This window comes from Lagopus muta, chromosome 4, assembly GCF_023343835.1.
Source record: "Lagopus muta isolate bLagMut1 chromosome 4, bLagMut1 primary, whole genome shotgun sequence".
In the NCBI taxonomy this organism is placed as follows: domain Eukaryota; kingdom Metazoa; phylum Chordata; class Aves; order Galliformes; family Phasianidae; genus Lagopus; species Lagopus muta.
In genome coordinates, this window is record NC_064436.1 from 38,518,291 (window position 1) to 39,572,599 (window position 1,054,309).

A 1,054,309-nucleotide genomic window follows, 5' to 3' on the forward strand; every position below is an offset into this window, starting at 1 on the left:
AGATTACTCCAATAACTGGAAATACAAACTGGCTTAAGGTCAGATTCAGATTTAGGGTATGTGTATCACTCTCGTTTCAAAAAAGTTCATCTGTCTCTCTCAAGTTGGAATGTGGCCCTTCTGCCATCAGAGACCAACACATTTCTGAGCGCACATCAGTGTTGTAAGGAGCTGCAGTGCACTTTAACACCTGCTTGACTGAGGTAGATGCACTAGAGAAATTCCTGGTGCAATCTCCCAGATCAGCAAAGCATGAGAGCACATATGTGGGTAAAGTGCTGAATTTTTCACGTGCTGGCAGCTAAACATGTGTTTCAGTGGCTGACTGAGACTGGCTGTGCTGTGCTAACTGCTCTGAGGCATCCTGGTTCTGTTGCTTATCTTTCTCTCTTTTTTTTTTTTTCTTTTTTTTTCTTCTTCTTCCATGTCCTCAATTTTGCACTGGAATAAGTGCTAACACAGCAACAGCTGGGAACAGCAGTAGCAGCAGACAGCAACCTGCAATGTGCGTGCTCCTCCCTGGGAAATTCCAGCCCCAGTATCGTTCTGAATTGATAGGACTCCTGACTTGCACTGACAGAAAGTAAGAAGTATAAAACCTGATTATCAACTGGGCCACTGTCCACTAAAAGCAACTGTTTCTCGATGTTTTGGGTCTGTATCCATGTTCTGCTTGCTCAGTCTCCACTGCTACAGGCTAATGAAACTAACTAAATCTGGGCTGACAAATGTGAACCATGTTTTCATACACCCTGCTCGGAACTGAGTCTCTATTCTGTGTGTTATAAAATCCAATAATAGTAATGCAAATTATGCAGGGGCAGACTCATGCCAAACAGTATCTGCTTCTTCAAATAGTCCCCTAGAATACAAAAGGGCAACCAGTGTGAAAGTGGAGCAGTGCCATTCCACTGAGGATTACAGGATCCTTCCTAGGATCCGTGGTACATGCCACAAGGGTCTGTTCTACTAATTCTGCTACCATGGGTTCCTCTCACATTATTTTCTTTGCTGTTCACGCTGTGAACACACAACCAGAGCAGCTGGGAAGGAATGTGGCACTTCTTTGTGAGTTTGCTGGATCACGACAGTGGCAGTCCTGGCACAGCTCCGAACTCTTCCAGAAGAGATTCAGGCAAGTCACTGGGAGACAAAACCAATAAACTCTCCTTTTCATATTAAAACACAGAAGTAATTTCTGTGTTGCTTCTGAGGCTCTCACATTATTTTAATCTCTCATTTACACTGTTGTCTTTATGGAACAATTCCTTCATTCTTTCCCCCCCCTCTACCACTATTCATTTACTCTTTCTGCCTTTACTCAAAACACTGTCAAAACCATGTCCAGACCTTCCCTTTGTTTTCTAAATTAACAGTGAAAAGAGAACTGTCCAATGTGTCAATACTACAACGATGTTACCTGGAAGAAGAGATCCCTTCTCTGCACTCAAAGAGTGGTTTATAGAATCATTGATATCACCACCCTAGAAATACAGGGATGGCTTAAAAACAGGACGAATAAACAGTAGTAGAAATAGGTTTTTGGTTCTTACAGGCCAAAGGTACATCACTCCAAAAATAAGCCTCAGTCCAACTGTGTGAAATGATAAAGGCCTGAGAATGTACACGATTGCAAGTGAATAGAATTGATCACCTTCCCCTAGACCAGACAAAGAAATTCTCAACAAAAGATTAAATCCATCCAGCTGTACCAAACAACTAAACTTCTCATACATACCGTTTTTCGCCATGTAGTTTAGCATGCCATACACAATGATTCCTTCCCACCTGAAATCATTCAACATTTAAGTCATTTCAAATATGCTATCACAAAGCAAATTATTGTGCCCATTTAGAGGTATGAAGTACAGCAATATATTTCAGCCTAGCATTCACACAATAAATCAGATAAATTAATACAGTAGCCTCATCTGTGGCACTCATTACATAATCAGCCCAAATGATCTCAAATTCATCTGCCCCTGTACATCAAGTACAGAGAGTTGATTTAGTTTAATCTGATTTCCCGACTCAGTGATTGATTAAATTAATAACAAATGAACATTCTTTTCTCCCTTTCTTTTGGGCTTCCCACTATCTCACTGAGCTTTGGAGGTCTCGCTTTGCCAAAGCTGGTAAAGCTCAGCTAGTCACCCAACTGGAGTGCGCCTTGTCCCCTACCTTGGCAAAGAGCTGCTGCTGTCTGATTCAAGGACAGTATGTTCTGGCTCTTTCTGAGCTGTGAAGGAAAGAGAGCTCTCCCTGCATTTCCCAGGGCTTTCAGTATCAATATTGTATTAATTTGCACATTGTTCAAATCATATATTGGCTTTTATTCTTGCTTACTACACATTATACTAGCTTGTCAGCACTTCAAATTCTCTTCCTGTCAGCCTCTGGAAGTTTGATCCTGGCCTCAGCCATATTCTAATCTGGTTAAAATTATACTTTAGAGTCAGCGTCATACTAATTACTGCCAATAGAGGTTAATGATTATATGCAGGAGCTCACTGAAACAGAATAGAAAATGTGTAGTGGCTATTTCTAGTAAGAGCTCACAGCAGAAACGAGTACTCAATAACCCCACAAAACAGCCCCTCAGATCCATCCCAATGGTCCCAGGAAACCTGCCAGCCCAGGGTCAGAGTGCCCATGGGACAGAAGGTGTATTGCCAATGAGGCAGGAGCTGATGAACACAAGTAATTTTAATGACACTAAAGATTTCTGATAGCCTCCAGGGAAGCAAAAAAGAAGTAAAAAACAATCAACAAGTGAGAGAGCAACATATTGTAGTGATCTCCAACAGTCAGGAATGTCTGAAGTCTCCTCCCAAGGTATGATAACCATTCTGTTTTTGTCCTCAGGCATGCCACTTATTGTTCTACTCAACCTATTTGAAAATGATACTTGGCCAGCAGGATGTTTTAATTTAATTTATTGGTAAAATTAATTGAAGAACAGGGCTTTAACCATGAAAGCATTATGGAAACCAAGTGCTGTTGTAGGTAATCTCTTTCCAGTTGTCTCAGTTTCTTTTATGGCAGCAATTACAAGAAATATCCACAGGAGTTTTTTGGCTAATTGCAGTTTTTCCAATTTCAATCTGATCTTAAGGAAAAGAAAAAGGGAAAAAAACACAATCCACTCAATCCTCTGAAACTTTACTAACTATAACCGATACTGCATTTTTAAGGCCCATTTATGTTAAACATTTCGATAGGCACCTTCCACCACTGGCATCCACAGAAATATCCAGAAGGAAAGTTCAACATGCTCTCCCTTGCACCAAGACAGACAGAACAGCAGCGAAACATTCTGGGGAAGCCACATAGCACATTGCTGACTTATGACATTTATCAACGTTAGATGCCTACATTATGCCTCTATGTTAGCAGACATAAAGGAGTGGCTAAAATAGCATGTTGAAAGAGTCATTTGGCTCTCTGAAGCGGAGATAAAACTGAAGATAAAGCAAGTCGTTAGTTACCACGGATAAGGTTTGTGCAGCTTGTTATGTGAGAACGTTTGAGAAAAAAAATCTTAGTAACAGGTATGTATGGTATTACTTCACTATCAGGGTCAAAAAATGTATCCTCCCCATGTTCTCGGCTCCACAGCTACTTTCCATCCAAGAGATAGCACATTCATAGCAAAATGATTTCTTATGTATGCATTAGACCTTACAGCAGATCTCTCCAAAGAAAGACACTCATTGAAATCTGGCACTGATTTTCGGAGCTACTGAGCACTCAAGGGTTTCCACTTATACCAGTAAGAGAGCAGGATAGGCTGTAGCTGCTTACTCTGAAGCCCATCTATTAAAAATATCGTTACTTTTACCTCTTTGTTTTATCCCCAGTTCCATGCTAGAAAGATAAATATTTGAAATGATTGTTTCAGTAAACTTTGGTATCCCCATTACAGACCTTTTCAGCTGGTTCGTTCTTCTTATACATTTTCTGTACACTTTCTGCATGAGCTTGTGTCTGTGCATCACTGACATACGTGGTTGTTAGTGACACTGGACCCAACAAGATGGCTAATAAATTGAAGGAACAGCCATTGCTACAGCCAGCTTTCCATAGCAAAGCACCTGAGATGAACTCAAGAGCAAAATTACCAGAGATGCAGCCTGTGCCTGGCACTGAGCTCCCATGGGTGGATTACAGGATGCTCCCTGTGGCTGCCAGATTTGAAAGCTTAATTAGAAACGATATCTGAGAAAGCTCTTCACCTGCAGTGGATCTAGGCTGAGTACATAAAAGCCTCACTCTCTTTGCAAAAATGCAACACTTTCCTGTGAATGGCTGCACAGCTGCTGCCAGACGAGCCAGATGGTGAATGGATAGGCAATCAAGAGCAGGTGTAACTAACATTGCTAACTGTTGGGAATGTTTAGTGCCCTGCTGCTCATGGAACATACTCAGGAGATCTCAGAACCAAATGTGTCCTAATTAATAAATAGCTGAGCCGCAGAATCTTACAATGAATTTGCCCAGAGCCTGCTGAAAGTTAGTTTGCACTGAAAGAGCAACTTGACGATGTGATGGAATTTAGTGAATGAAATAATTTTAAAGGCACACTGCAAATTTAAGGAAAAAGAATACACATATCGCAGATCCTACCCACAGCAGCCATAAGTGCCCCACATGTGGATTTCCTATCCCATATCAGGAAGAAGCTGGCAGAGAAAGTGGCAAGTGATCTGCACGGGGCTGCCGGCAAAGGAGGCTGCCTGACTTGACACCACCTCAAGCCCCACAGCTGCAGGGAGTGTGGTGCCAGAGCCTCTCACTGACCCAAATGCCACCAAGAGAATGATACCCCAGAACTTGGCATCCGAATCCTGCAGCTATCAAACACGCCCTGTTTGGGGCCACAGCTGTCAATTCTCCACCTAGACAGCGACACGGAGAGAGGAGCAGTGGGGAAAAAAAGGCAGGAGCATTTGGTACAAGCAATAGCCCACATTATATTTAACTTTCGGTGCGTGGTTCTGCATACCCAAAAACCTCAGACAGATCCTGCACTGCCAGCAGGAGTATGAACACGGATACTCCAGCTTTTACTTGACTAGGAGGCTGTTTCAGAGAAGGGGATACAACTCTTAGCATCAGTTTCTTTGCTTTTGGTGTCCTGCAAAACACTACTGCTCTACGGATATCTACTGAGTTTATCTATAGGACTCAGAGACAGTATTCCTGTGTTTTTGAAGATAATGACACAGCCTTGACCCAAGACCTCTGAGAACTAAGTTAAGCATTAAGGAGCAGGGGAAACCAGCACGCAGTGGCTGCAGAAGCAGCAAACCAGACTGCAAGCAAAATGCTCACTAACAATGATACATGTTCTTACAAAATTTCTAGTCAACTGCATGGCAACCAGCAACGTCTGCCTTGCTAGAGAGTGAGGAAGCAGACTCCTAAAAGATCTGGCTACCTCTTTCATATTTGCCAGCTTTTATTGGTAGGGAGATGGATGCACAGAATCCCTCTGTGGTTTTACCAGAGCTAGCACATTGCTTCAGTAGGAGCATACAGTTTTGCATAAAGTAAGGAGAGCATTTCTGAGACTCACTGCCTTGTATGCTACATAAATAAATGCGTCACTCTCGCAAGTCCTTTCACTTGTTAACAAACTAAAACACAATTACAGTGAACACAGTAATATAACGTCACAATCTATAATATCTACCCCACCTTGTTACAGCATCTGTATTAACATTTAGAGTATTTTAGGGCCACTCTGCCTAATAATAAAATTCTTCCATATTTAAGGTCAGTTGGGCTTTAAGACAAAATCATAAAAGGAAGTACCCAGCCAAATCCTTTCCAGTAACACTAACAGGAGAGGGTTGGATGTATTCCCTGGGCAGTGTTTTGAAAATCAGCCATAGGTGCCCAGTTTTCCAAAATGAAACAAGACTCTGGTAAGGGGAGAGGAATTCTATTCTGAGAGTATGCATGCATTACGCAGTGCTAAAGAAACCTCTCCCTTTGCGCCTTTTCATTTGGCTGTTTTATTTAGAACTGGGCTGATTGGCAAGACAGCATGCATCATCAGAAGAAATCTAAATACTAAAACACCTGGCCAACTGGTAAAACTGTAATATCATCTACGTAAGTCTAGGCAGACTTAGAGAAGGACCTACCCTACAGATGTTGGTATAGAGATCAAAGACAGCAATTCCTGCATAAATTCTCCATGTCCCCTAGATGTTCATCACTGCAAAACATGTGGGCCAAGGGCAGGGACTCTCCTCAAGTGTTCTTGGATCACACGCTCATCTTCACATTCAGGATTAAATATTGAGTGACAGCTCTTTGCATTCAGACACTAAGGAGAAACTTATCCTGAGCTAACTGAAATAAATAGCAAATAAATAGCAAATTTTCAATGCAAAACTGAAATAAATAGCAAATTTCCAATGGCTGCAATAAAATTGCACTTGATTTGGCATATCCTGTGAAAGAGATAGATTCTTTCCCATCCCCGTTGTGGGGAAATGAGCATATTTTCTTTTTCTCCCCCAGAAACCAAAACAGATCAACATCTTGGTAAGAGAATATCTTAATGGTACGATCTCCAAGCGCGACATAAGTTTTTGGTTTTTTTTAAACCTGTATAATGTACTTCAAATCCAGTAATCAGAAACAATAAAAATACTAATATTAATATATGAATATTTTCCTAAAGAGTAGCAAAATTAAAGATAAAACAAAAGTACATTTGAGTAAGGTTTCAAGATATGTTTTTCAGGCTATGTAAATTTACACCTGTCCCAAACACATTGCTATTGCATGAGCACACAATGCAGGCATTTTGTTTCTGTCTCATTCCTTAATAGATCTCCCAGCAACATACATTAATTAGCAATCCATAGCAAAGTTTCTTGTTCTCTACCAGCAACAGACACTGCTCACTGCTACCCAGCAAAGCAATTACCTGTCAGAAGTGAGTTACTAAAAACTCTCCAAGTCACAGCACTGCATGGATCAAGTATTCCACTATTATTAATGCTTTTGTCAGGAAGTGAAGAATAAACTAATAAGTGCAGAAAGATTCAAGAGAGAAAAGAATTACAAGTGCTTAACACAGACAGGTTTGCCTGGACTGCTGTGTGGCTGCTGAGAACTCTTCCTATAGCTGCAGCCTAGAGGGATAAATGGTAATGTCTGTATTTTGCATCACACTGGTTCTCCCAAGGCCCATCAGATGAGGCACATGGTCAAATTCAGACAGCTGTACAAATAGGGGGAGACTGTCATACCCTAAATTCACGTGTAAATGTAACTCAATTTATGATGAAAACTCTAAAGTTGTCATTATTTCTCCTGACTAACAAGCTGGCCTACTCCTAGAATTAATGTGCTCACTATCAACTAGATTTAAAAAAGGAAACAATACTTTTTGACACAGCATACACCTTGGCAATTAGCACTCATATAGCGGTTAGGATTTGAAGAAATGCTCTTCAGATTTGACTGGTGAACCCAAACGAACTGCTTTTCTATGGCTCCCTGAAGAGTTACTGAGGAGCAGAATTTCCACAAAACCAGAAAAGGTACCAGCGAACGCCACAGAAGGAAATGGTATGCTGCCTTGTAAGAGGCCATCACTTTACCTTTCTCTAGCGCTGTTACTGAGGCAACAGGTACATTAAACTCTGTGAATGGCACCTTTATGGCAACCAGCATGGCTGTTTCTCACAAACTGCTGACCTCTGAGGATGCTGGAACTGCAGTGAAACTGTCAGTTCCCTGCTCTTGCACAAGTGCCAAGTATGAGGTAGCTTCTGGATGGGTATGTAGACAAGCTAGAAAAATTGTGAATAATATTCATTTGTCTGTGATTATCAGTGATTACTTACATACATCAGTTGGGTGTAACATAAGGGTGTAAAGAGAACGCACAGCAGCATTTGCACAGACTTCTTTGCCATGTGAAAGATCCTGATCACCTAAGGTCTCCCTAATAGGCTGTCAGTTATCCTTGGAGACTTTCCCTGTATCATCATTTTGTGAGATAGCTTTGAAACTCAACAGTAAGGAGTGCTCTTTCTAACAGTTACTATCAATACAGCAAGTGGTCTGTCATCTGCTTGTCATGAGGCCAAAATTATTGAGATGTGGAAGCATCCTCTCAATCTCTCCCTTGGCCCGGCCTCTCGGCAGACATTCTCCTTATTTGTGTGTACTTATTCTTGGTGTCTGAAAGTTACTTGAAACAATGTGCAACAGGATTCATCTCACTGTAATGGAGCCCTGCTTCACATTCTCAAACTACTGGCATCTGCTGAAATGGCTGAGGGATTAGAAACACCATTGAATGCCAGTGCCCAGGATGTGGTCAGTAAGTTATTTAGAGTATCTTTTCAAAACTTTTCCTAACTTTTATTCCCAATCCACACAAGTTTAACATCACACAGTTCAAGAAGAATACGGCCTCTTGCAAATTTACTCCAAATATTAATCAGAGGAAGAAACCTTATCATTCAGATATATTTTTAGATGGGATATTTGACTTCAGCTTCCTGCAGGCCTGTCCCCCTGCCCTTTTGATGAATCACAAGTTATCTGAACTGTAACAATTCAGTGTGTGGTCCATCTCATTTGTCAGTCCTATGAGGCTCCTTTAACAGCAAAGATGTCAATCACACAGCTCCTCACCTTCATAGCTTCATCAAATTCAAGACTCCAATTTCTTTCTTGTTTCCTTCAGCCCAAGTCTAGGGTTCCTTTGCCCACAAGCCTGGTTACAAAGTAGTTGACATTTGAATTAATATTAAATGAAATGCACAAATCATGTAAAAGAACACTGTCTTTTATGCTTCAGGTCAGATTTCCCTTGATCCCTCTGAAGATTGGATCCTCGATCTTCTACTGGAAGTGACACATTCTCACTATTCATCTTCCTTGCAGTTCTCACTGGTGATTTTCCAAGCCCCAAAACTGTTAAATTAGATATCTCCACTTAGAGAACTGAGTGCTCTTCAGTAAAGCACATTTATTTTCTGCTTAATCTTACTTCTGTGTCTCCAGTAGGACTTTTTCCTTCTCTACTCATGCATTCTCATTCAGCTTGTTCAATTTTCAGAATCTGTGTTTGATCAGGATGCCAACTTGTTGCTCTCTTCCAGGGCTGACTTGAACATGAACAGCTATACTAAAAATTCTTGTTTCTTATCCCAGTCTTTCATATTCATATATACATATGTATAGATACATATAATAAAAAAATATATATATTTATGCATCATGCACTACTCTAGGTGGGGTTTTGTTTGGCATCACAGGGCTGATCAACCCTTGAAAGAGTTCTCATTTCTTTATGAAAGTCAATAAGCTTTGACAATCTCTTTCTTCTCTCAGATTATTTGATTTACGCTTCACTTCTACACAAATTTTTAGTAATATGAAACTGAAAAATTTAATCAACTTGTGACAAGCTGAACTTCTGCTTGAATGTGAAGTATTTCGGACAATCTGTAGAGCTAGATAAATTATCACTGAAAACACAAGAAAATGTCACTTTTCTTTATCAATAAACAAGGAACTGCATTAGTTCTCTCTCCAAACCTTGCCTCATGAATTCTCCTGTCACAAAGAAATACTCCATATATGAATGTTTGACGATGTCTATTCAATCATTGTGCCTGACAAAACAATGAACGTTATTTGTCTGGCTTGTGAAAAACGTTGGCTTACATTGTTTCTGCTGCTGATTACCATATCCAAAGGGAATGTCTGCTTCTCTATCAAAGAATAAAGAATGGTCAAGCAAAATAACAAATAACATTTTTTTGTCACAGAAATGAGCCTGTATCCCTCTAGGAAGATTCCTTTCTAATGTAGAGAAATATTAGAGACAATCTATTAAAATAAATTATGCTCAAATTTTAGGATGAAAACAGACTGATTGGAAGAGAGCTCTAGGAACTGAGTGCTTTGTGTACATTAGTGTAATGCAAATGTGGCAGCAAACACTGCAACTGCAAAGTGAAGATGATCCTTATCTATAAGTTTGAGTTCCAGAACAGGCAGAGGCATTAAAGTTTTTGATTTCACTCTCCTGCTTAAGAAGTAAGGAAACCATGTCACCACATCACATTTGCACTAAAGGACAAGGAGTGGAAAAGTAATTTCTATTTTTAAAGTAATCACTGCAAAACTAAAAGAGGTCTCCCAAGACTTAAGAGTTTGCTCCATGAAAACACCCACAGATAATGTCATTCACATGTAATTTGAAGCTAACTGCATGCTGTGGGATTAGTCTAACATAGAAAAACGTTCTATCAAAAAAGCAGGAAAAAATTTAAATTTAACAAATTTAATGAATTAATTTTCCATATCCCATAGCTGGCTGTTTACCTGCCCTCTTTTTCCCCTAGTAATTTAAACACAGGCAACTAGGCTATGAAGCAAAATATAGGCGGTAAAGGTTATTTCTAGAGGTTCTAATGTTTGGCCAAATCTTAGCAGCATAAAATTCAGGACACATGACTTAGAATCCGATCTGATCAGCTCAAGGCTTTAGACTTCAGCACCATTAATTAAATCAGATTCTCACAGAAAAAAAATGTACTTAGAAGTATTGGACTTAATATCACTTTTCTTCAACAAAAGTACAGTTGTTTTAGAGAGCGGAAAATTTTACAAAGCAGACTATTCACGTTATTTTGTTCCTATTTATCAAACAACATTAATCTGGGAGAATAAATGCTAGAGAGTTAAGCAATAACATGGTTTTGAGAACTGTTTCGGAATTTACTCTTCGAAGGATTAGAGAAACAGCTGTTTGAGGCTTCTAAAGGACTCATACAACTGTATGTCTAAGTGAATAGAAAGTCTAAAAATATACCAACAAAGCACTTATTCTGTTTACTGAATAGGCAAGCCATTTAGTTTACGTAACAGCTGCACTGACTCTACCAGTAATTATTCCTTTGGGTGGTTCTTCTGCTTCTGATGTACCCAAGTGGACTTTAATTCCAGTTTCAAGCACATTTTTAAATCCCCCTACTGCCCTTACTGTTCCATACTTCTATTTTATGACTGTCCCCAGTTTGTTAGATGTACGTAGAGAGCTCTCCTTGTACTGTGCAGGCAGAATCTTCATCATCCATTGATGTCTCCTGTCTGCAGATACCCCTGAGTATCCTTGCTGTGTGCATAAGAACTGCAAACAAATGACTTTGCAGCACATAGTCCAATCATTCTTGAGAATATTGTCCCTCCAAGTTCTCAGCCTTCTTTTGTATTTTCTCTCATTTCTTCTCAGATTTCCTCTTATTCTCACAGTTACACTCATTACATGCAGTCCAAAGCTATAATTGAAGAAGGAAGGGTCAGGCAAGTACATGGTCACATATAAAAACAGTGTTTTATTCTCACATCAAAACAATTGTTACTGTAATTACTCCTTTAAGAATAAAGAGAAAAAGTAATGAGTTTAAAACATCCTTTCCTTAGTCTATCAACTAAGCCCAAGTATATAGGGTTCTGCTATTACAGACATTTTCAAAGTACATGTGAAAGAGTTTTCTTTCCTAATCCCCCACCTGGGACAAGTATGAGACTTCTATCAGTAGTGCAAAGAATATAAAATCTAGTGCGGGTAACAGCAAGGACTAAAACATGACTCTAAAGTTTGGCTTAGTAAGTGCACATTGAAGATAGGATTGTGTTTAACTGCAATGAGTGCTAAGACTCTTTTAATTTTCAAGTAAAAATTGGATCTACTTGGAGTGCAGTTCAGTTATTTCATTGCAGGTAACATATAAAAAGGTTTCTAACCTTTCTGGTGAAACATGGGGTTAAATTGAGCCAACAAAGTGCAAAAACATATGAAAGGCCACACATAAACTTTACTCAAATCTTCTCCAAAGACTCCTTCTGGCCAACCAAAGGTTGCAGTCATTCACTGTTCATCATGATGATTCACTCAGCATTGCATTTCAAAAGACACTAGACAAATACAAACAAAATCTCAAAAATCTATCTTATAATGATTCTACTATGAATCTCAAGAATTTACAATATAAAAACATTCATCTGTTCCAAGAAGTACTTCTTCAGCTCTTCAGTTACACCAATTCTGGGTGATGCAGTGTGCACATCTTTATTGTGCACTCAATTCCTATCTGAATTCTCCATCAGAAGTTTTGACATGAGGTATAGATACACATTTTGGTCCATTGTTTCAGGAAATGTGGAAAAAAATAACATGTATGGTGTTTTCCATGCCCTTCACAGTACACTTCATCTTCAATATACTGATAGCACTCATGGACCTAACTCATTCCTAACTATAAAACATATTAATTCCTCAAAGATTAGTCAAACCAACAGGTTTCACATTTGCAAATGAGCTCTCTCAAATGAGCATTACACTACCACAATCTGGTATATTGACACAGCGTCTAAAAATCACCCTAGAATTAGATTCAAGTTTCTCACAGAGCTTTGAAACCTAAAATCAAATGTTCTCTGAGAATTAAAATAAAGGTTAAAATAATTACTCTTATTAATGAAAAAACAGTGTTTTTAATTGGGAAAACCTTCAGTGACAGCTGCTGGCTCTACTATCTATGTGAAGAATAGAAGGCAAATAACGTAACACTTCAAGTTAACACATCAGATCTCATTAAATTTTATCTCAAATATCTTTTCAGTCAAACTATGTTTTTGACACAATAAACTACTTCCCTTAAAAAATGTCACATAAAAAACACAATTCCAAAGTCAAAATCTTCCACTGAGAAAACTAAAAATATTTTTGCTGAAATCAAAATTACCCATGGAAGAAGACAGAACACTTTTTAACCACACACACTAGTAACAGAAGAAACATCAAGGTCAGTTCTAAAAGCACTTGCTTCCTTAGCATAACTCCTTTAGTTTCAGACATGGGTCCTGTTATCCCTGACTATGGAACCCTGACATGTAGATGCTATGGAAATTTTTGAGCGTGTTTATTTTCTGCCATGATCTTATTTATGTTGCTTTTATGACAAATAGTTATCCTCATCAGCCTGTGCATTGAACAAGGCAAGCTCTCCAACATTCCAGAGGGTAAAATTTAATGCTACGCTAATGACACTAAGAGATGCCACTGTTTTGAATTTAATTAAGTAACCTTTGGTTTGTAGCTTCTAGGCAATATTTCTTGCTTTGGAAAGAGAAGATTCCCAGTTTCCAAGCAAAGTAAACAGTTCTTCCAGGTATAAAAAGGTCCAAGAAAAAAGTACAGTTTCCATTTTTAGGAAAAAATGTGATTCCTAATTTACACATTATTCTAACCATAATACCTGAACCTTAAACAATGCAGTTCTGTTATTTATTTCAAGTACTGAAAAAAACAGCTTCAGAATAGACAGTTCACTATTAATTAACAAGTAATTCTACATTCATTGTTATTACTAACGCTGGATTTTGTAAAGATTGGGAAGCATACTCACAATTAGCTTTGATTATGCTCATTAAACTTCATTAGGCATCCAATGTGGCCTGAGGACAAGACCTCCTCCTATTGTATCGCAAAGTATACTATAGCACTCCAGTGTACTATATAATACTGTGTAATATCTATGTAATACACTGCTATGTGACATTGTGTTTTGTATCACAAAATGCCACAAAATTCTCTCTACAGAGGTTTCTGAAATTGAGGTATATAGCCACGTGAATGCAAGTAAATTCTAAGGCTGGGATTCTGTAATAAGATCATTTGCTGTAAATTTTCAGTATCAATATACGGTGTCACTCAGAGTTACTCATAATAACATCTTACCCAAGTTTCAGGACACTAAAGAAGCTCCTTCACCATAACATCTCCAAAATGACAATATGATGTATACTGTAGCTCTCAAGAATCCATAAATTGTGGCTACTTAGAATCGCCTCCAGTTCTACAAACTTTACAAACAGAGTTGTATGGCATTTTCAAAGCTTCAACTTCAATAAAAGTGATTTAAGCTTTTTTTCTTTCATCTTTAAATACATAATATTTTTAATGGAAGTTGTGATAACGTTCAATTCACACAGTGAGCACATCATACAGTTAAATGAGAGAAAACAATGATGTTTTAATTAAAGCAGAAATAGAAGAACTTTAAGCAAGTAACTGTTTTATGCTATATTTATCTTTCAAAGAATGCCATTCTTTCATATTCAAAGTCACAAGTGTACCAAAAAAAAAAAAAAAAAAAAAAAATCTTCAGTTCCCTCTCTTATCCACCACTCTACCCATCTGGTAGGATCCATGACATCAGATGATATATTCTGACCACCACCTGACACCAACTTGCTTCCCCGTGCAGTATCATCACTTTGGATAATTTTATCCACTGTATATTCCATCACCTCCATCCTCACCCATGTTCAACAGAGATACTCAGACCTAGAGCCTTCACTTTTGAAGGTCATTTGAGAATCCATACTTGACCTAGAACAAAGGAGAAGTCTCTCTGACTCATCTGTGTATCTTCTTGCCCAGAGTTCTCCTCCTGCATTCACTGCTCGAGGCTTGAGAGAGAGCGTTTCAAATTTCACATAAGTCTCTTTTGCAAGGTCAGCTTCCTTAGGAGCTTTGGGTTTCATATGCAGTTTTAAAACTTTGTAGAGTAAGAAAATTATCAAAGGTAAAACAACTACACATGCTGCACTGCTGCCCATTATCAGAATAGAAAACTGAGAGCTGCTTTCATCATTTAACATGTCAGTAGTGAAAATAATGCACTGCTCTTTTGTAGGTGGCACTCCTTTGGGAGAAACGCATGCCATATACTGAGTGCTACGTTGCAAACCATCAATTGTGACTTTGTTTTTGCTAGAATCAGTGCTCAGAGGCAACATCTCTTCATCTCCATACTTTGAATATAACACAGTCACTGCAGTGTTGCTTGAGGCATTGACAGTTTTCCAAGTCAAGGTCACTCTTTCATCTGTTTCAGTGATCACCCTTAGGTCCATCACAGTAATATTTTGCTCAGCTGTAGCCGCTGCCGTAAGTGAAGTCTCCTCACCTTTCTTGCTTGTCTCCTCAGTCTGCTTTGCCTCCTCACCTTTCTTCCTCATGTCCCCAGTCTGCTTTTTGCTTCCATTTGTCACTGTCTTTGAACTTTTCTTTCCATCATTCATGGACCTGGATTGCTTCTTGTCAGTAACCCTGGCATTTGTTGTTCTCTCAGTGGTAACCTGTGCTGTTGTGGTGGTTGATGTGGTCAGAAGAGGTGTGGTTGTTCTCTCAGGTTCCTTCTTGGATTCCTCCAGCGTGGTATTCTGCCTCTCAGCCTCCTGCTTCCTTCCATACTTCTGTGGCAACACGGTTGTAGTAACAACACCAACCACTGTGACAGTAACAGCAGCTTCTGACATGCCTGCTAAATTCTTTGCTTTACATCTGTATTCCCCTGCATCCTTGTATGAAATCCCTGTCAAGCTTAATATGGACCATCGGACACCTTCTCCAGGTGTTTCTTGAATTACTACAAGAGAACATAAAGAATAAAATATTATAAAAAGAAGCTAAAGAGAAAGTAATCATCGGATTACCTTTTCTTTTCTCTGAAATTATTTCTATCAGAATGAAGCATATGTATTAAAAATGAAAAAACTACACATACATGCTAACTATGGAACTTCTGGCAGAAAAGCGCTCAGCCTGGGTCAAAATGGAATTTCAGAAGGAATTACAAGATTTTTTTTTTAGTTTTATTAAGTAAAACAAGAACAAGAGAAATCAAAATGTCTTAAAGCCAAACAACTACAAAGTGTAAGTCTCCCTGACTTCAAGAGACACTGAAAACAACAGCCATTTAAAAAAAAAAAAAAAAAAAAAAAGGCAGAAGTTACCTTTGTCGTAAGATACTCCAATATGTAGGACTATTATTCACTTCAGAACTAAAAGATAACTGCTAGCTACTTGCCATTAACAATGAACTTTTTTTGGATATTACTGCATAAAGATACACTGTAGCATATTACAGCAAGAATATTAATAATCACAGTCTCTTTAGTATTCAAGGTGGGCATTGCAAATAAGCAGTAAACATTTGCAAATAAGAAAACATGTTTTTTTTGGAAAATCCCACATTTACAGTGCTGTTTGAAGTTGCTCAGTTATAGCCTCACTAGCTTTCAAAAAAGATTTCAAATGCAAAAGGAGATTTCAGTAACAAATTCTCCATTCTGCTTCTCAGCTTCTAAATTATTACCCAACTATTCTAACCTCTGTTTTTCCTTCATCCTTCCCTCCTTCATCCATTTTCATACACACACACACACACACACACACACACACACACACACACACACACACACACACACAGAGTTCTTATTACAGACCACAAACAGAATCAGAACAACTTGTTGGACCTGGAAAAAGAATTTCCTAAGAGCTGTTCCATGGATGCAACTGCCAGAATGGTGCAATACCTAGTCCACTGTTACTATTAAGAATAATCTCATTGCACAGGAAACCCACTAATTTCAGGCTCTCTCATATCCTATAAAAGAGCTGTTTCTATAAAAGTGCTATTATACCTGTATAGTTCACTGGAATATTGTCTGACCTAGTCCAGGTAAGCTGTGGGGTTGGGTATCCAGTTGCATCGCAGCGTAGTAGCACGTTGCTTCCCAGCGGGGAGGTGATTTTGGTTGCTGATGTCATCACAGATGGCTTAAGACACTGTTCTAACTCAGCTCTCTGGAACAAGATCCCTGCTAAGCTCTCCGGTCCACTACATGTAACCAGTGGGTCAAGAAGTACAATTGAGTTGTCCACAATTTTGGAAAATTCAATTAACTTTGAAATGCGACAATCACAAAACCATGGGTTGTCCTGCAAACCTGAAGAAAGAAAGAGTAGGAAAAAAAAAAGTGTTGTCAGGCATTATTCAAATGCTGTGATTTAAATATGACACATGACTACCATCAAGTACAATCAAGAAGAACCATGGGCCTATTCTGAGTTAATATACTTCTATCGTTCTCCTCTGTTAGCTGACAGGGAGGGAATTTTTTTTTTTTTTTACAGGGGTGAAAAGACTAAAAATGCTTATTAAGTCTTTTCTTCACATAAATTTGCTGGAGCACAGTAATTGGTGTTACCTTTGCTTAACTTTGCTATTTATCTAGGAAAAAAAAAAACACTTTGAAAAGATATCTTAAGATTGATGACACATTTTCACCTGTCTGTGGCTTCTGGAGAGAGCTTCTCAGTGTTATCACACCCTGTCACCCTCCTCTGCTTTTAGTAGTTCTTTGGGCTCATACAGTTTAATCTTCCCAGACTCTTGTTCTGTGCTTGCACAGAACACAACGGGGGGCGGGGGAGGGGGGGGAGAGCTTGCATCAACATCTCTGCCTATGGGAAAAAAAGAATACGGGCTAAGGAGAAAAAGCTCTAGGCCAACAACATTCTTATCTGGCTCTGAACCATACCAATACTCTTAGAAATCTGCCTGTAATTTATGACAGTCTTGGAAACATTCAAATATAAAAGAATAGAGAAAATTGGGAAGGACTCTGGGACAAGTTGACAGTTACAATAATTTTTATGGTGGCATAGAAGTATACTGTCTCTTCTTTTGTTATAGGCTGCAACATTTTCTTCTTGGTTCTAAGGTCTTTGAATGGGAAGCTTCTGCACATGGTGAAATTATTGTGACAAAACAGAGTAACCACTTCTGAGAAAAGTGTCTAAATCATCAGGTGGTGTCCATTACAGTGTTGACCCCAACACAGCAACACTCACTTTAGTAGGTAAAAAAGTGCACAGTGCATCACCCGTGGGTTTAAATATTTTCTCCCTTGATTTGTACTTTTGGGCATAATTTTTCCATTTTCTTCTAGTTCTAGCAATAAATAGAGCTCACAGACTGAAATGAAGGATGGTATGCAAGAATTGCTCACTACTGAATTTACTGACTAGCACGACATACAAGTCATATCAACTGATTCACAATTAAAAGAAAAAATGAAGCACCTGCCAGTATTTCTTAGGGTGCATTTTTAGGGATTATTACATCAGCAAATAGAAAAAAAAAAAAAACTGCCCTGCATTTTGGAAGAAACCTTTTCATAAAAGAGTATATGAACTACTAATTCACTTCATCACCTGACCAAGATCAGGTTATTTTAAGCACCATAGCAGTGATTGGCTAAAATAACGATAAATCCTGATTAATCCCCGTTTTTAAAACAAGACTTGACCTGAAGAGATTCCCTGACTTTGACATCACAATCCAATTTCACCCCTTTCAGACAGAAGAGATTTTGTATCTGTTCACCACCTACTGCCCTCAGGAATGGAGAAATCAAAGAAATCCTACCAGCAACAGCTCCGCTTTAAGAAAAAAAGAATCTCCAAAATGTAAAACTAATTTTCATTGAAACTCAAATATGTATTTACAAGCAAAAGAGATATGATTGGATTGTTTGCCATGTGTCTAAGCATATCAGTTGTTTCCTTATACAAGCTCTGCCCAATTAAGAATGTGCACCTACCTACTTGTACTTACCTTTTAATTTAGGCAACTTTAGTTTGTAGTTAGGAATACATTCCTGTATTTTTTTTTCCTCATTTTCTTCTCAATTTTCCCTACCATCTCAAGCAGAAAAGGCTGTAGGAGTATTTGAAAATGAAATTCCCCCTAAGACATGAGAAGGGAAAAAGTCCCCACTGGAAACAAGCCCTCCACCAACAGTCCCTCTGTACCAAATAATTGAAATGCATGTGAACTCTCCAGCACAGTCTCTATGCAAAATGATACTAAACATATATCTTATGCTACCTTCTGTTTCCTGCAAGCTTCAGTGCAGGAAAGGATGTTTATTATTGTTTCTAACAGTACTGCAAAAGGTCTTTCCAATATATGAATACATGGCTTTCACATTCTCCCGGTGTCAAAGAGGAGGACTAAAGATGTTACAACCTAAACAGACTAAATGAAACAGGCAAAATAGAAGGAATGGTGAAAAAAAGCCATTAGATTGGGTGGTTGTTCAGTCTCATCTCAGATTGTTGTGAAGGCCTGATTTCAATGGATGAAGAAAGCTGCAGTCCCAGAGGACTCCCTACGTCTGTATTTCAGTGCAACGGAGCTATTACAGTTCATCATCTTATCTCCCCCATCTGTCACAGCGTCCAGAGGAACCGGCTGAAGAAGCATGACGTATATACAGATAATACCTACAGCTACAGGAGTCACTCCCTTACTTCTGTGGCTCATCCCTTCTATTTATTTGTGTCTTGCCAATACCAGGCAGTAAGCACTTTATTTGCGATAAACTTGCAGAGCCATTGTAAGTTTTCAAGTCATACAAAATCCCAAAATAAAAAGATGAAAGCATTTAAACACAAGGATAACACACTGAATTTGATTACACTTCAGTTAACTATTGAAAAGAACAGAAATGGGAATTAACTTCTGAAGTTTAACAACTTGTGATTACAAGGTGATAGAAGTGAGAAAGAACACGTGAAAGAATAAAGATTTTTTTTTTTAAAAGGTACAAACTGAAGAAACTAGAAGTTTATAAATCAGCCTCTTTTGAAGAAATATTAAAGCAGCTTATTGACTTGAGAAATATCAACCAAAGCAAAGATAACATTGATAAATATTTTTGCATTGCAATATACCAGTGCAATGTATGTTAAAATTAAATAAGGATTAAAAACTACTCTATAAAAAAAGTTCCTTTATTCTAGATTTAGCATATTTGAAGTTTACTTTCACACACTTACACATGTGTTTGTATGTATAATGGATATGCACATGTGCATACATGCATGCATATTTTTGCAGTCTTCTCATTAAACAAGATTTTCCCACACCATGTCAACTTTCAGCATTTGAAATAGTTATGAGTAAAGTCTCCTTTGTAAATTAGTAGCTGGTCTTAGACCATAACTTCCACTTGCTGCAAAATGATAGTACATTAAATATTCAAGTTTGGGGTTGATGGAAACATTCATCAAAACAACCAACCTGCTCAAATACTCTCTTTTGACTGAAGCTACAAAATTTTGACCCATGGATCTAAACAGTAAATCCTACTTCCCTCACTGTGTCCCAGTGCTTCCTACACACTAACAGTATGAAGATTCAGGAAGAGCATCATTTACCTCATAGCCCAGCACAACCAGTGGGAACCCAATGGACCTGCTGAGTTTCAAATTTTTGGCATCACTACAAGCGGCAGAGAAAGATTTCATTTTACTGCCACTCTGTCAAATCCTGGACTCCTCTGTTCCTCTCAGTGACTCGCTAGATTTAATTTTCCATATGGAAAATGCTGCTACCATCATTCACGCCAGAAAAATCAATCTCTGTACAGCAGCCAATGCTGAAACTTAGCTGTGATTTGGATCAAAGTATTAGGTTAAAGTTCCATGCTAACCAAGATAGGGCCAGCTATCGTTCCTTTATTATTTCCACTGTTTAATTGTCAGCTCATTCCACAGCTTTGTTCCAAAGTATACTCTCCAAGACAAAGGCAGGGGCTGTGCACCCTCTAGGGACCTTCTCCTGCTGGGAGTTTGGATGAGATTGCATCAAGGTTGGTTTCCTCTGTCCTATTCATTCTCCTAGCATACATGCAGTAGGCCTTACACCTTCAAAATCATCCTGCAGTACCTGCCAGCCCATCAGGCATCTAACACGCATACTGTTTCATAGTATGAAGGCACAATGGTTCCATTCTCTCTTTAATTCGCTCAAATTGAACTGAGAAAAAGACATCCCCACCCACTCACTCACATTGCAGAGACACTGGAACATCCCATCAGAGCTGCAGAAAACCAATAGTCAAGTCCTACAAAACGTTGAGCAGTCAATCAGGTTTAAAAAAAAAAAAAAAAAGCTGGCTTTGTACTGTGAGACAGAGAGAACCACTCAGCCACAGGGCCAGGAATTGATCCCTCTTCACGTATCATAGTGTGCATATTGAGGAACATCACACAGTGGGGAGCAATGAAACCACCCTGCAGGACAGAAATTATGAATTGGCATAAGGAGATACACTAATCTGCCAGTCATTTTAGCTTCTCCAAGAGGCCTCAAAATGAACATAGGGAACCTGAACTTTCTCTTACATGCAACTCTCTTGATGTTCAGTCAAGACATTCCAGAAAAAATTGCCTCCTGGTGTTACATTTGCACGAATGAATTCAGGGCTTTGCTGGTGTTGATATTGTTAATTAAATACAAGTGACAATCTCATTTCGCCAGAAGTAGAAGATGAGCGAGTTCAAGCCATAAGTACTTACACTAAGTAGAACCTGCCTGCTATTTTCCTGACTAGACAAAAACAGCTTTTATTTGCTTCAGTTTCCAGCTTCTAGCAGTGCTCTGGCTGCAGTACCCATTCCATGTAGGTACATGGGCCAGACTGAACGCTCCTGCAGAGCACCACTCTTGAGCATCAGAATGAGTACTGTGTGTAACCACGGGCGTCACATTTAAGGAGAAACTCTTTCCTCCCCTACTTGCCCACTCGGTCCCTTCCACTCCTCTCCCCATCCCACCCCCACATAAAAAAGTCACTAGAGAGAACTAGTAAATATGGTAGGAAACAAAAAAAAAATCATAGTCTATAGGAAACAACTGAAAGAAATAGTGCAACCAGCTAAGAAAGCAAAAATCCATCAGGGAAGGAAAATGTATGAAAGGTTATTATAAGAGAAGGCAATTAGTTTTTCTGCATGTTCATCTCATGTAGGACAATACTTAATCAGCTTAATGAGCTTAGTTTGCAGTAAGGGAGATTGAGGTTAAGTATTAAGAGAAACTTTCTCACTGTATTGAAAGATAAGCACTGAAAGAGGTTGCCAGGGATCTGGAGCAGTCCACCTCTTTGCCAAAGGGTAGGCAGGGTCAGTTCATCTAGATCTGCATTGCAACAGGCTAGAGGCCTTTCTGAAATCCTTCCTGGTCACTTACTTCTCTGATCCTTATCTCCACCTCAGAGAAGAGGAAGGGCATCAATGGGATATGATTCTCCTCCCTTAGGCTCCAACACAAGGGGTGTCAGAGAAGAAATAATGTCACAGAGCACACCATACTCCTGTTGTTCTGAGCCAGCATCTCCTGTTGCTGGAGCAATATGGAGGCACCTCAACTCCTAGGGCACCTTTCTTGTTTCTTTTAACCATTCATTCCTAAAAACTTTCACAACAGTCCAGTGACTAAAGAATGAGCCTCTGGCAATGATTATGAGTGGCCTGTGACTTTCCAAGCTGCAGTAATGCAGATAATAAAGCCACCACTAAGTGGAAACAAAGCTTGTGAAATTGTCTCGTTGCACAAAGAGCACCCCAATTTCTAATCTCCAAAGAAAAAGAGCATTTTCTGATTCACTATAGAGTTTCCTATACAGCAAGCATTGTTTGCATGCAATGAAACAGTCATAAGAAGGTTATGCTGTCAACAAATGAAAATTCAGTACATTACCCACAGCTTACCTAAGGTAACTTTATTCAGCACTACCCACAGATCTACATTCTCCCATTGAAATCTACCGCAAATCTACTGAAAGCGACTGCACAGAGCCTCCCTCAGAGTATAATGTTAAAAAAGGAGAAGTAAGGCTCTATACCCAGTGCACATCCCTCTCTGCAGATCTGTGCCCACTTGTAGTTCATAAACAATAATGAACATGATCCAAAGGTCACATCCTATATTGCTAGAAAAGTCACTGTTGGTCTCAGAGAGTTTACCAGGACTGAAGGGGGCAGGCAAAGAATATGTACCAATGCAGCTGATGGGAAAGGGAGAAAGAGGAGGAGAGTGCATGGGTTTATTCCGTAATTATTATTTATTAATTAGGTAGTAGTAATGAGGGCTATGTAAGCAAAGGCAACGGAATAATCTCAGGGATTCCCACGTGAGGACATCATAAGGAGGATTAGACCTAGCCCAGTCAGTTCCCACGTTATTGCCTTCAGTATGGGGTAGCGAGCTGACTTAATTTTACAGGGTTTTTTTGTGTTTTCTTTTTTGTTTGTTTGTTTTTTTAGATTCCAAATTAACCAAGACCCTTTTAAAGCTGCAAACTTACAGTTACCGTGCATGTAATCACTCAGCCCACTTTCATATATGAAGTTATTTACAATCTCATCTGAACGAGAACTTCAGATCAAGCTTTTAGTCATAAAAGAAAGCAGCTGAACAAACGAATGCTTAATAATGGTTTTAGATCAAGAAGGTGGAATTATTGGGCAGCACAGTGCATGGAGGATCTTTACCAGTGTATACCAAGCAGCCCCTGCAGCTAGATTACAGGAAGCCAGCTATTTGTCTGGTGCTAGTTTTCCTCCCTTCCACTGCTGCACTGTGTTACAAAAACACCAGAACGTGCACATATACAATGACAGACAAGAAAGCTGTCTTGATCCAACTGTATTCTGAAACTGCAAATGGTAAATGGTTACCTGCAAGGCTACAAAGTGAACAAAAAATTGATAGAGCACAAGGTCACAAAAAGAACTAACATCATGATCTAAAAGAAATTGGAGAGAATAAAACTATGAACAATGAGAGTCCAGCCAAGCTATTCTTAAATGCTCACTTTAAATATTATAAAAAGCACTGTGACACTGTGTGTATCAGGGATCCTTATTCTTCCTCTTGTATTCACAATGCGAATTGGCAGAAATGTCAGCATTAGAACAATGCAAGGTCAACATGAGTCATGAGGAGGATACTGTATTTCAGAACAGGCTTTTTTGTAAAGCATCTACCCTAACTCATCTGGTTTGTGAGTCACTGCTAAAAACAGTTGCAAGTGGACACACTTGTGTTTGCAGCCACATTCAGTGACAACACAAGTGTCCTCAGAAGCACAGTTTTTGGAAGTCCTGCATTTATTTATCTGGATATTGAATATTTCATTAGGAAACAGGAATCCAGTACGTTTCACACACTTTTATAATGCTGAGATAACAATATACATGAAGGTCACTATCTTTCCTATATATTTTTCTATCAACAGCAGAAAATAGATGGATAGATGACAGATTGCAGAGCAAGCCAGAAGAATGGCTTGTACTAGCACCCTCCTGAACCCAAGGCCCATCTCACCCTGCTCTAACTTCCAACTGACCATATAGGCACATTTTAATAAGGAATGATAGAACATTAACATACCCAAAATGACTCTCTGAGTCGCCAGAATGTCTGTGCTCTTGGGAGGGACAACTTCTGAGAAGGGCGGCCAAATGTCCATCAGGTCAGAGGGCAAGGTGGTGAGCTTATTGCTGGAGATGTCCAGGTAGGTGAGGTTCCTCAAGTACCTGCCAGCCTCGGCTGGAATGCTGGTCATCTTATTGTTATGCAAATCGAGAGTCCTCAAGTTGGGCATCTCTGTCAGAGACTCCCAAGGGAAAGTCGAAATCAGATTACCATCCAGCCGGAGCTCATGCAGTTGTTTCAGGTTGTAGAAGCTGCTGATATCAATATTGGCTACACAGTTGTAAGTTACCCACAGGTATCTGAGGTCTACTAGATAGTAAAAGGCTTCAGTGGGAATCCTTCGTATGACCGTTTTTTCTATACGAAGTTTCACAGTATCCACAGGAACGTTAACAGGGATCTCAAACATGTCGGGATCATTACAGAGCACAGACCTAGCACCGAAAAGAAAGTGATAAAGAAATGCAGATCTCTCTAAGTTGTCTTCCAGTTTTAAGTGCCATTAACTTCTACAAAATTAACCTCAGAATAAAAAAAAGAAAACAAACAATTTAAAAAGAATGTGAATTCTCTAAAGAAAAAGTGAATATAAATAGCAATATTTCTATGAGAAATTCAGATTTGCTTTATTCCAAAGCACACAAGCATCACCTTCCATCTAATGTTATATAGTCAACCAAAAAAGAAAAGTCACTGTATAGGGAATCACACATTTATGTTCTCAAACGGGAGCTGTGTGACATTCTATTATAATGAAGAATGTTGAATACTAATCTCTAGTTTTCTGTCATGATGAAGATTCAAAGCATTTATATATCTTTATTTACTTCTCAGAACAGACTGAAAATTGAAAACACCAGCATGTTTCTCAGAAGAAAAGATTGCTACCGCTATTTCTGGTGTCTAAGCAGGAACAATCTGCCTTGTAGAGATTCTATGTAACTTCCTGTTCCCATTGATTTCAGTGAAATGAGATTCCTCTGCATTCTCAGGAATCAGGAAGTTTCCCTTCCCTTTGGATAGACAGTTTGCATGCATTAGTTTAAAGAGTCCCCTCCTATCTAGAAACATAGCTTTGATTTACTCCATTTTTTCCTCTAAATTCTTCAGTTATGTTTTCTCCTCCTGTCATTTTATGCTAGATATGCTGTGACAACTAACTGAAACAGTATCTCTCAAAATTAACACAATAACATCCAATAACATCCAATTAACCTAATTTTTATTACCAAAAAGTATGATTTCCCTGTGAATACAGGAAAGAAGATACTACTGTATTTATTTAAACCAGAATCATTTTACAGTAGATAGATAGTTTGAGGAAATAGAAAGATCATTACAGTAGTAGGAAAAGCAAGGGTCAGAAATTGCCTTCTACAGTGAGGCTGAAGATTTAAAGTAGCTATTGTTAAGCACAAAGCCATTAAAATAAAACAAAGACCATCTGCTGTGATTCAGGAACACCGCTAGCTACGTAATACTAACATAAATTATGCCATTATTTCAAAGTAACCATGATAAACTGTAATTTGCAGTGTATGTGAGGATGTTATTTCCAGTTTCCTCGCTCCTTTTTTCTCTAAACCAAGTAGTATAAGAATTAATGAAACACATACCTTGTTCCAGTGCCATCACTTCTGCCATGGTAAACACAAGTGCACTGCGAAGGACAAAAACCCTGCACTTCTGCAGAAACGCTCATTATGAGGTATATGCAAAAAAGCAGAGGCATGGCTTCCTCCCAGCACAACTGACACCAAAAAAACTGAAGACTTTATTCATACACATGCGCGAGGAGCATGCTACAAATGTGAATGCAGACATCCATTTAGTAACAGCAGATTACCTCAGATTAGCTGAGATCTTGAGTTGCTTAACCTTCAAATGTATCCTGAAAGGGATCTGTTAAACCAGCTCATTCTTCATCATGTCACAACACCACACTGTGTCAAGTTGTACACAACGTGCTTCCAGGCTATTTTAATACGCACTTTCTGTATGGTTAGTATGTAGTAAAACATGTATTTGCTTCTTTTGAGGGGCAGTGCATGATTTACTGTCCATGCAATGTTCCAAGATTCCGTGAAGAAAGCAAGTACAGCAAGAAGACATTGTATGGCATTTACTTTATTACTGAAAAGTACAAATTAATAGGAAGCACAGACTCTAGAACTTTCAAAAAAACCTGTAAAGACAGGTTTTTACCAATAACACACAAATTTTAAACAACAGCTCCACACTGCAAAGCCACGCTTTGGATGAACACATGTACAATAAAATCAAAATAAAATGGAAGAAATGAACCACCTGTTCGTGCAAATTGTACTCAAAATACTGTTAAATTTCACATGGTCAGACCTAAAATACACTTTCTAAAGTGTTTCTTTCCCACAATTCTGGGGGAACTTAAAAAAAATTACATCACACATTCCACACAAATTAATAAAATTAACATTTAGCTTTCCCAGATGACTGCATCACTTAAAGTGGTACTCTGTCAGACCAACACTAGAGATCCTAGGAGAAAAAAGAACCCAAGTGACAGAGTAACTGTAGCTACAAAGTCACAGTGGCTGAGACATGTCTGAAGGATCACTAAGACTTCGGATTGGAAATCAAAAAAAAAGATACTTATTTTCAAAATCTGAGAATCATCAAGAATGTGTACTACCATCCATCAATAGCTCTATCTGCAGCCACCCCCTCCAACACAAATAAATCTATTGCTGACATTGTCAAAGTTCTTCAAAAATTACACAATGGATGTCCATGAGATTGACTTAGAAATAATGAGAAATCTTCACTGTTTTATGAGCCACCTGAGAGTCAACCTTCAGGGAGCATTTTGTCCCACCATCAGGATTTGCTGTGCAGGGGCAAGCACTAGAAATGTGCCATTACTAAAACAAAAGCTGTCCATCCCACAGACTGATTTGATTCTGTGAGCCAAAACTTCAAAAATGCATGAAATATCATGAAAGCCTTTCAAAATCCTAAAAGCTGATAATAAGATATATGGGGTTTAGCTAGATATTCTGATAACCTTACCATATTCATGGAAGCAAAACAAATGTCAGTACAGACACATGATATTGAATACACACATACAGGGAAAATCCAGGTCCAGAAACTTTTAATTGAAATTGAGAGAAAGTCATTTGCAAGAGGAATCAAAGGTGCTATATCTGTTACTGAACCTAAGCACTTCCTACTTCAGTCTCTTCCTGCCCTGATGTCACCTTGTCCAACCCCACAGGTCACATGGAACACTTCAATGGCCTTTTTTGCTTGTGCCAGAAATATCAATCCAATAAGCCTCATTCTTGAAAACTGAAATTGCAGTGCTTGTTTTTGTTATTTTTTTTTCTCTTTAACCTAAAAGATACTTCAGCGATTAACAGGAAACAATTGACTGGAAGAGGCAGATTGTTATTCCAAAAAATAAACTAACTGTAACCAGATTTGTTTCCACAAAATCTATGCAGAAAAGTAAACCAGTTCTAGGATGTCAGTGCACTTTGAGAAACACTCATGGGCAAGGCACTGTTTATAGTTATTTCTTGTCTCGTCTGACATCGCACCATTGCCAGGATTGCTCTCCGAAACCTGCAAAGGACAAAAAAGTGAAAGCAGAAATATCACTAGCTGGAGAACTGCATACAAACACAAACTGGGTATGCTCTTTTAAGTATTACAACTGCTTTCAACTTTAGTAAAAGTTGCTTAATAAAAAAATTGCATGTCTGGAATTCAAAAGGACCTGAATCTCTTACATTTCCATGTACAGGAATAACTCAATCAAGTGTTTCTCCCACAACAAGAGTCTCAGCAGCTTTTGGTAATTGAAGACTGGATGTGTAGCTACGACAAAAGCAAAGTTTGGAGAACGGGGTGAAAAGGTGATGGACTTTCATGGACTCAGCAGGATCAGGGCAGACAAGCCAGACAGAGATCACAGCCTCTTTGTAGCTTGGCAGTAAAGCAATGAAGGATTCCTGTTTGCAAAATCCAATTCCCATTCAGAGGCAATGGGTTGGCTAGAGCATTTTATATGCTTCCTCAATATAGAAGAATAGGCTTAACTAACTTACTTTAGTGGAAAGTGTAACTCCCTCCTAATCAATCACAGTATGGAACATCTCAACCAAGCAAGGAATTCCAAAGTTACACTTCGCTAAGATGATGTGTAAGACATCTTGGCCACAGTCACCAAAACTAGTCTGCTGCTGATGAACTTAAATTCCACAGTAAGTCCCTCTGAGAAATGACAAAAGACTTCTCAAAACGAACTTACACAATCTTCACTAATTGGCTTTCAAAAATCTGTATCAATTTAACACATTCTGATGTTGATCAAAGCAATTTCATTTAGATTTTGCTGCCCAAAACGTTGTCTTTGGTAAACCCAGAACAGTTTACCCCCCAGTCTCCTCACAATTCAGTTTCTCCTAATCTACAGATGATCATTATGTAGACAGTACCGAAGAACACTTACTTTTTGTTTGCAATTACATAAATGCAGGGATTATAGAATGTGGAGGATTTTGCAAATAAAGGAGCTATGATGGCCATTGCAGGAGAAATTTTCTTCGGATCTCCAAAGGAAGACCATAAACACACAATGGAATAAGGAGACCATGCCACCAGAAACATTACAATCATCACAACAGACATCTGTAAAACAAGGGCAACACAAACATAACCTGAAGATTAACCTAACTCAAAGTACATACATCTGTGTGATAATAAGAGATATCCAGAACTAAATAATGACATGTAAATGAAAACATCTGATCATTCTCGATAACTTACAGCAAAATCTCATTTTCAGGATTTAATAATAAACTGTTATTTTGTTACCATTTTCCTTTATGATTAGCACTAAGCATTATTTTAAATTCAATCATCAAAAATTTAAATGGCCATAGAAGATTTCACAAATGAATTATGGCCACTACCTCAACTCTTAAAAAAAAAAATGCACTGCATATCAGCAAGTCTTCTCCAAAACGCGCATTAGAGTATCTGTATTACTGTCTTTATTACCACACATATCTCCAACATCCACCAAACATGGCTATAGGAAAATAAAATGCAATATTTAAAAATGATCAGGTACTCAATATCATTTTATATCGTAGAAAGTTACCAGCTTTTGTATAAATCACATTATTTTAAGCATTTCCTAGCTACTTCCTTTCTATGTCAAGGTGTAAACAACTTGGAATCTACTTTCTAGTGAAAATATTATAAACTGGGTATAATGCTCTGTGAGAACAACAGGCTTCCTTTCAAAAGAATCTTGAGATACACATCAAGAAAGAGTTCAGAATACTTTTTTTTTTTTTGCTATTCTGAAGAGAGTGGAAGGAATCCAGCGAAAACAGGTCACCTTGGGATGCTATTACAGACAATAAACATGAACAGAAAGAACAAGGAAATTCAGCATCTTGCAGATTAAATTCTTCTAGAAATTAGTATTTCTCATTCACACCCAGGAGAAAACATAAAGCCACCAGCAGGCCAAACAGCAACAACTTGAGAGTAGTGGGAGGGCAGGAGCGGAATCAACTAGGACTGACTTTTCTGGCTTTTGTCTGGGATGCGAATCAGTAATAGAAATCAGAATGGAAGCTTCAAATTAATCAGGAAAAGCAAAACAAATCACCCCAAAACTAAATGAAACTGCTGGGCTCTTTGAATGCTCTTTCTCTAGTGTACGGTTCTCTAGTGTTGTTCACCTATGCCCATATTCTATCCTTCTGTTTCTCATTTTGGCTCTCACTGGAAATTATCAACAAATCTGTGAGGGCTGTTTCAGAGCACAACCAAGCAAGCTGCACCCTGTCCACAGAAGGTTTCTATTCAATACTAACACAATGTCTGTAAGAGAATAATTTCATAACAGTGATTCTTACATAAAAGAATACTTCTGTTTAGAAGTCGTCAATGCACAGAAAGCTTAAAAGATGCCAAACTGTGGAAAAATTAAAAAAAAAAAAAAAAAAAAATCAAGTAACCCATTTTAAAGGATTATGCTTAACCACAAGGCTTCATTTTTTATTTTTTAAATACAACTCATAGTCAATTGTGAAATATGAAAAACATACAAACCTGAGTCTAAATCCATAACTGAATCTTCAGTTTAAAGCATTCTGAATTATTCAGAAACATAAAATGTTCATAATTAAGGGTTGGGGTTTTCAGCAATGAGAACATTCTCCAAGGAATGTTAAGCTTGCATTGATAACTAATTCAAATATACATTCTTTTCAGTCTACTCCTAATTTCTGTATGTTTTCTTGTTGTGCCCAACCATAAACCATATCTTCATCCAAAATCAAAGGAGCCAGTGCACTTAAAGCTTTCTCAAGGACTTTTGTGTGTTAAAAGAATGTGAACTTTTCAAGCAGGATGTATCATTCTATGCCATAATTCACATTTCCTACTGTTTACCTAAGAAAGAGATAAGCTCAATAGACTAAAAAAAAAAAAAAAAAAGAAAAAAAAATACAAGGGATCAGAAGAAGCACACAGTTTGGGAGCTTGAAAATGCATTTTCATTTACAGTCCATGAGAGCAAAACAGAGCTAATGACTAATCCGTTTCTGACCAGTTGCACTAGTGAACCTGGCAGAGCACCTAAAGACTCTGTGGACACAAAAAGTGTCTTAGACAATCTTCCTAGGCCACTGATGAGGTATGTTTCTATACAGTGACAGAGGGCAGAAACAAGAACATAGTTCCCAGGCTTCAAAACAGCTGTTCGTCTGGAAAGAATAAAAAAATCTAGTGATGCTAGTCAAGTCTAGAGATTTCACTAAGGCTAAATTTCAGTTAATATTTAGTAAGAAGGAAAAAGGCAATGCAGGAAATAGACAAGCTTAAGTGGCTGTATTGTTCCTCCATTCTCAAAACTAACTCAAAAGAACATGCTTAAAATGAAACATACCCTCATTTACCATACCTTTGTTACATCTACTTGGTCAGACCAATCCATGCTGATGCTCTCCAGGCAGTTACTGCTGGTGTATTGTTTCATTGTCCGGGAAACATTGTAATAACAGTAAAACATGACTGTTAAGGGTACAACAAAATTAACAGCAATTACACTCATTGTGTAGGAAACAAAGGACCTGATAAGACAGAAAACAAAACACAGTAACTTACAAATATCCATCCATGAAGAGCTACTGAAGAATTTGACTATGAAATTTGAAACAAAATTCTAGAGAATTAGAAAGAAAATCTTCAGTCTTTAGTTTTTATTAACAGGTGCAGGGTTGTTTTTTTTTTTTTTTAAATGAACAGTTTTCAAGCATTGCACATTTTCTACATTTTATCTAGACTTGCCCTAGAAAATATATATATATATATATATTTAAATAAATTATCTTTGTATGTTAGGCTTCATACTTCAAGAATTTATTGTCATTCTGTGGTAAATAATCTAAACCTTCAATAAGAGAACAAATTAAAAGAAAAGGTGAGGTGAAATCTTACATATCATTTTTCCTCCAATTGACTGTGCAAGTTGCTCCAGTTGGATCTGGAGCATAGCCAGCCCAGCCTACGGTAGGCATGGACGCCCAAAAGACTGCATTGATCCATGCAGCCAGGATTAGAGCAGCATAGTTACGTGCAGTCATTCTTCTTCCTGTGACAAAACACGTATATTCACAAATTGTTGCCTTTTTTTCTTGTTTCCAGTATTGAATTTTAACCACAAGTAGGTGAGAGCAAACCTACGTGGCATTAATAACGATCCTCTCAGAGAACTACACTCCCAAACACTGCAGCATACATGCTTCCTATCACTGAAATACATCTAAGCTTTCCAGACTTAAATTAATTCCATCATCCACTTCAACTCACAGCATACAGACAAGACCTGACCCTGATGCAATGCCAAAAGGCCTACTATGCACATAGAAAGAAAGAAAGAACAAAGAGGAATTGACTGTTCCAGTACAGCTGTAATAAAGAATAGTGAAAAAATATTCAATACAGTGCTGACTCAATGCTGGAAGCAAATGCAGACTTGACAGAGGTCAAAACCTCTCACAGCTGAGGCATTCTGTACACTTCAATATATGGATGTGACCTTCTAATGACTGGAAACTGCCAGGAAAATACAACTTACAAAGCAAGTAGCAGCTTACCTCTAAAATTCTCATGTTCACAAGCAGTACCATCCACGCAAACTGTATTGCTCGTCATGTACTGCAGTACCACATTCTATGCTTTAATTACACCTAGCTCTTTAATTAAGGGGTCATTCACAAGAAAACAATACAATTGGACACTTAGTTCATAGAAGCCTAACAGTGAAGGATGTTTGACAAAACAGACAGTACCTATGTCAGGCCTGCAGATCGTCAGGTAACGGTCAACTGCAACAACAGTGAGCAAACCAATACTCGCCATCCCAAAAAATATATTTAAGGCAGCATAGATCTGAAATTATAAAAAACAGATAACATGGCCTTTCTGAGAAATCTTTCAAATGCATGAGGAAAAATGTGCATTATTAATCTAAGGCAGTATGGTACCTTCTAATCAGTGTTTTCTTGTGTAAGCAAGGTGCTGCATGAACTGATTCAGTGCAGGCAATTTGTCAATGGTTCATTTAAAATAAACATTGCAAAAGCAATCTGCCAATTTGTACACCAGAATCCCTAAGGAAGACAGTCTAACACTACATATGCCAATAAGTAAAATTAAGATTTCGAGGCAAAGACTGGGAGGGGTTTTTCAAGTCATACTTTCAAAATACATTAAAGAGTCCCAAAGAACATTTGATTCATCATTAAAAGATTAGAACCATGTAAGGCTTTAGCAAATCTGAGGTTCTGAATCATCACTCTTCCCTCTGCTATGTATTTTTTCACTGATATGATACACCGATTTTCTCCATTGGTCCCCATTTTTACTTGGTCTTGGGCCTGAAAAGGCATGGTGATAGTACTTCTACACATGATGCAGTTGATAAACATAAGGTCACATTTGAATGAATTCTAACTTACGATTTAAAGTTTGGAAAAGGATTCAAAACAGAATCTATGTGCAGAAATTGAGGCCTTTGCAGAACATAAGCTCCAAGTCTGGAGTCAAATTTTGCATTTCCATCTTTTCTCTTAGGAGAGCCAATATCAATTAGAGCTACTGCTTATTGCTTATCTTGCATTTACGTGCTCAAAATTTTCTCCCTGTCTAAATTGCAATACCTGGCAACCAGTATATCCAAACTTCCAGCTTCCATGCAGGTCTGAAGCAGCAGACATGGGGTAGCCAATGCCACTAACACCAATGTCAGTGAAAGCAAGGTTGATAATAATTGCATTGGTTGCTGTCCGAAGTTCTTTGTACTTCACAAAGATGCCTAACACAACAATGTTACTGAAAATGCTTATCACTCCTGTGGAAACAGAAAATAAAAACTGTACAAAAAGTTGTAGATGAGATAGTAATACCTATGCAAAAGAATACACAGTCTATTTTAATATTTAAGCCCTAAACAAGAATTATATTTCAATCAAGCATGATTTTGCAAATAGAAAACACCTGAAAAAGAAAAAAACCTTTTGTAATTAGATTCACCTTACTTGGATTCAGTAAAGGCCAAAAGTAGGGTGTTTCATCAAACCTAGGACTTCCTGTACAGTGGCGATAGGCAGAGCAGACATCCAAAAGCATAGAGAACTGCAATTTAGATACTTCAGCCACAGAGTACAAGGCTGTTTTCCAAGGCCAAAAAGAGTGCAGGCTGATGCAAAAAAGCAGCGCTTTTACATTGATTCACTTAATGTAGTAGAAAGTCTCTACCACAACCCTAGTTCTTCATTTCTGAAAGGAAGTTTCCACTGTATATTTAAGTAATATTCCCAAGCAAAAGGATATAAAACATGAGCAACTAGGCATTGTCTTTGCTATCTCCATGCCAGCCAGTTACAAATCTCTACTCGCAAGGCCTGAATTCTCTGCAAGCATCATTTCTGGCTCACATTAGTGGCATGCTGGCCTCACAAAAGCCGTTTTCTTTATCTGACAAGCTCCAGCCAGTATCATAATCAAAAAAGTCCAGCTGTGTACCGATTTTGCTCCTACCTCACAAATCAGAGTAATTGTGGTTCTTTTGGGGAGGGAATATCTCCTACCCTGTTTCTTTCCTCTAGCAGAAGGAAAGAAATTTCTTTGCAGAAATAGGACTCCAGGGCTCAATCTCCCTGTGTCCCAGAAGCTTAAACACAGGCATCCCCAAATCCCCAACATGACAAGTGCTTTTACATTTAATTCTTCAGAAATATACAACAGAGGTGGCACCAAAGGTGTTCAGACTCTGCCTGAGGACTATGAGGCAACACCAGAAATGGTGAGTTGTAATAGAGAAAAAAATAGACTTATGACGAAAGCTAGCATGCACACTCCCCTGTCTTCACATCCAATGACTTCAGAGTTTTCTTGGAGCTTCACAGTGCTCTCTAAGTGGTGCAGGACACTGCTCCTTAAGACCCTCTGCATCAGCAAGCTTTGTCCAACCCTGGCACATATATTAAAACCTCTACGTCCTCATTTTTCTTGCTCTTCCTTCCTCTGAGCCAAACCCTATTGCATGGCACTTACAATGAATTCACATAGCAATCCCACAAAACAAGTTCTTTTTATTCTTCTGGTTTTATTCTCTTCAGACTCAGAAATACTCAGAGCAAACTACCATCATCTAGATTTCTACTATCCCACTATTAGTTACAGGCATAAGAGCTAATAAAGTTAAAATACCAGTGTATAGTCAATGAATATAAAGACGCTATAATTATGAAATAAGCAAGAGAGTTTGGCACAGCAGATTATAATAACAAAAAGAAAACAGATAGAAAGCTTACCCACATCCTGAGCTCACTGCAAAACTCCAGAGGAGGGATCTCCAGAAGAGATCCTTTCCCACTGGTGGTCAGCTCTTAAATAGGTCTAGGAGAGGTGCAGCCAGGCTCCACCCTTTCCGACAGCACAGGTGAATTGCCTTCACCTGTGCTCCCATGGCTCACTCATTGCTCACCTCAGGTGATCAATCAGGCCATGATTCAGCAGTTCCCATACAACCAGTTTGCACCTCACCTGAGAAAGCATCACAGCCCTTTATCAGCAAAATGGAGAATTGCAACATTCAAGAAAACACAGCCATTACAAATTTGAAAATATAATAAATAAAAAGTATAAACCAACCCTGTAAGTAGTAACAGGAATTAGTAAGCTGCTTATGAATTCCCTTGTCTCATACAGTTGTTACAATACCACTGACCCAACTGCTAAACTTACAGACATCTGTACAATTTGAGCACCTTGGATTACAAGCACAGTGGAATGTTACATTGGTAAAAGCTGAACAGTGCAATATCCATGGAAATGCCCTTCGGAATTTTTTATTTTTTTTTTCCTGTTAAAACACTTCACCTATGAACCAGAACACTGTGATTTACATCATTACAGTACTGTATGGATAATTCTATAAAGAACTTTGGTGAATAGGTGTGGTGAAAACAGAGCAAGAAAGTCTGAAATAATACATCGGGCTCTATACAGGATATTAACTTCACATCCTTAATACCATGGTCACAAGGCCCAGCAGATACAAACAAGTACAGATAATAAGGCTCAATGGAAACCAAGCAACAAGCAATCCAGCACAGTGAAATCCATCTTTTGCCCTCAGGAGTGAAATAAGGTCTGCAGAAAAGACTTCATTCTTAGTTATTTCTCTTTTCTATTCTCTTTTCAAAAGACCAAGCATGTCTTTCCTCAGGTAGGCATAGTACATAAGAATAACATTAAATGTGATGTTGGAAGTTACAACCATTCATCTATGACATTTCACACACTTTAGGAACAATGCTGTGATGCCTTGAGCCCCTAAAATAAACAAAAGCGGGAAGCTAGTGATCAGATGTGAAGGGAGCAAAAAGAAGCAGCTTCCATGCCAGCCTACTCAGCCCCATTGGTAGGTAGTACACTGGAGAGGAAGACTGTCAGTCACAGGTTTCTAAAACCGTATAGGCTTCTTATGAGACATGCTTTAAAAGATTTCAGGTTGGACATAAGGAAAAATTTATCCTCTGAGACAGTGGTCAGGTATGGAAACAGGCTGCCCAGGGAGGTGATGGAGTCATAGTCCCTGGAGGTCTTCAAGAAACATTTAGATGTTATGTTGAGGGATGTGGCTTAGCAGGTGTAGTACTGGTTGGACTGGATGATCTTGGAGATCTTTTCCAACCTTGGTGATTCTATGATTTTACAGTTACCCAGAATGAAGTAAGAAATACAACAGAACTGTAAACTCCTACCTTCAAGGCAAAGGAAGGATCCTGCTAGACACATATTTAGTGCCCAAACTTAACAATAATAAAGAAAAAAAGAAAAAGAAAAAAAAAGGAAGAAAGAAAGCACTGAAAATGCCAAGCCTATACTGATCAAAGATTTCAGAAGTACGAGAACAAATTAATAGACTAAAAAACGTTCTGGAGAGTAACATACAAGAAAAAAGATGGATTAATTGTGAGCAAAGAAGGAAAAAAATATATAGACTCAATAAACAGGTATTCTCAGAAAGAGAGAATTTATAAGTCAAACAGAAAAGCGAAGTTTCTCCAGGAACCAGTTAACCAGACCTCATTTCTTAGAGGGTAGATAATGTAGACTGGGCCAAAGACTTCAGTAACCTCATATCATCAGCTAGGACAAACTCATCTGATTCAGAAAAAGCACATGGATGCTGCCAGTTGGTGTGTGAAATAGCTTAGACTTCGACAACTATTCCCACATTTTTCACTACACCTTGTGATTTTGACAATACGAGGATAAAAGGCTCTTATATGACATGGTCAAGAACAAAAACATTTATTATTTTTCCTTTTCCCAGAGAAATAGCAAAAACTAAGGGTTGATGGAATGCAAACAAGCCCTAACAGAGAAAATCAGGACACACGAGTAGTGGCATCAAAAACAGTGAAGGAGAAGGTTAGGTCCATGCATTACATGGAATTTACTTTTCCAGTCAGCAATTTAAAATTACCCCAGAGCACTTCACCACTACAAGGTGAAGGACAACCATAAGGCTTCTTCCTGCAGTCTGAGTAGGGGACCACTGTCATCACTGAAATTAATGTTGAGCCGCTGTAGACTGCAATAGTTAATAATGGCTTCCTTCCTCAGAAAACAAAGCAATTATTTACGAAAGAAGAAAGCATTCAATCCTTCTAAAAAGGAACAGAATGTTGAACATGTATCTGACCTTCATTGCATTTCTTAGATATCTGCTTATTAACATACACTAAATCTTCTTGATGTTGCTATTTGGTGCAGTAAACAATGATAGTTTGAACCATGCTACAGACCTTACTGTCAAAAACTTTAGTAAGAAAGCAAAGTCCAACATACAGCTGACAGATTTTTACTGGGCTCTCCCATTCTGAGAAGAAGCTGAATTGATTCTGGATAATACATGATAGCTTTGATTCTTAACATTAGTGCTCAAACTGTCTGAAAATACCAACCGGTTACATACAGCGTAAACCATCAATTAGAATATAACAAAGCATTGCACATATCAGCAGCACCTAGTAGATGAAGTTACTTGCAAACGACGTGGTGGTACTGCGGAGTTGATTTGGTCTTCCAGTACTTGACCATCATCCAGCCCTACAGCTGCTCAACAGGCCCACATATCTATGTGTATTCTAACAATTTCAGTAAAAATCTGAAATTAACTATTGCCTTTGCACTCATGTTGATGCAAAATGTCCTCTATATCAGTGATTTGATATTCCCCACTTCAGACATACATGCTAAATAAAATGACTATTTCATATCTCTAAGTAAACATTTTGAAGTATTTGAAAAGCTAATAATAACATAGAAAACGTATGGTATAATCTAGGAATAACGTATTTATAAATTCATCTTATTTTCCACACTAAAAATATAGAAGGTATGTTTCTAAACACAGCAGGTTTCAGTATTTGGACAAGATGTTATTCCATTGCTACAGCAGTCAATGCTTCAGAAAAACATTTCTGCAACACTTACAGTTACGATAATGAGAAATTTAAAAAAGCAAACAAACAAAAAAAACCCACAACAAAACCTATATCATTCAAGTTAAGCCAAAGGCCATTGCAGTCACAGAAAACACATGTTAAGCTTTGCAGCATGCTTTTTCTGACACGGGACATCAGTGAAAAATACATCTGCAAGTGGAGTCCGCTCTTCTCTGATAAATGACCAGCTCCTCCCTCCTCCTCGGTCACATTCCAACCCTTCCCCTTACATCCCCCTATCAGACACCCGCTCACATGCTCAGACTACACATATATTACTGTGAACATGTGGCCCAAAAGAAATCTCAAGATAGCTTCAAGCACATCACAGAAAAATGCAAGATGTGACAGCTATGCCCTATTTTTATCTCTTCTGCAAGCTGGCGGAAATTAATTCTTACTCTCTTCTATAATTACATATCAACAAAATGTATTTTTTAACACATAGCGCTGCCTTCAAATATAGAGCAGAGAGCAGATGTAGGTTTCTGCACACTTCAGTCTGATTGTTGACTTGTCGGTAAACTCTGGAGAAAAGCCATTGGTCACTTGTAAGTCAGAATGAAACACATTGCTGTTACTATACAAAATAAGCATTCAATCTACAGTTCTGCTATAAAAAGTTATGCAACAGTTGATCAATGCCCATACCTGCTGTTATTAAGTAAGCTGCTACTATGTTGTGCTCAGTCTGTGTAAAGGCAGAATGAGCTTCAGCATCACTTTCTGAGGAGTTGGCTGAATTATTCCAATGCATTTTGGACACACAAGACTGTCGTCTATATCTTGCAGTAATTCATCTAGAGGACAAAACACTACCAAACCCCGTCAGAAAAATTCTTTCATTATCCAGCAGACTGAACAACTGAAAAAAAAAAAAAAAAAAGCAGGGGAGGGTTGCCTCACCACCAGTGCTAACAGCTTCCAAGCATGATCTAATTGGACAGGGCGCAAAGAAGTTTATATCCCCAATCTATGCAGGAGAAAAGCTTGTTAACTGAAACAAAGAGCAACACAGAACCAAGAACATTTCCAACAGGATGTTCAAACTTTATTCTTACTGCTAAAGAGATTAACAGTCACATGCCCCCAAACTTTTTTTACTTCAAATCTCTTGTGCAACGCCTGAGAAACCTCAGGAGAAAGTTGACTCTGGTTAGTTGGCCTTCAGCCTGGTTTGGAATTACTTCCTACCATCGCACAGAACACAACCATAGCAAGAACACAAATGTCAGTTTCATTAAAATACCTTGACTGTATCCACCCCTTCAAACCTTTAAATACTTCCTTTTCCTCTGCAAGATTCTTACTTTAATTGAAACACTCAAACCAATGGCAGACACAACAAACTAATCCAGTATTTCCTGAAGTGAAGCTTGACATTTGGAAAATTGTCACATCTCTAAAATCTCCTGGTCTGCAGAAAATGGGTGTTGAACATGCCATAAAGTCTGAACACTCTCCTTCTCTCAGACTTACTCAGGTAGGCTTGGGCAAGTTTTCTTAAACAGAAAATTATTGAGCATTTTTCAAAGGTGATATAGCTTTTGTTTCTTCGGTTATGAGGTAGCAGCATGCTAGAGGGAGATCACAAAGGCCTTTTACAAAATACTGTGTAAATATGAGCTGCAACAAACCTTTGCCCAAAGAGTTTACATGCAGCATCAACACAATCAAAGGCCTTTACCACTGTTTCCCCTTCAAACAATTTGTACCCATACTATATATAAAAGCAATATAAAAATTCTACTTGCAGCTCACAGGCAGCTCAGACCATGTGTGCGAGCAGCAGGAAGGATTTACTGCCCCAAACAGCACTGAGGAACAAAGCCATCCCATAGGAAGGTCATATACCCAAAGAGCTACTCTCTTCTCTAACCCATTAAACACTCACAGAGCTTTCCCCATCCAATCTCAGCTTTTTAAAATAGACATCCTCTACTTTTCATCCATTTCAACCTATAGTTGAGCAAATTTTGGTATTAAACTTATGCAGTCATGACAATTAGTCATCACTGTTACAGATCACGTATCACAACACTACCAGCAAACATTTTACTAGCATAGAACTACACTCACCCTTAGCTTGCAGGGCACTTGTATCAATGAGGCATTTTCCCTGTCAGAAGAGGACTAGGCAGGAACAGGGTGGGAGGGATTTGAAAGGGAAAATTATCTGTTCAGTGATGAATCTACTTTCCTAGTATTTAATCATTCCATCTTGAAAGATAAAAGCATAATGATAATTTGATATCTTTACTTACTTCCCCTGAAACCTTGGCAATATTTTCATAAGCATCTCCAATCATGCATCTTGCATAGAAGTCAGAGCTTGCAATGCTTACTGCCTTGGTTAAGATTGCCACCCCACCAGCTCAGCTGCCCAGGGCCCCATTGCCAATACCTCACTGCCCTCTGAGTAAAGAATTTCTTCCTAACACCTAAACTAAATCTTCCGTCTTATATTTAAAGTCATTCCCCCTTGTCCTATCACTATCGGACCATGAAAAAAGTTGCTCCCCCTCTTGCTTTTAAGCTCCCTACAAGTTTAAGAAGGCTGCAATGAGGTCTCCCCAGAGCCTTTTCCTCTGCAATTTAACACCCCCAGCTCCTACAACTTAAGTAATCTAGGCACATCTCCAAAAAAAGAAAAGCTTTTTTCTTCTCCCCTAGAAAACTGCAGTTTATAAAACAAAGTCAAAATATAAAGCAATTAATTCACAATTAAGATATAACAAATGCCCTTGAATTATGGAGTTTTTCCTTTTGACTTGGCTCTGATCAGTACAAAAATAGTGTAGTTTATATTTGAGTCAATCCTTCAATCTGTAGGTGTCTATACAGATATGGGGCAACGCAAGATTTATTACCTGGTTTAGCAAGTTGTAAATGTTATATTTATACGTAAAATATTTTAAAAAAATATTTCAATCCACACATGGTAGAAGTAGAAATACTGCTTGCTTTTTCTTTAAAAAAAAAATCCTCCCACATTCATTAAAGTGCATCAACACTAGAGGGCTGTATAGGGCAGTACTTCCCTTTAATCTTAACTCCACAAACATTTAAATGGTTCAAAACCAAAGGCAGACAAATTAATAAATTATTAAATTTCTCACACACCCAGTCTCTAGATTTAAACTGTTATTTTAAAAAGTTTGATTCTGTAAAGAGACCTCCAGGTGACTAACAAGATGCCCTGGTAAGGGGCCTCCAAATCATTGCCCTGTTTCACATACTAACCTTGATTTTCTCAAGATACCATTTATTGCCAAGACATCACTTTGCCAAACTGAAAGTAACTGCACCAGTACAAAAGTGCAAGGCTTTTGCCTTTCAGTGGCTTCAGACTTGAGTATGACTCACAACTCCACCTGCTGTAAGATTCAAATTATTCACTTCTTGCTCTAGGCTGCAAGATGGCATTTTGTCAGTTGCCACGTCAGTGCAATTGAAAGGTAACATCCAGATAGCCAGCCTTTTGGTACCCTTGGAGAAAGTGCATCTCTAAAGCATGCAGCAAGAACAGCAGCACGGAGCACAAATTTGGCTGTAAGAATGAGGATTGCATTATCCCAGTCTTCCAAAGCCAGAAGAATAAAGAAAGATCTAAGTCAGCTGTCCGCAACTAGGCACAGAAGCATTGGTGAAGAATGCAACTGTTGCAAAGAACGCATTTACAAACATGGTTTTGAAGCACTGGTGATACAGTTGCAATGTGGCATGACAGAGACGGCTTACAACGGCTACAATTCTACAATATCTCAAGTCGGAGCCCTACCTCCATAGACCTTGCAATACATAGTAACAAAAGACTAAATACTTTTAAAGGTCCGTATTTAATTGACCTAATTAAAGTTAAATGGATAGTAACACCAACAAAATAACTGCTATTCTATAATTCCTGATGATGTTGTGGTCGAATAGACTTGGTTTCTTCTCATAAAAGCAGATCTAATAGAAAATTGGATGTTTTTTCTAAACATTTTTTAACTGCTGTCCTATATAGAGCAGGTGTTCAGACTAGGCAACTGAGTTCTTGAAGCTTTCTTGCTAGCTTGCTCAAGCTTTGTTTCAGAAATAATTCAGAACTAAGAGCTGTGTTTGTTAGTGACTAGTAGTTCGTCCAATTTTAGCACTGACAAATTACCTGCTTCTTTTGGTAAGCACAAGCCTAATGGATCCAGCAATCATGGTCATTAAAAGTACAACAGCATGATCAGTTCTGAAATATATTTCCCACCCACATCAAACATGATGCTCAGAATTTTCATGTCAATTAATCTACAGATCTGTTCTCAAAAATGCTTGGTATGAGATCTGCCAATAGACTCCCTACTCCTGATGAAATGAGACAGATTCTTTCCTATTCTTACTCAATTTCCAAAGTTGAATATAGATGACAAGGTGATTCTCTGTGCTTTAAGAGACACTTACTAGCTTTTCAACAGCCCTCATAATAAATCCGATTTAAGAGACTGGGAATGTATTCATGCAGAATTTCCCACTTATTTTTAAAGCAACACTAAACTGAAAGGACCACATACAGAGGAGCTCTATGATGGGTGTAATGCTGTGCTGTGATGAAAAGTACAACGATAACAGCTGGGTAGCAAAGTTGTTGGCTACAGCAAATGAGGACAAGACCAAATGCAGCAGCCATAGACAAAGAAACTAAGGAAAAAAGCCACTTACCTTTAGAAGACCTCAGGGAGGCAGGTATCTCCACCAAGATACCCACACCTCCACTGCCAATCCTTAAATGAGGTCGGGGAAGGTGTGGATCCTGGCTCCATCCCTTCTGGCCTTTCTGCATGCACCTCAGCTCCCCTGGGTTGACCCTGCCTTCCCACCAGGTGCTCAATCACTGGTTCAGGCCATAATTCAGCATTTCCACAACAATGAGTTATTTCATTTTAGCAAGCTCAGAGCACAACAGAGGTGATCTGCCAGGACATCAAAACCTCAAGAGAAACTGGCTAAGAGGAAGAGGGGAGCAGTTAAAAACTCTTAGCAACTTTATTATCAGTGAAATTAGATACAATTAGGTGACCTATGAATAGAATTAACTCTGTATTACTCATCAGATAATATCTTCTAAGAGTGTATCTTAATGCCTTTGCTTTCATTAAGATTCAGAGAGAAAAATCTACAAAATATTATTTGCTATCTTCCTTTCCTCATATTTGTTTTTACGCATTAAAAAAGTTCTAACCACAAAAAAAAAAAAATAATCTGAAGTTTAGTTTGTAAAAAATGGTCCATAACGGTTATTTAAATCACATCTCCTTTTTAGGGTGACCCAAAAGACTCCATATAAAACCATGAGAACAAGGGATCTTATCCAAGTCACACAGAGGTTACAAGTTCATACTGACAGATGTGCATGCAGTGAACCCAAGGGGGCTTTTCTTAAAAAAAAAAGTTTCAGTTGATTGTTTACTCCAGACTCCAACATGAAGTCAAGCACTGACTAAGTCATTTGCCAGAAACAAACAATTTAAGAATAACATTGAACTCTGTCTTAGTTTAAAAAGTTCAAGTATGTTCTGAGCAGTCTTTCATTCTTCGCCAAGGGCTACACACTTTGTTCATGTGTTGACAGTTGTTAACTGTCACTTCATAGCTTCCAGTTCTTTACAAACAACTTTTTCATGGTCTTTTATAACTTTTTTTCTTGCTCTTCACTTCTGCAGGTAACGTGGTAAGTCAGCAGGAAGATTCTCATTGCTCCATTTTTAATGTCCTCTCCCTATTTTAAGAGGGAAAAAGGTCACTTAATTCATTATCATAGATACTTAATTCAAATTATCTTAGATGCTGTTTCAGTAAATAAATTATAGATATAAAACTGCATGAATTGATAAAATAATTTATCATTGCTGTCTGTTCTTATAGTCCCTTTTCATGTAGAAACTAGCAGGGTCTTTACAAAGCATCAAAAAACAGAAAACACTGAACTTTGGTTTAAACGAGTTAGTGTGAAGCACATCAAGTTTTTACATAAAACTATGAACACCCATATGAGAGGAAAAGAAAATACAGCATTCTGTTTAATACTTAAAAGTTTAGAAACAGAGCCATTCTTATTATGGAAAAAATACATCTGCACACTCACCTCTAAAACCTCCTCCACCACCTCTTCCTCCTCTGAATCCTCCTCCTCCTCTTCCTCCACCTCTAAATCCTCCTCCTCCTCTTCCTCCACCTCTTCCTCCTCCAAATCCTCCTGAATGTAGGAAACAAGTTACACTTTCTGGAGCATGTAAATTTTGTTATACATAACAACAGCTTTAATTGACAGTTAGGAAATCCAAACCAAATCAGAAAGAGCCAATTGCTTCATCCTAGTACCTTCTTTCTTCTGAGGACCATCTGCAGCATTTTAGGTGGTGCTGAATATCTAGTATCCAATGTCTAAAACACTAATGCATTAATAAAACTTCAAGATAATTTTTAGCGGTCATTAAAAATGTTAACCACAATTATTACATATGAAATCTTCAAAACAATAAAAGAAAAAACTTTACATACTTGTGCCTCCTTGCACACAAGGTGGCAGAGTGGTGAGAATTCTACTGTAACTGAGTACACCATAGACTGTGCTTAAAAAGTAAAGGATGAGATCTACTACATCAGTTACCCCTTCTCTCAAACATCGCATTTCAAGTATTTTGTCCAAACTACATTTTAGAACACAGTAAAAATACCGCTTTCATTGTTTTGAATGGGTATTATCCACTATCTTTTACCACAAAGTGGTTAATAGTTATGCTTCCTGTCTTGGTTACAGATCAGCGTACTCCCTTTTCTGCATTACAGAAACTAGCTCTTGCCTTGGAAAGGTATCACTGTCTCTTCCACTGAGTTATCAAACATAAACTGAATTATCAAACTATGAAGTGCCTATCTTCTTTGCAACAGAAGTGTTTATTCAAGTATGTAATGGTAAGTTCACCAAAAACGAAGAAATGAAATAACTTTTACTGCAATTTTCATTCTTGGGATCTTACCTCTACCACCACCCCTTCCTCCTCCACGTCCTCCACCACGTCCTCCTCTACCACCTCCTCGAGGAGCACCTTTTTCTCCAGGAGGCCTTGGTAAAAATCTCTGAAGGGGTAGCAGCTTTGCTGGATCAATGTAAAACTGCAGGAAGAAAGTTCTATTAGGCTTTGAGAAAACCCAGGTTAAATCCTTAACAAACAGTCACAATTTTGTCTTAACTCATTATGTCAAATTGCCCTTTGCAAAAAGCTAAGTAAAAAAAACATATGCAAAATAAATCAGTGTTATGAAGTTATTAAAATACATATGATTTACATATTTATTAAGTTTCATTCACTTTTTTTGTTATTTAGGAGAGGGAAGTGCATAGCAGATGTAAAAGTGAAAAGGATGAAAAAACAAACATTTTCAAAGGACAGCTAGCTTTTAAAGTCAGTAAAATCTCTTAATAAAGCTTTTATTATCTATTTGATTACATATCTAACTGATGACACATAATAGAATAAATAGTTATTGAGATCAGCTAACCTTTTGCATTTTTTTGAATGAAGAGGCTTTCATGTTCTCAGACAGTTTCACTGAAAAATACTGTTAGCTTCTTTAAGGAACACACCAGGAATAAAAATGAGAAGTATCACATTTGATTATTACACGGAAGAATCTACACACTTCAGACATTTTCTAAATTCATATTCCATAAATGAAGCTAAACATCATCACTACAAATGAAAAACTACAACTTAATGATCAGGAATAACTGTTTCTAATTTTCCTCGTAGTTACAAAGACAACATTTCATGCAAACATTACTTTTTCCTTCCCATGTATTGAGGCATAAACATACCAGCAGAAAAGAATACATAAAAATGTAACCATAAAGAAACAAACTTGTTTGACAACTGATTGTCTCTCAGACTTATCCAGAACAATGTGGATTCTACAGTAGCTTTGCTATGACTGTCCTGGCCTGTACATCTGCCTAGCTGTGGAAAGAAACAGGCCAGCAGGGGCTGCTCAACCCAACCACAAGCTTTCTTTCAACTTACAGCAACACGGTGGATGCTCTCTGTAACTCCACAAACTACTATGGATCCTGTGGTTCTCAAGCGTGCAAGGATGGTTGTGCAAGGATGGTAAGCTGCTGGCTGACTGTTCAACAGTACTCAAGATTAAACAGGGAGCTAAGGAACCGCAAAGTACACTTGAGCTCCCTTTATATTTCTTGGTTGTTATTGTAAGAAGAAAAAAAGTTTCTGAACTTTGAGTAATACTGACGAAAAAAGTAAATCTGCAAATTAATAAATTCAGATCAGAAGGGTGTTCTAAACCTGTTTTAAGCATATGAAGTAGAATAAGGAAATTAAATATTTTCATATTTTAGAGCAAACCCATTGAAGAAGCCAACAGGATTTGTGAAGGATACAAAGTCTCGTAGCTGCCCAAAAATTTCATCCACTTTGCCAATCTGTTCCTTATTATCCAAGTACACTGGTGCATTGAAATAAGGAACTTTGTTTTCTTCTGTTTTACATTTACAAACAAGATCATCTTCACACGGATGCATGAACTCTCCCAGTACTGAAATAAAGAACAAACAAACTGAATATCTTAAACACTCACTGCAAGTTACATGATTACAGCCTCTGCAAATAACTTACAAACTACCCTCTCTGGAGGGCCCTGGTCATATCCGCCTCTGTTGAAGCCTCCTCGTCCACCTCCCCGTCCAAAGCCACCTCGCCCACCACGATTAAAGCCACCTCTGTCACCACCACTTCCTCCACGATTAAAGCCGCCTCCTCCTCTTCCTCCTCCGCCACCTCCTCGTCCTCCGCCACCACCTCCTCTTCCACGAAAAGACATTCTCTACTGCCTCCTACATTGTAGACAAAAAATCGGTTTAAGAAGTACGTATTTGTTGTTTAACATATTGTTTGAATCAAGGTCTCCCGATGGTCCTGTTTAATGGTTACCCACCTCAGCCCCGACTGAAAACATGCAGGCAAGCCATAATCAAGTTCCCCCATTAAACACCGCCTGTTTTAGGAAAAGTTTCTTCTCTAAAAGAGTGGTCGGGCACTGGCACGGGCTGCTCAGGAAGGTGGCGGTCACCGTCCCCGCAGGAGCTGAAGAACCGTGTGGAAGTGGTACTGAGGGACTCGGCTAGTGGGCAAGGTGAGACTAGATGATCTCAGAGGTCTTTTCCAACCTTAACCATTCTACGGCAATGCCTATCCATCATGAGGAACGGGCCATATCAGGGTCGAGCATCATACTCCGCGGCCCACGGAGAGGCGCCGGACCGCCAGCTTCCCAAAGAACGGCCTCCCTGGAAGCGGCGCCGGACCCTGAAGGTAGACCAACGACTTTAACGGCCCTAACGACGCCCGCGCGCGCCCCAACCCGCACCATAAACCCTAGCCCCGCACACGTGCGTACCTAGCGTCCATACAAGCGCCGCCTGATGACGTCATCGTCACGCGCCGGAAAAGCAGCCATCCTGCCGTAAAGGAGAAACAAGCGCCTAGCGGCACTGTCGCAAAAGGGCCTTCGCAGGGGCTGGAGATCCACGGTGCCGGCGAGACTACGGTTGTCCCGGAAACCGCCCGCTGCCCAAGCAGTTGTGTGAGCAAATGTCGGCTGGTTACACTCTCGTACGGAGATAGTAGCGTTGCTGTTTCCGTTTGTCTGCCTGCCTGCCTGCCTGCCTGCACGGAGACAGACGTATCTCACCTAAAAACACATCTCCCCTGACAGCGCCCTGCAGAGCCGGCTGCCTGCTGCCAGGAAGTCGGCCCCGCCGCTCGGTCGGTCTGCTTTGGTAACAGCAGGGGAGCGAGACCCTGCTGAGCACTGCCTTGTAATCGCCGGCTTCAAGGGCTTTCCTTTAGGTCTCTATGTACAGTATAACAGGTTAAATGGGGGGGGATCCGCGTGGAGATATCAGACTCATCCGTTAATATCTCAGGCTCCTGTAATTGTTTCTGAGTCCACTTCAAAGTGTTTTACCAATGGTTAAAAATTAAACACAAACCTAACAACTGGCTATTGGGAAAATCCCGGCCAGGGGAATTTCTCTACAAAGAGATAAAACTTCATCATGAGAGTGGTTGCGGTTTTCTTGGTTTGCTTCTCTTTCTTTTCTTTCTGTCGAGCAAAGGTAAGAACTGATTGTTTGTCCCGTTTGTGGTATCCACTTATTTAGAAATAAACAAACAAACAAAACTGAACAGTTAAAACAGTTTATTATTATAAAAACAGAAAGATAGATTTTTTAAAATTATTTCCTTTTGTAGTATTTGCATTTTGTAGGTTTTAGTCCAGTTTGAGAATTTGAATCTTGCTGTTTCTCCTCCATATATTGGTTCTATCTGAGGTTTACAGTAACAAGCTCCTGGAAAATCTTTTAATCGGGATCCTATGCTAAACCCAACTTGCAAGTGTGGCTCAGCTCAGAAAGCTTTTGTTATAAAATCCCTTCTGGCAAAAGCCTCTCAGGAAGTTCTGATGGGCTCCTTGTTCAGCAAACTCTGAGCTTTTCAGAAAAACCCGTAGATAAAGATCAACACCTTCTGTTGCTACTCAGTCAAAACTGAGGAGAAACAACTAGTGCAATATGGGAGTTAAGCCAAGCAGGGTCTGGCTCAGAGTTTGGTATGTAAATTTAAAGATAATGCATAGGATTCTACTGACCTGAGAAGAACAGGAAGAATTTATTAAGATTATACAGCCTTTAAAAGGGTGGGAGGGGCTCGGATTAAATTCTGTCCCGGCAACATTCCCACTGCCTTTACTTAGGCCAGGATTTCTTCATGAGAACTTTAAACTTTGGCTCTGTTGATTCAGTGGATGCACTCAAAGCTGATAAATCTCATCTGACAACTGACATTTCTTTTTCATCTTTACTCTAAGTCTAGCTACATATTTTTCACGTTTCAACATTCCCCTTACCCTCAGATCTTAGTGAACAAAAGCACTCAGCCAGCAACAGAATAAGCAGAGAGCTGCAGGGATAGGTGTTATCACTTACCTAGAGACAGACAGTCAGATGGAAGGATCAGGAGCACTTCTTGCAGTCTGTAACAACCAGAAACCACACTGCAAACCCACTGCTATCAAAGATACGGGAACAAAATGGACTGGGAGGGGAATTTAATTTTAACTTTTGTTGAAGATACTTATATGTGTTACTTGCAATGAAACAAATCATTAATTTTAGATTTATTTGTTTCTAAGTAGTTATTGGCTATAGTTAAAGTCAACTGAGACAATAAAAAGGTCTTGAAAAAAAATCAAGTTCCTACTTTTCTTTTTTTTTAAATTTTATTTTTCTTCTTAGAAGGGGCCCTGAGCACCCTGGTCTAGTATTAAATGTGGAGGTTGGTGGCCCTGCCTGTGGTGGGGGGGGGAGGGGAGGTTGGAGATTCATGATCCTTGAAGTCCCTTCCAACCCTGGCCATTCTGTGTGATTCTGTTAAGTCCCCTTATATTTTAATTTGCTTACGGTTCCATTGTTGTGGTGTGCTATAAACCACTGGCTTGAAATGTTTATCATCTTCTGTTGCACACTTAAGCTGATTTTTGAAGAGTATAGTTTGTGAGTGACCAGTAATAGTGAAAATCATACCAGGGGAATGATCTGAAAAAGAAAAGAAAAAAAATCCAGAAAAACAGAAAGGTGGATATCTCAAAGACAAGGGGAAAAACACTACAGATATTTAGCACTTCCATTCTTACAAGATAGGAAAAGGCTCACAATCACTTTGCTGAGGTATACAGGGGATCTGCAGAACTGCTAGTGCCATCTCTAGTCCTGTTCAATATTTGGTTTTGGGTTGCTTTTGTTTTGTTTTGTTTTTTATTTTGTGCCTTGCAGAATGCAGCATCTAATAATACAGAAGAACAGTTTTCATACGTTGAGCCTGCTCAGCCACTTGAGCAAGACAGTCAGCCAGCTGAGCGAGCTACTTACCTCCTAGAAGACTGTTTAAGCAACAAATACACACACAAGTCTTGTAAGAAAGTTTTTTGTGACCCATGGGAACGATGTGTGGAGGGAAAATGTCTCTGTAAGCTTCCCTACCAGTGTCCAAAGAATGGCACTTCAGTTTGTTCTACCACTGGAAAGCAGTTTCATACTTACTGCCACCTAAAGAGCTATGAGTGTCAACGTCCCGAAGCAAAGTTTCTGAACGAGGGAAAATGCATGCCCACAGGTACTATGATCTTTTTTTTTCCAAAATGTATCAGTCATTTGTTTGATTACTGAAAGTGCTCTAACAAAAGTCTTACACTAAGATGCAACCTTTCCTCAGAAGACCTCCAAATATGCTTCCAGGGCAGGAACTGTTATCTTCGTTTGTTCTGAAGCTGGTATATTTTTAAAAAGCATCAGGCTCAAAGCCATAACATCAGTTCTCAGAAAAATCTGCAGTGATACCTCAAGCTTCTGATTCCCAACCTACTGTTCATTCCATATGAACTCTGGATACCTACAACACACTTTAGGTCTGGTTTCTTCCTGTGCTGTCTTTCCAATAGATACATCTATAGAATACAAATTTGTATGCAATTTATTTATTTATTTATTTTTAGAAACATTTAAAATCTCCTTGGTCTATAAGGATTCACATTTGCTTCAAGTAAAACCTGTCAATAACGAGGACCTTTTTGTATGTGAGAGTATGTGGACTATGAATGAAGCAAACGTGGCCTGCAGACACCTTGGCTTTGAATTGTAAGTTTGGGGAATTTCTCTCTCTGTGACTGCAATGGATGTGAACGAATAGTGATGCTTCTATAAGGGTCAGTCAGTCAGCCAACTACTAAGAGAAAATCCATGAACAATATATCGGCTACAGTAAAGCTTCCTGTAAGCAAAAGCCAAAACAGATTTCTGCATTTTCTTACAAATAACAACTGTTCAAACGATTAGTATTTTACTTTTAAAATAAAGTTGAAGTCTGATAGATGAGTTTTCTCTCAAGTCTGTATAAGGGAAAGTGCATAGATGGCTGATCCCCAAATGGCTGTGATCAATTAACTGCTCGTAGGGAAAAGTTTCTTAAACTGGCTGGCCAAACAGTACAGCTGTGTTTTGCTACTTGCAGCAGCCAGACTAACAAGAACCAGAACACAGTTTTTTTTCCTTCATCCCTTGACCCTTCATCACCATTTTTTGCTTTGCCCACCAGAAACAGCTGAGGCCACAAACAGCTTGCTCTTTTTCCAAGTCCATACCAATGATCTGATTTACACAGTGAGGTCATCATGAACTGTCAACTCTATATCCTGTACATAATGATTTAAAACAATAGCATGACTGAGCCACATAGGACTGCCTCTCAAACAGAGACTAAGAATGCTATCACAGTACCTACATTTGTCCCCTATAGATGAGGATTAAATATTTCCCAGCCCTGATTCATACCTCTTTAGATAGCATAGAGAGAGGTTTGTTCTGGGACAGAGCATTCAGCCCTTGACTCCCATTGCAAGTCTTTCCAGTTATTTATTTACTCATTCCTTATTTTCTTAAGAGAGAAGAGAGACATACTGGTAGAGGATTACATTCAGGTGATTAATGAATGCCAATCTTGCAGTAGCCTGAGTTTCCTCAATATGCATTGGTTTTGATGGCACCACCAGTACTCAACCTCATGCAAGATGGTTTCTATCTATTGCCATACACAGTAACTGAGATGAGAGTGGCACAGATTCAGTGCCAGTTCTATGATGGAATTGGCAAAAACTGGCACTTTGTTTGACTTTTTCTTTCAAAGTAAATATCTCCTACTTTCCTCCTTACCCTTATAACACTCCATGGGAAATCTGTTTTTTTTTTTAAACTTCTTTAGCCATCAGCAAAGTTCCTTAACACTGGGGAAAATCATATAAATTCTAAACAGTAAAAGCAGAGGACAATCCACTGTGAAATTACAGAATTTGTTACTGTTATTTGTATCTTTACAGAGGTGCTGAATATTACCACACTGACTACAACATCACAGAACCATCACACTGCTTCCAAATAACTTGCAGAGGCCTAGAGACAAGTCTTGCTGAATGTTACATAGAGAAGAAACTGAGAGCTATTAATGAGGGATTTGTTAGCCTCCAGTGCCAGAAAACTCTCCGAGGTTAGTAGGGATTTTTTGGCTTTAAATCTACTAAAAGCTGTTCACGTTAAGTTTATTTGAAATATATGAACTTAGGATCTATTTTGCTGAAATCTCAGCCACCACAAACCTGCAATGAAATCTTTTAATTTTTATCTTTTTTTTAAATAATCCTTTTGCAAACATTTAAGACAACTGAGGCAATCTTGAATTTATGACTTTGGAAAATAATGCACTGTTGCTCCTAGAATATCTTGACAGATACTACCCAAAAGTGGACAAATTTCACCCATGGTTCTGGCTGCTCCCCCTTCCCTTCCAAGGCATATTACATCCCACGACTTTTGTTTCTCCTAGGTTAACTGATGAGGAGACAGATGACAACCTCCTACTTCTTCCTTTGTTCTTGCTTTTGGGAGATCAACTCAAGCTAACATTTCTGCTTTCATCCATGTTTGGAAGAAACAAAATTCTCTTTTGCCAGGTCACTGAAAGTTGGAGGGAGAAAATACATAGTCACATTGAAAGTTTGAAGAGGAGGCAATGAAAACAGTAAAAAAAAAAAAAAGATTCCTATTTACTCAACTAGGCCTTAAGTTGCCTACTATTGACAGGTCAAACTGAGCGAATAAAACATGTATGCTGAGTATTTCCTTGGGCAGTTGTGAACCTACAGTCATTTCTATACTAACTTCATTTTCATCTCACTGCACAGAATGTTCAGCTCATGAGTTCCATTGTGCAAATGACAAGTGCATTTCTGTGACTAAAACCTGTGATGGTATAAATGACTGTGGAGACCTAAGTGATGAACTGTGCTGTAAAGGTAATAATTTACTTTCTCAGCTGTTTAAAGAACATTTCAGCAAAAATATATCCACAAAAAAATTAATTCTTACAGTGATGTAATAATAAAGTCTCTATTGTGAAAAAAACAAAAAAACAACCAACCAAACAAAAAAACTACAGTTTCTGTATAGGAAAGTACAAAAAAGTTTTATGATTCTATAGTTAGATAATTATACTAATATAAATATTGCAATTTTCCAAAGCAAGCAACTGATCTCTGAGGATCTGGATTTCTTCCAATAATAACAAAATAATGAGATTTAGGAGGCTGTTGATACAAACAAAAACAAAGAAACAAAACCCAACTGTATTACACAGAATTAAATGTATTTTCAAATAGGGCAAAACTGACAGTAATCAAACAAAACCATGTTGTTTTTTTTCAGTAAACTATCTTAAACTAAAATGAGATCCTTCTTAATAGCATAAATTTTAAAACACCAAGACAGTAAATTGAGCAGAGTCAAGTATTCACATCATTTTACACTTACAGACCCCACTTTCAGGATCTATTTATAAATAGCAAAGTCCCCCATAACATGGATATTTTATTGGGTTTATTTTTTAAGAAGCTCTCTAATTACATGAGGTCACTGAATCATATAGTCCTGTGCTTTACCATTTTACTTCTGTTATATTACAGAATGCAGAAACAACAGTTTCCACTGTCGATCAAATATCTGTATTCCAAAAAAGAATGTGTGTAACAAAGAAATTGACTGCCTAACAGGAGAGGATGAAGCTCAAGCTCTCTGTTCAGGTTTCCTTTTAAGATGTGTTTTTCTTTCTTTTACTTTTGTTATGCTAAATTAAACCTACAGACTACACAATGCACGTTCTTAAGTCATTTGTCAGATTAACAAAACCAAAATGCATGCAAGAATTAGTCTTTCTGATGTTATGTTACATTTACTAGGAGACTAACAAAAGGTTACATACTCTTCCTTCCCTTCCTACTAGAAATAAATGGCAAGAAAACTAAAGGACAGAAGAAACAGATGATGTTTTAGGAGGCTTAAAGCAGATTACGACTTTTGCATGCATGGACATCTATCAAATTGGTATCCTGTTTTAGGGAAGAAAATGTAGATGGAGCATGCAGGAACCTCCTTGTGTATAAGGAATTAATTTAACTAGTTTGTTAATATAATAGTTCATCTGTACTGTTCTCCTTACCATTGAAAATACCTTGTTTTGTTTTGAACTTAGAATATTTTAGATAAGAGACAAAGTGTAAAGCCAAAAAGTAAACATTTTCGGTACATGGTAATTGGTAAAGGTAAACTGAACCCTAGAAGTAAACATTACTGTCAGTAACATGAGAACAGAGCCAATCCTCAGCCTCCATTTAGGAAGTGAATTCAATGGGTATTTTGTTTGAATAAAAGCTGACAAACCAGATTCAGGAAGCGTTTAGTTTACCTCTTGTGTTGAATACCCTCCCTTACCCTTAAAAGGAGTAAGTGTTAAAGGAGGCAAGGAGTACAGAGCAGCAGCATCTAAATTGGAAAGAAAAAAATATGTATCCTTTTACCTTTTTGCCTAATGCTCCTTTGGGCTTTAGAAAGCTCCAAAGGATTGACAGGGCAGGAGGAAGAAATTCTGGTGTTTCCTGGTAGAGGAAAGCGGTCTATTGCTTTAGAGATTAAAAACAAACAAACAAAAAAAAACAAAGGAGGCCATTTCGCAGGGTTTCTTTGCAGAAAGGTCCTCTGGACAAGAAGAAGGAAGAGTAGATATCATGTGGTTATAAATGAGTATCTGCTGGATGCAGATCATTTGTAAGCTGTGGCAGCAAAGAGTGCGTAGGAAGAAAGGAAACAGCAGGCACCATGCTTATAGAGTATTGCTGTCTGTGTGAAATGGTATGCACCTTATCCAGTTAAAAACGTACCATGATTCTGGTACACCACTAAACATTCAAGTAATAGAACGCTGTAAATATTTGTCAATATTCTTAGTATTCTATTATTCCACTACAGGCAAGCCAAAACATGACGAAAATCACAGTATGGATGCAGGTAAGTAACCCCCCACAAACCCTGCATACCCTCTTTCTAGTGGCTTTCTAGCTACCAGCCAGTTAGCCAGACCTGCAACACTCATACATGGACTTTGTGGTTTAGTAGTACACACTCTGGGATTTAACTATTTCCACTAATCTCAATAACAATAGTAATAATTCATCCTGCCTCAGGATCCACATCTGTGCATTAGCAACGGAAAGAGGTAAACTCTAAGCAAGTCTATGGCCACTGCTTTGAAATTATTTACCTGAATGTTGTCAGCAATGGAAAATAAAGAGAAATAATGTGATGCTAAGACAGAAGTAATTTTCAAAGAAAAACAGATGCTTTCCTAGCTACTTGTATACTCACAGCACTCATGATTTCAATGTAAAGATAAGTCTGTCTTCAAATAGAGAAAATGAATGCTTGAATTCTGAGACACATTTTTCCTTTTTGTTAAAGAAAGAAAACTGGCAAAGACGTTCCTTCCCCAAATAAACTGTGGTGTTGTAAACTTCACATTAACTCGACGGAAGAGAATCATAGGTGGACAAATTGCAAGGAAGGTAAAAAATAATAATATCCCTCCATCTTCCTCCTCCCTCCCTTCCACACACAAACAAATCTTACAAATATAGGATCATTTGTTCATTCAGTAACAATTTAAATTTCATTATTGTCCTTCTGTTAAAACGTACAGAAATAACAAAGTCAGTTACAACATTAATTTCATATTTTACATTGCACTGAATGAATATAAATAGAAGCACAGTTAATAAGGTAAAACACCAAGCTACAAAATCCAGCATTACAGTGCAATTATGCAGTCAAAATGATCCAGCAAAATACTTAACACTATACTATGTATGATAATTATAGTCATAAATGTAATGTTTGATCATACCAGATCAGATCTTCCATCTATTTTTTTTCAGGATATTCTTGACAGAAAGCTGGAGGAAGGGAGACACTGCAGAATGTCAGAAAACAAAAAAGTTACCGTAGTTTAGAATACAGAGCCTTTGTATCAGAGCCCAAATCACAGATAATTTCTTAATAGATTTTGTCAAGGAGATGAAGTGATATGGTGTTTCCCTTTATGCACAAAAAATAGCACAATGATAATTTCATATTATTTGGGTTTCTGTCATTTTAATAGGGTGAATTCCCTTGGCAAGTGGCAATTAAAGACACTGGCACTGAAGGTGCAACAGTGTACTGTGGAGGGGTTTATATTGGTGGCTGTTGGGTTCTGACTGCTGCACACTGTGTCAGGTAAAAGCAACAACCTGAGAAATTACTTCTTTGCAAAGTAGAAAACATGAATCTGTGCATTATTGCTCTTCTCAGCTACTAGGTTGTTAATTCTTACTTGCCCATTTAACAAATCAACTAAAATCACTGACTTGCTCACATTAACAATGGGAGGGATTCAAAGGCAAAGTATTTTGTCACTGAGCAAAAACATAATTATGAGTTACCTCCTCTCAGCACTGGGAAGGTCTAGCACCTGTCCTCCAGGCACGTCCCTGGTGCCACATATTCCCCAGTGCCAGCAGGAGCGGGCAGGAAAGACCTGCCTAACCTAGCCCAGTGTTCCAGGTGTATTTGCTCATTCTTCCTTCATCTGCTATCAGAGGCATAAGCCTTGCTTTCCCTTTGTGGAGGCACTTAACACACTGGCCTTTAATACAGTCTTTCTGTCTTAACTGCAGGATTTTCAGGAACTTCAGCTCAGCAGTAAGCGTCACCAGCCTTGCTTCAGAACAATCTGGACATGCAAGTCCAGAAAGAAACTATATATATAATATGTATAGTGTATAATATGATTTTTTATTCTATGAAAACTTTGTAAAATGCAAAAATTTATGACTAATTGAAACATACAGTGCTTCTGTAATGTACCAAAACATATTTTACTTCATTGGCTTTTTTTTCCAGAGCAAATCGAGTTCATCTATACCGTGTCTGGATTGGGCTGTTGGATACAATACAGTATGACAGGGAGACAGACACTTACAGACTAAAGCAACTGATAATCCATGAGAACTATAATGCTGCAACATATGAAAATGACATTGCTCTGCTGGAGCTGAAAGGTCACGGAAAAGGAGAGTGCTCCCTGAAATACAGCACACCTGCCTGCATCCCCTGGTCAGAGCATATGTTCAAGGCTGGTGATAAATGCAAGGTTTCTGGATGGGGACTAGAGAAAGGTATTTGATTCAGTGCTTACTACCAGAATGTATTATTTTTAGCTATGTTTTTCAAACAGTGGTCAGCTCTCATACTGAGAAGGCTAAAGAGTGGTGCACGCATAGCACTTGCAAGAGGCTGAGCACAGCAAACACATGCTGTTGGCATTTGGCTGTCAGTTCTCTTTTTTGTAATGTCCCAGTAAATTGGTTTGGAGGACACCCTTTTGAGAACTAGCCTGATAAAAGGCAATGTTCGGTTTACAGTTTTATCTGCAGCCTGACTCCACAGCAGCAGATTTGTGTCAGCACAGTGCAGCGAGAGAGCAGGAATGAGACAGCAGGAGTGAGATGGCAGCATTCAGACAACATATGCATAAGCAAAAAACTTATTTGTTGTGCTGCACCTATACATGCTTCTCAAAGAAGACAAGAGCTGTTTAGTACCTCTGAGGCATCCAGGAGAAGCGACTGTAATCACCAGTCTCATATTTATCTTAGGTTTATCTATGCAAACCTGGTAACAGTATTTAACAAACAGCCCATGGTCACAGCCAGACCTCTGTGCCCTGCCCAAACGGATCTGAGATGCAATCAGCAGTTATGAATCTCAGCACATCTCTTCTCAACCATGCATAGGTTCAACCAATGAAGGTTAGGTCCAACGCAGTCACGCTTTCAAAGCCTTCGGAAGCAGTTGGTTTTTATCACAGAATGACTGCAGCCAGGCATAAGAGCACTAGCAGTCCATAAACAAAATACAAAGTTGAGAATTACCACCAAACATAGACCAAAACAGGGCCTCTTCTTAACCTTGTACTACATAGCTCACTTGTATCTGCAAGTTCCAGTCCTCTCATCTTTCTGAGAAAGAGAGGTAACAAAGATGATCAGAGTCATTTCTCCATTTAACAGAAAACAATATACTGGTCTCCCAGTAGTATAACATCTGGAAACCCTGGTATGGAAAACATGGGAAAAAAAAATGAAGAAAATAACAAAGGAAAGGAGTGAAAGTCACAAAAAATGAAACTACTGCATTTAATACTACAATTTAACCACTCTGCTTTTATTTTTAAATATATGGGCAATGGATGTGGGGAGAGTGTTAGCAGCAGATTAAGGTACCTGGTTTATAATATTTAAGATTACATTCAATAAATAAGCAAATCTATACCATTCAACTTATGATATTGAAAGTGTTTCATACACATTTATCAGTTTAAATTTAGAAAAAGTTTTCTTTTTCTTTTTTCTGTTTTCTTTTCTAGGTTATACCAAACAATACGTGCTCAAATGGGGAAATGTTAATTTATTTCAGAATTGTTCTGAAATGTATCCAGGCCGATTTTTACAAAAAATGGCATGTGCAGGCAAGTATGAATTTTCTTACTATAATTTCCTTACCATCATGCCCACAGTTTTTAAGATCTGACTGGGAAATCTTTTAGACTTGAAAAAATGCAATAAATCAAATGCAACAACGTTGTCATTAGCAAAGCACTAGCCACTGGAGCCTACAGTCATCTGCTGTTAACTATCTAATTATAAACAGTTATTGTGACAGTATGCCAAGTTTCACTGATTGTAGGCAAATTTCAGCACACAGTTGGAGTCACGTTTTCTAAACACACAAGCACTTTACAGCCCACTGAACTTACTCCTACCTCTACTTTATTCTGGTTCAGGAACATAATAAAGCAAATGCCTTTTTTGGAGCACATTCACAGTCCTGCAGACTAGCATGTGACTACTCATCTGTTGAGATGTTTTCTACCACTAAATCACACCCCAGGAAAAATACTATAAACTTTTCAAACAAAGATTAGTCTGGCCAGGAAACTGGTTGTCATTCCTAATGCTAAAATAAGCATTTTGAGTACACATTTTTGCTTTTCAAGTAACAAAAGGTATTGCCAAACACATGTCTTAAAGAGCAATGAGTTTTCAACTTACAGGACAGATAGTTTCAACTGTTCTTTAACTCTGAAGTAAAGGCAGGATTTAAACAAACTCCATAACAAGACAAATCAAAACTGTATATAAGAGCTTAACCATTTGTGAATAAATTCAATACAGTGTGAATGCAGATATAAATTTTGGAATTAAGGACTGGTATCTGCTGAAGTTACTGAAACAAGGTAACGTTAATGCAACTGAGTAAGGGCAACAAAATCTAGTTTTGTTGTATTAGACTTTCCAATCCTGAAACACTCACAAAACTCTTTCTCAGTAATGCAGAGACTCAAGAAAGAGGTTACATATTTAAAAACATGGGGAATCTTGCTCAGTACGGGTTCCTTCATACTAGGTCAATCAACCAAGTAGAAAGGAGTGAAAGACAACTTTACACACTTCCACTGAGTCTATGGGACAAAGCATAAATTGTATTCCAACTCTATAAAATTTCTGCCAATATGATATTCTTTCCTCTTTTATTTTTAAATTATTATTATTATTATTTTTACAACCACTACATTTGCTAAATTGGAAACAAGTAGTTTCAAAATCCCAGAAACTTGAAGACAGCACCATAGCCCATATGCTGTGTCTCAGAGCTGTCACCTGGTGCTCCAGATGGTCTGCACTTCAAGTGCCCTATCAAGGGCTCCAGTTAAACACAGCTGCACTCTCTTGTATCTCATCATTCATGTACTACCCGTGGACCTGCCCACCTTTTGCCATAAAGCTTGTAGAGAAATAAATTTTGAGGTTTCTGCTTCTGCATAGCTCAGAGGAAATTGGCCAATGTATTACTGGGTAGAAAGGACATCAATAGCAGATGTAAATGTATTTTACATAAATGTAGGAACATGCATATTATAGCTTAATTTCCAGAGGGATCAGTCTAATAATCTTACCTTTTTATTCTACTTTTCTGTCCCCTTTTTATAAGCTACTTCTAATGATATATTATATGATACATCTGAATTCTTCTCTGTTACACAATGTACAACAAGAATCACATTCCTGTCATGAAAGCAAATGAGCTTTTGGCCCAGCCAAAATTATAAAGAGGCCTGTACTTCAAAATAATTAGGAAGTAGTAGATCAAAGAGGTTAGGAACTTCAAGTACTAGTGACTGTTAGGCAGGCACCTGCCTGGAAGTGACATGGATCTAAAATGCCACCTGAGCTCTACTTTGTGTGCTAGTTTGCATATAAACTTACTTCCGAGTTGTTGTTGTTTCCCCTCTCTTGCTGCAGGTACTTATGATGGATCCATTGACAGTTGCAAAGGTGATTCAGGAGGTCCCCTGGTCTGCTTTGATGCAGAAAACGTGGCGTATGTCTGGGGTGTTGTGAGTTGGGGTGAAAACTGTGGGGAGGCCGGTCACCCTGGCGTCTATACACAAGTTGCCAGCTATTATGACTGGATTAGCCACCATGTGACACGGAGTCTCATTTCAAGGTATAATATCTGAAGCTCAGGAAACTAAACACTTGTTATCATCCATGCAGAAATTAACACTAGTCCATTTTTACAATAGCAGCCATATACCTTAGCAACTATTAGTACAAATCTTGAAATAACGTAGTTTGAAAATGTTCGGCTCTCCACAAATACAACAGCTTTACAGAAGTCTGCACAAAAGAGTTTTACAGTCATATAAGTCCACGGCAAAATTATCTAATAAAACCATGTTCACCGCAAGGACAACTTTTTGTTGCTGTTATTTCTTTTCTCTCTCCCTATATTTCACACTGCTTTCAGTAGGTTATTTCAGTTGTTTATTTTAAATGGACAACCATACTGAAAGCAGCGGTCAGAAAACCAACTACACTACCAATATGTGAATGTCACAGAAAGGACAGCACCCAGAGAATGTAAAAGCAATTCCATCATATCAGCGTGTAGGTCTTCAGAAACCCTCAGGATGCTGCTTTGCTGGGCGGATGATCCTTTAAGCTTACCCAGAAACAGAACTTCAGACTGTGTGATGGACTGAACATGATTGTGAGATTTGTTGATGTTTTGATGAGTAACACAAAGAAAAAACACATCCTTACAGGCCTCTGATCCTGTGCTATGCAGTCACAGGAAGTTAGGCTATGCAGTTATTCAGAAAGTTACCCACAAAGAGAATGATGTGGTAGGTAGGGTAAGCTCTGAGTCCACTAGGAAAGTTCTGGCTCTTTTTTAAAAGCCAGTAGTTTTGTATTGGTACAAATGACTTCAGGACCATTTCAGTCCTGTCGAACTGTGCAACAGTTTTGTAACACCCTTTGCTGGATTCCAATTTACAAGTGTTTGAAAAAAAAGACCTATTTTGCTTCATTCCTCTCCATCAGCTATCCCACCAAATCAATAGCATATGTTCACATAGACACTGGGGAGAAGGGGTGGGTTCTGTGCAAGTTTTGTGAGTTTGGGGGATGGTCTGGAGCTTGGTTTTCAATGATTCACCATTACGTACTTCAGGCAACATTTTGACATTTTCACTGACTTCATTCTCCACTGACTTGTTAAAAAAAAAAAAAAAGAAAAAGCTGCATCAGCATGAATTGGGCAAGTCGGTCACCTACGAGCAAAGCAAGAGTAAAGACTGCTTTCCTTACCCGCCCCTACCAAGGCTTTCCGTTCAGGAACGTGTGTGAGCACAACACCCCTTCCCTGGAACTGCTCCGCCGAAGGAGGGCTTCTGTACAGCAGCCTCAGGGACGGGCACTTTCCAGTATAGGTGCGGCAAGAGCTCCCTCTTCTGTCTGACAACATCTGCTGACAGCTTTTCCTACTACTTCTCCAGTTAACAATAACGAACGTAAAAGAGGAGTAAAGAGGAAAAGAGGAAGAAAGAGGAAAAACAAACAAGCAAACAAAAGCCCGAACACGCAGCAGCATTTACCAGGTATTTTTGATCTCGCCTGTCCGTGTTCTTTACATTTCCCGTCCCCTGCGGTTACCTGTATCCTAAAATCCTACTATGCCTGTATACTGACGAATTCCACACGTCTTAAAACAAGGCTTTCGCTGCAGAAATTAAAACAACTCCCGCGTGGTTCCACCCTGCCTCGCCTAAGAAGCGCAGAACGCGTTGTTAGAGCAGGGGACTCACAGGGTACCAGTCAGCACCGCAACACTAGGCTTTCGGCGCTGAACAGAAGTCCTGCTGCACCGCCCTAATTGCGGCCGCACCGCGCACGCTTGGTGCCGTTACCTGGAAGCGAATCGCTCGCACGTGGAAAAGCCCCAGAGCAGCTCCGCTCCCAGCACCCCACGCGGCGACGCCGGGCCACAAACAGACTCTAGCCGTGCTCCCCCAGCAGGCCACGCCCTGCCCTCAGTCCCGCCCAGTGTCGGGGCGGTGCCCGCGGGGCCGATGGCGGCCGGCAGGGCTGTGCGCGCGGGGCGTTGCGGCCGCGCGGTGGTGGCTTAGCGAGTGCCCGGCGGGGCGGGGTGCTGCTCGGCGGGCATGGCCCGCGCCCTGCTGCTGCTGCTGCCGCTGCTGATGGCGGGTGCCTGGGTAGGCCCGCGGCCGCCGGCGGCCTGGAGCCAGGAGGCGCCGCAGACCCCGGACTGGAGGATGACGCTGAAAACCATCCGGAACGGCGTGCACAAGATCGACGTGTACCTCAACGCGGCGCTCGACCTCCTGGGCGGCGAGGACGGCCTCTGCCAGTACAAATGCAGCGACGGTGAGACGAGCGGGAGGGCGAGCGGGGACCCCTCCGGCAGCTGTCTGTAGCTCCGAGAGCGGGCTTCGCCGTGCCGCCCTGCCCCGCTCCACGAGCGGCGGCCTTACCCGCTTCCAGCGGCGTCTGCGGGGAGCCGGCAGCGAGCCCGAGCAGTGCCGTGCTTCCTGCCAGGGAGTTGCAAAGGTTAAGCTGAAAACATCAGAGTAGTGTTCTTGATTGCATATAAAGTACCTTAGAGTAAGTTCATTAATTTTTCAAAGAACCTCTGTTTTTTTTAAATGTAATCCTATGTGTGATGTATTAGTTTCAGATATTCGAGGCTTTTCTTTTTTTAACTTGATCTTTCTTTAACTTGAACTTTAAATTGCTCAGGTGCCTTCTCATTGTTTTATTATTTCTTTATTATTATTTATAACGTGCTTAGTTCTTTCAATTTGATAAGAGTTGCAGACATTCAGGTGCTTATATCAGATGTGCAGCTGGTGCTGTCTCAGGCCCATCAGAATGCCTGCACTGAGTTTTGACAGTGCTAAAAATCTGGAAAAACTTTTTGAAGCACTAGAAACTATCTTTTTCAGGATCAAAGCCCTTTCCTCGCTATGGATATAAGCCTTCGCCGCCAAGTGGTTGTGGATCACCTCTATTTGGAGTTCATGTAAGTCCATTTGGGGGTTTCTGTGTGTGTGTGGTTTTTCATATGCTGACTTTCCTTTAGCTGGTTGGCGTTTTTCCTCTCACTTTCTAAGGATGAGACAGCACCTGTGTGCTATGTCCCTGCTTTTGTTAGCTCGGGCAATGCTTTGGCAATAATATGTGGGCAAGGAGCTGGGAGGGGATGCAGTTGAGACAGACTCGGAAGCCAAAGGGTTGTTCCCTACCATGTAACATTACTCTCAGCAATAGAACTGTTGTGGATAGAGAAGGGGCAGAGAGGGAGTGTTTCTGAGGGATAGGCTGGGCATGAGGGGTTGGTGAGTGATTGCTTTTGCATGGCTTACTTGAGTGGCTTTTCCCTTTTCTGCTCACTTATTAAACTTCTGTCTTGAACTATGTGTTTTCTTGTTTTTGACCTGCCTGTTGTCTACCCTGACCTGTGAGGGGCAGGGGTTAAGCAGGCAACTATGTGAGTATTTGGCTGCTTGCTGGGGTCAAACCAGCACAGCTTAGTGAACAGCAAATGATAGAGATAAGTGAATGACAGCTGCTGATTACTTTAGTTTTTGTTTTCTAATTTTTATACTCTATCATGTTCATAGACTCTTTCTTTTCTCTTATGCATTACTCATGGTGCATTTGGGATTTTCCCCACAGTTTGACATTGGTATCCCTTTGATGACAAAGTGCTGCAATCACCACGATAGATGTTATGATACTTGTGGCAATAAAAAAAATGACTGTGATGAGCAATTTCAGTCCTGCCTCTCCAAAATTTGCAGAGATGTGCAGAAAACACTTGGTATATCAGAGAATGTACAGGGTAAGTCTGATAAATGCCTTTTTTTTTTTTTTTCTTTGTTCCTAAGGTTTACTAAGCTTGTCTGGCAAAGAATCTTTTTGCTGCACAGTAATGCTACATTTCCATAAACTGATGGACTGCTGTTACAGCAACTGCTGTTGCTGTTGTTGTCCTTTCCTTCTGTATGCAGCCAAGACGCAGCTGAGCTGTTCCCTGCCCAATTACACAGCATAGGAAAATTACCAGAGTTAAAACTAACCTTGAGCTGAAAAAATAAGGCTTCCCTTCTAGGATTATCAAAACACACTATAATTGTTGCATTTGCAGTAGTGTAGCTGAACGTTGACTGTTCTGCTGACTCATTTCTAAAGGTCTACTACATATAAACAGTAGGAAAATACTCAATTGTTTCCTTTTGTGAAATGAAGGATTAAAATAATACATTATTATGGTAGAATACTATCCCTTAATACTGTCCCTTAGTGCATATATTTTAGGTTTTTTCCGAACAGTCTACAATCCTGTGATTGCATTTCTTCTGTTTATTGGCCCGCATCTGATCAATACATGACATAACCACACAATTTAGACAATGGTTCTTTTTCAGTAAAGAGTTCCACTGAAAACAATCAGTTTTTAGAATAAGCCTGTATTTGAACCTCTCAGATTCATGTAACTGCGAAGAGGTCACCATATTTCTGTATTTCTGCTTTGTCAGAACTGGTGAATATTTATTTACTCATTTCTGTTGAGCTCCTATTAAAGGAGCTTTGCATAAATAGGCTGTTTATGAGGGTGGATAGCGATTAGACAAGGGGGAGGTTTAGGTTAGATATTAGGAGGAAGTTTTTCACACAGAGGGTGGTGACATACTGGAACAGGTTTCCCAAGGAGGTTGTGGATGCCCCATCCCTAGAGGCATTTAAGGTCAGGCTGGATGTGGCTCTAGGCAGCCTGGTCTGGTGGTTGGTGACCCTGCCCCATGGCAGGGGTTTGAAACTTGATAATCATTGTGGTCCCTTTCAACCCAGGCCATTCTATGGTTCCGTGATAAATTGGGAAAGTAAAAGGTATAACAGTTCTTTCATCTTTCCAAGACTGAGTCATGCTTTTAACACCAACAACGTTCCATAGCCAGTGAATCACCTTGAGTGTTGTGACTGGTACGTGAAAAATCTTTAATCACAATTTAGCTGATTCTATATCAGTTTATTCTTTTCTTTTGACAGTCTGTTTGCAATGCTCAGAAAAGATTGCTTTTCAAAATCCTTCTCAGTTTGCCACAGTCATGCCTATTAGTTTTGTATTCTATCTAAAGAGTACTTCTAACTGAATGTCTCTTTGCTTGCAGCTTGTGAATCAATCGTTCAGCTGTTGTTTGATGCAGTTATACACTTAGGATGTAAGCCATACCTTGACAGCCAGAGAGCTTCATGTATGTGTCGCTATGAGGATAAGACAGATCTCTGAAAGGTGTGAATGTCCAGCAGTTAGGAATGAAGTAAAACAACTGGAATGAAACAAATGTTTTACACTTCTCAGGCCTGACACAAATGCTCTTTTTAAAAAAAAAGAGACTATCACGGAGTCATCCATAAAAGAGAAGGACCAATTCATGAAGAGTAGGTGCACGAAGACCAGCTTCAGCCCCATCAGATCTCGATGAAGAGGTAGGCTGACTTATCAAAGACAGAGTCAACAGCCGTATGGAAGTCGCCACTGTATTCCAGGTCTACTCGAAGCTCAGCTCTTCGGGGCAGCTCTCCTCATTGCCGACCAACAGCCAGATGAGTCTGATGGCTTTGAAGATGGGCAGGATATTGCCCAGATAGATGTCCCTGAAGCTGAGCTCCTCCAGCACCTTCCCTGTCAACTTGGTCTGGAGCAGCTTCTCAAACTCTGCCTTAATCTTATTCATCGACCAGTTTCTGACTGGGGCCATGCCCCTGAGCTTCCTGAAGAGGAAGATGGCATTGAGGAGGTGGCACATCTCATTGCTGGAGGTGGGATCTGGAGAGGGGTCTCTGGCTGCTGTGGTAGCATAGTGCTGGGCTCCAGGCCTGTGGTGAGAGCTGAGGCAGCCAGCACTGATGCCGGCACTGGCTCTGGGGCTGCCTAGCTGCCTGGTGTATGTGAGGCCATCTTCAGCTCTGGCCATTCTGGGAGGCTCCAGCAAAGAAGCAGGTAGCCAGCACCAAGACAGGATGTCATACACCAGCAGCGTCATTGCCTCAAGTGCACCAAGCCCCACAGTTGAGAGGTGTCTCTGCTTGAGGGGAGATCTTGTCCCTGCAGCCCAGTGCCACACAGGAGAGCTTGAAAAGCTGTTTATGCTGCTCACCAGTTATGGGGTAAGATGAATGACTCATAGTCATGCTTTGTTTTTAGGCGCGTGCTCAGTTGGCACTCAGCTGTTGAACCAGGTGCCTTCTATCCATTCTTTCAGCCTCCCAGTTTGAGACAGATTTGTGGTCGTTAAGCTGTGTTAAAGTGTTACCAGTACTGTCCTTCATTGTCTTTCTGTGCAAGGCCTTATGTACAAGGCCAGGCTGAAGGAGGAAGTTGAGAGAAAGAAAGAAGGGGTGGGGGGAGCACACCATCATATGAGTGCTGTCCCTGCAGTGGCGGGAGGGGGTCTGGAGGTGTTCAGGAAATGTGCAGATGCAGCACTTAGGGACATGGTTTAGTGGGCAAGGTGGTGGTGGGTTGATGGTTGGACTAGATGATCTTGGATGCCTTTTCCAACCTTAATGACTTATATTGAACACTGACATGAATGTATTGGTTTGAAAGTCACTACACTATTCTTCCTCGCGTTTAGAAAATAGAAAAAAAAGTGTTAAGTCTTCCTTATCTTTACACTACAAATTGGAAACTGAACTTAGACTCTTTTAGTGTATGTACATTTAGGGTATGGTACTGTAAAACACAAATGCTATTTTCAATTATAAAAAAAAAAGGAAACTGCATGGGGGGAAATCAGAGGTGCAGAAGGGTTGAATCTCAGATTATTTCTAATATAGGCCAAGTGCTAGGATTCAACGCAGCTGATGTATCTGATAGATAACAATAAGAGAGTTCTGCAGTTAAAATAGCACCTTGAATAGCCCTTCACTTTGAGACCTTCAGATCTCTCTGATGTACTCTGTCCTGTGGTTTGTTCTAAAACAAAGAAAAAAGCCCTAAGCAAAATATATATGTGCACTATGTATTTCTAACTGATCCAGTAATTAACTTCTTCAGCACTCTTCAGATAAGTGTGTTGATCCTTTTAAGGATTGACTCCTAAAGTGAACAGTTTGTGACCTAAGGATATACTTTCGGTTTGACAGAATGCTGGAATGTGGTTGTAATGTTACATAAGTTTAGAAAGGATTCAAGTCTTTATTTTTCAAATTAAACAATGCATTGTGTATTATATGTGTAGAAAGGCTATATTGTTCAAAGAGGTTGATTTATATTTGTCTCATGGCACAACTTAGCTACTGTATACATCTTTGCTTTCATTTAGTCCATTCTGATTGAAAACTAGAAGATTCCACAGGTAGGGTCAGTGAGCCCAACAAACCTTTTTATTTAAAATTCCCTCTGTGATGCTGACAGAAATTTCAGCCTTTATTTCTGTCACCTTTTCCTATGACCTCTGTGAGGCTGACAGACATCTGAGCCTTTATTTCTGTCATCTCTTCCATACTGCTAGCTGAAATCATCTGATGTCTGAATTATTTGGGGTTTGCCCTCTGTACTGATTTTCTGTTGCTAGTCTCCAGTTGTCAGACCTCAGTTGACTTTTGCATTGAGTCATGTCCTGCTATCATGATTTGCCTTAGAAATCCCCAGAATATGACTGAAAATCAAAGTACTGCATCCATGAGCAGGGAAAATAAACTATGCAGAAAGTTTAAAGTTCACTTAACTCACAGATTGCAATGCCATTTCTCTTCTGGAAGTATTTTTATATGTTTTTGCTTTACTATTTTTTTGTGGTTTGTTTTTTTTTTTTTCACTGAAGCTTATGGTACATGACACAATATAAGTGTCTTATACAATAAAATTCCTGCCAAAGTACCTTGGCCATGCTTCCTGATTTTATTTTCCTATTTGTGGATATTAAATAACAAGGCAAGACACGGCTGCCAAGTTTTACAAAACTATGTCTGAACAACTTGTGGTGCCTTTAAATACAAGGAGATTTTGTCACAGAATTGAAGTGACTCTGTAGTACCCTGATTGTTTAAAATTAAAACATTGATGCAGTGAGTCCAACACAATGTCATAATTTAGTTAGGTAATTCAAGTAAAAGTGAGCTTCAATTATATGCTTAAATGGACATAGAAGAAAAATTTTCACTGTTGGAAAGCACTGTGTTTTGTTCCTTAATGTATTTACCTGTAAATGCACTGTGAAAACATTTCATAGCTTCCCTCAAACCATTTTTAATACTAAAAAGAGCCTTAATGCTGCTAAATAACACAGATGACACTTTGGTAGTTGTGGAAGCATTTATCTTCTTCCAGAGAGCCTTTGCCTAAGTTTTGTCCGTAGCACGAATTCTTGCTTGTAGTTCCCTGCAAATTATACCAAACACATCTTACAATGCTAAATCCTAAACTACGATCCTAAAATGAATCAGGGATATTGCATTCTGTATTAGCAGTGTCATTTAACACACTGAGACCTAAGCTACCTGCTTAGGGCTACATAACAGATTGCTGCTACAGAGCCCCAGGCTGGGCTCTGCAGTTGCTCCTTCATACAGAATTACTGCAGCCAAAAAGTGTAAGGGGCAGCTCCAATAGCAGCTGAGAGAACTACAATTTGCAATAAATAAATAAATCTGGCTAGTAAGAATCTGTTTTACAGCATGAGAAAGGTGCTGAAGTCTGGTAGTTGTATCTTGTTTTCACAAGAATCACAAGAATCACAAGGTTGGAAACGACCTATAAGATCATCCAGTCCAACCGTCTCCTCATCACCATTGCCACCACTAGTACTAGTTTTGTCTGAATAAACAAAAAGAATTTAAACAATTTTATCTTGATCTCGCTGGCTGCTAGTGGGTTCAGGACAGCAAGTCCAAACATGGGAAAAACAAGTGAAGGCAGTGAGAAATACTCATTGATCCATCACCCAAAAGGAAGCCACCATGTCCAAAATTCCTTATTTGTAAACAAACATGTAAAACAAGTTGGACTGGATAAAATACTGAAAATCCCTATCTAGAGCCACCTCCTCTTGTGCCTATAGCAGTGCTGCTCTCTGAGAGCTGCCTCACACGTCAGTATGCCCCAGAGCTCACCAAGCAATGGGCCAGATACACAGTTCAGACCCATCCTTGTTACAAACCTGCAGAGCTTAGGTACAGAAGGATGGGTTTAGGCACTGGCTTCCGTTTATACATGATACAGAATCATAGAATCACCAAGGTTGGAAAAGATCTCCAAGATCATCCAGTCCAACCATCCACCTACCACCAACTAAACCATGTCCCTCAGTACGACCTCTACACAGTTCATGAACACCTCCAGTGACAGTGACTCAACCACCTCCTTCGACAGTCCATTCTAGCACCTAACCACATTTTCAGGGAAGAAATTTTTTTTAACCATAACAACATTCAACCTGAATCTTGCCTGGCACAACTTGAGGACGTTCCCTCTCACCCCATTCCTAGTTATGCAGGAGAAGCAGCTAACCCTCACATCACCACAACCTCTTTTTCAGGTAGTTGTAGAGAGTAATAAAGTCTCCCCTGAGCCTCCTCCAGACTGAACAATCCAAGTTCCCTTAGCTGCTTCCCGTAACACCTATGCTCCAGACCCATCACAGCTTCACTGCCCTTTTCTGGATACACTCCATGACCTTGATATCTTGTATTGAGGGGTCCAAAACCGAACACAGTACTTGAGGTGCAGCCTCACCAGTGCTGAGAACAGAGAGAGAATCATCTTCCTGCTTCTGCTGGCAATGCTAGTTCTGATATAAGCCACTGGCCTTCTTGGCCACCTGGGCACATTGCTGGGTCATGCTGAGTCAAGTGCTGATCAACACGCTCGGGTCCATTTCTCCTACAGCCTTCCAGCCACTCTGCCCCAAGCCTGAAGCACTGCCTGGGGCTGTTGCAACCAAAGTGACACTGACCGGATACTTGGTCTTGTTGAATTTCATCCCACTTACCTCAGCCCAGCAATCCACTGTACTTTGTAGAGCCTTCTTACCCCCAGGCAGACTGACATTTACTCCCAGCTTGGTGTCATCTGCAAACTTACTGTGGGTGCACAGGTCATCAGTCAAGATACTGACCAGGACGGGCCCCAGTGTCGACCCCTGGGGGACACCGCTCTTGACAGCTGGATTCAACTCCATTCACCATCACTCTGTGGGCTCTGCCCTCCACTCAGTTCTTTACCCAGAGCAAAGAGAGTACCTGTCCAAGCCACAGGCTGCCAGCTTTTCCAGGAGAATACTGTTGGAGAGTGCCAAAGGCTTTGCTAAAGTCTGAGGAGACCAAGTCGACAGTCTTTCCCTCATCCACCTCATCATCAATCATAGAAGAACATGTTGATCAAACAGTACCTGCCTTCTGTGAACCCATGCTGGTCAGGCCTCATCCCCGTTGTCTTGCACACGCTGCATGATCTCGTCAAGATGATCTGCTCCATAACCTTTCCTGGCACCGAGGTCAAGCTGGCAGGCTTGTAGTTCCTCAGATCTCTTAAGGACCCTTCCTGTAGCTGGGAGTCACATTGGCAAGCCACCAATCCTCTGGGAGCTCTTCGGTTGACCATGAAAAGGCAGAGGCTGCCCACACACAAGGCCATTCTCTGGATGCTCTCCCCAGCACCTGAGCTCTGGTTACAGGCTCACCAAAGAGTACTCATGCAGTAACAGACCGAGGTTGCAAATCTGCGAGCTTTCAACTCTGTGGGTTGGGTAACAAATGTGGGTAACAGAAGGCTTACAGCAGTGGAAACCGTGCACGCCTGTGCTGCCTGGCAGAGCCCTGAGCCTCGTCTCAGCAGCACAGCAGCGCCTCACCGGTCGCAAGGCGCCGCCATTCCGGCGCTGGGCCAAGCGAAAGCGCTTCTCAGCGCCCTCGGGGCGCGTTGGGACGGCCCGCGGCCTGCGCTGCTCCCGCCCCGTTTCCTCCGGAGGCAGCGTGGAGGAGGCGGGCCGGGCTCTCGACATGTCGGGCGCGGAGCGGCGGCGGGCGGCAGGTAGGCGGGCGGCTGTTAGCGGCCGGCACGCTCCCTGCCCCACGGGTCTCTACGGGCTGAGGGCAGCGGCGCGACGGAGCCCCGGGCCAGTCCCGGGGAGCGGAGCCGCGGGGTCGCTGTTGCGCTTTGAGAGGGGGGGGAACTTGGCCTCCTCCGTCTGCGAAACAAAGGGGTGGGGGGTGGGGGAAGAGGCGGAAACACCGATTTGCATGGGGACACGGAACGAAAGTACTGGAAGTCCAGGTTACTGCTGGTGATAAGTGCGCTGTCGGTGCAGGGGCGGGAGGGAGCGCAGATGTGGCTCTCGAGGCTGAAATCCGGCCGCTGAGAGGCGCCGGCACCGCTGCGGTCGGTGTTCTTACCGTAAAGCTGATAGATGACTCGGAACCTGCTGCCAAAGCACCCGGTAATTCAAAATGTAACTACTGCAAGCATAAACGAAATTAGTTTCTAAGTCAGTGTTCACTTTCAGAGGAGATGAGCCATATACTGAAAGACTTCTGAAATCTGGACTGCTAAGGTGCAAATGTTGACACCTGTAATTTAACTGAGGTGAAACTAGAATGCTTGATATGGTAGAAGCCACGTGCAGGCCGAGCAGCTGCAGCACACGTTTTCTTCTGTGTTGCCCCTTCGTTGAGAGTACCCCCAGTGTCCAGGCACTCAAAGAGGCACTAACATCATCTGACATTGAATGTTTTCAATTTGTAACCCCTGGCATTCTCTTTTTCAAGCAAGCCTGGCTTCGGTAAAGTGTACTGTTTTCCTTGGTGGTAGTTGTATGTTTTTGTTCCCCAGGATGCTGTTAGGCATACACATGCGTTTCTTGTGCTGTTAGTATTTTCTAAGTATCGTGTCCTTTGGCCTATTAGAAATGTTATGAGATTAAAATACATCCAAAGAACACGTGGCCAGATCTCACTGTGTAGCTCAGTGCATAGCTGAGTTTTAATTCCTTTAAAACAATCCATCTTCACAAGATAAAAGACAAGACAATTCCCCCTTTGAGAACAGTCAATTCTTAGCCTGTGTAAAACAAGCAGACAGTTTGTCATACACCACTTTTTTTGTTTGTTTACCTGAATGAAGCTACTGTGGCAGTGAAAAGCTCAAGGCTGGAAACATGCTAAACAGATTTAAAAGAACAAGTAAAACATCTTTCCCAGGTCTCCCTTGGCTCAGGCATTCCATAGTTTTTGTATCTACATGACAGCGTATTCTGTACAAAAGTCTGACTTTAACCTTTTAAAAGTCTGTTGAAGGTTTTGGAAGTGTTTCCTTCCTCCCGCTCTCTTTTAAATTGAGGCAAAAGTATCAGGTAGATCTCAGGTACACAAGCAAAAAGTGTAAATTTAAACATACAGATCTCTGGCTCATATTATAAACAAAATCACAGGCACAAGTGTTGCTGCTACATTCTGTCTGCGCTCATTTTCAACACTTCTGTCATTAGTCTGACCTGCATGTTGTTTTATGCAAACTGAAATAGCTTTTTATCCATCACAAGAGGTCACAAGTGATATTTGCAGGACACAAGGCTTGAAAGCATGATCAATATTTACAGATGGGAAGTTTGTGTGTAAATAGCAACACTTTAAAGGGTATGACTTCCTTTAAGCTGTCTCTCAGTCTCCCTTGCTAAGTTCAACATAAGGGCTTGTAAAGTCAGCTCTAGAGCTCCAAGCTTACTCTAGTGTCTTTATGAACATCTCAGTCAATACATACATGCTAATTCATTTTGCTAAAGGCTTTAGTCAGAAGTGAAAAACAAGGACAAAAACTAGGAAAATCATGTATACAAAATAATTTTTAAAATATATGTATATGTCACCATGTCTTTTGTTTTGATTGCAGGCCGTGTCCAGTTGGACAGCAAACCTACACCAACCACCACAGGTACAATACAGCATATAGTTTTCATAATGTGGTTGTTAGTCTCTAGTGATAGTAGTAGAATGATATGATAAGAAGATGATATGATAAGAAGAGCTCACTGAGATGTTTAAGAAAAAAGATTTAAGTATTTTGGCCTGGCCATCTGCCAAACCTTCAGTTTTGCACCCTCCCAAGATATGCAGATTCCCAATTGTTTCCACAATGTTACCTTCACGTGCATTCTGTTTCTGGTGATACTTAATTTAGCAGAAGGCAAAAATCTTGCATATTTTCAATTGTTACTAACACATATGGTTATACTACCTTCTGAGCTCTGCTGAGGCTGCACCTTGAGTGCTGTGTTCAGTTTTGGTCTCCGCATTACAAGAAAGACATTGAGACCATGGAGTGTGTCCAGAGAAAGGCAGTGAAGCTGTAAGAGTGCTCAGTCTGAAGAAGAGGAAGCTCAGGGGAGACCATATCACTCTCTAAAACTGAAAAGAGGTTGTGGTGAGACAGGGGTTAGCCTCTCTCCTGCTTAACTAGTGAGAGGATGAGAGGGAATGGCCTCAAGCTGCACGAGGGGACGTTCAGGTTGGATATTAGGAAAACTTTCTTCTCCAAAAGAGCAGCCAGGTGCTGGAACAGGCTGCCCAGGGAGGTGGTTGAGTCACTGTTCCTGGAGGTGATCAAAAAACATTTAGATGTGGTACTAAGGGACGTGGTTTAGTAGGGCAGTATTGGTGGTAGGTAGGCAGTTGGACTGGATGATCTTGGAGATCTTTTCCAACCTTGGTGATTTTATGATTCTGTGATTCATAAGCTGCACCCAACCTCAGAGATTGCTCAGTTTTGCATTAGCAGCACTACTGAAATTAAAAAAAAAAAAAGTATTTTTAGATAATGTAAACTCCTAGTTATTGAGCCAAAGAGACTGTTTAAATGTAGACTGCTAACTCCGTATGTATTCCGAGATCATGATTTATGTATTCAAGTAGCTACAGATAGCTAGCTAAATAAAAAATGTGCACATCTTGACACCTAAAATTCATATTGTTAGAATCAAAATTCTAAGAACAGCCTCCAAATGTTTGGGGTACAAATGCTAATGAAGTTGTTAAACTGCATGCCTACTTAGCTGATGTGTGAATGAGTTCAATTTGGTTCATCTTTCACACTAATAGCTAAACTTTACAGTTGGATGCACAAGTTCAAACCTTTCCCTTTAAAGATTTGGTGGCTAAATCACTTTTTTCTCTCTAACAGATGGAAATCAGAACATCACAGAAGTGGATGCATTTGATATAAGGTATGATTCTGATGGCAACGATGGAGAGATGGCCTGCTGCGGTCAGTTGACATTTTCCTGGCTTTCGTTAGGAATGCAACTGGATTACTCAGTCAACCTCACCCATTTACACAACACGTTTTTAGTTTTAGCAACATTAGGTGTAGAACTATCCTTCTTATGATGAAGGCATGCAGAAGGGATTCTTAGGAATGCATTCATGTTATGTTAGGCAATGTGCAGAGAGAATGATAAAAATACCATCACAATCTATGGACAGTTGGGCAGAACAATAGTGTGTAACACAAGAATATAGTCCTCTATAGAGAGAATGTAGAGATAATGAGATAGTCGTTCCATTAATTTTTCTTGCTCCATCATGCAACATTGTGTAGCCCTGGAAAAGGTAAACTATCTGTCTGGTAGCTTTCTTTGCCTTGTTTGCTCAGTGAATACAGCTGAGCAGAGGAAGAATTATGTAGGAAACCATCCTTTAATGGTCCTTTCATGGATCCAAGGCAGCACAAATACTTAGTGAAACATTTTGGTTGCTTTGTAGTGAAATGAAAACAGAAAAAACACATTTTGGAGTAAACTGTAATCTTTAAGTAACTTCTGCAAGTGAGTACTCTGAACTTTTTCTAGGAATTGCACCAATACTGAGCATTCTGCAGCAGGAAAAGAAAACAAAACAGTAACATGCCAAATACAGCAGCTCTACCTACTGACAGTTCTAGGGCAGCATGACCTGCACTGTCATTCTGTAAATCTACAGCACAGGCCTTTTCTGTTGTGAGGAACTATCATCAGAAGTATTTTAGCCTCTGTTCCCTGCACTGATGCCTCTATCAACTGAAGCAGCACGATTTGTCTCCCTAGATATAGCCATGCCAAAGCCTGGAGAGAACCCTTTGGGTCTAAGTGTACAGATCATAGTGTGTTAATGCAGACCTTTGTGCTGTGTTTGCTTATAACACAATAAAAGAAACAGAATGCTAATCCAAACATACAAATGCTCTACACATTTGTTGCCTTGATATTTAAAATTTCTCTACTTAGAAGCTGGGTCAGCCATTTGTGCTCTTGCCGATAGTCCCTTGGTTGTAGGGCTCGGTTGGTTGGTTGCTAAACACCAGTCAACAGTTGTACCATCATAGCTTTCATTTTAATCTGTAAATAATACAAACTTCTTGACTTCTCGTAAACAGTACGTATACTACCTCATCAACCAGTATATGGAATATAGGCTGCTGTTTATGATGTGACACTCAGCTCAATTAGAAGAACTGGAAGCAAATTTCACACAGTTAAACTTCCAAATAAATACATATGCACCATATAACTCTGCTAAAATAATATTTAGCTAAACATGTAACATGGAGAATTGGAGCCAAATCTGAAGTGCACTTCTGTCTGCCTCAATGTGTTATTAATGTGACAGCCTCCTGGAAACAGAAAATACAAATATTGAGAAACCTTTCAACACTCCCTGACAGGTCCTTGTCCCCAGCCTAAGCGTGGTTTTACTGAATTGTTTAACATGTCCAAGGTTTCAAAAAATACTTAATGATTTAGGTTCTTTCTAAAATATCAGACATTTTAAAGTCTTCTGAAATTGGATTCTCAGTCTCTAGTCAATTACAACAGTCTCAGCTAGTAGGAATACAGGAAAGGAATTCAATTAGCAACTAACTCATCAAGAAAGTTTTCTATCTCTGGCAACAGACAAACGTTTGACCCTGCAGAGCAGTACAAAATGAACCATCAGAGAAGAGGAGTTGCGTTAATCTTCAATCACGAGCACTTTTTTTGGCATTTAAGGCTGCCAGATAGACGTGGGACTTTGGCAGACAGAAACAATCTGAAACGCAGGTAAGAAACTTGGTTTCTCCCCCAAAGCTTAAAAAAACCTGAACTTCAGAAATTGATCTCAAATAAGCAGCTACCTAGGTCTTATGTTTAAGTACAGAAGAAAATATTTTGCAAACAAAAGTGTCTGTGCAATCTCAACAAAGAAAGACATAATTAAAAAAACTTCAAGGGACATTCCTGTATGTCACAGAAACGGCTGGCACAAGTCATACAAGTGCAGCAAGTCCAGCCCTCTCTTAGGCCAAAGTCTTCAAAGTAACTTGAATTAGATACTACATATGCACTGGACACCAGTTCGAGTCCAATATAATTTTGAGTAATTTTCATAAACAATGCATAAACATGAATATTAACTGTCTCACAGTGAAAGCAATTGAGTTGGTAGTAATCGATATGTAATTTGAGAAAATGTTTTTACTAATATGTTTGTGTTTTAACAATAGTTTGACAGACCTTGGATTTGAAGTCAGAATTTTTGACGATCTGAAAGCAGAAGATGTGCTCCAGAACGTTTATGAAGGTAGGAGACCATATATTAGTTATGTCTAACTACTGATAGCAGAATTTCTAGACTTATGTTTTCCATTCTCTATGCTCAGCTAACTTAAAATCTTTAATTTTTGTCCATACTGTTCAACATAAAAAGGGTTTAAGGGTTAAACTTCAGATTTTTTTTTTATTGCAATGTTAGGAAATCTGTGCCGAGAGCTAATGAAGTTGCTGAAAGAAGTTAGCATTCAGCTGGGAGAAGCTAGTAAAATTCTTTTCTTTTTTTACTTTCAGTGGCTTGAGCCATGCTTAATCACTGTACCTTCAGATCTCTGCAGTCTTACGCTATTCGAAAATACAGTTCACTTGAAAAATAACTGATCTGAGATGAAATTATATGATACAAATGTGCCATGTTTTTTTGAAAGCGAAGATCACTGTTTAGTTATCTAAAGCGCACTTGATATTTCAGCCTCTCTGGATGACTACAGCAGTGCTGACTGCTTTGTTTGTGTGTTCTTGAGTCATGGTGAGAATGATCATGTCTACGCATATGATGCCCAAATCAAAATTGAGACGATCACAAACATGTTCAGAGGAGATAAGTGCCAGAGTCTGGTAGGAAAGCCGAAGATATTTATAATTCAGGTAAGATGTTGTCAGTGTACATTTAATGGCAGAGAAGAAAGTATCACTAGTTTTTGGAGAAATCTGTGCACAGCTTCAGCTCAGTTCCTCCCATTCATACCTCTCATCCATAGGTTAGGCTGAAAAAAGTTATCTAATTTTCTTACATTCACTGTTTTCCACCAGGCAAGTTCCTTCACTTGATCATTGAAATGACTTATGTTTTTTTGTTTTTGTTGTTTTTATTTATTTCCATGACCAATGCTCATCATAGAATCGTTAAGGTTGGAAAAGACCTCTAGTCCATCTGTTTAATTGGCATCTCTAAAATAAAGTATCATATTAAGGCTTTATTGTCACAAAAATACTGATGGTGCTAAGCGGTCAAACAAAACCCATACAATAACTTCCTATTTCACTCCTTGGTTCAAAGGATAATGCAAGCTGGAAAGAATCCCAGGTCTGTGTCCAGCTTCTTGTTCGAAGCAGTTGGACATGGGGTCAATCCAAATTTTTAAGAGCCCATCTTTATGTTACAAACATCTTTATGTTACAATGTTGCAACATCTTCATGTTACAATATTACAACACCTTTATGTTACAATTAGTAAACTCAAACAACAAGTTGACCTTTAGTAGACTATAATTCTAGTAGTTATATAGTAATTGTAAGAACTACCTCTTTTCAAATGAAAGGTGACTTAGGCACAAGGCTGCTACAAGTGTCAGCATACTGTTAATTGATTTTTCATTAGGATTTATTCAGCTTTTTTTTTTTTTTTAAATCAGACCAAAGATGTAAAAATATTTAAGTATTTCAATTTTGTAATACAAGTTATACTTGGAAATATTAATAAGATACTTATCAAAGAAGCAAATTGCATGAGTTCAGTTCAGGAACGGAGTTCTTTTTCAGCAGAAAGAACAATCAGTATAACACTTACCTTTGGAAATCACAGAGTAAACCGCAAATACAGAACTTCATCATGGCAAAGGAAAGGAAATTTTCATATTTCTCCCTTTTGTGATAGCTCTTAAGTAACGCCTGTTGCCTACTTTGTAACTTTTTAAGTGTGCTCTTACTTTCTTTTTCTCCACCTACACTTTCTGCAACACAGACGATCCTCACCTTATTTCATGGCTTATCTTAAAATAATAAATAAATAATTCAGCAACATAATATAACAGCATTTTACAATGGCTGTGCTTCAGAGCATTTATTCCTTGCTGCACTGTCAGGTTTAGGGAGCTATCCTTTCTCTTTCCCTAGCTGGTGAGACTGCATTCGGAGTCTTGTGCCCAGTTCTGAACTCCCCACTATACAAGATACAGACTTAGTGGAATTAGTCTAGAGCAGGGCTGTGAAAATGATTAAGGAACCAGAGCATCTTTCATTTGAGATCTCTTCAATCATGCATAATGGGTACAAATTACACACGTAGAGCATCTCAGCACGAGAAAGCACTTTTTTACTGTGTAGGTGAGCAAATACTGAAAGATATCACACAACTCTGGAGACAGAAGCCAACTGGACATCGTCGTGAGAAACCTGCTTTAGCTGACCCTGAGTTTTTATTGGATTTCATCGCCAATATTTTAATTGATAGAGAACTACATGGATCTTTATGAATCCACAATTGTAGGTTAGCGTAGAATGCAACAGGAGTCCCCTCTGTTTAAAAGTATTGTGGTAACACAGATCAACTTCACAGAGGTGAAAATATAATCATCCTTCTCTCCCCAACAGGCATGTCGAGGTGATAAACATGATGACCCAGTTCTCGTTCAGGATTTAGTAGACAGCAAAGATGAAACCACTATTAACCAGACTGAAGTGGATGCAGCTGGTGTCTATACCCTGCCGGCTGGTGCAGACTTTATTATGTGCTATTCTGTGGCACAAGGTATAATTCTATTTTATGTCTGTGTGTCTGATATTTCACTCTAACAAGCTTGAACACTTCCTCGTTTTGCAGTCAAAATAATGAGTACAGTTCCACATCATCTGTTTTGCCCCCTGTTAAGTGACATCTGGGAAGGAGCCCCATATGTTAGGAAGAAAGTAAAAACAACTAAAAACAAATATTCAAAATTGCAGTTAATTTGCCAAACAGAATCATTCTCTTTATAATTTTATTGCTGAGCTGTGTGCTAACAGCAGGCATTCCCCTTTTCTCCTGGACTGTGATATTCTACAGGCTCATCTATTCCCCTATACTATGTGGCTGTACTAACCAGTCCATCATCTGTCTTGTCCTCAGTCCCATCTGCTGCCATGCAAATTGCAGATACAGTCCTGTGGACAATATGCTACCAGTTCCTAAACTGTATTCCTTTTGGCTAGACTGAGTAAGTGATATCAAAATCCTTCTGTCATTTCCAGTGAGACTGGATAACTTGACATGGTAAGATTTACATTCAGTAGTAATTCCATTAAGTGAAGCTAACTAGGATTTACTGTCGTGAATGTTTTTCAGTGGGAGTGGCTACTTACAACTGAGTATAATTTTATTTTCCTGTTCTACAATAGGTTACTTTTCTCACCGTGAAACTGTAAACGGCTCCTGGTACATTCAAGATTTGTGTGAGGCTCTCAGGAAGCACGGCTCTTCCTTGGAGTTCACAGAACTCCTTACTGTCGTTAACCGAAAAGTTTCTCATCGCAAAGTGGATATGTGCAGAGATATAAATGCTATAGGAAAAAAACAGATTCCTTGTTTTGCTTCAATGTTGACGAAAAAATTGTATTTCCACCCAAAATCTAAGTAGGTTGCTACTTAATAATGACATTCTTTAATGCTCACTGCAGAAGTGAGAAAACTACCATCTTAGATCAAGAGATTTAATACTCTAAGATTATATACAAAAACACTGGGATCAAACCTTATAGTTTGTATACGCAATAGTTTCAAAAATCTTAAGGCAAATTTAAAGCTAATATTGCAGCTCTGTTCATCTCAGGGAATTTGGAAGAAGTTTACTGGTGCTAGATTAGTAACAGGTGCTCAGATTTTATTGAAATTAACTTTTAAGGAAAAATTTTTGCTCAGTTTATCTGTTTAGTTATGGCACACTTTTTACTATTTCCAAAACTTTTTAAACACTGTATTAGGTTAGCTTCTCTTGCTCCAAGAGTACGGTTTACAGGAAATATACTTGTAAGGCATCTTTTTATATCTGTGTACAACAGTATCTGCCATCTAATTTTTATGCATTTATTGAGGGTGGGTGGTTTTTTTCCTCTCAACACTAAAAACGTACTTAATTCCTTGAGTACAGTTATAGTTCTAATGCACATAAAGGACTTCTTGTGCTGGCGCATAGTTTTAATTTGTGGCACAATTAAAGCTTATGGTGCTTTGCATCCTCAGAGGGAAAGAAAGCAGTAGTGAAATAAGGCAGCAAATGTCTTGCTTTGGAAAAGCATGATTTTGGGTACAAACATGCTCTTTGACAGGGGTAAGCTATATACTACACATCACTAAAGCAAATGATTTATATGGTTCAAGTTCACTTGCCACTCTTCTAGGTATCTTTAGGCAGCTCTGCAATATACAACATAAGCAAACCTTGGCACTTCAGAGGTACTGGTGTTGGACCAGACTTTGCCTCCTCTGGGCTCCAGAGATCAGCTGTGCACTGTCATTTTGTATACAGAACTGACAGTATACTTGTCATCATAGGATGTTTCAGGTTGCTACTACTGTAGCATTAGCAATTGCAATACTTAATAGAAACAATTTTTTAAAAAATTAGTTTTTACATTATTGGTACATAATGCTTAACTCTGGTAGACAGTGGAGAACTCACACTAAGGAAAGTTAATTCACTTTTCTGGGTAAAAAATAATTGACTTACTGGCTCTACTTTAGTTATATCCTTTCATATATTGTGTTCTGAGTCACGGATATTAAGTCTTAATATGGCTACTTTGAAGCTTTGAGTAAATCATGTATTTGTGAATGTTTTTGTAAGTTCTTTCAATAAAATGCAACAATTTTACAGTAAAATGAGTTTGATGTATGTGCTATATTTCGAGAAACATTGTCTAAAAATAGCTTACTTTTGATGAAAATCTAACCTCCACCAAGGGTGTTATACCAACAAAATGAGCACACAGAGCTAGGGAAAAGGAAAGAACAATTTCAGGGAAAAAAATCCATAATACTTGATGCAGGAGTTAATTACTTGCTAATTGTCTGAAAATGACAGCCCCCACTTTAAAGAACATTCCTGAACATCACTTTACCTGGAAGCAGAATGCTTCCATTTTACAAATATGAATTGACAAACAGCTGAAGAACTTTGCTTCAGTAGTTTCTTTATAAGACCAAAATCTAAAGCAAAAAACAAACCCAAAGCCATCAAGTAATCAAATCATTTTTATAAATATTTATTGTAACTTTCAAAATTATAGTGGTCAAAAATAGCAAGTTTCTGTATAGTAATTAAACGTTCCTATCAACTCTGAAAGGACAATTCTAACATACACCAAAACAAAGTCAGTCCTTGTTAGTAATTTCCTGGATTGGAAGTCTGAGGTGCAGAGCCTGGCGCAAACGCTTCAAAGATTCTTCTGCCTGCAGTGGGAGAAAGAATGAGTTTATCTTATGCAGCCCTTCATTTCTGCCTTTCTCAGAAGACACTGGTCTCATACAAGAAAGCAGACTACTCAAATGGAGGATGCTCAGCTTTACAGTCCTACTCAGGCCATTCAGTTTCCAGAGAGCAGAAACAGAAACCACTTTCCCACACCCCCTCCAACACACAATCCAAAGTATTATTTTCTTGGAATTGCACTTAAAAAAAAAAAAATCATTCTCACAAGCTATTGAAAAAGCAACAAACTCTAGCCTATGCATGTCCAGCCCACAGGCCACACACAGCCCAGCTCATCCCAGCCCAACCTGCAGCTGCACCTTGTGCATTAATGCATTACCATGGCTGTGGCTCTGCCCCGCTGAGCAGCCCCAGGCTCGCACCCATTGCTAAGCACCAACTGAACCTCATGTGTGCCATCAGCAATGTATGGGCTGAAACCAGGGCACGGGGAGGGTGCAGTGCAGTGCCGACTCAAGTGATGGCAAATACACTTATGGGTTGCAATACATTGGCTAAATGCAGTTCTCTATTAAAATAGCTGGAAATGTAACATTCAAACATGGGGGGGAGAGAGGGTAGGGCACTCTAGTGCTCAAAACCTAACTTATGTGTTTGAAATTTAACTTGTGAAAGTCTCCTTCTCTGATGAACTACTGAAGTAGTTTACATGTCAAAGGCAAACACCGTATGCTTATTTTAAAAGTGCAAACTGGTTAATAAGCAATATGCCATTCCGAATGTAAGTAACAAACCATGAGGTCAGTTTTCCAATAGCTGAGAGTTTACTGAAAAAGTAAAGCCAGAGAAGACCACCCCATTTCAGGATTGTATTTAAATACCTCTGCAAGTTCTTCTTTTAGCTTGTTGTATTGTTCCACATTAAAATGCTGGGCTTTGGATTTCCGGTAGAAGTAGTGAAGGAGCTGCCTGTCTTTGGCAGCAGGGTAAATGTAGTCCTAGCGAAGAAAGAAAGGCACATATTTGAGGTTAGCGAGAAAAAGGAGTCAGAGAAATTCAGCCTGTTTCACAATTACTTATCTAGTTCCACAGGCGTGTACACACATGAGCACAAATACACAAATACAAAATGCTGTTAAGAGACTACACACCCAAGTATGCTCTTATTTGTCCTAAGGACAGTCTTAGACACGTGCCTGAAATCATTTTTGTAGTCTCTTAAGTAATTTTCTATACTAAAGACACAGCTTGAACCTCATGACTGAAGCCACCTGAGTAAATGGACATGACTTTCCAAGGAGTCAGAGAAAGTTCAATTACTGCTTTTTAAAGAGTTACTTGAAAGTCTCAAGCATTCATGCCAACACCGCTGTTCTAAAAAGACAAGCAGTAATCTGTATAAAGACATTTATGTGTATCTGGATACATAAAGTAGGAATACCTCTGCCCTTGTTAAAAATCAGTGAGAAGGAATAAAACTAATAAAGCTAATAAAACATTCAAAGCCAGTTGTTCCTAAAAACAGACATGTCTCACCTTTTCACAAATGGAACCTAATATCTCATGAGGTCTGTGGATTCACCAGCATTATGGAAGGAAACAGTAGCTACTCTTCCACATGACTTCTTAGTAAACAAAGAGTTTTTCCACTACAAATGTTTGACATCAAGATGTCTATTTTGAGAGTAAAGTACAGAACAAAAAAATGAAAAAGAAGCATTCTTCAAAATTTTACAGGATTTCAGGACTAGTCTGCATTGTGCAGCTCAGTTAACATCTGGGTTTATTTATTTACGTTATCGTTCAGTGATTTGCTTCCTGGACACTTGTAAAGCAGTGTTCATTAATTGGTATAGAACTACTAGCTGCTCTCCCTTTACAGCAATGAGCCAGGTACAATTCACTATTCAAGATGATCTACAAAAATTAAAATAAAATGACAGATTTCATTCATCACTTCTCATATCCTGGCTGATGGAGTTTTACAGGTAGTAGTTCTGCTCAGAAGCTGGTTGATAGTGCAGGTGTAACAGTACCTCGCCTGATAACATAAGGCATTTTTATCCAATCCTATCAGAAATCAATCTCAACTCCCCCAATCTGATGGCAAGGCTACTTAATAAATTACATTTTAATCAGAGTTCAAGCACTAGGATTTTCAGTTTTTCTACTCCTTCATTTCAATACTCCAGACAGGAGGGGGAATCACCTGTTTAGTAAGGACAAAGTAGGCATAGAAAGCCATGGCACTCCCATAGGTGATGAAGTATGTGACCGGTTCCATGATGTCCCATGAATAGACCCACCACGTGAGCCATGCCAACGCTCCACCTTGCATTGACATCAAAGCTAAACCAACCCATAGAAGCCTGGAGGTCTTTGCATCGGCACTGTCCATAATTCTGGCTTTCATCTAGGGTGAAGAAATAAACACAGGAACTTGTTCAAACAAACATTAGTTGAGGAGCTCATCAGTTGCACTGCGTTTACTCCTGCTGGGCTGGATCCTTTCTCAATGCTTTCCTCTTACACACTTACCCTGTGAAGAAAGAAAAGGACTGAAATCCAAGGGCAAACAGATCTCCTGGCTACTGAGCACCAATGTTAATTTTCCCTTCCCACTGCTTGAGATTTACATCTGCTGGATTTCTATTCATCATTAAAGGCAGGTCTTGTTAACACTGAGGCTGGTCCTCACACGTAGCAGGTCCGAAGTCAAGGAAGAGTTTGCTCATCCTATCAGACTCCTGTTTCCTTCCTTCAAGCTGAGTTACCTTAACCTGCCCCAGATCAACATGTATAACTTCATTTCTAAGATTACAGCAACCATTAGTCCATACAATCTGCCTTTTGTCTTGGGACACAGGAAACTGCCACAGATAATTTTTAAGCTCAATGTTGGTTTTTTGTTTTTTTTCCCTTTAATAGGTATTCAGAACTCATACAGCAACAGGTGATGAAGTGGGTGTTCAATCCCAATACCAGCCATGCTAAGGCTTGTTCCTGACACTCTTCTCCAGATGTTGCAGCTTTTAACCAGCTAACATGCACTGCAGGAGAGAAAAAGAACTGAACTGGAAGTTATTTGAACTGTATTTGAATTGACTTTGTTTGCATGACAAAGTAGACACTCTATGCATCCATCTGATCATTTTCTATCACAAGACTTACTCCTGTTATGAGGAAATGCTTTTGCACTTAAAAACAGAACAACAACAAAGCCAACTCCCTCCCTTCCAACCTGTTCAAGAGGCATCAGCTGTTCTTTCAGGTGGTCCAGTTTCTGTAGCAATTCTCTCTCTTTCTTGATCTGGTGATCTTCTAAATGCAGAGCCACAAACAGTCTGTGAACCAAGGATCTGATATCTTCCATTTCAGTAGCATGCTCACTACTCAGCTTATCTGAAGAGAAAGTGTTTATCATTTCAAAATATTTCAAGAATCTACCCTTCACTGTTCTCTCCCCAGACCTACACCCATGAAAGCAAGACCATCCAATGGTACAAAACCAAAGAGAATTTTTTTTCTCCAGAGAGGTTCCAATTGTCTGAGACATGCCTTTCACTAGATTAAGCCAGACAGTCAGTGCTATTAAAGCATGGCTCTTACCTTTTACAGGAGTTGACACACTGTACGTTGTGTTGTTGATAACAAGCTTAAAATCATTCATCAGTAAGACCTCCATCAAGGTTGCATCAGAGACCTTGCTACCATCTGCAGAATAAGATTTAAGATCTAGACAGATCATTCTAATCATAAAGAATCTTAAACGTTAACATTAGTGAATCTTTATTAATGTTTGGAAGGGAACTTTGGAAGGGTACTTTTAGTAAATCCTGTAACTGATGGTAAACATTAAAGAGGAACTCAGTGCACAGACTTGAATGCTTTCTCTACCAGCATCATGTGGGCAATCCTCTCAGCTTCATTAGGATTTACTATTATTCTTACTACTATTTCACTATGTTGTCTCCAGTGCTTTTCTCCAATGATTGGCTTAAATTGGAAATTGGTCTGGTTTGGACAGATTTGCATTTCAAGGCAGAAATAGCATTAAAAGAGCTTAGCCACACAGAATCTGGCTCTATACAAGCTTAGCAGACTGCTCCTCTGTGTTGCATACATTTCTCAAACTTAATTTCACCATGCTCTTCTGTATTAGCATCTGCATTTGCATTACATGGATAAAGGACAATATGACTGAAAATCTTGAAAATTCACACATCACAATTATGGCCTTGGAACATGCACATGAATTTGAAAATATTTTATTCCCCCAAGCATCTCTCACTCTGACAATAATTAAAGTTTATATAGGTGATCATAAAGAAAGAGCCTGCAAGCGTTTCTCATAAGAGACTTTTAAATCCCTGCTCGTGAGAATGTTCCCATGAATCAAAAGGAATGTGCATTTTTGAGTAAGCTTCAGAAAACCAGGCTTGGGGCTTATTTCTAAGAGTTTCAGCAGATGTAAAAATCAGGCCTGTGAATACAAAATTGGTTAGAAGTGTAATAATATTGTCTTCACTACAAGCAGGCTCATATTTTCTCGTTATGATTATGACTAGAATTGACCAACTGGAACTGTAGGAAATCCATAAATTGTGATGGAAAGACTTGAATTTTGGTTTTGCCACCTATACACCAGTTTGCATCTGCATTTAAACCTACAACAAAGACTTTCTGGAAATTAAAACACCTTCAGAGAGACCTTACATTCAATTAAAGATTTATGTATTTCCTTAAACAAGCTGTTATAATCAACAGGAACAAGTCTTGTCAGTAGCATTTTTCATATTTTTATTATAGTAAGCATGAACAATACTTGCAATCATTCTGTTTTAATGCCAGTTCTGACTGAGTTAAGATAGCTAGACAAACTGTCCAGTACAAGGCAGACCAGGAGCCACAGAGGCATTAGTATAAAACACTCTAGAGGACCCTTTCCTACTTCTCTCCTATGAAAAAGACTTGCAGGAACTCTACTCCACCAACACCACAGAGAACAAGCCAAGAAAAATATACTGTTTACACCTATTTGCAATGATTTAATACTGCAGACAAGGGAAAAACTGAAATCTGCTATCAGAAAAGCCGTTGTAGAAGTTTTCTTCCTGCTTTTATACTTCTTCCTTACATTCCCTACTATTTTCTTTTGCAAGAGGTTCTTTCCTCCCTGCTAAGAGGAAACACTGCTGGGACATGAAGGGTCCAAGAGCCAGCAACAAGCCACTCCACATTAGCTGTTTGATCTGGGCTTCATTCCCTGTACATACAGAGGGTGTCCTTGCCAGCCTCTGCAAAGGGGTGTGCAGTAGCAGAAAACAGAAGCTTTATTCTTGAGCACAATGATGGGACTACTCACCTCACATGGGTAGGTAAAAGTAGAACTGGAAGGATTTCAGTTCAGAATTTGAAATGTTAATGTGCCCATCCAAATGTTTCTTCCTTCTTCTCTTTTTATAAAGTGTTGTAATAGAACATCAAACGTCATTTGTATGTAAATTAAGTTGACATTTATAGAATGACATTTAAGCAAAAAATGTTCCAAAAAGAAGTGCCACACAGGTTCTTTGTTCTGGATCTGATACATTGCAGATTTATTAACCTGTCCAAACCTTTCATTAGCTGAAAAGTTAGAAAGTTTGAGGAGAAGAGTTTGTTTCGTTTTGGAAAATTCCATGCAGACTTTCAGAAAAGTTTACTTTTCCACCTATGCTTAAGCACAGGTATTTAAAGGTGAACAAAGGGCCACTTTTTGTCTATAGGCATTTTGCAAGACTAACTCTACTGAAAATGAAAGTAAGTCATCAGATAGAGAACTAACATTTTCAATTAAGGCTGAGTTTCATTTAATGGCTAAATGACACTGAAAAGTATCTCCATTAAATCAAACCTTCATAATTTCTCATTAATAATACATTCTTAAATTCAACTCACAATACTTGACCAATAGTTTCTCTTTACAGTATCAGTTTCCTAATGAATTAATCATCTAAGCTGTTCTCTACCCTTACAATTGCCTGGCACCTGAGAATACAGAGTAGAGAATCAAGATATTTTTAATCAAAACAGACAGCATTTGTATTCCAAAGTTGGAGTTTAAAGAGATGACACTAGGTGAAAAGAGCCCAAATTTCTTTACAGTTTGGAATCCGGTGTTCATCTATACCAAAAATGCTAGACTTCTAGGTTTCTCGCAGAAATCATCTTGTGTTTCACAAAAGTCTGAAGTTTGCCCTGAAGCAGAATTGTGTAGTTAACATAAAGCTTTTGCAGACCTAACATGGAAGAATGGGGCTCAGCAGTGAATCACAAATACTTAATTCATGGGTGCTCTTTTGCAGAAATAGCAGTACTGAGAGATACTGTAGGAGAACATTCTTGGTTAGCCCTGCCTTATCTATCCCATGGAAGAACCATTTTTACTGTGAACTTCCATTGTTAAGGGGAAGTTACTGGCAATGATGATTTGCCACAGTGCTGTCTGAAAATACGGGAGAATCCTACAGAATTATCTTTTCTAGAGACATTTCTACCTTTGCTGCCCAGTAGACACAGTATTCAAAAAGAACAGCACAAGACCATCCTGCCAGAAAAATCAACTCGCACAACTTCCTGCATACAGGAAGCTCATGCACTGTGATCCACACAGATTATATCTCTCCAGGATTTCAGAAAGCTGCCCTTTATCACTGCATGCTTTTTCTGTTTGCTTAGCTCCCAATATGTTTTCCACATGAATTCATATTTGCATTAAGGCAAGCATTCTTCCAGCTTCAGAAAAGACAGAACAACTGGCAGACATCTGGAAGAACCAGACTGGTTGCCTTTCAGAATGATCACAGAGGACAAGGATGGAAAAAGATGAAGAAAACCAGAAGAGACATTTATTCAAAAACAGCATGATGAATAGAAGCTATTTGAAAGAGATAACAGAGGAGTCTACTGGTAAGGTTACAGTAGTATGCCCAACTCTGCATTTTACATCAGCTCAAGAGGACTCAGATATTGAATGTGAAACCCAAAAAACATCAGGAGCATTAATCTCAACAGTAACAAAGCAAAATCTGATGCAGGTTTTCAATTATGCTTCAGAGGGGAAGTACAGATGATTTGAACAGGAATTCATTCATTCTGAAGACAGACAAACGTAAGATACCTATTGCAAAGACTTCTGCTTTCACAATTCCTTTATCTTCTCTCTGTACATCCTGCAGAAATGCCCCCACTGTGGCTACCACTGGTTTAACTGCAAACTGGCAGCGTTCTCTTCTTGTAGGCAATGTCAGAGTTATCATGGGAAGACCATGCCTGTAATTAATAGTTACTTCTGGGAAACAAAAAAAAAAAAAAAAAAGAAATGAGAGAAAAAGCTGTATTGTAAGTTGCAGTTTAAGTTAAAGCTATTTTTAAAGCATGGTATAAATAAAGAACACCACATGGTACATTCCTTAATGAATACAGTGCTTTATCTTCTGGGACATGCTGCTTCATGGCAACCTAAAGCTCAGGAAGAAGAGGGGCAGTGTTGAGCTCTGTTCTCTGGTGACAGCAACAGAGCCAGAGGAAACAGCCTGTAACTATGTCAGGGGACAGTTAGGGCTGCCCAGGGCAGTGGTCATGGTGCCAGGTTGCCAGAGTTCAAGAAGCATTTGGACAATGCTCCAGTCAAAGGGTTTGAATTTTGGGTAGTCCTGTGTGGAGCCAGAATTGGACTCCATGATCACTTTGGATCTCTTCCAGCTCAGGGTATTTTATGCTTTATTCTACGCATGTGACACACAATGAACTTGGTCTCGCAGCAGAAGCTGCATCACCCGGCTGAGTTAGGCACTGGCCTGCCTGCTCTTAGCTGACAGTGTTGTGCCTCCTGCTCAGAGAAACTGGCTGACAGTAGATAGCCTTACCGTCAGAGGGCACCAGCATGCTGTAGCAGGCTCCTTCCCGCCGTGCCCAGGTCCCAGCGTGCCTCCAGAGCTGCACCTGCAGCACAGACATGGGAAAATCATTCCAGCAAGGTGAGAATACAAGTTAGCTCATCACAGGCAGCACCAGCTATGCGGATCTATTTCTGTACCATATGACAGGCAAGATGTGCTTCTGAAAAAGCCCTTTCCTTACCAACTCTTATCTAAAAGGCAGAACCATCTTTCCGGAAAGCATGAATGCTGTCAAAGGTATAAGTGACCTATAATTAAACTTTTTGTGCAGCACAGTTTAAATAACTCAGGAAAAAAAAGGGAAGGAAAGAAAGGGGAAAAAATAGTGTTTCTGAAGTGCTTCGTGCAACTCTCTCCTGAAGGCACAGGAGCTCTGCAACACTCAGCTTGTAACAAGACCCAAAACTACATGCATCACTTCACTGCAGTCTCACTGCTGAATCACAAACAGAACATACCCAGTTGTATCAAATAAAACAAGAGCCAGTGCAGCCTGATGGCACTCTTTGCTTCATTACACACCACTAACCACAGTCTAAGCTTTGGCATTCAGGGCATTAAAAAGCAATGCTAACAAGGCAGCTTGCCAAAGCTTGCCAGGCAAAAAGCATTCCCTCTCCAACAGCTGCTGGTGCACTGGGAGAGGTGACCAGGACAAGCTGTTTCCCAGAACAGGTTCAGATGTAACACAGCACAGCACCCTGAAGGCCAAAGCAAGCTCTGCAAGCCAAAGCTCTGTGAAAAAGCACAGAAGGCAAGCTGCAAAGGCAGGACCCACCTGCCTGTAATCCTTATGGGATATATTGGTTTGTAAAGAATCCCAGGCTCAACTATTTGAACAGGAGTATCTCCTATTAGGATGAATACAGAATTTATCTGTAAGAAACAAATCTATCACACACTGTGTGATTCAAAGGCACCGACTCCACCCTGGGTTTCTGCCTGGAACAAGCACTGCTTAGGATTTAAAGATAAAAATAAATCACTCTGGGAATGTCCAACACTAAGAAACTTGTAAATTATAAACTTCAGGCACCAGAGGCAGTCAGAAACCTACACAACAGCAAAATGCCTAAGCATGCCAGCATTATTAAGCACACAAGCAGCAGCAGTCCCAGAGAGACAAAAAGCTGACAACACACACTGTGACTTGCTCACGCCCTCACCTGAGCAAAAGGCTTTCCCTGTAACAGAGCACATGTGTACACACCTACTAGACTCCACCTACAGCAGGCAATTACACATACACACACACAAACATACATAAGGAAACAGCATTCAAAATGTGATCTGTTTCTCACAGAAGATCCTGAAACACAGAGAACTGCCATGTGTAATCTTAACAGCTTCCCTTACAACTGTAAATGTTACTTGTTTATTCTAATGGATATTTTTCAAAAAGTCACACTGCAGTAGAGTGTAACTGAGTTCCCAACAAGCTCTTTCTATGCAAGAATAACTTGGCAGGGTGAGGGGCTGAGCAATCCTTCTCTGTGCATCTCCAGGTTTGTACCTCATGTTTCAGTGAAGCCATTAAGCCATGAGTTTGCCCCCTACAGCAAAACCACCATCCCCTTCTCAAACAGTCTGGAACAGCTGCCACTGGCACAGAAATGAAAACAGCCACCACCATAGCTGGAAAGGAAGGCTTGCGCAGGGCAGGGAAAGACCAGAATAGCAATATCACCTTCCTGTTTTAAAATAAATAAATAAACTCTAAAGAAAACAAAAACACACTGCCTAGCTACATAACATTTTCTGGCAGTATCTGTTCTGGCAAGCAATCTTTTAGGGTGTTGTCTGACTGCTTGCTGCAAACTGAAGCTCAAATTTATGTGTGATGAGTTTGATATGAAAGCCAGCACCATCATCGCTGCAGGAGGCAGCAGGAAAGCCTCTCATCTTCCTCTGCACCATGTACGCAAATACAAATCGTAACTCCTGCTCTGTGGAAAATTACAAAGCATGTAGGGAAGGTATGAATTTTACATATATATATATATATATATATTTATATATATATATATATTTTTTTCCTTATGAAAAAGTTACCTTGAAATTCTAAAAAAAAAAAAAAAAAAAAAAAAAACCACCAAAAAAAAAAAACCCCAAATCACCAGCAGACTCTAAGAACACAGAGAGCACCAATGGCTTTATTTCATTTTGGCTTGCCATTCCAAAAGATTATAAAAATAATCTGAATCAAAATGCAGCTGGCCATATTTGAAACCATTTTGACGTGGCTTACAGAAGCCTCAGATGATACAGCAGTTTTGTTATTTCAACAGCAAAGACAGTGTGCTATCCCACAGCTGCCCACTCAGCCGTACTTTCCAGCGCAGGGCTTGCTGTGCCCTTGTGGTCCCAGCAGCACCTCAGCAAAGCTCGTCTGTCTTTCTACTGTCAGCACAATGTCAATAGTGCCTCAAGACAAACTCATGAGTGGCCTTTACAAAAAAAAATACAATGCTACAGTCCCCAGTATCCTCACTTCCTCCTCTCTAAGGTAACAGTAGGAAAATGAAATTAAAAAAAAACACTGTAATGCAATATGCCACTAAGCATCAGCTTTTTGCCTTTATCTTAAATACGCCGCACTAAAACACAGTAACTAAAAGGCATCTTGCAGCAAGCTCTCCAACAGGCATACTACTGAAACCTACTGACATATTTGATGTTAACTGGTATGGTTTCTGGTTGTTTATTTGGTGTTGGTTTTTGTGCACGTTTTTGTTTTGCATTTTGTTTTAGATCTGCAATAAACACAGCCAACGTCCACTTCAGTCTGATTTTTTAAGAGAAGCAAACCAAGCAATCAACTAATTACAGAATAACAAGCTACAATGTGAGAGTCAACTATCCCCAGACATTTCAGAAAGGCTGAAAACCAAGGGAAACACAGTATTTCCTTTTACTATTTTCACAAACCTTCTTCCCTTTCCCTTCCTACTGAGGAAGGAGACCTAGAAGTCTTTTTGCATCCAAGTTATCAGAAATCTTCCATCTTCATCCAGTTTCAGTCGAGTCTAGCTGTCCAAAAAGTGCTATCATTCCCAACCTACCTCCTCTTTGGAACAGAAGGAAGGATATAACACCTAGAACTAAGATTGCAAACCCAAGAGGCTAAGATTTGAAGAGAAAGCAATTGTAGCATGGAGAATGTGCTTGTGTTTTATCAAAAACAAAAGCAAATCTACTCTGAGAGCTGCGCCATCTGCTCTCTAACAGCACACAGTGAAAAGAGCGGTCTGTCAGCACAGACGGGACTTTTCATTTCGCCCACTGAATGCATCTTAGTTCTTGTGCTGTGCTTTCTTGATAGAAACCCCAACCCAAAAAAACGCTGCAGTATTTGACTTTAATGATAACAAGAGAGACTTTGTTTTAAAAAATACACTTATAATATATCTTATTAGATAAGAAAATGGACTAGCTGAATCTTCTCCTACAAAGGTTCAAGAAAGTGCACATCTTAATGCATACAGCTGCTTTCATATCTCTCAAAAACATGCTTCTATTCATCTCTAGGGGAAACAGTAATTCTTCAAATTGCCAGTCAGGAAGAATCTTGTTTATATTGCAGAGATAACAGAAGAGAAATAACAGGATGCAAAGTCAGATTAATACGATTGCAGCTTTATCACAGTTTTAGCCAACTCCTGTTTTCTTCTTAAAGCACTTCTCAGATTGAAAGCATTGGGCAGCTTGCAACGCATAGGAAAAAAAAGACACTATTCAGAAAACAGAACTGCTTGTCAACACTTCCATTTAGAATGGACTCCTCTGCTTGGAATATAACTAGCTGTACCCATGCCCTAAACCATAAAAAGCAGGGGTTATCTTAATTTATCTAAAAGAGGCACTTTGCAAAATGTATGAATATTGTTTTCTCAGACCTTTCTTTATTTTAACTATGCCTTAAGGCATTTGAAGCTTGGCTAAGCAAAAGTAAAGTACTTGGGAAATCAGGTTGATGCCAGGCTTAAAATTAGCACCTGGCAGAGGTAAGAAGGTGAATTAGAAGCACCAGCAGCAGAGGAGTTCCCAGGGATGGCTCATGCCTGATTTTCATTAAGTTTGCTTGCAGGTAATGCACTGCCAATCAGCTCTGCCAAGCAGACCATGAAAGAGAAGCAGCTGCTGAGGAAGAAAGGAAAGCTGACAGCTCAACAGCATCGCTGTTGCCTCTTCACCATCTCTCCAGCAAGTTTTCATCTCATCTCCACTGCAGGCACAACCAGTTCCTTAGCCTTATGTCCACGTCTGCCTTGGCCCCAGCATAATTGCAGGGGCAAGTAGCTGCATGCTACACTGCTAAAAAAATTTCTCCTTTTTACCTGCAGCAACATTTGTCTAGATAATTATTGAAACACAACAGACCATTAAAAAAATGTCTTTATTATAAACATCCATACCTCTGTTCCTTCATTTCTTGTTAAAGATCTGCCATAGAGCTTGCCCAAGCATTTCAGAAATAGAGTTTTGCACAGGCAACTGTGAACGTGTACTTTTCCAAAGGGAGAACAGTTTTCTTTTGATTAGTTGATGAAAAACTGGTCGGAACGGACAGTCTGATCTCAGTATACTTTTTAACCAATGAAATCAATGGCGTAATAAGGCAAGTAAGCAGATGGCTAATTGCTTTCCTTCCAAGAGATTCTGATGGGCAACATCAAAAATATTTTTGAGGCAAACACTCTAAGAACATCCACAGCCAGTAACCAGAGAACTTAAAAACATAATTTTATAGAAACTGCAACAGGTTTTGTCAAAACAACCAGCACCAGCTGCAATACGTAGAGATATCCAGCCCACCCACCTGTCTTTACTCTGTATTATAAGGCTGATCATTTAACTTTTCTACTGAGCAGGCAATGAGAATGGAAAAACTGAACTTTTCCAGTACAGCTTTCCAAAGGCTTTTTCTAAACTTTTTTATCATAAAAGAAGCAAGTAAGCCCAGCACAGGAAGATGAAAGCCCCCATGTGCTCTGAATGGTCTGGCATCTGTGCTGGGATGTGCCCACTGAGCTTTTCCCAGAGCAAACTTGCATGTGTGCTTGCTGCTCATCCAGCACCTTTCAGATCCATTTCTTCTTCCTCTATTCGTATGTTAATTCCCACAGACAGGATTTCATCCAGAGGGATCTAGAGAGGTTTGAGCAGTGGGCCCAGGTGAACCTCATGAGGTTCAACAAATCCAAATGCAAGATCCTGCATTTGGGTTGAGGGAATACCAATACAATACAAGCTGGAGATGAAATAATTGAACACAGCCTGCTGAAAAAGACCTGGGGGTAATGGCAGATGGCAAGCAGGACATGAGCCAGCAATGTGCCCTCACAGCCCAGAAAGCCTACCATATCCTGAGCTGCAACAAAAGAAGCGTGGCCAGCAGGGCGAGGGAGGTGATCAGATTCTATACTGTCACTTCACAGAATCACAGAACAGCCAGGGTTGGAAGGGACCTCAAGGATCATGAATCTCGATGCTATGAATAATTTTTTTCACTCTTTCAAGAGTCCTTGTAGCTTCTTTAAATAGGATTCAGATGTGGCCACCACGTATATCCATGCTCTATTGTGCCTCACAGGACATCTGCATCCTTCGCTTCCAGATAGATCACCTTATTTTTGTTGACATATAATTATTATGACTTTTGAACATATTCAAGTGACGTCACCATAGTGTTGAGATGTAGGGATTACACCTCTACATTTTACCAGTAATTGTATTTTGCTCTACAGGCTTATAATGCCCAAACATCAGTAGGTAGGAGCATCTTTCATAGCCTCCTAAAACACACGGCATCACTGAATTCACAGTTACTTTTGTACTGTCACTTCACAGAATCACAGAACAGCCCGGGTTGGAAGGGACCTCAAGGATCATGAATCTCCAACCCCCCTGCCACATGCAGGGCCACCAACCTCCCCATTTAATACTAGACCAGACTGCCCATCCATTCTGGCCTTGAACACCTCCAGCAATGGAGCATCCACAACCTCTCTGGGCAGCCTGTTCCAGCACCTCACCACTCTCATAGTAAAGAACTTGGTGACACTTAGTAAAAGAACTTAATCACACTTCAGTGACATCTTGTTTACGAATAAGACAAGTACAATTTAGTAAGTATTACAAACCATTATATTGGTAGCTCCATTAGGCCCTTGCTGGCTCCTCTTCTGGTTTTGTGAATCATTACGATGTAAAATGGACTATGGTGTCTTTTGCACAGACTTCTTGTTTAGAAAGAACACGAATTTTCATGAGTTTTACACAAAGAATTTGCTCCAAGATGATAAATCACAGATGAAATGCAACAAAGATAATAGCAAAAGGTTTCATACAGCACAAGCATAATAAATGCTGAAGGATTCCCCGCAGTCAGAAGAAACTGCTTATTTTCTTCTCAGTCAAGTTGGCCTCTCATTTCCTACTTTCCTTGTATCATGTATGATTATCTGCTTCCTTACAAAACTGCCTATTAGGCAGACTCCAGCTTTTGTCAAATGGTGATAGCTGAATTTCTTTTCTTTCTGTTTTCAAATCTAAGCTGTCAGCTGCAGGCAGTTTCCAGGCAAATCAGTAAGCAGAATTTTTAAAAAGTCGCTTGCTTTTTGTTTTATAATTAGGGCATTCATACTGCCCTACAAGTAACGCTCACGTGTAGGCAAAGTGGAGTCAGAAGTTTCCAAGAAAATCATTTACTGCCTTTAAAGGACTCAGAGACTATTTCTTCCATGGAAAGGCAGGCAACATCAAATGCCTTCCCTTGGACTAAACTAGACAGCCCTGAAAGCTACATGGACTGTGCTCCTAAAGCTGACCAACTCCTAATTCATTGCAAAATTTTCTTCTAGTAAGGAACAGGAACATCATTTTGGGTTAATCCAATAGCATCTACTTCTGTATTACTGACAATGTTTATTTATCAACCTCGCAATCAGCCCCAGGATGCATTCCAGCATCCCAAAGCCCATAGCAAGAAAAAGACCTTGTGTGTTGCCTCAGGTAATAAGCTGGAAGCTAGCAGAAGCCATGGGGCAGCAAGTCCTTGCCAGTTAGGCAGAGGCTGAATCCCAGTAGGAAGCCCCACTGTTATTCCTTGCTCCTTCCTGCTAGATTTCCAGTAGCTTTACACAGGAGCTTATTAGTTGAGAATCATAATAAGCACGATTAAGAGATAACATGAGATATCCAGAGACAAAAACGTTCATTCATACCAGCCAAGAACACAAAGACATTCACACTGGGGGAGTGACCATGTATCCCAGTGCCACCAAAGCCCACCTGACCAGTGTGGTCAACCAGTAACAAACAAACTGGCAAGTGAAAGAAAATGATGTCAGCACAGAATCACAAAGATTTCTGCTTGCCATCTGTTCTGTTTCTCCAGCATGCTGCTGCACTGAATAAAAAAGACAAGGCTTCTTTTTTGCCTATGAGTTTAAAAAACAGGAATAATGGCTAATAAGGCTTTCCTTGTTTCATAAATTAAACAACACAAGTTTGCCTCTCTGAAAACAGCCACCAGAAGGAAGGCAGAAGCTGATGGATTTAAATGCCCAGCTTCTGCCTGTACCCAGCCAGCAGGGAGCCAGTGAGGTGCACATGCACATAGGAATACAGCTCTTCCTCCCTTCCCAGGCCACCAGCAACCAGCATGAAGCCTCCTCAAATGGTCCAGAATCACATGCTTGGGTTTGAGATGGCTCCTCGGAACAGCACCTTTGTGACAGAGGGGTGCACACCATACCTATCCCACTGCAAATCTCTTAGCTTTTACAGGGAAACATTGCCATATGTTATTGCATAGAAATCAAATGACAGTTCTCCTCTGCTAGAAATAGCTCATCATTTCTCTGAAAACACACTACACCAGGACATTTAATGTGGATTTTGCAAACTCTGGCAGCTTGATGTCTTTGTCATGCAGTAGTTCTGTTTTGTCTCACAACATATGCAGTAAGCATATGTACCGAAGATACGCAGCAACTTAGCTTTAGATTCACTTTCACAGCCTTCGGCTATTTTGCTAAAGGCAGAAAAAAGCTGCAACAAGTGGAAGTGACAAGCAGAGCACACATGATTAGCTCAGCACTCAGCTCCCCTCCTGTGGCTGCACAGACCAGGCCCACTCCCGTCTGACATTGGGTTTTCCTTCCCAATGAGTTGATGAAGTACAGCTAAAAGAGTAAGCTGTCCTGTAAACCTGAGATTCAAGTTGACTATAATACTGCCATTGAGATGAGTGTGGGGATATTGCCAGGCTTGTAAATGCACATTTGCCTGCAGGCACCTAGCACAGCATGATTCACTTTCTGCACGTCCTTCACAACAGATTCAAATAACGCTGACGGTGACTGTTACAAGATGAAGCCAAACTCAATACATTGATGTGGTCACCCTAAAAGGACAAGATTTTTCATTCCAAATATTTATTGGATTGCTGTCTAGCATAGCTCTTTGTCCATCCAGTAAAAAATTCCCACACTCTCCTTGGGGAAAGCATTTAATAGTCAAGAGCATTTCACTCTTGAGGAGTCACATATGGAATATCCAAGGTCTCCTTCTTACTTCACCCTTATCCCCAGCCACATGCACAGTTCCTTTGTTTTCTATGCTCTTACCTCTTACGCTTGTTGATTTATGAACCTCTGTAGTTACTGTGTAGGCCAGTTACGTGTATTTAATCCTTACTTTTTTTTCCTAATAAATTAAACTCTACAGCTTTTAACCATTGATACTGCACATGATTTCTCTTCAATGATCAGCGTCTTTGAAGTAATAGGAAACCTGAAGACAAACACAGTATTTCCCTCATTGTACTACACCAACACCACAGCTCAAGCAGCAACTTGGTTTTCCAGTAGCTCTCACCAAACATTCAGTGTGTTCTGTACCAGGAATTGGACCTTAACTGCCTCCGCTCAAGAAGCAGGCCCCTTTGCAGCCATATCCTGGAGAAACACGATCCCTGCATGCTTTATCACGCTGAGATACTGAGGAGTGAAGAAAAATGAGACCAGAAACAGCCTGCTGCAGGTAAATAATTAACTATAAGAACAGTGCCAACCTAATTCCCAGCTTGCTTCTCCTCTCCTACGCTTCAGCATGACACCTTGATGTCTGAATCTGGTAGCACAATGTACTCACTAGCGCAGGCTGGAAGCAAAGAGCTCCTACTAGCAGACTACTTTCTTTAAAACTCTTTGGAGGAGACAGAGGGGTGACATTTCCCAGCTATGGATTAAGTGTTCTCTGGGTGGTTATAGACAAGCTGTTGGCCAAATCAGGTCCCTGTGGCCATAGCAGAAAAGGTCAGCAGAAGGCAGCCCTGAATACTGGTACCTCCCAGCCCTGGTGCTGTTTGCTCCATAGAATTGCCAGCCCTCCCCTGTCGCTCATGTGCAGTGACAACCCACAGTTACACTGTTTCCGTCAGAAGAATTGTTTTGGTTTTGATTTCTAAATGAGAATTTCACAAACTGCTATTTCATCAGAGCAATGCCAGGATGGCCTCCCAGCAGATGCCTCCAGGTTCACAGCAAGCCATGGATCTCCTCAGCCCAACAGCTGTTGAAGCACTGTATTCCCTGGATAGCATGGGACTCGCTCTCCAGGCACCTTACTAGCATGAGTAAATTTACTTCAGCACTGGTAGCAAAACAGGCCGTTACGTAGCATTTGGCAGCAGGGGAGAAAAAGTGATGCCCCATTTGTTTTTCCTTCAGAGCTCCCAAACCAGGACTAATACCAGTTGTTTGGATTTACCAATTCTAGGACTTTGACTGGGAAATCCCTGCCATGGGAAATGCAGGTCCCCAGCACCAGCAACATGCCTCTCACAGGAACAGAGCAACTGGGACCAACTCACACCACCTGCTGCTCTGCTGTGATGAGGACCAGCACTGGAGGGGAGCAGCCTTCCTCACAAACACACAGCATGAGAATTCTTGTAAGCCTTTCCCACATTATAACATCTGCACTGTCTTGAGAAAACAGCATGTTGGACAACCTGCAGTAGCCTGTAGTTAACACCTTTATAACTCAGAAGAGCTTTTCTGGAGTACAAAAGATCTGACTTTTTCAAGGATGGCTTACTGACAATCTAGCAAATGAGCAAAAAAGTATCTAATTAGCAATAAGAGAGCCATGTTTGCAAAGTGCTATCCTGGAAGAAAATACAAGGGAAAGAACAGTCACAGTCTCTGACACCAAAATATTTTGCTGCAATATGCTTTTGCTGTCTGCCAGTTCAACGAGGGAAGATCTGATAAGGGTTAATGAATGCACTGAAAATCTCTTCATTCACTTGTTCTGTGGGCATGAAGGGCACAAAGAGACACACCAGTCTCTCCTTGCTTTCCTCATGTCTGCATTTTCCTTTCATGCAGAATAACACTATTTAAGTTAAGAATCTGCCTTCTTCTGCATCTACATTCACATCTGAAGCCTCTGAAGCAATCTGCTAAATGCTCATTTTTAAGCAGAGGCATTAATGCTACAAAACAATTATTTAATCTAAATGGGATATCCTAAATATCTCTGGATTTGTAATTGTAAAAAGGCCAGAGTACGTGCCACACTGAGCAAAGTGCACCAAGTCAGTAACAACACAAACTACTCACTAAATATTGATAGTTTGAGATAAACACCAAAGTCCAGCAGCTTTGTTTCCATCATCTCCTCTGAATAAGCACCTTTGTTCAACATTTCCCTTCCTCTGCACATGTGTTGCTGGGGCTCAACCACAGTTTCTAGAACTTGCACATGAGATTTTCCTGCTGGCTTCCCCTGGAGCACTGTGCTGCTCTGACAGCAGATCCTGACCCTCTGAAGACTGGAAAAGGTGCTATGTATTTTCCTTAAAGCTCAAATCCTTGAGTCAAGGGATGACACAGAGGTCAGAGCTTCTTCCAAAACCTAGGAGCTACTAGGAAAACCACAAAGGCCAACAGCAGTACCTAAGGGCTTGAATTCCAAGTGTTGCACAGCATCCAAAATTATTAGCACATGAATGATCAACATCAGTCATCAGTCTTTTTGTTCAAGATTGTTCATAACTTCTGATTGCATCTATTTTATTATGTTATTGCATGTAGCTACCTGCAGCATTGCAGTTGGGAATATTCATAACTTGCACAAAAGCTTCTGTAATACATAAAGAGAACTACAAATTACTGATGGTTAATGCCAAGGTAGACCAGACACGGTGTAATGGTTTGTGGTGGAGTGCATACTCGTAAGATCAGCCCCCCAACAAGCCCAGAGTGTATTTGTATTTGAAAGGCAGCAAAACCACATTTTTCATCAGCTGGCGTAGGGAATCCCCGACAACAGTTGCATCCCTGCTCACCAGACGAGTGACAGCCATTGCAGAAGGCAAGGCAACTGTTACACAAGGAAACAAGCTTTTTGAAGTGCAGAAGAATGGCACCATTGTAACAGCTTGCCCAGATTAAAGTCCTATCAGGGTATGGTCTATATCAGATTATTCTTGCTTTATACTTTCACTGTCATGAAGGATAGCTTGAGGTCAGCACTCTCAGGAGCACGGATGGCTCAACAGCTGCAATTCACTTGCACAAGGCCTGGGCTCTTTCAAATGACCCAGCTCACACACTCACCTTTCTAGGATGCCTACAGTCATAAGCACTGCAAGACTAAGCCTGAAACTACACAGCTCTCTCTAGGCCACAGTACCCAGTTTTAATACAGCAGAAAGACTGACTACAAATACTAGGCATGCACCCTTTGCTTCTGGCTAAAGATGACAGACCTAAATATGAACTACACTTTCATATCCTATAGCATGACTTTATGGCCTATGACAGACTTTATGGCTTCAGATACAGATTGCTCTCATTTCAGATGACTACAATAAAGAACATCAGAGCACACTCTCATAACTAACAGATTACAATGAGAAAAAAGTTATGGGAATCTCATTGCAAAAATCTTATGTGTCTGCATATTAAGGTGAGGCTAGCTCCAGCTTTGGAGGAAAAGGAAGGAAAAGCCATCATCTTCTTCAAAATAAAACTGCTTTTGCTTGAAAGCCATTGCAACTAGCTGAGAAACTGTACCAGCTGGATTGACTGCAAGTAAAAGATGCTGCCATGGTGCCAGTGCCTGGGAACGTGCCCTGGCAGGAATCTTTTAAGATTTTTATTAGGCCTCTCTCAGTTTTGAGAAGAATAAGCCAAGCGTGAGTCATTCTGCAGCAGGTCATCTCCCAGATCAAAGCCCCCAAGGGTCCACCCATTCTGAACCTTTCCAGTTCCTTGTGCTGCACCCCTTAGTGAGGCTTATGTTTTGAGATACTGAAATGAGAACACTACAGCTTCTAAAAGTTTTCCAAGCCAACCAAAGTTATGCTGACAAAATGCATGCCACAAGTGTAAGTGCTGTGACAGCTAGTCTACAAGTCATTTTAGAAGCAGCCTTTGAGAAAGCATGAAGAATCCAGGATACAGCTGGCAGCATACACAGTTAAACAAGAATGGCTGAACTAAAAGAAAACTCATATCTAAGTTCCATGAGGATTTAACAACAGGGTTTGGTTACTGCACACAAAAGTTCCTCACAAAAGAGCTTCAATACTTGACTCAGTTTTTCCTGTTTGAGCACGCACTGAAGTGAAACCAGAAGAGAGGCACTTTACCTCCCCTCTGGTACGAGAAGAAAACAGATGGCTCAAGATCACGAGTCTCTGTGTCTCAATCCCCTCGCAACTCAGACCCAGAAGATTTCCTGCTTTTCATTACTAATATTAGCAGAACAGTGCTCTAAGAACCCACTATTATTGACATTGCATTTTTATGACAGGTGTGTTTCTTCCATCAGGCTTCTATTTTTGCACTCGTTTTCATTTTACTGTTTGCAAACTCCTCTTTCAGCTTCTTTTGTTCTCTAGGGCACGGCAGAGATAGGATTTGCAGAAAAGGAAACTGAGCTACCCTGTAGCTAAAAGCACATTTGCCGTCTTAAACATTTTTAGATACTCTAACACATCTTATACTGTGATTAATTTAAAAATTTGCTATTCACCTGTACAGCTGAGGCTAGCCCAAACCTCTGCCCCATTCCCTAAGAAACACTTCTGCACACAGCCTCTGGCCCACCCACCTACTAACCCACCACTGCAACAAAAGGACACAACCAACTCCCCCTCTGCCCCATAGCTGCAGCCCTCAGATACCCCCCTGCTGTAAGGCCAGGTTTATGCCAGCTATGGGAGAGGCAAGGTGTGGAACATGAGAGCCACCGAGGGCCCTAGGAGAGCAGGTGCTCAGGGGCTATTTAAACCCATTGGTAAAGGTGAGGTTTTTTTGGTTTTTTTTTTTTTTTTTTTTTTTTTTTTTTTTTTTTACTAAATAAAGAAATAAATAGAAGTCTGTCTTCCACAGATTGCACTATGGGATATGGCATTGCTCTGCTGAGAGGCTGATTCAAAAAGCAAGAAAAGAATATCAAGTAAGAGAGAGTTTGCAAGAGAAGGTAAGAGGATGAGACAGGTCATAAGAAAAAAAATATATATATAGAAAACTTGAACAATGCCATAGCAACATTGCCCTATGAACATCACAGCATAAAGATGTCAGCCCAACAGGTGACTGCACCTTCCATGGAGAATATTAGTCTTTTGCACAGCAGAACACTCTGCCCCAAGCCTATTTCCTCATGATATATTATATTTGATTTGCCAGGAAGAAGAGCAATGTAATCTCTCCTCATACATGAGACATTTAAAGATGCTTTTGTAATCTTTAATCAACCTCATGGTCTCTTTCTCTACAGTTAAGCAATAACAGAGATATAGCAGGAAGATGAAACTGTTTCATTGCTCTGCAATGCAGGTAACATTTCATACAAGAAGACATAACACCTCCTTTCCACCTGACTAGAAAGTGAAGGCTGAAGTAATTTTGATCTGAAATGACCAAAGTGCAAATGACAAGATAATTGCTTCAAAATTATTCTGAAATTGAGAAAAAAAGGTTACAATCTTGTCTGTGTATAATGTATTCAATTTTTCTGTCCTTCTGAAGATGCACTGTCTGTTCATTGTGATAAGCGCAGCTTCTAAAAGTGCAAGTTTTCTGTTTTCAAAGCAAACATTTCCTTTTTCATCTGAAGGAGCACTACACACTCCCTCCCCAGCAGCAGGAGGTTGTGCATCACCACACCGGCACAAAGCTCTCTGTTTACCCACGCACTGTCTGCTGACACTTCACACAGCCACGCACAGCATGAGATCAGTCAGCCAGGCATGGATGAAGAACTGGTTCATGGACCAAAAAGAAAAGATACAATATTTAGCAGGCCAACCAATGTTCATTTTTAATTTCTATTCTCTTCTTCAGCTATTGTGTTATAACAGACATAGCCACTCTAATATGAGAGATTTACCTTACAAGTGATGAACTCGACCTTCAGAGTCTAAATCCACACTTCCCCAACCCCTGGGGATCATGGACGTCATGTCACGCATTCCTTGTGAGCCATCTATCCTCACAGTGAACAGACCACAAATTCCTCATCTACTCAATCAGCTACAAATGGCACACAGCAGCACATTTACAGAGCAAGTCGATTCTCCCACACTGCAGGAATTAAGGAGCAGTCAGTCTGGCAGACACAAAACACTCTGTGGATGGCATGAAAGAATACCTGCACCTTGAGGTGCAGTGTCAAGATGATCCAGGACATATGAGTCAGACGAGGATGGAAAAAGTCACAGCAAGTGGCAGGCCTGGGAGCGGTCCTCTGCCCATCCTCCCTGCTCCAGTACAGAGAGCAAATGGCTTAATTGTTTGTTGGGCTCATTGCTTTAGCTTAGGACACTTAGCTTAGGAGAGAGCCTGTCTCTTCCTTTCATCTTTCTGGAAAAGAGAAAGGCATCATCAGCCCAGAGCCAGAGCTGGTGTTAAATGCCCTTAACAGAAAAATCTTGTAATCAACACTGTATCCCAACAAGGCCCAGAAGTGACCGCAGAACACCTGCAGGCCCAGAAGAGCTCATTGCCTTCTCATCTGGCTGCTTTAACTGTGCTGCCAACCAGCAACCCAATGAGAAATTCATCTTTGCCGCCGACTTGCAAGTATGCTGCCAGGGTGGAAAAGATCCTGGAGAAATCAACTCCAGCTACAGCAATTCCATTCACTTTCATACAGCTCATTCCCCTTCAGGTGGAGGAAGACAGTGGTATGTATGTATGTATAAATGTTTAACTACATGCTGAGAACAGGTGTACTGCCTGCTTTCTCTCTAGAGCCAAAAGTCTTACAGGAAGGCCTTCAGAAGGTAAAATCTTTAACACAAAACAAACAAACAAACCAACCAACCAAAAGAAACATCAGTCCCTTTCATTCTTCTCCCACCCCTTCAGACATAAGTTATTAGGAGCTTTAAACATTTTACCTTTAAGCTTCAAAACAAGATTTTAACACATAAAAAGAACATCCAAAGAAAAGAAAAAAAGCATTATTAGAAGAGACTAATGTTCTTAAGACACACACTACCTACATTTGTAAACAGCACTAAGTATTAGAGCTCAAGCAGTGATTTGTGGTAAATCTTCAGAGCATCCAAGGCATTTGCAGAGCAATTTTCTCAGACATTCTCTAGAGATTCAGTATTAATCAGCCTTTTCACAGGTACAAAAAAAGAGCCTCATACAGAGCATTGGAAGGAACAGAGCCTGACTGAGATTTTCCTCATCCCATAAAGCACAAAAATGTACTCACAGCACTGTTTGGATTATCACAGCACCGCTCAAAATGAAATTGCAGCATCATTTCCTGTTACCTCCTTTACAGTGACAGTGAGCCTCATACAGGTACCACTTCATGGCATGACTCCTCTTATCCCCATTTTTAATTGGAAAAAAACCAAACCAAAAAAAAAAAAAACCAACAAAAAAAACACCAAACACCCAAAACATAACAACAAACGCTCTCAGAAGGGCTATTAATAGGGAGGTACCTACATATGCACTTCCCATTGCCTACTGGATATAAGTAGAGTCACTTATTTCCAAACTTTTCAGAAGCACAGCCTATTACTTTGCTATCACATGAGGATGCTCTTCACAATGTATGGCAAAATACTGAACAGCTAGAGCATGCTTAGAAGTACAAACAATGATGAATTTCCATGATACAGACACATACCTCCAGTATGTACCTCCTATATATCTATCTCCAACTTATCTCTCCAAAAGCACATTTATCAGAGCAAATGCAGCCATCTCCCACTTGCTAGACATGGAAAGAGTAAGAGCAGAAAGCATCCAGCTACCATCCCCAGTGCCATTCTTTTTTTCTGGCATAGATGCAGTATCCAAAGGCAATGAAATGAACTAGCTGAGATAGGCACACTTCCTGCAGTAGATGACTAGGATCTTTTCAACGGTGAAGACATTTGTAAGTTAATATATGGAAGAGTGAACAGCACTTCCATAGATAGTTCCGGGGTGTGCATGGCATTGGTGACATCCTCCAGTGAAAACACAAAGTTTCTGAATTAGAAAACAAGGTTTGGATCATTAAGCAAACTTATGTTGTAAGAAGCAGAAAGAAAAGAGGGGGAAGCTCACTGAATGGTCACAATTTCCAGCTATCAGCTTCAATTATACCTCACTTTCCAAAGGACCTATGAAGACTGCAAGTACATAGCAGGAACAAAGCATGCTTAAGAGGAATACTCAACCACCCAAAACACTCAATGGTAACTCACGTCTGTAGCTGCTGTGATTGCTACTTTGGTGGGGTATCTTGGAAGGAGGCAAAAGTTAAAACATAGCAGGGAAAAAAAAATTGAATTATCCTGTAGCTATTCAGGCACATCTAGATTGATACTCCACAGACTGTCTAAAACCAAAGGATAAACTGGAAATGAGTAATGCTAAAAGTGGTACAGCAGTCTGGAAGAAAACAAGAGTAACTAGACATCATTAACAGGAAGGACAAAACAAAGTTAGGGCCAGCCTGAAGCATGGTGTAGCCAACAGCTTGTCAGCTGAGAGCATTAAAAGAAACATTTTTGACAGATATGGATGATACTGGGAAGGACAAAACCAAAAATACTCACTGCCCTGCTTTCTGCAGGTAACCAAACCCAGTGGTTCCCCAACTGGCTGCAATTTGCAACCAGGAAAAATCCTTTCCTCAGCAACAAGCATACATCATTCCCTAAAACAGAAAGAAAACAAAAACTTTTCACAGGCATATTTGCAAACCCACCTTTCAGCTTACACACAACCTTTATTGTGCAGATATGCAACTTAAGGGAATCCCACACATAAAAGCAGGACATTCTCTGAATCAATGATGTTAAACAGAACTAATGCTTCATAAAACAAAGAGTTTTCCCATTTCAGTTCCTTACTCTCAGTACAAGCCATGCCCCTTGCAGGAGACACTGTCACCACACCAGCAACTCCACAATGCACAGAAACAATTTTGCTAAAGGGGACCGTGCAACTGCAAGGGGTCCTGATATTAAAAAGCTACAGGAAATAGCGTAACTGAGGCTTCCATGCCAATAGCAGCTGAAATCCCCAGTGCTGCAGGCAGCCTTATACAGATCTCTGCTGCATGAACTAAACCAGGAATCTCATGTATATGAATGGCTGTAAAAAGCAAATCCATTTTAGCTTCTCCACAGTGCCAAATCTGGTATCTAACTAGATTGCGTTAAATTTTTTTTTAAAAATCAGCCCTTTAAGTGTTCTCTGGCCCAGACTGTTTATGAACAGCCAAGAAAAAAGTGAGCTGAAAATTGCCAGTTTGTGTTAAAACATCTGTTCTCCATCATGATAGAAAAAGAAGAACTCTTCCCCACAAAGAACAGCAGAAGCAGAGCATTTCTCTGAGCACAGAGTTAACACGTGCAAGGCAAGAGGAAGTGAAATAGCTGGCAGCTCTGAAGTTTCAGCACAAACCAAATAGCTGTGGCATTACAAATCCGGGACTCTAACAAAGTGAACCACATCCTTCTGGAAATAAAATTCCATGTAGCAATAATAAGGCCTGCCCAAAAAACACAACACGCTTCACTTTGTATGAAAAACTACATGTCTATGTAAATGCTGAACACTTCTCAGAACAAAAAAGTCATGCAATACAAATCAACTATAATCCTATATATCAACTAAATCAACTATAAATCCTATAACTTAGAAACCAACTTGATAAAATTAAGTATGATTTCTATAAACTTTATACTGAAAGCATAGCGGCCTTAATCAGAGCCATCAAAGAAGGCTAGGATTTTGACTAACAGCTGAGCTGAAAAGCTGACAGTTGAGGATCCTGTTCATGATGGCAATTGCTGTTTCACAGAAAAATTTCAGCAAAAATTAGGCATCCCAGGGTGGCTGATTTACCCCCCGGGTTACTTATTTATTAGTAAGCATACAAACAGCATACAAACAGATGTTGTGCTCACACATCTGCTCACCAACACAGTAACTCACAAGCACCTCCATGGTATGTGACAACCCCACATAGCCACCAAAATATCACCTCCAGCTTTGCCAGTGGAAGCCTATGGTCAGTGCCACAGAAGGTGCCTGGGCACGCTGATCACTATTACAGCTTGTAGCACAAAAGCAAGCTGAAAAACATGGCACTGGAGCACATCAAGGATGAGTGTGAGCAGTGCTGAGCACTCCCACCCTCCTTTCCAGAGCAGCAGCAAAACTCCTCTCGCGCCTGTGACGACAGAGCAGCCAGCAAACAGAACTACCAAAAACTTAAATGGGGAAACACCATCAAAGAGCCGTGTGTATGGGAACTGCTGAGTCACGGCCTGAACCTCTGATTGATCACCTGAGGTGAGCCATGAGTCAGCCAGAGGAGCACAGGTGAAGGCAATTCACCTGTGCTGCCAGAAGGGGTGGAGCCAGGCTGCACCCCTCCTGGACCTATTTAAGAGCTGGCTACCAGAAGGGAAGGATCTCTTCTGGAGATCCTCCTCTTTGGTATCTTCTAGTGAGCTCAACCCAAGGGTAAGCTCTTCTACTTATTCTCTTTTGCGATCCTTGTTTGCTTTGCCTTACTCTTTTGATTATATTGCAATTATAACATCTTGATATCTATTGATTATACACAATTGTATTGTGATTATAACATCTTGGTTATACAGCCGTGCTAGTGTTTAACTAGTGAGATGAACATAATCTGATGCTTTGCTCAACTTCAAAATCTGAAGATCTGAACAGCTGCAGTAATGTGTTTCGCTACTTGAAATTACACCTACAGGCCATTAATTTAACTTTTATGATAACAAATGCATTAAGTGCCTGAGCTGCTCTACAGAGGCGCATTTACAAACTTGAAAGGTGTCCAAAGATGAACACAGGAAGAGGAAAATCAGAAAGCAAGCCTCATGCTGTCATGCTCTGTAGAAAAGTCAAAACTCTTAATTGCACATATAAAAAGTATTTCATGTTAACTTATTCTAAACATTTCCGCTTTAGAAAAGTCCTCAACAGAATCCTTCTCCTTAAATCAGAGTGTAAGAATTTGACTCCTGAACTTTGTCACTATCATGTTCCTTCCCACTGGGTGACAAAGCAGATCATTCTCCTGCTCATTTTTCCTTCTCCTCCTCCCCTTTTAGGTGCATCTTCATGAACCTTAATCAGTTTTCAGCCTCATCTCAGAAGCCATAGAAAAGCATAAAGCTTGCCTGCAAAGCTGCACCCTGCATAAATCAGAGGTGATAAACTGAACAATCAGCATCAGAGCGTGATGAATGGCAGTGTAAATGCTCCCTGCAAGAGGTAACACATTTTTAGCACTCCACATTTAAACCTTAAGAGATGAAGGTGGCTAAGCCAATATTTATTTTAATTCCCTTCTTAAGTGTCCTCCTAACACAGCCAGGATTGAGCTGAGAAAGCTTCTCAAATTAACAGAGTAGGGCCAAATTAATGCTAGGGAATTCTGCAGGTGACTTTTCAAGCACGCTGTGTGCAGTAATCCTTGTCAAGACGCACGCATGGAGGTGCTGGGTGTCTCCGAGTGGCCATGACACCGTGCAGGCTGCACAGCCCCACTCAGGGCTTCCTTCTGTCTGTCACCTCCTGGCCCAGGTCCTCTTTCGGGCAGACGACAGCATCATGGTCTGCTTCATCACAGCAACACGATCAAGCGCACATGGCATTTCTGCTGTTAAAACGGTCCTCAGGGACTATGGCTCATCCTTTCCTGACAGACAGCCACAGGCCCTGCTAGCTGCCCTGCCTGGTGGCCTGGGAGCATCTGTCAAGCTGCAGCTCCAGCTGCAGCTCCAGCTGCAGCCCGGGCCCAGCACAACACACAACCCCAGGCACTGCACACAACGAAGTTCCGCAGCAACACTTGAGGAAAAGTTTTGGTTGTTTTTTTTCTTTTTCTCTTCCACTCCTATTTCGTAACAGAGCTCCGTAACTCCCCCACCACGCCCCGCGCCTGGAGAACCCCGCTGCTGGGCCCGCGGGCGAGGCAACAGCCGCAGCTGCGGTGGCGGAGCAGCCGCCGCCTGACGCCGGCACCGAGCGCTCCCGGGCGGCCCCACCAGCGGATCGCTCGCTTCCTCCCCCCCCCCTCCCCATCACCGGGGTTCCCGCCCCGCCGCTCCCTGCCAGCGGCTGAACTTCTCCGAGCGGTGCTCCGCCGAACTCACCTGAGGCTCCGAGAGGGTCGGGCGATCATCCTCTCTGCCCCGCGCCGCCCGGCCGCCCACCAGCAGCCGGAGCAGCCCGTCGCCCGACGGCAGACTCCGCACCGCCCGCCCCAGTCCCGGCAGCATCGCCCCAGACCTCCTCCTCCTCCAGGCTCGGCTCGGGGCGGGCGTGGACGAGCCCGAGCGGAGGGCGTTTCCTCCGGCGGTGTGTGCGAGGCTCTTCCTTCCCGCCCGCCGTCCGCCTGGCGGTGCGAGCCCCGGGGCGCCGTCCGCCTGCTGCTCGGTCCTGAAAGCGGATTTCAACAGCTGCATTTATAAACAGGGTGAAGAAAAATCCTGGATTTCTCCTACTTGAACGCCTGCTGCTTGTACAGCTGATAAATAATAATCCTTTGTCTCGCACTAGGTGATTTACTAGCCAAATTGCCCGGCGTGAGGGAACCTGATTATTACCAACCAGTGCTTCAGCAGAATAAACACTGTGACAGCACAGAAATGAACAGCTGAACACAAAAGAAAAACGTCCCAAACGTCCCAAAGTTCAGTATTTTCAAGTGCAGTCAATTCACAGCAGCAGAATGATTTGCAGAGCAAACTGCAATTGTCATTTACTGCATATTAGCTTATCCCACCAAATCCTCATGACCACGAACACAGGTTTTGTGCTCAGTGCAGAGCTCTGAAGTGAAAGGGACCCATGGTGTTACAGCAGGGAAAGAGAAAAGTGCTGGATTCAGGTTTTCTCTGCTGTTGGTAATGTTCATCCACAGCAGTACTGCATGCTACAAAACACAGCTGCACCCCATGGTGATGAAAGGCTCTTCAAAACTGCAGATCTGGAAGAGCATTGCTAACATGGCAGAACTCCAGGGGACTAAGACCCCACAACTCCTACAGCTTCCAGCTGGGAAGAGGGAATGCATGTGTCCCTCTCCAGGAAATGGGAAACAAAGTAGTATGTTGTTTCTACAGGCCAAGAGAGCAGGCAGAATGTTTTACCCACTAGGCCTTGCATTGCTGCCACATTAAAACAATGCCTTTACATCACTGCCACATTAAAACAGTGACCTTACCTCTTTGAAAAACCTGCCCTACGTTCATATTTCTCACCTCTCAGATTGCATCATAAGGTAACTTCTGCTTCACTCTAAGAGTGAAGCATTCTGTGGCTTCTTATTTCTTAACCATTTGCTGTAACTTTGCATCTCATACCTCAAAGCTATCTGCAAAACACTTTTAAACTAGCACCATGCAAAACTAACTTTTGACAAAGAAAATCTATATATACATTTAGCAGTACAAAAGTTTACTAGGGAATGAATAGCAATACTAGTAAAACCAAGAAAATTCTTGTCCCCTGCTCACAGGGGCCCCATCTGAACCCCTGGTTCAAGCAACAACCAAAAGGAATGAAGGGCACTGACATGGAAGCCCAGGTGCTCCAAGTCCCAGTGGATAGTTCTGACATCACATAAGGAGAAGAACTGGTGTCCCACAGGTTGGTATCTGTCATCTAAGCAAAGCACCAATGAATCCCAAAACCAACCACCTAGAGGGCTGAACCTGATTTCAGGCAAGTCTCACTACTTATCCTTAAGCCATTAATAAACAGCCAGAGCTTTCCAAACAGTCACACAAATGAAATCCAGACTCCTACATTTTCACAGAGAAGGTAGCAAATAAAATTCTTCTGATTCTTTTGAATGGGATGACAATACCAAGGCTATCTGCTGTAAAGACAGCAACTTTTTCCACTAGAGAGAATTAGATTCCCTCCACAGGCAGAGAACAAAGATCTGTCTTCAAAACCGTAGCAGTAAATATTAGCTTGCTAATCCTCCTGCTGGGGTGTGTGTGTGTGTGTGTGTGTGTGTGAGTGTGTGTGTAAGAGTGAAATGAGACCTATTCCTGACTTACACAAGACAGACAAAAGCTCTGCATTTTCTATGGAGCAGCGGATCATTCAAGTAAGATTTCCTGACCAGACTGCTGGAAGACACAACACTAAATGGGAAAAGATCTGGATTCTGATTATAGAAATAAATTCTGACTGAAGGAATGGGAAGTGCTTAGATTGGATGGAGGGAGGATCATAAATTGCACTCTATACTACAGAGCTGCCAGGCTGCCTAGATTGCACTGGAGTATTTATTAAGTCACCAGATACCTGAATTGTGATTGTAAAAGTTGTATCATCATAGTTCCAGGGCCATTTGAGGCCCAGCTGCTGCAGGGACCAGCAGGCCAATCTGCCATCAGTGCGACTATGGAGGAGTTCAGCCTGTGCCCTTGCTGCAGCACCTACACCAACAGCCTCAGCCAGTCTCAAGTACTTCAGCTCCTTGACTGCACTATTAACACAAGCTTAGAAAACCTTTATTAACATACACAATTTTCCTCACTTGAGCAATTGTAATGACCTGCACTAGTCCTTTGAATGACTTAAAATATGAGGCAGAGTACATGTAATGTCATCAGAGTGGGACTAGAATTGGCACTTGTTGGGACCATATCAAAACACCACATCCTTGTATGTGGGCAGCCTTGGCAAAGGCTCCTCACAACGCTCAGGGCTCTCAGTACATTCTAGCTTCTCCCAGAAGCAATATAACAAATCTTATTTTTTTATAACAGACATTTAGTAAAAGATCCAGGTAGCACCACTAGAATTGACTGTAACAAGAAGTTTCGATGAAAAATAACAGAACAGGGAAAAGACTGGTGTAAGTCACTTCATGCACCACACGTTGAAATGCATTGCATATCAGGCACCCTATTTCAAGTATTGTCTTAATGAGTACTGCTAGAAAACAGATGAACACCATAAAAAATTTAAACAGAGAAACTGAAAGCCAGAGAAAGAAAGATACCAGCACAGCAAATACAAAGCTGTTGGCTGCCTCCTGCTTACCCCAGCTGACAGCGCATTCACAGAAGCTACAGAACATACACAACTTTTCAGAAATAAAAAAGGTTACTATACTTTGTTCACAAAGTAATTAGATTGCAAAACTGTTCATTACAAGAAATGGTTAAATTTAAGGTCAACAGTGCTATTAAACTGATTAGCAAAAATGCTGACAGGGTGTTTCACTTGTCAAGGTTTAAGCTTACCTCTAAACATGGAAGATACAGAGGAAAGCCAGGTCAGGTTAACCTGCATATTACAAGTTTCTCACATTTCACCCCAGACCATTTGATACCTGTCACTCTCAGGACAGGATCCTGCTGCAGGCTGATCTCTACCACCACTAAGTGACCTGGCTGCTGTTCAACAGTTAAGTGGCTGATGGACCCCTCTATTGCTGCTCTTCTCAACGGACACATTCTTCTTGCAGAACCAGAAAGAATCCATCCAGGCTGCTTGGGATGTCAGTCATGGTTGCAGAGCCACTTCCCACTCTTCTAGAGCTTACAAAATACATACTTAGGAAGCTGAAAAATTTAATGCTTACTTTCTAAGAATGAATTACACTGTTGTATATAAAAAAAGTATACTTGTTAATTGGGAATAGTAATTTGGATGTGGGGGAGTTTGGAAACTCTCATGGCCTTATTTTGAATTAGGTACTTAAATTATAAGGTGCTAGACAGAAATACGGTACTTAGAAATGCAGTCACATCAAGAAATAGCTGAAATCAAACATCAAAGAGTTCAGAAGCTGTGCACATGCTTAGCAGCCCTGCTAGAGACATTCTGGGCACAGACCAACAGGTCCTGTCCCACTTCTCCTTGTTTCTCCCAAGCTCCACACAGGACAAAAATGGCAGTGCATTCAGATGCAAAGAAGTGCACGGAAAAATGCTTTGCAGAAGATGATTGATACACAATAAATAAGTATTTAATTTTCTAGTTATCAAAGTTGCAAAGGAAAGAAACAAAGACCCTGCAAGTGGACATCAATAATCAAGAGTAGAAGACCAGAACAAGAAATTGAAAAAAAAATCTTACAAAGGGGTTATTTGTACTTTCACTGCTCTTGTAATAATCCCTTGTACACAGTACTAATCATGTGAGAATTCACTTGTTACACTTAACCTTTGGACTTTTTGTGAAAATAAATCACCAGAAGCTTGCAAGTAAGATACTATTAAGAGACTTCTAATTACTTGTAGTAGTTACTTGTAGTACTCATAGTAACCTTGCAGACTCCTGTATTTGACTATAAACATAAAATCAATTTAATTAAAACTTCAATTTATTTAAAGGCTGCTGTTTCTTATTCTAGGAAAAAGGCAGGTAAAGATGTATCAGTAAATCTCCTTCCTCTCATACATATACAATTCTCAATACCATTGTACCAAAAAACACGTTACAGTCTCAGAATTACATGGGTCCAATAGCCTTTATGTTACCCAGTTGTAGTTGGAAATTTACCTTTGTGATTCTGCAGAAGTGATTAAATACACAAATCAGAAGCAGACATCATGGTGCATTCAAATTGAAATATGCTCTTGTCATCTTTGCAATTACAGTAATTTTTAAGATAGTCTGCTCTGTGGCAAATAGCCTTTGTTACTGCTAAGTCATCTATGAACAAGCACATAAGCACTGAAATCCTGATTTAGAAACAACATTCAGCATTGCCTCATACATTTATTACATGATAATTTACTAAATGGAATTTTTTTCTCAAGTAATCTTTAGGCAACTTAAATACATTTAGTTAAAGACACAAATTATATTTGCCCCAAACAATGACTTGGTGCTAACCTACAGAATAATACTTGAACAATTCAACCAGGGTAGCTTTTAAAGTATTTGCAAACGATACTTTAACACGATGGAAAGTGTAACAAAATGGGAGGGTAGAAAGGTCTTAAGCTACAGAGAGGGAGGATCTGCTAAGATATAATAGCAGAAGAAAGAGAAATAAAAGGGACCTCCAGGGACAGAGCAACCACAACTTCGCTGGGCAGCCTGTTCCACCACCTCATCATTCTCTCTGTAAAGAACTTCCCCAACATTCAATCTAAACCTTCCCTCCTTGAGCTTAAAACCATTCCCCGCTGTTCTATCACTGCTTATCTTAGTAAAAAATTGATTCCCCTCCTGTTTATAAACCTCTTTTAAATACTGGAAGTCTGTAATGAGGTCTCCTCACAGTCTTCTCCAGACTGGACAAGGCCAGTTCAGTCAGCTGTTCTTTGCAGGGTAGGTGCTCCAGCCCTCTGGTCATCTCTGTGGCCCTCCTCTGGACCCTCTCCAGTGGCTCCACATCTTTTCTATATTGGAGGTCCTAGACCTGGATGCAGTACTCCAGATGTGGCTTCACAAGAGCAGAGTAGAGAGGGACAATCACCTCCCTGTCCCTGTTGGCCACCATCTTTTAATGGAGACCAGGATATCACTGGCCTTCATGAGCTGCATACTGCTGGCTCACATTCATTTTTTCATCCACTGGGACCCCCAGGTCCTTTTTCACAGGGCTACTCTCAAAGAGTTCTTCTCCCAGTCTGTATACATACCCAGGATTACTCCAACCCAAGTACGAAACTCTGCACTTTGCTATGTCAAACCTCATTAGGTTCACATGCACCCACCTTTCAAGTTTGTTGAGGTTCCTCTGAATGGCATCCCTTCCTTCTAAGAAGTCAACTGCACCCTCAGCTTGGTGTCATCAACAAACTTGCTGAGGATGCACTCAAACCCATCATCGATGTCATTGATAAAGATGTTGAAAAGCATCAGTGCCAAGACAGTCTGCTGGGGGACACCGCTCGTCACCATTTCCCACTTGGACACAGTGCCATTCATCATAACCCTCTGTTTATGGTCTTCCAATCAATTTCATATCCACCAAATATTCCCCCCCTGAAATCCCTATCTGTCCAATTTAGAGATAAGGATGTGATCACAAACTCAAACACACTGAGGTGTGGTCATGGCAGCCAAAGCATGGTTGAAAAATCCCAAAGTTCCTGTAGCAGCGTCAGCCTCTCAGCCACTTATTCATTACCTGGGTTTTCCTAGCTCACCCTGTATCCCTCATCACCCATAAAGAATACAAGAAAATACCACTTTTACTCCTGCTCCCTCAGCCAACTGCTCTAAAGCCCTGAAATCTTTTTTGATAGTTCACAAGCTTCTCTCAATTACTTCATCACTGCCTGCCTGAACTATCAGTAACGAGTAATAGAGGAGTGAACTAGATTTGGGAGTTTTATGGTTATATCCTTGACCCAGGCCCCAGGGAGGCAGCACACTTCCCTACGGGTCAGGTCCAGTCTGCATTCCCTCCATGATGCCCTCCATTCCCCTGAGAAGGGGAACCCTTCTGTCTTTCCCGGCAGAGGCAGTCTCCACACACAGAGCTGACCACCTTGCCCCTGGCAACATCTTAGGCAAACCTTCCCTCTTCTCCTCATTCACCTCCCCTTCACCATCCAGTGCCTCAAACCTGTTACTTAGGGAAGTGAGGTAGATGGGAAGGGGTTTGCCCATGACACCAAGCCAGGACTGTCTTCCAACTCTCCCCATCTCTTAGGTTCCCGTCCTCTGACTGACAGCGACAGGGCAGGGGGGCATCACTTTTTGGGGGCACCTTTCTCTCTAGTATGCGTCCAGTTCTGGGCTCCCCAGTACAAAAAAGACAGGGATCTCTTGGAAAGAGTCCAGCGGAGGGCCACGAAGATGGTGAAGGGCCTGGAGCATCTCCCCTATGAGGAAAGGCTGAGTGAACTGGGTCTGTTCAGCCTTGAGAAAAGGAGACTGAGAGGGGACCTGATCCAGGTCTATAAATATCTAAGGTGTGGGGGGCAGAATGGCGAGGCCGGACTCTTTTCAGTGGTGAGTGGAGACAGGACAAGGGGAAACGGCCAGAAACTGGAGCATAGGAAGTTCCGCACAAACATGCGCAAGCACTTCTTTACAGTGAGGGTGACGGAGCACTGGAACAGGCTGCCCAGGGAGGTGGTGGAGTTTCCTTCTCTGGAGATGTTCAAGACCTGCCTGGATGCCTACCTGTGCAACCTGGTGTAGGGAACCTGCTTTGGCAGGGGGGTTGGACTCGATGATCTCTGGAGGTCCCTTCCAACCCCTACAATTCTGTGATTCTGTGTGATTCTGTGATAGTATACCGGGGAGTTACTCCACCAATCAGTCACTCCCACTCCCTGATGGTCCTTAACTTCTCCACCTCCTCCTTAAGCTCTGCCACCACGCCGAGCAGAGGAGACCTGAACAGCCACATTCTTGGGCAGGCCCGCTGTCCGGGTCGCCACAGTCTTCCAGGAGCGACCTCGCCACCTGGTGGAGACTGTGATAAACCTAAGATCTCGGAGACCGCCTGTAGGTAAAGCCAGTCTCCCGGATGAGGAAGGGCAGAGCTTCAGCGCCCCGCCGCACGACCACCGGCTACTGCAGTACGCTGCGGGCAGCGCGCACGCACTGACCCCTCCCCGCTACGCACCTGACGGATAGCCGCACCGCTGCCCTCCCGCAGGCTTTTTCTAAGGCAAAGGGCGTAGGAGCTGTTGTCTGCCGGGCAGCTCCGAGTTCTCGGGGTTCCCCTGGCAAAGGAACCTGCCCGAACCGCCCTGTAGTTGGACTGTGTCACTGCGGTTGTGGCCGGGGGGGCTCCGAAGCAGCCGACGTCGGCCACCAACCACCACTGTAGTCACGTCTCACTGAACCGAAGACACGACGCTGAGAAACTAAACTGCAAAGTTCTGTTAGCGTTAAGTCAGGCATGCTTTTATTAGCTGGGGATATTTCCACCATAAGATGACGTGATTCGGAGTCCATTAGATTTCCACGGACTGTACATATTCATCACTTACCCGCGTGCTAATTAACATACACACGCCTATTCCGGGGGGGTGATTGAGGAGCGGTCCAGCCTTCTACTCCCTGGTCTCTGCTGCCGCCTGGCGTCCTTTTAGCGCCATGACAGCCCAACCCGGCCTTTTCCTTCTCCCACTGCCTTCCTCGCTCCCCCCCTTAGGCGGACTTTCTTCATTGACGCACGCTCAGTGGGAGAATGCCTATTACAAGTAATTTATAGGTACCAAAACCCTAACGTTTGCTCACTCAGCACTTGGCCATTATTTCTAAACATCTTCTCGTCCTTGGATAGAGATAAGTTCAGCAACTTGTCTTTTAATAATATATACTGGGATGTTGGAAAATAAGGAGGATGGAGGGGAGTACCTTGACATCTGCCTGTTGCATCCCAGTCTATTCCTGAAGTGAGGCAATTCAGCCTTGCACAGGGGTTTCTTTTCACGTTTGATAAGCCTACTTGCATCTTTCCACTGTTGTGTTTAATTTGCAGAAGGTCTCTTGTTAAAATAGAGCAGCCTTGCAACATGCTTTCTAGTCTCTAATGCTACATTCATAACTATTCACAACATCTAAAGGCTATTATAGTTCTGCAGGCAAGAATTAACATGACATACAACAACTTAACAGCTATATCTCTAAAAGTACACTACTAAAATATGATTGTATGGGAACTGCTGAGTCATGGCCTGAGCCTCTGATTAATCACCTGAGGTGAGCCTTGAGTCAGCCAGAGGAGCACAGGTGAAGGCAATTCACCTGTGCTGCCGGAAGGGGTGGAGCCTGGCTCCACTCCTCCTGGACCTATTTAAGAGCTGGCTACCAGTGGGGAAGGATCTCTTCTGGAGATCCCTTCTTTTGGTATCTTCTAGTGAGCTCAACCCAAGGGTAAGCTCTTCCACTTATTCTCTTTTTTGATCCTTGTTTGCTTTGCCTTACTCTCTTGATTATATTGCGATTATAACATCTTGATATCTATTGATTATACACAACTGTATTGTGATTATAACATCTTGGTTATACATATGATGTATATTTATTTCTTCAAATCATCATCAAATGAACAAACAAAAAAATGTCAAATGCTGTGCATGAGTGGCTGCGCTTTGGGGATTATTTCTAACATGCCACAAAACAAAACAAAAACTGAAATGAAACTATCCTAATTTGAAAATCAAATTGTAAAATCTGGGCTAAATCTGGCTGAAAACCCACCATTAAGGTAACAAAACATTAGCAAGAACAAAGTTTCAGAAAGATTCGTCAGTTATGCCAATTTGCAATTTTAATTTAAAAGATTAAAATTTTATTTTAATACCTTTACCGTCATCACTGCAAGTTCATTTATTCCTCCTCCCTTCTTTGTCCCTCTTTATATCACAGCAGAAATCACTGCGTCAGGTCAAACTGCTGGGTAACTACCTGTGTTTACACTAAATGGCAGACAAAACAAATTACAGAAGCCTGGGCCAAGACAACAGCAGTTTACAAAAAGTGAAATAAGGTTAACAGATACGCTTCCTTTAGGTTAATATGAAGGGAGAGTTTTAGGAACTTCAACTATTGTATCGTAGCTCATTTCAGATTATGCAGTCGTGTCCCCCCCCAATTCCTTCCCCCTCTTCCAGAGATCTGTGAAATAAAGTGGTAAACATGTACTCTTCAATATGTTGTTCAGTGAGAGTCCAGTTGCAAAAACATTACACTTGCATAAACATGAAAACGCATGAAAAAGCAAAATATTTGTAATTAGTAAGTCAGTCTTAAATAAATTCACCTAAAATAATTAAATAGAGCAAGAAGTCATGTTCTTTCTATTTGGATTTTTTTCAAGCATGTTTTAGTAGTCAATTTGAGACTGAAACAATTCATCATTGAACACTCAACAATTTCATGCAGTAAGTCTTTTTTTGTTGTTACATTTTTACATTTTCTTTACAAATGTAATACATACGTTACATATTTCATTTCTGCAATTAATTTACTTTAGTGAAATTCTACAACTTTTATGGAGAATTTGCTGAAGTCTTTAGTAAATACAAATTGTTCCTTTCAAAAAGAAATCCGTATAAACAACAACATACAGCACTGCCCTTTGACATCTGTTAAGAATCTGTACTTTGAAGGGCTGCCATAACATAAGAAAAAAGGCTTCAAGACACGGCTATAGTAAGAATCAACCATATGGTAGGAAAAGAAATCAAAGGGAATTAATTTTGTAAAGCTATATGCCTAAAGCTGAAAATGAGAGAAAAGCAGGAATAAAATGAGTGGGTGACTCCAGGGTACCTGCGTAGCACTAGGATGTTTTTCTTCAGAGGACAGGGAAATATCATCCCTGGATACATTGAACAAAATGTTTCCAGTTGAGACACTAATTCCGTTACAGAAGGCTACATCAGTGAGGTGTCCCCAGGGTGCCGTGTCTCATGTTCAGGGAGAATACAAATCCGAACAGGTGTAAAGAAAGGCGGCTGAGATGGCCAGGAGTGCCACAATCTTTCCTTGCAAACAGAGGCGAGGCAAGCGCCACTGCTTAGTCTAGGAAAATGGAAGGTTGACAGGGGATACAATTTCCATCTAAAAATACACAGGAGTGAAACTGCGGGGAGGGAGAGGAGCTATTTAAATTTGTCTGTGACTAAACATAGTCTGGAAATCAGATGCAGGTTACTGGCCATTGAGACAAACAGAGGCAAGGGTGGTCTTCTGATGGGAACAGCTGAGGGGGAAAAAAAAAACACAACACTTAAAATGTAAATTCAGCTGGGAAGAAACCCTGTAGTACCTCGGGCAGGAGAGACAGAGGCTCGGTGATGTTTTGTGTCTGATTGCTGCGTCCATCCAGGTTGTGTACAGGGAGGTGACAGCCTCTGATGGGCAGCTGGAGATGCGGGATTCTCTGAGGTGCTCGTTGTCCTTTGGTCACTTATGTTACTTCTGATTTACATACGATGTTTCAACAAAAATATTGGCCCAGTGCAGGTTTCATTTTTCTGCCTCTGACACCCAGATCTGTGTGGCAGCTAACCTTGCAAAACCAACAAGCAACCAGAGTTTTCACAGGCCACAAGAGGGCTATAAATCACTTTTGTGCTGGTATATAAATATGTGCTGGTGTGTGCAAATTTGGTACAAGTTCTTAAAATGTATAAATATTAACTTTTCCATTTCTTTTTCTCTCCATTCCTCTTGTCAGTAAAGAGTAGATGTCTTGTATTTACTGTGGGAACAGCTATTAGTTGCTTTAATACTTTTTTTTTTGGGGGGGGGGGGGGGGAAGCAGCTAAAATAAGGCCTCCTTGACATGTTCCCAGGTCTCACTGCTGCTCTCATAGACGACTTTTTTTTTTTTTTTTTTTTTTTTTCTTTCTTCTTTCTTTTTTTTCTTTCTTTTTTTTTCCTCAGAGAAACATAAGTTTAAGGGCTGTTGCAAAGGCCTAGAGAGGCTTCTCTAAGTGCTGTTTCTTTGTATGGATTTACCTAAGTTGCTATAAAATCCAGGTCTGTTCAGTCAGTGAAATAGGCAAAATGTTTTGTTTTTTTTTCTTTTGTTTCCAAATTTTTGTAAGTGCATTGCTATGCCTGTCGATGCTGTTTCACCAGTTTACACTACCCAGATTTTTGTATCAGCATGCAAAAACCCCACAGAGTATTGGGTGCAGTGAATTGACTTCCTGAAAGTGACACAGGAACACAATGGCCAAGCCCCAGAGGGCATCACCTGAGTGCCTCTGGTTGAACTGCAAATGGCTCTTGGGAAAAGGCTGCATGCAGCTGTGTGACTGAGTTAGAGGTACTGGTGGGAAGAATGCAGGAGTGGTGTCATGGTGGAGCTACGTTGGCTGCTTCTCATCTGCCAGGCAAAGTGCTCATCATGCTCTGGCTTGTACCCGTCCCCTCCCTTGCAATACCTTACAATAAGAGATTATAGGCTTAGCTGCACCTCTTCTCCCGTGGCATTAATTAATATAAACAACTGCAGGGATCACTCTGAAGGTTTGGATGTTTACATGCCAAGCCCTACATAATTGGTAATGGCGGCATATGTCAAACACAGCTTTAACGCTTCACTCAGCAAGCCCTTCCTGCACAGCTGATGGATGGCAATTAGACCACGCCAAGTCAGAGGTTCCTGTGCAAACACTTTCCTGTTGTTGAGGAAAAATAGATTTAAAGAGTAAATAGGGTGAATGATTGAAGCAGCTACTCCTGCAACAAGCTGGGCTCTGTTAAGAATGGGAAATATGAACTACGAGGTTTTTCCATTCATCAGTATGGTTTAAGTGATATGTCAGCTCAGGGTAGGGTAATACAGTAGTCAGGAGCTGTGCAGGAATTTGGAAAAACTGGTTTCAATTCTTGGTCTGACATCTGATTCCTAGCACGTATAAATGTTTATTACCTCTGGTCACCAGCTGCAAATGGCAGCTAATGCTTTGCAGCAGAGCTGAGCATGAAGCTGTCCAGGCTGCAGAGCACTGGGAAGCTTCATATAGGTTTCAGCCCCTAAAACAATCCATGTTAAACATGATAAGGAGGTAACCTAAATTTCCTCAAAAGGCCGCTCTTGTTCCCTGAAGTGAAAATATTGGGTTGGTGTTACATTGAGTCAGGCTGGTGTGGAAGAAATGTTGAACCTGCAGCGCAGGCTGTGGCCTGCACGTAGGTGGTCCTTCCTTATCTCGGACAGAGGGAATGAAGAAGATTGAAGTAGCTCAAAGTTTCAGTATGAATGATCAAGATTCAACTGTGTCTGCTCAGTTACTGCGAAGAAGTCCAGTAGTAACAAGCACTTATTCCCTTTGTTTACATGGTTTATATAAATTTAGGGGGACATAATAAAAAAGATTTATTTTATTAGTAACAATTACATTAATAATAATAATAAAAAAAAAGTGCTATAAAAGAAAAAAAATCCAAGTGCTGATAAGCTAAAATAAAGAAAAAATCAGGATACAAAAAGACCAGAAATCCACTTATAAAACCACTTATGCCCTATGATGTTAATGTTTTAATCTAATGAAAGCTTAAACCTTAAAAGCTGGGCTGCCCCCCAACACTGAGTGAACCAGCTATACAAATTGAAGTTGTAATACAGGAATATGCACCACTGGAAAAACAAGCTGACAAAGGTGAGAGGGTATAGCACAACTGGAGGAAGAGCAGGGCTCTGAGAAATACAAATGAAAAATGTGAGAAATAAGAGGAGAGCTAAGGTAAACTTTTTTTTAAATAATTTTTTTTTCCAACAGAGCTGACTCACAGTGAATTGCATCAGCACAGCTGTACGGCACTGGTTCCCACCTGTGGAAGGCTTCAAGCTAACTGGAGATATAGTGCTTGACAGAATGTGTGAGATAGGATATAATTCAGTGCTGGGTATCTTTCCAAATGAGGAATGGGGGGAAAAAAAAAAAAAAAGAAAAAAAAAAAAAAAAAAGAAAAGAGAAAGAACAAATGTGTAAGTGCTTCTGTGATACAAGTTGCAAGTAGTTTAGGATTCAGCATGACTCAGGCATAAAAGCTTACCCTGTCCTAAAGCTGCTGGCTTTAGGAAGCTCCTTATCTCCTCAAAAGAAAAGCGTAAGTAGTAATGTAAGCATTTCCAGTCTGTGTCTCAGGACACAGAAAGAGAATATTAGATTAACTGCTGTTTAACTGAGTATTTTTTCACCACGTACTGTTAATCTGTTCATAATTTATGACTTTGTTTTTTGCTTTTGTGTCTTTTCATACTTCAGGTCTGCAGGTGATATTCTCCATCAAGTTCTGTATTACTGACACCTGAGGCATTTCATTAGCATTTAAATGAACCTTAAGCGCCTAAGTAATTTTGTGATAGGGCTGCATTTGTGTGGCTAGCTGTCTGTTGCATTTAATTAAATTCTGGACTTCTTCCTTCCTTGTTCAGAGGACAAAATGCAAGTTCTGTCTGAAATCCAGCAATAGGAGGAAGAACAGGAAGGCCATAGTTTTGCCTGCTGCCAAGGTTTGTTCTCTACTCACTATCTCTCTTTTCACTATTCAGCCCTAATGAAAAGCTTTCTCAAGAAGGAGAATGTTTGAAAAGTGACCAGGGATGGTGAACTCTCAAACTGTCTCTGGGGCTTATTTGTCACAAAGCAGGGGATGACAGGCTGACAGCTGGGAGCAGCATAGGCTTTGGCATGGCCTGGCTGTGCACAGTGGCTCTGGGGATGCTTACTGCTCTGTCTCCTTCAGTCCTGGGGGATTAGTCCTGAGATTAATTGTTCAGCTGGTTGAGCAAACAATTCCACTGTAAAGAAAAACTAGTGGCTTCTGGAGAAGTGGAAAGGGTTGTTTTTCTTGAATGTACCTAGTTGATATCCCAGGCTCATTGAGTGATGGCAGGCTACAGCTCAGCAAGATGGCACAGGGCCATAGTGGCTTTGGGAGTGTCACATGGGCTCTGCTGGGCTGTAGGGTCCTGGGGCTCTTTATCCTCTGATAAATGTGACGTTGTGAGAATGACCTAAGGCCCTTGTGACACCATGAAGAATCCCTTGGATGGGGAATTTTTACCTCTGTGAACTAAAACCATGTGAGAGTCTATTGTGTAATGGAGATTTTTCAGTTTTGCCTGATTAGAGGCACTTAATAAGAAAAGAGCAGGGTGAGGAAGACAGATTTCCAGAAGAGTGGTTCTGCTAAATTGGTGGGGTCTTGGATGTTTTTACTGCTGAGACATCACATGAGATTCACTCTGCTCAGTCAGCACAGCCAAAAAAATGGACAGCTCAGGGGGATGGCATTAAACAGCTCCATTAAAGCTCACACAACTGGGACTGGGAAGACAAGGGACAGTGTTACTCTGCTCCCAAGCAGGGACAGAAGGACTAGGCAGGATGATGATAAAGGAGTGTGTTGTATTTGCAGTGGATTCAGCAAAGGACTTAAAGCTTTCTTTTTCTTTTTTTCTTTTCTTTTTTTTTTTTTTTTCAAATCCATGCTTGAAGACCAAATTGAAATTATCACGATTGCAGCTGCATGCACTGCTAATGAGGTGTGCCTCTTTCACAACCACTTTTACTTGAGATCACTTCTAGTGATAGAAGGGAACCCTAGACCTCTCCCAGCTGTGACACAGCTAAACCTCTGAGGCAGTGCCACTGCTCTCCACACTGCTTCTCTCAGCTACCAGGCCCCAGCGGTGCCACAGGTCAGCAGAGCATGGTAGCACGCTACCCAGCCAGCAGTCCTGCCTCTGGACCCACTACTGCACAAGCCTCCCTTACTGTCTAAGTTTTGTTTATTTACAGTCAACTTATACACATCTGTTCTTGTGCGCTGTTTTGTAGCTTTAAAACATCTTCTGCTCTTCACCACTTTGATGTGACTGGGGTGGCAAGCATATCCTCATCCGTCCTCGTGGTGTCCTTGGTAAATAAAGTGAAGTTTTGCTCTTCTTGTAGAAGTTACCTGTAGGATTGCTGTGGCAGCCTACAGGGGCTGCACTGTAAGGTTGGGCTGCCCCTTTGCATCAGTTTATACAGCAACTCCTTTCTTCAGGCTGAGGATAGAGTATATATGTTTATACACTCAGTTTCCCCGCCCTCATCACTATCCTTTGGATTTTACAGGTGCGTCTTTAGTTGGATAAAGTTTAAAAATAATAATAATAATAATAATTAAAAAAAAGCATTTCCCTGTTAAAAAGTAGTGAATTGGGACTAAAAAAAAAAATAACAATCAAATTCAGATCCTCTCGAGAGCGGTGCGTTAGAGCATTTCCAGCCGCCGGACCGCGGGCACCGCGCTCCGCCCCTGCCCCGTCCCCACCGCGCGGTGCCGGGCTGGGCCGTGCCGTGCCGGGGGAGGAGCGGCGGGAGACGGAAGTGAAAACAAGAGCGAGGGACGGAGCCGCTGCCTGGCAGACGTGCCGCGGGTGTCTTCGTCGCTCTGCGCCCCGCAGCGCCGGGCTGGGTGAGTGAGTGGGGAGTGAGTGGGGAGTGAGTGGGGTTAGGCGGAGAGGATCTGGGGAAGCCAGAAGGTTGGGCTGAGGCTCGAACTTCGTGCTGTTTCTCGTAACTTGCAAGTTGATTTTGTTGTAATTTAACTCCGTGTCAGGGTGCCGTTAGGCTGCCCGGGGAGCTCACTGCAGGGTGCGGGACTCAGGTCGCTGCATCAGGGCTGGAGCTTCGCTCCGGGTCGTTGCGACGAGGCTGGTGGTTCGGTGCTGTCACTGTCCCGAGGACTGCCTCCTTCTCGTGTTCCCGCTGTTCCGCGTCCCCACGCGTGGTAATGGGCTTTTCTGCCAGGGTTTTGAAACCCTTCTAGGAGCTGATCCAGCGAGCGTTTGGTGAAAACCGACAGAAGTTGCGCAGTTCCTCCGTGGTTGCTCAATGCCCCCTGCACGAAGTGGGGTTCTGAGGCTTAGATGCTGCTCTCGTGCTTTGAGAAGTTGCAGTGAGTTTCCGAGTGATCGCCTCCTTCCTGCTCCGTCTAGGAGGCTGGAGGTGCAGAGTCACGGGGGTGAGAAAGGAGAGAGGAGCGGTGCTGGGAGCCACGCGAGGCATTTCACCAGGCAGCTTTTTTCTCCCCGTTTGTAGCTGCTTCAAACGGTGTGGGGGGAACCATCCTTTTCGAAAGAGATTTAATCTTTTCCTGAGGCTGTTGCTTCAAATAGTTGTTATTATTTTTTTTTTTTTTTTTTTTTTTTTTTTTTTTAAACCTGATTACGAGACCTTTGGATCCTTCTTATGGGTAAAGCCTTCTGCTGGTGCCCGTGAACGACGCGTGTACTGCTCACTCTACATAGTGTGCTTTCTTGATATCCCTAGTGTATAGTGACCTGTTACTGTGGTGTCTTTCATTCACAGGGAATGAAAATAATTCTCCCTTTCCTGAGGGAGGAAATCTGTAACTAACTAAAATCCCCTTTCAGAAGAAATTAGCAAAGTTGTGCTTCTTGCTTCAGTGGTGAGCAAGCCCCCTGAGAGCTCAAACTTTCTTTTCTTCTCACCCTCTCCAGCAGCAGAAAGACCTGGGGGTGGGGAGGGGGGAGGAGAAGGAGACGAAGAGCGGTGGCATTTACCATGCCGAGGATTTTGGGGTATGTTGAGCCAGTGTTGGGGCTAGAGCTGCCAAGGTAGCTCTGAATCCTGGTTTCCACACCTCGGGCGGTCCATTGGACTTGGTTACATTTGCAGACCCTTCCGCCTCAAAACCTAAAATCCCTCTGCAGTGCACGGTGAGGTCAGGCTGGGTTTGGGGCGTGCAGCCCACTCGCTGCAGTGTGCCCGTGGTGCCACCTTAAATGTCAGCACAGGAGCTGGAATCTGGCCGTACCGCGGTGTAGGCTTACAGCCCTCTCTGCTGTGTTCCTTGCCTTACTTCAACCATACCAAAATAGTCGGGATCCACTACCTAAGATGTCATTGTAATGTTACTTATCTGAGGTGAAACTGAAGCCCTTATCTCTGGCGCTGGGCAGCAATTAAGTGCGGAGGTTGCCTTTTAAAGGTAATTTGTTGCTCGCATTGATGTGGAAGGGAGGGAGACGCTGGAGTTTTGCTCTGAGTTTTGCTCTGAGTTTTTTTTGTTTTCTTTCCTCTCACTGTTACGATGTGGCTGTTGGTATTTTAATTTAATTTGCAGTTTTCGTTTGAGGCTTGGTGTTAAGATCTGTCATGTCTGTAACATTGTTTTGTCAATGTGAAGTTATGCTGTAGAACTAGAAGTCACAGGGTTTTTATTTTCTTCTGGTTAACTTCAAAGTTGTGACATTTTGATGTTGTACTGAAAGTGTCAAACCATAATGTGTTGGGAAACAAGTTCTGAGCTGATGACATGGCAGCATGTGATATTCATTTTGTCAGAGACAAATGTGCCAATGATGGTAACTTCTTCCATACTTGGATTTAAAGGATGCTATCAATTCATGCTTGTCTCAGCACTGAGGTTTATTTTTTTTCCCCCCACAGTATTCTATCAGATATTTGACAAATACTTTTTACTGTGTGCTTTTCTTGAGATACAAGAATTTCAACACCAGAAACCTTGAAAGTAGGAAGAGCATGTTACCAGCTCCCTGTGTTTCTTCCTAATCAATTCAGCACAGCAAAACATGGGAATGAAAGTACAAGTAATGGCAGACTTTGTGTAGATTTTTGGCTGTCCTTATACTATGGAGGAGCAGTAGGGAGTGCTTTTTGTTTTTTATCTTCCTTAATTTAAAAGTGTAATCCTCTTCTGCAGGCATCAAGTCCTTAACTTGGATCCTTGAATACTGAACACCATGAGCAACTACAGCGTGTCTTTGGTTGGCCCAGCTCCTTGGGGTTTCAGGCTTCAAGGTGGCAAGGATTTCAACATGCCCCTGTCCATCTCTCGGGTGAGTGTGTTCTCCCCTCTGCTTGTGTTTGGGTATCCATCGTGCTGCAGTCAGCCTGCAGCCTTCTTCAGACTACAAAGCCTTGAGCTGTGTGTGCTGGGCTCAACTTGCACTGTGATGTGGGGGTCTGGGAAAATACATCTTTGTTGTCTGAAGGTTCCAAGGAAATTTTACATCTCCATTTAAAGTCTAATCTATGTTCTTATCTATGCAACAAAACAGGCAGAAAGCACCCTTGAATTCCCCTCCCTGCTCACCCTCAGAAAGCTGTGACATGAGGAAGGAGGCTGGCAGGAAATGGGCAATTTTCTGCCTGTGCAGTTCACATGGGAGGCAGCGGGGGAGAATCACTCATGTTCCCATTGTTTATTCAGCAGTTCTTAACAGTTGGAGGATCTTTTGGTGTCTGTTCTTTCAAATCCCACTATTTGCAATAAGCTGCACTTAAGAAACGGGAGTTATAAACGGTAATTCATGGGTATGTGCCTGGGTGGAAATACTGCTTTCTCAAGAGTTTTTTTTTATGCAGCAAGGGCTCTTAACTGATGTTCACAGGAGTGTTTTATAGAGTATGTGCTCTTAACTGATACTGAAAGGATTTGAGGAACTAAGTCAAAACAAATGTGATCTTTGTATCCAGGCATTATCTACCAGTTCCCAGCTTTTGAAATGGCTTTTTTTTTTTTTTTTTTTTTTTTTTTTCCAGTGATGAATTTTCTTTCTATGTGAGCTGAGTTTCAAAGCCTTCCTCAGATGACTAAAACACTTAATTTACATCGCACGGGGACTAAATTTTATTATTTAAAATAATAAACCTATTGAATTTATGTGAGTACTGGAAATCTCTGGGTGAAGAGTTATGGCTCTGGACTCCAGCACCTTTAAACTGTGCTTTGCACGGTGGAAGCATTCATATATAAATGACTTCTTTGCCAGCAGCCTGCCTCCCCCTCCTGCGTATTTATGCAGTTTAGTGACAAAGATTAATTATTTTTTACACCTGTTGGGACTGCAGAATTCCTGGGAGAGGGAGCAGGTTTCTATTTGGGTTTATGCATCATGGCAATATTTTTAGCTAATCTCAACTAGCGATTTGCAGCCTGCCAGTTCATTTAGACTTGGCTAATCTTAGTCACCTGTGGATTATTATTATTATTATTATTATTTTTTTTTTTGTGGCTGGGGTAAAATGGAGAGCTGTGAAAATACCTGTGTACAGATAATATCTGAACTAAAAGGGGCTGAACTACAGTTTATTCCCAAATTCTCAGAATTTTCAAGCTGAGCTATAACTCTGTTTCTCGTTCAGCATCTGGTTACTCCTGCAGCAACACCATGCTTGAAGTGGGAATGTTCTTCCAACGTGATGGCTGAAGGGCTACTGTAGCAAGGAAAGTTTTTAGAAGCGTGGACTGTTGCCACCATGGGGTGTTTGCAGGCGGTACTGATGAGCAGCTCTGGGCCGTAGGCAGGAAGACACAATGATCAGCCAATTTTAGTAACAGTAACACTACATTTTTTGTAAGGGGCTCTGCCCTCCTGGAGAGCCGCAGTGCAACCTGGCTGGTAAGCATATTTTCCATCTGAAAATTTCTATAGAGGAAACAAATGAATTTAAATTAGTCTAGATGAGTATTTTATCACATGAATTAAATGTGCTGTTTGTATGGAGTAGCAGGAAGGAATCAGCCTAAACAGCTGCGTTTAAAAGCCTGAATTATGGGATTCCCTAATGACAAGTGTCAGTGCTCATGTCAGCAGATCATAATGAAAAATGGGTTCTGAGGTGGTTTTAAGGTTCTAAACATACACGGAGAGGGGAAGAACAATACCCCATTCACATGTTGGACCTCAGCTCTGCTTTCTGACTGAGTCATTTCTTTTTATTTGGAGTTAAGGACATCCAGATTTTGCACTTCTCTAGTGTAATGACAACAACACTTTTCAATCAAAAAAGCATTTAGGCTGGTATGCCAGTCCAGCTTTGGACTGGTAGCTGGAAGAATTCGATGCTGTGTTCCTGGTATGCTAGAACAGCCTGTACCATTCACCCCCACCCCTTCTTTTCCTGACAAAGTATAAATGCCTTCCTGCATCTGAAAACCACTAATTAAATTATTTTAGCATAACAGTAATGAGGCAGTAGAATTATGTTCTTTGGCAAGGAGGACTTTTTTTTTTTTTTTTCTTAAATTTTTGCTCTTGATGCTGAGGATGAATCCGGCTGTTTCACTGAGGGCTAATTTCCTGCTTTAGTTTAGTTTTGGCTCCTTGAATTTAAGTTCAAATAAAGTGCAGTTTATGAAGCATAGGGAGTACTTTGTTTTTGAATGCTGTTTATCCAAAAAGCTAATGTCTTATTACTGATAATGGGAACAACATTTCATAGGCTTCCTGGAGAAAGCTTTCAGGAATTCGTTTGGCTTGCAATGGTATGCCATTTCAGTGGGAGTGGTAGTTGCCTCTAGGTGGTAAAGCCAATCTGTTTTTTCGTTCTACTGGTTTTTTTTTGTTTGTTTGTTTGTTTTTGTGTGTGTGTTTGTTTCTTTTCCCCTAACACTAGTACGCTGTAGACATATTTGCCACATCATAACCAACAGTTTATCTATTATAGTGCTTCAAAATTGCTGCATATGTAGCTGCAAACATCTCACAGTAAGTAGTGTACACCATGTTGGGCATATCCTTGTAGGTACTGGCATGAATCAATGTGTGCAGTGCTTGGAGCTGCATGCACTTGTATATGACTGGACTTTAACTAGGTGGCTCCTTGCAAAGGAACTCTATCCAGTGCCATTACATGGGTCAGAAATAGACACGTAGCAGGAGGTGGTGTGTTGGGAGTGGTTGTTCTAGGTTTGTGCTACAGGTGTGGAGCAGAGGTGTTGCTCTCACAAGAGAGTCCTCACTGGAGAGGAATTTGCTCTATGAGTTTAAAAAAAAAACAAAATTGATCTTTGCCCTTGAACCAGGAATGAAGGGCGGGCTGAGGTTGTAGATCTCCCTCTTCTACTAACAATAAACCATTCAAGTGGCTCAAGCTACCACATGCTGCTGTACTGTGAGGCTTCCAGGTATTTAATTCTGAAGTGGCATTTGTATAATTAGAGGCTGCAAGCTATGGCCAGTTAACTCATGCTGAAGAAAGTAGAAATTGCAGGAGATGACATGTGCAAACTAACATTACTGAGATGCTGTCCTCACTTGTTCCTTGTGGTGTTTTACATTAATTGAAGGAGCAAGGAGAACATTTGGTGCTGTAACGCAAAATAAAAAAGTGGAAACCTAGAGCAAGTAATAACTAATTACTTTGGGATGCAAATTTTGTTTTTAGCTATTGTCGGAAATGTCTGACTTTCCCTATGAAAGCACAAGCTTAATTCCTGTCCATCTTTCTAATACATGCAGTTATGTGAAATTACTTTTGTCATCGTGCAACTTGATGCAAATGAATTGATCATCTCTGAATCAATGCAGGCCACTACACAGGCCGCTGCTTATTTGGCATCTCCTTCTCAAGCTTCAGTTAGCAGTTTCTTGCTAGGTGCTTGGGACATGAGGAAGTGTCTCCATTCTTTGGTATTCACCTACTGTAAGAATTGCATCTCAGACCATCATTATTTCTCAATTATTTCCAGGTAAAGTTTGTTTCCCAGTTGCTAAATATCAGCTGGACCAAAAAAAGTTGGTCAAAATATTTGAAATGGTGTTATTTCACTTTCAGTTTGCCAATACTGAACGAATTGCTATGACTAACATCTATGCACATCTGAGGTCCTGGATGAATCCTAGTGATGTTTCTGTTACATCCATTTGGATGTATTAATCTCTTTAGATTTTGCATTAATATTATGTCTGTATTACTTTGAGGGTGATTTATTTAGTCCTCAGTGCTCAATAAACATAACTAGAATAAATTTGGTAAACATAGCAGTTTTGGCAATTGTATTCCTACAGTTGCCTTCTGCAGAATGAAATGAGTAGCCCTTGGTACTGAAGGATTATTCATTAATGTGGTAATGAACTGACAGGTTTAGGTATTCATTCTAAATGCATTCCTGAAACATTTGTAACATACCAAAATAGGGACACAAGTCTTGCAGCGAAGTCTGTAAACAATTCTTATCTCAGTTTTATGACAGTAATTGCTGCCAGAAACAAGGAAATACTGAAGTGATACTATAGTAATGTACGAGAGTTGCTCTGAAAGCAATGCCACCTACTTTATCACGTTGACCCACAACATCAGAAGTGGATGTTGATGGTATGGCTGTAGAAGCTGAACCTTTCCATCAATATTCCCTTACATTTTGTTGCTGTGTGAAAGATGGCAGCTGAGAAGCAGTCTGACAAAATGACTTCTGACATGGAACTGCACTTGAAGCAAAGGTGTGGAACTGAGTTCCTGCATGTAGGGAAAAAATTGGAACCCATTGGCTTTTTTTTTTTTTTTTTTTTTTCCTATCAGAAATAGCCCTGTATTTTTGCATTTATTCACATATCAAGTACATTTTTCCTTGTTTTTGTGGCAAGGTTGTAGCTGATGAAAGACTCATGATAATGAATTTATCAGCATGCAGCACCCCCAGGGAACAGGTAGACAAGCAGCCCACCTTGGGATGAAGTGGAGAATGAGTATGCATGCAGATTGAGTAGCTCAATCTGTGTCCCACGTGAGCATGCTGAAATTCTTTGTGCTGGTGTCAGGTGATCATCACCAGAGCAATTGTCCTCCTCCACATTCCTATTTTTCCATCCTTCCTACCCAGGTATCCATGTGGTTATCTATTAAGTCTATGGGGATGAAGCATATGTATGCTCTTTGCATAATATTTGTTTATACGGAAGCTTGGCCTTTGGTCTTCCTAATGTTAGGAAGCAAACTATTTGATTGTCATTAACATCTGTGAAAATTAATTTTAATGATAATTAAATAAAACAGTGGTGTGAATAGGCCCAGGTATGCCAGCTTAGATTGACTAGAATTTGGCTGAGCCCTTTGTTTGGTGTGATTTATTATTGTTTTTTTAAGCCATATGTGTTGTTTTCAGTAAAATAAAGTTGTGGGTTTTTTTTTTTTTGTTTGTTTGTTTGTTTGTTTTTGTTGTTTTTTTTTGTATAAAATAAACTATTACAGTGGGGGACTAGGGAAATGGTCTTTCCAGCAGGCATGTGTAACAGGAGAGAAACACTAGAACAACTGGTGGCCTGGCCAGTGATAATTGTGTTGGTAACTTTATGCTCTGTCCTGGAAGCTCCTGCAAGTTACTAACTAAGCCCTAACTGGCAGCTGCTGGCATTGCTGTGCTCCTGGGAGTTGCTCCTGACTGGTGATGGTTTCCACAAAACATGGCTTCAAATGTTTTCCATTACTGTAACTTGCATTGCTCTGGTTTTCTGGTAGACTTATTTTACAGTGTGTCATTTTGAAATGTAAAATTTCTTATACGTGTCCAATGAAACCATGAGCTGTTGAAAGTGTTGTGCATCTCTGGGAAGAGTCTCAAGCCAGGAAGTAGGGTAAGAGGTGTGTGTAGGAATAGGTAGTCAGTCTGTATCTTAAAATTCATGGAGGATATCTGATCATTAAAGATACTTTTTGTGAACTGTAAGAGAAGTTCATGTGTAGGAGATAATGTCTGGTAATGAAATGGGACTTCTGTCATCTGTTGTTTTTTTAATCTCTATTTTTATTGGGGAAATTTTTAAAAAGAAAATACTGAAAGTTGATAGATTCAAAAGCATTTTGGATGTTGAACTTGACATTTTCAAGGTGAGATTTGGGGAAAAAAAAAAAATCTGTTTAAATCTCCATCTTGTTTCAAGTCTCTTTGTCTTCTTTCTCTTTATTTTATGGTCTAAAATTTCTTAGCAACAATGAATGCTGGAATGTACCAATAACTTTGAAAATAGGAATAATAGCATGACTTCCAGATCTTGAACTTTAAAGAAAACTGTCAGTATTGAGGTATTCAGCAATTATTATTTTAAGTGTAGCACCAGAGTAGGAAGTTACGAAACTGAAAACTTGGTAAGAACCAAAATTATCTACTTATGCAGTCCTCCTTTGAGATTCAAGATGGATGACTGTTAACGTCAGTGGTCTTTCTCCTTTTTATAGTCTATGTAAAAGTTGTATTTAATCTTCACTTGCCTTATTTTATTTTAAGTGAACTTCCAAGAAATTATCTTGTTCAATTTCTTCTCTCCTCAGAAATGAGCTTTGGACTGGCCTAAATTCGGGCTGTGGGTCTCAACAGGGATCTTTCCTGGCACAAGGTGGGGGCTTAGGGGGAATCTGCAGAGGTCACAGTTACCTGCTCTTCCTTCTCCTGGGGCAAAAATTGTTTTAGTTTACAGGAGTTCATAGAATGGATAACATTCACAACCAATAAATTAAGAAGCATTACTTGGTTGTATTTTATTTAATTCTGGTTAGATGTGGCTTACTAAGAATGACAAGCAAGCTATGAGTTTGCATCCTCTCTACACTGAATCCTGAAGGAATAGAGGTGCAGTGTGTGGGTGGTTTTTCTTGGTGGTTTTTTTTGTTGTTGTTGTTGCTGGTTTTTTTTTTTTTTTTTTTACTTTTGGGACTGAGTGGAATATGGACAATAATAATATTCCTTGCTTCACAAGTGATGTATGTAAGTCACTCCTAAAGTCTCCTATTTATTTCCATAGATGCTACAACAGATACAAAGAGCACATAATAAAATAGGAGGCATTACTTTTAGAGCAGCCCTCATAAAATCAGCAAGTTTTCTGAAGGTCTTAAGAGCATGATGTAGTGCTTCAGGGTTTGCAGAGCTGCCTGCAAGCAGTGTCCTCCTTGAAAGAATTTCACTTGAAGATGGGAGGAGAGATCCCTTTGTATGGCTGTAGTTTACCAGTTGCCTCCCTTTTCAGCACTATTCAATCTTTGTGTTGAAAGTTGGAAAAAAGTTTGTTTTCCCAAACCTTTTGTTTTCCTTCCCTTGCTGTGTAGTTTAAAGCAAGACAGAGCATCCCTGAAGGGAGAAGGGAAAGTAGAAGCGAGACTGTAGGGTAAGAGGCAGGAGAAACATGTCTATATCTCATCTGTCTTTGTCCTTATTTGGCAGACAACCTCCTCAGACTTAGTAGGAAGCAAACTTAATCTAAATAGTTCCTGCACTGATGTAATTCCCCCAAAAGTGAATTTAACTGTCATATCAGGGAAGAAAAGGAACCTACAAGTTTGTGGCTAAGGGATATTTGACTTCAAGTGTCAACATATTATTTTTTTGTTTAAGGATGCTGGTAACTTTTTCTTTAACTTGTAAGTGACTGTTGTAGTTACAGTATGAGCATTACAAGTGAAATGTTTTATGATGGAGAAACTGAAGTTTGTTTATAGCATCCACTTTTGAAAGACAGATGTAGTGGAAAAAATAAACTGTAATTAGAAGCTCAGAGTAGATGAAAAATTGGCAGGCTGTCTGGAGGCTAAAAAGTAAGGTCACTCATTAAAAAGAAACTGGGGGAAAAATAATTTAAAAAAAAAAAAAAAAAAAAAAAAGTATTTTCTTTGTGAGTATCTGACCCTGGAGGCTTGACAACTTCTGTCGACTTCCCCACCATTTTGAGCTGCTATTTTTAGTGTGACTGTTTTTCTCATTATTCATTGGCTGATGGCTATCAGAAGGCATTGTGAGAAGAGACATGGTGGTGAAAGATTTGTTTGTTTGGTTTTGGTACGGAGCCAGCAGATAACATTGTTAATTTTTTGCATTTGTTTTGACATTTTAAGAATAGATTTCATATGTTATCAGTGTAAGGGAAAGTGTGAGAGAAAACTGTCTATTCTGGGCCTGAAACAGTGAGAAATAAAAGTATGTTAGTATTCTTCCTGGCAGTGGTCAAGAAGGGATTGGAAATGGGATTGAGAATTATCTGAATATGAGAAATGGAAGTATAGGTGACTCTTCCAAGAATAGAGGCACTGGAAAGGGAAATAGCTCCTGGGGCTGGTGTGACCCAAGTTTGTGGATGGCATAAGGCTTCAGGGAAGTAAAAGAGAAAATGTAACTAAAATATTTGTTTAGGGTGCCTTACTGTAAGGGATCCACAAGCTGAATTTATGGAGTGAGTTATTGTGTGTTCTTAGACAAGTTGGCATAGGTGAAAGATAAAGGTTGTGAACATTTGCAGCTCAGCAAAGGACTCTGTGTCAGTAGCTTCTGTTACCATCTGGCCTTAAATCTTTGTTGGTGTAGAAGACTTGATAATAATCCAGCTGTTCTCTTATGAGATGCTGAAGGTGGAGCAGCTAGCTAGAAGATTTGGTGTCACAAACTTCACTAGTCTGGTTTAAAACTGAGAAGCTATGACTGTGGATATATAAATAGATGACTGTAAGATATACTGGTCTAGATTAGGATTGCAATCCTATTCTTGGTCAAGATAACCCAATAAATCAGTTTTGTAATTGCATTCACTTCAAGGTGCCCTCGCTGAAGTTATTTTCTTCAGTAGTGTGGTCATGCTGGCTTCATCCTTCTTCAGCTGGAGTGTGATAGTGTCTGTGTTTGTACTGAACAGTGGCCTTTCCTACAACCTACTTAAAGCTAGATGCATGTGGGAATGAAGCTCAGAAAAAGAGGGAGAAAGAACACTGATGCTTTAGGTTTGGCTGAGGTATGAGGAGGTGTAGGCACCAGCCAGCTGCATGCTGCACAGACCTTATGATTTCTAGCTGAGTAGTCACAATCGCTCTTAATGTTACAAATCTAATTTAAATGACTTCCTTAACTCGACACAAGGGATATTTTTACTCTGTTTTTCCATGTCTCTGCTTCATCAGTCACTCATCTTTCAGCGCTGTCAGATATGTGGGATGAGGTCCTCACAGAGTAGCTCTTTGTCAGTCAGAGACACCAATGCAGTCCCACCACACAGTCTCTTATGTATGTTGATCTAAGCAGGGAGGTACTGTGAAGAGGAAAAATAGCATATTATAAACTGAAGACCATATCATGACACATCTCTTCAGTTATCTTCAAAGCAGATGAGGAAGTGCAGCACTAAGGTAATACGCTCAGTAGTTTTGGTGTAAAGTAAGGCCAGTAGACATGAGCACAGAAACTTCTGCTATTAGTGCCCTATTTTTAATAGTAAAAATGATAGTCATTGGAGTTTTATAATCCAAAGAAGTTGGAGTGAAGCTGATGATTATCTGTGACACTTGGACGACTGTTCTGCCGATCTTTCTTCCCTGACAAGCTTTGTAATTCAACAAGCATTGCATTCCCATTCAAAATACGAAGGTGCTGTGCGTTCCATGAGCGGTTTTTGTTTTTCCATTAAAGTAAGCCAGAAATTTCCCAGTAGATTAATCCATATTTTTCCCTATAGAATATTATTATTACAGTTTGTCTCATTCAGAATTAAATTTGTACCTTAGAAAGTTCTGCTTAAACAGTTCAGCAGAAGTAAAAGTAAGGCTGAACAATATCTCATTGCTGAAAGTATTAAAAAGTGGGAGCTGTAGTGACTGCTGTCAGCTTTGTCTGTAACAAAGCCCTGAAATGAAATGCAATGCAATGCCTTGTGTGAAATGCCTTAGACTTAAAAAACACGTCTGCCAGGTCTTCAGTAGTCCTGTTGGAAAGGTCAAATGATTTGCCTGTTAACTGGACATGAAAGAATTTGGCTTATCCTGGTCTATATTAAGGAATGACCTGATGTGACATTTAGTTCTTTCTCTACCGAGTGGTTGAACAATGTCAAGTACTTAGAATGGGAAGACAACAGAAATTTATTTTGTGTTATTTCATGGTTATTTTAAAGGCTCTTGAATTGTGATTGAGGTGCAAAGCCTGGGTAAGTATTGGCTGTATCACTTTCGGGAGAGTAAAATTCCCTGCCAAGTTTCTGTATTTAACTAATGGGATCACCTGCATGTATCCCTAACATTTATTGAATCTGGGCAGGAAATGACCCAAGTGCCTCTGCTAAGTGTGTTATTGTATTGGTAGCAATAGCATTTGGGGTTTTTTTTAAGCAAGGAGTGCAATAGGATAAAGACAAAACACTTAAAGTGAAGGCTGCAGACATAAATACAAATGTATTTTTGTTATTAAAAAAAGGTTTTGCTTTGCTGGAAACTCCAGCTGTGAAATGTTTTCATTTAGAAACTTTAGAAAGAAGAAATAGCTTTTCTGTGTGAGCAATCTCTTTGCCAGACAGTATGGCTGAATCTACAAATGAGATCTGTAATATGTCTGTTACTAATAATTTTTTCCCTACTGTACAATTTACATGTGACAAGTCAGTGTCCAGTGCAACTAGTAAGTTAAGCTTTTCATTCTTTCTTGTAAAGCAGGAGGCCAACATCCAATTTATTTATTTATGAAGGGGCAGTGTTTGTTTCTGCAACTTGTTGATGTATTTAGGCAGTTTTTCCTGTAATGCTCTACGTTTTTACTTAATGCCTTTTTATTTCTTTATTTTAGAAAGATCACCAGTGAAGCTCTGTAAACCAGAAAGTTTGTGGAGTTGAGTTGGGCTTCCATCTATTAGAAGGAAAGGGAAATTGAAGGCTTGTAAACCTTTAAACATAAAATATATGTTGGTCATGTAAATAATATTGTTTCCTTTTGGCACTCTGTAGCTCCTCATCCGATCTTAAATGTTCTGCATCCATACCTCTTAAGAGGATTCTCTATATGATGTTTTATGTGGCTGAGTAGCTGTTATTTCAGAAGTGAAAAGACTTCTCCAAAAATGCATATTTTGGCAAGCAGGGTATATTCAACCCTCAGTTGTCACGGCTCTTGTCCTTTCTGGGGGACTTGTGCTTGTCCCCTTTCTTGAGGGATTGATGGTAATGCAGACACTGGTCTAGGGATACAACCTACTTGACAAAGGAAGCAGTGGTTGGGGAGCAGTCAACACTGTTTCTTATCCGGCAACCTAGTTCTTTCAAATTTTTGTCAAAGTTGAATAAATTCGTCTTTGCGTAGATAGGAAGAAGGGCAAAGAACAAAACAAATAGAATCACTGAATAGAAGGAACCCACAAGGATGCCTGAGTCCAGCTCCTGGACATCGGCAGCTCGCTTAAGAGCTCATGTAATAGCAAATACATCTTCTACACGTGAACTTCCCCCTACCTCTATACCAGTGGTAACTGGCTGGAAAGAGATGATAGAAGAGGACCTGTGTCTGCATTTCCATCAGCACCCTAAGCAGGTGTAATAGGTGGCACTGGGGTATTATTATCCCAACCAGGGCAGGTGTCTGGGGACAAGGCAGTCTGAAAGTGCTGAGGCCGGGCTTGCTAGGACACGTCTGTCGGTGTACTAAGCTGTGAAAACTGCCCCCCAAGTGCTTATTAAATTACAGCTTTTGTCAGTTACGGATGCAATCTGCTCTCTCTTCTTTCCAGCTGTCATACTCTGGCAACTGGGTATAAGTAAAAGTCATTGTAGCAGAGGCTTTCATGAATCCCTTTTGAGAATATACTCAATTAATAAATAAAGTTATTTAGCTCTTGTGTGGCTTGAGCATAATCCTGTAAATGCCAAGAGCTTAGGCCTTGGTGCCACAAAAATATTTGAGCAGTAGTATGATTTTAGACATGCAGGTTGTGTTTGTGAGGTGTTTTGTTGTTTTTTTTGTGGTGCTTTTTTTTTTTTTTTTTTTTTTTTTTTTTTAACTCAAAGCTCAGCTGATGCTGGTGTTAGTTGCTGCTCAGCACCCTGCTGTGCTGGCTGTTCAATTTGCCATTACCAGAAGGAGTCATTGGCTAGCTTGGAGGTGAAAATGAACTCTTCCCAGCCAACTTTCTGCTTTCTCTCAAGTTGGTACTTCTTGTTGTGTGTTAGCCACAAGAAAACTGGCTAGCAGAGAGATTGGTATGATGTCCAGAGAACTAATTACAAACATATCTTTAAGCCGGTCAGTCTCCATCTCTGAAACTATAATGCTAAATGAAGGGGTGCAGGAGCATTTGGGGAAGAAACTCTCAAAAACCATGGTGGCGGTGTCTTACATCGTGGAAACCCTGTACAGATGCTTTAGCACCTTGTCAAGTGAGAAATTAGAACCTTAAAGCCGGTCCTTTTTAGGTAATTTTATAAAGCTGCCTTTTCTGAACTATTCACTACAATGACTGAGCTTACGAACAATAAATAGCTGAATAGCATTTTTTTGGCTGAAAGAATGCTTCTTGTATGTGTCTGGAAATGCTGAACACTTGCAACATGAAAAACTAGTGATGTGTGCCTAAATCTTCCAGGCTGGAGTTCTTACTGTATTGCTGGGGAGACGAGCATCACTGACCCTCTTATGTTGGAGGGCATTTGATACTCTCTGGTTGGCCAACTAACTTCTTTGTTGAGGGTATTTCTTCCATTGGCGCATCTATATTTGAGCTTCAAAAAAGTGGAAACTGATGATTATTGGAAATTCATATGACATTAATTTGTTTGGATGTGTGGCCTGATTGAAGCTGCTGCTGCTGCAGTCAACAGCCCAGATCAGCTTATAGCTCTGCCCTGGATGGCGTGGGAATAAAAAACTGGAAATTGCTCTCAGGAAACTCTGATTACAGCAGTCAAAGCAAGGATTTTAGGCAAACTCATCTGTGCTGTCACTCTGCTGTCCCCAACCTATCAAATAAGGTTTTGGACTTTTGTCCTGCTGACTACCCAATACAAGCCCCCTTTTATCCTACAGCACAGATCTGTTCCTTGGAAGAAACTCCTGGATAATTTGAGGGGCTGAGAGTTTAGAGGAGAGAGCTGAGACTTACAAGAGGTGATCTTTCATGGAGGAAAATTATCTGGAATAAGGCTATAAAGACAAGTTTCGTGCTATTGGTAACTGCTGCATTTCAAGGATAGCATAGGCTTGAGAAGGGCGGCATGCAAATTATTCAGATAAAAGTGCAATGACAGTTATGTAATATTAGCAACAGTTCTGGGAAATGCGATACACAACAATGGGTACTGCAGGCTAGGAAATACTTAACATGGCATTTAAAATTGTGAACTGCTCAAACTCATTCAAACCTGTTTATAGTGGCATATGTTTTTACATTCTGCCAAACAGATTAGATCCTTCCAATTTGTCACCTGCTTTTTAAAAAATTTTTAACTGTGAAGTGGAAGGTAGTTTTGCAAGAATACAGTCTATATTTCCTTCAGGTTTTTTTGTGGTGGTTTTTTTTTTTTCCCCTCTGCCTTTCTTAGCCTGTGATGCTTGTCTTTCTCTTGAAATAAGTCTGTCAGATGTTTTTGCTCTTAGTTTGTTTTCTAAGAGAATTTCCATTCAGTAGTCGATATTAATTGTGGTGCTTAGCAAGGTTTAGCTTTCAGAAAAGCATATGATGGGATTGGAATTAATGGATTAATAAGAGCTAGGTATTTAAAACAATCAAACAAAACCAAAACAAACTAAATCCCTATTCAAATATACACAAGATATTTGTCAGAAAGTTGTGAATAACAAATGAGGAAAGCTTTGGGCCCTGTATGCTAGATGCCTTAATTGTTTACAGGGGTGACTCGTTTAAAAGTTCTTGTCTCTGTTTTTAGTATTACAAATTCTGCATTCTGAGACAGTATCCATCCTTTTCTTTCCAGTTTTCCCTCCCCTTACTAGGCTGCCTTGTGTTGTGGCCCATCCCAGCTTTACTGTACCCAGCTCTGGGTTTCTGCTAGCCATAAAAGCAGGCAGGCTTGTGTTGCTAGTACTGTTGCATTAAATGCTTCTACACAGAGAAACAAGCTGCTCTTTCAGGAACCAATTTATGCAGCCTAGAAGTGAAGTGTTTGTTGAAATCTCTCAAAAGATATCTCTGTGGCCATCCCTTTCCATGTGGCAGTGTAACAGAGCCAAGTTTGTTTCGCCAGTTGGTAGTGACGTGGCTGTGAATAGGGCAGCAAAGGGGAGGATAGGTGAGGAGCTCCTCAGCAATCTCCCCAGGTAGACGTTGCTCACTGCCCCAGCTCTTTTTGAGCTCTCTCTTTCTGTCTTCCTTCACGCTTGAATGATGATCCAACAGCAACCCTTGGAACCCTTCCCTTTGGGGGGAAGACTGCTCTATGTCTAGACAATAGAAAAACCCAGAGTTGCTTTCACTGGTGCCTTCCTTTGATTTCGCAGTGAAATTCTGGGAGGTGAGCAGAGGAGGCTGCTATGCCCAAAGTGCTTTGCGTTGCCGTGCTTGTATCAAAATCTGGATGTAATTTGCATCGTCTAAATAATCCCTTAGTGTTACATGAAGTATTCAAGAAAATTAAGCTTAAAAACCCAAGGAAACCTCAGAGTGTATCTTGGCATGAAAATCGTGAGATTAGAAAACACTTCTTATTTCTAGGGCCTGACTCATGGTTTCTGAATGCATGAGGGTGGCAATGCTTGCTCCTATGGTCATGTAGCATTATAAATATTTCAGGACTTTAGGGCACAGAGCTTTGCCAAATATTTTTCTAGTGTTCATTTTATTCCTCCTAATTCCCAAAACAAATTACAGCAGCTTGTTTATAACTTGATTGTGTGTAATTAAACAAGCAGAATGTAAAATCTATTTCTGAAAAGGGTGTATCAAATCTAGGTATTTAAATCAATTAGATAGCGAATGAAATGTTGCTGGTTGTCTGAAAATTGCTTTATCAGGATGTGGTGCATGCTGTTCAATGTATATTGAAGTGAATTGCACAGCAGCTGGCTTGCTAGAGATATTCAGAAATAAACAGACTGTGGCATGTGTAGTAGAATTTGACCCTGTTAGGAAAATAAGTAGGGCAGTGTCCGCTCAGAATGGTGACTCCTGCCTGTGCCAGCAGCATATATGAAGCAAATGAAAAGGAGCATATGCTTACTTCTCTAGTTTGTTCATCATGAGTATGGTAGTGTGTGGAAAAACTCACGAAATCAAACTGCTGTGTGCACAGGTAGAATAAGCCATCAAACTTGCAGGAGTTCCTGGACCACCTTCACTTATTTCTCTGACCTGAAAAGGACAATTCTTTAGCCAGAGAAAACATGTTTTGCTCCTGAAAATGTACTTGCTTGTTTGCTGTTTTCACAAGCGTGAGTGGGAAATCCTTGGAATCGGGAACGGTGTGTTGCAGGCAAGATGCTGAGCAAATATTGGGAGAAGTAGATACACAGAGAGGTTTAGGTTATTCTTGTGTAAGTTATCTAGGAAGTATGTTACTCAATCAAATTTGCAATGTTTTAAAAGGTAATACCTGAGCTCACTTTTAGTGGCTGGTCCCAGTCACTATAAACTATACAGATTTGCAATACAGGAAAATTAGCAGTTTCTATTTCTTCAGGGAAGAAAGAGAAATATTTATGGTATGTACCTTATGTCTCCATATGCTTTTGTTTAAAATGAGGTGACTTACAGTAGAGTGTAACCAGTAGGTGAACACAGCACACCACAGTTATCACTCAGACATAATTTTGACTGTTACATGTGATGTGTTTATTTTGAAAACTGAATTTCAGTCTCAGAATGGAGTTTATATTGTACAGTTTAAATTCTCTTGAATATTTTTTAAACTAACTGATTGTAGGAAAAATGGGATTAATACGTTGCCTTTAAGATCAACTCTACCCATAATATCTTTTCCTTTCTTCATTTGCTTCACTTTCTATATAGAAGAATATGACAGTTGGCATGATGCCTTCTTTTTGAATCGCACAGTTTAACATTTCTGGCAGCTGGATGGACATGGAAAGCTATGAAGTGACAAATCTGTTTCTCATACCTTTTGTAGTCTGTTTTTTATCAGATGGAAAAATGTTAATATCTACTGAACTTTCCTCCTTTGGCTCACCCAGACAGTAATTTGCTATAGCATTTCCTGTATGTTGTCTGTTGGTATGGAGCTCGTGCTTGCTGTCCTTGCTGCATTACAGAGCTGCACTGAGGTGCTGCATCATCCCCAGGCTTCTACCCTAGCGTTGAGGTAGGACAGTCTCACACTTGCACCATATGGCTGAGTGGGAGAGTGCTCTAGAAGACTTCTGCAATGGAAGTTATCCATCATCCAAAATAAAATCTTATGTAAAACTGGGAAAACAGCTTCACTTTCAGTATTTGTTGCAGTGCTGTTGATGATGTTTCCCACATGTATCTGCAAACAAAACTGCTAAAAGTTTCAGGAATTTTTTGGTCAAACTGCAGTCAACCTAGAAAGACTTTAAAAGAAAATTTGTCGCTCTTGTGATTTCACTGGCTACTTTCCCAAAAAAGAAGAGTTGAGACAGCTCCAAGTTTTCCACGTTAAAATATATTTTGATGCTAGTAAGTGAATATTTTCTTGAGATGAATAGGACTTTTGTTTTCAGCAAAATTTTACTCACTTACTGTTTAAGTATTTTGGCTTCAGAAACCAGCAGAGTAATGAAGAACGTGGCATAGAACTAATTTGGCAGTTGAATGAATATTTTCTATGGGCTACGTGAAGAATTTTGTTTGTGGGCAAATACATGGTTCTAGCCAGTTCTGCTGTAGTGCTTTAACGCCTAAGCAGATGGTGAACTTTGAGCCCTTGAACACCAGAGTATTGGGATCTATATGCATGGGCTGGAGGGATATTTTCCTATAAGCAATTACCAAAATGATTTTACCTTCTATTCCTTTTCTTCTCTGCTTGTGCACTTAAATACTAACTCTGCACACACTTGAGCCTTCCTAATGCTGACACACAGCCTTGCTATAGGGCTGAGGGCTTTTTTGTGATGGAACAGTGAGAAGTAATGAAAAGCAACTCAGAGGTTCCACCTCTGGCATGGAGTGATGATAGTACCTGCAGGAAAATCATGCACACCTCCTTCCTGAGAGCAGCTGGAGGGTCCTGTCTAATAGCTTTCCTTGGCTAAACCACTTAAGTGGTTTATTTATTAAAAAGATATTGTGCTAAGCCCAGAACTCCAATTTCTTTGGCTTTTTAGTTAATAAATGTTTCTCTACTAAAGCTGCTCTTTCTTAACTCTCCTTTTACTTTTGTTGCTCTTTTGCTCTTTTGCTTTGCCACAAACTGAAATAGGAAGGTGATTTTAGCCTTGCAAGCATGCCTTGCCCTTCCATTTCGCTGCTGGTTTTGAACACTGCTGAAGCTGTATTGTCTTGTCTACTCTCCAATTTTTCTAAGGCTTGGACCTCTCCTCAGACCTCAAATATTTTCACATGGAAAAAAGAAAATCTTACATTAGTTGAGCCAGGCTAAAAATAAAAGTGACGACCACACCCTTGAGGGAGAGATGAGATGCTATGACTTCTGAGAGATAGTTTACTGAAAAATTTACTTTGCTTCTACTTAACTGTTCTGAGCTATGAATGAATTTTGAAATTTTGTTAAGGCCATTATTTTCTTTTGTCAAAATATCTTGAAGTTCTTCATTGATTTTTTTTTTTAATTATTTTTTTATTTATTTTTTTTTTTTTGTTATTGCAAGGCAGATTCTGTCTTGTCTTGTCTTGATGCTCGCTGCAACCTTTGGTTCAAGACCAGAAACTTGCTCATGAGAAAAAGAAATATGTTCTTTGGCAATCCCATGGGAAGAGTGTGGCTCAGCCTGCATCCCACAGGGCAACTTCATTCATGCAGCAATAGTTTACTACAGCCTCACCATTCTATATGACAGCATGGCCAAAAATAATAGTTTAATTATGCTCAAATTTACTGTGAAAACCAGCTTATTTAACAGTTGTCAAACTGTTTTTGGTGGGGGTTTTTTTGTGTTTTCAAGACTCTTCCTCATTTTTCTTCTCACTGTGCTCTCAAAGGAACAGTGATGAGCCAAACTGAATGCTGCTGAAAAATGAGTGACAAAGGTCTCCTTTTTTTTATTTCTATGCTCTTTTAAAATATAACAATATTTTTTGTATACTTGATCTTTTTTTTTTTTTTCCTCTTGTTGCCAAGATTTTTGCAATACCTGAGTAGTCTCTAAAGGGAACTACTCACTAGCTGTATTGTGCAGGATAATGGTTTGTTTCATGTAATTTATTTAGGGCTTTTTTTAATGTGAAATGACAGTGTTTTCTTAACATGTGAAGCAATAGTGATTTGAAATGATTCAATATTTTGCTTTTTCCACACCTGCCTTTAGTGTCGCTGGCAATTTCACTGTTTTGAGACAGCCTGTCTATTGCCTAGACTATGTCCTGCTGTCCTGCCTCACCCAACCTTATGCACAGCATGTGATGCTTGTGTTTCTGACATCCATGCTGGCACTCCCTGCCTCCCACCCATACTTTCCTGTACTGCTGAAGCAATTGATGCTTTCCTTAGTTCTGCTTTAAAGAAAATTTTGCTGACTGCTGGAAAGATGTGAAGGCCCAAGCTATAAATCTGAGGAGTGTTTGTAAACCGGGGGAGGAAGGGACGCATTCTACAAACTATTAAAATGTTTATAGACAGATCTAAATTGTGAGAGAACGTGGAGCACCGTAAATATAGTGAGTTTGCAACTGAATTTCATTTGTCCGTAGTAACGTCTTGAACCCAAGACTCTTAACAAACAACTCTTGCACTTTCTACTTGGGATGCATCTGGATCTGCACATTCATATTTGGCAGAAGAGTAAACTAAAAGTTGTCATTCTCAGAAATGGAGCCTGGCAGCCTGCTTTGTTTCACCAGAGGGCTGGAAACGGACCTAAAAGTTCACTGTCAAGCAGAACTGTAATGTAATCCTCAGGCAGTGTATTGACATGACGTGCCAGCTCGATGTGCTGGGGTTTTAAATAACTTGCATTCATCTCCCCAGAGTATGCGAGGAAAGTTTAGCCCCTTGCTGAGCAGCCCATACCAAAGTTGGAGCTCACTGTCCAACACGTAGCTCCAGGGGCACGTGTGTCTGTCCTGGGGGCTCCCTGATGTTGCTAGGTCTGGTTTGCTGCTGTGTTCCCATGGTTTTTTGGGTTAGACCTTTTGTTGTTTTTTTAGAACTGAAACAGAGTGACAGCTCTAGAGGAGAGCTCGTTTCTTGTGCTGTATGTGCCTGTAGATTGATGTTCTTGTTGCTTTCCCCCCAAGGTATCTCTATATTAAGTTAGAGACTGTTTATTTTTATTTGCAGATGTTCCATACAACTAAAATGGCATTTGACTGAAATAAAATTTTTAGGTGGCCATGCTTAAATGTCCTCAAATTAGAAACTAATACTTAAAAATATATAATCGTGCGGAGTTTAAATCAGAGGATGCTTGTGCTAGTAAAGTTTTCATTCCACCAACTAAAAAAAAGAGATCAAATGAGTGGAAAAATACCTAGCAGTATTTTCCTTCAGGGAACAGATCCATTTGGCTGTAAGGCTAATGCTAAGTTCTTCAAACTGTGTGTCTCAGAAACTCAGAGCTTGCTTAGGATTTCTTCTGTGGGATTTGCTTTCGCATCTTTCTCAGTGTTACACCAAACTCTCTTCTAGTTTAGGAGGTGGGAGCTTCCTCTGAAGTTGCAAGTGTCATTAGTGGGCTGGTATGGTTTAGTGAGCTCTACAACCCATCTCTAATAATAACCCTGTGTAGGAGGGCGGTCTGCAGCCTGTCTGTTCTGCCACAGCTCTGCCATGCACTGACCCTGTGTTCTTCCCAGCCCATATGCCCCTGCTCATCTGTTCACGTGCTGTGCTAAAACAGCAGAAAGCCATACTTTGTTACAGCCGTGTGAGATGGTCAGCTTTACTATTAGGATCCCCAGAATTAGGATTCTGGGTGAATTATGAGTAACTGCAGGTCTTTTTGCTATTAAAAACTTCAAAGTTAATTTTGTAAACTGGAGGTTAGCACATTCTTGTTTTGTTTTGGTGATGTTTGCCTAATCCAACCCCAACGATGTGAATTTCTGCACCTGTGCTGGGAAATCAACTTTCCCTTCCTGGCTTAAGATAGCTTCAGACTTTAAGGGAGATGCTCTGCAGTGCAGCTTTGTGATGCTTCGTTTACAAAAACTTATTTCCTGTAGAAGTGTTCTTTTCTTTATCTTACTGTATGCCTATTTGTATGCAGTGGACTGGGTTGCGCACATATAGATCCCGTTCTTCTCACAGGCTCCTATGGGTGTGTTGAGCTGCTTCGCTTTCCAACAGATTGTACTTGTCAGTGCTGCCCCAGCTGCAGCTCAGGCTGTTGAGTACTGAGTCAGTCCTGTCTTCAGGCTGATGAAAACCTGGCTTTTTTGCTGCAGCGAGAGGAGTGACAGCTATTTTGTGTTCACTGAGTGCTGTACCTCATATTTAGTAAGTGCTGGTGACAGGAACTGAGCTGCAGGGAAGTCTGGTGAAACCTTGGACAGGTTAACCACCATGCTTTCTGATGCTTGAATTCAAACTTTCAGTTGCACCAGAATTTTTGTGTATCTGCTTGCTACTTCTTTTACTTTGTTTGCGTTAGTAGCTTTGTCTACTCTGGAGGAAAAAGGGGAAGATCATGTTCTGCTTTAAGCTTTGTTTATTCAGAAAAGACATTCTCCTTCCTCTCAATTTAATTGGAATGTGGAGGAAACTTGCTCCCTTGGTACACTTCTTGTGCTCCTGTCGTTATATCTGCGCTTTATCTGCTCTCAGTTCTCAAAGCTTGGGTTTCCTTGCTGCAATTATGTACAGCAGGTTAAAGAGGTGTACTTGGTTTCCTTATGCATCTGAAGGGCTTGCAATGTAAGTACCTCTGCTGTTAACGTAGGGGTGTCGTGCTCTTCAGCTTGAACCACAGCAGCAGAATACTATGCTGCCAGTGCTGTTCTATCCCCTGGCATGTTTAGTTATTGAGAGACGTCCTTCAGAGGTAATTAAACATGTAGTAAATTTCATGGTAGTAAGGAGTTCCTATAAATGGGAGGCTGAAGCCCTCTTTGTCCTCAAGGGAAGAATAATGCCTGAAAGCAACAGGGGCAATTCAGCTCGTTGCTCCACAGAATGAGCCGGGGCCTGTTCTGTAGGAAGGCTCTCTCTTATTTTCATGTGTAGTCTCAAGACTGTATTTTGGGTAGGAGGGGCCCAAGGGTTCTTGGATGGGGGGGGGGGGGGGGGGGGGGAATTAAGTGTACAGTTAATCGATCAGAACCAGATCTATGAGGATTTTTGTCACTTCTGTGACCAAGTTTTCTGTCCAAAACTTGGGCTACATTGTGGTGTATTGGTTTCAGGGAGTGTATTCAGACACATTTCATCTGCATTTCTGTAGGAGCTTACCCCTCAAATCCTTCCCTTGCAACAGAGACCTCCAGTTACATGAATTTTCTTGTAATAAGGGATTGGACTTTGGGTTAAAGTCATAAATTCCATTTCAGTTCACATTCCGAGTAATCTACATGTTGCAAGATGGATGATCAGTGTATTAATTCAGCCAAATTACTCTGCTGAGTCACAAGATACTTTTATGTGAATATGGAGGAAAAAAAAAAAGAAAATGCTCTAAATCCACACAAGCCTAGTATCCCCTCACCTTGTCTATGAGTGGGAATGAAGGGATGCTTCAGAGATGTTTTATTTGCAAGGTCTCCAGCTTTATTTGTTTTCCGTCTTCAGCTCACATCAGTTTTGCTTGTTCTCTGTGCAGTTTGCTTCTGTTCATCTCTGTGCTCAGAAGGCAGAGTAGTCTGTATTCTGTGAGGAAACTGGGATAGTGAGGTTCTGAGACATGAATTGTATTTCATCTGTGGCATCTCAAGCCTGTTAAACTAAATAGTTATTTTAGTAGCACGTTCTTTGTTTCTAGTTGAGAAGTTCATACTCTCGTTCACTTCCTGTGGCCATGTGGTTGTGCATTGGTTGCTTGTAGCATTGTTCCCAGAGATGAAAGCGTGTGCATAAAGGAGCATTGCATTCTTCACCAGTTACTGCCCAAAGAGATTTAGGTGTGGTTATTGCCCCTGAAACTGGAGGAAGGTGAAAAAACATTTCTGTCAGTGTTATTGCTGTTCTTGTTCAGGATTCGCTGCTACTTGTAACCAGTTGCAAGACTTCTGCTGGTACTAGTAGCAGCTTAGTTTACCTGTAGTTGTTCCAGGTTAGCTTGAATTATTTTGTTGTTGAGAAGAAACTTATACATACTAAAATAATTCCAGTATAAAATTCGAGTAAGGAATTAATATTTTTATATCCATTTCAGTGTTTATATGTACATGTTTATGTACCATATGATTCTATTTCTTCAAAAGTCTTATCACAACATGTTTCTGTTAATCCATGGAAAATCCTATGTTGTCAGCATCAAAACTATGTTTAGGTATGCCGTAACTATGCTATGTTGCCATTTAAATCTAGCAGCTCAGGAGGCAGAGAAGCCATTTCTGCCTGGGAAAGCCATCCTGCCCCTGGACTTGAGATGCAGGTTGTAACTGAACATGGGGAGAGGTATTAAACACTTCCAGACTGCTCAGCCTTTGCGGTGGCCAGGCAGGTGGCTTGCGTAATTAGAAGTTATCTGATGCCTCCTAATAGGTGGCTGGAAAGGAATGTATGAAGCTGTTAATTTTGAGGAAGACATGATGAATGGCTGTGTGAAGACCTCATAACCTTCTGTATCTTTTTTTTTTTAATTGCCTTGCTGAACCCATTTGGCTTTTAGAAAGTGACTGCATAAGAACGTCATATAGATGTGGAAAAAGCCTGCTCCTAAAGTGGGTTCATTAAACCAATTTGCAAATATGCAAACAATGCATTTTAGGATCAGAATGTTGTGATCCTTGATGTCACTTGCTCACGTGGCAGTTAGACGTAGCTTGCCAAAGGTCACTGGCTGCATGTTGTATCTCACTTTCTGCCTCCGTACGTGTGTTTATTTTTGCCTTCCACCTACAAGAGCAGGCATGGCATTGCTGTTTAATGATGGTCTTGAGTGGGGAACCATCAGATCTTTTTTGTTCTTTTGGTGACTATTCCTTGATAGCCTTTGAGCAGTGCATCATATCCTGGCTTGTGGTAGTTGGACAGGGGGAGAGGAAGAAGGACTGAAATTCTTCTACTTTGTATTTTACTGTGTTCTCAAACTAAAGGTGGAACCTCATCAGTTTTGGAAACTATTCCCCATCTCACCACAGTATATGGGGTGGGCAGGGGGAGGTGTCTTTCCCCCATTCAGGCAGTGGGCACCTGCATCTTCTGCTGAGCTGGGTAGCAGGTCCAGCTTGGGTAAGCATCTAGATGGCAATGAGCATGAAGTTGGCACAGCTCTGCAAGGCAGCACTCCTCTGCTTCCCAAGATATTTCTTGGATTTCTCATTTCTTTTTTTACCTCAGTAGATGAAAAGATGTGCTTTTGAGAGGCTGTTACCTATCTAGTTTTTCTTGAAGATTTGTTCTAAATACCAGATTCATTTGAAAATACTTTTTTTCATTTGTTTGAGGGTACAGCGCATAAAATCTCACTGCTGCCTTCAACAGTCTTGCTCATATGGAGCCCACTGACTCCTATGCAATTTATTATTATTTTGTAGTTACTTGCATTTAACAGAAAAAGGAGGAGGGGAAAAATGCTAAAACCTGCAAAGATTCTGTATTATCTGTCCTGGATCAGGTTGGAGAAAAGAGTGAGTGAGTTTTGGTACTGTGTTGTTTAGACTGGAATTGTTGCCCGTATTTGTCCATAATCTGCACTGAATTTTTTAAAGTGGTCTTGTTTTTACTCCCAAAATTCAAGAGTGGAAATATTTAAATGTTATCCTCCTGAGATGTGATCACAATGTTAACTCTACAGTGAAAATTTAGGAGGGATTTTTTTCCAGAACTGAGTTTCAAGTGTCTTGACTTGTAGGATAGAGTCCAGAGGTCATGGCACGTAAAGGAAAATATAAAGAAATTATACCCAGAATGAGGGTCTTCATTTTGCTGTCAGACTATTTGTCCTGAATAGCTTCCAATTTCCCTGGAGAAGTGCTTTTTGTCAAGCACTGCCTAAAAAGAAAAGCTGATCGTCTTCATGTGGCCGTTTCATACAGGTCCCCAGTGGAGAGGAAGAATGCCCTTAAATTTGTGTGTGTGGCTATGTTTTTAAAAACAAAACAACAACAACAAAAATGATGAAACAAACTATAAAGGGTGTGTGTGTGTGCAACACTTTCTATTGTAAAGTATACATTGCTTTAAAAACAACCCCATGCACCTGGATCTGTGTAAACTGAAGTAATGTAAAAGTCACGTTTAAAGTCAAGTAAACTAAAGCTGTGTTGTTTGTGTATATATGTATGGAATCTACAAATGCAAAATTAAATTTGAAATTGTTATATGTGCTCATGAGCTTTTTTAGCTTGTGGGAAGGACTTTTGTGTCTTAGCTGTAAACAGCTGGTATGAATTTATTAAGCAATATACAACTCCTTTAAAATGTGTTTCTTGTTTTCTTAGGGTTTTTATTGGACTTCTTTCTGCAATACTTTGGGTTTTCAGTCAGTAAGTGTCTGTCTAAAAGTAAATGTCTGCTCTAATATTCCCTTGACATATAAAAAGCTAGATATCCACTAGCTTTTAATGTCTCCTATTTCTCTTTTATTTCTTTGTGCTAGAAGTTTTGCTTGACAAATCCTGGAAGTTCTCTGTCTCTTGCTTTAAGTGAAAGCACATACGTGTGCTTTCTTTTTGGAATCTTTTTGTTGTTCTGGCATAGGTAATATTTAAAAAAAGAAAACAAAATCACCTATGTGATGGTGATGCAGTATATCTTCTCTTCTTTGAAGCTACATTGAAAAGTTGCTGCTTTTCATTTGCGATATTTGCAGGACTGGTCATGGATTCTCTGACCTGTTGCAAAACTTGCCAGCCAGTCCCTTCCTTCTTGTTTCTCGCTAGCACAATTTCCTCCCTTTTGGTCTGGGGTGCTCCCCAAGTCCTATTTGATATGGTTGCCACAAGACTTCCTTCACTGTCTGTTGAATTGATTCACCCTTCTCCTTCATCCTCTAAAGCGATCTCTTCTTACATTTAATAAAAATGTATTGATCTTCCAGTCCCATTTATATTCCTCACATCTACTTTGCCTCTCCTGGTCAGGACTTATGTCACTAACTGTGAATAAATTCACTTTTTTTCACATGTGACTCCTAAATGTATCATATGTGATTCTGTGGTGATTCCCATAGCAGCATATGGGTTTAGCTTTGAAAGTGGACTTCTGCAGAAATTCCAGTAGAATTTTGGTTTGAGATAATGTTCAGGTGAGCTGTTCTCCCTGTACAGATTCTACCCATTAGATAGACTGACAGTGTTTGAACTTGCCTCTGTTTTCCTCTTTACTTACGTGGTACAGCTTATCATTATCTAAATTATATTGTCTTTGAAACAAGACTTCCCTATGTGTTTGTGCATGCCTGTGAAAGTGAAGCAGCAGATCATGAGATATCTAATTTGTAGTAGCGTTTTCTTGCCACTAGTGAAGGGCTATTTCTTTCAGGTCAGGTTTCAGTTCATGCTTCTCCACTTACTTTCTCTGTTTGCATTTGCTTTCATATGTGGGATTGTTTCATGAGTAGCATTTCCTTCACACTGCTGCAACATGCAAGATTCCTCTGCATCCCTCAGGTCAACTTCCTACAGGAAGGACTAACAGAATAAAATGTTAATCTGTTTGGTTTCCTGTAGAAGAGGACATCCTGGAAAATGCAGGACAATGATGTTGCATTTGATGCATGAAAGGCGTGTCTCATTGTTTAGGACTAAATAATAGGCTTGAAAATCACATGGAATCAAGATGATGTTCAATCAGTTGAATTTTATCATCTATAAATGAGTGATGATAATTCTGTTTGGGAAAGGACAATTTGCACCACTGTATGCAGTGCAGGGATCTTCATGTGTATTGCCTTCATGCTGTGGGAATGGATGCCATCTGCCCTGCTTGATGAGCAAGGCCCTGACTGCTACCTCTGTGAGCATTTTGGAGTCAGCAGTGCTTCTCACTGTTGTAAGAACAGTGTACTGGGAGCTCCTGTTATGATGCAAACCATGTGGCTCCTAAGGTGATGTCTCTTCAAGAGCCCCAAGCAATTGCATGCTTCAGTTGTGGAATTAATTTGTGTTGGATGCACAAAAATCTTTGGAAGGGAGTCTCCATAGACATAAAGCTTGCAAGAGCTAGAGCACTCACATGAAGTTTACATAGCATTGCTAGCTATGTTTTTATTCTGTTTCCTCTTTCTGTCTCTCTGAGAAATTAAGTAGGCAGTAATTTTTACCCACTGGCATATATTCTCCCAGGGAGAAGCCTGAATTAGTTCTGTAAACTGTATGAACAGAAGAATAATCTTCAGGGAGTAGCCAGCCAGTTAAAATAAAAAGGGCTCTGGGGCACACTGACAGTATGGGAACTGAGCCTTCTGAGACTAGGCTTTGCAAAATCTTGTAATTTGTACTCCAAAATATCTGCAGGCGTTCTAGCACTTAGCTGTAAGTCATTTTCTGTCATTGAAGTATTTGGAGGAGTTGCCCACCTTCTTTCAAATTCAGCTGTAGCTGCAATATCTGAATTATTTTGCCCTTATCCTTTTCACAATTTGATTTCTGACACTGCAACTTTATTTCTTCCCAAAATCAGAACATTAATTGGATCTTGTTATTCAGGAAGCCTAGGGGTTTTACCTGTCTCATTTCAGTGATGACCTGTTTGCTTTCCTCAGTGCTTTTGGTGGTGCAGAAAAGCAACACCAGATACTTAGCCTTGCAATAGAGATACACATCCATAGAAGAGTTTCTTTATTCCTTTTGTGAACTGGGTGGAAGTTTTGATTGATGTTGGTAGTTCTTTGAATCCCAGTGGATGTTTCTAGATTTTAGCTTATGTTTCAGTACCTGAATAACATCTTTAGGCTACATATAAACACATTATTTATGTTGGAATTTATTGCTGGGTTTGTTTAATTAATTACTTCCCTCTTCCTAGAGAAGTTAAGCATGTCTGTGAAAGTGAAGCAGCTGACGGCACTGTCTCTGAAGCTGCCACAGTGCAGCAGTTGAGCTGTCATAAGAGAGGGAGGTGGCATGGACAAAACCTACTTGTGGAAGATCAGGGCTGTGAGGAAACCACCATCAGCCAAGCTGTGACAAGTGAGGAATGGTACCAGCTAATAACTGTTCTGGCAGCAGCACCTGGAAACCATGCCTGCTTATTAGCAACCTATTCTGGAGTAAGCAAGGGAAGCTCTGGGCTTGTTCTTCTGTTTCACCCCCTGGCATTCAAGTGGATCTGTTCAGTGTCAGATGATGAAAAGCAGAAGACAGCCTATTCAAAAGACCTGTACATTGTGCAGTTATCCTATTCTCTAAACTCTTAATTAATATTTTTAGATCCCATTTGCCATCAGCTCAATCATGTGTGAGAGTAATTTACACTGTGTGATGCCACCTCTTTTTTTCAGCAGCCATCTATCTCCTTGTGCTCCTTTGAAGATAAATGGCAGAACTAAGAATGAAATGTGAGGAGTGGTTTTGTGGGTTGCTCCCAAGCAAAATGCTTGAATGCCTGTGGGCTCCCTCCATCCTCTCTTTGTGGGCTGCAGTGAGTTGAAGGGCTGTCTTGGGTAATCTTCAGCCAAACGGCTGCTGTGCTGCAGCTGAGGAGAAGGGCTGAAGAAGAGCAGGATGCCCTGTGAGAACAGGCTGGGATGCAGCGTGTTCCTCTCACCGGGATGGTAGCTGGCAGAGGGGTGCAGAATAAGGCTGAGAAGTACAGTTGATGCTTTGCTTTATGTATTGTCTTCAGTGATGGTTGGCATGATGTGTTCATCTCAGACTGCAGCATTAGTCTGGGAGCACTCCTAGGGCTGCAGGGAGACGAACACAAATGATGGGAGCACAGGGCAGAGGGAGAGGTGAGGACGAGGCTTCCTGGTAATGGAAGAAATGGGCCACAGCAAAATGCTCTAGGAATTGAAGTTGTTTTTTTTTTTTTTTCTTTTTAACCTAAGCTCTGGTTGCTTTGGGGAAAGTCTTCAGCGTAGTTATAGGGCCGCCTCATAACCCCTTTTGTAATCAGTTGTGTCAGCGGTTTCCACTGCAAACCCTGTATTAGGGCACTTATACCTCAGCTGTATAAATTTGATCTGGACTTTAAAACTGCCATGTACGTTCTTGATTTGGAAGCAAGTACGAAGGCTGGCTGGCTAATCTGTTGGCTATGTGAATAATACGGCAGTAGTAAAGGCTGTGAGGAATACGATCCAGCTCTCAGTTTCCAGTGAGAGCTGAAGAAGCTCATTTGCCACAAAGAGCAGGTGCTCCCATGACTCAGAAACTTTTTTTTTTTTTTTTTCATGAAGAATTGGTAATGTAGATTCTAAAGCCTTTTAGAAGGCCTGAGTTTAGGTGGGGTTTTTGTTTCTGATTTGCAGGGGAGAAACAGCTTGGACAAGCTGCTGCACTAGTTAGGGCTGGCTGGAGCACAGCACTGAGCTGTTTGTACTCAAAGGTTTGCATGTCGGATCACAGGGTGATGTGCTGCTGTATCTTTGGGTTTCTTTGTGTGGGGCAATGGTCTATTCCCTGAGTTTTCAGTAAACCACAAAAGGGCTGCTTCTGAGCATGCTTGGAGCTCTGTGTGCATGTGAGAGCATGCTGTTAAATGCTGCTGCTACATCGTGCTTTGCTCAGGTGAAGCAGGGTCAGCAATCAACAACAGAGTAACAGGTCACAGTGTAAATGGTAGTGTCTGCATGTGTTACTGTGGCTGGGACTGCTATGTGCAAAAGCAGGATGATATCTGATGAAGAGATTGCAAAGCCACAAACAAATCAAACAGATAAAGTTCTCCTGTAACATTAATTCTGTAAGTGTGTATGCTGCTTGTTTTTCATGTGTTTTGTTTCAATATTCTAATGTAAGTAAGGGCGTAGGCTGAAAGGGAAGCAGGAATGGTAGTAATTAATGGTTGTTGTCTGGTTGACTTCTGTTGTGTTTATGCAGTTCTTGAATTGCTATAGGTAAAAGTGCATTAGAAGTGCTGGAAAGATAAAAATCAAACTGGAGAGAACCCTTAAAGTTTTAAATTCAGAGTAAACAATTCCATTCTAGGAGTGTGGAAGTTACATCTGATATTGAAGGCTTTTTTTACATCATCAGGGAAAGCATTATTTGCTGTCGGACTACAAAATAGTCTCTGGCAAAGTGGTTGTGATGCAGCACCAGGCAAGCTGCTGGTAGCTACAGTTGATTCAGGGCAGGTAGTATAGGAAAGACAAAAGGCAGCATCCATCTTTGTATATAGCCCTTTGTCTTATGGATAACTGCAGTCTAGGTATTTCATTTGTTACTGCATAAAAGCTAAGTAACAGGATGGCCCAAATGAGAGATGTTTGTCAAGCTTTCTTCATAGTCATGTGAGGGAAAACAAATGGTTATAAGCTAATTAGGAATGAGTTAAACTACAAATTGCACTGATTTAGAGATAGGTGTGCATGTATGTGTGCACGTACAATTTTCCTGAAAAGAATATTATCTTAAAATATCTCTGGAAAGCAAAAGAGGTACTTTTATTTTTCTCCCTCTCATCTCCTTTTTTATTTTTTTAAATGCTGTTTATTAAAAAAAAACAAATGATAAAAGATGAGCTAAAATTGAGCTCAACAAAGTGGCTTTATTGCAGTGTGATTTGGCCTGCTTGCTTTTAGAAATTGGAAGGGTAGAACTGTGCTGGGATTACTTTCCACTGCCTTTGAAGTTCATCCTGGATCAAGAACTAGTTTACTTTTGTTTTATCTTGGTTTGGAACGTAGATTAGAACAATGTTTGCAGCTTGGAAATTCTGCTGTTTAAAAACAACAGCAATGAAAAGAACTTGGAGATCAAACAAAGCTGAAGTCTAATATTAGATGGATGATTTTATAAGTGTTTATTAGAAAGTGTCCAGAGTGTGGATGGCATAGACTGGGTTTTGACTTTCAACCACAGAGCTGGGGGCTGCTGTGAGGATGAGAGGAGGTTTGCTGCCAGGGCTGTGGGGATGATTGGCCTCGGCAGGTGCCTGGTCATGAAATGTCTCTCCTGCTTGCCTCCTTACTTCCCAAAGAATATGGAAATGGTGCTCAGTAGGAGCAAATATTGGCAGTTTCATGGTTTTAGAAGTATTCTATGTAACATCAAAAACAAAACAAAACTTTTTTTTTTTTTAATCCCTAATTCATACTTGATTTAAAAAATTTTAAAAACTCATATTGTAAATGCAGAATTAAAAATGGATTCATAAAGGATTGCAAGGATGTTTGTGCTGCTTAGAAATTTGTTTGACTTGCAGATAGTGTGTCTTACAATTTTAATGCCGTACTCTTCTGTACATATACCTTGTTGCATTGCTTCTGTTTGTTGTTTAGGCATATTTAAACATGCATGTGTTTTAATTATATCCTTTCTTCATACTAGGATTTCTGCATTAGTTTTTGGCTTTTTGCCCATCAGTCTATTGGTATTTTGGTCTTTAAGCATATGTAACACTGTAATTCACCTCTGACTGATGCAGGCTCATCTTACTAACTTCATAGCTAAAGTTAAACGTGCAGCATAAAGACCAAACCGCTCATACAAGACAAGTGCTGTGTAAAAGTAGATATGATTTATGAATAGCGCTCCAGGTTTTCTTATATACTGGCACCTATATTTTTATTTTATTTTTTTGTAGAACTTCAATATCAGTTGGATTTTTTCAAGTTCTGAGTTTAAAAGCAGAAATAATTGGAGTTAGTGGTGAGGAGTATGTAGGGAATCTTCCATTTATTTTTGGTTTGGGTACTTACACTGTAATATGTACACAAACCTCAATACGTGTATGAACTTACTGTTTGTAATGGTAATGTGCTGTTAGAGAAATAAAGAGATGTCAAAACTGAGGTTCCTGGAAGTAAAAATACATCTGCATAACTCTTTCAGTGTTTGAGTTCCTACTGATGTATTCAGTGTAGATGTTTATTTTTATTTAGGTATCTGTTGATGCTCTGTATGCTCTGAGTATATTGCTCTTTTCAGTATCTGTGGCAAAGCTTGCTCTGTAGCTTCAGTATGAGATGAACAGATGCTTGATGAACCAGGGATGCTGGCGGGCACTGCCAGGGCAGAGTCATGCTGAGCTGAGATTTCCTAGAAGTACCAACCTCTCCTCTCATTAGTCAGATCTCTGATCCCAAATCAGTGAGTGCTATTTGGAAGTTTTATCCACTCTATCTAGATAAGGAGATTAGTGCACTGGCATCCCTCTGCCTGCATGGTTCAGCCATTAACAGTCCAGTAATTTGTTAATTCAGTCGTGTCTGTGATCTCTTCATCTCTAAGGCAGATTCGATTCCTTGCCTGCCCACCAGGTCTCATGGACACAGACAGAAGCTTACCTTGCTTTCTGGAACGTGCTGCTTTCTTCCCAAGATGGACTTCTCAGTGACATTTTTAATGAATTTTTGCCCAGGGCTCACTTCCGAAAAACAATTTTGCAGCTCCCTCTCATTAAGGCGTACAGAGAACTTCGTTACAAGACGACGAATATTTAAGAGTGACCTCTTAACAAAACAGAGTCAGAGTGATATTTTATGTGTTGGCACTGTAATTAGGCAAAAAAAAAAAGTGTTCTTTTTGTTTTACTTTACACTTTTCCAGATCATAAGCATGCCTCCCCAATGGAAATATTCACTCTGAAGCCTGCTTTTTGATGTTTTGGTGCTTACCTGCTTTTAGGTTGCTCTTTTCATCACCAACTACATCATATGTGGATTATGCCCATTTATGTATATTCTGAGAAAACTGGATTTTTATTAACTTCAGCAGTCCAGCTACTAGGCATGGTGATCCTTCTGACCTTTAGCTTTTAATGCCCTGACGTTCCATTCCCTTTTGCAGACGTTGCTGACAAATGTCAGCCTGCTGTAATGTAGCGATTTAGAGAACTGTTTACTGTGGTTTTCCCTCCGCCAAGATTTAAGGATCTTCTCTATAAATAACTATGTTGGTCATAGCTTTCTGCATGCTAATGGGATTCCCTGAACTGGGTTTTATCGTCATTAGGTCTCTTCACTGAAAGTTGGGTCTGAACACCAATTTTTTTTGGAGAAATTCTGAGTTTGATGTTGAAGCCTTTTGGAAATTTTTTTACCACAGAAATCGTAATTCTGAGTAATGTAGCAAGTCCAGAAGCTTTCAAAAATAAGAGCATCATTTTTGTCCTGTTTTCTCCTAGTCTTGCTTGTGTGAAACTTGCTCTGCTGCCTTCCATTTGTTAGCATACTTCAGTTTCATCTCCGGGTAAAATAATTGTGTTGACCTGTCATGGTGAGGGACAAACTACTCTTTTGAACCTTAGGAGATTACAAGTCTTCCTACTTCTCCTGCTTCCCCTTTCACAGAGATAATGCATTTCATAAAACTAACACCAAACTGGAAGATTTATCAGGTTTTATTTGAGTTTTTGGCTAATGTTTTGAGTGGTTGATGTTCGCTACTTCAAATGTCTGTGTGATAGAGACTGATGTAGGAAAGTGTGAGCTGCGGCCCACCAAATGTAAAAGCTTCTGCTTTCAGTGAATGTTGTCAAATTAAGAGGTTTGGGAGCTATTGCATTTGCATTTTCCTTGTAGCATTATGCAAAAGTGTCTTCAGATGCTGTCAGATATACATCCTAGCTGTTGTGCATCATCCCTGAGATTTTAGGAAAGCCATAACCACATCTGATAGGCTGATGGGGTACTTCCCACAGGTTTATTAAGAGGTGACATTCTTCCTTGTGTCACTGTTTGTATACAAATACAAAAAGCGAGTCTCTCATATTCATGTTCATGTGTGTTTGTACCCCCTTGCCACAGACTGATTTCAAGAGCTAGCCTTGTTTCTCTTGTTGGAAAAGTAAATGAGGGGTAGATTAGTGATTTGTCATTGTTGAAAGGCATAACTTCCTGATAGCTGCTGGATGCAGTACAGAAGAGACTGCAGGCAACTCAGATGAGGGCCTTCATTTTGCTTTCCCTTGGGCAGCTGCTTGATTTACAGCAATTGGAGTTCTCTTTGGGCCATACTTTTGGAAATGAAGACAAAGTAATTGTGTTACTTGCAGTACCTTCCTAGAAGTAGTGATTTCTTCAAGAAACCGACTCATGCTTGCATGCAAAGTAGACATGGGGTTTTACATACACGGCCAAAAAGTAAAAGCTTGTCTGCTGTAAGAGAGAAATATGAGTACAAAGAGGGAATTTGCACCATGTAGGACTGTTTTCAATAGCTAGTTACAAAGTGCTCAACAGATTGAGGACCATGAGTATAAATCAGTATGTAAATCTTACCATGGATTGCTGTTGTGTTTTTTTTGTGTGTGTGTGTGTGTGTGTGTGTGTGTGTGTGTGTGTGTGTGTGTCCTTGGGAATAAAGCTGGTGGCATCAGATGAAAAGATTAATTTATTGTTCAGTCAGAGTCAGTAACGTGATCTTTACAAAAGTTTTTGTTGTTAGAGTGCTCCATTAAAGTGGACCAAAGGCAGCTGAGCTGAACTTCAGCAGTGACCTTGATCAAAGAGTCAGACTTTTCAAGAAGCCTTTCTTATTCTGTTTTGAATATACTGCGGGTCACTGCAGCTATAAACCAAGAATGAGTCAAAACAAAATTCTGTAACTGGCCTGTCTGTAATGTTGAACTTTTGACTTTCTTGTAGTTGCATTTTGGGGGGAAAGATAGCTTCACCGTTAATAAAGACTTTCATATGTATAACCAAATATTGACAAATGCATAAACTTTGAGGAGATGGATTAGATTGAAAAACTAGAATTGAAGAACCTGACTTACAGCCTTTCTTTCACCCATGTGAGAAATCTCAGATGTGAAGAGATAATAGACTGAAGCTTGCAACCAGGAAATTTTATGAGCCTATCCCTGCTTGCCTTTCTAGGTGAATGTGCATAGCTATCATCCAGTCAATGAGGAGTGTGGTTTTGAAAAATAGATAATACCATGCAATGCTTTTCCTGTCATTAACATGAAATAAAAACATGAATTTATAAACAATGCTTCACCAAAAAGATGGTAAATACACTGCAACATCCACAAAAACAAGCTTATAGAGAAGAAACTCAAACTTTTTCCATTTTTTATGACCAAACATCATATAAGTTATTTTCCTTTGTTCAGAGAATATAAGCATAAGGCATTTAAGTCTCCCATTTGCCCTTCTTGTGGCATTTCAGCTTAACGACGGTGGAAAAGCAGCCCGAGCACACGTGGGGATCGGTGACGTGGTTCTCACCATTGATGGGATAAGTACAGACGGGATGACTCATCTAGAAGCACAAAACAAGATCAAGGCATGTACAGGCAATCTGAATATGACTTTGCAAAGGTAAGGAAGCTTTTTCTTTCTTTCTTTTTTTTTTTTTTTTTAAAGGAGAATTAATCATTATGATAGCAGATGTTTGGAGGCTAAAACCATGTAAGTAGTTTGGCAAAGTGCTTGGAGTTAAGTGGCCTTCATTTGAAGATACACTACTGTAACTTGAAATGTCTTGATTTATAGCATTTCAGAAAACATATTAGTTGGTAATTACTTGAGTAGCAGAGATCTTTGCCAGCCTCATGTCACCTCTTCCACATTGTATGATGTCTAGCTGCTCTTTGAACTTCAGTTTTGTTAACAGTTTTCAATTAAAAATAAACCTGACCAGCCTTTTTTCTCTCTCTTCTAGTTGACTGAGGGTACTTTTTGTGTCAGGTCCTACGTTATTTTTGTTCCTACACTTCCACTTACTCCATTACATATTGCAGGAAGTTTAAAAAATAAGCTGAATGACACTATGGAAGCAGTCAGTAGCAGCTAATGTGGCAGACCAGGCCTTTCAGAGGCCAGCAATACTTTTGGTTGAAGTATGTTGTGATGAAAGTTTCTTGAAAAAATTGCAATGAGATTGCATTACTTCAAATGATGACTATTTGCTAGCACTTGTTTAAAACAACTTTTTTTTTTTTTATATAAAGTATTTTGGAACCTACTACTAGGGGGAATCTTAGGAGGCATAACAACACTATTAGTAGAAGATCTGAACCTATTTTTGGTTAATAAGTTGATGCTGTGAGTAAATCATTAGAAAATGTGCAGAGTTAAGGTATAAAAAGCAGTGAAATAGAGCAAGGTAAAATACCCACTGTTCCACAAAGCTGAACTGTGCATTGGATGTTGGCTGGGGAAGGGTGTTCGGTTTTAGTGCAGATAAAAGTGAAGTACAACACTGTCCAGTTCCTGGAATTCTGCTGATTTGGTAAACAGTTGACTTTGGCACATGGCTATTGAGTACCTGCAGCAAAATCTCTCTGCTGCTGAATGATGGATTTTTTCTTTTTTTTTTTTTTCAGTCAGCCCTTGAGTTACACAGATGAAAATACTGCAGCTTGATGTCAGAGGTGGTTCCCAAAGTGGTAGTGCAGTTGTACAAAATTGCAGCTTCCCTTTGTGAACTGCATTTACCACTATAGATTGGTTGGGCCAATCTGCTTGTTCCTAAGACTTCTTGAATTTCAGCATATTGCTCTTAGGGCATAGGGCTATGTTCTGGGAGAGGCTGGAAAAATGGAGCGGAATGCTCACATGCTCATTGTTGGAACTGAAGCAGGAAGAGCCAAAATAACTGCCATTGCATCCTGCTGATTGCTGCTGTGCCCTCCTTCAGCAATGCAGTTCTTCAGTGAGTGTTGGTTGAGCCCCGTATCAATATTGCCTCACCAGTTTCTGCTACCTTTCTGAACAAGTTATCCTTCCTTTCAATAAGAAAAGGAACATCCCTGTCGGAGAGTATGAAAATAAAATAAAAAAAAAAGGACATGTAGTCTGAGAAACGCCATGGGTGGTGGTGGTGGTACACAACATTACAAGACATGTAGTTGAATTTGTGTGTGAATGCTCTCTTTTCTGAGAGGGTACAGTTTCAGCCCTGCTTGCTGATTCTTTTTTTGTCTGTTGTCCTGCTGTGCTTTGGTCTTTAGCTGTTCTTAATGAGCGATTCCTTTTGCTCAGCCTCTGAAGAAAGGATTATCTTATGGTGTGGTTCATGCCTGGGGCATTTTCTCCAGTGAAACTTGTAAAGTTGGCATTAAGAGTTTCTTGATGAAACAACCCACCAGTGGAATCATACACATTAGTGTGTCATTATTTTTGGGGTTTTTAACAAGGCAAGCAGGTCATTTGGAAATGCCTCACTTTCCAGGAGTCCACTGAGTCACACCTGCAGGAAACCATGAGTGAGGTTTGACCCACTTTTGCCTGTTATTTTAAATCGATTGGTGAGGTTAATATCAGATATCAGAAAGAAACAGCAGGTGTGTCCCATTCAGGCAGTAACTTGCCTGGTTGGGCACAGAGATGACTGCTGTGATTTAAAAATTGAATTAATCATGAGTTAACCCAGTCATCTCCTGTTCTCACCCTTCCTACCTTGCTCAGGAACTGACTCATGGGTTTTGTCTGCTACCTGACAGCTGAAGGCTGAGTTGGGATCAGACAATCAGAGATCAAAGAAATAGCCTCAGCCCCAGTATCTGGGAGTGGGACGGATGTCCTGTCTTGAGGTGGTGCTTCTCTGCAGTCCCATGGGCTCAGCTGTTTCTAATTTTGCTTGGATCTCATGAAACCAAAGCCATGGGCAGTGCACTCCCAGCTCTCCTGCCTGTGAGGGATTTGCTTTGTTGATTTGTTTATTCTTTTTAGTCTGGAAAAAAACTCTTTGCAAAGTTGGATAGACTCATGCTAGCTGCAGATGCTGCTTGCCCATGGGAAGAATGGCTTGTGGCTATAAATGGGGTGGTGAGCTAAGATTTTAATACTGAGGGATTTCCATAATTACATTCTTCTGTTCCTACCTCTTCTCTCAAAACTACATAGAGTATTCTGAGACATTATTGCTCCTTTCCAAGATTAAAGAGAAGCTGTGAATGTGAAACGGCATTGGTCTCTAAATTATTTGTCAATACCACTGATAAGAAAACTTAAGACAACTTCTTAAAAAATAAATTAAAAAAAAAAAAACACTTGAATTTTTATATACTTCTGCTAATTGATAGCTACAGTGCGAGAATGCTGAAGTTAGTCCTAAAAGCATATATAAATGTCTAGATAATGCTCCAGTTTTTTGCCATTTTAAAGGAAAACAGTGATTAGTGAGTGCCAGGAAAACTGAGTGTTACAGCTTGAGCTAATGGCTTTTGCAGTGTCCATGTTTGGTGAAGGTAGCATAGGAACCTGAATATATTTCCACTTGGTGCTTTTTTTTGTGGTAATACTTAATAACCTTTGTGATAAATGGTAGTAAGTACTGTACTTTCATCTATGGATGCCTGCTTTACCCTTCATTGGTTATAATTTGATACAGTTTTATGTGATTTCAAATATGTAGAAGTAAACATGCTTATGGAGACTTTAGTGAGAAGTAAAAATAGAGGCAAGATGGGAAAAAATTACTGGGTACACTACCAGCCTCACAATGGAGATTTCCATGCAACTCGCTCATAAGAGACTAAATAAAATGAACAGAGCAATTGCTATTTGCAAGTAAAACTTACATAGCTGTAGCTTTTATATCTGCATATATATATCTACATAAATACACAACAAAGACAAGAGAGAAGTCTTTATGATCAACTTCCTTATCGTAGGTATTTTAATTTGGTACAACTCCCATCAGGTTTTTATTTGACTTTCTCTATTTTTAGTGCAAAATGGAAAAAATGAAGAGAAGGAAATTAAGGTGCAAGAAGTAACTTGCCTGGAAGGCATATTTAAAGCCATGCCTTCTGAAACTTCACATCTTAAAGGGGCATGTTTATAGAGGCAGTTGTGCATGTATCTTGATTGAAAAACCAAATTAGCTGTTTTGTAACCGAATGTCAGTGCAACACTTGAAGAGGGGAGAATGAAAGCTTCCTTTCTTCATGTGTAAGGCTACATCACATGCTGTTTTTTATATATTCACTCGTTTGTTACTGAAGGAATTGGTATTATAGCTGTCATAATTAAAAGTCCACTTTGTTTGGAGATTGCTTAAATACAAATAGATAAAACTTTGATTGCCTGCTATATGCAGCTGGAGGTTCTCAACGTTTCCATTGCTGGGAAGTGTGTTCAGGTAATGTCTTTAAAACTGATTAGCTCTGGACACAGGTTTTGTTGGTTAGCATGAAAGTTATAATTTCATTTCACAATTTTTAAAATACCATTTGTAGATGTTTTGTTCATTTTTTCCTATTACGTATGGCTAAAAAATTCTCCTTTTATAACATATGATTTTACCTTCTATTTAATGTTTTCTTTCTTCATATATATATATTTTTAAGAAACATTAAATGTGTTTTATAGTTAAGAATTATTTCATTATGATATTTATCCCTTCCTCCCAGAGACCTTGCTCTTTTGCACCCCAGTATTTTATTTTTCTGTTAAAGTCCTTTCGTGGTTCCCATGAGGACAGATGGAAACCAGATGCTTGCTTTTTGAATATCAACTTTAGTAACTTAGCATGGGCTTCCATAAATAAACTTGTAAGTTACTGAACAGCTAAGAGCCACCACCAATTTTAAATATTGTTTTTGGGGACTATTTCTCCAGACTCATGCCTTAGTTATTTTTTGGAATTGAGAAAGCTGAAGATCATGTATTTCTACTGTTACATGACACCATGATTCCCATGAAACTTCTGGAAAAAGTGGCAACGAGCAGTGCATGGATTAAGAAGAAACAGTAGAGAAAATCCTGGAAGGCACTGGTGGTTTTTTTACTTTTAAAATGTGGAATTTATTTACCTTTCTAATTCATAAAACAGATCTTCATAGTGAGAAAACGGTGCTGCTTCTGAAGGAGTTTTTTTCATCTCTCTCTGAGAACAGGAACAGAAAGCTATGGAGCCAATTCACTTGGGAAGAACCCTTGAGGATGTTTGTTATTTACTTTTCTATCACCTTACAGCAATGCTTTAGAAATCTTTTGGGTGCTGTGTGTCAACACAGAGTGGTTTCTCTAATGCTGTTTCCATTTCTGCAGTGGTTGAGTTCATGGATTTTTTACAAACGAAAGTGGGGTATTGCAATGCAGCCAATGAATTTCAGAGATGCCTATGGGATTTTTGGTTTTGTTTTTCTGAATTTTTAGGACCACAGGGCTACCCAGAAGTTTCAGGTGAGGCTAGAGCCAGCTGGGCAATTTGATATCCATAGAAGCAAGACAAATTTGGAGGCAAAATTCAGATGAGCCTTAAGACTGAGTTCTGCAGTTAATAAACCAAATATCTACACCAGTGACACTTATTTTATCTGCTTTCCTGAGTATGATATCTTTATTAGCAGATCTTTACAGCATTCTTCCTCATCTCAGATTTTCCTTCAGGAAATTTGAAGTCTAGACTTCCAGCTTAAGAACAGCTGAAATTCTCATGATTTGAGGTGGGATAATAAGGAAAAATATTATGGATCATTTGATTTGTGTTTTGTAAGATGACTTTTCAAATTATCCATTTCAGAAAGGGCTGTCTGCAGTAAGATTAGCTCAGTATGCATTTTAATAACCATTTTCATTGTTCCCAATACTATATTTAGAAGAAAATAACAAAATGTTTTTATCATTTATTGTATAAAGAACCCTGATCTGCTAGGGTGCAGGAGGAAGAGCTTTTTGCTGTGAGGCATATGTTTTCTGACAAACTGTGTGGATAAAGTGTATGATCTTGCTTCTGTATTGAATTTGGGAAGTGAGATTATAAGAGACTTTTTCTTGCTTTGCTCCTTAGGTATAGACTGTCTGTAAACGATTTTGACTCAAAAAAATAAATGTCAGAGGTGCTGGAAATAGTACAGTGGATCCCAAGATCTGCCCTGAGTCATCAGTACAGAAATCAGTACTGGAATTCCTAAATGTTAAAAGTTCATATAGCCTCCAGAGAGAAGGGAGTGAAAACAGTATAACTGTTAAATAAAATGACAGAAGTAGTGATATAACAAAAATAATAATTTAAGAAGGGAACCTCTAGAAGAATTAAAAGTGTAGAAAGGATTTCAGACTATTAATAATACAAGTTTCACTTTAGGTGATAGTTAAGGCTTGTACTTTATGGTTTATGAGTCATGGATTGCTTGGGGTGGATATTTTGTTTCCACAAACCATATAAGGATAAACTTTTAAGAAAGCTATGGCAAGAATGCATTAGGAAGTCTTATTTTTCTCCTACTTTGGTTTACTAGTCATCATTGTTTCCCTTACATAGGCATTTTTGTTTTAGTTTTTTTCTTCAGTGATTTGCTTTTCTAGCATATAAAAGATGGCTTTGTTTCCCTTGCTAGTTGAATGTAGGCATTAAATTGGTTTAAAGGATCACAACTTGAGTTTGAAGAATCTCAAATTGAGTCACATTTTTCTAAGTATTATAATTTTTTTATTTTTTTATTTTTGCTGGAGTTCTTTTTTCTATAACATAAATACTTGTATAACTCTTCTTTCAAGGATGTCTGCACTGAATGTCTGCATGATCAGGCAAGAAAAGCAGTAATGCAAGGCAAAATAAAACACAGCAGTGACCAAACAGTTCAACCCAATATACTATAAGAGCTATTTTATTCTGTATTTTCATAAATCTGGAAGCTTTGAAGCGGGAGAAGAGTGCCAACAGTACTGTAATGGAGTTAGTCTGTTAGACCTTCGGATTTGCTTCATGTCGTTGTACTGCTCAGCAGGACTGAGGAGAAATGCCAGTGCCAAGCTGGGATCCACCTGACCTCCTGCACCAGTGCAGATAATTGGTATGAGGAAAAGGTAATTCAAGGCTGCGTGCTTCCTGGCAGGAAAGTCACCTAGTGTTTTGGTCAGCCTGCCCTTTGGGTTTGGCAGTAGCTTGACCTGCAGGAGAAACATAGCATATTGCAGTGCAAGCAACTGAGTGACCCTTGTGCCTCATTTTGAAATTAAGCAGCACTGGGCAGGCAGCTGTCCACTGAATTTGAAGTTAATGGAGATGCTCTGGTTCCTCCTTCACACGCAGATGTGCTCTTGTGTTCTTGGTGTTTGCACTTTTTTCTTTTTAACTGGAGCCAGGTTAGAAAGTTTTTGCTCCTCATGTAGCAGCTGAACAGGTTTTGCTGGCTAAGCCATGCCTTTGGGAAGTCTGGCTGCAAACTAAATAAATGCAAGGGGTACAGCTCTTGCTTCCAGCTGGAATTCAAAACCTTTTGTTGTGCACAGCATTTTGCTGCATGTCAACTAGCAATTAGATGAACCACAAAATATGCTGCAGATAAACAAACTGAACAGACTAAAGACTTGCCTTGAAGTTCAAAAGGGAGTTGCTGGGGTGAAAATGTAAGGTTTCAGGGTAAAAATAGAGTTCAGTGATCCATTTTATTTTTGTTGGGGTCATACCTATGCATCTGCCAGGTGGGTGGGAGTGAGGGCTGGCAAAATAGAGGCCTTCCACATATTTTCTGCCACTGAGCCTTGCTGGGGATCTGTAGAGCTGCAAGGATGAAAATATGTAAATGTATTTTGGTAATAAAGGATCATAAACCCCATAGTAAATATATAGAGGACAATGCCAGGTACTATGGGTAGGTCATAATTTACTGAGCACCTTAAATGTTTCTGTCAACAGTACTCTAGCTGAAATATGATGATTGATTTACATCTCTGAAGACAGAAACAAACGGTGATAATTTAATCAAATATATTTTACCCAAAGCAATGTAATTAGTTTGAAATACCTGAAAATTAGAACAACTCTCTTGATGCCAGTGTGTGCACTCTTCCAGAATGTGAAGAAGCAGAGTTGAGCGATTATCTCTGTGGGCAGCAGGGAATTCTCTAATGTATTCCACATGGTCAAACTTCTGTTTTAACGTGTACAGCAAGAACTAATGTTTGCAAGCTGAAATTTAATACTCAAAATGTGTCTAGGAAGGTTGCAGTGGTAACTACTGTTACTAGGAATCTGACTACTGCCTAATAGAAATCTCCAGATTGCAAATTCCTTGGGACAGTTTTGCTTGTCTGTTAAATTGATTCATATTCCCAGTGCTGAAAAGCCTTCTCATTGCTATGGAAGAGTGGAACCAGATCTTGCAATTTATGTTTGAACGTCCTCAGTTTGAAGATGTTCAGATCAATTTCATGCAGTGCAACTTCACTTTGAAGTGTTTGATAGCGTGGATGCTTCTAATTGGTAAACTGAACGGCTTTCCAAGCATTAAATATATGTATTTTTGGAAAAATGCAGATACCAAGTCATAGAATACTTCTGATTTTTGTTTGCAAATATACAATGGCATGTAGCTTCCAAGTTTGGTCCTGCTTTTTGGTTTATATGCAGAGAAGATTCACAGCTGTGTTTCGGGGTGATGTGTGTTTCTTTCCACTTAAAATTAATCCTTGGTGTAAAACATATGTGGGGTTTGTTTGTTTATTAATGAGTGATAGGTCATTTAAAAAGTTATATTGTTTAGGATATTTTTTTTTCATTTGAAGCAATAGTCATAGAGTGTTACGGTCCAAGAGGCCACTGAAAGAATTCTGATTTTCGTTTCTGTGTCTTGTAATAAACTTCCACAGCTTGCACAATGATAGTGACATATGCTGCATAAGCACTGCAACATTTTTGTTTGTTTAGGAATACTATCTATTGTGCAAAGCACCTAATTACAACTTCACAACTAGTTACAACTTTTTTTGAGAATGTTAGTGTTTGCAAAATATTTTCTATAAGCAATCTTGATATTTCAGGTATTGTTCTATTTGTCAGAGCTGATTTAGTTTTTAAATGTGTAATTTCTAGTGCCGTTTCTGGATTTCTTGCTGATTTCATGCTTCATGTGTGAATTTGCTTCAGCATTTTATCTCCTAAAACTGTAGAAGTTTCCTCTTTTTCTTGCACAGGTAACATATATTTACTGTTCACACTGTAAAATCTGACCTTGCTTGAAAACTATTGAGGCTCCAAGGATTTTCCAAGGAAAATGCTACATAAGTTACCATGATGACCATTCAATTAAGGATGACCATTGCCAATCATTTTTGCTTAATTGAAGTGCTTGTTCTTCCTCTCGTCAAAAACTCCCAAGGGAAATATTGACTATTACATGTCTTCTTACAATTCAGTAATGACATAATTCTACTTTGAACTGCTAAATAGCATTTGGTGCCCATATTTCACTTCCCAAAGAGAAGTTTCCTATGAGAGAGTAAGATGAGGAGAAAGCTGTGCTCTTGGAAGCTCTGTTACAGAGATTAATTGCCCTGTAAAATGTCCTAATGAGTTGCATCTGTTAAGGCTGCTGTTACCTCAGTATTAGAAGTAAAATTGAGCTTTGCTTGTGGCTTGAATGACATAGCCATACATACACTGATTTTACATCCCCCACTAGCTCACATTTTCCAATAGGACATGCTTTGGCCTGACACTGTTGAGTAGATTTATTTTGGTGGACGTGTTCTGGTCTGAAGCTTGAACAATAATAGAATGGAAAAATGGCAGAGACAGTTTCCTCTGAAAGGGGAGCACATTACATCTGTGAACCTGTTAGTCTGGTGGCCAGACTCGTCCTAGCTGGTACCTGATGATTCAGTAGAAAAGGGAGGTGAAAGTAAACCATGCTGAGAACTGCTCTGTGTAACTCCTGTGTGGTGAAAATCTAGCTGCTTGTGCAAGAGATTGGGGATTATCATACGTGCTCGTAGCTAACAATTAAATGGGGGTCCTATGTATGTTGGTTCCTATATCTATCAATGTGACAGTCACCTTAGACAGGCTGACAGCATCAAACTGCTTCTGCTGTGTGAAAATGGGAAGTATGTGCTCACATTTTTTTTGTTTTCTTTTTTTTCCTTTTTTTTTTTTCCTTTAGCTTTGTGCATGGTGCATCTTTGCTTTCACTTAGCACATGGTGCATTATCACTTACATAGAAGCAGCAACCCCCTGTTTTTTAGTTTTTCAGATAAGTTTAACTGAGCTTGAAGTGAACAACTTGTTTGGTGTATGCTTTATAAAATATTGGCACTGAGGTCTGAGCTTTTTACCAGCACTCTTGTGTAAACTGAGTATACTTTGTCATTAAAACGCAATTTGCAAATGATTTCAATCTGTCACATTTGAATTCACAACAGATTTATATGCTTTCATATTTTGGATCTTAAATGTTTATCTTAATGCCTTGCAACTAACTTCTAAGCTTATAATGGCAGCTAAGTATTTTTCTCCTATTATTTTGGCAAGCTTTAATATCCTAACTTAGTTAATTTTTACCAGCATACTGTTAAATTACCGTTGGGTTGGGAAAACAAAAAATGCTTGAGCAGCTAGTGTTGTGTGAATATATCTGAGCAGAAAACCCTCCAAAATAAAAACTAATGGTTTAGAAACCTTGAGATGGTCAGAGATTTCAGAGAGAATTTGTCAGCAGGTGAGAGCCTCCCAGCCAATGTTTGTTGTTAAACTCTGGATAATTAAGTTGGCAATTAAATGGGTTACCTGAAAGACAGTTGTTTTGAGGGACTTGCTTCTTCTGACTCATCTATTACCTGTACTTAAGCTATGACCAGTGCTATACAAGGAACATTTCAGCAGAAAGGAATGAATTGTGGCAGCTGTGTGAGCTTCAGAAAAGGGAACTTCAAACACTCGCTTTTGGTGGAAAAACAGTAGTTAGTTTATTGTTCGCGCAGTGTCAGTTATAACTACTAAAATTTGATGTGAAAAACAGAACGTAGAATACATTCTAGAAATGTATTACAGAGTTCAGAAAGCCAATGTTAATGAACACAGTGACTTCAGAGATAACTAATGCTTCTCAATTACAAACAGATTATTTTTCCTTCACATACAAAGCCAAGTCCATGTGAGCAGGCTAAGTTTCAGTGGCACATGGAGCCACTAAATACATGTACTGTGCTAAGTGTAACATAACAGTTTTTTAAGAACAAAAACAGGTAATCTTTCCATTCCAAGCCTTTCAATTAGTGAAATTCATAAATGTGCCTGCTGTTGATACTGATCTTAAAGTCTTTTGGCCAAAAGTGTTGCCAGCTATCTCCTTTCCATGTTTTGGATGAAAGGTAAGAGCTCAGAAAGTTGTTTTTCATTAAGATTTGTTAATCCATGAAGTATCACCCCATTAAGGTGACAGTGAAATGAATACCAACAGAAGCGTGATTTTTGTCATACCTTCTCCTGGTATAAAAAATGAGCAATGTGTATAATGTAGCCATACACAAAGAGAGTATGTTTGTAGTATTTTTGTACCAATTACTCTTCTTGAAGAGATTGAAGGGAGCAGAAAGAGATTTTTTTAGAGCAGAAACAAACAAAAAAATAGATTGTTATGCAACCACACAAGTGAGAGGAGGTGGAATGTCAGTGCTAAAACCAATATTATATCAACTCAATGCTGTCGCTGGTTGTTTAAAAAAAAAAAAGAACTTGGAGAAATCAGAAATGCATTTAATGTGCTCTTAAGTGGGTACTAATCTGGTGGATTTATCTCAGTAGGGAAGATGGCTTCCTATCTTAGATATGTTTATTTTCAAACTTTAAGTAACAAAAGTGCTTTGAAATAAAATACAGTTAAGTTTTAAATTTCTCTTGAGATGGAAAAAAGCTCTTTGTTTAATGAAGAGGACTTCATCTGATGTTAAAGATAATAAAGCCCGAGGCACATAGCAGGCTTTCTGGAGAAACATAATACCTTGCAGGGCTGGACACGAACTGTTTCTGCCATAAACCAATATTCGGCAGACTCAAGCCATCTTTGATCAAGACATGAGTAAAGGAAGCTGAGACAATTTTGTTTGTTGTTTTTTTTTCTTGTCTTTTTGAAACAGAGGTGGAGAAGGCTGTAGTTTTCTGTGAGGCTCTGTCTGAAGATATAATTTCAAAGATTTTTATTTTAAACCTATACCTTTAATTTTGATCATGAATATTTTTCTTGGCTTAGTTGTGTTTTTTTCCTCTCCCCCCCACTACTTTACCATTAGTGAAAGTCTGCTTATTAGAAGGAGATACTATAAGTAGCTGCTCGTTGCGTGTGAGGCTTAAAGGAAGTATGGGGGTGAGCTGCAGCAATTGCAAACATTGCGTATTTACTCTTCCCTGCCCTGTTCATGAGGTAATTCACCCAAATGATTCTGTTCTTAAAAAATGCCAAGAATTCGTCTGATTCTTCCTATGACACACCAAGTTGCTGCTTTTTGCTGTTGTGTTTTTTTTCTTAAATACCACAGAAGACTTTGATCATGAGTCACTAAATCATTGTTGCTTTTTTGAATTTTTCAGTATTTTTCCTTTTTTTTTTTCTGTGTGCCTGCCTATCTATGGTTGGTTTTGTTTTGTTTGTTTATTATTGCCCTACTTGAAGGGGATCCATCAGACTTGACTGCTACCCATTTAGGTAAAATGTGGAACAGAAGATACAGTATATTCTATTAGTGGTCCAATACTATCCCCTGCTATATGTTACTGTGGTTTGCTAATGACCACACAAGGAAGCAAGAGGGGGTGGTGGGAAAGGCTCCATGGCCCAAGTTTGTGGTATGTATGGTACGCCCTCACTCCATCATCTACAGTGTTGGATGTGGAAGTGTTTCATTGTGGGATTAAGGGAACCCAAGCACTTGCAGTAATTTCAAATTTGGCCAGTTCTAGAGATGCAGAAAACCTTTATGAAGGGTTTTAGTCCTGAGGACCAGCCCTAGTGGGAGCTCTCCAAAGGTTATCGTACATGTGGCTTATCACATTTTCTCTTGGAGATAACAGTAGACCCAAGAAAAGCATTTTGGTGGCTCACCTCAGTATCTTTTACTAAAAAAAGAGCATTCGTATGTAATAATTTTCAGAAGCAAATTAGCATGAAACTAGTTTTAAAGAACATTTGTAATCTGATCCAGTGCTTTCAGAACTCCTGTGCTTCAAGTAAAGAATTTAAATGTTTCCTTAACACCATTCTCATTAGATTTTCTTGCTAGTGCTGTTGAAAAAGGATGTAGGATTATCTGTATAAATGGTCTCCAGTGTGATTTGCCATTCACTGCTATGGATGAAACTCTTCTTTCCACTCCTAATTTGACCTATCCAGTACCTTTTTGAATGTCAGAGACTTGTCAGCATGCATATTATGGTATCATTAATTTATTTTAAGCTTCATTCTTAGCTATAGAGTGAAAAATTTAAGGAAACAATGTGAAGTTGGCCACAGTTTATCTTCAAGTCTTAAAATAACACAGATACCTCAGAGAGTGGCATGATCTTTAGTGACATTTTAATTCTGTTGGCACGCTTCAAAATAGCCAGCTGGGACATAACAGATAGACTTCAGTTTTGAAGCCTTGCAGTTACCATCTGAATGCCAAACTTTTGAGGAGCAAAATACTGCGTTTATATATAGATGAAACAAGCTGTAATCAGACTGGCCTCACCACGTATGCCAGTAATTGGTAACAGCTGCATTAGAACAATGCAGCTGTTAAAACTGCTCCACGCCCCTGAATACATTTATTTGTTTGGTCCAAAGATCACTCATGGGTGTATTGGTATGCTTTTCTTCAGGATATGGAGAATTACTTGGGATGTATTCATTTGAGTAAATCAGTCCTTGGTTATGTTTTAAGGGAGTGTGTGTTCGGCATAAGCAGACTCACAGAGGTTGAAAAAGTAATCCAAAGTCCTTTTCCTATAGCAAATAAATAGTATCTTCCCCTGGAGATCTTAGGCATTTGGAAATAAGAGTCGCTGTAGTGAAGTTATCCAGTGGTTATGTGTATGTTGTCCAGTATGCTGCTGCAAAACGTCCTCCCAGGTGTTAGCCATATCTACAAAAAGCACAGTACACCTAAAGATATATGCACTCTTCTATTTCACCTTGAGGAATTTTGTTTGCATGATGTGCCTGGCCGCTTGTTACTCAGAAGCCCAAAAAGTGTCAGGACAAACCTTGAGCTATTTTGCATGAGAGTAGGTGAAAATATTGGAAGACAAGATGCTCAGATCTGTCAAGATAAGCTGTCTCTGTCTATGTGTACCCTTTTCTGTGGAATCGATAATTTGAGCTCCACAAAGTATTTATTAGAAAGATGCAGTTATGGAAGAACTGTTGGGTTTGTTTTGGTTTTGCAAATTGCCTCTCCCTTGTTTTTATGCCAAACATGGCTACTGGGTTAGAGCAAGTCTGACCTCTGTGGAAAGAATCACCATATTCAATTAAGTGAAAAAGCAAAACCCTTAAAGCTGTACATACCAGCAACTTTACCAGCAACCAGACTGAATTTTGCGTGGTGCGAGGCTATGAAGCACTCAAAGATCTCTTCATAGTAATTGAATCTGAAGTTGAGGGGAGATGGCTCTTACGTATATTACTGCCTGCACAAAAATTTGCCTTGATTGTGTTTTTCTCTGCCATGTTGTCTACTGGAGTTGTTCTTGAAGAAAAGCTTTAATAGCCTTGAATCAACTGCAAAAAGTTTTTTTGTTTTTTTTTTTTTCCCCACAGTAAGAAGGCCAGTAGCAAAACTATCAATGCCTTTAACCAGGAGATGTAGGGAAAGGCCGCAGCTCTGAGAAATTTCACTTTGGAAGTTGTATGTGCTCCATGTGAACATAGAAGTGTACATCTCATTTTGTCTTCATAATTGATTTGCAAACAACCTGATTGCATGCATCTCAAGACTAACGTGAATGTACTACCTGTACTGCTTTGGGACACTGAGCAATAGTTCTTCCTCATCCTCCCTAATAATTCCATGTGTTAATAACAACCCATCAGAAAGTCAAGGAAGCAACAGCTTTATGCAAATGTTAGGCAAAGCTTTCTTGCTGCTGCTTTTTATTCTCCAGTGCTGGTATTAGTCAAACGCCCATTGAATTCAATAGCTTAATGAGACTGCCAGAAAGACAGCAGGTTTAAATAATGGCTGCTTGACCCAAGTCCAAAAGTTTTCTGATCAAAAAGTTTCAAAGCACTGTTGGTTTCCTTCCCAGAACCTGAAGTAGCCTTGGGATTTGGGAGTCATTTGGCAGCCATGCGTGAACAGTGGTGCTTCCTGTGTTCCTGGCCAAGGCTAGAGAAATGGAAAAGCTTACATTTTGGAAAATGGAAACATTTCTTAAAATGCGATCCTTCTCACCTGTGAGTTTGAATAGTATGTGAATACATTTGGGAGTGGAACTTTTGTCATTTGTTTTCTGAGAAAATGTGAAGATTTTCATACTTCATACAATGTCTTGATTGTGTGATATACTTAATGGCTTTTTTTTCACTTTTTTTGAAAATCAATTTCATCTTGTTCCTGTTATCTGAATATTAAGAGTGGGAGAAAAATAATTTCCTTGTGTTCTCTCTATTATGAGTACAGGCACCTTGTCTGACCCAAAGACACCCCAATGTAACCTACCTTGATCTGCTCATCACTTTTTTCTTTGGTAAACATGAATTAGCTCATTGTTTAGGTGCCACAAGTGATGTTACTTGTTTCTATTTACACTTTTTTTCCTCAAATAAAGCACTTGCCCAACAGCTGTTATTTGCCTCTGAAAAGCACATCTCTCTTACCTGCAAGGTTTATGATGCCAACTTGCAGACATTCTTTAATTATAAAAGGCTATGTGATGATCTGTCAAGGGACAGTTGTCTCTAAATGGATTAAAAGAAGATTTCATGGTTTAAAAATGGCCTCTGTCCTTTATATGCTGAAAATAGTCCGAGTTGGTTGAGAGAGATAGTGCTAAAATAAGATATAGCAAGTAAATGCTTTGTTTTTTAATTTCAGATAGTAGTTTGCATCTCTTTGAATGCAGGAAGTAAAAGCTAGGGGGGAAAAAAAAAAAAAACAGGGTAAATATGTGAACTGATTGGTAGTGGTAGATAAACTGTTCCTGCATCTGCCCACAGGAAAAAATGAGACACTGTTTAAATAAAACCAGTCCTGTGCCATGCAAGATCATCTCTCAGCTGTTGAGAATCAAAATTGCAGTGCCCTGACTCATCAATAGGACTTTCTACTTCATTCTGGTAGACAATGTAATGAGAACAAATTGAAGATTGTATGGTTTTTTGAAAGATGGTTGTAGTATCTTGAAAGTATAACAGCTTAAGACAGATAGGATTTGTGATAATGCTGGGAAAAGCTGTCAGATTTTCAGGTATATGTATTCTTCTAGGGGTCTGAAATGGAGATAAGTGCAAATTGTTGAGCAACCACTAAAAGTTTTACTAGAGAGGCATCACTTGCACTCTTTAACAGAAAGATAAGTGGTAGCTACTGTCAAGCTACAAGCTTTCAATAGGGAGGAAATGTAGTTGCAGTGATGCAAAACTGTAGGACATAAAGAAATGAAGGTTTCTTTCTCCAGATCAATTTTTAGTTCATTTGCTTTAGTTTGTTATTCACCTGCAAGGGGGGCAAAATAAAATACAAATATTTTTTTCCAGTACAGACAGACTCCTCAGAAAGCTTTTTTTTTTTTCCCCTTTTTCTTTTAAACTAGCGCCTTTGAAAAATTCCAGGCTATTGTAAGTAGTAAGCCATGTCTGTGGCACAGAACCACAAAACCCCATGAGGTAATAAAAACATTTATCGTGCCTGTCACAAGTTACTTACTTCTGTCTTGCCTTAGAACAGAATTAATGGTTTCAGCATGGTGAAAAGATTTCTGCAAGTTTTGTTACTGTCAGTATTTTGCATCAGTGATTAGTTGCTCACAAAACAGTTAATTGCCTCGTGTTACATGAGTGCTTTGAATGGTATCCCCTAAGTATTTTGAGCAGTAAAAGCTGTTTTTCTAAAGCTAGGCTGTGAGAAGGGAAAACTCTTTACTGAGTCTGAATCAGCTGGCATTGTTCATTTTTCTTTTCTTTCCCAGTTGCTGCAAATAACCAGAAGAGTTAAAACCATGTGCTTTTATGCACCTTTACTTAAACAGTGGGAGAGTTTCCATTATAATTAGTTCCTTGTTGTGTTGACTACAGGAGTTAAAGAGCAGTAGTCTTCTCAAATAGTTGATCTTTTTTTGCTTAGCTTTTACAGTAGACGATTTCTAGCTGCAGACCTTGCTCTGGCTGATTCTCTTTGGCATCCCTTGGAGATAGGTGTGGTTAGATCTATGGGCCAAGGCTAAGCTGAGGCCTTCCATACCCTAAAATGTAGATATGATACTTAGAGGTTTTCTTATAAGACTTCTTTACATTAAAGCTTTTAGTAATCTAAAGCAATTTAAAAAAAAAAAAACAACAAAAAAAAACTGGTTAGTCAGAATGGAACACAACTTTTCTCAAAATGATAAACCTCCATATACTTACGTTACGGTGATGTTAAATATATTTAACATATGAACAATACATGGAAGTGATAAAAGTCAAGAAAAACAAAGACAGAAGGTAGGTGCAAGGTGGAGAAGTCAGCTACTGACAACTGCATGCTTATTAAACTCATCCTGCAATGAATCTACAGGGGCTTCAGTGTCTGTAGGGCTTCAGCTCTGCTTTCTCTGCAGCTGATACCTCCCACTCACCCCAGGTGTGTGGTGCAGAGGGACAGGAGAGAGGAAGATGGGTGGTGCTCCTTTTAGGGACAGCCTGGATGTTTTGTGCATCTTTATTGGTGATTTCTGCTGTATCTGTCTTTTCTGGACTAGTCCCAGGCTCAGTAGCATTCTGCCAACCATACAATTGCAGAAGGCTCTCTGTATATCCACATGGTTGAGATGATATGCAGTTCCAAACACCACACTATCACTGATGGTAAAATAGAGATTTTAGTGCAGAGCTAAACTGACTCAAATTCAGAAGCTGTAGCATTCCAGTATGATCACTGAGTCAACAAGAAACAGGGGGCATGAGTGTAGATTGAAGACATCTGGGAGACATTGCTGGGGACTGTGTGAGTGATGCTGCTTCCTGGTCTGGTGACACTGTGGAGGACATGGCTCCTCTTTGTTACAGCTGCCTGACATCTCAGACACTGAGCTTTCATCCTATTAAGTGTGCTTCCATAACGTTTCACTCCAAGTTTGTCACAAACCTAATGGGTGACCTGCTTTTTAGAGAAGAATTTAATTTCTGTAGGATAGAAGATATAGTAGACTAATGGCTCTCTAAGTTGCCAGATTCTTCAGTTGAGAGATAAAACTTGAAATAAATGTTCCTTCCCAAACATACACTTATTAAGAAAAAAAGATTTAAAAACAAACAAACAAACAAAAAAAACCCAACATAATAATGTTATATTGAGGATTGAATAGCTGTTTGTCATGAATTTTCTAATTAAAAAAAAAAAAGCCCCTATACTTTCAAGTTTATTTAAACTGCATTTTGTACAAAGGAGATAATTCAAATATTAGTCACCATATCATGGAAGGCACTAGAAAAAAAATACTAGGTTGTAGTGTCAAATCTCCTAAATTACAACCTGGATTTGATGACAGACTGAAGTCAACATGAAGTCAAGCAGCTTTGGAGGAAGAAGATGATCTGTGAGTTGTCTGGATCTATGCTTTTCATTAAGCTGGCTATTTTTGAAATGTAGCTTGCTGTGTTAAGATCTATGTTAAGATCTATGAAGTTCTTCTTAAGAAAACTAGAAGTTGAGGTATAGCTGCTTGAAGGCTTTTTGTTCCATCTTGATACTTGCGCTTAACTGTCATGTGGATAACATTACTTGACCAGGCAGCTTTAGAAATGCTAAATAAGATACAAATTAGTAAATAGTTACAACAAGACGTAATGGATAGAAATAATCACTGTTGCTGAAGGGAATGCATGGGCAAGTCTAATAGACAAGATATTATTTTTCCATTGTTTGTGAGTAGCAAAGCTGTGGCAAGGAGAGATTCTTGCCACCTGAAGTAGATGTCAGGACTTGGACACCTTGAGTTGTATGCAGATGTAACACAAAGGCCGTAGTTGGTAGCAGGGGAACTTTTCCTGTCTCAGTTCTGGTCATGGAATCATAAGTAGGTATGGGCAAACATACTCCTCCTGGTCCATTCCTGATCATATGCATGGTACCTGCAGGTTTTTAAACTTCTACTTCTAAAAAGTACTTGTGAATCTCTGTCAGTCAGAAGGTAAGTGAGATGTATTTCACAGCATTTCTTCCTTAGCTTTTAGTTTGGTTTTGGCTTTGTCTTAATAAAATAAAATATTATCTGAGTGCACTTAAATTTTCTTTACAAATGTATTCAGTAGGGCTGCCACAGACCACAGGAATGAGACTATGAGCAGTGGTTGCCTTTGGGAGGTCTTGAAAACAACTAATCCTTTGTGGGCTGGAATACTGAAGCAAAGGGCAATTTCTTCCTCTCCTAAAATGTCAGCACTGTTTATTTTAACACGTAATAATGAAATCCCAAACCTTATTTAAATTTCAAGGATCTACATTTGGCTTGGCCAACTATCAAATGAGCAGTAAAACAAGGACATAATTTTTCTTTCTTTTACCTGACTTCATTTTATCTTCATCTGAAGTGCTGGGAGGGCTCACAGTGTGCGGATATAAAGGTATTACATAGTATATGCCACAGATGCAAAATGCTGGCGTGCACATTATATTAAATCTCCCCCTTTAAACTTAATGAAAACAGAATATGTGTTGAATGACTTGTAGCCTAGGAACATTAGCTTATGTGTAAGAAAGCACTGTTTCAGAGATGACAAATAGTATCTTGATGTACTAACCTATGAAGGAATAAATGCCAATCTTCTAGGAGTATTCCATTGGATATAGCTCAGCAAAGATGGGATGCCTTAAGCTCTAAATGACAACTCTTTCAAAGTTGGGTTTAAAGATGCTAGTTGTTTATAAATAAGTAAATAAAATCACCCATCTGGCTGAACAGCTCTTTTCTGGCATTTCAGATGCAAACTGAGTATCCACAGAAACTTCATTAGAAGCACACTGGAATTTGTGTTTTAACATTTAAGTTTGAAAGATCCTGGAAGCAAGATTTACTGACTGATTTTATAGGGCAAGAGAAGAAATATGCATTTTTAATGTAATAATTAGCTTGTAATGTAAGAATGTGACATTAGCACTAAGACTTAACTATATATGGTGTCTGAATTGCCACTATTTTTGTAAAAAGCAGATGGGCATCCAATCTTCATCCTTTCATATTTGTTATGATTTCACCTGTTGAGCTAAGTGAAAACTAGCATACTGAACTAGAACAAAAAGAATGACTTAGGGGAGAGAGAAAGTGATATAGCCATTACAGCAGCCTGTTAGTGTACTGCCAGGCATGATGGCCAAAGTATAGGTTTGAAAGCATTGCAGTGTTTCTTAAAAAGGAGTAAAAAATGTCATCTCCCTTTTACAGTGACTGTAGTGCTTTCCAGTTCTCATTTAGCTCTGCTTAATGATAATTTTTCTGCCTCTTCTTCTTCATGTATGGGGATGTGCACAGGGCTGCTGTTGCTGGGCTGCAAATATTTGTCCCAGCAATGTCTCTGAAATGCCAGCATGCCAACTTGTGCCACCTGGCACAGTGTGTGCAATCCTACAAGTTGTGGGAAGTGCAGTTGCATGTTATTTTCCTTCCTGGCAGATGACTGAAATTATTTACATAAGGCAACCATTTCTGATATATTCTGTATATACTGCAACAAGAAGCAAGCTTGAGAATGCTCTTCTGTTCTTGTAATGCAGAGGTGGTAGAAATTGAATTGTCTGCAATAGGGAAAGGGCTTTGCACTAAGGGAAAAATATATTTGGATTATTTTTTTTTCTTTCTTTAAATTATATCTGCATTTGTTTTTATTCAGATAACCCCTAGTAAAAGTCATAATTTAGTATTTACAATGCTAAGTATTTTCTGCTTGTCATTTTCTTGTTTTCATGCAGGCCAGCTAATTTATGAAAAGCAAATGCATTTAGCTTTCTGCCCTGTCAACTGATATCTAGAAATATATGAGTCAAAAACATTAGCAAAACAGAACCGCGGACTACAATGGCAAAACCATTAAAAGCTGAGGTTTTCAGCAAGAAGATCTGAGCATTGACTTTTCAGGGATGTTGTATCTACTGCCAGAATCTGTCCTGACTGTACAGCTAGGGAACAGGAGTTCTTTTCTCAAAATGAGAGGGGGAAAAAAAAATCTATCTTCCTTCCTCCTATTAGAATTTTTCACTTCAGACCAACAAATCCAATTTTGCAGAAATTGACTTCACTTTACTAATTAAAATTTTGCAACCTCTCACTGCTGTATCTGAGACTAAAATTCATAAGCAATCTTTTAAATTCCAGAGTTTAAAAAAAAAAAAAAGCCAAAAACACAATACCTGTATGAATGCTGGTGTTGTGTACAGTTGCCTCCTTGAGGTTTACCTTAAAGGAGTGATGGGACCTTAATGGAATTGAGGAGAAATACTCTGAAAGGTATCTTCTGGTTTACCAGATTTACCAGCTGGGTGTGGGGGCCTCTGAAAAATTTTGTTTTGCCTTAAATTTAATTCCTTAACACTCATCAGTGAGATTATGGTGTTTATATTGATGACTGATTTTTAGAGATGTTATACCAAGTTGTACAGCTCAAAGCATTACTTGGGGGTTTCCAAGTATTAGTAATTTTGAAAGGATTTGGTTGTATTATGTCTTCTCAATGGGTGAAATACTTGGAAGAGTGAATTAATAAAAGGAGAATTTAAAGAATGAATGTTTTTTGCTGGGCATGCTACTTACAGTGATGAGCAAACTAATTCGTTTTCCTAATAAGGCTGTGCTGGAAGTCGAATGTTGGAATTACATTAAATGTCACAAAAGTATTCATTGGAGAGAAACAGCTTGTAGGATGTTGGGAAAGTAAATTTGAACATGTTTTTCTGGTTGAAATGAACTGTTTATGCAGACTAAGTATAGCCCTTTTATTGAAAGAATAAACAACTTTGATGGAGAAGTGCAAAAAAATTGTGCACTTTCATTTTCAGCATCCCAGCTGTCACTAACTGATGAATGTTGCCTGTATTTCCATTGTCTAAAATAATTTATAAGAAACTTAACAATGCAGTCTGGAACTCAATCCAGCAGCCATTAGGGAAGGTCTTTTGTGGTTTTTGTGCACTGTTTATAATAAGCATTTATTGCTGAGCTTTTGTGTCTGTTTTGTTTGTACATAACCAGAATTTTACATAAACTAATATACTGAATTGCCATCTTTAAATCATTCAGAAAATACCCTGCTGTTCTACTTTTCTACTGAGTATTAACAAGACAAGAATGTCATCTTATTCTGGAAGCCTGCATCGTCAGGTATTAATACACTCTGTTTAATTAAACTAGCATGAAATTGCTAGGTGAAAAGCTAGGTTTTAACAGCTAAGAAAATGATCAAGAATGTGCAGTTAAAATGTTTCATTTTACTCTGCAGATTTCTTAATATTTGTCTTTATTTCCAAGGACAGCAATCAAGCTGTAATCCCTGAAGCAGTTAGTTTCTTAAATGTGTTGGACATGTTTTGCTCTTCAGTTTGAACTGTGCATTTCCTCTTGTACTGTCTTGTCTAACCACTGTACATTTTTCACATTCAGATCCTGGTGGCTCAGTTTGCTGGATGAGCATTTTCTTTATGCTGTACTGGATAAATAAAAGATTTTAGTCTGACAGTGGTCTGAATTTGACATGGCCAAGTGTTTGAAGTATGTCTGGGACACAGACTTATGTCCTTGTTTCAAGTATGTTTGGGGGAATTAAAGTTGTTGTGCTGTCTGCTGTCTGATTCCAGTAATAAAAGAACATTGGGAACAGTGTAGTTATCAAGACTTTTTTTTAATGCATTTTTTTCTTCTTGGTGGATGAATTTTGAAAAGTAGAAGCAGGGATTGAAATTTTGCGAAATGCTATGATGAATTCAAAACAAACTTGTGCTGCAAACTGGAATTTATTTATTTTTAAAACAACCAAGAAAAAGATGCATTTCGCTTATAGATCAGAACTGCAGGATCGAGCATAAGCAAGGAGAAACTTTTCTTCTCAGCTCTGAAATAAGGAGTTGATCTGAGTAGTGAATATCTTACTACTCCTAAGCGTTAGGCTAGTTTAATCCATATTTTAAAAGTTCCAAGTTTATTAACAAATGCATACCTAAAACATAGAACAAGATGCATATTTCCTGCTAACTCTAGTCTTTAAAAAGAAAAGGCTTCCATATGTGTTGTTACATTTATGTTGCTTTTGTTGCTGCAAATTGACAACTGTGCAATTAAGAGTGATTAATGATGCACCCTGGTGCTTTGGAGGGCTGGAGGCCAGAATTCTCATAGGCTGGAAACTCTGTGGGAAACAGGAGAACAGAGCTCTTCTTCAGAGTGGGGAAATCCCTCTCTCTGAGAATTATTGTTGATGTGGACATGATGTGTGTCAGCTGTGATGCACAAATGATGAAGGCAAAGTGCAGAAGATGATGATCTTGCACTCTGTAGTTGCGCTTTGTTTTTTCCTGCTTGTTATTGTTTTATCACTTTTTCAGCTTGTTTGCCAATGTAGCATATGAATTATATGCATCTCCCTTTTTTATAAGTGAGTTCCTGAACCTGAATGGCTGAAAGGCTGTTGTTGAAATTGGATGAGCACTGAGGACTAGATGGCTTAAAGGGAAGGAGTAAACATTTTAAACAATTAAAAAAGAAAAAAGATATTTTTTAAGAGTTGAGAAGACTTCAGTTAAGCAGACTGGGTATGCCTACTTCAAATCTGTTTGTTTTTTTTTTTCCTCAGCAGCAAAGTATCTTTCAGAAATGTTAATCCAGCTTCAGTTCTGTGAGCACCTGCTTAGAAGGTTCTTAGGAAGCCAAAGTTGTGCAATTTTTAGGCAGGATATAACAACTCTTCTTCAGTCATTCAAGGATCCAGCTTTTCTGAGCAGCTACCAAATATGGCCGGAAATGTTTTGAAATGTGTCAGGAAGCCACTTTTCTACCAAAAGATCAACAGAAAGCTGAAGTATATCAGCAGTGATGTTATCAGACAAAATGTCAGTGGGTTGAACTTTTTCTTGATTTGATTGTCTTTGTGAAATTGTAGAGTATTAGTGTATTTTTGCACATGTGTACTTGCAAATCTAAAAAAAATACAAAAACAAATGAGATTCTTTCACTGTCCTATGTTACCAGTTCAGAACTTGTCATTTCTTTATCTTCATCCTTTCCGTTACAATATTTCCTTTGCTTCCTACCACCCAGTGGTAGTTTCAATGCGTTCATTGTTTGAAAGGCTTTTTTTTTTTTTTTTTTTTTTTTTTTTTTTTTTTTGCTATCTGCTGTGGAATTCAAATGACATTAACCTCATCTTTGAAGACCGAGTACCAAAAGTGGCACACTGTATTTTTTAATTTAAGTCATTCAGAAGGATTGTTGTTGTTTTAAAAGGAAGCTTTCCGTTTTAAGCCTAGATAAGGGTTATGCACTTGAGAATGCAACTTATCTGACCAGAACTTTTGAGTTACACGATGTATCCTCTAATGAAAGGAAGGAAAACAACAACCAAATTTCAACTAACGTCTCCTTTCTGGTGATATGATGTTATGAATTTCTAAGTGAAATAGCACTTGGTGATGCATGCCAGAGTTCCTAACTTTGTGTCTGGATTAGTTCATCCAGTTTGTTTTTCCTTCTGCACTGTGTTTACCAGATATATAACTTGAATACTTCTTGTTTCCTTTAAAGGAAACAAAATGGTACAATTTATAAATCTGTGGGTGTATGTGGTGAGTTGGGAAAGGGAAATACTTAAATATTGAAGCCTTTGTTTTTGTAATTATGTATATGTTTTTTTTCCTCTTCCAGAGTGGCTTCTGCAACAAAACCTGATCTTATTCATGTACCAAAGGTATGTTCATCATCACAACCAAGAAATGTAGCGTGTAGCACTAACTGTTACCCATCTGTTAAGTAGTACAGCACGCTTTATTTCCACATCTTTTTTTCTCTCCAAAAAGAATTGAGAAACCTGGTAAATGAGCATCCATAAACAAACAAACAAATAAATAAATGTTATCTTCTAGCTTTTAGAACTTTTTTGAAAGATAATGCTGAATTTTTGTCTATATCCTGAAGGGAGAAACTCTTTTTCATTTTCATCTGCCATTGCTCTAAAGGCAATGACTTTATAGAAAGAGGGAAAAAAAGAACAAACTGTTGGTTTCTTGCATCCCTGACCCTGGGATAACCACAGTTTTCTTTTCCCACATGACTGTAGTATATCAAGTGTTATCAGTCTTATATTTTTCCCATCTGGAAGCTATAACCCGTGTTGACCTTGGGTTATGTATCTGTGACCCAACCACTCATGTGGCACCTGGTCCTGGAGTCTCAAGTAAGAACAGGAGTGGGTCTGAAGTTTGGCTGGAGAAACTTTTGTCCTTGTAGTCAGCAGAGTGCAACTAGAAAAGCCAACTTGGTTCTAAAGTACTGGCCTCTGACAAAAGAGCTTCAGGGCCCTGGTTCCTCCCTTCAGGCCCCTATCAACAGATCAATGTATACCGTGTGTTCATATGCACGCACATGATCCTAGCTTATGAGGAATGTGCGTTTCTCAAACTGGATTTGGAAGTGGAATGTGGATTTCTAAAAACACTAATATTTTCCACATGAATTATCCATTGGGTTTTGCAGTGGAGCAGTGCTTAACTTTGTCTTGAATTTGATTTGTGTAGTGTCTGTTTTGGATGCAATGAGAAAATTAAGCATCATGGTCTTTGATTTTTGACCATGCACGCACAGATCATTCCCTTTCTTAAATGCATGGCTCACTTTTTCCACAGATTTCTTGACTGCACTCTCACTTGCTTCTATGATGCTCATACCTCTTCTTTGCTTCATGCTAGTAGGCAGGTTATCTCCCTCAGCAGCACTGAAAATACCTGCTGAGGAATGTGCATGTGGTTGGTGTGGTTTTGTGTGTTTCTTTTTTTTTTTTTTTTTTTTATCTTGCATAGGGAGAACCTAAAGAAGTAGTTAAGCCTGTGCCTGTTGCCTCTGCTGCTGCATCCAAAGTCACTGCCATGGCCAGTGTGGCTTACAATAAGACCCCGAGGCCATTCGGAGCTGTGGCCTCCTCAAAAGTCACCTCCATCCCGTCACCGTCCTCTGCCTTCACCCCAGCCCAGGCGGCACCCATGCTCCCCACCCCGGCCCCATTTGCTGCACCAGGACTGCATGTTAACGCCAAGCCTAATGCTGATGGGCGGCCGCCCACGCCGAGCTCTGCTAAACCTGCCGTTAATGTCCCACGGCAGCCTGCCACGCACAATGCCGCCCCAGGCGGCCATGTCGGCGACAACACCCAGGAGCTAGCGGAGGGGCTGCGACGAGGATTCAAAGAGAACCAGGGTGACAATAAACAGCAAAATGGGTAGGTGGGATTTTTTTTTGCTGTGAGGGTCTCTTCCTCGCAGGAAAAAAGCTGAGCTTGTTCAAGTGCCAAGTAAAACACATCTCAGGTGTGCTGTCCAATTACCAGAAGCAAATTTCTGAGGAATTAGTGTGCCTTCAGAAAGGGGTGCCTTTGAAGAGCTGAGTCTGTGAGGATTTAATTCTGAAAATATGTCCATTTGTAGTGTCACACCTAAATTGCAGCAGACCACACCAAAATTTGTTGCGTCATGATGTGTTTTCAGACCGTGCAACAAGCCCAGCATTCATTTGGACACCTGTCTTACTGTTTATGTTGGGTCCCAGTGCAGAGGTTGAAAGCAGCAGGCACTTGGAGGTGCAGAGCCGCCTGGCAAGAAGGATTGTTGACCTTCAGCATTGATTGTGATGACTGTCTTCTTGCTTTTTGACTTTTCTTGACTTATCTTCAATTTCATGAACTTGAAGCCTAAAACTTATTATTAGTATTTCCCATGCCTCGAAGGGAAAGGGCGAGGCCTGGTGCACATCTCATCCAATTTCCTCTCGGCCTGAGTATATGAGGAAATCTGCAGAAAAGTAGCCATCCATATCAGCTAAAATAAAAGATCACAGTTTCAAGTAATCATCTCCTGGAAAGGAAAATTTAGGTGCCTATTCCCCTAAAATTGCAGTACAAATATTTTCCATATGCATATTTATATAATGCTGCCCATATGGATTTTATATTACTCTGTTGTCATGGTGCCTTCAAGGCCGATCTTTAACAGATGATGGAAGGAATCCATAGTGCTTAGTGATAGGATGAGAGCAGGAGATCCCAAGGACTTGCTTCTTGAATACACATTGCCAGACTGTCTTTGTCTTCCCAGGAATGTGTCTTTATCGAATAGTATGTAAGGAGCATTCAAAAGTAGTAATTGGTATTGAAAAAGCTGAACAGTAGCAACAAAATTAAGTTTTCTGGAAGGAAGTGCTGGAGGTGTAAGCACTTAACAATCAAGATAGAATGACTGAATGCATGCTGATACCTTCCTTGCCTTATGTTTAGAGATGGGTGAATAATACTGACTGAGGCTGGTAGGTTGGGAAATTCCTGTTTGCTGCCAGCCTTGCTTATCTAGTTTGGGCAATCTTGAAGGTGTTTGCAGCGGAAAAGGAACAAAAAAAGAAAATTGGCTAAACTGTATTATATCTTCCCTACGACAGTGTTTTAAGTCTGTAACTCAGTTTAAGTAAGAATTAAATACTAGTCTTGCAATCCTGAAATAGGAAACAAGTAAAGAAATATTAAAGAGATTATGCTCATCTGCAGCTACGTGACTGACTTTGTTTTACTTAGTTAACTATCACTGTAGAAATGTAAGTTTGCTATGTAAAACCACAACCCCATTTAATGTGGAATTTGACGCTTGTGATATAATAGTGAAGGCTTTAAATTATTGATCAGACTGAAATAAATTCCATTTTACTTCTTGTATACTTGCATCTTGCTCATAGATAGCACTGCTGAGCAAGTAGAATTCTTCAGACTTAGCTTAATACTCAGAAGTTGTTTTTTTCCTTCCTTCTCACTTCCCTCAAATAATGTTAGGTACATAAACTATTTGCCTTCACTTCAGGAAGTTTTGTTTTTCCTTGTTTACTCCTGGCATAAATAGAGAGCAATTTGTCCTCACTAGGCTACGTGCAATTAAATTTTGTTGTTACTTTCTTGCCAACTCTCACATGAAAATGTGCCTGCTGCTTTAAAAAAGGTAAGATGTTCATAGACTTCACTCAGTTTAAGTTCAGGTGGGCGAAATTTTTCCTTTATAGGTTCTCTTGATGGTTTAAGTTTTGACTCTTTATGTGACTACCAGAACTTGGATTTGGAAGATCCTGTAATATTTCAAGAAGCAGAGAATGTATTAACAAGTCAAATACCTTTTTTCCCTTGCAGATAACAACAATGACAAAGTTAGTATCAACAGCACTGGAGTTGAATTATGGTCGTTTTTTTTTTGGTTGTTGGAATAACCAGCATGTATTTTTGTTTTGCAAACAAAACAATATTATATAAAACTCTTTCAGAGTTTTATATTTAAAATTTTGGCAAAATGGCTTCAGCTTCCTTATAACTACTTAGTGTAATAAATGATTTGTCTGCATTGGACATGATGTGATCTTGCTTTTCACTGTGTTAAACTGCAGTATTTTTAAAAACTATTCCACAAAACATTTGTGCAGTGTTTGTGTGTATTGATAGATTCTTGATGCACCTATAGCTAGTTGGTGTCAGCAACACAACCGGTGAATGATGAAATACAGTATAAAAGGGAAAATGATCTGAGGAGTATGGAATGAAAGGCCAGATGTTGAATTCATACCACAAAATTAAGAATGACATGGGATATGATTATGACTTATTGTGATTTTATTGGCTTATTTTTCCTTCTCTTGCCTTAAGAATGAGTCAAGGCTCAGTCTGCCTCATCGAATATTCCTTTGCCTCTGGCACCACCTTGTGCCTCAGTGGCTCATTACTAGTAGACCATTAAGCCATAAGAAAGAAAGTAAAAGGAGAGAAATCAGCAGGATATTTTAATTGTCATGCCATTATCATCAAATACGAAGGACTTAATTCACTGTGACAGTTGCTAGAATGCAGTCAATAGTATTATTCTAATGCTATTACAGCACGTAAATAATTACATTTCCATGTAACGCTATACCTTTAAGTACTGCTTTAGTTTTCAGACTTGATTCTCCCTATTAACTGTTGCTTTACTTCACTTTCTTTGGATTTACTTTACTCCATCCTGGAAATGCCACTGTCCTTGTTCCTATACCCCTCCCTCTGTAGTAACCTGGCGAGGCACATTTCCTTCACTAATGCTGTGTGTCCTTAAATGCAATCTTTTGCTGTAATTTTGAATGATAGGTTTCCTATCATTCAAATGTTGTCTATTCTTTTAAGCTGAAGTATTTGTTAATGCATTCCACTGAACAGATCTAATTATTTCCTGATGGCAATTAATAATGTACAAAATTCTCATTCACATTTTTAATCTTTACCAAAAGCACTTTGGACATTAATAATGCAGTAAGTAGTAGCAAAAAAAAAAAAAAGGAGTAACTTTTAAAGGTTTGGGTTGTTTTTATTTCATTATTATTATTTTTAATATAATTATAATTTCTTAGGAGCTAGTTTTGCACAGGTCATCTCTTATAAACTTTGTTTAAAAAAAAAAAAAAAGAGTGCAGGTACAGGTTCTGAGAGATTAATGCTTTGAGATAACTAATATGGAATTTAGGAATAATATATGTAGTAGGAATTTTCTGTTACCTGCTCTTAAGCTAATCAGTGTCGTTACATTTTCTTTACTTAAAGTAAGGCTTCAGAATCCTGTATTCACCGAAGTCCACTGTTCAGGGGTTGGTCATATAATAGCACATACTGAGGAGAAACATTTCAGATAAAAATCATTACCCCATTTTCTTTTACTTTTGGAGAGGGTATCAAGACTCTGTAGTTTCCCATTGTGCTTTAGAGCATGTTTACCTACACTTTCATCCAGCTATGATCCAGGTCATACCAATTGCAAAAGACTTTGTGTGTGTGGGTGGCCTTGTGCAGTTTTTTGCCTCCTGTGAATGAAGGGAAGACTTTGTCCAGGACACTTGATAAGTGAATAGACTACTGGACTTTATTAAAACAAGCATATTCACCTATTATTTCAATGCCCTTTCAATATACTTTCCCCCAAAATTAATTCAGTAGAATAACTAGCTGCACGTTTTTTGTTTCAAACTTCTTACTTTATTTCTTCTTTTCTTTTTTCTCTTTTTCCTGTTTACACTGGGAAAACTTTTTCTTGCTGTGTTATTCTGTCATCTCCAAGGAAAATCCCACCCAAACGGTAAATGTTTAAATATGTATCTTGATAATACTGTCTTTTACAGTTTCAAATGTTCCAGTAATGATATAAAAGAAAATATTTTATTTGGATTAGAATAGTTATCAAATTGTATTTTTGTTCAGAGAAATGAGTCTGTGTTCAGATGTGTTTGTAGAGCTCACTGCTATGTTCAAACTCAGAAGTTGACTTTAAATGCTGTGAAAAGCCAGATCTGCCCATGTCTTTGTAGTTACCCTAACCTAGATGATTCTTGAAGAATCTTTTAGCTCATATTCTCTTCTCTCTTAAACACAGCCCACCACGGAAGCACATTGTGGATACCTATACGGAGTTCTACCACACCCCTACTCACAGCGATGCCAGCAAGAAGCGGCTGATCGAAGACACTGAAGACTGGCATCCCCGGACAGGCACTACCCAGTCACGCTCTTTTCGCATCCTTGCCCAGATCACTGGCACTGATCATAGTGAGTAGCTTCATAAGGAAATAAAATTAAAGGCTGCAGGAAGATAGGTGTTTTTTAAAGCTGGTGGGGGAAATAATAAGGTGGTTCAGTCACACTTATTAGTTTTCTCCTCTTGGACAATAAATCAAGGAGGCAGAAGACAGTTTCAGAAGACTATAGTAGGAAGTTGTTTTTATAGAACTCTTCAAATTCCTAGGTTACTTAAAATATATGCATTAGTAGACATTACTTCTTATTGATTTGAATAACAGTACATTCTAGATAGATATTAAAGTTACCTTTTTCTACTCCTAAAATAGTTGGCAAATATGCATTTGCCGTTTCTTTCTCATTCTGCACGACCAAAATGGCACTGCTTCTGTTCAAATGCAGTACTTCAGAAAGTGGAGAGAAAAACTAAAGCTTTTTTCAGGCATTTAGAAAATCTTTGATGATTATACGAAGGTATGCAATCTGTAATGATTTAACTACTCAGGAGCACAATTCCATAGCTCCTCAGTTTATTCCTGGGGCATGTTTTCATCCTCTACTTACGATATAATATGTCTATATTTATTGTAGATTGAAACTGAAAGTGCAGAGAAGATCTTTCCCAGTCACATAATTTTATGGTGGATCTTGAATTTCTCTTTATGCTCTTGGTTGTGGTTTATTGGCTGATATCTGTAAAATTATATAAAAGTTATTAGAAATTGTGTCAGAATGTTTGATGTCTGTCATGTTCAGACAGATACCTTATGGAAAGGTTGATAATTTCATTTTTTTTCTGCTTTTTACATCTAGTGCTATGATAAGTGAATATTTTAATAATAATAAAATAAAGGCAGTGAGTAAAGCGGACTCCCTCCCTGGGGGCAGATTTGATTAAATCAGCTATCAGTTCTCTGGCAGAATTACTCTAGAGACCAATGAGAATATCTCACTGAGTGAGGTTTAGTGTCTTTGTGTGACACACCATTCTGAATTCAGACAGTTAATAGTTTGTTTGATAGTCCTGTGTTGTACTAGTCTAGTATTGCATTATTATCTTTCTTTGAATTCTGTCCCTGTCAGGATGAGAACTCAATATCAAATAATATATATGTGTTCTGATCTAGTACTGATAAATAATCACTTTACTAAATATTACGAAGATGTGGTTGCAACTATATTTGCCAAACTTAAAACCAGGCTGAGAGTTTATGTTATTCTGCCTGCAGCCCTCTAGCACCTTGATGAGTCATAGCCTTACAGACAGGTGCTTGAATTTCACCCCATTCAAACCCTGTGGATGTTTGTCCATAAGAGCTGCCTCCAAAATTCCACTCTTTCTTCTCAACTCCCTTTCTCTTACTTTCTCAATGCCAACATGGACAGCAGGCCAAAAGATGTGACAGAGACCAGCAGAACCACTTTACAGTAATCGTGCTGGCAAAGGGGCTCTTCGAGTTTATAGACATATCTCATTTCCCAAAGGGCACATTTAGAATTGAGGAATCCAAACACGACTTGTTGTAATTTCCTGCTGGGGTGAATACTTTGGCACAGGGAAGAATCTCGGTGTTTGGCAGTGCTGTTTTGTGCCTTAGGAAGTCAATTTTTTCTGTTTTCTTGCAGTGAAAGAACCAGAACATGAAGGTTCAAAGAAGTCTAAGTGAGTCAATGTTTTACATTATTACTTTAATACTTTGCATGTCTTATTTTATAACTGGTAGTGTTACTTTTGCATTTGTGTGAAGTTTGAGTGTTTTTAAAACATTGCTGCTTTTGCCTTGTAATTCAGCATGTAAAAATCAAGATCTTTCTGTATAGACCAATCTTTTAAAATCCCTGTTTGTACAGTCCAGTATTAATATTTGTGCAGAGGTTTGAGCTTTTCCAAAAAATTGGGCTGTTTTGCTTTTCTGTGCAAGGTCAGCTTGTCAACATGTTTTCTTTTTCTAAATCTAACCAGGCATTTTTGATTTGCAAGTGTGTATTGGATTTCAAGATGTAGCTGGAAAATATTACTGTTCTAGTCTGAATGAGGGTCAGCTGTCTCCTTGGTTTGGGATAAGTGCTGTTTGATATGAGGACGATGCAGTGGCTAAATCTTACTGTTTGTGCAGCTGGGAGTCTTCCTATTGGCATTATCTAACACTGGAGGCAACAGTTTGAAGGACAGGAAGGAGATGTATGGATATAAGTAGTGCATGGAGATTGCATGCCCACTTGTGCAACTGCTTGAGATAAACTTTCTTTCTTTCTCTTTTTCTTATTTTTCTTCTGTCACTTCTTTCCACAGGGAAAAGCTCCCCATCCACGTCTTTAGCCCCAAATATACAAAATTACGTGACTGGCACCATGAAGTCTCAGCACGTGTTCTTAATGTCCAGTGATTTTACCCAAGTTGCAAAAAGCAAAATACAAACACTTCCTTTCTTCTTTTCCATCTGCTTTGCAAAAATAAAGTAGAAAATGTATTTCATTAGCCTCACTAAGAGAGAAATTCTAGCCTTTTCTATACTTTTCTAACACTTTCCTACTGATGTATAAAAACTGAGATGAAAATGTTTTTGTGCTAGTCACTAGTTAACAAAAAAAACCAAACAAACACATACTTATCACAGAACAACTTGGGTTTCTCAGTGAGGGGGAGAAGATGGCTGTTGCAGTTCTTTTTGCCTCGAAAGAGTCATTTGCATTGCTAAGTTTGAGTTACTGTAGGTTGTTAGCAGAAAACAGTGAACGAGAGAATATGAAATGGTATTACTTTGATTTAGGAGTAGGGGAAGAGGAAGAAGAAGGCTGAATGCATTTACTTCAGACTGTGGTACTTAACAGGATAATTGTCTTGGATTTCATTAGATTTTCAGCAAGTCAAATTTAGAGTGGTTGTAAATGTTTTACAAAGTAGGACAAGAAGACTGCTTTTAATCGAATGAAAGTAGTAATAATAAACGGTTGCCAGTTGCCAATCCAAGTGCAAGCTAAATATAAAGATTCTGCAGCTTGTAGTGAACTGTTCATGTTTTAGAAAAGCTAGAAGAAAACAAGCAGAATGTTGCTGTGTACCTTACCTGTAAGAGCTTCAATACATAGCTTCTAACAAGAGCAAGACAAGACAGTAGTATTTATTTATTTCAGAGTGAAGCTCTTAGGATTTCTAGTGTTTATAAAAGCTTCATGGCTCTGTGGTTCTCCTGTAAAATAATGTATTATAGTAGCTACACTTCATTAATTTATGCTTTCTGAAGCTTGAAGAGTATTTTAATAAAAGTTGCTTTTAACGTAGTGATGTCTCTTTTCTTTTGAGTCTCTTGGACTCCTCGAGTAGTCTGCTTGTGCAGAGAGCTGTAAATTCATTACACCTTCACCAACTGTAGCAAGAGGAACAATCACATCCAAGCTAGTATGCCTAGAAACTCTCTGAACTCTATGAAAGTATCAAAGTACCAGAGCTTATAATCGTATTTGAAATGTGTTACTTTTTTTGTGTGTTTTCAAAATTGATACAAGATTTACAGAAACTGATAAAATGATTGACCTTTTGTGTGACTGCAGGAGTAAGAATTCAATTAAGTAAACTTTACCATCAACATTAAGTAAAATTCACCATCATCAAAAATGCTACATTTTTTTGAATCGCAGAAGTTTCAACCCTCATATGGGAATTGTGAGGCACGTATACAAGCCCAATTGCTCATAGGCATTTCATGAGAATTGTTGCAATTGGCTTATAGTTTCTGAAGCTTATCTAAAAGTTGTTCTTATGAAATTGGTCTTGTAAACAGATTGATGTTCACAGAAAGCACTTATGTAGAAATGGGTGGTGGGGTTTTGGGGGATTTTTTTTTTTTTGGTTGGTTGTTTTTGTTTTAATTGCACAAGTTGGAAAACTGAAAGGGATTGACACATTTAATGAAGATATTTTATGCCTATATTTCCTTTCCAGGTGGTTTATACTGATATACAGTATAGTATCTTACTGTATTTGTCACTTTATCTTTAGGGAAAAAAAAACAGAGAATGGAGAGCTCAGGTAACAGCCAAGTTATCTACTGCTAACAATCACTGATACGAATGCATAACATTGCACAGCATAGAGTACAACTGTATTTACACCAGTAATGACAGACTAAGGCATCTCACTTATTACACACCTTTTGGTTTAACTCCTTGGGGGTGAATGGGGAAAGTACTTCAATAATTTCACTGAAGGCTGTTTTGATGAGAAGTGCCAATCAGTTTGTCTTTACCACATAACTCAGTTGTCCAAGTACTATGTTACTAAAACTGTATGTTACTGAAGAGCACATACACTGCCATGTAATCAATTAACAGAATATTGTGTATTGATTTAGGAAAGTGAAATTGTGTGTGAAAATTATTATGCTTGGTTTAAAAAATTTCTTATGAATGAAAAAGAAAACAGGAGTTTCTGAGGCTATCGTTACAATGAAAATCACGAGAGATTATCACTTAGATTCTCTGTGAAGTATTTTTCATAAGAATAGAATGGTTTTGGCCTCAGAGTATTTCTGTGTTTGGAAGATATTCCTGAATGAGAGTTAGTGAGCTTTCCTTCATTTGAAGGATGAGTTACTTTAGTTAGGCACAAGTGAAAAAGCCATCCTGGACAATCCAAAGCATAGACGTCTCTGTTTTAATTACAAGTAAACATAGGCAATCACAGTCTGTCTATTTTGAGTATGAGTATGGTTTGAGTAAGGCTACCTAAAGTTTTATATTTTTATGAATTCATAGTAACAAAAAACTAGTCCCCAAAAACGTAATATGAACATGTAAAACATATTTCATTTAGTGCTATGAAGTTGTTATCTCTTCTCCCAGTATCCCCATTACACAACACCAAAGATTTTGGGCTTTGTTACTGTTTCCAAAATAATTGACAGCTTTTCCATTTGGATGTGGATGACATGCCTTAGCTCACATCTTCCTGGTATGCATCAGAAAAACATTTTGAAGATGTTTTTGATATAAATGAATTGGCTTAAATATGAATGATCACCTAAAAGAGAGAACATAACAAAAAATGGCATAGAAACTTGTCTTCCATCAGTAATCTACTGACAAATATCACAACTTAATACTACAGCTTTATGGACACTGTCCAAGACAAACGCCACATGGGCTTTTAAGTATTACTGTCTCTCCCTAAACTGCTGCTCCTAGGGATATTTAAGTGAATAAAACAGATGTGTGTGTTATATATTATATATATATATATATATATATATTATGTGAGCAAAAGCTCCATTGTCACCCAGGCTTTGGAGATACCATCTGTACCAGAATTTCCATCAACATCTTTAGTTCCTATAAGGTCTGCTGCCTGATCATTCCTATGCTATCTGTTCTTTAATTTTCAGCACTTAGGATGGGTCCCTGCTTTATTAAGATTCTTAGTTCTGCATGCTAATTCAAATAAATAAAATGAAACAAACTCATGTGGCTACCTTAATCTGCTCTAAGCTTGTGGTTGTTCACTTTTACTTTTTTATATTACAATAAGATTTCTGGTGGGTGTTTTTCTTTAAGTAGAGATCCACCATTACAGTATTTTCTAGATTAGTTTCTTGTCTGGAAAAAAAAGGGGGGAGGAGGGAGGGCTGAAATGCGTACTGTGATCTTCACAAAACTAGAATCCTAAATAGTCACATCAAATAGTAAATATTTGATGTACTCGGGGAGTACATTGGGGAGTGAGTACCACCAGCATTTTTGACTGTTTCTTTTCCTGCATTTCCTAAAAACTTTTTCATCACATAATGTGATGTTCCATATTTATCAGTGGAAAATACTGCTTAGCTTTCTGTCTTGATAAGCAGCAGGATGCTTCTCACCCTTCACTAAAAGTGTGATAACTCTTAGGAGTATTGTGCATCATTTTATTTCCCATTTTTATTTCACTATAAGCTGCAGCGATTTTTTCTTTTTACAATTCACTAACATTTTTCAGCACTATGTATCCTGTCCAGCACACTATTTCAGTATGGATTTAAAATCTTTGTATGTTTTCTTATTGTGAATGGAGTGAAAATGATGCTAGACCAGAGTCTGCAGCCACTTTTCTGCCGATAGCAGAGTCCTCCCCTGGCAGTGTCGCATCTTTCAGACTCGCTGAACACATTGATGCAACAGCTCCTGGGAGGTAAATCTTTCAGATTTCATTATCTTGTGGGAAGGAGAGCTGTCTGTCATGCACTTAAACTTGTCTTTTTAATCTGCCATTCATTAGCGACATTCCTGGAAATGGTAGGAAAGGAATGGAGAAGAGAAATGAAAAAAAAATGCTAAGCAGATTCATGAACAATTTTGTGGATATTTGTTCAAATATGACACAGTGTTTAAGGCAGTTATTTGAAATTTAGGAAGGGAAAGTCTAGTTTCTATCTAGCTATAGATACATTGTCAGTGGGGCTGCTTTTTTTCCCTGAATCACTTAACAGCTCAAACTGGCAAATTTTCTGTCATTGGCCTTGGATAGCTTCAATGGCACTATTCTTGATATTTTGGAAATCACCTTTGGATCTAGGTCTTTTGACAGTGATTAGAGTTTTTTTTTTTTAATGCTATTATTGAAGGTCCATTGCATTTTCTGATAGATTGTGTATCGCAGTTCTAAGCAAAATGTGGACCTCTTTCATTTCCTTCTATTTTATTTTCCTCCTTAACACTTTGAACACGAAAGTAAAGACAGATTCTTGTCAACATTTGTACTCAGTTACTGTGCTCTCGGAGAAAAAAACACTTGGAGGAGATGATAGGATACGCATTTTCTCAGTTGTTTCTGTTCTTTGAGAGACATGGGTGACAGCTTTTTACAAAATGCATAATGGCTGTTAATTTTTTTTTTTTTTTTTTGAAAGGCATCCTGAGATCTGACAACTGCATAGGGTACAGCACTGTATCCTTGCAGACAGTGTTGTCAGAGTAGAAGTTTAGATTACTTCTGTGCAAGGCTGAGCAATTAACATTTCAGAATGTGTAGTGCTATATAGTGCTATATAGTTAGCTCATTTCAAATATCACATGCAGCATTTAAGAGGGAAATTTATATACTGATAAACAGGTACAATGGTAGCATATTAATTTGAGGCAAAGTTATTGTAACTGTATTTAATCTGAAAGTCTGGTTGAGGGTGAGAGCTGAAGTATTTATGCAAGCAGTAAAAAAGTAGATTAGTATTTCTTGCTTGGAATGAGCTGGAGACAGAAGAATTAGAATTGAATGTGGGAAGGAGATTGTAAACTACTTGATAAAACCACAGAGTTTTTTTTTTTTTTTCTCAAGTTGAGATAATTTGTATAGCAACTATATTTGGTGTTTATATTTTGTTATTGAGTCAGTGTTGCTACTTACAATGCTCTTTAGGATTGAGAGTACATCCAAAACTGGTCTCCAGTAATCCTATATTTTTTAAAGTGGCAACTATCAGAAATCCATGGTGCCATTATCAGATTTTTAATAATGCAGATGTGGTCCATCCAAAAGTCTTGTTTTTGCCTCTAAAGCCCTGCATTTACTGTCAGTGACTAGCATAGATATTTATTTTCCTAATGGGCTCTGTCTTTTCTTGGCTGAAACTCTGTGATTTGTACCACCCACTACCAAACCACCAAGAAGGAGAAAGATCTTGCTGTGAAATGTAAGAAGGGCCTGGATGCGATTACTGGATTACAGCTAGGTTCTCTGCTTATAAAGCAGACTCCGTTGTATAAAACATAATGCTTTTTTTAATTGTAGTTTTATGTCTTTAATGAAAGCTTAAAGTAGATATATGGCAATGTAGCCAATTACTATAATTTATAGCATATTATTACTCAATATCATATATGCAATATCCTCCTATAAGCTTAACAGCAATGAAATATTTAGGAGCAGTTACAGCCTTTCCAGGAAGTTTCAAAAAATCACCTTAAATGGTCATCCTGGCAACTTCAGACTCTGTAACTTCAGACCACAGAATCTGGCACTTCCTGAGAAATAAAACTAATATAAAGCAGAACCAGTGCCAGCAAATTGTTAGATTACTGTATTATATAAAAACTTTTTATAAGCTACAGACCTACTTTATCCTTTCATTAATGAAATTATTCCTGATAGTCAGAGTTAGCAATAAGTAGAAGGTATTAATCCAGATTTTTGTTGTGTATATTCTGATTAGTGCAGAGCCAACAATATTCTCTACAGAAACTCCAAAAGTCATTCCTTATTCCTTTTCTAACTGCTGCCAAAGTAAGTGAGAAATGGAAATGCAGTAAGTATGTACGTCTGAATAAAATTTGGAGACTGCTTGCTCTCCTTTTGGAGCATATCCCCATTGTTATTCATTTCTCTTCTCCTTTTATATTTCAAGTTCCTTTTTTATGACTTATGAAGCTCTACAAAGATGTTTTATGAAGTTATGAACTACTTGAGGGCAATTACAGAAAAGGCCAGAATCTGCGTGCTCTGCATTTGTTGTGAATTGTTTCATCTGCTTCTGTACTTCCCTAAAGTCTGACAGATTACCTTTTTGTCAAGTCTGACATTTCTACATTGATTTTCCTAAACAAATTGCCTCATCTGTAGTCATCATGTAAAAAAGGAACCTTGCAAAGATGGGAGCTGCTTATTTAGTTGAGAAGTGAGTGTCAGGCTGGGGGAAAGGGGATGTCCCAGGCTACCTGAACCAAAACTGCCAGATCTTTTATGGTTGTCTTGCTTTCATTACAAGCAGGAAGAAATTAAATATGGGGGAAAATATTGCTTTTCTTTAATAAATGCTACTTGTTCTTCTTTTTTTTTTCTTTTTTTTTTTTTTTTTTTTAATTTAGTAGACTTTTGTTTGAGAATCCTTTGGAGGCCTTACTCAAGTGTGAACTTCATTCCCTTGCAACTAATCAGGAGTTAAACACCAACAGCCAAGTAGCCACAGTGTCTAAAGTGATATCTCCTTACACTAGATAGAGTCTCTAGTATGCAGACTGTGCTCTTTTTCAAGTGTATTATATATTTTTGAGTAATTACTTAGAACTACCCATTTTTTTTACAGTTTTTTTACAGACTCATGGGGGTTGGAAGGGACTTCTTGAGATCCCTCTAAAGCAGGTTCCCTTGTGCAGGATACACAGGAAAGCATCCAAGTGGGTTTTGAATATCTACAGAGAAGGAGATTCCATAGTCTCTCAGGGCAAGTTGTTCCACCACTTTATCACCCTCAGGTTCACCTCCCTAGTACTGCTTCTGGCCACTCATCTTTTAATGCATCCAGGACAGCATTGGCCTTCTTGGCTCACAGCCAACCTGTTGGTCACCAGGACAACTACATTATCCTCTGCAGAGCTTCTTTCCAGCAGGTCAACCGCTACTGTGTGCTGATGCATGTGGTTATTTCTCCCCAGATGTAGAACTCTGCTTGCTCTGGTTGAACCTCATCAGTATCCTCTCTGTTCAACTCTCCATGGTTAAGCAAGACTAGTTTTAAGCTTTCAAACTTCATCTAAAAATATGCTCCAAAGGATGCATTTCAGCATAGTCTAATTTCCGAAGGATTAATATTTTATTCCTGGGGAAGAAAAAGAAACTCTCAAGAGCTACTCACTACTGTTTTTATAACAGAGGATGCAGGAACACCAACTAGAAGGAGTTGTCTGTTACTGTTCAGTATTTAAAAATTAGATGGGAAATTATGCGCATGTATTCTCATTACAATTACCTTTTATCAAATTAACATCAACTAGGGAAATAACTGCGGAGTTGCCCTCTCCTGATGCATCAGTCCTTTTGCCAAGCACCGCTGGCACAGAGCCTCCTTTCCCTGCGAAGTGCAGTGTGGCTACACAGACCCCAGAGCCCCCTCTGCCCACCTCTACGGCCATGCAGCCACCTTTTGCAGCCCCATCTGTGGAAGCGACTCCTGTTGTGCCTCCTCGTCCTGCCAGGTACAAGGATACCCACTGTCAAGAGTCACAATCAAAGCCTTATTTTAATATATGATTTCATCTGATTTTTTTTTTTTTTTTTTTTTTTTTTTTTTTTAATGTTAATGCTGTCGAGCTGGAGCAGTCCTCAGCCACCTCCTGACTCTCATGGTGCTCTGGAGATTAATATAGCAACTAGCAACTGGAATAGCTATTAAGCAAAAATTGATAAAGTAAATCAGAAATTAGAGTGACCTTCAGATGGGGGAAGATAAAGTTATAGATTGGAGAGTTGATAGGAAAGTAACTGTTCTAGGAAGTTGATGATGTTATTCATCTTCCCAGCAAAGTTTTGTCATTTCTGTTATAAAATGTACATTTCTGAATTGTCCAGTAACCAGAAGTTTCTGGAGTAGAGTACAAGCATTGACTTGTGAAGTGGCAGAATGTTAATTATTCCTACTAGTTACCAGTAGGGAAAGATAGCTTCCCTCTTTTCCACCATTACTCCTTCCGAAAAGAGGGAGAAAAATTAAACAATAAAGCTTTATTGGAGTGGACACTGGATATAAGAATGGAGATGTGTGTATCTGGGTTCATTCAATTTTAATGAACAATTTGTTTGACCTTTGTAACATGCAGATTGGCATGCTAGAATTAATAATCAAAGATATTGAACTATACTTGTTTTTTTTTATTATTGACTAAGGAGTGCTTGTAGAAATCCTTAAATGAACTTCTCCTGAGCTTTAGTTAGCATTTCCAGAAGTATAATTAGTGTCTGATTTATGATTTTTTTTTCTCCTACTGCTTTTGGGCAGGCATGATGCATCTGTGCCTACTTCCGAAACAAATGCTTTTGGTAATATCTCAAGCTGTCAGTCTAAATCGTCCATAAGTCACACAAGGTAAATCTTTCAAGGCGTAGCTATGGCAGACTCCTTGGTTGTATACAGCATTTTCAGGCAGGATTTCTACATGTAAATCCAAGACACACTGTATCATGTAGTTGTATAAATGGAGGTATTTAGAGTCTTTTTTGAAGTGATTTAAAAAATACACAGCAATTCTGTGGGTAATCTTGAAATTTTAAAACAGAGCTTGAATTAAATATCACCAGTGTAGAGCTGATTTTGATGTCAGCATTATTTTTGCCTTTTCATGTTCCTTCCAACTAGATAATAATTAGGGGAAATACTAAGGGGTGGGAGAAGCGTGCTGAAGTTGTATCAGTGAATATCCTAGAAACTAGAATTTCTTCCTAGTTTCTTCTTAATTTCTTTCTAGTTTCTATCCTAGAAACTAGAATAAAAAAACTAGAATATCCTATGAAACTAGAGAGTTGCAACTAAATCTTTATCTTTTTATTTATACTGCTCTTTATAAGGGATTACTTAGACCAGTGGTCTCAACTTTGTTGGTCATGCATGTCCATCAGTAAAAAAAATATATATATGTATTTTTGAACATGCATTCCCAATATATGTATATTTTTTTAATTTCTTAACTGTATACATGACCTGTTGTACTAATATACATATCCGTACATTATGGACAATACACAAAGCCAGATAGTTTAAAAAAAAAAAAAAAGAGGGAAAAGATTAAATAAGCCTTAAAAATTATTTTATTAAAGATAAAAAAAAAAAGATAAATATGTTTCTCATACTGTGGTGAGTTTTCTTGCACCACATTGGAGTGTGTGCACACCACTTTGAAGACCACTTATTTGAATGGCATTTCTCAGTTCATTTTATCCATACTGCTGTAGAACCTTCAGAATTTTTCATTTATTTGACTTTTCAGTTAATCCCAGCCAACCTGAAATCTGTTCAGTCAACTAATTTCTTACATGGTCTTTTCAAATGCTTATTAGGCTCTCAGAACCTAGTGCTTACCGCTTGCTCTTGGATGCCCTGCTCATCAACCCTGTCACTAAACCTCCTCTACAAGCCAGCAGGCCCTCCAGGAAGTCAACAAGTGCTCTGGAGTTGCCAAACAGCAAGAGGTATTGTCCTGGTGTTGCATGGCGTTGACACTGAGGACTTGCAAAGAACTGGCTTCCACTTCAAAGCCCGTTTCTGTTGTCTGCATGTTTTCAGCAGTCTGCCTGTTGTGGACTTTGGCATAATATACCCAGCCCCAAACCCTGTTGGTTTCACCTGTTTGCAGAACTAATCTGCACCCTGGTCCTGCCAGTGCTATTCGTGTAAATCCACCATACTAAGTCTAGGTGGGCATCTGGTGCACTTCTGAGAGGCACAGTACTGTTTGTGTTGTGTTGGTTGGCACTATTACTAAGTAGCTGACTGGAGAAGAAATGGCATTCTGGCTTGAAAGCTCTACCCAGATGAATTATTTGCAATGATTTCTTGGGCAGCTGTATGTTAGGCTGAGAGCGTTCCTGGGATGCTGCTATTTTTCAAAGCTCGTTTTTAATGTAAGAAATCAAATAACTGACGTGTGCAGCAAATAAGTCCTTTAAAAATTATTTGCTGTCCAGGCTCTTTGTTCCAACTCTGATTCTGTTCAGTGCACAGGACATTTTGTTCTTGTTTCCTGACCACAGCTATGTTAACACCAGCTCCTGTGAAAAGCTGATGCTTTGTAATCAGCTTTAGCCTCAGAGGGGAAAATCTTTGGCAGATATTTTAAAGGGTAGTATGTATTAAGCTGTGCTAAGGGAGACATAATCTATGCATTTTCATGTACTTACTTGCATTTTCACAGGAGTAATAAATTCAGGAGATAAGGCCCAATTAAAGATAGAGCTGAACACCACTTGATATTAAAAAAGTGTTATGTATTAGTCATTTGCCTCCTTCATAGCTTCCATGGTGACTTGAGTCACAGAAAAAGGCTAAAGTAGCCCTGACTTTTGGGAGGAAAATAGTGTTATTAGACACGAAGATAATGTTAAGCTGCATCAAAATTTTCTTTTTTGTGTGCTCCAAAAGAAAAATTCTCCTTAGCAATTCTGATGCCTGTGCAACACAGATGAAATCCAAGGCATGCTGCCAGCAAGACTTTATCTATGTTGTGTATTTGCTTATACTTCAGTTGAGCAAATAATGGTGGTGAAAATTCTGAGTCTTGTTTATTCACTGATGTTCTGTGTTTGTGGTATAAGCTGCACGTGAAGTTAGCTTGTTACAAGAATGTAAGCATTTCAGTTGCAGACTGTGAAGCTGTCTTTGTTTATCCACTTTTTGCTCACGAGTCAAGTAGAAACTCTCCTGATTTGGGAAGCGCACTTTCGGAGATGTAAATGCATAAATAACTGGTGTTGATATAAAGCTTGCACACAACATACTGGGGTAACAGTGTCTAATTTCGTTGTTGTCTCGGGCTGTCAGTGCCACTTAAGGAAGAAGAGATTGCCACTAGATGGAGCCATGGAAATAAGGCTCTGTGATGCCGCATCATAACTAGGGAAGGAACACAGTCTCATTGTATAGGCTGAGAAACATGTAGTAAAAGCAGAGGCAAAAGGCAAATTATGCTTACAGTTACCTCAGAAGAAGAAAGGGTAAGTTTAGGTTGGATATCAGGAAACACTTCTTTACAGAAAGGATTGTTAAGCACTGGAATAGGCTCCCAGGGTGGTTGAGTCACCATCCCTGGATGTGTTTAAAAACTGTTTGGATGTGGTGCTCAGGGACATTATTAGTAGAGGGTTGCTAGTTGGGGTAGTATGGTTAGGTCATGGTTGGACTTGATGGTCTTTAAGGTCTTTTCCAACCTGAGTGATTCTATGATTCTATGATAAACTGGATATTAAAATGTCTTTGCATTACTATCAGTCTAATGACATGTAATATCTGCACAAATACAGTGCTGAAAAGTTATTTTAAACAACAGCTCACTTAATGACACAATACAATAGCTGGTGTGTGAGTAGAGCTAAAATCTTATGTCTGTAAAGAGATGAGGGTATGGCATCATATGATACACTGACTTGTTCAAAAAACAACTGGCACAACTGAGACAGCCAAGGTAAATAAGCTTCAACAACTTCAAGTTTTCATTTCTAGGTGTATGTTAAATACTTTTCACAAAAGGGTAATGAATCTATTTTATTGAGATAGCTTATGTTTGCATTGTCTTTAGGGAAGAACACAAGATGGTTGTAAATACAACAAAAACAGCACTTAGGTCTTGTTCTGCAGGAGAGTTGCTCTGGAATTATTTCTATTGAATCTCTTTCACTTCATCTCTATTCTGAAAAGTTTGCTGTCTGGAGCATTACTGTACTGCATAGCTTCCGGAAAATTTGGCATTTTTCTGACTAATGCAGTATCTGTTAACTGGCTTGAAGTAATGTTAAACATCTCCACATTTTGTTCCTCTGCCAGATCCCTCAGAATGTGTCGTGTTTTGTTGTAGTATAATGTATCCATGCAGTCTTTTACGAACTGGTCATCCTGTTGGCGATGGATCCTTAAGTTTTATAGGTTTTGGTGATAATTCTTTTTTAATCCCCAACTCCTCACACCAAAACTGCATATATAAACCAAAGGAACCAATGTCTTTAATATCTTGACTCTCCAAGAATTTTAAAAGTTTTTCCCTAAAATTAAACCACATGATAAAAAAGTCCCTGAAGTTCTGGGAAACATTAGCAAGTATAGATGTAGATGTGACTTTTGCTTTAGGTACCTGACCCAATGTAGTGCACAATTACTTGACAAGAGGACAGTCTGAACCTGTGGGAGAATATTTATTCTGAAAGAAGTTCTGAATTCTTTTTGTGCAGACCACTGCTTACGTAAGGGTAATGTATGTCCTTACTGTAACTTGATATGGAAAAACTTCTGCCCACATGGCTTTCTCTACTCTTTTATTTTATTTTGCACCTTTTTTCCTTCTTGTAAATTACTGGGACACTGCTAGGCTAAAACAAAATGTAAATGCCATTTTTAGAAGTTGAATGTGACTCTGGGCTTTGCAGTACAAATGTATTTTGGAATACATTTAACACTTAGTATTTCTTGTGTTTTTGCAAGAGCATAAGACAAGTGCCTTCCCTCATTTGTGGGGTTTTATAATTCCCATGCCTGGCTTTTCCTGATATCTGATATTGTGCATGTATCTTCAGGTAATGTGTATGTGGATACCAGACAAGATATGTCATGAGTTATATACGACTTAAACAGTGTAACTAACAGCAAGAAACTGAGATTTTAGGATCAAGTTTTATCCCAGCTGTGCTGATATCCTGCTGTATGTAACTCTTTGGAGAGGCATTTCTGCAACAGTATACTTGGCCCCAGAGACGAGAACTCATTCTTTCCTGATTGCTACATTTCAAAGTTTATTCAGTATAAATGCATCAAAGATCTCATACTAAAAGTTTCTCATTTCTTCAGAGCTGTATCAAGCATTGTGCATACATTTTAGGAGTTATATAAATTCCTGCACTATATACTCCTATGTCTGCTTGGGATGAGCAGGTAACTGGCAGGCAGTAATGTTTAACACAAAGGAACTCTTACTCTCTTACTAGTTTGTTTATATATATATATTTGTTATAGACTCTTTAAAGCAGAATCAAAGCTATCACATTCCGCTTGGTTGTGCCAAGAACCAAGAAGAATGATTTGCTCACATTTTTCTTTTTCTTTCTTTTCTTTTTTTTTTTTTTTTCTTTGTCTTGTTTTTGTCTTAAAAGATTTATTGTTCATAGGGGAAAATAACCTCACAGAATTCCTGGCCATATGAAGAAAGCTCTTACAGACTCTTAGATGTTATGTGACCTTTCTTGTCAGCGAGCTGCTTCAGACCCCATGGGATTCGTTCCAATTCGCACAGCTTTCTGGGCAACAAGTGGGAGTGAAAATATCATTTGTAACCCAGAGAACTATTTGGAAAAAACTGATGTACCAGACTGAGTTACCAGTACATGCTGAGACTTGGTTGATGATGTTTACAGATGGATACCTTACTATCCTGAACTTGCATTAGAAAAAGTCTGTTCAGGAAAGTCTGAGATTTGTCTCTTGTTACCATTTCAGCAGCGCTAGAACTTATATGATGGCCTGTACTTAATTTTCTGGTAGGAGCACAGCTCTTCCTTTGGCTAACAACAGCATGAGACATAGTTATTTTCTTTAAAGCATGTATTTCTGATACACAGCTCTGTACAAGAGTTTCCTTTTAAGGGTGAATGGAGGTTTAGGCATCTATAACCCCATACCATCTATTTTTCTTCTCTTTGCTTTTTGAAGGGAGGGCGTCAAAATGCCTGAATATGTTCAGGAGGATTTTCCAGTGCTAATTTTCTAGAATACTTCTGAAGTGTTCTTAGCACCTGATTTTCAAAAGGAAGCATGGCTGCAGATATCTAGGAGCTATCTCTGAGAAACTGATCCTCGTTTCATATGTGACCTGGACCTGCTTCCTTCCACACATGCTGCACACTCATCACCTCTCTATTGCATCTAGTAAGCTCTCAGTACCTTGTGCCATCTTTCTTATAATGAATATGACTCTTCTGGCTACATCTAGGAACATGTGTCATTTGTATTTTGGAGAGACCAAGTGTTCTTCTACCCTAAGTCTAGAAGAATGTTTCCAGTGATAACATATGTTAACTTTCAATGTGGACTTTTTTCTTGCTATAAGTATTAATTAGGTGGAGAATGAATCATTTGAATTATAAAACAAAGGTAAAAGATTAAAACTAGAGGTAGAAGCTAGGCTTGACATTAATGACAGTAGAAGTGTTTTGACATCAGAATAACCTGAACATTTTCAGCGTTGTTTGGAAAGTCTGAGAAAGCTACTTATGTGGAATTTGGTAAATACACAAGGTTCATAATTCCTTCTTCAATTTTCTAATGAAAAATGAACTGCAGTTCTTTTCCGTAACCAATTAATTTCTTTCAGATACATAACTATGTATTAATAATATTAATAATGTTTGATAAAAATAGTTTAAGTTTGAATGCTTTCTGACAGAAAAGGAGATAGTAAATTGTTTAGGAATTACTTCTGAAGCATGAATTTGAGTAAGTTTAGCTTGTAAAAGGTGGAATATCTCTGGGGTTCTTTAAAAATGGGACAAATATATGGATGTATCTTTCTCTCTAAGGAAAATACTGCATGCATCTCCCAGGCAATTGTGTTAAATGAGAAGCTAAAATTTAGGTAGACCAGTGTACACACTGTTTACTGCAGCCCACCACTGCTGGTAGGCACTGATACACAGGAGAGATGTGCCAAGCTGTAGTAATTAGCAACTTGCCTGTTAAATTAACTGGCTGCAATGCAGGCTTGGATTTATTCAACTCTTACTTGAATAATAGAGGCACAAAGTGCAAAGGGTATTCAAGATCTGTCAGAAATTTTGAGGCTAGCCTGATGCCCTCTGCCAATGTCATGGCTTCAAGTTTTTCACTTGGGAAGCTTGTCTACTAGCATACAGTCTATCTCAAGTGGTCAAATACCTGGGTTTATCATTGTCTTTCAGTTTAGGGTCTTCAGAATTGCCTTTTGCAGTCTTTTTGTTTTCTAAATGAAAACCTAAATGTCTCCAGCTATCTGTTGGTTTAGGAAGTCACATGCCATGTCATCCACAACCTTGAGAATTCAACCATGGAGCTAGTGATGGTGAAGGTAGAAGTTGGCATTTCACCTAGCCTTGTAGGCATGAGTCAGTGTCTATTCCCTCACTTACACTTGTAATACTGCTATTTGACAAACACAGGCATGAAGCAGAATTTCCATCTTGACATCTCCCTTTCTTTCCTCCAAAATGGTTGTACATGAGAGGCCTCAAAGGCAGCACTTTGCCAGCTGCGCACCTCAGCTGTTTTCTATGTGATGTCCTTCAGGAAATGTGTTGCATAAAGGTGAAATTCCAGCCTTTGGTGACTGTGTTTGGAAAGCTGATGTTTGTTTTTGAACAGCCTTATATGGATATGAAATCCAGTGAATGGAGATTACTGACCTTATGAGAGAGTCTTACTCATTAAGTAGCCTCTTCTGTGTAAAAGCAGCTGCATTCAGCAGGATTCTCTTATTTACGTTTTTGGACAAAGGCAATAAAATAGAAGCTGGACTCAAAAAGTGATTTGACAAGTAGTGATGAGTCTTTTGGATGGAGAAACAAGCTTGTCTTATTTATGCTTCAATAGAAAAAGACCAACGTTGCTTTGAAGTAATCTTGAAGTTGTAATGGGGTTCCAGCCTGAAGCAGGTATATTGAATCATTGAGTGATTTGTTTTGGAAGGGACCTTTAAGATCATGTAGTTCCAACCTTTCTGCTATAGACAGGGATGCCTCCCATTAGACCAGGTTGCTCAAAGCCTCATCCATGCTTCCAGGGAATGGGCATCCACAATTTCACTGGGCAATCTGTTCCAGTGTCTCACACCCTGATGTCACAGCACAGAATTTCTTCCTAATACGTAGTCTAAATCTACCCTTTTCCAGTTTAAAACCATTTCTCCTTGTCCTGTCACTGCACGTCCTTATAAAAAGTCCCTCCCCAGCTTTCTTGTAGACTTTCAGATACTGGTAAGCTGCTATAAGATCCCCCTGGAATTTTCTTTTCACTAGGCTAAAGAGCCCCATCTCTCTCAGGCTGTCCTTGTAGGGGAGGTTCTCCAGCCCTCTGATCATCTTCATTGCCCTTCTCTGTACCCACTCCAGCAGTTCGATATCCTTTTTGTGCTAGGGGCTCCAGAACTGGATGCGGTACTCCAGGTGAAGTCTCATGAAAACAGAGGGGAAGAATCACATCCCTGACCCTGCTGATCACACTTCTCTTGATTCAGTCCAGGATAGAGTTGGCCTTCTGTGCTGCAAGAGCACGTTGCCAACATATGTTGAATCTTTCATGAACCAACACCTCAAATATTTCTCAACAGCTCTGCTTTCAACCCATTCTCCACCCAAACTGTTTCGGTGCTTGAGATTGTCCCAACCCAGGTGCACTTGACTTTGTTGAACTTTACGAGCTGGTCATTGGCCCACCTCTCGAGCCTGTCCAGGTCCCTCTGGGTGGCATCCCTTCCCTGTAGCACATCAACTGCACCAGTCAGCTTGGTGTCATCTGCAAATTTGCTGAGGTTGCGCTTGATCCCACTGTCCATGTTGCCTACAAAGACATTAAAAAGCCCCAGTCCCACCACCAATTCCTGTGGAATTGGACATTGAGCCACTGGCCACGGCTCTCTGAGTGCAACCATCCAGCCAGCTCCTTATCCAGCGAGTGGACCATTGGTTTGATGAGTTATGTGTCAAATGATCTCAACAACTTAGAATGACCCTTTTGTGACAATGAAGTTACAGATAGTTTTTTCTGGAAGCCTGTCTCCTAAACTACTTTGTCAGCAGCATTGAGCTGCTGCTTAATGGCAGATAAAGGTCTTCCTATCCTTTTTCTTTCAGTCTGCAAAGGCATTTTTATTCAGTACCTCTACTTCCTCAGAATCTGATGTTAAAAAGACTTGTATACTAAGCTTCTGAGAAGTCTAAAGTACTCTGTAAATGCCTCAGATGTCTGAATATCTTTTAGCATTTGAATGTAACAGAATGCACTTCGTGCTTCACTGGACTTGTAAGCATTGCATGTAGGAAATCAACTGGAGCATCAGCGACAGCTATCTCTATTAGCAAAAGACTTTAATTGCAATAGCTATTACTCACTAAACTGAACATTCAGATATACTCTTTTCATTGTGGAACTTGTTAACCCTGTAAATATGGAGACAAAAATCAAGGTTGGTAATTTATGTTTTGGCCTCATAATGTGTCTGAGTGCTTGCATGCTGTATGGTCAAGGCACTACTTGACCATACATCCTATTTCTTTCTCCCTCATTTCTGAGCAGTGATTCCGTGGAGCCTACCCCACCTGCCACTTCAGTGAGGAATGTGTCTGCCAGCCACGAAAGCCCAGATGCTAAACCTACCCCCACCAACAATGCCACATCTCCTTCAGCACCCAAGCCAACAGGACCCCCAAGCAGTGCCAAGTACTCAGGCTGGCAGCCTCCAAGCCAAGCAGGTAACTTGCAGTGCGGTATTTTCTTGTTTGGTTAAAGACCCTCAGAGAGCTCAGTAAGATATGCATGATCAGAGGTGTAAGAGCAGCAGCCTTCAAAGGGCTGCTCGTGTGTTTTGAGTAGAAGCAATTTTGTTTAGCAAAGGGAATAACAGCACAGAAGCTCTGGTAAATGAGTATCCTTATGAAAGTAGCCTTTTAGATGTAATTGGTTTCACAAACAGGCAAAATCTAATGTCTCTGACCTTCTGTCAAAATTGTGTATAACAATCACATATGTACAAATACAATTTTAACTTGGTATTCCTCATATGACTGTAAATTCAACAGAACATATTCTTTGTGATTTCAAGGAGTATATCAACAGAAATACGTGTTCCCGAGTGATCTCCTCTGAAGTCAGTGTTAAAAAAATGAAAAATAAAAAAGGAAAAAAAGACTAAAACATGAAAGTGGCTATGTATTTGGCATTTGCAGACTTTATTCATGGAGGATGCCAATGTTATCCAATTTATGACATAAGGGTTTATTTACAGCTGGGTTCTTATAATGATCACTAGCACGGCTGTTGCATTTGAGTGAAGTTTTGTGATTTTTTTATTGCTTTGTACCAACACTGAAATGTTTGGAAAACATGCTTTTTTCCTTATGGAAGCTCCTTTCTTATTACTGTATGCATTTCAAGAAATACAATATGTGTAATTCTGTATATATTTTTTCATAATATTATATGCAGTGATTTTAGGTAATCTCTTAATGTAACTTGTTTCTTAAATTGAATCTGTCTTGGATGCTGAACTAAACTTCAGTATTAATTTCAAAGGAACCGGGAAATCTGTATTACTAATTAAATTTAGACTGCAGATTTTCTGGTAATAATGAGATGAATACTATCAATTCTCCTGAAAAGGGATGTAATGCTAAAATTCCTTTTTTCTTTTTTCTTTTTTCCTTAAGTTTTACTCTTAAAGATTTTCCTTCTTTAAAGTATACCCAGCCCAGAAAGGGATCTACAGAGGTCATAGCATAAAAATAACGATAAAACGTATGGTGTATAATGGAGCCTTTGGCACATATAGCTTAAAATTACTGTGAACCTGGTGACAAATAGACATTTTGAACATGCAATACTGCTATGGAGCCTCGAGATGGCAATATGCTGTCATTTCTATACTACCCTGTCAAATATCTTAAAGGCAAGGTAAAGAATTACGTCAAATTTTGTTTTCTGACTTTGAGTTAGGAAAATCTTTTTAAAGTTACTTTTGGTCGCATGTACTTCAGGCAAGCATTGTGGGTATATGATAATCCCTCATTTTTAGAAGTGACTGTTACATGTTTGGTGTAACTCCTTTCTCTGTCCCACAAAGGGAATAATTTCTTTCATTTGCACAAAAAGCAAACAAACTAACAACCAACCACCACAATGGTCAACTTTGAGTTTCAACAGTACCACACCCATTTTCAGTATACTGTTAGGTATTTCACAGCAATTCCTACTATTGTGCTTTACCATTAATGCAAGTATTGTTTGAAATAACTTTTTGAGGTGCTGATGACTGCTGCATGATGGAGAAAGATAAGTAAGGATGAATTAAATTTCACTTTATTCTGTACATCTGTGGAAATCTGGGCCTCTGCTCTGGATGATTTAAAAATCTCTTCTTTCGCCTTAGGAGTTTCAAGTAGATCAGTGAGGGTAAAAGCTAGGCATGCAGATTTGGTTGATATACACTAGAAAAGCTCAAAAATAATCCAAACAACTTTGTTTGAAATTTCAACATATTTTAAATATTTTTTTAATGTAGAAGTTGTGACAGAATTGCAAAGTCCACAGTTAGTTACTAGAACTTGTATCTGACTCTTGCTTTTTTCATCACTTTCAGGCATTTGCAGGTTTTACATGTATACATATTGAATCAGAATTTTATTTTAAAAAGTTCAAAGCTTATATAAAACAGCTTTCAAGGCATCTACACTAAGATCTGGCAGTCCAAAATGAAGGTATGAACCTGCCACCCTGGGAGATGCAACCAGGTCACTTGAACCCAAGATTTGAGCCAGTTATGATCAGTGCTGTTCCCCACAGCAGCAGGCACAAGGGAAGAGGCTGACCATGCAAGATGTTGGGTAACAAATACCTTTTTGGACAAACAAAGGTAGAGAAATACGGCCCATTCCTTGCATCCCTGTTGAGGATGATGTGCAGTGATAGAAAAGGTTATTCTGAGAATATGAGAACTTTGTTGTCTTGCTTTATGCTTTGTGCTAGAAAACCTGAGAATATCTTGCCTCAAGTTCACTGCCAAAAAAGCGAAGTCATTACCTGCTTCAGAAATACCGAGGGAGCAAGAAATAAAATGTGCAGTAGAGAGAGAGATTGAAAACCTAATGCTTCCTAAAGTGAACAGCCAGTCTGTACTCTTTCCTATTCATGGAGCTTCCTTCTGAAACGTAAATGTAAAATGGACATTTTGGAAATGTCAAAATGCCCTTTTTTCTTCCTTCTATTTTTTCTCCCTTCTTAAATTATTTGACTTCATTGTCTGGAGATACCTTCATCTGCCCATGTGTGAAGAAGTGATGCACTTAGCCACTCACTTGGCAAGCTTCTTAAGTTGAAAAAGAAGAAAAAGAAGAAAAGAAAAGAAAAAAGCAACATTTCTTGATTTCACTGAGATTGTGACAGCTGCCTAGGAATCTGAAGCTTGTCCGGAGGTTCTAAAAGTTTCACTGCAAGCTGGGCCCATAGACCTGTCATGAGGTCACCCTTGGCTTTTTCTGTCACATGCTGCCCCAGTCACTCAGTAATGCAAAACTAGCAGTTAAAAGAGACCTAAACGTGGTTACAGCAGTGTTACAGCAGAGACTGATGGCAGTCTTTCTCAGGCATGTATTTCACAAAAACAAAAATTCCCATGGTTTCATTGTGCCTAAGCTTGCTTAGTAAGGCTGAAACCAGCAGTCTGACAAGTAAAACCTTTTAATTAGCTGAGTATTTTGGTAAAATTAGTCAAATGTGGAAGAAAGACTATAACTGTTTCAGGGCGTATTTGGATTTCAGTCACTAATTCTGCTGTTTGTTTGCAGTCTGTGAGCTTGGCATTTCTTTTCAAGTAAAAATGCCAGTGCTTCACAGGCCAAGCAAAATTTGGCCTGGCAGGTTGTGGATCTGACAAAATTTTAAACAAATAGAAACATTTCCCTTTGAGTCTAATTGATTTCATAGTTGTAGTCTAGCGTGGGAAATAGGAATGAAGGCATAGTCTTATGCAAATGTGTATCAGTATGCTATTAATAATAGAAACTCCTTTGGAGTACAGTTTTGTAGTGCTAGTCATACTCACTCTTCTAATGAATATTGTACATAGCACTAAGTTGTTTCCATAGTTAAGCAGACATGTTACAGGATTTTTTTTTTGTGTCTGGGAAAGATGTAGTCTGCTGTTTTATGGCATAAATATTACCAGTGATTTTATTTATTAAGGTGTCCAACTATACATATTAGTCATTTAGTCAGAAGGCATCCTTATGCCTTTAGCTGGCATCTCCCTTTCTTGGATAAGCTATCAGAGAATATCCTCAATATTAAGAAAAGTTGTGTGGCTTCTTGTGTTTGGTTTTGGCTTAGATTTGTTTTTTTTTTTGTTTTTTTTTTTTTTGTTTTTGTTTTATGATTATGCTGAGAGGTTTGAAAGTGCAAAAACTGTCTACAATGTGTGGCTCACATAGTGAACTTGGAGATACCCCAGGCATAGGTTTTCTCAGTGCAGGTGTCAACCTTGATCCAAGTGATCTTGCAGTGATAGCATCTATAGAGCTCAGTTATCCTTGATGCTGTAGAATGCTGCTTGCAGGGTATCTGTGAACACTTGTGCTAAACATGGGAGCACCATATGTTCCCTGATGGCAAGCTTCTGCCCTCCCCAGGGGAGCATTTGGTTTATTCTCCTGGGCAGTAGCATGAAAATTGTTTCAGATGTCTGTGCATCAGTGTGCCCTTCTCAAGCTCTCCTCCTTAAAATCTCTAGTGACCTCCTTAAAGAGCAAGATTTCATATTTTTCTGTGAAACAACTTGGAGTGCTATGAGTGGTAGTGAACACTGAGAATGGCAAGAGCCAGTCTAGATCTCGTGATTGGTTCCCAACTTGCTGAAATGAGTGGCGTAATTTTATAAGGTTAAAATGAGATCTGTATTGTTGGCTGTAGAAAGTTTTCTGTGGGATGGTATTATGGATTAAAGGTGTTCTTTTTTTGTTGCTGTTTGTTTGTTTCGAGAGCATCTGGAAAAGATGTTCAGTTAGGCATAATTGTTCTACTATTCTTAGTTTTCAAATTCCAGCAAATCACAATGTTAGTTACCCAGTATGAAAGTAACACAATACAGTGTCCTTTTCTGGAATTAAATCCTAATGTTGCAGAATTCTTTAGTGCTTTGGTAAAGGAAATGGTGGATAGCTACCCCACTCTTTCTTGTATGCTCACAGAAGCTGGATAAACATGGTAAAAGCCTGACTTGACAAATCAAGACTGATCTTTGGCGTATTGGGTGTACAAGGATCTCAACATCCAGAGGAAGTGTGACATGTACATGGTGAAGTGATGATACACACCACAGTTGACAAGAACACTCTTGCCATTTGTTGCAGTAAGTCAAATTGTGGTCACTACTGTGTGAAGTTTATTGGCTAGGCTTTATAGCAGACCTCAGTTTGTTTTTCTCAAGTTATGATGTTCCTTTTGAGCTCCCACCAGAAAGAGAGAAGCTTTTGACAAGATTGTTATATTCAAGCAACAGCAACAAAATTCCCACCAGTGGCCTGGCACCATCACAGCCCACCCGTAGCCTAGATGCACTGAGTTATTTTACTATTTTGTAGCTAACTTTTGTAACTTATGCTGCACCATTCACCCTCAAGGAACGCCAAAGCATTTGCAGTCTTGACACCATGTGCAAGCACAGGCACTGCTTCTGCCCACCATGCAGGCACTTCTTTGGTGAAACATAACAGCTGCTTCTCAGCACACTGTAACGCCCCACAGCATCTTGAAAGGAAGTGAATAGCACCATGTCAAATTGAAACTGTTGGGACAATTTAAGAAAGCACAGTTATCCAATAAATGCAGCTACACAAACTGGAGTTTGGCCAGGAGACAGACTGTCTTTCGGAATGGGCAGCAGGATCTTTGATGATCAGAAGTCAGAAGTCACACTTCTTATGCAAGATCACCTTCTTGAAGATGCTGTTGACAGGTATCAAGCTGCTGGCATGGTGCTGACCTGTGTGGGCAGAGCCTTGCTTTGCTGGTGGGCTCGAGCAGAAACATTGCCTGAAGTCAGTGTAACTGGAGGCCACAAAAGTCAGCAAACTTCTTGGAGGGGAGGGTTTGCCATATGCACTGACCTTTCTCCTGAGCATGAGGATGGAGTGGGAAGGGTTTGTGAAAGAAGCATCCAAAGCTTGCAGTGTTAGGTGACCAGCTAGCTGTTTTTGCTAACCTCCTTATTCCCAGGGTTTCTCTTAGCCCAATAACTCTGGGATATGTAATCCTCTTCCAGTAGGGCTGGTCAGACATGTCAGCATATTCTGCAATACCCGCAACTGTCAGTTGCCTAATCCTGAGCCAGCACATGTGTTAAGCACATGCTCCATTCAGCAGGGGGAACACACTTGGAAACTAACTGTAAGCATTGAAAAATTGCTCCCCAGGCAACTTTGTTTGAAAAATTCTGCTATTTCCTTGCAGTTGTTTTCATGTGTTTGATAGACTTGCCTTTACCATCTCTGGAGTTATCCTTAGCGTGCTGTCTTGCAGCATTTTTTTTTTTCTGTTTCCCAATCCCTTGATAATATTGGAACGTTGAAAACAGAATAAAATACAAACCTGCTCCTAGGTGTGACTTGACATCCTGTCCTGCATGTACCACCAGTTTGGGTCTTTGTGTTTTTCTTTGTGACTTAGTCTGCAAAAGTTTGTTAAGGTAAATGTGTCAGAATTGAGATCGTATCAGCCTTGGGATCAAATGGCATGGAGCTAAAGAGAAGAGAAATGGGGGTACTGAGATTTACTCTGCTGTGGCAAAATGCTTATACTTCCAGTAAAGACTTACTAAAGGTCCATAAAGGAGTTGCCTGTAGCACTTTAACTTCATTTTTCTGTGCTTTAATAGTTATTTTCTCTACGTGCATGTGCGTTACAGGTTGCCCTGACAGGGTGAGTGAAGTCTGTGGCCTATCACCTTTGTGTGGCAAAGACAACATTACCTTGTTCATAAAGTCCTGAGCTTTCTTTATTGTTATCCAGTGCCACTTTGTTTCCTTTGCCAAACAGGAGAATAAAGCTAGGACTAATTACTAGGGGATTAAGGAACTGCATGCCCATTGAGGACAATGGTGTGAATATGGGGGAGAAACTGGAATAATACTTCAACTTAAGGCAAATTCTTATATTGTTGGTGAGCTATAAATGATCCAAAAATAATAGACAGTTCCAGTATTTTTCACTGAAAAAGTCTGTTAAAGTTTGCCCCTCTGCAATGCAGTTGCTGTTCATAGAAAAAGAAAGGCTTGTCCATAAAAGTGATATATTGACAGGTCAAAATGCAAAAGCTTCCTGATTCTGGTGTATGGACTGTTTTTCTTATTAATTTTTCATCTAATCTAAATGATTATATTGTCATATGACAGCAAAGCACAGGAATTTATTCTTACAAGTTAAGTAATGTGAACTTGGACTTAGCCAAGCAAAACCCATTGTGAAACCAGAATGATTTATAAATGTCAACCTTAATTTGATGGTAATGTGAAATTGTAACTCCTGCAGACATGGTGAAAACTAGAATATATTTTTAAAACTTGAATGTTGATATTTAAGGAGTGGGTCTTAGTAATGATAGAGATGTGTACTTTGTACTTATTGGAGGCAGAATGGCCTACTACACAATACTGGATCTGCTGAACAGAAAATCACCTTTCTGTAACAAATTGATATTTTGAAGTTTTTCCTGTGGTCCAATATTGCTATTTCATGTGCTATTGCACCAAACTTTTGTACGCGTAAAATAATTGTAGGCACAAATCAGACAGATTCATGCTCTTTTCACCAGTCATTAAAAAGGAGGTGGGGAGACTATTTGTCTCTGATTATTTCACACCTTCTAAGTGAGAACATTCACCAGTCTTCAAGATTAGATACTCATTGCCTTTGATTTCTTAAAAAATTACTAGTCTGTTGTCACAGACAGATTTGTCTGATAGTTTCTCCTTAATTTGCAGCCTGCACCACTGCTGGTGCCAACTCAGAAGAGTGGGTAGATCATTTGGAAGTTATCATTAGTAATTGTACAACAAATGAAAAGTCAGTATTTCTTTGTCAGATATGGTCTTATCACTAAGCTTAAACATCAGCTCTATAAAACAGCAGATAAAGGACCAGACTGTCCTGCTCTGCTCAGGCATAGTCAAGCTATCAAGGTCAAAACAGGAGCTCAGAATGAGAGAAGCAAAATATTATCTGCAGAAGGCCACAAATGGAGTTCTGAGCTGTCACTGGAGAGAAATAAAAATCTATTGTGCAGGGGAATGAGGAGGGCTTCATTTTCTTTTTCTTGAGGCACATATTCAGTAACAGCTCTGCCAGTTGTGCCAAATTTGTGATGGTATGTGACGTAGCAAATCACAAGGAGACACACTGAGCAAGCCAAAACCACTATACTCATTTTAATTAAAGATCCTTTACAGCTAATTTAGTCGGAACCTTTGCAGTTGAAAGGCTGGTCGCTAGCACAGGAACTGGCCTCTGGAGTTGCAGAGATTGCTGAAATTGGGCCGCGCTCGCACCTGTTGTGATTTTCCACGGAGTACATACCAGCCTTCACCAGTATTTAAAGAAATGATAATGGTTTAATCCTTCCTGTTCTGCCTTTAATCAGCGGTGGGCTTTTAACTTTGTGTATGCTTCCAAGACTGTGCAGCAAGCGAAGGGAGAACTGCTGAACATGACATTCTTCCCTCCCCCCCTTTTTTTCTTCTTTCTCCTTCTTGCTAGTCCCGTAGTTTTCTCCATTTAACTTGTACGATTTCACGCAGGCCCGGGAATGGATAGGGTGTTATATATGGTTAATGTAACGAGCTGACAGCAGAGCTTTTCAGACGCGTTGCTTCATCCGGCCATCTGTTTGAGTTGGAGGAAAGAGCTGGAAGATTTCTTACTGTACAGATATATTAAGAGAAGTCAGAAAATTGGACATATGAACCTTTATATTTTCCATTAATAATACAGTAGTTTGATAGCAGTGTATAAATCACCGAGTTAGAACACTTTAAAATGAAGTTCTGGCACTCCCACCAGTTAAAGTAGCACTGTTATTTATAGATATTACATGAAGCCTGATGTTATGTTTAAGTGAGCGTTAAACAGTTCAGGCTGTTGTATTGTTGCTATGCACCAGAGAACCTCTGTCAAAGTGACTTTGGCACCGCTGCGTATCCGCCTTTCTCCCTTTGTCTTAAAAATCTTTTGCTTGTGTTTGTAGTTATCCATGTGTTCAGCAATGGAACAGCCTATTGTTAGTGAAACAAGGGCAAAGTCACACTGGGATTTTTAGAAAGAAAAAGCCAGTTCTCCACCTTGCCTAAAACTTTGTTAAATATTAAACTGGCCATACCAAGGAGTTCAGTAAAAACAAACATTGAGGGTTTGCAGAACTTGAACCTAATAAAGTAGAAAGTTAATAGTCAGGTACGGAGTGTTTTGTCTTCTAGAAAAAGCAGCTATGACAATGCACAAGTGGAAATCAACGGTGCTTTGAAAGGTTTAACTAAAGAGAGAATGAAAGTGCAGGCCTGCAGAACTCTAAAATTTAACCACAGAGGTCTTTGCTGTGACTTGAAGAGAGCGTGAGCCTCTCTGACACTCAGGGTGGAATTGATCCTGACTACATATATAATTCCTATGAATTGTCATGTTTTGATTATAACCTATGTATTTTTTATTATGTACAGCTCTAATATTTCAGAGCCCCCCTGCAAGTTGCTGCATTCTATCCTACTGCATGCCAGAAAGGGTCAGAAAATCTACAGCGAGATGCTGTGGAGCATACAGCGTTGCTCTCTGTCCCCTCGCTGTAGGTCATCTTTTGAAATCACAAGCCTGTGAGCACTTTGCCAGAGCTTGGGTACCAGCTCTGTGAGAACAGAGCTGCTGGCAGATCCAACAGTATGTATTTCTCCTTGTGTGCTTGGTCTTTTCATCTTTTCATTGTTGAACCTGTCTACTCATTTTTAAAAGAATTTGGAAGCATAACTACCTCCTTTCTGCAGCCTCTTCCCTACAACAAATCTTCAGTCCACAGTATTTCCGAAGGAAAGCATCAGTTAACGGCAACCTATCCCCAAGCTTTGATACCAAAGGGAGAGAGTAAAAAGCAAAGTATAAAGTACGAACTGCAGGAGGGCTCATAGTGATGGCTGGAGTTGAGTGGGTGAGAGGCTTAGGCTGAGTGTGAGAATTCGTACCCACCTTGCTATTACTTGTGTGCCACAGTAAAAGCTCTGTTTGCAAAGGAAAAGCCTGTGGAAATTTTTAGGGGCTGATGTTTTTCTTTAAATGATGCCTTTGTGTTTGAAAACTAGAGGATCTGTTTAAGCAACCAAAAGTTAATAAGTAAATAAACAAGTTAGGCTTCTTCCACAGTAAAACAGAGCTTAGAACCAAATTCAGTCTGAAAAGTTTCAAAGGGAATAGGGAATAAAACAGAGGAAAAAATCAGAAACTCTAACAGTTGTCTTCCTCCCTGTAATCCATGCAATCTTGCTTGATATAAGAATTGACTAGCTTTTAAACAAGGAGGGCTAGTCAGAAAAAATCAGTGTTCACTCTGAAAGAGAAAATATGCCTAATACTTGAAATTCTGTAACAGCAGGTTGAAGAAAGCTTAAAAACAAAAATTGGCAATTCATATGGATCATAAGCAGGCAACTATTAGTGTTACAGACAAACAATAACAATAAAAACCCACTCACCTCTACCAACAAAAAATGCTCTTTTGTGTTGCAGTGAGAGCGATAAGCCCTTGCTAGAATTACTGGAGTGTTAATGGCATGCTTCTGGCCTACAGAAGGATACAAGTGGTCAATAAAATCTGGCTGCAGGCTGGTGTTCAGATGGTAATCATGAAGATAAGAGTCTGAGGCAAATCAAACAGCGAGAAAGAAGGAAGAATAGATAGTGGAAAAAAAAAGTCTTGTAGAACAACTGTAGGAGTTTTACAAAAAGAAAAAACAACAGTGTAGTGTATGTTCTGAAATAGCTATTAGTGTACATTACTGGTCTATTTTCTGGTTTGGGCATTGAGCTTGAGTTCATTCACTTCAATTGAGATAGAGTGGGTTCACTTTCCTTCACTAGTCCTCAATGCCCAAATTGTTATTGCTTAGGCCACAGCAATACAATACTAACTTGCGTATTTTATAGCATGGTTCATGCTTAAGAGAATTTTTATTTTATCATACGGTCATTGGTAAACCAACACTGTCTCTCAAACTGATGAATAGTCATCTTCTCCTCTAGTATGCTCTAAGTAATTCAGGAATTACAGGTGATTTGTCTAACAACTCTTAGGAGAGTTTATACAGATAAATCCTGATCAGTAGTGATTTTAAAGCTGGGCAGAGCTCCAAGAAGCATCATTCATGAATACAACATTAATAGAAGAAGTAATGAGACCAAAGAAAAGGAAGCGATTGCGGTGTTTATACTTACTCTTTCTTCAAGCAAGCTGAAGGGTGGTTGCTATTGTTGTTTTTTAACTACATGGTGCAAACAAGAGCTAGCTGATGTTTTGGGTTTCAGCAGATAAATGCGTGTTAGCAATATACTGGAAGTTACATTGCAATTTGATTTATGAAGAAAACAGTGTTCAAACAGGTTTTGTTTTAATGTTTTTTTTTGGTTTTTTTTTTTGTCTTCTTGTGAAATAGGACCTGAAAATTAGAAGGCAATGTGTGAAAATATGAAAGTGCTATTAATCTTCAAAACCATTCTTCCACCATTCCCATTTTTATATCTTCCTAAGTTTTCAGGTTAGCAGCTATTTATCTAGAATGAACTACAGTAGCAGAGTGACTTGTTCAAAAGCACATGCTTGTGAGGTGCAAATTTCTGAATACTTTCTACTCAGTGATGCTGAATGTCTTTATACTCAAGATGTTATTCATTAATTATATATTATACATAGATAGTAGTCTTAATATTAAAAACAACAACAAAAACCAACAACTGGGAATATGGAATGCTTTTTGCTATTTCAAATACTGAAAAGCATTAATATATATATATATATATATCTTAAAATGACCTGATTTGAGAAAATTTGGTGAACCAGCCAGTTAGACAAAATAAGTGTGTAACTGCTATGTTGCTTCTTCATATAGAGGAAAAAATAAGAAAAAGTAGGATATGTGGATTAATACCAGGCATAATTACAGTACAAAAGCGTTGGTGTTAAAAAAGGCTCTGTTACCTTAGTGCACCGATGTGGAGGAGGATAACCTTTTTTTCCTTTTAATTAGCATTCATTGAATTTATTTTATTAAATTGTGTAGTGTGCAGTAAGAAAATTCAACAGACAGTGCAACCTCTTAGTATTCATTCTGACTTAAGTTTATCTGTGAACTAGTATTCTGCACTGATCTGAGCAGGGAAAGGCATTTGCATCTTTTTGAGAGGGTAAAGGTAGTGTGAAACAATTTTTCATCTTATCCCTGGAAGATGATTTAAAAGGTAAGGGTGAAAGCACAAAGGTTAGCACAAAGGTTAATGGGTCCACAAACTCATTATTTTCCATAAAAAGTATTGGTGAAGCAGATATCCGCACTGTATATTACAGTGTTGCATCTTTGCAACAGAAGCATTGTCCCATGCTGTCAGACATGTCTGTAGTTGCTTGATTGTTACTTTCTGACCAGTCACATCTTAATATCTCTTTTTGATTTACATGGCTTAATATGGTTGTAATAAAGCCAGGACACAGAATAAACCATCATGGTTTTGCTTGCCTCTGATTACAAAAAAGACACTATGGAAACGTGGGGTTGTTTAGTGTCTTTTGTTGGTGGTGGTGGTTTTTTTTTGACTTTGAAAAAGAATTCTCCACTGACGGGAGTAGCTACTCCCATAACCATCTACTGCTGTGATCTGTGTGTTACCAAGCTAGACGTGTCTGTAGAGGAGAAAGAAAAGCAGAGAAGTGTTTCTTTCTTCATCACCCTTGGCAACAGGTGTCTATGCATTTCATTTTTGTAAATCCATTTTTCAAACTCCATAAAAGCTTATGCCTATGACCTTGAAAAACAGAATGCATATGCAAGTCTGTGGATGTATACACTTCTGGAAATATCTGGATTTTATGTCAGAGACAAAACTTTCCTAAAGGGATGTGAACACTGTTGTAATGCTTCAGATTGTCAGTGTTTAGTGAGCTAGCCTAGTGTTTAAATTTGATTTAGAAATATGTTTTCCTTACACAGTACTGTATTTTAAGTTTCTATATGTGCTATGTTGAATGTATATTCTTATTTATTCTGTTGGTAATGATGGATGATCTTTTCTACTTACTGTAAAATGCTTTGAGTAGCTATATCGTATTTTCTTGTTTTTGTTCATACACTGATATTCTTGGCTTTGGGTTTTGTATCTGAAGCAAAATAATGCCTTCACAGGCTGTACATTTTTTCACACGTTGAAATTTGTCCACTGCTTTTACAAGCTAGCTAAAACTGTTCTGTGTTATTTCATAGGTGTTCTGTAAGTACAATCTTACTGGTGGAGGAGGAAGGAAAAATGCCAGTTTTATAATTTGTTGCTTTAAGTAGGCAGGCATACACCAAGCTGGACAAATTCTACCTGTTGCTTGTGTTTCAGAATCATTTACTTGGTACTGAAAGACAGTTTCTAAATACTTTCGGCACTCTTTTTGCAGCTCCTGCCAGTGGATGGACATCAAACAGTATTAAAACATTTGGAACAATTGCTCCAAGTCAGAAGTTTGAAACAGCTCCTCAGCTAACAGAGCAGGACACACTGGTTCAGAGGGCAGAGCATATTCCTGCAGGAAAGCGTACTCCAATGTGTGCCCAGTGCAATCAAGTCATTAGGTTCGTATCTACTCATCTGCTCTCTGATATCAAAACTTTGCTTTGCTTTCATTGATTTTGATTCCTCAGTCACAAGAGTTGTATGGTTCCACTTCATTAATGGAGAACACCAGTTTTGTAAGTGGTTTATCTAGAAAATCTAAGAATGAGAGAAAATTATGGAGGGAGAATATTGCAAATGTTGGAAAACACCGAAAACGTTGTGTCACATCCTTGCCATGCATTTTACAGAGATTTAGGAAGCTGGGTGGAGTAGGGCAAAAATAAATGCAAAAGAAGAGTAAGGTAGTTAGTTCTCACTTTCACATCGTTGCCAGTAAAACTGGAAAATGAGCAAGCTGGAAACAAATGAGAGTACAGGGAAACCAAATGCAAACTAACATCACAAAAGCCAATTTATTAACCGGAATTTCTAAATGAGAGGAGGAAAGATAGCAGGCTCCAGCTGTGCAAGATAAATAAGGAATACAGTTTTAACAATTGCTAGGATTGGTTTAGTAATAATTTGCTAATACATTTCAAGTTTCAAGGGTCTTTGCGGGTTCTCTGGCATTTGGGTAGTTAGTGTCCTTGACTTGTATAATATCAATGGAAAGGATTAATCAACAGAATACACAAAAATGAGTTTGCTAATTGACATAAATTTTGTTCAATCTCCAATATATTCCATATTTAGTCAGAATTTCACATGGAGGAAGAAATGACTCTTGAGCTACATTGTTCTGTCAATGAGTTCTGAAAATTAGATGTTATTATCTTAGCACTTTTCATGTCAGTGTGCAAATCCTCCTTGATTTTCATCTGACTGGGATTTTGGAGGGATTATTAGATGATTATTAATATATTAGGTGAAATATATTCTTTTAAGATATCATCATTGTTGTTCTGTTATCTGTGCTGTTGAACTGCAAGAGCAAAGTAATGTACTGTAGTATTATTTTTTTTCCACCTGTGTTCATGTTTTCAGTGAACAACATAGGAGAGCATGCACTGTGTTTCACCATGGTTAAAGGAAGAAACTTGTTTGATTAGAAAAATGATGTGTATCTATAAGATGTGTAGATTTCACTCAGCATAATAGAAAATCAAGCTTTCTATGATGGACTTTTAAGGTTTCTTGAACCCTTGCTTGAACTCTGCATCAAAAACTCATCTGACTGATCACTTCTTTCTAGGGTTGAATCAAGTCCAACTTGCTGGCTTCCATTAGATATCTGTTCCGATATTTCACTACTAGCTCCATTAACAAAAGTTAATTTAGGGGATTATTTGCTAACTCTCCTGTGGAGTTCTGGAGAAGATTTTCCTATTTTAATTCTATATGACAAGGGAATAAAAATATGTTATCTCAATGTCTTTGAAGCAACAGAAAAGAAAAAAACCACATGAATTTTGAATGCAAATGTACATGATCTCCAATCCTGATCTTATGCTTCACTGCAAAATGAAAGATTAGTATCATAAAGGCCTTTGCACTTTTTGGAAGAGATTCATCTGATAATTACTATATCCATTTTTAGCAGTCTGACTTCTTTGTTCTCTGAGCGATGGAGAGCTTTGAATTCATCTAGTACTATGTGAGAAAATGTATACTTTCATTTTTGTCATTAACATTTCCATTTAAAAGTAATACGAACACAGCACTTATACAATATGCTGCATCTTTATGCAGAATCTTCAGGGCCTTTTACAGAACCTGTAGTTTAGCAGGGTTTGCTTTAGCTCTGTACTGTAGGCTCTCACGGCACAGTCCACCTATCACTCCTGAGTGCTCTTCTCAGTACTTACAACACAAGCTGCTGTTCTCTCCTTTAATCACCATTGAAAAGGAAATGAGCTTCAGCCCAGCGAGTATGGGAGTGTAGTTGTCTAGAAGCAACCTTTGTTCCTTAGTGATCACATATGGAGAAAGGAATGAGCCCTACTTGACAGTACTTAAACCATTGTCACCTACTGAAAGTGACACCTCTTTACGAATAGTAACGGATACTCATGTCTTTCCCTAAATTGTTGTCATTGTTTAAATCTTAATACTACTTCATATGTTAAATGCCATCTCAATTATTAAAAGCAAGCATTGTTTCATTTGTGGATGAGTTTTCATGTTAATCAATATCAATTATACCAAATGTTCACAGTCTACAGTGAATTTGAAAGATTGCAAAGGCATTTTGGTTTCAAGTTTTATCATAATTACAGTTCATGCCCTTAGTGGTCATGTTACCTATGAAAAGGTAGGAGGAGGATTAAGTGACACTGCACTGTGCATCTGTTTTGAAGCCAGAATGTGTTGTGAAATTGGTTACTTTACACGAAGGCATTGAATGACCGTGGCTAGTTAAGCCAAAACCAAAGGCATCTGATAACTTTTTAATATATCTTTAATTATTGATACAGTGATTGTATGAAGATTTCAAGTTCTTCCACAGCTTCAGTAGGTAAGCTTTTGTTTCCGTGTCTGTAAGTATCAAGCTGGAGGCAAACTAAATTTCTCTTGATCTACTTCCTGCGTTAGTCTGATGAACTCCTGATATTTTCTGATGAAGACTTCTGGTTATCAAGCAGTCTCACTGAGTGCTTCAGTGCAGAGTTCACTCTGCCTTTTAAGTCCAAATGTGTTTTCCCTGTATCTAGTCTGAGAATGTTTCTTAAGTGTGTCTGCCTCTGAATGGTGATTTGCTTTTGTCACCTTTTCATGGATCTTAATTATCTTAAAGGGACTAGGGAAAAAGTACAAATGGTGCTTCCCTTCAGCATCTTCCATACATCCATATCCCAGCTCCATGTATGTCATTATATATCATGATATTTTCAAATGAGGAGAAAAAGAATAGTTAACTACAAAACAATTGGCCTCACCAATTCACCAGATGTGGAAATCCTTTTGATCTTTCTACCACCAAATTTCAGTTCTGGATTTCTATCATAATCGAAGACACGTGAGAAGCTAGATTATTACCATACTAATACATCATGAACATATTGATAAAGTTATACATAGTAACAAATGGAAAAATACTGAAATTATCCTTACATTCTTTGTACATTACTTACTTTTTATTCCAATTTGACCCTGTTTCATTGCTACATATGGGACCCAGATGTTATACAAGGCTACCAAATATATGTACCTAGTGATCCTTCGGGATGTAACAGTATGTAACTACTGATGTAAATACACCGGAATCTCTTAAAAAATAATAATAATAATAATAAAGTTACTACTGTTTGCCTCCATCTGCGGGTTTGATTCATATAGTCTTAGATGGTAATGTCAGCAGATAGCATTTGAAGCTAGCTTGGAACGAAGGTGCATTCATAGCCAACTGTTGCTAGTTATGTTACCATTCCTTATCATCAACTGGAAGCAAGATGTTTTTTGAGCTCCACTTGTAAAATTTGACTAGTTTACTAAAAGATAGTTGACAGAAAGGGGTTGTTGTTGTTGTTTTGTTAATGTACATGAAAGGACAAAGTCATTTGTAGCCATCTTCCTAGCATTTCCTGCTCTGGGTACTTCCCATCAGGGTGCATGGCTGTGCCAAATTAGGTATTTTAACTCCTTTTTGAATGAAAGCAGGGAAATAAGTTCCTTTGATAACTGAAAGTTATCGTTTTGATCATGAAAGTATGCAGAGACCAGGAACACCTCCAAGTTCTGAATATCATGTTTTAGTTTTTTACATGGCAGGTGTTTATTTTTTTCCAATTTTTTTTTTCTTCCCACATGCTTTGGGGCAGCTTTTAAGTAAGAGGCATCATTAAGCTGCAATGTCAGTTTGACATGTTTAAACTATGGCCTGATTAAAAGTGAAATCACATTTAGAAAGTGCTCCTCCGGACACATGTGCAGATGGAGCAAGCCTGCTAATGGAACACCTAGGAAACATTGTGCAGGGCACGGCCATGGCTTCCTGGGGACTTTTGGGAATGAAACTCTGTAGATGCACTCTTGCGCACTTTCTGTCTGGGGTCCTACATGCTGTCTTGAATGGCTAACCTCAATATGTCAGAACTGTAAACTGTGGAGAGCTAAATGTTGCAGATGTTGTAAAAATTCCTTCCCCTCTGGTCGCTAGCATGCTTTCTTTCCATTTCATAACTAACCAGGCCTATCATTGCAGTGCAGATGGCCAGAAACTCAATCCTGCCTGTAGCACAGAGAGAGCCTCTTCAATGTCAGTCCTGTCTTAATGAATCTATTAAATTAGCCTGTGCTGACACTGCACCAGGAGAGTGCTTTGTTGTACACAAGGACTTGTATTGTTTGATCAGTACATAACTGAAAGGGCACTGATGCAGAAAGGTGCTTGTATGGCAGTAGGAGGGTATCAGGTTAGGTCAGTGTTTGCACTGTTCAGGCATCCACTGGGATCCCCAGGCTCACTCCTTGAGGGCTGGGAGCTACTCCAGGAACTGTTTCACTGCTTTCTTTATGCTAATCAGAGGTAAATGGAAGAAACTGCTTCACTATCGTCTTCATTGCAGCATACACGTGAATCTGCTTCAGTCTTTCTGTCTTTGACTTCTCCTCCTGTTGAAAATATATGACATTCTCCGGAGAAAACATAGAAAAGAAAGAAAAATAATTATTTGTTCCTCCCAAAGGCATCACTTTCTGCTCATTTATTTTCTTATCTAACGATCAGCACAATCCTGGAAACAAACTTTCAGGTTTTTGTTTCTATTGTTGTCATTTCTTTGCTCATAGGAGAATGTTTGTCTTATAGAAAAACATCTTTGTTTCTTAATCGGTTTCCAAAATTGTTTAGCAAATAAGGTGGTGACACTAGCTAATACTTAGCACTTCTTCTGCAGTGAAGTATTAGATCAGGAAAAAATCCTGGCTTGTTACTGTAAGAATGGTATCTTTATTAGTGGTATCACAGAAGTGTGAAATTTGATGCAAGAAATGACTTGAGCCACAGTGTTCACTTAAAATGCAAATTCTGAAAGGTTGAGTGTTGGTGGGACTCAGGAGGCACCTCATTAAAGTAAATATTTTTGGTGAAGAAATTAGGCATGCTGATTATGTTTTCAATTGAATGCTGATGCAGAGATATATGCCAGAGAGTTGTGACTTAAAAACTAAGATGTTTGTTTGCATAGAAATGGCAGATTTCATTTTGTGCATTAACCATATTGCATTTGCTAGACTAATGCTTTGTGTTTGGGGGAAGGGGAAGGGAGAAGAACTTCTGTTCTTGAAGAAATGGTCCAATATTAATTAGCTTCTGGGGAAAACAAACAAACTCACAAAAAGCAACTGAATGGTCTATCTTGCAAAAAACTTGCTGTATAAGGACAGCTACGGAATTTTTGTTTTACAAGAAAATGTTGTAATTGGCTCTCAATGGACTCAAGGGTACTTTAACATTTGTGGCCTTGATACAATTACGGGCTGGAAGAGAGCTGATGGTATCACTGAGTCTGTTTGCAGTAGATAGAAACAGCTGGGAACATGGAACAATTTTATCTTTTCTTTCCTTTCCCTTTCCCTTTCCCTTTCCCTTTCCCTTTCCCTTTCCCTTTCCCTTTCCCTTTCCCTTTCCCTTTCCCTTTCCCTTTCCCTTTCCCTTTCCCTTTCCCTTTCCCTTTCCCTTTCCCTTTCCCTTTCCCTTTCTTCCCTTTCCCTTTCTTCCCTTTCCCTTTCTTCCCTTTCCCTTTCCCTTTCCCTTAGTAGCCACTTCAGCATTGTACTCAGTGCAATACTAAAACAGGATTTCTGAAATGCCATGAAGTGAAAAGAATTAGTTGTTACTGGGGTCATGGGTCTCTGGGAGATAGTACCATGCGAATAGCACTAGTTGACATTTGGCACTTTCTCACAATCCCATCCAAGGGAAGAGGAGTGGAGCAATACCATATTGTGAACAGTGTGATGGTGTTGCAGAGGTAAATTAGAAACTTCAGCAGGAATCACATCAATCACTTCAATGACATTTGCTAACTAATCTTTTCTTCCTAACCAGAGGACCTTTCTTGGTGGCCCTGGGGAAGTCATGGCACCCAGAGGAATTTAACTGTGCTCACTGCAAGACTTCCATGGCTTACATTGGATTTGTGGAAGAGAAAGGGGCTCTGTACTGTGAGGTCTGCTATGAGAAGTTCTTTGCACCTGAGTGTTCCAAGTGCCAGAGGAAGATCCTTGGAGTAAGTGATCAGTGGCTAACCCAAACTTTAGTGAGAGCATTAACTACTGTGTTCGCTGCATCTCAGTAATGAAATTCTTAGTCTGTATTCCTCCAGATGTACCCTGGCATACCTCTTATGTTCCCATCACATATGGAGTGTGTATATATAAATATATGTATATATTAAACGTTGAGCCTTTTCAGTCTCTCTCTAATTTTTTGATAGTGGTGTAGTCTCATTTGATCTTTCAAGTTAAGCCTCTGTTTTCATTAATCTGTTCTGTAACTGTTTGCTATTACTAGATTTTCTTCAGCAAAATGCTTTTAATTGGCAGCTCTTTGCAGAAAAAATGGGAAAAAAAAGAAAGGAAAATAAATAATCCTCCTTAACCAAACTGGACACTGGGAAACACACTGGTTGGCTAGACTTGAAATAGTGAAATATTCCCTATGGTAATGCTAATAGAAAGATGTATTATCCCACTCGGCACTAATATTACTAATTTGAGCCTGCCAGCTCATTGCTCGCTGCTTTATTGCAGAAATTGCGTGTCTGTACTCTTATGCAACTGGGGTTATGCAGGGCTTTGGCAGCATGGTTCTCAAGTCATATTTGGCGTTATATTGTCTTCCAAAACAGCACAGAGCAGTAATAATTTTCACTCGCATGATAATTTACGATTAACTATTCACAGACTTCAGGAGATGTCAAAGATACTTCTTCTCATACTTTAGGGGACTGTTGTAGATAAGATCCTAAGTAAGATGAAGAAGGGGAACAAATGAGCTGTTAAATACATCAGGCTCCTGGTTTCTTGGTAGGTTTATGTAGAATTGTTTCTGACAAATAAGGAAATGCGCCATAAATAAATCACTATATAGAGTTCAATATCAGCAGAAACTGCATGCACAGTGTTCAAAGTAGCAGTAGGAAGCAAAGTATTCTTGAAACGTACCAAGTGTGGAAGCACTGTCACCACAATCTAGTCGTCACATCAAAATAATGTGTTAATAACTCTCTTTCTAATCCCCACAGGAAGTAATAAATGCTTTGAAACAAACTTGGCATGTTTCCTGCTTCGTGTGTGTGGCCTGTCATAACCCCATCCGCAATAATGTCTTCCACTTAGAAGATGGTGATCCCTACTGTGAGACGGGTAAGAAGTAACATAAGCAAAGATTAGTGCAGCTGTGCAGAGAAACAGCTTAATAAGGTTTAAAAAATAATATTAATTCTTTTTTTCTCAAGCTTCACTTTGGTATAGAAGCGTCCTAGCAAATTCATATAACTTTGGAATTTCAGTTCACGCTAACAACAAATGTAGTAGACACTTAAAGTTTGCAGTGAGTTTCTTTTGCAGAAAAGATGGTAAGAACATATTCATTGGTTTCAGTAGGAGCAGGCTTCTTGTCACTGGTTTTACTTGTTGTTTCTTTTAAGTTCTCAACTGTAGGTATCGGTGATACAGCAAAGCATTTTAAGTTGATTTTCTGGTTGGCTTTAAAATAGTTGATCTGCTTATTTACTAAATGAGCAAATATCTGTAGAGCAATGTGCTTTTCTTTGAATAGCCTTATTCACAGTGGGGAGGCTACTTCCAAGAGCAAGCAGTCTGCCCAGGAAGTGTTTGCAGATTCAGTGAAACATAAGGTTAGGATAAAAATAAAAAAGTAAATAAGGACACCGGGAGAAAAATACAGTGATAGGAGTATAGCATATGAAAGCCTGTTGAGCAGTAATATGTGAAAAATGTGGCAAAGAAATTCAGTTTTTTGTTTTTGTTTTTGTGTTCTTTTTTAATTTTGTTTTGTTAGCACTTCCAGCTAATTGTATCTTCTTATATGATTAACATGAACATTTTTCATTTATATCAATTCCTTAGTTTTCTTAAAGCTTCCCTTGTGCTATTTTGTGCTAGGGCAGAAATTGGTGTCATCTGTAAAAAAGTTCCACGTAGAATAAAAACAATATATTAGAATTGTCTATTTTTGCACTGTGCATTATTTACATCTGTGTCAGAATTGTCAGACAAAGTTTTTCCATGTTTTTCCTTTACTATAAGGAGCATTGCTTTTTTACCAAGTGGTGGAAGTAGTTTGACTGGGAAGAAATCTAGTTTGAAATCCTAATAAATTCTTTGAAGCTGAGATTTCCTTCCAAGTTGATCCCTCAGCTGTTCAAAGTGGGTGCTATGAAGAATAATAGATGCTGAATGGGTGAAGAAGGCAGGCAAAATTTATCCATATTTTCAGTTGGAGCAGATTTGATGAGGTGTTGGCGGATGTGAAAGGACAAAGTAGATTACTGCTAATTCAGTTACACAAGTAGGGTAACATGTTGCTCCTGTTGGATTTGTGGAGCAGCACAGGAAATGGATATACAAGCAGCATCCTCCAGTGTGACAGCATGGTGAAATTTCATCCTGAAACTGTCTGAAGCCCCTGATCTTGGAGCTATTTGATGATTCAAAAATAGTACCAGAGGGATCGATTACTCCCCTTTGGGTGGAAAGCTCATGACTGGGTTTGTTCTGCTAACACTGAATTCTTGTTCCTCTCACCAAATGACCCATATGTTGTGCAGTGCATTGATTTGTGCTACTGTTACAGCTCCCTTGCACAAAATGCATGCTTTTCTGTGCTCCAAGCAGGAAACATGGATAAAAGGTCAAGAATATTATACTATTTGTGAAATTTATTTCTGAGATAAAAGGTCCTAGTGCAAGTTAAGGCAGACGCATTCTGCAAGATGCTGTTGACAGTGATGTGCTGAGATGGCTCTGGCTCTCTAACTAGATGTTAATTTGAGATGTATGCATTCTTCAAAGACTTTCAGTCCAGCTGGAGTTAAGGGCCTGTAACTAACTTTAAAGGAATAGGGACTAAATGTCACTGCCAAATTTCCTTCTTCTTAATGCAATGAAGCATTCTAATTTTAAATTTGTATTTGAAATTGTCACACTGATGGTTATCAGTATGAGGGAGCTTTAATCTGTAAAAAGTTCAATTTTATTTTCTTTTATTTGAGTGCTAAAATTTAATCAAACGTGCAAACATCTACAACTCTAAAATATAACAGTTCAGAGTTAGTAACCTAGTTTTGAAAATGCTGCATGCAGGGAGAACTGTATTATTATATGAGAAGTGTGTTGGAAGACTTCTGAGGTATCACAGTGAGCATGTGAAAGAAAGCTGATGCCCTTCATTCTGCCTTATCTATTGCTCTTTCTTCAGAAGAAAAGCCAATAAAGTTAGTAACACAAACCATAGTGCACGTTACAAAATGTTGTAATGGCTGGCACCTGGAAAATATCCGTAGAAGATTGTGTGAACGTGAATGTGAAGAGCTGAGACAGCATGGTCATGAGACCTTGCCCTTCAGAGGTTTTGGATGGAGGTGTTCTACCATTTGATATTTTCACTGTCTGTCTTCTTCTTTCCAAACATTTCCAAATTCATTCCAACGGCATAGACTAAGGAAGGAAATTGGTGAAGGTGTTTCTTGCCACTGATAGCTTTTCTTGTCCAGATGATGCTCTTTGAGGTCACTATAGAATACACTGTTTTACTGAGCTGAAACAGGACTCTCCCTGTGCTGGGCACACATGATAAATCTCTGTTGTCACTGCAGCAATTAACACTGTGGCACATAACTCTCAATAATCAAGCAAAAGAACAGAATCTCCTTCTAGCCTCCTTGCTGCTCCATTTAAGGCTTCCCGATGAAGGGCCTGAATATCTTATTTCCCTGGAAGTGCTGGAGTGTTACTATAAAGGATACAGTTAAAAGCTTCATTAGAGTTGTCACTTTATAATCCATTTTATGAAGATGTAATATTATGTGACATTATACATTTGGCATGACAGCTTGCTGATCCCAATTTTTTTCATGTTAGAGCCATAGTGCTATTGTGTTCTGTGCAAGAAAAAGTACTGAAAGTAGAAATAAACAGGAAAGACCAGACAACTTGAATTGAAGTTTACGTCTGCACAGATTGAAAGTGGGGGGCTGCAGTGTCTCATGGTCCATAATATGGGTCTGCACAGAGAGGCAACTTTCCCATGCAAGAGGGAGTGTGAGGATGTGGAAGGTTGTATGTGCCTCTCACCCAACTTCACACATATCACTTGCCCTGCTCTCTCTTTTTCAAGCTCTCCACTGCCATTAGAATAATGGTATGAATACTTTCCGACTATGCTAGTTGCTAATAACCATCCTGATGCCATAGTGGTACTTTCTGTTAAATGCAATAAGTATACTGGCTAAAGCCCCTGGGTTTTTTTTTTTTTTTGGTTGTGTTTTAAAGACTCATGAAATAAGCTCTAGTGACTGGAAGACTCTGACTTGTTATACATTGCTATATTCTGTTTAGGATGGGAAGCTAAATATTGTATGATTTTGTGTAAAACAATCTAGGACAAATATTGTGCCAGAATGCAACCAAGGAGGTTTGTCATGTAAGCAGGCAGCATGAAACCAGGGCATGCTTTCAAAGCACAGTCTGAGAGAACATAAGTAGCAGGCAGGGTCTGCACTGGTGCCCTGCAGGGAGTGCATTCCCCCTCCTGCTGAGCACTCCATTGTTCTCAAGGAAATGAAACACCAAGGAGATGGAAGCAGTGCTCATTCTGCTCAGTTGAAAGGATAAGAAGGGGAAGAGAACTGAATGGCCAATGAAAGGAGGATATCCCTTTCTTTCAGTCTAGGTCCTTTTTATACTCTGTACCTAATATTACAAAACTCAATGAACGCAGACCCACTGCCACTGAAAGAAAAGCACAAAGATTTCTAGGGGTCAGTCTTGCTTTTCTGTGTATACTTCATCTTAAAAATTTGTGTTTGCTGCAGATTACTACGCCCTCTTCGGTACTATGTGCCACGGCTGTGAATTCCCCATTGAAGCTGGAGACAGGTTCCTTGAAGCCCTGGGCCACACTTGGCATGACACTTGCTTTGTATGTTCGGTAAGTAAAGCTATTCTACTTTTTAAACAAACCCATGGCGGCAGTACTTGTGCTAACCTGACTGATATGGGAGTTACAGCTAAAATGCCTTTCAGTCCTCAGAACCCAAACAAAAAGCACTTTCACAGTTATTTGGAAGGTATGTTGCTATTGTGAGCCTTTGGCACCAGTCCAGATGCTTTGGCCTGAGTTGCAGCCCTGTGTCCTAGCATTTAACCCTTGACATTTACTTCCCTAAAACAAACGTTTAAGGCCATAAAGGAACAGGCTGCATTTCTTAGGTATCAAGAGTGCTTTTGACATGAAGATACTGTAGCCAAAGTATGACCTTCTAAGATTCTGTGGCATTCTCTCTCACTGTCTCTCTCTCTCTCACACACACACACACACACACACACACACACAAACACACACACCCCCATACACCCCAAAATCCTGTTATCCTGCTGGTGGGATAAATTTTTGTAAATGCTGCTCCAAGTATAGACTTGGAGCAGACACTTGGACACCTATAGACTTAAAGCAGACTATGCTTGCATTGACCATTAACTCTGCATCACAGAGAATACCCCTGAGAAAAATGGTAATAATTGTTAGGCTTTGAATATACTTTTACTTTTACTTTTACAGTGCCATGACTAGGCATTCTGAATAATGTGTAGTGCGATTCATCCATCTGAATTGGGTGTTGTTTTCTTTCTGATCCCATTTCAGGTATGTAATGACAGTTTGGAGGGTCAGACTTTCTTCTCGAAGAAGGACAAGCCACTTTGCAAGAAACATGCTCACTCTATCAACATCTGATTCTTGGAGCTCATCTTGTTTAGCAAGTGTACTGAACAGAAGGAGAGGTCAAAATGTCTGTGTTCAATAATTGGTTAGAATTATTTATATATGCTATGTTAAAAATGGAAGAGAAATGTGGAAAATTTAGGTGTTTGTACACTATTTTTAAAGTCCTTATCAGTTAGGGATTTGCTTCATAAAAAGATGGGAATTGGGAATCGAACCCAAGCCAAACTATTAGAGTGCCTTTACATCTGCGCTTGGCATATTATCAGGTTCATGATTTTATGACCACATATATATATACTTACATATGAGAAGGGAAACTTCTCTAAAAATAAATAGCTGATACTAATGTGTTGGTTTTGCTGCTGTTCAACAAACAAAATGAGATTGGCTTCAGTGATCCAGATCACTTTATTTTGCTGATGTTTTCTAAAGTGTATCTAGAAGTACTGAAGCTAAACTCCTTTAAAAAGAACTCAAAGCAAAAATAGGCTTACTTGGTAGGTATGCAGTTCAACAACGAATAATTTCATCTGATGCTCTGATTTATGAAGCCGTATCTGCGCCTTTAGCAGTGAGGTCTCTGAGGGCCTGCAGAGTACGTATGTTTTTACAAAGCAATTAAGCATAGGTGGCAACACGAGCAAACAGAACAGGAGTGACTTAAAAGAGGCCACTTGAAAGAAAGCGTAGATGGGATACTGTTCCTTACATCATAGCATGTACTACCAGAACACTAGCCAAAACAAAGTGCTAGTTGAGTTGCATTTGACAAGACAGAAATGTCAGATCTTCAGTACAAGGAACTGGGAGTCCTCTGTTCACAGCTGAAGTTTTAGGAAGTTTTCAGTGCCTTGGGAAGGAAATCACATTGAATCTATGCATAAAAGTGTTTATAACTTAAATGTGATGCTTTGGTGTTTAATGAGGGAAGCTTCTGAAATGCAACTGAGGATATTGTTTTTCTCTTAGTGCACTATTTATGATGTAGCTTATAAATACGTATATTGGTGGTGTGCCAGGTAGTGTACTGAAAACTTATTTTCTTGCTCAGCTGTTAATATTTTTATTAGTTTTGCTTTTTTCTCTCCTTTCCAGCAGATGCAAGGAATATATTGTTAAATAATGTAACATTGAGTCAAGCAGTCCAGTATTTCTTAGTTCTTGCAGGGGAAAGGAGACAATACTGCCATTATGCATTTATTGCAAGCCAGGAGATTTTGCCAATCCTGTATGAATTTCACTTCCACAAAGAGAGTCAGCACAAGACCTGTGCACTAGCTAATTTTCACTTGTCTTCAAACTAGGGCTCAAGTGGTATGGAGAAATAGTAAGCATATAGGGGAGGGGTGATGACCCTGTGCATGGGATGAATTTACTCCAGCAGAGTTGCACAACAGAGGATGCCTTCTTGGGGCTATATTAGATTTCTGATGCAAAATACATGTATGTGCTATTAAATTCAACTGAGATTTTAGATCTGAATTGTGTTAGGATTCAGTGCTCTTTCCAACACACATTCAAAATGACCATTTGGCCATTTAATGGTCAGGTTTTTTGTTTGTTTTCTTCTGATTTCTTTTTGTTTGTTTGTTTGTATTTTTGTTCCTGTTGTTTGTTTTTCTAAATGATAAAAAGAAGAAGTTTAGACATAAATTCATGGGAAAAAATACAAAAAAATTACTATGATTGAGTAAGAGGGAATGTCAACAAAAGAGGGGGGGAAAATGCACCAAAATTGCTGTACTGAAAGATGGAAAGATATTTCTTTATAATTCAGTTAAACAGATTCACACGATGGGCTGTTTCATTTTTTTCACTTTATTTCCTGAGGATGTTTTTCTTCAATACTACTGTTTCATTTTTAACTTCTGGTGGTATGGAAGAAATGTCACAAAGCTGTTTAAGATGTTTATACTATTATAAATGTTCCCTTCTGTGAGTCTGCCTGAAAATCAAAAGGGTGGAAGCTGAATGGATGAGATAACAGCAATATGAGCCAGTTTACTTCTGAAAAAAAATGGAATGTGGGAAAACGAGACCTAAGAGCTAGGTGTCCATACAGCTACATTGCACATGTTTGAGGGGAGAGGATAGGAATGCACAGGGTAAGGTGGTATTTTCTGCAGTTCAAACCTGGCAATTTCTAAGTAGGATAGAAGCTCTTCACTGGGTGCGAAGTTTGTCAATGTTCTTACAGTCAATTTGATTTTTTTCCTTTTTTCTTCTTCTTCTTCTTTTTTTTTTTTAATTTTAGGTTCATAATTTTTATTGGGTTTGTATTTCTTAATTCATATGCTCTAGCATTTGAACTTTCACAGTTGTTAGTGAATTTGAGGACAAGTGCCTGAAAGGCTCCATTAGGACTGCTTCATTTAGCTGCTTTGTGTTTTAGCTTTTGGTATGTTTATTTGTTTAAAATTTAAAAAGGAAGCATAGAATCACCGATATATAATGAGTATTTAATGGCTTTCTCAAATTATCTAAATCAACTAAGACAAAAAGGAAAATATTGTTTGTTGTTATTTTAATAAGTGAGATTTTAGTAGAGCACTTTATAATAATGCCATATATCTCACTGAATATTTATTACTTTTTTGTTGTTTAGGACTATTTCATACTGGTTGTTTTATTTGTCAGCCTGCATACTTACCTCTGGAATCTTTTGGCGTGTCAATGTGTGTGTATTTATGTATACTTACCTAGGTATGCACGTGTGTACATTGAGACATACATATTTGTGCACATATGCATACATATATTTGATTGAAGACTTGACATGGCAAAAATCAGAGCAGTTTCATTATCATTTGATTTTGCTTGCTTGTTTTTAAAATTCCCAGCTTCATAAAATAGATCTATATCATTCATGTTTTGAGGCAAATTTAGAAAGTCAGGAAACTCTTGTTAGTAACCTAACTACTGTAGGCTTTTGCATGCATTTTCAGCCAGTAATTCCTTTTTCTTCCAAAACTGTGTTGAGAGAATTGGATTTAACTCTGTTTGAAGTTAGAAGATCTTTATAACTAAATAATTGAATCATGATGAGTATTTCAGTAAATTGTAACTAAATGATTCAGAGTTATGTGTAAATATAATAAATGCTTAATATAACAATGCAATAAACTTATAAACAAAAGTTAAGTAATGGTTAATTATGTGTCTGTCTGTTCAGCTACACACCTGTCTCCTTATGGAGCTACACACAAATGAGTAAGAAGGGGAAATATATCCATTCACAGATTAATTTCTTGCGTTTCCTTTTCTTAATTGTTGTTTATTGTTTTACTCTGAACAATCTGCTGTTTTTTTTCCCAGCAATTTGCTTGTTTGTCTTTAAAAGGTTTGAGCATTGCATTTTTGGTTGTTCACATTTGAAAATTTAATAATATATTTCTTAAAAGCCACAATCAAAAAGTATAAAAAAGAGAACTCTCTATCTGTCTGTGGTTGTTCTGCAGTTGCTGGATTTTTGTTCTGATTCAGTCAGTAAAGAAAGTCATGACTGTACACACGAATAAATATTATTTGAGCTGCTTATTCTTCAAGTAAGATTGAAAGGTTTTTTGCACAAAAAAGAACCTGGGTTTTCTGGTGGATAGCAAGTTGACCATGAAGCCAGTGCAATGTCCCTGTGAAAAGACCACTGCCTTCCAGGGACACACTAGGCAAAGCCTTGCCAGCAGGTCAAGGCCTTCTCACCAGTACAAGGGAGACGTACACGCACTGGAGCAAGTCCAGTGAGGAGCCAGAAATATGATGAAGGATTTAGAGCATTGTTCAGTGATGAAACTAGGTAGTCGAGCTTGATAATCTTGAAGGTCTTTTCCAACTCAAATTATTCCACAGTTATGTCTCTCCCCTGGGCAGGGGCTGAGATAGATGGGATAGTTCCTCCTGGAGAGAAGGCTCAAGGATCTTGCCAACATGGGGGGAGTAAAGATAATGGAAACAAGTCCTGCTCACTGGTATCTTGTGACAAGGAACTGTGGGTGGTCAGGTACTGGCACAGGTTGTGCAAGGAGGTTGTGGATTTTTCTGTCCTTGAAGATTTGCAAAACCTGACTGATCATGGTCACCTGCTCTGAACAGGGGACTAGACAAGGTCCCTTCATTTTGAAAGGTGGATGGACAAAGACACACCCTTCCAAGCCTTGGTGTGATTGATTCTCCATCTTCTAAAGTTGGAAGTAATCTTCTAAAGTTGGAAGTAAGTACTGAACACTGTGAAATATGTAACAATGTAAAACTCAGATTTGGCTGATTGCTATTTATTTGCATCCTTTACTTCTATTCCACCACCCAGATAGAATACTTTACAACGTTTGTTTAAATGTGTTTTATATTTTTATATGTTCAGACTGTTCAAGGCAATACTATCTGCTCTGACAAGCACTATCTGATGCTGTACTTAAGCCTTGGCACAAAGCGTTCTCTGCTTTCATTGCAGGATTCTTAGCCATCAACTATAACATGGCCAATTACTTCATGATAACACTGGTCTCATAAAACTTTCCTTAGCTGAATCTCTCTTAACTAGGCAAATGTGCTGTTATTTTCTACCTTTATTTACACAAGCAAAGGAAAACACTGCACATAGCTCTATAAAATTTAGAGGCAACTTTACAGAAAACTTGCCTCCCCTTCAGCATTTAGGCTATGAATGAGACAAATGCAAGTCTATTTGCAAACAGTATATTAAACTCCAGAAGCCAAACTTTTAAAGGCATCAGGTCTGCATTTGACGTTTTAATGGCAAAGGTTTGGTTTCTATCAATCACAACGTCATGTAACATTTAAATGCACCGACAAAAATAAGAAATCTGTCATTCATTCATTAAAACACTGTAATCCTGTGTAAGATTTATAGGCTTAAAAGTCAACAGTGTGTTTTCACAGTAAATCCACTTTCACTGCTCAGCACAGAACAAATCTCTCTGTCACTCAAAATGTTTGCTGGTCAAAATGAGCTGTATGAGATCTTCAAAGGGTTTCTCACAAAATTGCATATAAATCCTTTTACCAGCAAAGGCTCGATTTAGGTTTGAGTTTTACTTTCTCAGGACTTTGGCTAATATCTTGTTCTCAGACAAGATCTTGGTTATATCAAAAACACATAGGGCCTAATTTATTATTAGTGGTCTGGTGTTAATTAGGGGGAATTACCAGAAATAGTTTGCTTGATGGAAATTTATTATGGGATCACACTTTACTGATGGCAAAATAGGAGTCACTGAAAGAGTGCAGCTCCTTCTCATAACCAACTAATTAATAAGGTGCCAAAATTCCTCTGAGAAAGGGTTTGGTCCTAACTATGGGAACCTCACAGAGCAAATGGTTCCTATGCAGTATTTAAAATTTAAAAGAGGAAAAGAAAGGAGAAAGAGCTGCCCAGCAGAAGTCTCAAAGTGGTATGGCTTTTTCTTGAATTTATGAGAGAAAATATTTAGCTGTGCTTCTAACTTCTCATTAAAGAATTGCTTTTCCCAGACAAAAAAAAAAAACAAAAAAAAAAACAAAAAAAACACAGCAGCAGCAAGTTTATCATCTCATTTGGTATTCCTGAACTTGGTTTGCAGTTTTCCTTGTACATACTGCAAGCTACAGATCATGATTTCATTAACTAGCTTATAACAAGCTTTTGTATTGCTCTTTATTACTGCCCTTAAAGGTCTCTTTCTCCACCGTTTGCCACGAAGGTTGGCATAGATAGGAAACTTGTGCTTATGACTGAAAAAAATAGGGCAAAGTACTCAGCTCTGTGATAAGGCCAAATATAACATGTCTATGGCAGTTTGGGGATAGAAAACCACTGTCTGTTCTTAATGGTTACAGGAAAGTCTTGTACCAGAATGGCAAATTATAATAGTATGGAGCACAAGCAAAATATCTCTAAAGAAATTTAAAATCACTGTACTAAAAGTTACATGTGGCTCTCTTGGACAAAATATATTCCACAAGATTTTTTCCAAAATATTTAAGATAGTAAGGTATGCAAGTTGTAATAAAACACTTCTGTATTTGCACTGGAAATATCTTCAGCTCTTTAAAAAAATATTCTTTTCTTTTTTTTTTTTTTCTGGATTCTTAATATACTCTGAAAATACGTATTGTCACATTGTATTCTGAGCAGGGCTCATATTTTCCACATTATCACAGTTAAGTCCTGTTCAGTATTCATGCCTTTGCCTCGCTTTTTCTTACTACTGGGCAGTGCTATTGTTTGTTTTGAAATATTTCAGCACAAGATAATCCTGTCAAGGTGTGTCCTTTGTTTGTCTTCGTGATGCATCAATGAAATGTCAAAAGTTCCTTTAGCAAATATAAACTTCCTCTACATTTTGTCACACTTTCCAAAGCATCAAGTTTTCCCATCCAGAAGTTTCCACTGGAAAAGTAACTTAAGATACCAGATCAAAGTAGTAATTACATCCCACATAAACTCTTTCCCTTGAAACCCATCAGGTAAAAGAAAAGCATATAAGTGCAAATGTAGCATTACATTCATTGATAACCTAGGTGAATACGGCCTCGTTTATTTCAGCTTAACCCCCCTTCAAATAAAATAGAACTGTATCAAAGCTATATTAATTTTATCATTTTCTTTCCCCAGTTAGTGAGATCAGAACTAAAAGGGGATGTGGGCCCTTGGTTTTAGTGAGGTTTCCTTAACTAATATCACAAAAGCTATTCAAAGGAAAGCTACAGTTTGGTGGATGACAAACAGTTGAGTACTATAGCATCCAGAAGTGATTATGGCAACCTCATTACCGTAAGTAATACTGCTTAAAACAGTTATTTCATTTGTCAAATCTCAAATTTTCAGTTAAAGAGAGAATAAGATCCTACTCAGCCCACTCTATCTACTTGCTGATTCAGTGAAATGTGGAATTCTTATACACTTCCACATAAATACAACATTTCTTAGTTCTTACCTAGTAATCAGGGTCATCATTTTACTCTAAGAATAAATGAAAAGTTAAATCTTAATTTGGCTCCATGAATAAACTAAATTATTGGTGTTTGTACTGAACTGCAGTTCTCTTAGATCTCTCATTAAGAGCTTTCAAAAATTACTTCAGCATTACTTCAAATTCACTTTCATTATTTAAAGACTTGTCTGTGACACATACTGCAGTAACTTACCTACTTCTCCTGCGTGCGAAGAACAAATAATACTTCATAAGGCAAGACTTTTATTTTTGTTTTTCATAAAGAAGAGCCGCTTGTTTTTGTATATTCCTATCCTGTGCCTGTTTCTGGAGACAAAGGAGGGTATAAAATAGAGTACATTAACATTCACAGCACCTGTGGTCCAACCTATGATTTACCACAATTTTCTTTAAGCAAACCAAGTGCAGTCAATCTGTTGTATCACTTTTTTTCCCATGTGGGAAAGCTCTACTGACAATCAGTTGAGCATTATGGGGAATTTCTGACCAGTGATATATGGAGAAACAAATACTCTGAGCTTTCTCTGAAATACAGCAGTGTGTGTCAACATCAGTAAAATTACAGTAAAACTACAATCTGTCATTAAGTCTCACATGTTCCTCCTTATGTATATTTTCCCAAATCTGCAGCTAATCAACTGTTTGCTCCTGCTTTCACTGAAATGCCTCTTATAGTTGGCTGGAGGCTTCCTCTGCAACATTTGGAGAGAGGTTACTTCTTTATAGTCTCTTCTTTCATTTTTTCCAAAAGGTTTTGTGCAGATTCTTGGCGGAGATCAGCCCTGATGAAGCCTGTGATGCTCTCCCAAAAAATCAGCAATATCACATTTTCTTTTTCAAAGCTTCTCCATTACAAAAGCTCTAAAGCTTTGGCAAAGGTTTCCTAATACCAAACAGATTCATCTTCTAGACAGTTACGTGATCATAGTAGGAGAATGAGATATCACGTATTTTTCTTTTCAATGAGAATTAGCATTTAGGATTGCAATGTCTTGTGGGAGCATTGCATGGCTCGTTAGACAGTATTATGGTACTGCAGGGAAACAGTCACAATTTGGAACATGACAGATGTAGTAACTGTAGCATTCCTTTATGAAAAGAGACAAGCTGGTAATGTTGCTATTTACTTGAGATATCCCACAGATGGTATTATATCGCCTATGTAGTTTACATTTGTAATATATATTACGTATGGGAATGTTATTTCATATTGAAGACTAAGTTATTGTCAGTCTCTGGTGCTCAGGAATTAAAAGCAGTGCTAGCTTGTGCTATAAGATCAAAGCCACCACTACTTCAATCACCCAAGCTATAAATAGGTTGCTGTTGGTTGTTTGTTTCTTTTATATTATATATATATATCAACATACGCCTGAAAAGAGGTGGCTTTTATATTTTTATCATGTTGTGAATTGTAATGAGCTGATGTACTGAGAAATTATGCATTCATTTAAAAACCTATAGTATTAATTATTGTTGTTTTTTTGAAATGTTTTTTGAAATTTCTGAAATGTTTTTTGCACTGACTCAGACCTTACTCATTTGGAATCTCTTACAGTCATGGGGAACATGTTTCTAAAATATCGTGAAGGAGATTTTCCTCTTTTTTCCCAGAAGAGTGATTAGAGGCTGCAGGCCAGTGCTGGCCCAGGTCTGTTTGTCACAACCCGTTAATGATTTCTTCTTCAGAAAAGGCAAAGTTCCTTCAGAGCTTCAGTGCCTTTGGGCGTGAGTGGGAGCTCAGTATTTGCTCCTTACAGGCTGGGCTATGGCTCTGGCACACAAAGGATGCATAGAGGTGAAAATCATTCTGTGATGGATTACCACTTGCACTCAGGCTCCAGCCCCTTCCATTGCATAGATGATAATTTTTTGTATTCCCAGAACAAAATCAATCCAGTGAGATGGCTGTTCAAACTATTGCTTCTCCTCTCTTCTTGTTCTTTTGTGCCGCATCGTGCCATCCTGTCACTGCAGAGGTCACTGTTGATTGCAATCTCAGGCCTTGTCATTGCTAAGTCAGTGCAGTACATGATTTGATTCCCAAGTAGACTCTCCCTCACAGGTTTGCAAACTCAACCAGGAAGGCAAATGGTGCTCCAAAGTAGTTTCTTCCATCAGGCATTGGAGATGCTGGTGACAGCATTGGCTGTTCTGTCCTTCACATCTTTCCATGGTATGTGATTATCCCCCATCTAAATGTGACATGTTGCACACAGTTTGGACAGACTTTACCTGTCTGTAGACCAGCCTCTGGTGTTGTCACCAAAGGAGAACAGTGCAGATAACCCCAGCAATGGCTCTGTTTTACCACTCCAACACTCAATGCCCTTCACAGCATCAGAATTGGTGTAAAGCAGATCTGCACAGCGGTCCTGGGACATAAGTTGCATCAGAAATTCAGAGCAGCAGGAATCAAATGCAGAAGCAAAAGAATTGGTTTATTTCTTCAATGTGTGTACAGATTACTAAATGAGGGAATCTAAATGGGCAAACTGATTTTGGCACAGGATTTCTTTGTCAGCCTCGTCAGGCTGAATGTTGTGAGGGGACATGAAGTATGGATGAAGAAGATTTAACTATTCTCAGAAGCAAGCAGACAGAGATGTTAGAGATGTTCCTAGCTGAGATGCAGATGTTGTAGCCTGGTGGGACAGAACTTTTCTTCGCTCTCTATCCGACATTTTTATTCATCATCAAATTGTGCATATTTTTCTTCTGCCAGCTTTTTTCTTTTAGGTCAAAATGCTCTTTTGTCTTCATATGACGTACCTGTGAGATCAAACAAATCTTTTTTTTTCGTCATTGTTGTTCCTGGGCTACCCAGAGGCTGAAGTGAGCTTTGTTTAACATTATCAGTGCTGTCCACTGCTTCAGATTGCAGCATTCCATCCTGTGCTGTCTGTAGGCAGCAGAACTATTTCCGTCTTCCTAATGGCTTTGCTTCTGTGAATTGCTACCAGCTTCTGGCATGGCCACCTCTGCTAAAGGCCACATGGAGTCTTCACAAAGCAAGCATGAAGTACTTCCTCTTGCAGTGCCCCAGTCTGCAGATTCCACATCCTCCTCTGTGTCAGCTGGAGGTGAATAACAGCACAAAGAATCCCAGAGCTAATCCGGTAGTTGATCCCCTGCTTTGTCACTATGTCAGCACTGCTGAGTTTGGAGTTCCTATCCATCTGGAAGGGATCCTCATGCTTTCCCTCCCAGGTGCTGTGGTGATGGTGGGAGCTGCAGCCTCATTTACCTCTTTTAAATAAATACCCTTATTTTCCTAAAGCCAGGTTGAAGTTGGAAGGGACCTTTGGAGGTCAACTGGTAGAGCTCCTGTCCAGCCCTGTTTAACCCTGGCTGGCTCATGGGGTAGGTAAGGATCGTTCCCCTGAAAGCACATGGGATGAATCTGCAGCGTGCTTTAACACATGCAGCATTTTCAGTGTATAGGATGAAAGCGATGGTTTAACCCAGAGATGCGTATGTGCTCACAGAGAAAAAGGGTAGAGGCAGCAATTCAGCTGTCAGATTATTCTCTGTTTTAGAGCCACCATGACATCACCTGTATATTCAGCTCCTTTTACCACTACTAACGTGACAGCTCAGTAAAGAATATATATTTTAATGATACAAGAAAATGTTTCTCCACCTGCTGCCCCTCATTTGTTTAGGAAGCAGTTTCTAAGAACTGTGTGCTCTCACGAGGCTGTAAGACCTCTCAGGTACTCAGCAGATGATTTTTGGCTGCTGTATCCTCTGCTGTATTTTGACTTGGCTCTCAGTGTCACATTTCAATTTATCCTATTTTAATTATTTGCCTATGAGAAAAGCTCCCAGAATGATAGATGCCTGTGAAGGGAAAATGACTATTTACAGATGAACCTGGTGATATAATCATGTTAAATGAGCCCAACAACCCCCATAGTAAGCTGCTATTTTCATTTCGTTACTATGCATGCGTTGGTGCTAGCAAATAGCAACTTCCAAAAACAATTAATGGAAGGAAGTTTTGCTTGTAAATAATCAGCCATCTTAGGGAATACCCATCCAAGTTTCCAGTGTATCGCTGGAAATTTGGATCCATGTCTCACCCAAACCAGGCCATGAGGAACTGCCTTCAGGCAGCGCTCCCATTTCATCCTGTTGAGCTTCCCTGAATGAGGGTGGTTCCTTTGGAGACAAGTGTGCACACAGGTGATCAAAGGCTGTTGTGTGAGGAGGGCTGAACAGGTGCTGTCTGCTCCCCAGCTTCAGAGGCTGTGACTTCCCAACCTTCCCAGTGTTCTCTCAGTGTAATACAATCTGTACAGCAAAGACACATGCTGCTGTGGTGTTCATATGCACGATCTGCTCCGGTTCAAAGCTCAAAATGTTCAGAGGTTTGGAGTGTAAAAATAAATCCAGGGGGAGATTTATTAGAAGGTAAAGGCCACACACAGCAGTCAATGGTACACCCTAACTGGAGTGATGGCAGTAATGGCTAGTGTGTGTGTGAGTGCAATTGCAGAAACAGAGTTCTCTATAGTTAAAGATACACCAAGCTTCCTCTTAATTTTTTCCTCTGCAAGAATAGATCAAGCTATACAGCTAACTACACACAAGGAAAAGGCTTTCTCTAAGGAGGGAGAGATAAGTAGTAGTCAATTTCCTCCAATAAGCAGAAATTAAGTAATTTTAAATTCTACCAGAAGTTTGGGATAAGATCCATCCAAGTATTCAACTTTATGTTAAAGATTTGGTTTTTGTCTTGGACACAAAAAGCTGGAGCAAAACTAATATAGCTGAGAAAGAGGCTAATTATGAAACCTTTTTCGCATATGGAAATTCTATTTAATAAAAATCATTCTGAAACATCACTAGGTTCTTAACAATTGGCCAGAAGGAGATGCACATAGAGATGGAGAAGGAATTGTTGATCTTGGAGAAGAAGTGATTTTGGCATCTCAATCAAAACAGGATCAAAGAGGAAATTGCTTTCAGGTGATGTAAGCTAAATATTTTGCTTTTTCTTCTGTTCCACCCCCTGTGTAGCTTGGATGGAAGCATTAGATTCAATTTCTCATAAGGAAAATTAGCTAGAGTTATTAAGCAAACTGTTTATTTTGTATTAGTTCCAACCACCCTGGTTTTAATTATCTTTCCTTTATTATGGTTGTCATATGGATAATATTATGCAGATGTATACAAAGAATAGAAAACTTCATGCTCTGAATTGTAAAGACGATGAGCATAAAATCCAACTAGCAGCCTTTCTCTCATTCTTGTTCATTAAGTCCGGATTTAAGTGCTCTGTTACAGTAAAATGTATGGCCTTTTGACTTGTGAACTGGATGCAAGACAATGTCCATTGGACTAAGCTGGAGACTGCAGGCAGCACAACACTTGCTGGAAACACAACATTTGGTGCCTAGAACCCAGCAAAGCCCTTAAACATGGACTTCTTAAACATGAAAGAGGTCTCCTTGAAGATAAGTGCTTTATTAGATTCTGACTACAAGAAGTGTGCCACAGACATCTTTAAATTAATATTTGTAAAGCAATTTTATTAATATATAGCTCCTAGCTTTTTTATTATTGTTTTGAAATTCAGCAGACTACTTATCTTCCTTGCAGACCTCAACTATTCACACTTTCTAAGCTCTTTACATTTGTCAGCTTATGTGGAAGTTTTCTTTGTTAAAATGATTCACAATGTTATTTTTCCATATAGTCAGATTTGTGGAAGCTAGCAAGACTAAGTTATCCTGAATCAGTGTGATCACAGATTCCAGCATAAATTTGGAATTATGGCCTGCCCAAGGAGGTGGTGGAGTGGCTGTCCCTGGCAGTGTTCAAGAGTCTGGATGACGTGCTGCGTGATATGGTTTAGTAGCTTGTGGTGGCAATGGTGATGAGGAGACGGTTGGACTAGATGATCTTATAGGTCATTTCCAACCTTGTGATTCTATGATTCTATGAATCTTATAAGAGTTGCATCTACCTAATTGCCAGGAGTGACAATTTTTAATTCTGGACCAGTGGTAGATATAGTATTTGCCATTTTTAATCACTGCATGGCTAAAAGCATCTGCAGCCACTGAGGCTGTGCTATCTTGATGCTTCCCGGGCTCAAACTTACATCCCAGATGTTTTGTGTGTAACGCAGCTACCCACAAGACCAGAGCAGTAGCATCTCATTGAATGGAGGTATGAGATGGCAGATTTGATGTTACTGATCTAGAAATGAATAGGTACAAGCTGACAGGAAAGATGTGTGCTGGAAATAGAGGAGGAATGGATATTTAGAGATGCTGTGAAGCAAAAAGAAGCTGGTTGGGTCAGAGTCTGGTCCAGACCCAGCAGATGGAACCTGTGCATTTTTTGGCTGCACCTCTGATACTTCTGTTTGGGCTAAGGTGAAAATTATCTTGGGTGAGCCTCAGCCACACTCTGAGGCTGCACCACAGCTGCATCTCCTGGATGGCATGGTTATCTCCCAAATTGTCTGTGAGAAACCAAATGAGGATGAGTTAAATAAGTATATCTATTTCTTGTCACTCATAATATATGCAGATAATGGGTTAGGATATGGTTGTCTTCTTAAGAGAAAATGTCTGCTTAAGAGAAACTGACTACTATTTTTCTAGGACATATTTTAAAGTACAGTTAAACTCAAAAAGGAGGGGCAACACCTTCCATTTGGTCAGATATTTGTGCTCATATTAGAGAGAGACTCCATGTGTCATGTCCTTGGCTTTGTTCATTGCTTAGTCCATGGGAGAATTAGTTTCCATTCCAAACTGCCACACAGAAGCCAAAAGCACTCACTTGGAACTGACTCCAACAAAATATCAGAGGAGGTTGTATCCAGGTAGTGACAAGCAGACACTGACCTGTTGGGAAATGCAGCAATTGGACCACCTTAACATGGGAGAATTAGTTTCAACTTTTAAAACCTCTCACGAGAATTACACTGTGTGCAAGAAACATATCTCCTGCAGTTTTACAAGTGAGTATTAGGTGCCCCCAATGCACCAGGGCACAATAAGAAATAAAAGGTTTACAGAGAAATTTAATTCAGTGGCAAATAGCTATAGCAAAAGCAATATCCCTAAGGTTGCTTGGACCACTTGGCAACTTTGGAATAAGACCTATAACTAGGCAGAGAAATGGATGGAACTTTGCACATAAACCGTGCTCTGTTGCTCTAATGCAGAAAGTGCACAGGCAGAGCTACAGGTGCTGTCCAAGCCTCCCAGGTTCCTCAGCAGTAGGAAGGTAACATTTGCACAGGGATTACCTAGGAAGAACTGAAGTAAAATTATTTAATTCTGAATACTGGAGACTTTTTTTTTTTTTTGGTTGTTGTTGCTGCTGTTCTTTCTTTCCAAAAAAACATACGAGAGGGTGTAATGGCATTGAATGTTTCTTTAAGTTTTATTGAAGAAACTGAAGATAAAATTGCTATATAAAATAATATTCTATTGCATTCTCTCGAATTTGGAGTCTCTGAATTATACACTGTTGGTGTAACTTATAAATGTCAAAGCCTTTCTTAGCAGGTTTCACCTGTAATATATTTAACGTATGGCACTTATGCATAGCCAAAATTACCCTTCCCAAATAAGTTTCAGCAGGGATTTACAGCCCTTGTTACAAGAATAGTTCATGCTGGCACGTGGTGTGAGTTTACCCAAGTGGATCGAGATGAAGGGAAGCGTTACCTCAGATCTTGATATGATTATTTGTCCATCTGTGTAGTCCTTCTTTGAATACTGCCAGGATAGGAAACATAAAATTGCTTCTAAATGTCAAAGTCTTTAAGTAAATATAAACAAAAGAGTGAAGTCTGAAGCTAATATTGCAGGGGAAATAAAAATAGGGATGAAACTATAGCTAAGGACTTTGATACAATTAGTCAAAAGTTAGTGAAGCCAAAATTCAAGTTCTGAGTGTTTATGATGGGAAGCAGTTAAAATGTTCTTCTGCTTACCAGCTACATGTTGCAATGGTTAATAGTGCTAGAATTGGTTGGATTTTTTTGCAAAATGCTAAAATTGTCAAACTAAAATGAGAGAGGTGGCTGGGATGCATGTGGCAGCTCCCCATACTGCCTCCGCTTGTCCATTCTAAGCAGGAAAGGAACTAAAGTGAAGTCCACTCCCTTAAATTTTGAGTGTAGATTCTACTTACTACTTCTTGCCCAGGCACTGGAGACTTTAGTCAAAATTTTGTGCCTTGTATTGCTGATGTGAGCTGCAAAGTGCTAAAGCAGGGCAGATGAGAGAGGCAGGTCTGTGAAGGCAGTGCCACTTATCAGCATTTCAGTCCCATCCTCTCAGCTGCATCACAGGCTCCTGTGGCAGCACAGGAGCCAGCCTGACTGTCCCCTGCACCTCACACCAACTGTCTGCAGATCCGGCCAAAGAAAATATGCCCCAAAAGGCAGGAAGGTTAGATCATTTGTTGCTTATAGCCTGCGGTCTTTGTTCACGACAGCTACTATATTGGGAGTTTTCTTGGAAAACATAGTTATAAGTGGTAATTGGAGTTCTCAGAAATATCATTGTAACTCTCCGTAACAGATGTAAGCACACTCAGGCTCTGATCACCATTTCCAGCATTGCTCTCATCTTTAAGGCACTCTGCTTACTTCCTCCCTGCAGACAATAGATGCAGGGCTACAAACACACAACTGAAGAACGGGATTTGTCCCACATGTTTCAACACTTGTCACATCTCCCCAGAGATGCTCATCAGCCAACATGAAGTGCCTGTATTTGCATACTGAAGGCAAATGTGCCCATGCAGGCATCAGCCTGCAGACATCCAGTGCTGATCCAAAAGAAGGGATAACTTTTGTTGTTGTTGCCATTGTTTGCTACAGAGAATGGAAAGTAAAATGGATTTAATGGGAGATTTTTCTGAAACCAAACCAGTTAATGAAGAAAATTTCTTCATTTAGAATATGCCATTGGCTACTTATGAACAGAGAAATGGGAATTGAAAGGGATATCACACTTTAGTTTTAACTAGTGGTCTGCAGTCACTTTCTTTGGATATCCTCTTTCCTAGCTGATATTTCCCCTGATTTATTTCATTGCTGAGTGGATCATTTCAGTGAGTTTTATGTAAGTCCACTTGGCTATTTTACAGTTCTCTGAATGTTTCAATATATTCCACTGTTAAAAATTTTAAAAGTAGGTGGGGAAAGAGGAAATTTCTGGTTAATATATAACAATTTCTGAAGTCAATGTGCCTGGACTCAATTTTTCAGGGCATTTTTCCAGACACTAATGATGCCAAAGAATAAAAATAGCCAACTAGCAGGACCTTAACTGCAAACTCTGCTGCAACCCAGCAGAAGTTTCATGACCCTTGTCAGGCCCTTTTCTACCATAATTGGGGACAAAAACTATCACAGGCACACACAAAAAAGTGCTATATGAAGCTGCTGTACATGACTATGTCTGCTACATCAGAAGGAGCTGAAATTAAAGCAAAAATTCTTATTGGTAATGTTAGAACAGTCCTGGCTGACCAAAAAATCTAGCTGAATTTTGCCTATGAGAATACTGAAAACTTCAGCTGAGCATTTGTATTCATTTACAGTTGGCAACGGGAAGGTCAGCAATCTCCATTCAGACACCAGGTGGGACATTATTGCTACACATGCTGTGGAAAGAGATAAGTCTGGAGCCAGCGTATGAAATCACAGGGGTTTCAGGTAAGTTCACATTCAACTGATGAGTGAGAAATCTTGGAACTGACAAAATACTCATGTCTGAAAACGTGTATTTTGGATTGTAAAGGCTTGTATTGATAATTTTTTTTTGTATAAAGAGCTCAACTAATGAAAAATTAAATGGGAAAAAATAGGAATGTGGAACTTGGGACTGTTCTTCAGGTGTTTTTATTCTCTGTCTTTTGAGAAAATGTGGTAAAAGGTGTACATCTCTAAAAGAGTACATTTGTGGGTTTGCCTGCAAGATTTATTGCATTTTATTTAAAGAATGTATATTCTATCTGGGATATTGTTTTGCCCAGGGAGGTTATTCAGCCTCCATTCTTGGAAGTTTTTGAGATCTAAATAAATAGCATCCGGAGCAACCTGACCTGACTCAAAGCAAGTGTTTGGTCTGAGAATCTCCTGAGGTCCCTTCCAAGGCACATTGTCCTGTGTTACTGCCTCAAAGACAAAAAAGGATGACTTTGATATCATGCGTTTAGTCAAAACTTTGTGTGTTTGTGTGCAAGAAATCGTTTTCTTTATGGAAAGCAAAGGCTTAGCATTCATATATAATTTTACGCACTTTCCAGGAAATGTTGCTGAAAATATCATATCAAACCACCTTCCATTTCATTAATAGTTTTCTATGATTTTAGGTGTGAATGAAAATATTACAAAATGTGGAAGTTAAATAAATGACGAAACACAAGAGCTGTTAATGACTGTCTAGCTTGGCAAATGAAGCAACATAATAGTGTGAACTATATTAGCTTAGTAGGTTGAGCCATGCATATTGTTGATAATATTCTGTGCAGAATAAACATTATGGGCTGTGCAAAAGAAGCTACAGCAAAAGCAGAAAGCCTGATCCAGAACAATCATGGGACTACCTCATTCATTCCATGTATGAATTGTCCCAGATACCAAATATTCTCTATGAAATTTTTATGGATATCTTTATTTTTATTATTGGTTTGGCTGATAAGATGATACCTGTGCTGCTAGTTCTCATTATAGGATTTTTTCCTGTCAATTACTTTGTATTAATTATACATATTACTGATCATATATCTGAAGGAAAATAGAGGTATAAGACACTGGATGTGAAATCTTATGTTTTTGCCATTCATAATATTTCAGACTCTTCAGCAAAATATTATTTTGCTTGGCCAAAGCTGTTAAAATAAGCACAGGGAAGAGGCTCTATTCCTTGCTCTTTGTGCGCACATAACTTGTTTTAGCCTGACTGCAGCCCCATATACCCACAGAGGCAATATACCATATACTAGCTGAGCAGCTGAAAGGTAAGGAAATTCAACAGTGAGGAGAAAATAAAATTTGGTAAAGAGGAAAATTCTGCAGAGTATTTAATGATTCAAAGTCACTTAGACCTCAGCTGTTTGGGGTTTGAAGGTAAAAAAATGAGGCTACATGTGCTTTCTGTAAAATTTCTTCCATCTGGTCCAAATAGGAAGCCAAACTTTTTTGTGATCTGATTAGTTATGAATTTTTCAAACATGTTTTTTATGGATTCATTCAGAGTTTATTGTGACGTATTGCAGAGGTCATGGTAGGAGTCAATGTAAATAGATTAAACTACAGTTCTTGTTCAAAGAGAGGCACGTATGCATTCATTGGAGTAATCCCAGCCTACTGACTTCCCAGCCTTTGAGGCTTTTCAAATTGCAAAGGGAAAAATCTTCATCTGCTTCTGCCTTTCAATGTCCCTATCAAGTTATCAATCCACACAGAGCTACCCAAACCCTCTTATTTCACAGGCTGAAGGTAGAAGGATCCCAACTAAGAGAAGGTCAGAGCAGCATCTCCAGGAGATGCTTTGCATCTTTTGGATCCTTAAACAGCCATCTGACTTCAGAATAATACCACAGGAGAGACCCTTATGGTAAAGTTAAATCTAATGGATTGCAATTCCAGTGAGGGGGATGGTGGGTTGGTCAGGCAATTACTAGGGCAGCTGCAGTTTTGCTAAATGATCAACAATCTTTACAAGGAAGGTGTAGAGCAGAGAAGATGGATTGAGAAACTTGAAGGAAATAACAACTTCTGATGATTCTCCTATATTTATTTGACTTTTGGTGTATGTTCTTTGTCTTCTGGCCACATGAAGAAGTGATAGATCAGATGTATTCAAAAAGTTTGAGGTATGTTTTTTAGCCTGGTAGATTACTGAAAAGATGTCTCATTCTGAGGATGCTTTACCATAACTGTATTAGAAACGTATTATTCACAGACTTCATGCAGCTCGAGACTTCTTTTTGCAATGTACAGTATAGACATTTCACAAAGACTGCTTTAAGCCTCATAATTGTTCATAATGCTTGAGGAGAACAGTAAAAAGCAGGCAGAAATCAATAGTGTGGTGGTAATGGAAAATATTTCCTACTCTTGATATTCATGGGAAGCAGATAATCACTGTGACTCCCATGAAGTACATGAAAATAGATTATTCCTGTTTACCTCAGTGATTTGTCTATAGTACTAAAAAAGAAAGTTTTCTGTTTTGCAAGGAGGTAGGCATAGACTTAGGAACAGAATTGCTCCTGCATTTGGTGGTAGGACTAGGTATAATGTTACTTTTGAGAAAGAATTTGCAATAGGCATCGTCTGAAGAGTTGATTTTGAAACCGAGACTTTGCCATAGGAGTTCACTGCCCAAAACAAGGAGAAACGCAAGTTAATACAGATGGAATAATTCAGGTCTTTTTTTTTAATATATAAATTAGTTCTGAGATAAAATAAGAAATATTCATTTCTACATTTTATCTCCATTGTTTGCAGAACTGAACACAAAATCCAATATACCCCACAATTTTTCAGTGCTCAGAAGTAGTTTTGTCACTATGAGACTCTCCTTTGCATCTGCCCATGATGAATAAGTTGCTCAAGTGCTGGAGGTTAAAATAAGGGAGAAAATGAACATAACTTCAGAATGTACTTTGAATATTTAAAATTTAGAAAAATTAATAAGAGTTTTCAATAGGCAAGGACAGAATGCTAATTGATTCCTTCATATTTGCCAAATTATCACACTTGTATTGTGTATTATATCCCATATATAGTGAGCTTGTGGGTATAATATATACATAATACATATGTGTGTGTATATGTGTGCATGTGATTCCATAAAATGAAACTACCTGCATATTTTTTCCTGGGTTATGCCCAGCGCATTCATTTAATTATTCAGCAAGGACGCACATTACCAAGTTCGTTGGCCATTTTCTTTTATTTCTTTTTTTTTCATAAAATCTTTGATTCTTTCTGGCACTGATTCATATAGTCAGTAGAATACATTTAATGGGCCAAAGGCATTTTTATTACCCTTTAAAAAGTTAACAGAGTTTCTCTATAATTTCTCCACATGTAGTATTTGTTTATTTTTGTATATTTCTGGTATAAAGTAGTGACATTGTGGTGTTAGGTTTTATTGCCCTGGCACTGTCATCATTGAAGATGTATCAATCCTTTCATTATTTGCCTGAATTTTTAGGGACTTATATTCTGGACAGAGATATTCATTCCCAGTGAGTCTTTCAATACAAATGCCCCACTAAGATGCAAATCACTATTTTCTTTAATTAAGTTTAAAAGAAATTGGTTTGGTAACTTAAAACAGAGCAAAATCTGTTTTGAAATGATTTTTTTACAAGCACAATAGAATGTATATATATTTTTAATAGTTGAGAGACTGATCCGTCATTTCTGAGACACTTACTTATCTCAGTTGTTATGGGAATTAGTCTGAGACATGACTGAGCAGCTTAGCCTTAGCTTTGCCAGCACATGAGAAAGGCAAGTGTGCTGCACAAAAAGAATAAAGACATAGTTGTTTCTTACAGGCACAGATGCAAACTGAAATGCACAGAACGTGTGAATTTTTCTCATTGCTACAAACAGTTGGACAAAGTATTATACATTGTGAGTTATCTCAAATCAAAGTAACATCTTTAGCCACAGAATCATATCTGTTATCTGTTTTCATTAACAACACTGGTTTGCTTTTACTTGCAGGTATCCTGCCAATTAAATATATTGAATAGTACTTTATTGAACAAATTTTAGAAAAGTATCAGTCAGTTATTTGGACTTTTTTAAATAAAATCCATGAGCACAAGGCTGCACTGAAGCATGTTACTTGTATTCAGAGTCAAATGTCAATATCTGAGTTTTGATAGGAGGAGATATCTGATTCAGGGAGTTTCAGTGTATGTATTATCTATGTTACGTATGTATCAACATACAAGTATAATAAACCAAAGGTATTAGGAATGTAAAGGAGAGCACTCTACAGAGCATCTTAATCAGTTTGCACAACACATCGTCTATTTTGCATCTGTGGTAGGACAAATTACTGACAAATAAGTAGGGTGCAGTGAACTAGCTACTCATATTACATGATAGCTTAAAGTGATGGAGGATGACTAAGTGCAGCATCAACTAATTTTTTCCCTCCTAAAGATTAGTCCTTTGTATTTTTGGTAAATGCCTTCTGGGGCTGCATTGAGCCTTGTTTCACATAAAAATTACCCTCCCCAGAAAGCTGTGGGGCAGTGCACAGCTGTAAAGCAGGGCAGAAGCTCCTGTTTATCACCGATTTCCTTGTCTAGAGCACAGATACAATGCTTGCCTATCCTTGCAAGATGGGGATCTGTGGTGTGGAATATAATGCTTCATAAATCACAGCATATAATCTTTTGCTGATTGTTTAAGTGCTGGTCCCAAATGATGTTGGTTGATGAAGAACTAATCTGAGCTTGGGTAAGCAAAAGAAGCCATCAGATTCCTGCTGACATTTGGAATCTGTTGTCTCAGAAACCGTCATTTTTAATGCATGACTGAAAGCTTTATTTCAATTAGGGTTTTGTGTCATTGGCTACTAGCTGTGATGCCACGGAGTTTGCTGTGACAGGGTACTCCCTTTTCCCAGACCAGAGTCTCCACTGAGTCCCTTGACAGTCTGCCAAGCTCTGCAACTGGAATGTGTGAAGTTCAGTTTCAAAACAGTTTCTTTTTCATGCTTGTTTTGATCTAGTATGTGAAACAGGTCTCTGCTTTTGTTACAGGACTCCTGTTCATTCTCGGCAGGTTTAAATTCTCTATATTAACTAGCAGCATCAGGTGATTGCCTAGGAATAAATTGCACATGCACCTCTTGAGATATAGAATTCTTCGTTACAGCCATGTATATTTCTTGGTAAATTAACAGCCACTGCTATACTATCAGAGTGTGGTGACAATGGCATTTTATAAAACTAAAAGGAGACATAATTTGTCTGAAGGGGTGTGATTCAGTACTGTCCTGTATCTTAAGAATGATGGGAAAAGTATTTTCTCTGCTACAGCCACACTGGCATGGCCATTCTTCATTGCATAACCACACCTCAGGATCGCCCTTTCCTACATTGGTTGTAGCTACTGCCAGTATTAGTCTGGTGTCACAGAATCACAGAATTGTAGGCGTTGGAGGAGACCTCCAGAGATCGACTCCAACCCTGCCAAAACAGGTTCCCTACACCATGTCACACAAGTAGGCATCCAGGCGGGTCTTGAACATCTCCAGAGAAGGAGACTCCACAGTCTTCCTGAGCAGCCTGTTCCAGTGCTCCATCACCCTCACTGTAAAGAAGTTCTTGTGCACATTTGTGCAGAACTTCCTATGCTGCAGTTTCTGGCCATTTCCCCTTGTCCTGTCTCCACATATTGCTGAAAACAATCTGGCCTTGCCACTCTCCCCTCACACCTCAGATATTTATAGACCTGGATCAGGTCCGCTCTCAGTCTTCTTTTCTCAAGGCTGAACAGACCCAGTTCACTCAGCCTTTCTTCATAAGAGAGATGCTCGAGGCCCTTCACCATCTTTGTGGCCCTCCGCTGGACTCTTTCCAAGAGATCCCTGTCTTTTTTGTACTGGGGAGCCCAGAACTGGACAAAGTACTCCAGATGAGGCCTCACCAAGGCAGAGTAGATGGGGAGGATCACCTCCCATTTTTCATTTACATGCTGCTGTGCTGTGAAAAGATACTGTCTGGCTGACTTGACATTACAGCATGTTACACAACTTCTCTTGTCACTAATCTACCGAAGATGACCACTGATCCAAGTGAATGGATGAAATCCTTCAGTTTGAAGAGCTTTGAGGCTGGAGTTTGGGCATTCACTCCTATTGTTGTCATAGTGGAAAAGCCAACCGCTGTGCACTTCAGAAACTTGGAAAGAACTATGAAAACCGGCATATTTTCAATCTTTTTTTTCAATTTTTTTTTTTTAAGAATAATTTACAGAGAATGGCTGTCTGCTACTGTTACTAGTAAGCACTGAAGACACAAGAGCCATTAAAGGGTATAAGAAGTTCAATTCAAAATTTCTCCAGAAAAGTTTACTAAGCTGATACTGGACTCCAGAGGTACCTGACCTCTCCAAGTACTCACCTGTTTGGTGCTCATTTCTCCAGATGTGTGGGTATCTCTGAACATTTTACCATTTCTCTAACTTTCTCAAGACTGAGAATCTTGCTGTTAGCATATAAGTGAAAAACATCAGAGTCCTCAAAAAGTGTATCTTTCCACTGATGCTCTCAGGGCCAACTATACAGTAGCATCAGGATCCCCAAAATGCAGTATAATCATTAACTGTGCAAGCTGGTTCAAAGTGGTATGCAAGTCTGAATGGAGCTGGGTGATCATTAGTGAAGATACCTGCTCCCACAGATGATAATTCCCTCAAAAAAAACCAGATCAGTTAAAAGCTCTGCTAGAGGTTTTACTTCTTTGTATATCTTCCTCAGAAAAAATGTCTGATATATGTACTGGAAGTGGTAGGTTCCTCAAAAATTGAAGTCATGGCTGCTACTGCCTTCTAATGTGTAGGTGAAGGAAAAGACCTTCATTTATGTAATGCCATCCTTGTCAGTTTATCCACCAAGTGAGAGGATGAATTTATTTCTTTCTGTATGTGAAAGGAATTTAAAGTCAGAATATTCCCCCTCTGAAAATCATCCTAGAGAACGTGCTATAGGCTTTTAGGTTTTGTTTTTGTTTAATTTACCTCTAAGCAAAATAATATTAACAATTTCAGATTCACTGGCCCAGAGGAGATACGCGATTTTATAGCCTACAGAGCAGCGCTTCCACATGAGGAGTGTTTGGGGCTATCGTTTATTTTTCCCACATCATTTGTGTACTTCACAGCAAGTAATCCTTGAACAAGTTGACAGGCAAGTCTTTCAATAAGTAGGTAGGCCTACACCTTCTTTTTTCCTTCCCAATCAATTGCAGATCATTGGAACTAGAAGAGTCATATTTCAGATGACTGCCTTTCAAGGAATGGATAGCAAATGCGATGAGACCGCTCTGACTTTCTTCCCCGTTGTTTGCACTTCTGAGGCCCCAGATTCTTCCACTCCATGATGAGGTACTTGTGCCAAGGAAAACACAAGGCTTTACAGCCCCAAGTCCTTCACTATGTCTGAACTCCAGTTTTCTACCTCAAGCGTTAGGGGTCTGTCTTTGAATTACATTCTGGGGTAAAAGAGCCTTATGCCCTCTGCATGTAATGAAGGTGAGAAGAAAGGTTCTTTTTAGTCCATCACCACATATTCCAGAGGCAGACATAAAATAACTCTTAGCTTTGTCTGCCACTGTATAGCAACTGTTCTTCAAGCAGATGTTAGTGTGTGACAGATCAACTACAGACAGTTCTATAATCAACCTTCACTAAATTATTTGCAGGTTCCTCCTGTAGACCAACAGTTGGCAAGAAGGCTTCCAAACCTGGCTAATGTTTAATAGGCATTGTCTTGAGGATAATAAATGAAAGAACATCTGTGCTTAATATTTCTTCTTTCAGAAATTCTCTGCATTCCACAGATGTGAAATGAGATCCCTCATAAGAGAGCAGCACCTTTGAATTCCTCTAACATTTAAGGAGGTTAGTAACTTGATGACCACAAGAAAACGACCTGGAAGATAAGCATTCTTTGAATATTAAACTAAATAATTAACTTAGTAATAGTGGTTGCTTTATAAAAGTTCCCAATGTATTGTTCATAATTTTTCCTAGCAGCCTCATATTTTCAATTTGGCATACAAAGCTAATATTTTTATCAAAAAAATCTCTTCTGTATGTGTCAAAATTCTGTTTGTTCTACATCCATAGGTTTCACTATTTTTAACATTGTTGAATCCCAAGGTTTTTCCAGACAGAATGAGGATCCGCTCAGAAATAATGCATATGTCAGATCACTGCATATGAAATTGCTCTTTATTTGTTCCTCTGTAGTTCTTCTGGAGTGATTTTCCACTTTTCTTGGCTGAAAATGGCTTATCTGAATGTATTGCTGCACTAGGTAGGGTGTGCTCTTTTTACCAGGAATAAACATTCTCTGGGAATGGCTAAGCTGTCACAAGCAGATATGGGAATAAAGGGCTAAGAAGGTTCTTTTTTTTTTTTCTTTTTTTTTTTTTTTTTTTTTAATGTTCATACTCATCTCTTCATAAAAATCTGATTCAGAATGTTAATTTACTAAAAAAAATATAAATCAATTTAAACACCATACATTTGTCGCTTGTGAGTCTGATGTTGACAATACTGGCATTGTCCTGATTTGTACACCTAGATAAAACAGCTTTTATCTTACAAAAAAAAAAAGGATTTAATGTACCTAAAATAACAGGCATTTGTTTTTAAGGGAAAGCTGTGTTTGTACAGTCAGTACAGCAGCACATTGCTTGATGGTTTCATGCTTATTTTTAACAGATACAAAGAAAAGAAGGGCAACATATCTGTTGCTGAAGTTAATGTAAGAGTAACTTCAAATTGTAGTGAATTCAAAGTAAGATTCATGCTATCTATTTCTTATTTGTTTGCATATTTCTCTGTGAAGGATCAGCACTTCTTTTGCCTCAGTACTTTGCTAATGTATGAGGAGAGCTCTAGTCACTGCTAGAGCTGGCTAAGACATCTATTTTGCCTGCCCAGGGAAGCACAGTCGATAACCATCTCTGAAGATGACACCTTTAGCTGAAGCCAAATATATATGCGTGTTGATTTTCTTACCTGGAGATTTGTATATAGCTTGAAACTTTAGCTATCTGTCTGGAGAGAAGAATCCATAAGTCTTTCTGATGTTGTCTTCTTTTGTGGATAGTTTTGGTAGTAAGTACTTGGAGCTGGAATGATAGAGAATTTCAAAGGGCTCCAGTGAGACCAAGCATTAATACAATACGTTTTTTTCCAGAAAAAGGCAAAAGAAAATCTGAGTGCTATCAATTGTAGATGATGATGATGATGATGATGATGATGATTATTATTATCTAAGATATTTTGCTAAATTTTAGGGCAAAATAATAGCTGTATGACCTGATCTTTTATATATTATTGGTCAATATCTTCTTATCCGTTACTCCCTAAGATCAGCCGTGAAGTTGAAATTATTGATGTTCACTATGAGTAGAGAGTAAAATGAGAACATTTTACTAATGGTAGTGGCCTACTAAATGGCAAGAAAGGAAAATATAGGTAACTGATGCAGGGAGGTGACCGTGCCCTGCTCTGCAGAAAAAAAAAAAAAGAATGAAAGATATGAAGTTATTAGATGTTGAGGAGCATCTGGACATCTGTGCATGCATGTGGAAAGATACCCCTTCCTCAGTTTTTTCAAGCAACCAGCTAAAGTTCTGAATCCTGAAAGTGATGAGAGCATAGTCTACACAAACAGGAGCGTTCTGCAACAAATGGAGAATTTTCTCAGGTTAAAAGGTCTTTGCCCAGGCAGGAGAGTCTTCTGCGCAGTTAACTCTGTGCAGTTATAAAACCCACCTGGAGCATGTCCAGATTCTTCCTATCAAAATTTCAGGCAATGTCCTGCAATAGTCCCCAGAGCAGAGGAACAGAGAGGCAAGAGATTCACAGGCAGGGTGGTAGCCCAAGCTAAGCAAAGAACTGTTTTGTTTGACATTTTGCCCAAGGTTTGTAGCAGAAAGAAAAAGCTTTGACCTGTAAGAAACCTTGGGTGTGGTGGAAAGTGCTTCCTGGGCTGGGGGAAACAGGCAAGCCGCCTACACATAGGCTGTCAGCTGCCTTGGGCATGGTTGAACAAATATGTGGGCTTTGGCTGAAGAGTGATAATGATAGGAAATATTTTGGATGGACTCACGTTTAATGATTTTCAGGATTACTCAGGTGTTCTTGTTTTAAGGCTTCAGAAAAATTATTATTAATGACTGTGGGAATAATCCTATGCAATAAATGTGGATGATGCTTTGGGATAAGCAAAACCGTACATGGATGACTGAAATTTTTAATATATAATATAAGCACAATCTATTGTGGTAGTGTTCATTGATGGAGTGACAGGCCATTTGCAGAAATATGCAAATCCTAACAAGTAGGTATGGTACAATTGCAGTTAAGGGTCCTGAAGCACAGCATCATTACTCACTGCCAAAGTGCTACATAGACTATGTAGCACAAGACAGCGGGCATTTGAGAGCACAGTGATGAGTATGAAAATTCTCATGAGATAGGTAGGGATTAGGTGATAACCATCATAATGCTATGGTTGTAATGTTTGTCTTGTCTCTACCTTTTTTGCTGAAGATCTTTCTTCCTTCCGTCGGAAAAGATCAAACCCTTTCCTTAGGACAGAATGTGTGAATTTTAACATGCCCATCTTCCAAAATTTCTTGCAGGAAATATATGTAATTTTTTTTCTTTCCTTCAATCAATCCAGGTTTTAAATGTTACATTGAAATACACACCCATATCTCCCCTCAGACAAGTGAGAGCTTTCAAAATAACCTGAAACTGAGTGTCTCCTAAACGGGAACATTTTGGCCCAAATGTAGTATTCCAGGGCGTTTTTTTTTTTTTTGTAATTTATTCCTAAAAAAAATAAAGGTTTTTTTCTGCTATCAAGATTAGAAAATCTAACAGCAATTATCTCACTAAGAATTGTAACTTGAAGTACAGAGATTCTATATGGACTTCTCAGCATTGAGGAATTTTATGATTTATACAAACTGCACTCTGTCATTGTTTCTTAGCAAAGCATTGATTTCTTCTCACAGCTTAGCATTTTCTCCTCTGGCTGCTGGAATTCAGCCATTCCCATGTTTATTTCCTGGGTGGTATATCACTTTTTAATGTCTGCATCCAGAGGATAGGTGACACCTGTTCTTGATCCCCAGAGAAGCATACAGTTTAAGACTGCCCGTGTTTGTAATGATCAGGCAGCACCCTCAGAAAACTTTTGCCACTATATAACCACTAAGTTACCTGCAAAAACTATTTTATGTGTGTTTCATCACCATTTTGTTGCAAGTAGATTTCTGTATTAGAGGTAAATGGGAAATAAACAATGACTTGCCTGACTGCCATGTTTGCTACCTGATTTTCTGTCTTTTTTCACATCTATGGCCACTAGAAGGGACGGGAACTTGCTGTTTATTAGGATTCCTTGTCACATCCACAGCTTCTGCTCATACTGCTCTGTCCTTCCATGCTACTTTGAAGAAAATGAGGATCTTTTATAATCTGAAATCTTTCACAAAAAAGGACAGAAGTAAGCTGTGGATGCATCCATATGTTACTTTCCACCAGGAAGATTAGCAATGAATTTTGAAGAGCACTTGACTCAATTTGTCCTCTTCTTACATGTTCTTCTTGCGTACCAAAACACCCTGGATCAGTGAGCACACTTATTTAAAATCACATAGTTTATTAGCTGTGCTATAGCTAACCACAATTTATTTCCCCTTTTTGTGAGATTTTAATAATTCATTGGACTACACTGCATTTACTTATCTTGTGCTGCTCTTGTCTCACTTTGGAGACTATGGGAGATACTTCTGTATATCCCACACAGACATTTTGATAGCACATAAATATCATAAATACAGTATGTAGAATAGAATGTTTCAATCCAGAGAACAGTAAAGATATCTTAGGAGCCATATACAACTGGTCCAAAAATCAAATCTAAAACATGACATTATCACTAGTGGGAACTCTGGAATGAGAGACCACTGTAATAGACTTCAGCAGTATTTTTTTCTGTATGTTTCAATGTTGGTAAATGAAGTGTATATTTTTGAACTGATATTTCTTCTAGAGGATTGGTATAACTCATGAGTCTTGTGTCTGCATAAAGAAAATCCCATTAGCGAATTTGAATACAGTTTTATCTGTTATTATAAATAGTAATGTTTCATGGTTAGATGACTTCATATTTACTAATTGGCAAAATGCAACTATATTTTGCTTAGACACCTGATCCTGAGGGTAATCTTGTTGTTTGCTGATGATTTAACAAGGAATTAGAATTCTAAACAGCTGTAAAACATATTCAGAAATATTTGTCCTTGACCAAATAACAGCTTTAAGTTTATTTTTAATCTCTGTAAAAGAGATTTGATAAACCACAGAAATTGGCTATGAGTTTTGCACCTGCCATGACTTACTATTTGAGATTTGTCTTTCTACTGTTGTAAGATATCAAGTGTATTTATGCTAGTTTACATAGTGCAGTCTGTTCTCTTAACTGCTTCAGTATAAAGTACCTGTAGCTTTTAAATTTAATGACCTTCAGAACACTTTAAAAAAATACATCTTGAGAGCAGAGAGAAAATCAACAGTGTATTGTTTTATTTTGATGTAACTGGAGAAGCTGCCTGCAGACCAAGCATCATCAGCTGTTCCCTTTCAGCGCAAATGAAGTGAGATAACTTGTCCTTGGGACCTTGAAAGTCTCAACTCTTTGTTTGGATTTACAGAACATAGTTTTCCCATGGAAAAGAACAAATTGGGGAATGATGTCTAGTCTTACAGTAATTTTGTGAATTTCACAGCTATCCTGGTTTTACTGCACTCTGTGAGCCCCAATCATACTAATGATCCTTAATTGCCTAGTGTGGTCCTACCTGAGACTACCACACCACACACCCTGACCTATTTATGCTGTATTTAAGCTCAGCTTTGAAGGCTCTCTCCTTCCTTTGAGCTATGTACCTTCAATCTTTGTTTCTAGTTATCTCTAACAATGTCTCCTGCTGCTCCTATCTGGGTCTGGCTTCCTCTAGCTATGGTTACTAATGGACCTGGATCTGCCTGCTATGTACCCTGTGGAATGTGGTGCTATGGGACAAGGGCATGCCTGTAATGGATGATTCTTGTTTCTCCCAGCTGCCTGATGCTTTGACCTTGCAACTTCACGTATCATACTGTTGTGGGGCAGAACAAAGGTGTAAAATGGAACACAGGAAAGGAATAGCCAAAAGCAACTTGAGCTCTTGGTAGGTGTCTGTCCACTTGGTGAGTATGTGTGTGACCGTAATCTGGGCTAGCCTACTGGCCTTTACTTGGGCTTTCCAGGGGTGGTGTGGGATGCTTCAAGACAATAAAGTCGTAGAAAAGTCATGTTTATCCTGTAGATTAGTGCACAGTGTGTGATAATTCTAAAGGGCGTTTCTGAAGTGTGGTTCCTGGGCTTTTTGTTTCTCAGTATATACTAAATTGGAGAAAAAACAGGGAGGAGGGAATGAGGGTACAGCTTGAGAATTCACTGGCCCCAGCCTTGGTGGCAGAATGAGAGACTGAATAGGTCCTTGGCACTGCTGTGACCAGGCAAATGCTGATTAACATGGCTTCTCTTTTTAAACATGACGGCAAAATAAATTTAGCACAAATGAGTCAGACCTCAGATTTTTTGAATTTGTGAATTGAGAAGTCAGAATCCAAATCTGAAATGGGATTTCAATGTATTTCTGTCTTTTTAGTCAAACTGAATCTGTTATCTCTGTTTCAGATTATCTGTAAGATAAAGTTTTGTGCTGTAGTGATAAAATCTTAGCATGCTGATTCTCTACATGAAAATAAAGTTAACCTTACCACAACATTCCCATGGTGTAATTTTCTGTGCAGCTCTTGCATTCCTGATTACTGCCACATGCAACTTTAATTTTTTAATGACTGCTGTTTATTGAGGCTGGTGATATTTCTATTCAGCTGGGTATTGGATATTAGAGATGTATTGTTGGCTTGTTTTTCTTCTTCCTGCTGTGATGTTAGTTTTTATTCTTGCATAGACTTTTTTAGGTTATGTTTTACTTCAACAGAAAGCATTTGATTCATATTTGCTCTTTGCTTCTGGTGTAGTGAAAAAGCTGAAGACATACTTTGCTTTAATAATTCTACAGAATTAAACACTAGTAATGAATATTTGCATATATGAACTATTTGTAACTAACCTCATCCTGGTGTATTTAATAGCTTCCTTTACTAATAGCTGTAGCTCATCTGAAGAAAAATAAAAAGCCCTTATCATCCGTTTTTTGTGACTAAGTTTTAAAAAGAATATAATCAGCAATAGTTTACGTGCTTGCTGGGTAACACCGGGTGTTAAGCAGGAGAGAAGGCTGAGGTTTGCTTCCAAAGGATTCTTGAGAAGTGACTTAGAAACATGGCTTAGAGGGTAATTGCTTTTCCATCATAATTTTTTTTAAAGGAGAGTGATTTTCCAGGTGTTTGATAAACACTTGGTTAAATAATGTCTACAGTCAAATGCTCAATGAAAGTCTATGTTTGAAAAATAGCAATTGCAAAGAAAAGGGAAAAAGAAGCCATTCCAGTGGCATTCTACTTCACTCAAAAAGAATGTAAGAGCTTGTAATCAAAGAGTTATAGGAGCTAAGCATTTACCCATTGCTGACTGCATCCAGTGGTGAGCTGCAAGGCAGTAGCAACTGTTTTCCATTTTATGGCTGAGATATTCATGCAGTAAATAATTATTTCTTTTACACAGTTCTTCAAAAAGCATTTCATATTGTATAACACTGTTTTTCCTAATCTGGAGATATAAAGTCCAAACCAGATCTACTGTGGAAAAATAAAGTCATATTTTCAAACTATTTTTCTGTAATATGCCACTGTCTCTACAGGACATCTTATAGGAATAGTAGTGTTTCTATGTTGTGGTAGTCATAAGTACTGGAAGAATGCTAAGACTTTAATAGGAGAGGTCTTAAACCTGTTTTGCATTCCAGCAGTGGTTTGGGCTTTCTCTCTCTTCAAGACAACAACAACAAAAAATTATATATAGAATCATAGAGTCGTGGAGGTTAGAAAAGACCTACAAGATCATCCAGTTCAAATGTCTACCTATCACCAATAGTTATAAATCCTTACTACATCTGCTGTATCTTTAGATTTAAAACCAATTCTTGCACCTGCTAGGCTTTAGTTCTTCTGAGAGTTGCTTTCTGCACTCAGCATAAACATGCCCACCAAAGCATATTTGTGTCAGTCCTTTGTGCCTCTTCCCTTCCATTTGAATCGTCCCAAGCAGTGATCCAAGTGGGGCTTAGATGCTGCCCTCAACTTCCTATCTGATATCTAAATTATAACAAGGCCACTCCATCATGAGAAATTATAGACCATAAAGGCCTGAGCAGAAAGGGTTTTATAGACTGTGTATCAGCATTGTGAAATATCCAGAATTGGCAGGAACTGATGCTGTGCAGTATAATCTCTTTTTCAACTTGAGAACTGGAAGTGTGGTATAAGGATATTAAATATTTTATCCATGTGACAGATGGAAATATAAGGGACAGCTTCTTTGTTAAGCACTGGAAGGTTCCCCAGGGAGGTGGTTGAGTCACCATCCCTGAATGTGTTTAAAAACTGTTTGGACATGGAGCTCAAGCCATGATTTAGCAGAGGGTTGTTAGTTAGAGTAGTATGGTTAGGTCATAGTTGGACTTGATGATCTTTAAGGTCTTTTCCAACCTGAGCAATTCCATGATTCTAATGTGCTGCTGCTTTTGTTTTTATAATAATAGGAAAAATGTTTAAAGGATTTGTGTAATTCTAATGCAGAAATAGCTGTATTTCACTAGAAGTTCTCTCTGTACTATGCTGCTGAGAAGGCTGTATTCTTACAGCTAGTGTATGCTCATAAGTCTTGATAAGCAGTCTTATTAAACAAAATAGAATGCATATCAGATTTAGGTAATAGCAGGAGAGAAATATGTTTCTCGATGTGTCTTGTTTACTCCAGACCCACATAGAAGGTACCAAGCCAAAGTTTACTGCTCTAGAGGATGTGATCACAGGACATGGGGAAAGCTGTTCAAGATGAAATAGGTTGTTTGTAATGAAGGGGAGCAGAGGATGAATGCATCTATATCTTATTTACAAACAGGGACTGCTAACAGACATGCAGCAAATGTGCAAAGATCTGTAGTTTTATCCAGTTCTAAGATGTTTTGGAGTGGTGGTTAGAGAGTAGATCAGCTTTGAGCAACTTTTATTGTTGGTATCTTGGCAGCTTAGAGAGGCAATTTTCAGTTTATTATGTCCTTATTATGAAATAAGACCATCTATTGTAAGTGGCTTAATAGTTAAGCACTAAAATGAGAATTTAAAACACTGTTTTTCACTGGACAAATGTCCTTCCTCTTTCTTTTTTTGATCTTGCTTTTGGAACATAGTGGGTGAGAAAAAAAATTGTAGTTCGGTTTCTGTGTGGTGTCCGCTGGCTTCTTAAAGGGTTTCTATTATTTCAGTGTTTATTCTTCCAATTCTTATCTGCACCAATAAGTACAAAGTGGCTTGAAACATTCATTTACTCTGTGGTCCTGGATTTAAAGAAATATCTTAACACAGCTTTCAGTAGATGCAACCTCTTTCAGTTTCCCATTTTCCTTTGTCAGTGAAACCTCCAAACCCAAGCAGTGCCCTAACAACATGTTTATTTATGTTCTTTATGAAGAACAAAATGCCTGTTGGGTCTCTGTGTTGAAACTGCAGTATGTTTGAGGAGATAGCTTCCCAGAACTTTCTTCCATCTGCCCAAGATGAGGGTCTCCACTGTGAGAACTCTGGGGGAGGAACAGAAATTTTCCCTCACTCCTCAGATGATTCTGGCTTGTATGCAACAGCTGGACTAGAGGAGGAAAGACTGCCTCTCCACCCTATGTGAGCAACAGTTGGAGAGAAAAAAGCCCTTTTACTGTAATCAGACAGTGGAAATTATATGCGAGCAGTGATTTTTTTCTTTAATATTATTTACTTCTGAGTTGTTTGGTTACTGGTTTTATGACAGATAATTGTTTTTCTTTCCCGTTAATAGCGTTATAAAGATTTAAGTTCTTTTATTATTACATTTCTTTGTTTTAGAAGAGAAACTGTAATAGCAAGACTTGCCCCGAATGACTGGCTTTCTTGAATATTCAAAACCCAGCTGAATCCACTGCCAATGTGTAGGGGGAATTTAAAATGATGAATATCCTAAGTCTGAGTATGAAGACTTGGCAGAGTTGGGGGATGGAGGGCAGGAGATGTATTGAGTGATTCCTGAGCACATTCATTAACTCTTCAAAATATTTTCTTGCCAAGAGTTTCCTGATTTTTTTTTTTTATTTTTTTTATTTTTTTTTTTTAGAATGAACTTGAGACAAAGGACCTTTCTTCTTTTATGAACATTGTGTTCATTGGGATTCACCTGATGCAATACTCTGTCATTAACTCATCAAAGGGCTGACTCCTTGGAGTTTCATCAGCAGAAAGCCAGGAGACCAAAGCACTGGAAATCATTTCTGCATTGCAAAGGAGAAAGCAGTCCAATGGATTATATGACATGGCAGATCTTGAAAGTACAGCACACAGAGGAAGGAAGGAGTGTCATAAATACAAGGGTATTTGGCTGTTATTTTTAGAGTTGACTGACAGATAACCACGTAGCTGTGATGTGTGTGGGGAGCACTAGTGGAATAGTGCTGGAGATGGTTATAGTCTGATGTAACTCCTGTGTGATGACAACTCCCTGGCTTGTAGTTGGGCTTTATCCCTGACATGCAATGTTCTACACGTCAGCTTTCTTTTGTTTTCCCCGGCTTGTTTCTCTTTGCTTTCCACACCAAACAACGATGAACAAATGGAAATGATCGTTTTAGTAGATAATGAATGTCATTTGTATTTTTATGCATTCTACTTTCAGCATAGGAGAAATGTACTGTATGGTTGGGCAAAATGGGTGCCCACAAGTGGAAGGAAACCGATTTTTTATTTTTTTCAAGTGCATGTTCCTTTCCTTTGGAACAATGTAAGAGCCTTCTCAGCATGGGGTTGCTCCGTGGTGGGTGGGTCACTGGTGTACAAACTGAATACTCTTCCTACTCCTGTTCTCCAGATCAAGGCTGACACACTTAGAAAAAGGCAGAACAAGCTCAAAGGAAGATTTCAAAAGAGAAATGCATCCTTTTTCTCTGTGAACTCTGCTGCTTTTTGTCTGTGTTCCCATCAAGGTCTCCTTTCCAGGTATTAGTCATGTAGTGCTCTGGATAACAGTAAATAAACAGTTCTGAGAATTTCCTATTGCAGCTTCAAGTCTCAGCCTGTATCCTTATTTTGATGTCTTGAAGAATATCTAGCCCTCTTTCTGTCATTCTGCAAAAGGTGGAATTTCATCTTCTGTGGTAATGCAGCTGCGTTTAGGGAGAACTGCTGTTACTGCACTAAATTACTCGGCTCACGCACTCAAGAAAGCCTGTCCCTTTTCAAGGATTTAAATCCAAGAGGAAATCTCCCTAATTTTAAATAACATTACAGTATAGGAAAAAAGGAATAGTTTATATCTATACTTGTACAGGATTAACAAACAGTAAATATAGGGCACACCTAATGTGTGAGTCCTAAATTAAGGAGATGCAAGAGGAAGAGAATGCATAAAATCAATCTGTAATAGGGAAATAAAATTACTATTATAAAAGAATGATGACAGACTTAATTAACACCTGTTGGATTAGGTTTCAGGGAAGTGATCAAAGAAAATACTTGAGCACAAAACAAGCTGCATAGTAAGTGTTCAGTAGATCAAAACATTTAAAAATATTTCAAAGAAGTATGAGATGTAAAAGGTGAAAAAAAATTAGGGATTATATGAGGATTATGCTGAAACTTGACTAAAGGACAAGCACTCCTGAACAAATAACATTACATTAAGCTAATTAGAGTTCAGAATATGAAATTGTTAAAGTTTGCTATCTCAGCTGTTTCTTTAAACTGGAAGAGGGATTAATCCATATTATAAAAATACTTAGTGGTTCAGAGGGCAGAAGCTATAAAATACTGCTGAAGGTTGGAAAAACAATAACAAAATCCACCAAAAAATGGAGTCTGAAGTCCCAGTCTTTGAAATGCCCAGACACGTGAAGAGCTATTTGTGTGACCAAATTTGCTGAACTCAAGTGCACGGCTTGTATCAGTAAGGCAACATGTGTACATAGGTGCTTTGGGATGTACCCTAAATCCGTGGTATTTTGTCTGCAGTTAGACTGAGTATTTTGACTGAAGCTAAAACATTAAAAATAAATCAGAGGACTTTCTTCCTTGCTGCTGTTGTCCTAGAGAAAGACATAAGTTCTACTTCTTCTATATCTTCTTAAAAGACTGCGCTATAAACTTTCTTATTTAGTAAAGAGGTCCAGCCTTCAGTTCTGAAAGTTTTCAAACCCCATTTAAATTAGTAAGAACTGTGAGTGCCAGAAACCCATAAGGGATAGGAGCCCAGCACATTGAAACTTGCAGAGGATGTTATGGCTGACTGCTGGCTCCTCTTGCTGGTAGAAGATGCTGAGGCAGGCAGCCAGCTGCTCTCCCCAGGAGGGAGTTAGTCCCTGGATCTCAGTTTGGGAACTGTTGTCTTAAATAAATCTTTTCAAATACAGAGCCTTTTATGTTCTTTCCAGTTCTCCAACCTTCTCACAATTACCATTTCACATGGGAAGCATGTACCCTTTCTTCTTGCTCCTCTCCTTACACTGAGATGAGTTTTCAGTGTTTTACTCCAGTTGTAATACATATGCGCACGTAATACATATGCACTTATGTATTTGATTCAGATGGCAGAGGGAGGTAACAAGAAGCACATTTAAGTCTGAGTTTGTAGTGTCTGCACAGCAAACACAAAATAAGACTGTGCTATATATAAGCACAATTTGAGTCTAGAGATTATATGTGGATCTTCTCTTGGTTAATGTGTTTTACTTATAGTATGCTTATTAGAAAAAGAAAATTGCACAAATGATCAGTATACATGACAAATAAAACTCCTGGAAAAAAATAAATATGGTAATTATCTTTTTCTTGAGCTGGCTGATGGAGTGTTTAATTGTTTGACTATCAAAATACACTATACCTCCAGCAAACCAACAGTAGAAAGCTATCAGCTATAATCTATGTAAACAAAAACAAATGAAATTTGGTATTTGGAAATGTAATAACCTTACAGAACTATAAGAAAGCTATGAAATATTGTATGCTCCTGTATGCACTGTGAGGAGCAAAGTCTACTTAATCCGGCATCATAACACTTTCTGTGTTGCTGAAACCTGCAACTTTGGTAGGACAGAAAAAAAGAAAAATGTTAAGGATAGGGAAATAAATCAGTTGCATGTGTTTTTTTTTTCCCTTTGTGGAATACATAGGGCCATTGAATGACAAACAGATTTTTTTGTTTATTATGTAGTTCCTTCTAAGACAGGGAGAATGCTACTGTTTGGGGAACGGTAGAGCATTAGCTTATAGAACAGGAAGAATTGTGTTGTCTTGTCTAAACATAGACATAAGGTGAAGAGATCACACAATATTTGTTATTCCACTGGATGGTTTATTTGCATATGTTTAGTGGGAGTTCTCTGCTGAAAAAATACAGCATCTGAGGGAAGCGCAGAGGAATGGTGTAGTTCTCAGTGCTTTGAGGTCAGGAAGGTGAAAGCTTGCTGAAAACTTTGCCAGGAGGCTTGAGCATTTTTGTGGTTTCATCTGTTTACCTTAGCTATGATAGAAGACTTAGGCAATTACTAGGCAGACTCAATCAGTGTCTTGTTCAGAAATACTACCACCTCCCTTGCAGTATCATCACTGGTAGCTCAGTATTTTAAGTTTTTTTCATTCAAGTGTTGTTTTAACGAGGTCTGATATAATTAGGAGATAAAGAATGGTGGCTGAAGTGATCCATTTAGAAATGATTAGTAGGAGGTTGTGAAGGGGAAGCTCTTGCTTTCATTAGAGCTCAGCGTAGGACTGAATAGCTTCTGTGGTTGCTGATTCACAGCAGCTCTAGAGGGCATGCCTCTCTGAAGAGTTGCTGTATATTTTCAAGGAAATTGGTAAACAAATCCTGCTTCGTTTTGGCTGCGTGCTGGCATTGTAGCAGTATAGCACAAGTCCTTGAGTCTCGTACTCAAGATATCTAATTATTTTTGTGCTTCAAATACAATCACACTTTTCAGCCTCTCAGTTCTCCAGTGTGAAGCAAAGGTGTTCCTAACACCTCTTGTCTCATTGCCAACTATTTAATTTTACAACAACTTTTCAATTCTGTTGCATATTCCTTTTATTCCCTTCCTATTTATTTTTATCTCTTCTCCCCTTTCACCCCTCTCTTTATTACTTCCTGAGGTGTTTTTTTTTTTCTCCCCACCACCTCAGTGAGCTGTTTCTAGGTTTCCCTTGCCAGGGCAGCATGGGGTAGCTATTCAGCTGCTTTCCAGCAAAGCAAGTACATCTATTTGTCTCTGTCTTCCTGCAGCAGGCAAACAGAAGAGAAAAACCAATTAAAAAGTGAAGTGTATTTTCTGAGAGAGAAACTTGGGGCTCACAATAGGCAATATACCTGTGTTATAATGAGTTGTGGCTAGGATACAGGCCAGAAAAGTGTGGAACATGAAGTGCACAATGATCACTTGTATGCACAGATTTTACTAAATAGCTGTCCAGAAATCTCACTGGAGCAAGTTTTGTCCTCAGTTTTTCAGTGTTTTCACATCTTGTCTCAACTGGTAATAAGCCTTTCTCACAGTATTTCATCACTCCTGGCTTTGGTTTTGACTGAGGTGCATGAAAATAATAATAAAAAAGTCAACGCTGTTAGCTCTTTACAGCACTGAAGTCTGGGTATAAGAACAGGGAGAGGTGTGCTGAAAGAAGCTCTCCTCCCTCCTTGATGCTAGTTTGCTCATTCTTTCATATATAGCTGCCCCAAAACATTTACACCGTCTTCTCTATCTTCTGCAAATGGAGTGCTCTTAGCCAAAGGAAGATGGATTGTTGGTGTGGATATGAATGTATTAATTCTCCCAGAAAGTTAGGCAGACTGCTAACTCTGCCAAGTGTGGGAAATAGAAGCTACCCATGAGGCTGGGGTAATGCGTGCCCATGTTATCAGAGAGCAGCTCAGGAGGGCTGCTGAGAACTTGGTGCTCAGGCTGCGGTATTTGACCCAGTTGTGGTCTGGCCCTGGCACACAGGGTGCTGGTGGGATGCTTTTTTTTTTTTATCTTACTGCTTGCACTGTGTGCTGAGGCTGCTTCAGAGCTGCTTCAGTGTGTTCCTGGTGCACACTAAAACAGAACTGTAGTCAAGCCTCAGGTATTCCCATTTTGAGCTCACCTTTTTCTCGGAGTTCAAACTTCATCATGTGTTATGACAGACGTAACTGTGGTCTCAAGCTTTTACTAGACCAGAACTGCTGATCACTTATTTTCTCATCAATCCCAGCAAAGCAGCAATAACATGATACTGAGCACCTAGGGCTGAAAGTTCAATTGTGCTTGTGAGTGCTGACTGCTGGTGAGGTGTGGTATGAGCTACAGCAGGAATACCTATAGAGAGGACCATGGTGCAGCATACATTTTGCAGCAGACTGATGCTATAAATGCTCCACAATGTAGAGAATGGTTTGGGTTGGAAGATGGGTGGGGATAGCTTCCACTAGATCAGGCTGCTCAGGGCCCCTGGCTACAACCTCCAGAGATGGGGTAGCCCCTGCTTCTTTGGGCAACCTGTTTCAGTGTCTCACCACCCTCACAGTGGAGTTCCTCCCGTATATGAGGTAAATCTGCCCCCTTTCAGTTTGAAGCCGTTCCCCCGGTCCTGTCACTACGCTCTCCGATTAGGGGTCTCTCTCCATCTCCCCACAAGTCCCTTTGGGTGCCGGGGCCATCAGCCGGGGCCGCGCGGCCGCCCCTCGGTCCGGGGGTGCAGCCCCCGCGGTGCGGGCCTCAGGGCGGCGGCGGGGCGCAGCGGCGGAGCGCCGGCTGCCCGCGGGGGGGCGGCGGCCGCTTTCGGCGACGGAGCGCGGGGCTGAGCGAGCACTAGTGGGAGCTGGAGAGGGCAAGAGGAGGGGAACAACGAAAAAAATCCCCGACCCAAGTAGAGCGGCCGCGGTGCAGCGGGTGAGGCGGCGCCGACGAGCGGTAAGGACGACGTTAAAGGGACGGCTGCCCTGCAGCCCCGGGGCTGCTCGGTAGCAGGCGGGGGCTGCTCGGGCCGCTCCTTGCCACAGGCCGGCGGTGCAGGGAGCCTCCAGCGCTCCCCGAACGCTGATCTATGTGGTTTTGTAACTTGGGGATGGTGGAGAACGGGGCCAATCGGTGGGAAAGGACGCGACGGTGCGGGCCGGTGGTTCGGGGCAGCTGCGGAGCTCCGTCACGTGCGGTGGAGCGGCGTGAGCGCCGGCGTGCCCTCCGGGTCGGATCACTCGGTAACTTCGGGCTCGCTTTGAGACCGCCCGATGGATGCAGATTAAAGGAAGCCTGGCCGATAAGGAGGCCGTGGGGGGGCACAAACCCCGAGGTCTGTCCCGCGTCGTGACAGCGCGACGCCGGAGTGAGGACAGGGCAGGAATGTAGGGATAACGCCCCGGAACGCGCTCAGCGTGCAGCCGCTCATCTGCAGCGCGGCTCCGTCCGGGAGCGGGTGTCTTTGCAGCTCGTATCGATCTTCCCTTTCCATGGACAGCTTGGATGGCCCCTGACCCTGGGTAAACTTACTGCATTCACACCGTGGCAAGGATGTCTGTGCTTTTCTCTGCGCTGTCAAAACCCACATCTTTGTCTGGTAGCGTTGGTGGTGAAGGATTGGTCCTCTTTCCTTCTTGTGCCACTCACGTTCGTATAAACACACCGTTTTTCCTCTCCTCCTTTTCATCCTCTCTCTTGCTTCGTTTAAAGCTGATCTTATGGAAAACTGATTTCGCCACGTGTTTGTTTGGTTTTGAGAGTGGATCATTTAGAACCCTGATGTTAAGAGTCAGGACACTGAGAGTGGCATTGCCCACAGAGGTGGCTCACCTTTGTCAGAATCTGTGCAGACTCTCGCTCCTTCCTCCTGGCATGGGCTGTATATGCAGAGGTGGATGCCTTTCAAAGTTGCTTTAAAAGCAACTGGAAAAATCAAAGCAGCATTTTAACATTAGAGTGACATGATGAATTCATAATAAACTGAAAATCCTCTGGTTAATGTGTTGAAACTTTGTTATGAAACAGTTTTGCAGTTGTTTCAAAACAAGGAATCCATCACAGTAAATACCATAGAAGGGCCATGAGTGCCTTCCCACAGCCTGCTGCCCAGCCTGGCTTCAGCAAACTACTCTTGATTTACAGTTGTGCATCTGGGGACTTTGGGATAGTTGTGTCTGTATCTCCTACTTTCTGTGTGAATCCCTGAGCTGATACTGTGTGGGTCAGTGTAACAAATGCTGGAGCTTCAAGATAGCACTTCAGTACACAATTTTAAGGACTCGAGCAAGTTCATTTGAATTGTTGTGCTTGTGCTATTGACATGATGCATGTGCAGGATGCTTTGCTTTATGGGGCTCTTGCAGCATCAAGCCCTCAGGTCTTAAAAATCCTTTTAAAGGGATTTGGTTGGTAATAATGTAAACTGACAGATATGCAAAGGCTGTTCCCAGAGTCTCATCTTTCCTGCCTGTTTCTGTCATTCTTCCCTGTATATTGTTTTTTAGAAAACAAGAGTTTCGATGTGTAAGACATAATATCTGTTGCCAGGTGCAAGGAAACAATGGGACAGAGCCTGATGCTCAGGTGGGAAATGACGTTACTACTCCCAAGAAATGATAGTAATTTTTTTTTTTTTTTTTTTTTTTGATGAATGCTTATGAGCTGTTCTGTTTCTTAACTACTGACTAAAAAAAATACTTACCTAGTGAGTAAATCCTGTGGGAAAAGGAATTGCTTTGTAATGCCTTACCTCCGCAGTATCTGAGGCAGTGAGCTGTGAGTGAGGGCTGTCTGTGTCACGGACACCATGTAGGTCATAACATTTGGATAAAATATGGAATAAACTAGGAAGTCACCCTAAAACTTGTGACAGGTATTTTCTCCTGCCTATAGGGTAGTTGCAAGGGTAGAATAATGCATAGGTAGACACACGTTGTCATTATTCTACTGAAGAAATTGGTTAGATTTTATGGGGACATCAGTATTCAAATCATTCATGCCAAAGTGAAATAGGTCACCACATTGTAAATAATGTAAATATTTAGCAGAATTAAATAAATTAGTTGTACTTAGTACAGCAGATTATAAAATATATTTTACAGACTCATTTGGATTTTGTGTTTGTTTTATTTTTAATATATGAACTACTATTTTATACTCCCTTGAAAAAACTGGAGGTGTTGCTGCTGATAGGCCAAAGTAGGAGAGAAGTGATTAGAAAGCATTCTTGGACTGAGGTTGCACATGCCAAGTGGGTCTCTTCATTAATTCCTGCAGCAGCGTGTGTTTCAGACTGAGCTTGCTTTTGATAAGTACTTCACTCTTTCTACTCTGTGTCTGGTGGAGGTAGCAAAAATGTAACGAGGACTATGTGATAAGGTTTCCAAAAAGTCAACAAATTGTGACATTCTGATGATATCTGAAAATTGGACTGTGCTTTTTATCAGTGATCTTGTTCTTTTGAGTGTGTGAAAGGAGAAAGATTTCTCTATTAAAGCTTCTGTAAGGGTTGACTTTTTGTAATAAGGAAGTGATTTTTAGGTAACTATAATACTCTATAATGTTTGATTGCATTAAACTGTATTTGTCATGCGTTACATCTACATTACTGAGTTTACTTTTCTCTGCTCACAATGTCAGCATCTCATCAAGCTGTAAAGAAATTCCTGTGTGATCAGTTATTCTTTATGATCAGTTCAAGCCATGCTGTGTGTGCACAAGCAGCTGTGCGTGCTCACACCAGCAGCATACACACAGAGGTGCGTAGCTGTGTCTCTGCTATTCAGGCAATCTGTTTTAATTCCTCCCACCCACAGAATGCATTGTAGGGTTTTGATAGAAAGTAAGACCAAAGAAGTCTATGTTCTTATGCATTGCATCTTCAGACTGATTCCCTGATAGGAGAGCAGTAAGTTCCTGCTCCAGCTTCTCTCCTCATGGTGCTGTGCTTTCAGTCCAGCTGCCTGCTTTTCTGCCTCTTGTCAGAGTGAATATCTCTGAAAGCTCTAAACCTTTGTCAGATTTGGTTATAATTGGCCAATAGCCTCAAAACTTGTAAGAGTGGGTCTGGCAGACATGTTTATCCACAGATAAGCAAGTCTAAACATTTCCTTGGGAAAGCAGGCAGAAAGTTATTTTCTATCTGAGCCATGTGTAGAGCAAGCCCTCATCTAGAGGGGAAATGGCCAGCAGGATGGGTGTGTTCATAAGAGCCTAAATGACCATTTCGCTCCCTATATTCATAATCATCTGTTGTGGCTTATAGAACTACAGATATGAGTCCACAGAGTTTGAGGAGATGTATGCAAATCACTGAATGCAATAAGGGGAAAAGCCTGGAGTTGTGGTTTGGGTGCAGGGAAGAACATCCCTGAAGATAAGTTCTCTATTTAAAGCTTCCATAAAGTTGTATTTCAAGTAGCATATGAACTGCAGTATGTGACGACTTGAATGCACACTGATGTTTAGAAGTTTTTTTCCACAGAAATTGATTTTATTACATGTTGAAAATTAATCCAGTATTAGTGTCAAAATATATTGCTAGGAATCTCTACATTTTATATTACTAAGCCAAAAACTGTAGTTTCTCATACAAGCACGAATAAAGGCACATACTTAAAATGCACATTCTTTAAAATTACCTCATTTTGTAACACAGATGTAACTGTTCCCACCTGAAAGAAAAGCAAAATTTGGTTAGAATTCAGAAAGATTTCACATGTAAAGCCTAAAATCCAGAATGGCTTGTGTATATGATTAGCCACTTAAAAGGAAAGTATTTAAAAGGTTAACTTATCCAAGACTTATTCCCTGAAGCTACAAACATATTTGCTCATGCATAACTTCACTGAGGAATCCTTAAGTGAACAAAATTATGTACTTGCATGTTTGTAGAATTGAGACCTTAATTAGCTCTAGGTTAATTTCCCTTTTTCCTAATTAAAAACACAGAGGTCAATTAAGGATCAGGTAAGACTTTAATTCCTTCATGACTATCTTCCTTATCAGAAATAGGTGTTCTGATATATATTTCATTATCATCTCTGACCTTTTCTCCAACTTACTTTCTTTTATTCGTACTAGTTTGGTACAAGGAAGTATTTGCATTTAAAATAGACTCTGTAAAGGTGAACTGTTGAAATACACATTGTTTTTTGGGGGAGAAATACCACGGGCAAAATAACAGATTTATTCACACTGGACTGGTAATGTGTATTTGAGCAGGGATTTGCTAGGTTTCTTATCTGTCTTAAATATGTGAATACAGCTTGATTTGTAAACTGAGTCAAATATAATTTAAATTGTCATGTGTGTGTGCAGTTTCCTCTTTTCTTCATCAGAAGTGATGACAAACACAAATATGCATGTAAAGTATAGTGCAGAGGGTACAGTAATACGGTCTGAATCTTCGCTAGTCAGATTTGATTCTGCTCCTGATGACTGTAGGCTCTGTACGTACGTAAGAAGATTTGGACAGGGCAAACAAATTCTTGCTTCTGTGCCAGCTGTATTGCAAAATCAGGACAGCATAATGGAGATAAAGCTAATTAGCTATTTGCATTTGCTACTGAAGTTGGAGAAACAGTTTTTTTCCTATCAGGGAATTTTTCTCCAGGCATAACTATCCGGTAGAGTTTGTTAAAATGAATGTAGTAAGACTTTTGTAGCCTGCAGAAATACAATTAATTTCATACAAGCATCATAGACTTGCTTTATTAATAGGCAGGTCTTGTAGGGTCTTGTCCTGGAGAATTGAAGTGAAGAAACCTTTCAAACTGAGCTGGGTCCTGGTGCTTCAAGGAGATGGCACTTCCATATGGCTCTGCATCTCACTTTGTCAGCTGGGATGCAGGCACAAATACCTCTGAAGGTGTTCACAGACCCTGAATCAAGACAGAGATCAACTCCAAGCTACTACTTTAATGAACAGAGTGAAACTTCTGTTGCTCAGCAGATTGCATCAGTACAGGTTAGCGGATGACCTGCTGGAGATGAGCTCTGCAGAGAAGGATCTGGGGGTCCTGGTGTATAACAGGTTGGCCATGAGCCAGCAGTGTGCCATGGTGGCCAAGAAGGCCAGTGCTATCCTGGGGTGCATTAACAAGAGTGTGGCCCGCAGGTAGAGAGCTGTGATCTTCCCCTCTACTCTGCCCTGATTAGACAACATCTGGAGTACTGTGTCCAGTTCTGGGCTCCCCAGTTTGCTAGAAGGAGACTAGCGAAGGGCCACAAAGATGATTAAGGACCTGGAACATCTCTCCTATGAGGAAAGGCCAAGTAACCGGGGTCTGTTCAGCATGGGGGAAAGAAGATGAGAGGGGATCTGATTAATGTTTATAAACATCTAAAGGGAACTGGGAGGCAAATGGATGAGGCCAGGCTTTTCTTGGTGATGCGTAGTGATAGGACAGGGAATAATGGCCTAAAACTTGAACATAGGAAGTTCTGTACTAACATGAGGAAGAACTTCTTTACAGAAAGGATAACAGAGTACTGGAAGATGTTGCCCAGAGAAGATGTGGAGTCTCTTTCTATGGAGATATTCAAGACTCGTCTGGATGCCTATCTGTTTGATCTATTTAAGGGTGTCTGCTTTGGCAGGGGGGTTGGACTTGATGACCTCTTCAGGTCACTTCCAACCCCTGTAGTTCTGTGATTCTGTGACTGCCTTATGCTTTCGTATTTAGAAATACTGATAATTTATTCTTCCTTTTTTTCACAAGCATTCCTAAGCAGCTGTTCAGGACCGCTACATCCAACACCTTGCAAATATTATGAATGTAAAATCTTGAATCTGCATTGTATTTAGGATTTCAAATATAAATATCATTTCTGTCTGGGAGATTATAAGAAATGCATTCACGTAGGATTGCCAGTATGTTTTTTGTGCTCAAACTTTTGACTGCCTCAATCTGTGGTTTTCACAGGACACCCATTACTGTCACGTGAAGTGAGCTTCTTATGCTGGGAAACATTTCTCCCACTGTATTAAACTCCTTTTCCAAGTTTACTTTGGCACATATGTAACTGCATTACTTTAGATAAAAGGAAAAACATTTTCCTCTAGAAATTTTGAATTAATTGGAATTGGATGGTAAATCCTGTGGATGTATCAAGGGTTAAATCTTTTTAAATAGGACATGTAATCTATGCTTACCAGCAGTACATGAGAAGCAGTGGCATTGCATAGATGCATACTTGTATTTTATGGAACAGGATATTTTTTTCCTGACAGCTGCTGCAGCAGCAGGCAGATCCATATTTCTGCATTTAGAGAGAAGAGTATACTTCTAACTTGAAGCTAAATAATTTTTCTCTGATATTTTTCTATTGCAACAGGTTAGGCTTCTCTATCTCTCTCTGGAAATAAGTCAGGGGGTTACAGTGTTGTTTGTCTGTTCAGTGCAATAGGGGTGTTACTGAGTGAGGACCTGCAGAAATCACTCATTACTTCAATTAAAATTAAAGAACATAAAAATAAGCTTTTACTTTTTTGCTCTGAAATCTATTGATTAGGAGTCATCAAGCTTTTCTGTAACTGTATAATGGAATTTTTCAGGATTTGAACTAGTAGTTTTCTTATTACTTGCATTTTTTTTAAGGTTTAGTGAAAGTCTTTGGTTATTTAAGAATCATGGGTTTCTTTTGAGAAACAGAAGCAAAGTGATAAAAAGAAGAGATTCTAGTCCTCATGGTTGTAAACTGCATTCTTATTTTTGAGGCTTGGATCTTTGATCGTTTGACTCGTATGTGTAATGCCATTAGATATACTTAATTTGTGCATAAATGTTTTATTAGCTTTCTGCAAAAGTGTAGATTTTATATTTCATGCAGAACTGAATTTTTCTTATTCACCTTGCCAGTGTAGGCAATGTGACTTGGAATGGTGTGAAGAAATGAGAGCTAGTCCAAAGGGTTTGATCTATTTTTATACTGACCTTCTGCTCTCAAATGTTACACATATATTTGAAATTATTAATTTCAATGGCATTTCTTTCCTTAGTAGCATTTCAGCTATTTCTACAAACCACTATTGGCATTTCTTTTGTCTTGCTGTAAATTTAATAAAAATTCGAACTGCCTGGCTGACTTTTGTAAATGGATGTATTCTTATGGGTGTAGTGATTGATACTAAATCTTTTCAGAAGTTTGTGGACCCTTTGTATGCAAGTAGGAGTTGTCTTACCTGTATTGAAAAATCTTTTAAAATGTGTTTTTAAGTGCTAGTCATACTGAAATACTGACCTTGGCTTAAAGTAAGAAGTGAACTGCAAATAGTCCAGTTGACTAAATGCTGTGCTCTGATGGTAGTTTATGATTTGAGGGCCGAGTTAAACTTTTAGAAGTGGTTTCCCATAAAACTAAGGACCTAAGTGAGCAATCATTTTGGGAACTGTTGGAGCATTTGAGGAGCTGCTATGACTGGCTCGGTTTTTTTTTTTCTTTTTTTTTTTCCCCCTTAATCTTTTTTTTTTCTTGCTGAGTTTCTATCATTCCTAGTGGTGTTCTGACATAACTTCATATGCTGTCTTCAAGCTATCCTCAAGCAGAGTGATGCAACTGGGTGAAGTCTGAGTTGGCCTAATTGGTTAATGAACAAATAAACTGTTGAAAATGGTAAGTTTTCTCAAACTCCACTCTTCTCTGTGGAGAATAAGCAACACACTCAAACAATACTTCATATGTGTTCAAGAGTAGGGAAGGAAAGTGCTTGAATATTTTGTGTGCAACTAATTTCGTACACTCTGTGTGTGTGTGCGTATATACATATACTATAAATTGAAAATAATGGAAGAAAGGAGGGAGAGTTTTGCAGGAGGAGTCCTGCAAAATTATTGCATTTGGTTTTGGTCTTATGAATAGACTAACTGATAGTGGTGGTGTAAAAGAGCTTAACGTGTGATGAGTAGATAGTGCTGGTGGTAGGTGCTCAGATCCTGCTGGACTGAAGTGTTGCATTGCTGTTTCAGTAGAATGAAACAAATCTTGCACATTGTGTGAAAGCTCAGCCATGATTCTGTGAGGCATTGGCAAAGGAAAGTGCTTCCATCCCAAGTTGGAAGAGAAAAAGCAAATGGAAGAGTTTGCTGAGGGAAGTCAGGACTGCTACTAAATTTTTTCCAGGCTGACTAAGGGCAGGAAAGATGGATTACTGGAAGCAGCAGCTGTATGTATGTGGTAGTAATGGTTATAGATTTGTAACAAAGTGTTCCTCTTTTCATCCAGTCTTCGTTGTTGACCCTTTCTTGCAGTCTGAACTTTGTGTAGATGCGATAGCTATAATGAAGACATCTTGTAATGAACAGCATGATTTTTTTTTTTCTTATTTAGGTTGTTTCTCTTAAACCAGCATAGACTGAAATAGCAAAATCATACTTCAGTCTAGAGGAAAAGTCTTCACTTTCAATGGAGTTGTGAACTGGACAGTCTTTTAAGTCATTTTGAGTTTGGCTCACTTATTTCCAAGCATACACATGCATAATTTATACTTGTTACCTTTGAGAACTATGAGTATTCAGCACCTCTACAGATGAAATGTACCACCTTTCTTATTTCACTTGTGTACTGCGAGTTAATAAACAGATCGGTCAGCCCTTTGAACTACCCCAGGTGATGATTTTTTTTTTTTTTTTTCAGAGAAAACATGCTAACTTACAGGTGATTTTCTCACTGTAATAGGTGTTGGTCCAGTTGCATCTACTCTCTAGATACAGAAAATGCAAGCAAGTTAAACAGTGTAATTAATTAGTATCTTTCCTTTTTGTGGAGATGGAAATCATTGCAGAACAGTTGCTAGCAGCTTGAAACTACATCTTAAAGTCCTTGAACTCTTAAAGCCATATCTTCAAATAAGGGAGATGCGGGGGTGGAAGGAATGATACATGAATTTCAAAAGCTGTGGGAAACTTTCAGCAGAGAACAACCTTTTCTAAATCATGTCTTTCTCTGAAGTGTATGAGATGAGGGGTAGGACCACAGGCTGCAATCTTGCAAATGACTGTATGTGAAAGAGGGCAACTAGGGTGACTTTCATCCCACTGTGAGGCATTGCCAAGCACATCACATAGATCTATGTGATAATCTTTGCTGAATGAGGAAGGAAGCCTTGTGATTGTGATGGTGATACCACGTATTCTGGGGTGGCATTGGGAAATGCAATCGTAGGCTGTGGCACAAGGGATATGTGAAGTCATTAATTTTAGGGATTTGTTACATTTTTTTTTCCTACTGTCTTTTGGCCCACACACGACTTTTGGCCGCGGATGCTGCCTTTTCCAGCAGATGGTCTGTTGCAAGAACATAATGTAGGAGGCTTTCTGAGCCTGCTAGTGTAGTAAACCATTCTGCACATATTCCTAAATTCCCTTAGCATGTTTCAAAGAAACTGGGTATGTGTCTGTAAACCTAGGATGTCATTGCCCTTCTTTGTCCTCTGGTACAGCAGAATTGTATCTCTGGAAGAAGCTATGGCTGAACAAAGAGGGCAGTTAATGCAGATTTTGCCTCCTCTCTTTCTAAAACAGGAAAACAGGTTAGCTATAGAAACAGAAGAGCTGCTAAATGTTTTTTTTTTAACTGCAAAACAGGATCAGTATCTGCTCTAGAGAGGCCTTGACATTTTGTTAATCCATACTGCCCAAGATTTACTTTGAAATGAGATAAATAACTGGTTTTGCAATTAAAAACTGGCACTAATGACTTTTAAAGACAGTTCCTCCTCCAATTATCTGACTTCTGTAATGTCATTAACCTGTCAGCTGTGGTGCATTTCAAGTCAAAGGTTTCCATTACTATAAGTATGTATAATTCAGGAGGTACAAGGATATTTTTTGTATTTTGTTAACAGCAATATAAGTACAAAGTGATCTGGGCTGTTGCGTATACTTTTAAGTTAGCTGTCCACATTTAAATCCATTCATTTATTTATATGATATTTCTTCCATAGGACTCAGAGAGAGAAAATGTTGAAAGGAAATGTTTTTTGAGACACTTATATATCTGGGTTAAATATTTCACTGTGACATTTGTTATGTTAATGCTCCCAGAATGCAATTGCATTAGCTGTTGAAAGAAACAAATAAAATAACCAAACAAACCAACCAGACCAAAATAAATAGAAGTATTGAAAAGTACCTTTTGAAAGTGTAATTAAAATATCTTTTAAAATGTGTTGCAAATGTCAACTCCTTAATTCATTACTGAGAATAAAATAAACTCTGTATCATTAATGGAATAAAGAATTGATGGAGGTGGTTCTGTTAATTTGGTGCAGTATTTGAGCAAAGCTTCCATTTAAGCCTTCCTTTCTTCCTGCATTCTTTCAGTTCTATTCCAGGGACTAGCCTCTTCTGTCCACTGGAATCTATTTTTTTCTATTGGCATAGAGGAACCAAGTGACATTCTCTTGAGATCATTATTTAAAGGAGGGGGGGGGAAGTGTATGCAAAACAATGTGTTCATTTTCTTCATGAGAGGTAGAGAGAAGCGCTGTTTATCCTCTGTGGCATAGAGAACCATCGTGTGTGCTTTATTTCTATAGTTTTCTTTTTCTGATCTAGATTTTGAGGTATTCCCTGTTCTTTGGAAAATAATGCTTGGGCTGAATCCTCAATTGCAACTTTGAGTTCTTTTAGTGCAGTTTCCAGTAAACATGGATTCTATGACTTGTTATATTTTGCAATGCTACTACAGTGAAGTGGGCCCATATAAACCTTCTTCATTCTTCGAGCAGCACCATTCCATGTGTCCATTTAATAGATATCCTGAAGATAATTTTCTTGGGTCCTATGCCCTGCTTTAACTTTAAAGCTGCAGTGTTTGTTTTCTGTAGGAATCCATATGATACTGTAATTGTCCTGGAAGTAGGGCCTCATACTAGTGAAAATGCAAACAATATTGGGATCTGTTTTGAGAGCATCTCAAGAAATTTCTGTCTACTTTGAGTACTGAAGTACTGATTTTTTTTTTTTTTAATGTTCCTTTTCCTTCATGTTTGAGATTTACATTTACATTACATTTATTTGAGAGAGAACTTTTCTTGAAATAGTTCCTCTTAAAACTACTTTCAATAGATGGTCACCAAGATCTGCAAGGCCCAGCTGATGGGACAGTGAGGTCTGGCTTTCAGGGCAGAAGGAATTTATTTTTCTCTCCTCTACACTGAATTTTATGGTATTTAGGTCTTTGGAGTATTCATCCCTGTCTTTTAAGTTTATTTCATGTGGGCTATATGGTTTGGCACTCAACGAAGGGGAAGCCCAGAAGACATAGTAAATGACAAAGATGGGGATTATAGTAAGCCTCATCCTAGGAAAGTAGGCTATGAAATGAAGTGTGTGCACGTAGTTTGCTTGAAAAATATCTCAGGTTTTTTCCCCCAAAAACTTACCTTACCTTTCTGATGCGTCTTTGTAAACGTGGAAAAGTCTTTTTGCCCTGTCAGAATTTGGAGTCTGTACAGGTAAGCTTGTGAGGTGTGATTATGAATCAACATGGACTTGAAGGTGAGGGGCATGGTGTGAGACTGAACAGTTGAGTCTGTGTTCACACTGAAAATATGCAGAATAAGCATTTGGCTCTGTTTATTCAGATTTAAGGTGTAGTCTTAAAAACTGACCCTGCAGAGATCAGTGTCAAGGTTGCCCTTGTAATTTCAGCCAGATAAGTAGATGCTTGATGCAGTGGAATTGTAGACGCTACACACATGATTTACAAGGAAAGAATGACAACGGATTATATGAAAGGTCTGAAACTGAAGCAACAGCTGATTTTGTTCAGTTCGAAATGACCCTGCCAAAATAGGCAAATGATATCACAGGCTGGAAGGTCATTTCTTCTTAGCCAACTTTTAAAATATGTTAATATCTAGAAAATATGCTTTGAAACTCAATTGATGATGAATAAACCACTTGTGAGAAATGAGCATCCTTAGCTGATCAGAAATATTCAAAACTTCTGAATAACTTTATGTTAAGCGATACAGTCATGTCCTGCACTGCTATTGGCAGGTACCATACCCATAGTGTATTTTCTAGTGTCCTATTCCACTTGACTGAAAAATCTGAAATTACAGAAATTATACAACTTCACTTAATTATTTTTATAGACCTTGAGAGAGAGCTGTGTCATTTGTCTTATTTATTTTTCCTTAATGAGACTTTTCTGGTTTTAATTCTTTTGCCATCAGCCTTGAAAATAAATCTCAATAAAAAGAAGCAGCAATATAGGAAGTCAATTTTCTTTTTTATGATGTGCAAATAACTTGTAGCTTTGGATAGGTTACTCTGTGTATTCTCCCATTTCAATAGACAAACCGTGAGTCTGACCAAATCTAGAGGCACTTCCTATTTATGGCCAAGAAATTTTTAGGGTGGATTCTCTTTCCTTCTGTTACTTTCCCAGGGTAAAAAGAAACTTTTGTTTAATCGCATGGAGGCCCACTTTTACAAACTTCGGTCCATTTTTTCATGTTGTGTCCTAAATCCACTTCTGAGATAGAGGTGGAGATACCACAAGAACCCAACTCGGAAGAGGCATCACTTAGTACTGGGAGGATGCTTTCCCTTTTCTATTTTTCTCTGCTTTGACTGAGAATCTGATGACCAGCTGTGGGATAACAAGACTATGCTTTAAAAAACCCTCTTTTATCTATTCCCTATAACATTTACTGTTGTTGCACACTCTTAATCAATTGACGTATGGTGTCACAGTAATATCTTCATCTTTTGTTCAGTATGGTATGTAGTCAGCTATTAATCTCCCCTCAGAAATCTTCCTTCACCACTTGAGCAGGTTTTATTGTTGTATATTTATTGTATTTTCTGTATATCTTTGGTATCAGAAGCCATGCTGGTGCTTCTCAGTGTTTGTCTGTCCTGGACTGTGTTGCGGAATTTAACAATGTAGGCCATGTGCAAGTGAAGATCACCTAGGAGACGTTTTCCTCATCACCACAAAACTCAGTTTGGTTGTACTGAAGTCTACTGACCTTTATTTCCCTAGCTGCAAAGCTCTAGAAGTTTGTGCATTACAGTTAGTAAAAGCACAATTTTTACTCATCACCTATAAAATAATTTTAATATTCACTGGTTGTACTGCAGTTCTGAGTTTGTTAGCTGTGAAAATAACATGCACTTTGGACGTAATCCATTTTTCATTTCATAGTTTTCCATGCTTTTTGTTAAGTACAATATTGACTAAATTTCTCTCATCCTTTAGGAGAAGTTCAGGATTAGTAAACTGCTTAGAATAAAGAAATAAAGTGCATATTTAAAATAGAGTAATTCCTTTAGCATTGTTTTTTCATTTTGATGTATTGCTTTTCTACTGTATTCAAAAAAAAAAAAAGTTACTTTGAGTGCAGTAATCTATTAAAACTCTTTTTTACTGTGGTGTGTTTATACACACAGCCCTTTTGTGTTTCCACTTTGCAGCTGTGAATGGCCACTTAAGTGAGTTCCCTGCACATGTGCAGGAGCTCACTGGCTGCCTCATGCCGCTCTGCAGGTCTTCCATAGGCAAGGTGCCTTTGTGGGGAGCAAATTCTGATGGTTCTTTCTTGCACGTGTAGATTTTAACTCCTACTAAATAAACAACTTTGAGTTCTACACAGGTTGTAAGGTCTACTCTGTTTTGGAATAGAAGTTGTGTTTATTTTTGTTTCCTATGCTGGAAAATTAGCAGTGTTTTGGCAAAGGAATCTTTTGTGGCTCACGAGATTCATGTGGATGGGGATGCTTGTTAGGTATGTGTGTGTAGACTTCCTGTAGGTACTGGCATTTTTTGAGGTTATGAATTCTCTTAGGAGAGCTGTGGCCATACATACAACCTTTAGTTACAGCTGTATGCCAAGTGCATCCAATGTATGCAAAGCACAGTTTTGTTGTATAATTTTAGATGTGTCTGCAGATTTGCCTTTTTCTTGATAATATCCTTTTTATCCAGCTGTCTTGCCTCTGACTTTCTAAAGGTTCAAAAAAATGATGGATCATCAACTGGGCTAGCTGTTACAAGAAGTTTATTGTGGCTGTGAAAGTGTCTTGCATATCTTAAGCTTATCCAGAGCAAATTGTATTTCAAACATTGCCTTTGCTCTGGACTCCAGTGGACTCCAACTGTTCTGCTGAACTTTTTCTTTTTTAATCATTTTCCTGGAAGGCAGGGTAGAAGTGTTGAGACTACAGATTCTTTTATCTAGGATAAATTTTCAAAGAGCTTCATTGTTGGTGGTTTTTTTTTTTTTTTTTTTTTTTTTTTTTTTTTTTTTTTAACGTTACTCAACTTATTCTCTTTTATGCTTGCTATGTAATGTACATGGAAATCACTTACTGCAGGATCATACTTAGCAGCTGGTTAAACTCTATGTTTCTTTCAAGGTCTTCTGCAAAACTTCAAAGTTTCAATAGTCTTAAAGCAAAAATAATGCTCAAGTATCAAAGGGAGAAATGGTTGGTGTGCTTGATAAATGTTGGTGCTGTTTTGAGTGCTTCCATGTTGACCCAAACACAGCTCACTTCTTTAGAATGTGTGCTCATATTTATGTTACCTTTCTCTATGATTCTTTATAAAGGATTTTTGTCTGTTTAAGAAAAAAAATTATCGGTGGATAAGTTTAAAGTTAGGTTTCAAATGTGCTTGACAGGCAAATGTATCTTGATTTTGCTATTTTTAAAAGTTCATTTATGAACTGCCTTTAATCTACTGAAGGAAATGAAGATGTTTATATTATGTCATTGGGTTCTCATTAGCTGCTTGCTTGTTTCTTAATAGGACCATAATTTCATTTGGCAAGTGAAAGCCTTGTCTTACCACCCTGTTACCTCTGTCTCTGTTTGCAAAGCCGAAGGGGTCTTTGTTCCCAAAATGTTATATTTAAAAGCAAAACAAGAAACCCCTAGACAAAATAATTTGAGCAGCGCCTCTTCACTAGGTTGGCAGAAAGGGCTCAGTACTGTGAGAATAATGTTCCTAGGCCCCAGGGAGTCCTTGGCTTGCTTAGTGTTGCCCTCAGCACTGCCAGCGCAGCCAGTTTAAAACCAGCTCTGGCCTAAAGGTAGGGGTATGGATGGGTCACAGCTCTACCAAGGTGGCTTCAGAACGTAGTGCAAGAATATTTGGGTGAAAATAAGGTAAAATCCCTTGGCTTAAGGGTTACAAAAGACTTATTATTACTATAATTATTAATAATATCATTATTTGTTTGTAAGTGGAAAATTAATGTGGACCTCTCTTGAATTTAAGAGTTATTCCTCCTCTGACAGTTATAGATACACTTTTAATTTACTTTGAGAGAGCTTACGAAATGTAATTGTTGAACTAGGAACTTACTCTCACACCAGTGAAGTCCTTTACTGTTTCCTGCTTACTAGGTTTTCTAATAGTCTGTACTGTCAGGGAATGGTGTATGAGCTTATGCTTTTTATTTATGTCATTCTGTGTCATTGTACTGGTAACTAAAGCACTCTAGAATTTCTGTGTAATGTGTAGTGGGGAAAAGTCCCTTCTGATATCTCAGAATTATGATAATGATGAAGTGCCTCACTAAAAAACCTACCCAAATACAAGTCTTACTGCATTTGTGAGGTACTTTTAAATGGCATAGAAATTTTGAGAAACTACTTGTTCAACAGCATGTGGATATTTAACATAATCTATACTTCCAGACCCCGGTTAAAATTATCTTTGTGATTTTTGACTAGTTGTTTGAGAGCTACAAAACTAACCTGTTTAGATTTTTGGTTCTAGATGATGGTACTGTTATTTTTCCTACAATATGCAGAAATCACACCCCCTCCTTTACAATGTATTATCATGTAATTTAATCTCCTTTAGTAGCAGCAAGCATTCTCATTATCTTGAAAAATGAGGGTTCTGACTCTTACACTGAATTCCTTTGGTTGCCAAAGCATATTTTTAAAAATTATTATTTAAGAATGATGTAAGATGCAGAGGTTAAACTGTGCCTTCCACAAGTTTATGGACCTCAACATCAAATTAAGCTTAAGTTTCCTTCCATATTTATGAAAAGTTCCACGTGGAAGCTTTGCTCCACCAGAAACTACCTAGAGTAAATCCCCTTGTTTGAGGCTTCTGTTCCAGTCTTTCCCCACCAGTGGATACAGAAGACTTTCTGGGTTGTTTCCCAGTTCTCTGCTTTTTCATCTGTCATATTGTTCCTTTCATAAAAGTAGCATATTTTGTCTCCTAAATGGTGAAAGCTTTCAGTGTTTTCTATGTGAGAGGATGTTTTCAGATGCTGACCTGTAAAGCCATGAGGAACTTCTTGTGAACATCATCATCACTGATTCATACACAGTGTTTGGCATTGCTCTTAGGAAAAATGCAGTGTTTATGCTTTCTGCTACTTGTGCATTCCTCCTTTGATATGCTGGTAGACAGCAATTCAATGCCCTCTTTTGCTAAGGTATGTTAGCAAAGACAAGCAAAGTTTGTGTCTCTCTTTGTGTGTTTTGTGTTTTACTTCTTGACTGCTCCTCAGTGAATATAGATGCAGCATGATCACAAAAAGCACAAAGTGGGGAAGTGTGCAGTGGCATGTCCCTCTTTCTAGGGTCAAGAATCAAGCAGCTAGTGGACTTGTGCAGAGAAGGGCAAGGAATTGCAAAATGATTTGATGAATTTTGAATGTCTGATATCCTCAGTGCAGAGCCAAATTAGATTTGTGGTGTGACATTTTTTCATCCTTTCCTCTTCCTGCCAAGGTTAATTGGCCTGTGCATGTGTCTGTCCAGAAATTCCAGGAATCAGGATGGGACTCAAGTTATGTGGTGTGGCAGTGATCCTCGACCATGGGGGTGGCTCTGGTTAGCCTTCCCAGCTGAATATCACATCCTGCTTTCACAGTACCTACTTTTTTCCTCTAGTCAGCCTGAATCAGTATTCTCCTTTTTCCATAGTTAGGAGCACATCTTATCTTGTGATCACTGTTCACTTTGTTGAGATTCAGGGAGATACTAGGCTGGATGCTACTGAGAACAAATCTGCAAGGGCAACTCAGTGTTGTAAAAACTCTCTTCCCCTTGTTGATTTACTATAAGATGCCTTCAGGCATCTAGATGACCTGTATTACCATATACTTTCTCCCCATTGCAACACAGCCGTTTGGTCCAGCTTGCAAAGCGCACAGGGTCAGATCCACAGCTATGCCCACCTTCTGAACATATCTAAAGTGACTGTAAGCCAAACATAGACTAATTATAATGGAGTTACATGATATCTTAGTGTATCATGGAGTACTATGATGATACTGAACCTCTTAGACAATAGTTTGTGTGGTTCTCCTGTTCACATAACACTGCTTTGCAATCTGTTCCTCCTGCTTTGGTGAAGCAGAGGGGATGTCTAGGTGGGCTTATTCCAATAGCAGAGGAGATGTGAGAAACACAGGAGTAGAGAGGGGCATGGATCAGTGGTGAATTGTTAATGTGTTATGGGTTTAGAAGTAGGATGCTTCTCCCAAGTTGTAAATGTGATATTGTACACTTTTAGCCAGAAAATTGAAATGCCTGTCACAGAATTGACAAAAAAGGACTGAGGGAGAAGAGGACACAAAACATGCCTATAATGGGAGAATCTGATATTTCTATTCTCACAATCTGTTTGCATTTTTCCCACCACTTCATTTTTTTTTCACCTTCCTTTTATTACTTTAATATTTTTCCTTTTTAAGATAGCACTTTGAATGTAAATAGAGTTACCACAATACTTTCATTGTAAAGCATCTTCCATCACACTTCCCTGCAGTGAAGTATAGCAGAAATTAATGCAAATAAGTCTTTGTCTGAATCCAGACTTGATTCAGCATATCTGCTGCTTTACCAGCACATACATTATTCACAGTTTACACGATACTTACTTGAAAGCAATAAATGTAATACATGTCATTATATCATATATAGAGCTCTGAAAACATGTCCTTTTATTATTCTACTTAGTAGTTCAGATTGTGATGTGCAAATATTTTTAAGTTGTGTGCCGAGGCAGTGAGCTTTTTGTTAGATCCAATTAGACTTTCTCCCTTCATAGAGTGTGAGGCTCTAAAGTGGTGTTATGCTTGGCCATAGACAAACTTAATCCAGTCAGCTGGAACTCTTAACATCAGCTTTCTGTGATCTGAAGGTATTGAACCACTGATGTATGTTTACATTCAGCAAGTCTAGCATCCAGTGCAAGCAGCAATAGCCAAGCCACTTGTCTAGTGTAATGTGTGATATGTCAGTGCATTTCAAAATTACTGCATGCATACAAGCTAGTGTACAGTAACGCTTTCATCCACAAAACTGTCTATCTCCTCTCCTGGTAATGAACATGTATTTAAGAAATCCTTTTTTTTTTTCTTTTCCTGATTCTCTTCCACTGTAAATCACTGATTTCAAAATTTACTGATTGCCAACTACTTTGTTCATTTTAGTAAGGCTTATTATGAGGTTTAGTGTTAGAAAAGGATTGAGAAATTCAGCCTTAGGTCAAATGCTAAACACACCGGTACAGATGAAATAAATTACTTTCAAATATTACTGATTGCTTTTCTCTCAATGCATTCTTGTTCCACAAAGTAGGAACAAAGTTATTTGCTGTTGATGATTTTTCTTTAGTATGAATGGCAAATGTGTCTTAAATCTAATCCAAGTTTTGCTGGCTTTCCTGGGAGTTTATGCAAAGATCGGAATAGTTCCAGTAGGTCATGCTACAGAAAACTGCAGCATCAAAATGATTCTTTAGCCTTATCAGACAAGTAAATGATGCTTTAAAAAAAGATTTCCCATCTGTGCACATTTCTTTATCTTTCATTAAATCTGTTTTAACTTAATAGGGCCCCAAATGTTTTCATGTAGTCTTATTATCATCTTTTTGATAAAATGTTGCTTATCAGTGACCGTAAGCAATCAGCTTCTTAGAAAATTCGCCTGAAGAAGTGAATTAAAAAGTAATACTTTCCCTCTCCTGTGTTATGACATGCCACGTACTCAGTGCAATAGATGGCTGAGCTGCAGTCTCCACAGCCACCTGGTAAATATATCCCCAAGAAAATTTTCCAAAGACTATTGTAAGTGATACTGGTACACTTAACCAAACAGGCACCTAGGAAATAAATAGGAGAGAAATTGTATGATGAAATTATATCTGTTCCAAATTAGACCCTTTAAAAACCTGCTACTTCTTTCAATAAATTTATTACTGACTCTTAGAGAAAATAAAACTCCCAGTGCGAAGAGAAGGAAAATGCAGATGGGCTCAGAGCAGTGCATCTTACCCCGGGTTTTTCTTTTCATTCCTCTTCCCAGGCAGTGGCCCAGAGTGAATTTTTCATGAGGGCAGGCTTCCCCCCAAAGTGTTTGGCCACCTCACAGTTCTCATTAATATCAGTCTGAATATTTAGGTGTCTAAATAAAGAGTTAGCTGCTTAATTTCCAGCGCATGTTTTCAAACACTTTGGCCAGCATTTGTAAAGTGAGCCTTTGTTTTGCTGCCTAACTGCACTCTTCAAGCCTTATAAATCCACTTTGCGGTTGGAAATGGTATCTTAGTCTTGGCAAGGCAGCACATTCTCCTGACCTGTCTCAATGTGCAGTGGACTTCTGCAGCTGTTTATGCTGACTGGAGAACCCTGCTTATCCTCCTGATGCTTCAGACAGCTGTTGTGGAGAGAGGCCAAGTCCTGCCTCTAGAAGGAGTTCCTATTTATCTTGCAGGCCTGATTGTATGGCTATGGCATAAAAGAGCCATGAATGAGAGATAGGAATAGCCCTCTGAGGAACAGCTCAGAGGAAGATGCTGCAGAGTGGTGATGGCATTGTTTGGTTCTGCATCATGGAGCTTTGAAAGCATACTGAACAAAAGAAGATACAGTGCGTGTCTTTTTGTTCAGCATGGCACAATGGCTCTTGGCTGCAGAAGAGTTTCTAGACAGGTAGGGTCGACAGCTCCCTGTGACTTTCGAAGGCCTTCCCTAGGTGTCATGAATGCACGAGAGCAGCTTGGTCAGAGTGCAGGGCTCCTGGGACCAAGCAAGGTCATTCTCCATTTCCAGTTCAGACCAATACAGAGTTTGTTTACCAGAAGTCAGACCCTATATCAAAGCTTAAGTTTTTCAAAGGTACACTTAGAAGTAGCAAAAAAAAAAAAAGTTTTTCTTTTTTCCAACATAAAAGAGTTTTTGTACTACTACTGCTTTTATAGTTATTGAGGGAGAGTCTGAATCCTTGCTTTGATTTTACTTTTTCTTCTCCTGTGACTGTGAGTAGAGGAAATATTTTCCATTTCTGTGTCAATAGACTTGTTCCTACCCTGTATGCCATGCTTCAGATGCCCACCTGTGAAACTCAGTGGCCACTTGCTTCTTCTTAAGAAAAGTGACTCTGAAATGGCTAACTCTTCCTCCAGAGCTGATGATGATGGGTCAGACTTGGATTGACAAGTGATTAATTTTAGTCAAACTCCTTTCAAGCCAAAAAAAGGTGAGGCAGACAATGTTGAACCAATACCTGTGAATAACCCATCATCAGGTTGTTCCTGTTTTCTCCTGCTAGCTCTCAAAACAAGCCAAATGCTGAATGCTACATAACATGTGTAGTGTTCCAACCCTTACCTTGGAAAGAAGTCTAAAAAACATTGCAGGTACAGCCTCCTTTTAGTGAAATATGCAGAGACAGGCACATATTTAAATTTTCTGGATAGCTATGTCTGAATTGGATTCTTGGCAAACTTGTATTAATGGTACCAGTTATACCTCAGTTTTCCTTTTACGTTCTTAAGGATGATAGTATCGTAAAACACTGAGCATAATACATTTTATTTAGTGCCTAGCTAAAGTTTCAGTTTGTGGTAGTTCTTAACTTCGATTTAAGTGAGAATTTAAGGGCTTACAAACAATTACTGAGAGCTGCAGTTGTAGAGTGAGGCACTTAGTTGTGTTCTGATGTATCGTACATTGATTTGTCCCTCAACTGAATTCCATCAAGTTTTTTTGCCCTAAAAAAAAGGCAACAGTGGGAGATATTAATAAACGCTCTCAAATGTAACTGGTAAATGCATGTCAGAAGTGTGCAAACTGATCAAGTGGATATTAATGTATATATCGTTGGTTGTATCTTTTTGTTTGTGGATTTTGATACCTGCACACTCAAGAAGAATTTGCATGGTTAGTGTTGCTGAAAATATGCTCCTTTGAATTTCAAAAAGAAGCTAATAAGCTTTTATGCTAACTTTTTTAGTCAGAACAATATAAGATGGTTTATTTTACTCTGTTAGCTAAAACATACATTTTTGTATTCCTTTAGGTACATGAAATGTTGCACTCCATTATTTGAGTGTATATAGTTTAAACAAAGCACTTTTTATATAAGGCTTGTTCAAGTATTGATTTTTATGAAGCCAAATTCTAGTATTATGCCAAAGCTAGTAGAAAAGTTACTAAGGCTGACAGCAACATAATTTTAGCCCTGCACCCATTCCTAACTAAAAGTATTTGTGAAACTCAGCAATGAAAATAAAGTGATGTGGGCCTTACTATAGGACAATGTAATTCTTCATTAAATTAAAATTACAAAACAAAGCTTGTTAAAACATTCTACCTTATTTCTGTAAAACATCTGTTCATAAATCACTGTTATCAGGAGAATTTTTTGTCAGCTTTAATTCTTCCATAAAAAAAAAAAAATTGACCTCATGTCCTGATAGTCTTGTCATGTATTGCATGATTGCACGATTGTCTTGTCATGTTCTCCTGCAAGTTTTTATTGTAATTTTTCAATGATAAAATGTTAAGTGATGTGCTAAAATTGTTAGAATCTGATTTGTAGTGCTCATACTTGAGCCATGTTTTTCTCTTGCTTTGTTCTTCGCTTTTCCAAGACTCACCAGACCCATATAATGCAATGCTTTGCTTTCTTTCAGACTTGCTGAAGATACACAAGCTATTCATTGCTTCACTCATCTCCTTCCTCACTGGTGCCTAGCATATAGCTATAATCTGATTTGTATTTGCAAAACTAACAATAAGCTTTTTGTCTTGTGGCCAGGTTATTAAATATTTAAGGTGAACTCTCTGAACATAAAACACTCAGTTATTCAAAAACTTTTGCATTTGACTTCCTTTGTTTAAATAATGGTTTATGTCTAGCACCATTTATTTAAACATGACTGTGTAGGGCAGTGTGAATGGCAGAGGAATTCTTTAGGAAAGATTTATATGAGCAAAAGGCTAAATGCAAACTCATGGATAATCTTTGATCATACTGTTACTGATTTATTCATTAAATTAATGGATGATTATGGCTGATGAAGCTAATTGCACCTTACTAGTGACTATTTGTAGTCTTTTAAAATACCTGTTCTTCCTGCTTACTGTAATGTAGGCAGAAGTCCTCATTCAGGTTAAAGGTGGTCTGCACATCCTGCAGTGTTGTTTTCTCCCTTTCTGTTGCACTTTCTTCTAACTAAACATCTGCTAATAACTCCAGAGTTGGTCAGACTGCAATGCTTCAAGGACAGAACCAGTCTGCCAAATTTAACTGTACAGACTCTACAGAAACAACAAGTAATTTTTTAAAAGTGAGCATTACTTCAGTACTAGTGCATTTGCCCTCTGTTTATATTAATTGTTTTGTTTTAGAGGAAACAGCTTCTTCCTTCTTCTTTTCCTTCTTCTTTGAGCCTTCTTAAATCACTGATATCTTAATTTGTAGGAGTCCCACAGAGTAATGTGGCTGATTAAAATAAGTAATAAGCATTTTATTTTGTATTGAGTGTAATTTTTGTTTTCAGTAGATTAGAAAGGTGCTATATAGGGGGAAGTGCTATAATAGGGTTTTGTTTGTTTGTTTTTGTGGTGTTTTTACAGCATTTTCTTATACTAGTAACACCAGGTTTTGCCTACCATTTTTTTTGATGCTGCTTCTGTTTTTGATCACACTCCTAAATCTAAGGGTTAAAAGATTTACTGGTACAAAGCTTTTAATTTTACCACAGCAAGAAAGAGGAAATCCATCTGTAACACTTTTAATTACATTTCAGTTTCCCTTGAGTTGCTTAATGTTTGATGACATTTTCTGAGGTTATATGACAATGTATATCATGTGATCAAGAGAGGAAGGGGGGGAGTGCTCTCCTTAGGAAGAGTGTAATATACTCTTCTGCGCAGTGTTGCACCACAAAAAGTTTTGTGGAATTAGAAGATTGTAAGCAACTTGTTTTGGTAGACCTGTAACATTGCTCTAGGGAAGATGATATTTTGCATGAATTTTTCCTGAAACAGATATACAAGTTAGAAAATATACCTCAAAGTCTCTGCAGCTTTGATTTATATGTGCTTCAAATTCCAAGAGCCAGCAACAGGTCATACAAAGATATTCTATTGTCCATCTGCTCACGTAGCTGAAGATGCTGCTGTTTTCATTGCTTTCTGCATAACTGGAGAGGTGACAGAACTGTTCCGTTCCTTTGGGTGCTCCCACATTCACCCTAAGTAAAATCAGAACAAATGGTTGATTGTTTGTTTCTATTTTTAATTTTTTTGTTGTCATTTTTATATTAGGTTCTGATACCACAGCTATTCAAGCTCATAGTAGCTTTGAGAGCATATGAATAATCTCTCAGTTAAATGATAAAATGATATGAATAGTTACTTTAATGCTTTGGACAGTGGAAAATAGTAGCAAGTGATGATGTCTTGAGGGCAGAGCTTGATTTTTGAGAGAATGTTTGCATCCCTAGTGTGATTGAATCCTTGTGCTGGATATTACTTCTATTAATAGTGGAGTGGTGGAGGTCTTCAGAGGTCTTTAAACAAAGGAGAGGAAAATCTGTGTTGAAGAGGAAAAACAGGGACATGCACCAAATAAGGCTGTTCACGCCGACATGTTCAGTACCTCTGAAAAAACCCAAGGCACAGAAATGGATGGAATTCTTCTCAGGCAGTATATAAATTTACAAGCCAGTTACTACCACATACTTCCCTCTTTCCTGAGCCTTCATGAAAAGAGGAAACACAGGCTGTGAAAGTTAACAAGAACCATTTGAAGGCCTCTTTCTTCCAAAGCAGAAGGGAAGAAAGAACACTTTGGTCTTTTCACATTGATTACCTTCATGTTACACGTTCAGGAAAGAGTACATTCCACCACATCTGCTTCAGTCTTGGTTGAGAAATAGACTTCAATTTTCCATTCCTGGAACTGTATTTTCCCTTTGGTTTACAGAATTTAGCTGCTTGCCACAGCCTAAGAACCCAGTCTGGCTCTGTTCATGTAAATATTATGCATGAGGCACCAACATACTGGTGCCATAACTGTCCAATAACACCTCTATAGAGCCACAGACATGTACACTGTAGTGTCTCAGATAAAATGCTCAAGGAATTTTCAATTAAAGTCTATTAAATATATGCAACTTCCCTGTTCCATGCATCTTTAACAGGACAAATCCTTGCTAACTTGTTAAAAGTTATAAGTTCTCTGCTCCTTTTATTCTCTTTTCACAGTCTCAAGTTTTTTTTTTTGAATGCTTTCTTTTGAAAACTAAAGCTTAGATTCTTCCCCCTCTCCCCCCTTGTCATTTGTTTTGATATTCATAGTCTGTATTTTATTTTATTTTTTTGCTTTTCTCTAGTTCATCCACTGACCACGCGTTCTTTCCTAAAAGTAGATGATTCTCAGTGTTTGATTTATTTCTCTAGGTGTTTACTCAGTGGACATAAAGCTATTGGAAAATTCAAATATGGAAACATTTCCTCTCAGTTTGAGCATTTATATTTTATCTGAGTAGGTTTTTTTAATAGTAGACCTTTGAGAGTTGGAATAAAAAGTCCAATAAAACAGATCAAAGAACCAACATTTATGAGAACTATATATTGAAAGAGACTTGAAATCTATTGTTTAAATTACTTTTCCTTTTGGGACAACTGCAAAAGTACTTAATAAGGTGGTTTAGAACAAGAGCTGGAAGGAAGTAAAAGAATTCTAAGTATTTTCTTACTTTCCACTTGTTATGAAGAGCAGTTCATTGCTCTGCCAAGTCTGCTTTCATTTTGGTTGTTTAGTTCAGATAGAAGCCCCAGAAGTTTTCTGTCCAAAGAAAAATTTATGATACAAACAAAAAATTGTTTCCATCTTGCAAATTTGTGTGTATGACTGTTCTATGTGTCCTAGCTTTAGTATTACCGAAAGTATCCCTACGTCCATCTCAAGGCTGCACTTAAAGATATACCATTATTTTTTAGGTCTGTAAATAGGGATATTAAGGAGAAAAAAACAGGTACACATTGGATTAGCAGTCTGCTATGGTTTGAAGAGAAAGGAGTGTTAGAATAGATTCAAAAAACAAACAACAGTGAAAGAACAGACAGAACTTCTTGACTAAAAAAGATTATGAGATGTGCCAGAGTAGAGAATCTGCTAAGCTAGTAAGGTGGCTTTTCACTAACTGCTTATTTAAGGCTTTGGCCTTATTCTCATAGTTCAGACAGATGTCATATAGCCTCCCCGCAGAGCATAAATGTAACCTTGCCCTGCCTGATGGGCAGACCCCTGTTCCACACCACTGGTGGGACCAAGTGAGGCAAGCTAGATGATCACAACAGTACCAGGCTCATTCTTGTACTGGCACAAGCTAAACCTAACTACAGAGAGGTTGTCCAGCATTTGTGAAAGTTAGCATGTCTTTTTCAGAAATGCCCAAATATCACTGAAAGGATACAGTGTGAACAATCCACACCTTAGATTCCGTGTTTTGTTTTGTTTTGTTTTAAAAAGGTTTTCTTGAAGCCAAGTAGTCCAGTCACATCTTCCTGTCTGATAGAAAAGTCATCTGCCTGCACTACAGGCAGACAAATTTCAGCCTCTTTTTGCATGGTTTGTTTAGTTCTACGAGGTTATCCAACAAGAACTGACAGAACTGAGTCTGATTCCCATAAAAAGGTTTTAAAAATAGATGTCTGAATTCCTTTGAACATCTTAATATTTGGGTGTACAGGATTTAGGTTTTGACACTCATTCTGCTCATTCCAATGAGACCTACCTTCCTTGTAAGGGAAATGCAAGCAGATTTACATGTGATCAGATAGAATTGATATTAAATAGTTTAATACTTTAAATATAAAAATCTCCATGTTTATTATATCATAATTAAGTAAAAAATGTGAGCAACCAGTTGTGGAAATTCACAAGTTTGTATGTGTTTTTGGTATCTTTTCTGTTTATTTACTTGTTTCTTTGTTTTAATGTTTTTGTGCTTGCAAGAGGAAGTCATTCTCTCAGTTTGTCTTGCTGGGCTATTTTTGCTTAGTAACTTATTTCTTTCTTTGTGTCTTTTTCTGAGAGATGCTCTCTACTCCTTTAACACTCTTAAGACCTCCTCTGTCGTTAGTTTGTATTCAGCTTTCCGGGGCATGAATGGCCAGATTTGTGTTCTCTCCTGAAGTACTTTAGCACTAACATTTTCCTCTGTCTGCTGGATATACCACTCCTGATAAGTGCTTAGATTATATTTGCCTTTGACACGTATAGATTATATTGGAAGGTTACAATCAATGTGTTATCAACAAATATTGCCAACAAGATATTTTACCCCCAGAAATTTTCCTAGTTGATAAGTAACCTTATTTTCTGATATTTCCAGAAACAGTATTTTTTGCTATTGGACTTCCATGCTCAGGCATCTCAAAGTAACTCATTAAACTCTATTATATTATTAAACTCTATTATATTCTGTGTGGCACTTCTACTTGTTGATCTTATCTCTAAGCTTTGTGTTATAAGGTGGTTATGATAAGATACTTCTGGGTATTTTTCTTGCTAAGATCATTGATTAAGTTACCAAATGAAATGGTTTTCTGAACAAATATTTGTAGAAGCCCAGTAATAATCTCAACATGTTGCATGCTTATTCTTTTTAAAACTCCATAGTCAATTAAGTCCATTCCTTTATACTGCTGATGTATACTTCAGGTTTCCCCTTTGTTTCTAGGCTCAATAAGAATTAGTCACACGATCATATGCTTTATTGAAGGCCAAATAAATGATTTCTACTAGAGATGCTCGTATTGAAAATAGAAAAAGAAGTAAAATTTAAATGTTTTGTTTGTTTGTTTGTTTTTTTGGAAATGCAGGTACAAGTTTATTCATCTGTATTTTTTACTTGCATCTCTTCAGTACTTTTTTTTTTTTCTTTTTTCTTTTTTCTCTCCTCTGAATAATTGTCCTGGAGCCATGCATTTTGCTTAGATCTGACTTAGTGGACTCTTTCCAGATTACATTTTTTCTTTCTTAAGTATAGGTATTATGTTTGCTATTTTTGATCAGATAGCACCATCCTCAGTATTGGAGAGCTATTAAAATATTTTCTTCACCACTTCCTGCTTTTTGTGCCAGGGTTTCCAGAACTCTGGGATATGAATTATCTAGTCCTAAAATGAGTTTATTAAATTCTGTTGAATTGAGTAGTTATGCTGGTTGTGTTTATTTTCATGTCCATTAGCAGTAATGACAGTAATTAATCTCAAAGAATAAAGTACAATTTTCACTTTATAAGTTCCTAAATTAAAAACACCTATTTGGTAATTCACATTCTCCAGAAATCTTGGATATTGCCTGGTAAACATTCCTTAAAACTGCCTTTAGAACTCAGTGGCCTGTTGCTGTTATCCAAGAAGCCATTAAAAGCACAAGCCAATTGACAATAAATGTACCATACGTTTCCCAGAAATTTAAAATCATGGGCTGAAGAGTCACTTGGCAGGAGAGTGGACATTTTCCTCTTTGGATTTTGATTTGAATTTTGGCTTGTGTTCATACTGTTGGCTTTTGACATTTCTTTAGTACATCAGAATGAAAATGGACACCTTGAAATCTTGTGTGGGGCGTTTTTCTTTTCATGCGTCTCTGTTCCAGCTCATTGGGAGTGTTGCTGTCCTTCCCATTTCCTTTTGTCCTAAACTTAGGTCTTAGTGCTTCTGTGTTTTGCTGTCATCTCCTTTATAGTCTTTCCAGCCTCTTGCAGTCTTCCAGTCGTTGCCCGAGTTCTTTTGCAGCTTTCTCATCTTTCCATTAGGGCCTGTGAATTACTGCAATTTTCTTTTGATGACTTGATGATTTGAAGTCCTTACTGCAGAAGTTCAGTTGCTAGTAGTGCTTCCTATTACATAACAGGATTGGGAACAGCAGAAAATGTGCAATGCTATTAGTGTACCAGCTGTCAGGGTATAGATGTGAAGGCTTAGAATGTTCCACACTTACATATGGAGAATGCCTTCTTTTCCCTTTTGGTGTGAAAGGAGGAAATAGTGCATTAGACCTGCCATTGAGGAGGTCTCTTTCAGTGCTGTGTTCCCATGAAAAGCCACGGTCAACCATTGCCTTGGCCAGAAATGTCCTCTCTGGGGTTACTCAAGTTACTGGCAGCATTGATTGGAGCCCTTTCTGTTTTAAAGCGCTGGGAGCTAGTTTATGGCTGGCTGTCTTTCTGGGTGGACAAGATGTGATTTAACACATACTTTTCATTGCAAGACCACCCAACTACGGCGCTCTGAGGGAGAGAGCTGTGGTGCTTGACCATGTTTTTATATGTTGTATTGATATGTATTGGCTGCGAGAGTATCTGGTTACACATTTGAGCACTCCCTGGTTGTTCTTTAATTGCTTCTGTTTTGCTCATGGATGCTTAATGTGTAATCTTGACTGCTATGCTGAACTCTTATTACTTAAGCTGTTGGGAACCTGTGCTCAGCATTAAATGCACAGCTGGTACAGCTGTGGCTACCTCACTCTGCCACTGTGGAAGCTGCTAGTCTCGCCAAGGAGCAAGCTTGCCAGAGCACTGACCTGTAAAGTGAGTTGCTTTAATATAGGGGCCGAGGAAAGCACTCCAGCACATAGCTGCTCCAGTAGAGCTTGTGATGGTGTGAATGCAGTGCAGAAACCCTCTAATTCCCTCCCGTGCTGTGGGAGCTCTGTTTCTAATAAGGTTCGGTGAAAAGGTTTAGCAAGTGTGGAATGGAGTTACAAGGGTCTAAATTGACTGCTACGGGGTCTTTTAGGTTAGCAGCTGTTTCTTGATCAATCCAAACAAACCAAGCAGGCATTGGTTGAGACAGCTCTAGTCCCTGATAGGGAAAAAACTTACCAGCAAGAGCCAGATCATTACCTCATGTAGTTGTACAGCTTGTTGTCTGACCTGGTATTGCTGCAGCAAACCAGAAAGTACTGGAACAGGGGCAAAACCGTGCTGGAACCTCTTATGCAATCTAATGAAAGTCTAAAGCAGCTATTCACGATACATATACTTCAAATGTATTTATACTATATGTAGCATACTCTATGCCAAATCAGGGGTGTTGTTCAATAAGAAAGCATGGGAAAAACATATAATGAGGAAAATGGATCAAGACAAGCCACTCTGGGCCAGGGTTTTTGCAGAGCAATTCTCTACCTTCAAGAAACCTAGCTTGACTATCTGTCCAGCCAGGCATGTGGGTTTTGTCCACAGAACAAAAGCGCAGGACCTGCCAAAACCACAGGTTGAATTGCAACAGGCTGTTTTTTCTTTCTTCTAGCAGAGAAGGCGGCTGCTGGGGAACTGTCTGAAGAAAGTAGACTAATGGGTGAAACCAGTTAGGGATATGCAGGGATGTACTGCTCTTGCTTTCTTGATATGTATGTTTATGAAATGATGTGCCAATGTGGCATTTATTCTTATAGTGACAAAGTGACAAGCTTTACTTGTGTCTGCTTGTTGCTGTGGTTGGAGTGCAACCCCCATGCAGGAGTGTTCCTCCTAATTTTCTGAATTGATAATGCCAATCTCCCAATTTACTTTTGCAGCTGGATAGGAAACGTGGTCCAAACTCTGTGATCCCCAAGCCTGTTTTGCATTGCCAGAATTTGTTTACAATAGGCACGTTTTAAATTTACTATTTTACTGCCCACTTGGAGCCACTGTAGTTCCCAAACATTTTGAAGGAAAGCTGCTAGTTACCCTTTTGTAAAACAAGCATCTTGGTTCCAAGAATAGAGACTTGATCATGATTTAAAAAAAAAAATAAAATAGGGACACTGAAGCAATAGAACATGACCATGGACATAAGCCTTTATCTTAAGCTTTTGTTAGTCAGAGTAAATTTCAAAACTGAGACCTGGTCTGGTAGAATATTTCCGCTGAAGTGTTGTTTCTCAGATATTATTCCTGAGTTCTTGAGTTTCTTTTTGTGGGATGTGTTAACTTTCTGCCTACAGCAGTCTCAGGAACCCTCTGATTTCCCTGCAAATATGTGTTGTTACCCAAGTGCTGCACATCTGTGAGACTATTCTGCTCTACTGGAGAATATGATTGGTCTTGGGTGTAGATGTCTTTCAGTTCTGTTTGCACTTTTTCTAAGGAAAACCTATTGATTGTAGTTAGTGTTCCATTCTGCAAACACAAAGCATAATTTTTTTTTTTTTATTAAGTCAAGGTCAGCAGAGCTTGTAACATGAACTTTTTCGTAGCTACCTAATGGCTTATGTATTATGTAGAATTTTTTAAAAATGTCTTTTTTAATTTAAAATTATCTAACACAGTTCTGCAGAAAGTTCTACATGGTATATTTAAAATGCTAGTGCCTGACTTGTATGATTCAATTTCTTCTCTGACTTTGTTTTGAAGGAGTTTGTAAATAAAAATTTGCTTTGTTCATAGCAAGTGAGCATCCCTGCAAGGGCAGGAATATCTTCTATGTGGGGAATCATGAAACATGCCTCATTTTTCTGCTAAATAGGCAATTTTACTTCCTAGGGTTGGCAATATACCTCTTAAAATATTCTGCAGGGTATTTACAACCTGCAATAGAGGGACAAAAGTTGTTTTCCTTTGAATCAGTTGAATCAATCTTCCTTTTTATTTTTTTAATATTTTGAAAGACATAACTATTTCATACAGTTCGTAATAATGGTATGAGTAATTCTTCCTGTAATTTGGCAGAAATTATTTTTGGAGTAAACTTTCCACACCATAGGGGGCTTTCTTAGAAATTATGAGGCAGAACCTAATCCTGAAAGGTAAAAAAAAAAAATGTACTAACTCTGGCTCTGGTTATTTTCCCTAAACAACTGTGAATATAGGAGAATCTGCAGGAGAAGGGGTCTTTAATTTTTGTTCTCTATGCAATTATTTGTTTTTATTCAGTCTTATTTCTGTTTATTCCTGTTTCTCTGAAAACAAGCAGAAACAAAAAAACCATCCCACCTTTACATATGTAGCCATTTATGTGACTTTTGTGTGTACGTTGCCTGTCAAGGTTCAGTAGGATGCATCATCGGTCTTGGTCTTTGCCTGGAGGAACCTGGGGAGTCACTGTCATGCCCGTTCAGTCTTGGTGCCCAGATGCCCTGTACATAAGGTACAGGCAATGAGGACGTAATTTGAATATAATCCCCTAGAAAGCTACTTGGAAATACTGTTGAATGAGACCATTGCTGGTAGTTTGAAGAGAATGGATAAAGTTGTGTTCCTCAGGAATTTTTATTTAAAATACTATTAGAACCTGCACTGTAATAATCTGAACATACAGTCCAACAAGAGGCAGATAGAATCCTTTGAGTAGGAAGAGGCACTTAAAGGTTATCTTTTCTAATTCTCCTGCAGTGAATAGGGACATCTACAGCTAGATCAGGTTGCTCAGAGCCCCATCCAGCCTGGCCTTGATTGTGTCTGGGAATGGCACATCCACCACATCTCTGAGCAACCTGTTCTGGAGGTTCACTATGTTCACTATCATAAAAAACTTCTTCCTTATATCCAATCTAAATCTCCCTCTTCTAGTTTGAAACCTTTCCCCTTATCACAAAAGACCCTGCTAAAGAGTCTGTCATCTTCCTATAGCCCTTCTTTAGATACTGAAAGGCCACTATCAGGTCTCCCTGGAGTCTTCTTTTCCCCAGGCTGAACAGCTCCAGCTCTCTCAGCCTGTCCTCCTCATGGGGGAGGCATTTCATCTCTTGGATCATTTTTGTGGCCTTCCTCTGGACACTCCGCAATGGGTCCATGTCTCTCCTGTACTGAGGACTTTACATCTGGATGCAGTACTCCAGGTGAGGCCTTAACAGCACAGAGTAGAGGGTCAGGATCACCTCCCTCACCCAGCTAGCCATGCTTCTTTGAATGCAGCCCAGGATATGATTGGGTTTCTGGGCTCTGAAGACACATTGCCACCTCATTTCCAGCTTATAGATTTATTCTTTCATTATTCTTTCTCCCAAGTAATAGACACACAAATAGTTTTTGGCTCTTAGAATCAGGAATTCTTTGAGTTTATCTTCGTATAAAGAAACTGAATTGTTGTTTTTCAGATTTTAGTGAAGGACAACAATTTTATGTGAAGCAGAAAATTTGAGTGAGATGTGTGCAAAGATAAACATCATCTGGAGATTTCAGAACACAATGTCTAATTCTATTTTGATGCGTCCAATGCAACCTCACAAATTCCCTCATTGCATTTGTATGGGAGCTGTCAATCACAGCCTGAACCTCTGATTGACCATCTGAGGCAAACAATGAGTCAGCCACAGGAGCACAGGTGAAGGCAATTCACCTGTGCTACCGGAAGGGGTGGAGTCTGTTCCCACCTCTCCTGGATTCCTTTTAAGTGCTGACTGCCGGTAAGGAAAGTTCTCTTTCTGGAGATAGTTCTTCATGGAGTTTATTGTATGCCTACAACATTGGTGAGCATTTTTCATTTATTATTTTTCATTGCAATGATCCTACTTAGCCTAACCTCTGTACATCTATTGATTGTATAACATTGGAGTAACTCCTAGTGACAGAAATTACCTAAGTAGAGAACATGTGTTTAGTCTCTTCAGTGCTTTCTTGAGTAGCCAGATGCCTGTAACATGTCCTGTTGAAAACTTCTTTAATGGCTGAAAAAAAAATTATCACTGCATGTGGTGTCTGTAATGCCAATTTCCTAACTTAGAGTTTGCGTTCTTTTACTTTCTCTATCTTTAGTAGCTCAGGGCAGCTTTGGAGCACCTGTGATTGGTGCTAACTGGCAGAGCAGAGCTGTAGCAAACTGTGCAGATACCTGCAGTGTGTTTACAGGTGGTGCTGATAAGGCTGATTGCACGCAATTCTCCTTAGAATCCAGCATAATGGTTGTGTCATACAGTTTGCTGAGGTGAAACAGAGGTTGAAAGGATATAACAGATTTTTTCTTTTCCTGCTCCAGTTTTAATTTGTTAGCACACCTGCAGATCTGGCATTTGTTTTGTTGTTTGCTTCTCCTCTTTTCAATATATATATATATAAATGGCTCACTGGAGGCAAGACTGCCTCCAGTTTTATTTCCAGCTAACTTCACTCTGTGCTGCTGCTTTTTTTCCATCCAGCCTCACCACTCCATCCTTTTTCTTCTCTCTTTAAGTAGTTTGCAAGAGGGAATTGGTGAATGCTGGTCTTGGAAATCTCTATAGAAAACAAGTATTTAACACACTATTCATTTACAAGTTATTTTCAATGTCCAAACGTAAGGATAGATGTCTCAGAGCTGTAAGAGGAACACAGTTTATCGTTCCACAGGGAGAAAACATGAAGAGCGTGACATCTGGAATGTTTGATAATATAAATATGAACAACTGGAAACAGATGGATAATGAGGGGCTCATCTCCTACTACATGTCTTCCTGCTTTAAGAAAATGCAAAGTCTGCTTTTACTACCTGGCAATATTTTTAAAAGGGCTTGCTGTATCACAGAGGAAGTTGATAATAAAGAAACAGAATTCTTCTGTTCCCTGTGGGGCTAGGATTTATTCACACAGGTGAGTAAGAGCATTGGGTCAAATGTTTCAAAATCAGTTACTTAACAACTAAGCTTTAGAAGAAAATAACTTATGAAGGTGATAAATGCACAGAAAGTGTTGTACCATTTGCATAACATCAGCTAAGTCAGGAGTTGCAGGGATCAGTAGAACTAATATTAATTATTATATAGTATTAATATTGATAATTACTCTTAAAGTAATTATACGTAATATTAATGTATTAACACAGTTACTCTCATAATTAGTAACGTAATTGCTCATGTAATTATTGTGTTAAATCCTTATCCATCCAAGTGAGAACTGATTAACGCTAATGACACCAGCGTAAGTGTCAAATTGGTAATAACTTCCTGGGGATGACTCCAAATCGTGTGCTGTGTTATTTGGAGGTGGCAAATTGAAGGTGAGCTGACAGCCACAATTAAATTTTCCCTTCACTTGCTTTAGTTAGACGTGTTCATATTCAGGAATACTAATTGAAACAAACAAACACAAAAACCCCTTCACCTTATTTGCCTTCTTTTTCTAACCTTTCTTTCTACTGTCAGTAAATGCTGTCTGAGATCACTTCCTTGGTCTCTTCTGCTTCCTAGCAAAAGCTTGCTGGAGTGGCTGCCTGTGAGAATGCTATTAAAGAGTGTAGGTTTAAACACATGGGCTTTGCGTTTCCATAATGCTTGAGTACACAATGAGGTAACTCTGTAAGTGGAAGTTGCTTCATAAATCAAACCATATATTATTTGATGTTTTAAATATTCTGCAAAGAACCAAATTACAAGAAATACAGATGAGCAAGTCTCTTCTGAAAAATGAAATCTAAGAAGATACCAGATGCTTGCTTTTATTGGATCCATTAAATTACCTTAGGAAATCTGGTTTTCTAATTGTAGGTTTTGCAGGTGAAATCTGGAAAACAACTGGTGATCAGGGGATTTAAGATAAGTGGAGGCGAGCAGGTACAGCAGGTTTCTGTTTTCCTTTCTTAATCATATGCATTTTGAAAATACTAATACTTAACTAATCTCTAGAGCCCAAAAACATTCTTGGGTTTACACAGGGAGTTGCTGCAGGGGTACTGCCCTGTGTGTGGGTTGGAGGTGAGGGTGGACTGGTGGACTGCTGGCTGCAGCTGACCAGGGCTGTTGTGCACTGCTGGGTCAGAGATGAAGCTGCAATGAGAAGAAAAGGTGCTTTTCTTGCTTTGTAGGAGTTCTGCAATACTTTGGCAAGGTCAAAAGTCAGTTTGATGCTTCTCAGTAACTTTGGATTTCCAAAGCACTAACAGCTATACCTAAGTGTTGAATTTACCTTTTTCCCTCCCCCTCTTGATGGTAATTGTAATTAGAATGAAAGTTGCATAGCTAATCTGCGAGTGGTTATTTTCTTTGCTTCACACTGCACAACTAATCAGACTAAGTGCTAGCTGTTGCAGATGCTGTTCTTGCAGAGGATACTTACATCGCATACTGGATAGAAGTCCATGATGTTTTATACTTGTTCTGGTACACAGGAACCTTGTGCAGAAAGCTGAAGCAATTACAGAGAATGCCTTGCCATTAGCAGTGCCAAGGGGCTATTGTAAATGAATGGACTGGCAGTTTAAATTCTGCCTGCCAATTTCAACTATAGAAATCTCATGGTCAATGTGTTCTCCAGTGGGCAGTTATTGAGCTATGACAGGCTGTAAGTGACAAAAATAACAAGAGATGTTGTTCCCCGTCTTAAAGTATGCATCAGGATTATTCGCAAACAAAGCATATTAGTGTTGGTGAGCTTTTTCTAGGTACCATTTTAGCTTTGAGTGTTGAAATGTTGTTGTACACTGACAGCTTATTTTGAGTGAAATATTCCTGTGAACCTTCAATGCAGGTAACATATTCAATCAAAACTAAGAGTTTGCTGAATCAGGACCTTAGTTTCTTTCTACTGAGCAGCATAGGGAGTTCACAGGTAGGTTTGTTTTGGCACCTTTTCATTAGATCCTGTTGTAAACAACAGGTGTGTGCTGTCATACTTTCAGCAAAAAATAAAGTAAAATTTGACCATGCATACTTTTTTCAGATTGTTTTTAACAAATGTCTCAAAAGTATTGAACAGCTTTATTTAGACTAGTGTTTATTTCTTATCAAATGTAAGTTTCCAAAACTTACATTCAAACATATTCAATTGTATGCTATTTTATTTTATGCAAATTTACAAGATGCTTTATTCTTTAATAAAAATAACATTATTTACTTATTATGTACAGGTACATTATGAGGGAAGTCTGCGTCCACCCTGATTCCATTTAAGCCTTTTGCTTTTTAACACATGGCTCTATCTTCTAAAATACATTTATCTTTAGAGGTGTTGAGTGATGCTTAAGAAGAGAAATGTTTAGAATGCTTCAGTGATTGACACCATCCGCTTTGACTACAGCTGATCTTTTACAAACCCTGGCTATGAATATGTCAGCATTGAGCAAAGGTAATTTGGCTCTGTGAAGCAGAAAAGAAACCTCAAGCCTACTGTGGGGAAACTTGATGTTTAAAGTTAGGCTGCTTCTGGCATTCCTGCTGTAAAACAGCAGAACTTGACTTGTCAGTAAGCAAAATGTTCAAGCCTGGCTCATTTGCATCTTTGTAAAAGGTGACCAATTTCAGTATCAAAACAAAGAAATTGCTGATGCAAAAAGTTGAACTCCTTCTCCAGACACTAGGGAAGGGGAAGGAACCGAAAAGACAGACATGCATTTGGGACAGGATCTGGTGTTTTGCATCACTGAGCTGTGATTATGACGGTGATGAGTAGTATCCTTTGGAAAGAAAACATACATAGGTCACTCTGAAAGTAATGCCTCATATTCATTTTGATGAAGACTGTAACAACTACAAAGAGCAAAATAACACAACAGAGTAAGTTCTCAGCTACAGAACACTGGTTTTCGACATAATCACTACTATTAGCCACAGATGAATTGATCAACATGTTCTTCATTTTGTGCTGTGACATCTATGTATGGCCATCTGGAATGTTGCTTGCCTTTTGCATTGCTGTTGTTATTGCTGAAATGCACCACCCACCACCTTGCTGTGCTGACATCCACTGTTTGGTCTCCATAAACGCTCAGCTAGCAGCAGTGTCAATGCTATTTTTTCCACGTGGAGGAATTCAGTGACACACCTTTACTTCATACATGCTCCTATGCTGTTTTGCCCCTCTGCTGTCATCTGTCACAAGGCTAGAAAATGTAACAATATTGGTGAGAAGGTTCAACCTCTCCTGACATACTGCCAGTACTTGCCTCTGATGATGTGGGCCAGCATAATGAAATAGAAGACATTACTTTTGGAGCAGCCCCATAATTAATAGTAAGATATAATGACCCAAATGCTAAGTATAAACAAAAATATTAGTTCCTTTGTAGTGAAGAAAGTATGTGAGTACTGTTAGTTCTTGTGTAACGCTTGTACCGTAGGACAGAAAGGTCAGAGAGACTTTGGACTTCTCTACTGCTTTCATGAAGTGTGGAATGTCTTCTGAACTGGAAGTAAAGATTTGATATTTTAATTCCATCTCCATCCTCTAAATGTTATCAGTATAAACTAAACTAAGTGAGAAGCAGTCAGAAAAGTAGTTTGAGCAGCAAAAAACTTATATCTAATCTTGACTAATTTGTATTTTACCTTGAAGAAGATGCTTAGGAAATCCTTTTAAGATGCTCCCTGATCTCTTCATAGCTTTGGATGTGGAAAGATCAGGATGGTTAGGAATAGTGTCTGAAACATAAAACATCCTGACCTTTGCACTAGGTTGTCTATTTAATGCTTGCCTTCTTTACAGATGCCTATTTCGATCTATTGACCATCTGTGTTGACGAGTGAGATGTTAATGCAACCCTGGAAAAAAATTACCAAGCAAAGGACCTTTGCTTTGGGAGAATTCTAAAAATATTTAAAACCCAGTTAGGGTGGCTTTGAGGCTTTTTTTTTCCTTAGGAAACTTGAAAGTTTAAAAAAAAAAAAAAAAAAAGAATAGCAGAAAAGCTTGTGTAAAGCAAAATTCTTTATTCATTATCTGTGGTCGTTCCAATTTAGATTTATTTTGGCTCTGTAGTGGTCAGTGTTAAATTCTTTGTCATTGAAATGCTCTTTCTGCATTTTTATATTGTCTTTGTATATATTAGAGTGCAGTGATTTCTTATACTTTTATATCTCATAAAATGGGATAAGCAGTGCATAAAATAAAGGTTTAGAGGAGAAGAACTATTTTAACTTAAAACACTGAACTGGTCACAGGAGCGTTGGTGTTTCTGCTGTATTTATTTCCCTTCTTTCCCCATTCCTTGGCTGCATAGATGGCCTGCACTATAAAATTCAGCAAAGCAATTATCCCGGTTACATATCAGACAACTGAATTCATGTTTCATGAACAGCTGTAATTCTACTATTTATTATTTTGAGAGTTTAATGTGTGTATATAAATATATTGTCCCTTTCATGAGCTTTTGATGTTGCATATTTTTTTAACCAAAATTTTAGAATTTGCTTGCCAGACTTCATCAATTGCACTATTTGCAATGAGTAGTGAAGTAGTTGTTTTCCAATACACAGGCTTTGAATTGGTGCCCACGACCTTCATTATGAAAAACTCCTATCAATGCTTTCACATAAAAAACCAAAGACAGGCTATGGTTGAACAAAATCAGAGACTTATTAATAATGACAAGAAATAGGCTTTTACTTAGGTGTCTTATAAATTACTGGTGGCAAATTAATGCAGTTGACTGTTTTGTTGAATGTATGCTGCATGTGGTAGCCATGCAAATTTAATGGAAAAAAGGAGAATAAAGCTCCATAGGTAAGATATGTAAGTTTTGCTCATTATGTGTTATCTGCTTGAATTCTTGCCTGTTCTGAATGCTCACTTCTTCTCAACCTCTCCCCATTGTATTTCAGTTTTCCTAAGAGCATGATTTATCTAAACAGGAGTACATCACAACATTGTATAGTTTGTGGGTTCTCCTTCCATCTTTGAAAATGATGGAGCAATGTCTACAGCTGTAACTATGATTTTATCGTAGAGTTATAGAATCATCAAGGTTGGAAAAGACCTCCAAGATCATCCAGTCCAACTGTCCACCTGTCAGCAATATTTCCCACTCGTCCATGTCCCTCAGTAAAACATCTAAACATTTCTTGAACACCTCCAGTGTTGGTGACTCCACCACCTCCCTGGGCATACTGTTCCAGCACCTGACCACTCTCTTGGAGAGGAAGTATTTCCTAATGTCCAACCTGAATCTCCCCTGGAGCAACGTAAGGCCATTCCCCCTAGTTCTGTTGCTAGTTACATGGGGGAAGAGGCCAACACGCACCTCACTGCAACTTCCCTTCAAGTAGTTGTGGAGAGCAATAAGGTCACCCCTGAGACTCCTCTTTTCCAGACTAAATAATCCTGGTTCATTCAGCCACTCCTCATAAGGCTTGAGCAATGATTTTTGTTGTGAAACGAGTCATGTTGGCAAGCCTTCAATTCTCTAAGACCTCTCTGGTTGACCAGAGTGCTGATAGGTGATGGAAGGTGGCTTGGCTATCGCCTCCACCAGCTGCCTCAGCATTGGGTGGATCCTATCTGGCCCCATAGACTTGTGACAGTCCAGGTGGAGTAGATGATGCTTTCTTTGAATGAACTTGAAGAGGAAGCTCATGATTCTGTTTTAATCACTTATTAAACTTCAATAATTATGCTTCCTGGCCCGAATTGTGCAGGCTGTGAATAGCTTTTCAATTTGACGTGCACTTTGCATACAATTGAATATAAGTAGTAAAGGAGAAATTCTTTGCAATAATCAAACTCTCCAAAGTATTTGAGAAAAATAAATGCTTTCTGTCATAGGTTTCCAAATTTTACCCAAGTCTTGTCAATATAATTATGGTTTAGGAGACATTTTAAGTGCTAGTTGAACCTTTAAGCTGTGTTTCCTCTGGAATAATTACCGGATGTGAAAATGGCCAAATGAAATGCGTATTCATAGAGATTAATCAAATTAGTTAAGCTACTGTTACCTTATGCTTAATTTATATTGTATGCATAGTTACAAACAGACTGTAACAGCATGTGGGTTTTTTCCTATTTTTTTCATACTTGCTGAAGTGTTGTCTTACGTTTTTTACTTGCTATATTATGTGAACTGCTTAAAAAAGCCTTTTAGAGCCTAGCAGGTAGTTGAATTTCAGACTGGCTCTGTTTAAAACAAAACAGTAGTCTTTGAAGCTCCATAATTTTTTTTCTGAAAATAACAGTAGTGGAATTGATTCCATCACCTTCTAAGGAAACAAGTTGAAAGAGAAATGTCTTGGTTAGTAGTCCAGACATCAAATGTATTCTGAAAGCATTTGAAATCAAGCTAGAGTCAGCCATAGTGGAGGTAGGGAAAGCTAATATAAATCACTTCTCAGTCTGCACTGCCAAAGTTGATTGAAAAGTTAAAAATAAAGACTGTAAGTATGGAGCAAAGTAGAGCATTTAACTTTATTTAAAGAATGTTAATAATACTGGTATCTTTAAGTAAAGCATTTAAGTGAGCTGTCTTTTAAAAGTGGTTTGATATTTTCAAAAGTAAATAATGCATTGTCTTTCTGGCATCTTCAGTTCTGATCTGTGAAGAAAAACGTATTGGCCTCAGTCTCAGAAAATAGATTACTAGAAAACTTATGTTTAGAAGTTGGGCGGAACTTGAAATCAGCTTATTAGACAATACTGTGGGAGCAACCAGTCACACATGAATGGTGTTCAGGTGTTTTGTGTGGAGTGATTCTTGATGTAGCGTGTTCCAGCTGCAGCGACTGTAAGCTTTGTCCGGGGGAGTAGGAGCATACAGCAGTGGTCTTGAGGAGCAGCAGTTAGCTATGGCTCATGGAGATCTTAGTGGCTGTCTGCTTCAGAAGTGTTGCTGTAAGGTGTACAGATCACACTGCCCATTCTGAGAATTCTGGGGCAGTGAATGGGCTCCATAGAGCCCTGAGCGTGGGACATCTTGGAGGACCTGGGTCTCTTAGGGCATGGTGGATGTACAGAAAATGTCTATGCACACTCAAAAAACCATATAAATATATAAAGAATTGTTCCCAGGCATCTGTCTTTTTTTTTTTTTTTTTGCAGACCTTTAAAATTCCAACACAGGCTTACAGTAAATCCTCTTAATAGAAATTTCTTTATTCAGCGATTTTGTTTTGAATGTAGGACCATTTGGATAAACCTGTTTTCCTCTTGCATAACGTACCTTTAGTGAACTATTTTAGTGCTTTAAGATACTGTTTTAATTTGGTTTAGAATTAATATTTGTTTCAGTGGTTACTGCAGACAATGAAAAGGAGGCCTTGTTTTTTTTCTTTAAGGGCATGGAAGTATAAATGCAAAGGAGATTAAAAATCAATTATTAAATCCAGATTTCCTTTATTCTCATTTAATTTCAGTTTACCTCTCTTTGATGACTTCCTGTTAAAGTATTATACTAATATAGGAAATTAAAGATTTTCCTTATATACATTTCTGTATCATTTGAGTTAAAGGATTTCTCATCTCTTTCCTGAAAAATGTATTGAATTAGTCCAATTATAATTTATAGTCTTATAAATTAGTTTCATGTATTCTTATAAATTAGCATTTAAAAGAGAGATGTCTGGACAGAGAGGACACATCTTATTTCTGCATACCTGTGTGTATATATATATATATATATCTGTATATATTTTTTATTAATCTTTTATTAATTATACTAAATTTAGTTTAAGATAGAAATCTGCCTTTGCACCTTGTAGTAGGGTGCAGATACCAGAGGCAGATATTTCACTGGAGATGCATGTAGACCTGTGGAAAAAAAGGATCACTAAACATGCAATCCAAATAAAACGATGTTATAAATGTGGGGTATTTGGCCAAAGAGTGTATATGTATGCATCGCTGTGATACTGTGATGGCATAAGAGAGTTTATGGGCACAGCTGTGTGTGCTGAGGTGAGACGCTTCAGTTGGGAAATCACATACTATGCTATCTTTCATCTTTTTGTCACAATGGCTTTTGTTACTTAAGTAATTTTTAAAGAAGAAAATGAAGAAATACAAAGGCTGGTTGAAGGGAAATAATCTTAGCAAATCATTAACATAAAGAAATGTAATAAAGTGCTAAGAAAAAGGAGAGACTGTAGAACTGGAATGTTGACTGTTCTCTGTGCTTGTCAAAGGACATTAGAATACCATGCTTAAAGTATTTGGCTAAAATTTTAGACGTGGTTTTAGGATGGGCTTTTCTAAGAATGCATCATTTGAATTGAAATGATGAGACTTCTAGTACTTATTGGAATATAAGTGCCTTTTGAAAATGTGCTCAAACTTCTATCAGATTTTTTAAAGTTATAGAATAACCAATTATTAGCCAGTTGTTGCACTTATGGGAATTGTGAATTTCTGGAAAATATTCCTCTGTTTTCTAAGAAATAAAGTTCTGCTCTGTTCTAGGGAATTCATCTGGAAAAAAAGGTTTCTTTGGGGGTGATGGGGACCATCTGTGGAATTCCAAGTATGTGGAAAACCTGGAACAGAGATGGGCAAAAACTACATTGGGAGGCAGTGGATTGAGGATAGGTCACTTTGGTAACCTTGCTTTGAGGAAAGGTCTGAATGCAAGTACTGACCTATCGACCTTTAATTATTCAAGGGTAATGTTATGCGCTTTTCATGCCTAAGTGGTATTTCCATGTCATAATGCTTCTAATCATTCCCAATTTTCATACTGTTTCCATATATGTTTATTTTTTTTGTGCGTATGCGGCAGACAAAACTGGTGACTGTTATATAGTATGCAACCCCTATAGTTCAAGAACATTTAGCTCTGAAGTAAAGACAGGTGAAAGGAAATGCCCCAAGATTCAGTTAACAAATTACATTCTACTGCAGTGTATTAGTAACTTGCTTTATACTGTACTAAGGTGCATTTTTTCCATCTGTTAACAAATTACTTAGTACAATTTTTTTCCTCTAGAACAGTGAAGGCTGTTCAGATGGGTGGAGACCTGGCTGTCATTTCTCTTGCAGCTTAATGTGGCAACTGGATTATATCGTTTAAGACAGGACTTCTGCCCCTGCTTTCCCCTAGTTCACCCAATTTTATTTACAGTATGCAGTGAATAGGTATTTTTAAAAGAAACCACAGAGCACTTTCTTGTATGAAGTCTACAAAAGAAGAGTGGTTCCTTTTTTATAAATGGTAATAGCGTATCATGTTGTAAATAAGGGAGGGTTTAGAAATTATTCTGATTTTTATGCAGAATTTCACAACTTCCTTACTTTTCACTACGTCAGTCTAAAAAGACCTTTAATTCTATCTCCTGCGGGTTTTTCTCCCCATTTCCATTTCTAGCATTATTAAAACAAACAACAACAAAAATGAACAAATACTGAAGTTTTGTAACATTTTTGTAACGATTTCTCATAGATATTTCTTTCATGCTGGAACTATCATAATCATCTGTATTTTAATTTATTTCACTTCTGATGTAATCCTTTCCTTTTAAAGGAAAAGGTTTTGAATTTACAGAGACGTACCTGGAAGGGATTTTAGGTGTCTTACTGGGTAGTATTTATTCCATAGTTTTAACCTACTGTACGAATATCAAATTACAGGTTAAGCAGTGGAGGTGGCTCTACCTTACACGTATGTTAGGTGGATTGCAAGTTACAGCACAGGGTGTTTGGAAGAGGAATGGTTGACACATTTTTCAGTTGACAGCAAGCATATCAAGTACTTTTTGTGCTTTAAATACTCCTATGTGCTTTAGCCATCAACAACCCATGATTTCATGTTCTGTCTTCTGTAATGTGCCTTGGTGTAAGGTATCGAAGCCACTTTCATGGAGCATGTAATGCTCTGCTTTTGGTACATAACTATTGCTTTTTCTAACATATCTATTAAAAGTGTCCATAAACTCTAAGTGGAAAATGTAGTTGCATTGGCTAGGCATTCCTGCAAGTAATGCCAGCCAATCTTTGTGTAGAGAACAAAATAGGTCTTTTGAGTCTTGTCTGTGCCTGAGACTGGAAATGAATTTCCAGTTGTTAATTGTAGGTGGATGCCACAGTTGCGTTTTTTTAACCTTACTTCTCTGAAATGTAACTTTGTACTCTTCCCTTAAGCTTACCTGCATCAAACCTACCTGGGTAGTTGCTTCAAGAAGTGTAAACAGGTGACTCAATACACGTGGTTTTTGTAGGACCTTTTCTCTATCACTTCTCCATGGAAAACAACTCTGGAGTGTCTCAAGTACTAATTTTAGACTGGCTAGAATACAGTGTTCCAATATTGACTATGCTGATTAGTCTCAATAGAGCCATGTAAATCTGGAGAATATTTGTTTGTACTTGAACTTCATAAAAATATTTAAGAGTTGACTCTGTTCTAAGCAATGACATTTGTTTATAATCCTGGTTTCTTTTCCATGAAGTGGGAACAAATACAGTGGTACTGCATTTCTTCTGATAGGGATGCATTGAAATCCTTTGAAGTGTAGTGGATTATTAAGTGTGTATTGTAGCTGTTCATCAGCCTTTTGAAAATCAAAGACTTATGCAATTGAGAATGTATAGAATTTATGATTTGATCTTAAAGCAAAATACCCTCCAAAATATTCAAAACAAAACCAAAAATCAATTACAATGTTCATCAGTGGCCTCTCTTGTCATCTCATTTGTTTATGGTTGTTTAATCCTGGGATAAATCTGTCCTATTCTCCTCAACGATGCGTTCAAGTCAGCTTCTGAGCTTCTCTGCTTTCAGAGCACGGTGAAAGCCTGTGGGAGATAACAGATAAATGGAAGCCACTGCTCTTGACCCTTTCCCACCTGTATGATGGATTAGTAGTGAATTCTCAAGACCTCTGTGCAGACAAGAGGAGCAGCAATGACTTCATGATATTCGGAGTTGTTCTACTAGAGAGGTATCCCTATGCCTCCTGTGCAGTTCAGGAGGTGGATGAATGACTGGATGAATGACAAAAGGGTTGCAAGAGCTTTGCACTCCAGTCCTGCTGCTTGTCAGCTGCATTTCTTTCCCAGAATCACAGAATGATCAGGGTTGGAAGGGACCTCAAGGATCATGAATCTCCTACCCTCCACCACGTGCAGGGCCACCAACCTCCCCATTTAATACTAGATCAGGCTGCCCAGGGCCCCATCCAACCTGGCCTTGAACACCTCCAGGAACAGGGCATCCACAACATCTCTAGGAAGCCTGTTCCAGCACCTCAGCATTCTCTCTGTAAAGAATTTCCCCCTAACATTCAACCTAATTCTCCCCTCCCTCAACTTAAAACCATTTCCCCTTGTCCTGCTGTTGTCTTGCACCTGCAAGCTGCATGGGGGAAGCAGAGGAAGCTTTCTTATGGCTTGCAGTAATTCTGCATGCATGAGAGCAGTTGCAGCAAATACTGAAACCCAATTCATTCTATGTCTTTAACACTGGGAATGTAACTCTGCCTTTCAGATTGGAATGGTAGTTTAGTCTTCTTGTACCAAGAAAACATTTGCATGTGTTTGTCCAAAAGATACACACACACACATATATATATATATGTGTGTCTGTATGTAGGTATATATACAAACATACATATAAAAGTACACACGTATATATATTTTGTACTTCCCTTGAAAACAGATGGATCAAGTTTCACACTGGATATTTAGCTAAATACTTGTCCTAATAGAGAGCAGAAATGGCTCAGTGTATAAATGGCTGGATAGCATGAAGTGCTGTGCATGAAAAGCACGTAATCTGTGGTTGTGGGAAAGTATGAGTAAGAATGGAGGGAGAAACCAAAGCAGACAAGGACTCCACTGCGTATGAGATCACCCTTAATTTTAATGCCTTCACCTTGGAGAGTCTCTCAGACAACTTGCAGCATTACAACTACAGAAAAACTGAATAGAACATTACTGGAATGGTTTGAAATATATTTGCCTTCAGTCTATGGCAAAGTTGCAATGGTTTTATTTCTGTAATAGTATAACTTTGTCTTAGGAAAGGACTTTGTGTTTTCCTGATAACATAAGCACTGGGAGCCTTCGGGTACCTTGGAAAACTGTGGGGGAAATTTTAGTCTTAGAGGCAAGATGGTGGTTTGCCAGTGCTGTGAGTTATAATTTTCCCTTCTGGTTGATAGAACATGGGATATAAGACTTCACGGTTTGTCACTGATGGCTTCTCTCCTGTGGAACCACTTTTTTTCCAAAGTCTAGTTTAGTTTCTCTTGAGCAGAAGATTTATTTGTACCTTTTGGTTATTCTTTTTTATTTATATACACTTTTAATTTGGTGTCTTCCATTTGTTTCATTGACATGCCACTATAAAATTGTAAGCTTGAAATGGTATTGCAGAAATTTTGGATGATTCTGTCCCACATAAAGAATGAAATTATTTAAGAAACAAGTAGTTTAACAGCAGAGGAAAAGTGGATTTAATACAAGTTGTAGTGATATTGCTAAGGTTGCTAGTACTCATTAACAGATAGCCTCACAGTTTGTTTCGAAAACTGGAAGAACCTATGCTCTTGCAGCAACTAGATAACGATGATATACTGACCTGTTTATATCAGGTAGATAAGGAAGTTCTGCTTGAATAAGCTAATTTTGTGAAATCAAATATTGTGTGATCAAGGCAAGGAGCTAACTGAGCATGCATAAATACTGAGTTTGCCCAGTGAACACAGTGAGGAAGAGCTCTGACTTCATCCCAAGGGTCTTGGGATCACCACCACAAAAAGACTGAGCTTGTGCAAGGAGGCAGAACCCTCTATTAGTGATTTTGAGGAAAGTACTGAATATGTATGCACTACTGAGAAAAGCTTTTGCATATGTAAGACAAGTAATGTATATAAGATGAAGATCTTTTGTGCAAGTTATGCAGGGTAGGTGGAGAATGTCCCCAGTGCATCCACTGCTGATAAGAAAGAATGCCTGCTTTCTAAGCTTTATGGTATCAGATTCAGTTTCAGATGGAATGCTCTTATTTTTTCAATCGATGTTGTGAGCTTACTCAGCTCCGTGCCTATATTGCAATCATATTTTTTTCCCTGATAAAACATGTAGGTACAAATGATTGCAAATGCATTAAATCAATTTCATTCTATCATAGCTTTCTGTCATTTGCAAACTAAACCCACTGATGAAAACTGATGTCAAGTAAAGTTATGTTTCTGCTGTCAAATTGCACATTTATTTATGTTGTGCTTATATGTGTTACAAAAGAGTTACTCATGGACTTTTTCATTAGAATCCAATCTTTTTGCCTGACAGAGGATGCATCACGTGAAATCTTGCAGCTCCTCATATTGTAGCACTTTTCTATAATCTGTCTCTCTTAGAAGCTTTCTAATGGCATCTATTCATTTTCTCAATAGATTTTAAATACTACTGATCCTGAGCAATTTGTTTAATAAGGCTCCAACTATCTGTGTAATTATTCCAATCTGTGCCTCTTTCTCAGCTTTTGCCTGCAAGGCTGATAAATGGGGCAAGGGGAAAAGGGCAGCCTTGTGCTCCAGGCTTTAGAGCACCGGTCCCACTTTGTCTCTGGCATTCCCAATGGGGAACTCCCTTTGAAAGGGCTGCTGTGACAGAACGTGCAGGAGAGCTATGGAAATATTATTCAGCTTTATTTAAGAAGTCTAAAGTAATATCAGTCGTGGCAAACTGCTTCCTTATCTTGTGAAATATTACATTTTTATGACTACTGTATCGTTTCCCAGCATTTTGCTGCCATAGTATCACCTTACTCATGAAATCCATGATTATATCAGGAACAGAGTGAAGTTTCTCTCTTTGTGCTTGGAGAGTTAAAGAGGAATGATAACTTTGGTCTGGATTATAGGCGTTTTTTATGCAATTTAGAGTGAATGCTAATGATGAATCATCTTCATGTGTTTATAGCCACTGACGGTTTTAGCTGCTGTTTTGGTTATGCACAAACCAAACCATGGTTATGAGATCAGATACATGGATATCAAATCTTGGTTACATGGTGTGCAGAAGCACAGTAGAAGTTGTACTGCATGTCTTTTCTGTATTTGTTTCCCAATACTTTCTAGACTTTTCTGTCTTTCTGAGAATAAAATAAGGAAAAGATGTTATGCATTTTAACTCAGCCCAGACTGGTAGCATATGGTTAAATGCCAGCTGAAACATTTTTTGTTCAGTGTCACCTTTAGATCAGAAAATGAAATGTGAAATATATTAAGGAAAAGAACAGAAAGTACTCTCAAATAAGAAAGCATGCTTTTTAGTAGCTGTAAGGTTACATGCAGTGTCATGGTTAAAACAAGATTATAGACCTACCTTGTCTAAAGTGAATGTACCTCCATTTGTATATTTAACATTATCTCAGCATGGGCAAATTTTTCTTCTTGGGAAGTTCAAAAAAACAAAACAAAAAGACTTGCTTTATGCTTATCCAAGACCTTTGCCTTTTCTGTTCAGGAACGGTTTATTGGTTTGTTTTTTTTTCTTTTTTCTTTCATTCTATTTATGTATGTCCATGAAGTTTGCATTTTCTTCATTGAAGCACTTGTGGCTGTGGATGGTGTTACCATCCTCTCCTCCAAATACTTCCCATGAGAAGGCAGAAATCAAGTGCTCTGTGGGAGACAGGATTGAGCTAGGTTTTCTGGAAAATGATCACCTTTGAGATAAAAGCCAAAGTCATTACTTTTGAGCCTGTAAGTAATTCTCTTATGACTCTAAAACCTTTGCTCCAGAGGAGAAGTTTACTTTAGCCTAGACTTTAGAGTAGGATTTAAATTAGTATTGAATTATATATTATACTGCAGTTTTTAATCCTAAAATTGCTGTGCTTGTTTGTGATCTGCATTCCTTTGACCTCAGAGGTTTATGCCCCTTACTGGGGAGCAACCTTCTGTACTGCCAAGCAGCTGCCAGGTAAGTAATCCTGCAAAGACTTGCATTGTGAATGGATAGACTTCCCCCCTCTCACAGTGATGCTGCAGGACTGGAGGGGAAAGAGTGAATTAGAGCAATGATATTGCACATCAGTGTTCTGAAATACTAATATGGAGTGTCCGGGAATCAAGTAGCTTAAAAAAAACACCTTTTCAACCTGTAGCTTTGTGTGAACACCAGGCAAACCTTTAGGATCTATAAACAAAATCTGAGTATTTCAGAAATCATATGACCTTATGCACGTAGCCTGATGCGAGTGGAAGGGTTGGATCTCCAGTATTCCTTTTGAACATCAGATTATAACAACTGGAGGACAACATATATTCTAAAAGAAAAAGGATAGGTACTTGAATAAGACCATTATCTGCAAATCTGTATTATTCAATTATGACCTTGCGAAAGTTTTACTGTTCCAGTATTGTGAAGGAAATGATAAATATTTGGCCACTGTTTGGGATAGGAATGAAATTGAGACATTTTGCAACTCTTGAATTGGTGTTGATATGTGTAAAACTACTTCAGATAAGATAAGCAGTGACATAGTAAAGATTTTGTAGGAGCTGTCTAAATGAATAATTTCTTTTTTGCATTCTAGTGTGCTAATGGAGTGGTTAATTATACAGATTTGTGAAAGAAGAAAAAGCTCTGGTCCTCCTGTTTCTCCTTGTCTCTGTGTTCTTGTGCCTTTGTTCAGTCTGTGAAATTGTTTTTTCTTACAATGCAAAAATGTAGAACATTGTTTCTCTTCTATCTTCTTCAGCATCCTTGTGTAGCTGTTGTTCCATCTTCATTTTCACTTGCTTCCAGCCTCAAGGTATAGTTTTCCAGGCTAGTCTTCAATCCTACAGCTGTCTGGAAAAGCTTTTGCTGAGGACTTCATTAGAACTTGCATGACTTTATCATCAGAACTCTGCATAAAACTAATCTTGATCTCCATGCTACTTGTGAGGCATTTGATCTCGCCCTAAGATTTATGATCTCTGCCATAAAAGTTTCAGCTGACTCCCTTTGTATTGTATGGTTTCCTGTGCTTATTGCAACAAGGAGGAGTGATCCTTAGTGTATCAGGCATGTTAATTATTTGAGTGTCCATTATTATTTTTATTAATGTGTATCACATTGTTTCATTATTCCATGGTCCCAGTTAAGATGTGATGGAAACCTGTGTGGTCAAAGATTCCACAGCAGATTGCAGTGCTACTAGCTTCTATAAACTGACACACATAAAAGTGTAATAATTTTCCTTGTGAAACAGTGTTGTTGAGTATTTTATTACCAGTTCGCTGCCTCTTCAAGGGACATTTACCATGCAGTAAATACATGACTAATTATATACCATCACTGGACTTTTTTTTTTTCCAGATATCATTAGATTGTTACCTATCACAGCAGAATTGGAAGGTCTGTATTGTTTTGTAATGAATTAAATCTTCTTTCAGAATATCAGTAATCATTTAAAAAACTTATTTGCCCACAGGGTGGAGTTCATTTCTTTTCTTCTTGGAAGCTGAATAGCAGAAAGGGGCATTTCAGCTTTTCCCGATAAAGGTAAGACAGCATCCATTGATATGATAAGACACAGTTCATTATCATGAGCTCATAGAAAGTTTGTCAATGGAGGGTTTGTTTATTCTATGTTTTTTTTTTTGTTCAAGTTCTGTGCTTTGTAGTAAGTTCGGTGTGTGATAACATAAGTTGCATTGGGAATGGAATGTGTAATTTTACCACAGGTATCAGTAAAAGCACTGAAGATAAGCAAGTACATGTAGATCAACATGACAAAGTGGATAGCAATTTGTTCTACCGTTGAAGCTTGTGACATTTTCCATATGTTATTCAACTGGCCTGCCCAACCGTTGTCCATAATACTTACACATATTCAGTGAGAACTCTTTAAATAAGTAAAAAGAGTTGTCCATGCCTCTTCTCAAGGACAATGTACTGACTTTCTCTGTATTGCTGCATGAGAGCTAAAAGTCTTAAGACCTATTTAAATTGTGATATGCCTTCAAAAATAAGTAGCAAATGCCTATCCAACTTCTTGTTACTGGAAATAGAGACGAGGATAAAATTCTGGAAATCTCCTCTGAGATGTTTTCCCCAATGATCTTTGCTTTCCATTGTGCTAAAATATCTTTTTATAACTGCTACACAACATGTTAGAAAGATTTAAAGGTGCAGAGTGTAACTTAGTATTGACATGCTAGCTGCACATTTTGATGCCAAAATTAGCATAAAGCTATTGGCTTTCTTTATCTCCTTTTGGCAAATTTTGAAAGGTATCTATAGGCAAGTTTAATTTGGATGACTGCAAAGATTTGTGTTGTCTATTTTAACAAAGGCCACGCTTGTAGCAGATTGTTCATCTGTGTGTCCTGCATGCTGTGCCATACAGGTAGGCCCTGCAAATCAATTCTGTTGCAAGACTTTACCAGTTTACACATGCTTACTATACTATAGTCTGCATCTAGAAAGAGAGCGAGCTATAATCTTCATGCCTTTGAGGTTGTATAGGCTGGTAGACATGAAGAGTTGCATTGCCTTCCTGCTTAGCAAACTATACAGAAAAATATATTTTTGGTATAAACATTTTCTTTCAGATTCTTTGTCTGGTTTATGAAATTATGGTTTGTCTTTGATCACCTATTCCCTGATAATATAAAAAATTCTCTTGAGTTCAGTAAAATTCTTCAAATGTACCTTGGTGCAACTCCTCTCCCCTTCCCTTGCATCTCATGAAGCTGTTGCCCCTCATTTCAAAAGTTCACATTTTATCACTGTTCTTTTTTGTTTACTCAGTGTGCATAATCTCAAAGGCTAAACTGCTTTTGGGTGAATTCTAAATCAATCCTGAAAGGGGAGAGAAATTTTCCTGCTGAAGTGGTACATCTCTTGGAGGACTTGTGGACCCTTAGTAAAGGAATCTGTTTCAGTGTTAGACTGCTAAAGACACGGGGAAAAATTCCTATGCCAACATACATAAAACTGTATTAATAATAATTTAGAGATAAATTAATATGGCCTAAACTTAATCTCATTCTAGCAAAACCTATGTTGAAGGAAATGAGGATTTACTGGGTTAGGATCTAATTGAGTTTGTTTTTTTCTCTCTTTAATTTTTTTATTCTTCTCTGCATTGGAGAACTCATTTCAAATATATTTAAATATATAGTAGTACTGTGTCTAATGTGTTAATTTGTTGGTTAGAGTCGAATAACTTTCTTCCTACTGTAAGACTCAAAGTCCCAAACTGTAATGAAACAGAATGCTCTTGCATAATAATAATAATAATAATTATTATTATTATTTGCATTGAATCAGAGTTGTTTCTCCTTGGAGACTATGGTTCTTGTGCATCCATTAAAAATTTCCCGGTGATATCTGTAATAGGTTAGATCCAGCTCACTGCACTTATTTCTTTATTTGGAGAAATTAGATATGTTTGCAGTCCCTGGGGTGTTTGGTTCCCTGTAGGTGCACAAAGCAGCCTGTGCAACAGATTAGCAAGTCTTTGCATGGGCTTGGTTACTCCATGGGAGTGTAGAAGCTACGAGTTTGTACTCCAAGCTTATCAGTAGACTGGGTTTAGGAATTATACTTATTGATAGAAATTCCCAAATGTGATCAGTGACAGATTTGGTTCTTGTCTGCAATGAATCAATGCTTATGTAGATTTGTGGGAGCAACTTAAGCTGTACAAGGTAGAATCACTGAATAGTATCACTGAACAAAAGTACATTATAATTTATGAGCTCTCATACTTTAGTGTACCATAACAATTCTTTCAGGTTAAATACTCTTGCAGTATCTGTAGGTTTCATGAAGAAAAATATTTTAACTATACCCTGACTTCAACCCCTGGTCTGCTGCAAAAAGACTGTCTTTGAACACTAAGTTAATTTAGATTTCTTTTGACATTACATGCTTCCACCTTATATGCTGGAAGTTTTAAACTCTAAGAATTGTGTATAATGATAGTACAAATAGTTTGATGACTGACAATGCAAGTGGACTGCAAATTCAGTTATGCTTTCTGCTGGGAGCAGACCAAGTTAATGTTTTAGAATAGTATTATAACTCAAGCCTCAAGGAGGCTGAGGGAGGAGGAGGGTCAGAAATTGTCGTTCATCTTCCCTATGTCTTTTCCTTCCCTCAGATATAATTAACAGTGTAATTTTTTTAATCATAATGTAGTTTAAGTGCAAACTTGACAGTCCTTCCCATGTGTGTCTTAATTCTTTTTTCCCTGGCCTTTTTTAAAAGTCATGAATTTCTTGGGGCAGAAACAATCTTCATATTAGTCTGTTTTAGAGCAGAACACAATTTTTTTGCTTATTCTTCCCACTGAACAGGGCTGTGTCAGAAAGCAAAGGCTGTCCCCAGTAATAATATTTGTCTCAAAGGAGCTTGACCTTCTCTGTGATGTTATTGGAAACAAAATGCAGGAATGCATAATATCAGAAACGGAGCAAGGAAAATAGGATGGTTGTTTTCCTTAAATATGAGCAGATCACTGACACTGCTCAAATGTTTGTTTTACTGGGGGAGCCTAAATTTCCAGGTAGTTAGACATTTTCTTGACTTGCTTATTTTGGATATTTTCACAAATTGATTGTAATCCAATTATCAAAGTATAATGTCAGGCCTCAGAAACAGACAGTAACTGCTGTTGAAAATATTTATTGCAACTCTTCCATTTAAGGAGCACTGAAAGACAAATGCTGTTTATACTTCATTTATTGCATATAGCTGACAGCAGAGTCGATGAATTGATGAAACATGCAGTGGCTGGGAATCATCCTTCTGAAAATGTTCTCAGAACTTTCAGGTTACTAATAAATAGCTTAGTTGCATGTTATGATGCAACAGAGCAAGGCTGATCTGTGTGGAAAATTATGCAAGATAACACCTTGTTTCCTTTCCTGTTCCACACTATAAGTAGTTCATTTCAGATCACTGGTAAGCAACTTTCAGCTTGGAAATGTGAATAATAAAAGACATATGTCTTGAGGAATCTATTTGGTTAACATACATCTCTTTCTTATGTTGTTGCTGGTTTTCTTTTGTGTCTGAAAGTTGATTAGTACAGGTGATGGAGTGAGGGAGAAGAGATATTACCCACCAGGTAAATTTAACTGCAATTGAAAAACTGTGTGTTTACGATTGACTCTTATGTTGGGTTAGAGAATGAGTTAGCTCCCGAGGAAACTCTAGAAAAACGGAGGAGTAATGCTTAACTTTAGCTATAGCTATATTCTTTTAGAGTAGGGAAGAGGAGTCAGTGCCTGCTGACAGGTGAGGTACAGGATTTGGGAGGGGCCAAACTAATCCTAAGAGAATGCATGACTTAAAGTGCTTTTTTAGCAAGGGATGAAAAAGGGAAAGATGGGCGGTTAGTGGCTGATTTATTACTCAACTTGGAAGAATTGAAGCTTTGGGAAGGTTGGGAATGAGATTTTCTTGAGGGAATCACACAGTGCGTGGCAGAATCGCTATCCAAAGTATTGGCTTTGATGTGATCCAAAGGAAAAATCTTGTTCAGGTATTACATTGAAAGATTAATTAGAAATAAAGTAAAACAAGGTGTTGTGGCAAGGGCAGGATAACTTCATCTTTGTAATCTTGAGGTATCAAAAGTAGTATGTAAGTACAGGATCTAAAAGCCACCTTATCTTGGTACACAAAGTACGATTTGCATCTTCCCTGGCCTTGAATTAAAAGGCAAACTTTTGTTAGGATGCCTAACAAGTTCTTGTCATTCGTAGCAGAAACAAGCCTGTGATATCCTGTGGAACAATGAATAATTTTCATTATGAATGCACGTCTTGGGGGTCTGTGAAGTTGTGCACTCACTTCTGGGAAGGTGATGGGTGGCAAGTTGAGAGTAAAATAGGAAGAAGCTGTGTAAGAGTTGATTTTTGCTGACTAAGCATATTTTAACTGGATTCCTGAATATCAGTGTTAAAATATTGACATCGTCAACCAATGCTGCCTACTGGAATAACCGAAATTGCTTTGGAAATAAGCTGATGGTTGCAGTTTCCTGTCTCTAATGATGACTACCTAATGCTCAAAAATTTGACGTGATGTGTCAAAATAGTAAAGTAGAAGCACTGTGATAATGTACTGATTTGAAATCAGTGGGACTGAAGGACACAGTTAAAATAAATCACATGTTGCTCCCCTGAATAGTGGTAACTGAACTTTGAATACATTTCTAGGGAATGTATTTGAAATGGTAGCACAGCCTTTCATGATATGATTGGGACGTTGAGGTATTTAACAGCCAAATTTGGCTTGAAGTACTGCATGTTGATTATCATTGCTTTGCCTGCAGTTCAATTATTTGGATAATATATTGCACAATCTATTGGCATGTTGAATGCATATGAGTGTTTGTGGAGGTGAACAAACGGGAATACTTATTTGCTAATCATGACTCAAAGAGAAAAGATTAAGCCTTCTGTAGAGATCAGACTGCTGCATTGAGAAAATCAAAGTCCACGTTCATGAGCTAAACCATGTTTGACATATTAGACTTTGATTTCTCCAGGAGACGCTATGGTATTTGGTTGTGTTTTTAAAAACCACAAGTGTAAATTAGAACAAGCTAATTTTATAATTATTCCCCACAGACACACAAGTAATTTAGTCTCAAACATGTTTATTTTATAAAGACACAATCATTCAAAAAAAGAAGTGCTGAGAAACCACAAGTGGTTTGAGCAATAGAGGCTTAGAGCTTTTGCAATCATGCACGTGTTTAAAATGTGGTAGTATTTGTTTAAAAGCTGTGGAGTACTCCGTCTTTCTTTGTGGCTTCGTGACTGTCCTTAGGAGAGACTAAGAAACTGAGGTGTTGTTATGGTGATGGCAACATTAGTCACTAATTTATGTTAAATTCCAGGAAAGCACTCTGTTTTTCAGATTTAAGGAACTCAGAACATAATCATATTATTTTAAGATGCTGCTGGAGCAGAGACTGCTTGTGAGACCAAATTGAGAATGGGACTTTAAAAAAATATTTTTAAATCCTGATATTTGATACATTGTTTGTTCTGAAGGAACAGGGGTACCACTTAAATGTAGATATATATATATACTTTTTCCTGTCTCTGTAGCTTGAGAAATTGATCATTGACAGAATTTGAAAAGGGCACTATATACCAGTGTGTTAAAATAAACTTTATAGATATAACCTGTATATAAATCTCTAGAAAGATCCTTAGATATGATACACTGATCTTTATAATGACTACATTAACATGTTCATTGACTCACATCAGTTCTCTGAGAGATACACAGACATGACTTAAAAGGAAACAAACATCTGATAATGACAGAAGTTAAATGCCCTACACTGTCTTATGCAAGATATAATGTGGTGATTTTTTTTTTTTTTTTTTTTTAATTTTCAGTAGTACTGACAATAGCAGTACAATTTAGAGATGACCACCCTCAAAAGCTCTGCACTGAGAGCAGTAATCTACCAGCTACTTAGTATTTTCTTTTTTTTACCAGCAAAGATTAAGGTAACAACTTGAGTTTGGCTGCCTTGAGCTCTCAAAGGTGAATTTTACCTTCCTTTCTTTAAGGTACTTCTTAAATAAACCTATATTCATGTTTTTGCAAGTATTACTATTTCTTTTTTTTTTTTCTCATTTTGAGGGAAAAAAAGGAGACCTCTGGTTTTGGTGTGGTTTTATATATATAAATATATAAATATATAAATATATAAATATATAAATATATAAATATATATATATATATACCTATATATATACCTATATATATACCTATATATATATATATAGGTTGTTTTAAATATCTATACTTGCAGTTACTTCCTATGGTGCAGATACAAAACAGATGTCTAAGTACACCTAGGTAACAAACAGATTTTTTGCATTTCCTGTGTGAATTTTTAGAATCAAATAACTAATCCTAGATCAGGCAATGTATCATGTTTTAAATCCAAGTGTCTTGCTTCATACAATTCTGGAATAAGTTATCTAGCTGTATTTGAGGTTTACTGCAGCTGGAACTGATATTTAAATCTTTATTCCTAGGTTATTTTTGAAAGACCTTCTGGAATCAGGCACCACATTTTTCAATAATGGGATTTAGGACCATAACTTCATATAAGCTTGTAAAATTTCAAGCCCTGTTCAAAACAGAATATTAGAGTTGGGAAGCCAAGGTAACTTGAATTACAAAAAACAAACAAACAAAAACAGTTAGTAAAATTAAATACTAGACCTTTCTAGCAATTTCCTTAATTTCTAGTACAAAATGGTGGCAAGTATTTTCCAAATGGATCAGTTGGTTTCTTAAGTGAGTATTTATTTTCAGTCTTTCAGTTTGGAGAATTAATTCACTTCAGGCAACTTTAGGCTCTGTATAACATAGTAAAATATATTTAGAACTTTCATCTGATTTCTATATAAGTTTCTTAATACTTTAAGTTCATTCGTTTTGTGAAAAGTACCAGTTTCACAGCTGCAGTGAAAAATCAGATATTTAACTTAAGAAATATAGTCCTAATGAGAATAGAGTTTAGTGGATTGAGGAAAAGAATTCTTTTAAATTTCCATGTCAAACTTCTGCATCGACTTATTTTGTTCTGATCTGCAATATTTTAATACTGGTCCCCAGGCTACCAAACTAATCTAAAACAGGGACTCCAAACCTTGGTCTTTGGTCAACAGTCCAAGTCATTGCTCTTTGCTCTAATAGTTATGCCTTCATATTTACATTTCCTATCAGCAAATGTGTGTTTTAAATCACTGAGTGCAGGTTTCAAGATTTCATCCCAAATTTGAGAACCTTATGCAGCAAAGATTCTGTGTGCTGTATCCTCAGTCAGCAATATGACTCCCATTGGTGCCAGTTGGTCAGAGCCTTTGCTGGCAATTCTTCTCTATTATGTCACTTTGTTAATTTATATGCTATGAACATGATTTTGTAGTTTTAGTCCCTAAAGTCCTGCTTTTGAGCTCTTGCAGGAATGTGTGTGAGATGTAATTTCAAAGTTATAATGTAGGTGCACCATTTCACAGTTTTCATCTAAAAAAAAATATTCGCAGCTGAAGTATTTGTTCACAACTGAATATAAAATCCTCAAATGTCTTCATCTTCAAATTGGTGTTTTACTTTTAATAGTTACCAAAGATAAGTGCTGTTTATGCATGTTTCATATCAGTTTTAATGCTAAATATTTATGCATTTAGTTTTGTTTGTTATCTGCAATATTCGTTTTATTCATTTTGATTTAAAATATTTTATGCCTCTAATATACCTTATGGTTCTTGAGTTTAGATGTTGGGCTTACAGTTTTTGGAATATCAGTTTTGACAGGTGGGAATTAATGTTCCATGAAGTCTTTGTAGTTCTTTGTTGTGCAAGGAAGATATAATAGGTGACTTTTTTTTTTTTATTTGAGTGACTTTTCACCTGTATTTAGCCGTTTATGTTTGTTATGAATGTCATCATTCACAATAAAAAATAAATATAATGAATATTGAAGGGCATAAAAGAAACTTTCATTATTTTGTAATGAAACTAAGCATTACACTTTTAAAATAGCAGCAATCACACAAAGCCTACAAGTAAAATTATTCATATATTTCTAGCATTTGTAGGCATATGAATAATTGGACTAGACACTACTGCTATGAAGGAGAAAAAGGAAGAATCTTAGCAGATGTGGTACCTTGTGAAGAGAGCCTTAGGGCCTTAAGTAGACATTTCTCACTTCCTTTTAGTTTCACATAGCCATTCAGCGTGGGAATTCTTGTTCCTTTTTTTTTTTTTTTTTTTTTTTTTTGCATGATCACCCTTCAGTGTTTTTAAATTGTAAACATAGTAAGTTTTTGCTTCAAAGACTGCCTAAAGAACATCTTCTATGAGGTTCATAACATTGACCATGAGAAAATAAGTTATTGATAGGTGAAAAGAGAGGGAGGGAGAAAGGAAAAAGGACTAAACCACTAGCTACTCCTATGAGAATTCCTAGCTCTGTCAATACAAAGATACAAACATAAGTATGCATGCTGGATCTTTTGACAAAATAAAAAGACCACTGAACAATAGGAGGTGGTAGGTACAGAAACCTAGGAAGCTATTTCCATAATTCCACGGAATAAAAATGCTTGTAAGTGACAGATAAATTTTTCAAAACTCTAAAGAAATACATTTTATTTTAAAGGTATTTAATTCTAGTTGTAATTAATGATACTTTATAGGTGTTGCATTTCTAGTAGTGCAAAATATATTAGCTCTGTAAAGACTCTATCTGAATGTATACTCAAAGAACTTTTTATTCAGTTTTCCTCCATTAGTCTATATGCAGTTAAAAGCTACAATTAAAATGTCATCTCAGATATTTGAGCATTGAATTTGTTCAAGGTTTTCAGATCTGTGTCCAAAAGATTTAAAAAAAAAAAAAAAAAGCAAGAAAATAATTATACAGTACTTCAAACACGGTACATGCTCCTGTTTGGCTGCCAAAATTACCCTTATTTAAAATGATAGAGATTTACAATACTTGTGTGTGTGGTGGACAAATGGAAATGAAAATGTAATTGCAAACACTCATCAAAACCTCCAGCTTTCACTTAGCTTCAGTTGAAGTACAGTTTATTATGAAGCGATGCAGTAAAGCTGGTAGGATGGCTCTGTACCTCTTCTGCTTTTCTGTGCTATGAAGTTTTTGCAACCTTTGTAGAGTAACGGGTCAATGTGAAGCTGCAGTTACCATCTCAATGAGCCATGGCATAAGACTATTTTTACTATACACTGAATATTAGTGTATCAATTTGATATTAAATATGTGAACAGTATTGAAGTAAGTTTGTCAGCTAACAGTTGTCAGGGAACAGTCTGAGATTTTTCCCCTCTTATTACAGTAAAGATGAAGTTTTTCTCACTTTTTAATGAGGGACAGCTTTCTTTCCTCCTTTCCCACAACCTCTCCTCCAACACCGATCTTGCTGTCCTTAGTTGTCATAATGTAAACAGTTTTTGTAAATGGGAGTCAGACTATAAGATAAATTTCCATTTAAACTATTATCATTTTTTCAGTATTTTATTGCATGTTTTATCTATCTATGTCAGATGATGGTGCAGTATAATTTCATATTAGGAAATGCTATTAACAAAGGGTTAAAAGTTTTCTCCTTTGCTTTTATTTTATTTTAAACATCAGTGTTTTCAAATTTTGGTCAATTTGTGGGCTTCTTGCAGTAGATGTGGGATTGGTGAAGATTGTTGAAGATAAATGCAGGCCAGTTAAAGCAGTTCATCTCTAAGAAAAAAAGGTGATCATGTGGAAAATGTGATCTTGAGAAAATGAGAAAATTATGAGAGGAAAAATAATTGTCATGTTCCAAATGCACGTGGATGGGCACACACACTTCTTCCATGTATAATCACGTTACAGTCCAGGCTAAAGTGAACAGAGCAGTCTATATAGATAAGTAATCCCTGCAATGTGGAATGTAGGAGGCGAAAAGCACTGCTGAACATCAATTGATTTATCTTTTATAGCATTCTATGAATAAATACACTTGAAAGTAAGCTCTCCAGGATTTACATTTATGCGTAGTTGCAGTATTGTCAAGAATTTCAGAGTATTCTCTTGTCTTGACTCTGAACTTTTGAAGCCTTTGTTCAGATATAGTCATCATTTACATTTATAAATTTGGCATCCAAATATCCACCGGTAACAGTTTGCATCAAAGAAATTCAAACCAAATGTGCAGATTTAAAACAATTTATAGAGCACATTTATCTAGTTTGGACCCACTTATTCATGCAATAATTATTCATAAAGGGTTTTGCACAACTGTTTTTTACAGTTTTGCTGTTCATAAATAGCAGTCAGATTGGCAGGAGAGGATTTTGTAGGCTGTTCTGGCAGTATGAACACAAGTAGGCAACATCAGTGCTCAGGCAGGAGAATTTGATGCACAAGATAAACCCTGTATAAACTAACAAGCATATCCCTTGGCTGTATGAAAGAAGATGACAGCTGTAAGGTCACATTAAAGTTCTGAATTGTTTAGGAAAGCTGATGTCTTCCAGCTGGGAAACATCACACAGACAGTTCAGAATATACCAAAGTTTTGGTTTAACAGAAACACAGAAAGTCAACCTGGGTAACTTATCTGCTGTGTTCCCTTGAGCCAGTTCTTCAGAAAGGAGAGTAAGATCTCTCATTAGTCATTGTTGCCACTTGTGAGTTATTAATTTATTATGCTCTTTTATGTCTGTATGTATTTTAGTAAATAGTACTTAGATTAAAGTTAAGTGTATGTATTTGTAAAACCAGATGGATTGGACTTTCAGGGAAAGTTAAGCTTTTTGCCTCTTAGTAAAGCTGGTACCATTCACATACATGTAAAACAACTCTCCTTCCCTGCTTTCTGTGACAGGTTTGGTAGAGCTAGAAGCAAGACTAATGGTTGATGATAAGAGCAAGTTGCAGAAACTCAAATTCCATTTTTTTGGCGTTTTTATTAACAAATCAAGAGCCTGTGTGTACTGGATAACTTCAGTTGAACTTGGTAGAAATTCGTATACCTGCCTCTGTACTCGCAAAGAGGATGCTTCCACAGTGTCCTGTCCCAGAGCTGTGGGTATACAGTCATGGAGTGGTCAGAAGAGTGTTGCGTGAGAACTGAAGGATCGTAACATGTACATTTAGCATAGTTGCTTTACTGAGTGTGCTTTCTACTTTTGATGCCAATACAGTGTGTCTTTGTGTTGATATATAAACAGGAACCCTGGAAATACAGATGCTGCATAATCAACTTCTCCAAAACTCGTGAATGCAACTGTGTCCTTAATTTAGCAAAGTAAGCTGGGATGCAGGAACAGGCACTGCTTGAATAGTAGGTGAGTGAACTCAGCTTTTTGGAAAGTCATTAGCCCAATCCAGTGCCTGATTTAGTGGTATTCAACCCTGTCCATGGAAGGGGGTTGTAACTAGAGTGTCTTTGTCTCTTCCAGCTCAGACCATTCTATGATTCTATGATGAGATAGGTACATTTTGAAGTTTCAGGTGAGCTTTTCCTTTGAGTTGTATTTAGATCAATCAAATACATTCTCTTGCTGCTGTGGTTTGTCTAGGAGTACTGTAGTTAAAGGTCTGATTTCATTGTGCCTTAGGCAACTGCTTCACTATTTTTGAAGTGTTGGATTCAGTCAAAAATGGAGGGGGGAAAAAAAAAAGAAAAGCCCAGGAAATCTTACTGTGGATTTTGATATTTTTCAGTGGCTCCAGGCAAGCAAGGTGATGACATAAAATTAAGATGCATATTTTGGTTAGTGCTTTGGCTATGCTAACAAGGCAAATATAATAATTAGATAAAATTCAGTTTTAATTTCTCTTTTGGTTTCTCATTAGGTTTTGCCTTTGGGTATAGTCAGCTGCAGCATGGTTTTACAATTTATCATGTTGAAAAAGATTCAAGCTTTGGCATGAAAAGCCTTCTGGAAGAGTGAAGGCTCTCTGGGAAGGGGTGGGTCCTTGAAGAAGGAGCTCCAGAAACAACCAAACCTGTAGAAAACTTGGCTTGTTAATACAGTGTTACCCTTCGTGTGCTGTCTCTTGACTAGTCTGAACTCCAGCGTTTCTTTGAAAGTTATCTTGTTCTCTCCAGATTCAGTTTTGCTTGACCAATGGAAGTGTCTCAGCATAGCAGTATTTTGGTAGTTTCTGCAGTAGTTCTATAAGGAGGAGGGTGAGAACTTCCTAGAAAGAAGTGGAAGCTTTTGAAAGCATGCATGCACGTGGAAAGTGCCCTGGAAGGTGACCTCCATCAGCCTGTTTAACTTTGCAGCCACTGGGATTACCTTCTATGTATATAAGCTGTAAATAAATGAATAGCCATAGTAATGGGTTATTAGTTTTTCACCCTTTCCTCTTTAAGAGAAATCTGAGGCGTAGTTGCAATATTGCTACTAAACATGACAAGAAATCTTTACCAAGGCTCTGTTCTTTTTTGATTTTTTTTTTTTAATTTTTTAAATGCCAAAAAAGGAAGATTGTGGTGCTGCCAGTGAACATGACTTACAGAGCAGAGTGAAGAGAAAAGCCCACTAGATACACCAAGGAGGTTTTTTTCCCTTCATCCTTTGCCTAGAACAACTGTGAAGTGGACTTTCCATTCTCAGGTCCCTTGTCATTGTAGGTATCTGAAGGCTGTAAAGTGGCAGCTGGAAAAGTGAATTTAGTTTCACTACTTTGTCTGTGAACACGGATCTTCGTGAGCAGCAGTGACTGCTGCCATTGTTGATCCCACTGATCAGCTCTGGTGCCACATGAAGAGTTTTCCTGCCTGGAGCCTCTGGGGTTGGTGTTTGAGGCTGAAGAAATCTGAGAAGCAAAGAGGGTCATCTAGTAAGTAACACGTGGTTATTATTTTAAAGACCGGCCAATAAATAAATAGATACCTATCAAACAGACAATGTTGGTAGGGAAGGTTTTTTTTGGGGGGTGGAGGCATCTAAAGGGAAAAAAGGTGAAAAGAGAGATGAAAATAGAGATGAAAAAAGAGAGAAGTTGATTGTGGCTTTTTCATTTCCCACTTAATCACAGTCATATGTCAGGCTGCCTGAAATGAGGAGGAAGGGAGGGAAGGCTGTTGAAATCTGTAACGTGCTGGAATTCGATGAGTGCGTGGTGTGCTGTGGTAACTCCTGTGGCTTGATTCTGCCCTGATGAATGGAGCCTTTCCAGAGCTGCCAAGCCCAAAGCAAATGTGGTCAGGGATTTATTACGAAATATACCGAGCTTTGGCATGGGGCTAATTGTGTATAACAAGAAATGTGCTGGAAACTCAGACCTGAAAGGTGACAAATGCAGAAAGTATTCTGTATCTGATGCTGGTGAAAGAAGTTTTGTGTAAGGGACTGTCTGTATGCCCGTGCTTTTTGCTAATGAACTCCCAAACATTACCACTTGTTTTCTTGTTAATAGTTCAAGATAAATGTGGATTTCTTGCTTTTGATATTTATTTCAGAGCCAACATAGAAAGAGTAGTCACTATGTGGCTAAAATAGCTGTAATTCTCAAAGCAAACGGTGGGAGCTGTTCACAAAACAACTGATGCACATGTCCAAGGAGATGGTAGAATAGCAAGTTATGTGAATGAATAGCAACAAAATACTGGTTTTGAGAGTTTGTAACTGAACATGAGCTTTTCAGAAACAGCCAAAGTGTGAAGCACTGGCCTTGAAGATGTTCTGTTCAGTGTCTTCAAGAGACTGAAGACAAAATTGTTTAGCATGACTGGTTTTAAATTTTATTAGTTCTGAAGCATCCCAGAATGCCTTGTGTTCATTGTGGAGAATATAATTTTGCTACAGTAATATTTAATCCAGTGGAAAACATTTTGCTCCTTTTTAGCACCTTTTTCTGTTCTTGGTTTGTACAGTAGTTGCTTTTTAAAATCTTGCATGAGTCTGTGGCATCAGATGTAGTTAAGCTTCATGTCTGTGGCCATGCCAAGGTAAGGAACACTGCGTGTATTTTTGATAACTTGTGCCCTGTTCAATCTGACTGACCCTCCCCTGATGCAGGTCCATGGGTTTATGTCTTTACTCTGAATGGGTCACCAATAGTAGCTTGTTGTGCAAATACTGATACAAGAGCTGATATGGTGTGTAGAATAAATGTCATAAAATTGCCCAAGCACAGAGATTTCTAAAGTAAGGAATGCTTGTAATATCTATCAGTTCTTTTCAGGTTTCTAAGAATGTTAGAAATGTGGAAGAGTTTTAATGTCAGAATAATAGAATCATAGAAGCACCAAAGTTGGAAAAAACTCCGAAATCATCCAGTCCAAGTGTCCATCTACCACTAATATTACTTCACTAAAAGAAGTCCCTTAGCACCACAATGGTAGTGTAAGATTTCTAATGATGCAACTGGTTAGGTCTGAACATGTACAAAGATGCACTGAAAGACTGAGAAAAACAAAAAGGAGAATGAGAACAGAACCAGAGAGAGAAATTCTCTCAAGATGTCTAGAATATTCCATACTTTGGGGTAGAAACACTTTCATATATGCAAGTTGCAGTAGCTTTTGTACACATTACAACTTATCCTTTTACTGAAGTTGGCAGGAAATTTCTGTTTGATTTAATCAGAACTGAAGTAGGATGTAAGCAAGGGATGATGCTGAAGGATGAAAAGCAAATGATACTGTAAGTCATCATTTGCAGAGACAAAATGGATGCACAGCAGATCATAAGGTTTTCTGATCTCTACAGTGTTCCTTCTTGCTGCCCTTTTAGCAGTCCTGCAGTGTAGGGAGGAGAGGATGCTGAATCTTGCACTCCTGGTTTTCCTACACAAGCAGATGAAATGGCATATGTGGAAGAAGGTAAACTGACATTTTCAAACTAATTTTTGCTAAATGATAGACAAGTTAATCCCTCTGATTTCCTGTTCCCAGCATAAGACAGTTTAAGAAGGATTCGTGAAAGATACAGTTTTCACTCTAAAAACATTCTCCAATTTTGTGGGTTTTTTTTCTGAGGAAAGGTTTTCCTTTTCAGTTTGTATTTCTGATAAACACGTAGAAAGAATGAACATACTATTAATTACCCAAGCAAAAAATAATAATGAATAGGAGTGTAATCATGGTCTAGCTGTTAAAAGAAGAGGAATAAGTTTATTGTTAACAGACAGTGTAAAATTTGAGACATTCATCAAACAGCTTCCAGCAGTGTTCTCTGACAGATGAATGTGAATCAGGAGCATGTAAAAGTGCTTTTAAAGACTGCAGTAAAGATGGAATAAGTGTGTGGAGAAGATGCTGAATGTCTGAAACAGAAATAGGGGAGACTTAAGACTTAATTATTTTCCCATATTAAGTATCACTAAAAAGTGAAACTCTTACATGTCTTTTAGACATGTTACTGTTGCTGCAAGTTTACAGATAATACCAGTTATATATGTGACTTGGCACCAAAATCAGATATACTGCCTCTGGCCTGGAATTATTAGAGAGAAGGAAAGTATAGGTGACTCAGTGAGGCGGGTTTTTGTTTACAGAATTCTGGGTTTTTGCAAATACACCAATACACACTTCATTGTCTTAAATGTGAATTTCAGATGAAATGTTAGTGGTTTCTAATATGAGCAACACAAGGTGGTTGTGTGATAACACATTAATAGGCTAGAAGCATAAAAGCAAACTTCTTGTGAAATTGAAAGCTCTGCAAAGGTGGTTTATGTTACAAATATGGCCTATACTTTTAATGTAAAATCAAATTACCAGTGTTACATGTGTGAACATCTAATACAGTCAAAAATTGAGGTACATGAGACCAGGGCTAGAGTAGGTACAAGCTGGGTTTCTAACAGTGATGGGGGATTATGTAGCTTTGTAAGGGCTGCCTGTAAAATGTGAGTCTCACAGTAACATTACAATTGCATGTTGAGATGATTGGCTTTCAATTGGATAGATGTTAGCTGGTCAGAGATGAGAGGCTGTTAGCTTGGGAAGTGCTGCTGGAGAAACTTAAAGGAAAATAGTCATGCAGATGTTTCTCATTCACATGTGTGGAGTGGGGAAAAAAAGTTTTTAAAATGAAAAAGAAAAACAAACAAAAAACCAACAAGAACAAATGTAGCAGAAATGCTAAGTTATGGCTTGAACCAGTGATTGAACACCTGGTGGGAAGGCAGGGCCAATCCAGGAGAGCTCAGGTGCATGCAATGGACCTGAGTGGCCAGAAGGAGTGGAGTTGATTGATTGATGAGTCTTTCAATGACTCATCAATAACTTCAGTAACTGTACAAAATACACAAAACCAAGTGACAAAAGGAATGTGAAATGTAGCATTTGAGCAAAGATGCCACATAGAGTTCTCAGCTGTCTATCTACTTGCCTGGAGCCTGTGTGTTTTTATGGGTTGCATGCTCAGAGGCTTCAGAATTGAGGGGGAAAGGTGGAGTTTCAGAGCTGAAAGCACCTCTGAGACAGCGTCCTATGTCTTGACTTATATGCTGAGTCTCATGCCTGTTATTCTCTGGGAAGTCTATCACCAGATCTCTTTTGCTCTGTTCATCTTAATAAAGCTAGTTATAGCAGGTACAAAATTTAAAGTACAGCTTCATAAGTGTTAGCCAAAACAGCTTCCTTGTGCACGTGCAGAGTGATGTGAAGCAACAGCACACCTTATCAGCTGGTGTAAATCTTTTTCTGCTGATTAAATCTGCATGTTGAGCTGCCCCAGCTGAGTCAACAAAATTGTGAAGGGCATGTGAAGACAGGGAACTTTTGGGTTTTTTCTTATTATTTATCATTTGTGCTGCCATGTTGCATAAGACCTCCACCCTGCTTTGTGTCCTTTGCAATACAATGTGAAATCACAGTCTGCTCCAGCCACTGGTAGGAAACGTACTTCCTCACTCTGTCTGTAGTGATGCTGGGAGTAATATACAAGCATACAAGTAACTGCAGACTGCCAGTTTGTGCTTCCCTGTGTTTTGTGAGGAAAAGCTGGGTGACCAGTATTAGTCAGATAAATATCAGCTTACTCATTATTAACATCAGCTAAAATTGGGTTTGTTGGCCAGTTTTGCCTAGATGCCAAGTGATGATGCTGTATGAATAACAGCCCTGCCAGTGCAGTTGCAGTTAACCATTTCTGCCTGCTTTCTGCAGCTCTGATGAATATCCAGGGCTGGGAGTGTGCAGCACCAGTAATTTATTGCCAGCTGTTCTGCTACAGCTGCCGTGGAGAGCCACAGGTTCTTACTGCAAGGTCTTGACATGCAGCTGCTTTGCTCAGGCCATGGCTGGGGAGGTGAGTGGTGGGCAGAAGAGGGGGTTAGGAATAACCTGCCCATTGTGATCTTTGGAGCCTTTATGTAAACACGACAGGAATGAAATCAACGTGGCCTTTTTTTTTTTTCTCTCTCATTTGGAGACCTGTATAGCATCCAACCATAACATTCCTGGCTGGGCCATGCGCTCTGGTGCAGAAAGGCACTACAGTGTGGGGGATCAGGCCTGTGGATCTGAGTCAGTGCCTGCTTTGTGCATGGCTCCAGTGTTTTACATTAGCTGAACCAAGGGTGGATTTTTGCACTGTGACCATAAAGGATGGAAAAAGGAGGGGAAAAAAAAAAAAAGACAGTGATCATGGGGAGCAAAATGGCTGGTATAGTAGCAGTGAACTGAAATAACAATATTTGTCTATCACTGGAATGATGGGGTCTTGGGTGTAATAGAAAGTGTTAATAAAAATAACCTCCTTTCTTCCTTGATTTTGACTTAAAAAAAAAAAAGTGTTAACATGGAAACTGCTTAATCTGGAAAGAAGTAGTTTAATATTAGCAGCCTGCTTTGTTTTACTAAGTGACATTTTACTCATTTCTGTACTTACCAAGAAATTTGTCTATAACTATTTATCTTGTAAGACAATGATGTGGTGACACACCATTTTTGTGAAATTTAAAGTTCTTATACTTGTGCAGTTCTTGCCTCAAGTGAGAATGTGGCTGTACATTTTCTGTCTGTTTCGAGGATCTTCATTTCATTCCACTGGTGTCAGCACCTCTCTAAATTGGTGCCAAATCTACAGAGTATTGTGCAGAAGTGCCCTCTGGTGTTGGGGCACGTGCTTGCTGTCAGAAATCCGGGTCAAGAAGGCAGAAGCCACTTACTCTGTTTCAAAGTTGCTGATTCTTTGCCTGCTGCAGGATCAGACTGCAATCCTTTCACTGCTCATTATGCCACGTTGTTTAAGAAACATGACAACACTTACAACAGATGCTCTGCTCCTCATTGGTTCTGTTTTGATCTGAGGCATCTTGGTGATGGCTCCACCACACAATTCTGTAGCTTCATCTTTTGCTGGTCCTGCCACTGTTGTAGATAGCTATAAATCTCACCCAAGCACTTTACTCGTCAGAAAAGGCTCAGTGTAGGGTAGAAGTCTGCAGGCCTGTTCCTTCATTGCAATTACAACCACAGAGGAGAAAAATCACAGAATGGTTGAGATTGATAAGGGTGCCACAGTCCATGTGATCCAAGTCCTGCTCAAGCAGGGACACTCAAAGCAGTATGGCCAGGATCATGCCCAAGTGCACTGACCTCCAGTTAGTCAAGAGGCACTGGAATGCTTACCTCCGCTGAGCAGCTGGGAACAAAGGCAGCATTCAAACTAGGGAGATGTGTATTTGAAGGAGAAAAACATGAAAGGATGAGAGAACTTTGGCTGAAGTTCTGTACTTTCTTAAGCTGGAAGTAGGTAGAGAGTGAGGAGCACAGTGGGCTTCGTGGAAAAGAAGCTGAAAGGCTTACTTGGGTAGAATGTGAATGGTGAAGGCGGGGTACACTGCAGAAACAATTCCCTCCAGCAAAGACTGAAGTCCCTCATGTTTCTGTGTATAAGCAGAGTTATTAGCATAACTTCCTACAGTGTTCATTCTAATACCTATTCTAACATTGCAGTAAATGTAGCAAGCTGTGCTATGTTTTGTGGAAGTTTAAACAGCGAGGTTAGTAAAGGATGAACAAAGCCTTCCATTTCCCACTCCCCAAAGCAAAAATAAACAAATAATAATGATGGTTAATTAGGGAAAAAATTATGTTCCATTTAGTGTTTAAATGTTAAATGGAACCTCACACAGAATCGTGATTTGCTAACCACATATACAAATTGGAACTTAACTGATGTGCAGCCTTTGTTTTGAAATGTTCACAGAATTTCATTAGTGACATTGTTATGTACTTGAACTCTTTTACTTAGGATTGAGAAACAGTTGTTAATAGGATAAGTCCAATTTTCAGTTAGTGTTTTCTCTTCTAGACAGATTCTAATGTATTTTCTTTGCTCATGTTTGAGGAAAGCAAAATTTCAGTTGCCCTAACTGGAAAGTCTGCAGCTAGTAGCTCAGGAGTGCAGCTATTGGCATGTGCTCTTGAAAGCTTATTAAGAGAGAAGAGTTTTCTAGAATCATTACGTTTAATGAATAAAAACTTTCCTGGGATTTTATGCAAGTGGTAGATTGTCAAGAACTATATGAAATCTCTGAGAGATGTGAGAAACATATCACATGGCCTAAAATCAGAGCCACTCTTACAGAATTAGTTTGCTTTTCCTCTGGAGATTAACACATAGCAATTCTGGGCTAAATTTCAAGAAGAATGAACTCTAACCTGTGCGTTTTCCCTTTGGTTGTTTTTCTTAACCTGAAAACAGTCTTGTGAGTATATACAGTAAAATGCCAGGAAAAATAAAATGAAATTAAATAATCCATTTTCAAGCTTTGCAAACTACTATTTTCAGTTTGTAAAGAAATCTAAAAATAGCCCTTATGTTCAGCAGGTGCTTGAAGGCATGCTCAGGCCCAACTGGTGCACCATTAGCTGCACAGGGGTATTTTCTGCTGTAGCTTTATACCCTTGTAGAGCTGTTCCTGCCCTCTCAGATGTTCTTGTTCACAGCTAGTGCTTGGAACCTCTTTTTAAGTTAGCAGATGTGCTTCTGTTTGCTTTATAGCATCCAGGAACTTCAATCTGCTACTCTTCTCTCCTTCTGCCTCTGTCCAGGACAAATACTTTCTCTTAGTGCAAGCATGATTCACATTTACCACACAAATGTTCATTATTTCTTCTAATGTATCAAGTATGATACTTGTAGAAGAGCTGATTTTGTATTTACTAAAACATATAAAATGATACAAAAATGAAATATAACCGTGCATAATATCTATACAGATTTCAAATCTGTAAGAACAATTAAAGGAAGGCTTCAGGGAGTGCATTTCAAGATGCTGCTCTATTGAAGCTTGAACTTACCAACTCGCATTAGCTAAAGGCTAACCAGTCAATGATACATACAATTTGAGTCTGATTTGAAGATTTCTATTGAGTGTATGATTGTACTAAGAAAAGGCAAGTGTCTTAATATGCTAACGCTATCCAAGGACTAAGAAATACAGCAAGTGTGTGTGTGTTGTCAGCTGACTTATTTTATGTATTATTATATTATTATTATTATTTTATGAATGAGGACTCAGATTCTGGTGATCTTTGACATCTTGAATAGATAACAAAAGAGAGTTTAGGATATTTTGATTGTCTAAATAATAGAAATGAAGGCAAAATTAATAAAACTCATCTGAAATCTTCCCTAACCATGAGATTTCTCATCTGATGTAATCAAAAAACATTTGTGAGGCTCACTCTGCTTTGACTCAATAACACATATGTGCTTGTTAGCAAGATTTTTCTTTTGGGCAAGGACTATGATTCAAAAGGAATATTTGATACAGCTATGAGCAACTGTGAAAGCTTTACTGGATTTGAAATTGCTAAGTCCTCGATTTGTTTGCTTTTTCTTTTTCCTACTCTTTGAATATAGAAACCTCTTTAACTTTCACTTTTTTATTAAAAACCATACTATCTTTCGTAGGGAATCCTGTTTGCTTGTACATAATAAATATTTGGCATTCTAAAAAGTATCTTTTACTGGGAGAACAGTGGGATTTCTTTCCCTACATTGGTCCAGACACTCAAGATACCACTCCTGGTTCTACAGACCCTTTTGCTTTAATAACAACAACAAAAGTTTACACCCCATTTGTTCCACTTGTGGCTTCTTGGGGGAGCTGCTTGGGGAGCTGTATCATGAAGCAGGACTGTGAGTTGCACAGGGAAAGAATATGCTCCTTGGCTCTCTGTTCTCTCTGCAAAGCTCAATCTGAGTCTGAAATGTATAAACATGGTAAGCTGCAGTTGAAAATCACTCAGGTCCTGTGCTCTCATTTTCTGCTGTCTTGAGTTAAGAACTTGCACTGTGGCAGGTACTTGACTTCAAACACCCGCTATAAGAGAGATACTTTTCTTTCTGTCTTGGCCCGCAGGGGGATCACATGGATGCAAATCAGCCATGAGACCTCTCATCTGGAAGGATCTGCCATGGAGGTGTGTGGGGACAGTGTTTGCAAGTGGTTTAATCAGTGTAGCTGGCAGTGTGCCAGCTTTCCTACAAGGGACTTGGGAGGGAGGGAGCTCTGCTTTTCACTTGGAACAATTAAAGTGTCGTTCTTGCATTCATTTCTGCTAAATATGCTTCCCTCTTGTTTTGATTAATTAGGGAATGTGGGCTATAGATTTTAACCTCTGAGCAACCCCCTCACTTTTGATACTGTGTTCTGCACAGGCATAAGGATGACTTCAAGTCTTTTTTTTGGGGGGGGGATTGATTCACTGGGAAGTACCGTGCTTGCAGAAGTGTTTCAAGTGAAGTGGCAGACCTTTTCGTGGTATTGCTGAGACTCTCTGTGCCAAAGGGGTTTTCTTATTCTCATGGAGGATTTTGCAGGAATTGTAGTAGGGACAAGCCTTCTTGCTCAGCAGCATAAGCTGTCCTGTTTGAAGTGGGGAGTCATCTAATGATGGAATTGTTTCACGGACTGCTGCATGTATATGCAAACACTGTACAACTCAAGAGATACTCTGTTCCAATAAAAAAAAAGCCAATGCTGCAGGACTTAAGAATGTTATTGTCTGCCTTGAGCTAGAGTTAATTAAGAAGATAAAAACAGGAACAAGATCAGCCTTTTTTTTCTTTTTGAAGAGCTTGTTGAAATAAATTTTATTTTCTTTCTATTTCTTTTTTTAATCTAAATCCCTTTCAGTCGTGGTTAAGTGTGTTAAGCACGGAACGTGGCATGTGAACAGCAGAACGTGTAATTTCTTTTTCTGATAACTTGTGAGAAAGGCTTTTGACTCTGGAGATTGTCTTCAATGTGTTGGCTGCAGTAAAATTGAATGCAAAAGATAGCTGGTCATATTTTGTATATAATTAGCCAGTTCTAGTAGACTCCTTAAATCAAATAGATTGCATTCCCTAAATGGAACAGTTTCTAGTAGCTCTAGAATCAGAATGGGAAGGTTTTTTAAAAATAAAACAAAAAAAAATTCAAACACGCATTAGAAAAATCCACTTGTGCCAAATTTTCAGCGTGTTATGAGTGCCCTTAAATCCCTTGACACCAGTAATATAGAAGTCAGTTAATCCTTTGTTGTGCAGTGTGCCAGAACAGAGTATTAACTTCAGTGTAGAAAAGTTGAGGTTTCATCATTTGCAGACAAGAAGAAAAAACAGCTTGCTTTTTTATTTTGGTCCTTTCAGATTGAGGCTAAAACTTGTAAACAATTTTTTAAAAGTTTGTTTTTTTTTTTTTTTTTAAATAAACTAACAATCAAATCTATTATATTTGGACATTTCTGCATTTTTCACTTTCTATGCAACTAAGAGGCAGAATGTGTAATGGTGGCAGTTGTTACTGATAGGAAGACTCACATTTTTGTTTGAGATGTCCATAATCTTCACTCTGTTTTAAGATCTTTATGTTTTGTTTTCTCATAAAAGCATCCACCTTTGTATTTTATCATTCATTTTCGGCAACTTTTGCACTGGGAACTGTATATTTTGGTGCAACCATCATAATCCATGCATTTAAAGTGATGAATTTTGTTAAATCAACATTTAGGAAAGAGTTACTCTAAGCAGGAGGTCCTATTTAATATGTGAGTTATAAACTGGGAGGTCTCCTTAATGGTCCAAATATTTCTTAAGCATATTTAATCCATAAGATTAAAAGGTGAAAATGAATTCTTTGTACAGTGCTGAAATTTGAGAGTACAGCCACGGAGTGAGATTATCCAGAATTCTGGCAGTCCTGTGGATTCAACAGTAGACTTTTTGTAAAACCTTTATACAGTTCTTTCTTTATCTTAAATGCTTCCTTGTGAGATATTTTAATTTTCATTATGTTTTGCTGCTTATGAATTATACCGAAGTAGACAACATCTATCTGATGTTTTGGACCAGAAAACTTTTCTAGTGATGATATGCTGAAGGAACGCTCTCCCATGTGCCCATCTGGAGGAGAAATACTGACAGACTAGGATTTGTGTGGACTGCAGTAATGGTGAGTGAGCATCAGACACAAAGTACTCAGGAAGACAGTGAATGATTTTCTAGGGTGGACTTCTTAATAAGAAGAAAATATAAGACGAGGACCTTTTCAGTAACTTGTAATCCTTGGATTTCCTATAGCTGATTAAGATGGTTTTTGTAGGACTGTATTCAAAATCAGAGCTTTTATGCGATATCTTTGTCATCTGTGTCGCTTGCTCTGAATTCTTCACTGATGTATACTGTGCTTCGTTTGCCGCTTCTTTTTTTCTTAGATTAATCCTTTTTTAACACTGCTTTCTCCTGTTGGTAATCCTGACCAAAACACCTTTATCATCTCCTGTTTTGTGCAGACTGTTGACCAAGTTCATAGAGAAATCTTTGAATTTTTTTGTGATGAAACTAATTGTTTTACATGTGAACCTACAAGACTGTGAGGCGCTATATATATGTGAAGAGTAGGTTGTCATTGAATTCAGGAACTGAGAAGGAATATTTCATCTGCTAAGTATGTATAAAAGTGGTAATTAAACAAGAGCAATAACTGCTCGCTAGCAGAACAGATGAGAGCAGTTAATCAAGCTCATCTTTCACAGCAAGTGTAAATACGGGCCATGAAGAAAAGGCTATGTACTGCCTTTTCATAAAGGTTATGTTGTTATGTGAAGGATTGATGTGTTCCAGTCACCTAAGTTATTCAAAACCAAAACCAATTTTCAAGATACTGAGCAGGCGATTTCTTCCCACAGTATTGGAATATCAGGTGTTATCAAGCTCATTGGAGTGTATTTGGGTTTCATAAAGAATATTCTCTTTCCTCACAGACTTTCTTCATTACTGGTGCTAGTAGTAGACTCTGCTGTGCCACACCATCTAAAAGGGATTTACTATTTTATTTTGCACAGGGCAAAGGTTCCAAATGTGAATGCAGCTTCATTGACACTGCAGCTTTTCTATATATATATATATTTTTGCAGGAGTGTGTTATTAGTTCTGTCAGTTAGTGACAAGGATGTTACTCTTGCCTAGAAGGTGAGCTCTTGGTGTAATCTCAGAAAGCAGCATTTCCAGCTCCTGTTGTGAGCAGTAGTGTTGAACAAGCAGAGAAGCACAGCAAGCTTTGTTTTGTTCAGATGCTTGCCTGGCAAACTTCTTATCCTCTGTGTGATCCAGCAGGGTTTGTACAAACTTAGGCAGATCCAGTATATTTTTGAAGCAAGGGGAAGTAGTGAAGTGCTATGGCAACTCTGTTCTGACCTTTCTCCTCAATCTATCCATGTAATTTGTTCCTTCAACTAAATTTTGTAGGTTATGCAATATTTTCTTCTTGATGTTTTCTATCCAGCACAGGCTGTCCTGCCTCTTTATGTTGTTACCCGTATTCCAATCCATTTGTGAGGCCCTCCCCCAGTTGGTTTGTTTTCTCAGCAGTGTTTCTTTCCAATCTCTATTTCCAGTCCTAGAGTATAAAAACGAATTGAGTAAACTCTCCTTTCAGTGCTTGCTCATTTGCAAAGGTAATCCACTTTGCCTGAGACATGCTTGCTTTTGCATAGCATATGATTAAATTTGACTCCAATATCTTGCCTGAGATCAATTGCTCATTTTAGCTTTTTTTTTATTTTCTTTTTTTTTATTCCTTCCTTCCCCTAAGCATCTTGGGGATTTTTGTTGTTGATTTTTCTCTGGCTTCATATCACTCATGCGCTACCAAAGTAAACTTGACATTCAAGTAGGATAATGTTATCAGTTTCAGGTTGTACTGTACTGGATACATGCTACTTTATTCTCCTCCTGTCAGCAAATTAGGCAGTCTGTACTCATGCAAGACAATACAGTAAGCAAAATAGAAGAATGGTGTGCCTTTTTTGTGTTTATCTGTGTTAGAAAACCTTTTTATTGGTGAGGCAATGGTTAGATTTCTTTTGTAAAGAGTATCTATGTTTCAGCCCAGCGTTGAATACTGCTGAGCTGATACATGTTCTTGCAGAACCTTGATACAGCTGTCAGTAGTAGACACTGGTTCTGTATTGGTCTTGACTCTAAGATCAGCCAGTCTTTTGAATGTGTGAATATTAGTTATTTTCAGCATGAATTTTAAATCTCAATTTTGGTTAGTACAAATGCCTCACAAATATTGATGTACAATACTTTTAAGTCCTTAATTGAATTTGTTATACTCAGTAAACAAAACCTACTTTGTTTCACTAGATATACTGTCTGTAAATCCATGCTGTCTGGCATTAATTTAATAACTGTTTTTGCTTATATATTAATTGAATCCTCTGAAAATGCTTTCTTGGTCTGGATGTCAAATTACAGATGGCCTGAAAGTTAGGTGGGCTTCCTTTGCAGATTGACACAATTATTAATTCAAGGGTTTTTTTTGGTATTATAGGCCTTATCTTTCCTGCACTGGTAGCTTTTTATCTCTTTACCCAAACCTTTTAGGATTTATGCTATGATTTATTGAGTGCAAAGTGGTACCTCACCTTACTCTCGTGGGAATCATACCAGTAGCAGTAACGAAACTTGAGAGAACACAGAAATAAATACCAACAAAAATGTTTTATTTCTTGATAGAATACGTGACTACTTTCTTCTTTTGAACTGTCATTTTTTCCAGGCACTGAGCACCAACCATGAATACTAATAACTAAATAATTTTCTAGAATATGATCTGTTTTTGGCATTGCAGACCAAGTCCAGTGATGCCTTAGGTAGTGGTATGCTGACGCTAATCAGATTCATAAAGCAGGTGTGAAAGATGCAGTTGGATATGCAAGAGGAGTTTAACTGACAAGGCTTGGGGGCAGAAAAAAGTTTAAGCTAACATGCTAATGGGACTTTTTACTGGTACTATACTGTTCTAGCCAGTATTGTCTGAGTATACAAAGAAGCAAGGCTTGCAGGAAGAAGTAATATAACTTGCTTTTGCTCTTCTTTTCCAGTTAAATTGGTGGATATTGAGAATATCTGCTGCCTTTTAAAAACCTATTCTCACAAATGTGTTCAAAATATCATTTCTTATTTTTCATTAATGTTGGATTATCTGATACGAGAAATTACTTCTAATGGCAAGTCTGTCTTCTGGTACAATATTGCCATTCTTTTTCCTCTTTAAACCCCATCCATAGCTTTAGCAACACTTTCATAACAAGGAGGCTCTGATTTAGAACTGATCAAATTTAGATCTGACCAAATCTTATTTATAACATTGAGACTGAATTTGTTCAAATTCAAATGCTAGATACAAAGTTCTCTACTTGTCCCTCTAGTACCCCTATTTATGTTGTTCCATGTCATTCAACAGTTACTGTACACAAGTTTTTTTTAAATTATCCTGGTTTTGTTTCCAAAACAAACTGAGGACGTTTTGCAAATGTAGGCTTTGGGCTCATAATTTTTGTACTGTGTTTATAAATGTGATTCTGCAGTCTTATTTTGTTAACGCAGATATGAGATTGACTGTGGCTGCTGTTAGAACAACCAGCCCCTGCATCATCATGTTCTGAGAACCTCTGGATCCTGAAAAATAGACATTGCTTGTGTTTGTTGTCTTGGGGTAGGCTTTTTCAGGATAAACTTAGGTTTGAGCAGCCTTTGCTCTGAGCTGGAACCTGAAAGCCAGCCACTGATTCCTAATCCTTGATCTCCTCTGGCCATTTTGTCCTCAAACTTAATGCTTAAAGTGTCAGACTTATGACTTCATCAGATATCTGATTTCACTCACTCAGATTGACAGTTGGGTAAATGTATGTAAGAAGCAGACCCTCTTACTTGGCTTCCGAACTTGATTTCTTCAATACCATGGGAAATATAGATCAGTTACAAAGAGGAAAACATCCCGAGTTCTTAACTCTTTATTATTTCTCATAGTAAACCTCAGCAGAGGTTCACATTCAGGGATGTTGTCTTCTTTACGTTGTTAGGATTTACTTTGAGCTGGTGAAGATGGCTTTGTCACTTTATTTTATCCACTTCTAAATTTCTGTCAAGTGACCCTCTAAACAGTCCCAGGAGCTGACCTAAAATTTCTGGCAGTGACTGTGCTGCCACAGGAGTTCTTCTTTGCCATGGTTTGGCTGTGTCTTCCTTTCACTAGCTGACAGAAAGTCTAATTACTCATTTGCAAGTGCACTTAAATAAAGTAATTTAGAAAATTGCTTGCGATCAAGGAGTATCATAGTGTCCTGGTTTCAGCTGGGACAAAGTTGATTTTTTTTCTTTATAGTGTCTGGTATGACGGTATGTTTTGCTTCAGGAGAAAAAGCATATTGATAACATGCTGATGATTTAGTTGTTGCTGAGCAGTGCTGTACACAGCCAAGGACGTTTCAGTTTCTCAGCTTCTCATACTGCTCTCCCAGTGAGGGTAGCTGGGAGGGCACAGGGAGTTGGGAGGGGATGGAACCGGGACAGCTAATCTGAATTGTCCAAAAGGGTGTTCCATATCATATGACGTAATGCAAAAGAATCTTGAAAAACGGGGGAGAGTTGGTCAAGGAATAACTGCTGTTCTATGACTAGTTGGGCATCAGTATGCAGGTGGTGAGGAATTGAGTTATAACAACTTGCATCGCTTGTATTTCATAAATTTATATAAAATTATCATTACTAACATAATTATTGTTACTATTATCTTTTTTCCTCGTCCTTTTCTGTCTTAGTAAATAGTTTTTATCTCAACCCACAAGTTCTATTATCCCCTTCCCACCACCCCCTTTTTTTTTTCTTTTTTTTTTTAATTTATCCCCCATCCCATTGAGGGGTAAAGCAAATGCTTAGCTGCTGGCCAAGTTAAACCAAAACACTTAGGAAATGGGAGTCATTGTCAAATATTATTTTTCCGTGGTGGAACAAAGATCATCTAGATGCAGATTTTGCAATTGCAGAAAACAGCAGTAGTTAACTTGGAGAGAGATAAAGGATTCACATCTTTGAAGGCTTCTTAGTATCTTTTCCTTTTGCCTGCATGGCACTTTGTCAGCTCTATTTTCTTCAGTGCTAAAATTCTCAGTATTAGAGATTTTGCCTTGTGATATAGATTAAGGAAATCTTTGAAGTAAGGTACATTAGCATATAAGCTCTGGCACTCTTTGGTTACACGTGGGTCAGGATAATAAGTGTTTGTTCAGGTGCCCTGTACTAGGAACAGAGTGTTTTCTGTCTTGTCACAATGCATTAATGGTTGTGCCATATTTTTGTTAAAGTACTTGTCAAATTTCTCAGACCTGGGTTTGTATTTTTTGGTTTCTGAACCCCTAAATTATAAATCTTGAAAGTTTTTTGTTGCTGCCTACTTGAAATCAGAATGAAAGTGTTCCTTGTGTGCATACGAATGTCTGACTCCTTTGAGGGATTTCTCTCTGACTGTCAGATGAAAGGGGAACAGATCAATCATCTGTCACCTATAGTATTAGATACAGCAAGCTTCATCTCTTACAGGTTCAGTTTAAAATGCTTGTTCCTGCTATATGACGAGCATCTGCATTTGGGAGCTGGTATCATGCTTTTGCAGGGTAGCCCATTAGACATATAATTGGATATATTTAGACTGGATATAAGGAAAAATATTTTTACAGTAATGCTGGTGAAGCACCAGATCAGGTTGCCCAGAGAGTGGTGGATGCCACATCACTGGAGACATTCAGAGTCAGGTTGGATGGGGCTCCAAGCACCTGATGGATTTGTACATACTTCTGTTCCTTGTAGGGAACAGAGTAAAGAGGAGTAAATATCTTTAAAGGTCCCTTCCAACTGAAATGATTCTATGATTTAATGTGGCTTGTATCTGGGCAATGAATCTGAAAAACTCTAAATATGGTGAATTTACTACGTGTTAGTGAATTGTGCAGTTGCCCTGAACATTATATTCTTCATTTATATAACATTAATTTCTTCATTGATATGAAGAAAATTTTGGGGATTAATTGTACATATGTAAGCCATCTGTGCAGTGGCAGTGCATGAAGTAAGTATAAGAGCCATTCTCCAGGACTGTTGCACACTGTCTGCACAAATGGCTAAGATAATTTTGTCTGAAAAAAAAAAAAAAGTAGATATCTATTTTGGAAAAACAGAACACATTTAGACTACCTAGAATGTATGGTAACTTTTTTTTTTTTTTTAAACAGAGAGTGATTCTGTATGCAAACGAAAGTATATTTTCTTATGTACTTACTATACTGGGACAGATTATATTATTTTCCTATACTATTTTTTTCCTGTGGCTTAAGATGGAGTTTACTTTGGCTTTCGAATGAAATTAAATGTCTGCAAAAATAACCCAAGAATAGAGCATCTCTTTTTGTGGACTATCGAATGTGTCCACGTATCAGAGAGATCCTAACTTTTGTTTTTCCTGGTTCTGCTGCATTTAAGCTCTCATTTGCAATAGTGAATTAATGTAGGAGTTTGAAATTGATTATAAAAGAAGTGGATGACAGCTTGCTTTGGCTGTAAAGCTGCATACTCATATTTTTGGCAGTAGGAAAAAAGGGCTGATTAGAAGAATCTATTTCCTGTATGTTTAAATATAAACCAGATACTCAGTCATGAAAAAGGTCATTCACTATTTTCCAAAGACTTTTTTCCCCCCAGTGTGAAATGGTAGTTTGAATGAAAAATGTATTAGTCCCCTTACATAGAAAGTAAGCATCAAGAAAAGGCAGTTGTACTAATTCTTTCCTTCTTTTGTGGATTCAGATTGTTTCTGGCTTTAAACAGACAATTCCCTAATGGCCACACTAGTGGTTTTAAATTTTCATAGCAAAAGTGAAAACGTAATTGCAGTAAGTGAGTATCAGAAAGATTTCAGTTCAAGCAGCATTTTCTGGGACTTCCATTTTCACATCATTTTTCAGGAATGAAAGTCTGATATATTACTGTAGGTGATGTGAATCCTACCTGTTGGTAGGATTTCTTACAGTCCTTTTGAATATTTATGTTGCCATTCCTATTTAGATATGAGATCAGATTTTTTCCAATTCTAGTATGTGAGGACTTCTATCTGGTGCTCCTCTTCCCTAAGCCTGTGTAGAACTGCTGCTGTTGTTGTTTTTTGTTTTTTGTTTTTTGGTTTTTTTTTGTTTTTTTTCTGAGCTGTTTGAGTGGCATGGCTCTGAGTAGCAAGGGGATCTTAGGTAGTCAGGAAAAAAGATTGACTGTGGGTAATAATTGAATACACAGTATCAGCCACATTCAGCTACTTCTTTTGTTCCAGTGAATTACATAATTGGATTTTTTATGACATGATAGGAGAAGTGTAATATGCACAGGCCTGTTTATCTAGGGAATCTCTGCTTTCTAAGAAGGTTTTATGAAGTAGAAGCAACTTGATGTTCCTGGTGGTTCTATGGCCAAACTGACATCCAGGAACAGAAGCAATGGAAGAGCTGGAGGTGCTGCACTTGATGAATATGATCAGGGCTACTGTTTTCATCCCAACACATGCTTCTGTAATGCTTTTCAGAGTGGGTCCTGCCTTCCCTTCTGTCTGAAAATAACCAGCACTCTGTGCTACAGGTAACAGTTTCAGAAATTTATAGAGCTTCTGCTGAAGGAGAAAGGGTCATTACCTTTATGTGTTATGGAAGAAAAGAGATATATAAAAAAATGCTGATAGTACAGGTTGTGCTGTGATGAGCAGCTTGATGCTTTTTCAGTCCTGTCCCCTCAGTGCTATGTGAATCCTCTTTTGAGACAGATGTAGCCCTTTTCCACCTAAGAGGAGTTATAACTGAGTGTCTTGTATCTAATTTATGAAGGGACCATTGAATGGCAGTATCCCACAGAAGTCACAGGAGCAGCAAATGAAGGATCCATCTTGTTCATTCTAACCTACTTCCTATGGTTTAGCATAAGAATGGGAAAAAAAGCATTCTATAATTATATTGATGTTTGCTATATGAATTGTGACTTGAGGATGTGAACTTGAAGGCAAACAATGATACAGAAACACATGGTTGTGTTTTGAGTTGCTCACATTGCAGTTACGTGGCTGCTAAACGTTCTTCAAATGCAGGCTTGTTGTTTCCATTAAAGGATTTTACAGGGCTCCGTACGCATCATATCTTACTAAGCTTACCATCTTGGATCTTAGAAAGGGCTTTGAGCACAATGCCAGGGCCCCCAAGGCACAACTTACACAGTCTGTGGGTGGGCTGGGTGAATCTGATGCTCATTGCCTACAGACAGACCTATATGCAAGTACCCCTGGATGGGACTCAAAACTCCTCATGGATGACTATGGCTGGAAAAGTATGCTCAGAGTATTCATTTCATTGGTTTGAAGTCAAGGTGAAGGCTGCAGCTGGAATGGTTTTCAGGGTGGGGCAAGCTGTTTCCCAGCATGGGTGGCACCTCTGTGCTGCAATGGTAGCATCCCCAAGTGCAGAAACCTCTGACCAGCCTAACGTGTTACAGTTGTTTGAGGGAAGTGTGTCCTGCTTAAATGTAGACAGACTTCTTGTTCGGGGGCTGTATGGGCAGATAATACAACTTGATCAGTTCTCTGTTGCCTGCATAGTCATGGGTACTTTAGGGCACATGGGCACAATTAAAGAATTCACCAGCAACTGAAGGAGACCCTTAATGCACAATATGGCTGATATTTTTAGTATTGACATTCTGAATAATAGATATTTCTATTTTGAAGACTAAATTTTACAGTATGAGGAGAGGAAAGCTAAATGGAATAAAAACGCACAGCATATTTTTTCCTCAATGAACACAGCTGCTTACTAAACTCCACTCAGAGATTAGGTCAATGAAGATACAAAAACAATAAGCTTTTAATATAACGATAAAATATTCTACTTCTTTATTTTTAAAGAAACAAAAAACACCCTAGAGATTATATGCAAGCAAGAAACACATGAAAGTGCCTCCTAATATAGAGGCTTGATATTCTGTTGAACTTCAGGTGGGAAGATGAAAGGCCTCTGATAAAGAGAAGAGAGAAAACAAGCAGCTCTGGCTAAAACCAAGCTTTACCAGATCATTGGAGAGGATTTCGGAATGTAGGGCAGTGTTGAAAAGACATTGTCAAGTTAAATTTTTTTTTTCTATGTAATTAATTAACAAAAAAAGAGAAAGCTTATAGTTTTTTCATATTCACCACTGTTGTAGTTCTGTTCTGTAATACTTTTGTGTTTCTCTATGCTGATGCAGTTGATACACAGAAGGAGGAAAACTTAGAAAATAAGGGGCATTATTGTAAGAGGAAAAGGTAAGTGCAAATATAAGGCTGGAACACACTTGAATCTTTTCATCATGTGGAAAAAGCCAGTTACGACTCAGCAATTGCTTTAGACCCTCTAATTTATTTATTACATGAAGGCTACAAGAAATATTAACCAACAAATAGAATGTTTTATTTTTGCATTATTATTATTTAGCTTTGCATGTTGATTCATCTGATATTGCTGTGGTGTACCACCAAGACAGAAATGGCCTGATTCCTTTGACATGATTACTTTATGATCCAGTGCACTGCCTGGTTTGCTTGATACTACTACTAATGGGAAAGGAAAGAGGAAGAAGGAGGAGGAGCAAAGAGGAATAGGAGACTATGAGTTTGCCATGAATTTTCCCTCTCTTCAAAGGGCTCTCCTGTCCTTTACTAACTAGTCACCTTTCTGCACTGCATTATAGGACTGGCCGTGTCTTGGCCTGTTGCTGGTTATACTGGCACTTGGGGCACCATTTATTCCTGCTGCAAAATCACTGTGGGCAGAGTAACTGTGCTGCTGCTCCTGGCACTAGCTACCAAATCTGTGAAGCAGGAGTGCCTTCCTCTGAATTTAACAGGAATGCAAAGCTCTGAACATTTTCCAGTAAGTGTGATCCTGCTCACTTTCAATGACCAGGTTTATCTGTTTATTTGATTCAGTTTGTATAGATTAATTTTCTTTTTGTAATGATTTTTGATGTGAAAGAACTGAAATTTTACATTCACTGCCAGATTTGCTCAGATTTCATGATGAAGGTAATTTATAGGTTTTGGTAGTGATAGAAATTAATTATTTTCTCAAATTTTAAAAGACAATTTTGCATTATGCAGGCTCTGTAGGACAGAGTGCAAACTTACTTAGGGGACAGACTCCAAACCTTTTATTTCCATAGCAGAGCAGTTTCTCAGCCTGTTCATGCTGGAACATCAAATGAAGAGCATGCTGGTGCCAGCTGGGATGGGAGGCATCCGCCGCTGCTTGGGGTTGTGTTTCAGTTGACAGGTGGAAGTCAGGATGGCAATGAGAATGTCTTTGATGCAGTATTTAACATGTGCCCTTTTCCTAAAGGGGGAAGATCAAACAACAGGAAGCAGCTTCCTTGATTCCAAAACAAAACCTGGCTTCTCAGCCTGCCTTCTGTGCAAAAATCTGCCCCTCTTTTTTTCAGAGTGGGAACAAACTTGTTATTTTCCTGCTGTGCATTGAAATCCATGTTGATTTTGCTCCTCTGTGAGAGCATCACATAGGAAACGGAGCTGGATCCAAGCCAGCTCCTAGTCTCTGAGGTACACCTGTCCTTTTACAGAGGGGAGAGAGTGAAAGCCTCCTATCCCTCCTGTGTAGTTTATACCTTGTCTTTGCCTCAAGCAAGGAAAGTAAATCCTGGAGTTGGGAAACCTGGCCACAGACCAGAGTCTCTTGCATATTTCTTTTATTGTCCCTGTGAGCGATGTGTTTCGAGACCCTGGCAGCTCCCATTATGAATATAAACCAGATCACACCAGGTGGCCCAAGAACTGCAGTGTTTTGTTGAACAAACCAGTCATAGGGAGCAGAAATGTAGCTTACTACTTGCACCAGACTTTGTGCTGTGGCTTTCGTTGTCTCAGTGAACATCAAAAAAAAAGTCTGTTTAAATGGTCCTCTATTTATCTGGGTGGCCGGTACAACATCAGCCTTGGAAGCAGAAGTGTGATTGCTCACATTTAAGCCTCATCTAAGATATTGAGAAGGTAAGTACTGAAAAGTAAGTTTTTAGGGGTTGGGACTAGATCCTTCCATGGTTCTGTCTTCTACCAGTCTGGTATCTTTCACTTCAACTGAACCGTAATCTTTTGTGTTTTGGCGTATTTTCTATACTGTAAATCTAAAGTGTAATTAACTTATAAAAGGAGGCAAGAGAAAATACAGATTATGTAGACTAAAGGAAAACATTACATGTGGAACCATACTTTTCTTTTTGAGATATTCCTTGTGATTCAGAAAACTGGAAGCGATGGAGGATATAGGAAGCGTATTTAGTTGTGTTTGTGTAGGTGACCTAACATTTGCAGTTGCTTGGTGTTGTGAATGTAGGCTGCTTTTCAAGCTTGGATATAGCAGAGCAATATTTCTGTTGTTTTTAATGTAGGCATATAATATTTTGGTTTGGAATTCAGTAATGCAGCATGTGTGTACAATATATTCAGAACAATGTAAGTCAGGTTCTGTGCTTTCATTTTTTTTTCTAATGCTATGTTAATTAGTCTGAACCATCTTGTTGAAATGTATTCAAGGTCAGCACTGCATGCTGAGCTGCTGGTGTTACTGTATTACTTTTCCTGTTAAGGCTTGCTTGATTTGAATGAAGAGAGTGCAGCCACCTGGCAGTGACACGCTGCTTACCCTGTACTTCTGCTTCTGAATGTCAGGGAATCATACAGCAGCTGCTGGCAAGCAAACGCTTTGCATGTTACAGCATTCATGCTTTTGCTAGTGGCTTGATCACAAAATCTTTGTCATCCAGGACAGTGTAAGTAGACATCTCATGAAAACTGAAATGAATCAAGCCACAGAAGTTATGATTAAATTGTTTGCTCATATGACTACTTTAATGCTTGTAATTATGCAGAATGTAGTGTTAGTTATGTATATTTGTAATGAGCTAATAGAATGAAAAAATCCCTGTGTTTTAATACATTATACCATATGTTTGATCTCTTTCCGTGAACACGGGGAATCAAACTGCATGAGTGTGTTCTTCTGTTGCATAAAGGAGAGAGCAAATAAGAAGTTGTTCCTCTTTCACTTATGTAAGTAGGTTCCATATTAGCAAGTAGAGGGGAGAAGGTGAAATATTTTTATGCCTGTAAGCTAGACTTCAACTAATACAAGTGCTGTTATGTGTAATCTCTTAATTTATGTGGGTAACAAACTCAAGGGTGAGATGACCCAGATCTGATTGCGATCTTGAACCAGCATAAAGCAGATGGACAGCAGCAGCTCTGTGTGCAGCCACTGCACTGGTATCAGCCTGAGATCAGGATCAGAAACATTTACATATTCGAGATAAGAAGGTGAAACTTTATATTTTGTTTTTCTAGTTTTGAAAGAACTGTAAGGGAAACCATATCTTAAATGAGTTTCTACCTTTCATTTTCCTACCATTTTTCTTGTACTGTGAATTATGAAAAAAGGCTACGTTTTTTTGCTCTAACAGAACTTTCTCTGATCAGTACCTCTGCTACTGATGGTGTACAGTTAAGACTCTATAATAAGTATACAATAGGGCATCTCTACTCTTTGGACAGTGAACAGGATATTCAGAACTGAGGGCTGTCAGCATCTGGAATTAGCACTTGTTACCTCTGCATTTGGGACAGACAAACATACTAATTTAATGATGAATTTTTGGCTCTCTTTAATTTTGAAATGTGGGGAAATAACTGTGAAAATTATACCCTAAGAGAAAAAAGGCTCATAGCTTTTGCTCAGTTACAATGGGTGTCCTTAACATAAAGTCATGAAGTATGAGATTTTCTTATGGAACTGAAGGTACCATCTGAATGCAGATGAAGATTCAAACAAATTAGTTAGCTAAAATAAATAATAAAATGTGACCAGGTGGTGTAAGGCAAGGCTGCAGCACAACAGGATATTAGAATTATGCAGCCTTTTAAAGGAAGGTAAGATAATGCAGAGGCATTGCAGAAGATTTTAGAATTGAGCTAGGCATCAGATTATGCTTCCTTCTTATATGGTTTTAGGCAAATAACTGAAACTCTAGTCTTCAATTTCCCGTATATATGAATACAATGAGATAGTGTTTCCTACTTGCATTAGAAAAGTGAATGTTTGTTTCTCAAAAAATTGTGTAGTTCATTAACACTGTATGTTTTTATGTGGAGCAGGATGTTAAGATATGCCATTTGAAGAAATGTTTTTGTGGCCTGCTGAAAGGAAAATCTTTTCTTGAGTCCAAATTGAAATTCTTACATGTGAGCAACCTTTATCTATAAGGTGGTTCAATAAAAAGTTATCAAATAAATGTTTTAGTTTGTAGGGGATACTGAAGAAGTACTTGTTTTTCTCGGGGGCAACTTTTTTGTACCCTACTTTTATGTTATAGCACTCCATTGCTGAGAATCTTATTAACATAATCATCCATTACTTTTTAAAATTTCCAGATAGGATATATTTTTATTTCATATGATCAAATTTTGTGTTTGGATTGCCTGAGTGTATATAATCTTCTGAATATGTGAAAATAATTACTGTGCAAATTGCTTGGTAATCTTCCATACAGTTTCACCAGAGGAAGCAAAAAATATAGGAATAAGAAATAAATAAACAAAGGAACTCGAATTTGAGGCCACCTCCCATTTCTAGGTTTTTTTGTTTGTTTGTTTGCTTGTTTGCTTTGGTCATATTGAGTACAAAGCAGAAACAAAACTTGGATAAGCAGAACAAACAGGAATGTGGACCAGTGTTGAGTGGCTGTCCTCTCAGTTCCTTTCAAACCAGCACATACCTCTGGGGCAGAGATCCTCTATCTGAAAACAAAACTTGGACAAAGTGCAAATCCTTCATTTCCTGAAATCTCTTTGTTTAGGCCAACAAACATGCAGGTCAGCATGGAGGTTATGGAACTGAAATTGAACACCATCTCCTTTTTCTTGGTCAATGAAGTGTAATTTGAGTCTTCTGCTTGTGTATCCTGCTTGCAGAACTGTCTCTGAAAACAAAGACTGGACACTGGTTCCTGGAGATATCCGAGCATGAAATGTTTTTACTGCCAATGGTCAGCTCAGTGCTGTGCAGTTTAAGGAGGCTGTGTGTAAATTTGCTGTGTTGGTTAAAGTGTGGTTAGAGTCAACTGGCGCTGTTGCTGTGTAGCTATCTTGAAAGAAAAATAAAGGAATGAAGTTTGAGGTCTGCAAATGTTCAGTATCTTATAACAGCTCTTCTTGGGCTGGCAATAAGTGAATCTCTCTAGAAAATCAAGTCCGCAAAGACTCTTCAGTGGCTGATAACTGTGAAGTTTTACACAAGACTGGCCCCAAATACAGATTAAGGAGCAGTAGATATAATTGCCGTTGATATCTAGTGGTATTTTCAGATGTGTAAGAGACTGAATTTGTAACTTGTGCTTTATCTGGGAGATACAGCATACAAATATGTATGGTGTTTTGACTTGAATATCTTTGCTGTGTCTCTGCACATTTTTAGATAGGGAGAAGCTAGTGGATAGAAACTGCTGCCAATAGTGTTTTGTTTAGCTACATTTCAGGATGCTAATTAATAATTAGGTTTTACTGATTATTCTCTAGGATGAAATTAGATCTATACTTTAAGCAAACATTTTTGCTTGTTTTTACTGATGGGTTTGTTAGATGGGATTTGAGTGCATCTGGGCCCAATCATGTACCTCTTCCCCAAGTGCCTAATTCAATTGATTGGGTTGTTTAGTAACAAGAAATAGGATGCTAGCGGGATCTTAATTGTTTAATCTAACCACGACACAGTCATTAGGAGTAATATGTAGAGGTAGATCAAAGCTTACATCTTTGTGTTTGAACAGAAATGCTAGAGAAGGAAAGAGGTACTTCTTACTAGTGAGTCAGTATGTGATATTGTACAATTCTTGCCGAAGAATTGCTACTTGGCATAACTCACATGTAAAAGTCATGCCACAGCATAGTAACAAAAAAATTAGCTGTCAGTTTTCTCATATGTGATTGAATTACAACGCTCATGTTAAAAGTTGATGTAATTGATATATCCTTCTGTTCTATTATAGGTTACACCCGTTTTACTTAGACTACAAGACAAAGATTTCTTGAAAATTGAGATCTTCAGGTAAGGACAGAACTCATTTTTAAACAAATGTGGACTTAAGAAAGAAAAATATTGCCAGCATTAACTGAACACAGAGAGTAGTTACTGTTTGTGATCTAGACTTTGAAAAGCTGAAGAAAAGTCACTTGAGATGCATTGAAAGTGGTGCAAGCTATAGAAAACAGACTACTTGAAAAAGACACAGATATACACTTTTGGATGGTTTTACTATTTTGAATGCTTTGTACCTAGCATATCTTTTGAGGAAGGAATGGTAAAGAGCTGTCTTCAGACAGAAAAATGAGAGTGGGTTGAGAAGGTGAGTCATGGGTAGCTCTCTGATACCAGGTTTTAGCAAAATGACTGGTGCAGATTGCTTGTTGTAGTCTCTCTCTTATGTTTTGGGGAGCTTTGGTGGACTCAAACTTCGTGTTCAGGAACTGTTCTTAGTCCCCTAGGGATTGTTGCTAAATAATAGTAAGTCCAGTAACTGAAGTTGTCCTTGTTTGACTGATCTCTCCCCTGGGATAAACAAGCAGTAGCTCTGCAGAGCGAAAAATCAGCAGCTCTTTGTTTATACAATCTGTTAAAATGCCTGCTTTGTGCATAAGAATTCAGGCATTTTCAAGACAACTGTTGAAAGATTAAATATTTTTTTCGTTATGGGAACAGTCCCAATTTGCTGGAGATGGCCATGTAAAGGCACATACCTACAGCTGACATAGAACGTAAGTCTTTATACTTTCTCACATTTCTCACATAAAGTGGGGGGCGTTGTGCATATTTTTACTTCTAATACAGACTAGTACAATGCGAGTGAGCAGCTCATTTATTTATGAGTAAGAGAAAAATCCACTAATACGATAGCCATTTGCAAAACATATGAAGTTAGTGTTTAAAACTTTCAATGCAGCATTCCAAGGGAATTAAAACTTTCTGAGCTGCTTGATCTGCAAAACCTTTGCCATCTTTTCAGTTTATACTGCTTATAAACATATTTCTCATCTTAAAGCTTGTAAACACAATACAGAAAGTTTTTGAAATTGGATAATTAAATCTTTCCATGCATAGATAACTCTTCTTGACCCCTTAATATTCTGTTACCTTGCTGAAGTATCATAAAGAGCCTGAAATAGAAAAACTGCGTTGAAACTCCTTTGGGCTTGCATTCTTGGAACATATCCTAGAGCAATTTCATGACTTAATTTGCATTTGGTGTTGGGGAATTTATAAGGCTCTGGTGCTTTGTTACTTGTGCCTAGGTTTTGAAAGGAGAAGAATGAATGCCTGTTAAGTTCGAAATAAAATTGAAGCCTTTTCTTATAAACATGGATGTGTTATCACTGAGGTGCCAGTTAGTTCATGGAGGTATTCAGAAGACTAGAAGCTGTTATCTTCCAAAGCTTACAAGTTATAGAAATTAAGGACAAACTTTTCAATTTTAATATTCATTTTTACAGAAATCAGTTCTACAAAATTTTTAAGACCATTAAAAGTAATCCATTGCTTTTCTGTTGTTTCCTAAATCTTTGTCTTGCCTTGGCTATGGAAAATGATTATTTTTTCTTGTTAGGTATTCAAGTAGGTTTTAAACTAAATTTTAGAATTATTGCATTTTACAATAAACTTTTTAAAATGCAGCTCATTTTGAATCCTTTAAAGGTTACTGATTTGTTTACACTGTGTAGCTGTAAGATAACAAATGCTGGCCCTGCTTCTTCATTATTCTTGTTTGTCTGCTTGTCTGCTTGAAATAAAGAATACGCAAGTAATATTACCAATTTAATTGCATGAACATTGACACTGCATCTTCATAGATGTAGATGTCTTTACTGCTTCACAATGAGGGTCTTCTGAAGGTCGTAGAGTTATTCTATGTTTAAAATGCTTCTCGGAATGAGGAGTTATTTTTGACATCTTGCATTATAAGTTAGGTCACTTCAGTCATTTTAGAAAGAAAATACACTAGTAAGTTGAGCACAGAAAGAACTGTGAATAGGTCCATACTTGTTCTGTGTAATTCTTTGTAATGTTCCTTTTAGTTATTTTTTGCATTAAACTTGCAGATGATACGATAATCTTGAAATTATTTCAAAATGCTGTAGAAGGCTGTCCAGTCTTTGACAATAGCATTTTAACAATTTACCACTCACAACTTAAACCAAACAAATTTTAGCGACCGTTTACATTTTTAACTCACTTCTGTTGTAAAGGATGAAGTAACTCTGTGTTGTATGGCTGTTGTCTGTCATTGCTTTGCAAATATAGGAACTGTTGAACTTCAAAGGCTGTGTATAAATATACTGCACTAAGTTTTGTTTCTTTTTCCTGTCATTTATTATCGACTTTTACAGTAATAATAGGTCTGGTCTTTCATGCATTGTACATCTGAGAAACCTATTTGAGCTTGATTTTGCTTTGAGAAGGATTTAAGCTTAATCATGGTATTCCACAGGTATTTCTTTCATGGAGAGAATAAATTATATAATAACAACTATTAATGATAATGTTAAACCTAATAACTTCAACAGCTGGAATGATTTTTCTGCTAATATTTCACATGGAACCAATACAGCTGAGATAAGGTGTGCCTGGTTCCTTTTATTCCTTATGAGTCATCAGCAGAGCTGAATATCCAACCCCAGCCCTGCAAGCAGCCAGTATTGTGGAATCACCTTGGCAATGTTCAGAAAAATGTTGCTCCATAGCCTGGGCTTGAAACCACCCCGATTCTTGAGCTGGCTTTTAGTAGTTCCACAGAGAGTTATCTTAATGGAGAAAAAGCATCTGAATTCTATTTGCTTTGGGTAAGAAAGACCAGGGAGGTTGTGGAGGAAGGAGGAGGAGGTAGCTGCCATGTGAATGAGCTTTGTAAGCTGGTGTCACAGGCAGGGTTGTGGGGAAAAAAAAAAAAGCGGTATTCCAAGGGAAATGGGAGGGTGAGGACAGGACTGTAGGGGGAGAACTAGGGGAGGGGAGAAGGACAGTACCTTTGGTGGCAACCTGTCAGCTCCACTCAGCTGTCTTTCAAAAATGCTACTTGTATATTGGGAGAAGTCTTCTGGTCTGCTGAGAATAAAACAGTGAATGATGCTTGAGCACCAGACCCCATGAAATATCTCCATCATATCAGTTCTGAAGGATCATATTCCCATAATTTCCCTCCAGCTCAGAATTCTTTTGGAGACTCCTGTTCTCCTGTTCTTCCTTCTCTTCAATCCTTTTGGCAGATTCAATTTGCATTGCGCTCTAGGGAGTTAATTAATTTCCTGTTGGCCCAGACTACAAACCCCTGTACTAAGTGTTGGCGTGTTGTGTTGCATATCGGTGTTGATAAATCTTATTTTTGCATGTTTCAATTACGGCATGTTTGATGTGCTGAAAGATATATCCAAGTGGTGTGTGCTTGCTGAATAAGTGGCACTCAAATGTGAAATCTACTTTAGTAGCAGAGTGAATAATCTTACCCTGTTATAGAACTCAGAGACTTTATAAAAGCAGTTTTTAATTATATGTCTTAGTATTGTAACTTAAAATTAAACTTTCTGAAATTGGAAATCCAGATTTGAGCTGACATCATAACATGTGACCTTCATTAGTTATTGAAAAATTGAAAACATGAGACAAGGGCATTAATTGCTGAATGGTTTATAAGCTTGCCCTGGATGTTCATCTTAAGTGTTAGCACTATTTTATTATATACGATAATAGTTATCATTTATGGGTACTATGTGTGCCTGAGATAAGGCATTCAAACTCATTTTACTCACCTCTAGCTCAAATCTTTTGAACTTTCAATTAAATACATAGAGCTACTTGCATATATAACCTATTGCTTTTAGCAGATCTGGAAATGTGAGCAAAACAGTGCGGGTCTGATTTGGCAGCTAGGCTTGTTGACTCTGGGATTTGTATGCAGCCAGTTTCAGGAGAAAGTGTTAAATGAATGTATTTGTAAATTTATATTCTTTTATTATTAGCAATTTGAATTTTTGTTTGGTAGTAATCCTTACAAAGAAATCTTGAAATCTGGTTGGCAACTATCCTGCAGAAATGGTTGCTGCAGTCTTCAATACAGTTTAATAGAGTGCAATGTCTTGTGTGATATGTGTAACTGACAAGGGCTGTAATCAAACTTATTTTCAGGTGACTTGATAGTTATAACTTTAAGCCAATTTGCAGCTACATTCATTTTTTGGAGTCTCAAGATATTTTCCTTAATTTTGTTTGTAGCTGGTATTCTATAACTGACATAATAAGGTACAAAATTTGATAGTTTGAAAAAGAAGTTTAAGACTGTCATATTAACATTTACTCAATTTCAAATCTAGAATGCTTATTTCTAAAATATATTCACTTTGCATGTAGCATTGTCTGTGTATTTCAGAATATCCAAGATTTGAAATCATATGTAGTTGACTTCATTGTATTTTGGTAAAACAGGAGAGAAAGTAGGACCTCTGCTTTCCACACTGTTCACAGCTGCTGTAGAGCTGAGGATCTGTTTTCTCATCTTGGAGAATACAGCTCTTGCTCTCAAAGTTAAAATTGCCTGTGTTATTTGCATCTGTTGTATTTTGGTCTGTGTATGTCTCCTGTGACTTTAAAAGATTAAACATGATCATTCTTTCTGTACTTTTCTAGCATCACAATATGCTAAAGTCGGCTTGAATATTTAAAAAGTGGGGTCAAAATATGATCTTGCATTAGCAGAAATATATGCATGTTGAGCCAGGTGCCATTGCATACTGTTGCAAGCCAAAGAGGCTTGTGGTTTGTTATATTGACCCCGGTCCCTCCAAATGAAATCTCGGAATGCAGCAAATGTGTTGATGAAGCAAGGACATGCTTTTATTTACTAAAAGGTGGATGAGTGAGAGAGGAAGAAGAAAAGGAGGAAAACTAAAAGAAGTCACCACTGCAGATCCCAAGATGTCCTGAGGGTCTGTTCTCCTCTTTCTAGAGTGTTGAGGATGTGATGGGCTGAGCGCTGCTGGCTGTGGGTTTGGCAGTGCCTTTTATGCCTTATGATGATCCCCTCCAACTGGGTCAGGAGCTGTTGCCAGGCAGAGACTGTCCAGCATCTCGTGCTGTGCATGTGCCGCACTGTCTGTGCTTCTCCCTTTGCATGGTGGTGGTCAGGCAGGGTGGAAAAGTGGTGAGGGCCAGGAGACAGCCTTAAGCAAAATGGCTAACTCCTTGCTGCTGCTTTGCTCTTGCACACGTGTGTTTGTTCTGTACCATTCAATAGAGTGTTACTGTACAATTTTTTTTTGTTCTGAGGCCTTCTCAAGATTAGTTTTGTTTCACTAGTCACCAGTTAGCTGTGAGCCTGTCTCTTAACCAGTGGGAAAGAGAGCAGGAATTTACAATATTACAGTTCCATCTATTGTCACAGAGTCTGAGCCAGGAACAAATAAACAGGTTTGGCAAACATTTTCATGGCACCATCAGAAAATCCTTTCTGGTGATATTCTTAGGGGGTAAGGTGTAGCTTAACAGAAATGGGGCAACGTTTGGTGGTTGAGATAGGCAGATTACTACCAAATTTATCTGCTCTCCACCATAAACTTTTTATCTTTTTAATATACTCCAGAGAAGAGAAAGCATAATGTTTGAGGAAGCCTTGTTCTATTCAGATTGAGGAGAGGCACGCAAACAAGCTGCAGCAAGATGTGCAAACTTGCCATGGCTCAAAAGTAGCATCACATAGTTAGAATGTCTGATCAGTAATTTTAGCTGATTTCAGCCAAACTGAGGCCTGGATTGTGCACCTTCTAACTGTGTGTTTTAATTCCCTACTTAGGAAAAATATATCACCCTGACCCCCATACCCCCACCCCTGCAAAAAAGCAAATCACCTTTTGTCTCCTTTGTCAATGAGAGAGCTCCTATGTGGCTTAAGCCTGTGATTTCATAAAGATTTAAATGCTTTCATAGGTGAAAATGAGATTATTTGAAAGTGAGCTGGCTGTAGCTTTTGTATTTTGCTTTATTGGATAGTTCCAGTAGTAAACGTAATTTATTGAAGGAAACCTACGAAATGACTTTAGTTGCCTGTTCTGAATGATATTTTTTAAAGAACTCTGCTCTTTGCTTGTTTTTATTTTAATGTAAGGTACATGGTGCAACTTGTATACGCGTATTGTCTGAAGGATTTGAATGGCCTGCCTGTCTGATTCATTTTAATAGATTCCAGCCTTTTTCCATGACGTCATTATTATAACAGCCTTCCTAGCAAATATGAACAGCTGCTGTGTATTTTTTTCTGTGTTTTATATTAAAGCAGTAACAGCTTTTCCATTCTCTACCAGTGACAGCAATAGTCTTGTCTAATGTAGAACAAAATGAAAAAAAGTTAAAAGTAAGGATCTGTGATGCTGTTAACAGGCCAGTAATGTAACAGGTCCCCATGTATGAATCGTTTCATAATGCAATAAGGGATTACTTATGCTGCTGTCATACTGGTCAAAGGTTGGTCCCATTTCCTTCTGCCTCTCCTCTGACCCAAACTGTGCATTAAAGTTGATAAAAACAGTGTTGTACTCAGCTTCCAGGCCCAGAAGGCAATTTGTGTGAAGTATGTTACTGTAGTCTTTTTTTTTTCCTAAATATCATTATTATGTTGACTGCATGTAGAGGTTTTAAAATTCTTGTCAATTCTTATAGTTCAGGTCAAGGAGACTTGCTTCACTCTGTGCATCTAGAGTTCAGTGATGCCATGGAGGCCACTTTATGGAGAGGCTGTAATACTGAATAAAACTAGGAATTTGTTGCTATCACTGTTATGTCTAATTTCCTATCACTCCTTCTAAGTTAAGGTGGCAGAGGATACAGGCGCTCATATTGTTGTAGTGCATTTTGTCTGGGATGCCTCGACTGGAGTCTCGGTATCTTGTTGGTGATATGCATGAACTGAACTTGGGTCTCTGTGTTCCAGTAAACAATATCTGCATTTAATGTGACAAAAATAGAAAGTATATCCAAAACACCCCCTTGACATGTCCCTAGATAGACAGCTGCAGTGCTACACAGAACAGCAAGATGCTTGTTGATCAGCCAGCTCATGTCTCACCTCGATCCACCTGATGCCTGGAGTAAGGAGACAACCACTGGTAATTGCTGTTCAGTGACCAGTAGCCTGACTGGGGCATGACCTGGCTCACAGACTTGCCAAGCCTCATGGAGAAACATGGCCACAAAAAGATAGGCAATCAATTAATGCTGTTACCTTAGCTGTCTTTTGCAATGCTTTCTTTGTGTGGAAGAAGATCCAGCAGCTAAGTGCCTCTCATGTCTCCATGATGCAGAGGGATTGCTTGTACACCAAGTAGGTGGTTCTGAGACAGCTGAAGATACTAAGAGAAAATCAATGCTAACCTTGCAACATGAAGCTAGATAAGGAGTATATTGTTCCTGTCTATGGTATTAATCAAATGATGCCCATTTTGTGGCTGCATATAGAGAAATAATTTCATAAAAAAAATAACTTCAATGCCTTCTGGGGTTTATCAGTTACAAACCATTCTTGTTATCTAAGAGGAACCTTACAAAAGGTGCCTGACTTTTCTACAAACGTATCCTAAAGCAGATGTAATACTAATATTCAATATAGCAAAACATATGGAAATTACCTTCTGATTTCTAAATGCAGAAAGAGTAATTCAGGAGGTGAAGTATGAGGTGGCTGCCTACCGAAAAGAAGTTATTCTTTTAAACATTTGACACTCTGTTGTACCCAGTGACTAATGTTTGGTGTCCGTTACTATGGCTTTTGTGCCAAACAATACTCTGGGTAGGAGGACACTTTAAAAACATTCCTATTTTTGATGGTATGGATGGTATGATTAGAAAAATTCCAGTTTCATTCTAAATGTAAATATCTTATGAAGGCTCTTCTTATCATTCTCTTATTAAAATTGGAAGAAATAAAAAAAAAAAATCAGATGTCTAGTAGAACAAAATCTAATTTTTGTGTTTTTTTTTTTTTAAGACGATTAGAAAGCAAATGAAGAAACACCATGTTACACAAAATATTTTCAGATTATGGTTTTTTATCATTACTCTTCTGCCTTGAGGAAGTTTCTCAAATCATTGTCATTAGACTAAAGTTCATGAATACACAGAAATTTGCAGTCACTTACCTGTGCTAAGTGCAGAAATTAATTTTTTCCTTCCCCTTTCTTTAACTCCATATTGTTTTAGGAAGTTTTGCTTTCTGGCATTGCACTTATAGCCAATTTGGCTTATATGTGGTGTAAAACAAAGTTTTGAACTAGTTCTTATCAGTAAATAAACTTCATTACGGAACTGTTTGTTCATTCCTCCCCCCAAATTTTTTCAGAGAGTAATTGTTATTTGCATAAATATAAATTTTAATTTTAAGACTTTAGATTTTAATTTTTAGATTTTAAATACATGTTAGAAGTAAATACTAGCTAGCTTACAAAAGTTTTGTCTAAAAAAATAAAGATATTTTATACTCTTTTTGTTTTTAAAAATGAAAGTCTTCAGCCATCCTCCAGTGATGATACATTTTACTATGGAAAAGGATTATGCATTAGTTATAACTTACAATATGTAGAGCATGAAGTTGTTCAATGGTAACAATTGCATCTGTTTGATCTATAAGGCAAAGCAAAATTATGGGGGAATTCCATGAAAATTAATATATTTAATCTATGTTCCATCACTGAATCAAATATAGCTCATGTGTTTGTAATTTGAATATAAAGAGATCTGGAAAATAAATGTCCTGCCTTTCATGAAAGATGTTTTATGTTTTGCTGTTTAGAACTCTGAAATAAAACTCAATGTATCTTGGTAAGAGAACGTTCCCCAAAAATGTACTTCACTGAAGAATTACCTGTCTTTTTCCAATTGAGAGCCCTCTTAGAAGGATTAAACTGAAATGGCTTTGCTAATGAAAGCATGTTTGAGTGAGAGGAAATGGCAATGAAAAGTTTTTAAATTCAGTACATTCATTCTATAAATTAATGCTAGTAAATTGTTTTTCTCATGTTACAGTACAGCGTTTATCAATTAGATTTGTACTAAAGCTAATAATGGACTCTGAAAAGGAAAACTATATTTTAGACAAATGTACATTTTCAGATATTTATTGCACATCCTGGTTACATTCCCTGAGCATGAAGCATGTCAGTCAACTGTTTCACCTGTTCTGTCAGAAACAATCAAAATATCAAAATATGTGAGATAGGAAGGCCCACAGCATTTGAAAGGCTTTCTTTCTGTGAGTGTTTCTCTGCTATATAAGCATGTTCCTCATGATAAGTCCTTTAGGGAGTAGTGTGTGTTGGAGTACCACTTGCCAAGTTCAGTACTTATCAGTCTGTCAGTGTTACCATAATATAGGGGAGAATCTGTGGAGGAAAATAATTTGATCTCATTAGTCCTATTAAAAATCTTCTGTGAGTGAGATTGATTTGATAATGCTTTGTAATCAGTGGTTGCCTTTAAAACCAGTAGCCTGTTCACTGTGAAATAAATTGACGCCTGTTAAACAAAAAGTTTCTGAACAAAAGTCAATACTGCAAGGCATCGTTACAACAAAAAGTCATAGTGTCTCTGTTGTAGCCTCAGTGTTAATCAGGACGGGTTTTTAGGAAGAGGTAATATTTTTTATTAGATTTATCATTCTAGCTAAGAAAAAAAAAACACAGACTTTCAGGCAACCAAGCCTTTATTCAAGTCTGTGGAAGAAAGGCTTTCTGTGCCCAAAAGCTTGTCTGTTTTCCAACTGATCCGTTGCTCTAAGGAAATATATTGCTTCTCCTTGACTGAAACGTTAGCATTCTTGTTGGCCCTGCTAGTAGGGGAGCCAGCTGTTGCATGGGCATGATGTTTTGTTGAATTTCTTATCTTGTAACTCTGCTCGTGCTTTACCTGCCCTGCACTTCTTAGACATTGGGTCCTCCCTATGGGCAGTAAAGGAGAAAATGTTCCTGTACAAAGATGACTACTCAGACTGATAATATTCAGCAGAGAGTTGATGGCTTTTCTCTGCTTTGAACTTTGCACAAAAAAGGGAATTTTGCCCTTTGTGGGATCTTTTTCCTCCTTGCTGCTTGTGAGATGTACATCCCTATCTCCTGTTAGTTCTAATCTTGCTTGTTTGGCCTGCCTATGTGCTGGAAGGGTTACAGAAGAGAAAATCCTTCCCTGGGCATCCCCCTGCTTTTTAATGGGTTTGATTTGTGATGTGCCATGATGCTCCACCAGTGGCTGCTCAAAAGTCTCTTGCCTGATGTTAGAAAGGACCCACCAGACACAAAATAGAAGACAAAAATATTTGGTGTCTTGATGGAAAGTGAGTCTAAAGGGGTCTGCTGTAACATAAAAAACAAAAGGAGCAGTGTTTCCACCTAGTGCGCCAAAAATCTTGGAGTCAAATGTGAAAAATGTTTATAGTGTTGTATAGTTTTATTGCTACAGACTGAGGGAAAACGGCTTATAGAATGACTTTCAGGAACTATACTGTGTACCAGTGGGCTGTCAAATAGAGGACAGAGGAATACCTCTCTTTGCTGTAGGGTGGGACTGGGGAATCTGTAGTTGTACTCAGCTTTCTTGCACTGTATATGAGAATAAATGCTGGTTTTAGATTCACTGAGGTTCTAAATTCACAGGGATGAGTTTGGCCGTAGTGCCAAAGAGTGTGTGGGTACTTGAGGGCACGAGCCCCCATGGAGCACTGGAAGCAGCACCTGTAGGACTGTGGCCTTTCCCCCAGTCCCATATAAACCTGCTTATTGGGATTTAGTGTTTATCTGCTGTTCTTGAGCTATGTTTTGCCTGGGTTTCCTTGGCATAACATACACTACCATGTTCAGAGTGGTTACTGCTTTCTGGACCATGCATGTGTGCTGTAGTTCTAGTATCATTCTTGGTAGGAATAGCCTCATTTGGAGCAATAAATGTTATTAAAATGAAGAAGCTCAGTTGCAAGCTCATCAGTAACCTTTGTTTAGTATTTTTTGCTGTCTTCACCACAGTCACAGTACTACACTAATTCCTGTTAGCTGCTGAAGACTAATAGCAGGCTGAAGCCAGGGTGGCTGTGGAGTTCTCAGGCAGTCTGGCACTTTTTGCTGCTGCAGCTAAGGAACAGACTGCGCTTCCAGCCTGCTGTAGAATGAGGTGTGACTGAGTCGTCCTGTCTCCTTGAGGAGCTAGACCGGGGCACGAGACTGAGGCCAGGGCCTGAAAAATGTATCCTGTGCTTTTATGCCAGGGCATACTTGAGCTGCTGTGCTCCCTGTTTTGTTCAGAGGCAGTGATTAAGGAAGACTTGGATTTAAACATGAAGATGGATATTTGCATGTTAGGTAGACTAAAAAATAAGCGTGGGAAGAAAAGTGTGGAGGAACAAAATGTTATAACTGCATTTTCTCAGATACCTTTTTTGTGGTGTGTTATGTGTCCATTGCTTTTTGGTATCTGGAAGAGGAATTTATTCTTTGTTTGCTCTCAGTTGCTGTGAACTGGTCCACATTTTCCTTCAGATCCCTTAATATCCTTAAGAATTTTGACTTAACATCTGTCAACGCTGACCATCTAACAGACCCTGATATGCTGAGTCCTCTAAGCTATGTGCTTTGAATCCCATCCTACCCGGGTCCTTTGGATGGATGGCTTTGCTACCTTCAGACTGGGATGAGCAGATGAGGGAGATGCTTCTTAGTATCTTACTGTCTCCAAGTAAAAAGTGAAAAACTTGAAAACTTGAAAAAAGTCCAACACCTATCACATTGTAACAAAGCCTTCTGTTGTAGCAAAGAAGGTGGTAGCTGTCCTTTCTACTTCGAGTTCTGTCATAGTGGGAGCAATCATGTTCCCATTGCTGTTCACCTTCCCACAAGCAGCCTGGCCTTGATGCTGTCTTTGCACCTTGCCTGGTTCTTATTGGCTGCTGTGATCAGCCAGTTTGGCATAGTTCTCTGCAGCTGAAGAGGTATCCAAAATTGTTTACTTGCTTGCAAATGTGAGAATCCAGCTGTAATATTTATTCCCCATTCATGTTTAGAAGATCATTTTGCAGCCAAAATAAAGCTTAAAATGTGGAGACCTATCCACACGCTTCACTTGACAAATGCCAAGTGTTTTGCTTTCAAGCTTTGATTAAAGAGCATCCATTGAGGCCCAGGAGTGGAATAGAAAAGCAGTGAACATATAGTGTGAATTACTGCTTGGTAGCCGGAATACAAGTAGAACAAAATAGTTCACTTGGAAGGGACCTACAAATATCATGAAATCCACCTGCCTGAATACTTTAGGGCTAATCAAAAGGTAAAACATATGATTAATATATATAGCGACAACCAAAAACACAAGGTGCGAATAATTGGCAGGTATGTCTGAGAAAAGCCAAGGAGAGGGACAAAAAAAAAAAGTGGAGGAAGAGTCTGAATAAGGAGGCCATCATTACTAACAGTCTGTGATGTGTGAGGACTGTGTATGTAGGACAAATCACTGCTATCCAGATCTCTTGAAAAAATAATGAGACACACACACAGCTACCACCAGGAAAGCTTAATGTAGAAGGTCTTCTGTAAATTATGCTTCAGCAATGTGCACAGGGACTCTGAATGTTGAAACTGTGCCTCCCTGAGTATAATTTGAGGTACATGTGGTAGTAATTCAAAGACACTCTATTGCCTTAATTTCTAATGTATGCATCTTGTAGTCTAGTTGAATTTTGCCAAATCTAGGATACCAATAATAAATAATGTCTTTTTACTTTTTTTTCTTTTTCTTTTTTTGCCTACGTAAAGAACTTGGAAGCCATCCTATTGAATCTAAATAGCTTTATAATGATAAAATTCCAGCAATAAAAAAATACAGAAGCAGTGAGAATCAAGTGGAATCTTTTCTTTAGTGTTGCATATAACACTAAAATAAAATATATTTTTTTTATTGCACTCTGGTTTCTACTTAACTACTTTGGGCATTGTCATGTCACAAAATGAAATTCTCTAGATCTGTTTGCTTCAGTAAGCTGAGAGGAAATACAGCCTATGTTCTTCGTAACTTTTCAGAATTTTGCAAAAGGATTTCTTTTTTCTGTCTTTGTTCACAGCAGCATCCTCTTGACAAATGCTTATTTTTTGGAGGGTAGTAAATTAGGTTCATTTCTCTGCTTCAGCAAAATTCTATTTTTCTTATCCGCATATATTACAAGGCGCGGCTCGTCTCTAGTTGCTGTAAAGAATGTGAACTTTGGGAAACCTTAGTACACGTACACTAATTCTACTTCTTAGTATTTGCACTTTGCAAACTCTTCAAGAAACTTTTGTTCTCCAGAAAGTTTTTGGAATGATTCCTTTTCTTAGAACCCTTCCTTATGCATCCTCACAACATTTTGTATCCATGTGTGCTGGAGACTCCTTGCATACCCCTTTTTTTCAGGCCCCTTTTCTTCTGTTGTGAATAATGTACTCATTCCCTAGACATCCTTTCCTCCTCTTAGTTTGGGATTTTTCCTGATTCTTCAGGTGCCTTGGGTGCATAATTTCTCCTCACAGGCATCTTTTTTTTCTGGTAATAATTCAAGAGCTTCTCTGTTCTTCTGCCATGTCCTTCATGTCCCTCTCTCTTTTTATATACTCTGTTTTTTTGTTTTGTTTTGCTGTTTTTTTGTTTGTTTGTTTGTTTTTTAGGAAGAGATGGAACTGCTTTTGTCTAATGTTAGTTCAGTGAGTCACATGTTATCTAATCAGTGGCATTTTCTGGGGGCTTGCAACCTTCTGGTTTAGATTGCATTAAGTATCTGACATTTATCTATTGGACTCTATCATTCCTTCATTGAAAGAGGACAAAGTAACTCCAAACACATTCCTATCACTAGCTATTATGACTAAAATTATTTATCTGTCTCAGATCTCATGGTTACAAAGTGTAAGGCGTTATGTTTATTTATTTATTTAAGTTATCTTACATCTGAACAAAAAATACAGTATTTTTCTAGGCAACGTGATTGAATTGCATGTAATTTTTAGGATGTTCTCTTTTCATGTATGTATTTTATTCCTTTATTTTCTATCTATGAGAAAATGCTGCTTTTCTTGCTCCCAGGTGACTGTTTTTGTTCTAAACCTTTTGACCACCAACTTCAGAGTGCTCAATTTCATTCTTGGCTCCTGCAGCCTGAACATTTCCCAGAAAGTATATGTGAAATATTAATGCAAAATCACCCTGAGACTGGTTTCCCCAAAGCTTCTGAAAGAAAACTAGAAATTGATTGTGAAAGAGAGAGTCTATGAATTTTTATTTTTATTTATTTATTTATTTTTCCCTTACAAGAAAGAGCATAGCCAGGCTTTGCTAGGTTTCCAGTTTCCTGGAAGGCTGTGCAAAATTTTCTTGTTTGTGTTAACAAGCAATACATACAGTTAATCAGATATGTAGTTACAGGAAGAAGGATGGTGGTTGGCTGCATTTTATAAACCCCAGTGACATAATTGGCTTTCTTGCCACATGTTGTGTGCCCTTGCTGTGCAGCCATAAAATCAGTTTGCAACTGCATGGAGCAGGGTTCAGAACAGCATTTCCCTTATTGCTTATTTTTTTTTCAGCTAGTAGCCAGCAGATCAGTTTTTGGAAGGGATAGAGGCAAAAAGCAGGGAATTTTTAAACAACAGTTTTTTAAGGGAAATGGCCAATAACTTCTCAAGCTTTGAAGTTTCATTTTCATAATTTAGCACTTAGATACATGGGCTCTTAATCATTACAAGCTAGCATTTGCCAAAAAACATGTGAATAGTGACAGGAATATAGAATATAGACAGGAAACAATTCCAAGACAGAATAACTATGGAAACATCCATAGCTGACTGACTGAATGATGATCTTTTGTCAAAGAACTACTTAGTACAGTTCTTTTTACTTGTCTCTAGTCCAGAGTTTTAAAAAAGATGTATTTTCAATGTCTTTTTAAGCTTATTTTGGTAGTTTCGTTAGTCACATGCCCATCTGCCCTATGTTTGTAACATTATTTCTTTTTTTCTTTTTTTTTTTTTTTTTTTTTTAACTCAAACTTTGTCTAAATGACTAAAAACAATGGATTGAAAGCTGCTTTGGATTGGAAAATGAAATTATTACATGAATTTTTGACTAATGAGAGGAATTTTCCGTGGCATGAAAAGGCGAAGTAAAGAAGGCAGACCCAGTCTCTGCTCAGTGGTGTGTAGTGATGGGTTAAGAGGCAATAGGCACAAGTGCAAGTGTAAATGTATTTGATGTGTTGTTGTTGTGTGATGAATCATTTTGTTCATATTAATGTTAGCCCGAGAGAAGTCACTGTTCTGGCTGGGAGGATCTGTGACCACAAAGCAGTGAGTTGTTTTGTAATAAAAAGCAGAATACAAGTTGGTAGTGCTTCTCCATTTCCAGGTTTCCCATGTCATGGATCAATGGCTACCTGTAAACAGGGTAAGGAATCCCGTGTACAGGTTTTGAACCCCATTCAGATTCCACATCAAGGTTAGACTCAGCATGCTCATGTTCCTTCTGCATTTCTTATCTTGACTAGCCAGGGAACATAAGCGTGAGACCTTGGAAATATGAAAATTTGCTGTGAAGGTTTGGTGTTGCTGACATGATTCACCAGGAGGTAATAAAAGAGTTGGTGTTAAGTCTGGAATAAACTGTATTTCTGTAACTGTCATTGGAAGCAGAATGAACATGGGATTTCTGCTGGCACGGACAAAGAAAACATCTGACCCAGTTGCACTAAATTTTAAATGGGAAGACTTTTGCATTACACTATATGTGATAATGTTTAGATTTTGTGAAGAAAAGGAAGATGCCAGACTAAAGTATAACTAACGAATTGAGAATAACAAATATTCCCACATGTATTTGAAAGATACCAATTGCAATAACTAACTCTTCAAGAAAAGTAAGTTATATAGGATTGCAAGAAATAAATCAATTACACTTGTCTGAGAAACACTTAAGGAGTTAGTTTGTTCTGCCCATGTATTGGAGTCCTATTTATTTTATATTTCTCCTCCAGTGAACTCTTCTATCATACATATGCCTGCAATATGTGTTTTAGAAGGAATTTGACTCTAAGCCAAATATTTAGTCTGATTTAAACAAGTCCAATTCACTGCATATAATTACCTCTGTTTTTGCTTCTGCCATGAGTACTGTAGCTGTCCAGCATCAGGCATCCAGCTGAGAGTGCTGGTATCCAGCTGTATGGGGAAGTCCAGCATCAGGAGGAACATGAGGTACCTATAAGACGGCTATGAGATATGTGTTTGTGGAAAAGTAACATATTTTATTCTCCCTCACTGCTCAGAAACTTTGCCACTGAAGACGAAACTTCAGTACATTTAAGTAAACAATCTTGTAAATATAAAATGAATGAAAATCACGCATGTAAAATAATTATAGCTTAAATTTTCACTGCTTTTTGACCTTGCTGTTCCTAATATTTTTTTCTATAAAGTTAGGAAAAAAGACATTGGACGGCAGAACTCTGGAATTGTTTGTAATGTTCTCATTTGTGCTATAAAGTCACTAGTGCACAACATCATAAATAAGCAGGCATTCTTAAACACGTGTCATGTTTGTTTAGCCTTCACCAGTTCTTAAAGGTATTGTTTTACTTTGCTGGAGTACAAGCCTTGTGTAAGATTTCTTTAGAATCATCTTAGTGACACAAATGCATCACATGGGAAATTTGAGTATTCTAGTGAATTGGGTTATTTTTATATCATAATTGGAAATTATTGACAAGATACAACGTCTTTTATCATTGGAATGAAGAATTACTTCAGTATTATTTCTGACATACATAGTGCTTTTTCTCATTGGGAACCTTGCAGATTAACTACTCCTATTTACTATTCATTGGTGGTAATTCCTTTTCTTTATTTTTTAACTTTTTATTTTTCTCCTTTTTTTTTTTTTTTTTTTGTTTCCTTTTCCTCTTCTTTTTTTTTCTTTGTTATATATTTGTTTACTATTATATATTTTGACTCTTTCTGCTTTTCTCTCAGTTGTTGTCTTCCTCCTGTACAATATGCCTATGTTATGATTCTGTTTTTGTAAGCAGTTTGAATTTTTATATTTTTCCTTCTTGACAGCGTTAAGTGACAGTTATGTTGCACATAGTTTATAAAGTGCTGTCTTAAAAGCAGCGCGTTAAGTCACAAAAAATTTGTGATCATCAAATAGCATATAAATAGGCTGGCTTAGAACATTAGAAGTTTTAAAATGGAATATTTTCCTCTTCTAAGCAAAATTAAAATAAGGAGAAAAAAACATTCAGCCTTATAACCTTATAACTCCCTTGTAGCTTCCATTCTGACAACTTGCTGGTGGTTTGCAGCAAAGTGGGCTCTTCACAGAGTTCATTGGCTTAGTGCTTCAGGGCAGCATATTCCCTGGTAGATCCAAGGCTGCCTTATTTGTCCAAAGAGGAGCAAAATGATTACTTTGTATTATAAAACTATGCTAATATGGTTATAATTTGCATTAGTACCTCATTTCTTGGAAATGGCGAGGTTGCTCTTACGGTGTATAAATGGCCTACAGTCAATTTTTATCCAAGTAACAGCATTTTTATTGACGCAGCATTTGTTGATTGTCTTGGGATGAACAGAAAAGTGAAACCACATTCCCCAAATTGCTTGCTGTGTGATGTCTTTACATTTTTAATGGTCTTCTCTTCAGAAGTCCCGTTTCAGTATTGCTTCAGTTGAAAAGAACAAATAGCCTATTTATTAAGTGTACAGTCAATACCATTTCAGCTAATAGTGAATAAGCACTTACAATAATCTAGCAACAGTAAACTTTTTTTGGAGTCATGTATGATCTTCCTGTCTGCTCCCTGGAGCCCAAAGTATTTATTACTTGGAAACAAAGAACCTTAGAGCCAAAGGTAAGCAACAGTGTGCTGAAAGGGTGGGAGCACGGCTATAAATGGGAATATAGTGGAGAACAGTGAATAACAGGCCTCTGATGGGACCCGCTGTGTGTTCAGTGTTCCCTTCTCACCCATTGCCCTCCCAGCTAGTTCAGCTAAGAGGTATGACTCCCCTGGCCATGCTCGTAAAATGTTCATGCTGTACCCTGTATTACACATGTATTCATTATTCTACAAGGAATGCATGTTTATGCCAGCCAAACGCAAAACAGGTTCTGCAGCCCCTGTTTTGAGTGTGTTGCTGGTTGAGTAGACCCGGCATTTTGTAGGCTTTGATCCTCAGACTGTGCTTGGAGGAAAGCTGTTCTCAAGTCACAGTATGACCCACGTAAGTCACAGAGTGAGCATCCTTTTGCACCCTGTAGTTCTTCAGATGTGGCAAATCTGTATCATGGATGGCTGTAATCAAGAAAATGATGTAGTCTTTTTCACATTAACTTTTTCACATTAATGATGTAGTCTTTTCCAAACTAACATGCCAACAACTTTGAGGGCAGATCCAAAAGTAATGCCTCCTACTTTATTATATTGGCCTGTTATGTCAGAGGCGGATGTTGGTGGTATGGCAGTACAGGCTGAACTTTTCTGCAAATATTCCTTTATCTTTTCTTGCCATATCATAGATGGCATCAGAGTGGGCAGTCTGGCAAAATGGCGCCTGACATGGAAGTATGTATGAAGCAAAGATGCGTCATCAAATTTCTTGGTGTGATGCTGGAACGGGTTGCCCAGAGAGGTTGTGGATGTCTCATCCCCGGAGATGTTCAAGACCAGGTTGGATGTGGCCCTGGCCAAAATGATCAATTGTTTGATTTAGTGGCTGGCAACATTGCCTGTGGCAGGGAAGTTGGAACTTGATGGTGATGATCCTTGAGGTTCTTTCCAACCCAAGCTGTTCTATGATTCATCTGTAAAAAGTAAATAAATAAATAAAAATTGCACCCATTCATTGATGCTTGCTGAATGCTATGGAGAACGAACAGCGGATGTGAGCACAGTGTGGTGGTGGGTGATATGTTTCAATCAGTGGCAACAGAGATGTGAAAGACAAGCCATGCTCGAGACAGCCATACACAGTTGTCACACCATGAAATGAAGAGCTCTTCATAATAGCTGGTGAAAATGCATAGCTAATGTTGGTGACTATGGTGAAAAAGAGCATTTTGTAGCTGAGGATTTACTCTATGAAATAGTGTCACTGTGTTCTTTGTAGCTATTGTAGCTTCCATGGAAATAAATGGGAGGCATTACTTTTGGAACAACCTATGTGTTACATGATTTACAGGGCTTTAGCAAGCTTTAAGAATGCAAGTTTTGTTTTACTTTTAGCCATGTATGAAAAAATCCTTTAAAACTAAATAGAACTCACTCTGAGTGAAAGTTATTAGAATGGTTCATAATGCTATTATGAATGAAATATGATGAAGTCTCAGTGCAGTATTTGGAACATGTTTGGAGTTTTGAATAGACATTCTCAAGAAGAAGAAGGGAAACTTTGTTTATATTTTTAACATATGCCTTCTGACATTTTAAATGCTCTTAGTGGCACGTTTGGTGAAAACAAATTCACAGCAAACACTGATAACACTGCAAGGTTGTTTTCCTTTTAGAATTCCCTTTTCTTTGCTCATTTGTATTCATACTGGAAATGGCACACTTAAAAAAACCTCTAAACAGTGCTGATGTTAGAATATATGTAGTTTTCCTGTCATATCTGATAAGGTGGAGTTGTTTGGCTTAAGAGAAAAAGGGTTAGTGAAAATCAGGCTAATCATTAAGGCTGTGGGAGAGAAGAAACTAGAAACCCAGGGTCACGGGAATCTGAAGTCCAAATTTCACAAATCTGAATTAGGTGTTCATCTTTCGGAAGCAGAATAGTGTGTGTAGTCACATGCAGTTCACTGCCTATGGATTTTTTTCCATATTATTTTGTTAGAAATTAAGAATTACGAGATCTTTTGTGGTTTTATTATTTATTCTCCATTTTTGAAAGCTTCTTTCTTTTAGAAATAGCTATTCTACTGATGCTGTGTTGTAAAACCAAGGGCCTGCTTCAGAGTGCCCTTCCATGACAGCACCTCATTAGCTGCTGTCAGTATGTATTCCTGAAGGAAAGCATATGTGGAAGATACGTATTGTAAATTTAATGTGTTGAAAATGACCTCTGTTAATTACATTATTTTGCACATTTGCTTTTTTGCTGGTGGTCTGTGACAACTCACGCTGCCATTCTGTTTTTCCTCCTCTACCTTTCAGCATTTTCCCAGGTGTTTTTTTCATGTGTTTGAGTCTTTGCAAAAGCTTGCAAAAGAACTGTAGGAGACAGTGATGTGTCTGTCTAATAAGTTCAACCAAAATCTTTTATAGAATCAGTTAGCTTTTCCTTCGCTACTCAGTGGTATCCAAAAAACATTTTATTCAAAGAATTCATAACCTGTGACTATGCAGAGAGAGAAACCCAGAGAGAAATTGTAGGGGGGGTGCTGCAGATATGAATATAGATAATTTCATGGCCTTAGCTATGTATGCAAGAGTCACTTCACACGGAAGTCTGAAGCATTGTGTTGCTTGTTTTCTGAAGTTTGAACATAGTAGTTGGCAAATCTAGGGTTTTTCATTTTGGAAGTGGCTTTCCTCCACTTCTTTTTCTTTTTTTTTTTAAAGTTAAAATATTGTCAAAGCTTTGACTGAAGTATTAAATTCATTGTCAATTAAAGTAAGGTAATTTAGAAGAATAAATATATAACATTTAATAATAAATATATTCTGTAGAAGAATAAATATGTTCACTTTAAATAAATAAAAATATTTGGGTTAGTTATTCTTCTTCAAGTCAGTGAGAGAGTCTCCGTGAACTTTCACTGAAGCTGATAGACTCTTCTGGGAATTGACTACTTTGGAAAAAAAACCAATCTTTTTGGTATTGTCTCAATATGTATAGAACAGAATCATTTTTTTCTTTTTTTTCAAATGATCTTTTTGGAGGCATACAGTCTTAATTCTTGCAATGTATCCTCTGCTAATCGTCTTCATAATGAACATGACATGGTTGATTGAATTATTTTTAACAGCTTCTGTTCCTATATACCTTCTAATAGTGTTTTCCCAATGTATGCTCCACTACACAACTGATTCATTACTGTCATATCCATTTCTTTGTCGATTGAACAGATGTGAATTCTGTCTGTCTAGGCATCAAATAAATAAGGAGGCGAGGAGTGAACAAGCAGCATTTATTTCAGCGTGAGATCATTGAGTTCAAACTGATTTTAATTTTCCTGAGATGGAATGCACCTATGAAGCAGGAATGAATTTTCACAATTTCTGGACAGCCCTGTTATTGCATGACAAAATCCCTGCCATAATTTCCACAAATTTTAGTGGTCTTTGAAGTGAAGAAATGACATCATCAGGGGCTAACTGATTCCTTCTGGCATACTGAGACTAAGATCTTACCCTTTAAAATCTGTAACATAATTCGCTTTCATTATTTCTAGCTATAAATGTCTGCTGTGAATTATTTATTATGTTCTTGCTGAATTTCTGTGCTAGATTTTTGAAGATTTTCGTGAGAACACATCATAGCACTAGTGGGCTATTCTGGTCAGGCAAGAGACTTTATAGACTGCCACTCAGAGATAGAGAGCAGTTAATTCAGAATAGGGTTACCCCTAAGTGGCTCTACTGTGATTGATCAGGTTCTTTTCTTTGGTGGATCTCACATAAAGCATAACAGCACCAAGACAAAGTGGATGTTCACTGAGTAAACATTAGAGAATTTGATCCCTAGTTCTCAAGAAAGTCACTAGGAAGATGCTTGGTATGTCTTACTTTTCTGTAAATGTATAAGTGATCTGAAACCTCCTGATGGGAAGAAACATTATTTATATTTAACTTGTAGACTCGAACTTACAGTTCCAGAATTGTGGAATGTTAACAGAATTCTGCAGACAGCATGTGTACTATTGTAGTACACTCCTTGAGTTGAATCACAAAGTATGTGGAAGAGCTGATTGTTTCCAGTAATGTCTTTATCCTCTTTAAATTTCATGAAAGCGAACTGAAGCCATATTCAGGAGTGTCTGTACTGCTGATAAGCTTTCCTGCTGTGCAACATACACAAGAACAGACTGTTCTAAAACTGCAAACTTCATCTCAGAATGAGTGCAGTTTCACAAACATTACATTTGAAAACACACCGGTCTAGAGGACAGATGTTACTAACCTTGTGTGGTTAGTATAGGTTTGTCTAAGTTTTTACTATACTGCAAAAACCCTTAGGGGTGCTCATTTTCTTATTTTTCTTGGCAGGTTGAAAGGTAACACTACATAATACCATAGCATTCGGTCTTGCTTCAATCATCTGTTCAGAGAACAAATTCCACATTTTTAAAGCACTTATTAATGAGAGAAAACAGCAGATAGATTTATGGAGGATCTATATCTTTCTAGTTAAATGGGTGCATAAGGTGTCTTTTACAGTGTAAGACAATCAATAGCTAATTTCAACACATACATTTTCAACTGACTTCCAGTTTTAATCTAGGAAATAAGTTTACTACCTATAAAGTTCAGTTCTGTGATGTTTGTATAGGATATCTCAAATTTCTAATTCTGGGGGAATTTCAGAGTATTGGAGGAAGAATCAGAAAAACAGAAAAACGTGACCGTTATACATAAATATGCAATTTGAACTTTAGCATGAATCATAACTGTTGTAATAAAAGAAAACAGAATGAGGTGCTTTTAAAGTACACAGAATATTTAAAATATTTTTCATTATTTAAACTTTTATTGTTGCAGAAATCCAGGGCTCTGGGTACAATTTTGGGTCTCAGTATCTGCTACAATCTCCCAGTTTTATAGCATTGCTGGAAATGTTTTTTTCCTTATAGTACAATTCTTGCAGATTGGTGCATTCCTTTTTCTCTTTCCAAATAGATTGAATCTGTCACATTCATGGTTTTCTTTTTCTAGTTACATCAGTCAGCAGTTTTTATTTCAGTTTTTCACTCAGACTAGGTGACTGTGAAACTTTGTTATTATTAATCTTGCTAAAAGGGTGTTTTGGAACAGAACTGGTCCATACTGTTCCTATATAGTTCTTAAAGTGTTGCAGGGATTAGTTATCTAACTGTTACATCCTCTTGAAATTTATGATGCTGTTGGAGTATTTTAAATAAGCTTCTTATCTTTGATTAATATTTGCAGTATAACCTCGATCTAGGGCTAATCAGATTGCGTTTTAAGACTTTGAGCTTAAGTGATGCAGTAACAGCCATCAGCCAAAATGCTGACTTGATGGGCAGCAGTCTTGGTCTTATGCGAAAAAAAGCACAGAAGTTCTTTTTCACAGGAGTTTTATCACCAAGAAACTGGTGATGAGCAACTTAGCATGAAGCTTTTGCACCTGTTCTCTAAGTTTAGAAATTACTGGAGTCATCAAAATGTACTTTCATTTAAAGACAAAAGGTTTCTGTGGCAGTAATTAATGGCTTCTAAACCAATGTTTTAAAAACAGTGCCCATGTAAACAAAATCTGTTTTGGTAATGTTATTAATAATTATGAACTTATTTTTTCAAATGGTAGAGTAAAAATAAATATGAAAGTAGAACAGTAATTATACTAACAAAGTACTAGGAGCATTTCCAATAGCTATTGTTTCTGTAAGTAGTAAAAATGTGCTGTTGTTTGTGGTTATGCTTTGTTTATTTGTATACCTTTGGTGTTTTTTCATCAGAGAGGGTTTTTCAACAGAACTGGGCATGACACTGGTGGTAATGTCAAAGAATACTGACCACTGGACCATGCCAATCTGGTGTTTTCAAATTTGCTTTATTCACACAAACTTGATGGTCCTGCAAGCCTTTGAACAGACTTGAGTTTATGTATATGCAAAATCCTGGGGAAAGCATAGAAGGAAGGAGGATAAGGAAAATATTATGCTCATAAGCCACCTTAAAAAGACTGATTTTAAAATAAAATCAAAGTTCAGCAGTTCTTAAAACACAGCATCTAACTGCTTTAACTGTTGTATTTTATATTTCACTTTGGATGAGCACCCCACATTGTGTCATGCAAGTTTATTATAGGCAAGACACTTCTCTGCATTTGTGATACTTGTCTCACTGTATTCACCAAAAGCAGACAGTAAATGTTAAGTTGCTTATGGTAATATTGCCAACTGCTTTTCAGTTTCTCTGTTTTCAACTGCAAGGCACACATTGCTTGGCAGCAGTCTCTCAGGGAGTTCAAGGAGATGGGCAGGAGATGATGATTCTGTGGTTCGGGAGGATTTTTAAACTTTGAAGATCAAACTGTGAAGCAGGACTGTAGATTCCTACCCTCAGTGATGTCTCCTGCTTACTCATCTGTGTGTAATTACAAAAAAAAAAAAAAAAAAAAGATGCTGGGCATAAAATATTAATGTGTATGTTTATCACTCCGCAAATGTGTATGTAATTTTACTATAAGTGCCTTGAGTTCTTGACAAAAATGCACCTTTTCCATTCAAGACCTTGTTTTTACAGGAAATGTGCTTGCAGAGCTTTTTGACATCCACGCTATCTGGGAATTAGAGCCTATAATTGTAGATAAATGATATTTAGGTATGTGCTGCAGCGTGGGAAAGATTAGGCTGCTCAGATGAAACAAAAGTGCTTCCTCCCCCTTTTTTCCACCTGCTTGCAGAAGCTGTATTTTTTCTTTTCTTTTTTGGACGAGCCTCATAATTACCATTCTGTGCCTGCTTTGGGCCTCTGGGAACAGCTGCAGCATCTGTAGGGCTGGCAGGAGAAAGGTATTTCCAGGAAGGCAGTGTTGCAGGCACAGGAGCCAATCCATGGCTTTGTCTGAGCAGCTGAGAACTTCATCCCAGCCATGCCGCGGTGTATGGTGACACAGGTCTGTGCTACGGGCAGGGCGAGCGCTGAGCAAGTGTTGAGGCCAATATTTATAGACCACTGCACACCAGTCCCGGGAAGAGAGGCGGGGAGGGAGTGAAGGAGAAATCTTGGCTGAACTGAAGGCAATTTTATCTCGGGTTCTTGTCAGTTAAATAACATGAAAATAAATCCCCCTTGTCAAGCTTAATCTTCTCTTGGCAAATTATAGCGGTCCTGCTCTGCATTATGACCAGGTGGAAGCAACAGATTTAAAACAAGAGTTTTGTGGGTAAGTAATTGATTTAGTGTTGTTTTACCTCCAGTTTCCTAGCCAGCTTGCTGCCATTGAGTGCATAGCATCTGTAAGCAGGAGCTCAGTTTGTCTTTTGGGTACAGTGTAGCGCTGCCTGCTGTGTAAGGATGTTCCGTGTGCGGTGAGTTTGTTTACGGTTACAGGAATATCAGGTTGATTCCTCATTTAGCAACATGCCTGAAAAGGTCAGCTAGCATCAGGAGAAGTGCACGCTCTGCTTCCCCTGCACAGTGGCAAGTGGTGTGGGTCATTTAAAACATGGGTGTTCAGCAGTGTCTATGCTGAGTTTTCAAGTATCCATTTCTCAGTGTATGTAGATGGTTGCACTTACATGACAAGCCTGCTGTCCTGTATGTGCAGTTTTTAGTAGCTGAAAATCAGAAAAATATCTGCTCAAACTTCTGTTCTTGCTTAAGGTATTCAGTTTCAACGTTGCAACAACTGTGTACTTCTGGAGATCAGGACAGTAATTAATGGATGTCACATACAACAGATTTTGGTTTTTATTTTTTTTTAAATAAAGGTTGGGAAGGCAAATGGGCTATTAGGAGAGGAAAATCCCTGTTTTCTTGCATTGTTAGAGGTGACAAAGAACACACACCCCTGCAGGATGTTTCCTGATAACAGAAGGGAAACGAATGTTTACAGCAAACTGTTACAACCAAGGTGCGAGCAAGATTCCCCCTCGCCCACCTTCACACAGGCAGCTACATATGGCTTTTGAAAAATGAACCTTTTTCCATTACTCACAGTATCTTTTTCAACAGCCTCCTCAACTCACACAAGCTGCTGAGTTCATTAGTCTTCTTTGTTTGCATATTCTAGGGTGTAATTTTAAAAGCCAGGTTACCTAAAAAGGGGATAATTCTTCTAAAACTCTCTCCTGGCAGCAACATGTGAAATCTGTACAATTCAACATTTATGTTTACTATGGTTAGCTCAGAGAAGATTAATGTGTTGCTTAAAGAACACAGCATTTCCCTCAAAGAAATTTATCAGTTGACAGCCCTGGAATTACTTCTTTAAGTTAGGAAAATATAGACTTTGGCACTGGTTGAAGATTTCTGGGGGTGAGTAGGAGGGTGGCTTGCAACTCCAGAGGGTGTTAGACACATACTGAATATGTGCTGAAAACAAAATTATGTTAGAATAACTTTGAGCCTGAGGTTCAGACTAACAAATATGAGGAAGTGCAAGATAGGGCTCATGTTAGATCCTTAACTCTACTTGTTAGCAGCAGCATTTTGCACACACAGGGCATGTAACATGAGCTGCTGTCTGCAGCTTTAAGACTTACCAAGCAAAGCATAAGAACAGAGGTGGTTTCCAGGTAAGAAAAGCAATTTATATGGAAACCTATAGAAAAAACACGTATATATTTAATGATTATTATGATCATTATTTCCTATGTATATTATATACTCTGTGTTGAAATACCATCACAAACACTAGAAGTGTTAAGAAGCTGCTCTGGGATGTTCAACAAGCAAGAAAGAAATCTGTGTTATATGGACAATTAACACTAATAAAATTAATCTACTCAGAAATTCTCTCATTATGGAGTTATGGAGCTATTTCAGTACATGAGCATTGTGAAAAATAAATCAAAACCAAAATACAATACATAAATATATAAATCATCTGTCTCTTAAGCATAGAATTTTACGTAGGTGTAAAGAGCAGCACTGTTACATTTCTTTGAGGTTTATAGATAAGTGATATATGCAAGCTGAAACTTCCTGTTTCTTCCCATCTTTCTTACCTAGATTTATCTGTGCTTCTGCTGGAAGGTGGCATGGGTGTTCTTTGGTCTAGTATGCTGGCAAAGGCAGCTATTAAGAACTGAGACAAACTAGTGTCATTGAAGAAGGAATTAACATGGTGTAATTGCACAGAGTGTATTAGTAGGCATTACTCCACTTCTTCAGGACTTCAATGTTATGACTGCATGTCCCTTCGTGATTGCAGCCTTGGTAGTTTTTACTATTATTACTTTTACTGTTACTGTGCCCCTTACTGCTACGGGCTCATTATTTATCAGAGGAAAATTTATATGGTCCTTACAGAGCATCAACTGTTCTTCAGTATAGAAGACTATATGCCTGTGTGTATGTCATTATTCTATGTTAATGTGGCTTAACTGCTGGTAAACCACATATTTAACCAGGGTACATAAATTGCAAGTTGTGGAGTAGCTAGTGTATGATGTTATCTTCTCAATCTTACAATGAGGTGGATTGTTTGCTTTCCCATATAGCTTAGAAAAATTTTTTTATTTTGTGTATTCAAGTGACATCCAAAGGAGGTTGTGGAGAATAATATCAGGACTGCAGATGTCCAGCTGTGGGGAAGCACATAGCCTTTGAGCAGAATTTGACCAGTTTCTAAATGCTGTGGTATAATCATGCATGGACTCTGTAGGTGTTTTTGTTCTTTGTGATGGAGTTTTCTTGACCCTTCCTAAGCCCTGCAGAGAGGTGCTTTAATGGCATGTTAACCTACTGATCAGTGAACTCTGTGCTAATAGGTCACTGCAGGGGCAGAGACTTCCTCTCTGATAGCTGGGATTATCCATGGAAAGTCCAATTACCTGCTTGGTTTGAGTAAGAAAAGTCACGCAGTGCCTTGATAGCGCACGTGTCTGTACAGCATTGGGTATTGCAGGAGTTAGTGTTAGGACTCTTTGACTGTTGATCGTATATCTGGGAGGGTCGTCCACTCCTTACCTGATAGGGAAGGATGAACTTCAAGGCTGAGAGGGTTTCAAATTTTCTTCCAGAGATTTTACAAACTGATGGCTAAGGAAGGCTGCACTAACATGAACAGGGATTACTTTTTTATGATGTCACCCTCTTATTAATTGGAGCAGCAGTGAAGACATGAATATATTTCAGAATCAAATTCCTTCCTCTTGTTTCCTTCAAAACAGACTACCAGTGTTCACATGTGCACTTATTCCCTATGCACTTATTCACTTATTCCACTGGAAAATCAATATTTACTCTTACAACCTCCTTGGGCTCTGAAAATTCAGGAAAATGAGCTGGAACACCACACAAGGAATTGAATGTCAGCCATCATAGCACCCACATCAACCTCCAAATCTCCTAAGCAGTAGTGTCTTATCAATAAAATCAGAAGTGAAATGGAACAGGAGCCAAAATGACAAAACAAACATCAGAATATTTTCAGTAAGATCATGCGTGGGTAGCAATGGTCATGACTCTGCCTCTCTGTGGTCGTGCCATGTCTGGAGTTGGATGCAGTTAATCTTAGTTGCTTGAATGCCAAAGGTGAACTAAGAGGAAAAAAAAAGGCTCTACTGTCAGTGAGTCCATGGCCTAACTAAAAAAACACATGCAAAGAAAGGAAGGGAGGAACAAAGTTAATTAAAATAAAGTGTATATGTGTATATTTGTGAAGTTAATATCATAGAAATAGGTGAATGCTTTGGTTAGAAATAGTGCTTTGGAGTATTAACACATGAATAGGAAATAGGGAGTTGGGTGTTATTTTTGACATCATTTCTGATGTAAGTGATGATATGTCAGGATGGGAGTATTGCTTATGACACGCATTTTTTGGAAGAAATTTTAATCAGGAAAGATATCTTGGATCTGGGACTGAATTTCTAGTCATGACTAGAACAATGAAGTAGAAAATATCTGATTTTCTACTTCACAGATGTGAGCTGTGAATGACTGAAGTTTAATCTTGTGAGTTTGTCTGATTCCTTTCATAATTGTGGGCCCTCATTTTCCCCTACTGTAGCTGGGTACTTCCCACACTAGCCTATAAAATGCTGTAAGTTTCTCAAGCCTCAAAGCTGTTTCTCTCTGTACATGTGCTGAAATGCATATGGGACTGAGGACTCATCCCCTGGTTAAACACACAATGGGTCTTCTAACATCTAGACTACCAAGTACTTCTGTCTATTGTGACCTGTCTTAAAAATACTAATTTCTATGTGCAAATTCCTGAAGTCAGGGCAGGCTGAAATATATTCTTTTTCTATCTGTGATTTTTGAGAAAATGCTTTTGAAAGATCTTGGTTTCCCCAAGAATTTGAATGGAAAAAAGATCTCAAATCTAAATAAATTTAAATTGTTGGGATCATATATTTCAGTTTAATTTGTATTTGCAAATTGCTACCAATCCTCTTATCATTGAATTTACCCAGTGTCTGTGGCAAAGATTTCTTAGGCAAATATTCTATTATCACAGAATCATAGAACGTCCTGGACATTTCATTTAAAATAGTTATATCAATAACATCATTTATGGATGCAAGGAAAGCACTTAATATCCACATAAAACACTGCTTAGTTTGAGAGCAGGTACACATCCAACAACACATGTTTACAGAAGACTTATTTATGGATGCGGAGACCCTTGATCACTGACCTTTGTCAATTTTTCCCCATGCATAGCAAGTCCAGTCTTGTATGAGCAAGAGTTCACTGCCAGTGCTCATTTAGGTAGACCTGGAATGCTGAGAATTACGTATGTTCATTCATTAATGTTGGTTTAGAAATAACACTTGTGGCGTGAAGATTTTTTTTTTTAGTTTTTCTTAGTCTATAAAGTGAAATGTGACAACTTAGAGCATGAAGAAAGCTTAAGCTTACACATTATTGTAAAAAGTATGAATTTCTTATCTAATATTGTTTCTAACATTAGATAAAATTAGATTATTTGCATAAAATAGGTTTGAAAAAGGTTAGAGTTTTTGATGTACTTTTTAGTTTAGATGCTGTCTTTGATATTGGCTAGTATGGGCAGACTTGACCATAGTCAGTCTCAAAAAAAACAGAGGTGCTGAAAACACAAACCGTGCAGAGGAATAACTAGATAGCCACTGTGTTTCAAGAGCCTTCAGGCTCCTCTGTCAAACTGACACTCAAGAATACATTTATTTTAGCAAGGGACAGAATATTCCAATTTTTCTTAATCTTTTGCTGTGAATTGTTATTTGGCTCATAGGCCGTGTATTTGAAATCTTTCTCTTAAGGTCAGCATACCCTTTCTTGGACTTTGCAGTTGCTGCCAGAGCACTGAAGTGGGACCATGGTTTCTATTAAAATTAAAATAAAGCAGTGAATTATTGTTGCTTACTGTATTTCATTCCAACTTAGAAAGCATAAGTGTAAAGTGTGATTTTTAATTAACTAGCACATTGTCTTAGTGCTTTGATTTGGAAAATTACATATCAGTATCTAGACTGTTTAGCAGATCATTCATTCCTCTCTCTAAGCCATAAATAATAACAACTTCAGTTTCCTAGGAATGTTTTTCTGCTTCCTTTTAGTAATCATAGGTACACACTAAGTGTTAAACACCATGGTAAAATAAATGAAGGGTGGTAATTGAATAAGGCTTTTGATAACCCCCCCAAAGATTTCTATTGCTGCATCTCTTTTACTTCATCAGTACAGTGGCTTGTCCTTATATCCAGCAAGAGTTTTGTCTACTAACCTTGAAACATATCTTTGTGTTTATTGTCAGTACCTTGCTGGCAAATTAAGCTTGACAGTAAGATAGTAAAGGCGAGGGGAAACAGAGTGACCTGGGACACACAGTTCTGCTAAAATCTTTCAAGGTTTGTAGAGTGCCTTTTCTTCTCTAACAAATCAAATTACCAATTGCGTGGCCAGTTCAGTTAGCTAATCATTAATGTGGAATGCATTAATTATTGAGCCTGTAACCCTTTCTTCTGCTAATTAATTTCTCTCTGTGTGAAAATACTCTTCCTTCGATGCTAAGTGCCTATAACTGAGGCAAGTGCATTTAGAAGTGGCCCACGTGGTTATGGAGTTGGGTCCATTCATCCTTTGCTGAGGCTGAATCACAGAACCACAGAATATCCCAAACTAAAAGGGACTCATAAGGACCTTTGAGTCCGACTCCTGGCTCTGTACAGAACCACCCAAAATTCCAACCCTATTTCTGAAAGTGTTGTCCGAACACTCCTTGAACTCCAGCAGCTTTGGGCCAAGACCACTGACCTGGGGAGCCTGTTCCAATGCTTGACATTCCTCTGGTGAACAGCATTTCTATAATCCCCAATCCAACCTTTCCCTGACACAGCTCTGTGCTGTTCCCTCAAGTCCTGTTGCTGTCACCAGAGAACAGAGATCAGCATTGCTACTTCGTTCCCCTCATGAGAAGCTGTAGGCCATCATGAGACCTCCCTTTGGCCTTCTCTGTTCTGGACTGGACAAACCAAAGGACCCCAGCTGCTCATTATAGATCTTGTCCTCTAGACCCTGCGCTATCTCTGTAGTCCTTCTTTGGACATTATCTCAATTCTTTCTATCCTTCTTATATTGTGCTTCCCAAAACTGTGACTTGAGGTGAGGCCATACCAGTACAGAGCAGAGCAAGATAATCTCCCTCAACTAGCTAGTGTTAGTGAGATAGCTAAGCTGTTGCCTTGCTTTGAACAAATGAAACTGAGGATTGCAGTTTTGGCTCTGGACTGAAGTAGGTCCCCTGTCTGTCGTCCGTTTGCATCCTGGGGCAATTGGAGGTGCCCATGGCGGTACTCCTGGTGATGAGGAGGTGAGTGTGCATGGTGAAGTGCTGATTCCTGTCCTTCACTTAGGAGGTTTTTCACTTGGAAGAATTCCTTTCTTCTTTTGCTGAAAGATGCATTTCTCATGTTTGATGCATGTTCAGTGTTTGGGTTCTGATTGATACATATCTGCTTTAGATATGTATCAGTAAGAGCTGTGTCAGGAGGGTACTGGTTGATGTTCAACTCATTTCCTTCTTCTCTCTGTCTCCTATACATATGGCATGCAGGACCATACAGAATGGGTCGAGACTACCTTATATGCAAGTTCTCTTGGTGTAATAATGAAGCAAACTGAGAGAATTATGCTTACATTTGCTCATGGCTGCCTTGTTTCAATTAGGCTTTAAGTTGTGTTCAAACCTGATGTCACTCTCCTTATTCAGAGCACTTTTCTTTTGTGTCCTCAGATTTCTCTAGTCCTGCTGCTTCTGCTCCTAGTTTGTCCTCCTGAAGCAGCATGAGCCGCAGTGATGGTACTGACTTCTGGCTCATGCTGTCCCTCCAGCTGTCTAGATTTGATTACCAGAAAGATGGAGAAGCACATGTATGGTGCAAGATTTTTGTTTTATATGCATAGGCAGAACAAAGATACTTCTTATTTCATAATAACAAAGGTTTCATATAGCTGGTACTATCTAAATTTCTTAAATCACCGAATGCTTTTTGTGCATCTGCCAGTAGTCAAATAGTTTTTTTGCAGTTATTTTCAGTAGTTTGATGAAGGAAATGCATGTGACTGGAAAGAGATATTCTCCGAAATGCAGACATTTTTCCAGTTTTGAATTAGTCCAGCTAAGATGTTGTGATAGGGGGATTGTTTGTGAAGTGCATATATGGTCAGAAAAGGACTGTGTACAAATGCTATCATCTTTCTCCAGAGATCTAAAATCTGTCTCTATTCCAAGATGTGTCTGCTTTCTTTAGTTCAAAAATAAACACTGATGACTTTTTTTCTGCTATTGGATCTATAATTGTGTGAGAAAATGAGCTGGAATCCATTTTGATTTTGTTGATTGACAAAATTGTTAATTGTTTTCTAATATGAGGAAGGGAGAATACAGCATGACTTCAGCTGTGGTTTGTGAAGTGAGCTGTTAGAAAAGAACAACTTGTTTAGCTTTTTATTTTAATTTTTGGTTAGTTTGTTTTAAACTTGTAGATTTTGGATTCATTGTAAGATAAATATTGAATTTCAGTTTGTCTTTTCTGCCAAACCACTTTTCATTCTCTACTTGATATATTAGGACTTTTTTCTCTCATGGATATTTTTGAATATTTGTGCCTGTTAGCATCTTTTTCTACCCTCAGATCTCTTTGGAATATTTTCTACCACTTACATAGCAGTTTCATCTTGAGAAGATTTTAAAATCTTTGCTAATGCATCCTTCCTGTAGGAAAATGGTAAACTGTGTGTTTTATGGTGAAAGTGGAGAGTGTATTAAGTAACTTATTCTGAGCACAGAAGGAATGTGTGCCTTTTAACCTTAGAATAACTGACTTGAGTGTATAGTGCTAAGCATATGAATGATAGGAAATTAATTGTAAAAAGGAAAAATGAACTCCAGTGTAATTATACCACTTGTATTTCTGTGATAGGTTCTATCATGGTACAACTGCCAGTGTTTTATGAAAGTGTGCCCAGGAGGAGTGGGCTCTTGATCCTGAGGGCAGATATATAAATCACATCTTAGTAATATAACATTGAAATAAGCAGGCAACTTTGACTGAGGACATCAGCCTGGCTCTTGAAATTAAATGAAATAAGGATTGATATCTCTTTTCAGTTCTTTTTCCAAGAAATGAAGGGTGTGACTTAAATGACAGACAGCTGTGTTTTTGACAAAAAGCCCTCTGAAGACAGCAGTAAAACTGTCCATTGGGACCCTAGCAAGGTTGCAAATCAAGGGATGCAGGATCACAATGCAGTTCAGTGTGAAGAATTCCCATTGATTTTTTTTCATGAGTAGAAATTTAGTGATCCCAGTCCTATAATGCCCAATTTGATTCTTTCATAAACTTCTCATCTAGATTTCAAGGTAATTAGAAGGATGAATAGTTTATAGAAATCAAAAGTAAGTTCTGATTTCTTTTAAAATGATGAATGAATAAGGAATATGATTTGAGTTAGACTGGAGAGCATATCACAGAGTGTACATACTTTTGAGTTACCAAAAACTCTGAAGTATTGGGTGTGTAAGGTGCAGTTCATCAATGGGAATAAAAATTAAGATTAGGTAAATTTATGCTGTGTTTTGTGCTGATCTACAAAGTAATGCCAACCTTTATGCCCACCTGGAGAATATCACACATGTAGTCAGTGTGACCAAGTACTCAAAGTGAATTTAAAAACCTGCCTCTAAATATTAGAGATCAGCTTTATGCCCACATGTAAGCTGGAAAATATCTATATTGAAAGAATATAAATGCTGAAATTGTCAGTAAGGGAAAAAAAGAAATGGCAAAGTGCATTAAAGCTAAGTAAGTTTTCAGTTTATCTAAGTAATGATGAACTTCAACATTAACAAAAGTTCACATTTATTGAAAATACGTGAGTACAATCAAATATGTACTGGTAATATAACTCAGTTTGTTGTTTTTACATTTCTTTTCTGTCAAGGTGAGATGCTTCTCCATAGTAAAATGGTATGTTAGAAATCAGGTTGTTTCAAACATTTTGATAACATCTCTCATGAAGGAGGATATTATTTCACGTGGGTATGACTGGTAAAATTTGAGGCCTTGGTGGATGGGTTTAAAATATTTTGCCACTCAGATCCTCTGAGAATTTGTGAGAAATACTTACACTTCAGTCATTGACGGTATCACGCTTGCCATATTTCTTGGCCCTGTCATCTCCATTCTTTGGGAAATATCACCTCTACTTGTTCTGAATAATTGCAGCAATGCCTGCTGGCATGCTCTGAGCTGATACACTGGAAGCTTCCCGCAGCTGACGTCAGCTAAGAAACGGTTTGCATCCTAAGCAGATATTTTTAATTTCCTTTTCACATGGGACTTTAGATCTATTTTTTTAATACAGTAAATTTCAGTCAGTTCTTTCAGGATGTTTACTATTAGAAAATATATAGTGACTGCATTACTGGCAACTTCTGTAGGTGTTACATATGGGTCTTATGGATTTCTTTTTCAATTCTTCAGTTTTACGGAGTTCTGATATTTTGTATTTTTAGCTTTATAATGAAATGAAAAAGTGTTCTACGTCATCTGTGTTTATATTATAGGTCAGCCTGATGGTATTCGCTCTGGTTCTTTGTCTTACTCCATTAGTATCTTAAAGCAGTAACTTTTGGTTCCATTTGATTTTAACATCCAGGGTGCTCAATTCCTTGCTTGCTAACATTCTTCATGGTTTACAGATTTCTGACTGCTTTCCTAAAGGTTGTGTCTAGATTTGTTTGTTTAATTCCTACAGTATGTGCCACAAAGGCTTTGATTTTCATTTAAAGAGGAAAAAAAAAAGTCAAAATCAACAAATGATAAAATATACCCAGATAAATGGCCATAGCAGTGGAAAAGAATGAACTCTCTAACAATAGGCACATTGGATCTTTTTGCCATCAAAGCAAGAGAAAGTAAGATATATTTATTTCACGTAGATTTAAATAAATTAAAAGTTCTATATTACTTGGAAGTGTTTTCAGTTGCATTTTTGGTTCATTATTCTTTGATAGGGTAGCTACCTCTAGTCTGCTGATGCCAAAATGATATTTTTTCAGTGTGCAGCATGAACTAAGTGTTACTAAGGGTTTCAGACTGGACCTTGATATATGTCATTGATGTCTGCCCTCCTTCCCTCTTCTGTCAAAAAAAATATTACTCTGTTTTATTACTATTAAAAATAACAACAACAAAAAACAACCAAAGCACTCAAAAGCAGAAGAGCTCTTACAAAATCCTACAGAGATGAAGCAAGTCTTACTGCTTTATCAAATGTTGCATTAAAGACTGCTAAAATGAGTATATTGTCCTACATATCATATATTTTTGCTGGACGCCTTTATAAAATGCAAATCTACAAAGCCCTGGACATAGGCTTTGTAGCCTGTTGTCACTGTATCTTCTGAATTCGATGGGGATAGCTGTGGCTCATGAAGCTTATGATTCAGCCTGTGTTTTTTCAGGGTTTTAATTTTATACATCTAATGCCAGAGACACTTGGGAACTTTCTTCTTTCTCTGAGGCTGATTATTACCATTTCTTAGTTGCATATACTCTCCCTTAAAGAAATATTTCTCCAAGGTGTTTGTTTTCATCTGGGAAGGATTTGTTCATCAGTTTGAGTGTGCTTTGTACGTAATCCTTTTCTACAAGGACATTAGTCTTCTGCCTTGCAATAAACAGATTAGTAAATGAAGGAATTTTAGAGACACAAACTACATTACTAAAGTTTAAGTGTATTTGATCTACTGACTTGTTTACTGAATAACAGATACTGTATGATTCTGCTTGCTATTAATTATACTCAACTGACAATTTTGTCCTGTAACATTTGAATCAGTATCATTCAAATGTGAAGTAAATTCTATCTTGGATTGGGAATTACGCTCAGGTCTTATCCTGGTCAAGAGTTAAAATATTTGCATACAATGCCCTTTACCATTATATTTTTTCATAAGGTACAGCCAGCATGAACAGTTCAGATTGTGTTAGTTATAAGTAAATTATAAACACCCTCTTCCCACCCTTTCCTTAAAGTTAAGATACCAAGATGTTTGCATTGGTACAACTGTACAGTGTACAGCTATTCTTTCTTCTGGAAGGCTGCAGTTATAATCATCTCCAGGCTTCAATTTGTGCTGTACATGATCATCTATGTGTTTTTTTGTACCCATTCCAACCACCTGTGTTCTATTACTACCATTTGGTTCCCATTGCATTAACTTCCTGTCTGTATTACAGACTGGACTTTCATTTTTAAGCATTTAACATAAAGGGTCTTGTATGGTCTGTATGTGCCAAAAACAAACAAACAAACAAACAAAAAAAAAACCACATAAAGAAATTTTTAAAAAAGAAAGAAAAAAGAAAAAAAATCAAGACAATACTTCATAAACCAATAATTTCATTTAAGTTCTGTAAATTTCTTTATTCTGCATATTCTTGCAACATCAGTCCACAGGGAAACCAGTATCAAAGTGTAATAATGTTTCTGGACATGGTTTCTGCATAGAACAATGTTTCTAAAATTTTAACTTTTACAAAAAGTTGTTACAGAATCACAGAAAAATTCTGGAAAAGATCTCCAAGTGTCAGCCGACCTACAGCTGTCCCATGGCAGGATCTTTATGCACTCAGATTACTGTAGAGAGATATTTTTCTGACCTTTTAAAGGGATGCTCTGCAAGCTTTACTGGTGTCTCTAGACCACACGGTATGCAAATGGAATTTTGTTCTGTGCAGTGATGCCTGATATTGAAGCTAAATTTGCTGTTCTTTTTCTCACTGGGAATTCATTGGAATTTATGAGATACTTTCTTCATTTCCTCAAGGACAAAAATGTACTTCCGTGCTGGCTATTCTGCTATTTCATATAGGAATATAGCTGTTTGATATTGTTGTCTTAGAATATCATGGAGGAGATACACAGTGGCTGAGTAATTCCAGTAGTTTTGCACTTTGTTTCCATTTTCCACTAGACAAAAGACTAATTGAGTGCTATAGAAAGATTCATTTTCATAGCTACCTAGTCCAGAGTCAAGTCCTTAAGCTATCTAGAAATATTTATCTCTATTATATTCCTGTTGGGATCAAGAAAGCAAAGAAGAAGTATGGGTGTTTGCTTCCATAAACTGAAACGACTCACAGGCTGAAAGCAATGCCATAAATACTAGAAATCTGTGAATATTTAACTTGTTTGGAAGGTGAAAAGACGAAGGCACAGTGGAAAATATTCACTGATTAGTCTTGTGTATAAGATCTATTCATGGTGTACTTCTGTATAAAAATTAATTAGAGCATAGTGCAGTGAGTCGTGATCAAAGAGTATATCTTTATTGTGAAATATATGGTTTCTGAAGACAATTGTTTTTTAATTTATTGGATTCCATAAATTGTTTTCTGGTAGGTTGGGAGCACAGATCTATCAAGCTTGTCCATGCAATACTGGCAATGGTAACTAGCTAAGTGAATTACAGTTCTGAAGTATATGCTTACCCTTTAATAGTAGTAGACATCAGTGGTGAAACAACAGGGGAAGTAATGCTAGTGTTTTTTCAGAATTGCAGAAGCAGAAGAACATGTGTGAAGTTTTTCTGCACTGATAAATTTGTCTTGATCTGTCACCAGGGAGAGAATGAATCTGTCCTGTTCAGTGCATATCCACTAGCTGTCTTAACTTGCACCTTGCAATTGCCCTCCCCCTCCCCATTGGGAAGTTCATCAGAATAGTGGTAGCAATAGGATGGGGATGAAGGTAGGAATTGAGCACTACTCCCCGAGTTTGGTTTAATGGCATGCCTCCCCTACTGTTTCTCAATGTGAGTAGATATTTTCCTTTGAATCTCTGTTTTATCCTATCACAAATTGGGATGCTTAACAAAAAAATGTATTTTGTGTTTCTTTGGAAACTAAACTTATATATATATATGACATGTAAAAGCAACCCTTGTGTTTTTCCTTTTTCTGAATCCTATTTGTATTAATTTTTAACTACAGTACTTTATGATTGTCAAAGATGCTCTGGTAAAGGAGAATAACATATTTTTCATTCAGAAGAATCATAAAACATCTTTTCAGAAGAGAGACCTGAGGGATGGAGAGTATATATTCTCAGAACTGTGTTTGTATATTCAGTAAAGGATGTATGCCAAACTCTTCAGGAAAGCAGCAGGATATTTTTGTTATAAGGTTATTCTGATATTTTGGGCCTTTTTTTAATGTTATTCAGAATATCTGGTAGCTATTTAAATATTATATGCTCCATGATTTTGAAAAAGGAATGAGTTTCTCAAAAAGAAACTGTCTGTAGATGTTTAACAACTGTAGATGTCCAGGTGTGCACATCTAAATCCTATGGAAGTCTACACAGCATCAGACTTTTGTTTCCCGAATAAATAAGCTATTGTAAATCAGCAGGCATGATGCCAAGTTATAATAGAAGAATTTATTATAATTTAATGTAGACGAAGAATAGAATGGGTAGATTGTAATTGCTAAGCTAAGTGAATAATTCCAGTAAATAATTTATTCAATAAATTTATACTGTTTTTCTACTCAGAGATTGTTTTTACATCCCTCTTTTCCCAGGTCTTATAGCCCCTGAGTTTTTTTCCCTCTAACCATTGTATTTGTTTCCTTACATGATGGCCTGTGCTGGCCTCCATGGCAGCCTAGCTGCTTTGTGCCACTGCATCCCTTGAGGACAGACCATCGAAGTCAGTGGGGTTCCACATGAGATGTTTCCACCATGATGGCAATTCTTGCTAAGATGTGGGTACAGCTGTAAGCATTGGTGCTTGCAATTTGCTGCCCTGCAAGCTGTTCTCACTTTGTTGATTGACTGCCAGCACTGCAATGGGCACCCCTTCAAGTCAATAATTAGGTATGTTCACAGAGTTAACTAGAGTCATCTGTGTTGGGGGAAACCTTCAAGATCAGAAAGTCTGACCATCAACTTCACTTATGGACTCTCATCACTAAACCATATACGACAGTGCCACATGCATGTCTATATTGAATCCCACTGAAGATAGGTTTTTGGGTTCATGATTTTCTTCCAGGCAGTAGCACTTCATTTTCTAGAGGCTGAAAATGGTGATTCACTTGGATCACTGATATTTTCAGTTTTATATTTGTGTGTGATGTTCTTTGTGTTTTTTTTTTTGTTTGTTTGTTTGTTTGTTTGTTTTTAATCTGGTTAAAGTACAGTCCTGTTAAATGCTGGTTACAAATTGCAGCACTCTGTGTAGCAAGGGGAGTAGAAAAATTTGTGCCACATACACTTCTGGAAAACTTCTAGTCCAGGGAATTCCATTACTGAGTATGAGTTGTGCTGTTCAATAGTAAGCCTTGTGGGATTTTGTTTCTATTACTGTGGGTGTTAGCATTTTGCCTCGTGATCAGTCTCAGCATGCAGAGTCCTTGCCTCTGTTCTACACTTTTACCTCTCCCCCGCCTGCCCCAGTTTTTAAAACAGTATTTCCAGATTTAGGAGGCTTTAATAAAGTTTTGTCTTTCTTCAGAAGCCTATTATGAGCTTCAACATAAATTGATACCTATACTTTGAATTAATTCATTTTCTTTTTCCAGTTTCTTCAAAGGCTCAAATCCTCCACACTTCATGTAACAGCAGATGCGGGTTTTCTCCATATTGCTTTGAGTAGTACAAGTTTCATGTCATGTCACAAGAATTAATGTTCCTAACTGATACTGGAAGTGGGACTCACTGAAAAGAAAATCAAACTTCTGACATAACATAGCAATCACTGTTACTGTTTCAGGCTGGTTGCTGACTTAAGTAGGCATCACTTCATGAGGATTACAATGGTTACAACTTGCTTAGTTGGTACTCAAGTAAATGAGGCAAAATCTGGGATGAAATTTGGCTGGTAGCATGAACTTGTACTCTTCAGTATTGGAGCTCTGTGTCATTGGACTGGGATACAGAAATTAAACCTTTAATGTAGCAGGAGATCAAAAATGAAGTGCTACTGATGTGTACTCCTCATTTCCTCCTGTGGAAGCCACAGATTAATGTTAATGAGCAGGTCCTGAAGTGATTATAAGGCTGCTGAAATCAATCCTGTAGTTACTAGATCAAGGTCTTCAGATTTTACTATTATTATTCATTGTATATTCTATGTCCTTGCTCTTCTTATTTATGCACAGTGCGTATTAATATCAGAATTACTGATATAATAACTCAGTGTGTGCTTCCACATATTATCTCAACTTCTTGCTCATGTAGCTCTTAGATATTTACCAGTAATTGTGAAAAAGGGCTTTTACCTCGACACTTAGCTCAAGTTTGTAAGTAATCACACAAGGTTGTCCGTTGTCTCCGTGCTGCCGTTGTTCAGACTTGCTTATTGAGCATAAAATTAAGCAGCAGGTTTGATTTCTTAATCAAACTTTGCAACTTTGTTTCAACAGAAAGTGAAATTTTGCATAGACAATCCATGTAATAATCAAAATGACACTTCTCCAGCAACTTAAAGACATTTGATTTTAATATTAAGTTATAAAAGCAAATGATTTTAATAATAGTATGTATGAACAATAGTCTAATCTGTTCAACCGTCTGCTGTGTTTTTTCATTGATTTCTATATAAATATTGGAGCAAAGACAGTAATTTCTGGTGCTTTTACAGCTGTGAAAACATGCCAATTGCAAAAACAGACTAAACTGTACCAAAGGACTCACTGTGCCAGCAATATTTAATACTTCATTGTAGGTCCACTGTTTCAAACATCTGTCACTCATTTACTATATTTTTAATACAGAATTTTTAGTGTAGGCAAAAAATGTAACTGTTTACAATAAGATGCTTTCTCTGCTACTGAGAAAAAAGCAACATAGTTAGGATTCTGTCAGAAAAAGTATTTTTGATTTATAGGATTTGGGTCATTGGCCTTACACTTCCATAAAGTAGTAAGTCAATTTATTGAAACAAACACATTTCTAAGAACATGGCTGTGGTTGATAAAGGAAATTTTATTTAAGTAAATACAGCAGACAGGAGGGAACTGGAAAGAGATGATGACCTTGTGGCCTCTGAGTTCTGTTGCATGTTGAACATTATAAGAAAGTCATTGAGTTATCCAGGCTGCAGAGGGTAGATGTAATGGTCTCTTGTATTAAGATGGAGGATTTAGGACATCAGCTGCAACTGAAGATACTGAAGATACTGCTGCCTGATGTAATTATTAAGGTTCTGAGGGTATGATTGGATTGTCAGATTGGAAGAATTCTTGGGAAGTCATCTAATTCTGTCTCACGGTTAAAGCAGGTAGCTGGAAGTATGGTGGAAGACACATTAGCTGGGGCAAATGATTCAGCTGTACTCCATCAAACTCCTTTTTCAGCTTGTTCAAACACTGCGCTGGAGTCTTCATCTGCAAGGTGATTTCAAAATGGGTGTTCATGTATCAGAGAAGTGGCATCATATTAGCACTGAAGCTAAAATGCATCTTCTGATTGTTGTGACAAAAGTGTTGGAATGACACACTGGATTCTTGCTGTGTGTTAGTCTCTTGGCATGTTCAGGGGGTTGGTGTATAATGGAGCATGCTGTAGAACTATTCCATATTAGTGGAACACGTTCTACTACTATTTCCTGGAAGAGCACTTCACTAAGTGAATTTCCACAACTTTATATGCAAACAATAAAAAACTCAAAAATGCTTGTTCTAGCTTGCATGACGAGCTTTATTATCAGTGTATAACTTTTCTGTAGTGATGGTTATAGAAAAAAGTCATATCTTAAAGTTTTTTTTAAAATCTATTCTCTCTAGGGAATGCAGCATTCCTGTATAACATCCCTATCTTATTTTAAACAAGTCCACAAAAAGGCTCCAATAAAAGATGCTGTAAGTGATTACACAAGAAAGATGATTTACAGATACATGGAAATTATGGGTCATGTACTAGCTATATACATGTGGACATGCTTTCTAATGAGAGTATAAGACTGTCTGACATCTTTGTGAAAAGAGTACTAAAAATGTCATCTCTAACAGCACAAAAAAGTTTGCCATTAATTTTTTGTCTGTCATTCATGGTTTTTGCACCCTAATCAGCTTCTCAGATGATGTTTACTTAGATTAGCCTGCTGGAGTTATATGGAGATGCAAGTTGGGCAACTAAATCCTAAATTTCCTATTTTCATTCATGAAGTAAAGAGATCAGAATGGGAACTCTGTTTTGACACATACAAGTTTAACAGGGAGATTAACTGGTGTATTAATTACTAGGAAAAATGCTGTAGACCTTTAGTGTAGAAGAAGTGCTTGAATCCACAGTTTCATGTATTAAGGCTTCTATTTGTTCACATATTAGAGTAATGAATTTTTAAATGAATTAGAGTAATGAACTTTTGAATGAATTAGAGTAATTCATTCAAAAGGGATTTTTACTCTTATGTGTTAGACGAAGAGTTGTACCTTTCTTTGTATACTTCATAAGAGTATCCCCCTGCCAGTGAAAATGGCCTAAGCAGTGGGCTACATTGGAAACTTCCAAAACCCAGGATATGGAAGATGCTAATCCTAGGGGTTTCGTGGAGCCAGACTTCTTAATCTGTGCCTGTAGTTGTTTGTATCTGAAGTTGTTTAATGATGTCATGGAGAACAGAAAGCCTGCAAGGAAGTATCTTAGTCTTCTCCCTCATCCAGTATACAGAGAGTGAATGCACTCCTTTACCCAGGAAATGTTTTCTTGCTGTGAATCAAAGAATTATAGAATGTCCATACCTCAAAGGGATCTGCAATGATCACCAAGTTCAACTAATGAATGTTGTTGCGCTGGCAGGGTTTTCAATGTAAAATAAAAGGAAAAATCTGTCTGTATTTAGATACAGATGCTAGATTTGTTTAGTGCTTTTCATTTTTTTAAGTAGAAAATGTTTGTTTCCTTTGTAAAGACTCAGTGAGTTCAATAGGAACTATATGAATTCATTAAAGTAGAACTATTCTGATGGTTTTCAGTGATGGAATGGATATGTGGATTTTTTAGCAATGTAACTTCAGAGATGCAAATTTAGAAATAATATTCCACAGTACACTTTGTGTATATGGTAATGACAATGAGAAAGGAAGGAAAGGAACATGTGCCCCTTAATTTTCCAAAAGTGTTTTGAAAGGATTGCCACAAGTTTTGGCAAGCTTTCTATTTTAGTGGAAAGATGAGTGATTCATTTTCTTCTCAGAGTTAATGCTTCACACAAATAAGGGATTGTAAACCAAGGTATTGTTTTAGCGAGTGCTGTGGTGCTGATTTATAATTGGCATTTAAGGTAAATCTAGAATTATTTTGAGAACAATAATTAGTGATTTTTTTTTTTTTTTACATGGAATGTAGGGAGTATATAGAATAAATAAGCCTACACATAGAATATATTTTTTAAGTATTTTGTAAATTGGATTACCAAGCTCTGGCAATAATTAAAAAGTAATAAAAAATTATTAAAAAATCCATAGTTCACTAAATTCAACAAAAGCTAATATAAGAGATCTATTATATGTAGTATACCAGGCATTCTGGCATACTACATGTGCTGTAAAAGCAGCATTCATGCACAGATGATGATGTTTAGAAATTTGTCAGCAGAAAATCTATTTTCTTTTGAACTTCAGAACAGTTCCATGCACTCATCTAGGTCATCCCAAACTACGTATGCAATGACAAATGCCCCTGTGGGTCTCCAAGGCAAGCTAATGCGGACAGTTTCTTCTTTTAGGATATCCTAAAGTGGGTATCACTGAATCATGTTGATGTGATTGCTACCAGGTTCCTGATTCCAGAGAGCTCTAGGTTGGCCTGGGGCCTGGCAAGGTAGGAAAATGTTTCTGACAATTCCTGTTGTCAGCTGTTCAGTTCCTTCTGCTTGGCCTCCATCTTCATAGGAGTGCCAGAATTTAGGCCTGCAGCTGTACAGACTTAGTTATTAATTAAGAGAACCTAATTTTAATGGAGTTACATCCAGGGCTGCAAGCTCCATGTGAGGCCATTTGAGTGATTTAGAGGGGCTGATTCAATTCAAATTGTGATCAGATCAACCCGAACTTGCTGATAGTAAAACTTTGTGCATTTTTGCAAGAATATCCAAAGCAAAAATAGTTCTTGAACTGATCTTTTCATTGAAGACTGAAATAGGCTTTTACATTCCTTGCAACTTTATGCACAGATTGCTGAGGCTCAAATATTTGTTTATGACCCAACTTCTTAAACATTATGGAAATAAAATCTCTTGCAGTACAAAGGCCCTCATCCTCCCCAGTCTCAGCCATGTGACTGAGCATGCAGTTCCATTTGCAATACTGCGATAACATTTGCAAAGCAGCCCCAATGTAATAAAATGTGTTGATTTCATATGAGATTGTAAATGACAAGCTCTGTGTCAAATTTAGCAGCTCTTTGGAGGTAAAAATGGAAGCAGGGAAAATTAAGAGCCCAGTATAATTAAACATCTTTCTGAACTGTTGCATTTTATATATTATGTTAGTTTTTAAAGGTGACAGCCAAAGTAAATGTTTTGAGTTCACCCTTGGCTAACAGATTGAAACGCGTTTACTGTTCCATCGCGGATATTGGAAAAAACCCTGCTCACCGTTCAGGAGAAACGCACTTGGCTCCCGGTCAAATGCGTTGCGTGGAGGCATTTGCCCAATTAGTGTTTTAACAGCTGCTGAAGGTTTGTTTCAATGGGAAGAAAATTATTGAGCACAATTTTATGTAATTAGTGGAGCATAAAACACGTGGTGTGTCTAATTAAATGTTTAAAACTATTGACATTACGTAGCTACTGTTGAAGTAAATGAAGTGGAAAATCGTTATGATTTTTTCGGTTGGTAAATTACTTCACAATACACTCAAAGGCCCATTTGATAAGATGAACTCAATCCTGATGGCTGCCGATGAGTGCCAGTGGCCTTTTCACACCCCACAGGTATGCGAGGTCCCACCAAGCTGCCTGGTGCCAGCATTCTGGCACTCCAAGTCCTGCCAGTTTGATGCTTCCCTTTGGAGCACTCTGCACCAAGTGCAGGTACTTCCTGCTCCTCAGTTCACTAATCCTGTGTGCAGAAAGTGACAAACTTTGTATGGTGCAGCTTCATCCTTCACTTTCTGATCCCAAAACAATGAAAGCCGAGTAAAGATTCAGCACTAATTTTGGGAAAAGTAGTTTGGAATTGCAAGCAGACTTACTTTTAAAATCTGTTGTATTTCATCCTGTTTTTGTTAAAATATTTGGATATTCGTTTTGTGTTTGAGCAGTTCTTGTGATAGGTACTGAAATGCAATTATGTATCATGCAGCATCAACTGTGTCATTAATTTAAATTCAACTGCACTACCTAGTTGAAAATATTCTGTTGTGATTGTTATTTACAGGAGTATTAGAAAATGTTGACAGTGCAAACAATTTTGAAATTATTGTTTTCTGTTTAATTTACTACAGCAGCTACTTAATGATACTCTTGCTATATTCAACACTTTTAAGTTTCATATGCAATAAAGAAGAAACAGTGAATACCTAGGGAGAAATGTTCACTTCCATATTAAATCCTGCAGAGAATGGAACTACATGGAATTTACACAGGTTGTTGAGGGTTCATCCAGCCTTCAGTAACTGAGTATGGGCAGATTTATCATTGTCTTATCTTTAACAGCTATCAGTGTAACTATAAAATAAGCATATGCATAGTGAAGAGGTAAACATTTTCTAAATTAAATTATTGTTCAGTGAAATTAAGTGGAAAAATGTTCTGTGGTTTTGCATCTGAGTGTCCATTTATGTTTTATGACTTTCAGGGAACCGTAAACTAGGGTTAAGGGGTTACTACAAATGTGCAGGAGACATACTAGCACTGTTTCTTCAAAGAAATCAGGAGATTACTCTTCTGCTGAAGTTGGTTCCAAAGGCTGGAAAAAATGCAGAAGCCCCACGTATGAAATCCTAACTCTGCTTTATGCCACAACTTCAAGCTTGTAGTTTCAGAGGAGGTAGAGTTTTGAATGTTTTAACCGGAGGAGAAGCTTTACCACCAGTTTTGAGTGATCCTGACTGCAGCCTGATTTTTGTCAATAATTGAATTCTAGCTGTAGTTTGTCTGTGTAGTTTGAGGCTCTCTGATATGTCATGGGAAATGATCTGCTACTTCTTGATGTACCTCAACCACAGTTAAAAGTCCATCTTCCTTTTTTTGCGGAGACCCATCAAACTTAAAGGATAAAAATATCATTTTAAGTTTTCTAATACAATTTAAAATCTACATGGTGACATTAGGACGAGTAGAAGTAGTCGTTCTTCCCATAACCATGTGAAATAAAGATCTGTAGTAGTCCCTTGTGTTGTCAATGTGCAGCTTTTGGAGGACGCTAAGTGGGAGGCTGTGGGGCTTGAGCTGAAATAGTTAATTTTCAAGTTCACCATGAGCTATGTTTACTGATCCTTTCCTATTGCTTCATGATAATTGGCACCTCAGATTCTCCACTAATTAATTGGGTTGCAAGGGGCAGGTGGTGCCATTCTATTTTGATAATCCCTGTCAGCAATGTCTGTATAATCTCTTTGTTTAATTAAAATGAATTTGTAATAGGGGTGCATGAACTCGCGACAGTTTTTTTTCCACCCTTCCTTTCTCTGTCTCCTCACTTTGCTTTGCTCCAGTGGGAGCTCACTGCTGGGGCACAGCTCTGTGGCTGCAGCACCGCTGCCTTCTGTATGCTGTCACTCTCTGGTCTCTTTGGAAATGTCTTACTTCATTAATACTCTCTGAACCATAAGCCATTTATTTTGCAACTTTTTCTTTTTTTTTAAATCTTTTTACATAAAGAACAACTGTAAAGAAATTCAAAAATTGTTTCCTACTTTAAAAAATAAGAAAGAGTTAACTATTAAGCTGATTTTGCTTAAAACCACAGTATTTAACCATTGAAACTCAAGCTGAGTTTTAGAAAGTATTGTTTTATAGACTCGTTGTAGGTTTCCATGGCCCTGACAAAAATGTAAAGCAAGCAAACACTAAAAAGTGTGAAAAAACCTTGCCTATCTTAACTCATGTCAGTTTGGCCAACACGAGAAAGGGTCAACCATTTATGATAATTGCTTGCTGATGATAGATTTCAAAATGGAGAGCTGAAAGTTTAAATTTGTGCTAATGTGCACCGTTTCAGTGTGTGTTTTATTCTAATTTTTATAACTTGCTCATTTCAGCTGCCAGTAACAAAACATACCGCAGACTTAAGCAGGCTTCCCAGGTTTGAAGCTCCCTCCTATTCTGAGGGCTTCCCTCTTGTTTTGTCTGGCTAATCTCATGTTCCCAAGCAGAGGACAGAAAGCTGCATGAGCTAGAACAAAATATGGTATTTGTTCTACAGATACTTTGAAGCAATAAGGAGGTGAAGGATAGATGATGCAGGCTGCCTTTCCTGTTTTTTTCTTCTCTTTTTTTTTTTTTTTTTTTCCTTTTTCCTATGCTTGCCTTGTGGAAATGAGAATTTCAATTTTGGCCATGGTTTAATTGCTAAGAGATCACTAAAGCGTCGTGTTAAACTTTTGCAGTAATGTTGAATGCACACACTTCTGGAATTTAAAAGAAAAATGAGTGTTGCCTTATAGTTTACTTACAATGTTATCCCATCTCTGTTTAAGAGAGAGCAGGTCAGGAGTTGGTAGTGGTTGCTCACTGCTTCTCCATGTTCACTTGAAGAGGATGGTAGATCACTTCCTCAGCTGGTTTTGCCACAGCATCTCCCATTATCCTAGGACTCTCTTTACAGTTAATTTTGCTGTTACACTTCACATGCTTGCTTGCATTTTGTGCTAACACTCAGCTCACAAGTACTTACAAGCCTCACATTCAACTCATTCTCCTGTTGTGTATTTGCCAGTGATGGGGATAGCTGGGAATATTCCTGTTGCATATATGCAGAATTCAGGAGTTGCATGATGCCAGTCAGTATCATGATTCAGAATGTGTTTCATGCCTTCTTTCCTACAAGTTTATTTCCTAGAAAGTCTCCCTGAGGTCCTTCTTTCCTCTTAATGGAAAAGCAGCCAGCAACTCAGCATGAGCAGGTTCAGGGCAAATAAGACTCCAGGCGTCCCTCAGTGATCACACCAGGGAAGGCAGCTCATGTGCAGGAAACAAGGTCTTAAAGTTATGATGAAAACAAATGGTTTAGGAAGTCTCATTTGTAGTATTTTTTAAGATAAATTGCAGTGAATGAGCATTTTCAATAGGAAACAAGTGGGTAGTTTTGTCAACATTCCCCTGCAACGCTCTGAATGGCAGTACAGAGCCACCAGCTTTTGTAATCTCATCATTAGCCTCCCAATCACTGCTCTTTGTCTGATATCCCTGTGTCCACAGTCAAATGATGACATGAAAATTTATGCCTTCATGCAAAATAAAAGAAAAACTAGGTTTCCGTTTCTCACGATGTTAGGGAAAAGTTTGAAAACATGATCACCAAAGGCTTGAAGCTAGTGTAGGGAAAAAATAATTTCTCTTTGTTCAAATAATCTGATTTTAGAAATTCAGCTGTAGCTACAAATGAGCCTTTATTGTTAAATAAGAAAGGAAACATAAGCATGGCCAAAAGGGATAGCAGTGTGCTTTTACCTCTCCTGAAAATGCTCAGGAAATCCAAACTCTTCCTTTCTCCAAGTTGTGGATGAGTATAAATGTTAGGGTTCAACGTCACAGATGGCATCTATCACAAGTGACTGCAGGATGCTTCTTTTTTTTGTTAATGAAGAGTAAGGCATGTTGGACTTGATAGTTTGCACATCTTTAAAATCTAATCTCAGTTTTTCTCATGTTGGAAAGTAAACTAGTTATAAATATCTCTATCTCTAGTTTATATTTGGGTCATGTATTGCTCCCCACCTTTCTTGAAGTTCTTTATCTGTGTGGTTGTTATCAAAGACGATGTTCAGCTCCCTCACAGTGATGAATCTGGGTGAAGTGGGTGCATTAGTAAAATGAGTTGCAGACAGGTATTTATGGCTGGGACAGATGTACAGGTGTTAATACATTACTGCTTATGTACTAGTAATCACAACCTCTTTCCCAAAGAAGAGTAGCAGGACCGGTGAGTACTCCTCTTTTGCCTTTGCTGTGGTGCTTGGGTGTTTTGCCTTAACCTGTTGCTGCTGACTATTCAGACTAAGCCCAGCTGTGCGCTTTTAGTTGAGGAGTTAGTATAACTGCTGTCCTTCTGACTGTAGGAAATGTTTCCCAGCCAGTTTCAGGGCTTCTTAATGAATATTTCCTTGTTATGTCTATTTTGTATGTACAATGATGATAAATAGATTCACAATTCTAGTTATGATTGACAATTCAGGGTTTCTAAGAGAAGTATGTAATTTACTCAGAATATTCTAATTATAATATAGATATCTAATTCGGCATTTCAAGTAATTCCATTTCTCCTGTCCTAAGATTTTCAGATTTCATGGATTAGTTAGAGCTCTCTTGTTTCCAGATTTAGTTATTTCTGGATTGCCACAGGCAAGTACAAACACATATGATACCTATTATTTCATAGAATGGAGATGACAAGTGTAGCACTTGATTTCTTAAAATCCAGCTTTGGATGTGGATCATTATTTATGATAATTTCAAATTTTAATACAGTAAGACCTGAGTCCCTCCCAAAGTGATCCTGTCTATGATCTATATCCTATTTATCTATGCTATATGTTAGCAATAGCAGAGTAGTAATTCAGTTGCAAAGAATATCATTCAGTATTTGAAAAAAAAAAATAAAATGTATGAGTGCTGGAAACTGAATAAAAACTACTCGTGGCTCTGGGCATGTAAAGGATTAAATGCCTTCTGGGAACAATGAATTCTGTATTGAAGCATAATTCTGTGCAAATGGCTTGAAATGGTAAATCCATTTTTGCGCTTTATCCATTCTTGCTAGAAAGAAAGTAGTTTTTCTGACATGAAAATAAGGAGTTGATCCTCTCAAAGAGTCCCCTTTAATTGCACTTGCTTTATTTCCCATATAGCTTGTGAACAATTACTTCTGATTTGAGGCTTTTACGTACAAGGAGGTGGTGGCAGTCTTTGGAAACTTTTCACTGGGAGCATTTCCCATTTCACAGCTTAGAATGTGAATATTAAGGAAATTGTTTTCCCTGCGCCCCCATAAATTTAATATTTCAGAGGAAAAATATATAAACTACATGTTTTTATAGAGTATGTATATTTGAGCATTGGAATTGGTGGGGTAAATAAGACTGAACGGTAGGAAAAACTCCATATGGTTATGAGGTAAAGGTGTAGAAGGAAACACACACAAGAAACAACAAATCAATTTACAACAACAAAAATGGTAACTTCTCAATGTATATACAAAACAATTTGTCAAGGCCAACTGATGGGCATTAAGTAGCCAATAAATATGACATTCATTGTAGATTATCAATTAACAAACTATGATTAGCATTGTGGATAATTACTTCAGTACATTTCATCTCTGCTTCAGAGTGATAGTTTCATGACATGTTAAAAACTTTCATATTTTCATTAGGCAAATGGAGCTGCATCATAGAAAACTATCCTGTTGGCAAGGAAGTATATTGATGTGAGATTTTAATTAATATTTTTGTGCAGTTGTTACAGAGACTCACACTGTAGAAACTCCCCTCTTCTTCCTTGCAAGATCTCTGTCCATCTGAATGCTAATGTAGTGTCTTATATGTAGTATCTGATGATGACTTCTATAAGTTATATGTACAGCCAAGGCCAATGTTTCATCTGTATTTCCTACTTGGCTGTCTATATACCTGGAGGTGATTCAACATAGGCCTTAGATATGAAAGTTCTGTGCCTTTTTTGTTCTGTAAGTGCACTGAATTAAATCCCTTCTGCTATCTATTGACTTTTAATTGTTTATTGTCTTTTTTTTAAGGTCTGAGTGCCCTAACTCTCACTAGAGAGATCCTATTCAGGATTTTGTAGGAAAGTTCCTTTAAATTCATCATTGTTTCAGTAAAGATCTTTAGAAAAAGAAAGTCAATGTATATACATATATCTCTTCAAGATAACAACCTTATGGGTCGGTTCATTCAAAATGGATGACTGGACTAACAAGCTGCTGAAGTAATCAAGATGCTGAGTCATCAACATAAGAATTTTTTAACAAATAGGGCACGTTATAGGTTGACCTGGCTCATGGAAGTGATTTTTAATCAAAATTCTCGGTATATATAATTTTTCTTTTCCTAGGAACTGTTTACGTACTCCTTTTACTCCTACAGGCTGTCAGCACCAGGATGTTACCTTGTAACTGAATAGCATTTGTTGTAGCAAAATTTTTAAGCACTTGGTGATTGCACTTTCATACTTAAACTGTATTTTTAAATAGTATATTTTAAAAGATAAAAAGTTGCCTCTTAAGGAAACATGGAAATAACATCTTGATTTGGTAACAGTTCTGAGAAATAACACTTCCTCATTGTGTCTGGATTTAACAAGTTGAATAAATAAACTAAGAGAAAAAAAAAAAAAATGTAGTTCTTGGAACCTACTGCAGATGTGAGTATTTGTAAAATTATTGTCTTTTCAATATTTGGCAGAAAATCAGGGTCACAGCTGAGAGTGACCACACTCGGCCAATGGACGACTTGCCATTCTCATCCTTGCACTGCTGCCTGGCTCCATATGGCCTTTCTCATGCTCCTCAATTCTGCATGTTTCTCTTCCCTATCAAGCTTATTCTGCTTCCTTTCAGATAGCTTGCTCTTCATCTCTAGCTTTGAGGCTGTTTTGTCTTCTAGGTGTATGTATAAACTACCATCTGAACCAGTGTATGTTTTGAGTAGTTATAGCACTTCGGTCCTGAAAATGAAGTATTTTCATTTCTGTAATGGCCTTTCAGTTATCAGAGGTGGACTACAATAAATGCTTTAAAGCTATGTTTCTGCATCTTTGAGAAAATTTAATGCAGCAATTGTAGTGTTTTAAGAACCATGAAAAAATTACAACAATCTCCTACTAATTTACAGTTAGGATATTCAAATAACTACATTTCTTTGTGTTACTTTTCAGACTTGTATCAGACTTGCGCAAGCTTGTAGGTGTGCAGGAAAAAAGTAGTGCTGTTTTCTAGATATTAGGATGTGTCCTAACAGGGTTAGAGGGCTTTTCATCTAAGATAAGTGATAAATGTATCATTCAAATCCCCCATTAAAAAGCTATGTGTGATTATGTTTGAGTAGCTCTTAAAAAGATGAAAGAAGACATGGAAGTAGATGTTACTTCAGCCATAGAGTTGTGAATAGAGTTGTGGTAACTGCCTCATCTATGTAAGGGAAATCCCTTGTAGGGGTTCTGAACAGAATACTGGAGACAGAAAATGCAGACAGCACAGCTATTGTATTGATTTGTTGTTCCTCGAATTACAAACCCACTCTTCACATAAAATCTGTGATCAGAAGGAGTGGGGTCACCTGATCTGTGACTTAGTCTCCATTTGTTCCTCTCCCAAGCAACACATGTATATAGACAAGCCAGGTCCTTTCTCTGCCACATTCTCTTCTCGGACTCACAGTGCTGTGCATCAGTTGTGTTACTACATGCAGACTTCCCCACTATGTTAAGAAGAACTGGTTGCGGTAATACATGCCTTTTGGTTGTCTCTGCACAAAAGTGGGTCTTGTCATGGCCAAAAATGAGTTAGCATCTCTGCTGTCTTTCAACATGATCAAACTGGGAAGCACTTTTCCCAAGCCAGGATCTCTGTGTATCCAGGAAGAATGGGATTTTATATTATATACAGTGGCATGTGCCATGTGAGCATGTGGTTTATAGGTGAGCAACACAGATCAGGGTCCAGCAAGTTCTTGTGGAGAATTGGTGATCATAGGTGATTAACACATAACCTGAGCTCAAAATCAAAAAGATCTGTTAACTTCAGTAGTTTACTTATCTAATGGTAAGATTTAGGAAGCAAATTAGCAGTGAATAATTAGAAACATCTCTAATTTATACTTAGATCAGGCAGTGCCCCTAGTCTGTGCTTGATATTCCTACTCTATGTGATAATTATCTATGATGATGCTGAACTCCTTTGCAGTGCTGAATCCCAGATGGGTACATTGGTAAAGCAGAATGCAGACAGATGTTTTCTACTGGAACAGATGTGCAGGTATTTCTATATTGCTGCTTGTCTGCTGATGGTTCTGGCCTTTTTCCCAAAAAGAGATGGCAGGAGTGGTAAGTGCTTCTCATCTGCTTTGGAAGTGCTCGAGTGCCTTGCCTTGAGCTGCTGCTGAGGCTGTTCAGACCAAGGCCAGCTGAGCTGTCTGAGAAATAGATAGGAGGGAGAGGGGTTTCTCAAGTGGTTCACTCTGTCTGGTGTTCTATGAGAAAACAGCATGTTTCATGAGGGAGAAACTGATGTGCTAAATTTCTGTACTAATTTAAAAAATAGCAAAAACCACCTCAAAAGAGGCTCTCCATCATGTTCTTAATCAAGGTAGGAGGTAGGAAGGCATGTTGTCATTACGTAGAATTAGTGTGCACCCTCAAAAACCCTATTAACTTAATAATCATATATCCTTCTGGTTTCTCTCTAATGTCATTTTGAGATTCCTGATGCTTGGAGTCAGTAAATATGTCATGCTTTCAATTTTCTCCTTTTTGTTAGAAGCATTTATGAGGTATGAAGATTTGTGCAGTACCTTCCTCTGTTGTTCATACTACAACTCTGCACAGAATTAAAGCAGGAGCATCCTTGTGATTAGGAAAATCAGCAATGGAATTAAAGAAACAGAACCAGCGCTTAGAAAATATTCCCTAAATTTCAAATAGATAATGTTTCTTCAACACAGATTTTGGAGCTGGAAACTGGAAGTACATTTCAATAGATGCCTGAAATATCTATTTATGTGTGGACATCAGGTAACGTGTTTTGCAAGAAAAAAATGTGAACATCTTAAAGGTAAAATATTGTGTGCTTCTATAGAAAGCAAGGGGTATGTAATTTGTAATGCCACATGGTTAAATTAACAGAGTTACAAATACACCACTAATTAGCGTGACAATTCAGTGGAACTGAACATGTCGGTGAATAGCTTGTATTTCATCCAGTTCTACTGTATGATTCTACAGGGTGATTTCAAAAATAATAAGCATGAGCATAACAGAGAGGAACTTTTTGAAAAGAGGGTTGGAATATTTCTTAAATAGTTCTTAGATGTTCTGTCTCAACTGCAGCACTTGCTCAAAATTGCTTTTGGAAGTTTCTTGCTTTAAAGTTAAGGGCATTATGTTCATGTATTGAGTAGACTGCCTGCATGAGTTGCTGCAAAATTCATTATACCGCTAAGGCTGTCAGTGGTATTTATGGATATTCATGTGCAGTGAACCTTTGAACCTGAGCTGGTCATCTGAGCATTGCTTGTAGTTAGAGTGGTGTTTATACTGAACATTGGTAGCAGTATTTAATTGCTCCCTAGAAAAAATAATTGCAATTTGAACTCAGTCGTATAATTAACATAGGGATTGTGAAAATGCCAGATGAGCAGTAAGGATTGTCCTTCTTACACGAGTATTAATTATTACACTTTTCAAACTCTCCTTTCCACAAAGTGTCTAGCTGAGTTTGAGAGTGAACATGGAACAAGTATTTAATTCAAATTATGCCATGTCCCTCTCCCATTAAAGTCAGTAATGGCAAAAATCATGCTATGGAATTAATTCTGTTTCAGAAATATTTTCCAGGCATTTTTCACGTCAGCTGCAAACGGGAAAAAGAGTGATGATACCATTTTGCAATGGAGAGGAGTGGAGAACTTGCCTCATGCTCATTTGAAGAATTTTTAATTCAAAGCATTGCAGTGTTATCCCTGCTAAAGTTTCAGTTCTCATCATATAATATCAGATGAGAAAATCCTGCATAACGTATGGCATGTCAGCAGAACTGTTACGGTTCTGCTCCATGTGGTATATGTGTCTTTGGAACTGCATTTCAGAGCCCTTCTGCCAGTGTAAAGAGAGTTTATATTTCTGTAACTCTAGTGGGGATTCCTTTGGCTTGACACAATCCCGGGAATGTCTTTCAAACCATGTACATACACAGAACAGATGGCTTTCATGGGAAGCAGGAACTACTGTTCAGCATGTCATATTTTTTTGCATTTCTCAGTAGCTTTCTAACTTGAAATAATCCTTGCACAGAAACTGCGTAACAACGTCTTGATTCCCTCTTTCCCCATCGCTCTGTTTTTCTTTTCCTAACAATTTCAAAGGAAAAAAATATTTTTCTCAGATTCAGAAGGTTTTTTTTCCAAGCTTTAAATTCAATGACTATGCAATTTAGCATTCAAAATGAATTCTGAATTACTGAAACTAAGTTTTAGTCAGAAATTGGATAATACAGAATAGTATTCTCTTTCTTCAAGGCATTGATGCTATATGTCCAAAACTTAAAACTGTAATTATTGACAGGAACATAGCTGTTTCTGAAAAAATATTTTAAAATGTAATTTATTTTATTTGTTGTTTGATTATATGCTATCATTTTGTAATGTTATAGGACATTAGTGTATGATATGTTGTGACAGATTGCCGTATAACCTGATAATAAGGTAATTGAAGGTTGTATTTTGTATTTTAAGAATGCGTCCTCTAATTTTCACACTCTTGCAATTCAAGAGATTCTGACCATAAATAGGTAGTTAAATGAAAAATGCATATATTGACTCATTAAATGTTTCTGATGAGTCTTATGGCCTTGTGGGAAATCGGCCTTTTTTGGTCACAGAATAGCAATAAGTAGCTACCACTGCTTCAGTTGTGTTACACATTCTTCTACACCATTGGCAATCAGTTTCTCACAGATTTTGGCAATATTTCCATATCTTGATAAAAAAAAATAAGAACAAAACGAGAGAAAGGAAAGCAAAGCAACTTCAACTTTAAATGTTTGCTTGGTAGATTTCTTTGTGATAAAATCAGGATTTGACCTTGAAAATGTTTCCTAGTTACTACAAAGACAAAGAACAGAAGCTGTAAGTTAATATTCAGCTGCCTGTACAATAATGAATTACAACCTAACATTAGAGAGGAAAAAAAAAAGGGTAGTCTATTGTAATTCTTTAATTGAAAATATATCATTGTGGAATTGTTACTTGGATACCACTCGTATTCCTATGGAAATGTGTTTCCTTTTATTAGCAAGTCGATTTATTGGATGATATTACAGAAATGTAGGTTAATTTTAATCTACTCTCCTTGTGTCATGTTGATACTGTCCAGCTACATGTTTTCAATAAGCATGCAGCTTCTGGTGTCCAGTTCTTATTTTCCATCTGAGTATTTGCGAGTGCTGAGATTGATGTATCATCTGCAGGCAGAGAACATCTTTTAACGTGTGCTACTTCTTTAGAAGGTACATACAGGGAACATAGAAAACAAAAGATTAACCAAAATTAATGAAAAATATGGCAGAACTGAATCTGCATGAGGTAGTCGTTTTTACCTGAGTGAACATAATAGGAGCTGTGATTTCTTTCTGAATCATGTCCTTCCATATAAAGGGAGAATTATTCGAGAAAGCAAGTTGCATTTCTGGGTTTGTGTTTTGATTGTTTTGGATTTGGGAGTCTCCTATCAACTTCTGGCTTTAATTTGAGGGTATGAGAATGACTACAATCTGATGTTCATTTAAGGTTGGTGACAGAAAAAGTTATCAGACTAGTTATCTGATCTGGCCATGCGGATGTTGCTGAATTATCTCCACCACACATGAAGTACGTATATTGCACTTCAGCCTCTGCCTTTCCTGCATGTTTTGGCACAGATAGATGGAGTTGCACTGGAATCAGGAAAAAAAAATAATTGCAATTTCAGTTCTGTTTGTGAACTTTATTGTAGATATTTAATGAGTTCCTCTGATAATGAGTGACCAGTGCCAGCCTTGTGTGATTTCATGGAGTAAGTGTGTTCCTATATTCTTGGCATAAGTACTGGGAAAAACTCCATTTTGGGGGCTGGAATTGCAGCAGGTCAAGTGAATAATATGGGCAGCCCTTTCAGTAATGACTGGCTGAGGGCAGGTCAGCATCTCAAAATTCGTGTGGCACTTGTTGGTGTAGTCGCTCCTGATTGAAGCAAGCACTCACTTGATTTGCAGTGAGTGCTCCAGACATTGATTTACAATCTTCAGTTTGAGAGTGTGGAAGGATTAGAAAGCATGTTGCTGCCCCATTCAATGAAGCTTATATAGATAATTCTACTTTATGAGAGTTTAGAGAAGTGTGTTTGTTTTCCAAATGAAGCTGGAGCCTGCAGGCCAGAGCAGCTGTTGGCAAGACGTAGAGACTTGCATTGTGTGGAGATTCATAACCATGTCTGTCTTAAATAAGGTGTTACAGTAATGCAAAAAGTCTTCATCAGTGAGGACTCAGACATGAGAGCTTCTCTGAATGGGGAAGATACAGCTTGTGCCATTAGTATTGACTTCCTTCCACATAAGAGGAACAATAGACAGTTTCCATTATAGTGCATTAAAAAATGTGAACCCTCATTGGGAACTTAGACTCCAATCAGCCAACACTGAGTGTCTGCAGGGTGTGTGTTTTGATAGAGAAATTCTGCATACCCTTAAAAACTGTGCGTAATGACTGCTTGAAGTGCTACCAGGGCAATCATAAATAGTGACATCTATATTTATAGCCTAAATAAGACAACCTGTGCTTTGATCCTGTGAAATCCTACCGTAATGCTGTGCTATAGAGCCTTGTCCTTGTAACAGCAATCAGATATCCTCAGTCCTGGTTCTGAGCACTGGGCTCTGCTGCCGTCGGTGGGGAACGTGCCTGCTGAGATCTCGGGTTGTGATTACCAGCTAATTTTACACAGGCCATCCTAGAGCTGCTGGAGACATATAAATCAATGCAGAGCTGTCCTGGATGTAAGCCACTGAAAAGCCCATGAAAATATTTGTTATCCAGATACCTGAGTTCTCCTATTTGCAGACTTTAAACCAAATTTTGCATTGCTCATTTTGGATGACTTTAGACAGGCAAGGTGAAAAAGTATTTTTGGCCATTGGAACAGGAAATGTGCATTTGCCATTTAAGTGCATGTAAATAGGAGAAAGCCTATTAAACTGGAATTGACGAGGCTATGTCCAGTAGAATGAAAATTGGATATTTTGCTCAAATTAATTGGTACTGTCCTTTTTTTTTTTTTCTTCAATGAAGCCTAAAAATTGTTTCCCCGTGGAACAGTGTAAGACATCCAATTATTTTATTTTATTTTATTTTATTTTATTTTATTTTATTTTATTTTATTTTATTTTATTATTTTATTTGGTGTTGCTCCTTATAATGTCACTTCTACCTGTTCATCACCAAGATGTCTGGGCTGAGCTTTCCTCAGTGAAGCTCCTGTCCATTTTGAGGACATGCACACCATGGTTTTGAACATCTAATCAGAAGTGTATCTATAAAATCTTTTTTATTTTTAATCACTGCTTTAGAGGCTTTTCTCCCCATCCTGTGGATGGCTAAGGAGGGTGAGCAACCAGGCTGGTGGTAGAGCCTCTCCTGCAAAGCACGACCACTGCAGCTCAGTGGAGATAAGTTCTCCTAGTTGAGCAGAGAAAGGATTTTTCTACATTTAAACAAAATGATCTATAGGTAAAGGAATAGTGGATAGTACAATTTTCATGCAGAAATTATTAAAGATTGTGTTCTTAATGCTGTTTTTTGTCTGTAGGAAGAAACAGCAAAGAGAGCTGCTGCATCTTAGTATTTACTCCAGCTTTGAGCTAAGCTGCTCCTCAAACTGCAGAGCTTTGCTCTGCATAGAGGAAAGGTTTGGATGACTTTTAAATTTAATTTAATTTAATTTTTTTGTCAAAAATGAGAGGGTTTAAACAGCCAATCCTCACTGCAGTCATCCAGACTAAGGAAATCCTGTATGAACTGGAAAGTGTTGGATAGGATTTAATGAGATTATCATGAGCTGTTACTTCACAAAAAATCTTAACCCCCAGAGCAGCTGTGCTGTGTAACTGGGGACAGGTGAAGGAATTTGGAAGACTCAAGAAGCTGCCTACTTATTTAAAGACGCAGAACCCAGTTTTGTTGCATTCAATATGTATGCTGGCTAAGAAAATCAAGCAAATAAAACCTTCCATCAAAAGAGGGACTGCTGTTGAAGTAAAATATTTTAAAATGTGTGTTTATCTTTAATAATATCACAGAAGTGGTGGTGAAATTACTACTTGAAAATTCAGTTTGCAGGCTTCTCCTTGCCTTCAAGTTCAAGAAACTAGTTAGATGTGATTCAGAGACATCACATTGTGTCCATATGGTGTTAGAGATTGCATTGAGGTTTTGGTGTCTTGTATTGCAAAACAAAGAATTTAGTAGCAATGGGATGAAAATGTCTTTATTACTGTTATTGTTGTTCCAAAATGTGCTAAATCTGAAAATACAGCCAAGATTTATTTTGATGCCAAGCACTGCTTGTGCTTTTTGCTAGTTTGAAACCATTAAATGCATTTGATTTCTTGTGTTTGATGTCTTCTGTAGTCCTGGTGCACCTGTCATTAGAGGAGTTAAAAATACTGGATGCATGTTACAGCATTAACTCCAAAGCAGTGCTGGGCATCTAAGAGCAGTGTGGTTCCCCTGGATGACTTGCTGCAAGGTCCCAGCCAGAGTAGTATAATGGAAATAGACTGACCAGTTGTTTGACTTAGTAAAAGGAGGTGGTTTGAACTAAAAATTGTTCACCTGTAAGAAGTTTGTAAGAAAAAGGTCTTCTTCATGAATATTTAATAACAGTTTTGGCGGGTGCCTATTTTGAATTTATAGGACATTTGCCAGATCCATCAGAAATACCTTTTTTAGCCCTAAGAATGTAAATCTATTTATTTGTCCATTAGTTGGGAGGATAGTTTGGATACTGAAATGTAGACTGCGATAAAAGGAACTTCATAAATATGAAATTGTGTACACTGAGAAACTCTGCCATAACTTAGTGAGAACAGTTCATTTTATAAGAACTTTGCCAATTATTTTTATGCATGCTTAGTACCCCTTTACTTCATTTTTCTCTGCTGTGAGAGAAGACAAATTTCATGATGGAGTGGTCTATTGATGTAGGTTTAAACTTCATGTTCTATTCATTCAAATGTCTGTGCTGGCTAATGGTACATGCACCTAAATCTTCCTAAATCTTCATCCCTTTATCTTGGACAGACCAGGGGGCTAAAAGCACATCTGGGCTCCCCGTAGCAGCATGGCTGTGGGTACCAAGAAAGTAAGTGTCCCACATTGGGCACTGCAATGGGGTCCACACAAGTGTAACGCATGGTAACCATGTCTATAGTAATGCATCCTCTATTGGAGGAAAACTAAAGACCTGAGGAATCAATGTGAGTTATTAACAGTTATTTGAGGTGCTATGGGGCAGTGTTATGGGACCTCTCCTCTATACCCAACCATGGTTCCCTGTTGTTCTTCCCATTCCAAGTCTTGCACTGTGTTCATAAGGAAAAGAGAATGAGGGATGTGGAAGATATGATGTTCCTGCAGTGTTATCTAGGAAGGCAGTGATATGCTACTTCTGGAACTGCTTTTGCACATAGTAAGCTTTGCAGGACAGGATGACTTCAGAAAAAGAGAAGGTAATGACCTAAATAAGTTTAGATCAGAAAGAGTCAAGTGAAGCTGGGAGAGATTTTCTGAAATGATATGAATTGAGGCAGGTTGAAGTATTTTTGACAAATGCTCATTATCAAATATGCAGTCTCAGTATATTTACTGTATGTTGAATCAACTGAATACAAAAAATATCCTCCTTGTCTTCCTTATCAAGTCAATGAAATCTTCTGCTTAGCACAGTGAGAAAAACAAATAAAACATTAGACTCCAAGCAACAGGTAGAGCTGACTTCTGGAAGTGGCTGTGTTGCTTAGTGCCACATCCTCCCCAGGAATGCTGCTTTTGTATCTGGCCATCCCACTCTATATAAAGAGGCAGCAGAAATAAGCGAGTGGCTAAAACACAAGATGAGCCATCTCTCAGAGGAGAGCAGAGTTTAAAATGAGAAGGCAAGAGAGGACTTCAATAACTGGAGACAGAATGAGGAAAATAAAATAATATGTATTAAAAAAAAAAAAAACAAGGCAAATTGGATTCTTCTATTTAACCTTTTACATAATAAAAGACAGGAGACATCTCAATGAAATTAAAAAGCGATGCATTTAAAAAATAATAAAAAGCGTGTCCTTTTTATTGGAGACAGGAATACAGGCTAACTGAGCTGTTGGTCTGACCCACTGTGCCAATTCAGAGAGTGGTGCATGACTTTTTAGGGGTACCTTTAGCCTTTGCAGTTTAGCAAACTTTTCTTTTGCTACAGCCTGAGACATCCAGACAGCAGCCTGCGCTGTGATAGGAGCTGAGTTGTGGTGGTGGAGTTATCGTGATAGGGTCCTCAGCTGCTTGAGCTGATGGCTGGTATGTGCTTTTGCTTTCCTGTTTGTGAGGCTCCCACCCAGATGTCTAAGTGCTCAAGCAGAAGTCTGGGTAGACTACATTAGGCAGAATATGACAAAACACTACTTACAGTTGTGTTCGACTAAAGCAGAAACATCCAAACTCCTTCAACTTTCCTAATTATATACCTTTTGTGATGTTGATTCCTTATTGAAATATACTCAAATTAGCAAGGAGCTTTAGAAAAAGTGAAGATGCATTCTTTCTTTCCACTTTTAGACTTTGATCTCCCGTGTCTGAAAAATGCACCTTTATTCTATAATGTGGTAATTCCTTTCAAATACACAAATGAACTTCTAATGGAGTGAGCACCTGTATGCGTCTTTGTGTGTATTGCTCATACTCCCTTCTTCACAATAAAGTACTCAAATTTCAAGAATGTTTCTCCTTGGGTTCAATCCACAGGCCTCTTCCTGTCTTGGCAGCATGCTGCTCCTTCCTTTTCTTGAGGATCAGTCATATTTGACACACAGATGAGAAACAATTTTAAATTGGATGGGGTTTAAAAAAAAAGGGGGTAAGCGGGGACTTTGGAAAAACAGCAGAACTTCCCCACACAGAATCCTAGAATGGCTTGGGCTGGAAGTGATGTTAAAGACCATCTGATAAACCTTCCTGCCATGGGCAAGGTTGCCACCCTGGTCAGGCTGCCCAGGCCCCCATCCAGCCTGGCCTTGGACACCTCCAGGCATTTCTGGGCAGCCTGTGCCAATGCCTCACAATCCTCTGGTGAAAATTTTCCCCCAACATCTAATCAAAATCTCCCCTCTTTTAATTTAAAATCACTCCCTCTTGTCCTGTCACTGTTGGTGTAAAAATTCTCCTGATTATAAGATCCTTTTAAGTACCAGGAGGCCACAATGATATCTCCCCAGAACCTTCTTTTCTCCTGGCTGAACATGCCCACCTCCCTCAGCCTGTCCTCACAGGAGAAGTGCTCCAGTGCCCTAATCATCTTTGTGGCCCTCCTCTGAGCCCTCTCCAATGGTTTCACATCTTTCTTGTGCAGGGGGCCATAGACCTGGACACAGCACTCCAGACGGGGCCTCACAAGGGTAGGGTAGAGAGGGACAATCACCTCCCTCATCATACTGGTTCACCCCTCTGTTGATGTAGCCCAGGATACAGTTGGTTTTCTGGGCTGCAAGTGCACACTGCTGGCTCATGTTCAGTTTTTTGTCCACCAGGACCCTCAAGTCTCTCTTCCCAGGATAAGATAAATCATACTGTGAACACATTTCTTAACTTGCAGCAACAGTCTCCATCAGTGAGAGCACCTAAAACTGGAAAAGAGAGAACACGCTGAAATCTTCAGAGCATCCTTGGCAAAGACATTAGCTAACAAATGCATTCCCTATATTTTTCCAACTTTATGACAAATGCCTTTGCTTAGTCTTACTGCTGGTAAGAACAGTTGTGAAAGAAAGCAAGTTTACGTGGTGTAAGTAGGTTTCAGAGTTAACAAACATGTAAGCAAAGCAAATCATGCCTTGTTCTAAGGGTCATTTTGTGTCTACAGAAATTGGGAATAAGAAGTGTTTCAGATCGATTTTGGATGGTTTGGAAGGCTTTTTGTTTATTTGTATGAATGTTTGCAGTCTGTTTTGTCTGTAAGGCTGATACTCCATGGAAATTTAGACTTTACAAATTACGTTGGGCCCTGCTGGTAAGTACATTTTGGAGCAGCACATGCATCATCTGCTGTGCTCTCATTTCCAGCTGACTATGTGTTGTAATTTTAAATAAATGCGCAGACTGAAATAGAAGATTTAGCAAATGAGTTGTAATTCTCATGAAATCAGGAAAGCTTAAAGAGAGGTGTCCTTTATCACAACAGATGAAACAAATCAGTGGTGATCGTTGTTTATAATATATTCTTTACAGAAGCATGCATTATTTGAGGAAATGAGTTTAAGTATTTACTGAAAATTGCATGTGATGGACAACAAGTTTAATGTGTTCCTAAGGTTTTAATTTGTGTTAAGACATGTTCTGAAGTTACTCAATTTTTAGGATTGAATATAAAAATGACTTTGCCTGTAAATAGTGAGAAATAAAAGAAAGAAACTGAGTTAGTTATTTAAATGATCTGGCAAACTCTTTGTTCACTTGCCCTCCTCCCTACAGTCTCCCTGACCAAATTTGTTAAAGACGAATAGTTGCCCATGGTAACTGCAGAGAATTTGTTGAAAAGCACACTTTTAAGAGACAATGGGCCCCGAATATACTGTGGCAGAGCTTTAAACTTTATTAAGTCTGTCTTGGACTACCCTCTCCTCTCTCGAGCTAAATGGAAGAAAAGTTTGGCAGCCTCCATGCTGTGAGCGTGATTGATGCCCAGAACATCTGAGGGACTTTTGTGTCCAGCGTGCTCTCCATGAGTGCATAATGTGTGAATGCTCAAATAAGGTCAGCCCTTATCACATGTAATCTAGGCCTGAAAGCAGATCAACAGTGACAGTCATACCCCATAAGTGAGAACACAAATCATCCTTGCATACTTTGGACAAGTTGAGGGATTTTCTCCCTTCTTGCTTGCATTTTCCCCTTTCCAAATGGGGGGAGGTGATGGAGGGAGGACAAGCTTTGGCAACACTCTGAAAAACAAAACAAAACACTATAAAAAACAAAGTAACCAGGAGGGAATACGTGTCTGGAATACCAGAAGGCTCTTTCAGCCATGCTGTGTGTAGGGGGCTGGGGGTTGTTTGCAAGGCAGTGCTGGCCCCTGTGCACCAGAGCTATATTGTGAAGCCCTCCAAGTGTGGATTGGGAGGGGAAAAACTTGGGCAAAATTTGTTCAAGTCCCTTCTTTTAAGAGTCTTTTCAGAGATTTCTAAACGCATCACAGCTTTTGTTGTCTGCCTAACCCTGGGTCTGAATGCCCCGGTTTTTCAAAGTAGACTAAAAGCATCTTTTTGTTCTTTTTGAGTTTGTGCACTGTGAATGGGAATCTTATGTTTCACCACATGACAAGCAAAAATATTAGAAAATTGCATCTTAAAGAATTTGTTTTTGCAAGTTCTCATGGAGAAAGCATCAGTAAGGAAGGTTGTATGAAGGGAGAATCTTCAATTTGTGACTGTTACTTACTGTAGTTTAAATGCTGGATGGTTATCCAAAGTAGGGGGGGAGGGAAGCAATGAAATGTTGTTAATTCAGACTTGATTTGTGTTTTGGCTTAGAAAAATATTTTAATGGGCAAAGAGCTTTTGCAGAACACAGAATTTATAAGAAATACAACAATTAGCAGGAAGAAATTAAAGATGCAGTTACATCATTGATGACATTAACAACTATGGAAACAATTATGTCATCCTCTATGATGTAGAAGTATCTTTTCCACATTTATGATATCTTGAAAATTTTCTTCCCGTTTTTGGGAATATGATTTCCCTATCAGTGCAATCATTTTCTTGTATATTATGCAGTGAATGAATATTACAAATCTGACCTATTCCACAAGACTGAGGGGAAGATCCATGAACGCTGTCAGCCTTCCTAGAAGTCCTGTAATTACAGCACATTATTTCTTGCCTTGTTTATTTGTACTGCTTTGTGCTCTAATACCAACAGGAGTTCCCCGCCCCTCATTAAAAATGCACAATAGAAACGATTGCTTAGTTTTACAGCTCACATCTTGAACGCCGAAGACATCAGAAAAATATGATCATTATATCTCTCTGCAAAAAGCCTCTCTCTTTCAGTGGCTTCCCAGAACTGAGTTATCTTCACATCTCTGCTGTGCTGAATGGGATGGTGTCCTTTGTGCATTTAATGACTGTTTACAAGGGTGGATAGTGATAGGACAAGGGGGAATGGTTTTAAACTGAGACAAGGCAGATTTAGGTTAGATATTAGGAGGAAGTTTTTCACTCAGAGGGTGGAGAAGCACTGGAGCAGGTTGCCCAAGGAGGCTGTGGATGCCCCATCCCTGAAGGCATTCAAGGCCAGGTTGGATGTGGCTCTGGGCAGCCTGGTCTGGTGGTTGGTGACCCTGTATGCAGCAGGGGGGTTGAAACTGGATGATCACTGTGGTCCTTTTCAACCCAGGCCATTCTATGATTCTGTGCTAAGGTCAGAAGTACTGGAGTATGGGATGGGAGACCTCTTGTGTTATTCAAGAAACAACCATGTTAACAGCTGTACTTGAGCTCCTACCGCCATGCACTTTACCTCAGTACTGAAGTGGAGTAGTTAGATTTGCGGACAGATACAAACTTGAAGTACATATACATTTTTAAAAACTTATTTTTGCTCAAGAAATTATTTTCTGTGGCATCCTAAAAGCATCTCAGTTTAGATTCCCTATGCTTTTAATGGTAGCCTTTCAAATTACACCATTTGCAAGTCTGGATCTATCCAGTTCTTTGCAGTCACAACCAAGAGTTGTGGTGTCCATCCCATGTGTCTGCAACAATGATTCTTCCACATCTTGCAGTTTGAAAGCTCACTGAGCATCACTCTGTCCTTCTGGTGAAAGGTGTACGATACTTGACAGATTGGGATTTTTGGATAAGCTCTTTTGCTTTTTTGTGCTTGCATGGGAGACTGGGAAGGACATCAAGCATATACACAGCAACACAGCATATACATTAAATGTGAGGTACAAGAATATTTCCCATGCGAACTGATATTAAGTGTGGAGCAAACCTGTAATTAGGACTCTTTAAAAAAAAATAGCTTAGATACTAACATGTTATATATTGCTATATAATTCGAATGAAAACACGAACAGTCTCATAAATGATGTATTCCAATTATGTGTATAGAAATCTATGTTTCTGTTGCTTTCATGCAGCAAAATGACATATTGATCAACCAGGGCATGGATACTTAAACGAGGATAAAGAAAGGAAAAATAAGTGCCCCACATCACTGGGAAGGCAAGACCAATACTCATTGGGCTTTTGATATCTGGACAAAGCTTAGGAAGATGGCTCTTGGTCAGCTGGGTTTTACTACTTTATTGCTGTGTGTTGCATGACAGCTGCCAGGTGCCCACTTCATGGATGTAATTTTCATTTTGCTAAGTGCTGTCAAGGATGTGGATCTTTGGCTCGCTCTTTTTAGTGTGAAGTACCCTTCAAAACACGGCAGTGAGATTTGCTCATTGGCACTGAGATGCCAGGCTCTCATTAGCTGCAGGAGTAGAGAGAGCGTCAGTGCCAAACCGAACAAACTGGTAAAAAAGAAACTAATGAATCACCAAAGCTGCTTTTCTCATTATTAGTGTTTTCACTGCTAATTGCTACCTGTAGGTAGGTGTGTAAATGAGTAGTACCCTGCTCTTGTTTTTTTATATATATTTATATATATATATATATTTTTATATATAGTTTTTTTGCTTAGTGATAGCTGGGAGTCTGTTGCAGTCCTTCAGTCTGTAGCGTTGCTGGTGTAGTTCTGCATTCCAAGTTTGCAAGATCTCACCTCTGTTTTGCTCACGAACTAGACCCTGTACTTGTTCTGTTTGATGCCAGAACACTTCTTGTTGCTGTGCCAAAGAGCAGACCTGTTGCTGGGTTGTCTGCTGGGACTGCATCCACTTACCCTGCTTGAGCAACTGGTAAGGGATCGAAACTCGTGTAGCGACAGAAAGTAGCGTTTTCTTGAGCAACTATCCACATGTAGTTAACGCGAACGTTCTGCAGTCTCAGCCCAGCTGAGGCAGCACGGCTCGGGCTACAGCCCGGCTAAGCCGCCGGCAGCCCCGCGCACATGCCGCAGGAACTCATTTAGCGCCTGAGCGATGCCACCGGCTCCCCCGCTGCTTACAGCAGTTGTCCAGTGACGAGCTGCGGGGCGGGCGTCTCGCTCCGCTCACGCTCTCCCCCTCCTCACCTCCTACCGCTGCCGCTCGGGAGCCGCTCTCTGCTCGGCGCACCCCGGTAAGGCGACTCGGGAGGGGGGCGGCGATCGCGGCGGGGCCAGGGCTCTCCCGGCGCACGGAGTCTGCCCGCGGCCCGCCCCGGCTGAGCCGCTTCTCGTTCGCGTCCCGGGGCCGAGCGGAGGAGCAGCAGCGGGGCGAGCAGCCGGGACCCGCAGCCGAGACGCAGGAGCGCAGCCGGTACGTGCGGCCGGGGGGTCGAGAGGGGCTGGGGGGGGGGGGGAGTGGAGGGCTCGTGCTGTGCGCGGGGCTGGGGCAGGAGGGGAAGGGCAGCTCCGGGCTCCGTGCGCCGCCTCACACGCCGGCCGGGTGGATTAAATCTTCCCGTAGGAATCCTAAGTGGCTTTAGGCTTTAACTTTGCCTGATTACTCCTTCTCAGAGCGAGCTGTTTGCTGTTTGTTTTTTGTTTGGTTTGTTTGTTTGTTTGTTTGTTTTTAAGAACACTAAGAACTGTTGTGCTTCTTTAGTGAGACGGTTGAACTTGTTCCCGCTGAAGTCCTAATAGAAAAGCATCATACTAATGATAAATGAAAATGCTATATTTAACCATCAGGAAGCAAAAATTTGACAGAGCTAATAAGAGAAGGGGGCACTAATTAGCAGCAAACGGACTGTAATGAGGCAGAATTTTGATTGACAGCACAATTGTGGCAGTTTTATTATGGAGACTGAAAATATGGAACGTGTGTTAATGAGTGAAATGTATTTACAGCAATTGCATTTGAAAGCCAGTTCAGTAGTTGGCAAATGCGAAGGCATGTTTTCTGTAGTTCATCAACGTGCTTACAGTGGTGTGCTTCGTTCCTGAACCGATGTTCTTTGGAAGGAGTGTACATTGTTGTCTTTGAAGAGTCATTTTATTTGTTTGCTAAACATTGGGTCTTTAAAGATGTTGCAAATAAGGTGGTAAAGCACTCAGTCTTTTGGCTGTTAGCAATCTGAGTATCACATCTGAAAAGCAGAACACAAAGCAAGGAAGTTTTTTATTTTTTCTCTATTAATTAGTCAGCTCCGTTTACTAAACAGTTAAACTTTCTGTGACCTCACCTACAATCTTCAGTCTGCAGAGTGAGCTTTTCTGATGCTTCAGCAGCACTCATACAATCCACCTGTCCCACAGCTCTGTGTGATGGGGTGGCTCAGGGGGGTGGTAGAAATGGGATGCAGGGTAGATGGGAGGCCTGCAGTGCTAGGTGTAACAGCTTTTGCCACTACTGGTTGATGGTTTTCTTTGTATGCCAAAGAAACTGCTGAAAGTCATGTTTTCTGTCTGATTATCAACTGAGCATCTCATAGCTTATGTGTATGCATAGGAGTGAGCACGGTGTCAATTCTGCATAGCACAAGCAGATCTTGCAGGCTGTAGGTGCTATTTCAGCCCTTCTTTCAATCCATTCTGTAGTCCTTTTCATTCTCAGAGACCCTCAGTGCAGGCTCTGGCCCAATTGCTTACCCACCTGGGGATGATTGGAAAGGACCCTGTGGTATTCTGCCAGCACCCTCTGCTGCTCAAGCGGGCAGTGCAGCTGGGGATGTACACAGCTCACCCAGAGTCGGATGCTGGCCATAAATGTATCTGAGTTTTATTAGTGTCTAATTTCTTTGGAAACATTCCTAATGTGTTAGTGATCTGGCACTTTCTTTTCAGTGTCATCACTTGAAAAAACAAAGGGCTTCCTAAATTATCTTCAGAGTTACTAATGCAACAAACAAACAAACAAACACAAAAAACAAAAAAACCAAAAACCATACACAAAAAAAAAGAAAAAGAAAAAGAAAAACCTTAACATCTTATGTAGTTTAGAAATACAGACATCAGCTGCATTTAAAAGTGCATTTAGAAGCTATGCTCTTAAAAACACCAGCAATCTCAGTGTGATGACTGACCCCAGAGCTGCACTCTGACATAAGAGCATCTGCCAAGGTAATACGCAGATCTGTAGCAGAACTGCAGTGAGTTGTGCCCAGAAAATTCCTTTGGCCTGGAGGAGACCAAGATGTGAGGGTGGTGTGTCACTGGAACAGACTGCTGAGGGAGGCTGTGGATGCCCCCTCTCTGAAGGCGTTCAAGGCCAGGCTGGATGGGGCTTTGAGCACCCTGGTCTAGTGGGAGGTGTCCCTGCCTATAGCAGGGGGTTGGAATTAGATGATCTTAAAGGTCCCTTCCAACCCAAACCATTCTTTTGTTCTGTGACAAGATGTCTGCACCATTGCAGAGGTTTGCAGAAGGTGCAAAGATCAGCACGAAAAAAGTACTCAAAGTTGCTCCCCAGATATTAGATCCGATCAACATTGTAGCTGCATGTCACAGGAAGATTCCTAGGAGTCTGATTTGAAATCCAGGAACTGAGTTCCTGAACTCAGTTTGCTTTGAAAATATGCTCCCATCAGTCGGGAGTGAAGCTTGACTTGATTTTTGAGCACTTGTCCAAATTGCAACAAATGTAGACATTGCCTTGTTCAGATTGGCCATTTCTGCTTTCCTAAGCCCTGTGTGCTGACCAGCATGGCTCTGCAGCAGAGGTTGGTGCTGGGAGTCCACAAGGCAGCCCTCAGTGCTCTCACGTGCTCCTTGTCTCCTCCTGAGAGCTGAAGGGGATGGAGGCTGGCCCAAGGCCTCTCAGCAATTGAAGAGAGGAAAGTAGGAGCAACTGAATCCAAATGCTTTAGGATAATTTTAGGAGAGAAATCACTGGGAAAAAAAAGTTGCAAAACTATGCACTGTTAAATTATATTGTTAATGTGTTAATTTATTTTTCAGTTACATGACTGTAGTGCTTTGCGTCCTCCTACCCTTTGGGTTATGCGTCCGAGTCCTATTGCTCTAGGCAGTTTCCAGGCTAGCTGTTATGACTGGCATGCTAAAAATCAAATTAAGAGATCCTTTAAGTAATTTGGCCTCAGGCCAAACACAAAGTTTCCTAAAGCAGTATTCATTCCAGCTTAAATTTGCTTGGTAGATGCTTCCACTTCTGCCTTTTCAAGTGCCTGTTTTCAAAGTGATCACATTGAGAAGATGATCAGGCTGTGGAGCCTGCATTTTGCCTGGAGATACGCCCATGGAGGTGCTGATGGTTCCACATCATTACTACAGCACCTGTAGCCATATCATTAATGGAACAATGAATGCAGGGAGGTGTGCAGCACCAGGCTCTTAGTAGGGAATCTTGAGTTGCTGCTGCAGAAGAGCTGCTTGTTGGGCTGTGGCTGTTTGTACATCCTAGTGCAGTGTTTCCCTTTTTCACAATGGCTTGTCATTGTTTTCTTGTGTTCAGCTTATAAGCCTTTGTAATTTGCAGATCCTTTTTCAGAGAAAGGCCATTTGGCAGATTGTTTATTTGTGCCGTTGCATGTGCGTTATGTTACACTGTCTGCATATTATGTTGTACTGTCTGAACAGCAGACCTGGCTTTCTCACTCACTTGTCCCATTTCTTGAGAACACTTTTCAGTTTGAGTCCTGTCCTCCTGCTCATGTGCACTCTTCTCAGCCCGGTAGCAAGTGCAGTTTTTTGTAAGCAAACACATCTAATTCAGTGTCAAAATTGTTAGTGAAAATATGATACCAGACTGCACTCAGGGCAGAAATCTGCTGAATGCTGCATCCTTCTGTCTTGGTTACAAGTTACTGCCACTGATGCTTTGGATGGAGATCCCCCTGCCCACACTGTACCCAGTGGGTTCTGTATCTGAGACTGTGGCTGTGTTACACAGTGCTACGACAAAAACCTCAGTGTGAGTCAAGGTATTTCCTACGTCTGTGGCTTATTTTCTATCCACAAGACCAATGCCTTTTTCTAATTTGAATTTAAATACTTCTGACTACACTTGTTTTACCTAGACCAGCAATTACTATTCTTGACGTTATCTTCTAGATGTTTTTTGGGGTATTTTTGGCTGGGTTTAATTTTTTTTTACTCCTAATTTTGAGGGCAAAGGGTCATCCTGACAACATGTGTTGAGGGCTGATCAGTTCAGTCAGATAGAACTGCAGATTTAGTCTTCAGGATTTTGGACAGAGTGCTATTTTATGTTTCTATCTTGCATTGCAAAATTGCAGGTGGTAATTTTCAAAGCTGGAATTCACATTTAAGGAAATTATCAGCAAAGATGAGAAAGGTAATTGTCATTGACATAGGACAAAAGTTTAAATTAACTGGTCATTGAAAAAAAAAAAGGCTTACTGAGCTTGATGAGGCAAATGAGAGAGCTGTGTTGTAAAACAAATGGGGAGTAAAAACTCCCTTTGCCAAATCATCTCTTATGTCCTGGGGGGAAAGTAGCTTATATTCCATAATCTGACCAAAGTTTGGCTCCAAAGAAAGAAAAGAAAGAAATGTTGCATGGGTGGCTGAGTGGCAAATCACTAAATAGTTATATCAATCCTATATGTGGAATGATGCCTTAAGATGCTGTAGTGTAACATGTGCCAAGTCCTGGTTCCCTCCTGCCTGTCTTGTGGGATATTTATTTGACAGATCCTTCTGCCTTCCCAGTGAGCACAGAGCAGGTCATAAGCTGGTCCAAAGCTGATTCCTGGAAATCATGAGGGATTTTTCTGAGTACAAGAGGGTAATGTTTATGAAAAACAGGGAAGAGAAGGTTGGAGAAAGCTGTGCTGAAGCCAGCAGTGTCTTATGGGAGCAGGATGATGCTTACACCTACAGTGTAAACACTTACACCTACCTCTCTGTTGGTGTGCTCCATCCTTGTGCCGCACCATGACACATCAGCCTCTACAACCAGAAGATCCAAAGCCACAGGGACTTTGAGTCACCACAGTTGTTATGGCTGCAAGCTGGTGAGTATATAAAACTGATGTAACAAAATTCCTTAGAGTAGTTACTTGTCACACAGTTCACTGCTCAAGGGATTGAGCAGGCAGTACTGTACTTCATTTTAATCTGAAAAAGAGATTTGTGTTCACCTGCTGGTCTAGCTGTCATCTGGTGAAATGCCAGACCATTGAGTCCTGGCGGCAATACTCAGTACTACTCCATGGGTTTTTGCACTCTGATAAAACATTCATGCACTTGCAAGATATGAGGTGACATTGTTTGGCTTGTGTGAAGCTGAAGGATGAGGCATGAGGACAGGCAGCGTTTGGGCTGTGTTATTTGAAAGGTAGATGTACAGTATTATTGTTTAGTATGTGTTTAAAGTAATAGTTTTTTAAGTGTAAGCTGATCCCAGTAACCATATGGCAAAAAGCACTGCAAGTATGAGCACATGTTAAAGGCATAGCTGTGGCTGTGTGCTCTGGAGTTTTGTGCTGAAGCCATTATGTGGTATCCCCAGCTATTAATCTCTCACTATTAATCAGCAATAAAAGTGACCTGTGGTGAGCGTCACTGATGCTGGAAATCTGATCTCTTTAGCATCATACCTGCAGGGAAGACAGCAGGATATGCGTCTTCTTTCCTATATTCCTCCACCACCCCACTTGTCTAGAAGGTACAGTTCAGCCCAGGACACACAAGGTATGCATGTTTTGCACCCACATGTTCTGAGCAGGAGTTTATCGCTCACAGAGTGTCTGCTCCTCCACTATCTGGCCTTGACAAGATGTGGGTGTAAAGGCCAGGCTTATTTTGCAGTTCAGCAAACACTTCTCTCCTACAACTTTTGGGTGCTGTTTGTTTCAGTTTCATAGCTAGACTGCAGAATATTTGAGTGGACTGAAACTAAATGTGCCATTTGTTAGCCAAATTAACCATGAAGTCTTTACTTGGGAAGTAATGTAAAACACCTATGCAATTTTAAATGGAAATAATCTTTTGGGGGTTGACAGGGCTTTGGGTACCATGACAGAAATGGAGGCTTAAATTTTTGATAAAAGAAATATAGCACTATCATGTCAAGATTAGGGATTATAAGGAAGTCCACTCTATCAATTTACTAAATTCCATTTGCATCTTTCTGTTTTTCAGTCTTTTATGTTGTAAACTAGCAGTAAGGAGATATTATCTAATATTTTTGATCAGCAAATTTAAACTGTTACTTCAGATATTGTTAATGTAAGTAGGACTCATCATAATTTCACTGCTGATATCTGCCTTGTATCACTTTAGCATCATAGAAGATACTCAATTCTTGATGTATAAACATCCCATGAAAAGAAAATAGAATATTTGTTGCTACTCCTTTGAAAAAGAGTTTGGGAGACATTGTTTGCTGTGCTTCTTCAAATAAATCATGGATCAGCTCTGGGATGATTATAGTGTCCTGGCTTATCCCATGGCCCTGGCATGTTGGTGGAAGGCATTCAAGCAGCACAAGAGTATGGGAAGAGTTGTGTCTCTGGTTTGCTGAAGTCAGGGCTAAGCAGCACAGATTGCTGCAGCCTCTTTATTATTAATCCTCAGTATAAATATTAATGCTGTGTCTCGGTTTTGCTTTGCTAGGACAGCCGCATCTGTTTGCTTTAGATCACAGTTCCATGTGTATATGGGTATTTGTATCATGCAGGAATTTGGAGTAATTGAGTGCTAAACCATCAGAAGGATTATCTCCCTGAAAGGTCTTCTGGGTTTCTCAATCACATAAAGAGATAGAAGAGCACCTGGAAAAGAGAGTGTCACCTTTTCTAAGATATTTACTTCTAAAGAGATGAAAGGTAGGATTGGGTAGGAAATGAAAACCTGATCAGCAGAGCTTGCTGTAGTGACAACAGATCTGCTGAGACAGGCAAGACTTGGAACACAGAGAGAGATGCAAGCTATCTGGTGGGATTTCATGCAAGATGTTTGCCATTGGAAAAAACAGGAGGTATTTTGTGCTTCTATCGCTTTATTTGAATCTAAATGTTAGCTCATTTTTCTGTTGCTGTGACTATTTTACCCCACTGAACTTTTCTTTCATAGCTCTTTTGAGAAAGCCAGTACAAGGAAAATATGAACATTTGGTAAATAAACAGCCTGACGGTGTCTCTTTCAGAATGTATTCATTTACTTAAATATCTGAAAGCATTCTCTTAAATATTTAACAAGGATTTTGCTCATTCCAGCAATATTCTGTTCTGGCTAGTGTCAGTACACAGAATACCTCATGTGATATAAACTTTTTCGCAGCCTTCAAAATACCTTTTGGTGAAGAAGGAGTAAAACATAGTATTTCATTTGTGTGTGTTGTTTACAAACACTTGATACTCCAGTGTCCGAGCCAGTATCTGTGGTCACTGCTTCTGGAATCAGTGGTTTGAGTAAAAGCTAAGCAGGCTGCAGAAAACATAGGCATCTCAGAGGCTTGTGTGAATACCACTGCTATAATCTACCATAACCTGGTTGGGTGAAAAATGTGGTTTCCTGTCTTCATTTGAAAAGAAATGTTTTTCAGGCTTACTGACATGCATTCTGCAAATTTAATTTTCATAAATATTTCATCTCTTTCTTATGCTCAATTTAATCTATCAGAGCCGCACAGTGTAGGAGACATATGGGATTGTGCTTAAGCAGCTGGGTTTCATTTGCAGAAGGTTTCTAGTAATTTTCTTATTCTTGCCAGCCATGGAACGTCTTTGTGACTACACAGGAGCACTGGGAAATTCAGAAGCAAATGGATTTCATTTCTTTCTTTAGTTGGGTTTTGTACCATCTATGGCTGTTGATAGACAGCCTGGTTCTGTGTCTCTGTGTCTGATCAGCCCAAACAATAAGATAACCTTTACTTATATAACTTATTCTATTAAGTGGAGATGTCAGGATTAACATTTATCATTTATTTCTACTTTTTTTTTTTCCCCCCCTTCTTTCTTGGATCCAATTTTTACCTTCTAAATGTTACATAAGAAAATGAAGTGGCTGGATGATAAATTGTGGGAAATCCTAGCAAGTCAACCTTGAATCAAAAATAAAGAACTTAAAAATAACCAATTTGTTATTGTGCAGATTTGCCATGATTTGTGTTAATTGTGATAAATTCAGTACAGATTGATAAATTAAATACAGATTGAACCTTACATCAACCAGACAGATTTTCCTTTTAAAAAAATGTATAAAAGTTATGTTCTGAAATGTAATGATTAATAATCCAATTCTATGTTCATGTAGGTTGAGATCAAGCTACATATGTATTATGTTTAAATACACAGTGTGAAGAATAGAGATGAAACAGTTCTTTCACCTCTCAGAGCAGGATATACTGTGAAATCAGCATTATCTCCTCTTGGCAACTCATTTCTATCATAAATAAAAGGCAAACAAAAGCATCACATGGTCTGTTTCCTCATTGTTTTCTTTTATTTAATTATGCTTTGGTTCCCCCTACCCAAATACATATCACATATTGTATAGTATTTGTTGCACTTATTCACTGAGATGCCTCAGCATAAATTATGCAGCATCTTTCTATAGGGTAACAGTATTTAACATTGGGTTGTTGAAAATGGGTATTCCTGAGATGCTGCATTCTTATAGATGGATACATTGTGTCTACTTTCCTGGGGCAGCCCAGTGCTCATCTGGGACTTTCTGATATTAACCTTTCAGTGCAAACTAGAGTTTGGAAGCTGAAAGAAATTCCTTTTTTCTTAAATCTGAACGCCTCCTGATTAAATCAATATCACATGATAATAACCTCTTTTTCACTTTGACTGAGTAACATATGGGAGCTCATTATTTCTATTTAAGAAGCTAAACTTGTTTTATTTGAATATGGGCCACCAAGTAGATTTTGTTGGATGAATGATTGCTGCCTGTGGGAAGCCAACAGCTGAAAATACAGCTACAGATGAAGAAATAACATAATATTCTTGCGAACTGGTAATGAATGGTTTACATTTGTGAATAAATTTAGGTTTCTCTTGCATTCTAATCTGTTTTCAAAGAACTGGAAGATCTCATCAATTCCATCACTAGTTAAATGTAATTTATGTTATACTTTCTTAACAGTTTTGTTGTCGCTATGTGCCTAAAGATGTGTTTGATTTTTGCAGCTTCCTGTATACCAGGAGGCATCACTAAGAAGAAGAGAGCAAAAAAAAAAAAAAAAAAAAAAGTTATTCTATAGTTATGTTATTAATATTTACTCCTTTAAAAAAAGAGAAAAAAATAACAAAAAAGAATGGAGGCGGGAAAAGTTCTGTCTAGAACTAGAATAAAGGAAATTTAGAGAAATATGTTTCTGTAAATGGGAATAAATGCTTTAGGTGGGCAGTGAGAGTTTGAACTGTTGACTACCAGAGACAGAAGCTTGAAACTTGAGCTGCAAGGGCCCAACTGTGTTGAGCTGAGGTACCACAACAAGATGCCATTGCAAAGCTGCCTTGGGGCAGCCTAGAACAGGCTCTGTTCCTATCCTTGCTCCTAGACTGTCCTTTCCCCAAGCCCTTCCTTGGGGTAGTATTGAAAATTGTGCATTAAAATATGGATGAATTAAAGGAAGGAATGGGAAAGCATCAAAAAAAGATACTGCTGCCTGTGGAGCTGGAAGTGCTACAGAAGAAAAAATAGTTTAGTAGAGTGTTTTTGTCACTGGAAAAAAGAAAGATAAGGAGTAATCAAAGGAAATTAAAAAAATGGCAATAAATTACATCAGTGGAGCACTTCTACTGGAAGCAGTATGATCACAGTCTGCAGGAAATGCTAGGAAGAGACTTGTTTGTAAGGGAAACTTTGGGCAGGGAACGCCACATGATGGTGTGTTTGATGGTTCCTCTTCAGCAGTGGCCTTATGAAATTCTCTTAGATTAATGTCGCCATGCAAAAAGCTGTGCTAACTCAGGGAAGTGTAGTTATGTTCTGATAGCTATGATCATCAAACTGGTGCAAACTGACTATTCTCTGAAGGAATTGCAGTCCTTTGTGTGAGCTGGGCAGAACACATTCTGGAGTATCTACTGCCACTACAACACAATGTTGTAACTTTTCCATAAATCACTCAGAACATTTTCTTTGGGAGCCTGGGGGGGGGAGAATCCTATAGACTCTTTCAAGCTATGTGAACATGCACTTGAGTTGTGTATGTTTTGTTTTGTAACAAAATAATACCACCAAAGATGAACAGACTAAACCTCATAAACCGATAAAATGGAATGGCACTGAATTATGGAAGCATATAAAGTGTCTGGACAGTCCTTTATATAAAAATCTAACCTTTGTAATTGAGTTTACTTCAGCCTCAGGAAGTAGATGCCAAACACATTACCCTTAAACATGCTTGTGCACTATCCCATCATTTCAGCACCCAAAATAAGTTAAAATCAGCTTAACAATATGTTCCTTTTGTAAAAAATATATGCAAACTTGTATTTATTTTAGATAACAGAAATAAAGGCCTAGATGATGCAAAAAGAAGAGAAAATAAATTGTGCTTCCAAAACACACTTTTTAAAATGTGAAGAAGCTCCTATTTTTCTTCAGTTTCTGTAAGAGACGTTTGTAGTTTCTTCAGCATTTTTAGAGAGCAAGGAGGGGATGTAATCTGTAGCTTTACAACTTTGGATGTCAGCATCTGCTAAGAGCAAATATTTGTACCTTTGTTTTTATGTCTTTGCATAAACATTGTTGCTTTGGAAAGCACCTTCATGCTTTTTGGTGGGCAGTTATTAGATGGGCTGTGTGCCTGCCATTGGCATGCTTGTTGGCAACTGGAGAAAGCAAGCACTGGGGAGAAAATTCTGACGACTTATGTCTTCCTCTGCCTTCCCTCCAGATTGCATGTTTCTGCTAGTGGACAAGCATGTATCATACATGTACTCGAAGAGTTGAAGGAGCTCTGTGGTCCTGTAGTTAGGTTCAACTCTTACTTGTCATCAGAATGGTTTTGAAGAGCTAACTATAGACGTTTTGTAAATTTTAATGTATTACTTTCACTTCTGAAACAGTTAGCTAAAATGGCAAGATTTTTCTTTTTGCATGACAGCATTAGTAGTTTTTGTATTTTCTGTGTTTATAAACTTTTAGTTTGTAGTTTGCTTTTAGTATGTGGACAATATTTGTGGGAGGGAAAGTCACAGACAGAAAGTGAAAGAGCCATCAAACCCACCACAGCGACCATTTGGAATAAACAACTCTTTTCATTTTTCCTTTCCAAAAGTCTTGCCTGTTTGATGTTCTATCGTGGTAGTAACAGAATAGAAGACTTTACTGAAGGAAATAATACAGACCAGTTTTATGAATGTGCAGTTTGTTGTTCAGGGTACATGATCTTTTAGTACAGATCAGCATTGTTCAGTGATCTTTTAGAGATGTAATAGATAGAGAATTAAAAATCTTAGATTCATATTGCAGCTTTGTAGTGTAACGCCACCTAGATGGACAACCATTTTGCAGATACAGCTCAATAGATACTGTTTGGTTAAGTCAAATTCAGCTGATTTCAGCAAGAAGCACAAAGATACCTTCTTGAACCTGGCCTGCTCTCCTCTTTCACCTTTTTTCTTGCAAAATGGAAATAATAATACAGTGTGATACCACAGAGTTGTTTGTGAGATATGTTAATCGGGAGCAGCTGCCTCCAGAGGTGGAGACAGGCCATAGAAATATCTGTATATATACATATATATTAAAAAGGCTGTTTCTATTCCATATGCTGGACTAAATTTGTGTACTCTTCTGGTAGAGCATTTAGACTACAAGCTTCTTTCATGTTACATGCCCATATATAATTTTTTCCCCAGCATAGCTTAACCTAAAATCACATTGAACAAATTTCCCTCATAGAATGGAAGTCAGTTTTGCCATTCATTCGTTGCCAGTCTCACAACCAGGATTTTCACTTGTGAAGTCTGTACCACAAGGACCAGAGGAGGGATGTGCTGGAGGAAAGGTGTGCATCCTAACCTTAGTAGCCCAGACTGAATCTCTTGGGCTGATCTCCTGCCTGATCTGGGCATCTGGGCCAAGGAATTTTCTCGAACTCTTAAGGTATCCAAACTAGCAAATTTTCAGGAGAATAACACGTTGTTTAGAAAGACTATTTACAGAGATACAAAGATAGTGAGTTCTGCCTGGTAAGCTTTATATTCAAAGTATGTAACAATACGTAAGCAAAAATTTGCATGAAAATACCATTACTGGATTTGTTTAAGACCTCTGTATTTATGTTGTGGGCAACCTTTATTTGACCTTTGTGCGTAAGCATTTCTATGCAGGCTTTAATTACATGATAACTAACAGATTAGCTTTTCCACTGGACCCCTGCTTTGTTCCAACCTAAAGATGGGCAGCACTTGCTTAATGAGCCCCTATTCAGCATTCCGTTTTACTTTCATTGTTCAATGTGTAACCATCACCTTATTTACTGCATGCTATTCAAAACCTGCTGAGGCTGTAATTATTAATTTCCTCCCATGTTTCCCTGAGACACCCATCATTGTGGTATCTGAAAGTTCATTAAATTTAGTTTCAGAAATCCCTGGTAGACAAAGAGGTGTCTGTACTGCATGTTGCATACAGGGCAATGGGGCAGAGGAGGGGCAGGTTGGGTGAAATCTCCAAGTCTGTGCGTTCACAGTTGGGTTACAGCAGCCTCACTGTGAATGCTGGAGGCAGGATATCTCTCCCCATTGCCATTCCCTTTGTAGCCCTTAGGCAACCGCATGGTGAAGCAGACTGCTGATGTGATTGCAAAATGGCTTCACCAAAAAGATGGGATGCTAATTTTTGAGTGGGCTCTCTCTATCAATGGAAGTGCCTTTATACATTGGCTGAAACTACTGGTGGAGTCATTTCTGTTTTACTTCATGCTTATTTGTGGTGTGTTGGGATCACCTACCATATCTACCTTCTAGATTTCTGGGGAAAAAAAAAATAGGATTCTTCAGGCAAAAATAATTACCCTTTATGAAACAAACTTCGAAGAGTATTACTGTAGCATCTTTTGTGGATGGTTAAGCTGGTGATTTAAAAGTGTGCTTTTAGTGTAATGTGGTTATACTCGGCGCTGTTTAAACTCTCTCTCAAAAAGAACTGAAAATAGAAGTCTCACCATGCAGTACACAGACCCACTGAACCAGAGCATGATGCACCATGACGTCCAGACATATCTACTGCATGCAACTTCTCCTTCAAGTGAACAGAGTAAGTGGTACAAATAATAAGTTAGAAATCCTCGCATTTCTCACTCTGAAAAGGGACAGGATTATTTATCAGGGCTTTGCAGAGGAGTCTTCCACAGAAGAGCAGTGTGATTCAGCAAATCTCAGTGCCATACTAAGCAATAGAGAAGCATGCCATAATTTTCCCCTCCTTATCCACTTCCTCTGTTTCCTACTTGACTCAGTTCTCCACAGCCTATTATCTTCCTCTGAACAAGCTTATGCAGTTTTTCAGCTCACTTCGCTTCCTTGTCAGGCATGTCAGTTTTACTTCCAATGCTTTTTCTCAACTTTGTGGCCTTTAATTTTTTAAATTACATTTTTTAAATGCCCATACTATTTAAATGTTTGGCAATGTCTAGGTTTTTGCTGTTGTTTAGGAAAAAAGTCAAACTATGCAATACATTTCAAAAAATAATTTCCTTGTACTCACACTAACAGTATTCTAGGAATAGAATGGAAATGGAAATCAAGGGTCATGGCAATGTATGTAGCCAAGATCTGCATTTTCGTTTAAATAAAAAGTGGCTTTTTTTTTTTTTTTTAATTACAAAATAATGCTCAATGCAGCACTAGAATAGCTTATGCCTGCAAGAGTGTAACACCCTCCACTCCATTCATTTCTATAGGATCAGTAATCCAGAGGATCAGGTTATTATTTGGATGCTTTCTGTATCCCTGTAATGCCTAATACCACCTGGTAGAAAATTTTTACTTTGATCTATGTTTAAGAATAGAAAAAAAAGCTGTTTCTGATGTTGTTAACCATCTGTCAGACGTTTTAAGTTTGCAGTTCAGGCAAGAAATTTGCTCTTCTCTACCACTTTCATCCCTTGACTTTGAGAAAGGAATTTTTCACTTAAGCAAGATGTGGCCTTTTCCTGTCAGCAGCTGGGAGAATGAGGATTACATTCTCTAAACAAAGCTCAGCTCTGTTATCAGAGCTCCCTTTTCAGAACATCTCCAAAACCATAACAGTGGCAAAGCAGGTTTCAGACAAGAATTCCTTCAAAACACCTGCATGCACCCCAGAGCGGGATGCTGATCATAGTGTCCAGGGCTGCTTCTTTGGGAATGTTCTGGGCACACACGATAAAGAAATTCCAACAATTTATGCAGTGTTGTAAGCATTTGCTATCTGATTCCTTAAACCCCTGAGAATGGACATGGAGGGACTCTTAAATAGCATTTTTCTTCCCTTTTATGAAAATATTTTTTGGCCTGTTACAGACTTACTCTAGACATATAACATTATTGTTTTGAGTAAAGCAATAGTAATGCTTTGCAGTTTCAGTTGAGCAGAGTTGACACTTTTTACCACATTTCCTTTATTGTTCATGCTTATTCATTCCTTGACTATTTATTCTCTACATTCACTCCAGGCTGAATATATTGCTCTCCACCTTCCCCTATAAGTTAACAATTCACTTTTGTGTGCATACATAGCAATTCTGTGGTAAATGAAAAGTTCTCTAGTGCGTAAAGAAAGACATTTGGAAAGGATAAAAGTAGCCAAGTCTCAACTGGTAAATGCTACAATTTGCACAAGCATATGTATGTTGAATGTGGGCAAAAAACAAAACTTACATTGTTTGTTAGAAGTTCATTTTTACTGAAAAGTCAATATATATATATATATTTAGTTAAGTCACTTTTCATTTCAACCTACTGATCAGTCTTTTGGAATAAAAGAAGACTTTGTAGATGAATCTTAGTGTCTTCATAGAGAAATTACATTAAATAATTAAAAGTCTGAAGACAAGTGTGTTATGGATTATTTTACTTGGAAAAGATGCTTTCTTTCCTTCATTAAAAATTATCTCAAAGGAGATTAGAAAACATTGCACTGTTCCTCTGACATTAAGCTATCACAACTAAAGAAACATACCGCAGAATCAGATTCAGTAATAAAAATAAAATATCTTTTAATTTAGCCCAGGACTTGCAGTAAATTCTGAAACTAAAGAAAAAAAAACCACAAAAGACTGTAGTCTCGTTATTTCCAGAGCTCCCGTATGTCTCCTCTAAACAGTTTATTGCCTGAGTTCTCTAGTTCTAAATCTTAGCATTTCTTTGACAGTAGCTTTTTCCCTTTTTGTTTTCTTCTCCCTGGTGATAACAGTGATGATTTCAGACTCTCACCAAGACTGATTCTGTATTTGATCTGTTCATACTCTGATGTGAGCACAGCAATGATGACATAAGGTTAGTTGATTAGAGCTCTGGGGAGGATGGATCTTTTATTTTGTTTGGCAACTAATAGTCATTTTTAAATTATGTTCTCTTGTTTATTAGGTCAGAATAGAATTTAAGATGTTCTGAAATAAAAAAACTGAAAATACATGAGAAAGTGTTGATGCTTTGAAAATTGAAATCCATTGGATCAATTTTTAGATAAGTCATGAGTTTTCAGAAAATGAGCCTAGAAGGCTCTAGAGATTTTTTAAAATAGGAGCAGACAATTATTCTGTTACCTCCATAGACTATCTGTTTCCATTCTTATTTGCACTTTCAAATATAATCTCATTTTCAGAATGTCTAAGAGAGATCTCAGCTGTGAAACATCAGCCCTTATTTCTCATCCTGTGTGAGTGTACATGGAAAAAGAATGCATTCCATCTCTCTTAGCAGAGATCTCCTCATTATTTCAGAGTTGTTACCATGTGGCCCTTGTCTCTAGACTGATATTCTCCTTTTAATCATTACTCATAGATATTGTTTTCCCATGTGTGACAGTTGTAGTTGTTCCTCTCTGAGCTTTTTTCATAAGCTCTTGTCCTCTTTGAGCAGTGCTGCCCAAAGCAAGATACACCTTCTGAAGAGATTCTCCTGTCCCCGAGCAGGGGACTCGTTTCTCCTATCTTATACAGAGCAGTCTCTGGATACCTCCTGATATAGTAGCTGCTTTCTCATGAATTATTGCACTGATGACTTCATTAATCCTGTGACCCACTGTCTAATGCTGCAGATTATTGACTAGCCAGTTGTTCTCGTGTTGTATTTGTGCAGCAGATTATTGCTGCTTTTATTTGGACTTACCCTCACTAAGTTTATGATGTGTTAGAAGAGTCTCAGACTGAGCTGTTATCAATGCATGCTAACTGTTGTTAGTAATTGCTATTTTATAGATAAGGGAGCTTGGGGTCAGGCTAAAAGGAGAGGATACCATCATTTCTGGGGCAAAGTTTCAAAAACCTGTGAAAATAAAACTCACTTTGTAGTAGCCATCTGATTGCAACAGTTCCTTTATGTTGTGTAAGATTTATTATAAACTGTGCAGTCATATTTTTTGAGAACTTGTGGCTTGAAAATAGGAAAGTGTGTGGGGTGCATGCACAGCTCGTCTCAAAGCACGTAGAGGAGGATGGCCATTGAAAACACAAGCAGAAACAAAGGATATTCAGGAAAAGACAAGCTTGCAGCAAGTGGAACAATTCTGATGCTGCCATACTGGGTGTTCTAAGCTGTTACAGTGGTCCCACTCAAGGTGAAAGTCATTTAAAATTAGTCTTGTTCCTTTCACTTTCTGCTAAAGATGATATAATTCTTTGGAATTTCTTATTGAATGGAACAGAATTTTCTCTTAGCCTTTCCAGTCTTGTTTTTTTTTTTTGTTTTTTTTTGTTGTTGTTTTTTTGTTTTTGTTTTGTTTTGTTTTGTTTTCTTGATAGAAGGCAAAACAATCCATAATTGCTGCAGTAGTCTTGTTCCAGGTGATATGGGAACTGGAAATAGATCCTTCTGTCTGCTACTAGGTGTAATCTATTTATTGCGGAATCACAGAGTGGTTCAGGGTACAGGTGACCTTAAAGACCAGTTACATCCGGCTAGCAGGGCTACCATCCACTGGATCAGTATGCCCAGGGCCTAACCTTGAACATCTCCAGGGATAAGGCATCCACAGCTTCTCTGGGCAACCAGTTACAGTTTCCCACTACACTCACAGGGAAGAGTTTGAGCACATCTTTGTTAATATGTAGTTTTGCCAGGTGTTAAATTTGAATAAATGTGTGTACGCACAAAGAGCAAAAATGCAGCAGTGCTGGGAGAGGTGCTTGCCCACAGGCACAAGCATGAGTTGCTATCTCCCAAGCCTGCTTCCTGTCACCCTCAATTTCACGTCACTCCTCTTGCTAACCTTTTCAAATAATCCAAAGAATATGTGATCGACGTCTGAAACAAGAGATTTGTTCCCAGTAGCAAAGACTAGTCCCAGAGTAACTTTTTGTAAAGCTCTGTTTTTACCAGACATCAATCCATATTGAAGCTTATTAAAGTCATGTGTTCAATTTTTTTCATAATTGCTCCCATTCAAGCTGTGGCAGGCGGCCAATAAAGCACTAAGTGGAAGTTTCTGTCGGTCCACCTGTCTTTCTGTAGCTAACAAAGTGTGCCGTTTTTTGTCTTGTAGACATTACACGATTCATTGTCAGAGGAACTTGTTATATATAGACTTAAAATATATTAGTTTTAGACAAGGCCAAAGCCATTCTGCTCTACTTCCTTGTATAGTAAGTCTTGTATTTATTATACAGAGTGACACATTAATACTTTGTTTGGGTGGAGAGCTTATTCTTAAACCAGAACAGGCAATTCTGGTTCTTGGCTATATATTAGTCTTTTAAAATCCTATTTAAAAAGGAAAACATACTGAGCAGCATAGGTTTCAGCATGGACATTCACCAGTCTCTGCTATTTTGCTTCATCAGTTCTTCTCCTGCAAGAGTTGATGTGGTTTGGGACCGTCATCCTCTTCCAAAGCCCAGTTTTGAGATGCAGTTTCCTTACGCTATGCTTCAAATCACAGAAAAGCAGAGATTGCTCTACATAAGCTTTCTTTGAGAACTGGGAAGTTAATTTTGTAGTCTTCAAGGATGTAAAGAATTTTTAAGTGTATCACTCCTGATACCTATGAACAACAAGTATGCATCAAATCTGCAATTAATTTGTAGCTGGAAGTGCCTTCAGGATCACAAAGTTGACTCTAGAAGAGGCCATCCTGGCAAAGGAAAGAAAAAAAAAATATTAATCTCCTGTCTTCTATCAAAGCAGTTCATCTTGAAGATTTTCTTTGCCTGCAAGGAGATTGGCAAAGACAGCTGTTTTTTCATCCTGGAAAGTGGCCCAAAAAAGGTCTTCCTTAATCTGAAGAAAAAAAAAAAACAAAAACGACACTGCAGTTATTTTATTATAAGCAGTAAGTTTAGCAGCAGGGTTTTGGATTTTCTTTTATTTCTGCTATAAAATTCAGGTGTGCTGAGGCATATTTATAGAAGAGGAGCAAGCCAGCAACTTGGCTTGCTTGGCCATTAGCAGCAAAGCACTTCTGGATGATCTAAGAAAATTCCTCCCTCTGGGAGAATGATCTCATAGTAAGACTGGAACCTTAATTTTGGTGATACCCAAACCATCAGCATAAGATTTCCTTGTCCAGATGGTTTCAGAACAGCCAACAGTCAGGTTTGGTCAGGCAAAAGAAGGAGTAAAACCTGGGCTTCTTTGCTCAAATTTCAGCTACTCTTCCTGCTGTTAAGAGAACCCCTTCCTTTTATAGACTGCTTACTCTCCCTGAAGGCTTTTTCTGGTAGAAATATATGGATGCATTCAGCTTTTTGTTGCTGAGGAACTTGTAAAAAAGAAGAGAGGAAAAGAAGGGTATCAAAGAGGTTGCCCATGCTTAAATCTCGTTAAATTTGGGCCTGTGGCAGATGTCAGCTGACTGGGCACATGACTTATTCTTTGTCTAATAGTTTTTTTTTTTATTTTAGATGTTTTTACAGGCTGGATTAACTTCTGTGACCTGTTTTTCCAGGGTGAGCGTAAATGTGATTCAACCAATATTAAGCCTAATCAGGATTAGCTCAATTGTTGATTTTGCCTGGAAGATTAACTAAGATGACTTATCACTGGTAGATGGGATAAAAGATAATAGGTCAAATTGCCCAGTTCAATCTAGCTACTTGTTTGAGCAATGCAGAAATTTGTCATTTGGTTGAATCTGAAGTATTCACATTGTGCAAAAGAGAATGAGAATTGATCTCCCATCTCTGCCCATACAAAGGCTATTCATATGCTTTTGGGTTTGATATGTGCATGTTAACTCCTTTGGCAAGGAGTTTCAATTTCTTAATGATCTGCTAAATAATTTGAGGCTGTTATAAACTTACTTATTAAGCACTAAGATATCAGTCTATTCAGGAATTAGAGAAAAGTCTCCTCAACAAAGTAAGGGGCCTTCACAGTGTATCTCAGTTTTAGTCGGAGAGAGGTTATTTGTTTAAGGTCTTTCACACAGTCATACTATGGGGCTCTTTGACACCAGTAATGCAGTCTAAGATCATGATGTATTTTACCCCTTCTGAAGGAAATGCCAGAGCTTTGAGTTTCATTTTCAGCACCTCCCTGTAATATATATCCTTGTTTCTGAACACTTAACGTGACTGTTCACAAGTGTGTCTATCAGCATCTCTGCAGCGCATGGGAGCAGGCGAAAGGGTTTTGACTTAAGGCTGCACTTCCATCAGAGCAAAAGAGACTGAAAAGAGAAGTGGAGTCTTATTTTGAAAAATACAGCAGACATGCACAATTGAAAACTAAACTGATCAGAATCAGAAGTTTCTCAACCCAAGTTATCTTCTATTTAGACTTTTTAAATCATCAGATGTGATCTTTTTTAATTGTGCAGCTTCCCAGCAGAGTGCATCATTCTGTACATCATTATGTACTCAAACATAAATAATCCTAGTGTGTTGTGAGAAACAAAAGGCAGAGTTTAAACTCAGCTGGTTTTGCTCTCTTCAGTCCATCTTTCCCTTCTGTTAATGAATAAAGGTGAACTTCTGGGTAATAGGATGTAGGGGAGAAAGAATTCAAATAGCTGTTTTGCCTCTGATCTATAGAGCATGGAAGTAAATCCACTGCCAAAAATCTGAAACTAACCCCAAAAAGAAAATCAGAGCTATTCTTTTCTGCTCTTTTACTGCTGTTTTTCAGTATTTCACAGTCTGGGTCATTGGCAACACAAAGCTGAAGGACAGATGGAATTATTTTTCAAAGTCAGAAACACTTCCAGTGTGAGCCAGTTTCATCTGTAATGCTGTTATAATGGCTGTTATACCTACAACCCCAATTTCCAGATTAAAACTTTTATTTAAAGTTATATAAATGAAGATTTCTGTGTGAGATGATGAATGAAGAGGTGTTCTTTGTGGATGGATTTTGGCAATGTTTTACTCTCTTCCTGCTAAGATTTGCTTCGGTCTTCTTATATTATTCTGTGGGGAATAACATTCATGTGTTCTTCTCCTAGTAATGCAAAATACAGATGTCTTTGGAGAATTAAGACTCTTGCATAATTTGGTTTCATTTTCAGAAGTAAACGTTTATGAAAAATAGTATATTAAACAGTTCAAGGTAAGCCTATAAATTCCCCTAGGTTTCCTTGCAGCTCTAGTCACTGCAGTCAGTGGCAATTATTTAAGATTTGCACTATAGACTTTATATGTTCTCTATCTAAATATTTTTCTGTATTGGCATGAAAAGATCCCAGAGAAAGTAGCATAAGACTGACATTTTGAACATTAAAAGTTGAAAAATAGAAACAAATGCCAGAGTTCTAATGCATTTTAATCTTAAATGCATTTAATGCAGCAAAAATGTTAATGGAAATGTAATTTGCATTGACTTAAATAGCTACCCTTCCTGGTGGGCTAAGAGTGACGGAGACAGAAAAGGAGTGCTGAGGAGCTGCTAGAAGTAGTCTGCTGCAGGAAGCACACTAAAATTACCCTTGAAAGCCCAAATTGTGGATGAGGCATGCTGCCAGACCTGGAAAGTGTTTCCTACAGCCACCATGTAGACTACTAGAGACTTCGTGCACCAGGGATGTTTAACTAATACTAAATGTCTGGTGTTTGAAGTAAAAGAATACAACTGTTTACTATCAAATGCAGATGTAATTAACTTGTAGCTGTTTTGCACATAGTCGCCCAGAGTCTGAAAGGATGTGTGTCTTTGGGTATCCTCTGCATCATAAAATCTAAGCAGCTAGGTGTTAATTAAACTATGAAAGACCCCATGAGATTTACCGCACTGCAGTGTTAGCCTTCACATTGTAGGATGTTTTGGAAAGAATGGTGTGCTTGAATGCTGAGTTTGGCTCAGAGTTGCTCTAATTATTTTCTTCCTTCTTAAATACCACTTTTCCGTGAAGTGCTGGAGGAACAGAGCGTGTCCCCTGGGTGATATGTTTGATCAACTCTTGCTGAAGTCCTTGTTTCTCATTTGAAATTGAACCATCAGTGTAGAACTGCGGCCTCATAATGTATTTAAATAAACAACAACAACAAAAACAACAAAGAATGCTATTTACATTAAGCTTTATTAAAACCCAAGATTACTTTTAAATCACTCACTGGCATCTTGATGAGACCAAACTTGGGAGGTGAATTTGCAAGGCAGGATGTTTGCCACCAGTGGATTCTCTCCTTGTGACAAGATCTTGAATGCTGAGTGGATGAAGGATTATGTATTTTAACTGGAGCCAGTATGTCACTGTTTTCACAGATATATGGAGTTCTTTTAGGGTTTTATAACAAGAGGTATGTGAATTGGTATATCATTATTATGGGAACAAGCACCTACTGTGACATCCTGAGAATTTTCTAAGTGCTGATTTCTTAGCATTTCTACTTTTGTATAGGCACTTTTATTTACTTTTAACTTACATTTCTTTTCAGTCTAGTGCTTGATCTTAGTATCCTATTAAAATTTACAGCTACAGTAGAAACATCTTAATTAACATTATTGACCTTAGTATGTTTCCTATGAGTTTGGAAAGCGGTACAGTTGATAGATCTGATGGAAAAAGTCAAGACAATAAACTTAAGATAGTGCAGATAAGCAGAAAAATATTTACTGGTTAGGCCCAAGGTATTCATAAGTTTGAGTTAAGCTTGAGTAATGCTTTCAACTAGATAAAAGGAGAATTTTTGAAAAACTGTAGGGATAGTTCTCAATTAAATGCAAATACTTTTGTTTCAAAGTAACATTTCTGTGTGGACATTGACCTGGCTCTACACACCAAAGGCAAAAATGCAATGTTTTCAAGAAGCAGTAAATATTCTAGTAAAGAAACAAAACACTTTGGGCTGAATAACAGGCATGACTTAAGCTGTTTCTTTGGGAACTGTTTGGGGGAATTTTCCAAAGCTTATTTAAGTTTACTTTATTTCTTTTGTTTAGTCACCAAATTTGAAAATTCCTATTCTTTTCATCCTAAAGCCTGGGCACACATTTTATTTAGATATGTATATACTTCCATGTGATCTCCTTTGAATCAGTGGCCTTTCCTCCTTACTCTCATTGTGGCATCATTTGTGACACCAAACTCTCTGGGGAAAAAATCTTACTTGCTGTGCTACTTCTCCAAACTATTTGCAAGTTAAACAAATCTCCTTCCAGGCCAGAAGTCCCAGTCACTTAGCGCCTTCCCAATATAGAATCTTCCTGGTGTCTCCATTTCTCTGAGTTGCAGCAGAGAGTGTTATAAACATACAGTCTGAGGAGGCTGGCCTGCAAAAATAACGTGTGGAGGCAGGGTAAATAGTTTACTTCTCCTTCAGCCTCTGTGTTGTGTCACGGAGCTGCTATCTGAATCCAGGCAGTCTGCTTTGGCCCAAAATATACATCTTAGACTTATGTAGGAGGAATAGATGGGTCTGGCGAAGTGGAGAGGCTGTGCCTTCAGCATCTCCTGATGGCACATGGAGATTCCCACCAACATCCTAGTGAGCCTCTGGTTGAAGCAGCATCCAACCAAAGAACATTCCAATTTTGAATATCATGTGCCATTTTTCTTTGCAAAGCATAAGCAGGAAAGGAATTATCTACTTCTAATTCCTATCTTTATGAACTGTAAAGTATAAAAAGAAAGTTGTGTACCCATGCTATGGGAGTACAAGTTGTGTCACCTCTCCTGCCTATACTTATCCAGCACCATAGTCAAAGGGAGAGGAAAGATGTTTTAAAAGCATTCAGATGTTTAGAGAGGTCCAGAAGATGCCTGTTTGATATAAAATAAGAGTCTGAATAATGTGAGAGAAGGCATAGGTGACTAGATTTTGGCAGCTCACATAAAAGAGAAGTCCTACCCTAAATCCACAAACTTCTGCTTTGTTTACAGATTAAATCATGTTTAAATCTGATCTTTGGGGATTATTTAAGCTTAGATTTCCATCATTTATTTTCTTTTCTTGACAATAACCCCTACAGTCTAGTGAAGACCTAGCTCTTGTCATTTGGGTTCGGAAGTCCAAGAGGTCCCTCAATGAATGACCTAGAAAATTAGAAGCAAGTAGTCATTGCTCATGCCTGCTGCTGAGGAATTTGGAAAGGGGAGCTGCTTTTGGAAAGAAGATTTCCCTAGTTTGGGTCACTGTTATATGGCTGTGGAGCCCTTTGTCTATATCCGAATTGCCAGAAGTTTGAGAAGTTTGTAAACATGGCTAATTGCTCGAGTGCATTGTCCTCCATCTCTTCTCCTTGAATGAACTTCTGGAAAGCTTTTGGATTGATGAAGCTGAGTGTCTGCCTCTCAAAATCTCTGAGCCTGTTTGATTGGAGAAAGGCTGGCCCGACCTGTCAGTCACCCCTGTAATGTGATTTGGGGGTGTTTGGTGACTGAAGGAGTATTGAGTTGCCCTTCTCCTGAAAAGAGAAGAATGGCTGGAGTGGAAACATTGGTGAGCTGATCCATGTTTGCTGTAGGACAAACTGAGCAGTGGATAGCATCTGCTACTATCAGAACAACTAGGAGAAACAAATTCTTTGGAGAGATGAGGAAAATATGACAAATTTATATGCCAAATTTTCTAATGTATCTGTTTGGTAAATAATTCTCCGCAATTTTCCCTGGTATCTCTGGGTAATGCTTAACTTGTGGTACAGTGGGTATAAAGGAATTTTTCAGAGTGTGTAGCTTTTTTTCTTCTTCACGTAGTTTAAAAGGGTCTGAAAGAAGCACACACACAAAAAAAAGAAATCAGAGAAAGAATCTGTTTTACAGGACTTTATGGAATTGTGCAGGAAATACAGTGTTCAGGCAGAGTAACTTGATTGTGCTGGTTTCTTGTAAGTATGCCTGAAAAGCATGTTCTTTTCACTTTTAATTTGGAAATATTTTGGTTTGAGCTATTCTCATAGAAGTTTCTATATAAAGTAGATCTGGTCCTTGCTAGAAGTGTGCTGAGCCCCATTGTGCCACCAATGGGTAGAAAATGAATTTGCCTTTGGCAGGAACAAAAGCTCCTGAGAGTGCTAAGAGGGCACAGGTTTGCAGGGAAGAGAAAACGAAGTCTTAAAACACTTGATTAGTATTACTGCTGAATCTGAAAACATTTTATTACTAGTAAAGGGAATTAGAAATATGATGCTAGAGCGCTGTTTTTCCTAATAAGATGTTTCTGAATGGTGTGAGGTTTTAAAGTCAGGGATTTTGACTTCTTCCCAAACCCTCCCTAATATTTTTCATTCATTGTTGAATGAGAAATCAAAAGAGATCCCATAAACCTATTACAGTGCATGCTGAACTTAGTTTTACATTCAATTTTAATGGCATAACTCAGTTTATTTTCAGTGGAGACTAAGGTCTGGGTGAGAAACAGGGGAATTACTGCAATACATAATTTTTTTAATTGACTTTCCCTAATTGACAAAGAGAAAGCAACAGGAATTCAGTGCAAAGCCAGGATTTTGTTATCTAGATTTAGCTTTTCTAAACAGGTTAAGATTTTAGATCACGGCTTGTACTGAAGATGTCAAAACAGAAATCACTGATTCTCTCCTGAAACATAGCCAGGTTTGGAATTTAATCAGGTCAATTTAATAACTCACATCAACAGTGCTGTTGGGGATAAAACTGAAGAAGTGTGGTTTTTTTTGGTTTTTTTTTTTTTTTTTTTTTTTTTTTGTTTGTTTGTTTTTTGTTATGATGAGTATCACAGACTACTGAAACTGCAGCAGGCAGGATGTAGAATAAATTATAAAGTGTTAATTCTGTTATTTTTTATTTAACTCTTCCTTTTTTTTTTGATACTTTTGAACAGATACCAATGCCCTTTATGCTTTGGTGATTTATGATGTTTATGTTTATATGAGAACTTCTGGTACTGGATAACAAATATGTGGTTGATTATACAAGAAAAAATATATATTTTCTCTCTGAGTACACTCTGGACTGTTCTAAACAGAAATTTCTTGAACTTATTATGTCAAATAAGTGTTAAAAGTTTGTTTTTGTTTGTTTTGAGGTTAAATGGATATTGTTTAGTACAAAAATAATGTGTATAATGTTAGCTTGATGCTGAGGCTTATATTTTCATTATGTTTGTAGTCAGGTTTTTTAAACTTCAATTTTAAACCAATTTCTGAGGTAAAACTAATGGGGTACTCTCCCTTATAATTCTTGCTACAACTCATAGAATGAAGTGTGTGCCTCAGAGCTCAGTTGCTAAGCAGGATCCTACAGCTGTAGCTTGTAATCAATTTAGCAAAAGTTATTCATAGTTTCTGCTGATTTTCTTCCTGGTGTTCTTGTTTTTTGCTGTCTGTTTGTTTTTTTTTTTTTTTTTCATGTTATTTGTGTAAAATTACATGTAGGCATTGCATATAGTAGCCATACTATAGGAGCATGTGTAAATGGAGTATTCTAAATAAGTATTTTTTTAGAAAGATTTGCTAATTACTTAATTACAGTATATTTTGCAGAAGAATGTTATTAAAATTAACATACTGGTGTCACACACACTCATTGATTTTCTGCTGAATTCAGTTCCAAATCTTATAATTAATTTCCTTGTATGTACTAGTAACTGAAGGTGAAAAAATTTGTATCCTGTGCTGAATCAACTGGCCTTTTTCTATTTTTATTTTTTAAGAATTTTTTTTTCTACAACCCAAGCATGGAGGTGAGTGAGACTGATTCTTTCATGTACACAGGTGGTACTTGTGTCCGCTACCTTCAGTCCAAAGGGTAGTTACTTTGGAAAGGAAACTGGTATATAAATGTATGGACTTCTGCAAAAGGAATGCCTTCTATTTTATTATGTTGGTCCATGACATCAGAGGCAGATATTGGTGGTATGACAGCAGAGACTGACCCTTCCTGCCAATATCCCATTACATTTTGTTGCTGTGCAACAGATGACAACAGAGGGGCAGTCTCACAAAGTGGTGTCTGACATGGGCGTGTGTATGAAGCAAAGGAGTGTTATTGAATTCTTCCATGTGGAAAAAACTGCATCTACTGCCATTCATTGATACTTACTGAACTTTTCTAGAGAACAAATAGTGGATGTGAGTTCAGTGATGTAGTAGGTGATGTGTCTCAGCAGTGGTGACAGAGACCACGTTCTGGACGATCAAGCTGCTATCACGCTATGAAAGGAAAAGTATCTCAGTCAGTTCATCCACATGAATCAGGAAGTTATGACCAGGGAACTATGTATGGAGCTGCATTTTCAATGCGTTGGGACTGATAGTGGCAACACTGGAGTATCACAAATTTTGCATCAGGCAGGTTCCATGAATGCTCACACGGGAACAGGAAGAACACTGTGCAAGTTTTTTAGGAGCAATTGAACCAATACGAGGTTGGCGGTGACAGTTTCCTAGATCACACCATTACCAGTGATGACATGTGGTATCACCACTACAAGCAAGAGTTAAAACAGCAGTCCATGGAGTGCTAACATGAATTCCCCATCAAACAAAAAGTTCAAGCCACAGTCCTCGGTGGGTAAAGTGTGTCTTTTGGGATAGGAAAGGAGTGATCCTTGTGGATTTCCTGGAACCCATACAAATCATCACTGATCACTACATCATGATGTTAAGCTGAAGGCTTGAGCTTCCAGAGCCAGTCCAAGGAAGAAGACAGGCTTTCTCTTGCAACACAGTAATGCCAGGCCCCATACCAGTGTCTCGCTCTAATTACAAAAGGAAGAGGAGATACTTTTATATATGTATACCTGACAGTGAGATTAAGACACAACAGTTCAAATCTTAGCCTGACTAGTTAATTATGAATCCTAGTTGCTTATGGAGATGGGGAAGGGAAGATGGGTGATAGAAAGGAGATAAGAAACAAAAGCAAGGACTCTTTGTAGAAAGCAAGAGAAATAGTCACCACCATGGCTCCAGAAGGTGTTTGTAGAGCCAGATGAAGACCTTCAGTAGTGATGGGTCATCGGAAGTTGTGTTGTTCAGTTGGTGACTCTCAACAGCAACAGAGCGACCTTTGAGTCTACAAAAAAGAAGGATTCAGACAGATTTGAAGACTGTGGAGCATGTACCTTGGCTGGACTGTCGTATTGCACCCACCAAATAGTCTGGATTTGGGGCCTTCTGACTAATATCGATTTGAAGTGATGAAAGATGGACTGCATGGGCAACATATTCCTAGAGTGATGCTATCATAGCAGATGTGAATTGTTGTGTCACCTCTGTTGGTGCAGATTTTTACAAGTACAGCATGCAGGTTCTTGTTCATCACTGGCTTAAATGCATAGCTAATAGTGGTGATTATGTTGAAAAATAGTTTTTTGTAGCTGAGAATTTGCTGTATCAAGCAATGTTACTGTGCTCTCTGTACCTATTGTAGTTTCCACATAAATCAATAGAAGGCATTACTTTCAGAACAACCCATGTAGAGTATTGCATGCCTGATAGTGAGTAAATTTTTATAATCATCACCATCATTCTAAAAAACTCTTTTCAATTTACCCTTTTCATTCTCCATCTGTTTGGTGCTGCTGGTTGGCTGATCCAGTGCTGTTCCCACCCAGGAAAGGGTCATAGAAAATCATTCTAGTATTGCAGCGCTGAGTAGGGCATTCCTTTAGAAATGATGCAGGAAATAAGCAGCAGTAAGAAATACAAGACGGCAGAGAGTAATTGCATATGACTTTATAGGAAAATAGTATTCCCTGTGCATATTTACAAAATATCCAAATGCTTTTTTTTTTGATCCTTCGTAAAGGTTGACCAGACCAATAATCAGACTGTGTAGCAAGGAAACAACCTCTTATTTGTCAAAGATTTGACCACCAACACATTCTTTACGAATTTTGCTATTTTAGAGAAGAAAGCTGGCTTGTTATTCTATTTTTTTACCCTATATTTGGCATCTATTCCCTTATATATTTTGATGGAAAATGTTGCACAATTCATGCATTTAGTTATGTTAGCAGTGTTATAGTGAGTTACAGTACATTACAGTAATGAAGAAGTTTAATTTTACATCTTTACCTAGCTATAAAATAAACTATTTTATACAAATGAAAAGCTGAAAGCTTGGGAAAATATTTTTCTTTCTCTCTGAAGTTACACAGCATCTCAGCTTGAAACACATATTTGCTATAGGCCCCTTGTTCTTATGACTTCAATTATTTTTAGAGATTGAATGGACCAAAGGGAGGAAAATTTCAACTGAATTTCCATCTTTTTAAAGGAGCTAAAGAGAAAAAGAATGATCTATTTTTGACTTTTTATTCATACCTGTGGACATAGCCACTATTGTGCAATTTCATATGAGATGTTGGGAGGATGTACACTATTCTGTTTTGCTGGCATTAGTTGCAGCTTCTCATCGGCTTTCATTGAGATTGAGGCTTCTAATCAAATTTTAATGGACTAATGGAAGCTCGGTAAACTTCAGATTGGATCTCATCTGAAATACGCAGTGTGGCAGCCTGTATTCTCCTATCCTTTTCTGTGAGAAGCGTACACAACCTCTCTCCCTCTTTTGTAAGGGAGGGCTGGCTGCAAGAAAAATAGAATGAGTCTTACTTGAAAGTGGGAGCCCGAAGCTTTTTTTTCCCCACAGTAAATATATATAAGATTTGAATGTTTTGAGTCACTGCTGAATGCTTTTGAAATGCTTTGTATCAGACAGTCACTACTATGGGGATTAGGCAGCAGTTATGGGAGTCTGCTGGTATTGCATACAGAAGCATACATATTGCATACAAACTCTGTGATTCTGACCATCATCCGTGCAAGGCATTCCCTCCAGAAAGGTAAATATTATGCTTTCCTGCATACCAAGGTGGTATACTTAATATGGCATAATTTAAGCATAATTTATAGTCTGCGTCACTTGTGCTTTTAAAGGGTATGAAAATGGGACAGGGCTATAAAGGCTGACAAAAAAAAAAAAGGGGGGGGGGGGTGCTGGATGGTTTAGACAAATATTTTAGGAAGTGAGGAGAAAAGTGAGAGAAAGGGGAAAAGATCAGGGACCTCGTCCAAGGATCCTTAGGAGAGAGAGGCTGGAAGAGTAATGAAGATATAAAGAAAGGCAGTTGAGAGAGAGAGAGACCAGGAGGATATTAACTGGGGGAAAGGAGTTATTGGAAAGAAGCTTATTTGGTTTATTTAAAAGAAAACTCCATGAAGAAAACAACAATAAAAACAAAATCAAAAGATGAAAAGATAGAAGTGCTTAAAATGAGAAATTATGGAAGAAGATAGAGTAATTTGAACAGTAAAGTACAGGAACAGTGTTTTATTTTAAATGATTTAAAACAAGCATGGCACTCAGATTTTCCTTGACAGAGTGGTAAGACGAGCACAAGGAATTTTTCTGGCTTTGGTTGGTGCCACGTGGATATCAGCAGCACATGTGCACTTTATATTATTGCAAGTTCCTTCTCTCTACAATAGGGTCTGTAATTGAGCTGTCTGGAGGATTGAGTGGCTGTTTTTTTGCCTAGGGATGTCCTAGATGTGACCATTGCTTTGGCATGCTTCGTAAGTGTTCGCAGACAGTGATTTTCACTTAAGATATCACATAATGCACATCTTTCAAATGCATATGACGACAGTGTTATACCCCAGATTTATGTTAATGGTTCATGTGTGGCCACTGGCTTATTATAAGGACCACAGCTTTTGTACCTGCAGTGCTGATATTGACATTACCATGTTGAATATTAGCTGTATTACCAATATTGAATAATTTCAGTATTTCAGAGATTTCATTTTCCCAGCAATTGTTTCAAACAGTTCTCCTGGTTTATTTATTTATGGTTTTGCTTCCTTCTAAAGAATCCCTATAAGCTTGCAGTGAATGGCCAAAATGTGTTTCTACATGGCTTGCATCCTCCATGTCTTTCACGTGCATTTCATTTTGCCTGTGTCCTTTTTTGTGGCAATCACTATTGGGTACTTGTATGTTGAGCAGCAGGTAGAAGAATCAATGGGAATTAAAGCACTGTTTTTTCTACTGTTTTCCTAGGAGCAAGCAACTTACAGTCCAACTGGTTTTATCATTTCAGGATTGTTGTTAGACTGTCCTTACAATAGGCATATGCTCTCTGCCTGTCTCCTTTTTGTAGTTTGTTATCCTGTGCTATATATGGGATTTCAGGCTATTCCAGAAAATCTGGATATAGTGGGGAAAGAGGAAATCTCTATATGCTATCCTTGGGCCAATCCTTTAATAATGATTTTCATCTGCAAGCCAGGAGCACTATTGAAGAGTAGTAATGTTTGCATCAATGATTCGCAGATAGCCAAGATGCATCACAGAGCATCTGGGATGAGGTTCAGTAATTAGGTAGTTCTCACCTTGAGAAGAGAATCTACTTTCTTTTTAGCCTCATTGTTATGTTATGCTCCATTGCAATATACCTGTGTGCAAGCTAGTTCTTTTTGATAGGCAAAAACATATTCAAATTTTTAAATTATTTTAATGGCAGTGGATATTCATATTAAGAAAATTAAATTTGTGTGATCCTACTGAAGGCCAAAAGGATTTGTCTAGGGATGAATAGGAGGTCATTTCAGGAGCATGAGGAACCACAGGTCCAGGAGAACACCTGCTTTGGGAATATTGTCCAGCTAATTCACTTCAGCTTGCTTGCCAACTGGATGAGTCACCAATATAAATCTATCAGACCCTGCTTGGAGAACAGTGCCTTTACTCTATATTTATTTACGGGAACATAACCACTCTCTCTCTTAATCTCTGTGTCGTAGTCTTTAGGACATTACTACCATATGATGAAACTGAATATTTTTATTGAATCTATTGTGTAGTGCCAATGGACCTGAATAGGAGAAGTGATACCAGAGGTAAAATAAAAGGAGTTGCTTTTCTTCTTAGACAGGCGTAAGGGAGTTCAATATTACCAGAAAAACAGCTTTGAACAATGCTGATAAAGAAGAGGTTTAATGAGGTTGGGGTTGTTTGCGGAAAATTAGTCTGCATTAGGGTAATATTCCTCCAGGGAGCGTTTATAATGCCTGCAGGAATGTGGAGGGGAGGGATAGGATTTCAGCACAACCTCACAAGATTTCAGCTGCCAACACACTGTGCACCTGTGTGTTCCCCACTCTGACCCCTGAGCTGCCTTGAAAGGCGCTGGCATCTGTAAGCACAAGGAAAGATCAGGTTTTTAATTGTTGTGACTAAAAGAAAAAAAAAAAAAAGTCCTTCTTTTTCTTGACTTAGAACACTTTTGCATTTTATGTCTTTGTAAAGGATATTGGAAACTATTTTGTGGGTGTGCTTTTCAGTGGTTTGGTGCCTTTTTTCTTTTTGATTCTATTAAATTATCTTAAAGATCTCATAGAGATACAGCCAAATGAATAATACTCACTAAAAAAATAATAATAAAGGGTTAGTTGGCAAGACTCAGGAAAATAATTTCATACTCTGTTGCTTATCTGGGTAAGAATGTTCTCCCTAGCAAGTGTGGATTCAGGCATGACAGGTTTAGCGTTTATCACACTCTCAGAAGTCTTTGATAGCATCTGATTTTCAAATTGTAGCGATGCGGAGGTGAACTTTAGATATTGTTCTACAAAGATTTCTACTTTATAATGCTATACTTCAACACTGATATCTCTGGTAGTAACTTGCGAACTCTGAGTGATTGTAATTTGCATCGCTTGGAATTAACTGTTTTGTAATTACATTTTGATTTGTGTTGCTTTCTCAGATATTGCAGAGTGGTTAGGTTATACTGCTTATGAACTTTCATGTCACTAATTTTGTGGTAGAAAATTATGCTTATTAAATGCACACATTTTCCTTTTTGGAATGTAAAGTCGCTCAGTTTGGCATCTGTAGCTTATTTCTTGCAATCTTGTTAATTGAGTAGCTTCTCTGTTTATCTTCAAATGTAGATAAATGGCTTTCAGAGCAGTGTTTATAGCTTAATAGTTCCTGAAATAAGAGTCAACATTATCTCTGAGACTCTACCAGTCATAACTAATGATCCCTCTGCTTACACTGTTGAGCAAGTAAGGAGACACTGAACCCAGCCGAGAGCAAGGGCCCTGTGCTATGGGAGGATAGTTTGCGTGTGATGGCGCCTAGCAGACAAGGCTTTCATGGCTCACGAGTGTTAATTGGAAACCCAAATTTGTCCTCAGCCACCTCTAACCTCCTATCATTGAACTGTCCTACAAATACAGATTGTATTGTAACTTATCCGGCGGGTAAGTTAACAGCATGTAGCAGTCTTGTTTCTCTCATCATTTAAAATAAATAGTATCCCTTTGCTCTTAGATTTGCTTCAGTTTTGTCCATCAGAGCACATTTTGCCACATAAAATCTCTGCAGAAATTGGGGATATTTTTAATGTTCCAAACATCACTGGCAGTGAGCCTAAAGGAGGCATTATTGAGGGCCAGAGGAAGATGAGAAAATAATTTGGCAGCTGGCAATTACTGCATTTTGTGCTGTAGCATTTTTTATGACATTTTAATGTATTAATGAAAGTAAAATACCTTTTTTTTTTTTCCCCCATACATTTTCCTGACAATTCCCTTGGCATGGTTCCTGAATGTAGTAAAGTGGTAGCCTTTCCATTATGATAGAGTTAAGTGCATGCTTCAGGAGAAAAAAAAAAAATAAATAAAAAAAGAGAAAAAAAAGAGTAGATTTAACACTCATAGGAAACGCTGTATTTCTATTATCTCTGGAACAAAATTTGAAATGGGAATAATAAAGCAACAATGCCTCTAGGCTTTGAGCATTAATGTTCTTCTATATTTCTGCCATCTTCTCCATATGATCTTTGACCTGAGTTCTTTTACTTGAAAAAAAAGTATTTACTGTAAGTTGCAGATACTGGCAGTGTAAGGTGAATATCTGTTTGAAGAGTTCCAGCTTGGACAAGGTTCTAGTTTCAGATAAGCAATCCAGCAGCAAGCTTTTGCTTGCTTTAGACCAATTTTTGCTGGTGACACGCAAAGCAGTCTCCATAACTAGTTCCTAGTCTCTACAGCTATCTAGTCCACTGTTTTGAAAAGCTAATTCAGTATAAGGATGTAGGTGTGTGACCAGTTGTAAAATAAACTGCAGAATTTATTCCTACTTAAAGACATTGTTATCAATCTTGCTTATTCTTCAGCTTCCATTTTTTTCACATTTTTTTTTTAAATGCGCTTTGCACATTGTATTGAATATTCGTATGTAAAGATGTGTGGATAACACAGAGTGAGAGCACTTGGCCTAGGATTTGAAAAAATCAAAGTTAAGTTCCTGTTCCTTTACACAGTGGTACAACCACTGAATTTCTTTGTCTCGATCTTTACTTGATTTCCAGCATCAGGTAATTTGTTGTTTAACTCTGGTTCTTGGATTTGAGGAGCCTGGGCTGCTGGTTGAAGTTTTCCCATCCCATTTTGTCCCACCTTCCCCTGTCAAAAAGGCTGGCTGACTTCCTCCAGGCTCCAGCTGAAGCAAAAGTGAGCACTGTGCAGAGCTTTTTCCTTGTAAAGGCTGGGCTCACATGCGAAGTGGAACTGAGCTGGGGACTAACCAGATGAATAAATCTGTGACTTGGGGGTCACCATTCCCTGGCTCTAAAATGAAATGTCACTTTGGAGTGTGTGTGGTGGCAGTAGGGGTGAGAAAGAAAGGCTGCTTTACATTATTTTGATTCATTTTGACTTGCCACATTCAATATAAACTGTATGAAATGTTAAGCAAATTGGCTTTGTAGTTCATCTCAGCATCTGAATTCATCCTCATCTTAGGAGAACTCTGAAAGCATGGAAAATGAGACCAAAACATGGGGGATACCTCCTCCTTCCTTCTCACATAGTTACCCTAGAACATGGTAACAATAATAATTTAAAAAAGAGCACAAAATGACAAGACAAGGCAACAAATGGGAAGCCCTTGCAGCTAAACAGAAGTGTGACTGTGGCTATCAGGAGCACTACCAGGGAGTTCAAGGAATTTCATGCTGGACTGTGTCGTGTCCCATCATTGCATTGGCAGAGTGTTGTAAGTCATGTGTCTTTTACACGTGGTGCTTGTGATCTCATTGGCAGAGATCAGTAGTTCTCTAAAGCAGAGTTGCAGCAGGAACGCACAAAACACTGTGGAGCAGGAAAGATTCAAATGTTACCTCTGGTAACAGAGGGTTGTCTACAAGTATTGAGTAATTTGAAGAAAGTGTAGTTAAGGATGCTTTAAAAAAAGAAAACGGTATTTATAAGGGTAATATACATATATATTTTTGAAAATGGAAACTTGAAGCAACTGGGCTATTTTGATGTTGATGTTGTTAAAGTCTTATTCCTTACCTTCTCTTCTATACATCAAATTGAATATTCAAATGCCTAAGTTTGATTGTCACATTAAGAATTGTACTGCTTTCCCTCAACATTCTAACGAGGGAGCCCTTCTGTAGTAAATGAGTTGAAAATCTGGATAGTTCCAAATTAGCTTTGAACATTTTCTCGTAAGAATATAGTTCTTCTAAAACATACATTTTGCCAGAATAGAATAAACTTAATGTCCTTATTTAGAAATAATCTCATTGGTAAACAAAAACAGCGGTAAGCATTCAACAAGAAATCAGATACATAATTTCCCAGTACACCAATTCCTTTTATTTTCATTAGCAGTTTGCAAACTTGGAATTAGATTAGGTAATGATGGAGTAGAAATTAAAGTATCATTTTGTGGAGAAAAGCATTTAAGTAGAAAATGCTATGAGGATATTTTCAATGCAGCATCAACATGTTTGCAGCTTAATATCAAAAAGAATAAAGCTGATTAGAAACCCTAACTTTCAGTCAACTATAACAATTACATATGAGCTTGGAAATGGTAGATGTTATGTGTGTTGTATGGAGGAGGTATAGGATATTAAATGACCGGGTTATCTGGAATAAATGTTTGCTATAAGATTTCATTGTGTTACAATCTAACTATATTCAATACTGTGACTTTTTTTTTTTTAATTTAAATAAATAATACTGTTTTATTAAACGCCTCTGCAGATCATAATTACAGGGTATTTCAAATACTGGTTAATCTTGAAGACAAGCATCAGGACAATTGATTATTCTAAACTGTTGTGCCTCTACCTTGGAATTAAAAACTTCCCAAAATCTTTGCTATCTTTCCAACAGGGGACCACATTTTCCTCCTCTTTGCACATAGTTTTTATTAAGTTTCCTATCTTGTTGTTGTTGCTGTTATATGCTCTGAAAAGCTGTGTGGCATGGCAGAGGTTTGAAGACCTCTTTGGTGGCTTTTTCTATTAAAAAAAAAAAAATAAAAAATCCTTGGTTGTAGGCCGTATATTAATTAAACTATCATTTGCTCTCTGTCACTGTTTTTTATTTTGCCCAAAAGGTAAATCACAGGAAACAGAGAAACCATCAAAACTTTCTCTCAGTTGTGCCGATTGGAAGCCTTGTGTTGGTCTGGATACATGGGAGCCAGGGTACAGAGGTATATCCCTGGCACAAGTAGACAAACTTTAAAAGGAGCTGGGGAGCAAAAGGGGAGTTCCAGTGTGTGTTTCACATCCTAACCTTGGAAGCTGAGTGTAGCCATCTGGAAGTAGTTACAAATTCTATATTGCTCAGTATCTCTATTTGTAATTCCAGGATTTTCTTTTTCTTTCACCTTTCTTCTGTCATATCCTATGCAGCCTGAAAAATTCTTTGTACTTGGCTGAAATAGCATTGTTTGCCAGCTTACAATCAAAGGGAAGGCTGAGGAAAACAGCTGAGTTCTATTAGGCAGGAGCAGCCTGGACTGCATTTCTTTGCTGCTGAATAACACATCACAGGTGCAGGATTAGCACAGCACGCTGCTGTGTTTCCTAGCTGAGCTGTGTGCTGCCTCTTCACATGACTCTCATCTTTGGAGAATTTGGTGATGATGTAGCATGCCCAAGGAAACTGCCTGTAAGTAGATAGCTTAGCTTTACAGCTCACAAAGCACTTATCTCTCCCCCCCTCCCCCCCCCAATCTACTTCTTAAGAGCACTTCAAGGAAGCATTAAAAAAATATAAAAAGAGGGACAGCCTGATGCTTGCTGAGTTTTTCAACACTCTACAGCCGTGGTGTGTGAGGGCACTTAGAGTTTGGAGTTCACCTCATACCCTTCTGGGAGGTCGTACTGCAAGCTTCCTCAAATGGTTTGCAGGTGCTCTTTTATTAACAAGAAATGGTAAATTTCCAGAAAAAATACTGCAGCTGAAACAAAAGATTTCCCGTTCTCCTTTTGGTAAGGAAGAAGAGACTTTTAGAAGACCTGTTACTTGGTATTCAGCCTGACAGTTTAAAATGAAATGTGCTTGAACATGCTTTCATATTAGTCTTTGCTTTGGAATTTAATTTAAAAGTGCTTTAGTAATTTTATTAATGACCAATTTTGATGCCTGGTTTGTGTTTTGAATATGAATTACAGAGCTAGGACTGGGGTTAGCCTTAGCAATAGATACCTTTCTGTCTGATTTTAAAGCTACGGTGGAAATGTATGTGTATGTCAATAATGCTTATTGAAAAGTTGTATCTGTCCTATGCATCTTAAACATTGATTAATAGAAAAAATACCAAAATAAGAAACAATTGTATTTTCTTTTTTTAAAGCTTGTTTCATCACTGTTTTTGGGTGGCTGAGTGCTGAAAAAGGCTAGTTTTACATTTGTCCAGAATTGTTTCTTGTTTCAAAATGTAGTTGTATGGGTCTTAACTTTTATTCAAGTAGCTGTGCATGAGAGATACAAGTTATAAGGACATTTGCAATGAACTTTTGGTCCTTAGACATATCCATGTACCTTTGTTAAAGAACAAGACAGCCAAACCCTGTGTGGCTTAGAGCACAATCCCTGTCTTCCAGAGGTGAGCGTTGCCTGGCTGATGCCTTGGTAGTAGTGCCATTGATGCCGTGTGGCACACACAGATGAGCTCAGCATATGCTTCTAAGTGTTCAGGCAGGGAAATGCTTTTAGGCTGCTCAAACATTTCAGGAAACCCCTAGTACTTACATCTGTGGTTGGAACTGATTGTCATCATTTCACACATGCGCTGAATTTTGGTTTGCAGTAGAGATGCTTTCCTCCTCCCTATTTGTTTGAATTATTTATTCTCTCTCAAGTGAATAAATCAGTGGCACTTTCTGTTGCATCCAGCCATATCTGCAGAAAACAAGTTTTGTACCTTAGCCCTCTTTTCCAAACACAAAGATTTTCTTCATTGCTCAAGCCCCCATTCATGTGTGTAGCTAAGGCAACAGCAGCAGCAGTCAATTCAGTTCACTCTCTACTTTGGCAGCTCAACAGTATAGGAATTTATCCCTCCACTTGTTCAATTACTTCTAATATTGCCTGGCCTGGTGACTTGGCAGGGTAGCATTTGCCTCGGGGAAGAAAAAGTCTTGCTGATGCTTCAGTGCTTCATTCAGCAGCATTGAGTTGGTCAGTGTATAGTAACCACATGTGATTTAGGGGGTATTGGTGGCATTCACACATAAAAAATGATCAAAAGGTACCATTGCTTACCCCAGATACAGAGTAACCTGTCCTTCTGGCAGATGGATGGGCACTTGTGGGAAATCAGTGTGAAGTGGATGACTTGGGAAGCACTTGATGTGAGCTAATAAATAAAACAAGTTGAAAGAAAATCATATAGAATTATACTTCCATGTTTGGAACAGATCTCTTCAGTTTTTTTATAAATGATCTGGATGCGGGATTTGAATGCAAAGTGAGTTTGCAGATGATACTAAATTGGGTGGGGCTGTTGACTGCCCCAGAGGTAGAGAGGCCTTGAAGAGAGACTAATTAGTGGGCTGGGTGACAGAGAAAAGTTTCTTTGTTTGAAGACTGGTCGGTCACTGGAACATGCTCCTCAGTGCAGTGGCCTGAGCTGACAGAGTTCAAGAAGTGTTTGGACAAAGCTCCCAGGTATTGAGTTTGAGTTTTGAGTGGTTCTGCATGGAGCCAGGTGTTGTACTCAATGATCCTTTTGGGTCCACTCAAACTCAGGATATTCTGTAATATTGTAGGAATATTTAGTTTCAAAAAGTTGCTCAAGACCAACATCAAGTCCAATCATCAGCCTGAATTAGTGAGTTCCATCACTAAGACATTTTCATTCGAAATGCCATCAAAAATATTGCATGCTTATGCAATAAGATATATAACGGCTCTCTCTTATTCTTGTGAATTCTGCATTCTTTAATTTTCTAAGGGAAGTCAGAAGGAATAATTCCTATACAGTGAAGTTGAAACAGAAGCTTGGGAAATACAAAGTAGATTTCTTTTCATGCTTCTCTGAGGGTATGTCATACAGCCAAAGCACGTCTGTCAGAAGGGCACTGGCTTCTGTGAGCATGGCATGGGCACGTGCTCTTACGTTTTAATGTATGGGTGCAGTCTTTGATGTTGGGATAGAAGGACAGGCTGATATTTTTATATTCCAGCCATTGTGTTCATCTTGACTGCTGGGAGTGGTGGTCTTGGGTCTCTTTTCTTTTGAAAAGGGAACACAAGTGGTGATGATTTAGTAAATGTATCTGAGAAAGCCATGGGGTCAAGGCTGTCTCTTGCTGCTTCTCTTAAATGCTTCTCATTGTCTTAATGTCTCAGTCAATCATAATATCATCTGAAATAAGAAATAGTGCTTGTCAATTGCAATCTTTGATACCTTCTTAAAGATCAGATAGCAAAGCATAATTCAGTAGCATCAGATTGCATTGCTTCCTTTTTTATTTTTTCCTTGCTAGTTCAGTGAAGTTTCAAAATTGCTTGCAGTGATAGTGGAAAAATAGGTTTGGTCTGTGGGTTTGGTCCGTGACAGCAATCTTCCTATCTCTCTTTGCATGAAAAGCTGCTAAATGGAGGAGTGACACAAACTGAATGCTGTCTGCAGTTTGAAAGCTGGGTTACATGTTTCACATCTCTGTCTTTGAGCCTTCATTACCAGTTTTCATCAGGTGATGCCCATAAATAGTAAACAAGGTTATGCAGCTGAGGGTTGTTTGGAGTAGTTTTATGAGTTTGGACTACATTAGCTAAACAGTTTCCCAAGATGTTCTTAAGGAAAAAATGAAAGAGAACTCTGGTTCATAAAAGGATGAGAGATGAAAACACCTGTCATTCAAAGAAGCTGCTTCAGTGGTTTCAATGAAATAGTTTGTTTTTTGTTTTTTGTTGTTTGTTTGTTTGTTTGTTTTGGAAGAAAAACCATGAGTTTGGTGGAGACATGAGGGAATCATTTAGCATGCCTTTATAAGCTATTATTCATTACTTTATTTTCCATTTAAAATTATCCTGTAAACTAAACATAGGCGTTCAGTATAAACCCAATTGATAAAAGAAGTAATATAAAGAAATGCCAGCTTAGCGAACTTGGATTTCTGAAGCTAGACTGATGTGCATTGGAAATAAATATCTCGGATTATTTTTAGTACCTTAAAGGTACTAAATGCTATTGGGGAAATAGAACAGACCTGCTCTAGCTGCACCTCTGAATTTTTTTTTCAATTGGTGATAATGCATTATGACAAAATCACGCGGAGGGTTAAGTCAAGTGAGTTAGATCCACAGCCCATTTTGACAATGACTAACTTTTGCATTTGTAAAATATCTGTCTTAGTGTTCTAGTTTTATTACCTGTTATCCTCATATATGCCTCAAACAGTAGAGCTTTTGCACAGATGCCTATCTGTTTTGAATTTGACAATAACACAGTTCAGAAAAGCATAATGATAGATCTAGTTCGTGGAGCCTGTAGTTTGGCTGTGTATAATGTGGTTCTTAAAGAGATCAGAAAAAAAGGAAAATATTTTGAGGATGATGTGAAGTACTTTTTCATTCATGTCCTCAAATGTTAAAAAAGTGATTTAAGTTTAAAAAGCTGCTTCTTCTAAAGAAACATTTACAGATGGAACCAGATGATGATCAACAGTAGAACTCTGAGGTGTTGTTTGGAGTTCTAGAAAATTACAACAGCTATAGCTTAGATTTTTCTCTGTCAAGAAATCTACTTTGTGTGAACTTTCTTTTGGAAATTTGAGAAAATCTTATTGTGCTTTTCCCTCCTCCTCCCTCCCCCCAGCTGTTGGTATAGTATCTACAGTTATGAGAAGAGAGCCAATGGATTCTCATTTTTTCCAAATGAAAAATGAGACATTAACTGGATAGCAGAAATGAGAGGAAACCTGGAAAAAGTAACACTCAATCAAACTGTGATGTAATGGCAGACAGCAAATTATATGGGAGTTTTCCATGGGTTATGACACCATAGAAGCCTTTGCATTTTTAAGTTGAAAGTAATATGACATGAATTTAAGTATTAATTTGGAGAGTCTTGTCACAGTGGTTTTGTCACAGCCTATTAGATTCCTTGCTGAACTTCACTAATTTAGCTTATAACATGGAGTATGATCAAGAAGGTTTAAATAGACTTTGTGGGAGAAGGATGCTTTTCTTGTTCAAATCAAATGCAAAAGCATTTTCTGAAAAATAAATCTATTTTCTAAACTAGTACTTTTTTTTTTTTTTAAGATACATTGACTTAATATTATATCTAACCGTAGTCCACTTATTTGCATCATGAGTGAATGCAAAAGCATCCCAAATTTTGAACCACAAAGATGAGAAATAGAGAAGTGAGAAGGTTCTCCATGCTTTGGTGAACAGCAGCTCCAACATGGCTGTGGAATGAAGCAAATCATACAAGATAAGCTCAACAATGCTACTTTTCTGTCAGTATGGCAGCTTTCTGTAATGGATGAGTGTCAGGGTAAAGATATTTTCAGCCACTGTTTGATGCCATTCTTACTTGGAGCTCATTAATGCCCGTACAGTTGTCCACTGAAAAGCAAAACATGGTTATTTTTATTTTTCTGGTGTTTTATGCCAGAATGTGTTCTCTGTGGTTTTGGATCAAATGAGCAGATCTTGGTAATTGACTTTTGCTTGAATTTTATGTCAGTTTTGAATATCCAATGAAGAGAAACTGTCATGATCCTTTTTTCCTTCTTTATAAATTGATTGTCACCAGTGAAAAATGCTTTACTTTTACCTCTTGACTATTTTACACGGTGGATCAGGCTGACTTAGGAGGTTTAATTTATTTCAGCTTCTTTAACCACACTGTGTTTTCATTGCTGACTATTTGCCAAAAAATATCCCATGGAAATTCTTTTATCTGATGACTGTGAAGTGCAGTGAGTTAGCAGTTAGTTATTTCCCTTTCTCTTAAAACAATTGTGTCAGTGGTGTAACACTGGCTTGGTGGGATGTCATCAGGCTGTAGTTTATGATGTAGCATGGGAAACTCCAACATAGTCTTGTATGATAGTTTCATATTTTAATAAAAGAATGATTTGATGAGAAGCCTGCTGAACATGTAGGGCAATGCAGGCTATAGATAAAGTAAGCTTGTGGCTTAATGAAAATTCTATCAATTTGACTAACTTTGCCACCTTTTAATCAAAGATAGATTTAGAAGATTTTCTTTAATTCTTATTCAAATGCTTTTGTGTATTTAATGTACATAATTTCCAGCACAAAGAAGCAGTTGCAAGGGCTCTTCAGTAACATGCAAAGCTTCCTTGGTAAACCTCTGAATCAGCAACAAAACACTGTCAGTGGACGCTGTAGCCAGCAATTATTGGCATGGGAAAATATGAATGGATGGTACTCTGATTTTATGAGGCTTTGAATACTCTATCTAGAGAGAGGAGTGAACACGCTCTTTGATTTTTCTTTTTTTCTTCTTATACTAGTTTGTCCCTTAATATCTCTTTTAATAAGAAGCAAGTCTGACTTTTTCTCCTGGCAAAGAATATATAAGATCTGCTTTTTCACTGGATGGCTAGCACATAAATCACATGGTTGTGGCACAGAAGTCAATCTGTCAAGGTAGCTATTACTAATTATTCATCCTCAGGGAACAGTGTGGCTTAAGATTTGGACTCCAGTAACAGTACAGAGCTTTTCACCTCCTGCATTACTGGGTTTGTTGAATCAGAGTAGTGCCCAAAAGTCATTACCATCTGATGGCTGTGGGCCGGTGTGAAATGAGTTATTGGGCTTTATCCAGATTCTAGTGGAGGAATTCCTGTCCAAATCACATAACTATGGCTATAGTTGGCAAGGGCTGGAGTGCTTACTGGCAGCCAAAGCAGAACTCTAGGACTGACTTCATGTCAGAAGATGCACTCCCTTTATGGAACTTATGCTCTTACATGGGTAAATGCAAAGAAGCTAAAAGAGGTGGTTTTCATTTTGTGTGTAAGGTATCACAATCTTATAGACTGTGTTTAAAAAGTAAAATATGTCTCATTCTGACTGTTAATTCACTGGGTAATGCAATCACTTTTCTGTCTTTAGAAAGAAGATAGAAAAACAAACTGAAAAACAGAAACAGTTTGACACATAGAAAGGGAGAATTCAATACTTAAAAGTGAAGTGCTAGTGATTTGATTACCTTTGATTATCTTTGATTACCATGAAATCCAGGAATGATGGGAATCAAAATAGAACATTTCTAAGAATGTTTATTTGTTAACATGAGGGTTTAGAATAGATACTTTAGTCATTCCAGTAGTCACCCAGGCTATACAGAAAAAATCAGGCACCCCTGGGCACACAACCTTCTTTTTCATTCATAAGAATGAATCACAACACAGTTGAGTAGTTGTAGTTGTACAGATGGAAATCTTTCATAAACAGCATTCCTAGTAGACTAAGAACTGTAGAGGACAACTGCCTGTTCTTGTGGTGGAAGGTACTTTGTACATCCTGATGAAAATCTGAGGGCAAGCTGAGAAGGTCAACTGAATTTGATGAAGAAGTACAGGACTGCAGGTGACCTATTGCTTGCATTAATGGCACTTGAATATAGCCCTTGGGGAGCACTTTCAAAGCCTAAAAGATTTCTAATTGCTAGACAGAGCCAGGTCTGCATGATCAGCATGTGCTTGTTACAATCCAGCAGCAAAGGCAAGAATAACAGACCTAGTCATCTGAACTTTGACACCTGAAATAAGGAAGAACTTGCTGTCAAACAATAGAAAGCTCATATTGTGATAGGGTTCATCCTACACACTTTATATTTTAAGGGTGGGAAATTCTGATAATCTTTCTGCTCTGAAGTCAGGCAGGCATAGAATTCAAAAGACCAAGCCGAAACTCAACTTTGACCAGGAGATTTCTTTAATGTAAGGTGAAATATCTGAATTTCAGAGGCAAGAGATTTTTTTAAGCTAGGTCCCTGGAAATTAAGGCCTGGGAGGAACAAGAGAATAGAGTGAGAAGGGTTTTCTTTTGAAAATAAGAGTCTAAGAATATGAGATTCTTTTATTTGTATTTGGTTGTATACATTGGGCACTGAACTGCAATGGTTTTCCACTACTTTTGACCCTGTGCATGAGTTTAAAGCAAAATCTTAGATTATCCCCTATTTCACCCTCTTAGAAAATGTAGCTTTGAATGCCAGCTTGCCTAGTCCTGTGTTTTCTAGAAGGATGTTACACCTCCAAACAACCACCTGTTGCTTTAATGTTACTTTAGATTTCAAATTTTAGTTTAGCAGCTCTTGTCTTTTATTTAAAAAATATTTTAAAAGTACAGACAGGTCTAGGAATGTAAGCTATTTACAGCAAGTTCTGCAGCTCTTTTTGAGCTTATTCTTAATGAATGATGGACACAGACTGTATTGGGGTCTTATTTATTGAAAAAGGATTTGACCTATCGTTGTATGTATCATGAGGTAGATATTTAGTTATTCAGTCTCCTTCACATACATGAAAAAACTTTTTTTTTAAGTGGTAGATATAAAATGCTTTCATTTTTTCACTCTTCCTTTGCTGAGGAAAGATCCCTAATGGAATTGCAGATGCTTATAGAAAAAAACACAGAAATGTTACACAGTGCATAGAATTTCACTCAGTTACCTCATGAGTTAGCAGGTCACGTTGTTGCCTCATGAGCTTGAAATTTGAAAATTCTTGACAGGAATATTAATAATATAACATTCCCCATTCACTGTAAGAATACAGGCAATCTGCTTACTGGAAGAACTTATTTAATAAACTCTAAGCCTGTGACCCAGGGACCAAATCTCTGTTGATGTTAATTTGTTGTACACATCAACTACATCAGCTACATATCAAAACATCATAAATATGTTATGAGAAACAAAATGCTTTTTTGCATCTTTTTCCTTAAACACTTTCTGTATTTTAAATGATAGCAATGAGCAAATGATCAGACAAGTGAACCAAACTATTACATTCTAATTTTCTACTTTTTAATAGTTATTAAAAATATTAGTCTTCAACAGCCAGTTGCGTCATGAAGGCAATATCTTGATGCTGAGCACAAGGATTACAAGCACAGAGTTTGCTTTATAATGAGTTTTATGGTTTGGCTTTCAGAAAATGTGAGCTAATCAAAACCTCCAGTTGGTTTCAATGGGATTTGTAGGTACTGAACAAATTTGATGATCAAGCTCTTTTTCATAGATGTTATAATTTGATCTGGTGAATGGTTGTAATTCATTTGTCATCATAATATGCAAAGAGTGAAAGGGCTGTAATCTTTAAAAAAAAAATTGTTTAAATAACACTTTTCTCACACAAAGTCTCATTTTCCTCAGTGTTTCCTCAGTTTCCTCAGCTTTTTTCCCCAATTTGCTAGGGTATTCCCCAATTTGCTCACTTGAAGATGAGAGCATATCTGACAGCTGTTGCCAGTGTCTGTATGAGTGCAGGCAATTCCTACCATGCCCTTTGCCTGCTTTTGCTCCAGCCTTACACTATCTCAGGATATTTCAGCCTGTTACCAGTCCTTGCTTGCCATCCCACTCCCAAAGCAGCTACTTATTCCTATCCCCTCTGCCTGTTTGCCCACCCCTTCTTTCACTAGGGAGTCAAGGAGGATGGCGTTTTCTTTCAGCTCCGCAATATATCAGTCCTGGTGTTGGAAATTTGGGAAGGATTTCAATTAGAGACAAAGAAGCAGTCAATCAAAACAATAATAATAATGCCAATTGTTCCTGAAGATTTAACAGTAGATCAAGAATTTCAAGCCTGATCTTCTGCTCTGTTGGAGACAGCTGTTCATAAATGACCCTTTAGTTAAGATTCTTTACAGGGAAGCACCAGGAAAGTGAGAAACTGCCTACTGAAGCTTTTCATGCTGATCTCATTTTTGTCTTTGAAAATTAAAATATTCACAAGCACGGAAAGCTGATATTTATGAGAAGAATTGGGGTAAGGGGAAGAATGAATTGCTTAAGCAACTCCTAGTCCATCATCAGCATCTCCAGCTGTACTGCAGCAGCCTCATGGAGATTCAGTAATCTGATTTTTTAGAAGTAATCATCTCCATGTATTTGTGTTCATTTTAGGGTGCGTTCTTGCATTTCACATTGTTTACAATATTTTATATGGAAAAACGAGGAAAGTTTTTATAAGTAGCCTTTATACCATTCAGTGACAGGAAGTTCTGTTGAACTTGAGAGAGCATCACTTTGTTAGATCCTTTCCGGATTATACACATGTTCAGTTCTGCCTTCAGAGCTGTAAATCCCAGTCTGTGTTACAGAGTTCAATGGATGAAGATGTGTGCCAATTACAAAGAGAAACAAAGTGCAAAGGTGCAATCAAGGATCTGAGCTATGCAATGCAATAGAAGGAAAACTGCACTGCACAATATGTAAAATCCCAGCTCTTATTTGGAACACTGGCAGCAGCTGAACTTGAGCATCAGCACCTTTAGTTTAAGGACATGGAGGCTCAGTGAGCCTCAAACAGCACACCACAGCAACTACTGACTTCTAAAGAAAATTCTTCTGTAGCAAATTACTGTTCAAATAACTCAAATTTTGATGTGAAGGAATACTTTAAAGCCTCCATTTCATGTCTTGCAATCCTGCCTAAATATTTTTTCCTCTTCCTTGATTTCTTGCTAGTTTTCTGGACAAGATGCCCTTGCTAAGCTCCAGCAAGTTGAGCGTGGAGAGCAGAAAAGAAGATGGTGAAGGCACAGCACCGGCCCCTCCACAGAAGAAGCTGTCATGTCAGTGCCACCACCATTGTCCTGAGGACTCAGTCAACAGCACCTGCAGGTTCGTGGAGCATCTATCTGGTGGTAAAACATGAGAAAACCTGTTTGAGATGGCTCTGCAGTCTCAAGTTGGGTGTTCTTGTTTGAGCAGTAATTGGTAAAGGAGTTGTTTAGAAATTAGCTGGTTTTTTTACATAGATGTCAGCTACACATCTATATTTTCTTTTTATAGTATTTACATCTTTCAAGCTTTAGATAAATACTTGTGTTAATTCTTTTTATATATGATATATTCTGAATGTAGTAGTTTGTTTTTAAAGGGTGCATGCGATTGATGAGAGGAGACTTATTGGAAATATTTTTAAGTGTCTATAAATGCTCATAAATTTATAATCAATCTTCATAAATTTCATTTATCATAAAAAACCTACTCTTTTGTATGTGTTTTTATGGAAGTGTTTTGTAGGTTGATAAGACAACTTGTTTTATGGTAGGAGACTTTTCTTCTCTTGAGATGAAGTGTTAAATACTTTTTTAATGTTAACTGTACTCCCACAGTCTTTCTGCAGGCACTGGTTAGAGTACTTATTAATAGAGTAAACTTATTTGGGTTGGATTCTGCTTTTCCCAGAGGTCCTAACTCCCTAAGATGGATATATGCTGTGCCTTGGAGGCTCAGCATTGACACTGTCTGATACAGCAGAGTGGACCAGTGGCACCTGCAGTGGAAGCACACTGCTCTTCCCCCACTCTGACTTTTTTCACAGGGTACTCCTGCAGCAAACACATGAACTATTGCTGCTGAATTAGGGTGCTGATCTGACATCCCTCTTGGCTTGAGATGAATGCCCAGTTTGTCTTTGCAGTCATGGAGGGGTGAACTCTTCATCTGCTTCACATAAATATCAACTTTTTTATTCTGCTTCCTTAAAACCAAGTAAAATACTGGAGATACTGCTCTGGTTTAGTGGAGTTGTGCAACTGCAGGAAGCATCAAAGCAGGACACAAATATGAGCTCACCTGGATGAGCCAGTGGTGTATGCAGTTATTTTTCAGGTGAGACCATCTAACATTGTGTCAGTGCTGACTAGATCTTCCAGGCAGCATGTTAAGAAGATAGACAAGGAAAAACCCAATGTTGTTGAAGACAAATTGCTATTTCTTGGGATTTATGAGTGTTGTTCTGTAGCTTGACTTGGTTCAGCTCAGCCTGCAGTTTCACACAGAGGTGTATGGCAGTTTTTGATGACAGCTCTAAATACTTCCCCCTTTCAACCTTCTTTCTTCAAACCCATATATAGCTAGAATTCAGACCTAACTGCTCTCAAATGGCAGTCCATTTAAAAAAAGCAATAAAAATTCCTTCTGAGATCAGTTTGCAGATCTCCTACAGCATGAATCAGTTTTCCTGTTCCTGCCCAGCAAGAGCCACTGCTTTCACATATGCTGCCTTGCATGCATCAACAGGAAAGATGCAAAAGACTTGAATCCATTAATTATGAAGCATAAGAGGACTCATGTTAAGGAACTGACTCATTGAACGATTTGTACGCTAACTTTGGGTGCACTGTTGCATGTTTTATCCACTCTTTCCCATCCTGTGCTGTTACCTGAGCACTATCCAACTTGCCCAATGAACAACAATATAGTTGCTGAAGAGTTTAGACAAATTTAAAATTAAAAATTTAGATTATTTGAAATTAAATATCTTACCTTTGTGGTTTACCAGCAATAATCCTTTTCAGGATAGTGATCGTGGCTGTAGCTCCCCTTACCTTGATATGAGAGCTGCAGTGAGGTCAAAGGACAACAAAGCATACAACTTGCCTTGTCTTCTCTGCACCTGCTTAACTGTGTCAATCTTTTGTTTCTTAAATTCCTTATGCTTAGCTGGAATTAAGGATGAAAAGTGAAAAGGGACCTTACAGTGACAAGGAAGTTCTAAGCCTAACATTCCAGTATCTGGCTTTCAAAAGATTTGGCCAAGCCCAGTCAGGTGAGCAGGGATTATGAGTTTCCCCATGCTGTGAGCAGGGATTTTGAGTTTCCCCATGCTTTGAGAGATTTCTACTAGTCAGCCTGTAACTTTCATGCTTCGTGCTATCCTGAATGACTATTGGCACAGTTTGAAAGGCCTCAGGAATTTTCATTTAACTTCACTCTGAAAAAAATTACACCATATTGAAATTCAAATATTATTTATTGTGCTGCATTTGTCTGAAGAAGAAATAAACTGTTCAGATTAAAAGTTATTGCATTAATTATCCTCTTCCCTCAGATATAGTCACTAAAAGCTTTCAATATTTGATAAGAATTGAACTCTGCTGGCAGCTCTGTCAGTCTGTTAAGATTTGAGCTGAACTGGAGTCTGCAGGGCTCTGAGCTACATTGATTCAGAGCATCGTGCACTGTTCCCACTGAGGCTTCCACAAGAGCAGAGGAGCTTTTTGTGTGCCCAGGAGCAAGGAGTGCTCCCAAAGTTCAATGGAAAAGCAATTCCAGCTGTGGCTAAATTAGAAGCCCTGGAATAAAAGAGGCAGTTCCACCACAGTCACTAATAGAAATCTCTTACAAATAGCAGTCTGCTATCCCTGCTGAAGTTTTTGGTCTGCTACCACAAATATTTATGTATCAGGACACACATACTGAGCAGATAAGCAGTACCCTGAATGTTTATGAAAAAATGAGGACATCTGGTGGCCATTTAAAGTTCTTTCTGTAATTGTATTTTTTTTTTCCAATTTGAAATAAATATTCTTAAGCAACATCTGTGTCAAATCTTTGATCAGCCTTCTGTGTTTCTATACAGAACTACCCTTTCTCTGTATTTTTTCAACTTATGTGCAATAGTTCTTTAGGAAACTATCAGTGATACCACAGCTGCAAATGCACGTTATTTTATCATAAACAAATCAGTAGCTCTAGCTTGAAGAGCATTCTTTAAAACGGATCAATCCATGAGCACATAAGTTTTGAAAGACTCATTAGAGGGACATTTCATCAAGAGTCAGTGATGGGGAGCAATGAAAGGACAGTGCTATGTGTGGTAGACCAAGCGAGGCGCAGAGGGTGATACTGGCGCTAGCTGTTGCCTTACCCACTAACACCCTGTTCCCCTCACTGTACCTAAACACACCTGGCAGATCTAGATTTATTGATAGCTGTGCCAAGGGGCCTGCTAGTTCTAGGCTGGAGCAGCAGCAGGAGAGGGAACTAGAGATAGGCACTTACCATAGATTGGAAGGGATGTAGTGCTTAAACCTGAGGTCAAGCAGAGCTCCTGGGCAGAACGTGTGGTTGGGTGGTGTGAGGATACCACTTGGGGTAATTAAAACTCATTAGTGCACTTGAGACCCTCATGATTAAGGTCTTTGTAAAAGTTTCATGGTTCTTTGCTTGTAAAGGGTGTGCTAGCCTGTGGTGTGTTGGAACTTCATTCTTCTGAACATCTGTGCAGTTCATAAAAGGCTTTCAATAAAGAAGCTCAGTGCTGCTTTGAAACAACCAGGACCTCATTTTACTGTTTCATTTTATGTTTTGTACGGGCAAAATGAGTGTGTGGGCAGTTGTGTCTAGTCAAAATTAGTTGCATATTTTTAAAAGTATTGTTAGATTTAATTGGCTATCAGTGTAATGGGATTGCAATAAAGGCAGAGCTGATTAGGTTCCTGGTTGTATTCTCTTTACATTCATAAATAAATGCTGACAGTTTTAGGGATCAGGGTGATAGAATTTAATTTCTTATGGTTTCTGCCCAACTGTGTCTTAAGGTAGCATTGGTTATCTAATGCAATAAAATAATTAAGTTGCTTTCTCAGCATTGCCAGAGGTATTAATTCACCTGACCTGATTTTCTTTTCATTTTCATGTTCTCTGGATAATGGGATTGAATTTTCTATGTGATTTGATATGTAGAGGATTTAACAGTGGGCCAAAGCACTGAGTTCAAGCATACTTTCTTTTAGTCACTTCCAATTTTTAGTGTAAAATTGAACACTTCCTAATGAGGGAGCTATGATGAGATGTTGCATGGTAGCTTATCTTTATTTTTTAATGTAAGCCTTTATACGGGGCTGCGCGGGAGGCAAATAAATCTGTTTTGATCGGTAAAATCAAAAGCGAACAACCCTTGCAAGCTCCACTCTTTTCTTCTTTTCCCCTTCAGCCTTATGTCCCATACATGGCTTAGCAGATGACTTCTCCCTGAGTGCTCAAACCAAGGTCCAGATCTCCATCCCACCCTTTTGAACCATGCTTCAGAAACGTCTTGTTCTTTCTTAGTTTTGCTCAGAGGCTGCCTGTATCATATATTTTAATATATGCCTTATGCTAAACAGTAATGCAGGTCCAATTTCCCTGTACAGAGACCTGTTGCATTACTTTCAGATAGCTTTTTTTAGCATGTGGGAATACTTTGGTGTTATTGTGTTGAAGTACTTAAGATTTCCCTTGCATATTGAATTTACTTAAACCAAGAAAACATTCAAAAATAGCAAGTATCTGTGTTGAAGCTGCCCTACCACTAAAAAGGAGAGTACATCATACAGATTCAACTGTACTGTAGTCTTAAAGCCAGGTAAAAGAAATTATTTGGCCAGTGTTTAAATTTTTTTACACAAAAGAAAGAAAAGGAAAAAATAAAGGGAAAGGGAATAGAGAAAAGTCTATAGCTTTATGTTGATAGTTTCCTTCTTCACAGTTCTCACATTTACTGAAATGGATTTTGCACATAAGTGAACGGTACTGGAGAGAGCTGGTGAATGTGCAGAGAGGTACCCACGCTTGGTGTGACTGTCATACCCAAGGTTATGCTACTAGATCTGTAGACTTATCAAATCTTATATACTTAGCACGTAGCCTGGATAGTCTGGCATTGTGTCTTGAATTCTGCATTGTGACCCACATATCAGGGAAAACTGTGGTTGATTTGTGATAAGAGCAATGTGCGACACATCTAATAGGCTGAATCATGTCTGGGAAGATCATATGGAGATAATATTGACGGATAGACCTATATGGGAAATAGGATATATGGGAAGATATTCTGCTAAGATATGTTGGGTATCTTCCCCTCCATGCTCTGTGTGTAATGTAGTAGAGTTGTCACTGAACACCCTGATGACCTTACTCTGATCTTATTCTCTTCATCATCGTATTGGTTTCAGCATGATGCCAAACGGTACGACATACAGTAGAACGTGGTCGGACAAGCATCACTATCTCAAATACTAGTCGGGCTTGGAACTTTGTCCTCCTGTGGGCCATCTTCTATGCTTTGTCACGTCTGTATGTCTCTGATTGCCTTTGGGGTAGCTGTGCAAATGTGAAGGTGCATCTGGCTCAACAATTTTGTAATGCTCTCCTTCCCTCGTGGTTTCACGTTACTTCCCTGATGCACAGCCACTGTTATTTCTTCTGGAACATTAGCCTGTACTGAGCACATTTACAGGGGGCTCTTTGTTTTAGGGATGATATCCAAAGACACTGTTTTGCTGAATTTAGCCTTCAGCATCCTCCTTAAGTGAATGATATGACAAAATAGGTGAAATAGATGCAAACAGAGTCAGCCAGCCAATTTTTGAATGAGATCATTTCATCCAATCTTTATAGAAGTATACAGACTTTCAATTTCTGGAGATTGTATATTCTAACACTTTTTAATCATTTTTAAAAAACAATACAGAAGTTTGCCATGTTCCCTAGGATGAAAATGAAAAGATTGTGTAGTTCTTTCTGATATCAAAACTAGGAGTATAATGGGGATGAGGGGAAAAAAAATATAACACCCATATGGATTCAATTGCAAACAGAATTAAATGTAAGGACTCTTTTCACCAAGTTATTTAACCCATCTGCTTGTCATAGGCACCAAATCACATGAAGGAACGATGTTGCTTTTGCAAGTTATATATTGCCATGCCTGACTGCATATAGAAACCAGGACAGGAAATCTTCAGCAGGCAAGTTTTGGTAGCTAAGGTATTGAATCTTCTGTGTGCGATGGCTGTCGGCCAGTAAGGACAGCTGTGTGAGCAGCTGCAGAACTGTTGGCCTCCATTCCTCTCTTCTGACATTTAGTAAAGCTCTTGCTTAAGATCACCTTTTTTGCTCAGGTAATCTGTAATTGTAGCAGCACCTTCTATATCAGTGCCTGCCAGTGTTTCTGTTACAAACTCCCACTGTTTCCCTGGCATTTGTCTTGGATGTGAAAGTTCACTCTTGGCAAATGTGTGACATACCAAATCTGTGCTTATTAGCAATCACATTCAACTTACATTCAATTGCTCTCCTGCATCTTACCTTAAGAAGTTGATGCTTTAGTGAAGGAGGTTAGTGGATGTGTATGGGGTTGTATCATTGGGATGAATTCCATCTTTACACAACAGTCTCAGATTCTCAGAGTCAAATTATGCAGAATTCTAATTGTGCTTATTAAAAAACAAATTGGTTGGAAGCAGAGAATGTGTTTTTAATATTGCTTTGGATATGTCAGCAGTGTGCGTAAGTTTCTATTTGTGCAGTCACCAAACTAAACATCAAATTAGAGATGATACACAGCTAAATTGTTCCTAATTGTTAGAATAAGAAAAGTTTGAGGCAGGTAAGTCAATAAACCAGCAGGGGTATGTTGTGCCTTTTCCTTGCAATGTGCAGTTCATCTGACAGCCTGTGAACCAGGACAAGAACTCAGGGCAGGAGGTTGGGAATGAAAGACTTCGTTCTTTTCAGAAGAGTCACCTCTATCTATCTCTTTCCCAAATCTGCAATAAAACAAAGAATTCTTATATTGTATGAACACTTTTTATTTTTTCTTAGTGTTAGAATCAACTGGAACCAATATTTATTTTGATCGACATTGCTATTTTTAGTTTTCTCATATGTTTCCCTCATTACTCTATTGTTGCCTGTAATGAACATGATTTACCCTTATTGTTGGAGCTTTATAACTTTTATGTTTTGCTCTATTTAGTGTAATATTGTTTGTCTTTTTAAATCTGAAGTAAAATGACACGGTGGAAGGAACGGATGCCATTCAGAGGGACTTCAAGATGCTAGAAAGGTGGGCCCGGATGAAACTGATGAGGTTCAACATGGCAAAGTGCAGAGTTTTGCACTTGGGCCGGAGGAATTCCAGGCATCCGTACAGACTGGAAGGAGCGGTCTTTGAGAGCAGCCCTGTGGAGGAGGATTTGGAGGGTCTTGATAGATTAAAAATTTAACATGAGCCAACAGTGTGACCTTGCGGCTCAGAAGGCAAATGGTATCCTGGGCTCCATCAAAAGAGGGGTGGCCAGCAGGGACAGGGAGGTGATTGTTCCCCTCTACTCTGCTCTTGTGAGGCTCCATCTGGAATACTGTCCAAGTGTGGAGCCCCCAGTACAAAAAAGGCAGGGAGCTGTTGGAGAGGGTCCAGAGGAGGGCCACTAGGATGATCAGAGGACTGGAGCACCTCCCCTATGAGGACAGGCTGAGGGAGCTGGGCTTGTCCAGCCTGGAGAAAAGAAGGCTGCAGGGTGACCTCATTGCAGCCTTTCAGTACCTAAAAAGAGCCTACAAACAGGAGGAGAGTCAACTCTTTGAAAGGGTAGATAACTGCAGAACAAGGGGAAATGGTTTTAAATTGAGGGAGGGAAGATTTAGGTTGGATGTCAGGGGGAAGTTCTTTACAGAGAGAGTGGTGAGGTATTGTAACGGCTGCCCAGAGAGGTTGTGGATGCCCCGTCCCTGGAGGTATTCAAGGCCAGGATGGGGCCCAAGGCAGCCTGGTCTAGTATTAAATGGGGAGGTTGGTGGCCCTGCATGTGGCAGGGGGCTTGGAGACTCATGATCCTTGAGGTCCCTTCCAACCCTGGCCATTCTGTGATTCTGTGAAAATTTTCAGAGGGACTGAAGTGCTTGAGGATCCCAAAGTCAATTTTCTAAAATGAGCAAAGTATCAGAGTCCTACGACAAGTCAGAAGAAATGAAATAAAATTGCTGACTTTTCCTGCTTTTTTTTTTTTTTTTTCTGCAAACAATTTGGCTTTTCCTTCCGCCCCTGTCCTTCGGTGAAACAGAGAGTTTTCGTTTTTGCTGTGGATTGCTAGCTGAGGAGTTCTTTTTTGTGTTTCACTAGATTGCAATTTATTGTTTTGTTGCTCTGTCCCCTGGGTTACACTTACTCATTACTTTGAATCAAAGGCACCATGCAAACAAATAAAATCTAATCTAATATAATATTCTACTCTAATGGATTCCTTACAGTCTCTCTTCTTGGCAATCCTATCGCTCCTATCTTAAGCTTTGGCAATGAAATCAAGGTGGTTGTTGCCCAGAAGGGCAGCTGTCTCCTTTGCCTTGCTCGTATGCACAGTGTCAGAGGGGAGTAGAACCCCTAGCTCTCTTTTCTCTGAGAAAGCAATTTGTAACATACAATTGGTTACTTTTCAAATCCAGAAGTCAATAACGAGTGATAGATTATTATTTGAAGTAATAAGTTTACAGTGGCTAGACCCTGCACCACTAATATAAAAATATGCTACTGCAAATGTTTGACATGATTCTTTTCTAGCCAGCATCTGTCTGTCCTGTAGCTAATACTTACAAATGGTGTTTATCTATTCCATGTGTAACAGCACTCTTTGAATCCTACATCTCATTTTCTTTTCTCTTGCTGCTCTGTTAGACTTCCTTTCCTTCCACTGGGAGCAAATCATCTGAAATTTTGTGGTGCTTAAATTTTCTAATCCTTTTTTCTTTTTATTTCCTTGTTTTAACTGAGTTTATTCTCCTCAGAAAAATACTTGCTGAGCGTAATAACCAATGTTAGTTTCCCATGAAAATAAAGGAATATTTTTTGTGAAGTAAATGTATTGGATTAAATAATTTTTTATTTCTTGATCGTTTTCCTCCAAATCAGTCAACTTGTGTTCCTCATTTATGTTACATGCTCGCCAACAGTAATTAGAAATTAATGCATGGCAATCTCAGTAAAATGAAGTCCCCCTTTTGTACCCTCCCCCCCCTTTCTGCAGCATGCAGGCATTTGACCTTCATCAAAGAAGGACACTTATCACCAGCACCATCTAGCCATCTGTTATTATGCTTATCTTCCATGGGACACGGTTGTGTAAATGGGAGTGTTTTGGATAATTTCAGGTTTGTAACCCAAGTAAACAGTTATGAAGAGTGTTGATGATAACTCAAGGACTCACACACCAGTGCCACAGTTTGTAATACATCTAAAACAGGAATCACAAATCTCTCTTAATAAGATTTCACAGCAAGGATCTCAAGAATGTTTCTTTTTCCATATTCCCACCATGGTGTGTGTAGCCATGCCTTGTTCCCATGCACAGGGCAGACCTGCTGTAGCATTGCTGTTTGCATTTATGTAGTTTTCCAAAGCCTTCACACGTTAATGGCTGCAGGAATTTACAGAGAATTAAGATGTTAGTGAGCTTTGTAGCTGTGAAATTTTGGATAGGTGAGTATGTCATACTGTCAGCTGTCTTGTGCTGTTACAGCAGATTGCATGTGTGCCTGACTTTTTCCACACGTGCAATAGTGCTTCAGTGTTTTGTCATGCTGCTGGAGGAAATATGTTGCTTTGGTAATGGAAGATTTTCCTTCCAATGAATAATGCTGAAGACTGTATTTAACACCATGTTTTTCACTTCAGAACCTTGTACTGATTCATTCTTTTCGATCCTCAGCACTGATGGCTACTGCTTCACCATAATAGAAGAAGATGATTCTGGTGGACATTTGGTCACCAAAGGATGTCTGGGATTAGAAGGCTCAGACTTCCAGTGTCGGGTAAGAAAGTGTTGGCTGCCTGAGTATTGCTTGAATTTTGATGGCTTTCAGTTAATTACTTTGCTTTCTCTGAAATTATTCCAGGACACTCCTATTCCACACCAAAGAAGATCTATTGAATGTTGCACAGGCCAAGATTACTGTAACAAACATCTTCACCCGACACTGCCTCCACTGAAAAATCGAGGTAAAGGGAAGTCTATCCAGGCCCAAACTGACCTTTTTCTGCTATTGCCCTTTGTGTCTCAGGAAGAAACAAAGCCATAACCAATGCACCCACATCCAAGTGTACATGATCAGAGAGATGAGCCCTACTAAAAACTGTCTGGATTTATTGAAGTAGAGAGCAGTGTCTTGACCCATGGTTGCAGGTTCCTGCTGTTATTTGTGTTGCTCACGTGCAGTGAGCACCGGATGAATTATTTGCTCGATATTGTCATAGATTTGCTGGCTGTTAGTGGTCATCCCAAAGATTGAAGTTGCATGTGGCACGGGATGGCTCTTGCTGTGTATAGTTTTTCGTGATAATAAAATTGAATCCTATATTTGTTCATAACAGCACATACATCTGGGACCAGATCTCTAGAGGTTAATCTAGCATTTCAAACTGACTGAAATCCATAAAGCGTTTCTTACTTATAGAACCCAGTAATCCACTGAAGTGGATTTTCTGCTTGAAAAATGTAACTCAAAATAGAATGAAAAGTGAAAACTCGTACAGTTACTATTATTTTGTTGGTGTGTGCTGTTATTAAGAACAAATGGAAGTGTTTTAACTTTTAAGTAGATTTGAGGCAAGCGTAGGTCAGATTTAGGTGTGTTTGTTTTGTTTAAACATTGCTTTCTGAAAATTGATAAAACCACTTTGGCTGGATATGGCAGATTCCATTTTTAAAGAATGTGTTCCTGGGATCAGTGTAATATTCTTCCTTCATAAACTCTTGGCATCATCAACAATGGCCAAGATCTGTGGAGGTCAGCATGGAATTCAGTCTGTGAGAGTATGTTCAGGGTTGCAGGAGAATTTGTAATCATGGCATTCTGAGTTGGAAACCCAAACTGACAAACAGCAGCTACTTACACATAAATATATGCTCATAGAAAGCCTTCTCTCATGTAAGATATTCCCTTCACACCTATGAAACTCTGCACAGATGGGCTGCAGCGCCAGGCCTGTGGAGGGTGGTGTGTAAATATTTCACTATTTACTAGCAAGTCATTAAGTCAGTGAAACCTCATAAAATTCCAACTTCCAACATGAGAGTTATGTACTATTTTGTTGTGTATTTTTTTTCATTTTAAAAAGTTATTTGAACTGAGGGAGAAACTCCAAAAGGAAGTCAATATTTGTTCACACTTACTTAGCGTATCAATAAATATCATTAGAGTTTGGAAGATTATTTCTTCTCTCTGCTGAGTTAATTCTATGTTAAATCTACTTAAAAGTACTGAATCAATGCCAAACATTAGGCATCTGCCTTATTAAGTTTTTGGATATTTGGCTGTACTATCTGCTACTTATACAGAAAACAGTACAACAAGATTTTTATGGTGGCAGAAATTGTTTGGATCAATGTTGACTTTGCTGTGTGTGTACATGGGTTTAAAAAAAAGTATCGCTTGGGCACTTGTGGTGGCAGACCCATTAAACAGCAGATAGATTTTTTTGATGAAAGAATAATGTTATAGAGTTGGAGCAGGACTCTAGCCATTTTATATTGCAAAATGTCTATTTTATAGTGACAAACAGAAAACAATGCATCATTCAGTGTATTCTGAGGATTTTTGTTTTAACTAAGTTTGTGCACTGCCAGTGTCCTGACAGTGTATTCCAGAAGCTGCTTCTTTCCATGTAGCTGAGCAGGGCTGAAGCCAGCACCTTTATTAAAGCCTTAAGCACATATGTCATTCCTGGTGCCAGACCTGTTCTTATGTGCCATGGCTGTATGCTAGTTTAAGAGCTCGGAACAAAGCCTGGACTTAGGGGATTCTCCGTGCAGCTGTGTACAAATACTGAGTGCCCACTATTGCCAGTGTTCAGTACTCTGCATTGTGATCATTGTGTCTGTTGGAAACTTTTAGACTTGGATATGTGAGTGAGAGCTGTGAGACTTGTACATTACATTTCTCATAAGCTGGAAGTATGACAAAAGGAAGATTAACCTAAAAACAAGCTTCTAGGAAGCTTCCTGACCTCCAGGATTCCACGAAAAATATGTGTGCTACTTGGCATTTAAAAAACAAACAGAAATTTGGCTTCTGAACTTACATCCAAGGTCATATCTCATGGGAAACAGAGCCTAGGGAGGTTGTCCAGCTGCAGGTCAGAGGTTGTTGAACTGCAAATTAACCCACACACCAAGGTAACATCTCTAGAGAGGCAAGCGGCTTGTGTCCTGGAAGTGTTTTTCCAGACCTGGCATGTGCTAAAGGACAGTTTTACCCTCTCCTTGTGAGAAGATAGGAGAGCCGTGCACATGAGGGTGGGAGCTCAAAGAGTTAGCATTGGACAAAGCAGGGTTTTCTTGAACAAGATGTAAGAAAGTTAAGAGCCAAGCTTAAGTTTTGAGCTCATCTTGTTACAAACCTGGCAAGTTAAAATAGCCAGATGATACCACAAAATCCTTGTACCACCTATGTATTTATCTTACTGAGGAAATGAAAATCATAACTGGGTTTGAAACAACACCTCTGCTTTAAACAATAAAAGATATTCCTGGAAATCCTTGTGAAAGTGCAGACTGAGATCAGTCAAAAGGAGAAATATATCTTTACTGATTTAAAGCCTGTATAAGCAGAAGTGGTGGTGCCACCGTGTCTGGCTCCCTGCCTGTAGAGCTAGTGATGAATGGGCAAGGGAACGATTGGAGGAACGATGGGGTTTGATGTGTGCACACAGTCTCCACGCCTCGGATTTCACTGCCATTTTTACTTGGATGATCTTAACATTGTGAACTGGACGAAACGGGGAGGGAGGAGAGCCTTTGACACCCTGACTTCTCCCTTCAACCTGCTGTGTGGCATTTGCAGTGCACTCATCAGCGTGACGCTGCACATGGCAAAGTGGGGTGAATGGGAGGGGGAGAAGGGAGAAAGCACAGAAGAGTAACTGAGAGGCAGGCTGGTGTAACGAGATCCTGCTTTTGTTGCCACTTCTCCCTTTCTGTGCTGACCATATCTGACACCTGCGCACATCCATGTTTTCTTACAACCTAAAATTGTTTGTAAACATGCTGTGTGCTAGTCTTTGGTATTATGTGTGAGCCAAGGTACCTGAGGAAGCCTCCTAAACTTCCTATCTGTTTGTTTTGTGTTCCCCTCATTGAGCTCACAGTAATAGCTCACTGCTGCCTCCTTGGAAGCTGCTGCTTATTCTCATAACCTCACTGCTTAGCATGTTGCAGTTGCCAAGGAACAAGCAGTAAGCAGCACAGCACCAGTCTTAAAGAGCAGAGCTTCTCCATCTCACAATTACTGGTACCACTGCAGAGACAAAGTAGACTATGGCTGAATCCTGTCCTGTCCCTCTCTTTGGAGGTGGTCTCAGCTGCCTGAAATGGTGCAGGAAGAGCAGTTTTATCCTTCTGCATTGTGGGGAGCATCCTCATCTGAAGAAGGAGGGAGGAGTGAGTCTCCAGCAGCACTAGCCTGCCTCAGTTCAGCAGCCTCCTGTACCTATAACTCTAGCAGACAGCTCACATGGGAAGCTTGAGTGAAACACTGTGTTCGCCATGTTGTTGAGGGCAATGGATGTCATCTACCTGGACTTCGCAAGGCCTTTGACGTGGTCACTCTCCACATCTGTCTCTCTAAATTGGAGAGGTGCGGATTTGAAGGATGGACTGTTTGATGGATTAGGAATTGATTGGCTGGACAGCCAAAGGGTTGTGATCAGTGGTCCAGTGTTCCTTCTCAGGGGTCCATCTTGGGGCGGGTGTTCTTCAGCATCTTCATTAATGACATAGAAGATGGCATCGAATGCACCCTCAGCAAGTTTGTGGATGACACCAAGCTGAGCGGTGCAGTTGATATATTGGAAGGAAGGGAAGCCATCCAGAGGGACCTGGACAGGCTGGAGAAGTGAGCCTATGAAAATCTAATGAGGTTCAATAAAGCCAAGTGCAGAGTGCTGCACTTGGGTTGGGGCAATCCCAGGTATTTATAGAAACTGGGGGAAGATCTCCTGGAGAACAGTCCTGCGGAGGGCTTGGGGATCCTGGTAGATGAGAAGCTGGGCATGAGCCAACAGTGTGCTCATGCAGCCCAGAAGGCTGTGTTTTGGACTGCATTAAAAAAGGTGTGGCCAGCAGGGAGATGGAGGTGATTGTCCTCCTCTATCTGGCTCTGGTGAGACCCCATCTGGAGTACTGCATCCAGGCCTGGGGCCCCCACTACAGGAAGGATGTGGAGCTCTTGGAGTGGGTCCATAGGAGGGCCACTAAGATGATCAGAGGGCTGCAGTCTTTCTACGAAGAAAGATTGAGGGAACTGGGCTTGTTTAACTTGGGGAAGAGAAGGCTCTGGGGAAACTTCACTGTGGCCTTCCAGTACTTGAAAGGAGCATATAAACAGGAGGGGGAATGGCTGTTTGCGAGAGTGGATAGTGATAGGACAAGGGGGAATGGTTTTAAACTGAGACAGGGGAGATTTAGGTTAGATATTAGGAGGAAGTTCTTCACACAGAGGGTTGTGATGCACTGGAGCAGGTTGCCCAAGGAGGTTGTGGATGCCCCATCCCTGGAGGCATTCAAGGCCAGGTTGGATGTGGTTCTGCACAGCCTGGTCTGGTGGTTGGTGACCCTGTATGCAGCAGGGGGGTTGAAACTGGATGATCACTGTGGTCTCCTTTTCAACCCAGGCCATTCTATGATTCTATGACAAACAGACATTACACATGGAAGAAGAGAGGCAGTTTTTTTTTATATTTTGTTGTCCATGTACCAAGTGGTTTATGAAATCTTCAAGCGCGCAAGCAGAGCAAGCAGAATTTTGCCAATAGGAAGTGTTTGAAAGACAAAACAATGTCCGATTTAGCATTTCTGTAGCCTCCCTTCCTATGTGGCCAAATAAATATGAAGACATATGGAAGTCATTCTCCTTTTCCATGAGATCTGGTTGCATGCCCACTGTGATATGTGCAGGGAGCTGCCACACTGACACATCCCTTCGTGTCTTGCATGCTTTCCTTGTACTTACTGAAAAATTCTGAAAAAGTCTCAAGGTTGCGTTAAAGCTGAGCAACACTTCCAGGATGCCTTGAGGAAAATACAGGCATGTTTGTTCAATTGTCTGAATGGGAGAAGCCCATTAGCAATATTGGGCTCGGTGTTTGAATCATTTAAAATGATCACAATACAATTAAGATCTGTCATTTTATCATCCTTCTCCCAGATGTACATAATCAAATCCACATAGTCAGTGTAAATGATACTGGCACATCTCAAGTTCTTGTAGTGCAAGACTAGTACTACACACTTCTGTGCAGATCACTATTTATCCTCTCCTCAGCTGATGCACTGCAACATCTTCAACTGTTACAAACCACATATTTTAGAGGGAAGTGGTTGGCAGACCCAGACTGCCTCTGGAGCATGAAATAGAGTCTTCGGACCTCCTCAGCAGCCCTCATCGTCACAGGAGAGAACTGGGTTCCCCCAGTGGGCTCTCATTTTCAGCTCCAGGCCAGGTTAAAATCTGCTACTTCAGTGGGAATGATGGGCTCTGGTGTTTTCCTGATAGACATCATGTTAGTGTCCCCTTTCAAAAGCACTGGCTGTAGCTTGAATGTTTACATTGCTAATGCTCCGGGTGCAGGTAATGGCAGGTTAAAACATGACCAGCGTGATCAAAAGAAGCACTGGGAGGTAATCTCTGTTTGTAGTGAAGAAGGAAAGGGAAGGAATCGTTTGGGCACAAAAACAGAGGGAGAAATTCGATCTTTAATCTAAAAGAGCCTGACAGTAAGCCAAGAGTCCCTTAGGAATCTCTTTGTCTCATTACCCTTGTAAATCTGAAACGTAGTAGCACTATTCCAGAATGAGTCAATGAGGATAGAGTTCTTGCATTTTATGATGTGTTCGGTATTAGTGTGAAAGATGCAAGGTGGCAGGGCTGGGAGAGCTTCAGGAGCTGTTATCCTCATTTGCAGTAGTCTAGATAGCAACTTCATGAGGATGGTTTGTGTGTGTACATGCTGATGTGTAATTTTGAGACTGGGATGTTTAAAGGAAAAGCAGTGCCAAATATCTTTGGTTTACAGCAGGGAAGCATGGATGAAGGTCAGTATCACTTACCTGAGTCAAGAATATAAATTTAGGGATTAGCGATGCACTTTAAAGCACAATATTAGTCTTCCATTCAAAGACTGACTGAAATATCTTAGTAGTTTTCATGCTGTGGTGTTTCCTCGAGTTATTTGACATGGTTCATCTTCAAAGTGTTTTACAGAATAAGTGCTGCAAAGATGGTTTCACCCCTCAGCATGGCTTTTTCTGGCACGTAGGTCTGCTATGGAATGAATGAGGAAAAAAATGCCCACTTAAATGTTAAAACAGGATCAGAGAGGTGGAGTATTCTTCAGTGCTGGAAATATGCCTACAAAGTCTTCAGCGGTTTGCCTTCTCAGGGGTTGGGTGGTCTCCTCTGTTTCCCTACTAGGATAAACACAAGTATTTATTTGTTATATTAACTGTTCAATCAGATGCCAGTGGTTTAAGATATGGATTTAAGATCTTTGCATGTCCTCGCTGATCACACATGTTAAGACACAAAACAATGAGTCCTGGTTTGATTTTTCTAATTGATTTAATTCAGAGTCAAACTGGGACTTGCAAATCCACGCTTTGACAGAGTAGGTATACATCAGCACATGGGCTCCTGTGGGCTGCCCTGCTGGGTGAGGCACAATGAGAACATGCACAAAACACCAGTAAAACCCGGAGGCATTGTGTACAGAGTTGTAGTAGAATCACAGAATTAGAACCACAGAATTATTTGGATTGGAAGAGGCCTTAAAGACCATCTATCTCCAACCCCCCTGCCATGGGCAGGGACAGACCTGTTCTAGCCTGGCTTTGAACACCTCCAAGGATGGAGCATCCACAGCTTCAACAACCTTATGCTTGGTGTGCATTTTTTCACACTGACTTTGTACCATCTCCCTTTCCAAATTTTCTCACTTTTTTCCTCCTGCTGCTCTGTTTTATCTCCAGATTTTGCTGAAGGAAACATTCACCATAAGGCCCTGCTGATCTCAGTGACTGTCTGTAGTATACTTCTGGTGCTTATCATCATATTCTGCTACTTCAGGTAAATAAGGAACATTTTATCACCTCATTAGCATTCTTCCCAACTTTTGTTTTTTTGTGGACTCAAAATTTTGAAAATTTAAGATTGGCCTCTTGGGAAAAAAAAAAGAAAAATGATGTAATTTTATCATGTGAAAAGAATCTGTACTTTGTTCGTGTTATTCACAGGAATACCTCAGTGTTGTATTCCATGTATAATCTCTCACCCAGCATCATAAGAAGCCTTCCAGTTTGAAGCACAGACTGCTCTTTAGTGAAGCTGAGAGTGCCACAGTACAAAGTTTATACAGAACAAAAAAACTGAGGCTTCTCAGTGAGTTTATGTGGTGAGGATCTTAAAAAAGCAGAGAATACTGGAATGTTAAGCGTGTCTAGAATATCATCATAATCTACATAAGTTTAAATAATTCTTTGTGTTTTTTAAGTACTCCCAGGTCACACAATTGTTCTTCCTTTTACTTTTAAAAGACCCACTGCAGTTGGTAAATAAAATTTCTCATTTATTTTGTCTGTGCTTTAAAGTTCTGAAAGAAAAGCATCTCTTAGCTTTGCAAGCTCATAGCACGCTGCACAGTCTTTGAGTTTTATTACATAGAGGTTTGATGCTGAAAACGGTTTGTTAGAAATAAAACTGAAAATATTGGTCAGAGAAGCTGAGGAAGCCATGTGTCTATATATGAGGCTAATGTGGAGGATAAGGTTCTTTACCCTTTGTACCCGTGCTCATTATATTGGAAGCTAACTTTGGTGTACAAATGGCAGGTATAAGCGGCAAGAGGCCAGGCCCCGCTACAGCATTGGACTGGAGCAGGATGAGACCTACATTCCCCCTGGAGAGTCCCTGAAGGATCTGATTGAGCAGTCCCAGAGCTCTGGCAGCGGCTCCGGGCTCCCTCTCCTGGTAAGGAAGCAGCATTATCTGAATGTCAGTTCACAGGGAAAAAGGAGTAAAGAGAGAAAACAAAATGATGCGCAAAAAATGTATTTTTTTTAATGTTTGAAAGGAGGCGCTGTGTCTTTAAGGTTTGTCTTTCATTTATTTTTATATTTTATTTTCTCCTAGAATTGACAAGGATTTAAGCTGACGAACAACTGCGTTAGAATCAGGAGAATTTTTTTTTCTCCTCATGTATACTCAGCCAAAAATACTACTTGTTCTGTTTTGTTTTCTTTTTAATTCCTCTCTTAGAATACCACAGGGTAAATAGAGACCAACAGAGACCACAGAAATTTATCAGGATTTACCCCGGTGCAAATGACAGCATTTAGCCTGCAGTCTTATTTTCTCACTTTTTACGTGCAACACACAATAGCTTTTCCAACACTGACACGTAGGCTTTATGTGAAAGAAATTGCAATTCATTGAATGTGGAACCTTTTTATGTGCAGACTTTACTTTGCATTCAGAAGTCAAGAATGAATTATTTTACCTTGTACTGAGGTAATCTCAAAGGTTAAAGGCATGGGGATGGAGTGAGCTTTACCATTATTTCTGAACTGACTGCAGGATGGCTGAACCCCCTCAGCTCACATGCCAAAAAGGCAATGGATTTACTTTCTGTAGGAAAACAATTCTGTTCAGCAGTTTGTTTTCTCAAGGGCTATTGTTGCTTTTTAGCACTGAAAGAACGGCACAAATTAGATTTCAGCTTCTTTTTTTCAGAAATTGTATGTCTGTATACTCTTCCAAACTGATTAGTTTGTAGTGGTCCTATTACTGGTGATGTTGCCCAATTTCCAAGTACTGTCTATTGTTTTTTTTGCCCTCACATCTTGTTTTCTAAACCTAAAAGAGAAAAATAAATGGAAAACTTTATTTCCTTGAAATGAGGCAACAGATTGAGTGGCTGGCTAAAAGTGGAGTCAGTTTGGCCTCAGTTTGGTTGTGGATGCCCTGTCTCTGGAGGTGTTCAAAGCCAGGTTGTAGGAGACTCTGAACAGCCTGGTCTAGTATTAAATATCGAGGTTGATGGCTGTGACAAGAAAGCTGGAAAAAAAACATGACAACATGACAAAAGTTTGTGCTTTATACTTTCTTCCATCTCGGTGAGCCTCAGCTGGTTGAAGGTGGGATCTGTGGTCTTACTGCTGTCTCTAACTCTCTCTTTGCCTATGAAAACATGCATTTTTCTTTGACTTTCCCTTTAAATAGTCATTTTCTTTGGAAGAGAAGAAAAATGAGAGCTACAGTGAAACTTGCCCATAATAATAAATGTTTGTTGTGCTTCTCAGACAGCTACAACCACTACATGCTCACTGGAAGTACACAGCTTAGTACCTCTGGGCCCATGCCTGAAAGAAACATATAGGAAGCACCTAGCAATAATGCTGTAGACTATATTGCGGAAGAATTTGTTTTCAACTGCTTTATTTTTTATTCAAGGAATGAAACTTCCAAAGCTATTATTTCAGGAACATAACCCACACATTTATTTCAAAATGTAAGTTTATGATAAACAGTATTGTCTTCCTCCTATGCAGAAAATTTATTCCAATGAGTACAGGTATTACACCAAAAATAAGCATTAACCAAGATTTTATCTAGATTTTGACATTCAGCAAACGTTCTTTTTGTGGGCTGTTTGACAGAAAAGTTTGCTGCAGGTCAAATGCTGTCAATCAAGTTTTAAACAAAAAAAAAATACAGCAAATTGTAACTAAAAAGCTTTGAGCCAATAAGCTCAGGTACAATCAAGTCTGCATGAGCAAGCAGAACCCCACTGCCCAACACAAGATGTTTATGCAAAGCTCATGCCTTAGTGTACCCAGGTTCATAATCAGGGAAGGAGGTAAAATGCTGAGTACATAAATGAGAGAGAAATCAGAGTTCCTTCTCTGCCTTTTCGTGTATGTTTTTTTTCTAATTTCTCTTCCAATGAATTTTGCTTTTCAATAGACTGCACCCCAGCCTTAGGAATAAGCCCTCTGTTCAAAATGTTGAAATTACAAAAAATTTGCTTGTCTGAATTTTAGTTTGCATTAGATGGAGACATTTAACTGAAGATCAGAAAAGCAGAATGCAGGAGTTAGAAATAGTTGACGGTTGGATTGATTGCAGTCAAGGAAAGGAAACAATGGGACACGGGGACCTGGTTGGTCACACAACTCAAGTAGCAAAACAAAATCTAGAAATAAGTAAAGAAAATCACTAAACAATTAGCATGGATACATCATTCAGCATACTTACAGAATTAGTTCATCTAGCATTTTTGATTAACTGCTTTGTTCTAAAAATCATAATCAGATTCAAGAAAGGGCTAAATTCCTTAAAATAATATAAATTGTTCACTGTAAATCATCTGACTAGTTCTAGCAAAAGCAAACCAAGTTAAGGCCCTCACATAGTATTCTGCCGCCTGAAAACCCATAACAGAGATGTGTTTTTCGTTTTCTTAATGTAATATAATAAGGAACTTTTCATCATTAAGTATTGTAATTTCATGTACTTTATGATGCCATTACATATATTTGCACAAATTGAGTTATTTGGTATAACAGCATTATTGTTCAGGATGCATTTTTAAAATGGGCGGAATAGAAAGCAACAATGCTAAAATGACATTACAAAATGTTAAAGCAAAATTCCAATGTAATGTAACTATTGTTCAATCACTATATAGGAGTATAAAGGAGAATGAATCAATTTTAAAAATTCAGTCTGATCTGTTTTTGGCTATCACTGATGTTAATAAAAAAGAATGGCATTGCAGCCATCTTGGAACCCTAGTTACACATTGCAGGGCCTGAAAAAATGGGATTGTATGTAAATTGAAACAGAAGAAAGCTGGAACTTTTGAAATAGCTTTGCATAAATGTCATTCTTTGAATTTTTCTTCTTTGAATTCTCCAACATGAAAAACAGTAATTTATTTACGAAACAAATGGCTATAGACCTTACTTAATAGCTTTTGAATTCATCTCGTGACATGCAGTCATACTTCAGAAGGATTGTGGCAGTCCTGCTCTGCATTACCTGATTGACAGTTTCAATGGTCATTCCAGGGATAGCAAAGGAAGCATGATTTTAAAATCAGAGTTTGATCATTTTTGTTAGCCAGGGTTGCAGAAATTCTTAAGATTATGATTTCATAGAGATTCAGACTTGTTGCATTAAGCTGCTCAGGATTTGTGTCTGGGTGGCGGCAAAACCTAGAGACCTCAACATGACTCTTATCCAGATTTTACCCATAGTGTGGGCCAGATGAAAAACCCTAGAATAAAATGAAATTGCAAAATCTTATAAAATCCTACAAAACCAAAAATTGTTAGCAGTGGTGACATCTTAATGTCCTGTTACATTAAGGAGAGGCTGAGTCAACCATGAACACCAGTGGGTCGTGTTGCAACATCTATTTAAGTTTTCTTCTATGAGCTTGCAGAAATACATCATCTTCAGACATGCTGCAATTCTATGTTATTTTCAATTTGTCCAAGACTTTTTGTCATCATAAACGTTCATTAAATGTAGAATCAGCCCATCTACTATGCATAGTTGGTCAGTATGTTGTGTATACCTCTACAAAGCTGCTAAATAAATGCATTGACCTTCTGCTAGAGCTGGACAAATGCTTTCATTTTTACAACAGTTCCCAGTAAAATTAATGCAGGCACTTGGGTTGTAACTGGGTAAGTAATGGTTAAGGCTCCAAATAACAAATTAATATTTTGAAATTATTAGTCATAGGATTTTCAAGGAAGGTCATAGGAAGCTGTTCACAGTAATTTCAGTGATCTTGAGTCTGTCTCAAAGGTGTTGAGTAGGTAAGCCTTTGGAAATGAGATAGGAAGGCTTCTTCTCAGGGACAGGAATGGCCTCACTAGTGCTGTCTCTTGGGGAGAGATAAGGAGCATCCATATGGCAAACTTTTGTTGAAATCTGTTTCGCAACTGCTGCATATTCTGCTGTTCAGAGAAAAAACGAAGGACTGAGGTGAAGGCAGAAAATTTCTGCAGAACGCGTTCTCATTGCGAGTCTTGGCATTTTACAGGTTCAGAGGACCATAGCAAAACAGATTCAGATGGTAAAACAGATTGGAAAAGGTCGCTATGGGGAAGTCTGGATGGGAAAGTGGCGTGGCGAAAAGGTAGCTGTCAAAGTGTTTTTTACCACAGAAGAGGCCAGCTGGTTCAGAGAAACAGAAATCTACCAAACTGTCCTGATGAGGCATGAAAATATTCTCGGTGAGTGAAATTAAAGATCATCATTTGATAGTGATGGCTTTCTTAAATTTAGTTACTTTATATTTGCCATTGTCTGATGCCCTTTCTTATGTGCATTGTTACCTGCTGTGCTCTGCAGTTAGTCACCCTGCACTTTTGAAAAGAAAAAAGCTTGAAGTATTACTGTGCAGGTAAAAAATAATATGGGGACATGGCTATTGCTCGAAAAATCAGACATTTGGCTCTGCCACCTGTGTTTGAGTATCTAGGCTTTCTGAAAATGTGTAAAGAGCTAAAGGTGAGGCATAGCTGCATGTAAGTAATGTAAAAGAAATTGAATGTGTTGCTAAAATAAAAAATATGGAAGTGGTTGACAGTTCAGACTCCTGAGCAGTCAAAAATGCCTTGAGAAGAATTAACTTGCTATTGCTTTTTTCAGGATTCATTGCAGCAGACATTAAAGGCACAGGCTCTTGGACCCAACTGTATCTGATCACTGACTATCATGAGAATGGCTCCCTTTATGATTATCTAAAATCAACCACCCTGGACACAAAAGGCATGCTAAAACTGGCTTATTCCTCTGTTAGTGGCTTGTGCCACCTACATACGGAGATCTTCAGTACCCAAGGCAAACCAGCCATTGCCCACCGTGATCTAAAAAGTAAGAACATCCTGGTGAAAAAGAATGGAACCTGCTGTATAGCAGATTTGGGCTTGGCTGTTAAATTTATTAGGTGAGTAGAGCTAAGCAGGGTGAGGGAAAGTTGGGTAAGAGCCACATGCTGGTTGTGTTGTATGCATGAGTTTGCATGTGGGAGCTAGCACCTGTGTCTTGTGTGCATCACTTCCATGCAGTGCTCACCCGTACGTGAGCTGCAGCTGTCTGGGTGAATGTTGCAAAAACACATACCCCAGGTATAGAAGCAATTGCTTTCCAGTAATTGTGCACATCCATTGCATTTGTGTAAACATTCAGTTTTCATCGCTGAATGCTCACTATCAACCTGCGTATTTTAACTGCCGTGTGTTAAAAGGACTTTGCGCAGGCAGGTTGAATTCACATCAGCAAACTTGTCACTGAAGCTATCAGCTTGTCTGATAACTAAATAATTCATAGATAACTTATATCTAGAGTAATACTAATCATTTGCACATGTTGCTAATTGGGATTTATTGAAAAGCACCCCATTTGGGCTGTGTTTTGTTTCATTTCCAACAAATCAAATTGCTAAAGTACAGATTTGATTTTTGAAATGGCTTTTAAATTTGATTTTTAAAAATGGTTATGTGTTTAAACAACTTAGAAGGAGCAGACAAGTAGGACTTGCTTGCTCCAGGGATTCATAAAGAAGTCATTTCTCTCTGACAGCTGCTTGCTCTGCTCACAAAGAGCCTGAGCTCAGTGCTGGTCCCAATGGAGATGTGTGTTACGAATGCTCTGATTTTTCCAAGCACAGAAATGTGGCCATAGACTGAAGGTTTCCATTTCAGAGGTCAGCTTTGAAACTGCGGGCTCCCTTAAGTATGTATGTATAAAAAAATCTCTACAGATCTTGAAATTATTCAGAATGTAAGAGAAGATGGTTTAATGTGCCCTTCTCACTAGCAACTTATATGCCAGCTTTCTTGATGAGGTCTTTCCTTTATGAAGCTGACATTTCTGTAGGAGATGAGAAATGAACAATTTTACATTGGGGAGCAGGGGCCTGCAAAACAGTAAGTAAGGAAATACCCTGTTCACTGTAAAAGTTTCAGGGAAGAAATTCATCCTTTGTAGGCATACTTTAACTGACAGATACAGGGTAGCATACTGCTTAGGTCTAAACTGGGAACTGGGAAAGACCAAGGCAAGTTATGTAACTCATTATCTGAATGGAATTTACTTTGCATAGCTTGTTTTTGCATAGCTTGCATAAAGAATCCTTCCTTAGCATTTCCCAGGCAAGAACCAGAAAAAAAGTGGTTGAATGGGATGTATCGCATTGAGCATAATGAGTTCAGTAAAGCTTTTTGCTTTTCTCATTTTATTCAAAATCTGGTGAGATAGTGCAGGTCACTAGATTTATGTTAGTTCTTGGAGGGATACACAAATGCAACCACCATATGTATGATTTAATGACTGCGTAGGTGACTGGTTGTATCTGAGGTCTGGCTTTTGTGTGTCATTTTCATACTTGTAGGTGAAGGAAATTACAGTTGTGTGATTATTCTTTGAGATTTTGTTGAATCTGTCACATTTAAAAGATTCAGATTTGGAAGGTGAGGAAATTGAAACAGACCTTTCTAAATAAGCCTCAGTGTATGCCTGACACTAAACTTTTGAACACTTTAAAATTGCTACAGTTGAATCTTAAGTAATAATGAGAAAAAAAATATCCAGTCACACATTTACTGGGTGTTTGCTTCCTGTTAGAAACACATTGTCTCTTCTGGTCGGTGTGTGAGAAGTGACGCCTTTGGTTAGATTTTTTTACACATTTCCATCTGTGTGTTTGTACTCTGTGATGTGTAGAGCAGAGAGAGATCAAACATAATGCGTGCGCAAAACATAGACTCTTCTTCATTGCAGACCTGATTTTCTATATCTAAATGATACCGCTGGAGCTATTTAGTGTCTTCCAATAATTACTAAGACTAAAGCATTATGTGGTGGAGTATGTTAAGAAAATAGCATTTAATGAAGATTTGATTGTTATCACCAGCATTAGAGTTCAGTCTAATGCTAATGAAATTTCACAAATGTTACAGCATCCCTGTTGAGTCTTATCTCCATTGTGGTTCTGCATTTGGATGCTTAATACTGCCTGAGGCAAGTCAGCCTTTTAGGAAGAGTTGTGTTCACACTAAGAGGCTTTCTTTGTAAGATTTGTTCCATTAAGATTATGCACTACTTTTGACCTTGTTTGAGAGTGGATGTGGTCTGAATTTACTACTTCTCCCTTCTCAGTTACTTTCTTTTCAATCTACTTTTATAGCATATTTGATGCCTTTTTTTAACTTCTCTTTATTTTAGTGATACAAATGAGGTAGACATCCCTCCAAACACCCGTGTGGGAACAAAACGCTATATGCCTCCTGAGGTGCTGGATGAAAGCTTGAACAGAAATCACTTTCAGTCGTATATCATGGCTGATATGTACAGCTTTGGACTCATCCTTTGGGAGATAGCCAGGAGATGTGTGTCAGGAGGTAAATGACAGTCTTACCTATTTGATAGTTGGGAATTTGCTTTTAATTGTGTCAGTGAATACTATGATTTGATTGTAAGCCCTAATGTTCCAGTACAACCTTTTCCCTCTTTATTATTTTTAATGTAGTAAATACATGGATAAACCTTGCATATAATTCTCTTAATTTCTCTTTTCTACTTGAAACTTACTTTAAAGCATCTGTCAATGCTACTGCGAGAGCAAAGATTTATACTGTATTTTAGTGGCTTGTTTGAAGGCAGCAGATGCTTGCACTGTGGAAGGAGTTTGAGACTAATCTTGGTGCTTTTTCTAAAGACAACACATTTTTTTCTGGACTGGAGGCATTCAGCTATTTTAGCAGCAAGAACATAGTGAATTTTTCTTTTTCTTGGAGTTAAATATAAGAAGAAATATAAACAGTTTGGGAGGATGCAGCACTGCTATTTAAAGTAAATAATCTATTTACAAGGCAAGTAGAAAAAAACAGGAGGAAATGGCACTTATTACATCATTTGCTGTACCAGTCATGTGCCTCATTTCCTTCTGGTATTGGGCATTCAAGCATGAGGAGAGTGATGAAGCAATGCAGCCAGCTGCAGCTTTAGGGTGAAGAACCCTTCTTGTCTGCATAGGCCATGTGTGTTTTCTGCACGTATTGTTCAGTGTAGTACAGAAATGATGGCTGTTATTACCTCTATTTTGCCACTGAGGAGATTTAAATGCAGAGAAATGACTTGGCAGCAGTTACACACCAGATTGGTGGTGAATAAAGAGCAGAGCACATCTCTTGGGCCTGTGTTACCTTCGCCAGACTTCATTGATTTTTAAAGCCTCACAGTGTTGTGCTGAATGCTTGCTGTGGGCTCACCTGAGAGGAGCTGAATTTCACTGGTGAGCAACGTGATCCCTGTATTTGCACACTGGTAGAGTAAATTGCAGTGATTTTGCATACAGTCTGTAATGATATTGTCATCGCTGCTGTGCAGAAAGAATGCTTTGCCATTTCCTGAAAAAGCAGGTATTTAATACGTGCCAGATCCACTGATATGAGGTAAACCTAATTCAGAGTTCATTATCTGCATAATTGCTCTGATAGGAGCCCACTGCTAAGAAATTATTCTTTTTTAGCATGACTTATTGGAGCTTGCTAGACTGGACAACAATGATGGAAACTGTCTCACTTGGCAAGTAGCTAATGATTATGTTGGAGCTTGACTGTAACATAAACTTTCACGGTGAAGTCCTTTTTAGAAGTGCATTTAATTGTTAACCACTAGGGGGATTTTCTCAGCAAATTGTGCTTATGCTATCTTTGCTTTAACTCTGAGAAAATCCATTTCAGAAGAAGGAATGGCTGAGATTAGAGGAAGCAGTGGATGAGTAATAGATATGGAGTGCTGGATATGCATGTCCCACTGCCCTACACCAGATAAGAATGGCAAGGGTTAATAAAATAAGTTTGCCCTGCAGTGAAACCATGAGCTAGCTCTTCTTTTATTGCAGTGCATTCATGAAACTCAAGCAGGAAAGGCCAAAGTGGAATAATAGTAAGACAAAGTGGACAAAACTTGGTGCATGGCAGAGGGCAGCACTGTGTGGTCAACAACAAGAGGCTAGTGGGAAATATCTTCTTCAGTGATGTGCAGCTGCTGTTTTCTTTCAGGAATAGTGGAAGAATACCAGCTTCCATATCACGACCTTGTGCCCAGTGACCCCTCCTATGAGGACATGCGGGAGATTGTGTGCATCAAAAGACTACGTCCTTCATTCCCCAACAGATGGAGCAGCGATGAGGTACCATCCTTTAAAACACAGCTTTGTTGCTTAACAGGGCATGGGCTCAAATTCCTAATATTTTAAATCAGAATGAGAAAATGACATTGACCTAGTTCTGTGTCATTTTGAGTAAGGAGGAACTTCACTGCTGGTGCAACCAGGCTTAGGAAGGAAAGTGATGTTCTCAGAGATGCCCACTGAAGCTGCAGGTGTAGAAAGCCCCAAAGGCTGCTGCCTGTCTACCAGATCATGTATTGACAGCAGGCTGAACCTTTCTAGTCTCTCTGTATTCATCTGCTCATTTTGCTTTCTTTTCCCAGCATTAATAACAATTCAGTAGCTAACTAAACATTTTGGAAGCTAAATTATTTCTTAGTGCTGAGTGCACTGATGGTGTACATGGTGTACTGGCTGCAACTTCAGTGGGTACTGGTACAAGGAATGTGATTCCTAAGGTTTTTACCTTAAAAAAAAAAAAAAAAAAAAAAAATCAGATTTCTTCTGTCTAATCAAAATCAAGTCAGCATACAGCTTTTCTGTGATCACAGATGTACAGTCCTGAAAACCTGATTTTAGCATCATTTAACATTAGCATTAGTCTGTGGTATTATACTTCATACTTAAGGTATTAACATGCAGTGCTAGCACTACATTCAGACTGCACAGAAGAGCAGCCTTTATGTCTTACAGGAGCAGCACTTCTTTGCATTGTAGTAAGGAGGTCTACTGATGCAGCCTTTCGAAAGAGGTATAGGACTCAGAGTTCTTTCCAGAGTCAAATCTTGATGTAAGGGGAGTGCAGGAGAACCTGAACAGTCTCCACTGAGAGTCTGTAATGAAGCAACATGGTGCTGGTAGAGTCAGAGACAAACCGTTGATGTACCAAAATTGCTGACTGCAAAAAGTGATTCTATGGAGGGGTCATTAATCACATTAATTGGTACAGCTTCGTGCTATAAAGTCTTCTACAGTCACAGAAGACAGCTGTCATTTGGGAACAGCACCCTTTAGATGAATTTTTGGAAGGCAAATGAATGTTTGAGGTTACACAGATTATGAATAATTTGGGAATGTGAGGGAAAACAAAACAGCCTTTCCGGGTGACTTGTGCCACAGCCTGCGGGAAGGTGTGCCCAGGAACACAGCCTCATGGCAGCTGCTGAGCCTTCAGGCAGGATGGTCACACCAGAGGCAACATGTTTTGTGTCTATCTCTAGGTAGGCTTTAGTGTGCTTGAAAGGAGGTGCCAGGTGCAGAGCAAGGCTGAGTGTTCCTTTTGAAAGCCAGCATCTATGTTGGTTTCCTTAGAAAAGACTCCCTTCCCTCTTGTTGGCCCCCAGCTGCAGTCTCATCTTCCACTGATTTCCCTTCCGTTTCCCTTCACAGTGCCTGCGGCAAATGGGGAAGCTCATGATGGAATGCTGGGCCCATAACCCTGCGTCCCGACTCACAGCCCTACGAGTCAAGAAAACACTTGCCAAAATGTCAGAGTCTCAGGACATTAAGCTCTGATGGAGCAAAAGCAGCTCCTTCTCATGAAGACCCTTGGAAACAGACTTTCTCTTGCAGGCAGAAGTCATGGAGAGATGCTGATAAGTACCCTGATTGCAGTCATATTTAAGAGCAACTGTTTGTTTGACAGCTTTGAGGAGATAATTCTTAGCAAAATCAGCTGAATTTTGGCATGCAAGGCTGGGAGAGGCTTATCTGCCCTTGTTTACACAGGGATATACAGTTTTAGTAACTGGTTTAAGATTATGCATGTTGCTTTCCATGAAAGCCACTTATTATTTTATTATTATTATTATTATTATTATTATTTTGATTGTTTTAAAAGATACTGCTTTAAATTTTATGAAAATAAAACCTTTGGTTAGAAGTTAAAAGGATGTATATTGTTACATTTAAAAAAAAAGGATGAAACTGTGCTGATGATGGAAGCAAAGCAACTTTCTCATTTATAATGAAACTCTTGCACTCCAGCATTTAGAAAAAGAGATGGTCTGAGCATCTCGGAGAAGCTGCAGTGGAAATCATGCTGAAAGCCACTTCCCTGGCATTGTCCCACAGCCCTGTGCACGTTGGGGATTGTCCTGCTGCAGACAGAGCCTGGTTATGTCCCTACTGTCATAAATGTGGAGGCAGAATTCTTGTGAGTGCCTGCCCCTAGGGAGGTTGCATCTCATTTAGGATCACCCGAAGCTGTTAGGACACAGCTCCAGCATGTTGCTGCAACACCTCATGTCAGCTGTCATCTCAGTGAGGGGCTGGTTCTTAGCGTTCATCCCAAAGCCCCTCTTCACTCCTAGCATCACCAGGCACCAGTTGGAATGCTGCAGCAGGTGTAAATTTAAGACCATATTTTTAGGGCACCAGACGTTGATGAGCATTTTGACATGAAATTATGACTGTTTCTGATAGCTTTACAGCAACCTTGTAGCCTGCACACTAGGAGAGTTTCCACCACCAAGCTGAGACTGTGTAGCATCTCACTGGTAAGAGTTTTTGGAAGAGCCTCAGGCAACACAGTTATCTCTCTCTTTTCCTCCATCCTACAGCTGCAGCAATTACAGCCATGTAAAAACTGAAGAGGGAATGAGAGGCAACAGGACAACTAAATTTTCCCTATGAAGTATTTTTCTGTGGAAAGGTCTCTGTTCTTCACCAGATTATCAAAGCTGAGCTGTATAGGAGCTACCATTGTACACTTAATTATTATTATTATTTTTTTTTGCCCTCCTGTGTCCTGTTTCACATGGTAGTGTTCAGTTTAATTTTGGAAAAGATCCTTACAAATACTGCTTTGATTATGCTAAAACTATTTCAGAAGTAAAATAATTGCCATGTTGGATTTATCCTTAGCATTTATGCAATGCTTTTTTTTTTTTTTTTTTTTCTTTTTGGACAAAACTGATTTATTTGTAGTAGGTAGGTAAGTATAATTGGGGTTTAGCTTCAAGGATCCCCGAAGGTATTTCTAGTTTGAAAAATTACCATTTAATTCTTTCAAGCTAATGGAGAAAAATGTGTAAGGTTCAAGAGAAACAGCGAGACTTGCATGATTATGGGTGTTAAAGTTTAATCAGAGGATTTTCATTAATTAGAGTGGTGGGGGTTTTTTTGTTTTGTTTTTTGCTTTGCAGTTTCCCTGCCTGTATCCAAAAATACCAAGCAACACGAAAAGAAAATCTCCGCAAATTAACAGTAAGCCAAATCCTGCCCCAGAGGGGGAATGCTGGTTTCCACTGTCTTTAATAAATAGAATACTTGCATCAAAGAGGCCTGAGTTTGCTGCTCTCTTTGAGTGCTTTTATTTGAAGATTTGTGGACAAAAATAGTACCTTTTTGTCTTAGAGACTTGACTCATAGGGTTTCCATTAATTTTCATTAATTAATTTTACCTTTTGCCTTTGCACCCTTTCCCTTATGAAACAAACCCGATCTCAAACGGGCTTGGATTTCTTTGATCTGACAAAGAGAATGGGAAATGCTGATGGCCAGGGTTGGTCCCGCTATGGCTGGTGAGGGGGTAAAACTCATGGAAACAGGGACATTGTTCTGATTTTCATAACAGTAGGTGGTGGACTTGGTTGGTCCCACACATGGCACATGCAAGTTCAGTCCTTGCAGGTCCAGGGTAAGCAGTCACTCAGCAGGAAGCCTCTCTCCTGCTCTGTTGTATTTTCCTCAAATACAATATTTTTTTTTAACTTTAATGATGATTTATTTCTCTGAAAGTGTTTTGGAGGGGGTTTTGCTGGCTGGTGCCTCCTGCCAATGGTTTACTGGACACAATGGCTCTCCAAGATATGTGCTGTCAGTGTGCTGTGAAAGTGTGCTTGTTCTCTGAACGAGCCTTGTTTTTTTTTTCAGTCCAGAAGAAATCTGAAATACTGGTTGATAGGTTACATGAAGTGTCTATGTTAAGTGTTCGAGTTAATGTTTAGGGCTTTATATATATATATATATATACACACACAGAGCTGGGTGTCTGGAATAACTTCAGTATGTGGGTTGAGAGTAAAATATTATGGATGGTAAAGCACTAAATAAAACATAATATTTATTTATGAAAATGCATAACTGACAAATCACTGCAACGGTGCTATTTAGGAAAATAAATATATATATATATGTGTATATATAGATGAGGAGACACACACCTGAGAAAGCAGAGGTCTGCATTTATGTGAGTAACTGCCCATTTTCTTCTTAGACCCAAAAGGCTGCACTTTCCCCCTCAAATCTCCTACCCACTATAATCAATGACACTATAAAGGTGTATTTCCTAAGACCTGAAAATGGCTTAAGGCAAGCTTGGAAGTTGTTTCTTTTAGCACAGTGACATTTGAGTTGCTGGCTGCAAGGTTGACTTTATGCAATACTTCAGATGAAGTTATTACAGTTTTAAGGTGCCCGGTGACACACATTAGTACATTCATTTTACCAATTATAGACTCTTAATGGCATTTCCAGATTTGGTAGTTTCACAGCGCGCATTGATTTGGGCTTGGAAGTTGGTAGTAAAATTAATTGGTGTTTTAATGCTGTCAGGTTTGGTAATCCAGTTTTCTAATGGGGAAAATTTAGTTTAGTGACTTACTGGCATAGACAAGATGGCATTAGGGAGACAAAGAAAAAAAAATACAACAAAGAGGAAGAGAGAGATGCCACCTAGCAACTGCTATCCTTTCTCTAGCACAGAATTATTTCTATTAAAGAAAAGGTTGATGATGTAAAGACTAAGAAACTAATTTGTGTTCTTTTTTGAGAACCAGTGCCTTATTAAACCTGTAAATACTGTAATTAGAAACCTGGGGAACACACTGTTCTGTTGTATTTGTTCAAATTGTATATGGATGTTTTAACGTTCCCCCAAATAAAATTGTTTCCATCTCCCCATGAAATAGATTGCTTTTATTTCTATTTACTTTTTATGCATTTGAAAAGCACTACCTTTGGGTTTTGTTTCACTGGCTAGATTGTTTTGATCATGACACATTTTATTTATTTGTTTATATAAGATTTTTCCATGGCAAGGAAGTTAACAGTAAGATGTCGTGTGTGTTTCGTTGGCTTTAAAAAAAAATAATAATGCATCACTCCTTTCACAACCTAGTGAAGAGAGAAATAGTAATTATAAGTGTTATCAGTAATAGAGCAGTCACTTGCATTTTGTGGCTGATTATGAAAATTCATAGAAACTTGGCATTTGAATAATTTTATGTGAGTCTCCTCCCTCCTCCCATCCATTCTTCCCCAGTTTATTTATTAATTATGTCTACTTTTTTAATAGAAAGAAGGTGCAGAATGTAATTGTGTGCAGGCTTGGTTTCCCAGCCCAGTGGTTCAGCACTGTGTCGTAACTCCAATATATGTCATATATAACCTCTCTCTAACAGAATAGATAATCATAAGTTGAAACAAAAAAGACAGGAGACAGTGGGCAGAGGTTGCCTGCGTCCTATTTTTAACAGAGAAGCCAGAGGAGAAGAGGAGCCACTGCCCACTGGAGGCCTCATAGTGACACTCTTCACTTGCAACCATGTGTATGGGAACTGCTGGAACTACTGATGGAGCACCTGGGGAAAGGATCCAGTCAGCTGTGGGAGCACAGGTGAAGGCAATTCACCTGTGTAACTGGAAGGGGTGGAGCCAGGCTGCACCTCTCTTAGACCTCATTTAAGGGCTGACTGCCATTGGGCAAGGATCTCAGGTTGTGGATCCTTCATTGGTAAAGCTTTCCTCTGCGAACCTGGCATCTTCTGATATGAGTAAGCAATCATCTTCCCTTCCTTTATAGCGCTTCTCTATCATGCTGGTCCTTCTGTCAGCATGCTTTTATTGTAATGCTCTTTCCATCATATTGATCTGTCCAATTGCTATACCATGGCACACCCCGGTGGTGTCCCACATGGGCAAGGCGGCCTGAGCACCTGGCATGTGGGCCACTATTGTAGCTCACATCAGGAATGGCAATAGGAGGAAATTAAAATTAAGATACTAAATCCTACAAAAGCTTTCTGTAATCCAAGCCCAGGACAGGCTAATTATTGTAAAGTTGTGCCCTATTCCAGCTGGCCTTCAGGATCCAGCAAACCTGGCACAGAAGCTTATTGCCAGTTTCTCAACTTTTGGGCTGTTTTGGGCTGTGTTCTGCCATTATTATTATTATTTTTTTTTTTGCACAGGCCATGGTAAGCAGGACAAGCTCCTCAGTCCCAGCTGACTTCTAGCATGCAGCTGGCAGTTTCATGGGGGCCATTCCTCACCAGCACCCCACGAAGGGGCAGCCCCATATGGCCATCTCAGCCATACACCTGATGATGTGTTTTCCTACCTGTTGCTTTTTGCCATCTTTAACTGTGGCAATGAAATGCTGCCCTAGAAGAATTACCCAAAGTGATTCTTCCCCAGGTCTCTGGCTGTTCTCTGGGGGGAGATGGGCTTGAGGTGAGAGCTGGTGTACTGAACAATATAGTGCAAAAAATGCTGTATTACAAGGAGATTTTATGCACGGAAGCATTTCTTTTGAGTAGTTTGTTGATGTTTTAATTAAACTAAATTAAAGGCCCCTTATTCCTTCCAACCAGGAACTAAACCATGGAACTAAACAATGGAACACAAAGTAGTAGTATATATTTTTTTTCCAGTTGCTTATAAATATAATTTATTACCTGTTTAAAAATTCTTTCTTACACTTTGTACATGTCAGGCTGACAGAATAAATGCAGGCATTTACAAACAGAGGAAAGGAGAAAAAGGGAGGGGGGTAAGAGGCACACTCAGAACTAGTAAACCACACCTCCACTGTACAGCAATACAAATAATGCAATGGCTAGCACTTCTCCAGTAGTAAGTCTTTAGAAAAGGAGTTGCATAGAAGATACAGCAATAGGGAAATCAAAACCAAAATACTTCTTCATGTCTGAATAGCAAAGAAAACGAATCCCACAAACCCTGGCAGACCTGCAAAGGTGAGAACTGTGAACAGGAGGAAGAAACATAGTACATCTCCACGGCCTGGATCACACAGGACCCACAAGAATTGGGCCCTCCTTGGAACTTTATGAAGGTACAAAAGTAAGTAAAGTACTTTGCACTTTATAAAGGTACAGCCTTTACATTTTCTCTCTCTTCAATATTAACAGACAGAATATATGTTATCAAACAAGTTGACCACACAGATATGCCAAAATGGTAATGCCATGACTTCTTAACTGTTATGCACCCTCCTTTGACATACAGTATGGGCTCACTCTTCAGGGAGCTTTTTGCAAAGCAGACCTGTAAGATCGATGGGAGAAGACTGTTTTACTTCTCATTCTTTGTAATTTTGTTTACTTTCCAGGCTGATTTTGCTTTTATTCTTATTGTTTAAGCTCTTAAATTTATGGCAAGCTGTAGCAAGAGCCAGCTGGCAGCAACCAAAGAGGCTGTGCAAGCTTTTCTCATCTATGGGCTATTGTCCCACCAGCTGCAAGCCGACAGCTGGAGACCAGCATGCAAGACTCTGAGGGGCACCTCACTGCTGTAGGATATCCCTGAGAGACCATAGGTGACATTCTGCTTCTTCAGGCCATCTGGAAGCTATGTGGATGCTACAGGATGCTCTTGGAGAAAAGACCAGACCCAGGGTATGGTACACACAGCTATTCATTTCTTTGATGACAGTCAAGGAGACTCAAGCACTGTTAAATACACTTAACCAGCATCACAGAAAATGTGGGACACCTATTCAGTGATAGAGGTTAGTGGGAACTCTGAGTTATCGCTGCTTTTTTATACAGTCAGAACTTATCGAAGGACTTTCAGATAAAGGGATTTTCAGAATTCAGGGAATATGTGCCAAGCTTAAATAAAGCACAAGTAGGTAAATAAATGGAATGATTATTTTTCAAGCAAGGAGCTAGACCTACTAAACTTGAGAGCTAACTTCTGTGGCTTTGGTTCAAGACCAACTCTACTTCTGTGTCAGTTTTTAAACAACTGTTTGCTCTTGCAGTACTGCCTATCATCTGACCCTGCAGTGATGATACAGCACTGAATTTTGACCTTCAGCTTCCCAAGCAAAAGTTGGTCTAAAGAGGATGCCCATGACTAATTTTAGCCAAAAGCTTCCCACGCTAGATATCCTTTATTTTCACTTCTCTGTGTATGTATCTATATATGTGTGTGTATGTATGTATATATATATATATGTATATATATATATGTATATGTATATATACATACATACACACACACACTTTGCATTACTGTGGAAATCCCACCTCAAAGAATGTGAGAGATGCATCCTTCAGCATTTGTAAGTCTGCAGTGTAGCTCAGCTCATGAACTCAAGCTTTCACACACAGGCTAGGAGTGAATTGTGGTAGTGACCCCGAAGTCAATATCTCATTGGAGCCTCACTGTGGGAGAAGGGCCAAAGATTTGGTTTTCATTCACAACCCACTCATATCTTTGTATTGCCTGACTAAGCAAGCCAGCCTGCAAACAGTCATTCTGGGGCCAGACAAGATCCCAAGCAATACCTGAAAAGATTTCTGAACACTCAGGAAGATAGTTTACAAAGTGCCCTTGGCACAGGAGCAAAAACTCAACAGTATCATCTTGTTTAAAATTAACCTCTGGGCTGCGGTACCTACTTGGATAGAGCATACAAGAGTCTAAAGGTCCCCCTACTCCTTCCCCATACCACCCCACCCCCAAAACAAGAAGAAAAGAAGAACCCAAAAGAAACTATTTCAGGTAGCAATACAAGACATTAGGACTGTCCACAGCGATGGGCTTACAACACATAAATAGATTTATTCTACATATAAGCAACAAAAATAGCAAGAAACCCAAGCAACAGACATGTTTTGCTCTGTGTACATCCCAGATTCCAACATGTCTCATGAGTGTCTGCATTTCTGCCAATGATTTGGAAAAAAAGAGCCTCAGTCTCACAGAGAAGCAAATCTTGACTCAAGACTTGTCTCACAACTTTCAGGATTCAATAGAACAGCTCTTAGGTCTTACACTGTTCAGCATATGCAAGGATCAGCTATTAATAGATTTAAAAATGAAAAAAAAAAAAAAAAGACAAAAGAAACCCCAAACAACTTTTACCCCATACGCTAACAGCCACCTTTACAAGAACACCACACAAGAAGAACTGAAGAAAATCGGGTGAAAAGGACTGTCTCCATAGCATTTCTAACTCAGAAATCAAAGATTTTCCTTGAAGTCAGTAGGAATTTTATATATATTTATATAATATATATATTATTCATATCACTAGCAATCAGCATGTACTTAACAAAGAGGTGGTATGAAGGGCAGCAAAACTGATACAGCATGTGGTAGACAACTGAAAGGATAAGCACTTTAAAAAGTAGCAATAACTGGAGGATAAGAAGCCTGCAGCCATTTCCAAAAACAAATGCGCTCACCTGACATAAAATGTTAGAATCATAGAACGGCTCAGGTTGGAAAAGATCTTAAAGATCACCAAGTCCAACCACAACCTAACCAAATTACTCTAACCCTAACAACCCTCTGCTAAATCATGTCCCTGAGCAAACATAGCAGCGATGTTACAGTGATCTCTAAGCATTTGCTCTATCTCCCAGACTAAGCCCAAGTGATGGGACAGCCTTTTCCCAGACGGTGTTTCTCCAGTTAATGGAGCAGTGTGGCCTTCCTCTCAGGGCGCTGCCCCACGAGATGGCAGTGTGCCCACACCACACAGCCTCCCGTAGAACTTGACATCACTGGCAGCCAGCTGGCCTTGCTGCCCACCCTCCTCTGTGAGGGACGCCACACGGTCTATTCCCCTGCTGCACAGCATCAACAGGCTCTGCCTCACAGACTGGAAGAAATTCAAAAAAAGAGAAAGAAAATAGCTTTTTTTGGAGTGGGATCTCATGTGAGCAGTGGTGGCAGTGAGGTGTGGATCCATGGAAGAAACAAAAGGCAGCTCACACATTCCCTGCAAAGGCAGATGGAGAATTGGACAGAGAAACTGTCCCATTTGTGACCGCAGCAAGTTTTTACCAGTCCGGATGGAAGACGACCAGCTCCATCTCCTGGTGATGGTGATGCCATTGCCCCGCCAGGCAGTGATATCCTTCACTACCGTTCATTATGGATCCTCCTATGTCTCAGTAAATCCTTTTTTACAGTGAAACAGCAGAAGGATAATGCCCTAAATTCAAAATACTTTAAGAATATTACTAATCTATTTTTCTTGAAGTTGATATTGAAAGAGTAGGTCAAATAGCTCACACAGAAAGAAGTCTTGAAGTGAACCAGTTAACTCTGAGCCACTTCCTCACAATGCCCAGTGACAAAGGTGCATGCATTTCACACCTATCAAGAACTCATAGCTAGGAGTACAAGCGAGCCTAGATGAGAGCCTAAAAAAGACAGGCAAAAGAGGAAGGAGCTGAAAGAAAGTCAAGGTCATGCACCTGCCCTAGGAAAGGAGTTCCACAGGAGGAATGCATGGGAAAGGTGAAGAAACACACATCAGATACAGCTACTTACACCTGAAGATGGAACAGAAGGGAGGAAAGCTAAGACCTTCAGCTCTAAGGTGGATAAAAAAAACGTAGGAAAAGGCAGAACTGTAAGCCCTGGTCAAAGCCTCATGAAGTCAAAAGCAAGATTCCCATTAGCACTGCAGAGCACAGCATAAGAAAAAAGATGGTTAGTTGTGAAAAAAATGCCCTCAGCATCTCCCTGTTCTGGTAAAAACACAGAGGTTTACACGGGCAAGATGTGTAACTTTGAACTGGTGATGAAAGTTAAATTTTATGTCCTCAAGTCCCTGGATTTGACTGGAAGTCTGATTTGCATACTGCTGGCTAACCACTGAGAAAATGAGTGCTTTGTGATCACTGCTCAGTGTGTAAAGAAAGTACCACTGGTGTCGGAGAGCTGAGAAATTTAAAAAAACGTCCCAAGCCAGTAGAAATGTCAAATGGGAAAAAGGTCAGATGAAATTTTCCTTTAATTTTGACCAATGACATTTTCAAAGTTACCTTTAAAGGCACAATTTTGAAAGCCTTGGGTAAAGCACATAAAAACAAAACAAAACAACAACAAAAGAACCCAAGTCTGAGGAAGAACAATGAGTGGGAATATATGCATGGGTGGAAGTGGCTGTTGGTGCATAATAGCAATAACCAGAGCCTGGTCTAAACCTGGGGTCTAAACCTGGAGCTGATGAGACAGAAAAGAAAAAAATCTTCGCATCAAGAACAGCAGACAAACAGAACTGTAAGTTAAACCACTGCAATCTTGTTGCTGTGTTGTATTTAAAGGTCAATCTTTTCACAGAGCAGAAAATGAAATAGGTTTGCAGTAACAACTGATAGAAATAATAAAAAAATTAGGTCCTTTTGTCAAATTCCCATTCCACCGGCTTGCAGCAGCCAAGAGGGGTGTAGCAGAGAACTAAATGTACCCAACAGGCTAGCAGGGACCGCACCACACTGCCCATGCAGAGGGGCTGCAGGCAAAAAGCTGCAAGGCATGGGTTGACCACTTCACCACTCGATACTTGCCATGGCTTCCAGCTCAAGAGGAGAGTAAGAGATGTGCTGAGTGAGCCTCATGCAGTGGACACACAAATCAGGTACTCAGCATCAGTGCCTCCATACCCTTGCACTTGTTCTTCTGAACCAGAGGGTCTGTGTATTCGGCTTGGGAGACTGGATGGGACTGGCCAAGCAGCACCATTGCAGGCATCTACAAACCAGATTGTTTCTTGGAGTACTAGCAGACTAGGCAGATGCCAAACATCCCCACTAGGTTCAGATTACTGTCTTCAGTGAAGCATTACCAGTTTTTATACCCTTTTTGCATCAAGCATTATGCACAGCAAGGCTAACATGGAATGACCACCCCTTCTTTGCTAGGGGAGGTCTCTGGAGGGATGACAGACAGAAGGGGAGAATGGACAGCATATAGAGGAAAGCTTCTTAGAAGACCTTCAGGAAGGGGACAGTAGGTTCAATAAAAATGGGAACAACTTATCCTGTTGCTGACAAAACTACAAATAAAGTAATGATGATAATAATATTAATAACTATAATCCTTGCACTAGATACTAATAAGTAAATAATTATCATAGCAAATTCTCCTTTCTTTTTTCAGGCTTTTTTTGTTTGTTTTTCCCCCTAACCACTCTGAATTGCTATATGGTGGGATTGGATATGCAAAGTGGTAGAAAGGGTCTTGTTACACTTTGAATTGAAAACTGACTCCTACCCTATAGTCCCACTGTCTTACAGCCATTTTCCACCAAAGCTCAGTGGGGGGCTCCTTTCGGGAAAAGATGGGAATGGTATGTGTGTTCCTGCTTAGCACCCAGAGTACCTGCTTTCCAGATGCATGCCTCTTAAACACTGATATTTTTTTTGTTTGGTTTTTTTTTTTTTTTTTTTTTTTTTTACAGGTAGGTCTAGGAAACAGAATAATGACAGGAGGATCATTGTGAGACAATCAATATTCAGAATTGTAGCCAAAATCTGAATTCACCAGAAAACAATAATCTGAAATAGCCACAACCAACTGTCCACAGCCTTGTCTAGAATGGCTTTGAACAAAAAATATAGAGAGCCATGGACAGTCTCCTTACCCCTGTCCAGAATTTGATGTAAACAACATCCATAGAAACTGGGATTGTTAAGAAAGTTTATCCATATATCTGGATAGCAATAAAAAGCGTTTCCTAGGAAACTGTAAAATCCTGTACCAAGCAGTGTACAGCCAAGCCAAGAGGAACATTAGGTTGATTTATATTTTCAAGGTACAACTTTGCATGATTTCTTTTAGATCCTGTGATAATGTACAAGGAGAGCACATGTGAAGGTCAGGGCTGTGTATTTTTCTGTTTGTTTGCTTGCTTTCTTCTCTGAAATGTCTCTTATGTAACTCATTGGTCTGGGTTTTCATTTCGAACACTTGCAATAATGGGGCATTACCGCTCCCTGTATTTGTCCTTCCTGTTCACGCCAAGGCTGCATCAGTAATTTCCTTCTGCTGCCAAAGAAACGATGGTTTCGTGTCGTCCCATTTCTTCTAGCACTGCTGCCAGCATGCTCAGGTTGCCATCAGGGAAATTCTGGGCTTCCCAGAGATCCAGAATCACCCCGGTGGGACTTGATTTTGTAGCAAAATAATTTAGGTACCTGCAAAGCCAAAAGGAAATTTGTTTCTTTGAGCTGCATGAATTCATACCCCTTTAGACCATCCCCATCACCAGTCAGGGTGCTCATCTACTTTGTGATTACTCTGAGCAGTCTGAAGTTACACCTTCTGTCACTCATCTCAGCAAGGTTTTCATGAAGCCCCTTTGCACCTACTTCCAAGGAGGCTTTGCATTCCCAACATGTCTATTACCCTTCTCACCTGTCCAGTTTCAGCTTGTGGGCCAACATCCTCCAGTCATGGCCCCGGGTCTGGGGTGCATCCAGGCTGCTGCAGAGCTTCTGCCTTATTGGGAGTGGGATGCTGAAAGCGTTGGGCCCAACTATTGTTGTGATGCTGCCTGCTGAGTCCATGATGGGATAATCAGTGCCAGTGGGTTCCTGATGTTGAAAGGAAGGCAAAAGACAAAATACAGTGGTTTTGTTGCTGAATGCATAAGCGATCACAGAAGTGTATCCTCTAAGAGTCAGTGTTTTTACTTGCATGCATTAGAAGAGCAGACGCACTCTGTCAATCAAGCATTTGTTAGCTGGAAAAGAGCCAGCTCTAGATAGACATCAGACTTTTAGTTGTCTTATTTTGGAAGATGAAGATTACTACGGTCAGACTGCATTGTGCACAGCTTAATTAATCATTCTCTTTAAATAAATATCAAGCACTTTGTCACATTTCAGAGCAAATTACTACTGCCAGGGCAGTACTGAGCTCTCCTAGCTTGGGTGAAATAATAATCTCTCAGAAGTCAATGAGAGCTGGTTAAGTATTTGGGGCAGAAGCCCAGAAAAAAGCAGGAGTGATTTGCTCTCATTCCACATCTCCTGTTTGAATTTTCAATTGCTCTCATTTGCAGTGCAACCAGCCTGAGGTGATGCTGACAGAAGTAAGGAGAACAACTTTGTTCCTGCCTCTACTGGAGGGAAGCAAAATATTCATCCTTAAATGTCAATTTATTTGCTTCTCCTTGAGCTGTCCAGTTGTTTCATGTCAAACTGACTGCTGAGAAAGCCTCATAAAACCATCTTAAAAATCAGGCAATGTCCTGCATTGCAAACTGGTTGCGCCAAGCCCACTGCTCTAGGCCACAAGCTGTTGTCTTTGTCCTCCTTCTCATCCAGCAGTAGGGGCTGCAGAAGGACTCATATGCTACTGCTGCCACATCCAGACTCACTGCTGCTTAAGGATCCAGCACTTTATTCCAGCCCTTAGCATCCCAAACTCTTTTGGCCTTCATTTGGGTTGGGCACGTCACTCAGTGTCAACAACAAGGAGCAATTTTGCAATGGGCAGCCTTGATAACTGAAGTATTATTCACTCCTTCTATTCATCCCTGATGGATGGGATCACTGCACAAGACATGAATATTATTCTGTTCCCCCTGAATCTATTACCAGGCCCTATTACACAAAAGCAGCTGAAGATGATTATAGTCTGTATTTGCATTTCATTAAAGTTACTCTCAGTTCTTTCTCTTCTCTGTTAGGTTAAATTAGAGATTACCTCAATGTAGCACTTATTACAGTAATTGTTTATGATACTTGTTTCACCATCTGTCTTTAATGCTGTATAGTCCCCAGCTGAAAATGGAGCTAATAACCAAGCAAATGTCATGGGTAATGATGCACATCATCATGGCTCTACAGTACCAACAACTTTTATCTATAACCTCCCAGCCTTTCCCCAAACCAGCAGCCACTGATGTCTGGGTGACACAGAACTGTGCAGTAAAAAAATGCCTCCTCTGCTGCCTCACCTGGCAACTCCAAAGAGATTTGGAGATGAAACTGAAAGTAGATTAGGAGAATAAATAACAAATAAATGCAATAAAAGATGAGGATGTGTTTGAGGTTTGCTGTGGGAGGTGGATTAATTTCCTAAATGCATTTTGTCCAGTAGGTCTTTGTAAAGAGAAAGGAGCAGCCCTCGAGCAGGGCAACAGCTCATTTACTCTGCTTTTCTGACATATAGAGCTTATAACACAGTTCTACTCTGTTCCTCTGCGCGGGCCTAGCAGCATCTAAGGGATGACAGTGAATCACAAAATGAAGACAACATCTGAGATCCAGTAGCTACAAAAGCCATCAACACAAACACTGATGTCAACATTGCTTCACACCTGAGTGTGTCACTCACCCTCAGCTGAAATTTTTCAGCTATGGCAAAGGTGCCTCAAAACTTATGATCATTTTTCTACTGGAAAATGTCAGTCAGCAAAAGAAAAACTGACAAAAATAATAACTGCGATTTGCAGCAGTAGCGAAGTCTGGGGGGACAAGACTGTTGCAACTAGACCATCCTATCCAGGAGCCAGAAACATGTGGTGCTTCATGAGATGTGCTAGGCAATGTTAGGCAAAGAGCTCCTCCATGGAGAAAAACGAATAATCAAGGACACCATTACTGCCCTCCTCCCTCCTTGAAGCAGGGTACTCCATTCCATATGACAGGGTAGAGAGAAAAACTAAGGGAAAATGCAAGAAGAGATATAAAGCAATAACTTAATCTCTCTCTTCCGATGATCTCAACAATCAGGAGGAAAATAAGAAGCACAAAAGAGTTATTGATGGGAAAGGCTATAACTCCTCAGTCCTCCCATGTTCCCACACCAACGCCTCTTACCTCTGATACTGAGCAGTTGAGCTGGAAGATCTGCCCTTCTCCTTCGACTTGTCGCACACAGAGTTTGCAGACGAGCTCCAGGGTATTGAGGCTGAATCGTTCCAGCGTGAAGGTGCAGTGCAGGTTCCTCTGGCATCCACTCCAGATGTGGTAAAAAGAAATCTCCTGCAGGAGGAGAAAAAAGAAAAAAAGGAATAGAGTATAAATATCAGTTACTTTCCACGGTCTCATTTCAGTTGAGGACTGGCTCAGCATTAACATGGCCCTAGGGAGTGGAACACTTTGAGGGACCAGAGCACTGATGTTATATGACTGGAAACTGAGCTCCATGCAACTGCTACTGCAGATAGTCCAGGGAAAAAAACATCCATGGTCCTACAGCTTGGCAGCTGGTTTTCTTCAAACAGTGTGTCACTGTATTTCTTTAAGCCTCTAGGATCCAATGTTTTGTGATGCTCACCTGGTATTTAGCCAGCAGTTTGCTCTTCCAGAGAGAGTGGGCAATGTCATGAATGGATAAGCGGAGATTGTGGGTACTTCCCTTAAAATGCAAAGTTTTTGGTTCCTCCAACAGCTGTCCATCCATTTGCCGCTCAAGCTGGAGGACCTCCTGCAGTACAGAGAACAGAAGAGGAAAGAGGTCAGGCCGCATCAGGACAGCACCAAGACATCAGCAGTGGTCTGCTGGTTCTTCCAGACTGATTGATTTAGATGCTGTAACTACTTGTGAAAATGTACACAGGTGCTGCATGAAGTTACATTTCCCTATGAATAGCACTAGTGGATCTACAGATAATCCTCTTGCCCCCATCCTCTTGCCCCAGTAGAACCCAGGAGGGATACAGACTCTCTGACTCATGTGGGAGATAGACCGTTACCTGATTCATCCTAGGAGCAGCAATACTAACTACATGCAACTATACTGAATGCAAAGATGCTACGTACTGTTTGAATACTGAAATATATTCACCCTTTCCACAGCTCAGCAAACTGGACATCTAATGTACCTTTACTATTTTGTATCAGAAAGCTCTTGTTTGTGTAGGTACTGATGGTATGGGACATGTGGATGTGGCAGTCCTGAAACTGACAGCCTCCTGGCAAACTGATCCGTGACAGAGTTGGGTACAGGTGCTTACTGAGACTAACCATTGAGTGGGATGGAATCAAAATGAAAGTAATACGCTATGACTGAGCATTTTGTATATACAAATACCTAGATTCAGGGTTACTGAAATATTGAATGTGTAACTAAAAGCTAGTAAATCAAGAGCGTGGTCATTTTCTGCAGCTTAAAACAAAGATATGTCTCTAACAAATGAGATCACAGTGGACCACTGACAACAGAGAAACATTCAAATTGTAATTCACATGGAAAAAGTCAGTACAAAGGCTGCATGAGCTTTATCAGAAACAAATACAGCCAAACGCAGTCATATTTAATTACAAGAGCAGGCCAAACAAGCAGTCTCATGTAGCCAAAGCCAATCACATACACAGTGAACACACACCAGGAACACATGGGCACATGAAATTGGGCTGCTAGCCCAGGCTAACTAAAGGAGTCTCCTATTAGCTAAGGGTTAAACCAGCCACTCTTGATCAAGTTCAGCATCTAGTTAGCACAAACAAAAAGCCCACGCTCCCAGTGAGCCCAGCTCCTGAGAGATGCCAAAGCAAAAATGTTTGCTTATCAGCAATTACAGGAAAAGAAAAAGAATCAGGAAACTTCTTAGATTAAGGTTATTCCAATGAGTCAGTTCCAGTGCCCCATAATTACCTCGTCAAGACATCTAAAGAGCAATCGATAGTAATTATCTGATTACTATAGATCTTCATTACATCCAAATTACCGCCCTGGAACAACCAGAAGATTGGCAGCACTGTGTGTGCTAATTGCAGGCTCTCGCTCCCCACCTGTGGTCAGTCCAGGGCTGCGATACTTCAGGGGCAAAGATGTCAGCACTGCAAATTTGTGTCTGAGGTTGATATCCCATCATTAGCAGCCACCTCTATTCGCTGTAGCTCCACCAAGTGGAGGACACCAAGCAGCCCACAATTCTCCAATTTGGCTCAGCTAATTAATTCAGGGCCACCACCATCCTTTCCATCACCACTCTCGGCCCTTGTGAGCCAGGACTTGTGCTCTACTCCCTTCCCAAGAGAGGGAACTGCATAGGACATCACTCCATTACAAAGGACATCTACTCTTGGTGCACGGAACCTGCTTTGGCAGGGGGGCTGGACTCAATGATCTCTGGAGGTCCCTTCCAACCCCTACAATTCTGTGATTCTGTGATCAGCAGCACCACCAGCACAGCTACAACCTGTGTTGGAAAACAGCTTCCTCACTAAAGGAGCACAAGCAAAGGCAAGAAGGCATCCTTGTTAGAGGGATGAATATGCACTAAATAACTGAGAGAAAATGGCATACCTGTTACGGTGGTGTTTTTTTTTTTTTGTTATTGCATAGCATGAAGCATACTGGAGAAAGCCACCCTGCTACAGCCTGAAATAACTTATTTACCCATGGTGGGCCCAGTGCTCTGCCACCATCACCACAGACAGCTCAGTCACCTCAATTTCAAAGCCATATGTGAATTAAATGGGAATAAAACAGCAGGATTTCTTCACAACAGATTAGCTTGGGCAGCCCTTTCTAATTGCCTCAAAAAGGATGTTAGGGCTCTGGGACATCACAACACTCACTCTTCCACAGAAATAACTTTATGAGCATCCCATCTAGACACCATAGCCTACAACATGGTTCTCCTCATGGCCAGAGCACTGGGGCTGTCTGGCTTTACAGACCTAATAAACCAAACAAGAAAATGAACTTCATTCCAACCAAAACCATGACCATGCTCACATTTTTCATTTTGACCTCTCTTTGTTACAACCTTTTCCTTCCCAAAGGAAGGAAATTGTCTATTTCCAGAAAAAAATGTAACTTGCAGCTTCCAAAGAGCTTATGCCCAGCAAATACTTGTGCTAGTCATGCAAACCTCAGCTATCTTTGTCTTGAATAGAGTGTACAGCAGCTTGTGCATAGCCATTCAGTCTTGAGGTTAAAGTGCCAAAAAATAGAAAATTAAAAAGGATTGATAAGTACCAGATGACAGTGTTTATCTGACTTCTCTCTGCAACCCTTTCCTCACCAAATTACAAGCTTGCTTTGGAGGGCTACTTGCAGTAGAAAACCCAATAATTGGTCCACTCCTCTCCTTATAAGTTGATCGCAGCTTCTCCCATGAAAGATGGCTTTCAGTTACCCATGCCCTTCCTGATTTCTTCAGCTGTCTCTTTGAATCGGATTAACGTTACCCTGCAATGCCTCCTGCAGTTTATTAGAAATAAGCCAATAGCTCTTGAGTATTACCTAATTTGATTGGCCCAGCTCTGACTCAAATCACTATCTGTCCAAGGCTCTGCCCAGTTACTTATTATTCCCTCAGGCTGGAAGGACTCCTGGAAAATCATATTACACAGCACAGGCACCAAAGAGCAAAGCCATGATGGCTTTCAAAGCATTTCCTCATGATCAGTACAAAAAAAATGCTTTCCACTTCCTTGAAAAAAATTTTCTTATTTATAGTGAAAATACTCCTAGTATCCCACTAACAAAGCCCAGGCAGAATCTTGGTAGCTAGCAGTATTTAGGATGTAAAGGGATTGTGCCATTTGCAACGATGGAGATGGGTGAGCTGAAAAGCAAGAGCATCTCCCTGCCAGCCTCTGGGGCGTATGCCCAAACAATTCCCATGCAGTGCTGGTACAGCAAACCCGTGCACAGCATAAGGATGTTTCTGCATAGAGGCAAGATGTGAACTTGTTCTGCTTTAAAAAAGCACTTAGGAAGTCACATCAGCTATGCTTAAAGGAAAAAAAAATACCTTTTAATAACCTCCATTCTTACACGTACAGTTGGAGCTACATATTTTATGAGTGAATCTATTATAGATACCATCTGTATAAACACACATTTATAAAGAGGAAAAGGAAGCATGTTTATCTATCTGCTCATCTGTATGTGAAGGGAGTGTGTGTGTATATGAGAACAACAGAATTATGCAGTGAGGGTAAAGCATACAGTTGCAGTAAGCAACAGCTTTGGTTTATTTTGGTGCCGAACTCCCAGCACAAAATACTATACACAAAGAGGTGTAATGAAGCAATATGAAAGCAGGCAGTGATTAACAGTCCAGAAGCTTCTTTTATCATTATCAACTATTTACAAAGAGGCATTTATATGTTTCCCCATCTCTGGGGATCTGGCACTTAGCATTAAAAATACATGAATAACGAATGAAGCCTGGCATACCTTATGGCCCTTTAATAATGCAAAAATCTTAGGATTCAGGATATGATACAGGTAAACAAAGGAAAAAAGGCTGTTGGGTGGAAAAACAGTCTGGTACATGTGATCCCTTTACAAAAAACAACTTACAGCGTGGGAAGGTTAAATTGTAAAGCAGCAGTTGCTGTCAGGCTCTCATCAGAAAAATTATCTAGGAAAATAAATACATGTAGCAGAACGTCTGGTCACTGCACTGCTGTCACAAGAGAGAAAAAGCAAGTATGAGAGCAACAACTACCTTCAGGGCATCCTGTGTGTCATCAAGGCAGTAGACGCGGATGCTGTACTCCAGTGAGGAGCAGGACAGTGGTCCAAAGATGGCCAGTTTGAGACGTTTGGCTGCTGCTTTGGTGATGGACTGTCCTACCAAGGCGTACGTGCTGAGGGTCTCTGTCAGGATATGGCAGGCCTCTGGATCCAGCTGAATATAGCATGGAGTGGTGAAGTTTTCCTCCCCAACCACCACTACATCCTAAGGGAGAAAGAGGCCATATTAGATCACCTGACCTCTCAGAGATGCTGTCCTTTCAGATCTCTTTCAAGTCTCAGTGATGCTCAAAGTCCTTGCTGTCTGCATCTTAATCAGATAAAAAATATGAACAAATATAGCTGTCCTTCACTTCCTAAGCATGAAAATAAGGCCTTATAAAAGCTCAAGGAAAGGAAGTAACCCTTACAATGGCCAAATGCCACAACTACAAGAAATATCACCTGCTGTTTCATTGGAATAATCCTCTGTGATGAAACTGCAGGGTGAATGAAAAAAATACATACAGCCTGAATGCAAACAGCTCAAAATAAAACAATTTGCCTGCTACCTTCTCCACTAAACCCCATGCAGCACCCTCCGCACAACTCAAGGAGCTTCGAGCAGTTTTCAGATAAAGTAGAAAGAAAAGGTCTGCAGTGGATTGTAGCCTCCTCTTGTATAGCTTTCGTGCTCTGCACCCCATCTGCCTCATTCCCATTGTCTTGAAGTCTGCAGCAGTCTGGGCTTAATAGAAACATGGAATTAAGCTTTGGGCCTATGGCAATCAGGATACACAGAATCACATAGTGACTTGGGTTGGAAAGAACCTTTGTCCTTCAGGAGAGCAGAAGACAAGGTGCTGCAATGCTGATTACAGTGCTGGCACCAGACACAACTGCTCTGTCAAGGGCAGTAAGGACAGAGTAGAAAATGAAGAGATGCCAGTAACCCAAGCACAAATAACATGCATGTGGTGCCAACAGCCAGGCCAGTGGGGCGCATATTGGTTGGCGAGACAGGCCGGTGTGCACTGCGTGAGAGAGAGTCGGTGCCATGGGCAGACAACAAAGCAAGACCTTGCAAAGGCTGTGCTGGACACGGCACTTCTGGCAGCTGCCAGCCTTCAAAAGCCACCCTGTCCTCATAAAACCTGCCAGTAGAATTTGCCTTTGCCAAATTAATTATGAGACCAAACTGGCAGCAGGCACCTAGGGGCAACAAAGTTCTCTAGAAGATGGGCTGGAAAGCTGAATTGAGCCCTGCTGAGATCATCACATCATGCTCCAGTTAGAAAGCAAGGTGCTTATGCTGCCCAGCCCCAGGGCACCTTCCTGGTAGAGGCTCCCATCAAGCCTGCATGGCCAAGGAACACTCGTAGAGGCTCCCTGAGCTAATGGGGTGTGGAGATGTGCTGACTGCATAAGCTGAACGCAAAGCATGCTCCACCAGCATCTTATGAGGTAGAACGAAGAGAAAGACAAGGCCTATCCATTTTAATAAGCTAGATGATGTCTTGATGCTGAAGTGAAGTGTTATTTTCAGCACTATTGTCTTGCTCTTGAAGAAAGACATTAAACAAAGAAAATTCAAAGTATTCTGTAAAAAGTATTTTCTATTTCTAGAATTGTCAGAACTGATTTTCTAGTGCTCTCTTCTGTTTTACCTCTTTTTCCCTCCCAATGCTTTCAGCATTATAGTTCGCCATAGCCCAAACCCAGAGTGCCAAATCCTGTGAGGAAAACTATGCTTCATGGCACATTTGCCCCACCATGGCCCCAGGAATGCATTTCTTGGGGCAGCAGGCATCTTGCACAGCAGGTGGAGGCCAGAGGCCTGGAGACTCACCTCCCATGGTCCTTGGGCTGCCTGGTGCTTGAGCTGGATCTGCCAGTCATCCATGTTGGGCTCAGCACAGTGGTGCATGGTCAGCACAACGGGTCGTGTCAGCAGCGCTCCTGGTGGGCCACAGCTCACCACTGGTGTCAGCAGCGTCTGACTGTCTTCTATAGGTGGTCTGTCATGAAATAGGGGGGAAAGGCAAAAAGATACGTTAAGCTAGGTAGAAAGAGCAAAAATCCTGCTCTTACAGTGTGGTTTGTAAATGGCTGTGTGCATGTGTGAGCTATCCCAGCCCAAATGCTGAGGAGTTTAAAGCAGAGGAAGCACGAGTGACTTTAACTACCCTGACATCTGGTGTATGACAAACACAGCTGAATGTGCCTCACCAGCTGCCTTCCTGAAGAATAGAAAGGACAAATTCATGATCCAGAAATCAGCAAGCAAGAGCTAAGAAGTGTTCAGTGAAATCTGCACTTGGGCATAGGATCAGCCCACGGGACCCTGCATCTTCCGCTCTGGCTGACTGTTCAGTTCAAGCGCATTTGCAAACACTTCTGTTTACATCACAATTTATTTTAAGGGGATTAGTTGAGACAAGAGCAAGTACTGTTGCAAGTCTGCATCAACCAAAAGAAAGAGTCAAGAAGTAGCTGTGATCTTAGGGAATATTCTCAAGAAGGTCAAATCAGGACAAAAGCTGAACTGAGATTGAATTTATTGCACCTACTCTGACTACTGCAGATACATTCACAGGCATCCTAACAAATCCACAGATACATCCTAATTTTACCCACCTTAAGCCACCTTGAATAATCCATTAATCCTACAGAAAATGAAAGAAACTTTTGAGAAATTCTTTTTTAAAAAGCAACAAAGGCCTTTTTGAAGAGTGTCTCTCGTTCATACAAATGTTGTGGGTTTCATAACAGTTTGGAAAAATGTAAAAAGATGGAAAAAATTGAAATGTACACAAATTAGTAAATCCAGATGATACACATCTGAGGATCCTTAAGGAAATTAACTGATGAGTTTACTAAATGACTTCACAATTAAAAAGCCATGGGCTGGAAACAAACAGCTGTGGTAGTTGTCTTTCAAGAAAACCCAAAATATAACAATCTGTATGGTTATCATGAATTACACTGGTTGTTTTAGCCTAACAAGACAAATGATGCATTTAAAGCATCCATTCAGCTCCTGTTGCAGGCTATATTGATCTCTGGATTACAGGCTAACATCAGAGGTTTTTCTCTTGCAAGGATGGACTGAATAAATCACTGAGCAAAATTTGACTAAAATTTTTAGGTTCAGGTTTTGTTTTTATAAGAAACAATGAGTAGTTTAAAAATAGCTCACAATGGAGTGTATTCATTAATGCCTTAACATACATTTGAGCATTCTTGTGCAGATAAGTCAAGCAGTTTCAAGAAAGTTATTAAAAAATATTAAGTGTTATGGGAAAGTTTTTTGAAAATTACAATATTCATCTGGAAAGCTACAGAAATGACAAGCTATAGACTTAATCATCTGTTTGACCTAACTTCATCTAAAGGAATACTGACCCATGAAGAAGGAAGGAAAATACAAATTATCATAGTTCTGCAGACTGAATTACAAGCCCAGCAGCCAAAAAGAATATAGGAGAAAATATATCATGACTGATGTAAAAAATTCATGCCGTGTCTTCTAGGTGAAAAATGAGTTAAAATCAATAAGAATCTGAGCACTGATGCAAGCAGCTGAAAAAAAATAAAAAAAGCCAAAAGGTCATTAAAATAATAGTGTACTGATAAATCACACAGCTGAAAGTTGTCTCGAAGTAAAATTAAGTTTAGTCACTGCTCCGTGACAAAATTTTTTTAGCTGTTAAATTTTAGGACTCTGATGGAGAGCATGATTCTGTGCTGCAGCATTTTATATCTGATTAGCACAAGTATAAACGATGGCACAGAAGATGAAGTTAGGAGGCACTGCAGACTGAACAGTTAGTGAGGGAGATGGGAAGTGAATACAACCATAGACAGGAAAAGGAAAAGAATAGCAAGGTTTAGTATTCTTCTCCAAGTTGGTATGCTGCTGGTCTCAGTGCCTCCAAAGCCCATCTCATGCAGATGCTGACCCACCTCAGCTCTCCAAAGCCTGAACCAATTTTGAGACTGCAAGTAATCTGAGCCACTTTAAAGCTTTAAGAAGCTGAGATAATAATGAGTTGTGGAGAATCTCTCAAGTGGTGTGAAACGAGGGTAAGTGTCATTTAATAGGTAAAATCCCAGCTCTGCTGAAGTCAGTGCTAAACCTTTCCCTTATTGCTGCGAGGCCAAGATTTCTACTCACAGTGTGGAAGACAATGTAAACAGCAGCACAATCATTAAATTTACAGACAGCAATATGTAAGACAATATTGCAAGACGCAATGGGAGACAGGAAACCATGTAAATGATTGAGGATAAAACTATTGGTGGGAAATAAAATTCATTCAGCAGCTCTCATTTCTGGACTGAAACAAATTCCAAACACTTGTATTTAGTGGTAAGGTAAAACAGTGAAATTGGAAAAGACATTGGGTGAACTTACTGCAGCACAGCAGGTGTCACCTTGCAATGTGACATGGTTGCAAAAAGCAAATCTGAATTCTGGGGCAGTAGGGGATGAGGTGTCAAAGCACACAGAGCTGCTATTCCCTTTCCCACACAGCTCTAACATGACTGCAGGCAGCAGGGTGTTCAGGGACTGTGTCAAGAGCTTGGAAATAAACACCTGAAACTTGGAGGAATGAAACCATGCAGCACCACAGAGAGCAGAGTCATCCTGTGGCAACTGAAATGAAGAAAGAAACTCAAATCTCTTGACAGAGCTCTCCTTATTTCTCATTGTTTTTAATTTCCATCTTAAAACAAAAAGATTATGCCTTCCTATAGCTAATGAGGACCAAAACAGATACAGTAGACAAGATATATTATACAGGAGATATTAATCTTTCTGCTTCAAGGCATAAACCCAGCACTAATTGATGGGGTAGTAAACAACAAGTTTCCCTGAAGACAGGTTATTGTGCAGCTATTCATTACAAGTATTTTTCTTCTTTCTCCTGTAGCAGGTGATGCAGCACTATCGAAGTCAGGCCTCGACTGTTGCAACCAAGAACTGTGATTTCTGTTAGAGATCACTGAAGATCTAGCACACACTGACTCAGGGGACAACACAGAGAAAGGGACTTAGCTCCTCCAAAGCAAAAAGACCTATCAGCAGACAGGTTTAGAATTGTATTAAAAAACACAAAACAAAATCATCCAAGTGTACTCACTTTTGACTTTTATCAGTCTTTGGATTAGTTATTAGATAGGATTAGGCTTTCAGCTGTGTCAGTATGACTCCAAACTCACTTCACCGCAGTCATGGAAGCTGCCTTTACTTTAGAAAGACCTGGTCAAGCGTGGAATTCAACTTCATCTAGCATTACTATTAAAAGACACTAAGAATAAGTGAGAAGTCTTCAGATATTTTTAGACCTCATTCCATATCTTGCACTGCTCATCAAGAACAGTCAACTTTTATTTAAAAAGAACAAACTTTTATTCACTACATCCAGTCCTTTCACAATCAAATTTGTGTTCTTAATGAGATTGCTCATTTGAAACCGACTCTCTGTAATGAGGTGGACTGTTTTCATTAAGGTAGCTGTCAGAGAGCAGATGTGAGCACAACCAGAGAAATCCTCACTCGTTAGCGGGCTTCCTGGCACCAAGCATAGATGTTGCAGGCAAGGACCACAACTCTCCAAGAAATAGGAAGCTTACAATGGTGCAGTGAGCAGCATGGTTAACTTGCAGCAACAGATGGCAGCCCTTCCACACAGCTTAGCCATAAGTCAGAGGAAAGGCATTTTATTTCTCCTTTTGTTGAAGGGTCTTTATTTTTAACACATGCTCCCTCTTAAGTATCAAATCTAATATTCTCAAATGACCTCCTGGTTTGTCCAGAAGTCTGTCTACAGAAGGAATCACAAATCTGCAGAACCACAGATAGTTGGAAGGGACCTCTGAAGATCATCTAGTCCAATCTCTCTGCTAAAGCAGGTTTCCTACAGTAGGTTGCATAGGAAAGAGTTCATGGGAAATGAAGGGCAGGGGGCGTTGAATATTTCCAGAGAAGGAGTCTCCACAACCTCTCTGTATAGTTTTTTTTTCCAGTGCTCTGTCACTCTCAAGTAAAAAAGTTCTTACTCATGCTCAGATGGAACTCCCTGTATTCCCAGTCTGTGACCACTACCCCTTCTCTTGTCACTGGCCAACAACAAAAAGAGTGTGGTCCCATCCACTTGACTCTGGCCCTTCAGATATCTTTTATGTTGATAAGATCTGTTCTCAGTCTCCTCCCAGGAAGGTGATATGAAAAATTTTCTTCCTCTTCCCCTCCGTCTAAAGCTAGGTGAGCTTGAGCTCAGCAGCGGCTCAAATAGGAAACAGAAGCTGCCATACGAGATCAGAACAGTGGCCCATCAAGAGTCAGACACAGGCCAGTGCTAGATGTCTCCATAGGAAGCACAGAGTTCCCCTAATTTAGCACAGAGCCATATTTGTTCCATAACCTGAGGCAGTTAAGAAATCCCTGAAGTTTGGAGCTTTATACTCTTGCTATTCAATCCTTAATTGCGTAATACCTAGGCTTTTCCAGTTACTCAAGGGAACAGCCTCTTGCTGGGTAGCAGTCACAGCAGTGTGATTATTTTACAGCTCAAGAAGGGATTCCTTCTTGCAAATCTCAAACTTGGTACTGCCCCAGGCTAAGGGGGAGACCAACTATTATTACTAACAGAGATTAGTTCTGATCCTATGAGCTCAAGACAGAAACTTGTCTGATTAGAGTGAAATATTCTCAGCCTTCCTATTTTTTCAGCTTTTAAAAAAAGTTATATGTACATACAGAAACACATTCATACGTAGATATCCTTTTCCCCATTGTAAGTCACTTCTTAAAGCACATGAACTTCTTCATAAAGCTAACACAAACCTCCTACACCAGCAAAGGGATCAGTGCCTGGTAGCCACCTACAATCCATTGTGCCCCATCTGACAAACAGAATGAGAATTAGTCAAAACAGCCTGCCAGGGTACTGGTTTGAGAACAGAAAAAACCCACTGTGCCATACTCACACTAACACACACTTGAAGAAAACAACTGTCTCAAAGAAGCCTCTATTGCAAGCTATCAGAACCCCAATTACCTGCAGAAGGATGTTTCTAGGCCAAACTGCATGCTCACACTCTTTGATGAATGCTGAAATACTATAATGTGATGGAAAGCACGGCAATAATAGTAGAGTGACACAAGCCCAGGCTGCAGCAAATGAGAACAAGCCCAAATACAGCAGCCAAAAAAGCAAAAACAAAGGAAGAAAAACCGCTTACCTTTAAAAAACCTCTGGTAGGCAGGGATCTCCAGGAAGATACCCATACCTCCACTACCAACCTATACATAGGGTCTGAGAAGAGACAAATGCTAGCTCCATCCCTTCTGGTCACTCAGGTGCATTGTAAGCATTATATGCACCTGAGTTCCCCTGGGTTGGCCCTGCCTTCTCACCAGGTGCTCAATCACTGGTTCAGGCCATGAATTAGCATTTCTGCTATAGATCTAAAATGGAATAAATGCTGCATCTCAGAAAGCTTTCCTTACCAACCTGTGAGGCAACATAATGTGTGATGTTACTGGGTTGTGAAATCTCTCAAATTTCTGTACTACAGGTTTCAGAGACTAACTGGAGAAATGGATTAGGAAAACAAAGGAAAAGAAAAGGGGAATTTGCAGGACTGAGGGATAATAGATTTCCTGTTTCAGTTTGACTGTTCAGAAGTTGTCTTGTATTTCTACAAAGAAAGTATGAGCTAAATCTTAAGTCGCTGAAGATATGCTTGTGATCTGTGATGGAGAGCCTGTCTGCTGCTCCAGTGGTTTTACTTAGGCTAACGCTATGAGGACCACATTCTTGCCTCAGTGCCATTTATATATCAAGAGGATTATAATTTCCATTTTACAGTGTCCTATCTGTGCCCTTTCAAACTACATCAACGCACAATAGGGTTCTTCAATCCATGCACATTTACACAGTGCACATGAAAATAAATATCAGCTCTCACAAGGTTTTATTGAACACACTCCAGTTACTGCTTGGCCACAAAAGCAAATGTCTGCAGTGAGTCCTCACTGTGGACTATCGCTCTCTGCTGGAGTGCTGTGAGAGCATGGTAACAGATTTAAAAAATAATTTACGCCACATGCTAACTTGTGGTACCCATATGACTCCAATTATACGAAGCAACATCTGTGGCCCATACAGGCAGAAGGAAGAGCTGAAGTGCAGTTCTGTGGCAGAGAGGGAAGTAAAAGTATTTGGCAGCACAATGCCATGGAAGCATCCCACTACACTTGGGTGCTGGTGCCAGTCAGCACTTTCTGCCTGTGGGCATCTGGGAAAGAGGAACCGGTAACAGGGGAAAGTATTACAGTTCCACTGTGTTTAAGTAATTTTTGGTAACTATTCACATCAGAGTGACCTGGGTGAGAGCTGATGAGCTCCATTTTAAATGTCAGAGAAGAGGTTGGTTTTCATAGTGTTCTGGACGGGGGGGCTGAAAAACTGTTATACAGGAACCTGAAGGATTTGGGTCCATGTGCTCAGGATGCAATGATCACTACAATGGGATAAGCTATGGCCACAGCAGCCTGCCCTCTGCTCACTTCACAGAATCTTCATTTGAAGTGGGGGTTCATACCTTTCCATACTTTTGCAGAGGTATTTCAGCATGCATGCTCAGTTTGGTGGATGGCACCAAAACATGCATTTCCCAACACTGACCTATATTTCTACCCCTTGTGTAACCTGCTGAGTAACAGCTATCATGAAGCACACAGAAGAGGATTTATGATCTTTGAAGCCAATAAACTAGGCTAGCATGCAGTGTTGGTTGTCTACAGTTGAATGAATAAAAAGTTAGGGATTCTCTACATAGCTAGCTGGAAAGAAAATAATTGCATGTACAGCTCCTGCTGGGAATGAAACAGTTTTTTAGGGGAAGAATTAGATATTTAAAGGAGAGAGATTTGGAGGTGAGTTGAGTATTGGGGAAAGCCTTCTCATTTTCATTATTTTTTCCCTCTCTCCTTTTCAGTACTGTTTGCAAGGTTCTTTAAAACACAGCCAAAAGTAATAGGAATACAATCAATATTAAATATGAACAGAGACTCTTCTTCTGTAGCTGCAATTAGCTATTTTCAAAGAGCAAGACATGAATAATGTATGCAAAAGTGCAAGGGGGGTATGTTACTTATTTCTTCCTTAAGCAGATTATTTTTACATGGGTGAAAGACTACTAAGCTAAAGAATAGTGTTCAATATCACACAGCGTATAAACAGATGTGGCTTAGCACACTATAAAAGCCATTAAAGGGCTGAGCCAAAAAATGTATCTAGCTATGGGGAGGACAAAGAGGCAAAGTACTGTGTAATGATTGTTTAGTTTTCCATTTCCAAATCATTCAGCTTTTGTTCATGAGTCCAATCAACAGACTAAGATCTCACCTTCCTTTTCATTAAGGTTTTACTAAATTGCTTCAAATGGTATCTTGATCCTCATGGAAACTCTTTTTATGTCAAGGCTGCCAGATCACTCAAAAGACATTGAGTCCTGGAATATGAATCAGCCACGTGTGCATATAGAGGTCAGCAAGCAGAAAAGGGATTATCTAGTTGCTGGCTCTGGGTGACCCATGGCATGGTGTGCTCTGGTGGCTCTGTCTTCATCACTTCATGGATGAGTCATGCCCATGAATAGTAAAATACAAATTCATCTTCCTTACAACAGGAGAGGAGGTTTTGCAAAGCAGGTGGTCAGACACCTGCCCCTCTGTGGAGCCAATTTGTCACCCTGCTACTCTGTTCTCTCCCTCATGGAATGGGTCTTTACTAGGACATTACCTCACACTTTCTCACTGTACTGGTTTCATGCTGACTTACTTTCTGTGCTTCTGGCTTGGATTCAGCATCCTCCAACCTGAGAGATTGCTGCAGAATGCAGTTCTTCATTAGGAAAGCAAAAGTCTGAGCTGGTTTTATGTAGAGTTGTCATCTTTGCCCAAGTTTATCTCCAGGTCATCAAATAACTTCAACATAGCTGGCTTTGCATAAGCAAACTATCACAGGTTTATAGTTATTACATTTTCTTCCACACCCTCTTCCCCTCCATTAATGCACTCAAATAGTTGTGCAAAGCAAATACATTTTACCTCATGCTCTCCTTCCTGTGGACTGTCACATACATTTCATAGACTCTTCCTTGGGGAACAGCCCCTGCTGGGATCAGCAAACTCACTCCTGCAAACAGAAGAGACAAAAAAAATATAAAATGGAAAAAATATATGAAAAAAAAAGCCAGGTGAACCTTTGAAAAGGAGCAACAGGAGAAGCAGTAGGTGACATCTGCAATGCTAGACTTTCACCCAGCATCACAAGAGGGCTCTAAATGAGTTTAGCAACTCTGGAGGTAAAGCATTTACTGCAGCCCCGGCATTTCTTGTGCCTCAGTATGAAATGCTGCAGCAGAGAAGAGGATTTTCTTCCCTTCCCTCTTATTTTATTTAAAGAGCAAACAGATGGTTACACTGCTTCTTACCTTGTAAAATAATGGAAAGGGAACAACTCCGAGTAAATTTTCCAGCAGCTGTAACAGGATATATCTCCCTAGGCAATTCCTATTTAATTAAAAGCAGGAAAGGAAGACAGTGGAGTACTGTCCCAGGAAGCAACAAGAACTAGTTGTTTCTTGAAAGATGGGCTCTGAAACTGGCATCATGTTTGTTAATGCACTCAGCTTCTAATTAGACTACCAGGGAGACAAAATGGGGCTTCTTGGTATTTTGAATGTGCCTGCTTCTGTGGAATGGCTCAAAATTTGGATATCCAACCTTGAAAAATGAGTGCAACTACACTCTCTGCCCTTTTCAGGACTGATCAATTGCAAAATTCTGTTCTTACATTGCAAGGAGATCCCCAGGAACCAGAGGTCATGTCCTTGCATGGCAAACATAGCTCAGGAACTCTGTGGCACGCTGCTGGACATGGCTCTGCCAGCTGTCTGTGCAGATGCGGGCTAGTGGGGAATCACTGGCAGGGGTTTGAATTCAGCTGTGAATACGTAGCTCAATACAAACCTATAGGCAGATTATTTCCATATATGTATACTCACAATAGAGTTATAAAATCTTTTATGGCCCTCTCTCTTCTCTTCAGTGTACTTTGTTTGGTTACACTGGTAACCTCCCATGTACTAGGGTTGTACTGGGAGTCAGTCCCACAACTGGCTTTGTATGGGAGAGATCAGCTGTGAAAGTGTTTTCCATTAAGGTTTTCTGACTTGTTTCCTTACATGACTGTTACAACATCCCTGTGCATGTTCTCAGATGTAGAGACAGGTGTAGAGTACATGAAGGACTTTGATCGTCTTATTAGGACGATATACATAAGTTCATCTAGAAGCAGCTCAGAGGCGTATGCAGGAGTGGTAGACAGATTGATATATCTTCCAAAACTTGTTTTAATAATTTTGAAGAGATTACAGTTCTTTACAAATTGATATTAATATATATGAATTAAATATGACTAATAGACTTTGCTGAACCATTCAACACCACAGCATAAGAAACCTGAGTATTAATGTCTACTCTCAGCTGCAGCTTAGAGAACTGTGAAATCTAGGATAGTATAGCATGAATTATCAACATTGCTCAGTAGTCTGTACCAGATGTCTTTAAGCAGTTCAGCTTCCAATTAGGCTCTATGTGAAAAGGAGACACTGCCCCTCAAAGAGGAGTACTACTGCTTATGGCCCACTTTTGGCTGCATCCTGGGCAGTACAGGTCTTTATCCTGGAAGGAACAAACTAATCCTATGTCAGTCAGATGCTTTGCTTTCTCCATAACATCAGTGAACAAAAAAGGATCCAGTAAAGAAGCAAGAGACAAGGGTGGGAAGTTTTTTCTTGGTCTGGGCACTGTGCTGTAAAATGACCAAGAACTGAACACAAGATATAAAGTTGGAAGCTGTGAGACTTTGAGCTATATGGTCTCACATGAGAGCATCTAGGTGTAAAACTTTCAATAAAAACATTTCATTTATGAACTAAATAGAAGCATGGGCTTTCCTCAAAAACATCTTAACATAGGAGAAAGACTGGCAGCACTTCAATGCCCTGTAACATCCTGTTAAAAAGGCAGCCAGGATTTTGGGAAAGTGAACCTTGAAATATTTTAGTTAATCTGATTGAATAAAACAGATCTGTTTGTTTTGACCAAAGAAAAGGCAAACTCCCTGTAGTGACCTTGTTTTTCTCTGGTATAGAAGAAAGCTAACTCCACTTAAACCTTTGAAATATGGCTAGCACTTACCTGAATTGGGAATTACTAGGTGGCCCCCTAAGGAGTTGAAGGTCCCGAATACAGTGCAGGATGGGTCTGCTTGCCGTGCAAGGCTTTGGTTCTTCACATTCAATGTCTCATTCTCTAACAGAGACTGAGTAATCTGTGGGGACAGCTTGGAGGAGAAGTCAGAGAGTTCATCCTGGGGGGTGACTGCTCCAGAGGTGTTATAAACTTTGATCTTCAGATTGGGCAGTGGGTCCAGGATCGGAGAATTGGTCATTGGAATTTTATCAGAGACATCATGCAAGGCATACACAGGACCCCTGTACATGGCTGCAGCAGAAGTGAGGTCTGGTGGCACTGCCAAGAGGTCTGCATTGGAAATGAGAAAGAAGAACCATACTGCTTATGACTACCTCTCTAATCTGACGTCTTTCTTCTGCTTAATGATTTGGTTTTGCATTCTGTTCCGCTCATACGAAAGGCTAAGATATGCCAGGTACTCGTAAACTGACCTTCATACCTTTTCTAGGTACCTGTATCTAGCAACAGCCAAGGGCATGTGTTGCCTGAACTGCTCTGGAATCTAATTGTTATACAAAATTACAGTACATTTCTGCTCTAAGGATTTTTTCACGGGCATTATTTTTCAGGCTGTGCTCAGATTTCAAGTGTGATATGCCTAGCCTCATGGCAAGGTGTTTTCCATGCTCAATAGATAGATATAATAGTATTAATTAATACTCCTACCTTAAATGCTAAGAGATTCATTAAGGAATTTCTCAAACTGGCATAAAAACAGAATTTCTGAATTAGCAGAAAGAACAAAGCTATGAAGTCCTCGTGCCCACAACTCCCAGACAGTGTAGAACTAGTACCTGCATCACACAGAAAATGACACTTCTGCTAACCTTCCTTATAACAGCTCTCTTGTAATCCCAACTCTTTATTTTGATTTACTTTTCGTAAACATTTATTGGAAGAAAAGGACTCTTCAGCTTAAATGTGAGTCTTGAAAGAGCCAGCCTTAGCATATGACTGTTTTCTGGACACTGAAGCATGGAAATTATCTATTATGTACTAGTGACAAAAATGTTAATTATTAAATGATATTACACCACAACCTCTTCTACATTGTCCACTAAAGGTACAGTACTTCTTTAACTATGCACTATTTATGCATGTAAGATAGGGCACAGTAAAAGAAGCTATTAGTGAAGTAAAAGGGAAGCAGATATGATGGCATTATATATATACTGTAATATTGCTCCTGTGATTAATCCTGCCTCCCTTCTTTATGTCTTAGCTTTACCTTTGATGTAAATTTGAGCAGGACCTGTATTTTTATAAATGTCTGTTTCACTCTCACATTCACATTCTCCCTTTAGAAGTTAAATTCCTCTGCTGTATGTTCCTGAGCACATCTGAAAAAAGCTGCTGCGGGTTTTTAGTGCTTGACCATCAGAAACAAATGGATATAATCTTTCTCTCATTTATGAAGTGCCAACAGGCATCCTGCAGATATCATTCATATAGCCCTAGAGACCATATCCTTATAGTATCCCCCTGAATTGGTCAACATGGAATGAAGTGACAACTAACCTTGCCTTGCAGCCTTGATGTTAACAGGCTGAAATCCCCCATTTAGCGCCGACGAGTCGATAATATCTGACTCAAAATCACGGTGGTTCTTGCGATAGACAAACAGGGCCACAACCACAGAAATAGCCAGGCACACGATCACAGCAATGACAATCCCCACGTAGAGAGCAACATCATCCGAGTCAGGTGCAGCTAGAGGAAGAGAGGCAAGAACCTTGAAGAAATGCGCTTCTCACAGGGTCTTTTGAGGAAATACATTCTTATTATTCCCGTTTCCTGCAGATATTTACTACCTTTTTATAGGTTAATTTAAAATCCATTTCTAAAGCTATAAAGGTCTGTGCCCTTTTTATGGGAAATGATCTCTGTTTTCTCTTTAACTCGTGTTCTATTTCTTTACCTATCTACTCGTTCATCTATCTAGCACCCAGGCAATGAAGCACTAAACAAAACACTCATAACACAGTTAGTCTCATGAAACAAATTCACCCTATGAACTAAAACAGTATGTCTTCGAGATATAGCATCATAATATTAGTATTTGTTTATCTATTAGTGAAGATCATGTCACATGTTTTTAAACTTCAGAAGCCTTAGTTTTTAATTAAGGAAAAAAAAAAAAAAAAAAACCCACAAAAAAGTCCAATTTCTACAGAATGCCTGTAGAATGTATTTTGTGATTTCTGACTGATAAGGTGTTGAGCCATTTTCTTTTGCCTTTAAAAAATGTCCAGGAAAGCAAAGAATCAACCACTGAATTCTCATTACTGGCACTAACACATACGTATTTGGATAAAAGCTAAAGCAGGCATGAGAAATAATGTGGTAATTTACTAAAAGGAACCCAGATTTATTACAGCTGTCTTGTGAGAAAATGGCTCTGATATTTCTACTAGCTGCTTATACCGTATCTTCCGCACTAATTTCAGGGTAATCTCCAGCATCATTATCAACTAGACTTTTTTCCAAAAGGCCTGAATACATGATCAAAATTTGATGTGTTTCTACAAAGTGAAAAATCCCAGCAGCAGAGACAATGCAAAAAAAGAAAATGAAAAATCAAATCAGACCTTTTTAGCAGCCCATTTTTGTTAATTTAAAACATGTGAAATCACTTTTATTTCATGTTTTGCTCCCCACCTTTTAGTCATTTAAGCTAAGCTGCCCTCCAGCACAGAGGTGAGAGTTGGCAGATGTTGAAAAGGACTGATCAAAGTCCATCAGCCTCTGGCTATGAAACTTTCAACATGCCAGCCTCAAAACAGCAGGACTTACATCCCAGCGGTTCAGGAAGCAGATCTCTGAGTTACAGCTCAATGCAGTTATCCCTCCACCACACTTCTTCCAATTGCTAAGGAAACGTTAACGAGAGAGAGGGCTCGTTCTCTCCATTTTCTACCTTTGTTGCAGCTTCTTCTCCCATTTTCCCAAGGTAGAAAGGCTGTGATCAGCCTGTGTCAGCCCACTGATAGGGAAGTTGTTGTCAAACAAGCAGCTTCATTTGCCCAATCCATCTTTGCCTAGGCACACAGAGCTGGCACAACACTAAAGCTTGACCCCAGGAACAGCATTGCATTAATGTCCAGGAACGTAAAATGAAATATTAAACTTACAAGAAAATCCATATTCATTCTGGGTTCTCTGTTCAGTTGAAATAGGATAAATGAAACCTTAAAAAGAAAGAAATTAAACAAAAATGGAAACAAAATCAAATTAATGAGGAGAACAAAAAAGGAAGCATGAAAAATGGTTTAATTAAAAAAAAAAAAAAAAAAAGGAAAAGAAATTGATGGCACTTTAGAATTCCGATACAGCACAGAATTATGATTTTGCATCCTCTGTCTCCTCCAGAGCCTTACTAAGAATTACTAAGTAGGCAGATTGAATTTCTAAGCCAAAATCGGTCTCGAGTCACTAACTTTGGAGTGCTTAAAGTCTTTCTTTTATAGAGCATAAACTCTAATGGATCTAATTTATTTCAGACATCAAGGGTCATTAGCATATGGAAAGTCTTTTTTCCCTATCCCTGCCATATGCTTTAATTCCCAGGACATGTTCGGTGAGGCTTTAAACAGTTTTTTTATTTAATTATAGTAGCTTGCTGTTGATCTAATAGAGCTAAAGGAGACCTGTCGTCACCAGTCAGAGGTTAAATACCCATTTGCTGAGCAGAGTCCATGCAGAAAGCCCTCTTTCTGGATTTCCATGGAATTATTTTATCCTCTCTTTAATGCGCGTTCAATAGGAATTCCTCGGGGAGCAAAGAATTTGTCAGCAAACAGGAAACTGAGTGGCTTCTCTTCAAAATTATTAAAAAATCAATAAGGCCCCTGGGGTCATAGCATTATTTATTTGAAATCTTTGCAAGCCCTGTTTATCGACAAAATGATAACACAATTTACAGTTATATTTCTGAACGGCTAAATAAGAGAGATGGTTTCTTTAGTCTCATCTTTCTGCAGCTTGTACAGCAAAGCACACTGAGGATGTTTGGCTTTAGAGGAGATCAGGGGAGTTGCTGAGAATCTCTCTGCCCCCCTCCATTTGCATGGGGAGCAAGGGAAAGGCTCTGAGTCGCATCCTGTTGGAGAGGGAAATGACAAAGCAAGGGTAAGTCACTGCCATGGATGGAATTAAGGTGGGTGCCGGAGAAAGGGTCCCCCTCTTCCTCCTTTTGAAAGGAATCCCACAGTTCTCTCCATCTCCCCCATGCCTTGGGGCACACTGTGAGGAGCTTGCACAGCACTGGGCTCCTGCAGATGAAATAAAACTGGACTCCTGGCGTGCACCTAATGCACAGGACCACATTATAGGCAGATCAGAGAAATAATCTCCAGCTCCCAGAAATGCTGAGATCGGTGCTCAGCATCTGTTGAGCTTTGCGTATCTCATCCTGCTTGGCTGCGCCACTTGCTAATGAAGATACAGTCTGTCCCAACTGCAGACATAGACATACCTCCCCACAAAGTTTCCAGACATTAACTATCACATAAATGCTACCTCAACTGAAATGCCAGAGCAAGAAGAGCTGCTTTCTGATGATGATGGTTTTTTTCTGAGGCATTATGGGATAAACTATACTGCCTGTAACATCTACTTAAAACTTTATCTCACCGCAATGATTCCAGCCTTACAATTGCTTTCAGAAATATTATGTTCTCACACTCATTTATTTTGTCTGTTGAGGCAAGCTCACTTACGTGTACTCTCAGCATGCACACTAAATCTTTTGTAATAACCGCTTCCCACTTCTACCAGTGCGCTTGTGGCATCGGCCAAAAAAAGTCAGGCAGGCAACTTCTGAAGGCTTGAGTGAGTACTCAGCAAGTTGGAGCACGAATTTACCGTGAGCTGGTTACTCCCCAGTTATTCCCCAGGTGAATGATGAGGTGCATATTTAGTCCACCTAAATTCCAGCTGTTTCAGCTATAATCTTATGGCCAATATTTCCTATGGCAAGATGTCCCTGGAGAGCAGGGGTCAGCCAGAGTAGATGGAAGGTATAAAAACAAGGCTGAATTTAGGCTGGCTGCTTCTCTACATGCTCTTCAGCCTCATACTCAAATCTGCTGGGAGATCCCTGCATTTCCTGTGTCCCATTGTGTATTTTTGGGGGATCTGGCATAGGGTAACATACCTTAACCAATTCTGCATCACCTAAACTTGTGCAGAGCTTACAGTCCTTCATGCAGAGACAGAAAGGCCATTCCCCTTTCTTTCAGTTGCTTCTCAGCTGGCAGGTTTGGCATTTGAGGCTGCATGTCATTCCTGCCACACAGGAAGTGATTTGATGTCTGCCACTCAGGGTACAAAAAATGGCACCGCCTGGATTAGCTGTGAGTTTACTGACAGCCTTTTCTATTCCCAACAAAGTAGACATCCAAGTTCAAGTATTCTTAGGAAAGTAAGCAATTGTGGTCTCAAAATACACTAAAAGAAGCAGCAATCTCTCCATAGACTCTATTTGTAGCAAATACTTATTTGCCTCTGACAATTTTGCATGAATTCTCATACTGATAACTGCAGAGAACAGCCTTGCAGCTGCCAAAGATTGATACCAACTCCTTTACCAGAAACGCTTTGTGTCTGTATTCAAAGCACACCTATTACAAAGAAGAGGAAAAGACGAGGAAAATTTTTGCTTCCATTAATCTCACAAATTTACATACTTTATAAATGGCATTTGATTGTACCTTCCTGCATGTACCACTACTGAGAGGCAACTTTCTGAGCAAGCCTTTGCTGCTGGAAAAAAATATTCTGAATAGAAGAAAGAAGGGGATGAAGGGAAGGGCCAAGGACATGAGATGCCATGCTGAGCTTTTAGTTGTGGGCATACCAATTACTTGCCAAGGGTCGAGTCATGTCTGAGCATGCTGGCCATGGATAGATAAATAGCCATCCATGCTGGAGACTGCAAAGTGCAAAGTCCTGGTCAAGGAGACAGCACTGCACAAGCTGGGCTGTGGTGGCCATAAGACCTCCCCTGGCTGAAGCAAGAGGACTCCTCACCTCAGGTTGGTTATTAAGCATCCCAGCCAAGCCGGGCCGTGCCATCAGTCTGCTGAACAGCACATCAAATGCCAGGTCCATTTGTGTTTGCAAATTAAGCACAATTGTAGGAGATGACTCAAACACAGCTACTATAGGCACCCTTTGCCATTTGGGCAGGCGCTTCTAGAATGAAACAATTTTTAGGCGCTCCTTTGTCATGAAAGAGTGTTCCAAAAGGGAGTGGGCCTTGCCACGGCAATGGAAGGCTAGAAGCTGCACATAGCAGTGCTAGCTGCACAGAAGGCTGGTCCATAGCCACGCTCCCAGCACCACAGCACAGACACTGCTTTAGAAAATAGGCTTTCATACCAGTCCCCTTGACTACACCTTTGAACAATAAGAAAGGATGTTTTCATCGAATAATGATGCAAACCTGCTGGGATTAGTACCTGTAATAATGAAGAATGAGTCCCCTCTTCTCTTCAAAGTAACTGCAGTGAATAGACATATTTTTCATTTTTTTAATTTTTTTTTCTCCCCTGTATCAACAACACTGCCTGGCAAAAACCTCAGGGACATCTACCAGGATCATCACATTTTTTAACGAGGGTAAATGTAGAAAGGTGCTGTTGGCTTTGACTCTAGGAAGGCTGCCGAGGCTGCTGACTCACACGCAGAGCAGCTGGCTTCACAGTGAGCTACTTGCTTTGAGAAAAATAATTTAAGCTTCTTCCTACAGCTTGTTGGGAAATGTACATTTTCAAAGCAGCTTTTGATTTTTTGTTGTGTAACTTGCTGCTGGATGAGTCAAATAGTAATAAACATACTTTACACTTGCATTGTCCCTTCTGTTTGAGGATCTCAGTGACTTACCAACACCGGTTATTTATTTCCTTCATTTTAGAAGTACTGCTCTCGATGTCATATGTGGAGAATCAGTGGGAGGCTTGGGCTATGCACAGAAATTGCACCAATGTAATTGCACATGAAATGTATTTATGAAAAAGTCTTTAATTAATTTGATGTTTCTCCATGCATTCTACTTTATATTCCACATTAAGCTTGTAAATACTTTTTTTTTTTTTTTTTTGTCCCTGTAAAAGTGCTTCTATTAAGTGTTAAAGGTGGACTTTTTTAACTTGAGTAATTACATAGGCAGAAATGCTTTGTACAAATGCAGCTATGTCATTATAAAGATGCATTCCCTAGGCATTGGCTATTTGCTTTCCATAAAGAATACCTACAGCAATTTAAGCACTTTTATACCAATGTAATATGCTGAAAGGATGAATATGTCAAAGGTCAGAGAACTGGAAAGAAAAACCAGTCTAATACTGGTACACAGAGAAGACTTCAGAGGCTTTTTATCAATTTAGCTTAACTCAATTTCTGTACCAGTCACACTTACACCGCTTTGGGAAATTGAGTCCATTTAACTAAATAGATTTTGAAGCTCATTTAATTAGTCTGGTGCTGTTTGCAAACACAAATGATCCCTAACCATTGGGAGCCCAGCCGGAGCATTCTGGTCCCATATGCCTTGCTCCAACCTTCTGGAAATCCATTTGTGCCAATAACCACAGGAGACTCAAAGGCACGTCATTGGGGTTCAACAGTCTTCAGAATATCTGAATGTGTGGGATCACCTGGTTTAGGTGGTTAGCTGTGACATAGTAGAACATCTCTTTATACAGCAAGAATTCAGCTGCTGCAATTTGCCTCAGGAAAAACCTGTCTGCCAAGGGATGGGGTAGGAATGAAGAATTTCAGACCTATGACAGATAATAATTGTGCAGAGATTATGGTGCTGACTCCTCTGAGTCAGAAATTGAAACAGATTGTCATCAAAAAGCCACCAAAACAACTTTTAAAAACTATTTCCAACTTCTCTCCCCACGGATGAATATACCTCTCAAAATATTTATGAGCATATATACACATGCATACTACACAAAGTGGGAATTCAGTATCATGACCATAGGCATCCTGAAATCCTGTGTCTGATTTTACCTGGAAAGCCATTGGCCAGGGAACTAGCTTATTTTAAAGACAACTTTGCTCCTTGTGGTGTGCAGTAGGTTACAGCTTCACACAGAGAGAATTTTGTAAGTGCCTCCCCTTTTTTGGTCCCTAATAGATTTTACCAGCTTTCTAGTCATACTGAAATTATATTATTGTTTCATTTTTTAGCAGATAATGAAAATGTTTTATTCTGTTACTTGCAGAAAACAAAATACCAACATAAGAAAGAAAGGGGGAAAAAAAAGCCTTTTCCATTTGTATTTTCTCCAGCTGCCTGAGTCACTACTTTCTCTTCCCTGCAGGTAACTACATAAGATGGTGGAGCAGCCGAAGGTGATATTTCTGGGCAGGCTGATACTTATCCAGTTTGGTTCATATTTACAAAAACATTTACAATTATCCTACAAAGAGTCTGCTTTATGCCATTAGCTGCTGAGGTCACAGCTAATGGTACATATTTTGAGACTGTATCAAGGTTAGTGAGATTTTGAGACGTGCACACACATTTAATAAAGTGAAGATTGCATAAAGTACATCAAAACTGCTCGTTTCTTTAATGCATAATATTTTAATCTGGCATCACTTGCTTCTAATCTATAAATGCTCTTCACTTTCTCCTCTGCACAGTGCTTTTAAAAGGAGCTAGGGTCATGTAATTATGTGGTCCTTTTGAAAGCCTAGCCACATGATGTGTCCCCATATCATCCTGTTGCAATGAACATGACAGGCTGTGCATAATATACAGTAATAGCTCATTTTCCCCTTTTGGTTCCAAAGTCAATGCCCTTTAAATTGCATGTAAGAAAAGAAGAGGGCACTCATTCAACTGCTATCTTTCTTTCTCTATTTGATGGTTTCACCCAGTGTAGTGACAGTGAAGTTGTAGTAACCTCTTGGTGGCAACAGGCTCTGAACTACAGAGCTGTGAAAGATGAATAGAAACTAATTCTCAAATGTAGAGACCTAAAATTTGAAGGAAGCAGTTCTTAGACAATTTGAAGTAGGCAGGTGGTGCATAGGGACACGAGAGTTTACAGGAACTGTTCCCAATTGTATGTAAGTATATACATATACTAGATGAATTCCAATATTTAATAAATCAAGGCCAGCAAGCTAGTCATTTTTTCCCATGCCAGTCCCAAATAACAGGCATCTGATTAGTTCTGTTCTTAATTCTGAACATGAGATCTTTCAGTGGTAATTCAGTATCTTCCTCTTTCTCTGGCTCCAGATGCTCAGAATTGCTTGCAGAGTTTCTTTGCTGTTTTTAGAGCAAATTCGTTATGACAAGCAGAATGTGAAAATGCTCAAAGCTTTCAAGTGATTACATTAACTCAGACACAACTACAAAGGTCTCCATTTTCTCCCTATCATGGAAAAGCAGTCACTTTCACAAGGAGAAGGAAATTAGGAGACTTAAATTGACTTATAGGAGTTTTGAATTTCTCCCTCCAGTGTCCATAGGCCATGGCTGCACAAGCTGCTGGTAGTTCTTTCTCTGTTTGGGAGCAAAGTTAAGGGTACAAATATAACCTTGAAGTAAATCCCATATTCTTACTGCTTAGGACTAAACCTCTATGCTCACTTAACATGTTTCTAATACAGATTTAATAGAGAAGAAATGACAACAATAATCCTTGTATTGCAGCTGCTGTTAATTGCTTCTCTCCCCTACTCCCCTACTATTTTGCAGAAATTCTAGCACATAAATAAGGAAATGTCATCTATAATTTATGGTGGATAAAAAATGGAGGGGGGGGGGAAGGGGAAAGCACATAATGATGTCCGCAGAACTGCAAAAATATTTCAGGCTTAATGTGTCCGGCTTCTTATATTTGCTCTTCTAGAGAAAGACCTTCAAGTCTGCAGTAAGTATGCTGAAGGTCAGATATGATATCAGGCATCCTGGAGATAATGCACAGTAATTTATTTTCCTGCTAAAGGACTAATTATTGGCAAGTTCATGGTGGGCTAATAAACAAGAAGCTGAAGGTTTTGTGACTGATTATTTTCTTGGGTGTTATCTCAGATCTTTCCTGAATGTATAGGTTAAATGGGGAGCCTCTCTCATTTCTGTCCTTGAACACGAGTGTATGATATTCTATAATTAAGATTGAAACTGTGTTTTCATTTTAAATTAGATTCTTGACTTTAGCTAAGGCTGTTAGAAAGGTCTTGCCTTAGTTTAAGCATGCATATAATCTACATGGGATGGAAGAAGATGGAGGAGTAGGATAACCTGTTGCTACAATTTGGATGTGGATTAGAAGAGGCAATTTTGACATTATGCAATCTTTTAAAGTTAAGGACTTCGACCTTTTAGCTAAATCTTATGCCTGTCTTTAATATCTTAGAAGCACAGAACCTTAATGCTGGGTTTCTTATGGATGTTTGACAGCAAAAGTAAACACACGTCTAGCATTGCAATTTGCTAGTTTGTGTATTTGCAAATTCCACATTTGCAGTGCCTGAATAGATTTCCTGGGGTTTGCTTTGTTTTGTAGCTGGCCTAGAGCAAATGAGTTACAGGGAGAGTTGAAACAAGGACAGGGTTTGGCACTGAAGAGGGAATGCATGGCAAGCAGCTTGGTGAAAGAAAACACAGTTAGAATGCATCCAGAAAAGGAGGAGTTCTATAAGCTCACAAGTAAGGTAATGTATTCCCTGGCTTATTTTTCAAAACAATCTAGAGATCTTAGTGTGCTCACCTTTCCTTAAAATTAATGGGAAGGGGGTTTTTCTGAAGTAACTGGGGTGGGAAAAAGCAGTTTCAGGGTCCCAGGCTCTGCTTGTGGATCTGCACTTTATACTCAGAGCTTTCATCTGCTTTGAGTAGGAGCTTTGTTAGGCATGAGCTCTCACTAAGCAGTTGCAGAGGACCCACCAGAGTGGGTCGGTCTTCAGCTGGGGATTTCTCATGTTACTACAATAAGAATAAATAAGAGTCATAACTGAGATGTGTACATACACTCCCTTAGCTGCTACATCATTACATAGTAGTGGGGTTAAAAATAAAATATCACAACTCTTTATTCATATCAAATAACCATAGTGTAGAAAACTTCCTCCAGGAACAGATGAGATGTGCTCTTAAAATGAATAAAACTCCCCGTCAAAGGCTCAATGCAACTGGCCATGTGGATATATCATTACACTGACAGACTGAACATATTATAAGTTCCCTCTTGACCCACATGCTCTTAATAAAAGGTTTTATTTCATTCCTCTGCACACATAGGCTTCTGTTGCAATCTCCCTCGAGAGAGCTTTGCTTACCTCCTGGAGCCTGAAAAACATTCCCCTGCTCTATGCACACTAATCTGCTCTGGAAGACCAGAAGTCCTCATCAAACTTCTCTGCTCTGTAATTCCTTGCTGAATGCTGGCTTTCAAAACAAGCCAAAATGGGAAACAAATGCTTATCCCATCAGAAAGTTCTGGCATGTTATATTAAACAAACAGGGCATGTGCAGTACATATATGTCCTAGGAAGAAAGAGTTCTTAGTATCAGGTTAACATTGCTTTCTACTTCAGATCTGTATACAAATAGCACAGGGCTGTTAAAGGGCAGTAGTTAACCACTTAGTGAACCAGCAGGACAAACTGCATCTTCTTCACGTCCTTAGGTCACTGTGGCTGTAAGAGGCAACTTTATGAACTTAACTCTGACTTTCATACAAGGATTTCAAAGAATTTGGGAACCACAGAAGCAACATATTGATTCAGCAGGGGGCCTTTTTAAGAAGAAATGGAATTACAGTTCTGGTAATAACATCTTCTCCATTGCAAAATTTCTTATTTCTCAAGTAGTGAATCCAACTAGGTTGCTGTGCACATAAGTTATATGATTCTCTTGTAGAGTAAGAGTGATCAGGGAGCTGGTTCAGTGATGCCTTTAGTGGCAGGTGAGGATTTTTTAAATCTTTTCCACCGTCCTTTAAGTGATAGCAGCCTGCCTCAGTCTTTTCATGCTTATTTATTTAAAAGAATAAAGGAAAAGTCCACACTGAATCTGATTATGCTTGACCCAAGGAAATTTCCTTTTGGCTCTATGAAATGATGGGTTTGTAATCCATACTGTGACAGTATAAAGTGAACAGTTTTTACTAAACAGAGCAATGGTACTATTCATAGAACTAGATAACCTACAGTTGTCAAGTGACATATAGTTCAGTATTACCTTGCTACTGTAAGACAACTAAACCTATGATTTGAAGAAAAATTAAAAGCACAGCTTAGCCAGCCTTTATGAAAAACCATAGCGGCCTGCTTAAACTAAGAGTGAGCTGAGGAAGGGACATTGATTGTCTTCTCCTGAGTATGCTGGTGCCAACTTGCTCATCACTAGCATGATCTCAGAATTTCAGATTTCAGAAAAGACATGCTTTACCAGCATGGACATGCACCCACACTCATGGCTATGGACTTTCTGAGCTTATTTATTGAAGTTAGGGATAAAAGAGACCTGAACACTGAGATTGTCAGTAGACAGGACACAGATGAAACACTTTGAGCATGGACACGTTCAAGATTCTTCATCAGGAGAGGATGGTTGAGTAAGGAACATGGCATCAAATAATAGCCAGAGATCGAGGAGCATCTGGACAACACTCTCAGATGTATGGTCTGATTTTTGGCTGGTGCTATGTGGAGCCAGGAGCTGGACTCAATGATCCTTCTGGGTCCTTTCCGGCTTGGGTCATTCTACGATGCTATGATACAGCAGCTAATATTTTTGACCTCGGGTGTGAAAAAGCAAGACAGCTGCACATCACCACTCATGCAGCGAGCCACCAACCAACACAGTTAACTCACTTTATAGGGTGCCCACCTCTTCCTGGCCACCAGCAGAAGTTTATGCAGAATGCAGAGCCAAATTTGGGCCACCAGACACTTTTCAGTATCACACAGGTACCTTGCCATCACGGGGCACAGCAAAACACTTCACACTGTACTTTGCTCTAAAGACACTTCTGATCCCATCATCTTATTTGTGCTGAAGTGTGAAGTGATGGTGCAGTGTTGTGCTTGCTTGGTGTTCGCACAGTACACCCACAAAAGTCATTAAGAGGAATGAGGGGAGAGCTAATTGCAGCATTTCAGCTTATAGCAATCCCCTGTGAGATGCAGTGTGTGCCTTTAAAAGCGTTCCTCATTGCACCAAAGTTTTTACTGCAGTTCTTGTACTTCAAATGGGAAATAACGCAACTACAGAGGCAGTAACGCAACTAGTGTGGGTGGTAGCCAGCCAATTCTTCTTACACTTACACCATATTTTGTTCCAGAAGATCATATTAATGCTGTTATGGGAATTACAAAATTGTTGTAACAGGACCTGCTAGGCAATATTGTGTATGGGGAAACTTAAAATAGTAATGACCACCCTAAATTCGTCACTACAGCTACTCTTCTTCAGTTCAGCCTTCTGTCTCTCTGCAGGCTTTCTAGTTTAATGACTGTTCATCCTTTCATGTTAACAGAAAAATACTAACTACTGAATAAGAGAGTGTATGTGTATACTAGCAAGATCATTAATCCGAATAAATGTGACAGCAGAGTTGCACAAGAAATGCCACAGTTAGTGGAAAGCACAAACTGCAGTTTTGGGTGCAAAATACTGTAATTACAAGGGATGGAGAGAGCTCCACAGTTTTTATCCCCACAGAAATCAATATCAGTGCAGACTGCTGCTCTTTGCTGGAGCAGGGGCAGTCTGATGAAAGAGCTTATTGATTTATCCAGCTGATGCTACTGTAGTGAATAATAGACTGAAAGAGAAAGAGCTTGCAAATTAGACTCATTCAACTCAACGTTTTTCAGGACACCTTTTATATACATAAACATATAGAGATATATGTTTACAAGTGAGTTTTACCAAAGCAACAGCCTCATTGTAAGTTGGGCCCATCCAGTAACAGTTTGATCCCAGCTGCTCAGACAGTGCAGTCACTGAGGTCTGCCTCTGATCAGAAAGCACCAGAGCACCCTCAGACAGGATCTGGCCATTGGGCAGGCAAGCAACTGGCCAACACAGCCTCCTGAAAGGCTGGACACAGAGGGCAAGTAGTTGTGGCACTAAGTGGCACCCATCAGCATGACAGCTTTGAGATCTCTGGTAGGTCCAGATGTTCCCAGGCAGGGGAAATGCCAGCTTCAGGCCAGCCCTCACCAGCCTCATGTGCAATATTTTAAGAATGAGGAGGTCCATGTTCCTTCCTTGCTTATGGGCAGATCTGCTCTGGATCTAGACTCACATCAGTGAAAATATAAAAGAGGCAGAATGATTTTGCATAAACTGCAAGGAAAGAAAGAATGAAAGAGAGAGAGAGAGAGAGAGAGAGAGAGAGAGAGAAAACAGTAGGCACTGCCATAAAGTGCAACAAATCAATCTTCCCAGAGGTGATGGATCTGGAAGCAGCACTGTAGGTTTTACAGGTGTATGAAGCCCCAGGAGTATAAAGACACCACTAAAACACTGCCATTAAATTCCAGCACTGAAGGATGATCATAGCCCCTGGAGCCAAGTGGGTCAATATGTGACTGAATATTTTTCATTACCATTTTTATATACATATATATGAAGCAGAGTAAGATTCACAATAACCTTACATTCTCTCCCACTGAAGGCTTCTGCTTTATACTCAGCATCCACTTTCACAAATAAAATGCAATATACCATCAACAGATAAATGAGATCCCTATAGGGCTTTTATTCTGCTGTACTATTATATCTATTCTTCCACCAGATTTCTGCTTAAATGGCTCTCTTTATGCACATACACAAAGATGACATACACCTGTCTAAATATAAACTGATAGTAAAGAGCTCTTCTGTAGAGGGGATGTATCTTTTCTTCCTAATTTACCATAATGACTTATTCATACTACTGGAGCTACAGATGCGTTAACTTTCCCACTATGATAGTTACAGAGATGTTTTACAATAAGACAGGGGAAAAAAAATCCAGCTGTGCCTTTGGAAAATAAAAAGCCTAAAGCTCTGAATCTTACCTTTCTATATTCCTCTTAAAAACAAATATTGGAGAGCTACACTTTTTATGCTGTTGACATTGACTAATAGCTTTTCACACAATGAAATTGATGGTGCAAGTCACACTGAAGAAGTGTTTTTGGCCAATCTGGGAACCTTGGGGCAAAATACTGACACAGAGTATCACAAGAGGTTGCTGCCAGGACAATAGCCACCTACTTAGAAAGTAGACCTATTAGTTTAGTGGTGTTACTTATGTGGCATTGGGTCTATTTCAGTCACTAGTCATCTGTCAGAGAGAATAAAAATTCCTGACTCTTTTTTCATTAGAAAACTCTAAGCATATTATGATCTGGACACATTGATACTGGATGGTCACTACCACAGCTTCTTGGGCAATGAAGAGCTGAGGCTCAAAAGAGAAGAAGGAAGAAATGTCTTGTACTTTTCAGGAGAGAGGTTATTGTACTCAGGTTATTCTAACAAAATGCAAATAGAAATTTCAACATACCAGCAGAATGGAGAAGACTTCATTTTTAAGAATGGATGACAAAGACATAGAAGACATTGCTTGCAAAAAGTCGGAATCACAGCACAAGCCTACTCTTGCTTTCATCTCAGTCTTATTAGTCCATAAGACGGGACCATGGCATGGACAGACACAGACTGAACAGATCTCAGTACTAGAGCAGACCTTCATGATGCTACTGCATAAGTCATATGAAAGTTGTATAGGTAACAGCTGTCAGGAGATATACGATGACAAGATCTTTAGCAGGTTTTTCTATGGCTACATCTTTCCTGGACCCCAGAGCTGATGCACTCACCCTGCATGCAGAGCCCGTCGGTGCAGTTCTTGGACTGTAGCACCAGTCCCTCGCAGTCCTTGCCTCCATTCTTCGGGGCCGGGGCTGTGCACTCCCTCCGGCGCCAGTGGGTACACTCTGTGCCACAAGTGGACCACTTGCTCCAGGACGTCCATTTGCCATCCACTGAGACAAGGAGAGGACACAAGGTGTTAGGGGAACAGGTACACAAAGGGATGCGTGGGACCAAGGCAAAGCATTGCTCTTCTTGGAATAACTCTGCCTGGAATTTTCAGTTATCCTCACAAAGAAGGGCCCTAAGCCATGCCAACACGTGAATCAATGAAATGAACCTGCCTGTATTTTTAAAAGTCCTATTTCTGTCCCAGCATCATTTCTGCTCTTCCTCTCCCTTTTTAGAAACATGTCAGCAGTTTATCTATGCTCAAAGTGTGCAATTTGGCAATCTGTGATTTTTTTTCCTTTTTTTTTTTTTTTTAACACAGAGGTTAAAATTAAACTTGGCCAGAAGCTCTTCTCTAGAATGAAGATACTTAATTTTAAATATTTGATACTAAAAGAATTATTTAAAGGCACGGGTATATTTCACAAGAATAGAATCAGGAATGCATTTAGCACCTTTCAAAATCCCGCAAATGATTTTCAAAAGCAAAATGTGAAACAGTCAATGAACTAATAACTAAATTATTCCAGTAATAGAGTTTGAGACAGTAGTCTGCAACTTGGAATAATGAGAAGAGGTGAGATTTTTGCTCATTTGAGCTCCTTTGACCCACTTCTATGACTCAGTCTTGGATGGCCAAGCTTCCTTAGTTGAAGTGACACCATGGTGACACTAATTTCAGTGATGCAGCCAACATAGGAGAGTAGTAGGCAGTAGGACAGACGGCAGAATGTTGTCATGGAAAAGCCACAAACTACCCTCTGTCTCCTAAAACAATTTTGTAATTTTCATAAGTTTGCATTTAAATACCTTTTAAAGGTATTGTATTTGAAGTTGGGTAAATGTGCCTGAAATTTGGCATCCGCTCTCCATGTGTCTCAAATGATGCACTTGCTGTGACAGCTGGACTGAACAGACATTACAAATTTATTTGCATCACAGTCATTTTGTGGACTCAAATTCCTGTCATCTTCCAGAGCTTTCAGACTTTATCTCCCACTGTTTGAAGCTCTGAGCGTTCTCCAAATCCCCTGAATTACTAAGGTTGAGACAAGGTCGCAAGCTGTGTACAAAAGTGGGACCAAATCTCTTGCTGCTTGATGTAATGTGTGCACTATTTTTTCTACTTACATAATATAATTTCCTATTCATTCACTGAAATGCTGGATTTATTAATAAAGAGAATGAAGCTTCTGTGGCTAGCGGCCTTCTCCTGAAATGACTGGTGCCAGAAAAAAAAAGCATGCATTGAGAGCTATATGCTGTTCATACCATACCTGGACACAGGGTGGTGCAAGCTATTTTCTGAACGTTTTGCCCCTCACAGAAGGCCCCCCCATTGAGTGGGGCAGGGTTAGTGCAAGTCCTTGTGCGCTTCTGGAAGCCTCTCCCACAGCGGCTGTTGCACACCGACCACTCAGTCCAGGTAGACCAGCCTCCATTCACTGGAAAGCAAGAGAAAGAGTGTGACACTGCACGAAAGCTATCCTGGAAATAACTTCCACTGCACCTCTTTCTTGGATTTATCCATCATCTACAAACACTGAGACATTCTCATGCTTTCAACAGGAAGAGTTGGAAGTGATGATTTCTCTCTCTTTCTTTTCCAGAAGCTGATTTTGGGCTGTCAGGGCAACTCCACTCACCCCAGTGTAGAAACAGCTGGTGCATATGAATGACCTAGCACCTCCATGACAAATATTTAAGCTGTTCAGAGTGAGCTTACACTATTTTTTATTTTGGACTTTGGGAAGATATTTATCCTTGGGAAGATGTTTATGCCCACTCTTTTCCACCTGCCTCAGCTTCTGGTTTAGATAGAAGAATGATGTGGACAGAGAGGGAACTGTGCCACTCTATGTATTAATGGCATCATCAGGGTATGGATAACATACCAACTGTTTGAACTCCCTAGCTCCCAAATATCTGTAGTACAACACAACCCTTAAGGGGATCTAATATCAAAACCCACACAAGTGGCTGCTCCTCTACATACATTCTTGACTTCACTGTTCAAAAAAAACCACTGTATATAAATGAGGAGGTGTTCAAGCATGCCTATATGTCTATGCTTTTGCATTCACCGCAGTTACAAAACACAGTGCTTTTGCAAGGTCCATCTCTCAATATCAGAAACGCTGCTAATCAACTCAATTCAGCTGTTTTTCTATAAAATCTGATCTAAAAGGCCCTCATTGTAACTTCAGGGAAGCAACTGCTTACAATTAAATCTAACTGCTAGACTGAATATGAAATGAATATTAGGGATAATCATAGGGATTTCTTCCCACTTGTCTATCCTATAATTAAGCTGATTGTAAGGAACACCAGGATAGTCAGCTGGCGTGCTGTCAGATCAGGTTTTGTTCTGCAGGATACCCCAGCTTGGGAAGCATTGTAGCGGTGGCTTACAGGGGCAGAGACTCAGGCTGTGGGGAAGAACAGGACAGGCTAGAAGAGACCCCAGTAGAAATACTGGGCTGGCCAAAGGAAGGCCAACCTCAATATCAGATCAGGAGTGTTGTGTAGAATAATGCTATTCAATACTTTCTACTCCCCTTATATTTATTTCTAAGCCAGGTTGTGCTCCTATGAATTGAAGCCATAGAGTGCTTTGGGAATTTGACATCAGAGTATGCTTTGGTAATAGGCATAAAAAATATGTTGATTAGAAGAGGGATAAGTAGATGGGTGATTCTGTTGATCAGACACTCTTACCAGTACATGGAAGCACAGATTTCATTGTAGTTTCACTCTTATTTCTGAAAAGCATCAGTGAGAGAATGAAATGTAAGGGTAGAAAGCAAGGTGTGATGCTGAAGGAAGCCTCTATGTAGCTATTTGGTTGCTAGCAGCAGTAAGAGATGCATACAGGCATGTTACATCTCTAGAAGCCTCCCTGCTGATCGTTCACCCCTGTGCAGCAGGAAAAGGCATCACTTACCATAGACGATCACAGTTGCTGTAGTGCTTTTCCTTTTGGCCACAATGTTTTTGGCAACACAAGTGTAGTTGGCTGTGTCAGAAAGCCGGGCTTGCTTGATGATCAGGTTGTGATCAATGGTGATGTAAAAATTTCGGTCTTCCACAGGATCAATCACCTCTTCATTCTTCAGCCACTCCACCTGAGGGATTCAAAGGGCAGGAGGGGAAAAACTGAATCAGCAGTGGTCACACCATAGTGGGCTCAAAATCTGCCATGGTCTTGCCTATCTCTGAGAGAGTTATGTTACAGTATGTATGGTTATGTTACAGTTAACTGTAACTATGTTACAGTACAAAGGACTTACCTGGTGCACACTGCCAACTGGAAGGCAGCACCATGGCAGGAGAATGGAAGAGAAAAGTTGACATCTACCTTTTTCTTCAGGCTCACTATCTCCCACCATTACTCTCACTGAATGGCTTGCCTTCAAAATATTAATGCATTTTCAGAGTCAGCCAGCTGCTATGTGTGCTTTCAGAGCAGGAGGCATGGGATATGGAATAGGATAACTAAGGTCTTTATCTACATGCAGAACATTCCCTTACACCAGAAACCTAAAACAGCCCAAGTCTCTCACCCATTCTTTGTACATCTCATCTAATAGTGCAGTAACCTTGTATATATCTGCACAAGTTGTAATACAGCGAGGCCACATAAAAGATAGATTGCAAACAGGCCAAAATTATCTAGTATACATGCACTCACGCATACATGTCTGTTATTGTTCTGCTGTAGTCAGGGTTAAACGAAACAGAGGCAGTTACCAAGGAAATAGAAGCTCAAAAAGACTACATCGGTGCTTAGATTTCCCTTTTCTTTATGTAAACTGTATTTCATTTTAATAAAGCGTAATTTCCTTGGTTACACAGAAAAATATTTTTATACGTGATTTTTAATCCAGACAATGTTCTTTTTATTGCCTTCCCAAAGAAACACCCTATTATATCCCAGCTGACTGCTGTGAGCCACCCTTATATAATTTGGCTGAAAAACTAGTAGCTTGTTTTCCTTTGAACTGAGTGTGCTCTGAAGGAAGGGACTGGGGACCTGGATGGATCAAAGCAGGGCCTTCGTGTCTCTGGATCATTTCAGCTTGTGCCCAGAGTTAATGAAAGGAAGAAAAATATAAACACAATCAGCCTGCTGGGCCCAAGAGGTGCTATCTGCCAAGGCCTGCTCTCTCAGACTGCACTTTGATGCGCTGCTCAACAGCCACATATTCCGAAACCATCCTAAAACAAGTGATGCTAAAAGTCCTGCAGAAATTGATAGGAATGGGTGAGAAATAAAAAGACATAAATCTTTGAAAACTGTGTTTCTATCACTGCAGTGTTCATGTTTTTAAAACACAAACTCTTGGTCATAACTTGGTTTTGCTTGCCAGGATGATTGAAATTGTTCTTTTCCTGAATCCCAATGGCCATCAAGTATAATCAAGATGGACAGAGTCTTGTTCAGTCAGTGACAATCTCTGGCTGCTTCCCCACATGCAGGTCAAGTCTGCATGCAACCCAGACTGAAAAACCAGCCAGCTGCTCACCTCTTCTCCTGCAGGTTGCAACTTAACCCCCATCTCTCACACAAATCAAGCATCTTCCTGTTTTTTCAGTCCTACTGTATTTCTGGAATGGAGTGTTAGGACTCTAAAAGATGCTACACACAGTGCTAGAGTTGTGTACCCCACCACCTTCAGACCTACCACTACTTTTCCTGTGATCTGCACATTGAGAAAATAGGGACATCAGTGAGGACAGGAATACACTTGTATCATGGTCTGAGGCTCAGTCAACAATTTTCCTTTTATAGCCATGTAAATACATTCACCAGCCCTCCTTACCAAGAGCTCTGTACTCAATAAATACCAGCACTCTGCAACACTCTCTCTCTCTTCACAAAAGCACACACATGCATATTCAGCTTGAGTCTCAGCTGATTAGACAAAATTAAAGCTATGAGCATTAAATTCCCTTTCATCCCTGCAAGAAAACTGAAGAGGATATGAAAATAAGAGTTGCCAATATCAGAAAAAAAAAAAGAGGCTCTACATAATTCAGTATACTGCCTCTAGCTCTTTGTCAAATCAGCTGGGAAAAAGATCCTCTTCACCTAATGGCTTACAGAATTTGCTAACAATAAAACATTAAGCTTGCAGAACCACAGGATTTATTTTTTCTTCTGAAAAATCTGCTTTGCCAGTACACTGGTACTGTGTGTGCATGTCTAAATCTCATCTCTTCTACTAGGTACTTCTTGAACATAGTCCAACTCATTCTTGTGTTGATATCTGGGTTTTAATGATGTAATAATGAGTCTGTTCACACAGCAAAGTATCACAAAATCTGAAGGGAGGAGCTGAAGAGAAAATGTCTGAGACAAGAGAAGGGATGCTTCCTCCTTCCACATTTTAGCCATTAGTATAAAAAGCAACACAGAAAAGAGCACGCTGATCCTGCAGTAATTAGCTCTTGTGTTTTCTCCTTCAGTCCTTGTACAAAAGTTAACTAATTAAAGCACATTACAACATGTAAATAAGAATTCTGTTAGTATATATTTTCAGTTGCTAACAGCCTATTTTTTTTTCTGAAGCTACTCACCCACTGGCTGCAGTGCTCAGCACTCCTGCCAAGAGGCAGGTTTGAGTTGCGAGGTAAGCAGATCTAAGGAGAGCAGGGCTGTTTTCATGTAGATATAAACTGATCGGGTGTCAAACACAAAAGAGAGCAAAGTGGATGAGACTGTGATTTGCGAATGATAAGTATGCAAACTGTTATTACTGAAATTAAAAGCAACACTCTCTTGTGGCGCCATGTTATTCCCCAGACTGTAGCCCTCCCACTTTGTGCCACAGACCTGAGCTCTACCAGGTGCGCAGGCAGAGGTGAAGTGGGATTCCCATGGGCATTCTGAGATCCACAAGATGTCCGCCTTCAGGGTCAGGCTAAACCAAGCCCCTGTGACTTTGTTTTTCAATGTCTTCTCCAGAGAAGACATTTCTGGAAGAGATGCTTGCTATTCCTAGATATTCAGAGTATGCATTTGCTAGCTATAGTCACAAAGATTCTTTAACAGATATCTCCAGTACCTGGGGGCCTACAGGAAAGCTGGGAAGGGACTTTTATAAGGGCATGTAGCAGCAAGATGAGGGGAAATGGTTTTAAAATGGAAAAGGGTAGATTTAGACTAGATATTAGGAAGAAATTTTTTACTGTGAGGATGGTGAGACACTGGAACAGATTGCCCAAGTGAGGTCGTGGATGCCCTTTCCCTGGAAGCTTTCAAGGTCAGTCTGGATGAGACTTTGGGCAACCTGGTCTAATGGGAGATGTCCCTGCCTCTAGCAGGGGGGCTGGAACTAGATGATCTTAAAGGTCCCTTCCAACCCTAACCATTCTATGATTCTATGATCTAGATCTGTCTACTCAATTAAACCAGACATATCTCTCCAACTATTACTCATAAATGCATGGATAGCTGTGCAATGGTATAGAACAAGCCTGAACATAAGTTTTCTTTCATCATAACAGCAAACATTTAATCAGCCACAATACTGCCATGAAGGATAAGTGTTCTCTCCTGGACATGCCAGCCACGGAAAATAACAACGCTTACCCAGCTTTCATAAACATCAGCCCTCCAGAACAAAGCCAGAATGAAATTCTTATCTCTATTTCCAGTTTCCCAGCTCAGGTAATTTTACTTTAGATGTCTGTAAGCAGAGGAGTGAGCGCAGTGGATGAGCTCACAGACCCTGCAGTTGCTCAGAAGGTACCTCACAACCTGCCATAAGACCCAACTGTCCCTCTGAGCAGCCGAGGACACACAACCCAGTGTGGCTGTAATTCAGAGCAGTGTACTTTGTAGTGTCTGTGCTGCCATCCTGCTCCCTGGTGAGAGACAGATGTGTTGACTCTAATTATTCACTGATTGGTATCGGGAGATACATTAACATAATTGGCACATTTGTTCTAATTAACAGAGGGAACCTGCCACATGCCGTTCGACGTAAGAAGCAAAACCATTGGTGAGAGCAGGAAGCCTGCAGCCACCAGGATGGTGGTACCTGGGGGCTAAGGGTAGCCCTGTCCCACTGCAGGATGCTTTAGCAACCTGAAATAACACAGTTCAGGCAGATCCAACAGCATGCAAAGCCTGGCCAGGCTCCTGTGCAGGCTAAATGAGCACAGAGGATGTAAATCACACAAGCGATTACATATGCTGGATAACCTATTACAGAAGCTAATTGCTGACACAAATTTAGCCATGCCAAGTTACTAACATTATCAGATACTTAAATCTCTTGGCACACTTTTGTATGCGTGACTGTTTTAGAATCTGGTAGAGCAGAAGCACAGCTGCTCTAAGAGAAATACAGAATGCAAAAGAGATGTGGACTCCTCTGGTTGTTCCTCTAGCGATCTCAAGAAAATCCAGCAGGGTGCAGGCCCTAGATCCTTCACTACCCTGCAACAGCCTTCAGAGCACCTGCCAATGCCAGCAATACATCTTCTGCCCCTCTAGGCATAGGTAAAAAGACAGAACAAACAAGCTGCAAGCAGCTGGGAGTAGTGAGAGAGTTGCCTCAATAAAAGATGACTTAGGAACCCAGAACGAAAGATGATTGTGAACCTGCCTTCCCCATGGCTTGCTAAACAGCAGGATCACATTCAATCTCATCTCCCAGCCACAACAGTGTTCCAGGTTATGTTCTTTATATGTCACAGGACCAATAAAACATTTGTGAAGCTAACCACTGATTTGGACACAATGAAAGGTGCCCAAGTGAGACAGAGGAAACTAGCAGTTTTCATACAGGCTATTGAGCCAACAGCTATTTCAGGTATATTGAAATCTGAGTGCCTCTTTGAAGAATGTTTCTTGATTTTTGGACTTGCTCTCAGATGTATGCTTTCATCCCAGCAACAGGAGGATGCTGTCTGTCCTTTGCATGCTAGTTGGTTTAAGGTTAAAAAAATTTCTTTCCAAAGAGGCTGAGATTACAGTCATGAGAGACTGCGGAACACACATTGAGAATGAGACAGCAAATGCAAACTGCAGTGACATTTTATTCAGTTGTTCTTTGCTTCTGCTGCCAATAAAGGGAATTTGTGTTCCTGCTGTGGAAACGCTTCCTTAATTGCACATATATCTAGCTTGCTGCTTGAACACTAAAATCTATACAGAGTGTATGTACAGCTGCTGGATGTCTCTGGCCCTATTACAGCTTCACAATGGGGAAGCGAAGCCTCAACAAGGAAACTTCCAAGGCCATAGTGGGCTTCATGGTTCAAGTAATTGCAGGTGGAAAACTTTCTTTCACAGACCTGCAAATTCAAATTAAGATCATGGCATCATTAACTGGAAATTATGGTGGTGGCCACCCTGTGACATCCAGGAGATGCTGTGCTCTGTTTCCTGCTGCAAAGAGAGTTTAGGGACAGATGACTCACAGCTCAGATATGTTGGTTGGTATTTCTAACACCACATGTACAGCCTGGGTCCACAATTCCCAAAGTTTGGAAACAGCTTTAAACAGGTGATTTATGTGAAGTCTGTGGTTTAAATACGGAGGCATTAACACTCTTCATGCTTAATGTGAACACTAAGTTCGAAAAAGCTACTGCCACAAGAACTGACCTAGGCAAATGTTATTGCTGGGTGACTGTGAATGCAAAGGAGAGCTCAAGCTCCACAAACTGCTGTCAGGGGTAACACTTGCACATGAAGTCTGTAAGGAGCTAAAATCTGTTGGACTCAAAGTAGGACTTGTGCACCTTGTAGGTGTGCAGAATAGTCTCTCCAGGATGTGAGCTATCTTCTCTAAGTGGAGAATTCAGATTTTTCTGTGATGCTCATCTGCCTCACAAAAAATGTTGCTAAAAACTGTCTCCTACATTGTGTATCTCCCAAATATGTATCTAAGGTAAATATAAACAAAGAAATATACAACCTCATAGTCAGCGAATTTCCTAGGGTAGCACAAGACCAACATGCAAGCCTATTCTCAAGGAAGAGGCTGTAAATTAACTCTTGCTTCTCAGAAGAGTGCTATCCACCAATAGATTTGGGTGAAAAAGGAGTGGAAATGTACAGGACCACACAGTGACTATTATGGGAGGGTTTATCCTGTACATTTGAAGGACAGTCCTGCACTGACAGACCTTACCCAATGGCTCTCTAGGGCAAAATGAATGGACAGTCCTTGGAGCAGCAGTGAGAAAGTAGGGTTCATTTGTACCAAAGAGCTTTATTCATCTCCCTGCTCCTCCCTGCAGGCAAAGTGAGAACTGGGTATCAGGCTGCTGTATCTTCAACACTGACACATAGACATGAGCCTCTTGCCCACCCTTGAAGTTCTGGGTAAAGAAGTCTGCTACATGATGCAAGGCACTGCAAAGGATAGTGCCATTTCCCAGCTGATCAGTATTTGTGCCCACAAACTGCTTCTCTCCCTTGTCTTAAAGCTCACTTTCTGTCTGGGAATATAAAACACTGCCTCCATGATGCTCACCTCCATGGAAATGCATACACATGAACTTCAAATTAAGGGATAACTGCAGCAAAGCATGAGCAGTTCTCATGAAACAAAAAACAAACAAACAAACAAACAAAACAGCAGTTGTATCAATAACCAACTAGATAGAGCAGCTACCTGATGCTGCCTACTTGGTGAAATCCCTAGCTTCCAGCTGTTTCTGCCCGTGCAACAGGACTGGAATGAATTATGTGCCATAGTCATCTTGACTTGGTAAAAGACCTTGTTCTGCCTTTTTACAGAGGAATATTTTGGTCCTTGCCCTAATTCCTAATTGAAGACATGAATACCACGTCATGTTCTAAACTCAGCTGAGTCATTAAGCTATACACTGCACCCTGGTCTCCAGCTAAACTCCTGTGTGAAACATTTCAATTATAATTAAAGAAGCAATTATCCCCCTGTTGAAGGTGCAGCAAATCACATATTTCTATGCAAAAGTTCATCTAGCAGCTTATGGCATATTAACCAATCTTACATCTCATTGATGCTTTGATCTATATCCTATTTCATTGACCTAATTTGATGTGACTCTGTCTTGGATTATATTTTATCATGTGCAGTATGATGCTGGCATTTTTCAAAAGAACATATTAAGTGACCTAGGGAATTAATTGCTAATAGTTCTGCCATTAGTGTTGGGATGCAACAGAATGGGATCCTTATTGACTTCAAATTAAGCTTGAAAAAATGTATGCACAAAACAGAGTGAAGCAGAAATAGTTATTTGGAATGAGATCAGGAAGCTGGAGTTGCCTGAAGTCCAGCAATGCTGAGCAGCAGCTTCTGATGATAAGCAGGTCAGACTGTTTCTCACTGTCTTGTCCCATTCCTTCCCAAAGTGCAAAGCACAGGTCAAGGAAGCATAGAGGTGGGGCAGGCTTTTTTTTTGTTTTCATTTTCATTCATTAAATCTTTTTTTTTTTTTTTTAATAACAATGGTAGGAACATGTGAATTTGCCCCTTTACTCCCCAGCTCTATGTGGAATCCTCAGTGTATCTGTGCCTGCTCATCTGGGCCACATATAGGAAAAGGCAAAGCATTTCCTCAGGTGTTTCAGAGCCTGTAAGGTGGTTCACCTTGGTACTGGCTATAATGCTAGGATGGGAGTTACATGCTATGGTGCAGTGGCACAGATGCTGGACAGAGGTATATGGACACAAAGCAGCTGATCTGATTTTCCTAGTGACCAAGCAAACCTTCTGTTTCTTTGTCCCAAGTGAACAAGCAAGATGTGCTTTGATTCAACCTTTTCTTTGATTTGACCTCAGGCCATGAGACTGGCGTATTTTAACAAGCCTTCTTTTTCTTCTAAGTGGATCTTGAGGTTTCATTTCAGTAGCTGTGATCTGAGTCTACTCTAATGCTCGTCATGTCCTAGCAGGGGCTGAGGGGCTGGTAAGTGCTGCTTTAAAAGCTTTGCTGCCCATCTTGACCTTTGTCCTTCTTGCCCTGTGGAACAGCTGAATGCTGCTACATGGTTCAGCTTTTCAATAATAATAATATCTGCTCCTGCTTTGATCTGCAAGAGATCAATGCAGTTAATTGCAATTAAATATGCCAAGAATTACAAGACTAAATACCCTAGCTACAAAAAAGAGAAAAGTATTTATCCCTAAACATGCTTATTCCCGCTACTTAACAGAAAAACAAAATTAAGGAACAATTAAAAGAAAAAAGAGAAAAATGAAGTGGAAGACTTGCAGACTCTGGATTCCAGCATGATGTCTCACTGAATGAGTATTTCATACAGTTTCACAGTGTAAGCCTTTCTTCCCGTTTCGTTGCTAAAGTCAGTGACCACTTTAAAAGGGAGGAAGTTGAAAAAACAAAAAAACAAAACAAAACCAGAACACAGTGCCCAGAGTGGGGAGAGTCCAAGGTACATGCTCACCAAAGCATTTGGAAATACTGCAAACTTGCTAATACATCAGCAATGGTGTTACCTACTGTACTTGAAATTAAACCACTCAGTGTACAAAAAGCCTTGGTTTGCTGCCTGCCTTCTCCCAAGTGCTTTCACAGTTACCTGTACCATCCTATCAGAAAATCCTCTGAACAAATACAGGAAGTCATAAACATAGAATTAATTCATCTCTAAATTAAAATAATCATGTAATCCTTCAACCTACCAAGTTACCTTTCATCTTGGTATTTTTTAAAATTTATCTTACCAGCTTCACGGAGTGGCTGTAATAAAGTGTCACATTAAGGTATTCATATTCATTAGTGTTCAGGTCTTTGTACTTTTAATAGTGTTGGAAAGAATCTACAAAGAATCTGTATTAGGCGGCTGTCCAATCTGGGTGTTTGATCTCCTCCTGACTTCAAGAGTCAGAAGAGAGAAAAAAAATATATCAAGAGCAGTTCTTTTCAATGTTAGATAGGGAGTATATGATTCTGAGGCTGCCAAGCATTAATTGGTATCTGCCCTGACCATGGTACAAATAAGACTCGGAGCCAAGCAGAGTCATGAGTCTCTGCTACTGATGGAGTCAGGGTACAAGTAGGCAGAAATAAGCGCAATTATTATGAGAACAACTTGCAGAGGATCTTTTCAGAGCTCAGTTCCTTGTATTAGGAAGCAGAAAAGGCTACTGAGGCACCTTTGTTGTTTGTCTTTTTTTTTTTTTTTTTTTGCCTTTACAGCAGCTTAGTGGAAGGAGGACAGGTATAATTTGACCTAAGAACAGCAATTACAAGTGCTAATGGCTGATGCAGAATGTTTATAAGAGCAGAGAGAGCTCCCCTTCCACATGTCATGTTAAATCCAGGCCTGGACACCTGACTGGGGCTTTACAGACCTTTCCATGGAAATAGCTGGGCTGATTGCTGAAATTTCAGAGGTGCTTGTAACATCATGCTCAAATAAACCATTCGTCATGACCAATCTCAGTTTCAGGTAATGAAGTTCTCTGGTAGTATCTGCCCCTCCAGAACAACCTATCCTATTTCAGATACTCATAAAGGCATGACAGCATATTGATTTGATGTAAAGATGCATCAGAAATGGAAAAAAATATATTAAAAATTCGCTAAAACGTTCTTGGGGAAAGCCAACTGACTGAGCGGGTTCAGCAGACCTAAATGCTGTGTACAATTTTGGGTATTGTAAAGGAGAAAGAAAACAACCTAGGGAAAAAGGAAACAGGAGAAACCTATGCTAATTGTTCCCTCAGATGTTTGTGGACATCTACAAAAAATAATTAAACCTGATTAAACCTTGCATAAGATAGGGAGGTAACATTTTAAGCTTGGTCTCCTGAGAAATTAGTAATCAGTGCTGAGGAACAACCACTTTGCTACTTAGCCATGACAGCTTATCTTAATGCAAACTGGCAGTAGTTCCTGCTCTGTATGGCAGAGGGAGGCTAAAGAGAATTCAGATAGGGGAATTACCCTCATTTAACAATATGAATTTTTCACTGAACATCAACAGCAGACTTAGGACTTCAGAGCCACCCTGTGACTCAGGGACCCCCTGCTGTGAGCAAAGAGTCTGAAGCCATTTTTGGCTGAAGCCACAGCTGCATGTAGGCAGGGATACCTGCTGTGGCTGGTGGGCACAGATTTTGATGAAGAGAAAGTTTTCTCCTTCCAAGTGGGTGGAAGGCTACCCACTCTCTAACATTTAAATGTCACCAAAAAAACAAACAAACAAAAAAAAACAAAACAGATAAGCCCATGAAGATGAATTCTTATGCAGATGCATCCCTTACTTGCCAGTACATGCTGCTTCACCTGAACCAGAGTACATCCTTGTGCACCCAGCCAGCTACGCTGGTGCATACTCAAGTGTGTGCACAAATGCATGATGGAATTAAAATGTCTTAGTGAGCTGGGAAGGTGCTTCTCTCAAAAACTGAAATAGCATTTTCTTTAAAAGGGAAGGGAAGGATAACAGGCTGGTACCAGAACACCCCACCACTTATATGTTGCTTGGATGTAGAAATAACTAGGATATTTGAAAGGAAAAAAAAAATCTGAAACCACACCACCTGTAGCTCTGCCCAGCAAGACATCGTAATTGCCTCCAAAGTCATTAATCAGCTCCAGATCAATCTTATCTACCAGCAGCAGGCAGCCAGCTCTCCATTGCCACCCATTCATCATGCTAAGCCCTTATTCCCTGCTCCATTAGCCACAGATCAGGCCTGAGTTATCCAAGTACCAGCTGCTGGGGGCAAAGCACCACTGCTGCTCACCTCAGCTACCGGAATGCCTTCAGGAGGACGGCACTGGAGCAGGACCTCTTGCTCCAGGGATACTTCTTTCCCCAGGGGCTCCTGCTCAAAAGTCTTCCTGAGATCTGGGGAGAGAGAAGAATTAATAGTGTTAATAAATTAGTAGTATTAATAACTGCTCGCTTATTTCATGTTTCATTGCTGTACAACCCAATAAGAGAAAAATCTTTTTACGCAGAGAAAATAGAATATCTGCTCCCTAGAAAGTAGAGCACTTAATAAAGACTGAGGCATGTTTTCACTTCATTCAAGCATGAAGTGGTCAAGGGTTTCATAGCAGATTTATTATTTATATTGTGGTAGTACACATGAACCAGCCAGGAACCAAGGCTTCACTGTGAAAGGTCATGCCCAGACATGGAACTCAAGGAGAAAGAAATTCCTTCTTTGGATAATTTATGTTTGCAAAGAGATTCTGGGAAATACTAAAGAAAGGTAAAGGAAATTATATAAGCCTGTAAAACTAAAATACATAAGCTGAGTTTCCTAAACTCCTGCTTTAAAGTGTTTGTACTGCCATTTTTAAACATTAATTTTACAAGTTTAGCTCATCTGTCTTTACTATCTCACTATTTTTGTAGTACTAGATAACAACAGTTGTAATGTGGAGTCAAACGACATACGGATCTGTGCACAGCACCACAGAAACCTGAAAGGCAGAGGGGCATCAAATGTGTCTCCTAACCATGGAACTGTTCATTGTACTGGGCAGATGCACACTTTGGCTTTTGTACACTTCTGTAACATATTTGCACTGGTGTTAAAAAGGACTTGAGAATTTCCCTTCTTACTACTATGCCTGTATTTTCATCACACACTGTCATCCTCTGTGTTGTATCAGGGAGGATGGGGTTTTGGAGAAGTGAGCATTCAGTCCCAGTGGCAGCTGGGAGCATTTCTACCTGCTGTTGGCTCCTGCTGCAGGTATACACAGGGCCATGCTGAAAACCATGTCAGAGAGCTGATCTGTCTTTGAAAAACTACCTTTCAAAAAAAGGGAATTTAAAATTTTTGCTCTGAAGTCAAACAAGTTCCCTATGCCAGTTCATGGCAAGGTTGTGCAAATAATTGTGTTATACTAGAAATAAACCATATGGGATCAATTTAAAAGCCAAATATTTTGAAGCTATAACTTGCGGCTGTTCTAGAAAACTTATCACTGAAGTGAACCACCTTACAAATAGACCATCCAAAGTGCTATTTTTCATCTAGAATTGGCAATTTTGTCAGACAACACGTCAACCTTCACATGGTTGTGTGTGTTGTTATCCTTACTATAGTTACTCCAGCCCAGCAACGCTACCCCATGTGACAGTGACCAAAGCAAGACAACCAGCAAGAGCAGTGCTGTCCATGATGCCTGTGGAGCTCCCACTGTGCTGCCAGCCCCAGCAACACCGCTCCAGCCCACCCTCTGGCAGGCTACCCAGGTGGCATACTGGCTGTACAACTCAATTTGAGTAATTTTTTTGGGGGGGGAGAAAGAAGACTGAGAGGGGGTTTGAAAAAAGTTTATAAATATCTGAAGGGAGATGGGAGGTAAACAGATGAGGCCAGGCTCCTCTTGGTGGTGTGTACTGATAGGGCTAGGAGCAATGGCCAAAAACTTGGATACAGAAAGTTCCATACTAATATGGAAGAACTTCTTTATAATAACGGTGATGGAGAACTGGAACAGGTTGCCCAGAAAGGTTGTGAAGTCTCCTTCTGTGGAGATACTCGAGACCCGTCTGGGTCACCTTTAAAATCGTATCACTGTTAATTCCACAGATATATCCAAAGGAATTCTCTCTTCTTCAAAGAGGAAGAAAGAAGTGCCTTAGTGCATTTAATGTACACGTATATATACATGTATGCATATGTGCATGGTAGGAAAATTATAACAGATGTGCTCAAATATCACAGCTGAGGATAAATAAGAAAGTTACAGTGCTGGTAAGAGAAGCATATAATACTAATACATTGTGCATGAATAATAGCATTCAGGTGTTCCAATATGGTGGGATGGATACAGTAGAACCAGGTTAGACAGACAAGAACCCGAGGCTTTTCCTTGGAACACTGATTTATTGTCACCCTTGCCTTCCCAAAAACATTTGTAGACCTCAGAAGTTCTCAGCAGCCTTATGCTTGCACAGCAATCACCTCACTCACAAAATGCTCCCCTCTAAAAATCCTCAGTTTTAGTGCACACAGAAGTAAACAGCATTAAGTCTAGAAATGTGTAATAACAGTAAAAAAAAAAAAACCACCCACTTTACCTTCTTTATTATCAACAGCTGGAAGTGCTGAGTATGCAGGGCTTGTTTTCTCTGTGAAGTTCTCCAGGGTAGATATGGGAGGTGCAGTGAATCCTGTGGGAAGGGCCCCTAACAGCTCCCCTCCCACCCTGCTTGTTGGTGCCACTGGATTGCAGCAGGTCAATGAGTCACAAAGTAAAAATACACTAAGTAGGTGCCTTGATATAATAGACAGTAATGTTCTCTAAGGAGCCATTAGATACTATTAAGTAAATGATACTCATTTGAAAATAAATAAATAAATAAATAAATAAATAAATAAGAAAAAGTACATATTTGTGTATTTACATGACTGGAAGCTTTTATACTCTATTCTTTTGGCTCCCTCCCACGTGTTTACAGCTTAACCCATGCAGAACTACCTACCACCTCTTCCTGCAGCTGTGCCACCTACAAACAGCTACAGGCAGCAATTGTGCAGGGCAGCTTCTACCTCACCAGGCATATGGTTCACTGATTGCAAAAGACAATCATGGTAATAAGGTGAGCTCTAAATTACGAAGAAGCGGAAGGTTTAAGAGAACAATTTCCTCACCTGCTGTGAAACTCTCTATTGGATTATCACTGCATTTTTCACTGACTCCTATTTTTCATGGCTCTTGCAGAATGACTTTTTTTGCAGATAACAAAGATTTCCTTCTAATTCTTCAATCTGCAGCTTCCTTTTCTATGTAATGTTTACAGTCCTCATGACAACTTCACACTGCCGACCAGGAGTGAGTGAGTGTGCTCATGTACTAAGGGACTTTGGATCATTTCCAAACAAAGCTTTCTCAAAGACATTTGTTGTTTTTCTGAAGTGTCATGTATGTTACAACTGCTTGCAAGCAGAAGGAATACATTTTCTCATAGAATGGAAAAAGACAAATAAATACATCCAATTTTTTAAAACAAGTTTTCAAAATCTTCAGAAAATATGCCTGAAAAAAAAAAACAAAACAATAAAACACTTGATCTATTCTAAGTCTGGACCTCTTTGTGAGAGACAGTGTGAATTATTAAAGCTTTTGGTCGGCAGCAGCCCTGTAAACGTGATGTTGAGAGAGCCTTCTCTACCCTCACTCTCAATACGGAGAGACACACAAGGAAGGCAGCTGCACTTTCTCTCCATTATTATTTTAGTAATGCTGAATAATCCCTGACTGAGTTAGCAATACTCTCTCCATTATACAGGTAGTACTGCTGCCACAGCTCATCTCTTCAGAGCAGATCAAGCTTTGCTGGGAAGTGATGCTGAGAGGTCCCTCTCATTCTGCCGGTGGCTTCTTCACGTGTGTCACACTGCCACCAGGATTAGGGGTCAACACAACACCAGCAGGCATTTCCCCTGCCTCTCACACCCCTTCAAGGATGTCTTCATAAAAAAGAAACTACGGAGGAGAATTAAGATTCTGGCCCACCACCTTGAGCCAAGCTACTTTCTTTACTAATATAGAGTCTTAGTAAATTCAGAGGGGGCTCCTGTGGCATATATTGCAGCACATTTACAGCATAGTTAAGATGAGACTTTCCTCCAAGACTCCTGAAATATTTCTGCACAAGCCTATCTGTTAAGGACAGATGGCTGCATTCAGAACTGCATTGAAATGAGAGAATTTCCACAAGCATAAAACTGAAATAGTGTAATGGGAAATCAAAACTCAGTGTACACCATATTGTTAGCTTTATTCCTGAATTTCTATGCTTTTTGGGGAGGTGAGCATTAGAGCTTAATTTTTATGCACTGTTAAATTCGCTTTAAGTTCAATGCATTTTTAGCTTAGAGAACACTCAAAGGTTGCATTTTCACCGACTAAAGGTAATAGCTTCTATATAAACTCACAGTATTTCCTCACTTCCTTTAGTAGCTGTCATCTTCTAAGAAAGAGCGAAGAATGGCCCTAGTCTTCTTTTTAATCAAATCTATTTTATATCCTTACTGTTGCTCTGTTTTTTGCTGTGACAGGTGGGTGGGTAATACTTTAAAGGTATCTTTTATCATTTCTGAGAAACGTGAGAAGAGGCAGACCAGATGCCTTAAAGGCGGTGCTAATGTAAGGGTAACTAATGAATGAGAATGAAAAACGGACACTTGTCAGCCAGGAATTAGATGTAAGCCACAAATGAACTGAACAATGCAGCATTACTGTCAGGGAAAGATGGATTTCTGCCCTTGGTAGACCTGAAAGACACAGGGTGCAGCCTGACTTGAGATACTGAACAAAGCGATGAGCACCCCTTGCCTCTGGTCTACCACCTGGAAGATGCTTTGCTTGAGCCCAGGGCCTATGCTTTTCTTCTATTTATTGTGTCTTTACAGCCTGAGCAAATGAAACGTGTACATTTGTCCTACCCTCATTCTGCTGATAACAGTTTGAGACAGATGAGGATAAAGCTTACCCTTGGCAATTCCTTGGAGACTCGCTTGCCCTCTGCATGGCTCCAAAGAACCATCTTCAACTCTAAGCTAGCTTAGCCAGGTGCTGGTGGGATAGAGCTCTCTTTTGCAACAACAGCTTTCATGTGGGCTAAGTTGGTAGTAAAAGGCCCATACAAGACATTTGGTATTGGTACAACTGTAAAAAATACAAGCAAGCCCACTTCATAAAGAATTCACTGAGCAGATGGGTTTCCAGCATGCATTGATCACACCATTCCCCTCCTCTCATATGTTTACTTGATAGCTAGATATTTCTTGTTTTTCTTTGTAAGCTTAACCTGCAAACTAACTTACACACTTTTCATTCTTTTCATTATTTCATTTGTTGATTAAGGATGGGATCTAAATAACATTTTTCAAATAAATCTAAATGTAAAATTGAAATGACTTAGCATCAACAGGCTCTAGATGGCAGATTAACTAAATGCATTGAAGATAGGCATTAGAAACGCCAGGTGCACATTGCAATTTATATGTAGAATTGAATTTATAGCACACTGAAACAGTAAAACAGCAAACAATTTATATAAACATGACTTTTTTTTGTTGTTGCCCTTCTGATGCGCTACTCTGACTCACAGAGCTATCTTCTCACTACCAAAACATACACAAAATTTTGTTAACTTCCGATTGCATCTCTGTCTCACCATCAGGCACTAAACAGACTCCACTGAAAGATGATTATTTCTTGAGCATGTCAACATAGGCAGGATATTCTCAAGGTTCCTACCAGGGGATTAAATCCATATAGATTCATTAAAGGTATTTCTTTTTCATTTAAAGCAATGTTAACAGTGAAGTGAATGTCCATATTAATTTATAAAGCTGTAAGTCCTTACTATAAAACAATGGGATTTGTATTTATTGCATTTTGTACTGCTTATTTATGTGTATTTATTACTGCTGCAATTGCATGCTGAAGTTTGAGAGCTGGTTGTGCCTATTAATCTGGGAAGCAGCACACAAACATGCCTATGAAGAGAGAAAGACGAGTATCAAGTGTGTTAAATGCTGGGTTAACTCCATGCTGCCCTTCCTGTGATCTGCTGTGTCTCTTCAGCAATGTCAGCTCCACATCATGCAATGCAGTAATCCCCTTATTAACTGTAAGCAGCAGATATTGATTAGGTGCAACTGAAATGGTGCACAAGGAAGAAATTAAGGTCCTATCTCTGTTAACTCTTATATACACTTATCAAAGTGCAAAAAATGTTCTTTTTTCTTGCTTTTAGTAGCATACATCCTGGACATGCCTTCCTATTAAAACTGCCAAGTGTTATCCTTCTCACCTCTTTCTCCACCAAACTTTATACCCACTGCAAGGTGCTTTGGTGGCACAAATGCTTTGGTGGCTATAGGCATGTGTCCTCACAGCACTGCCTGGATTACGTGTGTGAAGGCAGGAAGAAGAAAGGCACTGCAGCCCCAATACTAAGAGATGAGATAACAGAGTGTCAGTAATGAATCTGTGATTTCTTTCATATCTGTTACTTTTATGACTGCATACCCTTGTAAGTGGAGATAAACCGTCAGGTAAACCAGTCTATTTTTTGATACTGCATTTATCTTATCAGTATACAGCATCTGACATGCATCTATTTGTTACATTCCCTTGAAAAAATGTCTGGGGAGAAAAAGGCTTTTAGATTAGCACATAGGAAACGAATATGAAATTATACAAAAGATTAACAAGTGCAGTTCCTTACTACATCAGGGCTTTTTAAAATGAAAAATGACTCTTTCTTTCATCTCTTTCTTTCCTTTCTCTTCCTTTCCAATTTAAGGTAAAAAGTAACAAAAATGGAGAGACTAATCAGTTTCATTATACTAAAAAAGATTATTCAACTGAGATTACAATGAAAGCTGATATTTTCTTAATCTCAACAAACTGAAAACTTGACAGCAGCTCACACAGCTCACATTCTCATATTTTCTCAAGGACAGGTGGGGTTAAGATCATGAAGTCAGTGAGGCTACACCACAGAACTGGAGGAAATGAAAAGCGAGGCTGCTTTCTGCACATGGGCTCAAAGCAATTTGTCTTACCCAGCCCATTATTATCTGATCTAAAAATTAGGTCAAATCCTGTGGCTATTGTTTAGTCTTTATCAGATGCATTTCCTGGTGGGTTTAATTCTAGTCTTGCTCATTCAGGCCTCATTCATCCTTTTAATAGGAATTGTCTCTGTTAGGTCTCAACTGTTCAATGACATCTGCCTTGTTACATAAAATTCACATTAAAACTATACTGGGCTTGATGTTTTTCAGCCAAAGAAAAAGGCACCTCAAATCCTCCCTCTGTCCATGGAAGTAACTTAAAAAAACAAACAAACAAAAAAAAACAACAAACCACCATGACCAGAAAAACTGTATCAAAACCTATTAGCAACTCCAGCACACCTGGCAGGATGTGCCTGAAGTAAACAAGAAATGTGTGAACAAGTAAGAAATGCATTTTAGCACTTTCACAGACCGCTAACCCAGACAACGATATTATATTTTTCCAGTTCCACAAAGATGTACATTGAGAAACCCCACTCTGCAGTTTACTGTGCTATCAAGAATGAGAGAGTGAAAATGAATCCCAGCATATCTGCTGGTTCAAGACGACAAAAGGCTCAGCTCTGCTCTCATGGGAAGTCTAATGCCTCAGGAAGATCAATTCCATGGCATACGAAAGAAGCTGAAAATAATGATGTTTCTATCACCTACTGTTTCTCCTCATTTTCAGAAAAAGACAGCCCAAAAGGGAGTGGCTTCCTACCCTACACGAACACTTAGAGGAGCCAGGATGTTGGCTTTAGACTGAGACTCTTCCTGTTTATATTGCTAGCATGTGCAGCCTTTAAAATGTAGCAGCATCTTCCCTCCATATTTATAGATTACTCCCCTCCTGAATAACAGGAGCTCTTACTTGGCCAGGGCAATGTTGCAATTGATTTTCATAGAGAACTTTCATTGACTGGGTTTTTATATACTTTCTGACACATGCCTGACCCTGCATTAAACAAATACAAGCCACTTTTCCAGGATGCACATTTTTCACACTTTCAAATTACTTTTCAGTTAATTCCATTACACGCTCAGTGAACAGAGATGTTGAATGCTATTTTTTTGTTTGTTTGTTTTAACAGAGTGTGGCTCCAGTCCTTGAGATGACACTGTAATTCCAGAATAAGACCAGTGATCATAAGGGAGAAAAGAGAGAAAGAGAAAGAGAAAGAGAAAGAGAAAGAGAAAGAGAAAGAGAAAGAGAAAGAGAAAGAGAAAGAGAAAGAGAAAGAGAAAGAGAAAGAGAAAGAGAAAGAGAAAGAGAAAGAGAAAGAGAAAAGCAGAATATTTTTTCTCTTAATGTGATTGGAATGGCAAGTTATGCTACAGTTGCAGCTGTTGAGATGACACCACAAGGTTTGGGTATTAAAATACGCCATAATTTAACGTAAGCAGAACACTTTGAATGCTCCATTCACTTCAGTGATACATAGAGGTATCAGCGCTTCCTTTTGTATGAATTAAAAATGAAAACTGCATTAGTGTTATAAGCATGCAACTACAAATGGAGGCTGAACTGGACACTTCTGCCTATCCTAAATCTTAGACATCCTTGGTTTCCAGATTCATAAATACTGCACAGACCCTCCCTTATATCCCAATCTCATGGCATATTGTGTAGACATCAGAAGACTTTTCAGATGTATTTAAAGTTTAGGTAGGACACAACCATTATACCGATAGTACAGATTTGATCCTCTGAAATAAATACTGTGAGTATTGATAAACAAAGATACAGCATAGTTCACTGTTTAAAATAGTAATCTTGCAAACAAAATCACATCACAGAGGGAGGCATATAGCCTTCATCAGATGTTTGAGTTCCTAAAAGAGTGGTCCTGAATTCACTGAGAAATGTATAGAAATCTGTGAAGTTGGAAACAGACAATTCTGCAGAGGTGTCTCTACAGTTGTTTGAAAGCCTGCAGTCTGACAGCCTAACAGTTCAACTCCTAGTCCCAAGGAGTGAAGGTTTTGACTTTGGCTAAGTCAAAACTGTTGAAGAATCCCAAGCTCAGAAACAAATGATAAAATCTACACTAAAATACCAAAGCCACGTTTGAGCGACAAGTGTGTAATACTCCCTGGAATTTCTTTAATTAGACTGTTCTAAAAGAAACCCCAAGACACTACAAAAATCACTAAACTGTTCTTCTCTCTCCACAATATAGTAAGAAAAAGAAGCAAAATCTGCATTACAAATGTTTTCAATAGAAATTTGGACATCTGGGAAGAAATGTCAACTGATATAAAAAATCAAAATAAGCTTGTGTATGAGTACAAAGATTATGTTATATATAAACATTTAGTGCATAGATGTGACAATGCACGAAAGTTCTTTAACCATGAAGTGATATGTATTCAAACTTTCTAAGTGCATTAATACAGTGGTCATCTGTCACAGGCTAACTGGCAGGACATGAAAATCGACTTAATGAGTTAACACAGAGCTCATAATCTAAAAAACCTGGTCAAACATTGCTAAGCCTCCCTGAAGTGCTGACTGTTGGATGAAAAAAAAATAAAAAATGGAATGCCTTTTTTGTTTCAGTACAAAATAAGAAAATATCTGAAGTCTTGAAAAGTTTTCTAGCATATGGAAACACTATATACTTGTTCAATGACATTTCTAATCTTTTAAGATGACCATGTGCAATATTTTTAATTACCTTAACTCTGGAGAAATTCTTCTCTGAGGCTAGTCTTGTGCTCAAAGGTGGAAGTCCTCTATTTCCAGTAAGTTACTTGGAGTAAAAGCATTTAAAAATGTGTATTTGAGAACTTTCACAAGAACAAAACAAGAATAAAACTCTAGATGAAGAACTTAAATCAGAAGAGTCATCCTATCAGTCCTTCCTCTAATGTGCCTGTGAAAAGCTTTATTTGGCTGGAAGATTTCTCTTTTGTTCATTATAAATTGTTAAGGTTGGTGCAGGAAATATAAGTATGCTGGAAACTCAGCTCTTAATGACCTTTTCTCACAAAACGTGTTTTTGTTGAGATGAAAACTGTGGAAGAGATACAATTCTGGGTGAAATATTTTGTTCCCATTATATAAAACAGGAGTCCCAAGTGTGGCTACACTATTACAAAGAAAAGCACCTCTTTGAAAATTAATGAACATTAAATATTTGTACAGTCAAATGAAGATCTGTTTTCAGGGAGCTGCCTAGTCTGAGTTCCTGGGGACTAAGTTGGGAGTTGTCCATAATAAACATGGAGGTTAGTAACCGTGAATAACAGTGATGAAGTACTAGGGCTGAGACAACCACTTGCAGTCTTGTATTACCAATCTCGTTACATGATATACTAAACACATGCTTTTTTTCCTTTGTGTAGCAAAAGTAGCTTTATCATGTGATTGCAGAGATATAAAAGAATGCTTGTCACCTTGTTCCAGAGCTTGCTTTGACAATGTTGCTACTCATTAGCTTCAGACACTTGAGACATGTAATTGTTGTACACAGGAAATACCGCTTTTCCTGCTTTCCTCCCACACAAGGGAGAAGAATGAGACCTCAGAATCACAGAACCATAAAAATGTTTGGAGTGGAAAAGACCCTGAGAAATCACATGATCCAACCCTCCCCTACACCATGGGCAGGGATGCTTTCCACTAGATCGTGATGCCTAAAGCTCCACCCAACCTAACCTTGAACATCTCCTTGCTCTTAAGAACAAAATAAACAGAAATTTTTTTATGCCTCTGAAGGACTGAACTTTAGTACACATCCATTACATCAGAAAACACAAAGTCCAGCATGTGGGACACAAAAATCTCTCTCCCAAATGGCAGACTCCTCTTTCCCTCACTCCTCCCACACCGGCACAGCACTCACATGCAATGCGGACATAGGCCTTGCGGCTCTTGGTGGTGCCAGCTGAGCTCCAGGCGACGCACTGGCACCAGTAGTCCTCGGGCCCAAAGAGCTCCTCCACCTGCTGACGGGAAATCTCGATGCTCACCTCACGGACAATCAGACCTGGGAGGGTACAAGGAGCACTGGTCAGAATTATGTATAGAGGAAGGAAGAAAGGAAAGACCAGAAGTCTGCTTGCAAGGCTGAGACCTTCTGATGCTCTGCCCATCTTGCAGCAATAAGGATATGAAAGAAGAAAAGCAACAATTTGTTCGCAAAATAGAAGAAATGATTACTGAAAAATAAATCACTCTCATCATGATTTTATACATATCGTGTGTCTGTTTGACAAAGAAAAGGATAAGCACCTCAGCTGACATAAATTGTATCATGTCCATGGGATGATTTACATCAAATGATGATTCAACGTGGTTTTATTTTCATACAAATATCAGAAAATTATAAAATCATTCAGCTTATATAACTCCCTTAGCCCTCCTGCATTTTTACCTTCTTTGGCTAGACAGATACACCACAGGGAGAATGTCCTGCTCACTCTGACACTGAACTGCACAGGAAAATAGATTTTGCTATTTTAGAAAATGTCCTGGTGCTCTGTAATAATGGGCACAAGTGTTGCGGCACAGTTATAGCAAGATGTCAGTTTAGGAGCTGTTACTGCCACATATTCTGGAAATACTGCAGGATTTTTTAGATGATTTTGTAAGACATTTACAATATTCTTCAGTGTCTGACAGCCTCCCTGGCCACAGTTCATCTCAATGCAGTCCCTAAACACATCTGCCCTTACCAGCAGACCACCAGATTTGGCCACATTTACCACAGAGTACTCTCTGTTGGAAGCTCTTTTACTTCTAAGTGCAAGGAAGTGTTGTGGTGTCTCAGATACCACTGCAGGAATTGTTGGTAATGGTAATCATCTAACAGCCACCACTGAATTTCATACCAACACATCCTCTTTCTCCATATAAAAAGGCATAGCCTTCCAAAATACTATTTATTCCTAACAAGATATCAGAAGAAAGGATAGAAAGGAGGTGCATGCACTCCTTGTCAGTGTATTTGATCTTTGTTGTCAATGCCAAAGTACCAACAAACCATTAACATGTGTTTGCCTGCACAAAACACCACCACCTTTTCAGAACTGTGCTCTTGCAAACAGCCTTGAATACAAAATTTCCACAGGCAAATATTTTTTAGCCTGGACTAATTTTCTTTCTAGAACTGCCAGGAAACTGAATGGCAAGGTCCTTGGCTCACAGCCTGCTCAGTGATCTCCCATCACCATACAGCAAAGGCTGGGCTATGAGCCCTTCTGCTGAGCACAGTCTTGAGCCCTTGAAGTCCCCACACAGAGTACAAGGTGATATTCATGCTGAGAATGCTCCTGCCTGGACGGCTTGCGTGTTCTTCAAGCGAGCCCTTTGATTTTGCCTCCAGCCTCATAGAGGCTCCATTCAGGGAGCTAAGGATTAATTACTGTTTGTACACACCCATGCACTGTCACTGGGGCTCCATGCTGTTTGCTTCCAAAACTCAGCTAACACCAGCAGAAAGGAATTCATGCATGTAATATCACAGGCCTCTCTGCCCTCTCTGCTGGGAATGCCTTCTAATGAGATGCATTTTCCTGCTAAAGACCATCACAGCCTTGCCCTTTTTTTATTTCATTATCCTTGACATCTTCAGCCATTGAATAATCAGATACTTTGGGGAAAACACTTAATAGCTTTCCCTCTTGAAATGAAATACACAGCAACTGAGCTCAAAGAATGAAAATCAAAGTGGTGTGTGGACACTTGATATGCAGCAAACACTATATTATAAACTTGTCCTGCTTTGATGAGCTAATTTGGCTGTAGAAGGGGTCTGAGGGGTAGCTTTTGTCCTGTTGAGAAGAGCATGAAGAGAGGAAGGAGGGAACATATACATTACATGCATAAAATCGTTATATTTTCCCTGTGCAACTGCAGTTTGCCTAAAGATTACTTCAGTTCATTCCCAGTTTTTATAACACTAGCCCAGGGAGCTTTAGAAGGTTACAATATTATGTTTTTGTAATACGGCTGATTATGACAGGATTTGATGGAACAGTGGACTATGTTACCCGGAGGCTGAGGCAAGCAGGCTCGTAACGACAGTCTTGGATAATAGTGATTATGAAATATTTTTAACATCTGTGACACAAACACATTTCTCTGATAGCCAGTTGAAGATACAAAGCCACACAAAAACAGCTCCCATTGAACAATACCAACAGAATGTTTTTCTCTGAATTTCCAAGATGTTTTCTAATTCAAATTCAGAATTATAAACTATTCCACTTAGTATTGTTTGGGAGAGCCATAAAGTACTGATAGGTATCAGGTTATTCAAATTGATTTGGCCTTTGGACATCAAATAATACAGAGAGTTACATCATGGCCAAACAGTAGCATACCTTCAGCTGCTGCCTCCTTCTGCTTACAAGCAAAAAAATATGTGTCTTTTTCTCTAAGGTGAATTGTTTTTCATAAATTCAGAATCTATCAAAGCAGATAGTGACTTTTTGTTATCACCTGGGATATAAGGATCAGTGACCAGATCTTAGGGTGACAAAAATGTAGAAATTCACCACAGTGATATCTCCACTATACTGATTTGTTCCCTGTGCTGCAGAGCAAGCATCTGAGGCATATATAAGGGTTGACTCTGTTGACTCTGTGCTGCTTTTCCCTCTGCCTTGGCACAAAGGAAGGCTGATGCAATCACTCTTTCCCAGTACTGCTCATGGGCATCTTTGCACTTTGCACAAAGAGCCACAATGATTTAGGAGGAACATCTCACCAGCTTCAGACTCTGGGTTAGGCACAGAGGGATATCCTTCTCTTGCTGCATCAAAACACAATCTTATTCCTTCTGCTAACACGCCTCACCATAACCTGAATAGGAAATGCCTTTTGAGGCTAGGTTACAAAGAAGGAATTTACAAAGGTACTTCAGATAGCAACAGCCTCGTTACCACCTGACAGATTGCTGTACATCAGATTTCATAGAGAAGGTGGTTCAGTATGTCTGCTTTCATTCAGCAGTATATCGCTTGTACACTTCACATGTAGAACTAGCACAAGACAGCTTTAGCATGATGACTTCAAACAGTCATCTTCATTTTATTCCTTTCAATCTACTTTGCTATAGTGATAAGTAGCAAAATGTCACCCTCTCTCATACAATATGTCTTCTATTTTACTTTCTTTACTAGAAATACATTGATATTCTCAGTCTAGTTCTTCACACGGCTAACTATACAGCAAGTGAAGTTATGCAGCATACTTTTACCCTACTTTCTTACAACATCTGAGCAGGATGCAAAAATCCAAAATTAAAACAGTTCCTTAGATTGTGCCACAATCTGAAAGAAGTTATGATTTCCCTATTTTAAAACAATGCAATAATAAACACAGCTGAAGGGAAACAACAGGAATGTAGGCAACTAAAGAGCTTGACAGGTCCCTCATAACGTTATGCACAAATCTACAAAAAGCATCAACATAGGACTTCTATCTCTTACTCTACCTGTGACAATTAGCTCAAACAGGAAAGAGAAAGGTATTTGCTTGCTCTATTCAAGCTTGATTTGCATTCAGCAAACTGAGAACTGTTTCCGTATCCACTTGCAGCCCACTTGAATCTTGGGTATCTATCACAGGTAAGTGAAGATATTGGGTCTAATTATGACCACCTTATTTCTGGCAACAAGAAGATTGTGAAGAAAGAAGCTTTAAAACAAAAATACAGAGAATCAGTGTAATTTAAAGCAATTCTCCGAAATAAACGGTGATTGCACACTGAAAAAATACAATTCCTTAAGAGCACATTCTTGGGTTGCTGGGTTCTTTCTGCATAAGTGTTTGTCTTCTGATCTGTGTGAATGAGAAAAGGTTCAGCAAAGTTCCCAAGAGAGTAGCGATGTAAGAAGTTTTAGAACTTGAATGCAAGGAAGAATGAAAATCTTCTGGGAAAAAAACAAACAGACAAACAGCAACACAACAAAACTGGAAAAGTCTGTTGTCTTCTCCCAGTCCTGAGTATATGGTTCTGGATCAGTTGGGCTACAAAAATGTCAGAGAGCCTGCTCAAGGCCAGGCTACTTAAACACACTGATTAGACCTTTAAGAACTTAAATATGACATCAGATAAAGATGTTACATTGTTAAGCTTTCCATAAAAAGAAGTCCAAAGCCCTTTAGGAGACTAATTATTTAGTTAGGACAGAGGCTGGCTTATAAGAAGGCTCAGAGCCTCACAATAATCAGTTTGTGATGACATTTCGCAAATTAAATAGGTTCTCCAAGAATGAAAAGTTCTGCATATTTAGGAGCACAATTTACACAATTATTAATGTCAATAAATTAAATGTATTTTTGAGACTGACACAAGTTGGGCTCTGAAATGGAGCAGCAGGAAACCAGAAGTTTGTATATTTTTGTATTTGCATGTTAACGGGAGATGAATGGGTAGAGCAAGGCAGAGAGCAATGGGAGCTGTGCTCAGCGTGCCTGTTGCTAGGGAGCACAGCTGCATGAAAGTGGGGGAGAGGCACAGGCTAAGAGTACCCATCAAAATAAAATTACTACCCCTCTTGGAGGAAAAGAAAAAGTGGGGAGGAGATTGTGGTTTATATACATGCTATCTTATTATAAGCTGTATCCTAGAAACACAATCAAACACAGACACACTCCATTCACACAGTCCCCAAGTGCTTAAGTTATTAGCTGGCTCTGCAAACTGTGAGGTACATAATCTGGTCTTCAGAGGCAAAAATGTTATCATTTTAAATGTATGCAAATGTAATGTAATTGTATGATATTATGGTACATTATTAGTAACTGCATTAATAACTCATGGGTTCTATCTTGCACCTACTCAAGTAGTTGGCAAATTTCCCAATGATTTTAATTGGAGCAAATATGCCAGTCAGAGCCATTTCTTTCCAGAGGGAAACAAAAATATAAGGTTCTGCACCTGTATATGACTGCTTATGGTGAAAAATGATCACTGTAAACATCTGAAAATATCAGAATATTAGCAATTAATCAAATGCAATTTTCCAGTCCGGAGTCAGTTGAGGCTTCAAAGTCAGTATCCACACCTTACTGGGCATGGCTCTTCCAATAAATTATTTCAATGTATTTTGGCCTCTGTAAATGTTAGGCATTTGACATTAATACTCTGTGTGTGTGAAACTATTCCTCAGGACTTCGACAGAGCAATTTTTGTGAAAGCATTATACTGGCATTTGTTTGACCCTCTGGCACAGTACTAACCAGAAGCTATTTAGTTACAACACTAAACCGTGCTTCCAAGCTCCAAGAAATAGGATGCATAATTTATTTTCTCTATAAGTGGAAATTCAGATAATTTTTGTGCTTTTGTGCTTTCATTTGCCTGAAAGGTATTTCATTAATTAGCAATCACATATGCCATAGAACTCATTTCTTAAGGAGACTGAACTTTATGAGCTGCTGATCTGAAGAAAGACACTGTTGTGATACATGCATATAGATTGCAGGTGTCTCACAGCCGCTGCAAGTGTGGAAATATATCTAATTTGCATGCAAGCAACTTGCAACCCTTGACAAGTTTAATGTCTTGAAGTCAGTACTAAGAGCAGTCTGCCAAAACTGGCTGCTGGTACTGTTGGCTCTCTTTCCTTAGACAGTCACAGGTTCCCCTAAATTCCACAAAATTTCCTTTTGTGTTAGGGAAGGGAGGAGGGAGGGAAATACAGGGGGGGAAATAGAGGTCAGGGACCATATTTCTTGAGGATAGAGATGAGGTTTTGGGGAGTCAGCAGCAAAACAGCTATGCTGCTACAGTCACATCTTACAGGCAGTACATAGGTCACCCTGAAAGTAATGCCTCCTATTTATTTCTATGGAAACTATAATAGATACAAAGAGCACAATAACTCTAGTTGATAGAGAAAATTCTCAGCTACAAAACACTCTTTTTCAACACAGCCACCAGCATTAGCTCTGCATTTCCACCAGCGATGAACAAGAGCCTGCATGCCACACTCCTAAAAATCTGCACCAGCAGAGGAGAGACACTGTCACTGTCACCACTGCTAAAATGCAACATCCATCACTGTGCTCACATCCACTATTTAGTCCCCATAAATGTTCATCAAGCATCAATGAATGTCATTTTTTTTCCACATGGAGAAGTTCAGTGCCACACCTTTGCTTCATATGCACTCCTGTGTCAGACATTATTTTGTCAGACTGCTCCTCTGCTGCTATAAGCCACACGGCAACAAAATGTCATGGACTATCGATGAGAAGGTTCAACCTCTACTGCCATACAAAGAACATCCGCATCTGACACTGTGGGCCAATATAATAAAATAGGAAGCCTTACTTTCTTACTTCCAGAGCAGCCCTTGTATTTTAGCAACACGCTTGTACGTGCCCTTTAAAGCAAGACAAAGGTGGAAGGAGAATCCCGATACCAAAAATTAAAATGGGAGTTTTGCTATTATTTCAGAAGAGGCTGCATCATCTCTGCAGAATTTGGCAAAAACGGATGAAAGCATTTTTAGTTCTCATAGGCCCCATCTGTCTTACATTTCATACAAAAAATTTCATCCAAAATTTCTTAAAACAGTCTCATATTTTTGACTTTGTCAAAGTGGCCAAGCCCATACACCAAAGTGGTATGACCATAAACAGACTTAATGGAAGTTAACAGATTTGTTTCTCATTACACAGTCCTTTGTCATTATATTGTTCTCTGATGGTACAAATCACATGACCAAAGCCAAGAGTGATGATCTTTGTAGTTAGTGATAGTCTGGAACAATCCGTCTGATTTATGTAATTGCTTATCACCGGTGCTATCAGAAACCTGCCTCTGCAGTAGAAGGCTGATCACTTACCTTTGTGAAATAACCTTTTTACAAAGGTAACCATAAAATCAGCACAGGATGGAATTTATTTACTCCCTTGCAGAGATGGATCTCTCACAGTCACAGAGTAATTCTGCTCCAAAACATCACAGTACTTATGCTGTAGAATGTGGTGTTTTTAAAATGAATAAATAGGCTATGTACAAGAAGAACAGCTTCAAATATTAAAGTTCTTGCTGAGAAAAATGTACTCTGTGCATCCTAATGGGACAGAGATGATTGCATAACGGCACACTTTGCCTATATCTTATTTTCTACATAAAGCAGTGGCAATCTCAACAAAAGATAAATAGGCACATAGATATCTAGAGATATTTTAAAAAAGCAAACAGCTTTAATACTCAGCAATCCTTCTCCTTTGTGACTGCATACACCTGTTTTTGCTTTGATGCTGCTTTTCCCTAACTGGTGGCTGGCTGATGGTAGAAAGCAACTGAAGGCAGATTACAAACAATTTTCCACAAATATTAGCTCAAATATTTAAATTAAAGGCTTCCAGCTATTTGTGGTCTCTTCATAACTTTCTCCCTAGGAAAGAAATACATCTTTGACTCAAATTAGTACAGATGAACAGCCTAATGAAAATTCTGCATTAAAACCTACATCAGGTTTGCACTAGCCTGCACATTAGCTAGGGTATCTAATTACCAATTAACAGCAGTAGGTTGAGCTAAAATCCTCATTCCTGTGCTGTTTTTTAACTGACTTACTCACTTCCACAGAAATTACAAAGGGCTGTCTTCAGAGAGATTTTACTTTGAACTGGAATTAAAGAATGCGCATCCTGTTTGGGTTTTATTTTCTTTTAGTAAAAACAAGCTGTTTTTGTTCTTTTCCCATTAACATCTGAAGGATCGAGTGTTGTAAGATGCAAGAAAGATTTCAAAATTGCATTCTTGGATACGGGTGGAAAACAAATGCAAGCCCTGGCCCCTGCTGGGGTGGAGTAGGTGGGCTGCAGGCAATGGCTGTGTGGGCTCATCCTCATAGGGCAGGTGCGATATCCCTCTCCTATCCCCTAAGAGGGCAGCATGAGAGAGCTGGGGCTGTTCAGCCTGGAGAAGTCTCCAGGAAGACCCGATAGCAGCCTTTCAGTATCTAAACAGTAGTATAAGAAAGAAGGGGACAGACTCTTTACCAGGGTCTGTGGTGACAGGACAAGGAGAAATTAAACTAAAGGAAAGAACATTTAAGCTGGATAGAATGAGAATGTTTTTTATGAGAAGGGTAGGGAAGAACTGGCACAGATTGCCCAGAGAGGTAGATGCCCCACCCCTGGAGATCTACAAGGTCAGGCTGGATGGGGCTCTAAGCAATCTGATCTAGCTGTAGGTGTCCCTGTTAATTGCAGGGAGTGGGACTAGATGACTTCTAAGGGTCCCTTCCAACTCAAACAATTCCATGATTATCTAGACACCTTGGTGTTCTCTATATGTTCAATACTTTAAAATTACTTTGAATTGCTCTTTTTCACCTATAAACATCTCAGAGACAATAACAACCTCCCCTCACTATTTAAAAAATGGAAGCTATTTTTTGTTTCATGGTATTTTTGTGTTAATATGCGCAAATTGCTCCAAAATGTGCTGTTCTCTTCCACAAGTAACAATGTGTGCTTATTGTTGCTATTTCCCCCTCCCCCCCCTTTTTCTTTTTTCTTCTTCCTAGTATAAAAGAAATAATCATGCTTTGGTATAGCAGGACTCTGCAGAAAAACTGCTGCAAGCATAAGTCTGTTTTCTACCACAGCCATCGCCATTTTAGATCCCTGAGGTGGAGCAGAAAGAAATGCACAAGGAAGCTCCCACCCAAACCTTCCCACTGCACAGCAGCCCAGAAAGGAAGAAGCAGAATGTAGAGGGGAACCCATGCAGGGAAGCTAGAGGATGAGCTCTTAGCAGCTTTTGAGTCCAAGCCCAATTTTCCCTGCTTTGGGTTGAGGCACATGTGCCTGAGAAAAGATACTGTTGCTTTTTGGGTTTTGTTTGTTTGTTTGTTTGTTTTTGCTTTTTTTTTTTTTTTTTCCAAAGGCCAGGAAAAAAATCCTGCCAGAGGTTCATGTTTTACATAAAGCTGCAGTTGATACTTCACAAAGAAAATCTGCGCACTTTTTATTTCTGGTTCAGAGGATTTACATGCTCTTTCTAATGATCTGGGCCTTCAGCAGTGGGTAATGCTTCCCAGTCCCCAGCTTAGTGCTCATGCAAAATTGAAGCACTTTTGAGGCAGTTTGGAGCCTACAGATGAATCTCAATGTGCAGGCAAAAAAAAAGAATAATGGTTGTTTAGCACTTCACTAGAAGAAGTGAGGAAATTAGGGGGGAAAAAAATTCTATTGAACTTCAAACACCTGGGAAGCCACCAGAGAGCATCTGAATTTTGAACAGCGTGTTTACATTCTCTTTGCATAGTGGAAGAGCTGGGAAAGGAAAGAAACAATAAATGGGCTTGTGTGTATATCTTTAAATAAATATATTTGTAACATTTTAAGGTAAAAATGTACATCAAGTTGTTTTGTTAATGACTTACTGACATACTTATACAAAAAAGCACATCCATGCATATATGCATCCATGTACCACACCCATTCTGAATGGATTTGAGAAGCAAAGATGAGGTGAAGCCGCCCCATTTCTGTGTGCTTGATGCAGTGAGATGGTTCAGTGGCTGGTGCAGATATTGTGGAACCAAGGACAAACACGACATGACACAAAGGGTCACCTGGGAGCCTTCTCAAAATGTTTTTTCCCTTTTTTAGCCTACTTACATGGGAACAGAAGGCTGGGGGAGATGTGTCACAGCCGCACCGTTTTCTGTCACTGTTGTTCTGTGTTCATTTCATGGCTGACTTAGGGGTATGCTGACTATTGTATCAAAAATAAGTTAAGCAGCTGCTTTCAGAGAGGCCCAGTGCACTAAGTGAAGTAACTTTCATCAGGTAAACCTGAAGGTCTGCCTGCTCCCACATCCCACTCATTGCAGAGGTATTGTTACACAAGCCACTGAGAAGCCCAAAGCAGCAATCAGACAACTGCAATCCTCTCTAAAATCAAAAGCTAGGACTAAATAATGAAAGAGGCCATGAGGGCCCAAAGATCAGTGTTCAGAGGGATGAAGAGATGCAGAAGAGACTGATGAAAGACATCTTTTCTGCTCTCACAATCAAAATATGAGGATGAGAAGTTATGAGTTATGAAAGGCACCCCATTAAAACATGATGAGAAAGAGCAGTGAATGGCAGCTGTGATGGTACCCATCACATCATGTTGTTCAGTAAGTATGAAGAAGGAATGCACAGGAAGGACAAAACAAGTACAAGATGTGAACCCATACAGGCAGCACAAAATTAGATCCTGCATGGAGCAGAGCAGTGTGTGACATCTGCTATCTGCCTTGCCCCCTGAGCAATGATTTGGAGGCCTGTCTGCTTAGTGAAAACAGGGCTATCACTTGTTCTCAGCAAAGAAAAGGTAAGATATATTTTGAACCTTTTTGTCCCAGAGAACTCAGCAGAGGTAAATAACAGAAAAGTGGAGTGATTTGCACAAAGACACATGGCAAACCCACAGAAAATTTGTAATCACTCTTCTCATGAGCCCATAATTACTCACAGAAAGAGCCCAAGCAGAATTAACTTGCAGAAAGAGGAGGAGCTCCTTTTGCCCCCCTGTTAGCATCCCCAAATACCTTGCAGGACACAGCAAGAAAATTCAGTGCACTGAAGCTTGTACGAGCCCAAACTAACACATCAGTGCACCACATTGTTTTGGCACACAGGAACACCAGGTCAGGAAGTGGCTGGTCCCCTCATAACAACAGCCGTGGCACAAGAAAAGAGAGGTGCTCCGAGCTACGAGCATTAAAAGAAGGTGTCTAGATGGAAGAGCTAGAAGTTGCCTCCGACAAGTATTTACAGGGATAAAAACCCTCTGTAGCACCATACGATTAATGAAGAAATTAATTATATGGTAATATATGCATTATAAGTGCATTATTTACCATAACTACTATACTCAATAGAGCTAAATTCAAAATCTACAAGGTCTGTTGCAATCTTACTAACTAAAGAGAAAAAAATTATGGGTTCATCTGATGATTTTGTACTACCTATAAGCAGGATAGCAAATGTATGGCCTAACATACTTATTCTCTACACAAAAATATAACTTCCCTTCCTTTGATAAGTACTGAACTTAGTGATGTGTCTATTTCCTCCAAAAGAAAAAAAAGCAATAACAACAACAAAAACAAAACAAATTCTGGGAATTTTTTCCCAAAAAATGGGGATTCTCTGGAGGAGCATATATGTGTTGCTTCTGAGGTTTTCAAAAAGGCTCTTTTTCTATCAAAATGTACTAATTACTCAAGATAAAAGAGGAAAAACTGTCTTCTTGCAAAAATGCCTACAGTAGCTTTGCTGTGGGGCATTTGCTTGATCAGGATGTGCCAGGGACCACACTGACAGTAGCTGATTTGGGAGGTGCTAGCTGGGAGAGGAGAAGAGAGAGCTCCTCTCATAGCAGTGATGGGCACAGGCCTCCCACAAGGTCACAGGGAGTGATGGGCAGAATGGAGGCCTGAGTGGCACCTGAAATAGCACCAAACCAAATGTCAAATAGGAAAATACTGTGGGTTTGCTCATATATTTCTAGGTAAGTAAACATCCTGTACCTTTCCATAGAATCTCAGTCCCTTGGGAACACAGATTGCTGCTCTTTCTGGATCAGCTGTAGCCTTTCAAACCATTCATAAGGCATGTTTCACTTATAGCATCCTTGCAGAGAGCAGTTAGAATTACTAAAGGAGATGGACTAGAGTATAAATTCCAGCCCACATCTCCAAACCGTTAATAGAAGCATTTAGAAAAGACATGTGGACACATTTTTAAATTTCCTCCAAATGAGTTGGATTAGGGGAGAGTATTGAAGGTATAAAACTAAAAATTGGCAATATGTTGCTAATAAATAATTATTTTGAATCAGAGTGCTTGATGTTTGTAATGGATTTGATCCAATGACAAACAAAATAAAATGGCTTATGACAATAGTGGAGTGAAAACAATTCTTATTTATGATATGCAGTTACCCATACTAACATAATCCCGTGGTATTCTGCCCCAGAGAGTCAAAATATTGCAGGCTGAGGCATAACTGCAGCATTTACTATCACTTGCAATTTCCTTACTGAAGTTGCTAAGGGAAACTGGTCATATTTTGAACACTTGAAAAATAATAAAGAGAATTAGGAGGCTTTTGAGGTCATGAAGAAGCAAATAGGCATTAAGGAAGAAATATATTCAGAAGGAAAAGAGAAAACATGCAGAAGGAAAAGAGAAAACTAGGAAAATGGTACCCCTCTGTGCTTCTTTCCTAGATTCATTCTTATATGTCACCTAAATTTCATATCTAAACTCCTAAATTAAGTTCTGATAGCTGATATTCAAGAAAGCGCTGCATTTTAACAGTACCAATAGTTTCTGTTGTTCATGAAAAATACCAGGACAAAAGCACACAACTGCTGAAAATGAGAGGGTGTAAGATGATCTTTGTATGATCAAAAGTCCCAGCTTCAACAAGGAATGTTAGCTGGAGGTCAAACAAATTGTTGGGGCTTTTGTTTGCTAGGGCAATGCAGCCTCAAAACATCATGTCACAAACACCAAAAGAGCTTTCATGAGATCTATACACACAGAGAAAAAGAAAGTGATAGAGTGCTGTGAAAGTGATATTTCTGTCTCTGTAAATGGTGCCAGAATAGCAGATAGTCACTGTGGAGGCTTCTCCATGCTGTCTTGGCTGCAGCATCCTGCAAGAACTGCCTTAAAGGCAAAAGGGTAGACGTCAATCTTTGATCTTCCTGTTGAGGGAGAACTATTAAAGATTTAGCTAGCTGGATGCCTACTCCCTTGACATGCTGCCAAAGCCATTGCTTAAGGTAACAACCTCCTATTTGCCAGATCAATGCTGACCAGATGTCAAAAGCTCAGTCTCCTTTCATCAAATCTACAAGTCATCCAGAAATACATTATTAATGGGAAAAGGTAATGGCAGGAGGTAAGCACAGGAATCACAGCAGCAGCTATGTCAAGAGACTGAAATGAAGAAGTTTGAGACTTCCGTCTGAGAAGAACATATTTACCCTGCTGAGTGCAGTCTGAGAAGCCACCTGCAGCAGACAGAAATCTTATTCTGATCCAGATTTTAACCTCATTGTTTTTATCGATTTGAGGAGAAGTGGTGAGTGAGTGGAAAGGACAGCTCAAGGGAAGTACAGGGAGTTACCTTTATTCCTTGCTGAGGGCTAAGGGGCACTAGGATGTCCTGGTAGATGTTAGGTCCCCTGAGATCCTGCTTCTGAAGGCCAGAGATGGATAAAAGAATTGGTGATTTCACCTGCTCCTTAACAGAGCCTCCCTCAGCATGTCTTTCCACTGTGATGGCACAAATAAACTTGTTCATTTTGCATTACCTGAGCCCTCAGGACAGGTGCAGGAGTTTTTATTCCATCTTGCTGCTAGTTGGGAGCACTCTGGAGGGAATCAGTAAACTCTTTGAGTCTTTCTCTCCCGGAGAAAAATAAGTTGTAGGCCAAATGTTGACCAAATTGCCCTATTCATCTCATTAGCACTTGAAGTATTCCAAACATTGTTTTCTCTTTGCTTGAAGCAGAGAAAGAAGTACAAGTCACTGCCATTGCAGAGAGCAAGAGAAGGTTTATAGATCATTTCACCTTAATATTTACGGGGCTATTTGGTGTTTGGTATGTATTTATGGTGCTATTTATTTCAATGCATATCCAAACGGATAAGCAGTAGTCCTGATTTCTCTCTCTTGTACAACAGGGCAGTATTTGTTTTGATTTAGCAGCATTTAATCCCTCTGGACAAATTAAAGTGGTGCACACTGACTTGGATGTTAGGGGGAAGTTCTTTACAAGGAGAGTGGTTAGGCCCTGGAACGGGCTGCCCAGGGAGGTTGTGGATGCCCCGTCCTTGGACGTGTTCAAGGCCAGGTTGGACGGGGTCCTGGGCAACCTGATCTGAATGTGTATGTTTGGTGGCCCTGCTAGGCAGGGGGGTTGGAACTACATGATCCTTGAGGTCCCTTCCAACCCGGGTGATTCTGTGATTCTGTGACTTTCTGTATGTCTGCAACTTTTCTGCCACCGTAGAACGTTTTCTCTGCATGTAAGTATTTCTCCATAAAAAACAGACAAGCAAGATAAAATCTTTTGCCATAGCCATTTTTAGAGGCATAATAATTTGGGAAATGTGCAAAAATTTCTCTAATAATTATTGACGCCCTTAAGCTTCCCACTCTTTGACAGTGGAATTCTCTTGCCCTCAGGAGCAGCAGTTCTGCAGGGTTCCTTTTACTTTCTTTGCTATTATCTTTTATGAAAGCCGGTCATAAAATCAAATGTGCTCCCTCAAAACAACTTCCATTTTTACTTTTTAAAACCGGTGTTCTTATTTCTTTACATATATTTTTTCCACATTACTGGGAAAATATTCCAGTAAAACATAAAAAAATAGACCATGACTTGTCTTGTATTTCATGTACATAGGAAATGAAAGTCAAAGATCCGCACTAGAGATTTTCAAAGCACCCATTTGACTTCTTTATGAAAATGCTTAACTTTTTCATAAAGAAGAAAAATTCCAGAGAGTCTGAAGTTTAAAGCAGAATTTAATGATCTTCTAAGTAAAGCTTCTGGCTTCACAGACTCAATCACTGGAATTTTTTGCCAGGCTCTCTTCAGGCCAATTTGATTAAATAAAGTGGTACTAGAACACCCTGTCACTGTTACTGTTCTCATTCTCTCCAACCAGAAGGTAACAACTCCCACAGACTCCCTGTGCATGTTCCTCACAGCAAAGTTTTACCTACTGTTTAAAATAGCACACACTGCAAAGTGCATAGGTACATGTAAGATATTATTCTGATAACTCTGACTTTGTACCTTTTCCATTATAAAGAAAAAGATATATATACACATGTATATATATATATGTACATATGTATAAGCAAATGCAGGATAATTGTTTATTCCTCTCCTCTTAAAAATTAGCATTTTTAATATAGTCACTATTAGTGTCTAGCTGCTCTCTTCAATGAGAGTACGACTGCACTCTCATTCCTCCTCTTACACACAATTATTGCTGTGCTGTTTTCTCTAGTTTTATTGGTGGCAGAAACAAATTTGCCTTGTAAGAAGAGTTAATTATCTCTAGGCAGATTTAATTCCTTGCCACAGGCTCAAAATCCATGAGCATATAATCTTTCACAAATCAAAGCATATTTACCTCTTTCATGCATCATTTACAATTTCTAAATGAAGTACTGCTGGCATTATACCTGTATTTTAGACACCTCTCTTTCCTATAACCTGTGCTGTAGAAAAGAAAGCATACTTGACCTTTACTATTTTCCTGTCAAATATTTTATTGCCTGTTTATCTGGTTCCTTTGCTCTGCTTTACTACCTGATGGCCAGAGAGGGAAAGCTTGGTTCAAAAATGGCAGCTGAAGAGCACCTCAGCATGGTGCACCTCTTCATATTTGTGCAGAACAGACCTTAGGAGTGGTAAAACATCACAGGAGAAGAATGTGCTGAATTTTCAGTTGTTTGGCTTACAAGATGGAGCTGCAGAACTACTTTATAATTGAGCTCTGGGTTATTACAAGGTGAGTAAACAAGGAGTTTGCTGTTAGAGGTGCTGCAAGAAGACAGACTGAATTTCATGAGCTTTTCTGCACGTGCAGACAGGGAAATGCACCCACTTTCTTCATACATACCACACACCCCCTCAACACATGCACACATAAGAGCTAGGCATATCCTGGCATGTGGACTTTTTCTCCAGCCTCCTTAACCACAAGCTTGAAGCCAGAAGCAGCACAGGCTTGAGCTCCCAACCCTTCACCATCCTTTATGCAGCTCACATGCTACTACTGTGCCCTGTGTCATAACTATTATGCTAGCTAGCCAAAAAAAGCAAAAGAGACCTAAGTAGTCTCAAAAGTGGTAGAGTCAAAGGGCTTTGCAGGATGGTTGGTGCAAGCTGCCAAGCTGATCACCTCTTATGTTTAGTACCTTCTCACTTTAGGCACCAATACGAATCCTCAAAGTCATGGTATCCTACAGCTTAATCTCCAGCTCCTCCTACAGCAGAGGAGCTAAACATTCTCCTGAGTTTCCATTATTTTGAAAAAAAAAAACATTTCTATTTTACCTACAACTTTACTCCTACTAAATATACAGTTTATCCATTTATATCCAACACTCTGTTATCTGCTGTAGATTCTCATTTTAAGTAGAGAAAGATTCGTAAATGTTGCACCTGTTATATGCATTAACCAACCAGTTGATGTCAACCAGGCTGACTGACAAATGTAGGTTCTCTAATTGGATATGGGTTTTGTTTACATGTAATTGCTGCTGTTTATCATTCAAAACATTTGTCCTTAATATATTCAGCTGCATCTCTTTTCAAGACTAGGCTTCTACATTCTCTGCTTTAAATTGTTTTGCAGCACCATGAAGTTCTTCTAGAATGAGATTAAAAAAAAAAAAAAAACTGTTGCAATGAATTTTTCACTTGCATTAAAAACTAATGTCCACACATCAGAATTTCTCTCAGACCTGTAAGCTGTGCTGCAGAGCAAAGCTGCTAACAGGATGAGCCAGCTTTGTAACTTCTTGCTCTTATTTTGGCTCCAGGTTTTTAAGTCAGTGTTTCCTAAATGTAAACTAACTCCCATAATAAAGCTTGCAGAATGCATTTATTGTTAAGTATTCTCAATAATTTGTTGTTCTGTCTTGTTACGCTTAAAGTTCTTAGAATAAATATAATGCTTTTGTCTCCATCTTGCACTTCATTGGGCATTATTGCACCAATTTTACCAAATACACTAACACTAGACTATATATTAACCATATGTGGATTTCTGGGATTCAAGTCAGTTTACTCAAGAAGTATGCAGGAATTTTATGTATTCCTTTTTTCACTACAAAGCAGCACTTTACTCAGCAGTTCTGTTTTGTAGCTGGATGGATAACTGCTTGTTGTTAGTGTTATCTTTTGAAGCACATGATTCACAACTGATTTTTAGAGGCCTTTTCCATAAGAATGCCTGCCGTACTTTTTCATTGTTTACATGGAATGTTAATTCCCCTTCTCAGATCAGAAAGAAGAAGAAACCTGAAAACAATCATTTAGAAACTTTTTTTTTTCTCCTCCTCTAGATCAGCACATAACTGCTGAGTTCAAAACAAATGCTGTTTTAGTTCTTCTAGGATACTGAGAAAAATCAGACCCTTCGTTTTCAAAGCTGCCTCTGACTGTACTGCACAGAAGCCACAATGCAGCTACTGAATACTGATGTTGATAAAAGCTTAAAGAACTAACAGTGATAGCTGTTCTCTTGCTTGTCCTTCACAGCAGTGCACTACCATGGATGGAAAAAAAAAAAAGAAAAGAAAAAAAAGCTGATGTATTAAGATATTTCTTTTTTGAGTTTTTCTGCTGCATCCACCCTGCTGTAATATTCTATTCTTACAATCAAATAAAGAGGCCCTAAGTTTAATATAGATTTTTCAAGAGTCTTTCTTCCCTACACCCACCTTCTCTTTCTCAAGCTGACAGCACCACAGTACTGTTAAAAGCTTATGCTTCTGATCTCTGTACAAATAAATGAGCCGAAACAAATAAAAGCCAGTTCACAAGAGACTTCCAAGACATCTGGTGGAGTTATTTTTCTAAGTAATTAGACCAAGTGGTGGTGTAATTCCCAAATGAAAGGTACCTTCTTGTTTAGCATCCTGCTATTTCTCAGAGCCATCAAAACTGCTGTTTTGATTTTTGAAGTAAGTTTCCCTTCTCTCCTTGCATGTTACTCCAACTCAATTGATTACCAGTCTTTCCAAATTGGAACAATCATATCTTTGATTTCCTCTAGATAATAGTTCAAGTTTTTAAGCTTCGCTTCCAGCCCCCATGAATGCCATTGTATTTCCAATACTGACTGAGGAAGGATGAGGCTCTGGGCTTTTTATTTCTTTCTTTTCCTTGCTAACATACTGTTCTCCATCATACGGGGCTCTGTGGAGCAGGTGAAAAATGTAACAGAATAATAGCCAGGTGCTTTCTATGGATGAATACCCTGCTCTAAACTGTGCTTACATGTACTTTCTCCTTCCTTCATAGAATCATGCTAGAAGATGATTAATTAATTTTTTTCTATTTTCTATTTTCCCCCAGATCTCCCCATGAAAAACCCTATTCTAGGAACAACCCATATATTTTTCAGCACTTTCTCGAAATTATGGTTCTTGGTCTGTACCTAAAATACAGAACAACCACTCAGAATCTGTGACACTAGAGAAGTGAACAAAGGGGTAGATTAGGCTAAGGAAAAATCCTCTATTTCTTGTGCAAGGTCCTTATGGTTTTTGGCTCAGATGAGAGTAGGACCCTCTACAAATCACATTTTATTAACTGACCAGGATGTGGACACTACCTCTGTGCTATGACAGCTACTGCTCAGTATTGCCAGTTGCAGAATTCACAACTGTATCAGGAGTAAAGAAAAGTAGCTGCCATATGAATAGCTGCTAGATTACAAAGGTCAGCTTGATATGAAGCATTTTAATTCTCATGACATAATGGAAACTCACCAGAGGTTTCATCTACTCTCTCATCCACCACGTGGTCCTTCTGATGAACCCATTCGCTGTTGCACTTAAAATAGATCTGTGTGGCTGGGCTTGCTTTGCAGTACAGATTCACAGGCTTGTTTTTCACTATGTAAGCTTCTTCAGGTTCAATGAGAAAGTGGGGCAATGGCTCTGGAGGATCAGAAGGAAAAGTTTCTGGAAGTTCATGAAAAAAATCATCATCTGCAAAAAAAGAAACAAGAAGGGCAAATGAAACAACCAAAATTCAGCTGTCAAAGATTCACAAGTACTTCCTGATCATGCTTTTCAAATAAAAGGTTATCGTAGACAGAGTAAATGCACTGCTGTTTGCAGACTAGAATAATTTTTTCTTTACATCCTCAGTTCTCCTTTCTCTACGTGATGTGACAGCGATGTGCACATTCACATGACTGGGAACAGCCCTTTGTTATCATCACCAGCAACACAAGCAATAAAACATTATGTTAGCACTTGGGAGAGTTGACTGAAAAACTGTAAAAAGAAATAATAGAAACTTTTGAAGGCTTCAAGGACACACTTTACTATTGTGACTTATCGCTGTGTTTAATCAAGTGAATGCACAGAGCAAGTATAGGCTGAGGATGTAACAAATAGGAAATAACGCCTTTCATTTTAGATGAAAAATTTTAAATTTTCTTTAAGAGCAGAAGACTAAATGCATGTCCAGTCTATGCCTCTTTGTTCAGCATTCAGACTGTTGTGAAGACTGTTAATGAGAGTGTCAAGCTGTATTTAATGTATTTGGTTTGTGGCACCATCGTCTGTGCTGTTCCCACCATGGAGAGGATGCAGGAGCTGCAACACAGGGCACGGCAGCTGTGAGAGGGTGAAACTTTGGCCCAGTGAAACCCATGCTATAGATTTAAGGAACCTGTGCACCTCCCTGGAGCTGCTTGTCATGAGTAAATTCAGTGCAAGAAGTCTGAAGAAGAAGGAAAAGAGTCCAAACAAACAGAAGGAATCACTAAAAACACCCAACCCACGTACCTTCCTTCTCTCGCTCCCTTCTTCAAAAACCTCTCTTTCAAGCCCTTCTGCCCCTTTCTGCTTAGTATTTATACACCAGAAAACACCAATTTGGTGGAGATAGCATCATTTCAGTTGAGAACAACCCCTGTCCCACTCACTTGCTGTCAATGCATGCAAGAATTAGGGCAGGGTGGGGCCGGGTGAGATCGCCAAATGGTGACAGATCCATCAGCAATAAGCTCGATGGTCCTGAGAGCTCTACTCAACCTCCTCCTTTCTGCCTCTGCAGCAGTTATCACTATAAACAGCGATGGACGTTGCTGGTGAGCAATAAAACAGCACAGAACATCAAACTAAAAGTCCTGCAGGAGGCTGGCTATCTCGTCCCTGCCAGTCTTCATGAAGACAAAATGCCAGGCAGCTCCTTCCCCTACCTAGGACATGCCCAGAATTACATGGAAGGCTTTTCTTCTAGCCATAGCATTGCAGAATGATGAGAAAGAGCAGTGACAGAAAAGGAAATGGGATGAGAAGGAAGCTGGCTGCCCAGGGAGAAACCTGTACAGTAAGAGACTTTGTAAGCTTCTTGAACTGCTTAGGAATATAGCATAAGTTCACCTTCGTTCACATTAATTCTAATTGTCTACCATTTTTTCCCTATTTTAATGAGCTTGTTTCATTGCCACATCACTCCTTCAGAAATAACACAATGGAGCTGTTAAATGTACGAAGAAAGGACCACTAAATACAGCCTGGTATTTTTCTAGAAAAGAGAACATCTGTGACATACAATAACAATTCCGTTTCCATCTCCAGTGCTCCAAATAGTTCAATTTAATATTTAACACTTTCCTTCCTTCCTCTTTCTCTTTCCATTCTGACCACTTCAGACACCCTCTCTGCAGTCCTCTGTCCACTTCTCATTAGGTACTTCTTCCTTGCTCTGTTCTGTTCTCCAGTTCTTCCCAAAGGGAATGATGATATTCAGTGAGCAAGGCAACATGACATTTGGTTTCCTGACAAAGACACATGCCTGAACTGAAGCAAAAGGATTTCCAGCATTCTGCCTGTAACTCCCCACTTTTCCACTGCTTCCCTCCCTCACACACTTTGCTCCACAGCCACATGCAGCATAGCAACATTAGAGATGAATCATTTCCCCTGAATAGCCACAGGATGTATCTTTTTCTTCTGGTCATTTAATTGCAAATCAGGAGTAGACAGATGGAAACTAACAAAGCACACATATGTTTCATAATTAAACAAGTATTGCTTCACTAATTTCTGGTGACTGGAAGAATAAATGTATTTATTTTCACCTCTAGATTTCAGCACATTACTAAAGCAATACTTCTGCTGCCTAACCAATTAACTGCATCTTAGCAAAGATGTAAATAGAAAGTCTAAAAGGAAGAAGAGAGCTGCAGAAAAGACAGAGGTATGAGTTTGCTTGCTGCATTCAAATTGTTGGAAAAGTTTATTCCGACAAGCAAATAAACAAGACCCAATCCAAGTCGCATGTTGGTGGATTACAGGTAAAACACAGGCTGCTCATTTGGAGTGGGATTTGGAACCAAATTTAGATAAAATTTTGTGGTTTTTTAAAATGGAATTATATACTGTTAGATGATGTTTGCAGCAATGTGAATGGGTAATTATAATGGTAGTGTATTACATATAAATTATTCTGAAAGATCAAACACATTTACTTCTGAAAACATCAATACAGAATACTTGAAAATGCTCAGAATTTTGTCAACTCTCTACAAAGCAAGCTTTCAGCAGAACTTAAAGTCATTTAATTAATTGTGCTTTCATTAAGCCATGTTTCCAATGATTTTATAAATCCTTCCATCAAAGTTTCTCCTGACCAGTTCAGCATGGGCCATTCCTCCGTCCAAAAGAGCACTGACTTAGTATTCTGCGGAATTAGTGTGTTGCAACTACTGGCCCAGTGGGTCTGTTTCTATAGAGTAGGTGGAGGTCAGCTCCCACAGTGTGCTCCTTCTCTATACAAGGGGATAAATCTTATCTGAGAGTTTGATCTCAGTCTCCTGATGATTCTCTCTGATTATTTAAAATTTTTATCTCCCAATTGGTCAATAGGGAAGCAAGATTTATATTGCTCTTATTGAACTGTGCTAAAGAGGTAGACAATTTTTCCTCTGCCTGGAGGAAACAAACAAACTTGATGGCCAATCATTCTGCCATGGCTTCTTCACAACCTTGAGCAAATAGAAACACAAGTCATGCACATTCTGCCCTCTTATAACAAATCCCCTTTTGTGCTCAGCAACTTTGAGCTGCAAGTTTACTTCTGCAATATGTCACATTCATCTTTATTTTCACATAATAAAGTGTACAGCCCATCTGTTGTTATTGACTGATTTATGTTAGCAAGACAAAAGACCTGATTAATGGTACCACTAAACTGATTTCACTTATGCAATTCATTCATATTAAGAGAGTAAATTTTAAAAAGTCCTTTTAATCTATAAATTTAATTTGGATTTTTTATTTTAGTTGCTGGCCTGAATACAGACGTGCTTTTCTATGTGCCTTCTGTAGTATCTGACAATTATATATATATTTTAAGTGCAAATGAAATGCAAAATCTATAGGAATAGGTAAAGTGTTACTGAAATCAGCACTGAAGCTGGCACGGAATGATGCACATAGAAATTTTAGTTTAATTTTAGTTTAATTTTCTATGAAGCTAAAACAAATCTTTTACTAAGCAAGAGCCTTTTGATGTCAATGTCTTTATTCTTTTCATGCACTTGTTTGTAAAACTGTATGTATTTTAGCTCTTCAAGCATAACAAGTGGAAAAAGAGATTTTATAGTACTCTTTCCTTTTTATGGACCAGTATCCCTGTTCTAATCTGTGGCAGGAAAATATTGTGTTTCATACACCAATCTATTCATCTCTAGATCACTAGTTTTATTACTATATATCGAGATTTAATTCTCATCAGCCCAGTGTATAACTCACTATATTTCTGAACTGCGAGACTTACACTATTATTGCTTAGATCATAATAGATAGGACCATTATCTCCTCACATGAGACCTGCAGCAAATTCTTCTCAAATGGAATTCACTTCAGAATGAGTCAAGAGCAATTTAAAATGAATGGCTGTGAAGCTAATTCCATTTGCATTTGGATGCCCATCACTCGGCAAGATCATTCCCTGTGAGTTGCAAAGAAAGCAGCCGGAGCTAACTGTATGGATGGGATTTCTGTTTGGTTTTTAATGTTATGATTAAAAGCTTTCTAGAGCAACGAGTATTGTTTACTGTGAGATTAACAGCAGGTGCTAGCTTGGTAAGACAGCTTTCTCAGGATGGAGGCAACGGTTTGTTTTACAGTGCACGTAAAAAAACAGAAAGGGACAAATTACTCAATTCTAAGTCCTATGGTCCCAGAATTTTCTTAATTCGCAGAAAGGGTATGCAATATCATGCTGCCACCAGATGGGAAGCATGAAAGCAAAAATCCTGCACACCATACAGCGTGCTTCTACCTTATAGCCCATTTATGTTGCCTGAACTAGAAACTTTGCCATGAAAATTAAGCCAAACAGCATGAGAAGTGGGAGAAAAAGGACTTCTTCAAAGATGCAATGAGATGCTATGTGTAAGCAAGAAGCAAGTTGATGGAGAGAATTACTGCCCTGTCAGAGGTCCCTCTTGTCCCTATCCCATCCCAGGAGCCTACTGAAAAGAGAAAGCGTATTTCCCTCCTTATCCTATGAAGGAACAGGAGAAGGTGGCTTTCTCAGCACCGTATACTCTGTCAGCCCTGCAGCAAACTGATGGCAAGGATGGCAAACTATGAGGCACTCACACCTTATTCTTCAGTATCTCATAGAAGAAAGATTTCACCAAAAAGCCTGGGAAGATTACAGTTTTATAACAGCATCATATTTAGTCAGCCTGGAAGGGAAGAGGATTGATAGAGCATTCAATGAAATGGGTGAGTTCTGTTCAGAAACAAAATAAATAAATATGAAAGAGAAGAATGAACTTCTCCTGCACCCACAAGGGCTCAGTGCAGACAATCCTACCTGGCTTGAATGACACCTCCTCAGAAAGACAAACGCAAACTCTGCATGGTATAGAATGAAAACCATCAACACTGAGCAGTCATGTGTAGATCAGGAGGCTGCTGGGCAGGAGTCTGCTCTCAATACAGGTACAAAACAAAACTCAAATACATCCTTTCTTTTCTTCTTTTACCCTCACCAAAGGAAGCAACTTCAATACAGGGCCAGGAAGCAATGTGCAATCTATAGTCAGGCACAGGTGCCAACCTGGAGCCCTTTCTAAAGCCAAGGCATGGTTATCTGTGGCATCTGAAATACTGCATTTTTAGTTCAACTTGAGTACAGGAAAGAGGTTTCTTTTATCTGATGATAGGCCTCCTATACTGAACATAATGAATACATGGATAAATAAATAAAATCTAAGCTACCAGAAATCTGATGCAGTAATACTTTTCATTGTATCCACTTTATCTTGACCAGCCTTTCTCAGAAAGCTGGGGAGAGCTGAAAGAGAACAGAGATCATCATCTTTCTTGTGTGACATCAGCACACAGCTTGAAGTTGCATGAGCTAAGGCTGAGAGTTCAAGAATTGGAAAGCCAGAAGCTGCAGAAACAAGAGGAGCCTATGTACTCCTGCTGGCTTGCAGAACTGCAGTGAACAGGACTGCTCTCATTGCACGCTTCACTCCATTTTCCTGTTTCATGTGAATGGAGCATGGTCAGATATTAAACCCATGGCAAAGGACGATGAAACAGTAAAGTTATCACTCTGACATGCCTAATGCGGACACCCTGCAGAACTGGGTTACCTACAGCAATCAGCTTGTGCCCTGTTACCTCTTCCTTGGCCATACCTTCTCTTTTCCTCCCACATTGATGCTTAGCCTGGTAAAACTGTACTGATGGTAATCAAGTCATATCTGATTTGTATCTGAGTAACAAAAAGGAGATTTAGATCAAAAGCCGGAAAACGATTTTATTTTTTACTTGGTTGCACTAAAGGGTGTGTACTAGCTTTATAAAGCAATGCACAAGTTATGTATCATTGCCTGGCGAAATGCATCTTCCTCCAGTTCATTTAATTCATAATTATAATTAAATTTACTATTTTTCCTGAGGCCAATGGCAGTTTTATCATCACTCAGATCAGAGGCAATCCAAAGACAGAATGCGTCCTCAAAATGATTCTTGCAGGCTTCTGTAAGAGACAGAGCTCTTTGTTGATCATGTTGCTAATCCAGTAGACATGGGTACAGACACAGACATGACATTTAAGGTGCTGTAACCAGATCTTTACTGTTGCCTTGAGACAAACTCCATCAGACTATAAGCTGCTGCACAAACATACAGGGGATGGCACAGGTATTTGTTAGCATTGGACTCAGTATAGGAAAAAGCCAGAACAGAGTGCAATTTCACACAAGGCACTGAAACTACTTTCTGCAGAATAAAAAAAGCAACAAATCATTCTTTATGCAATGGGGGTTATAATAAGTGTTGTAAGTACAAGAAATCTAATGCAGTAATCTGCATATTGTGTTAATTATGAAGCTTCTAGTGGAAACTTTGCTCTTGTGCTTTTACAGAGCTATTGGACTGGGTTGGTTTGGTTACATCACCAAGACTAACAAATGTGCAGCATCTGAAAACAAAATAGGGCTTGTAAACAATAAATGGCATCAGTGGAATTTCTTTGTAACTTTTCATGTGGAAGATTGTTCTCCTTTGTCCTGTTGCTCTCTCTTTCCAATTCTTTCAAACTAATAAAAGATTCATGTTTTAAAAAAAGTAAGCAGGTTGAGGAGTGTTTCAGAAACTTTATCTCCCTTTCTCTGTCATATAACAAAAATGCAAAGAGTAACAAGAAGTGTTAGTTCACTGAATGCATATGCTGTATTCTTTAAGTGTGAGCTCTAGGCATTTACCCTCCTTAGAAAACTGCCAGGGCTCTGTTGGACATAGTGGTGCTTGTAGAGCTCATGCAGTTGGGGCTGCATGCTCTAATTTTCTATTCTGCATTATGAGTACAATATACAAACAGCGAAGGAGCAAGGCCAGATTGTGTCTGCAAATTGAAATGCATTTTTCCTTTTGGATTCTACTCAGCAATGAGCTTGCATGACAGCATGAGATTTCTTCCCAACCACCTGCAAAGCAAAAGTCTGATTTGAAACATTTCTGCCCCAGTTGCCATTAGCAGTCATAATGGTTGACACAGGGTCAAAAAATCACTAAACCTCTAAGGAGCATCATTTCCTCTTTAGTGTTAGGCTTCGCTTTTCTTTGACACATTAGTCCTGAAGCAGCTTCAGGCTCTTGACCTCTCCTTTAACCCTGATAACTAATTAAAGATGGACAAGGCTTAAGCTAAAATACTTTTCGTTAAATCTATTCATTCTCAAGTCCCCTTCAGGCACCCTTTATCACACAGACAGGGCCCAACATATTTACATGAAGATGAAACTAAGTGCCTCATACAACAATACAAAAAATCTTTTTAACCTTTGTGGTGAGAAGGTAGAATGCATTTTATAGCCCACAAAATATATCCTCAGCTCATAGTGGAAACAAGATTCTGGGGCATAGTCCAAAGCATACAGTTCAAGAAAAATCTGAGGATAATTAACTCTATGTATCTGTGGAATTAAAAGTTCTGATACAGATTCCTCATCTGACTGCTATGTTAACAGTCTAAACACAGTGTCTTGAATACAACAAAAACCAAAGAAGATTCTTAGTGCTTTTTCATGCCCTTGAAGCAACAGCAGAGCTCAGACTGGAGAGTCATGAGCTGTAGGCAAACAGGGCTAGTGGTAAATCATAGCATCAGCACAACTTGGTTTAATATAAATCAACCCATGTAAAACATTTTGTTTCTGGCTAGGGCACATGAAAGGAGTTCAGCACTGTCAGCTTGAGAGATGATCTATAACTGGATGCAATACACTGCAAATTCTTTCTTTTTATGCTGCTTCATATTAATAATTAAGCTTGCTTCTTGCATCAGTGTGTTAGGGTTAAGATGTCAGTCCTTTGGTTTTAGCAAGAATGGCTATTTATATCCTTACTGTTCCAATTATTGAAACTGCTGCAGAGCTCTGCTTCCAGATTTCTAATGCTTTCAGTGTTAGCATTTTTCTCAGTGAAGACTGATGATCAACACCTCATGATTAATAAAACTGCAGTCTAGTGGGATGTTATGGGTCCTGATTGCATGAGATATCTGAAGTGCGCAGTTAATTAAATAAGCAAGATCACTCCACCCCAGAGAAACACAGGACACTTGCCCATGCCTCAAATAACTGCTCAGTCAGCTGGCATTCTGGTTGAGGCACTGAACTGAGACCAGGGAATGGATACTCTTGTGCAACCATGAGGAAATCTGTCCTGGCAGGTTGAAGGTCCCATCTGCAAAATGGATGCATCAGCCTAACAGCTAGCACTGTAATGCAGTACACCTTCACAACTGAGTGCACAATGCAGCATTCAGGTTCTTACCTCAAAATGTATCCAAAAATGCCTCAATCAACATCATTTACTAAACAGCCAGCAGCAGTTATAAAGAGGACTACAATTGAAGTTATGTTTACAGAACCACTAGGAAATATACCATAGCTATTTTGGAGCCAGTGATAGGTACAGAAGGTACCAAGTTTTTCTCTGTGCCCTGGCAGTAACCTCTTGCTTTCATGTTGGTCTCTTTCTGCACCCATGGTGCAACTCAGGTGCAGGTCTTGGAGCAGGAGTCTGATCTCAGCTGCTCAGAAGAGCTCTCTCCATGCGATAGAGGAGTCCTGATGGGACCACTGTTCTGAGACTAACACTAATCCTCGTCATGAATACCTACCGATTAACTATTTTCTTCCTTGGATCTAAATGGTATTATTATTGGTGTAGTGCAAGTTACCTAATTTCATCCACAGCCAACTTCTCAAGAACCATAAAATATTTTGTAGGAGGCTGATTTATCCCAGCAGAAGTCTAAATTGAATTAGAAATCCATTAGCAAAATTCTGAGCAAGGGTTTCTAGGGAGAAAGAGAAGGGGAGTGAAGTAAATTGGGAATCTGAGTACAAGATGTGGAAAAAAAAAAAAAAGGAAAAAAGTCCTTAGAGAACTAGCAAAAGAAAAAAAAAATAGACAAATATAATCTTTGTGAATTAAGCACGCTGGTATATAGGCAACCATATGGAAGAATGCAGATTGTTTCCTAGCATCAGACATATGACTCAGATATTAATTTATTTATTTTGACTAGCAATTGGCTTTGTAAATACATGGGACTTTGTAAGCAGATGAAAAGTAAAGGCCTGTCATGCTCACATTCATGCAAATAACAACAGATTGTGTGTGCTATATATACTAGTAAGGCCAATAATAAGGTGTTCAACCAAATCTTAATACAAAATAATCAACTGCATTCCTTCCCCTGGGAGAAAATGAAAGCAAGAGAGACTTATTACTTTGAGAACCCACAAGATGATTGAATCCACTAGGGTCCTCCATGCAGAGCCAGTTTATTCAAGGGGATTCATAGACAATGTCCCCCTCTGAGCACATTTATTGACAGGAAAGCAAATCCTTTCCTCTGCCCTACCACCAGCAGCTTCAGCATATGAAAGCAAGTGGAAGGAGAATGCAGCTAGTTCACTTAGATTAACACCCTGTCATTTTCTGAACTCACTGACACTCACTTCCTTAGACTTGTTGATTTCTTACTCTGAAATTCATAAACAATTGAAAAAAATAATTGTAAAACTTTAAACAGCAACATGAGACAGCAGGCCTCTGGCTCTTTCTTTATCCCCACCCCAATCTTCGACCCAAGTGCCTGCAAAGCATGAAGTGCCCTTCTGTCATTAGGAGTGTCCAAGATAGCTCAAACTGGAGTTGCTGACACTAATGATATCAAACACGCAGTGCCAATAGGGTGCCCTGACAAGAGTTGAGACTTTTTCTGGATCACAGTGTGTGAAACCTCAGTACCAGCAAAACATGCAGTCACCTTTCTTATCCACCACCCCACCCTTTGCTTCCAAATTTTTCCAGGTTCACTCCACAGCCACTAAAAGATAGAATGAACAAAAAAAGAAAAGGACAGGAAACCTTCTAAACACTCAGTAACCAGCACTACAATGAAATGATGGTAAATTAGAGAAACCCTTAGTAAGTACTGAGAACAGAAGCAACACCTATATTTTGTGGAATGGCAGACAGCTCTGGTGTGCAGAGACTGGCATCCTAAGGTTAATTCCCGGATCTTGCTTCTCTTTCTCATCTGTAAACAGTTTCTTGTCTGCTGCATTCATTTTTAATGTACAGTTCTTACCCACAGAGATAGCTACCTCTCCATACGCCAACAGAAAATGCCACTGATATTGGAATGTCAGCTCATGAAAAGACAATAAGAGTTGCTACCAAGATGTTTTTCATCTTAGTACTGTTAATGGGTTTGAAGCAACATTGAAGCATTCCAAAACTGGAATTATAGATCAGATACTCATATTACTGACTTTCCTTGACAGTACTCATAGCTGAAATCATACATACAGAAAGGGAAAGAAAAGGCTGCCTGAGGTATTTCTAACTTGACCAACTCTAGCAGCAGGGAATAAGAAATGCTAGATATAAAATGATATGATGTGGTATGAATGCCAGATAAAACTGGGAAATATCTAGCTCTGTTTTGTAGATGACAAAGGTGCTAACACACTTGAGAGCACTTGGGCCCATGTTATTTAGCCAGAGTTAGAAGTGCATCACTAGTATAGGGACACATGGTAATTTATACCTGCCACTGATTTCTGTGTCTAAAAAAAAAACCAAAAAAAAAAAAAGAAAGAAAGAAAGAAAAAAATCAGTACTGCTCATTAATAGCTCATATTCTTACAAGAAGTTGCAGGTTTTTTTTCTACCACTATCTAGTACAAAAATGTAAATCCTTGATGTCTATACTCTCAGCATATACAACTCTGCTGCCTGAGCCAGAGCCTTGGTCCTCACAAAAACAGAAGGAATATCTTTGGATTTGATTTTTACAATATTGACCTAGGTTCAGAAGGACAACAGAGCAATGCCAATGAACGAATCCAAAACAAAAAGAAGGAATGTCAAGGAATAAAGGAAATGCAATTCATCTGCAGGCTTTTCTGGACATGTTTTGTATTGCTATATGCTATTTATTTATCAGTGCTTCTCAGCAGGTCTGATCCAAGCTGAGGAGCAATGAATCAGTGTTCTAATCTCCCTCCCCATCATCCCCAGCCTTTTTCAAGGAAGCTGATATTCAACCTCAGCTGAATCTGTCGAGTTCTGGTCATAAATGCCATCACTAGAAAAACACAGATCTAAGCTAAGCATAAGACATAAATACATTAATCCTGCCTTCTGCTTCCTCATGTCCAATCTTCTTTGCCACCGTTCTTGGTTTTCTGCCATATCATTTATCCCTCATTTAATCCTCTCCTTTCTATCCTCAACGCTCTCTACCTTTTTGATTTTCCCATCTTCTCTCCATCCTTTTTTCTTCTCAAGCTCAACCAACTTTACTAGTCAGGAATTCCACTATGTTCCTACAGATGCAAAATCTTCATAGGCAAGAAGACAGAAAATGACTATAGATAGGAGGTTGCATAAAAGCCAACGTCTAACTTAAGTATTTCTATTTACACTCACGACTCTCAAAATAACTAACTGCTACATTTCTTTTACCCATATTCATATAAAATCCATCCATCCACACAGTAGTAATTGTAATATTCAAAGAAACTAAGAAGGCAAGAGTCAATCCTGTGTTATCCTTGAGTCTGACCAAATACTACTGTTTAAAGTGGTTCTGCAGTTACAGAGCTTTTACTGGTTATTTGGCTTGAATGTCACAAGCCAATTTTGACATTAGGTAATCTCGTTCAGCAGGTTTCTGGTTTGTGACCAGAAGAACACAATTTCGTTAAATCAAACATCTGTAAATATGTAGTAAATAGTCATGTTCTGTGATTGTTCAAACGCTGGAACAGAAAGGATAGAAAATGTATAGCATCTATTATTAGACACAATATGTGAGGATATTACTCTAAAAAAAAAAGTCACTTGTACTCGTTCAGTCTTACCCTCTGGGTCACATTTTCTTTGAAGAGGTAAAATGACAGCATAGAAGCAAATATCTAAATTAAAGCAGCAGCTGTGCACTTGGGTAGTAATTGTATGCAAGAAACCTCAGAAGCTCTCTGTTAATATTTAAAGCGAGGGATGTATTTTGGTTAGATTCTCACTGTACATGGAACTGATGCCAAAACACATTATAGCGCAGCTGAAAACAGGTACTGTAAGAGCAAGACAGTCAGCATTTTGCCTCGGGAGCCTGGGCTGTCGCTTCCTGTTAATGAACATAACCTCTGTTAACTGAGCTGCTTCATTCCCAAGGCCACTGCTGCTGTTTGGTAATGTAACATTCTCACCCTATGTTCACTCAACAGAAGACTCTTTCCATCAGTATAAATTTAATCTGAATCCATAAAAAAAGCCACAAACCACTATTACATTCATCTCTGTTGGTATGCTAAAGTTACACTGCTTCACGTGATGACTGCCTTGGAGCTGCAGCTGAGTTTTAACTGACTACACAGAGCGGTTGAGGTTGGCAGGGACCTCAAGGTCCATCTGCTCCAGCTCCAGCCCCTGCTCCAACTGGATGTCTAATACCATGGTAGATTTAGAGTAGATAGGAAGAATTTCATTACTGTGTGGGTGGTGAGACTCTGGAACAGGTTGCCCATTGGGGTTGTGAATGCCCCCTCCCTGGAAGCATTCAAGGCCAGGCTGGATGGGGCTTTCAGCAACCTGGTCTAGAGGGAGGTATCCCTGCCTAGAGCAGGGGTGTTGGAGCTAGATGATCTTAAAGGTCTTTTCCAACCCAAACCATTCTATGATTCTTCGATCAGCCCAGGCAGCTTTTGCCAAACTCCAATGAAGTGACTCCACAGCCTCTCTGGGCAATCTCTTCTGACACCTGCACAGGCATGTTTCCCTCCGGGATCCTCCTTGCCATTCTGGAAAACCTGCATTCTGGCCAGATGAGCAGAAATCCCAGTCTGAAAGGAGTCTGGGTTTGGTACTGCACCCAATGCAGAGACAACCAATCACCGACCTGTTTGCCCACTATGCTGTATACAGCAGCTTCTGCCTAGTCCTGTGGATCTCCCCTATGGCACCCCGCAGATTATGTCATCTGCAAGCTTGTCAAGATGTCCTGTGCCATCCCTGCTGCCTCTACACTGCTCACAGCCACCACTGCTGTCTTGCAGATTGAGGTTTTGTATTTCCCTAGCCTGCTACCCCCAGGTGAAAAAATGTCATTGCCCCAAGGATATGCTTAATGCATGTACAGATGATCTTGGATGTGAAAGGAGAGGAGTAGCAGCAGGAGCAGAGAACAAGTTGCTGTACATGACAGTTCATTTCTGGATAGCTAAGGAGATTAATGCCTTCACCTGCTGCTCATGCATTACTGTCCACAGCCATACAGAGATGAAATGCTGTCATGTAAAGCAACTTGCTCTTCATTGCTCAAGCGGAGAGAGCTCATGCAGCAATCGCTCTGCTGAACCCTGAGCCCTGGTGCGCAGAGTTTAATTAAGGAAAGCATAAATATGAAGCACATTTTGTCTTTAAATAACACACTGTAAATGCTACATCCCCAAACAACCTGATGAAAAGTGTAAGAACTGACAAAGCCATAAACTATCGTAGTATGGCTTGCAGCAGTCAGCTACAAAATGAGTCTTCTTTATCTTTGTTAAATGACCAACATCAAAGATTATTGTCCAGATCTTTCTTCATATTTGTTTCACTTCCCTTGGCTGCTATTACTGCTCTAATCATTTGCCATTTCTAATATCTCCTTACAAATATGAAAATAACAGTTCCCCAGACACCTTTTCTGAAATTTGTATTTGTAGGCATAAATTAGGTACAGGGAAAAAAAGAAAAAGCTAGGTGCAAAATAGACACATCAAGCAGTTTCTGCATGTGCATAGTACTCCTGTGCCAGAAAACCTGTCCATCTTCCCATCAGCAGTGGGCTCTTATTCCTCATACATCACAGAGAGAAAGATGCTATTTATTTATTTATTTGAAATTAAGTCAGTAATTTACAGGTCATGCCTGAGCTTGTATTATTGGTTTTGCAGCTGCTTTCACTGTTGTCAACTATTGCCCTCATCAAGAAAAGCATTGATCTCATTACTTGGCACAATTTTCTCAAATTACCTACTACTCGCCTTATTGTTCCATCAGCTGTATTATCCACTTTTTCTTGTTGTTTTCCTCTGCTTCAGCTTCCTTATCTTATGTGTGACTCAGTTTTCCACTTCTTATGTATATTTGTCAGTCACAAACTCCATTAACGCCCATTTACACAACTGTTTATGTACACTAGCAACCTTACAGAGAGGATGCAGAAGGGCTAAGCACTGTGACTCTGACACAGTTGTGGATTTTGATACGCTGTGAGCTGGGAAAAATAAAATCCTTCCCATCTACTGTGCATGTTGGCATTTCTACGAAGAAAAGCTGCAGCATCTTCAGTTTCCTCTGCATGTGGGACATTATGGGACCTTAGAAGACATATGGGCAAAGGGATTTTATGCTCTCTGGGCCTCTTCATTTATCATTCATTGTCTTTATTGCTTTTAAACTCCAAGAGCTGAGAGAGGATAAACAACATGAAAGAGCTATCAGATAGGTAACAGCTCTTCAGCCAAATCCATCTGTCTGAACTTGACTATTGTTGTGAAAAACACATCATTGTAATTATTCATTATACAGACATCCTCCCCATACTCAGTTTGCTGACCATGCTTCACCCAGGAGGAGTGACCCGAATAAAGGAAAAAGAAGAGAGAAGGCATATGAAAGCTGGAGAAAATTAGCATGCAATAAGCTATTTTTTTCCATCAATTTTCTCATCTCCTTTTATTAACAGATTTGTTTTTGAAGCAATTATACACGTGCAATCCATTTGTGGCATCTCTTTGCTTGCCTCCTGACACAACCATTATTACGACTGTCACAACTGAACAGCTGACAGTTAGAGAAAAGCAGTTCTTCAGTGTCCTGGTGCTGCCAGTCAATACCAGTGGAATAGCAACGCAGCCTGTGAGTTACCTATTATTTTTCTTCCTAGCGGCTGTGTTGAGAACAGCTCATGCTTCACTCAGGAGAGGCAGGGAAGATGGAAGATGGTCTTTATGTGATCCCCAGACCATATACTGGCAGCAACTGCTGCGATTTCATATCCTTGCCTATCCAGAACATGCTGTGATTTGTGTTAAGTTCTCAGAAATCCCCATTAAAACCATGGCCAGGACCCAGTGCATCTCTGAAATTATTCAGGAAAATGCCAGTGAATGTATAGCACTGCTGATCCCATTGCTGTGTAGTAAGCAGAGTATGCTCCAAGGTTTGCTGAACTAAGCGCAGCCCAGCTGCTTGGATGGATTTCCCCCCTGTGGAGAGGGAAAATTGGCAAAGCCGTCCATTAATATGAAGAACTGGTGAGAGCAGGCCGGGAGTGCCAGCACTATTTTTCAATCATACATCATTACGGAATGGTTGATTATCATTGCTGTAAAGCATACTGTGTGCTGACTAGATCAATTTTGCCAGGAAATGGGAAAGTGCGCTCCATTACAGCTCCCAGCAGCTGTGTCCCACATTGCAATGATATCTCAATTCTCAATGCAAGGTTATGCCAGGTGGGAGTCTGGCAGTGGCCTCGCAGCCGCTGTGCCCTCCAGTCTCAGTCAGCCCAAAGTTAGGCACAGACAAGACGATTTCCCCTCTTGCACAAGAAGTGAGTCCAGCCTCAAAGAACAGCACATTGTCCTGAGGGGAAGGGAATTGAGCTCCACCACAAATGAATGCATGGCCTTTACAAGGTCAGTCCCAGTTCTGCCATGGATGACTTGAGCATCCACAGGTGAGCCATTCGGTCTATATGATCACAACTGTAATTGTTTTTTCACTCTGCCTGTATTTTACCTCTTAATATTTTGAAGTCTTACAAAGACCTTTCACTAGATTCCTGCTCTATCTAAACAGTGTGAGCTTAGCCAGGAAGCTAAAGCCTTGGCTATATGCAAATGACAGCCTCCCAAAAATCACAGAATTTAGGCACAGATGCAACAAAGTGCTTACTTACACTTCTAGTAGGAAAGCACTTGACCTTCTGCCGGTAATGAGCTTACGACTTTGATCAAAGAACCTTTTCTTTCTGAGACAGTGCAAACAAAGTGATTAATGTATGAGTTTATTTTAATATGAGCCCTTCAAGAAATTTGGCCTGTGGGTGTCAGACCATTTCCTCCTCATTACGCAGTAAGATGGATGCATTACACTTCTCTTTCAGCTAAACCTGCATCTACATCACCATTTGAATTATATTTGCAGGCACTGCACCACTGTAATCTGTGTGGTTAATAGAAGCAACGAATACGAGACAGGTTTGTCTTCAGTACGCTATGTGTTGACCCTGGATATTTTGCTTCCATCACTAAACCTGAATCAAACCCTGTTCCTTCACTACTATTTGTAGTAAGGGCACCTAAGAGGAACACAGACTGAGGTGTGTCTGGGTACTCAACAGCCCGAAATAGCCATGGATTCACTGAAATAGCACACAGAAGCTGGGTTTGGTGGTAGTCATGATCCTTTTAGCATTTTTCCAGTGATTCTCTCAACTTTAAGCATTTCTTTTTTCCATCATCAGCATGTGATTGTACCATAGAGAATATCATCTAGAATTGCCATCTCTCCAAATGGCCATAATTTCCTATTGCTCTGAAAGGGACAAAGGTTATAATTTACCCACTGTTAGGTTGCTACTTTGAGAACAGTTTTCTCCTGTTATTTTCAAGAGGACTGAGAATACAGTTAATTTAAAAAAAAAAAAAAAAAAAAAAAAAAAAAAAAAAAAAAAAAAGGCAACTTTACTTTTCTGGAAATAATGAAGGAATTGGTCACACTGAAAGAGAACACCATAGTACAGCCTGTCACTAGTCTTTTAATTTCAAGGGGTAGTGGCAGCAGTTTTGAGAAACAGAAGACATTTGTAGCTGTGGAGTGAGGACAGAAGGTCATTATAGAGAGACAAGGGGAGTCAGTGCACATGTGAATCTATGTGTCCAAGCAAAAGAAAGCTAGCGGCATGAGAAATCAATCAAAGCACACAGACACAGTAAAGAAAAACCTGTGACAACTCCTTTGATATCGGCTTAATCTGATCCTGAACCAGAATGGCAAAATGTCTTGCCCATAATAACACGGTTATTAATTTGGGGTGGCAAGAGTTAAGCTCATCTGCATAGCAAGAACTTCCCTACCTTGACAAGCATAGATTTGTGAACTGAAGTCTGAATATCCCGCATTTACAACCCTTGATAGGGGATAACCGTACTACGTTTCAGTCTAAATTACAGACGTCTATACTGTGCCTTGGCTCCATTTTTACATAGACTTATATTTTCCTACTAGAATTATTCCATGAAAAAGAATATATAAAAAAATATATTATTCAAAAAATGTAGTTACACAGCATAAAACATCTTTTCTAACTTGCTCTGGTGTTCTCAAACAGCTCCGCTCCTTTTCCTCCAGCAGAAATGGGCTTTTGTGCAGTCAGATGAATCCCTACACATCTCTTGGCTACTGTAAGACACTGTCTTGTACCCATTGAGGAGCTATTCCAAGGTCTCACAATAATATGTCCATCAGTCAGGCTGAGAAGCAAGGGAGATTTTCTGCCTGGTTATTCATAAAGTCACAGCTGACCAAGAGCAAAGCCTTATCTCACAAGCAGTGCATATCTCTGTGGTATGCTCTTTGTATAACAGCAGAGGATGAGATTGAATATGTAATAAAGTTGTGCTTTCTGGAAGGGAACTGTAGAATGAATAACTTGTAAGAAAAATTTATCCTAACAACTTCCTTTGCTGGGCAAATCTGTAGTCTATCAAGAATAAAATCAAAACTTCAATAACCCATCCATGCCTTAAATATTTCCATCAAATGACAGTTCTGAAAGTAAATGATATAATGCAAGTGCTAAGCTACTTTTCTCATCAAAGAAAGAAGTACATGAAAACATGGGACTTCAAAACTGCTAAAAAACCAAGTGCATGCTGTGCTATCATAAAATAACCTAAATTCTTCCTTCTGCCATTCTAAAAGCACTTTTGCATGTTAATTTATCTTACTGTGATTCTCAGAGTTAGATTTTCTCAAGATCTTAAGAGATGAAACACTAGTCTTTAAAAGCAACACAATAAACTGGTTTTACCCTCACTGCATCTTTTTGATCAGTAAGTTACCAAAACTCCACTTTCTGATGTTCTCACAGTAACAGTATTACTTACGTATTCAGTTTGAGTTAGCTTATTTCAGCCTACCAAACAAAATATATCAATAATCAATATATACAGTGCAAAATCCTATAGCCTTAGGTAACATCTGGAAAAGATTTTTTCCAAAATCTTTCTATTCTGCCCTGCTTTCACTTGCTTCCCTTGCAGATATTTCAGTGTGATGAAGCAGTGGTTTGGAATCAGGTTGAACAAAGGGCCCATGGCACAGTCACATCTCAGCCACATTAAAAATGCTCCTTCATTCCTCAGTCTGCCAATAGTTGAGTTTTTCACCTGTCCCACATCAGTGCCATGCTATAGATTGTAGAAATTTTGGTATTGACTGTGAGAGACATAATTTGCTCTGGAAAAGACATAAGAGAGATAAGAGCTTTAGAAGAACTGTATTAAAAATAAGGAGTGAAAAAGATAACAAACACCACACAACCAAGCCTCCCAGGCTATTAACGTATTCTGAATAGATTAATAAAATCTAATGAATTCCAAATTCTTACATCTCAGAGCCTACATTTGATGTGGATTCCTTTGGGAAAAGCTTTTCTGACACCAAGACTAAACAGGAGTAAGCAAAGATTGATGGTGTTCACCAGTTCTCAGGGCTGCTTGTTTTTACACCTGTTTATGAAACCATTCTATATATAGTTCAGTCTTTCTCTCCTCAGAAAATTGCTACCTATGCTTTGGTGAAGATGTTTTGGAGAAGATAGCTTACTACTTTCTGTCACCATCTCTTTAACTACTTGTACCCTTACCAACACCCCTGTCTGTACCTTCTCAGTCTTAGACACCAGTGATTCCAGTCAATAAAGAGACAATGTCACCTGTGGGATTTCAGGCTGACATTAACAGTATCATATTCATTTCATGTAGGAAGACAGCCTTGGTTAATGCTTTAGGTTACATCATTTCAACATTGTGCTGTCCTGAAAACAAGGCATGAAGGACCAGGCCTTCAGGAGCTCCACATGACATATCAGTCACCATCAGCAGAGCAAGATTTTCAATGCCAGCTGAAGACCTTGTCCCTAGAGGAGTGCAAGGGAAACTCATCATAACTGAGGCAAGAAATGTGAAGCTTTTAGGGTGAGAAGAGTATTCATGAATGAACTGCGACAGGAAATCATTTCAGCTTTTCTTCCACACCAAAATGTCTGCTTAGTTTCACGTCTTAAGACATAAAATGTGTAATGTAAACACTGCAGTAAACATGCCTACCTTTGCACACACAGACAAATATTTGTACATTTGCTGCCAACATGTTTAGGCACTGGTTTTGATGATACATCTCCTGTCAACAGAGATATAATTAAACTGTTTTCCATCTATTGAGTAGTCAGTATGCTACCTGCTATAGCTATTTCCTAAAGCCTGTAGCAGTCTACCCACATAATCATGTAAAAGTTTTGCCAGTGATGCCTGTTGTATAATGCTAATTTTCTTTGTGCTTACTAAGAGAAATTGCTATTGACTGCTTTCATTAGGAAACTATTGACCCTTATCCACTGGAGCATCCTGGAAAAGAAATTCACTAAATGCGCCCATATTTCATTTTCTGAACATCAAGGTAGAAAAGTCATGCTGAAGGATATGGTTTATTTAGTCCAAAATTAAAATTTTATAGGCTACATTACCTAAAGTAAATTGCTTAATACATTCAGTGGAACAGCTGCTTTCTAAGTGTTCGGTTTACAAGTTTTCATGGGCTAAACTACACTAAACAATAGAATACTATTGCTAACACAGTAGACTTCCAGGAGATCAGATATGCTACACCTACATTTAAGAGGCAAAATTTAGTTTCAGCAAAGTAGTAATTTTCAATGCACTCAATGCAGAAGAATATCACAGCTTTCCCAATTTAATGTTCCTTTAGAAATAGCTTTCTAAATATATATTTTACATCATCATGAACTACATAGTCAAGAGAAGTGTAACAGATTTGTTGTATTCACATTTGCCACTTACTCACAATTATATCAGAACACAAAGAACATAGATACAGTATACCCTAAGGTTTTGAATCTTACATCCAGAAACAGTTCATTTATTCTCAGAGAATGTCCCATACAAATATATCTCTGTAACACAGAACAGTTTTGTCAATTTTGGACTTGATGTTGTAGTTCAGGACACATCTTGACTAATGCAGAGAAGCACTTTAGAAAATCGGGACATAGCAACACTGCCATAAAAAGAGGTTCCTGCATCCCTACCGTCTATCTCCTGCGCAGCTCTGCAAATTCTTTCAAGCTGTGCTGAAGGAAGCAACATCAAATTCAGTAATTAATGCCAATGGCACATGCTATTCGCTAACACCTCACAAGTGAAACTCAATCTGAGCCATGCAATAACTTCCAGAACCATGTAACAAATTTATTTGTTGCAAGTTTCATTTTTTGCCCAACTTCTACTGCCTGACCTATTTCCTTGATTACAAGCAACAAGACAAGCCAAAAACACTCACTCTATGCTAGTCCACTTTCATCAGCTGTTCTTCTGAGTTAATTTATTTCTCTTTTAAACAAACATACAAATGGAAAACAATAAGAGAACACCATGTGTTTAGTAGGAAGCTGTACAGCAAACTCTAAGAGGCATATAATATTTTATCACACATTCGGCAAAAGTCTTTCCAGACTGTCTCCTATTAAATTCAATCTTTTAATAGTTTTGATATTCAAAAATATATGTGGAGTTCTTTATTAATTCATTTCCAATGGTGAAATCATTTTGTCAAAGTTAAGTCAATCTGTAAACCAAAACAGTCAATTTCCACACTACGCTGATGTAATATCTATAGAAAATCACATACCACCAACCTATTTTACATGCAACAATTGTGACAGGGATTTTTATGTGAATGGCAGAGACACATGCTAGAAAACCAGCACAATTTACTATAAGCCTGATTATATTAATTAATCACGTTATATCAAATTAATCATGTTAAGATTGATTTTCACATTACAAACTTTTACATGTGTGTCTGTGTGGCTGTACTATTGATGTAATTATTGTTTATTAGCTCTATCCTGGTAGTGTTCTAGTACTACAATAAGAATGAAGCCCAAACACACTGTGCAAACACCTATTAAATCTTACTGTGCTGGCACACATAGAGTCCCTAAAGACAAAGATGGGAAAAAAACAGAACAAAGCAGTGAAAATAGTAGATCCACTTTTGATTGCTGTCTTTTCTTCATTCCAAAATGCTTCACCATTTCCTTGAGTGTGAAATCTTTGATAATTTCAGCACCACACTTCTTGCAATAAAATAAACTACTGGCTTTTACTACTGTATAATTATTTTTTACTCTTTCTTGTCACTGCCATTACTTAAAAACGCAAAGCCTTCTGGGATTATTAAAACAGGCGTTAGCTATCTCTGTACCCATCCAGCTCCATAATGACCTTTATTAATCACATCTCTCTCCTCGGCACTCATTACACAAACGCATTGAGCTCTGCCTCCTCTCTTGATGTAAGCACAGGCACCTACTGCTGCAGCCTTGCACCCACATCCAAATTTCCCTCACTCTAGCACACTGCACCAACACATTTGTCACATCACAGGCGATACCTCCAGCATCTCTTCTAGGGAACAAGTCTTCACCGGTGCACTTGTGCAGCCCTACAGGCACACCCAGTGCCTCCGCATAGCTTCAGCATTGCGGCAATGTGAATAAGCAGGCTAGCTTAGTAATTTCTCTCCCAAAATGCTAAGGGATTAAAATACATGAAGTTCAAATTCCCAACCCACCAGGCAGCAGACTAAAAAGTGCTGACCGTGCTGGCAGGGTTGCAGGGCTGGACCGTTTTGTTCAGAAAGGAGAGCACCAAATATAGGGCACAGCCATTTATTAAGCTGGTCCCATCCATTTATTAAGCTGCCTTCTTTCACAGGCAACCTTCCTTTGAATAATGGTCATAACATCATCACACCCACTAGGTTCACCTGACAGCATGCAGGGAGGTTTCATCTGTTAACATTTAGGTGTTTCTCTGAGATCCTTCCATAAAAGTTGCCCTAGGAATCCCATGCGTGGTGGCAATCAGAAGAATGATTGCTATGGTGCTACTTCCAGTATTGATCTGTACAAAAACTTTACAGATTTCAATAGGGTACCCAGAAGCAGTCCAGCTGTTGTGTTGCTCCTGATCAGGGATTTGTGAGCTCCTGGAAACAGCTGTAGAAAATCTTTATGGTGTGCACCATTTCCTAAGATAAACCACTGAGAAAAGGATTTATTTGAACTTTTTCAAATATTTAAAGTTAAAAAAAAAGCCCTGCACTGTAGAGTAAGTAATCTGTATCTGCTGCATTCATACATTTCCGAGGCTTGTCAAAAAGTTACATTTGCTTACACCACAGTTTTGGCATTCTTCTGCAATAAAAACCACTGTGGCTTTGGACATAACAACGTTACAAGGGCAAACTAAATAAAACTGCAGCAGATGTTGTTTCTGTGTCCTCTGCAAGAAATTCTGCCAGCTTGCTACTCCTCCTGAAAATGTGCAGAAGTTGGGCCTCTGATGCTACTTGGCAGAGACACCCCTGGGTCCTTTTGTGCTACCTAGTGGTATTAGCAGTGAAACCATACAAATCACTCAATCTTCATCTAATGCTGTTCACAGCATGTACTTTGTGCCTGCCTGCGTTATGCCATTAGAGGTAGTGGAGGAAGAAAAGGGTAAGCCAGAGGAATAACAAATAGGTTTTGCTTGAAATAATATTTCTCAGCCTTGGACTGATAATGGGCACAGTCAAGTATATTCTTGTCATCACCTGCACAAAAGGCTGTCTAACTTTGTAACATTTGTTTTAGTAATTGAGCAATTAATTATTAACATAGATTATTTTCACAGTTGTAAATAGCACTTTGTATGGGCACCTGTTTGATTATGACAGAACCTCTGCATCTAATTTATCATCCCTCACTATTTCACCTCAAATTCACATCTTCCAATGGGTGTAAGACACAAACTGCGGAGAATAAACCAAAAGAAAAGAATTGTCCATGTCTCAACCTCAGTGCTTCAGTATCAATATCTAATGGCTGAGCCCTTCACATGTGTTCATCTCATCATTACAGCCATCAGAAAGGGGGCTGTTTGCCCCCTCTGCCTGCTATCAGCCCTTCCTTTATGAGAGGCAGCACACCAGCCTCCAGCTTTGCTTACTCAGCCTTGGCTGAAGGTCAGCCTGAGGGAGTACCCATGCAACATGCACAACCTCACATTGAAGCTGAGCCTGGAGGCTGCGTCTGTGCAGACAGGCATCAACCCACAGGGGTCATGATTTTCAAAGGATGAGTTTCTCTGTTATCAGGACACTTTTTTTGAAAGATGAGCCCCATTTCTTCAGTAATCTTATTGCAATTTTTGTTGACCTGGGAGCTGCACAGGTATGATATGTAAAATGTCTGAAACAACTGGATCAAACAAATCCAACTCTGTTGTCCCTGCCCTCTTGCACTTCAGTGATGCATGTGCCCAAGCTGGGAGAAGCCTGAGCTTTCCATATATGTAAGCTTAAAGGCAAACATTTCCATACACTCAATGTTATTTCTGTGGGATCAGCAGGTGCAAAATACTCATCCTAATTTCCTTGCTAGTCCTACACCTCCCTGCTAAGTAAATAAATAAATACACAAAAGATAAAACAAAAAGCCTTGGCATTAGTCCTGAGTTAAAGACAAGAAACTTGATATTTCCCTCACCAAAAAAAAAAAAAAGACATTTAAAGAACCCTCCTCAAGATCCTCTCTGCTTCTCGTCAGAGATCTGACAGTCTCTACACATACTGAGCCTTGTGGGAAGACCAAGATTTGACTGTTTCACTCAGCTATGCATGCACACAAACAGACATGTTTGAAGATTCACTGCATAAAAGTTCTAGGAAATGAATCATGAGAATGGTTTCTAAAAAAATTAGAATCTTATTGATTTCATTCTGGTTTGTTTGAGAATTCAAGCTAAGCAAACTTGAGAGACATTCTTCCACATGGAGCTGTTATCCTCAAGGGTAAGGATCTCTGCCAAATCTTTTCCCAAAAGTGCCAAAGGCCACTGATACAAAAGACACAAGGCATGAGATGAGCTTGATATGTTTGTAGACATTTGGCTGGGCAGCCTGTGCCACTCTTCTGCTAAAGCCCTGTTTCCAAATGCCAGAGCAACATCCCACCTCTAGTTCAGAAATAATTATCAGATGAGCATCAGTAAATTGTAGGAAGGCATGGAATAGCAGGAAAAACACTGTGGTAAGGGTCACATACAGCAGCACAACACAATAAAGTGTAGTACATCAGTACCATGTAGCAGCATTTTGTTTCAGTTAGACAGGGCTTTAAGAGTCTGAAAGTCATTGGATTTTGCTCTCGGCACCCAGGCATGGGTGAGTTCCTACAAGACCCACGCAGCTCCTGACATGAGTAAGCAACCCTAGCTCCTCACCAGTACAACCCAAGTAACAGCTGGTTGTAAATGCATACTTAGCAAAACCTGCAACAAGTCCCCAGGCTGTTCTGCCTCCTCTACAAATTCATACAGGACTTTCTTGCCTCAAAGTATCCCCTCAGTTATTATTATTTCCTGGCTCTGATATATACACTTTGGTAAACTAAGAATGAGAAAAATCAAATGATCTGCTTTGTCTATATCTTCATATCTTGCTGGATGTTGTGTTGAGGGACATGGTTTAGTGGGAGCTACTGGGAATAGGTGAACGGTTGGACTGGATGATCTTGAAGGTCTTTTCCAACCTTGGTGATTCTGTGATTAGAAGATTACTTCCAAACCAGAAGATAGAGTACTGTAGAACAGTACATAGCTTTTTTGAATGGAGAGAGAACAATGGAAATGAATTTTAGCTGATTTTACAGCCAAAGCTGTAAAAGCCAATTACTCGCTTTCTGTTTCACTTTTCCTGGCCCCTCTTCTTTCAGAGGAATGCAAGTGTTCCCTGTGCTTAAGCAGCTATCAGTAACACGATTAGCAACATTCCTCCTTTTTTTCATTTTATATATGCTTTGGGCATGATTGAGTGTTCCAGAGTCTTAAATGATTAAGGAGACAAAAAGATAGACAGAGTGACAAGCAGGAAAAAAGATAAGAAATGGATTACTCTTTAAGAAACTGAAAACTCCTCTAGAGACCCTCAAGCTTCAAGTTCATTTAAACGTTAATGAACTTTACATTTCAAATCATATCTAGGAGAACATGTGATAGGATTACACAGCTAAATCTATAAGCATTGATTTTGTCTCAGTCACAGATGCACACTGTGCAGTATTGGAAAATCTGTGAGGAAGATAAGGTTATGACACACAGCAAATAGCGTGCAGCAGTAGTATAGATAAACCTGTCTGTGTCTATAAAACTGCCTCACTCCCCCAAACAACCAACAAAAACAGTAATGTCACACTGGAAAATATAAATGCTTCTAGAAGCATGTGCAGAGCCTTCCTGATGTTGGAATTTCATTTAGAGGTTGTTATACAGCCTGTGTGAATCACTCTTGTCAGAATATACATTTTGATTGATTGTTTTTAGAGAAATCCCCTTGTAGCCCTACATTTTTAAAGCACCATATTGTTTTGTACAAAGTAAGATATTCACATTGTGCATCTCAGGAAATTCTTGCTATGCTCCCAGTTCAAGCAATTGCAGTCAGTAGTGCATGATTTATTTTTAAAGCAGGATTTTCATATACTGCTATGGAAGCCACGGTGTGGATTCTTAAATGATGGAGAAATGAGGTCACTCACAAGGTAGCTCAGGAGGTACTGTAACTCCATTTCTTCCTCCACCCCTAATCCCAAGCAGTAGCAAGGAGTAGTAAAGAAAGGACACAGACAACCTTACATCATTCCTGTTTAACTTTCATCCTTCAGAACTTTATCATAGGCTTCTTCAGTACAACCAAGAACTGCCACGGACTATACAGCAAAGATGTTTCCTAAAGATTCAGGACTTCAATTTAAGATCTCTTGCTGAAAACCTCCAGAGTTGGCTGCCAGCTGACCCTAGGTTAAACAAATCCTCTTTTATTTGATCTACAAAGTCAAAGGCAGTGAGATGCAACTCTCACCATGTGTGTTTGGAACTGCTGGCCCATAAAATGCTGCACTCCACCTGTATTTGAAAGGTGTACAAAGTAGATATCTTGATGCAGTTGACCTCTTGTTTGTTTTGTTTTTTCTACTCTTAAAGGAACATGTCCTCCCATAAGGACATCTTAACACAGACAGAAATTAAAATGCTCATACAGCATACAACCCAGCACAAACCTCCAGTGTGCTACCTAACTACGACTTACCCAAACCTACTGAGAAGAGTTTGATATAGCTTAATCATTGAGCTTACTTTTCTAGAATCATAGAATCACAAAGTTGGAAAGGACCTACAAGATCATCTAGTCCACCTGTCCTGTCTTCTATTGCTCTGATTAGCCTTGTTGCTACAATATAGGTACAAAGCCAACTTAAGAAAATGAATCTATTGCAGAAAATGGGGACATATCAAAATAAACCTGAGACAAAATATTCTGGTGCGAACCTGGAGATCTGTCCCTTCTGACTTCTGCTCCTGGGCACCTGTATATTCTTCGGCTTTCAGCCCCAAGCAAAGTTCAACTCAGAGAATGAAGTCCTTGACATATGATGCTTGGAGCAATTCAGGGTCCAAATTTAATGTCTCCTAAGCAGGTATTTAAAACTGCAGAGCAAACCCATGCTCCCCCCAACAGAGGGTTAGGCAAAGCTACAATTGCATGGAGCCTACAGAAGCCCACAACTGATCTGTGGTGTCAGGTCTATAGCACAACCTAAACACAACTTCCAGCTTTCACCCAAGGCCCACGGAACCAAACTTAGTGAAACAAATCTGTCTTCAAAAAGGGGCCATTTCTGCAAAGAAAGCAGGTGCACATGTTAACACGTAGGCATATTTTAGGGAGTGTGGGGGAAGATATGAAGTAGGACAGTTCTGAGGGCTTTTTTTTTTTTTGTAAACTTAAATGCAGAGGGAAGGATTATTTCCAGTGTTTACAAGTACTTTGAACTGAAATTTTAAGTACCAAAATCAAAGCTTTTACCAGAGCTCCATAGGGTCTGATGGATTACATATGATGCAATCAGATACGATTGTTGGTAACCTACCTCTCAAACATTAAAATCCGAGCTCTAAGTAATACTGGACCAAGCATTGTGATACCAAAGTGTTTAACCTTCGAGATACATGGGGTGTTCATGGTTTTACTTTGAAACACCATTAATAACTTACATTGAATTTTGGATGTCCTAGGAAATATATATATTTCTGTATAAACATAATCCCAATTGAAAGTAGGCAGAAATTAAGATGCAATTTTAAGACATGCACAGACACTCTGCAAAGAATATGACCCACATTTGGGCTAAGTACTGAAGTAAACGAACTTCACATACTTGAACTTGGATACCTACCTAAAGTAAACAGGTCTGTCTGCAGTAATCCATGACAGACACAGCTGAACAGCAGCAGCATTAAAGCATAAGCTGCATAACAGCACCCGCAAGAAAAGTCAGATGACCAAAGGAGGTATAATATTCCCAAATTAAGTAGATAAGTGAATCCAAATGGTTCAAGTCTCAAAAATATTATTGCTCAATGTCTCAGAAATATTAGTGAAACATAACTTCATTATGAAGGATTTTTTAAAGGTGTGCACTTATAAATGCATAATTAGACAGATTCTCCTCTCAATGTATATGAGTGTAAATCCAAAACAAGCTTATTAGTTTAAGTAGAAATACAGTAAGTTTATAACACTGCAAGTTACAGTTTTTTTAATTGCAACTAATCTAAGAGTTGTGCATGGGGATGAAAAGCAGGACAAGGAAAAAAAAATACGTACTTGTCTGCAGAACTTTAGGATTTAAAGAAAAGATGCAAATGTCTGCAAAAAAGTTGCAGGTGATCACTGGAGAGAAGAATTAATCTCTGACCGCTGTAAGCTCCTAAACTGTAAGCTTCTAAACTACCACTTTTCTAACAACATGTAATCTTTGCTTTTGAAGAAATGCTTAAAAAAAAAAATCTCAAACTGTTCTGAAGCTAAAAAACACACATAGTATTGTAATTGGAGTACATACATTTAATATATAGGGAGGAGGTCAAATAATTCAGGGAATTTTATTGCACTGAAACTGCATGTTTTCCCTTTTCAGATAATAACTGAATTCTTTGCTTGTGGGATTTTCCCAGTAGTAGAAGATAATTGCTTCTATAGAAATCATGTGCTTCATGAAAAAGAAATAGCTATATTGAGACTGGATAATCTCAATCCCAATCACTTGTAAAATCATAGTTCTACTTTGTGTTTTAAATCCCTCAGGAAGTTCAGATTAATGCTCCAGCAGTACGTGCATAACACTGTTGACTCTGTTTACAGGTCATTCTTTAAGCTACTTGAACATTCCAACATCTGGCCAAGCCAAGCACTGATTAACCAGGTCAGCCCATGTACATACATTCAATGTCTGATCACTCTTTTATTAAACGTTGGCAAAGACTCCCTTTGCATGGCTGCACAGACTCTGCATAGCTTTCCCTGAATTTGCCACTTTGCCACCTCACTTTAATGAATGCAATAGGACATACATCAACAAAGATTTTTACCATTTTCCCTGTCTTTTCAGCCATTTTTCTTTAATAAAAAGCCTACAACACACAAAGCACACACAAGACTTCCTTGCATAAATATGCCAAGAGAACATCCCACAGGCAGTGGGGCTTGACAGAGACCTTTTGGCCAGGGGATAAATAGCCACTCTGCCATTTGATTGGAAAATGATTCTCCTGGTTAGCCACTGCCTCATCACTGCTTGGCTGAATGTAAAAGTGTGAGCAGCATTCTGTGGGTGTGCAGCGTGTGAAAGGTTTGCTGTCACACGGTCCATCGTCCCAATTACACCACTACCCTGTATTTCTCACAAAGGAACAATTTACTGCTGCCTCATGCCATCAGTCTTCTTCCTGTATTACAGTTGCTTTGTAGGTATCCAGAGCTGATTACCTTACTAGGGATGTGTGTTCCCTTGAAGAGGCTGTCACATGTTTGCTAAAATTCCTATTCACCAATGTTGTCTGCAGGCTATGGTAATGAGAAATAAACACTGAATGCAGGATGGGCAGGAAAACCACTTTGACAACCTATTATCAAAGTGGAGCTGTGGGCAGGCCAGTAATAGCAAGAAACCCAGCTAAAACCAACACCTCTGATGCTTCCTTTCAAGATAGAAAGCATTGATCACTTGCTAGAGGAGTTTATCACATGCAGTAATCACAGCAGGGCCATGCAGAGGATGAGGCGGGCCATGCACTAGCAAGGGACAAGATTTCCAGTTGCATACATTTGTCCTGACCCTTCATCCTAGTGCTGAGCTCACTGCTAAATCTCTCAGGAAACCTCAGGCTTTCTGAGATTAATGGTTGGCTTCTACCAAAAACGCATTAGAGTTGACAGTGACTACAAGACTTGCAGGAGTACTGCTTCAGCTCTATGTGGGTATGGACAGCGTGAGCACTCAGATACAGCTCCAAGAAGAGTCTGTTTGTGGCCTGTTTCAAAATAAACATCCTACAACATACTCATGATGCTGAAAGCACACTCTGAAAAACAAGCGATGCACTGCATAGCAGATTTAACAGAGGGAAGTAATAAGATAGCAAAAGTCATCAGTATTAAATCATTGTTTTTTTGTTTTTTGTTTTTAATGTACAACTGGGTTACATAATGCTATTGTGGTATAACTTTTTAGCTATAAAGACCACTTCTTGATTAAAAGCTCAATGCCCCATTCATTATAGTATTTTAGTGGATCAGTTATATAAATCCTGGTTTCAAACAGACTTCTGCTGTATAATACCCTGGCAATCTCAGCAATCCATGCAGGCGAGACATGCTTCAACTGCTTGTTCTGTTTATCTGCAGCTGCCTTTGTATCCTCACAAAAATCAGGAGCTACCCAAGGAGGGGTCTGGCAATTGCCGGCTTCCTCCTTTATCCTTTCCAATGAGCGCACGCTCCTCCCCAGCCTAGGAGTGGTTCATCACCTTGCCCAAATCCTTTGCTCCCTCCCCATCTGCCCCTTTGTGGGACAGGTACAGACAGGGGAAGAGCCTAAAATGTCAGCCTGGAGCAAAGACCAAGAAAAAGCTTAGCAGTAGGACACCACTGCAGAGATCTCCGAGATACGCCTCTCACATCAAGATTAAGAGATGTTAACATGCACACGAGGAGCTTTCTGCTGGCAGTGGCAATGTTGTAGGGCCTCTGATGAAGAAAGATCTCCCTCTCCACCACTTGTCCATCTGGCACCTTCTACAAGCACTGAAAATTCACGATCAATTTTTTTTCCCCCATGTATTAGCTCCCTTTAGCTATTAAATTACATCTTAAAATGTAACACAGGGGAAGTGGTCCACAGACGGAAGGAAGGGTGAGAAGGGCTCAGTCTTTTACTCCATCCACGTGCTTGCTGAAGATCAAGGAAGGATGGCACTTTGCATCTGAGAAAGGAGGACATGAGAACAATAGTGGATTATAAACCTCCTGCTTCATGATGTGTCAAAGAGAGTTGATAAGTTCCAAAATAACAGCAACAGGGAAATTGAATGTTGGGTAGATTGCTAACTTCGTTAACAGCAGACTACAGCCTCCCAGTTTTGTAAGAAGTTAGCAAAGAAACTAAAACTGATGTCGCACTGCCTAATATGGGAGGAAGGCTGCCATCTTTTCATTGAGCAAAGACAAACTGACTGCTAAGATTGCAGAGTTTCAGGGTGTGTGGGAGAAATAAACAGATGGTATCTTGACACTGTCAGCCAGCGATGGGCCAAGGGACTGTAAATCTAACCCTGGCATGCTGGGCTATCTTCTATAACGCACAGCACTGCAAACCTTATCTCATTATTCACCTCCTTCACTTTCGCCATCTCTGGATGCCCATGGGTGTTTATGGAAAGCCTTCTAAAGCCATCTCAGGTTCTCTGTTTTTTGTTGCCACCATTCAGCAGGCTCTGGCCACCCTTAAGCTGTACAGATACACCCAGGTGCCCAGCACACACAAAAAGAAGTTACTCAGCTTTGGCTGTGCTGGCCTTCCCCCTTGAATACCCTTTGCTCAGAGGACCTCCATATCAAAACCTTTGCCAACTTTCACTACTGTTATTAATAAATGCCAACAGCTAGTGGAGCTTTCTGCAAATTCAACTTACTTGCTAGAGCTGCCAAGAGATAAAAAGGGAAATAATGCATTTGAAAGTCAGAAAAAGTCTCTGACAGATGTACTAATAGCCTAAATTTAACAAAATAAATACAAGCTGTTGTGAATATTACTAATCAAGGAAATTTAACTGTTTATATTACCATATTCTATATGGCGTGAGAATTACAAAAATGAATGCAGCATCAATTTGTAATCAAGGTAATGTTGAAAAACATGCAAAGGGGCATCAACCACTGAAATCTGCCAATATAGAAAGAGTAAATTCAGCAAGCATGATGGTCTTGAGAAAACAGTAATGGAACCTTTAAGAAAATGAACTGACAGTCCCAAATCCCTTTATCAGTACGGAAGCCTAATCACAATTGGAAGCTATATCCTTCTCAACCTTCTCTTTCTGCCTGTGCTTATCAAGACTAGATAGCTAAAAACACTCCTGAAAGCAAAGGACAGTCACTGCACTTATTCAATAACCAAACTCACAGTTGAGCCCCTCTTCTCAAGCATGACTTAATCTTTCCTGGCAGAACCATCTTTACAGATATCCTTTCACACATGAGGTAGCAAAACATATCTTTAGCTCTACCCAGAGTCTATGCATACTTCCCCAGACTCTTTTTTCCCCCCCTCCATCACTTGTGCTTATGTGATACAATTTCTTACTCTTGTAAGGAAGTGACAGGCTAAGTTTTCGATTAATATGAAGGTGAAGATTTTGAATAAGTTGATAAGCTGAACATAATAGTGGGAAATGCTGTTAGAAGGGAGAGACAGTTTAAATATATTACTTGCAGAAGTCATTTAGCTGATTAAGAGTAAGCACGTGGAGTGTTTATTTCACAGCTTAACTTTTATTTTCATCTTCACTGTGTTTTTATTTTAAGTCTTTTTCTTGTCTTAACTACCATGGCTTGTGATGGCTGTCCTTACACACAGTCCTGGCTTATAGTATGGGACATACTATAGAGCCTTGGATCATGAAAGTGGTTGTTCATATTTATGGTGAGGCAAGTTGTTGATTTTTTTTGCTTTAATTTTAATTCTTCCTTTGCTGCAGCAGAATGAAAAATCTTTCAATTCCACAATTCATTTTGCTGAATTCAGTCTTCACTTTTACCATAGTTCCCCTGGTCAGATCTCAGATGCATTCTCAGTGTCCCCATTTGAATAACAGCACTACTCAGTTTTGAGCTGAAAACAACAAAAAAATAAGTTTGAAATCTTTCTTTGACAAATCTTGTTGCTGTTTGGATTGAGAAGCTGCTGTAATTTTGCAATTAGATTAAACATTTTCTTTTTCAAGTACTTAAGCACACACAGCTCTTACCCATCAGAAAGCAATGTCTTTTCATTGTAACAATTAATATATGCTGACCAAACTAAGAGATCCCTGAAGAATACACTGTCTTCCTACCTCCTCTATTTATTAACTCCGGACAGAGAAAATAAACCTGTAAAGAGCAACACGACATCTTAACATAAGGACATAATAACCATTTTCACTTTCTCATTTGATGAGACAGAAGCACAGACGACAGTTTAAATAATCCCGTGTTTTATGTAGAGGCCATCATATGCAGCAAATTACATGTATTGCACTACCAGGCATCCAGACCTATTGCAATGAAATCACTGCAAGGTTAGTATGTCAATAAAAAAGCAAAAGAACTCAGATGGTGTAAAAATGAATAGAGTGCTGGAACAGTTTTGCCATCCAAGAACTGACAGCCCACTTCTTGCTCCCCAAGTTTCACAAGAGCAGGGTTTCTGCTGGGCTCACATTGCCATGTTTAAATGCTAACTGCTTTTTTAGGAAGGAATTTTTCCCCGGTGGACAGGCTTGCCACTTCTGCCAATCCAGCTCAAGCAATCTCTACAATAAATCTGAGCTGGTAATGTTTCCTTAAAGTACTAAGAAAAATCATTCAGATCAGAAGTCCACTCTGGAGAATCTTAGAAAGAGCATCAGAAGGAGCAACATTGCTCCTAACCAACATAAGAGGTCATCTCTAAAATATTCTGTCCATGGGTCTGTATTTTATTCCTCACTCTACCATTTCCTAGATTCTGTCAGTAAATTATGGATGGGTCTGTGATGCCAAAGTAAGTTTAAGGTATTCAAGGAAGAAAGGTGGTAGAAAAACAGGCATCAATATTGTTTAACTGGCACCTGACTTACAGGAAATTTCATTTCAAAAAACATATCCGTAAGTTATGAAGACATTTACCTGGGATCAATATCATGAATGCTATTTTTCTAAATAGCCATGAGAGAAAAAAGGCTCCATTTGTCCTCTTCACGGCCAGCGTATGCTAAGTGAACCCCTATTACACTGAAATGTTACATCAGCTCTTCTTTAACCTTGAGATATCCAGCAACTTGTTTATAAGAATAGCAAAAAGAAGAATAACTTAAAAACCTGAAGGTCAATGATTCAAGAAAACCTGCATTTAGAAACATTTTCTCCTGCTCAAATTCAGAAATCACATTTTTCGAGGAAGCCTGGTGGGTGATCTCTGAGCTTCCCTGTGGATTTTTATTGGCTATCATTTAATGTGCAGCATTTTCTAACCAGCTGCATTAGGACACTGAGTGGCAAGGTGGTGAAAGCTTCTAGCTGGCACCCGCACCTTTGTAAATGTATTTCACATAAGTGTATTTTTCTGTATCGTGTTTATTTCAGCTTAAGGACTCAAAGTAGAGCTTCTCTGATGTTTTATTATGGACAGCTGTTCTGTAAATTACAAAGGATTTTATGGACTATAAGAAGTGATTCACAGGCAATCTGTTTTCTTAAGATAACTTACTAAAGGTCTTTCCTCTAGGCCTCAAGGCTTGCAGGAAGAATTTTGAATTTAAACAAGATTAAAGTTATGATAATAGTGTCCCATTATGAAATCTGTTCCTGGCAAGCTATACTGAGAAGGAGAAATAAAGCTGTATGTATTTGTTTACGATAAAGGCTGCCTTTTTTTTTTGTTGTTGCTGTTTAATCCCTTTTAACTCATACATCTCTTACTTGATGTGGCTGATCACAGTGATATAATAGAGTAAATAACAATGCTATGCTGTTCCTCCCTAGGAATATTTTTATTTCTGTGTTAGAGAAAGCTTACTGGCATTTGTCCTAAATCAGTAATCAGTGCTTTAATTGATTATCAATGCTAGTTGCCGAAGAAGCATTCACTTAAAAAAAAAAATAAAAATCAAATATATTTTTAATTCACTTTCAGTTGTCTGGATCTTTAGAACTAACCTTTTTCACAATGTCTTCATTACCTAAAACCTAGGAGTTTACTTTCATTAAGAAATCTGCAATACCTGCTCCTTCAGAGACAAAACAATGCTTCAGAAGGTATCAACCTGGCCCCCTACAGCCACTGAGTCATCAGAAGCTCCAGTGCAAGGGAGAATAACAGCAAATCTTGTGAAGCTGAGCTCCCAGAAATGCAGGATGCTTGGTGTTCTGCTTGCAGTGAAATCACTTTTGGGGGAGAATATGTATGTGTTGTGATGGGAGAAGAGAGATGCTGGGCTTTCACCAGGGTAGAAAGCAAGATGGATCGGTGATCTTATCCAACATAAGTGCTTTGTGTTCGACCTGAACAGAGGATGAAAATAAAGAGCAATTTCACACAGCAACTTCTGTGCATCCCATGCCACATATATCCTATGCCTACAGGCTCAAATGCCAGTGCTTCAGAATAGTTTCAAGCCAGAACAATACCCTCAAGTCTATCTCCACGGCACTCCCAAGGAAAGATCGAAATACTTAGTTATAACTCCTGTAAGAGAGATCTTTTTTTAAATCATCAATTACATCCTTACACTGTTTTTATCTGCAGAGCAAACAGGCCTGCTGAGCTGAGTGTGAGGCAGCAGCTAAAAGTGACCACGTGGCACCGGGAACTCTGAAGAAAGAGAATAGAAGACAAACCGAAAAAATAACCTCACTTACATTCATTCTCAACACCTAAAACAACAGGCTGTGAAAATGGTTTCATTAAAAAATAACAAGTGCATGCTCACCAGGGGATAGATCAGGGCAAACTGAAAAAAAATTCTTCAATCCTTGCTGAAGTAGGCCAACCGGAATTAACTCAAAGGGCAAACATTCAAACAGAGCCTGCTCCCAACCCAGCCCAGCTCTCAGCTACACATCTCTCTGCTGCCCTTTGACAAGGCTGACCAGAGTCTTGGACTGACTTATTACTTCATTTGACAGAATGCTCCTGATACACTGGGGCTTCCACTCTCCTCAGTGCAAACTAATGGGCTAGGGGTTTCCTCTGGATTGACAATGGCGCAGAGTATTGCAACATCTGATGGGATGCTGAAGCATGGGTCCCCTAGCAAACAAGAGCAGCCCAAAGCACACTCACTGGTCCTCGACATTTCTGCCAGAAGACCTTGATGCTGGCCTGGAAGTAACAAGAAGCAAGTTCCAGGAGAGGAGAGTTGAACAAAAAGAAGCCTACGCAGTACGCAAACACCAAAACCCAAGCTGCTGAGCCAGCAGCCATCCTCATGCTGCCATGTGCTGCTGGACCATTCCCTGGTAAGGAGGTTTTGTAGCCTCAGACTATCAGTAAGACCAGGACATTGTTGCCTTGAGCTGACCTTCAGTCAACACAAAGTAGCTCTGATGTATTGTACAGTGTTAATTGAGTTAATGGCTTTCAGCTATACTTTTTTTGTTCACAGAGCACAAGCTAGCAAAGTGCTAGGGGTTCTTTGAAACTTATTTATCTTGTGGCAATAGATTTTATGAATCATTATTTGCTATTAAATCTCCTCTCTTCTCCCAGGTGAGCCATCATTTCATTTAGAGTAGGAGAGAATAATTCAGGTCATCACGAAAGCAAAACTTTTTTTTCCCCCTTAGCTGTCTGCAATGGAACACATTAACCTCCCCTCCCCCACCTCATCAGCCTTGTCAAACCTAACCTCACTGCCAAGCTTTGAAACACAGATTGGAAAGGTTAACTCTGGGGGCGTGCAGTCTCTTAACTGCTTTATTCAGCAGCCCGACTAATGAAACAGCTGTCAGCTCACCCTGACTTCCCTCCCACTGCCCTAAAAAGTCAATTAACCCCATCCCTAGAAAAGCACATCCTGATGGTACAGCAAGGACTCCTCCTTCCTTTGCCACCAGAGATGGCACAGCCCGACCAGAGGTGAGAATAGAAGTTGTATTCACATTTCCAGGCTGCAGAGGGCAACCAGAAAGCATTCACAGCCCCTTGGACAACAACCAGCCTCCAGGTTCTTCCCAAACCCTACTTTTTGAGTACAGAAAAGAGTTGCTTCTTTGCACTTGCAAGTATGAATGCAACCATTCTTTAAAAAGTTGGAGTTTTTCTTCTTTCAGAGACCTGTCCTTGTACACACCACTAAAATTACAAAAGCTGGATTCTCCTCAGCATTGTTTTACATCACATCCCTGACCATGCTGGTGCCATATAGAACCAACAGGACCCCTGGCAGAATTCAGCACTTGGGATAAATGGAGCCAGACTCTGCAGATGTGCTTGGGAAGCAATGAGTGCCATTACAGTGCATAACAAACAGCAAAGGCTAGTCTGAAGGGAATAGAGGGCATTTCACATAAGTGTTTTTCTGCAAGGAAAAACAATGAAGGAAAGCAATGTGGATCACTTCCTTGTGCTATTACAAGGACTTATAAAAAAATGTAATCCTCTAAATACTCATTTATATTTAAGAGCAATTTTGCTATTAATTGTCTAAGCTCCTCTTACTCCTTAATTCAATGTGTCCAAGGCCTGTTTCAGTTTCATAACACTGGCATCTTATTACACCCTTGGGCTATGATTTTCCAATGAGGATTGCCTAAATGCAGAGTTTTTACTCTTCCTGTGTAAAATGATGCTCTCAGTAACCTGCAAGCTTATTCCCATGGGGAATCCATAGCATGAAGTATCTGCAAATTGAGACAAGGCATCCACATCCACAAGCATCCTCTACAACTGGGGTTTTTGGGCAGCCCACTGACCTGGAGGGTTTTTTCATCCTGCTCTCTACAATAGACTTCAAAGAATGACTTTTTTTTTTTTTTCCCCCCATAGAGGCATAGAATGATTTGAGTTGGAAAGGATCCTTAAAGGTCATCTAGCCCAAATCCCCTGCAATGAACAGGGACATATCTACAGCTAGATCAGGTTGCTCAGAGCCTGATCTAGATTGTCTCCAGGGATGGGGTGACCACATCTCTGGGCAACCTGTTTCAGTGTTTCACTACCCTTACAGTCAAAAATCTTTTCCTTATACCCAGTCTAAATCTTCCTCCTTTTAGTTTGAAACCATTTTGCTTTGTCTTATTGCAACAGACCCAGCTAAAGAGTCTGTCCCCTTCTTTCTTGTAGCTTCCCTTCAGATACTGAAAAGTCACTATAAGGTCACCTCAGAGATTTCTTTTCTCCAAACTGAACAGCCACAGCTCCCTCAGTCTGTCCAAGCAGGGTAGGTTCCACCTCTATGGTCATTTCAGTGGTCCTCCTCTGGACATGCTCCAACAGGTCCCTGTCTCTCCTGTACTGAGGACTCCATATCTGGATTAGGTTGTCCAGAGTAGAGGGGCAGGATCACCTCCCTCATCCTGCTGGCCACACTTCTTTTCATACAGCCCAAGCTACGGTTGGCTTTTTGGGCTGTGAGGGCACCGTGGCCTCTGTAGTGTTGTCTCCTCACCACCAGAAACCCCTTTTTTTGTTGTTCCTGTTATTTAAACCTGCAGAGTCTTTTTGGCATGACAAAGACTTCCTTGCACAGATATGCATCTGGAGAGGAGACTACACAACACAGTTGCTAATTTAAAATAAAAGAGTGAAACTATTACCCTTTTGTACTGTTTTCTCTTGCCAATTACATGTATCTGGAATACTTCACTGCGCAGTTTTAAAACATACATAAACAGAGCATCTGGACTTTGTCTTAATGAGATAAAGTTTGGTCTCTGCTCTCTCAGTGGAATTATCTTCCTTGTGTAATTGGTAGCAATGGTTTCAGAGGCAAGCCCTTGTTCTGTCAGCAGCACTCTCAGACAGGAAATGCAGGAGCTGGAGATAGCTTTCTTGGGATGAAAAGTTGCCTTTTGTCTAATTAGGAAAAAAAAAAAAAATCACAGGAAAAAAGTCCCATTACTCTAACCTTTCAAAGTCTCCCGACACTGTTGAGCAAAATGCATCCTCTCATTCAACTCCAAACCACATGACGCTTGCTTCCAGAGATGTGCGTTGTAATGTCACACATGGAAGCTCTTGATCCTTCTCCTTCAGGAGATCCTGACACAAAATTTTTGGCAAACACCAGAAGCTAATATTTTATCCCCACTGCAGTGAGTTATCAATCCACTCTTCAACAGGCAGAATGCCTATTCAACTGAATATTGAGAATTTGGAAGAGATGCCTGTAAATCTTCTGTGATAGGTCCAGCCTTTTGATGCCTTGGAGGAAACGAGAGCTCAGACAGCGTTTAAGTAGTCTCTCGATGTTTGTTTTGCAAAGCTGAACTTGAAAACATCAACAGTATAGACTTCTTGCTGGAAGTGAGAGGAACATGAGTGGGACTGTTTCTACCGAGAGGAGAAGCAGACTTTCCCCCCCATCATGTACTTTGACTTGAAAGGAGCAGTCAGCTGAGGTAAATAGCAAGTGCCTGCCTACTCCAAGCCATTAGTTACAGCTCGTGCATAGGAAGGGAGACAAATCGATTTCCTAGTGCTGCTTCCAGTTCTGATTGCCAAATCTTTTTTTTTTTCTTACTCCTATCTACTATTCTTTCCTTTTGGGAAGCTTTCTCTTACTCTTTGGCTATCTTTTACTCTTTCTGTCACAATAAAATGAGTGAAAGTGAATGCCTTAACAAAAGTGAAAAATGTAGAACAGAAAACGTTATCGCCTCCTAACAAAGCACAGCATTTTAGCACCCTGCTCATTCTTCTCTGCCACACAGGTATCAGTAACTGACTACTTTCAATGACGCATGCATTCATATGGATGATTACACTAGTTTGTGCTGCGCTGGGCATAGTGAGCTGACAGATGCCCAAAGAACAAAGCTAACCAGTGTCTTGTACCTCAGCACCCCACAGCATGCACCACTGTCTCTTCTCCCTCCAGCCCCAGGGATTCATTTGTACGAGGACTCAGAATACCACTGCTCTGCTGAAGAACAGACAGAGTTTCACCTCCAACACTTTATCTTCTCTAGGGTGGGCCAGGGTTAAACCAAGCCTTTCCAGAGTGCTTGTCAATTTGTACTTCCCAGCAGACATTCCACTGCACTGCCTATCTTGAGCTATATCACCCAAGTTTCTAGCCTTCTTTAGGCTTTTCAAAGCACTGTGTTGACCAAATTGTCTACCATTGTGCCAAGTCACCCCATTTTCTCCTGACCCCACCACTGCATCTTGAACAGGACCCATTCTGGCTCTTAATATTCTGACTGCAGGTTTTTCTAACAGTAAACTAGGTAATCTAATTCTCCCCCTTAATCTCTGAACATATCTAACTTTATCCTCACCCTTTAATTAACAAATTTCATTAAAACATTTAAAAAGAAAGCATTTAAAAAATATGTCTATGTTCTAAAAAATTGGCTATATTTTTTCCTCCCTTTTTTCCGATTTTTCAGGGTTTTTTTGTTTGATTGTTTGTTTTGTTTTTAAAGATAGTCAGAAACTGAGCCAATCAAATGCAGTAGTATGTTGATTCAGTAAAACATCATAAATATATTTTCCTGCCACAGAGAATGAATTCAATGGGGACCACAGAATTCCTGTCACTATTCTTGTCATTTAAAAAGTCTTTTCAATTGACAACTGTACTTGTTTAATAGATGAGGTTGTTTTCAGTGAAAAATCTATCTATATATATTTATAGTAACTCTGCTACTGAGCTTCTCAGAAATCTCAGACAAATGCCATCTGGTCCAAATGATTTATTGACATTTAATTTCCTGAGTTCTTCCTTCTTATACACAAATACATATATAGAGGAAGAAATTTTTAGGAAACATCTGTCAAAGAGATGGCACCTTTAGTCCCTGGAATTCTCCAAGTTTATTCATCATTTTCAGTGGCGAAGACCAAGAAAAAGGAATCTGCAACATTCTGATCTCCTCTGATTACTCCCCAATATCTTGAGGGAATTGATGATTTCTGTGGTTTCCTGATCCTGCCACAATTTCAACATTTCCCTTTGGCTATAGCCTTTCCCTATTCTCACTGCTTCTGCTGAGCGTCCATTTAATATTTATCTTCCAATAAATTTTACTTCATACCATAAGAACTTAAGACAAATTTCCAATTTCGACACTACTTTCAAGGCTGAGATCAGTTTTTTGCATTGGATGATGTACCAAAGCCACAAGAAATTAAAAAACAAAGAACAAAAAACAACTTTGTATTTCCTCCATATGCATGAAAACATATAAGAAAAACTCCGAAGCTTTATTTCAGCCCCAAGTCTTTCTGCACACACTATACCAAAAGAATGTCACTTTTCATTCAGTATGAAGTACTTATGTATATTTTCTTGTATAGTATGAATTAATCATACTGCCATCACCATACGAAAGACTTAAATCAACTGCCTAACCATAGGTATATAATGCCACTTGAGATGCTCTCTCTTATAACTCACGCATCCACTGGCTTGGCAAGAATTAATAACTTAAGAGAAAACACTCAATTTTTTGTTCTACAGAGTGTTCTGAATGCCTCTTTTCAAGTAGCATGATTTGCTCTTTAAGGGGATATGTTAGAAAGGCATTAAGTGGTTTTTAACAGATCAAAGCAGAACATAAATTTATTTTTTCTTTTACCAATGCCCATAGTAAATAGGGCTAACTAGAATAAATATTAAAAAAAACAAGCTTAAAAATAAACAATAAAAATAAAAAAACCACAAAATTTAGAAAAAAAAAACAAAAAAAACAAAAAAAACATCCCATATCAGAATTGTCTCCATTAGATCCCCACAACTCAGCTTGAAACACATAGGCATTAGTGCTCAAGGCCAGAATCTCTCAATTACTTAGGTCTCAGTAATGTTCCCAGCCAGTGGCACTAGTAATGCTACAACACATGTATGGGCATCTTCTCAATCTGCTCAACCTCTGCCTGTATAGGAACTTATTGCCAGCTTACAGTTCTTGCAGCATGCTCAGACTCCCAGACCTTACTCTAATAAAGTTTTGCGATGCAGTCAAGGTGTGTTCTCATATATTCAAAGTGATTGGTGCTTCTAAAGCTTATCTATATCCAACAAAGCATGTAAGCAAATCACACACTCTTTCATACTCTTCACACTGAGTAAAAGGTGAAGTCTTGAAAATAAGAGAACAAAAAAACCCCAACGTAACAGTAACCTTACATAACATACTGCCTCACCAAATTATCTTTAAAATCTCATTATTGATCACACAGCACTTCTTTTTAGGCACACTAATGCAGAGTACTGCGTTGTGTTTAGAGAAAGAGGGCAGGAGAGCAGAGCAATGCCAAATCCAAGGCTCCACACCCTTTCACAAGCAGAAGAGCTTTGCAGACAAGTAAGGAAGAGTGGAATTGTGGGAGTGTTAGCTCTAGTTATGGTCCTTGGCAGGAATATTTTGGGAATACAGTACCTGCGCTGTTAATGATAGTGGGAATGGCAGCCTCAGCAGATGACTGACCATTACAGCCCTACTGAGCAAAGCAGCATCTCACAGGTCTGGATAGTGTGTAAAGCAGTTGTGTTGGCTGACTGTGCAGCTATGCCAACACACTAATCTGAGATCCCAGAGGAGATAAAGTATGTTACCCAATAACAGCAATTTTTTTGTTGTAGACAGAGGCTGATTATCTGCAGTTATTGTTACTGCAAGGTACTGAGACTCCCAACTACGCACTGCCCTAAATAAGGCATTGTCTGCATCAAAGGAAGAAAAAACAGAAGGAACAAATCATACCTTGCTATATATTAACCATTTAACCACTACGACTCATGTGCTTTCAACTAAACCCTATATAAATTCTAAAAGCAATGATGTGCATATCACTGATGTGGTAGGGTATGCATTTTGTCTAGGGCAAACAAAAACATTGCTAGCAAATGCTATTAAAACATAAAAGTTCCTGGAGAACGAGACCATCAAACAAACTACCTGCCTCTCTGAGAGGGAGCGAGCATCTGTTTTCCAGTGGAAACAGTTATCAATAGGGCTGTGCCTGGAAGTTAAGGTGCTAAACTGAACTGCTGAGCAAGTTAAATCAGCCATTTTAACACAACATAAGAGTATTCTCTCCCAAGAGCAGTATATATGAAGGTGGAAGGGAGCAACACGTATGTGTTGTTTCTAGGGAGTGATTTCTGAGGAAAGAAAGCAAAGAAAAAGGACCTTACAAGTGATAAAGTACCAGCATCCTGCTGTCTTTTTAAAGCAATCGGGGAGATCAGAGACTGTTTACCTCTCAAAGCACAGCCATTCACTTCCCAGGCAGCCAATCTAGGTAAAGTGAAATACTTATATATTAGGAAATATATAATTAGTAAATATATACTTTCCTTCCATATGTCAAAAAGTGAATTAGAAATATCCATAGTTAAAGAACAAGAAGAATGCATTAATAAGGCTTAAACAAGAGACATGGAGACAAACAGGTGAGAATTGCAAACTGTTCTTCTAGGGGATTTTGCAGCTGAATGTTTGGGATCAGGATTGAACAGGGGAAGACTTTCACCTTCAGATAAGAATTTAATTCTTGATCTCTTGATACTTTCCTGTCCTCCTTACATCAGTGTGTCAAGGTGAGAACCATCATCTAACATCTCTTAATTTAATGCAAAAAGCACCATCAAGGCTTCATGTGCTCCCAAGGTGACAAGCTCCAAGTTCCACTGCACAGACCTCAGCAGAACCATTACATTCTGCTGTCCTGCCTAGTTATTTAGACATATTTTAGCAAGGCAGTGTTATTTCTAGGCATTGGTGATGATTGCAACCCATGGAAAATATCCCATTCCAAGCGCAGTGCTGCAAAGCTAAGAGAATCAAGCCTAAGAGAGCCCTAGAAGAGTTCCTGCTTACTCTTCTGAGCACCACTGCTTACCTTCTTAAGCACCACAGAGCACAGGAGCTGCTCAGGGTAAGCAGCTTCTCACCATCATCTCCCAGTTCCCCAGAGGACATGGGAATAATGTGAGTCCCTTCCATTACTTTAAGGGAGCATATATATACATATACACACACACACACACACACACATATATATATACACACACATATATACACACATATGTATATATGTATATAGGAGGGGGAACAACTGTTTATGTGGGTTGATAGCAATAGGACAAGGGGGAATGATTTTAAATTGAGACAGGGGAGGTTTAGGTTAGATATTAGGAGGAAGTTTTTCCACACAAGGGGTGGTGACACACTGGAACAGGTTGCCCAAGGAGGCTGTGGATGCCCCATCCCTGGAGGCATTCAAAGCAGGCCAGATGTGGCTCTGGGCAGCCTAGTCTGGTGGTTGGCAACCCTGAACATAGCAGGGGGGTTGAAATTCAATGATCATTGTGGTCCTTTTCAACCCAGGCCACTCTATGATTCTATGAGTTGGCAGGAAGGGGAAAAATGCAGCAATAATGTTGTCCAGCCTAGCTCAGTCAGTAGCGGTTTAATTGTGCCTGCAAGACACCCTGGGTAGGCTTAAGCTTGGGAAATCATAGTGAGGAAACATTATTTGCCTGTCCTTTATTGAAAATTTCAAGAAAACCAAATGTTACAGACTCTGGAGACTTCAGTAGAGAAACTAAATGACAGGGAAGATAAATGCTTCCTACTGCCAATGACATATCCAACACAGAAATAGAGAGACTATTTTCATAACTTTGTGCCTTAAATGTCTTTATTAGAGCAACAAGATTTATGCTTCTGGCTCTGAAGGAGGGGAAGAGAAACTTAAGCTGTATAAGTAGGTGTGTACATGAATGCATAAATGTGTGCATCAAATCAGGCACAAGGAAAGAAGGAGAATTAAGTAATCTACCCCTGCATAGGAAAATACCCCTGCTGTTCTCAATTTTCTTGACTTTTGTTCTTATTTGAACCTCTTAAAGAAAGCAAGGTACAGTTCAATATTCTGTGATCAGTCATGTCCTCAAAGAGGAATTAGCCTACCTCTTCCTTACAGCTGTGAAAAACAAAGCAAGTAGAGAACAAGTATGATTCTTCAATTAGTTTTCTGTGTGTTATAAGCTAAAAAAAAAAAAAACAAAAACAAAAAAAAAAAAACACAACAACCCTAAAAATACTGAAGAACACTTTTTTTTTTTTTTTTTTTTAAAAAAAAGAGGCATAACAAACCTCTAAAGGCAATTTTGGAGCAACACAATTACTTCAACTTCACAGTTACCCTTTGACCGATAAAGAGAAAAGAACGATAGCCCATAACATACATTCTGCCTATTAGTTGAGACATAAATGTTAAACACAATCACTGCCAAGGAGATAACTTACAATAAGGAAAAGCAAAGCACAATACAATTAAATAAATAAGCCCCCTGAAATGTGCAGACCAAGCAAAGATACATGCATGGAAGAGGAATGTAGAAAGAATTCTTACATCCACAGTTTAAGGTGTTTTCTTGAATCAGTAAAAACACAATAAGTTTAGAGCTTATCTTTCTGAAAACTTAAATATGATTTATGTCTGTGTTTAAATCCTTCGGGATTTCAAGTATGTTTATACCTTTAAAGGTGTATTTTAAATCCCTGCAAGCACACAGCCAGAAAACAGTTGGGTTTCTTTCCCCTCAACAGCATGATAAGTTAGCACTTATTAAGTGGATAAAAAAACAAAAACAATGTAATATAGGACAGGCCCTCTGTCCTACATTGCAACAGGCTTCCCACCCATGCCGTTACAAATACACACTTATTATGAAGTTGACACCAGGGCAGCCTGGAGATGTTGCTATCTTTTAAAAGAACACACGCATTACATACTAGATAGTAGCTGTGTGACCTGCTCACAGAAAGGGCATGGAGCTGCAGGGCTGCCTAGGCATCAGACTGAATGACAAGTGATATTCTGCATTGAGTAGTCCCAGGCTCAGCAGGGAGGACACATGTCTTCACCCCACCCTGCAGAGTGGGTTATTCCTTCCTCAGAAACTAGACTATGAGTACGGGAGATGTGCAGTTATGGTTCTGTCCATCCTATATCTACCCCTTTCTTCTGCCAGTCTATTTGCTTTCCTTAAGAGGGTACAGAGAAGTTACTCCCATCCTTCCTATCACAGCCAAAGATCATAAGATCACTATTGCATCTGCAAAGCAATGGGTGAACCAGGTGAGAGAAATTGGGCAAGGTGAAGGGATCACTTCTAGGTCCTGGGATATTGCTTTTTGCGTACCAAAGTAGGTGCCTGAACATTGGGCACTCACCCACCATTTTCAAGGAAACAGCACTGCAAAAGCAGTAAAGATCTGACAAATCACTTCCAGCCTCTAAATACAAAGGAGACATTGAATTCTGTAGCTGAAAGTTGAGATGCTTTCGTCTCTATGGCGTTTACTTTTTCCATTTCTGAATGCAGATTCAGTCAGTTTACCAGCCCTATTCCATGCCAAGTGGCCCCAGGTATCCTTCAGGTTTCCCCAAAAGCCAGCTGAGTACATCTTGGCTGCTGGAATCAGCAGACTCAGTGTAATGAATATTTCAAGAAAAATTCTCATGCTCTCACTTTGCAGGAGATCAGCAAGCTTTATACTGTGATTCACATTCAGATGAGACAACAAACATAAACCATCAAATGTTGGGTCCCAGGCATTTAAAATATGGTATGGGTCCACATACCCAATCAGTATCTGAAGTCCCCCACAATTTTGGCTGTAGTTTTTTTCCTGCATTGGTCTCTACCTATTGGTCTATTGGTCTCCTGCATTGGAAAAAGCGCTGTTATGTACTTCGCTTTGATTTCTCTGTACTAGACGCATGAAATCATACACCAATGCAGATTTATCCAGACTGCATACAGCTAAATTCAACCCAAGATTTCTTGAAACTGCATCAAAACTTCCCCAAAACTTTGCAAACCAGGGAAAAAAGGAGCCCATCAGAATGGCTCCATTCTGAACTAATAACAAAAACCTAAAATAAGGCAGTTTCATGCTTAATTATGAAATCAACCTACTAATCCATCCTCCCTCTCAGATATTATTGGAGAACAAATCACTGAGCATCCATTTGCTAACCTGTAAATTATACTCATTTGTGTCACCATAACAGAATTCCAGCAGATAATGTCATTTTCTCTCTCCACCATCCTTAGAGACAAATATATTCAGCTCAGGCATACTGAGCAGCCTGCAGTATTTGCTATAGGCTGAAGAGATCTGCACTGAGGATCAGGACTGAAAACACAAGGACTTGTCGAGCTCTAGCCTTGCAAAGAAAACACATTATCTATTCAACAAACTTCAAGGCAACAGGACCATCCTATCCCACATACCTTTCAGAGAACTTGCCTAAAATTTCTGCCATTGCCTGATGATCAACATTCCAGTGTTTTCCCTTGAGGGCCTCAACTACATCATCTTTTTTTGCCAATACATGAATCTGGAGAAAACCAAAGTGAATCTGGCTGAATGACTCACAGAAGTGGATTTGGCTTCCTGTAACTATAGACAAAATCAGGGCATCATTGGCTATTGTCAGTGTTCTCTCCATTTATCCTGGTAGGAAGTATAAGACTACTGCAACCTCCTGTTAAAGTACTTCATCTCATCAATATATTAAGTGTAAAGACATTATGCCCTTAAATGCAATTACATTCACACAGTATGTGTGCCTCTATTTATAAGTCAGTCTCTGTCTGATGTGAACATGCTTTTCTCTTTAGGGTTTCTTCCAGAATTTATCAGGTTGTTATTACTTATGCTTTTTTTCCTGCTAAGATTTGGAACTGCTCATGGGCAGATCTATCCAAAGATAAAAAAAAAAAAAGAGATTAAATGTGATTTCTTTTTCTAAGGAATGAAGTCTGTATGAATAATATAATGTACCTCAGACACTTTGGTGACCAAAAGAATTACACAGATTGTATAGCAGCATGGAGATAAAATTAATTGGGTCTCTTCACATGGTATCTGTTATGAAAGCAGCTAAAATAGTTTTGTGTATTTAAGATGAGTTGAGGAAATGTCACTTTCATTATTTTTTTCCTCTCTCTTTTCAATCAGTATCCTTTTATTTTCATTTTTATACACCTGCTAAGTTTATCCTGCTGTATTCAGAGTTCAGCATGATGAGTTTCATACTTAGTGGAAAATGAACAATCCGCACCCTGAAGATTCCAATTATTCAGTTCCCTCAAAGATCATCCTTTGGAGTATCAATGCAGACGATGGAAATTTAAGTCAAAAGAAAGTGAGAAAATATATTTTTCTCCCCAATAAAATATTGTTTCAGTATAAGGGGAGGCTAAAATCAGCAACTTGAAAGCTAAAAAGAAACACAGTAAGGGCACAAAGTTGTTCAAGGAGATCTGCAATTTCACAGATCTGCATCATTATCAGGACATTTTTATTGAAGTTCTAATCCCACCAGATATGCTTGAAGGGAAAAAACAAACAAACAAAAAAAAAAAAACAAAAACAAAAACACAACAATAAAAAGGTTTTGTGCTTCTTCTCAACTGCACTTCTCCTCCATACTGCACAAATGACTATTCCCTTTCTGAAAAGTATCAGAAAACCTACAACATAATTCTTTCTTGTCCTCATGACCTTTTGGTGAATGTCATGCCTACCAGGGAATTTCCTTGAGCAATTGCATGTGATTCTAAATTATAAGTCAATTTTTAAATCATGAGTGCATTTGTTAAGTCATGGTCAAAAGCAACTCTGATGTGCTCAGATCCTATGAGATGCTGGTTTCTTACTTGTAGATCTGAAGACTTTAAGATCTTAACCAGGGGACAGCTCAGGGCTCCACATTCCCAGGCTTTCTGCCAGATCCTCTCCATAAGAGAAACTGCAGAAAAGATGTTTAGGTTTATTGCAAGAAGAGTTAAGGCAGAGATTATTATTATTGGAAAGACAAGGCTAAGGATTTTATGAGAATATGAACCTCCCCAAGGTTCAAAGTGTTTACAACCCACTCTTCTTTTTCAAATGTGCTCTCCTTCTGGATTCAGATGTCTTTAAATTCAGAGCAGATTTGACTCCACCTGCAAGATCTGTTCAGTTTTTTCTATTCTAAATTTCACTTAACTGACATTTCCAGCCAAGCACACTGGCAGCTTCATGTTATGGCTATGGCAAAAGAGATGAAACAATCCACAGACTACAAATCACTCGATATGAGAAAAAAGATCACGCAGCATACAAAACAAAAAAAGGTTAGCACTTACATGCTGCATAAGTCCCTCTCTTGACTCTTCCAAGCCTTGGATCAAATTCTCACTTCTATACATTACAGATTCAGAAACAAAATGATCAGAACGCTACAAGACAACCTATTTTAAAATATTATCAGAGTATACGAGACTATGAAATAAAATCAGTTAGGATATAAAATTCTACAAAAAACAGCCCTCAAAAGATACATTCTCCTCTGACCTTACTGCTTCAGATAATCAAATAAATGTCTGGTGAGCTTTAGGATCTTGGTGGGGCTTTGTTGATACAGTAAGTTACCTATAATTCCTCCATAACCACCATAGGAGTAAAATGAGGAGCCACAGATAGGAAATACAGCCCCTCTATACAAGTTCTCTTTTAAGCATCCATCTGATCACAGAATCCCATGCACTCTAACCAGGTGAGTTTCCTTTCTAACTCACTCTAATGTAGACATACAATCAACTTTGAAAAAAAAAACAACTAAGATCTGCAATTTCCACCCAGCTTAGCAATGAAGACAGGAGCATTTAGCAATATCATAGTATCCACCAATACATATTTGTTGTCATCTCTATCATATTATTCAAGTAACACAGTAGCACTGACTGTTCACAGATGGCAACGATAAAGACTGCAACATCAACTTTTGCATACAGAGCATTGCAATTCCCTATGAAAGACTTACCTGAAACTTGCTTAGGTCATGTTTCAGCATAATAACTCAGTGGGCATTCAGGAGAAAAAAAAAAAAGAAAAAAAAAACTGAAGACCAAACAACTACATGTTCCTTTAGACAAAATGATGATGCCCTGGAACAGAGTGTATTTATAGCCTACTGAGGCTTGTCTTTTACTGCAATAGTAGGGACATCATTTACTAAACAAGCACCAGCTGCTCATAGATCTCTGACACCTGACCATTTAACCAGTTCAAAAGGCTTCATCAAACACAGTCATCTGTTAAGGAGAAAAGGTAGAGCTCTCAGTGTTAAGAATCTGGAGGGGGGGAGGGGAAAAAAAAAAAAAAAAAAAAAAAAAAAAAAAAAAAAAAAAAAAAAGAGAATATGTTGCTTGTTTCTCTCAAAGATATGGAAAATAATTTTGATGCGAACATTTCTTTTCTTCTTGTGCACACTACATCAATGTGCTAGAGCTGAGAACAGAGAAGGGAAGGGAATGCTTCTCTCATTCTCTTGTTTCACCTAGGAAGCGATATCCAAAACAAGGATGATTATCTGAAAAATTCACGTGTCGACATACTTCTTTAGTTTCCTATTTGATAGTCCAGCCCTACTTTCCTGAAGCTTTCCTGTAAGTGAAAAGCCAAAGAAAAAAAACTGATAATCATTTGAAAACACACTTCTGCTCATTTGGTTTTCCATTATCACCTGCACATATTCATTTCAAGCACTTAGTTCCGTAGCACAAATATAAGCAAGTAATCACAAAGAGCAGCTTAGGAGTCTATGCTCCAGCAAGCAGGAATGACGGCATTGCTGCTTCTGGGCTGCGTAGGCTGCTGGAAAGCTTCTAATAGCCAGATGGGCCACGCATGACCATCACCATTTGTCCTGAAGCATCCCTAGGATCAGAAGGAAAATCGTCAATACTTCACTGTGAGACAGCTACAGACAGGAAGACAAAAAGAAGATAAAACTAGAAATTAGCTCCTCTTCCTCCTGAGAAAAGAAGACCATGTGTTTCAAGACCATGCTCTGCAAAGTCCAGCTTTCTGCAAGCTCTCTGTTTTCTTTCTAGAGCTGTCTTGATGACAACGTCCCCAGCGAGAAGAAATGCAGGACCAGAGCCCTCTTCAAGTGTTCATTACAACAACAGGCTAGAGGTTGATTGCTGTTTAAAGAAACTTCACAGAGAGTGGTTGGACGAGTTGTGAACTACAATGCATGATTTGGAGGCACATCCAGTTTAATGGTCTTGTAGTCATTCATAACCATCCTGTAAATCTGCACCTGCTATTTATTCAGGAAGGAGATTCTAAAATTTCTGTTCACAACTATTTAGGGTTCAACTGGAAAACAAACTTAGAAGAGATGACCATTACAGTTTGAAAAGAAACGGAAGAGCATTTGCCCACTGAATTATTCTTTTCTGCTTTGCTAACTTTGGTTATTTTCATTTGTGTACCTTTCTGCTTAACTCTGAATAAGGCCATTGACCTTTCTTTGCAATTATTTTGTGTTATGAAACTGGTGCACTGCCCTAAAGACAGCATTATTATCGAGGCTTATAGTTTTATAATCCTATCACCCATTCAAGACAAGAGGATTTAAATCCAGGCAGGATGGTAGGAACCAGTGTGAAACCTTGGAGTTTCTTGTTTACAGCAGGACAGAAATAATTTGATATTGCTGCTTTTGCTCATTCATATGATTCCTTCTCTAGCTGTGGCATGGGCAGACTAGTGAGGTGCCCTAAGAGGCACAGGGAAAAATCTCCGTGCTTTTCCCTACCTGTCCACCTGCCCTGCTGGTGCAGCACTGAACTTTGTGCTAGAGCACGGGAAGGAGGCAGTAGGCACACAGCAGATCTAGCAACTGGACCTGACCATTGGGAACTGCTGAAAGCAGATGTCACCCTTTAGTCCATGGGCAACATCTGCTCAGCTTGGATCACTCTTACAACACATGCCCAAATGAGTTTTAATTGCTCTCAGTACAGACATAACCACTTGGTGATTAATTATTTTTTTTTTTAAAGGACTTTTAGGATATCTACCCAAATGCCCCTTCCTGTAATGTCTCCTCAGCCTTGTCTCATGAGAACACAGAGAGATGTTTAATCCCTTTTTTGTGGCATTTTTGTGACATCAGAGTTGGTGGTACAGCAGTAGAAGTTGAACCTTCCCACCAATATTCCACTACATTTGTTGCCAAGTGACAGGTGGTAGCAGAGGGGCAGTCTGACAAAATGGTGTCTGACATGGGAGTGCATATGAAGCAAAGTTGAGTCACTGAACTCCTCCATGTGGAAACAATAGCACCCATTGACATTCATTGATGCTTGATGAACGTTTCTGGAGAGAAAATGGTGGATGTGAGCACAGTGAGGCAGTGGGTGGTGTGTTTTAGCGTGGGTGACAGCAATTTCAAAGACAAGCCAAGTTCCAGACAGTCATGTGCAAAACAAAACAAAGAGTATTTCAGTCAGCTCCTCTGCACAAATTGGTGAATTATGACCAGGAAACAGTGTATGGAATTGAATATCAGCTTCAATGCACTGGAAACGATAGTGGCAACATTGGAATATCACAAAGTTTGTGTCACGTTGGTCCCACAAATGCTCATATGGAAACCAAAGAACACCATATGCAAGTTTGTCAGGACCTACTGGACCAATATGAGGCTGAAGATGAGTTCCCTGGCTCACACTGTTACTGGTAATGAAACGTGGTATCACCAGTACAAGCAGGAGTTAAAACGGTAGTGCTTGAAGTAGCAACACTGAATTCCCCACTGAAAAAAACATTCAAGACTCAGCTGTCAGTGGCTAAAGTGATGTCCACTGCCTTTGGGAATAAAAAGGGTGATCCTTCTGAATTTCCTGGAACCCAGACAAATCAGACTAAGCTGAAGGCTTGGACTTCCAGACGCAGGCCAGAGAAGAAGACAACTTTTCTCTTGCAACACAACAATAAGCCTCATACCTCATACAGTTTGAAGACTGTGGAGAACATTTCCAATCTTAGCTGGACTGTCCTACCACATGTACACCCATCGGATAGTCCAGATTTGGCACCTTCCTCTATTCGGACTCTATCTGTTTGGGCTGATGAAAGATGGACTATGTGGGCAACATTTTCCTAGCAATGATGTGAAGCTGTGGGGGTCATCTTTGCTGGTGCAAATTTTTACAAATGAGGCATTCAGGCCTCATTGCTGGTGAAAATGAATAGCTAATGGTGGTGACTATATCGAAAAATAGTATTTTATTGCTGAGAATTTGCTCTATCAAATATGTTCTTATGATATTTGTATCAGTTTTAGTTTAAATGGAAATAAAAATAGGAGGCATTGCTTTTGGAGCAACCTATATATTTAAGCACATGTTATCTAGACATCAGAACTGATGTAGAAATTAATGAGATTGAATTCTGAAAATCTTCTAAATATAGGCTATCCCTAATCAAGGAATGCCATACTTGTGAGCACAAAATGATAAACTACTGAAATAAAAAATTATTGTCTAAAAAAATGTTTGAGACCAACAGGACTGTATCACCAGTAATATCTTATCATCTTTTTTGCTCAAACTCATAACATGGAGGATACGTTAAGGTTTGAGACTGGTCAAGTGTATATGCCATAAGCATTACCATTACCATATGCCATTACCATAAGGTAAGCAGAAAAAAAATGAGATGATTTTTTGCTTTAGATAGCCAGCACTAATGGAGACACAATTCATATTCTGAGAGAACAGCCATGTGAACTATCAAAGGGAGGAAGATAAAAATCCACAAGCTATTGTTCGAAGGTGGTAGTGGAAATTAGTTTGGGGGGGTTACGCAGCGTAGCTACAGTAACCAGCAATACATTTCTTTCATAAGCAACTATCATGGGAGATAGTAGCTCCTTTTAATATTACACTCTGAGCTTACGTACAACACCCCTGTCTCAGATCATGTATTCTTCAGGAGAGATTATCTCTCCTGTAAGTTATTCCACACTGCCAGCTGTAACTACAGCCATGATCTTCACTACTGTTACTGAAATATTAAAACAACTCCCGCAAAATTACTTTATTCTGTAAACTGAACTCAAGGCTCAGTTTAAATGACAGAAGGATATAACATTCACCCTTCATGCTTTTTCCCCTCCCTTTGCCTTGACCATTTCACCAGGCTGCATACTCAGTGAGCTGCAGACAATGAAGCCGTGCATCGGTGAGAGGCCACGAGCCCCCAGAGCAGCAGCTCTGCCACACAGGCTCCTTTTAAACCTCTTTGCTCCTTGGCCCTCCTTTATCTCAGGACTGAATAAGGACGTTCAAAGGAAGAGATCAGCCAAGAGTTTAATGCATTTTATAAGCTTTCAGACTGAAAGCTTGACATATCTCTGAATCATCTTGTGACTGAGCAGAATTCTTTAATGTCATGGGCATGGAGGTCTAAACAATTTGCTTTCACATGGTTGTCTGTCTTCCGTAAACTTCTTATAAAAGTGGGCTTTCTTCTACTTGCTTACTCTTTCTGTCTGCAACCCCCAGTAACAGTCAGATTCCTCCCTTTGTGCTTGGAAATCTTCCTTCACAGAACTCTGCACCAGCAATGTGGTTGAATATGACAGTCATTTATCTGGTGTCATTTCATCCGGGACTGCCGCACCCTCACCTGTCAAAACTAAGCCTCTTTACCACAGTCCCTTTAGAGTCTTCCTGATGTCGCTGGGCCACTTTATGCTCACCTCATCCCTGGAGCGAGCTCAGCTCCACGGGTGAGTGGCCCACAGCCCTTCATTCTCACTGTTCCCCTGGGGTGCTGAGCAGTGCACAGGGATACCAAGCATCCTCCCAGCCTGCTGCTGTCACCTGGCTGCCTTTTGTTATGTGCTTTTGCAGTGCACACATATGCACAAGAACATTCTTTTTATCCACCTTGAGCTGTTTCATCTTGTCCCCAGACCCACGCCAGCCTTTACCCCCCAGTTCCTTTGCCAGCTCTTTCCTTTTAAAATAAACTTCACAAACTTGTCCCTGATCTCCTGTGCCTCCACCTCTGCCAGCCTTTCCATCTGGCACCTTTCTGTCTGCCCAGGCCCATCAAGAAGACCTTGATCATGCATATTTGCTGGCCAAAAGTCTGAGTGAGTAAATAAATGATTTAAAGCAGTTTGGGCAACCAGAAAGGTGCCAGTTGTTCACTGCGGACATCTGATTTTTCCCTGATAGTAAAAGTGACCTGGAGTAAAACAGAGCACCTTTAAGATGAGAGAAGGGAATGAAAGGCTGAGGCATACATTTAACAATGAGTAATGAAAAGAATTACTATTTCTGCTTGTTTAAATGAAACTAATTTCTGAAACTAGGGCTTACTGGAGGTTAGTGGCAAGTGGAAAAATGATGTGAATCTGATGCTAGAGGATTTGGACAAAACGCTTCTCTTCAGTTTATTCGGAAGTGTATAAAATCAGAAAGCCATCCATTGGAGTTTAGTGAACAGGGCAAAAGTGAAGAGAAATAATCATGGCTGGGAAAGGCTGACAAACAAAATGTCTGCTCTCCTTAAATAACTCATTTTGAGACATTTTAGATTGCCTACATAGCAGCACAGGTGGATCAAGAGCACATAGGTTCAGAAATAAAGGCCAAATGAGAAAAAAAAAAATCAAGGGAAAACTTTAGCTTATTTTAAAAGTTCCTGTTCAAAACCACTCCCATGCCCTCCTTCCAGAAACCAGGACAGACCTCTGGCTAAGGAGTTAATGTGATGGGAGGGCTGACAAGAATTGGAATACAGCCTAAGCAATTAGTAGACTGTCAGTAATTGGAATTAAGTAATCAACTTTAACCACTATGAGAATGTACTGTAGGGAACACTCTTCCACTGGCAAGGAGATGAATGGGATAATTGTACAGCTTTTCCATCTCTAGCTGCTATGATTCAATGGTAGAATAATCCACGAGAAATTGAATGTTTGTAATTCAACAATGAAATACCAGGATCAATATTTAATTCACAATTCTCTTACCTTTTTTTCCAAATCCACTTTAAGCTTATTAATGCTTCGAACATATTAAAAGGCTCTTACTCCTGGGTGAGTGCACCTGAAGCAGCATGCTGCCTATGAGCTCTCAGGCTGCGGTACCTACTGACTCAGGCTTTCATCTTGCATGTGTATTGTGATCAGCATTCATTAAAAGCATGGTGAAGAAAAGAGCAAGGAAACGAGTCCAGTGACTTGTCCTCAACTGCCTCATACATTAGTTTGGCTAAGCCATTTAACAACAGTGACTGCAGAGCAAATGATACAGCAGCATTTACTTACCTCACTATGAGGCTTAATGAATGCAAAACTGCAGCTGCTCCTTGCAGAGTGGCTGAGCAAGAGGGAAGGGGGTAGGATCCAGCCCCAGCTCTGTATTCCTGAAGATATCAGGGTTTTGGGCAGCATGCCTGCAGCCAGCCTCAGCCCTGGGGGACTGCAGCAAATCAGGCACAGATGTGGTTAGTGTACCGGGTGCTGGGGGACCAATGTGCTGTTTCTTCCCAAGGCAGGTGCAAAGATTGCTGGTGCCCTTGGGGGAGCCTGAGGAAATCTGCACCTTCATCTGCGCCTACAGACCTGCTCGTTGCTCAAACCACTTCTATTAGCCCTGCAGCCTTGCAGCCCTGCTGGCATCACCTGCGCACGGCTGGAAGCAGAGCACAAAGGGCAACATGCAAGCACACAGCAGGTTTATCCCACTGGATGGCAGCTCGTCATGTTCACATCTTAGTTGTACAGGGACATCTGGCCTAGATACCTGCTGGGGAAGTGCAGAGGCAACAATTTCTTCTCTCATCATAGCAGAGCTCCCTGTCCCATCTGGATGCCTTGGGAAGAATGTACGAGATGGTGGTGCAGAATAAGGATGCATCTGCTCGCAACATGATACCCTGACTGCTCCCCCAAAAACAGCTACCAGGAAAGGAAAATGAGCTCAAGACCTTGCCTGTGAGAGGAGCCCTCTACACGGACACCAGCCCAAGGACAAGGAGTCTGTAATCAAAACACTCCTTGTGAAGAGGCAGACATGAAATATTAATTTCCCAGATTGCCTACATTTGCATAGTAATAAAAAGTTCACCCTCTTGGCCAACTCTGGTCTAATGTTCTAGCATTGTACCTGAGATCTGGTGAGAGAGAAGGAGGAAAGTCAATGGAAAATCCTCCTTTGGAAATGATAGCTTTCGTCACCAGCAATTCAATCAAAACCTGAGGCTGAGTGTTGCAGCAACCTGCTAAGAAAACGTTGTCTAAGACAGAATCACTCCTGATTTCAATTAGGCCTTTGTCCTTTGTTGTTGTTGTTATTTTTTAACCCATTTTTCTTATTTTAGAACGTTCCCTACCACCCCCAGTGCCAAAGGCCTTGGCTCAAGGCTAGGATGTGCCCTGAAGAAAGCTGCTTTGTAAACTGTGGATTTTGTGATGGAGATGTTACTGACCTTAACTGATGTATAGCTTATGACAGTTCAATTAGTCCAGACGAAGACCTACGATAAAGGCCTAGTATCTGTCTCTCTGCAGGCTCCCAAGGGAGGATGCAATCTGGCTCCACATTGTGCATGTTAATGCAGCAAGTTCCTTAATTACTGTTCCAGCAAAGACTAGGGGCAGCTCTCTGAGCTTGCACTGTTTCCCCAGAGCTGCAGAAAGAAGAGCCATGACTATCAGCAGATGTACAGAAGTGCAGACATAGAGGTGTTTAAGAGAAAAATTAAACCTTGAGACAAGACTGGACAGTTTGTATGAAACGCCGACCTTTAGGGTGCTTCTGGTAAGAGAAGATCCGCTCTATGAGGAAGGCAGCACAGCTGTCTGCTCCCTGCATATTTCCTCAAACTACCTAAAAGTAGTGAAGGAGACAACAAAGAAATCCTGGATTTTACATACAAAATAAGCTGCTCGAAAGCATATGCTGCTACTCATCATCTCAGCCATGGCAGGCTGTGCATCCAGCACCCTTGTACAGCGGGCCCTGCACATCTGGAATAATGTGATATTTCTGATAACTGCCAGGCAAAATTATCTTCCTGCTTCAGTAACTTTTCCGGTTTAGATTTGTGTTGGTGCAGCTAAACAAACCCACAAAAACCCCCAGACAAATATAGAAGCATTATTGATTTCTTTGAGGGCAGGTTCATTTTGGGATAAGCTTGCAGAAAAAGAAAGAAGCTGCCTCAGCAGGTACCTTGAAGTGTTTGGCAAAGCGCACCCTCTGTGCTCCGCTGTGCTCACCAGATAAGGCATTTGCATATGTGGCAGCCAGGTACTTGTTACTACAAGAGGTTTCATAATGGGGTTTCAGGGGATTATAAACCATAATAACCCCATGAGTAAGAATTTCAGTGTAATCAGTGCTAAAAAAAAGCACCACAATGTCAGGGGATGAGCTATGTGTTTATTATAAGATGAGGAGCGATGTAAGAAACAGTTTGTGAGCTTGAAGTTTCAGCTTGGCAAAATCTGGTTATGGCATTTGGAGAAAAACTGCTGCTATATTATCAAGAACGGGCAAATCACGCTTGCTAGGCAAGAGGAGAGTCTCTGGAAATCAATGGGTCAGAGATGTGGTAGCTGGATGGGATAGGAAAACATAAAATAAACTGTAAGAAGCCTGGCCTCCCTGGAGATGGCCTGAGTTGGTGACTCTTCAGATGACACTGCACCTTCTCAGTCTGATCCATTATGAGAGTGGAAAATGGAAAAGAAGAAATGAAAAGTAAAGGAAAAATAAAAAAGGATCCCTTCAAGGTCCCTGGCAGAGCTGGCGTGGTTCTGGCATGCCCTAGGTCACATTGCTGAGCTCAGGTTGACAGCAATATAAGTTAGAAATGCATCTGTCACAAATACCAGCAGCAGCTGGATCCCCAAATACTGCAAAACTCATGAGCACCCCCATTAAAGCTCTTTTTTAGTCCACAAATCACATTCCCTTCCCAGGCACTGCCTCCCACGCTGCGGCTACTGAAGAGCAAGCCAGGTCACTGCAGCATGGAAAGCCTCTTCATTTATGTCATATTTAAGGAATAGGACACAAAAAGAGCCCACAATGGCTTTCAATCAGATATTCCCTATGTCTACTAGTTTTTTCCAAGTTTTACCGAGCAAATGAAAATCAGGACCTTATTTCTACATGATACAAGCAAAGTTTTAGAGTGTGGCTCCTGTAGTTATCAGTGGGACATGACAACCTGGCATCTTCCCACATTTTCATTAAGACATAAAACCAAGCAAAATAAGCAGATGCCACTAGAGGAGAGAAGAGCCACAGGCACACAGAATGAGGCATAAGAAAAAAAATTAAAAGGACACTTTGGCTGAAAGCTGGAAAGCCAGCACAGCAAAAACAGTTAAAAGTTTCAGTATTTATAGCCCAATGGGATTACTGTTATATTTCTGAAAATATCCATCCTCCAAGAGGTGTGGAGGATAGAAGTGAGCATTAAAGAATGAAATGGAAAAGCTCTGTTTGTGCTTTTGCCACTGAAAAGAGACTACTTCTGACCTGAGTGCACAGCCAGAGGTTAGCAGGCAGCTTGTGGGCTTTCAGTTTTGCCGAACTGCATTGCAGTAAAGGTCTAAATCTGAAACAAAGCCTTGCACCAGATGAAATGAGGAAAAAAAAGGGGCTTTCTGACATTGCATTCCGGCTCCTGGGGTTCTTACTGCCACAAGATTTGTTATCTGCATTTATTTGTTCATACTGAAAATTTGGGGCATTATTAAGCAGAAAAGTACCTCATCTTGCAATCTATATGCCCAGTCCAAAACCTCACTCCAGAAGAAATTTCCACAGCCAGCCCAAAGGCTCACTCCAAGGATTTACTAATTCAAAATCTTCATCCTCACTGTAATTCTGTCTAAATTTTTGCAGCCACTTTACCTCCATGCCTTACAACTTCACATCCTTTAGTAGGAAACAAGCTCAGCAGATACAGGAACACAGGAGGTTCTTTTTCTCTTATTCAAGCACTTAACTCAGAGAAAAGTATTACCTTGCTTATCACCTTATTTTCCTTTTAGCAGAGATAACCCAGACTGAGAGCCACTCCTCAATAAACTGTGAAAAAAAGAATCCAGCTTTTCACTGACCAAGAGGTTTTTGGTGCTAATGAAAATTAAAGCCTCCAACTTTGAAAGTAAAAAAAAATAAAAGCATTAAAGTTAATTACCTACCCCTCTCTCTGGCGAGCTCTGAGCATCATGCCAGTTGTGTTTGCTCTCTGTAAGAGTGGGATTGGAGCTGTGTGCTCAGCTCTCAGCAGTATGACCAGAAGGAACCTCACAAAAATGTAGGTGAGGCTCCTCCATAGGTTTCTCCTGCATGCTTTGTCCAACAGTAGCTTAGTCACAAATGCTCACTAGCATGTACAGAATGCAGGCACGGTAAAAGGATGGCTACAGGTATGGATCACGTGCAATCAAATGCTGAAGGTAACTTGGTGATGAAGTTAGGCATACCAGTACCACAAACTGCTGACAACAGGCTGCTTTGCTCTTTGAGAGACTTGGGACAGAGGAGTTGCAGAAAGGCTCATTTCTTTTCCCATTTCAGAAAATAAACAACAAGCAAAAATGTGTATCTGTTGCTTTATGAGTGCCCAGGAGGGCAGGGCCAGCCCTGCAACCCCACACGCTGATGCTTGGCTCCCCCTGAGCCTTTCTCTTCATTTTATTTGAGCGTGGCAAGAACCTGCTGATTTCCAGAGTGAGCTGTCAACTGCAGGAATAGAGTAAATCTTTGCATTCCTGAAGCCTAACCTGCATGCACACCTCTTGAATTGTGTTTTGTTAGGTGATTCTCAGCATGTGGCTGGATGCTTAGACAGCTTCAAACAGCAAGCAGCAAGAGAGTGACTCACAGAGAATCCTGCACATGCAAGTGATACAGAACATTTTCAGGTATTGATGGGCACTTAAAACCTCACCAGCACAGAGCTGCTCCAACAGCTGCAAGGAAAGGAGGAAGGCATCACCCATCCTACGGAGACTATTTTGGCTTATTCTTGTGTGCAACCCTCTGGGTGCCACATTGAGGATGCTCAACCCAGACAGCTGAAGGGAAGTAGAAAGTACTTGGAAATGCAAGTAAATGCAATTATTCCCTGCCCCCTCTAAAAAAAAAAAAAAAAAAAAAAGTCAAGTGAAGACAGCTCAGAAATGGGAACGACCCTTGGGGTTAGCTCTGCAATCTGTATTTGCACTTGCTCTACGCAATTTTTTTTTTCCCTGATTATTCCTTGTTTTTAATTAGCTGTGGTATACCCCAGAAAGCTTCTCAGAAATTCCTGACATAGCCTGGACTCCTTCCAGTCATTAGAGGAGCCTGCCTTCATCTGCCTGTTTTATCAATAGATTGTAGCATGGCTATAACTGCAAACAGCTCGGTAACTCTACAGCTAGCTGGGAAGACAGAAAAAAATACTCCCTCTACAAACCACTGCTTTATCCCAAAGACGTGAGCAGATTCTTTCTACTTAAGAACACTGTATGTTCATGAGCCTTTTCCCACTAATATCAACCATACAGATATATGGTTATATTGTTCTGTTCTGTAATATGTTTGGTATTTTGCCCAAACCAGAAAGTAATGGGCCATCCGAAATTACAAAAGGCATTCTGTTTGATGGTCTCTTATCTCTGTGTTCTCTTCTGATTCCTTCTTGGAATAGTAGATTTTGCAGTGGTTGTTCAAAGCAACATTTTCTCCACCGAAACGTGACAAAATCCATTCTGAAACCGCAGGAGCCAATTAAACATCTCAGATGTAGAGGTAAGTGACTGGGCAGTGGATCGCAACTAGAGAAGATCAACAAAAACAAGTAGAAAAGAAGAGAAAACGTTTGCATAGAAAATATATAGGGATTGTGGGCAGACAAACGCTGGGAACCCTGTATGTTTGTTGAACGCTCTCAACTAAACCCCACAATGTGCTGCTTCTCTCAAGAAGAAATGTGTTCAAAAGACCAAACAGCTTCTGCATTTTTGCTTATAACAAAGTCAATACTCACAGAAGTGCTTTATAAACTAAGTTATAAAACTAGCAGAGAGACTTTAACAGGCTGTTAAAACCATCTTCATTTGTCTAACCTAATCTCACCTTCAATATGATACCTGAAGGAAAATAAAATTGATAAAATAGATTTTTTTAGACTAAATTATAATGTAAAAGCTTTAATGGGTTGCATGGAGAAGGGCCAACTGTGGATGCAGCACAAAACTCCTGCATGCCAGGCTCAGAGATGACCTACCTGAGAATCTCAGGGGGACATGCAGCTCCATTGCTACTCCAGAGTATAAGAAAAAGTGGAGCTAAAGTAAAAGGATGAAGCACATGCTTGGCCTGGGTCAGCCTTTGCAGGCTGATGCCAATGTTCAGATAAAGAAAATCAGTGATTATTCGTCAGCCAGAGGGGCTGCTTGGGATCAGTGCCCCAGAGCTACAGGAGGGCTGCTTACAGGAAGGATCCAGCACAGATCCCTCTCTCCAGAGAGATCTAGCAGAACGAAAAAGCAAGAAATGCACTAAAAGCATTCCAATTTTCTCTAAATTTGGCCTGATTATTCATTTTTATTTCCTAGCACAATAACTGAAGTTCTGTTTTGTTGTCCATTGTGCCTAGGCAAGCTTAGGCAATTTATTGCTTGCTTTAACTTGACAAATAAGCACTGATCCACCAGTACAAGAGGCATTTAATAAATCCGCAGAACGAAAATAATCCATGCTGGGAATGCAAACAGAACCAAACAAGATTTATGGTCGCTTGTGTAAGCTCTCCTGCCCCGCAGTGCTGGCCTCATTGGCTGTGGTTTCCACCCATTCACTGTACTTATCCCTACATTTTGTGCTCCCCACTGCAGTGACCAAGTTTTGTCTGAAAGAGGAGATTTAGTTATTTCTCTTTTCTGCTGCTACATCCCACACAGATGATTTCTGCAACATAAAAGCTTGGCAAAGGAACTGGGAAGTTTTTGCAAGAGGAGGGTATAAAGCATATTGCATAGGGGAGCAAAGCTTTCAATTATTAAAAGTGGAGCCTGCAGCTGGTGGTAGCTGCTACAATGCCAAGTGGCGACACTCTCCCATCACCCTCCTCAGCCACTGTGCAGCTCCCCATCACAAGCAGCAGGGACTTCCATTCTCAAACAGAAAATGCCATTTAGCTGACGGCAGCACATGGGAGACACCGCTGGCACCTGGACCCAAGAGGTCCTGCTCCTCAGATCTATGCAAAGACCAAGGGTTTTGATAGGGTTTTGATAGGCTCTGCAACATTTTCTGCACAAAAGAACATTCCTGTTCTTTAGAACAATCCCCACAAAAAGAAAGGCAAAACACAAAAAGCAATTTCTAAATGCAAGTGGAGGGCAGCGTGTTGGTCATGCTGACAGCTGTGGTGACACAGAGAGCATATAGATTTCTAACCAAGGGCTGAGCAAAAAATGAGTGCTTTTACATCTGAGGTGGAGGTTCAAAGTCATTCCTGGGGAAAAAATAGAGCATATTAGGGAGAAAGAGCATTTTTTGCTACTTGTAATTCACAGTTAAGAGGAACGGATTTACATGGATGGATGGATAGATGGATGGATGGGTGGACAGATAGATATAGACAGACATGTATTATTTATTATCTTATTATGTTATAATATATACAACTACTTTTTAAACATGACCGTCATTGTTACAACCACAAGCTTGTTTAGATGGCTTTTATATACTAAACAAGCAACCATTTTACAAATATATATCTCACATCTGAACTAAAAGTGACAGAGAAAATGTCTTTTTGGGCGAACTTAGCCTTCTTTGAAGTGTCACTTACTCCAAATCCAAACCCATAGTCTTAATTGGTTATATGACTGACTTTTCCTTCTTCTAAGGATTACTAAAAAATTCAGTACAAAGACATCAGATCCTCAATGCTGTCATTGTAAACTTCAGCTAGCGAGGCAATGGAATAAAGCAACCTGGCAGCAAACACAACTTGAGCTGAATGCTGTGCATTTCTTATTTATTTTTGTGATTCACACTGGTAAATGTGACAGCTGTAGGTGTAAGATTTCTGAAAAGTATCTCCCTGATAACTCTAATAGCTTTATTGTATTTTATTAAGCAAATTGATTAAAACAAAAAATTCCCAGGGCTGACATTTTATACATGAGCTTTTGTAGTGAAGCTCATCTTTGCAAGTGATTTAGTATTCCTGTAGATGAAAACATGCATTTTCTGAAAAACTGAATGTTTATTAAAGATTTATTGATCTGCACTCTCCATAAACATAGAGGAACCCTTTCAACCATCTTTAAGTGGCAGGTTAGTGAGTCTCCAGGCCAGGAACACACTTTCTGACCATTTTCTCTGGGGTAGATATGCAAGGAAGAAAAAAAGTTTACCATCAGAGCTTAACCATGTAAGGCTTTACAAACCCAGGAGGCTGATCTTGTGAACGTAGCTGATGCATGCAGTCACCTCAATTGCAGTTGGAAGAAAAAGATGAAAACAGATTATTCTCAAGGGCATGGGCTTGAAAGAAAAAAAAAAACAAGGAGAGGAGAGGAGAGGAGAGGAGAGGAGAGGAGAGGAGAGGAGAGGAGAGGAGAGGAGAGGAGAGGAGAGGAGAGGAGAGGAGAGGAGAGGAGAGGAGAGGAGAGGAGAGGAGAGGAGAGGAGAGGAGAGGAGAGGAGAGGAGAGGAGAGGAGAGGAGAGGAGAGGAGAGGAGAGGAGAGGAGAGGAGAGGAGAGGAGAGAGGAAAAAGCCACTAAAGGGTAGGAAATGGGTCACTAAAGTGCACAGAAGTGGGATGTGGTGGGTGCTGACTGACGTCCCCTCTCCACTGGCATGGGTCACTGCTTTAGGAGCAGGAGTGACCCATGGAGTGGACCCATAGGAGTGGAGCAGGATGTTTGCATGGTGCTCCCGTCTGTGCTGAGCACATCTACCCCTCCCGCCACATTTGTCCCACACAGAAAGGCAGAGGTCTGGATGCTGCAGCAGATGACAAGCACCCTGCAGAAGGAGAATCTCCCAGCAAGGACCCTAGGCTGGGCTGACAGAAGAGTGTTTCTGCATGCCAACCATTTGGATACGGGTGCTCAGCTGGAGACAGAGTGCCTGCTTTGGAGCACCCTTTGAACATTTTGCTCTTTTGAACTTAAGACTGAATGTCAGTAAAGATCAAATAAAAATAGCAGGAATTTATGTGCAGCTCACTAATTTAAATCACTTTCTGGATACTTACCCAAGACCAATCCTTTAGAGTCTCACACCTCACCAGATTGAAAAAAAAAAAAAAAAAAAAAAAAAAAGGAAGAAAGAAATCTTTCTTCTTCGGACATTTAGTGGCACAGCCACAAGCCACACTTTGCAGTCTAATGACTTCAAAAGGGTTGTGCAGTCTTACCTCAGGGCAATGTTTGGTCTTTAAGGTCCAAAATCTGCAAAAACTGTACATACAGACTTTAATTTACAGGGCCTCAGTGAAATCCTACTTGGCCATGGAATGCTGAGATTTTATCTTCTGAAGGCTTTCTTTGATGTCAATGGACTATTCAGCTGGTACAGCTGAGAGCATGCAGGATCAGCCCACAGCATGGATTGCACCGTTTTCTGCCCACTGAAAACTGGCAAAGAAGTATGAGTCTTTCCAAAGCAGGTACACAGGAGGCTGTAATAGGAGCAGCCTGGATGTTTACACTTAGAAAACATTTCATGTCCTTATTATGGGGTAATATTTTATAATTAAGCTCTCACTGATGTTAAGGGACCTTGAATACTCTGAGTAGTAACAAGCTTATTGTTTTAGTGTCTGAATGCACACTGCAAAGGAACTTATTTTCCCATTACTGTCAGAAGTAACAACCTGTAAACAGGCACTTACACATCCTCTCTTGTTTTTTTTACTCCAAGCACAATGTGTTCCATATATACATGCACATAGGTTGCTCCAAAAGTAACTCCTCTTCTTTATTTCCATAGAAACTTCAACAGATACAAAGAGCACAACAGAACCATTGCCATTGCCATTCTGTAGGCACTTACAAGAGACTAAATATGAGCTATTTTCTCTCTTTGTGATGAATTATTCTAAAGCCCAGATCTGTTCGGATATAATGTCCTGATTTGGCTGAATCTCTCATGATGAATTCATTGTTTTAGCACCTTTCTGATGGTGGGAATTCAAGCTATCAAAATGTGCAAATATATATAGTGAACATTCAAACTGCCTGAACATGCCTGCAATAGACCAGTTGAAATCCACAGGGGCAGTGAAATGTAGAGTTAAGTCCTGCATTCTGCCCTAAATCTATCTTGCAAGAACAATACACCCACCGTTCATACACTCTTCTCTCCTGCAGAATTAGATCCACCAGTAGCCATAACATTTGGCAACAGCAGCATGAATTCAGAGTGGGCTGAAGCAGTAAGTGGATTTTACATAATACTTTAGATTTCATGCAGATCTTAATTTCAGAACATCCAGCACAATGCTGCGCACCTCAAAAGAGCTTTGCTTTGGGACCAGATCTTCCACATTTTTAGTGTGAAATATTCTCAGAAGTTCCTGCTATTTCAACTGAAAATGAACCTGTCTGAATGCAAACCTTCCAAAGGAATAGTATGCAGATGAGAGATGAAGAACTTTTTCCCAGTATAAGAGCTAATGGACCCAGTCACAAATCTTGTCTCATGGATTAAACCCAGAGGATCAAACATAGAGATTTATTACTTCATTTATTACTATGTCCAAGTTAATCACTATCAGGAAATAGTTCACTCAGTGAAACTAGAATTCTTTTTCATAATCAGGTCATGGTTTCCTCAGACATACTTGTTATTTTTTATGGCTATGGCTTATGATTTTTATAGTGCTGATTCAATCTACATGTACAGCAAACCTACCAATGCCCCATAAAGGATGTGGCTTTGGATTTAGAGCCTGCCCCTACTTTTCTAGGGCTTAACAATTTCCTACAATTTCCTAGGCTGCACTCCTTCCTGCCTCCAAGCCTCCTTGTCCTGGCTCTAGCAGTTTCCTTTGCGTCCCTTCATTAAAACCAGTGAGTTTCCTCTCTTTTCACCATCTCCAGACTTTCCTAAAGGCAAGCAGTGCTTAACAATCCTTGCAGACCTGGGTAAGGCAGTGAGCAGACTAAGCAATATGAAAAATTGTATCTGGAGTCTGAGTCCTTCAGCATTTTAGGCATGTAGTGTACTAAAAGGATTCTGAATCTTTTAGCAAGTAGCTGCTGCTGCCACTACCAATGGCTGAAAGCCAACCCCCGAAAATCTACATTGTGTTGTAGTCTCCAAACCCTACAGGGAAAAAGAAACAGATGTCAAGGAGCGCATTTCTTTTGCAGAGAGTAGACTGAATAATAGGAAAACTTCCTCCATAACAAAGGTGTAATTAGCTTTTCTGTCCCAGTTCATTTAGCAGCGGAGTTGAATAAGGTGGATATAATCACTGGAAAGCTGCTTAGACAAAGCTAATGCAACAGGAAAGATAAGATCTAATGTAGTGCCATAGGATGCTGAATTGGAAGCAAACTGCACATCCAGGGGAACTCAGCTAAATTGTTTTCAAGGCTGAAAATAAATAAAAATAGAGTGGCATTTTCCTTATCAGGGACAAAAAAAATTTTATGTGATTAATTCTGCAATTTAGCTGCAGTTTATTTGTGCGTTAGAGATAACAGCAGGGCTGCGGGTAAAAGCCAGCTCACTCATGCTCCTGACTATTAATAATGCGTGCAGATCTTATTCACTTACTGAAAGCAAAACAAAATGAACCAAAAGAAACCAACAAAGGAGTTCTGCTGTATGAAAAATGAGTTTAATGTGTTTGCCCTTTTCTTTCCACGGAACATTACTGCAACGCTTTTGGTAGCACTGCAGGTAAATCAGATTTATCTTGCTAGTCAGTACCACTATCCTGGTCTTAGAGAGGGATATCTTGGACATGGAGAGCAATAGCAATGCAGCACAGAAAATAGGAGAGTCTCATACGTACAGAATACACATATTACTTAGACAGATAAACACAGATTACATAGATCTAAAATAAACTGGATGGTGAAACACTGCAAACATTCATTAGCTTGAAGAAAAAAAGATCCTAGAATGGTTCTTAATTTTTTTAATTTTAATTTATTTTAATATCTGAAAGCAAAAGAAAGGGCAAGAGCAAGCCTAGGTCTGGGGCTTTGCTGTCCTGGACCTTCAGGCCTGAGGAGCATCTGTATGATTCTGACCTCTTACAAGCTGCAATTGTGCAATATCCATGCCTCCCCCCATCCTCTGCCTGCCATGGCTTCTCATGGAAGATGATACTGGGCCATGATTTTCCAGGCAAAACTGCAAATATTTATATAAATTTCTAACAAATTATTTATATTTATTACTAATTTATTTACGTAAAATATTACATAAATATTATGTAAATCCTAATAAAAAAAGCTAGAGATGCAAATTAAGAATAAAAAGAAGTATCTTTCACTGTTCTAATATCTCTATTCTACATTCATGCAACAAAACCAAGATGAATGCTGGATGTGGAAAAATGGCTCCCAGCTCCTGCCTCATCTCTCCTTAGCCTCTCTACACAGCACTTTTGCATGCTGGTTTTATCCCAGACTCATGACTCATATAGGCCTAAGTACGGAGGTTTGTAATGCCTGATGGCATGGACCTGCTTCTCACGCTCTACATTCTGTGCCCGTCAGCAGCTGCGCCCCACAGTTGCTGGAGTTGTGTCAGGTGCACATCTGCAGGCCCATGTGCACCAGCAGCATAGCTATGTGTGCTGGGCAGGGCACACATGTTGCCATAAGGATCCCTGTTTGTATACTCCTTGGCCAAAGACCATACCACAAGCATATTCCCAGGCATATGATGGAGGCAGCTACTCTGCTACTTCCCTCAGTTGCTGAGCAGCAATTGCTAAGAGTCTGCCACATGCATCTGAGAGATATTTATGAGTTGATATGTGGACTGAGAACCTCAGGAGAATAGTGCCATCCCATCCTTCTATTTGCTTCACGAGTTGTGGCCAAGGGTAGGAATAAAATAGGACAACAGTCAGCAGTGAAAAAAGGCCATTAGATTACATGTGGGAAAATATCCGGGAGATTACATTTTCAGTACATAGAGAGCTCAGATATAAGACTTTCTACACATATCACAATATCAGTGAATAATGTTCTTCTCGCCTTTCTGCCACTTCTCTTATTTGTGAAGCGTTACTGCATATTTACAAGTGCACATTTTCTCTTCCTTCCTTTCTGAGATAGCCTTTTGCAACAGGCATAGTGAGACAAAAAGTGGTCTCTAGGTGTGCACCGGGCTCGAAGAAAAATATCCTCTTCCACCTCATTTTTATCACCTTATTTACACAACAATCTTGGCAAATACAGGTGAATAATATAGCCTCTAGCAGCTAAATGAATGTGCAGAGGAGAGAGAAGGGAATAAAGCCTTGATACTGCCCCATGTGTTGCAGAGCTGCACTGCTCCCTCTGCTAGCAGAAGTGGAGGGCACAAATGAAATGCTCTGAGGATAACGTGCTCTTTAGGAAATATGAAAGCTTTGTTTTGTCTTGGCTCCTGGAGTATTGAATCAAATTAAGCTTAACTAAGTCTCTCTCAATCCACATAAAGCCCTCGGGGAACTCAGGAGTTCAGAACTGCAGCATGTCAGATGAAAACCACACATGAACTACAAATACACCATCCCCAAAACTTCACAGTGTTCAAGTGCCCTGCTAGGCCAACCAACAGGACTGTGCTCATTGCAGTTTTAGCCTTTCACTACTCAAGAAATACTGCTTTGGTTTGGTTTTCCACCCCAGTCTCCCTTCATAATACTGATGGGACCAGCAATGGCAAAAATGCTGATTATTTTTTGTAGTAACAGTCCATAAAGAGGAATTCAATAATCACATGCAAAGTGTGTGATAACAAATCAGAGTAAGTGACCAAGAATCAATGGCAGCAGGTTTGCTTAAGTATCAGATATCTGGCAATCACTTAGAAAGCAAACTGGGCTACTCAAGAACTAATCCATTTCTGTAATGAATAAGTACATTATTAAAGATCTCTAACATGGCAAAAAAGCAACAGCAAAATACTAGATTATCCTCAAAAAAAAAAAAAAAAAAAAAAAAAAACACAACAAAAATATCAACCTCAGACAGTCTATAGGATTCCACTGCTCCAGTGCCTGGTTTTAATCATCCCAAACTTCTATCCTCATTTTGTGTGCTCAGAGTAATTCAATACCGTGGAGGAAAAATTTCAGCAAGAGGGAAAGGAATGGTAAACTTGTGATACCCACAATAGAGCAATACTGAAGTCCTGGAAAAGGAGCAAAGGATTCTTTGCTTACTTATGAAAAGCACTTCCAGGATTGGAAATATTGGTGAGAAAGAAAAGTGAGCAACAGAGAGAGGAATTAAGTCCACTTGCCAGTCTGTGTGCATGCAGCTGGCAGGGACAGGCAGGCATGCCTGGCAGGCTTGCTCCCTCCTAGTGCCTCCTTGGGAACTGGAACTCATTTGAGAAGGGAAGGTGACAATTGGAAAGTGAAGGACTGTAACTGCCAGTCATGAAGAAAAAGGGAAAAAAGAAACAGTTAAATGTGGATTTTTTGCTTGCTGTGGTAGTGGAAAGAGCATGAAGAAAACACGATATCGAAGTGAATTTTTCAGAAGTCTTGTCCTCCTGACACTTCCTTCTTTGCAATATGGAAAATATTTGAGGTAAAAATAATTTGCACCCATTTTCCTTTTCAGTACTGTTTATTTTTCATTTCATTCTTAATTTTAATTTGATCACAATAAACCCATTGGGAACAAAGCATAAGAAGCAGATTATTTTAAATTCTAATCACAGCAGAATGTATTCATCCTAAATATTCTATATAAAGGCTCAGGTCATCTATTAAGATAACCTACACAGACACCCATTAATAAGGCATGCTCTTCATTAGAGCCCTTGATCAACCCTGGAGATATGTAATGCCATAGCTCTCTGGCATCCAATGCTGTGGAGTAAGAATACTTTTCATGGAGGTTACAACCATGCAAAGTAACCATAAAATGAATACAGCTGACTGACAAAGGATCCCTTTGCTTATGTAGCCAGTACCTAAAGTGGCCTAAAGGCATCAACTCGGTGCATGCACCAACTGCTCTGTGATCAGCTCCAGAAACAGGAAAAGGCATCAATGGGACAGAACCTAAAGAAAGCCTCCCCACATGACAAAAATCAACAGTGTCCACCATATTCTGTCAAACAGATAGCCAAAGAGCTGTCTCAGAGCAGTTTCCAGAGCCCAGCCTTGTGGGACCCAGACAGGAACCAAGGTGACACAGCTCAGGCAAGTGTTGGACCCCTTGCGCAAACACAGATGAGATTTCATTGAATCATAGAATGGTCTGGGTTGGAAGGGACCTCAAGGATCATCAAGCTCCAGCCTCCCCACTGCAGGCACGTCTGCCAACCTCCTTATCTATTTTATATATATGTCCAAAACTAAACAAAGAATTACAAACCTGACACAGATTAGAAAGGGTTTACTAACCACAGAGCTCTGAGTTCAATATTGAAGTCTCTGAGTTTCCTAGCAATTTAGAAGGATTAATTTTGCCTCGTACATATTCTGGACTGTCCTAAGAACTTCCGATAGCAAGTGTTTTTGGTTAATCTTTCGATTAATCTCTCTTCAGCAGGGGGAATTGTTTTTGCCACTCAATTACCATACAGCAGACTAAATTCTGTTCTCATCATTTGATTTATAAATCTCCCTGTTATTCATTTTTTTTTTCTTTTTCATTTTTTGAAAACACGCTGTCAATAAATAATAGAGGAGGAAAGTAATTCAGCCCCAGATTCTTAATATAATAACCATGCAGATGACAGCATATAGGTCACCAGCTGTAGTGCAGCATAATACAAAATTTGCAGGAAATCTGTTAGAAAGACGATTTCAGCAATGAGGAATACATGATAATATAAACAATTTTACACAATGATCAAGAAATGAACCTGCCCTTCCATTGCCCTCCTATTCTCCTACTGTTGTTTCAAATTTGGCTCTTTATCATAAGAAAATGTTCTTTCATGTTTTATTAGAAAGTGTCTGAGAGAATGTTCTGCATAACAGATAGCACGGGGCAAAGAAAGATGTAAGCGTGACACAGAGCACATAACAAGCCTTATCTTGCAAAATCCCTTGCAATGAGCACTGATGATACAGTGCTCCCATGTTGCTCTCCATATAAGAGGGAATTTTATTCCTTCTTGCTCTCACACTTAAGCCTTCCATCCAAATTCAGGTGAATTTTCCAAGGCAAAGCACTTTTCAGTTAATACTAAAAGCATGAAAGAGAAGTAGGAATTATACATCATCCATCCAAGAAATGCTGCTTAGCATTAGGGACACAAGGGAAATTCAGAGCAATGACATCAGGACAAATCCCTCAGCAGCACAAAGTTTCTTTGTAAGAATTACATGTAGCCAACGTAACTTCCACTTTCAAGGTCAAACCTGGAAAATTTGCCCTGTGAATTGCATGAAACCTTCTGAGCAGCATCAGTGGTGGGCAAAAAACCATCGTAAAACCAACCAGAGACTCAGATCAAGTGATCTGTTTTGAAAATAAAGGTGTAAACCCAGCTTGCCTAAATTCGAACTGATGTCCCTAGGGAAAGCAGATATTTCAAACCAGATGCTCAGACCATTAGGCCATCTGCTCTAGACAAACTCAGAAGACCAACAGCTGCAATAGAATTATTCTCACTCTCTCATTTTCTTCCTAAATTAACAAGTCTCTTTATACAAAGTATTTATACTGGGTATTTTACTTTTTCATTTCCTTCTCTATTTGGAAAAAACTCTAAGGATTTCTTCCCCCATCAGCATGAGGACAAAGGGCGTATTATTTGATAACGACTAGTCAATAATATCTGTTCCTTCAAATTATACAAAAAACCACAATTATCTATAAAAGAGTCAGTTCTTTAAAATATGTACAATTAATTTGTGCATAAAATCTTGCAAAAATTATTTCATATGAAAATGGATTTCACATGTAACCCTGCTGCCTTCCTTTCTTTAAATGAAATTAGTGCCACTTTGTCTTGAATTTGGGGATATAAATTATTTATATATATTTGCAAAATAATTTAGAAGAATCAGTCACCTAAATCCCTTTTTCTTTGTCAATTCAGTGAGTGAAATATTACAACAACAATAATAAAAACTAAGAAATAACAGAGAGCAGGTAAGAATCCACACACTGCCAATGTGTCATGATATCTGGGTGCACTGGGAACGCAGGAGGTCTCCAAGGTCTTTCAAACCTTAGGAACTCAAATCTCATAGCATGCAGAAGTGCTACCAGTGTTATCAGTTCTTTTGTTTTACTTCTCTCTCCCTCAAGATCATTAGGCAATTAACTTCATGTCAAAGAAAGCAATTAGAAAAGAAAAAGGTAAAAGGATTTAAAATGGTTTTATGCTCTAAATTACAAAGCTGTCGAGGTCAGTCCTTCTGTACTTTGTGCGGCTGTAATAAAGAGAAGCAAGATCTTTTCATTTGTTACTCTTAAAGTCACTGGATAAAATGAAAGGGGAAAAAAACCCAAACCACCAGATACTGAAGCATGAATAGCTCTATTTATACTTGACACTAGTTCTAAGTACATGGAATTGAAATAAGATGTCCCAGTGTTGCTGTGGTCTGCTAAGGAGGCAGGGATCTGGCAAATAACAGATCTGGATTTATTTGTCCCACCATGGCATTCTGCTTTCCATTAAAGAGTCCAGTTCTGTTTCCTCATCTATGCTACAACATCTGGACAACAAGAAAGTCCATTGCACAGGCAGGTGTCCCAAAGATGTTAAGTTTCAAGAACATCAGATAGCAGAAAACCTGGAAAAAAGCTTTCTAGCTCATTTCCACCTTTCCGAAACAAGGCAGACACACATAAGAGCCTTCCTGTTTGCACAACACTGGCAGCAGCTTCCAATTGGGATTGCTCACTTCATGGGAAGCCAGAACTGCGCATGCTTTTACATGAAGCTCCTCACGTATGAGAAGATTAGCGGTGTCCTCAGAAAGGTCAGAGTGCTGAAATGGCGGGCTATTACTTGTCATTACTTCATGTACTCATATCTTGAACTAACCACACCTATGAGCACTAAACCACAGTGAAACCCTAGTTCTTACAATTACATCTCAGGATAGTTCATTATATAATTTTTACCCTGTTCTGATAAGTATGTATTGTGGTGTCTGAGAAAGTACTGTTTACATTTTAAAATCCTAAAATAGTAGATATATTTAAGTAACAGCCTTTGCAAAGCAGATGTAAATGTAATAATGCAAAAACCTAAACCTCTGAATTACATTATTTTTCAGCAGAATTTCCTACAAATACAAAAATCATGATCCATTTAGTTTCAAGTTTGATTTGGAGCCACGTATTTCACACTGTGGCTCTATTTGCTCATCTTCACTATCTAATACAGAGAAAAATATTTATCATTATTTTCCCCTGTAATTGCCAACATTTTCCAATACCTTCAAAAAGGATAGCAGACTACAGCTGCACAGTTTAATTTCCATCCATTCTTTTCTCCTTACCTCGCTTAGGTTGCAGGACCATCTTCCATTTTTTATGCCTTTTTATAATGTCCTGCAAATATACTGCTCCTTCTCACTATCTGCACAGGGCTTTCCATTGGAAAATTCATTGCCTATTTGCAGTAGGCTTTGCAAGAGTCACAGAAATTGGGTACAAACATGGTGATTAAATAAAAAAATCTGAATCTGAGTAATTTTTTCTATATTGGACAAGAAGTTGCTAGAAATAGAAGAAATACTTGCTCTTCATTCTGGCTTTTATGTGTGTGAATTCAATGGATCTTAATAGGGTAATTGGCTGGTTCTTTATTTATAACAGAACAAGCAAAAAGACAGAATACAAATGGTATGGAAAGGTTGGACTTTTTATTTTATATGCACCCATATGGCATGTAGAATTGCTCACTTCAATAACAACAAATTTTAATTAAAAAAAAAAATCCTCCATAATAGTCAAGTGGGAACCAACAAAGAAAACATGTTTACTATTCTGGCAATATTCCCTGCTCCTCAAACTGGTACATCTCTCTCTCCCACTCCAGCTGCAACCAGCTACACATGATGTTGTTCCCTGTATCTTTGTGCACCAATGCTGAGAAAAGAAACAGAAACAGAGTGCAGGTGGGTGTGTTCTTCTGTTTGGTGAAATTAGTCCATCATACTATAAAAACATAGGATTAGCTATAATTCCTCAACCTTGTTTACCCTGAAGTTCTTTGACGTCTTTATTTCATCACTTTGTAAAGTGATGAGTAATAAAAGCTTTTTCTTAGTATTCCTATTGTTGTAATATCTGAGCAATCTCCAAATTAGTTATACTGCAACGACTCTGCTGAGGAAGTGTATTTACTTCTCATTAAAAAAAGAACTGAGTCACGGAGAAACCATGCATATGGACCAAGATATGAAGTCTCTACAAATCCACAACAAAGGTCCAGGCTCCCTAAATCCAAGTCTGTTACACTGTCTACACAACTCACAGCCTGTTACTGTAATGAAAACAACAAAATGGTGGTTTGCATTAATATTTAAACATTTCTGGTTGTGGGCAGGACATCAGAAACAGCACACAATACAGAGTAAGGCAGCCCTTGATGCAAAGTTGAATAGAACTGTATTTAGTGGCTGCTCCAAAACAAGCCAGCCATAGTGCACAGGAAGACTTTGCAGTGAAAGGAATAGGAACATCACATTCAAAAATGCAAAGCACATCAGAAAAGTCAGAAACATTTTTGTATGCATGGAAATACCCCTCAGCATATTGCTCTTACTCTCTGTCTTGATATAGGCATAGACAAGGCTAAGCAAAGAGTCCTCTGAAGCACTCAAAAAATCTTCAGGTCAATGGGAATTCAAGACGACACCCAAATCTAAGTGTTTTAACTGATGTAACAACATAAGAAATTACTAAAGCTAAACTTCAAGAACAAATTTTATCTAATATTCCTTGTAATCATTACCAAAATGAAAATGCGAAAGGTGTGGAGACAGAGTTTGGTGAAAGTTGGGAAGCTAATTTGCCATTTGCATAAGTCAGTTAGAAGAAGAAACTATTTAAAATTTTGTATCCATGACAAATTACATATGAACAGATGAAAAGTAACCTTGATTAATGGTTTGGTATGTATGTGCAGAGGAATGGGAAAGAAACTGCCTTGCTAAAAAGAGCACCATTTGCAACATTAGAAGAGAGTGATAAAATCAGCTAGTGTACAGTCTATGAGATTTGAAGGAAAACAATTGAGGATGCTGCTTGAAGGCAGACATTTTGTTCCATCCCTAACTTGATGGAAGAAAGGAAGTATTCTTGTACATACATATTCCAAAGTTTCACTGCAACAGTGATACAAATGGCACCATGTGACCATGCCATGCAATTTCTCATTCTTCATAATATTTCATGCCATTGTCTTTGAAACTACTGAAATACAGTATTTCCATTATGTGTAGGTGTAAAAAGAGAGCTGTTTTGCTCAATGGTTGGATTTGATGGGAGGGGAAAGAGGGAGAAAAGAGACACACACACTTCGTTTTCCCTGAAGAGCAGTGTGAGATTTCCAATCCTCAGCTTTAACACATAAAATATTAAGAACCAATTTTCAGCTGCACCTCTGTCACTTCCATTATCATTCTACACGTCCGGAGGTGATAATGGACTCAGTAAATTGCAGCCTCTTTCCATCCCAGACCATGAGGGTGTTCACCTGGGGACAACTCGGCACAAAGGATGGCTCAGATATATGCTAATAGCATCCAGCAGCCAGGAGCTAAGGAAGACACCAGGTTGTGATCAGAAACAAAAAGACACTGTATAACAAAGGCAGGAAAACACCCAGAAACAAAACAAATTAAAAAAAAAAAAAAAAAAAGGGTGTGAGCTCAATCCTCAAAATTATGACTGTACTGTACTGCTATCCTGGCAGACTTTTGCTGAAAATATGCTGGACAACCAAACTTCTTCACTGAGTCCAGTCTGAGCTACTTACTGCTTTAATTCAGCCATGCTGCTAAACATTACTAAGGGAAATGATATTTTAATTATTATGTGACAGCAAAATGGACCATAGTGCGTGTGTTGACAGAGCTGCCACTGGTACACAGTGTGTCCACTGAGCTCTGGGTGGATTCCAGAGCTAGTCAAACAAAAGCTACATAGACAGAAAACACTCCCACAGCCTCTTTCACAAGGTCCAAGCTCTGTTCGAGAGCCCAGGATTGCCAGATGTCTTCTCTTGCTAGACTAGGGGGATGCAGTGGAGAAACATCACCTTGGTGCAGGCTTGCTCATGGCCACGTCGCACTTCTAAGTGACATGCACTGATTCCACAGAAAATTACTCAACAGTCAGTGATTTTTTTAAACTATGAGACTCTAAACTAGCCTCCATGGACTGTAAGCCTAAAAGACATCTCACTCTTTTCTCATGGATGCAACAAACCTGAAACCCAAATCCAGAAGTGTAGATGGAAAGTCTCCAATTGATATAAATTAAATTGGGTTCACACCCAGCATACTGCAGGGCTTTTCTGTACTAACAAACAGCCTTAAAATTAAAAAAAAAAAAGATAAATGGAGAGCCAGACAGTGAGGGATTGTGTTGATCCTGGCAAACACTATATGCAATAGCAACACTGCTTCAGTTAGGCAAACAACCTGGTGCACTCGGTTCCTGGGACATCGTCCCTGCTGCTCAGGCCCATGAACATCACACTTCATTTCCCTGAGCTGAACAAGCAGCATCTGCTAAAGCCTTCTCCTGCTATGCTGATGAGCAGTGCACTTTGCTCTAACATGCTGTACTTCAGTGGTTATCATTTAATTATAGTTCTCTCCATCTAAACAGTCTTCACATATAACAGGAAAGTGAGACAACATGAAACATGGTTAGTACCCAAAAATGCTTGAAGCAACCTTTTTTTTATGTTTTCCTCAAAGACACAACTGAGCTTTACAGATCAGACGGCAAATACAATGGAACAAAAACTGGACTGGTACATCCTGAGAGTTCAAGAAGTCACAACTGACATGGGCTTGAATTTCACAGCACCACAGCTAATTAATGGCACAGAAAGGACGTGCAGTTTATTTACAACAGGAAAACATTATAATTTACCTGCTTCCCAACAGTCCTACTCGATCATTGCATCCTATTGTGGCACCAGGCATCATATTGGCACTTAACAGTCTTGAAACATTTTTGTCCCTGTGAAGCTATGTATCAATTCTACCTGCAGTTACTGCATATGCTTACAGGTATATCATGCACATGATGATATTATTTCAGAAAGTCAAATAGCAACACTTGATCCAAGTAGTAAGGTGGCTGCAATTAGCTTAAGGAAGAATTACAATTTTGAAAGTTCACTAGGTTGGATTACTCCAGCTGCATTTCAACAAGTACTAATTTTGCATGTGCCAGTCTCCTCACAAAAATTTCATTTCTATGAATTTTTAATGATGCAAAGTAATTTTTTCAAGGTCACTGAGAGACCAAGCAGTTATTCAGACATTAAATTTGCTCACAGTTTCTTGGCAGCTTTGCAAGAAAGCTAGCAAGTATGGTGTATGGTGGCAGTTGGGGGAGGGAAGACTGGTGGGGTAAAAGAGCAGGAAAAAAGCTAAAGCAAAATCAGACAAGACTCTTGGTGGAGAACCAACTTTTAAGACAAACTTGTGATTTTTATTCATGTCCTGAGAATAAAAAGGAGGGAAACTCATGCCTTGGGCATGTATACAGTCACTTAAATCTGCTTCTCGGTATTTTATCTCATTCAAATATGGGAGGTGGGGACAGCTAAAGACATTGCATTTTATTTTGGCTTTTTTAAAATCCATTTATGTCACAGCAGATTTTCCAGTAATCTAAATGTGGCAATATCGAAATGACTCCTGAACCTCATTAACCAGTTCTGTGAAAAAATTCATGTGACATTGATGGAAATTAACAATTCAAATGTCTTTGGGAGCCACAAGATATTACACTTCCTAACACCACCAAAACCTTGCAGCTACGGGAACGTCATGCCTGACAGTCATGCACAGCACCACTGCCTTCTTCAGTGCTCACAATGCTCAGAGCAGGTTTTTTTTTAGTCATCAAATACCACTTCCTAGGCTTCAAGCTGTGATAGCTTATTACAGAAAGCAATGGTTCTGTCTATACACTGTGCCCGCAGGACTTCAGTACCTTTGTTTTATTTGGGGCATGTGCTGAGGCAGCCCACTTCACAAAATTCCATCACAAATTCACAGGCAAACATCATCAGGTGAAGCTCAGTGCTGGGAAGCAGTGCATCACAATCTGAGGTCCCAATCCTTCTCAAAAAGTTCATTTGTGTTTCCAAGCCCCTGAAAGTACTGATAGATAACATCTGCTGTTTTGTGCTCAATATTTTTGCTTAGAGGTTTAGTCATTTTTTTGCATGACCAAAATGGATGACCATGAAAAATATACATGTGATCTTGGCTGTATCAAATGCATCCTAGGCAATATCCGTTCAGAAGTAGACCTCGTCCGTTGTTCTCCTGCCCACCCTCTAAAGAGCTTCGAGGGGGCTGGATCTATTATTTTCAGATAACCTTCAGAAGAGCAGAATTGTTAGAATAAGCCTTTTGAGGGAAGATGTTAATACGAGTCTGAACATTAATTTTAATGGTGAGAAAAGCAAGCAAAGCACCCACCAGATCCCAAGTCCCCCAAAGCACCCTCCCTGTTACTCCTCCGCCCTTCCCAGGGGCAGCTTTGCCCTGCCTGGAGAGCCTGTGTCACCTGCTAAATCTGAGCAGACAGACAGCTTTCACTATCAAAGAAGTGCTGCGGCAATACCCACATCCCCATCACTCTGTCACTCCTCATCTGGGCTTGCTGGGCAGATGAGGCTCCCTGCTCATGGAAGTGCGGGGGGAGCAGGGGGGAGAGGCAGCTCGAAGGAAAGCGCCTGGAGGAATCGTTGGCCTGCACACACGTTTCCGATTCACCTGCATTTAATGCCGTTAATATTTTAGCAGCTGCAGTGCCAGGGTCAAACTGAAATTTTGTACTCTCTCTTTCACTCTGAAATGTCAGTCTCAGACCTTCTGCTGGCTTATTTTTTTTAAGCAGCAGTGAGTGAAGAATAAAAAGGAAAAGAACAAGTAGCAAAAAGTTTACAAAAAGGTCAGAATATTCTTTTCTGCAAACTGTAATTTAAATGTTGCTCCACACACACCCTGACCTCGCCATCTGCCTAAGGCACACAGCATTTCCATTCAACTCAATGGGAGCTGCACAAGCTCTCTATCTCTGTCAGGTTCTCTCTTCCCCAAATCCCTAGTAGTCCAGAGGCTCACCCAGGCCCAGAGGCCCTGCAAAGGTCCTCGTCCTTTGCACTGGTGCAGAGTTGGGAGCAGAGGTACCCATCCCTGGGAGCCAGTAGGTTGGGGGGAGTCCTAAACACCACTTCCAGGCATAGGAAGAGCTGAAATCCAGAAGGGATGTGAAGAGCAGAGAGTGGAACACAGAAGATCGTGAGCAATAAATGTGCATATTGAAAGGAGTGTATAAACAGGAGGGGGTTTACAAGGGGGATAGTGATGGGACAAAGGGGAATGGTTTTAAACCAGGCGAGGTTTAGATTCAATATTAGGAGGAAGTTTTTCACACGGGGGGTTTGAAACTAGATGATCTTTGGGGTCCTTTTCAACCAAGGCCATTCTATGATTCTATGATTCTCTGATATTGTATCCATGCATATTCATTCATAAACTCTTGAATATAAACTCTTAAATATAGGGAAACTGATCCTCAGTTATACAGTAGCTTTGCTTTCAATGTCTTTGAAAGAAGGCAAAAACCTTCAGATTTCCCTAGAGAGTTCTCAAATAGAAGCCATTCACTTGTGAGCCATTTCTGTCAATATCTATTTTATCTGTTATCTGTCAATATCTATCAAAATATCTGCTACTACCTATGAACACTAAAAAGAAAAACTTAATTTCTCTTAAAAACAAAATGTTTAGAAAAAATAATCTGGAGTCCGTCCGTAGGTGTGCTGTTTTGCAGGGTCCTGTTTCTCACCTTACTCCCAATAGCACGACCTCTTCTGATCACCAGGGGCTCTAGGGTACTTCTGGAGGTATAAGCAACTTAGCAAAACCAGTTTCAATAAGGCAGTGATTAATGAATATGAATACCCAAAGAAGACTTTGAATTTAAACATTAATTTTCAATTACATCTTTCTTTTGGAGCTGGCTCATCCTCAGAAATGCAGTTTTAAGAAAAAACTGCTGTATTTTAGCTTCTGATAACTCTTTTCATCTGCATTCTCCAGCTGACTAGCCCAGCACACTGGACTGGACTATGTCCCTTTCTTTCCTACATATGGTACCAAATTCACCCGTGCTCGACCACCACTTGTAACTGAACTTGCAATTAGTTTTTGTACATATTTACTGACCAGGTAAGTGTTTAAACACTCCCAGTCTCCCTCCTGTAAGTATAAAAACTCTAGACAAAGGATTACCAAAATGAACCTCTGTTTTCTTGGAAGTCTGATGATTCGTACTGGTAGGTCAGTTATAAATTTAACAAGATTCCCAGATGCATCCTTATTTTCCCTCTAGAACCAGGTATACCAGGAGTAGTATTAAAAAATAAAATATTAGCTGTTAGTTTTAATGAAAGAAAATTAAATGAATAAATATTAATAACTATACTCCCCAAACAGTTCTTTGAGCTAAAGAATTACAATTCTAAGTATTTTATGAAAAGAAGAAAGCACTAAAAACTTGTGGCTGACTGTGAGAAGCTTGTTATTTATGGCATACCATGAATGAGATGGAGCTAAAGAAATTGCTCTCCACTGCACAACTTATGCTCTTTACTAGGCAATCCAGATTCATCTTCCCATTTTGAAAGGTGGAAAATAACCTTCTCTGCAGTTAAAAAAAAAAAAAAAAAAAAGTTCCTCTTAATTAGAAAGTTGGTCTTAACTAGTTCTACAGCATTAACAAAACTTCAGTACAAGTCATTGATGAGATAAATAACAAGAGCGGATTGTTTCTGCCAGCTGCCCTGGGAAATGCCATAGGATGGCACAGCAGATACCACCAGAGGGACTTCAGTCACTAAACAGCAAGCCAGTAAACCAATAACAAACTATATTTAGAAGTGGGTAGCTTCTGCTTCTCTCTCTCCTTGTCTTAGTCTGTCAGGGATGGTCAAAGAGTTGCCTGCTGGAGACTTCATTAGTTTTTGTTTTCCCAGCTGGTTCCCCACAAACTGAGTAGTGAATTTTATGATCCAGACTTACAAGTGAAAAATGCCGTTCTATGAAAGGAATGCATTTTAACATACATAGTATTAAAATTTTTGGATTTAGAAGTTCACATAAATACAAGCATGTTAAGATTATCAACAACAGACAAATTTTCTGACCACCTAGCATGTTTCTCAAGACTTAAAATATTCTTTTTCAGGCTTCACAGTTCTCTGCAATCATTTCCTATTCAGTTTTACTTTCATAGCATCCTGCTGCAATTTCAAATGCTGAAGCAGAATTCCAATAATCATCAGCAATAACGCATGATCTGTCTAATATGAATAGAAAGGTTGGATTAAATTCATATCCACTAAAAGTTAATCTCCCTTTAACAAGGGAACTGCAGTGGTTTTGTATCTTATGGACACTTAGTTCTGAATCAGTTACAGCCTGCCTATAGAAAAACCTTTCCAAATGGTAACGTTCTGTAGAACAAAAACAAGGCTTGATATTTTTCCATGCTATTAATACACCAGCCCCACTCCTACAAGCAGGTGCATGAGGAAGGCTCCCTGTCCTGTTTCTGCAGAGCTCTCCAAAGCTCCATGCGAGGGCAGGGGCCTGACAGCCTTCAGACATCTATTTCCATGAACTGGCACTTAGGTAATAATATTTTTTTTCCTTCCTCATTTGCATAACATCTCACCACGTTTTATTTTGATTCACAGTTACAATGGAGGCACAGACTTGTTCACAACAAAATACCTACCAGTGTTGTACCATTCACAATTTAAGTTTCCCATTGCACTATGAGAAGGTCAGACAGAGTAGCTGTAAGGATGAAGGCTGGATCAGCCCTATGTGCTTTCAAGAGTGGTTTGCCAAAAAAGCACCTGGCTGGTAGGTAGTGCCAATCTGAGGAACTACACCTATGTTGTGAAAAGTGAGCAAAATGCAAAGATCTGAAAGTACAGCTCCACAGGAGCTAAAGGTAGCTGCCATCTATGTCCAGCTTACTTGGTACAAAAGAAATGTTTCAATGTACAAAAAAAAAAACATTCAAAAAGAATGTACAAAAGAAATTAAGCAGATGGAGTCAAAAGATAAAAGAGAAACAGATTTAAAGTGTCTTTGCCATGGTTGCTTTTGATACACCTATGCAGCTCTATGTCAAAGTGTGTCAGCCTTTTCTTTTGGGAGCAGCCTACAAAGAGGGCTTGGTGTCTCAGCAGTGTCTGCAGGAAGGTGCTGCCCCATGCATAGCCTGTGTATGCCCCATGCATAGCCAACACAGCTTCACTATCACCATCTCCTTCCCATAATGACAAAGTCATAATAGGACCAAGGGAACACAGAGGATGCCTTCTTCCAAAACATGGGACCAGTGAGAGCAGTTCCAGTTGGCATTAATCATTGATGCTGTGTATTCTTTCTTATTTTTTTTGTAATGCAGCTCTTGTGAGACCTGTCCAGCTACCAGCAAGGGCAATGGGAAAAGAAAGAAGTAATCACTGTATGGCTTCCCTCAGCTCCTCTGAAGCACAAGCAGCCACTCAGCTGCCCCATCCCCACAGCCAGGCACACGGCCTCACAGCAGCTTGTGCCTTCAAAAACCTCCCTGTGTGGTGCAGGGTTGTTATTCTCTTGCTTTCCTACCCTACAGCTCCAAATTTAAAACAAAATACAAAAAATTTCACTTGTTTTTTATAACTTCTACTTCATTAGATAAAATACACTAATTTCTCACACATTCTAGATCAAAAGCTAAATTCTAAGTTGCTTTGCTTGGTCTAAAGATTCAGGCACAGCAGAAACATTAATTTTAACTTGGCTCTTTTTTTTTTTTTTTTCAATTAAAATTGATTTCCTAAAGGATCGTGTTTGCAAGAAGGTGTTGAGCGGTGAATATCACATGTAATCAGTGTGGTAATGAGCCTGTTTTGTTCTTTCATTACATTTCAACAGGCATATTTCACGTAGATCTTGGTACAAGTTCCACTCAAATAAACCAGTAACTGGAAAGTTGAAAAGCTCTGAAAATAACTGCACTAAATGTTTCTTTGTACAGAGAGCATCTTACTCTGTAATTCAATGTCAGGAGTGAAACCCTGGCCCCATTACGGCTATCAGAAGCTTGCCTTTAGGTGGCTATGTCCATGGCTAGCACTTTGCTAGGAACGTGTGGGATAGTGACAGCCCACTCTTTGGAGTCCAGCCCTGCACGTGGACTGCCACTGGTGTCTGTAATGTAGTGTTAGAAAATGGCTGCTGCCTTCATTTCAAGCAGTAACACTGTACACAACATTGCAAACACACATTTTAATAGGTTTCCTGCATCACGGAGATTTTTCGGTGTTGCAGAGGTTAATAATTGCCCTCAAACTCCAAGGAAGTGGACTTGAAAAGTTCCAGAGTTCAAGTGCAATGCCATAAGCAAGGTGCTAAATAATAAAAAAGAAATATTGTACAAGGCTCCCCAGCTGCAGAGGAGCCCACCAGTTCTCAGCCCACTCTGACAGCTGAGACTGTGACACCGGCAGCCTCGTTTCTGCAGGGTGTCAGAAAATGCATTACTACTAAGTGGCATCACTCTGAACGAAATCTGCATGGGTCAACTGCAGGTTAAGCTAACAAAACAATAAAAAATTTAAATCTAACAAACAAAGAGCCCCCAGAGCACTCAAGAGAAGGCACAATGGGTTTCTCGTGTGGACAAAGGAGTGAGTCCCCACATCCCAAGGGCTGGTCCTTCCAGATGTGAAGTTAAATGCATTTTTATTTTCCAAACACTAGCTTGTCCTAAGTGTGTTTCACCAGCTTACTATCTTGAAAACTGCTCGTGACCTTCCTTTTCATTAGTGAGAAGGATCAGTTGATAATGTTCAAAAACATGGCCTATGCAAGCACTCAATGTGAAGCTTCACAGTGTCACTCTGTGATGAGATTCCAATGGAAGGACTCTCACTTTCTGTAGGAACATGGTATTTGGGAAACGTGTGGAAGATTTGGCACTATTTGTTGACAGCCATACAACATGTTTGTGACCAAGCTGTACTCTTGCAAGCAGCTTTCTGAAACAGAAAATCTTATCAGATAGCTGGAGGAGACACATTGGCTGAAAAAGAAGACTATGGGTAGCTGGACATCTCCCAGCCGCCTTAAATAAAGATGTAGGTGTTGGAAAAAAGAGCAGAACAGGAAACCAAGGGGTGATGTGCACTGGAAGAAAGACATGCTCTGCAGAGCAATGCTGCTTCAGGGTGAAGGCATGCCTCAAGAGGGGCGAGAATTATGAAATCCCAAGAGCAAGCATGAGACAGTGGAGGAGTGAATGATGTAGATGAATTCTTACTCTGGACAAAGCTCTCATTCCTCTTGAAGATCCTTCCTGAAGATTTCACTCAAACACTGTCACATTGTGTTCTGCACTGAATCACAGAATGAAAACATTAGAGGCTCAGAGAGATTCTGGTCTCATATTCAGTAAGACAGCTTCTTTTACATCAACAGGACAATAAGGAGGCTTGTTCCATGGCAAGTTTCAAAGTAGTTCTGTACAATTCCCAAATGTGTTTTGCTTGACATGTTTATATATGCCATTGTATAGAGGCTCATTACCAGTTAATTTTGGTTGTTTTTACTTTGAACCTTGTGCTATCCCTTCTAAACTTCAAAGGAATGCTATATATATGTATAATACATCCTGCTAGTGTGCTTTAGAAATAATTCTACTGCTTTTAAGACTTCTGCTTATTTTTTAACATTTACATTTCTTGTGGATAAATTGAAATAAAAGAAAAATTATTGAGCTAAACCTATATATTCTAATGAACATGTTTCACTCATATCTTAAAAAATTGTATTTACTTAAAAAGAAAATGGGTACATATTATTTTATGAGATATCTCAACTTCAAGAGCTATTAATTTTTTATTATTAAATTCAAACAATGGCTTTATTCAAAAACTGTACTAAGTGAAATAAACATCAGAACAGAGAAATGGAAATCTGAGTAGAAGAGCACTGTGCAGGTCCACAGTAATGTTTTCTTAGTGAGGGAAAAGCAGGAATGGAAACCAATCACAAACAGAAAGGCCCTGAACTTGTTGAGATTTATATCGGTGTTAACCGTTAAAGTGGAAATAGGAGAAGGCCTCTGCCTTAACCTCCTTAGAGCAAAATGTGGAAAAACAAATGCATTAGTTGAAGTTTTTAACATTTTTCCAAACTGAGTAATGTAGACTATAATAAAGAAATACGCACAAAATACACCCAAGTTTTATCTTTTGCCTAAGAAATCCATACAGATTTCTTGTATTGTGTGATTATTTTCCTCCACTGTTTTGCACTGCCCATCCTGCTTCCACTGGGTGACACTGAGCATCTTGCTGCTTAGTGAGGGGAATTCCACAGTGTCCAAGCAGTGCTTTTCATTTAACACAAACACATGTGCACACACAGCTATACAAAATCTCTCTTGCAGAATGCATCTCTAGGGCTGACACTAAGTAGCAATGTAGTTTTTTTAGAAATACAGGCTAACTCCAAATTTTGCAGACCCATGTATACCATACACTTGGACTGTTTTTAAACATAAAAACATTCTAGCATCTATCTGTTCATCCATCAATCCATCCAGGCATCTATCCTTGCCTATTAAAAAAAAAGAAAAAAAGAAAAAAAAAAGCCCTCTTCTCATAAACAGCTCTGCTAATTAACTCCCACATTGAAGCAAGCTTTCCATTACAGAAAAAGGAGAGGGAGATTGAATTTATCTATATGTGATGAACAAATGCCCTGGAGAAGCACTTGTAATCTATCATGTCAATGTAGATGAACTCCTTGGGATTTCTTTTCTTTGTTTTACCATCCAATAACAGTAAAAATAATGCATACAAGAATCCCAGTACTCAGGATACGCAGCTAATCAACACATGGAAAGACATTCAAGGTTGCTTTGCATTTACCCTTTTTTGAACAATGGAACTTCGGGGTTACTGCTCCCAGTTTGAGGTCTAATTACTATAGCAATTAAGCTCATCATTGCATTTATTATTGTTATTAGGAATGACAACAGAAAACTGATCCTCATCTGATTAAACAAAATAGAGCGCTAATTGAGAAGAATAGCAAGTCTATTATTTTTCAGTGCCTGAAATGAAGTCAAACTTCCTAAATGGAGTCAGCCCTAAACCTGACAGGAAGCACAACTGGCAAGAATGCAGATACATGGTGTTGCAGAGGGGGGCACACACAGCCTGACCCAGAACATGCCAGCCCATCATCCCAATTCAGTGAATTCATTTAAGATCATGACACCTCTTAACCAGCTCTGAATATGCTTTGGCAAACATTTGTTAAAGTTGCACCATTTTTTCTCATGCTTACTGTGCAGTTCGATGTGCACTTTTGCTGCAGAAGAGGTGGAAGTGGAGCCCTGCCCCACTGATGTAGGAATTGAAATCCCCTTCCACAGGGTGTCTGAACGTGTTTCCAGTGCTGGGGTATGTCAAATGGAGATTATCATGGTCCGTCACACTCCTGCCTTTTGTAAAGTACGCAGCAAATGAGCTAAGGCTTTGTTTTAATTTTTATTTATTTATTTTTTCTTTTTACATAGATAAGATTTTTAGATACTTCAAAACTATTAAAAAAATAAAAACAAAACAAACTCCAAAGGTTAATTATTTCAAGCCTTAAATTTTGATATAAAACAAACTGGGAAAGATGCAAAATAACCATGGTCTCCTCCTCTTCCCCTGGTCCTTCTATTTCACTTTCTACTATTTGAGTGAGCTGAAAAACTCAAACAAAACAGCGTTGTGGGTTTGTATTGCCTTGAAAACCCCAACAGGATGTAGCAAACCCCACTATGAGTCCAAAATAAATGTAAATGAAAGGCTGTGAACTACAGCTTTTACTTGGCAAATCCCTCTTAATAACCATTTTCAAAGAAAATTCGTTTTAAAAACATGTTAAGATCCAAAGCATTAAGCAGTTGGGTTATTTCATCCCAAACAAACTAACGGTGATGGATCCACTTAAGGAAAGAAAATCAGACTTATTCCATTTCATTGCAGGAGAAATATGTTGCAGGATATAAATAATCTACTTGCATGCAAACAGATACACTTTCTTGATCAATACGGAAAAACATCAGCTCTCCATTTCTCAGAGCCTCTTTTCTTTATGCAGTGTTTGAAAGCTATGCATACATAATGCAGCTGCCAAAATATTTGATGTGGTTTTAATGCTGAAGAGTAAAGCTTTTTGCAGAAATTAGAAAAATTCTGGATTTCTAATGGTATTGAACAGACAGCTAACAAACAAACATTCCCACAAGCAACTCCAAGACAGTGTTTTACCACAATAGGACGCTCCTCTAAGGAGAAAAGCTACCAAGACTCTGGGCGATGCGCTTCTGAGCTGCACGGTTCATTTTATCTCATGCAGCACCATTTCACAGGGCACCGCATTAATCCAGATCTCCGCCTGCTCTGAGCAGCATGATGTAAATATAAATTCACCTTTCAATCACTTTTGCAGGTTAATAACACTGAGTAATAGCACATTAGCAAAGTGCCACTCCAGACACCAGTCAGGCATGCCAAACAGATAATCTGACAAAATGTTTCAGATTCATTTTCCATGAAGAGAAACACTGTTCGAGCTTATTAACTAGCAAATCTGCATACAGTGCAGTGCAGAGCACAGAGACTCCATTAAAAGTAGCAATCTATCTCATCAATGTAATATATAATGGTATTTGGCCTATTCCATTGTCGTAAATTAAAAAAATATATATGCCTGTTCTCTGTAACATAGTATATTTGCACTAATTGCTTCATATTCTCAGTTCGGGTTTTTGATGCAGAGGAATTTCCACATCAGCTTATGGTGAAATTATATTTTTTGTTTCTCTAACTTTCAACAGTACAAATAACCCCAGCAGCCTTTCCAGCTCAAGTCCTACTCTATCCTCACTTCATTCTTCCTGCTTCCCTTGTAGAGGTGGGCTACCCATATCTGATCTTCGTGTCTGTTATTACAACTCTACTTTTATAGATGTTGTTGCAGGATGTGATAAAGCAGAGCTACACAGAGGCTGATTGCTTGCTTAGTCCAAAATCAATAGCAGATGAACAGGACTAGCCTTCTTATCTCCAGCATAATTGATAACCAAATGGGAAAAAGGGCAAGTGAAAAAGAATAACATTTCCCCCAAATGTTCATTTAAAGTTGTAAATAAAATCACTTCAGTGATTTTACAGCCTTTAAATATTGGTCTTATGAGAATGCTAGAAAACAAGAAAGTTGTTAAAACAATACAAACTTCCCTGTGGGTTTATCCAAACCCATTTCTAACGGCAAGTACATATACCGAAAATCTAATTAATGTACTGTTCCTATTCAGAAAGCAGACACAATGTTATCCAAGTGTCAGTTCAATTCACAATTTTTTTAACTACTGAGATTTGGAAAACTATCCGCAGACATTTCCTTTGTTTGATAATTCTTAGCCATCTTCATTAGTTTGTTAGCTCCAGTTCTTTGAATCATAATCCAGTAGAGTTTTAATCTGATTTTTGCAGTGTAAAGATTACATGTAACAGCCTTGGTTCTCTAGGGTATAAAACCCGATGCACTAGTCCTCTTAGCTGACCTTGCCTTTTTACTCTAGGAAAACTGCTTTTTATTTTGTCTTCACTGGGATGAGGCACGTTGGTTCTCTTTGTGTGAACATGCAGTATTTGTGTTATCTCATGTGTTCTTGCTCAGAAAGTACAATGTACTTCCTTACACCTACACAGTTGAGTTGTTGTCCAGCATGATGAATTTTTGTTTTGTTTTAGGTTCAAGCATCTTAAAATGTCAAATCAAACCACCTAATCATCTCCTTGCTCTGACTCTAAGATAAGGAATCCCAATTTACAACCACTTATAGGAAAGCATAAGTGGAAAATTAGTTTTCTGCACCTCTGTTAGTGACTGTGTGGCTTTCTTAACAGTTTTTGTCTGAAAACACTATTGCAGGTAGCATCTCCAGTACAGCATCAGTCTGCTTGATCACATTCCAATCTTCCTTAATGCTTAATCTAGAATTTAAAGGCATTCATTCATTATTATGGTTCATTATTATTCATTATTATTATTATATCATTCATTATTTTGGATCTTGTCTTATCTGCCATAGGGCTTCTATTTAGAGTACTGGATGCTACAGGGCTATACGCTCTTTCTTTTAGTCTCAGATCAAGGTAGTCCAAGTCTACTTTTTCTACTCTTGCATTTCAATTCCACTTCCCTGTGCTATGCAGAGTCATAAAGAGCTCATGTCATGCCAGTATGACACTTCCAGGCTTTCTCCAGACTGCTTCAGGGTGGATTTCAGTTTTGCATCGCTGGCTACCCAAATACTTTGCTTTATTGTTGGTTCTATTGAATGGCTCACACACTATTTCCTTTAGAAACGCCTCAAGTGCTTGTATTGGTTACATTTCTTAAGTAACCACTTTTCTAATGACACTGTAGGGTATTCAACAAAAAATACCGCTGCAATTATGGGATGACAAATAAACGTTTTATTGATTAGCTCACAATTTGTGATGACAGCGACGCGCCAGGACTCAAGAGGTTCAATTTCCAGCACACCTCTGAAGATGTCAAAAGATTACGGGCAGTTGTGCTAATTTTTTTAGCCATTCCCTTCTGCAAACAAGGCAAAAACGCTTCCCTCTCCTCAGACTTGGTACCTGCTTAGACAAAGTAAGCTCTTCTCTGCTGCTACATCCATAGTGTGTGCAGCAAGCCAGTCAAGCAAACCATTGTCTTCTGCAAGTACCACATGCCCAATACCACTACACAAGTCTGCTCATATGAAATATTAAATCACAATTAAATCATAAAGAAGTTAAGTTACAGCCAATTGAGGATATATTTGAACAGACAGTGGGTTCCATAAACTTACAGTTTGTAGCTCACAGTACTCCACATATTTATTTGCACTGCAAGCTTTGTTTTCCCTTGAACTGTACACATTGTTTTATATGCATTACAATCAACACAAACTCAGCAACAGAGAGTAATTAAGAAAGCAAACAAACTGTAGAAGTGGACCATATAAGGAAGAAAAGTAGAAAATGTCACCACCAGCCTTTAGACATATGGCTCTCTAAGGCCCTCCTTGTGCTGCACAGCTTTCACTGCTCCATCAAGCCCAGATGCCTGCTTATTTTGGAGAAGAATTTGCTCAGAAAATGTCTCATGGCCAGGATGATTTCATACCTCATTAGTGTTGTCCTGATGCAAGTAATGGAAATAAAAATCTTGGAAGCCTGGACTGTTGTACACATGCAGAAGCTGCTTGTTTTTCAGATACTTACAGTAGGCAAGGAAAACTGAAAGAGAATAACAGGGCAAGTGCTAGAATAAAGGCAGCTTCTAAAATGAGGGAGAATAGAGAAGTCACCTGTGGTATTTTCAGCCTGGGATATTATCTCCATCACTTGAGGATAAGGAAAATAGCTCACTCTTTGCCTAGTTATGCTAATAATAAGCACTGAGGTTTTAATACAAAGTTATATGGTTAGAAAAAAAAAAATCCACTCTTATTCTAATGAGGTCGGCATAGCTTCTCTAGAGCAGTCACATGAGCATTGTTTCCTCTGAGCACCAGTTCCAGAAAAACGGAACTGTTTCTTATACTCTGCATGCTATGCTTTCAGAGCTGTCCTTCTTCTTCTCCCCGCCTATTGGCCTTGTTCAACCTTTCCTTATTAATTCTTTGAAGCTCTTTATATTGAGTTTTAAGCTGAATTGTACCTGATTATCTTCACAGGTCCCCTCCAACTTAGGATATTCTATTATTCTAAATCAATCCTTAACTGTTTCTTTATTAAGTAAAATACTTCCCTAATAATTTAATGAATTTTAAATAGATTGCTATTTACAACTTCTCCTTGATAGTTTATGCATTATTTTATATTCAACAAAATCAATAATCCCTAAAATCCTTGAAATATTTTCAGAGAATTAATTGAACAAGAACAAATATTTGCAGAGGTCGGAAAGAAAGTAAGGGATAGGTGAGTGTTGAAAGGAGTGGGAATGTTATAAAGAAAGAGATAAATGTGAAAAGATTCTTCTGGGCGGGAAGAGAGTTTGGGAGGTGACGCCTCTTCTCCCTTGTAACTAGCAATAGGACTAAAGGGAATGGCCTGAAGTTGCACCAGAGGAAGTTCAGGTTGGATAGTAGGAAAAAAATTTTTTTTGTGGTGCAGCATTGGAACTGACTGCCCAGAGAGGTGGCTGAGTCACCATCCCTGAAAGTGTTCAAGAAATGTTTTGATGTTGTAGTAAGAGATATGCTTTAGTGCGGAAGTATTGGTGGTAAGTGGACAGTTGGACTAGACGATCTTGGAGGTCTCTTGCAACCTTGGTGTTTCTACGATTCTGTGATTGTAAGACTTTCTTCTCAACTCAGATCATGCCAAGAGTAAGCAGTGGAGAGGTGCAGAGCACTGAGACACCTCCCAAGCCACATTTTCTGCCAAGGAGAGATACACTACTTAGGTCACACTACTTTGGTTATATGATATCGTATCTAAGGAAACATGCAACAATCTTATTCAATTTACCTTTTATTTAGTAGTTTACAGATTTCTACCTTGGACATCTGCAGTCAAAGGAAATATGTAAAGGCAGCCTGGAGCAGGGTACCTTTTTTTTCCCCTCACACAAAATGGGAACAAATTGGACATTTAAAAGCTAAGCAGAGCTTTAGTGACAAAGTTACCATAGCTACATAGATTAGATCTCTGGCCCACTGTTCACCATTTGGATAAAGGTACTAACTGTGGCCTGCTGCTGAAATCCACAGTATTTTAACACACTATCACACAGGACAGACTACCAACTGCTTTCCATGGTGCCTAACATGAAAACATTCAGTGAAGGACTAAGACATTAAAATGGAAAGGAAAACCATTCTTTCAGATCTTGTTTAGCTCATCAAGTACCACTCAAAGATAAACATTGTCCTGCATTGCCATTAAACTTCACGTCAGTTGATTTCTGCAAGATTTTGTTGAGCGTTCCAAGTGACCAGCTACAGAAACATTTAAAAAAGAAGAAAGAGCTGGCACTGTAGCCTACATTAGCCTGTTTTAGTTATCTTCTCTGGTCAATATCAATAATGTTCAATACATGGCTGTTCCTTCTTCTGCCATTAGTGAAACAACTTGGGCTTCCACAGAATGTGATCTAGTGCTTTGGCAAACATCTTTACAGATTAACAAACTAATCACAGCCAATATGGAAATTATTTTCAGAAAGAATGAGCTCAGGTTGGGTCTTCAAGGAAAGACTGGAGCATTTTCAAGTGGTCCCAGGATGTCTCCTGTGTCCAAGCTTTAGCATTTTTCAAGCAAATGCTGCCAGTCCACTGCAAACACAGCTTTTGCATGGCCATGCTTTCAGAATGCCCAGAAGAAGACAGCAAACATCCTGGCCTTTCTCTGATACAGCAGAACATCCACAAGCAAATAATGCTGTCTCAATCCAGCACCATAAGTCATCAACCTTCCAGCCAGCGCATAACTCACCCCTGCCATTTCCCTTCTTGTTTGGCAGCTGACCTCCTGTGTAGGCGGCTGAAAGGGGCATTAATGGTTTTTGTCAGCCCACTTTATTTAGCAGCTATCAAAATTAAATCAATGCCTCCTCCATTGTCTTCATTTTTTCCTTTCCAGGTTTTTTCTGTACTTCACCTCACTGTTGCTGTGGGCTTTGGACTTTGATTTACAACCAGGTACATGGAAGCATAAGCAAAACTGTAATTCCAACGTTTACTTTTCTGTGTGTTGTTGCTGAAAGCAATAGATATATCCACACTACTCTTAAACATAACTCATGATATAACTTTGCCTTTCCCTAATTCCACCAGCCTGCATTTCCCAGCTCCTGCCACTGCTGAAGCCCAGCAGGGACATGGCAAGCTGCTGTCATGTTATCAGCCACGGAAAAAGCTTGGCCTGGAGGCTGCAGCAATAGGTATTGGTACCATATAGGTGGAGCAGAGTAGTAAAGGCACACTCACAGGAAGTGGTGGAGAGGGTTGGTCCCTCCCTTGCATACCACATCTGGAGCACCTCTGGTTTGGCATCCTGGCACTCTTCAATATATGCACATGCCTACTACACAGCAACCTGCTCCCATGTTTCATCCTATCCTTGTTCTCCCTGCATCCACCTCACACATCTATTTGACATGCAGCCAGAAACAGAGCTTTATTAGCATGCATGTTCAGGATGATGCCTGCCTTTCTCTGCTGCACGTTTGAAATGCACTCAGTGAAATTAACCCCTGGTTTTTAAATGTGGCCTCTAAGGACTACATTATTAGAAATCATAAATCATTATAAAAAGTGCTGTCACAGGGGAGCTTGCTTTCTCTTCCCTTCCACCCCACAGCAGGGTGCGTGACTGAGGGCAGAAGAGCGTGAGCAGACCTCCTTGCTATAGGACCATGTGTAGCAACACAATTTGATGGGCTTTCAGGAGAGGATAGGGAACACCAACCAAGAGAAACTACTCTTGCCCAGTTCTACTACAGATGCTACTACCTCTTACACTGGTACCTTGGCTAACTATCATATAGGAATTAAAAGTTGGAAACAGTTCTTTAGAGTGATGCAACTATACATTGATATGCTGCAGAAAGCCTGGGCCACTGAAACATTTTCATTTAAACATTTAAATGAATCTTAGCTGCTTTTCTAAAGCTTAAGAAAGATCAGTTCAACATTTCTCTCTCTCTCTCTCTCTTTTTTTTTTTTTTTTTTTTTGACAACCCAAATACTCTAAAGAAATCAGGCAAAAGCTCTGTAATGACTCTGCCTCCCCCGTGCACACCATTCTGCATGGGCAAATTTCAGTACAGACGAACAACTGTGGAAGGAACATGTCAGTAGGTAAACAAAATCAATCCCCCCTAAGCTGTTTCTCTGCACCAATGTAGTATTTCAAATGAACCCAGCAATCTCAAAACAGTTTGGAATATCCAACATTTCTAATTCTTCCCTCTTTCATCACAGGAGGCATTTCAACTACATAAAATTTATATTCTATTTACATACAGTACTGCCCTATTATTGAAGTGTCTCTAACAAAAATTCTTCCAGAAAGAAGCAAAAAAATCATTAACTCACTGCTACTAGCCTGCATAAGGGGAAACCAGGTTTCTAACAGGAACAGAATTCTCCCAGGAGAGATGAAATATAAGATTCCATTTCAAAATGTATAAACATATTACATGCATACATATGAAGAAGGGAGAGTCAAGGGAACTATAAATCGGCTAACACTGAAGTTACCAACACGAAGATTTTCATCATGAAGTGTTTCACTGTTTAATACACAGTACCCATCTATTAAAGAGGCTCAGGAGGACTGAACCAGATCAGGCAGGCTCAAACATGAATATTAGTACTTTTCTTAACATCATCAGTTGCTTAATGTTGCATCCCCAGAACCATGTTTGTTTTGTATATTATAGCTTTGCAGAGTTGCAGCACGTTTTTGAGCTCATAGAAGGGCATGAGAGCAAATGAGCCAAAATAGACACTTGTGATATCTCTGGTACCTCAAGATCTGACACGTCTTCTGCTTTCTGATCACTTCTAGAAGGGAAGTAGGATCCTCATTAATGAGCAGCAATTAGCAAGATTATAAAAGACCTCAGAATGGGAAGTTTTACCTTCTACATGAGATCTATCAAGCAAGTAAAGCTGTGTCTCTCCACAAATTTCAGTGTTTTCTCACTGAATTCTTGGGGGAACAGACTTGGTGGGTTAAATGTTTTTCTGTTCACTCTGTGCACACACTACACAGAAGGAAACAAAAATGATGTTTTGCCATGAGTCACTTGGGCTGAACAGCACAAAGTGTGTCAGGGACGCAGTCACATTAAACACCAAATCTTCAACAGCTGTCCTTGTTCTGCTGTCTTCATGTCATCTTACATTTCAACACTTATTTTTTTAATTAACCCTAAAATACACAATTTACATTGCATAATAAATGCTGTTAAGTCAAAATTCCGTGAGACAGGTATTCAGGATCCGTTTCCCTCTCAAACCCATGACTCAGTGCACATGCCTGAGTTTGGGAAGATATCAGACCTGGGATTATTTCTGCATGCCTACATGCAATCAAGCTAATTCATTTCCCATTGAGTTCCCAGGGCTAACCAGCAGCTTTGGCACCTAGGTGGAGGTGGCATTTTTGCACTACTCCCCAGTTTCATCTGCCCTAAAGTTTGTGTCTCTTGTACTTGTCTCTCTCATTAGAAGATAGCTCTGACCCCAGTTCTATTCTGCTTTCGGAAGATCCTTAGGGGGATGGTGATTTTCTTAATGAAATAAAAAATACATTGCTTTCACTCTTTCTACCATGGTCCAGATGCTAACTGACCAGTATTGCCAGCCCATCAACTCCAACTACCCTTCAATTTGCTTCTTTCTCTCTACCTGTAAGAGTGTCCAAATGCTCTACATAATCTGCAAGATGGTACATGCCGAAAATAATGATGGTCTGCTGTAATCTCAGAATAATTAGTTAGGGAAAAAAATCTTTCCTTGTCAATCATTCAATCCGTTTAAAAAATTTAGACTCTGTTTTTCAGGATTCTGAAATTTAAATTGGGTTTAAATGTCCAAATTCTACAGTGTTTTGCTGAACAAGTTACAACTTGTTTGAAGACTTAAATCACATGGAAGCTTAGATTGTAAATCACAATGCATTCCCCATGCATTTATCTCAGCTTGGATAACGCAACTAAGCTGTTTAGCTTCATTTTCCATGCATTACTCTCAAGAAATCACGCAATATTACAACGAGCAGAGTTAACCTCCATTGCAATGTTCTGTATCTGCTCTAGCTCGTATCTACTTTTCTATGCCTGCACTGACTTGGGGAGCTCTGCAGTGCAGGAATCATCACTTCCCACTATCTCTGGATAGATCCTGTAGTGTGTTGTCTATTATATATGTCTATATTATATGTCTATAAAGAACAAGTGATTATAATTTGCCGGTATTGAGTTTTACATTGCAATTTTTCTATGCTGCAAGATGTAGGAGTGCTTTCCACCCTGCTGCTTTGTTAAAAAACAAACTTTTTAAAAAATATACTAAATAAAGGAAAACAAAAGCCCAAGAGTGTTTATATCTTGAAAACAAAACAACAACGCTAGGAGTGCATCTTTAGCCTACATAAAATACAGTTTATTTCTGCAGCAACCTGTGATCACCAGTGAGCTGCAAGCAGCAACACAGCAGTAGTTCTGAGTCCACAGGCACAAAACCCTGACTTTCTTTCACCAATGGCTTCAGGTTTTTATTTTACTTTTTTCTATGATCATTTCCAACTAGATGATGCCCAAGGACTGCAAAAGGAGCATTAAATTCTCCAGAAGAGATCTTAAAATGGCCAGAGGTACTGTGAGCTTGCTAGCTTTTCTCTGCAGCTCACCTCACATCAGTCACACAAAAGTGATTTAAAACAGATAAACTACCATAAGGTATTGACTGATATTTTCTTTATCAGATTTATGTAACAGGTTTTACTCTTCTACTGATACAGTGCAGTGGCCTTGCAGCTGCCTCAAAGCAGCCAAACAAAAAAATAGTGAGCAACTAGAGGACAGAAAAAAGCAAAAAAAAAGAGCACCTTAAATTCTTCATGTTATCTAATGCAGAAGGGACAAACCTGGGCTTCTATAATCATAGTGAAGCTGAGTAAATGCAAGACTTAAGGTATGTTAAGAAGAAATGGGCCCTTTCCCTTTTTCTCTTGTCATTCCCAGAGTCTCCTAAACCAAGGTCATTAGCTGCTAAACACTAAACTCTAGTCATTACTTTTGTTTAAGTGATGTAGAATGGGTTACTTTATAGAACCATTCACTTAAGGAAGAAATAAATGTGACATCCATTATTTATAAAGTAGTAAAAGCCAAAACGTGGGGGCAATTTTAGCTATTTAATATAGTAGCTTGTAGGATGAAACTCCATTGTTATATCTGTACTCACTGAATGACTTGAGAAAACTTGCAATATTATTCACTAAGTAGGGACAGATAAAGCGTAAGGGCTTTCTGCTTACAGAAACCAAAGCCTAATTTTCTTGGTTTACCCTGGCAGGCAGCTGAGCACCACACAGCTGTTCATTCATTCCTCCAGCCCCATTGGGATGGGGAGAGAATCTGGTAAAAGATAGAGCTCATGGGCTGTGATAAAGACAGCTTAATAGGACAGGATATTGAAATTGGAATATAAAGCATCCAGAGGGTATTCCATACCATATGGCATTTTTTACCACATCATATGGTATGGGACATCTCTTTGGCCAGTTTTTGTCAGCTGTGCTGGTTCTGTCCCCTCCCAACTCTTTGCACACTCTCAGACTCACACAGGGCAGCGTGAGAAGCTGGAACATTCTTGGTTCTATGCAGCACTCTTGAGCAACAACTAAAACATCCGTGCATTATCAGCATTATTTTAATTCTAAATCTAAAACACAGCACCATATCAGCTATTAGGGAAAAAAATAAATTAACTCAAGCCAAAACCAGGACACTAATTGCTAGACCTTTTACAATAAATCATGGATAAGCTAGACTTGTCTTTTTGTCCATAGATTGCATTGATGAAGATATAAGTAGTTATTGATGTTATGTAGCAAGAAGAAAGCTGGACAAAAAAAGTGCTGGAGTTTTAGATGCTATAAAGCGATGAATGACTGGCAAGAAGGAAAAACTTGGGTTTATTATTTTTTTTCCTTTTGCAATTTTATATTTTCATCTCATTTCATCTACAGAAGATCCAAACAGCTTAAAAAGTCACAAGATTCTCAAAAAACATTTACAGGTATACATGGAAACTAACCCCAAACCATGTATTTTTAAAGAGAGAATGCACTATTACTCTTTCTCCAGCTCACCAAGAGGAAGCTGATGACTGCTGATATACAAATAAACATAGTTTATAATGCTATTAGGCTATTTTTCTGTAGCTATAGCAAATAAAAATATCATGAGACATACGGTCTACTTTGGCCTTGAATTTATAGATGAGTGGATTATAATGAAAAATATACAGTAGTAGAGTAATAATATATGCAATTACTTCAACAAATAAATCAAGAAAGTAGGTGATAACGTTTACATAAGGGGAGGTTGAATTTGGTGATCCCTGAGATATAGACTTAGCTCTCAAAGTCTGGCTCAAAGTAACTGAGCTTCTCAGGGCATGTGAAACACATCCAAACCTTTCATGAAGATATTTGTCCATAATTACTTGCAGTTCACACATGACTTCAGAAATATTGGCAAATTTTATTGGGAACATGGTCAATTAATTATGACTACAAAATAGGTATGGCTCTATTTTTCACTGCCTGGCAATATCCTCTGCTCATACCTGAGGTGCCACACTTGATATAGCAGATTGCGAACATAAATGTAATGACTAACAGATCATGGATGCCCATGGATGGATGATGGTGTGCAGGGCGTAGGTTTTAGCCTCATGGGCTATCACTCTCCAAACACGCAACATGTCAGATTCAGCCTATTGTACTGTAGTGTAATGGATTTGGGGAATCAGAATGATATTTTGTAGTTCCTCTTCTTCAAATCAACTGAAAACAGATGTATTCTGTCTTCGCGGAAATGAAAGCCTAAAGCACAAGCACTTTAACACCCGGCCTTACTGGGCAACTTAGGAGCAGTTTTAATAACAGCTTAAGGCTGGAAGATCATGTAAAGATTTTCTACAAAGCAGTTCATGCGATGCCCACATTTTTATGGGGAGTACCTCACATACCACATGCTCAGCCTTAAGCACTGCTGCTGTTCTGAATCAGTTTGGGTCTCCTGAACTTGTGAAACTTCGCAAATACATACTGGAGTAACTTGACCCAGATCTGCAACATAATCAAATTTATGACAAATTTATGAGGAAGGTGTCTTGTCATATACTGACACAAAATAATGACAGGATGTGCCTTTGTCACGCATCAACACAACATGACATGCAGCTACAGTGAGATGAAGTTATTCTGTGCAGTGCAACAAATACAATTACCTCTAGTGAAAAACCAAAGGCAAAAACTGTAGCTTATATCAGCTAGAGGAAAAAAAACTGCCTACAGTACAAATCCCTTGGAGTATGGCCAAAACAAACAACTGACAGAGACAAGATCACACACTTCTGAGATGTAAGAGTGGCAAGCGGGTACTGCTCACAGCACTTTCCAGAAGCACCCGCCCTTTGAATGCATTTCTGGTGTTAATTTTTTTGCCACTGATACATTGCCAGGGCCAAATAACATAACTCTGAATATTACACACAGCATGTTTTAATTACTTGCTACTCTGCTTTATAATTCCTTCTTGTAAAACCATGTTAATGTGTCTTTAACATGAATGTCGAGCTTTTGCAAATAAGACAGTGGAGAACGGCAGCGCATTGAAAACTCAGCCAGACATGGAACAAAATCAGCTATTTAAGTAGCAAACATTGAAAAGTCTGTTAAATCATCTGATTTGTGTAACCTGAGCCATACTGTGTAAGCGGTTTCCTATCCCCTGGCTTACTCTGACTGCCACGAGGACGAACAGAACAGGGCGCCTTAGAAATGTCAAGCTCTGTTTATCAAAAGACTTTGTAAAATTACTAAAATAACATTTCAGCTATGCTGGTCGCCCTTAGAAGCCCACCAAATACTTCTGATAACTGAATAGGTAGCTCAGTAGTCCCAGTATGCTAGGAATTTCCTCCTGTGAGTAGTGGGAAACATAAGACAGTGTTCAGACACCATGGCACCTAATGCTGTGCTGGCCATTTTAGAGAGTGCCTCACTCTGGCACATTCATCCCTGAGAAAATACGATGCATGTGCCCATTGGGATATAAAAGCCAAAGGTATTCCATAAGCAGCAGAACTGACAAAGCCTGATTTCCTTCGAATTCCTACCTTGCAGCCCGTCCACTTTCTTCCCTGGCCACAGCCCTAGCAGCACAGCAGGCTGCCCAGCACCTGGGCAAGTTCCTCTCCTGCCTCCTGTTATGCTATGCATTATCACAGAGCTAAACTTGCTAGTTAAAGCAAGCAATATGAAGTTTTGCTCTTGTTACCTCTCCAAAGTGTACGTATGTCTCTTCAGGTATCCAACCTATTTTCAGACTGTCTACTTTGAGAAGAAAGGACATGCTCATGATAACATTTTGGTGAACATGTGCTTACAAATGGGTAAACACTGGCTCCATCAGAGATAAAAATTCTGCTGAAGGTCACCGATGTTTAGTGGGTGACACATTTGGGATAAGAAACATGTACTTTCCCTGTCTTCCTCATTTCATAATTTTAATTTATTACTGTCCAGTAATGCACTGCTAAAGTAAAGCAAACATGCAGCTTGAGGAATCAGCCCTGCTGGTTAGCATTAGGCTATTTAAAATACTCTCCCTGCATTTTCTCTTTGAGCTGTTAACATTTACTGGAGCTGACCTCCTCTGTGCCAGCCTCACAGCACCGAGAGCTTCTTATTGCTAATTAAAAGTGACAGTGCTCCCTTTGGTTAAAATTAACAGAGGTGAAACTTAACAGAAACTGCCTACTTGAGTAGTAGCACCACTCTCCATTATCAGACTTTAAATTATTAACTCTCCTTAGTTTTATCATGATTAATTATTAAAATTCAGCTGCTTGTCAACATATTCATCACAGAACCAATAGATTAGCACTGTCTCGTGCTATATTGGCTGTGCTCTAAACAGTGACCTTTAGGCAGTATTTCACGTCTCAAAAGGGTTCTTGTAGTGGCACAATTTACTCAGGATAATGAAAGGAGAAGAAACAGTCAACGGCACATAGGAAATGTGAGGCCAGCCTTGACCCTCCCTTTTATCCCAAGCATCCCACTGAGTTACAAGGAAAACAAGAATCAGAGGCAGTTGGTATGTGATCTGCAGCAGAAGGAAGGATTTCCGTGATATTTTTAAGCCTTATCCACTTAGTCCTCTCCCTTTTAGACTATAGATTTAGTTTTTCAGAAGCTACATGCTGAATTCTAGCAAGACTTGCCTCTACTCCAAAAAGGCTAGTTGAAAGTATTCATTTTAATAGGCATATTATTTGTTACCAATGAAAAAAGACTTTGCTATTTGATGAATGATTTTTTTCTTTTTTTTTTTCTTTTCTAAATAGCAACAATTACAATTCTATGCAGTACCCTGCATATTTAACACTTACTGGAAAAGTCAGCTGAATACCACAGATTGCAATCAACATCTTTCACAGATGCCAGTATTTTTTTTTTCCCTCCTTTGACTGTTCAGAGCCTTGCAAGTCATTAGTCCATTAGCACAAAGTTAAAGTACGCCAATCAATGTCATTTAAAGCTGTAGGTCATCTCGAGTTCTCATAAACAGTCTTAAGGCTAATGACAGCTACGTAGCCTTCTGCTCTCATTTTCATTTCATCTTAAGCCTTCTTTGAAACTTTAGATTTGGCATTTGCAAAGAAAAAAAAAAACATTACAGGCATCACTGTGATAAAATAGAAATTATGTTCTCAAAATTCACTTGGAGACTTAAAAAAAAAAAGAAAAAAGAAAAAAGAAAAAAAAAAGCAGGATATTGTGACCTGGGTTTATTCTTAAATTTTCTAATATCCCTGGTTTAATTGGGATGATGTGAAAGAAGCTATGCGGGAAAGAATGGTAAATGTTGGCTTTAAACATTTTTTACTCAAAGACTAGAAAAAGTCTTGAACTTCAGTGATATGACTGCGCAATGGTAAATTCAGGTCTGAACTCTGGTCAGACCCCCTTGCACAGCCTTAGGCATATCACTTCATCTCTCTAAATGTCTCAATTTTTTCTTCTAACTGAAATGAAAACAGACTGCCTGATATTCCACTTCCCCCCCTTTTTTTTTTCCCCCCCCAAGATGACACTTCGGAATTTGGAAGTTTGGAACCATTATACCATGCTAGCAGAGAGAAATTAGTTTAATAGAACCCCATCCTCTTCATTTTTATTCAGTCATCAAAACAATTCTTCAGTCCTTGTCTTACTCAAAGGTGAGGTACTGATGTCTCAGATCTACTTCTAGACCTCGTATAGGAATATAGGAATCAAGCACGTTCAGGAGTAACTCTACATCAACACCAAGTTACTATCTGCTCTTGCCATAAATATGAGCTCAGAGGCTTTTCACCAAACTGGCAAGATCATTGGGAGACACGGGGATTTCCTTTAGCATAAACTCTGGATAAGCTCTCCCTCAAGCAGGATGCAAGGACACAAGGGTTGCAATAAGGATTTTCCCCAGGGCATGCAGCAGGGAGTCACTGACTTAGCATAGCTTTGGCAATGAAAGGAAGGGAGGGAGAGGGAGTGCTGATATGAAAGTCTGTATGTTTCATTCTTTCTTAAGCTGGAGATTTTTAGACTGATTCCCTTCCTTTCCTATTGAGAGGATATTGACACGGTATCCAGAAAGAAAATTTGGATGAAATAAACTTATTTCTCTCTCTGAAGCTTCTGATAGTTTTTTTCCTCAGATCAAAGATATAAGTTGTGATTCAGAAATAAACCCAGCAGCTGATAGCCAGGACACTCAGTGGGTGTTTCTCAGTTGAAAGTGAAATTCAAGTCCTTAGTCTGAGTCAGAAGAGAAAGTCAAACCTGTTGTGCCTGAGCACTCAAGCTAATGAGTGCAGACTGCTCTTGAACAGTTAGTTCTCCTATGGTCAGTTTTTTAATCCTAATTATTTTCTTTGATAGATGCGGTTTTTAGCTCTATTAAAGTCTCCCATTACACTTTTGCAATGCAAAAAAATCCATTTTTGTTTGTTTTCAGAGGCAGGCAAGTACGTTTTTTAAAATACGTATATTTGGGTTTTTTGTTTTGGTTTGCAGGGTTTTTTTTGTTTCCTGTTTTTTTTTTTTTTTTTTTTTTTTTTTCATTTATTTATTTACTGCCATTTTATTATTATTTCTATTATTTTCTTCTTATGTCTCCTTTCTTCTTCCCTGGCCCCCTCAAGTACAAGGAATAACTTTATCTTGCACCAAGAAAATATATAAATTGTCTGCTCTTCATTACAATCCTTTTAGAGCCTAAAATAATCTAATTTCCCTATGATTTGATAAGTCAACATTTGATTGCTTGCTGCTCAGGAAGAAGAAGTTTTGACTGGACTGATGAACAACTACTATCAATTACAGAAGCTACAATTTATTTTATTAACTGTACCAGCTCTCCTCTTTTATTAAGTCTTTTAGAAGATGATGGGGAAGTGACAGTGAAGAATCTCCATCAATACCTTCTTCCATTGTTAGCAACTGGTGGCATGCAGGTGAATGACATTTATAAATTAATAAGGTATTCAAGGCAAATTGGGAGTTTTGCCATAATAAGCCTCCTGTTGTGAGGAGCATATGAGAAGAGAAGGATGTAATTCATCAACTACATGTCTTAACTGGGGTAGGGGGAGAAGAGAAGCAATACATGACTTTGGAAAGTTCAGAAGGTGTTGATCCAAATGGAGAGAGTAGAGATGGAACTATATGAAACCAGGTACCCTTCAGGTGGATCTGCAAGATTTTTCCTATCATAGTTTCACTTTCAGATGTTCAGCCATGAATGGACAAGGATTATCTTCTCCAAATCACAAATTCTGGCCTGGATCTACTCTATGTTCTAGCAATCGGGAACTGCTCTAAGCTTTGGTACTTGCGATTTACCAGCAGAAACCCCAATTCCTGGCCTGTTCCAACCTCTTCTCCAGCCTCCTATGGCACCCTGCACTCTGCAGAGAGCAATTCCCTGATAATCAGAATCATGCATTGACATTATGAACTTTTTCATTACAAGTGGTATATTGCTGGTTTGTAAAATACAGATTAAGCATGGAGTCATGCTGTGCCCTACATCAGGACAGTGTTGTTACGTGTTCATTAAGAAAGTGATTTAAAAGGGAGACCAAGTAGTGAATTACCAATCCTGCACAACCTACTGAAAAACAGGTGATGAAACAACATAATCATCATATATCAACTTCCCATTACCTGATTTGGGGTAATTTGTATTCTCTGCTTCTGTGCAAACAGAACATCACTTACTGCACTCTCGAACTTTTTTTAGGAGTTAAAAGGTGAGTTTATTATTCATAATGTTAACAATCAGGAGCAACTAAAACATTCCATATGCCGAAAATCAAAAGCTGTTACTATGGAATTGGTTACAGGAGATTTAAAGCAAATTAAAACCCTGACAACATTACTTTTAGACTCCAAAAGCATAAGAAAGAAAAGTTGCACAAAGATTAATTCTATGCATCTGCTCCTGCAGGCTGTTTTTGTATTTAAATGCACATTGAAAGATAAAAAAGTTAATTATTTCTCTGGACCAGGACAGCATGTGTGTGAGATGGCAAGCGTATAAGATGGGAGCTGCAGGCCAGCGTGTGCACCAGAGAGAACTGGGAAGCCCTGGTAATGTTCACCTTCCCCATCTTTGTCAGGACACAGACCAGCACCCCTAGGCAAATGTCACCCTGGGCTCTGGTGGCTCTCTAATTCCAATTCTCCAGTCAGGAAATGTTTTAAAGGCCAGTCAACCACTCAGCCCCGTGCTTCTCTTCATAAATAATTCCTCTTGGCCAGTGAGGAAGGCTAGCGCTTGCTTTCAGCTTCATTATGGTTACTTGAGAGCACTCTGTCCCTGCATGTTTGCAGGCAGCCTATTCCTCTGTGGGAAATCCTAGTGGGCTATAGGGAGCAGTGAAAAAGAGCCATCAACAGCAACTGCTAGCCTAGCTGGAAGCCACACTCCTATGCACTTTTCATGCAATCAGTCACGAAGGAAAGGTCAATAGACAGCTTTCAAATAACCGATCCATTTAACTACTGACATTGATCTGGGCGAGAGAAGTGGAGCTGGTTGAGGAGGGCGGGAGGAGGGGTTCAGCAGTCAATCAGTGGAAATCTAAACCTCTTCTGGCCTAACGGGAAGACTAAACACAGTCTTAGGCTTTCTGCTTTAACTCTCACAGTGATCTGCCTAAGGCATTAAAGGATCTTTACACCAAAGTCTTAAGTAAAGAATGGGTAAGAAATTTCCTGCATAAAATTAAATATCTAAAACAGATGAGGTCCATTTTTCACTGCAAGTATGCAGCACCATAGTTGTAAGCACAATGGGTGGGATAGAGGTAGAACAGCCCCTGGTGTGATCACAGGGATGATAAAACACGAGCTATTTTGTTTCAACTATAGAGCGCAAGACTTTCTTCATCACATTCCAAGCAATTCTTCCAGTGCAATCCAAAGCATGCTACCACCATCCATGATGCACACCAATTACCTTCTGATTAAAACAATATTAGCAATAATAGTTATCAGCTTAGTGCTGTCCAGCTCTGACACTTCTTCTGAAAAGCCAGTGTCTTGAGAGAAATTGCACAGGAAGAAAGGAGAATAATCTATCACAGATCATTCACTGCCAAGGCTCAGTTCCTGGTAGCTCTAGTCTATAAACTCTTATTAGAGCCTTAGAGATACCAAGTGATATTCAGCATTGATGCCACAGAGCAAAATGTTTGAGTGCATACCTAGGAAAAAAAGGAGCAGGGAGAGACTGCAAACACGACTGCTGTGCTCATCTAAGGCCCGCATCCCAGAAAGACTCCTAGACCTAGACCCCAGTCTGCCTTCCTAAAACTGCTCCCATTACATGCACAGGGTGCACAGGATACATACTTTTCAACAGCACCTGCCTGCTTTGGGTAAGAATGCACCAGATTTATCTAAACTGGAACTTCAGTGACTAAATTCAGTTTCTTTCCAGATCAAGCACTTATTTTCCCGTACTCCAAATCCTCATCAAGAAAGTAGAAATACTTATCACTTCCTTGCCTTATAGGCATGTAGTAAGAAAAATACCTGTATTATGGTATACTCAGTGATTATGATAAAGAAGCATAAAATACAGAGAGCCTGACCAAGAGATAACTGAAATCAATTGAAGGATTCCCTCTGTATTAATTGACTTCTGGCTGTAGTCCCCATTTAAAGGGAACAAGGCGTATGGGGATTTCTCAGTCCCTGGGCTGGAAATATAGAATGATTCTCCAAATCCCACAGGAGCTATTTCTCAATCAAGTGTGGTAAGAAAAGAATCTCTGCATGAGACACTACCACCAAAAAAATAAGACATGAAATCCCGTGCATGTTTATGTATGTGTGTCAGGGGAAACAATATTAAATTTAAGGGGAAAAAAATAGAATTAGATATCAAAAACAGGATTAAACCATAAAAATCTATCCACTATGGAGAATCCAGTTTGTAAGATAATCTTTTCTATAAAAGGCAGAATATTACAGTAAATAGCTCAGAAAAACCCAGGAGGATCTGAGCTTTCAGTAACCAGCCAGACGGAGAACACAATATAGGCAAGAACACTGCATGCCACACCTCATCTGTCTAAGAAAAAAGCTGTTTCTGGGGAACATTATGGCTCTTCATGGTTTTCTCAGTGATTTCTGCCTGCTACCATCTGCACCAATATTGCTATTACTAAAGTCAGCAATGAAAAGTCAGATTTTGATGCAGTACTAATCACAAATTTCCTGCCCTCTGACATGATGCAAGGGGCCCAGATCTTTACTCCAGCTCCCTGCCACACTGCAATCTGTAAACATATTTATTGGGCCAGATCAAGGAAGCCAAATGAAAGACATGCAGCAGATTGAATAAGTTTTCCAGTCCTCATTTTGTCCAAACAAAGGGCTGTTATTTTGTCCTTTTCCAGTGGACTCTATGTAGACAGGCTAGAGACACTGATAAGCTGCTTATGAGAAAAGCCAGTGCTCATGGTCTGGTAGCATGTAATGGCAAACCATGGTCCAGCCGTCTCCCTGCATAACCCTTCCTTCCTCCTTGCAAATATTCGACTACAAATTAGCCAGCCTTTAGTCAGTGGAAATCACCTGCATTTCTCAAAATCGTATCCAAGTATTTAACTTTCAAAAAATAACTCCTAGTCTTTCTGTGTCTTTTTTTTTTTTTTTTTTTTTTTTAAATGAAAGAGCACAAGTACCAAGTTTCAGAAGGCTCAAAGATATGCCATAGTGCCCTGCCAGTCCTTATAAACACATAGACAATGAGGAAGAGATTACAGCTATTAAATTCCTGTGTTATTTCACAAAGATATTTATTCTACTTTAATATGAAGACCGTAGCCTTAGCTATCTCCAGCATGTTTGCTTCTAATGTTCCCTGAAAAACTCAGCTAGCATCAGAGGCTTAATTCTGGATTGCCTTCTACCTTGTGTTAATTATTTACACATGCAGAGTTAGCATGATCTGGTCTTGAGTATCACGGCAAAAGCACTCACAGAAATTCCCACTTGATCTATTACATGACTAAGACAAGATTCATTCAACTCCGGCAGGAGATTTTCACATCAGTTTTTATCTAAACAGTGATAATATCTGCTACATTATCCCATAGGGGCAGAATTCTGTTCTATCCTACAGTTTGATGTTGCTTCTTTTTTGGCTGGTGGCACAGTCAAAGAAGATGGGTGAAACATGAACAGGGAGACTAGCATAGAAAGAAAAAAGGAAACCAAAGCATAAACACATTTAGAACAAACAAATACTCAAATAAGGATGTACATTACTGAAATATGCTTATATTAATCTTAAAACATGTTTCAAAAAATGTAGGATTGTTCAAGTGTGAAAAACAGAAAAACAGGCTTTAGTGATCAACCACTCTTCTGCTGGATAAACAACAATTTGCACTTATTATGATTACAGAGAGCTATTACATGTTTTTCCTGAAACTTTCATTTTGTTAGGAGCATGCTATAATTTACAAGTCACTCCAAAACTGTCCCTTTAATGAAATGAATAGGGAACTAATGCTACCAGGGAGAAAGCTATTAGTTACGAATTTCTAACACTTTCCTCTTTGAAATCCTGCAGATAAATTTTCTTTTACCAGCTATCTAAAGGTGAAAACAGTGCAGTTCCACTGATAGCACCTTGATCTTCTTGCCTATAGGCATCAGACATTTTGTGTTGTGGAGATGGCATACAGCAATAGCTGAGGTCTTCTGCTCAGCAGCATCGACAAGCCAATACCCAATTACACTTAAGACAAATAGGCCTAAGATTAATTTGTTTTCCAAATATGATTAGGAGAAATTGAGTTTAAAAATCCCATCAACTCTCATTCATCTGATGGAGATGTTAGATAAGATCACGGTGAGATCAAATGAAGCATCCGTCATGGAACAATGGAAGGATGCCCTCCATCTAGACCAACGCCAGCAGGCACAGTGCACAGAAACAGCACCATCAGAAAAATAACATCTTTTCATAAGGCCAACACAACGCCACTGGAAAGATGGCAAGACTAACCTAAAAATTGAATCGAGGTCTGACAAAAATTAGCCTCAACTAGCACTAAGAGCAATTCAGCACATTCTGGCTTCACCCTGTTAACCCAAAAACGTAAAAGCAGTCAGTTCACTGGAGGACTCAAGTAACCTCTATGTACTCACGTGGCTGCATGAAGATCATGGGCTAAAAAGCAGAATCTCAAAGCCTGCAGGCTACAACGAAGCACTGGTTTGTACCAGGATCTCCAAACTTCAGCTTTGATGGTAGCTGAAGAGAGGCAAACATGGAGACTGTATTCTGCTCTTGAAGCAGAAGCTTACAAAGAACTGAGGGATACAACGTTTTCTGCTGCCCAATTAACAGAGATGCACCACCCGCTGCCTTTTCTTGCATGGGAATGCAGGATACCAGCTGGCAAGCACACTTCTGACCCATAATAACAGATCCCTTTCAGATGTGAAAACCACCAAAGATACCAGCTCCACCCTTTCCAATCTAAGGAGAGTATGGACAGCCCAGTCTGAGCTCACACCAGCGCTAATAGGCAGCAGGGCTTCAGCATGGCTTACATGGTTAACGCTGGACCTGGTGTCTGCAAGATGGAGACTACCAGCTACATCTCCCCTGCTAGGAAAAGTTAGGTTGGAAAGAGAACATAGTGTCCTGACTGTGCCTTTCTCCCATTAATTCTTCTCTCGGGAGCTCTGCTTTGAAGCAGGCTTGAATTACAAGCCTGACACTCGCTTTGAAAATGCTCTCAAAGTGATGAATGTTCCCTTAACTGACTTTTTATTTTGAAATACGTTATTATATGGCCTTCCAGTGAGACAGAATTGACAGCGAGGTGAGTGACAACCCCTGGCAGACAACCAGCATCCCAAACCCCTCTTCTCACCACCGCTTGCACAAGACTTAAAGCTGAAGCAACCAATTAATCAATGCTCCCAATGCATTTAGTAGAAATTGGATTCAGTGGATTTAGAAATAAACACACTATTGATGGCATTTCTTCTTGGACAACAAGCAATTTTTGGAAAAAACACATGGCAAATTCCATCAAGGCTGAGCCCAGCTCACGCTGAGGAGTGGCTGTTCCCAGCATAAGGCTTGGTACAACTTTTCAGGTGTGTAATTTTTTTTTTTTTTTTTTTTAATCAATTTGTAAAAAAAAATACAATCCTAAAAGTGAAAATTATCCTACAGTATGTTATCCAGCATGCTCCTTTAAATTATAATAAATATCAGACACTATAGATTTTTTGGACAAGACAGGAAATTTCAGGGAGCTGAAAGCCCCTGGACACAACAGTTACGCCATGTAAGATCAATGTTATGTGAAACATTTAAGTATTAACTAAGAAGAGCTATGATGCAAAGCAGCAGGCAATCTTCCCAGGTTGCATGTTTGCTAGGATATTGCTAGGATACCCACAAGCCAATGATCACACTTGGGGGATTGTTTCACATAAAGGAAAAAGTGACATGGGGGCAAAGACCAGACCCTTGGCCTTGGATCTCTGTGCTCCAAGCCATAATTAGGAGATCTCAGGTCACACTTCTTTTCTTTCTCACTATCACTTTGGACCAAAGGATGTGTCCTTCTCTTCATTTCGGCACACTTCACACAGGAGACCCCAGGGGGCAGGGATGGCTTCTCACAGAACAGCCTTATCTCCGCAATCAGAACTGTCTGGGGGAAGGGTTGATGTTTCAGGGGAAGCAGGGCTGGAATTTGGACTCCCTGGAAGTGTTCAGATCATTACATTTTCCATTTAAAGAAAACCCCCCACTTTCCTCATAACTCTAGCAGAAAAAGCAAGCCTCCCGAACAGCTCTTGAAAAGACAAAGCCCATTCCCAATTAATTCCCTTGGTCACAAGGATGCTTCATTTCTAGGTTGTGCAGGCAGTCCACCCCTCACCTAGCAATCTCATCAAGACCCAGGGAGCCAGTCTTCTGGGGGGAGGGCTGAACCCTCTGCATGCTGAAGACTGTGAAGCTGACATCCTCTTTATATGGTTTCTGTTTCTGCTGTGTATCTTGTAAATATAGCAGAATCACAGCTTCAGTAGATCCTTCTTTTTTTTTTTCTTTTTTATTTTTCGCTCCAGTAGGACATCCACTGACTTTAGAGGAAAGGGAAGACCTGCTCATAAACCTGCTAATTAGTGTAAAATGCCAAGGTTTGCTTGAAACAGTGACACCAAAGTCCAGCAATGCTCTTGTGGATGTGGAATTAAATTCTCAGAATGGCAGCTGCAAGAAAAAAATGAAGCTTTTCATATCCATGCTCTTTTAGTTTAGAAAAGCAACTAAAGAAAAACACCAGCCAGCTCTCATCCAGTTAAATACTCCTATGTAAAAATAAATTTATCCCTTATGTTATAGGGTACAAAAGAGAACACAAGAAAATTCTATGCCCACATAATCAAATCTATTCCCTTTAAATGTGTTTCACCCCTGTATATTCACGTCTGTTTCTGTGTCTTCAATATCCCCTACTTGCTCACAATAAATACATCAACCTCTTTGTCTCCCTGCAACTCACATACTGGTTTTGATAGCTTAGCTCAACAACTTCTTCCATATGTTTACTATCCTCTGAGTAGAACAGTTCTGCCTGACTACCCTTTTGCTCTTAATTTCCTAATAAGAGTGAGTGCATAGCTTGTTCTCTTTAAAAACACATACGCACATACACGCACAGGATGCCATGTGAATAGATCACTAGTGCTCTACTTAATCATTATCATTTTCAGCCTTTATTTTGTTAATGCTCTTGTTAGGTCATATTAAATTGCTGTCTCTGAAAAGAGATAAATGATTCCTTTATTTTGGTCTCATTAGAAAAACTGAAATGAAGAAAAGCAGAGACAAAAGGAGAATAGGTCCTCAGAGACAAAAAGAGAATATGTCCCTAGCCACCCACTCCTCCTGTTTTCAGTGGAGGACAAATGCAATCAGTTCTCAAAAAAAAAAAAAAAAGAAAAAAAAAAAAAAAAAGCAAGCAAGAAAAGAAAAACGAAAAAAACCCACCCATGCAAATCAGAACCGTTTCCCGTCCCTGAGGTCTAGTTTCCAGCCTTCAATAACATCACTTCTTTGGACTGCCATTCTTCCCTTTCCCTGATGGATCCTGTAAATAACTGTATGCTAGTCGAACATTTTTAAGGATGCTTTGCTGCCATGGCCATTACATTCTGGCTCATTCTGTATGAGGACTTCAGATGTGGTCTAGCTTCTGTGGTTAAGTCTTTTTATTTTATCTGCCTTTTCCATGATGACATTACTTCTTATGTAAAGCTGCCTGAGGTTTGACTTCTTGTACTTGAAAGATGTGGTTATATTGGAACAATTCCATGAAAAATCTACCCTACAAGACCAAAATCCTATTGACCCTTACAGCTTATATTTGATTACTCTGGCACAAATGACAGTGGCAGTTAACCTCATTGTCCACATCATCTATATCTGTCCACAAGAACACCTCTTTAAACAAACTAGGTTTTCAAATTAGCATCTCGTAAAGGCAGCCAGTGCTACACCTGAGCACAGGATCACAATCTCTCATCTTTGCCTCAACTAAATCCAAAGATCCAGAAGTCAACCCAACCTTCTCTTCATTCTCTTCCCATTTCATACCAAAACATAAGCATGGAGCAGCTCAGTATTTGCTGGATCAAAAACTTGTGTTTATGAAAATTTGAAAATTATTACAAACATGCATTAAAAAAAAAAAAAAAAAGCGAATAAAACTTAAAACCTCCTTTTGTTAGTGCTGGTTTCAATAGCTTGGGTAAAAGGGACTTTCCTTTAATCATTTTGTTGTCTTCTTTAGAGAAATGTCATTTTTCAGCTGTAATACTCTTCACCAAATCCTCCAAAGGAGTTTCCCAACAATTCTCCCCTGCTGATGCCCAGCAAGTCAAGCCCACAGTTGCTGTATTCTTCACCCTTCTCTTTTGAAGAAGAAAGAGATTTCTGTGGTTCAGAATATTTCTCTGATCTTTAGAGGACTTTCTGTACTTATTTCCTATCAGACTGTTAGCAAAGTATATTATTCAGAAGAACAATCTTATCAATCATCGCTCCATTCCACGTCTTTTTGTGTAGTAACTATCAACAACTGTATTGCATCACTGCTACAAAGCAGGATCCCTGCATGCTATGACTGGATAAAGCAGTCACTTTGCCAACTCATTTATACCTCCCTCTTTCTGAAATCTCAACTATCTGAATCTCTTCAGGTTTTGCAGAAAGAAAACAAAAGTAACTTCATATTATTTTTCCAGCCTTCTCAACTTATTCCATTATCAGACATTCTAAATTAGCAAATAAATCCATTTTTGCATGAAATTACAGTGTCTAATAAGAATTCTTTTAATGATTTGGATTTAGTTCAGCCTTGAAAACTTGGTATGAAGTAGTTAGTGGGGGAAGTTGTGACACAACTGTTTTTTGCTGTTTTTCTCGACAGTACCTGGTTCATTTCAGAAAGCAGGTTCCCTGGCACAAAACAGTCTGCAATAGCCTTTCACTTACTATAAAAACAGAAGGGAAAGAACGGTTGAACAAATCTGTTATTACACTCCTTGTCATCCCTCTGCTTCTCCTGTTCTCAAGCCTGTGTAAAGCTGTTCCTGTACTTGCTTGGCTGTGAATATATCACTTTGAACATTTCTATTGTTCTTGGTTGAAATGCATCTTTGTGAAGCTCACTTTGTTAACAGCACTCCCAAAATGCCAGAACAAACATTAAGGACTGTCAGCCTTTCTGTCTTCTGAAAGATGTCTTTGCACAGGGCATTGTTCAAAGCAATAAATTCTTAATATTTAAAGTCAATGGCAGGATAAGAAAAGACAAGCTGTTTCATTGATAGTGATTATAGCATAGGAGCGTTTTCAAGTATTTCAGGAATACTGATGTATTTTAAAATAGCCTTCTGCCTATCCAGTGCAGAAAAACAGGGTGAGTGCCAGGGCAGCCCATCAGATGAGATCCCCCAGCTGTGGTGCACAGCAAGCATAGCATGCTACTAAGTCTTGGTGGCTTCTTCTTCTATGCCAGGCTGAACTCTCTTCCTGCAGCACCTCAAGAACCAGGTGCCAGCATCCTAGTCAAAATTTTGACCAGCAAATTTAACAATAATGCTAAGCCACGAGAGGAAGGCAGCCAGAGGCTATATTTCCCACTTTCTGGACTGTCAGCTCCCGAACAAGGCCGGTCTGTCCATTATCACAACTTGGCTTTGAATTATTCATTAACCCAAAATGACTTATCTACTAAGCCGTGCAAGTGAGCAGCCGAGGCCTGGAAGTGCCACAAGGCCTTGAACAGGTCAGGGAAGCTGAGCGAACAAGGGGCCAATTCAGCACCAGCCTACCCCGCTTCCTTCCACAGCCAGGTCTTTACGAGCACATAACTCTGGAAGGGAGCCTAGAAAAATAAACGGTGGAAACATTTCAGCAACCAAATTGCAATGTAGCAAAAGCCTCTCAAAGGAGGCATTGTTCCAGCCTGCTCCCACCAAGGGCTTCAACAGCATCCAGGGACAGCACGGCTCAGGGCCAGGCCAGGCACAGGGAAGGTGGCACCTTCTTGCCTAATGTTATAGGCCAGTAAGGATATTTGACGGTGAAACATCCTCTCTATGAGCTTCAGACTGCTTGGTGACTTGACACATTATGTGTTTTGGGTGTACTCACAGGAAACCGCTTGCTCATTCTGCACCATTGGCAGCAAAGCAATGCCACTGCCTTAAGAATAATTTGTTGTCATTAATAATAATACATCGATATAGAACTTTTCATCCCAAAGGATCAAAAAGCAATTTACAATCTCAAAGCAATTTACTGAGTGGAATAGTTTCTGCTTTAAGGCACACTCTGCAATGGTGTGTATATAGTGTGCAGACACAGGAGTGTTGCACACAGAGGTGCCTATCAGCCCTCCTTGGTATTCCAGGGAGAATAAAGTGTGGAAATGGTGCACTAAAGGCTTCAGGGAGTGCAAAGTCTACACAACTGAATTATATTGGACGAAGCCATTAGGGTCACATTTCCCTTTCCTCTGAGAGGGAACAACTCTCCATGCAGAATCTATGCAAAAGAAAGCAGCGGGCCAGCTAATGGAGGAAAGGAAGTGGGGGTAAATGCAGACCAGATTGAGAGTGGGGATTTCTTTTACACAAAATGCAATGCTTGCTAAACATCAGTCACTGAAGCATCAGTATGATCATTATGCTTTTGTATCTCTCAGCCTGGGCAAAAACATGAACTAGCTGGGAGTAGCGATTTCACACTACAACCACATCTTAAAATAAACTCTATGAAAAAAAAAAAGTGTGAATTATCAAGCTGCACAAATATTAGCAAGTTTGTAGACTTATGAAGTATTTCTTCTGTTTATAGCATTTCCCTTAGCACTTTAATGCATAAGCTGGAGATATAAAAACGCAACTTATTCTTAATGAATACACAGAGGAAAGGGCAATGCATTTCTCCAGAGCACTAGCAGCACACAGAAGTTTTCACCGTAGGTCACTCACTCAAATCAAAGCTACTTTACCAGTGACTCAGACATATTATCATCTCTGGTTGCTTGCTGGATTTCCAGACAAGTTATTTTTCAGTCTCAGGTGAATCTTTACACATAGCACTCCCCTGCTTGAACATATCATGCAAAATTGCCAGCTGCAGCAAAGCAGACTGGAAGGTGGGACCTCCAATTTCTTGGAACAACCCTCTCATAGCTCTTTTGAGCTCCCTTTATTTTTTATTTACCTTATCTTTTACTTGAGCTCTCTACTCTTAGAATGAAAGAGCACTTTCAGGTCTCTGACTTCAAAGGCAACAAAGCAGCCAGACGATGCTGCTAAGACCTCCCTTCACCATTACCTACTGTGCTCTCCATGCGTCACTTCTACACGTTGCAACGCAGATCATACATGAGCTTGAAAATTAAAACAGCAGAAATGTAGTGAGAGGATGAGGTCAGGTAGAGAAACATCCATTGGTTCTCAATGCAGCAAGTTTTCATTCCGTTAACTGGTGCTAAAAATAGGTCTGCCTGCAAAGTATCGTCAGCTCCAGTACTCCTATCGCTGCTAACCCTGGGAATTAGCTTTTGAACGTTCCCTGTGCAGACAGAGCCTTAGAAACACACCTCTGTGATCTTCTTCGAAGGGAAAACAACAACAACAACAAAACAGAAAAAAAATATGAGAGCCTGTCAAATATTTATAGAGCCATGAATCTATTTACCTGGAGGCTAGGTAAGATAAACAGGTATGCCATATATCAGTTTGTAGTCTGGAATAAAAGAATCGGTGATTGTTTGCATGCTATCCAGCTGGCATCCATTAATTATTTTATAAGAATGCACTGAAATTTTCATTAAGCATTTGGGGATTTAAGGAATCATTTGTGTATATTGAAATCAATATTTAACTTGTACTGTTCACTGGCAACTCACTCTAATAGCATTACACAAAATGTTTTCAACCATACTGAATGAGTGATGATGGCATAAACCCGTTTTGAGGAAACTTTGATTGCATTAAGTGCAGGGTTGTTATTTTATTCTTAAAGAGCCCTTACCAACATTAAAGGGATATAATTGAAATCTGCTAGTGATGATTTCAAACATTGGTGGCTGCTGGCATATGATTTTATAAACATGCAGACAAAAATTAGGATAGCACAGGCTGTTACAGCTACAAATAAACTTTTAAGCAACTTAGAAATACATTAAAGAAAGGCAAGAACCCTCAGAGGACCGAGCAGCTGACGCTGGAGGCTTCTGATGAACAGGCAATGATAAACACAGCAGAGCAGGGAGAGCAAGCTGGCAGCCAGACGGAGTGAGTCTGGAAACAAACAGGGAAAGACAGCACCTCCCCACCCCAATCCCTGCAGACCAGCCATGGGGAAACAGAAGCTTGCTTGCACAGTGCAGCCACCAACTCCCACGGAAGCTTCCATTGTGTCCCAACACCCACAACAGGCAGAATATTTCAATCCACCCTCTCAGAAGAAGGAAAACAACTTACCAAGCCTGTATTATTTTGATGGAATCATGCTTTGTATGCTATACTAAAATGTGCTGTTTGTTTTTTTTTTTTTTCCCCAAAGATTTCCAGGGGCTAGAGCTGTTTGTATTGGTTTATGGCATATGCTGCCAAGATGTGTATTACCTATAAAGTTAATGACAGGTTGAATCACTTTGGTTTTAAATCTAATCTTCTCTGAGATTGGCCTCGGAAGAATAAATAAAACTCCTTCCTCAAATTCTTAACAAGTAATATATGCTGTAGTTAGATTTTCAGATTATTCTAAATCTCACAGTAGCATTGATTTCAGTGGGGTTACACCTGTTTACACCACTGCAGAATCCACTTGAAATAAATATTCCAGGAAATTTAGTAATAATTCTACAGGCTGTTCACATTTGTTTAATAACTGCAGTTAACTGTAGATTATCAAATAATAGAAACATTAATGATGACATATATATGCACATAATTCTATCAAAACTTCTAAGGCCTGTAGCTTGATAATAATCAGGCAACAATGCTGAATATGCACGAGAAGTCATCTCCTCCCACTTGCCCATGAGTGCAGATGCTTCCATAGAAAACAGAACCAGGAGATGGGAACAAAGGGCTGATTTGAGGGGGCCATGTGACTACTGAACATGGGGACCACCATGCTCACCCATAGTAGCAGTGCTCACATGATTCAAGGGCAGCTGTAGTGGGGTTATGGGGGCTGACACAGCAGTGATTGTGTTGGGTTCTGTGCTATGTGTGGGACAGGGTGAAAAAGACACATATATTTACACTACTGGTACAAATACAGCTTCAAAATGTTGTTCTGTTATCAGCTGTATGGGAAGACTCCTCGTGGACCTATTATCTGTAAAAACTAAGCTTCGGACATCTCAGGCCATGAATTCCCAGTTGCACTGATGGAGTAATTCTTGTAACCTTCTCAGTTAAGGAAAATATATCTCACTAGTGGAAAAATTAATTAGAGCATGTACTTATGTCTAGATGGGCAGCCAGAGAGGGCACTGCCCTTGTTCCTACTTCCCATTCCAAAAGAAGTGAGTGGCTCAGCAGCCATGGCCATGCTCTCCAGTGCTGCTGTTCTCATCCATCTCTGCAGTTTTCAAACCATAAAAAAGGCATTGGAGCTTTGCTGTCGAGGCAATCAACATTTCCACTATTACCACACTCCCTAAGTTTGCAAAACCTCTGAATCACTGAACACAAGGGCCAGATAAAAACAGCTGCAACCTTCGCTTTTAATTGCCCTGCAAGTAGTTTCACGAGAATTTGGCTGCAGCACTGAAATGCTTTACACTCCTCAACAACCCCCTCTCGGCCTTAAAAATGAAGCAGCACGCTATCAAGGGCAGAAGGGATTCGGTTCAGAGCAGGAATTCCGCTCCGGAGTCCCCGGGGGATCTGACGGCCGAGGCCGCCAGGGGGCAGCGGCACCGCGCCGGGACGCAGCTCCCAGCTCCGCGCTGCTCCTGCGTTCCCCTTCTATTTCTATTTCACTTACTGACGTGGCTCCCGTCGGGGCTATCCTTGTTTTCTGCAGCCCGCTCCACTTCCTACAACAAAAATTCGGTTTGGCGCTTCATCCTTGGAGTTAAGAGAGCTCTCCCTTTCTATTTTTTTTTTTTTCCTCTTTCATTTTGCACAACACTGAAGCAGCGTAATGTAGACAAGCTCAACAATGAATGACTAATAACTGCTTTCAGGGGGTTATTAAAATTCACGGGTATGTTAACAGAATCAAGTCGGCATGCCCCAAACTTGATGTAATGTACTATGAGACCAGCCTTAGCGTTTTTGTAACTCAATTTGCTCCTGCTGACAGAGATATGTAGGATTGATATGCAGAGAAGAAAAGCGGTTGTGTTGGTGTCAGGGACAATTAAGGTCTGTGCTCCCCTGCCCATTAGCTGAGTGATGTGGAGCTGGTGGAAAGGTTCAGTTGTTCCTGTGGGGGATGGAGGACATGGATACTCTGTCTGGGGATATTGATTGAGGAGGACACAACAAGGAGCTGGATGTTTTTGCAGTGACACAGAAGTTAATGATTTAGCAGTTCATGCAAGAAAAGACACCTTGCCACCTTTGGTAATTGTTTGCATTGCAGATAGTGCCACAGGAACTGACCTTATCAAATTAGTAGAAGCCCAGAGCACCATACGGCAGGTAGCTCACTGCTTAACTACAGAGAAGAGATTGCTGACAAGTGAATCTCCCCCCACCCACCTCTGTACAGCACACCTCTCTGAATTTTGCCATCAGCTTTGTTTTCAGCTTCACCAAGCACAATTTCTAGGAGTAGTTTGGTACTCAATCTCTCTCTGCTTGTCTCACCTCTGGATGCCACTTTCTGCCAGACTAAACTAAACCCCTGTTCCCTTGTTTTTCACAAACCCAGAGTACCAGAGCAAAACTGAGAGAAGAAACCTCTCAGCTATCCTTGTCAAAACCGACTCCAGGAGCCAGAGAAAGGAAATTGTGCCATGCTGCTGGGGAATGCAGCAAAGCCAACACAAATGTGAAATGAGCTCTTCTTCGGAGAAGAAAGAAATGGGCTCAGCTGCAGGATTGTGAGCCTCGAGGGACTGCTAATGGGCTTCAGAGACTGTCACCTGCAGGCTACTGTTGGGCTCAAATTCTCCCCAGCTGAAAGTTTTCACCAGATGATGACTTGCCAGTGGTCTGCCAGAAAGAGACAATGACTGTATCTGCCTTAAAAACTGCTGTCTTATTTCAAACTTTGCCTGGTTTATGCTTTGGTCTTAACTATGCTGGGATTTGTTTCTAATATTTCACGCCTATGTAGTAAACTTGAAAAACAGTGGTGTGTGGAGGACATTTTCTGAAGTAATAACATTTAACTTCCCTCACTAAAGCTAATGGTCTGCATATGCAAAAGCACAGCTCTTGATGCTGCTGCAAGAAAAACCCTTTCATTCACCCCATTTAGAAACAGCTGCTTTTGCCTCTGGTGGTGTAACACGTAACCTGTCACATGGTAAAATTGTGGAAGGCACAGCAGAGCAGCTTTACGAGAAGTGTGGCTGAGCATCTTCCCCTGGGGAAAAAAAATAATATAATTGGATATTAACACGTCCACACGGGATTGTAGCTTTTCCATTAAAGTGTTCAACATGAATGCTGTATTTCATGGTATCTGTGTTTAGAACAGACTTTGGTGACGGAACTGCCCTGTTCTCATTGAAAATAAATGAAAAATTCAGTGTTTAAATCAATTACATTCAGGAAGTCATGAAATATATAAATTTTTAAGATCACATTGCTTCCAGCACCCACCATATCTCCTTCTGAAATACAGTAATTTGCAGAAGATATTTGAGTAACAAGCTAGAGTAGGATTTGATCATAGTTCCTAGGATACTTCTAATTGTTTGCTTTTAACTCCCTGATGCAACTCATTTTGTTCTAATGTACCTGTGTGAAACTGAAGTACCATCAGAGATAAATCAGGCCCAATGCTTTGAAAGTCCCATCCTGGTTTCTTGGGGGATCAATTAAGGAACCTCAGGAGTCCCCGGTACCTACCTTTTGTCTTTAATTAGGGTTGAAAAAAATATATATATCTTTTAGCTAAAAAGCACAACTTTGATGTAGGTTATTCATATTCCTTCCCCCCCCCCCCAAACATACAGTGTTAAGCATGTAAATCATACTGAACATTACCAATCTAAAGGGAAGTGACAGACGACTGCGACTGTCATTAAATGTTTATTGCATCCCTGCCACGTAATGCAATTAGGTGGAAGGAAACATGTAATGTGTATTGCTCTGGTGGGAGAATGGAGAAATTATTGGATTTTCTCTCTTAATCTATTTATATCTTGCAGTGGGGGCTTTAGGCAGATTAAGCTTGGGACAGTGCCATTCAGTATGCTAAGCAGTATTTGTCACACACTGTAACGTGCAGAAGTAACAGCTATAAGATCCCTGCCTGATGGAGTAATACTGAATCAGAGGGAAAGTGTCTGAGAAAGTCTTCTGCTACCAGAGGATCAAAGCATATATGCTTAAGCATTTGTCTCTCAGGAAAGTGAAAAACCCCCTAAAAATCACTAACTGGTTATTTACTTCTAGGGACTGGCATGACAAAGGTACCAGACCGTGGGACTGGGCTGCTTTCACCAAACATCGCTGTGTCCCTTCAACAGTGCTTCACACGCACGTAGCCTTTCAGCTCCTGCTGAGGCTGGAAAATTCAAAGCTTAATGAACTCAACTTCATGGTAATAAGCTTCTGGTAAAAAAGGATTTTCATTTTAAAGTAGCGACAGGAAAACATTGGAAGGTACAAGAATAAAATAAGAAACAGAGAAGCGAGCAGGGTTCAATACACTGTTCTAGCATTTCTAACACTGGCTTTGCACTGCTGAGCAGAGGGATATTTACACAGCCATGGCTTTGGCCACATTAGAGCCCTCAGACCCCATCCCACTCTGTGGTGGGCCTGACTACAGGCTCAGTATGGATTCATTAGCAGGTGGTTTTCCTAAAGTTAATGAATCCTTTGAACATCGGATCTCAAAACCCTCCTGGCCTTTTTGCTGGTTCAGGCATTCTCAGGCAGATTTCTAAGGTTTCCTGCCTCATATGACAAGCTAAGTGGCCAGCTGTTGCTCCTTAATGCCACCTCACTTAATTGCTGCCCTAATGTCCTCATGTTCACATATGTAAAGTAAGGAGAGAGCCCTAGAAACCATCAGCCTTTGCGCAATAGACCTAACATGGCCAGAAGCAATGCACAGCTTCTCTGAAACAACCGCTGATGCACTTCAGCTCCATGCTGCAGCAGCATGGTGGAAAATCTGCCTATCCCAGAGGGACACTCTGCCTTCCTACATGACAGCCTGTGTCTTCTGTAAACATGTACTGGAGAAAACAAAACTGAACCCAAAGCCATGGCTGCCAACCCAGATTTAGAGCATGCTTAGTTTAATTCATCAGCTTGACTGCTTCAGACAGTTTTGTCTTCTGCCCTAGCACTCTTTAGCCTCCTCATCTCTTTGTCCCCTGAAGTCTCAGCCACGACTAGCACCCAGAAAGAAGCCTTCAGGCACCCCAGAAGGGTAAGTTTGGCTTTGGCGATGGAGAACTTACAGCTCTGCTTACAAGTGCTCAAGCTGCTGCTTTTGCTGTTCCATGATACTTGGGGTGACACCCTCAGCTGCTGTCACCTTCATCAGCACCAAAAGCCAATCAAGGGAGAGAAGTCTATGCAAAGAAGACCCATGTCACCCTGCCATTGTCAGACAGCCTGGCAGCTCTGCACTATTTTTCTTGTGGCTGCCGTATGTGGTATTTCAAGGGGATTAAAGACATACTGCTTCAGTAATAGATTTAGGCCTGCAGCTTGGAAAACAAGAACTGTTCTGAACTCATTGCTTAGCACAGGGAATTTGAGAGCCATGACTAAACTGAGCTTCAGTGCAGAATTCTGATGCACAGGTTAATAAACTAACATAAGGAAAGGCCTTCATGGTGCCTGCTACATCTCTCTTGGGGGTAGGAAGTCATCATAAGAGACTGCAAGACTGCAGGCATCCTGCCACTTTCCAAGGGCTGTGCAGCAATTCAGTTTGTGCCTTTTCCTTCATTGGGTGAAATATATGAATTGCTATGTCTGATGGTGGGATACATATTCACAGTGAAAATCCCAGTCCACCCCACACTTTCATGTGGAACACAGGAATGCTAAGAACCTGACTGACACTTGTTCATTAAAGGGGGAAAAAATTGCACATCTCTATCAAATCTCTAGATGTAATGATTATCACTAAAAGTAAGATTAATTTACTGTACAAAAAAAAAACCACACAATTTTAGCAATTTCCACTGCTAGATATATTGCTCTTATATCCTTTTGTATACAGTACTTAAGCTAACTGAAAATTGACACTCCAAAGTTTTCATTCACACAGCTTGATTTTTCAAGAAACTAATTTTTACTAAATTTTTTTTTTTTTTTTTAAATTGTGTTGTGTTAAAATGTTAGAAGTTGACCAAATTTAACCATCCTGGAAAAAGCTGTAGTTTAAATCAGTTGAACTGCAGTTGTTCATACCAAGGCAGAAGCTGTCCATACAGGACTATCTGATGTCTTCTTTCCTGTACTTCCTAGGGCTGTGAACAACATGATGGCAAATAGCTAAGACACACACAAAGCATGTATTTTCTTACATAAAAACAAAGGAAGCTCATTCTACCTGCCTCTCAAATTTGGGACAGTAAGAGTATTTTGAAGGAGAAGCTTTACAGTCGTGTGTGAAATCAGGCTTGGCAAACCAGAGGGGAATAATAATTCATCTGTCTGCAAAGGCAGAAGAACACCACTTTGTGAACTGGCAAGTCAATGCCCTGTGATATTTTTTGGCACTGCTGAGTATCTGCAAGACAGTCATGCTATCTGATAATCTTTTTAGTATTTGATAATATGGTACTAAAGTCACAAGTGAACAAAAGGCAGCCAGGGAATTATTTGTGAATTATACAATATTGGTATTCAGTAATTAAGCCTTAGAATTAGTTGGGAGAGGAGAATATAACACTTCAAAATTGGTCTACCGAGTACAATATTTGTCTTCAATGTCAAACACATTTATTCAACTGAATCATGCAGATCTGTTTCCAAGCTTTGAGACTGTTCCTGCTGAAGGGCTTGGAAATGCCTGACTTGTGCTGAGGGTTGGAGCATTTCCCAGCCATTTGCAGCTAAATCCCCAGCCCCGTTCCCCCCAGCTCCAGGCAGGGCTGCCTCTGCCAGAGTTAAATCACTGCTCAGGATGTCCAGGAATATCCTGGTTTATATAATTGCATCAAGAAATACTGATTTCCCTGACTCCTTGTTTAGCAGGTATCTGTAGATTCACCAAATAATCTTGTTTCTGCTAAACTAGCATATAAAAATTCCGCTAACTTTATGTAGAGCTATTAGTGAACGTTTGTTATGGACTGATGAAATACTCTAATTTACATCCTATAAAGCAGGCATCCATTAGAGCTCGCACGTCTAACCTGTGGCTTGCGAGTCACACACAGCACAGCCTAGCTTGCAGAGCAGCCTGCCCTTTGTCCCATGCCATCACAGTGGCTGCTCTTCCCCACCAAGCAGCCTGGCCCAGTCCTGGGCACAGATCCATCACTCAGCAACAACCAAACATCATTATGCTCTTAGCACTGTTTCAACCACAACCACTGCAAGGAGAGGGCACAGTGCAGTGCTAACTCAAGTGACGGTAAATAATTGTATACGTTTTGACAGCCTGGCTAATCACAGTCCAGCGAACAGAAAAAAAAACATGCAGCCATGCTTTATGTTTTGAAAAAGGAATTTGAGAATAAGTTTCAAGATTGGTATAAAAATCATCATTTTACATTTTCAGTCCATTACTCCATTTTCAGTCTACATAAATACATTACCTGCAAGTTTTCAAATGGACTGTGCAGAGCTGCAATCAGATATTCAACTCAAAATGTGGTCATGTCTCTCTACTAGACTTACATAAAACCTCTGTTACCAGAGAAAGACATCCCTCACTTCGCAGTCACACCTTACTCATAGCACCAATTTTTGGCAGTACGCATACTTGTGAACAGTTATTGTCAAGCATGAGGTACAGGAAGAGTAAAGTTCCATCACTAAAAACTGCAATCACTGCCACTGAGCCAGACTGATATGTTAATTTCACAAAAACAGCATCACATATTTCACTTGTTTTATGTTCTTTGTGCTCTTTTTTAAAGTTTTACTAAAAAATATTAATTATTAAAGTTTTGTTACTTATACACATTAGGTAGGCATTTTTTGAGGGCTCCTCCAAAAGTACTACCTCCTATTTTATTATGTTGGCCCATTATGTCAGAGGTGAATGTTGGTGGTATGGCAGTAGAGTTTGAACCTTCCCAATATTCCATTACATGCTGTTGCTGTGTGCCAGATAGCAGCAGAGGAGCAGTCTGACAAAATGGGTGCCTGACATGGAAGTGCATATGAAGCAAAAGTATGGAACTGAATTCCTGTGTGGAAAAAAATTGATCAGTGCATGCTGAACATTTGTAGAGACCAAGCTGTGGATGTGAGCAGTGATGCAGTAAATAGTGTATTTCAGCAGTGGCAACAGCAACCATGGTTCACCTCCACTGGTGCAGATTTTGAAGAGCATAGGATGCAGGTCTTTGTTCACTACTTGCAAAAATGTATAGTTAATTGTGGTGACTAAGTTTAAAAAAAAAAAAAATACTGTTTTGCAGTTGAGAATTTGCTTTAGCATACAGAGTTACTGTGCTCATTGCATCTGTTGCAGTTTTCATGGGAATAGATAAGGCACTACTTTTGGAGCAAGTATGTATATGCAGCCCAAGACAATTCCTCTTCACACAGTGTGGCCCGAGAAAGCCAAAAGGTTTGACACTCATGAATTACAGTATAGATCTAGGAGAAAATAAAAGAAATTATGAGCAACAGAGAGGAATTTTATCATTAAAACTGGTGCACAGGACTATAAAACATCTGGAAGGTGTTAGTGACTGCATCAGCTGTAATCACAGAGCATGCTATCCACACTGATAGCTGAGTCTCCTTGACTTAAAGGAGAAAGGAAAAGTCGAGTGAGATAGCGAGCATGTTAACTCAGCGTAAGCTGGCACTACAGCAAGCACTGATAACATACCAAAGGGAGGCTCTGACTCTGCTTGTTCTCCAGAGAGGAGACAGCTCTGCTCCTTTCAGCCATGTTATAGTGTCACCCCTGACAGTCCCTCAGGAAACACTGCCTGCCCCGCTCCCAATACATCAAGCTCTGCACAGCCTCCAAATGCTTATCAGCTCCATGGGTACTCACTCTGAGCAGGGAAGAGTAGTGCTCCCTCTGACTCGCCTTCTCTCTCTTCCCTCCCTTCCCACCACAGAAAAAATTATCTGTGAGGCTTCACTTCTTTATGTGAAATTATACTGTTTTTTATTTCTCTTTTCCCTCTTAGATTTTAAATTCCTGGAATTTCTTTTTTCTTCCTGAGCAAATATCTGCAATTATAGAAGATTTGTGTACATTCAGATAAAATACCTAATACGACGCTAGAAGCAGAACATGCTGGAAGAAATCATTGCAACTGGAACCGGAGGGCACACTAACATCTTTCAGGTGCTTCTGTCTCTCCTTTCCTGTGATTTTCTCCCATACCCTCAAGGGTAAAAATTCAAGCAAGCTGAAAATCAGCACTGTTTAACCTGTTTGTAAAGGTAAACTATACTTTGTCATCAAAATATATATGTATTTTCCTCTACTGGAAAACAGACAAAGATTGTGAAAAAGTTCTATATAGGACTCATTCACTTGTAGCTTCCCACTGTATGCCTGGGTAAGGTCCTACCCCAGTGATGCTCTCCTGGCCTCTGTTGAGGCAGGCTTTGATCCCATTGGTCTTTGCTCACCTTATGCCTTCATCATCCCTGCTGCATATACTAGCCTCACTTCACTGAACTTCTCAACTTTAACTGTGCCAGACTTCTCATTTTTCTTTTATCTCATTGCATTAAAAAAAAAAAAATCTGTGTTATGGGAAGCATAAGTCAAAGGTGAGAACAGCATTGTTCAGATTTGTGCTTCCTGAAATCCAGTAACTCAGACATGCATTTTGAAATGACTACAATAATTCTGATTGGCTCTGAATAGTGGCAGCAAGAAGATAAAGTAGTGACAAAAATGAATGATCATGCTCTTCTTTGCAAATTATATATTGTCTTATTTCTTTCTTTTATTTACAATCCAATCTGAATATTATCCAGCTACATTTATTGTTTCCCAGTATTCACAGTTATTTCTACAGAAAATTTTTATGCACACTTTACTCTCAAACTCCTTGTGTTGGCAATATACCATTTTAGCTGGCAAGGCTTACAAGATCCTACAAGCCATTCTTGCTTCCCAGTACTAGAGAAGAGTAAATCATAAGTATGCTGCTGACATACCTTGCATATGCAATACATTTTTAATACAGATTTTCAGACAAATGATCAATCGCACTACACCTCAACAGAGGGTAAAGATTCACGAGTTTTGAATGCTACCTTATCCAAATGCTCCAAAACAGTGGTGAGTACAATCAAAAGGGTCACAGAAATTAAGACATACTGACAAATCTTTGCCCTGGGAGATAAAAAAGCATTACAGGTAATGAGAGCATTGGTCTTATCAACAAGATACAGAAAAGTAACAATATTTGGTTAGCTGTTAGGACAGCTTCTGAAAATAGCCTGCAGAATTCAGCCAGAAACTTTTAAAAATGGGCTGGGAAGGGAGATGCTTTTGTTCTCCTGACTTTCAAGAACACCACCAGAGGCAAACCTACTGCCTTGTCAGGACCATCAAAAGGATGTGCAGAAAAAACAAAAAGTCAGCAGTGCAAAGCATGCAAACAAACTGAAGGTTGTGGAAATATCAAACAGATTCACATTTAATTCCAGAATGGTTGGAAGAATTAAAGGGGTAGGCAATGAGGCAGAACTTTTGAGAATTATTTCACGTAGTCATAGGAGAAGAAACTGGAAGAAAAGGATGGGGCTGTGGTAGAGCCAGTCTAACATGCTTACATTTATTCCTGCTTTCATTTGTTTTTTGCTGTTTTGTTTTTTTGTTTGTTTTTTCTTTTCACTTGGGGAATTATGTTATTTACATAAGAAGCATGTAATAAAGTATTATGGAAAAATACTAGTTTTCAGTTGTATGCTTTCATTGGTTAAGTCTACATACGAAAGTGTCAACATTGCCTGCCTCCATTTCTGTAGTCAGAGAGCAAACCAACAGCATTATTATTTTTGATGGCAGATCCACAATGGCAGGGTAACTCTTCACTGACCCAAAAGTGCCAATGATTCCTTGCATGTTGACATACACATATGAAGAATCTCCTATATATCATCTGTATAACAGTGAAAAAGGATTACTTTTATTTATTTGTTCTGTCTTGTGTTGGTTGATGCCAAGAAAAGTGGCAAGGATTGTTAAACCACACATGCAAACCTAACTAGCATAATGGTTGCAAGATATTACTACAGCCAACAGAACAAGTAGAAAAGGAAGCTTCTCTCTTCACTATCCTGGAAGGTTTCCTTGCCCCCTCCCTCCACCCAACAGGAAGTATTCTAGAGGTTTCAGTTTGTCTGAAGGCACTGTTAAGATTGTTCAATATTTCACATTGCAAATTAACACTAGGTATGGCCTTCTGTACCCTGCCACAATTGTTCCAGCTATTCTGCTGCATCCTTTCCATACCTCCCCCCTTGAAACAAGAAAGCTGTGTTATAAATAATTCTAAAGATTTTTGTCCTTGTACATCCAGAAGTAGCACTCATGTATGCACAAACCCAAAAAAAGTCAGTTTCTAGAACAGCAAGGCACATGTAGTTCCTGGATTACCAGATTTCAGTGGAAATGTTGTGAACAAAGATGACTGGGAGATCAGGGCTTTGCATACCTGTGAAACTTCAGTCACACATTTCTCCAAAACACATCCACCTTTTGTTAACTCCTAGCAATGGCTATATGAATGGAGCTAATACATCCCAGAGAACAAAACCCACCACTTCCCCACAGAGATGCAGCTTTGCAGTATTAGAAAGGCTAGGAAGAATCACTCAGCTGTCACTTTGAAAGCTGTTGCTGCCCAATAATTGGACTTCAATACATTATTAATACAGTCAATTTACTAACCTAACACTTTAAGTATTCTACAGAAAGACAAAGACATACAAGCACAGTATTTGCACGTCACCAGAAGTGAGCAGTTGTATTACAAATACAAATCCAGTTTCACAGTTCAAATATTTTGTGTATCACATATGAATTAGCTGAACCAAGTTTTCTTGCAATGTCAAATATCTTACCATATATGAATTGACTGAAACAGGTTTATTATGCACTAGACAGATAGCTTTGTAAGAAGGCTCTTATGACAATACAAGTCTGTGTAATAACCCCAATATCAAAATAAGATTTGATGCAGTAAACTATATAATGAAAACCATTAGAAAAAAAAAAAAACAGAACAAAATTTCTACACTGTGACACTAGTTAATTTAATCTATATCTCTGCAAAGGACTCATACAATATCTTATCCACGCTGAATTCCTACTGGAATTATTTGAACACAACTTAAGTGGTGCCTAAGTCTCTCTTTAACCGTTAAAAAAAAAAAACCACAATATTTCATCAAAGAGAAAAAAACTGCAATGCTATTTTCCTTGTTTTTATAAGGAGTTTAAATTCTTCAACAAGTTCCTCTTGAGCGCAAAGGGCAAAAGACAGTCCCACGCACTGCAACCCTACCAGTGTTTTCTGCAGGGACACAGTATGAGCTTCTCTATGCAGAAATCCCAGCCAGGCTGCTTCAAGGGCAGCCTGATGGTTGACAGTGCAAAGAGAGTGCAACTCTATTGTTCTTCTGCTCCTTTCACCTTGCACAGTATTATTGCAACACCTGAGATAAATGATCCAATACCCATCATTAACACAGCCTCTTGATTTGAAAGAAAGGAAAAAAAAGAGGGAAGCAAATCCTTTTGTGCCATTAATACAAAAAAAAAAAAAAAAAAAGTAGCCAGCAAAGCAACCACATGAGAGTTCTGCTACAGTGTTTGTTTAGGTACGTACTCAGTGAAGATCAGAGGACAGAATTTTAATAGGAACCTCCTGCCCAGTTGTCTGCATACAAGCAGCAAAAATATACCATGTGCCAAAAAGCTCAACTGCTCCTATGCAAAAAACAAATCCTGTTTCTTCAGCTCTCCATTCCAGAAGTGACAAGCACAGCTATCGCTGCAGTGCAAATTACAAGCAGATAATTCACTTTAAAGCGCCGTAGAGAACAAACTCTCCTTGCCTGAACAGCAAAGCAAAAGTGAATATCATGCAGAGTACTGCATTTGCTGCAGACCAGGGATTTTTGTTATATGTAACCTTCTGTCAGAATTGCGGGCCTGAGCTGGCCTCCCACAGAAACGTCATGCAGCTTCTTACAGTAAAGGCATGAAGCTTTAGCTGCTACAGCAGTGACAGTCACCAGTATTTGGGGGCAGTTTTAGAGTAGTTTGTTTATCAGGGTGCCCTGAAGGCTGTGAGTATAACCGTAGAATGACTTGTGTTGGAAAGAACCTCAAGGATCATCAAGCTCCAAGTAACACAGGTCTGTTACACAAAGCCTGCAAAGTGCCATGCAAAAGGAGAGGATGGGAGACAACGGAGTTTATGGCAGGAATAGCTCATCTAGGATCTCAGCAGTGCTGCTGCCATGTTTTAGCAGCACCCAGCTGAAAGCAGTATACCCACCACTAACAGGAGGAAGGAAAGAGCTCCTGTGCTTATCAGTACACCCTACCAGTACGGGCACTGTAAACACAGGGAAGCTCAGCAGTACCTTAAAGCTATTGTAGCACAGCCTCATTTTGTAGCTGTAAGGATAGGCAACAGCAGGTAAAATTGCCTTTGACCAGCATTCAGGTCACCCAAGAAAAGTATCAGTCCCACAACAAAGAAGAAATAGCTTACCAATTCCCGAGGAGTACGGCTTACAGGAAACTCCCAGAGAAGGCAGTCTCTAAGTAGAGAACCTTCCTAGTCAGCTGCCAGCTTTTAAATGAGTTAGGGAGGGCTGGACCTGGATCCACCCCTTCCAGTCACACAGGTGAAGTGCTCACACCTGTGCTCCCAGGGCTGGCCACACCCCTTCACCAGGTGCTCTATCACTGGTTCAAGCCATGATGTAACAGTTACCATACAGTAGCTAACGAGGATTTGTATGAAGCTTGAACTCTTGCTCACTGATTCCAAAAAGCAAGGGTTGTTCTGGCCACTTATCCAAAACTCGGTTTTCTTGGCTATAGTTGCACTAGGGTGGTCCATTTTTCTTTCTAATACCAGTCAAATGCATGCAAGTGTTTAGCATACTTCTACCGTGGTTTTCACCCCAGCTTCTGAACTTGCTGAGAATGTTGTTTACCTCTTAATGTAATGGTTGGTATCAGTACTGAGATAACATGGTGATAATTGCCATTTCTGAGACTCAGTGAAACACCCATTTGGACCCACAGTTATATAAAATAGTAAAAAAATATTCCCAGATTCAACAGCAAATGGAAACCTTATTTAGCTTGGAGAAGGCACCAGTTCCACCTTTTCCAGAGAAGCCTGGTGTATTGATAGAAAGATAAAAACTGGCAGCTTTTTGAAACAGGTCACCTCTTACAGACTTCTGAAAAGCAAGAAATTCCAAAATACAAGGAAGCATTTCTGAACATGAAGGCATACACAAGCCTTCAGGGAGAATATAGCAGAGCTCAGGGGAAGGAGCCGGGCTGAGGTTTTTGGAAATGGCTCATGATTTCACCCATCTCCACCATGGGACAGCTGAAGCCTGGGAATGAGACGCTTGCTGGAAATACCCAGTATTTTGCTAACCCAGGTTAGCAAATGCCTCACAAAAGCCTTTATTTCCCCCTGAGGCATGCCATGAACACTCAGCAGATTCATTGCCTGCCTGCAGCAGGGCTCCGGACAGAGACAGCCAAGTCATCAGCATGGCCCTCACTTCCATCTGGCAGCTGCAAACAGCTCTGTTTGCACTCGCTGCTGCTGTCAGCTGGATCATGCAGGAGTCTTCTCAGACAGCTCAGCACCCTTCCACCCTCATCCAAACCAGCTTAGTTTTTTGCTCTCTGCACAACCCTCAGGCACACTCCCCTGAAGAGTGGGGAGCCCACAACATGTCAGCAAAGAATTAATTAATTCCAACTATCTCTCTTCATTTTTGTGTCCACCCATTTGCCTTCTTTCAATTATCTCTCTGTTTTCAATTATCTCTCTGTTTTTTCAGTTTTATCTGTTACAAAACAGGAAGTGTCTGTCTTCTTGGAAATGTACTGCCGGGAAGCCTACCTGGAGATAGCACATACAGTTGTGCTTACTCCTTGTGTTCTTACTGATGTGGAGTGTCGAACACTTCTTGGCATCCCATAACCATAAATGCTAGCTTGATGAATAAATAGAAGAATTCAGGAGCTTAGCTGAAGTAGAAAACTACACGTTAACAGCCATCAGAATGTCTTTATCTTTCAAATATATTATGTATATTACTATAGTAATCTCCAAACTGCAGGGAAGCTTAACCAAAATGTTCAATTAAAAGGAAAATAACCAGGCCCTTATTCTTTGTGTTACTTATACCTGAAAAGAAAGGTAACATGCTTGCCTCTCCCTCTTTGATGCAGCAATGCATTTTAGATATATTGTTCAGGTAATCCTGCACTTTTCTTATGCCAGCTCAGATGATTTCTCCAGCTGGCTTCAGCAGGTGCTCCCACCCAGGGAGATCCAAGCAATGGATTTTCTAGATACATCTTCCACAGGAGAAAATAAAGGGAGTCTGATGTACCACAGATCCTTTCCCTCCAGCGCTAACACAATTTTATAAACACCAGAGCCAGCACGGCCATTATCCAGAAGGAAAAAGAGTACTTGAATATGCAACATGACTCAAAAAATGAAAAACAGAGCTGACCTGTGCCTATTCCATGAGCTGAGAAAAGCAATAGGCTCCAGTTTCATGGCAGCAGGAAGAACATCCTTGTAAATGCTCTGGAAAGACTGTCTACCTGATGGGAAGAAAAGTATTAGGAAATCTGACCCCTAATTTTGTCTGCTCTAGCAGCTCACTGAGGATGAGCAGCAAAGATGAAGTCAGAAAGCAGCAACAAGACTGCTCACGAACCAGCTCACCATGTAAAAACCCAGCATTGTCTTTCTACATTTTCCATGGTCTTTGGTTGGGAACAAGAAATGCCAGCCCTCTTCATACCACAAATTACTTCCATGCTTTCTGTAAGCCCACCAGAGGGGAATTGTAGGGTCTGCTGAATCTCCAGGTCTGCCTCTCACTCCTCCAGTTTCCATCCCAAAATGGAGATAATTACATATGCCTGTCTCTGATACATTTTTTCCTACTGCAAATAAAAATGTACAATATTTATCTGAAAGCTTTCTGAGCTTCTGATGAGTGTGATCTGAGCCCTCCCTATGCAAAGCAATTCTTACACTGGGGGCACTGGCTTTGCATGTCCCTTGCAAGACGGCCTTCATTCATTCATTCAAGTGGCATAAAAAGAAAAATATGTATAAGAAAACAGTGTAGAATACAAAAATGCATTGAAAACTATTCCTAAATTTTATTATGAATAGTTTTTAAGTTAGTGGATAATTTTTGATCCACTGTATCGTGTTTAATGTTAAATCAAGCCAAATCCATAGATACACACGGCCCTTTAAATTTCTTCCTCTGTTAGCATAATATACTGGGTCAAGTATGACTACTGTTTATTTTAACTTTGCAAAATTGATCCCAGCTTCATATTTTTGAGAAGGATTGGTCCATTTTGGTACAGTTCCAGAATAAATCCTGCCTGTTCTTTTAAAGTGAGACTGAGTTTTGACATATCACCATTGTGACTGTGGCAAGCCTTTCTGGCACACATAATGAACGATTGACTTCTTTGCTTGTTTTCACAGTGATAAATATGTGGTACCATTAGGCAGCAAAACAAAGTATTCCCCCAAAATCCCTGCTAAGCATATTTTGGAATTAATGGGGTAATATAGATCCATCATGCTTTCTTTCTATGCTAAGAAGTATTTGATTCCATAAAATTCACTCACTCACACATAATTTAAATAACCAAAAGGAACATTGTATTTTCCTTTCTTCTGCATATGTAAAAAGAGCTGGCAATCTTACCAAGTTTAACGATGCAATCTAGTTAGGCTTCTATAGATCTCACTGATGACTCATAAGAAAGATTCAATAACACTTCCTGCACATCAATACAAAAAAAAAATCATTTACTTTTCAAGATACAAAAAAGAAATGTAATCAGTAGACATCAGCAACACTTTTCTGATGAGAGTTCCTGTAACAGGGAGTTTACATTAACAATTCTTCAAAGATATTCCTGCTCTAAAATGCTTCCTAAGAGGCTGTTCCTCTTCTTATCAGCAAGTTTTTGGTAGGATCCCTTGTTCTAGGCCATAGCCTTGCACAGCTGCACGCAGAGGAATAGGACTGACTGACCACACTGATACACAGACAGTTGCAAAAGTGTCCTTGTACTTGAAATGTTAATAGGACTGGTCATGAGAGACATGATTTGTGCAGAACTCTGCCTTCACTCCCACTTTACATTTTCATTTGACGTTTCCCATGAGTATGAAACCCCAAAGCGCTTAAATCAACTTTATCAGTTCTTTTTACATCATCTTTTCTCCAAATCTCTCACCAAAACACCTCGTGTTCTGCCATTTTTTGTTGTTGTTCAGCTCCGCAGTTTTTTCTCTGGCATTTAGAGACAATGATGACACTAAGGTATCTTTTGTACCAGGCAAAAAAAAAAAAAACAATTTGGAAAACTGCACTTCTGAGTGCTGCCCACACCACACACAGACTCCTGAAACAGTTTTTGGATGAATAAGGAATGAACTCCCATTGAAAAAATAAATAAATGACACAACATTAAGAGATTACTAGATGGCAATTTTATTTTTTGTCTTTGCTTTTTAAAGTACTACTTTGTTATTTAACAGGCCTTGTAATTACAACAGTGTAGGCGATAAAAGCATGCAGATAGTAAAACATTTATTTTAAGAACCCTTCAATTTACATGACTTTTCTTTTGGTTTTCATGGAGTGCTTTACCACTCACCCCAGCTCTTACTGACCTGCCTGCCAGCCTGGTCTGAGACTACTGAGGCCTATCCCAAAGCAGCATGTGCCTCTCCAAACATCTCTCTGGCATTTCTTTATGGGCACCTGCTGCTGGTAATTATGGGCCTGTCTCCTAACCATTTCCTCTGGTTTATGTCAGGGCATTACTCAGCCCACTTGATTGCAAACAAGCCCCAGTAACAGAGCACTGCACGAGCCCTTGCAGTAATTAGGCAGACTCAGCCAGCTCTGTGTTCTGTGCCTGCACAGAAAGGAGTGGTTTCTTTATAATAATCTTCCTTTTGTTGCTTTCGGTAGCATAATGCAGCACGCGCTTTGGTAACCTTAACCAGACTGCCCACATGTGTCTGCCATGGGCTTTAGAACCAGTTGCTAAATGCACACTGCCCAGCTCCCCAGAACAAATCTCTGTTTGGCTGGAAGAACAAAATGCTGCCTTTCTTCAGCCTTAAATCCCATAAGTAAGTTTGTTCCCATCCCAAGTCTTCATGCAAGTAAAATAGAAGACATACTTTGTACATCATCTTTATAAACATGTTCTGGGGGAAGGAGGATACTTTAGTTTCTTTATACAGTGCAGTATCTGTTTTGCCGCCCAGGGAAATGAAAATAAATACTGTAATGTATTCAAAACTCTTAATTCTCCAGAGAAATGTATTTTTTCTACTGTTACTAATTAGTATTTGAAACCACTAATCCTATTCAGGTTGGCTTTTGTTTGTTTTAATTTTCCATTGCCTACTTTGAGAAAAGCCAATGATGAAAATTCACTTTTAGTGTTGTTTTAGTAAATACCTTCTGAGATGGTCAAAAGCAGCTGGCAAGTGCAGCAGCTAGACAGAGCCTCAGTGACACCCAGACCTGCTGAGGAAAGTTCACTTGCTGACCAGGATCAGGGAGATATTTCTGTTCTAGGGGCAATATGAGCACAGTGTTTTCATTTTGAATATCATACTTGGCCAAACCTTTGCACTGGTGTGGTGATGAGCGGCTTTAATGTCTTCCCAAAAAATTTCTGCAAGCTGTGCTTTTTTTAAAAACTAAAAGATTCCCAACCAACTAGCAGTCGTAAAAAACATTTTAGCCAATAATTGCTGTTCTAGATGGCTATCTTTTCTTCTTGATTCTTTCTAGTGGGACAAGATCTTGTAAAGATAGAAACATTTGCCTCCCTGTTTTAATGTGGGGCTCTTTGTTAGCACTGGGATTGATCTCTGATATGCTTTGCTGTCTCTGCTCCTTTATTTCATTTACTTTAAAGGCATGCTTAGAGACATGGAAATTTTTCCATCCCAACAGATGGGACAGAAATCTCTCCCTGATGAACAAAATCTTGTAAAAACTGGAGCTGTTCACAGCCCTCAGCTGGCACAGCACTAAAGCGTTTAGCAAAGGAATGCATTTGCTGAAGGCCCCTCCATCCAAGAAAGGCAGCAAACCTGATCATAATCAGAAGGCTCAAAAACTAAAGCCCAAGAGCTGAAACTTGTGATGAACAGATGAGGCTAAGTTGCATACACAATTTACCTGTGCACCTCAACACATTAAGATGCATTTATATGTATGCTTACACCAGCTGGTGTCTACATCCTTCCTAACCAAAATGCTGTTGGCCTTCCCTAGCCCCAGACTCGTGCATGTGCAAGAACTTTATGGTGAGGGTGACGGAGCACTGGAACAGGCTGCCCAGGGGGGCTGTGGAGTCTCCTTCTCTGGAGATATTCAAGTCTCACCTGGACGCCTACCTGTGTGACCTGGTTTAGGGAACCTGCTTTGGCAGGGGGGTTGGTCTCAATGATCTCTGGAGGTCCCTTCTAACCCCTACAACTCTGTGATTCTGAGATTCTGGTTCTGTGAAATTTTTGCACACACCTATCAGACCAGGTGGCCCTCAAGTCATGAAAATATGGTACTGCAGAAAATCTTGTTAAGGTTTTTTTGCTACTACAGGAAGATTTATGTTTCCAGTTAGATAATGGTGGCAGCTGAAAACTAAAGGTCACATCACCTGATATTAAGCAATCCCACATTTGATAAACAAACCAGCACACAAATCAGGAAAACAGAATTTTGAGCCTAGGGCTATTGTCAGGTCATCTCTTCACCCTACAGGTAAATGCATCTTCCGAAATAATATTTCACTGTCTGTAGACTTGCAATAGACTCACACGACCTTTTTAGTTGTGTTTGTGGGGGAAAAGTACAAACATTTATGTAAGTTATTTCAGCTCAGAAATTCCTTGTGATTAATTAATTATATATATAAAAATTTCTCAAAGGACAGTGGACACTGTATGCACACACACATAACAAAGCAGTTTAGTATTTTTCATACACTGCAGTATTCTCAACCAATGACTCAGCCTTCAGTGCAAGTTCTCAGAAAACTGAGAAGTGGCACTTCAGCTTCCAAAAATCGAAGTACATTATTTAGGAGCCTCTTCAGAAACAATCACCTGCTGCACACTGTATAGTTACACCTTTGCAAACCATAGCTTTGCATTCCTAGGTGCCCATATGAAGTTGATAGTGATGAATACTGATTGCAAAATGACAGCAGTTTATATTTAAGAAAGTATATTGATGTATCTTAAAACACTGACCATCTAAAAGCAAGATAAAGTTAGATGAAGTCTGATAGAGAATTAAGTTTTGATTTTTATTGTTTTTTAAAGAGTGACCTTAAAAAACCATTTCCTGGTACTTTTAATTTATCATAAGCATGACTGATAATAATAAGAAATAGGTTATTTTGTGCATATATTTTTCAGATGCCACTTCAGACAACAAGCAATACCACTGTTTCTACTTTGGACTATGGTTAAGAGTTAATATGCTTAAATAAACCAAACTTCAGGAGCTGACAAAAAGTATCCAAGAGCGTTTTAAGACAAATTTTGACCCTGCAGAAGATGCAGCAAATAGTTCCTCACTAATGTACTTCTATGGAAGTCCTGAAATTCACAGTTCAAAATGGGAAACTTCTAAAGGATCAACTAGACTTTCTTTTGATGAGCATAAAGAAGAAAGAAAAATAAATGAGTACATTAGAAAACCCTTGCAATTTTTATTTAATAAACATCCCTCTTCACAGCTTGGGAGCCAGAAATGCATATGATTAACCCACTGAATTCCAAAATGCTTACATGACACCAGAAAGCTGAGAAAATTGTACAAATGTCAGACATCTTTGAGAGCTGACACAATCAGAACATCCCAGAAGTTTTGCTTAACAGTAAGTTTTTGTTTGCATAAATGACTGCAAACAATCCTTGTAGTTCTTACTAACTGCAGAAAATATTAATGGTGTCTTGGAGTACCAGTTACATCACAGATCTTCATTGGCCTGCTATGAAAAAAAACTCTGCTGAGCCACAGCCAAGCTCCAGGTATTGAAAAAGAAGAAAGAAAGTGATGGACAAAATGTTTGCCAATTTATGTCAACTTCAGTGGGGGAATCCAACCACAGAAGAAAAATAAAATGATAAATACTTTGGTTTGCATTACTGTTTTTCAAAGCCTTTGCTTTGGGGAAAAAAAAAAGACTTGCAGGATGATTATAAACCTTTTCACAGAACTTCAAGGCCCTTCTCTGAACTGAACACATTTACACACACAATCGTAACGCAAAGACGGTTTAGTAGCAACCCCAACTATTCTGTACTAGACTATTGATCTCCTCTTCTCTTTCTATTTAAATACAGACTCAAAGTCTTCCCTGAAAGCCTCCATCTAGTACATCACAGGCTCACAAGTCTCCCAGCACTCCGCTACAAACCTAGCTTCTTGTCACCTTAGGTTTTCACAGTCCTTAGGGGGCCCTGAATTGTCTGCATAAAACTAGGAGATGAAAATGATTATGCACATGGTTCAGGCTTAATGTGCAACAGACAGACATCCAGATGGGTAAAAATAGCAAAACTTTCTGAAAGACGAAGAATATTGGTATTGCAATTCTTCTTCCAATGAAAAGTATTCATGACTGTAACTGTCCCATGTCAATATGAACAGCATCACTTTGTCAGCTCCAGCCTAATTCATTTACATAATTCTCCCAGCACATGAAAATGTATATATTTACTTTTTTTTTTTATAATCAAATACAATAATGAATTTTTTTTTTCAATAACAGGAGAAATGGCGCAAGAGATGAGACAAAAACATACAGAAAAAGTCACTTTTGACCTATTTTTTATCCTTTAAACCCCAAAGTGGACTCAGTATTAAAATCAAAGCACTCTTAAGTATATTGTGAAATATTTACAGCTGTTATTACTGCCTGATTTATGTGTGCAGAGACCAGATTATTCAGACTGGTTTCACAAGCAATATGTTAGTAAACAGGATTTTGTTTGGTAATTATATTAAACACGTCCACTGGAATTAATTACAAATGGTATTTTACTGTACTTGATAAAAGCACTAGGCAGCAAGAAATAATGATGGCAAAAAAAAAGAAGTCTCCTCTCATTTTCAGTAAAGCTTTCCATGTGAAAATCTGTCAACATGAAAAGTTACTGCTTGTAATTAAAGCCAGGCTTTACTTCAGTAATATGTTTACATGTTATGTTCCAGAAGGGAAAAAATGCAATTGAATTACTCTCCTTAAAGCCTGTGGTTCACAAACACATGGTCTGCTCTGAGCACACTACTAATGTCGACTCCTGCAGCCTGGGAAGAAAAAAAATAATAATTAAACAAAAAAATCAGCCAAGCCTCACGCCACATTTGAGAGTTTTGCACTATTAACGTGGTTTGTTACGAGTTTAAGAGAGCCCTCCAGATGTGCTTGCAGGATTTTTGCTGTGGGTATGCCTACCCAGATCAGGTATTTAAGCTCTGCTCTTGTCAGTACTTGTACAAGGTTTCACTAATGGACTGATAACAGCAAAGAGGAGGTGAAGTTTGTGAGAACGACAGCAACGAGCTAATTACCCCTCTGCCTCAGTTCTTGCATTAGCTCACTAAACATCCCTTAGACAGCCTCCACAATGGCTTTATAGCACAATATCTGTTTTCAAAGGTGACTTCAAGACAACTTTTCAGAATTAAACTGGGTTCAAATTGCCAACCTGGGTGCTAAGTGGTGCTCCAGGAGAGGACCCCACTCTGCTGGCTGCTTTTGAAGATGAGACCATTTCTACTCTTTCAACATTTGTCATGCTCCCTTTCTTTTTAATAAACACGCACCATTTTCTCACCGTCCCTCTGTATCCTTTTTCCTATACATAAGTGGTATGTGTAAGATGCTATTTGTTGTAGAAATAGTTAACTAGAATTTAGGACCAGAGGCATACAAACACTGTATACTGACAAGTTTAAATGCTCTCATATTACATAATGAGACATATTTCCTAAATAGACAGCAAATAACTTTTTTTCCCCCCCATGGCAACCCAGTGCTCTACATGACAAAGCATGTTACTGGCTTCAGTAGAAAATGTTCTTGAGCAAGGTCATAACATATTTCATGGTAAAGAACCAAACAGATAAGCTGGTCTGTGGTTATGCAGCGTTACAGAAGTCTGTATGCTGAATTTGCTAATTTAGCTTCAATTCACAAACCTGATGCTCATTGCTTCTCTTCTATTTTTGTTTGCTATTAATGCAGCCAGATGGGATCTTCAGTATGATTACAACTCTCCCTACTTTAATATGAACTCTTCATCCTACTACTATCAGATGACATTTGCTTTACTTAATGTACATACATTTAAAAAAATTACAGAAGTGCTATTGCTGCATTACATGAAAAATTCCATTGTACATTTAGCTGACATAGCATCAGCTGCTGTTTAAACTGGGCTTAGCTAATGGACTTTTAATGTCAGTGGGGTTATGTGCAGTTACTGGCTATTAGCAGGAACGGGCCCTTTCTATAAAAATCACTTTTCCTCAAGCATGTTGTTTGAACATTCCTTCCTCTGATTTAGTGACTGTCACCAAATACAAAACAAATGCAAGGACGCTGGAATCTACTGTTATCTTTAAAACCAACTTAACCTCAGCCCGGCCTCCACAAACAAAATACACATCTTGCATTGGTGCTGGCAGATATAAAACTTTAAGGACAAAAGACCAAATTTTCTTCATGTTACTCAGATGTAAATCCCAAGCAACCCAGCAAAACTAATGAGATAGTAAGAAAAACATGATGTAGGTATTGTCATTGGTTGATTTCCCCAAGAGAAAGCATTTTTTTCTTTTTTTTTTTTTTTTTTTTTTTTTTTTTTTTTTTTTTTTTTTTTTTTTTTACAATGAAACCAAGTTCCTGTAAAATAAGCTCATCAGCAAAGTTTTAGCAGATGCATACTCCACGGCATGTCACTTTGTCATGTAAAATCAGTTTTCTTTGTAAATGGTTCTTATAAATGCAAATTTAAGACTTTCTGCTGGAGATTGCAAAATGATAGACACATTTACAACGCAAGTAAATGAACTAGTACTTTTCTTTTCAAGATTTGGTAGATTTTACCCAATAAGCTATGTTTACTACACTGAACTAATATATAAAAGACTTAGCAGAAAAAAAAAAAAAAAAGATGACTCATACAGAAATACTGCATGACACTGAAAGCACAAAAGCTAGCAGAAACTGAAGATTTTTGCCTTTGTCAAAAGACACATGGTGCTACTCATTCTGCTACCTAGCCCAGGATAATCACCGCTTTTATTACCAGCTGTTACATTTATAACTCCAGCCTCAGAAGCCTGAGTATGCTTTTACAGTAGCAGAGGACTTCAGTTAAAAACAACAGAAAGCTGAGGCAGATAATCGCCAGGCATTCACCTGTGTGTAATAGACATTTATGTGGGTATCTGCTACAGTTGGTGGCATTTGGCTGTCAGTGTTCCTACTGGGAATAATGTGGCAAAACCCAAGAAAAGAAAAATTGCCTGGAATATCCTCACCAACCGATTTTCAAGTAAGGCATGGTATTAATCTCTGTACAGCTAAGCCGTATCACTACATGTAAGAGGAATGGAAAGCCACGAAAGTATTCAAATTAGTGAACCTAAAAATAAACAAAACATACAAAAAAAATTGACAGCAAAAAACAAACAAACCAGAAAAAGGCTATATCAAGGTCTGTGTATTTGTGAGACTCACTCTACTGTGTTGATATAATTTTTTTTTTTTTTTTACACAAAACTGTTACAGCTGCTATGTCTTGTCTTTGAAATTAATGGAGCTATATATTTTGTTGGCCACAGCCTGGACTTGTGTAAGTATATCCTTGATTTAAGTATGGGGGAAAAAAAAAAAAGAAAACAAAAGTAAACTGACACCACTAAGTTCTGAACTTTCTAGCTATAAACTTTCTAGATACTCAGTAATAACCAAGAAATTAGGCATTTCCTACTTGCTAAGGCACAGCTATTTTAAATGAGAGAGACAAGGAAAACCAGCACTCGTATCCTTGTCAGCAGAGATGTGCTGCATAAGAAGAACACTGTGTTTTATTTCAGCAAGTGACTGAAAAAGTTACCCTCACCTTCAGAAACTGGTGAGGAAGCAGAAAGGAAGTCCCTAAGCTGTGTTTGTAATGTCTGTGTGAAAGGAATTTTTAATGGGGATGATGATTTGCCAAAAACCATCGCAGCTTTTGGGCCAAAAAGCTTACAGCAAGGAATACTGGTAATTCATGAGCCAATTCAGCAGGAACACTGCTGGTACCAGGGCATATTCTTCACCATTTAATTATAGCCCCATCCCTTAACTGGACAGAATTCGGATTTTTCCATAATTAACTCATATTTTCAGATCTGTGGCAAACAAGAGAGAAAGGAAATTTTATGTCCTACTAGTTGAAAACACCAGTGAGTTTTGTCCTAAACTTAGAACAAAAGCTCAAGCCACAGAGATTACACTTTATTCTCAGTGACTGCAGACCATCCAAAATTTCAGACTGAGCGCCTCGCTGCTACATGCTCTGGTTGCTGCTGAAAGCTGTTGATGCTGTACAATTGAGAGGTGAAAGGAATACATCTGTTAATTCTGAAAGCAGCTGGCAGAACTGGGAGACATATTAATAACAGAGAAAATTAATTCAGACTAAGAGTGCACATGCATACCTTGAATTATTCTCAGCAAACAGAAGTAGATCTGTTACAGTTCGTGTAGGTAAATCCAATGCACGAGAACGGTCTTAACCTCACTTGCTATTCGGTCCCACTTCTCATTCCCCCCTTTTGGTATGACTGAACTGCAATTAACCTTATTCAGGGAGACTACATCCTTATTCTCTCTCAATACGTAAACTTCTAGTATAAACATGCATGTTGGAACTGAAGAAGACAAGCGATACATCTATGCAATACATAAATACACCAAATACCATAGGAGAACAGGAATTCACACTCCAATAGTTATTCAACCAGTTTATGGTTATAACACAGCTCTCAAAAACTCTCTGAATGTCTAACAATCATCTTGTGGTGATCTCTTCTTGCTGCCTCATGAGATGCACTAAAATCAAGCAAAGGAAAAACGAGGAGTTCAAACAGGTTTCCTAAACGCACACAGATGAGTCAAACTCTTTAGACAGATAAGTTAAAGCTTACTTGCCTGTTTCCCCCTGTCTAGTTGATGAAATTCAAGATCTCTCAAAAAATCACATCCACTACTCAGGGGACCAAGGAAAACGCAGGCTTTCCTTTCTCTCAAAGGATACACCGTTAATCCACAGAGCTTAACGTTTCAACCTCTCACTCAATATGAGACTAAGAAATAAAGCTACTTTACTTCTTGAAAATAACTAAAAAGGGATTGGGAGGAACTACCTAACAAGAAAATTCTCAGCTGTTGCCAGACCAGTAAAACCTTTCCAAGCTCCTTAGCATTATTGTTGATAATGTTACCTCCAAGAGAGAAAAAAAGATACTGATTTAATTGCCTAGGCAACCTGGGCTTTGGCAAGTCATAAGGCAACAGGGTGTAAGCTGCTTCATTCAGTTGAATATGATATTCCTGAATTGCAGATTTAAACAAAACAAATCCACCCAAAGCAGTGACCCTTATTCCATTTACAGCAGCACTGCTGTTACCCACTGGAACTGCTATCACTCCTTGCAAATGTAGGCTGTTTGGGATAATTTCACTGGTCTAACCAAGTCCATTTTAAACACTTGCCAGTGTAAATTCAGAGTTCCCACAAAGCATCCCTGTTCTGAGCAATGGCATGTGGTTTTGCCCTTCATGTTTTAGGCATCTTTTGGGTGCCCGCATGTATAAACAAATTGTTGGGTAGACCCGGTAAATTCAATTTTAGGAAAACATCTGAGAACCTTCAGCACAGCATTCCCACCACAGTATCCATCTTTGGGATTTTCAGATGAGGAGAAGGAGGGACTAGAAAAAACACCATCTCCAGCATTCACAAGCCTCTGTTTCTCATTCTGGTTCCCATACACATTTGCTACACACTCTTCAGCAGTTCACCTGACATCTCTCCACCAAACAGCAATAAAACACAGCTCTCCTCCCAGTTCAGCAAGGTGAATTAAAAATCTTGTTACTGCAATGTAACCAATGAGAAACTCTCACGATCTCCAGCAATGCAAACATAGCAAAACCATCCTAAGGAGGCAATTGTAGATGTTCCCCATGTGGGGTGCCACCAGTTGGTGTGCACACACAACTTCTTTGCTGCCTTCTCTTTGTTGTTCCAATGCAGACCTCGTAACCAAGAAAAGTGAGAATTTGGAGAGGCTCTGAACACTGCACTATGTATAGAAAGACCCTACTTTTATGGTATTACTGCACCTATGCAAGCTAGAGCAGCAGGGAGAGGTGTGTTTGAGGACTAGCAAAAGCACTCACCTAACCCCAGAGCTGCCTGTCCTTCCTGAGGCAGGCACCATGGCCTAGTTGTGTTTCTCCACCTCAGTCAAATCAGTGAGATATAAAAGGAGCACAAGATCTAGGAAGTGCTACAAATACATGCCTTAATTTGTGTTGAATCAGGACTGTAAGTCAAGCTTAATAGTGAAACTTTCCACAAATCTGGTTGGGATATTTTTATAAATGTAAAGAAGAATGAAAGCTGTTATTGTCTGAATATTCCATAATGTCTAACATTTTTATTTTCACTGAACATCCAGGAGACTTTTAGAAAGGGGAGGAAAAAGAAGAGTTTGGCCAGCAGAACAAATATTTGGTATGTTACCGACCTTTTTGCTAAAAGAACTGAATCCTTTCTGGTTTTGATTAAGGTTTCTTGTTGGGGGGAGGTTTCTTGAAGGGTGTCAGCCACATCCCCTTCCCCCAAGCAAATAAACAAAAACTATTCTTCTCCTCCCCCGCCCCAATGGAGTTTTCTGCATTGATAAAATTTTTAAGTGAAACTGCTTTTGCCCAGAGCTTCTAGGTAATAATGTGCCAAACTATAAAGGGACTCCCCAAGTCCCAGTGTTTGATGAATTAGGAGGAAATCCCATTTTTCCTGCTGAACACATGTGATTTGGGATGAAGTTAGGAAGGCAAAAGGAAGCTGCTCCGATGACGACTACCTGGGGGAGAGGGGGGATGAATGCTGCACAAGAGCATCTCCAAGGTTATGACAAGCTGGGAAACCCTTTAGCAGCTCTTGCTCATGCTCTGAACCACAGTGCCTGACTTGTGAATACTACTTGAAAGTGCAGAGCCAGTCCTGAAGAAAGCAACTGGATCACACTACAGTTTGTGGTTTCATTTCACCTTTTTCTGCTAGTATGTATGCCCATGGCTTACAGTCAGTTCTGTGTGCCACATCCCTACCTTAGAAAGATGAATCTAAATAAAACAAAAACCAACACACAATCTACACTCTGCAAAATGTTTAAGCACATCTACTACAAATACAAAGACAATACTGAATAAATTCTCTCCCTGTCACACTGCCAGAATTTGGGGCTGGAATATTTGCAGATGGCCCCATTATATTAAGCATGGGGTAACAAATTATGTGCAAAATTAAGGAGAATTCTGTTGTTTCTATTTGCTCAATGCTAGCTGCTTCACAAACATTTCCATTTTCAACATATTTTCAAATGTTCACTTACAAACGAAGCCAGTTAAGTCTTCTTTTGGATACAGTTGGCCTCCCAGAAGACTTACTGCCATTTCCTTCAGATCACCTCTTGGATAATGTTATGATGGAGAGCTCTAGGGGCACTGACTCCCAAGACCAGACTCTGCTGAGCACACACAATAAATCACCTAAAACACCACCATTCTTCAGCCCTTGGAAACGGTCAGAACTGAACTGTGCCTCTGTACAGCATTATTCTGCAGCTCTGCAGATGGAGGTCATAGTTAACTGGAAAACCACCACTTTGCCTCTTATTCCTTACGCTGCATCCTTGACTTATGCTTTAAAGCTCACGCTGGTTTATATCTGTGAGTTGAATGTCAAAGCAGAACTAGCTAATGAAAATGACAGGCGATGTAATTACTGCTGTATTGGCAGTGGTGCCAAGATAGCTGCCTGCTAAACTTGAATACCTCCACTGGGTGGCCAGCAGCACGCACACTTCACAAACACACACACTGCTCTCCCGACCCAGAGGGAGGACATGAGGATGGGAAAAAAGAACACCTTTCTTTCCTGTAGCACCATATATACAGTTACATGAAACACATTGCATTGGCAGAGCACCCCTGATTAAACTAACCTTTATTTCAAGGATATGACGTGTTTTAGATGACAAACCAAAGATCCAAATGCTTGAGACTCACACTGAGTCAAATCATCTGTCTCCATTGCAGTAAACAGTCTGCTACTTTGAGTAACATACTCAGAAATTCCCCAATGTTAGAGCAATTACAAATATTTTTTCTGATTATCTATTATATATTATCTATTATTATCTATTCATGTGTCTTTTTTCAATATTCAGGAACCAGATTCCTCAAAAGTCCAACAATGTGAAGTCCTGAAAGACACCATAAAGGAAGAAACATGGCCATATTCTGTACGTTACTTCAAACAAGACTTCGAGGCCAGCAAGGCAAAATATGCGTAGCTTCACGTTTCAAACTAGCTCTACCCAGTGTTTTACATATACACAAAATTCTGACCATGTACAGTACATAAATATCCAACTACTGTTCTACCAGCATGAGTTCCTCTTATGTACCATGAGAACTGATGTTGCACCTTATCCCATTCAACTGGACAGACTGACTGTGCCTCAAAACATCCATCTCTACTTGCACAAAAAAAAAAATAAAGATATTTATTTGAAAATGCCTGATAAATATAATCCACATGCTCTCCTCTCTTGCTTTGCAGACCAGCTATGGAAATGATTTGCCTGTCTTTGGAACACAGTTCTCAGATGTACTGTATTTGGAAAATTCAATTAGAAAAAGCCTTTTTAATATGGTTAATGCTCTTTCCTGTTTCTGACATTTTCACACACAAAGCTAGTCACAAAGTGCAGTGAATAACCAGGGCTTTGAAACCACTACAAAAAAACAAGCAAACAAAAAAGTCATGTGCTGAACGATGCATGTAAAATGACTGGGTGTAAAAACGTTGCATGATTGTGGAAATGTTGAGAAACCACAAATGCATTCTTACTATACTGAATAATGGCAAGAACAGTAATGCTGAAAATTCATCAGAAGGGGGCTGTATTTGATGCATACACTTCTGCGTTATTTTTTTCTGGAACTGTTGTAACCAGCTGGCTAAAGACTGGACAGACAAAAGCACAGATTCTGACTCATTCATTCCCATGGAGAAACTGAGGGATCTCTGTACTTCATTTTAATCCTGGTGAAACTGCCCCTCAGTCAACCAAGGCCTTCCAATGGGCCACCTTGCTCCTTGGGAAACCTCTGCAGCACTAAAATGCTACTGAGGGCAAGTAAGGGCTGCAACATCTGGCCCAAACTTGTGAACATCTCTGAAATCTGCAAGAGCAGAACGCTTGAAAACAGAATAATGTTCCAAATGGGTTTACCTGTTCACAGTGAAATACTCCTTGGCTTTACTGACGCAGATGCTATTACATTCACACGATCAAATATAAGTGGTCCACTGATACATCAAGAAAATTAAGTCTGTTTTTCCTTTTTTCCTACAAGATGCATTTAGTTTTTTTTTAATCGGGAAGCGCATCCCCAAAAGGTTCATACATTCACATGTTGTGTTTCACTTTTTCCGCACCAAGCATTTTCAAACTGCTGCTGTTGGTAATAAGGAGTATGCTGGGGTAGGACAAATATCTGCACATATGGCTCTTTTACAGTTTTCTTTTTAAATTATCACTTTAATTTAATTAGGTTTCAGAGGTTAAGCATAAAAAATGCACTTTCATTGTAAAGGAAGAAATGAGACAAAACCTCATTCACATGCAGCCCCTTTGACTTCAACTTTTCTACCCATCTCTTCCGCATTATTATTAGCCCATGAAGCTGGCAGAACCACACTCACCACTGCAGGTAGGCATTTCAGCTCTCCTTTTGTCCCACCCATCTTTGAAAAAAAGAATAGGGCTGTGGGGCAAAGCCCTTTTAAGGTCCAAAGAGAAGAGAAAGTAGGGAAGCACAACAGCTGAAGCACAGTCTCTGCTGATAGACACAAGAAGGGAAAGTTGCTCTGACGGCAGATGGCACCAAGACGCTGAGCACAGCTAGGTCTGGAGTTGGCTGTTCATTTCTCTTGCATATTGGGATGCCTGGATTCTCCTTTTAATGGGGCTTTTTAAATATATAGCAGTATAATGAATATAACAAACATCACATTCAAACTGATTTTGGCTTGATAATTTCCCTGGCCCTTTTCACTCCCCTTTAAAAATTACAGGCTCTCTCTAACATTGGGGCCATTTCCTGTTCTCTCCTGATAACAACGGAAAAATACTTAAGACAGCTTCAGATAATAAGATAAGAAATGATAATAAAAAAGTGTATTTAGGTCTGCTGAATGGTTTACAGGAGGATTCTGGGATGCAATGATATGAATCTCTCTGCAAGGGAGCATGGGGGCTGATCCACCAAGCACTCAATTGATACATTTATTTTCCAAGAGGCAATGGAAAGGGAAAGCATTAAAGCAGAAGCCCCACAATGCCCACGGCTTCCCTAGCCAGCTTCAAAAGATAAAGCTGGTTGGGGAATGGAGAAGCAAAGCAAAATAAGAAATAGCACTAGGAGCAAGTACTGGGGGGGGAAAAAAATGCACCTCCTTCCATTCCTCTTAAAATTATAACTGTGTCAGTGTTTGCTAGTTGAAGACAGCCACCCCTTTAAGCCTTTTTTTTTAAATTTTATTTATTTTTTTTGCTGTTGTTTTTGCTTTTCAAAGCATCACATAGGACGACTGAATTGTTTGCACAATTAAAACCATGTCAGCTGGCTCCAGACCCACTGAAAATCAGAAAAGACTAAGGCTGATTTGGAGAGTGCCACATTTTCCATTTCTGCTCCTTTCAAGGGTCTGTGAATGAAAGAACTAGTGGAGGGGTTCCACCACAGAAAAGATTGACCAACTGGGTGATGACTTTGGAGAATGAGGTTGCATAAGAATCATTTTAATATTTGTGTATTTTGGAAACATAGAAACAAAAGAGCACTAAAACTTTGCCCGTGAGATATAGTAAGAAAACTTCCTGAAGAGGGCACAGTTAAACTGTTGATTCATTGCCTTACAGAAGCACTATGCATACATAAATGAAGTTCACTAAGACAAACACCAATCAGAAAATCCCTCAGCTCTGGGAAGGATGCCAAAGCCAGGTCTGCACCCAAATTCTGCACCCACATCCAACAAACAGGAAACAAAAATAAAAGCAGCCGTGGAAAAAATGAGTCAAAACCAAATGACTATCTCCCTCAGTTTTCCACCCAGTTGTGGAAAGTGTGTGACATGGCAAATGATGGGAAATATTGCTCGAGACCTCTCCTGCCTTTCTTGGTCCCGCACTAATGCCCCCTGGTCTTGTCCCTAAGCACACACACAGCACTCTGCCATGCAGCATTACATTATGAACACGTGGCAGTGGGTGCAGGATGCCCTGCAGCAGGCAGACGTGGAGCAGCAGGTCCCCGTGTCCTGCCAGCAGGACATCAGGCTCCTTGCTACTCCAGGTCCTGCTGCCCAAGGGGATCTTCTCAATCCTCAGATCTGCACAGACTGACATGAAGCCACTGACATCTAGGTCTGTGTGCACATGGTGCTAATAAAAGCTTGAAAAACAGAAACATCAAACCCCAGCCACGTCCAACAGGAAAGCAACTGAGGAAATAAACAATGCAGAAATGTGATATGATGCATAATCGGTTTTTGTACTTCCATTTTCTACAGTCTCTTTTTCATGACCAGGTTTCCGATATCCCTGCGAGATAAATTCCTGGTATACTGTGGAAACGTGACCAAGGGTGAAGCAAGTACCACCGGGTAAGGATTAACGGGGTTAAGGTACAAAAACGACGCGCCCTGCATCCCAACACCCTGCCGGGGGCAACGGGAACAAGAACGGGCGGGAGCACTCCCCAGGCCAAAGGCTGGAGAGGAGTAGGCTGCGATGGCTGGGAGAGAGCACGGGATCGGGCTGTGAGGCCGTCTCTAGTGCCTCTCGACTGAAGTGATGAGGGGGAAACCAGCGTTCTTCCACTTGCACTGTGCTGACATCTCCAAATCAAAGCTTTGCTGCACGTTGCTGTTTCTCGGTGGCAAGTATGAAACACGCGATCAGCTTCTGACAATTCCTTTCTCTCGCTACCAACGTAACCGGGAATTTGCAAGAGCTTTAACGAACGCGCACATCCCGGCTACGTGCTGTGCTGCCCACACGCAGAAGCAACCTCTCTCCCCCCAGTGCTGAGCAGCTCGTAGAAAAGTATTTCTCAGCAGAAGCCATCATTTCCACTTCAGCTCAAACTCCCGGGAAGAGAGGAGAAAAGCACCGAGAAAGTTTTATCTGGCAGCAGAAGCAGCTTCCCGCTGTGCCTGCCTGCAGCAGCCGGGCTGGGGCAAACCGAACCGAGGTTCTTTGTGATTGATGCTCCAGGCACCGCGGAACGCATGGAGCCACTTTCACTTTGATGGGGGAATTTGCACACAAGCTCGGAGAGAAACATACTTAGTAAATGCCCCGACCCGGCGAAAATGAAACAGTAACATAAAATAAAGACACTACACACGCGGTAACTGCCTTCGGGTCCATCACGCTTTAAGAAAGAAGCAGAGCGTGGGAGAAGCGGGTCTCACCAAAGACCTCTGCCGAGGGGTCGGAGGGGCCGCAACGGCTCCCACCTGCTGTGCCTGCAGAGCCCCCAGCCCCACCGGGCCCCATCCAGCCCAACGACTGCTCCCCCCCGCCCCGCTCCCGGCTGGAGACCCCGGGACGGGACGGGGCAGCCGCCCCGCTGGCCGCGTACCGCCGGCTCGCCCCGCCCGCCGACCCCGCAGTCTCACCTTGCGCGGCAGAGCCGGGCCGGCTGGCCCCCAGGACGGCCAGCGCGGGGAGCACCACGCTGTGCAGCAGGTATCCCATTCCCAGCCCGCAGCGGGCCGCCGTGCCCTCCAGCCCTTTCCCCATAGCCGGGCGGTAGCGCAGAGAGGTGCCTCTCGAAGCCGGTTCAGCCGCCGGCGGCCCCGTCCCGGCGCGGAGCCCCGCAGGCGCTCAGGCTGCGCGGAGTGCGGCGGGGCGGGGTGCGGCGGGGCACGGGCGCGGCATGGCGGGGTGCGTAGCGGAGCCCGGCGGAGCGCTGCCTTCCCGCGGGTGCCTCGGCTCGGAGCGGCTCGGAGCGGCTCGGAACGGCGAGGCTAGCTCCAGCCCGCAGCCCGCGGGGCGGGGACGGGTGGGGGCCAGGCAGGGCCGGGCTGGGAGAGGGGCTGTGCCGCCCGCCTGCGCTCAAATGCGAGCCGGAGCCGAGGAGCGAACCCAGAGGGAAAGGGGGCGGGGGAGGCTGGGAACCACCCGCCGCAGCCCTGCCCCGCTCCCCCTGCGCGGATGCTGAAGCACACGCATACACACAACCGAACGCAAACAGCCCTCCCCGATCCGGCTGAGGGAGCAGGGGGAAAGGCTACCCCGGGAGGGGATTGGGGAGCCCCTTTCCCCAGGGAACGGCTTTCCCTTTCCTTTCCTTTGCCGCCTCTCCTAAAAGGCTGAGGTCACCCCAGGGTCCCAGCCCTTAGCCCAACACCCTCAACATGCCTTCTCTTGCCCTCTGCCTTCATTGCTTGTCCACCGAATCCCACAGGCAGTGCCCACAGCTGAGGTTCATTGCTCGACCAGGGCTTGCTTAGAATTCACTGCTGGTTTTGGTTTTTAAGTTGCTGTTCCCCTTGCTGTTCCCCAGGTGGGCTGCCTGTGGCAGTGCCTAGACACAGCTTCTCATATGCCAGGCTGCCCCTACTCCAGGGGCCTATAGTCCCATAGCATACTGTGCTGCCCTGGGCAGCCTCTCCTGCAGTCTAAAAGCTCCCTAAGGAGAGCTGCCCATGAGACAAGCAGCACTTTTTCATGCATCTTCCCAGACACGCTGCTTTTGCCTTCTGCCCATCAGGAAGAAGTAGCAGCATGAGGCTGCCATGGCAATGCTGCATAAGAGTTTCCTGGGGCCCCAGTAGCTACTTATCCCCATGGGGCTCTATACCTCAGCCCTGTGATGTTAATGCCCTTCCCATATGGACCATCCCTATTTCTGGGTTTTGGGAGCTTTATTTCAGAAGGGAGATATGCCAGGAAGGTGCCCCAGGGAGATCACACTTCAAGCCCAGCAGCTTCTGTGTTCTAGTCCGGTCTGTTTCCAATTCTACATCACAGTTCAGAAAACACCGAGGCTCCATCATTTACTTCATTACTTTGGAGGCTGTGTAAGCAGTGGAAGGGGAACTCTGAACAAGAATGTAATTCCAGAACAAGTTGGGTTTTTTTTGTTTGGTTGGTTTTGTTTTTGTTGTTTTGTTTGTGTTGTTTTTTGTTTTTGTTTTTTTTTTTTTAATTACTTGTGCCCTACATACATCCCAGACCTTGTACTCCCCAGCCTTATGCGGTGGGTGGGAAGCGAACAGATCATTTCCCTATCTATGACATTTGTCTGCCAGTTTTGCCATAACTCAGTAAAGTTGGGAGCTTCTATCATTTGTTGGGTACTTGCTGTTTCTCTTGTGCTAGATGAAACTTTGCAGAGGCAAGAAAATAAATCCCTGAAATATGGAAGTTGAATGCATTGAGGCACAAGCTGACTGGCACATCCAGTGCCACAAGAGACAGGAGAGGGAGGTCTGGTTTCTCCATTAAATGGAGTTAATTTATTTTTGATGTTTTGGGTCTTCCCAGGAGTAATACCTATAGTTTCAGGCTTAGTTTCTAGTTAGTACCTCAGTGACCTCATTAAATAGGTCCATCCCAATTTCAAGTCAATGTCCCTGCAGCCTTGTCTGGGGATCTCTAGTGGCTGCCAGTGTGTCAGCCTCTGCTGTGGTATAGTGCACGGGGAGCAGAGCTGATCACAGTCAGCATGCAAGTGACAGCATGGGGACAGCTAACTCTCAGCTGGGGGGCAAAGCAAGTCTTTTCCGAATACCCAAGTTGTGGCAGACAAAGGAACCAGAGTACTGCAGCCTAAGGTGTGAAGGAATCACTTTCCTGCTGGAAGTAAATATGCTTTGACCTACAGAAGGCAGTTCAAACAACAGCACTTAAAAGCTAAACAGAGGCTCTCTGGAGAAAGTGTTTTCCAATTTTTCTGTGCTCCATTATGCATAAGAGAGTGCATCTGATCTGCTGCACATGCCCAAACCATGGAGCGTTCTCAGAGGTCCTCCACGTACTGACAAACACTACCTGTGCCTGGGCATCCCAAATGTTACTACATAGGACATGGCCCATCCAGAAAGCTGTCCCACGGACTCTTTAGCTTTCTCCCTGTGAGGTGAGCAGAATTATCAGGCCAGCTTAATAAATTTCAGATTTGACACAGTTAAAAGACTGAGATAATTCAGGGATTTGGGATTAGAAAATTCAAATTGTCTGGGTTTATTCCAAGGTGGATTTGTTTTTGCTTTCTGATGGAATGTGGCTGGAGAGGATGTTTTCTTGGATGTTTGAAAAGTAGGTGACTTAAAAATATATTCCACCTTAAGTTTACCATTTAAATTTCTTTAAATGCCTTTAGTAACTACTGAATACCCATCAGAAAATTGTCTGAAGCAGATGATTATCTCCAATTTTAGACAGAAATATGGGGTTTCAAACATTTGCTTTGAAAGGTGAATCTAGGTGCCTAACAGCTGCTATTTTGGCTGGTATATTCAGCTAGATTCAAGAAACAGCAATTTCATATCTATGGCAAGTGACTATGCAAGCAAGGGTAATGTTTGTGTGTTTCTATGTGACTTGTGTGTGTTTTTGTTTGCTTGTTTTCCAAAAGAGCTTTTTAAATGAGAGTAAGGTTCTGAATTAGTACTTGAAATTTTTCACCCCTGCTGTCAGCTCAGGAATTTTCAGCTCTTAAAAGGCAGTTTTTGAAAGTGCAGAGCTGGTACATTTGACTCCAGCGTGTTTTATTGCTCAAGCATCTGGAGTTGCAAAACAATCATGTAGAAGGTAGGTTGGACTGGAAAAGTCCTATCAGCCTTTATAATCAACATCATGAATAGCAGTATAAATTACCAGGTTTTGCTCTAGATGTTTTCTTTAGGTTCTCTACATTTATAAAAAATTATACAAAAATTAATCTAATTACAGCACTCAACAGACTAGGAACTTATATTTTCGGTTGTTACAGTGGCACAGCTGAGGTGAAGTGATACATTGCAGCAGGCACTGTATAAAAACAACGATTTCCTGATCCCCATTGCACAGAGCTGGGAAATTTGGATCACGACTGGAGCAGAGGTAATAAGGTACCCTATGTTAGGTGGGAGCAGTGCTGTTTGAACACCAGAGAAATCTCGTTCATGGGTTGACGACTACGGGTAAGATTCAGTAATTCATTCCTGCCCTGAGCATCATGTCCCTAGACAGATACTGCCACTTTGGGGCAACTCACCTGAGAAAGCACTCACTTCACGAATATTTATAAGAGAGCAGAGTGGCTCCACATTAGGTGATTACATGTGGTAGAGTGCTCTCAGCTACTGAAACACACCTGAAGCAGCATGAAGTACTTGAGCAAGGGCTACATTTTTCAAGCTACTCCCCTGGCTGTTTGCAGCGCTCGGCAGCATGTGGCATGCCTGTCATTGAAGGCATACCACACACCTTCTTTTGGTTGTACCATTCCCTCAGGCTCTGCCACGCTGTTCTTATTTTATGGCAGAGCCCAGCGTAGTACAATCAAAAAAGCAGGTGTGATACATATCTCTTAACTTCACTGACATATGTACCACAAAGCATCAAATATTGCAGTTTTATATCTGTAGGCAATTACTTCCTTTGTGATACTGTGGATCTGCAAATGAAACTACCCACATTTCAAGAGCAACACAACATCATTCCCAGTTGAAACTTCTGAGGTTTTGGTGTTTTTTTTTTTTTTTTTTTTTTTTTTCATGCTGGGAATGACTGTTTGTGGTAGCAGTGTGATCTGAGGAAAGTTTCTTTCATAGCTAGCAAAATCTATGAAAACAGGTGATTATGTTTCAACTTCCAGAATCATACATCACTGTGTACTTTATTCATTTAAGGAACCAGATCTTCTGAAAACCACCCAAGCTCACACGCTATATCAGTGTGCTAAACTTTCAGTCTGGGTGTTATATTAGCAAGGCTCTGGTCAAAGTGTACCTCCCTACCCAGAGAAAAGGATTTCAAGTGCATTTCACTTCAGATCTGTGCTGAATCACGGAGAGGCAGCATTATGTCCTGTTCATGACACATTTTTGGCTCCACATGCTCCTGCTTGCTTAATAAATGTATGGCAATTAATGTTGCCCTCACTACTTTTTAGAACAGTTCGGCTTATGGTGTCTGAAGGGGACATCCTTGAACTAAAAGAGCATTTCAAGTAATTATGCTAATGTTCCGGTCAGGTTCCATACCTGTGCTCCTGCTGGATACTGGGCAATCTGCATATTATCCTGTTAATATCAAGCTTGTAACTTGTGCAGTAGGGTGCTGCTGGAGCTGAAGACACACACCTAGGGAATAAAGACAAAAGATTCAGAGATGTGTAAGTGTCACTTTCAATAGTGAAGGATATTATATTCTTGAAAGGCAGTGAGGCTTTGGTTCCTTGCCCGTTACTGAAATCTGTGCCCTCGAACTACAACCAAATGATATATCAAAGAGCTTTATCTGTCATGCAAGTTATCTATGAAGTGACAGATCTCTTATTTATTTATTCATTCCCATCTACAAATACTCCGTAGCACTTAAAACGAAACAATCAAACAAGTTTGATCCTTTTGGTCCCCACACTGATTTGCCTGAAATCACAATGGTAAGCCCTGCTGCCGAATTTTGGGCGGTGCAGCGTGGAGCCAGGAGGCGGCCTCGGTCACCCCCGTGGGTCGCTCCCGGCTCGGGCTGTTGCGTGGCTGTGACTGCGCTCCCTCCTGCGCGTTCCCGTGCGCAGCGGGCTGCTGCCGGCAGAGGGCGGGCGCTGTCTCCTCCGGCCCCGGCGCATCTCACCGGGGCGAGCGGCACATCGCTCCCACGGCTCCTCGCTAGTTTTGTCCAGGAGCAAGGCTCTCTAAACCTCTGCATCTTCCCACAACGGATTTGCCAAGGTTCAGATTCAAGCTTAGCATAAAGGACATGAAAAACTCAGAAAGAAAAACTCGAACAATGTCTCCCTAAAAAGACGGCTGAATAAAGTAGGGTCAGACTTCCACGCACACCTTTCTAACATTAATCTGCCTTTTTCTAGTCCAAAACCGGCATATTTCTCATTGTTAAAGGTTTTCCTCAGAATTAAATATATGTGCAGGCTTATGCACGAGCAGTTTGGTGAAAGCAGATCACATCAAGCTAGCTGCGGGACTCTGAGCACATGGCAGTGGTCCCAGCCTCTCCATTTATATCTGCTTTGTGGGAGAAGAACTACAGCCAGAACACAACAGCCTCACTTCCCTTTCTTACTACTATTTTTTTCAGTTTGAAAGTTGACAAACTGTTCTGCTGTATGATGGGTTCAAAATGCAGCTCTCCCTATGGCTGTGCTACTGCAGCTTCCTCGAAAGCATTTCCTTCCACTGATGAATAGCCAGATTATATACACATTTTTTCACCTAACAGAAAGCAGCTTTCATAGGGTAACCCTCCGATTCCCGGGCAGAGCGTTCGATGGAAGCCTGTAATGCTATGCCTGGCTGTGTGGTTTCAGTCTTTTTTCTCCTGGCCTCTTGGTGGCAGGGCAATTAGAGCTCCAACTGTACAGGCAAAAGATATCCCAGTACAGTAATCAAAGCAAACATTATATAGATTTTTATTGCTCCGACAAGAATGAAGTCTTTGTTAACTGAAGTGGCTTTATTGATTTGAAAGAGGAGATGTATTTATTCTGTTCTGTGAAGTGCTCCAAGCTGTGTGTGTTTAATGCTCATGAATTCAGAGATAAAGGAGTAAAAAAGTTCAGTGTGAAACTATAGAAGAGAGACTGCATAATTTCCAGAACATTTATTCTAACATTTTCCTAATGGCAGTTATAATACTCACAGTTATCATTATCATCTTATAACAGACCTTAATGTTTCACAAAATGCGTGATTTGTTTAAGTCCCTTAATTAACAACATTCTCGCCTGTTTAGCAGTAATTAGTTTGTTTTAGTAGAAATAGCCATTTCCTCTCAACAAACAGAGGCTGGAAAACAATGGAACAAAAAGTATTCAGCCCCACAGCTGAAAAGTTTATGAAACAAATCACTCATCACGACAACAGGTGACTGTGTTTTGAATATAACCTTTAGCTCTTTAAAGCAGGTTATTCAGCACTAGGAAGTAACTTCCGTGATTTGCATCACTGCAGTGATTTAAATTGATAGCCTTAAGATTTCTTTGTCTGAAGAAGTTTTTGGGAACTCAGCTATGAGCTTCCTCCTGTGGAGCATGTATAATCTTGAGCAAACTTGAAAAATAAAGTTACGTACTTCTAACCATGATCGCATGCACTTCTCATAACAAAGAGGAAAAAAGGTTTACGTTTTGTTCCAAGTAGATGCAATTATGCTATGTGTGCTTGTGTTTCAGATACACAGATATTTACAGAAACTGGCTTGGAACTTTTGGGAATAAACCCTCTCCCCAAAAAGTGTAGAACACTTCGCTCCATCACCCATTAGGCCTCTATCATAAACCTAACAGTGAGAGCTGTGTTTTAACCAGGGAGCACTGCAGGTTATCTGAAGCAATCTAGTTTATTATTGCTTTAATATTAGCCCTACATTCTTATTCATTGTTTGTCTTTTGAGTGAGGTTTTGAAAGGTAATGTCGCATAAAGGAGCGCCTGGTTTTGGCTCCACACAATGCTTTCTAATATTACACCTTTCAGCTGATCTGCGTTTAAGGATGATTAAAGTATCTTGAACTGAGTTGCTTAGTTTATTTTGTTCCATATGCATTCATAAATTAATAGATGGTAATCTATTAATAAAAACTTACTATTCTACAGTACTCTTTGTAATGTGTTGTAGGGATTTTTTTCTCCCTTTTTCTTTCTTTCCTTTCCCTTTTCTTTTTTTCTTTTTTTCTTTCTTTTTTTTCCTGAGATGGACCTATTCACAGACTCTTCAAAACCCTGATGAGATTCCATTACTGACTTGACAATGGCCAAGATTTTCCTTCCTCTCTGAATAACATGAACTCTAGGATTGAAAGTGGTCTTTTACCTTCATAACTAAAACATCATCCATTACTCAGTCTCTAGCCTATTAGAAACAGCTCTGAAATGTAAAACAAGAACTTTACACAGAAAAAAAACAAAGAACAGGATATGGTGAATTCCAGTTCTTTGATCCAACAAAGAGTACAAGTGATGGTATTGTTGGCAAGAAAAAGAGTGATTACTCACATCCCAAATAACTACTTCTTCTCTGCACTATAGAGGGTGAAAAAGGAAAGAACAGTACGTACCCAACAGGGCCAGGCTGTAATAGATCTGCCTGGGGACTCATTGATTTCTCATGAATTTAGTTGTTCCGAGTATCAACAATGCCAGCTCACTTAATGATTCTTTTGAAAAACAAAGTGTAATCATTAGGTGACTTAGATAGAAGGCATTCCATCATAGGATGGAAGACTATAGGCTTGGGAAGAGAAAAGAGGTAGTCCCTTACTGAGAAGACTCAAAATCCTCTGGGTATGGTGGTAAGTTTGTTAATGGCTGGAGATCTCTGATGCTGCCTTACCTGCTCTACATGTTCTCAAACATCTCCTGGAAGAGGAACACATAAATTGAAACTGAGCAGGGCTGCCATTTTGTAGGCAGCTGGCTGACTTCTTATCCTTTGATTTTTTAATTGATAAGGAAGTTTAGGCTACTTTTGAAGAAAAAAGAACTGATAGCAGTTTACAAGGATGACCATGTAAGAGGACTGCAGAGGATGGGACACTGGAAAAGTAACTATACACTATACGTATAAACAGCACAATCCTCTTTCTTAAAAGAAACAGATTCATGATGCAATCTTAGCAAGAATAAGGTTCACCATTAAAAATTGAGAAAATGTTTCATATTACTTCTTCCTCCCCATACTTCTAAAATTTTAATAGTTGCTAAAACCCCTTGAGGAGCACAGAACAAGTTATCATTTTTTCCCTTCCACCTCTCCATTCCCTTTTTTTTTTTTTCTTTCCGCAGAAATAGTTCATCTTCCACTTAAATTTACCCCATGCACATTGCAGTTCCTTCTCTGCAAAGACAATCACTTTCCCAGTGATGTGGCTCACACTGCAGCCCTGCTCTGCCTTATCCTCCCTAAAGAAAGGCCATCCAATGAAGGTAGCAGCCAGAGTCTCCGTGGTGTCAGGCAGAGAATCCACAAAGCTTTTCCTTAGATCTCTCTAAGGGGTGTTCAGAGGTGTCTTAACTGTGCAGCCTTTGGCTTACTTGCCTCTGCAGTTACCTACTCATATTCCTTTCTGTGGTAGTGCCAGGAGAGCAGTGTTTTGCACAGAAGCATGTGCCGTGAGTTGAACTGCCTTTGAGTATTGCAGTGAAAGGTAGCTCTGTGACTTTATCCATAAAGCCATATCTTTGTGCTGGGTGGAGTTTCAAAAAGAGAGTACAGAGTGCAAAGGAGACTCTGTGCAGTCTTACTCCATTTTGACATAGTCCCAGACCCTTAGTTGCCTTATATGGACATTCTTCTGCCTTAAGAATACCATATGTCCTTCATGTTTACTAAAGAATTAAGATCTCCACTGATAATGGTCTTAGGATGAAGAGGCAAGTCTACATTCAATGCATGTTTATTCTCCTTGCTGTTTTTCCCAGAATTAGTACACGTATCAACAATTTCATCATACATAAGTAAGATCTGTTTATTCCTTGCCACGGCTCCAGCATTAATCATTGTTCTTCTCCAAACTACCGGTAAAGCTTTCTTCCATGGAAAAGTTCTGAACAGCGTGCAGTGCCTTGAAGCAAGACCTGGTTCAGACCTCATCCAGACTTAACACAGTTCTGTACATGGGCATCTAATTGTAATACCCCCCCCCCCCAAAAAAGGAGTTTTCCAGTTTTTCAGTCATCTGAATACAGACAGTGTTGGTAGACAAGTTTAGACACATATATTGCTTTGGAACAGCAGTTTTGGGGAAAAGATTATTAGAAACATCCACATGTAACCATGTAAACACACTTGAGATCATTTATGTGGTTCTTTTAATCCAAATTATAGAAACAAATATTACTTGGTCTCATGTTTCACACTGCTGTACAGGAGCTGCAATGCCAAAGCTAAAGAGATTTGCTTGGGTACCAGATTGGTGTCATCCTTCTTCTCTGCTGATGAGTGGAATAATTAAGAAACATGTGCCGGTTTATGGATTTATGATAGCAGAAAAGAGATATTTTTAGATCACTGCATCTAGTTGATTCACTTGAGAGCACTGATGAATAGACACAGCTGGTGGTGAGATAAAAGCTGAGCTGCCCTGCTTTTCCTATTATTCCTGTACTGTCTCCTATTAAGTATCAATGGAAAGTGAAGGTGATTGGTATTGAAAGGCATAAGCTGAAAGTAACTGGAAGAGAAAATAACAAAAGATGACATCTAGTATTGGTCCAGAGTCACCTAAAGCAATGAAAACACGAAACAAATCTTCCCTGCTGTCTATTACTGGTTTCTGGAGAACTCCAGCAGGTATTTCCTAGCAAACTTACACTACCAAGGATTAGGTGTGCATTAGCAGATTGGCCATGAAATCACTTCACCATTGCTGCAAATCACTGTGGGTGCGTGCACTGCTCCTTAAGTTGGGGCCACAATACTTGCTATGGTTTTCACCTCTCACTGTAATAGTTTTCATCTGGACCACCTAACTGCGTGTGGTTTTTAACTCAGCTAGTCTGTAAATAGAGATGCTATTCTTCCTACATACAATATTTATGACCTTCCACATTTAAACCCCAACAGAATTTGTGCCAAAGGTGAATGTTAAACCAAAGAATGATTCCTTTAATTATGTCTGCTACTGACACAAATATTCTTTATAACTGAAATCTCCTGCTCTTATGAACTACTTTGTACCTCTGGTGAGAAAGTGAGCATTCACAGCTTAAGGAATTCCATATGCATTTTATTGATGGCAATGCTGTTAGCTTTGTGCTCTGAGGCTGCTGCTAGAATGAATACAGTTCTGGCTGATGGGTTGTACACAGACCATACATTCAAGAGGAATTCACAAGGGAACTGAAAAATGATGCACTGCCCTTGTATAGATATTGAGAGATAAAGCCCTGCAACTTAATACAACAATATTTATCCAAATGTGGTTCAGCCTGGATGTTGGTGTTTCTACAAATCCTGCTTAAATGTTTGAAATCCAGTCCAACAATAAGAAAGTTTAGTTAAAATGACTAAAACATGCAGATGGCTTACAATCTTTTCCCTGACATTTCTAAAGGTCTGAGAGCTCTATGTGTCTGACTTTTCATCGTCCATTCCCCTGACAAATGATCTCTGAATATAATCTCAGACTTTTTAGAAAGGTGGAGTGGGAACCAGCTGTCATTTCTGGTTACCTGTGGAGACATTCACTCTTGCCTCAGAGAATTTGACTGTTCCCCAGAAAGTATGCAGCTGTGGGCTCCTCGACCAAAGTAGATACAGTCAATAACCAAAACCACTTCTTGCTCTCCCAGGGTGAAGGAAATGAGTTGCCTACTCAATACCATTTTTCCCTAACTCTTCACAAATCCCAACCTTTATGCAAGTCCCAAAGAAATTTGTAACAGACTAGGCAGAATAAAGTCTACAGTGATGCTACAAGCCCATTCAGTCCCTCTGCAAAATTCTGTGCAAGTAGATGGCAAAGGAAAGCATCTAATTCTGCTAATACCAACATATATCCACTGCAAAGAGAGATAACAATGGCAAGAGTTTGGAAACTTGAGGATGAACATTTGTCATCTAAAACCATATAATGCTGTGTTTCTGGACCCTTCAGACCATGCTTGTTCTGGGTGCATCTCATCTAGGTACTGAGACCCATTTGTACCTTAGAAACCATAGAGAAAGAATGGAAGTTGATCTCACTGCCAGAAGGAAGGATAAATTAGCCTGTCTCCATCATGCCCTCAGGAATGGCAATTGTAATTGGATTCTAATCAGCAGTGCTGGTTGCTACTCTAAACAAACAACAATCTACCTATTATTTTTGGTGCAGATTCTTAGCTGCAGAAGGAGGTGATTAGGAGACATCGTGCAATTTAATCATATCTGCATCAGCAGACAGGTTGACTTGCATATACACAATACACATGCTTGATAAATCTTTTGTAAGATGAATTGTTGTGAGAGCAGATATTAGTGCTCCTTAGGCTTCAGTTAGACTAAAGTTAGACTTATTTAGTGTCTGATTTGGTCTCTGGTTAATTTGGAAAGAGATGCTGGAAAATCTGCAGCATAGCTGTTTTTTTTTTTTTTTTACTCACTCTGAGAAAGAAAAACTCCAGGCTGTCAGGTGGTTGCTTTTTGTTTTTTGGTTTTTTTTTTTTTTTTTTTTTTTTTTTTTTTATCTCTTGTAATCATCTAATGAAAATTACAGAGAAGCAGAAAATCTCTTCAAATGTCGGGCTGTCAGCTCAAGCTTGTTACCAGGCTAGTCTGCTGGCTGCTGGATCCAGAGAGCTAAAAGATGCCAGGATCCAGGAATTTTAAGTGCTTAAGGTAAATTGTCTTGCATTTAATTGTTATTATTGAAAATTTCAGGAGATGTGCAGAACATTTTCTAATTAAGACAGTTACAGAGTTCTGCATTTGCTATTCTCTATTTACAACCACGGTCACACTTTCATTAATTTCAGTAACACTAGCTCCTGATCCTGCATATATCCCATCATGCAGTGACTTCATAAATGTGACTAGTGCTATTATTATTCATGTGTGTACATCCTGCAATGTGCCTAGGGCCAAGATCCTCAAAGTTCAGCATCTAAATATCTTTTAAGATTATGGCCTACATTAAACATAATTGAATTTTAGATGTGTTTTTGCAAAATACTTCCAGAAAGTACACTAATAACTGTAATATTCCCTTACTTTACTGTTACAAGGGAAGGGAGCTGTGGTAGAATTACAAGAAACAGAAACTCATGGAAATATTTAGAGATTGTCACCCAACATTATCTACTGCACATTTTAATTGCATGAGAGCAGGAACTGCAGTGTGAAACAGTAACACTTGTGAATTTGGCGTGCCATTACTGTCACATTTTGTTGAGTGTTCCATTTATACACATTTTAATGGTACTCAAAATAGAATGCCAAACCTGCTCTGCTTCCCTTGCTCTATAAAAAGAATCTCCAGTGGAAGCCTAGAAGCAAAGGGGGAAAAAACATAAAGGAAAAAAAAAGAAATGAAGAAAGAATGGGAAAAGAAGAAATCTAAGCAACACTTTTCTTGGAAGTAACTCCATTGAAATTGTAACAATAGATCCATTTTAGCCATAAAGAAATATAATCCACCACTCCATAATAAAAGTAGATCTTTTTATTACTGCATAAAGTGTGAGGTGGCACCTACCATTAATTAAGCATAAAATAAAGCTTTTTTTATTCACTTAAAAAGACCCAAAACATGTGTATATATACATGAAAGTTTGACTGCAAAGCAGAACTAAACATAGACTCAGTTAATTGTTAATCTCATTTTATACACATCCTTACATAATGCTCTTTTGAGAATGACTTGAATATTATATTTTGTCCATGCCTTGTAACTCCACACTTTCACATAAATATATATTTCATGACTTTTTGAATGCAGCTTAATGAATTATGAAAGAAATTAGAAAAGGAGATTTTGATGACCCAAAGGTCTTTGGATGCCTTCTTATTTGTACTTTCATATCACTTCTGGAAAGAAGCTCTGCTGAAAATGACCTTGGAATCCTGATAGATGCAAAGTTGAACACAAGTCAGCAATGCATACTTGTAACTAAGAAGGCTGATGGTATTCTTGGTTGTATTAGGCAAAGGGCTATGAAGATAACAAAGGATCTGGAGCACCTCTCCTGTGAAGAGAGGCTGAGAGAACCAGGGCTGCTCAGTTGGAGAAGAGGAGAATCAGAGAGAATACATCTATATGCATAAATATGTGAAGAAAGGCTGCAAAGAGGATGGAGCCAGACTTTTCAATGGTACCCAGTGCCAGGACAAGAGGCACTGGGCACAACTGGAACATAGGAGGTTCTGTCTGAACACCAGGCAGCACTTCTGTGCTACATGAGTGATGGAGCACTGGCATAAGTTGCTCAGAGGCTGTGGAGTTTCCTCCTTGGAGATGTGCAAAATCCACCCGGATGTGGTCCTGGGCACCCTGCTCTGGGTGGTCCTTGTGGAGCAGGGTCTGGAGCAGATAGATCCAGAAGTCCCTGCCAAACTCAGCTATTCTGAGGTCCTTTGATTCCGTGGAATAAGGGACAAAATTGTCCTCTATTTTGTCATATATCAAGCTGTAAAACCCATATTAATATTAATGGTCTCTCCTTTATCCCACCTTGAGCACCTTCAACTACAACTGCAAGTCTGATTTATCTGAGACCTTTATCTTTGCATTTACTTAAGTTTTACTTCTCCAAAGCATTATAAGTAAATTTGCACATACTGAACTTAAACATTATTTTATATATATGCTTTCACTTTCAAAACACTATAAGCCCTATTTCTGTGTTAATTAAACTTAATCCAACCAAACCATAACCAGACCAAAGCTGCAGAATAAATTCTGCATACAGTAATATGATGGATGCTAAGTTGCAGACATCGTAGTATTTAAGTTGCCTTTCAACTTGCTGTCAATGTCAGCATTTTAATCATTCCTGGAAGAGCAGCTTTCAAACACGTGACATCTAGAAATGCTATAACACTATTGGGTAATTCATATTAATTCAAAATATCCTGTCATTGCTACAGCCCTGTAAGTCAGGCAGAAAGCAGGCAAAAGTAGCCTACCAATTTAATCAGAGTGCAGGCAGCAGGAAATTTGGGAAGCATGTGGAGATGCTACATAGTTTCCCAGATTTTATCAAATACATAGATATAAGTACATTTCAGGATCACTTGTCCATGCCTCAAACAGTAACACGTTGCCAGCAATAATCATCTGAGCTCTTGTTCCATAACTGATTTTGAAGGCAGTGAGATGCACAAAATTAAATCTTAAATTAAATAGTTCAAAGTAAAACACTTGATCTCTCACTCCCACGGTTAATGAGAGATTTCTATTACAGAAGAAGGTCATGCAAACATCTAACTGAAAAAAAAAAAAAAAAAAAAAAAAAAAAGCAAGACAGAGCATCTCAAAACATCCAAGAATCCTCTGAAGAGCATTGACTGAAACATTCAGAAATGTTACTGTCCTTTTGTTAACCTGGAGGGGAATTTAAAACCAATTGAAATTCAATGACACATGAACTGAACTTTGGTTTCTTCAAGTAAAAATGTATGCTATCATCAGTACCAATGCATGGCCTTGGTATGCTGCCTTGCATCTCAGACCTCTTATGGCCGGTGTAAAGACTGGTTGCAGAGGTTGATGCTGCAGTCATGATGCTTATGATGACAAGAATGGGTTTGTAAGTACATATGCATACGTGGGAATTTGCATTTTGGCCCTATACCCAAGCAGAGCAACATTAGGATTAGTAGAGCTGAACTTAAGTTCCAGGAATTCATGGGCTAGACCCTAGAATTCAAAGACCTGAGGAAAAGCTCTCTAACAACTGTTAAAACAACCTTAGGGTTTTCTCCCTTTTCCCCTGGCATGGGCATAGCAGTGCATCAAATGATCTAGAAATGTTCATTATAAAGATTGACATACTCAGTTGGAAAATAGACTAAATTTGCCTGGAGGAAAGAGGCAGGACTAAGACCAATTCCAATACAATTATTTTTATGGGATGCAACAGGTCACGTATGCAGAACCAGTATTCAGAATCTTTATTTCACACCACGAAAGCCATGTTAAGAGCTGAAACAATAGCTACATGAGGTAAATAAAAATGCAATTGAGTTCTGAAATACTTAAAGTTTCTAACCAGATTTACCCTGTCCATAGCTGAATATCCTGCTGCCAGATCTGAGTATGCCACTTGCACTGAAATTGATCATCCCCTTGCTTTGGCTGCAAAAGTTTCCAGCAGGAAGTGCTTCCTACTGAGGCTGCAGCAACAAGCTGCCTGCTAATCTTGTTTCCTCGGAGGGCCTGCAGCTGGCTTGTTCAGCACTTAAAGCAAGTTAGACAAGTACTTATATATCACAGTGACAGGCACTATAAATATCCTGCTTTGCAGTGTGCTTATGAAGCTGCATTAAGCCTGGTGCAACATACATGTGTGTCTGGAAGCAAAATGTTCAGTGTGGTTTATCTTGTTACAAGAAACACTCATCTGTACTTGTAGCTGCCTTCTTAACTCTCCAGCTGAATGGCTTGATGCCCACAGATGCAGAGCTGACGCCGTTCTGCCAGTGCCTACACTAGATGTACCTCTGGCCTTCAGCGAAGACATACTGAAGTTGTGACCAAATGTCACATCCCTAAAAAGGACCTCAAGTTGGTGGGCTTGGGGAAAGCACAGCATTTCCTCTCTGCTTTTATTGCTAATGAACTTGCTGGGAATTCAGGACACCTTGGGTCTTGCAGCCCTGTGGCTAGCCCAGCTGTGAGTAAGAGCCTCACATCACGCAACAACTTGTAATCGACCTCCGCATTTTGCTTCCGATATGACCTGAAGTTGAGCTGTAGGTGAAAGAAGTTTCAGCTCTGAGTAATTGTGCTATCTGCATCAACATGATTAAAGGAGCAATACATTCTGAGCTTTGCACGTGAGATAAATTAAAGCTCTTTGTTCAATGGCACTGAATGTGTTTGAGTTAAAAAGGGTGCATAGAGTGTCCCTTCAATAACCCTGCTTTGTCATCATGATACACCACCCTGTACTCCTAAGCTCAGAAAGATTAAGAGAAGCATTTACATCTTGCATTAATGAAGCAACAGATTATGGGGTTGTGCACTCTGTTATTGCTCGTTTCCTTATTTTTATTTATTTATTTTACAACCTAGTGAATCAGTGAATCAAAGTTACAATGGGATGATCTCAGCCGATGTCTGGAAGTAATTTTATAATGGCCCGATAAGTCAGAAATGACAAAAATTACTCTTTTCCCATGGCACTGAGACCACCAATTGCTGTATTTCCTGCCGTGTCCTACGTTATTCGTACTCCAGTGTTCTTCAAGAGGAAAACTGTATACATCCCTGAGCTAATATATGTTGTGTAGCAAAGGACATTCGGTTAGAGAAGAAAGACAGGGAAATAGGGAAAGAAAACAAAAACAATGAAATAGTGACTTCAGCTTTCAAACATTCTCCCATTTTCTTAACAATGCTTTGGTCTTTTTCAGAAATGATTTTTTAGCTGAAACCCATCTTCCTCTTTTTACTGTTATGGTTGACAGTAAACAGGACGAAGAACATCTCAACTTTAACAGCTACTGAATTCCTTACAGATCTACTAAAGAATCTCTCTATCTTGCCTCATGTATGCTGTCTGATGTCCTCTGCTTTTATGGCAGAGTCTGAAGCCATTGCTCATATTTGGATGGTCACCACAATCCAGAACCCAGAGCACTAAGTGAGACTTTTACTTACAATTATATACAGTACAGTGAAAAACTGCTGTGCAAACCAAGAGGAAGCAGGATGATATGAACCAATAAATCACAATAAATTTAATAGGAAAGTAAGATTTTCGTGGTGTCCTTGGTATTTTTACAAGGGCATTATGCACCCTGGGGTTGCCAGTTGGGATTATTCCTTTTTGACTGCCAGGCTCCAAATACTGTCTCATCTGATTAATTCCTTTTGTAGTTTATCTGCAGGTGTCGGTGGATGGAGTGGGGCTGCTTGTAAGCAGTTCTTTACTGTGACAAACTTAGAGAGACCAAGTAGCTTTCCAAATATTTTTCAGGGTGCCTGCTCCATGCAATCTGTCTTTTTGGCATTTACAAGCATTACAATCTGCATGCCTACTCATCATCTGCTCTTTCACTATTGTCTAACTTAGAAGTTTCTTTGGAACTTAAATGTCAACAGGTGTGGTAGAGTGTACAAAAGCATTCAGTAGAGAAGCAAAGCTAATTATCATTTTTCACTTAACTTTTGTTTCCAGTTAATAAAATTAAAAATAACATGTATACAGAACTGTGGGTTTTTAAAAAAGTTTCTTAATTAATACAACTTCTAATTAAAAGAGTCAGTTGTAAGTCTCCTCAACAAATATGCACCTTGTTTGATTTCTTCCTGCAAGTTTGGGGTCAAACTGACCTGCAAGGCTTTTCGAATACTGCATTTCTACAATACAGGCAGGGGACTGACCACTATCTAACCCACATAAGCACCATCCTAACAGATGGGATTAGAGAGCTGGCAGCCAAAGTACTCATTCTGTTCATGAGCTGTGGGCACAAAGTACTGACTGTCCAGCCAGATATTGCATCTTTCATGAGCATGCTCATGACAGAGGTGTTGTACAAGCAGATCAACGAGTATTTTAGAGCTTTCAGTCTTAAGTACCACTGATATGGAAATGCCATGTGGGAGAGACTATTGGCTCACAGGTTGCTCTCAGGTGAAGAGCTGTCGGGGGACTGGGGAGGTGTAGCCTATTGCACTTGTGTCATTGGGAACTATGGACAAAGAATATACTCTCTACTTTTCTTTCTTATTTCTCCATAGATACAAAAGTTAAAAGAAAACTCATAGGTCATTCTTCAACATGTACACTTACTTAAGCTGCAAAAGAAAACAACACAGCTCCCTGCCCAACATCTCCAAACAAACTGAGGCACTAAGAAGTGCTCTGCCCTTAACCTAAAGGGCGTGATCCAGAATATTTACCTTGGATGCTGAAGCACTGACTTATACTCAGCTTTAAACATCTACATCTCTCACTGCTCTGTGGCTCTTTCACAAGCCAAAGAAGGGAAACACATATCTAAGGGAAAAAGATAAAGGAGAAGCAGAGAAAGGCAGCCCCTGTATTTTTTTTGTGATTATTCACAGGAAATAAGTTCTTGGCACCCATCTTAACACTAGCTACCCAAAAACCACTCACAGGTATACTCAGAGGTCAGAGAAAACTCTCTGAATCATAATTGTATATGTTTTTGTAAGCGAAGGTAAGGTAAAGGAAGAACAAAATGTTAGGAATACCAGAGCTATGACTCTACCATCTCAGGTTTTTTTTTTTCAGACTGAGATTTCTCCATGTTCCAGGTATGTCCATTCATCTGTGACAGTGTTGTTACCTCTCCTACTCCTCTTAGCCCAAATCGTGCAGTAAGGGTAATGCAGAAGCTGGTCAAGAAATCTTTTTGTGTTCTGCCAAAGGATTTATTAAAATACATCTGAGTAAAAAGTTCATGATGAATTCACAAAGCCTCCTGTAAGTGCCTAAGGAGTTTGCACCCTATAAATATTTAAAACAAATATCTCCCAATAAATAAACACTCATTTCCTGCTGATAAACCCAGACATATCAGCAGGGTAAATGGAAGGCAGTTATCTTTGCTCAGATGCTGTTAAGCATATCCTTAGATGCAATGAAACTTTGTGTTGATTCTTCCTTTTCTGTTTATCATCATATAGAGTTTCAAAAATGCAGGAGATGCAATCCAGCTCCTAATCTTAGCTAATGCAAGCTGTGTCTAATTAAAATCTCATCAGTGCAAAAACTTTTTTTTTTCCACAGCAAAAGTAAAAGAAGAAAGCTTAAAACACCGTCCTGCAGTTTTCCTACTTCTATTTCTTGTGCAATTAGAAAGTACTTTACCTCAATTAAACATCATATACTTGGAAAAATACCACCTCATTTACAGTAAACAGTCTGGGAGGAGTAAAGCTGACCATAGCATAAATCTCTGATCATAGAAGTAAAAATGTAAAGTTGTTTTCTAACAGAAGTTAGCTCATACAAGTAAAAGCGTCCACAAAAGTAACTATTCAGGGGCAATAAAATAGTTCCTGACAGCTCATATATGGTATTACATAACAGTGAAGAATGAGTGATGATTTGATATTAATTCTACCTGTCAAAGTAATTCTACACAGACAGTGAATTTTCTTATAATGAGAAGCGTGGTACTGATTTCTATTTAGTGGGAGAACGTATCTGGATTCTTTTGGGTTTTCAAATATCTAGGCCTCATTTTTGTGTCTCAACTATGCAACACTGGCTTGATCTTGCTGCCGAACAGCCACTGTTTGGATTCAGGTAACAAAAGTTCTTAGCAAGTGCTGCTGTTGTTTCCGTGGCTCTTGGGCCCCTCCAAACGCTTTGCTTGGTAGCTGAACTCTGATTCTGTTCTTCTGACCCTGAGCCATCTTTGCATGGATGCAAGGATGGCAGGTATGCTAAATTTGCTCCGGCATCTTGAAGCTTGGCACTATCCCAAAGCTCCAGGAGACGCTTTTCTGCCCTTTCCTGAGATTTACCAGGTGGTGGATGAAGTCCTAGAAAGCGTGCAAAATGCTGTCTTTGTAATTTTATAACTCACATCCACTGCGAAGCTCAAGCAGTAAGTTGTTTACACATCAGTATTTGTTTGCATTGCTACATTTTTACCATTCCTATTTAAAGAACTGTTTTCCTCCCCTCCTCCCTTCTACAACAATGCCTTGCAGGGAAACACTTAAGAATGCACTCAGGAGAGCTCCTGCTGCCTAAGCATGGGAAAGAGCACAGATTGCATGCAGAGATAGCCAGGTTATATTTCAGCCTTTCTAAATTCAAGTAAACTTCTTTAATTTATTTGGTAATGTGGAATTAACTTTACATTTACAATAGGCCCTGTCCCTATGAACCCTGCAGAGTAGAAAAACACTTCTTAAGTTTTAAGGGCTTTAACTCTTCTAGGTCTGAGAAACTTCCTCTTTCCCATTTTCATGCTCTTGAGTTCCTGCAGCTACCAAGAATAGCACAATAATTGGATCTGGGCCAGACAAGCTGACCAATTACAAACATAGGTCATACATGCATAGGTCTGTATACCTATTTTGTATCTCACAGGTGTGAGGAGGTTTAAGTTTTCCATTTCTGTTTCTCACCCTGCATGCTTTGTGTTTTTCCTGAGCAACATCTTCCTGTTCAAGCAGCTCCACAGACTCCCTTATTTTGATTCCATACTTCTATCCAACTGTGGCTGACAGCATGTAAGAGTTGCCCGGAACAACTCCAGAAAATACACCATTGAGTGGCTTTGGAAGAATTTCATGCACAGTTGTATTTCCTCTCTTTTAAATACTCTTTTCACTGTGAGCTAACTAAATTAAGTAATCTGAGTCTTGTTAGAGTTTTGGAGGATACAGAGCCATTACTCCATAAGACTAATTCAGTTTTCCAAGTAGCCAAATGAAAAGGGAAGCAAAAATGCCATCAGGTACTTATGTTACTTTTATCAAATATCTGAGGTTAGACTCATAACCTACACCTGTATGACACCTACCACTACCAGGGTTCATGTTTGATTTCTTGATGCATCATTGTGATAGATGGCCAGGCAAATTAAGTTGTTTTAATCACCAAAACAGCATGACACGCTTTTTCTGCACTGCTCTATGACTTTGCCTCAGCAAGATCCAGAAAGCACACAGCTGTTCAGCCTGTGTTCACTTCTTCCAGTGAGGCGTGAAGCTACTCAAGGTAAATAAAGTCCAGGTCGTGTAGTGAAGCTGGAGAACTTTTGAGAGAGACATAAAACTGGTCCAACCAAGAGCACTGACAAAACTCAAGTGTGACATTAAATCCTACCCAAGGAACAAAGGCAAGAAGAGGGAAAACTAGCTTGCTTGTGTAATTAATTGGTGAAGAAAATAAAATTTCAGTTAAGTTCTTGAGTCAATGGTTCTGCTGATAAGCAACTCTGCAAGCAAGAGGCATTACCCTGAGGGACACCATTTCTGCCATCAAAGCTACACCACTGCTTTGAGTCTCTCCTAGGCCTCATATGTCCCAAGAACCTCCTGAACAGTATAAGCCTTGGAGAAGAACTCTGCTAGTTCTAGAAGTAGAAAGTCCATTTGCTGCATGCATAGCTGTGTTTTCAATTAGTAGAGGATGGGCTTTAGTAGCAACAGTCTAGACTATCTCAACAAACTTGTTTTTCCTCCTGAAACAATAATAATCACCATTTTTCATCCCACTGAGACTAAATATTTACTTTCTATTTCTCCAAACAAATTGAATTCTATAACTAAAGAGTTAAAGAAACAAGGAAGGGTGTGTGAAAGACTTAACAGTCTACACTTCAAGGACTTCAGTGTTTTTCTTCATTCCTCTGAATCTCTGATAAAAGCCAAAAGATTTTTTATGGTGCTTTTTGCCATGGGACTCAGCTGGAGTCTCTGTGCTCAAAACCCTGAACCTTGTGTACAGCAACAACTTTGTACTAATGCCTTTGACTCTTTGTGCCAATCTATTCAATTCAAATTAAAATAACATCACTGAGTCCTTGGCCTCTCTGCTAAGGTGGTCAGCAAGGCTGACCAGTTGGGATGATAGCATTTGAATGCTGAATCCTCACCTGCTGTGAGTGTTTGGATGCCAGATACATATATTGAATGTTAAGCAGAAGAGTGATGATGTTTTGGGAGTGAACTAGCAGTAAGCTTCCAATTTTTCTTAGTTGCTGTGATAAAACAACTCTTTAACATTGGCCCAAGTCATACTGTGCCACCCTGCCTTGTTATACTTCAGAGTACACAGCAGGGCCTTTCCTTCTATAGTCTGTGTGTTCTGAAGTCTTAATTTAAAAAAAAAAAAAAAAAAAAAAAAAAAAGAAAAAACAACAGGAAATGTATATACAAACAAAATCTATTTTATATACGATACATACAAAAATTGGAAAGGAGCCCTGTAGCTTTTTATCCCTTGCCCCTTGGCCACACTTGATTCCCTCTCCTACTGTCTTCTCCCATAGCTGTAGAAATGATGATATGCTGCTTCCCAAAGGCCAAGCCCTGGCAGCATGCCTTCCCACCTCTTTCAGTCACCATACTCAGGTCTGGAGCTCTTCCCAGTCCTCACATCTACATGGGAAGGTTTTATCCCACCCTGCAAGACTCAGCCTTTACAAGCAGGAGACGCTTGTAACCATGCTATGATAACTGCCTAGTTAAGAGAAGTGGTAATAATATCAGCAGCAAAATAATTTATTAACCAACATTTATTTTGTAAAGTAAATTCTTTTCAAACAGGGCAGTTACTTTCCTGTCAGTTATGCAGAGGGCCAGGCAGAGGCAAACCTAGAAAAGCTTTCCTTTTCTAGTACTTTAGTGCTTTGCACAAGTTGTCTACAATTTGTTCAAAAATAAGAATAGATATCAGCAATTTCATACAGAGGGTCTACCTCCACTTTGATCTCTATGTAGTCATTTATACCTATGTTAAACAGCTACAGAACAGCACCTGAAAGAGGCAGAACTATGCACCTACTCCCTGGAAACGTGACTACAAGGACTGCAAATGAGATTCAGCCTTCTCTGCTGTACTGTACACAAAGCAGTGTGTGACCCATCAAAGGAATGATGGGAAGCATATTGCCAGTGCAAGGAGCTGAGAAAGTTGAACAGAAAAATAACTGAAGCATCTAGTGTTTATAAAGAATTATTTTAAAGTGTTCTTTTTCTAACTGCAGAATAGATGCACAGTGAGTTTAGAGGGATAAATACTTAGTGCTGAAAGCAGAAATTGAACAAGACAGAAGCTTGCTTTATGTAGGCACTAATCAGCAAATTATAATGGCTTTTTTCCTACTCTAGAAAGAGAGTTTTACACCTACTTATTAATTGATAGGACAACTCTCACTTGCAATATGAACAGGAAATACAAATCCTAAAACATTTCCTTCATAGAAGGCTTTATCACTGTGCAGGCAGTAGCTAGATGTACTGTAAGAAATGTTATGCTAATAGCAAATTTTCACAAGAGAGCTTTCGACTCTGCTTCTTTGCTGACAAGATCTGGCTATGCAAAAAGCACGAGAATTAACAGAAGACACTTAGTTTTGAAAACAACATTGTGGTAGTTGTTCTGCTTGTGTTACTTCCACTTTTCTCTTTGGGTAGATCTTGCTAAAGGATTTTGATTCCCCACAGTTCCACCAGAATTTAGTTTTCCATGTTTGTCCAGAGAAGCTGGAAAAAAACCACGGTCATTTTTAACAGCTTATATAAAGGCAAAGTCACCTACTTCTCTTGGGCAACAGTTATCTGGCATAAAGTGGGAAATTCTGGCCCTGTGGAACACAGTGGGAGATTTGAAAAAGGCACTGGCAGAGCCAAACTCCACTCTGATCCCATAGGACTTGACCTACAGTATTACCTGAAGCTGTACTGATGGAAAGTGTGGGTGTGATCAGCTGGATCACAGGATCAACCCACTAAGCAGAACTGAGAAGCCCTCTACATCAATGCTCAGGCTGTCTTTGGAACTGCAAAAGCTATTAGCAATATCTTTCTGGATTTCAGTAAGGACTTGGATTCCATCCTTCTGAACAAGTTGTCCAACAGCAGGATAAAAGTTGTCCAACAGCAGGATAAACATGTACACTATGCTGGGTGATGAACCAGCTCACTGATAGAGCTCAAAGGGCTGTAGTGAATGTGGTGACACCTGATTGGTGGACAGCCACAAGAGATGTTCCCCAGGTATTAGTTCTGGAGCCAGTTCTATTCAGCATTTTATCAGTACCGGGGTGGAGGGCATCCTTCGCAAGTTTGCTGATGATACTAAACTGGAAGGTGCTGCTGATTGTCTGGAGGGATGAGAGGCTTTGCATAAGGATCTGCATACATTGGAGCACTGGGTGATTAGCAACATCATGAAGTTCAGCAAAAGAAGGTGCTGGGATTTGCACCTGGGCTGGAAAAATACAGGTCACAGGCATAGATGGGAGACGAGTGGCTGGAGAGCAGCTCAGAGAAAGGAACATGGGATGTAGGTGACAGCAAGCTCAAGAAGTGTGCACTGGCAGCCAGGGGGGCAAACGGCAGTTTAGATTGCTTTAAACACAGCACAGCCACCTGGTCAAAAGAGGCAATTCTCCCAATATATCTAGCACAGGTATACCCTCACTTTGAATATTATGTGCAGTTCTGGGCTCCATAATATAAATAAGTTGCTAAGGTCCTTGAGAGCATCTGGGTGAGAGCAACACAAGAGGTAACAGGGTTGGAGGGCATATATTGAAAGGAGAGATGAAGAACACCATTCTGGAGAAGAGAAGGCTTCTACAGCTCCTTGAGGAGAGGAAGCACAAAGGGAGGTACAAGGGTCCACTCTGGATACCAGTAAAAGGACATGTGGGAAAAGATCAAAGGTGTACCAAGAGAGAGTCAGACTGGACATTAGAAAAATCTTCTTTACTGTGAGGGAGGTAGGATACTGGAACAGGCTTCCTAAAGAGATTTTTGATGCCCCTTGCCCATCAGTGCTCAAGAGGCATTTATACAATGCCTTCAGTAGTACGCTGTAACATTTGGTTTGCCCTGAAGCAGTCAGATAGTTGGACTAGTTTATGGGCCCCTTCCAAATGAACTATTCTATATTTAAAAAATTGTGAAGAAAGAGATGAGAGGGGAATTACCATGTTTTAGAACCTTCCAGATTACTGACAGAGTAGGCTGGAAAAGATAACTTTGATTAAAACTATGCTAAGATAAAGAAAACGTATTTCCCTTGTATTTTCTTTTTTCCTTTGTTTGACTTCAGAATAGAATTAATTACTACTTTTTCTTTATCTGACAAGTTGGAAGTTTCCAATCCAAGACAACACTGCAAGGAATGCGTGGAAGCAGAAGTAAGCACAGGTCTTTGGGACTTGGACAGAAAGATCAGCCACTTTTGGATCAGAGACGCTGGCAAATCATTGAGTCAATCTGTTGAGGAAAAGAACAAAAGGACTGCATATTGGATATCAGAACTATGTACTGCCAGTGCCACATGTCACTTTCTGTCCAAGGTTATGAAATTACTGTACACTAAAGTAAGGTCAAATACACAGCATGTGTTCCATCTAGTGTATATCTACATGTGACCTCTCAATTTCACACCTGCACAGTAGGGCTTGACTTCATTTCTACAGTTGCTTCTAAAACTGCGGGCACTACAAATAACACTCCTTTATACTTACTTTCTTCCCAGGAAAAATATTACATTTTTTGTCAGGTCAAAACAATCAATTATGTTTTTAACTTCCTCTTCCACACTTTCTCCCCACTAAAGGTTATAAGTACCCCCTTTTAACAGGCCTAGAGCCAACACAGTTTATCACACACCTAACTACCTTAAAACTGCTCCAGAGGTCTATCAAATTCATAGAGAAGGAAACCTTAAAAATCAAGTCTTAGAGTAAGAAGAACTCCAGTGTCATGTAACTAATCACAGTTCCTACATTTGAGGAGCTTAGGGTCTCAAAAAGACAGATCTCTGCTTATTTTCTACAGGTAGCACACAGGAAGCATACTGGAAAAACTTCAGTTCTGCCTGAAAAATCCTCACATACAGATTCACACAGCTGCACAACTGGGTGAAGATGAGTCTACACAATTACCTCCTCTCCCTGTAGCCAAAGGTAGTGTGTTTGATTACCGACCTCCACATTAAACTCACAGCAGGAACCAAAACACACATAAGGTACAATTACTGAACTTACCTTGAGACTCTGTTGTCTACTGTACAAGTTAGTTTGGCCCCTGATTATCTATCAGTGGGTTCTAGGAGCCTACTGTAAACAAAAACTGGTTTCTCTAGAAACCAACAACAGATATCAGGAAGAAAAGACCTTTGCATGAAGAATTTCTAGGCTGAGAGAAAACAGGCAGAGAGGTGACCTAAAAATGAGAATCTGATGCTTCCTCTCAGCTTCTGAAGGTGCTCTTATTATTGCAGACCAAAACACAAATTCAAAGCACCTGCTCACAGCCCTGTAGGCTGCGTCTGCCTTGCCTCTGCCTCCAGCAGTACAGCCAGCTAAGGCTGTAAGGGTAGGGGTTCTTTATAGACAGGGAGAAGTCAGAGTTCTATTACATTACAACAAGAGTTTGTAAAGTCATACATCTACCTGCAACATGCATGGGTATTTCTTACAGCCCTGTTTGGGAGTTTGCTTCAGAAGGTCCAACCTTGCAGTCTGTGCTTCTCAGCAAAATCCTGGAAAAACTGGTCACTGAGAAAACATCCAGCTACAAGGAAACTTAAATTGTAGAGGTAGTGAGTCAACTTGTTTCCAATTTCAGCACGTTGTAATGGGGCTAATCAGGTTTTGGGTAGGTCACTCACTGATAACAAATACAGTCAAAGCGTCCTTTTGTTCTTACTGATCCAGAAGGCAATGTTTCCAAACCCAGAGACATTGATTAGACGCATGAGTACACATGAGAGTGTGTGAAATTGTTGGAATGATGTGATATAACAAGGATTTTATGTAATTGGGACTGATGCAGTTCTGAAGTACTGTCTTGTGACTTACAGAAACGGGTTCATGGAGATGCTCGGGACATCTCTGACTGGAAGACTGAGATACAGAGATCTCAGTGAACATGTACAGGGCTATGTATGCCCACATTATGAATGGCAAACATGCTTTTACAGAGGACTGAATGCAGCAAAATCTGTTGAATTGTCCTATTTCACCTGGTTTTTGCATTTTTCTTCCTAGAAAAGATTGCAGGTGTTTCAAATATGTGAATTAGATACCTGGTAAAATCCAATAGTCTTGTTTTTTCCTGACTCTTATTCAATTTTTTTTTTTTTTTTTTTTTTTTTTTTTTTTTTTTTTTTTCTTTTCCCATGGTTGGATCACATCTGTGCTTTGTATGCTACCTCTATTTACAAAGTTTTAGTCCTTTTCAGGCCAGGAGCAGATGAAGCTCTGTGAATTGAAGATGGACCCAACAGTCAAGAGAGGCCTTGAGTCTATGCTAGCCTATAGATATGACACCTTTTTTCAAGGTAGTTTATAAATTAATAAAATAGTAACAGCATGTGAAATATTACATGTGACATTTAAAATGATAATGACAAAACCACACAAAACCTCTTCCTCACAAAATCCCTTGAAAGAGATTGCAAGTATTTCAGTCTTTTAATACAAATTCTGATCTACAGATGAAAAATATCCTGGGAAACAGAAATGATTTCATTATGCCTGTCTCTTTATAAAAATAAAAACAAAGCATGTGTTTCATGTGGGTTTAGGTGGGACTTTTGCCAGAATGAGGGGTAATTTTTGCCAGCTGCACTGGTTACTATAGGATATCCACCCACCCTTGTTACAAGTATTACAAGTGGAAAAAAAACAGGTGGCTCATACAGCGTATATCAATCCTGTCTTGACAGAGCGGCTACCGTTCCCTAAACTGATGCCAGTACTTTCAGGCAGATCGATTGTATTCAGTCAAGGAGATGGTGTTCATTCTGCAACACCTCCTTGACCTGCAGGGTAAACACTGCTTCTTCGCAATGCGCTGCAATGACTGCACGGATAAGACTCGTCCTTCTGGACTGTCATTTATCTGACAAGCTTAGGTATTCATGAGTATGTCGACACCTTTTTGGATATTAGCAGAAGTATAAATGTTAGTTTATGCTAATAGGTAATACAATGAAAAATAAAGAAAAGGTCAGAAATTGTAGTTTTATATTGTGTGATTTCCCAAGACAAAAGAAATTCAATTCACAGCACATGCTTACAGTTTTCCAAGAGGCATATTTATAACTGTGAATATGTGTTTTGGTTAACCCTATTGTAAGCACCAAGAAGGGAGGAGGGCTGCTTTTTTTTTTTTTTTCAGTTTTAAAGAAAAAGCAAGAGGTTAATTGGCTTTGCTAGTAGAAGAGCTGTGCACCAGGCAGCGGGAACATGCATTGAATGGAAGAGCTACAGAGACAAATGAGCCAGCCTATATGATGAAAACATCCTCCTAATGCCCAAGGATAAAGAAGAAACAAAAGCACAAAGCCACCATTAAAATAAAATACATGCAAGAAATTCTTGACTATGTCAGGCATACTGATATTAGCCAGAATTTCATGCAAATAGTGATACCTTTCACTTAGAAGGGTAAAGGCATATTGTTTATTTGCTGTAATTGCTAGAAGAGGTGCTCATATTTTGATTGAGGTATTGCTCAGCTGTCATCATCATATTTACCCTTTCTGGCCCAGAGACTCTAGATCCCAAACTAGATAAAAGCATTTCACATGTCATGATCACAAAGAACAATTCTCACATATTTTTTTCCATTTAAAATGGGGACTAATTATTTGTATTAGCTAAAGAGCAATGTAGTAAAAGCAAGCAAGAACAGACCTCATAGACCCTGAAGGAAAATCACTAAAAAAGGGACAGAGGTTCCTTTTACAGACACATGAACACCTACACAAACTCACCACAGAAAATATACAGAAGGGAAGTTCTGGGTAAGGAAAAAGATTCTCTACATATTTTTCTGATTCATCTAACTTGTTTATGCTTAGTCACAAGGATCCCATAGGCAAAGAGAGCCTATGAGCTCTCTTTGATTAAAGATAACTTTTATATAGGAAAGTTATCTTGAATTGCCTTCTTTGTTCTATTTCTGTCTAGATTTCTGTCTCTCTGCTTTTTCTTTCTTGATGTGATAGAAACTTCAAACCTCCTTCAGCAGTTACCTGCTTTAGAGAATCTCTCGATCTATTTACCCATCACTTCTTTATTTAAGGTTACACATTGTATCCTATGCTGACCAAAAATTGGACTTCATACTATCCCAAGCCTCACAGAAGCCAACAGAGCTTCTGCAGCAGTCTATCCTCAGAAAAAGCATTATAGGCCATTTAATGTACTGACAAATCTTCTGTTACATTGCTACCATTTTCTCTCAGTTCTTAATATCTATTCACAGTCTTACAAAAGCTCAAGGATGTGGCATTGTCTCTGTTTCTAGATGTATGTTTATACAAATCTATGCAAGGAATGACCTCAGCCTATGCCCATGTGTAACAGCAATTTCCTCCAGACCTGGATGGAGCTGGGGTGCCCAGAGTTTTGGAAGTGTTTGATTCCATGGGAAATAGGCAGCTGAACATCTTCCATTCTGGGACAGGAATATTAAGAGACGGGTGTCAGCAAGATATTTTTGTCTGATTCTACACAGCCATAAGTACCTTGGGGTTTTAAGTTCCACTTGCAGGCATGACCTTACATTTAACAGCTTAGGATCACACCTTAACTGTGATTTTCATAGAAATGTCTGCTTGTACGAATAGGAGTTTTCAGCAAGGATTAGACATAATCTTTTCCTTCTTTATTATGTTTTACTTTATTGGATGTTACAACTTCTCAGCTCAGGTCTTACCAGTAATTGGGACAGTATAACACTTTGCTCTGTATGGTGTGCAACAGTTTAAAAATTGATATCACTAATGCTGATACGTGGTTTGGAAATTCTGCTGTGTCAATTTCGTGGCACTCTGAAGTGCTGAAGGTCAGATTCATCTTTCCAAGTGGCTCTTTTCAAATGGACTTGAGGAATAAGGCTGTTTCCTCTTTGATAGATCAGCAATAAAATTTTGCTTAGTAACTAAAATAAAGTTTAAAAATTATTTCTTTAGGGATTTGAGTAGAAGTATAACTTTTAGAGAAATACATAGAATTGATGGACTCTGAGCAAATTCATCAGCTGAAATCTTCCTTTAAAGTCAGAAGCCAATCTTACTCTTGTATTAAAAAACTGACTTTCGTTTGCTAACAGCTAACAGAACGGCCTGTAGGAGCAGAGATCCAGACACCTTGTTTTCCAAATAGCACCTGTTTAGCAGTGAATATTTGAAGTCCTGACTTTTTGGTGAAATGAACTACAGAACAAACAATATTCTCTGTTTTATTAACTTTCAAGTCTATTTGAACAGGCAGAATCAAGGCTGAGCAGGAAAGGATTGTGATTTGTTTCCATTGCTGGGAGACACAGGATTTGTCCAAGTAGCAGTGTCAGCACCAGGAGTGGGGCTCGGTGGACTGATGTGTCAGGATCACAAGGTGTTGCCTATGACCAAGAATAGCTGCTTAAAAGTCAGTATGGTTATCTTGACACCAGGCAGCAGCCATTGCTCTAACTGCAGTGTGGACACACCCAATCTCTTGACTTTATACCTCAGGTATTTGAGCAATAAAGAATGTGGTAGGAACACCAGCTGCAGCTGAACAGAGTTGCCGTAAGTGATACAAGTAACATGGAGTTAACTGAGAGTGGCTGACACATGCCTTTTGCTCCTCTTAGAAGTTAGAAATGTTCTTATGCAAGGTTACTGCTAATCCACAGACTCCTGGCTTCAGGGGAAATTCTGTTTAGATAATAAAATCATTTACATCTTTGATGATTTCTGCCTGCTGCAAAGAAGCGGTGTCTCATGATACAAAGGCTGCTCTGACCCCAGCAATGCACCTTGCAGGCATACTATCTTACAGACATACCACCTTGGTCTTGAAGGAGAATATTGGGGGTTGGACTCAATGATCTCTGGAGGTCCCTTCCAACCCCTACAATTCTGTGATTCTACAATTCTGTGATCTGTGTTAGACTCTGTGTGCCTCTATCAAGCAGCCTCCTTTATCTGTGCAGTGTCTCCAAGATTATGTTTCTCTCCACTCATGTCCAATGGCTGGATGTTCCTGTACTTGTTCCTATCTAAACTAATACAACCAGGATGACGAGAATGATTTCTGACTTAGTTTAGTTTAGCTCCAAAACATGCATTTTTCAGTGCTCTTAAGTGATGTTCAAGATGAGATTTATTTTTGCTTGCTTTTCTTTTAGAAAATGGAAACTGGAAGGGTGTTGTTGATACAAGATCTTTTCTAGGAGTAACTAGAAGAATGCAGGATCAAAAGCAGCAAATCAACGCAGATGAATGAAGATAGTGTGCTAACACCATTTAAATTTCACCACTTTAAAAAAAAATCTAAAATAAATGTGAGAACTTAAAAATGAAATGGTTTTTGAATAAAGAATAAAATAATTTTGGTTTTTAAAAGGGGTTTTAAAATTCCTAAGTAGAAAATTTATTTTTATCTTGTCTTTGTTCTTTTAACTGAACAGTTCTGTAAGTTTAGCATAACCTCCTTCCCTCGTTTTCATTTTACTCCAAAATAAGTTCTTCAGCTCAAAATTGATATGACTCTGTGTAAAAGAAATATAAAGAACATTATTTTGTCCTATCTAAGATTTACTTGGTTTCCTCAAAAGAGATGCCATTCCAAGCTATACCATTTGATAGTCAAGTGAACTTAGGGTAGTTATAATGGAATATTCCAGGGAATAAATATAAAAAGGAAAAATGAGAAAAACAGCAAACAAACAAACCAGAAAACAACTGTTTAATCATTTGAGACTACTATGGTATGCATGGTTGAAAAAATATGTATTTTTATTAGCTTAACTACTGTGATGACCAAAAAAAAGTAACTTCTCATTCACTTTTATGGGAACATTAAAGTCAATGATAAAATTTCATAGAAACCTAGTCTCATTGATGTCTCTATTTTTAAACCAATTGAAATGTAGCCCATAAAATATGATTGCATATGCTCTTTTTTTTTTTTTCCAAAAAAAAAAAACAAAAAAAAAACCAACAACAAAAAAACACTTTACATCTTACTTTTATTTATATGAATTAGATAAGCAAAGAAAGAGGAAATAAAAATAAAGATGGGTCTTTACATTTAGATTTTTTCATTATGACTATGTTTGAAAACTCCCCTGAAACCTTCTATTACTATAAATAATGGAATCACTTGAGTGGATGATATAATTTTTTTTCCAGTTCTGTCTTTTAATCATTTTTTTTTTTTTTTTTAATTTTTATTCTACTGCTAGGAAATAGTTATTGTCATTTTAATTTAAAATTATGTGAATTACTTGAACTTTTAAAAGCTCTGCTTAATAAAAACTTTTAACTAAATCCTATTTAGTACATATATAATTAAAATGAACTGAAATGCTGTTAATAAGAATGATAGGCTCTGACTCCAGAGTTATACGTTTCTCAGAATGGAAATAAAACTATTTGTTTGTGTTCATATATGCTTGTGCATATTCCTTAGAATGAGTTTTTCTTATATTATTGGATGAATTCACCTTGCATTGCATAAATCCTTATATGCTTCATGTCACTGGGGAAATGAGCAGTACCCATATTCAGAAATATCTGCTAGAAAGATCAGATTTTGCATTTTTTCCTATTTCAGGACAAGACAGAGAATAAACTTCACTGTCCTCTATGCTAAAATTGGGCTAATCAAAGACATCAATCAACATCATTCCAGGGAAGAAACGTTGTGAAAAAATATTATAGTACACTGAGTTCTTGGTTGATTTTAGTATTCAACCATACACCATTGGCACCAGGGACTAGAATATTATGCAGCATATGCTAAAGTATGTTCCACTCCAAGCAACGTTTTCAAATGGTGAGCACATTAAAATGGAAGTGAGAGCTCTGCTGAGGACAGGTTGAACTGTATCATTGCTTTCCAGTGAACTCCCACAACTTGCACCATGCAGAAGTGAGGCAGACTGACAGAAGGCAAGGAAATTGGTTCTGATACGTTTCTGCTTCCACATCAGAAAATACTGAAATAAGCAATCAAGATAAATATTTACCTTTTTCAAAGCTGCCCAGCCTTATTCCTTCTTTGCCGACTCTATCAATCTGAGAGTGGGAGTAAGACATCATTTTGCAAGCAGAGGTCATACTGGAAAGAACAATGCCATGCATGACTAATAAAGTCCTTTGATTCATGAGGAAATTTTGATTTAAATTTCAAATCAATAGTCATCTCTACCAAAAACAAGTTTTGAGCAATGAAGAAGGTGAACTCTGCATTTCCATGGAGATAGTTTGTGAAGCATAACATATGATGGGTCTAATCTTCTTTCGTATGTCATTTCTTACCATCAAAGTACGTGTTGCTCCTTGCTAAAGGAGCACAGTGATTACATGAAAGTGATCTATATTTTCCTGTTGGTTATATTCTGCTCTATGTAGTTGTAAATAAGTTAAGCTCCTTATTATCCAATTATTAATATTCCTTCATACAGTTTTCTGGTTTATAAGTAACTGAGACAGATTATAGTTCTAAAACCAGGATTATTTCCATAATAGCTTAAAAGGAGAGAAAAGTGAAGCCATGTTACCACTAATAACGTCTTCTCATTAACATTATATTACTTAAAATATCCCTCTCTTTTTCTATGTGAGGTTTGACTTTTTTTCCTGAGAAAGTTATAAAGCCTGCAGTCTTGGTTGAATTTCATGGGGGAAAAAATCTTTTTTTTTTTTTTTTTGGCTTTCTTTTGTGCTTACAGTCTTTGCATAGAACAGCTTCTTATTGTTCAGCACAACTGAAAGTGTTGGGCTATAGCAGAGAGACAACTACAAATGGTTATACCGAAACAGATGCAAAACCCAAGTGGTCATCATCTCTTCTGTTTATATGAACAAGAACGTACAGAATGATCAGCATCAAAGCTTTGAGGATTGAAAACATTTTATCTGCTCAGGCAATAAAAGAAACAGAAAACAAAACCGCTCAATAAAGCCAACATCCAAATTCCCAGTAAAGCAGCAGATACACAAAATGTGTTTTTCCATCAGATGTTGAGAATGGAAATATTTGGAGACAAGCTGATGGAAATTAGTAACAATAATGTGTCTTAACTGCTATCTTATTTTTGTTAGTCATGCAGAACTGGCATGAAAAGTGCCTGAGCTGGATTATGCTCTCATTTGTGATAAACCTGTTAACCCAAATGCAGCTGCCAGTCCAGACGTGCCTCCATGGCACCTGTGCAGATCCACAGTCTATATCCCTCTAAGGTATACAGTAAAAATAAAAATGTGATGGCAATTGAGACACCTAATGGCAATAAAGTTGCAAAAATGTAAATGAGGTAAAATTTTGCTCTATTAGAATTTTTGCTACATATAAATTTATCTGTGCCAAACCGAATAAAGATGGGTTTTCAGGTACTAGAACTGGCAGTAGCTTGAGAGCACTGGCCAATAGAAAGCTTAGAGAGCACTTTATCTCTGGGAACTTTGTGAGCAGATGCTTCAAACTCTCACAATGTTGCTTCCACAGGCATAAGTTTCAAATCATAGTTGCAATTTAAAACTGCAAGCATGCACACGGCTGATTGCACATGAAATGCCTTCTGCTGCCCTTCTGGGTGGCAGAATTGTTGAGGTCACTCTCCAGGTATGAATATCACATTAAATGATGGTACAGGATTATACAGATGACAGAAAATACTGAGTTACTGAGGAATATGTTATGCCCTGAGGAAAAATGTGACAAAAAATGGTACCAAAAATATCACATAGAAATTCTCACTCATGCAATATAATCATGGGTGCAGAATAAGAATCAAAAAAGTATTAAGTTGAATTCTATGACATAGCTACAGAATCAAAGAGAGGAAGGAGAGGAGATGTGTTTAAAAAACCAAGTGGAGAATGTAAAGCAAGAGCCAAGCCACCTTTCTTTGGCAGCAACTGCACACATTTGCTTTTCTAAAGGAAAGGAAAAAAAGAATTTTTTTTCCATTTGAAACTGCAAGGTAACCTAATTATATGAGTGGATTTTAGCTCTGACAGCAAGGTTAATGATCCAGCACTTGGAAGTACACCAGGACACATTAGTGACCATAAGAAGTCATAAACTTAGCTTTACATTTAAGTAAAAGAAACCTTGCAGTACAGCATCTCGTCATCCTGGTGAAACATTGCCTAGGTGCTGAGTTGGAAAAAATGAAATCTTTGCATTCATTAATATTCTTTCCTGTGATAGTTAAGTAATATCTGGAGATCACCCATTTCAAAGCCAATCCCAATCTTATGTCAGTGCCAATATTGTATTTTTATTACCATTTTATTTTTGGTTTTGTTCTTTACAGCTTGGAAGATGGCAATCATGATGGAGGACCCTGCTGTCCTGTCTCAAGGAGTGTTAAACTCAAAAATACCTAAATTCATAGGTTCAGAGAGGTGAAGGCCAGCTACTGCTTTTAAGTTGAGCACCACAGCATTAGATGAAACTTGTGGAATGGGAAAAAATCACTCAGATATTTCTTTTATTTTGAAAGAATTAAAGTCAACCATTCAGACAAAAGTAACTGACGGCAGAAGTGCATGCTGCCATCTCAGCCCTAGATGATACAGCTAACAACAAATAAAGCACAGATAGCTGAAAAATGCCAAAGGAAAAGTGGTAAAGGTGTAAAGGAGATAATGAACAGTAAGCTGACGGAGCAGAAACTTCCAAGGAAAATAAATCAGTCAAACATGGGAATTAAAACAGCAGAATTCAAAGAATGCAGTTAAACACAGCATTAAAAGTCTAGCTTGACAGAACCTGAGGAGAAAAAGATTATTTCAATGAGAAGTCCAGATGACCCCTGATGTTGCTCAAGGGGAACCAGAAGCAGCCTTGGCAGGTGGAAGCTGGGAGCTCTGAGCATGTCCCACAATGACAAACAAAAGCGGTGGGCTCAGACAAAACACTAGTGTAGTACTCATTGAAAATGTGAACCCAGACCACCACAGTTCAGATAAAGAGAGATCAGAAGCTTAAGACAAACAGGAAGTGATTTCATTAAATAAGCTCTCTGGCTGTGAGTAGAATATTGCTTGGGAAACAATGCATAGGCAAAACTTCTCCAGGAACAAATATCTTCAATAGCAATCTCTGTTTATACTCACAGTAAATATACTTTCCTAATATATGTCACAATAATAGCTCCTAATTTTTCTCTCTCACTGAATTTACACTTTTGTAAGTGCACTGGCTTCAACAGTGGACCTCTCAGATTTCAATGGGGTATGTGAGAACGTCTTGCATCAGCAGACTGAAGATGCTACTGCAGGCAGCTCAAGTACTTTCTGGTTTCACTTCCTCTTGCAAATTCCCAAAGCTCCTTTAATGTCATTTTTCATTTCTGAATCTTTCCAAATTTACTTTTATTCTTTCTCATTATTTCATTGGAGCTCACAGAATCATGGAATCATAGAATGGCTTGGGTTGGAAGGGACCTCAATGATCATCAAGCTCCAGCCCCCCTGCCTGTAGCAGAAAACAACATTTTCTGAGCAATGGGAAATACAGCCATCACACATCCCCAACAGAAACCCACTCCAGCTCCCTGCAAAGTTTTTAATTGAATTGAAGCCAGAACAGTTGCTTTCCAGGTTATTGGTCCAATTCCCATCAATGCAGGCTTGTGTTAGCCCAGGGCTCTGTTTTTCTCAGCACCTCTTCTTTATCTCAGCAGCTGCTTGTTTCTTACGTTTTCATTTCAAGCTCCCACATGAGTACCATTGTAGACACAGCTCTGTTGCAGCTATAGAGTGGGAGCACCAGGAGATGCTCCAGCTACTCTATGGGGTGCAAGCTGTGTGGCCCTGGGGAGGAGCAGCTCAGGTACTGCTTGCTCTCATTAGCTGCTCCAGCTGCCCCGAGCTGCATTTCACTCTCTGTTCTCTGCCTACTGGCTAAGCAGTATGGTTGACTCTCAATATCAAAGCATGAAGTTAGTGGTTGCATTCGTAGCAGGAGTATTTTCTCAGTTCATGTCAAAATTGATGTGTCCTGAAGAGCCAATCACATATTCCTTTGTGCCTTAAAACCTCCTTGACTTCACTGGGAAATTTGCTTGAATAAGGCTCTCTGTGTAAACTTCAAGGCAGTGAAGTTGCAGAAAATGGTCTGATTTATTTTGGTGGCATCCCCAGACAGTAAAATTATAATTATTTCTGTGATTATATCGGGTATATTTTTACAGCTTACAAACTGTAGAAGATGAATGGGCAAAGACCTGTGATGTTTTCTGTATTTCTCTCAATATATCTCGTCTTACCATGATAATAGTTGCCCTTCTCTGCCTTTGAAATAAACTGAATATTTAAATGAAATAATTTTAGCCTTGTTTCAACTGTGCTCCAGTTAATTCATCTTCCTCCATTTCCTATCGCTCCTTGGAAATGAGAAAACCCAGCACAACACTATCTGCTCTTCACAGACACAGAAAGCTATGGAAGAACAGGACTAAGAGGAGAAAGTTACAAAAAAAGATATTTCACTGCTTCTGAAAGGAGGATCATGTGTTCACATTCAAAGACAAGGAAATCAAGCAGATATCTGGCAACACAATGTAAAAAATACTCAAGCTGTATTTAAATAAAGTACCAGGAGATAATAAAAATACTTATGTGAGTACAATGCATTCATGCTTGATTTTAAATTCAATGTTCTTTTAAGGAGAAGTAAGCAAGTTAAACTCTTGCTTTAGGCATGAAGAACCTGAGCTGTTATTGAATGAGGTAACCCCACACAATGAGAACGTGAGGGAAGGTTCTGAGCACAGGCTGTGTGTTACTGTTCCCCTAGTATCTATGGTCTTTAGGCTACACCTGTGTGACCAGAGCTCAATGTGCATCAACCCTGGGAGCTACAGAATTCTGCTTTGTTTTGGTAACTGTATTGCTCAGGAACTTTTGATTAGCCTTTCTGCTTGTTTTTGAGCTATTACGGCCATATCTTTGTGGAAGTTACTGCCGATTGAGACAGTGGCCTGTCAACCACAGCTCTCTCAAAGAGAACTGGGGTTATGGTCAACAGCAAGTTGAACATGAACCAACAGTGTGCCCAAGCAGCCTGGAAGGCCAACAGTATCCTGGGTCGCATCAAACAGCACAACTAAGTGGCTGGGGGAAGAGGCAGGACCCAAGGGAAAGTTGCTGAGCTGCAACAGGGAAGGTTCAATTTGGACATCAGGAGAAGGTTCCACACCAAGAGGGTGGTCAAGCACTGAAACAGTCTCACCAGGGCAGTGGTCACAACACCAAGCTGCTGGAGTTCAGGAAGCATTTGGAAAATGCTCTCAGTCACATATCTGATTTTTGGATGGTCCTGTGTAGAGACCATCAAAGACTTGATGTTAGACTTGATGATCCTTATGGGTCCCTTCCAACTTGGGATATTCTATAATTTTAGGTAGGGTATTTAGACCTGGCAGAGTGGCATGTTGATGTACCCTAAGGCTATGTCAAGGTTATCCAGGACCTACAGAGTCTGTGGCCTATTCACAGCAATTACAGGCATTTATACAGGTTACAGCCACTCTAGTTTTGCTGAATTTACTGTGCTAACATAGTCGTACTGCTCTGGGAGTGAACTGAACTGCACAGAGCCAAGCTGGAGCTCAAGAGCATATGGTTGTGACATACAAGAATCTCAGCTTATTGAAAGTGGCTGTTGGTGCAGTGTGAGTGTGAACCCGAGCCTTTCCACCTGTCTGCAGATCCCAGAAGCAGTAGATAATAGCAAATGCTTGTGCTTTTCCCTAGGGACAATCTAAATAAGAAGGCTAAAAGATATGGCTCCTTTCCTGCCACCAGGGCAAGGTGAAAGGTCCTGAGTTCTCCTGAGTTGTAAAATATATCTCAAATTTTGCCAAATCAGCACAGGCACTGTCCTTTATATTCTCAATCGGAATACTTGCTGAACTCTTAAGGCATTTTTTCCAGACAGGAGCAATAATTAGCTGGCCCAAAAAGAAAAGGTTTTTTTTTTTCCTTTCTAAGTTTTTGATATCTTTCACATTTTAGCGTTGTGGATAGGACGTGAGAGAAGATCCTTTCTAGCTGATATCTAAAAAACAAAGTGAGGGATTATTTGCACAAGCTTACCTTTTGCAGGAACCTATGTTATATTCATCAAATAAAACTTTGTGTAGCTTCTTTTATAAAAAGTTATTATGCACTTAAAGTAGGAATAAATTAGCAACAGTCTAACATGCAGAAGCTCAGGAAGATCTTATTTAAGTAAGTTGCTGCATGTGGCATTAAAAAAACGAAAAATCCATTGTTGATGCTATCTTTCTGAAGATTCTATCTGTATTCAGCCCTAAATATAATATCTAATTGTTAATTTGAAACCAAAATCAAAAAAACTGACTGTGAATAGAAGCAAACTGGGGATCCCAGTTTGCAGGAGCACTAGCGCATCTGGCTTAACGGATGGAGCTGTCAATCATAAACCATAAAGGTGAAATCTGGAAGTGACATTTTAGAACAAGCTGTTGGTGATTGGTGGTATTTCGTTTGTAGGCATTTAGTACACAAAAGAACCAATGCATATTTTTTGTCATGGAGGCTGAAAATTCTGAAAAGTTGGGACTTCTAAATGGGGGGAGGAGTGGGTTCAACCCCTCACCCATGTGTGTCTCAGGGTCAGCATGCAGAAAAAGAACCGTCCTAAACCTTTACGCAATCCTGGAAATGCTGACTTCCACATTTTTAACACTCCTAATTTGATGCTGCTATTTTGCATTTCCCAACTCACTGTACCTGCAGAACATCCTGCTAAATATCTTCAGCATCTCTAGAGGAACAACTCTTTCTCTGTACAGAAAGAAATGCTGTTAGGCTGGCAGACAGAACAGGGAGAGTTTGCTTCATGCCCAGAGCCACCTGCCTCAGGCTCCACATCCCTGACATTCAGTCTACACTGACTGCTTTGCCTTCTCAGTCTGTTATTAGCAGGTGCCCCACATTATCACATTCTGTTTATCTGCTAACAGATGCAGCAAAATTAAACCACATCTGTTTGATAATGTCTTAAGTTTCCTGCACTGTTTATGTCCCTCTGGCCTCTAGTCTCCAAACACAGATTTAAGCTGCTAGTTTGCCAGCAGCTTCAATCAGAGCTGCTTGCAGAGCTGTGTGCGTGTGTGAGCCTTCTTCTGAAGTCATTCTCTTGCTCCCTGTTTACAACAACCAGCCACTTCAGCACAAACTGTTTTTGACAGGGGAATAACATAAGTACTGCGCGAGAATACTTAGCACGAAAGATGTTCACTTTGCTAGAATTTACTTAGGAAAACTCTGCCCAGAGCCCTGGCTGGGGAGCCTCGTCTGATCTGTGGTAACCGCAAAAGGACAAATCATTTCCATTCCCCAAGATACAGTACAGCATTTGCACAATTTCAAAGCCAGTTGAGAGAAGGAGTTTTGCATAGCCTTGAGGCAAGGTACTGAGAGGTGTTCTGAAATGCCAAAAGATGTCTCAGTGGGCAAAACAAAGGTTATGTTTTGATACAAGAGAAAGAGCTCAGATAATCATAGGAGATCTTAAGATCTCCTCCTGCTGCTCAGCACTTGATGCTAGAAAAACATATGTTTTAGTTAGCTCTCAGGAGGCATGAATTAATGCTATATTTGGCTGGGAATAGTTTTTTGTTGGTCTTCTTCTGTTCAGCAATCACTGTCCTAGAGATGTCTCAATTCTTGCACTGGGAAGACTGTTTTTACTGATAAAATTCCCCTTGGAATAACACCAAGCAGCATCCAATTCAGCTGAAAATATGCAGGCATATTACCAAATTATTAGCTGCTTGGAAAAAAAAAAAAAAAAAAGAATCCAGACATAATCATGATTTATTTATTTATTTATTTATTTAATTTTTTGGACTTTAAGAAGCAAATCCCATTCCCCTTTAGGTTTCTCTGCATGGCATAAGAAAATCCCTTCTCTGTCTCTATCCTGCAACATATTCATTCCTATGTGGAAGCCATCACTCATGTGGCCATTAGAGACAACAGCCATGTAACCGGCCTTGCTGGACTGTGAACAGAGAGTGGTTCTTGTTTGCATTGCTGGTGCTAAGTAAATGTTGGGATTTTTCTGATAAGAGCATTTCTTTGTAATGAAAGCAGCCACGTGGTAGGCATGAACCTTGGTGTGCCCTTAATCCATTAAATGGACAAACTGACAAGACAGTTTAGGATTCAGTGCCTTGCTCTGCCACAGCAGATATCTGCAACATTTGAAAGATGTGATATATATTCCAAAAGACAATGCAATTTTTGGGGATTTTTTTCCCTGTGCCCTGAAGTTTTTTAATAGTAAATCATTCTGATAAAGCTGGAAATCAAATATATATTTTCTGGTACTGAGATGTTCCTACGGATGTGGAAAAGAATGATGATCCCTTTTGCCCCCTGCCAGATCATCTCCTATGGTTACATGGAATAATAATAATTTAAAAAAAAACACAACCTGAATCAGTCACCAGTATTTCTCCTAGAATGCTCTATATTTTTTTTTTGTCTCAAGTACTGTTTCCAATGACAGAGAAAGGTAACTTGGCTTGTTCTAAGGTGTGAGTTACAAGACAGAACTTGGTTTCCTTTCACCAAAGCTGTTGTAGTAGCTTTTTACTGTTAGGTTTTGTAAACTGCGTGTCATTCAACAGTCAGTTAACATTTCTTATCTCATTCATTGGGCTGATTTGGCATCTAGAAATTTAGGTATGGGCTATTTGAGCCTTAGATCTAACCACAGAACTGAGTTCCTCTATAACTAGTAATATTTATATGAAGTTTCCTGTCTGTGCCATGACTACAACTGAGAAGCCATATACTTCTTCATTCATTTTCTCTGCTGTTTACCACCAGCCAACATAGAATTTCTATTCCTTGGACACTAACTACAATTTTCAGGGAAAAACAGCATTAATAGACATTCTTATCCATTTTTATTTATTCCTCAGACTATTGTATCTTCCATATTACAAGCCACATTATAGTGAAGTATACTCAATTCATCCCACCTGCAAAAGCAGAACACCAATGCCACAGTCCACTGTCCCTTCCCTTTGCCACACACATTTCTTCTATGTGGGGGTCCCACACGAATGTCCATGTTATCTACCTCTGCTTCCACAAATTAGGAAACCAAGACACAGTTTGTAGTAATAATTAAGTAATAAAATATGAATATTGACTGTAGGCTCCTTTACTTCAGCCATCTCTTCAATTATGCAATAATTTCAATGGAATTCATAGTGCTATTCTGGACCTGGTGTAATTAAGACAAGAAATCTCCCCTTTCCACAGTGCTAAATAAATTGTTATCAGATGGCATGTGTGTGATAATGTGAGTGGAAAGAGGCAGTGGTCCCAGCTCGCTTTGAATTTGGCACTTGCAGCAGATTATTACTTACCTCTCACTGCTCCCATTGCTTCTGTTCATACCATGACTCTGTTTTCTCTGTTTTTCAAGGGTTTGATCCTCATCTAAGTTATAAAGTTATCATAAATATACAAAAATTTAGAAAACCACATGAACATCTTTAGCAAATGCTTCGGTATCCAGGCTTCTTCCTATTTTTCTCTATCAACTTTGTTGTCTCTGCTTCAGACACCATGGCAGAATGCACTATCCCCTGCTTTTATCTCAGGCTGTGCATACACTACCTTGAACAATTTTAGTACAGATTTATTTACTTATGCCTCTTCCAGAAGGACTTTGCAAAGACATACAAACATTTTCAAGGAAAATATAGTTATACAAAATCTTCCAATATTTCCTTAGAAGTTACAAAATGTGAATTCAAATCTTACAAACATTCTCTTTTTTTTTTTTCCTTCTGGTCTGGTTTATCTTTCTCTAATCCGATTTTGTTATTAGACGGGAAAATGGATGTCAGAAGAAAGAAAAATTGTAAAATTAAGTAATGGAAACTATATTAATAACTGTTCTGAAGACCTCTTAGCTCTGGAAAGTTTTATGAGCACTGTTAAGCAAAATAGGATTTTGGCTATTCTTTTAACAAAAAGAAATAAAAGGCTTTATTTATAGGCTCTTCTCAACAGGGTTGTCTCACATTTACTGCATACTCCATGTCTGCTACTGATCATGCTTTCTCTTCCAACATCCAAAGCAAAGTTGCCTTCCTGAAGAATAGTAGCTGGTTTGTAGGTCACCTGCTTTGTTTCCCTTTTGACTTCTTTGTACAGCTCTCCTCACTTTTTTCTATGCTTCCTCCCCTTCCTGCCCTTTTTCCATCCTTAGTTTCTAGAGGGCATTATAGTATTGTTCCTGCTTGCTTTTTAGCTATTGACTGAACTTTATTTTTAGCAAATGTGGTTCTTCTCATCTGTTTGTAGGAAAGTGGTCACAACTGTGGGCGTGCATCACAGATGGTGGATCATCATTGCCCTTTCTAATGGCAGTCTAACTTTCACACACTTAGTCTTGGGATGAATGGCAGAAGGTGATCTTCCTCTGACACCCACACATTTCCAGAGAGGACTCAGAAAAACCTTCTTGCCAACATCAGAATCAGGTTTCAATCAAACCATCTCATATGCTTCCCTTAAAAACTGTGATTTAAAAGCAAATCTGTAGTTAATTTTTATTTTTCACTTTTCAGAGACTAATCAGATGTTCAGATAACAGATTTTTACATCTTTTTATTCCTACACTTATGAGGTATAGAAAATCTTTTGCTTCTGTTTCATGTCTTAAAAAGTGGTTTCTGTTCTTATGAGATTATGTGACCTGAAGTAATAAGTAAAATATTGAAAAAGAAAAAAAATAGAAGAGTGGGTATCGTTAACTGTTAACCTGACTGAAATATAGAGATGTAGAGTTGTAAACTGGTGTTTTTACTCTACATAGATCAAATTGGAGTAGGCTGATTGCAAAAGGAATTAAAAAGCTAAGAAGAAAAAGCAGTTTTGCCATTCCAAGTGGTTGCAATGTCAGTATTAGAACTACCAGTTTAATACATGTGGTGTGTTTATCGGAAAAAAAAAATCATCATTTTGTTCAAGTAAGAATATGAGCATCATTCCATAGGTGAGGCAGAGTAGCTTTTCTACAGCACCTGACTCATATTTCAGCTACTCAAGACGTAAGATTACATGCACGTGCAGGTAAAAGAAACATAATCAGAGTGCAAACTCATCTGCTGTGTAAAACTGGGGCTTTAAAATACGGAAGAAAAATGGAGAGGACATGGAGAAGATAATATTAAGTGGAAATAACTAGAAATGAATTAGGCTGTCAAAACCAAAGCTTAATAGTGAGCAGTTTCTTTAAGCCTAAGCATTAATACAATCCTATATTTTACATACCTTTATGTATACTTTTATACATCCTTCTAACATAGCTCCAACAGAAAACATGGTGCAATATGATTTAATGTCAAGGATCTAACAAAGTGATAGGCAAGCTAGAACAATTTAAGTCAAAAATAAAGAAGGCAGAATAGCATGTTTTATACAGAAAAATCCTCCATCCTTGATTCTGTTCCTAGTTCTATTAGCATGAATCAGAAGCAACTTCAACAAGACTGGAAGAGCAGACATTTGATGCTGAACCATGTAAGTCCTGGAAAGGGAACTTTGGTGCTTTTGTTATTTTCCATTTTCTTTTAAATGTCAACGTCCAGACTTTCATGTTTAGTGTTTTATACAGTTCTTTACTAGGCTGTCAGGAAAAAATACTTATTTATACAGGCTCTACAATTTGTATTATTTAATTCAATGACCATCTGTTGGCTAAACACCTAATTAATTCTCTTTGTTATTTATAGATTGTATGGCTATATGTTCCAATGAAAAGCCTTCTGAATAAATACTGAATATGTCTGAAATGTTTTTTGAGTGTATTTTTAAAATAAAACTAAATGAAGTTATTATATGGTGCAGCAGAGATTGAAATTTTGAAATTGCTTTTTTATTCCTACAGAAATTAAGGAAAAAAATGTGTGTCATTTCTTGCTGTCTTAAGCTTCTATCACAGAACTCAGTCCCACAACAGCCTGTGACAGTGCTGTGGAAAGTATTGGAAGTTCAAATTCAGGAGTACACAACCGATTCTTTTAACATCCTCATGGTGAACAGGCTTTGGATAGGAAGGAAAACTCCAAAGGAAGAGAAGAAAGCCTGACAAGGAATAACATAGTTACCAGTCATATTTATCCATGGACACACTCAACAAAACATTTCACATGTATGAACAGGGCCCCAGTCTGATGCTATCAAATGAAGACTCATGGAAAATAACAAAAACAGACTGACAATAAGTGGAGATCCTTGGGTTGCTGTAGCTATGTAGAAGATATAGATGAGTTTAGCATCTTTCTTACTTGACTCACTGCTTTCACTGCCTGCAACAAACAAACCACATTTGAAAGCCAGGTTGCCTAGGCATACTGTCAAGCTGTTTGCTATGGATTTAGGGGTTTAAAGCACATCTTCTCACCTATGGCAGCCTAATTTACATACGCACTTGCACATCCTATTTAGCAGATACATTTCTAGAATGTTGCTCCTATATAGAGCTGTTGGAGCACATCCAGAGGAGGACAATAAAAGTGATCCAAAGGATGGAATCCCTCTCCTACGAGGACAGGCTGTGAGAGCTAGGGCTCTGCAGCTTGGAAAAGAGAAGGTTCCAAGGTGACCTGATAGCAACCTTTAGTATCTAAAGGGAAACTACAGGAAAGAAGGAGACAGACTCTTTAGCAGGGTCTGCTGTATTGTAACAAGGGGAAATGGTTTCAAGCTTAAAGAGGGTAGATATAGGATAGAAATAAGGAAAACGTCTTTAACAGTGAGGATGGTAAGACACTGGAACAGGTTGCCCAGAAATGTGGTTGATGCCTTGTCCCTGGAGAATTTGAAGGCAAGGCTGGATCAGACTCTGGGTCTTTTCTGTTTTCCCTAATATTTTGATGAGACTATGACATTTAAGTTCTTGCAATTCAATTAGCCAGCTGTACAATCAATGAATAGACATACTATATATCCAAAAGCTTGGCTTATATAGTTATTATAGTAGAGCAGAAAAAAAGACACTCACCCTATCCTGGGCTCACATGATAAACTCCAGTAGAATAGATCTCCAGAAGAGATCCCTCCCCATGGGAAGCTCTTAAATGGGTCTAGGAGGGGTGGAGCCAGGCTCCACTCCTTCCAGCAGCACAGGTGAACTGCTTTCACCTGTGCTCCCGTGGCTGACTCATTGCTCGCCTCTGCAAGTGATTAATCAGAGGTTCAGGCCATGATTCAGCAGTTCCCATATACCAGTATAAATCTTCCACCAAACATTAAACATTTATAAATAATGAACAAATACAAATTTGATCATCTGTGTCTTCACCTGGGTACAAGAACATTTATATATTATGTTTATGTACAATACTTGCACAGATCTGGAAGATAGTGAACTGTTTCTTTATATTGGGTTGCAGCTGTTCCTCCATGTTTTCTGAACTAAACGCATATCAGGTCATTCTTATCAACAAATTAATATGTGTATTTTTTTAAGAACTCACTCAGAGCATTAATTTCAGGAAGACACTCAAATGAAATGCAAAATTTGTCTATATGAAATCTATGGATACACTTGAAAATATGGTTTTGTAATGAAATTCTGCTTAATTATTGCAGCCTTACTGGGCACTCTTACAAGATTGAGAGTGTGTAGAAGGTAATTCCCTTCAGCATAGGCTTGCTTACTACACCTGCTTCAGATAGTGAATCTAGAATACAATGTCAACATGTCCCTTTGACTTAATGCTGCTTTTATGCCCTTTTGGTCTCAGTATATCTTGCACATGACTGACAAGTATATTAGCAAAATAACAAAATGTGAGAAAAAAAATTATCTTCCAGTTACTGTTTCTGCTGATGTATTAATTCATTTCACATTCTATGTGGTATCACCATTATGCCTAAGGAGATTTTATGAGAAGGCTTACTGAAGTGAGAATCAAGCCAATGAATCGTTTAATATGAACTAATGAAAACCAGATATAAAAGGCTTTCACAACTGGTTTGGAGCTTTAATTGTCAAGCTGATGTAAATTCAGAGCAGTCCTAAGTAAAACAAGGGGACTGTAATGCAGAAAATGGAATCACTTTGAGATAATTGGTTTTAATTAAATAGCCATAAAAGCAGCTTTGTCCTGCAAGATACTAAGTGAAATAAGAGTTTGCAAGGTAAAAGTTAGAACTGCAAGTGCATTATCATTTGCATCTTTTGCCTTGTACTTCAGCTGTAACTGCTGTATATCTTGTTATGACTTAAGTACTCAGTCTTGTCATGGTGGCATTTAATTTTGGTTGATCAACAAATGTTTCTTAACAGCACAACCTGAAATCCATGCAAACCGATTATGACAGCTTCTACCACTGCTAACTGCAATACTGCTTGTAGTGCCAAGCCACAAGCATGGAGTCCACTGCCTTAGGGTGTTCATTCCTTGGTTGTACCTGTGTATTGCTTGGGTGAAATACGCCCATAGACAAATAATAATATGATTTTTCCTTAACAATCTTGAGAAGCAGAAGCTACAATACATTTTGTGGAGTTAATTCTCTAATGGTTTTTTTGTTTGTTTTTTTTTATTGTGTCATATGCCTTCAGTGGGCGTTAAAGATGCAGATTTACTAACATTTCCCATCCACTTCACTCTTGTTTTGCATTGCTGGAAATAGTCAAGCTGTGGATGCTGCAACAGAGGTTCAAGCCTTATATTCCCAAAATCTCCATGCTGAATGACATTTGTTTTTCAAATAATTGAAATTTCATATGGTTCTCATGAATTGAGAGAGATATAGTGAAACAGAATTCAGTGTTATGCTAAAGCAGTTATGCAGAAAGTACACCAAGTTATCTTTTCAGATTGAAGAGATTATCAAAGCTTCACAGTCTGGAATTCAGTTTTTTTTAATTGTCTTTTAAATATGCCCAAGCTACTTTAAGCCAAAGGAGAAAAACCTAAATGACCCAGATAGGCCCATAAAGCCCAAGGGATTGTATTGGTGCTAGTACCTGTAAGAGATTATTCTTTTACATCATTGTCTCAAAGCTTGCTGGGGACATAGATGAACAAGTCCAAGCAAGTCCTGGGCAAGGGTTGTGAAATCCTTTGTTTGAGGGACACAGATGGACAAAGTCAGAGACAGAGAGATAAGCTGCACATGATTCTTACCCAAGCACCCAGGAATGCTACATTGGCAGATGAAGAAGGATAAAAAGGAGACATGAGCTGGAGGTTTTCTGGCAACAGATGCCTCATGAAGAAGAAGAGGTTTCTGCCATGAGAAGCCTCATGACCTGCCTCTCTCCCTCCTGGACTTGCTCTGTACTCTACCATGATGCTGAAGAATAACAAAGGTGTCTGTCATCAGATTCCTCACTATGGAATGCCTGCATGCTGATGGACCCTCCTGGGCCTACTACCTGAGTCCTGCTGCTTCCTCCCAGATTGGCTCTGTGACTTTTTCCTGCTACCTGCTTGCTGCCCAAGGCCGGCCATGCTGCTACTCTCCCCCCCTGCTGCTTTTGCCTCAGACCTGCGAAATGGTGTGCAAGACAACTGCTGCTGGATCCTGGTGGTGACTATCTCCACTTTATGCTATTCTTGCCCCTTTCCTATCCTTTCTATTGCCCTCCTTCCCTTCCCCATCTCCCTGATTAGGATTTATAATAAACTGGTTGGACCAACATTTGAACCGTTGTTTTTTAATCTCATGCCAGGTATACAGATATTAAAAGAACCTCCTCTTCCTCCTATAAATTGGAGTGAGACAGTACCACAATGTGGGTAGAGCTTGGGGTCATACCACTGATACTACAAAACAGGAAGAGTTCAATGTCACACCATCTTATTACTGGTTGGAAGACCTCTGCACCTTTCGCTTTCGAGGCCTCATCGCCATGTTGAGAAAACGGTCATCAAAAGCTGCAGGAGGAAAATGAGTCCATATTTAATTTCTGCAGCATGTGTAGGGAATTTGAGATGGTCTCTGCCAGTGTCTTGCTATTCAATCGTGCAACACAAAAGGACACAGGTGTTCCCTGAGCAGGCTGTCCTTTAGTGTAATTTTCTAATGCTCTCAGTTTGACAGAAGGGCAAACTTCAGTTCTCTAGAAGCATATTGTGGCATGTTGAATTTCATCTTGCTTGTTGAAATAAATGGTTTGAAATGAGTGAAGGATACTGTTTGATAGGTTCCGCTTAGCATGCATGTTCATCCATCTCAAGGGCACATGGAATAGAAAGGTCTTTGATGAAGGTAATAATCCATAAAAATCAAATGTAACAGTGTGTCTAATACTTAGTGGCAGAATCAATATTTGAAGGACTTTCTGTTTTGATGCCTTTGAGTGATGCCACAGAAACTTTACTGCTGCAGGGCTGATGAATAGAGTTGGCAGAGCTGATCTGACAAAAAAGTGAAAATGAACTCGGGATCTGGCCTCCCTGAACAAAACTGGCTTTAATCACTTCATTCATGAAGATAAAATAACTTCAGGGAATATGATTTTATCCATGGCACTTTTACATCAATTGATATGTTTTGTCACATACTGGAAATGTGTTTTAGCCCACAAAGATTAACATTTTCTTTGGAAAAATTGTCTTAGCTGGCCAACTTGGTCTGCAGATACAATAAACATATCACACTTAGTATTCGTACTGAAATGGCAAAACATTCTGCAGAACACAGAGCTTTCTATTCTTCACAGCTTCATTCTTTCTTTAATAACAAAAATAACAAAGCGTAACTCAGCACATTTTGATTTTTTTTTTTTTTTCCCAAGATAAAGTTGATTTTGCTCTTTCCGGGTATATCTTCATTATGCTGGATGTAATTATCAGGCCATCCAAATCAAACTCTTCATTTAATGCATTTAGGAGTACAAGTACGTGTGCTCTGTCTCATTATTTCTCCATTCTCACTGGAATGATTGAAGAAAAGAGCTAGCTGAGGCATACAGTTGAGCAGCTAAAGTACTCAGTCTTTGGAGTTCATTTACCCATATGTCTCCCTAATTATACACCATTTTTGAAGTATTCAGCACATCCTCTTCAGCATGACTAGCCTTCTTTTGTCTACCCATTAGGAGAAGCACCATTATATGTGGCATTTGCTCTCAGATTAGCACAGTCAGTCTCCCCAGTATGGCAGAGCACCCAGAGACATCAATCAAGCAATGTCATTTGTGGGCAGTGGCATTTCTGCTTTTTATTCCTGGGGGCTCTTTCCTCAGCTCGGCTTGGACAGTCTTCCTTGGAGAGCACGTGCTGTGAGAGCATTGCTTTTCTCTGCAGCACTTTTCCCCACCAGATGGCAATGCAACAGCAAGAGGCCTTGCATCCAGTAGGAGGGAAGCAATGTTTGATGCAAGTCGTTTCCATGTGGAAACTCACCTTGTTGCAAATCATTTCCAAATCATTTCCATTTCACACATGACAGATGAACCTGGAAAAGTACTTTTGCTTAATTCTTTTCCCCCAGCCCTTTCTGTCTCTTCTCCTTTTTTCAGTCTTTTGATTTTTTCTACATTACCTCCTCTTTACAGCTAAGATGTTCATTTATCTTTCCTATAGTAAAGCAGGCTTTTATTCTCTACTTTGTATTGTAATCATCCAAGGTAAAGTGTTTTCAAGATACTTAGCATGTACACAAGGCATAACATTTTCAAACAGTGTAAATAACACGCCCACTTCTGTGAGTTAGGTAAGCATTAGCAGCTTTGTTTTACAGAGTGAAGCCATCAGGTAAGTAATACAGCTAAGGAATGCCCAGATGAATAGCATCCATGACTAAGAAGCTATCTTCAATCCTGAGCATTGACTATTGGATAACACAACTCTACTGCTGCATTTACAACTGTTTTTCCTTGTTCTTTTTTCAAATGCCCAGATCTGTGTTGTGTTTGTTTTGGAAGGGCAACTCTTAATTTCATTTCATCTCAGATTGTAGTATGATTTTTTTTTTCCCCTAATTATATTTCAAAGGAGAACTCTGTTGCTAATTGGTTAAAGCAAAGATCTTACTGGTACCTCTTTTTTGTAGTTCAAAGTAGAATGTTTTGATTTCTTTAGTTCTAAGTAGTGGTCTTTTTCTGGTAGTCTACAACCAGGGGTCTATTTAGCTCAATCCTCGATAATTTGTTCATCTCACCGAATTAGATATGCTATACATAAGTATTCTGAACATTAACTCTTTCCTTCAGTACAAAGATATTTCCTCACAGTCAGTTTCTAAATGTTACTGCTTCCCATCACCTCCACTGGCTGGCAATTTCTCCCATGACTCCAACTCTTTTCTATCTCTCATCTAATAGTGATGATATCTTCAATGCAGTCATAGACACAAATGATACTTAAGCCACATTTTCAAATGGAGCCTGACAATCAGATAAATGTATTTCTGATTTTTTGGGGGAATGCTTCTTTTGAGACTCTGACACAGCTAGAAATTCTTCTCATGTGATAGTGCTATTACCTATATTGCTGGAAATATTTTCCTGACTTGTTTTCTCCTGTCTGAAGCTCAAAGGAGTTACTTTTCAGCGCTTCTCTTCCTCTGTCCTGGTGCTCAAGAACTGCAGGCTGGTGGCCAAAACTAATGACCAGCTGTACAAGCAGAGTAGTGAATTCAGATACATGGAACATACTGGCTAACATATCAGTATACTTTGAAGAACACACTTTTTCCTCTTATTTTTTTCATAGTGCCTGCCCTTCTCTGCATACAACATAAATGCTTAAAAAAAATCTTCAAATCCAGAAAAAAAATTAGTTTTAAAAAACAGTTCAGGAAATTTGTCTCACTAGGTATATTGGGACAACCTGAAATTGCCAAATACAATTTGGAGATAGAATCTTGCTCCAACAAATAGTTTAGACTCTAAATACCCTTCCCTTTCAAAATGCTTCTTCAATTTATTAGCAATTTACTAGGAAGTATTTGTACTGATACACCAGTGTTCTCTATCAGTATACTGCTGTACTGAAAAGAAAACAGAAGTAATAGTGAAACATCTTTAAACCTACACAGACCTTAGGAGAGAGTTATGAAAAATAAGCCAGTAGAATGGGGAGTCTGGAAGAGCCTCTCAGCTGTGTACTGCTTCTGAGTGATTCTTCGCCTACCAAATGCATCTTGTAACCTTTGGCTTCAGTGATAACACTTAATGATGATGAGGTAGGTCTGCACAGTAGATACAACATAATCCCTAGAAATCAAGTTTTTCAAACTTTGCCACAGAACACTTGTGAGAGTAATTGCTTTTCTATCTACAGAATGAGTTTGATGATCTCTGATCATTGAGAAATTATAGAATCTTCTTATTTCAGCGTGATTTGCCTCCATCTACCATGAACATCTATGTTATCCTAATACAGAATGTGTAACAAATATACTCTAGACAGTGAATAGTAAAGCATAAAGTAGTATCATTTTAGGTATGGAAGACTGAAAAATAGAAATCCTCCAAGAGATTTACAGTTTCCAGGATTGAAAATTTTTCCTAGCACACTGTGTGCACTGCTGTCTGAAAGACAAGTGTCCATCCAGTCTCAAATGTCACCAGGCCATTAAAAACAAGTGGCTCTGGGATGCCCCATTGTATGACTGGGTCTTTAGCTTCTTATATAATTGTCTATTTAATGTCTATTTGTGTGCTGAAAATTTGGTCTCAGCAAAGTTAGTTTTTTTCACTTAGTGCTCCCTCTGCTCCCTTCTGAAGAAGAAAAAGATTTCCTGTGAAATGGCTAGAAGCTCTATTAGCTTTCCTCTCTCTCTGGAGGAATTCAGTTTAAGCATGGGAGCACAGCTGATAATGGCTACAGAAATAACACTTCAGCTCAAAGTTTCTTTAAGCACTACTTTGTCTGTCACCTTAGTATTCTCAGGAGTATAAACTGTTGTTCTACCTGCACTGAAAAATGTGTGTTTTTGAAAACATTTCTCTCTCACCCACAAATATGCACATACAATACCTATGTCTTTGGAGCAAAAATACATGTATCTATATACTCTTCTTTAAGTGCTCCCCACGTGTTTCTCCCATTCCTTCTTACCTTATTAGCAACAGATTTGTTATTTTTCAAACAGAATATCCCAGCTTTTTGATATGTGGGAAAACTGAATCCATCTTCTCAGTCTTACCTTACAGAAAGGGGAACAAAACTGCTCTACCTGGCAGCCTCAGTAACTCAGTAATACTACCTACCAATCTCTGTATCTACATGCAGTGGAAAGATAAGAAATGATGTTAAATCATTTTGTGCATAATTCTCTTTGAACCAGGATGCAATTAACTTCCACAAAGGATAACTTTGGGCATAGCACTCATCCATAAGAAACCAGTAGAGCACATCTGAGTGGCATACTTCCCTGACATGAAGCTGCCATGTTCTTCACCCCTTTTGTAAAGTATCAGAAACATAGATGAATCTCGACATAGATACATAGAAACATAGATAAAGATCAACACTAAGGAATCTAATTATTCCTTTGCGTGTTATTTCATACGAGAAATCTGCAGGAACACAGACAGCTTACTTTCACATACATTCAACTAGCTATCTGGAATCTTTGTATTTCTGTGTAGCTACACCTAGTAGTAAAATAAAATAAATACATTAGAAGTGAAACCTAGGTTTATTAAGTTCACATGGAGTTTGTCTGGTGTAACATAGCTGCTGTTGAAATAGTTCACCGGCATGCATAGTTTGATACTGTGAAGAACATACCTTTGCCACAAGATGCTGAGCACCTCCACAATGATGGTGTCCAGCATTCCCAGATCAGAAAAGAGCTGATCAGAGCAGAAAAGAGCAGTTTTGCTTTCTGACAGCTCCCTGAAAGGTGACCTGAACTTTGCTGTAAACCACAGCATTCACAGAGATATCTCCTGGTCACTGTGGATGACTTTTCCAGTAACAGGATGGCAGCTTCATGAAAGGTGGGAAACTTTGGCAGCTGCCTGGGAATTAGCACTACATGGTTCCTGGATGGGATAGGATGGACACTCTCCTTACACTACACCAGGAAAGAGTACCTCTATTCTTGGTCACTCAGCTCTCAAGGCAGCGCTTGCAAAACTAGGTCTGTATGACTCATTTGCTCGGAGTAATTTATCAAATTGATTTAGTCCCATTTCCTGTTTGTAGAACTATCTGCATGCAAGTCACGATTTCCTCAAATGTATTCATTATACAAAGCTAATTTTGTTTAAGAATGTGGACAGAATACAAACTGTTCTCTATATTTGATCTCTTTTGTTCCAACAAGATTGGCAAATAATTGTAAGAGACCAAATCTATCATGTGTCTTCACTTCTGCTTCTTGACTGAGTGAAAGCAATATTGGACATGAAAGCTGGGGAAAAAAAAAAAAAAAAAAGAGGGAGAGAGATTTTGGTAGATGCCTTGTATATGGTCCTGAGAATGTGAGACTAGGCCGGCTCAGATACTAACACAAGGAAATGACCATTGGCCAATGTGAATTGCAAGCAATAGCATCACTGGGAGAAACTGCTACATTGGGCTTGCTTCAGTGCCAGATGCCTCCAAACAGACCTCTCGTCTGCACAGACTGAAACAGAGTCACTGTAGAACTGGTCCCCAGTAGACAGTCTGACTTACATCTTTGCTGACAGCTTGTAAATTATTTTCCCTCACAGCCAACTATGGCACATCATTCTTAAATGCCATCATAGATACATTTTCTTTTTTGTGACTGACTCATCTCCGTTTTATAGCAGTTATATTAGTAAATGCACTGAAGTTTCTGACTGAAACAAGCAAGCAAGAAGGCAATCAGACCTTACGTACTTCAGCAAACAATCTAGAAACTGAATTACAGATAGTCTTAAAGTAAATGTATGAATGTGTTAAAGCTGATTTGTTGACTCAATTCCATAAACACCTCTTGGATTTTAACCTACACTCTTCTGTTTTCTGTTTTTATGCATCATTCTATTTGTTTTTAATCCATATTTTGTATTAGATTTCTCGATGTATTTTTTCATACAGAAGGCTTGTGAGTGCAGAACATTTCAAAATGCTCATGTGATATGTATCTGGTTTTCTCAGGAAAAATTAAAAAAAAAAAAAAAGAAAAGAAAAAAATCATACAGAATGAGAAGTATGCAAAACCCAGTAACAGCAGCATTTGGAGTAAGAAGAGCAACAAGACTTGCTATTCCTATCTGAACTAACTTCACATTCCCCACTGTATTCTATTGAGGCTTCTCATTTTATCTACTCTCCACCCCCCTTGGTCTCCTGCACTCCCCTGGGTATACATCTGTACATGGGGGTTGGTGTGCTGAGACTTCTAAACTCTTCCATTGTAACTATAACGAAGCCTGACCTGTCAATTAGAGTCTACCCATGGATTTAAGTGGCTAATGTTATTGCTTCCTTTTCCTCACAGTCTACCTCACCTTAACAAGATTTAAAACAACAACAAACAAACAAAAACAACCCAAAGCTGGAGTTTTAGATTTCAAGGGGATGATGGGATTCACAAGATTTTTAAGACTGGGAAGAGTAGTGACTGAAACAATGCCACACAATCCCTAAAATTATCTACCCCAAAAGAAGACCAGAAGAAAAGTCAATAGCAATACACTCACACAAGAGAAAAGAGACAAGTTTCCAGAAAAAGATGAAGTAAATTGTATTGATTTTAATGGGCTCAATTTAGGTGGATATATGAATGTGAAAATCAACTGAGATGAAGAATTTACCTATTTCTGCACTGGTTTGAAATTCTGCATTATTTTTCTGCAAATAAATAGTCCCTCAGTTCTTCCTCCTTCTTGCTTTCTATCCTTACGTCCCTCCTAACATACTGATGAATGCTTAAATTTGAAAACAAACAAACAAACAAACAAAAAAAAAAAAAAAAAAGAGAAAAGAAAAAAAGTAAATTAAAAAAAATATATATCGAATTATTGTTTCTTCCTGTGGCACTGAGTGTATACCACCGTACTGAAACTATGGAAGGACAAGCCTACTTCAAATGAAAAAAAAGACAATAGACCAAGCCACTGCACATGATTTAAACCTGTTTTGCATCTGCTTAACAGTAGCACGACAGAACAATTAGGTCACTCATTTGTACAATATGTCTAAATGTATATTGGACTGATGGCTAATCTAATTACCTTTTATGCACTAGATTTTCGTGCATGCAGATACTATGTAGCCTGACTATAATTGCTTCATTTAGTTCCATAAACAAATTTTGGCTATAGACACTTATCTAATATGTATCTAAAAGTAGATACATGTTATGTTACTGTTTTATGACACATCCTAGATACAGTATCTCAAATTCCTGACTGCAAACTGAAATTCACTACCTGAGCACTTCCCTACCCTTCCCCCCACCCCTCCCTCTGCTTCCTGACCTGTGTCAACTAATTCTTTTGGCTCCTGGATCTTTCCTTGAAAGGGAACACAGAGCCTCTGTGGCTCATACTCAAACTGCCCTCTTATTTTTTTCTTCAATCAGTGTTTCTTGTATCTAGCACCCATCTTACCTGTGTGACAATTAGATGAGACTAGGCTGTGGTTAGTTTCTAAATATATCGGTGTGTGAACTCTTTCAACTAAGTAAGGAATTTGGCTGCTAACATTGTATCACTCTCAGTTCAAGACAAGTGCATTACAGTCATTGCAGGATTCATTTTAGACTGACATGACCTCAAGGTTCTTCCTCTTGCCAAGGCCAAGCTGCTTCCTGCAGTTTTCTTCTGCTGTTTCGCAGGCCTTTTAGCACATTTCAAGGGAAATGATTCCCTTGCTGTAAAAAGTGTTACTTATTTCAAATATTTAATGGATTTAAATTCTTTTCCATCCAGTGTCACAGTAACTAACACTGACATTAGTCTGCCTACCCTCTATCTTCTGTATTCAGGAAGACTATTTAAAGCACACATCCCTCACTGAGCTAGGAAATGCCAAATCCCCATTTGACTGTGTAATCTTAATTGTCCCTTTCCCAGCATATCCTGAGAAAAGTGATGCTATAGGAAAAGACATGTAAATATCATTCATATTTTTTACTTGTTCTTCTGTCTGTGTGCAGTAAGCTCAAAATCTTTGAAGCTGATACACTTTGCAATGTCACTGAGGATAAACTGCAGTACCCTTAGTGAATCCAGTGGCCTTATCAGGCCTACTTAAAACTGGAAAGAGAAATCAGGAACAAAGGAAAAACATAAGGTACAAATGATGTCAGAATTTGAATGAAGATCCATTAACTTTTCTGTTCTGGTTTGAATTTAGTTTTATAATTTCCAGCTTGCAGTTACATTCTCTGCTCCTCTTATTTCTCTCCCCAGTGGTGTTTGAAGTTCCTCTCAAACCAGGGTCTTTTTAGCCAGTTTTCAATACTTTTAACTTCTCTCACATCCAAACCAATTTGAATTACTGTTATTTTTTCTGTCCAAGAAAGGTTATGAATGACCAGCTTGGAGTTTCTATCACAAAAGTCACAGAATCACAGAACTACAGAATGGCCAGGGTTGGAAGGGACTTCAAGGGTCATAAATCTCCAACTCCCCTGCCACATGCAGGGCCACCAACCTCCCCATTTAATACTAGACCAGGCTGCCCACGGCCCCATCCAACCTGGCCTTGAACACCTCCAGGGATGGAGCATCCACAACCTCTCTGAGCAGCCTGTTTCAGCACCTCACCACTCTCATAAGTAAAGAACTTCCCCCTAACATCCAACCTAAATCTTCCCTCCCTCGACTTAAAGCCATTTCCCCTTGTCCTGCTGTTATCTACCCTTTCAAAGAGTTGATTCCCCTCCTGTTTGTAGGATCCATTTAGATACTAAAAGGCTGCAATTAGGTCACCCTGCAGCCTTCAGTCAGACTGGCTGCCCACAGACTTATTATATTGCTTGCTGTTTGTATTTGAAATCTCACAGAAAAGGAAAATTGTTTTCTGCATAGTACATCCAGGAACAATTGATAGAGTTTACCAGTCTAGCAGAAACTGGAGAGGTGTATAAGCAGGCTTTGGAACATTGTAATAATGGCCTGACCCCAGGCTGGCTGAATTAAATTGAAGAAAATTCCTACTGATTTCTGTGGTCTCTTTGGATCAACCCCTCAGTTTCTTAAGCCAGAGGACACAGTAAGGCACTTCAGTAATTAGCAATGCCTGACTTACTGGTGACACAACCTCTGGGGGCAGCACATATACTCTCTGTTTTCTGACTTACTCAACCTTAGGGCGGGAGCATGGAAAACTCATTTGATATAAGCATCTTAAAGTGATTTTAGAGCTCTACTGCAGTGTTGCTGGCCCTTTGGCATTAGAAGTTACATATTGACCTAATGTGATCAAGGATGCAAGATGAGCATGGACTCCCATTTCTCCTGTGCATATTAGATTTCTATACTAATGACTTGTGTTAATAAGGAGGCTGCAATAAGTTGCAAGGGCTAAAATAAAGTTCTTCCAAAGACAGTAAGCAAAGTGTTGAATTTATACACCAAGTTTGTTTCACAGAAGCTCTCATTTGTCTTGTGTCTTATTATAACTTGGCTTTTCCTGCCATGGCAATTTCCTGGTGCTCAACCAGCTTGTTGCACAATGTAGGGCGCACATACATGACACAGTTGAGCAGCCTTCGGCCCATTACAGATTATCTAGAATTGCTGTCAAGTCTTCCATAGCCCCTTTCACTGACTCCAGAGTGTAATTTTGTGGACAACCATGGAGTTCTTTTGCTGCTGATGTGAATAAGAATAATCTGATCAAAACAAATCAGCTATATCTTATGTAACTTAAAAATGTATTTTTACTATATATTTCTGAGTACTTCAGCAGTAAAATTGATTGGTTAAAAATGAATACAAAGAGAAAACTAAGAGCTATAAACAAATTCTAAAAGTATGCTTTCAGGTGAGATTTGAAAGGAGATGGAAAGTTTGTGAATCAATTTTAAGTTTCAGGAGCTGCAGAACAGTGTAAAGAACCACAGGTGGTTAGCTGGCTACAGGGACAATGAAAATTCAGCTGTGCATATGGAAAGTTAGGAAAGTGATAGAGAAAGAAAAAATTCAATAAAATATGCTGTGGCAGGTTTGTTTGTGCTCAAGGAATAAGAAAACCAATTGAGAAATGAATATAGGGAACTCACAAGAGAGGCGGTACTGTATTTTTGAGAAGATGGATAAAGCCCCAGAAACCTGCTGCTTGCCAGTACTGCAGAGAAGAGAACTGAGCTAGCCAGTGTAGATAAATATCAATAACGCAGCAAAGGGATCCAGCAGGTGTAAAAGCAAGTGAAGACAGGTTTGGGCAGTGCTAGGTGATTGCCATGTCGGTAGGGTGCATGCTGTTTTCCCCTGGAAGAGATTGCTTCGAAACATCTATTTCTTTACAGATATCTTTGTAATATCACTCCATTATCTCAGTACCCCACAATTTTAAAGACCATTATTTATCACTAGAGATTATCATTTCAAAGGCATAGATCTAGGAATGGATGCACAGAATCAGGTAGTTGCATTGCATTTGCTCGCTTTGAGCACAACAAAGCAGCTGAACAATACTTGCATATCGATTCAAATTTCTTATTCTTTTCAGATCTGTCATACAAGTAAGTGAGATGTCTCTCTCAGCCCACAGTGAGATGACCAAAACATCCAATAAAAATAGTAAATATACATCATTTTTCTTGGTTCAGTATTATTCCCAGGCCTGACCACGAGTCATTGAAAAGCCTGGAGATATCACTGGCGTTTTCCCATCAGCACTATGGGTGCTTAAGGGATTGACAGATCTTTCTTGCTTTAAACAGGCAAGAAACCATGATGTTTCATTTGGAATTATCCCAGACTGTCCCTTTTTAATTAAAGCTGGTCATAGTTGAACTAATTAAAGCTGGACATAGTTGACCTATTTGTTATTACACGCTAATCTTTAGCTGCTTCTGAGAGACGCGTGAATTCAAGGCCTGTATCTGAATCCCAGCCAGCTTCACACTATAGGCACTAATGCAGGAAAAAGTGTTGTTATCCCCCTGTGCTATGTTTTGTTCTGCAATTATCCCCATGTAATGTGAAGATTCACAATCAAAGGAGAATGGAGTTTAAGAAAGAGCCAGCTAGTGTTTCTAGCCACTGTTTATATCAACAAAATTCGGTATAAATTACAGTCAGTGACTGTCTGTAAAAAAATCCTTTTATTTTTTTTCAGAAAGCAGTCCAGTTAGAGAAGAATTAGAATTTAACTATATTAAAATTTCATGATTGAAGTGTGATAGGCACATATTTATCCACACAGAGTTTCTCAAAGCTCAGCATTTATGTTGTTTGCTCTGCACTTGACATAATCTCAATAATATGAAATCTCCTAGGGATATTATACTTGACAAAACTCACACTTTTCTACTCAGATTTACCATAAATTTTTCAAACATATATCCATTATTTCAGCTTGGCAGACTCTAAGGAATTAAATATCACATCAGTCCTTGCAATGAGTTATTCTCAGAACCCCATTCTGTCTTCTTTATGCCTTCGTGTTTATAAGAGGGCTTCTGGTTCACTCACACAAGTTGTTGATGAGTGTACACACAATTGTTTTCCTTACACATACAAGTTCAGAGTAATTTTTAATAGAAATATTTCTTATCAAAGTAAGCAGCATCTTTTATTTATGCCTAATAATCTAAAGTCAAGTAGTGCAGACAAGGAGGTTAATCTTTTTAAACTCTTAAATGAGTTCCTTCACTTCGTGCTACTAGAGTCTTGTATAACAAATGTGTCCCTTACAGATCTCCATACTGTCCTACCCTTTTTTTCTCAACACTGTCCAAGAGCAATCAACCTCCTGAAGAGACCTCACTTTCTTGTACCATCTGATATTTGCCCTACCCAATTCCCTATTTCCCTGCTATATTTTTCCCTACACTTCTGCTATTTCCTCATGAAAACATCAGAAGGATTTTTTTTTTTACAATGTTAAAGTTCTTTTTCATGTTAAGGATCGTCAGAGTTCCCAGGTATCACTCCTGCTAAAAATAGGGACAAACTGATGCTCTGGAAGAGTTGTTATGTAAATATGGATCCATTTGAGAAGGCTTCTCCAGCTTTGAAGTTCCAGAATGACTCATGTGGTGAGTGCAGAAAAGCTGATTCCTCCATAGATCTTTTCAGATTCTCTACTGTAACCTAACGACTTGTCTGAAGACTCTGAGGCCACGTAAATGACAAGATATAATATATAACATGAATTATTGCTGGAGGACATAACTGTGTCTTAGCTAGCTGGTACAGTTAGTTAGAAAATAACACAATCTGACTGTAGTCTCCCCATGTATTACATTATTCATCAAGCAAGTTTGCTGTATAGGACAGTCAAATTCTGAAACTCTTCCTTCCTGAAAAAATGGGATTCTTAGACCTTCTTAGCAGCCTTTTGGTGCGCATTAAACTAATGGGTACCTGGAGCAGAGCCATCAAAGGTAAGTATCAGTGCAGCGACTCATGATTTCCTCTCATACTTAATGTCTTTCTTGGTATAACTGAATCAAAGGAATATCTTAAAATTCTGTGAAACGTTAAAGTTTTGCTTTCTCACTTGTTATTGCCAGAATTTATTTTCACTGTTACAGTCTAAACACAAATCTCAAAGCTTTGATATGACTGATCAAGAAGGATAAAAGTTTTCTTAAAGCAAAGCCATAATTTCACAGTTGTAGCTGTCAATATGAACATGACTGATGAGGCCAAATCCAGATATACTGTCCTCTGCTTTTTTAACCCCCTCCCTCTCAGTCTTTAATATAATCTAGTAAGTGGCAACTCTGCTCATTGAAGGGGGATTGGAACTCCAGGATCTCTAAGGTCCCTTCCAACCCAAACAATTCTATGATTCTATGATAATCCTTATTTCATGCTTCTGTTGAATTTGAAATATTATTTGATTCAAGGTCAATTAAATTCAAAAAAATAAGGATGAAGATCTTGTCTTCATTTTGTCTCGCTAAATGCATACTCAACGCAGTATAATTTTCTAGTATACCTACTTCTGTTTAGGATATCAAAGTAGCTCCATGCAGTCTCTATGTTTATTAGAATTTTCAAAGACTTGGACACGGAGTAATTTCAATCTTAAATAATAATAATACAAAGAACAACAAACGATAAATATAAGACTCTTCTCTTCCTTGCTCATTACTAAGTGGAAAACACTGATGTTCAGTCACAGTGTTGACCCACTCAGTTTAGCTTACTTCAGCCCAGGCACTGAGATTAGACAAGCTTTATTACAAGTATCTTATGAAACAAGTGACACTGGCCTCGTGAGATGTGAAACACCCTGGGGTATTACTTTTACATGCTGATTTCCTGTTTCCACGTTAGGATTCAGCTCTTACACATCAGACTGAAACACAAGGGAACTCTGCTTACCTGCTTGTACAGAACAGATTATTTAACGGTGTCCAGAACACAGGTTCTGCTAAAGACTGGAGAATGCAATGATGGTTGTCATGCTTTCCTGTGTCATGCAATTTGTATTTTGAGGTAAAAAAGTCAAGTGTTAATGCTGATTGTATTTTTCTAAAGATAAAATCTGGATAATTTTTAACCTGCTATGGCCTCAGGTTACAGAGTGGAGTGGAGTGAAGCAATTTTTTAATCACATAAAGGAGTTCTTTACCTGATGTAGATATTGGTCACTTGATCTGTTAGCCATTTAGCAGGAAAGTAACTTGTATTACTGTAGTGCAAACAATTTTCTGTCTGTGTTCTCCTCCTCTCAAAATATAAAAATTATAAAGCTATCTCAATAAGCTTTCTTGAATAACTATTTATAACAAGTAAATTGAAAAAAAGTTTCAGATAAAATCTGTTTCAGCTCACTCAAACTACTTTGTAGATTTTGTAAAATGTGGGGAGAATTTCTCAGAACAAAATTATCTTGCTGTTAGTCTTGCCATTACTATCTTATACATTTTTCCTACTTCCACAAGTGTTTGTTTAAGGATTTTTATTGTTTTTAAAACTACACAGCACTATTCATCATTATGGTATTGTCGGACATAAAAGTAGAACACCACAGCTAATCAATTGTACATAAAGTGGAGGATTTCGGTCAGAACTTTTTACTACTAGGAGAATGTACTTCTTTTACTGTGCCAGCAACAGTATTATAAAACAATGTTTGCCTATTCTGTGATTTCAATCATGGTAAAACTTTCATTTAATTAATGTAGTTAATAACCAGATAAACAAATATTATACATTTCTTTTGCCTTTTTCTTGCAGGTATATTCAAAATCCACTGTTTATTGACTGCTTAGATTTGATTTTTAAAGCAGATTTTTATAATAGTTTTCTTCTGTTGGTCTGGACAACTTGGAAGACTGGGAGACTAGTTCTTGCTCACAGAATAAACAAACAGTAGAATAACTACTATACTTATTCTGTTCTTGTTCAGTGTAAAGTAAAAATATAACCCATCTTGCATTATATAAATAATTATTGTTATCATGAGAGATTATTATATTTCCTTATCAACTACAAGATGAATATTTTGTTCTCAATTCAGTCATAACAATGTCATTCAGTTTTGCTTTGTAGTCCTATTACCTATCAGGGATTCTCATGATACAAACAAAATAATCCCATGACACTACTAAATTTAAATATTTACTACAGCTCTATGAGTTACTCTGATAAGTTTTCAATCTGATCTTTACACTCTCGTTACAATCTCTATTTTTCTTTCTTCATACAGACATTTTCCACTAAAAGCACTTTACAGTGCTAATGTTCCTCCACTTGTAACATCTTAGATCCAAACAGCTCCCAGTGCATATTACCAACTGGCATTATTGCACAAATAATCCACTCTCTTTTGGAGTACAGCCATATCTGAAAGAAAATATATCCACTAATAAGCACTGCACAACTATCTTAAGCAAACCTTCATGACTAGATGATAACACTAGGCAGAACTCTGACCAAGAGTGTGAACATCCCAGAAATAGCCCCAGTAAGCAATGAATTCATCAGTATGTTTTCATGTAATATTTTCTGGAAAAAAAGTATTCTAGTAGCAGCATCTTAGGAGAGCATATTCATTCTCCTTTAAGTTCTATGTTCTATGCTTTGGTAGCAATTGAAACTCCAAAGAGATGAAGAATATGGCCACACAGCTTCTTCACAATGCAAAATCCTGATTCCTATGAGGTTATCGTGTAAAGGCATGATAGGCATGGAAGAAAGTAAGAATGCCCTTACAAAAATCACCTCATACTAAAGTCTGTAGAAGCTATTTAAGCAAGATTGGAGTGATGTCTGTGACAGGCACTCATCTCAAGTTAATTCACTTAGCATCCAGTTTGATGCTTTTGAATAAAACCCTGAATTATCAGTAGCAACAGCTTCTCTTTAATACTGGAAATCTGCTGTAGAGAAGTCTGTTGGAAGATCTGGCTTTTGGGAGCACAATTATGTGAGGTCCTGTTATGGTTCTTCTTCCAATTCATATCATATTTGAATCAGGTCTAGAGACTACAATGCTCTAATTTTAATTCTTCTCCATTGAAAGAATAAAAAAAGAATGGAGGATGCAGATTCAGAAGCAAGAATTGCAGTCTGCGTCTCTAAGGATCATAGATTTGATTTTCCTTGGAAGGAAGATTAGATTAGGCCTCTGTTTTAGAAAAATATTGTAAAGTAAGGTTTATTTAATGCATGATTCCTTCTTCAATGAGAAGTGAATCACCACATATTACTTCTAAGGAGATTGTCTTCAAAATCAGATAGTTCATGGTATGCTGAGGCTGGAATTCACATTTACAATTCCTGTTCTTCTGGAGAAGTTTATTTCTGTAGTAAATAAGAACTGGTTAAGGAAGACTAGCTCTATACAGATATGTGATCTTATACCACCAGCAACGTAGCTGATTTTTTAACTTAAAAATAAGGGAACTGCTATGGTAATGCATCCAAATTTAACTGACATGATCCACAGATACCCACAGCAACCTTCAAAGCAAAAATCTCAAAGCACTATTTCAGCATAACTGTTCTCTTTGTAAAAAATACAAATACAATCATTCAAGGAGGAATCACTGGTCATGCTTCTGTACCGAAGAATAGATTATAGCTTCTGCTTCCATATGACTAGAAGATCAGGAATTGTACCTTTCCAACTAGTTTATGAAGTGGGAAACTCAGTGTTCTATGAAGATCATCATTCTAATGGCAGAAAGAAAACAGCAGTCTGACCTAACATGCACTGACGAATAAGTTTGAGAGAGGAATGTTACACATAATTAAATATAGATCTTTACTAATCAATGATGAGCGTATCAATCATGTTTCTCAAGGTTAGTTAGGTAGAGTGTTGTGAGGAAACACAATAAGAGTCAAGAAGAAAAACAAAAGGGTATTCTGCAACACTGAGGAGGCTCTTAGCACTCTTAGTTGTCAGACTTGAAAGGCTCACCTGAATTTTTTGTCGGTAGTCTCATTAAGGAGCCACCAATCAGGTGAAGAAGGTCTCCAAGATGAGGCAAACCCACTTAAGAAATGCTGCAAAAACCACTTAAACAATGCTGTCTATGTCTGTCTTCTTCAGGGAAAGCTTTTTCAGGGCCATCTGTATTTCTACATTTTGAACAGTAGTGAAAAGAGCCAGATCAGATTCCTGGAGGCAGAGAATACTGAGATCTTAAAATGGTTTTTATAATCTATCTCTTTAAAATGACAAAAAAATTTTTAACATGAAGTACAAAAATGTTAATTTACCTGATGAAAGATTTTATTGCAAGCCTATACTTTTTTAAATAAATGACGAAGCAGTATGAGAAGACATCAAGTAGATGTATATGTGCCAGTCTTTCCGTCAGACAGAAATGATGAGGAATTGAATATTTATGGCAATTTTAAAGTTAAAACATCAACAACGGAAATACTATCCTCTCTCAAATTATATCTGTTTAAAAAGAAAATTTATTTTAAAAACAGCTCTGAAACTTTTTATTTCCTCAACTTTTGCCCAGTTATTTGAATACCATTCACTTGAAAATAATCATACATGCATGCACTGCTTCTCAACAGGAAGGGAGCTCTATGAAGTATCCTGACAGTGCACAGACACCTCTAGCTCCAAATAATGATGCATACAAACCAAAACATTGCATAAGAATGTAAAACCTGATATGAAGTCCTGAGGCTCTGACACATACATCCTTAGTGCATGATTCAGTAAAAGAGCCAGCTTTTCCTGCAACTGGATGTAATCAGAATTTCTTTAAGCATATTTCTGTTGTTACTATAATTAAAATATCAGAATTTCTTCCAAATATAAGTGAATAAAAATATAACGGGGAATAGAAAAAAAAAATCATAGTGTGAGTGAAAACAGCTGTTCTCTAAAGAGCCTTGGGGAGATAGACATTATATTTGGTGAGATATTTTTTTATGAATGGTAGTTCACCACCTTTGTAATCACAGTACAGAGAGAGACTATGCTTGACTGCATCCCTAAAAGCACCTATGCAATCTATGCTGTATATAGATGAACAATATTTATATTGAATATATTCAAGAGAGCAAGAAGAAAAAATATTGAGATTTCACTTCTACCCATTTACAACTATCTGGTTTGAGCAAACTCTCTGTTTTTTTTCAAGAAAAAGAGTACAATTACTTGTGGGTTTTGTGTAATAATTGGAGACATTCTGATGAAAATGCCTTAATTCCTATAGTCATAAAAGGTTAGTACAGAATTTCATCATATTTTTACCTTACTTACTTAAGTAAGAAGGATGCAAACTAGTAAATATTTTTTTGTACAAAGAATTTTTGTTTATCTGAATTGTAACAGTAAGTTCAGTACAAATGCTACTTTGAAATCAGAATGCTTCATTCTTAGTCTTTCTGGTATAAATTTCCCCCACTGAAAATTTCCTACAAATCAGGGTAATTGTTTTGTTTCAGTTGCATCTTCATATTAGCACTATAGCTACAGCTATGTTAGAATTTGCCCATCATAATTTGTTCCAACCAGTACTGTCTGTGAATTTTGATAAAACAGGATGGGGAATAACTGACCTATAACCAGAAAAAATACTGGAATAAACATGCCAATAAATACATTACATTTACTAAAGCACAGAGTCTATAATAAATGGTAATCTTTTCCACAGACTCTGCAATAAACTGTAATGTTTTCCATTACATGCACATTCTTCACCCATGGGATATGGCTTTACTGGGTGAGGCAGAAAGCATGCCAACACCTCACCCCAGCCCAAGAGAGCTGCTGCTGGGTAGATGTCAGCTAGCAGCTGCTTACATACTGACACAAAAAGTAAATGGAAGTAAAGAGAGCTGTGAGTGTCCCACTGAAAATAACTACTTTGCCCATAATCTTCTGAAAAGTTGTTTAGGTACAGTATTCCAGAGGGTGTTCTTCTGAAATCAAGGGAGATCTCTCATAAATGCGAAGAGGACATCTTTATTTAATTTCCCTTAGAAAACAGATTCAGAGTTGATTCAGAAGTGATTAATAAAACTATCTAAACTAGATTCTGTCACTCTTAATCTAAGCAAATGTAAAGGAGTCTAAATGGATATAAATTTGGTGTCACTGAGATGAAAATTGTTTTAGTTTAAAGAGACTGGCATAACCCTGGTCTAGCTCTATGTGCCTGTGTCACACCTGGGCTTATGGCCATTTCTACTCTTCAGTGGAGAGAGAGAGCAGCTCTCCTCCACAACCAGGATGGACAGGAGCCAGTGGATTTCACTCATTTCCTCACTGAGAGGTTTTACTGCATGCAATTTATTATTTGTCAATCACACCTAGGACTGCTCACCTTTTTTTTTTTTTTTTTTTTTTTTTGTAGTACATTTTCTTCTCTATACATCTGCTCTCCTTCACTTAACTGCCAAGACCAGACTTAATTTGTTGCCATGAAATTTAGTCACACTTAGAACAATCAAGACAAACGATTTTCTTGCAGTTCTTACTTTATCTTGCAGATATTTGTTGTTGTCACCAGTTCTTTCAGGAGAAACACACCAAATTCTGGACACTGGCAAGAGAAGAGAGGAAAAAATGTACTTATGCATTTTGTCATAAAAAGAACTTGAAAGTTTGAGATGCTGCCACACAGAGTATTCTCTTACTGAGCTGAACTTTAAAAAACCTTTCATTTCTTTTTTCAAAGTTTCAAATTAGACAACCAAGAGTGTTGCAATTGCTTCTGAGCTGGTTTTGAGTACATAGTAATAGCAAGGCCAGTCCTTCAGTACTCCTTGGCTGATGAAAGTGAGCATCACTTTCATTTGCCCTCATTCAAGAAAAGTCTTAATGGGAAGCAGAGCTCAAAAGCAATTGGCACTTTGAGAAAAATGGCTATGTGGAGAAGAGCACTTTTGTTAATAATAATTGGAGGACATACTGCAACATCTTTTCCAATTGACTGAAAATCTGCAGACAATCTTGAGCCCCATTTACCCCCATTTGCTACCAGAGTAATTCTAATGACTGTATTATAATGATCCCTACTTTACACTGGTGTTAGCAAGGACAGGACTATATTCAGTGTATGCTGAATTCCTAGTAAGGGTGCAAATGTCAAAAATTCAGAGAGAGCAGATGTTTAATTCAAGGCCCGCTTTATACCTATAGTTCAAGGCTCTGACAATGAGAACAAAAACAAAAAGACAAAAGAAATGTTATTTTGACTCAATGTCTCAGTGTAAAACACTAGAAACATAATGACATAATGTTAACTTCAGCAAAAGATAAAGAAGGTGACAAGGTTATTTCTTTTAATCTGTTAAGATATCTTCTGCAACAAAACTGCTCTGCAGTGCAAACTACTTCATCCTCATACAGCTGCAGAAGAAAGAAGGTGAAAAAAGACCTTTCCTCTCCCACTTTCTTCCTTCTTTATATATATATAAATATATATGTTTTTCCCAGTATTACTCAGAGGCAGATTTCAGGCAAGCTGAGACATACACAGTCTTTCAGGACACATTATACTCAGTAATTTCATAGATATATTAACAGACAGAATTATCTGCAATTCCTGCTATGTAGCAGCCCTCAGTCAGCGAGAGGTGCAGCTCTATGTAGCTGTTCTAGTGATAGAAATGTATTCCAAAATCTTTGGCATTTCAGAGGTACCCCTGTCTGTGCTGGCTACTCACAGTGATTCTGCAGTTCTCATGTGTGTTGAATATGTGAGGTAATAAATAAAAATTTGGAAGAACCACAGAACCATAGAAACATATAATTGTTTAGTCTGAAAAGGACCCCAAGATCATGAAGACTAATTTAAGAATTATAACATAAAACTATAAATTGGCTTAGCTTGCATGGAAGCTTAAAGATCATCTAGATTTAATGCTCTTGCCATAGGCAGGTTAGCCAACTACTAGATCAGGCTGCACAGGATCCCCCCCCAAACCGGCCTTGAATGCCTCCAGAGATGGGGCATCAACCTACCTGGGCAACCTGTTCCTGAGCCTCACCACTGTCTGAGTAAAAAATTTCTTCCTGACATCTAACCTAAATCTTCCCTCTTTTAGTTTAAAGCCATTCCCCCTTGTCCTGTCACTATCAGAATGTGTAAAAAGTTGCTTCCCCTCCTGCTTATGAGCTCCCTTCAAGTATTAGATGGCCACAATGAGATAAGCTGCAGTTGTTTCAGATCAGTTTTCAGCTGGGGTACAGAGCTAATTTTTCTGGCATGAGCTGTAGCCTTGGAAGGCTGAATCCTTAAGTGTCTGTATTTTGTTCAGGTGAGGAACACTAGTATCATACCTGAAGAAGGGCAATGAAGCTGGTGAAGGATCTGGAATGCAAATATCCTGTGAAGTGGCTGAGGTAACAGGGTTGGTTCAGTCTGGACAAGAGGATGCTCAAATAAAACATTATTGCTCTTTATAACAACCTGAAAGGAGGTTGTAGTAAGGAGGGTGTTGGCCTCTTCTCCCAGGTAACTAGCAATAGGATAAGAGGTGATGGCCTAAAGTGGTGCCAGGGGAGGTTCAGGCTGGATATTAGGAAACAATTCTTCTCAGAAAGAGTGATAAGGCATTGTAACTGGCTGCTCAAGGTGGTGGTGAAGTCATCATCCATTGAGGTATTCAAGAAAAGGGCTAATATGTCACTTAGGGACATGGTTCACTGGGCAAGGGGACAATGGGTTGGCAATGGGACTAGATCTTAGTAGTCTTTTCCAACCTTAATTATTCTATGTTTCTATGATTTTATGATTCTATTTTGCCACAGAATATGCTTGCATACACTACTCTTGTGACAAGCACACATATTTTACATATACATTATAGTACATTTATCAATAAGTTAAGAATATGAGCTCACACAGAGCCTACCTTCAGCAGCTATGGATGTATCAAGCTTTTCTGGAAATATCTGACTTTTTCATGCTGTTTCCATCATGAGGTTTTTTAATAATAGCATTTAATATTTGGAGATGTTTTCCTTACATAATGGTTAGGGAAAGTAGTGCAAGATAGAACAGTAATAATGAAGTATTAATTTAAATTCTTCAAACTGTCTCAGCAGGAACTGTGACTTCCTTTGTTTATCTATTTAACTACTGACTTTATAAATTTCCTCAGTAATGACAGCAAAGCTCACCAGTCCTTTGATTTTCAATCTCTGTTCTTATAGTGGGTTGCTTTTCTGTGAAGCTGATCAGCTGCAGGATTTGCTCTTGTTATGTCCAAAGTTAAATCCAGTACAGAATTAAAAATGCAAAGAAAACATTTATCTCCTGTTTAAAGGATTGATATTAATTTCATTTATTTGGTTAGATATCTTCTTCATAATTACTCTGTTGAATAATGGTAAGTCAAATATATTTGACTGACTCAAATAATGTGCAGTGCTTTGTATTCAGAAATATTAATTATATCACTGTAAGATCCAACTGTTTGTAGGAGAAAATCATAGAATCACAAGGTTGGAAAAGAACTCCAAGATCATCCAGTCCACTTGTCCACCTACCACCAATATTTCCCAACTGAATCACATACCTTAGTACAACATCTAAATATTTCTTGAACACCTCCAGGGACGTTAAATCCACCACCTCCCTCAGCAACCCATTCCAATGCCTATCCTTTCAGAGAAATTTTTTTTCCTAGCATCCAATCTGAATCTCCCCTGGCGTAACTAGAGTGCTTTCCCTCTACTCCTGTTACTCGTTATGTGGGTGAAGAGGCTGAACTACATCTAACCACAACTTCCTTTCAGGTAGTTGTAGAGAGTGATAAGGTCTCCCCTGAGCCTCCTCTTCTCCAGAGGAAATAATCTCACTTCTTCCATCGACTCCTCATAAGACTTTTGTTCCAGACCCCTCACCAGCTTTCTTGCCCTTCTCTGAACAAACTTCATTGCCTCAGTGCCATTCTTATAGTGAGTGGCCCAAAACTGAAAGCAGTACTCAAGGTGCGGCCTCACCAGTCCTGAGTACAGAGAGATTATCACTTCCCTGCTCCTGTTGGGAACACTTATTTCTGATACATGCCATTGGCCTTCTTGGCCGCCTGGGCACACTGCTGGCTCATGATCAGCCAAGAAGTGATCAACACTCCCAGGTTCATTTCTTCCACACAGTCTTCCAGCCACTCTGCCCCAGGCATGTAGTGTTGCTTGTGGATGTTGTAGCTATAGTGCAGGACCTGGCTCTTGGTCCTGTTGAACTTCATCCCATTGGTCTCAGCCAAGTGATCCAGCTTGTCCAGATCCCTCTGTAGGTCCTCCCTTCCTCTGGGCAGACTGACACTTCCTTCCAACTTGGTGTTATCTGCAAACTTACTGAGGATGTACTCAATCCCCTCATCCAGGTCACCGATAAAAATATTGAACAGGAAAGGCTTCAGTATAGACCCCTGGGGAACACCACTCGTGACATGTCTCCACCTGGATTTAACTCCATTAACCATCAAAATGCTACCTCTTTCTCAAAAAAAATATTGGAAATAATAAAACTCAAGATGAATTCCATAAGGAAACATGGGAAATACACTTTATCTTCATTTCTGTCTTTTTTTTGTCTATGCCTCTTCTTCATTCAAAATGTTCTATGTGCTTCATATGGTAAGTATATAATACGCTTATTCTTGATAACATGTGATTAGACAAGAGAATCAATCTATTTTATATAGGGCCTGCAGGGAATAATCTATTTGGAAAATATGTAGTTATTTTTACTTCTTTTTTATGCTTTAAGAATTTCAGAGTTTGCTTATGACTCACATTTTAAAAATGGGTGGAGGATAGCTACAGAATATTTTAACATTAAATTCTGGTCCTTGGAATTATAAAAGTTGACATCAACAACAAAAGTCTATAAACAAAATATATGAAGCTAAATACAAAGCCAATACATGACATACCACAAATTCCTTGCAAGTTATTAGTTTTCAGTACCTCCTATTTATATAATTAGCATTTCATTAAATGTACTTGAAGGGAAATTCCAATTAATTAATGACTGGTAATGCCCTTAGGCTCTTAAAGATTAAAATGATAACAGAAGTGGATTGAATATTTGACCTTATGCCAATTAACATTGGATAATAAACAATTGAAACAATGTTGTATCTGTGTCGGTGGGGAAAAAACAGATTTCATTAAGATTTCTAAGGATTCATTTGTGTCTGGCCATTTTTAGCTGAGAAGTGCTCAATAATCTGATGACATCAGCAATACAACAAACACTTATTAAAAAATAAATAGCTGAAAAATTACTGTATGGATACAAGCAGGTCTATAAGCTATGGATGGCCCTAATCATACTGTTTTGTATTGGTTTTATTTTTTTTATTTGTTGTTGTTGTTGTTGTTTCCCCCTTACACAATGGATCATTGTGTAAGTTTTAAAAGTAATGGGTATCGTTTCTTAGAGAAAGTGAATCACTGCTCTCTCTCTTCTTTCTTTTTTTTTTTCTGCTTATTTTCTGTTATTTCATAATGTGCTCATAGATTTTCGTGTGCTGCCTTGCCAATCTCCCTTCTAATTCCTAGAGTTGGTCACTTAAATCCTCCTTTACAGCTCTGTCTTCTTGTTATTGCATCACTGCCTTTGGCTAATAGAGACCCTAAAAAGCATTCTAGTCATGTTTTCCTCTAAAATTCTTTTGTGCAAGTCAAACTAACTTGCTGCCTTACTGATCTTGCAATGCTTAGTTAGTCTTGAGTGTCTCCGAACTTATAGCCATTACAGGTGTGCCCTTGTCTTTCCTTTTAGTGAGGCACAGCAGTATTTTTGTAGTATTCTGATACCTGCCACAGTATTAAGATAACAGACAAATCAAAGGACAGAAGGAATAAACCTGAACAGTCAGGACAAGATGTACAGGTAAGAGATCAAATTCTGCCAATTTGCTGCACATTGATATTCTCTGTAGTAAGTGAGCTGGTCTATGTGTGTGTGCACGCATATATATTTTTTTTTAAGCCCAAGTTACGTTCATTCTGTATGTGTGGTTTCTCGAAAACTGAAGAGTGAATAACAACCTATGGTTTCATCCTTAAATATCAAAGCTCTCTATACAGTAACCACAGAAATGATCCACTTCCATTATACCAGGAATAAAGGTCAGAGCAATTTTCACCATTTTTCCTTTCTCTCAGCCCCTGAAATCAAAATAACCATGACAGCTTTCTGCAGCACTGAGCTTAAACCTTAAGTAGGATTATTTAAAAGATGTTTTACTGTTTTTCTGCTGTAGAAAAATAGTAAAGAGGTTTCAGCTATTACCTAAGGAATATTACTTCGGAGGGACATTTGTAGCACACTTTCAGAAAGTGACCATTCCTTTTAGAGGTGAAATGCAAAACATCAATCACTTATTTTTATCAGAAAAGGCTGTTATTTTGACAAACTGTACGTCTCTCTTTGAAAGTAAGTAGGCAATGACCAGTGTAGGGGAAAAGTTCTGGTGAGTGACTGTAGTGTTAGACTGACTGAAAGTTCGGTTCCTGTTCAGCCCAGTGGGTGGTCTGTGTCAATCAGATCTCTTTTGTCTCCCCCTACTGTTAAGCTGATGGCTTTTTGTTGCTTGTTGGTGGCCGACCTAGAGAAATCTAGGCAATCACTTCTCCCTTTAATGGGGCCACTTCTCCCTTTTTGAGCAGCAAGTGAGAACAAAGTGAATAGCAACTCTTAATGTTTGTTTGAAAGGATGGTAAATCCTGCTGACCGTTCTATTGCAAGAAAAATCTGATACAGCAAATCTGGGAGGACCATTTTGAAAACTCTGTTTTTGATGAGAGTGTCATATCTCAAGGCTGTGGTCGCTGCATGTGAAAAACAGGTGAAAATGTTAGGCACCAGTGGTATCTTCAACGGGTGTCACAGTAGATAATTTTAACTGCGGAAATTCAACAGGAGTAATTGGGTCAGCTCATAACAGTGCCTTCTCCCATCCTCCTCTATAATTTTAGCAAAATTATAGCACTTTCTCAAGGACTGTTTTGAAGAACTTGATGAAAATCCTGTGAGCCTCAGAGTAGCAGCATAATTTTTTTCTGGTAAAACATGTTATCCTTCCCAAGAAAACCTGAATTTCTTTTATGAATATGCATGTGACTATGACTCTGTCTAGGCAGTTCATCTTCCCTTCTTACAGAATTATGTAACACTGACAGGGTGGGAACAGTGTCTGAATATATAAGTGATACTGTGAAAGTAATTGCGTAAAGAAAGGAGAATATGTTCCTTCTTGAACAATTTGTGATATACTTGTTGGGCAGAAGTTAGCATAGGCAAAGTTGGAGGGGATCAAAAGGAGTGGGAGAACATGGCAGAACACAAAGCTGCAAGATCAGTCTCCGTCTGAAGTTATCTCATTTCAGGGACAAAATTCCTAATACTTTGAAATCCAGGATTTCAAGTAGTTTTCTAGAAGCTGTTGAGCAGCATTTAAGAGAACCTATAGGGGAATTACATGAATTATAAAACTAAATAAAATAATAAAAAAAAAAACCAAAACCCAAAGTACAGTTATTTTGTTGCTGTAGTGCTGGATCAATATAAATAAGTATATCTCAGCATTTAATAATTCCATAATCTATATAAATACTGTAACATAATGAGGAAATAATATATGAGTCGTAAAAGATAATTAACAACAAACATATAAAATAGCATCTGGTGAAAATCAAATTATGTTGATAGCTATTATGGTGTTCTAAATTAACACAATTCTTTTTTCAGAGGTTTACCTGTGCCACTGCACAAATAACACACCAAGTACTGAAAATTTGCTTACTGAAAACATATGCAGTGCATTTACTCATGTTTTACCATTTGCTGCGTTTGTTCTCCCCCTTCAATGGCCTTCCTTCCATGCTCTAACTAATAAGCATATTCTCACTCATCACATATTGCTGCTACTGACTTTCTGCACATCCTCTCCATCTTGCCACTCTTTCCTTCTTCTGTCTCTTCCCCCCTCCCAACATTCACGCAGTCATTTTCCTTCTTCCACCCTAGATGTCATTGATAGACTCTTTTGTGCCAGGGGAATGTGCTGCTTCCATTAGCTCAACATCTATGTTTGATGAAAATTCTGGATTTTTTGGTGTCCATTTTAAGGGGAAAGGGCAATCCTGTGGTTAAGGCATTGAGTTACTGTGGTAGCATTCAGATTGTGTTTCCTGGCTTCCTGCCCAGTTAATGTAATATGGTTTTAGTGTAATTGAGAATAAGAAATGCCACACATGTAGAACTTTCAGCAAATCACTTGAACAAAATGCTTGGATGTCTGAAAGCTTTCACCAAGGTATTCACCACTCTGCAATTCCAATGGGATCTGAGGGCATACAACGCTATGTAGGACATGTTCATCATGTTGAAGGATTGAGCTTAGTTCACCACCTGTGAAATGGAGCTAATTCTTACTCAGCTCACATAAGGCTTATGATGATGAAAACAATCTATTAATGTTCATTATGTGTTCAGTTGCTACAGTCGTGAGTGCCAAGAAATAATTCTCTCAGTAAGATGGATGCCAGCTAAAATAATTCTGCTGTAATAGATTAAATTCAATGCAATGTCACCAATCACCTTCCTACAGCATCCTTTATCTTTCATATGCTCCCAACACAGTTCATCTTTGGAGGAAAAGTTTAACATGAACGTCTTGCCCATTAGGAATGTCTATCAAAGACTTATTTTAAGCAGACGAGTATGCTACAGCACACACAGCCACAGACATGCACTGTGCTGTTTCTTATGTCTTTTGGCTGTCAGTTCTCGTATTACAAGTGTGTATACAAGGCAGTAACAAGGCAACTTATGTTGATGTCATGTCAGTTTCAGGACTACAGATTCAAATTCACTGTTGGAAAACTACCTCTTGATACAAGTACATTATTTTTATTACTAGTACACTTCCCTTTCCTAATACCACAGTTTCAGCCTTTGGATTTTTTTCCCTTTTTCTTATTTTTTGACTCTCCTCTTTATTTCTTTCCTCTTATTAGGCACCCAGCAACTATTCTACATAATAGCCGTTTCATACATCTTCTACATTTGCTAACATCTTTAACTTGTAGCTTAGCTAATACTATCTTACCCTCTTCAGTGCAATTTTTTCATGATTTCTGTCAGAACTCACTGTGTTTTGTAATTTCCTCCCTGAACACAGAAGATAACTTCCACTTTATCAGCTTTTCTGCTTCTTGTTAGGGCGCTGGATTTATGTTAACATAAATGAAGCTCCATTTTAAATTTAAGGAATTGAATTTGGCACACTTCTGATTTTCTGCATGTGCTCAAAAATCTTACAGATGTAACAAGCAATTTTTGCAGAAGTAAGGTGTATCTCTCAAGTGAAGACAGAATGGCAGAACTGTAGTATTTTCTTAAGAAAAGTGGTGAATATGAAATATATTGAAAGTATGATACTGTTCTCAAGTGGCAGAGCAGTGAACTGGAGGACTCTGAAACAGATAAACCATCTTCTGAGAACTAAGAAAGGTTTCTTAATAAAACAGTAAAGCAGATCTGTGCACAGGTTCCTGCTCCAGTAAGGAGGACCTGGAAAGCCTAGCTGGGGTAAGGAAGGCCATGATGACAGAAGGAAGGGGAGCAGAGCTGCCATGGGACACTGGCAGAATGATCACTGTAAAGGGTACTCTGCAGACCTGCTTTCCAGTGTCTCCAAAGGATGATGATAACATGTGTAAGAATTCTCAACTGTCAAAACATATTTGGAAAAGTGAAAACCTAGGCTCAGAACAACTGGCAGATCATTCTACTCTGAGAACTTGAGACATCAAGGCTTCAAGCTTTATCTCCAAGCTCTTGCATTTTTTATTGCCTTTTATTTTAAAACTGCTGCAGCTAGATTCTTTGTACACAGATCCTTATGCCTCCTTTGGATAGCCTAACTTCATCTTGCTCAGGGCAACTTGCTATTTCATAGTCAACTCAGGAAGCATTTCTTTTTGAATGATAAAAGTGCCGACATTAAGATTAATACAAAATTAAGCCATCTCCTGCGGTGGTTCTGGCCAGGGAACCATTGTACATAAAAGATTTAGTGACATGTGCAACACTTAACTTCAGTAGGTGCAGGTCTGTGCTCTGCTGCACTCTTGCACACCCAGTGTAGACATCAGGCTGTGTTGGGCTGTATAAATCCCTTGGTTGTAGGGTAAATACAGCCAACTATTGTAATAGAGGCATCTGCAGGCAGCTCCCATATGGTGCAGTTGATTACGCCGCATGCATGGCCTTGCCTTTACTTGAAATGCAGAAAGGCTTTCTAATATGAATATCTTTTCTGTATGACAGTAAAAATGATGAACAGAGCTGTTTTTTTTGTTTTGTTTTGTTTTGTTTTATGAGAAAATCCTATTATATCCTATTATAGCTTGAATGACCATCTTCCACAGGCAGGGTCTTCCTGGTGTGCTGTCTATTGATCAGATGATGCTACATCGCTCAAGGATATAAAATTACCCACACTATTCTCTTCTTACAGTGCTAGCTCTAATAACTAGCATTTTATATGATAGCTTACAGAATCCGAGTGTTTTTCCAACTGGGATCATAATGAACTATCACCTCATGATTCTAAGCAGCTCCTTTCTGTCCTGCACTCAAAGGAAGGCAAAGCAAGACGGAAGCAACTTTCATATGGAAAAAACACATTAAAAACCTGGGTCATATTACTCCAGATGTTTCATTGTTGAGTTAAATTGGCTTATTTGGAGAGAAGGTTGGAGAGCAGATTTTGTATCTCAGGGTTCAGGCTCTTCCTTCCCCAGATAATGACCTCGACTTAGATCTTATCATCTCCGCTTAGATCCAGCACAGTACCAAGCAATGCCATGAGTTTTAACTACCATTATATTTAATGGGAACTGAATGTTAGCAGCATGCTGTCCTTTCATACACAGGCTTGGAGGTATTACAGCACAACAGGTAGCAACACGTTGGTGACCCATCCTTTGAGAGGCTGAAGATCTGTGAAGTGCTACTCTTGTGCAGCTACATTTCTTGATAGGTTTTGAACAGTCAAAGTTTGTACAGTAATTGGTGTCCTTGGCTGCATGCACAAAGGCTTGATACTTTGGCTCAAGTTCTACTTTTATGATCTTGGCAGAATACCCAGCCTTCAGGAATTTTATCTTTTATTTAATCAGATTATCTTTGCAATTTCATCCCTTTCCTATCCTAATTCTTTCTTTCTCAATAAAGCCAATACACAAATATCACGCTGGTAGAATGTGTTCTGTTGCTGTCAATCAATGGGCACAAAAAATACAAAATGTAAATAGTTATTTCAGCAGACTTGCTTGCTGGAGTTATCTGCATGGCAGAGATGTCAAAGTATTGTTTCCAAGCCTGATTTCTACATGCAGAGAGTAGCAGAGCATGTCCTGGCCTCTTTTCTCTTCCTCAGGAGAGCAGCCAAGTGGCATAATCAATTCTTCCAGGCTTTTGTCTTTCACCTGATGCTTACTTTGCTCATTGCCTAAGGCTCTTTTGTTCTTCTGCCCCTTAAAATGCATTTATGTTCTGATGTGACAAAAAGTAAATGTAAGTTTTGCATGGTGACATATATATTATTGTATTATATCTAAATAGAAGCAGGAACTTTCTCCTTTTCACCAGTTAGCAGAAAATTTTAGTTAGTCATTGAGAAATAGTCAGGCAAACAGAAAATTAGTGCTAAAAGAGTGAAAGAACAAGAAGTATCCTTCCCTCTACAAGTTAATGAGAGAATTTTAGTCATGCAGACAGCTTTGATGAGCTCATTTTGTGGATCCATGGCATATATTATTGTGCCTAACTGAGGTCACACATTAGAGCTGCAACTCTCCTTGTAGCTACTCCTGGTATTAAAAATAATAATAATAATAATAATAATAATAATAATAATAATAATAATAATAATAATAATAAAAAATAATAAAAATAATAAAAATAAAAATAAAATAAAAATTGGGACTGAGAAATCTATAAAACAAATAAATTCAAGGTGATTTAGTGGCACATCCACATGAATAAAACAAAATTGAAGTCAGAAAGAAGATCAAGCTAGATCTTACTTGTCTGCTTTTCTCACTGATTTAAACTCATCAGGCCGAGACACCATAGGAGGATGATAGTGCCAGTCATTATAAAAAAACCACTTCCTTTCATTCACATTACTTTTCTTTCAGAGGCGATGTCACAAATTTGGGTTCGTAGACATACAACATTCCTTTAAGAGTAATACGTTTGTAAAGTGCATATTTAGTACAGACATTCAGGAAATAGCAAGTATTTTCAGCGAAAAAAAAGGCAGAGAAGCTAAAGGACCAGTGATTAACAAGGCAACCGGGTGCGGAAAATAAAATATCAAATGTTGTGAAGCAGATTCCTGATCTTTCCAATTTCTATGGGCTCAAATTTTTATGCATGCTGTGCTCTGTATTTGCAGTTTACTGCAAACGGAGCTTCAAGTACAGGATAGAATCTGAGTCAGGTCTGGAATTCAAACCTCTGTGCCGTATGCACCTACAGAGATGTCCCATTACTGAACAGAAACAAATAACTCTATTTAAGATTATTTTTATGATATGACTCTTACAGTGCTTTGTAGGGTGATGATTTTTTTGCTGCATTCCTTAATTTTTACTTTCAATTGTTTTGAATTTAAATGTTTGGTTTACATATGTATCTTCTAGTAAAAGTGTAGCCTACATTTTGGAAACTCTTTTGGAAAGAGTACTTTTCCAATACTTTCACTGTAGTAGAAAGGAAATGTAAATATGATTTCATTTATTACTTTAACAAAATTTAAGTTTGTTTTCAGAGGTTATTTTTGATAGACAGTTATTTCTAAATGGGGGAACGAGCACAGCTTAACAGTCAATATTGAAAGGAGAACATTATAAGAAATGAATGGAAGAGCTGGAAGTACAAAAACAATGTGCTGGATTCCCCACAGTTATGCTTATTTCAGAAAACCTCACATTTGATCTTAACTAAATGAATTTTCTCATCTGTATGCATGTTAACAGATTTTTGCAACATACTCTGCAAATTCAGATTTTTCTAGTAGTTCATTTCTTAAAATAGCAATAGTATATAATAGTGCCACTGTAAGGAAGACTCTTCTGATGCCAGGGAATTAAAAGTTGATGTGTGATAATGAAATGTGATGGATATATGAAATATCAGTCCAAGAAATAATTATTCTTGGAGTTTTAAAACAGATGTCTACTTTTAAAAACAATAAACTCTTGAATATTATGTGTCTAGAAATGGAAACAACTGTACATATGAATTCAACCTGAAAGTGTGAATAAAAATCATGAGTTCCTCTCTAACTTCTGAAATTAAACTAGAGAATTTCAAGTACTAAATTTCCAACATTTTCAGGATATAAGTGCCTGCTATAAGAAAACTGCAAACAAAATCACACAACAGAAATTCAAATTGAGAAAGGAGCCCCACTAATGCCTCCAGGTTTGTATGAACATCAATCAGTGATGAGCAGCTGAATGAATGCCTATGTCAGGAGCACATGCATTTGTGCAGCCCTTGTGTTTGTTGAAATGCAATACTGAGCACGCAAAATATCACTATTGATTACTCTTTCATGGAAGTCAATATTTACCTCTGGAAATACCTCTTAATCAAGGAGTTTTATCTTCAAAACTCTCCATAGAAAGAATTCTAGTAGTCTCCACTATTAGAAGAATTGTCCTGCAAGAGTGTAAACTATCCTTTTCTTGAAGCCACTTGGTTACTTTCTAGGTGTTGATCAATCTAAGCAATTGAGACTGCTTAGACCTCAGCTGACAGGCACTGACAAATCTTAGGTCTTTCCAAGAAAGGAAATTCAGAAGAGTCTTAGATCTAAAGAACCTTTCCTATGAACTGTTAAAGCAACAGCTTACTGAATAGATTTCCATAATTTTCTTTTGCACTGAGCAAAGGTATCATGCGGTATATTAATAAACATTTTAACAGCAACTCAGCATTGGTATAAGTATTTATTACAGTAAATGAAAAGAATATCTCTTGTTTAGAATGGCTCTTTAGGATGTAATTATAGCACAGTGCCAAAAGTATTTGTAAATCCATAAAAATAAAAAGAACATGAAAGAGAGGTATCCTGTGTTTGTACCACTGCAAAAGCTAGGACTGCTGTTCACGCAAGGATTCCCACTCCTCCCTAAGGAGCCAGTCATGGTTTGTCTGACTTAGGACAGCACTGGTTACAAAATTTGCAGGTGGGATGCGTTGTTACAATGTTCTCAGTGCATGAGCTACTTCAATCCCCAAAATATAAGACAATTTTATTCAAATGAAGGGCCAGGCTTGCAGTTTCCCTTTGAATGACAAAATTAAGACTAACATGAGAATTGAAGCACAAAAAAGAAATCTTGATGAGAGGAAGGGGATCACTCTGCTTTCCTCTGCTTTAGATTTAAAAGAAAAAAAAAAAATTACTGCCTCATCAACAGAGATGAGGGAGGTATTATGTTTAAAAGTGCAATATATGAGAAATGAATTCTAGCCTTTCAAGGAAACCTTGTGCATACAAAATCCTATTTTTAATTATAGGACACAATAACTTTTTTTTCTGATAAGAAGATATTCTGAACTTAAAACAGAGACAGTCTCATTGTTAACTTGCATGTTTTACCACCAAGCTTAAACCCAACACGACAAGCCTAAGCTAGTCATAAAGCATGTCAAACTTTATATTACATTTCCTGCCTTTTATCCATTTGTCATAACCTTAAGGGCATCCAAAATACCATTTTAATTAACAAGATTGTCCTTGCTATTCTTCTGATAACATTGTATTACAGTGAAATGTTAATAGGAACAAGCCTAAAATAATATTACAGAAGACAGCAGTTATACTGTCCCAGTTTCAAGGTCTGTGCCCAGATGCTTGTGCAATGACACCAGAAGTCCAATGAGAAAGCACAGAATTAAACATTTACCAAAGTGAAAGGGAAGTGGAAAAAAAAAAAATCAAAGCGTCACTTGGGGTGACAGCCTTCAGAACAAGCCTTATGCCAAGCATTTCCAGAAAAATAAAACTGAAATTCTCAAGGACACACTGAATTCTCTCTTCAGAAAAAGAAAGAAGTGCTTTGGTGCAGAAAATTAGCCTAGTATTATTTAAAATGTATTTCCTTTTCTGGCAATACTTCTCAGAACCAATCAGTCACTCTCAATTCATCCAGGGAGGACCCTAGAGGAAAGTATTGATCTAAAATGCCCAGGATAAGGATAGTGAAAGATCAAGAAAGTGTGTCCATCCAAAGGAAGACAACTCCCTTGTTTCCTAGAAACCAAGGTGTTTCTGCTTGAAATACGAAATGTTTTCATTTAGGAATTAGAGGAACATTTTATCTCAAAAGTATCTCAAACAATTCAGTTCTATTCTTCACATAAAAACAGGATGAAGGCCACTTACACATTTACAGAATTTGTTTGGGAAGAACAATGACATAGGCTTGATGGGAAATTTTACTGTAAATGGTAAAATAAATTTGAAGTGCAAAAGGTTCAACAAAGATATTTTTCTACTCCACGCAGTCTATTAATAAACTCATTTCCTAACTGCTCCTAATGTAGGGGAAATGGGTAGCTGCTAGCCCAAATTATGCTATGAATTTGGCTTTCAAATCAACCTAGATTGTATTAAAGAGGATACTAAAGCTTATTTAGAAACTCATTAAAGATAACTGCTGGAATTTGTTGTATTATTCTAATAAAATATTCCCTAGACTCAGGGAATTGCTTCTGTTCTCATGATTTAAGCTGTTCTGATCACTGTACTACATGTAGGCACCTCTTGCTTCCTAGAGCTTTTATGTACTTTCTTTATAAAGTGGATAAAAATGTGGAAAATCAATACAAAGATGATTTCAATGATTTTCCTACAATTGTTCCAAGATTTATGCTTGCTGTGATCTGAGACACTCTGAGGAATTAAAAAGAAATCAAACAATGTAAATAAAATAACTCTGGGCAGAAGGCATAACTGTTGGGAAAATAATGTATTCTATAGACGTTACCAGAAGAATAGCAACAACTTATTTGAAATCCTCTTTTTAAAACTCAGCTTTGTATGTGTCATATAGACTTCTTTATGTAGCCTTTTGTAAAATAGTTTAATCTTAAATCCGTCTTTGAAACAAAATGAGGCTTTAATAGGTTGGTAGAAGTAAAGATGTGCTTGTTCTTGCATTGTGCAACAATGGAAAAAGGACTACAGGTTTTGTGGTCCATACAATAAAATGCATATACAATTCACATGAACACAATGAAACTGTAAAAATGAGAGAATTTTAGTTCTATTTACTGAGGATGCCATAACAATTTAAGCATATTATTTTTTTAAAAATAATGTAATTAGTTTGATGAAAAAAAAATCCAAATCTCACTCCTTACATTTGACAGGTTAGTTGTTTGGTTTTTTTTTTAACAGTTTATCTTCCTGAAATACACATCCATGCTATCTGCATTTTCTTTCAAAATCTCCAGAAAAATTTGTAAGAAATTGTGAAACCAAAGTTTCTTAAACTCAGCACCCCTCCCCTTCATCCTCCAACTTTTATTTTTCTAAATTAAAAATTTAAAAAATGTCCCAGTGAATTCAGTCAAACCAGAATGTAAGAAAACATGAACTTTGCAGTGTGGACATTTATAATGAAAATTCTGATATTTGCAATGAAGTATTCTGAATAAACCATTTGGAGAACTTATGTGATGAGTAATTCTGAAAAGTTACACAACGCAATCACAACATGTTTACAAAAATTAACAAACCTTGCCTCCCTTCAATCCTTAAAATGACTAATAAATAGAATAAGGCATTTTCTTCAAATTATTTACGGAATTTCAGGATGAAAGTCTTCTGCTTAGGTATACGTCTAGAAAAGGCATGAAATATTTACATTAGCATATGACAAATGTCACAATCCAGAAGAACACGTAGTGAGTTATTTTTAAATATCTATTTTTTAAAAAATTTCCTAAGCTTTGTTTTAAAGAAAACCATATCCTTTATCAGTGTACTGAAGAGTATAAATGTAGAATACTGTAGTAACCACCAGAGACCTCAGAATTCAAGTTAAGAGAAGTTATCTCAATTACCCATATAAATCTCTGAATGGTCTCTGAATGAAGCCATTCTTTGAAGTAGTGATAAAGCATTACAGAAATTTTTATAAACTGTCGTGAATTTTCATCAGGTGCAATTTTAGAATTATTTATGGTAGAAAAGACCTCGGATATCATCAAGTCCTTAAGTTTTACATGACTAAAGCACATGAAAGAACTTATCATGGTGAAAGTTTAAATTCACAGCAGGTTCTTTGGGGAGTTCATTTTTCATATTTGTATTGCATAATTATCTTTTTTCCCTTAAATGATTTGTGCTCACAGAATTATTTTTTCGAGCACCAGTGAGCTTATTTATAAACAGTTCTTGGCATAGGGCAGAAGTGTGGAAGAGCAGAGATAAACCTAGCTATTACTATATTATACATTAATTAGCTTAACAACTTCATCAGCCTAACCATTGTCATCCAGGCTACAAAGCTTCAGGCTGAAAACTCAAAACAACAGAATATCATATTGAAGAACACAGAGCAGGTGTAGTGGAGATATTTATATTTATTTTTCTTGTGGCGTAAAGTGTTTGTGAAAAGCTCATGAATACAAAATAATAACTGTATTTTATTCACATAGAATATTAATAATCTTAATTTTAGAAAACAAAGCAGAAACATATTTTGTGGGAGGCACCCTGGGAGTGTATTACCTGTGTAAATTAGCAACCTGCTCATAAATTATTTTAGCTTGGATATGAAATAATACATAAGAATAAGCTTATAAATATCTTTCATTATTTCACAGAATCAAAAGTTGCGCAGTTAAAGCTACACAGTTAATGAAGATACACAATTTTCCATTTAGGTATATTCCTCAATTTAATTATTCCTGACATTCATGAAAAAATAACTAAATTTGACATTAGCTCATTTAAAACATCAGATTCTGAATTGCATGAGAAGAAGGGGGTAGACTAGATTGCTAAGTAGATGACAGGGAAGGCCTAGGCATTGAATACAATACGTGATAACTTGTTCTTTCTTCTTTCTAGAATGTCTGTCACATGTTCACCAAGAGTTCACACAACACATTGCAAAAAATTTGAAAGAGAGAGGAAGCAACTTGTCCTTTGGCATCAAATTAGGAAAGAGAAAGGCTCAGAAATGATTAAAAAACATTTCCATGCATGCTTACAAAACACCAGTCAACATAATCATTTTTCTTATGAATTTTAATTAAGTTAAGGGAAATTAAAGGGTACTCATACCTTCATTACTTATTTATGTCCCCTAAAAATACTTTTGTCATTCTAGACTTGAGTAGATCCCTTGTGATTGGCTGAAGTGTAATCCTGGCAAGTTTGATGGACTTGCTTTATGGAAAAAGTGTATCACATCCCTGAGTGGTAGGGGAAGGCACACTTAAACAGCTGCTGCTGAGGCAGTAAAGCTAAGCTATTGAATTCAAGACAACAGTTAGGCCAATGCTTTGTATTTATCGATGATGAAAAATTTAGAGTGGCAATCCACTCATTCTGCAATGAGAGTGCGTGATGCTGTAATTTTATATTTTGCATGGACTCATTTAAATTACTAATGCATTACAGGTATAGTAGAAAATTGGAAATATATCTTCATCATCATATCTAAGCTCATTAACCAGTAATGAATAGTTGTTATGAAATAACATTAAAGCAGTGTATTTAACTAAACGAGACCAATGCATATACTGTCTGGATCCCAAAGGCTGCATGCACCTTTGGCTTGAAATCCATCCTTATATTACTCTACTCTTAAACACTTAAACAGCTCCACTGTTGGGTAAAAATGATGAAGGATTCTTTTTAATACTCTTCTAGAAATCTAGTGACTCAAAATGGCAATTCTTCATCAAGTGTCTGCTGCATTATGTGCTAACAGCCTTCCTCAGCTTCCTTTAGACTACCTGCTTGTTTCAGTTTACTCTTCATACTACCAACCTCTCCCATTCTCTATCTCAGATATTTCCTGGTAAAATTCTCATCAGTGCTCAGACTAATAAGTACTCACACCCACACATTTTTGTTTTAATTTCTAGAAATAGTTCTCTTGCCTTTTCCCACAAATATTTTTGTTAGAAGAGCTAGAAGTATCAGAAGACATTGTTTAAGCAGAGCAGATTTTCATTAGTTCATTTGTGGTTCGGAAAGTGTCACTGAAAAGTTTTCTTCATTAGAATAAAGTGTTGAAAGACTAAGAAAGAAAATCTGAAGACTTTGACAGGCAGGAGTAGATGACAAGTACTCAAGAATGAAAATAATGCAGTGAAAATAGGAAGCAAACTACATGTAAACTACATGTAAGAATATCTTACTTTTATGAAGTCTTCCATTTGCTATTTTGAGATGTAGACTTAACAGGAAAATATTTTGCTGCTGCTCTTGTAATATTTTGCAAATGATTAGCTACAAGACTACCAGCTGGGTGAAAAGGCTTTGTGCATGTAGATATATACTCAAATATTCACACTTATACACAAGATCTTATTCCAGATGTACAGAAAATGACTATTACACCAATAAGCCACACTGCTGTGAAGCATGAGGTTGAAGGCTAAGCATCTTTAGCCTTTTAAGAAATGGAAGCACTCATCATGGTCCATTCCTATGAAAATTTGTATCATTAATTTACTTAAACATAAGGAAAAACATAAAAACTTTAGAGTCAGGTTGCAATGACTACAAATCTCATGGTGATGAGTAAGAGGGGGGTGGAAGACATGTGGAAATAGACAAAGCACCATATTTAAGTATGCTTGTTCCCAGAAAGAACCAGTATGCCTCTGGCAGACAGGAGGCAGATCCCTGGCTGCATCCATTGCTCCCTGCATGGAGCAACCAGGATGTGCACTGATCCTGCTCATTTTGCCGTAATGGACTAACAGAAATCAGTTAGCTTCCTTTTTAAGTTCATTTTTAAGGAAGAATACTTTCAAAGAAGTAGGTTGATCTTGAGATGTTATTGAAAAGACAGGTGGACAAGAAAGGAGAGATAAATAGGTGACGCTTCCTTTCCAAGATATATAATTTGCTGACAAATACTGTTGTGCTGGAATATTCTAAACCATAGAGCAGCTTGATACTCTGAGGTCTTTTTTTTCCTCTCTAATGATCAACTAAGTAGATATGGAGAGGCCAACTTCAAATACCTTGGAGGGTAACTTCAAATACCTTGGAGGGTTGGGTTGGAAGAGAAGTTTTTATGAAAAATGGATTTTCATTACAGTTATCCAATATTTATTGTAGTGTTCCTAACACTTTGTACAGATATTGCACAAAGCAGAATCCAAAAGCCACTATGCTGATTTGGCTCTACCTTACAAGCCCCCTAACCAAAAACTAAATTTAAGGACATTTATCCTTCATATCTTAAATTCTTTAAAAACACATTAAGCTGAAGTCACCGTCATTGTTACAATACTGTTGAAAAGAGGTTCGTTCCACATATGCTGGCAACGAAAATCTGTTAAAACCCTGTTTTCAGCTACTTTAATAAGCCTGGTCAAATAATATGTGACAGGATAGATTCACATCTTTCTTCAGAATAAAATTTAGAGTTCACTCTAGTCATCTATGTGTGGGATCATGTTGTTATTTGTATGCAGTAACATTGAGGAGTTTGTTCATTTTTGTACAAGAAGCCATTTGTACATTATTTCATACGCCTACATTATATTTTTAGTATTTTTTTAGATTTGTTCAAATTGATTTTGTATCACCAAACATCTACATTTATTCTGACTTCAGTGGATTTCACAGGATTAATTCTTCAAGCAACAGAACAAACTTATTCATGTATTGAACCAGTCAGCAAAACATCAGTTTACAGCCATAAGGCCAAAACCTATGAGTAATACAATACACATATGCACAGATAGCAGGATCAACTTCAGGATTATTCCATCAGAGAAAAAGTAAGGCTACTTGTATCAGATAGTATATTCACAACCAATATTGCAATTACATCTCTTTTTACCTCTGTTCTATATAAGTCATATTCAAAATTTTGGGCACTCTGTGAAATAACAAGTGTATCCTTTTCCATACTTCAACTCATTTTCATATGTGATGCCTTACACTCTGCTTAGCCATGGCAGTAATCATGTTGTGTTTAAAGAGCAACTGTAGGAACTACTTTAAATTACATCCATCAGCCATAAATGAAAGATTATATCACTGTGACAGAAAAAGCAATTACAATAATCACTATCTTTTATTAAGTTTTAAAAAATAATTAAAACTAAAAATCGCCTTATAAAAGTGATCATCTGGTTGTGTTTTTTTAATTCTGCATAAATTAAAAATATGACTTCTAATTAAAAACTTCATTTATGCTTTAATTTTATTGCAAGCAGATTTGTCAATGTGTATGTGAACGACCTTTTAGTTCTGGTATAGAATAGACATTTTATTAAACAATGACAAGCAATAAGGCCTGTTGTTCTGAGGAAGGGAAGGATGCCCTGTTGGCTGTCATGCTTTTGAGAAGCACAAGGGATTGCCCTGTACTCAAATGGCATAGAAGGTAAAACTGCAAAAGAACAACGAATTAATTAGAGCAATCATTTTTGAAGAGCAGTTCCAAAACCCATTTTAATTAGCAAATAAAGCAGAGTGCTTGGTGCTTAAGAACTATTTTTGCTTTCTGATTTACTGGGTGATGGCAGTTGTACCATGGTTTGTAACAAATCACAAAATCTAGTGCCTTATTTTGCATGTAAAACACATTAAAATACCTTCTTTCCCATTCTATAGGGGCCTTTAAGACGTATTACAATGGTGAAGTTTGTACAACCCAGCACAATTATTTTCTAATTAGCATCTTTTTAATGTTGCATTGTAGCCTGAATCAGTTTTAGCATTGTCAAAGAGTACTTGAAACAGCCCTATCTGTACAACCCAGGCCACATGTGACAAAATTAAATTGGCACACTTCACTGTACAGACCTTGTGCTCCTGGCAGCGATAGCCAGCTCAATACCTCAGAGAGCAGGCTCAGCTGTCACTCACTGACCCATTAACGCCCTAGTTGCATCCTGCAGTGTCATATTCCTCATTCGCACAAAGATAGTGCTCCCTGGAGATGCCAAATACCTGCAGGAATGAGAGGACAGCAGTGACAGCAGCACTATCAAACAGGGCAGCAAACAACATAGCACAAGAGCGCCTTGTGCCGGGGTCCAAAACAGAGACTTACAACCCACCACGCTGCCGTGGCAAGCCAGGTTTAAATGGGATATCATTTCTAACAAACTGTGCCTTCAGCATCACGCGCACACATGCTTGTAAGAGGCCACCGATGAGCACCTTTGGTTTACAGCAGGAGCACAGCAGGCTCAAATCATGTTGTGGACACATCCAGGAGGTGTGCTTAAATAAAGCAAACTCCTGCTGATGTTTCTGAAATGCAGGGGGGAACCATTGTGAGAATTATGAGGAAAATTATGCATCAAAAATACTGCTTTTCTTTTTTGTTGCCAGAGTCCTGTCACTGAATGTATACAGAATCATCTAAACAGACCGAAACTCACAGTCTGTCATAAAGAGAATATTGCTGCAGGTTTCTGTGGAGTTTATATGACACTGGAAACAAAGCCACAGGTCCAGGTCAGCGCAAGAGTACCAGTGCCACTCCTCCTGAAGAGCTCAGCCACTACTCCTCAGGGCTTTAACACAGAGGCCATGCTCTGCACTGGGAAATTAAATTGCACCTTCCCTATAGGAGGGTGTAGGTTTGTGTACACACATATTGGTGTACATTCAAATATGAGAACAAGACAAAGTGTGCATGCTCACAGGCAGAAAAATGAGGGGAAAAAAAGACAAATAAATCAGTCTGAACCTTAATGGAAAAAATAAATTCAGGCACAATCACAGCCATGAGGTGAAAAGGAAAGTCGCAATTCTGTCAATTATGTGCAGGATGATTCAATAACAAGATTTTATTCCTAAAAATTCACACCTCTCTCTTGATCTCTTCTCACAGACATCTATGCCACACCAAACACAAAAAAAGGCACAGAAAAGAAGGCAAGGAATTTATAGAAAAATGAATGGCAAAAATAGTACTTGTTCACAAGAAATAATTCAATGTTGGCATTGTTGCAGGGAACTCTTGCTCCATGCATTGCAGACCTCCCCTTCCAGCCTCTACGCCACGTTCAATGTCTGACATAAAATACTGAGAAAGAATCCTCCCCCTGGGTTTGTGAACAGCAACAAAAGCAAAAAAAAAACAAACCAAAGAAATAAACGAAGATTGGGCGTTTGGCTTTTCTTAGTTCTCCCACACATATCTGAAAGATAGATTAAGTCTGCTGCTTAAGATCTAGCATAAAAATATTTTGGATGACACGTCGACACATTATATCCAGAAAAGAAAAAAAATAAAAGCCCAGATTGCTAATAGAATTAAAAATGCTGGTAAACTGTCCTTACTGTGTGGATCATCTAAGAGACTTCAGAGAATGTTGTCTTATGAATTTTCAGTATCTAGCTTAAACACTTAAATCTGGATCTACTTCTGTTTCCCAAGCCTAGCTAACACTTTGGGCACATGCTCCAGTGAAATATATATTTATTCCTTGCTGAGTCAAAAGAAATGCTTATTTTAAAAGATAGACTGTACAGCATGCCCAAACAGGGGGCAATGTCTTCAAGAACATTCCTATTTGGAATCATGACCTAGAGGAAGTGGGTACTGTGGGGCTGGATGTTTACTTCACAGTAACTTTAAGCTAAATTCCCTGTATAGAGAGCTTCACACCTTCTCTGGCATAGTGCCATAGGGGAGCAATGATTCACATTAAGTGAGACTATTTCTGGTGCACGTTCCCCAGCATTTACTTTGCTGGACAGGCCAAATTATCAACACCACTAGCTTCTAATTATACAATCAGAAACATTTGGCTTGTCCTATAGTACTCTCAATGAGATTGCACAGAAGTAGCTGAGCTTTAAACAGTTCAAGATTATAGACGCTTCATTATATATACAATTATAAAATTTCAGAATTATGTGTTCTGGAATTGAAATGATATATGCTTGTATTATACTATTATGTATTAAGTTCTCATTTCAGAGAGAAATTAATTGGAATAAAATGCAGAAATTAATTGGAGTAAAATCTTACATCACTGCCTTTGTGGGACTACTGATACCACTAGACTGGAAGGGTCCTGCTAAGGCATTGAAGCCAGCTAATGGGATTCTGACTGCTGAAATGAAGCAGAACAGTTGAGTATAACACTGCCACATTGTACATTCTCACTTTTCTTTGAAAGTTGAAAAGGAGACTTATTTATTTCCACACAGTACTATGTGACTAAATGTTATTAGTAATTTAAGCATATGAAGGTTAACTATTTCAGGATTTTCTGTGACAAATATTCCTCTGATATAATTTCACTATGGCCAGTGAAAGTATGGGAGGGAAGAATATGGCCTTACGTACATTAAAACCAAATGTTGCTGTCAGTATTTCAAGTGTGTTAAAAACTTGCAGTGTTAAGTTTCCAGGTTCAGGCTGCTTTTACAGCTTAATGCAAGGCTGTAATCACATATCCTATAGAGTGAGCACACACAATCAGAAAGAAGAGGGAGAATCCCTCTCTTTATGGAGGTTTAAACTGATTCTCCTGTCCTTGGCCCTCATTTTGATGTGGCAAGCTGACCTCACACACTGCTCTTCTCCATGCTGTAGTCACTACCAACAGATAGTCTGAAGAACATGAAAGCTTGAAAAGGAAACTTATTGACTCTGGGGGAAATGCAGCAGCGCAACTTCAGTAATCTTCCTTGGTTTTGAAGCAAACCCAGGCTGTGCTATATCTTTACATCTTCAAGCTAGAAGCTGCTGCCCGTGGTGCTGTGCAGAGGAATTACAGGAGACTACAGTGCTCCACCTCTGCAGGAAGCAGGCAGCAGCTTCCAAAAGCCATAATGTCCCAGACACAGCAAGGTGAGAAGAACATGGTCCCAAACTCCTCCCTGCCCACCCCTCCCTTCTCACCACACACACAGCTGGAAAACATGTGCTGAATGGGATCATATCTAGCAGAAAAACATCATGTTTGTGATTACATCAGTGCTTTGAGTTGGAAGCAATGAAGAGTGATGAAGAGCAAGAGTGCCATGATTGAGGGTAAGAGCAGAAACTCGCAGCTTTAGATTGGGCTTGACTCACAGAGGTAATGGGAAGGGGTTTTACTCATATTATAATATAAAAGGCAGGTCATGCTTGACCAAACTCATCTCCTTCTATGACTGGGTGACCAGACTGTTAGATGAGGAAGAGGCTGATGATGTAGTTTATCTAGACTTCAGCAAAGCCTTTGACACAGTCTCTCATGGTATTCTCCTGGAAAACTGTCTGCCTGTGGCCTGGACAGATATACCCTTTTTTGGGTAAGGAACTGGCTAGAGGGCTGTGCCCAACAGGTAGTAGTCAATAGAGCTAAGTCCAGCTGGTGCCCTGTTACAAGTGATGTCCCCTAAGGATCGATACTGAGGCCCATCTTGTTTATTATCTTTACTGATGATCTAGATGAGGGGATTGAGTGTACTGTCAGTAAGTTTACAGATGACACCAAGTTGGCTGGAAATGTTGATCCGCCTGAGGATAGGGAGGCTCTTCAGAGGGGTCTAGATAGACTTGATCACTGGGCTGAGGTGAATGGGATGAGGTTCAACAAGCCAAGTATTGGGTCCTGCACTTTGGCCACAACAACCCCATGCAGAGCTATAAGCCTGGGGCTGAGTGGTTGGATGAGTGTGAAGAGGAAAGGGACCTGGGGGTGTTGGTTGATGCTCGGCTGAACATGAGCTGACAGTGTGCCCAGGTGGCCAAAAGGGCCAATGCCATCTTGGCCTGCATTAGAAATAGTGTGGTAAGCAGGAGCGGGGAGGTGATCATCCCCCTCTACTCAGCAGTGGTGAGGCTGCACCTCAAGTACTGTGTTCAGTTTTGGGCCCCTCACTGCAAGAAAGACATTGAGGCCCTGGAACATGTCCAGAGAAGGGCAACGAAACTGGTGAGGGGTCTGGAACACAAGTCTTATGAGGAGCGGCTGAAGGAGCTGTGATTGTTTAGTCCGGAGAGGAAGAGGCTCAGGGGAGACCTCATTGCACTCTACAACTTCCTGAAGGGAGGTTGTGGTGAGGAGGGGTTTGGCCTCTTCTCCCAAGCAACAAACAGGACCTGAGGAAATGGCCACAAGGAGGCCATTTGTGCCAGAGGAGATTTCAATTAGACACAAAGAAAAACTTTTTCTCTCAGAGAGAGGTAAGACACTGGAATGGCCTGCCCAGGGAGGTGATGGAGCTGCCATTCCTGGCAGTGTTAAAAAGGTGTCTGTATGAGGAGCTACGAGATATGGTTTAGTAGCTTGTGATAGGAACAGTAATGGGTAGATGGTATGACTAGATGATCTTGTAGGTCCTTTCCAACCTTGTGATTCTATGATTCTATGAAAACAAAGCAGGCTTGTTTGAGAAAAAGTCAGAAGAACAAAACAAAAAAAACCTGTTGACATTCAAGTCAGTGTTCACAGAAGTGTAGAACACCAAGTATTCATGTTATGCCCATTTCCTATACATTTTTCATTAATTTCGTAGTTAATATATACACACAACAAATATCAGTGTAAAAAATAGCTTATGCCAAGAAAAGCAATGTTCTCAGATATAGTGTTTTTGAAATATTGTTTTTATATTTAATCACACTGTACACAATTAATATTTTATTCATGTATTCTCTTTGATTCTTATATATGTGCATATACATACATATTCATATCCACACTACCCAAGTATTCATGTATATAAATACATACAACCAAATGCAAGAGTGTGAAAGTGGAAATAAATAAGAGAGTACAACAAAGCTGTCACATTGCTATTTTCATGACAGATAAAGAAATGCACAGAATGAATAATCAATAAAGTAAGTAGAATGAGCTGAGTCTCACAACCTTCTGGACAATGAGAAAGGGATCCATTATTCTCAAGCCCTATTTAGTTCAGTTTCTTGGGCTGTTGAATCCTTCTTGGTACACCACTCAGGAATTATTAATGTATAGTCTTAGCAATTTGCACTTCTCTATTATATTTTAGGTTACCTTCGTTTTTGACAAATGCTACATAAAATATTACTTTGCAAAAGGAGGGAGCAATTATTTTAATAATGTTTTGGGAAAGTAGAAGCTATTAGATTTCTCTTGAATACTTTTAGTTATACATCAGTGAAATGATACTGTTGCTTTAGGAAGTCTATTATTTCCTTCCATTAGAGAGTTGTAGACTGCCAGTTCCAGCAAAGCGCTAAAAAATCTCTACTGATGTTGCAATATTAGTAGTGATAACAAAAGAACAGCATCTAATTTGATGAGTGGAATTCTCCTTCTTTTTTGGAGTACTGCAACATTTGGAGTGTATGTTTTGGGGTGTATGTGATGGACAGTTCTGATCCTTTGTGTGAAATAATACTTTATGACATGCATATGTGAGACTTTTGTCAATATATCTGATAATTCTTTTGCAATATTCATATATATGAGTGATCATATTTATCACAGCATTTTACTTCCAATGAAATGCTACTCATTCAGACTATTACTTTTGGAAAGAAATCAGAGGGAATATTACAGATCATTAAAAGGTCTGGAATAAGACTCTCTAAAGAGAGAGAGTCTATAATGCATTGTTCTGTGTGTAGCTAGGTTTATTTATGTGGATCCTTATCTGTCTTAAATAGACCTAGACTGCTTCACTCTTCATCTATAAGAAAAGTGCCACCCCTCAAGCAGATAAAGCAGGGTTGGATAACCATGGCAAATCCTGTGGTGAGCTCTCAGTAAGCAGACAGGCATGGAAAGACTGAAGGCCTTCCAGACAATTCCTAGCTGTATACATTTCACCTGTAAATTGATGTTGCTAAAAACAAAGAGTTTATTCTGGTTTAACATATCCATAAAAGAGCATTTGAGAATTATATATATATATACCCCAAAACACAACCATAATTAGCCATTCATAAATAGAGACACAGCAGCACACTATCTCATAACAGCACTGAACAGAAATGTTCTGAAATGCACATGGATTTTACTAACATAGTTTTCATCTTAACTGCAGCATTAGCACATACAATGGCCTTCTGAAGGACCTATGGGCAAAAAAATAATGTGACATAGGAAATCTTCATAGGAAATCTTACCAAGATTTTCAGTCATATTTTGTTTCATCAGTATAGTTGCTTGCATATGTGAACTTGTGTGATCTTTTTCCAAACAGCTCTTAAATTCTAAACCTTTTTAGTTTCATGCATCCTCTCCTAATATGCACAGTGTTGCTTTATGTGTAAGAAATGTGATATTTCTACCTTTCTTTCTATAAAGTATAGCAGAGATGGTCCACTTACTGTACACTATCATTTTGTATAATGTTTCTCTAGTGTCTGTGTATATTAGCAGTCTGATCATCTGTGCTAGAAAGAAACACTTCCCAGCTACATTCCATGATTAAGGGGTAGCTAAAAGGATGATTCTTGTTCAAGTGTCCATATTTTCTGTGCATGTTCCAATCTTCAGCACACGGGCACTTGACTTTCTAAGCAACGGCAAACAACAGTAGTACCTACTAAAAGAGCATTGGTTGTATTCCTTTCCCATCCTGAAGCAAAACAAAGATTGGAATCACAGCTTGTATAGCATGAAGTATAGCATGTTATTTATAACATGAAAGAAGAGCAAGAGAGCTGAAGACTTATAGGATCCTGAAGATGTCTTCCAAAGTGAAGATCATTTGATGGTTGCAAAACACCTGCCTTTTAAATAAATCTGCTCATAGAAAGAAATTCCCTGTTCAGAATTAAGTTTGTGAGTCCAAGAGCAATAAGTCATGTCTGACATGATTTAGCAGCATCTGAAAAAAAGGAGAGTAAAGTAAGGAAAGCGGGAAAATTATTACAAGTCTCACCCTAATCTGAGCAAAGCTCATTCAGTCTGTTGATAAGATAGGCTTCTGTTACTGCTTTGTAGTGCACAGGTAAAATTCCACGACAAATGAAGCCTATGAATTGCATAAGTCTCTACTAGTTCTTAAAATAGAGAGCATAAGCAAACCCTAAATATCTATGGCGTTGAATTTCATTCAGAGAGGGGAAAAAAAGGTAGCATGAATTATACTGCTTAAAAGCTCCCTCTGTAAGCTCTCATTTCCAGGCATAAACTGAAACATATAATTTCTATTTATTATGCTGACTCAGGCATTGTTCTAGGAAATTTAATTTAACTACTGGGTAACTCCCAGAGTTAGTAGAGGAAGCTTAATGTCATGTTTGTTTAAAAAGAAAGAATACAAAGATACACATTTTCTGGGACAAAACAATAGACCTGTCTTAGTTTCTTGCAAAATTATGTTACAGTAACATAAGCAATTACATTATCTCTCCTAGTGAAAAATTTCATTCATTTAAGACTGAAAAAACAACTATGAATTCTAGTTCTTGGTAGATTTTTTTATTTTCTTTTTTTTTTAATAAAATAATCAGAGAAAAATCAGGAACAGAACTGAACTACAATTCTCCAGTTAGACCATTAGTTAATATGGCTCTAGAATGACAACAATCCGGGCCAAAAGCACTACTTTGGGATGCTCTATTTCATTTTGGTGGTCCTTACAAAATCAAATTTTATGTACTGAACTCTACTTTTGATAGCAGCATATAAATGTTATTTATATTCTGTAATAATTTAGTGTTACATATGTGTTACTATTTACATTCTTTACAGTTTCTCAAATGTTTTGATTGTTAATACAATCAATTATTTTTATCTACTCTGGATGTTCATTAAATGATTCAGGGATCAATGTTTACAAAACAAGGATTTTAATTCAGTTTATGTTTGATCATGGCAGGAATCTTTTTTCTTCTTCAAGAAATCAATACAAAAATAACTATAATGACCTGTTTGTTAGCTCCATACAGCACCACCTTGATCTACATTCATACTGGTGTTAAAGCAATACCAGTATTTTTTCCATTATTATTACCGAAGATGATAATATATAGAAGAAAATTATTGAAATAACTTTATAAATAACAACATATTTATTATGACTTATTAAACAGAGTTAGAGAGAAATCTGAACAAAGAACCTGAACACTTCTGAAATTGCTTTCTCATTGTGATTATATTAACTTATCACATTCCTAAAAAAAGTTTTATTCATATTCTATCAGTGAAAAAGTATGGAGCAGGTGGCTATGTTGTGTCAGGGAAGGAGAACAGCAGCGTGAACACTCCATTTATTAGCATTATTCATAGATTTTCTATTGTAAACTGCATTACACTTCTTACTATTCAGCATCAGGGTATGAAAAGTGCACTCAAGCTTCAAAAACTCAATGACAACTTACCCTCTACCCAGTGCTTTTCTCTGGCAAATATTGAAAAAGCCACTCCTAGAACTCAGCATGTCATTTTTTAATTCAGTTATATTTCCACTTGAAGAGGCAAGCCAAAACAAAATATTCCTTCCTCTGAAGCACCACGGGAATAAGTTCCCTCCCAGCTTCAATAATTATTAGGAAAAAAACATTTCTCAACTCCCTCTTACACTGAAATTACAGTCTGCTCATTAGGACAAGCTTGTATTCCGCTTCTCTGTTCACACAACTTGTGGATGGAAAACTGCAGGTCCATTGAGACCACCAGACAGAGTCCACAGCTGCAGTGGTCCTTCCCTACCACAGAGAGATAGGGGAGTGTGTGGAGTCAGGATCATGCCAGTAGCAGTACAGCCCTTCTCAGCTGAGCTCTGACTATCCCTCTGACTGTTTCTTTACAGTTTAGGTCTCCAGGCTCAGCTGATTTCTATCATACATGTATAGAGTAATTGCAGTTAACAACAGAGGAAGCTGAAACGGCTGTTGTCAAGTCCTTTACAAGTTCATCATTTGATTCCTCATTAAAGATAAATTTAAAAAAAGGATGTTTACACCTTTAGTTACAATTAGTACTATCTAGGTTTGTATAGAAATCAAACAGTTTGGAATTTCCATAGCCATAAGGCCTTAAAAATTGGGAAAATGTATATTGGAAAATATTTTCCAAATATCACATAGCAAACACAGTGTTAAAATGCAATCTTCTTACTAATTGGCAGAATAATATAGCTAGTGAAATTCTTTCAGCATTATACTGTATTTAGTTTCTGTCTCTTGACTAGACAAGCTGAGGCCATATTTGCAAAGGAAGCAATGATCGAATTGTGAATAAAAGGAAAATGTATTGTGAATAATAGTCTTTCATTTTGGAAGATAACATATTTGACAGGAGAAATGAGAGAATTGGACAGCTCAAATTACACACTGTAATGATCCTGTGCAAATCTTCAGTATGCCAGAGAAATGAGATGGATAAGAGAAGTTTCTTAGACTCAGCAACAACAACTACATGCCAAGTGGTTTTAGATACCCACAGTGTTGTTTATGGCCTAGCCATACAGCCTAAACAGAGACTTCAAGATAAAACATCAGCTGAAATAGCCAGAAATAAACTACTTGCTCTTCAAGATGAAAATAATCAGTTTTTCAAGAGAACATTTTCTTTGTAGAACACAGCTATGGGCTGATCACATCTTCATGCCTACGGGAGCATCTTACAAGGGGTTAACTCTGTTAATGACTGCTCAATCTCTCATGTGTGAAGAGAATTTTTCCTTCACATAATTTATTTTGTTCCCAATTCTGCCAAATTGATTATTTGAAGCACAATAAGTTTTCATAAACTAAGGTTCATTTTATATGAGTGTATCAAAACTGTTAACAACAGCATAATGCTTATTCACAACAGTTAGAACTTAAGTGTTGGCAGAGTAAATAGCTTTCACAGCACAGGCATTTCCAGATAGTCTTAGGAAAATAAATATACTTTCTTCTGGAAATCTTTTTGTTTCTCACAGGAAGTTTCTACTTGTGCTTTGGTGAATATGCAAAGAAAATAAACATTCATCACAGCCCTTCAGACTCTACCTGATGCAAATCAGCACTTCCTGACAAGTCAAATGATCCAAAGCCTTTAACTTCCTGAGAAATCATCTTAGAGGTCAGCAGATGAATCAACTTACATGCTTGGATAAATTTCTACCCCAAACAATTAATACAGAGCTTATGAATATATTACTGTTTTCCATAGTGTACGAAACTGTTAGAAATCACTAACATGTCTGTCTGAATTTCTATTCTCTGTTGTGTAGTGAATGAAAAATAGAGAATCTGATGACAGAATTACTGAAACAAATAGGGAACCTATTTTTCTGTGGTGTCTTGGTGCCTGTTTTGTGAGTTACCTGGGGTTTACATTTAGATTTGACTACGGGAAGTATTTAAAGAGCACCAGAACAGTTGTACAGTTACACAATACTTTTCCATGTCAATTAAAACTTGTAACTGTCTCTCAGTTTTCTTCCTTTCTATGAAGATTCCAAGTCACATCAGTTTTCGATTGATTTTTCTATCTTCCTGAGCATTCTCCTTTTGATCTTTTTTTGTAACTGACTGAATGCTAATGTTTGAATTGATATTCATTCATTAGCTTCATCAACTTGATATTGCTGTATTTTCCTATGTATGGGTCTGTGAAGGAATAGGTCCAGCCACATTACTATTTCCTTTTGGACAGGAAAGAAAGGATTTCTAGTGCTTACTTGAGTCCAGCAGCATTTTTTCCACCTGAACATTCCCAGTAGACCAGCCCACGTATAACCGATGTGATACTGATCCGATGATGAGCAATGTAAAGGATTACTTCAAGATGTGAGTTAAATCATGTTTGTTTATATTCTTCAGCTTCATGAAGTTTACATTCTTTACTGCTTTTACAAGAAGCTCTCTGCAAAAACTCTGAAGTGTATGTAAAATCCCTGAAGAAATTCTGGCCTCCAGAAAGCCAGTGGGGGCCACAGAAATAAGGAGCATTTTTCACCTGAGAGGTCCATCCATTTTGCAGTAGGGGATGCTATACCAACAAGGGAAAGAACACTATTAGCAGTTTCCACATTTTATTATTTAACATGTTACAGTTTTAACATGTTGATTTCTGTCCTTAATAGAACATGTCCTGAGAGAAATCCAGTTGTGAAACTGCTTGTAAATTATTTGGGGGTGAAAAAAATCATTACTGTTTAATTTAACAAATGGAAATTTACATTGGAAAAGTGGACACTCAAAACCAGAAAAAAAGTACAGCAACACAGTGTTCAGAGTAACAAAGCCCACATTCACTCAGAACAAGAAAATCATTTCAGTAAGCATCACATTATCCCATTCAATAGTGTTGGAGCTCTTACACCCAAATGTTCACAAAAATATTAGCTGTCTAAAAATACATAGAGTTCTGATCTTGTCCACATGTGCTGTGGATACAACTGTGAAGAAGTCTTTTTGTGGAAGATGTCAAAGCACTATGTGCTAGACCTCTGATCTGTGTGGGCATGGCAATTCAGTGAAACAGACCCTGCTTTAAGCAAGAGTGAACAATTTTAGCTGCTGGTGGGGAGCAGCACAAAACAACCCATAAAATTCAAGGTGTTCTGTCAAGAAATTCCACATGATTAGGACAGCCTACTACTCTGAAAAAAAAACAAATTTTGCTACATTTCAGAAGGCAAACAGAAATTAAACTCTTTATTCTCGGTTAGTTTTGGAACAATGGAAGGCAAAAACCTACTTTGGTTATGATCCTAGACACTATAAGGAGATAAAGATCATTAAGAATTAAACTGTTTTAAATAGCAGTTTGTTAATGTTAAATTTTGAAAAGGTGGCTTGTATCCAGGACTTCTCTGCCATTTTCTCCACTATGTCTTTGCAGAGCACCTAATACACTTTAATTATTCACTAATACTAAATTTCATTTTGAGAAAAATACAGAATATCTGAAAGAGAATGATTTCTTATCCTACCTACAACTATTATTATACTGGCTCTTCAAACTTAGTTGTTCCAAATGCTTTGGGTCCAGAAAAGCTGATGCACAGTCAATACAAGTTCTATCAATCCAGATTTCACCATTTATTTCCCTCAAAGCCCTATGTTAAAATAACATATTACATTTGGGGATAATATTTTGTAGTCTATAAAGATAAAAGTGAATTATCTTAAATTGTAACATCTAAGCTGACAACAATGTGCAACTTTAATCAATCTGATAGCTTTGTGATTTTAAAACTCTACCAAGCATTTTTTCAGACTGAGACTACTATTTGGTCAAGACATTCAAGATGATACTTCACAAGTAAACTTAGCTCCATGTTTTCTAGCCTTCTAGTGCTTTCATATTGAATCAATGATAATTTGACTGTGAGAATCAATAGCTAATAACAGTTCCATTCAAGAATAATTTGCTTAATCTAGAATCCTGTTAGCCAAAGTGTTGTGTCTCTTTTTTGGCCAGCAACATTGTGTTGCATGTATGCCATTGTAAGGATAGGAGGCAGTTGGTATAGTTCAACCATTTTAAGATCACACAAGAAATGTAGTGATAAAAATTTGGTAATTAAGATGAAATAGCTTACCCCTTTCCAAGGATTAGGGCTTGCTGGAAACTCCAAAAAGGGGCAGTATCCTAGAAGAGATTCTTTACTTTTGGCTGTCAGCCCTTAAATAAGTTTATGGAGGGCTGGACCCAGGGTACACACCTTCCAATTGCACAGTTAAACTGCTTGCACTTGTTCTCACAATGCCCCTTTACCAGGCACTCAATCACTGGTTCAGGCTGCGACTTAACAATTCCCACACAGACATGAATTAAATAAAAGAAAAAGAAAAATGTTTATTAACAACTTCTTTAAGAATCTGCCTCCCAAGGGTTTCATAAGATTACTAAAATATCATCATGAAGCCTATGTGAAGTAACTATGACTCTTAATTTTATGGAAGAAGAAATGAAGATACTGGAAAACTAAGTGACTTGTCCAAGGGCACACAGTGCATCAGAGTAACAAACAAGAAATCCTTGTTTTTGTGGTAGTCAGTAAGAACAAGAGAGGGATTGCTCTGATGCTTTTAACTGTTCAACATTTGCTGGGATGAAGTCTTAAACTGCATTTTACCTATGCCTTTCAAAAATTTATGAAGCTTTTGAACACATACGAATATAAAATTACATACAAAGGCACTTTTAAAAGTCTGTTTCAAACATAATAACTTACACACATTCCCCCATTGTTCTGAATCCTACATGAAGAGTCTTTTCTGCACTTAAAGTGCACTCCAGGCAGAACAGCACGGTCAGAATATACACACTTCTATTAAGTGCACAGTTTTTGTAGTATGTCAGTTTTTCAGCCAGAAATTGATGTTTTGAAAAAGCTGCCTACTTAATATATTTAAGTAACTTGATCACAATGCTGTATCTGCAGTACACTGTTACATAGGAAATATGTATACTGGCAGCAGAGCAATGTCAAGAAACTACAAGGATGTCTAGAAAAATCCTCTACATTCTGGAATTTATGTAGTGAATTATTTTGATGTAGTGCTGGTTATTGCATTCTGAGCTTCTCTCTTTTATTTATGTTGATTGTTTGATATGTATGAGATTGTTAACAACCTCAGAGAGTGTAACATCAAAATAGCCATGTCAGTAGAAAGCAATGGGACTACGCTTCTTAGAACTGCAGATTTTGAAGCCAGATTAAGTGTTTAACAGAACAAGACAGAAGGGAGGATGCTACTTGCTGTATAATCATTTTGTGGCAGATGCACTCCATGGTGTATCCTGCAGTCTTTGTCCTTTAATCATCTGCACAGAAGGATCTCCTAAAGTGTGCAGAGAGCTCTCTATAGGAGAGCAGGGCACATGGCGATGCTGAACTGACAACCTGATCATGATGTGAAAGGACACAGACAAACTGTTCACCATACTGTTCCACAGAGCAGACTCAGATGTAGCCAAGCAGTTGGCTCAACAGTTGGGTTCCGTTAGTTCGTATCTTCCTACATGCCTTCTGCATTTAAGACCTCCGAATGCCATAGCTATAAAAGAAAAATATCAGCTTTTCTTGTCATTTTAATATTCTACAAGTTCTCATTTTAAGAATTATATATATGAGCAATGCTTTGTATAACATGGTTTTAGTTTCAGTGGGGATTTTGATGACAAATGGTGCTAAATATCTTGAGACACTATATTATATGTTCCAGTGATATGTGTATTTAATCCAAGAGACAGAACCTGAAATCCTATTTGGAAGTAATTTCTATTTTAATCAGTTCAAATATATGAGTACATTGTACACTGAAATGTTAATCCCATAAGGTAAAGTTTGCCACAGCTAGAAAGTACCATAGTTATGACTGAATATGTGTTTTGGACTGGAATGTTTTCTTTAATAATGTATTTTTACATTGTTTACATTTACCTATGTATTTTCTAGAGAATTTTTACATTATTTAGGTAGAAATACTTGTTCAACTGGCTAACAATTTTTTCTTTATCAGATAACATACGTTTTACAGCAGACTCATTTTCATCCTTACAGAATATAGAATAAGCATCCTTACGTTCCTCACAATCTGTGACACTACAGCTAAATTATCCAAATCCTCGTCTTTACTTACTGTAATAGCTCTATGAAGTAAATGTGTAATAACAGTTCCATTTTAGGATAGCAAGAGTCCAAGGTATGAACTATAATTAAAAATTCTTGCCTGTTTTGAATGTTCTCTCTTTTCTTCTTTGGCCTAGCTTCCACCAGGGAAGGCAAGACAAAGTCCATGACAACACAGAAGAGCTACGACTGACATCAAAGTTAAATCTCATTGTATTTATATCTTATTCTCTACTTACACACAGAACATTATGCATTTATGAAACGCTGCATCACACATGATAATAAATAATTTTAATAAATGCCTCTAATGATAGTGATAAATCATAAATTATTTTATGTTTTAATTTCCTAGGGTAAATATATAGAAGCATAACATCTCATTTTCATTGCTGACCAGGGATGAGAGCACAGTAGCGTGACATTTACAACAGATACTTCAACTGTAATTACCAAACAGTTAATATATCAATTTAATTAAAATCCTATAGTGATGAACTGCATAAAGTATCAAAAGAAGTTTAACTTAGGCAAAAACAAATAAGAGGATCAAGGCAATCAGTTGAAGCAAAATGAATTACAGTATTTGTCCCACCAATTCAGAGGGCTATTTGCACCTCTGATACAAGAGGTTGCTTGTTGCAGCAGTCTTTCTATCTGGCCACACTGATACTGCACACAGAACTATCTGGAATGCAGAAAGAAAAAACTTCCAAGCTGGGTTTCATATAAAGTTTGGTGAAAGAAAAGTCACCACAGTTCCTGATGATTATCTCCTAATAAAATGAAAAATAAAATCAAGCTAAGCTTTTGTGAAATTCCTTTTACTTTTACTTTTACTTTTTTTTTTTTTTTAGAGCTTTTAATGTTCAACTTCCTATAATTTCTGAACCAATAAACCTTGCATTGGTCCATCTACCATATTATCAAACTTCTCAGTATTCTTTATCAACTGATGCCTTTGCAATTCTTTCCGTATGAGGCGCTTCCCAGTTACCAGGTCAGGGGTAACCAAAGTTCATCACATACATCCACAGAAGAGTACTTTGTTCTCACAGTCTAACATCCAGCCTTTCCATCAATTTGTTTAAATTTTTCTCCTTCCTTCTATCTTAAGAGTAATACAGTCTCCTTCAGATGTTCCTCAGGTAAAATCTAAATGTTCAGTATATATATGTCACTGTATCACAGTATTATATATCACTGAAGGTGTTATAAATACACTGCAGTGAGGGAGCAGTATTTAGTCATGCAATGAGACAAGCATGAGTAACTGCAGATGCAGAAACAACAGCAAATTGTTTGAGCGGTTTTCCTTAAAATCATGAATTCAGCTCTTAAGTCACAGAAATCTGACAAATAGAGCTTCCTCTCCGAACAGTAGCACATGCATGAGTTAGGTGATGTGTTATGTCAAGAGTAATTTTGGCATGTGAAATATCAGTAAGATTTGGTAAATGAAAATTCTTCTACTTTTCCTCCTTCCCCTCTTCAAGTCTGCTACAATTTCTTATCACGAATGATGATTGACTATTTATCTCACCTAACATTAAGATGGTTCATTTTACTGGCTCCATCAGATTAAGAAATCACTCTCCAGCATGCTTTCAACAATAGCTCTAAAAACATAGTATTTTAGTACATATGCAGTAAACTACATTTCTAATGAGACCAACATGAAAACTTCAAGTGAAATCCAGGACTATGTTTGGTGTCAAGAAGAACACTGGAAGATTTCAGAACAGGATCTAGCATAACTGGTATGCTAAGTACATGGCCGGACGTATCCTACACCTTCACTGTGAGGACAAGTAACAGGAAATGCTGCTTGAAGCAATGTGATGCTTTGAAAAGCATCCCCTTTGTTTCCAGTGCAGGGACATGCCTGTGTCTGCTCAGACAGACAGGGCTCCAAAGCTGAGAGTGGTTTTCTGGGGACAGAGAGTACCACAGTTTTCTAAAACATCAAGTAGATGTCAGGCTTTTCCAATTTGTTATTAGAGTTGATTTAAACCAGCAGCTCTTACTTGTACAAAGGCTGCTTTAACCACAACACTATTTTACTTGGAAGACTCTGGAAAACAAAACTGTGTCAATAGTCTTTTGGCTGAGATCTGGATTTCCTTATTCCCTGGTAAGTGTTCCAGGCTACGGATTCATCTTCAAGTTTACTCTTTCTTCCTGACCTAATAAAGACTACTGTTCTGCAACAGAATTTCAACAAGAACAATGTGTGTGCTATTGGCAGATGAATAAAGATCCATCTTTATCTTGGAAAAAGAAGCATTGCACAGGATCAGATACACAGCAGAACTGAACTTTTTTGCATCTGCTACTTCTCCAAGATAAATTTTCTAAACACTTGGTAATCAAATAAATAGGGTTCTCAACAACAGTAACAGAAGTCATAATTGGATTTTGAGGGGATCTGCTGCTGTTAGTATGCATCAAATATTTTGAGAACACTGCCTGGTTTGAGCTTCTCAGGAAATTTGGAAAGAAGCTGTTTCTGGCTTCTGCTGAGTGTTGGTACAAGTTGGTATCAGCTGTGCATCCTGTCAAAATTCTAGCATTTCTAGGAGCGTTAGAGATGAGAATGGTAGGGAATTTTTCCAAGAAAGACCAAGCTACTGCAATTTAAGCACTTCTAGGTAGAAGGAGCAGTAAATCTGGAACTTTCACAACTGTGATTTTGAACCCTGGCACTTAATCTTCACTTACATTCTACTCTAAGCAATTTACGTTTGGATCTAACACTATTTATTTCTAAAATATCCAGTAGTAGTAGTTTTAAGACCCATGAGGTATTCATTCTCTGGAATGTGTAGTTTTCTGTTTACTATATTTTACTTTCTGTGAAAATCATTCAAGTTCAGCATATTTTATTCCATTTTTGTCATAAAATTGCAGGCTTTTTTCATACATCTAACCTATATCTACCCTTCCTGAGACTGAAGTCATTTCCCTGTGTACTATCGCCACAGACCCTGCTAAAGAGTCTTCCTTTTTTTCCTGTAGCTCCCTTCAAGATATTGAAAGGTTGCTATCAGATCACCTTGCAGTCTTCTCTTCTCCAAGATGAACAGCCCCATCTCTTGCAGTCTGTCCTCATAGAAGAGGTGTTCAATTCCTTGGATCATTTTTTGTGGCCTTTCTCTGGACATGCTCCAACAGGTCTGTGTCTGTCCTGTACTGAGGACTCCGCATCTGGACCCAATATTCCAGGTGAGACCTCACCAGTGCAGAGTAGAGGGGCAGGATCGCCTCCCTCAACCTGCTGGTCACACTTCTTTTGATGCAGCCCAGGATACGGTTGGCTTTCTGAGCTGTGAGGGCACATTACTGCATCATATCCAGCTTCCCATCTACCAGTACCCCCGTTTTTTTTCAGCAAGACTGCTCTCAATCCTTTCATCCCTCAGCTTGTATTGGTAAGGAGGGTTGCCTCAATTTAGGTGCAAGACCTTTCATTTGGATCTGTTGAATTTCATGAGGTTCACCTGGGCTCACTGCTCAAGCCTGTCTAGGTCCTTTTGAATGGCATGCCATCCCTCTGGTGCATCAACTGCACCCCACAGCTTGGAGTCATCAGCAAACTTGCTGAGGGTGCACTTGACTGCACTGTCAGTGACACACTGATGAAGATATTAAAGAGTATCGGCCCCAGCACTGACTCCTGAGGGACAACACTCGTCATCTATCTCCATCCAAACAAGAAGCCATTGACAACCATTCTCTGGACTTGATCCTGCAGGCAGTTCTTCATCTACTGAACAGTGTACCCATCAAATCAATACCTTTCCAGTTTGGAGAGAAGGATGTTGTGGGTTGCCATGTCAAAGGCCTTACTGATGTCCAGATAGATGACATCAGCTGTTCTTCGTTTGTTCTTTGATGCAGTGACACCATCATAGAAGGCCAATGGGTCCAGCAGGATTCGCCCTTGGTGAAGCCATGCTGGTTCTCCCATATACCAACATTTTCAGGGAAAAAAGTGCTGCACCTGAATGCCATCTTTAGGCATAAGAAGATGGCTAATATTGCTATGATATCCTTCTTTTTTCTTCCTACAGTTCAACTAATTCTTATTCTATTGCTTGTTCTGATTTATAAATATATATTCTGGTTCTCGAAGTTTAACTCCTTTTCCTACTTTAATCCTTTTCCACATTCTATCTGCAAACATTAATAATTTTCCAAGGCATTGCTCTTCCTATTATTTTATCAAATTGATCTTCTCATTCCTTACATTTGCACCTCAAACCTAAGTCCTAACAGATATTTCTCTTCCCATCATTGCCATGCTATTGAGGATGTGATAAATAAGTCAGTCATATCAAACAACTATTTTAAACAAATCCCAAGAATTCAATATATAAACTTTTAAAATAAATAGCAAAAACAATCTAAATTAGTATGATAAAATATGGAATGAAATAATTTCATATGTGTCTTAAAGAAATGGGGTCAAATTTCAGTTTTCCAAGCTATTAAGCACATGTATTTCTCAATTATATGTAAAACCCTTAAACTTGTAACTCCAGATCCACATTTACAAGTTCCATTTACATGGACCCGCATTTAAGCAGTGCTTCAGTGCTCTGGGTAAGAATATCCTGGGTCATTGTTTAAGGTATTTTGCATTAAGCTTGTACAGACTAAGATAGCAGATAAAACTGCAGGATTCTTCCTTTTTTTCCAATACAAACATTTATTTTCAAGGTGAAAGACTGTAAATGTATACATAAATTAAAATAGCAGTCCCTTTCTTAAGAGCTTACTTTTAGCAAGCAGTAAAGCTTGGTTAGTGCTACTCCCAGGATGGGAAATGGCACTGGGGAAGAGATGAGTTGTGCTGCTTGCAAATATTTGCAAATTTACTCCCTATTAGAAACTGTGGTTATTTATGTTATCAACATTTAGAAGAATAAAGCATGCTTATCTAGTTTTTATGTCTAGATGGAATTGTATAGATCCTGATCTTGAATTCTGGCTCAGTATCTTGAAGGAGAGAGGAGATGGAAAAGATGAGACTTTAAGTGTCATCCAGTTTTAAGTGAACAGGAGACATACCTTGGCATAGCCTTCTGAGTATATTCTTCCATGTTAAGGTGCATATAGTTAAAAATGTTAAATATCAGAAAAGAATCTATTCAGAAATATTTACATGTTGTAAATATAGGCATTTGCTTCAACATTATTAGATGAAAAAAATGCCTTTAGTCATAGGCTTCCTTTAAATGCAAAACAGTTATTAATAGCTCCTGTTGTTTAATTATAAGCCGATTAGTTTTTGAGATGTGACATTTAAATTACACATAGTAATAACTAGCAGATAAAAACTGTAAAAAACAAACAAAGAAACAAACAAACAAACAAACAAAAAAACTAAACTGATTTGTTTTAGTTCAGTTTTGAGCAGAAAATGTTGTTCAGGATTCCCAACTAAGAACAAAGTATTTATTCTCTTAAATAAACCCAATGGGAGTAGTTTCACTTATATGTAGCAGGATGGTTTAAAATGGGTAACAGTTAAGATAGTCTCCAGAAATATCAGACAATGGACAGAAAAGTTGAGAGTTGTTTTTTTTTTTTGTTTTTTTTTTTTTTAACTTTGTGACAGAAGATAAACTGATGCCCTTGAAGAAGAAGATGTGACTATGTCACTTGCCATAGACCAGTAACTTTTATGTGAATCCTCCTCAGTATTTCTCTGTCCTTTGTGACAAATCATTCAGACATTTTTATTCTCTGGGCCAGTTAATACTTTGACTTCTTGGCTAATATAAAGATCTCAGTAGCAAGTAGATGGCAAACATGTAAGTTGTCTCTGTGAAACTTCTTGGAAGAATCTACAATTTAAACAAAATCATATGATTCAAGTCTGTATAATTTTCACTTTAACTGTAACCAAATTGTTCATGTGGAAATTGACTAAATTTTTAATAAATCAATCTGCATACTTTATGATTTTTATACTTTCTGTACTTTAATATTAAATATTGAAAAAATGACCCATCTCCCTCAACTTCCCCTGCCTTCCCAAAGAAAGGGGAAATAGGTTTTGCTATGGCCAAGGTATTAGGATTAAACTTTATAATAATGATTCATAGGCAAACACTGGTTGAGGTACAGTAGCTTAAATTCTTACCTTAAGAAAGAAATTTCTTTACATGAGGACTTTCATATGATATGACTGACTGATTACGATACAAGGAAAAGGATCTTTTGCACAGCTGGTGATAACACATGTGAAACAAAGCATCATTGTTCTTGTGGTGAAGGGTTTGAAAATGAACACGAGTTTTGAAATGTGTTCCCTCCAGTGTGAAAACAGAGGGACAATCACTTGGCCCTGCTGGCTCTGCTATTTCTAATGCAGAGCAGGATGCCATTGGTTTTCTTGGTCACCTGGGAACAGCAAAGTCACCTTGGCCTCAGCTAGGCATCTCATACAAATGGTATTTTCCCTTTCTAATGACAAAATTAAAAATGAAAAAAATTGACAACGGTTTTCATGGCATTTTCAAGTGAATATCTCCCTTTTCTCTAAATACGTTTTTCTTTCTGACAGATGATGTGTATGGAAGAACAAGTAGGAAATGTGTAGCTACTGCTACTTTACAATTGTTTTTTAAAAAGAATCACTCAGGTTATATATAGAACTAGCTGCCAAATGACTTTTTTTGACTGGTCAAATTTATTTTATGCCCATGAGGTAGTTCTTATTGACTTGTGACATCTACCAGAAAGGAGAAAACTGTTCACTCACCAGCATCTTGGTACTGAATTCAGACAATACAATGCTCAGAACTCAGCAAGTTGTTTCTAAACCCTGAGCCTTAAGTCAATAAAAGCTTTATAGGCTTTTTTACTTTCCCCACAGGAGAAAAATAACTGTGAGTTTGTTGTTTGGAAAGGCATTGATTAGCATATTGTTGGAATAGAGTGTTGACCTAACGAAGATGGGCTCAGCATGAACAAGTTTTCTGAATAGAAGTATCTAGCAGAACAAGTACTCGTTTCTCTATCAAGTCAACCCTTATTATTAAGCATTTCCTTAACTTGGGAGTTCTGTATTCCAGTTGTTATATTACACTTACAACTGAACAAAAGCAAAATAAGATTGATCATCTGGTAAAATCAAATGATAAGCTCATTAGTAGAATAATTCCAATTTTTTATTCAAAGTCACTTAGAAATGAAGGCTGATTTTCATCTAATCTGCATTTTTCAAGTTATTTACTTAAATAAAACTAGAGATGATCATGAAATGGCTCAAACATGTCAGGACAGTTCCAGAGCGTCAAAAAAGTTTTCACACACACCGCTATCCACATCAAGATAGTTGACCATAATTGACATGGGACTGCTGTATTTGTAATATTCCCATTAACCAAGTTGTGATACAGAATTCAAAATGATCATTACAAGCTTCTTTGACATTTAAAAAGGGTTTACCTGTCTTGATCTCAATAAAACAAAACAAAAGGAAAAGAATAAATTCATGCTGAATGAAAATTTATATGGGCCTGTACTGGGAGACATTTCATTACAATGTGGTATTGCAGTGAAACAATTTTTTTCTTTTTTTTTTTTTTTTTTGGTCTGTAGAGGTAGAGGATGGAAACTACAGGCTTTTCATGTAGAATCAAGGTCATACAAGTTGCAAGAGTACTGCACTGCCCTCTTTTTGCCTTCCTGGCCTTGGTTTGGTTTCACAAAGAGTTGGTCTGATGTCAGTCCCAGTTCTAATTCATGGGGCATCCAGAACTTCATCAGAGAAGATCTAGATTTAAAGTACTACTGTTTCTGTTCTGTTTGTGTCTGTGCTGTACACTTGATGTCAGTGGAGGTATACTGAGAATATGAAGAATAGGGACTTTTAGCAAAAAAATTAATTGTGTAGATCTTAACACGTTTCTGTGTCATTGACTGAGGACAGGCTACATTCCTTGCCCAGAGCTCAGAGAAATACTTCTTCAGCACCTGCAGAAGTTTGTGATCCTGTTGAATAAAAAGACTCTGTATATGCCTTATTATGTATTCACTTCTGTGGATGACTGTAAATTAATCTCATATACGCTAGCACTGCTACAGTGTGCCCCATTGCAGATTCATTCACCAATACAAATCAGAAAGGACTATGGCATATAATACACTTTTGGTACATACATCCCCTTTCTAAAACAATAAAAGACTGGATACAGTGTGATTCTTCCAAGACCCGAGTTTGTTTATAAAGTCTGCATTAATTAGCATGCTTTCCCACCTTATGGCAGAGTGCTAAATGCCTCATTATCTGATTACATCTACACTATAACTCCGTGTCATTCTCACGTTTACACAGAGAGCATTGAGGCAAAGCATCAACTGACTCTTCAAAGGGCAAATTAGAGCTGGGACTGAATGATAGCCCAAACCTCCATGTAGCAGATGATGTTTCTATCGTTTGGCTCTGAGACTTTCTCCCCATACAAGGAGAGAGGAGATTTTCCAGAAGTAGAGATTTTCTTAAGAGCAACGCACCTCTGTATGGTCACATACTGCCCTCACAATTTGGTATTTAAAAACTGAAAGAAGACTTGCAGGTAAATTGAAAGACAGAACTCTTACTGAGAAAGTGGGCATTTTAAGGTGGTGTAAAGGGGAAATCCTTCAAAAGAGAGAATTAAAGTAGTAGCACAAGTCAGCACAGTTACCCTTATATATAACTGCATAAATGAGATGAAAAACACTGGAGTAATTTCATCTTGCTTTCAGTTTATGCCAACCATATTTATGTTCAAAAGTCAGTCACACATACTTCAAAGGTAAAAAGCACTTCTAAAAATGGATTTGTCTGTTCAATATTTGTGTCTTGAAATGAAAGAAATTGCATTCTATTGGCTCCTTTTCTCTCTCTTTCTCACAGGGAAGCAGAAAATTTCCTCAGATGTAGAAGTATACTACATTGTTGCATCTCCAGCCATTTCTCTGCAATAGTGGACATATATTCAGTGTGAGTAAGAATCTGAATAAATCCTGGAATATTTTCTAAATGGCAAATTAATGAATCCAGGAGTCTTTACTTGTTCCTATTCTCTAAGCTAGTTTGTGCTCATTTATGCAGCATTTTTCTTTTCAGTTTCTCATCCATTTTTACCATCCCCTCATTGACTCTGATATATTTGAATTTGCATATCGTCTTCTGTGAAACTTTATCAAAGCCTTACTCAGATCTCAGTCAATCAGATCTATAGCATCCCAGTCTCTAATTTCTTTGTCCCACTTGCTACTTGATTAATCCCTTCACATGTTTCTGACAAGATCTGCTTCTAAAAACCCATGAATCTTGGCTACTCCCTAACAGACTTTTATCTAACAAGCTAATAAGTTCATCCTTTATGAATATTACTATAAATCTTTCTCAACACAGCAGTTGTGTCTGTTGTCTGATTCACAGCTTTAGTTATTGGCAATGTACAAAATGTCAAAATGATACAATTCTGGCAGTGTCTGATCAAGTGAAGTTGTCCTCTTTGTCAGTGGTATCTCCTTGGTGTTAAATTTACAAGGCAAGATTTAAGACAAGCTCTGTTGTCCCAAACTGCTGCAGCATCACTGCAAAATATAGCAGTGGGAAGAGAGGAGAGAACAACTAAACTGATTTCAGAGAATCTGAGGTGAGAAACAATTTAGCATTTTGGAGAGGGTTTTCTGAGTATTGAAGAAGAAAACATCCCAGAAAAACAGTAAAATACGAAGTAATTCATCTGCTTGTCCAAGTCATGTTATGCTATATTGTTTCAGACAAGTAGTTGTCCATCCTCTTCTCAGAGACATAAACTAAAAGATCACTGCAAGTTACAATCTCTTCCAGAGCTTCATTTTCTCCTTACTAATAGAAAGCTTTCCTTTGGGACTCCTTGCTGAAGGATGTGGTAGATAAAAATGTAAGTATTATTAATATTGCCCCCCAGAAAATAATTAACTCACCTTCAACATTTAAACGAAAACGGCAACTAAAAAATATGATGGTGACGCAGCTTCAAATTCAGGAATTCCCTGAACTCCAATTTACTACAAGTTCAAAAATCAAGAGGCATTTTGTTCTAAACCTAGTTTTTACCCTCTTTTCTAAACAATCACTGCTCATTAGTGTCAGGGATACAGAATGAGATGGACTGTTTGATGCAGTTTATCTATCTGCAGTTTATCTAACCTTGTTGCTCTACACTGGACTCTCTCCAATGGGTTTGCATCTTTCCTGACTAGTGACCACAATTTCCTAGCCTCTTTAGCTTACATTGTCAAAAAAACTCCATGTAAGAGTCAAGCTGCTATGATGTTGCACTGCAGAGGGCTGCATTGTCACCTTCTGTGTCACACTTACATTTCTACTCGTTTCTATGCCTTTGAGACCTCAGATTAGACACAATAGCCTGAGAAATGGTTCTTTAAACTGAAATCCACTAGCTGCAAAAATATTTCATGGCCCATAGAGTTTCTTAGGATGGTAAGTAGTATCTGCAGGTAGTCCACTTTTTCCTTTACACTTTGAGTCCTACCAGTCATTGCTATGTATTATTTTTATTAACATTATTCCTATCTGTTCTGCTATAAGGACTCCAGTAAAGCAAGTTCAGCTCTCTTATAAATGCTTACATCTCGCCTAGGACATCTTTATTGTTTTTCAGAGACTCAATTTTTCCCCCTTTCTTCTTTTATCACCAAGGCTACAAGCCTTGGCAACAGGGAAAATGGAGCATCTATTTATAGAAGCAGTGAGTGAGGAGTGCAGAGACCTGGAGATGGACCAATTAGTAACTACTCTGTCTCGTTAGCATTCCATTTAGGATGGAATAGAAAAAGGCAAATCTGAGGATCATCTGCATGAGATGCTGGAAACAATGAGTCCAATCTGATACTGCCTCAGGGAAATACATAATTACAAAACAGTATGGGTCCCAAAATGGGATCTTGTAGAACCTCAGCATTAATGAATGTTGCATTAAAGATAAAGAGGCTTAACTGCAACAAGCTTGCTCCCTTGAAAGAAATATGATTCATGCCATGCCAGATAATCCAGAAGAGATACCTAATCTTTGCTGCAGAAACTGATGTTATTGATACAAAGTGTTGCAAACAAATCCTAAAATAGGAGATTAATGTGTCCTTCTGCAGTAAATATGTGGAGAGAGCTCTGCTGGATACTTCTATTAGGCATTCGGGGTAAATGACAATTTCAGAATGACAAAAATTACTTGCATATGTTGCTGAGTAGGGGATATTCTGCCACCTGACTACAGCCACATTTTGAATGAGTGGATGTTAAAACAATAGATACAAAAATAATGTACTAATTCCTATGGGTAATAATAACCCATAGGAAAGGCTAATCAATTTACGATTGTAAACAAACATGTAAAATGAAACATGGTTAAGCAGACATAATTCTGGAACAAGTTGATAACCTGCAAGAAAAAAAGTCATACCATACTGATTACAGGTAATCATTTCAGATTAAGCATATCATCTTCTATTTCTGTATCATTGGGTAGTACGTCAGTTCAAACAGACGTAGGCCTTCTTTTTCCACGAGGGTTTATTCAAATAATTTCAGTCTTCCTTATTTGGGAAACATCCATTTTGAAAACAGTGTGATGATTATTCATGCTGCCCATACAACTACAATTAGAAGTTCTATTACTTAAAATTTTCTTCATGAAATAACAGTAAATATGGGGTAGTAAAATAAACGTAACTCTTAATGCTTTTTTTCTTCCACACACTCTGAGCATGGGCATACAAACAAAGAATTTGAATTTTGTGGGTACCCTTCAAAGGATAGACATTATGTGAAATTTAAAACTGTGTAGTATCATGGAGGATGTTTTCTTTACATTCTGAATGAAAACTGTGGTCACTTGGAAAAACTTGTTCCAGTGCCAAGTACTTCCTGTTTATGAAAGCTATGCATATTATCTAGGTCATGAAAACAGACTTAGTGCTCAGAAAACTGAGCAAATCAGATGGGAAATGAGGCCTTAGCAAAACATGGAAAGTAGCAACGCCAAAAATAAAATATAATTAAAAGATTGGACAAAAATATGCATTACTAAAAGTGTTAAATAATCTAAGATATACATTTTCTTCAAGCAAATCATGTTAGAGAGAGGACTGAGCAAATAGGTAAAAAAATCTCTAAATAAAACATATTCCTTCTCAAATAAAGAAGGAAGGAAAGAAAGAAAGAGCCTAGTATTGATGTTTTCCAGCTGAATACATGGAAAATCTCCAGCAATTTTCCCAGTAAAATTGTTATTCAGTTCACCCATCTTCTCATATCATCTTTACAAATTAGGCAAATATGAACTCCCACAAAGAAAGGATTTGTTTAGTTAGGATTTCATGCTCAGATCCTTTCTGGAGATTTCTCCTCCAGGAGTTTTACCTAGAAAGTACATAGCTTGAAGGTTCCTTTTGCTTAAATTGGCATTAATTGAGCAGAGCTTGCTGTGGGTAGAAGCTATTATAGAGACCTGTTCTCATTCTCCTCAAATCACAGAAGAAAGTCACAGAAGTATATATACACACACAAAAAAAAATGAAAATATGTGCATATATATACATAAATATTCAGATTATAGGGAAGAAGATAGGTGAAGAAGAGGAAAGTGAGTATTACTGTTTTACACACCATGAAGTTGTTATCAGATAGGACCAAGCATTGTGGTTTCTAGGCTGAAAACATTTTTCCAAAACTAGCTGCTCAAACTCTGAAGCCTCCTGCTGGGAACATCCTTCTTCCATCTAATCTCTGCTGACAGAGAGGAGCTGCCAGTCACAACCAATGAATCTCACCTGCTGTAACCGCCACCATTGTTTCGTATTTGTTTCTTCACACAACGTCACTATAAGTCTGACCCCAGCTGCAGCTATTCTTCACATACCTTCAACAGCCCTTAGCTTGATTCTTTGCCAGTGTCTTCCATGAGCAGCTTCTTTGCTGCGTTTGACTGTCATGAAGGAAATAATATGTGCATGTATTTGCACAGGGGTGGTAAGAGTCAGGAAGGAAAGCATCTTGTAACAACAAGCAAAGCTGTGGTTTGATTGCACCCAAACAAGATGGGCCATTTCCTTCAAAAACTTCTGCATTTAATATAAATATTGACAGGTAGCTGAAGGCCGTTGCATGATATTCCATTAGGCTTATTAAAAGGAAAATGCCAGAAATGTGAAAACAAAGCTGAAGAAAAAATAGATACACAGCTAGAAAAAGCAGCCAAACATCAGCAGTATTATTTCTTAAGTAATTGTTAATCAATAAGATATCCCCAAACCTGGTGCTCTAGCTTTTATCTTCTTTGTTTGGCAATTTTTGTGTTTCTTTGAATCTGTAGATAACAAAGAGTTCACTTCTGTTTAGCCTTGAGCTCTTTTTGTGTGGCCTTCAGGTAATGCACTGTCTCGTTCCTGTGTAAAATCTTCCTATACAGCATCAGCACGTTTTTAGAGAATGTTATGTCCGGTCTTTAGGACGCTCAGGGCACTAGAACAGGTGGCGATAATGTATCCTCAGTGTCTGATCTGACTTGAAACAAACTATCCAAACAGTAATACTGTGTATTTTATTCAGCCTTGCATTAAGCCTATGGAGGAGTTTGCTACACAGGATTTCGTCTGTAAAACAGAAGATGTGCTTGCTTGCTCTCTCATGGCAATAAGAAAGCTTGTAACTCCAGAGCACGCTCTCATGACCTGAACTATGCCTCCCTCTGAAAATGGAGGAAGCTTACTCAGGGTCTGAGCAAACCAATAGCACCGTTCCCATGTACTCTGACTGAAGGAATTGGGTCCTGGTTTGTTAACTGAGTCCATCTTCAAAGAATGATATTGTTTGCATACTGAACTCTGAAAAACAGACTAGCTTTTTAGCACTTCTGGCTATAGATATAAGACTGTGTGGCATCAGCAGCATGCAAGGGATCAGCCACACAGAACTTTCATGGTTTTATAAGATAAATTAGCTCATAAATTGAAGGGCCTGAAGTTCAAGGATAACTGGCTCTCAAGGTTGAGACCAAATCATACCATTAAAATGAACAAAGTTTTCATTCAGGTCTGTGACGTGCTGCAAGAATGCAGCTTCAATATGGCCTCAAGTTGAACCAGGGGAGATTCAGGCTGAACATTAGGAAATACTTTTCCAAGAGAGTGATCAAGCACTGGAATTGGCTGCTCAGGGAGGTGATGGAGTCGTGGTCCCTGGAGGTGTTTAAGAAATGTTTAGATGTTGTACTGAGGTACATGGTTTAGTGGGAAACCACTGGTGATATGTGGGTGGTTGGACTGGATGATCTTTAAGATCTTTTTCCACCCTTGGGGTTTCTATTATTCTAACTGCTCGTCTTATCATAATATGTCCTCCAAATATCTCTATTTCCATGACTAATGCTTTAAAAATACTGACCAATCTGAGAACTTACTGAGTCTCTAAGTAACATTCATACCAGCCATATGCTGGCAAGCAGAAGGTACTCAGTACATTGTGCACTTACACAATTATGCAATTGCCAAGAAAGAACAATTCCAAGGAAGAGATGCAGTAGTTCTAGGCTTACTGTTTAAGAACTTCGCTACACAGAAAAAAGGCAGTCACAATATTGCCAATTTCCTTGACCCTTATTTCTTTAACTGTCCTTCACAGCTACATTAGTGATATAGCAAATGCATAAAACTGAACTGCACTCTTCACTGACTGCTTAACACCAGGTAAAATCATTGTTGGCTAATACGTAGGCATGAAGCTTTGCAAAAAAAACCAAAATGCTTCACTTCAACAGTAATCCAATTCTGACCACTCTACTTTGTTATGTCAGAAAGCCTCTGCTGACTACTTATTAGTGAGGGAATGTGCATCTTCCTTGGTGCACGACTAATGAAACCGATCGCTAATTAGACATATTCCCAAGTAATCACTTTAAATAACTTGCATGTCTGAAAGAAAATAGAGAAGAGGTTGGGAAAAAAAAAAAAAAAAAAAAAAAAGAGATTTACAAATTGCTGTTCTAGAAGCAATATAAAAGGTGAAGGAATATATGGGAAAATGGCGATAGTGAAACTGAGGTTAGCCTCTGAACAGATGGCATCTCAATCACTTAAATTTATTTTTTCTCCTTTGTGACTTTTCTTAGCAATCTTTATGGAAAGATTCAGGTCAGTTTATGTCATATGGTGATCATTTGTTCACTGAACTCCACTTTTAGGGCAAAAGAAAACAACAACAAAAACACTCTGTATATTATCAGTTTTAAATTGCAGACAAACGAGAGAGAGAAGGAAAATCACTAAGCTCTCAAGTCTAGGAAAGGGCGATTAACAGTCTACCATATTTACCAGCCATTTCTTTAGCAGCACAATGCAACTGCATTTCCCTAAAATATGGGAACTTCATAGTGACGCACAGATCCATTGCTATCCTTTTTTCTCCTTTATTCAGCAGGCAATGTCATTTCAAGGACTCTGAAGCTTCTGCAGCTATGTAACAGGTGAGGAGATACTCGCACGCACAGCATTTTCAGTAGTGAATTCTTGATTGTGCATGGTGCAAGGTCATGGTTGTTCTTTATTTGTTTGGCAAACTAATTATAGCTCTTTAGAGCCTCTCAAGCAACACAAAGAAGACAGAAGAATTATGAGCCAGTTAAATGCATTTTACCTTGATAGAAAAAGCCTGTAGCTCAGAGCAGCAGTTAAGAAATTACATACAGACACAATTTTCAGCTTAGGCTTTCACATCAAGCTGCATAACTAAATTAGACATTTAGTAGTACCTTGTCTTTGACTTTGCTTTGAAAATGAATCAGAGTACTGATGCGAGAAGACTGTTAGCTACTGCAATGTGTAGCTGAAATATTTATCCAATCACTACAACTGGTTTCTGTACATTAATCAAAAGGAAAACCTTAAAAATTTTGGTTGAGGTAAAACTGGCCAAACCATGATTGAATTCACTACTGCTAAGTTTGTCAATACTTTTTACATGCACCACTGGCCTATTACCACGTTAAGATTTCAATCAAAAACTAAATTTTACACAACATCTAAGGTTAGAGCTAGTCATTCCAGTTTCCCCACTTGCCAGCTGAACTTGTTTCACCCATTCTCTAGCAGACCGCAGCAATTTGGCACCTTGGAACATGGTGTAAGATGAACGCGGCGCTAACTGTAGACTTGACTATGGATACAAAATAGTATCCACAGAAGTCATGACCCAAAACCATTCATAAAAAAGTATGTTTTGATTCATTAAATGTCTCCTGCATTGTCATAACCTCCATTTCTCAGAGCAGATTCCCAGGATATACCCTCTCTCCTCTTTAAACAGATAGACCAATGTACAAGATGAAATCCAAACAAATCAGATCTGCAAGTCTTAGAGAGGTAAGGACACAAGTTACGCTTTTTTCCAAATCACTACAGCAGATCTTCATATTCTCTCAGGACACAAAATAGGAAGAGGATTAGGAAGAAAAACATCGGCTCGAATTATTATTATTTTTTTTTAAGTCAGTTCAGTAGTTTTCAAGCATCAATTCAAACTTATATACAATCTACAGTGTTTTGTCCTGAAAAGTCAGTGAAAAAGTTCTTGTTTACAGTTTCTGGTAAATCCCAGAGTCTGATCATATTTCTCCTTTCTTTCCCTGTGAGAACTGCTATTAGAAGTAGAGTTTCAGAAAGTTGTCTTCAGTCAAAACTAACATACTCTTTTCAAGCACTGACAAATGTCCCTTACTATCAGAGTATTCACATCTTGTTTGGAGACATTCCTTGATCAAAATATATACAATACTCTGATTAAAAAAAAAAAAGTATTAATCTATGTCTATTTTGAAAACTTGGTGACTAGTCTGAAGACGTCACAGCAGGCTGCAATTACTAATTAATAACGGAAGGTAATTAGTAGCATTTGCAAATAGCTGAATATTTAGGTTGCTCAAGTCTAAACAAGACTGAGAATGTCAAAAGGAAAGGAAAAACACATTGACTCTCGTCATCTTATGACAAAAGCGTTATGTATGCTGAATAGATAATTAGTGGTTGTAAACCTCCTGTAATTGAGGAAAGAATGAATTCATTTGGAATGTGACTAAAAATACATACTTGATCTTCAGCAGCACCAAATTCAAGGTAAGCACAGTCTGGGATAGCAAATAACTGATAGTATGTTATTATATCAATTATATGCTATCATCAACAATATTTTCTTTGTTCCTTTAGAGAGGAGAAAGTAGTCACACAAGAAATTCAAACATTGGTAAAATAAATTTATAAAAGAATGGACAATTTCTAAGTGAAGATACATATGTAGAACAGAACTACTCAATTCAAGGAACAGACTAAAAAGAAATGAAATTATAGGGGTAGACAAATAATAAGTAGAACAGCTAATAAAAATTATGATACATATACTTATCCTTGCCCATGCTACGCTGAAATACCCACTTGAATGCAGCATAGATGTTTAAAAGTTCATCAGCAAGATTCTACATCTCATGTGAAAGTAATCTTCAAGATTAATTACAGTGTTCAGATTCTAGAGATAGTAAGGACTCTTTGCAAAGGAAAATAAAGAGTATAATTGCTTGGTTTCTAGAATAATCTAAATTTATTTATTTATGGCAGATATGGCCTTCTTCTACATGCTGTACGGCCTTCTTCTACATGCTGATTATCCTCAGTCTCTCCCATTGTAATATTTTTATTTTTTAATTCATCTAGGCAACCTGTTACTTTGATCTAATAGGGTACTTTTACCACACTAAAGAAAGTCACCTGAATTATCAGCTCATTGGAAATCCTTGATTTTTTTCCCCTAAGACAGCTTTGCCTTTTTACTGGATCAACTTCAAGCATGTGCTCTGGCAAATATTTGTGCTAATTTGTGAGAACTGTCATCTTCAGACACTGTACAATTACAGAATTTTTATCATCACCATCCATTCTTGTTCATGCAAACCAAATAAAGTTGAAACCTGTTTGATGCAGATTGTGCCAGATGGAAAAGGCTGGCTTAAAGAACAAAAGGACACAGGAGCCTGATTTCTGTAGCAGACAAATACAAAATGTTCTGCACTACCAGAACCTCTCAGCTCTCTTGTACTTTGGTGAAACAGACTTTAGTTGGCTTTCAGCTGCTCTGACACCCACTTTGGTTAAGTTGCATCAAGTCCAGGCATACTGTCATCCTGTCAGCCTTAACACTACCTCTGAGTATAAAGTATTTATTATTTTTCCTTTACTTGAAATAATTAGGCTTGGGGTCTAAAACATTGTGGAAAAAACTATGTATAGGGTGATCTTGACTTGAAGTTGACATCAATTCATCTTTGAAAAAGTCTCAAACTGAACAGGCATCCCATAACACCTTTTCGTAGAAGAGGCTAATGGTGAAAGGAAAACAAGTTAGGCAGGAGCCTTGAGGCACTGGTGTGAGAACTACTGCTATGTTAAGCCCTTAGAACAGTTTGGACCTCATTTAGAAGGCACAAATGCTATAAAGAGCTGCAGAGAACTTATAGCATTAATTACACATGAATGCCTTTAAGATATTAATGTCAGAAAGCTCAACAAAATCCTCATAAATATCACAAGATTTTTCTAATACTTAAATGGACTAAAGTCCATTTTTCTTCTTTTCTTCTATCCTGTATAATAACCATCCAATAGCTGACATTTATGGTAAAAGAGTAATATAAATACTGTAGGTAATTCCTGAAGGCACTGAGTTCTGTAAACTTCCTTTTCCCCAGTTACTACTTTGTTTTCAGATGGGAAGATAAAGGGTCCATTATGAACATGTAAATATGTACTTAATATCCACATCCAGTTATTTTCTCACCTGCATAATAATTTGTCTACAGAATTATAGTCAAAAAAAAGTTCTGTGTTATTTGTTGTTCTTCTGTGCAAGCATGTGACTTATAAGTATATACATCAGAAATATTTCCACAGAGGTTTCACCACAGACCAGGCTGCACCCACTAATAGCCTTTTGCTGTAATTTTAATTCAAAACGTTTTCTGTGAGGGTATCCAATCAGAGTGACATCTAATTTTTCCATTATGTATCTTTGTAACTAATCAGTAGACTACAAGCCTGACAAACTGGTAATTTTTTGAGGATTTTTGGATTTTGTATGGAACAAACCCACATGAATTATAGTAAGCCTCCTTCAGATTTTTCTTTGACAATGTTACACTGGGTAGCGTTATGGAAAAAACATGCTACACAAATGATATCATTTTAATTGAAGCAATTAAGGGCTTTGAAAGATTAGAAAAGCATTGTATCTTCTTGCCATGACAACAGGGATAATGTTCTATTGAACTTTAAGATGTGATCAAGAGAAACATGAGATAATGTTGTTACTAATAGTTGCAATCATGTCAGTTTGACAAGGAAAAGGAATTTAATGGAGGAAAGGTAGGAAAGTTTTCTGAATATTATATCAGTTTTGCATAAAAGAAGTCCCCTGAGATGCAGTGTTTGAAATTTGCTATAATTGACAGGTTAGGAAATCAAAATAAAGCCCTGCTTTTTAGTATATATGATATTTAGTACATTTTAGTAACGCCTCAGTGTAAACTTTTAGTGTCTCTGAGCACAAAGTTTGTTTCAAGAAGAGAGCAAGTGAACCTTCTGGTTATTATCCTAGGGCCCAGACATGTCAGTGGAAGGCTAAACCATTAAAGACATTTTCTAGAGCTGTTATCATAAGATGATATTTCCTGCCATTAAATAATAATAATAATAATAAAAAAATGTATTTCTATCATATCAGTTGAAATAGTTGAGTGGAATAATCAGAGACTCTGAATGACAGATACCAAGTATTTCTACCGCTAATAGATTTTCACAAAATGCCATTCATTGTCTTGGTATAATTATTCTTATTGAAATAGGAGCCATGCATTTTATCACAACATATAGTGATATGAGAAAACATATATCAGATTTAAACAAAGTAATACTATTTTTGAATTTTTGATTGACATGCTCTTTTTGCTGCTCTCTGAAGTCAGCTATGTCACTACAAGCACAAAAGCTTCTGATCAACATCTCAGTAAATTCCATGATTGTTCTAATAACAGTTTACTTATAAAAATGGTTAAACAATTTATTTTTAATGCAAGTCCTTTAAACTTTTGCATATTAGATAATAGTGCAGTGTCTAGCAATGTGGACACTCCCTTTGAAGAGAAGATGTTGCAATACACCTTAATTGTGTTGCAGAATAATAAGGCTCTGCTCCAAGCAGGGCTATTAACAGGATTTGTCTTGATACACTCATAAGCAGAATACACAGTGGTCTGGAGACTGGACAATGATATCAACTGCCTTTCAAATCTAAGGCGAACAGCAGAATTCAAAAAAAAACTCATTATTGAAGAGTTTTTCATATCATGCAAGACATTTCAGAATAAGAACAAATCAATCTACTTGGTTATTAAAAATAAATAATGATAAGCAGAGAGATTTCTGTTCAAAAACACTTGTCACAAGTCAACTGTATTCAACTGTAGGTGAGGGTTTGTTTTTTTTTAAAGATGAGTTATGAGCTGATATAAGGGAAAATAAAAGACTTGTGAAAAACAGCGTTGGGACTTTGAGGTTTATCAGAATTGAAAAGAACCAGTAAACCAAAAGCCAGCCACGCTAATAGTATAGAATGATTGTTTATAGCTCAATACTTTTTTCTCTGGATGCACACAAATAATTCATACATATACAAAACAAAAGAGATGGTAAGGATCAGCTTTTTGGCAATGGATCTTGACTTCCATTTTAAGCCTACTCTCATCATAACAAAGGCCTACAGAATATCACATGCAGATACCTATGTTTCCAAATTTATTCAAATAACATTCCCATTTTTGGGAAACAAAAAAACCCCACAACACTAATAACTAATTTGAGTTGAGGCAGTAAGTTTAAAATAGAGAGAAAAAATGAAAAGTACAGGTCAAGCTAAAGCACTACTTCGTATACAACAATTTTAGTATGAATTCTATTACTGTCACAACATCTACACAGCACTTCTAAGTTACACTTTATGTTGGTGTTGATATTTTTGCACTACACAGCACTGCTGTCTGTACACAAAGCCTCAATTATTTTGTGGTACCTCATAGGAGATAAGCTCTGCAATAGTCATCCAGTGAGGATTTGTTTATAGAGTGATGGTTATCATTGCAGGAGTGAGTGTGACCACTGCTTGCCATCTGTGTTGATAAAACATGAAGCAGACGTGCAACAAGGATTCAACTTTTGATCACTGCTTTAGCCTTTCCAAAGTAATGTTGCACATCGTTATACACATCACAAAGGCATAGACAATTATGCAAGATACTTCACAGAATTCATTTTTTCCTTGGAAATCTATGCATGTGAGACAGCAGCAGGGACCGAAATGACAATCCCAGTGCAGAGAGAGGACAACAGCAAGTTGCTCTCATTTAAATACTTAAGAGTACTTGCAAAAAAAAAAACCAAAAAACAAAAAACAAAAGAACAGAAAACAACAAAGCAGCAGTTATGGGAAAGATGAAAGCTAGAACAGTACTGATGCTAATGAGTTAAGACCATCAGTGCAAATTCTCTGTTGGCCACATCTGTAGCACAATGAAGCTCAATTTGCTGAATGTTCCAAAAATAAAATGACAAATTAAGCAGAATCATCAAGTACAAGAACAGCTTCTGTGTTTCCTACTGAGAATCATATAGTACTGTGGAATACATGTAAATGCACATTGTATGTCACAGAGCCATTTTTGCTCCATAAAAATGTACCTATCTAAAATCTTGCTGGCATCAATGAAACATTTAAAGCATATCAGCAAAAGTAACAGCAAAATAAAACATTGTGGATGCTGATTCTACTGAGTAACCTCACAAACTACTTGATGAACCAAAAATAAATAATATCTGCATAGATGTGTGACAAATGACAAAGATTTGTGGAGTGGTACCAATGAGATACTAGACAAAATAAAGTCATACGCTGTATTTATACTAATAGCAAGATCAGAGAAAATAATATATGTCCCACTTACTGGCAGATAGTATAATGCCTTGAAACTGAGTGTGCTTCTGAGAAGACCTGTTTATAAGAAGAGACCAACTGAATGCATATATCTAACTGAAGTTGCCCCTAAAATTTTACAAGAATATAATTTTCACACAAACTAGAATGCTGGCATTAAAGACTGTTCTGCTTATCACAGAATCACCAAGGTTGGAAAAGACCTGTAAGACCATCCTGTCCAACCATCCATTTATCACCAACATTTCCCACTATACCATGTCCCTCAATACAACATATAAATTCTTCTTTAACTACGTAAGGGACGGTGACTCCACTACCTCCCTGGGCAGCCTGTTCCAGCACAACTCCACTCATTCAGAGAATTTATTTCTAACGTCCAACTTGAATCTCCCCAGTACAACTTGAGGCCATTCCCTCTCATCCTATTGCTAGTTATAAGGGAGAAGTGGCTGACACCCATCTCAGCATCACTTCTCTTCGGGTAGTCATACAGAGCAATAAGGTCACCCCTGAGCCTCCTTTTCTACAGAGGAAATAATCCCAGTATCCTCAGCTGCTCCTCAAAAGGCTTGTGTTCCAGACCGCTCGCCAGCTTCATTGCTCTTCTCTTGAAAACACTTCAGGGCTTCAACATCTTTTTCCTAGTGAGGGGCCCAAAACTGAACACAGTACTCGAGGTGCAGCCTCACCAGGGCCAAGTATAGAGGGATGATCACCTCCCTGCTCTTGCTGGCAACACTACTTCTGATACACGCCAGGATGCTATTGGCCTTCTTGGCCACCTGGGCACACTGCTGGCTCACGTTGAGCCAAGCATCAGCCAACATCCACAGGTCCATTCCCTATACACAGTCTTCCATCCACTCATCCCAAACCAGTAGCACTGCCTAGGGCTTCAGCTAAAGTGCAGGACTTAGCACTGGGTCTTGCTGAAATTCATCCCACTAGCCTCAGCCCATGGATCCAGCCTGTCCAGTTCTTTCTGTAGGGCCTTCCTACCCCCAGGCAGATTGATACTTCCTGCCAGCTTGGTGTCATCTGCAAACTTACTGAGTATGAACTTAGTCCCATTGTACAGGTCATCAGTAAAGACAACGAACAGGAAAGGCCCCAATACAGACACATGGGGAATACCACTTGTGACTGATCACCAGCTGAATTTAACCCCATCTATCACCACCCTCTGAAGAAGCAAAATTTTTTCTGATATTTTCTCAGCAATTCCAGGTAATGCATTCACAGGTAGGCAAAGAGTCACATACAGAAAGAAGAATGAAATTCACCCAGCTAGCAAAGGTACTCTAGCTATGCAGCAGTCCTTCACAGGAAGCAGCCTAAGTCAAAGAAATAACTTCTCTCTGGTGGCTGGTCCTTACATGAACCCAAGGTCCATCCTGGGTCCACTCCTTCTGGTCACATGGGGGACTTTTCACTAGGAGCTCAATCACCAGTTCAAGCTGTGACCTAACAGTACCCCAACATAGTCACAGAATAACTTTTGAGAACATCACAGAAGTACCTGGCCATAATTTCTGTTCATTATTTAATATTTATCTAAGAAATTAGGAACGAAAATGAAACAAGCTTCATAAATGTGTCTTGGTGAGAAAAATATTACTTATAATGATGGAGAGAAAATTTAGTCTAATTAGTTAATCAACTAGAAAGTGAAGAAGTAATGGACTTTGCAAATCTATGATTGTTTCTCTAACAGAAGTCTCTAAACTGATAAAAAGCAGATATCAGCCTTAGCAACTTGAAACTATTAACATTTGGTCAAATTCCAGCTGGGAAAAGGGCTTCTATCTTAAGGATCTTATGAAGTCCATATCAAGAAAAATGATTTCATTAATTATCTTAAAGAACTGTACTACTACACTTGTGTAGTAATGCCACTCATAGTTTTGTGGAGTGAGTGACATCTCTGCTATGGCAAAATGAGGACACATGCCCCTTCCAATACTCTTACAAATGGAGTTGGAGAAGTAGGATATTGGAAGAATTTCTAAAGACCTCAAATATAGCAAGAAGCTGTATAAACTTTAAGCCAGTGTAGGTTATGAATCACAAAGCAGTGTGTTTGTTTGTTTGTTTTTCTTGGGAGTGACACAACTAATCATGTCAGTAACCATATCTTGCAATTGTTTTCTTGATTAGCTGCCACATCAAACTCTCAATAAGGCAAATACCACACTTAAAACTACAGGAATTATGCTGAATAAAAATGTTATATACAGCCCTTGACAAAGGTTTGGTTACATAGTCTCCAAAACAGGTCAGTAATTTGTCACATTAGCCCTTCTATGGAACACCAACCTCTTTATTGTGGTTCACTGCACATACAGCCCTTGGGAGTCCAATACTAATAGTGTGCAGACAATGCTAAGGCACACAATCCAAACTACCTTATTATAGATCTACTTTGAAGAAACGCTTACATATTTAGAATGAAAAAACATTACATGTAGAAAAACAAAAATCTATAACAGGAATCCAAAAGCCAAAGGGGTGTTTTCAAGTAATACTATCAACATTATCTTTAAGAAGCCGCCCAGAAAACCATACACCTGACAGATTACATCAGATGCAGTTGATTGCAAGGCTGTATAAATGGATGTCATTACACGAACACTATTAGTGGTAAAGGCTCTGTGTGAAAGAACCGCATATTTGCATGGGAACATTATTTAAAACTAAGCATATGGCAGGCCTCCAATTTTACATCTTTATATCATCTGCAGTAGACTCCAGATGTAAATGACAGCAATGCCTGAGGTCTCAAGCTTTTTAAGTTGGTAAATGCTCTGGGGAATTTCTACTATTTTTTTTTTTTTTTTAATTTGTGGGAAGCTAAGGATACCTAGTGCCTTGTTGGGATCCTTGATGCAATTTTCACTCTATAAAGCTTTGAGAATGTGGGGCAGAGCAAAGATGAAATGAATTAAAACAAGTAGACAGTATTTTCCTTATGGATGAACTAATAAAGTCATAGAAATCATAACATAAAGTCAACTTGCTGGCAATTACAAAAGTACCTATTCTGTTCAATATGCCTGTAAGGGAACTGTTATGTTACAGCCTGAAGTGATGATTGAGCACCTGATGAAGGGCAGGGAGCTGGAAGCACAGGTGCAAGCAATGTACCAGAATTGCAATTGACCGAAAGGAGTTGACCTAGGTTTCTATTCCTCCCTGTGTTCATTTATGAGCTAGCATCTGAAAAGAGGATCTCTTTTGTATGAAGGCTGCTTCTTGAGAAGAAAGAGTTTGTAGTTAGATACTCTATCATCAGTTTGGTGAATCAATCTTTTCCAGTATGTATTTATTGATATTCCTAATGGTACTTTGTCTGGTATTGTAAAGAATTTATCAGAAGAAAATGTACTTCTTCCAAAATGTTTCTTCCAAGAGCTGATTATATCTTAGGTAAGTTACCCCCAGATCTCCAGCATTTTATTGGTTGGAAACCTGTTTCAAATTGATAAATATAAGTTTGCTTTTCAACTCTTTAAATCTTGGCTATGTTTCCTATATGTAACTCTAATGTAGTCTGGGGGGGGGAAAGAAATGTCACATTCAAAATTCCTGTTCAGACACTTTAAACGTTCAATGGATGTACAAATTCTGTATGAAGTCTTAAGTCTTCAGCTTAACACTAGGTTTGGAAACATCTTACCCTGGGTTAAAAAAAGGAAAACATACTGTTGTGAGATCATAAAGATTGAGTACAGATTTGTTGCTCACTTCTACGTGCTATATAGGATACTATTTTTCTCAAAATTTAGGTGAAATCAGATAAGACTTCTCACACACTCTTTATTTTTTGTCATAGAATACCATAGATCTAAAATAGCCAGTGTGGAGACGTTCTGCCTTGACAGTATTCTGTGATCAGATGTACTATTATTACTTGTTTTCTTCACAAAATAACGTTTAGCAAAATCAGGTAAACAAGCAACGGGTCAGAGAAGGCCAGAAAAAAATTGCTCCATTTCAAATAGACTTCAGTAGCTGCAAGGGAAGACTTATCAAAGCATTCTTATAAAATTCTGAAAATTTAGTAAGTCTGAAGTTTAGGTTACATGAAAACCCTGCAGCCTGGAATAGAATGGAAGGAAATACCGAACAGTGAAAAGAAGTGGTATTCCATTTTGAGTTTTTATTTCCAAAATATAGTTGTCCTTTATAGTGAAGTTAAGAAAAAACCAAACAACCAAACAAGGTGGAATTGCATCAATTTTGGCTAGTTCAGAGTTTAAAAGAGCATACAGACCCATAACTGATTTATGTGCTCAGATATGTTTATCTAAACTAATTTCACATTCTTCATTTATTTTCAGTATTGCTTGTTGTCCCAGTTTCTTTTTTTGCATACTGGCTTGGAAGTAGATCAAGTAGAACTGAAATGAAGCAAGTTTAAAACCATGCGGATCAATGCCCAAACGGAGGAAAAGAAAAGAAAGATCTGGTAGGGTTTTTTTTTTTTTTTTTTTTTTTACCAGTTTGCACCAGAAAAGTCATTGGCTTTTGGGAGTAACTGTGTTGACTGTGGCATAAAGACTTCATTTTAAAACTAAGCTGGTCAAACAGCCTGTTGTAAAATGGAAAGTTCTGCTTCCCTCCATGCTCCTTTCCCTTGCTTTGAGAACTGAATGAGCAGGAACCAGTTCATGGAACTGAACTGGAAACCCACAGAAAACAGTTTTCAACTCGTTAGGTTCCTCAGATTGGTTTACTATAGGGTATGATGACACCCAGAGTCTCATTTTTGCATAGAGTGCAAAAAACCATGAATGCAGAATAAGCAGTACAGGCACCCATTTTGGTCCAACTGGTCACTAGTCTGGATTATTTAAGGAAACCTCTTTTCATAATGTCATTGTAAAAAATAAATCAATAAAATAACTTGGCAGCGCGCCCTCCAGCAGCATTTGCAGAAGATATCATCACCTCTAAAATACCCTGGTGTTATTCAATGTGTTATATGAGCAGATCTGATGTTTCTACAGTTGCAAACATTTTTTTTTTTATTTTGCTGCATCTTTGTTTCTCCAGCTCTATGCATCATGTTATAGAATATCTGAGACTAAAATGGGGTGTCAAAATCAAAACTTCTTGAATCAGCACCATGATCATCAGTGAATAATCCGAAGAACACTCAGTACTACTGAAAATCAGATTCCCCAAACACAAATAGCTATTACCTACTTTTTAAGTTTTGCTTGTGGAAGTCTCTTTTCTTGCACAGAGGATCTGGCATGCGGCAAAATGTCTTCCACTATCCTGGCTGAATGTCATTCATTTCTCTTTAGCAGTACCAAAATAATGGAAGTCTCTTGCTTCAGTTTACAGATATTTCTCTCTGATGCTGAAAAAGATTGTGACTGATTTTGGAGAGTGTAACAAACTGATAGAATGGAAATGCACTGAGCTGTTTCAAGAGTTTTCTGTGTGACAGTTCACGTAAAATAGATGTGATTTTTGGATTCATTTTCATTTAATGTCTCCAACAATTGAAGTCTTACGTTAACGTTTGAAATTGCTTCTGCATGTTGTTTCAGTTTGTTTTGCAAAATACATGATACAGGATATGAAGATATTTCAGATAGCATTGCATGAAAAGGTGTTGTTGAATGTAGGTGCAATTCTTGGGTATCATAAAGCTTTCTCTTTTCTTCCTGCAATCCTTGCCAGCACTCAAAGCCCAGGTAAAAGTCATTTTGAAGTTTTCTCTTGAGAGTGTAACAATCAGAGGAAAAAAAAATAGCCTTGACTCTAATTGAGGGAGATTGAGTCTCTTTGAAGGATCTTCCTATTGCTTGAAGAAGAAAAGACACAAAAAGTAGAGTAACACCTGTGTGGTTTGCAGTACCTCCAAGGAACTGTGAAAAACAAGTGCCACCGGTTCCACTGAAGGGCACAGAGCTGCACTGTTCCCTCACCAAGAGCTTCGTGTCCTCAGAACCCTGTCCCTGCTGAGCCGCGTGCCGAGGGTAACGCAATTCCTCACCCTTACATTGCTCAGGGGTTGCAGGTGTGCTGGTAATGCAGGCTTGGACTGGCCCTGAGGAGGAGAGGTGATGCGGTCTCTGCAGCCTTGTTTTGCTGAGAGCCGCGAGCCTCGCAGAGCTCTGTGGGGCTGCCCTGCAAAGCGGGAAGTCAGCATCTCGCGGAAGTGGCACGAGGCTGCCGTGCCCCGATACCTGACGCCATCTCAGGATCGCACGTGTGGCAGCGTTGCCATGACAACAGGTCCTCACCATAACCTCCCTGAGGCCTCGTCTGCTCCAGGCAGAAAAAGCTGTGAAAAGCAGCCAGTACTATCCCTGGCTGGGCTTATGGAAGGAGTTTTAATAGACATCCCTGGGCTGAGTGAGACCTGTGTGGTTTGCTGCCTGAATGCAAGCTGATTTGCTCCAGGAGAGGCTGCCGGTGTGCTGGCCAAATGCCCTCTGTAAGCAGAAACGGGAGGAGAAAGGAAAGAAAATCTTTGAGAATCCCTTTGCTGTTTGTGCTCAAGGCAAGTATTTGAGCACTTTCTGCTATACCCAAGCAACATATGGGGGGGGGGGGGGGGGGGGGGGGGGGGGAGCCAAACTGGGGTGCTTTCAAATTTGTGATGGAGCAGAGAAGTCCTTGTGAGAGCTGGGAGGGGGCAGGTGGCACAAAATGGCGTGGCTGTGCTCCAAAGCATGCAGTGATCAGGCTTCTCCAAGCTCCTGCACAACATGCTTGTCCTCCGATGCTGCCATGCCCATACTGATGACACAAACTGATTAGATTTGAAGCTAAGATTATGTAGTGACACATCCTGCATTTCCAGAATTTTGCCTGTTTGAATGTCAGGTAATTAAATTACAGCGCATTGCACTGTATCAATTCTAAATCATGTTTCAATATATTCACCACATGTATTAGTCCATTATGCCATTTAACTCTGTTGAGCAGAAGTTTCATATTCCTGTACAACTCTCAAGCAGATAGGGTGAAAATAAACATAATTTTTTTTTAATACAACACAAGAACTTCCTAGCAAGTAAAATCAAAGGTCTTTCACAGTAATCGCTGTGAAGGGTAAGAGTAGGGAAAGGGTACTTCCACTTCATATACTTTTAGTCCCACTGACATTTTGTGTTGAGGAGACGTGTTAGGCTGGTAGTAGCTTTATTTATTTAGTAACTATCTGATCATCTTGTCTCTCTCCTTGAATCAGCGTACCTAGTAGTATCTAATAAATTGCAACTTCTGTTGGTGAGTTTCACTGATCTATTTTTTTGAGACATTCTACATAAGATTTCACAGACTTCACTAGCAGAAGTTGTAAGTTTGTTAAAGGCTACATCTTTTGTAAAAGTAAGCGGAATTGTAATTTTGATTTAGTCTGCTGACAAATCTTAAAGCAAGAAGACCTCTCTTCTCTTTCTCTGTATAATAGCTAATTAAGCTGAAATGAAGACATGACATGTCTCATGGCAGATGTTCACCTTCCTTTGTGGTTGCATACATGTAAGGCAGCCAGATGGTCTTGCCTTTTGTGGATGGACAGACCATCCCTTTTGTAATGACTGCAAATTAGCCAAACTTACTTAATTCCTCCCCAAGCTAAAATAGAAGTAAAATAGCTTGTACTGAGCTCTAGTAGTAGAATTAAACCTCAAGTGATCTAGTGAATTCTATCAAGAGCCAGTTGTACTTCTAGTGCAGACAAAGTATACAGCCATATCAAATAGTAACCACAAAACTCTTAACTAAATTTTACTCAGGTAAAAGAACTTTGCAATGAATACATTGGGCAATCATAAGTTTGTTTTGTTTTGTTTTGTTTTTTTTTTTTTTGGTTTTTTTTTTAGGCCTTGTTATGTAACCAGTGTGCTTCAACACAGAATGCAAACTCTTTCTTCCCTCCAGCTTGCAGTGTGTCAAGCTGAATTTCTGGGAGGATCACCTTTTAGCATTTTCACTGAATTTTTACTCCTATATATCCCAAATACAGACCTAAATGCTTACTGGCATTTTTTTGGGGGTATGAGCCATTTTAAGCCTAAGTGATGATCCATTATAGCATCTTTTTCTTCCATTTTCTAAGTCATATGGAAGGTGTTCAAGAAACATGTAGCTGTGGCACTTAGGGACATGGTTTAGTGCATGTGGTGGTGATGGGTTGATTGTTGTACAAGATGATCTTAGATTTTTTATTTTTTTTTTCCCAGCCTTAATGACTTTATGATTCTATTTTTTTCCATTCTCTAACAACAAAATAAAATAAATTTAAAGGCTAGTCCTAGGTACAGAAGGACTGTTTTCCAAGAAACATAAAAATCCAGATTTTTATACTCAAAATTACACCAGTACACATGATATAGAAACTTTACATTGTTTGTAAAAACCAAAGATTGAAGCTAAGTCTCTTTCAAATTTCAACCTGAAAAATTACATTTACTCATTTGGGTAGGTTTTATTCTGTTTGATTTTCCTTGTGCCTATTTATTTTTTTAATATAAAATTTGAGAACCTTATCATTCCTCAGTTGCTTCTGCTGTGGTATGCCGATGTTGGAAAAAAAGCTTAAAGTATATTTGTTACTTTTATTTCATTTCTCAGGGCATGATTCCTTAGTAGACTGCAGTGAAAGCTTGTTCGTTAAATTTTTATTTATATCAAGTGGTCAGTATAATAAAAATAACCAGACACCACAGTGCAAGTTAGTTTCCAAAACCGTTTTTGTCCTCACTGTTTGTCTTGGATTACTTCATCCACTCCTAAATGCTTCTTTTCCCACACACCCTGCTACTTTGTAGTTTGAGCACCTTGCAACTGTAGTGTTGTAGTGAACTAACTTTTCAAGCAGTTTTTTTTTCACATGCCTGTACAATATAAATTAGAAATGAGCTTTCTTCTGTTTTGTTTTGTGTTTTGTTTTGTTTAGATACCATGAAGTTCTCTTTAGGGATGATTCAAGTCCAAACACCATAATTCAGACATAGTTTTTATAGAAAGGTGGAAAAGAGAGAGCAAGTAGGTAGCTATAAAATGGATACTAAACATCTGATTGAAGCAGTATAGTGGACAAGGGTATCACTTCCCTGGGACAGAATACCAGCTGTGAAGGAAATTTTGGTTGAGTGGTTGAATAGGTTATGACAGTAAATCAACATGTGCTGAATTGTGTTCATTTTAGGTGTGGATCCTAATCTGACGTGACTGCATAAATCAAGAGCAGTGTTATGGATGACTGTAGACTCACACTGGAATAATAGCAAGTAAGTGAAAGAAGAGCTACCTCTGCTGACAGTCAGAGATTCCAAAGAGAATCCCTAACTATACACACACTTTTATTGACTGTGTTGTGTAGGAGGGGACTGAAATGAATGCATATCAGGTGAAGAGAGGGCAGAAGGGGCATATGCCTGAGGGTGCTGAAGTATCACTGCATCACTGTCAATTAAAATTTGCATTAGTACTTGTAGTCTGTTACAGTTGAGATTTTAACAATTAATTTGATGAAGTAATTCTTATGAACTTCCTCTCTAATGTACAGAATCTTCATGTATTTTATTTTACTAATATCTGTATTGCAAACATTGCAAGTGTGTGCCAATACCCCTGTGAATAGCAGTTCAACAAGACCATGAGGGAAAACAAATGTTTACAAATGGTAAGACTTGGTCTGCATCTTCCACTATTCTCCTATACCCAGTTTTGGACGAAACTGAAGGGGAACTTATTTGATGATCGTCTGTGTGTGTGGCTGTAATTCACACCGAATTCACACTGAAGCTTTCTCAGAGCATTTCCATCAGCCTGGAACTTGGAAATTTAAATTAAGATAAATAATAATGTCTTTAATGTCATTCATTATTTGACAAAGGTTAGGGAAATTAAAATCCTTCTTAGTTTTTCTGCTAAAAGAAACAAAGAGAAAAATTTGCAAGTGTAAAGAATGTTCTTAGTAGTTCCATATTGGATTCCTCCTTCAGATGAATGAATGAAGTTTATGGTGGGAAGGTACAGAATGCATGGTTTTTGAAAATCCAGCAATTTTAGGATCACAATAATTATCAAATTTCTTTCTCATAAGTCACGGCCATATTTTTCTCCTCTGCTGCTTTTTCCTCTCTTTACTGGTGTAAAAGACTAATGAACAGGATGTGGAAATCGTCCACTTTATTTACTTTTTTTTTTTTTTTTTTTTTTTTTTTTTTAAGTATACTACAGAAAATTATATAGGGGAAAACTTTTGGTTCTTTATTCAGAGTAAGTATCCAGTAACTTACTCTGTTTCAATTTCTGTTGGCATCAGTGGGATTAATCTGCAGAATGTTTTAAGCAAAATGAACATGGAGAAGTTCTGGTTCCTGAGATTATTCTTTTGCTCAGTGTCTCTCATGTCTTCCGTCTCCCTGATCTAATCTTCTGATGCACTGATTTGTTTAGATATAAATGGAAATATTGAAACAAGTGAAAATTGTTGTCATTCTTTTACTATGAAGAAAGAGCTCCATGCAAATTCTGCTACTGGACCCACTACCTAAATTTGAGTTATGTTTATGAGTTCCACAAAGAGAATATTACATTACAGTTTCAATCTCTAGCTTCCAAGTGCAGACATGGATATTACCAGAGTCAGCTCAAAGCTATCAATCATTAGAAAGCTTATTGAGTGTTCAAAATAGTTCTATCAATATCTCATTTGCTGTCTGATCTAATGCATAGCCTCTAATGCCAACGCAGTGACTCCATCTTTCAAATGATAAAACATGATTTCTTACAAGCATTTGTGAGAGGCTTATATTTTTATGTTTGGCCCATTGAGTTAGATGGATGAGTTTGTCCTGCTTTGCTGCTCAGCTGATAGCCATGAAGAAAAATTGCTCTTACAACATGTATTTCAAGACCATGTAAGAGGAATATCAAAAGAAACACTTCAATTAAACATTTCTCAAAGTGAGAAATACTCATATTGTCTATGTTAAACGGCAAGCATTGTGTTCATTAGATAGAATCAAAACCTTAAATATATAATGTGATATATGGTAAAGATAAAACAAGGCAGTGGTTATAAAACTCAGCTCCAGATCTTGCTCAAGCTTTAACCTCATTTCTACCTGGAGACTTATCATAGTATAATGATAAGTAGGAACCATGACATGAGCGTAGGTGGCTTTGCCCTTTCAGGAACGCTGGAAAGCTTTTGCAGTCACCCTGCACCACGTTATGTTTTGGATATCACATGTGAGCAGATTCAAATCCTTCTCAGTCATCTCATGAATCTAGATTGATTATTTGGGAGTCAATGAACGTACCATATGATGATTTTCAGACCAGAAGATATATAAGATGGGCAGAGATATATTTATGTTCTTTGCAATTCAGTGGCTGGCACAGCTGAGCTAATGTTTAGGGGCAGGAGGGTTAATGATTTGCTGCTGATATAGGCCAGCAGCTAATTACTTTCTCTCTACAACAACAGGGAAGCAGGATGGAATCGCCTCTGACTAATTTGCAGTCACTGTGGTGGAATGCTTTGTGCAGAAGCATGCTGTTCTAGACTGTGTCATGGTGACACTGTCTAGCCCTTAGTAAAATATGCAAACACTAAGCACTGGTAATGTCTTAAGGGGATGAGAATGCTTTGCTTCACTAGGAAGTATATGCTAACAGTAAACTTTTCCATACTCTTTGGCATCTGAAAAAGTGTAAGAAGATTAGAGTCACAAGAAAGCAGATGCCACAGAAGTGTACAAGCCTTCAATACTGTGTTCTGGATACATCCAAAGTCAAAGTCTGTGTGCCTTTACATAAAATTGTAAGCTAATTAACTCCTCTCAGGTGCATGTATGAAGTTATGAAATTGAAAGCAGATTTCTTATGAGATGTATTTCAAACTTTTGATTAGACTTTAGGAGCAGGTAAGTTGTGTGTAGTCTGAGCCAGAGCTGGAACCTGGGATGAGCAGTCATGCAATGAAATTATTTTAAGATGACTTGATAATATGCACTTTAAAAATGGCCAAATAGAGGTGTTTTGGAAAGCCTGTTTTTTATCTCTCTCTCCAGAGAGCAGATCAGTGTACCTCTGGAAAAACAAAACAAACAAACGTGAAGTTTACTTTCCTAGAATTGGGATTAAAATTTCTCAATTCTTAAAACCAAAACCAACAGCCTTTCAGAAATCCAATCTCAGTTTTATAATTTTTGAATATTCCCCTTACCTTTTTTTCCCCCTCATTTTAGAACTAAATATGCAAAACTTTAAAATTTTAAATAGCTTTTAGAATGGAATGATTAAAAAATGTAAAGATACTGATGCAACTTCAAAAATGAGTTTAAGAAAAAACATATTTGAACATACTTGTTTTGGACCAGAACCATTCCTTCATGAAAGTAACAATGTAAGAAAGCAAAACCAGCTTTGTTTTGAAGTGATGGGTCTTTAGCTCCCATCTGCTAATCTGAGTGATCTGCTTTAGTGCCTTTTCTAGTTTAAAATAATAATAATAATAAAGTGGTTTTATATTTGTGTGTGTGTGTGTGTGTAAAGTCCCATGTTTCTAAGATGTGCTGTCTTTTCACTAGCATAGGATTCAGTATTTCAAATGAACAAACATCTGTTGCTACAATGTTTGAAGAAAAAAAAATCAGTTTGAATTTTCTGTGTTGTAATAACCTTATTTGCAACTTGGAATACTATAGCTTTGTGCTGCCACTGAGACTTTGGTATTACGTAAGTTCAGATCTGGAATATGTTGTATTTCAGGTGTTGTGAATAGAACTGATATAATAAATCAGTTAAATAATTAAAGTGAATGCAGAAGAATCCATATGTAATCAAGGCATGGAAATCTGTGCTTTTGATCAGAAGCGTACAGGAATACTGAACAGCAAATGGATGTTATAAAAACCACAGATCAGTAAGTGCAGAAAGTCCTCAAGAGAGCTAGGTACACAGACCTGAAAAAGTAATGTATATCTCATGTTGCTTCCCAGAGAGAATGGCTAGGACTGGCCCTTGAGAGTTTTTACAGTAACAGCTGCAACAGAGACATAGAATTTGGAAGTAATCATGAGTAAATAGGAGTGCTTGAAGTGATAAAAAGTTGAATACTATCACATATTTATACAAAACAAGTATGCAATGCTTTTTCTGTTTCCTCTGCCTAACAGCACAGAGCTGAAGTGCCTGTGTTAAGCGATTGTTTGTGGCTGATATGCAAGAGTAATAGACGAGTTTTTTTCCATATGTATATGTGTGTATAGGTTCTGGTGAGAAGGTGTGCAGCAGAGTGCTGCCATGGTTAGGTTATTTCCTAGAATCCACAACCAAACTCTTAATGCGTTCTGATTAGGTTCTGTGTAAAGATCATGGCAAGACTCTGCCTTTTTCCTTTGCCTTAGTTTGGAAGAACAGGGGAATTATGGAATAAAAAGTGAATAAAAATAACACTTCTAGCAGAATTTTTCTTGACTATTTAAAGGGCTTAAACATTCATAGAATCATAGAATTCATAGAACCGTATAATTCAAAATGCTTTTATAAACCTTTTCACATTTTATTTTGGCTATTTTATGCAGGAAAATAATATGGAGTTGATCATAGCTCTTGGATGCATTCAGTGTAACACTGTAAAATATCTTTAGCTGGTGCATGACTTCCACCTGCAACAGAAAATGTGACACTGTTATTAAGAGTGCAGAACAGGGTACTGAGAGGACACAAAATGCCGCACCTAAGACTTTCAATACGTAAATTTTGGAGAACAACAAAACCTTTCATATACAAATATTTGCGATTTCAAGCAGTATAACATTTATTTACAAGTACATATGTGTATTTCTGTTCATGGATGTAGTTTAGTTATGTGAAGGAATCTCTGGATAAAGCATGATGAGCTAGTCAAAACATTGTGATGCATCTGTTCTGAAGGTTCTGCAATTTCGTAATAGTGACCCTAAAGTTGTATTAGGATGTTTGGATTGTGAAGTATTATGAAGGGTTGTATCCTTTTTAAGGTGAGGCATGTTGAGCATGACGAGAAGTGATGTTGGCACTCTACAGAAAAACATGTCAAAAGAAAGACAATACCTAAGTTTGTGAAGAGAGTCAAAGTATAATATTCAGAAAGTGCTTGGACTTGGATTGCAAAGTCAGCTTCTATAAGCTCTGTATACTTTTCATGCCTGCTTGAAGAACAGAGATTCTGAAAGCGTGCAGAAGCATCAGTAATCACTTAGTAGCCTCTGGGGCTGAACCAAGAAGCTACTGGAGATGTGAAGGAATCATGGACTGAAGTATGTGCTACAAACGTATCTTCTGTTTTTAAATGCTGCAGGACCATTCAGTTACACTAAAATCTAAGTACTGAAATGTAATGTCAGGTCTAGTGAGAGATTTATCATTGCTGTCAACAGAAGTAAACTCTGAGAACCTGTTCTACATTTCTTGTTCTTGTGTGTGATTTTTGTATTTCTGTGTATGTTTGTTTTTACCATACACATGAATACAGATCCTTTTTATCTAGTGTTCTTCAGGATTTAAGTGTTAGGATCTTAGGGCTTGCAATAGAGGTTTGATTATGCTACAGAATAGTAAGACCATTGAGAAAGAATTCGGTGGTGAAGCACCTCCAACTATACTGAATTATAAGTGAATTAATGGAAGAAGATGGAAGTTAAGAGTAGTGTCCTTTACAGTCCTGTGGTGTTTTGGAAAGGTTTAACCCTAACAGATGAAGTGAAGATGATAAATCACACTGTCAGTTTTGACCAATCAAGCAATGAAATGGCAATAAGAGGAAAGTACTGTCCAGTTTGATCCTTTTCCTTTTCAAATTTGCAACAAAAATTTGCCAGCAACTGCTACTTTCTTTAAGAGACTGACAATTATTCTCTTTTGAGATGCTTTACATCCTTTATAGAATTATTATTATTATTAATTTGTAAGAGGGGTAAGGAATGTTTCCTCTGAATTGTCAACTGCAGTAGAAAGAGACAGTAGTTTAGCTTGAATAAGAATTGATAAGGGTGTTTCATCTAAACTGTTCAACTGCACTTTTGTTCGGACTTACTTTATATCTGTATGTGGATATGCTCTAGGAAATCAGTTACTGAAGAATCCCTCTTTATGTTATTTACCAGTAAATGACCTGTTCATTTAAAATAAAAAAAAAAAAAAAGAGAGAGAATTTAAGGAGGCAGTTGCTTTTTTTTTTTTTTTTAAACAAACGATCATGTGTAATCTCTCAGATGGGAGTGGGAGTTGAAAGGATCATCTTTCTTATTTATTACCATCTGACAATAACTTCTTCCACTGAAGTCTGTGGAAATGCTTTGTCTGACTTTAAGAGATGGACTTAAGCTACTAATGAAAATTTCATCCTGACATACGCAGCATAAGGAAGTACACTTTATGAGACTCAGAAAGATCTCTATCTGAACAGAATCAGTTTTCTGATGGAATTGTAAACCACTTGTGGGTGACTATTGGGAGTGATGGGTGCTTGACAGAAGACTACAGTTCTTCTGACTTCTTGATTCCTAAAGAGAATTCTATCTCCTTGTCCACATTCTTTTCAATTAAGAAGAAATGATGTGGTTTGCTGTGTAGGCAAAAATAATTGATATATTCTTGTCATGAAGCAGAACTCCAACAGCAATTTCTGAGCTCCAGTATGGCAGGAATATCAAGGAGAGAGGATATAACTGGAAGTTTCTGGTCTCTGAACTTTGTTGAAGATTAATTACCTGTGCAGTACAGGATGCAGGTGCTATAAAACTGTTTTCTTCTTCTACAGTGTAGTGGGAGGGCTGTATCCTTAGGGGAGCTACAAGTATGTACGTGGTTTCTGGACTTGTAGGAGCTTTCATTTGTCTCTGAATGATTTATTCATAGAGGTGTTAATTTGAAAGATGAAAAAAATAAAAGATTTCAGAATTCTAACTATGAATAAACAGAATATTTTACGGTATTTCTAGTTAATATCTAATGAGACAACACATCTTTCCCGGGATTCCTCCTTCTAACTCCAATTATTGTTAATGAGAATTTTATGCCTCCTGCATTAAAAAGAATATGTTAGAGATACTTGCTCAAGCAACAACCTGTGGCTATATATTCATATTTAACACCTCAAAGGGAGATGAAGAGAGTGTGTGTGCCTGTATGTCTGTAATTAATATTGTCATCAATTATAAATATGGAAGCTTGCTGTAAATTTTGAATCTGGATTCAAGCATGGACTCTGAGCATCCAGCATCCCAGGCTGTGAGCTATAGTGGTTAGTAGATAATCTCTCTGGGATGTATGCTACATCTTTTATTACAAATCTTAGCTATGGCAGCGGCTACATTATTTCAGAGGTATAAAAAAGACATCTGCTACAAAATCCCATCAGCGTAGCCCATTTGACTGTATTGAGTACTGTATATGTTATGTATATTTTACAATCTCAGGTTAATGGAACCACCTAACTGCTGATATAGGAAAATGTCTTTTATGCTTACAGTGAAATATTGACAAATCCATAGCAAGTTACTGAAAGTCACGTGTGGTTACTCAAGTTTGACCAAACAAAAAAGAATTCTTGTCTAATTAGATGTTAATCTAATGGGATTAGAGATGATGCAAGAAATCTCAGATTCCTTAATTAAGGTAAATGTAAAAATGATAATTTATTATTTAAAACCACTACCTTCCTTTGAACTGATGGTCTGCACCAATAATTGGTTTCATTGAGTTGGCACCTATAACTACTGTATTTCCACCTAACTATACACACAGATTTATTTAGAATGAGCTGTTTGCTAGGGACGACCTTGAGCTATAAGTGAAGATATTTCCTTTGCAGTTATATTGTTATTTTCTTCAGGGAAAAAGAAAACAAACAACCAAACAAGAAAAAACTAATATAGAAACAATCAAAAACTCACCTGATGTTAAATAGTTTGAGCTGAGTATAAGCGAAATCCAGACAACGTGGTCATGTACACAGTCTGCCATTAAGGTTTTTTATATCATTTACTGATATCTGTAGACAAGCAGTTGTCTTTATATGCTTGAAAAATGCCATTTTCAGCACAGTTATTTACATTAATTTACAATGTAATCTATAAAAATACAGTATTTCACATTTTGTATGCTTGCCAGATTCTTCTAAAAGAAATAAAAAGCTGCTTTTCCCCCTCTGATTCAAATTGGAAGTCTTTGGCATATGGAGAAAAAACAAACACGTTCATAGAGAATCCAAGGGGGTATTCTGTGTATTTATATCTATATTTGAATTCAGTGATGTTTAAGCATTGACCTTTGTATAAAAGCAGCAGACAAAGGATGTTGTCTTGTAGTAGTGGTATGGCACAACCTCTGAAAGTGCAGTTCCCACTCTGCTATTGGTTGCTAAGTATCCGTTTATTTCTATCTAGAAAATATAATAGGGGGCTAGTCAAGCAATTTGTGCTTCTCAGTCCTTCACATAGCCCATTAAGCTCTCTGAGCATCTGGAAGTTCTTTCGGATTGTCTTGGACCTGGTAAATATTTTCAGCTCTGAGCAACTCAATAGTTTCTTATCTGTGCTGAAAGAATCCATCTCTACTGTTAAATCCTTCTACTGTTGGTGTTTTCTGAGGAATCTAGTCTGATGGGTGTGCTGTAAATAAGACGAATGTGCAGCTGAATGATCTTATTTTCTATGTTACAAAAACAGTGTTGCCAGAAAGAGGCAAGTAGGGATAATGGCCTTTACTTAAGACAGACAGCCTTAACAGCATGTGCTCTGATTGTGAGGAAATCCAGTTCATTTTGCAGTAGTTTTGAAACACGCTTATCTCATGAAAGAATGCTCATCATTGGCTCTGTGAGCTAGAATACAAGGAATGAGTTAAGGTTAGGCTTTCTACTCCCTTTCCTGAATAGGGCAGCTTTAACGATGCATTAATTCAGACTAAGAATATTATCCTTTGTCAGTTTAATATCTAAAATACTAATCTTAATCTATTTTACTAATCTACCTAGGGAAATTTGACCTTTGCTCTGAGAACTGGGCTTGTGTCTTACAGTTACTGGTCAAAGAACATAGTTTAGAAATAGTCCTTCAAATTGGGGCTATTGCCTGTTCTCATCCATCAACCCTTTGTTTCAGGATCATCACTTGTTTCAGGATTTAGGATGTCAACTGCCTATTTCCACATGTTCCTTTTACGTGACCAGTATATATTGAGGTTGTGTAGAAATATTTTTCCTGGCTAAGTGTAGGTTATTGAATAAAAGAACATCAAATTGTCCCATATTTAAATAACTTTTGAGAATCTTGATTGACTTTTGAAGCTATTCTCACAATCTGGATTAGCTGCTGGCAAGAGATTATTGACTTTGGGAGCAACCTGAAAGACTGTATTTATTAAGATTTGGGATGGGTGGGAAAATAATATTTCACAAGAGAACATTTGTGTATTGGAAGGAAGGAGAGCAGGCTACTGGGGATCCTAGTAGAGCTATAAAAGCTGGCTAAATTCTGATGTTGCTATTGGAAGGATGTCGCCTTACCCACTATAGATGTCATGAGAACTGTTGTCACATTTTAGTGAGCAGTAAGCTACAGGAAAGCAGTATTTGGGTGCATCCTCTTGACAGAAAAGTTCATAGCACATGAAACTGTGTGTTTTACAGAAGCATTGAACTGGAGACTAAGATGTAGTGTAAAAAGCCACAATTTTAAGGAAAGTTGCACACAAACAATTTTTGTAAAGGCAAAGCTGTCACCCTACAGTGACTTACAACTAGATAATTAAAGGAAATGATTGGTACAAGATTTATTCTAATTTTCAAATCCTGTGAGCTCATTTTCACACATAATGAATTGAATTGTGTAATAATACTTAATTTTGTACTTGAAAGGTAGAAATAGCCAAAGTAAATCTGTCGTCTTTTTCAGCAATCTGAGTGCTCAGCATTAGTTCCTTCTAGGGTAAGTGAAGGAAATGCCATAATGCCTAATTCTAGAGCAGTTTGCCTATTGGGAAAGATTCTTTCTAATGTCCACGAGAGAGAAGTTGACTTATTCACTGAAGAACCAGGGTTGAAATCTCTTGTTTTATTTTTTTTTAAATCTCATCTAATGCAGCCATAGACATCCTCATTATGCATACAAATGTCTAAATCCTTTTTGAAGCTTGCTAAATTTTTGTTCTTAATAATACCTCCAGGAAAACTGCCACAGGTTAATTACTTGCTGTGTTGAAATATTTGTCTCCTTCTCTTCAAAAATTTCTTGTGTTCAACATCAGCGGTTTGGTTTTGTGCTATAAATTGCGGTAGATAGTAATATCCAATTTGCATTCACTTTTTTTATTATTTTGTATATATTTATGTTGGGCTTATATGCCTTTCATTTCTCAGTCACACAGCACAAGACTTTTGAAGCTCTTCCGTATTCTAAATCTTTCCATTTCAGTTGCAAATATGTTTCCTTAATACTTATACTTTAGCAGTGAACTGAACTGAGGATAAGCTGTAACTCACCAATCATTCTGTTTTCTCCCAGTAATGGAGTTAACTGCTGAAATTCAATCATGTGCTTCACTGACATTTAAAATAGAGAAAAATTTCCAGTTCTATCCAAACACATTCCATTACAGTGATCTGATCACTTCTAATTTATTCTTCTGTTGTGGACCATTCAGAACCTGTATTATTTGAATATACTGGAAAAGCGTTTCCTGTTTTATTATTGTGAAACTATTTTAGTTTTCTGTTGCTTGCTGTTGTTTTCTTTCCCTCTGGTTAGTATTATTGTTAAGTTCTGTTGTGCTTGTTTCAGCAGTTTTCCTTCGATCTAGAGAGGAAGGTGTGTGTTTCAATGTAAGTTTTGTTATATTTTCATGGGTATTGGTAGTGCTTGCTATCACAGAGTGCTTAAGCAGTCTGTAGAAATCAGCAAATTTTAACAGCAAATAGCATGTTGCTGAACAAGATTAATGAAGTACTGAAAAATAAACAAAAGGATGGAAAGAATCTCACTTAGAACTACAGATTGACTAAAACAGCTCAGTTTCAGGATTAAATTCAAGAGGATATCTAATTTGCTACTATTTCTTTAGAAGGCTGAGTCCTTCAAATATGATGAGCATTTGGAAGCATTGTATATTAATCCTTGATTGTTTTTGAGGACAAAAGCAGAGATGAAGCACTTCCCCAATAAACCTGACCATATGGTTACACTGACCTACTGAGAACATGCTGTGCAATCTCTAGCATCTGAGACCTCCAAGATACTATTATTAATATCTCCATTTTCAGTACTCCTTAACTAGAAATATTGTTTGTTAAGTATTTTGGGTTGCTGATGATCCTGGCTGGGAAAGTAAGAAGACATGGTGGTGATGCTGCTAACTTGAGCATTGCCTGAGAAGATGCCAACTTTCACTCTGTATACAGTCAGAGAAGTTGTCACTTTTCACGGAGGTGGAGGCTCATTCTATTTAGTCAGCAATTTCTGTGTGCATCTGTACAGTCTGAATTAAATTTGCAACATAGAGTTTTTGCCTTACGATGTTTCTGTAATTAATTGTTTCAAGTACAGTTGGAACTTTATGTGGAAAAGGATACAAACAGCAAGAGGCAAATTTAATCTCCTTAGTTGACTGAGGCTATGGATTTATGATTGCCTTTGCAAATAATTGGTGGCTTGAAAATGTTCCTAAGTTTATCCCCTCTCTCTATAGATGTTGCCGTTCCTGTAGTCTGCTTATGAAGAATTCATAGCTTTTTCTCAACCTACTTCAGGCCAGGCTGTCTGGCCTGAAATAGACAAGGAGCTATCACTTGAGTCTTTTTGCCAAGAGAGCTGTAGGGAGAAAACTCTCCAGCTGGTGTGTGGATAAGTTAAGGATATCTATTGTCTCTCCAAGTTCTAGTTGTTTAAGCAAGAAAAAGTCTTGTAAAATTTTTCAAACCCTCTTGCTTAGCTTTCAGTTGTTTCAGAGACAGTAACAGAACTTAAATTGCTTTTGCCTATAGTACTTGATTCAAACATAGAAAAGATCATTCATACTGGACTCCTCTCACTTTTTATTCTACTGCATGTGTTAAACAATACCTGTAGACACTGTGTGAGTGCATCAGGCACTGCTCATACTGCCTGAAAACAGATCAGTATTTTCACCAGTGTACTTGTGTGTAGTGATTTTAAATAACACTTGACAAGCTCTGTTAGGGTTTCTTCTCTGGAAAAGTCTGGCTTGTTTTTGGACTTAATAAATTTCATAAGGAAAATGTAAGTATTGTATTTATACTCTCTATTAAGCATATTGTGATCCTTTATGTCCTTAATGTTATGGATTATTCCAAGAGTGAGTTACTATGGAAGATTTTCTTGTTCTTTGATGTGGAATCTGCTGGAATAAATAAAGTTCATGTCCTAGATTTCAGGGTCAGTGAATAAGTAACAACACACAACATTGTCTAGCCACCAAGGTTTGTGAAATTTTAAAATTTTGCTCTAAGCTCCTCCTGAATATACTGTAAAAATTGGGCAAGTCCAAGCTAAAATGATCCCAATATCACCAGATCAGATCGTATTATTTTCATTATAGATAATCTCATTTGCTGACCAGTGTTAGAATTACAGATGACTTCATGTGAAATGAGGGCTGCCTATGGTTTGATAATTATATTTCTTCTAGCAATAGCACATGCATTCTTTAAATTCTCTTGCTGCTTTTTGCACTTTTTTCTTGCAAGGTTGTTGTTTATCTGATAGTCTAGATCACTGCTTTATTCAATTTGTTTTGTCTCTTTTTTTAATTTCCCTGCATTTGTACTTTAATTAGAAACAATTCCATGCTAACAGATAAAGGAAAAGTACAAAGATGAAGCTTTGTAGAAGATTGGCTGTTTTGTTTACATTATTTTACAAGATTTCTGAGCGAGTGATGACACATTGGCCATCAATCAAAATCCGTATCCAGAGAGACACTTAAAAATGTTAGTGCTTAACAGAGCTCGAAATACCCACCTGTCCTCCATCCTACCCTGCAATTACAGATTGAATGAAAGATAGACTTTTGTAATTATTTACATTTCAAACACTATCTGCCAATAACTATCTCATTGTTGATATTTGCTGGTGCTTTTAGTAGGTGTTTTCAACAATTTAATAGAACAGAATTCAACACGTAGAGCAAAATATAAGAATTAAAAGCTGTCTTCAGGGAGACGAAACAATTTAAGAAAAAAAAATAAAATTAAAAGTTAGGAAATAGATAACACCTATGTTCCTTAAAAATGTATGATATTTCTGTTGTTCCAGAACATTAATATTTGCTGTTTTCAGACAAGTGAATTTTCTATTTTTGAACTTTAACCATAGTATCAGTGGTGATTATGGATGAAGCAACAACTCTATTTCTTTATTGCTGTCCAGTACTCCAGCATGATATAATAATAATGATGATATAAGACTTACATATAATAGAAAATGAAACGATAGCCCAGATCAAGTCATGACTAAATATAATTTAGTTTATGAGCAGAGAATAGTAGGCTTTCTTTCTCAAGCACACTGTATAATCAATGAATATTAAGATGTTATAATTACAAAATAAACAACAGAGTTTAGCAATGCAGACTATAATAACAAAAAGAGAATAGGTAGAAAGCTTGTCTGTATCCTAGGCTCACTTACAAAACTCCAGCAGAGCAGATCTCCAGAAGAGGTCCTTCCCTACTGGTAGCCAGCTCTTAAATGGGGTCTAGGAGAAGTGGAGCCAGGCTCCATCCCTTCTGGCAGCACAGGTGAATTGCCTTCACCTGTGCTCCTGTGGCTGACCCATTGCTTGCCTCAGGTGATCAATCAGAGGTTCAGGACATGACTCAGCAGTTCCCATACACACACCATTTAGATTAGATTCAATAATAACTAGATTCAACAATGTTAAGTAAATGTGCTTTTCTTTCATCTTCAAAGCATGTAAACAGTTTCAGGTAATACATTTTTGGTGATTTAGTTGAAGAATTTTATCCTTAACATACATGGAAGTGAGGCTTCTGTAAATAGGTAGGCTAAACCCAAAAAAAGGGAGGAGATGTAAGATACAGTCTAAGAACCATGAAAATTCAGCTCTTGAGATTTGTACTTAATACTAGTTCAAGGTTCCAAACTCATGAAATCACTAAAATATGTTTAAATGAACGCTGAGAGTCTTTAACTTTGGCACCATTCATGGTGTTGTGTTTAAAATTCTGCTTCTGTTCAAGAGTTTTCCTAGATTAAAGCTAGAAAGTGTATCATTCAGTGTATTTCATATTTTGGCACGGAGCGACAGACTTTTTTAATACAGAAGCCTTTTTATTTAGCATCTCAGCTTTTCACCATATGATGAAGCTTTGAGCACCATAACGAGCTTTTTTTCTTTTTTCTTTTATAGATGGAAATCTTTTTTTGAGAAAGATATAGGAAGTAGAAATGGTCTTTTTTGGAGAAATAAATTTATGCTTTATTAATGGGAATATTCAAATGCTAAAACTGTGGGTACTTTTTACTTAAATTTGAAAGGTAACATTGTCTTGAGTTCTATCAAAATAACAATACTGAGTTTCTAGCCATAGCAATCATCTTGCTACGCTTTCCAGAGATGGTTTCAAGCTGGAGCAATGCACACATTAAAACCCTCCTCCATCATAACATGCCACAGGTCACACTTGCATTTTCTCATCTCTGCTCTTCTTTTCCCTCCTGCTAACACCAGGACCTCTGTTTAAGTGCAAACAGGTGCTTGGTGCAAAACTCTATCTGCAGTTATCAATGAAACATTCTCTTGGTTGTTTTTTTGTGACATCAGTTTAGGCAATTTAGATTTCTCTCTTAAAAATGTGTATTAAAGTATACATGCTGATTAAAAAAATAAAAAAAGTTACCATACAGCAATGGGATTTAAAAAAATAGTGCTACTGGAGGCAGGCTGTAAGATTTTATTGAGAATAAATTAATGATGTTTATTGAAAATTCTGGCCTTGATTGCTAGTATTCTAAGGAAATATTTTTTCCATATTTGTTTTGCACATTGTGTATAGCCAATGTCTTACTTAACATACTGACTCACCATATGTGTCAATCAAATATTCACATAAGCTCTCAAGGTTGCTTGGTGTTTTAATGGGAAGCCACTTTTAGTTTTTGCCTTTGAGAAAGCAGGTCAAGCGCTCGATCCAGCATTAATGATTTTCTCAGCTCATCAGCTGATTGACTCAGTAACTTGACTATTATTAACCCAGGTCATTAAATGCTTTTAACCCTTTTCCACAGAGTGAAGGTACCTCTTAAGTATGAACAACTTCAATGAGCATATTAATTTCATGCAATTGCCATTTGCCCAACCACATGGGATTGCTTCAGTGATGCTTTTTGTAAAGAGAATTCAAAAAGCAAAGAAGAATTTTTTTTCATTTTACTGTACTGGAGATTTTTACAAAGACATGAAGCATGATGTGTGCAGGTGTCAGTAAGGACTGCAGCAGTAGAAGCTGGTATCTTCTACACAATTGTGAAAGGCACATACATTTAACACTTGTGAAAAAGCATCAAGGGTGGGAAGAAGTGGTATAATAAAGAAAAAAAATCAAAGGCCAGCAAAGAAAACTTCAGTCATGGTAAATTCAGTTATTAAAGGCATACAAGATATCTCCTACTGAAACAGAGTGGGGTTTTTTTTTGTTGGTTTATTTTTTTTTGTAAATAATACTGATGTTTATCCATATCTGCTTGTTTTGATTGAAAGTGGGTGCTATTTCATGAAGTTAATATAAATAAGATCTTAATGCCTCCTTCTCTATCCACATTAAGGTTAGGTATATAAGGGATAAAACATTAGTGCATTAAAGCCTGGAAAGTGATTAAATAACAGTAGAAAAGATTCTTCCTGTCTCCCTGGAAATGGACACTATTGTAGAGGTAAGTGGAATTCTTCAGTCCTTGAGTTGACCTATATGATACTTATCCCCCAAGCAGCATGTACATTACCTGCATTTAAAATCATTACCTGGTTTTAGGAAGGAGTTAGTAATGCTGTTTGGAGCCTTTTTTATTGAGATTGAATGCTTTGGGGGAATGTTTTTAAAGTGCAGAACAGACTCTGGTGTTCATGGTCAGCAAGAGCAACAAAGAGACCAGAACAGTCTTCTGTGCTGAATTTTAAACCAATCAACCAGACCTGCATCTGATGTGAAATCCATCATATTCTATTCAAGACAGTGGATGCTTGCTTAATTATATAAAGACAGGTAATAATCTACTACTTATCACAAAACAGTCAATTATATTCCTTCTTGCCAGACCTGTATCCAATCATTCCTTTCCAATTCCTTTAGGTGCATACTGTAATAGCTCACAGTTTGGGTCTCCTTGAACAGAATTTTAGCAGGTAGCATCTTCTACTTTCTCATGGGATGGGAAGTGGACAGAGAATTAGCAGACTTCTTTTTTTTTTACTGTTTCTTTTCAATCAAACTGATCATAATGCTGTATGATGGTCTGACTGCAAATCTTGATTAAATCATGTTCTTTGTAGTAAAAACAATGTAACCAACTGCTTGTGTCCAACAAATGAATGAAGAGCCACATTATGGATAATCACTTTCTTTATAAAACTCAGTAATGGCTTAGAAAGATTTTATAACGGCACGGGGTTTTTATCATGCAAAAGGATATCAGTGCTGTCAGAAATACAAATGCCATTAACAACGTGAGATTCCCTGTTAAATGCAATGACTTGCCTATTTAATAATGTCTTTCCACCTTTCATTTTATTTAGTCCTCTTCCCGTGAAGGAACTTGATGCTTTCAAGAGCTTTTCATTAGTCTTTTAGAGATCCTTTTGCTTGTATGAGGTCATCTCCAAAATTAATGACTCCTATTTTAATATATTCACCCATAAAACAAAAGGTCAGTAAAATGTTGAATGTGGAAGAAAGGTCGTATTCTTTTTAAAAATGTCTTGAATATTCTGGCTGAAGTTTTTAAAATAAATGAAACAAAGATTCAAAACAGATTTTTATGTGAAATATTGTAGTTTAATTTGGCAAAGATATGAGCAGTTGGAAATTGAAATGGGACAACATTTGTAACAGAGAAAACTATCAATTTGCTTGCAATATATACATTTGAAAACTTTAAAACTATCAGCATCTTTAAAGTTATTCTCATAAACGTGCTTTAAAACAAGAAATATTTGTGTGGCTCCAAATTGCTTAACAACTGAGGTCAGTATCAATTTTAGCATATCTGTATGTTTCTATCAGGGAATTATTTTTGTACAAGGCATTTTTAGATTAGTGTAATTATAAAAAATGATCAAGTTTTAGGTTAGTTCTTTTAAAACACTGCAACAGTGCAATATTAATTCCTCTTTAGTTAAAGATAACTATATTTTGCCTTTATGAAATCTTTTTCTCAGAGATCAAAAAGTGTTTTGCAATTATTATATAAGCTTCAACAGTTATCATTGTACGGAAAGACTTCTATATTGAATTCTAATATTTGGTTTGCAGGAGCTGAAAATGAAGTAGATCCCCTGAGCTTTGTGTAATGATTTGATTCCTTGTATATTGAGCTGTAAGAGTAAATGTTCAAAGTGAGCCCAACTCTTGTCATTAGCTTATAACTACTTTCTTCATTTTCAAAACTATTGTGCCCTAGTTGTCCAGACAAAGTGTGAGAGAAGGCATGTTTTTGTAGGGGACTGCTTGCAGGCTGCAGGAATAAGAAATGCTTGTAAATTCAGCAGTATTTCAGCTACTCAGAGACTACTAGAATTTTTTATCTGTGGGAAAGCGCTAGTGTGTCTGATCATTATCCCCACGTCTAACTAAGTCCCTGTTATATTCAGTAGATTTCACTCTCTGTAGTCTTATTGTTTATTATTTTCTATCAAGTTTTACTACAAATCCAGTGTTACTAGCATTCTGAGTTAATACTCAGAGAAGCAAGATACCTTTCTAACTCACTAATTCTAAATTAATGAGTTTAGTATTCCTAAATTTGTCATTAATGTGACAAGTAGACATACTGCCTCACTGTGAGTGAATATGATGCGCTCTGTTTTTTCCTGCCATGTTCCTGGAAGACAGGACAGTCTCCCAAAATCAATTGGGAATTTTAGCATTCTTATTTGAATGTTTACTGAAGTTTATGAAAAGCTTGGAATCTATTAATGAAATGTGCTAACATTACAGCAATACAGACATAAAAGGTCTGAATTTGAGACAGGCATATTGTTATTTGCTGAATGCAATTGTCTATTGCCTCTTTGTTCCCCGGATTATCATTAAAGACTACATTTTTATTTTTAACATTCTCGTTTCTTCCTCCTGTAAGGCAGTACATGCAAGGTTTTTTTCCTCTTTATCACTGTAAGGATCATAATTAAGCAGCTACAAAAAATTGTTTTTAAATTCCCAGCAGAAAATTATTTTTGATCATAAAAAGTAATAGCTTCACTTTACCTACCTTGCAGATTGGGCCTAATTGCAGTAGATGCAGAGTAAGCCCTTTAGAAGCAAAAAATGCCTTAGTTAAAATGTAATTATTATAACGGTATTATAATTCATTTAAACAAAGCTTCATTTGATGATAAAATTTCTATCTAAACTGATAATAGATTTCTCAGTTGCAAGGAAGTTTACATTTATTTAAATGTTGGAAAACTTTTATAAACCCCTTTATAAACCTCCTAGTAGTCTTCAGATTAGAGAAATAATTCCTGTTTTACATATACACTAATGGGGATGGTTGGGTTCAGAAACTAGCTCTGAATGGAAAGCATCCAGTTGTGGTGAGCTTTATGTGGCTTTCCTCACAGGAGTTATAGGGATACATGATACTTTTTGTGTTTTCTTTTTTTTTTTTTTTTTTTTTTTCAAGCTGATGACCTTGTTCTTGTAGCTTTTCTTTCTTCCTCTCATCACAACTCCACCAAAAAGAGTGAATATCAAAGTGGTAGATATTCCTCTACAGACAATAGATTCTGCTAAGCTGGCATGAAAATGAAAGCCAACCAAGCCGTAGAGTTTAGTAACATTTAATTAGAGTTCCTTTTAGATACTGGATTTATTTACAAAGCTTGGTAAATGTTGTCTCGCTCCAATTTATAGGAGGGAGAGGAGGTTCTTTTATTATCTATATACCCGGCGTGAGATTAAGAAGCAACGGTTCAAATGTTGGTCCGACCAGTTTATTACAAATCTTAATCAGGGAAATGGGGAAGGGGAGGACGGACACTATTATGAATTAGGGTAATGGGGGAAGGGAAGGAGGGCGATAGAAAAGATAGAAAAGAATAAGCAAGGAGTCTTTATAGGAAGCAAGAGGGACATAGTCACCACCATGGATCCAGCGTGGTTCATAGTTCAGTCTTTGATCCTCAGTAGCGGTGGGTCGTCAGGCAGAGTTGTCCTGTTGCCAATGACGACGAAGCACGACGAGAGACGACCATGGTGATGATGGCCCCTTTTCAATGGTTTCAAAGTGGTTGAGTCAGCTATCTTTGGAGTGACAGCTCAAATCCAAAGTGGTCGAGTCAGCTCTCCTTTGAGTGGCAGCTTCTGGCTCTGGGGCCTCAGCAGGAAACTCCTTTGCTCTTATCTTCCTGGCCTTGCCAGTAGATAAGAGGAAGCAGGGAGGCACCAACTTGCATCTTGCCTTCGCAGGATACAATGGTATCATCCCCCAGCCTTCCATACTTAGCTGGAGCGGTTTAGTCACAGGCCAGATCTTCCGCTCTTCTACAGAGCAAGCAGTTCTGGGGGAAGGGGCTTGCAAATGTTCCCAAAGCGATATCGATTGTCACACAGTTAGCACCCATTAGTTGCCTCCTCAACAAATCACTCAGAGTCTTATCACAAGAAAAACCTCAGGAAGCAAGCTTTGAGCCAAAAAAAACAGAGAAGGATTCTCACACCACCCCGTGGCTCAAAGATTGCTTGAAATAAAGCATAAGTGACCCTCCATGGTGGTGAGGAAAAGGCAGAGAAGAAAAAGACAGCAAAGAAGCAGGGGGGGAAGGAGGAGGGGGAGAAGGGGAAGATAATCGTTACACAATTACTACAAAAGATTTCTTGGGCTTGGTTACAGATGTTGCCCTGATCTGTTGGACTTGTCCATCATCAGTTGAAGTAGTTACAAAGTACATGGAGGATACGACACATTGTATAAGTTGAATAAAACATGGAATCATACAAGGTACAAACATAAGAGTTGCAACAACACACAGTAGAGAAAATAGGATACGTTTGACCCATGGGCCACCTGGAAGCCAGGAAAAGAAATCAACGTCTAGGCCCTTCCAGGTTTGGTCAGGAACATGGGCTATTTTCCATATACCCTGGGCAATTTGTTTAACAACTTCACCATTATCATCAATCTTTAGACAACAATTAGAATCATTCAATTTGCCACAGACACCACTCGGTGATACCTCAGGAGTGGTGACATGAATGTTACATGATGAATTAAAGGTAGAAAGTGAAAAGAGACATCCATACATTTGGCAATAACCAATAATAATAATAATAATAAATAGGTAAAACAAACTTAGGTATTTGTGTCAGCTGCTTTCCCCACCCAGGAACTCCCAGTGTAAGCCAGGATCCAGATGGGAATTCTTCAGTAGAGGTTGTGGTGTTTATGAATAGCCATACAATACTACACTTCAGTTAATTCACTAAAAGTGTATCTAGTCTAATTTGACAATATGTGGACTTGCCATGGAATGTTTTCTAAGATGATTTAGTGTCTCGAGAACTTTACACTTGAGCATTTCCAAAGCAATTCAAATGCTGAGAGATAAAAATATTAGTTTGGCAAGTTCAAGTATTTTTACAGTCCACAGAACCTTTCACAGGACAGTGTGTGCAGGATACCTCCACAGTACAAACCATCAAAGAGGGGTAATCCCAGAAACATACACTTCTCTTTTAAAACTTAGGCACTTTCCAACAACCATGTTGGAAACCATGTTCCAACAACATCCAACAATGTTTTGGATGGAACTCCTGGACTGGTGTGACACTGAAAAGCATCAGTGCAAAAGGCTTTATGATAGATTTCTTTTGTGACTACATCTAACAGATATTAGATGGGTCCCTTGATTCATTTCCCAGTTTGTTAGGAATTTGGAAACACTGTGGAGGAGTTACATGCAAATCATAATCAGTTTGGTAAAAAGGGGTGAAAGAAGGGGTCAAAAGAAATGGCATCACTGTGCAGGGAGTACCAGTAAGCCAGGATGACCTGTAAAAAGCCCTGAACCCAGTTGTGAAGTTTAACAGATCCAAGGACTGATACCAATCACCACCCACACCCATAACAACACAAAACATAACACTACTGCAACCAAAAAGTGCAGTCAAGAGATACATTCAGTATTCTAGCATGATCAAATCTTCAGTATTTCTGTCACAAAACACAAATAGTTAAAATCAGCTATTAGCCTTTTTGTGTTCTGTCAAGGTCCCACGGGGATCTTCTGTGAAATAAAACAAGACACCGACTTGCCCTTTTTGGGCTTTGTTAATATGGTTAAAAAATGAGGGAACAATCCAGCAAGTGTTGATTTCATATTCCTTTTTCGGGGTGTCTTTAGCCTTCCAAAGATATTTGTTAAGGGATCTTGTTAAGGTTAGGGGAACTGGCCTCAGGCTAGCTGAGTCAATCGACACAGTCTGGCCAGGGAGGTAAGAGTGTTTCCCTGGCTTATCAGCCACTAGATCGTGACTCACAGGGATAACTGGCAAGAGTGGTGGGGCCTTTGGACAGAAGGTGTTAAATCGACGATCTTGCTTCCCTTTGTTGTGAGCTTTCTCATGCATCCACCCTTCACCGCCCCCACCCCGCTCACTTGGGAGGGGCGAAGACGTCAGTTTTGTAATGGCTTGGAGAGCCGTTCAGGTTCCCTGGGAGAGACCCTAGGACCTGGAGTCTTGCTTTCCTCGAGATTCTGGAGCTTTTGTTCCGGCCACCAGTTAACTAATTTCTCTAACCTGACAGTGGGTAATCCATTCATCAAATCTCGTGGAACACCCTTTTGCCAGCCCAGTCTCCAGAGACAATTACGTTTATGATCAATATTTCGCCTACCTGTTTTTACTGACAGTGAAACCCTTCCAGTCCCACTGAGCTTTGAGCTAGGAGGCCTGGGGGCAAGGCTGACTGCTGCAAGTCTTACTTCTCTTGGCTCAAGTTTAGTGGAGGAAGAAACTACTGGCCCATATTTCCTTCCATAGTTAATTAACTCTTGGGAAACCTCTCCCCACGTCCACACTTTGTTTCCTGACTGCAGATGGTTGGGGGTTACAGTTCCTTTTAACACTGGCTGGGTTCTCTCTCCCTGAGACATTACCTGTATTTTTCCTTGCAGTTGTATACCTATAGGTTTTAACGACTCTGGAAGCCCCCTAATTAAAGCAGTCATTCTCTCAGGATCAACAGGCATCATCATAGGTGATTCATGGTGTGGCTGCAGCTTTCTATCATACATCATTTGGAGACAAGCAGCCTTTTGAACACTCTCTACTAACTGATCAGTTGTTCCAGTAATGGCAAGAGGGTCTCCCCGTTCTAAAGGGTTGAGACCACCTGCCCAATAGGCAGCCCTTTGTGTTAAGGACCAGGGAGCACGACTGTTGCCAGTAGTTAAAAATACTCCTGGTCCCCAATAACCTTCTGCTTCCTTTTCTGTTAGCAGAATCTGGTCTCCACCAGTGAGGCTAACCCTCCATACATACTCTGTTTCAGATTCCTTTGGAGAGCGGCTAAAATCTTTCTTCAATTTTGCTAGTTCAGTGGCTGAGAAGGGAATTTCCTTAACATTCATTTGAGGATCTAGATCCTCACTGTTATCAAATGTATATTCAGTTTTCATCAAAGGACGCAATGGGGCTATTGGAGTTTCTATTTCATCTAGCCTTTCCCTCATTCCTGGTAGTTCCACCTGAGGAAAAGTTTTTTCTCGAGGCAAACTACGGGTGATGGTATGGCTGGCATGCTTACACGTTAGCAGTTCCTTAAAAGCCATTTGCAACAAAGCCGAATTACGTTTCTCTCTTTCTAATTGTTCCTCAAGGTTCACTATTTGATTCTGCAGAGTTTTCACCAATTCTTGTGTTACTTTAACCGATTCCTGCAGTGCTTGTATGGTTTGGAGTTCTGCCGAATGCTTTTCATTTCGGAACTCCACGGCTGCTTTTAAAGTAGCCCCGAGTACGGCACAAATAAACGACTTTCCTTTTCCAGCTCGTGTACGAGCTTCATTCTGTAAGACACTAATGCGGTCCGAAACACTCTGCAAATTATGCCAATTTTGGCGTGCCCAGTCCACCCCTGACAAAGAGGGACGAGCACCATGCTTTTCTAAAAGGTCAAATAACACATCTTCACTTTTCATACTGGCAATACTGTTACTCATTAATTAATACAATGAAAGATCTACACTAAGGGAGGTGTACGTATTCAAAAGCTCAAGTGACTCCTTATCTCCCCAGGGAAACAGACACTTTTCAAATGCTAATGCTCAAAGCACTCTTCCCTTTCTCTGAGGGGAGCACAAAAAATGAGAAGCTAAAGCAACACTTTCTAGGTTTCAATAGAGTAAATAAACTTTCTTGGAGAGGCACACACGTTTAAGTAACAAAATATCACGTCCTCACTTCCCCAAGAGGCGCGTGCATGCAGAAACACACACACAGAAAAGGTTCAAGTTTCGCACTTCAGTTACAAGATACTTAAAATCGCAAAATTCAGAGAGGTCTTCTCGAGGAGGCACACACTTAATCAAAATTAATTCATACGTCCCCGAGAGGTACACACATAAACAGCAAAGTTTCAGAATGCGGAGCGGTCTTCCTGGAGAAGGACTCACGTCTAAGTTTTCAAAACTATCGCTCCATGCAACTCCAGGAGGTGCACACAAAGAAATTTCAGACTATATCTGGAAGGACAACACTCTCACGGCGGGTATCCTGCAACGACTACGCCATTAAATAAATGTCTCGCTCCAATTTATAGGAGGGAGAGGAGGTTCTTTTATTATCTATATACCCGGCGTGAGATTAAGAAGCAACGGTTCAAATGTTGGTCCGACCAGTTTATTACAAATCTTAATCAGGGAAATGGGGAAGGGGAGGACGGACACTATTATGAATTAGGGTAATGGGGGAAGGGAAGGAGGGCGATAGAAAAGATAGAAAAGAATAAGCAAGGAGTCTTTATAGGAAGCAAGAGGGACATAGTCACCACCATGGATCCAGCGTGGTTCATAGTTCAGTCTTTGATCCTCAGTAGCGGTGGGTCGTCAGGCAGAGTTGTCCTGTTGCCAATGACGACGAAGCACGACGAGAGACGACCATGGTGATGATGGCCCCTTTTCAATGGTTTCAAAGTGGTTGAGTCAGCTATCTTTGGAGTGACAGCTCAAATCCAAAGTGGTCGAGTCAGCTCTCCTTTGAGTGGCAGCTTCTGGCTCTGGGGCCTCAGCAGGAAACTCCTTTGCTCTTATCTTCCTGGCCTTGCCAGTAGATAAGAGGAAGCAGGGAGGCACCAACTTGCATCTTGCCTTCGCAGGATACAATGGTATCATCCCCCAGCCTTCCATACTTAGCTGGAGCGGTTTAGTCACAGGCCAGATCTTCCGCTCTTCTACAGAGCAAGCAGTTCTGGGGGAAGGGGCTTGCAAATGTTCCCAAAGCGATATCGATTGTCACACAGTTAGCACCCATTAGTTGCCTCCTCAACAAATCACTCAGAGTCTTATCACAAGAAAAACCTCAGGAAGCAAGCTTTGAGCCAAAAAAAACAGAGAAGGATTCTCACACCACCCCGTGGCTCAAAGATTGCTTGAAATAAAGCATAAGTGACCCTCCATGGTGGTGAGGAAAAGGCAGAGAAGAAAAAGACAGCAAAGAAGCAGGGGGGGAAGGAGGAGGGGGAGAAGGGGAAGATAATCGTTACACAATTACTACAAAAGATTTCTTGGGCTTGGTTACAGATGTTGCCCTGATCTGTTGGACTTGTCCATCATCAGTTGAAGTAGTTACAAAGTACATGGAGGATACGACACATTGTATAAGTTGAATAAAACATGGAATCATACAAGGTACAAACATAAGAGTTGCAACAACACACAGTAGAGAAAATAGGATACGTTTGACCCATGGGCCACCTGGAAGCCAGGAAAAGAAATCAACGTCTAGGCCCTTCCAGGTTTGGTCAGGAACATGGGCTATTTTCCATATACCCTGGGCAATTTGTTTAACAACTTCACCATTATCATCAATCTTTAGACAACAATTAGAATCATTCAATTTGCCACAGACACCACTCGGTGATACCTCAGGAGTGGTGACATGAATGTTACATGATGAATTAAAGGTAGAAAGTGAAAAGAGACATCCATACATTTGGCAATAACCAATAATAATAATAATAATAAATAGGTAAAACAAACTTAGGTATTTGTGTCAGCTGCTTTCCCCACCCAGGAACTCCCAGTGTAAGCCAGGATCCAGATGGGAATTCTTCAGTAGAGGTTGTGGTGTTTATGAATAGCCATACAATACTACACTTCAGTTAATTCACTAAAAGTGTATCTAGTCTAATTTGACAATATGTGGACTTGCCATGGAATGTTTTCTAAGATGATTTAGTGTCTCGAGAACTTTACACTTGAGCATTTCCAAAGCAATTCAAATGCTGAGAGATAAAAATATTAGTTTGGCAAGTTCAAGTATTTTTACAGTCCACAGAACCTTTCACAGGACAGTGTGTGCAGGATACCTCCACAGTACAAACCATCAAAGAGGGGTAATCCCAGAAACATACACTTCTCTTTTAAAACTTAGGCACTTTCCAACAACCATGTTGGAAACCATGTTCCAACAACATCCAACAATGTTTTGGATGGAACTCCTGGACTGGTGTGACACTGAAAAGCATCAGTGCAAAAGGCTTTATGATAGATTTCTTTTGTGACTACATCTAACAGATATTAGATGGGTCCCTTGATTCATTTCCCAGTTTGTTAGGAATTTGGAAACACTGTGGAGGAGTTACATGCAAATCATAATCAGTTTGGTAAAAAGGGGTGAAAGAAGGGGTCAAAAGAAATGGCATCACTGTGCAGGGAGTACCAGTAAGCCAGGATGACCTGTAAAAAGCCCTGAACCCAGTTGTGAAGTTTAACAGATCCAAGGACTGATACCAATCACCACCCACACCCATAACAACACAAAACATAACACTACTGCAACCAAAAAGTGCAGTCAAGAGATACATTCAGTATTCTAGCATGATCAAATCTTCAGTATTTCTGTCACAAAACACAAATAGTTAAAATCAGCTATTAGCCTTTTTGTGTTCTGTCAAGGTCCCACGGGGATCTTCTGTGAAATAAAACAAGACACCGACTTGCCCTTTTTGGGCTTTGTTAATATGGTTAAAAAATGAGGGAACAATCCAGCAAGTGTTGATTTCATATTCCTTTTTCGGGGTGTCTTTAGCCTTCCAAAGATATTTGTTAAGGGATCTTGTTAAGGTTAGGGGAACTGGCCTCAGGCTAGCTGAGTCAATCGACACAGTCTGGCCAGGGAGGTAAGAGTGTTTCCCTGGCTTATCAGCCACTAGATCGTGACTCACAGGGATAACTGGCAAGAGTGGTGGGGCCTTTGGACAGAAGGTGTTAAATCGACGATCTTGCTTCCCTTTGTTGTGAGCTTTCTCATGCATCCACCCTTCACCGCCCCCACCCCGCTCACTTGGGAGGGGCGAAGACGTCAGTTTTGTAATGGCTTGGAGAGCCGTTCAGGTTCCCTGGGAGAGACCCTAGGACCTGGAGTCTTGCTTTCCTCGAGATTCTGGAGCTTTTGTTCCGGCCACCAGTTAACTAATTTCTCTAACCTGACAGTGGGTAATCCATTCATCAAATCTCGTGGAACACCCTTTTGCCAGCCCAGTCTCCAGAGACAATTACGTTTATGATCAATATTTCGCCTACCTGTTTTTACTGACAGTGAAACCCTTCCAGTCCCACTGAGCTTTGAGCTAGGAGGCCTGGGGGCAAGGCTGACTGCTGCAAGTCTTACTTCTCTTGGCTCAAGTTTAGTGGAGGAAGAAACTACTGGCCCATATTTCCTTCCATAGTTAATTAACTCTTGGGAAACCTCTCCCCACGTCCACACTTTGTTTCCTGACTGCAGATGGTTGGGGGTTACAGTTCCTTTTAACACTGGCTGGGTTCTCTCTCCCTGAGACATTACCTGTATTTTTCCTTGCAGTTGTATACCTATAGGTTTTAACGACTCTGGAAGCCCCCTAATTAAAGCAGTCATTCTCTCAGGATCAACAGGCATCATCATAGGTGATTCATGGTGTGGCTGCAGCTTTCTATCATACATCATTTGGAGACAAGCAGCCTTTTGAACACTCTCTACTAACTGATCAGTTGTTCCAGTAATGGCAAGAGGGTCTCCCCGTTCTAAAGGGTTGAGACCACCTGCCCAATAGGCAGCCCTTTGTGTTAAGGACCAGGGAGCACGACTGTTGCCAGTAGTTAAAAATACTCCTGGTCCCCAATAACCTTCTGCTTCCTTTTCTGTTAGCAGAATCTGGTCTCCACCAGTGAGGCTAACCCTCCATACATACTCTGTTTCAGATTCCTTTGGAGAGCGGCTAAAATCTTTCTTCAATTTTGCTAGTTCAGTGGCTGAGAAGGGAATTTCCTTAACATTCATTTGAGGATCTAGATCCTCACTGTTATCAAATGTATATTCAGTTTTCATCAAAGGACGCAATGGGGCTATTGGAGTTTCTATTTCATCTAGCCTTTCCCTCATTCCTGGTAGTTCCACCTGAGGAAAAGTTTTTTCTCGAGGCAAACTACGGGTGATGGTATGGCTGGCATGCTTACACGTTAGCAGTTCCTTAAAAGCCATTTGCAACAAAGCCGAATTACGTTTCTCTCTTTCTAATTGTTCCTCAAGGTTCACTATTTGATTCTGCAGAGTTTTCACCAATTCTTGTGTTACTTTAACCGATTCCTGCAGTGCTTGTATGGTTTGGAGTTCTGCCGAATGCTTTTCATTTCGGAACTCCACGGCTGCTTTTAAAGTAGCCCCGAGTACGGCACAAATAAACGACTTTCCTTTTCCAGCTCGTGTACGAGCTTCATTCTGTAAGACACTAATGCGGTCCGAAACACTCTGCAAATTATGCCAATTTTGGCGTGCCCAGTCCACCCCTGACAAAGAGGGACGAGCACCATGCTTTTCTAAAAGGTCAAATAACACATCTTCACTTTTCATACTGGCAATACTGTTACTCATTAATTAATACAATGAAAGATCTACACTAAGGGAGGTGTACGTATTCAAAAGCTCAAGTGACTCCTTATCTCCCCAGGGAAACAGACACTTTTCAAATGCTAATGCTCAAAGCACTCTTCCCTTTCTCTGAGGGGAGCACAAAAAATGAGAAGCTAAAGCAACACTTTCTAGGTTTCAATAGAGTAAATAAACTTTCTTGGAGAGGCACACACGTTTAAGTAACAAAATATCACGTCCTCACTTCCCCAAGAGGCGCGTGCATGCAGAAACACACACACAGAAAAGGTTCAAGTTTCGCACTTCAGTTACAAGATACTTAAAATCGCAAAATTCAGAGAGGTCTTCTCGAGGAGGCACACACTTAATCAAAATTAATTCATACGTCCCCGAGAGGTACACACATAAACAGCAAAGTTTCAGAATGCGGAGCGGTCTTCCTGGAGAAGGACTCACGTCTAAGTTTTCAAAACTATCGCTCCATGCAACTCCAGGAGGTGCACACAAAGAAATTTCAGACTATATCTGGAAGGACAACACTCTCACGGCGGGTATCCTGCAACGACTACGCCATTAAATAAATGTCTCGCTCCAATTTATAGGAGGGAGAGGAGGTTCTTTTATTATCTATATACCCGGCGTGAGATTAAGAAGCAACGGTTCAAATGTTGGTCCGACCAGTTTATTACAAATCTTAATCAGGGAAATGGGGAAGGGGAGGACGGACACTATTATGAATTAGGGTAATGGGGGAAGGGAAGGAGGGCGATAGAAAAGATAGAAAAGAATAAGCAAGGAGTCTTTATAGGAAGCAAGAGGGACATAGTCACCACCATGGATCCAGCGTGGTTCATAGTTCAGTCTTTGATCCTCAGTAGCGGTGGGTCGTCAGGCAGAGTTGTCCTGTTGCCAATGACGACGAAGCACGACGAGAGACGACCATGGTGATGATGGCCCCTTTTCAATGGTTTCAAAGTGGTTGAGTCAGCTATCTTTGGAGTGACAGCTCAAATCCAAAGTGGTCGAGTCAGCTCTCCTTTGAGTGGCAGCTTCTGGCTCTGGGGCCTCAGCAGGAAACTCCTTTGCTCTTATCTTCCTGGCCTTGCCAGTAGATAAGAGGAAGCAGGGAGGCACCAACTTGCATCTTGCCTTCGCAGGATACAATGGTATCATCCCCCAGCCTTCCATACTTAGCTGGAGCGGTTTAGTCACAGGCCAGATCTTCCGCTCTTCTACAGAGCAAGCAGTTCTGGGGGAAGGGGCTTGCAAATGTTCCCAAAGCGATATCGATTGTCACACAGTTAGCACCCATTAGTTGCCTCCTCAACAAATCACTCAGAGTCTTATCACAAGAAAAACCTCAGGAAGCAAGCTTTGAGCCAAAAAAAACAGAGAAGGATTCTCACAAATGTGGAAAATTATGTCCTAGGCAGCTGCATGTTTTTTGTGTCTGAAAACTGATTATAGCTTTTTCAGAACTGTTTCATCTATTTGCCTTGTCTAGGGGTGGTTGTGATTCTCCATGAATAATCAAGATTTACTATACTCAATAGGTGAAGTTGGAATTTTGGTTGGAAAATTATGTCAAAGTTGTTCACATTGACTTAAAACTAATTGTTTTTGTACATTTTGTGAAATAAAACTTTATTCACACAAAATAGTTCAGTTTTAGCAGTAATTTTAATAGGGGAAAGGCAGCTGCTACTACAAGAACATTCTCAGATCTGTCTTTGCATACCTCAGGGCTTTAGGATATTCCACTAGAGTGCAATTCATTGTCTGAGTCAGATTTGAACCACAGATCCATTCCACACCATTGGAATCACGTTGGTCTAACTTCCAAGGAAATGATAGTACAGTTTTTGCCTTTTTTTTTTTTTTTTTTACATATAGCTATGTATCTTTAACTACCTTAATGTTTTTTCTTGTCTCCCTTGTTTACAAAATGCTTAATTTTGATAAACTAGAGTACATTGAACCAGTAGAATCCTATCCTCAGGCTCCCTGGAGTCCAGTGACTTGTGCACAGAAATGGTGAAATGCTGGTTCGAATCAGTGCTGTGGATCAGATTTCTAAATACAAGTTACCAGAATCCCACTTATCTCTGAGATTTCCAGATTATTGTAAATTATTATATATGTTTAGTCTTAAGTTTATATAAGTTTATAAGTTTAGTCTTAAGCCAACATATTTTGACAAAATTCCAACATAAAGAGTTTAGATACAATTTCATATAGAAAATATCCATTCAAAGCCGTCAGTTGAATTTGATCTCAATTTATGCTATTCTGTCTTGATGAAGGCTTGTTTGTCTAGCAAATAAAATATTTCCTCTTCCTTTCCTCCTACGCTATTAGACAGTTTGGCTCTTGTAATTTGGCTCATCAACCATCACAGCATGAATCTCTTCTGTGTATGACACAAAAGAGAATAGCTCTGTCCATCTGCAAATGGACTCGTCGTTATTTTCATTCTCATAACAAACGATCCCCACTAAGAGGTAATACTGGCCACAGTATAAATACTGCTTGTTGTTATATGGCTCTTACATAGGAGTCTGAGTGGAGGCAGAAATCTGACCTAATTCTCTTGCACTGCAGATCAGAAACAACTGCACTGGGGGCTGGCACTTTCACAGCTGTTGTAACTTGCATTGTCCTGGTGTAATGCCAGATTCATCTGATGGTTTGTTTAAAGTCCCTTTGCACATTTCCCTCTTCTTTGTAAGATACAGTCTGTGCCACTGAGCTGTGATTGAGGTCTTGGGTCTATGAATATATAATATTTTATTTTCAGATGCAACGATTAAAAATAAAAAAAAGATGACAAGGAAGGAGGAAATATATGCTAATAATATTTTGTTTCTCCTAGATTAGTAGCAGCTTGCTAAAGTGGCCTGCCATCAAACAGAATTTATAGCGATGTATAAAGCATATTAGTGACATCCCTTTTAAATTCAAAAGCTTTAGCTAATATTACTGTCTGCATTCAAAGCAGATCTCAGTGCCTAAAAGCCGGTCAATAAACATTTCAGTACTGCTCTATTCCAGTGATCTGAATTCAATAATGTTACCTTTCCAGAAGATGCAAAATGGAAAGTGAAAGAATGATTTATGAAACTTAGCTATGCATGGCCAGATAAGAAAGCTTTAACTGATGCTTGCAGGATTCTCTTTAATGAAGTACAAGTTGCCAAGATAAGTTTAGGTAAATGAAGCCTCTGTCACAGTATGTTATAGCAAAAGAAATGACAGACACAGCAGAGCAGATGGAGGTTATTATTGAATGGTAGTGTCAAGAAATGTAGTCTAGGTAACTGCACAAAGAGCAGATGTGTTTGGTTTGTTATTAACAATGTCATGATACCAACGAATATTTATAGAATCTGTTTAAATTAAGTCTAGTAAACTTCTCTGTTTAAACTGTCATCTAGCCTTCTCAGACCATATTTCCAAGCCTTCACTTTCTTTTAAATGGAGTATTCCTCTTTTCCACCTTCCATTGCTGATGTTGTCATTAGCCTCAAAGCATTCAAATTTTTTTCTTCAAGATTTTTTTTTTAACTACCTGCTTTGTTGACAATTTTAAGAAGTATTGATTCAAATGAATTGAATTCCTGTTGTTCTTTTGTTATTACTATTTTTAACATCCCAATTTATGTGTTACATTCTATTGTGAATGAAATGAGATGGGTGATTTTAAGCAAGACCCTTGAGGCACTCGTCCAGAATCAGCACATGAGAAACTTATCTTGAATTACACTCTTTTTAGGAAAGAACTGGTATTAAGTAAATCCATATTCTGCATTTGCATTGTGTTTTGTCTGCTGCAATTTTATGCCAAGATGAACATTTTTGAGGGGAGAAGATGAATCATTAGCAAGCAAATCATAATGTGACATTGAAGTTCCTCAAAGAACATTCTCTCTGCTTCTAATATTCTTAGAAGTTAAAGCATTTAAAAAAGAAAAAGAAGAAGAATTCCAGATATTAAGGCTCCAATTTTTTTTAATACCTGGAAAAGGCAGATAAATTTTTTACATTCTGTCAAATAAACTTATACTGTCTTCTAAAGTGTGATCTTTCAGATCTGTAAGATGGCAGCCTCTGTGCTGGACGGGCTGCCAGACAAGTATGTTGAGTTGCTCTACAGATGCATGTAGGATCGATCAGATCGCATGTGGCTGTCACACCATTCATCTATTTTGCTAGGGTTTTTGGCTCTTGTGTGTGCTCTGGATATTGAAAGTCTAGTACTGCAGGCACGTACTACCTGCATTCAATGATGGAAGGTTAATTTCATAGAATATTTTAATGACAGATCTTTTCAAGGGAGAGAAAAGCTAAAGAAGTTGTTAAACAATATAAGCTTTTTCAGTTTGAAATATATCCAGAACTAATAGTAAACCGGTCCGTGAAGATTTTTCAGTGGGACAATAAGGTATAGAAGCACTTTTTATACTCTTTATATGTCATTCTCCCCCACTTAAAAAATAATGACTTTTTTTCTATGATCATCCCTGTTCTAAATCATATTTTTTTTTCACCTTGTGTAGTGTTAGTCCAGAATCTTTCTTCCATTAGCTAGAGTGGGAGGAGTAAAGGAAAAGGAACAATGGAAAAGAAATAAAAGTAGGGGGGATAAAAGTATAAAGAAGCAAGGGAATTTCAGACATCCAATTTTCCTCATGGCTAGCAAAATAACAAAGGATCTGCACTTGCTTTGCTTGATTTAGACATGTGTTTCTAACATTGCAGGGTTGTTATTCATTTAGAAATGGTATTCACGCTGAGGGAGAACCCTACCCCACTGAGAAGTCTGTGTATTACCAAATCCGTGATTTTGTATTTCCAGACTGTCTTCAATTGTAGTCTAATAATTTATAGAGAGTGTTATCTAATGAAATGTGAACTTATTCCAAAAGACACATTTAATTTAGGTTTATTTTGTGCTTTTTTGTCCAGATCAGAATGTGACTAGATTTGTTAATTGAAATTATTTTCTGTGGTTCTTTTTCCTGCCTCATTTTAGACAAACATATTCCAGCCTACTAAGAACTAAGACATCTCTGTCTTGGTTTTGCTGATTTGTTATGCTTTTTGTAACAATTTAGCCTTTATGTGAACAGAGATAGATCCCACTCAGATGCCACAGTTGGTTCAGTGTTTCTTGCGGTGTTTTAATAATAGTTTCAACAGCGGTATCTTTTTATCACCACAAGCCTTCTTTCCTACTGCTGTGTTTATAAAGAATAACAGCAACAAAAAAACTTGAAAGAGAAAGTGAGTGAGAAAGCAGGATAGAGGAAGAAAGTATGAGAGCAGTAATTCTGCAAGGCTTAGAATTAACTTCTTGTATTTTCTTCATGCATTATTTGCCTTTAAGGCTGTTACAGATAAGAGAATGATAAAGCCTGGGATTTATTTTTTGTGTTCACAAAATCTGAATTTTATCCAGGTTCTGTAGATCCTGACAGACTCTAAAAGAAGAAGGGAAATTAGTTTCTGCATCAGTTGGCCTACACAATGGAGTATTTAGAAATAAAATTGTCTTTTAATAACTCAGACCAGAAATCTGTACTTGCAAAGCAAAATGAGAACAACTATTACCAAAATTCAGTGAATTTTTCTGGGTTTCTTTTGTGGCTGAAGAGAGAGAAGCTAGGTAAACTGTGCAACCCAGTGCTCCTTTAATCTACCAATATACTTTATGAGACATTCAGAAATCATCACAGTCGATTAGATAGTGAATGTCTGAGGGAAGAAGAAGATGCTGTTTGCTGTCAGTTTCCAGTGTTCAGTTGGCTAAAATTTGACAAGGATTGTAGGGGAACCTGGTAGTATTCAGGTATCTAAGATTCCATAAATAGAAAACGTGTCATTGTTTTCCAGCTGTGAAATGTTACCAAAATATGTCTTTCCTAAAGGCAGTCTTAGTTTTTGGAGGATGAAGAGACATAATTTGCCTCTGACAGTCCAACTTGGCAATACATCTTGTTACTTTCATCGCTTTGAATAAATGTTCAATGGTGTACTGAATTTGATGAAGAGCCACTGGCTCTTCTATTCTTTGGTATGGCATGGACAAACAGTCCAGTTTTCAAGGATTTTCTTGCTTTGCATTGCCAATGTCTTTCTGTGGAAACAAAAATTTTTGCTCTGTTTCTCCTTTATTTCCTTGCTTCCTGCTTGCCCCCACCCATTCATCCATCCAGTAGAAATTTTGGCATCAGTGGCCTATTACCCAGCAAGAATAAAGACTTCCATGTAGCTCAGACCTTGCACAGAACACTACGTGTGCTGTAACTTATCTTAAAAGTTTTTTCTGCTACTGTACAGTACAGATTCTCAAATGCACCTTGGAAATACCGGCATCATTCAGATCTGATTCAGAGTCTTGACCTTGAAAATTAAGAGATGAAACACATAATTTTTCATATGGTTTACTTTCAGTGGTTCATGCAAGATGCTCAACTCAATTAAACTGAAAATTAAATCATAACTACTTCCAAAATATGGGAAATACTCTCATATTTTATGAGGCACCTAAAAGCTGCTAAGTGAGCAGCATTTCTTTTCAACTGCAAGGGAAAATATTAGGAGAACAAGCACAGATTTATTTTTAAGAGCAGATAGGTAAGATTTAAGTAAATCTCCTTTATGTACTAAGATAATAATGAATTAATTGATCATAAATTTACTTTGAGTGTTCATCCAGCTATTAGTTCAAGGGAAATACTTTTGCTCAGGAAATTACAATTAAAAATAATAATAAACAAAATACCAAAGGAGTAATAATGAAGAAAGTGGAACAAAGCAACAAATTTATTCTATATCATAATGAGGACATAAGATATTTGAAGACTTTCTGTTTGCTAAAGTGACATAGGTCAGTCTTACTACTACAAAAGGACGCACAAGAATTAATCTCATTGTGCTTGAATCATCTTGCTACCTCTCTACCTTGTCTATTTATAAAGATCCATTCAAATCTGCCCAGGTGATGTTCTTCAACTGATTTATTTATTTATTTTAAATGAATCCAGCTACTTGGAGTATAACACACAACTATTTTCATTAGGGTAACAAAAGTTATTTTGTTTCTTTCAGTTTTGTTTGATTGATCTTATAGACTGAGTTTCTGCCTTCTCGGAATTTAATACATTTTTATGGAGTCACATTTTGTAAAATGTTCTTCATTTTGCATCTACTAATGTGAGCCTGTAATTTGTTATACCTGTACTAAGAAAACTAATGCTTTTAAGTGAAATTTGGGCCCAAATTTGCGCAGAAAGAAATGCTTCTGTTCTGCATTTGTGATTTTAGCACTCATGTTAGAATTTGATACACTTCAGAAATCTGCATTGCAACCCAAGTCAAAATTTGACCTTGGCAGAACTGATTAGCTGCTTTCTTGGTGCAGCATGTCACTATCTATAAAGTAAAAATCTTTTTTTGTAAGCTGATAAAATATAATTAATGCTATATAAAATGGTATTTTTGTATTCTTTTTCAATGCATATGATAAAATTAGAATTAATATTCTTTTCCAAGGTTTTACTGCTCAATAATGTTGTGTAGTCACTTGAAATAAGCAGTGAGTTACCCAACCTGTGCAGAAACTAGCTGCACTCCAAGGTCTTGTAATTTCTATATACATATACTTTTCAGCCATATATTGCAGCATAATCCTAACTGGACAGGAATAGCATTTCTTGAGCCTATTTCACAATTTTTACAGGGAAATGCAGAAATTTTATAGTGTATTTTTTATTAGTGCTTCTTTTTTAATGGCAACATCAAGCTTGGCACTAGAAGACACTGTTTTCAAACAATGTAATATGAAATTAGCTGTTGATGCGTCAGTATACCTATAAACGTTCATATTCTGATTTCTCCATTGTGAAAAGCAAAAGTTGGGCTAGACCATGCTAGCTGTGAAATTCTCTTGGTTCAGTTTGCACAAACACTAACTTTGTGCATGTTTCTCTTATTAGCTTTGCAATATGGTGTGCAAGTGGAAAAGCAAGCTGTTAAAGGTTTCCTGATTTTGGATTTCTCAGAATTGAGTGATTCTTGGAATTTTACCTTATTTTTCGGCCTAATATATGTTAGGTAAAGTAATGAAAATTAATAATATAAGATTAGATCATTTAAGTTTTGCATTTATGTAATGCTTTTACTAATTAAGAACACAGAAAATTCCTCTTACCACTAGGAGTGCTTTTTGGATGTAGGAAGAATGAAAAGACTGTAAGAATTTACATGAATTCATATGGTTCTGTTTCTTCCTAAAAGCTTTCCATATTGTGCCTGTTATTTTGAAGCATTTCATTTCTTAACAGGCTTATGTCTGAACTTCTTTCAGCTTTATTAGATCCCAGTGGTTTGTGGTATTGATCTTTTAAGTAAATAGTAAGTGATTCAAATGCAAGGTAAAACTTAACTCACACCTTTTTTTTATTTCTTGGAGATAAACATTAGATTTTCAGTACTTTGAAGGAGCAGTCTGTCATTTAACGTACCCCTCCTCTAACGCCAAGTGGAAGTTTAAATCTGGTGGGCTAATCATCTGCACAGTAAACTCAAGTTGATGGGAAGTAATAGGTTTTTTTTTATTTTATTTTACATTTTCTTTGCTAGGAAAAAGTTCAGCTTGGTTTTAAGCAGTTTGGTTCTGGACAGCCTTTTAAGGGGAACACAAATTTCATTGGATATTCTGACCTCTGTAAGTTTGGTCCCTCATGTGTAATAGTGGAAATGTTAATTCTTCCTTCTTAAACACAGAATTCATTGACTAGGCAGAAGCTTTCATATTGATGTACATTAATCTATAAGTGTTAAGTTCCTAAGTCTAGAAAGCTGTGACTGTTTGCAAAGAAACTAAGGACTAACTGGAGAAGGATACAAGTACATCATTTACAGACCTGAGGAAGTAGGTGTGTGCATGCTCTGCTTTGCAGATTTACAAATGCAGAGTTTTGGACAATTCTTTATTGCTTGACATACAGAAGTCCTTTTGTTATAATAAGCAAAGGGATTTAAATGTGTTTTGAAACTTGAAACTATGTCAGTTATCTTGGGTAAAGGAAGAAAACTGGAAATATAATAAATAATAGTCCCTGAATATTTTTTATTTTTGCCCACCATTTTGCAGATGGAAATTCTTTATCTCTGTTTCCTGTTTGGAACTGCCCCATTAACACCTAAATAGTTTGTTGATATTGTTGTTTTTTAATTTTTCTACTGTTCAGAATAATGCTATGCTCTTTAATCTGTCACCAACTGACAGAGGCTAATAATATAATCACAGTGGACTGCTGAAATATAAAGCAAGAAAAGTTTTGGTAGAATAAGGTGCTTCTATCCCTTTGTCTCTGGTCCTTAAATATATTATTGTGATAAATGTATTATGTGAAAGTGTTACATTAAGGAAGATAAGTAATACTCTAAGAAAAATCTCTCACTTCTCATTATTGAAGTCATTTGTTGTTACTGTATTGATGTCTATTACAAAAGGCAGATATTTTCTGTTGGATTTCTTATGAAATCAATCCTAACAATTTTCAGAAAGGGAGTTCAGATCAGATAGGCATTTTTGTGTCATGACTTGCCTTTTGTCTTCTAGCAATTATTATTTATTCTAGCCTTGGGAAGATTAAAAATGGGTGGCTCATGTCCCGTGTAGTCCTCTCTCTATTATAAAATATAAATTATTTTCATTTTTTTCCTTTTTTTTTTTTTCCCTCTAAGTTGTTTGAGGAAATTGGCTCTCTTCAAACACGTTGAGAAAAAAGTGTTGGAAAACTTCTGGGTAAACATCATGACGTACAACGAACTTATCAGCCATAATTTAGATAGAATATTTTCCCATGCGGTGAGCAGAATAAAATCCATAGAATCATAAGTTCTATGGCTTGAAAGTGACCTCAATGATTTTTAAGTTCCAACCCAAGTTCCAATCCAATGATTTGCGTTTCTACATTCTTACAAGGAAAAAATTCTGCTTGTGAAAATGGAAGGCAGTGGATTGTAACTAAGATCCCTGTTCACAGGCATGGGTTGGTAAGGACCTCAATGATCATTAAGTTCCAAACCCCTGACGCAGGCAGGGCTGCCAACTGCTAGATCAAGTACTAGATCGGATTGCCCAGGGCCTCATCCAACCTCACCTTAAACATCTCCAGGGATGGGACACCCACAACCTCTTTGGGGAGCCTCTTCCAGCACTTCGCCACTCTCTCAGTGAAAACCTGCCCCCTAACATCTAATCTAAATCTCCTTTCCTTTAGTTTAAAACCATTCCCCCTTGTCTTGTCACTATCTACCCTCGTAAAAAGTTGATTCCCCTCATCTTTATAAGCTCTCCTTAAATATTGGAAGGCCACAACAAGGTCTCCCTGCAGCCTTCTCTTTTGCAGTCTGAACAAGACCAGTTCCTTCACCCCGTCTTTATAGGAGATGTGCTCCAGCCCTTGGATCATCTTTGTGGCCCCCCTCTGGACCATCTCCAGAAGTTCCACATCTTTCTTGCATTGGGAACCCCAGGCTTGGACACAGTACTCCACTGGACACTGGGGCCTCCTGTGGGCCAGATAGAGGTGAACAATCAGCTCCCTTGCCCTGCTGGCCACCTCTGTTCTTATTGAAGTCATGATACCATTGTCCTTCTGGGCTGTGAGCACACACTGCTGGCTCATGTTAAGTTTTTCATCAACCAGAATGCCTATGTTCTTCTCAGAAGTGCTACAATAAGGACATATGGACTAATTCTCTCTGAAATACAATTTTTTGACTGGGCAGTCTTCACACAATTTTCATACTCATGTATTTTTAAACCTTCACTGTCACTGACCAGTGGAGCTTCTGAAAATATTGTTCTCAACTTCCTTGGGAATAACTTGATTAAAGCTACCTATATGATGCAAAAAGCAGAAGATAGTGTGATGATGCATAAGCTTATTTTCTACATGTTCTTCAAGAGAGCACTAATGGTGAACAATTCTGGATAATGGCACAATATTTTGTATTATTAAATCATGTCTTTCTTCCTCATAGTTGTACTCAGCACGAAAAAAACTAAACATGTGCCTATCGATGTGAAGATATAGGTTTTGGCTTCTCTTAAAAAATGCAGAAATTTTTGTCTCAATTCACAAGCCTTGAATGCTCTTGAATCTCAGTGGTCTAATGCCTTATGCCCCAACATGTTTTTCTATGATTTATAAATTTAAAATTTGAAGCCTCAGATATGTTGCCATCTAGTAAAATAAACTGTTTCAGTTCAGTCACATATGGTAAATAGGAATATAATCTTCCTCATTTTGTAATCACAGAAATTTTGATAGTCCTGGCTGTATATTCTGATATAGCAAAGCAATTAAATCATTCCTTCATGGACAAGTAAAAACGGGGTAAAGAAAGGAATGTGATAAGGAAAATTCATTGTGAGAAAGACTTTATTTTTGTCAACTAAAGGTGGGGAAGTAGCTTCAAAACAGGCAATGAAGCCTTAGCTGAAAAAGACAAAAAAGTTCTGGGGAGAACAGCAAGTAGGAGAAGCGTAGAAGATATACCAGCTGTGAACTAACTCCTCTAAAGGGAAAGTAAAATGGGTTGCTTAAGATTTTTTTTTAATTTATTCTAATATTGGGTATGGAACTACATGATCCTTGGGGTCCCTTCCAACCCGGGTGATTCTGTGATTCTGTGATTTATTTGATTTTATGAACTTCCTTAGGTAAGGAAAGGTTAGGAAGTTCATAAAATCAAACAAATATTAGAAGAAATAAATATCTCAATTTTTGTAGTATGAAAAGGTAGCAGAAGGACAAAGCATGTTTGAATTTTTTCTAAATGTTCCGGGAGAAAGTGGCAGCTCTTTGAATTCCTTTATTCTATTCAAAGATGCTTTTGAGGTAATAAGCTTCTTGCATTGTACTTTGAAGAATTTAAGTCATCCATAAGATACATTTAAAATGAATTGTTCAGCCCCAATTTCCTATTTCATAGTTTTGAAGGAAAAAAAAGAACAAAAAATCCATATTGAAGTTTGATTTAGCTCATCTCAGGGTGTGGTAAGGGATTCTTGCCCATCGCTTTTAATTCACAGTGAGATGGTAAAAATTGTCTTGATATTGCAAGTCCAATATCCTTAATTTTAATTTTTTAGAATACCATTTTCCTATCTTAAGGATGTTAGAATACATGTGCATCTATTCCAGGAACTTTTGTTGCATACAAAAATAAAGTCTGGGAAAAAAAAAAAAAAGTACTTATCACTCTTTTCTTCCTACATCTGTTCATCTGTTTCCCACACATTTAAACAGCCATACTGTGTCTATTTTCATCCTAATATTTGACATTGTCATTCATTTTTATTAGCACATTCTTTGTATGATAGTAATTAAGTTCTATATTATTTAGCTTTTCAAACAGAATTCTGTTTTGCTTCTACTTCAGCATTTTATTTAACCTTCTGGTATTTTTTCAGTTGTCTGCCCTCAAAATCTTATTTTTAACCTTGAGCTCAGTTTAAGCATTTTTGAAATAGCAGATTCATTCATATTTCAAACTCTAGCTAAAGTCTAGGTCCCTAGGGCTCTGAAGTTTTGTTAAATGTCAGAGCTAGAGTTTATGTTTTATTGTATTTAATTAGGATTCCAACAACCATACTCTAGAGGTTTTTATGTCTGGCTGATAAAGAGGAAAAAAAACCAACAAAAAACACAAAACTTTGTGAGTTCTAAGCTCCAGAATGTCAGTCTTGCATTGTTTCAGTTACGTTATACAGCAAACGTACTAGCTGAGTCATAACATTACTGTCAATTTAATATTTATCTTAATATTTTGAAAACTGTTCCATGTATCAAACTACTTTTTTTTCTTTTTTTTCCCCCCAAGTAATGACTATAGAAATTTTTACATTTATAGAGTAAAAAACAACATGTCAGTATGTCTTGATTGACTTAGTATCAACTTTCAAATTATAGTTGACTTTCTAGATCTAGGTGTTTAGCATTCCCCCTCTCCCCACCCCCCAAAAAAAAGAAAGAAAAAACAAGGAAAAAAACCTGTAAAATTTCCGTCTTCAAAGGTCTTGGTGCACGGAAGAGTGCTGTTTAGAGTACTGTTTAAGTGAAGGACTATTAAACAGAGCCCTTGTAGAAATTGTTTTTACAGTTCCTGAAGAACCATTTACCTTGATTGTAACTTTAAAGTTCTGTTGTGTTGAGTACAGCTTTACTGTCATTTATAACAGATCCATTCAGTTACTGAAGCTAGCCTGATTACTCAAGCCATTTCTTTGGGACCTTTGTGGATGCTATTTATGCTTTATAGTAATTTCTGATTCTATACAAATGGAGTTAGATTGGCAGCATAAGGAGAATTTGGTTGATGGGAAGCAGGAAGGTGTGAAGAGTCGAATGATTCATCTCCTTGTAGGAAGCATTCCTCTGAACAGATGTTTCTTGGGTGGTTTCTCAGTTGTTGGAAGTTTGGGAGCTCTTTAGCACTTTATGCTTTGAGGAATGCTGCTACTGAATTTCATAATAGGATATTTGATCTCCTCCTTTACATTCTAACGGAAATAACTATTGGTCATCTGATTCATAAATTATTGAAATAGGGCAGCTGAGATCTCAGACATTCTGAAAAGATCTCTGCAGGTTTGTGCATATGTATTGCTGCATTAATTTAGTCATGATTTTAAAGGATTTTCTTTTGTTTTGTTTCTTACAACAATTAGAATTAGAGGCTGTCCTTTTATTTAGGATAATTAAATGTGAGATGAAAAAATGTGTGTGTGTCTGTTTGTATTACATCTAGTTTCATGCCTTTTATTCAGAAGGCGTTGAATAGCTATTTTGGTAAGCTCTGTCTGTATCATTTTAAATCATGTTCCTTGCCACCAAACATTCTAAAGGTCAGTCTGTCTTCATGTTAATAATTCTGCATTTTGTGATACTCTGTTACTGATTTTGCATGACTTCTAATATAATCTCCTCATTTTTGTTTTGTTTTGTTTTGTTTTGTCATGGAATCAAGGGAAGAAAAAGCCATCTAATACTGATATTTATTATAAATTGTTCTTATTATCAAACAGAGATTTTTCTTTTTTCTTTCTCTTTGGTTAGGAACTATTTTTACTATTTTATCTATTAGGATTTTTTTATTAGGAATTTATTTATTTACTATTTTATTTATTATGTACTATCTTAAATCCACTGAATCTGCTCAGTTTGGGCAAGTAGACTGTATGGTCTCTAGTGCCTTGATTTACCTGAATAGAAACCATTTCAGTGCTTCATTTAAGGAATGATATCTCCCAAAAACTTACAGTGTGACAAAAGGTTGTATTATTAGTACAGATCTATATCATACTCTCCTGCTGAAAAGCTTATGTTGTTTGGTAGTGGGTAAAATTCAACGCAATTAAGTCAATTGGTCCACTAAATAGAATGCTTTGTATTTTGGAGAACATAATGAGATTTTTGAAACAGCTTTCTAGATGAATGTGTGTAGGTTGAGATCTATCAAATGAGCTACTGAGCAAAAATGCACCTAGTTTCAATGAAAATCTCAGCAGTAGTTAATATTGGACAGACAAATATAAGAAGAATTTTTTAATATGCAGTAAGAATATGCAGCTGAATATTCAGGACATCTAAAAATCATTTATTATGTTGAAGTGACTTAATATGTATAAAATTGACTTAAAAGACAAACAATATTTATCAATGTTTACTATGTAGATGAAATTAGAGTCTTGATTTTGAATTGTAGACTATATTTTTCCTCATTAAAGAATCCTGAAAGAATTTGTAAAATATTCTTACAAATACGCATTTCAACAGCAGTCTTCTTGCTCACTTTAAAGTCAGTTCCAGTTGACTGAGATGGCTGCTTAGCCACCCAGTGATGGCTAAATTAATGATAATGCTAGAAAATTTGTTGGCCTTTTATATTAATGTTGACTTTTATTAATGTTTAAAATAGCCTATGATTGTTGATTCCATTGGTAATCTGTATTGTTCAATGACATATTCAAAAATATCTGTTTTTATGTTTCTAAGATTAATGGACATTCTGGTAGTTCTGATGAAAAATTACTAATGCCTATGAAATAAGTCAACTATGCCTGGTTGCATATATAGAAATAATCTTCCTACTAGTCATAGGCAGTTCATCAGGCGTGAAAATGCGGTAAAGGGTAAGGAAAAAAGAATTATTGTGACGTTTGTCAGTAATGTGTCTGATCTTGAGAGGCTGTGCAGATGGATATGCAGATGTAGGGAGACATAAGATTATCTTTCCATCATCTGGAGTAATCTCCAGAGTAGCTAGTAATTTCCGACAGGGGTTAGAATTTGCCCCAAGCCTATCCCTTGTATGCTGGCAATGACAGCAGAATAAAGTGACTGGCCATTTCACTGGTGTGCAGCGTAGGCCATGAGATGTGTTAGTCTTCATTCTGACCTAGAAAAGATGAATAAGTAGAATATTTTCTCAAATATTTCAGGATATTTCAATGCATGATGTCCTTAAGCAGAAACTTTCTGGTTTATTTAATGATTCGTACTGAAATTCTAATCAACTTTATTTTTATTTTTATTTTTATTTTTTTAACAAAAGCAAAGTGGACAACTATTTGCCACAGTGTTCGGTGTACCTTCTTTAGGGATCTTTTATGAATCATTAGTACTGTAAAACAGATTGTTCTCATGCACACTGTATATACTTAAGAAACATAAGAAAAGTAATATTGCTCTCTTGATATAAACTGCAGGGAAAAAAACAAAAGGCAATTCTTACTTCACCAATCAAATGAACATTAAGCTCTTAGTTACCATTTTAGTGAGATTGCATAAAGCAGTGATTCATATTATAGTTGCTCTCGGCTTCTCATCCATCCATTTGCACAAATTGTTTTTCAAAGCAGTCAAAGGGAGAATAGATCGCAAAATACATTATGAAGATATCTTACAATAACTGACATTGTACTTTCGGCTCTATGGAGCAGTGATTTGGAATCAGGAAACTATTCAGAGGTGAAGTATGTGAGAAAGAGAAAATAAATTTTCTCTCTGATTCACTCCCATTATTTATGTTGCTTGACTGTAAATTCCTCAGTATAGGCACTACTAGCATGTACACATTTTATACAATATCAAGTATGATGTCGATGTGACCTCTGATGAGGCATTTTATCACTAATAAACAAATTAAATAATGGTATGTCTTGATAAGCACTTGAAATGTTCAATGCAGTTAATATGATGCTGCTTCTCGATTCTTTCGAGTTTTTTTATATTCTATGTTGTGTAAGTAGTGATTTTTTTATTTTTATTTTTTAAGATAGGCAAGTTTCAGTGTGATAATCTTTTTGTAATTCTCTATTGCCAAGTAGAAAGCCAAGTAATTTCTTTAATAGTAGTACATTTAAAAACTAGTCTGTCAGGTTCTGTGTTTGTTTGTTTGTTTGTTTGTTTGTTTGTTTTTTAGGCAGATAGTACCATTTAAGGGCATTTAAATTGCCAAAAGGTAGGGCCCAGTAATTAATTATGCTTGAAATATTTCTACTTGTGATCATATGTTGGTTAGTCAGTCAATATACGACTGATAATAGGGTTATCCTCATGTATGTAAAATTAAACACATGTGGAAGTGTGAGCAGGTCACATCACATAAAATGATCTCTTTCCCATGAGCATCTCTGGATCTCCAATTCTCAACTTCAGTAATATTTGCTCTGTGTACAATTCAGATATTAATGGACATAATTAAACTAAGATTACATTGTTATAAGAATGTACAAAATAAAAGACACTTTGGGCTTTTCCAAACAAAGAAAGATAAAAGATGAATTTCTGCTAGAGATGAAATGTCACATATTTGATTGCTAGGCTGTTGCCACAATTAATAATTGTTTCTAGGATGACATTTCACAGTCTTAACAGGGTTAAGCCTGAGCAAGAACAGATCTTTATATAATGATGACTCAAATTTTGATAATAGCTCTTAACAACAAAGATCTGTAATTTTTGATTAGTCCTGTCCATTTGTGTTCCAGTAGCGTGCAGGCGTTCTGCACTGGAATTATATCCTTGATAAGGTTAAATCTGTTTATTAGGGATCACACAGCAGCACTGAAGACTTATGACTGTGGTTTTGACCGAGGAACATGAAGTTGATGAGCATTTTCAAAATGCCTCCTCTAGAAAAGTCACGTTTCGTGATTAAGAAAGTTTAGTCCAATTAAATGCAAATACTATTAAGAGCCAAGGGCTGTGAGAAATATGCTCAAGATCAAAATTTTCTAATCAGGCAAAGATGTTTATGAAGAGCAGTTTTCTCATTACTGCAATAATGGGCGCACGCCTCTTACTGACGAGGGAGAAATTGCACACCTTATCAGTGAAATGCACTCTCTTACATACCCCGGGTCCGATGCACATAATGCCTCTCCTCACACTCATGAGTTCTGATGATGAGCATCTCAGGCTCTCATTCTTCCTGATGAGCTTGCTGCATTACATTTCCATACAGTGTCTGTTACCAACCCATTGTTTTTAGGTATGTTCTTTACTTTTTATGGTGATAAGAGGACAATATTTTCAAAAATTAGCCGACTCATTCTGTCTTGTACCAGACTCTCCTGTACCCTTCATTATTACATTACTTAGTGCCTGTGCCAATTCTACCCAGGTTGGAATGCCTGACTCTCAACTTGAACTCTGCTCAGCAGCTTTCTTTGTGAAAAACAGCTTATCCTGTGCTACATACAGAAATACTGGAAATTTCTACCTCAAAAACGCATTCTACCTCTCACAGTATGGAAATAATCAAAAAGTTCCATAGTGCAAAATATATTGAAATCTAGAATAGAATTATCCAAAGTTAAATGATGTCTTGTAAGTGAAAAACTGGATTTTGTGCATTTCTAAAATGGCATGACATCACTATGTCCTATATGGCCACATGCTCTAAACTCGTACTGTTAATTTGATGCATAGTATTTTCCTTTTTGTAATATAGAATGTTTTAAAGACATCTTAAATCTCCTGTCCCAACCATTGCCTTGAGTATCTGGTTGTATTTAGATTACTATCAGGACAAGCATGAAACGTCATTACTCATTTTAGAATATCTTTACCCTGGGTTATAGTTATCTTTGGTCTTGGTTTATATATTAATATTATATATTAAGTATATTGTTGTGAATCAGATAAAGTTAATAATTTATATGGAATGAGTCCTCATCCTTAAAACTTGCAGAGAATGCACTCTGCCCCATCATTTAAATCATTAAAGAAAATCCTAAACAGAACTGGAACCAGTATTGATCCCTGGAGTACAGGGACGCTACTTACTGACCTGCAACTATATCTTGTACCACTGTTCACCACCCTCTGCACTCAGCTGTTCAACTAACTGTTTGCTCATCCAGTACATATTTCAACAGCTTATCTGGAAGGATTTTATGGGAAACAGTATTGAAAGCATTCTTGAAGTAAAGGACAATACCCAATGTTTTCCTATCATCTTCCAAAGCAAACATTTCATCATAGAATGTTATCATACTGCTTAAATATGATTTTTGCTTGGAAATTCCATCTGACTTCCCCAAATAAATTTCTTCTCCTTCCTGGTAATGGTTTCCAGGATGGAAACTTTTGGTTCCATCACTTTCTGAGGAATCAAGCTGAAGCTGTCCAGCTGGTATTTCCCCAGGTCCTTCTTTCCCTTTGAGAAGATAAAAGTGACATTTGCTTTTCTCCAGTCCTCATGCAACTCTTCTAGTCACCAGGACCCTTCACAGATTTTTGAGAATGACCTTGCAATGTTATCAGGTGGCTTCTTTATATTCAGAAAGCTTTTCCAGCATGGAATTCGCTACTAAATTACTTTTAACTCCCTTAATAGAGATGTCTAGAAAATGAACTGCACATAAAAATTCCTTGCTGTTTCACGTCTGTGTGGGTGTATTTCTTACAAATTTACAGTTTTAGCTGAGAATGAAAAGGATATGATGATTTTTCAGTGTGTACCACTTCTTTTAAATAAAAAGGTGTGTGTATTACATATGCATATACACAAATATGCACACTTCATAGAATCGTAACTTCCTTGTTATTGTGAACTACTGACTGCATTATTATCAGCTGAGGTTACCTTTCAGCCAAATTGTGATCTCTTTTCCAAAATTCTGAATGCATACCTTTAAAATAAAGTTTTCAATATACAGATAGCTGGCAATGGCCAGAGACTTCATAACTTAGAGCCCAAGTCAAGATGCTGCTGTTTATTTAGTTCACTTTTTAGTTCACTTTTTGGTTCTCTCTCTCTCTTTCTCACTCTCTCTCTCTCTAGGCTCCAGCTCTCAAAATGTGTTTATGTGCCTAAATACCAAGTCTCATACTCACTGAATCTTAGTTGACCAACTCAGTGAGAATGGATTTTCCACTTCTGTCTGTCAGCTAAAAAATATTCTTTTTTCACTGTAACAACATCATATTTATCCTCTGTGTTGTGAAGCATTTGTATATTATGACTTCCTGTTAGGTGAAATATGTCTTTTTATTATAGAGAATTAAAATATTTGCAAACAAAGCCAAACTGCTTTCTGGAGACAAGTAGTACCCACAAACTAGTAGTATTTATAATTTGGCATTGTCACAGTTCACTTTCCAGACTGATGGAGATATTGTCTTTCCACAGATATGTAGGTGGGTGAATGAACTAATATTCTAGAAAGCATTGCCACTAAAATAAAATCCCCACATTACTCAAAGTTTATGCTGGGAGGTTACATATAGGTTGTTTTTGTTTTTGAACAAATGATGTCAAAAGAAATCAACAGTATTAACTATGAAAGAGAGTCAGGACTATTGAAGAAAACTAAAGCAAACATCTGGCATTTTTGCTCGGTAGATGTGTATGCAATGGCTGTTGTAAATTAAAAAAAAAAAAAAAAAAAAGCAGCAATTAAATCCCATTAGGAGAATTCCATAACAAATAAACCTTGTGGAGGGCACTCTCTTTTCATTATCAGGAATTGTTACAAAAGTTGGAGTGGTCAGCATGTAAAAAAACTGAGCCCACTGAAGCTACCTAGAGCTAAGAAATTTCAAAAACGACAAGACATGATATTTTCTAGTCAGCAACACAGATATGAAGAAACAAACTGCCTCTGTTCTTGTATTGAGTGAGCTGTACACGAGTCTAGCTATGACTCTGAAGTACCACATTCTCGAAGTCAGAGCATTCTGTGGGAGTCCAATTCCATGATTATGATTCTCTACTATATGTACCTTTTTCCTATCAGTTTTCTTGTTTTCACCTTGCCTTTGTGGCATGCTCTCTTTCTGTTCAACACTCTCTTCCTCTCTTCTGTTTTAATATTTACTCTTCTGCTTTCCAGACTACATGCTGAGGATTTATCCACTACTATTTTTGTAAAGTTTCCTGTTCAGAGTACTTTGGGACAGATGCTGACAAAGTAGTAGGAGAAACTGTATTTTTTGAGCTGTGTAAAATACACTCAAGATCGTTTGAGACATTCACTTCTTGCTTTAATTCAGGAAGTACACATTCATTGTCTGTGAGTGCCAGGATAGATAGCAAGGTGTGCAGCATTGCACAGTATTTCTTCTCAGCACTACAGCATCCCCTGAGTCTTGCATCTCTTCAAAGGGAGAGACAAAAGGAGAAAGACACCAAACATTTGTAGTTTTAGAAATTTCCATTTTTAGAAAAGAACTAGAAAAAAATGTCTTGTTCCAGCTTTTTTTTTCATCTGATGGGTACAAAAGGGTGGCATCAGTTGGGCGTTTAATTAGTCATTAAACTAGTCTGTAAGGAAGAAAAGTGCGACATTAATATGCTCAAATCATTTTGATGTTAAGTCATATGTCAGATCATTAGACATGATTCCATATGTTAGTGAAATTACCTTCCCACTGATAAATGGCACAACCTTCAACTTTTAACAATTTTGGGGAGCTCGTGTCCACCTCATCGTTTTTACATGTAGAAGAATGGGAAGAAAGTGCCGTGTTTTCATCTATTTTGCCTATCACATGGGCTAGTTAAGGAACACAGAATTAATTTTAAAAGTAAATTTGTAACTCACATTTGGTGTTTAGATTATGTGTGTACTGTAATGTATCCCTGACTTATTGGTGGTGATACTTTCAATAGTGATAACACAGAAAAGAACCTTTTTCTATATTATTTTTGGAGAACTAATTTCTCACTGAAGCTAAAATGTTAAAATCCCTCCCTGATGTGAATATGAACTATTCACATCAGCAAAAATCAGCAAGATCTGCCATGGCAGATATGGTCTTTGGATCAAGCCTAAAAGTAATTGAGGCTTATGTTTTAATTACTCCTAATTTTCTTCACTGTTAATCACTTCTCCCACTGAGATTATTTGGGCAATACACATACAGGTCATACTTATTTATTTTCACATGCCTTATTTTTGTTTTAACATTACACTTAGTAACATAAAATTATTGATGATTTAACTCCGTAGTAATAAATCATGAAGATTATTTATTTTTCATTTTAGTGAAATAAGCAGTTCACTGAATGTTCCATATATGATAATAAGGATAGGACATTGGATTTATAGAAGAAATTTCTAATGAGAAATGAAGAAGAATGGAAAGTAGTTTGGCTGATGTGCTCTATGTATTAAGCTGCCCTCTGTGCCCAACCCAGCTCTCTCGCCTGTTAAAGATAATGTTTTTCCAACTTTCAGTGATGAAAAGAAGAAAGGTCTGCAGCATACAGACTTCAGAAACAGGGAGCGTTTTGGCATAGTTATTAACACACTTTGTTTTGCAGATAATGAGAACATTGCAAGCTGTTTGGGTCTTTTGTCTAAAAATTCCCACCAGAGGCTCTTGTAAGACACAGTGTCTTTCAGTGTCTGATTCCCGGGGAGCCTAAGTCTGGTTTAGCCATTGTTGTCAGCTGTTTCTTGTGCTTGTTGGTGCCTGTTTTGCTATCAGTGGGCGCCTTGCCAAAGTTCTGAGAAATCCACGGGCTTTAAGAATCCCTCTCCTCACTCCCTTCTTCGTGATTGCAATTTTGATCAGCTCCTCATTGAAGAGAGCTGTCATTTTGGAACTCATCATATGATGACACAGATTATTTTGCACTGCCCCATCCTGACTAGAAGTGAAATGGAACTAATGACTGGCATATGGAAGAAGAATGCACAAATGCAGAGGCTGAATATAATCAGACCTTGCTGTCTTTTGAAATTTTCAACAAGCCAATAATCAGCAGTAATTAAGATTTTAAATGAATGTTCCAGAGTATTTTACAGTCTGCAATAGTAACTTCATTCTCCATAGTTATTAGCTGTATCATACTTTTATTCAAGTCTCTTAGTTTCTGAATCTTGCAGGTTTGTTTGTTTGTTTGCTTTGGTTTTTTTGTGTTTTTTTTTTTCCCCTAAAAGCCAATGCATAGCCAGAGGCAAGAGAGATTATGTTTGTAGATCAAACAATCACAGGGGATACCTTTTTAGTTAAAAGAGGAGTGGAAAATTTCTTGGTCTGATTTAACAGAAAAATAGAAAAGGTACAGTCTTAGTAGAAGACCTGTTCTTTGCCTTAATCTAATTCTTGTTAAAGCATAGAGCTTTGTAGAGTCACGAGGAAAAAAACTGCTAGTGCTGGAGGGAGGGAAATAGGAGATTTCTCCATACACAATCCATGTCATACAATATAGATGGATAGCAATGTTTTAAATCTCAGAGTGTCTTCAACCTGGAGGATAATGGAAGGGCTGCAGTCCATTAATGACGAAATCCCTAATTTTTAAGTGAAAACTGCCCTAAATTTTGTATAAATATGACAAACCACCTTTCTCATAATGATAGCTGGGAACACCAGAGCATGTTTATACATTTGTTAGATTTGTTTTTAGAATCCTCTGTGTGGATTGAGGAGTTTTTGTGTTACCAGCTGCAACAGCAGTAACTCAGCTGCACTACTTCTGTCTGGCATTAAGGCTTACATGCTTTTGTATTCTGCATCACTTGAAGACTCTCAGCTTAAACAGATCTTCAGTCTTTTGTAGGCTGCAAGAAATGTAATATGATGAAATGCAGAAATAGATCTACATGACAACCTGGTTCCCATCTGCGTGTTCTGATGTTCTGATCAGAGGACTTCACAGTACTGCTCAGTTTCTCTCTTGGTTGCATTAAAGGATAAACATCCAGTTTGCTGCTATAATTACCATAATATTTGAATGGGCTCACGCAGCTCCCCTGAACGAGTTTGATTGTGCCCAATGAAAACAGTCATGGCTAGCTTAGTAAATAGTGCTTCTCACTGAAGCAAAAGATTACAGACTCTTTTGGATTGCCTGTGACAAATACACTGGCTGCAGAGCACTCATCAGTACCAAGAGTAGGACTAATACAGCCTACAACAAATGCATTACATTATGGAGTAATTCAATAGAGATTTCTAAGTTTCCTGCCAGAAGCACTCTATACAGTACAGAGTGCAAATCACATCCAATATGTGTCCACTCGGGGAAAAGGGAGACTCAGTCTGTTAACTGGGCTCAGAAGTTAGCAATGTCCTGACTTTTTTTGCAATGGCATCTTCTCCAAATTCCTTCTCTCTTAAGACATTTTTACACTAGTTACAGTTGGTGTTTGAATTATTCTAACCGTACCTATCTTTGTTGAAATTGATGCAGCAGAAAAATGAAAGTGAGAACTATGATGTTTATCAGTACCACAGTACTATCAAGTTCCTATCCCTGAGACATTATCACAGAATCTGGCCATGGTGTTTTACAGTCCATTCCATTCTCTGTGCTGAATCTCTTAGAGTCGGCATACTACGCTCCCCTGGTTTTCTTAACATTTAAGATCTACAGGCTTTATGCTGCTTAGGGAGCTAACATGGAACAGGCTCCTTGCATATTCACCACATATTCACCACCGGAGGTTTCTTCAGTGCTGTACCTTTTCTTAAGAGGTGGACATGTCAGTAAGTTACCTGCAATAATTATTCCACATAATCCACCCTGAGACTACAGTTACTCAAGCTTCATAATGTTTAGAAGGAACTAGGAAGATCATATGCATTAATGTTATGAGGACTAGAGCTCGAGGGATTCTTGGGCTGCTCAGCATTTATGGGGCAAAATGATAGAAACATATTGGTAGTATTTAGCAAGGCAGAGTTATCTGTATCAGTCTTAAGTAAGGCTTTGAGCATAATGGCCAGACCAAAGGAGAAAGCTGATACACTGTCATGCTGTTCGTAGCACATTAGGTTTTAGACAGATTTGTTTCAAGATTTTTTTTTTTTTTTTTTAAGTCTTTTAAGTATTTAAGGGAGTACATGCTTTTTGGAAGGTGCTGGAGAATATGAAGGGGTGGTTTAAGGAATCTTAAGGATTCTTAAGCATACCAGGAGATGGCATATCGTATGATCCTCTGTCCTGTCAGCATTTCCCATTGGTCAGGCAATTGCCCACTTGACCTGTGCAGACTGGATACATGAAATCTAAATGTATTATGGGGAATGTAGGTTCCAGCATCCAGGACAGCTATAAAACAGAAGATATGATGGTTAGCCATCAGCATATAAGTCACTTGGATTCAGCATGATTCTGAAAGCTCCATTTGTTTTGTGGGTTTTTTTTATTTATTTCCTGTTTCCGACATCTAAAGTAGTGCTGTACATTCTGCTACAATAAATCAGTGAACAGTGAGCAAGAAAACATCAGCCTGATGGAATAATTTGATTTCCAGAGAATGTTTAGTAAGAGGTTTTCGTGCACAGTGTAGGTAACCAAACATATTCTTCTATGAGTATAATTGAACTCTTGAGTTACAGGAAGATAAAGCAGAGTTTTTGAACACTGCTTCTGTCACTTTGATCTCAGTGTGAGGTCTAACTCAGTCACAGATCTGTATTTTGCATATGTGCTCATTTTCCACTCCTAGGAAGCAAACATTTTCAGGTTTTTTTTTTTTTTTTTTTTTTTTTTTTATATAATAATTGTCTCCACTAACAATGATATTAATTAGAAATATATTTTTTATTTAAGAAAATGATTTTGGGAAGAGGTATCTGTGTAAGAATTCATATCTCAATTATGTGGACTTTCCTATACTCTATAGAGGATTCTGGAATAATCAGAAGTTGTTGTTTATATAAAGCCATATAGTTGCTAATATAACAGTGCATACAGTCTTTCTGCTTCTTGCTCTAACAAACTGGTTGCACAGGAGAGATGTGTCTCTTACTAGGTTTATAATACATATATCTCTAGAAGATATCTCTAATACTCTAATCACTGCACTGTAAGACCAACCAGTGCGTCATCTTTAACAATATAAAAGCATGTCAGTTTTGTATGCAAATATAATATCCAAGGTAAAATGTGAGGAAGACATTACGGCATAAAAAGATTCCGCTGTGTATTTTTCACAAAACAAACCTAATTACTGGTTTCCAGTAGCAGATATTTTAAGTGCTACTTAATACATTTTTTTAAATTGTTATTCTCCAGGTCTATCAGTCCAAAAAAAAAGATACTTTCTCTCTCTCCAAAGCTTTCCTTCCTTCCTCTAATAAAAGAACTGTTTACATCTCAGGCTGAAACAAACCTTCAAATGCATTCTGTAGTTTCTTATACTTGTTGCATAACTAATATTGCAAACTTATGGTACTTCTTTTAACACGCAGTGCATTAACACGCAATTAATGATATTAATGAGTTCAAAACCTTTCGAAAGATGATCATTTTCCTGTAAGATTCCAAAAGAAATTTGATATTTAAAAAATGGTCTTTGACAGAGGTCAGTCAAAGACAATGAGCTGTTGGATTAGATTTCATTTACAGATTGCCATTGTCATTTATACTGTTGAAATTATATCTGGAAGATCACTCAACAGCCCTAAAAGCTAGGCTCTTTCAGAGTAAAGTAGGTAGCAAGATCTCTCATCTTTTTTTTTTATATAATTTAATTTTATTTAAAGATACTTAATATAGAATAGCACACTGAGAGAACAAAATTGTGTGTACATGAGAACTGATTCAGCACACTGGTCTTGCAAAGAGCTCATAGTCATCAGCTAAACTTTCTTGGGCCTTTAAAGAATTATTAAAAATGCATTTCCTAGTAAGATACCTAGTAAGATCCTAGTAAGATGCACTGTAGAATTTGTGTCGCTAACATGTGTTAAAAATAGAGCCATATTCTTGTTTATCCTGACAAATTTCACTTTTGAAGGCTGACAGTGAATAAAGATGGGGGTCAGTTCATTTCTTTATGTTCCCCTTAAAAGTGCAGTAAAGAATTGTGTCTGCTTGATGCAAAGACACCAAATACATTTCAGTCAATATCCTTTTTGCTTAAAAGATAATTTAATGTATAATCATAGCCTAATAAATTTCAGTGTCCACAGTCAAGCTGTGATGTACAAGAAAATGCAGTATATGTTGTATTGTGAAGAGAAAAGAATGGGAGGAGCAGAAGCAGCAATATCATGCTATATGGACTTCAGTAAGGCCTTTCTGCCCAAATCAAAAAGATGTGAACTTGATGGGTAGACTGCTCAGCAGGCAGTGAAGTAGCTGCAAGATCAAGTCCACAGAGTGGTGTTCAATGGCTCTGTGTCTGGATGGAGATCAGTGATGAGGGGTGTCCCCCAGGGATAGATATGGCTGGGACTGATACTCTTTAATATCTTCATCAATGACAGTGACTGTGGGGTCGAGTGCACCCTCAGCAAGTTTGACACCAAGCTGTGGAGTGAGATTGACACACCAGAGGGATGGGATACCATTCAAAGGCACCTAGACAGGGACACAGACATTACTTAATGCAGATTAAACTAGTAGGAAAAGAGAAAAATAGGCAGAAAAACAACTACAGATCTTTAATGTCAATTATCATACGGCCTTTTAGATACACTCCTGAATTTACATTAAGTAATTATATTACTGATGCTAAATAGGCTGTTTACATCTCAAAATGTTTTCTGATAATTTTACATGCTTTATGGAGTCAGATCATTTCTATATTTAAATACTCACTGTATGTAATTAGCTACAACCTACTGTGAAGGTGTGAATTTTCCAAATTGACATATTCAATCTTCTCAATATACATGGGTGTTTAATCAGACTTTTTCTCCAATGTGCTTAATTCTCAAGCTTGGTAGTTAGAAGGTATTCTGCAGTAAAGTCATGCAGTTTGTAACAAGTGACATTTTGTATAAACCCATGGATTACTGAGAAGAGAAAGAGAGAAGAGAGGAAAATAAAGGATCTAGTGTACAAAATATGTGTGCAATATTTTCTCTGCATATTGGGACCAAGATGTCCATTCTCTGCCCAGATCTCTGCGTCCCCTTTCCCTAAATCATTTTTCCAGCCTTAGCAGCTCATTTAACAAACACAGTCTCTTTTTCACCAAAGTGTTATCTATATATTCTTAGATCATTCTGGCCACAAGATAATTAAGGTTGTATAATGATTCATCCAGTCAGCAAAATAACAAACACGTGGCTTTCCTGAGATATAATTGAGGTTGCCAATGAGGAAATCTGGAAGTTCATTTCTTTTGCCTGTCATAAGTATTTGTCAGGCACTAACTTTCTTAATGAGGTGTAGTTGAAAAAGAAGACATTTTTTTCCTCAGTTTCTTACGTTAGAGTCTGTTTCTTTTTCCTCTTTTTTATGTCCATTGATGCTTTACAATCAATTCGATAGCAGAAGTAACAAATATGCTTCAGCCAACTCTTAGAATGTGTCGTTTCTGATCTCTCTCACCTAACCTCAGCCTTTAAGTTCACCTGCAGGAAACACCTTCAGTTTCGCTATTTTCATCTCTTGATCCCTGAGGATGCTGTTGATCAGGGGGATGTTCTTAGTTTGTGACTGCAGAGAACTGTCATAGTAAGTCAGAAACCTAACTGCTTATGTATTCTTTTTATGTCTTTGTCTTCAACACCAAGCAGATTTGAACTTCTTATTAAAAAGAAGTATAATTCAATGTTTTCAAACTCAGCTATTTACATAGCTTTCTAGCATTGAAGAAAATACAATAGACCTTAAAAATATGCTTCCAACAAGAGCAGTTTTCTTGTTTCACCTTAATTGAGTGCTGTCAGAAAAAAATCATGAATATACTGATGTGTACTTCTTTAAGTTGTTTTCCGTGTTTTAGCAGAACTTTTGAGATCTGTAATATCTGTAGATTTCACATTATTAGAGAAAAATTGTGAAGTTCACTGTGAACACAGTATGAAGGTAACTGGCTCAAGGGTGTGATGACAAGTCTTAATTGGTACCCTTTCAGAGATTAACTAAATCTTTTTTGGCCTTCCTTCAATAATTTTTCTGTAAATTTTCATCATGTTACAAGCAAAAATAGAATTAAGAAACAACATCTGCAGAGAAATATAAAATTTTCTCCAATGGTATCTGATTATTTTTAGTTGTGAGAACATTCATGAGTGCAATAACACAAGAAAAGTCATAGGCAAATAGGCAAACAGAGCAAGTCAGTGTTTTGCAATGTGTTCCCTCTGGTTTCCATATAAACAAGCTCTTCTGGATTGGCAACAGGTTTTCATTTTGTTTTCTTTTTTATAGCATGAAGCTTATCTGGTCTCCATCCCCCTCTGTGAAGAGCAGACAAAAATCTCCCCAAGCTCTGACTTACCAGCGGGTCTCCCCAGGCTGTAGTGAAGCCTGCACAGTGCTAGATAAGAAAGGAGTAGACTTCAAACAGCTCAGCATTAATCAGCCAGCATGGCTTCAAGCTCAGTGTTAGAGCAAAGGAATGCAGTTCAGAGGCTCACTTACGTTAAATGAAATTAAACGAGACAGACTCACTTAATTCTTGCTTCTAAAAAGCTCTTGAAATGCTGTTTTAAGCTAGTTACTTTGTGATGCCACTGAGTAAGGCAGTTATTCGGGCTCATTGGAGAGGGAAAGCAACAGACCTCATGGGATTCTTTTGGAGAATTGTTAGGCTGGCCTTTGAAAGAATTTCCTTATATCTTATTAGTACCTTTTCCGCATAACATATTGTATCTATTATTTCTAACTAGAGTACACAGCTCCTACTTTCATATCACTCAAAAGGTAATCCTTGTAAAGACTGTAGATGATGGCTTAATTTCTGTATGTTGCAATGTAGGGTCTTTTACTTTGCATTAAAAAACTACATTTGTTTGTGTGATTCAAGAGAAATTTTAGCTTGTGACTTTAATGGCGTAAAGGAGCTGACACTGAAACTTTCCTTTGTACACATGCTCTGATTGTGTTGGGGAAGAATATTAGATAATTTAAGGAAATCAGTGAAAAACTGAGCAAAAATCCATCTTTTATTTATTCTTCTCATTTCGTAAGTTTCTAAAATAAGGAAAAAGAACAATATGCTATGTAATATATTACCAGATTTTTGAAGACCAAATAGATGTCAAGTAACAAGTAGTCTGAATTCTTAACAGGACCTGGCTAAGAAAATACTGTGGTTACAGAAACTATTCCAAAAGAGTACAGTATTAAGGACCTCTTTTCTAATTAAGTGATCAGCCAATCAGAGCTATCAATTTATGCTAATGGTAAGGCTAATAGTGTATTCCTGGTTTGGTTTTCAGAAGCATGTGTTCTAATGATTAAACAATTTGCCCTCTATATATCTGTTACTAGCACCATTTGCTAAACCAATGATTATTTAACAGAAGATCTTTCTTCTTAGCCAGAAAGTTAAGCATCTATTAAATATCCTGTGCTGAAAAATTCTTAATAAGTATCTTCTTTTTCACTGTGCTCTTTGAATTACACTGCAGACCACAGCAGTGAAAACAGCTCTGTGCCACTTGGAATTTGTGTCCTTTGCTCACACAGAAAGAAAGGTCACCTGCCAAAATTATGGAAGATTCATATGAAGCATTGGAGCTGTTCTGGAGCTCTTGGGCATACTTGCCACTTATGTATGTATTTGCATTTATTAAACAATAGCCTTAAATACAAATAGTCAGGGGATTTGTGGAGGTAGAAGAAAAGTCAATACGATGCCAGTGTTGTGTGAATGAGAAGAAAGAGTGCTTTTAATAACAACTGACATTAGATTTTCACAGTTCCCATCTTACCAAAGAAATATTTTAAAAACAAAGACAAATGAAATTTTACGACTGTCTGAAATGAAAACACTTCTTATCTATTCAAAGGACAAATTTAGATCAGTTTTTCCCATCCATTTCTTCTAGCTACTCTATGTAACATTCTTTTAAAAGTGAAGTTATGTATAATACAATTATATAGAAGGTTATATGTAATACAATTGCATATATAACACTTACCATCTCTCTGGGAGATATATGCAGTTTGATTCAACTATGTTTACTGGCATTTCTTCTAGAGAGCGGAGCTGGTTGGCTGTATAGACTAAAGCATGCAGTTAATTTTCAGTCTAGATTCTTTTCTGGAGAGTGTTAGTAGCTGTTCTCATGCTACTTCAGTATTTTGAAATGAGATGTTGAAATAATTTTAACCTCATACTTTGTGGTAAGGAGAAAAATGGGTTTTAGAAAAATACGTAAACAGGAAGGAATTTATTCTCAAAACATGATTTAATTTATGCTACTACCTTGTGCTTTTTGAGTCACAAATTGTTATAAGTGGGAAATAAAGCTTTTTTTTTTTTAACTAAAAATGAAATATTATTACCTCTGAAAGATGACAATATTATACTTTCCAAGCATGTTTTCCTCTGATGTCACCTACCGGAGTGGAGAGAGCAGTTATATTATTATCAACATCTTATATTTGGTTTGGCTGCATAGCATTGAAGGATCCCTGAGAAATAGAACTATGCACAACAACAAGCCTGTTAGTAAGCTATCTTCTGTGCTTTATCCAGAATGACCCATTATCATCTGATTCCTCAGCTAAGAAATGTTAGGGTTTTTTATAAATTATATTTATTTAAAAGATGAAATAACAAGGAAATAAAGATTCATCAGAAGGGGATTAGAGGTAAAACTGAAGGAGAACCACAAAGAAGACAGGAATTGCAGTGAAAGAAAAGAGAAGGTGACAGAAAAGGTAAGGGAATTGACAGTAGGAGGAGAAGCAGCAGATAACAATGTTTGTGAGACAGGGAAAGTTTTGTTCCTTCCTCGTCCCACCTCTCTTTTTTTTTAAAATAAATAAAAGTTATCCCAGAATGAGGACTTTTAAACAAATGCTAGTACAGTAAGTGTTTTGTCCATTACAGTCACTTTTCCTCATCCAATGTCACAGACTGAAAAATAGAGACCAAGGACAATTTAATGTCAGACCTGTTCAGCATTCCATCAAGCTGAAGAAAAGGAAATATGGTCACGACATAGAATCATAGAATCACAAGTTTGGAAAAGACCTACAAGAACATCTAGTCCAACCTTCAAGACAATATGTACGTGGAGAGAAAAAGACATAGCAGAGCTTAGGACTCTTAACAACAGCAGTACATTTCCTAATCACAGACAGAATCACAGAATGGCCCAGTTTGGAAGGGACTTCAAGGATCATGAATTTCCAAATGCCCTGCCACAGGCAGGGACATCAACTTCCACATTTAATACTAGACCAGGCTGCCCTGGGCCCCATCCAATCTGGCCTTGAATACCTCCAGGGATGAGGCATCTACAACCTCTCTGAGCAGCCTGTTCCAGCACCTCACCACTCTTATAATAAAGAACTTCCCCCTGACATCCAACCTAAATCTTCCCTCCTTCAACTTAAAACCATTTCCTCTTGTCCTGCTATTATCTACCATTTCAAAAAGTTGATTTCTCTCCTGTTTATAGGCTTCCTTTGGGTACTGAAAGGCTGCAATTAGGTCACATTGAGTGTGCACTCAATTCTGTCATTGATGTCATTGATAAAGATGTTAAAGAGCACCGGTCCCAAGACAGACCCTTGGGGGACATCACTTGTTGCCCTTTCCCAAAGTGGTGCTAATTTCCTGACAGAACGATCATTTCATTCTCCTACATAAGCTATAGTCAAGAAAAATAAAAATTTTTATTTTCTTCCCCTTCACTCCTATTTTCTTTCTCCTTATCTCACGTTCATCTATTTGCAGTGTACTGTCTCCTCAGGCAAGAGCAGCACGGCAACTATTGCAAAATCCAGTCTTCTGGGAGATGCTCTTGCATTGGGCAGCTGTCTTCCCAAAGATAGGGGCATCACCTCCTTAAAAACCTCTTTGCTATTCTCAAAGCTGCAAGCTTGAATTTGTCTCAGAAACCAATCTTCCAGTTGTCTTGCAGCATGTTGTCACCATATGCTAACTTGATGGGAAGCTACCTTCAAAGAAAATGTGATTGTCCATTCTACCACTTCATGAGTATGTGGATATACAAGTGCAGCCATGCAGGTGGTGTCTGTTGGTAAGCAGGAAAGCAGAGTGCGTATGAAATGATTCAAGTGTCAAAAAAACAGGGAGAGTTTGTTCTTCACGTACTCTGTGTGGCAGCATTTAACTTTTTCCATTTACACTTACTGAGGTTCACAAACCCTTCAAAAATATAAAAGGTAGAGTTTTTGTTGTTATTGGGTTTTGGTTTTATTTTATTTAATTTTATTTTATTGGAATCAGTCCAGTAATTTAATACACGAAGTTCATTTAAGTGGAAGCACTGATTTATTCACATTTAGTGATTCTCATTTTCAGCAACTGGGATGAGCTACATCTGGAGGCAGAAACATGATAAAGAGTCCCCAGATACTAGTAGTCTTTGAGAGCAAAAAAGTGTTTTAGAGCATTTAAATGACATTTCTTTTCAAAGATGTTTGCTACTAAATCAGCTTATTAGGCATGCTTCAGAATTCCTCTGGGAATCATTCATCTTTCTTTCTTTTTTTTTTTTTTTAAGACACAAAGACACAAATCCTTCTTTTAAGAAATATGTAAACATGAGTGAGTTGGAACATATTCCAATAGTTATATTTTGCAATTCCCCTGTGTTGCACCGAGGACACTTAATTCAGTGGCACTATTCACATCAGTGATGAGGACAATAATGGAAAATAAAGTGTAAAAACACAATTTAGATTTCTGTTTGGAAACTGAAGGGCAAAACTCCCAAGGCTCTATGTGGAAATAGTAAGCTTTGCCAGGTTTCTTTTTTTGTTGATTTCAGAATCACTCATTATAAAATCGTTTTCTTTTTTTTTTTTTCCAGAAGGCAAGGCCAATAACAAGCATACTTTCTCTGCAACTTGAGAACTACAACAAGGATATAAAATAATTTCCCCTTTCACTTTGTGTAAGGTGAACAGGTCATGACAGATAGCTAGTTTTCTGTCTATGTAGACATGTCTGCCTTTCTGCTTTGTGAACAGCTTTTCTGAATGATTTCCCCAAAAGGCTGCATCTTCTCCTTGTTGCCCTTAGATTGTACCAGGAAAATACAGTACCTCTGTGATAGAACAGCACATTTCCTACCTCTTTTATTTCCTGTAGAGTAACATCATCTATGTTGGTGGAACAATTCTCTACATTTGACAATTGTTAAGTTTTAACAATGATATGTGTGAAAACAGAAAGATCAAGCTCTGTTTTCTGGTAGATTGGACAACCTGTAGCTAGGAGATAGAAACAGTCTAGTAGTTGGCCTGAATGGGATTTTAAGTAGTAGATTTAACCAAAATCCCATCTCTTAGTGGGATTTTAACCAGTGCCCATTACTGAGGAGAGAGAGGAAGGTAAGCTCTACATCTCTACATCTTAATCAATTCTTTCCTCAGTCCTCTCTGATAACTGCTTGCCACACAGCCCTCAAATTTGGTTTGATAGGAGGGGATTGGGAAGCACTGTCCCTCTCACTGTAAGCAAAAATCGTGATCACCTGAGGAAACTGAATATCCACAAGTCTATGGGTCCTGGTGAGATGCACGCCAGAGTCCTGAGGGAATTAGATGATGAAGTAGCCAAGCTACTCAAAGATTTTTGAAAAGTTGTTGCAATCAGATGAAGTCTCTGGTGGCTGGAAAAAAGGCAACAGCACAACCATTTTTAAGAAGAGTAAAAAAGATGACCCTGGGAACCACCCACCTATGTGTCTCATTTCTGTGCCAGAAAAGATCATGGAGCAGATCCTCCTGGAAGCTATGCAGAGCACATGGAAGTCAGGGAGGTTGATTTGGGAGAACCAGCACAGCTTCATGAAGGGAAAATTCTGCATGACAAACCTAGTGGCCTTTTATGATGGTGCCAGTGCACCAACGGACAAGGGGAGAGCCACTGATTTAATCTATCTGGACTTTAGTAAGACCTTCGACACAGTACCTCGTAACATGCTTTTCTCCTGAGTCCTCAGTACAGGAGCAACATCAACCTGTTGGAATGCATCCAGAGAAAGGCCACAAGAACAATCCAAGGAATGGAACACTTTTTCTATGAGGAGAGGCTGAGAAAGATGGGACTGTGCAGCCTGGAGAAGAGAAGGCTGACAGCAATCTTTCAGTATCTGAAGAGGAGCAACAGGAAAGAAGGGGACAAACTCTTCAGTAGGGTCTGTTGCTATAGAACAAGGGGAAGTGGTTTCAAGCTTAAAGAGGGTAGATTTATTTTGGACATAAGGAAAATGTCTTTCACAGTGAGGGCAGTAACTCGCAGGAACAAGTTGCCTAGAGATGTGGTTAATACCCTGTCCCTTGGAGACTTTAAAGATGAAGCTGGATCAGGTGCTGGGCGACCTTATCTAGCTATGGATGTCCCTGTTCATTGCAGGGGAGCTGGACTAGATGACCTTTAAAGTAAGCATCACGTTTTTATTTCTTTCAGTGACACATCTAAAAATTGAGTGGGCAGCTTCCATTTCTTTACATTATATTTTGTCTCCAAGTACTGAAAATAAAGATGTTCCTTACAAATTAAATTTTTGTAGTTTCAGCTCAGTGGCTACTGAACTTAGATTTCAGCTGTTAAAAATAGAGAAATAAGGACCATAAAGACTGAAGATTGGAAGAATCTGAATCATCTTAAAATGCTCAGCTGTCAATGCAATTTTTAGATGTGTCGCTGAAAGGAATAAAAATGTATTGCTTATAGAAGGTCTAAAGAATATGCAGATTGTTCCAAACAACACTTTAAAAGTTGTCAGCATGCATTTTTACACTGATTAGCTAGTTGTCAGAATATCATAGAAAATAAATTTGCCCTAATTTGTTACATACTTTTGTTAAGGTTTTCTTAATAAAATTGGTTTATATGCACACAGATTTCACAGCTATGCATTTCTGGGTAGTTACTGAAGCCAGAATATCTAATTTCAGCAAATTCAAATGGATGTATAGACTAGAGTGCACAAGTACCTGTTGAGCAGTTGTATGTGTTTCATAAGATGTGAACATCATATTTACCCAAAAATCAGTGATTACAACACAGAAATGAGATATTGAAATAATAGTTGAGAGGTATATTTGCATGCAGCTGACATGATTATGCCAGCCCCTAAACTATGATCCTTGTAAGAAGTGCTAGCAATTGTCTGAAATCTGCCAGGAACATTAATACTGATTTTTATCAGAAGGTGTTCAAATAGCATGGTGAAGACTCATGACATGTGGGGAAACCTACTTTGCAACTTCTACAGAGGTGAGATAAGAATAAAGCTAAGAAAGGAGAAGGTAGTGAAGGCTCAGTGATACCTTCTGCATTTTCCTGAGAGGACAGCTTCAGTGAAAAAAGACACAACTCTGGGGGGAAAGACAGAGGCAAGGAGGCAAGAACAAAAATGGCCTGGACATGAGAAAAGATTGCTGTGCTCAGAGTTCACACTGTGTTTGAAATTTTTTGTCTTCCTTTTAGCACTGAAATGGAAAATGATCCTTCATGTAGCACCAGGGACGTGTGCACATGCAAGGCTATAAAAATGCATAGAAATCCTGGTGCAGTTGACAGAAATTTTGAAATAAAATTTGCAGTGAAAGCAGTCATTTAATTGAACAGAGATTGAGAAGGTAGGAGCTTTTCATTCAGCATGAGTTTGCTTTCTAAGCCTCTACTTTGAAAAGGCATATAGCTGTTGCCTGTCAGCTAAATTGGACTGGTGTTTTGAAGCCATACTTTTTATGCACCAATGGAGCAGAAATGAAAGCTGTCAATAACAGACTTGGCCATGCAGGTGTACGCCCACTTATATTCTAATGTTTAGAAAAGCTCACTCCATACCTCACTGCTGAGAGGTAAAACTAGTGACAGGAATTGTATGAGCCTTCCACAGCCTGTGTGCTACAGGACCACATTTTCTCTTATCAGGCAAAAAGTTCTATTTTGTTTTATATGTTAAGGATGGGAAGAAAAGAAGTCTAAGCACTAAACACATTCTGTGTTGCTGTCAGTGCCAGAATCCAGCACTGGAGGACTTCCATGTAACATGAAATCAAAAGCTGCTCTTCTCCAGCAAATCAGTCTGTCCCTCAGTTTACTCCAATGAAAGCGAAGATAATGTAAAAAGTGGCAATTGCAGCAACTACGCAAAGGAAGTATCACATTACTAGTAGGCTTCTGGCTGGGATTTAACAAAGGCACAAGGTCTGGGGCTAGCCAATACTTACTATGTTTGTTTATATATGTTATATACAGTGGAAAAGTATGGTCTTCATAGTTTATTGCTTTTGAAAGGAGCTGGCTTGAACTCTTCCCGAACTAGATGAAAGTGTATAAATAAAGTACCACAAATGAACTAGAATCTGATTCACAGAGATGCTCCACAGAGCATATGAAATACACTGTCCCTACATAAATAAGCGGGACTTCAATTTGCCGAACAATCCTCTTAAAGAAACGTGTATTTCCAATTGTAAATACTGTCATTTGTACTGTTTATTGTATTATTCTTTGAATGAAGCAGGTTGAAGTAGATAATGCATCTCACTTTCATGCATTTAATGTTGTCATATGTGGCCCTCTGAGGGCAAGAGAAGTGCTTTCACTTTGGGAAGTTGGGGGCCTTATTTTAGCACAGTTTCTAGACCTATAATGACAGTAGATGCCAGAGTTCAAAATGATAAAAATGATCAAAAAATAAATACAAAGAGATTATATTCTTTATTTGGTATGTGTGGGAGATATGATTATTGATAAAATTTCACAGAGTTTAATGTATTTTTTCAAATACATAGGAATAGAATATAGGAGAATAATTCCTTGAGAGTAGCCCTACTGAGAAGGACTTAGGGATTCTGGTTGATGAAAAACTTAACATGAGCCAGCAGTGTGTGCTCACAGCCCAGAAGGACAATGGTATCATGGCTTCAATAAGAAGAGAGGTGGCCAGCAGGGCAAGGGAGCTGATTGTTCACCTCTATCTGGTGATAGAGGTGACAGGAGGCCCCAGTGTCCAGTGGAGTACTGTGTACAAGCCTGGGGTTCCCAATGCAAGAAAGATGTGGAACTTCTGGAGAGGGTCCAGAGGGGGGCCACAAAGATGATCCAAGGGCTGGAGCACATCTCCTATAAAGACGGGGTGAAGGAACTGGTCTTGTTCAGACTGCAAAAGAGAAGGCTGCAGGGAGACCTTGTTGTGGCCTTCCAATATTTAAGGAGAGCTTATAAAGATGAGGGGAATCAACTTTTTACGAGGGTAGATAGTGACAAGACAAGGGGGAATGGTTTTAAACTAAAGGAAAGGAGATTTAGATTAGATGTTAGGGGGCAGGTTTTCACTGAGAGAGTGGCGAAGTGCTGGAAGAGGCTCCCCAAAGAGGTTGTGGGTGTCCCATCCCTGGAGATGTTTAAGGTGAGGTTGGATGAGGCCCTGGGCAATCTGATCTAGTACTTGATCTAGCAGTTGGCAGCCCTGCCTGCGTCAGGGGTTTGGAACTTAATAATCATTGAGGTCCTTTCCAACTCATGCCTGTGAACAGGGATCTTAGTTACAATCCACTGCCTTCCATTTTCACAAGCAGAGTTTTTTCCTTGTAAGAACGTAGAAACACAAATAATTTTTAGTCTGAGGGGTAGCTATTTTAGGTTGTTTTTACATCCTGTGTTGCCTCTACCTTAAGGCAGAGATACTGTGTGAGTGTCTACACATGCATGCACAACTATATGGTTGCTTGCAGGCATACTTGTACATATGCACTGTTAGTTGGCCTGTCACAAATATGTCCTGTTACTACACAATACCTCTGCAACTTGAGATTTAAATGATGAAGTATGTTATTGACTGAGGCCTTTTGACTAGGTGTTTGATATTTAAATGTTTCAACTTTTTTTATTAATAGGACTCTTAACAACTTTGGCAAATTATCCAAGTTTTATCTATCCAAACTTTTTTGTCACCTATAATTGACTCTTAGTACAGCACATGCTCACACTTGTTCACCATGAAGCTTGTTCTAGTTAAGATCCTATTAGGTGAATTACTTTGCAGCAAATTGTAAACACTCTGTGATTACAGGGACCAAATATCTCCCTACTAATTTCAGCAGAGCACTAGCTCTGAGCATTGAAGCTGTCATTCCAATTAAATTAAAATTGGATTGCTGTGCTGTATTTACAAGGAGCTATATGAATAGCAAGGGTATGAATACCTGCTCTTGATGGGGAGAACGAATACAGCAGAAGGGGATTCTCACTAGTTCACATGTAGGTATGGAGGAACTGATTATTTAAACTAGTTCCCAGAGTAAATAAAATCAGATGGTAGGGTAGATCTCACAAAAATTTTGGGATGCTTCTCTTTCATAGCTTGCTGCAGATATGTATACTGTGCCCTGTGGAAGCAGATATGCATGTAGATCTACTGGAAATGATGGCAGCTGTGAGAGCAGCATCATAGGTTCAGTTTGGTCTAAACTGTAAACCCTACATAACCACACCTGGGACAAAAGTGTCAGGAGTCTTCCTTTCTCTGTTTCTCTACTGTTGGGGTACCTTCTAAAGTAGGAAAAACATTCGCACTCAGGAGAGAAATAATGTTCTCCTAAATGAGCCATTAGAGTGCTTTTAGAGTTCTTTATTAAGCTTGCTATTATTTTTTCTTTTTGTCTAGATTTCATAACACTTTATGCATTGCATTGTAAATTATTGCAGTGACTTTCAGCTAATATGTATACAGCAGTTATTATCTCAGCCTGGCTGGTCTTTGGAGTAAAATCTGAAGAAAATGCAGAGGTTGTTGTGTTATCCAAGTTGGATTGCATGACCAAGACTAGCAGCATATCTTATCATCCAGAGAAGCAGCAATCCATACCAGGCTATTTGTACTGTTTTTTTTTTTTTGTTGTTGTTGTTGTTTTGTTGTTGTTGTTGTTGTTTGTTTTTTGTTTGTTTTTGTTTTCCCCAGAAATTATCTAGTTTCTATGAACAGACTGGGAAAATAGCATTTCTGCCAATGTTCAGAATTTTCAGTCTCTCTAAGATGAGAAACTATTATTTTTAGCAAATCTAACTTCTTGCATGGGAGAGTCTGGAACATAGGAAGTTCCATACAAACACAGAGAACTATTTAAGTGAGAGTGATGGAGCACTGGAACCACTGCACAAAGAGGCTGAGTAGCCTCTTTTATTCAAGACCTACTTGAGCGCCTACAGCCTACTGTAGGGAATCTGTTTTAGCAGGGGTGTTGAACTTGATCTCTAGAGTTCTCTTTGATACTATGACTGTATTTGTGATCTGTTCCTGGATCACTCCCCTCCATGTTTCTTGGTTTGCTGTAGTTTCCAACTGTAAATATTTTTATTCTCCAGAACTACGGAGCTGCTTATTGCAACTTTACAATTAGGGAGTTCTGTTGGCTGAGAAAGTGTGGAAAGGAAAAACATGGAAGGGATATTTCTTAATTTTGTTGGTCTACATTACTACATATTCATTTTTTATGAAATTGTAATTTTGAAAACATTAGTTTTCCATTTTTTCATAGAAGTTGGGAAGTATGATAATATATTCACAAAGACAGCTGAAGTGAATCAGATAGTAAATTTTTGTTAATAGCTGTTATCTGCTGATTTTAATCATCACAAGAACGTCAAAAAGGTTACAAAATCCTCAATCCCCAGTACAAGAAACACAGATATTTGGCAATGAGTGTAATATGTTTCCATTCTGAGTTAGATCAGCCACTGTAGAAAAATGGTGTTTCATCTCACATTTGTATTTCTGCTGATAAGTGAATTCCTTAGATCAAGCATTTTGCATGTAGCATACGCCTTCAAGGACAAACACAAATGCTTCTAGTAGGACTGAGTATGCTCAGTAATGCTGCAAAAACATCAGGAAATTGTGAAGAAATAAATAACTTGAGCCTCATCATTATGATAGTTAATAGCTTTAGGGATGGCAGTAAAGCAGACAATATGGTCAGAATGAAGTCTCCATCTGTGTCTGTACTGTCAAGGGAAAGAGTTTTACATCATTTCTTATCTCACTTTTGGTCCCTGTGACAAGTGGCCCATGCGGTGTTCAAATCCTGCACTGAACAAACTAATGAAAGATGATAGACTGGGAATTGATAAGTGAATTTAACTTTACTGTAAACCCAACAATGCAACTATTCCTCTTATCTCTTTTGTAATCATTCTTCTAGTATGATGCCCCTGAAAACCTTCCCACATAACTAAAATTTATTTTCCACAGTGATTCAGAAGTGAGCAAAAAGGCAAGCAAAATGACACAGAGAGCAGGGCTAGAGCAATGGACTGTCAAAAAAGTATTCTGACTTGGAAGGATTTCAGGTGTCTCAGATCCGATGCTAAATCAGAAAAAAATCTTGACAAAATAGAATTCTATTAATTTTTCTATATATAAACAGGAGTATATTTATTGAAAGCTTTGCAGTAGATTTTTTATTAATAACCCGAGTATTAATGTATATTATCCATTCCAGTGACAGGCAAACCTGAGTATATTTTTTCTGATCCCTGGGCCCAGCAGTCAAGAAGATTACTCATGTGAGTGAAGTCATATGCATACTTAAATGTGAACATAGTGGGAGCCAGAGTTTAATGGTCCATTTTATTCTGAGTAAGAACTTTGCAGACTGCTTCAAAATAGTCCAAAGAAAACCACAAAAAAGGAAACCAAACATACCTCCTTTGAAAAGCAGACCCTGTCCCCTTCCCCAAACCTCAACAAGAATGTGTTACAAGGTTGCTAGTATATCTTGGCAAAAATCACCACTTATAAAGTATTCTGGAGGTGAGTTGTAATAACTATCGTTAGGCCTAGCTGCAAAACAGTAAAGAAAAATCTCACCAAAGAAGATAAATCAACTTTTTCAGTAGATTACCATTTTCATGACTGTGTAAAGTAGTAAACTCTTATCCTGCTTTTGAACTTACTTGGCTGTTTCAAGAAGCAGTGGTTTATTCTTCTTCTGGAACCCCCCTGTACTGCAGTCTTGTACCATTTTCTTTTCTCAGTTTTCTTATTCTCTAATTTTCTATCCTCTATGCTCTGCAGTATTTGGGCTCTGAACTGATGTTGAATTATAACAAGGAGTTCACATTCTCCTAAATCCTTAAACCTTACTATTTGGATAAACTCTGGACACTTGACAGTTTGAAAATCTAGCAAAATGTCTAAGCAATGAATCCCACTTCTCTCTCCATTAACTCCAGTCAGCAGAAGGGGAACAATCACAAACATGAATGTATTTGGACCACGAATGATATAAGTTACTCTCTAGAGTGGCTCCAAAAAAAAGCAGGAAAAACTAGCTGAGACTTGATAGAAACATAGGATTTTATAATGAAAAGTCAGATTAATCCTATCAAACATGATTAAACAAGTATAAATTTATAGATGTGCATAAATATAGGTGTTAAACTTTTCTCCTGCTTGAATATGTTACCTATTTAAACCTGATTTAAAAGGATGGCTGATCTTTCTGTTCTTCCATAGCATTCTCCTAGAACTAAGTCAGTTTAAGGAGGGTGAAGTACTGAAGCAAAGCATGAAGATCTCTTATTTATATAACGTTGATGTGGAGGATAGGATTTAAACTGTGAAGAGGATGATATTTGTAACCTGAACTCAAACTGGATCACTTATCATTTGCTGGGAATCAGAACATACAGGCTAAGAAAACAGCAGTTGTTTATTGAGATGAAGAACCAGGGCTAGATCTTTGTGATTTTTTTTTTCTTTCATTTTTACTTTTTATTAGTGAAAATGAAAATTAAGGGGAAAAGAAGGAAAACTTGCTCTGAAATTATTTTACTATAAAAAATGAAAGAAAGAAGGGGATGGGTCTTGCCTGAAATAAAGCTGACACCTTTTAAAGTTATTTTTATTAAAAACGAAAACAAACGAACAAACAAAACAATTAAAAAAAAACCTGAGTTAAATAGTTATGGTTAATTATTTTGCAAATGTTCAATATTTGGAAAATATTCCAACAGAATACTTCAAATTAATGTCTTTTCCCCCCTATTTTGGCAATAGGTAGGACTGGGAGCTGGCTGTGTGTGCATCCATTCTGAATTTCTTGACTAGGTCTTGTGAGAAATATTAGAATTCTGGAAATAAAAATTCAGCTCTCCCCTTGATCCACAAATAGGTAAGAGAGTAGGAGTTCATAGTCTCCCAAATATTGCATTTTTGAAAGAATGAGTCAGTCCTCTTACAGATTTCAAAACAATTAGTTATGAGGAGTTTTCATTAAGTCTGCTGCTTAATAAGAATTTATGTTTCATGTAAATGTGTAGAATTAGCTTGCATTTTTATACTTACGATTTGACTGACCACAAGTGTGCACTGAAATAATTACAGAAATTAGGCCAGGGATAGTCCTAATTAGGCTGTGAGTAGGTCCTTCTCTGTTGTATGTTCCATTCAAATAAAGCAATGCTTACATCACTGCAGCAAATTTAAAGCAGCCTCTTTGTTCTTCTATTTTCATCTTTTACAGTCTGTCTAAATGTGCACTTTATCTCTGTTTAAAATGTAATCCTCCAGATGACATTTCTGGAAGGCAGCAAACAATGACTAATCAAAATATGGAAGTTTTCAGCCAGATTAGTTTATCACTAGCAGGACCCTAAAACTGCTAAATTCTGCTGGAAAAAAAAGCAAACAGATATTAAACTCACGAGTTTGAGCTGATGAAACAAACAGTTTTATGCCTGCTTTTATTTCTTTTTCTGTCTCTGTACTTTGCCATTCTACACTTACTTTTAGTATAAGCCATGGGAAGTTAAGTTTCTTAAGTTTAATTTTGACTTGGCGCCACTCCTCAGAGCTGGGTAATTATGCAGAACACAGGTGCAGCACAACATTTTTGAGAATATGAAATGAAACCCATATCTGTCTTTCAAGTTCCAGCTACCACCTACCCTTACTCTTATACAACATACTGAGACTGCTGGAGTAGTATGTGTAAATCACTCTCAGTCTTGTGTAAACTTTCCTTCTCCAAGAGTCTAGGCATGGGCTCAGTAGGGAGAACATCTCTGCAGTCATCCCAGCTACACTGCCCACTTTTAGTACTGGTAGAGGGAGGAAATGCTTCTGAGGCCTACACATACTTGTCAATGTACAGGGAGTAGGGTTTAAAAATTAGTTGTTGCTATAGTGCAAAACATTCAGTCTATATTCCAATGACCCGGCTCTCTTGATTATGAATATACTTGTTCTGTGTTTTCTTTCCTCTTGAAGCCTTTGGACAATCCATGTTTTGCTTTCTGATATATATATTTTTTTTTTACTTCAGATTATCCCTGCCCTCTAAATTTTCCTATCTACTTTGGGAAGTTAAACATTATACCATATTTCAATCACACACTTCTACCCCTTTATCCATCTTTTTGGTCTTGGAAATGACTTCTATTTTATTATGTTGGCCCACAACATCAAAGGCAGAAGTTGGTAGCATAGCAGTAGAAGCTGAACCATATCCCATTATACTTTGTTGCCATGCAAGAGATGGCCACAGGGGGACAGACTGATAATATGATGTCTGACTTGAAAATGCATATGAAGAAAAGGTGTGTAATTGGATTACTCCATGTGGAAAATATGGCACCCATTGACATTCATAGGTGTTTGCTGAATGTTTATGCAAACCAACAAGTGGATGTGAGCACAGTGAGGCAGTGGGTGCTGCATTTCAGCAGTAGAAACAACGTCAGCAGGTCACATCTCTTGGTGCAGTTATTTACAAGCATGGCATGCAGGCCCTTGCTCATTGCTGGCAAAAATGCATAGTATGCATAGTGGTAAAAAACTTTGAACACTATGTTGAAAAACAGTATTCTGTAGCTGAGAATTTTCTTTACCAATAATGTTATTGTGCTCTTTTTATCTGTGGTAGTTTCCATGGAAATAAATTGGAGGCCTTATTTTCAGAGCATCCTACATGACTTTTGATGATGAATTCCTATAATGTTCAGGGAATTATTTTTCTAAGGCACTTCTGAGGGTAATCTGCCTTATAGAACCATTAACACTGGTAGAACCAGTAGGTTTTAAGTATTAGATGTAGGATCATTTATGCTTATTTTGTCAAAACAAAAATTGCTCCAGTATTAACTTTCAAAGCAAAAGAAATTCCATGATCTTTCTATTGTGAAATGGCACCCAAAGCTAATCACATTTTAAAAATACTTACAAATAATCAACGTGTAGCCTAGATAAAAAATCCTTTAGTGCGTATTTCAATCTATGAACAAGGTACCCTGCTTCAATAATGAGGAATTTTCACTAAACTGTACCATTCTGGCCATTTAAAATATACCAAGCCAGACAATGGCTACTAAACTCAGTGTAAGATGTGGTCATGGGGTAAACATTGGCTATATGCATTTTCAAGTTACAATATGTTGCTGTTGTATTTTTAGATAACAGAATCAGAAATATTTTGAAGTGGGCATAAAAAAAAAAAAAAGGAAAAAAACCCAACACTTTCACATAGTCATGTTGGAATTGTTTACCACAGAATACTAACTTAAGATTGAAAGCCCCAGTGGGCGAAATCAAAATAAACCAAACAAAATCAAAAACCAAAGCAGTATGTATTAAATGAGAGGCAATTGATTTTTCATAAGGTAGTTTGCTTGTGATGAAAAAATTTACTTAAAAGATGTCCGAAAAAAAAGATTGGAATGCATTTCATGGGTTACATTTTCTCTGAAAGAAAACAGAATAAATCCATTGTAGCTTTGTCAAAATAAATTTAGATATATCACTTCAGTTTCTGCAGCTTAATATTACTCTTGCACTTTCTTAAGAAGCAAGATCTTTTGCTGCATATGTAAACAGAATAACATATTTGCCTTTTGTTAGAAAAATATATGCATTCATTGAGATAATCTTCTACATCATTTTTGGTACCATTAAAGAGGTTAAAAATGTCCTCTTTGATTTATTAAACCTCTCGGTACTGAAACTTTGCATAAATGTTAACCCTTTGATTCAGGGCAGAAGTAAAACACCTTTAAGAGAATGATTAGCAGGTCTTAAACTCACAGATTGCATCAGCTTATACCCAGTACATCTTCTGATCAAACTCTGCTTTTTTTTTCAGTGATGTACTTACATTTGATATAGTTTCCAACATCTACTATTGAACTGTTAAACATACAAAAAAAAAAAAAAAAAAAAAGCCCTAATTAAAAAATTCCTCACATACACTTTGGCTTCTTGATTGCAGTAATATACTAATACGGAAAGCCAACGTCTCTCAAGGGCATAGATTTAAAAACAAACCAAAATATAAATGAAAAATATTATTAATGAAAGGAAAACAACTAGCAAAAAGAAAAAGGAAAAAAAAAAAAAAAAGACAGCAGCAAGCACCAAACAATAGCTGGCTCAGGTTTGTTTTCATTGAGTTACACTGTAAGTTATGTATGGGTTTTATTTATTTTAAATTTTAAATTTTGTTCCTAATAATTTTTCTTAGCTAAACAGCCTTGACAGTGTCCCTTTAACTTATTCATAGCAACATCACAATGAATTTATTTGCATCCCTAAGTATTTCAGGGACCTACAGCTTCTTCACCAAATCTTCTATGCTGAACTTCAGAGTAAGCATCACTCTCCATTGCAATTGATTGACTGATGGACTGTGAGCCCAGTTACTCTTCTGAAAAGCTACATTTGCAGGAACTCAGTCTGGATAAATAAACACGTCAGGGAAGTAGGAAGTATGCTGCTTCATAGTGCAAATAGACTATTGTTTCACCACGTGATTACTTTATCAGGTGGCCAGACATCAGAACTGGACATTACTTAACCTTGAGGTCTCTGGAATAGGGAGAACAGTTCTGACTTCTATAAAGCTTATGCCAAACAAGTTATTAAATGGTAGTTACTACAAGATCATGAGAAATAATTTGAATTCATGAACTCATCAGGCATTATTTAGATGTAAGCTTTTCATTAGCATTTATATTTGCCAAGCATCTCTTTTGCCTTTCATGTGTGCTACCGATAGGTTCCATTTCTTTATGTGAATGTCAGCAGTCATTGGCATTGTGGTTAGTACCAATCTTGTATTCATAATGACTCTTTCCATCTTTAGGTCCTCAATGAGAAGTCTGGAATCTTTGACTAGGTTGATCTCTGAGTTCCTTTCAGACAGTGCCGTAAAAGTCATGCTGTGTTTAATTAAAAAAAAAGAAGCATTGGTATCTCTTATGTACGACTAATGGCATTTTCTTTTAAAATGGGAGAAAGATACAGCAAAGCTGGACCAGATCCTCAGCTGATAATTTACATTTATTAAGGATCTAGCATAGGGAGTCTGCCTATGGAATTATGATTGCATTTATTTTTTGTAGTTAATGCGCACAGTTTGACTTAGGTACTTCAATCACTGCACTGTTTCAGTAATGAATATTATCATTGATAACTACAAATTATGGCTCCAAGTAAAAGAGAGGCACTTTCATATCCTTCTTCAGGCTTTATTAAACTTTTCTGACATTTAGAAAATGTGGTTTGCTTTCCTACTATTATGCATTAGTGATTTAGGAGAACTCAAATGGGATATATTTGCACTGTGCATAATCATGGTTCAGGGAGCAATATATTCAATGAATCCATTTAGAGGTAAGTAATTCTTCTGAATGATATCTTTCAAATGAGAGTGTGACTGTACTGTGGATGTCAACAATCCAGCCTTGCTTTTCCTTCTTGTCTGTGCCAATGTTGTTTTTCTGCCCCTTTCCTATAGCATACAGTAAACTGTGTTTTCATTGTCATTTGCCTTCTCTGCTCAGAGTTCTTTCCATTTCAGTGGGACGTCCCCATAGCAGTGTGAAACAGCTAAGGAGATAAGATGCTGTAAATGGGTAAACAAGTAGAGGTGTAACTAAGCACTTGTCTCAGTACATGAGCTATGCAGAGAAACTGTAATTCTGGCTAAGGCAAGCAATTGAGGACTCTTGTGAAATGGAATATGTAGTTTAAAGTTGATTAGCATTGATAAAGACGAATCACTGAAGTTAAAAATTATTTTACTGAACTTTTGCAAATTACTTATTGCTAAAATGATTTTAGAGGAGACTTCAGAGTACAATTAGAAGTAACCCAGTAATTCTAGATTGTGTCTAATGTCTCACTTCATCACAAGGTCAAGGATTACAAGAATTACCAAGCTACATTATTTGTTGTTTTTTTAGATCAAAAGATCTAAATCTATTTTAAAAAAATATATGTTATGTAGAGGCTTGCAAATTAAACCAGTAACTTATGCAGTAGAGAAATAAAGGAATGTTGAGAAATCATCTAGTTTTTTGTCTGCCTCATAATAAGGTCAAGGTCACACCTGGCAGACGATTGCCCAACAGCTTATTTAAAATACATGACAATGGAGGTTTTGAATCTTTCTGAGATCAAATATTGTATAGGTTAACTGTCCTTGTCTATAGAAAACTTGTGTACAACTGAAGATGTATTTTCTTTCTGCAACTTAAATTATCTTCACACCACATTCTGACACAAATATCAAAGGCAATCTTTTCCCTTTTTTTTCTTTCTTTTTTCTTTTGCACTACTCCTTCACACACTTCATCTCATACTTACCTGTACCAAATACCAGTGCTTTGAGCTTTCCCTGCAGGTTCATGTTCTCCAGTTCTTTGCATAATTTGTTTACTTTTCTCTAGACTTTTAGTTCTTCACATCTCTTGTACTCATGCAAAGGCAAGGCACAGTGTTGAAATGTAGTCTTTGCTAGTTCTGATTGCTGCTATAATTATTTGAAGTTTCTTGCAGTTGTTTACATTCGTGCAACCAGCTATGGTGCTTGTCTTATGCCACAGCCTGCCATTGCTCTTCAATTTATGTCTCACTATACTGCTGCTGCATTGCTTGTTCCCTTCAGATGAGAGTTTCTCCAAATTACATCTTTAAGTGATCCTATTTGAACTAAAGTCTGTGTTTTCCACATTCGTTTCTCTAGTATGTCATCAGTGCAATTCCTGTTCTCCAGCATATATGTTGTTGCTTAGTGTGGTGCTACATACAAGCTCAATATTCCACCATTGTGTTACTTAAAAAGAAGACAAGAAAAAAAATCATTGAATTTGGCAGCCAAAGGCTGAACAGGTGAGGCTGACTGTTGAACACCAGCGATAGCTGAGCCTGCCAGTCTGTTTAAACAACTGAGTAAATCAGCTGCCGCTGAGCTTGGGGAGAAAGAAATCAGCCAAGTGTGTAAGCCCAGTCTGCTATTGCAACTTCAGTCTGGTGATACAGAAAACAAAATATAAAAAAGAAGGCAAGAAGATATTTATGGCTTTTGGTTAAAATTAAAGTGATTGCCAATTTAAACTTACCATAGTACTGATAATAAATAATATTTTGCACTCATTTGGACATGGAATTAATCAACCCCCCTGATGGAAAAGGATTAGTAGAGAGATACTGAACTCTAAGGATATACCATAAATCACAGCTGAAGTGAATTTTACATAATGAAAAAAAAATAATGGTTGGGATACTTAGTTTTCAATGCAGTGGGCATAATTATAACTGCAGTTGATGATTAATTAAAATACCTTTGAGAAAAAATACCTTATCACTTTTAAAAATGCTTATTATTTTCTAATTTCTCCGGCATTTCTTTGTATTTGCGTAAGAGAAAGTATCTGCTGATGTTTTCTCTGTTCACTGTAGGGACAATAATTATTGTGACTTGTCAAATAACATGTATTATGGAAGAAGTGGTTGCTATGTTAATAACCAACAAACATTATTAACAGCAATTTATAAATAAAAAATAGTTTTCAAAAGCTGCTCCTACTCATTAGAACTAAAAGACTTTTTGCTTGTCTAATGAAGCATACACAAGGATTTATGCGAAGTTTTGTTATATACCTTCAATGAGTGGCATCACTTCATTGCTCTGTCCAAACAAATCCATTTTCTTTCTGCTTTTTACCAGCCCTGCTCTTCCTTCCTGTTGAAAAAGGGTAGGAATCCCATATCAGCACTGGCTGCACAACATTGCCACACCGTGCAAATTTGTTTCTACATGAGAACAGCTGCACTGGTGCAGACCAATGGTCTGTTCATCCCAATAAGCAGTGTCTATTAGCAGCCATGAACAGTTGCCAGGGAAAAAGTAAGAGTGGGGCAATTTTATAGATTTATATAATATAGCCTCTACATATTTGCTGCATCTGCTTGGCAGCCTTACAGGCCTGCTCTCCTTACGTTCCTCCACACTTCCCATAAAAACTATTTTAGGGCTGGAGGTTCATTTGACATCTTCCAGTTATCATGAACCAAAAAATTCCACTTCATTCATTCTCAGATTGAGGTTTGTTCATGATGTACTAAAAGAAGGGTGGATGTTGGACAGTCATTGACCTATACATATTTTACCTCTGCTCAGTTTGACCTATAAAATTTTTACTTCTGCTCAGTTTCCCCTACAATGTATGTATGTGTAACATTTGCCATGAGTGCACGGAGATTAATGAAGTAATCACTGTTTATTTCTAGCATTTTATTTTTAATGCATTTTATTTTTAGCTTTTTGACATTTGTACAGGAGGGTATTTACCTCTGTGCTGATTCTTTGCCTGGTTCTTAAGTGTCACTGTTTTTCATTTGTTTATCACCAATCTCTGACCCATCTTAGTTTAGGGAGAAGCAATTTTGCATCATCTTCCTTAGAAGTGCCATATCATACATCTCTCCTCATTACTTACTTTTAAACTTCACTGGCAGCCTTCCTTGTTTCAAGTGAAACCAGTTCGCTTTATGAATTTCAGTCTTTTCTTCCCTGTTTTTGTCACTAGTGTGCAGATAACTGGTACAAGGTGAAAAGTAGCTGTACTACTTTTGGAACCAACTCGTGGAAATAATCAGAAATGCAATGTTAACTGCACAATTTATTCAAATCAAGCATAATGAATGTGAAAAATATACAGTAAAAAGGCAGTATAATCAGTGTCTCATTTTTTTGCTAACTCAGCAATTTTGTCTCTATCAGCTAAGAGCCTTAAAAAATTAAAAAAATTATAACAAGCAAATCACAAAGCTTCTGCTTCTGAAACTGTAGATATGTCAGCATTGCTTAAGGTATATACACTTCAACTGAATAAGATTCTTAAGCTCATGCTCAACTGAGAAGTACAAGCTGATTTCAAGCGTATTCAATGCACTTAATATCAAATGCGTACTTGAGCGTTTAGATGAACCAGTGGGCTCCTGAAGCTAGTTATTTCTAGCAATGAAACTGAAAAAAATATTTGACAATATGGTCAGGAATCATAAGCTACCTCAAAAAGGTACATTTATCATAAGCTACCCAAAAAGCCAGCGGCTACGATCTATGGAGGAAAACTTATTTTACTATGATATCAGAATGCAAGATAACACAATATAATCCAATCTAATTGAAACTGTGATGAATAAATCAAATAAAATAGGAGAAAGAGAAAGGTCCTGAGACCAAGCCAAACCTCAAAAGCTTGGAACAGCTAGGAAAGCAACCTCCATCACCCACTGCAAGGCAGTAGGAGACCGCCCCACCCAGAAGGGCCAGATCTCATGACTTCCGTGATGTATAGGGACAGGTATGCAGAATTAGAGCATTAACACTTTAATTCCCAGTGCACTGCATGATGTTACGATGTGGAATACTGAAAACCAAAAAAACCACACAACCATGACAATGTTCTACTCCAAAATTAATGTATTAATGGCTTTGTTCAAACAAATCCAGTGAAATCAATGGGACTTTTGCCTACATCTGGATTAATTTAGGAGCTGCCTCAAGCAATCATCATAAATTATAGCTTATAAATTATATGAACACAGAATTCTTACAAAAATCAAGTTTCTCATTTTACATGTGATTTTCACATGAGAGAAAATTTAGTGAGTATTCATTTTGTGTATTTAATAAGCTCTTTAAATCTGTTAATCTCCTTAAATCGTGGTTCTCTCTTTTCACAAGTGAGAATACTTTCTAGTAAAACTGCTGGAAAAAACATACAGAAAGCCAATCTAAACTTCACATATGTCACGTAAATATTTTTGAAAAACAAAAAAACAAAAAAACAACACATTGTAATTCTAAGAATTACAAGAAGGCAAGTAGACTGCTGGAGCTAGGTCCTTAATACATTCTTGTCACTTCACCTTCCCCTTCAGAAAGACTTTCCGAGAGATTCACCCTTAAAAATACAGAAAGTTGCATAAACTGTTTCTTTTGCTCTACTACGTGTCCTTGGAGGCTACAATTTTGTCTTCGGAGATAATTCATAAGTTCCCGCAAAGGTCTGGCTCTCCCTCAAGACTAAATACTCAGATAAAAAGTAAGCGCTGCCTTTCGACACAGTGTGGTTTTCTGCTGGTGATTACAAACTGAAAACCAGCAAAGGAATCCTCTGTCATCTTTTTCAGTAGAGAAACATAGGAGTACATTGTACAGTTTGTTTCTGTGATTGTTTTGGATCACACACAATCACCAATCTGCTGATACTCTTTGAAGTGAACTCTCCATCCCCTCAATAATATGGTGAAGGAGCTGGTTTAAAAAATGAACAACAACAACAACAAAAAAAAAAAGCCAAAAGCAAGCAACCCACCTGGAACATTGTTTGCTTCAACCATGAAACATCACAGATTTTAATAATTTTGTTGTTAGTTATATTAATGAGCAAAGTAAGCTCCTGAACCTCAGTGGGACTTTGCTAGAAAACAGACCACCTTGGAATGTTTCTGAAAGTGTTGATTTTGCATCAATCCTTTTATACAACTGTCATAACCTAGTTTAAAGCTTCAGGTAACATCCTTTCAATAAACTACGTATCTGGGTTTGGATTTTGTTTTTATTTTTTTTACTACCTCTGTCTATAAATTCTTGAAACTGTTTTTACAGTGCTCTGGGAAGATATCATCTCTATTTGTAATGTGTTTTTCTTATGATCTAATGGGTAAGAGGGAGGATTTTAAATTGTGGATTAACATTTTTAGTAGATGTACATTGGTAATGCCTTAGGAATTTGGCTTATATGTTTAGATATCTCTGGAACCAAGTTTTGCTGCAGAGTCTGCTCTTTCCCTTTTCCACTGTGACATTAGCATTGAGCATGAGACTGTAAAAAAAAGCATGAAAATTGTTGTTGTCATTATGTATACATAATGACAGTGTTATTGCAGTTTACTAATACATTCCCTCCTGCACCAGTTGACCTCCACACTTTTCTACCAGTGTGCTATTGGAAGACAGAAAAGATATCCACTTATGTATTTACTTAAATAAACACAAAACAGGTGAATGAAAATAGTGTTTTTGAGTGACATCCCAAAGATGAGTGAGAGAAATATAACAGAAACTGAAGATAGCTGGTTGATGTGTCTGTATCTGTCTAGCAGTAAAATAATGAAAAGCCATGCACATGAATGATTGAGTAGTGGGAGACTTCTGTTGTAAAAGTTTGGACAAAGCAATTCATCTAAGACTGTCAGAAAGGCACTATGACTGTTTGTGTGCATCTATTTCAGTACCAGAGAGCTGGAGATGGCTGCAAGGGCAACGTGCAGAAGATGGATAATTCAGGTGTGTTTCAAACTTCAGAGCACCAGTGCTCTGGTCTGACATACATTAGCAATACACTTTGTGCTAATGGTTCACTCTGACTCATTATCAATCACTATCACTAAGTATTCAAACAGATGGTCCTTAACGATCATATCCCACATTAGTTGTGGCATAGAACTGCACTGAGCAGGTCAGTGTCATTAGTGCTGGAGACTGTGGTCCACACAGTTCTCAGTTGCTGGGTCTGTAGAGTGAGTCTCCAGTACTCTTGGACAACAGAAGCTGAAGCTGAAGCAGCCAACCTTGTTTTTCACTGTTATCCCATGATGATCTTTGAAATTTTGTTCTCCTCACTCTCTCCTCAAAAGACAAAAGAAGCAGGTCATGTTCAGTATCCTCCACACATCTTTTCTGCTTGTTCTATATCTTAGTCTTTGCAGACTTCACTGTTTCCACATTTTGCTGTACTCTTTTTTGTACTTATACTACATGTTTCTCTTTAGCACTCTGCAGTTATATATTATTTACATACTTTTACATATCTATATATTAAAGCGTAGCTGTGGTACAAAAGCTTAGCTATGGTTATGTGGCTTAGCTGTTGCAAAAAATGTTCATGTATTGTCTTTGGTTATGCTATTTGTAATGCTAGAGGGTTCCAAAGTTCTTATTCAGTACTGTTCATTGTGCTATTTTGGACTCCTTCATGTATCATTTCAAAGCAAGCAAACACTGATTTGATTTTCTTACTGTTCTTCTAATAATAAAAAATCAGGATTCTGCTTATGTTACAGAAGATACTGCAGTTTAATATTATATCCCCAAATTATAAGGGCACTGAAACAACACAACATACTCCCCATCCTTTTCATATAGATCTATTTTGTGTATAGTTTTCCTATGACAGGCATATTTTACATTGAATAAGAATAATCATATGAAGACTATGTTACTGCCTATATTAATGAGTGAAATGAAAACTTTTTTTTTTTTTCAAAACATAATTTAACTAAAATCAACATTGGCCAAAAATTTTATTTCTGAAGTTCTGATAATGGGAAACAACAGGTTAGTCTGAATTATGGATCTGTAATCTCACTACAAGGTCAAGTGACATAAACTACCACAATGTTTTATAAGCCAACAGAACCCTGGTAAGGTGGAATTATAGGTTAATAACTCAAGAGTTTTCTTGATTTTTATCTGACATTATATAAGATCTAGTGTGAAGCAAAGTCTCCATCTCTTTCACTGCTCTACCAGCAGCTCCATTTCTTCTCCCTTTGCATCTGTTCCTTGCTTGTATCTGTCTAAACACTGTTTCATTCTTCATGTCTGCATTTGTACTTATATATTTAACAACTATTTCCTTTCTTAATACCAGGAGTTACATATACATACACACACATACACACACACACACACATACACATATAGATTTATCAATAAAATGTTAAGCACACTTGGACAGTCATGTAACACAGTATTTCCACTCAAATAAGTGAAACCAAAGAAATATCTTAGGAATGAGAAGCAGATATATCTGTTTCAATACTAGCAAGCAGTACACAGAAAGAGAAGTGTGGCCTTGTTACTATGACGGGGACAGAAATGGGAAGAGATGGTTGAGATAAATATTGTCAATGTACAGGACAAGGAAAAGCATGAAAATAAGAATATGGCAAAAAAAAAAAAAAAAAAAAAAAAAAAAAGAAAGAAAAAAGCCATGTCAGTGAGAAAAAAAGAACTGATAGAAGTAAAAAACAAAAAAATTGGTAGTCATGAGATGAAAAAGGAAGGCTTCCAAATAAATGAATGGAGTATGTACTGAATTTGGCTAAGAGCACTATATTTGCTCAGAAAGAAAGAGCTGAAAGTATGTGAATACTTTAGGACATTTGTTAGAGGCTGAAAGCTAAATGTAAGCTCTTCTGGCTCTTCATAATCTCATCAGTTCACACAAGTTCAAGTGGAAATGAACTGGCTACTCTCTGGGTTTAGGGGAGGGGAAGAGCAGCGATGTTCTGTCAACTTTTCAACAAAAGATGGATGCAAAAACAGAATTAAAATGGCACTGAAAAGTTTTTTTATGGTGATAATATCTGACTTGTTTCCCCAGCAGCTGCTGGAAATGGGATTTAATGATGCAAAAGACACTTCACAGTGATGGATTACTAAATTCTCTTGTAAAGCTTTAAAAAAACTTGTGAGAGAATGTACTTATTGTCAAAGAGTACTGAGTAAGCTTTCATAAAGTTCAGTTGTCTTAAAAGAATAACTGTGTTTGAATATGGAGCAGAAAGCATTTTGTCTTGTAGCTATGTAATGCTGTCTTTGTGGATACAGGAAAGGTTATGATGTTTCTGAGGTAACCTCAATATTTTCACTCTTTTTAGAAAACAGCAGAATACATCTGCAGAAGTGAATTCCTACTCAAGTTTTTAGGACATTTTCAGAGGTAGTTAAGGTTGGGAGTGTAACATAATTCTGTCCTTTTTGTTTCTTAAGACATCCTTTTTGAAATCAAAGGAAAGTAGAAATAAAATTTGTATAGATTGCAGAGAATGCATCTTATTGGAAATAAAGATTAACCTGATATTCCAGGCTGAAAATCAGCCTTTGAAATATTGCTCATGAAGCCAGGTGATTTATACTCTCAGTAGAGATGCTGTAAGAAAATCAAACTATTAGGTAGTTAACACCAAGCCATCCACGAGAAAGATATTTTTCCTGTCCTACTGACTCACTATTAAAAAAATAAAATCAATATAAGATGTTGTTTATATAGAAGAAACACTTTTATTCTTACAGCGTGATAGCAAGTCTGTGAAAAATATTCCTAAGATTCTACTGACTTAACTCTGGTCTTTAGACATACCAGACATTAGACTACCCAGACATAAGTCAGATGTAGCTCCCTAAATATCAGTAGTACTATGCTAGTTTCAAATGAATGATAAGAAGAACTTGATTTATGATGGAATCTAATCTTGGCTGCCTCAATTTCTCCAGCTTCCTCTAAAAGTTCAGCCTCAGTGAACCCTGGCATGAGAAAATAAGGTCGTAGTTACTTAGTTGATCTTTTGAAAACCAAGCCTAGATTCCTAGTGGAATTCCTTTGAAGAAAATATTACATGGCCATATGAGCACTGAAGTTGCAAGACCATTTGCCCCCATACTGGATAACTGCAGTTAAGTGAAGAGAATTATCTTCCTAAAACTTAGGCATAACTTCCAAAGAATTTCTGCTTTTTCAGGTCTGTAACTGTTGATTTGGCCTCTCTTTCATGGTTGAATGAAGTGCTATTAGCAATGAAATGTGGGTATCTTATTCTTGGCATGTACGTATACATGCACAATCTGTACACTTTGTTAGATATAATGCTTTTTGATGCTTGTGTATAGATAGAGTCGTTATAAAAAAATCATATGCAATAGATGCATTACTGTAACTATCAGAACTAATAAAAAGATAGAGTATTTACTAATTGACAAGAGGAAAACTCTGCCTGAAGAGTTAGATAGATTTGAACAATCTTGAATTACTCATTATGGGTCCTGTAATTATGTGCGGTCTGGTTCGACAGTACATCTGCCCTGCTGCATCCCTTTTCCACCACATGGATCTCACATTCTCCTTGCTCAATATTTGTCCAGTACACAATGGAGTCTTAGTCCAGAACAGAGATTCCTTGGACAAGGAACAATTTCTTCTGTCACAATATAAATCACACTTGTTAATGAATAATACCTTTTTTTCTAAAAGTATCAGAGAATAAACTGCTCCTATATTACCTTTTTATAAGACAGAGAAAAGGAGGTAATAATTCTGTCTTTGCTTTATTTTTCTACTAAGGGTAAAGCTGTCTTTTAAAACAATAATTCCTAAGTTTGTATTATTATGAAACTGTATCTGAAAATGTTATTTGAAAAATGATTACTTGAGTGGATGGCAAATAGGCTGCAACACTTATTCCTGTGTAGCAGTAAAATTTTTCATGGAAAACTAATTAATTATTTTATTTAATTTCAGTGATGCTCACCTTTGCCTCTTTGGGAATGATTTGGGAGTTTGTGAGGGTAAATTAATTACTGTATGTAGCAGGCTTCTCTCTTACATAGACTATATTGTTTATAAGGCTTCATAAATAGTTTTCCAAAGAATTAAAAAAAAAAAAACATCCACAGTGATTCTAATAAAAACATTGACACCTGAGTGCCAGTTCAATTTTGCAATTTTTCTATGCTTGCTAAAAGTTTGGGTCAACATAATGTTCTAAACTGTTCTGATCATCAGAACAGAGATAAAGTGCAGCTTATGATAGTGCTCCACATTTAGATTCTCCTTTGAACTGTGGTTTCTTCCTGCTGAGGAGGTGATGTAAAGAAAATCTAAATCTGGCATGAAGACAAACTAACATTGAGGAGAAGCTTCACACCAGAAAACTAAGTCAAAACTTTATGTGCTTTTCCTCCTATTCCATCTTCATATAATGTACAGAAATTTATGTACAATCAGTGTAGCTTAATCAAAATTAATCCTTGAACTTTATCTGAAACTCAGTGAAGTCTCCACAGATCTAAGGATTGGATGTGAATTGGATAAGGATTAGACAATGGTACAGATAGGTTGTCCTGTGTGTGACTGATTACAGAGGAATAATGGTACAGGTAGATCAGGTAACACATAGCTGCAGTGTTCTGGACCAATCCAGTCCAACGTGTTTCTGTACTCTGAATTTCTGCTGATGGTTCTTTTACTGAGCCTTACTCTCATTTGGATTAAGGATTTGTTTTTTCATGATTGAAAAACAAAATGTCATAAAGAAGCTGGTGTGAGATTCCTTATCTCTTTATTCCTTTCCTTTAGATGAATAATTGTTTACATTTCAGAAGCAGATGGCTTTTGAAGAATAAAGAGCTTTTCTAAGACAAAGGGGCATTTTTAAAACACTGAAGGTAAATGAGCTGCCTGTTAGTACAGTTTGACTGCCCTGTGCTGTTAACCATGCTTTTCGAAAACAGAATGGGAAAAAAAAGTCAACACTTTAGAGCAGCTTCTGACGGAACAACTTTTACACAATCAGGAGCATGTTTGTTAAGAATAAAGAATGTTCAGATTGAACAGACTGAGCATCTTTATCTGATGTAAACAGATAGAAGAAAGATGATGAAAAAAAAAAAAACCAGAAAAATTTCTTCCGTGGAAAATGGCTTCTTGATCTCTGAAAACAACAAGCTTCTTGTGAAGTGCAGTCAAGGCTTACAAACACACTGCTGTGGTACACTGAGTTCAAAATCCCAGCTGACATTTCAAATGGTATTTAGACTTATGACAAATCTGATTTATTTGGGTCTCTCTCCAAAGCTGCCATAAAAGAAGTGCTGATTTGGTGACTTATTAGTCACAGCACCTTCAGACAGCTTCTTTTTCTAGTTGAGGAAATTACTAGCAGATCTATATATTCTTTTCACTGTAATACATATTTGCTTTTTGTAAAGATGCTGTTCATTTGGCTGGACTCTGCAGTGTCTGATGAAATATTTAAAGCTGTAAGTCTCCTTAGACAAAAATATCTTGTCAAAAAACAATTCTGGTAATTGAAGATAATGCCTTGCAAAATGCTGAACTGAGTGATTCAGAAGAAATTTACTTCAGTTCTGAAATGAAAAACTGGCTCTTGTGTTTTTATAATTCAAGAAAAATGGAACTGAAATGTATAATTAAGTATCATTGCCCAAATAACATTTATAAAATTTCTTTTGAGAAATAAAATGAAATAACTAATCACAAGTAACATCCTCTCTATAATGAGGCTGTTCTTAATAAACAGCTACATCTAAGGCAGTACTTTCATAGATTGAATCCAATTGCAATCTAAGGTTCGAGCCCAAACTTTGTGTCACTAAGGATGCTTGAGTAAAGATGTCAATAAATGCACTTGTTTCTGGAAGTGTCCACTGATTTTAATTAATTAAATAAATAAATAAACAAAGTGAGCTTAAATAAAACTCACTTTTGTTTTCCTGTTTCAGTATGCAGTGTCCCACTATTTATTTTAAAAACTTCTACATTGTGAGCAATCTACTATTCTCTAGACTGCTTATTTCTAAAAACACAGGAAAGCTATATTAATATTGGGAAATCTGGAGTACCGATTAAAATATAATTCAACCTCAACTTGAAAGGGAATAAAGGACTTTCTGTATTTTAAATTCAAACTTGTTTTTTACATAGTTTTCAGACATTTACTTGTAATATATAATACATATATTAATAAATATATATATATTAATTAACAGCACTATTTGCACTTCAATTAACTTGGAATGTCTTAATTTTTCAAGCAGACAACTGTAGTTAATGGTCATAATTGTGAATGTTCTTAATAATTCAAAAGGCCACAATACTGAATTAGCATCCTGTATTGTAATGTTCCCACCATTTTATGAAGTTCTAAATCCTTGTCCCAGTATTAAGTATCTATTTTTGCATCTTCCCGATGTATTTATACATAATAGACCTATTCATTCTCCAATGTAGATTTACAAAACAATTTCATTTCAGTTCATGTTTTCTCTTCTGTTTGTTCACTGAAGTGGTATTGCACAATACGGGCCATCCAGGCTGTGCACAGCATGAAGCTTCAGGAGTTCTTTCTACAGAGGGCCTTAGTGCTGACAGATGATGTTCTTTCCCTTTCTCATTTGGCTTGTGACTCCTACACAGCCATAATTCTCTCACACCATGTGCTTTCCTGTAGTGAAATCTGAAGTTACAGTAGAAGATTTTTGTCACTTTATGTTCTTTCATTAAATGATTTTGTAAGATTATGCAACTTCTTCTATCTGGTATTCTACCTTAACTTAGGATACCCTTTAGATATTTTTTTTCCTTTCCACTTGTCATCAAGGCATTCAGTTACCACAGTCTTTTTTCTTAGAACATTAATGAAGCACTAAATGAAATTAGATTGAAGACTGGTCTTTGACAGACTCAACTCTGTTATCTTTTTTAGCATGAACCCAGTGTGGCTCTTTTAATGGCATTGCACATTGTCACAGCCCTTCATTTTTGCCCCGTACTGGAGATTCCCCTTAACATTAGAAGGAAAAAAAAGGTATTTTTTTCTGTTGCCCAGGATCCTGGGGAACAGTTGTCTATGCCACAAAATGATCAGACAGGTATTCCTAAAATAAAGTAACAAATGTAATTGGCTCATATTTATCACTGTCATTTGACTCCATAGTAAAAGCAACAGTTAAAAAATAATTGTCTGGATATGCTGTGAGAGTAATAGTGCTAGTGAAGCCAAGATTTCTGCATCTCTGATGTTATGGGCATTGTCTTTTGCACATTGTGTGCATCAGCTCACTGCTGTACATGAATTAGACTTCTGAAAACAGCAGACTTCCAACTGTTTAACAGAAGGGGACCAGAGATTGGTTGGTTGGTTGGTTGATCGGTCAGTCTATCTAACCATGCTAATCTATTCTGATCCCCTTCTTCCCTGCTGAGACAAGAAAGCAAAGGCTAATGTAGATAAACAGGAACTTCTGGTTTTTTGAAAGGTTTCCAGGCTTGTGTCTCCTAATGGATGTGCTTAGAATATTCCTGCTGTATTTTCCAAATGTTGCTAACACAGTTCTGTTCTGTCAAAAATTACAAATACAAAAATTACAAAACCTCTATGGTTTTCAAATAAGATAAATATATTTAAACAACAGAAAAATCTGGAGACAAACTCCTTTTGCCATTATAAATGCTAATTCTATCAATAATTCTGCATGTTGGGTCAACAAATACATTATTATATTGTGTCTTAAAATTGTAGTCAACAGAGATTAGTGATTGCAGCAAATTGATATGTTTAGCATGTCCTTCACAGTGCTTGACCTGACCTAGGTTTAAATCCTCATTTATATGGCATAACAAAAGTCTACTTAACAGATGCTCAGAGGATGCATTTTCATGGATTCTGAATCTCTCTGGTGTTAATTTGCTTACATTGCTGAAAACAGAGGGGAATATGTCTGAAATGAACCAAGTGCAACCAAAAAGAAAAAAAAATGAAAGAATGTTCATTTTGAATTAATGAATCAATGAACTGATAGGCCTATTAATTGTAATACTCGAAGGACAATCACCACTTCTGCACTCACTGAGCAGCACACCAGTAGAGCATATCAGACTTTCAGATTGCTAGCTAATTTGAAAAGTCAAGGAAGTAAAAGAGCGTAATACAAATCTATGTATCGGTCTTTGCTAGTTCAGCTGACACGAAAAGTGTACATCTCCCTTATCAACAAGGCTTGTGAGCTCCAAGCATTATGTTAGGTAAGGGAAATACAGACATTAAATCTTAGAATAATAGCCATTCAATTGTGTAGCACAAAAGGCCTAGAATCATTACATAGCACCTCTGTTATGAGCTTTTGATATCAGCCACTCTGGGTTCATGCTAAAACTAAAACAGATGTAACTGACTAATCTTTTTTCAGTTTTTCAGTAGCCCCACTTACAGAACGCAGCATGGAAAGCCTCAGATCAGGGGATCCTTTCAGACTTTCTTCAGCACAGTTTCAGTCTCCCATAGATAGATTAGGCTGTTTATTCTTTCCCAGCTTTTGGTGTTGTAGATTTGGCTGTGAGCATTCTGGTTCTTGCTGCAGTATTTCAAAGATGGAACAGCTACAACAAGGCCAGATCCTCACTTGATGTAAATTGATATTTCTTTACTGAAGTATGCAGAGCTAAGCCACACTGCATCAGCTGAAGATCAGCTCCATAAAATGTCTTGGGAGTTGCTTTTTTGCTGATCTATAAATTACCAGAACACTACTGTAGGAGGAAAAGTATCTAGTAGAATGATACAGTATTTTGCTTTTGCTGAAGTGTTAAGAAAACAGAAATAAAACTGAACACCAACACACAAGTGGTGTGATATAACAGGCGACAGATTCTAAAGACAAAGTATTTCTTTTGGAAAAAGATTCAGTGTGGGGGTAGACAAGCTAGGATGAAAAAAGAAAAAAGCATGATTGGTATAAAGAACAGCAGATGGACAGCATGCACTGTCTGGGACTCCAACAGCTATCAAATGAAATCAATTTAACTTTTGTTAGGTTCAGAGCTGTTTGCCACTAAATAAAATGGAGAGAGATGCACAGATTATGACCGCCATATGTCTTAATCCAGGCCAGAGACATTTCTGGGTGCCCAGCTCCCTGGCCCAGCTGACTCGTGATCTCCCAATTTGGTAGCTGCTTTCTCCAGACTGCAGCATGCAGGCAGGCCAACAGGCAGCTGTCATACAAGCCTGAAAACCTCATTTTTGTGAGTCTGTATGTTGAAGTTGCCTTTCAGATTCTAACATGAAAGCATGGACTGAGATTTCCAAATTTTTGGATTTTTCAGCAGGATCCTTAGAGATTTTAGAATCAAGTCACATACAGATGTCCTTTGACACCTATCACTACCTCGGTAAGACAGACAGTCTAATGCATTATTTTTCTACCATTTGAATTTTTATTCAGTGTGTCCACCATTTTGATGCAAAAATGGAGGAACAATCTCCTTAGAGGTGGTGTATGTTCTCTGTTAGTGGCTATAGAAATTAAGGTGGCACATGGATGTCCTTTCCCCTCATATTTCTGTCCCTCCTCATCCAGCAGTGAAAGGAGTGCTCAACTGAAGAACTGTTGACAGTCTCCTCCAAGTAGGAGTTACATATAAGAATTACAGAAAATATATGGATCATGACTTAACATCATGTTTCTCACCAAATGATCCTAATGTGTAAGATATGAAGAAAAGCAGTGGAGATGGGGAAAATTGTGAAAGTTTTCTAAAATAGAAAGTTGTTTCTTAAGCACACATCAAGTATATTGTGATTTCTATTCAGTTTTCTTTAGCTTAAACACAGCTGAAAGTATTTTCTTTTAATCAAAATATGTAGTCATTCAGCTACTCATATGAATATGCATTCCTGCTCAGTGACAAGGATGTAATTTGGTCATTTGTATCTATGCTATGTATCTTGCTATATAGAGCAAATATATCTTGATGCAAGTTTTTTCACCTGTTTTGTAGTAGTTCCATCTTTTTTTACTCCATTAAATCTTGGCTAATACTACAAGGCTTGCTCCAAAAGTAATGCCTACTATTTTATTATGTTGGTCAGCATTGTCAGATGCAGATGTTGGTAGACAAAACGGTGTTTGACATATGAAAAAAAGGTGTGTAATTGAATTTATCCATGAAGAAAATATGTCACTCCTTGACATTTATTATTATTATTATTACTTTCTGAATGTTTATGGAGACCAAACAGTGGATGTGAGCAGTGGGTCACTTCCACTGGTGCAGAATGTTATGAGTGCAGCTCTTGTTCATTGCTGGCAGAAGAGCATAGCTAATGATTGTCATTGTGTTGAAAAATGGAATTTCATAGCTGAGAACTTCCTCTATCCATATGCTATTTATTGTGCTCTTTGTATTTGTTGTAGTTTCCATGGAAATAAATGGGTGGCTTTACTTTTGGGGTGACCTAGTCACTGTCATATATTGTTCTTTCATTCAATTTACTAGCTACTGTGATAGACGACAGGCTCTTACAATAGTATGCCTTTTGCTTACAATTTCTAAACACTGTCCTTCTAGCATGGCTTTCACAATGAGTTAGTGCACTGCCAAATCCTCCTCGGCAAAAGGTGAAGCAGATGGATATTTTTTCCCGTTTGTCCTTTTACTGAATGTTTGTGTGTCCTGATCTCCGTGGAGACCTTGAAGTACCTTTATTAGTGCTGTAACATAACTGCGGTTTTCTTTCCACCCACCTATAAGATTGAGAAATAACTTCAGCTAAAGTCAACAAACCTGTTGCTGATTTATGTTACTGTAAAGGGCAAGTTCCTTTATTTAAGTGACAACTGCAGCACTGGAAAGAAGCTATAGAATCACCATGAAGGGAACAAAGGCAGTAGATTTAAAAAAATTCTTTCCTGTCTGATTGATAGGGTAGGAGCAGTGGTCTGTATGGAGGCTGACTAAACAGAAGGGAGGATTTAGGGAGATTCTGCCATATGTGAAATGCTTGAATCATAACATCAGGGGAAAAAAAAACTATTCCTGAAATGTTGATTTAGCACCAGACAAGACACTTGGCTCCACTGCTACTCATTCATCTACTCTTCCTAATCCTGAAACTGTTATCTGAAGGGCTTATATTATACTGAGATCATAACTTTGGCACTCTTAAAACAAACTGAAAAGAAAGAAAGGAATAATAGCAAAGGAAATTGTCCAAGGAAATTGGCTCTCATAGAGCAAGAAGGATTCGTTACTTAGGGGCTTCAGATCCTGGTAATCCATCCAACTGCTTTTAGTTGCTCTAGTGACATCAGGCAAGTAGAAAACTAGCACAAGTGGTCAGATTAAAAAAATCCCTGGAAACACATCTGCCTCAGTGTTGTCTTCCAAATACAAAGGGTAGGCTGGTGGCAAAACTTTTTTTTTGCCTCTTTTAGAAAAACTGTGTCTAAGTCAGAGGCTGTTAGCAATTCAGTCCTGCATACCCAAAATGAAATGCAAGTTCCATGCATGCCTAAATGAGGTTTAACAGACTAGAGAAGAGTTCAGACAGGTAGCTTATGCTTACAGTAGTAATACTGCTAATAGGCTCTGATAAATGGATCCTCAAACACTGATTATTCCAGAATAAGCTCCAGCTTTCTACATCCTGACCATGTGTTGCCATTTACTGTAGTTACATCAAAATGAATGAATTAGATCCAGATTAAATTTCATTTTTAAGAAGGATGTCATAATTACTATAACTCTGTTAATGAGTGAAATAAATAATCTGACGTGCCCCTATCTGACTGTAAGGAATATATGTGTCTAGGGCTCTCTTTTAAAACAAGAACAGAATTACAAAATGTGTATTTTATGTTTACCATGTAACAGTTTGTAACATGTAACACACCATCCCATAGCCAAATTTTTCATTCTGGGCAAGCAGTTGAAGTAATGGCACTGACTCTAAGCTGGCTGTGCCTGGCAAAAACTTATTTGGAATCCTAAACAAATGGACTCTTGGGAACAGCTGTGCCATTAAACATGCTGGGAATATCCAGCTGTATCAGTAAACATGCTGGAAACATCAACCACAGGTTGCATCCTATTCCCACTCCAACATTAGAAATTGCAAAACAGCAAAATAACAAGAAAGATATATAATTTATATCACCATGTAAAGAATCTCTGAAATACATACAGAGAGCATGTGTTTTGTTTGACAGCGTTACCTGAAACACCATCTCAGCCTTTAAGCTACTTCTACGTCCTTCCAATTTCTCATGCATTTTCGTCTTTCTAGATCTACATAATACAAAACAGTAAAGTCTAACCTTCTACCACTCATTCCAATAGGTAGTTCAGGAGTTACAACAATTCTCAGAAATGCCAACCATAAAGAAAAATAAGAGAAGCACACGGAAAAAAAAGTTCTTCCTGTTCATTCTGGTCATGGAAATAATGTGCTCCGTTTTCTTATAAGTCATGCTGCAGTTCCCGTTCTGTTTTCTCTGGTATTCCTGTAGCAACAGAGACACACTGTCTTTTAAAATAACACCTTTTGCAGAAACAGACAGACTTTCCGTGTCCTCATAACTGGAAAAATGAGGGTTCCTACTTTTAAAGATTTCTTCTGCATATTTCATAATTTCTGTAGCAAAACCAGATGCCTAAAACTTGAAATGTCCAATTTGTGTCTCCAACGACTAAGCAGTATTTTTTTTTTTTTGCTTCATAGGCCAGGCTCTCAAGATGATAGCTTTCCTTATGGATTGCCATAGAAGTATTAGAGGTATATTACAGCAGTGTAAGCAATGTAATTCTTCTAATTATATTGGACAGTAAACCTTCTGTCCCTGGAAATAGTAATAATAATAATAATAATAATAATAATAATAATAATAATAATGCCATTGACATTTACATTCTGATTTCTTATTTATGAAGGAAATATGATCTCAGCTAACTTCCTAGAATGAACCATATATTACATTTTAAATAACACCTTTGAGATTCAAAAGAATTATTTGTTTCCCCATCAGATGCAGGGTGGAAAACGTAGATATGAAAACAGTATTTTCTTTGGAAGACTCTCCCTTATTTAAATGTAAATCTGGCTCCTACAAACTCTTGCAGACTTCTGGTGTAATCTCCAAGATCTACGGATACAAGTTTCACTATAAGCATTCTGTGTGTTACACACTAGTCACATCAAAAGTAGTGCATAATTCCTCATACACCAGTGTAACTTACATATACATGAAAGTTTACAAATCTGTACAGATGTTTAGTGGCTATTACAAAGTTTTAAGGAGGCTATTTTTCCTTACCAATTTTTAAAATGTTTCTCCTATTATGTCAAGTCTGGTTTTCAAGACAGTGACAAGATACAGAAGATACAGAAGAAACTTAGGATTTAAAAATATATTATTTACATATAATATATATAGTATATATATTATATATATACTATATATATTAGGTATATTAAATATATATATATTATAAATATTATATTCAGGTATATTACACATACCTGAAATGTATGAGTGAAAGAGAAAGTAACTTAGGGTTTTTCAGCTTATGCTTCAGGTCTAGAAGCATATTCAGTGCGTCATGAGAACCAATGCTACCATGTCACACAGCCTTCCTTTCTAGCCAGACTACGTTGTGGAAGAATGAAATTCAAAACTGTCAGTGCTCCAGTGATAATCACTGCCCATCTCTGGCCAAAGGCCAACATAATTTTATAGGAAAAGTCCTCATTTATGAAGATGACAGGAAACATTTTGGCAATTTTTATTTTTTAAAACTGTAGTTACTGGCAGCACTCTAGAGTCTGGAATATGATGGGTATTATGAGAAATCTGAGGATTGATGTATTGCTGATCAGCATGAAAGTGAGACAGTTGAAGCTCTGTGGTAACTGCAGTGCACTGAACAAAGCTCCACTTGTGTGTTTTGAACAGTACTTTAATGATAACTGGCTTGGAAGGCATTTAACAGTATCCTTCCATGCACAGGGACGTAACTGGGGAGAACATCATTCCTTGAAGGACTTCTGTGCATGCACGTCTTTAGAAAATATTTTTGAGTCCCTTGAACTGTAAGATAATAAAAAATAAAAATTCTACAGACTGTGGTTTTTTTTCTTTTTTTTTTTTTTTTTTTAATGGGGTTTTAGAATAGCCCAATGTTTTGCTAGCTGGCCTTTATGAAGGCTTGAGTTTTAAAGTCAGATATAGTCTACGGAGTTTAGAAGCACAGCTCCTTTTTCTGTGTACTACTTGTAATTGGAAATAAATGGTTATGATAGAGCAGGATGGTATTTTTTAAGCAAATCTAGCTTAATAGTAATTTTTAACGTTCTGAAGATAAGCTGGTGGATAGGAGCCAAGACAGATAAAAAGTGGTGAAGTTTGATTCTGTAAATATTTGAACTGGAGAGAAGTCTTGGTCAGGTGCAGGTGTCATACCTAAAAAATAAACTACATAGGGAATGTTATTACTTATTTCCTCCTCTTTGTACCCTTATTAGAAGAAAATAAACACACAAATGTCTATAATGCAGTTGGGAGATGCGGCGCAACAAAGTAAGTACTGAGCTTTTTATTCAATATTTTCACTTTGTAATATGTATATGGCACGCTATATACAATATACCAAACATCATAATGTTGTCTGCTGCACAAACTGCACAGCTATGGACTATGGAAGGAAAAGCATTTGTGTCACTGGGAATTTATAATCTGATAATGGTTTGTGCAGCATTATCAGAGCTCTTCCCAGTGGACCCAATGACTTTACTGGCTAGCTTAACAAGACTGAGTTATTCTAGAAACAAAATACTGATGGTTGTTGTACTGGGTTTCCAAAGAGCAGAAAGTTTAAACTGCAAATAAAAGAAAAGGTAGAATTTGCTTCTGCAACTGATGGGGAAACTTTGGGAATGCAATTAGTGTAAACAAATGAATGAGAGTACAAAACAAACAAACAAACAACAAAAAAAAAACCTCACATGCTTTCAACATTACAGGTTTTTATTTTAACTTGGAGCAGGAAAACAGGAGATAGGGTAGAAATTCCAGTCTTTGTAAAGAAGCACTACATATTTCTGTATAGCATGCCATTCTTAATATTAAAAATGCACCAGTTTTTAAGTGAAATTATTCTCTATAAGATGGGGTACAAAAACAATGTGAACACAAGCATATAGTATATTTACTCACTGCATGTCAGATAAAACTGTCCAAAAAGTATGAAGGAAAGATTTATTTGGTGAAACCTGGGAGACAAAAGAATCATAAACGTCATGTGGAATATTATGGGACATGCAGACAGTATTAAGTCCCACTGTTGCTTACTGTTTATTGAAGTGAGACTCTCCCACACCCTATTTTTGTATTATGAAAATTAAATGAGTTCCAATGTATGGAAGGGATAATGAAGCCGATTCATCTTAAAAAGACTAATGGTATTTAGCTAGATAGTTTGGATGTTTAAAAGTGGAGAACAGATTGGCTTGTGGTGTTGTAATAGGAGCGGTAACAGAGATTACTGCTGGGAGAAAGGAGCTTACCTTACTCCACAACAGAATTAGCAACTCTAGTGGAAGGAGCAGTAAATAACCTATAAGATTTGAAAGTACAAAGCAGAGTCAATCGATCAACAGGAGATTGCAAAGCTAGTTGAAAGGAATCAAGACCAGGAAATCTGCTTTATTAGAGCAACTTATTTTTTGTCTGTGACTTTAAACTTGTTCATTGTTACATATGCACTTACTTGAAATAAACAAGAGTAGTTACCAAATTTAACTTGAAACCTAGGAAAGGAGTTTCTGAAACCAATCCTCCCCGCCCTCCCCTTCCCCCCTCCCGCCCCCTCCCCCCCCCAAAAAAAACAGCTATTTTTGTGCATAGATAGATAGATAGATTCTGCACAAATGACTGTGTTCTAGGCCTGTCTTTTGAGCTGTTCCCTAGTACCAGCAACAAGCTTGCTTGATCCTCCTAGATCACAGGTAGCTTCAGCTTCTGTGACTGTGAGCTCAAGATCAAGGGTAGTTGATCAAACTTTATATAAGGTGCCAGAACCTCTTCTTGCCCTTATGCTTTTGGCTGCTCTTTTTTTTTTTTTTTTTTTTTTTTTTTTTTTGTCCTTATTGGGAAGTAGGAGGCATTCTCAAGTTTATCAGAGGGTTCACAGGAGCTTTTCAATGATCCTGGTGCCCAGAAGACCCCAAAGCCAGACTACTGAGCAAAGTATTCTCTCAATTGGTTGCCCGTGTTATACTCTTATGCTTTTTACATTCTCAAAAAATAAAATTGAAGCAAAACGTGCCTCTACTCTGAATGCGTAAGCAAAAAGCTACTAGAATCTGAACTGAATGTCTCCAACTATAACCTGATGAAAGATCAGCCTTCTGATAAGTGCTTGGACATAGCCATGGCACTTAAAAATTACTGACGTGGGGAAGTTTTTTATTGAAACTGAATTCCAGCCAAATTCCTGAAAGCAGAAAGATTGAGATTTGAGGGTATTACGGCATCTATATAGTTTAGGGAATAACACATTATTTTTACTACCTTTGGCTAAATCAGACAAAATATCTGTGGTACCAAAAATTAATTTAATCTTCCAGAATAGGGTTGAAATTAAGTTAAATTTAGTAACTTTTAAATCTTCTCAGCACATCAGACTGGAGGGAGACAGGAAGATATTTGCCAGTCTAAAACAACAAAAAGACTGCTTGAAATATAATGGTTTGCCATGTGAAAATTTCTAGACAGAAATGGAAAAACCTGTCGAAGGTTGTCTTTCAACATTGTGCTAATGAGAATTGACAATGTTCCCTGAAGAAGTGAATGCAAAATTGAACATCTGTCTGTATCAGTAAAGGTATTTCTAAGCTTTCTGAGCAACAATGAGTCTTAAAATTCCTGTTTATGAAACTGTGTAAAGGCCACAACAGAGAGAAATTTTCTTGCAAGAGATAAAACAACTGAATAGACCTCATCCCTCTCTTAGCTAACTGATCAATGAATATACTAAAGTATATTAAAATATGATTACGTAGATGAAAAAATCTTTTTATCAGTTTTAGAGAATGACACTACTTAGTTCTGAAGAGATAAAACAGAATTTCCAGGAATATTTAACAATGGCTCTAAAGTTTTAAAGTTTTAAAGTTTTAAGATCTGTTACTGCTTCAATCTTGCCAAAGGATTCATCTTGTCAGAAAAATTTTCACTGTATTGCATAGGAAAATTTTCTCATATACTATGAGGAACTTGAAAAGCAGTGTCTTATGTGAAAAGATGTGTCTTATGACTAACAATTGCTTGGATTAAGATTACTTCCAGCTGGTACAAAAAAAAATAATTAAAAAAAAAATTGTTGAATGATGTAAGAATCACTCTTCATACTTTTTTTTTCACAAAATCTTTGGCTCAGAGGTATGAGTGAAAATGGAGAATGTTCTGCAAAAAGTAGGACACCTATTAGAAACCTAGCAACCTGGCAATCCACTAAACTTGTCATGTGAGCTGAACGCACAGACTTACAGCTTTCTGAGTTAACAGAACTGAAGAATCATAAAGGCTGAAAAATAGCTCTAAGATCATCTAGATCAATCATTCATCTACCACCAATATTTTCTCTCTAAACTGTGTTTCTTAGTGCCATATCTACATCTTTCTTGAACACGTCCAGAGATGGTATCTGAACTGTCTCCCTGGGCAGCCTGTCCCAGTGCCTGACTACTCTCTTTTCAAATATCCAACCTGAACCTCCCATGGTGCAATTTTAGACCATCCCCCCTCATGATACTGCTAGTTACATGGAAGAAGAGACTGACCCCACTTTACCACAACCTCCTTTCAGGTAGTTGTAATAAGATCATCCATGAACCTCCACTTCTCTAGACTAATCAATCCCAGTTTTCTCAGCTACTTAGGTCTTGTGCTACAGTCCCCTCACCAGCTTTGTTGCCCTTCTCTGAACACACTCCAGGGCCCCATTATCTTTCTTACATAAGGGGCCCGAAATTGAATGCAGTACTCAAGATCTGGCCTCACCAGAGCTGAGCACAAAGGGACAATCACTACCTTGCTACTGCTGGCAATACAATTTCTGATCGAGGATTCCCTTGACCTTCTTGGCTACCTGGGCACACTGCTGGATCATGTTCAGCCAAGCGCTGATCAATATCCCCAGGTCCTTTTCCTCTGCACAGTCTTCCAGCCACTCTTCCCCAAGCCTGTAGTGTTGCCTGGGCATGTTGAGACCAAAGTGAAGGACCTGACAGCTGGTCTTGTCGAACTTCTTCCTGCTGGCCTCAGCCAGGCAATCCAGCCTGTTCAGTTCTCTCTGTAAGGCCTTCCTAGCCTCAGGCAGATCAGCACTTCCTCCCAGCTTGGTGTATTCTGCAAACTTACTGAGGGTGAACTCAATCCTCTCATCCCGATAATGAATCACAGAATCACAGAATCATAGTGGTTGGAAGGGACCTCCAGAGATCATCGAGTCCAACCCCCCTGCCAAAGCAGGTTCCCTACACCAGGTTGCACAAGTAAGTGTGATATATTAAACATATTGTTTAACATATTAAACAAGGTGGGCCTCAATCCCAATCCCTGAGGAGTACTGCTTGTGATCAGTCACCAGCTGGATTTAACTCCGTTCACCACCACTCTGGGCTCTGCCCTCCAGCCAGTTTTTTATCCAGAAAAGAGAGTACTTGCCAAGGCCACAGACTGCCAGCTTCTCTAGGAGAATACAGAAGGAGATAGTGTCAAAGACTTTACTAAAGTCTAGGTAGACTGCATCAACAGTCTTTCCCTCATCCACCAGACTGGTCATCCAGTCATAGCAGGAGGTGAGGTTGGTGAAGCAGGACATGCCTTTCATAAACCCATGATGGTTGAGCCTTGGGGGATCCCTTTTGTCCTATATGTGCCATGTGACCTCACTCACGATGATTTGTTCCATAACCTTTCCTGGCACTGAAGTCAGGCTGACAGGCCTGTAGTTCCTTAGATCTTCCTTATAACCCTTCTTGTAGGTGGGAGTCACATTGGCAATCACTTCCTTCTCACTGCTGGCCATCCTGTGATCACAGAATGAAGCCTATGTAGTCCCTACCTGTTTATTTCCTATTTATTTCAGCAGGAGGTGATCTTTTTTTTTTTTTTTTTTTTTTTTTTTTTCCTGTGCTGCAAATGGTACCAGTAAAATAGAATAGAACAACGCTTCCTCAGAAAGACTGAGAGTACAGTTTCTTTTAGGTTAAATGACTGATCGCTTTGCACAAATAAGTGTGATTTTATGTTTTGCAAATATCATTAATGTTGATTTTGGCTTGTATCCATTATAGCTTCTCTGATTACATGAAACCTAATTCTCTTCCATGCTCATCATGTGGAAAAATATCTTAGCATTACTTACTTTTTTGGGGTTACATCTGTCATAAGATTTGATGTCAAGCAGCATTTCTTCCCCTCAAATGAAACGGCAGGGATTTCTATCAGTGTCACTATTATTTTTGACTGTAATGTAAGAACTAGAATCATTGTGGAGTTGTGCCTAACAAGTTCTCTGTTATTTCAGGAGCATCAGATATGAGGCTTGTTGTCTTGTGTATTCCTTTTGTAAGTTCGTTGTGGTGTGATGAGAACGAATTTCTGTTGAGTAAGAGTGTATAGCAGCTGGTCTTCAGTCTGCTAAATTAAACACTCACAGCACATGCTATTGTCATTCTGGAGTATTAGATCTGATGATCAAGGTGTTTACTTCCAACATTCATTTCCTATATGCAAGATTAATTTTGACAGGAAACTTTGTGGAGCAAGTTAGTACCAGTGTAAATAGATGTGATTGTATAATGCCTCAGTATTTTTTGATGCAGGGAATAAATATGAACTTGGATATAAATGCATGGTGTTTTTTTCAGGATGCTGTTTACGTTTTGCATGTTCTATTGGACTGTCAACTTCCCACATAAGATTTTTTTTTTATTATTTTCTAAAGAGAAAAAATCTCGTTTGATTTCTATTCATACCTATATATTAATGTTTTGAGGATGTTAATTGTCTAATCAAGGTCCTTGGAGAAGATCTGTATGAATTTTACCATACTCTAAGACTGTTTCAGTTGACTGGTTCCTTCTATAGTAAATTTTATTGTGTACTTATTTGTTCAGTCTATCATTAAAAAATGAAGATAGCCTAAAATTAATCAGAATATTATTAATTTGATAGAAAGGATGAATAAATGTGCATTTTTCCTGTGCTACCTATTCTGCTACTCTCTGATTGAATGGTGACAGTGCAGTTAATTTGCACTTAGTTAAAAAACATTTTGAATAATTTTCACTTGTGTTACTTGTCCTTTGTTACTGAATTCTCCTTATTGCCTCACCCTTTACTCTGTGTTTAGCTGGCTATTGAGAAGATAGGCTTGTGAATAGAGAATGCAACTACATTAAAAAAAGAAAAAAATAAAAATCTGGACAGTGAAGACCATTAGAATCAATGGAAAATACTTTCCTGAAATTAACTTGAGTTTGGCTTAAAATCTGTATTGATATTTTTTATCCAGAAATTTAAACAGGTGTTTGTTTTTTTTTTCCCCCCAAAAATAATTTGGTTACCATATAGTCAGGCTATTGCTTTTTGGAACTTCGTGGAAAAATTAGTATTCAGCTTTCTGAATGTGTGCACTAGAAGTAATATATCATCTAATGGTACCATGATTCCCACTCCCTTTTATGCATCAAGATACATCTGACTACTTTCATGTTGATGGGTTAGAGACTTACTGCAAATCCTTGTATGTAGCTGGGGACAAGAAATCACGTCCACGCTCATTTCTAACTTAAAGATCTGCAATAAATCTCCCGCAAATTTCAGGACCAAATGAGTGTGTTCTGGGCTCCTGTTGCTGCTGTCTGGCTTCTTTCCTTAGCAAGAAAATTTATTCATGAGCGATAGTAGCATGGGTGGCCTAGCTATAATTGTTTACTCCCTCACCATGCATGCACATGATGGGCACATATTAATGTGAGCAAAGCTGGAAGTACTGCATCTCCAATCAGTGTTTACTTCCAGTGAATTTTCTGGTGAATTATCTACCAATTTCCCATGGAACAATGCCATTGAGTGGCTGCTGTCTGGCTTAGTTTCCTCATGGCTAGACATATCCCCTGAAATTATGCAAAGGCCTAGGCTATTCTGTGTTCATCCAAAAGACAGTCCAAAATCTCAGAGGGAAGAGGATTGTGATGAAGGCTCCACTCTTCATCTGTGCTTGCTGGACATATTTGGCAAGGAATATCACCAACTGACCTTTCTCATGCTGAGCAGCTGGAGGAATTGTGTCATCCATATTTTATAAGGCAGAAGATAAGTCACTCTGTTCTTAACTATAATATTTAATACTGTTTATTGTCTGTTTCCTTAAGAATACGTGAAACCGTAGGTTCTAGAAAAGCCATAAGCAAGCAAATTCATTTTTATTTAGATGAAAAAAAGGAAACCGTCTAACAGTATAAGTGGTTTTCTTCCCCTTAGATCTCCACATCTTGAAAAATTACTGAAGTATGCCACATTCTGCAGGTATCTTGATAATGAAATACTGTCATCACTTCAGTATTGGCAGCAACTGTATATGCTCCCTTTACTTATTTTAATTCCATGTTTAACCAACAGGGAGAAACAAGCCACAGTATGTTATTACGTATTTACTCTCTCCCGTACTTTCATCTTTCATAAAGATCTCCAGTGCTATAAACTGCAAGTTCTTGAAAGATACAGGCAAAAAAAAAATCTATGAAAGATGCTAGGAAATACTTGGTTCCTAACTGGGATTAGTACTAGCAATACTTTAAGTTATAAACAGGCAAATGCAGCAGTATGTTTTCATTAACAAAAGGCACTGTCCAGTTTGACCATCATCTTCTCAATCAGAGGAAATGTTCAGAGGTAGAAACAGTGTAGATTTTGCTAAATTATTACTCCTTATAATCTAGACTAATTGTTACTATAAAACCATACTGAGCATACTACAAAGTTTACTATAAGCCATAAAAAATATAAAAAAACTACAATGCTAGTATTAAATATTAACCTATAATAATAATAAAATCTATGTTTTGTTTTTTTTTTTTTTGTTTGTTTTTTTTTTAAATTATGACATCTGATTGTGCTGGCAACATTGCTAGAATTGAGGGGTAGTTGCTAGCTTCCTTTTTCACAACTTTTAATATTCTAAATAATAACTAGTATGAGGAACAAGATCTCTGCATGCCCTTATGCTTCATTGTCTTTCTAAAGAGGCATTTTTAAAGAGGAAATTAGTCCTCATTTACTTTTCTTTCTACATGAATTTCTAACCAAAAACAAGAATCAAAATTCCAAATTGAAATCTTAAATGCAAATGTGTAAAGATTGTATGTTTTCTTCTCTCTCTGTTGTGCCCCCTAGGTTTATCAGTCATTTTGAAGTTTAGTTACTCTTACAAAAAGCAAGTATGGATTTAGCCACAAATTGCTTAATTTGAACATCAGAGCTGGCATTAGTAGTGTGATTATGATACACAATGTTGTGCTAGGGCTCACTGACATACCATGCACTTTCTTTTAAGTACGTTGAGTTGGAAAGAAATGTTGATACACCTTCAATAGCTATCAGTTTAGCAATTGCTATGGTGACCCACAAAGGCAGGGCTTCAATTCAGTCCCCAGTCTCCAGCTTCACTTCTAAAAAGAGAAACAAAACTCTTACATCTATGGACACCCATGACATCCAGGACCATGACTGACAAGAAGAAACCATACCAGTAGCCTCCAGTGGATATCATAAAAAGAAACACCTCATGCTTGCAGTGGACATCTCCGTGTTAAAAGGCACCAAGGCTCCTGTCTGCCAGTCTGACAGAGTCTCAAGAGACTTGCTGCCCCCCAGGAGGCAAGGTCCAGGATCACCTTGTCAAGAGCCCAGACTACTATCCACTATAGTTCTTTCATGTGAGCATGCATGACAATGGAAGCTGGAACTTGAACAGAATAAAAAAAGACTATAAATCCCTGGAAGTGCAAGTGAAGAACACTGTTGCCCATTATCTTCTCTACAGTTTTGCCAGTTGGAGGAAAGAGGAAAGCCAGAAACAGGTATATAGTGGATATCACTTCCTAGCTATGTGACTTGTGCTTGTGCAAGGGTTTTGGTTTTCATGATAATAGAAATTTCTTTGAAGATTACAACCTATTAGGGAGGAGTGGGATCCACCTGACTAAAAAAGACAGGACAATTTTTAGCAACAAACTGTCCGACCTAGCGAGACAGGCTTTAGGCTGAAGTGGTTGGGGGTAGGGTCCTGAATCATAATGCTCTCATCATTGCAACCATCTGGAGAATAAGCCAGGTCAACCAGAACAGTGGCAAATATTCCTTCACTGCTTCACATGACATGAGCTAGAAGGCCAGCCACCTCATGGGCAGATATAGCTACGGGGGATTTTCTTGTATCCCTCTAGGAAAAACTGCATCTTCTGCTCCCTTTACTTCCCTGAAGTGCCTGTATACCAATACACAGCAAGGGAAGTAAAGTGGAAGAATTAGAGATCTGTGTGCAGTTGCATGTCCCTGATCTCATTACAATAACAAAGACTTGGTAGGACAGCTCACAGGACTGGAATGCTGTTATGTACTTTTTAGGAAAGACAGACCAGCAAGGTGAGGTGCTAGAGTTGCCTTTTATGTAAGAGAAAACTGGAATGTATCAAAATCTCCCTAGGAATGAATGACAAATGAGTGGAGAGCTTATGGATGAGAATTAAGGGACAAAGCTAATATGGATGACACCACTGTTGTTTACTACTGGCTGCCTAATCATGAGGAGGAAATAGGTGAGGCCTTCTATAGAGAGCTGGAAGTAGCCTCAGGAACGCAGTATTTGACACTGTTTCCCATAACATCTTTGTGAGTAAGCTTAAGATAGATGAGTGGACAGTGAGAATCACTGAGAACTGACTGACTGGCAGATCTCAGACAGTTGTGATCAGAGGCACAGTATCTGGTTGGAGGTTTGTAGCTAATGGTGTTCCCTAGGGATCAGTACTGGGTCCAGTATTTTTCGACATCTTCATCAGTGGCCTGGGTAGAGGGATAGAATGCACCATCAGCAGGTTTGCTGATGATGTGAACATGAGAGTAGTGGCTGATACACCAGAAGGCTGTGCTGCTATTCAGTGAGACCTGGACAGACTACAGAGTTGGGCAGAGAGGAACCTGGTGTGTGGTTCAGCAAGGACAAGCGTTGAATCCTACAGCTGGAAAGAAATAACCACATGCAACGATGCAGATTAGAGTGCATATTAGGCCAACTGGAAAGCAGCTCTGTGGAGTGGGATAGATTTGTTCCGGGTTGTTCTGGTGGATAACAGGTTGACCATGATCAAACAGCATGCCTTTGTGGACAAGAAGGCCAATGATATCCTGGGTTTATTAAAAAGAGCATGGCAGCATGTTGAAGGAGATATCTTCCCTCTCTGTTCTGCCCTGGTGAGGTCACATCTGGAATACTGCATCCAGTTCTGAGCTCCTCATTCAAGAAAGATAGAGACCTTCAAGAGAGAGTCCTCTGGAGGGGTGCAAAGATGATTGGGGGCCTGGAAAGTGAGAGACCTGGGAATGTTCAGCCTGGAGAAGAGAAGGCTGAGAGGGGATCTTATCAATGCTTATGAACATCTAATAAGCAGGAGTCAAGTGGATGGGGCCAGGCTCTTTTCAGTGATGCCCAGTGTCAGAACAAGGGGTAATGAGAGCAAACATTTTCTACACGAACCTGAGGAAAAACTTCTTTACTGTGAGGGGGACAGAGCCCTGGAACGATTTGCACAGAGAGGCTATGAAGTCTTCTTCGCTGGAGATATTCAAAATCCACTTGGATGCTTTCCTGTGTAACCTAGTCAAGAAAATCTGCTTTATCAGAGGGGGTTGACTAGATGATCTACAGAAGTCCCTTCCAGCCCTTATAATTCTGTGATTCCGTGAAGAGGAAAGTGCATATAGATTGCTGAATGATGAAACAGCAAGATGAAAATCTGAAAATGGTTGCAGAAAGAATACATATATTTTTTTCTTTTTTATTTTTTTTTCTTCTAAACTATTAATACCAAAAGTAATATCAGGATACTGCACCTTCAGAAAACTATCAACTTCAGGCACTAGTAATTAACATTTCTTTATTTAATGAAAACCTTCAAAATTAATTCTTGGAATTTCTTTTCCTCCAAAATACCTATTACACACAAAAGGATTTATTATTCTTCTCTGTTGATGCTGGTTCCCAGAAAATAAAACTCCTTTGTGTTAATGCCGGTGTACAAATACTATACTTCTAATCATGGGTTAATAGAGGGTAGCAGAAATTTTGTTTAACCTTAATAAACTGAGCAGATCATTCTAGAGAGATTCGTTAGTTTGTTGAGAATGTATGTTTCTCAGATCTCCTATGTGCATCACCATCTGTTTCTAAAGAATAATATACCTGTCTAGCCTCAAGCTATTTTGCCAGAGACTCAGGCAATTGGATGAAGCATCCAACGGCTAGATAAAGACACCACTGCTGTCTTCTTTAACCAGAGGAGCAATTTAAGCTTTCAAATAACAGGAAAGCATGAATTTCTGCATGGTAGCCATACAGTTACACCACAGTGTTTTGCTGGGTTGTAAGATATGAGGCTTGAAAATGAGAACAATTTCTGGGTTGTAAATTCACTGGTCAGTGGTCTGGCAATACCACTAGATACAGCAGGAAATATTTGGCTTGAGGGTTGAACATTTTTTTTCATGTAAGGATTGATTAAATTTTTCTAAATAGTAGCCAAAAATACATTAAAAATAAACAAAACAAAACAAAACTGGGAGATACTGTATTTTCTATGAAGCTGTTAAAAAAGATTAACCTGAGAAAAATCTTACCCTAATAGTGTTCAAAGTTCATCTCCTTGCCTTAAGACTTGGTGGTCATGAAAGACAGATCTTAAATCCTGTGAGATCTGAAGTTTAGTGCATGAGCTTTTGCATTAGCAGGATTCTATTTATGGAGCTAAGTGCATTTGAATCCACAGGAATATCACTATATTTGATAAAGTAATCAAAATTAAATGAAAGGACAGAAATTGTCGTTGTTTAACTGACAATATAGCCAGTGGTCTCTTTTTAAGTTCTCTCTACAAAGTTGCATGTGAGATAACAAAATATTGTATGGTGGTTAATGCACTGATCTGAATGCCAAGAGGTGCGTGTTAATTCTGTCAGGAGGGATTGGTGCATCCATGAGTGCATAATTAATACAAAAATGATTCTCTGATGTACATGCTCAAAAAAACAGAAATCTAAGATGTGGTGCAGTAGTACTTCTTATCTGATTTGTACTCTTTTTTTGAGATATATCCTGTTGAAGTGGAAGTGTACTTCTGTGCTCTCCCTTCTCTGAAGCATTTCTCTACCTTTTATTAGCATGCATAACATGTCAACTGAGATGCTATATGTACTACGGATGCATTATAACACCACCTCACACATCCATAAAGGTGCACCATCCAGAGTAGTGGTTGCTGTACACTGTGTACCATGTAGTTCTTTGGTCTCCAACTGCACACTGTTTTCCAAAGGCACTCACCTTCGATAAAAAACTAGGTACTTTAATCAGTTGTGACCAAATGAGCTTTTGCCTTACAACAAAAATACAAGACTTACATTTCTCCCAGGGGTGCAGCAATCTGGTACATTCAGGCTAGAGTTTTCAGGATATCCACCTAATGTTTCAAAACTTTGAAAAGTCTCTCTGTGTGAATGCTTGTATTTTTAACTATGTCATTGCCATTAGACATCACTGAAAGTTATTCCATGTTTGTGCCTCAGTAGCCCATCTATGAAAGGGAGACTCAAGTACATTTTCATTAAATAGAACTAGTATACTTATTTCTTCTACTCCTACTATGGTTGCTGCCACTGGTACTACTGTTGTCATTATTTATGATAATATTCACTGAACCAAAAAATTGCATCAGAATATATAGGAGTACTGACCTCAGTAATGACTATGGTAGTAGCAATGGACAACAGCTAAATATAAAGTTGAGGTTCGTGTTGAGGGAGATGCAAAATAATATAGATGCAGCATCAGAGCTGCTTGCTCCCAGTCAATTTAAATAGGCATTATGAAAGCTGGTGATGAGGAGAAATTTGAAGGCGGACGATGCAGTGCCTTTGCATATGCTTATGAGGTGCTTGCTCCATGCATAAACTGAGGCATAAAAAGACAAATGTGGTATAAAGCATCATTTGATGGCATAATAGGTGCAGCCTACATCCACTTATTTTCAATCACAGAGTATTGAAATATTTTTGAAGTAATGTCCGGAAGAATACTTAGAGAGAAAAAAAAAAAGAGCTTTTATTTCTCACACAGGATGTGAATTATTTTGAACTACATTATGAAAAGGAGTAGGTCTGGTCAGATGCTCTTTATAAACTGAAGAGTTATGATTTAAAGTACACGGTGGAAAACACATTTTTGGATTCATTTGCTTTCAGAAGCAATTATCAGTCTTGAGCAGGCAAGACATCAAAACTATATTTGGAGACCTCTACTCCGTCTAGTGATTGGCAAGGTTTATAATGATGGTTGATAACAGTACTAATATTTATTTTATTCTGTACTGACTGAATTTTATTTCTTCTTTATATTCAGATGCTGAATTTCTTTGCTAATGTACTCTCATAATGCAGTAATGAAAAAAAATCAGTAGCCCCTGTCTCAAAGGAGTGTAGTTCTTCTCTCCTTTCCTCTGCTCTGCAGACTGAAGTATCAACAAATTATGCTATGAGATTGACATAAATACTGTGCCCCTTGTACAGCCATCAAATAACTTGGTGGCTAAGAACAACCATTTAAATTTCAATCTGCCTGCCTTCACAAATCTCTCTCAGGGGAGCACTGAAGACTATTGGGTATTTTATCATCCACAAGCACAGGGTGTTTCATACTGATGGAATAGGAATAGTATGATATGGTAAGCCAGTACTAGGGCCTCATTATCTACAGTGTTTCACAGCTCTAGGGAAGAAATATGATGCCTGAGGTGGAAGTGAGCTCTCCCTTTGCCAGAGCAAGTGCTGCTCCCTAGGAACTTTCAGAAGGCCCAGCAGACCACAAGCATGGATGAAGGTTGTGAGGGCCAAAGTTCATGGATGCTCACCACCTCCTCCAACAGCACCTTCCATATGCAGTGGGAGAATAATGTACTCACTTTAATGTACCTACTCTAAGGGAAGAACCAACAGAAACTTATGCGTCCTTTTGTTCCATGCTGGTCAGGTTATGAGAATGAAGTCTCAATATTTAGATATTGGTGTCTTCCATATAAAAGAGCAAAAGCTTTAGAATTGGCTTCACTTTGAAGAAGTCCTAAACTATGAGGGTCCTGTTTTATGTCACAAGCCTGCAATTAAGAATTTATTTATGAAATCAACTGGGGAAATAAAAATCTGCACTGATTTTCAGTAGAATTTGAATTTGGGCTAAAATTTAATGAATCAGAATTTGAAAATAAAAAAAATAAAGACAAAATCAAAAACCCCTAGTGAACTGATACTGTTTTGTTATTGTTGTTGTTTTTAAAAACATAATAAATACAAGTGAAAAAGCATTTTAAAGGCATTTTGGATATCTTGATACTAATAATACACCTCTTAGCAGAGGACAGTAGGAAAATTCCAACTTCATGAAGTTGGTCTTTTGGACCTCTGCAAAAGCTCAAGCCTTTGATTTACAGATTATGATATATACAGCTTAAGTAAGCTTCTTGGAAACATTTACGATGGACAATAAGCTATTTTATAAATCTATATGTTGTACAAGTAAACTGTAATTCAAATCAAAACAATATTGACTTAAAGTACATTGATTGTCCCTGAGCCACTACCAGTTTTAATAATAAAATTGCTGCAGATGCATGTTTGAAATGGCTTTGTTTAAAATCCCTGTTTTATTTAAAGTGCAGATGAAAACTACTCTGCAGTAATAAGATTTCCCTTCTCAACAGTGTGTATGCACTTGTTTATGTCAGTTACCCCCAGGTATCTGATTTTGAAAGCAACTTTGGCTTTATTCATTGAGCAGTTTATGCACCATTTGCATGCAGTTCCCCAAGTGTTATTTGAAGTAATTGAGTACATATTTTTATGATCTATAAAACAGTCCTTCAAATTTGTACACATTTGTACACAGAGGAAATTCTTTATGATGAACCTAACAATTACCATCCAAGTATGAGTAGCATCAAAAATCAGGGGCAAAGAGTTTTGTCAATGAAAGTGTCTGTTTTTTTCCTTTCCCAGCCATCCTTTTTAACATATGACGGAACCAGAAGTAGAGGAAGATAAGGCTATTTTTTGAAGTGGTGTAGAACTTATACTATGGAATTGGGAAGTGATCTCAATGGCTGCATTCAGGCAATGCAACAAATATATTCCCTGAAAGGAAAAATGTAACCAGTAAGCTCTGACTGTATTTGAGGTCTGCTTATGACAAGGAAACAAAATAATTATCTTAAAAAAAAAGAAAAAAAATCCAAAGCCATACTCTTGTGAGATATTATCAGTGCAAATGTACAGTCCTAAAGGTTGCTAATTGCTTATATTAAGTACTTGAGTGATTTTCTGCATCTTCGTTTTCTGTTTGACTATTCTGAAGAATTTCCACCTCTCTGTAACACTTTTAGTTTCTTTGTGAATTGTATAGATAAGATGCTTCTGTTCTATGTTTGTCTTTTCTGTTTTCTTGCTTTACGAGAAACATTTTTCAAATAGTTATCATTCTACTTGTTTTATTAAGAGATATAAATCCAGTACACATTGGGAAGCAATTCATTATAAATTTTCCCTTCTTTGCTGGTAAAATTTCATGCAAATAAATTTATATAGATGCATAAAGAAAAACATGAGTATGAATACATATATGGAAGGGAAGGCAGAGTGTTCCATTACTGATTCTTTTCTTTTATTGGATCTTTTTTCCTCAGAAATAAGGCTACATGATGTTATGGTAAAAAAAGGATAACGTTAGAACCTCACTTTGGTAACCTGGCAATGTTTTCTAAAACTTAATCACTTGTACTTCTTGTCAAAAAAGCCCTGTCCCTCCAACCCTTTTTATTAACCTTTCCATTTATAAATAAACCTAAGAAGCTAATTTTGAATAAGTAGTCAAGAGCAGTTTTAGGACCTTCTGATTTTCTTACAAATGAATAGAACTTACACAGCTTTAAAAAGAAGAAATCGACCTGCTTAAAGAAAGATCTTTGTTTTGGAGAAAACCTGCTGAGAAAGAAGAAATTGTAGAAATAAATCCGCAGCAGGTGTCTACACTTCCTGCTATGCATCAGTGTGCTTTCTATGCCAAATGTTTGTGACATTACAAAGAAGGATATCAAATGCCAACCAAGTGAAGAGCTGTTAGTGTGGTTCCTATAGAGATATTCAGGGACTAGGAACAAGGTACAGAAGCTGAGAAGCGTTCTGTGTTGTTTGATAGTCTTGTCTCCTTTAGGTGATCAGATGTGTTCTGCAAGATCGGGAAGCTTTAGACACCGCTGCTCTCTTATAAAATACATGAAGGAAAAATTCTAATAAATCTTTGGACTTCAGTAATCACTTATGCTATATATTTTAATTTTAATGGTGAAGTTTTAACACAATTTTAAAAATAAGTCCATATAAAGCAGAAGAAAAATTTCTTCCATTGAGATTTGTAAATTTGAACCCTGGTGCAAATATGATGTTAAATGGAAACACAGTAGCTAAACTGAAGTCCAGTGCCAGATTAGTACCGTATGGCAGGGTTATTAACAAGTTGCAAATTCAAGAATGACTCAGGACCACATCAATTACCTAAATGCATCATGAACAGGATAATGTTTTGGAATCATAGGGACCAGTTATCTCCATAACTTTAATTAGGCAAGACACATTTTCTTGCTCAGTAAAAGTGTTTTCAAATTGCATAGCTAATGTGAAATATCAGCATGCATGTCTGTGCAAATACCTCTACGATCAGAGCATAGTCGCAGCATTAAAAGGAACAGTATTTATCCATCACATAGCATGGTCCGTATATCTGTTCATTACTAAATAAAGTGCTTGCCATATAGTTTTACAAATAGATAAATACCATGAAAAATTTCCTAAATAAGGAATATAACAACTGAGTATTTAAGATAAAACAGAATATTTTTATTCACTTTTTTATCTAGTATTTCAACACCCAGATCTTCAGTTAGGAAAGAATAGATTAGGAATATCTCAGATGTTCTTAAATCCACAGAGGCTGATAAACAGCATGATGAAATATCAGAAATCTCAAAGATAACTGTATTTCAAATTCTGGAGAGTGAGATAATGGAAAACTAGAATAGAAAAGATGCAGAAAAAAAGTCTTTATTTGCCTAGAATTTAAGAGAGAGAAGATTAATACCCAGCATGTTTCTAGAATATAAGAAAGAGAAGATTAACACTAAATATGCTTTCTGCAAGAATAAAAAGTGCCATAGTCATTCACTTTTCACTATGGGAAACAACAGGCTTTGCTTGTAAGGAAAAACAAAAGTTTAAAAGTTCCAAATTCAGTGGGAATTTTATCTCTCATAATACTACTGTAAGCAATTTGATAATCCTTACCTTTTTAATTATGTATAAAACTGCTTGGAAAGCCATTCCGGATAGCAACTGTCAAACTTGCACCATGAAATTGGGTGGAGCTCTGTGGGGATCTCTTCAACTTCCAGCATCATTCAGTAGCTTTATTAATGACATGACTGATGTAAGGAAATATGCTTCTCCTCAATGCAGATGGCAACATACTAGAAAACCTGGCACAATGTTCTTACTTCCAAAATTATCTTCTTAATTTGGAGATGTGATCTATCAGTAGGCTATTTCATTTAGATAGAAATAAGCAGCTGTACAAGAATGGAAGGAAAAATACACAGATTTTGCAATAAGGTTCTCATGATTGGACGTTAAATATATGTCATTGGTATAAACCTTCTATAAATATGATAAACAACATACAATGGTATGCATAAAATGGTATTAGCTACAAAACATGTGAATTAATAAATCTTATTCGATATAGTATAAGAAGTGCATTTGTCTTTAAGTCAGTAAATTTACAGTCCCTTAGTTTAGGTCTGTGTTTGCATGATGAGCTAAGAATAGATGAGCTTGTCATTTTATACATTTCAGTATGTTGAAGCTGTTAAAACCTTCTCTCACAGACAGACACATAACTAGATAGTTTTTTTCTTATTTGCAGTGTTATCATAGCATGAAATTGCTTTATTTATCGAACTGCCTCATACTTATTTCAGTTTCAGAAGAATAATAAGCAAGTTTGCTAATCAATAACAGTAGCTAGTTCAGACAAGGGTGAACCTGAAGAATTATTTTAAGAGCCTGATATGAATTTGGAGAGAAGGAATGGATTATAAACCTCATTCTTTGAGGGCTAAAATAACCAGAAATAATAGTATTCAAGTAATGCAGTTTTTAATTAATGGACAATGCTTATAAACTCAATTTCTTGTTAAAAAGTGGCAGTGTGTTCAAATTGAAGATTGCCCATAAATAGCGTAATGTTTGGTATACATGGTGTCCAGCGTAAGAACAGCATGGATCACAGTGTGGAGTCCAGTGGAGGGCTGCAAAGATGATGAAGAGCCTGGAACATCTCCCTTATGAAGAAAGGCTGAGAGATTGGAGTCTGTGAAGCCTGGAGAAGACTGAGGAGATCTTATCAGTGTTTATAAATATCTAATATGTGGGAGTCAAGTGGATGGGGCAAGGATCTTTTCAATGGTACCTAGTGACAGAACAAAGGATAATCGGCTCAAGTTGGAACACATACATACATGAAGAAAAACATGTGAGGGTGACAGAGCACTGGAACTAGCTGTCCAGAGGGGCTGTGGAAATCTCCTTCTCTGGAGATATTCAAGACCCATCTGGACACTTTTCTGTGTAACCTACTCTAGGGAACCTGCTTTAGCAGATGAATTGGACCAGATGATCTCCAGAGGTCCCTTCCAGCTCCTATGATTCTGTGATTCTGTTTCTCATTTTTACCAATTAGTTAAATTTCAAATGTCCAGTTTTATTTTGGCTTTGGCTGTCTGGTTTGGTTTGAAGCTGGAAAATTTTCTGCATGCATCACATTCCTTAGTATAACCCTTTTGGTCACACTTCTTTTGATGTGGACCAGGATGTGGTTGGCTTTCTGGGCTGCATGCTAATCAGCACCACCTTGGCTTTATTTTGCTCCTCAACATCTAAATGGATGGGAAAACACCATTTATGGCACTCAAGAAAAAAAAAAAGAGAGAGAGCTCTATTATAGAATTATTCTAATTGAAGTGTCAATACATGTCTCAAAATGGAAATTTCAGTGCTGAATTAGTTGTACTACAATAACGTAGCGGATAAATTCTGGCAACAATGTTCTTGGTATAGGCCATTTTAAAATGAGAAAAAAAATAGATCAGATTTTCTTCTGGACACTCACTGAATTGTGGATAGTCTAAAATGAATCCTAGTAATAAGCAAATGTGGAGAGAACCTGCTGTAAAAAGTTAGCAGGCAGGCAGAAGTCCAGAAGAGTGTTAATCTCCCATTACTGGTGTTTTCTGTGATTTCAAAACTTTGCTTTTGCAGTCTTTTTCAGAGTATTTTTCAGCCTACAGTTATATATGTATTTGAATGATGTACAAAAAAGTATACATTGGCATGAGATGAAGCCCTGCTATCTTTTCTGGAGTGAGTCCTACCAGGCAACAGAGCTATAGCTGTGCCTCACCCTAAAATAAGGTCATCTATCTTCTGCAGGAGATGCTGTAGACTCATTGAGGTTGCATGTGAATGCCGGTATGAGAGACACAGAAATCAGATAGACAATGACATGCCTGCTATAAGAGCTGAATCAGCAGCTGAAGACATAAATGCAACATTGGTCATGACAACAATACTCAGCTCTCTTGCATGCTTGAGAAACAGCACAACTTCTATAAATCTTCAACAAACTTCATTTTCTGAAGTCATAGAGCAGACTGTTTGCTAAACTAAGAGCTGAGATGTACACAGACCTTGATTAGTAACAGAATGATGCTTCTGAGAGATCCCTCATACAAACCATGCTGTCTGCTATCTATATGATCCCTGGGACTTCTAGCATCAAACACATAGGTGTACATAAACCTCAGATGTGGGAGTACAAGTCTTTCATCATGGCGGAAATAATTCTACTGAACTTATTATCTGTGATAGTTTTAGACAGCATCTGTGCTTAAAGGCAGCACCAGGTGAAAATACCATGGGTACTGCAAAGACAGACAGCAATAACTTTCTTTACCAAATAAGTCATCCTCCCTTTCGGGCTGGAAGGAGGGCTGTCAGCTTGGGCTGTATTCTCTTGACAAGTGTGAAATTCTGAAATGTGGGAGGAGTTTCACAGGATTGCTGAGGCTCTGCAGGTTAAGCATCCGAAGGTGAGACAAGTACTGAAAAACATTTGTTTGAAACCAGGCAAATATGGAAAGAAAATTAATTATGAATCCAGAATATCCTATTTATGTTTCTTGAAACAATGACTCATAAAGACATGAGAGACAAAAGGAAAGAAAATTAAACTTAATGTACTTGGCAATCAAATCTTCCTGTCCACTTCTAATAATAAACTCTTCACTTTTATTAGCTTTCTGCATTTAGTGAGGGGAACTGGCCCTCTAATTTGAAGCGTGGGGCTGAGAGGTGGCAATATGCAGCCACAGGAAATGTGATAATCTCTTTCAGCACCACTGAATTCTTAAATTGGCTCAGCCTGACTTCTGTATTTGCACCTAGTGCCCTTTGTTCTCATCATTTTCAAAGTGGCAATACCCCTTTGATATAGCAGATGTGGCTTTTGTTGTGCTTGACCACACTGCTAGCAGGTCAATAACCCATCTGAGAGGCAAAATGCCTTTTTTTCATAGGTAGGGCAATATATCTGTATTCAGGTGAAGTTTTTCATCCACTGCAGCTAATAATTCCCACAAACATTTAAGTCAACAGCTGTTTGTGTAAACAGATATTAATGAGGACAATGCATGTGGCTCATTTCTGGCTTATGAGTGAGATAAGAGTGCTGCCTTTATCTTTGTTTAAGCCCAATGAAAGTTGGGCTGCTGATTTTCTGACCATAAGACAAGGCTTACTGTAGATTGTTCTGTCATCCAGGGCTTAGTGACTCCTGAAAAATACTCCTTTGCATTTAGAAAGTCTTGAAAACTATTTACTTCTTGGTCTCCTCTGAATCAGGGTTTCCAAGTCCCACAGGTCAATGTAAACATGTGCATGAAATAATCATGGCAGTGCTAAAGGAGGCATGCTCTATTTTCCAGCCTTTAGAAAAAAGTAAATCATTTTATCTGATTATGTGTGTGCTCCACATGGACAGTGTGAAAGTATTTGGATTACAACACCATTTAAAAGTCAAGCACTGACAGTGAACAGCAAAACTGTAGGGTTTCCACAGCATAGATTCATTTATTATTTATATAATTAATTAGAAGTAGTATTAGAAGTAGGATTTGAATGTAAGCATATTTCTCATGTTATCTGAAGAAAAATATTGCTTGATAGGATGCTTGTTTACTGCAGCTGTCTTGGCCCTGATTGAAAAATTGACGTCTGAACCAAGAATAGAACATATATTGTGCTATATGCCACATACAAAAATACTTTTCACATTATGCTATTTCCTCATAGTTAAACTAATCTCATCTTTCCTGGCTCCTGGCTGTATGAAATAGTTTTATCCTTAAGAGGGAATTTGCATAAAGCTTTTAAAAGTCTTAATAGCTATAATAATTTTAATCTACTATGAAGTACTTACAATATATAGCAACTTGAGACATTTGTGTAAAAGGTAATAGTATGCTGTATCTTCTAATCCAAAGTTTAATGAAGATATCAAGTATAATAGTTTTTAAATTTTTTTCCTACTTGCATCTGGACATTAACTTTTATTGTTTTTTTCCACGGGCTGAATGACCATGACAAATGAAACCTTATCTTCACACTCAGTGACATAAGTTCTATGCAGATATTTTATTCAGTGTTGTTTCTGAGACTGCAGCATTTGCTTATGCTTGAGACTTCATCCTGCCATTATTCAAATCAATTTGCAGCTGGGTTCAGGACTTCTATTGTCATTGGTAGGTTTTATTTGTATACTGGAATTTGAAAGACAAAAAAATATAAGTCATCATCTTCAGTTGCTATTCATTCAGTGATCATTCTCATCAAGAGATCCAGAAGATCTGACATGAAGAACCTGCAGCTGTCCCAGAATAAAACATGCATTTTACATAATACCAGCCTCACACAGCTTTCTTCCCTCAAGTGTCCAGATGAGATACCACAGCACAAAATTATTGCAAATCTCTTAACAAAATGTGGTATAGAAAATTTTTAAGGATTTGATGCAATTCATCTTTTTGATCAGGAAGATATTTTATAATAATGATTTTCGTAGTCTTTGCTAACTGTAAAATTTTACAATTACTATGTCAAGAAAACATCATTTTGGTTTAATGTTGCAATCTTTGGAAGTTCGTACCTTACAGTTTTTACAAGATGAGGTAAAACCTTGTAAATATATAATGAACTCTGCAAGATGGTGTGGAACAATAAGAAGGCTTGTATGTCACACAAGTGGTGGCATGTTTGTGCTGAGGAAGCATTAGGAAAATTCTACTGGATTTGATTCAACTAATACAAATTGAAAAATGAGAATATCCATCTTACCATTAATTCTAACATGTACAAAATATATTTCTGATTAAAATGAAAAAATGATATTTAGCATTTCCTATAAAAAAGAAAAATCAGATTATTTTTTTTTAAATATAGAATCCAAATCTTAATTTCAGTGTTATTATTTCTATTTTTTTTTTCCTCATTAATTTCAGCATATTTAGGGATAAGATATATTTTATATAAAAAACTGCAGAAACCTTATTAACTATAGTAAATTTTATTTCCTTTTTTTTTTTTTTTTTTTAAATCCACGTCTTCACCACTTTTCCCCAGGCTTTGTTCATAGGAAAAAATTTCTATACAAATATGGGTTCAATTTTTAAAAAATATGTATTGTTTAACATAAAAATCATGTGGTCTATGCTCTGCAGTTAGAATCTACTAGATTTCAGCTGTATAATAATATGTACGGTTAGGCAATGATAGTCTTGTCTTTTATCAGTGAAGGCAAAGAAGGAATTTTTTTAGAGACAATGATGATGTATTTTATAGCATTGTTATCTTAAGGGCTGAACTAAAATGTGAATAAATTAGGAGAGTCATTGTGTTCTTGGAATTTATGAGCTGGTCCAGCTTCACCTACCAACACAAATACCATAAGGTAAATAAATCTCTGTTAGATCCCTGACACCCACTTGGAGGCTGCAGAAGAAGAAAATATATACCCAGGCATAATATGCTTCCTATTTGCTCTGTAAACTTGAGATCTGTGCTGTTTATGAACATCAGGACTGAATAGCATTCTGCATTTCTTCCTTTTCCCATTTCTTGCCTCTCTCACTATGCATTTTCAGAAAGTAAAGTTCACAGGTTGCTGAGGATGCTGCAGGATTTCTGCTTAAAAACTTTATTCATTGTAACATTTCATTATATCATTTCCTTGGAAAAAAAAAATATATCTGTTTAGATATCTAATATCATATTGTAGTTAAACACTTTTTTTTTAATAGTAACTCTTCCATAGTGACTTAAATGCTTTCTCTACTGATGTGAAAAGGTTGTTTCTCCATGTCTTCACAGTTTATACAGTCTTGCATATGCTTTGCAGTGGCAGTGATACAAGTGAACACATTTAATGATGATCTTCTGTCCATGTAGCTTCGATTCCCTGCTTGTGTGTAGCATCCTCTTTGTAGAAAGCTTGCTAATCTTTTCATCATTCCATATTCAACTGTGGTCATTGCTCAGCAAATTGACCATTTTGGAACATGATGAGGCTAGGGTTAAAGTAAGGAATTGCAAAGTTAAACTGAGTTTGCTTGTGTGAATGAAAGCATCTCCTTTTGTAAAAGATTTTCAAAACTGGGTTTTACAGTCTGGCTACTTGGAATTATTTTCTCAGATTACAATGAAAATATGGAGACATCTCTGATGGTTTTCTGCATTCACTAACTTTCTACTAAGTGAGTCCACTTAATTTATTTATTTGCAAGACTACTTTTCCTGCATTTCCATCAGTTTGGCCTTTGAAATACTTTCATGAAGCATCTATAGTCTTTACATAGCCAGCCAACAACAACCTGCTGTTTTCTGTTTATTTTCCAAATGATAAGGAGCTAATTTGCATCCTCTCCTTTATTTATTTATTTACTTATTTACGTTTTATTTTATTTTATTTATTTCAATAAGAAAAAGTGATTTCTGGTAGAAGTCTCAACCTGAAAATATGTTTACTTTTCGTTTAGCCATTAGATATTCCAGTAGAGTTTAATAAACATACTTCTGTTTGGAGAATTGCCATATATAGACAGAAAGAAAGATGTCTTCAGGCCATAAGATTTTTTTAGGTTGTTTCATTGTATATGGACAACTCAGAAATAGCTTATTTTTAATTCTTTAACCTGCAGTGAGGAAAAAAAAAAGTCTTTGCACTTGTTTAAGATTTAACATAATTTGAAAGGTTTGAAAACTCCATGCTGCAAATCCTCCATTTCTGGCTTTTAATTGAAAGCAAGCAGTGTGCTGGTGCACAGTACTCCCGATACATGCAAATATATGTGCACCTGTCTGCAGTGGAACTCTTCACATTGATAGAAATGTTGCTGTTTACTTCAGTGATTGCCCATTGAAATAATGATAGTACATTTATATTTAAGTAGTGGCGTATATTTCAAATGATCTTGAAGAACCTTATTATTGTAAGGCTTTCTGTCAGTCATGAGGAATCCCTAGTGATTTCAGTTCATCGTGCTGCTCACATTTCATCACAGAAATGGGGATATGGAGATTTGGGAATTTGGAGAATAATCTTTTGAGACATTTTTCAGGCCTCACCACCATATGTGTTAAAATCTGCCAGTTTTTGAACTACACTTTGAGTAGGAAGTAGCTTGTAACCAATTTGGTGAGATGCAAGCAGAATAAGTGCATGGGTGGAAAAGAAGCAAGACTACTGGGCTGAAAGGGCAGTAATCACTACTGCAAAGTTTAGTTGGTTATCAATGTCTTTCCTCAGGGATTGGCAATAGAGCCAATACTGAGTCATTTTTATTAACACTCAAGATAATGGGTTGGAGTATCCAAAAAAATTTCAAATGATACCAGATTCCTTGGGAAGAAGGAATGCTATACAGAAAAATCTAAACAAGATGAAAAAGTGGGCTGACAGGAACCTTGTGGATTACAACAGAGGCAAGTGCAAAATCCTGCATCTGGGATGAACAACTGCAGGGAGATCAGGCAGAGGGCTTCCAGCAGAAAACATGGGAGTCCTTGCAGACAGCAAGCTAAAGGGGAGTCACCTATATGAACTTGCAAAATACCTAAACTTTTGTTTGCACAAACTGATAATTTTTAAAGTCTTATTAGCAGATCTGAGTGAGAAATATAAAAACATATCAACAAGCAGTTCACAAATATAAAAAATGGGATGTTTTAGCTGCTCTCTTGCCTCTCTTCTCTTTTTTCTGTGAAAAACAGCTTACCATTAACTCCACAGGAAAAAAACTGAAACATCTCTGGTACTCTGTATCATTATATAATATTCTAAGTTATGCCTCTGAAAGATTATTACACCTTCCAAGATGCAAGCGTTTATACTAAAAGTATAAGAATTGGAGACTTGCTTGAGGGAAAAGTGTTAGGTTCCTTAAAATTTCTGTAAGATTTCTGAAAGGAAACCACTTTAAAAAGATAAAATATGCATTCTTCTGCCTTCTTTGCATCAGGGGCTGCAACATCACGAGACACATAATACTAAAAGAGAATTAAACTTAAATGAATATTTTACTGTACTTTTTATTTGATTCAAAAATGCATCCAGAAATGCATCTGATGTGATCCCAAGCTGTTCACCAAGATGACCACTAATGTGATCCCAAGATGGCTGCCAGTGTAATTTAAATTTACTTAAGTATTTTGTTTATCTTAGAAAAAAAAAAAAAGAAAAAGAAAACAAAGCTTCATCAGCTTACTTTAGATTTTACTTCAAAGCAAGCTGCCTCCTGGAAAGACTGCAGTCTTCTGATGTTTGGGATTGGAAGTACATACAATACTTTTTGAGCTGGTACTTCCAGAGTAATTTTCTACAGCTTTCATTCCACATAGAAATGCAGTATTTTTCTTCTAGTACATTTAGCTGGGAAGGAAGAAATATTAGACTAATCACTTCGGGATCAGACTGACTTTTCAGGAGTATAATACTGTTGTAGCCATGAAAAACCTACAGGTATCAGGTATCAGATTTTACTGGTACTCTGTGGGTTGTAAATCTTCAAGAAGAACCTGTATACCAAGAAAAGGTTTAAGTTACAGTTTTTACATAAATATTCAGTACTAAATTTGTGCTTTCATGTGTGTTAAGAAGGAACTGTATTGCTCATTTTACGCAAATAGCCTTCTTCACTAGTAGTTAGTGAAACCATCCCGTGCCTTTTTGTCTTTCTAAACAGACTTCTTCAGATATTTTGTCACATCTGAAACTAATATATTGCCATTCAGAAATTCCCTCCCAAAAGTATATGATATGATCCAGTTATGACCCATATATCTAGGAGTTATGCATTGTGAGAACTAAATAAATAAGACTTATAATAGGGTCTATAATCCATAGTATAGAAGTACCATATATGACCATCATTAAGGATGCATGCTTAGTTAATTCAGAGATGCTCAATCAAACTTGTAAAAAAGTTCCTCTACTAAAGCAAGGCAGGCATCAGTGCTGTTAGATGCGTAAGTAACTGCTGTATAAAATTCCTGCATTTTCCTTGCATTATATTGTCATATTTTGTCAAGTACCATGTATGCTCATAGAAAAATGTGTAGGGTCATTTATATTGCACAGGATATCAGTGTACTGGGAGATAACTTTGTGACAGCTAAGCCTGAGAAGAAGCATAACAGAAAAGCCAGATGACCTCTTGTGGAAGTGACTCAGCATTCAAAGTCTTTCCATTTTCTTCTAATTTATTGTGCAGTCACCATTTACTTTGCTATCAGAGGAATCCCTTTGTAGATTTCTTCAACTTGTCAATACAGTAAGACTAACTTTGGATGCTGAGAAATTTTATTTATTTTTATATTCATTTGAATGTGCAAATATGAGTGCCTGATGGAATAAATTTGTTATGCCAGTTCTAGGGTGCCTATTCATTAGTGTCCTCCTGCTGCTCAACGTTTTATTAATGAAGGAACCCATCACCCCCCTACTAGCAGACATTTAATTCCTTCTCAGAATCTTTCTGTTTTCCACAGTCCTTTGCAACGAGCTTCTTTATGGAATCAACTATACAAAGTCCTATTTCCGTGGGTCAATTAAATACCAAATATTGTTATTTCACAGCTACAGCTACTTTTAAAATGTCTCTGAACTTTGATTGATTCTAAGATGATTTCTAGGGAGGGGATTGGATGCTGAAGATCTTATTTTAAAAGAAATTCATTTTTACAGCAGATCGTGACCATAAAGATGGAAAATGAACTATAGGATGGAAAACTAAGAGCATGACTCTTCAGCTCTCTTTTGCTCAGGCCTCACGTTTTACAAGCAGTAACTGTTAGCTCTTTGTGTAGTACATGATATTTTGAAAATAGGCTTTTATTTTCATGATGCATGTTTCAAAAGTGTTCAGAGAATGCAGATGCACATCTATGATCTGTTTCAGGTTTAACAAAGAATGGTTAAATACCTATAACTATTCTAGACACAATTAAGTATTTTCAATATTTTGAGAACATCAACAATATTTTGAGTACTGAAATAAAGTACGGTCAGGATATTTTGTAATGGATCATGCAGTAAGATACCACATATGTATTAAATATTCTCTGTAATTCAAGTTGGAAGTAAATTTTTTAAAAAGTTTTAAAACTATTTTATATATCTTCAAAGTATGAATATATTAAAATGCATTTTAATATTTACTTGTTTGACCTCTCTGCTTTTAAAGGTCACTTTTATCCTTCAGACTGGTGAAATTACTGAGGTATTAATACCTCTTTAACATATAGTGGGTGTTCACTGAAGAACAGGTGGCAGAAAATTTAACAGAATGGATGTTGTGGGACCTAAGAAACAGTTGGTTTTGTGTTTAATTTGTGCTGAATGTCCAACTTCATCTACCAGTTCAACATCTGCTGTGGAAGCTGGGTGGGTATATGAAAAGACTTACAGTTCACCTCTAACTTTATTATGTTAGTTATTAATTTAACCATTGACATTCAGTATATCCTCATATTTTGACTTTCTGGGATTTTTTTTTTTTTTTTTTTGAGCTATGACAACTTGATCCATGATGTTTTAGATGGTGGGTAATAGATTGTGAACTGTCTCTAAATCAAAATTAGGTGACCCGTAACTAAAGAGGAAAAAATTACTATACTCAGTAACCTTTGCATATGTGTTACTAATGCTTTGATGGAAATTGTTTCATCGTCCTGTAAAATATGAGAGGTATGACATTTGAAACACTTACTCAGTACTTTTGTAACCCACAGTTCTGAACAAAAGGTAAAGACATCTGAGTGATAGAGCAGTGTGCAATCAAGTTTTGTAACGCTGACAATAGATTATGTAGGATTATCTTCTCTGAACTAATTCATACGCTTGTCTAGACAGGGCAGCAGTTGTGGGTGGTAGTGGTTGGAATTGCTTGGACTGTTGTTTTTTTTTTTTCTATGATCACTCCTGTCAGGTCCTTTCCAATTTACTGTGACTGCAAGGCAGTCACATCAGTTTGGAAATCCTGAACCTGAAAAATCAAACATTATTTTTCTTCTTTGGGATAGTTCTGTCAGGTAATGTGAATGTTTATTAGATGGATAAAAAGGAAAAATGTTACTGTATATGTTTTCATACATGCATGCATACATATGAACTTTACAAATGCTTTATACAAGAAGACAAAGCTCCTATTTCTGTATTTAACAGTATTTACCAGGTTCCCTGCTGATAGCAAAATTTTACATTGGTTTCATCCTTTCAATGTAATTGTATGAACGTGCCTTTTAGGTCCTTTTATTGTACCATTTAGGTAGTCTCAGTATAAGGACATAAATCTATTTATATTGGAGAGCGTCCAAAGGAGAGCTGTGCAGATTGTGAAGGGCCTGGAGGCTGAGATGTATGAGGAGCAGCTGACATTTCTTGTTCAGCCCAGAGAAGAGCAGACTGAGGGGGCCTACAACTCCTCACAAGGGAGCATAGTCAGCACGCGCTCTACTCTGTGGTGACAGTGTCAGGACCTGAAGGAATGCAATGGGTCTGCAACAGGGGAAAATTGGGTTGGAGATTAGGAAAAGATTCGTCACTAGACAGTGGTGGTCATGGAACAGGCTTCCCAGGCCAGTGGTTGTGGCCCTAAGTTACTGGAGTTCAAGGAGCATTTGAACAATGTTCTCAGACATAGAGTTTTTTAAACTTGGGGTCTTGTGTTGCGCCAATTGATGATTCTTGTGAGTTCAACTTGGATGTTCTGTGACTCCATAATTCCATGTTTCTTTGATTCTATGATTCTGTGATCCTTTCTGTTAGCATGTAAAACCATGTAAAATTCTTACTACCTTGTTAGAAAGAAGGATCTACTCATTTCATGTCAAGATGTATAAACAACTTAGGAAAGTCATAATATACAGTTCTGGTCTAGGCTATTTTTGTGTTTATGTAAGTCACTAAGTTTGAAAATATTTAAGAACAGTGTATGGAGCCATGAGCCATGGTACAAATATTTGCTTCTGTTGTTACACTGAATGAACATGACTTTTTGTTAGTAGCACCAAAGTGCTGCTTCTGTATACACTACTTCTGGAAAAGCTGCAGCTTTGGTGGAGAACATTCAGCTGACAGACAAAATCCAGGGTCTTGACCCCAACATGTCTAGATAAGTTGCAGGGTTTGTAACTATGGGGAAAAATTAAGTAATTCTCCATAAACATTTGCAAGCAAATGATGACTGTACTTAGGGAAATAATGAAAATGTACTCTTAAACAAAGATAAAATTTCAAAAGAGATACATGTTTTGGCATGTGGCCAATATATTATGTCTGGAATGTTTACATTATAATATAAATATTTTACTGTTCTTTAAGATTTCATTTTCCCATGCGCTGTCAAGGTGTAACAATTTAGTACACAGAAGCAATGCCAGAAAGTGAGATTTGGGCAGATCTACTAACCAAAGACAATATAAACTAGAACTAGAAGTATTTTTTCTCCTATTATTATCTCTTCAATGCCTTTCTAAGAACACACTATTTTTTAAAAACTGCCTGGACTAATACAGTAAAACTTCAATGCCCAGGTGCTCCATCTGTCCATATTTTCATGGAATAAGTAAGTTTATTAATGAGCTGTTAACAGATTAAAAAGTGTATAAAAGAATTTATTGTCTGGTGATTCATTCTGCATTGATTTAAACGTTTTGCCTTGTATGAAAATGTTCAGGTTTTAAACAATAATCCATGTCTTTTTAATGTCACATTTTTCAACCTAATAAGAATAATACTTATTTTCAACAGTAGGAGATAGTATACTGGAATATAAAATAGTAAATGTCACGTTATGATCAACACCTGAAGGTGAATCTTGAAATGTAAGTAATATAAATGACAATCTAAAACTAATATATTTGCTGTATAGGAAGGCAGTATGTGATGCTATAAAACTAAAACAAGAAAAATAAATTTACATTACAGTTCTCACTGTGAGGTCATCATATTTCTTTAAACATTCTTTATACTAGCATACTACAGTTTTTTATCACTTGTATTTGTTTTAGTAGTGGAATACATGAACATTTCAACATCTAAATACTGATTCATCATCCAAATGGGAATAGAATTAATCTGAAAATAATGTGAAAGTGAAGTCACTGAGTGCTGTAGCTTTAATGTTAGTCTTTGGCTTGTACTACTGCACTGTCTTTTGAGATAAAGCAATTTTTCCCTAGTTTCCCTTTTTAGTTCTGAGATAAGATTCTCCTGTGGTCCTGCAGGAACTAATGTAATATTTATTCTATGGGTATTTTACAGATCAGACTGATAGTAAGTTGTGTGATGTGGGTGGCAGCTAGATAGACTGAGTGTTTATTTCTGTGTACACTGCTAACATATGAAAATCCTATTTTAAAAAAAGTCAGCAGTTTTTTTTCCAATCAAATAATCATGTTTTCTTTGTAACAAACTGTAATGTCAGATGTGAACGTGACTCCCAGTGCCCCCTGCCAAGTACACAAACAAACCACCTAATCATCAACATACAATTGCATTTTATCCATAGCAACCTGAACACTTACCTTTAAAAATGCTTCATTAATGAGAATACCGGGAGAATTCTTTGCATCTTGAAAATTACAGTGATTTAGAAATATTTAGTATTTCATTTCAAGCTTCTATCCTGCAGGGAGTCATTCACTTTGGTCATTCAACTGGTTTTAATTTTTTTTTTGCTTTTATTTCTTTGTATTTCTGAATTGATTTTTAAAGATTTTTTATAATCTCTGTGCAGAGCCTGAATCTAAACATTTAAGAAGTGAATCTTTTAGCTTTGTGGTTTTGGTTACTTATGTTTGTTGTTTGTTTGTTTGTTTATTTGTTTTTTGATGTCTATAACGATACTAAATATAAACCAGTGTACAACCATATAAATATAACACAGCAAGAGTGTTATTTTCCTGTTGTTTTTACTCTCATTTCTTGATAAAGAAGAAGACAAACTAGATTCTTCTATTTTGCTTTCCTGAGAATGCTTGTTCCATGGCATGCTTGGCAATCAGGGCTGTGCGCTCTGGTCTAGGTACCAAGATAATGGATTCAGTAGTGCAAAAACTTTGGTGACCGCACCAATTCTGTCATACCCCACATCCCATAATTTCTTCATCAGCAGCACACCATTTTAAGAAAGAAAAAGTAATCTAGTGTCTCCTGTCCGTCCAAATCCCCAAGGCAGTTACACTTCAGCTCAGAAAAATTACTGGAGGGGAAATCCCTGGCTACCAGTTTTTGCACATTATTCTGCAGTGACCTGAAGAAGACAATATGGTAGATAAAGCTGCCATGACAGTGCAAAAAAAAATTTCACCAGACCTAGACATAACAGTGTTGTGTGTGTTGCACCACTGTCATTTGAAACCACAAACATCCCCAGTTTGTAGTATGATTGCCACTGAAAACAGTAAGGAAGTTACTAACAGCTCTGCCACTCCTATTCCTCCCTCACATCATAATTCCTGGCACAAAAATAAAGCCACATTGATTGTTTCAATTCCTATATAGTTTCTCCTAAGCAATGAAGGTTTTTGTGGAGCACTTAGAAAAGAGATACCATGTTTTCTTTCTTTAACTGGCAAGGAAGCCATCAGTAAGAGGCAAATTCAGTGACATTACCTTTCTGTCCTTGTCCTTGTTCAATTCTTCACTTATTTGGAAATAAAAATAATAATAATAAAAAATTTAATACATTTTAGAGAAAGGTTAATCAGCTATTGAGAGGTTCCAAATAGTCAGGTCACTGTTGTTCCACTGGTAGTGTTCCTGACAATTCAATATTTGAAGAGATAGCATTGCTTATGTTTCCTTGTCCCAGGAATATTAATTGCTGCTTCTGTGTAAATGTGTTTTATTTGAAAAGGTATTAGGTTTGCAGTGCCAAAATTTCAAACTTATCATTGTTGTCTTCTTGTTGCTTCATTTAACAGTGAATACAAAGTGTACAAAAGACATTCTTCTGTGTTTGCAAGTCAGAGGAAGAAGAACAGATAGAAACACGTAAAAAAAAGCCCCTAGCTGAAACAGCCTCTTTACTGAAAATACTCTATCACGACGCCTATGAAGTACAGGTTTAAGAAGCCACAACATTCCTTTGTGAGCCTTAGTTTGAATTTTTGGCACAGAAAAGGCTCGTTTTCTTCCTTTGAGATAGCTTTTCAATAACAAATGTCTCAATGGGAGTACATGAGAAATAGTTTAAACATTTTTTGGATTTCTTTCTGTTGAGATGTGGAGTTCTGGAATTATGCTAAACTATCAGCACAGAAAGGTCATCAGGCTGACACTTTCTATTGAAGTGTCCCATCAGGATGAAAGTTAGTAAAGGGAAGACTGGTTAGTGAGTATGTAGTGGTGCAGAGCTTCTCACTGCCTCTCTAACATGAGCAGTTCATACTTTTCTCAGTGGTATTTGCTTTTCTGAAGGAGGGGAGAACAAAAGTATGAAGAAGGTGAAATTGCTTTAAAACTTTCTATGAGAGATGAAACTGATAGCGGGAGACAGAATCAGGGCAGTTGATCTAAACTGGCCCAATAGGTATTCCATACCATATGATGTCATGGGAAAAAAAAAATAATAATAATAAAAGAGAGAAATTGGGGTGGGGAGTTGGCCAGGGACTAGCCACTGCTCAGAGACTGGTTGGGCCTCACCTTAGGTTAATTATTTCTTCAGTGCTGAGCTGGACAGTACAGATAAAAGTTTTTTTGGAAAAAAGAACGATAGTTACTCAGCCTACTTTATCTGTCTTCTATAGCAGCTCATACTCATCATTCTGAAAGTAGCCTTACTGCTAACAAAAGAAAATTTAGCATCAATGAAATTTCACAGCCTTTTTTTTTTTTTTTCTGAAAGTATAATATTATGCGTCATACTTATGTTAAGCAAATGTACGATTGAAGAAACCAGCACCTTGTACAAAATACGTGTACAAAAATAGGTGAAAGACAAAACACAAAACAGTGGCAGTGCAGTCTTTTATGCAGCTCAAGAAGTAAACAGCAACCTTGTCTTGAGTAAAATCTGTTTCAACATCAGAAATTTGGTTGCATTCACATACATGGCTTGTTCATGGGGATTTTACCAATTAAAAAAAAATCAGCATTTCTTCTAATAATTTAGAAATAATGTGGGGTTATATAATAATAAAAGGGGAGAAAATATTACAGTTTTATACTGACTACAAGAAAAAAATCTCAGTACCCTTTCTGTAGACAGTTGTATTCTCTCAATTATTTTTTAACATATACTTTCATCACATAAAAATGTAAAAATGTACATTTAAGAAGTTTTTAAAAGCATTATATGAGTATTAATTGATCCCCTGAATGTATTAAATTCGTTCATTGGTAGAGGGAATTATTATGTGCAATTTTTCATTATTTCTGAGAGAGAACATAATTTCGACTTCAGATGTGTGATTTTACTATATGAAGCCACTTATTAGTACCAGTGGAGCCTTGCAGGTTTTATGTATTGCAGGAAAAAAAAAAAAAAAAAAAAAAGAGCTGTTGTCCAGGCTTATAATAGTGCTTAATATAACAAAGTATAGTTTGTAATGCTATGGAAACTAGTACCCATCAACTTCATTAACAGGGAAAACACAGATGTAACAGCCCAAAACACTGATTAATTACCTCCCCAATCTGTAAGCAATTTGCACTGTGTAAGAGTCGTTTAAGTTAAATATGGGACTTACTGATCATCATAGTTTAAATGTATGAAGATAATTTCTAGCTTCCTGAAATAGCCTTGATTATAATGACCTGAAAAAAACTTATTGTAAATATTTTCTCTGTGTGCTTACACACACTCCCCTACATGTATCCAGGAGGAGCTCTAGTAAAGTGCATATAGTTTTGCTAGTGTGTATGAAGGGAAGACTTTGACCTATGCATTTAACCAGAGGAGTGATGGCTTTCCAATTCACCTAAGGCTGATACGTGCTACCTTTCTGGCCATTGTGATATTGAACATATTTTTGCATGCCAAATTGCATCAGGCTGCTGCTGAGAGCAGAATGAAATGACAAATCCCCTCAGAATGCTACAGTATAAAATCTGTGACCCAGATTCTCCTAGCTCTACACATGTCATGGATCATTGGAGGGCTGGGCTCGGGTGAACCTAATGAGGTTCAACACTGCAAAGTGCAGGGTTTTGCATTTGGGCCGGAAGAACCCCAGGCACCTGTACAGGCTGGGAGGAGTGGTCCTTGAGAGCAGCTCGGCAGAGAAGGACCTGGGGGTCCTGATGGACGAGAGACTGAATATGAGCCAGCAGTGCGCTCTGGCAGCTCGAAAGGCAAACGGGATCCTGGGCTCCATCAGGAGAGGGGTGGCCAGCAGGGACAGGGAGGTGATTGTCCCTCTCTACTCGGCTCTTGTGAGGCCCCATCTGGAGTACTGTGTCCAGGTGTGGAGCCCTCAGTACAAGAAAGACATTGAGATTTTGGAAAGGGTCCAGAGGAGGGCGACTAAGATGATCAGGGGGCTGGAGCACCTCCCCTATGAGGACAGGCTGAGGGAGTTGGGCTTGTTCAGCCTGGAGAAGAGAAGGCTGCGGGGTGACCTCATTGCAGCCTATCAATACCTGAAGGGAACCTACACCCAGGAGGGGAGTAAACTCTTCAAAAGGGCTGACAACAGCAGGACTAGGGGAAATGGTTTTAAGTTGAAGGAGGGAAGATTTAGGTTGGATGTTAGGGGGAAGTTCTTTACTAGGAGAGTGGTTAGGCCCTGGAACGGGCTGCCCAGGGAGGTTGTGGATGCCCCGTCCTTGGACGTGTTTAAGGCCAGGTTGGACGGGGTCCTGGGCAACCTGATCTGAATGTGTATGTTTGGTGGCCCTGCTAGGCAGGGGGGTTGGAACTACATGATCCTTGGGGTCCCTTCCAACCCGGGTGATTCTGTGATTCTGTGATTCTGTGATTCTGTGATCAGAGAGAGAGGGGTGAAAAGATTGTTTTATACTGCTGGAACCTGGGCTGCTCAAGCCAGGTTCTCAGGGAAAATACCAAGGAAACTACTGGCCAAACCTTTTAGCAAGTGACCAAAGCCACTCTTCCCAACCTTAAACCTGTAGGAAACAATACTACAACTTGCCTGTTAGGGAATACCCCTGAGTTAGACACTGGAGACACTCAGTACAGGGTACTTACTACAGGGAAAAAAGGGCATGAGACTTTGCTCTTCCCCATTGGACTGCAAAGACAAAAGGAATTGCAACAAATGTGCTGCTGTCTTCCCAAAAAGTCAGTATGTTCCCGATAAGTTTCTGAGACAAGGATATTTTTCCATTTCTCATCAAGCAGTCTCTACAAATTCTTCCAAAGTGAAACCTAAGGGCAAAAAAATACTCTTGATGTTAACAGTGGAAATGCTGTACCTGTTCATTATGCCCTCAGTAATATACTTCTAGTTATCCCTGAAGTGGTCTTTGTACACTCTTTCCCTTCTCCTTCCTCCCCTTTTCTATCCTCCCCTCCCCATCCCTCCTCTCTTTCAGGAAAAAAAATGTGAAACTCTTGAGAGATCAGAGTAGGTTCTAGAATGTCTTTGGCAAGAAGAATTGATGTCCTTTATGTTGTGAGCATGTGAATTCTTTCGTCATCATAAATATCCTGATTTAGAAAGATAGAGAAGCCCTTTTGTAACTTCCAGCACATGAGCTTGCCTAACTTTCAATAAATGTCCTAAACTAGGCTATTTCTCTGAAATACTGGAAAGCATCTGCTACTTCTTTGTATATCCAGATAGAGTAATCTCTGATACAAGTGCAGTTTCCACTTAAAACGTCTGTCAATCCAGCAAAATCACCTATACTTTAACCTTCAGATGCAGTTTCTGTGACTCCTTGCATTAAATTAATATATGTAACATATTCAGACAGCTTTGGCGTAGGTTTTGGTGAGAAACACTTTGCTACTGAGGTACTAAGTTGTTATTATTACAGAAAAAGATTGAAATGACAGCATGCTACTATTGAAAGATCAAATATGGTTAGACTTCCTGAATTGCAGTGTTGGACAATGAACTTATTACTACTTATTACTTATCTACTGTATTTTCCTGAGCTTACTAAAAGTTTAGTATACTGGGATTTCAGTTTATAATGTAGGGGAAATAAAATCTGTGTCTTACAGGTCTGTCTATACCTCTATATACTGAAATTAAGAACAAAAGACAGCCTCTAAGATGAATCATTCTGAATTGTCCTTGAAAATTGTCAAAGACTTATTATTCTGTTGACATTGTGTGACTTACTCAAAGGCTGTTTTTTCCATGAAATCTTCATCACAATGAGGATGCTTCATTCTGTTACAGTAGTTAGTGATATGTCCTTGAAGCACTGGTCTTATATTTTGAAATTATCAAGGATTTGCTAAAATGCAGACAAGTTCACTTTGTAACTGAACTGGTTTTCTCTCTCTTCATCTCATTGCATTTAACATATGCAAGTTATCATAAGCAAAGAGCTTGTTCTGAAATGCAGATAATTATCATAGTGCCTGGATTTGAAGCCTTATGTGATTATAAATATATGTACATTTGTGAAGTAGTAGATAATAGCATCGAGTGAATTTGTAAATATCTAGATATTCTGCAAAATATTAGAATGCAAATGCTCATTAGTAGATCCAAATATAACCATATTATAGCATGTTGTCCTTCTCTTTTACATAGTGCAAGTGAAGTGTAAGTTAATAAAAGTAATATCATGATGACTCACTGTCAGTGAATGCTCCTTGAATGACATAAACAGGCATAACTATGCTGACTTCATAAGAAATGTTTGTTCTAATCAGCTGAAAGCAGCTTCTAATGTGGGCTTTCTATAAGTTATGGAGATCTTTCTGGGTGAAACTGTGTATTTACATGTTTAAAACCCTCAAATTTTGTTTAGGTTTACTTGTTTATGTGGGAGAAATGGGAGAGTACATGGCTTACCTTTATCCAGTAAGTTTTCAAGAAAGAGTTCAAGTAGCATATATCTGCTACTTTGATTGAAAATTCGGAGTCAAGGTATTTCATTAACATGGCATTTTCAGGCAGTATTGCTTTATGCCCTTTAATGCCATTTAATTATGAAAAAAAAATTCTAAGATGCTTAAATCTACAGGACAGGAGGAGTATCAGCTGAAGAAAGTAGTCTTTCTTCTTGGCATTAACAAAGATATACTTTTAGTAAGTAGTAGAGGATCCCTTGATTATGAGTTTGTCAAGTTCCTCTAGAAACTATATAGTAAATGAGGCTCTCTGGAAAATTTTGAGAGGTTTTAAGTAAGGATGCTGTACACAAATACCTGGGGGACAGTTGTTAACCTTTGCTCTCCAGTAATCAATCACTTTAGTTAGGCCAAAATGACAGTGTCTGGAGATCATTCTTTTAATGAATGTCATCAGGCCTTCTCAGCATTGTGCTATATATTCCATTCACTAGCTCCCACATCAGATTCTGAGCATCTTTGGGAAGCTGTACCCTATAGTACTAGTACAGGAAACAGTGTGAAAGTAGAAATTATAAGTAAATAACTTGAAAGGCCAGGATGAAGAGAAACAATGAATTATTATCACTTACCACACTTGATCATACTTGAACAAAGAGTTGAAAGGGGTTAGCAGATATCATGTGTAAATTCTTTTTATATTAAACCTGTTTTGGAAGGATGGTGATTGTCTTTCGTAGGAGGCCATGCATGGAGAAGAGAAATTGAGGAGGGGTTTGCAATATAAGTATTGGCATGTGAAACAGTAGATTTATGGTCCTTAAGATAAGATAAGCAATATTAAACACATCACGTTTTGCAGTTCAGAAAAATAGAGCAAGTTTTGTGTTATCTGTTTCAGATAAGCAGGTCTCTGAGAAATGTATTCTCATAGTCTTCTGTAGTTGATGTCTTAGTGCTAGTGCTATCATTTAGCACTGAGCATATAATGCAGCCTGTGGATCAACATGACATGTAAAACTGAATCAGAGTGAAAACTCCTTCCCACTTTGTTTCAGCATGAGTCAGAATTTCATTTAGAACTGCAGCCTGGACAAAATGTTTCTCTTCTAAGTTGATGGCATCATTGTTGTGGTGAGTGTCTGCTTTTAAAGAGTGCTTTTCCTGAGGTCGCTGAATTTTATGATTTCTTGCTTTTTTTCTTTAAAAGAATCTCGTCTTTACAGCTAATGATTTTTGATTGAATTCTTAGTTTAAAAGACTACTTTTAAGGAGATTTCCTTTTTACCTGTAAAGCTCATACAAAATGAGGCCCCTTATGGATGTCCTGAGAGTATCACAAAATATTTGGTTCACTGTCCAATCGTATTCTGTAAGCCACAGTCTGTGCTCTGTCCTCACAAAGAGGAGTGCATTTTGTTCTCTGAACTCTCATATACCTGCAAAAAGTGGAAGAACTGAGATAAGAGCTCCTACGGATCTATTTCCATCCTGAGCAGCCTAATTAAAACAAGCCTAAGTTAAAAAAGCTGAACACCTGCTCTCAAGATCAAAGTTTTAGGGATTATGTATATTTCTCTTTGCAAATACTGCAAGGACAAGCATCTAGTTAAACCAGCCCTAGTGAAAGCAAAAAGGAGCCTTACAATAAAAGCCCAGGTGTTAGCAACTTGCTTTCGCCCAACTAACAATTCACTAACACATAGAATAGAATCATAGAATCATAGAATTGTTCAGGTTGGAAAAGACCTTAAAGATCATTGAGTCCAACAGTAACCTACCATACTACACTAACTCTAAAAACCCTCCACTAAATCGTCTCCCTGAGCACCACATCCAAATTGCTTCCAAACACATTCAGGGATGGTGACTCAGCCACCTCCACAGAGAGCCTATTCCAGTGCTTAACAACCCTTCCTGTAAAGAAGTTTTTCCTGATATCGAACCTAAACTTACCCTGGCGCATTTGAAGGCCATTTCCCCTCATCCTATCACCTGTCAACAGTGAGAAGAGACCAACCCCACTCTTGCTATAAGAACCTTTCAGATATTAGAAGACAGCGATAAGGTCTCCCGTCAGTCTCTTTTTTCCCAGACTGAACAGCCTGAGTTTCTTCAGTCTCTCCTCATAGGGCATAATCTCTAAGAACTTCTTTGCCCTTCTTTGCACTTGCTCCAGCACCTCAATGTTCTTTCTGTACTGAGGTGCCCCAAACTAAATACAGTACTCAAGGTGAGGCCTCACCAATGCTGAGTACGGGGGCAGGATGACTTCCCTAGTTCTTCTTACCACACCATTCCTGATCCAATCCAGGATGCCATTGGCCTTCTTGGCCACCTGGACACACAACTGGCTCATATTCAGCCGACTGTCCATCAGTACACCAAGGTCCCTTTCCGTCAGGCAGCTTTCCAGACACTCTTCCCCAAGCCTTTAGGGTTGCTTGGGGTTGTGAAAAACATTTGAAAAGGCTGTCATTGACTTCATTATGAAGGTTAAAAAATAGCCATTACTTAACGTATTTATGGCATACTAAAACATAATGGAAGGTGTTAAAATATCCTGTAGGGGAAGATGTCAAAAATATTCTTTAAGGTGACATCAATAAAGATGACTTCTATTTATTTGCTTGTTAATTTATGTTGTTTATTAGTTATTTTTATCAGTTATGGTCTTCAGCATAATAAAAGTAGAGTTGAGGGTCAGCAAAATAAATTTTGGTTTGCTGTTTTGTTCATAGTGGCTAGCTTCAAGTTTAACTGTACATTATTCAAAATGCAAATTTTGTGTCGGAGTGGAAATCATTATAATCCCTGCCTTGTGTAACACATATTCCACCAGCTTCCTTTCCACTGGATGAGAACTCAGTCAAAATACTTAGCATATGAATAGTCATCAATACCAATACAATGTTGCGGACAATGGAAGGGATTGGCATTTCTAAGGGATAATCAAATTTGACTTTCCTTAATCCACACAGAAGCAAAGAGAGTTCTTCTCTTTCTCTTGGATAGCAGGGAGAGCTTCAGGCTGTGAGTAGGATCAATCAAACAGATAACTCCTATTCTGAAACTTGTTTTTTATTTACTGTAATGAAACTGAATGTGAAGAAGCCACATGGAGAGTGCTGAGCATGCTGATGAAAGATGAGCAGCTGACTGGGAAGATAAACAGTATTTGTTTTTGCAGCAGAGATGTGCATCTCAATTGCAGACTGAACGTTATAGTATTAGATGTAGATTAATATATATTAAAAAAAAGATATTTCTGTAAAGTTCTGAAGGTTCAACTCTCAAACATCATATTGTCACCATACTTCCATTTCCTGAAATTTGGAATAGAAAGTTGTCAACGGTTTACAGGCTGGCACAGCCTGGTTCTGTGACTAGTGGGGCGGAGGGATCCATGGATCTGCACCTCCGGAAAAGGGAAACAGGGGACCCCAAAATAATTAAAACCAGTGGCAACGATCTGAGGAAAAACAAACTAATTTTACTAAATATAGTATCAGAATGCAAGATAACACACCATAATACAATGTAATTAGAATTGAAGCTAATAAATCAAATATAATGAGAGTGTGTCCTAAAGGTGGATAGGCCTCACCATAACGCTGAGGTGAGATGCACAATCTAGTTGAGCAACAGGGAGCCAGGAGGAGAGCCCATGAAGAAGAGCTGATGAAGAAGAGCGCATCAGGTGACCTTGCCAGGAGTTACATCTACAAAGCCCCCTGGGGAATGTAGTTCTTCTTCTCTTCCAGGCAGGTACGCGTAACTGGAGCATAAACACTTTAACTCCCAGTGCACTAAATGATGTTATGATGTGGAATACTGATAACCAAAAATCATAAAACCATGACAAAAATACCTGAGACAAAATTTGAAAAGCATCTAAAAGGACTAGAAATTGCTGTTAAATTTACTGTCTTCATAGACGAAATCAGTGTATTTTATCTCTTCGGTTATGTGTTTCCATTCATAATCAGGCCCATTTCTATTAAGAAAAAGGGCATTTTATCTTGTATTTTCAGGCAACCAAAATAATTAAAGAAACACAAACAGCATATTAAAAAAAAATAAAAAAGGAGAGTGATGTTTTATGTTTTAGTTGGCTAATTTGAAAACAGAGGCATATTTTATGAATTTTAGTTGCAGAAGCCAGAAGAAATGACACTGCAGTGATGTGCAGAAGGCCACTTTTGTCTTAATAAACTTTCTGTATTTTACATGAGAGGAATACAGTTTGATATCTGAGTATAATTTAGAATTTTTAGGCCTGTAGTAAAATAACTTCTCTCCTGCAATACTGGTGATGTTCTCCCCACTTTTAAGGTCTTCAGAACAGATTTCAGTACTGGTGATGCTCATACAAACTTTCTTGTTCTAGATTTGCTATGCATCCAGTCTACCATTTTATCCTCAGTTGTGGAGCCTCGATCTTGCATAATCAACTTAGAAATGTTAGTTGTAGTACAAATATGTATTGCAAAATCCTCAACCAGAATAATCAGTACATGAAACAATGTAATAGTTGCAGTAGGAATATACAAAAAATAATTGGCTTATGTTTTTATGAAAAAAAAAACCTGGACCTGACCTTGCCTTTCTTCCAAGTTTAGCAACTGACTCAGCAGAGGTATGGTTAAGACTACATGTGGACAACTTGGAACATGCTTTAAGATTCTGTAGTTGTGCAGTACTGATTACCGGTAATCTTCCTTCTTCCTTCCTTCTTCCCTTCTCCCCTTCCTTCCTTCTTTCCTCCTTCCCTCCCTTCCTTTCTTTCTTTTTTTCCTTCTCTCCTTGCCTATTTCTTTCTTTCCTTCCTTCCTTCTCCCCTTCTTTCTCTCTTTGTTTCATTCTTTTGTTCTTTCTGTTTTCTTTCAACATTCTGATTATTTATATTTCGCGTTTTGTTTTTTTGCTTGATTTTTAATGTGGAAAGAGCATCACATTTCAGTTGATTACAGCAGTATATATTTTGTTTCCTTTCTAATGGGTTCTGGTATTTTTCCAATTCACAGAAGCAATATGATATCTCTTAATGGTTCAAGGTCATAGACATACAATATCAAGATAGACAGGCAGGACATCACATTAAAAATCTGAATTAAATACATGTACATGAAATAGCCAGGAAAAGGGAGATTGTATTTATAAGCTGTGTAACTGTCTACTCCCCCGTATGTTCTGTTTAGACTGCTTTCTATATTGTTTAATGCAGAAGTGGCTGAAAAACAGGAAAAGATCAAATAATTTTATAGTCACAAGTTACTATATCATTCAAACTCTCATATTCTGCAAATGTAAAAAGGGTTTGACTCATTTTTTTTTATATACCAGGTTATATTTTTGTTCACTGAAATTACTAAGAGGAAATCAGTGGAAAGTGAAATTCCAAAAGGAATTGAATCATATCTTTATACACTCCACACTCATATATGCGATTCTTTGCTAGAATAATAATGAAAATTCGTATGCCTCCTGCCAGAAACACCAATAAGAAAACAAAAATCTGTTTTTCTAATGCGTATATAATTTTAAATGCTCCAAATTATGTTTACAGAATCAATTCACAACCTTACAGATTGTGATTTTGGAAATGGTTGATATGGTCAGAAAACTTAAAAGGCAGAGTGCTTTCCTGTACTTAGTGAGAAGATATGTTATATATTCACTAAGCATACTATGTCTTAGATGATAGAAATATCTCAAAATATTAAATAAAATGTAGATGAGATGAGATATTCCAATTTTATCATTGGAAACTCAGGCTACACTCAGTGATATTCTGTTTATATTTGCACATATCTGATGAAGAGATCAAGGTCTTGTGAGGAGAAAAATATCTTCTGGATGAATAAGTGAAGTGCATCCTCAGCACTTTTGCTGATGATAACGAACTGGGAGGTGCTGCTGACTGTCTGGAGGGGCAAGAAGGCTTGCAAAGGGATATGTTAGTGCACTGGATGATTAGCAACATTATGAAGTTAAAAAAAAAAAGTTCTGGGGTCTGCACTGGGGTGGAGTAATGTCAGACACAGGAACAGGTGGCTGGAGAACAGCTCAGCAGAAAGGGAATTGGGGTACAGATGAAAAGCTCAGCATCAGTCAGAAATGTGCACTGGTAGCCACAAAAGCAAATTGTGTTTTGAGGTGTATTAAACAAAAATTACTCTGTGATATTTAGTATTGGTGTGAACTCAACTTGTGCAGTTCTGGTACTCACAACATAAAAAAGATGTTAAGGTCTTTGAAAGCACTGAGAGGGGAGCAACAAAGCTGTTACGGGGCTTTTCCCATCTTGTGAGGAGAGGCAGAGGACATGTGGGTTGTCCAGTCTGGAGGAGGCTGAAAGGTGACCTCACTGCTCTCTGCACCTTCCTGAGAGGGGAAGCAGAGGGATGCGCTGGGGTCTCCTCATGGGAACTGAGGACAGAACATGAGGAAACAGGTAAAGGATGTGTCAAGGGATGTTCAGACTGGAATTAGGAAAAATTTATTTATCATGAGAGTGGTCAAGTCTAGAACAGTCTTCCTAGTGAGGTGGTTTACGCCCTAAATAATCTGCTGTAACTTCTGGTTAGGTGAGGGGATCAGGCATCAGGACTTGGTGATCTTTGAAGGTCTCTTTCAAGTGAACCATTCTGTTATGTTCTATTCCATTCCATTTCGTGCTATGCTATGCTATTAATTTATGCTATAGAGTGCCAGAGATTAAATAACTTCTTGTTACAACAAATAGAAAAAAATAATGAACGTAAAAATGATCTCAACTCTGAAAAATCACAATACATAACATAACAATATATAATGTAAGCAATACGTAACATTTACATAACATTTTGATATTTTAACTACAACAGAAACCTGTGCTGTGTTGTTTTTGTTAGCATTTGAATGTATCTCTTAAATAAGTAAATTTTAATTGATTATATTTTCTAATAGAATTGAAAGATTTCAGATTCATTCTGTACACATTCATAGTGAGTCACTGTGGTAATTTTGGGAAAGATACATTGCAATTGCATTTTCATGCATATTGAAAGATTGAAACCTTCTTAGTTGCAGTACTGAAACCAACTAATTATAGAGCCATCCGCAATGTTCTTGTACTCTGTGTGTTTATTTGTAGAGAGAATATAAATTCACAGAAAGAAGATATGTTTGTTTTTTACTGTTGTTATTTGAAGAGAACTTTTAACTATAGATGATTTACAAATACACAATTGGATATTTTCTGGAATTGCCAGATGCTTGTTCTTAACTTCACAAGATATGTATTTCCTTGTTACTTTCCTGTAAACTCACATGTATCTGGATAAAAAAAATGTTTTCTAACTGTATATCATAGACTCATGGAATGGCTTGGGCTGAAGATGACCACAATGATCATCTAGTTTCAACAATCCTGCCACAGGCAGGGTTGCCAACCACTAGACCAGGCTGGCCAGAGCCACATCCAGCCTAGTATTGAGTGCCTCCATGGATGGGGCATCCGCAATCTCCTTGGGCAACATGTTCCAGTGCTTCACCACAGTCTGTGTGAAAAACTTCTTCCCAATGTCCCCTGTCTTAGTTTAAAACCATTCTCCCTTGTCCTGTATGCATTGTCCATATGGCTAAAAAGCTGTTAAATGTCTGGAAGACTATCCAAAGCTGCAGGGCAGTTAGGCTTTATGTTCAATGAAGTGTCATTACCTTTCCGATATTGTAAAAATCAAGGAATATTAAATGGAAACAGATAAAAAGGTGTTATTACAACAGCTTCTTAATTAACCAGTTTGATTTTCATTTTGGTCTTTTCAATTAGCCAATAAACAGCCTTCAAAGTTATTGTATTGGGCAAATGTATGGTGGAAAATGAGTGATTTGAATAGATTTTAGCAAACACTCAGCCATTTTTATAACTGAAAATGTAATGTAACTCTTAGCCAACTGGCTGAATAGCCATCTGTTCTATAGATGATCACTCTGATTATGTGCAAAGACAGCAGGTCTCTACTGCAAGACTTTATTTTATTTATAAGGCTATATACATTGGCTTCCATTCTAATTAGATTTTGCAGAGCTATAGCCATGTAGGAGTCACTTTAATAAGTGCTCAACAATATCTATGCCTCTGCCAAGACGGCTTAATAGAATGCGCTGTCCCTTAAAGAAACGTTCCAAAAGGGATTGGAAAGAGGTTGTTTACTTTTTGGTCTTAAAAGGAGTTAACCAGGACTCGGCAAAGGCAGAAGTTTGTAGATTAAAATTACACGCTGAATTTCAACTCATTGCACTATAAAACTCACACAAAACTATTAAACTGTAGAGATAGATGGCTTTACATATTAATCATCCTTGGGCAGAACTTCTTTTCTCAGATAACACCACTTCAGATTAATTGCTAGTACAGGAAATGTTTATGACCCTAAAAAATTATTTTTGAGTGTGGAACCAATAGCTGCACGATTGTTTAGACTCTATTACTGCTCTGAAAATATGCAGTCCTACCCTCCAGAAAATACTGCTGTGAGAGATCCTTGCCAGGGCTGCCGTTTTGATGACTGTATAGCGAAATGATAATGTCTGTTCTGTGTCACAGCCAATAAGCCTCAACTTCATGTTTCTATTTAGCTGGCCTTCATGGTAGAAATCCTGATTCTTAATGAGTACAATTTATCCATTAACGGGAGTAATTACACAGTTTCAAGACTCTCTATTGAGAAGCTTAGTTATTAAAGAGACAATGTCAAATGGCTGAGGACTGTGACAGTTTTGTTAGATAGACATTTTTCCAGGATGCTTGTTATCCACTGGAAACCACATACATCATTTTTCTAAATGTCATAAAAAATTTCAGTGAGATCAGCATTGTGTGTCTGAACACGAGCAAAAAATGCAGCTCCACATAAAAGCACGTAGCTGACCAAATAGGGTGAAGCACTGAAATCAAACGGTGCTTCAGTTATTATATTTTATATACTATTTGTTTTAGTAAGTAAAGATGAAATTTGCTGTTGAAAGAGAGTGCTACTTCCATGGTGAGCCTCATGTGAGTGAATAGTTTTTATTAGCTCACCACAAAAACTCTATTTATAATAATAAATCCATCCACATAATTAAAGGTAATATTTTCTCTTCAAGTCCAGTAACAAACAGAAAAATGAGGTCAAATGAAGATTTACACAGGCATAGCAATAAAAAGTAGATAATAAACATGACAATCAAATCTCTAATATGAATAAAACAATTTAAGTTGAACATGTGTAGGTATTAGGTAATACCCTTAATTTGCATTAAAATAGTTTTAAAACAGCATTACAGAACTGCTACATGATAATTTCATGTAAATTGTCAAGCAGGGAATGAAAAGGTTTAGAAGGTTTAGCACTTATTAGGAAACAGCTAAATGGCAGCATCCTCAGCTTGCCAAGTGGGAAGCAACACCACAAACATGTGATACAGTATGATAGAGGGTAATCACAGCCGAGACCAAATGTAAGCCTCTTAAAGTAACAAACACCTGATTGGTTTGGAATTGCTGCCAAAAATGAAGGCAGCGGGGGCTTCTGGGTAATCTGGATTTGCAAGCATCAGGAAAGGGAATGAGTGTAGCAATTCAGCTGTTCAAAGATGTATTGGCATATTAAATCTTGAAAGCCATTATAGTCATTCAAATAATTTTTCCTTGCAATTTTCATTGTCTTTCTTTTTAAAGCAATTGTTTTGTGGTAATCATGCTAATCTAATTACGCCGTTGTATAATTGTGGCTTTTCCACTGTCAGACTGTGACAGCTTCTCTCCTGGACAATAAATCACGTGGGAGAAAAGTGAAGAAGAAGAGCACACTGATTTGTTTCATGCAGCAGCAGATTCAGCATGGAGTGATGACAGTTTGTTCACTGTAGTCCATGGTTTTAAGCACACACAACTTGTTCAAACACAATCACTTTATTTTATAGCTCTATTAGTTTAATAGGCACCTCGAGTCTGAGGAAAGAAAGTGCAAGGGAAAAAAAGAGCAGTCCTTTATGCTCAAACATCTTTTCAGGAGAGAAGTATCTCCCTAGAGATATTTTTCTTTATATTGTTTAGTTTAATTGTTTCTGTAAGACACCAAGAGGTAGATGTAATTTACAGAGAACATCTCTGTTTTCTCTTGTTTTTTTTCTCTGTGTTTTCACACTCTAGTTCTGATACCTATTCAGCTGTCCTATAAATACATGCATAAATGCATTGAAATTAGGCAATTCAAACTTATATCTGATATTTAACAGCTTTCTGGAAAAAGGCAAAAAAGTTAAGAGGGTGAGTATACTTCAAAGAACAAAAGGGAAAATGTTCTGATGAGCATTTTACAAACCCCTGAAGCTGAGTGTAATTGCTTATATTATTATTGCTGAATAGGAGGGCTTTTTAATTGCATCAGTGCTAGTAAGTGTTTATTATTCATATTTTCTATTTTCTATTTTATCTCTAAAGCTAGAATCATTATCTCTGCCTCTGACATGAAACTCACAGATTCAAATGTGAGTAGCATGGTCTCATCTTTCAGAGAGATTAAATATTGCAATAAACAGATTTCTTACGTGAATCTTTAGTCTGACACTGTAAAATCAGAGACTTTGTGTGAACATTAGAAATCCCCTTGAGGGGATTCATAAGGAAAAAGAAGCAGTATACTGTGGGCCTGATTTTCAGAAATGTTCAATGTAGAATTATATCTGAAGTAGGTGGGAGTTGTATGTGTTCAGTCCTTCTGAAACAAGCCCTGGAGTTTTATTCATGGGAAGTTACAGAGGAAACCAGAAGGAAAATAAAGTTCATGGAACAATAGAGAGACAGCACTTTTTCACAATAAACCACATGAATCATCTCTGGTTACAGCCATACTTTGATACAATCAAAAGAAAAAAAGCACATGAATGAAACAATCCATATTCTTTGATTTCCTGGGAAAGTTTTTCTGCAAGTTGCAGTAGATTTTAAATGTTCAAATGGCACCTTGCTTCTCTACACTTCAAAGTGTCATTACTTATGTTTTCAGTCTGTGCAGTAGCTAAATGTAATAATACTGATCATACTATGCACATATGGGGGATTTGAATGCATGCAAATGTGCTCAGTTTATAAAATCTGACCCCATTACCACTCTTTAAGGGAGGCTGACAATACATAAATAGGGAACTGGCTGAAAAATACAGCAGTATTTTGCAGTTATTGTCAAGTCATTCCTTGAAAATGATTGTTTGAAATGCCAAGAGAAGAATCAAGAGGCTATGAGGAATGACAAAAAAATTACTCAGTGAAATTATTTGATAAATAGCTGTTCTGAACTAGAAAGCTGTGGAGCAAGTCTCCAATAAAGTATCTTAAAATGGCAACACCAGTGATTTTTCTTGTCCGTTTAAGATACTCAGTGCTAGATTTTTGTCTGAGCCTTATCAGTTTGTATTATGAAATATTGAAGATTCATCAGACTACAGCATTAATTAATTAAATATAATGGCAAAATATATTTTCATATACAAGAGATTGCAAGATACCTATTCAAAACAACTACTGTAAGCTTGAAGTTTTTAAGTATATCAAGCTCACTGGATATTTCCCCTTAAGATAAAATGTCTGGTGAGTTTTATGTGGTAAGTGGTCATCTCAGAGCAGACTTTATAATTTCAGCTGCTGAAAGATGTTGTTTTATAAAATCACACTGAACAAATAAATAAAAAAATGATCAATCTAACATGACTGCACAAATGTGTAAGCTGACTGATATTTTTTGTCTTCACATTTTTTGATTCTGTGCTTGTGCTTATAGAGAGGAGAAGAAAGACAATACCAATCTGCTTTTGGAGTGTCTCAAAGAGAACACGAACAGAACTGGGAAATTTTTAGCTAAATAGAAATTCCTGATGTATGGCGAAGTCGAAGGCTGGAAAATAGGTTTCTATTCATTTTTATAATTTCACAGTCATTCTGGAGATCACTTATTCTTTTTCTTGATTTATGATGTGTTGCTTAATTTTATCACTATAGTTTTGTACCATAAAATCCCTCATGTTGCAAGAAAATCAATATGAATTCCAAACATAAATTCATTTTACTCTTCTCTTGTTAACTGATACAGCAATGACTGATGGCAGATTTGTTCTTTAGAGAAACTTAAATTCACTTGGATTCTAAACATTGTTTCTGATGGCTTTTCAGCTACCAAATGCCTTTTTTTTTTGGGGGGGGGGGGGGGGAAGAGGAAAGGGAGGCGAGTCAGTTCTTGATGTATGTACAATCTTTGGCAAATATCCTGGATAGATTCTGGGAAGATGGGATTTCACTTCATAAAGTTGAATACGCATATGAAGAGCACTGCTAACCAAATATTTGGGAGCATTCCAGAAAAAGGTATTGGTTTAAGGTTACTCTCAATTCTGAGTTGATGCTAAAAACATCAATCTGAGGCCATGAATTAGTTATATGAAAAAGAAAAACCATACCATGACAGTAGAAAATGTTATAGTTCTCAGATATTCGTTTTTATGAGTCAGTATGAAGAAGGTGCAGAATCACTGAGACTTGTCCACAAGAAAATTAATTCTTTTACATATTTATCTGCAAAATAGCAAAGTCGCAGTTTCTAACTAAACCATGACCTGTGCATTTAACTGTTATATTTGCACATTTAAATAATAAGCTTTTGTGCTTTGACTCCCTGAGGCTGTTCTTTAGTTTGGCAGTAAGTATATCTGACGTGAAACATTCCAGTTAAAATGATGATATCATGGCTTATGCTAATTTGACCTAGAGTATAATTTACCATAAGACTTCGTAGGTGATTCTACCCAGACATGCTGATCACAGTTACTGCTCAGTAATACATGCTTCTACTGATTAAGTAGAAATTGAATGTGAAAACAGTCTCATAAAAAAGTCTGTGAATGAATCTCTCAGCTCTGTATTTTCTATTGAGTTTCATGTCCTCTTTTTTCCTGTTAAGAATCATTTTGCTTGCCAAACACATCAACTATAAGCATCTTACTGCAGCTTGATAATGGAACGGATATTCCACTTTTTGTGAAGATGGATTTAGTTAAAAGGAGACTTAAATTTGCAGGAATGATAAGCTTGACCCTCACCTTGGTCTCACAAAGATCATTAACACAGAGTTTGATTTAGTAGCATCAATATTCTCTCTACTGTCCTTCCAATGTGGAGGGAATTATATTCCCAAATCAGCAATTTCTTTTGGACAGCAAGCTTTTCTCATCTATGTAACATTTTATATCATCTCTTTAAGATCATCTATTAATGGAAAGCTGCTAGCACAGTGATGCATCAGATACATTAAGACTAATAACTGTTACTCTTCAACTTTTTTCTTTTTTTCTTTTCCTTTTTTTTTTTTTTTAAAAAAAAAAAATTATTCTTACAATTTGGCATAGTAGTCAGATGACATCCAAGTTAAGATGTGATTGATCACTGGAAGTCCTTGACATAGCAGATGTAACCTATACTTTTCTCCAGTCAAGTATATAAACTACTAAACTATTTTAAAATATATTAAAAAGCTGAGATTTTTCATTTGTCTTTTTATATAACTGTTTCATTTTGAATAATGTGTAGTCTTGCATTACTGCTGTTAAACAAATAACTGATAAGTCACAGAGGATAAGCTTCAATTATTTAAGCTCTAATAATACCAACGTACTTCCAAATGACTCATATTGAAAGTAATTCTTTCAGTAGATACTCATCCATTACTGATAAAGGAGACAACAAATAAATCATGTGATAAGAACATGAGTAGAATTTTCTGATGCACTTAAATGGCAGAGGGTCTGATTTTTAAGGGCAATGAGCTATGCAAATATGTGGTTTGGCATTTTCCAGAACGTAAATCCAGATTCAAGTAGGATTTAGAAGCATTTGAAAAATCTGTGATTGTTTCTCTGAAATCTACAAACACCTAAATACTTTTGGAAGTCTTGTAGAATTCAAAGTGTAAAGAGAATGTAAAGATCTGAGAAAGTGTTGAAGACAGTTTGATTCAAGAGGAGTTGAGGGGCTGAAGTCAAAAAGATTGGTGATTAAAACACTTCAGATGCTTAAAACTCCAAAAATTTAAGTCCAGAATTTCTTCAGATTCTTAAAATTCTGTTTTCCTCATGGTGAAAAAATCTTAACCTTACATTGAGCAGCTGAGATCAGTTATATCCTAAAACAGAAACAAACAGCAATAACAACAAACACCTTAAATGCATGATTTTTTTTTCCTTTGGGTTTTAATTCTGGCTTTATTTCCCTTGACTTCCTACAGCATCGTTTCCTAGTACACCTTTCACAGAACCTGACTAGAAGTGTCTGTTTCGTTTATTTATAAGCTTTTGGAAGCTGGTCATCATTACATTTCTCATCAGAATAGTGAATGCTTTAATATATTTTAGTGAGGAAGAAGAAAACTATTCTTCCATTTCAGAAAGAGCAAAGAGGCACAAAGAGGTGAAAGGATTTGTAGTCATACACTGAAGCACCACTTCACCCCTATCATAAACTAGAAGAACCATCTTCAGTCCCTTTGCCCATCATAAAACTCTTGTGAGATAAGGAACTACTTTAATTTTTAATATATTAATGAAGAACTGAGTTACAAGAGAACTGAGGGTCCAATAATAAACGTAATTAGACATACTGTCTTGAATAACTGGAATAGAAGGTTAGATGTATCCCAAATTTAGATCTGAAGCTCAAAATCATGAACAATCTTCTCTCTGCTAAAGGAACTTCTGCTATTCTGTATCATACACTAGCTGGGCTGTATCCAGACCAAGGGTGTTTCTTTTCTCTGTTGGCTAATTACACAGATAATCAAGCACAGACTGTTAGTTAAAGAAGAATCCCTGCTTCTAGGAAGCAGGATTTCTTAAGAACACAGCTTTTCAGTGGCACCCAGGAGAGCAACAGCACCTGTTCTTTTGGCAGAAAGGATGTATGAAAAGGATGAGCAGGAAGAAAACATTGTTTTTAACCAAGTTTCCCCTTGTGTTCTTGTTTCCGGATGTGTCAAATTAGCAGTAAAGATTTTCGAGTAACTGAGTCACTCGTGTGTGTTTTTGCATATGTTTTAATGTATATTCCTGGAGAGAGGAGCAATGTTCTCTGCTAGGTCTTTGCAACACAACTTTTTGTTCTTATTTTTGTATTGTGAATATTTTATATTAAAAGAAAAAAGTGCAGAATTGAATTCATTACTACTCAGACCTCAGAAATTTGCTCTGTTTTCCTGACTAGGAATCAAGTAAAAACTTAAGAACTAGGACTAATTGTTCTGTAATGGTAATGTAATATTATCAGTGTGTTCCTAAAATGTCAGCATGAGGAGATATTATTTTCTCATTATTGTGGTTCTTCTTTGAATACTGTAAAAAACATCAAATGCACATATTAGAAACAGAGGACAGAGTAATTGAGATCACACTGAGCTCTTTGTTGCTCTGGCTAGATTGTTTTTGATGTCCAAACTAACTCAGTTACTGGCTTTATCTCTCTCTGCTATAGCAATGCAGCCTGCAGCATCAACATCTCTGCCCAGACAGCCAAACACCATAGCTGAGTTTCTGACCTTTCTTGTATTTTCTCATAACTAATAAGCAGTTAGATGAGATTTTTTTCCCCTCCTGAAGGTACTTCTAATATAATCTAAAATACCAGAAGTTTTATATTTATGCAATATTCTACTGAAGTTTAATTTGCTTTCCTTTTGAAGTCCTATTACAGAGAGCACTTGTGTATATGGAACAGCACACCTTTGTTCAGCCTCTTTTCCCAAACCACAGGCTCAGTTGCCTCCCTGCTTTGTACTAGAAGGTGTCCTTCTTGAGGAAAAAGTGGAAATTATGGATCCTTTCTGGCATCCAAATTACTGTCTCTGCAGCACTGTACAATCTGGGGCATTCACTTTAGAGTTACAGCTGAAATTGGAAAAAAATGTTCTTTCTCAGTAGGTCCGTGTTTGACAATTGTTGTATCTTACTCTAATGTAAATCTGCAGAAAACACATTGAAGCAAAGGTTGTCTGCCAGTCTCACTGTACGGAGTTCATGAGTTCAACTTCCATTACAAATTCAGGTTCTCTGCATCTTTCTTCCTATTTTTTTTTCTTTTTGATCAGGAAGACCTATGGCAGTTTTCAACCACAATTCCTTTGCTCCTTCCTATAAACTTTAAGTAACAGGAACAAAGGAAAAGAAATGGGAGGAAAAAAACAGGGAGGAAAAGGCATATTTCTATGTTGTATTGGACAAATGCTTTTCCTTCTAATACTGACTGAAGATATTGTGATCATGCAGAAGTATCAATTTAAAGCTTTCATACAGGATATCTTTTTTATTTTCTCTCTCTCACACATTTTCAGATTCTGTCTCCTAATTTCAGAACCAAGGCAAGTTATGATTATCTTCCCACAGTGCTGGTGATTTGACGTGATTTTTCTGATACCCAGCATCGATGGCCACCTGTCAAATCTGTGGCTAACTTCTCTGGTGAAAATAATGACACCCAAATAGTAGGAATAGATGAGAAAAGAATCCAAAACCCTTCCATTTTGTGCTTACTGTGTAGTTTGCCCTTGGGATATTTGCCTGTACTTAGAGGGTTAGAGTATATCATAATCAAGTACAGGTTGAGCTTAATTCCTAAATTCACCATGTATGAGTCCTTTCCGTTTGGCTTCATTTGTACAACAGAGTCTTGACAAAAATTTTCTTTGCACACATGTAGTACAGGACCAGCTACATTTGCATGCAGCAATTGTCACAAATATTGCAGTGCATCTTTGCATAAGACATGTAAGTTTGCAAGGTAAGGAATATGTCTGGTAAAAATGGCTGGCCTATTCTAAGGTCATGGATTAAGACAAATGACTACGTACTAAAGGCAAGCTTTTGTCACAGGGCCAGGATATATATATTCTGGATATGAAATAGATAATTATTTTATAACATATATTATATACCTGAGTGTGTATATATACCCTATGATGACTATACAGCATATTTTAATTTTAGAGTGAGGGTATATCTGGGGATAGAAGTACTAACACTGCTGGGAGATTGATGCCATGCAGCTGCTTTGCTGTAGGAGTCGGTTGTGTGACAATAGAGAAGCTTCTGAATTAGTTAATGTTGCAAGCAAATCATTCTATGGACAGAGTAAATCACAGTAACTGTGCAACGCATTGTTATCATTACAGAAAGAATAGAAATGATTTTGTTACTTTCACCAGAGGATTTCTCTTGCCAGGACAATACAGAAGTGTTCTGAGTACTTAAAATAATGTTTCCAAACAAACAGGCTGTCATTTTCTATAGCTGGTTTCATAGCTATCCCAGAATTTAAGATTTGGTTAAGATTTGGTCTCCCTGTTTCTGCCTCAGCTTTTCATCAGGCTATTTCTTCAGAATAAAAGGTGTTCTCTCTGACTGTTGAAATAGGTGCAATGAGGGACCTCTATATTCTGTATGCTGGGAATTAGCTTTTCTGTGTGCTAATACAGGCTACATTTTATATCCAGATTCAAACCTAGCTTTAGGCACCAAAGACCTCTATAAACATTATCCAGCTTCCCATTTGTTTTACAAGAGGGTATTATGAATGTTATTGTCTTGTGCAAATGACACTGCAGACAAATGTAAAAGAATTTGCAGGTTATAGCTGTATTTGTAAAGTTAGATGAAATTCTGTGACTTTGTGTGTCATTAAGTCCATCAAAGCACATTATTTAATATCTATTACTTAATATCCCTCTCCTGATATTTTTTTGAAAGATGACATGATAAAAGTTTTAGTTGCTCTTTATGGTTTGCAACCTGGATAAGGAGACAGCTTTTCCCTTTCCTCTCCTCCTCCAGCTCCTCTCACTGCTCTGATCTGTTACTGTAGTGCAAAATGCCATTCGTTTTAACCTTGTGTAATAAGACACTTTTGATAACTGTACTAAAGGCACAAGAAATGTTTTCCTTGGAAGTATAATTTTCTTTTTGAACAAGAATTATCATTACACAGGAGTCGTATTTTCTGGCTGGCTGGCAGCAATTAAATGGAAACTCCTGAGTACTAATTCATTGGAATCAGTCTGGAGTGAGTTATCTGATTTATTTTTAATTGAGTGATCAGACTTAATTCCTCACAACAGATAAAGTTACTTATGTTTCACATTTATTTATTTATTTATTTATTTATTTGGAAGAGAAGCATTTTTAGTGCTGTGTTTTGTTGTTGTTGTTTTCTCCTCACTAACTGTATCAGTGAAGTTCAGGCAGTGCTGGGGCAGGGGGAAAACGTGCCTCTTTTTCTGTTTTCAGCATCCCAGGCCAGACTCTATTTCTATTCCATTGCCAATTGATGCTAACTTAAACTAATCACTTTCTGCCTCCTTTGGCTCTTTGTTGTCACTAATGCTTTGAGGGCAGTAATAGAGAAGCACTATTTTAATGATATCAGGAATGACATTACTGGACTGAAAGATTGTTAAGAAGAACTTATTGTTTGTTTTGAGTAATGGTAGGAATCTCATTACTCATGAAGGACACAGAAGGGAATAAGGCAGGGAGCTAATGTTGCCTAGATGAGAGAGCAAGAGGAAGGGAGTGTGACAAGATACAGTAGAGCCATGGGGAAAACAAATTACCTAAGAAATGTTGAAATGAGTTAGTTTTCTTGAAACTTTAGGCTCTTTTGCAAGGGCTACAGGTATAATCTTGAAAATGAAGACAAACACGAGGGACTTGATGGATTCCACTAAAGCCAACTGATTCTGCTACTGTCGTTTTATTTTTTATCATAAAGAAAAGAGATTCTTATTTTCTTTCACCTGATAATTGCTTTTCTTGGGTTTTCAATTTCCTTTATGACATCTTTTACCCAGTATACATATAGGAATTATTAGTTTTTCTGACTAGATCTCGTGTAACTATGTAGATACTGTGCTGATAGTTGAATTCCTTAGGTTATATGAAAATGCTAGAATTATATTTAGTCTAGCATAAATTGCAGTCCTCTCTGAATTGATATGTCTGCCTTTTTCATATAATTGAAGAACTTTTGGCTGTCATCATTCCAATTATCTCCAAGCTTACAAACAGGCATAAGCCTAATTATTTTGCATCTGGCATGTGATTATTAGAATTTCTGACTTGATGACTAGATAATAAAAAAAAAAGTAATGCCTAAGTCATTTACTTTATACTTTTCTTTCCTATGAACCACTTTAAATATACTGTGCTGTCAGAAAAAAAAATAGATCAAGAGGAGGAGAACAGTTTCAGAATCTGTTGATTTTGTTTTTAAAAATAAATAAATACAGTGGAAATGAAATATGTTCTTCAGTATAGAGTGGGGTGGCTTAAGTATTTTAAAGTTTAGACATTTCTTGGTTTGTTGCTGGATTAAGTCAGGTATAATGTGACAGAAATTGAAGATATACTTTGGGATGGCTTGTATGGAACAAGTTAGTGCTGTCAGCTTTGTTTTTACTGTTGAATTGCTTTTACTCAAGAGCCATGATCATGAGAAGAACTCTTGTTCATCAGAACATTTGAAAGAGCCACTGTCAAATGTGAATTCAATATGAACTGCTCCCCCTCTTTAAGAAGCATCTTGGCCACATTTGGTCAAGACAAATTAATGGGTCAGTGTAAAGGGATGTCCACATTCTTCTTGTCTGTGGGTGAAGAAAAAGCATAAATCTCCTACACTCCCATACTGGCACCTCAGCTAACCACTCAAACCATTTGATATTAAGAGAAACGCTTGTGTGTTTATGAAAATCAAATATCTTGTATTTGAAAACCACTCCAGAGAAGATTGTAACAGCCAACATGGCTTCAAAAAAGGCAAATAATTCCTGACTGCCTTGGTGGCCTTACAACAGAGTGATATCTTTGGTGAAGAGAAATGGTGGTCATCTACCTTACTTCTGTAGAGCTTTTGATACATATTCACACAACGTCCTTGTCTCTAAATAGGAGGGAGATGGAGTTGATGCATGGACTGTTTAGTTTATTGGGAATTAGCTGGATAGCCACATCCAAACAATCAATGTCTTAAGGTCCAGGTGAAGACCTGTGATAAAGGATGTCACTCAGAGGTCTGTGCTGGGAGTCTGTATAGTTTAATATCTTCATTACTGACATAGATAGTGGAATTGAGTGCACCCTCAGCAAGTTTGCAGATGACATCAAGCTGAGGTATGCAAATGACACTTCAGAAGGAAGGATGCCTTTGAGAGGTGGCCCCTGTGAGCCTCAGTAAATTCAACAAGGCCAAGAGAGAGGTCCTGCACCTGGATCAGAGCAATCCAATCACAAATACGGGCTGTGTGGAAAATGGATTGAAAGCTTAAGGCTCTAAGGAGAAGGACCTGGGGATAAAAAAGGTGGATGAAAAGCTGAACATGGCACAGCCCGAGACTATTTCTTTACACTCTATCACTCATCACCTGAGAAAAGAAATTAACATCTTACTACAACCTTGCTTCAGGTAGTTGTTGAGCGCAATGAGGTCTCTCCTCAGCATCCTCCAGATAAAATAAAGCCAACTGCCTCAACTGCTCTTCAAAACACTTATGTTCTAGTCCTTTTGCCAGCTTTGCTGTCTTTCTCTGAATACATTCCAGCAACTCAATATCCTTGTAGTGAGAGGCCTCAAACTGAACACATTTGTGATTTAATCTCAGTGCTGCATACAAGGGGACAATCACTCTCTTTGTCCTGAAGGCCAGACTATTTCTGATGCTGGCCAGGATGCTGTCACATAGTCTCATATCTTCTCAGTCTATCACAGAGATACAGAGTCTTGCTTATTTTAATATATGTAATATTGTAAAACATTTTCTTGCATGGGAACTGCTGAATCATGGTCTGAACCTCTGATTGATCACCTGAGGTGAGCAATGAGTCAGCCACAGGAGCACAGGTGAAGACAATTCACCTGTGCTGCCAGAAGGGATGGAGCCTGGCTGCACCTCTCCTAGTCCCATTTAAGAGCTGACTACTAGTAGGGAATGATCCACTCTGCTGGAGTTTCATAAAGGGCCTTATGGGTAAGTATCCCTATCTTTTCTGTTTTCTGCTTTGGTGTAATAGCTACAAAGTCAAGTTCTCTGCTATACTCTTACATCTGTATATTTGTTGACTATGGAATTCTATACCTGCACTTCTTTGCATGTGAACTTTGAATGTAGCCACCAGTCTTGTCCAAAATCTAAAGAAGAGGCTAGCTATCAAATCAATCTTCAGCTAATGCATGACAGTTGTTTTACTATCTTGCATGTTCATGTTACATCTAGCCCAGGTGCATGGTATTAGAATCCAAACACTCAGGCAACAGATAAGTGTTTGGTGTTACAGTACTGTGACTTAGCCTAACCAGTTCTGAGACTAAAACTGGTCAACTAAATCTAATCTTGCTTCTCCTATGCTGAAAGATTAGATTGCATAGGATTTGACTAATTTACTTGCCTCTGTATTTGTCCTTCTATCAAAGCTATTTTTAAGAGGTAAGATGCATGACCTTGGTGATGCACATAGGCTTGGAACACACTCCAAGTATCTGGAAACAAGACTTTACTTTCTAAGTATAAGATGTAAGTTCGTCAGTGGAAAAAAAATCTATCTGAAGAGCTTTGTTTTTTTTTCTTACATTACCTCCTTATTGCACTGTTTTGAAGCTGAGTTTTGTTTCATATGGAATCTGGTTCAAAGAGAAAGAAAATCATTATTATCTGGTAGCATTATATTTATTATCTATACGTGTACATCTGTAGTTTGTATATGACATCAAATAATTCACAGTTCAGAATTAAAAACCTCAACCAGTTGTGAGGTTTTTTGTTTTTGTACAATCTCATATTATTTCTCTATAAGTAGCAGAAGTAGTTATAAGAAACAGGAAATATTTTTGTACGTTGTACATTTTATTTGGTGAAATTCAGATCACAGGAACCTTTGCCAGCATTTTCAGTGAGGCCAAGACTTTATTCTTAATGAAATGCAAATTATTTTTGCTCTAAGGCCAGTGTATTGAAGGCAAAAAGCATACAGAAAAGAAACTAAATGGTGACCAGAATATCCATTTCCTTCTTTACTTTGGCAGAGATTTTTCATACTGTAATACTTCCATAGAGACAAAAACTTTGTTCTTGTAAGTGTTCATGGTTTGTGCTCTTGAGCCTGAAGGACAGTCCCTCACACTCAGCAGCAGTGAATATCAGGTCTTATTCAGGATTACTCCACAAAGTAAAAGGAAGTTACTTTGAGGAAACTGGAAGTGCTGGATTCTGGTTTTACTTAGTGCTCATGATACGTAAGTAGATTTGGTGTACTAAGGAGCTTACCAAACATACCAAATTCTTCTCTTGCACTGGAATCCTTAATGTCTGGTGAATTTGAGGCCATCTGGTCATTCTTCCACTGCCAGGGCAGTGACAGTGCTTCTCCACACAGCTGCCTATCATATTTAAGTTTGTGTGACTTCATTTGTCCTTGAGACCTTCCCCATTCTGTCCAGCTGAGCTGAAATTAGTCTGAGTTCAAAACACACGCATAAATATAGAAAGGCACATATATGCAGAAAAGATTAACATGATCATGTAAACCCTCTGAAGCTGGAAACCAGCATAACAAAAAAGGACGATATAAGAAAAGACTATACAGATTTCCCTTATTTTATACTATTTGGTGGGAGAAAGACAAATTGTATGTTATCACTTTGGCTCAACACTACTTTTCCATGCTTTTATGCACAACTTTATGTGTCTGTCCCGGGTAGGACTGAACACTTAACACAAAGGCATCTCTCACACTCTGATTTGTACTGTGATTGTACCTCACTTGACAAAGTTTTATGTGGATTTTCTTTCTCAAATGATATTTCTCTCTGAAGAGCGTGTTCCCTAGTATGCTTACAGGTTTCTGGATTTTTGTCTTCAAAGGCCTCATTAATGGAATTGTCTACTTTGATTTTAATTTTTATTTGTAAAGATGCCACGCAAGAATATCTCAGGAACTGCCCTGAAAATTAGTCGGAATAATATTTCTCTTGGGGAAACATTAAAGAGGAGAACACACATCCTGTTTTGTGTTGTTTAAGTGTTAAGACCTGGAAAATCATCAAAAGTCTTTTCTGATCTCTTTAACACTATGGGTGCATCCTAGGACATTTGTGTGCTTTGAAAGAGGAACTTTTAGCATTGCCCTAAATGGTCTTCCTTATACTTGAAAAGTTATTCAGTTTATTAATATAGCGTTGCTAGTGATTACATCTACATCTTTTTTCCATCATCTTATAGCTAAAGTTACAGAAGGCAAGAAATATAACACTGCTTAAACACAGGAACTCATGCTGTTTTCAGGGTTTTTGTCTCTGAATATTATAAATGTGTGCTTTTTTTTGCTTTAATTATGGTTAGCTCAGGGAAAAAAAAAACCAAACAGTTTAAACTTGATTCATAAAACCTAAAATCCTGTAATCTACTGATATCCAATTTAAGATAGCATTCTGCTGTAGATACAAGAAGGAGCTCTTGGGGTCAGATGTGATAACAGCTGCAACTGAAACCAATAAAAAAAGGCTTTATTCACTGACAAGTCACTTTCCTTCAAAATAAAATTATCCGAATTCTTTACCTGAGGAGCAAGGAATGGCTTTCGTAGATAAGAGATTAATAAATGTTGTGTTATGCTACTAACAGTTTTATGTCTCAGTATTTTTACTATGAGTTTATTCAGAACTGCTTGTAGATCACTTCTCAGAATTTTGCAATTCAGTGATAATTACTATATGTGTAGAATGCAGTGAATAAACAGATGTGACACTGTAATTTACCACTTGTCCAATGATTTCCATCAGTTTTTAACCATTTCATATCACTTGACTAAAACTCAATCCATATTACTGTATCCATTCGTGTGAAGAGTGAGTGAAGAGATTAAGCTCTACTTTTTTTTCACAGATTTCTCCCCATCTTGATAAAAGCAGATGAATACATAGGTCTTGATAGAAACTTGCAGCTGATTTCAAAGCATTTTCATTTATCTGCTTTCTCGTTTGTTTTTTTGTTGTTGTTGTTGTATATATTGCAGCCTTCCCTGCTGCACTGTAGTCATTGCAATAGACATGCCTCTGGTAACCCACACTGCAGAAGAGGTAATAGTGAGCTGTACTGTGACATACGAGGAGAAAAAGAGTTCAGGTTGCTAATCAATGACCATATTGGGTTACTGTTAGGGTAATTTTAACTACTCCTTGAAAGATAATTTTGCTTAAGTTAAATGAAGGAGAATACTCCCTTTTATAAAAATTCTCTTTCTCTATAACTTGTTAATAACATGTGAAAAGCATTTTTACTGAGAAGTTGACATATATGCTACCTATTGTAGTGCATTCAGGTACACTCAGGATGTTTTTGTTCTTATGTGAGGGCCAAACTCCCATCCTCTTTTATTTAATGCACTGCTCTTAGCATGTATCCAGGGAGTGTTCCAGGCCCTTTCAAATCATGTCAGTTCTGATCAGAGATAAGAAACAACATATGTGTATGACTAAGCAATATTACAGCCTAGTTGTACTCTCATGCAGTTATCAACTGAACAAAAATTAGCTGAGGTATAGAAACCTCAATGAAAGGTGTTTTAAGTTATTCTAATTGAGAAAGAAAAGACTGTCTTGCACTGGGAAGTCTTCCACATGCAAGAAAAAGGAGATGAAGGGAAGCAAGGAGAAAGAGTGCATGTCTCTGCTTAACTGATCAGTGATAAAATTGAGTGATGACAGTGACACGACCTATAGCTCTTTGATAATGAAAACATCCTTCATATGCAGTGTGTGTCTGTGCCGGTCTGGGCTGAAGTCAAACATTGCCTCAGAATGCTTTTAGTGTCCTGGCTCTTGCACAGAATACAGACGCTGAGCAATGTGCAGAACATTATGTTTTTGAACTGGCTCTAATTTAGGTAGGAACTACCAGATGATAGAATGCCAAAGAGAAGTACTGATTATTTTCTTTAGAAATTGACACTTAATTTGCTTTCTTCACACTTGGTCTAGAAGAAATGCACATTCAATGCACTGCAGTGTATATCTGTGCAAGAAACTATTGGTGTCGAATAAGGTTTTACTGTATCAGAGCTCCTGGTAGCTCTTTCCTGTCCAAAGGATGCCCACATCATGTTATGTCTGATGGTGATAGCAATGTGAAAGGTCTAATTTGGAATCATTAGACATCTGTGGTGAAGCAGGGATGGAAAAGTTATTTAATTTTTGAGAGGGTTACTCAAATCCTGTTCAAACTTGAGGAAGGTCCCAGAAAGTTGCTTATGATTCTTCCTCTTGTTCCTCCAGTGGGTATTGAAGATGAAGGCGCCATTTCTACAGTGGTTAGAGTGTAGGAGAAGACAGAAAATCACACTAATCAGCTTAATGCAGTGTCACCATGAGAATTTTTACTTACAGTTAAATATTAAGCTAATTTTCACATTTCATTTTTTTGCTTAATTGCTTGTATGAAACTTTCACAGTCCTCATGGTGTTTCACCAAATAACCCCCTGGGCTACATGTTGGTGGAAATATAACATTCTTAAGAATGTTTCCTGGCACTGAAGCTAACCAAGAGGAAGTTGCTCAGATATTCCAGACTGTCTTAGCCTCCAGTACAGAGTGGCTTTGTGCAAATTTCCTGCTGTCAGGGGGCCTAGAACAAGTCTATGAGCAGTTAGAACTTCTACAGGGAGATCCTACTTGGAGCAGGCTTTCTGCTGGGAATATTTTAACAAGTTTAATGCAGTCTGAATCCAAGTTTGGGGAGAATCAAATTGAATCTTGATGCTAAAATTAGAACAAGTCTCGCCCTTAAATAAGAGGTGAAGAAACACATGAAATGACAGATCACAGAAAACCTAAGGTCCTTCAGGGCTGTCTACAGTAAGTACAGCTTGCTCTACAGTGCTGAAAAAAACACAGCTGTTAAAATGAATCAACCCTTGCGTTCGTTCTTTTGCCCATTGCATAGTAACCAGTCTCCTATTTCTGTACTTATCTTATGACTTTTGTGGCATTTTGCAGCTTTTCTGCATTCATACAACCATTGCCATATATGTTTGTGGAGACATTAATTGTATTTTTATTTCATTTTAGTAATGTCACTTATCTGCACAAGGGTTTAAAAAAAAATACCTTGCACTGGCTTTTATCTCAGCCATGGATTTATTTATTATATATCTTTATAATGTGTAAGAATATAACACAGTGCATGATGGTTTTAGATATTAATAGTCTATAAATAAAAACATTTTGCAAGTAATGTTGACTACCATTGCTTACCCTGCCAAATGAAAGGCCACAGTATGATGAACACTATTTACAGGACAATAAGATCAGGAGAGGGGATTTTATTAATTCCTCAGCTAACTGCTCTTCAGATTTTTTTTTTTATTCAACCCTTGATCTTTCTTCCTAAATTTTGATGTAGGATAATACAGATTTAATATAAAAAGGATTTTGACCTTTTCCTACATTAAATAGTAATCAGATTATTTTGTCATGGCTAACTTACACTATTAATGCATGCCAATTCAAACACAGCAGATCCCTGTTGAAACTTTCATAAGCAGTTTCTTCCCCCGTCAATGTTATATTACAAACATTTGACTCCTGTCTTGCAAAATCAGCCCTAAAACTTCTCAGAATCTCAGGTATTAATCAGAAGTTATTGTACTAGATACTAGTAAGGTATTAAAAGAAAAGGTATTTAGTTAACTGGGATTCTGTACTATACAACTTTCCAAACAGGATTCTGAAAAGCCGGGAAAAGTGTTTCAGCACATATTCCTGACTAAAGAAGGAGGATGTGGAATAAGTTTATTCAGTTTAATCTGTACCATTAATAGCAAGAAATCATTGCAGGTAAGTGATAGCATCAGTCTTAACTTTTGTGCTGTTAAATGCAAATAAGGAACTCATGTCTAGAAGGAAAAGGATTGATGCTTAGTCATTCTGTCTTGAGAAAGAATGATGTATTAAGGAAGAACTACCTGTGGAACCACTAGCACACCACTTTTTACCACATAGCCAAAAAATTTTGGACACAGTACTCCAGATCTGGCCTCACCAGAGCACAGTGGAGAGGGAAAGGAATGATAGCTTCCTCTGACCTGCTACTGGCTGTGCTCCTTTTAATGCATCCCAGAATAACATTCATGTTCTTGGCCACAAATGTGCACTGCTGGCTCATGATCAACCTGTTGTCTGCCAGTATCTAGGTGGACTGCTGCTTCCTAATGGGCCAGCCCCTAACCTGTACTGTTTGTTGCATGTTCTTATTCCTCCCTAGCTGTAGGACTCTACACTTGCTTTTGCTGAACCTCATCAAGTTTCTCTCCACCCAACTTTTCTTTTGGGTCTCTCTAGATCTTGCTGAATGGCAGCTCAGTCTTCTAATCCTTAAATTATTATTTTCTAAAGCACTATTCTTGGAGTGCTAATTTGGGTATGTATCATTCCTTTCTTAGCAACTTTCTGAAAAATTACTAAAGACACTTAGCTACAAAAGCAAGAATGAAAGGATAGAGATAGGAAAATGTGTGATTTCATCATAGTTTAGAAAATCTCTTCTGTTTACCTTGGAGGTCTCATACAAAGTAAGGACCAATATCAGTGCTTATGATGATGAAAATGCTACTTTTGGCTTATATCTTTTCTAAGAACATTTTTATAAATACATTTCAGAGACATAGGTGTCAAGAAAAGAGCAAAATCCATGCGAAATTTTGAAATCTCTAATTGAGAAATACATGAAGAGCCCAGAAAGGCTAAAGATCCTTAGATTCAGTCTTGGATTCATCTGCACTGATCTTGGCTGTCTGTTGACGAAAGCCAGAAAGTTGTGTAGGTAAGATTTTCTGTGTTGCTTGGTGAAATTTTTTTCTTGGAGCTCTTTGCTTTCCCTTGTGGCATACAAAGAAACACAGCAACACTGGGAGCTCCTCAGAGCTAAAACTGAATTTGTGTCAAGATTCTATCACTTCCTAACTCTGACCTGAACTATTGATACAACAGCCTACCTTGTAGAATTCTGAACTCCCATTTCTTGATGAAATAAATCATGATGTATGATAACAGATAAAATAAGAAATCAACAACCCAGAGTTTACAAAAGAGTAGTAAGAGTTCTCTGTAATACAGAAAATATGCAAGTTTAACTTGCATTTTTGAGCAAAAATTTGAAACAAACATAGTTTTATGTAGACCAAAGGGGCAAGTGGAGTAAATCATCTTAATCCCTATGTTCTCAGTTGATCTGTAGCAGTGTGATGCTATATTTTGATCCTACTTACTGTGACAGCTCTGTTATACACGCTAGCTATCCATATATATTGCTGAAGAATACATTCAAACAACTACACTTTGGATTTTTTTAGTGATTTACATCCTCTTTGTATAGAAAGACTGAAAGGCAGTTTATTTTTATTTGTCTATATCGTATGGGAGGTTCTGTCACAGTGAGACTGGTCTGAAGGAAATCCTGCTAGTTTTCTCCAAACAAAGCTTGTCTAAGGTTAACAAACCTTGTCTGTGGAGCATATCAATGGAAGCAGTCTTCTGATTCAGTGCAGTGAAAAATTAGGTAAGCCTTATGCATTTTTCTGAGGGCTTCCTAGGTGCTGTTTTTTTTTTTAGAGACTTTTTTACAAAGGAAATTCAAGTTCTACATTTTATACATCTCAGATACTAATTAAATATTACTGTTGCTTGATGAGCTCCAAACTTCTGTACCATGAGACTTCATTATGCGGCAAAACATAATCCATGAATCTTCCCAGCACAAATGTATTTATTAGTTAAAAAAATCATAGGAAATCTGAGAAACACAGACTCTTTCATCTTAAACTAAGTAGGTGTTGTCTAACAATTTTAAAATACCTCAATTGACTTGTCACTGTCACTGCTGCATTTTGACAGAGGATATTGACTATCGTTATTGAAGCGGAAATAGGTGAACAAGGGTGCCATGCTTCTGCTTTCCTTCCTGTCAATCATTTCATAGTAAACAGGAGGATCAAATGAGAGATCATTTGATGACAACCAACTGAGCAACAAGCAATAAACCCTTGAGAAAGTCATAACAAAGAACTCCATATTTTTAAATAGTTATTCCAGCGTCAAGGGTAAATCAATGTTAATACAAATCCTGGCACTTAACAGCAGATAGCATGACATCATTTTTTATGGTTAGGCTCTCTAACAAAAACTCATCAAATCATGGCAATCTGCCTAGGTTTAATATTCAGGTAATTCAGTATATCTGTACCAGCTCACCTTCCCAAACAATTCAGGTCCCATTGTGAGGAGAAATGAAATAAAACTTTTCCTGACCTGTAGTTTCTCTTATTGTGAAAGGAAAAAAAAAAAAAAAAAAAAAAAAACAAACAAACAAACAAAAAAAACCTGCTTTGATATTCCAAAGACTTATTGATTCAAGTTTTCTGAATTACATTTTACTTTCAGTAACCTAATGACTCTCATACACAGATAATTTGCTAAGAAACTCTGCAGACTTGGAAAAGCATCTGTATAACTCCTTCTAATTATTTTATTTTTTAGCAAGTTATTTGTAGCAACTTTGGCATACTTCTGCCAGGATCTTTGAGTATTAAAAACATGCCATGTTTTGGAGAATATTGTTAATGTTCACTGATATAATTTGACATATCAAAGGGTACTGTGAAGTTTGCTTCATGTCAAGAGTCTATTTTCTTCTAGCGCAGTGTTTCTGAAATGATGCACTAGATAAGCACAAGGGAGAGCTTTCTAACAGAAAACAAAACAAACTAGAAAAGATTTGACCTAAAAAAGAAACACCTGCCTTGCTGAGATCTGTCTTGCCCTTAGTGAGGAGTGCAGGGCACATTGGAAGAATTGGAGTTTTTCTTCCCTCTTGGCTTTCAGGTGTGCAAGGGAGCAATGCTTCTTGAAGTTGTCAGACCTGCAGAGAGCCCTGCTGCACCAGGGCCCTGCAGCCTATCTGCAGGGAAAGCAAGGAGAGTGCAAGACTCAGAGCTTCAGCTCTGCCCCCTGCATCCCTTGGTATAGCATGCAGCAACCTGCCTGGCTGTGCAGGCAAATGGGAATCGAGAAGATTAATGTGTCCTGACAAGAGAGTGATGTTTTGGCTGTGTGCAGCCTGTAGGCTCCCAGATGCTCAGAAACCACTTCCTGTACCCCTACTGACAGTCTCTGCTACTCAGTAGCTCTGTACTGACTCGTATCTGCAGAAGACCATATCAAACTGTAGAGATGCTCACTCCCAAATAGATGCACATGCTAATTAGCTTAGCAATAAATCTTTTTTAAAATGAGGATGTAGGTAAGGCATGCAGTCCATTCTTCTTTTTGTCTTTTTTTGTCTTTGCAAGTATATTTATTTGTTTACAAAAAGCTTCTATCTAAGAATACATGTTTAATTGCTAATTAGAAGTAACCAGTATTTTATGAACTGCTTCATATTTAGTTGTAAAAGGCAGTGGTCTAACAACATTTTGATAATGAAATATCACTAGTTAGTGAACAGTGAATTTTTAGCATACACTGGATATGAGTTGTGAAAAAGAGACTGTGGTTTCCATGCCATCTCATCTGAATGGACAGAGGACTAGAAGGAGTTAAATTTTTATCTCATCCCTCTGGTGGAGAATACGGTGGCTCCAGTGAATGCCATGCAGGTGCAACAACAGCCGGAGTGGGTTTATTTAAAAACTCTGATCAATATTAACAGAAAATGTATACTTTATTCATTCAGCCCTAGCTATTACCCAGTTCTACACAGAAGGCAGAGCCTTGAAAGTAGGTTTTGGCAGGTATGTAAATCCTCTTGGCCTTTTTCCATCTTTATCTCTGTTTATTGCTTGCTGTAGGACCCAAAATATGTTTCTCTACTGATTTGCCATGCAAGCCCAGCCCAGGCAGAGCTATCTTTCTAAAAATCAGGAAAGGGGACTTAGAGGAAGCCAGGTCTGCATTATGTATATCTGGGGCATGGTCTGAAATAGCAGATGCTACAATAGGCATTACTCTTGTATAGGCAGAGGATGTTTGTATATGCAGCTTTTTATGTCTGATATCCACCCCATGAACCATTTTGCCATTCTGTCCTGTGACCATAATGAAGGATACATCGTATTATAACTTTTTTTTATACAAATATTAATACTGTACTGAATGAGAATGATAGATACTCCACATCTCCACTCCAGGTGGGCAAAGCTAGTGAGAGGCTTGAGCACCATGCAAGGAAATACTGAGCAGTTTTGAGCTCCACAGCATGTGGTTGCACGTAGGGCAATTGGATTGCAAGTCATACCCTACACTTGGCTGCTCTGACTTTTTTCTAGGATTTTGGTAACAATGTACCTGATTCTGAACTATTACATTCTGTGAGATATTGGCTACTGATTTCTATTCCAGAATGCTCGGAAAAATTAAAATTTTCTAATTGGTCGCCAAGATTTATTTTGTCTGATACTCATAGTATTGAATTTACTTGCCCTGTAACTCTGATCATATTTAGAAAATGGCTGGTACTACAGTAAATAATCCCAGAGCAGAAATACACTTTTGTATTATGGACAGTTACAAGATAACTTCAGGCTACTCTACTTAGCTTTCAGGGTTTCATTTATCCCTTTCCCTATGGAATCGTTCTTAGACTTCGGTAGCAGGAGCAGGGCTTTACTAATGTGTCGTGGTTAAAGAACACAGTAAACTTATGTAAAGTAAACCAATATGATGAAAGTCTTTAAACATATTTCTAAGTAATGCCTCTTTAGAGATATGAAATCTTCAAAAAAAAAAAAAAAAATCTTAAGTGTTTTTTTTTTTCCTGTAACTTGCTGTGGGTTATCAACACAGAGTAATTAAACATCTTGCAGATTTTTTGCAAGCTTAAAACAAAAAAAATCATTTAGGCCACTGCAAAGATTTTCATTTTAATTTCAAACTGTTCCCTTCATATTTTTAAGCTAATGAAAAATTTTGCTTATAGAACTTTGAGGAAAAGCTAATAATTAGTTTTCCATTATTTTTATCTTGAAAATACAAAGCCATGATGGTTTACCAGTTTAAAATTCTGTCTCCGGACCAAGAGAATTGTGTCATGAAACATTAAATGCTTTGAGACCAGCAAATTCCCCAGTTCTTATGAACTGACAAAACTTTCAATGGCTCTTAAAGTCTTGTACCATTCCTGGCATTCGCAGAGTTCTGCTGATATGACTTCTGAGCTGTTGTCCTTAAAACAAGATTCCTGTTTCAATGAAAGCATGGCATCAGGACTGTTGCTGCTTCACAGGTCCTTTACATACTGTGTCCCTTTTCAAATTCATACTGTAGTATTTTATGAAGTCTAAAGGCCCATGCTTATTTTGGCAATACATCCTCATTGGAGCAGAGCAGCAATACAAATGTGAAAGAGCTACAGTTTAGCAGCTAGAATCAGTAATAAAAAGTAAAGCAGTCCTTAGATGTGTTGTGTTGAGTGCTTTT

The 1,054,309-nt window shown here is 38.6% G+C and overlaps 10 protein-coding genes and 4 long non-coding RNA genes across 46 annotated transcripts; 8 read left to right on the top strand and 6 right to left on the bottom strand.

Annotated features, from left to right (window-relative positions):
• Positions 1 to 14,206: 14,206 nt before the first annotated feature.
• LRIT3 (leucine rich repeat, Ig-like and transmembrane domains 3) lies at positions 14,207 to 25,899 on the bottom strand. The gene is made up of 4 exons (XM_048942033.1): positions 25,814 to 25,899; positions 24,153 to 24,631; positions 16,546 to 16,851; positions 14,207 to 15,488 (listed from the first exon to the last, which is right to left on the bottom strand). The coding sequence occupies exons 1-4, from the start codon at positions 25,897 to 25,899 to the stop codon at positions 14,383 to 14,385; spliced, it is 1,977 nt and encodes a 658-aa protein (XP_048797990.1). The 3' UTR covers positions 14,207 to 14,382.
• A 426-nt stretch (positions 25,900 to 26,325) lies between these two features.
• On the bottom strand, positions 26,326 to 43,156 carry RRH (retinal pigment epithelium-derived rhodopsin homolog). 2 transcript variants are annotated; one of them, XM_048942420.1, is made up of 8 exons: positions 42,983 to 43,156; positions 38,939 to 39,152; positions 33,425 to 33,615; positions 32,555 to 32,654; positions 31,701 to 31,854; positions 31,165 to 31,333; positions 28,693 to 28,871; positions 26,326 to 27,803 (listed from the first exon to the last, which is right to left on the bottom strand). In XM_048942420.1, exons 2-8 carry the CDS (start codon positions 39,042 to 39,044, stop codon positions 27,698 to 27,700), a joined length of 1,005 nt encoding a protein of 334 aa, XP_048798377.1. In that variant the 5' UTR covers positions 39,045 to 39,152; positions 42,983 to 43,156; the 3' UTR covers positions 26,326 to 27,697. The 2 variants fall into 2 exon arrangements, with proteins under 2 accessions (XP_048798377.1, XP_048798376.1); XM_048942419.1 differs by lacking the exons at positions 38,939 to 39,152; positions 42,983 to 43,156 and adding an exon at positions 35,081 to 35,109 and having other exon boundaries at positions 33,425 to 33,637.
• A 355-nt stretch (positions 43,157 to 43,511) lies between these two features.
• GAR1 (GAR1 ribonucleoprotein) lies at positions 43,512 to 47,795 on the bottom strand. Of its 2 annotated transcripts, none has more exons than XM_048942424.1 (7): positions 47,735 to 47,795; positions 46,954 to 47,171; positions 46,719 to 46,873; positions 45,824 to 45,883; positions 45,301 to 45,436; positions 44,406 to 44,516; positions 43,512 to 44,039 (listed from the first exon to the last, which is right to left on the bottom strand). In XM_048942424.1, the coding sequence occupies exons 2-7, from the start codon at positions 47,156 to 47,158 to the stop codon at positions 44,026 to 44,028; spliced, it is 681 nt and encodes a 226-aa protein (XP_048798381.1). In that variant the 5' UTR covers positions 47,159 to 47,171; positions 47,735 to 47,795; the 3' UTR covers positions 43,512 to 44,025. The 2 variants fall into 2 exon arrangements, with proteins under 2 accessions (XP_048798381.1, XP_048798382.1); XM_048942425.1 differs by lacking the exon at positions 47,735 to 47,795 and adding an exon at positions 47,273 to 47,680.
• Positions 47,796 to 47,849: 54 nt separating this feature from the next.
• On the top strand, positions 47,850 to 61,922 carry CFI (complement factor I). Its single transcript, XM_048942411.1, has 12 exons — positions 47,850 to 48,455; positions 50,172 to 50,511; positions 50,891 to 51,032; positions 52,268 to 52,434; positions 53,129 to 53,239; positions 53,906 to 54,022; positions 55,245 to 55,283; positions 55,734 to 55,837; positions 56,431 to 56,546; positions 57,213 to 57,487; positions 58,738 to 58,839; positions 60,674 to 61,922. Exons 1-12 carry the CDS (start codon positions 48,396 to 48,398, stop codon positions 60,889 to 60,891), a joined length of 1,791 nt encoding a protein of 596 aa, XP_048798368.1. The 5' UTR covers positions 47,850 to 48,395; the 3' UTR covers positions 60,892 to 61,922.
• An 827-nt stretch (positions 61,923 to 62,749) lies between these two features.
• PLA2G12A (phospholipase A2 group XIIA) lies at positions 62,750 to 67,534 on the top strand. Its single transcript, XM_048942426.1, has 4 exons — positions 62,750 to 63,103; positions 63,682 to 63,758; positions 64,415 to 64,580; positions 65,911 to 67,534. The coding sequence occupies exons 1-4, from the start codon at positions 62,881 to 62,883 to the stop codon at positions 66,027 to 66,029; spliced, it is 585 nt and encodes a 194-aa protein (XP_048798383.1). The 5' UTR covers positions 62,750 to 62,880; the 3' UTR covers positions 66,030 to 67,534.
• A 114-nt stretch (positions 67,535 to 67,648) lies between these two features.
• Positions 67,649 to 81,946, top strand: CASP6 (caspase 6). Its single transcript, XM_048942418.1, has 8 exons — positions 67,649 to 71,777; positions 73,632 to 73,673; positions 74,919 to 74,961; positions 76,666 to 76,812; positions 77,256 to 77,332; positions 77,774 to 77,949; positions 79,676 to 79,832; positions 80,459 to 81,946. The coding sequence occupies exons 1-8, from the start codon at positions 71,501 to 71,503 to the stop codon at positions 80,695 to 80,697; spliced, it is 1,158 nt and encodes a 385-aa protein (XP_048798375.1). The 5' UTR covers positions 67,649 to 71,500; the 3' UTR covers positions 80,698 to 81,946.
• Positions 81,947 to 82,296: 350 nt separating this feature from the next.
• Positions 82,297 to 118,606, bottom strand: MCUB (mitochondrial calcium uniporter dominant negative subunit beta). Of its 5 annotated transcripts, none has more exons than XM_048942415.1 (9): positions 118,527 to 118,606; positions 111,115 to 111,400; positions 90,399 to 90,474; positions 89,651 to 89,821; positions 86,098 to 86,202; positions 85,730 to 85,890; positions 84,698 to 84,901; positions 83,370 to 83,486; positions 82,297 to 82,508 (listed from the first exon to the last, which is right to left on the bottom strand). In XM_048942415.1, the coding sequence occupies exons 2-9, from the start codon at positions 111,238 to 111,240 to the stop codon at positions 82,431 to 82,433; spliced, it is 1,038 nt and encodes a 345-aa protein (XP_048798372.1). In that variant the 5' UTR covers positions 111,241 to 111,400; positions 118,527 to 118,606; the 3' UTR covers positions 82,297 to 82,430. The 5 variants fall into 5 exon arrangements, with proteins under 5 accessions (XP_048798372.1, XP_048798373.1, XP_048798370.1 ...); XM_048942416.1 differs by lacking the exons at positions 111,115 to 111,400; positions 118,527 to 118,606 and adding exons at positions 107,533 to 107,633; positions 108,969 to 109,071; XM_048942413.1 differs by lacking the exon at positions 118,527 to 118,606 and having other exon boundaries at positions 111,115 to 111,426.
• A 6,227-nt stretch (positions 118,607 to 124,833) lies between these two features.
• Positions 124,834 to 241,984, top strand: PDLIM5 (PDZ and LIM domain 5). Of its 12 annotated transcripts, none has more exons than XM_048942402.1 (14): positions 124,834 to 124,889; positions 129,119 to 129,254; positions 163,371 to 163,522; positions 187,957 to 187,999; positions 189,108 to 189,523; positions 193,407 to 193,424; positions 193,719 to 193,891; positions 195,488 to 195,524; positions 213,619 to 213,794; positions 226,775 to 226,949; positions 232,922 to 233,102; positions 234,120 to 234,240; positions 237,933 to 238,048; positions 238,763 to 241,984. In XM_048942402.1, exons 2-14 carry the CDS (start codon positions 129,159 to 129,161, stop codon positions 238,850 to 238,852), a joined length of 1,794 nt encoding a protein of 597 aa, XP_048798359.1. In that variant the 5' UTR covers positions 124,834 to 124,889; positions 129,119 to 129,158; the 3' UTR covers positions 238,853 to 241,984. The 12 variants fall into 12 exon arrangements, with proteins under 12 accessions (XP_048798359.1, XP_048798356.1, XP_048798362.1 ...); XM_048942399.1 differs by lacking the exon at positions 124,834 to 124,889 and adding an exon at positions 126,738 to 126,844; XM_048942405.1 differs by lacking the exon at positions 124,834 to 124,889 and adding an exon at positions 126,738 to 126,844 and having other exon boundaries at positions 189,408 to 189,523.
• Positions 241,985 to 268,499: 26,515 nt separating this feature from the next.
• On the top strand, positions 268,500 to 273,891 carry LOC125692007 (uncharacterized). Its single transcript, XR_007376404.1, has 2 exons — positions 268,500 to 268,806; positions 272,955 to 273,891. It is a non-coding gene; the product is annotated as an uncharacterized LOC125692007 (long non-coding RNA).
• A 4,776-nt stretch (positions 273,892 to 278,667) lies between these two features.
• Positions 278,668 to 513,969, top strand: BMPR1B (bone morphogenetic protein receptor type 1B). 15 transcript variants are annotated; one of them, XM_048942340.1, is made up of 18 exons: positions 311,487 to 311,519; positions 312,376 to 312,615; positions 328,966 to 329,004; positions 329,081 to 329,151; positions 340,384 to 340,500; positions 340,615 to 340,666; positions 350,498 to 350,558; positions 367,576 to 367,634; positions 481,744 to 481,899; positions 491,535 to 491,637; positions 491,722 to 491,824; positions 498,849 to 498,945; positions 499,707 to 499,845; positions 503,933 to 504,125; positions 504,544 to 504,841; positions 507,121 to 507,296; positions 508,962 to 509,092; positions 510,461 to 513,969. In XM_048942340.1, exons 7-18 carry the CDS (start codon positions 350,511 to 350,513, stop codon positions 510,584 to 510,586), a joined length of 1,629 nt encoding a protein of 542 aa, XP_048798297.1. In that variant the 5' UTR covers positions 311,487 to 311,519; positions 312,376 to 312,615; positions 328,966 to 329,004; positions 329,081 to 329,151; positions 340,384 to 340,500; positions 340,615 to 340,666; positions 350,498 to 350,510; the 3' UTR covers positions 510,587 to 513,969. The 15 variants fall into 15 exon arrangements, with proteins under 15 accessions (XP_048798299.1, XP_048798305.1, XP_048798303.1 ...); XM_048942343.1 differs by lacking the exon at positions 328,966 to 329,004 and adding an exon at positions 335,673 to 335,803; XM_048942341.1 differs by lacking the exons at positions 312,376 to 312,615; positions 328,966 to 329,004 and adding an exon at positions 335,673 to 335,803 and having other exon boundaries at positions 311,466 to 311,519.
• Positions 513,970 to 514,778: 809 nt separating this feature from the next.
• Positions 514,779 to 521,518, top strand: LOC125691671 (uncharacterized). The gene is made up of 2 exons (XR_007376198.1): positions 514,779 to 514,848; positions 516,011 to 521,518. It is a non-coding gene; the product is annotated as an uncharacterized LOC125691671 (long non-coding RNA).
• UNC5C (unc-5 netrin receptor C) lies at positions 520,362 to 753,132 on the bottom strand. Of its 2 annotated transcripts, XM_048941226.1 has the most exons (17): positions 752,907 to 753,132; positions 600,893 to 601,114; positions 582,224 to 582,367; positions 571,575 to 571,678; positions 560,795 to 560,975; positions 559,128 to 559,295; positions 557,688 to 557,852; positions 544,967 to 545,023; positions 543,354 to 543,545; positions 541,779 to 542,123; positions 539,622 to 539,709; positions 531,345 to 531,513; positions 529,488 to 529,721; positions 525,353 to 525,502; positions 524,893 to 525,057; positions 522,479 to 522,657; positions 520,362 to 522,258 (listed from the first exon to the last, which is right to left on the bottom strand). In XM_048941226.1, exons 1-17 carry the CDS (start codon positions 753,028 to 753,030, stop codon positions 522,093 to 522,095), a joined length of 2,853 nt encoding a protein of 950 aa, XP_048797183.1. In that variant the 5' UTR covers positions 753,031 to 753,132; the 3' UTR covers positions 520,362 to 522,092. The 2 variants fall into 2 exon arrangements, with proteins under 2 accessions (XP_048797183.1, XP_048797184.1); XM_048941227.1 differs by lacking the exon at positions 544,967 to 545,023.
• LOC125691678 (uncharacterized) lies at positions 633,515 to 650,876 on the bottom strand. Its single transcript, XR_007376207.1, has 4 exons — positions 650,748 to 650,876; positions 650,071 to 650,125; positions 649,600 to 649,691; positions 633,515 to 633,836 (listed from the first exon to the last, which is right to left on the bottom strand). It is a non-coding gene; the product is annotated as an uncharacterized LOC125691678 (long non-coding RNA).
• Positions 753,133 to 882,412: 129,280 nt separating the features above from the next.
• LOC125691676 (uncharacterized) lies at positions 882,413 to 889,343 on the top strand. Its single transcript, XR_007376205.1, has 3 exons — positions 882,413 to 882,635; positions 883,550 to 883,677; positions 888,388 to 889,343. It is a non-coding gene; the product is annotated as an uncharacterized LOC125691676 (long non-coding RNA).
• Positions 889,344 to 1,054,309: the final 164,966 nt, after the last annotated feature.

Bases quoted from the DNA above. Each gene is read 5' to 3' on its own strand.
- PDLIM5 (XM_048942402.1), top strand. From the start codon at position 129,159: ATGAGCAACTACAGCGTGTCTTTGGTTGGCCCAGCTCCTTGGGGTTTC. The intron at 129,255-163,370 runs GTGAGTGTGTTC...GTGGCATTTCAG, and splicing joins TGCCCCTGTCCATCTCTCGG to CTTAACGACGGTGGAAAAGC. The intron at 213,795-226,774 runs GTAACTTGCAGT...CTCTTTTTGCAG, and splicing joins GCAGCCTCCAAGCCAAGCAG to CTCCTGCCAGTGGATGGACA.
- BMPR1B (XM_048942342.1), top strand. From the start codon at position 350,511: ATGCAAATCAGCCATGAGACCTCTCATCTGGAAGGATCTGCCATGGAG. The intron at 504,126-504,543 runs GTGAGTGAAATT...TGCTTTTTTCAG, and splicing joins GAGGCATGAAAATATTCTCG to GATTCATTGCAGCAGACATT. The intron at 504,842-507,120 runs GTGAGTAGAGCT...TCTTTATTTTAG, and splicing joins TTGGCTGTTAAATTTATTAG to TGATACAAATGAGGTAGACA.
- GAR1 (XM_048942424.1), bottom strand. From the start codon at position 47,158: ATGTCTTTTCGTGGAAGAGGAGGTGGTGGCGGAGGACGAGGAGGTGGC. The intron at 46,874-46,953 runs GTAAGTTATTTG...TCTTTATTTCAG, and splicing joins CCCTCCAGAGAGGGTAGTTT to TACTGGGAGAGTTCATGCAT. The intron at 45,437-45,823 runs GTTAGCTGATCT...TTCTTCCTGCAG, and splicing joins CATTCAAAAAAATGCAAAAG to TTTTACATTGATCCAGCAAA.
- CFI (XM_048942411.1), top strand. From the start codon at position 48,396: ATGAGAGTGGTTGCGGTTTTCTTGGTTTGCTTCTCTTTCTTTTCTTTC. The intron at 52,435-53,128 runs GTTAGTAGGGAT...CTCACTGCACAG, and splicing joins GTGCCAGAAAACTCTCCGAG to AATGTTCAGCTCATGAGTTC. The intron at 55,838-56,430 runs GTAAAAAATAAT...TCATTTTAATAG, and splicing joins GTGGACAAATTGCAAGGAAG to GGTGAATTCCCTTGGCAAGT.
- CASP6 (XM_048942418.1), top strand. From the start codon at position 71,501: ATGTGGGTAACAGAAGGCTTACAGCAGTGGAAACCGTGCACGCCTGTG. The intron at 71,778-73,631 runs GTAGGCGGGCGG...TTTTGATTGCAG, and splicing joins GGAGCGGCGGCGGGCGGCAG to GCCGTGTCCAGTTGGACAGC. The intron at 79,833-80,458 runs GTATAATTCTAT...GTTCTACAATAG, and splicing joins GTGCTATTCTGTGGCACAAG to GTTACTTTTCTCACCGTGAA.
- LRIT3 (XM_048942033.1), bottom strand. From the start codon at position 25,899: ATGAGCGTTTCTGCAGAAGTGCAGGGTTTTTGTCCTTCGCAGTGCACT. The intron at 24,632-25,813 runs GTATGTGTTTCA...TTTCGGTGCTAG, and splicing joins AGTGATGGCACTGGAACAAG to GTCTGTGCTCTGTAATGATC. The intron at 16,852-24,152 runs GTATGTTAATGT...TTCTTTCTTCAG, and splicing joins GACTCAGAGAGTCATTTTGG to GTTTGCAGGACAACCCATGG.
- MCUB (XM_048942413.1), bottom strand. From the start codon at position 111,426: ATGCAGCTGTTGAAATCCGCTTTCAGGACCGAGCAGCAGGCGGACGGC. The intron at 89,822-90,398 runs GTAAGGCTATCT...TTTGTTTCCCAG, and splicing joins CATGCTGGTGCCCTCTGACG to AAGTAACTATTAATTACAGG. The intron at 84,902-85,729 runs GTTGGAAGGGAG...TCTTCACCCTAG, and splicing joins AGCTGATGCCTCTTGAACAG to ATGAAAGCCAGAATTATGGA.
- RRH (XM_048942420.1), bottom strand. From the start codon at position 39,044: ATGCATTGGAATAATTCAGCCAACTCCTCAGAAAGTGATGCTGAAGCT. The intron at 28,872-31,164 runs GTATGGTAAATG...CTTGTTTTACAG, and splicing joins ACCAAGTAGATGTAACAAAG to ATGTCTGTTGTGATGATTGT. The intron at 27,804-28,692 runs GTAAGTGTTCTT...TGTCCTTTGCAG, and splicing joins TATGTAATTGCAAACAAAAA to GTTTCGGAGAGCAATCCTGG.
- UNC5C (XM_048941226.1), bottom strand. From the start codon at position 753,030: ATGGGGAAAGGGCTGGAGGGCACGGCGGCCCGCTGCGGGCTGGGAATG. The intron at 539,710-541,778 runs GTAAGTGCTAGC...TTCTGTTTGCAG, and splicing joins CCTAGTAATTCCCAATTCAG to GAGTGAGTTTGCTGATCCCA. The intron at 529,722-531,344 runs GTGAGTCTCCAG...TTTCTCCCTTAG, and splicing joins CAGCCCAAGGACCATGGGAG to GATGTAGTGGTGGTTGGGGA.
- PLA2G12A (XM_048942426.1), top strand. From the start codon at position 62,881: ATGGCCCGCGCCCTGCTGCTGCTGCTGCCGCTGCTGATGGCGGGTGCC. The intron at 63,104-63,681 runs GTGAGACGAGCG...TATCTTTTTCAG, and splicing joins CCAGTACAAATGCAGCGACG to GATCAAAGCCCTTTCCTCGC. The intron at 64,581-65,910 runs GTAAGTCTGATA...CTTTGCTTGCAG, and splicing joins TATATCAGAGAATGTACAGG to CTTGTGAATCAATCGTTCAG.